The sequence below is a fragment of the Caretta caretta genome, chromosome 1 (assembly GCF_965140235.1).
Source record: "Caretta caretta isolate rCarCar2 chromosome 1, rCarCar1.hap1, whole genome shotgun sequence".
NCBI classification, from domain to species: domain Eukaryota; kingdom Metazoa; phylum Chordata; order Testudines; family Cheloniidae; genus Caretta; species Caretta caretta.
Window position 1 is genome coordinate 43,855,159 of NC_134206.1, and position 988,613 is coordinate 44,843,771.

The 988,613-nt window shown below is 42.9% G+C and overlaps 6 protein-coding genes and 2 long non-coding RNA genes across 22 annotated transcripts; 4 read left to right on the top strand and 4 right to left on the bottom strand.

Annotated features, from left to right (window-relative positions):
- Nucleotides 1-63,142: 63,142 nt before the first annotated feature.
- AMER2 (APC membrane recruitment protein 2) lies at nt 63,143-73,016 on the bottom strand. Its single transcript, XM_048845992.2, has 2 exons — nt 71,986-73,016; nt 63,143-71,811 (listed from the first exon to the last, which is right to left on the bottom strand). Exons 1-2 carry the CDS (start codon nt 72,818-72,820, stop codon nt 70,931-70,933), a joined length of 1,716 nt encoding a protein of 571 aa, XP_048701949.2. The 5' UTR covers nt 72,821-73,016; the 3' UTR covers nt 63,143-70,930.
- A 63,149-nt stretch (nt 73,017-136,165) lies between these two features.
- On the bottom strand, nt 136,166-173,990 carry MTMR6 (myotubularin related protein 6). Of its 5 annotated transcripts, none has more exons than XM_048846040.2 (14): nt 173,971-173,990; nt 159,673-159,789; nt 156,826-156,988; nt 154,258-154,415; nt 153,408-153,536; nt 152,146-152,280; nt 149,977-150,109; nt 148,282-148,391; nt 145,994-146,119; nt 144,311-144,360; nt 142,465-142,665; nt 141,095-141,229; nt 140,882-141,008; nt 136,166-139,265 (listed from the first exon to the last, which is right to left on the bottom strand). In XM_048846040.2, the coding sequence occupies exons 4-14, from the start codon at nt 154,309-154,311 to the stop codon at nt 139,005-139,007; spliced, it is 1,461 nt and encodes a 486-aa protein (XP_048701997.1). In that variant the 5' UTR covers nt 154,312-154,415; nt 156,826-156,988; nt 159,673-159,789; nt 173,971-173,990; the 3' UTR covers nt 136,166-139,004. The 5 variants fall into 5 exon arrangements, with proteins under 5 accessions (XP_048701997.1, XP_048701980.1, XP_048701961.1 ...); XM_048846023.2 differs by lacking the exon at nt 173,971-173,990 and adding an exon at nt 167,136-167,259; XM_048846004.2 differs by lacking the exon at nt 173,971-173,990 and adding an exon at nt 167,091-167,174.
- A 517-nt stretch (nt 173,991-174,507) lies between these two features.
- NUP58 (nucleoporin 58) lies at nt 174,508-228,079 on the top strand. 2 transcript variants are annotated; one of them, XM_048846064.2, is made up of 16 exons: nt 174,508-174,783; nt 176,230-176,369; nt 178,147-178,182; nt 181,890-182,042; nt 184,227-184,361; nt 188,349-188,459; nt 190,908-190,932; nt 191,676-191,741; nt 193,082-193,256; nt 196,909-196,988; nt 197,628-197,746; nt 199,073-199,155; nt 201,514-201,715; nt 207,436-207,534; nt 210,796-210,891; nt 227,350-228,079. In XM_048846064.2, the coding sequence occupies exons 1-16, from the start codon at nt 174,668-174,670 to the stop codon at nt 227,433-227,435; spliced, it is 1,722 nt and encodes a 573-aa protein (XP_048702021.1). In that variant the 5' UTR covers nt 174,508-174,667; the 3' UTR covers nt 227,436-228,079. The 2 variants fall into 2 exon arrangements, with proteins under 2 accessions (XP_048702021.1, XP_048702012.1); XM_048846055.2 differs by lacking the exon at nt 227,350-228,079 and adding an exon at nt 223,320-225,408 and having other exon boundaries at nt 174,509-174,783.
- A 17,165-nt stretch (nt 228,080-245,244) lies between these two features.
- On the top strand, nt 245,245-252,930 carry SHISA2 (shisa family member 2). Of its 2 annotated transcripts, XR_012668026.1 has the most exons (3): nt 245,245-246,794; nt 249,252-251,242; nt 251,461-252,930. XR_012668026.1 is itself a non-coding variant. In XM_048846262.2 (2 exons), exons 1-2 carry the CDS (start codon nt 246,491-246,493, stop codon nt 249,803-249,805), a joined length of 858 nt encoding a protein of 285 aa, XP_048702219.1. In that variant the 5' UTR covers nt 245,245-246,490; the 3' UTR covers nt 249,806-252,930. The 2 variants fall into 2 exon arrangements, 1 of the variants encoding a protein (XP_048702219.1); XM_048846262.2 differs by having other exon boundaries at nt 249,252-252,930.
- A 32,077-nt stretch (nt 252,931-285,007) lies between these two features.
- On the bottom strand, nt 285,008-948,691 carry ATP8A2 (ATPase phospholipid transporting 8A2). Of its 5 annotated transcripts, none has more exons than XM_048846083.2 (37): nt 948,568-948,691; nt 875,088-875,232; nt 838,131-838,230; nt 835,174-835,272; nt 831,825-831,870; nt 826,288-826,328; nt 823,839-823,912; nt 819,371-819,440; nt 812,222-812,349; nt 810,231-810,342; nt 807,974-808,139; nt 804,083-804,210; nt 802,853-802,930; nt 796,781-796,869; nt 795,645-795,689; nt 794,737-794,812; nt 783,506-783,611; nt 780,796-780,878; nt 774,380-774,429; nt 766,369-766,438; nt 764,087-764,171; nt 760,425-760,564; nt 755,319-755,457; nt 743,709-743,773; nt 657,780-657,952; nt 538,222-538,405; nt 528,138-528,248; nt 471,391-471,465; nt 457,372-457,494; nt 456,127-456,205; nt 450,080-450,141; nt 449,683-449,739; nt 435,711-435,818; nt 328,711-328,799; nt 319,772-319,876; nt 301,796-301,887; nt 285,008-285,462 (listed from the first exon to the last, which is right to left on the bottom strand). In XM_048846083.2, the coding sequence occupies exons 1-37, from the start codon at nt 948,641-948,643 to the stop codon at nt 285,365-285,367; spliced, it is 3,567 nt and encodes a 1,188-aa protein (XP_048702040.1). In that variant the 5' UTR covers nt 948,644-948,691; the 3' UTR covers nt 285,008-285,364. The 5 variants fall into 5 exon arrangements, with proteins under 5 accessions (XP_048702040.1, XP_048702049.1, XP_048702074.1 ...); XM_048846092.2 differs by lacking the exon at nt 948,568-948,691 and adding an exon at nt 894,188-894,271; XM_048846117.2 differs by lacking the exon at nt 948,568-948,691 and adding an exon at nt 875,632-875,664.
- LOC125634952 (uncharacterized) lies at nt 480,436-541,257 on the top strand. The gene is made up of 3 exons (XR_007356095.2): nt 480,436-480,662; nt 484,068-484,156; nt 540,547-541,257. It is a non-coding gene; the product is annotated as an uncharacterized LOC125634952 (long non-coding RNA).
- On the top strand, nt 948,154-954,510 carry LOC125634944 (uncharacterized). Its single transcript, XR_007356093.2, has 3 exons — nt 948,154-948,477; nt 949,245-949,508; nt 950,839-954,510. It is a non-coding gene; the product is annotated as an uncharacterized LOC125634944 (long non-coding RNA).
- A 16,114-nt stretch (nt 954,511-970,624) lies between these two features.
- On the bottom strand, nt 970,625-983,911 carry RNF6 (ring finger protein 6). Of its 5 annotated transcripts, none has more exons than XM_048846138.2 (5): nt 983,832-983,911; nt 983,023-983,246; nt 977,479-977,691; nt 976,689-976,796; nt 970,625-973,198 (listed from the first exon to the last, which is right to left on the bottom strand). In XM_048846138.2, exons 3-5 carry the CDS (start codon nt 977,669-977,671, stop codon nt 971,433-971,435), a joined length of 2,067 nt encoding a protein of 688 aa, XP_048702095.1. In that variant the 5' UTR covers nt 977,672-977,691; nt 983,023-983,246; nt 983,832-983,911; the 3' UTR covers nt 970,625-971,432. The 5 variants fall into 5 exon arrangements, with proteins under 5 accessions (XP_048702095.1, XP_048702110.1, XP_048702117.1 ...); XM_048846153.2 differs by having other exon boundaries at nt 983,048-983,246; nt 983,699-983,911; XM_048846160.2 differs by having other exon boundaries at nt 977,479-977,686; nt 983,699-983,911.
- Nucleotides 983,912-988,613: the final 4,702 nt, after the last annotated feature.

The window sequence follows — 988,613 nt, forward strand, 5'->3', positions numbered from 1 at the left end:
CATAGAGGGTTTTGTTGTGTTCTTCCATCAAATATCCATATACCAGAATATCATCCATGAAAACTATAACTCCATCCGTGTTCATTAACAGTTTGCCACCTTTCTTTAGAAAGTTTCATGGGTAATGGTACCCTAAGAGTTCATCCCTTGTAGAACGTGCTGTGGAGCCAGCTCCCAAGACCCCACAAATTGCCTAGGATCAGGGTTGGATCCCAGGAGATCAGCAGGAGGCCAGGGCCATCCACACAGAGCCTAAATGACAGATTCCCTGCTTCCTGCTAATGCAGCTCCATTGCAACCATTCTCCCAGAGTTTCTGCAGTAGTCAGCTGGCCCCAACTCCTCCTGAAGTGGGGGATTTGCACGACATAGGGTTCCTGGTGGAAAGATCATACAGATGTTATCTTTCCACCCTGAACTCTGCAAGGTTGATGGGGAGGAGTGGGGAATTAATGTCCATCCCTTCTCCCCTCCCCCAGCCTGCCCACTCCACCCTCCCTCGCGCTGCACAGATCCTCAGCCCTGAGAAGAACACTCTTTGGGATCTGAGGAGAAGGGGGTTGCTGACTGGGAAGCAACAAAGCTGCTTTTCTCCATGGGACAATGTAATTGGTGACTGGAAGGGGCTGGGGCATATGGACAAGCCAGTCATATTTATCTTCTTGGCAGTCAGATGGTTTTATACTAAAGTGAAGGATAATGCAAAGTCCCAGAAATGGGCAAGAATACAGTAATGCTACTGAGCTCTTAGAATTTTACTTGAAGTGGGCAAGGCTATCCATTCCCTCACTGTCCTATCCTCTGGTGCAATGGATCTTTAAAAGAAATTATACAGTATCTGCTAATTTCGAGGTATTTCAGTTACTAAGGTAGGTGTGTGTGTGTGAGAGAGAGAGAGACACTAGATTAAGATTCAGTCAATTTGAAAAACTGATTTTTATTACTAGATCACATTCACTTTTACTATAATGACTGATATACACAAAAACAGTCCAAAGCTGTCATACGGCAATGAACCGTCAATGGAGGAAAAGGACAGCCAGTGAAGCCAAAAGGGACAGGACTGCAAAAGGAGAGAATGTTTTAGTGTACATGAACCAAAATTTCGTAAGAACTTGGGGGTCACTCACATTCAATGAACAGGAAATGAACGCATGGTTTATGCCTGCACAAAGGAGCTATTCTGCAGTATTTTAGATGGCAGTATTTTATATAATAAGTGGGCAATGTTTTCCCTCTTACATTTCTTTCACTGCTCACATCTAACACCTGCTAGTTAAGTAGCCTTTTTTCATCAGAGCTACTTAGATTACAGTGAATGTTATGAGTACTGTAAAACCAATCACTTCATTTCCACTTGTACAGCGAAGACACAATAATGCAAAAAAGAATGCTGCAATTTGAATTCAAAATTACTTATCCAGCTTTAAACAGGGATGCACCCAGATCTCTCACTCTTAGTCCCAAACAGGGGACCGTAAGACTTTTGAATGGCAACCACCTCTGGAGGGAGGAGGCGGGGGGACGATGACAACACAGCAGCTGTTTAACCATGCACAAAAATGCTGCACAACTCCTTAGAGCTCAGAGTGAAGAAGAACTTACTGTGTCCATTCAGTAAGCTGGGAGAATATAGTTTCTTGATTTGGAATGTAACTAGAAGCCTAGTGTAAATTAACCTGATCTTTTCAAAAGGCCATGGAATAGTTACTGTAAGTGGCAGGACCACCGTTTTATGTCTGACCTCAAAGACAGCATGTGTAGCAGTGGAGCACACTCTAGCACCAGGTTGGGGCATTGCTTAACTACTGACTCAAAGGGAAGAACTTCATCCACTGAATTATCATGGCCACTTCCTGTGACACCAGGTTTTCTTTAGAAGTCACCCGTCCAAATCTTGACCCAGCCCAATCCAGCTTGTAAGAACTTGCAGAATGGAAGAACAATATGGCTACAGATGATGTGCAAGACTCTAACAGGGTAGATAAGCCCCACGCCAGTGATGAAGGGGTTAAAGAGCTGCTGTGGGCAAGGCTGACCCCGCCCCTCCAGCCCTGTCAAGCATGTCAAGAGTAGAATAAGGCCTTAAAAATAGAAAGTTCCCAGTCCCAGCAGTTGCTCAGCAGCTCTGGGAGAGAGCAGATGGCAGCTCATGGCTACCAAAGGGGAACTGCTCTCAAGAGGGCCATTTACCAGTCCCTCCCCCCATGCCTATATGGAGACAGTGACCCAGGTGTACTGGCCAGGTAAGAGAGGTTTGGAAAGCCCCAAGGCAAGCAGATTCCTAAACCCCAAAAGGAGTAGAGGGTATCTGAGAATGGACAAAACAGATGAGGGGAGTGGAAGACAAGAGCCCTCACCCCATCTAAGGCAATTTTTTTCAGTGCCTGTCCAGTAAGAGGTGCCGGGCAGCAGGCTACGGACTGGACATACACCCTCAGCTCATCTAAATCAGCGTAACTCTAATGACTTCAATGGAGCTACATTGATTTACGCCAGCTGAGAATCTGGCCCCATATGTTTTAAGTATCAAAGTTGCTTGATTTCCATAACACTTATAATATAGGGTACAACACAATGTAATATAAAACAGAGAGAGGTGGTGAACAGAAAGAGTAAGAGAGAAGAAATCCATGTGCATCCATCTCTAGTTGCTGTATGGAAAAAAAAATTGAGGGATGCCCTTATAACCTTTGTTTTCTAGTCTGGTTAAACAAAATGTAATTAGACACATTTATTCTTCAGTCTCTAACCAGACCGACAAGACTCTAATGGATGAGAATTGCCCCAAGCACAATACCCTCTCTTTTCATTGTCTGTGACTTCCCACATACGCTGTCTTTCATGCCCTAATTCTCTATGCTGGTCTGCATGCATTTTGGACTGTGGTGTTTTGACTAGTTAATGAATGTTGTTCTGATGTGAATAGCCCAGAACTAGACAACACCATGTAATATCATACAATACCATCAGCTTAACCCTCTGGTCTGGGTTTGATTGTTCAATCTTTATGCAAAAATTTTGGTCTAACGTCATTTCACCAATTGGGTGGAATCATGGGATTGCTCTGTGGGACTCATCAGCATTCTGTACTGTCCCCATGTAAGACTGGCTTACAACTTTTATCAAATGGAAGGTATGTTACCCTATGTGTTGTTTATTAAGGTCATTCATTTGCAAGGAAGTGAGGCTCGTTTTATTCACTTTTATTATTTTTAAACGTGAACGTGGTGCTGGTGAAAGGTGCAGGGTTGGGAGTGAATCCTACATCCACAGATCAAGGGCAACACAGGCACGGTCTGTGCAAGCAGACCTTACGCGGCCCTGGCAACATGCCTTTGACTGACTGGGAGGGTGAAAGAACGGCTCGGATTTCAGTCTATGCCTTCCCTGCTGACTCTGCCAAAGGCTATGGGGCAGTTATGTGACGTGCAGCTCATCCACTGGGACCAGTTAATTTCACATGGACCACCTAATATTAATATTAGCACTTTTCTAGCAAATTTAGATGCTCAAAGCATTGTATAAGCATTAACATGAATCCTTGCAGCAACCCTCTGAGATGTTATGATCTCATTTTTCAGATTGGAAAACAGATGCAAAGAAGACTTGCCCAAGGCCACATGCTTAGTGTAGCAGAGAATTCAGAACCGCCTGAGCTCACTTCTTCAGACCATACTCTCCACATACCAACTTCTGGGTACTACAGATCTTCGATGAAACTAAACAGGCAACTTAGAGGTGAAAAGCTCCTTACAATCTGCAATATCTAGCTTTTATATGGCATTTGTCATCCACAGATCTCAAAGCACTTTACAAAGAAGGTCAGCATCATTCTCCCCATTTTACAGATGGGGAAACCGAGACCCGGGAAAGTGAAGCAACTTCCCCAGAATCACTCAGCAGTCCCATGGCAGAGCTTGGAACAGAACTCCGGTGTCCTACCAACTAGGCCATCTGCCTCTCGTCACCTCAACATTACTTCCTTAGCCCATTACCAACCACCTGTACAATCAGTTTCCCCCACTCTTTTGGGGTCAGCTTGCCACATCATTCCAATGCTGTTAGGCACTAAGCACCTATTAGGATGTACCAAATACCCTCAGCTCAGTGGAACCTGAGGGTATTCAGCACCTCCCAGGATTAGATCATTAGTTTTAAATTCCTTTAAAAAGAAGTTCCTTGTAGTCTATGTGTCAGCTCTCTGTGTATTTCTAAGCAGCATAAGGGACTCTTCCCCTGGCTCCTACAGAGCTGTTATAGTCATTATTTATACATACACAGGGTCACCAAATCTCACAATTTTATAGTGAATGTTGCACTAGATGTTTTTTCTGAAAACTCTGGTCTCCTGGAGCAGAAACTCAGCTTTCATTTCAATTTCTAATCCTTAAAGTTGCAGAGAAAAGCTTGAAAACATGACCCAAGTGTAACCGAAAAGCTCAGAAACAAGGAAGGAATTTTTTTTAAAAAATACCTAAAATTATTATTTTTAAAAATCATGATTTGTAAACCAAACCTGATGAATGATTTTGAAATGCCTAGGGTAGGCAATGCTGCATTTAGTATAAAACTTATTAAAGGCCAATTTAGGAACCTATGTCACCTAGGTGCTTTTCAAAATGTTACTTTTTTATATTTATAATAATTTAAAAATTGCTCATATGAGTACCAACTCTCCCTGCCTGTCCTTAATTAATTTACTAATTTCTCTGTGCCTTTTCTGGGTCTCTGTCTCAATTTGAGAGGATAGTGGCTTTTCTGAGTTCTAAAAATCCTTTTCTGTCAAAAGCTTCCTGCTGATGCCCAGGTGTGAGAACCAAAATTCTTATTACTCTTGCCCTTTTTTTGGCCCAAAAGATCATCCAGTATTTGGGGCTTTGCCTTGCTCAAGTTGTTTCTATTAGGAGGAGAAATTGATGACAGTGTCAGGTATTTCTTTGGTGCAATCCTGGGGGTTTTTTTGGTAAAGAAAGTACCAAAACCCCTGTTCCCTGAACACAATGGGAACAAACAACAGCAGGCAGTTTCCCTGGTCAGGGTTTCCAAGCCTGCCTCTCCAGCAGGTCCTGTGCCCCAAGAAGCTCTGTCTCTGCTCACTCTCAGGACCACTCTCACCACTGCTTCTCTCAACGGCTGTCTGCTGACTCTCTTGGCTTCCTTACTCCTCTCCCTGCACTCACACACAGCTTGCCTCCAAACAATCCTTTAGCCCCTGCATTTGCAATCAGCCTGAGGGAAACCCCTCAGATCAAAAAGAACGAGGAGTACTTGTGACACCTTAGAGACTAACCAAGTTTCAGAGTAGCAGCCGTGTTAGTCTGTATCCACAAAAAGAAAAAGGAGTACTTGTGGCACCTTAGAGACTAACCAATTTATTTGAGCATAAGCTTTTGTGAGCTACAGCTCACTTCATCCAAGTACTCTTTTTTTTTTTAAATTTAACCAACAAGCTTAACCATGCTGAGGCTTCACCGTGTGGCCGATTGCCTTGGGGAGCAGCTACTATTGTTTCTAGCTATTTTACTCCGCAGAGAGGCTTAACTGCTCCTTCCATTGAGCCTGAAAGAAGGATGGGTAGTAAGTACACCCATCAGCTTTAACAGTCTCTGTGATTTTCTACTGATCAAAGACATGCTTTATGGCAGCCATTAACAGCTTTCAGCATAACAATATATTGCAGAAGTGCCTAAGACCCCAGTCAGAGATCAGAACCCCATTGTGCTAGATATACTATACAAACATAATAAAAGGCTGATTCCCACCATTGAATAGCTTACAATCTAATTATATGAAAGGTGGATGCAATAGACGGCCAGGGGAGCACAAGATCTTGGTTGATTCTGAACAGTGTGATAAGCAGTGGTCACATCATGCTGGCTGCCTAACTACTGTTGCGTGTTTTGTAGGTATTACCAGCAGCAGTGACAAACTTAAAAAAAAAAAATCTTGAAAAACTGTCAGAAATGTTGCTGCTTGTGAACAGGTCTCAGCCCCACATGGAAATCCACTTGACTAAAAGAGTCTGAGAAAGACAGTATTGTAGCAGGCGTATGGATTTTCAAGATACTGAAACCACTCTCTTCTATTTCACTGTTTGTTCCAACCTTCCCCAGTGCGTCACTTATTACTACATTCCTGGAATGCAAAATACACATCTTATACTCACTCTGAAATGTGCCCCTTAATTAACAGACACTGAAAAAAATTCAAGAAAATACAGACTAAAAAACCAACCCTGTATTACCCCCAGATCTTCAATCTACAAAGATATTTATTACTTTTTCCATAGCTAGTAACGTCAGCACACTTCTTTCCAGCTGAGAAGCATTATTCACTCAACTATTACACATTTGTTTAGACAACTTCACAGATGGTAGCATTGTTTCCTATTTACAAGTTTGTTTAGTAGTTTAGGGCTCAACTCTGCAGCCCTTCCTCATGGGCAAATCCCACTGAAATCCAGCGCTTATCTGTTCCTTTAAACAGCCGGTATATGGAATGATTAGAATTGCTGGATGATAAATGTCTGGTCTTGTATCATCTCTTACTCAAAAACTCATCATGGTGCTCTAACATTATTTGAAATTGAACAATAAGTTTTACTTTTATCTTCTGTGAAAAGTATAAATAAAGTTTCTTTAAAAAAAAAATGTGGTCTGTGATTATGGAAAAAAGTAAAAAGCCTGTAAGTCACATATTTCATCTCCAAAATCGTGGCTGTAACAAATGTACAGGCTAGCAAAGTTTTGATTCCAAAATCAGTAAGGTCTAAGGATGTGAATTTAAATTTTAGTTTAAAAGGCATTGAAATAGTTTTGCTAAGATTGGCAAAGAGTGTGATTGACACTTCCAGCAGATTGTTTCTTTTTGAACGATTGAAGGATGATGCACCATCAGAACTAATGAATGGTTGAGTTGTAGTTCCCAGTTTAATGAGACACAATGATGTAATGAGATTGGACGTTTCATTCCTGATAGGCTGACTAACTCTTATCAAAAGGTTTCCTGTCCTAACATGTTTTAGAAGAGAGGAACCTAATTTATGTGGGTGTTTTCCTCCTCTGTGGGAGGCCAATTATTGCCTATCACATCTCAAGTAACTGCTATGTTGCACACAAAAGCCCAGGCAGATGTCACATCCTATTCTCACAATCAAACCAGCCAATCAAGAGAAACATGGAAAATCCAATAGTCCAGCCTCGGCCTGATGAGAGAGCGAATCTGATTTAGCACCAATAATATTGGTTTTCCCCCTTGGTATGAAGATGTCCAACCAGTCAGTATCAATAATATATCATCCTGCATGTACAGCCACTGTCCCCACTGTATTTTCCACTGCATGCATCCGATGAAGTGAGCTGTAGCTTACGAAAGCTTACGCTCTAATAAATTGGTTAGTCTCTAAGGTGCCACTAGTACTCCTTTTCTTTTTGTCCCATAGAGGAACAATAAAATAAAGGGTTACATGTTCATAGTTGTATGCAGGTTATTTTGCTCAGACAGTGTGGAAGGTGGAGGGGGGTGGGGGAGAGAAATCAGTTCAAAAGTGTAGAGTGATGGATAAACAAACCCCTAGATCCAAACCTTCCCTATTTCTCGGAAAGCTCAGATCCAATCTTTGGACCTTGGGTTCTCTCTAATTGTAACAGCTGGGCTACAAGAACAGTGACTGATACAGATTTAAGCATCTGTCATGAATGCCTTTCTCTGGGATTTTCAAAGAGTTTGATTACAGGTCATTAACGGCTTTCAGGATTTAGTTGCTAATTTGTTCCCTTCTGTGGAAAAATCCAAACAAAGGTTTCTCCAAAACAGTGTCTCACTGTTTAAGATTGGGGGGGGGGGGCTTGTGGGGGGGAGAATTGTAGAGTTAATGAACTTAGATACATTGACTTTGCCATGTTTCTTCCCAGTTTTCTTCTGACCGGGAGATATCAGCTTCCCACTTCTCTTTCATCTCTACTGTCAGTGGGTATGACAGACAGTTAAGCCTGAAACATGTGCCTGAAAGTTGTGTCCTTCATTACCAGCTTTCTTAAAATCTATTATTAGTTATTCTTTGTATTATGGTAGTACCTATGGCCCCAATCAGCATAATGGGTCCTGGTTTGTAAGTACTGTATGAAAACCTAACCAAAAGACAGTCCCTGTCCTACAGAGTTTACCGTTTAAGCGTAAGATACTGGAGACATTGGTTTATTTGTCCGTGCATAGACTAATTGCTGTGGTATAAATATCATATACAGAGAGTGGCCGGGGATATGTTTTGCTTAAGAAATGGAAGAAATTCAATTTGTCAGTAGAAATTAAGACAGCAAAAGCATGCCCCAATCTTGTAAAATATTCCATGTGATCAGACCCTGGCATCCCTGCCCAGCCCATTCATTTCAGTGGAGTTCTATGCAACCACAGGAGTCTCGTCACACAGAAAGCTTACAAGATCAGAGCCTGAGAGATCTGATTTTCAATCCACGTGTTTTAATTTGTCTGATCTTAAACTTTGTATTGTCCCCCTTGGGGCTGAAAACTAAATCTGAGTTGACAAGTGGAATCAGTTGTAACACTGGCAGGTTGTATTAAATAAGGGATTCTCTCTCAAGGGTACTGGTAAGTTTTTAACATACGGAAATATCTGCAATTCATCAAATGGAATTGCTAAATCATGTTTTACACTGGACCATGATGGTATGTATTCACCTGTAGTGATGAAAATTTTACAATCCAGCACATGGGGGAGGCTAAGTAATATAGGCACAAATCTAGGATATCCATTCCCCATTTCCTCCAGGATCTTCTCAGTACTGTGTATGACTATTTCTTTTCCCCTAGACCAGTGGTTCCCAAACTTTAACAACCTGTGAACCCCTTTTACTAAAATGTCAAGTCTAGCAAACCCCCTCCTAAAAATGAATACTTCCAGGGATTTTCTCCTTTACCTGAGTATAAAAGCAGTGATCTTGGAAACATAAAATTTGTTTTTATGACATGCTTATTACACACTATTTATTATTAATTATTATCATTACAGGATTTTTATTACATTATGAAAACGGCAACACTCTTCCAAGATCTCACTTTCCTAACTTGTATCACTTTGAATAAGCCTGTTAAAAGACAAGACTCCTATGTTTCATCAAGGAGTATCAGATGTGAAACAGCACGAAGGTAATTAAAGCGAACTCAGAATTCCTCCTACACAAGCATTAAGGTCTTGAGCAGTCCAGGCAAACAACGCATGTTACAACAAAGCTTAAACTTGATAATAATTTTAAAAACAATACTAACTGCCTATTTAATTCTAAAAACAGCAAAAAATATCCACCTCTCTTTCCATTTCTTATAAGGAGTCTTGAAGTTTAAATCTCCTTAGTGTGATAGATATGCTTGCTTTGATCTGCTTAGCTCTTGGAAGTCCAGGGGCTCCAGGCTGCTGGCCCCATGCTGGCTGGGGTCCCTAGGGACAGCTGTCTGCCATTAGGGATTTTTCCCCCCTGGGAACCTCCTGTAACATTTCACAAACCCCCAGGGATTCACGAACCCCAGTTTGGGAACCACTGACCTAGACAATTCAAAATGGCTTTATTTAAGCATTTAAAGATATCTTCTAAGTAATATTCCCATAGGTTATAATAGTTTGGGTTCTACATGTATTTTTATCAAATTAATGCAATTTAATAGCAAGACATTTGCACAGTAATACAATCTCTTTTCATATTCTCAAGATTTAGTATTTAAAGAGACCATGGTATTAGCTAAGTTAGCACACAAACTTGACTCCTAGGTGTGTGATCACCCCTCATGCTGGAATGGACAAGTATTGGCATTGAGTGTAGTCTGGTCTTTTGGAAATATCTATCAAATTAGGCTTAGGTGTCCAAATTTCATGATTTGGTCAAGAATCGAGGTCGAGATATGGGTGTGTTCTTAAGCATCAACAACAATATAGCATCAGTATTCAAGCTTTCTTGACAATACAGATATCTATGAAAGGATTTTGGCTAATAGTTCCAATGACAATTAAATCAAAAGGGAGATACCATTTACTGGTACCTCTTTGAAATGAGGTGGATGTTTGCCCATCTGTTAATACTGATACTAATAAAGAATTATAGAAAAATCTTATCTGATCAGGAAAGCTGATCTAAAGCTAGTTTACACATACACACACCCCAAATAGATAAGGTAGCTAGATCCTACTGAATGCCTTTTCTGCATCCATTGATAGTGCTATTGTAGCATGATCCTTCATCTGAGCAAGATGAGTGAATGAACAATATTTCTAGTATTGTCTGCTGTGAGTTTTCCTTTCACAAACCCCACCTGATCTTTATGTACAAGGTCATTAAAAATCTAGCTGGTTGTATCACTACTGGAATCTTGCATTTTATGTTCAGCTGTAGAGTGAAATTCTCCACATTCCTGACCTGCCTTGTCATTTTTGATCATGATAGTCCTTAAGGCAGTTCTCAAATCTGACACCATTCTGGCATAGTTGAGAGAGGCAGTTTCCCAGAACTGGTCCTACCTCTTTCCAAAATGTCCTATAAAATCAGCTTGGAACCCAACTGATTCCAGGAGATTGGGCAGGTGAGAAGTGTTGAACAGCCTTTGCTATCTCTTGAGTTGCCCATAGTGTTATCCTATCAGGTTGTCATTTATTAAAGCTGGCATCTCTCAGGAATTGATTAAAATCTGCTAATTTAACATCTGAGGTATAAACAGATTTTACAATGCTAAAATCAATGGAGTTGCACTGGCAGAAATGTGTAGTAAGGCAGTGACAGATCAGGCTTTAGATTTGCATTTCACTGGACCCTGAAGAACCACCACCACCACAATTGTTTATTGGGTATACCTGTCCTCAGAGGATAGCTAGGCCTTAGACAGTAGACAGAAGCAGATACATGAACATCCTTCTCCCTGTCTGACAGCTGACCAAGACTTACTGCTTTACTGTTTCTTGTAGATCAGTTACAATCTCTATGGAACGAGAAGAGACAGAATTAGCTGTGGGTTGTTGTCATGGTGAATCATAACTTTCTGAACATATTGGGGCCAGATTTTCAGCTGGTTGAATCAGCATAGCTTCAATGAAGACAGTATAACTACACTGATTTACAGTAGCCAAGGATCTAAATCATGATATACACCACAAATATCCACTTGAAGAAACTTGAATCTGTGGATGCAGGCAGGAGCCAAGAAGCATGCTTACCAAAAAAAGGAAGGTTACTTGTCTTACAGTAACTGGAGTGCTTTGATATGTGAGATCCCCATGGGTGTTCACTGTGGGTGCACATACACTCAGAGAGCCTGGGACTGGACATTTTTCAGTAGCAATGTCCATCAGTCCAGGCCTGCATGCTGTGCCTCCTTATAAGGGCATAAGTGGTGGCACAGACTGACCGCCTCTTCAGTTCCTACTCTGCCATGAATCACTCTAGGACCCAAAGCAGAAAAGGAGGGTGAGACGTGAGTACCCACAGGGACTACACATCTAGAAGAATGTCAATCACTATAAAGTAACCAACCTTTATTTCTTCTTGAGTGCTCATTCCTATGGGTACTCACTGTGGGTGACTCCCAAGCAGTGACTAAAAGAGGTAGGTGCAAGGAAGAGTCTTGAACCACAATTAAGAGGATTGCTGACCTGACGGAAAAATCCTCCACCAAGGTTTGAATCATGGAACAGCACCTGGTGAAAGTGTATCTGGAGCTTCAGGAGTGGGATCCCTTTCAGAGACTCCATGGAGGCTGCCCCTGCTCTGGTCAAATGAGTTCTGATGGATCGAGAAGGAGGAGTTCCTACCATTTCATAACGGAGAATGATGCAGCTGGAAATCCGTTTTGAGAGAGTCTCTAGAAGCAAATTGCCTCTCCTTTAATCCTCTCTGCTGTGGAGATGAAGAGACATGATGGTTTTCTCAAGGCCTTCATCCTAACAAGAGAGAGTGCCCAAGCTCTATACACATCTAGGAACAGAGCTTCATGGCCTCCCTATTCCTGCAAGGCTTCAGGTAAAATACAGGTAAGTGGGCTGTCCAGTTTAACTGAAAATCAGAGGGAACCTTGTGAATGAATTTTGGATGTAATCTCAGGTGTACTTGCTCTTTGTGAGATGGGATAAGGTGGATCTGCCACAAAGGTCCCCAAGTACTACTGCTACCCTTCAAACCAAGGTGATATCCATGAGGAAGGCAATCTTAACTGCTAAATGTAATAGGGAGCAGAAGGCCAAGGGTTCAAACAGTGGCCTCATTAATGTAGATCCAAAGATGGTGCCAGCTTTGATAATGATGAAAATGTTCTTATGATGCCTTTTACAAGCTTTATTGTTATACATGGGTGAAAACTGAATCATTTTCTACCTGGGGAAGGAAGGCATTAAAAACAGCTGCTATATATACACACACTGCCATGAACCGAGCGAGAGGGCTGAAGATTTTGAGAGGAAATCGTCTGGAAGCAATTGATGCTCAAGGCACCATAGGGGGGGGGAAAGTGCTTCCATTTGGCCGTGTAACTCTTCCTCATGGAGGGCTTCCTGTTACTGAGGCAGTCAGCTGGGACCTCCTGCGAGCAGGATCTCCAAGTTCATTGCCCATCCAAAGCCAGGCTGTCAGATGGAGGATGCCAGGGTCAGGACCAGTCACCCCAACCTGCTCTGTGACAGGAGGTTCAGAGACGTCCATGGATGGGAAGCCACCAGGAGAGCCATCGTGAACTAGAACCACCTCAGACACCAACGAGCTTTTATGATCATTGTTACCTTGTCCATCTTGATTTTCCTAAGGTTGCATGGTAGGATGGGGATGGGAGAAAAGGCATGTATCAGTGACCATTGCACTATGAAGGTATCCCCTCTGGAGCTGTGTCCCTGTGTATTTCATGAGCAGGACACTGGGCACGTCTTGTTTGCCTGGGTGGCAAAGAACTCCCAAAATGGGAATCTCCAATCATGAAAAATCTGAGCCGTGGACAAGCAGAGCTCCCATTCCTGGTCCTCATGAAAATGGCTGCTGAGGTTCTCTCTTAGGGAGTTCATTACCCCAGTAGGTGTACTGCTAAAAGGATGATCTGATGTTGAATGCACAAATTCCACAGCTGTAAAGCCTCCTGCAGAGTGGTGTGGACCTTGCTCTCCCATTTGTTTATATAATAAACAGTGGTCATATTGTCTGACTTGACCTGGACATGAGTGGAGCAGATGAAAGGTAGGAATTGCTGGCATGCCGTGTACTGCTTGCAACATAAGATTGATGTGAAGTGTGGACTCTTGTGAGCCCACTATAAAGTGAAGCAATTTCCTGTATGCTGGGTGTGCATGTGCATGTGTTTTAAATCGCAAGCTCTCAAACCAGTAACGTTTATTTAAAGAGGGGAACATAGCAACAGTGAAATCATCCTGAACCTTCTGAGACATATTAAGACATTCAACTACCTGCAGTCCAGGATTGGTCTCTAGCCCCCCCCCCCCCCCCCGTTTTCTGGGGGAGGAGGAGTTGGAGGAGGGGTAGACAAACTCAGTGGTATAACCAGTTGAGATGCTGTCCAGGACCATTTATCAGAGGTTAAAGACCACCTCAGAAGGAAACAGGCCAGGAGGCCATCAAAAGGGAATAAGACTCGTAATTTGGCAACTGGTCAACAGTTCTCAAGCATCCTATCCGTACACCTTCAAGAGCATCTGTTGGGTCTGGAGTGGGGACAGTGGTGGAGCAGTATTTGCCTCTCTGTGACTTCTAGTGCTTTCTCAGTGGTTCATAGGTCCTCTGGTGGTAGAAGGCTGCAGAACTGGCCAGACCCTATGCTGGTCTGGAATACTTCCTATGTGGTGGTGGGGTTTATATTCTCTGTGAACAGAGGGTGGCAAGAGAGTCTGAGTGAGTGACTTATCCAACCTCTTCAGCAAGAGGACAGATACCTTCAAAAGGGAGATCCCCCACTATCAATTCGATTTCCCTTGGGAATCCCAAAGACTGCAGCCAGGAAGTCTATTTCATGACGACTGAGGTCACCATGGAGTGAAAGGCCATGTCCACCACATCCAGTGACACTTAAAGTAATTATCTGGCCACCAGCATCCCCTCATCCATCATAGCCTAGAATTGTATCTCACACTCCAGTGATAGTTCATTGGCAAACTCCAAAGTCTTGTTAAAGTTCATGAAGTTATATCTTGACATGGGTGCCTGGTAGTTCATGATCCAGAGGAGGAGGCTAGCCAAAGAGAAATTGTCTGCCACCCAGAGGTCTAACCTCTTGGGATCCTTATCAGAAAGAGTGACTTTCAGTTGGTGAAGTCTGTTCCACTTTGGGACTGCTTGGACAGAAAGAGTTTGGGTGGGAGAATAAATATTTGACCTGTTAGGGGGAATATATATATTTTTGGCCCTCTTTGGGGAAATGGACACAGGTGCCTGAAATCTGCCAAAATGTCCTTGTCTAGTGCCAAAATGGCCTCGTTTATAGGCAACCACTGACTGGAGGATATCCAGAAACCTGTGTGTTGGATCTTGACCTCTTTCAGCAGGTTCTGGAGGGTTTCAGCAATCCTCCTGAGCAGTTCCTGATACTGCCTCCAATCCTCTGGCAGAGAGGGGAGGACTGGCATCACAGCCTCTGGAGATGATGAAGAGACCATCAGCAGATCAAGCAGTACCAGCTGCTCTTGCTCTTCTAGTTGCTCCAGCAGGAACGGAGGCTCTTCCACAGGAGGCAGCCTGGGATAAGGTCAGTGCCCCAGCTGGTCAATCTCTAGAGCTTGCTGGTAGGGATCCTACTGGTCCAGGATAGCCAGCGGGTGGGATTGTAGAGGTAGAATTGTGGACCCCATGCACAGGGGCGGGGGGGGGGGGGAGTGTACCATTGCTCCCTAGCAGTCAGATTCAGATCCTGGTGATCAGTCTCTCCGGGAGCTTGTGGAAGCCCTATCTGGGTTAGTCTCTCATAAGTGGACCTTCAGCAGAACCAATGGCTCCGTCTCCTGTTCTTCCGCTGTGCAAGGGTTGTGGAGGTGGAGCCACTGTTGCTCACTGTATTAGACTGCACAGCTGGAGGTAGGGTTCAGAGAGTAGTGCTCTGACAGCATCAGAGTGTCCATAGCTCTGCTAGTGCTCAGTATGGGTAAGCGGGATATGGATTGTGTAGGTATGTCCCTCACTAACACCAGGTCCATCAGGAGAGATTCCAGGTCTCTGTAGATTGCCAGATCTTCAAGCAGGGTGTAGCAAGGAGGAGAACTGGCTGGAATTGGGTCCAGTGGCGCAGACTTGGGCATGCGGTGAGATACTGACAGTGCAGTAGACAAGCACTCTTTACTGTCCTTGTGTACTTTGTTAGACAGTTTCAGCGCACTGGAAGCAAATGGTACTGTCAGTGCCTGCCTGCATTCCCCATGAGCTCCAGCCACACCCACCCCAAGGTATGGAGTCTTACTCAGTCCCAAGGGAAGCTGCTCTCGGCTGAGGACTTATGAGCTTATCTGTCCAACCACTTATGAGGGTGCCTCTCCTTACCCTCATCATGCTTCAGTTTCAATGTCTTTGGGCCTGCTAGAGGGTTCGGTCGGTGTCAACAAGGCACAGTTTGCCATCTATGGCCAATGAGGTGGGGAACAAATGGGTTCTGGATCCAACTGTGGTCTTATGTTGAGCTCCATCAGGTGCCGGGGGAGTCGGAAATCCTAAGGCTGCCTAGTGTGAGCTCTGCTACTTCTCCCCCTCACATTTGGATGGGATGTGCCATTCCCCCAGGCAGAAGAGGCAGTTCTCATATAAGTTGCTTAGTGGGAAGACCAAATGACAGGCAAGGTAAGAATTGGAGTCTGGGACCTTGGGCATAAGTGCCATGGGGGAATAATGGGGGTGTGATCATGAACCCCACTAATTAACTACACTACAACTGCTAAGTAACCAGATACTAAAAAACAAACTATTTACAATATTTCCAGGAATAGCATTTTGAACAAGCTAGAGAGTATGGATGCAGGAAGGTTCCATCCCAGACAGCAAACTAATGAAGAGGTGGGTGGTCTGGGCAGTGACTTATGCTCTTGGTTTGCAGCATGAGGAGGTACGTCGCACAGATGCGGACTGATGGACACCGCTATTGAAAAAATTCCAGTCTTGGATGCACAAAATGCATGTGCACCACACTGAATACCCATATGGCCCTGCATGCAAGGAAGAATGTTGAAGTTTCTTTGCAAATATTGATTTGTAATTAATTAATTACCCAAGCTTGTGAGGCCCTACTTGATGGCATTTCTCTGTCTGTAGTATGAAAATTTTCGTATTTCTCATATAGAATCATAGAATATCAGGGTTGGAAGGGACCTCAGGAGGTCATCTAGTCCAACCCCCTGCTCAAAGCAGGACCAACACCAACTAAATCATCCCAGCCAGGGCTTTGTCAAGCCTGACCTTAAAAATATCTAAGGAAGGAGAATCCTCCACCTCCCTAGGTAACGCATTCCAGTGCTTCACCACCCTCCTACTGAAAAAGTTTTTCCTAAATATCCAACCTAAATCTCTCCCACTGCAACTTGAGACCATTACTCTTTGTTCTCGCATCTGCTACTACTGAGAACAGTCTAGATCGGGGTGGACAAGCTACGGCCCGCGGGACAGATCCAGCCCCTCAGGGCTTTGGATCTGGCCCACAGGATTGCCCCCCATGGTGCCGCAGGCCCCACGCCGCTCTCAGAAGTGGCCGGCACCACATCCCTGGGGCCCAGGTGGGGTGGAAGGGGGGTGCGCTGATGCAGCTTTAGGTAAGCAGCACTGGGCCGGAGCCCACCCGCCAACCCCCTGCCCTGAGCCCCCTGCTGCACCCCAACTCCCTGCCCTGAGCACCCCCACCCCCAGCCCTGCATACAATTTCCCCACCCAGATGTGGCCCTCAGCCCAAAAAGTTTGCCTACCCCGGTCTAGATCCATCCTCTTTGGAACCCCCTTTCAGGTAGTTGAAGGCTGCTATCAAATCCCTCCTCATTCTTCTCTTCTACAGATTAAACAATCCCAGTTCTCTCAGCCTCTCCTCATAAGTCATGACCAATTCCAAAGTTTATGGGTAAATTCTTGGCATCCGTGGACACTAGCCTATTGATTTTGATGAAAACTGGAAAAAGCAAAAGGGAGAAAATGGGGAACCACAGCTTCAAGCACCTCTGCAATTGTCTCTAGGTCAGGAACTAGTTGATGGCATCCATTAACACCTTGCACCATAACAATACCTGCCATCTCACCTCGGCCCATCCTCCCAAAAGCTTAACATATTGACACCCTGAATGACTTCTCTCCCACACAGAAAATAGAAACAATGGTATGGGAAGAGCAGCAAATAGAGCCTCTGGCATGGAGGGAACTGTGGGTCACAAAATCTCTGGTGGTGGGAGGGAGTGAATGGAGGACCTTGGCATGGGATGGAAAGGGGAAACTGGGGGCATACAGAGCCCCTGGCATTGGGGAGGAGGGAACAGAGGAGAGGTCACACAGAATCTCGGGCAGAATGGGGGACCCTTATATGGTGAGAAATTTTGAAGGGAGGGTCTGGTGTGTGCGTGTGTGAGTGCGTGCGCATGTGTACAGATAGGAATTGGGCCATGGCATCACTGATGACAAGTGGTCAGGACTTTGGTTTTACTTCTAATCCAATAGAGTGCATTCTCAGCTGCATGTCATGTGGGAGTATTCATAGATTCCAAGGCCAGAAGGAGTCGTTGTGAGTGTGACCTCCTGTATAACAGGCCTTAGAATGTCCCAAAATAATTCCTGGAGCAGATATTTTAGAAAAAAAATCCAGTTTTGATTTAAGAATTGTCAGTGATGGAGAATCCATCACAACCTTTGGGAAATTGGTCCCATGGTTGATTACTTTCACTGTTACAAATCTACACCCTATTTCCAGTCTGAATTTGTCTAGCGTCAGCTTCCAGCCATTGCACCATGTTATACCTTTCTCTGCTAGACTAAAGAGTCCATTACTAAATATTTTTTCCTATGTAGGTACTCACAGACCCCAGGAATTATTTTGGAAAGGTCTATGGCCCGTGTTATATAGGAGGATGAACTAGATCACAATGGTCCCTTCTGGCCTTTGAATCTATTCTGTTGATAAAGAGTCCTGCTACAGACTATCTCAGACTTTTTGTGGGATTTTCTAATTTAGTCTTCACTGGGACACCAGAAACTGTAAGGCAGAACAGAAGAAATAATGATAATACAAATAAAAAATAGAGTTTGGATTGAACAATCACTGAAGTTCAGTTATCTTTCCCCTGGTTGTTTTAATTGTATATACTGTATAAAATATTTAGAGCAACATGACAACTTTCCTTAAGACTGAGATAGTACACTGGTCTCCTGCTAATATGAAAACCCACGTGATTTTTAAAAGCACGTGTGCCGACAAGATGTGTTCTGCTCTTGAGACATACATAGAGGCCATTAAAATGAAAGCAAGTCACACCTGCAGTGACTGAAGAATAGACCCACAATATTTGAATGCCATTGTTGAAATTACATTTTTTTTAAAAGCGTAATTTTTCAAAACAAAACATGTTTTGCAACTCAACACCACCTGCAGGCAAATCAGACATTAATGGTGCTTTACTGCTGCCATCTGCTGGCAATGAAGATAATTGCAGATTTGAAAGCTGGAAACCAACCCAGAGGGTGAAGGGGGGAGAAGCTTTGTCATATTTGCCTTCAAATAAATGAATTATTTCAGTGATAAAATGTAAAAGGATTATACGTCTGTCACAGGATGCCCTGCCATTTAGCACCCACTCCTGTTCCAGTGTAATGCTGTAGGCACTCCATGCCTCAATTTTCCTTCTATCAGGGGCCACAGAAACCCCTCAAAGTCCAAAAGGGTGTAAGAAATTACCCTCCTGGTCTTCTACTTTATTAAGTACAAATACACTTGGGCCCAGGAGTTGAAAGCCCTCCCCCTTGAGGCCTGCAGTTTCTCAAAGCTCCTCACCCTTAGAGGGTGCTGCTCACGAGATGCTCTTTTGAGTCCTGATGGCCTTTTATCAGGCCCAAGTGCTTATTATTCAACAAACAAACTAGGACTCATTCCCCTTAGATTAGCTCATCACAGTTAGCCTGGGCCTAGTCTCCCTTTAAGGGTCCAAAAACCCCATGACTGCATCACTTTGCATTGTAGGAAGTGTTTACAGAGACAAATCATGGCTGCTTGAAGTGTACTTAGATGTCCCAGAGGTACTAGAGATGGAAAAGCTGAAATCTAAATTTGGCTCTGAATTTTATGGCCCATGCCTATTTCTAAGAGGAGTACAGACAAAAGGAAAGGTAAACATTTAATGTCATTGTTCATGGATTTTTATTCAAGTCAAGATATGACATGACCTTTTGGTAAAGGGGTCAGGCTGTGGAACAACCCTCCAGAGGAAATCAGGAAAATCCAGAGTCTATCTTTAGGAGACATTGCAAAACCTTACTTTTCAAAAGAGCCTTTCCTCCACAAGAACGACTCACAACTCGGACATCCCCCCATTCAATAAACAACCCGCAACACCCTTCCCCCCCCAAAAAAACCCCTAAACAACCCAGAATAAGCCAAATGCTACCTCAAGCAGAGTTTTAACTCCAAAAAGGGAGAAGAGCCCGAGACTCCATTAAGTAAACTACAGACTTTACTATTGTTATTGTATGTATATGGATGCTGCACTCAAATACTACAGTGATGGATGGCAGCATAAAAACTTAAGATAGATGTATGTGGTTAGGGCTCAGCTATGTAAGCCAACTAGTTGAATGCAGTTGAAACACCCTTTATTAAATCAGATATTAAAACCAGTAGTTGCCTACAGACAACACTGTGTAAATATCTCACAGGACCAGGCTGCCATGTCCTAGTCGGATATATGGATTCCAGAGCAAATCTCCTAAGAACTAGGTCTAATGGCAAATACTATAAAAAAATGTGGGTGATATGTCTGGCATTTTTTAACATGTGCAGTAGCCTAATTCCTTGCTCATTGTGACCTGGGCTGATCCCTTAGCCCTGCAAAAGGCACACAACTTGCCATCCACAGTTCATGCTTGGCTTTCCAAGGGTTGGTATGACACCTGCATTTGTAAGTGTCCATCAACTGAGTTCATGCTGGGCTTCACTGAACACTTTCCTTCAAAATTATGCCTGAGCCCTGCAATACAGAACAGCAATTCACACTATCCATAGCTCTACATGTGCACTGGGCAGGGCTGGCCTTACCATGAGGTGAACTGAGGCAGCTGCCTCAAGTGCCAGACTCTGGGGGGGTGCTACTAGGACCCAGAGTGTAGAAAATTGTGTCTGCTGCTGGTGCAAATGTATTCTTTCTGCTCTAGAAGCACAGACATGGAGTGCTGTGCTGGAGGAAGGAGGGCACAAGAGACATAACAGGCAGGCAGGAGAAAAGGTGAGAGGGAATAACAGAAAGCAGCAGGAGCTGCAGGGAGAGAGAGGAGGAGGAGCCTCTTATGTACCTCTCTAGCACCCGCAGGAGCCTGGACTGATTAACACCATTTTCTCCGGGAGCTTCCTGTTTCCTGCTGCTTCCCTGAACCCACTTGAGGAGAACAGGCAGTCAACTGAAGTAGTAAGAGCCCGTTAGGCCCTTAAGATGCTGATACCTTCCCTCACTCAGGCCCTGCTACCAGCCTGCTTATTTGTTCCCTTCAGCTGAGTGTTGAGAGCCACTATAACTGGCACAGAACAGCAGTCATCAGTGAAAGAAGAAAACGCCCCTCTGGGGCAGCATTCAGAAAAAGAAAGAAAGCAAAGGAAGCTTTTCTATCTAAGCAGGAAGGAGCTCTCCTGAGATACACAGACACAAATGTTCAGGGTGAGCCTTCTGGCCCCAGTAAGGATGTGAGTGGTGAGGAGATGCCTGATCTTCCAGTTAGTCAGAGTGCAGGTGACCTGGCAGCTACTGCAGCATCCATATCTCCATCTCAAATGGAAGTAACCATGCACATTCCTGAAGAAAAGTGTAGATCAGAGAAGAGTGTGGTGGAGGTACAAGAAACAGCTGCTGCTGAGTTTAGTTCCTTAAGTCTAGATGAGCCAGGACACTGGACCCACTTGAGCAGTAGCCTGAGGGACTTCTTTGTACTGCATGGGCCACAGCAAGTGAAAAACTTCATGTTCCCCAAAGACAATGAAAATAGAAGTTTCCGTCCAACACATTACTGGTGTGAAATCCCCAATGGTGACAAAGTGGAGAGGCCATGGCTTATGTACTCAAAAACCCAGAATGCTGCATGCTGTTTTTGTTGCAAACTCTTCCAGTCTAATGTTCCAGCCACACTGGGTTCTACAGGAACAAAGGACTGGAAAATCTGGCTAGAAATCTGGCATGCCATGAGAAGGCAGCAAATCACCAGAGAGCATTCCATAGGTGGAAAGAGCTTGAGATGAGACTAAGGTTAAAGGCCCCCATAGATGATCAGCATCAAGAGAAGATTGCATCAGAGTCTCTTTACTGGCAAAATGTTCTGAAAAGGCTCATTGCCACTGTGAGAATGCTTGCTACCCAAAACCTAGCGCTCCGTGGCACTTCAGAGCAGCTGTATGTGCCAAACAATGGAAACTTCCTTAAAATTGTGGAGCTGATGGCTGAGTTTGATGCTGTACTCCAGGAGCATCTAAGAAGAGTCACCACCCAAGAAATGTACACACACCACTACCTTGGAAAAAAACATTCAAAATGAGATCATACAGTTACTGGCAACAAACGCCAACAGAAGATTGTGGCAGATCTGAAGTCAGCAAGATATTACTCTGTTATTCTGGACTGCACACCTACATCAGCCATATGGAACGGTGCGCTTTGTAACAACAACAGAACCTAGTGAAAATGTCCTTGCAATGGTGACTGTCAGAGCATTTTCTAGAATTTGATGACATTGATGATACTACAGGAGCTGGTATGGCGAATGTGCTTCTTAAAAAGCTGGAAGATACAGGAATTGCGATAGCTGACATGAAAGGTCAGGGCTACAATAATGGTGCCAACATGAGAAGAAAGAACAGACGAGTGCAGACACAGATCCAAGAGTTAAACCCTCGAGCTTTTTTTGTCCCATTCAGTTCTCATTCATTGAACTTGGTGGTCAGTGATGCAGCATCAGCTTCTAGTGAGGCTGCTGAATTTTTTAATGTAATTCAAAGCATCTATCTATATTTCTCTGCATCAACTCATCGATGGCAAATTTTGAAGCAACATCTGGGAACATCCTCTCTGACACTGAAACCACTGAGTGCCACCCAATGGGAAAGTTGAGTGGAGGCAATAAAGCCTATCAAATACCAAATTGGGAAGATAGATGATGCCATAGTTGCCATTACGGAGGATAATGCTATGACAGGAACTGTTCATGGGAGAACAGTGGCAGAGGGAAATGGAATCATCAGAAACATGCATAACTTCACATTTCTGTGTCACTTAGTGTTGTGGCATGACAGACTGTTTGAAATAAATGTTGTAAGCAAGAGACTCCAAGGTGATGACCTTGATCTATTTGGAACAATGGAACAACTGGACAAAGCAAAGTCATATCTATAGTCTTACCAGTCAGATGAGGGATTTCAAAATGTTCTGAAGAGTGCACAGAAGTTGGCATAGGAACTTCACACTGAAGCTATTTTCCCACCCATTCAAGAATACAAGAGTCACCGAAGAAGATGACATTTTGATTATGAAGCATGGGATAATCCCATAAGAGACCCCAAACAACAATTCAAAGTTGAATTCTTTAACCAGGTGCTAGATTGTGCAATACAGTCAGTTGAAGAACGTTTCATGCAGCTCAAGGAACACAGCAGTATATTTGGGATGTTGTAGGATATTCCAAAACTCCTCACTATACCTGAAGAAGACCTACACCAGCAATGCAGGGCACTAGAGACAGTGTTGACACATGATGACATGCGTGATATTGATGCGAGTGATTTAGGTGATGAACTGAAAGCCTTTTCAAGATACATTTCAGCAGGATCAACTCCAAAGGCTGTTCTGGAATATATGTGCACAAATAAAATGACCACCCTCTTTCCAAATGCTTTTGTTGCTCTGCGCATACTTCTCACACTTCCTGTAACAGTTGCCATTGGAGAACGCAGCTTCTCCAAGCTGAAGTTAATAAAAACACATCTATGCTCCACAATGACACAGGAGAGGCTGGTCGGCCTTGCAACCATCTCAACAGAGCATGAGCGGGCCCAGACTGTGGACCTTCAGGAAGCAGTTCAAATCTTTGCAACCAAGAAGGCACGGGAAGCACCACTTTGATTATTCAAACAGATAAAAATGCCAGTGTTTACTACACAGACAAGAAAAGTCACATTTGCTGTTCAGGCATTTGAAAGTTAAGTGTTACTTAAAATTTTTGAACAAGGCATTTTCAGTTGTTAGTTCTCGTTTATTGAGGTAGGTAGCAGAGCAGTACCATGAGAGGAGCAGAACAGGAAGAAGGCAGAATTGAGAACTTTCAAAGTTTTGGCCCAAGCGAGGGGGCATGGGGGCGTCATTTGAGCTCCCCGCCTCAGGTGCCAAAATATCATGGGCTGGCCCTGGGCATGGAGGCAAAGCTAAGCATGACCAAAACCCTTTATTGCAGCTAACCCCACAATGATCCACACAACGTAACCCTGCCTTTGGGATTTTATCACGCTGGAGTTTTTAAATGAAGATTTTCACTCCTTATGAAATGAGTCAGATTGGCCTTCTCCAGAGGCTGTCATCAACAACAGCACAGTTTTGCAGGCTTCCACATCCTGCCTCTTCAGTGGGTCCCTCCCAGTCCTACTGTCTGGGCAGGAAGCGTCTGTTATGACACTCGTTACTGGGAGCTCTTTAAAAAAAAAATCAAGGCACTGAGACTCAATAGGGACATTGACCACATTGCACTGTTTGAGTAGTCACCCAGCAGTAATTCAACTCCCAAAGTCCTGTCCCGGCATGCACTGGGCTCAGCAGAAAACCTGGGATGGACTCTCCAGAGGCAGTCAGTTTCTTGGCTATTCCAAAGTCTTGGTTAGGAATATGGAGGGACTGTCCAAGACATTACAGTAAAGCCTTTAGAAAATACAAGACAGGTGTGGTTAGACACAAAGATGAAGCAGCATCAAGCTCCATCAATGCTTTCTCCTTTGATAAGTCATCATGAGGGTTATGCCAACCTAATACTCACAGATCACTGCTCATTCCTCCAGAGGAAGGTAAAAACACAACCTAGTTCCCTATTGATATAATGGGGGAAAATGACATCCTGAGTATAAACCTGGAAACTCATCCTCTGTTATCTGAGCAACGATCACCTGTGTTAAGTATTGGAGAGAGCATGATCCAGTGTATTGAGCACAGGACTGGAAAGGCTTCCATTTCTGGCTCTGGCTGTGTGTTAGAGTCTTGGAGTCTAGAGTCTTAACTTCTGTGTCTTGGTTTTCCTCTATATGAAAAGTGGGGATAGTCATGCTTACCTGTCTCTGTAGAGTGCTTGGAGTTCTATGGATGAAACCATTACATAAGTTCAAAGTGTTATTCTTCAGTATCTCACCGACTTTAAGTGACCATTATGATCATCTAGTCTGACCTCCTGCATATTGCAGGACACAGAGCCTCGATCACCCATTCCTATAACAGGCCTATAACCTCTGGCTGCGTTTCTGAAGTCCTCAGATCTTGATTTAAAGACTTCAGCTTTAATTCAGACCAACACCTCACACTGCAAAGGAAAGCAAAAAAAACCCCAGGATCTCTGCCAATCAGACCGAGGAGAAAATGCCTTCCTGACTCCAAATATGGCAATCAGTTGGATCCTGAGCATGTGGGCAAGACCCACCAGCCAGACACCTGGGAAAGAATTCTCTGTAGTAACTCAGAGCCCTCCCCATCTACTGTCCCATGACTGACTCTTGGACATATTTGTTAATAGCAGTCGCAGATGGGCCATATGCTATTGTAGGCAATCTCATCATACCATCCCCTCCACAAGTTTACTCTTGAAGCCAGGCAGGTTTTTTGCCCTCATTACTCCCCTTGGAAGACTGGTCCAGAAGCCTAAACTTGTTGATCGCCAGTTTATATCCATTTGTTCTTGTGCAAGCATTGGCACTTAACTTAAATAACTCCTCTCCCTGGTGTTTATCCCTCTGAGGTATTTAGAAAGCAACTATACCTCCCCTCAGTCTTTGTTTAGCCTAACAAAACAATCAAGCTCCTTAAGGTTTCTCTCAGGGTTTTCCATTCCTCTGATCATCCTAGAAGCCCTTCTCTGCACCTTTTGCAGTTGGAGTTCATCTTTCTTAAAGATGACCAGAATTACACACAGTATCACCAGTACCTTGTATAATGGTAATGACGCTTCCCTATCTCTACTGGAAATACTGTCTTAGGATATAGCTGTGATCACCTGATGTATTACATTGGCAGCTTGTAGTCATGTGTGATCAACCAATACACCCAGGTCTTTTTCCCTCTTCTGTCACTTCCAACTGATACGTCCCCTGATCTTACAGCAAAAATTCTTGCTGTTAATCCATCACACTTTGCACTATTAAGTTTCATCCCTGTTCTAGATAATCTTGAAAACTGGAGTAATAGATCTTGTATGATATTCTGGTCCTCTTCTGTATTGACAATACCTTTGTATGCTAGTAAAGTTTGTGGATGACACACCTACTATTTGTGCAAAGATTAATGAGAATATTAAATAAGAATGGTCCCAAAACCAATCCCTGAGGAACTCCATTAGCTACCACTCTCCAGCCTGACCATTCACCTGTCATCATGACCCACTGAGTCTTTTATCCAGGTCCCTGACCCCCTTTCATGTCTCATTAATCCCCATCTTCTCCAGTTTAAATTTCTCCTGTGAAACTGCACAAAGGCTTTTCTGAAATCTAGGCTGATTAGATCTATTGCATTTCCTTTGTCTAGAAAATTGGTTATTGCAACATTATCCAGGGTACAATGTGGACTGATGAACATCTGTGTCCCCTCAACTCTCCAATATGGGGTGCCTTTTACACTGCTTTGCTTTGTGTGAGAACAACCACTCCTGGCCAGTTCACACTTAGCCTCTAGCATGCAAAAAATATCACTCCCTGCTGAATTATCGGAGTGCTTATAGCCAGCCATTCCTGATTTATATTGCAGAATGACACCAGCAAACTTGTCCCAGTCCCAGATTTGTCCCCAAAGATGTGGATCTTGTACTGCCCAACACCCTCCTGGACAATACAAGCTCATAGAAATTCTGTCATTTCACCAAAGAAAATGATATGCACAAACACTTATCTCAAGTGGAGGTTCCCAAACACTTCAAACCAAGCACACTGGTTTAGCTAACACAATAAAGCAAGTTTGTTAACTACAGAAAGATTTTACATGATTACAAGAAATGAGGTATAAAAGTCAAAACTGGTTACAAAGAAATAAAAAGGTAAAATGCAAACTAACAACAAAATAAGTGAACTTATTAAAGCAAAGATTTTTCTCACCACATGTTTAAGGCAGTCTGGCTGGATCTTTCCACCAGGACCCCTCTCCTACTTCAATGATGCTTTTGTCTTTCAAACCTTGTTGATGCAGTGAATAGAGATGAGGGGAGAGAGGTGGCGATTTGGGGCCTCTGTTCCTCATTTTTATATCTTTTCGAGAATAGTCTCCAGATGAGGTTTAGGCAACAGCCAGCCTGTTTAAACAGGAACCTCCAGCGGTTCCATTGTCAATATGTAAAGTTCTTGCTCACATCTTTCTTCCTGCCAAAGAATGACCACTGAACCAGGTGATAGTCCATCTGATTAGGTCGACACTTGGCTGAGCATCAGTTTGCCTTTTGTCGCTGAGGAACTGGTTTTTGCCTACTTTTCTAAACTTGATGTATGTCTCAGTAAAGTCATACAGTAGACTCTTAACTTTATATTCAACCTTGCCACACACATTTCACCAGAACAATAATGATCAGCAAATTATGAGTTTTCAAATGATACCTCACAAGACACTTTTGTACAAAATTTATCATAGTCTTGTAAAAAGGATGAACGTAATGGTACAGACTGTCACTTATCTTCTCAAATGAGGATCAGGTTGGTCTGGCATGATCTACCTTTTATAAAACCATGTTGTATTTTATCCCAATTACCATTTACTTCTGTCCTTAACTACTCTTACAGCATCCAGAGGTTGCAGGGGCAGCCAGAGGTGGTGGGGGTACCCTGTAGCTCCTGGCCCCGCAGGTGGCAGGGGACCCTGAAGCTCCCCACCACTGAAGTCATGGAGGTCACTGGAAACCACAGATTCTGTGACTTCCACAACCTCCGTGACTAAATTATTGCCCTATTCATGATCACTCAAAGAAAGCTGTACTCTACAACTAGTTCTTCTACGAGGTCCTTGCTACTCACAATACTAACTTTAAAATAGCGTCACCTCTTGTTGGTCTGGTGACTATTTAATGAAGAAATCTGGTGACTATCATATATCCAGGAATATCGGTCCCTACTGTTAGTAGTACTTGTCCTCCAATCTCTATTTAGGAAATTAAAGACTCCTATAATCACACAATTCCAGTAGTATTTATTTCATTAAAAATACTAAAAAGATCTCTATCCATATCCAGTTTGGACCCTGGTGGTCTGTAGCAGACCCCAAGCATTATCCCAGTGCAGCCTGGAACCTCTCTTCCCTAAAGTAATTTTGACCCAAATTTAATTCTTTTGACCGAAATCTAGTTCTTTAGAGTCTACCTCATTATTAATTTTTATTTTATCTCATCCCAGTTTCAGAATGTGAAGAGGTAAATAGCAGTGTCCCCCAGAAATCTGTAGTGGGACCAGTGCTGTTCAACATATTCATGAATGAGCTGGAAAAAAAGGGATAAACAGTGAGATGGCAAAATTTGCAGATGATAGAAAATTACTTAAGATAGTTAAGGCCAAAGCAGACTGCAAAAACTTACAAAGAGCTCTCACACAACTGGGTGACTGAGCAACAAAACGGCAGATGAAATTCAATGTTGATCAATGCAAAATGATGCACATTGGAAAACAAATCTCAACTATACATATAAAATGATGGGATCAAAAATTACATGTTACCACTCAAGAAACATCTTGGAGTCATTGTGGCTAGTTCTCTGAAGACATCCACTCAGTGTGCAGCTACAGTCAAAGCTAACAGAATGTTAGGCACCTGTAGGAAAGGAATAGATAGTAAGGCAGAAAATATAATGCCATTATATGAATCCATGGTACACTCACATCTTGAACATTGTGTGCAGTTCTGATCACCCCAACTCATAAAAAAGATATGAGAAACTTAAAAGGTAAGAGAAGGTTGACAACAGCAATTAAGGGTATGGAACAGCTTCCATGCGAGAAGAGATTGAAAAGGATGGGACTGTTCAACTTGGAAAAGAGATGACTAAGGGGAAATATGATAGAGGTCTATGGAATCATGCTTGGTGTAGAGAAAAAGTGTTATTTAGCCCTTCACATAAACAACAGGAGTCACCCAATGAAATTAATAGGCAGCAGATTTCAAACAAAAGGAAGTACTTCACACAACACACAGTCAACCTGTGGAACTTGTTGTGAAGGCCAAGACTTTAATTGGGTTCAGAAAAGAATTAGATAAGTTCATAGAGGACAGGTCCATCAATGGCTATTAGCCAAGAGGGTCAGGGATGCAACCCCATGTGCTGGTTGTCACTAAGCCTCTGACTGCCAGATGCTGGGACTGGACAACAGGGGGTGGATCACCTGACTGGTCCTGTTCTGTTCATTCCCTCTGGGGTACCTGGTATTGGCTCCTGTCACAAGACAGGATACCGTGCTAGATGGACCATTGGTCTGACCTACTATGGCCATTCTTATGCCCTGAGAAACACCATGGGTATCTTGGAAATTATCAGTTATCCTTGACCCCCAGTAATGTGGATTCTCCAGCGCAGAGAATGCCAAACACAGATTATTCTCCCTGGGGGAAAAGCCCTTTTGTGTGTTTTATCTATATTTTAGATTTTATTAATTTCCAGGTGTGTTTCCTGTTACTGCTCAGTTGAGACAGTGCTAATTCCATGTCCTTGTGCCCCCTCTAAATTTCTCCTACTCTGCAGGAACCTATTTCCCAGTATTTGCTTAGTATTTATGTTTCTTTTGTTCATTCTTTAAGCACTCCCTATTTTCCAGCAATGTTAATGATTCTAGTGAAGGGACATGAGGCTACCATAGCTCCAGCCCTATTGGAAACTGCTCTCATATTTGCATACACGGGAAGCAGTTATCAATGGCAATTCTAGAACTGGAGGAAGGTTGCAAGGAGCCTTTTAATATAAAATAAAAAATAAAAACATAGTATTAATAGTACTTTGCACTTCTCGGGTGCTGCTCAGCTGCAGTTTTCAGAGCATTTTACACGAGTGTGGGAAGCATAATAGTTTTCTCCTGCTGTGAAATGGTGATTAAGAGACAGAAGTAAAATTATTTACCCATGGCCATGCAACAAATGTGTCCCCAGTTCTGTAAGACAATCCAGGTCTCCCGATTCTGAGTACTTTGTTCAAACCACTAGATTCCACTGCCTCTAAAATAAGCATCCTTGCTCAAAAACAGTGGACTAAAAGGGAACAATTTATGGAAAAAGAACATTTTGTCCTTATTCCTTGCAAAATCCTAGGAGAGTTTCAAGGCAGAAGCCACCATTGAAAAAGGGATCAGGACACAAAAGGAAACTTTGGTCCCCTTATAAATATCCACATTTTCCCTCTTCTTTTTCAAATCTCTTGTTAAAGCTTATCTCTGTCAGGAATCCCATAAAAAGTCAGTCATTTAACAAAAGCAAGGCTGAGAGAAAGGTGGGAAGAGTTGGTACATACATTTGCAATAATGTTATCTTTATAACTAGAGTAGGTGACTATTGTCTATATTTGATTGTATCCCTCCCACTCTCAACTGAAGATGTACCAGGCCGCTCTTCCTACATTGTAAACTCTTTGGTCTCCATATAGATTTGTACAGCACCTAGTACTTCAAGTCCAATTGGGGCCTCTGAGTGTTGTAGTAATATAAATATTAAATAATTAGTAACAGCAATAGTAATACAATTTCCATTATCTTGTCATGGCAGCAGATTTTTTCTGTATGTTTTCTTGCTAGAAAACATACAGGGTTTGCATTGTTTGTATAAAGCAGGAAGTTTCAACAGAAAGAGATAACAGTTCTGCTTGGAGGTAGACACTGAAAAAAATTGAATGCACTAAACAGTTATTTCCAAAACAGTGAATTTTACTCTGTGCACAGCAATTGCTCCTGCTGTCAGCAGCCCTGGAATCATCCAATCATAGATGTTATGGATAAAATAGGTCATGTAGTTAATCTCCTTGCCAGAGCTGTGTTGTTTCTTGTGCTTTATCCAATCTAGTTTCAAACAGTTTAAGCAATGGGCTTTTAGCTCTTCCCTTGGGAAACCATTCCACAGTCTAAGAGTCTGTAACATTTACTAGCACTAGAAAGCTTAACAAGTCAAGTGGATTCCTGAGAGAAAGATAGGGCATAAACTGTACATAAATGAGACCACCCCTGCATAGCAGCTATCTCCCCAAGTGCTTAATAGGAGCAGCACCAGTCTGGGAATCAGGAGATCTGTGAGCTCTACTTTCAGCTCTGGGTAACCTTGGGCAAGTCACAACATCTCCCTATACCTCCGTTTACCGTTTCCTCATCCATGAAATGGTAAATTGTATAAGCAGATTCACTAGCCAGGGAGGGAAAATACAGTCCCAACTACAAGGCACCTCAAGTCTCTATCTTCAGGGCTCGCTCTAGTGTCAATGCAAGGTAACAAATCAAGAGCAATTAAAGTCAAGATACTGGGTACTACCTACAGGAGGCTCTCTCAGCTCCCACCAGCTGAAGGGAAGAGAAAGGACCTTCCCTTTTCTTAGCCCTTGTTGGGCCTTGTTCTTAGCCCTTGTTGAGGGAGAGAGGCCCTCAACTTCCCTGACCCTTTGTGTTTCCTGTCTACTGCCTCTGCCTAACGGGCAAGAAGGCTTATATCTGGCTTCTTCTAGGTCACATGCTCACTCCTAATCATGGGCCAAGCAATACCAGCACCCAGTTTTTAAGGGTTCAAGATTCACTAGGATGTGAGCCCCCCATCCCAGTGCACGGTTATAAATGGGAACAATACTACTTTCCTTCCCTCCCAGTGCAATTGCTAGGCTTACTCGTGAACTTTATTAAAAACCTTGCATGGCAGGTATGAGAGAAGTGTAAAATATTATTGTTAAGTCCATTATTGTATGGAGTCCAACAGAGTCAGACGAAAAGCACTGATCAGTGCTGTGTCTACAAGTTCCAAGCTGTGATGTACGGAGCACCCTCCCCTCCCAGGACAGACAGTGGGCATGGACGGCACTCTGCACCTTGCAGGATTGAGCCCTAGTCTCTGGGAAGGGCAGGGTTGCATGAATTCTGTGTCTGCATTTAGTTATTGCATAGCAACAGTGATTTGTTGCCATAATAAAGATCTTATTTGAGAAGTGCTGAGCATCTGTAACTCCGATTGCAGCCAGTGAGAGTTGTGTGTTCACCACCTATCCGAAACAGGCTCCGAGACTAAGAATCAATACATTAAAATGTGTTCACACTGTAAACGTGAAGGACACGTACAGCCCTGTAACATGAATTGCACTGATACTCCAGACACTGAGAATAAGAGTTGGGAGTTGTGTAGCGTTTTAATGTACTTCCTTCCTGGATTACAGTACACTGAGTACATGCTGTCTGATACCCAGGACCACAGACAGCTTCCAGATCAGAAGTAGATGGATTATGTAAATCACAACTCAAATGAACAAATCAGTGGAGAGATCAGATAGAATTTACCCTAGAGCTTTCAGAATTAATAGGCCAATGACAATCATAATGGAAAAACTTAGCAAGCAAGGCTTCAAATTGAGACACTGCAAAATGTATGAGAAAACAGTACAGGACAGCTCATTTTTAAATTTATAGACTGGGAAATAATGACAGTTATACTGAGAACTGTTCTAAAAGAAGACATACCTCAAAGTTTATCATGTAATTGTTTCAGTTATTTAACATTAGAGCCAATTGCCTGTGACACTGGAATATTGTCCACGTACTGGATGCTTTACAGAAACGAGGTGCGCAAGGTGATCTCTTTTGCAGGACCAACTTCTGTTGGTGAGAGAGAGAAGCTTTCAAGCTTACACAGAACCCTTCTTCAGGTCTAGGAAGTGTTCTCAGAGTATCACAGCTAAATACAAAGTCAAACAGATTGTATTGTACTATATTGTTCCAACATGTATTTAGCTGTGAGACTCTGAGAACACTTCCCAGACCTGAAGAAGAGCTTTGGGTCACTCAAAAGGTTGTCTCTCTCACCAACAGAAGTTGCTCCAACAAAAAGTTACCTCACCCACCTTGTCTCGCTAATATCCTGAGACCAACACAGTTACAACAACACTGCATGGACACTGACATTTAGAAATACTGTACAGATAGTTTTGCCTCTGCTTCTTATTTCCCTTCACTTCTCTTAATTGAAGTCATTATAGCCTTGATATAGGAAAACACTTAAGCACATGCTTATGTCTCTCCTCGCCCAAGAAAGCACTTAAGCACATATTTAATTTACATTCCAATGACTTCAGTCATGCTTAAAAGTTTAAACACATGCTTGAATGCCCTTCTTGAGCTGGGATGCTTTCCTAGATTCATAGATATTAAGGTCAGAAGGGACCATTATGACAGGTTTCAGAGTAGCAGCCGTGTTAGTCTGTAATCGCAAAAACAAAAGGAGTACTTGTGGCACCTTAGAGACTAACCAATTTATTTGAGCATAAGCTTTCGTGAGCTACAGCTCACTTCATTGGATGCATTCAGTGGAAAATACAGTGAGGAGATTTATATACACACAGAACATGAAAAAATGGGTGTTTATCATACACATTGTAAGGAGAGTGATCACTTAAGATGAGTTATTACCAGCAGGAGAGCAGGTGGGGGGGGAAGAAAACCTTTTGTAGTGATAATCAAGATGGGCCATTTCCAGCAGTTAACAGGAACATCTGAGGAGCAGTGGGGGTGGTGAAATAAACATGGGGAAATAGTTTGTGTAATGACACATCCACTCCCAGTCTCTATTCAAGCCTAAGTTAATTGTATCCAGTTTGCAAATTAATTCCAATTCAGCAGTCTCTCGTTGGAGTCTGTTTTTGAAGTCTTTTTGTTGTAATATTGCGACCTTTAGGTCTGTAATCGAGTGACCAGAGAGATTGAAGTGTTCTCCGACTAGTTTATGAATGTTATAATTCTTGACATCTGATTTGTGTCCATTTATTCTTTTACCATTATGATCATCTAGTCTGACCTCTTGCACAACGCAGGCCACAGAATCTCACCCACCCACTCCTGCTTTCCTGAACCAGGGCCTTACCAAAGAAGGTTACCTAATGCTTTTAGGTTTTTGTATGTAATCTAGATAAGATTTCAGGACTGTCACTCCATCTGTGTGTTACTCTGAAGCAGAGATTGTCTGTTGATTGTGTGAGAAGCAGTGGGAACAGCTACAGGCATGACTGACAGCTCTTTTTGTTCAGAATATCACCAAGCTAAGTCATCACTGGTATTCACAGTCTGTTACCATCCAATTTTAAAAAAAAGTCAAGTCAACCCAGGCTCAGGGGTGTGAAATGTCAATGTAGTTAAGGCAACCTAACCCCAAATATAGAGAGCGCTAGGTTGATGGAAGAATTCTTCTGTCATCCGAGCAACTGCCTTTAAGGGAGGTGGATTAACTACAGCAATAGGAGAACCCTTCCTGTCACTGTACCGAGTGGCTACAAGAGAAGCGCAACAACAGAGCAGCTGCAGCTCTGCAACTTTAGCAGTTTAAAGTATAGACCTACTCAGCCATTTTAGGCTTTTACACACATGACTTTATGAATCACACCCATGGGACAGCGTGAGCTTTCAGCTACTAGTAGTACGCACACCCCTCCATTGGTTCATCCTACTATACTTCGGCTGCATACTGCTGCCAGTTCCCATCTCCCACTTCAGTGTATCTGCTACTTTAGCTCGGAGCTGTTCCTCCTTTTGTGGGCATTGTCCCTTTCATGGAAGCTGCTTTAGAATTTCTTCTGTGAAATGAGGATCTCAAAAAAACCTCATTTTACCAACCTTAATGGAAATGTTTAGATTAATCTAATGATTGATAGACTGACAGACATTAATACCCCCACTTTACATCGGAGGAATATAGAAATTAGATGACTTGCTCAGACTTGGCAGATCTACATTGGGAATAGGTCTCCTGATTCCCTGCCTTGGGCCAAAACCACAAGACATATCTTCCTCTCCTATTTCAGGCCTACACACGCCTTGCATTTTCCTCTTTTTACAAATGGGAAACCATGAAGCAGAGGACATAAAAATGCTAGAGATGCTAAAGGATTCTGCAGCATTTCAGGCTTCTTGTGGCATCCCTCAGCTTGGGACATATTTGCATTCTGACAGGGGTTCAATACATAGACCAGGATGTGACTGGTAAGTATTCATTTACAGGGAACTTCCTTTACCAAACCCCCTTTCTTTGTGAAAGAAGTCTCTATAGCACTGGAAGCCACATCTGCCTCCTAGGGCAACAAGGTGGTCAGATACTATAATAATGGGGGCAATATAAAAAACTAGACAGATGCAGTTGGTCTTTACCAACCTCTTTTTTTTTCCTCAGGGGATGGGGCCTCGTGTGGAAGGAGGGGAATGATTTGCAGCAGAGATATGGAAGAGGAGACAGGAACAAAGCTTGTAGAATGCTGTTCTGAGGGAAGACCAGGAAGCGATCATGAGGGACTAGGACAGGGAAGGATCCTGAGCTAAGGGGTAATTCTGCTGATATTTTATGGTGATTAACTAAAAAAAAATAAAAATAAATAGCCTATAATCCCATAATCAAGAGCTGGGTCAACAATAAAACCAGACAGACATGGCCCAGGGCTGTAGAAGAATTGTCTTTACTGTTAGATGGAAATGGGATACAGACTCAACTGTATGGACCTATATTGTTCGACTAAGTGACCACGTGGCTGTATCATTGTAACCTTCGCCCTCCCAACTCCTTTCCCCTTACCTACACTATTTGTTGTTCTCATTCACTATGCCTTGACTTAGCCTTATTTTTAGATTGCAAGCTCTATAGGCTGGGAACAGCTCTGTCTTGGTGGTGGTTTCCTTGTTGTGGACACTCAAACTTAGCGATAGCTCTTTATTTCTGTTATAGACATTTTATTTTTACCTTTGGAAAAAAAATCATTTGTCCCACCCACCCTGTCCTCCATTTTCTCTCTAGAATCATCAGCCCTGCCAGAATGGCTGACATGGGGTGCTGCTGCTGCCTCTTTAAGCCCTCGTATAGCGTGGGAGGAATAAGGCAAACTAACAGCAGCTGGTAGTAGAAGTGGAGCAGAATAATGGGGCTTTTTATAAATGCAAATCCTATTTTAAATAATGAGCAGGAAGGGAGAACTGTGCTCAGATACCATGCCGCAATGATGGATGTATTACAAATACACACATGGGTGGGAAGTAGGTAGATCAATGAAAGAAAAGGAGAGGGAAAAGAAAATGAGAGAGTGTTTCGGTGTCCTCAGGTAATCACATGAAAACAAAACCCACCACTGTCATGGCCAAAACACGACAGTAGCACTGCTAGGCAGGCTGCAGCATTTGAGACCATTACAGCTGAATACTGGAGTATTTTAGAAAGGAGGGTGCTAGTTCTGTTAAGAGCTTTTGGCAATTGTTTTTGCTTCCCCAATCAGCAAAATTAAGCCATGATATGTTAAACGGTTTCTTTTTTTGAAGAGGCTACAAACCAGAACAAAACAACAACAATGCTTATTAGAATTTCTCAAAAAGGCTTTTTCAGTTCCAGTTAAAAGGTGACCTGCTAGGGAAATAAACAGGGTTAGTGCTCTTTCACTTAATTATATAGTAACAAGGTCTGCAAGGATTTTGCTTAGTTGCTAAATTTTCTTCCTGCTTACTTTACCGCACTGGAGGTCTCAGAGCTGTGGTTACCCAGTCCTTGACTGAAAGGACACAGTTACCAAACCTTTAACCAGGACCTCTTTTCTCCCAAATATTTCTTGGATATTAGAATTAAGTGGATGTAATTAAAAAAAGCAAAAACCCACCACATTCTTAATAAATCAGGTTTCACCTATGTAAGCTCTCTGATATCATAATACTCCAGTTGTCCTGGAAGAATCGATGGACAAGTCCTTGATTTTTAATGTAAAAAGGGAAACATTTTTTCCACTTAATTCATATAGGAAAAGAGGACAAATCTAACTGTCTTCTCTCTTTGCACACCACATTTAAATGGAGCTCAAGACATTTACTGGTGACATGAGAATAAATGGATCATTGTCTGATAAGTAGTAAAAAAAAAAAAAAAGAATTCCCATTTTGGTCTGTACTTAGACCTGTGCCATCTTCAGTCTGTTACAAATGATTGACAGACAGTTCTGCAGCCTCATTACAGCTATTGATAAAACAAGACCTGGACAGCAATGACCTGTGAACAGAGGCTGTTGCAAGTTAAATTCAACAGGTCATTGATCTTTCTGACAAGTGGCAAAGGAGTCTGAATCTCAAGTGAAACATGCATTAAAAACACACACACACACACACACAATAGATGTACTATACATCTAGAATGAATGGGATTACCACAAAGCATGACAGCTGAAAGGGCCTGTATGTTAAAGAAACATTGTAAAACTTCCTGTGTAACAATTTCCTAACAAAAGCTTAGATACCGAAAGCACAAAAGAAAAGAAGCCTGAGGAAATTGCAGAATTCAATATAAAAATGACATTAATGCAACTTAACTATGAGAGCTATACCCACAAACAAGCAAAATATTCAGCTTTTGTGTTCCCACAGGAACACACTTCTCTCTGATCTCATGGAGAAGGCAGTGACACTGTTGCATGTCCTCCTGTTTCTGAAAAACAGGTCACCCTTGTTTCACTCTGTTCTCCTGTGTCAGGAAGCAGAGTCAAATTCTGCTCTCACTTAAACACGTAAGAATCTAGAGTCACTCCACTGAAATCACTGAGATTGCAAAATAGTCTGTCAGTCCTTAATAATGGAAAACAGCAGTGACTCCAGATTTCTATGTAACAGAATTCGACCCAGAGTCAGGGAGCCCATATGTGGATGAAATCTGGGAATATATGTGGGAAATGCTGTGGCACTGGGGACCAGAGTCAGACAGTTCAGCCAAGTATCCATTATGGCACTCAGTTGCACTAGATCTGCCATACCACTGAGTAGTGCCTTTTTCCAAGTATAGTCCCACTGATTTCAATAGGGCTATTTGTGGACTGAGGTATTAGTTAACATGGGTGAGGAACCAAATTCTGACGCTTAGCGTGATGCTTCCATGGGGCAGCCAGGGTTGTGAGGCACCTTACTACCACTAGCCCTTACTGTGAAAAAAAACCTTGCTTGTGTGTGCCATGAGTCAGTTCCCCAACTCCAATGCTCACAGGCCGCACAAATACTCCCTCTGTGAGCCTATGCAGGTCCTGCTATCCCTCTGCAGGTTAGCAATAGGCATACTTCAACCTCCAAGCCCTCCGAGATTCCCCCTGGAATGACCAGCCCCTGGTCTACTAGTTGCTCCCAAAGAAGCAATGTACACCAGTTTACCAGATTCCCTTTCGGTCACTGCTCCATTTAACACACAGCACTTAGATTTTTATAGTGAAAACAAGTAAAGTTTATTTAACAAAAGGGTAGAGATTCAAAATGATAGAAAGGAGAAATATTGGAAATAATTAGTTGTCAAACAAAATCATAGCATGCATTCTACAGCCTAGACTTAATCAAGATACTTCCCTGTCTAATAAAATTTAGCTTTGCAGAGTTTTTCAGCCAGATTGGCTGTGACCCTCCTTTCATAAGGCAGAACATGCTAGCAATTCCTCTCCTTGATGAAGGATACTGTCTCTCTCCTTGCAACCCCAAATATATCAAAACGGTCCTTTGATCTTTATTCATAGGACAGACGCTCTCCTGCTGTGTGTTCCTTTCTGGAGATTTCAGAGTCTTGATTAGTTGGTGGCTCTATGTTGCAAATAGACTTCCAATGTGAGACACACAATACACACCTGACCAGATGGAGAGAGAGGTGTCTCCTACCCCCTGCCTGAACAGAATCCGTCCAAGGCCTGTAACCTCCTGGGGCTCTGCTTTTAAACTTCAAGACCATAATGTCTAGTATATAGATACAGTTTCTTAAATGTTATCAGTACATATATTGCACAATGACTATGATGACTAGTAAGTTCCTGACTCTTGGTAGAAACTTTACAGGTCACCCTTTGGTGAATTATTATGCATATACCAGCCTCAAGGGATCCCTGTAAGCCCCTAGGAGCCCCTATTGGCACCAACTGGTAGATGGCCGAGGTCCCTGGGTCACAGACAGCAAACAGGAAGCAACACAGCAGGTATTTGATGTCACACACCTAGGTGTAAGTGGTGCGACCTAGAGGTCAGAGCAGGAGTCTGGCCTAGCAGTCAGTGCAAAATGAGAGGACAGGACTGGAGGCGTGGCCAGGACCGCAGGAGTTCAGAAGTAGGCAGGAACTAGGCTGGCATTGAGCAGGCAATGGGGGAGCAAGAGCTTGACAGGAGGCAGATTGGCACAGCTTCAGGCATGGAAGATTAAGCACCCACAGCGCTGCTGTTGCGACAGGTCTTAAATTGTGATCTCTTGGCTCTTCTGACCAATCACTTAGTGAGCTCATTGGGTTACTAAGCAACCAAGCCCAGAGGCAGTTGAGTTCCTGACATTTGGCACATCATACCGTTGAGTTCATCCCTCTAATCCCAAATGTCAGACCATTGGGAAGCATCATGAATCACTGCACATCACCCTTCAACAGCAAATAAAAACAAAAGGCAATTGAAATAACTTCAAAACAGCTCAGTTTGGATCAAGTTCTCGGTAAAGATTCAGGTGGATTCTTTTATCATCCAGATTGGTTCACCCATGCCTCTATCAGATCACAGTTCAATATTGTGCACAAATTGGGATAAAATATTAATTTCCAATCCTGAACACACGAAAGACATCTAAGCACTGCCATGTTCCTGCTGCCTTTGTATTAACTACTGCACTGGGTATTGGTTTGGCTTGTTGGCTAAAGAATTCCAAAAAGAAAATTACTGTTTAAGTAAATCAGCACTTTCTAAATATAAACATTTTAATTCCCTCTCCCCTCAAGTATTTGTTATTAATTGCAGATCAATCCCATATTTGCAGCCTCTATCTGACAAGTCTGTGAACTCTTTCCTGCACTCGTGAAGTTTTTCTCCACTGCCCAAGCAGAGCCCACTGGAAATCTGCTCCATTCCTCATGCACAACTCCATGTTGGGTTGTCTCAGCTCATTTGATACAGGGGAAGGAGGGATTAGTGCTGCCAACACCGTGGCAGGAGCATTTGTCAGGAGACTAGACCAATATGATGTTGGGGGTAGAATGGACTGTAAAGGAGCTACCTACCCCTTTGTCTCCCTGCTGTGCTAGCAGCTCAGGTTCAATGCCTAGTCTCAGCCTACGCTAGTGGAGGAAGGAAGTGCTATAGAAGAAACTCACTCAGCACCTGTAGTTAGAAAGCACTTTACAAATTCCTCTAGCTAACCATTTCAGTGCCAGACTAGGTACACTGAGCAAAAGTAACAAGAATACCTAGATCTTATATAGCACTTTTCAAACAAATCTAGACATCTTATATATATATATATATATATATATATATATATATATATATATATATATATATATATAAAATAAAAGCCTCATCCTCATTTTATAGGTGGGGATACTGAGGCACATGGAAGTAAAGTGACTTGCGCAAGGTCATCCAGCTACCCAGTGGCAAAGCTAGGAATAGATGCCAAGTCTCGAGTCCTAGTCCAGTAGTCCATCTACTCTGAAACTGGATTAGTACCTCTTCAAAGGTACCTTTGACCAACATACAGAAGCTTCATCAAGCAGCAGTGAAGGAGTTGTGGAAAGGTGTCAGTGGGCTGCAAAGCAAATTCTGCCTGTTTCTACCAAAAGAAAGGAGGAGGTCTCAAAAGTGATGGGGTTAAAGCTGAGAAAATTGGGTTGATGTTGAAGACCCTCTCAAAGATCCAGATTATCCTGGATCAGCCACATAGTCCTAGGACAAATAGAGTTGCTCAGGAGCTACTCTAGTTTATGCCACTAGAGTAAGGTTCCTCAGGGACATTTCTCCAGTGGAGAATCTGTATGGTAAAGCTCCTACTCTACTGTGCCCTCTTTCCCCCCAACCCCCGCCTTGTTCTGTCCACACACCACCCCAACATGCCCCCTTCCTCCCTTTGTGCCAGGAGCCTGTGGGGTGGCTGTCACAGAAGTTCAAAGAACTGCCTCCAGAGAAGCTCTGTTCAGGCAGACTGCTCCACTGCACAAAAGGGGATTCGCCACTGGCCATCTCCAGCCATTGTAAGGTCACTGCTGAGTGATCTTAGCAGACTGGAGAATCCTACTCTGTTTCTTCTGGGGGGGTTTCTGTACACAACACAGTTTTTAAACTGCCACTAACCCTTTTGGTGATTATGGCTGCATATTACTGGTTGAGCATACAAGACAGCCCCTGCCCTGAAGAATTTACACTCTGAAGGAAAGACTAGCCTAGGGACAATAGGAGACTAGCCTAGGGACAATAGGAGGCACTGGGAAATCCCGAGGGAAAGAATAAGTCTGTTGAAACTGCATGTCACTGCCAACAGAGCAGCACAGTGGTGGTCATATGTACTCCCTGCTTACCTGGATCTGTGGCCAGACATACGGTGTGAAGCTTTACAGAGAAATCTTAACACGATGTTATTCTCAGCCTTTTTTCAGTCTGGGAATATGGATTCAGCTTTTCCCAGCTGGTCCTCCTCAGGTGCTCCCTAAAACACTGTGTGCTGGTTCCCACGGTGATTTAAAGGAGTCAGTTCCAGCAGCAGTGGTTGCAGGAATCAGTGTAATGTCTTGGGGGACACTTATGGCCCCTAAGTGGGTGCAACAAACTAGGGCACAATCTAGACTAGTGGGGGGCTGTGTCACCTCTACCCTGTAACCTGAGGTGCCCTTTATACTGCTTTGCTGCTGTAGCCTCCAACCTTGACTGCTCACCAAATATCCTCCAACACGTCAGCGCTTGTCTACACTTACTGAGGGTTTGAGGTGCGGTGACCAATGGATCGGCAGTCGATTTAGTGAGTCTCCTAGACAGTACAAAATATATTAAGTCTGTAAGTACTTTAAAATAATGAGCGGGCATATGATTCCTTTAATGAGAGTACCCAGACACTTCAACTTAGACATATTGGATTAGATAAAACAGCAAAACAAATTAACTATAAAGAGATTTTAAATGCGTATAAGTAATGAGGCATAAATGTCAGAAATGGTTACAAGATGAAATGCTTAGAGTATCTACCTAGAAAACTCACCACATGCTCTAGCAGATTACTGACCAAGCTTTCAGGTCAGGACCACCCCCCAACCTCAGTCCAATAGCTGTTTAGTTTTATATTCTCAGGTTCGGTGAATGCAATGGGCAGGGGGAAAAAAGAGGGGTGCCTTGGGGTGTTTGTCCCTCCTTTTTATAGTTTCAATCCCCCTCTTGAAAAACATTTCCAGCTGAGACCCAGAAGACAAAGTCTATGTGGAAGGATAGTCCCTGATGTTTCTCCCGCCCACCCCCCATCTCTTTGAACTTCCTTTTGTCTTCCCTTCCTGCTTGATGAGTGTTTGCTGCTTAAATTCAGATTAAGGCAAGTATACATTCTTTCCTTTGCTTAGGACAGACCTGGCTTCTGCCTGGGCAGAACTGTGTGGTTTGGAACATGTGTTAACAGCACACAGTGGAATCTTAACTTCACATACAACATTGCCACATTCATTTTACTAAGACAATACTGACCAGTAAATTTCTGTGTTTTCAAAGGATACTTTACAAGGCATTCTTTGTACGAAGATTACTACAACAGTGTGTAGGATGTGAACACAAGGATATATTCTGTCAGTGTGGACCTGGTTACAAATGATTGAGTAAATCTACTTAATGAGGATGAGAGACAGGGAATTGAGCAAGCTTAGCCATCCCAGACATCTGCTAGCAACTGCCCTGTGGGGCACAGCTCACAGGTTGGAAACCACTGAAATACATAAAGCATTTTCAAATATATAGTAAAAACTATTCATGAAATCCTTAATCCAGATCTCAGATGGGGAAAACACAGGTTTTTAGGAAGGTTCATATAATGAACATGGCTGAAGAGTATTGAGAAATAGAACCTGAGCTGGCTGAGTGATGCCCCATCGCTCTCCAATGTGTTTCAGCAATCCCACTGGTTAATGACAGAATCAGTTATTCAAAGAGAAGCCACTAGAGAGGATGTGCCAATGTTTTAAAACCGTGTTTTCAAGTTGCTTTGCTGACGAGATAAACACCTATTGGAGAAAATCTACTAGGGCAGGATTCCGACCCCTCGTCATCCTCCCTAGCAGAGCTGCTCCTCTCAAAGCACTGAGACACCCATGAATACGATTTTCCCCTCACTTGAAAATCAAATATTAATTAGATCACAAGACTATTTTTCAAAGGCAGCAGAAGGTGCCCAGATGCCCTTTATCTTGTGAGAATGGTGTTCAAAGTAGTGTTTTGTTGCATTTAGATGCGAGAGTCATAAATATACTGTGTTCATTGTGTATTTAAAGACCTGTGAGGGGAAATGAAGAGAAACATTTGAAGAGATGGTCAGTCTGTGATGCCTGGCTGCCTCTTCACAGCTGACTGGGCACATGACAGTGGAGTGAACTAACAGATGAGAGCACTAGAGATTAATTGTTTCTAATGAGCAGCACTACAGCCTTTAAAAAAAAAAGAAGAAGAAGAAGAAGAGATAGACTCTAGGATTGTCTCTGAAATGACAAATACTTCAACCCTTTTGGGGTCGGTTCCCTTCACTAAAAGTCCAATGGACCAGAAAGGTGCACACGCACACACACACACGGACTGAGAACATTTCTACTGCAACTGATTGTCTAAAACTGAGCCCCGGATTCTTAAAAAAAAAAAAAAGAAAAGAAAAAGGAATCATTCAAACTAAAGTCAACAAAGCTATATGAGCAAACAAAGCTATATGAGCAAAGAAACAGTGGCCTCATTGTGAGATCCAAGGCCCAGCAGAGATTTGGTTAAAAACTACACTTTTCATGAAGGCTGTTTTTTCTTCACATGTAACCTCCCTGTACACTTGTCCTGAATTACTGCAACTACTCACTAGACCAAGTACTGTCTAGCATCATAAATCAAGGGTAACTTCACGGAAGTCAAGAGATTTATTCTAGATTTACACCAAGGTAAGTGAAAGCAGAAATTGTACCTCCTCCATTGGGAGGACAGGACCTTCTCTCTCCTTCTTCCCCCCGAGTTATTATTATATCCACATGTTGACTTCAGGGAGGTTGCATGAAGCAGAAGTCAGGGCAGATTTGGCTCGGAGGTTCTACAAGGCTGCCCGTTAGGGGAGGCCAGGGGAACCCTCAGGGGGGTTGGAGTTGAGGAAGAGGCTCCTGTTTTTAATTCCCCAGTTCATCCAGCCCAAGTGTCAGTCCCTGCTTGTTTAAGGCGTGAGGCACCAAGTACAGGATTCAACCCAAAGGTGTCACACTTGGAAACGCAGAGCAAACTGGTCTTTGTGCTTTCTTTAAAATCCAGCTTCTTGTCCTGAGGGCTGTGTTCTTCACAGTTCTTTACATACTTGCTATCCAAGACCTATGACAAGGGTATTGGTCTGCCTCCTTGGGCCTAACGCATAAATGAATGAATACTTATTCCAACACCAACCTTCTGTTCTAAGATTTGCTGAAATAAACCTCCCAGTGAGAGTGGGGGTGACACTGCTTACTGCCATCCTTGTCCCTCCTCCCCAGGCCTAAAGGAGAAAGCATAACAGGCATAACTTTGAGGTTTTGTTCTACCTGCAGCATCAAGTCCTAGTCCTGGGGGGTTTTGTTCAACCAGGGCTCAGGCACCTTGAGGAGATGGGACTCAGCCACCCATGACCAGCAGCATAAAGCAATTGCACAATTTAAATGGCAAAGCTTCCAGCTGCTTTTAGCAAACAAATAATATTCTTACCCCTCACACACTGAGCTAGATTCTCTGGTTGCTTAAGGTCACTTAAGCTAGCCCCTGTGGAGAATTTCCCCTGTGTACAAAAGACATTTACCAAAATTCAAGCTAGTGGAAGCTGCATGGCCAATTCCTGTGCTAGCCACCCTCGCTATCCCCAGCGTAAGGGGCGGGAGGGTGCATGGGGGCAATTCTGTGCGACACAGCATGGAAGAGTAGAGCTCGACTACTTCTGAGCTGCTAGTGAGTTAGAATTGCTTCTGTGCAACCAGCTCCTTCTGGCATCAGGGATTATGGCTCATATCCAGTCTGTGTGATCTCCACTCAAGGCAAGGGTGGCGAGAATTCAGCCCACTGACTTCAGGGGACATTAATTAGAGCATCAAAGCACTTACAAGTAAGAGAGGCCGCCCTTCTTTCACTTGGATACATGAAAAAAATTAAGTCCTTGCATTGTAATGTCAGTCAAGACATCTTCCTCTCTGACCCACGACAGAAAGCTTTGAAGGCACACTGTTATAAGCCCTTGTGGCAGAGCATTTCTGAAGCCCTGTGATTTAACAATCTGCTCCAGAAATCCTTCCTTAAGGAGTCTGCTCTGGACAACAGAGCTGGGATTGTTATTGTGTCTCCATGAAGACACTGCAGGACATCTCTCTGCTGATAATGGACCTGATCCTGTGGCCCTTATTTATGTGTGTAAGACCACTGAATTCATTCATTTTGTTTATGTTATCAAGATATAGCCTGTATCTGGACAGCATATCTGTCTTATCCAGTGCCAAGCATTATTAGTAGTATTTGTTAGGTGCTGACAATAATAATTAATATTCCAGGAGCAAAGTTATTAGCGGTCACCATCCAGAAGTCAACAGTTGCCAACAGATACCACTTAGATCAGCACATAACTGTGGTGACTAAGTACAGTGACGCTTACAAGAGAATTCTTATGAGGGAAACTCACCTTAAATTTTCTAAAATAGTCTGGGTCAAAAATGCAGCCTGCCCAAACAAAATTTCCAGCTCTATTACAGACATTTTACCTATACAGCATCAGGGAAGACATGAGACGTCAGCTAAGGAAAGTTTGAATTTGTCTGTGCTCAGAGACCAAGGTCTATAGAACATCAATTATTATGATTTAGCTCAGGGGTGACCAACCTGTGGCTCTGGAGCCACATGCGGTCCTTCAGAAGATAATATGCGGCTCCTGCTAGGAACTGACTATGGGGGAAAATGGTGGGTGCTCAGCACGCACTGGCAGCCCTATCAGCCCCCCTTCCCTCCCCCAGCGACTCCCACCCGCGAGCAGCCCCCACAATCAGTGCCGCCTCCTCCCTCCCCCGTGTATCCCACCCGCCGCAATCAGCTGTTTCACAGCATTGAGGAGGCTCTGGGAGGAGGAGGAGGAGCGAGGATGCAGTGCGTAGCCTCCCCCCTCCCTCCCCCGGTGCCTCCTCCTCCCTTGATCAGCTGTTTTGCGACATGCAAGAGGCTCAGGGGAGCGGGGAGGAGCGAGGACATGGCTCACTTGGGGGAGGGGGTGGGAAGAGGCGAGGTGGGGATTTGGGGAAAGGGGTGGAGTCGGGGGCAGGGCCTGGAACAGAGCCAGGGGTCCAGCACCAGTGTCTCCTTGAATAAAAGCACATGGTGACTAGCTGGGTGTGGAAATTTTTAATCAAAAATTTTCTTACACCATCTAACAATGGAAGGCAAGTCCAAACAGAAAAGAAAATACACAGATGAAAATCGAGGCTTCCAACAGGAGCGGGAGAATAAGTACTTTTTCATTGAATGTAAGGGTAAGGCCATGTGTCTTCTTTACCAGACATGTATCTCTCAATTCATATCTTCAAACTTGCAGCATCATTTCGCTTCTAGCCATGCACCTATGGATCAAGAATTCTCACAAGGTTCTGAACTCTGCCCTTTAAAACTGAAAACTTGGAACTAACAGATGTAGAGGCCCAGTTCTTCTCCAGATTTGCCAAATGATTGCAGACTATAATGTTAGCCTCCTATTATGTGGCCTGGCATGTAGCCCAGGCAAAAAAGCCCTACTTTGAAGGCTAGCTTATAAAAACGTGCCTCACTGATGTGATTTCAATCCTGTCACCAGAGAATGAGAATCTACAAAAGAAAATTTCTGGCCTACAGCTTTCACGCCACACAACAGAATGCAGAATCTCTGACCTGAACAGTGACATTGAATTGCAACTGCACTCGCAACTTCAGCAGTGTGAGTATTTGAGCACCACTTTGGATGAGTCGTGCCAGGCACAGGATAAACCTTATTATCGGTATTTGTCTGCACTGTGTTTGACGACTGTGTTGTAAGGGAAGAACTCCTCCATATTGTGTCACTGAAGGGCAGAACTCGTGGACGAGATCTAAAGGAGGCGTTGATGTTGATAGTTGCAAAAAGCCACTTGCCTTTACAGAAGCTCACTGCCATTGCAATGGCTCTGTCCATGTGGGGATTGCAAACGGATTAGTAGGGCTTTGTAAGTCTGACGAGAGCTTTCCTGAATTTTGGACATTTTACTGTATTATTCATCGGGAGCAACTGGTAACTAAAAATCTCAAATTTGATCACATCATGAAACCTGTCTTGCATATTGTGAAATTCATTCTCTCAAATGCACTCACAGACAATTTCAAAATCTAATTGAAGACAACTCCTCCGCTGATTTGTCATTTCACTGCGCAGTTCAATGGCTCTCGAGAGGTAAAGTTATTTCCTGTTTTTTCAAGCTCCTGGAACCAGTAAAATTGTTTATGTAGGAGAATCGTAGAATACACCCGAGCTTACAGATCCTGGGTGGGTTCTAGACTTGGCATTTCTTGCAGACATGCTGCTGCATTTGAATAAACTAAACGTGGAGTTACAAGGACAATTCTGGTTGCTGTCTGATCTAGTGCAAGGCATATTTGTGTTCATGAACAAACTGCAGTTGTTTCACAGACAAATGCTAGAGGGAGAGCTGACACTTTCCCGCAATGTCACAACCTCCAGCCAGATCAAAAGAAGATGCAGCAGAACCCCTAAAACGGAGCACAACGAGGTATGTGAGCATGATTAAAAATCTCAAGGACAGTTTTGAGGAAAGATTCCAAGTTTTGCAGCAGAAAAGACCTCAAATCAGATTTCTGATTGACCCGTTTAATGCTGAAGCCGATTGTCTGAAGCCCCCTTTAGTCACTGATGAAGAAACATCCCAGATGGAAATAATAGAAGTTTTGGAAGATGACAGATTGAAATCTGTTCAGAAGGCAGAGGGGACCCTTACTTTCTGGAAATCTGTACCAAAGGATAAATACCTCAACATCAGAGGTGCAGCCCTAAAATTAATCTCAATGTTTGCCTCGACCTATCTTTGTGAGTCTGTTTTTCTCAACGCTCAAACATGTGAAATCCAAGCACCATCTATTTTGATAGACAGCCACTTAAGAGAACTGCTGTATGTGAGCACAACTGAACACAAACCAAACTTCAAGGCTATTGTTGAAAGCAAAGATTGCCAGAAGTCCCACTAAGTACAAAATTAAGTTATTATCATTAACTATACATTATAAATATATAATAATAATGCATATATAAACACATATACATATATAATCATTACATACTACTGTGGCTCTCTGGCAATGTACATTGGTAAATTCTGGCTCTCTCTCAGCTGGCCACCCCTGATTTAGCTCTTCCCCAACACCCTCCATTGGTCACAGCAAATATTGGAGTAAGACTGTAGGGTGGGTCTGGGGAAAACTGAAGGGCAACATCTGAATCTGCCTGCACAAGGTCCTATAGAAATGAATGTCAAAGTTTCCTGACCGCCAACCCCAAGGGGTAATCACTATACTACAATTCCTTCTTTACCTGACATCAGAGAAGCAGTAGGTGAATTATCCATATTTTTATATATTTTGTGTGTGAAATATGTATAAACACCACAAAATATAATTTCCACATCTTTTAATCATCTTCATATATAGATGTAGAAATAATATTTTGATCTGATAAGTTAAAATCCAGAAGCAACACAATTCCTACATTGCATAATTAAAATATATTTCAAAATGGTTCTTTACTTGAAATGTATAAAAGTTAATCTTTTAAAATATAAACTTTTTCCAGGTTTCAGAGTAACAGCCGTGTTAGTCTGTATTCGCAAAAAGAAAAGGAGTACTTGTGGCACCTTAGAGACTAACCAATTTATTTGAGCACGAGCTTTCGTGAGCTACAGCTCACTTCATCAGATGCATACCGTGGAAAGTTTCCACGGTATGCATCTGATGAAGTGAGCTGTAGCTCACGAAAGCTCGTGCTCAAATAAATTGGTTAGTCTCTAAGGTGCCACAAGTACTCCTTTTCTTTTTGCAAACTTTTTCCAGTGCAAAAACCAACTAGTTGCTGAATAAATAGGTTTACTGGGTGATACTATTTTGTATGACAAACACCTGCTCTGAAGTGACCTCAGCTTGCCCTTATTTTGGTGGGGAGGTATAAGAGAGTATTTCTTACCTTAAAAGTCTTCTAAAACATATTATTATCATTTCAAAGTAAAAATATGGATAAGTCTTACATTCAATAACAGCTGTATAGTGTGTATGGTAACACCCATTGTTTCATGTTCTCTATGTATATAAATCTCCGCACTGTATTTTCCACTGCATGCATCCGATGAAGTGAGCTGTAGCTCACGAAAGCTCATGCTCAAATAAATGTTAGTCTCTAAGGTGTCACAAGTCCTCCTTTTCTTTTTGCGAATACAGACTAACACAGCTGCTACTCTAAAAGCTGTATAGGTGCGATTCATCATTCCAAGCATTATTAATAATGGAATGTGTCTTTAAGAAACTGCAGGCTGATCTATGGACAGCAATAATGTCCTTTTACAGTAAAGGAGAAGTCTCTCATTAGCAAACCGCCTGAGTGCTACTATCAAGGCACTAGTGCAGCTGGCATAGATTCTGAGAATATAATTATTCATTGCCATGGTTACTGATGTTAGAAATATTATCCTCTGCAATCAATGTAAACAAAGATCCTTTCAAGACAGTATAAAAATTGGAGCACTTTAAACAATTAATGGAAATTATAAATTGTGCAGAAGTTGAATTCACACACTGTATGCAATTTGGCTTTCCAGCTCTGAAGGGGAATGGGCACTCCACTACACCAAGGGTCTGATCATAACTCCATTGAAATTAACTGCAAACCTCACAATTAGTGTCAGTGGTGTGAGCCCAATTCACCAGAACTAAAGAGAACAAACATGTGTAAGTAGCATGAGTGCCCTAAGAACCAACATCACCCTTTATGTGGTCAATAGAAAGAACTTTTTTTAAAAAATATCTCACATGAAGCTTTGCTACTATCTTGAGATAACAAGGTGAAATTATCAAAACATGTTTTTCAAGTATGATTGTTTACAACATGTTACAGGGTCCACTCACTGTTAGGGACACCTCTTCCCGGCTGCTTTTAGGATTAGCTTCTTCCCGGTGCTGTCCTCTCTTTTGGTAATCTCTCCACCCATTATCCTCTCTGACCAGGAGCTGCAGCCAGGTCACTCCCCTTCTACAGTATCAAAGTCTTTTGGGGCAAACTGTCCCAGGTAGTCTGCTCTCCACTACTTGGCCTGTGCTACTTCCCCAGGGCCTAGTAGGGGAATCCATGTCCACCCTCTACTCCAGGTTCCTGTTCAGAGACCCTTTAATCAACAGCCAAGGTCTGTTCCATCCTGGACCTTACTGTCTTCTCCCCAAAAACCTTTCTTACTTTTCTAGCTACCCCCGCCTCCTCTCTGGATTTGCCAGCCTAGACTCCCTCCTCCTAGGGAATGGGTGCAGACTACTTCCCTCCATAGCCTAGCTACACTCAGCTCCTGGGCTTTGTACAGGCCCCTCCTGTGCAGCTAAGCCTCATCTCCAATTAATCCCTGCTCCCTGGCTCCTCCTCCAGGTGTACCCTGGGCAGCTAATCAGCCCACTAGACACCTTAACCCCTTCAGGCCTTGCAAGGGGCGGACACTCTGTCACACAAGGCTTCCCTGACAAAGAATGTTTAGAGATAAATTATATAGGTTCAGAAAGCCTAATCCATCTGTCCTTACCCATAAGGATCCATGGGACTAGAACCCAGGTCTGCAGAGCCTGAGACAGCTCACATTCCATGTCACCCCTAGGCATAGGTCAACACAGCACTTAAACACTCACAGCTGGTCCAGGTCAGCAGATTCAGGCTCACAAGGCTTGGACTGTGGGGCTGTAAAATTGCAGTGTAGACATTTGGACTTGGGCTGAAGCCTGAGCTCTGGGACCCTGTGAGGGGTCAAGCTAGCATGCTAAAAATAGAAGTGTCACAAGTGGCTAGCAGGCCCCAGTACATAACTAAGATCTTGGATGGTATATCATACGTGGGGAAGCCAGCCCTCGTACCACCACTACACTTCTATTTTTAGCATGCTAGCTCAATCAGAGCTAAAACAGGTATGTCTCTTTGAGCTGGAAATTACACTTTCTAGTTCTAATGTAGATATACCCTTAGAGTTTATATGCAGGGCAGAGCTAATTCATAAAGGGAAGCACAAGGGCCATGTGAATCTCTGGTGTAACACCACTGGAGATACAAAAACAGATCCCCAAAACAGTAACTTCAGCTGAATTCACAAACGTTTGTTTCCACCAGGAGCTAATATACAGGGAACATAAATCCCTCTCAACTACAAGGGGACAAACATGAAGTGCTGGCCCTTTAAAATGTCTGATAAACAAATCAAACTGAGGGACAACCAAAATTAGCAGAGCAAAAAGTTCCACATGATTTGAAAATAAATTTGTTATACATTAGGTTTCCCATTACGTTAATTTCATAACTCAGTGCTCCTGCCTGCAAGTTTCAAGTAACAGGAAGTAGGGGAGAATACCAAATGTGCGTGCGAAAGCTATGGCCCCAGAGAGAAAGAGAGCACTCAGTGGAGGAAAGTTCAGATGTGTTCAGGATGATCTCCAATCTGTACTTGTCTGAAAGCCTGGAGATCCCTTCTGTGTTCAGACTCACAAACTTAGAAATGAAGTGTTGGATCTTCCAGTTTTAAACTACAATAAAACTATTCAGCCATCAATACTGAAAACAGCCTCAAACATCTCATTAGTCACTGCTGAAATTTTGCTAAATGATAGCTCTAAAAGCATTCACAGGCCAGGTCCTGCATCCCTTACTTTTGACTGTAGTCCCCTAGGGTGAAGCTCACCCTGGCGCAGAGGATCAGTGCAAGACCCTCTGAACCAGCGAAGCCATACATGGGAACTGCATGGGGAATCTACTGGCTGAGTGGCCACATAGGCCACGCACCACCCACCCCTCCAACGTGGAAAAAGTTTCCATGCTGATTTTGCACAGGCTACAGTTATAAGCTACAGTCATGGCTGGGAGTGGGTCAGGGTGGTCCAAAAAGGGCATCACAAATCTGATGAGCCCTGTAACCTAGGCAACTGGTACAGAGGGGCTCTGGCTTCTATTTCAGCTCATAGGCTGTGTAGCAACAGCTGGGGCCAGCATAGCAACCAGGACTGGCTCTGGGCACCAGCAAGGCAAGCACATGCTTGGGGTGGCACATTTTCAGGGGAGGCACATTCATCGGCTCCGACTTTACCCGGCACCAGTGGGTGTTCGCACACCCCCCCACCGCCCCCGGCCCCACCCCAACTCCACCCCTTCCCCACCCCTATTCCAACTCCTTCCCCAGAGGTGAAAGTAAGCTGGTACGCCGTACCGGGACCGGCTTTCCTAGACGGTAATTTAAAGCCCCTCACAGATCTTGGGAGACAGACCAGTCCTCGCTTACAGAGAGCCCCCCAACCTGAATCAAATACTCTCCAGCAACCACACACCACACAACAAAACCACTAACCCAGGAACCTATCCTTGCAACAAAGCCTGTTGCCAACTGTTTCCACATATTTATTCAAGTGACACCATCATAGGACCTAATCACTTTAGCCACGCCATCAGAGGCTTGTTCACCTGCACATCTACCAATATGATATATGCCATCATGTGCCAGCGATGCCCCTCTGTACATTGGCCAAACTGGACAGTCTCTACGCAAAAGAATAAATGGACACAAATCTGACATCAGGAATCATAACATTCAAAAACCGGTAGGAGAACACTTCAGCCTCTCTGGCCACTCAGTAAAAGACTTAAGGGTGGCAATTTTGCAACAGAAAAGCTTCAAAAACAGACTCCAACAAGAAACTGCTGATCTTGAATTAACATGCAAATGAGATACCATTAACTTGGGTTTGAATAGAGGCTGGGAGTGGCTGGATCATTACACATATTGAATCTATTTCCCCATGTTAAGTATTCTCACACCTTCTTGTCAACTGTCTAAATGGGCCATCTTGATTATCACTACAGAAGTTTTTTTCTCCTGCTGATAATAGCTCATCTTAATTAATTAGCCTCTTACAGTTTGTTTCCACCTTCTCTGTATGTATATGTATATCTTCTTACTATATGTTCCATTCTATGCATCCAATGAAGTGGGCTGTAGCCCACAAAAGCTTATGCTCTAATAAATTTGTTAGTCTCTAAGGTGCCACAAGTACTCCTGTTCTTTTTGAGGATACAGACTAACACGGCTGCTACTCTGAATTCAGTCCAATTGTTTTCTTGGCTTGACCCCTATCATTTAACCCACTCTCTCTCCTCTAAAGTTTTTCCATTCTAATAGCACAGGTTCCTTAGGCTTCCCAATCCTTCCATTACAGTGTCTAAGAAGAATTGCCTCCATAGGGAGGAAGAAGAATGGTTAAAGAACAGGGCTGGGAGTCAGGTGTCCATTCAGGCTCTGCCACAGGCGTCCTGTGTGATCTTCAGCAACTTACTTAAGCTCTTTGTGCCTCAGTTCCCCATCTGCGAATGGGGATAACAGTATTTCCCTGACGAGAGGAGTTTCGAGAGGCTAAATGCATTAACAGTCTATCCAAAGTTTGTGGAGTAATTTGAGATCCTTTGATTGGAAGGCACTTCTTCCTCATCCCTAGCCTGTTACTGTTTCAGTCCTAGCTGGAGATTTCAGGTTTCTTTTTTTTTTTTTTAACGATATATAATTTTTACTGTGTTTTGCAGATCTCTGACTTGAAACCACAACCTCCTTATCTTTATACTTAGTTTTACTGAGAGAAAAACTCAGCTTGGATGTTTCTCTGGTTTTCATTAATGTTCTGTTTCCTCTTTCACTGTCACCTTTCCAGTTAGGCCGATGATAGGGATCACTTATTTCCCCACCAAAATGCAACCATCTCTGGGATTTGATATGGCAGTTGTTGAACAGCACAAAATAATATTGCACACTATACACTTGTAACAGCAGGGAAATTTTTAGATAGCCATTCTCCTGCCTTCCATCCCCTTGTGAAACTGACCTAATTTAAATGTGACTAATTGCATTCTGTCTATGTGATGGTGAATGAATGTGTGATGATATGTGAGCGTGTTATAAAATTTGTATTGCCATGAGTTTGTTTGAGATGACTGCATTACTCATCAGTAAGAGAACCCCTCGTCATTTATACTGTTTTTCCCCAGACGTGTGGTAATAAAAATATCATCACTGGTTTTCTCTATGCTGCATCAGACTTCCAGGCTTTGAATGGGTTGAGCCCTGGCTATATTTGAGACCAATTTTATCCTGAGGCATTGTTGCCTTCAGAGGCCACTTGCCTTTTAGGGAGTCTAACATCATGTCTTAGATCCATAGGTGATTGAGGATATAATGACAGGTTTCAGAGGAACAGCCGTGTTAGTCTGTATTCGCAAAAAGAAAAGGAGTACTTGTGGCACCTTAGAGACTAACCAATTTATTTGAGCATGAGCTTTCGTGAGCTACAGCTCACTTCATGATGAAGTGAGCTGTAGCTCACGAAAGCTCATGCTCAAATAAATTGGTTAGTCTCTAAGGTGCCACAAGTACTCCTTTTCTTTTTGAGGATATAATGAGGAACTTGCTCTGCTTTGACATCAGTCTTGGTCTACTTTTCCTCCACATATAGGGTCTCATCCTGCAGCCCTTACTCACATGAGTAATCTGATAAAGTCTGTGCAAGAAATTCACTCCACCCACATAAAGCGCAAGTATTCAGGCTCCAATCAGTTAGGGTGCAGAATGGCTGCAGAAGTGAAATCCACCCTTCAGTCCAGGGCCAGGGTAACGGTTACCAGCTCTAGGTTTTTTGCTGCCCCAAGCAAAAAAAAAATTTTTGGCCACCCCCACTTTTTGGCCAGAATGCCACCCCTGGAAATGTGCCACCACTGGAAGTGTGCCCATAGGCGCCAACTCTATGGGTGCTCCAGGGCTGGAGCACCCCCAGGGAAAAACTGGTGGGTGCTCTGCTCCCACTGGCAGCTCCCCACCCCCCCACCCCAGCTCACCTCTGCCTCCGCCTCCTCCCCTGAGCATGCTGCCGCCACTCCGCTTCTCCCCCCTCCCTCCCTCCCAGGCTTGCCGCAAAACAGCTGTTTCGCACGGCAAACCTGGAAAGAAGGGGGGAGAAGCAGAGCGGCGGTGTGCTTAGGGGAGGAGGCAGAACAGAGGTGAGCTGGGGCAGGGAGCGGTTCCTCTGCCCCTTGCCGAGGGTTACTTCCTGTGACCCTCCCCGTGCCCCAGCTCACCTCTGCTCCGCCTCCTCCCTTGAGCATGCCGCCGCTCCGCTTCTCCTCCCTCCCAGGCTTGCCATGCGAAACAGCTCTTTTGCACGGCAAGCCTGGGAGGGAGGGGTGAAGAGGGGAAATGTGGCACGCCTGGTGGAGGAGGCGGGGCTGGGGATTTGGGGAAGGGCAGGGGTGAAAGTAAGTTAGAGGATTTACCGGTACGCCAGAGTCCTGCGCAGGTGGTGTGGCCTCAACCGGAAGAGGCAGGGCCTTAAATCCCCAGGCCCCTAGGCATGTGTCTGCACAGATCTGGAAATCCTGGACGCCACATCATCTCAGGCATTGGCACCCTAGCAGCAGGATTGTCTGACTATGTGGACTCTCTTCTCAGGCCCTACGCTACCAGCACTCCCAGCTATCTTCGAGACACCACTGACTTCCTGAGGAAACTACAATCCAACAGTGATCTTCCAGAAAACACGATCCTGGCCACTATGGATGTAGAAGCCCTCTACACCAACATTCCACACAAAGATGGACTACAAGCTATCAGGAACAGTGTCCCCGATAATGTCATGACAAACCTGGTGGCTGACCTTTGTGACTTTGTCCTCACCCACAACTATTTCACATTTGGGGACTATATATACCTTCAAGTCAGAGGCACTGCTATGGGTACCCACATGGCCCCACAGTGTGCCAATACTTTTATGGCTGACTTAGAACAATGCTTCCTTAGCTCTCGTCCCCTAACGCCCCTACTCTACTTGCACTACATTGATGACATCTTCATCATCTGGACCCCTGGAAAAGAAGCCCTTGAGGAATTCCACCATGATTTCAACTATTTCCATCCCACCATCAACCTCAGCCGAGACCTGTCCACACAAGCGGTCCACTTCCTGGACACTACTGTGCTAATAAGTAGTGGTGTTCACATGAACACCACTCTATACCGGAAACCTACTGACCGCTATACTTACCTACATGCCTCCAGCTTCCAACCAGGACACACCACACGATCCATTGTCTACAGCCAAGCTCTAAGATACAACCACATTTGCTCCAATCCCTCAGACAGAGACAAACACCTACAAGATCTCTATCAAGCATTCTTAAAACTACAATACCCACCTGCTGAAGTGAAAAAACAGATTGACAGAGCCAGAAGAGTACCCAGAAGTCACCTACTACAGGACAGGCCTAACAAAGAAAATAACAGAATGCCACTAGCTGTCACCTTTAGCCCCCAACTAAAACCTCTCCAGCACATCATCAAAGATCTACAACCTACCCTGAAGGACGATCCCTCACTCTCACAGATCTGGGGAGACAGACCAGTCCTCGCTTACAGAGAGCCCCCAACCGGAAGCAAATACTCTCCAGCAACCACACACCACACAACAAAAACACTAACCCAGGAACCTATCCTTGCAACAAAGCCCAATGTCAACTCTGTCCACATATTTATTCAAGTGATACCATCATAGGACATTATCACATTAATTGGACTGAACAAGCAGTTGCACAGAATAAAGTGATACTTACTTTTATTCTGCTGTTGGAGAGAGGCTGTTACAAGAGGCACAGTAAATAACTCCAAAGCACCAACAATCCTTGCTGCAAGCACTAACAATCCAGCTGGAAGGTTTGAAACAGGCCGACATATCTGTAGGTTGATAAGCTCTTGATGAAGCATTACGTGACATGTCTAATGCACATCATCAGCCTGGAGAAAACCAGATGTGATAAGATGACACTGACGTGAATTCCCAAAGGGAAAAGAAAGATTAAGAAGCTTGTTAAGAAGCCCGCTACCATCTGGTAGATGGTAGGAGACATAGATCTGTAAGAAATCTCTCCTGGGAGAAACGAAGTTACTTGCAACTGACAGAGCAAGATGAAAGGATCATGACTACCTTATATGCCTGCCTGCTCTGGAGTCTTTAAGGACTAAAAGAGGATGGGAGAATTGGTCTTCATGTTCATGAGACTGGATGGTATGTACTAGATTCCAAAATGATGACCTTGCAAGCTTTGTAAGTTTATCAAGCTTCGCTATATGTCAAAGGCTATTGACCTCCATATGAACATTAACATAGCAGGCCAAATAACTTCACTGGACAAACAAGAAGGTAACTAGAAAAGGAGTACTTGTGGCACCTTAGAGACTAACCAATTTATTTGAGCATGAGCTTTCGTGAGCTACAGCTCACTTCATCAGTCTGCTGCAGTTTCCACGGTAAACATCTGATGAAGTGAGCTGTAGCTCACGAAAGCTCATGCTCAAATAAATTGGTTAGTCTCTAAGGTGCCACAAGTACTCCTTTTCTTTTTGCGAATACAGACTAACACGGCTGTTCCTCTGAAAGAAGGTAACTGAGCATACAATTCATATTTTAATCTGTTAATACGAATCTGAGTGCCATTTATCAGTTCAGGGCCATCTCCTAGAATTCTATCCTTTATTTCTTAGTCATGATTAACTACAACCAGTGACACAAAATGTGTTAAACTTACTGCTTGTGTATTTAAAAACAACAGTAAGAGCACTCTTTCTGGATCTTCTGAAGTTCTGAACTTGGTAGCTGAATTGCTGGGTGAGGGGCAGTGGCTGTAAATAAATAGACCAGTACAGTGCTAACAAATTTATAACTACTGAATAAGTAGTTGGTTTTCTACTATCAGCGGATTTATAATTCATCCTGAAGAACACTAGCTTCATACTGGATTTCCCTTTTGGAAACAAAATACAAAAGCCTTTTGCTTTTGGTTAGTCATGTAGATCCTCAGATGAAGGATATGCTAATAGAACTGTAGTAAAGGACTATGCTATAAATAGTGCTGTGTTTTCATCTGAACTGATGCAGAAACCTACGGTTTTATAGCTCAGGCTGAGATCTCAGTTCTCTCCGTGCTAGGGGTTGACATTTTGCCCTTATGGATTTGTCCTGTTGTCTGCTTTATTTCCTATATAGTCATTTGCTTTAAGTCTGTCTGAGTACATGTTACATACTGAGGAGTTAGGATCCAATGCAGGCAACCTTAACTTAACCATGTAATCTGCTCCTGCTGTTTTTCTTAAAGCTTGCAGAATTCTGAGGCACAATCTAGCAGAGCATGTAAAACCATAGACACATTTCACCTAACCTGGGGTCCATACAAACAAATGTTTAAAGCATCTGAGAAAGCTGCAATAGACAGCTGCCTGAAAGACTTAGGCCCCCATTTATTCAGCTATTTAGTAACAGCAATTCCTGCTGATTTCAATAGAAGCTGTTCATATGCAGTGGCTGCATAATCAGACCCTAAATGTGGCAAGGTAATGACTGGATACGGTCTAATTGGATGGATCAAAAGCTTAATTTATTAATCAGAAAAAATAAAGATACCCATGGCAAAGGATTCCAGGGCTGATGTATTCCCTTTAAATGCTACATTTTTATAAGGTTTGTTAAGTGTCAGCAAACAAAATCTACCAGTGCAGTGGCATGGACGGGGGGGGAGCCCTGGGAAAAGATACAGTTAGATGCAACATATTCCCATCATAGACTCACACTAATATCAGCTGCATCTGAGGAGTCTATTTTCTGTAAAATCATCAACTAAACAGCCTATTGGATTTTTTTTTTTAATCTTCATTTTTACGGTGCTCTGGATCATCCCTTGAATAGAAGCCTTTTTAAAACAAACTGTCCATTTTAGGCTGTAGCTTTTATCCAGTTTGTGTACAATCAAAATCAAAGGCATGGCCAAAAACGATTTTTCTCAGCCCATATTTATTAGAACACATTTTATTGTACTGATATGCTTAGTTCTGTTTGCATTGTGGTTAATTGACTTAGGTAGGCGAGAATATATAGCACAACATTTGTTTTGCATATATACTGTGATGTGTATATACTGTATCTACCTCTGGTACTTTCATGGCCTATTGCTGTAGGATTTGAGCACTTCACAAACTTAAGTATATTTAGCCTCACAACAGCCCTGAAAGGTAAGGAAGTCCTATTATCCTCATTTTACAGATGGGGGACTTAGGGTACAGAGAGACTAAGTGACTTTCCCAAAGTCACACAGGAATCCCAGACCCAGGCTAACTCCCTATCTGCTGAACCCGCCCTCCTTTCGGTATGCCAGCTGGTTACTAACCCTCCACCTCCCACGTGTTTGCATTGAGTAGTGCTGTATAGGTGGAGTTTGTGAAGTGCTCTGAGATCCTTCAGGACAAAAGGCTCTAGACAAGTGTAAAACATTTAGTAATAGAAGTAATACATGTTATGCTATAGACTAGCTATGGGGACCTGGCATCACAGCAGCTCCCCTTTTCCTCCTCACACACGTCTCACTTTATTTACAATTTTCCCTTTAGCGTTCCATCATTAGGTATATCTTTTCAAACACAGCCATTCCCAGAGCTGTCAAAAATACACACCTAAATAACCAAAGCACTGCACACACATTATCTCAGTCGGTGCATCTTCTCCCTATACCTCCTGTAGCACAGAGCAGCAGTGGCTAGCCTCTGTTTCCCCTCCTCCACCAGGCCTACCTTCCCTCAGCAAGGCCCTGTTAAATAGCACTCACTCGTCTAACAACCACAGAACAAAAGAATCACCCACTCCTCCCAGGCTACGCTTCCACCCTGCTCACTAAGGGTATAGCTACACTGTAAAAAGTCCAAAACAAAACAAAAACAAAACAGCAATGGGTCTCAGAGCGTAGGTCAACTGACTCGGCCTTGTGGCGCTCGTGCTAGGGGGCTAAAAATAGCAGTGTAGATGTTCCTGGTTAGGGTGGCCAGATGTCCCAATGTTATGGGGACAGTCCCAATTTTGGGGGCTTTTTCTTATACAGGCACCTGACCTGATTTTTCCGCTTGCCCTCTGGTCACCCTATTCCCAGATGGGCCAGAGCCCAGGCTCTGAGATCCAGCGAGGGTTTATTAGGGGCTGAAAATGTTCTCTTCTGTCATTTACCTGCCACGTCTGCAGAGTGGATGCAGCAATCAACTTCCACAGATACTTCGGAAAGGGTCACATTCACACTTTCAAGCCATCTTCCCCTCCTGCAGGTACTTTGGAGTTCCATTTTCCAGTATCGTGATCCACCAGAATCTTCGAGGTGCATTGGTTTGGGGTTTTCTTCATTTATTTTAAAGGGGAAGGGAACTATTAGCTCAACGATAAACACTCAGCCTTATTACTTTAGAATGTACTCTCCATCCAGGACTCTTGGTCCTATTGCTACTTCTTCCCCACAGATTCATTCACAACTGTTCCCCTGGCTATTTAATCTGTTTTGCTGAACATGTTAACTGCTCCATCAACAGTGTGTCTGACAGTCATTCAGTTGAAGTCTTTGTGGTTGCGGCCTACTCCGGAGCAAAAGAAAGTGGCAGCTATGCATAGGTACAAGTAAGGTAACCACTAGCCCAGGGATCTCAAACTCGAATCACCATGAGGGCCACATGAGGACTGGTACATTGGCCCGAGGGCCACATCACTGACACCCCCTTCCCCTGCTGCCCCCGGCCCCGCCCACATTCCACCCCTTCCATGAGGCCCCGCCCCCATTCCAACCCCTACCGCAAATCTGCGCCCCGGCCCTGCCTCTTCTCTGCCTCCTCCCCTGAGCACCTCCTCCCCAGTCCCTCCTGGAAACCACTAAGCACTGCCAACAGCTGTTTGGTGGCAGGAAGCGCCTGGACATAGGCAGAGGAGCAGGGACGCAGCGCGTTGGGGGGAGAGGGAGCAGGGTGGGAGGGGAGCTTGGCAGCCCATAGGAAATAACTCCGGGAGGTGCGGGGGGCTTGGTGGGCCGCAGGAAATAACCCCGCAGGCTGCATGTTTGAGAACCCTCTACTCGGCAGTCATCTGCACGGAGCAGCAGTACGTCTCAGGTCATCTATTTTCCCATTCTTTTTCTCCCAAGTGCGCAGGACAAAAAGAAAGGATGTGGCGTATGTGAGAAATGGGCAGGTGAGGAGGTATGGGCATGAATATAAGCCCATTGTACAGATGAGGAGCTTAGCTACACATTCACCTCTTTGGCATTATTACCACAATCCAATAGGGGAGCAGCACTCTCATGAATGCAGGATCCAGTTACCTTGCACTTCCTGTTCTGCTCATCATTTTTACACTGAGCCTTTTATATGCAACTCTTCACATGCCTGTTGTTCAAGAAGATCTTAGTATGAATTGAAAATCATTAGGTGATGGTTAATCAGGTGAACCTAAGCTCCCCCTGCAACAATGTGGCCAAAAGGGTGTATGCTATCCTTGGATGCATAAACAGGGGAATCTCAAGTAGGAGCAGACAGGTTATTTTACTTCTGAATTTGGCACTGGTGTGGCTGCTGCCAGAATACTGTGTCCAGCTCTAGTGTCCACAGTTCAAGAAGGACATTTATAAATTGGAGGGGTTCAGAGAAGAGCCATGAGACTGATTTAAGAATTAGACAATCTGCCTTATAGTGATAGACTCACAGAGCTTGATCCATTTAGCTTACCAAACAGAAGGTTAAGGGGTGACTTGACTACAGTCAATAAGTACCTATAAAGGAACAAATATTTAATAATAGGCTCTTCAATCTAGCAGAAAAAAGTGTAACACAATCCAGGGGCTGGAAGTGGAAATCAGACAAATTCCAACTGGAAAGAGGCATAATTTTTTAACGGTGAGAGTAATTATCCATTGGAACAGCTTACCATTTTAAAATCAGGATTGGATATTTTTCTAAAAGGTATGCTTTAGGAATTATTTGGTGGAAGTACTATAGCCTGTGTTATACAGGAGGTCTGACGAGATAATCACAATGTTCCCTTCTGGTCTTGGAATCTATGTATCACAGCAGCCTATTTGTCCTGATAGGTTTTATTCTTTTCTAATTATCCTCTGATTTGTTAATATACTCACTGAAAACTTCAGAAAAGAGTCTGTTCAGGTTCTTATTCTCGTCAGATCAATATTTCAATGACCAAGCAAGTAAGTTCAGTGGTGCTTGAGATATGTAAGGAAAGTGCTGTTTAACCCAGTAAAAAGGATAAATGTAACTATTAAAAAATCAGTTTACATTATTGATGCAAAAATAAATTGATCCCAACTCTTTATTTTTCAAATACTGAAGAATAACTAGCTCTTTCTAAAACAGACTACTCATTTATTGAGTAAATGAAGATAAGGTGCCACTTTAAAGGAGCACTAGGCCAGTCTGGAATTTAAGTTTGAGAGAAGAAACCTACAGCTAGAGCTGAAGGAATAATGGAGGCTGAACTGAAAAAAAAAAAAATCTGGTTCAAATTTGAACTGAAATTTTTTTTCCCCACCAAATCGAAAAACTCTTAAAAAAAAATAAATCTGGTTTTGAATTAACCAGACGTTTCAAGTTTACTTGAAATGATTTTTTTTTTCAAGTTTTTCCATTTTGATTTGGCTGTTTCTGGTGTTTTTCACCCTTTTTTTTAACTGGCCACATTTGAAATCAAAACACTATCTCAAATTGAAAATTTAAAACAAAACCTTTTCACTTTTTCAGAACAAAGTTTTTAAAATGAAAAAGTCAAACTGAACACTTTGACTCTTTAGAAACATTTTTTAACCAAATTCAGCAAATTCAACCCAAACTGACAAATAGTTTTTAGTCCCCAAAACATGCACTTTTTGGCAAAAAACAATTAATTGAAAAAGTTCTGCCCAGCTCTGCCTACAGCAAATATTATTAATATTATTAATAATTAAAACATTTTATGAGAGATTTTTTAAGATATCAGTGGAAATTATTTTTGGCCTGCATTTCCATACCCTTTGCAACTCACATGTTGTGGTATAGTGCCAGAGAGGAGGAATTGAAATTGACTTGAAATAAAAATGAAACTGACTAATCTACTTTCATCATCCAAGTGGAGAAAAGGGGGGGAAATTAAATCAACAGAACAAGTGGCCAAAAATTAATTTGCTGTTTAAATTTTTTTTTCAAGTTTTTAGCAATTTTTTTGAAAAGTTAGTTTCATCAATCTAAGTTGTGTTTAGTAACATACGTAAAGGCATTTTTGAAATATTTTTATCATGCGTGTGTCATTTTCAGTTATCTTGGGGACATTACTCCCCATGTCTTGTTTTCAAAAGCATAGTATTTTCCAATTCACTAAATATGTCACTGCTATCAGTAATTGGGACAAGGATATGAAAAGTAACAACTGAATTTATTAATTGCATTAATCATGACATATAACATGGCAGTGGATATATTTTTCATGTTAAGGTTTTTGAATGAAAGACGAAAAGTGCAGTTAGTCAGAGTTCCTTACATTCGTTAGAAGGGTGACTACCAAAACCACCAACATTCACAATGGTACATAAGCAAACACCGGAATCAGTGCCAATACATATACAGAGTACCCAAAATAAATATTTACAAGATTAAAAAAATAACATTGATTAATCTATCCCATTTAACTGTCGGGGAAAAACCCACCTATTGCTATTTATTATATTTTAAATAAGTTCTTTAACAGTAGATGTATTTTTCAACGTTTAAGTGGAAGTGGATATCTTAACAGTCTATAAAAATACCACCTAGAAAGCTTCTAAGTTTTTACTATCACTGCTCAGACCAAGTTGGTGAATGTGAGTTTACCAGATTCTCAGAAAACTGATCAATTACATGAAGTGTGGAGTTCTGGTTTTTCTTGCTCATCATCCTGAACAGGTAGGGTGACCAGATGTACCAATTTTATAGGGACAGTCCAGATTTTGGGGGCTTTTTCTTATATAGGCACCTATTACCCCCCTACCCCCGTCCCGATTTTTCACCTTGCCCTCTGGTCACCCTATGAACAGACCATATGTTATTTCACTGGAGATGGTTCAACACAAATAATAATGGGAAAACCTGCAATTAAAAATGATGTCAGGTATAACGTCTCTTGTTAAAAAAAACAACAACAGCGTTTTATAACAGTTAAATCTGTCCTATTCAGCATGCAAGAAACAACGTTTCAGTGTCAGTTTTGTCAGATGCAGTGCTGAATACTCTCACGCACTTTTTCCCCAGTCTCATTACTGATATATAAATCCAGACTGGCTGTGATGAAAGTTTAACACCATTCCATATTATTACAATTTTATTCGGTTTATTTTTGTTGATTTCCTTTTGTTGTTCCTTAATTAATTTGTTGATTTCCTTTTTAATTTATAATCAAAAATATTTTTTCTAGCATTGTATCTGTACTTTCTCTGTGTTTTACATCATCAGCAGTATAATTTTTAGGAGCCATCATATTCCATAGTTTAAGAATGCTGCAAGCTGCAATACTAGCAGAGCTTTTGAGTAAGATCCTGCTGATGGATACAATAGCACAGATCTAGAGCGCCAGATTCTGATTCCTTTACTCATACTGAGTAGCACCATAACTCCACAAACTGTTTCATTGACTTCAGGGAGACTACTTGTGGAATGAGGTGTTATTTAGTGGGAGCAAGGATACTGTAGGCTGGCCCAGATCACTGGAGTTACTCTGATTTTACACTGGTTTAACTCTGAGTCTAATGTCACTGTTCCTCTTGAAAAGTAGAGTGAAACTGTTTACACTGCAATGCCAGAACAATGTCATATACCTGAGTTTGTCAGCTGCATTATAATTTTGATTTGATGTATCTATGACCTTTCACATGTATGTACATAGCAACTTCATTTCTGCAACTCTTGGACCATATTGTTCCACCCACTTTTAAGCAGAAGACCACACCGAAGTCACAGATATAGCTCCATTGTTTTAATAAGAGTTTTTAAAATGAGGGTTGAAATGCAGGAGAAAATCTTTGAGCAGTACTGGATCTGTGGAAGTAGGCGTGCTAAAGCTACATGTTAAATGAAAGTGTCACATCCTGCCCACCTTACTGACCCAAACAGTTCCATTCTCTTTACAAGACAGCTAAAAATATACTACTGCTAACACTGGCTTCAGTAGATCCATTGTACTTCCATGAGCAAGGATAGCAGGATTTGGCTCATAGTTTGGGTGAATATATTGTACTGGCACTACAATTAGTGACAATGAGCCAGCTCATGCTCCTCAGTCCACATATGGCGGGAAGCCTCCACGTGTGGTGCTCTTTTCTTTCACAAGGAAGGGCAGTTCAGCCACTACTGCTGCATCATGCCCCCCAGCTCCAGACCATACTGGAAAGCGGTGGAGTAGGCTGAGGGAGGAGTGGGCAGGACAGGGGCATAGGATGTGCACATCATCTGGCCTCCTCTCCCACAGAAATTAAACAAAAAAGAAAACTTGTGAGTACCAGGAGTAGCCAACGGAGGAAAAGCTAAGACACTGGGGAGATAAGGGGGCCCTCCATGGGGCCAGAGCTGGTTCACAGAGCATCTGGGCAGATGTTCACGGCCTCTCATGGATCCCCCAAGATCTGCCCATTTTGAGAGTGAGCCCCACAATCTCTTCCACAAGGGACATGCCTCTTCCTTGTGATGGGATCATATTGGAGGCGGGGAGCATCCTCCACAAGTAAATCCTCACTGTGATTTCCTCCCTCCTGCACTGTGCTCCATGGGCAGGGATTATCTGGGCCTTTGCATTTACTGCCATTCATGGAGAAATGGTATCAGACTTGTAGCTCTTTCATTCTAAGGTCAGATTTAATTCAAAGCAGATACAACCAATTTTCTTTTGTGGGCACATTATACTCAAAGACACACTGTGTCTGCATAGAAAAAACAGTTGAAATGGTTTGATGCTGAAATGGAGATCATTTTAACGTAGCATAGTCCAAAGAAATAAAAATCTGTTTGGGTCCTTACAATCCAAAACCAACATCTTGTTCTTGCTAAAAACAGATTTTACTGAAACTGCAATTAGAGTTAAAAGGAAAAACATACCGGTTAACAGATCACAAAACACAGTCAGTGACACAACAGACAGCACACAGGATTTACGGCACTTGAATGGATCTCCTCCCACATCTGCCATCACAAGTTAAATTAAGGATGGCAATGATTGTATTAGCTGCAATTTGGACATGCTGAGCATTGGGGACAAGCCCTGGAGTGGCTGCTTGGCAAGATGGAAAAACTATGAAAAGATGTGTTTTGCATTTAGATGAGGGGAAATATTAAGACACCAATATAGACGATTGCATGGCTATCTGTATGATCTTGAAATGTTCACCTTTAAACAGAAAGGAAGTGCACATTTAGGGAGCGCTTACTACTAACTGTTGTACTATTCTGCAGGGGCAAATAGGTTATGTCAGCTGAATGAACAAATTTAAGAAAAATTGCAGCAACTGTCATGTATAATCTCTGCCAAGACTTAGTTCTGCAGCATCCTTCAGCTGGTATCACTTTGTTTTTCCAAGAGTTGAGAAGAAGCAGTAGCATTTCGGATCAATGGCCATGAAAGTAAATTCCCAGGCCACCTTGCTTAAAATCCTATAGTGTTTGCTGTTAGATAACCATTTGCCTTGTAAGTGGTTATTGTTGCAGTGAACTGTCTCCTTCATACCATTAACACAATGAAAAGCCTTTTCAAAAAGCAGTCTATTACAGCAGGCAAAAAAGCTTCAGAGTGAGGCCATATAGCAAAATCAATGGCTCCCGTTGAGGAGCAAGCTCTGGCATAAATTTAAAACCAACTAGAGTTTTGCTTTGCTAAGCAAAAGCTTGGTAATTTGGCTCATCTGTACTTTCAGCACTTTCCTGAAAATGCCATCTGAATCAGACATTTTTTGAAGACTTTGGTGCAATATTATTTTAGCCTAGATAAATAATTTAATGAGATTCATTAAAAAATAATCAGGGAATGCATTTCCATAGGATACGTTTACACACAGAATTCTTCAAATTCGGTCCTCGATAATCCTAAACGGTGGCATGGATGTTCCTAGGGGATGAGGAAGATGATGATGAGATATGGAGTAATAGTGAACATGGATTCACCTTATTAGTAGGTGTGTAGTCTCCTCTTAAGAGACTCCTCTGTTGCATAATGTCCAAATCCTACTACTGTCAGTGTCTCAGTTGCAGACTACACCTATAGCACAGCAAACTTTACTTCTATTGTGACAAAATGAGTCCACAAAAGACAGCATATCATGCTACTAAAAGAAAATCCTCTGTGCTGTTATTTAGGAAAGAAACACATACCACTGAAGATACCATAGGTAACTATAAAATGTTATGCAATATATAGAAATATCTTAGGGACATATAAAATTTACCAGTAGTGACCTGAAAGTGCAAAGAGTACATATACTTAATGCCAAGACCTGATCTATAAAACTCTTTATGTGTTATGTACAGGGTCAAACTTCTACAGCGTCAACCCAAGCACAATGCTAAACAAAGTGTTCTTTAAGGACTAAAAGTCATGACAATGTAAAAGAATGGCATCTTTGGGACCTGGAAGATCATTTCTACCTTGCTATCTACCGAGGCCATGAAAACGTTTGCTTAAACACAATAATGTCACCAATTAGAATGCAAATCACCACAGAATGCCTCTAAGACCATTACCTCTTTATGTTTCAACCCATTAAATCCAGAAAGTCATCAATTTTTCAGTCATTAAGTATGTCAGTGTCCCTTACATGTGATTTAAAGGAATTAAATTACATTTAAAGAAAGCCTTTTGAACTACCTTTTAGTGCTTTGTTTTAAGCCTTGTGTGAAGTTATAATATACAAATATATTTCTATTATCATAAAAGCAAGTCCTGGTAACTACTACATTTCCAATGATTAATTTTTGAAATAAAAACATAATTGGTTTAAAATGACTCTGAATTTTGTGAATAAAAATGTAGAGCTCATTTAAGTGTTAACTTGTGTTTAAGTTTCTTTACTCCCACACAATCACTGCTCTCAATCGTGAGTCAATGCCACTGTGTTGTTACGGTACAAGAATACTGAAACCCCACTACAAGTTACTTTCCCATTCTCCTTTTTAGGATATGATTGTCCTTTGTACATTGCAAGCAGTCACATGAATCATTAACAGGTTTGCAAAACCTACTTACATTACGTATTGGGCATAAAGCTTGAGAAAGTGATTAGTACCTAGTTGCTATAGGGAAAAAAGAGGCTAGGCAGGTACCCCTCCCATCCTGAACACGCTTCCCACGTGAAAGCTTCAGACCTCTTTGCCAGAGAGTAGCTGTTTAGATTGTATTTGCCAGCCAGCACGCAGCAAGAGGAGTAAAAAAAGGATGGAAATGAAATACAGAGAGAAAATGAAGGAAAGGCAAAATATTTTAATGGTGGTTGTTGTTAGTTATAAGTGTGAGGGAACTAATCTAAAATTATTCTACTGTTTCTTGCTATATACAGGCCACAGTGCAAACAAAATGCATATGAAGAAAAATTGCCACAAACAAGTACTGTATAGGTGGTAGGTTATTTCTCCTGGTGTTTTAAATGATGTACAGCTGCTACTATCCACTCTTCTCACTTTAAAGTATGTCACAAGCTCACAACATCCTCTGTCCACCTCAACTTTCAGTTCCCTCTACAATCCTGTACAATTTGTCCTTAAAACAAAATGGGCAAACATGAATTTTCTGTATAATCATCATGAAAAGAACAACATGATCCTTACAGTCAGATGGGGGGAAAAAACAGAATGACTGTTAGTTTTATGGCTAGGATTAAAATTCCATGCTCTGTACATTCATCCTTTTGAGAACTTTAACTCCTAAAAATACAAGAGGAGTCAGGTCAAATGCAAATCCCTTTCTCAGGCAAAGAAAATAATTGCCAACAAGTTTTGAGATAGATTTACTGTATGTCTCCTCAGTCTGTGAATAGGAATGTACATGCCTGGTAGTGTTTGCATGAGTGTATGTATGTACGAGTATGCATGTTCATTTGTGTGCCTGTACAGTATATGTATGGCTATCCAGGCATACATACAATTTGTGTGTGAGAGTGGACATGGCTACAGCCATATACATATATATTATGAAGAAATTACATAAAAATAAACTTCTTTGAAGTATATTGAGGTTGTGACACAAACCAATAAAGCCAGGAAAGGATAACTTTTCCTCCTGGACACCCACCACTGGGGTTACGCAAATCAGTATTAGGTAAAGTGACCATTTCAAAACTACATACTCAATTATTAGCTACCTGGGCAACACCCAGTGATACTAATGGGAGCTGCACTCAAGTAAATGGAGGAACAACTCGGCTCTTAATACCGTATTTCCTAGCTTTTCACAGTTCAAGTTACAACCTTAATATTCTTTAAATTTATATTTTGTATATCTCATTTTCTTTTTTTTTAAAAGGAGAAGATAAAGCAAACTGTCATGTAAGATTCACTTACATAAATTTAGGATTCTCTTCATAATATTTTTATAATTTTTTTTAAAATGTGTATTTCCAGATTCACTGAAACAACACCTCCATATCACTTGTAGTCTGTTGACTAAATACAGATTTTAAAATATTTTGTAAATGCATAGTATTTACCCAATAGACTTTAATGACCTTTGGAGCTGTTTCAGAATATCATGAAAATATGTCTTTAGGCACATCATAAAATCCCTATGAAATTTCTTTGAAATGTTGTCAATGCCCATGTACAGGAGCCACTTTTCAAAACACACATCTCTGCCATTAACAGTTTTTTCATAGCACACAGGGTGTCTAGCTATTTCCTGGATCACTAACCTTACCATGTCTCTTTTCTTTCCTAAAGTAAAATCACTTGGAAGCTATTAAGACAAACTGAAAATCCAAAAATTTCTTTAAACAGCCAAAACTCATTTTATATATTTTAAAAAATAATAATTTAAAAATGTGTCTCTAGCCTAGGTTTCTTCTCAGCCAGGTTTGAGCGCAGCGTATATTTGTATAAACCCCTGAAAATAGAGGTTTGCAATGGCAATGCTGTCAAAACCTTGACTCTGGCACGATGAATGTGTCACTCTACTAAAATCAGCATAATAAACTTGTTATTCTGGGGAAGCAAGAGTCCATATAAAACAGAGTTTTGCTCTTGTTCAAGGGACTTAAAAGAAGTTCCATAATTTCAGAATTGTAAAATTATCTAGCTATAAAAACTAACTTTTGCTTAAACTCTAGATAATACAGACAGACATTTTTATATAAAAAAATTGTAGTATTGAGTAAAACTGCTAAAATATGCATCTATCTACACATGAAGAGTAATTTATTGTATAAATGTGAAAGTTGTGGATAGATTGGCTTTTAGTAAAATGCTTCCCTGACCTTGATTTTTATGCATCAGACAAATATTGAAGTAACCCTTTGAACTTTGCCAGATGTCTCTGCTGTCCGTTTACAGTGTAACAGATTCAGAACAAAACAGACAAACAAACAAAAATATCTGTTCTAGTTATAGAAATCCACCTAACCCATTAATTAGCTCCTGGACACAAATAAGTTGAGTCTGCTGCTGACCAGCACTGCTGTATGTACATCAGGTAAATAATTACCTGTTGGGTTGTTTGTTTTTTCTTGGCATTTTTCCACATAATTGTAGAGCAGACATCATTTTTCAATTTAAGCAAAAACAAAAAACAAAAAACCAGTAAAAGCTAACTGTACTGGAGAATTCCTGTTGTTCATCTCTTTCTGTATTTCTGTCCCCTTGAAGAACTCATGGCACTAATTTGCATTAGGGGAGATGCTCATTTTATGTTCATAATCAAAGTCCAGCTTCCACAAAGGCATGTAAAAGTGACCTCCTAAGTGTTTAGTGCTTCAGAAAAAAGGTACAAATTTTAAAAAGTGCTTGAAAAGAATCTGACTATTTTTGTATTTATATATACTGTATATCAAGAAGAGATTCAGAAGTGCTAGCCCCCAGAATATACTTATGGGGCCCTTTTAGGTGCCTTTCTTTAGGTGCTGCAAACATTTTTATTAGTGTTTTCCTATAAAGACTTTCCCACCTCTAATTCACTGTCCATCTTTGTCTCCAGATCTTGTTCAACTACTTTTTGGCATTGTCCTGGAATGTGGTGGCTTTAATCATCATTCCAGCTAAACCCCTATTACTGACCCGGCGTACAAGTACTTTAGAAACAGGGATTTTTGTTCTGGGAATCTCACTTTTGGTTGGGTGATGATGTGCAATGTGATGGCTGTTACTGGCATCTGTTCCGTGGCTGGTGGGAAGCGATGTAAGATGTTTAATGCTGATAGGTATCTTGGAGTCCTTGACTGAACCTGCAGGTGTTTTAAGTGAGCATGTGGTTGTTACTGGAGACACAGGTTTGGAGCGTGATACACAAGTGACTTCTTCATCAGAAGGCACCCCTGTGATGTTTTCATCTGTATCAGCATAAAGATCATAGAGGGCATCACCACTGTAGCTGTCCCTGGGGATGCTCTCTTTCTGGACACTATTGCTGCTATCTTCCTCAGGACCAGGAGTAGTGGAATCCCAGTAGCCCTCATCACTGTTTGGGATGCCCTCTGGCTGCTCATATTCCCTGTTCTTCTGATCCTCTTTGTGGTTGAGATGAATCGGAATCTGGTTGAGACCAATGCGTTTCATCATTGAACCATCCTGTGCCCCCTCAACATATTTGTTCTCTTTTTTGATCTCAGGTGGTTTTGTCCCTCCTCCTTCTCCTTCCTGGGTCTCTTGGACTTGCTCCTCTGTTTGTGATAACATATCCCAGAACTCCTGAAGGTAGGTGTCATCCACTTGGTCTGGGCTTGCCATTTCCTCTCCTCCTCCCTGGTAGGCCACCATGTTTGGGTTCTTTTTAGAAGTGCTTGGCTTGCTGGCCCCTGGGGTGTTCTTCTCACAGCCGCCACTGCTGCTGCCCACTTCATCCTCCTGGTCTGCAATAATATCTCCACAGCCTGTAAGAGAGTCAAAGCTTTTCAGTGAAGTCACGTCAGCAAACATCAAACAAATACGATCTATCGATTGCTCTGAGGGTGGATCAATAGAGGAAGGGTCAGGGGCTGCTGCCATCTCTTGACCACTAAGACATTCAGGTTCAACAAGGGGAATAGTCTTTATTGGAATGTCACCTGTTATGGCCGTATCCTTCGCAGTCCCAACCTCTTCCACACCCGGATCTGGCAGTTCAGGGCGGTTCTCCTCATGTTGGTTTCCAGTGGCAGCAGGAATCTCTCCTTGTGTGCTTTTGTTGTTCTGCATTTCCCCAGCATCTCTAACTTCAGGCTCCTCTGTCGTGGCGTGCACATCTCCGCTGCGTTTATCACAAGACAATTCAATGTTAATTTCTTCCGTGGTATATTGAGGCTCAGACAAAGGTTTTGGTGCCTCTTCTTTGATGCATTCCAAACTGGCAGTCAGAGAACCTGACATAATAAGGTTGGATTGAATTTCTGATGTTTCCCCCCTTTCCTCCTTGCCATTTTTATCCTTTTTATGCCACCGCATACTGCTGAAGATCCCTTTCAATCCTTTCTTTTGTCTGCTGCCCGCCCTCTGATCTGCATTCTCTCCCTTGCCATTTTCTGATTTCCCATTCTTCTTCAATAGAGAGAAAAAACTGTGTGACTTAGCCACAGAGCTGTTTGATGAAACATTGAGGCCGGCTACAGCCCTGGTGTTTATATCCCTGTTCAGTTGATCAACACCACCGCCACCTCCGCCGCTCGATTCCTCCGTCTTGCTGCTTTCCAGCACAACATCAGCTAATCCATCGTGAGTCTTGCTCCTCACCATCCCAGCTTTACTCGAGCCTTTCCCATCCCCGCCTTTGCTTTTCACCCCAAATATGCTGGGCATGGTGCCCCCCGATTTCTTCCTCTTAAATAATTTGAAAGCAGTTTTATTAATCTTCCCGGACGGTGGCTCGACTGCCGGAGTTTCGGCACAATCGCAATGCAAGTCCATGTCTGCTGCCTGCCGTGTCCCTGATCCTGCCGCCTTCCCCTCCTGCAGACCCCCACAGATGCCTGATACTGATTTCCCTCACTGACAGCCTCTCCGCCACTGCTGCCTCCTGCTCATCTCCATGGCAACCCAGAGAGGGATAAGCAGCTTTCCTCAGTCATGGGCCTGCGCCAGGCCACTGTCATCCATTCTAAATCAACCTGAGCTGCAACAGAAACACCAATAGAGTTTGCTCCTCACCCCTCCCTAAAAGGGCTTATATAACTTAACCCATTTCGTGCCGCCGCTGTTCACTATCATGTGTGCAGTGCATGGTTTCTTTTGGATGAAAACAGTGTGTGCTAGTTACACATTCCGCAATGGCATTTTGGATGCTGAAATTCAGGCTTAGCTCTCGCAGTGCAGCACTGCACTGCCCCAGGACTGATAATAATCATCAATACGAATAATGCACATAGCACATTTCATCCCACTATACACACCACACCCAGCATCATTTTATACCACCGCACATACCGCACAGTCGAAACGCTCCTCAGTTTTCTGACTTTCTTTGTCAAAATCTCTCTCTTTCCCACTTTGTAATGCTATTTCCTCTCTTCCACACAATATTGTGTTCTCACAGACACACAATTGCCACAGTGAAGGCTCAGATACCATGATTATGACAAGCATCGTATTAAATGCCTAGACAGACAGACCCATCCATCCACTGTTGACTGTTTATTTTTGCTGTCAATTATTGCTATGTTTTGTACTGTCTCTGTCATCTTTGCTGAGCCCCTTGGAGCAAAGATGTTATGTAGGCAAATAAAATACAACACCCATGCAGCAAAAGAACATACAGCACCACATTTAAGGTGGCATGGGGGCAACCAACTGATGTAACCCTCTGTACAGCAAGGCAGGGCTTGTGGAAAATTTGGACCAGGTCTTAATAATTCAGCCTGAATTTAGCACATGATGGCTTTGTTTAACAGTATGAATGTAAAAAAGGAATGCAACATGCTCACCCCTAGAGACCACCACAATGAAATTAGAATGGTAGTTCAAACCTATTCTCCCAGGGCCAGATCCTGGTGTAAACCCTCACATCTCTGTTGATTTAAATTGAGCTACAACAATTTACACCATCTGGCCCCTGGTATTTAGAAGACTTTATTCTGGACTTCTTAAATGAGCAAACCTAAACAAACCTAAACTGTTTTAAATTGCCTTAAATCTATATTTCATACAGAATTATTAAAGAAGAAGAACACAATCATACTTAGGGCTAAATTCTGGTCCCAGTGAAGTCAATAAGAATTTTATCACTGACTTCACTAGGACCAAGATTTGACTCTGTTACAGCATCTTTCATTCATTGCATTCAGCTATTAAGTTATTTCTTCTGGATATTTGCCCAATGAATTTAACTCTTTTTTTCTGTTCATGAATTATCCATGAACGGGTTCCAATTTGCATTCATTATTCCTAACAGTTCAACAAACAGGTTACATGAACATATTTTAACATATACATTTTCTCACCTCCTTTAGTAACAGACAAAGGTTAAAACAAAATAAACAAAGTCCATGACTGTGACTGGAAGGAAGAGAGAGTGAAATACATCTTACTGTGTATACTTTATAAACATTCCTGGTACAAGCTATGAAGTCAGAGGGCATATAAGAAACCAGAGAGATAGATATGGGTGGCTCACCAAATGTTCCCTTTGACTGTGTCTTCAACTATTCATTAATCATGGTATGTGATTGGTCACTTAAGTCACCTGGTATTATTTCTGCTCTCTAAGTGTATGACTGAAGCTTTATAAACAAGGAGGAGAGTTTACATACAACTACAGATATTCACATATGGTACAGTCATTTCTTGAAAGTTTGAGCAAACAAAAAAAATTCACACGTTTAAAAAAAGTGAATAAAACAGCTCACAAATATGGTTGGATGGGATGGATGAATTTGAACAAATGTTCACAAATTCAACTCAGTATTTTGTAGCATTTCCGCAGCTCTACTTACAAGAAGTAAGAACTCAACTGAACAAGGATTGCACACAGGGCCGGCTCCAGGCACCAGCTTTCTAAGCAGGTGCTTGGGGCAGCATTCAGACTGGAGCAGCAGTCCGTGTCCCGCGGTGGCAATTCGTCGGCAGCCCCGCCCCTCTTCCGGGCGTGGCGGCAATTCAGCGGCAGCTCCGCGCTGTTGCAGCGGCGGCAATTCGGCGGCGACTGCTTGGGGCAGCAAAATTGGTAGAGCCACCCCTGGTTGCACAGATGTAAATGGTAGCAGGTTTTATTGCCTCACAGCCCCGTGAAACAGGTAAGTTATTGTCCCCTCTTTTTTTTAATTATTCATGTATCTGTACTATGTGCTGCCATTGACGAGGGGTTCCAGCAGAGCAGCGTGAAAGGGTGGCCAGCTACGCAAAGAGTTCCTGCCTCTCCTGAGGCAGGAGGGTTCCGGGATCTCTAAAATATGAGGTGTTGAGAGCCAAGGCCCTTTCCCAACTCCATCACCCCTATTCTCCTCCCACCGATGAGGGGCACCTCAGGAAACTACCAGAGGAACCTCTTGGAGTTTACTGCCCCTTTGGTCCCCATCTCATAGATGATTTCTCTGGAAGTTGGTAATATGGCCCTATATTTGCAAACTGTAGAAAAGATATGGAATCACTTATATGAAGAATGCAAATTGAGTTCCAAGAATATCCAGATATGTTTCTGAAAATGGGCAAATAAGGAGATATGGTGAAAAAGCAGGAGAATGGAATTGGGATAAACTGAAAGAGGGCAGAGGCTTTTTGACCGCAATGGACTTTTCAGTTCCTCCATATTTTTACATCCTAAGAAGCCTACACAAAGCCTATGTAAGAACTAAGTATTAGTATTATTCCCATGGACTTAAAACCCACTTTATGGGTCTCCTTATGACTTCCTCACTCATAGGCTTAAAATGAAAGTTTGTTCCTGACTGTGAGACCCATATAGCTCTCTCCTGGCATGAAAGCAAAAAAGCTCTGATAGACATCTTTTAAAAAGAGAAAACAAATCAGGAGTTATGTTTAAAAATTATTGTAAGAAATCCCTAATCACCTAGGAATTTCATAGGTATCAAAGTGCTGCAAAGAATGGCCACTCAGTTCAACAGCAAGGATAAAACTCAGACCCAGGGCCTCCAAATACATAGGCCCCAACTGGTTTAGCCAAAGGAGAATTTCTAAGAGCCATTAACAGCAGCAGATCAAGTATAGTCAAGCTTATTATAATAAAATAATAAAAATAAGACAAGCAGAATTTGGCCCTCAATATTTATCCAGTCATTACTCTAGGCAAACTTTCACTGGCTCCACTAGGAATTTGCATTACTTAGGACTGAATTAATATTGAATAAGAAGCTCAGGATTTAGCCTATAGAAATTAGTGATGGAAATGACTGCTAGTAAGTCATCTATTCCATTCTTTTGGCAGAGACTTCTAGGTTCTGTGAGCTTTTCTTTCTATGTCTGCCCTGAGCTTTATATTAGAGCAGAGAGCACAGCACAATATGACAGAAGTGTCTGTAAAGCCCACGGGGTGAACAGGAATTTTTCATTTTGTACATCATTTATAAATGGCTGTAGTGAATCCACAAAGTCAGCAGCATACCTCTCAACTTCCCCTCATTACCAAGAATGTGCGTAGTTTCAAAACAAAATGTACCCCCTTTCTGCTCAAGCTCGGTGTTGTCTTGCTTTTCCTGTGGTAAATTATTTACAGCCCTGATTCTGTTCTCATTTACATCAGTGTAAATCTGGGACAAATCCACTGAGTTCAGTAGAGTGCCCCAACAAAAAAAACCTAGCAATAACTGATGCCAGAAGCAGACCCTGTATTTCCAGAACAAAACAAAAAGAAAATGAGTACTTGTGGCACCTTAGAGACGAACAAATTTATTTGAGCATAAGCTTTCGTGAGCTACATCCGATGAAGTGAGCTGTAGCTCACGAAAGCGTATGCTCAAATAAATTTGTTCGTCTCTAAAGTGCCACAAGTACTCCTTTTCTTTTTGCGAATATAGACTAACACGGCTGCTACTCTGAAATCAGAACAAAAGAGTGAATCTGAGGTTGCAGAACATGTTGTATGTCAGAGAAGCGAATCCCACATCATATGAATATTTTCCTACATTATGATTTTTCCTGTGCCTGGACATTTGAGGACTTTGGCCAGCATTGTGCCCTGCATTTGAATCCTGGTAGGTTGAGTGGTATGGTCTGCAGACTTTTTAAAAGTTATAAAGCATAAGCATGAAATAATCAGGGATTTAAGATTCAATACAATGAAGTCCAGGGCAATAATAACAGGTTCACAAAGGAAAACATGTTCATTATTTGAAAAGCTGCATCAAATCCTGTGTACTCCCCCTACATGCAGTCAGACTTGCTACTGGACAGATGAGAGACTTCAAAACACTAGGGGATTTGAAGGGCAAGAGGAGAGCATTGGCTGGATCAGAAGGATAAGGCCAGACCAGGAGATGCCCAGGATTTTGCCAGGATCTCAAGATCTGCTCAGGGACCGTGGCCAAGTCAGGAAGGGGACAGACTCACAGAAAGATGGAAGCGTCCCTCTCCCGCTCGGCTTCGCCAGTTCCCCTCTTCTCTACATCTGCAGAAGCTGTTGAGACCCTCCCTGGAACACCTGGTTTGTTCCTCCACCCCCATAATTCTGCAGATTTGGCGTCCCCCTCTGCAACCCAAGCTCCAAAATCAGCTGCACGGTCTCTTCATTTCTCCCGGCAACAATGAAAGTTGCCCAGCTCAGTCTGTGCATTAAATACTCATCTCAGTATTTGGTTCTCTGCTCTGTCCAGCACAAGTCTATGCAAGAGCTGAGCATTCATCTTGGACTCCTTTTTTATAAAAGAACTTGGAAATTATGCCAGCTCCCAACAACTTATAGGAAGTTGGCCTCTTCTCAGAGAATTCCCCTGTGCACTTAGAAGAATTTTCTGAATCTTCCAGGAACCACTGCTTCAGAGACATGTATCAGAAACTGTGGAATAGATAATAAGGGGGCAGAGCAACTGCAGCAGCACTGTACAGTACAAATGTGATGAGACACAAAATCGCACCCAAACCAGCATTGCAAGCCTGGTGACACTGAACCACTGGTCCTTACACTGGTGCTGACCAAAATGTTAGATTACCAATGGTTCGGTTATCTGAACTGACATAGCACTGAATGCAGTATATTGGACCAAAAACCCATTCTAAAAACTTTACTGAGTAAGCCTTGTAGTATCACTGAAACCCAAACCCTGCAAGCCCTTGCTCATATAAATAGTATCTTTGAAGCCATTGGGTTTACTCATGAAGCCCCTCCTCGTTCTCTCCCAGGAGCTTGCTGTCACCAGCATTTGGAGAGGCTTCTCCCCTATCCTCACATGGGTCAGGTCCTGGGTTCTTTTTTGGCACCTAGTGCCCCCACTCAAAGTGATGCCTCATGATGTTATATACACAGGGGTGCTTTCCCTTGAGACATCAATGACAGTTTTACTAGCTAGCAAAGAGAGTAAACAGGGGACAATAAAGTAAATAAAATATTACACAGGGGACAATAAGGTAAATAAAATAAATGCCAGAGTGTTGCAGCACTGTGGTGTTGGTTGGCTTCAACAAAAACCACATTACTTTATGTTCATCCCGGGTGCGGAAAGGTCCTTTCCCAACTTCAACTGGGCTCACTGGTTCTGGTCTGGAATCCTTCTGGGGTCTCAGCTGGGTCTCTTTATCCAGAGCCAGGTCAAATTTCTCTCTGCTGGATGCAGGTCATTGCAGTACTGGAGCTGCCTGATCCATGCAGCTCGATCTCACAGCGGTGCAAGAACTCCCTGGGCAGGGGGTGGGTTTTGGCAGACTCTGTGAGCTGAGCAGTCTCTCTCTCAGCTTCCAAATTGAAACCTGAAACTAAACTCTCTGGGTAGAGTCAGGCTGTCCCCTTGCTGGGAGCCCTGCAACCCTGGCTTGTCACTGGTCTAGTGGAGTGCTCGTCCAGCTCACCCTATGCAGAAGCCTCCTGATTGGCCCCCGCAGGGATTTCTTGTCCTTTCTGTTCCCACTCCTAGCACCAGGCATGCTGGGAAATGAGGTCAAAGGGTTCTGGTGGCCTCTGACTTGTAGTCCTTTTAATAAGGCCCCCTAGAGGCTCAGTCTGGAGCTCCAGGAGCTGGAAACTCCAAGTGGGGGTTACTCTCACATGAGTAAGAGCTGCAGGATCAGGGCATAAACAGACTATGAGTTTCTTGCACCACAGCAGTTCCTATGTTCCAGTGCCTCTGCTCCCTACCCAAAGGGGCACTACAGAACGAGGCCCGATTGCCCAGACAGTCTCTAACTCCCTTTCTATTCTCTACATAATTTTCTTCTGAACATAAAACCAATGAAAAATTATAAACACAGAGATACAAGGGATCAACTAAAGAACTAGTAGTGTTTGCCATACCAGATAAGACCACTAACCCACCAAATCTGTGATCTTGCCTTCAGCAATGGCCAATATCTGTTGCCAGAATAGAAAGCCCAACAACTTGTTATATCCATAGCAGCATTGCAGCTGTTTGCAAATTTTCCAGTGGAACGGCTTTCTTTTGGAAAATGCTGATTTGACAAAATCAAAGCATTCCTCCAGAACATAATGATTCCATTGAAACTTCTGGTGGAAACTAGGTGTGGTTTCCTGCCAGCTCACCCACTGCCTCCTTGCCTTGCCAGTTCCTCAGTAGTCCACCTGATGGGCTGCTGGAGACACAGGAGCCTGGGGAGTCCTGACTCCCAAGCACCCTTCCTGACAGGCTGTCATTGAGCTGGAACTGGAAACTAAAAACAAAAATCCAGTTTCGTTCTTTTAAAATGGGATTTTTTTTAAAATGTCCCTCTGCTGGAAAAATTTGTATATCCAACTTTTCATTCTGATATGGAATGACAATTTTTTTGGAAATGCAAAGTTTTCCACGGGTGGACATTCAGGTTCCGACACAGCTCTAATCAGAATCTGATGCCACCTCCTCCCTACCCCTCGCCCCATTAAAAAAACGTACCTTAAACATCTTTAAAGTGTACACAGAGTATGTCCCTTTAAATATTTATTTGTGTGGACAGAAAAAAGGGTAATTCTGGATATTTTTTTTCTCCTTACAGTAATTTGGATCATTGCTTGTCTGAAAGCTAAATACAAATTAAAAAGATGTGCAGTTCATGTAGTTATCAAAGGGAGATATTTACTTCTAATTAATAATATGCTGATGCACTTATCCACTGCATTTAAAAACCTTCTTGATTAATCCTGCTATAGCACTGTTTATATTGTGGCTAGACCCACTAAGAACTACTGAAGTTCAATCCCAGATTTACTTCCACAGTGATTACTGGAAATGTGTGGGATTTAATTTCTTCCATCTACTGAATGGAAAAGAAAAATTGCCCAAAAGAAATGTAAATACCATTTTTTAAAATGAATATCCAATAATTAATCTGGTTCTTTGTATGTTCACAGATCCCAAGAGGTAAAGAAGCCCCCTTGCCTCTAACTGTGCTAGACAGACTTTCCGTTTCAAAAATTAATGAAAAGAAAACCCAGGATATGAAATCCCTGAAGACAGCAGAACAATAGTATCACCAGAAGGATGGGTCTTACCCACAGCTTTTGATTAGAAATCCCAACTAATAAGGTAAATAGGATGCTGGGACCCCAGGGAATATAAGGACCTTTATCAAACAGATCAGAATGCTTTTTGAGCAGGTAGGGCATTTTTACTAGTACAGATTAAATATTCAAATTTGTTTTACAGCTAGCTAGGGGCTGAGTTTCCTCTCACATCAGTTTTACACAGTGCATCTCCATTAACTTCAGTGGAGTTATTCCTATTAACACTGGTGCAAGTGAGATCAGAATCAAAGCCCTAATTAAAAATCCAATCTTTTTAAATAGAACACCCAGACTGATCAGGCCATGCTTTTTTATTTTTACAAGCAGTGCTTCCCAATTCCTTTGTCAAGAATATTGCTAGACGCAACCACTAGGCCTAGAATCATAGAATATCAGGGTTGGAAGGGACCTCAGGAGGTCATCTAGTCCAACCCCCAATAGATAAATCCTCCTTTCATGATGGCTGCTAATGAACACCTGGTTAGCCAGGATTTGGGGACTTTCATCCCACTCTCACCTATCTCCTCTCCCCATACCCATTTTTATATGCCTTTGCCACTGTAAAGGAAAGAGCTTGTGGACATATACTGAACCCAGACAGCTTCCCCAGCATTGCGATAATGGTTGTACATACGGAAATCATCTGACTCAGTAGAGGCTAAGGCAACATGCAGATCCTTTTTAAGCTGCTTTGTAAATATGGTCCAGTGCAGATTCCAGGTTCATTAGAGGGGCAGTAAATCCCAATCACAGGGAGGACACTCAAGCTGCAAATATAAATTAGAAACATTGATTAGAAATATATGTCTGGGGAAACAGGGGGAAAAGACTGCGCCAGGTACGATGAATTACCAATACCAATGATATAGCAGAGCTGACTCACCATCTGGGTTTTTCTCAGGTATGTCCCGAAATTGCAACCCTGCCTCAGGTCAGTAGTTCTCACTCACACACATATTATTACTAATGCTAGTAGGATTTCATGTTTAAAGTACCACTCAGCAATCTCTATCAGAGTTGAGTGCGAGATGCTGTACAAAATTCGGCCCCAATCCTGCAAATAAACCTTAAGGGCCATTGATTTCAATAGAATTAATACCAAAAGTGTTTTGGTGTTTGCCAGTTTTTGGCCAACATTTTTCATTTTTTCTTTTTTTTTTTTTAAATCAAAAATCAAAATTTTCCACAGAAATCAAACCTTTTCCAACCATCTCTTATATACAAATTCACATTGTTCTCTCTATCTACATTTGACAGCATTTATTTTAGCTTTGATTTCAGTGGGACAATGTCTGCTTACATGAGCAAGGGTTTGCAGGACTGGGTCTGTGGTTTTGAGTTAAGCCACCAACGTGGCTTCATGCAGCCTGCGCCTTTAATTTTTACCAGTCACTTAAAGCTGTCTGATTTCTTTAGAAACTCTCACATGGTTTATTCATTCTAAAATGATTCCTAGATACACACCAGTGAACTCATTAGTTTGATATAATCATAGGAGGCCTGGTATCTTGTAGTGAAGAGCATGACTCATTGCGCACCCAGCCATTATCACTGATCTCTGTTTAATATGGATCTCTGACACCATGCGCTTGGTAAACAGCACTGTGCAGTAAGTGGTATACACAAAATAACATACTTTTTCTAAGGGCTCCCTTTGACAAGGGCTGCTGCTCTGAGAGCTGATTGCTAAATCAGTTAGAACTGAATGTGAGCCAAAGGACAGGTGCCTTGTTCCTCCCCTCTTCCCCCCCGTAAGAAAAATAAAAGCAGTGGACTTTGATTTTTGATAGTCTTGCTTAAATACTCATTGATTTCAATTCAGATTAGGAAGAGATTAGCACTAAAAACCTGGCCGATGGCCTGATCCTGTACTCCTCCTCCACTCCTTACTCAGTCAAAACTCCACTGGCTTCAATAGAAGCTTTGCCCAAGTAAGGAGTGTTTAAGAACTCGATTTACCAGGCCCTATGCATTGGCATGTGGGATACCCAGGGTCAGGATAGACCTTGGAACAATCATTTCCTATGTGATTTGGAGCCAGGGATGCCATGGTGGTGATGTTCATATCCACCAAAGCCAGATCCTGCTTCCGTTGAAGTCAATTGCAAAACTCCCATTGATTCCAATGGTACTGGACTGGGCTCCAGAGGAAGGCAAACTAACACAAAAATCAGGTTTTTGCATTCTTCTCTTGGTACCAGGGCTCCCTTAACATAAATTCCTGCCTTTTGCGTAGAGTCCCCTGCAGCCAAAACAAAAACAATAAACTCTGAAGTCCAAGTGCTCTACTGATCCAAAAGATATAAGGATTCATCTCTGTCCTGTACCAAATGGGATGGCCCTAAGTAGCTAGGTTTAGTCATGGATTCTACCCAGAATACCCTACAAAAATATTTAAATAGGCAACATTAGCAGGTGAGCTGAGATTGTCTAGAAGATAGTCTGCTTTTTTCCACAGCAGGTGTCCATGAGCAACCTTTCCGTTTTTACCAACCCCCCCCCCCCACACACACACAAATAAGCTCTAAAGCATTGTTTGAGAGGGATCCCTCTCCCTTCCACATTTTTATCTCTTCCTCCCCTCCCCCCAACCTCCCTCCCTTTTCTGAAGAGAGATTCTCCGTTCAAATAAAAAAGAATTTTCCACATTTTTTTAAGGGCAACTGTTTCTATAGCACACTAGAACACAGGAGTGGTGACCAAGCTGCATCCAGCTAACTAACTGATCATAAATTGCACAAAATAAATTGCATAAAGGATCACAATTGCATCCAACTAACACTGATCTCAGATCAATAGGTAATCCTTTGTCAGGCTGATTGCTGTCCAAACCAAAACCAGGACAGGCAAAGGCATTTATCATTCCCACCACCACAGCAGTCATCTTTCCCTGTTAGCCCAGTTAAGCATAGAGAAAAAGGAATAGCACCATATCAAAGACAGTTTGTCTTGAGATATAAATTGTCCTCTTGAATTTGTCTGTAAATGACACTGTAAGAACAACGAAATAATAATATAAACTCAAATATTGTGCTGACAATACAAAGGAACCTTTTTTGGTCTCTGACTGAATGTGGTATCCAGGCCTAACAATCCATGACAGCTGCCCATATTCCCTCCACAACATTTGGCTCATACACAGTACATATACAAAACCCCACCTTGCCTGCAGAATGAGGGTACTACACACACACACACACCATCCCATTTTGCCTTAAGCTTTAGGCTATTCTGGCGACCTCTGTACTCTCAGAGACAATTCTGACACTGTAAATCTGGATCTGAATGAAATCTGACTTATTTTTTCCCCAGGAGTTTTAAAGGTTTTTCTACATTCTGTCATCAAAGGTGGTTCCCCCACCCCCATCCTTTTACTTCCCTGACAGTTGGCAACAGACACTCACACTTTTTAGCTCAGAGGACAGGGGATCAGTAATTTTCTCTACAGTCATTTGCCAAGGCCATTCTGGAAATGAGCCTAGAGCATTACTGTAAGAGAAGCATAACTGGCTCCTGGCAATGAAGACCAAAGAAGCACATCACCCTTGTGTCATGCTGTATACAAGGCAGGAGATGGAGACACCCTGCTGTGTGCAGGATTGTCATGTAAAATCTACACAGATGCAGCCATTTGCTTTAGCAAATTTATGTTTTTAACTCTGCTTCTGAGCAATAGAATGAATTATAATGAGCTCTTATTAACACAAATAGTCTCTTTCTACCAACAGGATGAACAGGTTAAATACCCTAGCTCCAAGCTACATAATAAAATTATATTTATCACTTTTCAGCTTCACAGCAAATATTAACAAATTAATCCTCATAACAACCCAGGGAAAGCAGATATTTATTACTCCCTTATTCCCCAGAAATTGAGGCTGATAGGTTACATGTCCTCCCCAATATCATACAGAGGAGAGTTTGTGTCAGAAGCAGAATTAGTTCAGTTGGCTCAGTTCGTGGCTCCCAGGCCTATGCAACTGGGTAATGCCTCTCCTATTAATAACAATCTTCACCCTATTTATGGGTAGATTCTCTCGTCTGGGTGGCTTATGTTCAGTACTAGACTTGAGGGCAAAAAAACTTTAAATTACTTTTCCGTCCCAACCCACCCCCAATCCTGGGATAGGTAGTGGAACAGGCATGTTTCTTACCTAAGTTAACAGACTTGGTCAGCTTGAATTTACACCTAATTATCACTTATGTCTCCAAGAGCTCCTTTGGACAGCCTGGGGTTTGCCAGGGCATAGTGATGCCCCAAAAATTTCTCCAGTGTTGGGGGCTGTAAAGAGGATGGGAATAGAACTAGTTGAGCGGCACAAAATCGCTAAAGCAGGGCTCTGAATCTGGCCCATTGTCCTTCCCCGTTAATGTGTGAACGATTCAGAGCTGGCTCAAGCCTCCAGCCAGTAACCTGGGAAAATTACACACCACCCTCTGGGAGCCTCTAATACTTTCCCTCTCACAAGCACAGAGTCTGAGTGTAGAAAAGAAACTTTTAATAGAAGGAGGGAAGTAACAAGGCATGAATTTGGGAAACCGCCTCAAGCAGGATTCATAAACATAAAACCACGAGCAAAACACTCACCGCAGAGCATGTTGGGCAGTGTCTTTTGCCTCAGGTTCTTGAGTCCAACCAGCAAAAGTTCCTTTAATGTGCCCTTCCCTTCTCCCTCCACCACACCACTCACAGTGGTTGTCCTTGGTCAGTGAAGACCCAGAGTTCATAGGTGCATCTTCCTCGCTCCACTGTCCAGGCACTGGCCCTGGCATCAGCCGCTCTGCTGGCTGCCCTCCTGACCATCAGCACTGCACACCGTCACCTTCTGACTTCTCTACAATGACCTCTGGGTAGGGCTCTTGAGGATCCACCCAGCCAGTGATTTTCAGTTCTTAGTGGGAGAACCTCACTGCTGAAGCAGGCTGGGCATAGATGCTGTCCCACAACAGATGATTTCAACTCTAGTGATCACTTAACAAAATGCCTCCTAATGGAGCCTTAATTAGCTCTATCTTTGAACTGCAGGGAGGGACAGGTTAAACCATGCCTAGGACTCTTAGGGTATGTCTACACTACGGAATAAGGTCGAATTTATAGAAGTCGGTTTTTTAGAAATCGGTTTTATAAATTCGAGTGTGTGTGTCCCCACAGAAAATGCTCTAAGTGCATTAAGTGCATTAACTCGGCGGAGCGCTTCCACAGTACCGAGGCAAGCGTCGACTTCCGGAGCGTTGCACTGTGGGTAGCTTTCCCACAGTTCCCGCAGTCTCCGCTGCCCATTGGAATTCTGGGTTGAGATCCCAATGCCTGATGGGGCTAAAACATTGTCGCGGGTGGTTCTGGGTACATATCGTCAGCCCCCCGTTCCCTCCCTCCCCCCGTGAAAGCAAGGGCAGACAATCATTTCGCACCTTTTTTCCTGAGTTACCTGTGCAGACGCCATACCATGGCAAGCATAGAGCCCGGTCAGGTAACCGTCACCCTATGTCTCCTGGGTGCTGGCAGACGCGGTACGGCATTGCTACACAGTAGCAGCAACCCCTTGCCTTGTGGCAGCAGACGGTACAGTACGACTGGTAGCCGTCATCGTCATGTCTGAGGTGCTCCTGGTCGCCTCTGTGAGGTCGATCAGGAGCGCCTGGGCAGACATGGGCACAGGGACTAAATTTGGAGTGACTTGACCAGGTCATTCTCTTTAGTCCTGCAGTCAGTCCTATTGAACCGTCTTATGGTGAGTGGGCAGGCGATACGGACTGCTTGCAGTCGTACTGTACCATCTTCTGCCGAGCAGCCATGAGATGTGGATGGCATGCAGTCCTTCTGCACCGTCTGCTGCCAGCCAAAGATGTAAAAGATAGATGGAGTGGGTCAAAACAAGAAATAGACCAGATTTGTTTTGTACTCATTTGCTTCCCCCCCTCCCCTGTCTAGGGGACTCATTCTTCTAGATCACACTGCAGTCACTTACAGAGAAGGTGCAGCGAGGTAAATCTAGCCATGTATCAATCAGAGGCCAGGCTAACCTTCTTGCTCCAATAAGGACAATAACTTAGGTGCACCATTTCTTATTGGAACCCTCCGTGAAGTCCTGCCTGAAATACTCCTTGATGTAAAGCCACCCCCTTTGTTGATTTTAGCTCCCTGAAGCCAACCCTGTAAGCGCCCCTCCCAGCGTCAGAGCAATGGCAAACAATCAGGCATCTGAGAGTGCTGTCCAGAGCAGTCACAATGGAGCACTCTGATGGGGCTAAAACATTGTCGTGGGTGGTTCTGGGTACGTGTCGTCAGGCCCCCGTTCCCTCCCTCCCTCCGTGAAAGCAAGGGCAGACAATCATTTCGCGCCTTTTTTCCTGAGTTACCTGTGCAGACGCCATACCACAGCAAGCATGGAGCCCGCTCAGGTAACCGTCACCCTATGTCTCCTGGGTGCTGGCAGACGCGGTACGGCTTTGCTGCACAGTAGCAGCAACCCATTGCCTTCTGGCAGCAGACGGTGCAATACGACTGGTAGTCGTCCTCGTCGTGTCCGAGGTGCTCCTGGCCACGTCGGCTGGGAGCGCCTGGGCAGACATGGGCGCAGGGACTAAATTTGGAGTGACTTGACCAGGTCATTCTCTTTAGTCCTGCAGTCAGTCCTATTGAACCGTCTTATGGTGAGCGGGCAGGCGATACGGACTGCTAGCAGTCGTACTGTACCATCTTCTGCCAGGCAGGCAAGAGATGAGGATTGCTAGCAGTCGTATTGCACCATCTTCTGCCAGGCAGGCAAGAGATGGGGATGGCTAGCAGTCGTACTGTACCATCTTCTGCCGAGCAGCCATGAGATGTGGATGGCATGCAGTCCTTCTGCACCGTCTGCTGCCAGCCAAAGATGTAAAAGATAGATGGAGTGGGTCAAAACAAGAAATAGACCAGATTTGTTTTGTACTCATTTGCCTCCTCCCCTGTCTAGGGGACTCATTCTTCTAGGTCACACTGCAGTCACTCACAGAGAAGGTGCAGCGAGGTAAATCTAGCCATGTATCAATCAGAGGCCAGGCTAACCTCCTTGTTCCAATAACAACGATAACTTAGGTGCACCATTTCTTATTGGAACCCTCTGTGCAGTCCTGCCTGAAATACTCCTTGATGTACAGGCACCCCCTTTGTTGATTTTAGCTCCCTGAAGCCAACCCTGTAAGCCGTGTCGTCAGTCGCCCCTCCCTCCGTCAGAGCAACGGCAGACAATCGTTCCGCGCCTTTTTTCTGTGCGGACGCCATACCACGGCAAGCATGGAGCCCGCTCAGCTCACTTTGGCAATTAGGAGCACATTAACCACCACACGCATTATTCAGCAGTATATGCAGCACCAGAACATGGCAACGCGATACCGGGCGAGGAGGCGACATCAGCGCGGTCCCGTGAGTGATCAGGACATGGACACAGATTTCTCTGAAAGCATGGGCCCTGACAATGCATGCATCATGGTGCTAATGGGGCAGGTTCATGCTGTGGAACGCCGATTCTGGGCTCGGGAAACAAGCACAGACTGGTGGGACCGCATAGTGTTGCAGGTCTGGGACGATTCCCAGTGGCTACGAAACTTTCGCATGCGTAAGGGCACTTTCATGGAACTTTGTGACTTGCTTTCCCCTGTCCTGAAGCGCATGAATACCAAGATGAGAGCAGCCCTCACAGTTGAGAAGCGAGTGGCGATAGCCCTGTGGAAGCTTGCAACGCCAGACAGCTACCGGTCAGTTGGGAATCAATTTGGAGTGGGCAAATCTACTGTGGGGGCTGCTGTGATGCAAGTAGCCCACGCAATCAAAGATCTGCTGATATCAAGGGTAGTGACCCTGGGAAATGTGCAGGTCATAGTGGATGGCTTTGCTGCAATGGGATTCCCTAACTGTGGTGGGGCTATAGACGGAACCCATATCCCTATCTTGGCACCGGAGCACCAAGCCACCAAGTACATAAACCGCAAGGGGTACTTTTCGATAGTGCTGCAAGCTCTGGTGGATCACAAGGGACGTTTCACCAACATCAACGTGGGATGGCCGGGAAAGGGTGCTCGCATCTTCAGGAACTCTGGTCTGTTTCAAAAGCTGCAGGAAGAGACTTTATTCCCAGACCAGAAAATAACTGTTGGGGATGTTGAAATGCCTATATGTATCCTTGGGGACCCAGCCTACCCATTAATGCCATGGCTCATGAAGCCATACACAGGCAGCCTGGACAGTGGTCAGGAGCTGTTCAACTACAGGCTGAGCAAGTGCAGAATGGTGGTAGAATGTGCATTTGGACGTTTAAAGGCGCGCTGGCGCAGTTTACTGACTCGCTTAGACCTCAGCGAAACCAATATTCCCACTGTTATTACTGCTTGCTGTGTGCTCCACAATATCTGTGAGAGTAAGGGGGAGACGTTTATGGCGGGGTGGGAGGTTGAGGCAAATCGCCTGGCTGCTGGTTACGCGCAGCCAGACACCAGGGCTGTTAGAAGAGCACAGGAGGGTGCGGTACGCATCAGAGAAGCTTTGAAAAACAGTTTCATGACTGGCCAGGCTACGGTGTGAAAGTTCTGTTTGTTTCTCCTTGATGAACCCCCCCCGCCCCTTGGTTCACTCTACTTCCCTGTAAGCTAACCACCCTCCCCTCCTCCCTTTAATCATTGCTTGCAGAGCCAATAAAATCATTGTTGCTTCACATTCATGCATTCGTTATTCATTCATCACACAAATAGGGGGATGACTACCAAGGTATCCCAGGAGGGGTGGTGGAGGAGGGAAGGAAAATGCCACACAGCACTTTAAGCACAGCACTTTAAAAGTTTACAACTTTAAAATTTATTGAATGACAGCCTTCTTTTTTTTGGGCAATCCTCTGTGGTGGAGTGGCTGGTTGGCCGGAGGCCCCCCCACCGCGTTCTTGGGCGTCTGGGTGTGGAGGCTATGGAACTTGGGGAGGAGGGCGGTTGGTTACAGAGGGGCTGCAGTGGCAGTCTGTGCTCCAGCTGCCTTTGCTGCAGCTCAACCATACACTGGAGCATACTGGTTTGGTCCTGCAGCAGCCTCAGCATTGAATCCTGCCTCCTCTCATCACGCTGCCGCCACCTTTGAGCTTCAGCCCTGTCTTCAGCCCGCCACTTACTCTCTTCAGCCCTCCACCTCTCCTCCCGGTCATTTTGTGCTTTCCTGCACTCTGACATTATTTGCCTCCACGCATTCGTCTGTGCTCTGTCAGTGTGGGAGGACAGCATGAGCTCGGAGAACATTTCATCGCGAGTGCGTTTTTTTTTCTTTCTAAGCTTCACTAGCCTCTGGGAAGGAGAAGATCCTGTGATCATTGAAACACATGCAGCTGGTGGAGAAAAAAAAAGGGACAGCGGTATTTAAAAAGACACATTTTATAAAACAGTCGCTACACTCTTTCAGGGTAAACCTTGCTGTTAACATTACATACATAGCACATGTGCTTTCGTTACAAGGTCGCATTTTGCCTCCTCCCACCGCGTGAACGGATTTTGGTTGAATGCCAGCAAACATACACTGCAATGCTTTGTTCTACAGTGATTCCCGAGTACGTGTTGCTGGCCTGGAGTGGTAAAGTGTCCTACCATGAAGGACGAAATAAGGCTGCCCTCCCCAGAAACCTTTTGCAAAGGCAGAACCGCAAATGCCAGGGCAAAGTAATCCTTTCACATGCTTGCTTTTAAACCATGTATAGCATTTTAAAAGGTACACTCACCAGAGGTCCCTTCTCCGCCTGCTGAGTCCAGGAGGCAGCCTTGGGTGGGTTCGGGGGGTACTGGCTCCAGGTCTAGGGTGAGAAACAGTTCCTGGCTGTCGGGAAAACCGGTTTCTCCGCTTGCTTGCTGTGAGCTATCTACAACCTCCTCCTCATCATCTTCTTCGTCCCCAAAACCTACTTCCGTATTGCCTCCATCTCCATTGAAGGAGTCAAACAACACGGCTGGGGTAGTGGTGGCTGAACCCCCTAAAATGGCATGCAGCTCATCATAGAAGCGGCATGTTTGGGGCTCTGACCCAGAGCGGCTGTTCGCCTCTCTGGTTTTCTGGTAGGCTTGCCTCAGCTCCTTCAGTTTCACGCGGCACTGCTTCGGGTCCCTGTTATGGCCTCTGTCCTTCATGCCCTGGGAGATTTTCAGAAAGGTTTTGGCATTTCGAAAACTGGAACGGAGTTCTGATAGCACGGATTCCTCTCCCCAAACAGCGATCAGATCCCGTACCTCCCGTTCGGTCCATGCTGGAGCTCTTTTGCGATTCTGGGACTCCATCATGGTCACCTGTGCTGATGAGCTCTGCATGGTCACCTGCAGCTTGCCACGCTGGCCAAACAGGAAATGAGATTCAAAAGTTCTCGGTTCTTTTCCTGTCTACCTGGCCAGTGCATCTGAGTTGAGAGCGCTGTCCAGAGCGGTCAGAATGGAGCACTCTGGGATAGCTCCCGGAGGCCAATACCATCGAATTGTGTCCACAGTACCCCAAATTCGAGCCGGCAACGTCGATTTAAGCGCTAATCCACTTGTCAGGGGTGGAGTAAGGAAATCGATTTTAAGAGCCCTTTAAGTCGAAATAAAGGGCTTCATTGTGTGGACGGGTGCAGGTTTAAATCGATTTAACGCTGCTAAATTCGACCTAAAGTCCTAGTGTAGACCAGGGCTTAGGCAGAGCCTACACCTCTGAGCAGGAATACCTGTCCCAACCCACTCTTGCCCTTCACAGGGGTCTGGCATCTGAGCACCCTGCTTAGCAAGTTCAGTTCAGTTGACAGTGACTCCCTCAATCAGGACAGGCTAAGCACAGTTCTGCTACCCTTTACTTGTACAATAAGGATAATAGCATTTCATTACCTCTGCATTCAGTAGCGATTTGTAACCCAACACCAACCAAAATTGGTCACTTTGGCAACACAGCTCTGTCTGCTGGATACCTAGGCAGAGTGGGTGTGTTCATGTAAATACAGTCTGGTCCTGATGCCTTTTCCCCTCCCCAACTCATCACTAGCTGTCAGGGGAGAGCTCATTCAGACCCTGCTTATATGGAGAATGCATGTAATTCCCAAACAATATTTGAATCTGAAAAATTTAAATCAAGTTTTAATGAAATTTATTGAGAATCAGTTTAAATCTTTGCTCTGTCAGCTGCCCCTCGATCTTGGTGGCATGCAGTCTACTATGATAATACTGAGCAGATTTTAAATCCAGATATAGGATGCCGTTAAATATATTACTTCTTTGGTTGGTTAATTACTGGGTACATGTGGAACCTAAATATGCTGGCCCAGATTCCACTCTCACAAAAGGGCTTAAGCCAATGTCCATTGAAGTCAATGAGCTTGATTCTTATCTACACAAAGGCCTCTTTACACTTCTCTGGCAGTGTAAATTATGCCCATTTTGGATGCCTTTACACTGGTATAAGAATGTAAAGAGGCCTTAATGTAATTGAGAATGAAGGAGTCAAGTTCAAGGTCTCAGTCTTTATTTTCAACATGCTCAATGACCTGGGCCTGGGATACCTAAAAGATCACCAAAACCTCCAGGATGAGAAGAGTGGTCAAGAACCCCATGCCTCTGGTACAATGGAATACTCCTGGGGGAATTCTGAGCCATTGCACATGTGCAGAATTCATGCTCCCCTGCACATTTATTTGCTTTCCCACATAAAATGATGGGGAAGAAAAGGGAAGCTCTGCAGGGTGGAGTGGAGCTGGGGATGCCCATAGGCATAGTTTGGGGGGGTACTGCCTCCCCAAAAAACAGAGGTGAGGTGTGGGGAGGGGCACATGGGGTCACGTGCCGCTGGAGGGGATTTGGAAGTGAGAGGAGGAGGATGGGGCAAGGGACAGTGGGAAGAGAAAAGGGGAGGGGATGTGTCAGGGGACAGTGGGGAAGGGAGATGGGATGGGGAAAAGAAGAGGATAGGGGAATTGGGCCAGGGGAGAGAAGCAGAAGCCCAGCATGTGGGGTCCCCTGGGCAGCAGCAGCAGCAGCTGGGGCTTCTCCATTGAGCAGGCCCATCAAACCCTCACCCCAATGATCCCCCCCATACCTGGACCACACCAATGAGCCTCCCTGCACCCATACCTCCACCCCATTGAGCCTCAATCAGCTGCTCCCAGACCTCCACTCCACTATGCCCCACACCCCCAGCAACCAGACCAGCCTGATGAGCCCCCCATGCTGAGCCCCAGACCCCCACATCCAGACCCCCCCACTGAGCCCAACCACCTTCACCTGGACCCCCCCTGCAGAGTCCCATTGCCCCTGCAAACAGAACCCCACAAGGAGCCCCTGTGCATTCAGATCCCAGGCACACCCAGACCTCCCCACTGAGCCACCCGCATCCAGATAGCCCCACACAGAACCCTCTTACCCCCCACACTAAGCCTGTCTACACTTGGATCTTGCTGGACTGAGCCTGTCTGCCCACACCTGGTGCACATGGCGCAGAGGGACAGGGCTGTTGGATGTTTGTGGGGCAGGCCCCTTCCTTGTGCTGTGTCAGTGTCAGGAGCAGCCTCACCCTCCACATTTATTTATTGACAAATAAGATTTGCAGAATTTTGAAGAATTTTAAAATATTGTAGGCAGAATTTTTATTTTTTTGGTGCAGGATTCCCCCAGAAGTAAATGGAACTTTCTTCCATAAGGATAAGACTTGTCTAGACGGTAGACAAAGCCTTCTCGGGGGCGAGTCCAAGGCTGGTCAAGGAACTCCACAGGAACCAAGGAGCATAACAAACCTCAGCACCTTCTGCTCCAAATACAAGGCACATTTCTGTGACCTGCCTTCTCTAACATCAACATTTAGCAACAAAATCATTCTTTAAAAAAACAACCCTATGAAAACAAAACACTCCACTGTGCACATAATTCTCCCCTGATGACAGAAAATAAACCACATGCGACAGATGTTAGTCAATATGTTTAATGCTGGAGGGTGCTCAGCTATTACAGTGATAACTGCAGTACAAGAACGTGTATAGAATAGAGTAACAGTGTAAACTGGAGTGACTCCATTACCCTACTGCCATCTTTTCAACGCCTCCATAAACAAGGTAAAGCACTTTAAGAGAATTAGGATTTTTATTAATAATTAATAGCTTTTATTGGGAATATTTGCTGTAGATTTTGTTTTTGCACTAAGCTATATGGCTTTTTGACTGTGACAAACTGTTACACAAGTATTCAGTTTCTGGAATAGTTTCCCTTAACATGAAAAATGAAGTGTCACTTAGCCTGAAGAAATGCATTAACTTGTTCCAATTAATAAAGTATATTAACCTCCAAGCATTAAAAAGCAGTAATCAAATGTCTTAATCCTCCCTTGTTTCAAATTAGTAGCACATTTCTTTTCCTCCTCACATTTGAAGGAGAGAAGATTGTAGCAAATGCTATTCGGAACCCCTGTATAATTCTCACTTTTCTCCCAGCTGAGGGTTTCCCAGTATAAGTTACAACAACATAGTAATGGGTGTGTTAAATTACAAAAGCACAATTGTAAGACAGTAAAATCCAACTGTTTTTATATGTCATCTGACACATAAAGGTCAAATAAAACATTTGGGAGCTGATTAAAGTTTATACAGAGAAGCCTTAAAAGAGGTGTACAAAGCTATACATTCTGGTAATTTATACAGAGGGTTTTAAAATCAAAGGCACTTAAATAAATGGTCTCATTGTCAAAGATGCTCAGCACTCATGGCTCCCCCATCAATGTAACTGGGAGTTAGATCAGGCCCCATGAAGCCATCTTTCAGAGACAAGGTAAGTCAGAGAGAGTGAATGTTTAAGTGAATGAGATTGCGCTGTAGAAGACACGCTGGATAGAGCATAAAGGATAGCTGGTGACTAACCCTGCATGGATGCATAAAGAAGTAATGCACCTGACCTCTTCTCCCAAACCTCATGTTCTCACCCAATCTCTCTTCCCTGCAGACCTCCCAAGGACTATAGGGAAGTGGTTCCTTTTCTACAGATGTTTAGGAGATCAGAAGGCAGCAGCTGGAGAGACCAAAAGGCTTGTGGCAAAGGGGTTTCCCTATTGGTCTGCAGGAGGAGACAGCCTGTACAATCCAAGTCCTTTGGAGTCCTTCAGCACAGGGAGTGTGAAAGACTAGTGCCAACCATGGGACTAGCCTCCCCAAGGGGGAAAGGAGAAGGCAAGCCCATGGTTATGCTCCTCTGTGTGTAACCCCCAAGGTGATTACCTGGATTCCTGGGACTCTGTGTGCTGGTAGCTCTAGAAGAGGTGCATTGTCCCTGGTAGGGAGGGAGAGCCAAGGGCAGACTCAGAGTCTGCTCAGCACCCCAGAGAAAGGAAAGTGCAGGAAGAAGACCTAGCCTGACCAATAGAGAATGAGATGCCCTTCCCTGAGAACTCAGGAGAGGGGAGAATAAGGTGACCAGGTGTCCGGTTTTTGACTGGAACACCCAGTCAAAAAAGGGATTCTGGCAGCTCCAGTCAGCACTGCTGACCAGGCCATTGACTGTTCGGTTGGCAGTGCCATACAGCAAGGCTGGCAGGCTCCCTGCTAAGCTCCCAGGAAGCAGCTGGCATATCTCCACTCTGGCTCCTATATGTAGGGGCAGCCAGGGGGCTCTGCACACTGCCTCTGCCCCAAGTGCCGACTCCACAGATCCCTTTGGCTGGGAACCGCAGCAAATGGGAGCTGCAGGGGCGGTGCCTGTGGACGGGGCAACATGCAGAGCTGTCTGGCCGTGCCTCCACATAGGAGCCAGAGGAGGGAGATGCTGCTGCTTCCGGGAGCTGCTTGAGGTAAGCGCCGCACAGAGCGTGCACCCCTGACCCCCTCCCGGGCCCCAACCCCAACCCCTGCCCCAACCCTGATCCCCCTTCCACTCTCTGAACCCCTCATCCCCAGACCCACCCCAGCCAGAGCTCTCACTCCCCACCCCCATGCCCTAACCCCCTGCCCCAGCCCTGATCCCACTCCAAACCCCTCAGCCCAAACCCGGAGCCCCCTCCTGAACCTCAAATCCCTCATCCCTGGCCCCACATCAGAGCCTGCACCCCCCCCCCCCGGCATCCCAACCCACTGCCTCAGCCTGGAGCCTCCTCCCACACCTTGAACTCCTCATTTCTGGCCCCACCCCGGAGCCCGCACCCCCAGCTGGAGCCCTCACCCCCTCCCACACCGCAGCCCCCTGAGCCAGCCTGGTGAAAATGAGCGAGTTTCAGTGTAGTAGGGTCCACTTTGGTGGCATCCTGGAAGCGTTATGCCTGAGTCACTCACAATACCTCCAGTAGCCTCCTACACCTTGTGTAATATGGATCCAACTCACCATCAGTATAGACAGTTGTTTACATTACCTAGACTTGCCCTAATGTTAATTAATATCTTAGATCGATAACGTGTGCAGGCGTAAAGGAGAAACAGTTTGTCTGCCATAGAACTCACATTAAAAAAGATTTGGACTCAAGTGTAGTAGAAAGAGAGCCCGAGATATAAAGCCTTGGATTAGGGGCCTGGTACAAGGCCTGAGGCCTGAATTAAAGTAGTGGTCAAAGCTTTGCTGCTATAAAGCAAAGTTAAGTTGTGAGCAAAAGGCAAGGCTTGCTCACAGAATCTGGCAAGAACAGGGCAGACATTGCAGGAACACACATTCCTAAGTAGTCCTAGGAACAAGAATACACACGGAAATGGATTCCAGAAGGATGGTACCAGAACATCCTGATACCAGCACATTCCCCAAAGACAACAGGAACATATTGACCCACCTAAAGATAAGGTCAGGATGACAGCATGATAGAAAGAGAGGTTTTCATCAAACCAACAGATACAAGGCAATGGGTGGTACCCAGATACGTCAGAGGGGCAGTACGTAACTTGTTTGTATTGGTATATAAAAAGATATCTGTGAAGGAGTGTCTTTGGCTGGCCTAAGGGATAATGGAAAGTCCTGCTATTAATTGAGCTAGTCCATTGCAACATGTGTCAGTATACCTGTAACCAGTGGCAGATTTAGAGTTAGTGGGGCCCTGTGCGCATCTTCATTTTCAGCCCCCTCCCCTCCATACTTGGGACCCAGCCAAGGAAAAGAACATTTTCTTATCTCCCCCCAGCACCCCGTTTTTCATTCTTTTTTTCCTTCATCCTCCTCCTATAAGTAATAGGAAGTAAATGAAAATAAAGTGAGGTACTTTGATTGGGGCAGGAGGTTGGGGTGCAGGAGGGCGTGCAGGGGTCGGTCTCTGGGAGGGAGTTTGGGTGCTGGGTGTGGGCTCTGGGCTGAGGCAGGGGGTTGAGGTGTGGGAGGGGGTGAGGGGTGCAGGATCTGGGAGGAAGTTTGGGTGTGGGCTCTGGGCTGGGGTAGGAGGCTGGGGTGTAGGAGGGGGTCGGGGGGAGGTGCTAACCTTGGGTGGCACGGCTCCCAAAGCAACCGGCACACCCCTCTGGCAGTGGCTTCTAGGTGTGGGGGAGTTAGGGGGGTCTCTGTGCACCAGTGTCCGCACCCCCAGCTTCCCAGTCAATTGGAGCTGCGGAGTCGGCGCTTGGGGTGGGGGCAATGTGTGGAGACACTCCCCCAAGGGGCCGTTTCCAGGAGCAGCACGGCACGGAGGGAGGCAGGCAGCGTGGTCAGGGAGCCACCTTAGCCCTGCTGCTAGCACGTTTCTGCACGCCCCTTGGGGGGAAGGGGGGCAGCAGGTCTCCGTGCACTGCCTGGGGCAGGGGCAGGGGCAGCATGCAGATCCGCCTCCCCGCCTCCCCTCCTGCCCCAGAGACGTGCCAGCAGCCGGCAGCTTCTAGGAGCGGCATGGGGCCACTGGCCACAGAATGCAAGCAGCCTGCCTGCCTGAGCCCTGCTGCACTGCCGGCCAGGTTATCAGATGAGATTTGTCCTGCATTTTGGGGGGGACCTTGTCATTGGGGGCCCCATGCCACTGCACAGTTTGTTTCATGGTAAATCCGCCTCTGCCTGTAACCATTGAGCTAGGACATTAGGACGGTGCTTCATTGACAATAAACCTGACCAAGTGCCTTTGCTACAAACCAAGTCTGTGGTTATTGGGCAGTTCGATTGAGGTCTGCTGTGCCAACTATCTGCACAGAGCTGGGACAGCACACAGAGAAAACCCGCGTTCAGCCATCATCTAGTAACATCTATCAACAGTAAGTACTGCACCAACATGTACTAATCACATTTTTTTCTCTTAAAATATACAGAGAGATCAACATCAGAGATGTACATGGTGTTCATTGTACAAGACTGAATATCCCTCATTGTAAAGGTGTTTCGCCATCACCAACAGATAGCCTCCATGTTCATTTGAAGTATTTAATCCCAATTTGGAATTTCCTAAAGAGACTAATCCCACCAAACCAGTTTAATCCATGCTTGCTTTATCTGTATTTCTGAGTCTCAGAATGATTTAATTAGTAACCAGTATTATAGCATAGACAGATTACTGACCTATTAACCTAAAGATTTTTTTTAATCTGATTATAAAAAATGGTTGGAAAACTGATTTGCTTTAGCCATGCCTGAGTGCATTTAGTTTGACAAATGATTGTTCTAGAGTTTTTAAAAAGAAGTTCATATGTCCAGAAACTTTTCTCCACTATTCACCTAGAAAATGGTTTTCTATGGAACTACAGTCTGGTATTCCTGCACATTCTCATTCTGTTCCTCAGATACCTCCATGGTATACACAGCATGAGGAATCACAATATATCAATCATAGAAATATAAAATGAAAGTGACTGATGTTAATTTTCATAGATTCATAAATATTCATAAATGTTAAGGCCAGAAGGGACCATTATTACCATCTTGTCTGACCTCTTGCATAGCACAAGCCATAGAATTTTTTTCTACCAAAATCGTCTATTCTTGCCCTTTCAAAGGCCAAGATCACGGCGATTGTTTATTACCTCCCTTTCCCCTGTCCTTCATCTGTCTTTTTCCTTTTCTGATTGTACACTCTGTGGGTCAGGGGCTGCATGTGGAAAGTGTCAAGTACATTTTGGGTGCTACCGCAATCTAAACCATGGAGTGGCAGCAGTCGCTGCATAGTTAAGGGTGCTGTAATCCCAATTTTGGCCCCACCTCTAAAATCCATTTTTAAAAAATCATATCAGCCTAAAATTTGGTAGGTTACATCCAGAGATGAGGACGAGTTTCTGTGCGAAATTTGAAGCGACTCAGATTAGGATTTCTTATCTTGGAACCTTCTAAAGTTATAGCAATTAACACAATTGCAGAATTCATTTTTTTTGTCACTGTCTAGGGAAAAAACCGTGGAGGATGCACTCTCTATCTTAAGGAGGCCTGTCACCAGGTAAATTAAGAGGTTTTTTTTCCCCATCGAAAAGCCCACAGGATGGGTGATGAGTCCCTTTATGTTCACCAGGGTTGTTGAGGGAAACAGCGAACTTCAGGAGGTTCATTTCTTCCCTTGTGCAGACTTTAAGAGGTCCACCGGAAGACAGGAATGGCCCCTGACCTCATCACTTTCTACATCTCTTATTCTCATACAGTCCCCCTTCCGTGTGGGCCTTCTGCTGTCTATGGGAAGGGGCATTTTCTTGCAGAGCCTAGAAGATTAGAAGAGGGGGAGGCCTGGGGAGAGTAGGAGTCTTCAGTGCAGGGTGGGATTCTCCCTTCTGGTGGACCTTATGAGAGCTGCAGGAGCAGAAAACCTTCCGGTTAGCCCTTAGGATGCTCCTCAGCCCCATCAGCAAGCCTTAGGAGTTCACTGGAGGCCTCCCCATATTCCAAAACTTAGACGCTCCGGGGCTCATCGGGAACTTAGACTCATTGGGCGGGGTGGGAGGGGGAAATGGGGGACGGACTCTCCCTGCTATGAATCTAAGGCATTCATTGAGGCAACTACCATCCCGCAATGGGCCATAGGATCATTATTTGTTTTGAAAAGGACCATACCTACTTTTGGTGAATAGATTATGAGTAACATTTTCAAAAGTACCTGCATGACTTAGGAGTCTAACGAACAAGGGAAAGTCAATAAGACTTAGGAGCCTAAGTCACATAGTTACATTTTTCAAAAGTGTCTAAAATAATGGCTGAGGTTTTTGAAAGTGAATAGTAATGCTGGATGCCTTAATTTTTGACTGTCCTATTTCATACACCTTAAAGGGGGCTGATTTTCAGAAAGGGCTAAGCACCCACTCACTGAAGACCAGTCCTCTTTAAGGAATCTGATGTTGGACATCCAAAATCTCTAGTCACGTTTGAAAATCTTGGTCAATTTTATTAGCAACAACCAAAAACACGAGAGTGGCTTTAGCGTGGATTCATGGGTTCAGCTGCACCCACAGAAATCATGAAACCAAGGGTGCAAAATCAGGCAAACATACACTTCTCCCACCCATATGGATGGGGGGGGCATGGAGTAGGGGTTGGAGAGAGAGCCCACTCCACACTCCCCCCACAGTGGCAGCTCTTGCCATGACAAAGCAGTGGCCAGGCCAACCCTAAGGGGTGCTTCAGTTCAACCCCATGTTCCAGGTCATGATGCCTGGACTTTGGAGCCAAGCACAGCCCCACAGACAGGAGCTGCTGCTTCAGGTTGAATGTGGACCTGGAGAGTGAGCCTGCCCCACACCTCCAAGGCCTCCCCTCCATGCTGGGCTGGGATTAGGGTTGCAGTGCCAGGGCAGAGGGTACTGCTGTGGGTGGTGACTGCCCCCTTTGGAAGTTTAGTGTAGGGCACCCATTGAATCGGGAGGCTACTGCTGCCCCTGAAAATACATCTGTTTTCTAGTGATCTTAGCTAGGGGGTAAAAAGCAGCTACTTCGCTTATTTTAACAACCGCAGGGGTTCCGTTCTCTTTGGATTTCTTCTAATGATGGGCAAAGCCATAGCTTGTAATGGGAATGATTACTGCAGTAGTTACCACTCCGATTTTCAAAACAAAATGATCACTCCTCTGCAACGGGTGAATACACATACATTACAGAAATTTGTTTTTATGCCTGTTCATAGTGGTATTGCTGTAGAGGAACTTGTATCTGACACTGCAAATCAATCTACTTTCATTGGGTTGGTGTTGTTAAAAACTCAGTTTGCCTCATTTTGAATCAACTTGAACAAGGGGGTCTGAAAGCTTGGACCTGAATGTTGTTGGCGTTGCATTCCCCTTAGAAGAAACTGAAAGAGGGGGGGGAAAAAAGAAGAAGGGGGCACGGGGGGGGGGACGGACACAGTGGGACCTTCAGCTGACAAGTTGTCATAGCTCAGGCAGATAGGGGAACCCTATGGTTAGGGACGGGATCTCAGGTCCCAGCTACACACCTCTGCACAAACACCAGCTCCCCCTCCTAGAAGGCACCACACTTAACAATAGAACACTTATCTAACCCAGGCAAAGCTAGGAGTACACCCAAGTCAGGATCTTACACAGAGTCTCTTGCCCTTGCTACAGAATGCAGTGTGCAGTATCCCCACCCCTGGCTAGACACACAGACTCTCTGCCCCATGCCAATGCACCCCTCCGCAGACCTTGGAGTCAGTCCAAACTGTCCGTGCACTCTGTTGCTCGTGAGCCATATGAACTCAGAATGGTGGGTTCTCCTGAGTGCTCTCAGCTGTCATGTCAGCTCTAAGCCGTGCTCCAGTAAGACTCCTCTTTTGCAGCTGGCGCTCCTCTAAACAGCTCTAGTTCCAACTCTGCACCTCTAAAGTCTCTCTGCCCCAGCTCAGCACTGTTACTTCTCAGCTCTTTTGGTTGTTCTCTCCCCTAAACTTCCTGAGTTCTGATCCCCATCCCAGCTTCCCCCTCCCCCCCCCCCATCTGTTCACTGGCTCAAACCCTTCCAGGTGGTCTATAGTTAATTGTGTCCTTGTTTTGTAGTGGCACTCCAAAGGAATATGTCATTACATAAGTAAGAGGGCTACTATATTATAAGTTTCAGAGTAGCAGCCGTGTTAGCCTGTATTCACAAAAAGAGACTAACAAGTTTATTTAAGCATTAAGCTTCAAAAGCTTATGCTCAAATGAATTTGTTAGTCTCTAAGGTGCCACACATAGTCCTTTTATGTTATAAGTGGTACTTTTGTGATGTAGTTGCTAGGCTCGATTTGTTTGGCCTCTAATTGACCTAACCAGGAAGTAGGGGGCATCAGGGAGTGATCAAGATCTGGTTAAGACCGGTTTTGCATTTTGGTTCTAGCTTTCATGTGCTCAAGCTGTTCTGTCACCTCCTGGGTGACTGATCACCCTGCAAAGCGGATCAGATTAGGTCAATCAGATCTTGGTGTATTGTGGCACTAAGGAAGTTGCAAGGGTTTAGAAGACAGAGTGGTTCTTGGTTAGGCTCCTTCCCCTTTTTGTAGTATTACCATTTTCAGGATAAGACAGTCTTTCCCCTGAAAACTAGGGGCAGGAAATAGGTGGTGATGAAATCAAACTGAGAGAAGAACAAATGATAGTCTTAACTGTCTTTGGTTCAAGGCTTGAATCTTATGCAGATAGTCAAGGTTCTCATGATCAGAAAAGACCTGCATCAGGCTCACTTGAGGTAATGGTGCCACTCTTTGAAGTCTTATTTAATTGCAAGTGGTTCTTTATCTAATATCTCATAATTCCATTCAGCAGCAGTGAGTTTTCAGGAGTAGTATGCACGGCCTATGGCCTCAGTGGTTCTATTGGATGCACCACCTTCCACAAGTAATGCCTGGGCCAGGTCTGGATGTGCTAGAATGGGAGAAATGGTGAAAGTGGCCTTGAGCTGTTCAAAGACAGATTGAGCTTCAGGCGTCCAAACAAATTGGCCTTGTGGAGGAAGTTTGTCACGAGGGCTATTTCCCTGAGAAGCCTGGAATAAATCATTAAAAAATTGCAAAGCTACAACGCACTGTAACTCCCAAGGGGACTTGGGCACTACCCAGCAGTGGATGGCCTTCACCTTCTGGGGGAGCCTTCTTAATTGCTCCCGGGAAAAGACTATAACCCAAACATTCTGTGGACTATTGGTCAAAAAGTACATTTTCCCAGTTTCATGTACAGCCTGTGCTTCTGTAGTCTTTCCAGGATGGAACGAATGTGATAATAATGTTGCTCAGTGTTATCAAAATGGATGACATACTGGTCCAGGATGTCTCTAACTATGTTGTTCACAAAGCGTTGAACGCTGTCAGACCAAACAGCATTACTAAATATTTGAAGTGCCCATATCAGCTTCAAAACTGTCTTCCATTCATCTCCCACCCTAATATATACTAGGCTGTAAGCCCCTTAGAGGTTCAGTTTGGTGAAAATTCTGCTCAGAGTTACTAGACTGGGTGATTAGGGGTAGCGGATACTGGTTTTGGATTGTCAGCTGGTTTAGGGCCTGATAGGACAGAACACTATGCCTCTCCGTAGAGTTTTTCTTAACAAAAGAGGAAGGAACACATGATGAAGCCCTTGGACAGGTTTTCCCAGATGTATGCAGAAAGGGCAGCCAGTTCTGGCTCAGACGTTGCATAGACTTGTCCACAAGGGACTTTTGCCCCATAAACCTGCAACCTGGAGCAATCATAGTCCTGGAGCAGAGGGAACGTGTCTGCATTATTCTTTTCAGAAACATCCGCATAATTGTGTTTCTAATCAGGGAGAAGATGGGTGTTCAGGGATTCCTTTTGGCTAGCTGCACCGTCTGAGGTTTCCCCAAAAGGTGCTGTCACTTCCGAGCAGCTGTAGGAGCTCAGGACCGGCAGGTTAGGTCTGGCTGCATGAAGGCAAACCCTTTGGCAGTATTCAGAGGAGACACTGATTCTCTTCTCTTGCCAGGAGATGCAAGGCCCAAGCTGCTCCAGCCAAATAATGCAGAGAATTGGAGGGGGGGGAGGAGTGTGGACAATGGATCATGTTGAATTGTAGTACTTCCCGATGACCCTGAGGTATGACCTCTAGGGGTACTGTTTCCTGCATCACTGGCCCTGAGGGCAGGAGTGACCCATCTGTCATCTCTACAAGAACTGATGTAGTCTTTAATCAGAGGAGGTCTGTAGCTATTTAGCAGCTTTAGCATCTGTGAAGTTATTGGCAGCCCATGAATCGATCAAAGTCCACTGAGGGGGAGGTCAGCTTGGCCCCATCCATGGTATGCAATGGGTATGTGCACTTGGAAGTGTGGAGGACCTGCATGTCCTGGATCAGGTTTCCCTTGATGGCTGAGAGTAGCTCTGAAGCATAGTGCCTTGGTGATGCCCAGGCTAGGCCCTTCCATACGGTCCAGGCTCACTCATTTCCTGATTCCTTGCTGGTCAAGATCCCTGATGGGCATAAAGCAAGGGAATGTCCCGGCACTCTGCAGTAAAAGCAGAAGTTATTGTGCTGCTGCTGTTCCTTTTCTTCCAGGGTCAAGCCCCAGCAGCCAAGATCAACCTGCACTGGTTCATGGTTGGGCCCTGGGGTTTTCAGCATGATGTGTGGGTGATGCAGTGGCATGGTGCTCCTCATTTCCTCCTTTCCCTCATGCAATGGGTTGTTGGTACGGGGGGGGGGGGGGCGGGGGGGATCAATAGAAGCATCCAAGCTGGTTGGGGGGGGTCTCAGCACAGGCTAGCTCATCCTTCGCCTCCTCATTAAGCCCCCACTGAAATTGGTGCAGTTGGGCTGCCTCATTCCACTCAACATCAGCCATGAGTCACGGGAACTGGCCAGTATACGAGGCAGCTGGCCCTTGCTGGAGCATTTGTAGTGCAGCTTCCACTGAAGGAGCACCCTGAGGGTCATCAAAAATTGTGGAAAATGCTCACAGGAAGGTATTCCTGTCGGTTAACACCTAGCTGTCCTGCACCAGTGGGGGGGAATGAGGGAGGGCCAATCCAGTGCTTCTCTGGTTCTCTCAGCTCACCCATGGTCAGAGATCCCATAGTGGTCAGAGGAAACGCTACAAAGACACACTGAAAGTGTATCTCAAGAAAACAGATATGGACATCACAAACTGAGAGGAGCAAGCCACCAACCGAACCCAGTGACACCACATAGAATCATAGAATATCAGGGTTGGAAGGGACCTCAGGAGGTCATCTAGTCCAACCCCCTGCTCAAAGCAGGATCAATCCCCAACTAAGTCATCCCAGCCAGAGCTCTGTCAAGCCCGACCTTAAAAACCTCTAAGGAAGGAGATTCTACCACCTCCCTAGGTAATGTATTCCAGTGTTTCACCACCCTCCTAGTGAAAAAGTTTTCCTAATATCCAACCTAAACCTCCCCCACTGCAACTTGAGACCATTACTCCTTATCCTGTCCTCTTCTACCACTGAGAATAGTCTAGAACCATCCTCTTTGGAACCACCTCTCAGGTAGTTGAAAGCAGCTATCAAATCCCCCCTCATTCTTCTCTTCTGCAGACTAAACAATCCCAGTTCCCTCAGCCTCTCCTCATAAGTCATGTGTTCCAGACCCCTAATCATTTTTGTTGCCCTTCGCTGGACTCTCTCCAATTTCTCCACATCCTTCTTCTAGTGCGGGGCCCAAAACTGGACACAGTACTCCAGATGAGGCCTCACCAATGTCAAATAGAGGGGAACGATCACATCCCTTGATCTGCTGGCTATGCCCCTACTTATACATCCCAAAATGCCATTGGCCTTCTTGGCAACAAAGGCACACTGTTGACTCATATCCAGCTTCTCGTCCACTGTCACCCCTAGGTCCTTTTCCGCAGAACTGCTGCCTAGCCATTCGGTTCCTAGTCTGTAGCGGTGCATTGGATTCTTCCGTCCTAAGTGCAGGACCCTGCACTTATCCTTATTGAACCTCATCAGATTTCTTTTGGCCCAATCCTCCAATTTGTCTAGGTCCCTCTGTATCCTATCCCTGCCCTCCAGCGTATCTACCACTCCTCCCAGTTTAGGATCATCCGCAAATTTGCTGAGAGTGCAATCCACACCATCCTCCAGATCATTTATGAAGATATTGAACAAAACCGGCCCCAGGACCGACCCTTGGGGCACTCCATTTGATACCAGCTGCTAACTAGACATGGAGCCATTGATCATTACCTGTTGAGCCCGACAATCTAGCCAACTTTCTATCCACCTTATAGTGCATTCATCCAGCCCATACTTCTTTAACTTGCTGACAAGAATACTGTGGGAGACTGTGTCAAAAGCTTTGCTAAAGTCAAGAAACAATACATCCACTGCTTTCCCTTCATCCACAGAACCAGTAATATCATAGAAGGCAATTAGATTAGTCAGGCATGACCTTCCCTTGGTGAATCCATGCTGACTGTTCCTGATCACTTTCCTCTCATGTAAGTGCTTCAGGATTGATTCCTGGAGGACCTGGTCCATGATTTTTCCGGGGACTGAGGTGAGACTGACTGGCCTGTAGTTTCCAGGATCCTCCTCCTTCCCTTTTTTAAAGGTGGGTACTACATTAGCCTTTTTCCAGTCATCCAGGACTTCCCCCGTTCGCCATGAGTTTTCAAAGATAATGGACAGTGGCTCTGCAATCACAGCCGCCAATTCCTTTAGCACTCTCGGATGTAACGTGTCCGGCCCCATGGACTTGTGCACGTCCAGCTTTTCTAAAATAGTCCCAGACCACTTCTTTCTCCACAGAGGGCTGGCCACCTATTCCCCATGCTGTGATGCCCAGCGCAGCAGTCTGGGAGCTGACCTTGTTCGTGAAGACAGAGGCAAAAAAAGCATTGAGTACATTAGCTTTTTCCACATCCTCTGTCACTAGGTTGCCTCCCTCATTCAGTAAGGGGCCCACACTTTCCTTGGCTTTCTTCTTGTTGCCAATATACCTGAAGAAACCCTTCTTGTTACTCTTAACATCTCTTGCTAGCTGCAGCTCCAGGTGTGATTTGACCCTCCTGATTTCATTCCTACATGCCCGAGCAATATTTTTATACTCTTCCCTGGTCATTTGTCCAATCTTCCACTTCTTATAAGCTTCTTTTTTATGTTTAAGATCTGCAAGGATTTCACCGTTAAGCCAAGCTGGTCGCCTGCCATATTTACTATTCTTTCGACACATTGGGATGGTTTGTCCCTGTAACCTCAACAGGGATTCCTTGAAATACAGCCAGCTCTCCTGGACTCCTTTACCCTTCATGTTATTCCCCCAGGGGATCCTACCCATCAGTTCCCTGAGGGAGTCAAAGTCTGCTTTCCTGAAGTCCAGGGTCCGTATTCTGCTGCTTACCTTTCTTCCCTGTGTCAGGATCCTGAACTCAACCAACTCATGGTCACTGCCTCCCAGATTCCCATCCACTTTTGCTTCCCCCACTAATTCTTCCCAGTTTGTGAGCAGCAGGTCAAGAAAAGCTCCCCCCCTAGTTGGCTCCTCTAGCACTTGCACCAGGAAATTGTCCCCTACATTTTCCAAAAACTTCCTGGATTGTCTATGCATCGCTGTAGTGCTCTCCCAGCAGATATCAGGAAGATTAAAGTCGCCCATGAGAACCAGGGCGTGTGATCTTGTAGCTTCTGCGAGTTGCCGGAAGAAAGCCTCATCCACCTCATCGCCCTGGTCCGGTGGTCTATAGCAGACTCCCACCACTACATCACCCTTGTTGCTCACGCTTCTAAACTTAATCCAGAGACACTCAGGTTTTTCTGCAGTTTCATACCGGAGCTCAGAGCAGTCATACTGCTCCCTTACATACAGTGCTACTCCCCCACCTTTTCTGCCCTGCCTGAACAGTTTATAACCATCCATGACAGTACTCCAGTCATGTGAGTTATCCCACCAAGTCTCTGTTATTCCAATCACATCATAATTCCTTGACATCACCAGCACTTCCAGTTCTCCCTACTTGTTTCCAAGGCTTTGTGCATTTGTATATAGGCACTTGAGATAACCTGCTGATCGCCCCTCATTCTCAGTATGAGGTAGGAGCCCTCCCCTCACAGACGTTCCTGCCTGTGCTTCCTCCTGGTATCCCGCTTTCCCACTTACCTCAGGGCTTTGGTCTCCTTCCCCCAGTGAACCTAGTTTAAAGCCCTCCTCACTAGGTTAGCCAGCCTGCTCGCAAAGATGCTCTTCCCTCTCTTCGTTAGGTGGAGCCCATCTCTGCCCAGCACTCCTCCTTCATGGAACACCATCCCATGGTCAAAGAATCCAAAGCCTTCTCTCCGACACCACCTGCATAGCCATTCGTTGACTTCCACGATTCGATGGTCCTTACCCTGGCCTTTTCCTTCAACGGGGAGGATGGACGAGAACACCACTTGCGCCTGAAACTCCTTTATCCTTCTTCCCAGAACCACGTAGTCCGCAGTGATCCGCTCAAGGTCATTCTTGGCAGTATCATTGGTGCCCACGTGGAGAAGCAGGAAGGGGTAGCGATCCGAGGGCTTGATGAGTCTCGGCAGTCTCTCCGTCACAATCGCAAATCTTAGCCCCTGGCAAGCAGCAGACTTCTCAGTTTTCCCGGTCAGGGCGGCAGATAGATGACTCAGTCCCCGAGGAGAGAGTCCCCATCAGGCAGTGGCCCGCTTTGAGGAGAAGTGCCTTACCCTCAAAGCTGAAAAGAGAGGGAAGGAAGGAATAAGAAAGAACTTTCCCCGAGCAGGCAGCTGACTCCTCAGGAAATGTCTGTACCTATTGTGGGTGGATCTGTGGTTGCAGGATTGGACTCCTGAGTCATCTCAGGACTCATATGTAAATCTGTGGTAGAGATCATCCTTGAATTGAGGGATTGCCGATGATGGTTAGCAAACTGATCACTAGTCCCACCCCGGTGTGGTCAGTGGGATACATTCAAAGGCAGAACAGGAAAAGGAGATTGTACTGGTTCAGAAACCCCCTGAACTTCTGGCAGTTCCCATCAAAATATTTGGGTAGTGTTACCATCGGACCCTATTTAGAGGGCAGTGGCCCAGCCTGATCCTGGACTTCTTTTCTTGGGGCCATGCTAGTTGCTTATAGAGTGTCCAATTTTCTGCTAGGAGCCGTCCACTTGGGACAACCACAGCACATGGTTCTTGGTGTGGAGTTGGGCAACCCACTTTTGTGAAGCTGGTACCCAATGGGTTCCGCTGGGTGGTGGTAGACCCACCCCTTTCCATGTCCCTGCTAAGGGGCTTCCATGGAGGGGTCAAAAGTTGGTCTGGGCAACTGTAAAGGACTGGGGCATAGGTAGTCTGGCCCAGTGGTCACACCTGGGCTGGTATCCACAAGTCCAGGACAGCCATGAGGCAGTAGTTGGCAAGCAGGGATCAGAGTAATTGCTAGGGCTGGGATCAATACACAAGAGTCAGAGTCAGGCTGGGGTCAGAGACTAAGATCAGAAGCCACGTGGAGTCTCGAGTCACAGAAGGTCAGAAGTCTATGTGAGTGCCCAGACAACTTCCTGGGGCACCTGCCAGGGTTAAAGAGTGCACTTGGCCAATCAGAGGGTGCTGTCACTCTAGAATCTAGACCCTTTGGCAGTGGTGTTGGAACAATTTTTATAATGGGGGTGCTGAAGGCAGAAGCCATGGATTTGGGTTATTACAACTTCAAGCCAAGGGGTGCAGCAGCACCCCCAGCTCCAGCACCTTTGGTCTGTACTTCTTGCAGTGCCTAATCTCCATAGTGCTCTTTGGAGGGGGCCCTATATGCCCTTCTGGTGGTGATGGGGGCATGTCAACTGTCCCTAGCTCTACAGACCCAGGTTCTAGTCTCATGGATCCTTATGCTGGGACAGAATTAAGGTCTGATTAAAACCAGCTCTGTACCAGGTATATAGTTTTTAAAAAGTTACATGTTACTCAGAAGGCTGTAGAGCACCTTGATATGTTGTGGGTTGTTCTTCCTGCCCTTCTGTAAGTGACTAATCACCACTTATAGTGGTGAAGTGGGGATATTAAATTGATTGTTATATGTCCATGCTATTGGGCTGATCAGCCTTTCAATTAATAAAGGCTTTTTCAGTTAACATGTCAATTCCTGAGCCTCACTGGGGGTAAACTGGACACCCCAGGGATAGAGTGGAAATCCAAAACACACACACACACCCTCAGGCAATTAGGTTTGCACACTTGAGAGGGGAGAAAGGAGAGAAAAGAAAGCTCCATGGAGTTCAGGGGCTCCATGCTAACTTACACCTGCTGAGAGTCTGGCTAAGGGAAGGAAAAGGGGGCAGAGCAAGGGCGGGGGCGGGGGGAGGAGTACAGAAAAATTCTAATGATAAAATACACACTATACAGAAGGCACAGTTGTGCCAGCCTAGCTTCTGGGGGTTCTTCTGTCCTTAATGCATAACACAGACCACCCTTCAGCTGCAAAAACATATTGAGCCAATATGGCACAAGCTTACATAAGGGCTGGTCTGATTAATGTGGCCCTGTCAGGAGCCACACTAAAGCATAGGCATTACAGGCCCATAGTTAGGGTCCCAGCCCCTGGACTTCTCTGATGGTGTCAACATCTCAAATTCCATTTTTTTGGAGAAGTGAATTTCTAGCCTTTGTAGTTGTGAAGGAAAGCTTGAAAGACGAGCAGAGCGCAACTGACACTGTGATACGCAAGAATCAGCAGACAGCCTGAGGCAACATCTGCGAGGGGCACTGCCCCCAACGTCGCAGTGGGGTCAGCTCCAAGACACACTGCTGTGGAGGGGGCCATAGCAACATCACCCCAGAGGAGAGTACAACCGCATTCCTTACCGTAGCTGGACAGCTCTGCCAGCAAGTTGGGAGGATGCGAGCTCATGACTCCTTTTCTGGAGTTGTTTGCAAGCCAGGAAGTACTGGCAATCTCTGCCCTCATGGCTGGCCTCTACATGGGGATGGGTTGGTGCAGGGGGATGTGGGGGAGGGGGAAGACTTCTTGCATCCTTCCCCCTTGTGATTTCTATGCAAGGCCCAGCCACAGTCTGGTCATAGTGATTGTTTCATTGAATCTCCTGTGGAAAAAAGGAAATATTTAGATTAAGAGACATGAAGTTTCTAAACTAAAAACTACTGTAGTTCAGTGTACTTTGCTAAACCAAAAAAATAGTTTGAGGTTTACCCATCTCTAGGTAAAATACTAATTTTAGTCCATTTTTTCCATTCCTAACTCTACAGGTATCCTTGCGAGCTAGACCAAATCACCTGCGACATACTGTCTCTCCTTATAGGATTTTTGTTCTCTATTTCTATAATAAAGCAATAGAATCAGGAGATGCATCTGATAGCACATCCTCTTCCCATGCTTCAAAGAAATCCCAGCTAAAACCCACCTGTGATTTTTGTTTCTGATCAGTTCTTCAGTTGTTTACAGCCGCTTCTCAGTTGTCTCCTTTAAAAATTCCTAAGGAAAAATAAACCTGTGACATTAGAAATATCTTTGATCCTCTTCAAGGATACACGGGCAACAAAGATGCTGTTATCACTTCTCCTCCCACACATCTGGATGGAAGAAATTACTTTAAACAAAGCTTGACATCTTTGCCCCCAAAAGCAGCAGGTAGCTAGGTACTGTTTGACTTTCAGTAAAGAGAAAACAAAAATGAATGTTAAAACACACACGTTTTCCTTGAAGGCCAAATGGACAAAGTGCAATTACACATGGAGGGACAGCAGTGCTAGGAACAAAGAAGCTACAAAGTAGAACAAAGCAGCATTTTTAAAAAAAGGGCTGTTGAAAGTGACAGACCGATAAACAGAACAGTTAGGAAACCAGGTGGAAAGCCAGAGTTTGAGGCTAAAAGCAACAAGCTAGTTAGACTTAAATTCTAAATCCACTTCCTTACAAGATACCAGTACCTAGGATGACTCATACAGTGTAGACAGAGCTTAGAAGGGCTCAATTAGACAAATACTGGGGCAAGCTCTGTCATTTGGAACCACCATTGTGCCAAAGAAAGACTCACTCGACCTGGAGTGCATTTCTGAGAGCAGAACAGATGAACAAAGGAAATAGTTTGGAACACAAGCTAAGCGCTCAGATACCAGGGTGAGGAGTCCAGTGTAAACAGATAGGTGCCATATGCAACATGGCATACAATATTAATTTCCTGGGGCCGGAGGGGGTGACATTTCTTTTCTTTATGCAACTGGCAGGTTTTGTTCTTCACCCAGCCATTTATTAATATTCCACTAGCTAGCTATCGGCCAGATCCACAACTGCTGTAAATTGACATAGCTCTATTAGAATTATTGGAAATATACTGATTTAGGCAAGGTGAGGATCTCGCCCTGACTTTGTGAGTCATCATGACTGACCAAATTAATCCCTGGTGTAACTTCACTGACACCAGGGAATTTGGTGCATGTGCAGTGGACAATGGGAAAAATTGTAAGTGAAATCAGCAGTCCAGCCAGTATGCATGACTATTTCAAAACTGATAGCTACACTCCATTATTGTGAAGGCAACAAGACTCACTTGTTTCCAGATCTGAGGACAAGTTATTAAAGAGACAGTGAAATTAAACATCCTATATATCAGTGATTAGTACCATAAGTAGTCTGTAATAGAGTGCAGAGGGCCAGAATGGAATATCTGGCAAAAAGAGGGAAACAGACTACTGGAAGAGATGAAAGCTTAGAATTTTCTAAATGGCAATGACTCAGAACTAAAAAGGGGAATGCAAAGCACCCACTAGAAAGACAAGCAACCATTACAAAAAACTGGCTTTAATAGATTTGACTTAATCAAATTTGTGTTTTGTTGCTTGTCCAACGTGATCTTATATGTTTACATGGTAAGTACTCCAACCTTCTCTTAACAGGAAAAACTAAACAAGACAGATAAGTGTCAAAACTTCTGATTTATGTTCCCATTTTTCCCCACTGACTTGATGTGTGATGTAAGGCAAATATTTTAACTTTCCTGTACCTCAGTTTCTCCAGCTGCAAAATAAGATAGTAACAAGGTTTTGTTAACATTCATAAAGGATTTTAAATGCCTTTGGTTAAAATTTTGTTATATGAGGGAAAAGCATAATTAGTATGCAAACACTTTATGCAGACAAAACTTACCGAAATGGTGTACATAGATTTTTTCCATTTTCCTTTAGCATTTCTGAACTCAGCCTGCCTGCAAGAGACAGCAGCCATGTTGTTCTGAGAATTGTTGCAGTCTGAGAAGGACACACACAGACAGTGCTCTCTCATTGAGATATATTTTTGTTCTTTCTTGTTGCCATTTCTTTAATCTAAAACAAAAGCCATTTTAGACTGAAGTGCGTGCGTGTAAATATGTACCTCTCTCTCGTGAGCATATTTCTCACTCTGTGTTTGCAAATATAACAACTGCTAGTATCACAGCTGCCATATTCCTAAGGTTTGATATGACAACCAGCACATTTGTTCATTGATTTATATCGGATTAGTCAGGGCTCAGAATATTCTGTAAACAAGGTGTGAAATGGAGAATATGCCTCATTATAAACCTCAGTTTCCTAGCTTTGTCTATGAAGAAAGAAAAAACACAAACAGGCAGCCATTCTTAATTTATTGTTATCTCAACCCTGCATGTTATCCTCTGTTCATGTTACTCCCTACTGATATCTATTCAAAAGGCTGGGCAAACAGAAGGAAAACTGTTAAGCACTCAGAAATGGGCTGGGTTTTCTTTCTGCAGCATTTGCCATCTGGGAAGGGTCACCCCTAGAAAAATCTCCCCTCAGCCACGGGGTCTCCTGCATGCCCTTCACTTCCATTGATGCAAAAGAAAAAGCTGCATGCTTACTCTGCTGCAAAATTTCCTCTTTCCACCCCAGCTCCCATGTTCTTTGTCAGGGCTGCTGCTTTGATGTTGCATCAGGCAGCTTTGAAACAATAACTTGAAGACAGAATTAAGGCCAGCCAAGGGTAAAACGTACAGCAGATACAGCACAGTTACATCAGCACACGACAGGACTACTCATGGAAACTGCATAAGCGTTTGAGATTTTGAGTGAGAGGACCAAATTCTGTGTCTTACTCTCATGGATATTCTCATTAAAGCCAATGGGTAAGATAAGCAGAATTGGGCCCTGTTTTGTACGCTGCCCTTCATAGTTATGGCTTGCTAATAAAATGGTGTTAGTGTGTCCCAGATGAAACCTGAGTGATTATCATTCCGACTATGGATTGGCTTCCGACTATTTAGCTTCCCCTACTACAGGAGTTAGTTTAGTTTACCAATTACCCCCACACAGAGGCCCTTTCAGTGTTAAATTTTCCTTGTTTCCCTATGCTGAGTTTGGTTTGCCTGCACTGACTTTGCCCTGAGGTTTTTGTCTTCCAGTTTTGGGCTGTTTAGTTCTTAGCTCAAATGATTCAGAAACAGCCCTGCCAGAGTTGTCGTCATAAGTTATTTTTGAACAATGGAGGATTGGGAAAATACCACTGATTGTGTGTGTATTGTCAATAAGGAGGCTTAAGATGTGAGCCCTGATGAGGTACTCAGGGGGATTAAGTGCAGTAGATTTCTGGGTGAAATCTGGTTAGTGTTGATGCAAAAGGTTGTGGGGGAGGGAGCTTTTCAGAGGCATAAATAGGAGTTAGGAGCCAGGCATCTAAAGACTATTGATTTTTGCTGGGAGATGAGTGCATAACTACACTTTGTACCTGTGAAAAATCTCTCCCTAAAGTACTGAAAGAACAGAGGAAAGAGATCCAGAGGAGACTGACAGAAGGCAAGTGACTAACAAATGTCATCCAGTGTTAATATGAGGGTCCACAAGCACCTAGAAACACAAAACACCAGGTTCTCCACTGCCTTGCATATTATATCATTCACAGCTGTACAAAGTGGATATAAGACCTAATAGTCCTGATTCCCCTCACACTTACCGTTACAAATCAGTAGTAACCCTAACAAAGTCAATAGAGTCATACAGGTGTAAAACTGGAGGGGAGATCACAACCAGGTCCTATCGGTCCAGTTTGGCAGCAATTTACACCCACTTCTACATAGATACAATCGACTACATGAGGCACAAGGCAATGGAGAACCAGCCAATAGTATGTAGAAATGTGCTATTGATATTAGATATGTTAGGACAAGAGACAGTGTTAGATGGGATAGTTTTAGTGAGGCTGTGAAATGTAGGAGCTATGGATCTTACTAATAGTCAAGAAATGCTGGATATCACTCCAGAATACATTTTGGGTTTTATTTCCAAAGAAAGGGGGAAAAAAATATATATATATAGGTCACTATTTCATTTGCCAGAGGCTATGATTAAGGATGTTAAGGAAAGGGTGTCCAGTGTATGCTAAGCTGCTCAGGAGGCAGCTGAGGATTCAACATGCAGGACAAAAAAGGAAAAAAAGCTGGAGTGTTGAACATGAAATGTAGGCATCTCATCTGTATGCTAAAAGAAAAGCAGATGTCATGTGGACTGAGATGTCAGGTTTGCTGAGTACATGAACAGAGTTCTAGGGAGACATGACTTGTTAATTAGATGGTATCAAACTGGAGATGTCAGACACCTAGCTCACAAAAACTGGAGGATGAAGTAGAATGGGATGGGCTGCAACAGAGGACAAGACGAGGCACTAGACCTTTGTAACTTTAAACAAATGTGGTCTGATTTGAGGAGATAGGCATTCGCAAATTCTACTAAAGTCAATAGGTCAGTGCATTTAGACACCATGCCAATCAGCTCTTCAAAATAATGGAGTGTTTAAAGAACAGCATCTAGAAATTCATATTCATTGGGTGTAACAAGCATTATCTTATCCTCAGAACATGGGGCATTTTGCCTCTGTGTGTGTGTGTGTGTGTGTGTACACACACACAGAAATGATAATCATACCCACTAAACTGTTCAGGCATTTCTAGTCCAACAAAAAGGGAGGGAACATTATTTAAGATTGGTCCCATTAAAAGTGGCAGGAAAATTGAAGAAGGAAAATAAGACAATGGAAAAATGCTTATTTCAACTACAAATGAGGATTAAGGAGACTGAGAAGAAATCAGTTAATGTATGCACAAATTATACAGTGCATCTATATAACACACAACTCTCATTAGCATGAACAGGAATTACGTATGTAAATGAAAGATGGTAGTTGAAATCTTGGAATTTCATCCCTCTCCCCCACAGTAAATATGTTTGTAGGATTTTGGTTCTTATGAAGGTGACGGAACAGTATCATTGGCTACAAACACTGAGCCACAGCTGGATAAGCCTCCCCAGACTGGTTTGCTGACAGATCTCTGCATCATCCCTGCTCTTCCAAATTGGTCCTCCCAAGGCCACAGGCTGCCAATTGTGTCAAAGAGAGAGCAAAGCTTGTGTGAGTGGTCAGTAGGATGTGAGGTCACAAATAGAAATGAGTTTGGTGGTCTAAGTGAGGATTTAAAGATTAGAAGTTCTTAAAATGCATAATGCCTCAATCAGACAAAGAAGTGAGGACAGAGAGGGGAGAAGATTTAACTAAGATTTTTTTTAAAATCTCATTTTGCGATTTCAGGAAAGACTCCTAGAAACTGGGGAGTGGCTAATATTTTGCTGAAAGGAGTTTGGAATATGGCAAAACTTAATAAACTAGTTTTGTTGCATGTAACTGGCTGGCATTGTTTGCCTGAAATTCCTCACCCTGCTAACAGGTGCTGATGCTGCTGGGTTATTCTAAATGAGCTCATTGAGGAAGGTTGCTTTGTTTGGATGAGTGTGTCTGAGAGAGATAGCTGCGATACCAATATTAACAAAAAACAAAACAAACCCTTCAAATCTTTTAAAAAGGAGCAGACCAGGGAGCTACAATCCCCCTCCATCAGACGCCCTTTGCCTCTGTCTACACAGAAAGTTCCTCATGAAGCATCAGTAAATAAATGTCCCTCAAGATAGTTGTATGCGGTGTTGTAGCCATGTCAGTCCCAGGATATTAGAGAGACAAGGCAGGTGAGGTGATATATTTTATTGGACCAACAGAAGTTGATGAGAGAGAGAGAAGCTTTCAAGCTTACACAGAGCTCTTTTTTGGATCTGGTAAATAAAGCACGAGTCACAACCAGTCTATCTAGGCATCACGTTGGATAGAACTCTCACGTATCGTGATCATCTTACAAAGACAGTGACTAAGGTCAAAACATGCAACAACCTGCCCAGGAATCTGGCTGGTATGATGTGGGGTGCCAACACTCAAACATTACACTATTCAGCCTTGGCATTCTGTTATTCAGCAGCAGACTATTGCACTCCAGTATAGGCTTGCTCATCTCACACAAGGATGATCGACATACAACTTAATTCCACCATGCGTATTATTTCAGGCACACTTAAATCTACTCCTCAACCTACCGGTTCTCTGCAATATTGCTCCACCCAGTTTTTGCAAAGAGGAAAGTGTAGCAAAGCTTGTGATGAAATTGTGTAATATGCCACATCTACCATTAAAGACTTGTTTAATCCACTACATAGTCGTCTTCCCTCACGGCGTTCACTGTGGAAAAGTTTACCAGGTGAGTGATTTGCAATAGAGGATGCATGGTGAGCTTCATGGCCCGCAGAGAAAGTGACAAATAATTATCTTATACATCAACCTGGATTTGATTTACCATGAAGGCAATGGAGCCTTCTCAAATGGTTTCGAACAGGACCTGGAATTTGTGCTGTAGCAGAATTTCAGCGGCGTTTTAGAGACAGTGGACTATGTCAATATGGGCAAACCATGATACACATTATTGAAGCCTGCAAAAATGACTCAACTTCCTGGAGGTCTTTGTGCCTTGACTGTTGTTAAGAATGCTGTGGATTGGCTTGACTGGATTGCATACACCAAAATAAATAAATTCAGGTCTGAGAAACTAACTCAGTGTCACAGCTAAATACAAGGTGGAACAATTGTTCCAGCATTGTTTAGCATAACTATTTAACACATAATTCAAGGGATCATTCAAGGTGAAGTTAACGCCTCTCCAGTCATAGGGAGGAAAGGAAGGGAAAGGGGTGAAATGCAAATGTGCCATGAAACCAGTGGCATACCCGAGATACATTGATGATATTTTCCTCCTTTGGACAGACAACTGTGACATTACCTGATTAAAATATGACTATATAGATCATTGTTGCAACCACCATTGTATATTTGCAATGAATCTTGTACAAAATGTGGCATGTAAGATATCTATGAAAAGATTATAATTTGCTGGTTATGATTGTGCTATCTGTATGCAGTATCATTTTTGTATTTGAAGTTATGAATATTGGCTCTACACCTGGATTTCAAGTGTTTGCTCCTAGGGTAACACCCATGAAGTAGTTAGCCAGCACATCTTGGAGGGACTATTCAAATTGAGTGGCTCATCAAAAGTACACTTAACTCACAATGGACTATGGGAGACGTCCATCTACACTGAATGGACTGTCCTATAAACGTGCTGTTGGGAATATAGGTAATGGCTTTCTGCAATGACTGAGCGAAATTGGGCATGGACATGTGATTTGCCCATGTGACTCCAAACACTATCTGGTCACCTGCAATTCTCCACTACCTATGCTGAGGGTTTTTGTTTGGTTTTTTTTTTTTAAATCTACATGACAGAAGATATAAATGGCCCTGAAAACCCCTCCATTTTGCCTCTGTCCTGCTCAAATCTCTGGACTGTGAACTTATACTAATGGGAGCATTCTAACCAAGGAACTGAGTTCCTTCCTATGATTTGGAAGCAACCAGAGACTTATTAAGCCAGCAGTTTAGGGCTCTGCAATGATCATACACCCTTATCCCACCACCTAGATACTTAAGAACTGCATAGGGGAAACTGAGGCACCCTGACAATATTCAGAAAAAACATAAAGAACAATCCCACTTCGTCACACACTCATCTCTGAATCCAGTGGTTTTGGTGAGGATAAGAACTGGAATGCCCAAGGAAACTGCTGTTATGACATCTTGTTAGCCAAGATGTGGTGAAACAGGAATTTAATAAGATATACCAAACCAGCCACAAAAGTAAAGAATATACACCAGTTTTGGGTTGTGTTTGCCCTATTTCTCAGCAGTTCGTCCTGAATTTGGCATCAGAGGCCCAGTTACAACAACTTCAACTCCCATATAGATTTCAACCACAACTTCAACAGCCACCACCCCTCCATTAAACTCTCTCTGGAACGTTCCCACACTAGCATCAGCTTCCTGGACACCACAATCAGCTTCAACAATGGAACCCTACAGATAGTTATATACAAAAAACCCACAAATCACTACACCTACCTTCATAGATCCAGTAACCACCCCAATCACACCGAGAAATCAGTTATCTACAGCCAGGCATTCAGATACCACTATATATCCTGGATATATAGTACTCCTTAACACACACACCCACCTTCACCAAACAAAGACACTCCATCAGAGAAATAGATTGCATCATGGAATGGACCTCCTAAATACACCGAAAGAACCTGCTCCAATAGAGAAATAAGAACCTTTCAGACTACATACCCTGATGAAGTGAGCTGTAGCTCACGAAAGCTCATGCTCAAATAAATTGGTTAGTCTCTAAGGTGCCACAAGTACTCCTTTTCTTTTTGCGAATACAGACTAACACGGCTGTTCCTCTGATACCCCTAGTTGTCACTTACCACAACCCCACACTGGAACCTATACAGGTTATCAATCAACTACAACCCATATCTGATGGGGACCCCATCCTGAAAGAAATCTTCCCTGAACTCCCTCTTCTAGCCTTCAAACCAACCCCTCAGCCTCTCCAAGATCATCAGAAGCAAGCTCCCCACAAACCAGGACAATAGCTCAATGGTTTGGGCATTGGCCTGCTAAACCCAGGGTTGTGAGTTCAATCCTTGAGAGGGCCATTTAGGGATCTGGAGCAAAAATTGGGGATTGGTCCTGCTTTCAGCAGGGTTGGACTTAGAGGTCCCTTCCAACCCTAATATTTTGTGATTGTTAACTTAAAGCACCACCGGACCCCGCCAGAACAAGAGATGCAAAACCTGCAGACATATCTCCACTGCTACAATGATTAACACCCACCATACCTCACCTTTCAGGACCCATGGGTATTCCACATGCCTATCACAACATGGGGTGTACCTCATCCAGTGCACTAAATGCCCCAATAGCAATGACGTGGGTAAAACCAGACAGACAATCACTACACTCTCAAATGAACTCACCCAGGAAAAGGATAAAAGACAAACACACCACATCACCTGTGTGTGAACATTTTTCACAAAGTGATCACTCTATACCTGATCTATCAGTCCTCATCCTCAAAAGAAACCTGCACAACATTTTCAAAATATGAGCCTGAGAGCTTAAATTCATAATTTGCTAGACACTAAAAATCATTTAATAGAGACACTGGATTTATGGCTTATCACAACAATCTATAACCCACTAACAACTTCCCCAGCTGCTTCCTTCCTTCCCCACCACCTTTCCTCCCTAAAATTGGAGGAGTGTTAACGGGTCACTTCACCTTGAAATGTGTGTTTAGCATAAGTAGTTAACAATCTGTTCACCTTGTATTTAGCTGTGACACTTTGAGTTAGTTTCTGAGACCTGAAGAAGAGCTCTGTGTAAGCTTGACTTTCTCAACAACAGAAGCCGGTCCAATAAAAGATCTCACCCACCTGGTCCCTCAAAATGGTGGCAGTTCCCATGTCTAGTATAAGAGATAGGGAAAAAAAGCCTCGGTACCTGCTAAAACAAAGGATGAGACAATCAAACTTCCAGAGGTCAAAGGCATAAGTCATCCTCCAGTAGTTATGGTTAAAAGTCACATTGAACAGATTCATCGTAAGGTTTTCCACTTTCATCAACTGGTGATTAATTTTGACAGTTAGATGTTTTTGTTTCCCCCCCTAGATCTCTGAATGGAACAATCTAAATCTTTCTTGATTAAAAAAAACAAACAGTGTTAAACATAATTAATTGACTTTCTAGCCATTTTCATTTTCTTTTTATGAAAGGTTGTTTCTATTGCATATGACACTTACCTCAGAAACTGTCACTCAAAGAGAAAAGATCAGTGAACATCAAGATATTAAATATTTCATCTTTATTGTTCTTCTTACCGATTAGTTTCTGTTGGTACATGTAATACTATAGAATGCTACAACCTAGTTTCTACATAAACTGACTTTTTCCCCTATAATCTCCTTTCAGACATAATGTAACACATAACAAATTAACAGCCATCCCTAGTAAGAAATAGTGCTCTGAGACTTCTAAATTCTGATTATGTAGATATGGAAACAACAGTTTGCCAGATGCATAGTACTTGTGCCAGTTAATCTGATGTGACTATAGAGCTGCATCTTCATAAAGTCCTTGACGGAGCTTGTCAAATCGTTCCACAGGAATAATATTCATTGTGAATTTTAGTATGTTTACATTTAATAATTTCTCATTATCCAAACTACTCTATAGTAACTTTCTAGAGCCCCCCCCCCCCCCCCCGCATCAAAATCAGGACCTCCCTATACCCAAATGTGAGAGACACAGTCCCTGCCCTGAAGAGTTTACAATCTAAACGGGAAATAGCATCTCCATTTTACACATGGGGATGCGAGGCACAAAGAGTGTGTGTGTGTGTCCTTAGGCAAGTCACTTAAAGCCTGTAGCTGGCCCAGGAATTTAACCAGACTTCCTGAGCCCAGTGCCTTAACCCTGAGACCATCCTCCTTGTCATACAATAATAAAAAAAAAGAATTAAAGATAAAGGAATATAGAATTAACCCTCGCTATGATCTGGGAACTACTGTATTGCTGCTAAAAGAATCCACAAATCTTCCTCTAAACTGGACATCACATGATAATGGAACAGCTTTCCAGAGAGCAAGGTTGCTAATAAAGTATACTCAATCTAAAAGGTTCTGGTATAAAGGAATATTTATGAACTACTTAAGATAGTTTGTTGAAAGTGAGGCACATAGGTCATAAGCATGTCATTATCTGCTTCATTAGCCAGGCCATAGGAAACACCACTTTTGTATACTGTTCATTAAATTATTCCACAATTACCTTGAATTGAGTCTTTCATGATAGCTGAAATTAGTGCATAACAAATTAAAATCCCATGTACATTACATTATTGCTGGTCAAAGAAATATTGATTTATATCTGCATGCCTCAGACTCTGTATGTTGAGGGGGGAAGAAAAAGGGGGGTTGTTCCTTATGTACTCAAGAGGATAAAAATCACCCTCATTTTCTACAACAGAAAAGGCTTTTTCATAGCTGAGGGAATACAAGAATACATCAGGAACTCATTATACATTCTAATGGCTTCAGCACATCAGAGTCTCATTTACCTGCTCTATTACAAAACACAAACTCTGCTTTTCTAATTCCCAGTGGAATTTATTTAAATACAGGAGTCATTTTCTAGACTCAGATCTTGTTTGTATTAAGTCACATTTATCTTGGCAACTTGCTGAAAATACTAAAGGCTTACTCCAGTGCCAAGTCTCACTGGCAGAGCAGAAAGCCCTCCACAGGTAAGAAGTTTGCCCAAAAGGATGCTGAGGGTATGACAGGGCCCCATCCCAGACCAGGCTTACTCATAGCACAATGTAGCCCTGGAGCGCTGGACAAGGTTCTCTCAATAACTCATTCACAGCCCAGAGTACTTACAGTAGCATGCCACTGCTTGGGGTCCAATTTGTAAAGTCTTTATAAAATACAGTGTCCTTTGGCCCTTCAGGCCTAACCTCTTCTCCTGTGGGGCTTCCAACTCACTCTGGTTCCAAAGCTTTGGGTGCCCTTTCTCTCCAGTTCCCTCCGATACAGGGAACTCTCCTTGTCCCACTGCAGATTCTGGCCTCTCTGGAAAGTCTTTCCCACAAGTCTCTTTAGCCCAGATCCTCAAGGGTATTTAGGCACCTAAATCCCATTGAAATCAATAGGAATTAGGCACCTAAATAGCTCTGAGGATTTGGGCCTTCCTGCCACGGTCTCAGAACTCCTTCATCTTGATTAAGGGTTTTCAGAGACCTCCCTCTTTGGGTTGGCCTGTGATTTGAGCAGGCTTCCCCTGTCTACCAGGGCTGGGTTCCAGTCCTGCTCCACAGAGCCATTCTTAAACTTACACGTTTCTTCCCCTTGGTTCAAGGGCACCACAGCCCTTCTTGGGGTTGTAGTGTGATTCAGGCAGGGTTACCCAGCCCACCAGTCATGCTTCTGGCTCTGGATCCCATTCCAAGGGGCCTCTCTCCTTCCTTGATGGTCCCCTGCAATTCTCTTCTTCAAGCTGTCCACCCACTCCTCTTCCTGGGAGTCACTTATGTTCAGAAGGTAGCTACCTAATTCATATCTGTCCCCCATTCCCATTTGTCTGCTCCCTTGAACAGCTGTTTCCTTTAAAAGACCATGTCAAGGAACAGGGGTTGGCTGGCTCTGAGCCCCCACTATTCCTTAAAGGGGATAGACTACCCTGTTACACAGGACATAAGGCACAACCTCCATCCCCTGCAGGGCATCTCTCACTTGGCCCCTACAAGACTAGAATTGAGCACTGTTGACTAAGGAAAGGACATAACCAAGGTACTGGAACAGGCTGGGTGAGTAAGGCTTCTATGGAAACCTCCATTGCCACTGTAACCCCGCACCACAAGGTGTGGCTCAAGCCTCCCCCATGGTGTTTGCTTCTCCCCTCCCTTGGGTTCTTTTTTTGTGATGCCTTCACACAAGGTGATTCCTCACTGTGCCCAGGACACAAGGGGTGCTGGCCCTTGGGAAAATGAATAATGCTAACACTGCTGGCAAGGAGTATAAAACTCAGTACACAAGAAACAAAGGACATCAACCCCAGCAAAGAAATGACACATCCAAATATAACAATACAGCTGGGGGCGAGGGGCTTTATTGGAAGCAGGAAAATAGGCTCTGGGGAAGGAAAGAGTTAGGCTGAACTCATAAGTACTCAAGCCTCAACTCAATGAGGGAGTGCATCTATGAACTGTAGATTGTGATTTTGCCATCAGTAAATGGAACTTTAATCTCAGATGTTTATTAGTAATGTCCTCCTGCAGTTGTTTTGTGAAGTAGAGGGAGTTCAATCAATTGTATTGCTCCACTACATATCCAGGCAAGACTTTGTGTACACTGAAATGTACTGCTCATATGAATTATTCCATTTTCTTCTGTGTACGTCTTTTTGTGTGGTGGTAGGTGTTTTGGAACAAGCAACCCACATTTCTGGACAGTACCACAGGGTAAATCTCAGAGCAATAAGATTAAATTAAGAATGGAAAAGTTTAAGATTAATTTCAGGACAAAATAGGGATAGTAAAAATTACATATTAGGGCATAGAACAGTCTCCCAAGAAGAGTGATGAATGCTCCATTAAATTGACTATTTAAAATTAGATTTGACAAAACAGTTGTTAATCTACAATAGGGAACAACCTTAATATGCCCCCCTTGTGTATCTACATAATGATACAGTCTTTAATTACAGGATCACCTGCTAGTTTTTCCATAGCACCCCTGCCTCTCAGTGCACAGAATGTACTCCTTGCTGTTTGTGTGGCCCGAGGCCTTATTTACTCCACTCTAGTCAAAGCCTGCTCTGAAGATGGAATTATTAATTTCCTCGTGGGCTTTTCTATGGTGTTCATTGCCATAGTATCCGAGTGCTTCACAAACATTAATTTATTTATTCTCACAACACCCCTGTGAGTTGAGGAAGTGTGTCACAGGCTGGCTGGCCCATTAAGGCAAGCCAGGCTCAGCCTTGTCTGTAACCACACAGCTACCTTCCCAGCTGAATGTGATGGAGACTTAATTATAGGGGCTGATGCCAGCTGCAGGCAATCAGAGATGACTCCACAAACAGAGCTGTGACCTCCAGCTGGGGGAAGACAACCCAGAACCAAGGAGAGTTCATGCTTTCTGGGAAGGGTCTTGGGAAGCAAAGGCAGGCTGAAGAGAAACACAGGAAGCAGTCAGGCTACTGTTGGGGGCCCTTGGATAGGATCCTTGAAGGAAGCTGCTGGAGTCCCTAGGGAGGGAAGGTAGTGGGGAGAAGCCTGCTGGCTAGAGGGTAGGGAAACCAAGGTTCTCCCTACTCCACTGGTCCCAGCCCTGGACCCTGACAGCAGCAAATGTATTCACCACTGGGTCAGCGGGGTCCAGCCACGACATGCTGACTTTGATCTGGCTAACGGACCAGGCGCTATGTGAAGTTCCCCTGGACTACTTCCTTCCATATCTTCCAGTGGCATGGTCTCCAGCCTGTGAGCCTCCCAATGGTTCCGCCATCTCCTGGGTATCCACAGGTAGCTGAGTGTCTTCTCAGATCTCAGCAGGCATAGCCTCCACAATCTTGGGCTCTAGCAGCTCCCAGGCAGGAGTGTACATCCTCTCTCTTCAACAGTCAGCCCTAACTGAGCTGGGCTGCTCCCTTTTATATGGACGCTCCAGTTGGAGCATGCCCAGCAGGAGCCAGGGCTTCCTCTGCCCAAAGTATGAGGTTAACCCCTCCTTGACCAGTGCGGGGCAAGTAAACCCCGTCACAGTCACACTAAATAAACCCCATTTTCAGTTATGCTAGTGACGCTGCAAGAGGACTACTCAGCTAGAAAATTCAAAGATTGAATTTCAGGTACCTTGGAAGCAAATCAGAGTCCCCCAAAGTGTTTTTGTGAATCCCTTTCACTTGTACCATATTAATAATTACACACAGGGTTATTACATCAATTAATTTAATCTGGTGCCTGTCTAAGTCTATAGGATATCTCCCTCTCCTCGAATTTGATCCAAAGGCAGGGGCTCTCCCAGCTAAGTTAAAGAAGAATCTGCAGCAGCTGGCACTCATCCTGGTAATTTATCCTCTTTGTGGGCCTCTCACCACTCCAGGGCAAGACCATCACAATTTCCTGCTGAGTAGCAAAATTTCAGCCCACTAATTTCAATGAAAATAAGTCACAACAGCATCTTGGGAATCCTAGGACTGATGGATCAGTGCTTAATCAGCCCTCAGTCAGACTCATATTCACAAAACTTCCAAGGCTGCTTTTCCAGCACTTGTCAATACCTAGCAAATAGTCTTTGTTAGAGAGGTATCCAGTTTTTTAGCTCTTTTGCAGTCCCCTCACAACAGAGGTCTCCGTGATGGGACTTTACAGGCACAGCTCCCTGTCCTGAGGAGCTTACAGCCTAGGTTACACAGGGAGAAGCGATACTAAACAAAGAGCTGGAAGGATCTTCGTGGGGATTATATACCCTCCTTGCAAGGCCCTCCCATTCCATCCTGTAGTTTGTCTTCCCTCTCCTGTGGACTGCTACTGACCATCTCTCTAGCGCTTCCTGTTGGCTACGATGGAGACAGGACACTCTAGAGAGCATGCTCAGGAATGCTTTCAAGAAACAGCTAGAGGGAAGGAGGGCATTATCTATTTATTTCAGGTGTTCTGGTATGTCAGACTACGGTTGAGTTTTACTCTCAAGTATGTGACAACTGGGTGGAATGATAGTAGCTGTCCTTGACACAGATCGAGATTGGTTGAGTGGCAAAATGAGTGTCCTACTCACTATTCCCCGTTTATCTATAACCCAGGATACATTAGCCCTTTTTTGCCATAGCATCACATTATGAGCTCGTTAGGAGCTTGTCCACTATGACCTCTAAATCTTTTTGAGAGTCACTGCTTCCAGGATATAGCCCCCCCCATTCTGTAGGTATGGCCATAGATGCTGGAACTAGGGGTGCTGTCACAGCCCCTAGCTTGAAGTGGTTTCCATCATAGGCAGGGTTTACAGTTTGGTTCAATGGCTCTCAGCACCCGCACTATACAAATTGTTCCAGCACCCCTGGGTATGACCCTGCATTTCTTGTTCCTAAATGTGTAACTTTGCATTTGGTTATGTTAAAACACATTTTGTTTGAATGGGCCCAGGTTACCAATCAATCTAAATAGCTCTATGTGTCTGCCTTGTCCTCATCCTTATTTACCAAGCTTTGTGTCATCCACAATTTATCAGCAGTGATTTTATTTGTACTTCCAGATCATTGATGAAATGTTGATTAGCATCCGGCCTAGTACCAATCCCCACAAAGCCCTCCTCATAGCACCCCCATTCAAAGATTTCTTATTGATAACTGCTTTTTGAGATCAGTCAGTAAGCCAGCCCTTAATCCATTTATCAGGGCTCTGCTGATAGTCTGGAATGCCAATTTTTCAGTCAGAATATTGTGCGGTATTAACTCACACACCTTACAAAAGCATATTAAATCTATGCAGTTACCTTTATCAACCAAACTTGTATTCGTATCAAAGGACAAAACCAGGTTTGACATGACCTATTTTCCATACGGAAAGTAGCTGGCCAGGAGGCATTGGAAATGGATCGGCCATGTGCTTTGGATGGAAACTGATTTCATCACCAGAGTAGCAATAAGATGGACACCTGAAGGCAAGCGAAAACGAGGCCACCCGAAAACAACATGGCGAAGAGCTGTGGAAGCCGAGCTGAAAAACCTGGGGCACAGCTGGGGAACCATTGAAAGACTTGCCAGAAACAGACAGGAGCTTTGTCACTGCCCTAAATGCCAGAAGCTTAATAGGAACATGATGATGATGATTTTCCATACAACTATTTGTTGACTGTCTGGCATCAATTATATTAGTACCTTTAATTCTTTAACAATTGAATTGCTATCAGTTTTTCCATTAGTTCTTCCAGCATTGATGTCAGACTAAAGTTACCCAGGTCATCCCACTTGACTTTTTTGAATATTGGCACAAGACTGGCACTTACCCAGTCATCTGGAATTTCCCTGGTATTCCAAGATTGGTTAAAAATGAACGTCAGTGGACTGGAGATTGTCTCAGCCAACTCTGAATGGCACTGACCTGTGTTCCTCTGACAGCATGGGGAGGTCTGAAAACGCAACTCAGAGATCTGATCCTCACCTGCATGTGTTTTTCATGAATCCACATTATTGCAAAGCTGAGACTGTTACCATAAACCTTCCAGGGAATTAGATACCGATGACCCAATGCACGGAATATAGTCTGTAGTGCAACAAGAGCAGGGTTCCCATTCACAGATTTTGTTTTTTAAAGTGAGACTAAGTGCCCAAGCTTTAAGTTAGTAGAATGAGAAACTGATATATCCCACAGTTGCAACTCCTCTGGCTGTGATTTTATAAAATCTTACAAGCTAAGCAGAGGTTATACCTGGATGGGAGAACCCCAAAGAAAATCCAGCACTTCAGGAAGAGTTATGATCCATTAAGTGACAACTCAGGCAGAGTATGTACTCAAACATAAGTTGCTGACAAGCTGGGTTTAAAAATGCCATAGCACTTGTTTCTATATTGGTACGTGTAAATTTCAAATGGACATAGCAAGCATAGTGTTACTGAACAGTTTGCAGGGTTCCCTGGTGAGAGAAATAATTGCTGCATGGACAGTTTGCAAAGCACTTTGGGATCCTTCAGAATGAAAAGGTGCTATATAAAGCAAAGGGATTTTATCAGCAAGGTGAGTAATGATGGCATGAGTGATAGATTTGCTTGCAAACATACTTTTTCAATACAGCTCTTATTGGATAAAACTTTCACAACTTCAGTTCCTCGCTTAAGATATAAAAGAGGGACAATGACAATATGACAACAGGGCCTCACTGTCCCTACAACAACACACCTGAAAACACCTGAGGAACAAAGACTGAACTGTGAGAAGTGATGGTCCCAGGATAAATTCTTTAGCCTGTGTAAGAAAACCTGGGAAAGTCAGGCTATTCCACACTGCTTGTTATTGGGCCTTCCGTCCACCTTTTAAAAACCATTTTTAGATACCATTGTGATTACCATTCTGTCAACACTCCTCATAATTGCTGTTTATCAAGCAGAGCCAACTAAGAAAGAATGTTTCCAGTGAAGTTGAACATTTATTTTAATTCTTTAAATTGTTTAAAAGACCAATTGGTTTAACACTCCTGGGCTTTACCTTAGTAAAGAAACATGCATAGTGCTAATGGAACTTGAACTTGCTGCAGGTGTGATTTGAGACAACACTGGTGGGTGTTTATATATATTTATGACTCCATGTAATACTTTTCATGCTGCTTATGAAACACAATTACTGAATAAAAATCTTCCCTTATGTATAAACAGGAGTCATTTTTCTTCCACGAAACATTTACTTTCCAGCATGTCTTCATACAAGCTGTCAATAGCCTCCTTTGAAATCCCTTCCTACACCCATAATGAGCTTTTTAAAAGTCATTCACATAAATATTTTAAGTAATATCAACTGGTCCATTTTTCCTGTTCACAAGGTGGGTGAGGTAATATCTTGTATTGGACCAACTTCTGTTGGTGAGAGAGACAAGCTTTCAAGCCACACAGCGCTCTTCTTCAGATCTGTATAGCTCAAAAGCAGTCTCTCTCACTAACAGAAGTTTGTCCAATACAAGATATTACCTCACCCACCTTCTCTCTCTAATACAGTGGTCACCAAACCATCGATCATGATCGACTGGTCGATTCTAGAGGATCTCCCAGTCGAGCATGATCTCTGGTGGCACAGAGGGGCTGCTGCTAAGACAGGCTCCCTGCCTGCCCCGGTCCCACGTCGCTCCCGGAAGCAGCCAGCGCAGTCCCACAGGCAGGGGCAAGGGGTCTCCCACTGCGCGCTGCTCCTGCCTGCAAGCACTGCCCCCGCAGCTCCCATTGGCTGGGAATGGGGAGCTGTGGCCAAAGGGAGCTGCAAGGGTGGTGCTTGCAGAGAGGGGTAGTGCGTGAAGGCACGTGCCACCTGCCCTGCCACAGGAGCACGTTGGCCCCTTCCAGCGGGGGGTCAGGGTAGGCAGGGAACCTGCCTTAGAGGCAGCCATGCTGCACCACCAACTGGGAGCTGCTGGAGGTACGTGTTGCCCGATGGGAGGCTGCATCCCAACCCCTAACCCTAAGCCCCCCCCTGGAGCCAGAACCCAAACCCCCTCCTGCACTCCAAATCCCCTCCTGCACCCAAATCCCCAGCCCTGAGCCCCCTCCCAGAACCAGCACTCCCACCCCCTCCTGCACCCCAACACTCTGCCCCAAACCTGACCCCCCTCCCAGAGCCAGCACCCTGTACCCCCTCCTGCACCCCAACAATCTGCCCCAGCCCAGAGCCCTCTCCTGCACCCAAGCTCCCTCCCAGAGCCCACACCCCGCACCCCACTGCAAATCCCTTGACCCCAGTCCAGAGCCTGCACCCCCTCCTGCACCCCAAGCCCCTACCCCAGCCTGATAGGGGGAGAGCAAGTGATGGAGAGAAGGGGGGATTGAGTGAGTGGGGTTGGGATTAGGGGAAGGAGCAGGGTTGAGGTTGTCCTTAAATTCAAAAAGTGATCTTGGGCGTAAAAAGGTTGGAGACCACTGCTCTAATATCCTGGGACTGGCACGGCTACAACTACCCTGCATCTGACGAGTGTTCCCAGCTGCTTTTCAAAAGCAGGCAGGCAGGGCAGGTACTGCAGATGGCCCCTAGAGGAGGGTGTTCCAAACTCTGTGAGCCTCCATAGCAAATGTACAATCACACTTGCCTAACCATCATAGCAGAACTCAATGATGGTAGCTGGTATCAAATCAAGAATAGCGTAAAGACAAGGCTCAAGGAAGTAATCTGTAACATAGCCAAGGCTTACACTGGCCAAGACTTTTACCAAAACGGGGCCATCTCAAAAATCAAGTCTGCCATATTACATATAGGCAGCTCGTTTTCCGCGGGTGGTGCAGAAAGTACCGCAGGACGGGTGGAATGTTGTTGTAATGGCTCAGTCCTGTGAGAACATCCATTGAATTCTACACGAGCAGCAACTGGTGCCCTGAAGCCCTGAAGGGGAGTTGCAGTATCAGACCTTCTGGGCACAAGTTGCTACTGCAGAACAGGTAAAACATAAGGGATATATAGATTTTCATAAAATGTTTCTCTCCATTTTTGTCTTGATGGGACTGAGGCATGTTTTATGTCCCACTCTCTAAGCAGGTGGGCATGGGGTCCAATGTGTTCTCACATATGGCTGAAATTTTGTCTCTTTACCAAGTGTAGCACCAACGCCCTAGGCAACTTCAGGTATGGGACATGTATATTATTTCCTGAATCATAGAATCATAGAATATAAGGGTTAGAAGGGACCCCAGAAGGTCATCTAGTCCAACCCCCTGCTCAAAGCAGGACCAATTCCCAGTTAAATCATACCAGCCAGGGCTTTGTCAAGCCTGACCTTAAAAACCTCTAAGGAAGGAGATTCTACCACCTCCCTAGGTAACGCATTCCAGTGTTTCACCACCCTCATAGTGAAAAAGTTTTTCCTAATATCCAATCTAAACCTCCCCCACTGCAGCTTGAGACCATTACTCCTCGTTCTGTCATCTGATACCATTGAGAACAGTCTAGAGCCATCCTCTTTGGAACCCCCTTTCAGGTAGTTGAAAACAGCTATCAAATCCCCCCTCATTCTTCTCTTCTGCAGGCTAAACAATCCCAGCTCCCTCAGCCTCTCCTCATAACTCATGTGTTCCAGACCCCTAATCATTTTTGTTGCCCTTCGCTGGACTCTCTCCAATTTATCCACATCCTTCTTGAAGTGTGGGGCCCAAAACTGGACACAGTACTCCAGATGAGGCCTCACCAATGTTGAATAGAGGGGAACGATCACGTCCCTCGATCTGCTCGCTATGCCCCTACTTATACATCCCAAAATGCCATTGGCCTTCTTGGCAACAAGGGCACACTGCTGACTCATATCCAGCTTCTCGTCCACTGTCACCCCTAGGTCCTTTTCCGCAGAACTGCTGCCTAGACATTCGGTCCCTAGTCTGTAGCTGTGCATTGGGTTCTTCCGTCCTAAGTGCAGGACCCTGCACTTATCCTTATTGAACCTCATCAGATTTCTTTTGGCCCAATCCTCCAATTTGTCTAGGTCCTTCTGTATCCTATCCCTCCCCTCCAGCATATCTACCACTCCTCCCAGTTTAGTATCATCCGCAAATTTGCTGAGAGTGCAATCCACACCATCCTCCAGATCATTTATGAAGATATTGAACAAAACCGGCCCCAGGACCGACCCTTGGGGCACTCCACTTGATACCGGCTGCCAACCAGACATGGAGCCATTGATCACTACCCGTTGAGCCCGACAATCTAGCCAGCTTTCTACCCACCTTGTAGTGCATTCATCCAGCCCATACTTCCTTAACTTGCTGACAAGAATACTGTGGTAAATGTAGGCAGCTTGAAGCTAAGGCAATAATTCTATTTGATTGGCCTGGACCAAGACTAAATTAAACCAGCACAGACCAGAACAAAACAGAAATAGTGGAGATGTTTATCCTTTCCCACCAATTTGCACAACTAGCATTAGAATAGACTGTGATAAACTATAAAGGGAAATACAGCATTGATTTTTGAAGTGAGAACTATTTCCCCCCACAACCTTTCAACAGAAAAACTTTATTGGGTAACTCACTAAAATCAGTTTCCCCCCCCATGCATTACTGAATTTTATTCAGTTGTGGACAAATGTGCTGATGCCACATTCTGTGCCCAATTCAAGAATAGCGGGCATGTGCTAAAACTCCAGCAATCAATGAACATGCTCATTGACTTTCCGATTCAGTTCAGTTAGTTACTGTAGCCATACAGAGAATCCAATCAATGCCTTACATCTTTTTGAAATCTTTAGTTAAAACTATTAATTTTTTTTATTTTTAAAATGAGTCACCATAGGAGGTATGGTGCAAGGTATGATGGGACATGAGACAAGCTTTAGGAATTGGCACTGTCCTGAGGCTCTACCACAGAGCAGCGCCACCCAAGGGCGAGGCAGGGGGAAATGTTCAAATAAGTATTTTAAAATAAACCATCACCTTTAATGCTTTAAATCTGGCCACAGAAATCTCCTTATGTCCCATCTATGCTACAGTTATGGTGGTGACTATGGGCTGATTACAACAGAGTTCCATTTTGTAGTATAGCTTAGGACATTAATTGTGTTACTAAAGCCTTGGATAGTTCAAGACTTCAGCATATTAGTTTCCCCATCTGCACTACAAAATGAAGCCATGTTGTAAATAGGTCCGTTAGAGATATAGATGGGGCTTAAGAAAGAGGGAATTATATGGGCTACCAACAAATGCGAACAGCTGCTACTGCCAGAAGTCTGTGTGAGCATTGCCAAACAAATAAAATAGTTATCACAGGTGGAGTTGCACTTCAATTTCCTCAACAAAACACATTATGAAGTAATGAATTCAACTAGGTTAATTAAATGAACAAAATTTGCACTTCTATCTAGCCTCAAAGCACTGTACAAACATTTAATGAACGATTCTCACAACACTGGAAATCAATATTCTAAGGAGCAAGGCCCACTTTTCGGAAGTGGCCTCTGAAAAGCAAACTCTTGGTGTCTAATTTGAGCACCCAAAATTTGAAAGAGAGAAAGTTCAAGGCCACTTCTGAAAATTCAGGCCCAAGTGACACACAGAGTCACGGTGTAATGTTGGGTACGCACCTAGAAGCTCTCGTCTTCTGAACCCGTGTTCAACTCACTAGATTAAACTGCTTCTCCATAGCTAACTTGACCAAGATCATGCTACCAATCTGTGACAGGCCCTGTAATACAAATGTGGTCGTCTGCACCTAAAAGTTGTTGAACCAACCAATATAATGATTGGATAGACTACAGGATGGTTTATGTACTGATGTTCTGTATTGCCATCTGGTAAAAGATTTTTCCATAAAGTAATTTTGATCAACACAGACTATTCACTGCCATTGTGTGTGTGGATTTGGAAGTACAGTAAACGAACTCATAATCCCACTGCCAGATTTGCAAGATCATGTTTTTTTATTTTAGACCTTATGATTTTTAAAGCACGTACAAGTAAAATATTCATTACAAAATTCTGCTTGTTAAAATTTTTGAACTGGTCTATGTCAAAGCATGATCCCAGGACAGAGGTATAAGTGACTTTTTACAGCATGTGATACATAGCACAATAAATAAAGTAGCCTGTCTGTTTGCCTGGGATCCTACAAATGAAGATGGTTTTCTCTGCCTTAGCCACATGCAGTATTTGTTGAATGTTTTTTCTTTAATCAGCTGCATCTGACATTAAAGTGTGTTTTATTAAAGAGAAAGTCTAGAGGCATTAGCTCCTTCCAAGCCCTGAAAAGAAAGGGCAAAGCAATGTTTTTCAAGTTCACTAGTTCAGAGTAAGATCCCTGAGAACTAGAAAAGGGACACTAAGTCAAGTTTTCCTACAGGGAAACATGTTCGTTAAAGAGGTTACAGGCGAGCTGTTGAAAAGGATCAGACGGTAGATAGATAAAGCAAACAAGCTAGTCAGGGTTGCTCCTCTTGAAGAACATAAGTGCTATTACCACGAAAAAACAAAACATTTACCAACATTGTCTGCTTATGTGCAAAAAACCCAAAAATATGAAGATACAGAACGGGAGTAAATATATTCATGTGGCAGGAAAGTTATGTAGAGATTAGAATACATTGTGTGAGCAGCCCCTTTGTCAAAATGGAAAAGACTTTCACAATAGGTATAGGGAAAACTACAGAGATAAAGCCAGGCTGAAGCATGTTAAAGTGTCCAAACAGTTTGAATCAGTGCAACTGTGCGTTTAGACAAGGTGTTAAGAATGCTAGAGTTCACCACTACAGTGCTTCTGCGACTTTATGCCAAGCCCCCAAGTACTGGGATGCCCACTGTGCTTGAATGATACACAAATACCAAGGACTGCAGTAAGTTATGCTTTGGGCAGCACTCTCCTCCCTCCTTTACTAGTCATATTATGGGTCACGGTGGGATTCTGCAAAATGCCAGGACCCGGCCCTGAAAGCTGGAATAAAGTATGAAGGAGACCACACTTGGTCCATGGTCTTCCATTTGTGTAGATCTGAATGGACTGCATAGAAGATCCTTAAAGCCCTGAGTACAACCTGAATAAGAACTCAGACCATCACCAAGCTTTAGACAAGTTACCATTAGAGTGAGCAACTATCCACTTTGAAAATAAGAATCTGAATAATTTAATAGAAACCCCATGGGTTTATCTTCCATGGGTAGCTCTACTGCCTATGCTATACTTGTTTTGTGGAGTGAGGCCTTTGGCATCCAATAGGGCCAACCCCACACTTTCCACAAGCATTCACTTTAAAAAAAAAAGAAAGAAAAAAAAACCTACACAAATACATGGAATTTCTTCAGATTATTTATGGCACTTTTCATAAGAGAATAGTGGATAAGCCTTGGTGTCCTGGCCTCATTCCCTCTCTTGATAAAACAGCTGCGGGGTCTTTTGTTAAGTCCATAATGGATGCGCAGTTGTTAGAATGTACCAGTGTCAGAGTAATGAGTTATCTCAGAGCTTTACAGATGTGTGTACCACTGTCAGTGTGAGATACAAAGGCCTTTGAAAACTGCTACAGAAAGGATACATCATAGCCATTTCTTACAATTCTTTCTACCATGCATTATTCTATGCAGTTAAAGCAGTAGCTTAACTCCTGCTTTAATTTTAGTCTTTCATCTGAAACACTCATTTACATTAGGATGACTGTTCTGTGGAAAACACAGGGATAGGCAGCTTGGTGGAAGGTCTGCTTTTGCATATTTTTCTTTGTAAATGGACATGCTAGACTTCAGGCTGTTTCCCCCCTCGATTTAGGTCACTTGTAATTGGACATGTGAGGAAAACGCACAAGCTCAGCTCAGTGTTGCTTAATTTCTTAGTATGCTGATTTCGCAGTTGTCCTACAAAACAGAACAGTTGGGTATTTAAAATGGTAATAAAAAAGACAGCGCCACAATAATTAACTTCCACCCCCATAAACCAAGCTCTTTTCATACTACACCTTCCACCCAAGGCCACTTTAAAATTAAACCCAGCCTCTCATGACAGAAAGCATTTCCTTCACAGATTTTTCAAAGTGGAATTTTTGAGTAACAAAAAAGGACATTACATTTCAGTCACACTCAGTTCATCTATCATTATTCTATACACAGCCAAAGTATGACACCTCCCCCCCCCCCCCCCGCAAAAAAAAAATCATACTCCACTTCTTAGATCTAAAATCCTTATTAGCAACTTCCGAAATCGGAACACAGCCTTGACAGACTCCAGCTGCAGTTGCTCCATGACAGATGAAGTAGGACCTGCCAGAGCACCCTTACAGTACCTGGGACAAGTTAAAGTGTGCATGCTGAATTGGTCTATGCACCAACCCACAGGACCAGAGACCAAAAAAAGAATAGATCCAGGGCTCTCTATCCTGAAGTATATTATGAGCATTTCCTGTTGGAGCAGCATTTCTACTAGCAACAGAAAGGCCCACCCTCTTGAATACTGTAAGATAGTAGAATTAAAATCCTTTCCCCTGGTCCTCCTGGAAAACTTCTGCACAGCTCTTCACACCACCAGTTCCCTTAATTCCTTCTCTAACCTTCCTGAAGGACACTGCATGGCCCCACCAGGCTAACTGGCTAGCCCACAGGAGTGGTGCCAAGGTTTATGCTGGAGCTTACTGTGCCATGTTCTGCTTACTTCATCACAGGTCCCATGTGCTTTGGGCGGTTTTGGCATAAATCTACATGGTGAGAGAAGAAAGAGAGACAGCTGCCTCCCTCCATGGGCTTCTTCAACTAGTGACTCTGTGGAGGCTGAGCTGGCAGGTTTTCAAAAGGGCTATCTGGGCTGAGCAAGAAGCCTCTGTTCAAAACAGCCTAATAAAATTCTATTCATCTGCTCATTTGAGGAGAGTAATTTTTGTTTTGGACAGGAAAGTAAAAGATTAGTCTTCACCACAAGAATAGTCAAGCAGATTTTGTGCTTGAGCATGTAATTTTTAATTATATTTCAAGGTTGACTTAAGATGCCTACCCCAAGATCTAAAATACAGTGGGACATATTTATTCCTTCTGTTCCAAAAGGCGCCCCTTCAACAACAAAAGGCCAAGAAGAATTGGTAACAGGATGATTTTAGCATCACCAAAAGGAAACAGGTTTGCTCCATGACAGCCATAACAGTACACATGTATTTAAAGATCCTGAGTAAACAATATCATCCCACAATATTTTCCAAAACAGAAGAGATTAGTAAACTACAAACTTTAGAGTCTGTTACCTCTCAGCAATAACTATGAAAAGCAACATATGTGGCACGCCACCATAAAAGCTGATAGTAAAAACAGTACAAAGTGATATACGTACCCTGGCTATTTTCGAAGTCTCCATTTTGCAAATGTAATAAGAAACAAGGTTAATACCAGAGATCATCTGTAATGGGAAACCACAAGTCCAAGATGACATAGCAAATGGGGCTGGCCAGTAAGGCACAAAAGCCTTCCTTTGCACATTGGTGTCTTACAGGTTTGCAGCAAACAAACTCAACCAATGTCTGAAATGGGAAAAAAATCGGCAGTCTTACTGTTTATATAGAAGGTTTTTTTTTTCCTTTTACTGAAAAGTGATGGACATAAGGAGGGGTTTGTGCGATAAAAAGATTCTGACAAACCTTCATTTACACACCAAGTTCTATTTTGTGATGTGGTGAGTGAAATGGGCAGCTGATTTATACTCTGGCTAGATGCAGGCAGACACGGTCATATTTTTCTAGACAGCTTTGCCAATGCAATTTGATCATGACCTGCACTGCCCTTATTACAGTCCTGGATCTCATTTGGGGCAGAGAGAGACTGCCAACTGTGGCAAGGTGTGTGGGGTGTGCTGGCAATTTTAATAAAAGAGACTTTAGGAATTAGGATGAGACTAAACTCATTTTCACTTATAGCCAAAAGGGATTTGAACCCAGAAGTGCAAAGCCAGTGGCATTAACCTACTATACCACCTAGGGAGTTTAATACCTTGGCTTGTAATGTTTATACCTCTACTTAAGAGCTGGCACTCACATTTCTTCTGCTACTGTTTTCAAACCTAATTCCCCTCCTGACCTGGGCAATAGAAACAATTCAGAAAGCGTTGCAAATGACAAGAGACTGAGACAAAGCCTCTTAATTCAGTGGAAGTTAACATGAAAGGCAATCTAGGGACACATTTTATTTTACCTCTGTGAGAAACACAGTACGTTCCTTCTTACCAAACCTCCCTGTTAACTAAAGTACAGTTATGTCCCAAGGCTTGTATTCTTCTAGATGAAGCTGTTAAGTGGCTTCCCAAAGTAAGTGGCTTCAAAGGGACTGTGCTCCAAATGCCATGACCCCTTTAAAGCCAGCTGGTTTGTAAACCTGGCTCTTTCCCCAGTGCTCCCTACTCATGGGCCAACAGCACAGGGTTTTGGCTGTCCCCCCACAATCATCCAAAACAGACTGTCTGCAGATTTAGGATAAGAGGGATTGTGTCGTCTTGTAAAGTTAGTCTCATTAAAGGGGACTCTCACTAATAATTGAAACTTATTGAAATGAAAGACTAATACAAAAGTACTTAGATTTCTCGTGAGAGGATGGTCTAGAATAATAATACGTAGTCCTGCCATGAATGAAGGGGACTAGATGACCTCTCGAGGTCCCTTCCAGTCCTATGAGTCTATGTTGGAATTCTGTTAAAAGTCAGCAATTTTGTTTGAAAACTATGCAAATCACTAAATACTGCTCCTAGAACTTTCCCTTCTGCCACTGTAACCCAGAGAATCTTATGCAGTTGCAAACTCCATGGCAGGTCTAATAGCTAAACAGTCTGAAGAGAACATGACCATTGTTCAGCTATTAGCAATGTGCTAGTTTAATAAAACCTCTCAATTTTTAATCCTTTGCACTGGTGCCCAAGTTACAAATCTTGCCACAATTCAGCATTTTAAAAACTGTACACATGAATCAGTTTCAATTGTTCTGTCAATACAATAATCCTCTAGGTTGACAAAAGTTGGCCAATCTATTATATTTTAAACAATAAAGGAATAGGAAATATAATAATATTCAGCATAAGATTTAACATTCTTATAGCTTCATTTGCTGATAGCATAACCATTTAGGCTTTTTTACATTTCCTAAATCTGATCCCATTTTAAGGAGCAAGAACAATTCAAGCAAATACAAATAAAAACAGAGTCATGTTACAGGCAGCAATAGTCAAGGACAAGAAGGCAATTGATTTGACAAATTTAAGGCCAGCTATTTATAGTTTGAAATATACTGTACTTTTTCATGGCACTTAAAACACCAAAAGTTAGCAGTGAGAGACAAAATTAAATAGGAGTATACAGATTTAAACTGTATACTATATATACACACACACAACTTGTTTCTAAAATAGAATGTTTGTCAAGTTTTTCCTGCCCCAGCTACAATTAGTTCTGAAAGACCATTTGTGTTTGGCTGCCATGCACACATCTTACGGTAATGTCACTGTTTTACTCACTATAGAGCAAACTGTGACTTGTTAAATCCAAAACAGACCACTCCTTAATTGGTTAAGTCACTAAGGATCATTGAATGCCCCAACGTTTTTTCCTTAAATACAGCTAAATTCAATTATTTCTCAAGAGAACAGCAAACACTTTCCTTAACAATTAGCACGCTGTTCTATTCTACAAAGCTCACTATTATACAAATCAGATTTTGGTCATGCAGCAACAGACCATCCTCACAATAATCTGTCTTGTATTTCAGTCAGTCTAGAAAAAAAGAAGCACTGTTCAATGTTTCACTAACAGGTCATCCTTGCCACTCCATACTCCAAGCTGACAACAGCAGGCTCGGCTTTTGACAACTCCTCCATGTATTCACTGTAGCGATTGTCTGCTGTGTTGCTGCCCTCTATAGTTCGAATGGAGTCATTCATAGGTAACAGAGGCGTCTCCTTCTTAAAGCACGGAGAATTTCTAAGTGCTGGTGAAACAGGATAGACAGACTGCAATGGTTCCTTAGTGAGGAGTTCTTCTGGTTGCCGGTTTCTTTGTTTCATTTTCTGAAATATAACAGGATCTATTAAAATTATCGTTCCTAGTACCCAGCATTTCCTGGGATAAAAATAAAAATTAGAAGCCAAGCTAATTAGACGACTTTCAACACACTTGTCCAAAGCCACGTCCTGACTGGTTGGTTTGGCCTTTTGAGCAATATCGTATCATATCATATAACAGCACACCAACTCCCAGCTACGCAAAGTGGAGTTTTCAAAGTAGCTAGAGACACCGATTGTGTAAAAATCCTGTTAAGTACCTAATGTATAACAAAAACTAAAACAAACCAACCATTCCTCAACATTCAACCCAAGAATCTGGCCACATAAGAAAGCCAAAACATTCCCTTTCAAAGCAGAGTATAATAAATTAAAATGGGTCAAGATTCAGTTGTGAATTTCCATGCAACTGTAGATAATTACTAAAAAAAAATCAATCAAGATGTTAGGAGAGAAAATATTTGAGATAATCTAAAATCTTGATATTCTAAAACATTAATTTACAGGCTTTAAAAAGGAGGTTTCAGATTACTTAATCTGGATCTGTGACATTATGACAGGATTAGCCTAACAGAATCCTTATGTTAAAAAACTTTGCTTCCCGAAGTATCATACATAGGAGGAGAGAAACTTCAATTTGGCATTCCAAGATTTTTGCTACAAATAGCAACACTGATTTTTGTTCATTTGAGAACTTTGGATGGTTAATGACATTTTAATTTCAAGTTTTCAGCATCTTAATTGATCACTATGAAAGAGTTTAGTAAAATATACTTAATCAATCAATCCTAAACCCTGCTTCACAAGTTTTTGCTAGAATAAGTGACAATACTTAGCTACAATAGACTTGCCAGATAACAATTTAAAGGGCTGCACAAACAGCGACCTTGTGGTGGTCATGCTATGGGCATGTTGTGGCCTGTGGTAGGCTGACCCATCTCCAGTTGGATCTATTCTAGTCCTTACAAATCCTGGCCATATTTTGAAGAGACATCTTTCCCCGCACCCCAACTCCCCAATCTTCAGGTTACTGTAATGGTGGATATGGTGGAACTAAAGAAGAAAAGGACCAACAAAAGGCAGGGGTTGAGCATGAGTTAGATTACCCAGTTGGAAGATCAGGAGAGAATGGTGGAGAGAGGAGGGAGGAAAAGCTCCTGTGTCATATTAACAATGGCTTAGGTAACTAAAAGATTTCTGTTCTCCTTGGTTGAGATTATAGAGAAAGGATGCACAATTGTAAGGATGTGTGATTAGTCATACAGTACATATCTATCAGGGAGAGAATTTAACCAGTATTAAATGAACTGCTCTTCTGGTGTGAGGCTTTTCCTGCTACCAAAGGACAATACACAGTACAACAGGAGGATAGAATCATTTCAGTTTAAGAGCAAAATGTTTGGAGCCTATGTAATCTTGTATGACTACCCAATGCAGCCCCCCCTCCCCACACACACACACTAAAACCAATGCAAACTAAACTTTACTTTAAAAAAGCTACACATAATAAGTGCTGCGTCATATAAGGCTGTTATCAGTTTCATTGTTGTAGCATTATGAAAATGAATTTGTCCTTCAGGTTAGAGCTCAGAGTAAGTTTATTTCTTATTTACAATACTCACAGCTTCCAGTTCTTTAAAGTCTTTCTCCAGTTGCTTATTTTGTTCACTCATGGTCATGATGAGATTAAATACAGATTGCCTAGGGTGCATACTTCGGTCAAACTGATGGTACATATTTCTCCAAAACCTGTGTGTACCAAAACACAAAACTGTTTTAACAAGCCGGTCTAACAATAGAAGTGAAGCAAATATAATGTACCTAATGAAACTTACTTAAAACTGAAGGACACTGTGTTAGGCTCCAAGAGGACAAGTTTCTGAGAAAAATCTCGATTGTATAGAGGATTAAGATACTTCTTTTGTTCATCCAGAAGGAATGGCCATAAGGAATAAGTTTTCTCTTTCAATCTTAAGGTAAGCAGAAATAAGGTCAAGACAGGTTTCAGAGTAACAGCCGTGTTAGTCTGTCTTCGCAAAAAGAAAAGGAGTACTTGTGGCACCTTAGAGACTAACCAATTTATTTGAGCATGAGCTTTCGTGAGCTACAGCTCACTTCATCGGATGCATCGATGCATCGAAAGCTCATGCTCAAATAAGTTGGTTAGTCTCTAAGGTGCCACAAGTACTCCTTTTCTTTTTGCCAAGGTCAAGACAGTAACTGTGGGTGAAAAGTAGTAATACTAGTCTCAGTCTTACAGTTCACTTCAGTCAAAACAATAAATCCCAACTAGATAGTTGCTTTTCACCTCCACAATTGCCAGAAATGCAGTCATGAATTTAGAATGAGACAGACTATCCAGTTCTTCTATCCATCCATCTTGTGAATTTATAAAACTCCCTTTCACCCGGGTAGCCAAGCACCAAATATTCTTGGGATAATGGAAATTCTGAAACAGTTCTCACGTCACCAACTACTTCAAGAACATTTAACTTATTGTATACAATATAGGTAATAAATCTGAGACTGATTATTGTAGCCACCACCACATTCTCTATGAGACTTATAGTAACAAGATATATCATTACAGGATGTAATCTTCCCCACTTTTTAAAGAAGACTTAATATAAGGCTCCTTGGACCTCTCTCCAGTCCCTGTGTCATACATCTTGAGCTCAATGACACCTATACCTCAGTTTTAGCCATATCCCAGGAATAAACAAAAATACTAATTTTATTATTGGGTTTAGAGCTAAATAGTGCTTTAGGAAACAATGCTTTGCACAGTTGCAAGAAATGACTCTGAAAGGGGGAAAAAAAACTTGGGCACTTCAGATCACTGGACAATATAGTTATAAATGTTCAGGGAGGAATAATTCTGAAGTAGAAGGAGAATGGGCTCTGACTTAAGTTTTTACCCCTCATTAACTTAAATCATTTTGGAAAAAAATGCTGGGGGTAAGAAGTCTGAAAATACCTTCATTTTTCCCTTTATGAAATATGGGTACATGCGTTTTTCCTTTCAAAATTGGAAAGAGGGTCTCAGACGTGTGAGAATCATTGGTGCTTTCCAATGCAGTTCAGCTACTTTTCCCCCCATTATAGATCATGTCTAGTTGCTTTTATTGAGAGTCCCAGCTGAAGATTTATACACGTTCTTAGTTTACTGGAGTAAATGAAGAACATTTGCAATTAGTCAGCTTACTTTAGTTCTTCTCGCTCTTTTTGGCAGTTTCCAAGGAAGTTTCCAAATTGGCACGAATGGACGTGTTCATGGATCTGAAGGAGAAAAGCTTCATTGTATTCAAAGGCTTGTGGAAACTGCTCTGTGAGATGCCACACACCTTCTAAAAACTGAGTGAACACGGGAGAGATTTCCTTGGGGTCACCATCCAATTGACCACATCTACAAAAAGTTCCACAAAGACGTCAGAGAAATCCAGAAATTGTTTTTAAATGTGAACAAGCTTTTTAAAAACAAAAAACAAACAAAAAAAACCACCCACTGACAAAATCTTCTGCATTTATTTTGACTGGACAGTCAGGAAATACATGTTTATGACCTGTAGGGCAACTCCACCCCAGATAAGTCATGATGTGGAAGAGCACTCCAGGACAAAACACCATGTTTCATGGACCTATCTGGCTAGAATAGCAGAGCCACAAAAGAGACAATTTTGTTTTCAATTTTTAATTTAATTAATGGGCTCAGCTTATGCAGCTCAAGAGAAACTGGTCAGGTTTTAGAGGAAAAATGGTGTCAAATTTGGCTTCTAAATCCATGTTGAGATAATCCTTCCTCTTCATCCTGAGTTTTCAGCATCACATAATAGACATACAATTATATTTGTAGTGAATAATATACAACAGAAGGCTAGTTAAGTAGCTCTTTAATATCTGGTATTGCGATGGGCCTCAGTGCTACACATTCAGAATCTACCAACTTGAAATAATTGGTAGTCTCCCCACAGTCTGTCAGAGCAGATAGGGTATGTCTGCACTGCATCTAGGAGCGAGCATCCCAGTCCAGGTCCAGCAACTTCTGCAAGTGGGGCTCATGCTAGTATGCTAAAAATAGCTATGTAGATGGTGCTTTGACATTGTGGCTTGGGCTCTGAAGCCTAGGGGTAGGTGGGGGGGCTTCAGAGCATGAGCTTCAGCCCAAGCCACAACATCAAAGCACCATCTATGCCGCTATATTTAGTGTGCTAGCACAAGTCAGTGGACAGGCTCACTCCCATATGCAGTGTAGCCATACCAGAGGTTTCCTAGGTGAACTACCATTGCTGGCAGGACTTTGCTCCAAAAGACCAAGAATAAAAAAAGACCAAAAAGAATTGGGAATTTACAGACCTGATAATAAATTATTAAATGCATATGGAGCTTATCAACGGAACATCTGACAATTAACAGCAATTATTTAAGTGGTATTTTCAAATTCATTAATATATTTTTCAAGAAAAAAATACATTGCAACAAACTCATCAGCTTCCTGAGCCTACAGCACAACTTAGTTTCATATATTCTGAATGGCTGAAGAAAAGTTATGAATCAGTGCTGCAGTCTCTAAACACACATATGCAGCTCCAAGCCGTCAAACTCAATGAGTTAGATGCCCAATGACTACAGGATTGACAGTTCTAGGGCAACAAAAGTGAGGATCAGACACCACAGCGATGGACACCTATAAGAGCCTCAGTTGCTAACTTTTATCTGTTTTCTCTATTGTCATCCAATTCTTGGTAGCCCTGAAGTTTATATTTGCGATATGGAAACAAATTATCCCATGGGCATTTGAGTAAGCACCACGTAACAAAGCACACAGCTTGTTGCAGAGCTGGCTTACTCAGAGGCACAAAATCCTTGCAACGCTGCAGCAGAATTTAAGTATTAGAGGTTCCATTAAAAAAATATATGTGTATCAATGAAACAGTGATGCAGAATACTGAGCCCTGTTTAGTCGCATATGCACAACTCAGTTGACTGTGTGATACCATTGCACGAACTGGCAAATCTGTAAAATTCTATTTTAGCTGAAAAATGTTGTTTACCTGTCAGAAAATTTGTGTCCAAAAGAGATCCAGTCCTTCTCTATCAAAACCTAGAAGAGAGAGGCATCAGATGTAAAGAAATTATGAACTTCTAGATCTGTGCATTTATCCTGACAGATCAACTATCTATAGGTTTTGTTTTTATTTGTTTTATTTATTCACAGTGTGTTACTGCACTTTACACCACTTTGCATTTCTTTTGGTTTCTTGGCACAGTCTTCAACACTTTCAAGGACCCTCTCAAAGGACAGCTGAATGAATACATTTGTAACAATTCTGAAAACTTGGTTTCCATTTTTTTAAAAAGTTTCATTGTTAGTCGACTCAACTGTCTGCCTGATAATCATTATAGTGGCTATGTTAAACCAACTCCACTTTTTAGAGTAAAATAGAGCCCCATTAATTCACATAAGTGACTGGCAGACAGACGGTTAATAGCTGATGTTTGCAAATTAGTGAGTAGGTGAACAAAAATGCAAGATGCATGCATTACCATATGTACTTTGTCAATGGTAGTTTAATTTATAATACATAACAGTATCATAGTAAAATATAATTTAGTACATTTTGTATAATAAAATCTTGGTAATGTTAGGAATATAGGGACTGCCCGATCAGATCAGACTGACATCCTGCCTGAGAGTGGCCAATACCAAGTACTTCAATGGGGGGTGGGGGTGGAGAGAAGAGAGAGGAAATCACTAAATTCTATAATTGTGCTTTATGAAATAATATGCCCATAGCAGAAGTTCCTCCCTGGCCCCAAGCATTTATCAGTAGTTTTATATCCCCTACCTTTTCATCCTTACTGACTATGGATGTTCTCATTAGCCATACAAATAGCTAATCCTTTTTTTGAATCTGACTAAACTCTTGGCCTCAATGATATTTGTGGCAGTGAGTGCCACGTTACTCACTCGTGTTCTACTAATTTTAAAAGTTGCCTTTTAAAATTCACTGTATCTCCTGTATTGAGAACATGTAAGTAGAAGTGCCTGATTTTCCTACTCTTTTTGAATATCCCTATTTTATCCCGTCTTATTCATCTCCTCTCTAAACTAGGATGTCCATATCTTCTCATTCATACTGTAGTCTCTCCATGCACCTAATCATGGGTCACTCTCTTTCTAAATCTTTTCTATTTCATCTTTTTTGGGAAAGAGTGACCAGAACTGAACAGTGTTCCGAGTCATCACATACTAGTATCTGCCATAAAATCTTTGCTGAGAGATCCCAACAATTTTTGGTCCAGATTATAAAGCATGAGATTTAGGGTGCGTGGATTAGCAAATTACTACTATAGTTTAAGTACTTTAGAACTGTAACATTTCATAGGCAATGCTTTAGAATCCTGGTGACTATAACCTCAATCCTGGGATATTTATCTTACCTGCAGGTGTCTAAGGAGCTCTATAGTACTGCTGTTCATAAATTAGGTTCCATACATAATTAGTCTAAATACACACTTTGCTGTTCATGGACTGTTTTGATTAAGGGTATACATCTCTTTTTTAGAAATACATTAAACTATATGGAAAAGAACAAAGATTTCTGTGCATCAATCTAATCATTTTTGTTTTGTTACAAAAGGCATCAGTTTATGCTGTTACGCTGCACGCTTAGGATGCTTAGATTTAGGGTGTGAGAATAAAAAACCATCTAGTTGTATGAGTAAATGCTTACCATGAAGCCTTTGATGGTTCTGTAATACGAATCCAACAAGAGAGATCCAAGGGAACAAACTTGGGAAGTCCTGTCCCATCCATCAGAGCAATGAACTAGCACAGTTGCATTTTCAACTGCTATTGCCTGTAAAGTGGAAAACAAAGCCTAGCAATGTGTGTTCCAAAAAGAGGTAAGTTCCTAGGTAAATTCAAAACCTCATTTTATTCCAAACCTACATCACAGCCCATTTTTAACGGCAGCACTTGAAGCTCATCTGGCAATACACACAGAAATTATTGTGTGTGTGAAAACATGCTGCAGTCAGTTAAAGCTGGGATCTCCCCTATGCAATGCTATAATGCTCCCCATAAAGATCACAAGATCCAGTTTCCTGCTTGCCCATTGAAGGGACAAGAACTATTAACGTGATTTCTCATTTTATTTTCCACCTTCCACCGCTTCTAAGAAGTTAAAGTACCCAGAAGCATCTACAGTTTCAATGGACTGCTAGGAAAAAGCCTGACTACACATCCCAGAAATCGAAAGCAAATAAGTACTAAGCTTTTTTTTTTTTAAAATCCTCTGTCTACTCCACCCCTCAAGAATACGGAGGCATGTGGAGCAACTAGCTTGGACTCAGGGCTTGTCTACACTACAAGTTATGTTGCTCAGAGGTATGAATAAGCCACCCCCCTGAGTGATGTAAGTTACACCCACATAACTGCCAGTGTGGACAGTGTTATGTCAATGGGAAACCTTCTCCTGGTGCCATAACTAACACATCTCGCGGAGGTGGTTTTTATTAGGCCAACGGGAGAGCTCTCTCCCATTGGCATAGAGTGTCTTCACCAAAGGCACTACAGCTGCACCACTGTAGTACTTCTAGTGTAATCTAGCCCTCAGTCAAATAGGAATTTATGCCTCATTCATCTAATCATTTGCAGGTCACGTTTAAGAGAGATGCCAGCATTCTAACCTCTAAATAGCCCCAAGCCTCAAGTACTATTTCAGCTAGTAGAAAGTTCTGAGACAAGAATTAGTGCTTTCACAAAATACAAAAAAGTATTTTCTACTTTTTATGAGCCTCATGTATGTGTGATTGTGCCAGATTCACATGCACTGAGACATGCCTTTCCACAGAGCTCTATCAGCAGCATCCCACAGCATAAATATAGTTTTCCAACATGCCAAAAAAAGTACACACTTCGTGAATTCATCCATAGATGAAGTCGTGCATGTTAGATTCAGCAGATAATAAATAAAACAGCATACAGTAAAGAATGCCTCTAGGTGACAAAGACTGCAAGGCGTAAACACCTCAGAAAAGCACCAGGTACATTAAGAGCCCCAGCACACTGACATCCCTACTTAGAGGTTGATATCCCTCTTAAAATGTGACCTGCAAATATTTAGATGTTAAAGAGAGTAGCGTACATATAGATTTGTTCTAATGAACAAGGGCACTGAGCATACAACCACTTCAACCTACCCTTTCCCTGCCCACTAATTCAGGTCCCCCAAAGTCACAATCAATCAGCTATCTATTCCCGTGTCACACTAACATGTTGTTCTGTGACAAAGGTATCACAGAACATCACTTGTAGCAGCCTATAAATGAGTCAGGGTTTTAATTATTATATGATGTGGATTTGCAGAGATTTTTATATCTCAAGAGATATAACAAAAGTAGCTGGTTTAAAGCTGCAAACCACACCATGTAATAAAAAAAGTTGCTTACCCTATCCCTATAGGTCAGCGCCAGTACAGTTCTTTGATAGCTGTGTATCAGAGTATGTTGGGGGGGACTCTGAATAGGAACTGGCTGATTTGACTCTGAAAAGACTTGAACTAAAAGGAAAGAAAGAAGTAAAGTTAGAGTTGTGGGACTGGTCCCCTGCTCACCCCTACTACGTGGAACACTCAGAACATTTAGCTTCCTGCATCCCCATATTCATATATTTGCAGGTCAGGTGATTTCTAAACTACGGCTACCTAGCATAAAACTTGGGTAACCTAACATCCTTTCTTCACACTGGTAGGCGGGCAGCCTTCAAAGAAACCTAAAATACTTGGAGGCACATCTGTTCTCTCGAAATGTACAGAAACATGTTCTGTTTGCACGATGATGTACTTGGTGTGTAGTTATTTCTAACATAATTAAGATTAATAACGAAGCAAAACATCAACCACTGAGACTATAGCAGCAGCAGCCATCCCCAGTTTATACCTGATAGAATGGTGACAGGCAGAACCATACTTTTCAATCACCATCCCTCCCCCAGAGAAAGAAGGAGCATATGAATTACTTTGGCTAAGATGATAGCAGCATCCAATACAGCTTTGATATGACGCAGCCAGCCAGAGTTCTCCAAACCAGACAAGAAACTGTTGACAGACAAAGCTTTTGTACCACTAACTGAAATAGAAAGAAAAAAGCCATTAAAACTTTCTATGGAGCTGTAGCTCTCTAGGTGGAGAAAAATAAAATAATTACAGGATAGGCTGATAATCCCCAGAGTTTAAAAATCTATTTGAATTATTCTCCTCTTTTGGTAAAAGTCTAAGATTCCGAATGTTTCAGAAATGCAAACGAGAGTAATAAATATAATTTTTCATCTAAAATAGATCTTGCAGATATCTGATCATGAGTTACAGAAGTGAAGAGATACTAAGTCACCAGTGTGGTCAAAATGTAATGACAACATTCAAGGAAATAGGATTAGTGGCTCCCAATAGGAAGAGCTACCTAACCTAACAGAGGAAGGACAGCACAAGATAAACACGCCACAATCCCAACAGCCTATCAAAAATATTTACCCAGGGAATAAATCACATAACCAGACAATGTTTACGGTTTTGAACAGTTTTATATAAAATGATTACTCCAGTAAATCACTTTATTTAAATAATAAAGTAGATGTAGTGCTTGTATAGTGCAACGAACTGACGACCTTGGACAGTGAAGCCCTTTGTGTCTCTGCAGAACAGATGCACTGCCGCTTCCTCATTGTAAGCTCCTCCATATTGCCTCACTAATGTACCTCAGATGTGATACTGGTGGCAGTGGGGGAGGGAAATTAAGGGGAAATCATTAATAGGAGAGGGTAGTTCACCCTCAAATCATTCTAATTTCTCTCCTGTCTTCCGAGAGTATCAAATGGGTGCTTCGTTGCTATTGAACGTGAAGGGCTATTGTTTTTTTTTGTGATGTGGACAATTGTCAGTCCGCAAGAAACAGGACTTAAGACATCAAGTAATCATAAGACGGTAATAACTTTTTGCCTGTAATTCACTTTGAATCACATACATTACTCTGACTGCCAACCAACCAATCTGGCTTGAACCAGGTCATGTAAATCAAAATAGTTCTGCACTGTTGATACTAGCTGATTGAGAGGTCTGGCCATCAAAAAAGATGAAACAGTTACCCACGTGGCTACCACAAGATCACATGACCATGTGAGTTGAGAGAATTTTTAGCAGAGAGCAAGTGAAGATGTAGCACAGTTAGTGCAAAATCAATCCTTTTAGAACTGGTCTCTGATTTCTGAGTGTGAAAGTAAGTGTAGGTACATTTTATAGCACTCAGATGTCAGAGTATTTTATTTGTGAGTACAGTCAAGAATTGCAACATTTATGTCCTATTGAAAAATCAGGGGTAATACATGCATGTTATAAACCCCAATGGTTTTCTCCCGTAAACCATCTGACATGCTAACAGAATTTTCCCTCTTCCACCCAAGACACATTACATGTTAAGGAAAATAGTTTAAGACAAATGACTGAGAATTCATAAGAACTCATTGCCAAGGAATTGTGATTAAAACTGGCACCTACCCCGCAGAAGTCCATAACAGACATTACATTCACTGCTGTCGGTAACAAAGTTTGGAAGTTCCTCGGTGTTTTGCATAGACTAACATTAACAGACCAATGACATGAGATGGTCACTTATCCTATTTTTAATCATACTCTGTTACCCGACAGAACAAAAAACATACCTTCTAAAAGTTTCTGCAGGCTGGATCTCATGACATGAATGTTTTCAATTCCAACAAACTGGAATCTAATGTTAGCATAGTTGTCTTCATTTTCATAGCCTTTACCTGCTGCTCTGTTTGCCATTGCATTAAGCTTAGTGGAAGAAAACGCAAATATTTAAAACCAGGAGTTAAAAACTAAATTGTACAATCAAAATATAGATTAAGTAACCAAGCATCTTCATCAGGACACTCGGTTAAAAAACAAAACTAGCACACATATACCAAACATCCTTCTGGATATCAGATTTGTGGCAGACTAATCTGAAAGGATTACTCTGACATGAGAATGACACAACATGTGGGGGGGATATGATACATAGAAGACTATGAAAAGTAAAAACAATCAGATCATGTTGAGAGCTGACAAATCTGAATACTATATCCTAATTCTCCTTTCCCCAAATCATAATTGCTTATTTGAAAGATGCCACATCGTAATTAGCCTAAAAGAAAAAAGTTAGTACTATGAAGTGTTAGGATACCTGAGGTGTGTAATTTGAAGGGGAAAAAAGATCAGTGTAATATGATATCTACAAAATTATGAGGTACAAAAACAAATCCAACTGGGCTGGCTCCATTTCACTCAACAAGTGAGCACTTTTTTTGGAGGCTTCCCTCTTGTGCTACAGAATCTAATGTTTTACAATTAAAGTTGAATCTTCTAGTCCTTATGATCACATAAATTTAAAAATAAGAACTTCCGAGTGGAACCAACAAATGTATCTGCCAAAGTCTGCAACAATGGCTCCAGTAAGTATCAGCTGCACCACTCTCCTCAGTGTAGTCCTAATGCTGAACTTTAAGAGCTGATCAGATATGATTAACTATTTTATTGTTAACCAAAATACATAAAAAAGAGAGGCCACCTACAGTCTACTTTAAGCAACGTCTCATTTTGATAACAGATATGGGTGGAGTTTGCTTATAAGCAGAGTTTAGGAAATAATCATCACTTGATATGCCCACCCCTTAATCTAATTAGTGACCAAAGAAGTAAAGATGTACTAATGTGAAATTGCTTACTGAAATGTGGTATCTAAACAAACTCTAGGGCTTGAACACTGTCCTGCAGATGCTCTCTCTAGGTTTTACAATTTCTGTCTCTTAATTTCTCCATGCTCCATTAAGGCATACTCACTATAATTCTACCGGTGTGCGCTTGGTTTGTTTGGGTTTTTAAAAACAGCCCTCCAGCTCCACATCCAATGCTATTATAAAGTTCAGATCAATGTTACACATTTCATCCCAGTTAGATAGTTAAAAGAAGTTTTAAAACTCAGGGTCTAAAATAATGGGTGCCCAAATTTGACTCCTAAATCTATGTTTAGGCAGCTAAATAAGTAGCCTAATTTTCACAAGTGCTGAACACTCAACAGCTCTCATTGACTTCAATGGGAGCTATGAGTGCTCAGCACCTTTTAAAACAACATTTATTGCTTGAATATGGAGTCTTGCACTGTAGGCACCCATTTTTAAAAATCTTCACCCAAGTTCCTAGGTGAAATGTGTGTTTCGTTTTGGTTAGCTGCCTGAATAAGAAGAGTTACCAAACTCATCTCACATAGATCATGATCATCATATGAAACAGTAATACTTTTGGTCATCGACTGGGACAATTCTGAATCAATGATCTAGAGCAGGGGTTCTCAATCTCTCTCTTTCTGAGGCCCTCCCAATCTGCTATAAAAAACTCCATGGCCCACCTGTGCCACAACTGCATATCTGCATATCCCGTAGATTAAAAGCCAGTGTCGGCATTAGGGGGTAGCAAGCAGGGCAATTGCCCAGGCACGCCACAGGGGGCCCCGCAAAGCTAAAATGCTCAGGCTTTGGCTTCAGCCCCGCATAGCAGGGCTTGGGCTTTCTGCCCTGGGCCCCAGCAACTCTAATGCCGGCCCTACCCTCTGGTTTATTTTGGCGGCCCCCCTGAAACCTGCTTGCAGATCCTCTAGGGGCCTCAGAACCCTGACTGAGAACCGATGCTGTAGAGATTAAATAGCATGATACAGCATACACCCAACACCTGAGCCACATAGTGCCCCCAACGGCACTTCCGTATGTATAAAGTGATCAAGTAAAAGGTATTTAAGATGAACCCTAAGCTGCAACCCTGACAAAGGTACATACCTTAGGTCGAGTGTCCATGACATACATGCAGTGACGAGCGGGGTTGGCTATACTGATTGCATGCAGCATATTTTCATCCTCCAGACACCTGGCACTGAAACCTGAGAGAGGTTGACTGCATCTGCAAATGGCAGCCTAGTACAGAAAACAAAGAATCGGATAGCAACAGTATATTAAGTAACACCTCTAAAAGAATGCTTCAGATGTGTATTCTATAGAGCTGAAACAGAGTAAATTCTTTTATTTGGCAGCCTATGAAGTGAAAGAGAAGCTGAAGAACTAAAGCAAAGATGCTCTAACTTTTTACATCAAAGTACACTTTTATAGTAGACCTTAAATTTAAGTCCCTGACTGCTGTTCATGGACTTCGAAGATCACATGGCACTTTGATAGTGTAAAGGTTTACCAAATTTTGGAAGTAAGCCCAAAGATCTTAGACATCTGTTTACTTCTTGAAAAAAATTAAGTTTAACACACACACCCATTTTTCTTAAAATAAATGCCTGTCTCGTGTGTACACTCTCAGGATGTTTTCTATTGAATTATTCTCTCCCTAAATACAAGATGAATCCACAATCATTTTGTTCTCTTCTACAGATCGCTCAATCTCCAGCCTGGCCAATATAAAAACTGTAGTTCTCTCTTTGACAGCACTGTTTTTTGAGGGGTGTATCACATATTCCATAACAGGTAACACCCACAAATACATCCACTCTGTGGATACAACTGGCAGTTGCCTGTGTGTAGCTTTACAATACTGGCCTTTCAGAAACTGCTGAACTCACAGGAGCAGTTGACATAACTGCTATTCCCTCGGATATATATCAGGATTGAGATTGACTGCTGCTGCTCCATACAAACAACGCTCCTCTATGGAGTTCCACAGGACTTGATTTTCTCTCTTCCTGCCCTTCCTCCCTCTTTAACAAAATATTTCCATGGTTCACAGCATTTTGGAACAAAAAGATTTTATTCTTGACTTTCCAAAAAGTACAAAAAACACAGAGGATCTGATCATCAGCTAATCTTAAAGGCCCTATTTTTGGAACTTTTAAGAGATTCAAATGACTAGTGAAGAATTTTACAGTTGGCTAAGCATGACCTAAGCATCTCATTAGCCATCAGCAGTGTCAGAGATTAAGGAACTAGGATTGTTTTATTAACCTGGGTTATTATACTTACCTCCCTATCTTTCCTGGACCAATGGCATCTGTTGAGAAATAGTTTTAGCCTACTTGTGCTGAAAGGAAATCAGACTGTACCTCTTTATCTCTGTGATAATATGATAACACTGGGAATCTTCCTTTGCTTCTAAATTTGGAGCTACCAACGATTACGGGCTTGCTTGCAGTTCTGGGAACATAAAGTTCTCTGGGATAGGATTCACAAATCTGGAGGACAAAATAAACGTACAATGTAAGTGTTTCATTTACAGACTACATCAAATCTGGTGCAAGATTTCTTACAGTGGACTGCTGTCCTTGCATGAATCGTGACAGCTTTGTGGATAAGAAGGTGGTTATAGCAGGGCTAGATGACACAGAGGAAACACACTTGCACCTGTCATACAGAAATATGCCGATAATCCTTCCTAATGTACACACACCAGAAGTGATACATGGATTAAAGGGTATGAAACAATGATGAAATCAAAATCATACACTGTGGAAGGGGACTGAGACACCAGTGTACAGTCTATCAAAATGAGACCACAGAGAATAATTCCACAGTAGTAGTATAGAAAGATCACACCCCTTGCACCTATCCCCAACTTCACTTATGCAAGGGTAGGCTTCTCCCTCACTGAACAACAGGATTTCCATGGCTTACCCTCAAAATAGGACTGTCGTTGAGGGAAAATGAGAAAGAAACCATGCTATCCAAAGACTATCGGAACGTCAAAAAACCGAACGGGGAGGGAGAGAGTCATAAGTAGGCTCTCCCATCTTCCGCATCCTTTCACTTTATGCAGCAAACTCATGACTCAAAGGGTATGTGGTTTGCAAGGCATTGCAGATAGTGTGTTGGCCTGGAATCTGAGGTTATAAAATCAAATAGGCATAAAAATAAACATGTTTTCTCCACTGCAACAGATTCTCTAGTATCCTTTACCTCATAATCACGATTAGCATCGGACAACTGCCAGTTAGAGTTCGGCACTCCCATCCGCTTGTATTCTTCTGCAAGGTCAATGAGTTGCCAGCCTTGCAGCCGCTTAGACTCATTTTGTTTTGGATTGTAAGAGAAGGCATACAATTCATCATAGCTTGCTAAAGGAAACAAGAAAACAAGATATTATGCATGGAATCAGATCCCAGTGTCATTATTGTCAGAAAAAGGGCAGGAATAGTTGAATTCATCATCTGATGATTATCTTTGTAGTTCTGTGACAGGGCAAGATATTTTATAAATATTCATGGTGGGTAAACTTTTCAAAAATGCTTAGGTCACTTAGACTAAGCCACTTTGGTGCTTTTGAAATATTTTACTTGGTATGTAACTTCCGCCCCAAAGAGTTTACAATCTGAAGTCACACAAGTTAACTGACAAAGAACGATGAATGGACATCAGCACAGGTAAGTGTGGTGGAACGTAGGTTTCAGTATTTTCTACAGAATAGGGAGGTTCCTAGCCATAAATCAACTGGGACATCTTCAAGGTTTAAGGGGCAACATTTAGAGTAGCACAAAGTTAGGAGCGGATCAGAAATAAAGCAGGGGTCTCAAACTCCATTTACCTTAGTGCCAGTCCTCAAATCCTTCCAGCGGGCCAATAATGTCACTCATGCCGCCCAGAACCCGCCCCCCACCTGCCTAAGGCTCTGGGGTGGGGGAGGCGGTCTGGGGTAGGGGTGCGGGCTCTGGGAGGGAGTTTGGGTGCTGGGTGCAGGCTCTGGGCTGGGACAGGGGGTGGGGGTGCAGAAGGGGTGAGAGGTTGGGCTCTGGAGGGAGTTTGGGTGGGGGGGTGCAGACTCGGGAGGGGGTCGGAGGGTGTGGCGATTACCTGGGGCTCTAAGGTAGGGTGGGCGGGGGGGGCCTCCGTGCGCTGCTGCTACCCCAGGCACCACCCCTGCAGCTTCCCATTGGCCACAGGGGCACTGGGGCAAGGACAGCACGCGGAGGCACAGCCCCGCCCTGGGCCACAGGGAAGGGCCAGCAGACATGTGAAGTGAGCAGGCAGATGCCGCTCAGCTCCACTGCGTTGCCGGAGCCCTGGGCCATGTAAATAGCCTGGGGGAATGGGGGGGAGTGCCCGGGGGTGGCAGGTGGGGCCAAGGGCCACAATACTGCTGGAGCCCCGCAGGCCACATTAGGGAGGTTTGTGGGCCGCAGATTGCCTGCAGGCCGGGAGTTTGAGACCCCTGGAGATAAAGGGTAGTCAGTAGAAAGCTTAGTAGGAGCTCAAAGAATGGGAAGAATTTTAAAAGATGAGGGCAGAAATGAATGCAGGTCCAAAACTGTGGCAATCTTTAGAAGCCAAAAAAAAAAATCTTACATTTTCTAGTGGAAAAAGACAAAATTTTCCTAACGATTGATCTGATATACAGTTTATACGTTAGATTTAATATTTAGAACTGTTGTAAACAACAAAATACAGAAAAAGTTTTTTGGACAGATCAGATATGAAGATGACAAAAACCAGTTATAAACCTACAAGGATCACTACTGTGTTATTCTCAAAATTTCAGCATTCATTTTCAAAGTGTTTGTTACTAGTTTCATAAAGCTTCACTATGTAGTGAAGGAGCGGGGTTGGGGGCCTGGGGGCCAGTATGCACACGCATGCTGCGGCTCCTGGAAACAGCGGCATGTCAGCCCTCGGTCTCCTACGTTTAGGGGCAGCCGAGGGGTTCTGCGTGCAGCTCCCATTGGCGGGAACTGTGGCCAATGGGAGCTGCAGGGCTGGCACCTGCATACTGCCCTGTCCGCAGAGCCATCTGGCCATGCAGGAACTGGAAGGGGGACATGCCACTGCTTCCGGGAGCTGCTTGAGGTAAACACCGCCCAGAGCCTGCACCCCTGAGCCACCCCAGCACTGATCCCCCTTTCTGCCCTCTGAACCCCTCGATCCCAGCCCAGAGCACCCTCCTGCACCCCAAATCCCTCATCCCCAGCCCCACCCCAAAGTCTGTACTGTTTTACACTGCTGAAGACATTTCTAGGGTACAAGGCTTGGGGGCTGGAGGAATTGGTTGGAATCTCCCTCTGTATAATCCATGAATGGTTTAGAGAGCATTCATGCAACTCAGCTGGGTGTGTCTCTCCACAAGTTGATAGCTGAGCGATCACAGCACCTGGACGGGTTTGCTGCTTATCACTGACATAACATTGTGAGAGACAGCCCAGGCTGAAAAGTTTAAGGGGACTCAGTGGTCCCACAGTCTAGGTTATACCCCGAGGGATGTGACAACCAGCAGTGACTTTTATAAATGCAGTTTCACAATCACTTAAGATCTCACCTTCTCCCATACCCGTATGTCAGCACACTCAAAACTACAGAATAACAGTTACCAAAACTATGCACAACAGATCAATGTTTTTCTGTGTTTATGCTGCTCAATTTCAGAGACTTTATAGAAGCCTCACATTTAATAACAGAAATAGCACAAAGCCCAGAGTTGTTTTGCAGAATGGTGGCACAAACATACACTGCAAGGTCTTGTGCACTTGAAAGTCATACCTGGTTTTGACAGTTGCAGCAACGAGTTGTAAATGTCATGACAATCCCTTTCTCTGGGAACAATAAAGTGAACTACCCTGAAGTTCTTGCACTGGATCACAAGAGGGCAGCCTGAAGTAGTCAAGGCAAGTTTCTCCACTGCAGCGATATGATGATGTAGTATCTATGGCACACAAGAATTCATAATTCAAGTCTTACTGTAAGATGTTAATCAATAGCACTTTAAAATATACTCTTGAAAAGAGACAAAGTAATTGTTAAACGTAACTGAACAAGCTAGTCAAAAATCCTAATACAATAGGTTTAATTTGTTAAAGAAATCCCTGACCTATTGTGGTCAACCTATCCTAACCATTTATTTGAAATTATGCTCCTTCTCTTCCCCTAAACTTCAAAGGACTACCAGTATGTCACAAACTTCAAGTGAATCTCTTTCTTCACACATAGTGCAAAGGTAAATCTTCAAAAAGGCAGGCACTTTCTATAAAGCTCTGTTGGCTGAAAAGCTGTATCCATTTAGGTGTTGGGAAGATATGCAGTTGGTTGCTTTCCATGTCTGGGAGTGCTCTTAAGTTCAAAGCATCAAACATTTTTCCATAGGAAAATTTCATTTTTGCCACACACACAAAAAAAAAAAACAATTTTCTGTCATGAAAATCAAAATGAGGGTTCCTCAGCTCCCTGTCTAGAAGGCTTTTGTCAATTTTGCTTTCCTTCTGTAGGCTGTGAAATTGACACAATTTTACAGAAGGGCTGCTCAGGTTGAACACCCTAGCTTTCGGCCTCTCCAACACCAGAGCTGATGGTATGAGGGAGAGACACAAAGGCTGAGCACCCTGCTCTTTGACAAGAGCCTTTCAGGCCTGCTGTCAGTTTCATTTTCTGCCAGATTATTCCAGGCCAGCAGCTGTGAAGGCTAAAAAGTTTTGGTTCTCCAGAAACAGAATTTTTCTTGAAACCCGTTTTTGTGAAAAAAATATAGCATTTCACCCCAGGTCAGGAGGAAAACATGGAATCTTTTGCAGGAAGGGATTTCCTCAAACTTTAGTTTTAAGGAGTTGGACCACTACTTAATATGCAGAAGATGGACCTTCTATTGAAGAATGTGATGGTTACCTTACATTTATGCCTATAACTGTAGTTTATGTTCGTGCTCTTTACTTCTGACATCTATTCCTAGAATCAGCCTCTCTGTACCCACACAAGTGTGAGCTAGGAGGCAGCATAATCTGTTCCTGGGGAACAGGATGAAAAGAGAGAGATGAGAAAGATCTACTATGAATTATTCTACAGCTACTCATCTGGATCATCTAGATGTTAAACTCCAAAGTCAGTTCCATACAACTTCTCCCCCACCAAACCACCACCTCAACCATAATACATGTCCTTTGAGGGAAGAAAAGGTTAATATAGGAATTTTACAAAATTATTTTATACAGACATGTAAACACAACAGATCAAATATGGAAAAATGCATGTGTGATTTAACAGCTGTGCCCCTATGCAGGAAAGCCACAGATGCACTCTGCTTCATCTGAGACACTGAAGGGAGCATACTATTCAGTCCTCTTACTACCACAGTTGTTTTCTCCTCTTAAGACTCAAATAAAATTAGACAGGAGTTTAAGAAAGCATTTTGCAAGACATGTATTTGAGAGGATGGGACTAGATTTCAATAACAGAATTTTATACAGTGGAACCCAGTTTATCCGATCTAATTGGGACCGGGGCCAAATCAGAATCAAAAATCCAGATAATCCAGAGAACAGGCAAAGAGCTTCAACCCCTGGCAGCAGGGCCCAGGGCTGATAGTGGGAGCTGAGCCCTGCCACCAGGGAGTTCGGTTTGGTTAACATGGAGAGCCGGATAATGTAGGCTCAGATAAATGGGGTTCTACTATACTAACAATGATTAAAGATGCTCTTATATATACTCTTTCTATAAATTTAGTTCAATAGAAGTTGTACTGTGGATAGAACTGGACTGACTTCAAGGATGTTAAAATGAAGTAAATCAGTGCTTTTGAACTTTTTTTTTTTTTTTTAAACACACATATACAGCACCTTTCGTTGTGAAGGATTCCAAAGCTTCTTCAAAACTATATACTGTATCCACAGAAACACTGAAGCACAGATTCCTCTGAGAGCACGGGCAGCAGCTAGCCAAGCAGGTAACCAGGATACAGGACTACGGTCATAGCTGAGATGCTCATACCTTTTTGAAAAACCTACAAGATCTTTAGTGTTCATGCAGAACTGAGACCCTTGGGTTTTGTTGTCTCATTTAAGGCTACAAGGATTTGAACCTGGAGTTCAAGGAAATCTAGATATGTTAAACCTGATGCTTAGATCACTAAACAATCTCCTCTCATCCGATAGCACAGAAAGTCAAAGAGGTAGAGATCTAAACAAAGTCACCACACACACACAAATGGAGAACTAATTTGGCATGACCATCTTTGAATAGACAAGAAATGGAAATTAGGTGCATAATTACTTGATTTTTAGAGATACCAAGCACCCACAGCTCCCACCTTTGAAAATCAGGCAGCTATTTTTAAGTGCTTAAATAATATGGATTTATTTTAGACACCCGTGTTTGACATTAGCCATAATGACAAGATGCAGCACTTAAGCCTGGTCACTGGTGCACAGTAAGAGTACGGATTGTGGATCTATTCCTTATTGTTTGTGTGCATCATGAAGTAGGGGAAAATATGAGAGAAACTATATCCAATTAATTATTTATCTTGAATTACATATGCACAAGAAAAAAAAAGGAAAAGAAAACACATTTGGAGAAGCTGCGTATTTTCAGGCTACAAGGTAATGCATTTGATATCCTTACCCAAGTCTCCTTCTGGCTAGAGTCTATAAATAACAGATGAGTTGCTGTAAGGTACAGAGTTCCCGTTAATGATTTGTTGCTGGTGCTGAAACGGTCTATTAATTTCACCTGCTCTACCTGTAAGAGGGAAAAAACAAACATTTTACAGGAAGTAAAAAATGACTGAACATCAGGGTGAAAAACCTTCTCTGACAGTGAGATCTATCAGCCTGTGGAATAATCTTGAAAGTGGTGGAAGCTCAAATGCATTGCACAGTTAAAACTACATGGGACAAATACTAGGAAGCAAGCAATAGCAAACAAATTTGATTTGCCACGAAGACTAGCTAGATAACCTAGGTAATCCTGTCTGTTCAAGACAATGCACAATAAAGACACAAGGTTAGGATCATAAGTAGATTCAATTCTCATCTGTAATGTTGAAGTTTTTCAAATAAAGAGTCACCTTCTGTTCTGCTACGTATTAGGGATTACTTTCCACTAGGGTTGATTGGTGTATTTAAGAACCGTTTTGAAAGCAAGAGGTATAATTTGCTAAAGTAGAAAACTTGTAGCATCCAAGTCTAACTGAAGTATAGCAGCAAATCCTCAAACAATAGTAAGTATATTATCCTATTATGTAGAGATCTCTAGTACTGAATTAACATCTTTTTTTTTCTTCTGAGGTTTTCTGTATCCCTGTCAGAGCCCACGGACCAGCTTGCCCTGACTTCATTTTCATTCTCGCTTTGTACTGTTCCCACCCTCCAAAACCTAGGTCATGGTATAATGACTTGCTCTCTGGTAGCGAACTGGAAACTCCCAGTAAAATGGAAACAAGGGCTACTATCAGCAAAAAAAAGGAGTACTTGTGGCATCTTAGAGACTAACCAATTTATTGGAGCATAAGCTTGTGAGCTGTAGCTCACGAAAGCTTATGCTCAAATAAATTGGTTAGTCTCTAAGGTGCCACAAGTACTCCTTTTCTTTTTGCGAATACAGACTAACACGGCTGCTACTCTGAAACCTATCAGCAAAAAGACATTCTCCTAAAATGGCAGAGGAGTTGTTTTAGACTAGAAAGCTCTTGCAGGGAGAGATTTCTCATGCTGGCACCCAACCAAAAATCTTCCCATCCTTAACCCCAATAAAGGAATATATCATAAAAAGGGGTTTTAGATAGCCCACAATTTAGCTGGAGTGAACAAAGCTCTTTACAAACTCCATAGAGTTTGTTTTACAAGAAACAAATCATGATCCTATATGTTACATGATCCTATATGTGAAATACCACAACACAAAAGGACTACAGTGAAAGGCTGGTCTCTGTAGTCCTCATTACCAGCAGGATAGTGAGTTTGTGTGTGTGGTTTTTGGGAGGGGGGTGAGAGAACCTGGATTTGTGCAGGAAATGGCCCAACTTGATTATCATGCACATTGTGTAAAGAGTTGTCACTTTGGATGGGCTATCATCAGCAGGAGAGTGAATTTGTGTGGGGGGGGTGGAGGGTGAGAAAACCTGCATTTGTGCTGGAAATGGCCCACCTGATGATCACTTTAGATAAGCTATTACCAGCAGGACAGTGGGGTGGGAGGAGGTATTGTTTCAGATTCTCTGTGTATATATAAAGTCTGCTGCAGTTTCCACGGTATGCATCCGATGAAGTGAGCTGTAGCTCACGAAAGCTCATGCTCAAATAAACTGGTTAGTCTCTAAGGTGCCACAAGTACTCCTTTTCTTTTTGCGAATACAGACTAACACGGCTGTTACTCTGAAACCTGTCATTATTTCTTGGCAGGACTGTCTCATTAGTGCCAAGTTAGAGCTGTGTTGCTAGAGGCCCAATGCTACTCCCATTAAAGTCAATGGCACAATGCCCAATCACTTCTCTGGCAGCAGGATCAGCACCCAGGAGAGGTGGCTGTGACAGCATAGATAGAGCCCTGGTTCAGCAAAGCAGGCATCTGCATTTCCTAGATATTACCTTGATAACGCAGGCACAGATAACTGTATCTAGATGACCCCAAATGGTACAGATTTGATTGTTAAACAACTAAAGCCATTTAAAAAAAAAAAAAAGTCAAGTGCAGTGGGAAGGATAGGTTGTGTGCACACTGTTCTAATGAACCATTAACAGTATGCCACACCTCAAAGGGGGGGGGGGGATTAAAACAAGTCAGTTTCTCAGTTGTATAGAAAAAGGGATTTAAAAAAGGATACAATATAAAAGATGGCCTGCATTTGCAATATAAATAAAATTAAAACACATCTAAGAATATACAGCAAAGAAAATGCCAGGGGGCATCACTCTAAGTAGTTTGGAAGCAATATTTTCACAAAAAATTACCTTGTCTCTAAGAATTTTAGAGAGCTTTCAATAGCAGGATAGAAAACAGTCACCCCAACAATATATGAAATCTACTTACAGTAACCAGAGTCACAGGAGAGGGCTGAGTAATTGATTGGGACTGGTAGTGATGATCAAAGACTGCATAAAAAAGGACATGTCTGAATGTTCTCTAATAAGATGGCTAGTACATCACAGAAGAAAAATACAACAATCAAGTCTTGCCTTCCAAGTGTTCAAAGGGTGATTAAACTCTGAGGAGTAACTAAAAATGGTATTCTGTCATTCCAGGTTTACTGTCTCGCCATGACTCCATATCAAGTTTGCTCAGGTTACAAATAGAGATTTCCTGCCCTCAACACCCTTACTAAATACCATACCTGCAAGCTCATCCTGAGATCCAACAGCCAAGTTGTACTCTTTCTGACAAGTATTACTAGTAAAAGACCCTACAGTGGAATTGACTCAGAAGTACTGATGATCTTTGAAGCAGAAATTAATCCCATAACTGTATTGTTCTACAGTAGTAAAGATAAAAAGTAATAACTGAATTCTTTCACTAAAATAAGATTTGAATTGGAATACACATAAGAAACACATCTACGGTGCCATTTTTGCACACAGTCTCTTTTCTGAGCATAACCATACTATTTCCTTAGGCTAACCAAAGAGTGACAAACTGTCGCTCCTGTACAATGTAAGTATCTAAGTACATTGCAAAAGCTTGGCCAGACACTTGTAGAGTTCATTTCAGATTTGTTTTAAAAAAGTCAAGAGCACCATAACTGGAAAGTCCGTCCACAGGCTGAACACAGTTATGTGTATGGCTTTAAGAGTCAGTGATAAGACGACTGGATGCATGTGTCAACAGTTCTCCTTGGTAGAATACTGGGCCCAACAGTTGCTGCTCTTTAAATATTCTGACAGGTTTCAGAGTAACAGCCGTGTTAGTCTGTATTCGCAAAAAGAAAAGGAGTACTTGTGGCACCTTAGAGACTAACCAATTTATTTGAGCATGAGCTTTCGTGAGCTACAGCTCACTTCATCGGATGCATACCGTGGAAACTGCAGAAGACATTATATACTATATTATATGCTATTACCAGCAGGAGAGTGAGTTTGTGTGTGTGGTTTTTGGAGGGGGGTGAGGGAGTGAGAGAACCTGGATTTGTGCAGGAAATGGCCCACCTTGATTATCACTTTAGATAAGCTATCACCAGCAGGACAGTGGGGTGGGAGGAGGTATTGTTTCATATTCTCTGTGTATATATAAAGTCTGCTGCAGTTTCCACGGTATGCATCCGATGAAGTGAGCTGTAGCTCACGAAAGCTCATGCTCAAATAAATTGGTTAGTCTCTAAGGTGCCACAAGTACTCCTTTTCTTTTTTTAAATATTCTGTGACTGTGTGGTCAGGCTCCAGTGCACCACTGTTATTGCTCCACTGAGCACTAAGGGGGCACTACCGGGGGAACTGAGGCAGAAGCACAGGGACTGGGCTCCCCTAACCCCACTTCACATAGAATCCATCTCACTCACACTTCCCTTTATCTTTATTTTCCATGTTTAGTTCGAAGATGAACAATGCATACAATTTTGGAATGTATGTAAGGATTTAGGAGCGTAAATCCCATTTTCAAATGCAATTTAAGCACTTCAAAGCGTAAATCTAATTGAAAGAGAATGGGATTTACGTTCCCAAGTCAATTAGATGCTTTACAAAATTTTATTCAGTATGTGCTGTAACAGCAATGAACACTAAGGGCAACTCCAAAGAGAATTTACAATTACAAACTCAATCCACAATAAAATAGCCTCATTACTGAGACTGGAAAGGGAAGGGAAGGAACTTCATGATTACCTCTTCAGGTTAATGTTCTCACTGCCAGCCCATTGGTCTAGAGCTGTGTGTCACTGCATTCTTGCCACTAGACCCACTATAAGTTCTGCCTTCAAGCCAGGATTCCATTTGCAGCATTCATAGTTTGTTTAGCCATTTACTATGCCATCCATGTGGAAAAACAAAATCTCCAAAGAGCAGTCAGATTAAAAAAGTAAATATGCCTCCCATAACAGTCAGAACAAAGTCCAGCCTAAACTATTATGCAGAAGAGATTCACAAGATACTTATATTTTAATTGCCCCACTTCCCATGATAGATCTGCTTACATTTATCATCAACTGGTATATGCCTGCCTGCCTTCTTCCACTCCTACGCACATTATATCCTCCAAAGTTTATTTTGAAAAAAAAAACAAATAAACAAAGCAAGCACATTAGTAGACATGTTTCATAATTGAATAGAGTCCTTTGATTTGAATTGAATAAAGTCAAACCTTGGTCATTTCTGCCAATTAAACCCCACATTTTAACGTGAATTATTTTAGCAGGAATTATTTCAAAATAATATTAGACTCTGACAGAGCACCCTCAAAAAAATTCATGACATACAATTTAAATTTCCTTTTTTAAAAATTACATTTTTCTTTCTTCATCTGACTTTTGACAAGAGAAACTAAGGCCCAATTCCTGCAATTGACTCTGTACAGTCAAATCCTGTGCCCATCCTGAGCCTCATTGATTCCGATGGGATTGGGCCTACACAGAGCTAGGTGAAGGTTTGTTGCCAAAATAACTACTTGGAAATTGGTGAATCCAGCCAGCTAAACCAGTTTCCTGTCAAATGTAAAGTAAAAATATCTATATTCTGGATTGCTACTTTCATTTATAAGAGTTAAATTAGCTGTAGTAAAAACAAAATTCTCAAACATTACTTAAAATGACAATGTTCCTTTCAATCTATTCACTTGTCTCTAGTATGTTAGTTTTGTGTAACATAGTAAGTCTTAATTTATGTAGCTTTGTTGGCAAGCAGCTGACTGATCAGACCCTCCCCAGCCATAATGAGTTTTATACTGATGCATAAAGAAAATTAAAAACTGATAACCTGCTCCCTTAATTAAATATTGGTTATAACTACAGTACTTTAAAACTGGAACATGACATCATCCCCTTCCTTCATATGTCTATAAATCCAGTTTATGGTCAGACTGCCTGATCATTAAATGAGTAGCTTGTAAGGTGATGGCTTCTGGGGAACTGCAGATAATGTACGTTTCAGAGTAGCAGCCGTGTTAGTCTGTATTCGCAAAAAGAAAAGGAGTACTTGTGGCACCTTAGAGACTAACAAATTTATTTGAGCATAAGCTTTCGTGAGCTACAGCTCACTTGCTTATGCTCAAATAAATTTGTTAGTCTCTAAGGTGCCACAAGTACTCCTTTTCTTTTTGCAGATAATGCAGTCTTCAGCAGCCTTTGCAGACAGCAGCACTCCCTCTCTTCTTGCTGGAGGCTGAACTACAACTCATTCTGCACATCAAAAAACTCCATACACCACAGAAACACAGACATCAAGTAGTTTCAGCCTAGGAACATTTTTGCTTCTGCCGTTTGCTTCTTTATAACATATAAAAAGGGCCCGAAAGTTTTGTTTAAATTCCCCTTACTTCTTTTCTTTAACATAGGGAAAATAACTGGAATGTCTCCTCTGGTCTAAGTGGTTTTTCTGGAGATGTCCCAGAGGATGCATTCTGTTAGCTCTCACACTAACTGAATGGGGCAGGGGTGATGAATCTTTAACAAGGCATTCTTTCTCCAAAGTATGACCTACTGAAATTAGAAAACAGATGCACACAAGTTTTAAAAAGTTACTAAATATCCTCTCATTCATCCTTCACTCTCTTGATTCGTGGTATCATTGGAGTAGTTTTGCAGACATCATCATCTACGCTAGGGACATTTTCTAAATATTTCCCACCGCAACATTAATTCATGTCAATTTGTGTTTACAATGTTAGAAATACTAGAGTAGACTAGCACTCAGCACTTCACTGTCATTGACTTTGCTCAGAATAGGTCTAATTGACATGGTATTAAAGATGCTGGCAGTCTATCTACACTAGAGCCATGATCCAGCATGTATAGTCCTTTATGCCTGTGCAGGGCTCTACTGAAGTCAACTGGGCTCTGCACTGGTGCATGGATCGCCACACATGAATCAGCTTGGATGATGACTGTTTGTGGTTCCCAGTAGAGCTAGAACATAACTGACAGGGCCTGTAAAGAACTAAAAATTGTTTCAAATCCAGTTTTTTCCCTTTGCAGGTCATCTTTAAAGAGGAACCATCAATTTAAAAATCACATTTCTGTATGAAATTTCCCTGCTATTCATATAAAAATAAACCATAAAACCAGAAAGGGGGAAGAGAGTTTCCATTTCTCTGCCTGTTTACTTTGTACACAAGACGTTATCAGATGCACAATCACTTGCACCATTTCCTCTGCATGACTTCTGTTTGTGTCTTTCACCCAGCAAAGGAAAACATTTTAAAAAAATAAGATTTGATTGTAAAACCACAGGAACTGACAGAGAAACACACTCGGGCGGGGGGGGGGGAACTATTGGCAACTATTTTTAACTCCTTTTGAACATAATTAGATTTCCAGCTGACAAGTCCCTTTAATGGAGTGTACACTGAATATTTCCCTTATATCCTGCTCTGGCTGGGGAAGACATGAGATGACTTGATCTGGAAAGTCTGCTCCATCCCTACCTTCCGTGATCCGGGAGGCACAGGAGGAAAAACGCATCCTGTGACCGCTCCCATCGGAAACCCTGTCAGCGCAGAGCGGCGAGAACACAGGCAGGGAGGGCGAGGTGGCTTTGCGGAGAGATTTTCACCACTCTCTGTTTTGTTTGCATTTCACAGACCTGCTGCACCAAACCGGCCGCGACTCCAAAGGCCGACGGGGGTGGGGAAGGATCCTGCCAGCAAAGAGCGGCCCCGGCCCCCTCTGTCTGTACCCACTGTCCCTCCCAGCGCAGCAGAGACTCACCAGCCGCCCCGGGCGCGGAGCAAGCCTCACCCGCCACCCTCCCGGCAGCATCTCCCCAAAGGTCCCCTCCCCATGGCGCCGCCGCCGCCGCTGCGCCTCCCCAATCCTACCCCCAACCACCCTACGCCCCCGCACCCAGCTCCTCACTGCCCCCGGCCCCCCACAGCGCCCTCCCGCACCCGCCCTGGCCCCGCACCCGGCCTCCGATGGCCCCGCCGCGCGGGGAGGGGGCGGCGGGTACCTTGGTGGTGCGGATGTGCTCCATGGTAGTTACTGCCGCCGCCCCGCTACGCCCAGCGTCTCCCTGCCGGAGCCGCCGTCACCTAGAGACATTTCCTGGAAAGAGCGGGGGCGGAGTCGGCGAGGGAGCGGCCAGAACTGCCTGGGAAGATGCCGCGCAGCGCCCCCTGCCGGCTGGGGGACGCATCGGGCTCTTCCCGCGCCCCGCCCAGGCGCTACGGGTGGGAGGCTGGATGTGACGAGCGCTGAACCCGCCCCCGCGTTCAAGGCCGGAGCCCTGTGAGCCCGCCCCCGACCTGCCCAGCAGCAGCACCTCCCTTAGCATGGTGGGAACCACACAAAACTCTGCAGGGCAGGGCCCAGCAGGCACCAGTTAACCCCACTTCAGACTGGGGGTTCTCCCCAAAACCTCACCTAAATGCGAACCCCGCCATGATATCCACCCTAGGTAAAATAACCCAGCCCTCAGGGGCTGAGGCCTTACAGGAGGCAAGAGCCTTAGACGCCCCAGCCCACCTTCTCCATTACTTTAAGAGGTACCCCTGACCCACTTCTCCCTGTTTTGGTGCTTTACATGCTATGTCACACAGCAGGTCAATATACAGATCACTTTATTTTATGTTGCTGAACATTACAACATAACTGTTTATTAGTTCATGGGAGGCATCTGGAGTATGAGACACATCTTGAAAATCTAAAGAAAGAATTAAGGCCCCAGTCCTACAACAAGCTCTGGGTAGATGCAGGGGTCCATCCAGGTGGACCTCAGGGTAGGATCATGGCCCACATTTCCAATTCACCAGCCTGTATCTTCCCAAACTATTGAGGGAAGTGGGGAGTTTTGCAGAGTACAGGTCCAGACTGTGGTGACTCAGGAAGCAAATTCCAAAGCTGATAATCATGATTATAATCATGCAGATTATGATAGACTGTAATACATCATTTGGACCACAAATAAAGCATGGTGTGGTGCTTCTTAAAAATAAGTTTTGGCCTTCATCTCCCATGAAACACAGGTGACAGACCTACCTTTAAATCTTCTCTTTGTGTCACACCATTAATGTTATAGTCACTAATCTATTAAATTCATCAGTTCTCATGTTAAATTTCTCAGTGACAGACCCCAGTGTTGAAGGTCACCTCTTACCAGGAGGCTTCTATGAAATATAAAGCTGTCCACCTCTGACGCAACCTCCCTGAGGAAGTCAACAGTGGAAACACTACCTCTCCCCTTCCCAATGTATCAGTCCATCTGGCACAGCAAGTCACTACCTTCCTGCTCCCAAGAGTGGGTGAATTTGGACCAAAGTTCCTAAAGATTTTTGAGAATGAAAAGTGCAATAAAATTTATTATTATATTAGTTATTTAAACATAGTTATGCACACAGATATGACACAGGATTTCACAGCTGCAGACTGACGCAAATACTACAGATGGATTTTAAACTAGGATTAGATCATTTTATGTCCATCAGTAACATTTGCAGCTCAGTAAGCCAAGGCATGTAATAAATGTTATCAAACTCAGGCTTCAACTGTGTCTAAGAAAAAGGACTTGAAATTCTAGATACGGAGTACATCACAGCCTGAATCAAACCATCTCAAGACTTGTTTGAAGAAAGACAGCCTCCAGCAAACCAGTTGCTCATGACATTTGAAAATATACCTACTGACAATCAATGATCAACAATACATTCAGGCTCCAAGGTAATATTGAAAAATGAGGACTGGTCTCTCCTGACTGTCGAAAGCATGTTCTCAATTCCACCAGGACCTTCGGGTTTCTCTGTCTGTGTGTGCTTCTCATGAATCACCAACTTCCTGTAAGTCTCCTTCCTGTGTGGTGTCTTTCGACCAGAAGGCCTCATGACTTCATATTTACTTGTAAAAGAAAGTTTTAAATAAAAAAATAACTACTCCAGAACCAAATAATACTCAAGATACCTGTTTGTATACTTCCCAATGGATTTTCTGGGGGGCCGCCTGAACAAGCACAATGTATGACCCTGCAAAAATCTAGATTTCTGAGTCAGGGGCTGGCAAAAGAGGCTGGGGTCTATAAGCAAATAAGCAATCTCCTGTTTTTTGTTCCTCCTGCATTCAGAGAAGAAAGACTTTATACGTTCCTTGTAATTTGTCAAGATTGTATCAAAGAAAATACCTGACTCTATAATTAATTTCTACTCCCCACTGGAACAACCTCAGGACCTAAAATTTTGACTAGCTGCTAAGATCAAAAAGGGGCAACACTATGTATACACAAAGTATATACCATGCCCAGACATATACAAACAATATATAAATATATGTCCTTGATGCTCTGGAAGATGTGAGGGAAATAGCTACCAATTGGCTTCCCCAAAGATCCTCTTAGAGCTAAAAGAGATGTATGGGCCATCAACAGCCCCCTTCTGAAGATCCCACTATCCCTGGAAAAGGATGTTGAACCTGCCAGTGTCATCCCTCTTACAGATATTTTGTGCATACAAAGGGAACTTGACAAAAGGGTCAGAATCATCTCTGATGATCCCAGTGCTTTGGAGAAAAGGCTGATCCACTGCTCTGCATTCTATAAAGATCGAGGTGTCCCCCAGGGGAAATGAGCTGCCAGAAACCTCCTCCAAAGTTACTGCTTGAGGAGGAGGGATCAGGCCACCAACAATTGTCCACTGACGAGCCTGCTGCTCTATTCGGGGGGTCAGAACACCAGGAACTTCGCTAAGATGTACTTGTTTAGGGATCTTCGGTTCACTAGCAGTCATCCACCTATTGAACACAGTAGCTACCTAAGCTCTTTCCACACTATGGTTGAAACCATAATATCATCAAACACCATAGGACACAGGACTGAAAGGGCCTCCTGGGTTGCCAAGTGCAGTCCCCTGCTATTACAGGCAACCCCAACATAATCCCATTCACAAAAATTATCAAGCTACATTTTAAAACTAGTTAAGTTCCCTCCCATACACTCCAATTGGAATGCTGTCACAGAACCTCACTCCTTTGATGGTTAGAAATCTTCTTCTAATTTCTGGCCTAAATTTATTCATGGCCAGTTTATACCTATTTGTCCTTGTGTCGACATTGTCCTTTAGGTTAATTAGCTCTTCTCCCACTCCCTGGTCACTTCCTTCCCTCCTTTTCCTATTTAGGAACATCTTTTCCTATTTTATTACTATAATGACCACCCCCGACATGTTATGCCTATGTTTGTCTGGTTTTGTACTGTCTGAGTTCGCAGCTTTGATGAGTTTAAAACTGCATAATTGCGTAATTCTATTGGAGACCCTGTGATGCATGCTGTGTTCAGAAACATAAACAAACATACATTCCCACTCAGCCTTCATTTCGCTGGCTAAACAAGCCAAGCTCTTTTAGTTTTCTATTGTTTTTATTAGTTATTCCATTTCCCTGATCATCCTAGCAGCCCTTCTCTGCAGCTTTCTAGATTGAATTCATCTTTATTGAACATGGGTGATCAGAACTGTACACAGTATTCCAGATGAGGTTGTTGGAATTATTAATATTTATACAGAGTATTACCACAACACTAATTTAACCATAAATTCCTTTATTAAATCTGAAGGCCAAATGGTATTTATACAATTGCTCTGAACAAGCCTAAATAATAAGCAATTTACCATACCCAATGCAGTAACAAAACATTTATAAACATTTGATCAAGAATCAGATACTTACAAATAAACTAACCCCAGGGGTAATTAGATCCAGGTTAGTCGGCTCAAACCTGGTCAGGCAGGTATTAGCAATGAACCCTTTCAGAGTTTACTTTTTATATTCTTCAACAAACAAGAGATGTCATTGCCAAGTACTGACTTCACCTAAAAATCAATTGGAGACAGATCACCCTTATTTCTGGTTTTACTCCCGATAAGATTTACAACCTCCTTCCTTCCCTAGGCCTTTCCTCTCCACCTTCTTGCTGACTAGCAGTTTTTTCATTGCACCTGGATTCACATAGGTGTTAACACCGGTGTGTGGGTTGGGACAGGCCATGTTGGCTCATTTTAAGACAGATTCTCTTTATTTAAAACCATCTGCAGTCATCCCTATCAGTCAGACGCCTTCTTTTTAGAAACTTCCCCTTATCTCATTATTCTTTGAAACAGATATCCTCCCAACTTCATTCCTTCTGGCCTTATAATTAATTATTTTCAAGGCCTTTCCTTCTAATTGCTAGTTAGGGCCTTTCTTTACAACACATTTATTTCCTTAACCAAACTTAAACTAACTCTCATTCTTAATTTAACATTTATCCTAGAGAGGTCTTACCAGTGCCTTGTACAATGACATTTAATACTTTCCTATTTTTAATGGAAATACCTCACCTGATATATCCTAAGACCATATTTATTTTTCTTTTTCACAGCTGCATTACATTGGTGATTCATAGTCATCCTGTGATCAACTAATACAGCTAATACACTGATGAACCCCCAGCTCATATCCGAATTTCTTGTTATTAGTCAGGAAGTGCAATGACTTTGCACTTTGTGCTATTAAATTTCATCCCATTTCTATTACTACAGTCCTTAAGGTCATCCAATGTTTCCTGTATAATATTCCAATTCTCTGTATTGACAATGACTCCCCAAATTGATCTTTGAGAAAATCCACTAGAATCTTCCCCCACAATTAATAGTTCTCTTTTCTGAACAACCCGTTATCATCCACCAAATTAGCCAGTTCCTAACCCATTGTGCTAATCCCCATTGTAATAAATAATTTTCCATGTGGCACCATATCAAATGCAGTTGATTAGATCAACTGCATTTTCCATGTCTAAAAAATCAGTTATCTTATCACAGAAAGATATCAGGTTAGTCTGGCACAATCTACCTTCAGTAAACCCAAGTTTCATTTTATCCCATTTTCCATTTCCCTCCATGTTTTTAATTATTCTTTCTTTCAATATTTGTTCAAATGCCTTGCATTGAGGTCAGATTGATGCATCAGCAGTTGCCTGAATCAATCTTAACCCTTTTTAAAATATAGGTACAATGTTTGCTATTCTCCAGTCATACAGTACCATCCCTGATTTGACAGATTTATTAAAAATCATTACTATTAGACTTACAGTTTCATGTGCCAGCTCTTTCCATATTCTGGGTATTCTGGGATGGAGACTGTCCAGCTCCCCTGACTTGAGCACGGTAAATTTTGCTTCTGTGCAGTTTTCCTGACCAGTGCGCACTGGGATTTTCCCTCTGAGGACCATCTTTATAAAATTATACTACAGACTATTTGGGGTGCCTATGTTGGTGATCTATAGAATACAGTAGTTCTAAAAAAAAAAAAGTATCCACACTGGTCATGAAAACTGTTCTAGATTACAGCCATGTCTGTCCAAGTCTGGGGATTGCTAGCACAGTCAATTATAGCGCAGCTAGAACTTTAACATGAAGCTTCCCTGATGTTTGCATTTTGTGCTGCTTAGCTGCTTATTGATTGGTCAGTACAAATGCAACATTTGTGACATCATGATCCAGCTGGCAAGTCAAGCAGTGAATTTCAAACAATGGAAATGCTCGGAGGCATCATTATGTCGATGTCATCTAGACCAAACTAGGGAAAAAGGGGTAAAGGTTAAAAAGCTGAAGGGACAACACAGAACGTTTAAAAAACAGTCAGCCTGGTCAAAATCCAGGCAGATAAAAACTGCATCTGTACTACTTGTGGAGGAGACTGGGTCACAGTCGCTGCCATGTCAAGAAAGAATGATCTTTTTTGTCTCGGACTATGTTGTAAGGGTGTCCCTCAGACTGATTCCATAAGTAGGTAAGAAACATTACTTCAAACTTTATTGTCATCAAGAACCTAACACAAGGCAATGGCATTTTGCCTTCTAGTGTCATTGACCAGTCTTGTTCAGGCCTCTTCAGTTAGCTGCCCTAATGGTGGGTCACGACAGGCCAGGGAGAAAACTCTGTTGAGCTTAGATGTTGGACAGCATTTGGGTAAAAGAGGAGGCTATCTTCTTTCTCCATGGATTTTGGATTCCACAGGCTCTGGAGGTACATGCAGAGCCCCTGAAAGCTGGTGTCACAGGGACCATAAAAAGGCTATCCCTCAAGCATCCATGTGTAAATATAAGCACAGGCCAATCAAAACACCACCATCCAGTGCAACTACCTATTACGCTCTGCTTTGCAGTAAAGACTTTGCAGCAGACAGGGAATCTTCAGTTGCTTGTTTGAGGCACGTTTAAGCCCCTTCCACAGGTATGCAGTAACATTCTAACCAAGATTCTGGCCTCTGCCTTAAATGCATATAGAGTCTCAGCCCTAATGTTTTATTAATATATTTTTTTGCACTGAATGCCTTCTTTCTTTTTTTTAAAGGACACATGGTTGTTGATTGCACAGTACTTTTTTCAATGTGTAATTGTTGCAATAGTTTGTATTATGGACCTATAGATATACATAATCATAAACTAAGATACGTATATGTGTTTATTTGGAACTCCATGTCTGTGTATTATAAAAAAATTGATACCATCCTTATGTGACCCCAATCATGGAAGTACGCATCTCTGTGTTTACAAGATTAGAGTGACTGTTGAAGCTGCAATCTAATGCTGATTTTCACTCCCACTGTAATTCAAAGTAATAAATAAGTAATTTTTTCAACATTTGAAAGTTTGCTGTAAGGTGAATTTTCATATGTAGACTTTTTCCTGGACTGCAAGATTATGAATAACTTTATATACTTTCCACCGAGTGGTTTATGCCAAGACCCCAATCCTACAAACATTTATGCATGTGCCTAATTTTAAACTTGGGACGAGTCCAATTGATTTCAGTAGAACTACTCACATGCTTAAAGTTGAGCACGTGCGGAGGACTGGGACCTGTCACCTCCTCAGTCTGTGTCGGAGGACAGGGTGGCAAGCATTGCTGTTATCAGTGGCATGAAGATTTCAGATACAGGGGACAGAAGAAACCAAGGTGGTGCCAGTCACATGCTGGGACACCGTCGCAGCAGTGCCCTGGTTTTGGCATCGTGCTTGTCAGAGCCCATGGGGCAAATCAGGAGACGAGGGTGACATCGCCCCGGGATGCTGCAAAATCCACGGGAGGGGAGCGCGGCGAGCCCCCCGGGACTGTTACCTCAGCGCGGGATCCCGCTGGGATTTCACGCCCGGCCAAGTGCCGGGGCGGGCGGGGCGCGCTCGGGCCTGGCTGCTGCCGCTGCCGCCGCTGCCGCCCCGGGCCTGGGCGCCCCGCGCGGTGACCCGGGGAGCAGAGCACCGGCCGCCCGGAGCGAAGGGCTCCGCCGGCTGCCTGCTGGCGCTACTGTCCCTTTAAGTGAAGTCCGCACGCAGCCGGCTCCCCCACTATCCCTTGGTGCATTGCGGCGGGGGGAGGGGCATTGTCGCAGGGCTGCTGCGTGTGGGGACGGGGAGCTATTCGCCGCGCCTGCTCCCCCCACCCTCCTCTCGGGTTTGAAGTTGGCGCCCGGGAGCGATGCGGCGCTGAGGAGAGGGAGGCCGAGGAGACACAGGCCGCCGCCATGTCTGCGGGATTCTCCTTCGGGGCCGGCACGCTGGGCTCCGGCTCCGCCGCCGCTGCCGGGGCGGGAGGCGGCGGCGGCGGGGCAGGCTTCTCCTTCGGAGCCGTCCAGCCGAGGTAACCACGGGCCGCCCGCCTGCTGCGGCCCGGGATGGGCCCTTCCCGCGTGGGGCGGCGAGCGCCCGAGCGGGCCCTGCCAGCCGCGTCTCACCGCGGCGGGGGCGCTGAGCCTGACCCCGCGTCCCCGCAGGCGGAGCTGGGCCCGGGCCCGCTGCGTCCGGGCCCGGCCCTTATCTGCGCTTCAGCTGCCTCCCGCGTCCCTGGGTGGGGCCGGCACGTGTGTGACTCGGGGCCCTGGCGGGGTTTCCCCGCGGCAGAGCGCCCCGGAGGCGAGAGACCCGTAGCTCGTGGCTGATGAAAGGCCCTTTTCCGCCCAGTCGGCGTCAGGCTCCGCTTGCGCACGGTCGACTAACGGGCTTCACTCGGGGGGAAGGATAGTTCAGTGGTTTGAGCATTGGCCTGCTAAACCCAGCGTTGGGAGCTCAATCCCTGAGGGGGCCAGGTAGGGATCTGGGGCGAAAATTGGGGATCGGTCCTGCTTTGAGCAGGGGGTTGGACTAGGTTGACCTCCTGAGGTCCCTTCCGACCCTGAGATTCTATGAAAGTGGCCTCTGCAAATGCAAGTGTGCTGCCGCCTTGGGGGGGGGGGGAGCGATGTCCCGTCCAGCCGTGTGCTCCAGAGGGATACGTGGGAATCAGTAACCAAGTATTTTGGAAATTCCCTTTCCGCTCTGCTGTGTGCCCTGCTACTGCAACAAACAAGCTCCCCCCCATGGCCAGAGCGGAAATTAAAAATGCACGTTTCTAAGGAGAGTTGAATTATTGTCCCATAGGTCTCCACATGCCGTAGAAATGAGAGGTTTAATATGGAAAGGTGTAAACAGTTTTGTTTACCAACTGGTGCAGCTCCAGCCCCTGCAGGTTAGAGAATATTACAGCTTATATTGCTGGGAATGCAGGTGGTGCTAGGCTGATAAGAAATCTGCTTGCAAACCATCCTAGTATAATTAAGGATTCAGTAAGAACATGCCAGTCAAATTTCATTTGACTGTATCTGCATTTGTACACTTTTCCACAGTGTGTGGCAGCCTTCCCTCTTGCTAAGGATTACTGTGAATAGCCCATTGGAGAACCCAACGATGCTACCTCCTTACAGTTTCTTTGGTGTCTCACATAATTTAAGCATATTAATAACAGATTAATGTCCTAACTAGCATGTCAAAGATGTAACACATTATATACTATTAATGATGTACTGAAATACCCTCTGCTTATTGGTTCTTTTGACACCTACTACAGCTTATTGTTTTGCAGTAAGGATTTTTTGCTCATCACAATACACTTTCTAAAATGTAAATACCAAAAACCCCATATTATTTTGTCTTGCTTATTAGGGCCTGATGCTTGGGGAAGAAATGAATGAAATAATTGCAAATATGGATGTAGTAAATGGATTAGTTTGCAAAATAATTGATGCTAATAGTCAGTTTTGTCTTGTAATAGCTCAACCGGAGGGCTTAATTTTGGAACCTTGGGCTCCTCGACTGCTACAGCAACTACATCAGCTCCATCAGTGGGCTTTGGAAGTGGACTCTTTGGTTCAAAATCTACCACTGGGCTTGCTCTAGGAGGTACTAATACAGGTAGGGAATACATGTGGATTTATTCCTTTAATATAGCAGAAATTTGGGCTTTTGCATAATCTGTGTGTTTCATGAATTAGTAAATGAACAAACACAAAAAGGAAGACTAATGCATCACAAAGTGTGCTGAAATGTTTTTAACTGTAGCTATATACATTGTTAGCAAATCCGTTATCGTTTTTAAAAATAAGATCTTAATAATGCATTATGGCATTACTATTACAGGAAACCCTGATAAGTGAACCTTTAATAGATAAACATACTTGCTATCTGAAATTTGTATCTGGTCCTGTGTATGAATTTTGTATAGAAGTTGGAATTTTATACTATGAAACACGGAATTGTACGGAGGCTTTGGCGATTCCAACAAGACTTCCCTAAAATGTGGGTTTGTCTGTATATCTCCTGGAGATTGGGAGAGGCCACCAAAATTTTGTGTGATTTATAGCTTGCAGTTGAATACAATATGGGGGTTCAGTGCAGTGTGGGTTTAAGGTTGTATTGTATTTTCTTTGAGGATATTCTTAGCAATGATTTTCAGATGCCATAAACACATACATTTTCTATTATGTTGTCATTTACAATGCTATAGTTCTTATAAGCTCTTCATATTAGCAATAATAATTTGGCCAAAAATTCCTTTCAAAGTTTGGGCAGTTGTGTACACTTTCTCAGACTAACAGTCTTGTATAAACCGTTCTGTGGGTTATTTAACAGTGGTACAGAAGAAAACTTGTACCATTTTAAAATTGGCCATCACACATACGCAATAGCTAATATTAGTGAATTGTATACTGGCTCTGTTGGTTTTTGAGAATGCATCTCTTTCACACACTCTAATATGATTGTCTAAAGTTACCTTTTACAGGGAATATTTGTAACATTGTTACATCATTGGATATTATAAATAAATTGCATGGGGGTTGTAGAATCTCTGTCATTAGAGATTTTTTGAGAGCAGGTTAAACAAACACCTGTCAGGAACGGTATAGATAATATTTAGTCCTGCCACGAGTGCAGGGGACTGGATGACCTTTTGAGGTCCCTTCCAGTTCTTTGATTCTATGATATGGGTTGCATTATCCTCTTAGCTTGCCTCTCTGTTTGAGTGATCCATTAGTTACTGTCCCCTCATTGAGTTAGAAGTACCGTAAGTTTCTTAGAAGCTGAAATTTCATAACTCTGTAATGAGCGATCAATGATGATTTTAAATTTCTATGGGGAAGAAACTAATTTGAAACCCAGTATTCTGAGTAGACCATGGACTCTGTAATCCTTTCCAGTATAATGCAGAACCACGCTGTTGTGCATGTTGGCATTCCTGACAGCATGTAAATCTGGAGTTCAACCACTTAAACTTTCTGGTGTTTTTAGTGGCTTTAATTTCATTTAAATTGTAGTGTACTAGTATACTGCTTAACTGTCATTTTAATTTCATAGTCACTATTGACCAATGTCTCTTCATCACAAATGAGTTCTGTACATTGTTGACAAGTTAATTGTGCTTTCCCAGGAGGGTTTGGACTGCTAATACTTATTTGAAACCTATTATTATTTTGTGTTTTAGAGTCTAAACCAGAGTAAATCTTTTATATCCAAAAATACTATGTAAAACGTATTCCAGTTTATCTTGTGTCATTGTAGAGACTGCAACATAATATAATTCAGTATTTTACTGGTACTAATAAACCATAAACAACTACTAAATTGTGTGTATGAAGCTTGGTAAAATGGATATAAAGTTGATTATGGATTTTTATTTTGTTTTTCTTGGCAGGAACAGCTACAACTATTGCTACAGGATTAACACTGGGTAAGAGTCACATATTTAGAAGCTATTAGTATTTGGAGACAAACAAGTATGCTCTAGAAGACCAATTGTTCTCTTACTGTGAGCACTTGCTGAGGCAGAGACCTGGTAGCCACATGGAATGGGTTCTCCTTATATTAAAGACAGATAAAAGTATATTGCTACTTCTCCATGTAAGGAATTATTGTAGTTGCCACAGGCTATGGCAGTGTGCTTAAACTGGTTTTGAAGGATTGATATACCGTTGGCTGGGACTAATGAGGCTATGGGATATATATGTGGTTTTGGAAACAAAGTGCACTGAACTGAGGAACATGGGTGCTCTGTCTAGTTCACATTTGCTCACCCTTAAATTTCCAGGGCCTGCTGAGCTTTAGGGGTCATGTCAATGCTGTTTGAGATACATATATATATTTCAAATTGAGGCTGTTCAGGGAAGCATTCATGTTTCTTCAGAGATTCTTTTAGCGATGGTTCCTTCCCATACCAAAGTTTATTATATATCTATCAACCTTTGATATGGCAATAATCCACTCTGGTGTTCTCCATCAAAACTGCTGCCTCTACACAGTTGAGGGAGTACAGAACCTTTTCAAGACCTAAAATTGTTGACTTCCTGCGTGGATAAACCACTTATTGTATAATGTTTATGTGAATGCACATTGCCTCTGTGGGTCATGCACAGAGAGAGTACTGTCTCATTCAGTGTTTCTTCATTCACAGTGTCAAGATCCATTTGGCTGTGGAAAGCTGTCTTTTGGCCTTCCATTCACTATGACTGAAATGTGTTAGCTTGTTCACCTCAAGCGATATTACTGTCTTGAGTGACAAACTTGCATCGATGAACTGAAATCAACAAATATCATTCGAGTTAGGATGGGACCCATTGTTCTTTAGGGCAGAAAATATACTGTGCCTAGAGCTGACAGTCTAAATAGACAAGTTAGACAAAGGGTGGGAAAGGAAACAGGTGAAATTATGTTGGATTCAAAGTTTGTAGGTTCATATCCCCATGGAATCGCCAATAGAAAAACAAGTGAATTTGTTGTTAAAAGAGAACTTTGCTGCCTGCCTTTCACTTGAGTGAACCTGGTATGAACAGACTTGTTCTCTAACTCCTTTTGATGGATGGACAAGAAGTGTTGAGCTGGGAAGGAGCCTTCAGAAGATATTTCTACCTTCATTGTTTCTCTGATGCTTCTTTAAATATTTCATATTTCTCAGCCATGGCTATGGCAAGAAATGCAGGTGTAAGTGTACCTGTTCCTGAAAAGCAGATAGGAAAGCAAAATAGCTCCTGGCCCAAAGCAGCAGTTGAGTCCTAGGTGAAATTAAAGTAAGCTCTGCTACCATTGCAAAGCAGCTTAAAAGGGGGTACAATCATATTACAATGTCACAGTTTTGATTCTGTTCTGTGAACAAATACAATGAATGAGGCCCACTGTTATAGAGGAAGACAGAACAAATCAAGGGAAAATAGCCCCCAGAACAGACTGCAAGATCTCTGGAACACCTGTTTGGAAGTGATGTCCTCTTCTGTATGGAGAAATAGTCGCTCATTTCATTGGGCAAACTGGCAGTTACCCTCCAGTCACCAAGTTTAGCTTTCTTAGTCCTGGCCAAAGGACCTTCTCACCATTACTGTTTCTATCAAAAATAACACAGAATTAAGGCGAGAGCTGTCATGATTCTGGTTGCATCCTACTGGCTGCAGAGAGTATGATTGTTCAGACCTAATAACATGACATTAAAACCTGGTATGATCTGTTCATGCCCACTATAAGAACCTAGATAGAACCACAAATATTCCTGCCCTTCAGAAAGCAGCTATACACATACAGTCCCATCATGCTACCTAATAAAGCCACACCCTCATTATAACAGCTTCCTGAAAGGAAGCAACTGAAGGAATTACATTTGGGCAGAAAATCTCTGTGCTTATAGCTTCCAAATAAGTTCAGTAACTTAGTGCACTCTATAATGTGACTAAAACATAAAAGCTGGTGTTCAGTAAGTAGTTAGTCCACGTTTGACAAAAATAGAGAACCTATTAGAGTTCCATCAGGACTGTTGCACTATGAGTTTAAAGGTGCCCAAGTTAAGGCACACATTAAATGTATCCCATGTAGGGAGTGTCCAGAAGGAAGAATCTCTCCAACTATATACTAAAATGTCTTCAATCAGCTTCTCAGCTAAACCTCAACAGAACTCTAACCTGGTGCTGTATGCCCTGCCAATGAACATCCTTTGAACACTTGGTGGACTTTACTTACCAAGTCATTCTTGCAGCCAGGCAAATATTGGATTTGGGAGCTCTGTCTATAAAGGACAGGAACCATGTTTTTCATTATTTTTTTTTGCATGATCTTGACATTCATCCTTAAAGTCTGCTCCATATGTTGCTCTACTACAGTCACACGTACAATCTCTGTGACTGATGGGAAAGCGATGGCACTCCTTTCCATTCTGCATGGATTTTTACATTCTGATGTCCGTGCAGCACTAAAATGTCTAGACAAAACTGAAGCATGTACCATACACCTTCACTATAACAAACCCCTGGGGATCCAAGCCATTTTTTCAGTATAGCCAGGGATTTGTTCTAGCGATGGGAGGGTGCGGGAGAGGAAGAGAGTCTCCAGCCGTGGCTGGGGCAGAGTACTCCTTCGGCCCCGGGGCTGCTGCAGGTGCTGACATTGTTCCTCCAGCAGCCTCGGGGCCAGAGGTGGGATCCAGCAACCACATTTGTTATAGCCCAACTTTCACTATTGCGAAGGGCATTATAGCAAGGCTCTACTGTGTTCTAACTGTAAGGGACAACAAATACAAGTCAAAATATTTACCTTCTCTATGCTGAGCACACTTGAACAGGTGTAGCAGTTTTTGGGTGGATCCGTAACTTAAAGAAATCTGTCACATGGATTCCTGTCCTTCCCTGTATTCCGTATCAAAATACTGTAGTTCAAAGCTGATATGCTAGTCTCATTCAGTGCTGTATTTGGGATTATAATGTTGCAGGATATAAGAAGTCTGTCAGTAAATCAAAAACAATCTCTGTGCATATTTGAGTTTGCTTATATATTAGGTTAATTTCTCTTCGTTAATTTCTCACACGCTGCTGGATTACCATTGTGGGATTCTGAGGACCTTCCTTTTATGAAGAACAGTAAAACTTCCTTTTTTCAAGTAGTAATGACCACAGATCCAAACCATCCTGATTTAATAGAAGGATCACTACTCGAGATAAATGAATAACGTTTAACTCTCAATTTAAATTAGAAGGACGCAATTTTCATTATACCTCTGATGGTTGTCAGCTAGTTCCCTCTTCAGCAAAAGGGTTTATCCCTCAGCCAGTGACTGACAGGTCTCAGTTTTGACTGTACAGATACAAATAAACAAGGTGCATTGTAAGATCTGTGGACCTTCCTATTTGAAGAGAGGAAATGCTGTGATAAGCTTTTATACATAATCTTGTTGTCTTCCCTGTGTAGAAAGGAACCAAACCAAAATGTGGGGTTATGTGGCTTTCCTCCTAGGTCCTTGTCATGGCATTTTCATTAATATTTAATTGGTAAAATTCATTTTGAGGGTGATAAGTTTACTTTAAAATTTTGGTGTTTAGAATGCATGACACTTGGTGGCAAAAATGTTAACTTGAGCACTTATGTCTCAACAAAATGTCTTAAGAATGATGTTCATTGTTGTAGGAGCTCCTGCCGCTACATCAGCCTCTACCACAGGTTTTAGTTTAGGGTTCAACAAACCTGCAGGATCGGCCACACCATTTGCTTTGCCGATTACTTCTACCTCAGCAGGTGGCCTCTCACTTTCTTCTGCTCTTACATCAACTCCTGCAGCAGGTAAGGAAATCCTATTTTGCACTCTGCACTGCATTTTGCATTCAGGCATATCAAAGTACTTTACAAGCACTCTGAAATAGATGAGCATTCTTGCTGTTGATATGGTCATTGTCTGCCTTTTACATGTGACTAATCTGAAACACAGAATTTAAGTGACTGGTGGAGCTTCTCTGGTGTTGATGTTAGGAATGCTAGCATAGGTGAGTCAGGGGGTACTATCATTGTTTTAAGCCCAGTATTGATTAAATGCTCAGTTTCTTTTAAGCACCACATCATCTGGTAGTTTTAGGTGATGGCTCATCTACACCAGGGTTTCCAATGTTGCCAATACCAGTGGAGCTCAATTGTATTGGCAGTGGTGAGAAATAGTTTTTAAAAACTATTTCTCACCATCTCCCAAGTGTAGAAAGGGCATCATAATGCTGAAAATGGTTAATATCTACTGTCAATGAGACAAATGGTTTTGGTACTGTTAAAGCATGATGGAGAATTTGTACCTCCGATAAGATGTCCCATGCTTAACATACTAATGTGCAGTTGGCACCTTCTCCATATATGCATACCATATTTTCCATAATCAAGTGTTCGTTGATAGCTACATCAGCTAACCGTATGTGTGTACACCAAAGCTGTTCACTACTTTTCCCACATTCTCGTTAGTCAAGATGCCGCAATATTTCACCTCTTATTCTCTGCCTGCTCCAAAAACTCAAATCAAGTAGAAGTTTTAAAGTCACAATTAACTGTTGTTTTTAGCCTCTACTATGTGAGAGACTTTGATGTTCCGCTGGATCTAGTCATCTTCACCTACATGCCCAACTAAGACCAAGATTCCACTTAATTTGCAGCAACCAGTACCTAAAGTGTGTCAGATTCTGCAGCATTCTGGTGGAAATTCTTAAAATTGTTTGGTAGCTTCAGATAAACTTGAATAAAGGAAGTTTTGATTGAATTACATTTTAAAATGAATATTACAGTCAGTACAGTTGCCCCCTGTTGGTGATGATTAGGGCCCTACCAAATTCATGGTCCATTTCACGGCCAGCGGGTTTTTAAATTGGTCAATTTCAGATGTTTACATCGGGAATTTCACAGTGTTGTAAAGGAGGGGGTCCTGACCCAAAATGGGATCCCATGATTGCCACCCTCACTTCTGTGCTGACTAGGCAGAAGTCTCAGAGCTTCCTGCAGTTAGAGGAGGTTCCTGGAGGTGGATAGGATATCCCCCATACTGCTAGGAATGCCCTAGCTGGGGGCTCCTAGCTACCAGTCCAGGCCAGTGACAGATTAAGGCAGGGGCCCCCTGGAAAAATGGGTGCCCAGCCCCAGGATGGAAGCCCCAGCAGGAGCCCTGGGGGAAGAAGCCCCAAGCATGGGTGCCCAGAGCCCCGGCTGTAGCCGTGGGGCTGAAGCATGGGCAGCCTTGAACCCTGGCTGGGGGGTGGAAGCCCTGAGTCCGGGCTGCCCTGAGACCGTGTTGGAGCAGCAGGGGCGCTGCATCTACTGAGGAGGGTGGAATTCGTGATCCTGGGCTGACCTGGCTGGAGCAACAGGGATCAGAAGCCCAGAGCCTGGGCTGCCTTGGCTGTGGGGGCTGCGCCAATCCCTGGCTGGATCGGGGGAGGCCCCCAGCCCAGGCTGCTCCAGCTGCAGCTTCCGGGAGCAGAAGCTCCTAGCATAGCAGGAGATACTGGGGGAGGAAACCAAGAGCTTGGCGCTCTGAGCCGGAGTAGGAGCTGCGGGGGCGGGGGAAGGGTCGGAAGCCCAGAGCCCAGCTCCTGGGCTGCTGCAGCACAGAAGTGAGGGTATACCACTCTCATTACTGTGCTGCTTCTGGAGGTAGCTCTGATCTCCCCACTAAGAGCAGCCATGCAGGGGAAGGACAACTCCTGCCCCTCCCCAGCATGGCTGGACTAGCAGCTGGGAGCTCCAGGCTCCCAGCATCAGGGGAGATCAGATTTCATGGGGAAGGGCTGATTTCATGGTCTGTGACACATTTTTCACAGCTATGAAATTGGTAGGGCCCTAGTGATGATACTGAATTTAGTTTATTGCTGCAGATTTCATTCAGTGTTAACTCTCCTTTATGATGAATGAGGCGGTTCACACCTGTGAGTAATAATTTTAGGCTGTCTGCGGACTGTATAGTCTGTGTATTAAGGATGGTTTCATTCTTAATTTCAGGTTCTACTGGCTTTACATTAAATTTGGGTGGGACAGCTGCCCCAACTACAAGTGCATCCACAGGCCTTTCGCTGGGAGGAGCCTTAGCTGGTTTGGGAGGTACGCTCTTCCAGAATGCAACCACAGCAGCAACAGGTGAAAATAGTTTTATTCTTTTCCCACTGCTATTTCACAATGCTGAAACACAAGTAATACCATGTGATTACTGTAAAACTTAAATAATTCCCTCTGAAACTTTTGCATTTTCCCTGAATGTTACTCGTCTTAGCAAGTCATAAAATACCAGACAATACAATTACCTTCTAAATATTCTGTTTCTTGCACCTTAAATTAATTTAATTTTTGGCAGCTTTCTGCAAGAATGTAAATATTCTTCCATTACTCCTGGCAGAATTCTTCAACAATGCATGTGTGCAGAATTCATGTCCCCCACAGATTTCTTTGCTTCCATTCAGAAAAATGGCTTTCTGATGGGGAAGCAAAGGGAAGCCACAAGAGCGGTCATGCACCACTCCCCAGCAGCGCAGGTGTATTGTTTTGGGTGCCTGGAGCAGCCAGCAGAGAGGTAAATCACTGGAGGGCTGGGGGTGCCCCAGCCAGTGGCTCTGACCCTGTGCCAGGCTAAGCTGCTAGTCCCAGCTAGGCTGGGGAGGACAGAACTTTTCTCTTTCCCTGCAAGGAGCAGCCAGGGCTGGGTCAGACCCACCCCCAGAAAACAGGGGCAGCAGGTTTGTAGAAATTTTGGTGGTGCCCAGAACCCGCAGCCCCCACCCCCCCCACACACACCTGCCTAAGGCTCTGGGAGGGAGTTTGGGTGGGGAGAGGAGGTCTGGGATGCAGGCCCTGGGCTGGGGCAGGGGATTGGGGTGCAGGATGGGTGAGAGGTTGGGCTCTGGGAGGGAGTTTGGGTGGGGGAGTGGGGTGCAGGCTCTGGGAGGGAGTTTGGGTGTAGGCTCTGGGCTTGGGCAAGGGGTGGAGGTGCGTGAGGGGAGGGAGTTTGGGGGCAGGAGAGGGTGTGTGAGAAGGGCATGGAGGTGCAGCCTCTGGGAGGGAGTTTGGGTGCTGAGTGCAGGCTCTGGACTAGGGCAGGGTGTGGGGCTGCAGGAGGGGATGAGGGGTGCAGGCTCTGGGATAGAGTTTGGGTGCTGGCTCGGGGGGAGGGGTGCAGCCTCTGGGAGGGAGTTTGGGGACGCGAAGGGGTGCAGGCTCTGGAATGGAGTTTGGGGGCCGAGGGGGGGGGACAGGCTCTGGGAGGGGGTGGGGGTGCAGTGCTTACCTGGAGCTTCTAGGCAGGGCAGGCCGGGAGTCTCCATGTGCTGCTACCCCCAGGCACTGCCCCCGCAGCTTCCCATTGGCCGCAGGGGCGCATGGGGCGGGACACAGACCCACCCCTCCCAGGGGCTGCAGGGAGGGGCCAGCAGTCACATGGAGCGAGCAGGCAGGAAGCCGCTCCGGTGGTGAGTGGGGGTCCTGGGCTGTTTTAAATGGTCTCTGGGACGTGCGGGGCGGGGGCGCCCAGGGCGGAAGGTGGGGCCGCGGGAGAGACCCAGCCTCGGACAGGGCTGGAGCCGGGCCCATGGTGCAACAACAGCCGGTACTGGGATGGCAAGGTCACCAGCACCATGATGTGCATCAAAGGGGTCGAGAAGGGCCTTGCCCCCTGCTGGAATATTCCTGGTTCCCAGGCACCACGGGCCCATAGAACTCGCCGCCCATGCCAGAAAACTCACTGACTGCAGGAAGCTCCGCATATTCCCCTCACTTCCTTCCCCCATCACTCCTCAGCTGTGCAGGGGAGGGGGGAACGGCTCCCCCATCTGACCAACCCCTGTGAATCCGGATCGACCTCATACCCAGATCTCCTCACCACCTGCACCCAGAAACCCCCTCCCCTCCCGCCCCATATTGAACCTACACCCCTAACAAGCCTCGCTCTTTGTATCCGGAGCCCCCCTGCACCCAGACCCCCTTGCCAAGCCCCACCTCCCTGCATCTGGATTCCACCCCTGCATTGAGACCACTCTCTGCACTCAAACCCCCACCCCATCTGCACCTGGGCCACCCTGACTAGCCCCCCGCACTCAGATCCCCGCTCCACTGAATCCCACCAAGCCAGCACTCAGACCTGCACCCTGCCAAGCCAGCACCTGGACCCCCCTTCTGAGCACTCCATGCCCAGACCCACCCCCCACTGAGCCCCAACCACCTTCACCTGGACTCCCCTGCAGAGTTCCATTGTGTCTGCACCCCAGTTCATCCAGATCCAACCCCTCACCCAGACCCCCCATCAAGCTGCCCACACCCAGATTGCCCCACACAGAACCCTGTCACCACAGACCTTGATCTCCTCACGCTAAGCCCTGCCATACTTGGATTCTTCCAGGAAAAGCCAGCCTGCCTACATCTAGTGTCCTTGGCATGGAGGGGTAGGGTCCCAGGGTGTTTCTGGGGCAGGCCTGGTCCTTGCACTGTGTCAGGGTTGGGTGCAGCTTTACCACCAAGTCCATGTTCCGGGAAGGGGGGGCCACAATTATCTCCTACCTCTGTGCAGTTAGTGGCTTGTGCTCCCTACTGCCATGCTGGAGCCTCCACGTTTATTTATTGACAAAATGTGCAGAGTGCAGAATTTTAAAATATTATGTGCAGAATTCTTAATTTTTTGGCGCAGAATTCCCTCAGGAGTATTCCATGAAGTAGTTACCATAGCTGCCATAGGGGTATTACATGATCATAAAAGGTGTTCTAAGAAATAATCTCTTCAAGATGTGGTTTGCACTATGAAATGCTTTGAGAACTCTTAGTGTAAAATAGTCCCTGGTCCCTTGTTTTAGCAGTGAGTTTTGTGAATGAATTTAGAAAACCTTTGAGCTCCAGTACTGTAACTTTAAATCCCCTTTGTTAGATGGGGACCCCTTCCAGCCCCGATGTCCAGGGACAACAACTTGGAGAAAAGCGTAGTATATACTCCTCTATCCTGTGCTGCTAAAAGGGCGGGTGCTGTTCCTGGCTCCAGTGGGGGTGGAGTGAGGAGCACTCCAATCTTTCATATTGGCCTTAGATGTCTAATAAATATGGTATTTTTCTGTTTTATTATATTGCAATAGTGCACTGTGACCTTAGTCAGGCTTGGCCCTCCAGTGTGCAGGGATTGTAAAAATATAGGAATTCATTTTCTTTATTCTGAAACACTTAGTGTAGTTGCTGTATGGAATGGAGAGCTTTACTTTCTCCCTTTGGCTGTTGTGGGAAGGTGAGATCTCTTCATACCCTTTCCTAGCTACTGGGAGAAATGCATCAAATCGTTACTTTCCTTAAAAACTTCTAGAAAAGATAAGAGATTCCCACTGTCACCTTCTTGTTCACACTCCCCCAAAATAATCCTCATATACAGCTGTAGGAAGGGCTAGCTGTTAAGTGATGTTTATAAGAATTTTGTTCACTGCTTCTCAGAGTGCTGGAGATGGCCTCCATGAAACTAACAAGATCTTTTTGTAAACTTTGGTCAATTGTTGTCTGTTGGCCACTGGCCATACAAAAGACTAATGGCTCAAATTTCAATGCTGGCTGCTTGCTATCTTGCACATAAAATCCAGTTAAGTGGATATTGAGCACTCCTTTCACTGTGTGGAAGTACTATTTTAAAATAGGTTTCAGAGTAGCAGCCGTGTTAGTCTGTATTTGCAAAAACAAAAGGAGTACTTGTAGCATCTTAGAGACTAACCAATTTATTTGAGCATAAGCTTTCGTGAGCTACAGCTCACTTCATCGAATGCATCCAATGAAGTGAGCTGTATCTCACAAAAGCTTATGCTCAGATAAATTTGTTAGTCTCTAAGGTGCCACCAGTACTCCTTTTGTTTTAAAATAGTGTATTAATCCTGAGTGAGGCAACATGACACAAGTGATGAGGCAGGTAAAGATGTTAAAATTAGATATTTAGAACATTTAGCTCATAGAAGAAATTGTTTTTCTTCTCTTTACATTATTTTCACTGAACTTCTTGACCCAAATATAGCTAAACAAATCCCGAAAACAAGATGACATACATAAATGTAATCACAATATATTGAAGCTAAAATAGTAAATTCTGTGTTACTGAAATACTTTTTGGGTTATTTGTAGGACTTGGACAGAACGCTCTGAGTTTGACTCTGGGGACAACTTCAGCTCCTTCAGCTACTGTTAATGAAGGTCTTGGTGGCATAGATTTTAGTAGTTCTTCAGATAAAAAGAGTAAGTTGTTGATGCAGTATTGTTTTTCTGTAATTTTTATGAAACCTTGGAAAATACTTGCTATAAAAATTCTGTTTGAAAGCACATAGTTGAAAGATGTTAGAGAGGGAGGCATTGATGGCTTGGTTTTTCTAACTCTCAATGGACACCGTAAAAATAAGGTATTTTGAAAATGTCTTTAATAATCCAGGGTTATTTTAAGATTGATAAAGCTAAAAAAGAAATAATGCAATGTAGTTGTAGCCATGTTGGTCCCAGGATATTAGAGACATGGTGAGCAAGGTAGTATGTTTTATTGGACCAACTTCTATTGGTGAGAGAGACAGAGCTGGGAAAGGTACTCCCAGCATCATAGCATGGTGTGGAACAGATTGTTTAGTATACGTAGTTAGCACATATTGTAAGGGACGAGGGGGCTTACGTTAATTAGACATAGGCACCGATTCTGTAGGTGCTTGGGGCTGGAGAGCCCACAGAAAAAAAAATAGTGGGTACTCAGTGCCCACCAGCGGGCCCCGCCAATCAGCTCCTCCCCGCCAGTGCCTCCTGTCCACCGCAATCAGCTGTTCAGAGGCATGCTGGGGGGGGGGGGGGGAGGGGAAGGGGCATGGTCAGGCATGCTTGGGGAAATGAGGAAGCCTGAGGAAGTGTGCTGCTAGACACTAAAAATCACAGATTGAACAGAAACACTAAATTTACAGCTTATTACTACAATCTGAACCACCTAGCCCCCTCTCTTTATCCTATAACTGCAGAGGTGTTAACAGACCATGCCACCTTGACTAGTCCCTTACAATATGTGCGAATTACTTATGGTAAACAATCCCTTCCACCCTGCATTTTGCGGTGATGCTGGGAGTACCTTTCCCAGACCTGAAAAAGAGCTCTGTGTGGCTCGAAATGTTGTCTCTCTCACCAATAGAAGTTGGTCAAATAAAATATATTACCTTACCCGCTTTGTCTCTCTAAAAGAAAACTAGTAATTTACTCTTTGCACTTCTCTTGCTGTGGCAATTTGACTACGTTTTCAACTATTTTAACTTGTAGATTCTTCTACATAAATACAGTGCAACAATATTTTCTTGCAAACTTGGTGTAATGCAATGCATCTGGCTGGATTGTTGGCAGCAAGGATCAAAGTTGGGATTTCTGAATCTTAAAGTATGAGTCTCTGCAGGTTTGTTGCGTCAAAGGCTGTGTCAGGCTCACACATGTACTCTGACCACTTGGGAGTGCAGGGGAAATAGAGCTAGACTATATGTGTTGCAAATGCAAAGAGCCTGTTTGAAAGCAACTTTCTTTCATTGCAATGAATTTTAAAAATCATGGAAGCATTTCTAATCATGTGGAGTTTATGTAACTCTCCTTCAAAGTTGATTAAAATAGTCTGTAATCTTATTGTCTTTCTAATACTTTACATTAATATATTTTTTAAATAATTCCATAATAAAAATATTACATCAAAAGCAATTACAAAAAAATACTTTTGTGGTTACAGTACACTTTTTAGTAAGCAACGTTTATGGTGTTGATATGAGCATACATTAAGGGAGTTTGGTCTTCCACTTCCAGTGTCACACATTAGCTAAGCTAGTTATTCCCAGAGTTTTAAAGCAAAGACGATGCATTTTCTTCAGTGTTCACATTACAGTTGAGTAATCTCTTGGTTTTTGGGGGGAGAGGGTAGTTAAGAGCAGTTGTTCAGGGTAGCTATTCCAAAGGCTGAAATAGTAGAGTAGCAGGTTAGAAACCATATAAAATCCACCCTTGTGAGTCTTACTTGAGCCAGCAGAAGTTTTATATTGTTGAACTATTGCTCTGATGCTGGTGGAGGGTATGTATTGCATTTTTTGTGAAAGAAGACTCTGCTAGAGGAGTGTACTGGTACAGTGGGAGATGTGGAGGATGCGTAACAACTTAAGAGCCATATAATTACCTATTATCATAATATCTGACTGCCTCAGAATTATTAATGAGTTTATCCTCTTGGCATCACCCGTGCAGCAGGGAAGTATATCTCCATTTTACCCATGAGGAACTGAGGCATAGAGAGACTTAGTGACTCACCCATGGTCACACGAGGTCTCTGGTGAAGCAAAGCATTGGACCGTAGTTTTCAGAGTCTCAGGGTAGTGCCCTATCTGCCGAACCATCATTCCTGTTGAGAAGATCCTTGTCTGTAAAGTGCCATGAACCACAATGATGCTGTCTAAATAAGATAGACTGTAAGTGTGTGGGAGGTGGTGGAGAAATAGAAACCTGTAATGAAGAAGGAGGGGAAGAGTCCATTAAATTTTCTGCCAACTGGGCTGACTTCATGCCCTGAGCCAGCATGCATTGGGGTGAGTGATAGTCATTAGTTCTTCCCCCAAAAACTTCTTAAGGCTTATTTTGCTTGACAGTTGTTCAAAGTATCAATTCTTATATAAAATTATCTGTATCTTCTAGGTGATAAAACAGGAACAAGACCAGAGTAAGTATGTTTAGTATTCTTCTTTACATTCTAAGGTTCTTAGAAAATAGTGAAGCTTTAAAATGTTTCTTCTATTTTGTTTCTTTGGCCTTTAAAAATGCCTATGTACTGTGAAGATGAAATTATCATTGTTAAACAAGTTATGGGAGTTAACTGTGTTCTAATGAAATTGCATAGGACTCAGATAGGTGGAGAGGGGGGTCATGGTCCCATAAACCACAAAATACAGATCCAGTGTTTGTAATAGCACCAAAAGTGTGCTAGATGTTTTCCAAATGCAGAAGGGGCATAGTCCCTGTCTTGAGGCATATGTAACCTTAAATTTGCTTAGTTTAGCTTCATATAGAAGGTGGTATTTAGTAGTCTGAGTTCCAAACAGAGAGAGAGAGAGGACTCCTGTGGTCTCTCTGTTCCTGACTCTGTTGCAGACTCATTACATGCTTTTTGGAAAATCTCATCGTACTCATCTGTAAAATTAAACTCTTGCCAAACACTGAAGAAGTTGGTCCAATAAGATACTACCTCACCCATCTTATCTCAGTGAAGAATTAAGTAAGTTGGTGCAGTTCTTCACAGTTGGTTTAATAAAAGGAAATTCAAATCATTATTACTATAGCATTCATAAATTAGATACAAACTTGAAAAGTAGAATGAATATTTACAGCTCTTTGACTCTTTAGTAATGGGGTAACATTGTTTAGAAGTACTGTGTGTTTATGAATGCATATATTGTCTTTTGGCAGAGATAGTAAAGCACTAAAGGATGAAAATCTACCTCTAGTAATCTGTCAAGATGTAGAAAATCTCCAGTAAGTATTTTCCTTATACTAGTTGGGATAACCAAATAATTATACATTGTCATGCTTTAAAGCAACAAGTGGTTTAATCACACTTTTAAAAATTGTTTTAGATAGTGAGGATACACTGCTTATCTTTTGAAGGTACAACATAACCCATCTAAATATCTTCTGTTAAAGTTTCAATTTTAGAATGTTGGGGGTGATGGTGAAATTATGGTATACAGTAGTTCTGTAAAAGAGGCAAAAGCCAAAATTATCACTTAGTGTTGGTGGTTTGGGATTTCAACAAGATTAATTTTATTTTTATTAAAACAGTACTCAAGAGGTAGAACATTTGTGTGTTATACCAATAAAATAAAAACCAGCAAGATCTTATTAAAGGAGATTAGGCAAAATGCCACATTTATTGTGAATACAGAAAGAATCATAGTAAGCAGTTAGTTATAGCTATAACATTCCATTCAATTTCATATTTATTCACACATTCATTCACACACACACACATTTTCTGCAAGGTTGTTATCATAGTTACCAGTCTTAGAGTTGCTCGTGCCAAGCCACTGGCCAGGTGGCCTGGACACAGGGAAGGAGCAAGGCCTTGTCAGATGCACGTCTGATGCTCCTGGAAGTTGGTTTGCGGAATCAGACCCCAAAGAACTCAGTCCCTTGGTTCTGTTTTTATAGGTCTTTGGTCTAATACAATTCTATGGGGGTTGCTTTATCATGCTGTTGCTGAATCAATCAGCAGATGGTACATTCCTGACGGCTCTGTGCTGCCAGATGTTTTGTTCTTCGGTTCTCCCATCCTTGAGGCTGTTGGGTGGATTCCCGTCTGCCGTCCGGGGGGTCCTCTGGTTGTTTCCACTTGACACCTTCTTTGGCCGATCAACACTGGATTCTTAGGCAAGCACCTCCCTGATCATTCATTTATTATCCACACCAAGCATCCATCCACATACATCCTCCATCTCTATTTTAATCACAATTGTTAACAAAGCGAGATAAATACAACAAAAGGGCGGGGAGTCTCTATGTGCTGTTTCTGTTACAAAATATCGCTTTGACTCTCTGTGTGAGTAGTAGTTGTTACAAAGTATTGCTCTGAGAACAGACTCTGTCTTAGGATGTACTAACACAATTAGTAGCTTGCAAGTTTCACACAGAGAGGGAGAGAAACAGTAAAACCAAGAGACTAAAAAACCAAGAGACCTCTTAATTAGTAATACCCTAGAATTTAAACTATGAGGAATCAAACTCATTTGTGATTTTAAGACAGAACTTCTTTAATATGATTTAACATGTGTGCTTTAAATGTAATAAATTAAACTTCTGCTTCCAATTTTTTTCAGGAAATTTGTGAAAGAACAAAAACAAGTGCAGGAAGAAATTAGTAGAATGTCTTCCAAAGCAATGCTTAAAGTACAGGAGGATATTAAAGCTTTGAAACAGCTTTTGTCAGTGGCTGCTAGTGGACTACAGAGAAACACTCTTAATATTGACAAATTGAAAATGGAAACTGCCCAGGTATGTTAACAAATGAGTATCAATTTGTTAATTCAAATCAGTAAGCATATGATTTCACGTAAAGTGAGAGGCATTCAGTGCTGTCAATCATTCTAATATTAGAAGTTCAAATTACTTATATATTGACCAGAAAATGAAAGATGAAAGGTTGGATCAGTTCTTGTAAATGTTAAGGGTATATTTAACTAGCAAAGAAAAACCCATGGCTGGCCTGTGCCAGCCAACTCGGGCTGGTGGGGCTCGGACTATAATGGGCTGTTTCATTGCAGTATACAGTGCTGGGCTCAGGTTGTAGTCAAGGCTCAAGGACCATGCAGGGTGGGAGGGTTCTAGGGTTTGGGCTCCAGCCTTAGCCAGGAAGTCTACATAGCAATGAAGCAGTCCTGCAGCCTGAAACCTGCAAACCCAAGTCGGCTGGCATGGGACAGCCGCTGATATTTCTTCACTATGTAGACATATACCCTGAGATTCCCAAGAGAAGAACACTTAAAATAGAAATCCTATGATCACTTGCATAGTTAGATGTAGGGATATTAACTACAAAGTCAGTAAAGCAGCAGTAAAAATTGAATTTTCTTTATTAAAAGTACAACACTTAAGTCTGGATCTAGTTTATTTTGTCACCTTTACTACTTATATTGCTCACTTGGGAAATATTTCTACAGGGCAGTGTCTATTAGTATAGAAGCAGATTAGAGATTATGCTTTGATTATCCTCATTGGAAGCAAACAAAATAAATGGAATCTGCATTTTCTTTCATATTCTTAATTTGACATGATTTCATAAAATCTAATTATCACTGTAAATGTTAGACTTTAATAAATGTGGCATTTTCAGATCAGTCTGGAATGACACCAGAATACCTTATCTCCTGTTCATTAGCAGTTGTGAGAGCTAGAAATGACTTCCTTGCTGTTAGGCTAGTTTGTGGTCTGCTCAATCCCAGCTTACTAGTATTCTTTTCAGTCACTGATGGTTCTAGGTTGTAAGAAAGCAATGAAATAAACAAATGCAAGGGTTTAGATAGTTTTCACATTGTCTGGCAATTGGACATGGTTCTATACAACATGCACTTGGTATATAGCTTACTTTAAGTGGGATGCTTGTTAGTCTAAGTCTTCATCTGGGGGGACTGTGGCAAGGTAAACACTGCTAGCTTCTAAAGCGCTTCCTTAAATTCAGAGTTAAAGGACCTGTAGCACTTTATTTTCCACTACACTCTTCAGGATTTTTCTTGCTTTGCTACTACTAACTGTGGTATGTAACCTGTCACTTAAATTGGTCTCTGTACCTGATAACTGTAGGATAGTTAATGTAATGCCAATTTTAAAAAAGTCGCCAGAGGAAATGCTGGCTGTTACTGAAATTAGGCTTATTAGCCTGTATCTGGCAAATGGTTGAAACTATTAACAGAATTATCAGTTGCACAGATGAACACAATGTTGTGGAGGAATCAGTATGCCTTTTGTAAAAGGAAATGCATGGCCAATCTATTAAAGATTTTTGAGGGCTGCAGCAAACATGTGGAGAAGGGTGATGCACTGTATATATTTACTGGAACTTTCAGGAAGCTTTTAACAAGGTCTTTCACAAAAGGTCATGGGATCAGAGGGAAGATTGTCTCATGGATCAGTAAGTGGTTAAAAGACAGGAAACAAAGAGTAGGAATAAATGATCAGTTTTCAGACTGGAGCAGAGTTCCCCCCCAGGATCTGTATTGGGACAGATGCTGTTCAATATATTCATAAATGATTTGGAAAAAGGGGTGAACAATGAGGCGGCAAAATTTGCAGATGATACAAAATTACTCAAGATAATTAAGTTCAAAGCAGAGTGCAAAGACTTGCAAAGGGATTTCACAAAACTGGGTGATGGAACAACAAAATGGCAGATGAAATTCAGTGTGGATAAATGCAAAGTAATGTCGATTGGGAAAAAATCGAACTGCACATACGAAATGATGGGATCTAAATTAGCTATTACCGCTCAAGAAAGATATGTTGGAGTCATCGTGGATAGTTCTCTGAAAACATCTGCTCAATGTGCAGCAGCACTCAAAAAAAGATAACAATGTTAGGAACCATTAGGAAAGGGACAGATAATAAAATATCATAATGCCACTATATAAATCCACAGTATACCCACACCAGTTCTGGTTACCTCATCTCAAAAAGGAGTTTAGAACTGGGAAAAAATACAGAGAAAGGCAATAAAAATGATATGGAACTGCTTCTGTATGAGAGATTAAAAAGACTGGGATTTTCATCTTGAAAAGAGATGCTCATGGGGTGATATGATAAAGTCTGTAAAATCGTGAAAGGTGTGGAGAAAGTGAATAGTGAAGTGTTAGTTACCCCTTCACATAACACAAGAAGAACCTGGGGTCTCCCAATGAAATTAATAGGCAACGGTTTTAAAACAAAAGGAAAATACTTCTTCACAGAATGCACAGTCAAGCTGGGAAACTTGTTGCCATGGGATGTTTAAAGGCCAAAAGTATAACTGCGTTCAAAAAAGAATTAGATAAGTTCCTGTAGGATAGGTCCATCAATGACTATTAGCCAAGATGGTCAGGGACCCAACCCATATTCTGGGTGTCCTTAAGCCTCTAAGTGCCAGAAGCAGGGACTAGATGGCGGGATGGATCACTCAGTAATTGTCCTGTCTTGTTCATTCCCTCTGGACCATCTGGCATTGGCTGCTGTTTGAAGACAGGATACTGGGCTAGATGGACCAGTGGTCTGATGCAGTATGGCCGTTCTTATGAAACCAGTCAACAAGTGATTTGTACTCGAAAATGATGCTAGTCCTATGGCTTATAATAAAGTACTTTCTTCAACTATAAAATAATTGTGGTTTCTAGAAGTTCAGTGGTATGTTCCCATAGAAGAATATGGTGAATACAGATTTTTTTTCTTCTGCTTCCGCAGGGTTGTGTTTTCAGATGTTGGCTAGTAAAAACAGCTAAGAATAAACAAGTACAGAACTAGATAATGAGATATTCTTATTACTACAGTTATTAGAAGGTACTACAATCAAATCACAGAAGTGTGTATCCTGTGATTATAATACTCTGGAAAGGCCGTCAGGAAGGCTTTTGTGGAAATGTTAAAAATATAAATAAATAGTTTACTATTGGCTATGCTCTTTTAAAAATGGACAATCGGGTAATCTGTTTTCTTGTTTCTTCCTTTTACGTGTGCTATTTCCTCCCATTCCCCTAATCTTCCCTATTGAAGTCTAGGAAAAAATGTAAAATGATTTTAGATGAAGTGGAAATTAAAGTTTAGTTGTGATAGTATAGTACAGCACTTCCTAAACTTTTGAAAACTGAATCACCTTTCAGGAAAGTGAAACCAAATGTTTCCTCTTCGGCATTGCTATGTGTTGTGTTAAAGGCCTGTCCATCTTAATATATGTCTTTGGCAACCCCAGTCCCTGACATTCCAGTGTTTGAAAATCTCATTTAGCAGATTTACACATCCATGCCTGAAGGTTTAACATTAATTAAACACTGTATGCCAAAAACACATCCAAGGAAAGAGCCCTCTGTGAAGAAGTAGTAGCGTTAGATTTTTTTTTCTTCAGAATTCATCTTTCTTATAGAACTATAGCATGCAGTCCTTTTATTCACTTTATTTGCTTATTTAGGAACTGAAGAATGCAGAAATAGCATTAAGAACACAGAAAACTCCTCCTGGTCTTCAACATGAAAATTCAGCCCCAGCAGAGTAAGTTACTGTATCTAACAGAATCTTGAATTTACCGTCAAAAATACATTACTATCTGTCTTATAAATAGATTTGTATGTTGCAGTGTGTAATCTATTACTCCTTTGATAGAGGCATCTGATAACAATATTAAAGTGCACCTATAAAAGCATAACACATTAAATAATTAAAATCACAAACTGACCTAGGATCAGAGGATTCAAACATGGCATCTGATCAGTGTCCCTCTAATCAGATATCCTATCCCCTACATTGGCCAGCAGTGGAGAGGAAACCATCTTTATGTAGTACTCTTTGTCTCCCTTTAAAATGTGAACTGTATATACTTCTGTTTTACGCTAATCTGTTTTAACATTTTGTTCTATGCCTTATTGCATGTACTGCATGTTTTACTGAACAAATGTAACTGTTAAGATTGATTTTTTTTTTTTTTTAACTGATTCATACATCACCTTCAGGCAGAGGAAACACTTTCTCTAGCATTGGAAAGAGAGTAATATAAAATATGCTTAACTGGAATACTGACCACTGCTTAAAATGATATTCATAAGTCCTGTAGTTTGGTGTAGATCTAAATAGTAAAAATGAAGTTGCAAAGGAGGGAAATTCAACAAGTGCGATCTGATTCTTCTGTTCTAGCTACTTCAGGATCTTGGTTGAACAGTTTGAAGTACAGTTGCAGCAGTACAGACAGCAAATTGAAGAACTGGAAAATCATCTTGCCACTCAAGCAAACAATTCACATATAACCCCACAAGGTAAAAAGTTCAATTTTAATGTTTGTGGCAGTTCAATGATGAGACAGAACACAGCTTTATGCAAGAAAGCAGGCTGGTCAGCTGAGATGGGCGTTCTCTGCCCCCCCGCCTTCCACCTTCTCCTTTCATTATATTTCTCCCCCCTAAGCATTACACACTGCTACCGCAAAAAGATACACAAAGGAATGTATGACGTTGATTAATATACTTAGTTGCATCTTTTATATACTACAATCCTGGTTCTCAGGCCTTGAGCCCAGGCTAAGAAAGCCTCCCACAATTGCTGTCCAAACAATCAAGTTCTCATGGTTCATATCTAGCCCTTGTCCTTGGATAGAGCAATGTGTGCATTGCTTCTACGAAACAGTCAGGGTGTGCCCCGCCTGCTTCTAGGTGGACTAGCTAAACATTAACCCTTCAAATGTTTTTTATAGAAATCCTTTAATATGCATTTCCTACACACACAGTATTTGTTACTTTATTCTTTAACTATCAGGGTTTCTTCGTTAACTTTCAGAAATTATTGTTGATATGGATGTTGAAGTCACCCAATACAGTAAGTTTTAGGAACTTAAGCACCAGCTCAGACAACTTTGACAGGAACCCTGGGGCCTGAATTCCCCCTTTAATTCTATCTTGGCACTTGCACCAGGTGGATACATTGAAAGAATTTCAGTTTTCTTTAGGAAGAGACCTGCATCTGAAATGTTAGGCAAAAACACAGCTATCCTACTTATCTGACTCTTTTGGCTTACTGAGAAGAGTGCCCCTGTAGACAGAGCTAGATTAACATTGGTCCAGTAGTTGTATCTAGTCATGTCTTGGAACTACATTGAGAGCCTCCTCTGTGACTATATCATGGATGGTTAGCTTTTTAGTGAACTTTGAATATTCAGTCATGAAATTTTGGGTTTTAAATAAGCATTCAAAATACAAGAAAATTTGGCTCATTTTGATGCATCTTTTATTGATATTGACAAGACATACTGGTCCAGTAGAGCTAAAATTTGGGCAGGTGAAATTCAAGTAAGAGGAGAAATAGGCAAAATGTTGTGAATAGCATTCCAAAATATAATTCCGTCCTTTGTTGACTTGTTAATAAGTCCAGACTCCTCTTTAAATAGAGAATATTACCTTACTCCCACACAGATACTTTTGTTTTACAGGAAATATAGTGCTTTATTTTTTTTCTTTGTAGGTTTGCAGCAAGTTACATCATAGAGCTGGTTGTTTTACCCTTGTTGCAGTATAAATACTAAATTAATTAATTTGTCTCAATATTGCAGTAAGACTATGAATTTATTTGCTGATATACATGTTTTACAGATTTGTCTATGGCTATGCAGAAAATTTATCAAACATTTGTCGCTCTAGCTGCACAACTTCAATCAATACATGAAAATGTAAAGGTAGGTTATACTTCAAGATTATGTTTTCATATGTATTTCATAACCAAAAACACTGCAGGCCATTACTCATGTCAACATTTCTATAACACTTCTCCTTTCTGTTTTTAAACAGAGTTGATTTAAACTATTCATTTAAGCTTTTTAAAGTGATGCTGCTACATAAAAAGTTCATTTGCTGATGTGAGAGCTGGAACATTTCTTGCTCAAGCAGTGAGATAGGCTGGCTTAAACTGTTTATAATAAAAGTGGCAGAAGCTGTGACCACTGTATTTAAGGTTGCATAATATTTCCCATTTATTCCCCTGTCTTTTCAATTGCTTGTAACTTTCTGAAATTTTGGGGGCTGACATTTTCTATATATTGCACAATGAGTCTTTTTTGACAATTCAAGCAAATATGAGTTAGTCATTTGAATGTGAGCAGAATCAGGGGGAAATACAGATTTCCAGTTATATAGTAATTTTGCAAAATAGCCCTTGAGTGTTCTGGTGAAAACAGCATTCTGGGTTCATTGCTGGTTTAGATTCAGTGGCTTCTTTAAGGAGGGCTCTAGTACAGCCTCTGCACGCACCAAAAAAAAAAAGTGTGCAATATGGCCTATTTTCTATGGATCTAAAAATCTTTTTGTGGGTAAGAATGAGAAGTCTACATTAAGACAATTCTCACATTGTGTAAGTTCCTCAAATTTCACATATCCTTGTTGTGTTTGGGGCTATGTCTGTACAACTTATGAAATTCTCTGAAGTTTTGAAGTCATGTGCCGGGCTGTAAATTCCAGTTTGAGTGTGCAGCCTTTTGCCTACTCTGTGATCTGTTTGCCTACATGTTGGGTTGAGATTCCAGAGGCCGGTGGTAAAAGCATAACAAAATAGTCATTGTGCTGAAGTGCTCTTCAATGAAACATCATTGCTTAATAGACTAGCTCCTCATATCCAGGAGAACTCCTTTGTCAAGGGCGATGGTGCCATGGCAATGAAATCAGGTGGCAAGGATTTGTGCTCATGTGGGAAATCTGGCAGGGATGTGACGTGATAAAGGAGGGGCTAAAAGATTTAAAAGGGCAGAAGCTGGTCTGCTCAGGAGCCATTTTTCTCTAGTCCATGAGGGAGAGACCAGCAGCTTAGTTGCTGATCACTAGAGCCCTCCAAATCTGCGGGTATCCTCTTTGTATCCAGATACGGATACCCGCAGACCGTTTTTGCAGATCACAGCGTGAATGCGGATACAAATTTTGTATCTACACAGAGCTCTGAAGCACGCACTCACCCGAACAGAGCAGCTGTCACCCAGCCTGCAAGTTCTAGCTCAGTTCTCTGAATCACGCAGCAGCGTGCTGGGCATTCTGGGAGTTGTCCCCAGCTTGCTTGAAGGGAGAAGGTAAACTACAACTCCCAATAGAGAGTGAGCCAAGCACCATTTTAAGGGTGGGGTGGTTCTTTAAACAAGCTGGCGGCAATGGCTGTGTGCATTAGAGGGTGAGGCGTAGGGGTGTCTGAGCCCTCCACGGGGAGGGCAGCACTGTCTAGAAAGACCCAGAATTGTAGCCTCCCTGCCCAGAGCCAGGAAGGAGGTGCAGCAGGGGCAGAGCGGGCAGCAAGGCAGGAGGTCTATGGGGAGAAGTGGGACCAGGGGTGAGGGGCAGTTGGGGGTTTGATACAGTCCTGCATCACTGCTGCAAAGTGACCTATGGAGCTGTTTAGAGTCCGGCAAATCCACCGATATCTGACCAGGATACCCACAGACCATTTTTGCAGATCGCGGATACACCTTTTTGTATCCGTGCAAGGTTCTATTGATCGCTTGAGCAGATGAAATGGGGTAAGGGTGGGAGTGAATCCCAACAGGACTGGGAAATGGGAGATGCTGTATTTCCTTCAGTACAGAAAGAAGGAAAGACATAGGTAAGAGGGAGAAAAACAAAGAAAGCAAAGGGCAGCAATAGTGGGTTTTGAAGTTCAGTATATTTTCCCACTCAATGATACTGAATGCCAAAATAAGATACTTTAAGTTTTGTTACTACATACAGATTATATTCTACGTGGGACCAAATCCTCTACTGATGTAAATCAAGTGGAGCAAGCTATATGGATTTACACCAGTTGAGGATTTGGCCTCGATCTGTGTGAAAGCCTTTTCGTTGACATAAGTGGTTAGCTCCAGATTGCTGGTAACGTAGTCCTAAATAGAAAATTAATTCAGTCCTCCAAATCATGAGTTTAACACCCGTAAACTAATATGAAAAATGTTTCTTTAATTATATTAAAATGTATTTAACTGGTAACTTGCCCCATGACTAAACTGTTCAGTTCTACCTGAGATGTACTGAACTAAAATGACTTCCCACTCCTTCTCTTTCAGATGCTCAAAGACCAATACCTTGGCTACAGAAAAACCTTTCTGGGAGATGCTATGGATGTGTTTGAGGCAAGACGAGTAGAAGCTAAGAAATGGCAGAGTGCCCCACGTGTTATTACTGGACCAACCCCTTTCAGCAACATACCAAATGCAGCAGCCGTTGCCATGGCTGCCACACTTTCTCAGCAGCAACAGCCTGCTACAGGTCTGAATGCATTCAAGTTATAGATTACTAGTGTTACAACAATAGTCAATTTGTGTAAACTTTTATATAAGGTCTTCCTTTGTGTTAGCTTAAAAATCAAAAAATTGTAAGTTATCAATACATAGCTAATAGAAAATGCAGGGTAGACTTAGCAATAATTATATACCAGATATTTAATCTTGTGAATTTATTTGTATGAGTGATATTTACTGTATTCCTCTAATTACCCCTTGGAATGTGAGTCTTCATTCTTAAATGACATCTCTGAATATGAGTAATATAGCATCTTTCCAAAATTGTATGGTTGTATAATAACGATTTTCAAATTGGGGGGAGGGAGGAATGAATCCAAATGCATATTACATTTTTCGTATGTAAAATGAATGATGCATTTTTATATAGCACTTTGAAATTGTAAATTGAAATATGCTACAAAACAGAGGATAGTGGAGCTTAAGTATGTAGAGTAGAAGGAAAGAATGCTTGGCCCATTGTTTCTTGTTTTTCTAATTTCTTTAGAAGGATGGTACTAAAACAGTTGCTAACAGGCCATTTGCTGTTGTGACTGAACAAGAACAGAAAAAGCGTGTGTGTGTGTGTGAAACATATCAAAGGTGGGTGGGTGGGTGTGTTTGGCCCAATGTACACGTGAGGTGAGACGACTGGACAGGAAGAGAAGCCGTTTAGGCTGTCTTAGTTGACATGGTCAAAATGCACTCCTGGTCATATTTAACCAAAATTTTCAAAGCTGGGTGCCTGAAGATAGGCATCTTGATAGAAGTGGCCTGATTTTTTTTCAAAGGGACTGTGCACCTCGCATTGTCACCCTTGAAAAATCCAACCATGTTAATGGCAGATGCACGGTCCTTTTTTAAAAATCATGCACTTTTGTTAAGGAGCCTGAACGTAGATTTAGGTGCCGAACTTCAGACACCCAGTTTGCAAATTTTGGGATATACCTCTATTTTACCATTTGATTTCCTCCTGAAATGTTCTTTATCCTAGATGCGCTAATCACCTCAGCTTCTTATCCCCTTCTTTGTGCTCCACCTTTGCTTTCTTTGCCCACAATGCCTTCAGTGCTGGCATCTGGCCAAGCAGAGGAATATATGGCTTTGCCCAGAGAGTCATTCAAAAATCATCTGTAAGGATTGCTCTCAAGTAATGAGGCACTCCCTCCCTTATCTCTGTAAGTAGAAAGCTTTATATACTTCCAGCCCTGGCCCCTATGAAGAGTGAGGAACCAGGTCCAATTACATGTAAACCAGAATACATGGATCACAACAAAAGGGAAATAATGATAAATATAGATTACATCTAAATCTCAACTGTAATCCACCAAGAGTGTTTCTACTGATGACTATAACTAAAAATTGTGGAATTATTCTCTAGATGCATTGACCTATACAGTAAACTTCTTTTAAGCATGTAACAATCTGAAATGACTCTAGATCTTCTCTCATGTTTTTTTATATAGAGAGGGATGTGTAGATTCTGCAGCCCTAATAGTTACCAAAAACTGCACCTCTCCACTCACCGTTTTCTTGTCTTTTAAGATCCTTTCATTAGTCATTAGAGGATTGATTGTCACACTACTTAAGATGTCCTAGTCATGGGTCCTCATAACCTCTGGTGAAGGGTTTGAATTTCCTTTCTCGGCTCCAGAGACAAAACAACTGCTAACTGAGCTATCACATCAATAAAGTAATGTCACTGATAGAACTTTTTCAGCATGAATGTCCTTTCAGCAGTATGGGTGAGAGAATTGAAAAGTTGAGCTGTTCCAACCTCCATAGGATAAGGCTGTTTATATCTTGAGGTACCCTCAGTAACTTTTTTTGCGGTTAGTAATAAAGTCTCTGCTCATATGTTGTTGGGTATCTCAGAAGTGCCAACAAGTATGCCAGCTATAAATGTGATCATGATCTCTGATGCAGATGGACTCAGGCAACCAACCTTTTTCATGTATGCCACCAAAAAGGAATAAGTGGCAGTGACTTAAGGTTACCACTAATGGGGTCAGACTATTCAGTCTCCCCATAAAACACACTATAGAGGATTTGGCCTGTAAGCCACTGAGGTGATAGATGTTTGGACCACTGTCTGTTTAGCGGAGGAAATAGCAGAGGAAAAGATGCCATTTGGCCTTCTACTGCAATAAGGTTCAAATCTTGCAAAGACTTAAGCATTCACTTAACTTTACACATTGTGAGTAATCTCATTGACTTCAGTGACGACTTACAGTGCATAAAGTTAAGCAAGTGCTTAAATATTTGCAAAATCAGAGCCCAAAAGAGCAGGAATATAAGGGATGAGAGGAGGCCATGACAAGTGTTTGTCTAGGTATCTCTCTCACACATACAATCTGTTCTTCCCCATGATCTCTTCATAAAGACTTTTCTAAAACAAGAAAATTAATCTGGGCTTTTAAAGTTTGGCAAAAAAAAAATAGTAACACACAGTACTCTAAATATCAAGAGTAGGGGCTTTTGTTCTTGTGTCTAAAAATATATTTGATGTTTACATGGTATAAGGCTATTCCTTAAAGTTAATTTAGATTTAGCAAGCTACTCATCCTTCTCTGAAGGAAGGCAGAGACGGTAATTTATTTTTTAGTTCACATTCAGAAGTCAAGTTTTAACAAGCATTGTTAAAACTACACTTAAGCCATGTCTGCACTAAACTTTTCTCTTAATTTCACACTGTTGCTCTTAGTGCAGCATTACTGTTGGTGGAGTGCTAGTTGTACTAGCTAGATCAGCAGCAAGTGCTCTTACTACCCTCTCATTTAGACCTGCAATGAGCAGTCTTTAACAAGAGGGTAGTTTAAAATGCCAGGGGGCTTAGTGCTACTGGTGGCAGTAGTAGTGGCTACTACGCTTAGTGCTACTGGTGTCAGTAGTAATTGTGAGAAACGCAAAGAGAAAATAAAAAGCCTAGTGTCATTACAGCCTTACATGCAGTAGGATGGAACTGATCTAACATTCTGCTGGTAAGGCTAAGTTCGCTTAACCAAAGTAATACTTCCCTTCATTCTCCCAAAACATTTAATTATTCTTGATTTAGCTGGGGGGGAACTAAAGTCAAAACATGATTAAGATACTAGCTACGTTTTGACTTCTCAACATGAAATTTAAGTGAGAATGGGATACTTTAATAAAATCTTTACAGCACTTAGAACTTTATTGTATAATTTGACCTTGACATAGGTAAAATTTCAGTGTATTACTCTCAGAATGAAATCTGAATTGTGACACTAAACTTGGTCTTGTGTTTGAACCAATTATGTGATGAACTCTGTAAAATGTCACATAAATTTAAACTATGGTATCACTTTGGTAGGGAATCTTGTTGACCTAATGTCTAACTGGGTTCGTAGTAGTGAGTCTTATTTATTAAACTAAAAATGCTCTTCAGGGCAAAAAATAGCAGGTTTTAAAATATTGTTAAAATTATTGTTTTAAGCATTTGTCTCATAACTTATAATAGCCAAAGGTGACAATGTTTGCTGGTACTTTTGGCATGGAGGATCTTTATCACTAGTCTTTTGCTATTGAAAATTATGTATGTTTAACTAATAGGTTTATAAATTATGACAATGCCTTCAGAATTTTATGGTACAAAATGAACAAATATATCACAGGCCTGTTCAATGAAAAGCTTGTCAGCTTTAGGAATGAAAAATCCTGTTTTATATAACTTGAATATAGGTGTTTTAGGATAATACCGTTTTACTGATCTAAAAAGCATGTTACATTTAAAAACAAGCATGTCTTGGAGGACTCTGGTGTCTTCATTCTATTCTAAGGTCTTCCGCCAACAGTGCCTCCTATTAAGGTAGAAAATTGAGAAGGAACTGGACACTTTTCTGTTTTTTAGTTTTAGAGGTCTAACTGACTTGTTTTTTGTTTTTTTTTAATTTCCTTTGTACTGAAAACATTTCTAAAGGAGCTGCTAGGTAGATATTTCAATATTTAAAATAAACTGGATGTAAACAAATTAGTTTGAGGTTAATCCATCACTTTTATTGTAGAAAAATACTTTAAGGGCGTCAGCTGGTATGAAATACGGTGCATACTACTTACCTGGAACAATGACAGAACTTAACTTCCCAAATAACTACTTAATTGCAGACTGCAAATTCACAGCTTTAGTTGCCCTTATAAATTTTAGTTTAACACTATTTTGAGTACACAGACCTCATTCTGCATTGGATCATTTAAGGGCTTGTTGTGTTCCTTGCAAAAGTGTTACCACTTAATAAATACAGTGCCTTCTACTTAATTCAAACACTAGTTGAGTCACCATTTGAGTTTCTCAATGTCAAGAACCAAATAATTTGTATTCAAAATACTACCACTAGCTTTTTTTTATTTTAATTTGCTTTAGATGAAAATTGCTGGTAATAGAAACTTTAACAAGTAAGGCGAAAATTCTGAGTAAGAACCAAAAGATAACTAAAAATAAAATGACTGCAAGATCTTATTTGTTCCAACATTGTTGGCAAAGACATTACCATGTACATTGCATTCTGTGTATGTATGCTGGTGACCATATGGCTTACAGTATTGCCTTTTTAAATTATAAGAATGTACTTAACTTGGGTTAAGAGGTAGGCACTGTATTTTATCTTGACAACTTCTTCAACTTTCTAACTAATGCACTGATGACTGTGTTTGAAAAAGACAGGAATATGAAGATTGTACTGTGAAAACTGTTGAATCATTTTCATAAATTATTTATCAGCATTAATTACTTTTAGATTTTTGTACCGTGTTAGTAACAGGAGAGGCTAGCAAGGTGATTCTATTCTCCACAAGAAAAACAAACTAAGGCTATAAATTTAAGCTTGGCAGACTGAAAATGGGTTTTTGACAATCCTGCATTTTAATGTGACCATGCAGGGTAATTGCTGTCTCTAAAAAATTTTAAGTGATGGGACAAACTTCTGAATTTGAAATTTTGAATGTATCTAATTAGTTAAGGTACACAAAATTGTGCCTTTGTAAATGTTTATTTAAACAGGTGGTTGGAATGGTGTAATGTAGCAAAGCTTAACAGAACTCAGTTATTTTGTGTGGAAAAAGTTTGAATTGTCATGTTGTGTAATTGACTTGCTTTAAAATGAACAATAAATTTAATAAAATAAAGTCATTGTCTTGTTTTTTATCTACTTAATGTTTGTTTAAATTTGGAAAAATACTCAAATGAGTAGCTTTGAAGGTTTCTAGTTATTAAATATATTGGCTATTGGTAACACGATGGTTTTTAGTCATGTTAGTGTCAGGTCTCTTCTTTTAATTGGAACTTGATACTAACTATTAAAGTGTTAATGATTTTTTAAAAGATTCTCCCTCTGCTTTCAATAGACTGTGTGTCAAAATAGTGTCACATTTAAGTGTAGTTCTTAAAAGATTTTAATAAATTATTAAAACAGGTTTATAAAGTTAGACTGAATTTGTAATAAAAATACTTCACTATATGTTGTAACTAGCTAGTTTTAAGTAGCTTCACCTTACATTGTGTTCAGTATTTTCTTAGATTTACCAGGTGGAGATAGAGGCAGTTTGGGGAAGAATTTTGAAGAGGTAAAGTTTTGGGGACTTTAATGGAATTGTTAAAAGCAATAATGTTCACTTTTATCAAATAATTACATAAAGGATCTCTTTATCGTGAAAGAGTAAGGCAAGTTTGTTTTCATTTTTTTTTTTTTATACCAGGGCCACAGCCATCTCTGGGAGTTAGTTTTGGAACGCCATTCGGCTCAGGTATTGGCACTGGCTTGCAATCAAGTGGCTTAGGTTCTTCAAACCTTGGAGGTACACTTTAACTTTTCTAATGTTTCATTGAATTATTATACAATACATCTGAATTTATTACAAACTTTAAACTTCACTAAGAGGATGATCCATTTCAGAAGTAAATCTTCAGTTTGGTAAAAGTAAGGCACTTGGAGGGAAAAAGTAATCTGCATTGTAGAGCGAGAGTAAGATAAATCACAAAGGTTAAATCTAGTGTTGACATTTTTAGTGAACCCAAAGATGCACGGGAGATGGGCATAATATAAGCATGTTGGGGTTGCATTTTTGAAACCAGGAAAGTACCAATTATTTTGTAATTAGGACTTGAATTTATTTATCGTTTACTAAAGGCTTTAAAAGTAGGTACCCACAGTCTTAAAGACAGTCACATTTGGATTTCAAATAGTAGCCAGAAAAATGTATGTTAACCTAATTAAGAAACTTCTCCTGTGTACAATTAAGTTCTAACTCCTAAAACACATTTCAGCTTGTTTATCAGTTCAAGGATTTAATAAGAAACTGTACTGGAAAACTGTCTAATTTGCACTTGTTCTGGGAACCTGTTTGTCAAAGCATAATTATGTTCTGCTAAATAGCTTTCCAGTACAGAAGACAGCTCTGTAAAATGTTTGCCTCTCAATGCTGAGATCCAGAATCCTTTTTGTCAAGCTATTCAACCTCACAACTTCTGAAAATGAGGAAAATTCTTTTGTTTAAATCAAAATTTTTTTGACTGATGAGGGAGTAGGAGAACCTCCAGGAGAGGAGCTGTGCCTTAAAGAGCAGGTGGTGATGTGAAAAAGATTGTTTTCTCACTTGAAACATAGGATTATCATCAACAGGTGAACTGAAAAGTGACTATCAACATGTAAACTTCACAGAACTATATAGATATGAAAATTCACTTACTGTTAATCTTGTGTGGTGCAGTGTATTTACAGTAGTTTGAGATAATCTTTAAAATGATGAGCCATTTAACATTAACAACTTTACTTATCTTTGGAATTAGTTACATTATTTATAAATTCCAGAATGGTCCTCATCTGCCAAATGGTAAATTTGACAATCTATGGAAGTAGATATTGTGTGTTTCTATAACAGGAAAAATTACTAATCTTCATGGGTGGACTAAAAGAAGTATATATTTACATTACTTGTTTTGAGTAGCCCCCATAGCATGTTAGGTGCTGTACAAACACAAAGGGAAGGCCTGGTCCCTCCTTCAAACACCTTGTAAACTACAGTTTATTCAGATACATTCTTTTAGACATTTTGCTGATGCAAGTTACATAAACTTGTCCTAGCAAGTAAATAGGAGTTAACTACTAGCTAGATCTTGAAGCCTTAATTTTTGAGCTTTCTTTAGTAGCACTTTGCTTAAGAAGGCAATTTTTTTAGAACTTTTTGCCATAATTGTATAATATCTTGTAAAATCCTTAACTCCTTTTGCTTGGGTTTGTAATTTATTCTGCTACATACGGATTTATGACATATGGTGAAGAATAACAAAGAGCACTTAATACAGGAGGGAGAGGAAAGAAAAAGCCTCCAGAAATGGGGCTCCTGGAAACAAATGGACAAAGTGCATACTTCAAGGATTCAGAAAATTTAATACATAAATAAAGTAGTGTATTCATAATGGGTTATTAGACACACATTCTCCAAATTACGTTCTTCGCTTGCAAAATTCTTACTGGTCATATTCACAAGTTAGTCTTAACAGTTGCATGTGTAGTTAGTATTCCTGGAGTGTAGATGCCTGCTTCTTTATTAATTGAAACAACATTCCTGTACTAATGGTACTAACACCTATCTGATAACCCATTTATAACTGGATTGGGCAAAAACTGGGAAATGTTGCTCCACTGAGCAATCTTACACTCATACACTATGTGGCATTTGTTCACCTGTAAAATAGAGAGATTTCTCTGGTACGAAGGCAAAGTCCTCTGGTCTATAGAATCAGTATTTTGGAACTTTACATGTCCTGAATTACTACAGTTATAAAACTTCAAATTCATATTTGTAAATGAAGACTAGTAGATTTTACAGTTCTGCTAAAAATGTTAATATTTTTCATAACATTTTAACTAAAGCTTGAAAATAAGGGTATAATTTAACAAGTTTGAACACTGTTCTCTTTTAAAAAGAATCAGTTAAAGCTACTGAATGTATTTTTAATCATTCCTCTCCCATAACCTCTTCCTCAAACATGTGCTTACTTTTCCTTGTATATGTTAATAGTGACCAGTATTTCAAAAATCTTACATTCTAAGCAAATTTTGAGCAGTCTAGTCTCAAAATATAAACATCTCAGAACTACTAAATCAAATTGTTCCTTGAGATTACATAACTATAGAGTAAAAGATGGCTGCCCTTTTCCTGCAAGGATGTATTTCTGAGTGGTTCTGATGAAATCCTAATTCATACGAATTTAATAGTTATAAAGTTATCAGAGCCAGGTGACCAAACTAATTTCATGTATTTGTTTTCCTATTACAGTGATTTACCCCTAAGAGTGCCAGATACTTTGTCTTAATTATTAGAGATTTTTACCTCATACTTTTCATCTCAGCTAAAGTTTTGTCTACACGAGAAAGTTGCAATTAAAGTGTGGCTTATTTTGAATTAGCTTAAACTGATCCCTAATCAATTTAAACTGAATTGAAATAAACAGGGTTTAAACTAAAGTGAAGGTGTCCATGCAGCCTTTGGCACTCATTTAACTAAATTTGGTTTTAAATAACACCTTTAGTTAAAATGGGGAAATTGTTATCATGTAGACAAGTCCTAAGGTTACTGGAGCTACAATTCCTACCCTAGTCATGTAATTTAAGTCTGAATTTGCTTAGTTTTTAACCTGTTGGTGGTAGAGTGACATGATGTCATTGAAATCACCCTTTTTGTATTTTAATAGCTATAGAATAATGTGACTATGACTACAGACATTTCCATTTAATTGCAGTCATTGTTTATAGCTTAATACTTACCATTCAGTATGTTGTTTTTAGATGAAACTACTAATAGTTTTCTAAGATTCTCAGCCGCTTTTCTGTTTGAGCATTGCTGGAGGTGGGGGCAGGGGTTGTATTTTGCAGAATTTAGTTAGTGCTGCATTTAGAGCAGGGTACTTTGAGTAGTGAAATAGATTTACTGAAAATAATTCTTAGGATTAAATATGCTTTTAAATTATTGTCTAAAAACTATAAATTTTAAATTGCAGTGTTCTATGTTACCAGTTTTTTATGTTGTTGCATGTCTTTACTACTATTCCACTAGGATTTGGAAGTAGCTCTGCTTTTGGAAGCACTGCCACGGGCACACCATCGTTCGGATTTGGAACTACAAATAAACCCTCAGGAAGTCTTAGTGCAGGTTTGCTTTTGTCTAAATTAAATTCGTCTTAGAAGTACAAATGCATAATCCAACTGCAGGTTTCACTTTAAAAAAAACTAATTGGAAACAAGATCATGTGTATGCTTAAAGTTGCCTTTACAGTAAAACTGTTGAAAAATGTTGTTTTAACTAAAGAAATATTTACTTTAAACTAAATTGATTTTTAGAGGGGAAAAAAACAACCCCTAAAATACCCTTTTTTGGATGCTGTCTCCCTAAGTGGAAACTACTGATTTCAATAAATGATAGCTCCTGTTTTACTAATAATTTAGTTTAAAAAAAAAAAATCAGATCAGATGTAGTTTGAGGCACAGGAGACACGGCTCGCTATTTTGAATACAAGGGAAAGGTAGACTTCTTAAGGTTATTTTAAGTTTTGTTGTTTTCTAAATGTGTTCTACTTAATTCACCCATAGTTAGAAGCTCTTACTTTTTTTTGAGTCAGAATTTACCTTACAATAACTAAACTTTAAGGATACCTTTGCAAAACTAAATCCCTACATTTTGTATGCAGAAAGTCAAATTATATATGCAGTTGTCAGTTCATACTTTCATAATTCCCATATATAAATTAAGGATTTTATTTTGAAAACTTGTCTCATTCTGAGGCCTCTCATATAGTTCAACATTTGAATACATTTTTTATTTCATACCACTGTCAGTTTGGCAACTTCCTACTTATTACTCATTCCATTCTTTTTGTTAGTGATAAAATAGATGTAGAATCTTGGATCCATTACTCCCAAACTTTGGGTATTTGAAATCTGACTTTCATTTGGCACCCATATCTAATTTTGTAATTAGCTTTAGTTATTAGAACATATGTTTATCATAGCTTTTGCTTTCTAGAAAATTAGAGTAGATGTCTGCCTTCCAGGATTGGTTTATGGTAGTATTTTTATTTGTTTTTACTTTTGTTTTTCTAATTACAGCTGTTTCTAAAAACCAAGGGTTTTCAGTAACGCTGAAATAATGTTGTTTTTTCCTGTGGACTCCTCTGGCTCATATTCATTTATGTATTACATCAAATAAGGACTGCATTAATTTTGACTTCTAGTGTGTAGCATCCATGCTTTTTCTTTGTTAGTTTAGGATGATTCGTCTTTCAAATGAGGTCTAAAGAATGCTTTAGTTTAAAACAGCACATTACAAAATGGAAATAAATGTTTGCTTGATTTGAGTGGCTAATGCTCATGAATGCATAACATCCTGGTAAAGTGCATGTCGTTTCTGTTAGTAGAATCTGCATATTACAAAACTGGAACTCTAGCATTTTTTGTGTTTAGTAACAAATGCATATTTTTATATAATGCTCAAATATTTTTACTTTTATAATCATTAAATTTTCTTACAGGTTCCTGATGCTTGAATTACATTAAGCCAAAAATAAGTTATTTACTAATTTTTCATATATTAATGATAAAAATGTCAAGTTCTTTGAATGATTGCACATGTGCATTCCACCCTAGGAGTGTACGTGCCCCAAGCACAGTTGCTGGAAATTTTTCCCTCAGTAGTACTCGTTGGGGTTGCTCAACCATCCTCTGTTGCTGCACGCCTATAGCGCCGATATAAAGCTCCCAGCTAGCCCCCTGCCCTATCAGTTCCTTCTTACCACCTGTGATGGTCACTGGGACGGCTATCCTTGCTTTGACAAGTTCTCTCAGTGGTCTTCTTTTTCTTATATTTATACATAGTTCATAGAATTGTAGGACTGGAAGGGACCTGGAGAGGTCTTCCTGTCCAGTCCCCTGCTCTTAAGGCAGAATTAAGTATTATCTAGACCATCCCTGACATCCCTTATCCCCTTCCTAGATCCCAGGGACTGGTATGCTGCCCTCAATTTAAGAGATGCCTTTTTTCATATATCGATATACCAACATGTCAGAAGGTTCCTCAGATTCGTAGTGAACCACTCACTACCCTCCCATTCGGCCTGTCTGCAGCTACACAGATGTTTACAAAATGTCTGGTGGTAGTGACAGACTTTCTGAGGAGGTTAGGGGAGCAGGTCTAACCTTATCTAGACCACTGGCTAGTCAAGGGCAGGTCCAGGGCTCTGGAAGTGTCCAGCATTCAGATTATGCAGTTGACGTTCAAGGCCCAAGACCTTCTTATAAATGTAAAGAAATCTACCTTTGCTCCAGCGCAGAGGATAGAGTTTATTGTAGCGGGGTTCGACTGTACTCAGGCCAGAGCCTACCTCCCAGAGGGTCTTTCCAGACAATCACATCCCTGATAATTCACCTCAAGGATCATATCAGTCACAACAGCCCAAAATTGTGTGAGGTCACATGGCCTTGTGCACATATGTGGCACAACAGGCAAGGCTGCACCTCACGCCCCTCCAGACATGGCTCAATGTACCCACCAAACCGCTACCATCTGGACTTTGTACTAATAGTACCTCAGTGGGTCCTCATCTCCCTCAATTGGTGGTTGGATCCGCTCACTGTTTGTTTGTGCGGGTGTTCTCTTTATACAGGCTTTGGTCTTTGGAGGAACTTTCACTCCACATCAGTGTCAGGAAATGCAGAGCAGTTCACTTGGCCTGTTAGGCCTTCCTGACACATTATGGGCAGAAACTTGATTGTTCTTATGGACAGCACTGCAGCCCTGTTTTATCTCAACAGGCAAGGAGGTGCTTGCCCTTCCATCCTATGTCAGGAAGCGATTTAGCTATGGGAATTTTGCACAGCCCACTCAATCAATCTTGTGGCCTCGTACCTTCTGGGAACGCAAAAAGACCTGACAGAGTGCCTCAGCAGGACTTTTTCCAGTCGCCACGACTGGTCCTTTCGCCCAGATATGGTGAGGGACATTTTCCAGCAGTGGAGGACTCCCCAGATAGATCTATTTGCAACCTGGTACAACAGAAAGTGTCACCAGTTCTGCTCCTGGCGAGGTCACAGCCCAGGTTCTGTCATGGATGCCTTTTTAATACCATGGATAGGACATCTTTATTATGCTTTTCCCCCTATCCTGCTCGTGTATAGAGTACTGCTAAAGATCACCTGAGACCAGGCCTGAGTTCTTCTGATAGCCCCAGCATGGCCCTGTCAATGCTGATTCTCCACTCTGCTAGGCCTCTCAGTGGCAACCCCAATCCCACTTACGTTACACCTGGACCTGATCTCTAAGGACAACAGTCTGCTGCTCCATCTGAATCTGAGCTCCCTTCACCTAACAGCCTGAAAGCTCCATGGCTAAATCCCAGGGAGCAGGCTTGCTCAGAGCAAGTTCATCAGGTCCTATTAGGTAGTAGAAAGAGCTCCACCAGGGATACTTACTTTTCAAAGTGGAAGCGGTTCTCTGTCTGGACATCCCAATGTAGAGCTTCACCCACACACTCAGGAATTTCTTGTAAGGATGACTCTCTATAATACCTGAAGCAGCAAGGCTTAGCTGTTTCCTCTGTCAAGATTCACCTTGCAGAAACATCAGCTTTCCACTCTTGGGTGGATAACTGGTCTATTTTTTCAAATGATATGTCTGATTCCTCAAGGGCCTACAAAGGTTATATCCTCAAGTAAGAGGGGCTAGCCCGTTCTTCCATGGGACTTGACTTGATCTATCAAAGCTTATGGGACCACAGTTTGAATCTTGGGTAACTTGCTCTTTATTATACCTCTCCTGGAAAGTGATTTTCTTAGTGGCCATCGCTTCGGCCAGAAGGTTCTTGGAGCTCCGTTTCCTCACCTCAGAACCTCCGTACACAGTCTACTTTAAAAATAAGGTGTATTTACGTCCTCACCCGGTTTCCTTCCAAAAGTGGGTTAGCAATTTCACAGCAATCAGGCAATCTACCTACCTACCTGTCTTTTACCCGAAGCCGCATGCAAATAGGGAGGGACCACACCTTCACTCATTGGATGTTAGATGCTCTATGTAGCTTTCTACATAGAAAGGACTAAACTGTTCCAATAATTTACCCAACCGTTTGCAGCTGTATCTAATATGATGAAGCGTCTCCCAGTCTCTTCAGAGACAATTCCGTCCTGGATCACCTCATACATTCATACTTGTTATGACCAGGCAGGTGTTCTGCCACCAGCTAACCTGACTGCTCATTCCACAAGGTCGCAAGCATCAGCAACAGTATTCCTAGCACGGATCCCTACTCAGGATATTTGTAAAGCAGTGAACCGGTTATCGGTGCACACATTCTCCTCCCATTATACCATCACTCAGCAGTCCAGAGATGATGCCAAATTTGGTTGAGCTGTCCTGCAGTCAGTATGTCCATGAATTCTGATCCCTCCACCTGTTCAACTACTTAAGAGTCACCTAGACTGGAATGCACATGTACAATCACTCAAAGAGGAAAAAACAGTTACTAACCTTCTGTAACTGTTGCTCTTCAACATGTGTTGCACATGTCCATTGCACATCAGAGTCTGACATGTGTCAGCACGTCCTTCTGCATCAGAGTTTTCAAGAAAGAACTAACTGAGAGAGTGCAGAGTTGACTGGGTGTTTTATAATGGCACTATAGGTGCATGGCACCAGAGGGCGTTTGAGCTGCCCCAGTGGGTACCACTGAGGGAGAAACTTCCAGCGAGCATGTTCAGTGCGTGCTCACACATGGAATGGACATGTGCAATACATCTCACAAAAACAAATATTATGGAAGGTTAGTAACCGTTTTTTCGTTGAAGTACTACAAAGTGCAAAACTTGCTTAATGTTCTTCATAAGCAACTTTGTTCCTCTAGTATTAAACGTTTTTAAATGAATGGTATAAAAGGTTTAAGGCATGCAGTACTTTAAAGTTTTGTGTTCCAAAGTGGCAGTGTTCATTAAAACTCTGATTCGGCAAGGAACTTAAACATATACCTAACTTTAAGCATGTGTTCAGAAGCTTTTCTGAATTGGGATATCGATAAGGAAATTTATGAATCACTTAAACGATATTGTCTAGATTTGTAATGTGTTTTAATTTGAAGAGATTATGGAAATCAAATTTCCAGATAACTTTGATAATTTATAAATACATTTAATCCTTGCTTGTGTCAGATGGCCTCTGGCTTGAATGTGATTTTACAGTATAGATGTACTTTATGGAGTAACGGGGCTTGGATACACTTATTTAAAAAAAAAAATACAATCTGTAATTTAAGTCAGTCCTCTTCCCCAGGCACTGTGTGCAGTACTTCAACACTGAGACCATTGTTTTGTAGAACCTTGTTATTGTCCTAGGTAATGAGAATTGTATTTTGTATCTGCAGCTTTTTCTTTAATCTGACAGTCAGTAAGGCGGTTTGGATCTAGGGGAGCATGTATGTGCCATTATTGCAGCTCTTGAGTTTAGATCTGACTCCTCTTCCGTTAGATGTGTTACCATAAATTTTCTTCTTACTGCCCCAGCAATGAGTTGGAACAAGCGGTGACTACCTGCTACCTCTTAGCGAAATTTGCTTCTTTTAGTTAGCTAGTCTCTTCAAATTCCCCCACTTTTCTTTGTTTTACTGCACTATTGCCAAAAAAGGGGTGGAGGGGGGGAGTAACTAACTTTTTTCTCTCCACGTTTTGCGTACAGTGGCAGATTCAGAGCCCTCGGGCTTCAGACCATGGCCATCTGTGAGGCTCATTCACTTACAGATGGCCAGAGCCGCTGTCTTTTTTTTGTCTACGGTGGGCACTGGTACACACCTCTGGTATCTTGGTACTGACTTCTTCTCAAGATCAGTGCCACCTCTAGAGAAATTTTTCTCTTTATCTCCTTCACTGGGGAGGGGAACACCTTCATTCTGGCGTCTAGCAGTTTCAGTCACACAGACCAGGAGAAGGCCTTGCTCTACAAACCAGGGATGCTCACTTCAGAGCCTTGACTCATCCACCTCAGGCATGGCAATGGTCTGATCAGCATTACTAGAGCCAAGTGGATCCCTGTTGGCCCTATTGGCATACTGTGGACTTCCATCTAGAGTATCCAGGAGCTGGTCTCCATCTTACCACTTAATAAAACACAGGCCATACTCCCTTTCTGTACCACACCCCCATCTATAGACAGGGAGGAGCAAGAACAGCAATTCACAGGAAAAACAGTCAGTTCCAGAGTCCTCTGAGCAATACCTTTCATCCACTGAGACCAGTCATTGTCTTCTCCCAGTGAAATAGTCTTGTTTCCTGTACCAGCCCGAGGTGATTTTAGAGCCTTCCAGAGGCTGTTTTCTCATACAGCTGAGATCCTCAAAATAGAAACTTTAATAATTGAAGACGCTCCCAAGCTTTCAGATATGCTGCATTCTTCTGCTCCTGCCAGAATAGCATTGCCAATTAATGAGGGCATCTTAGAATCAGCTAAGACTCTGTCAGGTGTCAACAACTTTGCTTCAAACTGGTTAAAGAATGGAAAAGGAGTATCAGTTACCCCAAAAGGGATTTGAGCAATTTTATAACCACCCAATCCCAGGTTCATTAATGGTCTCTCTTCTTCCCACAAGAAATCTAAAAACCCAAAAAATTAGACCTTTTTGGAAGAAAGGTTTATTAGTCAGCATCACCTCAGCTACGAGTACGAACCTATCTCTTTTGTTTGCAAAACACTGTCCCATGTCAGATAACTCCTGACAACTCCAGAGAAGAGTTGAAAGCCGTCATTGCTGAAGGTCACCAGTAATGCCTTACACTCCCTAAGGCCTCCAGGGCCACACTTTGCTGCCTCAGCCCCAAATGACAGGCCCTTTAAGATACCAAGGGTAGTCTTGATAGAAGACCCTTACTTCTTCGAGTATCTGCCCAGAAAGAAACCAAGGTTCTCTCAGAGGAGCTAATCTTTCTTAGTCTTTGATCAGTCTTCGTCTGCTTGTAGACTGCAAGTATGACACGAGGGTTGAGAGTCGCAACAAAATCAGGCATGAGCCATCCCCAGATCCTGCCTTCAGATGCTGGTTTGCTTTCTTCCATCAGGCTTGTACTGCTATAACAACTGACCAATGGGTGCTGAAAGTGGTCTCATATGGTGCTTTCATCCAATTTGATTCCTTACCCCATTACCCTTCCCCATCCCTCTTCATGAATCCTTCTTGCAAAAAGCTAAAAAGTGGCTTCCCTGCTTTGCTTGTGGGCCAAAGAGGAGGTACCTCTAGAGTACAGGGGAAGGGGTTTCTGCTTCTGATATTTCTTTGTTTTGAAACAAAAAAAAGGAGTCTTTGTCCTATCCTAGACCCGAGAAGACTAAACAACATATACACTGTCTCAGATTTAGGATAGGAATGCTTACCTTCATCATCCCTTTCCTAGACTCAAGACTGGTTTGTGGCTCTCAACCTCCAAGACTCAAACTTCCATTTTGCAATTCATGTAGCCCACAGGAAATATCTACAATTTGCAGTGAGTCCCAGTCATTACCAATAGAATGTTCTACTGTTTGGTCTTTCCAGAGCAGCAGCAGTTTTTACAAAGTGCCTGGGAATAGTGGCAGCACATCTGAAGAGATGAGGCATATTCACATCTACTCATATTTAAATGATTGGCTGATCAAAGTCAGGTCTCATCAGGAAGTCACCACAGCCTGTATCTATGTCCTTCCCCTTTTCAGACAGCTAGACCTCACTGAGAATTTTTATGAGAAACTCTCTCTTACCCCATCACAAACAATGAAATTTACAGGTGCCTTAGTCAATTCCAGATCATTAAAGGCAGATCTTCCAACAACAGAGTTCTGTCTATCCAAATGATCATTACCAGTATCAAAACAAATCCATCAACTGCAATAAGAAACTGCCTCAAACTTCTTGGCCACATATCAGTTTGGCATGTATGGGACACCACTAGCCAAACTTTACCTACACCCATTACAGAGGTGGTTAAAGTCTGTGTATCACCCCAGGAGAAATAAAATGGGTATGTAAGTTATGATCGCAGCTCACATTTTATCAGCACTGAATGGAAGGTCAGACCTCAAGAGCATTCCACCCCTCCTCCTACAAAGATACAGATCACAGATGCATCAAGAACAGGTGGGGAGCACATGTCTTGGCCACCTCTATAAACAAGGACCTTTGTCCCTAAAAAGCATGACTCCACCCATATACATTCTAGAATTACAAGCAATCGGATTAGCGTGCATTGCATTCGTACCTATTTTACAGAATTCTACGATTCAGAGTCTGAGACAGTACCATCAGCAATACATTTATATAAGACAAGCAAAGAGGTTCTTGCTCATCACTTCTACGTCAGGAGGCAATGAAAGTTATGGACATGGTGCCAACAGCGGATAACCCAAGTAACTCTTCATCTTCCAGGAGTTGTCAATGATTTAGGAGACCTAATCAGCCAATCCATTACCAACCACAAATGATCTCTGAAGAACTCCATCATGTCACTATTTCACCAATGGGAATATTCCATTATAGACTTGTCATCAAACAAAACATAGTGTCCAGCCTTTTGCTCCAATGGAGACATGAGTCCAGGATTCTAAGACACTTTTCATGTACCATGGGATCAAAGACTTATGTTTCCACCCGTTACTTTGATAATCAAAGTGATGTGCAAAATTCATACTGATCCTGATAGCTCTATATTGGCTGAGACAATTCAGGCTAACAGATCTCCTCAAGACATTTATTCAGCATCCAATACCACTTCCAGACTGTCCAAACATACTATCACAGAATGAAGGTCAGATACTAAATCCAGACCTGAAATTGTTACATCTGACAGCCTAGATATTGGCTGGTTGAGTGCTATTGATTTACTGTTCTCTACAAGTACAGAAGATCCTACTGGAAAGCAGAAAGCATTCCCCAAGAAAAATTTGTTCCTGAAAATGGAAAATATTTTCAATTTTGGCAGTCCCACGCAACCTTGACCTAATGGAGGCTCCTATACCTAAAGTCCTTGATTATACTCTGTATTTGAAACACTTTGGACTCTTAGTTCAGCTATGGTCTATCTTACAGTGAGTTTAGCATGCCATTCTCCAGTACAGTCATGTTTACTTTCTCTCTTGCCCCCTGTATCCAGATTTTTAAAGCGGTTACTATATACTTACCTGCTAGCTACAAAACATCCTCTGGTATGGTATTTTACTATTGTTCCTACAAACCTAATGGAGACCCTGTCTCTGAATGTGGTCCACACTACCTTGCTGTCAAGCTGGCCTTTTTTGGTTGCCATTACATCAGCCAGAAGGGTCAGCAAAATAAGACTTTCATGGCCATCCCTCCTTACACAACATTACACAGAGGTTAGATGGTGTTGAGACTTCCTCCCAAATTTATTCTCAAAGTTGTGTTAGACTTTCACTTGAATCAATCTGTTGATCTTTCCAAAAGCTATAGTCTTCCAGTGTTGGGGGGGGGGGAGGGTTGAAGAGGAGGGAAGAAAATCAACTTGGATGTTTCAAGACATTGTTATATTATCTTGATAGGGCAAAGCCCTTTAGTCAGACCCCCAGTATTGTTTTGTTGCCATAAGTAGCACTTTTAAGGGGCACACCACTTCTTCCAAGAGGATATCTAAATGGATTAACCAGTGTATTTCAATCTCTCACATGACTGGTACACCTCTTCCTTTAAACATCACAGCTCATTTCACTAGCGCACAGGCTACCTCTTCTCCATGCTTCGGAAACATCCCTACATCTGAAATCTGAAAGTTAGTTATTTGAGTGACCCCCTTTCCTTTTGTTACACTATGCCCCTGACCTGGCCACAAGATCAGATGACAAATCTTGCAGGAAAGTGTTACAATCACTTTTTAGTCAGTGGTAGTCAGAACTCCTCTATCTCCTCACCTTCCAGATGGGGCACCTAAAGTGAGATCCACACAGACACATACCTGAAGAAAGCTGGGTTACTTAACCTACTGTAACTGGAGTCTTTGTTGTGGTGTCATCCATATGCATCCCAGGACCTGCCCTTCATCACCACTTTTTAGAGTCCTATTACCTGGAATTCTGAAGGAACTGAGGGATGGTTGTGTCTGCTTTGCCCATGATGCTCTTGGATGGGGAGCATGAGGACATTGCAGCATGGCTCAACAGACATTGCTATTCAGAGATTGCAATCTCATGCACAGGAATCATGTGCTAGTCCTAGAGTGAGATCCACATGCACATCTCAAAGAACCACAGTTACTGTAAGGTATTTTCTTAAAAGAAAGATCAGTTGTGTGCACAGGGAAGGTTTTTCGACCTAATCTCTAATTATAGCAAAAAGAGAGCTATATGGTTCATCTGATAGGTTTTTTTAAAATACATTTTGCATATGGCTTAAACCTTTTGGCAGAGTTAAATCAAACAAAAGTTTCACTTTTTTCACTAAGTTTAATACGTTATTAAAGTCTCATCATATTCATGGCATTTCCTTGATCATATTTATAATTTGATATGAAAAAGCAGTTGAATTAGGGATTAGTACTTCACTGATTCTTACTGTTCCATATATTCATAATTTTTAAGGCCAGAAGGGATCATTATGAACCTAGTCTGACCTGCATAACAATTTCTGCATCAAGAAGCAAGTACATGAAATATTGGAACATATGGAAATCTTCAAAATAAATCATGAGTCAAGAGTGGTATCCCAAGAGCGAGGATCTGTATAGGCATTAACTGAACTGAATTATTGGGTTACAATCAAGGTGTAGGATATGAGTTTTATTTTTGTGTCACTCTTGAAGAGGCCAGTATAGCGTTTGTACCTATGTGTGTTTCTATTTGACATGAATCACCCAGGTGATGGACAAAGGTCCAAATCGAAGTGTTCACACAATTATTTATGCACAAGTCTTAAATTGCTGTAGGATTCATTCCTTTAGTATAAATAACTTGAAACTGGGTTTCATGATTCTTTATTTTTGATATAAATAATTTTCAATAATAGAAGTGAGAGGGGGGAGGGATAGCTCAGTGGTTTGAGCATTGGCCTGCTAAACCCAGGGTTGTGAGTTCAATCCTTGAGGGCGCCATTTAGGGATCTGGGGCAAAAATTGAGGATTGGTCCTGCTTTGACCAGGGGTTTGGACAAGATGATCTCCTGAGGTCCCTTCCAACTCTGATATTCTATGATTCTGTGACATCAAATTTGTGTGGAACATAGATAACTTTGGGACTCAAATGAGAAATACTTCGGAGGTAAATTAGGATGTGTTTTTCCAAGCCTACAGAATGTTTTTATAGCATTGTGGCAGTGATACTGAATATGAATATGGAGATGCTTTCATTTTATGACTTCTATACTTGTAACTAGAGCTGGTTGAACTACTTTTTACAAATAATGCTCATTAAGGGTTTAGCTCCCTTTCTGCCTGTGAATAGCTTATGAACCAGTCCTAATTTCTGTTAATGTTTCAATTATTTGTGTTCAGCAAATGATTTTTATCCTTTCCATGATTGTTAAATACTTTACTTCACATATTCATTAATGTGACCAATCGCACACAGTCCTCATCTCCCTGGAAGTTGTTAAACAGGAGAAGGATGAATAATGAACTTCTGCTATGAATTGCAGTTACGAATCATGCTAATCTTTCAGAAACTCTTAAGATTCTCTAACACTTTCATAAATATCCAGCTATTATACAAATACCTATGCATAACTAATATGACCTCAAAAATCTGAGTGAACAGAACTTGGTGTTTTTACTTGCTAATTATTGCAAAACAGTTAGTATTTGACCAGTTCTATTTTGTAAACTCCTGAACAAAATTACCTTTCAGGGATGAAATTTCTCATCTTCACTTTCAGTCTAAAGGAAGATTGATGGATTTCATTTGTTTATTTTAGCAACATCTTCTGAGCTATTCATTGTTTTTTCCAAAGCTTGCTCTCTTCAAATGCTGTCTTTTGTGCAGTAATTCAAAAGGGCTTTTTTAAAATAGCTAAAACTTGGCATGGTTTACTTATTTCCCTTTTAGGTTAGGACCTGTGTTGCACATATTAGGAAGACAGTGTGGTCTTGTTAAGAGGGCATAAGACTATTAGCTCTCTTCCAGGTATGCCAGTGATCTACTGTGAGACCACAGGCCAGTCACTTCACCTGTCTGTGCCTCTGCTTCTCCCACCCTTTGTCTGGCTTGTCTAGGTAGATTGTAAGCACACAGAGACCGAGACAGATGTGCACAGTGCATTGCAGAGTAGGGCCCCAATCTCAGTTGAGAACTATAGGTGCTACTGTAATACATATAATAACAAAGGAAATAACTATTACGCTATAAGGTATAGTAACTTAAAAATATACAGTGCTTGCACTGTAACATCTGACTCAATTCAGCAAATCTAAAATATGTTAGGAATGTGACATAGTATTGTGGGTCCACTTTGATATCTTCAGAGTAGTGTAATTACTAGTAATTCAGTAAGTCACTGTCCCTCGTAAATTGGACCGAGGGCAAATCTGAAGTTATGATTTAACTGACTTCTGATTTTAAAATATTTTTCCTTCCCATACAAGGCTTTGGCAGCTCAACTACATCTGGGTTTAACTTCAGTAATCCTGGCATCACAGCATCGGCTGGCTTGACATTTGGGGTGTCTAATCCTGCATCTACAGGTTTTGGGACAGGAGGGCAACTTCTTCAGCTGAAGAAACCTCCTGCTGGAAACAAGAGAGGAAAAAGATAGACACACTCTTGGGGAAAGGGGAAGTGAATCAGCTTTGTTCATCCTAAAAGTCTATTTTTCTAAATGGATGCAGTAATTAAATTGCATCCCAGGAGATTTATAAAATTTTGCTACTTTTCCCTATTCTGGAATATGAAATGTAATCATATTGAACAACTATTTTCCTGTGAATAGAAACCCATTTATGTATTTTTATTTTGGTTCTAGTTTTAGAAATGTTCTATACTGCATTATTAAAGAATCTTCTAAAACCATCTATTTAACCTAATGTTAGTAGCAGAATATTTTTTGTTAATAAGCTTTATACCATATGAATATATGCATATTTGGTTTTTTTGTACAGATAAAATATATTCTAGTACAAATACTAGAGTTCATATCTTCTGTTCCTGGATATGGCCTTTAAATCTACTTCAGGGTGTTTCTTTGTGAATATGGATGTAAATATATAAATATATATATACATATATATATACACAGTACAGTGCACACATTTGTGCATATGTATTTGTATATATAATAAAAACGTGAACTTTGCCCCATAGACAAAACTCTCCAAGTTCCTTTGCTTTGCGTGTTCCCTTTTCCATGTTGTTTTAGGCTCCCACATCTTGATGCTCATAGGAATATCAAATAGTGTTCCCTGGCTGTAATATTTTTGCAGCTTGTTTTTAAAGACGAGCTGTAATACTGTTCACTATTGTATAATTCTGGCAAATAGTGTTTAATTGCCTGTTTGTCCTCAACATTTTCCTTTCCTCAGCTAGCAATCACTCCAAAGAAGAATCTGGAGAGACTTTCAAACAAAGGTGTTGTCACAGCTGATGTTACCAAACAGGTCTCTCCCGGGCTGTGCTTCATTTCTGAGGCTGCTAGGCTTCAGGAGCAAGTTCAGGATTCCAGGAGATTGCTGGGGGGGGGGCAGAGAGTTGTGAAGCCAGTGGTGTCTTCTCTCTGCAAGTGGTGGATGCAGACTGTGCCACTCTAATGAAAATTGTAGCTAACCATTCCAAAACAGAGTTGATTCACACAGGGCTACTGGCATTGACTCCAAAAGGAGTTCCTTACCTGCCCTTAACACCCGTCACTGCTAAGGAATAAAGTAAAACAGTATACTTTGAGGGTAAGCTATTGTAACAATAGAAATAGTACCAGTCTTACAAGTGCAGCAAACTTCATGTTATGGCATCTTAGCACATTGGGCTGCATCTCCAGCTCAGAGTGCATTAAAACAGAAACAGCAGAAAAATCTCTTACAGAGTGTATATGGAATTTTGGAGATAAGTGTAGCTTTTAATATAGAGGTTGTTTTGTACATAATGTGCATCCAAGTGAATATTCACAATCACTTTCACCAAGGCACCTTTTTTCTAAAACAGGTATTGCGCGTAATTTTCTAGTATGAAGTCAGTTGCTTTCAATTGTAAAAGTGTTGTCAAGTACTGTTTTGTATGTTCTGGAAGTTATGTCTGCATACAGCAATTACTGGCCTTTGGCAAACATGGGGTTTTCTGTTGTTTGTGTTCAGAAATAAGGATATCAGTTTTGAACACAGAACTTTTCACTTTTGTACACTTGTATGTTATTGCATCTAAGAGATGAGCATTTTCTTTGAGAGGCAATTAATAGTGTATGCGTTTTTGTTTTTGTTTTTTAAGGCAGTATTAAAAGCTTAAAAGTCCATTTCAACTTAAACCTTTTTCAAAACTTGCATTGGGCTGCAATCAAAAAATCCTGATATTTGTATTTCTTTGTTACTGCTTTTTTAAAAAAAGTTAAATTTAAAATGTTGAACCACTGGACTTTCTTGTAATGTATTAATTTGTGAAACTAATTTTTTTAAACTGTGTGCTGTCTTTGTCCACGTGTGCAACCTACCATTGTGCAAAACAATAAAATAAATTAATGCTGTGATCCTAGTCATATTTGTCTAATTATTTGTCTATTTGCAGAATCTGGTCCTATCACCTTAGTTCTCTTGATTGTCATATTTTAAAAAAAAAACACTGCTGCAAAATCTTATTGATTTATTTTGGATAATGTATACTTGCTCTTACTAAAAATAGAGTTTTGATCTCTGAATTAAAATCTTATGACTTTTGTGCATAATCCCTTCTCTTCTCCCATATTATGTGAACCCAGATGATACTATACTGCAGCACAATGTGTGCTCTTGCCTTCTCATGGGTGGGGGTTTTGCACTGTAAATTTAATTTCAAAACAAAGTGTTAATTTGCTTTGGGTAGTATAGTCCGTTGTCAGCAATAGTTTTGAAAGCTATAGGATTTTGGACTCCACTATGGAAGTAAGCTGCAGCATTGGCTAATTCCATAGATGCCACTAAGACATCACCCAATAAGCAGCTGTGCGTAAGTGTCTTTTTAAAATTAAATAGTTTGACCATTTGTTCTAATCAATTATTTCTTAAAAAAAAAAAAAAAAAAAACCTACCAGAGGAAAGGAAAGTATATAACTTTAACAACTGATTGAGCTCTCTACGTATCTAGGTCCTGATTTGCATGTGTGTTAAGGCCCCTTTACACCCATTTACACTACCAGAGACCACCATTTTGTCCATGTGACTCTCACTACAGTATAAGTAATTGCCAGAGAGTAACAGAGCTACCACTAGACTGGCCTTTTCCTTAGTGTCCTTGCAGCCCTTCCGTATTCTTCTGTTTCTATCCCTTCCCTGTCCAGCTGGGGTCCCACTCCATGCCTGCCAAGGAGCTTTCTGACTAACTCCCTTGTTCACTACATTAGGCACAAAATAAGGATTTTAGGAATTTTATCTTTAATGTAGGCTACAGAATGTTTTGGGTTTTTTTTTGTTGTGAAAAAAGTTAATTGTTAATCATGAGCACAAAGTAAGTAATAGATATCCTTGTTCTGGGACCATTTTTTCTGTGAAGATATTTCTTCTTAGCATCTCCCTTCAAGATTTGCAGCAATTTTGCAATACAGTACTTCTTTCGCCAGGTGGCAGGAGACTACTATTTTTCAATTTGCCAAAGATGTCATTATAAAGCCCTGTAAGGCATTATTGCTGCCACATAGTACACCAGCTTTTGTTTCCAGATCGTTTACACAAATAGTTTATTGAAATAGTTTTTTTTATACAATGGAATTTTGATAATTTATACTGGTCATGGAGGGTTGGAGCCCTCCCACATACCTCTAGGAGTTCAACCCTTTTAGCTAATCACAATTACCATAAAAGGGGGCACAGAGAGAAACCATTTGGATGTACAATTTAGATACCTGAGATAATATATCCAAGAGCCTCTAGTGATTAACAAACACAAATCCCATTGACTTTCAGTTGAACTTATGCTTCTATAAAGAAAAGGAGTACTTGTGGCACCTTAGAGACTAACTGAATGCATCCGATGAAGTGAGCTGTAGCTCACAAAAGCTTATGCTCAAATAAATTTGTTAGTCTCTAACAAAGTACTCCTTTTCTTTTTGTGAATACAGATTAATGCGGCTGCTACTCTGAAACCTGTCGTTATGCTTCTATGTCACTTAGAGGCAGAATTTTCAAAATAACCTATCTGCCATTTTGAGATAGTTTTAATCATTTTCCAAAGATCAAAACAATATCAGTATGTTTTTTCTGTGCTGGCTGTTATGATTTGTAGTTTCCTGTTGGGCTCAAAGAATGCAGTATTTATGCAGTATTTCTAGGAAGGTTTTTGGTTGAGAAACTTACAGGCAAAGTCTTGCGATGTGCTCTGATGTTGTGTCTACTTTTAACAGCTGATGCTCTGTTCTCTGACCAGCCTCAAGAACTTTTTTCTGTGATGGTACTAAAAAATCTCACAATCTGAATTGTTTTCCTCTCTTTCTTTTCATCTCAGGCATCCCTGTACGGCATATACTGGGCCAGCACAAGTACAGTAACATCTTAGAAAGTCGTGAAATTGCATTCAAACTCCGGTTCTGATCAGGGACTAGTCTCTACCTGCTGTTCAAGAAACTCCCTGTCTCTCCCATCTGTGTGTTTTCAATATGGCATTGTATTGTGACAGCAAGACCTGCCTCTGAATTGCTTATCTTTTATCATTGTTATGAAAGCAAGCTAGGGTGATTGGATTTTGAGAACACATTATGGTATTAACCCTGAGTAAGCAGGGAAGGAAACAAGGACTTAGCACTTCTTCAAGAATCAAGTAGCTATTAAATAAAACTATTAACATACTGAAAAACTACATATCCTGGAAATTATAAATAATCTGGTAAATTCCAAAAATTATAAAACCACAGTTTGAATAATTCATAGCTGGATTAGGACCCTTAAAAGAAAAAAATATTGGCCAAAGGTGAGAAACCTGAGTGTCCAAAGCTAACTCCATATTTAGATGCCTCAGTAAAAGCTGCCTGACTTTCAAAGATGCTGAGAGCTTCTAGCTGTCTTTAACCTCAGTAGGATTTGTTGTGTGAAAATCTGGCCACCTTTATTTCAGTGCCTAAATATGGATTTAGGAGTCAAAGTTAGGCGTTCATGTTTGACAGTTTTGGCTACTACTTTCAACTTCCAAATAAGGATACATTCTCTCTAGGAATCTTTATTAAAGCCAAACTTTTCAAGCTTTGGTATTTATACTGTCCATTTCTGTCACTGTTACAAATGTGGACCCTGGCCCTGCAGTTGGCCCTGTATGGGGCAGATCCTGGTGCCTACATGGGACCTCAGTGAATGAACATCTGTGAGGGAAGAAGAGACTGTCCACACTGATCCAGTTGCAGGGTCAGGGCCATAGGAGTTTCACTTAATGTTCTGTGTAAATTATCAGAGTTGTCTTCAATGGCTGTGTTTCATTTAGAACTGCAAGATTATCAGTTACTCTCATTGGAAGTGAAGCATCATACCGGAAAACACTTCCGGATAGACATATCTGGCCTAACTGTATAGGCCAACATTTACAAATGAGCGCTTAAAGTTAGGCATGAGGGAGAGATTTTCAAAAGCGCCTAAGGAGTTTAGGAGCAGGTGTCCTATTGACTTTCAGTGGTGCTTATGCTCCTAAATTCCTTAGGTGTTTTCGAAAGTCTCCTCCTAATTCCTTACTAAGTGGCACTGAATACCTTTGAAAATCAGGCTACTTATTTAGTGCCTAAGTGTGGATTTATCTTTTAAGTATTCGCTTAATTTTAGCTCTCTCTCCCTCCACCCCCAACCTGGCTTTACAATTCTGGTATGTACATCTGATAGCTTGTATACATTCAAAAGTCATTTTTAGCTTCTAAATATATGTACCACCTATGGAATATTCTCATTCCTGGTCACACCTTAACTGGAGACAGGTAGACCTTCCCCCCACTTTCAATGTTTTTGATCAAGTACAGCAGAATTAGGGAGAAAGACCAGGAGTGAAAATTCTGCAAGGTGATCACCTTGGAGAAGCAGAATTACAGGTAAGTAACTGTCCCTTATGGACACATTTATTCCTCAGTGTGATATTGGCTAATTTAATAATTGTAACTGGCAGGGAGCCTTTAAATTATTTAAAAGGAGAGGTAAATTTATGTGGTGTTAACTACAAACATTTTAAGGCACAGTTCATATTAATTTTAAATTGCAGGCAGTTTTATATTAGTTTGTTACCTCTTCTGTATCTATTCTGTGGATAAATAGATTACTTTATTTTCCAGTGCCCTCAATTTGGCACTTTCCATAAGTACTGTGGTCACTTAAAACAAACCTATTTTTTCCTCTTCCTGTCCCCAATCACCTCTGCAATCTGTGGTATAAAGATTTCCATTGAAAATTAATTAATGCATTAAATTGATAGAATTAGAGCTAACATTGCCAGGTATTAAAATGCAGTACCTGCAATAATTAAAAAAAAAATTTAGTTCCCCTAGAAATGTCTTTCTCCACACACATTGTTTTAAATGTATTAATAACTGCACTTTCTTGGTGTTTTGTTCTGTTTTGTTTTTTACCAGTTAATATTACTTCCCCACCTCACCTTTGTCTCCATTTCACAGATGGGTCAATTTAGAGAGATTAAGGGCCAAGGGCGTAAGCCTGGCCTATTGAAGTCAGTGGCAAAACTCCCATTAACTTCAGTGGGACCAGGATTTGCCCCAAATGTGCAAAAGGACCTTTAACTTTGTATGCCCTGTATATTACTGGGGTTTTCTGTCTTTAGTCATCTTGTGCCTGATTTTCAGAAGTAATGAGCATCTGTTGCTCCCATCGACTTTGGAGTGGAGGGCTCTCAGCACGTATGAAAATCAAACTATAGATGTGTGAAGTTGAGCTCTTCAGAACGGATGCATCCAAAATGATTTGCTGCTTTTGCAAATGTAGGCCTACGGGACTTGTTTACAGCAACATAAGACGTCAAGAATAAAACCCAGGTGTTCTAATACAGAGTCCCTTGTTCTAACCCCAAGATCAGAATCTTCCTAATTGAAATTCAAATTATTCTTAATTTATTCATAACATCAGAGCATGTTAAGCCTATCGGACCAGCTTCTCCGCTGCAACTGAGGTGTGCTTAGTACAGCTCAGGAGAGGGTGTGTACTCCCCGATTCCTGGGCAGGATCTGCACTTGGCTAGCTCTCCAAATTAAGGCTGCTCTACACCCTCAAAGCTGCTCTACATTTTTTTGCCAGCTGCCAGTGGCTAAAGGGGCAATATTGTTGCTGAGGTGTTCAGCCAAAGATAGGGAAGCTGTAGCCATGTCTGCCTTTTTCCAGCCATGCCTCCTATTTCAGCAACAGGAAGGTCATAGGGTAAGGTGGCCATATGTCGTGATTTTATCAGGACAGTCCCGATATTTGGGACTTTTTCTTATATTGGCACCTATTACACCACACTCCCTCTCCCAATTTTTCATATTTGCTATCTGGTCACCCTGTCATAGGGGCTATGTTGATCTCATGTGCTGCAGGCTTCCCTTACACTGGGATGATTCTCTGTGGTGTGCTGTGCCATCTTTCGGGCATCCACCAGCAGTGTGGCGCAAAGCGGCTGCACGCCACATCAAAAGATGGACTGTAGAACTTAATTTTTTTAGAATACAGACTAATTCCTTTGTTCTCTCCCAAAATTTCTGCTTAGTAAAGCACAGCTCCCAGATACATTGCTTTCTCTTCACAATCAACACCAACACCTGAAGGTAGTTCTAAGTTAGCACTCACAGGGAACAGAACAAAATGCAAGGGATAAGAGAGAGCGCAAGAAATGCCCAGTTTTATTGCGATGTACATGAGTTTTAGCAGTATGTATTATTCAAATCCGTTTCAAGAAAAGCCTACCTGACTGACTGCATATTTACCTGTAGCAGTGGCTTCTACCATCTGAAACTATTGGCTGTCTGGAAGAAATAATCAAAACATAAATATTTTAGAGAAACACTGACAACTATTATCATTATTTCTTCTGCTGCTAGTTCCTGTTGTATCTATTCTTGTGGTGACCAGAGATTAAACCACCAGGAGAGAATTCAGCAAAACAGCCTGTGCTCAGCACCTTTGGCAGTCCAGTCAAGAGCAGACCTTGGCTGCAATGGGAATGAGACCAGATTTCGGCCATCAGCACACAGCCTCCAATGCTAAAATTCCCATTGTTTAGAGTGAGGGCAGAGTGAACCTGACGGGAGTGCTTTGAAAATCCTACTCTTAGAGTAGACAGGGAAAGCCACGATTTGCACCAGTACATCTTAGCCTGGTTTCAAGCAGGGATACTCTCTATCAGTGCAAATCACAGCTTTCCTTGGCTATCTGTAAGGTTTGCAACTAGTGGCTAAAATCATAGAGAAGGCCGTAGGCTCTGATTATTAGCATCCTAGAGCCAATCTTATTTGTCATGATGGGCTGCAGGATGAGGGCTGGTATTGGAGGGTATATCTATAGCACAAATGAGGGTCAGGTTGCAGTGCAGGTAGTCATACCCCCTTCTAGCCTTAATCTAGCTGCTGCCGGTAGCAGTATGAATGAGGACATAATAGTGTGAGCTGGCCACCCCACACAAGCCCGCTGAGGACTCGGGGTATGTTCTTGGGTTGCTAGCCTATGCCAGGGTCTGTGCTGCCACATCTTTACTGCTGTTGTTACCTGCCCTCATTCAATTAGAGGGGTATGCCTGCCTGGCTATGCTGCAGTCACACCTTTGACTGCAATGTAAATGTATTCTCAGCTGGGGCTCAGCATGGCACGGCTGCCTTTTTTTAAAAGACAACTTTGTGCTCTTCCTTATTTGTAGTAATGTCTGTTTGGAAGCTTGAAAATGTTTTCCCTCCTCATTTTGTTCTTTTCAGTTTAAGAAATATCACTCTCCTCCCAACCCACCTTATTGCTAGTGCAACAGCAGCCAACAGAGTCATAACTTCTTTCTTTGTGTACCTGCTTTACTCCAGTGTTTGTTAGCTAGATACTGCTTCAGAGCCAGCCGGGGGAGAGCAAGAGCAAAAAAAGTCTGCATCAATTCAGGGGATCACAGATAGCAAAGGAAATCCAGCTCCAATTCAAATAGTGGTGTTAAAAAGCTCCATTATGGAATGGTGGATTTCTTCCTTTAAAGTCAACGTTGAGAATTCAAAGAATATTCCTTGCAACATTATACCATTTTTAAGGTAAATCAAATTTGGGACTATACTATCGAAGTTATGTAAAATAGCAGTGCTGAGAATGCAAGATTTTTTTGGTCTGTTTTAGCTAATATTTTCCTCAATTAATGTTAGGTGGATGACCATATGTGTGCTATTTTTGTTTGCTTTCAAATAGGGCTGTCGATTAAGAACAGTTAATTCATGCAATTAACTCAAAAAATTTAATCGTGATTAATAGAAGTTTTAATTGCACTGTTAAACAATAGAATACCAATTGAAAATTATTACATATTTTTCGATGTTTTCTACATTTTCAAATGTATTGATTTCAATTACAATCCAGAATACAAAGTGTATACTGCTCACTTTATATTATTTTTATTACAAATATTTGCACTGTAAAAATGATAAACAACCAATAGTATTTTTCAATTCATCTCATACAAGTATCGTAATGCAATCTCTTTATCATGAAAGTGCAAAATTTAGATAGTCAAAAACCCCTGCTCATTTGCCATTTAACCCTGTAGGCATCTAAGTTTCTGCCAGTAAAGCCCCTATAATTTACACCAGTGCACACAGAACCATAGAATGTAGGGCTAGAAGAGACCTGCTGAGATCCTCTGGTCTATCCCTCCACCCGTCTGCTGAGACAGGTGACTATCCCTGAGAGGTGTCTGTCTAATCTGTTCTTAAAAACCTCCAGTGACAGGAATTCCACAACTTTCTTAGGTAACAAACACCTGTCAGGAATGGTCTAGTCTAGATAATACTTAGTCCTGCCATGAGTGCAGGGGACTAGACTAGATGACCTCTCAAGTTCCTTTCCAATACTATGATTCTATGTTCCAGTGCTTAAATATGCTTATAATTAGAAAGTTTTTCCCTATATCTAACCTAAATCTCCCTTGCTGCAAACTAAGCTCATTACTACTTGTCCTGCCCTTGGTAGACATGAAAACAATTGATTGCTGTCCCCTTTATAACAATATATTTGAAGATTGTTGTATCCCCTACCAGTCTTCTCTTGACTAAACATGCCCAATTCTTTCAACTTTTCCTCATAGGTCATGTATTCTAAACCTCTTATTTGTGTAGCTTTCCTCTGGACTCCAGTTTGTTCACATCTTTCTTAAAGTGTCGTGCTCGAACCTGGATGCAGTACTCCAGCTGAGGCATCTCCTATGCTAAGTAAGGACTGGAACCTGGGTTTCCCAGCTGAGTGTGCTAACCAGTAGGCTACAGAGTCATTCTCACTCTTTCTCTGGTCCAATGAATATTTAAGTATTTCATGCAAAGTGGAAAAGCTTTCCAGGTTTAAATTGCTGCTCTGAATTAGGCAGAGTGGGGATCTGAACTTGCATCTCACACATCCTGGGCAAATGCTCTAATAACCAGTGGGCTATTGGCTATAACGGAGTGGCAGATGGTGGCACCTCATCCTCCTCTGAGTTTATGGGGGGAGGGTTGCAAAAGAAGACTAATCTGCCTTAGGCACCGAACTCCAGGAGAGGAATCCCAAGCAGAGATGGCTGCATCCCTCTGACTCAGACATCTAAGGGTATGTCTACACTACGAAATTAGGTCGAATTTATAGAAGTCGATTTTTTAGGAAGTGATTTTATATACTCAATTATGTGTGTCCCCACTAAACGCATTAAGTCGGCAGAGTGCGTCCACAGTACCATGGCTAGCGTCGACTTTTGGAGCATTGCACTGTTAGTAGCTATCCCACAGTTCCTGCAGTTTCTGCTGCCCATTGGAATTCTGAGTTAAGTTCCCAATGCCTGATGGGGCAAAAACATTCTCGCAGGTGGTTTTGGGTACGTGTCATCAGTCGCCCCTCCCTCCGTGAAAGCAACGGCAGACAATCGTTTTGCACCTTTTTTCCATGTGGACGCCATACTGCTTTCAGCAGACGGTGCAGTAGGGCTGCTAACTGTCATCATCAAACCTCTGCTTCCGCTGCAACTCTGCTCTCCTGAATCCACCTTGCAGGTCACCAGCCACCACTTCCACTGCAACTCTGCTTTCCTGCTCTCCTACAGACACCATACCACGGCAAGCGTGCAGCCCGCTCAGCTCAGCTCACCGCCACTGTTGTGTCCTGGTGCTGCTGGCAGCAGACGGTGCAGTAGGCCTGCTAACCATCGTCATCCACCACTTCTGCTGCAACTCTGTTCTCCTGCAGACGCCAGACCATGGCAAGCATGGAGCCCGCTCAGATCACCGCGGCAGTTATGAGCATTGTAAACACCTCGTGCATTATCCTGCAGTATGTTCAGAACCTGCAAAACCAGGTGAGGAGGCGACGGCAGCATGGTGACGAGATTGATGAGGACATGGACACAGACTTCTCTCAAAGTGCGGGCCCCGGCAATTTGGACATCCTGGTGGCAATGGGGCAGGCTCATGGAGTGGAAAGCTGATTCTGGGCCCAGAAAACAAGCACAGACTGGTGGAACCGCATAGCATTGCATGTTCCCAGTGGCTGCAAAAGTTTCACATGCGTAAGGGCACTTTCATGGAACTACGTGACTTGCTTTCCCCTGCTATGAAGCACAAGAATACCAAGATGAGAGCAGCCCTCACAGTTGAGAAGCGAGTGGCGATAGCCCTCTGGAAACTTGCAACGCCAGACAGCTACCGGTCAGTCGGGAATCAATTTGGAGTGGGCAAAACTACTGTGGGGGCTGCTGTGATGCAAGTAGCCAATGCAATCAAAGATCTGCTGATATCAAGGATAGTGACCCTGGGAAATGTGCAGGTCATAGTGGAGGGCTTTGCTGCAATGGGATTCCCTGACTGCGGTGGGGCGATAGATGGAACGTATATCCTTATCTTGGGACAGGACCACCTTGGCAACCGGTACATAAACCGCAAGGGGTACTTTTCAATGGTGCTGCAAGCACTGGTGGATCACAAGGGACGTTTCAGCAACATCAAAGTGGGATGGCCAGGAAAGGTACATGACGCTCGCATCTTCAGGAACTCTGGTCTGTTTGAACAGCTGCAGGAAGGGACTTACTTTCCAGACCAGAAAATAACCGTTGGGGATGTTGAAATGCCTATAGTTATCCTTGGGGACCCAGCCTAGCCCTTAATGCCATGGCTCATGATGAAAACCCGCCCCCTTGGTTCAGTCTACTTCCCTGTAAGCCAACCGCTCTCCCCCCTTTGATCACCACTTGCAGAGGCAATACAGTCATTGTTGTTTCAAATTCATGCATTCTTTATTAATTCGTCACACAAATAGGGGGATAACTATCAAGGTAGCCCGGGAGGGATGGGGGAGGAGGGAAGCACCAGGTGGGGTGGGGGAGGAGGGAAGGACAAGGCCACACTGCACTTCAAAACTTATTGAATGCCAGCCTTCTGTTGCTTGGGCAATCCTCTGGGGTGGAGTCGTTGGGCGCCCAGAGGCGCACCCCCCCCCACGGCGTTCTTGGGCATCTGGGTGAGGAGGCTATGGAACTTGGGGAGGAGGGCGGGCAGTTACACAGCAGCTGCAGCGGCGGTCTGTGCTCATGCTGCCTTTCCTGCAGCTCAGCCATATACCAGAGTATATCAGTTTGATCCTCCAGTAGCTTCAGCATTGCCTCCTCGCTCCTCTCCTCACGCTGCCACCGCTTCTCCTCTTGCTCATCCCTCCTGTCCTCACGTTACATTTTCTGCTTTCCTGGACTCTGCCATTGTTTGCCTCCACGCATTCCTTTGAGCTCTTTCAGTGAGGGAGGATTGCATGAGCTCAGAGAACATTTCATCACAGGTGTGTTTTTTTTCGCCTTCTTATCTGCGCTAGCCTCTGGGATGGAGATGATATGGGGAGCGTTGAAACATTTGCGGCTGTGGGAGGAAAAAAAGGGAGAGTAGTATTTAAAAAGACACATTTTAGAGAACAATGGGTAGAAAACAATGAATGGTTTCAAACAGCAGCGCCCTCCTTTCCCATACCAAGCACCCGCTGGATTGGCCATTTAAAAGGAGGGGCTGTGGTTTTTGGGTTAACGTGCAGCACAAACCCAACTAAACCCCCCCACCCACCCAATTGTCTGGGATGATCGCTTCACCCCTCCTTCCACCGCGTGACTAGTATCAGGGAAGATCCCTGCCAGCCAAACGCGAACAGCTCAGCATGAATGGGCCCCCCACCGCATGGCTAGAAGCGGGGATGATTTCTTTTCAGCCACAGGCAGACAGCCCAGTAGGAACGGCCACCTCTGAATGTCCCCTTAATAAAATTCCCCTATTTCAACCAGGTGACCACGAATGATATCACTCTCCTGAGGATAACACAGAGAGATAAAGAACGGATATTGCTTGAATGCCAGCAACCACTGGGACCATATGCTGCCATGCTTTGTTATGCAATGATTCCAGACTACATGCTACTGGCCTGGCGTGGTAAAGTAGCTGTACTGGCCGCGAATGCATCCCAAGTTTTCTGGGAAAATTAATCATTAAACATGCTTGCTTTTAAACCATGTATTATATTTACAAAGGTACACTTACCAGAGGTGCCTTCTCTGCCTTCAAGGTCCAGGAGCCCGGGTTGGGAGGGTATTGGCTTCAGGGTGATAAACAGTTCCTGGCTGTTGGGGAGAATGGTTTCATCCTCCTCCTCATCATCTCCTTGTCCCCAAAATCCGCATCCCTGTTGTGTGAGACTCCCCCCTTGCAGGAATCCACGTACGGGGTGGGCTAGTGGTAGGGGCACTACCTAGAATTGCATGCAGCTCATCATAGAAGTGGCAAGTCTGGGGTTCTGACCCAGCACGGCCGTTTGCCTGTTTGGTTTTTTGCTAGCCTTGCCTGAGCTCCTTAAGTTTCACATGGCACTGCTGTGGGTCCCTGTTATAGCCTCTGTCCTTCATGCCCTTGGAGATTTTTTCAAATATTTTGGCATTTCGTCTTTTGGAACAGAGTTCTGATAGCATGGATTCATCTCCCCATAATGCGATCAGATCCAGTACCTCCTGTTCCGTCCATGCTGGAGCTCTTTTGTGATTATGGGACTGCATGGTCACCTCTGATGATGAGCTCTGCATGGTCACGCCACGCTGGCCAAAGAGGAAATGAAATTCAAAAGTTCCTGGTGCTTTTCCTGTGTACCTGGCTAGTGCATCTGAGTTGAAAGTGCTGTCCAGAGCGGTCACGAATGGAGCACTCTGGGATAGCTCCCAGAGGCTAATACCGTCAAGTTGCGTCCACACTACCCAAATTTGACCAGGCGATGTTGATTTCAGCGCTAATCCCCTCATTGGGGAGGAGTACAGAAATCGATTTTAAGAGCCCTTTAAGTAGACAAAAATGGCTTTGTCGTGTGGACAGGTGCAAGGTTAAATCGATCTAACGCTGCTAAATTCAACCTAAACTCGTAGTGTAGACCAGGGCTAATTCCTCTTGAGGCACTCTAGGCAGGAGTGCCAGAACAGAGCAGACAAGGGGCGATGGCCTCCCACTTTTTACCGGCCGTAAAGGTGAAGGGGGGTGGGGTCTTGGGAAGGGCAGCATGGGAATGAGGCTTTGGGGGAAGAGGCAGCCCTAGGGTAGGGGCTCAGGGAGAAGGGGTGGTGCAAGGGTGGGGCCTCACAGGGAATGGGAGGTGCAAGGGCAGGGTCTCGGGGGGAGCAGGGAGGCACAGAGAGGTGGGGCCATGGGCGCTTCCACTGCTCCTGGCTCTAGGCCACCCCTTTCTTCAGCATTTCCTCCTGGCTAGTTTAGGCAGCACCTCACTCAGCATCCTGGCCTCTGTAAATCCTATTCTTAGTCATCTAACTCTCCCCACACGTATTCCAGGGAGGCTAGGCACCTAACTCACGGCTGAAGATTCCACTAGGCAGCAGGGCACCTAACTTTAGTGCTGAGCCTAAGTCACCCATGTGTGGATCTAGCCTCAGCTCCCCATTTGTAAAGTGGAGATAATTCCCTGACTCACAGGGGTGTTGTGAGGATAAACCCATTAAAGATGGTGGGGTGCTCACAGATTATGGTAATGGGGACCATAGAAGTACCTTAGGTAGATAGAAAGTATAAAAATTAAACTTTACTTTTGTTAATGTGCTTTTTTATTGGCTGAGGAACACAGCAACTTAATTGTCAGAGTCAAACAAAACATCTTTTGTATAATGGTAGAGAACCTAATTGTGTAGTCCCTTTGGACTGTAGGAATGGGCCCCTACTGAGCAATTCTTCCTCTTCTCCTGTGGAGCCTAAGAGATGGTCAGATCTCTCCCTATTTTATTGTTGCTTGGAATAATTTGATATAGCAGAAATTGTCATTGGATTAGGAAGATGCAACTCTCCTACTTTGAAAACAAACATTTTAACTTTGCTTGCCTGCTTTTATGCTGTAGCAGGAGTCTGCTGTGTCCTCAGTTATGAAGAGCACTTTAAATCAATGCATGGAGACTCACTAGGGAAGCCCATAATTATGAGCTTTATTGATTACCCCTGCACTGTCTGAGTATTCACATCCCACTAACAAACTCCCAGAGCCCTGTCCTAGCATGCAGTGGTCTCAGCATAGAAAGTGGAAAGGATTCTCTGGGGGAAAGTCCCTTCCTTAGTTGTTCCAAAGTCATTTTCCTGAATCTAGAGGCAGATGTCCCCAAGAGTTTAGAGAGACCATTATCCTGTCACATCATTCTCTTTAACTTACATTTCTTAAGCCCCTCGTTTGACACAATGGTGCATTGCCAAAGCCAAACTTTTGATATTGGCGATGTCTGCATTTACTGTGATAAGCAGGGGATGCCAGTACTGACTACTGGGTGTCACCCTTCTACTGTCCATGTACACACAGTGAGCTGTGATATTAGAAGCTGAGCATTAGTATGTTACTCTGCTCTGTGCCATTGTAGCCTCTGAAAATAGGCAAACACCATTATGCTATCTCTGGACTCACAATAACTTTGTCTCTCCATATTATTTTACAGCCTGTTGACTTTTTGTAGGATTTGTTTTGGATCATTTAGTTTTAAATCTTTTCCAGCCAATTTGAATCAATCAAAATGCCCCCCAATGCAAGAAAACATTCAGTTGTGAAACAAAAAATGTATATATTTAAAATATACCTTAAGCAGAGACAGACCCCATGCTCTGGTTATTAGAATAATGTTGCTCTAACACCTGATATGAACCCCCAACAGTTAGAGCTTATCTACACACATGAGTTGTCCCACTTTAAATATACTGGTAGTGTTAAAGCAGTACCACCTACTAGTGAGGATGCAGCTATGTCACTATAAAGGTACTTAATATCCGTATAGTTAGGAAGGAGAATAAACTATTCCAGTGTAAAACACCTTCATCCTGGCATAATGGAGTCCACACTGATTGTGTACCAGGATTGTACTGGTACAACTATTTAGGTAAAAATGAAACCCTTATCTGAAAGAGTTATCCATATGAAAACTCTGTACCAGTCCTTTGTAACCTTATTGTTCCTACAAACTTCACATAGGGGGCAGCAACTCCTTGTGATATCAGTGTTACAGTAAGAAAAGGAGTACTTGTGGCACCTTAGAGACTAACCAATTTATTTGAGCATGAGCTTTCGTGAGCTACAGCTCACTTCATCAGATGTGAAGTGAGCTGTAGCTCACGAAAGCTCATGCTCAAATAAATTGGTTAGTCTCTAAGGTGCCACAAGTACTCCTTTTCTTTTTGCAAATACAGACTAACACGGCTGTTCCTCTGAAACCAGTGTTACAGTACAGTCCTATTTTGAAAAGTGACTTTGCCGAATGAATGTTTGTTGCCTCAGTGATTTTCACATGCAATCCGCTCAGTTCACAAGTAAAAATAAAAATACTTTTCTAACTGGCATCCCTGCAAACTCAACCTGCAATCTGAAAGCCAAGCTGGGTTCTTTCTGCCTCATGCGTCACCAGCAACAAATATTCAGCAAGAGGAATCTAGTTAATAAATGTGTTGATAATATGCAAACTAGAATAGAACCTAGCTGTTGTATTAAACCCTGCCCTGAGTTTGTTTTAAATTGTCCACATAAAAAATATGGCAATTAATAATACCTCTCTCTTGTGCAGCTAGTAGTGGGTGAAAGGTGTCTTGATGGTTGTTTTAACCTATGAATGTTTTCTGAAGCATGATATTGAAAGAAAGCAGAGGGCAGAGAAATATGCTGAGTTTGAACTAAAAGATTTTCAAGGCTTCTGTTGAGATTACAAATTTGTTTTAAGAACAGATTTCAGAGTAACAGCCATGTTAGTCTGTATTCGCAAAAAGAAAAGGAGTACTTGTGGCACCTTAGAGACTAACCAATTTATTTGAGCATAAGCTTTCGTGAGCTACAGCTCACTTCATCGGATGCATACTGTGGAAAGTGTAGAAGATCTTTTTATATATCCACAAAGTATGAAACAATACCTCCTCCCACCCCACTCTCCTGCTGGTAATAGTTTATCTAAAGTGATCACTCTCCTTACAATGTGTATGATAATCAAGTTGGGCCATTTCCAACACAAATCCAGGTTTTCTCACCCCCCCCCTCCCCACACACACACACAAACCCACTCTCCTGCTGGTAATAGCTTATCTAAAGTGACCACTCTCCTTAAAATGTGTATGATAATCAAGGTGGGCCATTTCCAGCACAAATCCAGGGTTTAACAAGAACGTCTTGGGGAGGCGGGGGGGGGAACAAGGGGAAATAGGTTACCTTGCATAATGACTTAGCCACTCCCAGTCTCTATTCAAGCCTAAGTTAATTGTATCAAATTTGAAAATGAATTCCAATTCAACAGTTTCTCACTGGAGTCTGGATTTGAAGTTTTTTTGTTGTAATATCACAACTTTCATGTCTGTAATCGCGTGACCAGAGAGATTGAAGTGTTCTCTGAGTGGTTTATGAAGGTTATAATTCTTGACATCTGATTTGTGTCCATTTATTCTTTTACGTAGAGACTGTCCAGTTTGACCAATGTACATGGCAGAGGGGCATTGCTGGCACATGATGGCATATATCACATTGGTGGATGTGCAGGTGAACGAGCCTCTGATAGTGTGGCTGATGTTATTAGGTCCTGTGATGGTGTCCCCTGAATAGATATGTGGGCACAGTTGGCAACGGGCTTTGTTGCAAGGATAGATTCCTGGGTTAGTGGTTCTGTTGTGTGGTATGTGGTTGCTGGTGAGTATTTGCTACAGACAGCCCCCCCCAATCTGAAGCAAATACTCACCAGCAACCACATACCACACAACAGAACCACTAACCCAGGAACCTATCCTTGCAACAAAGCCCGTTGCCAACTGTGCCCACATTTCTATGAAGAAACAGGATTGGATTTGGGATGAGATTTTTAAAAGAGCCTAAGCAACTCAACAGCACAAATACCATGGCTTTTAAAGGGACTTTGTGCTCCTAAGTCACTTAGATACATTTAAAAATTCCACCTATAAACAACAGAACCTGATAGGCATCATCTAAAATCAACTCCCTTTTTCTCAAAAAGGACATTTAATACTATTAGAAAGCTACCAAGCCAAGCTCTTCTTCTTGGAAGAATTCCCATTGATTTCAGTGGGCACTGGATCAGGCCCAAAATGAAGATTTACCTCATCTTGTGTGTCTTTAATGTTTTTACTAGTAGAGTGTGTTTGGTACTCTTCATCTTCAAAATGCTTTTATAGCCATTAACTAGTTTAATCCTCCCCACACTCCTGTCAGGTAATAGTATTCTCATTTTTTCAGACAGAAGCTAATATAGGCTTGAACTTGCAAAGTGGTGAGCACCCAAACTGGAAGGGATTTGCCAAAGGATAGGACCAGTATAACAGCCCAGATTAGAACTCAGAAGCTCCTAGTACTTAGTCATGTGTTTGGGTCACTAGATCGCCACTACAGGTAATTTGAAGCTGGAAGATATTTACTATTTTGATATGACTAAAGGTTTTCACCATGAATGTACAGGGACTTAATTCTCTGATAACAAAAAGTAGAATCTGGTGCAACAAAATTACATTACTGCTATTTAAAGAGATGCACCATACTGACAATCGACATGACAAACTAGTTGGAGGATGAGCTGGAGAAATATTTTACTCACTAAAAATGTGAGAGTAAAGGCATTGCTATTCTTATTAAGAAGACACTATAATTTCAAGTAGGATTAAAGACAATGGACATGCAGGGAGAAGTTAAATGAATTCAGGGGCATGACAGATGCTATTTTCTCACTCCTGTCTGTCAGGATGACATTGCCACCAGTTACTGATATGAACCCTCAGGTCTTAAGTCCCTCTGTAGACAGTTCACCTTCCTTTGCGGTGCCTCAAGGCTAGTTATCTTGCATGAGCCCCACTGTCGTTTTTCACACACAGTTGGCTTGGGTAATGCTCACTTTGACTGATGTGGACTGCTTGTATAAAGAGAAAGCAGTGTCTCTCACTAGAGATTGCAAATGCTAAAGAATTTATTAAGAGCTACAGGGATGTGCTGATCAGTCTTTGAGATAGAACCAACAACTCTCATAATTCAAATCCACACAAATTTCTTCTCTTTCAGCTGTACAATTTTAATGCAGCTTAGTTACTATGGATGGCCATAGAATCTGTCCTCCAGGCACTGCAATTCTACCAAATAACTAACAGCCCTTTGCAAATGTTTACTATGATTCATAATACCCTAATGAGGTGGGTTAGGGATCATTTCTTCACCCATCACTGCAGTGCAACGACTTCTATAGGGGAGCATTGCTATTTTACAGAACACAGTAATACTACTAAACTGTAGGGCAGCACATAAGGAAGAACACTGTAGACAACTGAAACCTCAGAAGTAATGTGGGTAGATGGGATGTAATTACCTGAGTTGGAATTTGACTAGAACACTAACACCCATTTGGGAGCATGTGTGAGAACTGCTGAAAGTGAGTGGAGAACTCAAGGATAGAGGGGTTGAAAATGGAGCATATGAAGCTAGTATAGTACTTCCTTGGTAGTTAAAGAAAGATGATAACTTAGCTTCAAAAGTACTAAGAAAAGCAGAGTTGAAAAATCTCAGAGATGTATAGAATTTTGCAATCAACTTTATTGCAGTCAGGTAGAATTCTGAAAGAATGGCAATTATCACAGTTGCTTTCTTTCCTTCTAGTAAAGGAAATATTTTTTACTTTAATGTAATCTCATAATCAAAATGCAGACTGGTAATATCCATGCCAATTTTCTAAAAAATGAAAGAATTAACTTAATGGAACATTGTGTTTTCTGATATATTGCCCACTATGTGATCCCACTGGCTGATCTCTTGACTACAGCTGACTCTTGTTTAAACCTGTAATGGTTTTGTCTGTCACTCACACAAAGCCACTAACAACTTTCTTTAATTTCACAGCTGAAAGATAAAATAAATATACGATTATATTATTTGCATCCATTTCATTTTGTTAAAAATGTTATTTGAGCTCTCTCCACTAAAACTCCAGTCACGGAAGCTGATGTGCAGGGATAGACATTTTACCACATGCTGAGCATCTGGGAGCAGAGGGCCTAACTACAAGTCTTCATTACAATTCCTTTTTTCCAGGGATTACATATTACTTTTTGTCATGTATTAATTTTAAAACCAAAAGGACAGATAACATACAGAAAACTTAGACAAGTGTACTGTGGGGGGGGGGGCCTGTGGTAATATAAAGAAAAAGGAAAAAAATATCATAATACAGTCATGCCCAGATAAAGATATAGATTCTTTGCCATGAAGATTTCCTTCCACCTGAAACTTGTTTTACAGTCTCACCAGAGGAACAAGTGTCTTTACAAGTGAGTGTTAAGTTATGAAGTGTAGAAACCACTGAATATGAGGGAAATTACTAATGTCAGATGCTGTTTTGTATGATGGAGAAAAATCAGTCTTTTATTAAATTAAATATTGCTGTAGTAACTCTTTATGAACAGATAGAGCCTCTCATCTACAAAGTACACATGCTTTAAAGCTTGTCTAGGTACACTGCATCTCAAGTTGTCATCTGCTCAGTTTGTGTACAGGATAGGTGGTTTTGGATGAAAGACTTGAAGGAAAAAATACTAAAACAAAAAGATGCTTAGAAAATATTATAAGTGGCTTGATAGATGGCACGTCTCCTGTATCAGCACTGGATCAATGTCCCTGCATAGCATTATAGGGTATTGTACTGGTGTGCATCTTTCAAAGAAAACATAAAACTGGCACCCTGACTACTTTTGTTCATTAGAAATTCCATGGCACTTTTTGCAAGACTGGGAGTGTCAGTACCAGTTTCCTAGCCAAATTCCAATGTAAAGTTCATTCTGCCTACTTAAATTCCACTGCAGTTTTAACCTGTTAATGGTTGTATTTTATGCAGTGTTGTATACTTGCCAACAGTTGTCCTGTTGCACCACAGAGGTGGCTTCTTTTAAGAAGTAAAGTTTGCAAAGCATTTTGAAAAGGGATCATTCTCCTCACACACAAGCAGTGGCCTGGTGGAGATATTACTGGTAATTGCGGAAAATAACATGCAGGTTGAGATGTTAGGGTATTAGTGCTCATTCAGATTATACCAGTTTTGTAATAAAAATAACAATTAAGGAAATAAAACAAAAAAACGTTAAAAATACTTCAGTAAACAACAAGCCCTGGTTTTCTGTGACTCCTGACTAAGGCAGGTTAAGTATGAGAGGACAGAGCAGTGAGGATGGCTCTGCAGTAGGTAAACACAAAGGCTGGGTAAGTACAGTGTCACTCTTTGAGTTTCATACTGTCAGTTTTCCTCTTGTCAGACTTTGAAATTCACTTTAACTTTTTTTGGTGGCTTAACGTAAATGCCATTTGCTTTACTAGCAGAGTCTCTTTTAACTGAATGAGCTGGTGTCTTCCTAAGCCAGAAGCCGTTAACTTCTTTTTCAGCGAGGCTGGGAAGCAGCCTCTCATGGATTTTGCTGCCTCGTTTTTTAACCTTATTTTCGCTTGCTATTGGGTGGCCTGACGCTTGAGCTGCTCTTTGATTTAGCAGACCCTGCCTTGCAAATTCAGCTCGGTTCCCCCAGCCGCTCGCTTTCCCCCATCAGACTGAGCATGTCTGGCTAGTGGAGTTGAACTAGGACAATAAAACGCTGCTTCTCCCCGCTCCTGTCCCCTTGCAGGAGGCTAAGGCGAGGGGGGTGGCTGGGATAAGACGCATGCGCGCCTAGAGGGTGTTGGGTGCCTATAATAACACTGAGAAAGCAAGTGCGAGCCGCTCGAGCCCCAGTGGCTGCTTGTCTGGCCAGCAGAGAGCGACACAGGCCGGGCGCCAGCGGCCGCCGCCGGTGCTTCTGCCGCGCAGGCTGAGGAGCGAGGCCGAGTAGCCAGCGGCACAGCCAGGATCCGGGCGGGCGGCAGCTCCGCGCCCCCTACCAGCCCCTCTCCCCCAGCCGGCAGCCAAGAGGGCGCCGCGCTGCCCCGGGGGGTGTCGCCCCGCAGCGGAGGGATGTAACTTGGCGCTGCCAGGCTGGCGGCTTCGGCGGGCGCGCCGAGGTGAAGGAGGAGTCGGGACTGAGCGGCGGCACCTCCAGCCCGGCGGTGCCCACTTGGGATGCGGCTTCCAACCATGAAAGGAAAGTTTGAGCGGGATGTCCGGGCCGAGGGAGCGGAGTAACAGCAGCCGCCCGTGCCGAGTGGCTGCCCCTGCGGGGCCCGGCTCGGCTGCCAGGGGATCCCGAGGCAGCCTCCCGCGCCCCCGCGGGCTCGGCCCTGCGACCCGGACGGGAGGTCGAGCTCTGCCGGCGCTGGGACAGTCCCGCCTCTGATGCTCCTGGAGTTTCCTGCCGCATCGCTGCCCCCGCCGGCGTGTGGATCTGCCGGGCGGGCACGGCGCCCCGGGCCGGCTGCCCCTGGCGGGCCGCGGCCAGCCCCCCATTGCTCCCCCGCCGAGCTGGTAGCGATGGGGTGGGAAGTCCTGGCTCTGTGAAGCGCTTCGCCAGACCCGCCGCCCCGTCTGCTCGCTGGGTGCCGGGAGAGGGGCAGGCGCCAGCCGCAGAGACCGCAATCCAGCCGCCGCCTCCTGGGGGCTGGCCGTGGGTTTCCTTTGGGCTGACCAACGCCGGAGCACGGAGCGCCGGGCACTTCGGGAAGAGCCTCCGACTCCCCCTTCCTGGCGGGGGGCTGGCGGCAGAAGAGCCCCCTGGTCTCCCCGCTTCTGGGTGTTAGGCTGCCCTGCGATCAGATGCTTCACCCCTCTCCACTCAGAGCCGTGTTAGTAGGAGACCCCCCGCCCCCGGCATAGCGGGGTGCTGTGTCCACAACCAGCCCTGCCCCCCCCGCAACAGGGACAACGGGGTGCTTTGTCCCCCCGCCCCTTTGCATAGGGGGGTGCTAGCAGAGGAGCCCCGTGGGTGCTGAGGACCCTCCCCCCCCCCTTTTTTTTTTTTCTGCCGGGCGCGCTGCTGCCCCGGCCGCCGCCGCTGAGCGGTGCCATGTGGAGCGGGCGCTGCTGGCTGCTGCTGGCGGCGCTGGGCTGGCTGCTGCCGGCGGGGGCCGGGGCCAGCGGCGAGTACTGCCACGGCTGGCTGGACGCGCAGGGCGCCTGGCGGGACGGGTTCCAGTGCCCGGAGCGCTTCGACGGCGGGGACGCCACCATCTGCTGCGGCAGCTGCGCCTTGCGCTACTGCTGCTCCAGCGCCGAGGCCAGGCTGGACCAGGGCGTGTGCGACAACGACCGGCAGCAGGGGGCAGACGAGCAGGGCCGGCCGGACAAAGACGGCCCGGATGGCGCAGCAGGTAGGCGGCTTCCTTTCCCCCGCCCCCAGCCCGGCCTATCCCAGCGCAGCCCCCTGCCGGACCCCTGGCGGCTCTGCGGCGTGGGCAGCCCGGCGCGCCGAGGCGCGGGGCAGCCAGGCGAGCAGGCAGTTCAGCCCGTCAAGGGAGGATGCTTATGGGGCGGCCAGGCTTGGCAAAAGGAGGCGCTGGCACTGCCAGTCCAGAGTGGCCCCAGCCAGTCTGGCTGCCAGGTGTCATGGTGAGCCCAGGCTCTGCCTTGCCAGGTACCTGAACATAGGTCTGAGAGCACCCGCGGGCGAAAGGGCTAAGAAATGTCCATCTAGGGCGCCGAGTGCCTGCCACGGCCCTGCAGGGTTAATGGCGTCAGCCTATTTGCTAGTGACCTGGGCCCAAGCCCTGAGGGTAGAGACTTCTTGGGAGCAGGGGCTCACTGGCAAACATTCCTACATCTCTAGCACATCTTTTAACGAGGGAAGCTGCAACCCCTCATTTTCAGCCCTGCCTATGGCAGCTGAGCCTTTAACTGCTACCTGGGATGTTGTTAATAGACCTGTAAGGAGTTTTGCCATGCACTTCAGAGGGACCATGATTTGGCTGGTCATCCTGAATCCACATGTAGTTATGGGTAATTCCCCTTAGTTTTACAGCACATATTTTTTATTACTAATACTTCTGGAAGTAGGATCAGTTGAAAAGTGAGACAAAGGAAGAGAATATGTTTCTGCCTTAAATGTAAATCAAACACTACTTTTTTTTATAACAACAACAGAAGGACCTACACACAAATATCCTCAGTTTGTTGTCAGGGTCATGATAAAAGTAGAACAGAAATACAAATATCAAATCTTTGGACTCCAAATAAGAAACTTGTCAATTAGTCGATCATTTTCAGCTATTAAAATCAGAAACATGGAAAAAGCAAAGTTACTGTCAAGGAGTTTGGATACTTTACAAATGACAAAATCTTTGATTGTTTTTTAAGTTCTGCATTTATTTAAATGACACCACTGCTTGTCTTCAGAATGTCTTGAACAAGTTGTGTCAGACCTATATAGCAGCAGTATACTTTGCACTTCCAATTAAAAAAGAAAGGAAAAAAAAAAACATTGGAAGGGAACAACTGTTTCAGGAAAAGTAACTTCTATTACACAAAAACAACAAGGAGTCCATTGGCACCTTAAAGACTAACAGATTTATTTGAGCATAAACTTGCGTGGGTAAAAACTCACTTCTTCTATTACACAGGATTTCAAAATGACTTCTAACCAACCACCATCGTCTAATTGTATATATTCTTCAAGCCTAGATACCACCTTTTAAGACTGTATTTATGACTAAATGTCAAGGACGAACTAATCTTTTTACTGCTGTTTGGGAAAAGCCTCAGTGGCTCTCTGTCACATTTGCTGGCCATACACAAATACTGAACACACTAGAACTAGCCTGAAGTGGTGTTATAATTAGGACAGACTTGGAAAACGTGTATGTTGCAGACTGTAGCAAGTGCAGGCACCTGTTAAAGAGCTACAGGATTTGGCCAGTGCAGAAATAAACAATTATACTAGAAACTGTTTGTTAAAAGGTGTTAAAATTACAAAAAATGGGAGGTTAAACAGCCTTTAGTTTAATAATTATTCCTGTGTAAGTGACTGTGTTAGCCATTCCAGTTTCAGTGAAGATATGACTCCCATTTACACGTTAAAAACAAGGCATTTTTTCTAAAAATCATGTATTAGATTTATTTGCTGCTCACCATGATCTGATAGCTGTCACTAGTCTTTGTGAATACACTTGTTAACCTTCAAGAAGTGCAGCCTTGTCCTCTTGACCTTGTGTCCTGCACATCTCATTAGTAATAGTTCCAGTAGATGTGGTCAGGTAATGCCATCTCAAGCGTTAGTAATACTTAAGTCTTGGGGCTGACAGTCTTAAATGAAAAGGACGAGTCCCAGACATGTTGGCTGGGCTTTGCAAAAGTGTAAGAGAGATGTGGTCCCCCTTTTTGGTAGCATTTTGAGCATCTCATAGTCTTTAAGACAACTTGTGAGGAAGGGGAGTAGCAAAGTGGAGCACAGAGAGACTGATGAATTTCCTAAGATCACACAGGAAGTCAGTGGTAGAACAAGGAATTGAACCAGGTCTTGGGAAGTCCCAGCCTACCACCCTAACCTCTGGGCCATCCTTTCAGTGTGGGCAGAGCTCCAGTTGAAGTTCTTTGAAAATCCCAACCATTAGTTTTTGCAGCATCTGTATTTTCTTTAGTACTCTTTTATTAAAAGTAGCAACTGGAATGTTTAGTTTCCAGAATCATTTCTCCCTGGAGGACTTGAGTATATTAATGCTGCGTGACTGAAAGAAATAAGCAGTGGATTCTCTTGTTTTCCTTGTATAACTTTGTTTTTTAGGTTTGGCGTTTGTAGCAACTCCTAATAACAGTGGTTTTGTTTCTTTTTGTAGTGCCCATTTATGTGCCATTCCTTATAGTTGGATCTGTTTTTGTTGCCTTTATCATCTTGGGGTCTCTAGTAGCAGCTTGTTGCTGCAGATGCCTGCGACCCAAGCAAGAGCCACAGCAGAGCCGAGCACCTGGAGGTAATCGGCTGATGGAGACTATTCCCATGATTCCAAGTGCCAGTACCTCCCGTGGTTCATCCTCTCGTCAATCAAGTACTGCTGCCAGCTCCAGTTCCAGTGCCAATTCAGGTGCCAGAGCCCCCCCTACTAGGTCACAGACCAACTGCTGTTTGCCAGAAGGGACCATGAATAATGTCTATGTCAACATGCCTACTAATTTCTCAGTACTGAACTGCCAGCAGGCTACCCAGATTGTGCCACACCAAGGGCAGTATCTGCACCCACAGTATGTAGGTTATGCTGTCCAACATGACTCTATGCCTATGACCCCGGTGCCACCTTTCCTGGATGGTCTGCAAAGTGGATACAGACAGATTCAGTCTCCCTATCCCCATGCAAATAGTGAACAGAAGATGTACCCAGCAGTGACTGTGTAACTTAAAAAAAAATCACATATTTTAGCACCTAAGCCAAGCAGAGGAGAAATACTTTTGGAATAAAGCTTGTAGAACCTCATTTGTAAATAATTTTGAAAGACTCATGCATGTCAGACAGTGTTCTTAAACCATTTCTTTACATTGGATTCAGTTGCCAAAAACTGTGTAACGATATCTTTGAATTACCATTTCCAGATATGCTTCCATTCCAGTTCATGGTTAATAGTAGCAATGGATTATGCTGAAGATGCATATGCATTTCAGATAACTGTGTGTGAGAGATGAATGCCTGAGCCATTAAGTGCCCTTCAGGTATGGCACAGTCAAAGCATTTGGCTACTTCATAAAAAGAGTTTTGTTACACTGTACAAGATCACAGTATTTAAGAAACCGCTCATCTCCTCCTCTCTCCCAACTCCTTTACAACATTGCATATTGCTTTACAGACAATCACATAGTCAATGGAAGACTAAACCGTGCAATCATTGTAAGTTAGGAACCTGCTACCAAGTCCTATGATTTCTTACCCACCTTAGGTTCAAGGTGGAATGAGGTGTTATTCTTAGTTTTTCACAAGATTATTTTCTTTGTCCCTTATATTTATGTAGGAATTAGAAGTGTGTAAAACATTCAGCTCAAACTTCCAGTGCACTTGGAATCATTCTCGATTTGAGTTTGACTCATGTTCAGGAACCAACAGGGGTTTGCACAATCTTTGTTTATCTCAATGAACTTTAATAAAAAACAGATATGAAGTTCTTGCTTTGATCAAAATCTTTGATACTACTATTGTCCTGTGCATTTCAAGTTTGAACTGTGCTTGCAGAGAAAGGTCATGTAGTATCTTCAAATATGGCTACTAATCCCACTTCCTGTGAAACATAAACCTGTGTGAATGTGCACAAACATGTCAAACCAAGATCTTGCCCATGGGTTTATAATGCAATTCAACCATGGGAAATGGGATTCATTCTAACCCAAACCTTTCTAAACTCCAGGGCCTGTTGACCAGTTCTGCTGTTAAAATAGTGCCAATCCAAATTGAATTTGGAAGGATTTGCACAGCTAGACTAGGAGTCAGTTTCTGGAAATACTATTTTTTGTTATTTGTGTTGAAAATAAACAAAAGAACAACCAAAACACTCAAGTCCTAATAGCTTTTCATTTTGTATAATTGCTTTATAAATGAAATATTTCTGCACAATGTAGAAATCTTTAAGCCTTCAAGCAGATGGCATGTTGCAGAGGGTGACTTTGCACTAAAACTTTTGATTCCATTTGTGATAAAATAGATAATCTCCTGAGTTTAAAGAAGCAACCAATATACAGTAAAAGCTGTGTTATCCAGCCCTGTACCAACCAGAAAGCTCTATAAAGTGGCATTTCTAATCTTCATAGAAAGTCTGGTTTATAGTCTGGTTGGCGTAGGACTGACAGGCTCCTTACCTGGCTCCATGTGGCTCCCCAGAAGCGGCGACCTGTCCCTGCTGCTCTTAGGTGGAGGTGTGTCTAGAGAACTCTGCATGCTGCCTCTGTCCGTGCCCCCCCAGCTCCCATTGGCCACAGTTTCTGGCCAATGGGAGCTGCAGAGCCAGTGCTTGGGGCAGTGTGCAGAGCCACCTAGCTGCGCCTCCATCTAGGAGCAGCAGGGACAGGTTGCCGCTGGCAGGGAGGTGCCCGAGGTGAGCACCCCCTGAATCCAGCACCCCACACCCTCATGTGTCCCAACCTGCCCCAAGCCCCTTCCCACACCCAAACTCCCTCCCAGAGCCCACACTCCCTCCGTGCCCCAACCTCCAGCCCTGCACCCAAACTCTTTCTCTCTAGTTAAACCGAATTTTTCACTTACCGGCACCCCCCACACCCCCAGCATGCCAGATGAAAAAGCTTTTACTGTACAAGGAATAATCTGTGTTAATTGTAACGTGCATTTCATACTACTTTAAAACAAAACCAGCAATGTCTTTAAGGCTGCTTTCATCATTTTTAAATTAATCTGTGCATTTCAATCAATTTGTTCTTTATGTTTGGAATGACAGTATAGTCTTGAGGGCATACTGAAAACATTAAATTGCTTTAACCAGGCTAGAACTGATAAAATGTTTTCTTATTGTCTGATACTGATTCTTTATGTTGCAATGAGTCAGATACTAACAATTTTGTTACATGGACTGTATGTCACGTCTAATGGTTTATTTGTAAACATGCAACACAAAAAGGCAAAAGGAAGAGATGTTCTTTACCACTGAAATAAGAAAAAGAGTAGGTATTTTACATCAGGTCTGCTGCTGTTGGCTGATACCATAACAATAGTACAGCATGTATAACTTTTAAGAAAGAGGCATCCTTTGAGCCACTTTATTTCTTTTGACTAGAAAAGATTGGGGCTGATCTTGAGAAGAGCTGGGTACCTCCTACAAAGCATTGAAACCCAAATTTTTAAAGGTATTTAGACATTGCTCTGCTCAGCATTTTAAGTCTTAAGGATATTAGGCAACTAGTGGGATTTTCAAAAGCACCTAAGCACCCAACTCCTACGGTAAGTAGGCACCTAAATACCTTTGAGGAACTAGGCCTTTCAGTGCTGTGCAGAGCAATGTCTAAATACTTTTAGATCTAGGCTAAATGCCCTCAACTGTTGTTGGCTTCAAAAGGAATTAAAGGTGCTCAGCATCTCACAGGATCAGGTCCATTGTTTCTTTTCCAGAAGAGAGTTTCCCACAGCCTGATGTTAGCTTTTTCAACTGTGAATAAAGTTAGCTATTTCTCTCTCTCCCAGAATGCACTGCATTCATTGCACATGCCCTGTTAAGGACACCTGCTCTGATTTATGAAATTCAGGTGAATCTCTTTGTACATTGTTTACTTGTTTAAAAATTTTAAGTTAAATTTAAGTATGTAGAAATTAATTTACAACTGTTGGAAAAAAAACAAACCCTGAGTTGTAATAAAAGGAAGTTTGTGAGATGTGGTGTTTTATATCTTGTGTATAATAATGTAAAATCAATGTTAACATTTGGTAAAGTTTTTAAATCTCTTACAGGGCACTTGACATAAAGTGTTCCTTACAAATGAAGAAAAAAACCCTTTGCTTCTTAATAAATATTTTATGGTGTGATTTTTTTTATTGCTGTCAAACTAATAACATTCTTCAGTTGTCTTAGTTTTCTTTACTAAGCACAGCTCTTTAGCTCTCTAATGAATAGCCAAATGCTGCATATTTTAGCAAACAATAAAGTTTGATCCTTTAAATTTGATTTAAAAGAATAAAAAATGATATTGGAAAATGCCATTCTTCCTCATGCTCACACCTTAAAGAAACTCAAAGTGTAATTGAATTAGTGTGGCAGAATCTGGTCCATAATACATACATTTTGTTACAGAGCAGCTTTAAATCTGAGAGAACCACCAACTGCAGGTAGTTGTATAAATCAAAACTATAAATCAAAGGACAGTTTCTGTGCCTTGAATTAATTTGAAAATAGTGCTCCCTTTGGAGGGTACTGATTCACCAAAGGACTTCAGCATGTGAGTAGTCCCCACTGGTTTCAGTTAGTCTGCTCAGGTACTTAAATTTAAGCACTTGCTTAAGTACCTTGTTGATTAGGGTCTGAGCTGTCTGTCATGGAAGGGTACTGTATTCTAGCTCCCAACTGCATCCAAGTCATCTAAAATCTTTCATGTTATAATCTACATCTGGCAATATCACACACTGGACCAATCCTGCCTCTATTGAATTCACTGGGCACTTTGCCATTAACTACATCTGTAGCAGAAACAGAGTCAGTACTTTCCTCTCTACAGGGGAAAAAAGTGTTATAAAGTGATATATTCAGTTTAAGTTTTGACAGATTCTTAACCTCTAGTTTGCATGCCCAATTAGTGATGAAGAAACAATAGCTGTTGCTGGTGATATTAATCTCTGTAATAATGGTAGACAATTGCTTTGAGATTAGTTTTAAATCTACAGATTTTCATTAAAATGACACTTAAAAGTAATCATGTGCAAATGGTGCAGATGTGTCCACAATTGCTTTCTGTTCCATAATAACTTACCAGCTCCTCAGAGTTAACGGGTGGAATTACAGAGCTACCTGTTTCTTGATGGTCTAAAAGTTACCAAAAGGTGGGATGAAAAAGCTTTAATTTTGGGTAATTACTGTGGAATTTTTTTTTAAAGAGGAAATGTTTTATTTTGATCATGTTTATCAGCTAAGAATTTATTTCTAATACTTCATGGTGAAATGTTATGTCTTCTCCCTTTCCTTCCTAAACTAAGATGAAACTTTTCACTCAAGTCAGTAATCCTTTGCCAGTTAAAATATTTTTTCTAAATACTACAAAAATTCCATTGTGGTAAAGTGGCACATTTCAGTACAGTGGCACTCCAATGTCTGAGACTAGAACTAGGATTTTGAATTCCTGGTGCTTGCTACTTCATTCAGTTTCCAGATGTTGGTTAGACTGGCATAGAGATTATTGACATTTGTGATGAGAAGCAGGGCAGATGTTCTGCTGGAAGCAAAGGAGGAAAAAATTGAATTAATAGGAAATTGGACCCTGTCACTTATAAATGCTGTTGACTGAGAAATGGGAAAGAACAGTGTGGGAAAATTTGCACAACCTTGGTTGAGTGGGTTTGGTACATATCTGAAATATAAAAGTATTCAGAACTCTTCAGAGATTATAGGCACTGGGTAAAAACATTCTATTACAAAAAGCTAGCAGAGGGAGTGGTTCATGGTTTGTGGAGACCATGTTAGCTTGATGGATGCTCAGAAGTAAGGCTGGCTGAAAATTTTCCATCATGACTTTTTCAATGGAAAATTGGGGTTTTGACTAAACAAAAATGTCACAAAAATACCTGCTTTCTGTGGAAAATCTTAATTCTTCATTAAAAAAATGAAAATATTTCAGTTTTTGGCCAGAAAAATGTTGGTATTCAAATTACAGCTGAAAAAAATCAAAATGTTTTATGGAAATTTTAGACAAAAAAGCCCCTTATTTTTTACTGACTCTACCCGGAACAACAACGTACAGATCAATAGTTCAGTAATTTTTCTGATGTGTAAATTGGATCTTTTCTTGCAGTTAAGAATTGAGAGCAGAGCAGATGTAAATTGCTTTCAAAATGAGGCGTGAGAGCACAAATTATTACACTTTTTACTGAAGTTGGAAAGGTAAGGGAGGCAACTATTCTTTAGTGCTAAGCCAGGTTTGTTTACTTATTTAGAGAGGTTTCAGAGGAACAGCCGTGTTAGTCTGTATTCGCAAAAAGAAAAGGAGTACTTGTGGCACCTTAGAGACTAACCAATTTATTTGAGCATGAGCTTTCGTGAGCTACAGCTCACTTCAGAAGTGAGCTGTAGCTCACGAAAGCTCATGCTCAAATAAATTGGTTAGTCTCTAAGGTGCCACAAGTACTCCTTTTCTTTTTATTTAGAGAGTATTAGATATTTATGTAGTCACAATTTGTGGGGTGTTTTTAGTACAGCTCAGAAAGAAGACCACTAGCGGTCACCTTCAGCCCCCAACTAAAACCCCTCCAACGCATTATTAAGGATCTACAACCTATCCTAAAGGATGACCCAACACTCTCACAAGTCTTGGGAGACAGGCCAGTCCTTGCCTACAGACAGCCCCGCAACCTGAAGCAAATACTCACCAACAACCACATACCACACAACAGAACCACTAACCCAGGAACTTATCCTTGCAACAAAGCCCGTTGCCAATTGTGCCCACATATCTATTCAGGGGACACCATCACAGGGCCTAATAACATCAGCCACACTATCAGAGGCTCGTTCACCTGCACATCCACCAATGTGATATATGCCATCATGTGCCAGCAATGCCCCTCTGCCATGTACATTGGTCAAACTGGACAGTCTCTACGTAAAAGAATAAATGGACACAAATCAGATGTCAAGAATTCTAACATTCATAAACCAGTCGGAGAACACTTCAATCTCTCTGGTCACGCAATCACAGACATGAAGGTCGCTATCTTAAAACAAAAAAACTTCAAATCCAGACTCCAGCGAGAAACTGCTGAATTGGAATTCATTTGCAAATTGGATACTATTAATTTAGGCTTAAATAGAGACTGGGAGTGGCTAAGTCATTATGCAAGGTAGCCTGTTTCCTCTTGTTTTTTCCTACCCCCCCCCCCCCCCCCCCCCCAGATATTCTGGTTTAACTTGGATTTAAACTTGGAGAGTGGTCAGTTTAGATGAGCTATTACCAGCAGGAGAGTGAGTTTGTGTGTGTTTGGGGGTGGGGGGGAAGTGAGAAAACCTGGATCTATGCAGGAAATAGCCCGACTTGATTATGTAAAGAGTTGTCACTTTGGATGGGCTAGCACCAGCAGGAGAGTGAATTTGTGTGGGGGGGTGGAGGGTGAGAAAACCTGGATTTGTGCTGGAAATGGCCCACCTGCTGATCACTTTAGATAAGCTATTACCAGCAGGACAGTGGGGTGGGAGGAGGTATTGTTTCATATTCTCTGTGTGTATATAAAGTCTGCTGCAGTTTCCACGGTACACATCTGATGAAGTGAGCTGTGGCTCACGAAAGCTCATGCTCAAATAAATTGGTTAGTCTCTAAGGTGCCACAAGTACTCCTTTTCTTTTTGCGAATACAGACTAACACGGCTGTTCCTCTGAAAATTTTCAACATTGTAACTTGAAAGAATTTAGAGGACTATAGTAGCTATCAGATATTGATGTGACAAATGTCCAGGAATTTGTATGTGTTTGTGTGTGTATAGATATATATAATTCACACACACACTACTGTATATAGCTAACTCCCCTATCCTTAAATATCAAAAAGGGGTAAAATGTCTCAGCTTTGTGTATTGTTTCAGCCATGTTGCTCCTGTTACAGCTAAAAAGCCAAATACCACATACAATATTCACACTGAAGATTGTGACAAAACCCAACAGGGGCTAAACCTCTGTCTTTCCCTCTTGTAGGTCTGTGATGGGGTTGACAGACTCCACCCTAAATCACAACAAGGTATTAGGCAATTTTGGGCTAGCTGAGGCCCTGCATCTCAACGGCTGCAGGGCAATGCTCCAGCTGGAGGGACAATTTAAAAGAGCTCTGGTTGGGCAGATGCAGGAGATACAGGCTGCACCAGGAAGTGAGGCTGATGCTTGGAGCTGTGGGATAGGTGATTACAACATTACTAAGGCCCCTCCAGAAGCAGTGATCCATACCCACTCTGGACCTTTTGGAGTTGGGAGCCATGAGAGGCCCTGGAGAACGGGGCACTGTCTCCCTGGCAGACTAAACTGATATCTCTAATACTATGACCATACCCAAAATGGAGGAGGAGTAGACTGTTAGGAAGTGAACTGTGGGGACATAAATTGGGGTGGACAAACAAGTGGTCTGGACACTGCAACAACCCTTCAGGGCCTTAGGTCATGTCCGGCTACCCTGATGCTCCTCCTCCTCCTCCAATGGGAGAAGAAGGGACACATAGGAGGGACTGAGGCCTGCCAATGACTCGTCAGGGCTACCCCCTCCAGAACAGACTGAAGAGAACTGTGGAGCCACTGCCTGCCCACTAGGCCAGCATAATCCCATAGTATAGAAACAGCCTGTGCTGACAGAAGGGGGTTTTCTGTCTCTGCAAGACCCTCCCTGAGCAATGGTAGCTATGTTCATGGAAGCGTTCTTTGTCAACTAGCTGTGCCTATGCCAGGTGTTAGGTTGGCTCAGGATGTGAATTTTTATGCTGTAGCTATGTTGGCCTAAGATTTAAGTGTAGACAAGTCTTTAGTTCTTTTTCAGAATTCCTGCTTTCCAAGTATCTTCCTCCCACTGAATATTTGTTATTAAATATTACTACCCATATGTATTCACCTGTATTTTTCCAAGCTGAATCTCATTATTTCTGGCTCAGATTTCTCACTTCTCTCACTTTTCTGTAGGTCCCTTTGTATTATTTCTCTGTCCTCAATGGGAACTGCAACACTTCTCTGTTTAGTATCACTTGCCAATTGAATGAATGTGCTGTTTAACCCTTCCTCTAGCTCACTACAGTTCTGTGCCTAATAAAACCAGGCCTACCACCTGTCACTATGCTAACTGCCCACCCTCACATAATTTGGCATGGTGCTGTTGGTCAATGACTGCTGTTTGCAATTCTAAAGTTTGTTTTCAATCCATGTGACAGTGTTTCTGCCCAAGGCAAATGGAAATAATTGTTCAAATACAATTGTTTGAGGCACTGTATCAAAGGTCTGCCTATACTACAGTGGACTCATTAATGCACACTTACAGGAGAGCCCCATTGCAGCCTAGTAAGGTCTGTGATTTGACTCAAGGCTAGTGGGGGTAATGCCATTTGAGGGAATTCCATGTTATCCCTGATCCCAGGAATGGCTGCAGCCCTGACCCGGGCAACTTACTGTGCTCTTCCTTCTCTGGCATTCTGGTGCTGAAAGGCACGGGAGCTGATTCTCACTAAAGCTGCTGAGGAACCCAGCAGCCACTGTGAGGCTATCAGGAGTGAGAGAGGCCACTAGAAAGGCATTGTCCCTCCTCCCCTTCAACAGCAGCTTTTAAGGGAGCCACGAGCATCTGGAATCCTCAGGGTATTCAGACCAGCTGTAGGAGTCAGATAAAACTGGCCACCACTTCCTCCACACAGAAGGGAAAGGACATCCATAGCCCTGAGCCCTCCTAACCTTCGTTAAGAGGGGAAGAAGAGGTGGCACAAATGGGTTAAGTTCCTTCCCCTCGGTCAAGAGGTAGCAGCCATCTTTAAATAGAATTGTAGAATTTAAGGCCCGAAGGGGCCACCAGATCATCTAGTCTGGCCTCCTGTACATCACAGGCCACCAGCATCCACACACCAAACCCAGCAACTGAAACGAGACCAAAGTATTACAGCCCTGAGGAACCTGGACTGTTATGTCGCACAGGCTGAGAATAGGAGGGACTGAGGGGCACCAGTGCCCGAGGCCCCTGGTAGGCAGAGAAATTATTAAGTGAGAAATACTCAGATAATCCAGCCATGTGACCCACTCCCACACAGTGCAGAGGACGGTGAACCCCCTACCTCTCCCCAAGGTCACTACCAATCTGATCCGGAGGTGAGGGAGGAGAATTCCTTTCCGACCCACACATATGGTGATCATTTAGACCCTGAGCATGTGAGCAAGAACCAGCCAAAGAGAGACTGGTCAGTGTCACATTAGAACCCTGTGCAGTGTCCCATCTCCAGCTGTGCACATCCCTGATACTTCAGAGGAAGGAGATATAATAATATAATATAATTAATTATAATTAATATACCCCCTCCATGGCTGGACTGAATGACAGACTAAGGCAATGGCTGCCTCCAAAGCAGCAGCTCTTAAGGAAACAAGTGAGGCAGCAGAGATGGTCTTTCTGAAGACCTCTCTACCAGCTACTTGTCTATTCCTATAAAAAGCTTGATCCCTCCAGCTCAGCAGCAGCAGTAACATAAGTAACCTCATCTCAGGACTTTAACCCATGCCAGGGCAGGGTTGGGGTGACATGTCACTCTTTGGTTGGCCTGCAGAGAGCATGGAGGCATGTGAACTGTCCCTGCTTCTAGGCCAGCCATAGAACTCTGTTGATCTATTCTATGTTAAAGGAAAGTGCAAACCTGGAAATCCACTTTCAGCACAGGTTTACCACAGCATGGATTAGCGAGGTGTTAATGTACATCCACTGCCTTCCCTGCACCCACAGATCTTGTAATTTGGTTACAAAAAAGCTATCATGTTTGCCTGGCTCAATTTGTTCTTTATATCTGGAAGAATCTCCCACACACTGATCTTGAGCTTTTTTCATGTTGCTTGTTAGTGGTGCTCAGGGGCATGCACCCCTCATGTCCCTCTCCCCCACCTCCACTCTGGGCATCATTTATTTCCTTCTCTGGCTCTTGTTTTCCTGTGTTACCCAACCACTCACTCCCACAGGGTCCTTTGGGTGTTTGTCTGTTCTGCATTACATAAAACTTTCCAGATCGCCCTCCTTAGTAAGCAAGGGGGTTAGGGCTGGAAGCATTGCAGCTCAGCTGAGGAGATCTGCTGCCATATGCACACCCAACATGTAGTTGCTCCATTAGCTAGCCCTAAAATAAACAAATGGGGCAGAGGTAGCGGTTGGTGCTGTTTCATTCAGGTTAATAATATACCATGAACTCTATCCTAAACAGCAATTCAAGTCACTGACAATTATAGCTTATTAGAAGTGGTCTTTATATATGACAGCAGCAATGTGTCCTGGTTTGGGGACACGAAGAAGCTGCCTAAAAAGGGTGGTGTCTTGTACAGGTCACACTGCATTGTAAAAGTATGTGCAGGCATTCAATACATTAACATTAGACTTTCTACTGTCAAGATTTTCCAACTGGTATTAGCCAAAAACTAATGGCAAGAAGGCAAATGTTTCACTTGCAATGGCAGAAAACTTACTAGTGGTGTTGCAGGCTGTCTCCTGCTACTCCCTCGTTTTCATTTACAGAAAAACTCCTGGATGTATTAGCACACAGCTGGCAAATAGCCAAGAGACAAAGTACCGTCAGGACTGAGCTGGCGTGGTCAGGGGCATTGGTTAATTTTATTTACTTTTAGTATTTACCATCTCCCTTGGGACTTCTTGATTATGTTTTCCAATGTGCAGACAACATTCCTAACAGCAACTTTTAGGATGTTGTCTTCTAAAATTCATGATCCAGTAGTTAAAGGTGAACTTCAAAGGAAAAGGGGTTGTGGGTTTTTTTCCTCCCTTTTTTGCTTCTTTAGGGTGTGTAATGAAGGAAGGTCTGTAAGACAAGCTGTTTGTTTAAATAACAATCTCATTTTTTACATCAAGATTTTTCTACCTCATTTTTCATGGGTATCTGGAATACTAGTAGGATTATGACATCAGAAGGCAAAGAAACTGAAAGCTTGGTTAAGTAAAATGGTTGGTTTATTTTATTCAGACTTCAAGCTCTGTTTTGTTTTTTTAATTCCTATTTAATCCAGATGCCCAACAAAGAGTGGGAATAAAAAGCCTCCTTGTTAAAGAGGAGCCTTTCTTCAATTAAGGGCTGAGAAAACTCACTCCTTGTCTCTGGGTGCCAAGGAAATCTTCAGCAAACCTAAGGAAGTAAAGACTTGATATCTCTAAGGTAAAAATCAAGTAGAAAAATAAATGAAAAAAAAAAAAAACAACCACCAACCTTTCAGGCCCTTCAGTATAATTATGAAGAAACATGTAAGAGCAAAACCGCAAATATTTTTCCTTTGTTAGTCACCTTCAAAACACTGGTTTCAGAGTAACAGCCATGTTAGTCTGTATTCGCAAAAAGAAAAGGAGTACTTGTGGCACCTTAGAGACTAACCAATTTATTTGAGCATGAGCTTTCGTGAGCTACAGCTCACTTCATCGGATGCATACCGTGGAAACTGCAGCAGACATTATATACACACAGAGATCATGAAACAATACCTCCTCCCACCCCACTGTCCTGCTGGTAATAGCTTATCTAAAGTGATCATCAAGTTGGGCCATTTCCAGCACAAATCCAGGTTTTCTCACCCTCCACCCCCCCCACACAAACTCACTCTCCTGCTGGTAATAGCCCATCCAACGTGACAACTCTCTTCACAATGTGCATGATAATCAAGGTGGGCCATTTCCTGCACAAATCCAGGTTCTCTCACCCCCTCACCCCCCTCCAAAAACCACACACACAAAGTCACTATCCTGCTGGTAATAGCTCATCCAAAGTGACCACTCTCCCTACAATGTGCATGATAATCAAGGTGAGCCATTTCCAGCACAAATCCAGGTTTTCTCACCCCCCCCACCCCCATACACACACAAACTCACTCTCCTGCTGGTAATAGCTCATCCAAAGTGACCACTCTCCCTACAATGTGCATGGTAATCAAGGTGGGCCATGTCCAGCACAAATCCAGGCTTTCTCACACCCGCCCCCTTTTTTCCGGGGACACACACACACACACAAACTCACTCTCCTGCTGGCAATAGCACTGCAATGGGAATAAGGAAATCAGTCTTCCATACCTGGGTCTGTGACTTTAGGCAAATCACTTCACCTCGCTGGACCTGTTCTTTACCATCCATAAAACAGAGATGAAAATGCTTATCAGTCTCCCAAGATGTTAGAAAGCTTATTCATTAAAGTTTGCCAAGTGCTTTGAGATCTGAGGGAAGGAGCTAATGAAGTGTTTGAGACTGTTAGACACAGAGCCAAATTCAGCTGGGCAACAAACGCCACTGACATCAATGGAATTGTGCCCACTTATGCCTAGGTTGAGTCTGGCCGACAATTTACAGGATGTAAGTGAGGATGCTGATTTATTTTGAAGTCACTAATAAGATTTATTATCCAAAAGGTAAATATTGTCTTAAGCAGCTGCTAATTCCCTCAATATTTACTCTGCGAGAATGACTCGTATTGATTCAAGACTCTAAACAGTTTGTGTATTGTTCTGCACATTCGGTTCGTCTCTCACTTGCACCCGTGCAGTTCAGCAGCAACTTTGTTGAAGTCAATGGAGTTTTAAAGGTGTAAATATAATAAAGTCAAAATTAGGCTCTACATTTTAAATTAAATAGCTACCTTCACTGGGTATATATAATATTTTATATTCATTGTCCATGATTTTTTAATGGCATGTGTACAAGATATTCAGAGATTAGGAATCGGGCATAATGACCTGCGATGATGGTGCAGTTTTGTATCAAGCTGTCCTTCGGCTTGTCCCATCAGCTGCATCCGGATATTGGTTTTTGCGTCTACAGTCATAGAAAAGTAGGCTCATGTTAATTTTTTTCTGGCTAAAATACTAAATTAATTTGCTTGGAAGTGGTTCCCTTTCAAGAGCAGCAAGGGGTTTTTTCAGCCCAATGATAAGTCCAATATATATATTTTTAAAATTCCTTTTCCTCCAGTCGCCTTCCTCCCATAAAAAATGTGCAGGTGGCTGCTGCTATCCACACTGAGGGCTTGTCTACACCTGAAGTGCTACAGCGGCACAACGGCAGCCCTGCAGCTGTGCCACTGTGTACTCCAGCCACCCATGCGGACGGGAGGGGTTCTCTGGTCGGTGCAGTTAATCCATCGCCCAGAGAGGTGGATAGCTAGGTTGCCAAAAGAATTTTTCCATCAACCGAGCACTGTCTACACTGCGGGTTAGGTCAGCTTAACTACCTTGCTCAGGGGTGTGGATTTGTTTACACCCCTGAGCGAAGTAGCTGGGTCGACCTAACTTTTTAGTGTTAAACCAGGCCTGAGTAACAGAGTTAGCTCAACAGCTTTGTTTGAGTCTAATGAACTGTTCTTCTTCGAGTGCTTGCTCATATCAATTCCAATTAGGTGCGCGCGCGCCGCGTGCACGATCGTCGGAAGATTTTTACCCCAGCAACACTCGGTGGGTGGGCTGAGGCGCCCCCTAGAGTGGCGCCTTCATGGCACCAGATATATGCCCCAGCCGACCCAGCGCCCCCTCAGTTCCTTCTTGCCGCCCGTGACGGTCGTTGGAACTGTGGAGCGCAGTTGCCAAGTGAAGCAGGATGGCACTGGTCCCGGTCCCAATCTTGGTCCTGGGACCTTTCATGGCATCACTCACAGACCCGGCACCGATCTCATTATCGGCACCGGTCGTACTCGCGACGCTGCTCCGAATCACAGTACGGCCGGTACCAATCGGACTCCCGGCACCGCTCTCGGTACCAGTCAGAGCGGCTCGACCCGGAGCCAATCCTGGCACCGATCTCACCAGAGGTCGTCATCGAGATCCAGATCAGGCTCCCGGTACCGATATGACCGCAGGCACCAATCGATGTCTCGGTACCGTTCTGCATCACGCCACCGGTCCCCGGCTTCACGGCACCGTACAGCACCAGGGGACTCTGTGCCGACACATTCAGCACTGCCTTGGCCATCTCACTCCGCCTCCACATTGTCACGCTCACAAGGTGGCCACCACACCCAGGACCAGGGTGACAACAGTGCAGGCCAGTGGCTGGACGAAGGCCAGGACCCGGGCCAAGGACCTCCACAGTGGTCTTTTTGGACCCCCTGGGCATACCATCAGGCCAAGGGGTTCCTTTGGGGGCTTCCCGTTCCGCCCCTTGAGAGCCCCAAGTACCAGAGGCCACTGTGTCTCACCACCCCCCCCCCCAGGGGGTTCTGAGGTGACTGCTCCAGTGCCAATACAGGCCCACGCCCCTAGCGTGGTGGACCTTGGGCAACAAGATCCTCCACAAGAGGACCTCACGCAGGATCCCTTAGTCCCGGGGGTATCTTCCTCATCCTCGCCTGATGAGGCAGTGGCAGGGACTATGGTTTCGGGCCCTCCTCCTATGGACCTCCACACCCAACAGGAACTGCTCTGCAGGGTGGTGCGCAATATGAACCTCCAGGTAGAGGGGGTGGTGGCGGTAGAGGACTCGGTGGTTGACATTCTGTCAGCGGAGGCACCGTCCAGGGTGGCCCTCCCAGTCATACAAACTATACAGGCCAATGCCAAGACAATCTGGCAATTGACAGCCTCCATTCCACCTATGGCCAAGGGGGTGGAAAGGAAGTACTTTGTCCCCTCAAAGGAGTACGAGTACCTCTATATGCACCCCCAACCGTGCTTCCTTGTCATGGCTTCGGTCAATGAGAAGGAACGGCACGGTCAGCAGGCCCGGCACGTAAATCAAAGGACGCTAGATGCCTACACTTTTTTGGGCACAAGGTGTACTCGGCCGGAGGCTTGCAGCTCAGGGTGGCCAACCAGCAGGCACTCCTGAGCTGATGATTGTAATTCGTGGCACTCTATGGAGAAATTCAAAGAGTTGGTTCCACAGGAGTCCAGAGAGGAATTTTGGGCTCTAGTAGAGGAGGGCAAGAAGGTGGCCAGAACCTCCCTACAAGCCTCTCTGGATGCGGTGGACTTGGTGGCTAGGACCCTGGGCTCAGGCATAGCCATGCGCTGCATCTCGTGGCTGCAGGTCTCTGGCTTACCACCAGAGTTGCAGCAGACGCTCCAGGACCTGCTATTTTATGGCGAGGGCCTATTCTCCGAGAAGACAGACTCTAGGCTGCATAGTCTGAAGGACTCGAGAACTATCATGCGCTCTCTGGGAATGCATACTCCAGTAACGCAGAGAAGGCCCTTCAGACCACAGCCTCAGAGGTCCTACCCTCCCCCTCAGCCAAGACAGGACTTCTTTAGAAGATGCGGCCGAGATGGTAGAAAAAGCAAACTGGCCACCAAGCCAGCCAAGGCCAAGGCCCTCCCAAGCCATCACCAGGGCCTAAGCAGAACTTTTGAAGGTGCGCCCAAGGACTGAGCACCAGTCTCCATTCAGGATCCTTCCCCACCTTTCCAAGATCATCTCTCCCATTTCCTCCATGCGTGATCTCACATAACATCAGACCGTTGGGTCCTACGCATGGTGGAAAGGGGTTACTCCTTTCAATTTGCTTCCCCCCTCCCGACCCCGTCCCTCTTCAGGGACCCTTCTCACAAGCACTTCCTTCTACAGGAGGTCCAATCACTCCTAGCTGTGGGGGCGATAAAGGAGGTTCCAAGAGAGTCAAGGGGCAGGGGTTTTTACTCCCGCTACTTCCTAATCCCCAAGGCCAAGGGCGGGCTTCGGCCCATCCTGGACCTACGCAGACTCAACACATTCATGTTAAAGTTGAAGTTCCGCATGGTTTCACTAGGGACCATTATTCCTTCCTTAGATCCAGGAGACTGGTACGCGCCACCCTCGACATGAAGGACGCATACTTCCACATTGCAATCTACCCAGCGCACAGATGCTTCCTTCGTTTTGTGGTCAATCAACAGCACTTTCAATTCACTGTCCTTCCTTTCAGCCTATCCACGGCCCCCAGGGTGTTTACCAAGTGCATGGCTGTTGTGGCTGCCTCCCTTAATCGACAACGGATCCAAGTGTTCCCATATCTCAATGACTGGCTTATTCAGGGTTGTTCCAGGGATCAGCTGCAGTCTCATGTCCAGCTCACCATGAACATGTTCAATCGACTGGGCCCCCTGCTCAATGTCATGAAATCTACTCTGGTACCAACCCAGAGGATAGAATTCATAGGAGCAGTCTTAGACTTAGGCCTAGTCCGAGCACTTCTGCTGGAAGCATGCTTTCAATCCCTGGTGAACATAGTCCACAGCCTGCAAATCTTCCCGACCTCGACCGTGAAAACATGCCTGTGCCTGCTGGGACACATGGCCTCTTGCAAGTATGTGACCATGCACGCCAGGCTGCGACTACGTCCACTCCAAGCCTGGCTATCAACAGTATACCGCCCAGGTCGGGACAGCTTGAGCACGGTGGTTACCACCCCACCAGGGATATTAGCCTCTCTAGGCTGGTGGCAGGACCCCAAATCAGTGTGCAAAGGGGTGCCATTTCACACCCTGCAGCCCTCCGTGTCCCTAGTCATGGATGCATCATCCCTGGGATGGGGATCCCATTTCAGGGACCTCCGTACACAGGGCTATAGTTGGCAGGAGAGTTATCCCTGCACATCAACGTACGGGAACTCAGAGCTGTGTGCCTGGTGTGTCAGGCATTCCGAAAGTGCATTCAAGGCCGTTGTGTTGCAGTCCTCACAGACAACACAATGGCCATGTTTTACATCAACAAGCAAGGGGGAGCCCGGTCGTCCCCCCCTCCATCAGGAGGCCACTTGTCTGTGGGAATGCTGTATAGCCCACTCAATCCATCTGGTGGCGTCATTTCTCCCAGGAGTCTAGAACACCTTAGCGGACCACCTCAGCAGATCATTCCAGACTCACGAGTGGTCGGTTCACCTGGACGTCATCCACTCTGTCTTCCTGAAGTGGAGGTTTCCCCTGATAGACCTATTTGCCTCTCGCGAGAATCGGAAATGCCAAGTGTTCTGCTCTCTACAAGGACGCTCTCCGAGTTCCCTGTTGGATGCCTTCCTAATACAGTGGAAGGATCACTGTGCTACGCCTTTCCTCCATTTCCGCTAGTCCACAGGGTGCTGCTCAAGCTGCGCAGGGACAGAGCCCATCTGATTTTGGTTACTCCAGCATGGCCCAGACAGCGCTAGTATACCACTCTCCTAGAGCTGTCGGTGGACACTCCAATTCCACTCCCACTGTGGCCAGACCTGATCACTCAGGACCACGGATGACTCTGTCATCCCGACCTGCAACCTCTCCACCTCACAGCGTGGATGCTGCATGGCTAACTCAATCTGAGCTGTGCTGCTCTCGCTTGGTGCAGCTGGTCCTTTTGGGTAGCAGGAAGCCCTGTACCAGGTCCACGTACTTAGCCAAGTGGAAGCGTTTTCCTGCTGGTGCGCTCAGAGTCATACGGCCCCGCTACAGGCATCAGTACTCTATCATTCTGGACTACCTCCTGTCCTTAAAACAGCAGGGCTTGGCAATATCATCCATCAGAGTGCACCTGGCAGATATTTTGACTTTCCACCCTGGCAAAAACGGGCGTTCGGTCTTCTCCAATCCCATGGTCAGCAGATTTCTCAAGGGGTTGGAGCACCTATTTCCACGAATTCATCAACTGGTCCCTACGTGGGATCTTAACCCGGTTCTCTCCAAACTCATGGCTGCCCTGTTCAAGCCGATGGCCACCTGCTCGCTCCTGTACCTTTCCTGGAAGACAGCCTTCCTCATAGCTATCACCTCGGTGAGGAGTGTGTCTGAGCTCAGGGTACTCACATCAGAACCACCGTATACAGTGTTCCATAAGGACAAGTTACAGCTGCGACCCCACCCGGCCTTCCTCCCTAAGGTGGTGTCTGCCTTCCATCTCAACCAAGACATCTTCCTCCCTGTCTTCTACCCGAAGCTGCACGCCTCTCAACGGGAAAAACAGCTGCATTCCCTGGACGTTCGCAGGGCCCTCACCTTCTACATGGAGCGAACGAAATCTTTAAGGAAAACATTACAGCTGTTTGTTGCTGTAGCAGACCGGATGAAGGGCCTCACAGTCTCCTCCCAGCGCATCTCGTCCTGGATCACATCATGCATCCGTGCGTGCTATGACTTGGCTGGTGTCCCAACTACGCACCTTACTGCCCACTCCATGCGGGCTCAGGCTTCATCTTCTGCTTTCCTGGCACATGTACCCATACAGGAGATATGTAGGGCAGCGACTTGGTCATCGGTGCATACCTTCTCCGCCCACTATGTGATAATTCAGCAGTCCAGGGGCGATGCCGCACTTGGTTCAGCGGTTCTTCACTCCGCGGTATCTCACTCTGACCCCACCACCTAGGTAAGGCTTGGGAGTCACCTAATTGGAATCAATATGAGCAAGCACTTGAAGAAGACAGTTACTCACCTTTGTAACTTGTTCTTTGAGATGTGTTGCTCATATCCATTCCAAACCTGCCCTCCTTGCCCTCTGTCAGAGTAGCCGGCAAGAAGGAACTGAAGGGGCGCTGGGTCGGCTGGGGCATATATCCGGCACCATGAAGGCGCCACTCCAGGGGGGGCTTCAGTTGACCCACCAAGTGTTGCTAGGGTAAAAATCTTCCGATGATCGTGCACGCCTAATTGGAATGGATATGAGCAACACATCTCGAAGAACAACCCTTTCAAAGGTGAGTAACCGTCTTTTCCCATTCAACTGACAGTGGGAAGCAGCACCTACCATCAAGATCCGTTTGTAGATCAATTCCAGCAGTTCCCCAGGACTGCGGTTTGCCAGTCAGTAGCTCCACATGCTGTATGTGTTAGCTTGTTGCAAAAGAACTTTTAATCAGATAAATAGCCTATTGGGCATAAATTAACGTTTCGGAACTTGGAGGAAAAAGCTGCTTGACATCAGGGGTGATCTGTCTATATAATAAACTGGAAACCTCAATCAATTGGATTGCAACTGAGCAGCACTCAGAAAAACAACCCCAACAGAAACCTACAGAGCAGACAACTTTATGGGGCTGATCATTCAAATACTACGCACCACATTTCCAAGGGTGCCAAAGTTACTAGAAGCTTGTCTTCACATACGGCGGTGCAGCTGTATCAATATAGCACTTTAGTGAAGATGCTACTACCCCGACAGGAGAGCGTCTCCCATCAGCGTAGTTAATCCACCTCCCAGAGAGGCAATAGCTATGGTGACAGGAGAAGCTCTCCCCTCAGCATAGCGCTGTCTACACAGGGAGTTAGGCTGGTATAACTACGTTACTCAGGGTGGGGATTTTTCACACCCCTGAGCAATGTACCTATACCAATATACATAGGCGCCAACTACGTGGGTGCTCCGGGACTGGAGTACCTATGGAAAGAAATAGTGGGTGCTCAGAACCCACTGGCAACCCTACTGATCAGCTCCTCCCTCTGCCTTCCAGCGTCTCCCGCCTGCCACCATCAGCTATTCCGTGGCTTGCAGGAGACACTGGGGGTCGGGGAGGAGGAGCAGGGGCAGGAGGAGGTGGGGGGAGGGGCAGGAAGAAGAGGGGTGGGGTGGGGGCTTGGAGGAAGGGGTGGGGTGGGTAGAGGCTGGGGCAGAGTGGGGGTTGAGCACCCTCTGGGATCTGCGTAAGTTGGTGCCTATGCCGATACAGGTCTATAGCGTAGACTTGGCCGTAGGCTGAGTCTACCCTACAGAACTATGCTGACAGTCCTCTTCTGTCGGCATAGCTGTGTCCATGGGCAGGTCTACATTACAGTGCTACGTCAGCTAGGCCGATGGGCATAATTACTCCACCTCGGTGAGAAGCAGAAGCTGTGGGCAGCGTGGACAGCGCAAAACATGCATTGCTGGGTAGGGGCTTTTTCACACTCCTGAGTGATGTAAGCTATATCGCCTTAAGGCTGTAATGAAGATCTGCCCTATGCTGGGGGTTTTGCTGGCATAGCTATGTAACCAGGGGATGCACTTCTTTCACTGAGACAGCTATGTTGGTATAAGTTTGAAATGTACACTAGCCCTAAAGCATTTGTGCCCACAATTTTAAAGGTGTTTCCCATGTAGGCTCCTAAGTTCCTAAATCACTTTTGAAAATGAGGTTTGGGCTCCTAAATCAGTTCAGCATTGCAACACTGAGCGCAGAAATGCCTAAATAACTTTAAAAATCTGGGCCTTAGGGCTTAAGTCTAGGTACCTAACTCCCACTGAACTCAGTGGAAATCTAGGTGCTTAGGCACTTCTTTGAAAAATCCCACTCGGTACCTGTTTGCATCTGTTGGTGCTGAAGTATCTTTACAAATCTGGCCCTAAGTCCTGTTTCCTTTCAATGACTCGCAAGCCTGGTAGACCCTTAAAAATTAGATTGACCTAGCTATGTCTCTCAGGGCTGTAAAAATGTAGTACAGTGTGCAGCATAATTAAGGCTACCTAACTCCTGGTATAGATGACGCTAGGTTGACTGAAGACCTCGCTACCACCACGCGGAGAGGTGGATTAACTACATGGATGGACCAGTCCCGTCTGTCAATAGAGGAAGCATCTATGCTACAGTTCTACAGTGGTGTATCTGTGACGCTATAGCATTGACCAGGGGTTTGTCTTACACCAACATTTTGGTGGTCTCAGAGTGTGGCCACCAATTCTTGCTGGTGGCTGCTCTGACAAATTTTCCTAAAATACTTAATGAGTTTTAGGAAAAATAAATAAATATACACTTATACACGTCCAAATCATTGTCATTCATTTAGGTAGGGTTTTGTTTTGTTTTGTTTTTTGCAGACTCATTAATAAAAATAATTTACATTGGGATTTTGGTGCCTCTGGCCCCTGCTGCCTCCCCCAGGCCTCCCATTGCCCCCTGGGCCCTGCTGCTTTCCCCCTCCCTCCATTACCCTGAGTGCCCTTCCGTGACCTAGCACTGCAGGCTCACCCTGCTCCTTGCTTCTTGACCAAGGTGCTGGGTAAGGCCAGCACTGTAGATGCCCCGCTGCCCTGGGCTGAAGCCCAGAGCTGGAGCCCCAGGGCTGGAGCCTGAGGGTAGAGGGGGGCTGAAGCTTGGAGCCCACTCCCAGAGCCCCAAGGCTAAAGTGGAGGAAGCTGAAGCCCACCCTCAGAGCCCTACAGCTGAAGCTATGGGGTGGGGGAGGGGGCTCAAGCTCGCCACCGGAGCCTCTGGCTGAACTAGGGGAGGATGGGGCTGAAGTCAACCCCTGGAGTCCCGCAGCTAAAGCTGGGGGGTGGGGGAACTGAAGCGCAGAGCCTGCCGCCAGAGCCCCAAGGCCAGTGGTTCACACAACTAAAGCTGCTGCTTATTCAGGGAAAGCCCCTGGCGGGCTGGGCCAGTTTGTTTACCTGCCGCGTCAGCAGGTTCGGCCGATCGCGGCTCCCACTGGCCACGGTTTGCCGCTCCAGGCCAATGGGGGCTGCAGAAAGGGCGGCCAGCACATCCCTTGGCCCACGCTGCTTCCCGCAGCTCCCATTGGCCTGCAGCAGTGAACCACGGCCTGTGGGAGCCGCGATTGGCCGAACCTGCGGACGCGGCAGATAAACAAACCGGCCCAGCCCGCCAGGGGCTTTCTCTGAGTAAGCGGCAGCTCTAGTTTGAGAACCACTGCCCAAGGCTGAAGGGGGAGAAGGGGTTAAGCCCGCCCCTGGAACCCCATGGTTGAAGCTGGTGGGGAGGCTGGAGTCTGCCCCCAGAGCCCCTGGGCACTGCAGGGAGGGACCGCTGCTTTGCCCTTTCTCCCATCTCTGATGAGGAGGCTGTCGTGGCCACAGGAAAACCCCGCGGTAGCCGCATGCAGCCAAGGTGACCGCATTTGAGAAACGCTGGCGTAGACATACCCGTAGGCTTCTATGTCACTTAGGTGCCCTTGGAAATTTTACCTTACAGTCTGATATTACATTCAGCTGGAATGCCTTTATTTCTGTCAACTGTGTAGCATTATGGAACCCAGCACCTCCTGGCAATCTTGTGGGTTTTCATTCAATACCCCCACCATTTTTTAGTCCAAAGAGGAGATAAGGGAGAAGACGGTATCTGGCTAAAAGTCTCTGAGAAGACAAGGTTCTAGGATGGTAAGATACAGGAGAAATGGATAGCAGGGAACGGGATTTTTGTTTCCGAAATCTTCTTAACAGTCCGAAACGGGACATTTCTAAGTTATACTTTTTTCACGTGCCTGTCGGAGGTTGAGCATGACGCTGAGGGTGTAGACTTTGATTCCATTTTGGTCTGGTATGAGGCACTGAGAAACACCAGCGACAGCCTTAACAGCTGCTCCAGCAAATATTTGGCTCCAGGACGTGAATATTCAACACCGACAGCTTTGCAGTGGAGCAGTTTGAGGAATGAAGGACTTGGAACTGAGCAGAGAGACAACTGACAGTGCTGATATTTACATCCCTTTTCAACATTTATTTACCATTTCAGCTTAAAAATATTTTTATTTAGTTTCTGAAAAGTAGCACCTCCGGACTAATACTCTGTGTGAGAAATGGCAATGCAAGGACTAGGGTTCACGAAGGAGCGAGCTCTAACAGCAGTCGTCTTCAAGTTTTACTGTTAATGCTGTTTATTAATAATAATGATTAAGCTGGAACCCAAGTACGTGCCGGGCACATTACAGACAGTAAGAGCGAGGGTAAGGTTGCTGCTTGGAAGAGTTTACAATCGAAACAGACTACATGCAGGTGGGGGAGAAAGAGGGCACGTACTAAAAAGCAGTGTGAATGAATCAGAGAGCAGAGCATAAAGAAAAGGAGTACTTGTGGCACCTTATTGGTTAGTCTCTAAGGTGCCACAAGTACTCCTTTTCTTTTTGCGAATACAGACTAACATGGCTGTTACTCTGAGAGCTGAGCATGTGATTTTAGTGCTGTGACTTCTGTTTAGTGTGTTGCCGTATGTTTGTTGGTTCTTTGAGCAGTAAAGGAGGGGGTAGAGTACTTTGCTTCTTGCATAAAAGTATTTTAAATCAGTGTGTCCCACACAGTCGGTCTCCCCACAACAGGGGGTCAGGGGCCTGGTGCGGAGGGGAGGCCCCTGGTTGCGGGAAGTGTGGTTGGAGAGTGAGCCTTCCCTGCACTCAACCCACAGCAGCAGTTCCTGTCCCACTGGGCTGGGCACAATGGAGGGGTGGGCAGGCCAAATCTGAGTGGCACTACGACCCCTGTGCACCAAGTCACAATGCCCAGAGGGGAAGCTGGGTTCACCCCACAGGTCAAGAGCGACCACTATTGGGTAGTGGCAGGGCGAGCTCACTCGCCAACTCCCTTCCCCAGGGACCTCCCCTCTGCACAAGGCTGGGGTTAGGGTTGCGTGGGTGGATGGTGCTACTGCAGGTGGTGGGTGCCCCTTGGTGGCATGAGGAGGAAGAGGCACCAGCAGCAATGGAAAAGGATGCTGGTCGACGAGTTTGGGGGTGGGGGGGGGCGCCCCGATGAATTTGGATGTGAGGTGGGTCACCAAGAAGCCAAAATGCAATTGGTGGGTCACTTTAAAACAGGTTTCAGAGTAACAGCCGTGTTAGTCTGTATTCGCAAAAAGAAAAGGAGTACTTGTGGCACCTTAGAGACTAACCAATTTATTTGAGCATGAGCTTTCGTGAGCTACAGCTTTCGTGAGCTACAGTATGCATCCGAGGAAGTGAGCTGTAGCTCACGAAAGCTCATGCTCAAATAGATTGGTTAGTCTCTAAGGTGCCACAGGTACTCCTTTTCTTTTCACTTTAAAACAGTGGCTCCCAAAGAGTTTACTAAAGTGCTTTAAAAGGTGACCTGTTACTACAAAAAAGCTGGGTGGGGTGTGAATTGGGCTTGCATCCTTTTTTGTTTCTTTATAAAGTCCAGAGAGATGGTTTTTGGGGTAGGGGGGGAGGGTTGGGTTTTTTGTTTGTTTTTAAATTAAAAAATCAGGTTTTGCCAACTCTGGGAAAATCTGTAGGGACTGGAGCACTGGTTAAATCATGACCTCATATGCGCCTGAACGCTGAGCAGCTCAGAGGGGCAGGGGATTTTTCATCACACGCTTTCAAATATCGTTTGTTTTGGTTTTGTTAACACCGATTTTCATTCTGCTGTCAAATTACGGTTGGGAGACAGGAAGGCTTGTTACAAAGCAAACATCAGCCCCCTTCAAGGAAGGTTGGAGAGCTCATGATATGCACTCCTGGAGCCCTCCATTAAAACTCGGGAGGGCTGATCTTGACTGCAAAGTTCACTCGATTATTCTTGCTAATGCAAATTCCGTCCACACACACCAACCCTCAGCTGAAGTGTGGTGGTGGCTGACCCACTGGTGCGGGTCAGAGGGGGAGGAGAGGTTTACAGGGTTAAGTGTGTTAGCACAACTTGTCTGTTGCTAACACAACCACTCTGCTGTGTGGATGCCCACTGGTGCTATCGAAGAGTTGAAAGTCCTCCAGTGCCTTCCCACAGTTCCCTCTGTGTGTCCAGAAAGGACAGACAAGTTCCCCCATAATTCACTGCAAAAAAATTCATGGCGTAGCTCACCTTACTGGAGCATAAGGAACTAAGGGCTATGCCCCCAGGAGTCTTACTAGTGCCACATACAAGTCAGTATGGTGCCGGTGCACTGGACACAGCAGCTAGGGTGTTACTTTGTAGCATGGCCAGTCTCACACAAGCTAGGCCAACGGGTGTGGAGACAACTTGAGTTAACGCTTCACTGAAGGCACACCCCGGGAAGAGCAGCCTTACTATTACTGATCAGACTGTTGTTGGAGAGAGACCCTGTCTGGCCTTCTTTCCACATCATAAAAAAACCGAGAAAGGGCATAAGCCCAATGTTTAAAAGCCCTTTGCACCTCCACTGGTGAGACGGGAGTGCAGGAGGTATTAGGCTTTACTGTTCCCCACACCGGTGCATGTCTGCCATTCCAGCTTCTCCATGTGGGTTTGAATATGCTGAGGGGTCAATAGACTGCCTCATCCTCACAGACATAGCTGTCCTTTAGTCAAGGAAACCAAAGACAGTGGTATGTGAACACATCAGGCCGCCACCTAGTTTTGTAACAAAAGCAGGTTTGCCCTCTGGCTACAGTCAGAGGCCATTTGAATAAGAGGTGCAAGCTGCAAAGCAAGCCAGTGCCATTCTTATTTTAATTAGCTAATGCTGACCTTGGGGGCCCGATCCCCTTCACACTGAAACAATCATTGCTGGCAATGAGAGCCGGAGCAGCCCTTAAAAATCACCCAGTAAGTAACGAATGAGAGAGAACACAACAGATTTGCAGGCTAAAGCTTGACTGCGTTTAATATTGAACTTCTTTGCTGTAACACTCAGGGTGGTGAGGAAACAAAAGCTAAAAATCCCCCCCACCCCATCCAGTAATAAAAGATGTAGTGGAAATCTTTGTGGCCATACACCAATCAACAATATGGTTCAAAACTACACATTTACTAAGTTTGCCAAACTGTCTAACTGTACAAGTAAATGACCTTCATTTGTATTCACTTTGGGAGGGAAACAAACTCGACTGTAATGCACTGCTGCTGTATGGAAACTACCAGAGGAGATTAATTGAATGTGAAAATGGTAACACTTCTAGAAGGAAAAAACCCACACACCAGCGCAGCTCCTGTTTCTCTGCTGGGAGCCAATTAAACATCCCCCCACAGCATTGCTCCACTCTGCATATCCAGATTAAAACCTACCCATCTGAACCAATATTTAAGCAATTGGCACACAGATATGACAGACAAGAGGGCACACGGCTTTGCTCACTGATGAAAACGATGCTGGTAAGGATCCTGTCACTTAAATGGCTGAATATTTGACCTTCAGGAACAATGGGTTATACTGCAGTTGTAGACAGGATGTGGTTTCAAACAGAATGGAATATCCCCCATTCTTGCGCATTTTCACACACGCTCACTCTCTCGCTCTCACACACACAACCCCCTGTCTTATGAGGCCTAACTGACTAATTGTTTTGCTTGCTCGAGTAGCCTGGTTTAAAAGAGATGAGGACAATGCTGAGCAACTTGTCCAGTCTAATACCTGCTGCTGCTGAAAGCTGTAAGCATTCACACTCATTTCCTGACCAAAGAGACAGACCTGTGGGGGAAAGCAGACTTGTACACAACAGCTGTTGAATTCTGTTTTCCAAACATCCCTGCAGATGTTTTGGAATTGCTTCATTAATGCCAAAATGACGTCTGGAACAGCTGCTCACTGAAACCACCCAGGTAGAACACTCACAGCCCAGTGTTCGTGTGGGCTTTCTTTCCTTTTGCTTGGCCACTTTATAGTTACAAGTTTGCTGATGTCATCAGCCAAGTAGAGGTGTACTTAAGGCAGTCTCTCAGTCTAGCTTTGATCACTGGGTTTTTTCACAGGTGTCCCCATAGTCAGGCCTGGCCATATGGAGGCTGTCGCTCTTCTGCCTTTTAGTTACAGCTTGCGCCTATAACATCCCCTCTTTCCTGACATTATTGTCTGTCTAGCAAAAGTGTCACCCCTGCCACCCAGAAACAGGCTTATCTCCTGCTGTACTTGCTCAGGTGAGTTGCAAGTGTCTTTCCTGGGTGTATGGCTTCATTGACGAGTTAACTTGGGTGATTGGTGGAGAAAGAGGTGGTTAGGGACTATTTAGAAAAGCTGGACGTGCACAAGTCCTTGGGGCCGGACGAGTTGCATCCGAGAGTGCTAAAGGAATTGGCAGCTGTGATTGCAGAGCCATTGGCCATTATCTTTGAAAACTCGTGGCGAATGGGGGAAGTCCCAGATGACTGGAAAAAGGCTAATGTAGTGCCAATCTTTAAAAAAGGGAAGAAGGAGGATCCTGGGAACTACAGGCCAGTCAGCCTCACCTCAGTCCCCGTAAAAATCATGGAGCAGGTCCTCAAAGAATCAATCCTGAAGCACTTACATGAGAGGAAAGTGATCAGGAACAGTCAGCATGGATTCACCAAGGGAAGGTCATGCCTGACTAATCTAATCGCCTTCATTGATGAGATTACTGGTTCTGTGGATGAAGGGAAAGCAGTGGATGTATTGTTTCTTGACTTTAGCAAAGCTTTTGACATGGTCTCCCACAGTATTCTTGTCAGCAAGTTAAAGAAGTATGGGCTGGATGAATGCACTATAAGGTGGGTAGAAAGTTGGCTAGATTGTCGGGCTCAACGGGTAGTGATCAATGGCTCCATGTCTAGTTGGCAGCCGGTGTCAAGTGGAGTGCCCCAGGGGTCGGTCCTGGGGCCGGTTTTGTTCAATATCTTCATAAATGATCTGGAGGATGGTGTGGATTGCATTCTCAGCAAATTTGAGGATGATACTAAACTGGGAGGAGTGGTAGATACGCTGGAGGGCAAGGATAGGATACAGAGGGACCTAGACAAATTGGAGGATTGGGCCAAAAATAAACTGATGAGGTTCAATAAGGACAAGTGCAGGGTCCTGCACTTAGGACGGAAGAACCCAATGCACAGCTACAGACTAGAGACCGAATGTCTAGGCAGCAGTTCTGCGGAAAAGGACCTAGGGGTGACAGTGGACGAGAAGCTGGATATGAGTCAGCAGTGTGCCCTTGTTGCCAAGAAGGCCAATGGCATTTTGGGATGTATAAGTAGGGGCATAGCGAGCAGATCGAGGGACGTGATCGTTCCCCTCTATTCGACATTGGTGAGGCCTCATCTGGAGTACTGTGTCCAGTTTTGGGCCCCGCACTACAAGAAGGATGTGGATAAATTGGAGAGAGTCCAGCGAAGGGCAACAAAAATGATTAGGGGTCTAGAACACATGACTTATGAGGAGAGGCTGAGGGAGCTGGGATTGTTTAGCCTGCAGAAGAGAAGAATGAGGGGGGATTTGATAGCTGCTTTCAACTACCTGAAAGGGGGTTCCAAAGAGGATGGCTCTAGACTGTTCTCAATGGTAGCAGATGACAGAACGAGGAGTAATGGTCTCAAGTTGCAGTGGGGGAGGTTTAGGTTGGATATTAGGAAAAACTTTTTCACTAAGAGGGTGGTGAAACACTGGAATGCGTTACCTAGGGAGGTGGTAGAATCTCCTTCCTTAGAGGTTTTTAAGGTCAGGCTTGACAAAGCCCTGGCTGGGATGATTTAACTGGGAATTGGTCCTGCTTCGAGCAGGGGGTTGGACTAGATGACCTTCAGGGGTCCCTTCCAACCCTGATATTCTATGATTCTATGATTCTATGACAGAGCACAGACGAATGCGTGGAGGCAAATAATGTCAGAGTGCAGGAAAGCACAAAATGACCGGGAGGAGAGGTGGCAGGCTGAAGAGAGTAAGTGGCGGGCTGAAGAGAGGGCTGAAGCTCAAATGTGGCGGCAGCGTGATGAGAGGAGGCAGGATTCAATGCTGAGGCTGCTGGAGGACCAAACCAGTATGCTCCAGTGTATGGTTGAGCTGCAGCAAAGGCAGCTGGAGCACAGACTGCCACTGCAGCCCCTCTGTAACCAACCACCCTCCTCCCCAAGTTCCATAGCCTATTCTCAGTGGTAGAAGAGGACAGGACAAGGAGTAATGGTCTCAAGTTGCAGTGGGGGAGGTTTAGGTTGGATATTAGGAGGGTGGTGAAACACTGGAATGCATTACCTAGGGAGGTGGTGGAATCTCCTTCCTTAGAAGTTTTTAAGGTCAGGCTTGACAAAGCCCTGGCTGGGATGATTTAATTGGGGATTGGTCCTGCTTTGAGCAGGGGGTTGGACTAGATGACCTCCTGAGGTCCCTTCCAACCCTGATATTCTATGATTCTATGATTGGTACGCCAGTGTGTCCACTTCACTGGGTTCATAAAGGGACTGCACTGTCTCATATGAGGTTCTAGGACTTCTGGGGGCACATCCCATGGTCCTTAGTGCAGCCACAAACTGAGCTGCTTCATCAACCTTTCCCAGAGAATTGTGAGAGCGCGTCTTGTTCGGCCTTCTATCTAGACCCATGGGGGAGAGGAAATGGTGGGTAGGCATTGGAGGGTGTGCTTGCTGGTTTAGCCTGCATCCACACTGGCAAGAGGGTAGAGCCCAGCCCAGTGAAAGCAACACTTAGTCTTTAGACTGTAGCCTCCGGACGGGCCGGCAAGCCGAGGTTGGAAGCCTCACCACCCTTGTGAAAGTTTTTGTGTGTGGCTGTATCTGTGTCCAGCTGAGAGCTAGGCTAGAGGCCTGAGTAAGAGGCCAAGTTATTGCTGCAGTGAAGCCCTATCTCTGTTGTCTTCAGTATGACATAACTCAGGCGTTTTCAATCTTTTTGGTTCCACAATGCATACACTGCCCAAGAAATTGGTCTGTTGCCTACTCTGTCCCAAAGAATTGTGGGCTTTGGCTCACAGGTAGAAACAAGGAAAAGATTTTGTGTGTTGTGGGGCGGGGGGTGGGGAGTGGGAGATGACTGGTTGAGGATACTGCTGCAGTGAGCGGGTGCTGGCATGGGGCTCCTCTTCCTTGCCCCAGAGTTCTGGAGCAGCATTTGTTCACAAGGCATTAAAGCCAGTGCCACAGTCCCTGGAAGCAGCACATCGCCCATCTCAGAGCGAGCCCTGTGTGCTCGTGGAAAAGAGCAGATGTGTGTGTGTGTGTGTGTGGGGCGGGGGTTGTTGTGATTGTTTGGAAGCAGGAGGGAGGCACTTGCTCCTCCTCTTGTGCCCAGCTGCAATACTCTGCCAATTTTTTAACATTCTTGACCAAGTGGAGTGTGACCCACTGGGCCCTCCAGGCAGCCATCTTGAGCACACATGCCATGGTCTGAGAGACGCCAAGGCTGGAACGTGTTAGCTGTGACCTCACTTGGGCATCACGTGTTGCCTGGCAGTGCAGGCTGCGCCTTTCTGATTTTAATCTGTAAATAACAAGGGTTGAGGGCTTCCTTGAGCCTACAGCACAGAACATACTGAACTGGCTAGAGTCTGTGGGTACCATCGCCTGAATGGCATGGAACAGAACTAGTCATCTGTGTGTCATAGGCCCCCTCTCTCAATGGAGAATTTCCTCGAGCTCAGATGGTAGGCGGACTAGCCTTTTGAATCAGGAGTGTCTGAGCTCCGTTGCTGTTTTCTGAGTGGCCCTAAGGAGCAGCATTGCTACTAAGTCTATTAAATGGCAAAAAGAAAAGGAGGACTTGTGGCACCTTAGAGACTAACCAATTTATTTGAGCATGAGCTTTCGTGAGCTACAGCCCACTTCATCGGATGGCAGCAGTCGCTGTTGTGAGCAGTGGAGGGGTGCGGTTTGAACTCCGAGAAACCCCTGATGCACAAGGACAAAGTTTGTCTAACTATGGGTGTATCTGAGCAATTGTGTTGGGCTTGATCTTGCAAGATGCAGAGTCCTCTGGCCCTGATCCAGTGATGTACTCACAGACGTGCTTAACTTAAATATATTCCCACTGCAGACAATGGAACTGCTCACATGCCTGGCTAGTGCACTGCTGAAAATGAGCCAAAATGCTCTGTTCCCCTCTCAGGACTGAGCCCTACATGCACCATGCTCTCCATTCTGGACAGACTCAGCTCTGCTTCATTGTATGCCTAACACCCTATTCTGCTAATGGCGATTCTCAAGGAATTAGGCTCTGTGTTCCTGGAGCAGGATGTTCCAGCTCCACTGTTTCTGGGAATGGTCACGTGACCATTGTTTGCAGCATAAATAATCACCATACAGGTTCTACGTAGCCATGGACTTATTAGAACTCAGTATACCAAAGCCCAGCTACTTGATGGTTCACTGGCCCCACCTGACTCCCAGGCGCTGCCTTCCAGCTCAGATCATTTTGAAATGCCCATATTTCAAGAAGCTAAATATGGGGATAGGTCTCCTGTAGAAAGGGCACGTGAGGGAAGTGAGTGAGGGAGGAGCATGCAAAAGAACAGGACTCTGCTCTTTGGTCATTCACTGGGAAAGTGCATGTGCACTCTTGTATGGTGATCCTGTCATGACACAAGGGGGTCCAGACTGATAGAACGCTGTTAGAAAACCCAGCTGTCATTGCCATAATGATCTCCCAGTCTCGTCCTATCTCCGACTTTGGCTCTGAAAACCGCTGGCGTGCACAGCAGTAGTTGCTAGTTGTACTGGATGCCCAGTCATCTGGATTTCAATTCACAGCCCCTCTTTATTTGCACATCAGTGTGTCAGGTCCTGCCTGGTTACAATGCTCTTTTTCATCACTCTCTCTATATATATATTTAGGGTCATCAGCAGATGAAGGCCTCATTACACCAGCTGACTGAGTTTTAAACTACTGCGTCAATTACTTCAGGTCTGCGACCTCACACATTGTGTCACAATTAGGCTAAAACATTTTGCCATGCTTCAAAACTAGGCAAGAGCTCATCTAACTCCACAGGGTTTCTTGGGTGTGACTCCCATTATAGCACCTGTTTCCAGTTCAAATCCCTGAGTGCTGAGCATAAGGACAAGACCACACTCTCCACATTAGTTTAAAAATGAAATTAAAACTGACATCCTTGCTAGTTATAAAGCCATGGCTGCTTGCAGAACAGACACCAGACCTTCACTGATTCATGCTGAAGCATGGGAGAACCAGTGCAAATTACTACATTTTGTGGATTAGCCCATAAGGGTGAAATTAACCCCTGTGTATAGGTGGCACCAGGCTTATGCCCCACTTAAGGCTTGTGCTGGCCGTCTGTACAGGGCTGAATGTCACCTTAAGTGAATAAGCACAAAGCAGGCATCACAACATGGACTTTTCACGTATTTTTCCCACCTTGGTTTAGTTTTCATTATGAATAATTGATATTCTCCTAGCAAACACATTTTAATACGTGCTGTAAAAATTATGTAATCTCACTAATAGGAGACTTCACTGCAACATCTGCTATTAGCTGTTAGCTGAGTGGTGGAGAGAGAATGCACATTTTTGGCAAACATTAAAAAGTGTGTGGTCTAGTGAATTGCAGATTAGGGAGGTTTGACTGTTATCTTAATTTACAACCCATATAGTTTATGTTAACTCCACATACATTTTTAAATATATTAGCAACTTAGTTTGACTCAGATACTTTTATTAGTTATTCACTGTTCCTCCTTGACAAGTTATTACTGACTTCTCCTGCTTGCTGCCTACAGCAAGACCTGAAGCTCTTTCAAGGAAATGAAAATGTCAACAGACTTCTCCGCAGCGCTCGGCTCAAATCCTAGTTCACCGGTTTTAATTTATTAGGCATTTTGTTAAAGAAACAGTAGTTTCCATGCCCCCCTCCAGATCGTGCATTGTATTGATCCAAAGGGACAAATAATGTCTGTTTTTCACAAAGGAGCCTAGGCAGAGACACGTCAGCTGTTCCCCAGAACTGGCAGATTGGTCAATGCAGAGAGCTTCCAACGAGTCCATTTTCTGGTCAGCACTGAAGTGTTAATACAGACTGTCAAGCAGAAATCTTTAGCTTATTCCACTCTGCTCCCCTGTCTAGCTGATAACATTTTCACCATGTTGTTTCAAAGGCTACTCCTGCTGCTATACGCAGCTCTGTGATTGAACATGGACTTTTGTTGATACAGAGCTGTTGTGCTTCTCTTTTTTGCTAATACATGCTGGAATACACCTAATCACTGTTCACAAAGACAAGGAACTAAAACAGCCAGGATATAGCTTACAACAATAGATCAGAGCTGGTAATGACTCCAAAGGACAAGAAGAATGCCAGGTCTTGACCTGGGTGGGTGCTGCAGGATTAACCCAGATCCACAATAAGGTCCTTCACTAATGATAAAATTTGACCTACCAGTCCGCATGTCACATACTGTATAGCTGTGTGATCGGCCCATGTGTAGTTTCCATTGCGCTGACATCAGCGTATGTATCTCAGTTCAATCCACTATTCACTCTAGCGAGGGTTTGTGTGTGACACTCTCTGACCTCCATGTACAGCTGGGTCAAAAAGATACAGCCCATAGTCTGTGCTAGTAAAATAAATCACAGCAGCTGACAGCTGCTCCTCCACAGCATCCCTCATTTTGCTGCACAAAAGTTTGTTGCATTAAACAAATAACTGAAGCGAGTATGGGGTCTTTCTATGCTCCCCTCAATGCATAAGCTTAGCTTGCATTATTGTTTGTATAATTTTTATGTACTTTTTCACATACTTTTAAAAAACCCTCTGAAAGTACTTAAATATTAACATTTGCGGTGTAGTTTAGCGTACAAAGGCTTATTTTTGTCCGTGTAGGAAGATAATTTTACTCTGTGGTGTTGGAAATGGAAGAAACATCAGCTTTGTCCAAGTGCAGATTTACCTTGTGTAATTCTTAAGCAGGACTAGTTTCTGAATAAAAAGAAAATGTTTAATGTGTTGGATTGGCACAAAAAGGTTCTAATATGCCTGAGATCAGGTTTTGTCTTTTGTTTATTCGCCCTCTTGGTACTCTCTCCTTTATGTCTCATATCTCTCTCTCTCTCTCTCACTCACACACACACACACACACACACAAACACAAACACAGAGAGAGCCCCTTGACATTCATGCCTGTGGCAAATTACTTGCAAGTTTTACTCATTGCATAATTCCCTCATTAGCACTGCAACTAGAAGGTGATGACTTTTCCCTCCAAATCATCACCCTAATCCAAGACCAATCCTGCCTGGTGCTGTAGGACCAGAAAATTTACTGTTCAATGTGAGAGAAGTCTAGGCCCTAGAGGTGGCACTGGGAATTGAACTGTGGTGTTCGAGTGCTGGAGATCACTCAAGACCCTTAAGTCAGTGAGCCAGGCTAGTGTTTTGCTTTTGCTTGCTGAGCAAAAATATTCATATCTCTATTACTTTCAAATAGACTTAAATCAATAAACGTTCTGGATGATGGTCAGTATGGCAAAAACAGTGTCAGCTTCTTAAGTGCACATGTTTAGCTTATGCAATAACTGAGAAAGTTGGCTGAACACAAACTGCGCAGCAATATTTACTTTATGCTATTCAAAAACATGGTTTGGTGACTAAAATTAATAGGCCTCGTCTGGAGGACAGTGTTAGCTTTCTAAGGGCTCTATTCAGTTCTTACTTCTGCCCCCTTCTTTCAGATTTTTGCATACTTCCAACATAGGCAATTGCAGGCCGTCCCATTCAGAAAGTAAGTCAGTAAAACCAGCATTCCTTTCAGCTTGCTGGATTCAGAACATATCTCAGGAAATCTGGGGAGTACTCAGTTGGATCAGGTCTAGGAAGGGAACTGGCGCAGTTGAACCCACAAACAGCTGGTCTTCTCTTCCCATCATGACTAGCAATGCTCTTATGTGACAACATGAACTGATGCAATCATCCCTCTCTTACTCTAAAGCAGCTGTGGCAGTGCTGGGGGGTGGGGGGATGGTCAGCTTTTCAAAAGGATGAAATGTCCTCAAACAGTTTCTCCAAAGCATTGGGCAGAAAGAGGCTTTTTTTCCCATTTCCAAGTTGGCTTTTTTGGGGTATGAGTTCCCTCCAGACTCCATGGCCATAGAGGATTTGGTAACGCGCACTGATCTCTTTTCCACAGCCGTTCCCTTCTTGCGCAGACATTATGCACATCTTGGCACGTGACAGCCCAAGATGTACTCTTGTCCCATGAGTTTACATAGAATCCACCAGTAGAGGATGTAAAGGCATCAGATTTTCAGACATTAGAAAGGAGAGTGTGAACCTCAGCATTGGGAGGAAATGTTGAAGCAGTTTCTGTCCCTGCCCACTTCCTATGAATCCCAATAGTCCTTCCAGTACCCAACTCTTTGCTGGAGGTTGCTTCCTTGCTGCAGAATAACATGGAAGATACACTGAGCATTTCAGTTCTTGATGTTTTGTTATATAGTTTAAAAAAGGATGTCTCATGCCCAGATTTGAAGTTCTCATTCAAGTACAATGCACAAAACTGTTGGAAAGGGGTTGTATATTTTTGGATGTTCCCTGTGCAGAATGCATGCACCTGTCCTGCCATGCAACCTGTAGGAACTATAGATACTGTCCAGGTGGATAAGTTTTTTAAAGAAAGCTAAGATAAAGCCATAAAGAATCCTGAAATATTTTATAGACTTAATTGCCATACTGTGTTAATTTGTCATGACCAGGTATGCAAAATGAGCACTTAGCTTTCCCAGCCTACCATATACTGTGTTGTTTTGTTCAATCAAAAAATTTATACCTAATTTGTCCATTTAAAAATTCTATCAGCTAAAGTAAACAGTGACTGTTATAGGGTAAGGCTTACATGCAGCTCTGTGTACTTAATCTATGGGTAACAAAACAGGAAATGTCAATACCCCTATTCCAATTAAGCAAAGGCCAATTTCTCATGGAACATAAATTCTTTACTTTTCTCCCAGAACAATTTATACTGCTGTTTTAAATAGTGGTAAAACATAATGTTTTTAATTTCACACCTCACATAGCACAGTCAAATGCTTCATGACAACATAAACAAAAGTTAGGCAGAGCACTGCAATTGATTTAAAACAATGATTTCCCCACAATGTGTGCTCAAGGTCTGCAGGGGGAATACATAACAAATGTGTTGGCTAAGGCCACAGAAATGAGTGTTCCGGTGTTTTGGCTGCTGCTGCCAACCTTAGTCAAGGATGTGTTAACAGTGGATGCATTGATCCAAATCTCATTATTCCCACCACCAATCAAGGGAAGAACTGTGTTATTCTACTCCAGCTCTCTGTTTGGTAGTGTCGTAGGATCGAACAACTTCAGACTGAGAAACAACTCCGTGTTCTTCTTGAGAAAATGCATACCCATCTGAAAAAGTGAGAACAAAGGCACAATGGAATCAGTTAAAGATGATAATCACAGTTAGACATTACTATATTACACTACTGGCACTGTGGGGGAAGAGCACTTTGGTTTTACCAGCAAATTAGATTTCTGTGAAGTGTCTCCCCTCTTCTGGAACATGGGCCATGTCACCAACGTGATTAGGACAAGCTGCTGCTAAGTTTTTTAAGTATCCTCAAAAAGAACAGGAGTACTTGTGGCACCTTAGAGACTACCAAATTCCGATGAAGTGAGCTGTAGCCCACGAAAGCTTATGCTCAAATAAATTTGTTAGTCTCTAAGGTGCCACAAGTACTCCTGTTCTTTTTGCTAAGTTTTTGTCACTCTTCCCTCCTCTCTAGAGCAGCCCATGCTAACCAGGCGATAACTCTCTTTTTATGACAACCTCACTAATAATCTACATCTGTACAATGGGGCAAATGATACAGACCTCTTTTGTATGAAAAGCATTATGTCGGAGCTAGATATTAATTACTACTGAGAACAAGACAATGGGTTGATTTCTTGGTGGAGAATCTGTAAGGACATCACAGAAACAGAATTCTCTGGTAAGTACAAATTTGCTTTTCTGCTCAAGTCTCTCATTGTCTGTAATATCATACCTAGCAGAACCTGAGAAACCTAGACTATGTGAGATGCTAAATCCAAGAGGAGACTATGATTAAGGTTACAATTTTTTCATGGAGGTTGTGCAAGTCACAGAATCTGTAACATGACACAGTGGCTGGGAGGTGCAGGGTACCCTCCTCTCCGCCTGGAGGGGGCCCCCCCAGAACTCCTGGCTGCCGTGGGGGCCCTCCAGAGCTCCCGGCCACCAAGGGCTGCAGGGGTACCCCAGAGCTCCAAGTGACTGCGGGCAGTGGGGGCCCCTGGAGCTCCAAGCTCCCATGGGCGGTGGGGGCCCCCAGAGCTTGGAGTGGCCCCAGCAGCTGCTGAGCCACTGCAGGCAGTGTGGGGACCCTGCAGCTGAGCTCCACATTTTGTCACAGACATTTTTAGTAAAAGTCATGGACAGGTCAGGGGCGTCCATGAATTTTTCTTTATTGTCCATGAACTGTCCATGACTTTTACTAAAAATATCCATGACAAAATCCTAGCCTTAACTCTGATTAGTGTTTCCAGAGGACTGCACCCACTACATTACAGCCAGCTGCAACATCTGAAGACGCTCCTTCATCTACCCTAGAGAAATGGATGATTGTGTATATATACACAGGTGACAGCCTGGCAAACCTTATTGATTTTTCTCAGTCAAGAGGTTAATGTATCCTGAGTGGAGCAAGCTTTAATATTCTGGGGTAAGTCTCTGAGATGCATATGCTTTTGGCTAGCACAGAATGGGAATCCTGACATACACATTTTGATTTTTTTTTTTAAATCAGAACTCTCAAGTTCTGTTGAGAAAGAACTTCAGGTCTCTGACAATACCCAGGGGATGCCAAATTATTGATATAGTAAAAGGGAAGGCTCAAGAACTGACTCCTGTGAAACTTGGAACTATTTTAAAACGAGGCTTGTTCCTGTGGAATATTAGGAATGAGAATTGGCAGCACAGGGCAACAATGTCCTTGATACCTAATCAGCCCTGACGCCAGGTGGGGGAGGCTCCAGCTGTGAGCCCCAGACTCCGGCTGTCAATGCCCCATAATGCCCCACTTTGGTTGGTGCAAGTGCTCCTGGTAAGGACGTGCACCACCGGCGAAAGGAGGGTACACAAACAGCTGATTAAATTACTACAGTGGCTGTAGGTCAACCTAACAAGTCTACCTTATTTTGTAGTGTAAACAAGCCCTAAGTAGTCTCCATTTCTTCTTCGAGTCATGGTCCCCAAATGTATTCCACATGTGGGTGACTGGCAAATGGTATTCTGATTGGAGGAGGGTGTGAGGAAGCTGGTAGCAAAGATGCTTGTAATACTGCCATCACAGAATCATAGAATATCAGGATTGGAAGGGACCTCAGGAGGTCATCCAGTCCAACCCCCGGCTCAAAGCAGGACCAATCGCCAACTAAATCATCCCAGCCAGGGCTTTGTCAAGCCTGACCTTAAAAACCTCAAAGGATGGAGATTCCATCACCTCCCTAGGTAACCCATTCCAGTGCTTCACCACCCTCCTAGTGAAAAAGTTTTTCCTAATATCCAACCTAAACCTCCCCCACTGCAACTTACTCCTTGTTCTGTCATCTGGTACCACTGAGAACAGACTAGACCCATCCACTTTGGAACCCCCTTTCAGGTAGTTGAAAGCAGCTATCAAATCCCCCCTCATTCTTCTCTTCCGCAGACTAAACAATCCCAGTTCCCTCAGCCTATCCTCATAAGTCATGTGTTCCAGTCCCCTAATCTTTTTTGTTATCCTCCGCTGGATGCTTTCCAATTTTTCCACATCCTTCTTGTAGTATGGGGCCCAAAACTGGACGCAGTACTCCAGATGAGGCCTCACCAATGTCGAGTAGAGGGGAACGATCGCGTCCCTTGATCTGCTGGCAATGCCCCTACTTATACAGCCCAAAATGCCAATGGCCTTCTTGGCAACAAGGGCACACTGTTGACTCATATCCAGCTTCTCATCCACTGTAACCCTAGGTCCTTTTCTGCAGAACTGCTTCCAAGCCAAAGTCTGTAGCGGTGCATGGGATTCTTCTGTCCTAAGTGCAGGACGCTGCACTTGTCCTTGTTGAACCTCATCAGATTTCTTTTGGCCCAATCCTCTAATTTGTCTAGGGCCCTCTGTTATCCTATCCCTACCCTCCAGCGCATCTACCTCTCCTAATCAAGCAGGTGCGGCTTGAGTTAGAACATGTGGAAAGAGCTGCAAGTTGCTGCCCTGCAAATGTCCTGCAGTGGAACGTCCAATAAGGATATTGTGGAGGCAGCTTGTGTTTGTGTTGAGTGAGATGTAATGCTCCCAGGCTAAGTTCCCTGTAAGCTGCGTGGCCATGCAGCAGCCTGTTAAGCGTTGTACAGGCGCTCAGGGAACCTGCCTGGGGGCCTGGCAGGGTGCCCCTCCCCCAGCCCCAATGGTGATGTGGCCCGGACCTTTTGCGTCTGGGGTGCTTGGACCTGCTGGAGCAGCACAGCCCAGGCCCAGGTGTGGCTGGAGCAACCCGGTCTGGTGCCAGGCGCAGCTGGGGCAGCCATCCCCTGGCCTAGACTGGCTGCGGATGGGGGAGAGGCGCCTATCCTGCAGCTCCAGCCCCAGAGATGCCACGGCTGTGGGGAGAGAGAGCTGCAGGGAGTCCTCTCTCCCTACTGTAGACCCGGAGCACCCTCCTGTACCCGAAACCCCTCATCCCCGGCCCCACCCCAGAGCCCACCCCCAACCGGCGCCCTCACACCCCTGAACCAAAATCCTCTGCCCTAGCCCTGAGCCCCTCATCCCCGGCCCTACCCCAGAGCCTGCACCCCAACCCTGTGCCCCAGCCCTGAACCCCCTCCCACACTCCAAACCCCTCGGCCCCACCCCCATCACATGAATTTTGTTATGTGCACCGATATGAAGGTGATGTGTGGCACATCACCTCCATATTGGTGCACATAACAAAATTCATTCCGCACATGGGTTGGAAAAATTAGAGGGAACACTGCCCCCAGGACAGGGAAAGTTTGTTGCCTTAGCAGAAAGATCTTGGGATCAAGCCATATCCTCAGAGAGGATTTCTAAGTGAGTTTTGGGATGCTTAGAATGCTACAAAACAGCAAAGAGTTTCAGAGATTTTCTGAGGGGTTTGGGTGTTTGCAGATAGAACGCCAGGGCACACCTGACAATGAGGGAGTAAAGTCACTTGTCTTCAGCAGAAGCATGGGGTTTTGAGAAAAATACAGGTAAATGTATTGATGGATTGATGTGAAACTCAGCAACAATCTTGGGGAGGAATTTGGGGTGTAACCTAAAGGAGACCTTCTCTTTGTGAAATACTTGTACTTTGCATGAGGAGGGTCTGCCATCATGGCTCCTAACTTGCTGACCCTTCTGGCTGAAGTGATGGCAACTAAGAACACCACTTTCATGGTCAGGTGGATCATCATGGTGCATGCTGTCATAAGTTCGAAGGGCAGACTTGTGGGTATTGACAGAACAAGGTTAAGGTCCCATTGAGGCATAGGGTTAATGCCTGGTGGGAAGGTCCTGATCAAGCCCTTCATAAATCGTACACTAGCCAGGTGCGTAATGAGAAGATTATCCCTCCACTGGAAAGAGGAAGGCACCGATGGTGGCTGGGTGTTCCCAGAGTGAACTAAGGGCCAAACCTGAAGGCTTGAAGGAGAGGAGATAATCTAGGATAACTGGAAAGCTCACAGTATCAAGTGAATGTTCGTGGTGACGTACCTAGGCCGAAATGCGCCGCCACTTAGCCAGGTAGCAGGCACTAGTAGAATCTTTTCTACTTTGGTTAAGGATTTCCTGAACGGGGTGGAGCCTGAGCATTCTATTGCCGATGCACATCCAAACACCAGGCCGGGAGGTGGAGTGAACCTGGGTTGAGATGCTTGATTTTCCCCCTGTCTTGGGTTTGGAGATCCTGATAAGTGGGCATGCAGCCATTGTTAGGAGTTCTGTGAAACAGAACTGACTGGTCCAGTAGCATGCTAGGATGATGATGGCTCTGTTGCAATGGTTCTTCCAAACAACTTGTGGTAGTAGGGAGATGGGAGGAAAGGCATATCTGAGTTGTCCGTTCAGGAGAGCGTCACCCTAGAAATCATAGCCTGTGGCTCCTGTGGAGCAATACATAGGAAGTTTCCTGTTCGTCTGGGATGCAAAGAGGTCCCATAGCGGACTGGCCCATTGTGTGAATGTGTTGGCTATAACTGTGTCGTGGATCTCCCATTCAAGGTCTACAGAGAAGCTGCTGCTTAATTTATCTGCCAGGGATCACCTGGGAGATATGCGGCCTGTATTCTAATGTGGTTTCTGATACACTAGTTCCAAAGTCTGACTGCTTCCAGGCAGAGGAGACGAGAGCTCACTCTTCCCTGTTTGTTTATATAGACCACTGTGGTGATATTATCTCCACATGGAGCGAGCGTATGAGGAGAAGGAAGGTCTTGCATGCAAGCCGGACTGCTATCAGTTCCAGTAAGTTTATGGGTAGCCTGGCCTCTCTTGGGGTCCAGGTATTGTACCACCAAGCAATGTGGTAGTACAGGTGAGCACTCCCACCCCATAAGGGAGCATCTGTCAAAATGTTGGCCCTTGGAATGGGAGGGCTGAAGGGAATCCCCACCATGACTTTGTTTGGGTTGGACCACCAAGCAAAGGAGGTGAGAACTCTGGTGGGAACAGTCATGGGGGAGTCAATGCGATCCATGTTTGGTTTGTAGGTGGAGTGGACCCAAGCTTGGAGACTCCACAAGTGAAGTCTGGTGAATGGCGTCATGCAGGTGCATGCAGCCATTTGTCCTAATAGAGACAGACAACAGCACACCACAGTTCATCGCCTGCTCCACCAGGAACTTTTTTAGTTAGAGCTCTTGGGCCTTTCTAGTTCTGGGAAAGAAGGATCGACAGATACTGCACTTTGCAGAGAGATGTGCCTCACTCAGACAGTACAGGGACCATGGATGCTCATCTCTGATGGAGAAGGAGCAAGGGCAGGAGTTGTAATTCTTGAACCCTGGGACTCTGGGCATAGTCCCAGGGCCAGAGAGGATTTCCCTTGACTGTGGGGACACACACACGACTATTCTATACTAATTATATACTATACTAACTATAACTACTACGCTAAGATATACAACTATTTACAAAGATTTTACTTTACACGTTATGCATGGATTGAAGAAGGACATGATTCTGACTCAGGCCATATGGCAGTAAGAAGGAACTGGAGAGGCATCAACCCGCACTGCCTCTTATACCCTCGGTCAGGAATATGAGGGAGGCTACTGTGCATGTTCGGGTCAACAGACATGGTTGTGAAGAATTTCTGGACCCAGGTGCATGGCATGCATGCACATCCACATGTGGAATCCACATGAGGACCATCACTTGAAGAAGAACTTAATACTCATACTCTAAGGAACAATGGGAGAAGGAGTTCTAAGTACTGTAATATGACCTGAAAGTTGATGGGCACTTGGACTTGAGGAGAGTCCCGTTTAACTTTCTCAGAGAGCCTGAAAACTCTCAGGGAGTCCTGTTCCTAAATCAGGCCTTAAAGTGAAACTTGGCTGGAGCACAGTGTAGAATGGCCCCTGTGATAGATGACCTGGTGCTACTGGCATATCTGTTGAGAAGGAAAATAGCCTCATTGTGCTGGGGAGAAAATGCTTTTCATTGTGAAGATCCTTAAGAGCTTGATTCAGTGACTTGCTGGAGAGCTTATTGCCAATGTGAGCTGCTTGGAAGCAGGAGACAGAAGCTGGTGGGAATAGTGGAGTTTGGAATGGGGGAAGAAAAGCTCATCCTCTGAATTAGCCTCTTTAAGGGCCCATCTCAACAATTAAATGAGTTCAGGGTTGAGACTGGACGCTCAAGGTTCCGGGCTCTCATAAGAACAGCCATGCTGGGAAAGATCAATCGTCCGTGTAGCCCTGTATCCTCTCTCTGACAATGGCCAATGCTAGATGCTTCTGAGTGAATGAACGGATCAGGGCAATTCTGAGTGATCCACCCGTCATCCAGTCCCGGCTTCTGGCAGCTAGAGTTTATGGATGACCCAAGCAGGCGGCTACATCCCTGATCATTTTAGCTAATAGCCATTGATGAACCTGTCCTCCCTAACCCTATATAATTCTTTTTTTTGAACCCTATTATACTTTTGGCCTCATGACAACAAGTTCCACAGGTCTACTGTGCATTGTGTGAAAAAGTACTTCCTCTTGTATGTTTTAAACCTGCTGACTATTAATTTCATCAGGTACCCCCTATTTTTTATGTGAAGGCGGAAATAATGCTTCCTTATTCACTTTCTCCACACCAGTCATGATTTTATAAATTCCTGTCATATCTCACCTTTGTCATCTCTTTTCTAAGATGAACACTCCCAGTCTTTTTAATCTCTCTTCGCATGGAAGTTGTTCCAGACCCTTAATCATTTTTGTTGCCCTTCTTTGAACCTTTTCCAGGTCCACTATATCCTTTTTGAGATGGGGTGACCAGACGCTAGCAGACATATTTATTCCAGAATTTGTTTTTTTTAAATTAGGATTACATTTGAGAATAGACCTCTTCCCATTGGGGTACTTCCAGGATCCTGTGCAACTCAGATCCAGTATGATAACATAGCTGTCATAAATATAAAGGGAAGGGTAAACCCCTTTGAAATCCCTCCTGGCCAGAGGAAAAATCCTCTCACCTGTAAAGGGTTAAGAAGCTAAAGGTAACCTCGCTGGCACCTGACCAAAATGACCAATGAGGAGACAAGATATTTTCAAAAGCTGGGAGGAGGGAGAGAAACAAAGGGTCTCTGTGTCTGTCTATATGTTGCTTTTGTTGGGGATAGACCAGGAATGGAGTCTTAGAACTTTAGTAAATAATCTAGCTAGGTATGTGTTAGATTATGATTTCTTTAAATGGCTGAGAAAAGAATTGTGCTGAATAGAATGACTATTTCTGTCTGTGTGTCTTTTTTGTAACTTAAGGTTTTGCCTAGAGGGATTCTCTATGTTTTGAATCTAATTACCCTGTAAGGTATCTACCATCCTGATTTTACAGGGGTGATTCCTTTACTTCTATTTACTTCTATTTCTATTAAAAGTCTTCTTGTGAGAAAACTGAATGCTTTTTTCATTGTTCTCAGGTCCAAGGGTTTGGGTCTGTGGTCACCTATGCAAATTGGTGAGGATTTTACCAAACCTTTCCCAGGAAGTGGGGTGCAAGGGTTGGGAGGATTTTGGGGGGTAACACGTGTCCAAACTACGTTTCCCAATAAACCCAGTTAGAGTTTGGTGGTGGCAGTGGATATTCCAAGGACAAAGGATAAAATTAATTTGTACCTTGGGGAAGTTTTAACCTAAGCTGGTAAAAGTAAGCTTAGGAGGTTTTCATGCAGGTCCCCACATCTGTACCCTAGAGTTCAGAGTGGGGGAGGAACCTTGACAATAGTTCACTGTGTTTTAACATAAGCACGGTTACATGCTAACGACATGGTATACAGAAATACAGGGTGGACTTCCCTGTCTGTAACTGAAGGTGCACAGACTAATTTACAAAGTTTAAGAAGTCTTTTAGCAAAGAACACATTCACACTGGATGCTAACAAGGAAAGAAGATTTATGAAACATTCTTACAAGGGTGAATTCACACTTGCAAACAAATGCTTTAAGTGTGCTTGTTCTACTCTAAGGGCCAGAATCCTGCAATCTTCAGGCAACAATCTCAATGAACGTCAGCTTGGATAAAGACTGCAAGATTGGCCTTAAATAACTGAAGGCAGTAGCCCATATGCTACCCCAAATTAGGGCAGCTTTGCATTGTGCCCTGGAGCTATCTTCACTGACTGCAGGATTACCCCATACAGCAAGATCCTCAGGTGGTATCCAGCTGCCATAGCTACTACCAAACTCCTTCACACCCCAGGCAATTACCCACAGACAATTATCTGTCATTACCCTAGGACTATTTAAATGACATTGAACAGAGCTTCTAGTTACTTTTCAATACTTGACTTTTTAAGATGCATTTTAATAGTGGAACCAACGGCAACGAAGTCCTATCCTGCTGCAAAGTCAGACAAATTACAACAAAAGAGATGCCTGGTTAAACTGTTTCATGCAAACTGGTTAATGACTGTGGGACATACCTTGCCTTGGGAACTTCTTTTATTGTGTTTAAGAGAACCAAGGTTCGTGGGGCCCTTGATCCACATAGGGATCACTCCTTGGCATGTCCTTTCTGTGGGCAGATCACGGGCAGGGCATCTCCCCTAGTGTCGCTGATACAAACATATTGGTGACATCTACATTACTTTTATCTACATTACACTTTTGGTGTGAGTAGCTAGACGCCACAGTGAGAAGCAGGCTTCATTCACACTGTGGTGTGTAGCTACATGTCAGTGAAAAGCTCTGGCAGTGGGAGGCAGAGGGGAAAGGCTGAGCTGGGTCACAGAGCCTGGGCTCCAGCCTTAGCCCGAATGTCCCTACTCTACTTGCGCTACATTGATGACATCTTCATCATCTGGACCCATGGAAAAGAAGCCCTTAAGAAATTCCACCGTGATTTCAACAATTTCCATCTCACCATCAACCTCAGCCTGGACCAGTCCACACAAGAGATCCACTTCTGGGTCACTACAGTGCTAATAAGTGATGGTCACATAAACACCACCTTATACCGGAAACCTACTGACCACTATTCCTACCTACATGCCTCCAGCTTTCAACCAGACCACACCACACGATCCATTGTCTACAGCCAAGCTCTACGATACAACCGCATTTGCTCCAACCCCTCAGACAGAGACAAGCACCTATAAGATCTCTATCAAGTGTTCTTACAACTACAATACCCACCTGCTGAAGAGAAGAAACAGACTGACAGAGCCAGAAGAGTACCCAGAAGTCACCTACTACAGGACAGGCCTAACAAAGAAAATAACAGAACGCCACGAGCCATCACCTTCAGCCCCCAACTAAAACCTCTCCAACACATCATTAAGGATCTACAACCTATCCTGAAGGACGACCCATCACTCTCACAGATCTTGGGAGACAGGCCAGTCCTGGCTTACAGACAGACCCCCAGCCTGAAGCAAATACTCACCAGCAACCACACATCACATAACAGAACCACTAACCCAGGAACCTATCCTTGCAACAAAGCCCGTTGCCAACTGTGTCCACATATCTATTCAGGGGACACCATCATAGGGCCTAATCATACCAGCCACACTATCAGAGGCTTGTTCACCTGCACACCTACCAATGTGATATATACCATCATGTGCCAGCAATGCCCCTCTGCCATGTACATTGGCCAGACTGGACAGTCTCTACGTAAAAGAATAAATGGACACAAATCAGACGTCAAGAATTATAACATTCAAAAACCAGTCGGAGAAGACTTCAATCTCTTTGGTCACTCGATTACAGGCCTAAAAGTTGCAATTCTTCAACAAAAAAACTTCAAAAACAGACTCCAACGAGAGACAGCTGAATTGGAATTAATTTGCAAACTGGATACAATTAACTTAGGCTTAAATAAAGACTGGGAGTGGATGGGTCATTACACAAAGTAAAACTATTTCCCCATGTTTATTCCCCCCCACCCCGCACTGTTCCTCAGACATTCGTGTCTACTGCTGGAAATGGCCCACCTTGATTATCGCTACAAAAGGTTTTCCCCCCCCCCACTCTCCTGTTACAGTGTGTATGGTAACACCCATTGTTTCATGTTCTCTATGTATATAAATCTCCCCACTGTATTTTCCACTGAATGCATCCGATGAAGTGAGCTGTAGCTCATGAAAGCTTATGCTCAAATAAATTTGTTAGTCTCTAAGATGCCACAACTACTCCTTTTCTTACTGCAGTTAAACAGTCCGATAGCCTGAGTCCCATGAGCCCAAGTCAGCTGACATGGGCCAGCTGTGGGTGTTTAATTGCAGTGTAGATATACCCTAGGAAGAGGCATCGATTGGGTGAATGGAGAGCCATGCAGGGTATGTATACACGCACACCCTTCAGGCATGTCTTTATTCACCTAACCCGTGCCGCATCAGCTGCACTGCTATTTATACCTGTGCTGGGGGGAAGTGAGGGGCTACATGGATATGCACATATCCGAAAGAAGCATGCAGTGAAGATGCACTTATTCTCTCCACTCAGCCTGGGCTCAACATTTGACAGTTTATTTTACTTTTACTGTTGATCTCAATAAGAGATGGTTATTTCACACTATGCAGTTCTTTAATCAACTCATTAAAGCTGTTCAGGCAGCTAATTATGCCTCTAGCAGAATCAGAATGTGATTAAATGCTGTTGATTCTCCTAGACCTGGCTAACTGGGTCTTTCCACTATTTCCAGACACCACCCAAAACAATGAAAGTTTCCATGGCCCTGTTACAATGGGACCTTTCGAAAGTCTGTACTTCTCCCAGCTCTGGCTTTTAAAACCACACCTGTCATTCTGCATCGGGAACAAGGCCCCCATTGTTCAGATCTTTTCCAGCAGACCTAGCAGAGAGAGTGCTTCTCTGGAATTTTCAGCGCAGAATCTAGTCTCTACTGTTTCAGAAGTAAGACCCATCGTATTCCGCATTCTGAGACTTTCAACTATTTGAGACTTTAAGTCAGAAGGATTTTAAAATATCTGATGGCTTGGTTCATTTGGTAGGAAGAGGGGTCACATTCTAATCAAATATAAGGTTTCACAGATTCCGCATATTATCAGGCTACCTATTGAATTTTAAACACATCTTGTTTGATAGCTTTCACGTTCTACTGTGAGGAGATCAGAATCTTGTCTCCCATTACTAGGTTTCTAGTTTAACAGTACGTTTTTCAGTATACTCAGCTGATTATTTTGTTCTATACAATGCTGTATTAGAGACATAAAGAACCGTAGTCCACATATAGGCCCCAAACCTGTACACCTGGATGTAGGGGGTCCACCCACACACTGCAGCTTGCAGAATCAGAGCCTGAGGACATCCTGAACAATCTGTTTATTTCAGGAAATCCGTTACGGAAGTTCATGCATTGTTAGGTATTTAAGGGATTTTCTTTAGCGATCATCTCTCCTCATGCTCTCTTATTTGACAGTTGAGCTCAGGTCCATTGGGAAAGAACATTTGTGCTGAGAGTTCATGGATTTGTTTGGCTCATGACTGGGGGCAGAGCAGCTTTCAGCAGAAACTTATCAACTCTGGAACTTGCTTCCATGCCTTGGGGCGACATACCCCAATAGTGCAGACCTTCAGAGAATGTGACAAAGTCTATCTCCAATTACTATTAAACACCAGTAATGTCTTGTCAATGGACAAATTTCACACAACTCTTTGGGTTTGTCAACTCTGGGAAAGTGAGTAGTGTCTATATGATGTTAACTAGTGCATTTTAATTAACACATACTAAAAGACCCCTCATTTTCCCAGTTCTGACAAATGATATTTTAAAAAGGACCCAAGAGGAAAAAATATGACGAACGTTCAGGTTTCTGTTTGGTTTCTCTAGAAATCAAAGTATTCATATTCAGGAAGCTTGGGACCAGATCTAACATCATTAAGCCAAACTTCCTCTTGCTATTCCTTTTCTTTTAAAGTAAATGTTAAAAGATCCCAACATCTTCATATTCAACAAATATCACAACAGCCATATTTGCTGTATGGAATTTGGCCAGAAAAAGTACTGAAGCCTTGATACCCAAAGAAAGAAGATGATGGATTAATAATAATAAAAAAATCCCACGAAGTAACCTGATGGTTTTTCAGATCAACATGCACCCAGAGGAAAGTAGCAAGAAGGCAGCCTCTTTTAGGACACAATAAATGGCAGGACTAGAGCCTTCAGCATGAACACATTATTGTTATTTCTTATTCTCCAATCCCTATGTTGTGACACCAAATTGAAATGACAGGTGCTGTTTCTCTATTGATTAACAAGGTGTAAAATGTATTCTCTGTGTTAAGACTTACTCAATACAGTTACCTTACACTTTCAAAGGAAGGGGTGATTTCCTCTGCCAGCATAGGAAATCTGGGCCAAATTCTATAATCCCTAGTCAGGCACAGCTCCTCTGGATTTCAGTGGGAGTTCTGCGGAGGGAAGGATTAAGGAGTGCAGGATTCAGCCCGCTGTTTTTAAGTACGTAGTAGGTCAAATGACAGCCCAGTGCTGACAGGAGGCTGACAACGAGCGTTTTGAATTATGTCAGCCACTATACTTGTGGGATCATATGGAATAATCCAGGTGACATCCAGGGGCTGAGGGGACAATTGTTCAGTGGATTCCTGGAGCATGTGGGGAATGCCATCTGGGTAACACTGCTCTCCTTTTTGTCTCTAGAAACCTTTTTTGTGGGGATTCTGAGGGAGCTGGGGATCCAGGCCGGGGAGGGGAGTAGCCTGGAACTGGGGAGTAGAGCTGCTTTTTGCAGCTGTGGGGCCTCCATCTGTTCTTGGGTAACTGGCCAGGAGAGAAGTCCTCCATACTGTTGTCAAAGCAACAAGAGAGCTGTGCTAACATGGGGTCAGAAGAGGGCCAGAGGAGGCAGGGGCCAGAGTGGGTGGAGGTTCAGGAGCCCCATGGCAAAAGCCCTGTTACCAACAGATTCCCTGGTATCCATGCGTTTTAGGAGCCAAACTACTTCTCCTTCCATGAAAAGGCAAATTTCTCTACACACACTTGAAGGAATGATGATAAGCAACATGTGTGAGAGGAACCTTGCAGCATTTCCTGCTCTCTCTCAGAGCTATTCCCACTTGTGGGCCAATCTCCCCTCTTAATTAGGGAGAGTTGATGCTTTTCCTATTGCTGGGATTTTAGAAAGCAGATGGAAATGGGAAATCTATTCGCAGACGTTATGCTGAGCTAACCAGCACTGATTTCATACAGGTGTCTCAGACAGGAACTGCACCAGCTCCTAGAGGCTAATGCCGTAATCACTGCACCATCTACTCATTTCCACTAAAACTTTTTGGGCTGCAGAAATGTTCAGCATGTAAGCTTGACAAAAGGTACAAAGCTCTTCTACTAAAAGCCACAGGATAATGAAATTCTAACTGGCATTGGCATCAAAATCTGAAACTCAGTGGAAAATCTTTGTTCATTTTCATAAATCTTTCAGAAAGCCACGCCAGTCAGAAAAGAACAATGTGAACCTTGAGAGCCCAGTTAAACTATAGAACATTTCTGGCATTTCATCTGACACTCTCAATTCATGAACACAAAACCATGGCCATAAACAAATTAAAATGGCTGTTAGGGTCTAAAACTTCCAAGCTTCCTCCCCCCATCCCTGAGGCCATTAGAAGTAGCCCAAAATCCATTGTTTTTGTGTGTGTTGTCCTAGAACTAATGTCATTCCCATGTGCTTTGAGATCAAAGGTTTTTAATGCAATTTTATAGCAGCGAATCTTGGAACAGTATTTGCCCCCCTCCTCCCCAAGTTACAATATTGATTCTGGGTTATTTTATGATGTCTGATGGGAAACTACCCTTATTCTCCCCCTCCCATTAACAGGGCAATGGGTTTGTCTCAGCCTTGTCAACCAAAACAAAATTAATGATCTTTGCTGTGTTAAATGCAAGTGTCCTGGCCTGAACTGAAGTCACATGATCAAGTTTTGGGATAGGCTGAACTCTTTGGGTGGGAACTTGGAAGCTCAGTGGAATCACAATGGCTCTAGAGAGCGAGAGGGTGTGATTCAAAATACATATTTACTATGTCAAAACTACTGCTTTAGCCACCAGCTGCTTCTTTTGACACTTTTAAATATTTATACAACATTTGTTCAATTTAGATCCGTGAAACCAACGCATATGTTCATATGGCCCCGCACATATAGCAGCTGTGCAATGTTTGAAAACAATGTTTGACAAGGGATGACAGAAATTTTAGAGAATCATGGATCTGCCATAAAAGCCTCTTTTAGTCTTAACAACTTCACAATGAAAATTTACATTCATGTGAAAAACAGACATGCAATTGGAACTTGTCCTATCTGGACTGACTCATTTTGCACTTAATCATTTGTATTTATGGGGAGCCAGTTAACTGAATCAAAGTTTATTTTGATATCTTATTCTTGTTTCCCAAAGCTTATCAGCCTATTAAAAACACAAAGATGCATTCTACAAATTGTGAGCATGTGGTTCAGATTTGACGGGTAACACAAGCATGCTGGTTTTCTGCACTGTCTGCAGGTTGGTTCGTAGGTTTTTCTAGCAGGTTTTCCTGATTCTATTTTACAGGCTTGTTCTGCCAGTCATCTCCTCTGGAATTGCTTCAAAGTGTCTCCATAGTGCATGAAAGAGAGAGATAAAACCAGCACCCTTTACCTCTGGACACAAAGGAACAAATCCTGGAAGCAGAGCACAGCCAAGCTGACCTTTTCTGTGGGGGTGAAGGAGAAATTGAATCCCTTCTTTCCAGACTTCACAATGGCAGTGGAGCTGGTCTGCAGAAGTTACTGCATCCTCAAGGCTGCTCTAGCCCCTGCAGCCAGTGCACTCTCCCCTCTTTGGAGGAGAATGACCCAGTGGATCTGAACAGTAATGGATCTACCAGCCTTACTCCTGTCCTGCCCTGAATCCCTCCTGAGCATCTGCAGGGGATCTCTGCACCCCATGTATGGGATTCTTAAATCCTACCCTATTTCTGTAGCAGAAACACACCAGTTCTTCTGGGTCAGGGTCCTCTGAGCAGTTATGATTCTGCTAAAGAAATGGGCACAGAGAAGAGATGAAATTTGGCTGTACCCCACCTGCTGAAATCCTGACATGATACAGATCTCACCTTCAAAAACTCTCATCGTGTTAAATGGATGATATGGAGTCAAATCCTTTTGTCTTAGCGCTATCCTGCAACCAGCACCATTGCAGTTGATGGGGCTATTTCCCTTAGTAAGATGAGCATGTTATTCATCAAAAATCTGACTGCAAAAGACAATCCACCCCAATAGCAGGTCAAAAAAAATTTCTTAACTCTTACTAGCTCATGGTTCCCTGGGGGTTCTGGTCTGTGGAGTTCTCACATTCTATTTTAATGCTGGGGAAGCCGCAAGTAGAGATGCCAAGGACACAGGGCCTGTCTCATGGCCCTGTGCAGTGGGATAAACTGATGACCTCAGATGCAGTGTGAGAGACATTGATCCTTTCCTTTAGCAGCAGCAGGCAGGTCTAGGGTTGCCATTAACTTCCCCAGAAGAGGCCAAGAAGAGGAATACAAAATGGCAGCTACGAGGACCTCCACCTGCCTATTAAAAACATTTAGAACTTTTCTCAAATGGCACCACTGAGCTATTTCTGTATTTTTAAAACCATAGTTAATAGCTATCATTTGAAAACACAGTCACCATTTAAAGCAGAGCTCTATTTGAACATTATTTTTTGTCCTGTCAAATTTTACAAGATCTTGAGAATATCAGGATTTTAAAGTTACAGAATTTCTGCATTGGGATTTTGTCATTGGGCCACTTGATTAGGTCCTAGGGAATTATCTACATGCAACCTCTACAAGCCTGGGGCCAAATACACTAATTCCCCTTCCAAATTTCTGACTCTTGGTTGTCAGCTCAGCCTCTGTACCAGATTATCTCTACCTACAATTTAATTTAAAAAATAACCATCTTCCCCTTCATTCCTCTGGGACTGACTGCTGAGAGGCACACACCGGGTCAGGTACTTACGTGATACACCTTGCTGGACAGAATGAGCTCGGAAAAGGCTCGGAGGAGTTTTTCTGCCAAGCCTTTTCAACAAATGATCACGTTCGTTCAAGCTGGAAAAAAAGCCAAATACACACAGTGAGTCCCTAGATAATTTCACTGCATCTCGAGTGTATTTAACCGAGTACTTTTGCTTTTTAAATAAACCAGTTACAGTGTGTAAAAAACAATTCTTTTAACTTTCTTTACAATGGACACCACCATCAGGGATCTATGATGACAGGACTCCTTCTTTTTAAGGCATAGTGGTATAAAGTGTACATCTGCTCTGTCTATCTCTGAGATGCTGAGGTTGCATCATTGTGGCATCTGGGTGCCTGATATCTTGGCCTTGGACATAACTGTACTGAACTTGGCATCCCATCTTAATTGTAGTAGATAATAAAAACTTCCTTTGTAGGTTGTGCCTTAGAGAGAAGGAGCAATGTGTTTTTACTTAGTGTATGGTAAAGGCTTCTATCACACCTGCAGCATGGCTTGAAACAACCATAGAAGAAACCCACCATAATTCTTTCATGAATACAGCTTGGTTTTTTTCCCAGTGGACAATACAAATTTATCTCCAGTTTTTGATAAAAAGAACAACAACATAAATCTTCAGTTTTCACAATCCAATTTCTAGTCCTGTGTGGGTCTAAAATTAGCTTTTTAAAAGTTATTCAATTTTTACCACATGCAAATGCAAACTAGAGGAGAAAAACAAACACACAGACCGACCGACCAAAAGAGACAGAGACAAGGGAATAGCTATTATGAATCTCTAGAAAGGTATACACGGGAATCAACAGCTACTATCTATCATGGATATTTGCACAAAACTATTATTTCAGTGTGAGTTTTGTTCACAGAATAAAAGGATAATACTGACCCTGTGGCCCTGATCCCAAAGAGCACTTAAGCATGTGCATAATTTTAAGCACATGATAGTCTCATTGACATCAGTGGGCTTTCTTATACATTTAATATTATGCATGGTAATGTGTTTTGCTGGACTGGGGCCTTAATGATAGGCCTATACATTACTACATATATTTCTTATTATGAAATATATATATTAGCATAATCTATTTTAGTTCAAAATGATAGGGGCCCTGTGTTTTCTCTCACACTCATGTAATTGTCCTGTTTGTAAAGTTATTCCTGATTTACACTGGTGCCAGTGAACAGAGAATCAGACTCATTTTTGTTAACACGACTCCATTGGCATGGTCTCATTCATACCAGCTTTACGCTGAATTTTCAGAATTCAGGGCCTGATTCTCTTCTCACTCCCTTTTCCCCAACCTCCACTGACTTCAGGGACTGACACTGGTTATATTGAGATCAGAATCAGGCTACGTATACTAATGACTGTGCAGACATTCTGGAGCGAGGACCTAGATACCTTTTCTTGCTTACACTTAGGATTTCACATCCATGAATTATGTGAAATTTGGACTCCAAGGGGCACTGCTGCTACTGCTGTAGACAAGTAGATTTCCGTTTTAACAGGCCACTCTCTTTCACTGGAACAGTTAACTGCTTTAAACAAGAAGATGCCAGCCAGAATTTCTGAAATGTCTGTAATGTGCAATGCATCTTTGTGGGCTTTCACTCCACCTAGAATTTCATTAGATTCATCTCAAGGGTCAAATCCTCTCACAGCAAACTGAACAGTGGGGACATCCATGGAGGACAAAGGGAATAATCACCTCAAGTCACTTTAGAGACTAACCAATTTATTTGAGCATAAGCTTTGGTGAGCTACAGCTCACTTCATCGGATGCATTCAGTGGAAAATACAGTGGGGAGATTTTCCACTGAATGCATCTGATGAAGTGAGCTGTAGCTCACAAAAGCTTATGCTCAAATAAATTGGTTAGTCTCTAAGGTACCACAAGTACTCCTTTTCTTTTTGCGAATACAGACTGACACAGCTGCTACCCTGAAACCAAGTCACTTTGTGGCCACTGTTCCAGATATGTGAAGCGGGGGGGTCAAATAGCCACTGGATCCTTTCCTAAATCCTTACAGTGCAAAGAGGGCTCAGACCCCACTACACAGGACCTCAGACTCCTCTTGCACAGTGGAACTACACATGATGCATTACAAGGCAGTCCCTGAATCCACAAAGGAGGAGGCAAGATTTGTCTCCAAGAACAGAAGTCTGCGCAGCATATGACTATTATCTTGATCTCAGTTTCTTTGCCTGACAGGGTAGGGATGGAGAATGCTAGAGGCAGGATGCTCAGCCTCTGTAGGAAAAGTGAGCCAAGTGGCTCCCTCTCTGGTGTCCCCCACTGGCAGATGAATGGAGCTTTGGCAATGGGCCAAAAAGTGAGGCACCTCCAGCCATTTTCTATCATATGGAAAGTTCCAGCATCATGAGGCTTTGGAGAGAGGAGGCAAGGAGGAAAAAGAGGAAATATAAGGGGAATTATTGGGGCTGTCAGAAACCCTTGAAATTACAGTTCCCCTGAGAAGCACACTGTGTGAAGTACTTCGTCACACAATGCAGTCAACCCATGCAACTCATTGTGGGGATGTTGTGAAGGCCAAAACTATTACGGGGTTCAAAAAAGAATTAGCTAAGTTCATGGAGGATAGAGCCATCGATGGCTATTAGCCAAGATGGTCAGGGACACAACCCCATGCTCTGAATGTCCCTAGCCTCTGATTGCCAGAAGCTGGGAGTGGATAAGAGAGGATGGATCACTTGATGACTGCCTGTTCTGTTCATTCCCTCTGAAGCACCTGACATTGGCCACTGGGCTAGCTGGACCATTGGTCTGACTCAGTATGGACATTGTTATGTTCTTATTTAGCTTTTCCTACTGATCACACTTCAGATGTATTTAAACTATGGGTTTTCTACGTCTCTATCACTGCCTCACCATTATCAAGTACAGCAACCACCAAGCAAAGCTGGAATGAGGCAAAATACTTTCTGCATTGCCCTTTGTTTGAATAAAAATATTTTCTTATGTCTTTTTGAAATGGCCAAATTACTTTGTTGTCACTTTTGAAGAATTCCCACTGACCTACAGATAAAGGCAGATGAGTCATATACCTGTACAGAATAAATCTGCCTATTCCAGTTATCAAGCCACAGCACCTTCCAGTTTATTATTTTGGTTTCAGAAAGTGGAAACCTTTATAAATTCTCTCTTGTCTCCTGGAAAAAATTTTTAGGAAAAAACAAAGAGATAATCCTAACAAAGTGTGCCAGGACACCCAGGACAGTGACACAAGACAGTATGAATGGTGTTTTCAAACTGTGTGTGTCCAGGAATCATTCTGGACTGCCCAACTTAGAGCCATAGATTCCCACAAGCCTAGGAAACTGGCACTTGTTATCCAAGGGAAGGTGGCTATGCCTTGCAGGATCCTGGGATGTTTCTGTTCAGGTTCTAATGTTGTAGAAAGTCCCATAGTTTGGAAACCCTTTGGCTGCAGAAATATATTTAATTATTTCTGACGTAGAATCTTCTCTAAAGCATGCTCAGAGGTTTGTGCGGGTTTTTTAAAATGCTACTTGGAAGAGCTTTGGTTTGCATCATTTTGGAAAAGGCTTCCAAAACTTGAAAAACAGTTCTCACAGTATTATTAATTATTATTTATGTTAGTGTAACACTCAAGGGCTCCAGGCAGGATCAGGGTCCCATTGTGTTAGGTGCTGTATGTAGACGTAGGAAGAGCCAGTTCCTGCTTAAGGAGCCTACATTTTAAAAAAGACAAGTGACATATGGTGAGTGGGGATTGGAATATAATCAAGCACACGTTTATATAAATGCCTGAGAATACCTGCTGCTTCTCAGCCTCTCCTTTCTGTAGGTGCAGACACCAGAGTCTAGATGTGTCACGAGCAGCAGAAGAAAGGCTTTCTTGCACTGCTTCCCATTTCTTCCTGCTGTGGGGCTTCAACATACACTTACTGAAAGCTCACCCTGGGTTTGTGTTGGCCAACTCACTGAGTACATCTTGGTGTTAAAGAGCTAGATCCAAAGCCCAGTGAGGTCCAGGGAATCATCTACTAACTTACATGGGCTTTGGATCAGGCCCAGTCAAGTACTGAATCATGAACATCTACATTCCGATCTAATTACCAGAAAGCTCTTTTGAGAGGAATGTGTATCTAATACCCATAACCAAAAACTTCATTTAAAACCAGGTAAGGCTGCTTAAGTGTGACATCACCTGACACAAATCCTTACAAGTAAGGAAATGCCAAGTTAAGAGACACCTTTTTACTGTACTCTCATGCCCACGCTGCTATTGAAAGACTCTACACCTCCACAGGGAATTTCTTTCTGCCTCCACAGATAAAGAAAACACACAGACCTTATTAATATCCCTCACACTGTAGCATAAAACCTTAACCACAATCTCATGCTTGTCCCACAGACATGCACTATGCCACACACTTACCTTGTGCATGCCTGTCACCACTTGACCATTTGCTGAGGTTGCTGCGGTCACAATTGCGGGTTTGTGACCTCAGTCAATACTGCTTCTGTGTTCAGTGAGACTCTGTGCAGGTGTGTGAATTAACCCACATGGAACTCATGCATGACTGGGCTACAGACTGCAGTGGAAGGTGCATCAGGGGAGAGAGAGATGACAGGTCTATTAACATATCTGGTGAGACCACACCGGGAATGCTTCATACAGCTCCGGGCACCTCAATAACAGGACAATGTTACCAAACTGGAGGTAATCGAGAGAATATTCTTATGGGGGCCAGAAGGACAGATTTATGAGGAAGAATTAAAAGAAAGAAACATAGAATCATAGGGTTAGAAGGGACTGCAAGGATCAATGTGTTGCTTGTTTAAACAATGACTCTGTGAGAGTTGAGGGGGAAGAGATATAACAATAGTTTACAACTATGTGAGGTGTAAAAGTACAAAAGGTGTAGAGGAATTGCTTAAAGTGATATAAAGGAGTTATGAAGTAAAATCAAAGCAATGATAATTTAGGATGAATACTCAGGAAAATGTCCTTAGAATGAAGATGAAGATTGTGGCACAGTCTTGCGAGGAAGTGGTACAAAATTCATCATTTGAGTTATTTAAAACAAGACATTTAAAACAAGGTGTCCTTCAGGGTTTGGTTCTTCGTCCTATTCTATTTAACATATTTATCAATTACCTGGAAGAAAACATGAAATCATCACTAACAAAGTTTGCAGATGACATAAAAATTGGGGGAGTGATAGATAAGGAAGTGCACAGGTCACTGATACTGAGTGATCTGGATCATCTGGTAAGCTGAGCACAGGCACACAATATGTGTTTTAATATGGCTAAATGTAAATGTATACTTCTAGGAACAAAGCATGTAGGACACACTAATGGGCCTCTATCCTGGGAAGCAGTGACTCTGAAAAAGATTTGGAGGTAATGGCAGATAATGAGCAGAACATCAGCTCCCAATTTGATGCTGTGGCTAAAAGGGCTAATGCTATCCTTGGATGAAGTAAACAGGGGAATCTTGAATAGCAGTAGAGAGGTTATTTTACCTCTGTATTTGGCACTCATGCAACTACTGCTGAAATACTATGATAGTTCTGGTGTCCACAGTTTAAGAGGGATGTTGATAAACTGGAGCAGGTTCAGAGAAGAGCCTCAAGAATGATTAAAGGATCAGAAAACCTGCCTTATAGTGATAGACTAAAGGAGCTCCATCTATTTACCTTAACAAAGACAAAGTTAAGACCACAGTCTGTAAGCACCTACTAGGGGAACAAAAATTTGATAATGGGTTCTTCAATCTAGCAGACAAAGGTATACCATGATGGCTAGAAGCTCACGCAAGACAAATTCAGAGTGGAACTAAGGTGCAAATTTTTAAGTGACAATAATTAGCCACTGGAACAACTTACCAAGGGCGGTGGTGGATTTTCCATCACTGGCAAGTTTTAAATCAAGGCTGAATATTTTTCTAAAAGATCTGCTCTAGTTCAAACAGGAATTATTTTGGGGAAGTTCTATGGCTGGTGTTATTCAGGAGGTCAGACACAGTGGTCCCTTCTGCCTTTGATTCTATGAATTAACAACATAGAATATATTGTATACGGAACTTCCCTGCACTGGCTGCCTGAGATGGTCAAGACAACCTATTAGGTCTTTACCATTTCCAATGTGTATGATTCTTCTTGGACTATATCAATAACATGGCACTTGTTTGTTACAGCTGATAAGGAATTGAAGGGACATCTTAAGGTGATACGTTTCAGAGTAACCGTGTTAGTCTGTATTCGCAAAAAGAAAAGGAGTACTTGTGGCACCTTAGAGACTAACCAATTTATTTGAGCATAAGCTTTCGTGAGCTGCATCCGATGAAGTGAGCTGTAGCTCACGAAAGCTTATGCTCAAATAAATTGGTTAGTCTCTAAGGTGCCACAAGTACTCCTTTTCTTAAGGTGATATGTTATCATTTCAAATGATGACTTTTTCTATCCCATGCACAAAGTCACTCTTGCATCCTGGGTCTTAATTGTTCTAAGGCATCAGCTGAGATGCTTAATAACTGTGCTAAAAAAGTGGTTTTTGTCCTTTTTTTCCTCCAACAAAAGCAAACAGGCCCTAAGTCTGGGCAACAAACATCTGGCTTTACACATTCAAACGAGGAGCATCAAAACAAACAGAATAATTCACAGCTGACCACAAGGTCCCGCTGGCTCATTTGTTCGAGTAATTAAAAAAAGATGAGCTTCACGACCAATTAACCTACTGAGCACTAATTAGCGTTAACGAGGATTTGAGGTACTTGGTATAGCTTGACCCAGAAAGTCCTCCAGAGTTCACTAATTGGCTGGTGGCAAAAGCAGGGCTCACAAAGAAGTGAAGGTTAAAGTGGCTGCAGATGTCTCACTTAAAACAGAGTCTACCTGGAAAATATACGCACTGGTTGGGTTAATTTTTTTTTCTTTAGAATTGCATCAGAATCTCAGTGGTGATTTGCTAGCAGAGCTGCAGAATATAGGCAGGTTATTTATAATGGACAAGATGATTTAGGATTTTTTCTTAACCTAATGTGCCTGGATTATTTAAAACGTTTAGTCCAATACAAACACAAATATATGAGACGGTTTGTTTTTTCCTGCCCCTGAAGTATCCTGCAGGAAGAAATGTAATATTTGTAATTAAAACCTTGACGGAGCCATAAAATCTGCAAACAAATTGTAAAAATTAAAAAATGTGTGTGTATTCTGGCTGCTATCCCTCTACCCTCTGAATACATAGTAAATACAAGGCTGAAGTATGACCAACAGACTCCTAAATATAATAAAATATAGAGGATTACATACAGAAGTTTGAGCCAACAGGACAGGAAAATGCACAGCTGGTTTTCCTGTGACTTGAACAACTATGAATCCCATTACCCTTCTATCTGCAGGTACAGCATCACATTTTCTTCTAGTCAGTGCAGTAGCAACATTTAAATCATGGGAAAGCTGTGATAGAAACCAGAAAAACCTCATAGTTCAAGCTGAAATTCTTCCCCCTTTAAAGGGACTAGTAAGTGGGCCCTGATTGAATATGTTGCTTTCTGCTGTGACACATCTTGTTACGTATCTTCTTGTCTGAGGTCTCTTCCTCAGCTCTGATCCTGCTCGCTCAGAAATAATGCCTTTTAAGCCAGTGGTCGTACACTAGGGCAGAGCAGTGTGAGAGGAGAATCAGATCCCCTTAACTTCAGTTAACTGAAGACTTTGTTGTGAGTCCGATAGTTTCCCTTTGTATCTTTTCTAAAGTTCATAAATAATTTTAAAAGTACCTCGACATTTCTGTTGCTAAAAATGTTTTTCTACGGGTTGCATGATTTGGGAGGAGGTGAATTAAACCTAGTTATGGGTTTCATCTGCCCCTTACAACCAATAGTTTAGCCTGGATTTTGCTGTTTCTATGTTGACATCAGTTCTGTTGCTGAAAATAACATTTCAATACACTGTTGAGAGAAGGAGAAAAGAACAAAGCCTCATGTTGAAGAGGCTCAGGTTTTCTTCTAGCTTTGGTCACCTCTAACAGTCACTACACCATTTACATGTAGATAAGTGTTTTTCATAGGTCCCCTTGCTCCCCGAATCAGTAATTTCTAACAGTAATTTCTACTAAAGGTTAATCAGAGAATTATACATAATGAATTTTAAAGCAGCACAACCATGGCACAGGGGATTGGTTAATAGAGTCCTACCCGGCTATTAGAGTGTACCAATTCTTTTGGAGAATTCTTTCACTTCTTCACCACACTCATCCCCCCCACCCTCTCTCTCGCTCTAATCTATATAAGGTTTTTCTATGTCATCCAGCACTCAGCATAATATCTAAGCACTTATGGTGTCCTGGTCACTGTTGGATCATATCCCCCATTCAGAGCCCATCAACATAGCTTCCTAACTGGCCTTAGGAGACTGATTCACAGGAGGACCCCTCCCCCATATATCCCTGATGTCTGAGGGCATTCCCTCTACACTATCACTAGGCCACAAATGCTAATTTAATTTGTTTTCTTTTTAATAAACATTTAAAAAAATTGCTGATTTTTTAAAAAAAACCACTGTATTATGTGAGTTCCTGAAAGGGAAAAAGCTAAGATGGAACTATGCAATAGCAAGAGATGGCTGAAGAAGAGGGGTATGAGGTGGCTTCAGAATGAGTAGAATAGAAAGGAAGGTTGTCATGGACTGAGAACCTAGTTAGATTAAGCAAATCCTGTGAAATTAGTTTAAGGTGACATTTACCCTGAGGACTCATCAACACCCTGTGCATTACTTAAGTCCCACTTAAGCCGACAACACAGATCTTAAGAGGAGTGCCCATTTATGAGAGAGCCCTGTACAGGTGTGAATTTCACTCTTGGTGAATAGGTGAGTGGGTAAATTGAGTACTAATCAGCTGGGTTTTGGGTGTGTCAAGAAAAACAATGAGACTTACATGTCATGATGATACGCACAAGTAGCCAGGGGCTTGTGTTGGTTTGTTTCTCAGTTGCAGTTCATGAAGGAGAGGTGTTATTTTTGCCTGCCTGGCATCAGGTTGATGAAATGTTTTACTCTGTGAGATCAATCTGGGTTGCAGGTCTTTTTAATTTTAAAAGCAAACAGACTTTACTGATAATGAAGCTGCTATGTAATCAGCAGAGATCTCCAGAGAGCTTCTTGAGGAAGTCATTTATGGCAGGGGTGTTTGATACCAATATCTGAAGTGTATAATTGAAATCTTCAGCCTTTTTCTTTGCAAAGTCAGCCTCTTGGCACATATTCAATATGTCACTCAAGTAGGGAGACAAATAAAAACTAGCCAAGAGCTTTCTGTTTCTTCCTGTAAATATGCAATGAACCATCAACAAACACTAAGCACCAGGTTATGGCTGGGGCACAAAGTGTAATCGGGGAGTGCAGAGAAGTGCACAGTGTTGCCCTAGATCTGTAGGTGAGTGACCCAGGAGCTGGGCATTTTTTCATCTTTACAATTCCAGTAGATTTTTCAAGATTCTCTGAGAATAGAATGACGAGTTATTTTAAACACAAAACAAAGACTTATCAGTAGCCGGAGAGTCTGAGTTTAACGACCGATTGTATTGTTGTCCTCTCCCTCTTTCTATGTACCTTAGAGATGATGACACTGTAGCAGTCAGGTTTCTAGAGGTTACACATCTGATGCCTGGGTCAGCTCAGCTCCCAGATAGCTTTTACCATCTGTTTATCCTCATCAGATGTTACGAAGGTTCAGAATATCACACAACATACATGCTGCTATTGCAGTAGCAATGCGATTGTTATGGTTTATGAAATAGCTTGGTAGCAGGAGGCCTTTATTTTACTGTATTTCAAATGCTTGACAGTTCCTTTTACATTGTACATAATAGCTGAAACAGAAATGGTATTATATGGAAATCTGGGGCCAAATTCTTCTCTTTTTTCTCCCCAGGCAACCACACTCAGGAAAGTCAGCAAGGTTGCATGGGTAGAAGTGATTTTTAGGGTTGGTGTCCTTTTTTTTGTTTCAAATTATGTCTTGCTGAAGATAATACTTTCCTACTCATGGCCCTGTAAAGACCACTTGGACCATCCTTCATTTTTCAGGTTGTTATAACTGGAATTGTATTGTAACCTTAACTATAAAGGGTACTACCAAGTGCCTACTATAATAAATGTAAGTTAGCCACCTAGGAAAAAGAAATAGACAGCACAGATACAAACAAAGCAATAAGCCTGAGATAGTCAAAGCACTGTTCATTTCAAAGTGCTTCAAATATTTTATATACTCATAGTGTGTGTGTAGGTGTGCATGTGTGCATTACTATGAACTGTCCCAAAACGGCATCAACACAGAGTTAAGACAGCTCCGTGCTGCTTCAGCTAAACTTAAACCTTTGAAAACCAGGAAATGAAGAGTGATTTATTGCTTTCCAACCATCCTCACTTTAGTATCAGTGCTGTTTACTTCTTCTCCCTAAGTGCATCACTTTTCACTTACTGTGGGTGATGGCAGTATCCTCTATAGATAAGGTTGCAATATAGTTCCAATTATAACATTCTTTTCCTACACACTCATATGTTGCGGACACAGTCACCTTTGAGGTTGAAATTTTCCATGCTTGGTCTCTGCTCAAAAGTGATTTGTTATTGGAAAGTATGAACAAGATCCATTCAATCATTTTTAACTTTGGTAAGGGTAGGAAATATACTTTTCTTGTTAACTACTCATTCCCCCCTCCAACCCCCTTCCCCTCGCCAACAACCTCTTTTACCAGATTTTTTTTTTGAACGCCAGGCCACTGTAAAAATGGATGAATTTTGAAACTGTCTGGGCATAGTTCTCAGTGCAGGCTACGGCATTTGCTTGGTTTAAAAAAAAAATCTGGTTGGATTGAGTTCTATGGGTATTTGGTAACAGCCTACTGGATACGCATACTGTGTAGTTGTAGCCATGTGGGGCTCAGGATATTAGAGAGACAAGGTGGGTTGAAAGCTTGTCTTTCTCACCAACAGAAGTTAGTCCAATAAAATATATTATGTCACGCACCTTGTCTCTCTACTGGGTATGGAGTATTTTCCATGTAGCCTTCCCTTGTTAAATGCAACCCTTAAAATAGCGCTCTTTGGGCTTGTCTACACCACGCAGATTTTAGCGATAAGGCTGTGTCAACACAGCCTTGTCGCTAAAAGTCAGCGTGTGTGAACACTCTCTGCTGGTATTTTGTCGGCACTTTTGCCGAAAAAATACTTCCAGCCCCGCGAGCGGCGACAGATTTGTCGCTCCTGCCGACAAAGCCGTGTTCACGCTGCTACTTACATCAGCAAAACTTTTGTCTTTCGCGGGAGGGCTTTTTTAAGTACCTGTGAAAGATAAAAGTTTTGTCGACAAGTTCACAGTGTAGACATACCCTTTGTTACTAATGTATGTCATAATAAAACATATAGGATGCAACTTCTCTTCCCTCCCCCGTGGGAGTGGGCAAAGGCGGAACTCAGGCCAAAGAGACTGCTCAAGCTATAGACTGGAGCTGTTGTCATGGAGCAGTTCTCCTGCTGTGCAGCCTGGAGGGAGGATTCCTTACCCTTCCCCCTGTCGAGATCTCCAGAGCCTAACCCAGTAACTCAGGATTAAGCACTGGGGAGAAGACTAGCCCCTTAATCAGTACTCATTCTCATTTTATGTCCCCACTGTTCCCACCTTTCCATTTCAATTTGCCGCATAATTTTGTCCTGTGTGTTTGTACCTCCTTCAGCTCTGACGTAGTCAGCAGATTTGATCACAGCTTCAAGCCTCACTCTGGATCATTGTGTTTTTTTTTAACTTTCTTCACTATTTTTTGGAAGGATAATTATTTGATAGGAATTATCAATGTGATGTGATGCGAACCTACTGTACTGTGGAGGGAGCAAGTATAATTCTGTTAGTTTGTTCTATAAGCTTGATCTAGCAAATTGTCACTTGGAAAAAAAATTAACCACCATGTTTATCTTTGCCAGGGCTATAGCTGATTTGCGGAGATGCTTCCCAACTGAAAGCAGGATCAAGCCTTGTGATTTGAAATGTCTTATGCAGAGGGATTGAAACAATACAATACCGGAAATTAACAATACATATGAAAATGAAGAAAATGAAGAAAAACCTGTCATTTCTCCTTATCTACATCCAGATAAAATGGAATAGCATAAAATAAAACAATTATATATATATATAAGAGAGAGAGGGAGAGGGAGAGAGGGAGCATTGATATAATTTTATAAGCCTTTTGCTAGTAAAAAGAGTCTAATATCTTTTTAGTAGAAAAACTGGGAGAAAAAACCATAAATGACAATCACTTTATTGTGTACGTTGATGGAGAAATCGTTCCTTTCCTGAAGTGGTGTGAAGAACATCTGGAAAATTTGCTAAGAAGTCCTAAACCTCAAAAAGAAAATATACCTCTCAATTGCAACCTAATTTTATTCTCAACTGCACAAGATGGGCCAGATTCCGATCTCAGAGTTGTGTAAATCTTGAGTAAATCCACTGAAGTCAACATGTAAACAAGATCAGAATTTGGCACAGTGTATACAATGCAATTTACCAACTTACAACACATAAGTATATTTGTGTTTAGTAAGATCAAGCCATTCTTTTGTATCTGTTGATCTGAAGTGCTTTATTGAAACGGTCTCCCTCTCTCAATTGTATGCTGATTGAAATGCATCAATACAAAATGACAAAAGGCTAGAACTCGGGAAATATAACGAGCCCAAACCTTGATGTTAATGGAAAAATTCCCATTGACTACAATGGCAGCAGGATCAGGCCCTTAATTTATGCAGAGGCTTGTTTTAAAATATGTTTTAGCAATTCTATTTTTTCCTTTGTAAGACTGGAGGGTTTACAGCATTAGGCTACAGTACACAGTAGGGGGGCTGAGTCAGATTTCCTTGACTCTACTCTTTCTTCTCTCAAGGGGCCTATTGAATGAGCAAGCCTTCATAAGTTCCTGTGTCAGCTGGCTGAGCACTGATGGGGTCCTACAGTATCGAAATGACTAGATAGGCATCTGCATTCATGGATTAAGTAAAGCAGAAGAGAAGATAAACCAGATAGCTTGCTCTAAGGAGGGAAGGCTAGTCATGCAGCTCCTTTTACCAAAGCAACAGAGTAAGTTGGACTCAGCAAAAAGCACTTAAATGAAAGAGAATCTTAACCACAATGCAGCTGCTCGTTGGGCAGAGACACCACAGAGACTGCTCTTTAACAGGATCTGCTCTTTAAACTGCACTGAAAAACAGTGTTGGTTTTTCTTACCTGATGATAAAAATAGCTGTCTTTTAACGTGACTTTAAAGACAGTTTAAATCATCAGAGTCAAAGAAACAAAGTGTAATGAAAAATCCTGCATAGAAGTACACTCAAAGAACAGGCCTACACCTGGTTGGCTCAGAAAACTGATTTTGCCTATTCCTGTGTTATTTTACATAGGGCAAGAAAGGTAATGTTGCATCACAGTTCCAAATGATTTGGGGGAATTCTTTCCCTTTTCTAAATGATATGGACACTTTGCGGTTACAACCCAGACAAGTCCTTCAGCGCCTTGTAAGGGATGGAGTAACTATTAAAGCATCAATATTATTCAGTATAAAATAAAAATCTCCTAACCCCCAATAAATAAACCCTGAAGGAAGTTCTCTATGCAAGTCTGAGACATAGAAACCCTCTTGAATATCAAAATTCACATTCACAAAGCGAAGTATTTCACTGCTTTATTCACGGCCTATTGGTTGGAATGTGATAACAAAGGGACATGGATTTTCAAGCTAAAAGTCATTTTGGTCCCTAATCAGCCTTTATTCAGATTAAACTCGCACTGATTTCAATGAGAGGTTAGACAGAGAACAAACTAAATATGACCCTCTAAATTTGGCCCTTTATGAGCCATGATTAAAAAGGGTATTAACAAGTTTTAATTCAAAAATTTCTCCCCAGTTATTTTCAGAGTCACTTATCTATGTGGATCCGTAGAAAATGTGTTTGTTTTCTTCATGTAAATCTCACATAGCTCCTTTGTTCAGGTGTCCATGTTTTCTTTGGCATGTAAATTGCCCCCTCACCTTTCCAAACTCATGTAAATTTAGTGCTAAATCCTGCCTTTTGTTACATGAGTGTGCCAGGGAGACTATTTCCTTCCAGGACCAAGGCTCACTCAGGTTGCAGCTGCACTGGATTCCGGCCCAGCAGTCTCTTGAGTGTCAAATTAGGGAGTGGCTCATGAGCCTGCAGATCCTCCACAGATAGCTTGCTGACTTGGGGGCATGGCAAAGCATCCACTCCCTCTGCACATACAGAGGATTGTGAAGGTTTAGGATGCAGAATGTGTTGTTCTCCTTCCCTTGAGCTGTCTACTTCCCAGCACAGGGAGGATGGCTCACTGAACCGAGCATATGGCTGGCTCTGCTGTTTCCTTAACTCGCCTGCTGGTCACAACACTGGTGAGTAAGGGCAGAATTTTGCCCTTAGTATTTAGGTCATGAATAAAAATGATTTAGGTTCTAGAAACTAGTCAGATGGGGTTAAGATTAAGACGAGTTTAATGTAATCAATGAAGGGGAGCTGTTTAATTTTCATTCATCTCAAACATTACAACTACAAGTGTGTTTCGTATAGATATTCTGATTTTGGATACTTGTGCAAGACTCCCACTGACAGGTTTCAGAGTAGCAGCTGTGTTAGTCTGTATTCGCAAAAAGAAAAGGAGTTCTTGTGGCACATTAGAGATTAGCAAATTAATTTGAGCATAAGCTTTCGTGAGCTACAGCTCACTTCATCAGATGAATGCATCCGATGAAGTGAGCTGTAGCTCACGAAAGCTTATGCTCAAATAAATTGGTTAGTCTCTAAGGTGCCACAAGTACTCCTTTTCTTTTTACTCCGACTGATGACACTGAGAACCTACTCAAGGCCAGCGTGTAGTCCATGGTGCCATCCTACCCAGCTTTTAAAAACAAAAACAAACCCAACTGCAACCCAGAAGATAATTTGTGCCCCACTCCATAATGCCATGTGCACTCATGACTTCATGTGGTTTTTGAATCCCTTGCCGTTAAGCTGAAAAGTTTGTAATATCCAGAACGTGCTTGCATAAGTGTTCATAAGTCCCTCTCTTATCTTTAATTGGGTGTGAAGTATTTTGTGATACTTTTCTGTGAAAGACACTATACAAAAATAGTGTACACCACATGGGATAGGAAAGCAGATCCTGATGACAGCCAGCTTATCTCCCAGCACTGCCTAAACAAAGCATACATCTAGTGGCTATGTTTTCAGAAATACTTCCAACAAGTGCTAACGTTTACTTGGAGGGAACTGGCAGTCCGGCGCAGTTTTAATATAGCTTTACCCACCGCACTAGAAACAAGTGGACTCTAGTTACTCACTTCCCTTCCTAGGTAGTTCCAGGGTAAACAGAGATATCATGCCATCAGTGGGGGCACCCAGCAGGAGCAAGCAAAGGAGCACAAATCACAGTGCTCCTGATTCCCAGCAGCCCTCAGGAAATTTAAAAAAACCCAAAACCTATAGCCAAATGAGATAGACTGCAGCTCAAAGAAATCCCCAGTATGCCTCTTTCCCATCTCCCTCCCTTCCCAAAGGACCAGCACATGATTTCAAGCAGGTGTGAAAGAGCCAGCAGACAAACAAAGGAGATAAAAGACATAATTCCAAGGAGCACTCAGGAGGCCACATCATAAGCATGACACACCAACCTCTAGCAGACTGAGGCACTCCACCATTATCTACTTCACAGATGGACCACCCAGAAAATCTGGGATCAATTAGGAGGGAGAAAAAAAAATGCATGGGAGGGTGGGGGGTTGGGAAGGAGGGCCAGGAGGATTCCTTACATCATCTCCATGCAAGCGTTTCGAGACTGAAGTGAATCTATATGGAGGAGGAATGCAGATTAAAGTGTTTGCAGTGAGACTGCAATAAAATAAAAGGCTATGAAAACATGCGACATCTGAATGAATTACAACACAGATGGTAAATTTACAAAAAGCCACAACAATGTGTAAACATAAACAGGGAAGCCGATCAAGTTCTAGGAGACATGTGCACATAAACAGCTTAAACTCCAACTGCTTCTTGATGACTATTAATGGTATTTCCTCCTGGTTTCACAACCCAAGGAGGCATTATGCAAAGACAACAGTTTTACTTTCCCCCCTCTATTGGTGTCAATAACAGGCAGTTAATTTTGTCAGTAAAATGCAAACCAACATAACTCAGAAATACAATTGTGTATTCTGTACAAATACATGAACCACCCTCACAGCAGATTCCCTAATAGTTTAACAGAACTGAATGCCTGGGGGCTGAAGACAGCTTGTTCTCAGAGGAGTGCTTTGGACCCAATTCATTCCACTGGTCCAATAGGATTTGAGATTGTTGACTTTAGTTCACAGTGCAAAGCATATATCTTTAAACAAGCTTTTGTCTGATTTTCAACAGGGCTGAGCACGTTCAGTTCCCACTGACTTCAAGGTGGTTGCTCAGCACCACTAAAATTTAGGCCATTTTTATTTAGGCATCTAATTTTAGGCTCTCAAGTTTCAAAATTTTGGTCTGAGCCTTTTACTTTTGTTGACTTTGCTCACTAAAGTTGCTTATTCATTTTAAATGATTCTAGGTTCACCCTAGCACCTTTGCATGTGGCTGCAATTTATAAATAAAACCATACATTTGTAGTACTCAAAAGCAGCAAGACAGAAAGTGACTCACTGTTAATTAAAATGACTCCTACATATTTTGTTTTTTTTTTCTTTTTGTTTTGTATTATTTTTCCTTCGATCTTGATCCCTGAAACTGAGATCTGGGCACTAAGGACATATTATACAAACATATTAGAATTCATACTAGGGAATCTCTAAAGCTTTTCAGTGTATTAGTCATGGTGGCAAATTCACTTCTTGGCAACTTGTGACTTGGTAGGCACTATCTGTAGAGAAATTAAGCTGAAAATTTATTATCCAGCTTGCCTCAGCAGCAGCTACAATACGGCAATTAGTTTACCTTAGAATAGACATCAAAGACTCAAAGGATGACCTTGCCCTGGAAGAATGAAATCTTTTTAAAAGCCCCATTCCACTCAGTTTGCTAGTTTATAAGGTTTGCTAAAATCCAGTTTAATGATCATGTAGTTTCTTAGCAGGTCATGTGGTGCCATATTGTTTAAGGAACACAAGAATTAGTTATAAACCCTTTTTGAACTCAGAGAGCTTTCCGATTTGCTGAGGCAGAGCCACTTTCTAAAGACGTAAATGAAACTGTCTGAAGGAAAAGCCTCACTATGATTTTCTTTAGCTTCTTTCACACCAGACAAAAGTTCCCACACAATATATACGCTCCCTTACAATGAAGCATTTAATAACAGCAATACGTTCAGTCCATATGGCATGGCTAGAAGGGAGAAGCGCATGTGACTATGCTGAGAAGTCTGTACTCACAGCCCTGTAAATTAAAGATGAAAAGTGAGAGCACAAAAAGCTGTGAGGTCAGACTAACTGGGCCAGGTACCAATGCAGACCTTATTTTCTGTTTTCCATTCCGCCTTTTAATGCTGGCCTAAAATTTTTCATGTCCGGAGTCATAGCCAACCTTTTTTCTCATCCGAACATTTGATCAAAACTCCTGATACCATCCAAAATACAACAAACTTAGTTTAATCTGCTCTGGCGGCCAAGTGGTAGTGGTACATGCCATCATGAAGAAGATCTGAGTTGGAGTCTCAGATTTGGCTTTATGCAGCAATAATACAGGAGAGATGAAGTGGAAAAGATGGATTTAAAAAAAGACGTGGGTGGATAAAATTGAGGGGGATACTTAGGACCCCACCTAGAATTAGGTCTGAATGAAAAAAGAAACTTGGGGGTGAGGGTGAAGGAGGAGAAATGTCTGTTCTTTAAATTAGGATGGAATTGCCCCACCTCTTTCCATTACTATCACGAAGCACAGCTTTTCCCAGTTCTTTGGTTTTGGTTTCCAGCTCCTGAACCTGCTCCAGCAAAGTTTTATGGTAGGTATGCTTGGCCCTGTATTACAAGGAAAAGACAAAAAACCAAAAACAAAACACACATAAATGTTCACATGGCTGTAAAAGACCAAATTTCCTTCTCAGACAAAAAAGGCACAGAGCCTTTGATTTGGGAAGATTTGAGAAACAAGGCAATGCAAGAGTGTACAAGCACGGCAATTAGTCCAGATTCATAATATCTGGGTAATGTTACGTGAAAAGGGCAGAACTGAAAGACTATAAACTCAGTATAGTTCATCTTCTTTAACAGAACACACTGTTTGTGTAAAACTGTGCAGAACTGCTGGACTCCAGAGACCTGACACCACTGCCATGGGACTGCTCAAGACCCGGTCATCCAAACAAAAGAGCAGGGTTTCACTGAATATTCACTGAAGTAAAGCATGATTCCGTTTTGTCCTTTGAGCCATACATTGCAGTGCACTGAAAACCTGATTACAGTCTCAGATAATCATTGCCATTCAAACCTTCTAATTTTGATTTATGAGTATTGTGACACTGCACCCCAAATTCTTCACAGTGATATTATTATGATATGATTATAGCATAATTATGGTGTGTTTTATGCAAGATAAGTCATGTGAGATGTCACTGGAAAAGTTATGATTTGCTGAATATGATTATCATATTTGTATGCATGTATCATTTTTGTATCTGAAGTTATGAATATTGACTATATATCTGTATTTCAAATGTAGTTACATCTGGGTGACACCCACTAGACAAGATGCTTTCTGCTTAGATAGCTGGTTGGGAAGGGCCTATTCAGGGCAATGAGCCATTAGGGGAAACAATAGGCCTTAGGAGAAGCTTAATCTCCCACCTGGTGAACCTTCTTGGAACACTCCAAATAGCCTGAAACTAATGGCTGCTATGACTCTACAAGGACATGTGACCAGGCCACATGATTGTAGACTCCATCTTGGGATGGTCAGTATTTTTCCACAAACCAGTCTGGGAACCAAGTTTTGAAACAAAAGGTTCCCACCATATGCTAAAGCTATATAAGGCAGGGAGTGATATCATCTGTGGTGCTTCACTCCCCACCCTAGAGGACTCCTGAAACATTTGAGGAACAAAGACTGAACTGGGGGAAGTGCTGGACCCTGGCTAAAGGGATTTCTAGCCTGTGTATGAAGACCTGAGAAACCCAAGCTGTAAAGCTAATGCAACTTGTGCCTTAAGAATCTATAAGTCTGCCTGTACCATCAGTTAGGCTGAGAATCTGCTAATTCATATCCAATCTATTTAGTATATTCAGCTTAGTTTGCATTTTTTCTTTATTTGCTAGGTAATCTACTTTGATCTGTTTGCTATCCCTGATAATCACTTAAAATCTACCTTTTGTAATTAATAAACATATTTTATGTTTTAATCCAAACCAGTGAGCTTTGACTGGAGTGCTTAGGCAAAATCTCTGCTTGGTTATCACAAGTGTGCATTGTCCTCTTCACATTGAGGGAGAGGAGGACTGAGTAATTAAACCCATATACGGGCCAGATTTGACCAGAGCAGAACAGTACTGCTCTGGGGTCTAGGCTGGGAAGCTGGTGGTTAGAGAGCCTGTGTGTAACTGCAGCTGGGTGTGTCCCTACTGTGTGAATGCTGTTGAAAGTGACGTTGGAGGGCTTTGCAGCTTATCACAGCAGTACAGTGTGAAAGGGAGCCCAGGCTGCTGGGTTAGAGGGCTCAGTGCTACCTCAGTTCCAGGTGGCAACCCGGGGGGAACCAGTCACAAGTATTTCCAATCTTGCTAGACTTAAAAGATGCTTCCCTCCCCAATCAGCTTCCAAAAATAAAGGAACAGGACTGGCTGCATCCTATTTCCCTGGGTTTGGCATGCAAAGAACAATTTTTGTACCACAAGCATAACTAGAATTTATACATGCTTGGGTCTCTGGAGTAAAGAGACTTGGGACTTGTTTCAGGTCTCACTTACATCATCATTCACTGGCATCACTCCTGAATTATGCTTGTGTAAGTAAGGGGAGAATCTAGCCCTCTATCTCCATATTCACAAAGTAATTAAAAAAAATCAGGAATATCTTTCTCCAGGAAAGTTTCAGCTTCCTCTTTTATGTCACTTAACAGAGGAAGAGTATCCCAGGAGATAATATTGATTTATATGTGACAGCAAAATACACTTGAAACAAAATGGAGTCAAGTTGCCTGAGACACCAGTATAGACTTGAAAAGATAAATTATTTGCCTCTCAGTATTAAAATGCTATGTTCCAATTCCAGAGATGGCAAAGACATCCTAGGCAGACAGATAGATGCAATTTACACCCAATAATCCAAAACGTATTTTTAATCTGTCTGCATTATGGGGAGACACTGATTGGTGTATACCTCACTAAAAGGTAACCAAGATACATTCATATTGTTAATTCCATGATTTTCATTATTCCTCCTCCTAAAAACCCTCACTACTGCGGACACGAAGTCCTTGCTGATAATACAGGTACTGTTATTTATTTATTTACTTATTTTTAAGGACAGCATTTTCAAAACTGACCTCTAATTTTGCATATTCAATTTTAGACACCCACGGCTTGACTAAGCAGCCACAGCTCTCAGTAACATAAATGGTGCAGGATCAGGCCCCAAGTCTCAAAAGTGGAGGGACCCATAGTGAATGGCCACTTTTGCAAATGTGGGCCTAAATATAAAAGAAAAGGCAGCTAGAGAATAAAAGGTTAAAGAGGAGGAATATGAGACACTGTAAGGAAAAGGAAACTCACATAGTATTAAAGACTACAGTCCTACCAACATACATCAGCACTGTACTTGAAAATAGAAATAAATGCACTCAAACCAAGAGAGGGATAAATGGCTTGAATGGTAGCATGGACATATACTGATAGGCAATAAAAATAGAGTAATGGGAACATTTTAAAAGTTGTATAGTTTCAAGAATGTTATATTACTTAGAACTGCACAAAAATTAATTAGATTTTCAAGTTACTGTGGCTACTAAGACTAATAATTAGACTCATTCTCTTCTTTGAGTACTGAAACTTTAGACAGTTTTTAGGAGATAAAGCCTGCTTTAAGCTTTAGGCTATTAACTCTTATAATCTTTCCAATTGACTTTGCTTTCACATTCCTCTTAATTTGACTAAATATGTTAAACCATTGACCTTGAACTTATCTCCTGCCTTTTAAAGAGACAATATTGAGTACTGTAGACCTGAGGAGTTTTAAAGTCTAAATAAATTTGGAACTTTACAAATCCTTCAGATTTCATTTCATATACAGAGAAATCTGGAAAAGTACAAACTATCCAATCTCTTTGAAGACTCCATGTTCATCTTTTCAAGTTTCCATTCACCACAAGAGATTACAGAGATGCTTTTCTTTTCTCTCCCCAGAGTGAATACTGAATCCAGAATGTAAACATAATGGGACCTTAGCAACAGAGAGTCCAATTAGTGAAGTACAGTAAAAGCAAGCAATGCATTGAGAAATGTCACAGTATGGACAAAATATTGTTGCTTTGCAGTCTGAGAGCATCAAAGTCATTTTTAAGTAATACAAAATGATGGACTATGTGGGTACTGCATCCTGGCTGGATATCTAGAAAGTACTGATACGAAGCCATGTCATTGTCATATTATTGGATAACTTCTTGGAGTAAGGACCTCATTAAAACAGACAGTAATGGCGGGAATTTAGTATTGGTAAAAGAGGCTAATGATCATCCATCCATGTGTTTCTAAAGAATAGCTGCTACAAAATGAAATTTATTCTTCAGGGCCTTACCCTACTCCAACTGAATTCAACGGAAAACTTCTCATGGACTTCAGTGGGAGCAGGGAGAGGCACTTTGCCCAACTGCTTTTTTCAGAATGGCAGAAATTAACCTTTGAAACAGGAAAAGAAAGGGACAGGTCCCGGCTGTGCCTTGTACTTCACAAAATATCCTAGCTCTGGGATTATTTCTCATTACTATGAAATCCCCTGTTCCATATTATTGGTTAGCAGACAGTGGAAGTGTTGTAGAAAGACAGGTTTTCTTCAAGAATGCTAAGAAAGTAGAACAGAAAAGCATTCAGGGCTTAACTGAACATTTTAAACACACCCCCATGTTCAGAGTGGTGCAGAGCCTCGTTATCCTAGGGAAAGAGCTGGAGGAATTTTGGAGGCATGTGTCTACAGAGGCACCCCAGTGGTGTTCCATATTCCCTTCCTGAACTCCATGCCAGCTCTGCCATGGCCACACCTTCTTCCCCTCTGAGGTGTTTTGTGTCCCATGGGCACAGATATGGAGCATTTTCTGTGCTCCAGGGATTTTATCTGTGCCCAGCTGCTGCTGCAGAGGGATGCAAGGAAGGAGGATGCGGAGGGGCTCTTTATGTTCTCCCCTCATCTGCTCCACTGGCAGAGCAGATGGACTCAATCTGGCCTTAAGAAGGCCTAGATCTTTTACGCATTTCAAGATTTATTAATTAATGGGTGACTCCTGGAAAGTCTGACAACAACACTAAATGATACATAGTTCAGGAGCAATATTAATCACTTTTGTCCTCTTGTCCCAATTCACTACAACAAATTGTTTCATCTAATGATTCCCATGTATCCTTATAGGCCTGATTCTGCAACCCTTGCTGGTGCTGAGTAGCAATTACTCACATAAGTAGTCTCAGAGACTTCAGTGGACCGCTCAACTTTGTAAGTGCTTCTTATTGGAAGAGTTTACTCCCGGGAGAATTCTGTGCCACTGTGCACACACAGAATTAATTTCTCCTGCAGATTTTTTTTCTCTGCAGAATATAGATTCTGCTGGAGAGGTGCTGCAATTACACTTTTTGCCCCACCAGGGGCTGCTGTAGTGCCAGAAGAGAGGGTAGCCAGCCAGAGAGGCTGCATTCCTCACAGCAGGGCCCGGTGAGGAGGCACTGGACAGACAGAATGGGGCACACAGGGCTGCTGGGGGTGTGTGTCACAGAATGGGGTTCAGAAGGGCTAGTGGGGGGGAACAGACTGGGGTGCAGGCTCAGGAGCTAGTGGGGTGACAGCATGAGCCAGGGGCTGAATGGGAGGGGGGTTGCATGGCCACATGGGGACGGGGGGTAGGGAGGCTGCAGGGCCACGTAAGGACAGGGGGTAGGGAGTGCAGGGACACACAGGGATGGGGACAGATGTGCCTGACTGAATGGGAGAGGCAAGGGGTCAGGCAGTGTCTGTATGGGGTAGGCTCCCCAATTCCCTAACAATCCCTCCCCGCCAAAAACCTCCCTGTTCCATACTTCTCCCACCCACACCCAACAACCCTCCAGGTTTGCTCTCAGACACTTTCCGTTAGCTTCTCCATTACCCTTGACTCCCCCAAGCCTTTTCACTGCTTCTGAGGGGTGTGGGGAATATGTTTCTGTATTGCAGTTTAAATGAATTACTCAACGTTCTGTATTAATATGCCTAGTAAGGAATCTATGTGTCAAAAAAATAAATCCTGATTTTTTTTTGGTCTCTATTGTTACAGACATAGTAGCTGACAGGTATTTTGAAATAAATTACCAAAATAGTTGAAACAGACAGGATTATATTGTGTCATTTTGACAAATAAAATATGCAGAATTTTAAAATTCTGGATGCAGAATTTTAAAATTTTTGGTATAGAATTTTTAATTTGTTGGTGCAGAATTCCCCCGGGAGTAAGAGTTGCAGAATTTGGACTTTTATAAGAAAGAAACAACCCTGTAGATTTCCCAAAGCTCGAATTAGGAAATTGGGTCCAGAGTTAACAATGGGATATTAGAGCCAAGCACTTAATAGTAAGCTTCCTCCTCTTTCTGAAAAGAAAGGAAAATTTTCCACATTTTCTTGATTCAGTAAAGAGGTTTCAAGCACAGAGCTGCAGGGAACATGGGAGATAAGAGGTATGTTGACAACTGTAGCCTACATAACAAAGGAAATATAAAACTAGCTGAAACTTGCCAACATTACACATTTCTAGAATGGGATACAATGTCCCAGTTTAGAAATAAAAAGATTTGCATGGGTCTGGAAATATGCTTGTTCTTGTCCCTTTCAGTATTCTACCAGATGTAAACTGTACTCTGCACTTACTCTGTTCTGGCAGCATTCTGTACTGAAATTTAGCATATGTCTTTTGGGTCACAGGAATGCCCTTTCTGTGGACATATGTTTCATGTCCAAAAGGAACTGAAAGGGGTAAACTCCATGACCATGAAAAACCAGAGCTTCTGGAATTTTATGTCTGACAATGGATTCTGCTGAATTATAGACAGAAGCATGTAGCCCCTGCTGCAGAAAAAAGCTGTCAAGTCCCTCTAATTTCCAGGGGCTTTGGTCATAGCTCAAGTTTTGCATGGCAAGCCTCTTGAAAAGGAAACAGACCTTTACTCCTTGCATATGGTAGTGCTGATAGCTGTGTCATTTCATTTATCCTAGTTTAAATGTTAATGGTGTTAATTTTACAGCAACGTCTAAAAAAATCTTGTTTGGGATAACAGATTCCTTGCTTAACATTGATAGGGTCCTCCTGTTTAAAATCTGTTGGACAATACCAAGTAAATCAATCTATGTTTGTCTAGTGAGCTTCTATGTACATTCTATGTACAATTCCTGGTCTGAACTCGTGAAAAGACACTGTTGCTGAAATCTCACTAAAGAATATACAAAGAAGAATTATTCAGGCTAAGTCAGTAATAGACATTTAATGACTAATAGTTTCTGATGACTGGTCCTTTATAAGATTTTACAATTCTTTAGTTATTCCTACTGAGCACTGATAAGAAGAGAGGGCAACTTGAGGACACAAGTTTATATAATGTCTTCTGCAGTTTCCACAGTATGCATCCGATGAAGTGAGCTGTAGCTCACGAAAGCTCATGCTCAAATAAATTGGTTAGTTTCTAAGGTGCCACAAGTATTCCTTTTCTTTTTGTCAAGACAAACATTTTCAAAATCAGCTTGCTAACGTTATAGACACCTAAATCCATATTTAAGCCCGGTTCCTGCAAACAGTTACATACGTATGTACCTTTAAGCATGAGAATAGTCCCACTGAATTCCAAGTGGGTAAAATTAAGCAATGCGTAACTCTGTGCACGATTGGAGCCTTAGTCACACTAATTAACTGACCAGATTTTCAGAGGTGAAAACCAGGCCACTTACATGCCTTACTTTAGGTACTCAAGTTTGACATTTTGGCCTCAGTAATTGTTGGATTTGTTCTACCATTTTCAACAGAGAAGTCTCATTGAATACAACAAAAATGTCTATATTAAATCATATCAGTACAATGCCCATATTAAATCATATAAGGCTCCAATGGAAATGTTATATTACTGACATTAGGCTAGGGATGGTAATGCAGCTCATGAAAGTTAATCCAATGAACTTTAATGGAGAGAAAGGAAATATTTATTTTAATTGTTACCGATTTTTGGTAGGCAAGTACAATTTAATTTTGCATTACTGTCGAGCCCACAGAAAAACACATTTACAGTATCTGTACATGTAGCCTGATTTATCCTTTTATATTGACATTTGAGATGTGTGTGCATGTTGGGGAAGTTGTCTTACTTTCTACTGTATTTTCTTGATTCCTTCTGTACCTTCTGCTCTTCCTCCTAAAGAGGAGACTTCCTAAACTGGCCAGGAGCTTGATCCAGGGTGTACAGATTACAGGTTATGAGGCTTTTACCTTATGGCTTTGTGACAAATTACATATTAACCTTGCTATCCTCCTATTCCACTCCAGTGAGGATCTGCAATACTAGCCCCAAGCCTGGAAGGACCCTGGGCCTTCCTCTGTAGAACGTAGTGAATTATTGAAGTACCTTTAATAAGGAACATAATGGTAATGCTTTCTTCAGATCATCATTATTCTTCTTCAAGCAGAAAGGCGCTGCTAATATAGTGATACAAAACACTATTTCTATTCTGAGTCCATGAGAATCACTTAGTTTAGGCTGATTATCGAGAAAAAGAGCCTAACAGATCTTAACAGTCACGAATATGACATTTTTGGAGGGAAGAAGTGGAAACCTGATAGCTTGAGACATTTAAAACTAGACTAGACAAAAACACCAGTAATTCTACAATAAAGAACAATCCTGCTTTGCAACGAGATGGAATAGATGACGAAATCAGTCTCTTTCATCTCTAAGTTCTTTGAGTCTCTTACTTTCCTCAATGCTTCCAACTCAGCTACGCTTGATCTTTCTTGTGTGAGGGAAGGAGTCATTAGGACTTTCCTCCAACAGTCAAGTCCCAGAACTATTGTCCACTGTCCCAAGTATGTCCAGGAAGCCTCACTGTGAAAGGAGAGGCCTAAGAGTAGTTGACAAGCCAGTGGGTGTTTGTAAGGCAAACAGACTTAAATGGCCAGACAAAATACAAAATAATTACCTATATAGAGAGCCACTGTTTCTCTGCCTACAAATTAATGTACTGTTACGTTCCACTTTCTGAATATCTAGCCAAAATGAATAAACTTGTGGCCCCCCTTAATGCAGACAGGACATCTTTGGGGCCTGATGCAATTGGCCCTCAGTTAGAGGCATACAATGCAAATAATCACAACAAGAAAGACCTTTATTGATCACAGTGAAGCATGTATCCTTAGAAAGTACTTCATGGATATCTTGGCTATTAATCCACTTATATTGCTTGTGTTATTACAGATGGTGAACTCACACTGCTTTTGAGTTAGAGTCACTTTTGCAGAAATGTCACTATAATTTAGCGTTCAAATAAAGTGTTAGTAGTTGTGTGATTGAAAGAAATGGAACAGAATGAACAATAGATGAAGAATGATTTCTAAAACAAATATAATTACTGTTGTATCCTTTAAACTTACGCTCTCCATGCCACATCTTTAACAAGGCACGCAGTGGGCACCAGAAATAAACCAAGCCAGAAGTATCCACATCTCAGAACCATTCCTGCCTATGAAGAAACAGAAATAATTAAGGGATGGATCAGCTTCATGTCATACTGAGTAGGTGGTTGTTTGAAAAGAATAAGTAGGTGACAACATTATTAAAGAGGCATACAGGGCCTGATCCAAAGCCTATTGAAGTCAATGAAAATAATCTCATTGACTTCACTGGGATTTGGATCAGGCCTATAATAAATAAATGGTAATGATACTTTACATTGGTATCATCCCTTTCATTCCAAAGGATGTCAGAATGTTTTAGAAGTACACACACAAATCATATCTTATTGCTAAGCCCATTATTGCGATAAATCTGTGAATCCACCTATCCACACAGGTATATATCCACATACGTAGAGCCATGTGATGTAAACCGTTGACCATCTTTCTTGCCCTCTGCCTACTAATCCTTCAGGACTCATTTGAACATTCCAGACCTCTGAGCAGCTTCAAATAGCTGTCATTTAAAAAAATCATCAATTGGCCACAGAAATATTTCAGCCTTTTCACACTTAAATATGGAATTTCCTCTCAAAATGTCTCCTACCTGAGACCCAGGATGGGCCAGATTCACACCTGTCCCCATGACAAGTTTTTCATACCTTCTAATATTTCACATCCTTGCAGGGTTAGCAACAAAAGCATTATAGTTTGGACAGAGTTATTTCCAGAATTCCAATGGGGATCAGCTCTCACATCTAGCCCTGGAAGCCTCCAAGATAAATTTACTCAAAGTCATGGCAGCGCTATTTACAGACAATCTATTTTAGGTAATATTTAGAGGTTTTTTATGTCTCCCCTCTGAACCTTGTACATTTAGACTAATGGTAACTAGGAGACCTCACTACAGGTGGGAGGGATACAAAAAAAACAGTTGCTATAAAAATATTGAACTAAATGTGTTTTTCTATAGATGTGACATATATAGAATATGCGATGGTGAGGTGTGGTGTAAGGATTTTAGAACTTCTTTGGGAGGAGCTGCATAACTCATTTGTTCTCTCAGTATTCAAGAATGATGTTCCCATTCCATATTTAATCTTATAAACCTTTATCCCACATTATCTCGTATGCTATGCAAAATACCCACACACACACGTGCACGCACACATATAGACAGACACATAAACGCCTCTTATTTATTTACCTCTCTAAGGCATCCAATGGCACCTATGAGAGTAGGATCTTGGTATGTATATAGACAGACTCACACAAATGGAAGAGCAGGCCCACCACTGAAATGGAGGCATATTTGATTTACCTATGCGACACCACTGCTCAACAATTTTGGGAAGAAGTGAAGAAGAATATTGTGTGTAACTGAAACATCAGGGGTACTTAGGTAGAAGTTGAGAGTGAATTTAGATATGCATGGAGTGTAAAAAGAACATAACCTCTGGAATTTGGACTTGTGATAAGAACTGTAGGATTTTCAGTTACACTTGGTGGTCAGGATCTTCATCTTACATTTCAGTAGAAAAACAGTCCTCAAACCATGCAGAAGCACTGGATCACTATTAAGAATGAAGTGAGCTGTAGCTCACGAAAGCTCATGCTCAAATAAATTGGTTAGTCTCTAAGGTGCCACAAGTACTCCTTTTCTTATTAAGAACATAAGAATGGCCAATGCCAGGTGCTTCAGAGGGAATGGGCAGAACAGGTAATCATCAAGTGATCCATCCCTATCACCCATTCCCAGCTTCTGGCAAACAGAGGCTAGGGACACCATCCCTGCCCATCCTGGCTAATAGCCTCCATGAACTTATCTAGTTCTTTTTTTAACCCAGTATTGTTTCTGGAGGGAAAACAGCCACACATTCAACTGCTAGTGTATCTTCTTATAGCACTTGGAGTTCTTCTTGGTCTCTCATTATTTGATTTGTTTACAGGTGGTCATATCACAGTGCAAGTATAGTTAGCAACAACTTGTCCCTTATTAACACTGGTTTTAGGTAGGAGTTCCTGAATTCATTCATCAGTTGTTGGATGTTAAATCCTCCACACTATTTCTGGACTGACAGATTAGTGGTAAATCTTTTACTGCAACAGAGACTAAAATATACCCAGTGCTAAAGCATTTATGGGATTTATGGATACTTTGCCACCCACTAGAACAGGAAGTAAACAAATTCCAGTCTGAGAATCAGTTCTAGGCTATTTGTGATCTTTCATTCCTGCTTTCAGATTAGAAATACTTGCACCATATGGCCAGTTTTGAGGTGTGATGCTTATCTAGGGAGGGGAAATCCCTATAGCCTATTATAAACCCAAAGGCTGAATGACAGGTTTCAGAGTAGCAGCCGTGTTAGTCTGTATCCACAAAAAGAACAGGAGTACTTGTGGCACCTTAGAGACTAACAAATTGCATTATGCTCAAATAAATTTGTTAGTCTCTAAGGTGCCACAAGTACTCCTGTTCTTTTTCCAAAGGCTGAAATGTAACATAAACAAACAAACAAAAAGTACTGGCAAAATACCCTTCTAATAACCTTTTTACTTTGCCTTGGGTTTGCTCCTGCAGTCCTTGCATGATCCTGCCATCCTTGCACATACTAGTATTTCTTACTTACGTGAATATTCCCAGTGACCTCAGCTGGACTACTCACACAAGTAGGGACTAGTGCAAGCATTGCAGGATGAGGACTCATATTCCTTTCCTAATATTTGTGCTTTTGATATTTTATGCTGTGTCTTTTGCCTTCAGTGGTGAATTTTGCCTTGGTGAAGTATTCTTAATATACAGAACAGTCTGAGAACAAATTAAATAGAAATTTAAATATAATTATTTTACAGTCTTGTCAATTTAATTAATGGTTATCATAGGTGGCAGGTATAATAGTCCAGAGAAGGCTTCGCAATCACTGTCACAGGATGCCAGATTGCGGGTTTTTACTTATTATTATGCGCTATGCAGTTTCTGGGGCAGCTGAGGAGGTGGTATCCGCTATTCAGCTTCCTGGGTTCATCAGTAATCTCCCTGGACTCCATGGGGGGCCTGGCCTGAGGGCGCAGCATGGGCGGGGCCATGCTAGGCTGTTTGGGAAGGCACAGCCTACCCCTGCCTATGATACCTACGGCCCATGACTAACAGTGTTTTGTTCTAGTACATCAGAATCAGGAAGTCTTCCAAACAATCAGTGGGGCCACTGGACAGTCGAGATACTAAAGGAGCACGCAAGGAAGACAAGGCCATTGCAGAAAAGCTAAATGAATTCTCTGTATCAGTCTACACTGCAGAGGATGCGAGGGAGATTCCCACACTTGAGCCATACTGTTTAGTGACAAATCTGAGGAACTGTTCCAGATTGAGGGGTCAGTAGAGAAGACTTTGGAACAAGTTGATAAATTAATCAGTAATAAGACACCAGGACCAGATGGTATTCACCCAAAAGTTCTGAAGGAACTCAAATATGAAATTGCAGAACTACTAACTGTAGTATGTAACCTATCATTTAAATCAGCCTCATTACCAGATGACTGAAGGATAGTAATACAATGCCGATTTTTAAAAAAGGGTCCAAAGATGATCCTGGCAATTACAGGCCGAAAAGCATAACTTCAGTAGCAGGCAAACATATAGTAAAGAACAGAATTATCAGACACATAAATGAACACAATTTGCTGTGAAAGAATCAACAAGGCTTTTGTAAAGGGAAATCATTCTTCATCAATCTTTTAGTATTTTCTGAGGGGTTCAACAAACATGTGGACAAGATCAACAAACAAGGGACTCTAGTGTACTTGGACTTTCAGAAAGCCTTTGACAAGGTCCCTCACCAAAGGCTCCTAAGCTAAATAAGCAGTCAGGGGGTAAGAGGAAAGATCCCCTCATATATCAGTAACTGGTTAAAAATAGGAAACAAAGGTGGGAATAAATGGTCAGTTTTCACAGTGGAGAGAGATAAACAACAGAGTCCCCCAAGGATCTGTACTGGGACCAATGCTGTTCAACATGTTCATAAATGATCTGGAAAATGGGGTAAACTGTGAGGTTGCAAAATTTGCAGATGATACAAATTTCTCAAGATAGTTAAGTCCAAAGCTGACTGCAAAGCCTTACAAAGGGATCTCACAAAATTGGGTGACTGGACAACAAAATGGCAGATGAAATTCAATGTTTGATAAATGCAAAGTAATGCCCATTGGAAAACATAATCTCAACTATACATACAAAATGATAGGATCTAAATTACCTGTTACAACTCAGGAAAGAGATCTTGGAGTCATCATGGATTTCTCTGAAAACATCTGCTCAGTGTGCAGCAGCAGTCAAAGAACTAACGGAATGTTAGGAACCATTAGGAAATGGATAAACAATGAGACAGAAAATATCATAATGTTACTGTATACATCCATTGAACTTCCTCACTTTGAATTCTGTGTGCAGTTCTTGCTGTCCCATCTCAAAAAAGATAAATTAGAATTGAAAAAACTACAGAGAAGGTAAACAAAAAGTGATTAGGGGTATGAAACAGCTTCCATATGAGAAGAGGCTCATCTTAGAAAAAGATGACTAAGAACGGATATGATAGAGGTCTATAAAATCATGAACAGGTTGGAGAAATTAAATAAGTGTTATTTACCCCTTCACATAACACAAGAACCAGGGGTCACCCAATGAAATTAGTAGGCAGCAGGTTTAAAACAAACATAACGATGGACTTCTTCTTCAAGTAGTGTCCCTGTGGGTGCTCCTCTTCAGGTGCACATAGGCCTCTCATACCCTTGATTTTAAGGCCCAGCTGGTCTTAGTTGGGGTTGGTCCTGCTTTGAGCAGGAGATCGGACTAGATGACCTCCTGAGGTCTCTTCCATCCCTAATCTATGATTCTATGATTCTATGATTACAGGAACCCATACTTTGACAAAGACCCTCACCCAAGTCAGGGATGATGGAATCAGTCCTTGTACAACCCCCTCCCTGGATGTTCCTCCACAGTGGCCATACTAGGGTCCTTGGGCAGCATATTGGCAGTAATTTGCCATATCTGCACCATGAAAGTAGAGTCTCCTCCACCAAACCCCCAACATGAGGAGACCTTTGAAGAACAGGCTAGGGGGGCAGACAAGGAGTCTATCCCTCAAACCCCTATTTTGTCTTTGTCTCTGGATGAGGCAGTCATGCCTCCACCTCCATCGATCGCTGATGATTTTTATCAGTTCCAGGACCTTGTGAAGAGGGTGGTGGACTCTACCAAGTTGCCTCTTGGGAAGGTTAAAACATATCACAATCTCCTGCACATTGTGCAATCATCAACACCCACCCGGATTGCACTACCCATTGATGAAATGCTCCTGGGTCCAGCAAAAACTGGGTGGCAAACTCCTGCCACCCAGGGCCGTCCCTAGCTATTCTGGGGCCCTACGCAGCCCCCACATGGGAAGAGGCGGAGCAGGGGCTGGAGCAGCACGCAAATTTCCTGGTGCCCTACGCAGCTGCGTACTTTGTGTATGGGTAAGGCGGCCCTGCTGCCACCCAACCGCCAACTTGTAAAAGGGCAGATAAGAAATGTTATGTTCCTCCCAGGAACTCAGAATTTTGTTTTTCCACCCCTCCATTCACAGCTGTCCCTAAGGACAGACAGACAAATAGAGGGGAACAACAATAGGTGATGTATATACAAGTCAACTTGATTCACTGTAAACAGAATGGCAGAAATGGGTATTTAAGGGTATGTCTACACTGCAATAAAAAAAACCATGAGCCCAAGTCAGCTGACCTGGGCCAGCCAGGGTTGTGGGTCTCTTATTGCAATGTAGATGTAACCCCAGAGGAATAAATGTGGACAAGGAAGGGGTCTTACAGACAGGTTCACAGAGGTTGTACCAAGCTGGGGTGACTGTGTGGCTTGCAGGCAATTGTGTGAGAGGCTGACAGGTAGGCAGGCAGGCAGACAGGTAGGATCAGTGTCAAAGATAGGGGGGCAGAGGAATTGAATAATTCAATTGTCATTGCACATTTTATTTATTCACAATGAACAAATAAAGAGCACAACCACAAGCAAAAGCATTTAGTTTGACATTCTTGGGAGCACACAGAGAATTCACCTTAATTTAACTGATAAAGTTGATGACTTAATCATAACCAATGTCATGGGCAGCGGGTGGGCCCTTCCTTCAGAGAGGCTAGTCCCCCAGACCTGCCCTTTCCACAGGAGGCCCCGCCGCCCCCCGCGGCCAGAGCCCTGAATCCCTCCTCCCCTCCCAGAGAAGCCATGGGCCGGTCGGAACCCTGAGCCTCCCCCCCGCCACCGGAGGAGCCCCAGGCTGGCCCCATGTCAGTCGGCCGACCTGAGCCACCCCTGGAGTTCCACAACACCTATCTCAGCTATTCGGGCTGGGTAGTAGGTAGGAGTTGGGGCTAATGCAAATAAGAAAATAATATCACAGTCACTTTTTGTCTTCAACCACAGCCAGCCAATTAACTTTTTGGGAAAGGACATGTTAAACCACCAGAACCCTGCCATGATGACCAAACTTTTCTGTTTGAAGGTCAAACATATTATTTCAAAAAGGGCAAGGGGCCACAGTCAATGCTCAGCAGCAGATTTTCTACCCTTTGCACCACATCCAACTAGTACTGCTTTAACTTGTGCTGGAGCAGAGAATCAGGGACTCATAACTGATGGGGAGTTCTCAGCGTTTTCTCTCACCCAGGCTGCCTGATACGTCTGTAGGGGAGGAGAGATATTCTTAGCTCATTACTCCACTAGGCTTGGGCAGAGCCAGATGTATCTTGCTCTCTTTGGGGCTCCCACAACCTGGAAGGGAAGCAGGAAATGGAGCAGCCAAGGCTATTCTCTCCTCCTTCCTTTGTGATTCATAGGGGGCCACAGAAGGGGATGTGGATAGTAAGGACAGAAGCTTCTAGGTGTGCTCCCAGCTGGACCTCACTCTAGTGCAGCTCCTGGGACTGAGGAGAAGCAGTGCACCACACTTCCCCTTCATAGCAACAGAGTGAGTCAGACACAGATTTACAATCTCAGGGCATGGCTTAGAGAATACAGTCTCAGTTCATAATTAAATACACATTTATTTTCATAACACCGTTGCCTCTGAAGGCCTCAAGTGATGGCCAGGCTACAGTTTGGACATCCTTGCTATAGATTTCCATAGGCTTCCAGTAAACACTTTCGGCCTGACTTCAGTGGGAGCAGGATCAGGCCCCTAAATTGAAAAATCAACCACAAATGAGTGGAACAACATGGCTGCACAAACCCCTCAACAAGCAACTGATGGATCTACACATTTTTGTAAACCTTCTTGGAAAGGTCTTCTTCCTTTAGGAATTGAATATCTGCATCAATGCAGCCCCTGCACATGTCGAGCTCTCTCTACATTGACTAGCTCCATGATAACCCAGGGTATTTTTCATGATTTAAAAGGCATTTAATTTTGAGAGGGTAAAATATGCCAAATTTGATCAACCACAGCTGTGTAAATGGCTCAGTAAACCTTAAGGAACAGAGGAGGCAGGAACATATTAAGTGCATTCATAGCATGCAAACACTCAGAATATTTTCTATCACACAGCAACGTAATTTAATAATTTATATTCAGAAGAAGGAAAATAGTGAGGAGTTTTACTTCCCTCCATTTAAATGGTAAAATAGGAATAGCTAAATTCTCTGAACACCACTTATTACTGTTCCTATTAGTTTTTGTCAATTGAATGCTCAGTAATCTCACCATACACTATTACATGGTATTAATTTTTTTTTTTATTGTATGTATTATCGTAACACCTAAAGACCCCAGCCAAAAATGAGATCTCATTGTGCTAGGCACTCTGCAAACACATAGTAAGAGATAGTCCCTGCCTCAAAGAACTTACAATCTAAATAGAAAAGACAGGCACAGAATGGGAGGTCAACCAGAGGCACAGGGAGGTGAAGTGACTTGCACAAGGTCACATGGCAGGTCAGTGGGAGAGTTGGGAACAGAACTCATGTCTCTTGACTTATCCACTAGACCACACTGCAGCAAGACTGAAAATTCTGTAGCATGAAGATGAAATCATTTCTGTTCAAAAATGTGTACTGAAAGGTTTGCCTTTAATGCCTGCTGGAAGCAGGGGATAGGGAGGGGTTTCCAGGAATAAATTTGATTTCGTGGTTCATTGACAGTTTACACTACAATGTCATTTGATGCAGAGAATACAATGTCAAAACAAAACAATTCATTTACAAAGTCATTTAGAGGACACTGCTAGGTTACAATCACTTTATTCTTTTGTTCCATAGGCGCCAACTCTGTGGGTGCTCCAGGGTTGGAGCACCCACGGGGAAAAATTAGTCACTTGCTGGAGGATTCTCTGCTCCTTGAAGTCTTTAAACTACGATTTGAGGACTTCAATAGTACAGATATAGGTGTGAGGTTTTTTTTTGTAGGAGAGGTGGGTGAAATTCTGTGGCCTGCGTTGTGCAGGAGGTCAGACTAGATGATCATAATGGTCCCTTCTGACCTAAATATCTATGAATCTATGAATCTATGAATCCACTGGCAGCCAAGTGCCCCGCCCCACCTCACCTCCTCCTCCCCAGCCTCCACCTCCTCCCCTGAACGCACCGAGTCCCCACTCCTCCGTCTACCTCCCAGCACTTGCCAAACAGCTGTAGCAAGCGCTGGGAGGGAGGGGGGAGGAGCGGGAACGTGGCACGCTCAGGGGAGGAGGCAGGGAAGAGGCAGGGGTGGGGATTTGGGGAAGGAGGCGGAATGGGGCAGGGAGGGGGCCGAGTTGGGGCGGGGATTTTGGGACAGGGATTGGAATGGGGGCAGGAGGGGGTGGGGCAGGGGTGGAGTTGGGGCAGGGCCGGGGGCAGGATCAGCAGTGCAGACCCATACAGCATGTGTGATTGCCACAACTTTCACAAACAACTGGCCAGGTCTGACATTCCTGGTTTGAAATCAGAGTTTTCCTTCTCCTAAGTGAGCTGCCTGCCACAGCTAAAAGCCCCATCTGCTCAGCAGAGGCACAGAGAGATCAAGTTACTTGCCAAAGGTCACCCAGGAGGTTAGTGGCAAAGTCAGGACTAAACCCCAGCTCTCCTGAGTCTCTCCCACTCCTTTACCCATTCCACTGAAGCACACTGCCTCCCTTAAGAGACACCCACTCCTACACTACAATCACATGTCATGTAAACTGGCATCAGTGACATCTTTCAAAGATTTGTTTGCAGCGCATTTCTTAAGTATATTACAATGTATAATATATTATATTTCTACCCTGGATGAGAATCAATCATGTTCCTAGGTAAACTGGCCCAACCTCACTGTTAAAAATTGGCACCTTATTTCTAGTCCAAATTTGTCTAGCTTCAGCTTCGAACAATTGTATCTCATTTTGCCTTTTACAGCAAGACTAAACAACCCATCTATTATCAGAAATCTCTTCCTGATGTAGGTACTTGTAGACCGTGACCAAGTCACCTCTTAACTGTCTCTTGGATAAACTACATAGATTGTGTTTCCAGACCTTGACTCATTCTTGTAGCTCTTTTCTGAAACCTTTCCAATTTTTCAACCCTTTTTAGTTTTTTATCAAAAGTAAAATTATAATAATGCAGATACAAATACAAAGAATGTTTTGCAAATCACAATACAACTGACAATGAGGCAGAGATACCTGTCTTGTTCACATTTTTGTTTGCACACTTAGGTGTGAACTGCTACTTCGCACATGACAGTTACACCATATACTGTGCATCTTCAGTTAGTCAGTGCATCTTCATGTTCTTGTTTGGTATCCACACCTTTTTTGATGCAGTTTTTAATAGTAGCCACACTTACATAATAGCTTCCCTTGTTTAATAGTTGGGTCTTTATCATGTAAGCTGCAGGGGGGAAATTAAATTTTACAGAACCCATCTTTGAATTAAAGGCTCAGAGGGAGTAATTATGTTTAGCAGAAACCATTGCTTCCCAATGAAGATATGAAGATATAAGCTACAGCAATACAAAACATTACATATGCAGAATTGGGCTGACATAGTTACAGAGGGAGCCCATAACCTTCACATTTCCTGATTTTTCGGTGTTTATATTTTCAACTATATAGCTGCATTCATATTTTTTTGTGCAGAGCAAATCTGTGTTTCAGGATGTTGTTCCTCCCCTACCTCTCCCCCACGCCAGATAGTTAGGCTGTGTTACTGAGTGGTAATATGATTTACTGGGAAGAGCATAAGGTTTGTTGTAGCCAGGAACTAAGTTACAGTCCCAGCTCTTCCACTGAGTGACTATGTGGCACTGGGCATGCTACCTAACCTCTTTGCCACTACACTCCTTCATCTGTGAAATGGAGGAGATAAATACTTATCAGTCTTACAAAAAAGTATTGTGAAGATGAACTTGCTAATATTTGCATAATTCTTTGAAAATTTAACTTGCTATAGTGCTAAGCAATAACATTTTCCAGTTTCCTAAAACTAATTTTTTGGTATTCTACCCATTTCTCTAATATCTTTAAGTCCATTTTTATTTTCCCCCTATCCTCCAAAGTGTTTTCCACTCACAGTACCATTGTATCATCTGTAAATTTAAATGTACAGTGTAACCTCAGAGTTATGAACACCTCGGGAATGAGGTTGTTCGTAACGGTGAAATATTCGTAACTGAACAAAACGTTATGGTGGTTCTTTCAAAAGTTTACAACTGAACATTGACTTAATACAGCTTTGACACTTTACTATGCAGAAGAAAAATTCTGCTTTCCCTTAATTTTTTCAGTAATTTATGTTTAACATAGTACTCTACTGTATTTGCTTTTTTTTTTTAATGGTGTCTGCTGCTGCCTGATTGCGTAGTTCCAGTTCCAAATGAGGTGTGTGGTTGATTGGTCACTTCGTAACTCTGGTGTTCGTAACTCTGAGGTTCTACTGTATGTGCTTTTGTACTGTCTTTTCCAGACCACCGAGGAAAATGTTTTTCACAGATTCATAGATTCCAAGAACAAAAGGGACCATTGCAATAATCTAATCTGATCTCCTGTATAGCACAGGCCATAGTACTTCCCCAAAATAATACCTAGAGCAGATCTTTTAGAAAAACATCCAATCTTGATTTTAAAATTGTCTGTGATGGAGAAGCCATCATGGCCCTTGGTAAGTTCTTCCAATGGTTAATTACTCGCACTGTTAAAATATTATACCTTATTTCCAGTCTGAATTTGTCTAGCTTCAACTTCCAGCCATTGGATCTTGTTATACCTTTCTCTGCTAGATTGATGAGCTTATTATTAAATATTTGTTCCCCATATAGACAATTATAGACTCTAATTATGTCACAACTTAACCTTCTCTTTCTTAAGCTAAAACGATGGAGCTCTTTGAGTCTATCACTATAAGGCATGTTTTCTAAACCTTTAATCATTCTCATGGCTCTTCTCTGAACCCTCTCCAATTTATTATCATCCTTCTTGAACTGTGGGCATTAGAACTGGACACAGTATTCCAGCAGTGGTCGTAACAGAGCCAAATACAGAGGCAAAATAATCTCTCTACTTCTATTTGAGATTCCCGTATTTATGGATCCCACGGTTCCACTGGACGTTTTGACCACAGCTCACACTGAGAGCTCACATTCCACAGATTATCCATCAAAACCTCCAACTCTTTTTCATAGTAACTGCTTCCCAGAATAGTCTGTAAGCATGGCCTATATTCTTTGTTCCTAGAAATACATTTATATTTAGATATATTAAAATTAGGGCTGTCAAGCAATTAAAAAAATTATTCATGATTAGTCACACGATTAAAAACATTAATCACACAATTAATTGCACTGTTAAACAGTAATAGAATACCTTTTATTTAAATATTTTGGATGTTTTCTACATTTTCAAATATATTGATTTCAATTACAACATAGAATACAAAGTCTACAATACTCACTTTACATTTATTTTTGATTACAAATATTTGCACTGTAAATAAACCAAAGAAATGGTATTTTTCAATTCACCTAATACAAGTACTATAGTGCAATCTCTTTATCATGAAAGTAGAACTTGCATTCAAAAATAAAACAATGTAAAATTTTAGAGTCTGCAAGTCCAATCAGTCCTACTTCTTGTTCAGCCAATTGCACAGACAAACAAGTTTGTTTACATATGCAAGAGATAATGCTGCCCACTTCTTGTTTACAATGGCACCTGAAAGTGAGAACAGGCGTTCTCATGGCACTTTTGTAGCCAATGTCACAAAATATTTACATGCCAGATGTGCTAAAGATTCATATGTCCCTTCATGCTTCAACCACCATTCCAGGGGACATGCATCCATGCTGATGACTGGTTCCGCTTAATAACAATCCACAGCAATGCGGATCGACACATGTTCATTTTCATTATCTAATGCAGATGCCACCAGCAGAAGGCTGATTTTCTTTTTTGGTGGTGTGGGTTCTGTGGTTTCCGCATCGGAGTGTTGCTCTTTTAAGACTTCTGAAAGCATGCTCCACACCTCATCCCTTTCAGATTTTGGAAGGCACTTCAGATTCTTAAAGCTTGGGTCCGGTGCTGTGGCTATCTTTAGAAATCTCACCTTGGCACTTTGCATTTTGTGAAATCTGCAGTGAAAGTATTCTTAAAATGAACAAACATGTGCTGAGTCATCATCTGAGACTGCTATAACATGAAATATATGGCAGAATGTAGGTAAAACACAGCAGGGGACATACAGGTCTCCCCCAAAGAGTTCAGTCACAAATTTAATTCATGTATTATTTTTTTAACAAGCATCACCAGCATGGAAGCATGTCCTCTGGAATGGTGGCCAAAGCATGAAGGGGCATACACATATTTAGCATATTTGGCATGTAAATACCTCACAATGCCAGCTACAAAAATGTCATGCAAAAATGCCTGTTCTCACTTTCTGGTGACATTATAAATAAGAAGAGGGCAGCATTATGTCCTGTAAATGTAAACAAACTTGTTTGCCTTAGCGATTGGCTGAACAAGAAGTAGGACTGGGTGGAGTAGTAGGCTTTAAAGTTTTACATTGTTTTGTTTTTGAGTGCAGTTATGTAACAAAAAAAATCTATATTTGTAAGTTTCACTTTCATGACAAAGAAATTACACTACAGTACTTGTATGAGAGGAACTGAAAAATACTATTTGTTTTGTTTATCATTTTTACCGTGCAAATATTTGTAATAAAAATAATATACACTGATTTCAATTACAACACAGAATACAATATATATGAAAATGTAGAAAAACATCCAAAATATTTAATACATTTCAATTGGGATTCTCTTGTTTAACAGTGCGATTAAAACTGAGATTAATAGCAATTAAGTTTTTTAATCACGATTGATTTTTTTGAGTTAATCACGAGTTAACTGTGATTAATCGACAGCCCTAATTAAAATGCACATTGTTTGCTTGTGCCCAGTATACCAAGCTATCCAGGTTGCTCTGAATCAGTGACCTGTCCTCTTCATTATTTACCACTCCCTCTACTTTTATTTTGTGTCATCTGCAAAATTAATCAGTGATGATTTTATGTTTTCTTCCAGGTCACTGATAAAAATGTTTAAAAGTGTGGGGCCAAGATCTGATCCCGGAGGGACCCCACTGTAAACATACCCGCTTGATGATGATTCCCTGTTTACAATTACATTTTGAGATGTGTAGTTAGCCAGTTTTTAATCCATTTAATGTGTGCCATATTAATTTTATATCGTTCTAGTTTTTTAATCAAAATGTGTGGTACCAAATCAAAAGCCTTACAGAAGTCTAAGTATTTTACGTCAACATTATTACCTGAACCAACCAAACTTGTAATCTCATCATTAAAAGATATCACATTAATTGGACAGGATCTATTTTCCATAAATCCATGTTGATTTGCACTAATTACATTACCCTCCTTTAATTCTTTATTAATCAAGTCTTGTATCAGCTCTCCATTGCCTTGCCTGGGATTGATGTCAGGCTGACAGGCTATAATCACCCAGATCACCCTGTTTATGCTTTCTACAACAGCACTGTGTGTGCAACTCACTTGGACTGAATGTATCTATAAAAGTGGCACTGTGTCTCGTACTTTACTGAGGTACAACTAGTGTCCAGGCACTCTTCTAGTGCAACATCAGCCTTTGTATTTAGATTGAAAACGGTGATCTAGGATCCACTATTACAGTCCTTATGCAGCAGAAACCTGGCACGAAATCCTGATTCTACTGAAGTCTATGGCAAAATTTCCATTGATTTCAATGGAGCCAGGATGTCATTCTTACTCCCTCAGTTTGCCCAGCATGAGCTATTTTTAATGATACAGTTGCTCTCTAGGCCTTGAACCTGTAATTGAGGCAGTGAGCGCTGATACCGGAGTTTGCACAGAGCCCCACTGAGGTCACAGACCTGCATGGAATGAGTTGCAGAATCAGGGCTTAAGGCCCAGACCCACAAAGGTACTTAGATGCCCAAGTCCCAGTTTTAGGATCCACAAAATTCCCACCTAACCCTGTAGGTACCTAAACTCACCTAGCACATAAATTTTCACTGTAAAAGTTCCCTAAGTGGCTACATTTCAGCCCTAGTCATGCACACTACTGCCTCACTCTAGGTGTCCCAATGCCTGTCTCCTACCTAAACTCCAGAGCAATTAATAAACTGGAGAAAAGAGTTATTTGCCTGTCTATCTCTCATGCGGGGCCTGATCTGCTAGGTATGCTCAGAAGCTGCCTTCCGGATCAGGTCCCATTCAAAATCTGGTTGAAGTGAGTGGTGTCACCCACCTTATAACTTCTAGTCCAGGGTGAGAGCACTCATTTGGGATGTGGGAGACTCAGGTTAAATTCCTTTGAACAGGGGTCTCCCCCACTCTCAGGTAAGTGCTCTAACCACTGAGCTATAGAATAGTCTGATGCAGGGCTCCCTCAATCTCTCCTGTTGAAGCTGTTCCACTTTGTATAAATACTTAAAGCGTCACTGGGCCACAGAAAGAGAAAGAAAGGAAGCACAACTCTATAGCTAAGAGTTTAGGGCACCCCACGTGGGAGACCCCATCCCCTGATCTAATGGCTCTTTAATTATTTACACAAAGTGGAACAGCTTCAACAGGAGTGACTGAGGGCACCCCACATTTGAATATTCCATAGCTCAGTTGTTACAGCACTCTCTTGAGAGAAAAGGAGTACTTGTGGCCCCTTAGAGACTAACCAATTTATTTGAGCATAAGCTTTCGTGAGCTACAGCTCACTTCATCAGATGCATACTGTGGAAACTGCATCCGATGAAGTGAGCTGTAGCTCACGAAAGCTTATGCTCAAATAAATTGGTTAGTCTCTAAGGTGCCACAAGTACTCCTTTTCTTTTTGCGAATACAGACTAACACGGCTGCTACTCTGAAACCTCTCTTGAGAGAGAAGATTTGAGTAGCAGTCTCCCTTCTCTCTTTCATTATTTTCTGACAGTGATTGGCAATGGCACAGCATACATCTCTTCTGATATCCATAAGACCCTGAGATATACATTATTTTGACCTGCTAATTTGGGCCTCGTTGCTGAGCAGCCTCAACTCTTACTGCAGCCAATGGGAGTTGACACAACTCTGCGCTTCAGGGGAGATGCTTAGTATCTTGCAGGGTTGGGTACTATATACTTAATTTTTAAGCAGATCTTTACCTGGTATTGATCCCTGTGATCTAAATCTTCATTAACATAACAGCTATTTCCTTGCACCATATATTTCTTTGATAAAATATAGCTGTTCATTATTTGCCTACCCTTTTCATTACCAATGGATCTACAAGGTCTCTACTATTTTACCTGATCTTTTCCCATTGCCGTTAACCCAATAAAACCTTAACTTGTTCTGTTGGCTCCCTTCTCTCTCTCCTGAAGGCTTTAATTGACTCATTTTGCCAAATGCATGGCTGATGGGAGTGCAGCTCCATGGAAGTCAATGGAGGTTGTGCCAAAAGTGACTCTTAAGTAATGAATATTTTCAGGCCTTAGTTAAGAAGAATGTTCCAGAAGTATGATAAGGTTCTGCTGCACTTAGCTTTATTTTACTGTACTGCTTTATGTTTTCCATTTAATTAAAGCTATCAGGAAAACATTTCTTTTACTTTCTGATATGCAACTCCATTGAGGCCTATTTCATAGAACTCCTCCATGAAGGTTCAGCAGGCCCTGTCAGTGTCTCTACAATGAATTACTTCCGCAAACACACAGGCCTAAAGCCTCGCTCAATCCTTCCCATAATCCCCAACATCTGTTCTGTGTCCAATCCAGGCCAAATGTGGGAATCTGCAAGTATCTGCTGTCAGCATTAGCACAGATGAGTAAACATACAAGCGCCTGTGTCAGACTGCCATGTGATTTCAGCTGAAAACTCGGGACAAAAAGCAAGTTTCCCATTTAAACCATTCGTAACGTAAAGGAAACACCTGTTAAGAAACTATCCAAAATAAATTTGCCATGAGTCTTAAAAAAAAAATGTGTGATTGACAGCAGCAGTTCAAGATACAACAGTAGCAGTCGAAGCACTGTTATAAACTCTGGGCTGTAAGTAATACAAAGGAAGTTATCTTCTATCCCAATGATAACAGTTGCTATTTCATTTCTCATCTTTCATTTAAAGGGACACTCACAATGCTGGCAAGCCCAAATTTGACCTAGAATTCCCCCTCCCCCTTAACCGAACGCAATATACATTATGCTCTCTGTGCATGTGTAAGTTTTTGACTCCAAAACAAATGCGTCAGTGCCATTACTCATTCAAGTAATTAATGCTGGCAGTCCAGCCTCCGTGAACAATTTTAAAATAATCAGCATTGGTAAAAAAAAGTGCACGATGAAGGAGTTCTGTTTCAAGCTTGCACGGTGTTGGCAGCAGCAAGAGCAAAGAGTATTTTCCGAATTATTTACAGAGATGCCTTATGAGAAATTTTTTGTAAATATACAAAGGTTAAAGGGGCAGGACTTTCAAAACCATTTCAATAACTTAGGAGCACAAGTGCCCTTGACTTTCAGTGGGACTTGTGCTCCTAAGTCATTTGGGCCCAGACCTTTAATGGTGTTTAAGTGCCTAATACCTATTGGTTTCAATAGGAGTTGGGTGCTTAAATATCTTTGAGGATCTGGGCCTTGGTTCTTCTGAAAATCCCAGCCTTAATCTCTGTATATTAAAAATATTGTATTTTAAAAATATTATCCCCCTCAAGATTTCTGGAGATCTAAGGGAGGGAATGCAGCTTGCTTTTCTATTCACTTCTCTTCAACGATCAAACTGCAGATGGGTTGCTAATGACACATTACAGTACAGTGAGGGTGGATTTTCAAATGGGCTTATGTGATTTAGGAGCACAAGTCCTACTGATTTTCAATTCGAAAACTGGTAACTAAAAATATTAGTAATCGTTTGTATTTCTATAGCACTTTCCCCCTGATGATCTCAAAGCACCATTCCACCATTCATTAACTTGTACATGGCACCAGGCCTGTGACGTAGGCAAGTATTATTATTCCCATTTTACAGATGGAGAAGTTCATGTACAGAGCAGTTAATCAATTTGTCCAGGGTCACATAGTAGTTCTGGAATGAACAGAGGTACAGGCATCAGGTATCCAGGCTCTCAATCATCGATCATACCAACAACATCTGTTTCTCAAGACAATTTACAGTAAACTGCATCTAATCTGTGCACTTTTCTAAGGTGCTGTACATGCACAAGGTCTTTTGGAATCTTGAGTGATGTTATAACCAACACCCTTCATTAACTAAAAATGGAGACAGCGTGTATGATTCACTCGTTTTTCCCTGGCTTCTGCAGACTGGCAGAGACTACAAGGCATGTGCAAGTCAGGAATGGGGATTTGACTTTCTAAACTCATCTTTCACCAAGGCTAGGCAGCTGCCTGTCTCAATGACACTTCAGTCAACATGAAGAGCTCTTCAAAGCTTTTAGTTTTGCTTAATAGACAACTTAACTAAACAAAATTGATAGCAAGGCAAAATCCATTTCAATCAAAAACTAAAAGGGACAGCATGTAGATCTCAATTTGGGCACTAACTATACTGCTGTTTAAAGGACAATTCACTACAGGAAAGTAAATGTCAGAGTGGCAAACTTCAGGGTGAAACTCCCTCAAAATTCATGGTCTTTCAGCTCACAGAGTCACATGTTATGGTCATGCTGAATGCTCCCATTAGGAGAAGTGAAGCTTTAAAAAAAAAAAAATCTCAGTGAGCTAATTCCATTTTACAAAGCACAGAAGGCAGTGGAGCTGCAGAGCTATACCCTATGGGAATGTTCAAAAGGATATCAATGCATCTCCACTTTCTTGTGAGCATGCTCTTTCATGTTAGGGGCATGTCAGAGGAAGAGCATGGACTGATCCCAAGAAACAAAATCTAAAATACCTTCCTTTCCTTCTTCAGAGAGGAGGGACGGGAAAGAGCTGGTCTGAGCAGGAGACTGCTCACAAAACAAATCCCACAACCATACATAATTGAATAATCCAGATTTTGACTTATTCAGGTTTTATGTGAACCAAAACATTATTTTATATGCTTATTTTTGCTCTCCTTTAACTTTAATTAGAGTTGCCCTAGGCTCAAAAGCCTGTCGAATTTGGGAAACTTTTTTTTAAGTACAGTAGCTGCTAGCCCTGGTGAGTTTTCCCACCTGGTTTATCCCTAAAGTTTGCCTCAAGCTTTATCATTTTTTTGTTTTTGTTTACCACAAGCTTATAAGCAATATGGAAATAAAGTAAACCAGGGGAAATGATTATTTTTTTACTTGCTGAAAAATTGTAACCACCAAATACATTAAGTCTCCTTCGTACACTTAAGGGGTTCTCCTAAGATGTTCAAAATTAACTGAGGTAAGACCTGGGGGTTTTTTTAGCCATATGTTGTGATATTCTGTTTGTTCCTCAGAACCTAAAACAGTTTTTCTGAATGACTTCTGGCTCACACAATAAGCCCATTTGCTACAGGCAGCCAAGGCATTATCAAAGATTTAATTACAGTTGTCAAGTTGGAGCGATTCTACAACTGACAGGAAAAATGTGGGTTTACAATACCAGCAAATGTATCCAATAGCTTCCGCCAATCTTTAGAAGGGCTAGAGCTTCACCAGGAAGAAATAATTCAGAATGTTTATGTAAAAGATATAAAATCGTTAAGCCTTTAGGAAGTTTTGCTGAGGTGAAAAGATTGATAAAAACTATATAGCAACAAGATAATACCAAATGAAGGGAGTCATTCTGCTATTGCACCAAAACGATTACATATCAGCAGGGGTGGCTCTACCAATTTTGCCGCCCCAAGGAGTTGCCGCCGATTGCTGCTGTGCCCGGAAGAGCGGCGGAGCTGCCGCTGAATTCCCGCCGCGGGACACGGACTGCCACCCCATTCTGAATGCCGCCCCAAGCACCTGCTTGGAAAGCTGGTGCCTGGAGCCGGCCCCGCATATCAGTGCAAAGCTATTGATGAAGCAGAGAAAAGGCAAATGATATAAATGTGACTCTGAATCAAACCGAATACCTCAAGCAGAGATGATTCCAAACTTTAACTTTTGCTTTTGTTACATTCTACGTCGTATGAAACAACCCAAGAAAGAAAGAAAGAAATGTATCTGAAGGCAATGCAGTATGGAAGAGAAGGGAATAACTCAAGGAAGATTTCAAGTGCCAATTCCCTATTAAAGGTTAAGATTAATTCAGATTGGATATGATCCTAAAGCTCTAGGGATTTACACATCCCTGCCTCAATTCAAGGAACTAATAACCAATCAGTAGCTTAGATAAGACTCTATAAATATTTAAAATTTTTAATCTATTGGGTGCCAAGAATAACATTTCTCATCTTGTCCTCGCCTTTCCCACAGTGACATTGTGGGATTTCTCATCTGGCATTGCTGGCACCAGAATGCTGTCAGAATGTTTTAATAGTGGCAGTCAGTTAATTTAGAAAGTTGTTTCTAATTGATCCATTTCCTGCTCAGATTAAAAAAAACTGTAAACAAATACTTTCCCTAAGAAGAAGGGCTTTGTTAAAAAAAAAAAATTAAACGGTGAAAGAGACTGTCTGACTAATGCTAGTTATGGCTATGTGAAGGGTTTTATTATAAATACTGTTTTTAGGGCCTTAAACGGACAATGTGAAATTAAATGAGCCAAATCCATCACTGGTTTAGAACTTCAGTGGGATGAATTTGACCCATCAAATTTTTAAAGAATGAACTTACTTCCTTGCGTAACTAACAGCACCTTACACAGTGCTAGTAAAGCTGAAATAATTTTAAAAATCTAATTCTTTTTGCCATCTATTCTGTTTTATTACTTTTTATATTTCACTGAGCCTTGGATCAGGAAGATAGATTAGCCTGTTTCACTTTTATTTCTATTCAGTTTCAATATCTAGTTCTCATACACTAGCACAAAGCTGCGATGTTTGGGTTACAAACACTGCACAAAAATGAAAAAAAAATCCAAACCATTTTCATTTCTTTCTTTTAAATTATGAAAACATTTCTATTAATAATAATCTTTGCAATCCTCAGCCTCCTACACTTTAAAACACAAACAACTGCCACATTAAACTCCATGACAAATATTCCCAACTGGCTGACACTGGTTATAGAGGCATTTAATATCAGCCTTTTAAAGCAACAAAACAACATGGGAGATCTGTGTTCAGATTCCTAATCCAAATCAGGCAGAGCAGGAACTTAAATCACCAGACTCTTGGCCATTCCAGGGGCTCTAGTTCTGCATTTTTCAAAAAAAAACAAAACCCAACTCAAAAGCTTTCAGTTTTGTCCTTATGCAGAACAGTCAACCTTTTTGAAATGACAAAAATGTTCACAAGATGGGAACACAGTTTCCTGCCCAGCTCTAATATTCACATAATGCTTCAACAGATAAATCAAGTTATCTAAGAACAAGAACATTAAGGGTTCTTTCTTACTGTCTGTTGCTATGGTTATTTTGACAGCTCCACATAGCCATTTGCTCTGACAAGTACAGTCATGTACAGTCTATTGCAACAAGTATCATGACAATACAGTTATTGAAAATGAGCCTATACTCATATACAGCTCAGTTTTGCCTATTATGCTCTTTGCTCTCGTCCAGTCCAGGATGGGCATCCTAGCCATCTTTTATCTGACAATTTTAAACGTAGATATCAAGTTACTAGTCTGGGTTTGAAAATGAAAATTAAACAAATGATGTATTGTTAGTACGGGAGTGACTAGGCTGTTAAACTTCTGGGCATGCTCAGATGAACTAAGCATTTTCTATAAGCCTGAGAAGGCTTACGTTTGCGCTGAGTACCCGAACAGTTAACAAAAAGTGCTGAGCCTTCTCTCCTGAGAAAACTGATTTTGAGAGCTTAACTAAACACTGCAATAAAATATACCATAATATTACTGGCTAAGATGAGCATTATCTGACAAAAACAAAACCTTGGAGTGCCAAACAGCAGGCTCCAAACATCTTATCCACCGCAAGTATGAACAAGAAATATAATAGCTGCTGCTAAAACAAGAGGTTGGCTTAAATTTGCTCTCGCAAAATGTGGTGTGGCATGATAAATGAAGAGGTAAGAAGATAAAAAGACCAAACCAGATCAAATCCACAAATCTAAGCCCCAAATATGACCACCCACCAGCAGAGAAAGCTTTTAAAGTATAAAAAGGAAAATGAAGATAGAAGGACAGCTGGCAGATCCCAGGACCCATAGAGTAGCCCGTGGGTGAGAAAATTTAGCAATAAAATCCAGTGCCACCAGTCTGCAAAACAAGCTAAAAGTGGATCTGCAAGTGGGCACATGACCCTTGCTGTCATGTAAAAGGACAATGAGCAAATGGAGCATGACATAAACTCTGTTTATAATTCATTAACGTGACTGGGGGAAGAAGAATCGTGACAACCATTTTGAGAAGAGACAGACAAGCAGTGAGGAAGTGGGATGATGGCTATCTCAAGAGGGGACTGGCGAGCAAGGAAGAAGTGACCCTAGAGCATTGAGGGACTAAAAAGTAACAAAACCTAGATGTCTAGAAAAGAAAGAAAACCTTCCCACATAAAGATCTCTTCTCCCTGCAAAATGAAGACATCACCACAGAAAAAGGATAACGCCTCCTCCAGCAGACAAACTATGGAGGCAGAAAGAGAGGCACCAGTCACTACAGATACCCTGAAGGATCTCTAAGCAGAAATTAAGAAGATGAATGAAGAGATGATAGAAAAGCAGCAGGCCAATATTAAAGACATCAAAATGAAATTAAGAGATTAATAAGAAAATAACATAGGTGGAAACAGGATTAGGTGAACAATTGAACAATATTATCAATTTAATAAATATTTACATAATTGAACAGAGATAGTATTATAATTGGAGGACATGGAGAACAGGGAATATGGAAATAATATCAAGATTAAAGGTATGCCAGAGGACACTAAAGGAAGAAGTCTTCTGGGAATGTTGAATGATGTTTTCTAACTGGGCAGCAAGGCGTGCATTTGTACTGAAAGAACCCATAGATTCTTTTTCCCCCAAGCTCCCAGTAGGCTCCAGAGCAAGACATGTGATTGTCCATCTCCAGTACTACCAAGACAGGAAAAAACACTGAGTGCAGTAAGGGAGAAATCTGAATCCCTAATGATTCTTCAATCAACCAATAAAAATCTTTCCAGATCTGGCAACCTCAACTGTTAGAAAACAAAGAATACTGCACCCGGTGACTACAATTCTTAGCCCTGGTCTACACTAGGACTTTAGGTCAAATTTAGCAGCATTAAATCGATGTAAACCTGCACCCGTCCACACGATGAAGCCCTTTATTTCGACTTAAAGGGCTCTTAAAATCGATTTCCTTACTCCACCCCTGACAAATGGATTAGCGCTTAAATCGGCCTTGCCGGCTCGAATTTGGGGTACTGTGGACACAATTCGACGGTATTGGCCTCCGGGAGCTATCCCAGAGTGCTCCATTGTGACCGCTCTGGACAGCACTCTCAACTCAGATGCACTAGCCAGGTAGACAGGAAAAGAACCGCGAACTTTTGAATATCATTTCCTGTTTGGCCAGCGTGGCAAGCTGCAGGTGACCATGCAGAGCTCATCAGCAGAGGTGACCATGATGGAGTCCCAGAATCGCAAAAGAGCTCCAGCATGGACCGAACGGGAGGTACGGGATCTGATCGCTGTTTGGGGAGAGGAATCCGTGCTATCAGAACTCCGTTCCAGTTTTCGAAATGCCAAAACCTTTGTCAAAATCTCCCAGGGCATGAAGGACAGAGGCCATAACAGGGACCCAAAGCAGTGCCGCGTGAAACTGAAGGAGCTGAGGCAAGCCTACCAGAAAACCAGAGAGGCGAACAGCCGCTCCGGGTCAGAGCCCCAAACATGCCGCTTCTATGATGAGCTGCATGCCATTTTAGGGGGTTCAGCCACCACTACCCCAGCCGTGTTGTTTGACTCCTTCAATGGAGATGGAGGCAATACGGAAGCAGGTTTTGGGGACGAAGAAGATGATGATGATGATGAGGTTGTAGATAGCTCACAGCAAGCAAGCGGAGAAACCGGTTTTCCCGACAGCCAGGAACTGTTTCTCACCCTGGACCTGGAGCCAGTACCCCCTGAACCCACCCAAGGCTGCCTCCTGGACCCAGTACACAGAGAAGGGACCTCTGGTGAGTGTACCTTTTAAAATACTATACATGGTTTAAAAGCAAGCATGTGAAAGGACTACTTTGCCCTGGCATTCGCGGTTCTCCTGGATGTACTCCCAAAGCCTTTGCAAAAGGTTTCTGGGGAGGGCAGCCTTATTGCATCCTTCATGGTAGGACACTTTACCACTCCAGGCCAGTAACACGTACTCGGGAATCATTGTACAACAAAGCATTGCAGTGTATGTTTGCTGGCATTCAAACAACATCAGTTTTTTATCTCTCTGTGTTATCCTCAGGAGAGTGAGATATAATTCATGGTCACCTGGTTGAAATAGAGTGCTTTTCTTCAGGGGACACTCAGAGGAGCCCATTCCTGCTGGGCTGTTTGCCTGTGGCTAAACAGAAATGTTCCCCGCTGTAAGCCACGGGGAGGGGGGAGGATTGAGGGGGTAGCCACGCGGTGGGGGGAGGCAAAATGCGACCATGTAACGAAAGCACATGTGCTATGTATGTAAAGTTAACAGCAAGGTTTACCCTGAAAGAGTGTAGCCACTGTTTTATAAAATGTGTCTTTTTAAATACCGCTGTCCCTTTTTTTTTCCTCCACCAGCTGCATGTGTTTCAATGATCACAGGATCTTCTCCTTCCCAGAGGCTAGTGAAGCTTAGAAAGAAAAAAAAACGCACTCGCGATGAAATGTTCTCCGAGCTCATGCTGTCCTCCCACACAGGGTCGGTCCTGGGGCCGGTTTTGTTCAATATCTTCATAAATGATCTGGAGGATGGTGTGGATTGCACTCTCAGCAAATTTGAGGATGATACTAAACTGGGAGGAGTGGTAGATACGCTGGAGGGGAGGGATAGGATACAGAAGGACCTAGACAAATTGGAGGATTGGGCCAAAAGAAATCTGATGAGGTTCAATAAGGATAAGTGCAGGGTCCTGCACTTAGGATGGAAGAATCCAATGCACCGCTACAGACTAGGGACCGAATGGCTAGGCAGCAGTTCTGCGGAAAAGGACCTAGGGGTGACAGTGGACGAGAAGCTGGATATGAGTCAGCAGTGTGCCCTTGTTGCCAAGAAGGCCAATGGCATTTTGGGATGTATAAGTAGGGGCATAGCGAGCAGATCGAGGGACGTGATCGTTCCCCTCTATTCGACATTGGTGAGGCCTCATCTGGAGTACTGTGTCCAGTTTTGGGCCCCACACTACAAGAAGGATGTGGATAAATTGGAGAGAGTCCAGCGAAGGGCAACAAAAATGATTAGGGGTCTAGAACACATGACTTATGAGGAGAGGCTGAGGGAGCTGGGATTGTTTAGCCTGCAGAAGAGAAGAATGAGGGGGGATTTGATAGCTGCTTTCAACTACCTGAAAGGGGGTTCCAAAGAGGATGGCTCTAGACTGTTCTCAATGGTAGCAGATGACAGAACGAGGAGTAATGGTCTCAAGTTGCAGTGGGGGAGGTTTAGATTGGATATTAGGAAAAACTTTTTCACTAAGAGGGTGGTGAAACACTGGAATGCGTTACCTAGGGAGGTGGTAGAATCTCCTTCCTTAGAGGTTTTTAAGGTCAGGCTTGACAAAGCCCTGGCTGGGATGATTTAACTGGGAATTGGTCCTGCTTCGAGCAGGGGGTTGGACTAGATGACCTTCAGGGGTCCCTTCCAACCCTGATATTCTATGATTCTATGATTCTATGACAGAGCACAGACGAATGCGTGGAGGCAAATAATGTCAGAGTGCAGGAAAGCACAAAATGACCGGGAGGAGAGGTGGCAGGCTGAAGAGAGTAAGTGGCGGGCTGAAGAGAGGGCTGAAGCTCAAATGTGGCGGCAGCGTGATGAGAGGAGGCAGGATTCAATGCTGAGGCTGCTGGAGGACCAAACCAGTATGCTCCAGTGTATGGTTGAGCTGCAGCAAAGGCAGCTGGAGCACAGACTGCCACTGCAGCCCCTCTGTAACCAACCACCCTCCTCCCCAAGTTCCATAGCCTCCACACCCAGACGCCCAAGAACGCGGTGGGGGGGCCTCCGGCCAACCAGCCACCCCACCACAGAGGATTGCCCAAAAAAAAGAAGGCTGTCATTCAATACATTTTAAAGTTGTAAACTTTTAAAGTGCTGTGCTTAAAGTGCTGTGTGGCATTTTCCTTCCCTCCTCCACCACCCCTCCTGGGCTACCTTGGTAGTCATCCCCCTATTTGTGTGATGAATGAATAAAGAATGCATGAATGTGAAGCAACAATGACTTTATTGCCTCTGCAAGCAGTGATTGAAGGGAGGAGGGGCGGGTGGTTAGCTTACAGGGAAGTAGAGTGAACCAAGGGGCGGGGGGTTTCATCAAGGAGAAACAAACAGAACTTTCACACCGTAGCCTGGCCAGTCATGAAACTGGTTTTCAAAGCTTCTCTGATGCGTACCGCGCCCTCCTGTGCTCTTCTAACCGCCCTGGTGTCTGGCTGCGCGTAACCAGCAGCCAGGCGATTTGCCTCAACCTCCCACCCCGCCATAAACGTCTCCCCCTTACTCTCACAGATATTGTGGAGCACACAGCAAGCAGTAATAACAGTGGGAATATTGGTTTCGCTGAGGTCTAAGCGAGTCAGTAAACTGCGCCAGCGCGCCTTTAAACGTCCAAATGCACATTCTACCACCATTCTGCACTTGCTCAGCCTGTAGTTGAACAGCTCCTGACTACTGTCCAGGCTGCCTGTGTACGGCTTCATGAACCATGGCATTAAGGGGTAGGCTGGGTCCCCAAGGATACATATAGGCATTTCAACATCCCCAACAGTTATTTTCTGGTCTGGGAATAAAGTCCCTTCCTGCAGCTTTTGAAACAGACCAGAGTTCCTGAAGATGCGAGTGTCATGTACCTTTCCCGGCCATCCCACGTTGATGTTGGTGAATCGTCCCTTGTGATCCACCAGAGCTTGCAGCACTATTGAAAAGTACCTCTTGCGGTTTATGTACTCGGCGGCTTGGTGCTCCGGTGCCAAGATAGGGATATGGGTTCCGTCTATGGCCCCACCACAGTTAGGGAATCCCATTGCAGCAAAGCCATCCACTATGACCTGCACATTTCCCAGGGTCATTACCCTTGATATCAGCAGATCTTTGATTGCGTGGGCTACTTGCATCACAGCAGCCCCCACAGTAGATTTGCCCACTCCAAATTGATTCCCAACTGACCGGTAGCTGTCTGGCGTTGCAAGCTTCCACAGGGCTATCGCCACTTGCTTCTCAACTGTGAGGGCTGCTCTCATCTTGGTATTCATGCGCCTCAGGGCAGGGGAAAGCAAGTCACAAAGTTCCATGAAAGTGCCCTTACGCATGCGAAAGTTTCGCAGTCACTGGGAATCGTCCCAGACCTGCAACACTATGCGGTCCCACCAGTCTGTGCTTGTTTCCCAAGCCCAGAATCAGCGTTCCACAGCATGAACCTGCCCCATTAGCACCATGATGCATGCATTGGCAGGGCCCATGCTTTCAGAGAAATCTGTGTCCATGTCCTGATCACTCACGTGACCGCACTGACATCGCTTCCTCGCCCGGTATCGCTTTGCCCGGTTCTGGTGCTGCATATACTGCTGGATAATGTGTGTGGTGTTTAATGTGCTCCTAATTGCCAAAGTGAGCTGAGCGGCCTCCATGCTTGCCTTGGTATGGCGTCCGCACAGAAAAAAGGCACAGAACGATTGTCTGCCGTTGCTCTGACGGAGGGAGGGGCTACTGACGACACGGCTTACAGGGTTGGCTTCAGGGAGCTAAAATCAACAAAGGGGGTGTCTTTACATCCAGGAGTATTTCAGGCAGGACTTCATGGAGGGTTCCAATAAGAAATGGTGCACCTAAGTTATTGTTCTTATTGGAACGAGGAGGTTAGCCTGGCCTCTGATTGATACATGGCTAGATTTACCTCGCTGCACCTTCTCTGTGAGTGACTGCGGTGTGACCCAGAGGAATGAGTCCCCTAGGCGGGGAGGAGGCAAATGAGTACAAAACAAATCTGATCTATTTCTTGTTTTGATCCACTCCATCTATCTTTTACATCTTTGGCTGGCAGCAGACGGTGCAGAAGGACTGCATGCCATCCACATCTCATGGCTGCTCGGCAGAAGATGGTACAGTACGACTGCTAGCCATCCTCATCTCTTGCCTGCCTGGCAGAAGATGGTACAATACGACTACTAGCAATCCTCATCTCTTGCCTGCCCGGCAGAAGATGGTACAGTACAACTGCTAGCAATCTGTATCGCCTGCCTGCTCACCATAAGACGGTTCAATAGGACTGACTGCAGGACTAAAGAGAATGACCTGGTCAAGTCACTCCAAATTTAGTCCCTGCGCCCATGTCTGCCCAGGCGCTCCCAGCCGACGTGGCCAGGAGCACCTCGGACACGATGAGGACGGCTACCAGTCGTACTGCACCGTCTGCTGCCAGAAGGCAATGGGTTGCTGCTACTGTGTAGCAAAGCAGTACCGCGTCTGCCAGCACCCAGGAGACATAGGGTGACGGTTACCTGAGCGGGCTCCATGCTTGCCGTGGTATGATGTCTGCACAGGTAACTCAGGAAAAAAGGCGTGAAACGATTGTCTGCCCTTGCTTTCACGGAGGGAGGGAGGGAACGGGGGCCTGACGATATGTACCCAGAACCACCCGCGACAATGTTTTAGCCCCATCAGGCATTGGGATCTCAACCCAGAATTCCAATGGGCAGCGGAGACTGCGGGAACTGTGGGATAGGTATCCACAGTGCAATGCTCCGGAATCAAGTTGCAGTGGGGGAGGTTTAGATTGGATATTAGGAAAAACTTTTTCACTAAGAGGGTGGTGAAACACTGGAATGCGTTACCTAGGGAGGTGGTAGAATCTCCTTCCTTAGAGGTTTTTAAGGTCAGGCTTGACAAAGCCCTGGCTGGGATGATTTAACTGGGAATTGGTCCTGCTTCGAGCAGGGGGTTGGACTAAATGACCTTCAGGGGTCCCTTCCAACCCTGATATTCTATGATTCTATGATTCTATGATTCTATAGGTCGACTCTAGCCTCGGTACTGTGGAAGCACTCCGCCAAGTTAATGCACTTAATGCACTTAGAGCATTTTCTGTGGGGACACACACACTCGAATATATAAAACCGATTTCTAAAAAACCGACTTCTATAAATTCGACCTTATTCCGTAGTGTAGACATACCCTTAGAAAATACAAATGGGGTTCTCACTTAGACGATCCTTTAATGGAAATGCAGATATGTGTCTATCTCAGATTCAATGAAAGGAAACAGATACTTATGGATACTAGTCAAATCAGCTCGGGATCAATAGACTGAATGGGAACAAAGACATCAGTCCTACCCCTCTCCAACAAATAACTGTGAATGACGGAGACCAAAGAGAAAGAGAACAATCCAAAAAGATGCACCACTAAGACAACAGGACACACCTGAGAGCAGAAGTAGTGGTCCAGAGACATAAGAAGAAGATCAACATATGGGTTAAGACATTATACTAAGTAATAGATACACTTCTGTAGGGTTATAGTGATAAAGGAATACAATTAAATGGAAGTTGGACTGTACAGCACTGAGGAAACTTCATATGTATACAGTATACTTAATATAATTACAGTTAATTTAAGTACGTAGTTTATAGGATTCCTGCCCCCCCCCCACCTGCAAATGTATCCAGAATTGACTCCATCCTGGTCTCATCATCTTTGATAGCAGATATTACAGACTGTGATAACATACCCCAAGTATGGACAGACCATACAATGGTTGCAACCCTATGTAAAATCAACGATGATGATGATCCTAAAGAAAAGACTTGGAGGCTAAATAACTCCCTAATAAAGCATTCAGTTACTCTGGATGCTATCAAAACAGAAACTAAGTTCTATTTTGATACTAACAATTAAGGTCAAACATCTAAAAACATTGTCTAAGATGCATATAAAATTGTAATAAGAGGGAAATTAATTAGCCTAGCATCCCAGAGGGAAAAACAAAAGGGAAACAGAATAAGCAAAATTAACACAGGAGATTGGAAAACTGCAAGCTTTGCATAAAAGAGATGGTCTAGAAGTATATTTAAATGCCTCTGCTTTCTCAGAGAGCAACTAAATACTGTAGTTACAGAGAAAACTGAAAAAGCTCTCAGCTAGGTGAAACAGCAATGTTATGGGACGGGGATAAAGCTAATAAACTCCTCCTCTACAGACTAGGAAAAGAGAAGGAAGAGAGTCAAATACAAGTAATAAAAAATGCAAAAACACAAGTAAAATTTAAGATTGTTGAAGAGTTCATGAGGTTTTATCCAGAAGTGGATATAATAGAAAATATCAAGACCACAAAAAGACAAGCTGCTATACAGGATAATTTTGCTTATAATGTAGCTATCAAAATATTTTCAGAGACTCTTGCCAGAAGAATAGAAGAAGTCCTTCCTCAGTAAACACACATTGATTAAACAGGTTGCATGCTTAATACACAATGGACTGACAACATTAGGTGAATCATAGGAGTAATTTATAATATGAATAATAAACAAAAATAAAGATCCTTAGACCTTTAGATGATCTTTAGAGACCGCTGGATGCCAAGAATGCCTTTGATAAAGTAGCATGGCCTTTCTTAAAAACACTGCTATTAGAGATGGGGTTGGAGGTAATATGAACATTTGGATAAATGTAATTACATGACTGTCCCTCAGCTAGGATAAAAATTAATGGGGTACACTCCAGAGAACTTCAACTACAAAGAGGAATCAAACCTGTCTGTCTTTTATCCCCCTTGTTCTTCACCCTCTTTACTGAACCCCTGCACAGACACACACACAAAAAGGTCGGAATAACAGGAGTTACAATTAATAAAATGGAACATAAAATTGTGCTATGTCCAGACAACGTGATACTAACAGTTACCGATCTAGTACAAACTATGACTTACATTCAGAAAGAAATTAATGAGTTCAGTGATATATCAGGCTTAAAGTTAAATATACTAAATCTGAAATACTAAACGTAGGGCTAAAGGGATCTCTGATTAACCAGCTGCAAGGTACATTTGAGTGTGTGATCTAAACAAATAAAATACTGAGAGTCCATACTGCTTCCAACTTCAGCTGGCTATATGAAATTAATTTTCCGCCTATTATTTCAAAACTGAAAAATGATTTGCTGGATTGGAAAAAGGCTACATTTGTCTTGGCTTGGCCGTATAGTAGGGGTTAAAATGAACTGGCTGCCAAAAATTAATTTCCTATTTCAGGACCTATCAATATGGATATAAAAAAGAACTCAAGAAGAAATTCAATCAAGAATTATTACATTTGAATGGAACAATAAGTTCCCAAGAGTAAATAATAAAACTCTCTACAGATCCACTCTGGAACAGGGATTGGCAGCACCAAATGTACTAAATTATTATTGGCCAAGTCAGGTAAGATCACTATCAACTTGGTAGCAACGCGACCCCAGTAAAGATTGTTGGGGAACTTGAACAACAGAATTTTAAATATAAATTCAATGCATTGATATTTTTACCTAAAAGACTTAGACCAACAAAAAGGGAAAACAACAACGTAGGTTTCAGTATGGCACTTAAAATAAAGAATTTCATGCAGCTAACAGGTAGCTTCTTTTCATCCCTGCTTACACCCATCAGAGACATTACAGAATTTCAACCGGGGTTATCCAATCCAATATATAATGCATGGGAGAGGAATGGTATACAACCATTGGGCAGCTATTCTGTAATGATAAAAGTATGAAAACTAACAATATCAAAGAACACACAAGGAATATTAATATACCTGTTTTGGCTTATTTGCAACAAAAGCAAAAGCATTCTATCAAATCCCATGTAGCAAGACCAGGCTTCTGGAGACCATCATCGAGGTGAAAACGCTAGTTATGGGAAAGACCAAGACATGATTGATCTACATGTGGTGTAATGGATTGTTACTGATATATCTAGAAGCTAAGACTATACTTATGGAAAACATTGGAAAAGAACCTAAAAACAGGTATCATTTTTGACCAATGTGAAAATAACTGGAGGAAACCCAAAACCTCATGCAATTTATTACAAAATACTTTATCCCTGGTACTTCACTCCAATTTAAGAAAAATACCTAAAAAGGGAGTGTAGTTGTAGCTGTATCAATCCCAGGATATTAGAGAGGCCACATGTGTGAGGTAATGTCTTTTATTGGACCAAATTCTGTTGGTAAGAGAGAAGGCTGAGGGAAAGCTTGTCTCTCACCAACAGAAGATGGCCCAATAGAAGACATGACTTCACCCACCTTGTCTCTGTAATATAAAAAAGGAATCATAAATGCTGAAGAGGACATGGAGAAATGTGGAGTCCTTCTGCATATATGATGTTAATGTTCTAATATAATAGTATTTTGGAGGAAAATAACAAATTGAATTTTCAAGATCACTGAAGTTAGGCTGGATTGTCCAACATTTGTGGCCTGGAGAAATAAGGTATGGGAATTGCTTTCAATGGACAAAATGCCAGACAACCTTACATCAGGATCAAATAGATTCTATAATGTACATTTACCATTTTGGAAATTTGAATAAAATAAACAAACAGATAATGACTAGCGGATGACCAAGCACTAATGGGTCTTTAAAGGGAGCAAGTACAGGTTAGCAATAAAATTTGTTAATGTATGTATGGAAAGTTCATATGTGTTAATAATGACATGATAAAAAAAAGTTTAAATAACAATTATAGCTCTTAACATCCTGGCTTAATGCCCAATGAATAGGCTTCATCTTTTAGCTACTGAGACTTAGTGGAGCAGGCAGCTGGTTAACAAGAAAACTAAATGCATTGCTACAGTGACTAGAAACACATGCCTCTGTCTGACAGCTTTTCAAAGGGCTGCAATCCCATAACAAGATACTGTTGTCAACTTTGCGCTACTTTTGCCTAGGCTTTAAATAGGCTGAATTTGTTGGTGTTCCTGGCATGCTGAAAGCCCACCTGTTTCCTTGGGCATTTGGAAAAGACAGGGGTATGAAGAGAGCAGTGTTCTGTGGTGGAGTGCAAGAAATGTTTACTCTATTGCTCTGATTGAATCTTTCGACTTTCTGGGGTGTGCTAAATGAGAGTGGCTGGCTACCTGCGACATTTTACTTAATGTAAAGGTGCTTAGTGTTACTGGTTAGGTTATTTTCTGTCATAACTGAATTAAATAAAATTAATAAATCATTACCCCAAATACTTGCTGTTTACCATACAGATTGAAAGGACGCCATCAAATTTGGTAGGCCACAAGTTTGCTTCTTATTCCTAATACAAGTTCTCAAAGACCACGTTGTCTTTTATATATGACTTTCCCCTCAGAATACATTATGTCCGCAATCTCTCACTCCTGAGCTACACTACAATCACAAAGCAATGGTTGTCTCAAAGGAGGAAAAACAATTTGCTTAAGGAATTTCAGTCAGGAGATCCCAAGAGGCTGTTATTATTAAGAGAACAGTATGAGAGAGACAAGTGGGTGAGGTGTTATCTTTTATTGGACCAACTTCTGTTCATGAAAGAGATACTGCCTCACTCACTGGCCTCTAGTATTCTGGGACTAACACAGCTACAACCACCTTGCAAAGAACAACGTGATTCAGACAACATCCATGAGATACGGTGTTCAGTTCTGGTTACGCCATCTAAAAAGGATATAGCAGTAATAGAAGAGGGGGGCTAGAGATGAGAATGATTGGAAGCCTGGTAAACTTCCATATGAAGAGAGACTGAAGATTGGGACTGTTTACAGTAGACATAGATAGGAGGGCACATGTTAGAGACACAGAATAATGAATGGTAAAGAGAAGGTAAACTGGCCCTGCCATGAACCCTTTCTCATAATACAAAGACAATGGGACAGACAGGGAAATAATTAAAGAGCAACAAATGTAAAACTAGTACACTGAAACAGAGATGTAACTAGGCATTTTGGCCCCCGGGCAGAGTAAGCATATTTGCAACCCCCTACCAGAGGCGATACATGGGAGAGGGAGGAGCACGCAGACTCATGTCCCACCCAGATTTTTTGGTTGCACGCCCGCAACCCATACAGATCAGGAGGCCTGCTGAGGTGAGTCAGGGGGTGGAGGGGATGCTCCCTCCCTGAACCCCACCATGCAGGGCTGGCCCTATAGGTGGAGTTTGACTTCTGTATTTGGGGGGCATAGGGCTTAATAAAAATGTTTGTGGTTAGAGAATATGGAAGTTAGACACACAAGTGTGTGTATGTGAAATGGTTGCACATTTACCCAATCACAGAACAGAGACAATGTGGTACGACTTATCTGACTATTCATTACTAAATAACACACCTTAATTTTTGAATTTTGGGCAATCCAGAATGCAGACATTATGAGAAGCTCTCTACTGAGTGGAATCAATTTGAGGAAATTATGATCTTCCTGTCTATACACCACAAACAGAAAACCGTGGCTCCACTTGCTGAATAAGTTATTCCCTCAACCCTATTTAAAATCAGAAGTTAGAAGTGGAATAGACATATCGAGTTATTGCATTTATCCCCTACCAGACTGGGAGCATGACATTGATCCAGTGCATTCTAGTGTTCTTTATCTAGTCCGGTTTTATGAGGGATGGTGGGGCTCTTCTCATTGCCTTTTGGACACTATTCAGCAGTATAATAGGCCTCTCCATTCACCCCAAAGTTTCCTTTCCTGAGTTTCACCCCATAACTCTTAGTTATAGTCCACTAGCATTACCTCATCCAGCCAATCTCAAATTTGATCCACTGACCTTTTCCAGGTGGCCCTCAGAACAAAGCATTTGAGGAAGGACATTCTGGGGGGACTGAGCATTTAGGAGTGGAGGGGGTTCCTGGAGGTATCTATCGTTTATTAAGTTGTCTACCTAACGAAAGAGCTGGAAAACCACTGCTGTAAATAACACCTTGGGAGGGACAAACCTCAGATAGTTCAGAAGTTCAGTTCAGATATGAATCCAAACTTCTCTGTTCTGCAGAATATACTAGAAATTTCATAACTACAGGATTTGTGGTACTTCCCGCCTGGTCAGAAATACGGCAAGAACAGTCTTTCTCCCTCTATTATTTTGTCATTTCTGTTTCTGGTTCCAGCCACAGACTGGAACTCGGATGAAAACAAAAATGGAAAGCAGAGGGAAATAAATAGAAAATGTTAATATATCATTTTCAAACATCAAAAAAGTTCTATCGCAGTAGAACTGGGCAAATAATTGATTTTTTTTGGTTTGGTGGCCAAAACCAAAACAATTTTTTTTCACGTCCAATGAAAGGAAACATTTTATTTCAATTTTGGATTGTTTTTATTAATCTTTTTTATGTTTTTTTGCAGTTTGTTAAATCTAGCTAAATTTCTAAACAGAACATCGTTTTAGAAACAAAAAGCCAGGAGGCTCCCAGAGAACGAGGGAGGGGATTTCGTGGGCCTCCACAGGAACTGCAGCAGGGTCTGTTCTCCCAGCACCTGATCCTCCCCCCATAATTTCTCCCCGCCCCCCCAAAATGTGTCTAGCTGCAGCTTATTGGCCCAGGGCTTCCCTTCCAGCTTCTGGGCGATGGTCTCCCCGCAGCCACATGGCTCCCGTCCTGGGGCTGGCAGCCTGCCTGGGACAGCCTGGGGTTGAGCCTTCCCCTCGCTCCTGGTCCCAGGCTGCAGCAGCTGCTCCCCTGTGAGCTCCTGGGATCCTGCCCAGAGTTCCCAGGGAGGCTCTGGCCACCTGGCCCTTGTGGGGAAGTTTAACCCACCTTTTGACACCCCTGCCATCTGGGCCACAGGGAGTTCGCCCGGTCGCATTTCAAGTGCCGCTTGGTGATGCAGGGGAGTGGGAGCACCCAGCTGGGGGAGGGAGCCCCTGGAGACCAGGGTGCCCTTCCCTCCTGCCACATACTGAGGGAACTCAGCTGTGGTGAGCAGATGCCGTGCACATTGCTGCCAAGGGGGGAGTGACTCTGGCAGGCTTTAGAGCGCTGGGACCACTATACAGTTTGAGAGAGCAAGTGCCCCTGCAGGCCCCTCCTCGCCCCAATCCATGGGGCTGGCCCCACTGACCCTCTCTCCATGCCCAATTTTTCCACCCTCCACATGGCTTTGTGCCCTGGGTGGCTGCTCTGCTCATCCCGCCCTGGTTACAGCGTTGCACTGAAACACTTAAAAAAAATATAATTAACCTGTGGAGATCATTGTCACAGGACATCACAGAGGCTAAAAGCTTAGAAGGAATTCAAAAAAGGTGTATTCATTATAAATCATTAAAACATCCACAGGTACATAATAGAGAATAGGGGTTGTCAAACTTCTTAACAGAGATGACTGTTTTAGTGGATCGACTGTCTCCTGGATGGCCCCATTTTCGATCCCATAATAACTGCCAACTATGCAGTTGCTTTCACGGCAATGTCAATATCAGGAAAGTATTTGATGCATTTTTATCTGTGTTTATTGCAATTTAGCAGCTGAAAACAAGAAGACAAGCCAGCACCATGTGACCAGCTAGCCCTTTGCAGCCACCAGCAAGTGCTCCAGCAAGCATAGTTTGGGATCTGTAAAATAAGGAGGAGGGGGAATTTTTTTTCCAGAAGGATGTAAACTCTCACATTTCAGGGCATAAGCCAACCTCTAACTGACAGGGTTTAGGAAGAATCTTCCCCTATGAGCAAGTTATTCCATAATTGTCTGATACAATGTTTCTTGAATGTTTCTCTGATGCATCTGGGATTAGCCACTCTCAAAGATGGGATAGGGATTTAGATGCATGACTGGTCTGATCTAGTATGGCAATTACTTGACTTTACCAGTGAGTGACAAAACTATCTGGATAGGGTCCTATCAATAATGAACTATCAGCTGTTTGGACATACAGTAACCTCGGATTCTTCTGGCCTGTTGTGAAAATCAGAGAAAATCAACTATTCTGGACTATGTCTAACCCTTGCATACTTTAGAGATGTTACTGCAGCTTTGCTTTACAGGGTTGTGAAGGACACAGAAGAAAACAGCACTGCATTGCTTTTGGTGGAAATTTAATCTGTGCTGGTGATGTTACCAAACTGTGGTAATGTTTGATTTAAAGTTATATGTTTCCATATATTAACATACTTTCTACACTTGCTGACATCTGACCAAATAATCTATGAAATAAATATTTTCCACACTGTAAATATAGTGCATATTTCTCATGCTCAGAGATACATCACATAATCAATCAACAGTAGTGTGAGCCAGTTTCTGCGACTAAGCCTTTCATGGTACGGCTTGGCTTGTGGGCAAGTAAGCAAATTAAATAAATTTTGCAGACAGACAGTTTACTTTCCTTTCAGTTTATATTTCTCTTGTACACATAAAATTTGTTTAAACTATTTTAAAAAAATAACCAATATCTACAGCATAACAGTAACTAGAACGACATTCTGCCGCCAAAGGAATGATTGAAACAAGAAAGGCTATTTCCTCCTTTCCATCTGCGTGCACTACTCTGTAAATATTGATAGCCGGTACAGTTCATGGGAGTTGGTGAGCTGGGTTAGTAGTATAAAAGGTGACCTGCAAAATATTTTTTAAAAATTGGTTTGTTTCTTTATGTTGTATAAAGAACGCCTGCATTTAAGAAAAATAATTTTTTTACTTTAGAAATAACAGCAACGTCCTTGTCTGGTCTTCCCTAGTTTTAGTAGATACTTGGGTGTCTAAAAGTTTATTGTAGTGAATCTTTAACAATGACATCCTTTCTCCAAAGTGTTCATTAGGCAATGGAATTAAATAGGGGTTAACAAAAACAAACAGAAAAAGTTTTAAACCATCTGATTAAAAATCCCTTCTACTCCTGTTTGCTCAGCTTTCCTTCTCTTGTTTTGCCATAATTTCATTAGTTTCATAGTTCATTAGTCATCACAGAATCTATCAGGGTAGAAATAATGTGTAGTTATAATATAAAAACAAACGGAAACCATTTTAATACAAAAAAACCTTCTTTTTTAATCATAGAGAACCAGAAAAATGGAATGAGCCAATTTCCTTTTTCTTTGCAGGTTATCTTTAAAACGTAACAGAGGAAGTAAAGAATGCTAATCAGTTAATAACTACTTTTGGGGGAAAAATCAGGTTTGTGTTTTAATGGGTGCCAGTAGCAACTGTGATAGTTAAGGCTGCAAAAGTTTCAATTCTAATTCCCTTTCTTATCATACTCAGAACTTTACAAAACGTTTATTTTGGGTGCTGAAAATTTCTATCTGCCTTAAGGTGAACTACTTTTAGAAAGTTCAAGCAAAATCCCTTCAGACCTTCTTGAGTTATAGGGGAGTGAAAAAATACTATTTCATTGTTAAATATATATAAATAAACTTGTAACCACACCATTTGGAAAAAGGTTACTACAAAAGTAGCTGAAATTTGAAACTTGGCCTGGGCATTGTCCTTAGTGAGAATTAGATTATTTATGTGACTTGGAAAAAAAAGTTGTTGAGTTTATCATTGATGGAAAATTGGCCAGGAGAGATTGTGTACTGATTGCCAGGGAGTGGGGAGTTCCTGTGCCCCAGGTGGTTAAGCATAATCAAAAGACTGCAACACCTGAGGAGTGCTGTAAACCTTAAACATAAACCAACTGAACTATGCAACATTATGAAGTAATATCAGGACAAAGGGGTTATTCCTTTACCGGAGGTTATGAAATATAACTCTGTTGCCTTTCAGGGCAAAGCAAGTACTCAATTTATCTGGAATTCACATCCTGAGAAGTTTCCTCAGCCAGGGTTAACAAATGCCCCAGTTTTACTGGGATAGTCCTAGTTTTATTGGAAACTGCAAGGCAGCATTATTAAATTCTCATGATCCACTCCCTAAAAAGCAATGAGGAAAATGTTTCCCCAGAGGAGAAATAACGATGATTGTAGAGTTATTGTGCATCATCTGTGCTGAAAAGGAAAATAAAAGAGGCAAAGGATCTGTGATGAAAATTTCTTAATAAAATTACTCTTAATTTTAGGAACTTGATTAGACCTTTGTGCCACGTCTCCTGGTATCTTGCCTCTCACAGTGGTCAATATCAGAGCAAGGTAAATTTTTTAAAATAGTTTATTTGCTGAAAAATGCTGTTTTGGTCTACCCAAATCTATTTGTGAATTTGACATGAATTCACTGAACAGTTTGGGCTAAAATATTTTTCTCAGGATCGATTTGCATGGGGACTCACACACCATTCAGGGAGAAAGAGGAGGTGGTGCTTGTGTCCCCCCAAATTTATAACCTTTAGACCATTGGTTAGAGCACTCATCTAGGATGTTGGAGCCCAGCTTCAAATCCCAGCCCTATTTCAGGGCTTTCGCCCCTTCCAGCTGAGTGTTCTAACCACAAGGCTATTCTGGGGTAGGTATCTACTGAAACTGTTCCACTGTGTATAAATAATGGAACAGTCATTGGCATAGGGACTTGAACTTGGGTTTCCCCGTATCTCCGATGAGTGCCTTAACCACCAGGCTATAAATTCATTCACACACATTGTCTCTCACCCAGTGACAATCCAAGTATTTTATGCAAAGTGGAACAGCTTCAAAAGGAGAGACTGAAAAAGTTCTATGCCAGAATACCCAATAGCTGTGGGGGTTAGGGGGGCATTATCTAGGAAGGGAAAAACCTGGGTTCAAATACATGCTCCAGAGCAGGCACTTCCAGATGAGTGCCCTAACCAATGGCTTAAGGGGGGTATGGCTCCTACTGCTCCAGCAATTTTTTGAATCTAGCCCTTTAAAAATGTCTGGAAACAAAATATTTCTGGTAGAAAGAAATGATGAGTTAGACCCAAAGCAGATGTTCTTTCAACTTTTTTGAGTTGATGAAAATTTCAAAAAGGTTCAGATTCAGTTGGACCCAAACCAATTTTTTTTCCAATTTTTTGGTAATGCCTGAAAAATCAGCTGTTTGCCCAGCTCTAGTCAACAGAGGTCCTGTAATGAAGAGAAGCCCACCCACAAACAAACCCTGCAATAAATGATGCCATAGCCTTTTGTACAAATGAGTGGGAGATGGGATGTATGTGAATGTGGCCTCTGAAGGCAATTTATGCCCTAAACCATGATATTTGATTACCCTTATCATCATCTTAGTTTGCACAGCTACAAACATTTAGTGGTTATACAGTTATCCATTCTGTGTTCACACTTAGCATCCGAGCAATCTGCCTTAATGGCCTCCTGCTGCAGAGAATCACTAAGGATGATTACACATGCTAAAGAAACAATATTCTTCTATTAGATCTAAACTTACAACCCATTCATTTCACCAAGTGGCCCCTTGTTCTTGCAGTACGGGACAGGATACAAAGATAGCACTGGTCAGTTTTCCCTGTGCTTTTCCACATTTTGAAATGTCTCAGGCTTTAACTTTTCTTCATTCCAGGCTAAATAATCCTTATCTCCAAAACAATCCCTCGATCCCGAAGACCCCACTACCACTTTATGGTACAAGTCTACATCTTCTCCACCTTGGGCCTGCCTGCTTCTGTCCAATCTCACATCTCTGCCTACCCATCCAACATCTCATCCTGGAGGCCTCATTGCCAACTCTTCATGCTATTTCTCTCCCACACACCTCTACCAGTCATGGCATCACCACCATCCTCTCTGTCACGCAGGCTCATAAACATGATGTAATCTTTTCCTCTGTTCTCTCCTTCATGTAAATCCACTCCTTGCTGTTTTCTCTCTATACCATTCTCAAAATCCATTTTTTCCTACCTGTTGCTATTCGTGTCCTTATTCAGGTAATTTCTCACTACTTTAGCCTCTCTCTCCCCAGCATTCCTACTCCTTAAACCTCTGCATTAGCTCCCTCACCCTTTTCATCCTTCATCCCAAGCTCTCAGCCTTATCTATAAAGGTAAGGTGCTCAGGCCCACTTCATTGACCTCATCTCATTCTGCTCTCTTTGTTTCCAATTGCTTGAGCAGTTTTTAATTCGTACTAGGACTTTGTCCTGCATCACATGGCTATTTATTTTCTGTAATAGATTAATAGATATTAAGGTCAGAAGGGACCATTAAGATCATCTAGTCTGACCTGCACAACGCAGGCCACAGAATCTCACCCACCCAAACTCCTGCAATAAACCTCTCACCTATGTCTGAGCTATTGAAGTCCTCAAATCATGGTTTAAAGACTTCAAGGTGCAGAGAATCCTCCAGCAAGTGACCCATGCCCCATGCTACAGAGGAAGGCGAAAAACCCCCAGGGCCTCTTCCAATGTGCCCTGGAAGAAAATTCCTTCCTGACCCCAGATATGGCAATCAGCTGAACCCTGAGCATGTGGGCAAGATTCACCAGCCAGATACCCAGGAAAGAATTCTCTGTAGTAACTCAGATCCCACCCCATCTAACATCCCATCACAGGGCCACTGGGCCTATTTACCATGAATAGTTAAAGATCAATTAATTGCCAAAATCATGTTATCCCATCATACCATCTCCTCCATAAACTTATCGCGTTTCATCTTGAAGCCAGATAGGTCTTTTGCCCCCACTCCTTCCCTTGGAAGGCTGTTCCAGAACTTCACTCCTCTGATGGTTAGAAACCTTTGTCTAATTTCAAGTCTAAACTTCCCGATGGCCAGTTTATATCCATTTCTTCTTGTACCTGTTCCAGTTTGAATTCATCCTTCTTAAACATGGGAGACCAGAACTGCACACAGTATTCCAGATGAGGTCTCACCAGTGCCTTGTATAACGGTACTAACACCTCCTTATCTCTACTGGAAATACCTCGCCTGATGCATCCCAAGGCCTCATTAGCTTTTTCACGGCCATATCACATTGGCGGCTCATAGTCATCCTGTGGTCAACCAATACTCCAAGGGCCTTCTCCTCCTCCGTTACTTCTAATTGATGTGTCCCCAGCTTATAACTAAAATTCTTGTTATTAATCCCTAAATGCATAACCTTACACTTCTCCCTATTAAATTTCATCCTATTACTATTACTCCAGTTTACAAGGTCATCCAGATCCTCCTGTATGATATCCTGGTCCTTCTCTAAATTGGCAATACCTCCCAGCTTTGTATCATCTGCAAACTTTATTAGCACACTCCCACTTTTTGTACCGAGGTCAGTAATAAAAAGATTAAATAAGATTGGTCCCAAAACCAATCCCTGAGGAACTCCACTGGTAACCTCCCTCCAGCCTGACAGTTCATCTTTCAGTGTGACCTGCTGTAGTCTTCCCTTTAACCAATTCCTTACCCACCTTTCAATTTACATATTGATCCCCATCTTTTCCAATTTAACTAATAATTCCCCATGTGGCACTGTATCAAATGTCTTACTGAAATCTAGGTAAATTAGATCCACTGCATTTCCTTTGTCCCAAAAATCTGTTACTTTCTCAAAGAAGGAGATCAGGTTGGTTTGGCATGATCTACCTTTTGTAAAACCATGTTCTATTTTGTCCCATTTACCATTCACCTCAATGTCCTTAACTACTTTCTCTTTCAAAATTTTTTCCAAGACTGTGCATACTACAGAAGTTAAACTAACAGGCCTGTAGTTACCCAGATCGCTTTTTTTCCCTTTCTTAAAAATAGGAACTGTGTTAGCAATTCTCCAGTCATACGGTACAACCCCTGAGTTTACAGATTCATTAAAAATTCTTGCTAATGGGCTTGCAATTTCATGTGCCAATTCCTTTAATATTCTTGGATGAAGATTATCTGGGCCCCCCGATTTAGTTCCATTAAGCTGTTCTGTCATAAATATAAAGGGAAGGGTAAACCCCTTTGAAATCCCTCCTGGCCAGGGGAAAGCTCCTCTCACCTGTAAAGGGTTAAGAAGCTAAAGGTAACCTCGCTGGCATGTGACCAAAATGACCAATGAGGAGACAAGATACTTTCAAAAGCTGGGAGGAGGGAGAGAAACAAAGGGTCTCCGTCTGTCTATATGCTTTTTCTGCCAGGGATAGACCAGGAATGGAGTCTTAGAACTTTTAGTATGTAATCTAGCTAGGTACGTGTTAGATTATGATTTCTTTAAATGGCTGAGAAAAGAATTGTGCTGAATAGAATAACTATTTCTGTCTGTGTATCTTTTTTGTAACTTAAGGTTTTGCCTAGAGGGATTCTCTATGTTTTGAATCTAATTACCCTGTAAGGTATCTACCACCCTGATTTTACAGAGGTGATTTCTTTACTTCTATTTACTTCTATTTCCATTAAAAGTCTTCTTGTAAGAAAACTGAATGCTTTTTCATTGTTCTCAGATCCAAGGGTTTGGGTCTGTGGTCACCTATGCAAATTGGTGAGGCTTTTTATCCAACATTTCCCAGGAAAGGGGGGGTGCAAGTGTTGGGAGGATTGTTCATTGTTCTTAAGATCCAAGGGTCTGGGTCTGTAGTCACCTAGGCAAATTGGTGAGGCTTTTTACCAAACCTTGTCCAGGAAGTGGGGTGCAAGGTTTTGGGAAGTATTTTGGGGGGAAAGACGTTTCCAAACAGCTCTTCCCCAGTAACCAGTATTTGTTTGGTGGTGGTAGCGGCCAATCCAAGGACAAAGGGTGGAATAGTTTGTACCTTGGGGAAGTTTTGACCTAAGCTGGTAAAGATAAGCTTAGGAGGTTTTTCATGCAGGTCCCCACATCTGTACCCTAGCGTTCAGAGTGGGGAAGGAACCTTGACATTCGAGTTTCGCTTTTACCTCAGATATGGTAATATCTACCTCCATATCCTCATTTCCATTTGTCATGCTACCATTATCCCTAAGAGCCTCATTAAAGACTGAGGCAAAGTATTTGTTTAGATATTGGGCCATGCCTAGATTATCCTTAACCTCCACTCCATACTCAGTGTTTAGCGGTCCCTCTTCTTCTTTCTTTGTTTTCTTCTTATTTATATGGCTATAGAACCTTTTACTATTGGTTTTAATTCCCTTTGCAAGGTCCAGCTCTACTTGACTTTTAGCCTTTCTCACTTTATCCCCACATGTTCTGACCCCAATAAGGTAGCTTTCCTTGCTGATCCCTCCCATCTTCCATTCCCTGTATGCTTTCTGCTTTTTCTTAATCACCCCTCTGACATGCTTGCTCATCCAGCTTGGTCTACAACTCCTGCCTATGAATTTTTTCCCCTTTCTTGGAATGCAGGCTTCCGATAGCTTCTGCAGCTTTGACTTGAAGTAATCCCAGGCCTCCTCCACCTTTAGATCCATAAGTTCTTCAGTCCAATCCACTTCCCTAACTAATTTCCTTAATATTTGAAAGTCAGCCCTTTTGAAATAAAAAACCCTAGTCGCAGATTTATTTTTGTTTATCCTTTCGTTCAGTTTGAACTGAATTAGCTCATGATCACTTGAACCAAGGTTGTCCCCTACAACCATTTCTTCTATGAGGTCCTCACTACTCACCAAAACCAAATCTAAAATGGCATCCCTTCTTGTCGGTTCAGCAACTACTTGATGAAGAAATCCATTAGCTATCGCATCTGGGAAAATCTGAGCCCTATTATTATTACTAGCACTTGTCCTCCAGTCTATATCTGGGAAGTTAAAGTCTCCCATGATCACGCAGTTTCCATTAGTATTTACTTCATTAAAAACATTAAAGAGGGCTCTATCCATATCCATATTAGATCCCAGGAGTCTATAGCACACCCCAAGCACTATCACAGGGGAGGCTCTAGTAGTTTTCTTCCCCAGTGTGATTTTTGCCCAGACGGACTCTGTCTTATCCATTCCATCGCTTCTTATTTCTTTACATTCTACCTCATCATTGATATACAATGCTACTCCACCACCTTTACCTTTATTTCTGTCTTTCCTAAACCGCACATACCCTTCAATACTTGTAGTTCAGTCATGACTACTATTCCACCATGTTTCTGTTATCCCTATAATATCTGGTTTCACTTCCTGCACCAGTAGCTCTAGTTCCTCCATTTTGTTACCTAGGCTCCTCGCATTGGTGTACAAACATCTTCATGAAGGTCCTTTTCAAAAACTTTAGGAATATCCAAGGAATTTGTGACAGCCAGGTCCTTGACCTTCCATTAACTTTTTCAAGAACCCAATAGTTTAGAGAGTTTCCCTTACCAAAGCCATGTTGATTTGACTTATATTGAACTTAGCTAATTACCCACCCATGCTGCCCATACTTATATCTCGATGATCACATTTTTCTCTCAGTTATGCCAATGTAAATCTGGAATATTTCAGGAAAGCCAATGGAGTTATTCCGGATTTTCACAGGTGTAACTAATAGCATAATTTTGCCCTCAAGCTGTTTCCCTAAGAACTAAGGTTAGATTCACTGGTGTCTAATTCTGGGGCTCTACCTGGGCTCCTTAAGTAATTTTAGGCATTACATTAATGACTAAACTTTTCAAGAACACTTGCAGCTTTAGAAAGCATAGGGTAGGATTTTCAAAAGTTTCTCAGCATTGGTCTAATTCTGCTCCCATTGAAGTCACTGGCAGTTTTACCATTGACTTCACTGGGAGTAGAGTAAGGCTACTGTGTAGTGCTTTTAAAAATCAAACTCATATTGTACCACCTTGTCAATATCTCCACGATCTCTATGTCCTGGTGATTTACTAAACTTGAACTTCGTAAATGTCTCCTGACTTCCTTCTTAGGCATTTCAAGATTTGTTAAGGTCACACACTAATTTTCATGAAAAATGCCCTTGGAATAATAATTTTCCCATTGTCCTTTATGAAGAAAATAGATGTAAAAAAATTCATAGCTTTTCCAGCTCACCATCTTCTTTAACTTCCCTCATCTCTTGATGCTCTAGGCTCAGGGCCCTCCCTTACAGTCACACATGAAAGAGAGACCATGATCAGCTGATGTCACTGCCTATAGAGCCCACAAGAAGAAAGATACACTTCATAATATAGCTCTCCATTACCTCTTGTGAGTGACACCTCATTTGGCATCAGATGCGTGGGTTTTGGGTATACCCCTCCCCACCTCCCTCTCCCTGTGGAGAGGGAAAAGGGGTTGGACAGAGCCAAGAGGGAGTCAGGAATGAATGAGGTGGGTGTGGAAGAACCATGAAAAATGAAGGAACAGGGAGCAAAAGTGAGTGTGATGGAGTCAGGAGGATGCAGATCAGGGAAGAATGGGTAGGGTGACAAGAAGGTGGGGTACAGACAATGGGGAAGAGGAGAGAAAGAAGGTGAGAGGGCTGCCATGAAGTGAGAGAGGAGAAATAGAGACACCATTGTTCATGCAAAATACCTGTCTGCAAAAATATAAGAACATTTCCACTTTCTAGAGCCTATTAAGTATTTAAAAATGCAAAAGCGCTTCTAGGGGTTTTGCCCCCTGACTCCCTCTGGGGTACTTGGCCGTGTCTAGATCCCCAACCATGATGTGTCCCACAAGGTCTCTCTGAAAACTTCTAAGGTACATAAGGTATTAGGTCAGAAACTTGGGTCACAACGCACAAATCTGCAGGGCTTCACTGGGGCCTGGTGACATCTTAAAAGCAGAACTGAAACTTGATTCATAGGTAAGAAAATAACCACATGTGATCATGTGACAAAAAGTGCAATCAGCTCCCTATACCATGTGTGCTGCTGTTGTGAAAGCCTTTCTTCCTATGAATGGCTCCTCAGAGGGAAACAAAGAGAACTTAAAAAGAAAAGGCTTGGGCTAATTACAGAGAATTCATCCTCAGACATGCTGAGCACTCGCTCTCTGGAAACCTGATCAAATTCAGAATATTTCTAAGAGTGGCACCTGGGAACAGAGCAAATTTAAACGGAAAGAGTTTAAGATGACTTATGTGAAATTAATCTATAACATTTTCTCTCCATTCATGCCCAGCTTATCAGCAAATTACTCAAGTATTTCCCCTGCTATCTAAATCTCTGTTGGATGGCCACAGTTCTTGTTAAAAACCATGCAAATAGAAAATATCCACTTAAAAATATCTGCCAATGTGCTACTCCCTTAGACATAACAAGGACAAGTATATTGTACAAAAGGCTGAGCAAAAATAACGTTAACATTCTTACAGCACACTGATGTATGGTATCTTTGCAATTAATGCCCTCTTATGACAGAGAATAATGGATGGAATGAAATGAAATTCAGTGCAAGAGAATAAATCTTTCTGGTGACCTTATAAACAAGAGAGAAATTAATGTTATTCTTATTTCAACTAACCCACATCAATATTTTTTTTGCTTTGTGCATTTTTTTTGCAGGCCTGACTTTAGTGACCATGAAAATGAGGGACTAAGAAGCACTGATTAGATCCAAGAACAGGTTGGAAGGCGCTGCGCAGGCTTCTCCACATTGCTCTGCCAACACACTTCAAGCCAAACCTACAGGATCCTGATCTTCAGGGATGAGAGCTCTTTTATAAATGAAACTGCAAACACATTTCCCCTGGGGATATGCTGTATGCATAGCTTGTCTGCATGATCAGGAGGGGGAAGCGAAGGGATTTTCCATGTCTGTATATGTTTTCCATATATATCTGCCAATAGTCGCTAGACTATTCCCAGGGCCGAGCCTGAGTATTGGTATAACTACTCTGTTGTACACTATATTTTCATTATAGATATTGAGTAAAATTCACAGGTTATGGGCCAGTCTGGTCTCCAAGAAACTCCACTGACAGTAACTGAGTAGCTAACACCAGTTGAACAGCAGTAACTGAGCAGAATTTACCTCTCAAGTCCGCAACCTCTCTTGGGAAATAGGATTCAAAAGAAAATGTAAATATTAGAAGAGTAGATAACATAAAATGGTTTCACAAAAAGAAAAGGAGTACTTGTGGCACCTTAGAGACTAACACATTTATTTCAGCATAAGCTTTCGTGAGCTACAGCTCAGTTCATCGGATGCATTCAGTGGAGAAATGGTTTGGGATTAGTTTCTTTAAACTGAGGTTAGTGGAAATTTTATTTATGTTAATGACTCAGTATTCCTAAGATTAATAATTTACAATAATAAAATATGAGATGTCAAGAGGTCATTGTAGGGAAGAGACAAATGTATATAAAGTGAAGAATGTCACCAGTAACACTCCCTACCCCTCCACACACACATTTTCACTTACAGAAACAAAAGCTTAAAAAAAGAAATCTCCAGTACAACTAAACTAACAGCACTGTCTACTATACAAATGACAGAACCTCTATTTGTAAGCTGCCAAGCTACTAACTCAATCCCTTTTATTTCCTGCTTTGTCATTCTGTGGATAATTCTAAAAGCTTTCAGCGCATTTCCTCCCAGTTAAACTCAAATTAGTCCCCTCGACTGGACTCCTGCTGGGATGCCTTGGTACATCACAGAACCCTCACTGAGAAAATCTCTTTTCAGTCCAGCAAATCACCTCAGTACCTGCTACTCTGACAAGGCCTGTGCCATTATTTATTACATAATAAGCTTTTGCTGTTGAGGGTCAATTATTCCATTGACTGGGCATTACAATAATTCTTAGTAATTAAAGGAGGTACTTATGTGAATCTGGATGCATATTGAAAGAAACATTAGTCCTTTTGTTATCTTGGCAAGTCCATTGTTCCTAGCCAGGCCCAACCAATTAGCATCTTTTGCCAATCCCTGTCAGCTGGGGTTTGGAAAGAGTGGAAAGAGGGTCACTCAGATGCTAATTTAGATACAATTGTGACAGCACAGTTTAGAGGGAGTTGCTCCAAAGGCGCCATCAGGGTTTAATGAAGCAAACAGCTTGGGTCCCAGTGACCCTGCAGGGGTAATTAAAAAAGACTGCTCTGTGTTGCTGTGCCAAATAAAAGAGTGGCATCATGAAGCACTTCCACAAAAACATTTTTAAAGGACATATAATCATCCATTAAATCTGCTCATTAAACAAGTCTCTCATGCAGACTTAACATGAATTAGCACTTTTTAAACGGCAAAATTTGACATAAAGCAGATGGTTCAAATGATTCTAAAGGTCATGATTCAAATCGGTTTTCCATTATTATTATACGCTCAATTAATGCTAATGTATTAATATTTGGGGATATCAACATTTATGGAAGTCCATCACTTTAATACTGTTTTTATACAAAAATATGAACAGCCCGTTTTCAGAAGTGAAGTGTCTGTGCTATTGTCATCAGCATTGTTAACACACTAGGGCCCCGACTCTGTAGAGTCCCTTACTCATGCACAGTATGCACATCATCCCTTTGACATCAATGGGCCACATTCTGACTGGTGTCTAGCATCTGCATGTCCCACGGGATTTCTGTGGGAACTGTGGGTGCTCAGCACCTTTCAGGATTTGTCCCAACGAGATGACTCTTATGAGCATGTGCAGAATCTGTTTCTGAGGCTAAGTCCCTTCCAACCCTGATATTCTATGATTCTATGACTAGCACTTTTGTCGGTAAAACTTTTGTCAGTCCAGGTTGTGAAAAAATACCCCCGACTGACCTAAGTTTCACTGACAGAAGCACTTGTATGGACTGCACTATGTTGGTGGGAGATGCTCTCCCGCCATTATAGATACCACCACTCATTGGGGGTGGTTTAATTATGCTGACAGGAGAGCTTTCCCCCATCGGCATAGTGTGGCTACATGGAGACCACAGAGTGGCGCAGCTGCAGCAGTACAGCTGTTCCTCTGTAAGGTCTGTAGTGTAGACACAGCCTAAAACTTAAGCTGTAATATAATTCTTCACATGGTATTCTATCTGTCTATACACAGACCCCCACCCCCTCAGCACCTTCCCTGCAGCTGCCCTGCAGGAGGCCAGGCTTTAAGCAGCTGGAACCCCCTCCCTGCCACCATGTCCCCCCTCCTGGCACAGGCAGCAGCAAGGCACATCCCACTGCTTCACAAGAGAGTGACAGAAATTAAAACAATCCCTCCCCATCCAGGTCTGGGAACTGTCAAGAACAGACTGAAGTTAAAGAGGTATAGCCTATAGGGCACTGGACAGGGAGTCAGGAGACCAGAGTGCTATTCCTGATTGTGCCACTGCCATACTGTGTCACCTTGGACAAGTCACTTTACCTCTCTGGGCTTCCGTTTCCTCTTACACAATTTGTCTGTCTTGTCTATTTAGACTATAAGCTGGGACTGTCTCTAACTATGTTTGAACAGTGCCTATCACAACAGGGCCTGATCTCACTTGGGACCTGTAGGCACTACTCTACTACAAATAAGCAAGAAGAATTAAAAAGAGGGAGAAGAAAAGGGAGTGAGGAAAGAAGAATGGGGGGCGGGGGAGGGAGAGGGAAACGCCACCTGCTTTCCATCATTGCATTTCAATACTGAAAAGCTGACCTCCACCAGCTGCATCTTTTCCCAGAACTTTGTATAAAGAGTCCACAGACGGCAGCAATTATGCTGCTCCCTGGATATTTAGCACCCTGATACATTCCATGTAAAGCAGCCTCCCAAAGCATCAGTCACCCTCCATCCCAGTGTACTAACAAGAAGAATGAAACATCAGAAATGTCATCTTGGACCCAGAAAGAAAATCACAAGATATCTACATCCACTCAGCATGCTCAGCCTATAACCTCCCTTCACACAGCCCCTAACCTGATCCCAAACACCTGCTGTTCAATACTAGATCCCTGGTCCACAAGCAATTCATCATCTGCAACCTGAGGAGAAACCACAGGCCCATTGCTAGCCCACCTTTTCTTTCTAGGTATATTACATCCCCCTTCCCCCCCGCAGAATGCACAAAACTGAGGATGGAGTAGCGATCTTACTCCAACCCAGCCAGAGACAAAGGAGAGGTTCCCTTGGAAAAGCAGAATCCTTCAAGTGTATCCATCTTATCTGCTAATTCCTGCTACTCAGCAGTGCTCCGGACAACAAATGCTTCCCAGAAGAGCTGATAGACGTACTGACTGACATGGTGGTGGGTTCCCCAAAGTTTGAACTCTGATGAACTTCAACATCTATACAGATAACACCGCCGCTGACACCAAATCTCCTATCGACCATGGGTCCTGCAAAAGAGATCTGCAGGCCACCCTCTTAGCTGGTCACATCCTGACAGGATCCTTGGCATAGAAGTGGATGCTAGTCAGTTTACTACCTCCTTCACAAGGACACAGCTGAATTCCAGAACAATGTAAATCTTAACCAACCCTCAGGCCAGGAAGAAGTAGTTGTGGTGAAACCTTACAACCACACATCTGGCCACTACTACTGACACTTTTGGTCCTAAATGTGCTCTTCCCTCCCCTCTCCATGCATCAGTTCCCTTCCCCCCCTCCCTCCGCTCCGCAAACAGATGAAGTGGGAAGAAAGGAAACTGGAGTATCATTGGCAGAAAATGCAAACAGATGCAGATAAACAAAGATTTCCTTAAATATTACCCTGCAGCCACCCGTTAGATGCTGAGAGATTCTCCTTCTCATTAGCTGTCAGAATAGTTAAATCCCATCCTACATAAGTTTTCTGGACTATATATTGATTCATTAACCCAAACTCCTCATCACTCCAGAAACCAGTTCTGCCTCACATTAGGGAACAGGGAACATATTTCTTAGAGAAGATTATCCACATACGGGAAGTCTCCTCTGGACAGTAGCAGTTGACACTAAGCCCATGAAGGAATATACCTTCTCACCCCACAAATTTGGCATATGTGTGGTACAAGACACTCTGAAAGTTCTGAAAAACATTCAAGTCATCACCTGTGATTCAAACTCTTGTCCATTATGGCTGAAGAAAGATGCCTCAGAGCAACAAGCACCCCTGCTGACACAGATTGTCAACCTAACCTTTGTGAAGGGGAACCTGCTGTCTCTCTCTAAAGCACTACATAGTTCCACCAACAACCCACCTAGGGATCTAGTAGACCTTTCAAACAACTGCCAAGTATCAAACCTCCCTCTTTTGAGCAAGTTCCTTGAGAAGTTAATGAAGAACTGACCACACCTGACCACCGCCAATATCTGGAATCCCTCCCAGTTGGCTTTCAGGTCAGGTCAAGGAACAGACTCAGCATGGATAGAGGACTTTTTCTTGTCCATAAACATTCAGGACTTCTATATACATCCTCTGGGATCTATCAGGAGCATTTGATATGATGACCAGGGCAGGCATACTACTTTCTTGGCTCAATCCTTTCCTCATGAGCAATGAAGCTGTTGACTTCAAGGGTGAAACTCTTAATAGGAGACGAAGCTTTCTTGTCCAATGGACCAAATCTTTGAAACTCATTGCTGGAGAAAATTAGAATGACCACAAATCTCACGTTTTTCAGAGTGAAGTGTAAAATTAACTTCTTCAGATTACAGTTTCCACACACACAATTAAAACAATGTAGAAAAACAAAAGGAAAAAGAAGCACATGCAAGGAGGGAAAGAGAGGGAAAACAGAAGGAACAGCAGGGCAAGAGAGAGGGAGAAGGAAGTAAATTATCATTAAAATTAACTATATCCCTAAACTGCCTCGGGAGGAAAATTAGAGAATTAAACCACTGGTCTCCTGTGAGTTTGCTTATTATCTCTTGGGAGGTGCTCTGATATTATGGTGATAGTCAGCAGTACATGAACATATATATTCCTGTGTGTATAAATAAAGTTACACACATACCCCCCATATGTTTTATTATACTAATGAACGGTATCCCACGCAACTTGGCAGTAAATGGGGAGTACTTTATAAACAAAATTCTGATTCTTATTGTTCCTATTAAATTGTAGTTTGGTGCCACTATTTGGAAATACTTTATTTAGCCCTAATTTTTTCTAAGTATAGATTCCCACTATGCCCCCATCACCCAGTAAATTTCTTAGCACACTTGGGGCAGTAATTTACTAGCTGGGCTAGTTACAACTAAACCTTTAGCTCTATTTAAAACTGCAAAAACAATGTGCTCTTTCTCTTGGGAGGGCTACACTACCATTTGGTCATACAGCAACACATTTTGGACACACTTCTAAAGTAGCTGCCTGCATCATGAAGATTTATGATTGGAAGGGGGTTGGGGGTACAACTCCCTGAAAAACATGTCCATATGGGAAAAAAATTCACACATTAACTTCCTAAACAACTCTATGGTTCAAGCACAGGGTGAGATTTTGTCATGTTACTTAGGTTTTTCTCAATTATAGTTATATGCTGTAAATGGCTCTGTAATTATAGTGTGATATACAATACTATTAGTGGTGTATACCTCCACTACCCCACCAGCATACGTGATAAGTCATTCCAGACATTCCAACACTTTCTTTTTGTTTTTTGGGTAACATTCAGAAGGATTTTGTTTTGCCCCTAGAAAACTTTATTTTAAAAAAAATCCTATGGCCCTAGATGTATCAACAATACAAGAATTTCTATAAACAAATACAGTTGTATAATAAACAGGACAAGATTACCATGAGAAAATGTTTTAATAGGTATCATTCTAGTTTCTAAAGTCATATGAGCCTAACTCTGAATTTTAATAGTGTTTTAGTACAAAATAAAGTGTACTTAATCTCCGTTATACAATGAATAACTTTTAAACAGTGATCCATATTTCATTCAGAAATGAATTGTACTATTAAACATATGAATTACTAATATGAACACGTTAACTTACTAAAAGTATTCTTTGGAAAAAACCCCATTAAGTACACTTTATTTTCTTATAATAATTAGAGAGTAGATTCAGGCTCATATGACTTTAATAAATATATTTGCAAATGTATCGATACGGTGTGTATCTCAAAATGTTCCTAACAAATAATGAATATTCATGACATTTCTGTCCAATCAATTAAAGAGTTCTTTTGTTTAGTCGTTAAGGTGGTAAAAGGTCTAAAAAATTATTGGGTTCTTCATGTTTTCAAGCACATGATCTCACTAAAATGGTTAAATGAAATTTAAAAGCAAACTGAACAGGGATAAAACTAGTCTAAAAACTCACTCTCAGAATGTTTATTTCCCTTTAGCTAAACAACAGTGACAACTGGTATTTGAAATGTTTTCTTTATTTGGAGCTTGTAGGCTGAACAATAAGCCATGACAGCTCCAGCTCAGCCCTCTTGAGGCTTGTACCAAGTGAAGCCTAAACTCACCATTCAGCAACTGCATCAGCCATGGGATGTCTGGAATTTGTTGTGTGCACTCATCCTTAAAATGGAACAGCTGCTGTGAAAGGCCGTTACAAGACACCTATAGGGGCATAAGGCTCCAGTGACACCCTTATCTACAACTTGATATGAAGAGCATTTGCTGCAACACTGCTCCCATCCCTAGGTGTAAAGTTACAAGATACACAGTCCCAGAATACTTGGCTTAGTAAAGTGGAAATAAGTAAAGTTTCAGTGTTTCTTTTGGTGCCATTAACTTTGCAAGATTTCTGAATGGATTAAATTGTCTATAACAATTATTTAATGTAACATATCAGTAAACCCATTTTACAAACACACGCCTGTAAACGGCCTGCATTGTTCCTACATACCCTTTTAAATGCCACAGAACAGCCATGCTCTTTGGGCCAAGTCCTACTTGTATTACTCACTGTCAATCCTACTGACTACAATGGGACTGCTCTCATGAGTGAAGCTAGCAGGATTTGGCAGAAAACAATAGCAATATAGTAAATAGCTCACAGAGGAACATAATTTCCGGAAAATATATTTTTGTAAGAAACATATTTGTAGAATTCTTATTAGCTAAGCAAAAGAGGAAAACCGATCAGTGATATAAAGACCCGATGGCCCGAGCTTTCTCCCACTGGAGACAATGGCAGATTTCCTACTGATTTTATTGGCTGCAGGATCAAGATCTAAAGTCAAAAACAGACAAATTGTCAGAAGAGGAGGATCCTGTTTGCAATCACACTGTGTATCTGCAAAATTTGCACCTACAATTGAATTGTGGGCATGAATAAGATTACGTATACCTCTAAATACCTGACAGTGGGTGCCTAACCTGGACTAAAATTAGAACCCTAAATGTCTGTTTGGCCCAATAAGTCCTCTTTTTACCCTTTCTACAGTATAAATTTTAACTAAGTTTGTAACCAGTTAGTGACATGGTTGACTCTTAGCATTTTTTGTATCTCCCCAACACATTATTAATACTCAGTTAATAACCATGGTAGCTGATCACAGTACCACTTTGTCCAAAGACTTGGCCTGGCATCTAGGTGTCTTCTTTTAACCAAGTCATAACACTGCTATTTTGATATGTGGATGAGACCCCCTAATCATGCCTGGATAACTGGGGCGGTTGATTCTCTTTCCTCAGGTACAACATTCCCAGAGTGCACTGTCCCACATGTGGCTCCTGCTCTGTGTACATGTTCTCAGTGACCTTCTCCCCGGTTGAGGCATTATAAGATAGCTGCCCAAATTTTCCCAGAAGGCACTAATTTAACACACACATTCAGGAAGCATAGTAGGTTTGGATGCCGCACAAACATAGACAGCACAAGGAAAATGCTGTTAAGTGGACATAAGTGGACAAAAGCATTTGTTGCAACTGGGTCAGATGAGAGCATCACAACCAGGTTGCATAAACACAATTGTACATATAGCATACATAAGGCCCACCTCTTTGCTTTATTGTTATATAATCTTCAAACTTCTCCGAAGTGAGTTATTGCAGGGAGTAAGTAGGGAAGTTCCCACTATAAACTATCTCTTCGTTGTCTCTTGTGGTTTATAAAGCCACGGCCACAGAAATCAGTTTAGTTATGCCTGCGTAGCTCTTACTCTCCCAGCCTCTTCTTTTGTGCTCTGGGTGGGCAAGGATGTGGACTGTGACTCTTCCTTGCATAGGTATGCAAGACTGTGGAAGGCTATTTGCTCTCTCCCTCACCTTGCACACCTGTGCAAGGCCAGACACAACACAGTCCTTAATAACTTTGTATCTATCCAGGTAGTGTAATACCTGAGTGTCTCCAAAGTATTTACAAAGAGACATAAAAATAACACTCTCTCTAATGCACACTTTCTTCTTTCACAGATGTAGGAGACATAGCTTAGCTGGTTTACATTTAGTTAGAGAGAATGCGTAGGTATATATGTGAGAGAGAATGTGAGGGTTTGGCTATACTTCCAGCTGGAGGTGTAAATTCCAGGTCAAGGACACATATGTGCATAAGCTCTAATCAAGCTAGCTTGTGCTAAAAGTAGTGCAGCTTTGGGGGTGTGATGTGTGAGCGGTGGGAGGAGCTAGTCGCCCTGAGCATGTACCTGCCCAAAATGCATTGTCCAGGGAAAGGAATATCTCACACCTTCCATACCTTGGTTCCTTCAGGATCCATGTAACAACTCAGTTATATCATTACTTTGAGAAAGTCTCTATTAGTATCCAGGCACTTCAGCCTCTAACTCTCAGAGGTCTCTTGAGGACTTCTCCATTGCTCACAGTTCCCTCAGTGACAAGCCTTTATGACTGCCCCAGCTCCATCCCCTTGTTAACAAAAATGGCTTACAAGTCCCCAGCTTCTCATTCAGCCCCAACATATTGAAAACAAAGGACTACACATCTCTCACGACACAGAATCTGAGAGACAACTCCCATTTTCAATCACTCACCACTTGCTACCCAGAATTTGTTGTTTCGGTAATCATATTGGAATGAGTCCCTGGGAACCCCACTGTTATCTTCTTTCATCCAGTTCTACAATCCAGCAATTCATTGTTCAATAATAACATTGCTTCCTTTGATTTGTATTGGATTTTATCCCTCTGTTGAGGTTTCCTCGTCTTATTTATTTATTTTTACTGGGCTGATGGTTTCAAATGCATACAGTAACCTTCAATCTTATTCCTGGTCAGTGAACTTCATGACTGTTCCATTCATGCACTCTCTGTTTTTTCATGGCTGCCACTAGACTTATTGTTTTACATCTGTTTGCATTAAAGTGCATTTTCGACTTAATGACCTAATCACTTAAAAAACCCCAAATCCCTCTGAATCTGACTGCATAAATTCTGAAGTATTTGCCATTCTGTACCTCCAGCCTTGGTATCATCAGCTAACAATGAATGTGATCTTACATCTGATATTCTCATCCAAATTATTTATGTATGTATAATTAAAACGTGTGTTCCCCTAGAGTATACCACTGGCAACCTATTTCCAGCAAAAGAAATGATCATTTGCAGACACTTGCTGCATCCCATTTTGAACTAGTTTTCAAGCCAACCAGCTTTTTTTGCTTTTTGTACCATGACTCTTTGGCTTACCAGTAAGCTCGGTTGTGAAATCTTATCAATTGTTTACTGAAAATGCCAGTAATACACCCCCTAAAATCCCCTTGTCATCTGTGGCAGTACAAACAGTATCTACTTACTCCATAACAGAGAAAATAAAACACTAGCATAGTGCATCTGGAAATTCTGAATTCCAGTTGCAAAGGCTTAACATGCAAAATATATTTGTTTTCACAAATAGTCCTGATTTTCTATTAAAAAGTCTTTGTTTTTCTCCTCCTTGACTTAAACAGCAATAAAAAAAATACTTAAAAGCAACCGCCATTCAAGACTATTTTAAAAAATGATACAGACATTTAAATAATTAGTTCTTGTCCATTTTTGTCTCACTTGTCCTGCTTTTTGGTCCTTTGTCACTTTTTTTCTTTCAGAGTCATCTCTGGTTGCTATGTCAGACAGTTGAGAGGTAGAAAGGGAAATGTTTTTAAAGATCAAAATTAAACAAACCTGACTGCGCACTTCAAATTTGCCACGGGACTCAATTATTTCTATTAGAAGCCCTTATTTTTCACAAGTAAGAAGTTATTTTCCTCAGCATCCCAATAATTATTTCTTATAATTTTGAAAATGTTGAGGCAGTTGTTTCCTGAGGGTTTACTAGTTAACTCTTTCACTGTCAGAAACAATGACACAGACACTCCAAGAATAGGATTCTAGGGAAATGGAGACCTGATGCTTTCCATTTTGCTTGGGGACAAACAAGACGTAAAGGACTTTGAAATCCACAGCTGGAAAGCACAGTATATGTGCTAAGTATTGTTATTACAATCCATTCGTAATACTTCAGAATGGAATCACTTAAAGTGGACTCAATTCTCCCTTCCAGAACAAGTTCACTTATGGGTGAAATTCATCCAGTTGCAGAGGGCTCGCACAGAGATGTGCAGTGCCAATGTAACAATTGTGCAGGTAGGGTCTCTGCATCTCTGTTTACACATCTCTGCAACAGCCCTACACAGGCCAGCGTGGAGGGTGACAATGGGGGTAAGCTGGGGTTAAAGCCACAGTATCTCTACCTAGATAAATCCAGGCCCCTAATACCATGAACCTGATCCAGGAAAGTGCTGCATGCTCTGAACTGCCATTGCACCACACAGAAGTTGCTCAGCACCTTTCAGAATTGGGCCAACCCTGCATAAATGGGGCCCGAGTATTCAAGGTGCTGAGCCTCCTCAAAGCCCACGGATTGCAGGACTGGGTCTATCATGTGTAGGAAGTCTGGCTGCCATTACAGACCAAAGGCTAAAAGCAGTGCCTAGGGAGCGGGGCAGGTGGGGTGGAGAGGAAGGCTGGACTTGAGCCCTAGTCACTTCAGACGCAACGAGTCCTGCATCTTGGCAGGGGTTAGACTAGATGATCCTTGTGGTCCCTCCTATGAACCCTATGAATCATAGAAGATTAGGGTTGGGAAGAGACTTCAGGAGATCACCTAGTCCAACCCCCCGCTCAAAGCAGGACCAACCCCAACTATGATTCTACTGCAGCAGGGTCATGTAATTAGACAAGTCATGGGTTGAAGGGTAGATTTCACTTTCCCAGTCCACCCTCGCCTCACTTAAGTAAAGCCTGATTATTTGACCTTAATGCATAACAGGAGGTTTGTCATAACCAGAATTCCAACTAACACATTCATAAAATCACAGAAATGTAGGGCTCGAAGGGACCGCAAGAGGTCACCAAGTCCAGCACTCCTTCCATGCTATGTAAGAAGAGTTTCATTGTATCAAAGCTCGCTAGAAGCTGGTTTCATTTCACTTTTTATTTGCTAGATAAACTTTGTATCCTTTAACTTAAAATTCCCTTATTATGGATGATTCAGTAAAATACCTGTGCAGAAGCTTCCTTGCAGTGGTAGAGATTCTCAGCTATTCCCTGACCTTAATGCACTAGATCTTAATTTTTTTAGTGTGTGGGTTGTTTTGTTCTTTGTTTTGAGGGTTTTTTTTCCATTTTGAAATGAGGTATGTATTAGATAATACAGAAGTTTCTGGAAAGTTAGATATTAGGACATGGTATGGAGCTGAATGGGTTAGCTGCTCAGCAATCAATAGGCCTATGTCCTTTTAAAATATACCAGTTAAATCCTTTCGTTGTCATTTGCATTTATCCAGAGGATAGTTATAACAAGAGTCTTCAGATGACTTTAATTATATTTTGCCTGCAGTAGCATCAGGCAGAACTAAGGTTCTGGCATAATTTTTTTTAGTAGAAGTGTGATCATTTTCTAAGTACATTTGAAAATATTCTCAGGTTTTTCAAAGAAAAAATGATAAAACTAAGCAAATGATGTTTTTTCTGAGAAGATTCTTGTGGAAAGAGTAACACAAAACTAATGTAGAGTAGGGTATACTGATTTAAATCAAAGTGATTTGATCTTGTTTTGCCTTTGAACTTTTTAGTTATTTTCCTAAAGGAAGGTTGATTCTTATTATGAAAACATTTTGATTTGCAATTAAATATAGCCTTTACACTAAATGTGGTGTTTCTTCATGATAATCAGGAGGAAACACTATCGACACCCATTTATTTAAACACTTATATAGCTTAACAGATGTTTATTCATAATATTTACATTTTTATTAAGTTTGAAATGGTAAATGACGCATTTCTTATGTACTAAATGATTACTTTTTTACTTAGTGAAACAAGGTGGGCAAAGTAATATTTTTATTAGACCAACTTCTGTTCATGAGAGAGACAGGGTTTTGAGCTACACAGAGCTCTTCCTCAGGTCTGGGAACGGTACTCACAGTGTCACAGCTAAATATAAGGTAAAACAGATAGTTCAGCATAAGTTGTTATGACACATTTTAAGGGACCATACCAGGTGAACTGACCCCTGTAGTCATAGCAAAGTGTTGGGCAGGCTTCCTTTGAGGATGAGAACTGATAGGTCAGAAATAGTGATTGCTCTGTGAAAAGTGTTCACACACAAGTGATATGGTATTTTTATGTTTTATCGTTTTCCTGAGTGAGTTCATTTGAGAGTGACTGTCTGGTTTCACCCACATAATTGTTACTGTGGTATTTAGAATTCGTTACACAGCAACTAGACACCCATGTCTGTGCCAGCCAACTCGGGCTTATAGGGCTAGGACCATGGGGCTATTTCATTGCTGTGTAGACTTCCGGCTTGGGCTGGAGCCCAGGCTCTAGGACCATGTGAGGTAGGTGTGTCCCAGAGCTCGGGTTGCAGCCCAAGCCCTTATGGGTTCCAGTATGGAGTGTTAGGTGACAAGTGTTAGGTGACAGCTAGGGATGTGCAGTCAGAGGGAGGGTTATTTCTATATTGAAAAGTTGTTCAAGTTGATTGTGGCGTCCAGGAAGTTGATGCTAGTGTCAGAGTGTTCCGGAGAGAGTTGAATTGTCGGGTGGTGGTTGTTGAAGTTGTGGTGGAAATCTATCAGGGAGTTTAAGGACAGGTCTGCACTGTACACTTTCATCAGTATAACTATGTCGCTCAGGGGAGTGAAAAACCCACACCCCTGAGCGATGCAGTTATACTAACCTAACCCCCAGTGTAGACAGTGCTTTGTCAACAGGAGGGCTTCTTCCATCAACATAGCTACCGCTTCTCGCAGAGGTGGATTAACTATGCTGATGGGAGAAGCTCTCCAGTCGGCATAATAGTGTCTTCACTGAAGTGCTACAGCAGCACAGTTGCACCGGTACAAGCGTGCTGCTGCAACGTTTTAAGTGTAGACCTGCCCTTGGTTGTCTGTCCAGAGGATTCAAATGTTACTGATGTATCTCAGGTATATCATTGGATTTATGGTGCACTTTGTGACACTACACCCTATATTTGTCATAGTAATATTATTATGATATGATTATGGCACAATTATGGTGCATTTTGTACAAGATGGGACATGTAAGGTGTCACTGGAAAAGTTATGATTTGCCAGATATGATTAGCCTATTTGTATGCATGTATCATTTTTGTATCTGAAGTTATACATATTGATTATGGAGCTGTATTTCAAATGGGCTTACTCTGGAAAACACCCACAGCCAGTCTTTCAGGTGCAACCATGAAGAAGCCAGACAGTGCTAATGGCTCATCAACAAAGACAATGGGCTGTGGAATAGCTTAACCTTTGTTTCGGCCAGCCTGTAAGTAATGGCTGATATGAGTCTGCAAGGGCATGTGACTAGACCACAAGACTTTGGATTCCATTTTGGGTATCTGTATTTTACCACAAACTGGTCTGGGAACCAAGTTTGAAGCAAAGGGTTCCCGCCCTATGGAAAAAGCTATATAAGGCAGGGAGTGACATCATCTGTTGTTCTTCGCTCCCCCACAGCTCAACACCTGAGAGAAGCTCTGAAGGAAAAGGACTTGGAACTGCAAAGCAAGTGCATCTTGTGCCTCGAGAATCTGCAAGCCTGCTTGTACCACCAGTCAGGGTTAGAAATTGCTAATTCATATCCAATCTTTCTAGCATTTTAGGCTTAGTTTTCAGTTTTGTTTATTTACTAGATAATCTGTTTTGAATCATCAAGAAAGGGATAGATAATAAGACAGAAAATATCATACTGCCTCTATATAAATCCATGGTACATCCACACCTTGAATACTGCATACGGATGTGGTTGCTCCATCTCAAAAAAGATATATTGGAAAAAGTTCAGCAAAGGGCAACAAAAATGATTAGGGGTATAAAATGGCTTCCGTTTGAGGAGAAATTAATAAGACTGGGACTTTTCAGCTTGGAAAAGAGGCAACTAAGGGGGAATATGATAGAGGTCTATAAAATCATGAGTGGTATAGAGAAAGTAAATAAGGATGTGTTATTTACTCCTTCTCATAATATAAGAACAAGGGGTAACCAAATGAAATTAATAAGTAGCAGGTTTAAAACAAACACAAGAAAGTATTTTTTCACACAATGCACTGTCAACCTCTGGAACTCTTTTCCACAGGGTGTTGTGAAGGCCAGTACTATAATGGGTTTAAAAGGGAGCTAGATAGATTCATGGAAGATAGGTCCCTCAATAACTATTAGCCAGAATGGGCAGGAATGGTGTCCCTAGCCTCTGTTTGCCAGAAGCTGGGATTGGGTGACGGGGCACGGATCACTTGATGATAACCTGTCTGTTCATTCCCTTTGGGGCAGCTGCCATTGGCCACTGTCAAAGGACAGGGTACTGGGCTTGATGGACCTTTGGTCTGACCCCGTATGGCCGTTCTTATGTTCTTCTTATGTTCTTATGATCAGTTTATTATCACTTATGATCACTTAAAATCTTTTTGTAGTTAATAAACTTATTTTTGCTGTATCTAAACCAGTGTGCCTTTGAGTGAAGTGTCTGGGGAAAAATCTCAGCTTGGTTAATACAAGCATATTGTGCATATCCTTCCCACATCGAGGTAAGGGCAAACTTTATGAGCTTACATGGGACAGATCCCTGTGCAATGCAAGATGGAACAATTTTGGGTTTATACTCCAGCAAGGATGCAGGGTGGAGGAGCTGGGAAAATGACTGTTGTCTCCTGCCTGTCTTTGAGTAAGGCACTCAAGTAGTTCAGTTTGGGTGTGTGGAGCCCCCTGCTGTAGTGCTGGGTGACCACAGGGCCTGAAGAGGCTGTGAGTCACCAACAGAGAAGTGTAGGAAAGGCTAGCCCAGCTGGGAGGTTAAAGGGGCAGAGCAGTTCCCACGGCTCCCAAAGGGGTGACAACCCAGCACACACTTGTCCAGAAATTCTTCTTCATGGTGGCCCATGAAGAGTTTGATGTATTGGGAAGCCATCCTAGTACCCATGGCTGTTCCCCTTGGTTGGACAATGTGTTTGTTGTTGAATGTAAAATTGTTATGAGTGAGTATGAAAGGAGAAGTTTGGTGATGTGTTTGGAGTGGATATCTGAGGGTTGTCCATTGTCTTGTAAATATATGAGGCAGGCAGCTATGTTGTCATTGTGAGGGATGTTGGTGTATAGGGAAGTGACATCCATGGTGGCAAGGATGGTGTTCTAAGGGAGGTTGTTAATATCATGGAGTTTGCGGAGGAAGTTGGTTGTGTTCTGGAGGAAGCCAGCCCTTTGGGTGGGGAGTGGTTTGATGATAGTATTAGGAGATTGGGTCGTAGGCCATCAGGGCTAGTGGTCAGAGCAGGAGTTAGGCCTAGTGGTTAGCGTGTGAATGCCAAAGCCAGGGGTTGAGACAAGCCCAGAACCAGGGCTGAAGGTCAGAACTGGAGTCAGAGTCCAAATGCCAGAGCCAAAGGTTGAAACAGAAATGGAGTCAGAAATCAGATCCAAGGCTGGGAACTGGATTATCAAGGCTGGTTCTGAGGCAGAAGCGCAGGAGCAGGGCTTGGTGAGAGATGAGCACAGGGAGACAGAGTCCAGAGGCAGGTGCACTGAGCAGCCAATAAGTTGCTGCTGCTGAACTTAAGGATGGGAACAAGGCTGGGTGCAGGGAGGATCAGGGCTAGAGCTGTGGAGGAGAAGAGCAGGAGCAGGGCTTGGTGAGAGATGAGCAGAGGGAGGCAGAGAGTATGTAGGCATGTGCGTTTGGCAGTCAACTAGCTGGTGCTGCTGCTGAGCTTAAGAACTGCCTGCTAACTTCCTCAGCTAGTCAGGCAGGACTGACATCAGGCAGCCTAGCTGGCTCGCTAGGGTGTCAGGAGTACTGAGCTGGTGCAGCTGCAGGGCCTTAATCCTGATTGTAACGGGGCGAGACTCACCCCTGAAGCACCTCCTGTCAGTCATCCTGGGAATTAGCTCTTTTAACCCAGAGCACCCTCTGCAGGCTGGTACCTCACTGTTGCTAGCCCCCATGTCCCTCCTGGACCCGGTGCCCCTTGTCCTCGGGCGCTGCCCCCTGGCAGTACACCCACTCTCTGGGTCTCCCCACCCAGGGGAAACCCCACCCACTATCCCCACCTCACCTAGGGGCTACTGTCAGTCACCATCTACCCCCTTTCACTGGGGTGACTACAGTCTGTATAAGCCAATCATCACAGGCAAGGGGGGTTTGGACCGGCTGCCTCTGCCTACCCTGGACTGCACTCTAGTACCTTTCTGGCCTTTGACAAGGCCACAGCCTGGGGCTTTTCCGGGCGGGAGCTCCCTTGCCCTATTCCCTAGCCCTGCTCCCCTCAGGTACTCGGTTCAGCTTCCCAGCAGCCAGGCCCTTCTCCCTCTAGAGACAGAAAGAGACTGTCTGCTCCTGGCCCACTACCCTCTTATCAGGGCCAACTGGGCCCTGATTGGGGCATGGCCACAGCTGAGGCTGCTTCTCCATTCAGCCTTCCCCAGCCACAGCCCTTCCCCGGGGCTGCTTTTAACTCCTCCGGGCAGGAGCGGGGTGACTACCCCGCTACACTGATACAGTTTTTATGTGTCCCATTATTCCTTCATTGAGAGTGCTGTGGCCAGATATGATGGATCTGCCTGGGTTCCGTTGTTTGTATATCTTGGGAAGCATGTAGAAGGTCTTTGAGGTGGGCTCATGGGGGATGAGTTTGTAGAGTTTCTTTTAGAGCTGTTTGGGGAAGGATTTGATGATATCCTAAATTTCTGGGTAAATTGCAGTGTGGGGTCTTCTTTGAGTTCTTTATAGTAGGTGATGTTGGAGAGTTGGCAGTTGGTTTTGTTAACATAATCATCACAGTTGAGGACTATGATGGCACCCCCTTGTCTACTGGATTTATAGTTTATTACAATGGTCTGTAACCCACAGACCGTGACTTTTTGTCCTATGACTACAGGGGTGTTAAAGGGTCCCTTAATCTGGAATGGTCCCTTGGAATATATGCCAACTATTTATTTGTTTGACCTTGTCTTTAGCTGTGACACTCTGAGTACCTTTCCCAGATCTGAGGAAGAGCTCTGTATCGCTGGAAGACCTGTCTCTCTCACCAGCAGAAGCTGGTTCAATAAAAGATATTACCTCATGTACCTTGCCTCTCTAATATCCTGGGACTGAAACAACTACGACAACACTGCACACAGTTTTTTACTTGTGATTTGTGGTCAAGCGCTATTTAGCTGGAAATTCAAATTCAATTAAAAATGCACAAAGCCAGCATTTTAAAAAAAATTAAACTTCCTTAAAAGTACTGGATACATAAGAAAAAAGCTGATCAAAAAGTTTATGAAAACAATAAAACTAACTGGTTTATTAACAATGAATTCAACTGATTGCTTCTGGTCATCATTTTCCTTCAAGATTTTAGAACTAGATCTCACCTTCTCATATCTAATTTTTATTCATAGACTGGAAGAAGAAAACAGGCTTTCTTGCTTTTTTCAACTCCCAATTGGTGTCTCAACTTTGAATGAACCAGTAATTGAACTGAACTAGTTGAATAACCTGAAGTGAAGAAAATATTCTCTCTGCAACTGCACAAGAGGCTACTGCTGTCAGTAGCTGGTTTAGCACTTCAACAAATTCTGGTTCCAGATGCTCAGCAGTGATTTCCACTAGTTCAAGGTTTGACTTTTTAAAAAACTTAGCAGCTAACATGAACTGCTTAATATTATTTTTGTATATAATTTAAATGATTTTAATGGATTATAATAAGTTTAGGCATGAGCGGTGGTTATCAATTTCAATTTTAAATAGGTATATAAGCCTATATTTAATTTAAATAAAGATCTAATTTAAATTTTAAAAAAATCAGATTTAAATTTTAAAAATCCATTTTTTTTTATTTTTTAAAAGGAAGATCATTGATTTTTATCCACCCTGATGTAGATTATTTTCAGAGTTAAATGAAGCTGAAAAACATCGTTGCAGCCAGAGCAAAAGCTCTTGGACCAGGAAGATAAGATTACACCTGACAATTGTAGATGAAAAATATACATTAAATCATAACTACTTACAATGTAAGAGTTAAAATTTTATGAGTAAAAACAAAAAATGAACAGAGGTAGCAAAATACAGTACCATCCTGCAACCATTATCTGACCGAAAGCACGCTCTTAAAGGATTTGACGCCATGCTCATTGAAATCAATTGCAAACCTCCACTCGACCTCACTGTATTTTCCACTGAATGCATCCGATGAAGTGAGCTGTAGCTCACGAAAGCTTATGCTCAAATAAATTGGTTAGTCTCTAAGAAAAGGAGTACTTGTGGCACCTTAGAGACTAACCAATTTATTTGAGCATAAGCTTTCGTGTCTCTAAGGTGCCACAAGTCCTCCTTTTCTTTTTTCGACTTAAGTGGTTCAGGAAAGTGCCTCAAATGCAGCGTTGGTTGCAAATGTGGGTATGTACTTTGCCACTATTAGCACTGTAGTACCAACACAGCTATTAGAGAGTAAGCTGGATTCTGTTCTAATGCGTGCTTCATCAGCAGGACTATTAGTTAAAGTCCTGTTGCAGAATTCATATTTGGAGGTACAGAGAGGTGAACTGCTCAAATGCACTTTAACTACATCTATGATACACCTCAGTTGAGTGAGGGCTATTGGAGAGGATGCGTGAGACAAAAAGAATCCAGTATGGCTGAAGATCTGAGGCTGAAGTTGCGGAATGAGCAATTAGACAAAACATTTTTACTTGTAAGTAGAGCACATTTGATATGGAATCACTGAGGAACAATAAACTAGGGGCCCTATGAAGCCATTTTTAAAGTCCTTATTCAGAGAATCTCTTTTAAATCAGCAGCAAGGTGATTATTCAAGGTAATGTACATATAACTTTAAAAAATATGCAAGTTAATGGCCAGAGGCAGCTCCTGGCTGCATGGGTGTGCTACTGAGGAAGTGCAGGACACCTCTTCCCCACAGCACACTGATTCCTAATGTAGCACCCAATAGGGTTCTCAGAGGGGGATCTGGCTATCTGGCCTGCTAACATGCCACAGTTCCAAGGGGACGAGGTCTGCCAGATAGTGAACACACGCTGGAATTTTCAAAAACACCTACACGATTTAGGAGCATGAGTCCCACTGAAAGTCAATAGAACGTGTCCTTCCAAATCACTTAGGCTCTATTGAAAATCAGAAATAAGGCTGGAACATTCAAAAGGAGTTGGGCCTAATTCCTTCAGGCACCTTTGAAAATCCCAGCCTCAACAGACAATGATAGCTATAGCAATAACAATACCTGCTGAAGTCAGCAGCACACTCTAGCTGGGGTAGAGACAGCTTATTTTCAGATTTCAGAGGAACAGCCGTGTTAGTCTGTATTCGCAAAAAGAAAGGGAGTACTTGTGGCACCTTAGAGACTAACCAATTTATTTGAGCATGAGCTTTCGTGAGCCACAGCTCACTTCATCAGATGTGTACCGTGGAAACTGCAGCAGACTTTATATACACACAGAGAATATGAAACAATACCTCCTCCCACCCCACTGTCCTGCTGGTAATAGCTTATCTAAAGTGATCAACAGGTGGGCCATTTCCAGCACAAATCCAGGTTTTCTCACCCTCCACCCCCCCACACAAATTCACTCTCCTGCTGGTGCTAGCCCATCCAAAGTGACAACTCTTTACATAATCAAGTCGGGCTATTTCCTGCATAGATCCAGGTTTTCTCACTTCCCCCCCACCCCCATACACACACAAACTCACTCTCCTGCTGGTAATAGCTCATCTAAACTGACCACTCTCCAAGTTTAAATCCAAGTTAAACCAGAATATCTGGGGGGGGGGGGGGTAGGAAAAAACAAGAGGAAACAGGCTACCTTGCATAATGACCTAGCCACTCCCAGTCTCTATTTAAGCCTAAATTAATAGTATCCAATTTGCAAATGAATTCCAATTCAGCAGTTTCTCGCTGGAGTCTGGATTTGAAGTTTTTTTGTTTTAAGATAGCGACCTTCATGTCTGTGATTGCGTGACCAGAGAGATTGAAGTGTTCTCCGACTGGTTTATGAATGTTATAATTCTTGACATCTGATTTGTGTCCATTTATTCTTTTACGTAGAGACTGTCCAGTTTGACCAATGTCCATGGCAGAGGGGCATTGCTGGCACATGATGGCATATATCACATTGGTGGATGTGCAGGTGAACGAGCCTCTGATAGTGTGGCTGATGTTATTAGGCCCTGTGATGGTGTCCCCTGAATAGATATGTGGGCACAATTGGCAACGGGCTTTGTTGCAAGGATAAGTTCCTGGGTTAGTGGTTCTGTTGTGTGGTATGTGGTTGTTGGTGAGTATTTGCTTCAGGTTGCGGGGCTGTCTGTAGGCAAGGACTGGCCTGTCTCCCAAGACTTGTGAGAGTGTTGGGTCATCCTTTAGGATAGGTTGTAGATCCTTAATAATGCGTTGGAGGGGTTTTAGTTGGGGGCTGAAGGTGACCGCTAGTGGCGTTCTGTTATTTTCTTTGTTAGGCGCCCCATCATCTCAGGCATTGGCACCCTGACAGCAGGATTGTCTGGCTATGTAGACTCCCTCCTCAGGCCCTACGCTACCAGCACTCCCAGCTACCTTCGAGACACCACTGACTTCCTGAGGAAACTTCAATCCATCGGTGATCTTCCTGATAACACCATCCTGGCTACTATGGATGTAGAAGCCCTCTACACCAACATTCCACACAAAGATGGACTACAGGCCGTCAGGAACACTATCCCCGATAATGTCACGGCTAACCTGGTGGCTGAACTTTGTGACTTTGTCCTTACCCATAACTATTTCACATTTGGGGACAATGTATACCTTCAGATCAGCGGCACTGCTATGGGTACCCGCATGGCCCCACAGTATGCCAACATTTTTATGGCTGATTTAGAACAACGCTTCCTCAGCTCTCGTCCCCTAAAGCCCCTACTCTACTTGCGCTATATTGATGACATCTTCATCATCTGGACCCATGGAAAAGAAGCCCTTGAGGAATTCCACCATGATTTCAACAATTTCCATCCCACCACCAACCTCAGCCTGGTCCAGTCCACACAAGAGATCCACTTCCTGGACACTACAGTGCTAATAAACAATGGCCACATAAACACCACCCTATACCGGAAACCTACTGACCGCTATTCCTACCTGCATGCCTCCAGCTTTCACCCTGACCACACCACACGATCCATCGTCTACAGCCAAGCTCTGCGATACAACCGCATTTGCTCCAACCCCTCAGACAGAGACAAACACCTACAAGATCTCTGTCAAGCTTTCTTACAACTACAATACCCACCTGCAGAAGTAAAGAAACAGATTGATAGAGCCAGAAGAGTTCCCAGAAGTTACCTACTACAGGACAGGCCTAACAAAGAAAATAACAGAACGCCACTAGCGGTCACCTTCAGCCCCCAACTAAAACCCCTCCAACGCATTATTAAGGATCTACAACCTATCCTAAAGGATGACCCAACACTCTCACAAGTCTTGGGAGACAGGCCAGTCCTTGCCTACAGACAGCCCCGCAACCTGAAGCAAATACTCACCAACAACCACATACCACACAACAGAACCACTAACCCAGGAACTTATCCTTGCAACAAAGCCCGTTGCCAATTGTGCCCACATATCTATTCAGGGGACACCATCACAGGGCCTAATAACATCAGCCACACTATCAGAGGCTCGTTCACCTGCACATCCACCAATGTGATATATGCCATCATGTGCCAGCAATGCCCCTCTGCCATGTACATTGGTCAAACTGGACAGTCTCTACGTAAAAGAATAAATGGACACAAATCAGATGTCAAGAATTATAACATTCATAAACCAGTCGGAGAACACTTCAATCTCTCTGGTCACGCAATCACAGACATGAAGGTCGCTATCTTAAAACAAAAAAACTTCAAATCCAGACTCCAGCGAGAAACTGCTGAATTGGAATTCATTTGCAAATTGGATACTATTAATTTAGGCTTAAATAGAGACTGGGAGTGGCTAGGTCATTATGCAAGGTAGCCTGTTTCCTCTTGTTTTTTCCTACCCCCCCCCCCCAGATATTCTGGTTTAACTTGGATTTAAACTTGGAGAGTGGTCAGTTTAGATGAGCTATTACCAGCAGGAGAGTGAGTTTGTGTGTGTATGGGGGTGGGGGGGAAGTGAGAAAACCTGGATCTATGCAGGAAATAGCCCGACTTGATTATGTAAAGAGTTGTCACTTTGGATGGGCTAGCACCAGCAGGAGAGTGAATTTGTGTGGGGGGGTGGAGGGTGAGAAAACCTGGATTTGTGCTGGAAATGGCCCACCTGTTGATCACTTTAGATAAGCTATTACCAGCAGGACAGTGGGGTGGGAGGAGGTATTGTTTCATATTCTCTGTGTGTATATAAAGTCTGCTGCAGTTTCCACGGTACACATCTGATGAAGTGAGCTGTGGCTCACGAAAGCTCATGCTCAAATAATTTGGTTAGTCTCTAAGGTGCCACAAGTACTCCTTTTCTTATTTTCAGAGACGCAGTATTGTTTTCCTGGCAGATACCTGCCCACCCTGAGCCATCCTGTACTGTGCCAGCAAGATGACTTTTGGACCATATACATAGCTAGCACTCCTCTGCCCTCACACAGCTCCAGCCAACAAGGGCAGGAGTTTGTGCCAAAGCATTAACGCCAACAATTTTTACTCATACAGGATTGTACCTTTTAAGCCAGGGTCTGTGTACTGAGTGTTAGGGAGGCCAGGCTGCAGTGGGAGCCTGGCTGTCATGGGATTCTTCCTGAGGCTTCAGGTGAACATCTGCTGGAGTAGTAGCACTGATACCCTCTAAATGGGTGCAAAATGTGCATTCTTCTCATGGCTGCCTAACTCTGCTGGCCTCAGCGGGTGTGTTCCTGCCCTCACTTCCCCATTCAGGAAGCTGGTGTGGCTTGGAGCTATTGCACCCTATGTAGATTGTTGTTGGCCTTACAGAGGGGCATCTGGGGGTGGGGAAAAGAGACAAAGGCTCCTTGCATTTGCTATCTTTCCTTGCTCATCCACTCAGGACCAGGCATGACAAAATGAAGAAGAGGTTTTAAAACTTGGAATAAAAAGACAAAGTCTGCAATCTGTTGAGTGACAGAACACATAGCATGTCATAGAATGCAAGGATCTTTTCTCATTTCAAACCCCTATTTTCTAGAGTTCATACTTCTGCTGTAAAACTTCCCTCCAGGCTGTGACTTGGCAAATGAACTTTTAACCTGGGAGCAATTTTTTAAACCAATTTTCAAGCCATCCGCTGGGTAGGTTTCATATGACACAGAGTGCTGCGTATTCCGTTTCCACAGAACCCAAAAATGTCTCTGTTCTTAAATGAAATCGTGTAGGCCATTTGCCGGAAACATGGACTGCACAGTGCTAACATTTCAAATAATTAATGGGTGCTAGAGCAGTCTCAGTGTGTTACCTAACTTTTCCTCGCTTCAGATACAGGGCCAAGATAAGCTCTGACTTAATCACAGGCAATTCCCAATGCAGTCAAAGAGCGGAGAATTCACTTACCCCTAAATTTGCAGCCTGTGTTCAAAACTGTTTAGTTTACAAGTCAATGTGAACTCCAATTGCATCGTGCAGGTCCTGTGACCACATAGCAAAACTGACAGTGCCTGTTCAAAAGACGACAAAGACTGGATAACAATAGGGGTGCCACAAGGCAGGCCAGTGCTATACCGAGAGCTTCAGAGGGAAGCTTGCCTGGTGCCTGCATATGCAAAGTCTGGCAGCACATCAGGTAGATACATATTTACATGCCTTGGTCAAAAATTCACATTTTAAAACAAGCTAATGGCTGTATTCAATTAAAAACAGGTCTGACTTTTGTTAATATGTGTGGTTTCCTTTTTCTTTTACTAAATCTCATGTCTAAGGACCACACCCTCTGGTCTGGCCAAAATGTGCAGTATGCAAATCAGGGGGTGCAACAAAGGTGACTGAACATTCTGCTTTGCACTGTTCTGATTCTTGTGCTGTTCTATGCATGTACACTCCACACACCCCCACCCGTGCACGCACGCACACGCACACCTGATGGCTGTTCCAACTTACTCTTGCCTTTAACCGCGACAGGGGCTGAGAATGCTTTTGAGGGCCAGCATGATGTAGGGACATCACGATCACACTCCCTTTTCTGCTCCCTCCTTGCCACTACACCAGCAGCAGGGAAGGTGTGTGAAGTAAGTGCCACATGAACTGTGTGTCAGTATAGGATCACCTTGATGCTGAGGTGATCCTCCCTGGGTTGGTTAAACTTGGTTTACAGCCAAACTACACCAGTAGCATTTCACTGAGTTACCCCTGTACTGAGCCCAATAACTTGTATCTGGCTAAAGCACACCCTTCAGAAAGGCAACCAGTCTTGATTTAAAGACATCAAGAGAATTCACCACTTCCCCTGATAGTTTGCTAATAACCCTCACTGTTAAAGATTTGTATCAAATTTCTAACTGAAATTCATCCGGCTTTAACTTTCAGCCATTGGTTCTTGTTATGCCTTTCTCTGCTAAAGAGCCCTTCAGAAGAATCTGTCCTATCTCGGGGCCTCTCCTTCTGCCCCTCCACCCCCACGAACTGATACAGTTCTGTGGTGACCTAGAATCCTATTTTCGACGACTCCGACTCAAGGAATATTTCCAACACACCTCTGAACAACATACTAACCCACAGAGACCTTCCTACCAAGACTACAAAAAGAAGGATTCTGGGTAGACTCCTCCTGAAGGTCGAAACAACAGACTGGACTTCTACATAGAGTGCTTCCGCCAACGTGCACGGGCTGAAATTTTGGAAAAGCAGCATCACTTGCCCCATAACCTCAGCCGTGCAGAAAACAATGTCATTCACAGCCTCAGAAACAACTCTGACATGATAATCAAAATGGCTGACAAAGGAGGTGCTGTCGTCATCATGAATAGGTTGGAATATGAACAAGAGGCTGCTAGGCAGCTCTCCAACACCACTTTCTACAAGCCATTACCCTATGATCCCACTGAGGGTTACCAAAAGAAACTACAGCATTTGCTCAAGAAACTCCCTGAAAAAGCACAAGAACAAATCCGCACGGACACACCCCTAGAATCCCGACCAGGGGTATTCTATCTGCCACCCAAGATTCATAAACCTGGAAATCCTGGACGCCCCATCATCTCAGGCATTGGCACCCTGACAGCAGGATTGCCTGGCTATGTAGACTCCCTCCTCAGGTCCTACACTACCAGCACTCCCAGCTATCTTCGAGACACCACTGTCTTCCTGAGGAAACTACAATCCATCGGTGATCTTCCTGAAAACACCATCCTAGCTACTATAGATGTAGAAGCCCTCTACACAAACATTCCACAAAAAGATGGACTACAAGCCGTCAGGAACAATATCCCTGATAATGTCACGGCAAACCTGGTGGCTGAACTTTGTGACTTTGTCCTCACCCATAACTATTTCACATTTGGGGACAATCTGTACCTTCAAATCACAGCACTGTTATGGGTACCCGCATGGCCCCACAGTATGCCAACATTTTTATGGCTGACTTAGAACAATGCTTCCTCAGCTCTCATCCCCTAATGCCCCTACTCTACTTGGGCTACACTGATGACATTTTCATCATCTGGACCCATGGAAAAGAAGCCCTTGAGGAATTCCACCATGATTTCAACAATTTCCATCCCACCATCAACCTCAGCCTGGACCAGTCCACAAAAGAGATCCACTTCCTGGACACTATGGTGCTAATAAGCGATGGTCACATAAACACCACCCTGTACCGGAAACCTACTGACCGCTATGCCTACCCACATGCCTCCAGCTTTCATCCAGATCACACCACACAATCCATTGTCTATAGCCACGCTCTACAATAGAACCGCATTTGCTCCAACCCCTCAGACAGAGACAAACACCTACAGAATCTCTATCAAGCGTTCTTACAACTACAATACCCACCTGCGGAAGTGAAGAAACAGACTGACAGAACTGTAGAAGTTACCTACTACAGGATAGGCCCAACAAACGAAACAAGAGAATGCCACTAGCCATCACCTTCAGCCCCCAATTAAAACCTCTCCAACGCATCATCAAGGATCTACAACCTATCCTGAAAGATGACCCATCACTCTCACAGATCTTGGGAGACAGGCCAGTCCTTGCTTACAGACAAACCCCCAACCTGAAGCAAATACTCACCAGCAACCACACGCCACACAACAGAAGCACTAACCCAGGAACCTATCCTTGCAACAAAGCCCGTTGCCAACTGTGTCCACATATCTATTCAGGGGACACCATCATAGGGCCTAATCACATCAGCCACATTATCAGAGGCTCGTTCACCTGCATATCTACCAATGTGATATATGCCATCATGTGCCAGCAATGCCCCTCTGCCATGTACATTGGTCAAACTGGACAGTCTCTACGTAAAAGAATACATGGACACAAATCAGACGTCAAGAATTATAACATTCAAAAACCAGTCGGAGAACACTTCAATGTCTTTGGTCACTCGATTACAGACCTAAAAGTGGCAATTCTTCAACAAAAAAAACTTCAAAAACAGACTCCAATGAGAGACTGCTGAATTGGAATTAATTTGCAAACTGGACACAATTAATTTAGGCTTGAATAAAGACTGGGAGTGGATGGGTCATTACAAAAAGTAAAACTATTTCCCCATGTTTCCCCCCCCACCCAACTGTTCTTCAGACGTTCTTGTCAACTGCTGGAAATGGCCCACCTTGATTATCACTACAAAAGCTCCCCCCCCCCCGCTTCCTCCCGCTCTCCTGCTGGTAATAGCTCACCTTAAGTGATCACTCTCGTTACAGTGTGTATGGTAACACCCATTTTTTCATGTTCTCTGTGTATATAAATCTCCCCACTGTATTTTCCACTGAATGCATCTGATGAAGTGAGCTGTAGCTCATGAAAGCTTATGCTCAAATAAATTTGTTAGTCTCTAAGGTGCCACAAGTACTCCTGTGCTTTTTGCGGATACAGACTAACATGGCTGCTACTCTGAAACCTGTCATAATACAATTAAATCACCTCCCTACTCCTGCTCACTACTCCCATTTATACATCCAAAGATCATACTAGTCCTGTTTTTGCCACACCATCAGATTGGGCTCTTATGTTCAGTTGTTTACTTCCTAGGATATAGTCCCCCACTCTATTCAAATGAGCTGTATTCCTTTTTCCTAAATGTATGACATTACACTTGTTTGTATTAAAATCCATTTTGCATATCAGGCCCCAGTCAAACCAGTCACCCAGATCATTGTGGCTACCCCATCTTCATTATGTTTACCATTCTGCCAATTTTTGTTTTATCTGCAAATTTGAGCAATGATGTTATGTTTAGCACCATATTATTGATGAAAATATTGCATAGCATTGGCCTAATACTGACCCCTGTGGAGCCCGACCAGAAACACCCTCGTTCGATGATGATTCCCCATTGAGAACTATTTTTAAGGTCTCTTAGTCAGTTCTTAATCCATTTTAATACGTGCTTTATGGATATCGTATAGTTCTTATCATATTGTTTAATCAGAATGTTCTTCAGTACTGTCAAACACCTTCCTTGTTTCTATTTCTGCATCAAGGAGTAAAGCATAAACTAATGGTTATGATTAGCATAGCCAACTATAAACACAACGTGTGTGGATCATTTGTGGGGGGAGGGTGCAACAAGAGTGATCAGGTAAGGTGAGCCACTACTAGCAGGAGAGCGGGGGGGGGGGGGGAACCTTTTGTAGTGATAATCAAGGTGGGCCATTTCCAGCAAGAACATGTTGACAAGAATGTGTGAGGAACAGCTCTCCTGCTGGTAATGGCTCACCTTACCTGATCGGTCCTGTTGCAGTGTGTATGGTAAAACACAATATTTCATGCTCTCTGTGTATATAAATCTCCCCACTGTATTTTCCACTGCATGCATCCGATGAAGTGAGCTGTGGCTCACGAAGGCTTGTGCTCAAGTAGATTTGTTGATCTCTGGGGTGCCACAGGTACTCCTTTTCTTTTTGCTGTAACAGTGAGTCACTCATCGTGACAGGTTTTAGTGTAGTAGCCGTGTTAGTCTGTATCATCAAAAAAAACGAGGAGTACTTGTGGCACCTTAGAGACTAGCAGGTTTGTTTGGGCATGGGCTTTTGTGGGCTAATAGCCCACCTTAATTGATTGGTCTCGTTACAGTTGGTATGGCAACACCCATTGTTTCATGTTCTCTGTGTATATAAATCTCCCTACTGTATTTTCCACTGCATGCATCCGATGAAGTGGGTTTTAGCCCATGAAAGCTTATGCTCAAATAAATTGGTTAGAAACATTATTAGGGGTCAATGGAAGAGATGGGGCTACAACTAACAGTGTTTTGGGCTGCAGCTCAGTACAATTTTGTTTATGCTACAGTGCAGTGCGTGGGCTCTCTCTTTTCCCAAATCATGAGAAGGCAGGATTTTATTGCAATTTCGCAAGAGCTTTTGCAGCAGAGGCCAAATTCCCATTTCTTTCAGTACATTTGTGAAAGTTAGGAACACCGAACTGGATGCAATGTGCAAGGAGAAGCTTTTGGAGGGATCTGAAAAGAGACGTTGTCTGATGGATCAGATGGGAAGATCATTTTAGCTGCTGCATCTTGGGAAGATTGAAGGAGAATGATTTGAGAATTACAGATATCAGAGATTCAGAGTAACAGCCGTGTGAGTCTGTATTCGCAAAAAGAAAAGGAGTACTTGTGGCACCTTAGAGACTAACCAATTTAGTGAGCTGTAGCTCACGAAAGCTCATGCTCAAATAAATTGGTTAGTCTCTAAAGTGCCACAAGTTCTCCTTTTCTTTTTGTAGATATCAGAGAGGAGGAGGTTGGAGTGAGGGGGAGATGGTTAACACAGAATGAGCAGCAACCGCTGGGTCATATGAAAAACGTTTTTCCCTGACATAGTAGATTCCTATTCCTGCGGCCAGATTCCTAAAGTGGGATTTTAAAAAGTACCTAACAAGGTTAGACAGTTAACTCCCATTGAAAGTCACTGTAAATTAGTGTGATGGACTGTACCCCTGTATTCATCCCTTGCACAATACTGTAAAAATCTTTGTTAAAATTATGCCTTGTGAAGTTTCATTTTAAAACTCATAATTTGCGGGTCAGTATTATCTAGGTAAAATGTGTGTGGCAACATTGTACGTAAAGTTATAAGATTCCACTGTATGATGTTACTAACACAAGTTCCAAGTCTGAGAAGTGGCCAAACCAGTTCCTCAGAGACAAAGCGCAAGCTGACACCTCAGCCAGGTGTAAACAAGGCCAATGGACTATTACCTGCTAAATGGCCATTCTGTGGCAGGAAAGGGGGCATGGGTGAAAAAATCTACAGTTTAGCAAAGAAACAGCATGGAGATCCCATCCACCCAGACTGCCTGTTGCCATGCTCCCAGCTGGAAATGCTTCTCAAAGGGGGGAGAGGACTGTAAAAAGGGAGACACACCAAGAGCATCCCTCTCTTTCTCTCTGCCCACCGCATCCATGGCACCTGAAGGACAAAGGATGGGGAGGGGCCCAGAACTAAGAGTTCAGCCAGTAATCTGACAAAGCTTGTGGAAAGAAAACCTTGCTTTGAATTTAACATAGTTTAAATTAGGCACAAGTTAAGTCTTATCTTTATTTTACTTGTAACTATTTCTGACTTCCTCATTACTTGTATTCACTTAAAATCTGTCTCTCTCTCTGTAGTTAATAAACTTGTTTTATTGTTTGTTGTATCTAACCCAGTGTATTTGAACTGAAGTGTCTGGGAAACTCCATTTGAGGTAACAGGACATGTGCATATCATTTCTATTAATTAAATGAGGGGCTTTATATAAGCTTCAGCTTGTATTGTCCAGGAGAAGGCTGGACAGTATGGGATATATGTTTCTTGGGGAAAATCCAGGATTGGGGGTGTGTTGGGGTCATCTTGCAATATAAACGAGGCTGGTAATAGTTAATGTCTGTCTGTCTGTCTGCAGGTCACACACACACATAGCTGGGAGTGACTTACATGCTGGATGCCATTTGTGAGCAATCCAGGATTGGAGGCTACAGCAGCAAAGCAGTGTAAAGGGCACCCCAGGTTAGAGGGCAAGTGGACACAGCTACTCACTAGTCTGGACTGTACTCTGGGTATATCACAGAGTTAGGTGCCTAACTCACTTAAGTGCTTTTGCAAATCCAGTAGGGGCATCTCTATATCTTTACGAGCCTAACTACCTTTGTACATCTAGCCCAATATTACCACAAATCATTGGGTCTAAGAGAGTGAGTTAAGATCAGTCCCTGCCTCTGAATCCACTTGCTTTTGTAGGCTTAAATCCTATTACTACCACTAAACGTGGACAATATGTTTGGCACCGTACAAGACAAATTACAGACAGTCCCTGCCCCAGAGAGTAAAAATCCAGACAATTACTATGACTGTAACGTAAGTGATACAAACACATTCTCGACTGCACACTGGTACGTTAGAAAGGTCCAGCAGGTGACAGCTAGCTTGATTTTAAAACTGTCCGGGGAGCAAGTGGGAGCTAAGGAGGCTAAGCCCCGCCCCTAACGTCAGAACTGTGGTATGTGGCTGATGCACCCTAGGGTGCAGTGGCACAATTGCCACTGGGGGCCTCCGGGTGGGTACTACGAGGTTAAGGTCTGTAAAATCCCCTGAGATCCTTAGATAGAGGGGGCTATATACGTGTAAGGTAACATTAATGTGTATATGCCCATTAACGTATTTCACATAAGCCACTGAATGGCTGCCAGACAGTAGCTGCTGTCCCCTGGCTCTAGATTTCAACATGTTACCCTAAAGCTGAAAGGCATAGTAACCAATACCCCTTCTTTTTCTTGCTTTTACTACCCACAGCAATGTCTTCCTCACCTTCTGGCTACAGGCATTCCTATGGGTGCACAAGGGGTATGGTTTGCTGCTTGTCCTGCTACAGTGCTGAACTTAACACCCTGTCTATAAAAAGGCATGATCTCAGACATGCAGTGGAGACATTACATGCAAACGGATAGCCAATGAAATGGTACTAACAGGGATTAAAAATAAAATCCAAAAGAAGTGCTTAATCAGAGAAAAATGCTCTTCTCAAAAGGTATTTACTAGCTTCTGGACTGGAAGCTGATTCAGTACAAAAACCCACAATAGTATCTTTTCTTTTTGACTTTTTTGCTTGCGTGGTTAATAACCATTTGGAAAACTTTCTGGGCATTCCTGAGTGGTTACAGATGAATAGGGATGCACACTGCAGGCCACTTCATCAAGAGGATGACATAATACTGCCAGTTTCAAAAGTAGCTAATTTAATACTGAACTTGCAGAGACGACTGTCTCAGTCCCACTGCGCACTTGTTTAAATTGATGGGATTAGAACAGCAGCTGGCAGCATTCGGTTCCAAGAAAGCTCACAGCATTATCCAGTCTTGATTTCCCCCTTCCTTTTTGTAAGCATTTGATCCATAATCTCTTTTATGGATTCTTAACCCTTTTGATGTACTTTCCACTCCACTATATATATATAAAACTATACTAAATAAATAAATAAATAAAAGTTGATAATAAACAATATGGATGAGATTGTTAAAAAGTGAGACACCTGGGGTCACATGCAGTCCCATGCCTATTTTATATATGTAACTGCAGTCAATGGAGTGGGCAAATCAAATATTTGCACCAAATATCCAACTAGGTATCATATGCAAATATTAAAATTTTATTTACGTTTACTGTTAAAATAAATTGAAAGTTTCACAGTTAAGCACTCAAATTCAAGAAATGACAAAGTTAAGGTTATGCATCTTAACTCTGGCCCCTTATGGATATGCATTATTGTTATTATAATTACAGTATTACAGAAGGGCCCACAATGTGCTATATGCTTTCCAAACAGAGTAAGACAGCTCCTGCCCCAAAGTAGCTCATAATCTAAGAAGACAATCAACAGACTGGGAGCCAGTATTTTCTAGTGGACTGAGCACTGGACTGGGAATCAGAAGACCTCAGTTCTTTTTTTTGGTCTTCTACTGTCCTGCCTTGGGACTTTGAACAAATCACCTCAATTAGCTGTCACAGTTTTAGGATCACTGCACCTGTATTCCCCTGCTGTGGTCCCTTAAGAGCACCCACTTAAGGTTTTTAGATCCCAGCTGTCACCTCTTTTGGGCAGAAATCCATGTCTCTCCCGCTCCTGCCTGGGGTTTTAAGTTTGCACAGCTCCCTGCCTTACACTGCGATATCCCCAGCAGACCAATACTTATGCTTTGCTTTCTCTCTGAGGGCTATGGACTGTGTATTACCAGCATTTACAAGTTATCACATAGCTCTTTCTACGCAAGTATGTTTATTCTTAAGGCAAAAGCATTTCAGAGAAAACATGAAAAAACCCCAATAAACAGATTCAAACAAAGTTTAAATATCAGGAGTTACTCATCAGTCTCGTGGGGCACTAGTAAGCCAAAGTCTTTCCAACACTTCCACTAGGGTTGGGGGTCTCCTTGGACAAAAGGTCCTGTCTGTTTGCTGAATCAGAAAAAAAGGCCCTGAAACAGTTTAAATGCACTCTTCTGAAGCCACAAGCCCTTTCTTTGTTTTCCTAGTCTCTGAATATCAAGTTTGAACCAGGATATGCGAGCTTCCCCTAGGGGTGGTACTTTTCTGGAGGTGTTTACAGTCAGTGATTCACCCTGGTCAACCTCCCGCTGTTTTAGTTCCCAAAGGAGCTGTGGTAACTCTCCCCCATGGAGTAGAATACAGTCATACATACAATACCTGGCCCACAGTGATACATACACTTCATACAGAATGTTTCCCCAAAGATACAACATGCCGTTACAATCTCTCTCATACTAGGTACTTCAGCATCTCTTTGTTTCTGTCTTGTCTAATCAGAATATAAGCTCTTTAAGGCAGGGAATATGTCTCACTGTGTGTGCTGTCTCAGCTAGTATAATGGGGTCATGTGCTCAGCTGGGGCCCCCAGGACCTACTGTAATAAATAGTAAAGGTAACTGAGACTGGCATCCCTTGCAAAGCAGAAGGGGCATGGTATGAGACAAGAGAAGATAAGCAGAGAATGGCAGCGTTGTGAAGGGCCTTGAACTTGTTGCAGCTGAAAATTCAAGGGGGGAAGGGGAGTGGTGGATTTAACAGCCACATTTGTAATGACTGGAAGGGGAGATGTGAGTATCATGACCACCAAGCAGGAGGGCTACCACATTCAAGGTGGGAGATAACAAAAGTTGTGGCTGTGTGTATGGGGAGACGTCAGATTTTAGAAAAGTTTAGGAGGAAAAAATGGCAAGATTTTGACACAGTCACAACGTACAGGGCAAAGGAAAGGAAAGAGTCAATGACAACCTCCTGGTTATGAGCCTGCGTGACCAGCAGAATAGAGGTGTTGCCAGTAGTGACATATGATAATGGGAGAGGAGATAGCTCAAGGGCAGAGGTTACGAGTTCAGTTTGGGCCATGTTGAGTTCAATCTGACAGCGATACATTCAGGAGGAAGCCTCAGAGAGATAGGCCAAGAGGTGGGATTCAGGAATGGAGACCAGTCAGGAATGGAGTGGTAGATTGGTGAGTCACTGGCAGAAAGATGGCAGTTGAAACCATGTGAGTGGATGAGATCATGCATGGAGATGGTGTTAAGAGTGAAGAGGAGGAGCCAAATATAGGGGTTTGAGAGCCCCTTATAGAGGAGTGGGACCCACCAAAAAGACACTGAAGGAGTGGTCAGAGAGACGATGAGACCAAGAGAGGAAGGAGAAACGAAAGCCAAGGTAGGGCATGATTTCAAGGAGGGTATGATTAACTGTATCAAAAATGGCACAGAAGTCAAGAAGGATGGAGTGGGGGCACTGAGATTTGGCCAGGAGGGGGTCTTTGGAGAGTAGGGAGAGAACAGTGGAGTGGAGAGGATGGAATTAGATTGAAGTGATCCAGGATGGGGTTGGAAGAGAGAAACTTGTAAAAAAAAAAAAAAAAGGCTTTAAACGTTCCCTTAGAGATGAAGGGAAGAATGGAGATGGGACAGCAGTTTTAGAGGGAGGTAGGGCCAAGAATCCATTCCTGAAGATGGAGACACCAAAGCTTGCCTGTATCATGAAAGGAAGGAGTCAGAGGAAACTGATAGGCTAAGAAGGAGAGCCAGGGAGTGGATGAGAGTGGAGGCAAGGAAGGTGAGGAGACAGTAAAGGCTTCTGGGACAAGTGGAAGGACTAGAGGAGAGTGGGTGAGAAACCTCAGTGTTGTTGACAGGAGAGAAGTAGTAGAAGGTGTTAAGAAGGGACGGAGGAAGCATCAAATCCTGTCACGCTTCTCATGAAAAGTTGGTAAGAACTTGCATTGCACTGTAACGGTGTGGGAGTCAACGGTGGCAGAGATGACTGAATTTGTGGGTAGGGCAATCAAAGAGGATAGAAAAGTAGCGTTGGTTGTCCAAGAATATGTCAGAACTGGAGAGAGAGAATATGCTAGCTCTGATTTTGCAATGAGGTCCATGGAGAGCAGTGCAGGACCAGGCCCTGAATTTGTGATGGGGGAAGTCTGCTGCCAGTATTTCCATGCCGTCTTTTAGTATGTGATCATACACCATTTCTCAGATGATACCCCACACCATGCAGTTTTCTACAACCTGAGATTCATGTGTAGACTCTTGTGACTTTTTTCATTCTTGTCTATTTACATTATTCTCATTGTCAGAATGGTCCAATATATCTTTATTGAGTTAGACGTCTTATATTAAATATTCTCTTCTCTCTAAGGTATGCATTTTAATAATTTAGGCAGCACATCTTTACTGCATAATTTCTTTACATTCATGGAATGATGCAGTCTACTACAAAGCTAATTCAACTGCAAGTTTAGGTGGCCTTAAAATGACAGCAAATTTTCACCATTGTCCTGTATTGTAATATTTAATCTGTGGTATGTGGTATATTAATGTTACCATGTATTTTTCATCTACAAGATGTCAAGGCATTTCTTGTCTGGCATATAGTGCAGTAAATAGCACTATAAGATATTATGCTAAGGTATTACACTGCATCTAAGGTTGATTGTAGAAGAAATGGTATGACATTACAAAATTTATTGTTTGAGAGGTAGTATGTGATCAAGTTACAGACTACATCATAAGGCATACACATAAAGGCAGAGTTAAGGCTGTGCATGCAAATTTATACCGGCCTGAGACCCAAATCGGTAATATTCAGTCTTGCACCCGGGACAGATTTAATACCTCCTCCGGTGCAGGATCGCATATTGCTCATTTATGATCTCGTGACCAGGCTGTAGTAGAAACAGGAGACTTAAACCATTAGAGTGGGGAGAGTCCCATCCTTCCAACAGGAGACACACAGCTCTGAAAGGTTTCCAGACATTAGACCTTAAAATCAGGTCATTATTATGTGTGGAAAAGCTATTTTTGCTCATTTTTAGAGGTTTGTGAAACATATTAGTCACCTCCATCTCCCTCTGAGCCCTGCGCAGTTGGATTCCTGGTAACAAAGGAATCTGTCTTTACAGGCAGACAGATACAAAACCCATGCCTGACAAAAAATTTTCTTTAAAAATCTTCTAAAAACTTCAGCACCATATGTGGCTCATACAGAACATCTGATGATTTGGACTGGTTAAAGGTTGTATCAGCATAAGTGTGAGATCAGCTGCTGGGAATCTCCCTTTTCTCTCGTGCTATAAACTCTTGTTTCTAGCTCTACAGTCAAGAGATATCAGACCTCACACCTGTCACTGGCCCATGACTGAACAATGCCTCTTCTGGGACTCTGGCCAGTGTAACTTTGGGGAAGAAATTTCACATTTGGGGGCAATGCGGGGGCAGGAGAAGGAAATTCTTCTCCCGTAGGTTGATTCTACAAAAATGGCTTTTAGAAGCTGGTCCGGGATTTGGAATGTTACAATAAATCCTGGCAGGGATAAATTAAAAGGCAGAGGGCAAATCTTGATAGCTAAAGGTGTACGCTAAATGCAATTTATTAAATGGCTCTGCAAAGTCTTACATAATTATCATTACATATGTAGCGTATTGATATAGATGCATATGTAGATTTTAAAATCACGTTGTTTTTTAATTTAAAAAACTAAACATATCTCAATGCTACATTTCCAAGCACTGGCAAAAAAAAATTGAAAGTTTAAAACTGTTTGATGGATTACACAAAAGGCCAACAGCAGTGAAACAGGAAAATATGGCTCTGGCTCAGTTCTGTAGTCTACTGTGATAAAATTCTTTTTAGGGCGGCTGTGACTCTCATCCTAGTTGAGTCCCTTTTGTATAAAATGGAAGGAATTGGGGAGCATAAGGCAAAGAACTGGCTGAAATCTACTGTTCAGGGTGGTCACTGTAGTGATGGCTCTAGGTCAAAATTGTACCTGGGCTACAGTCACACTCCTTAGCTGCACAGGCACTCATTAATTAAGGGAACTTGGCAAAATGCCCTTTACTTGTCTGCCATGGCTGCTGGCCTGTTCACAGAATTTCAGGTTTTCTCCCCACAGTCCTGCTACTCTTTTGAAGCCCTGCTGGAAGGCGTGCTACACAGTCTGGAGCAAGGAGGCCGCTTTCTGTGGAAGGGACCAGATTGTTAAACTAACAACTGGGGATTGCATAGAGAATAGGAAGGAAGGAGGGGTGTAACTACCACTCCTGCAGAGCTTGGGCGCCCTGCCGGGTGTTTTCACATGTTCGGCTGTGTGTGTGTATTCTCCCTGTGTGCTGTCCCAGCTCTGCCCAGACAGCCGGCACAGCAGACCTCGAGCAAACTGCCCAAAGACCACAAGATCCATTAAGGTATGAAGGCCCCAGGCTAGGTTTATTGTCAACGAAGCACGGTAATAGCACCTGGCAGACTCTACGAGGATGCTAAGACATATATGTCCGTGACAATGGACACAGCTCAGTGAATGGCATGACTTTCCATTCCCCCCTTGGCTGGACAAAGACACTCTCTCAGAGATCCCTCTTTATTACCCTGATATAAACAAGTTATGGACTGCCCCTCTGACATAGTTAGCTACTGCCCCCTGACGTAGCTAGTTATCGCACATCTTGTACATGTTAGTTGGCTCAAAACATCTCTATTAATATCACTGTCATCCTGACCTTATCTTTTAGGAGGGGTCAGTGTGTTCCTGTTACCCTTGGGAAATGTTTTTGTACCATCCTTGATATCAGGATGTTCTGATACCACTCTTCTGGAATGTGTGTGTGTGAGTGCTCTGGGCCCAGCACATTTTAGGAATGCGTGTGTCTCTGCAATACCCGCCCTGTGCTGGCCAGAGTCTGTGAGCCTGCAAGCCGGCAGAGCCGGACGTTTGCTCACAGCCTGACTTTTGCTAACGTTATATCAACAAAGCCTGCCCACGACTTTAGCCCAGGCCAGGCCTCTGATACAAGGGCTTATATCTCAGACTCTCTTCCTACTCCACCTAGGGTTGCCAACTTTCTAATTGCACAAAACCGAACACCCTTGCCCTTCCTCTGCCCCATCCCTTCTCTAAGCCCCTGACCCACTCCCTCCCTCCATCGCTCACTCTCCCTCACCCTCACTCACTTTCACTGGGCTGAGGAAAGGGGTTGGGGTGCAGTAGGGGGTGAGGGCTCCAGCTGGGGGGTGCACGCTCTGGGGTGGGGCCAGAAATGAAGGGTTCAGGGTGCAGGTGGGGGCTCCACACTAGGGCTGGGGGTTGGGGTGTGGAACAGGGTTCTTGGGTGGGGCTGAGGGCTTTAGGGTGCAGGAGAGGGCTCTAGGCTGGGGCCAAGGGGTTTGGAGTGCAGGAGCAGGCTCAGGGTTGGGGCGGGGATTGGGGTGAGGGAGGGGGTGTGGGGTCCGTCTGGGGATGTGGGCTCTGGGGTGGGGCCAGGGATGAGGGGTTTGGGGTGTAGGATGGGGCTCCAGGCTGGGGCTGAGGGATTTGGAGTGTGGGAGGGGGCTGAGACAGGGGGTTGAGGGTGCAGGCTCTGGGAGGGAGTTTGGGTGCAGAAGGGGGTTCCAACCTGGGGCAGGGATTGGGAGGCACTTGGGTATGTGGGATGTGGGGTCTGGGAAGGAGTTAGGGTGAGGGAGGGGGTTCTGACCTGGGGCAGGGGATTGGGGTGCAGGTCGGGGTCTGGGAAGAAGATAGGTGCAGGAGGGAGTTCTGACCTGGGGCAGGGGGTTCGGGTTGCGAACTCCAGCCAGGTGGTGCTTACCTCAGGCAGCTCCCAGTCAGCAGTGGAGCAGGGCTCAGGCAGACTCCCTGACTGCCTTGGCTCCACGGTGCTCGCGGAAGTGGCCGGATTGTCTAGCCCTTAGGTGGAGGCGCGGCCAGGTGACTCTGCGCAGTGTGTGCTGCCCCAGCAGCTCCCATTTGCTGTGGTTCCCAGCTAATGGGGGCTGCTGAGCCGGCATGGGCAGTGTGCGGAGCTTCCCTCACCTCCCCTGCATCTAAGAGTCACACAGACATGCCGGTCACTTCCGGGAGCTGCGTGGAGCCAGAGCAGGTAGGGAGCCTGCCTTAGCCCTGCTGCATTGCTGACTGGACATTTAACGGGCTGGTCAGCGGTGCTAACCGGAGCTGCCAGGGTCCCTTTTCGACCAGGCATTCTGGTCGAAAACCAGATGCCTGGCACCCCCAACTACACCAGGAAACTGTGCCAGAGGAAGGCGTCAAACTCAAGCCACACGAGTGGGCAGTGAAGGATGTGAGGGGGAAAGTGGGGTGATTCCACAATATGCTTGGGGCCCCAGTGGTGTGGGTATGGGTATGGGTGAGAGATAAAAAGAGGATGAAGAACCCCAAAGGCGTTTGTCAGAGGAAGAAAAGAGAATAGTGAATGCCCAAGATCTGTGAGAGGAGGAAAGGGCTAGCCGTGAACACCTGATGAGTGAGGAGGAAAAGTGGGATTAACCCCCAAAGGTAGAGGTGGAGGGGTGTGTGGTGATTGTAGTATGGATTTTACAACTGGGCAATCTCTTTTCTGTGCGATGTACAGGAGGGAAACTAACATAAGGCAGAATGAAAACGATAACTAAATTTTATTGCAGACAAGGCTAATAGCAACCCTCAATGCTAGGATACTTGTATATATTTGAGAAGTCTCTTAGCACTGCTGCTCAGAGGAAGGAACTCTCTCACCAGTGAAGAACAGGGTAAAGAATTATTAAAATTCAAGTTCTCCTAGATTGGTAAAACCAGCCAGAGGCTACTGACCCAGAGGCAGACATTGAAAGACAGCAGGAGTGCACAGACCCTGCAATTATTCTATTGCTAAATCTCCCATTAGGTGCTGTTAGTAGTGGGGAAGGGGAGCTGGGCTGAAAGGAGAAAAGAGACTGGATATAAACAAGAGCTTAAAAAGGAGAGTGAGAAATGAAATTTCTAGGCAGCTTGTGCTGAGTTTTGACCCACTCAGATCCCAGGAAAAAAAGAAACATATGACAAGTTTGTCACTGAAGTTTCTCAAGGACTAGTAAATTCTCTGTTGTGTACTGTCCTGAGACATTCATGCCACTTTCAACTATGTTAATGTTGGTTTTGTATATGCCTCAAATGTACCAGGATGGGCCTATTTGCTCAGCTCTCAGCTTTAGTAGCTTGTACCCCCATGCACTCATTGGTGCTCCAGTTTCAACTAAGCAAAATCCTGGCTCTGTTCATAAACCCAAGCCTCCTTTCTGACAGTGAGATGGAGAACATTGCTGATGATGCATAAGGTGGTAAGGTAAATAGCTTTACTGTTGCTGCGGTGATGTTTCTATGAGAGAGTAGAAGTCAAATACAAGCCCTGAGGCCCTATGGAATTCACTGAGCTGCTGTTTATGACTTTACAGTCACCTGTTGTCCACAGGATCTTTGTATCATACCCAACAAGAAATGTTATTGAAAAGTTGTACTGCATGCACATTTCAAAATGTTACTTAGGAGGCCAACTTTAATTTTTAAAAGTGCCTCTACTACACTACGGCTGAATGCATTCTGACATTATATTATTGGTACAGTCTGGCACATTCATTTAAAAATAAGTGGATAACACATGCACATACAGTATATGTTTTTATATATGCATAAAAAGAGAGACCACCAAGACACACATGTAGTAAACATCCAAGTAATAGTACATATTTATTAATACTAACAATCCATAAACCCATCTTATTTTATTTCTATTACTCTCCCTATCCAATTCTCCCTGTTTTGACTTCACTGTCATGCCACATATTTGTTTAGGCCCCATCCTGCAAATACCTACACACGTGCTTAACTTTAAGCATGTAAATATCCTCACTGAAGTCAATGGCATTACACCCATGCTTAAAGTTAAACACTTGACTGTTTGCTGGATGGGAGCATTATGCTACAAGTTCTTCAAAGGAGGGACCTTGTCTTTTATATATTTGTAAAGCACCTACCATGTTTCAGGTGCTATATAAATTATAAATAGTAACCAATGACTTATAACATCCCTTTTAAAAATGCTCTCTTATTAGCTTTGAGTCTTAAAAAAGCAAGAGCATCAGAAATATTTTATTTATAGTTTCCATAGCTTAAAGCCAGTCAAAACAAAAGGTTTGTTTTATTATTTTATAAAACCTGGGTTGAGAACTTGTAGCCCAAGCTCAGGCCCAGAACAATTATGAACAATAACGTGTCGATAAAAAAAATATACATACATGATCATGGAACAGTAAGTCACAGGGTACATCCCACTTGCTTTTTGTTGCAGCCCAATTCCCCTTTCCTCATCTCTATTGTCCATTAGGCCTCTGTCCTGCAAAACCTGAGTTTGTGGACCCTGTGCCCATGCAAAGCAATTGAGGGCTCCCAAGGGTGCAGGGGTTCCCCTGGCTGGATCCAATTTCAGGAACAGGGCCACTGATTGTAAATTCTTCAGTGCGGGGATATCGTTCTCTTGTTTATCTATAAAACATCCTATTATTGTTGGTGCTATCTAAGTAATAAAATAATGATAACATTTTATAAGCCTACAAAACAGAGACTTCTAGGAAAATACTGCCTGACAGTTAACTACAATGGCCCCGAATGGGTACTGCTATAATACATTGTTAAAAGATTATAGTTTGTGTACCATGTAGCCATTTGGAACTTGAACTATGCTTGTAATACAGGGGAAATCGGGTAACCCCAGTGTTTTTCAGTAATTTAGTTCTAGTCTATGCTCATTTTGCCTCCAGTTCTACATGTCTGGCACTCAGAACAATTTTCAAATCTGCTTAAAATGATTACATCTTTTCAGTAAATATCTCTGTGATTGTTTCTTCTCCCGGCTGCATAGTCGCCTGCCTGCAATTTCTCAAAGAAAGCCAGGTTTTCATGTCCATTGGTCCCTGCATTCCTGCCAAAGCCCTGCAGAAATGAGAGCTGCTGCAGCTGCCAGGGTTTATTTACACACATTCCTGCCTCAAATTGAATTAATGAGCATAATTTAACTCAGGCAATGTCCTCCCAGGCTCTTGTTTCTCTTTGCACCATTTGACATTTCTTTCTCTCTCTCAACTGCTCGTGTAGTCTTAAGGAGGAGTCTAAAGTGACTCTGGTGTAACACGTTGTAATTACAAATGCATTGCAGAGCCCACTTGAGTCACATAAAGTAAGTTCACGCAGCTCTGCTTAAGGCATGTTTTATGAAACATCTAGGAGTCCCTTAATGAATACCCACAGGGCTCACTAGAATTTACCTGCTCTATCTGATCAGTGTTTCTTGGTTTAATGATTAGCTTCCCATCAGATTAATCAATTAGATATAAAATATCAACTCCTGTCAACTTGGAAGGCACCCTGGTCCAGCACACCACACCTAACAAATATGCTTCTGGTGCGCTTGATAAATCCTCTCCATGTACATCTCTCAGTCCATTTCCAATTTCTAAACAAGCATTAGAAACCCTACATACAGGATTCTGTGACTTAACTTTGCATGACCAACCAAAGTGGATTCAGCAAGGATTTGGTTCTATGCATAAGGTCTGTTTATTGCACTGAACAGACCAAGGAGGAATTTCCTGCATGTGATGTCAAAGGCAAAGTGCAAGACCATTTATCCGAATTCTTTACAATGAAATCAACAGATCTCCTGTGTATTATCACATTATATACCAGCTTGCTTGAAACCTTGGAACAATGTCAGTGCGATTCTACCAAGGGAGGAAGGGAGAGGAAGAAAAGAAAGAAATTGTACTTATAAAGAGCAGTGTACTAGCTGATGTCAACATTTCACAGACAATACTCATCATGGACGAGACTGCTTCAGTAACACCTTAAACCTTAGATCCAGAAAGAAACAGATCACATGGCAGCTGAGCCCCCCAAGAAGAGAATGCCAAATGGGTGCAATCATGCTGAATCATGTAGAAGCTTTTCCTTTTCCCAAACCATATTAGCTAAGACCATTAAACATGTTTCACAGAGATCTCCATACAATCAAACACTGAGTTTAATGCACAAAAAACACTGTGGGGGCCTGAGTCTGCAACCCAAATTCACAACAAATATCACTTACCCGCTCAAGTGGTCCCAATAAAGCCAATGGGACTGCTTGCATGAGAAATTGCTGCTCACCATAACTAGGGCAATATTCCCTGGGTTGCAGACTCTGGGCCACGTGAGCATATCTTCAGGACACTTTTGAAAGGCTCTGTTGGAAAACTTGGTTCCAGATGGAAATGAGAAGCGGTGTTTAAGCTGGACTACAGTGCACTTTTCCCACTTCAATGCACACAGTGTATAATAGTGTTACCCCTTTTGAACTGAGTGGTTAGCCAAAATTTGGGGTCTTGCAGCTTGTTTCTGTTAGGAGGAGAAACTGATGAGAGAGTCACATATTTCTTTGATGCAATCCTGTTTATTTACATAAAGTTCCAGTTCCCTCAACACAGTAGGAACAAGCAACAGGAGACAGTTCCTTTATTCGCAGTTCCAAACCTCTTTCCAGGCAGCACTTTACCCAACAGCTCTGTCTTCTCAGCTTTTTCTCAGGGTCACACTACAAGTCCTTCACTGGCCACCCTTGGCTTTCTGCTGCCTTCTCCCTCTCTCTCTCACACATACACACACAGAGCTGCAATCCAATCAGTCCCCAGCCCCTTATGTGTTATCATCAGACCCTGGGGAATACCGTTCAGACTGGATGGCACAACTCCTACTCCAGCCTTGCATGTGGCCTGTGTTTTGGGTGGAGGCCTCTATTGTTCAACTATCTATTCTAGAAAGCAGCTCAATTGTTGTTTTTACATTTATCCTGAATGAAGAGTAGTTGTTTAGCCACCAGCTTCAATGAGCTTTCGCCCAACCTCCCTCCCCCACATCATAACAATAGCACTTCTCCCAAGTAGAAGAGGGACACAGCTTGACAGAGCCATGCTTTAATTTTCTGTTATTTCACCAGCTATGACGTTGGTACATTTTTATCTATGTGGAGTTTTACTCAGTCACATTGAAAATCCATTACATATATATGGATTTTCAATGTGACTATATAAGATCAAATACAGCTGCCAGTATCTTAAAGAAATTCACCAGTGTTTCATCTAACATTTATATCACTATATGGTTAAAAAACCTGCCTTAAATTTGGACATATCTTTACTGAATGCAGCTTCTGTGCAAACAATGTTCTACATGGTTATTCCTCATGTTTCACTGAAATCATGTGTAATGCACAAACTGAAAAATATTTTTCTTAGTTCATCCCTTTATTACAAAACAATCTCAAACCACCAGAGCAATGATGTTTCCTTCTTGTAACAAAATGACATATGTTGGATACATCAGGCTGCTCCATTTTTATATACATCTCATCATAAAACAAACTAACAGCATCAACAAATGTATCGGCCACTAATGTTTATTTGTGCTACGCATTTAAGGGATTTTATTGTTTGTCTGTAAAAATGAATGCTTACTCACTCACTGGTAATGTATGTTTTTCCACTACAGCAAAACGGATGATGTATTTTTCAAGAGAAGCCCCTGCAAAGGTTACACTCACCTTTTGTACTACTAAGGGCTAGACTGTGGCTTTAAGCCACTGGCCACATTGGCTTCCTCTTTTCCAACCAATCAAACACAACCTTATTGTCCCTCTACACCATGGCAGGCAAACTGCCAAATACCTATAATACACGGATTTGGAATGCGGACCTCCTTGAGCCCATCTACTGTACTCCATCCCCTCTCCCAACATTCCCATTCACTCTGCAGCCCAGCCACCAGATACAGGACAGAGAGTCACAGGTACCCCATGGACTATAATAATATATAATACATAGCTCTTCTATAGTGCTTTTCATAAGTGGATCTCAAAGCACTTCACAAAGGGGATCCATATCATTATATTCCCATTTTACAGATGGGAAAATTGGCCGCGCTGGTAGTGATGCCTATTAAGAGTACCCCAACATTTCCCTTTTTAAAGATCCTATTTTCAGTTGTTGGTAACTTTGCCAAACTTTAAAACGTTGGGCTGAGATTTTTTTTCCATGCCGGTGTCTGCGGTGGGCTGAATTTTTTTGGAATGTTTCAGCCAAAACAGTGCCATGGTTTCAGAAAACACTGCTAGGGAAAAATACATTGTTTGACCACATCAAAAAAATTCTTGAGTCTTTTTCTTTGAAAAGGTCTAGTGCCTCCATGCTTGACAGAAGGGTCTTCAAATTTGGCACTGTGCTTTTTGCTGTCCCAATGAAGTTTCACCCAAATTTGGCCAACATATAACCCTCTGGAAAAATATCAGTTCACCCATGCTCAGCAGAGACTTGGGAGTTTCTCAGCTAAATTCCCCAAAGATTCAATGCTCACTGAGCATGCTCCAGCCCACAGCTGCAGAAGCCAAGCAGGACTTTCCCTTAAATTGCAGATCCTAACTGCTGCAGGATGGGGTGGGGCCAGGCACTGGAACAGAGAGCAGGGAGACTTTCTCCTGTGTGCTCTCAATGACCCCATTGCTGGCACCCTGGCAGTGTGGAGAAAGGCCACCTGAATTAAATGTAGAAAGGACAAGTACTGGACAGAGGGAGCCTGGGACTGGAGGCTGATGGGCCGGGGTGAGAGACTAGGAACCTGGGGGAGGGAGAGACTTCAACTGGCTGGGCAAGGAGACTAGCACTGGAAGCTGTGCAGGGGTGGGGAAATAGGGTTGCCAACTTTGTAATATTTAAAAACTGGACACTCCAGTGGGAGTACTGAAACCTCCCCCAACCCGCCTCTTGCCCCCGAGGCACCACCCCTTCCTCCAAGGTTCTGCCCCTTCCCCCAAGGCCCGGCCCCTCAGTCGCTCCTCTTCCCCCATCACTTGCTGTTCTTCCCCTCCCCATCCCACTGACCAGGTCAGGAGGCAGTCACCTACAGAGCCTGGGAGCTGAAGCCAACTGATGCAGGTAGTAGGCGGCCCTGGCTGAGTAGGGACTGATACAGATGATGACCCGGCACCTCCCCACCTCCCCCACCTGCAGTAACAGGACTTTGGGTGTTCTGTCTGGTCAGTAGATTAGGCACCTGGCCACCCTATGGGGAAAACAACGGCATCCTTCACTACACAACCCTGATCCATTCCAGAGCAGAATCATTCTGTGCACTGAATGAAGCAGGAGTCCTCTGGAATAAAAGAGTAATTAAAGGCTGCATCATAATGCATGTGCACAAGGGAACCAAATTAAGGTTGCACCAGGAACCTTAATTCTGACATTTCCTAACACCTGAGTGCTTGACTTTGCAACTTTAATGTTCCTTTAACACAGCACATACTTTGGTCACAGTTCTACAGGATGTCTTGTACCCTCCAACTACAGGTCATTCTGCACATGCAATATGATGAAAAGCTGGATGGGGATGTTATCATACAACAAAAGCCCACGGTTACAACCCAGGCTGAGCGCCTCCTTGTGGATGGTCTCCAGGCTGCTGTATTAGAGCCAAAGCTTGGATCCCATGTGCTTTTGCTTTTAAGTCTATTGAGTGGGAGCCTCGTTCAGATGCTATGTCTAAGTCAGGCTTTTCAGGCATACTCTCAGGGCACAGACTCCAGTGCTGGTACCTCCTTCTTGGGATGTTGAACCCTGCAATCCAGGTAGGCCCCCGACCCTAAGATCAGTGCGGACTCCGCCAAATCTCCTAAGTAGCTTAAGTACACCCTCTCTAGAACACCACCTGCATGGGCACTCCAGTTTACAGATTAACCCTTTGTGGACTTTGTGACAATTAAAGTAAGTAAAACAGACTTTGCAAAGGCATTTCTAAGCCACATGCTTTACTCAGACCACTCACAATAGCTATACAGATCTATTCAGAAAATAACTAATATCTGCATGCACATCCCTCCCTCGGTTTCCTCACGCCTTCTGACAATGCTGTGGGTCTTCAACAGTGTCCATCAGAGAGTCCAGCATCCTTATGCACCCCCTCTCTTCCTGCCCAGCCTTCTCTTCTGGTTCTGGTCTGTCCTGCCCTTGCTAGAGTCAGTCTCCTTCAACAGCACAGTCTAACATTGTCTCTTCCTGACCTTTCCCTGAGGTTTTTCCATTCTCCAGTCCTCTACGGGCTGCACCCTCCAGTCCTCTGTGTTCCTTACAGAGGATAAAAGTCATTAACAAGTCAATAGTATTTGGTCAGTAGTCTCCATTTTCCTGTTAGGGTCCTGGCTCTGTCCTAAGTTGGACATGGATGTGCTCCCCTTGGACAGGGACAAAACAACAAGTCTTGACACCTGTATTGTTTGTTAAGTATCAATGACTGGGCTATCTAAACCACTGTATGCCTTCCTGCAGCTGTATCCAACCCCCGCCACCCAAGTTAACTCTTTGTACCCCTGTAACAGAGAGCATGAAGTAATCAATAGAAAGAGTACACAATATATTCGTAAAAAATGATACAGATATCACCCACGTTCTTTACAATCACATTGTTATCATGTGTGTGCACAACATGGCAAACTGAAGGTTGTTTCAAGTGGTGAATGGTGGGGTATTGAAATGGAGAGTCAGTGAGGGGAAAAAGACAGAGATGAGGTTGGTATTGGGAACTTAAAAGTGAATTTTCTGACTTTTGAGGGTTCAGTTCATTTGAGCTGTAACACTCTATTAATGTTACACATTAAAGATCAATGTGTTCTCAGTCTGAACTCTAGCTAAAGCTTTTGTCTGGGGCCCCAATGATGTTTTACCCTTTTGTCTTTCTTGTATGGTGGGCAGCTGAAATGGGAGCACTTTATAAAGGTTTTAGATTTGGAAGAAAGCCCCCAAAACTCATGTATCTTATTGAAACTTTATCAGACACCTCTCAGAACTGTTTTTGCCATCCCTACCTTGCACCTCCTAAGGAGCTCTTTTCCCTGGAGGCTTCTTTAAGCTAAAATAATTAATAACTTTTTTTAACGTTTTAGAGATTGTGTCCCTTGGCCCCTTATCCTCAGTCTGGTCTCCTGTTCTTGAAATAACAACTCAGACTCCTCTGATCAATAGGTTGAAAGTTATCTGGTATCAGTAATGTCTATTTTAGATGTTTGCAGACTCCTATGTTAAAGTTCTAACACTCAGTGAATTGGAGGAGGTATTCTATAACTTCCCATAGCAACAGTATGCCCAATGAACTATTGTTCATATCGCTCACCAGTGTTTCAAGAAAAACAGCATAACCAAGCTACTATAAATCACAACTCTAGCCCTCTTTGTATTGACACTGCTATGCGCCACAGTGAGAGGCAACTTTCCCGCAGTCATACAGCAGGAAAAAGGGACAAAATAGAAACACTTTTCAGTTCTCAATGGACAAGTGCCCACATCCACCAATTATCCATGGCTCTAGATGGAAGGGGGCATCGTACAGGAAAGAAAAGGGTTGAGAAGCATGCTTAGATCTTGAGCTCGTCAGGGATGCTCATGTTTGTTTGTACAGTATCTAGCACAATGGTGCCACTATCCTGATTGGGTTTTCTTGGCATTGCTGGAATATAAATATCAAAACCAACACAAATAGTCACGCAAATCTGGGCATCTTACGCTCACAGGCCAACTACACAAATACTGACCTCACACATGTGTGTAGACATGCTATGCATACCCTGAGTTTAGGTTGTTCAGTGCACGGCATATTAAGATTACCTCCGTTCCCAACATGCCCATCCTTATGGGGAAGATGGGAGGCATGAGATAAGCATCATCGCCACAGCCAACTGGGTTAATCAGGAATCAGTGGAGGGACAGATGGGGCTGGCTGACTTATAGCACCATGTGGGATACTCAGGAGGGCTTGCTCTGCTGCCAAGCTTGCTGCTTCTGAAGCCCTTGCTCCCATCTTAATGTCAGCCCATTATTATGGAGATTATTGCCACTCTTTGGGGCTTTGGGGTCAAATTTTGTCTTTCAAGTGCAGATTTTTAAAAGTAAAAAACATCATAATAAAGGGAATAAAGGCATGCTTTGAAATTAATTTGGAAAGATATTTTCCATCTAAAATGACTGGAGCTGCCTGCCCACAGAGATCCAAAACATAACATCAGGGACGGAATGATTAAGCATGGTGAAAAGACAAGAAATCAGAAAAACAAATTTAATAAATAAATAATTTAATAAATAAATAACCCCTCCCCCAACAAAACCGTAACACACTGTTCCCTCTCTCTCTCAGCTCCAAAGCAAAAGAATGAATAAGAAACAGCATCTAAACAAAAAATCAGCAGTATCTCCTAACTATTAACCAGGATGGGCAGGGATGGTGTCCCTAGCCTCTGTTTGCTAGAAGCTGGGAATGGGCGATGGGATGGATTACTTGGTGATTACCTGTTCTGTTCATTCCTTCCGGGGCACTTGACATTGGCCACTGTCGGAAGACAGGATACTGGACTAGATGGACCTTTGGTCTAACCCAATATGGACGCTCTTATGTTCTAACTACCCTCTCCTGTTCAGCCACAATACTGCACAGCCACAATCATAGGAGGACTCAAGTGTGACCTGAAAGAACCATTTAAATGCTGATTGCAAAAGTCACAGCTGCCCTATTGTGTACTGCCCAGCCTCAGCTGTAAAAGCGTTTCTGGTTTCCAGAGTGGCCACAACCTTCCTGCTCTGGACCCCAGATGAACCTTTGTGATTTGCCCAACACCATCTCACCCTCTAAAATCACGGAACTATCACGACGTTTGCCCCCGTCACACCAATCACTCTGTTACACCCCTTTTCCCTATCCTTTGTCTGTTTAGACAGGAACCTCTTCTGGGTAGGGATCATCTACTACTGTATGTTTGTGCAGTGCCTGACGGGGCCCGGTTCTCGGATACTTCACGAGCACCATCATAATAAACATAATATTGATTAACCTGTTATGGCAAATCAGTGGCAGTGCCAGGAACAGAATCTAAATCTTTTCCGACTGTTGATCCTCTAGTGGGATGGTTCTCAACCTGTGGTCCATGGACCCCTGGGGGTCTGCAGATTATGTCTAAGGGTTCCGCAAAAGGTTGTCATTACCATAGTGGTTTTCAACCTATGGTGTGCGAATTTCCAAAGGGGTCCGCACCTCCAATCAAAATTTTTTAGGTGTCCACAAATGAAAAAAGGTTGAAAACCACTGCTCTAGTGCAGTCTTCTCACGACTAGCCAACAGCGGCTACCGTTTATTTGTTTAGAATCCTCCTTACAAGTAGATTGATGAAAATAGATCATAATGGCTCCTCAGCAGAAATTCTAAGAAACTGAAAAGTGGCAAATTCAACACTGATAAAAGAAAATACTTTTTTACACAATGCACAATTTTTCACAAACCACACATTAACCCATGGAATTTATTACTACAAGATGTCATTAAGCTTAGCAATATTCATAAAAAAATGGACAGCTGATACCTAGTATTATACTATTAAATATTAAACAAACAAACAAACAAACAAACAGACAAGAGTTTTGGAAAGGCTGTTTAAATCCTCATGCTTCAGGGCATAAACCATCCACTAATAATTGGGGGGTTAGGTGGAAATTTCCCTGGGGACAAGTTATTACTGAACTGCCAACTGCAGGGGTGTTTGCATTCTCTTCTGAAGCACTTGGATCTGGTCACTCTCTGACACAGGATATTAGATTAGATGGACCATTGCTGGGCAATTCTTGTGTTCCTAGGTTCCTTTCCTATCACTATAGCTCAAAATGCTGACAGTTTTTCATAGAATCATAGGACTGGAAGGGACCTTGAGAGGTCATCTAGTCCAGTCCCCTGCACTCATGGCAGGACTAAGTATTATATAGACCGTCCCTGACAGGTGTATTTTGTCTATCCTGCTCTTAAAAATCTTCAGTGATGGAGAATCCCAAACTCCCTGGCAATTTATTCCAGTGCTTAACCACTCTGACAGGAATTTTTTCCTAATGTCCAACCTAAACCACCCTTGCTGCAATTTAAGCCCATTGCTTCTTGTCCTATCCTTAGAGGTTAAGGAGAACAATTCTTTTCCCTCCTCCTTGTAACAACCTTTAATGTACTTGAAAACTGGAATCATGTCTCCTCTCAGTCTTCTCTTCTACAGACTAAACAAACCCAATTTTTTTCAATCTTCCCTCATAGGTCTTTTTTTCTAGGCCTTTAATCATTTTTGTTGCTCTTCTCCAATTTGTCCACATCTTTCTGAAATGTTGCACCCAGAACTGGATACAATACTCAGTTGAAGCCTAATCAGCGTGGAGTAGAGTGGAAGAATTACTTCTCATGTCTTGCTTACAATACTCCTGCATATGCATCCCAGAATGATGTTTGCTTTTTTTGCAACAGCGTTACACTGTTCACTCATATTTAGCTTGTGATCCACTATGATCCCCAGATCTTTTTCAGTAGTACTCCTTCCTAGGAAGTCATTTCCCATTTTGTATGTGTGCAGCTGATTGTTCCTTCCTAAGTGGAGTACTTTGCATTTATCCTTATTGAATTTCATCTTATTTACTTCAGACCATTTCTCCAGGCCAGTTTGTCCAGATCATTTTGATCTTATCCTCCAAAGCACTTGCAACCCCTCCCAGCTTGATATTGTTCACAAACTTTTAAAGTATATTCTTTACGCCATTATCTAAATCACTGATGAAGATATTGAACAAAACCGGACCCAGAACCGATCCCTGCAGGACCCCACTCGTTATGCCTTTCAGCTTGACTGTGAACCATTAACTACTCTCTGGGAATGGTTTTCCAACCAGTTACATACCCATCTTATAGTAGTTCTATCGAGGTTGTATTTCCCTAATTTGCTTATTAGGAGGTCATGTGAGACAGTATCTAAAGCTTTGCTAAAGTCAAGATATACCACATCTATCACTTCCCCCCATCCACAAAACTTGTTACCCTGTCAAAGAAAGCTATTAGGATGGTTTGACTCAATATGTTCTTGACAAATCCATGCAGACTGTTACTTATCACCTTATTATCTTCTAGGTGTTTGCAAATTAATTACTTAATTATTTGCTTCATTATCTTTCTGGGTACTGAAGTTAAACTGATTGGTCTGTAATTCCCCAGGGTTGTCCTTATTTCCCTTTTTATAGATTGGCACTATATTTGCCCTCTTCCAGTCCTCTGGAATCTCTCCAATCTTCTATGACTTTTTGAAGATAATCGCTAATGGCGCAGATATCTCCTCAGTCAGCTCCTTGAGTATTCTAGGATGTATTTCTAATGTCAATGCACATTGTCTTCAGGACAGTACAATACAGTAGCTACTTCTCTAAGTTTAAAAAGTCAGTTGGTTTTAATTAAGAAAACACTTAATAGGACACCTTCAAACCAACTCTGCAAGAACATGCAAAAAGCTTTGCTGCCCACAAAGAGAAACTTCCAAATACAAGAACAAATGATTTGGAGAAATCTATAAAGGACCTTAAGCAACCTCATATTCCAAACTGTGAATAATAATATGATTTCTGAGCATATCCCATTACCATAGGACTATAATTTATGTCTGAGGGGAAAGGGCTGGTTTCTCTGTTTTCATGAACAGAACTATATACTATTTCCAAGGCAACAAATCTGGATATTCTGCCAATTATCTATAGGTGTAAAGGACCTTTACATATGCTGCTTTTCAAATTAAGTTACAGGTATCTGGTTTCTAACTATAATTTGACAAAACAGTGTGGACAGGGGCCAGTCCGTATTGGAACAATGTTACAAACCATGGTTAAAGCCCCATGCACACTGCCTGCCAGGCTCTGTTAGAAATTGATTTACCTGCAATCAAGTTACATTTTGTTAATTGCCTGTATGTATAATATGCTAATCCTGTAGCTAGAGTTCTTACAAATGAGATACAAAGTCCCAAAGTAAGGATACTCAATCAAGGAAGCTCCTTTTCTTCCATATAATTTTTCATAGTTGCAATTAGCCATTTCCATCAAATATTCTAATGACCTTAAACACATCAAAATAGGAGAAAGACTCTCTATATTCCTTGTATACTAGAAACTTATTGCTTTACATAATTGGTCTGAAATCTTTCCTTCATGATCATTTTCTAAGGTCCCTCTTTGTCATGATACCAACATTTGCAACCTTACATTTATCAAAAAATAAAAATAAAAAAAAACACCCCAAAACCTAAAAACCTTCTAACTTGGTGAACTTTTTCAAAAATTTTATTTTTAAGAAAAGTTGCTCCTAGTTGATCAAGTGAACCACATTTTCAGAAAGTGGCCTTTGATTTTGCATTTGAAAAACTGAGCAAGGAAAATTTGCACAAGCAAAATTCAAAGTTAGGTTAAGGCTGGCTTAATATTTGGCAGTATATTGCCAATTCTGAATAAAAGGTGATTTTTTTATAGGCAAGGTTTAAACCTGTGAAAATGAGTTCATATGGGAAAAGCTGACACAACCTTAGGTACAGCTGCATGAATGTAACAACTTTAAGATCTCCACAAGGATTAAAATCATATGAGCAACAAATTTATTATACAACTTTAAGACATTCCCAGGAGAGATTTGCTGATAAGTTGCCAGTAGGCAGAAAGGTGTTCTTGTTTATAGGAAGCCTCTTCATAGTGTGCATGTTTATTCAGATAATTTTACATTCACAATATGCTCTTTAAAAATATATTGCCATTTCATTTTATTCACCTATATTTTTTTTTTTGTTTTTGGCACATCCTCCAGCATGACACCATCAGAGACCTACAATGGCAGATTTGCTTATGAAAGTCACTCATGGATCACAAAAATAACTAAACCATTTCCTAAACAGATGTGTAAAAGAGGTAGGCATACTTCATTACCCTACTTTAATTTATCTGCTCAAAGCACAGGCCAAAGCTCCAGAAAAAGAAGAAGTTCCAAAACCACATTAAGTGCAGAGGAGACCCTTACACATAATTATAAAAACAAACAAGATCAGAAGGCGTGAGGACTTCAATCTGCAGGCAGAAGTCTGATTTCTGACTAACATCTGAATGAAGAGTTTCCACAGACTGAAACACTGACACCACAATGTAATGTGTGAGTGATTGTAGACAAACAAACTACAGTCAGAACAGCCAATTTTCTAACCAGCACCAAACTCTGTGGAAATGAGATGCCAAAAGAACAACAAAAAACTCTGGAAAAAATTTTAAACTGAGAAGACGAAAGCAAAAAGACCCATGAAAATAGGAAAATATAATCTGAGCTGTAGATATTGTCAACAGTTGTGTAAAAAATGAAAAGAGTAGTAATGTGAAGCCTGTTTAACATGACCATGGAAATATTGCAGATCATGCTGCACTGAAAACAGGGCTGCTCTTTTGTGCAGGTTCCTCTTTTCACACTCCGTAACATAAATACAGACTCCCTCAAGTAGCCATGAGGTATACTCGGACTAGATTTTAGCCAGATGACTGGTCACATGACCAATGGGTTCTTCTAAAACTTTACAGTCCTGGCCAGCCAAACCATTTTTTGGGGGGGGGGGGGGGGGAGAGACAAAAATTAAGAGAACTGATGAAAGAGCTGGGGGTAGGTACATCATGCTCAGAGAACATGAACAGGAAAGGCAAAGAAACTTCCTGGGGCCCTGGGCCAGAGGAAGCTGGCAACAGACAGGGGCTGCTGCTGGAAAAGGGTAGTCATTCCCTGGGAAGAGGGTTTGGAGCTGGTACTCCTTAGAGGAGGGGGATGAAGGTATCAGAAGAGTAGGAAGCAGTCCAGGGAAGGAGCAGTGAGGCTGGAAGAGTAAAGCCCAGAACTGCTGGGTTGAGGTTCTATGGACAGAACCCAGAGAAGAGGGCGGGCGCCGGTTCTCCTACCAGCCACTGAGGGAGTGGAACCTGAGGCAGTGAACAGGAAGACTGTCTGGAAGGGGGAAATGCTAAGTGACCTGGCCAGAGGACTGAGTCATAAAGAGGAGGCTGCAGTCCCTGGACTGAGGTGAGGCAACAGATTAGAGAGACAGACCGAGTGATGACATGCAACTGTGGGAAGGGGTATTGACCTGATGAGCTAATCCCCAGAATGGCCAGGAGAAGGTGCCAGACCAGCAGTGAGTGGCGCACCCCGTGTCAGATACTATCCTTAAACTCTTTCTGAAAGCACTACATATGAACCAAGAAGCTATCTGATAGACATTTTTGACGTAGGACTGTACTCAACTCAGCCCAAGAAGTGTCCCACTGAAAGCAAAGTAGACAGCACCAGGAAAGAGAAATAAAGCTTCCCATTGGCTATAAGAGCTAGAAATCATCTCTCAAAATTCACGCATAAAGTTCACTGGACTAGCCCTGATCGTTTGCTGTTTCCATTAACCAAACGTAGGGCTGATGGTTACAAAAAGATATTTGGTTAAGAGATCAGTGATTCTCATCTTGACAAAAGAAAAGATAAGAAGAAACTAAGAAGAGGCAAGAGAAGTATTAGAAGCTAGAAGCAGATTTACACACAAAAAACTTGAAGGTACAGTGCCAACTCTGGCTCTTCCAACCATTGGGAGGGCAAAAAGCCTCAAATGTGGAAGACATTAGTAATGCTGATCTGTAATCAAAATATTGTGGTCAAAACAATACTTAAATCATAGATCTGGAACATGACTGCATACAACATGTCACCCAGCAAAAAACCCAAAACAAAACCTCACCACCACTAAATGCCGAACACGTCAGACTAACCTCAGCACAGGAATTTTTTATTTTATTTTATTAAAGAAAAAACAAGACTAAAAATGGACAATGAAGTTTATGTATGACACAAATCACCTTTGAGCTTTTGGAAGAAAATTAATGAGGCAAAGACCAACATAAGATGCTTATAGAGAGTGGGGGAAAAACAGGAACTGTTAAATTGGAAGAGATCAGTGGTATCCTGTCTCTACCAATGGCTAATTCCAGATGCTCCAGAGAAAAGCATAAACCTCCCATAAAGCACATAACAATACATTATAACAACCTCGGAAGAGAGGGTAGGGGGGAATCTTCTTGAGCCCGGCTGGTATTCAGATTAAGACTCGAGGCTCAATATATTTTTATTCTAGTGAGTGCAACCACATATGTTATTCTTATTTACATAGGGCCAAAGCCTCCCTTGACTTTATGTCTGGCACTCAATGAGGAGAGAAGGACAAAAACTGTCTCACAGTCCCCCCACCCCAGAAACCCCATTTATGTGGTTCAGGTAAGGGACAGGCAGAATTGTAGCCCATCCCTATTCCTTTTACAGTACAATGCACCCCAAAAGGGATAGGAAATAGGCAAGGCTATGGCCCTGCACCCTGATGCGGCCGGCTGGCCACACAGAGCTGGCTGGCCACACAGAGGGTAATTAGCTGCAGCTCAAAAAGGAGTTTAGTAGAAGACAAGCAGCCTCTCCCTGGGGCAGCAGTAACAGACATTTCCTAATGGCACCATCTCATCCATATTATGTACATTATAAGTACATATTTATATATTGATGTACAAAGCTACTGGTTTCAATAATATCTTGAGGCAATGAATTCCACATACTAACAGGGAGAAGGGATCAAACTGGTGCCCAGTGTGTGCAATATGCTCTGTTTGCAGAAATTTTCATTCAAAACAGAGCTAGTCCAAACTGGCACATGTGCACAACTCAGACCATGAAGAGGCAAGGATTGTAGATCCCTTTCTTTCCTCAATACTACCTCCTGTGCAAAAACCAAACAAACAAAACACCCAAAGAGGCTCAAGAAAACAAGGGGACTAGGCTGAGGACACCCCTGTCATATACAATTTTACAGCCTTCTGGAGGTGTAGACTTCAACTCCTATTTCTAGTACTGTTTAGGGAATGAATGCATGGGTTTAAAAAAAGCTACCACCAAAAAGCTACCAAAGATTTTCTACTTAATTTCCAAAGTGTCAAATCTCTTTTATTATTGTAAAATTTCCATTAAGTTCCACTGGGATTTTATCACTGCTTTGTCTTATTAGCACTATGTTTCATTTATTGTATTATGAAATGCATTAAGTGAAACAAAATAAATATGTTGTCTCTGACAGTAGAGAATAACTCTTTAATTCAGTAGTTACTTCTCTTTGCCCTGAAGGAAAAACCTGCATTTTTTCCCCATGTGAGAATGCTCCAAACATAATGTACAAGAGAAAGAAATACTTACTCAATAGTTTAATAAACCCCAGCAGAAACAATACATCTTTTCAGATGCTTAAATATCTGAGACTCTCCATGCAGACATTTGGTGAATAAATGGAATAAAATGCTTTGCATGTCATATTTTTGACTCATGATGGGATGTACTGGTTGTTATAGACATTAACTAAGCATTATAGTCAAAAGGAACTAGGTTGCTTTTAAGTGCTATAGCATTTTGTGTAGTAGAAGTGTTTAATACATGTTGAAAATTAATTTACTTAAACAATTAGAAACACTAATGAAAGAGACATTTAAAAACAAACCGTAAACTCTTCACTGTCCCACTTTGCTTTTAAACACATCTTGATTACTTACAATTGCAAAAAGGAAAAGAGATGGAACAAAGGAATATTTAAAATAGCCTGGAAGAAGAGAAGCAATTCATTTTACAGACTGTAGCCTAGTATGGTGCCTGCTCATTTGACCATGGTTTGATATTGTGCAGCAAATTACTTCTTGAAAGCCTCTGTGCAAGTTAATTCAAGTTCTACAGAAGCTTCCTCCATCTTAGGGATCTTCCATCATTTTCAAGAGGTAAAAAACCTCTTTTTTTTCACCTCTCCTCCCCTCAAAGCATACAAACTAGGGAGCAAAAATATAACACTACAGCACAGTGGTACTGTTTAAACTAATTTTTATGCTGAAAACATATATTATATTACATATGACTCCCTGGTCCCCAAAGGCTCTTGTACTTTTGCTAAGATGATGAACAACTCCATAATGGCTTCGATAGTGATTACTGATCCAGAAACAGCTATGCAAGTATTGGACTACATTAATGATCTCACTCAATCACTCAGAACGTAAATGTTGTGCTCTCCACAAGAATAAGGATTGTTTTACCCTCAGCAAGATATTAATGTCATATCTCAAGACATCCTTTGTTCTGGAAAACCAAAGAGTATAAAATAACATGGCTTAAGTAGAAAAACATTTTCTAGAAAGTATTCAAGCAAAAATAAAATGCTATTTAACATCAATTACTTTGCTCTGGGACCTGTGGGTTACATTGTGGTTAACATCCACTCCAGTCATGGTGCTTTTTTTTGGAGGGGGGGGGGGGATGGTATTGCAATAAAAAAAGTTCTAAAAACCACTGCATTCTGGAACTGAACTCTATAGTCTGAGCCTTCTAATATGTGGGACTAGTTTACCTTGACACTTGTGCATTAAAAATGCTGACACATTAATAGCAACATTAAGAGTCTGCTGTTATAGATTGCAAAACCGACTCATGGCTAGGTATGAGACCTAATCAAGTTTCAGCCTAATTTATGGAAATGTGAATTAGAGTTGCTGATGCAAATGTGCACTGTGAAACACACTGAGGACATTATGAAATACTATCAAAGGAATGTGGTGTTTGTCTCTGTCAGTCATATGATGGCTGATCCCCATCCTGTCAGCTGTCATTCTCTCTCCTTGCTTTAGAAAGCTGTCCATGATAATCTACTAAAATCTCCATTGTCCTCTGCATTGTACCACAATCTAATGAAATATTTATTAGACCAGAACCATGCTGAAGCAGAATGATGCCAGAATTACTACATCATAGGCTTCAATTCCCACCGTCTCTCACAGACGAAAGGATGCCAACAACTATATGAAATTATGTGATAAGTAACCTTCCAAATCATTAATTAAGTTCATGGGTGCTTTGCGTTTCTGATTTTCTGATGTGCAAAGATGACATTGTATAAAAATTAATTTGCTTAGGTCCACTATTCTAAACATTCTCATTTTGCCTTTTCCTCTTCTCTATAAACAAAGGCATCTTTAAAGGTAACTCCAAACTTGCTGTAAGAGCATCTTTTCCAGTAACTTACTCTGACGGCATTGGAGTTTGCTTGGAGTAGTATTTTATGGTATATTTGCTAGCCCCTCATTTCCGAGGAGTCTCCTATTCTAAATACGCTCACTGAAGGAGTTTTGACAGGCTCATTATTCTCTCTGTTCACCACAGGCTGAAATTATGACAGGGTGAATTTCACCACCTGCAACTGACAATGAAGGAACAAATCCAGAACTCTACTAACATTGTCTGGGGACCTATAACATATAAGCTTCCCTTCTATTTCTGACCATCCCATAAGTTGTTTTCAGGTACATACTCTGTTTTCTTTTAACAAGTTAGGGGAAAGGAATAGTAGAAAACTGAGTATATGAACAGAGGAAATACACAACCCAAAGTTTTTAAAATATCAAATTTTTGTCTGGCATTTTGTCAAACCTTTGTTACCAAGAAAATCTCCCAAAGCCATTATTAATGAAGAGCTTAGGTCCATTCCCACCCAAATCAACTGGAAAACTCCAGAGACTATCTACAGCACATACAGTGACTTACATTGTGCATAGTTTTGAGAACCAAGCTCACTGGTTTTAATTACTGTTGTAAAACTTTAACACTTGCAGGGTGCAGGGATGTTTTAACTCAAGCTTAGGTGCACTCACTGAAGGCATTTCCTTTACAGGCATCATCCTGTTGCTGTATGATCACTGCAGGTAATATTACTTTCCCCAGGCACTGAAGACAAAAGACTCCAGTTAGAAAGCACACTCACCAATCTTTCCCATATCCAAGCATGAAAACTAACCTGTCCAAGCATGTCTGGTGCAATGGGAATGGTGGGCCAGATGGCAGAGTAGACTCCGAAGAACACCAACCAGAGCAGCATGCTTCCCCAAACGGCCAGGTGGCTAAACTGTAGAGGGACAAAAGAGAACACAGTACAGCTCTCTTTCCACTTAATAATGCCCACATTATTATTTTTCTCCTAGGAGTCTTTTTCTGTCCAGATCTCTGTCAGTCTCAACTTACAGCTGTCTACTGTACTTGGTTTTAGGCCAGTGGCACAGACTGGTTTAAACAGCACAGAACAGCTCCCCTCTTTAATCTTTTCTCCACGACACAGACAGACAGCCTTTTCAGCTAGTCTATCTTACTTGTAGCTTCAGAAACTCATCAGATTTTCCTTAGAACTCTGAGGTGCCCTCTGACTCCTGGTTCCCATTTTACTTATACAGAGTTATGTGATGCATCAACGTGGATGTTTTCAAAGGTATTAGTTAGAAATTACACCCACAAAAGTCCTATTATGCCATTGCATGTATGCATATAAGCCACATGCACCACTAATATAGCCATTACTGGAAGAATCAAATAGTGTGTTATACACAATGACTACAAGAATAATCACTATTATGTACTGACTATTTTTTAAATATGTGCTAGGTGATTTATGGATATGCAAGACAATCCTTGCCCTGAAGAGTCTACAGTCTACACAACTAAACGGAATGGATGAGGGAAAAGGATGCCATAATACCAAAGTGACCAAGGAGATGTGCTGCAGAAGTTGAATACAAACAGTGTGACGTCATAAATGACTGTATACTGTACATATACACTATTGACAAAGGAGGCTTTACAGACTTATGATGGAAAGCTGAGTTTACCTTTAATACTGAAGACGTGAAAGCTATTTTATTTGGGCTCACACACAGTGTTACTGTATTTCAAAAAAAGGAGAGAGTGTCATTATCTAGCAGATAGAGCAGGGGGACTATAAGCCAGGACACCAAGATTCTGCTCCTGAAACTGTCACTGATTTTTCTAGGTGACAAATCACTTCAATTTCCAGTGCTGCAATTTACTCATCTGTCAAACAAGTAAAATAGTACCTGCTTTGCATGGGTACGGTAAGGGAAGCAGTGGGGGCAAAAGACATATCTGGCTTCAAGACTAAGCTTGATAAGTTTATGGAAGGGATGATATGATGTCATAGCCTAATTCTGGCAATTAATTGATCTTTGACTATTAGTGGTAGATAGGCCTAATGGCCTGTGATGGGATGTTAGATGGGGTGAGATCTGAGTTACTACAGAGAATTCTTTCCTGAGTGTCTGACTGGTGAGTCTTGCTCACATGCTCAGGGTTTAGCTAATCGCCATATTTGGGGTGGGGAAGGAATTTTCCTCCAGGGCTGATTGGCAGAGGCCCTGAGGGCTTTTTGCCTTCCTCTGCAGCATGGGGCATGGGTCACTTGCTGGAGGATTCTCTCCACCTTGAAGTCTTGAAACCGTGAGTTGAGGACTTCAATAGCTCAGACATAGGTCAGGGGTCTGTTACAGGAGTGGGTGGGTGAGATTCTGTGGCCTGCATTGTGCAGGAGGTCAGACTAGATGATCATAATGGTCCCTTCTGACCTTAAAGTCTATAAGGCTTAATTAATGCTAGTAAAGTGCTCTGAGATCCTGGATGAAAAAGGCACGACAGATGCTGGGTATAGTTCTTAATAATAAATACATATTTTAAATGCTGATCACAGACATATATTGAACTTCCTGATTATGTGTTAAGAGAATCTTACTAATCCACGTTCTGAGATGTGAATGCTGATGACCTTTCTGGAGTAAAATATGATGGACCATCAGGGCATTTAACAAGGTCCTATTTTGCAGCTTGCATTCTCATGCATATGTATTTTGACAGCTTGTAGGTGGTTTAAAAAAAAATAAAAAAACAAGTAAAAATATTTAGAATACATATTGGACCAGAATTTTTAAACAAATAATTGTAATAGTATTTATATTACATTAAAATTACATATTTAATAGCATTTACATAGCTAAGTGTGTTAAAGTTGCTTTATAAAATGAACTTATTAATCTTCAAAACAGCCTGATGGGGTGATTTGGAAATATCAGTGCCTTAATATTATAGATGGCAAAATGTGAGGCAGAAAGCTGAAATGATTTATTTGCTTAGAGCATACTGTCTCCTAAAGAGGCAGCTTGTAAAAAACCAACTCATTTTATTTAAAAAAAAAAGGAGTACTTGTGGCACCTTAGAGACTAACCAATTTATTTGAGCATAAGCTTTCGTGAGCTACAGCTCACTTCATCGGATGCATACTGTGGAAACTGCAGAAGACATTATATACACAGAAACCATGAAACAATACCTCCTCCCACCCCACTCTCCTGCTGGTAACAGCTTATCTAAAGTGATCACTCTCCTTATAATGTGTATGATAATCAAGTTGGGCCATTTCCAGCACAAATCCAGGTTTTCTCACCCTCCGCCTCCCGCCCCCCACCACAAACTCACTCTCCTGCTGGTAATAGCCCATCCAAAGTGACCACTCTCTTTACAATGTGTATGAAAATCAAGGTGGGCCATTTCCAGCACAAATCCAGGTTTTCTCACCCCCCCCCCACCCCCACACACAAACTCACTCTCCTGCTGGTAATAGCTCATCCAAACTGACCACTCTCCTTACAATGTGTATGATAATCAAGGTGGGCCAATTCCAGCATAAATCCAAGTTTAACCAGAACGTCGGGGGGGGGGGGAGGAGGGGGAGGAAAAAACAAGGGGAAATAGGCTACCTTGCATAATGACTTAGCCACTCCCAGTCTCTATTCAAGCCTAAATTAACAGTATCCAATTTGCAAATCAATTCCAATTCAGCAGTTTCTCGCTGGAGTTTGGATTTGAAGTTTTTTTGTTTTAAGATAGCGACCTTCATGTCTGTAATTGCATGACCAGAGAGACTGAAGTGTTCTCCGACTGGTTTATGAATGTTATAATTCTTGACATCTGATTTGTGTCCATTTATTCTTTTACGTAGACACTGTCCAGTTTGACCAACGTACATGGCAGAGGGGCATTGCTGGCACATGATGGATATCACATTGGTGGATGTGCAGGTGAACGAGCCTCTGATAGTGTGGCTGATGTTATTAGGCCCTGTGATGGTGTCCCCTGAATAGATATGTGGGCACAGTTGGCAACGGGCTTTGTTGCAAGGATAGGTTCCTGGGTTAGTGGTTCTGTTGTGTGGTATGCGGTTGTTGGTGAGTATTTGCTTCAGGTTGGGGGGCTGTCTGTAGGCAAGGACTGGCCTGTCTCCCAAGATTTGTGAGAGTGTTGGGTCATCCTTCAGGATAGGTTGTAGATCCTTAATAATGCATTGGAGGGGTTTTAGTTGGGGGCTGAAGGTGACGGCTAGTGGCGTTCTGTTATTTTCTTTGTTAGGCCTGTCCTGTAGTAGGTAACTTCTGGGAACTCTTCTGGCTCTATCAATCTGTTTCTTCACTTCCGCAGGTGGGTATTGTAGTTGTAAGAATGCTTGATAGAGATCTTGTAGGTGTTTGTCTCTGTCTGAGGGGTTGGAGCAAATGCGGTTGTATGGCAGAGCTTGGCTGTAGACGATGGATCGTGTGGTGTGGTCAGGGTGAAAGCTGGAGGCATGTAGGTAGGAATAGCGGTCAGTAGGTTTCCGGTATAGGGTGGTGTTTCTGTGACCATTGTTTATTAGCACTGTAGTGTCCAGGTAGTGGATCTCTTGTGTGGACTGGACCAGGCTGAGGTTGATGGTGGGATGGAAATTGTTGAAATCATGGTGGAATTCCTCAAGGGCTTCTTTTCCATGGGTCCAGATGATGAAGATGTCATCAATATAGCGCAAGTAGAGTAGGGGCGTTAGGGGACGAGAGCTGAGGAAGCGTTGTTCTAAATCAGCCATAAAAATGTTGGCATACTGTGGGGCCATGCGGGTACCCATAGCAGTGCTACTGATCTGAAGGTATACATTGTCCCCAAATGTAAAATAGTTATGGGCAAGGACAAAGTCACAAAGTTCAGCCACCAGGTTTGCCGTGACATTATCAGGGATAGTGTTCTTGACGGCTTGTAGTCCATCTTTGTGTGGAATGTTGGTGTAGAGGGCTTCTACATCCATAGTGGCCAGGATGGTGTTATCAGGAAGATCACCGATGGATTGTAGTTTCCTCAGGAAGTCAGTGGTGTCTCGAAGGTAGCTGGGAGTGCTGGTAGCGTAGGGCCTGAGGAGGGAGTCTACATAGCCAGACAATCCTGCTGTCAGGGTGCCAATGACTGAGATGATGGGGCGTCCAGGATTTCCAGGTTTATGGATCTTAGGTAGTAGACAGAATATCCCAGGTCGGGGTTCCAGGGGTGTGTCTGTGCGGATTTGATCTTGTGCTTTTTCAGGAAGTTTCTTGAGCAAATGCTGTAGTTGCTTTTGGTAACTCTCAGTGGGATCATAGGGTAATGGCTTGTAGAAACTCGTTTTGGAGAGCTGCCGAGCAGCCTCTTGTTCATATTCTGACCTATTCATGATGACAACAGCACCTCCTTTGTCAGCCTTTTTGATTATGATGTGAGAGTTGTTTCTGAGGCTGTGGATGGCATTGTGTTCTGCACGGCTGAGGTTATGGGGCAAGTGATGCTGCTTTTCCACAATTTCAGCCTGTGCACGTCGGCGGAAGCAGTCTATGTAGAAGTCCAGTTTGCTGTTTCGACCTTCAGGAGGAGTCCACCTAGAATCCTTCTTTTTGTAATGTTGGTAGGGAGGCCTCTGTGGATTAGTATGTTGTTCAGAGGTATTTTGGAAATATTCCTTGAGTCGGAGACGTCGAAAATAGGATTCTAAGTCACCACAGAACTATATCATGTTCGTGGGGGTGGAGGGGCAGAAGGAGAGGCCCCGAGATAGGACAGCTTCTTCTGCTGGGCTGAGAGTATAGTTGGATAGGTTAACAATATTGCTGGGTGGGTTGAGGGAACCATTGCTGTGGCCCCTTGTAGCATGTAGTAGTTTAGAAAATTTAGTGTCCTTTTTCTTTTGTAGAGAAGCAAAGTGTGCGTTGTAAATGGCTTGTCTAGTTTCAGTAAATTCCAGCCACGAGGAAGTTTGTGTGGAAGGTTGTTTTTTTTATGAGAGTATCCAGTTCTGAGAGCTCATTCTTAATCTTTCCCTGTTTGCTGTAGAGGATGTTGATCAGGTGATTCCGCAGTTTCTTTGAGAGCGTATGGCACAAGCTGTCAGCATAGTCTGTGTGGTATGTAGATTGTAATGGATTTTTTACCTTCGGTCCTTTTGGTACGATGTCCATCTGTTTGCATTTGGAAAGGAAGTTGATGTCTGTCTGTATCTGGATGTAAGCAGTGTCAGGATGAGCTCCACCCTGACATCTGGTGGTGAGGTGTGGCAAGTTGTGGAAAAGAACTTCAGGGGCCGATCTCATTTGCATAGGCACACCCACCACGCCTGAAAATGTAACCCTTCTGCCCGTCAGAGTTGGCAGCAAGAAGGGCCGGGTTCAATATCTAGGGGATCCATTCCAATAACACAATGCAAACCGGCTCGAGCCCCCACCCAGTGACCTGGGACAAATATATACCACCCCCGCTGGGCGCCTCCAAGAGGCAATACTTCCCCTCTCGCAAGCACATAGTCTGAGTGTAGCAAAAGCCTTTTAATAACAGAGAGAAACAATGTGGCATTATGTTTGGGAAACACCACCAACAGGATTCATAACAAAACCCATGAGCAAAAACCCACCCCAAGCAAATTGGGGCATGCCCTTTTCCCTTTGGTTCTTGAGTCCAGCAACCCCAAATCACCCAAAGTCCCAAAAGTCCAATGCCCCAAAAGTCTCTGTCCCTGGTCAGGGCAGCCCCAGAGTTCGAAAGTTTATCTGCGGAGCTTTACCTCCCAACCTGGGTGGAAATGGGACGGGGGTAAGAGGCACCTTACATGATCTGAAGCTGACCGCCCCATGAACTCCTTCGCTCAGCTGCGCTCCGCTCCTCCAGCCGCCCCACAAACTCCTTCGCTCAGCTGCGCTCCGCTCTGCCAGCCGCCCCACAAACTCCTTCGCTCAGCTCCACGGCCCACAAGCAGCTCTTGCCATCCACAAACTGCTCCACCAGCCGGTCCGCAAGGCACTTCAGCCGGCCCGCCAACTGCTCCACAATATATCTTCCGGCTCCCCCACTACTTAACACAACACTCAGTGATTTCAGCTCTTAGGTGAATTCAGCTTGTAGTAGGGGAGCCCCAGTGCTGGTGCACTGTCAGCCCAAAATGAGCTCAGCAGCCTATAACTAGACTTCTAATGAAATCAAAATTAGCTCTGATATTCCACAGTGGAGAGAGGAGGAAGTGCAATTAGCATGTAAGGCCCTCACCAAGGGGCCCATGCCACCAAGTATTAGTACTTGTCCCCAACCTCTCTCCATTCACAGTTTTGGAACCCATGACCCTTGCCTAGCGAGTGCTACTTAGTTGATGGTGAATCCCTCCATCATAACAAAAGGCCACGCACAGTTCCAAGCACAGTTCCCATAATCAGGGTAATAACAATTTATTCTTCCTGCCCCAATAACAGAGACACTGGGGATCCCACAGCAGCCAAAGTGACCATTTGGGCAGCTATGGTCTCATTCTAGGCGTGGTGGGTGTGCCTATGCAAATGAGATCGGCCCCTGAAGTTCTTTTCCACAACTTGCCACACCTCACCACCAGATGTCAGGGTGGAGCTCATCCTGACACTGCTTACATGTACAAGTTTTTTCATGCAGTTGATAGATTTCCACTTCATACGGCTAAATGCAGTGACCTGTCATTTTATTTACTATTTTAAAAGTTTTTCTTACAGTTTTTAATGTTTATTTCATTTTAAATAAATGTAAATAATACAGGGGCAGCTTGTTTCTGTTGGAGCTGTGAGGAACCTGCCAACAGCTCACTATGGGCTCAATCTCACAAGATGTTAGTGTCATCATCTCCCACTGACTTTAGTTCTGATTGAGATAAGCACTTAAAACACATGCTTAGGTCCTTTCCTAAATAGGGATGGACTTAAGCACATACTTAAGTGCTCTCCTGAATCAGACACTTCCATAGTAGCTGAGGGCACTGAACACTTCCCAGCATTCGGCTCTTGTGGTGCTGCTGCAGGAATTCATATTTAAAGAAAAAATAGAATTATATGAGAAAAATACACTTCAAAAAGTCATATTTTCAGAGCAGATTACTGCTCCCTCTGAGCTGCAGCAATTTCAAGCAATAAGCCAGCAGACTCAGCACTGTTCAGATTGAAGCTTCTGCTACAAGTTGCTAGAGTCACTAAGATTAGCAGAGACAAAAATAAGCAGAGGAAGATCTATAAGGACTTTTTTTTTTGCTTTTTAATAGGTGTATTTATGTAGAATGAGGGTGAAAGAGCATCTTCCTCTCCCCTTGCTCCAACCACATTGCCCCTCTCTGCAAACACTAGATGCTTCTCTAATTCTACAACAGCTTTAAGCTCTTCAGCCTCACTTTCACCATGCTGTGATGCTGCCCCTACTTACATCTCTTCTCTCTCGTCCTCCCCATCTTTCTTCTTATGGCCATGTTAATCGCTTCTCCCAACACTTCATATGTGTCGTTTTCCAGCTTTCAGCCATATGCCTTCTTTCATGATCCCTTTGCTTGGAACAGCCTCCTACTTCCTGTATGCCATGTGCCCTCCCCCTCCTGCTTGCAATTCCTCCTTAAACACTTAATTTGGGTTGTCTCACATTGTTGATTTCACACTAAAATGAACTGGCTGATTAGTCTGATGTACATAGGTGTAAACCAGAAGTAACCGTTGAAGGTATAAAATCAATGTAAGTCAAAGGAAGTTCATGCCCATAGTGTCTCCAGTTTTCTCTTGCTGGTCTGTGTATCCTATCTGTTTATTTTCATTTGTAAGCTCTTCTGAGGTAGGAAGGTGAGTTACTATAAATGTTAGTTGTGAAGAGCCTGTGGCCATGCTATATATAAACTATGTACAACAATAAGTCATTCTGAACTGTGCCACTCTGAAGTTTTAGCTGTACATCATGGAATGACCATTGGTTAGACCATTCCCTCCACCCTGCTTACCGGATAAGTCAGAATAAGAACTGCTATGCATCTGTGTCAGTTCTATATTTAGAGCTTTCAGTTATACCTATCACATTCTCTCATGTGGCCAAGTGTATCTCTCACTCTTGAGAATAAACCTGCGTGTAACCAATCCACTTGATGATGGAGAAGAGGCTTTCAGTCTTACATTTAATACTCTTCAAGTACTACGAATGTTCTTCATGCATTGATTCCCTCACAGCTGAAACAATAAGTGTTACCAACACAAGGCCCCCAAGGAGAAGCAAATCACCACAGGGCCCAAGTCAGTGAGTGAGGAATTAGGAGGAACTTTTCTTTATATTATTTTTATATCAGAAAATCTCATGCGACTAATATATAAAAGAAAGGAGAAAAAAAACCTTGTCCTGTTGACAGGGAAGATTTTTTGCACATGCTGACATTTTATTCATAAAATTCTAGTATCAATTAACATAGGGATTTATCGACCAGTATAAGTGCCTTTTTGGCTAAATTCAGAAAGCAGGAGGGTCAGTAATTGGTGTCTTTTCAGTCACATGGGGATAATTATTCAGGGAAGAGGGATAAGAAACATCAAATTATTCTGAATGTTACAGGATTTGAAGAGGCCCCATATGTCTAGGAAGCAGATTTGGATGCATCCACTTAGAGTGTGTGTGGGGTTCATTTGTTTTTAATGAATGTTTTTACATTTTAAAATGGCACTGAACTACACATCATAAAAAAAAAATCTATGAACAAACAGCGACAAAAATAGCACTTATGTTCTTTTATATTTTTCAGATGAGGGAACGAGGTACCACATTCAAAATAATAAAATCAAATAAAATGATCCACTTTTTCATCTTCAAAATGTAGACACATTAACTAACTAATCCTCACGACTCCTCTGTGAGATATGTAAGTAAGTACTGTTACATTTTAAAGCTGGAAGGGTGGAGGCAGTGAGATTAAAGGACTTGGCAAAGTCCATTAAGGGAGTCAGTGGGGTCCTGATGGGATATGAACGCAAGAGCCCCTGGATCACATGCTTGTGCGCAGAACACAAGACCACTTCATTCCATTTATACTAGTAATACCACTGGGTTAAACCTTTATTGTTACCATGCAAATAAGAATAAATGATTTGTGAGAAACTTCACAGACATAATAGCCCCTGTTCCAAAGAGTTTGGTATAGTTAACAGTTACAAAAAGAAAGTTATTTGCAGCTGAACCATATATAACCTGCAGAGTACTCTGTGGCCTACATTTTTAACTGATTAGTGATTTTGGATGCCTTGATTCTTATGTGCCCCACTTAAGACACCTCAAACTCCTATAAGATGTCTCAAATTGGGTGCCTAAAAATTGAAGCACCCCAAAATCACTGGTCATTTTGGAAAATGTAGGTGTTAATATTTCTGAAAAAATTCTGTAAAGGAGGCATCAAGAGATAAAATCATTGGATTTCTGGGATGCTATTACCCTAGATTCTGCCACCTATGGTATGCCTACCTATTGGACAGCAAGTAATAGCCAATCATTGCTGTGAATGACTCAGGAATCTGAGGTTCAGAGAATATATATGGTTTTCAATTATCCCCACATCTAATCAATTCTGTGGTTCAGAAAATGCAACAATATTTGGAAACATAAAGAGAGCACTAGTATATAAAAAACTCCGTGGACTTGAAACATTAAGAATTGCTAAAAAAAAAAAAAAAAAAAAAAGGGTCTGGCACTGAAGTCAGTGATCAAGCCCTAATTGCCTATTGGTTACTGGACACCTTTTGTTTGGTACTGCATGTATTCCTTCCAAAGTGGCTATGTAGTGGATCAGCTAATGGAAAAGAGATTACAGGCCAAATTCACTGACTTTAATGGAGTTACTCCAAAAATGGCCATACCCAATAAATTAAATTTAGAATCACAGAATATCATATCCAGCTTCTCGTCCACTGTCACCCCTAGGTCCTTCTCTGCAGAACTGCTGCCTAGCCATTCGGTTCCTAGTCTGTAGCGGTGCATTGGATTCTTCTGTCCTCAGTGAAGGACTCTGCACTTGTCCTTGTTGAAACTCATCAGATTTCTTTTGGCCCAATCCTCCAATTTGTCTAGGGCCCTCTGGATCCTATCCCTACCCTCCAGTGTATCTACCTCTCCTCCCAGTTTAGTGTAATCTGCAAACTTGCTGAGGGTGCAATCCACACCATCCTCCAGATCATTTATGAAGATATTGAACAAAACCAGCCCCAGGACTGACCCTTGGGGCACTCCACTCGATACCGGCTGCCAACTAGACATGGAGCCATTGATCACTGCCCGTTGAGCCCGAGAATCTAGCCAGCTTTCTATCCACCTTATAATCCATTCATCCAGCCCATACTTCTTTAATTTGCTGGCAAGAATACTGTGGGAGACAGTGTCAAAAGCTTTGCTAAAGTCAAGGAACAACACGTCCACTGCTTTCCCTTCATCCACAGAGCCAGTTATCTCGTCATAGAAGGCAATTAGATTAGTCAGGCATGACTTGCCCTTGGTGAATCCATGTTGACTGTTCCTGATCACTTTCCTCTCCTCTAAGTGCTTCAGAATTGACTCCTTGAGGACCTGCTCCATGATTTTTCCAGGGACTGAGGTGAGGCTGACTGGCCTGTAGTTCCCAGGATCCTCCTTCTTCCCTTTTTTAAAGATGGGCACTACATTAGCCTTTTTCCAGTTATCCGGGACTTCCCCGGATCGCCATGAGTTTTCAAAAATAATGGACAATGGCTCCGCAATCACATCCGCCAACTCCTTTAGCACTCTCTGATGCAACGCATCCGGCCCCATGGACTTGTGCACGTCCAGCTTTTCTAAATAGTCCTGAACCACTTCTTTCTCCACAGAGGGCTGGTCACCTCCTCCCCATGCTGTGCTGCCCAGTGCAGTAGTCTGGGAGCTGACCTTGTTCGTTAAGACAGAGGTAAAAAAAGCATTGAGTACATTAGCTTTTTCCACATCCTCTGTCACTAGGTTGCCTCCCTCATTCAGTAAGGGGCCCACACTTTCCTTGACTTTCTTCTTGTTGCTAACATACCTGAAGAAACCCTTCTTGTTACTCTAACATCTCTTGCTAGCTGCAACTCCAGGTGTGATTTGGCCTTCCTTATTTCACTCCTACATGCCCGAGCAATATTTTTATACTCATCCCAGGTCATTTGTCCAATCTTCCACTTCTTGTAAGCTTCTTTTTTGTGTTTAAGATCAGCAAGGATTTCACTGTTAAGCCAAGCTGGTCGCCTGCCATATTTACTATTCTTTCGACTCATCGGGATGGTTTGTCCCTGTAACCTCAACAAAGATTCTTTAAAATAAAGCCAGCTCTCCTGGACTCCTTTCCCCCTCATCTGATTCTCCCAGGGGATCTTGCCCATCAGTTCCCTGAGGGAGTCAAAGTCTGCTTTTCTGAAGTCCAGGGTCTGCATTCTGCTGCTTTCCTTTCTTCCTTGTGTCAGGTTCCTGAACTCGACCATCTCATGGTCACTGCCTCCCAGGCTCCCATCCACTTTTGCTTCCCCTACTAGTTCTTCCCGGTTTGTGAGCAGCAGGTCAAGAAGAGCTCTGCCCCTAGTTGGGTCCTCCAGTACTTGCACCAGGAAATTGTCCCCTACAGTTTCCAAAAACTTCCTGGATTGTCTGTGCACTGCTGTATTGCTCTCCCAGCAGATATCAGGGTGATTGAAGTCTCCCATGAGAACCAGGGCGTGCGATCTAGTAACTTCTGCGAGTTGCCTGTAGAAATACTCATCCACCTCATCCCCCTGGTCTGGTGATCTATAGTAGACTCCCACCACGACATCACCCTTGCTGCTCACACTTCTTTAGAGTGTTTACAGGAGCCAGGCTAATAAAAAAATGTTTCTCTTTCCCCTCTTTCCCCTCTTTCTTTTCAAAGTTTTGAAGCCATGTCCTTGTCATTACATTACGCTTAGCGCCCTACCAAATTCACTGTCTATTTTTGTCAATTTCATGGTAGGATTTTTAAAATAGTAAATATCATGATTTCAGCTATTTAAATCAGAAATTTCATAGTGTTGTAACTGTAGGGGTCCTGACCCAAGACGGAGTTATGGAGGGGTCACAAGGTTATTGTAGGGGGCAGGGGGTAGCGGTACTGCTACCTTACTTCTGTGCTGCTTGTGGCGGGGCGCTGCCTTCAGAGCTGGATGCCCAGCCAACATAGAATCATAGAATATCAGGGTTGGAAGGGACCCCAGAAGGTCATCTAGTCCAACCCCCTGCTCAAAGCAGGACCAATTCCCAGTTAAATCATCCCAGCCAGGGCTTTGTCAAGCCTGACCTTAAAAACCTCTAAGGAAGGAGATTCTACCACCTCCCTAGGTAACGCATTCCAGTGTTTCACCACCCTCTTAGTGAAAAAGTTTTTCCTAATATCCAATCTAAACCTCCCCCACTGCAACTTGAGACCATTACTCCTCGTTCTGTCATCTGCTACCATTGAGAACAGTCTAGAGCCATCCTCTTTGGAACCCCCTTTCAGGTAGTTGAAAGCAGCTATCAAATCCCCCCTCATTCTTCTCTTCTGCAGGCTAAACAATCCCAGCTCCCTCAGCCTCTCCTCATAACTCATGTGTTCCAGACCCCTAATCATTTTTGTTGCCCTTCGCTGGACTCTCTCCAATTTATCCACATCCTTCTTGAAGTGTGGGGCCCAAAACTGGACACAGTACTCCAGATGAGGCCTCACCAATGTCGAATAGAGGGGAACGATCACGTCCCTCGATCTGCTCGCTATGCCCCTACTTATACATCCCAAAATGCCATTGGCCTTCTTGGCAACAAGGGCACACTGCTGACTCATATCCAGCTTCTCGTCCACTGTCACCCCTAGGTCCTTTTCCGCAGAACTGCTGCCTAGCCATTCGGTCCCTAGTCTGTAGCTGTGCATTGGGTTCTTCCGTCCTAAGTGCAGGACCCTGCACTTATCCTTATTGAACCTCATCAGATTTCTTTTGGCCCAATCCTCCAATTTGTCTAGGTCTTTCTGTATCCTATCCCTCCCCTCCAGCGTATCTACCACTCCTCCCAGTTTAGTATCATCCGCAAATTTGCTGAGAGTGCAATCCACACCATCCTCCAGATCATTTATGAAGATATTGAACAAAACCGGCCCCAGGACCGACCCTTGGGGTACTCCACTTGATACCGGCTGCCAACTAGACATGGAGCCATTGATCGCTACCCGTTGAGCCCGACAATCTAGCCAGCTTTCTACCCACCTTGTAGTGCATTCATCCAGCCCATACTTCCTTAACTTGCTGACAAGAATACTGTGGGAGACCGTGTCAAAAGCTTTGCTAAAGTCAACAGTCACCGCTCTCTGGCTGCTGAGCTCTGGAGACACCACAGATGTAAGGGTGGCAATACTGCGACCCCCCTAAAATAACCTTGTGACCCCCCCTGCAAATCCCCTTTGGGCAGGACCCCTAATTTGAGAAACGCTGGTCTCTCCTGTGAAATCTGTATAGTATAGGGTAAACACCTAAAAGACCAGATTTCATGGGGGGAGACCAGATTTCACGGTCTGTGATGCGTTTTTCACAGCCGTGAATTTGGTAATGTCATCTGCAGTTATCTCCTAATACAAACATACTCTATGAAGTGAAAAGCAAGGAAAACAGTGATGTAACTACAGATGAGAGAGAATTGTAATCCAGATGAAAATACACCTATACTCTCTCCACTTCAAACCTGAATAAGAAAAATTGTAAATTTCTATATTAAAATATAACATACAATATGAAGAAAGATGTGGGCAAGAAAGATACCAAAAAAGATTGAGGACCACTTACTTTAGTCCATGCTGTAGTTTCTAAACCAGCTTTCAAACAAACAGTAACCACAACATACTGTGGAAAGAAAGAAATGGAGGAAATATATTATATTCAGCATGTATATCCCACGCCTAGCTGTTTAACTTTTCCCCTTCTAAAAGTAACAATACTTTTATTTATATGCTGCCCATCCCCAAAGGCCTCTGGACACCTAACAGAACTAAAAGCATAATTTTTACACAATATTGTTCAGTAAATTTCTGAAGAAGGGAATGAAAAGGAAAAGACAAAACTTTTATACACACACACGGTCTAATTCTGATCTCACTCGTACACCTACCGATGTATACCAGTGTGACGGAAAGCAACTCTACTATTCAGCAAAATTGCTAAGATATAAATGCTAAGAACTTACTGTATAAACGATGTTTCCCACAAATAAATAGTCTGGTCCTTGGCCATTTGTGAACAATGCATCTGAAAGAGAGATAACAAAGCTTATCATATTTGATATCAGTGTATCAACAGAATGGAATAAAGGGGATATTTTCAAAGGCAAAGATTTTCAATAACGTGCTTGAAAAAATCTCTCCCAAATTTGTCTTTGTAGAGCGCCTTTCATACCCTATGCTTCTCAAAGCACTTTAAAAAAAGCAGTATGTTAGAAATTGGTAATGCAGTGTTGTGTTTATATGCTCAGAAATAGCACAGTCACAACCTTAGTTGTTAAAAACTATTTTAGTGAGAGAATGAATGTTTGCCAGGCACTAACAAACAAACTGTCTAGAAGAGCTAATGCATTTTCTGTGTCACTCTGTGCTGCATATTGATACTGCTAATATTTTTTAAATTTTGATATTCCTTTGAAGTAAACAGTTTTTAAACACAAAGTGATTTGTAGCCAAATGAGGTTGGTTTAAAAAAAAAAAAAAGGACAAGAGATTTGTAGTGGATACATGTGACGCCTAAAACATCTTAATGGGTGTTAGTGTATCAACTGACTGGCATTCAGTTTCAGACACACCCTTTCTCCTGGCAGAAAGAGTGCAGAAGGGTGAGTACAGGTTGATTTATCACCTGAAAGTGCCAAGCCTGGCAATACTTCAAGTGTCCATTTAGTCATTCTTAGCGCTTGCCAACTTTAAATAGAAGCCTATGAAAGAACACATGACAGCCACATGAATGCCAAATGGGCTCATAATTACTGAAACCTTCAAGTATTACCCAAGCATGAGCACCATTTATGTTTTCATAAGTTTCAAGATGTCTGCTAGAGAAGTATACAAGTCTTGAGTTGGAACAGACCTATGATAAAACCTTGGGCCTGATTCTATAAACTCTTATAGTATTGGCATAGTGCTTATGACCTTGAGTGGTTTCACTTTTTGAATTTATGAGCAGGACTGGACTTCATATTAGCAAACTGGGATCATTTACTGATATGACTTTAGTCTTACATTGATCATGGATCTTCATTCAAGCAGAAGCAGCAGCTCTTTTCAGCTTCCCAACAGCGTTCTGCTGATGCAGCTCTGTCCTTATCAATACTCTCAATTTTCAAACATTAACCCTTTCTTGCATAGGAGCTGTTAATCATGCCTACTTTAGTTATTCCAAATTGTAGTTAGGTGGAGAAAAGTCCATTAAAGGCCTGTTTTCACTTGTGAACTAAACAGCATTTGAACTTAGATCTTTGTAGTTAAAAAGACATTTGCAATCACCTATTGTCCAATCAGTGTAGTTACACTGACCACGCAGTTTAGATTTGCTGCTCAGTCATTACATGGAAGTGGTACTGGACACTGCTGCAAAATTGTACCTCAATGCCTCAAAGTGGCACAGCTGCCTTGTCTGACAGCGAGGATAGTGGAGTGTATTCTTCAGTATGTTCAACCATGCTATTAAGGTGTCAGACTACCAGCCTAGGGGGAGGACAGTGTCCTCCTTCTTGAGGTGGTGTGCTAGCTAAATTGAGGAAGTAAACATGCCACTGACAGCATAGCCAGTGGGTGGATGAAAAAATGGCTAAAACAACATGAATAAATGGACCCCAACTCCTCGTGTGCACCTCGATCCATTCTACGATGGTGGGGGGGAATTCAGTTGACGAGAGGCTGTTAAGAATCTCAGGGGCCAGAAAAAGGACTGCCCTCTCAGTGTGCACCTATAACTGCAGGACACTGATGAGAAGCAATTCGATCAACCATCTAATGGAGGAGAAGGCAAGGACAGCCTGCAGCATCCTTAGTCTCTGCGAAATGCGACAAAGAAAGGAGATGAAAGTGAAGTGGAGAGACAAAAGTACCATCATGCTGGGAAAAGGAGAAAGCGCGAGAACCATTGGAGGAACTGGCTTCATCACCAACAAGGAATGGTCTTCAAAAATAATCTCCTGCAAGTTCAAGCCATCGTGCACTGGAGTGCTACACCTCCAACTGAACAAGAACAGCACCCTCAAGGTTATTCAGATTTGTGCTCCCACAAGCACAAGCAAAGATGACTATGTGGAAGAATTCTATCAGGAGCTGGAGGAAACCCTCGCTCAAAAATCCACATATACGAATGTGAAGGGAGATTTCAGTGCCAAAGTTGGAAGAGGGAAAGAAGGTGAAAAGTTCATTGGAAGGTATGGCACTGGTGAACAGAATTCATGAGAGCAACCGGCAACTCTGGTGGAGATAAAAGAAATGTTCATTGTTAACACCTGGTTTATGAAGAAGGCCAAGAGGAGGTGAACATGGATTGCGCCCAATGTGAAGGAGAAGACTGACTATATTCTGATCAATAAGCAGCGCATTGTACAAGACATCTCAGTAGTATCATCATTTATCACCGGTAGTGACAATCACTTGCTCAGAGCACAGCTCAACTTCAACGAAAAGGTGGAGAAGAAAGCACTACAGATGGCAAATCAGAGACAGTGGCCAAAAATATTTGACAAGGCAATCTTTAAAACGAACATTTCCAAGGAAGACTGGAGTTTTATAGATAACTGCAATGAGGCTTACAAAAACTTCACTGATAAATTGAGGCAATGCGTGAAATTAGCCGAGAAAGAAAGACTGAAAAGAGCGAAGGGAAGAATCTCAGAGGAAATGCGGAACTTGCTAGAGAAGCGGAGGAATATGAAGCGAAATGATGGTGATGGAAGATTTTATTGTGAAAAGACATGGCTACACATGGAGAAGGAAGGCCAGGATACGAGAAGAATGGAAGATGTGTTGTGACTGGTGCAATCTATACAAGGGCTGAAGAACCGATCGAGCAAGGTGATCAAGGTGAAGGTACTGGACAAATGACGGGGGTCAGAACTGTAACTTACTTTTCCCCCTCTGAATCCTTTAGCCTAGGCCTTGCCAATTTGGCATCCCTGGCTACTGAGAGAGATAAAAGTTATTTATTGAAAGTGTTGTGTGATTTAAAACTGCTTCCTAGCCAGTACGGATAGGAGCTTGTTTGGTTTCTTGTCATAGGACTCTGTAATCACCTTATCTTTTCTTACTGAAGACAGTGGTCCTGATCTCCATTGGCTTTTGCCTTGTGTAGTCCTCGACACCAGTGTAAGCTGGGTGTAAAATGTTACCAAATCAGAATGGGAGGACTAACTACACTTTGTTCTACCTTTGCACTGGGGTTAAGGAAAACAAAGCTGAAGAGCAATGAAGAATCAGGCCTATTATCTCCAGAGCATCTTACCGATGCCAAGAGAGGCTTACTTTAGTGTCTGCTGTTTAGGTTTATAGTGGAATTTGTCTTTGTGTGGCCATATTGGTTGTCACAGATCGAATGTAATCTGGCCTAGTTACTCTGATTATATGCTACTTATCGTACAGTGTCATGGGAAACACTTAAATTCAGATTATCTATGTAATTTTCAATGTAATTACTAGATTTTTTAAAAAATATTCTAACATTATACTGCATTTCATGACCTCACTCTTTGGGAACCCAGTGGCCCTGCAAAGAAAGAACTTTCTGTTAATAAGAAAGAATCTGAAGATATGCAGAAAACATCTATCTTTAGGGCTATACAAGTGCCCATTCACTGAACATACGCAGTCTTTATCCTAAGGAACTCAAGTGGGTAAAGAACATCCCAGTGTGAATGAAACATTGTCTGAAGCTTTAAAAACACTTTTTACTCCAACATAAAGAAAGTTGAAAACTTTATATTCACCTCTCCTTGGAGAATAAAAGGAACTGTCTACACTCACAGTTAGCATAACTTTTCAGAAATGAAATTAATATTGGAGAAGGAGCATCCTAATCTATTTCATTTGTTGACACCTAAAAGGGCACTTTAAGATAATAGTTAGGGACAGATCAAGAAGTGAAGGAAAAAATATAAACAAACAAAAGTTTCTTAATTGTAACCTCTGGACAGATCAACCTAAAACAGAATTTAGAGAGGAGCTGTTTAATTTAACCCAATAATAACACTGGTTGTAATGCATGATAAGATATGAGTAGTCCTATTTCTTGAGTCAGGTAGATAGACTGAAAGGGTTTGTCCTGTCCATGTATACTCCTGAGGGCATTCTGTGCCCAAAAATTAAAAATATTGTGCACAATATTGCAAAATTCTCCAAAATTTATTGGTCATATAAATGTGGAGGCTCCAGCATGGCATTGGGGAGCACAGGCCACTGGCTACACAGAGGTGGGAGATCACTGTGCAGCTCCCCCCGGGACACAAACTCAGCAGTAAGATTGCACCCAACCCTAACAGTGCAAGGACCGGGCCTGCCCAAAAACACCCCAGGGGCCCTGCCCTCAGTGCCTGGTGCAGCAGTGTGGGCAGGCAGGCTCAGCAAGGCAGGATCCAAGTGTGGAGGGGCTTAGCGTGGGGGGATCCAGGTGTGAGTTGAGAGGGCACTGTGTGAGGCAATCTGGGTGCAGGCAGCTCAGTAGGGGATCTGTGGGGGGTGGATCTGGATGCACAGGGGCTTGTTGCGGGGTTCTGGGTGCAATGGTAATGGGACTCTGAAGGGGGGGCCAGTGAAGGTAGTTGGGGCTCAGTGAGGGTGGGATCTGGGTGTGGGAGGGAGAGAGCTCAGCAGGAGAGTCTGGGTGTGGTATGCTCAGTGGGGGGGGTTCCAGTTGCTGGGGGAGTGGAGTTCAGTGGGGTGGGGATCCATGTGCAGCTGGTTGGGGCTCAGTAGGGTGGCAATCTGGGTGTGGTTGGATTGTCGGGGTGGTCCAGGTGCAAGGTGAGTGGGGCTCGTCGGGGGAGTTCTGAGTGCGGGGTGGGGGATAAGGCTCGGTGGGAGGGTCTGGGTATAAGGGGGTCTGGATGCATGTGGTTTGGGTGGATGGGGGAGCAACTCACTGTACAGTAATCCCTCCCCCTGCAGCTGAGAAGCTGATGGGTGCAGGAAGGATGGGGAGGGTGGGAGTTTGCAGAGCTTTCTACAGTGGGGGGAGAAATCTGGGGGTGGGTCTGACATGGCCCTGGATGCTGTGCAGGGGAAGAAGAAGTCCCATCCTCTATTAGCTGAGCCCAGCACAGGGTACGAGCCACCAACCAGGTCTTCTCCAGTCCTGCCCCCTGCCCCACAGTGGTTTACCTCTTTGCTGGCTGCCCTGGGCACAGGAAACATACTGCAGGGGAGGGTCGTCTGACCACTCTTGTGGCTTCTTTTTGCTTCCCCATCAGAAAGTCATTTTTCTGCAGAGAAGAAAAGAAATCTGCAGGGGACATAAATTCTGCACATGCGCAGTGGTGCAGAATTCCCCCAGGAGTAATGCTATGTACAAACTGGCTGGGTACATGGTGGGATTTCTTGTCTTTCTGTAAAGTACCAGGCAGTTGCCATTGGCAGCTGCAGGATACCAGACTTGAGGATGTCACTGTCTCATTTGATAAGGCAAATTCTGTTTTCCTAATTTTTCTAACTCTGAACCTGATCCAGCTTCCACTTAAGTGAACAGAAGCACTTCCAATTTATTTCAATGGGATTTGGTTGGGACACTCTGGAAAGTACCCTGCATTTTGTAGGCAATTTGGGAAGAGTCTATTGTAGAATTTAAAAGGCCCAACAAATATAAAGCAAAAGGTTTCCCTATTGTAAGGATACAAAACTCACTATATGAACACTGTACAAGTATGTGACATGAGGAATGAAAATATTTGAAAAGGAAAGAAAACTCAAGATTTTGTGTGTGTGCCTGAACCCAAGTTTTACTTCAGAACATTCAGAAGACATAAGTGTGTGACTGAAAGAGGCTTACTAAAAATTAGGTATGGAAGTCACTATATGGAAGATATCCATGTCAAATGCAAGAATAGTGGCTTCCAAAGGTCAGCGCTGATAAATGGTCAAGGCTAGAAGCTATAACCGCTCCAACTGTCTATCATCATTAGTTTTCTTAGAACCAATTGTGACCTCCAGCTCTGCAAACACATTGGCACTGGGAAGACTGAATGCTACTTGCTGACATTTGAAATAATGAAGCAGTTACCATGTTCCAGCACTTTCAGTGGAAACCAGAAAAGAATGATGGAGTGGATCAAGGCGTTGATGCAGTGACCCCAGAAAACCTGAGGGAAAACAAACCAAGAAAGTCAGGAGTCCGCCAAAAATCTTGATCTCTCTCTAACTCCCAACAAATGCTTCATTGTGAAGTTTACTGGCAGACTGTAATATTTCTCCTAAGCTGCAATACTTGAAATTTTCTGAAATATATTTCCTCATCCACTTTTTACGTAATTTCTGTGCTACCACCAGACAACTCTGCTTCAATTGAAGGATTTTTTAAATACAGTAGGTCAGATTATATTAGGGCAAACATAGTACCCCCCAAAATCTTCATCAGAATATGAGCAGGTGGATTCACCTTTGCTTAATTGCTCAAATTATCATGATGATAGACAGGACTATTAATACAATGAAACAGTTACTTTGTGTTTTTAATGAAGAAAAGTACTTTTTGTACCCCACAATGTCCCATTTAAAAGTCTTATGTTTCTCATATGTCAGAGGTTTGATATTCAGCAATTTTATTCTTTGAAATCTTAGAATCCCTCTGACAAAACAAACCTAGGACCTTGCTTTGTTTCAAGAGTATATTTAATTACTCATTAAAAAAACCCAAAACCTCAAATGGTGAAATTTCTTAGCACAAAGAGGTCAGTAAATCAGTGAAACAGAAAGTGTAGGATATTCTTCAAAATATTAAAAGAAAATACAAGAGTAACTTTATCTGCATAATTCTCAAACCTCAGCAATGACAGGAAGAATAAAATCATCCTAACTTAAGAAAAACTTTAAAAAGATACTGAGCAAGGCTGGTAGGTAGGATTATGGCACCATTTCAATATGAAACTCAAAAAACAGGCACAGCTCATCCAGCTTCTCTGAAAGATGCAGACAGGCCATATATTGCGAGGTAGAATAAGCTATGAGTTGCAAAATTCATATTCAGATATGGGCCCTAATCTGAACTTCCCCAAAATGTGGATGGACTTCAGGACTACTATTCTAGTTCAGGCCTCTCTTCTAGTCAGTACTCAGAAACAGCAAATTACTTTCAAAAGAACACAACATTCTAGGAAGCAAGGACAACCCTGATTTCAAGGGAGTTATGCTGGCATAAACCTGAAGTAAAACTGAATGAGGCCTTTAAGATTGAAAAAAAACAGGACTTGAAAATATGCTAGCTTTTTTCTTTTAATTTTTTTTTAAAAAATAAAAGATTTCCCATTACCCTTGTGTTGAACCCATCCGCATTTTGAGTAATTTTGTAGAGCTGGGGAAATCTAAGCATGCTGTCTTGAGTACATGATCGTTCAAAGATTCCCAGAGTGAAGGGTGGCAATGCTGTGAAAATCTACAAAGAAAACAAACACTAATTAAAAAAACACCTATTAACTTTATAAGTAGGTCCAAGATAACGTTTGAGATCTAGGGTGAAAGCCTGGTGCCACTGAAGTCAATGGCAAAACTCCCACCGAGTTCAGTCGGAACTGAACCTCATCCTCAGGGTGTAATTTGACATAATTTTCAGTCAAACCAAAACCTGAAATACAATGATTCAAAACTCTTATTATTAATTGTATTTAACCTAAGCACAAAAAGAAGTCAGAAAAGATAATTCTTACTCTTGCTGTTAACTAATAAGCTTAAGAGAAACAAGCTGAGCATCACTATTTCATGTCATATTATTAGCCAACTAGTCTAGTTACATTAAAATGTATCTAAAGCCTGAAAAAGAAATGCCGGCATGTACATTATGGAAAAGATTTGAGGTAAGTTGGTTCAAACATAGCTGCAACTGGACCTGTAATAAAGTATTTCATTTGTTTTACGAAAGCAAAGATTATGAAGACATTAGTGCAAGTAAATGTGGAAATCAGACAAAAACTTTTAAAAAATAAAGAACATTCTGGATTCTGTTATTTCTGGCCTTCTGTGGTGTCTAAGCGAGGCATGAACCTTGATAGGAGTATGCCAACTCAGACTGAATCCAGACAAAAAAGAAGTGATATTGGTAGGTCAGAGGAACATCTAGAGAAAGAAACACAGAGACTAGCATTTTGTTTCTATTTCTTTTCTGCTTTTTCCCCCATGAGTTTTTGGAGGAAAGATCTACTTATGAGATATTTGGAGTTCAGAACTTTGTCTAATAATTACTGTTCCACATGTATATACTTTTTTATAGCAGCTATAGAAAACGTTTACACTAAATGAAATAAATACATATTATTTGTATTGCATTAAACACCCAAGGGCCCCAGTCAGGATCAGGATCCTGTTTGTGCTACGGAGGGCACAAACCCATAGGATCCACCACAGACATTTGTGTGTGATCTGGGGAAAGTCACTTAGGGTATGTCTACAGTGCAATTAAACTTCTGTGGCTGGTCCATGCCAGCTGACTTGGGCTAATGGGGCTCAGGCTACGGGGCTGTTTAATTGCAGTGTAGACATTTTGGCTTGGGCTGGAGCCTGGGCTCTGAGATCCCAGGAGGTGGGAGGGTATCAGAGCCCAGGCTCCAGCCCAAACCACAATATCTACACCACAATTAAACTCTATGATTCTATGATCTAAAACTGTGCATAGGCACTCAGTGGGGCTTTCAAAAATGCCTAGGTACTTAACTCCCCCTGGGAGTTAGGCACCTACTGGGATTTTTAATTCCCAAATTCCCGATAATGGGAGTTAGGTATCTAGGAGATTTTGAAACTCCACCACTGCATCTATCTGCATCTTTAGGCTCCTAAATACCTTTCCAAATCTGGCCCTTCAGATTTCTGCGCCTCAGTTCTCCAACTCAAAAACAGGACAATTGTATGAGATGATGACTCATCCCTGAACAAGAGCCTGATTAGGCCACATTAGAATGGCCACACTGAGACAGACCAATGGTCCATCTAGCCCAGGATCCTGTCTTCCAACAGAGGCCAGTGCAAAGTGCTTCAGAGGGCATGAGCAGAACAAGGTAATTTAACATGTGTTGTCCAGTCCCAGTTTCTGGCAGTCAGAGATTTGAGTCCCTGACCCTCTTGACTAATAGTTACTAATGAACCTATCTTCCATCTAATTCTTTTCTGAGCCCAGTTATACTCTTGGCCTTCACAATGCCCCCTGGCAACAACTTCCACCAGCTGAATGTGCGTTGTGTGAAGAAGTACTTCCTTATGTTTGTTTTAAACCTGCTGCCTACTAATTTCATTGGGTGACCCCTGGTTCTTGTGTTATGTGGAGGGATAAATAATTCCTTACTCACTTTCTCCATACCATTCATGATTTTATAGGCTTCCATCATCTCCCCCAAGTCATTCCTTCAGCCAATCCACAAGCCAGGGGCTGGTCTGGTGATTCTCACGGCAGATATATAAGCCTCATGGGAGAAACAGCAGCTCAGTCTACCCAACATCACTTCATGGCTTGGAACTGTCCCCGCCTGAAAGTGAGGACTGACTCCACATGCCTTAGCCTACTCCAGCCCTGCCCTTGCTCCAAGCGCTACTTTTGCTTTGTTCTTAATCTGCTCTTGACTCCTGAGTCTGGCTCTGACCTATGGTTCCAATTCCTGGCCCAGCTGACACTGCACCAACCACTAGGCCAGACTGCCTCTGCTCCAGCCACTAGGCCTGACCCTCCACATCTCAGTTTCTGAGTTTGGGCAGACTGTGCTATCAGGAACCAGTGGCCAAGATGGTTCTATGCCTGCAAGTGTCCCTTTACAGTCAAAATGAAATCTACAGGCACTCCTGCCATTGAGATGGCAGAGCTAGTTCAAACCACCAGAACCAAGTGGCCCAGCTATAATGGGAAAATGCCTTCCTACACTCACACGTCCCTGCAGTCCTGGGCCCCTCTGCACCATTACCCAAAATAGCCCAAGACCTAGGTCTGAAGATCCTACTAGCAGAGAGATCTGAATTCTGCTGGAACTTTCAGGAGTTTCTCAGTCAATGTCACCTATTGTTCCTGTTGCATCCAGTGATGTACCTGAATGACGAAACCAAATGACCAACTGTGCTGGTGAGGAGGATGAAAGTCTTGGGGAAGGAGAACATCAAGCTGGAGCAGAGGAAAGAAATTCCATAATTGGAACCCTCCTTCCAGATGATGTCACAGTATCCTATCACACTGAGGATACCTCTCTGGGGGAGTGGACCTCTGTTGTTAGTAAGAGACAGGTAATAGTAATGGGGGATTCGATTATTAGACATGTAGATAGTTGCTTTCTGATGACTGGAAGATCTGCATGGTGAATTGCCTGCCGGGTGTGAAGGTTGAAGACCTCTCAAGACACCAAGATAGACTTATATGCAGTGCTGGGGAGGAACCAGTGATCATGGTATATGTAGGTTCCAGTAACATAGGGAAAGGTAGGATAGGAGTCCTGGAGGTCATATGTAGGCTGCTAGGTAAGAAACTCAAGTCCAGGATGGACTCCACCTAAACCAAAATGGAACCAGATTGCTGACGTGTAAAATTAAAAAGATCATAGAGGAATTTTCAACTAAGGACTGAGATAAAGCTGACAGGTGCAGAGGAACATACAGTTCAGACAGCTACATCCCTTAGGGGACGATTTATTAAAGGGGATACTCTATATCTTGGTAAAGAAGAGATGACAGAGGTTGATAAAGTACAGGTAGGAACTGAAGAGAAACAGTCAAACAAAAAAGAGTCCCATTCAATTACATCATACAAAGGCAGACAACTAAATACTGACGAATTTCGTAAGTGCTTGTCTACAAACACAAGAAGTCTAAATAGTAAGATGGGTGAACTTGAGTGCCTGGTATTAAGAGGATAATATCATTTTAGAGGTTCAAACTATACATATGCACACACACATATTTGACAAAAAAAAGTAAGATGACTAAAAAATGCCACCTTGACTAAGCAGAATAAAAGAGGTGGTTAGAAACAAAAAGACATCTTTTGAAGTTAAATCCTAGTGAGGAAAATAGAAAGGAACTAACTCTGGCGAGTCAAGTGTAAAAGTATAATTAGGCAGGCCAAAAAAGAATTTGAAAAGCAACTGGCAAAAGACACTAAAACTAACAGTAACATTTTTTTAATTACATCAGAAGCAGGAAGCCTGCCAAACATTCAGTGTGGCCACTGGGTGACCGAGGTGCTAAAGGAGCACTCAGGGAACACAAGGCTATTATGGAGAGGCTAAATTCATTCTCAGAACTCTCCCCTGTCTGAGAGAATCATAGAATATCAGGGTTGGAAGGGACCTCAGGAGGTCATCTAGTCCAACCCCCTGCTCAAAGCAGGACCGATCCCCAGTTAAATCATCCCAGCCAGGGCTTTGTCAAGCCTGACCTTAAAAACTTCTAAGGAAGGAGATTCCACCACCTCCCTAGGTAATGCATTCCAGTGTTTCATCACCCTCCTAGTGAAAAAGTTTTTCCTGATATCCAACCTAAATCTCCCCCACTGCAACTTGAGACCATTACTCCTTGTCCTGTCATCTGCTACCACTGAGAACAGTCTAAATCCATCCTCTTTGGAACCACATTTCAGGTAGTTGAAGCAGCTATCAAATCCCCCCCTCATTCTTCTCTTCTGCAGACTAAACAATCCCAGTTCCCTCAGCCTCTCCTCATAAGTCATGTGTTCCAGGCCCCTAATAATTTTTGTTGCCCTCCGCTGGACTCTCCAATTTTTCCACATCCTTCTTGTAGTGTGGGGCCCAAAACTGGACACAGTATTCCAGATGAGGCCTCACCAATGTCGAATAGAGGGGAAGGATCACATCCCTCGATCTGCTGGCAATGCCCCTACCTTTACATCCCAAAATGCCATTGGCCTTCTTGGCAACAAGGGCACACTGTTGACTCATATCTAGCTTTTCGTCCACTGCAACCCCTAGGTCCTTTTCTGCAGAACCGCTGCCTAGCCATTCAGTCCCTAGTCTGTAGTGGTGCATTGGATTCTTCCGTCCTAAGTGCAGGACTCTGTACTTGTCCTTGTTGAAGCTCAGATTTCTTTTGGTCCGATCCTCCAATTTGTCTAGGTCCCTCTGTATCCTATCCCTACCCTCCAGCGGATCTACCACTCCTCCCAGTTTAGTGTCATCTGCAAACTTGCTGAGGGTGCAATCCACACCATCCTCCAGATCATTTATGAAGATATTGAACAAAACGGGCCTCAGGACCGACCCTTGGGGCACTCTACTTGATACCGGCTGCCAACTAGACATGGAGCCATTGATCACTACCCGTTGAGCCTGACAATCTAGCCAACTTTCTACCCACCTTATAGTGCATTCATCCAGCTCATACTTCTTTAACTTGCTGGCAAGAATAGGTCCACTGCTTTCCCTTCATCCACAGAACCAATTATCTCGTCATAGAAGGCAATTAGATTAGTCAGGCATGACTTGCCTTTGGTGAATCCATGCTGACTGTTCCTGATCACTTTCCTCTCCTCTAAGTGTTTCAGAATTGACTCCTTGAGGACCTGCTCCATGATTTTTCCAGGGACTGAGGTGAGGCTGACTGGCCTGTAGTTCCCAGGATCCTCCTTCTTCCCTTTTTTAAAGATGGACACTACATTAGCCTTTTTCCAGTCGTCTGGGACTTCCCCGGATCGCCATGAGTTTTCAAAGATAATGGACAATGGCTCCGCAATCACATCCGCCAACTCCTTTAGCACTCTCTGATGCAACGCATCCGGCCCCATGGACTTGTGCACGTCCAGCTTTTCTAAATAGTCCTAAACCACTTCTTTCTCCACAGAGGGCTGGTCACCTCCTCCCCATGCTGTGCTGCCCAGTGCAGTAGTCTGGGAGCTGACCTTGTTCGTGAAGACGGAGGCAAAGAAAGTATTGAGTACATTAGCTTTTTCCACATTCTCTGTCACTAGGTTGCCTCCCTCATTCAGTGAGGGGCCCACACTTTTCTTGACTTTCTTCTCGTTGCCAACATACCTGAAGAAACCCTTCTTGTTACTCTTAACATCTCTTCCTAGCTGCAACTCCAGGTGTGATTTGGCCTTCTTTATTTCACTCCTACATGCCTGAGCAATATTTTTATACTCATCCCAGGTCATTTGTCCAATCTTCCACTTCTTGTAAGCGTCTTTTTTGTGTTTAAGATCGGCAAGGATTTCACTGTTAAGCCAAGCTGGTCATCTGCCATATTTACTATTCTTTCTACACATCGGGATGGTTTGTCCCTGTAACCTCAACAAGGATTCTTTAAAATAAAGCCAGCTCTCCTGGACTCCTTTCCCCCTCATGTTATTCTCCCAGGGGATCTTGCCCATCAGTTCCCTGAGGGAGTCAAAGTCTGCTTTTCTGAAGTCCAGGGTCCGTATTCTGCTGCTTTCCTTTCTTCCTTGTGTCAGGTTCCTGAACTCGACCATCTCATGGTCACTGCCTCCCAGGTTCCCATCCACTTTTGCTTCCCCTACTAATTCTTCCCGGTTTGTGAGCAGCAGGTCAAGAAGAGCTCTGCCCCTAGTTGGGTCCTCCAGCACTTGCACCAGGAAATTGTCCCCTACAGTTTCCAAAAACTTCCTGGATTGTCTGTACACCACTGTATTGCTCTCCCAGCAGATATCAGAGTGATTGAAGTCTCCCATGAGAACCAGGGCGTGCGATCTAGTAGCTTCTGTGAGTTGCTGGAAGAAAGCCTCGTCCACATCATCCCCCTGGTCCAATGGTCTATAGCAGACTCCCAGCACGACATCACCCTTGGTGCTCACACTTCTGAACTAAATCCAGAGACTCTCAGGTTTTTCTGCAGTTTCATACTTGAGCTCTGAGCAGTCATAATGCTCTCTTACATACAGTGCAACTCCCCCACCTTTTCTGCCCTGCCTGTCCTTCCTGAACAGCTTATATCCGTCCATGACAGTACTCCAGTCATGTGAGTTATCCCACCAAGTCTCTGTTATTCCAATCACATCATAATTCCTTGACTTTGCCAGGACTTCCAGTTCTCCCTGCTTGTTTCCCAGGCTTTGTGCATTTATTTATAGGCACTTGAGATAACCCGCTGATCGCCCCTCTTCCTCAGTATGAGGCAGGAGCCCTCCCCTCTCACGCACTCCTGCTCGTGCTTCCTCCTGGTATCTCACTTCCCCACTTACCTCAGGGCTTTGGTCTCCTTCCCCCAGTGAACCTAGTTTAAAGCCCTCCTCACTAGGTTAGCCAGCCTGCTCGTGAAGATGCTCTTCCCTCTCTTCGTTAGGTGGAGCCCGTCTCTGCCTAGCACTCCTCCTTCTTGGAACACCATCTCATGGTCAAAGAATCCAAAGCCTTCTCTCCGACACCACCTGCATAGCCATTCGTTAACTTCCACGATTCAACGGTCTCTACCCAGGCCTTTTCCTTCCATGGGGAGGATGGACGAGAACACCACTTGCGCCTCAAACTCCTTTATCCTTCTTCCCAGAGCCACGTAGTCTGCAGTGATCCGCTCAAGGTCATTCTTGGCAGTATCATTGGTGCCCACGTGTTGCCCAAAGCACGTGTTGCCCAAAGTGATCCGAGGGCTTGATGAGTCTCAGCAGTCTCTCCATCACATTGCGAATCTTAGCTCCTGGCAAGCAGCAGACTTCTCTGTTTTCCCTGTCAGGGCAGCAGATAGATGACTCAGTCCCCCTGAGGAGAGAGTCCCCGACCACCACCACCCGCCTCCTTCTCTTGGGAGTGGTGGTCGTGGAACCCCCAACCCTAGGATAGTGCATCTCATGCCTTCCAACTGGCGGAGTCTCCTTCTGCTCCCTTCCCTCAGACGTATCATCTGGTCCACTCTCCGCATTGGTACCTGTGGAGAGAACATGAAAACGGTTACTTACCTGTATCCGCGTTGCTGGTACATGGACGTTCCCCTTTCTTCTTCTGGAGGTCACATGATGCCAAATTTCTTCACCGGCCTCCTGTCCCCACTGTGCAGCCTGCTCTGAATCTTCAGAACCTTGTGCCTGTAGAAGCATATCCTGACGTCTGTCCAGGAAATCTTCAGTTTCTCTTATGCAAACTCCATCCACAAGCCTTACCTTGCTCCAGCCCTGCTCTTGCTCCAGCCTTGCACCCGACCCTACTCTTGCTTTGTTCCGAACCTGCTCCTGGGTCCAGGTCTGACCTCAGGCTTTGGATCCTGGCCCAGATGCCACCACACCAAGCACTACACCAGACTGCCACGGCTTCCACTGCTAGGTCCAACCCTCCACATGCCATTTTTGACAAATAGTACCTCACCAAGGTGTTGTGAGGAAAAATACATTCAAGATTGTGAAATGCTTGTACACTATGGTGCTGGGGAAGCATATAAATAGATAGATTAGATATGATCTCTTATGCACCAAAGGGTTTACAATCTAAATAAAGGCAATACTCAGGTGAGTGGAGGCAGGAATCAGGGAGGGAGCATGAACATAACATTAACATGGTCACTGTGGCAAAATACCTTGTTCACCTCAGTAGGCTCAGTCCTTTTTAGCCTTGGAGACTCAGGTTTGGGGCAAGGCAAATCCTTATAGGTGACACAGGGTCCTGCTACTCCTCTCCTCAGTCAGTCCCTTGTGCATGTTTTCCTTCCCTTCTGGCGAGTGAGTGCAGCCTCCCTACTGGGAAGGTCTGGTGTCTTGCTGCAAACAACCTACTGGCAGCTTCCCTACTCCACTCACTCCCTCACTCTCCCCCTCCTACCACCCAGGGGAGGGTTTAAAAAGGTCCCAAGTAGCTGGAGTCAGCTGAACCTAATTGATTCCCTAGCAACCCCTTTTCCAGCTGAATCTTATTGCCCCATGGTTCTCTCTCCTCAGTGGATAGGGAGGGGCCTTTTAATCCTCTGGGACTAATTACTACCCCCCTTTTGTAGCTGTTTGTCCTGGGTTTACCACATCACACAGTTCCCCAGGTTAACAATGTGCATCGCCTGATTCTTCTGAAGCGTTTAAAGTATTGGGGTTTTTAAATTATCACTTCTAAAAATTACCTATTAAGCCACAGCCCCTTGTGCAGCTCCCTTAATATTTGCTTTCACCACCACTCTGGCTGAAAAAGGTGACCCAGATTTTGCCTACTGTTTAATTTATTTATTTTGAAGGGCTTTACACAGTCTATCCCAACCACTCCTCTATCTAGCATTATTAGTGCCTTTTAAAAACTACAAACTCTCCCTACTCTCCTTAGGACAACAGACCTCCTCTCTTTACATTTTCAATTTTTTTATTTCAATTTCTATAAATCATTAAAAAAAACTATATTAAAGCTGTAGGCACCTTTAACATACCATAGAAAAATCAAATACATTTGACAACATGTGGGGGGCTCAGAGACCACTAAGACCTCAAGGGTTATCCCACTCTCCCTGATTCATCCAGGGGCAGGAATGGCACCATGCAGCAGTAAACTATAAGAAGTGAGAAAATCCTATTCCCTTGCTCAGTTAACTACCTACCCCCTAACCCACACCTCCCGCACCCAACAGCCAATCTCCCAACACCACGAAACAGCTCAGAGGCCAGAACTGCTGACATTATAGGGTTCCTGATACTGCTGGGAGGAGAGGTTTCTGGGGGGCATGTGCCCCTAAAGTTTTCACCCACCTCCAACACCTTGTGCTATTGACAGCACTGGCTGTGGACACTGCTGCCAGGCCTCTCCTTTTTGAAGGATGCTGTGGTCTTCTCAAAGGAACACTCAGCTCCAGAACTACTGTGGAGGTCTCAACCCCACACTGTGCTCCTGCGAAGGGAGAGGGATTGCTAGGGCCATGTATCTTCAGATCCTGGCCTGTGTCAGGGGGGAGGAAAGGAAAAGGGAGACTCTGACACACCTTGGGCAAGTCACTTTGGGCTTAATTCTGGCAAACCTTACTCACAATAAAAAGCACTCAGACATGTGAATAATTCCCTTGAAGTCAAAAGGATTACTCCCATGAGTAACGGCTATTCAATGTGGATAAGTGTTGCAGAATTGGGCCCTTAATCTCTCTTTGCCTCAGCCTTCTACTCTGTACCATTGTGACAATCATACCTACTTTACAGTGGTCCTTGGAGGCTTAATTCATTTGCTAAGTGTGTTGAGAATCTTGGATGTAGCCTAAAACTATACTCTCCCTCCCTCATCTTCACCCATCATCTAAACTGACAGTTTCATGCTGGGAAATTAATTTCTAATCCAATTTTCTACAGTTCAGCTAACAATCTCTGATTAGACGCAGTTTTATTTATTATCTTTACAAAATCTTTTGCTTGCATGCTGGATTGTGATTCCTGCCAGCAATGCATACTATGTCTGGAGGGTGCAGGTGACAATTCAGCTCCACATAGGGCTGGATATTAGTGGGGATCAGTAATTGCAAGCACATTTTCTACATGAATGATATAATCTTTTAAATTAGTCATAAAGCAACAGGCCAGGTGGCTTCAATGGCAGCACTCTCATACGGGATATGAGAGCCAAAACTAAGGCCACTAGTCTAATGCGCTCCATGAAGATTCCATGCTATAGGATGGATTTAAGGTGTCTCGGGATTTTTGGTATTTCCCAAGGTTTCTGCAGTATTTACGTTTTCATTTAAAAAAAAGATCTTTTAGCCCATCTGGTTATGAAGGTAACCTTCCAAGGCGAATCTATGCAAGGCCAGAATTCTGGTTCTTCCAACCGTACCCACACTAAGTAACATTGTGATGGGTCTACTTATATAGGTGCTGGAACTAGGGGCGCTTCGGGTGTTGCTGCACCTCCTGGCTTGAAGTGATTTCCATTATATCCAGGGTTTACAGTTTGGTGTCATGGCTCTCAGCACCCCCATTATACAAATTGTTCCAGCAGCACCCCTGACTACTTATGAAGAAGTAAAGGATTATTCAGTGTTGGTGAAAGTAGCAGAATAGGGCCACACAGTGATATCCTAACGCCTAATCCCTTTGAGTTATTGAGTGCCTCCAGAACTCTGCAGGATTCAGTCTTTAGTGACTCTGGACTATATAGACATAATGAAACAATAGCTTTAGGATTAGACTGAACTGCCATTCATCTGAAGAGAACTAATCAAAATGTTAATTCTGAGACCTAATAACAGTAATTAAAGACAACATGGTTTACTACTTCTTCATTGCTTTCAGCAGCAGTAGCCAGTTAAAGTGCTTTAATTCAAGGTAGCTAGATTCATCTGGAAAGAAACCATGTTAAAAGATTTATAGATGGAAATATGTGGGGTCCTTTAGGAAAACTTCTAGATCTCTGGTGAGGGTGATGCAAAGAACTGAGAGAATGTAAAATCTCTGGCCTAAAATCTTTTCTCATTTGACACTGAGTTGTGTGGATTATAACTTTTAAATTTTAAAACAAGTCCTGGTAAAATAAAAAGTAAACTTTGCTTAAAACTATTCATTAATGATATAAACAGTTTATTTAGTGACTTTTGGTGTTTTCACATATTTGGAGTAAATTTGTTTTAAAAAATCCTAAAGATTCCCAAAATAACTCAACACACAATGGGGAAATTTCACATATGTTGGCAAAAGTTCCTGCAGTTTCCCAATTGCCTTAGTCAAGGCTTGTGGATACAGGCACCAGACTAGATGTAACTAATAATGTCACTAGTAGATGTCAGTGAACTGATAGACCAAGTTTCTATAAAACCAAGGAACAGAATAAATCTTTAGTATTGATTGTGGAAGATAAATGCCTAAAAATAGCCTCCCATGGCTGAAAACGATAAGGGGCTTTAGAAGCTACCATAATACAATAATAAATGAAGGACAAAAAGTCCAAAAACATGGTACAAGATAAATATATGGTTTCAGAGTAGCAGCCGTGTTAGTCCACAAAAAGTAAAGGAGTACTTGTGGCACCTTAGAGACTAAAAAATTTATCTGAGCATAAGCTTTCGTGAGCTACAGCTTACTTCATTGGATGCATACAGTGGAAAATACAGTGGGGAGATTTTATATACACAGAGAACATGAAATAATGGGTGTTACCATGCACACTGTAACGAGAGTGATCAGGTAAGGTGAGCTATTACCATCAGGAGAGCAGGGGGGCGGGGCGGGGTGAACCTTTTGTAGTGATAATCAAGGTGGGCCATTTCCAGCAGTTGACAAGAACGTGTGAGGAACAGTAGGGGAGGGGGGAAATACAACAAGTGTAAATCTATTTCCCCATGTTCAATGACACATCCACTCCCAGTCTTTATTCAAGCCTAAGTTAATTGTATCCAATTTGCAAATTAATTCCAATTCAGCTGTCTCTCATTGGAGTCTGTTTTTGAAGTTTTTTTGTTGAAGAATTGCCACTTTTAGGTCTGTAATCGAGTGACCAAAGAGATTGAAGTGTTCTTCGACTGGTTTTTGAATGTTATAATTCTTGACATCTGATTTGTGTCCATTTATTCTTTTACATAGAGACTGTACAGTTTGGCCAACGTACATGGCAGAGGGGCATTGCTGGCACATGATGGCATATATCACATTGGTAGATATGCAGGTGAACGAGCCTCTGATAGTGTGGCTGATGTGATTAGGCCCTATGATGGTGTCCCCTGAATAGATATGTGGACACAGTTGGCAACGGGCTTTGTTGCAAGGATAGGTTCCTGGGTTAGTGGTTTTGTTGTGTGGTTGCTGGTGAGTATTTGCTTCAGGTTGTCTGTAAGCAAGGACTGGCCTGTCTCCCAAGATCTGTGAGAGTGATGGGTCGTCCTTCAGGATAGCACAAGAACAAATCCTCACATACACATCCCTAGAATCCTGGAAATCCTGGACACCCCATCATCTCAGGCATTGGGACCCTGACAGCAGGACTGTCTGGCTATGTAGATTCCCTCCTCAGGCCCTACACTACCAGCACTACCAGCTATCTTCGAGACACCACTGACTTTCTGAGGAAACTACAATCCATCAGTGATCTTCCTGAAAACACCATCCTAGCCACTATGGATGCAGAAGCCCTCTACACCAACATTCCACACAAAGATGGATTACAAGCCGTCAGGAACATTATCCCTGATAATGTCATGGCAAACCTGGTGGCTGAACTTTGTGACTTTGTCCTCACCCATAACTATTTCACATTTGGGGACAATGTATACCTTCAAATCAGTGGCACTGCTATGGGTACCCATATGGCCCCAGAGTATGCCAACATTTTATGGCTGACTTAGAACAACACTTCCTCAGCTCTCGTCCCCTAATGCCCCTACTCTACTTGTGCTACATTGATGACATCTTCATCATCTGGACCCATGGAAAAGACAAACACCTACAAGATCTCTATCAAGCATTCTTACAACTACAATACCCACCTGCTGAAGTGAAGTGAAGAAACAGATTGACAGAGCCAGAAGAGTACCCAAAAGTTACCTACTACAGGACAGGCCCAACAAAGAAAATAACAGAATGCCACTAGCCATCACCTTCAGCCTCCAACTAAAACCTCTCCAACGCATCACCAAGGATCTACAACCTATTCTGAAGGACGACCCATCAAAAACAGACTCCAACGAGAGACTGCTGAATTGGAATTAATTTGCAAACTGGACACAATTAACTTAGGCTTGAATAAAGACTGGGAGTGGATGTATCATTACACCAAGTAAACCTATTTCCCCACGTTTATTCCACCCCACACAGACACTGTTCCTCACACGTTCTTGTCAACTGCTGGAAATGGCCCACCTTGATTATCACTACAAAAGGTTCCCTCCGCCCCCCCCACCCCGCTCTCCTGATGGTAATAGCTCACCTTACCTGATCACTCTTGTTACATTGTGTGTGGTAACACCCATTATTTCATGTTCTCTCTGTATATAAAATCTCCCCACTGTATTTTCCACTCCAATGAAGTGAGCTTATGCTCAAATAAATTTGTTAGTCTCTAAGGTGCCACAAGCCCTCCTTTTCTTTTTTTTTGAAGATAAATATATATTTATGTCGACTAGGAAAAAAGAAGAAAAATAAAAATGTTTAAATATAAAAAATAGTCTGAAATACTTTGAAGAATTAGAATTGCATAAACATACAGAGAACTAATGAAAGAATATTATTAAGATAAAAGTGCTAATATTTTCAAGGCACTATTCCAAATACATTGGCTGTGATTAAAAATAAACATCCAGGATCTTTTGCATCTACAGTCTAGGGCAGATCAACAAAGGCCCTAAAAATGTGTTTGTACTTCATGATATGTGTTCAGATGGTTGGCTGAGATAAACTGCACAGACATAAACAACAATGGAATGTCACTGAGGTTCTGCATATCATCAAGCCGAGATATGGAATACTTACCACATTGTACAGGCCGATGCACCATCGCTCAAATAAAATCTGCCCAGAAAATCCATTAACAAATGCAAACCAAAGCTGAAACAGAAGAAAGTTACACAAAAACTTTAGATCAATATTGCGCTAAATGTTTCCACATATTGAAGGGGAGAGAAGGGTGTGGAATGTGGACCACCATCTGAAGACAGCTGCTTAATGTGCTCTAAAAATAATTATCAGCAGTGTCCCACAGTTGTTTCTTTTAAAGTCCTGCATTTTAAATATTGCTACAGAACTGCTTATTTAAGTTAGATCACTAAGGTGATGGAGCAATTTGTAGTATTGGCATCATTGCACTAAAAAAAAATCCCTAAAACTATTTATAGACTACCGACAACTTGTTCATGTACGCAAAGTTAGAAGCTCTCCTGGTTTCCATCACATCTTGGCAAGTGTTAGAAATGTCATGGTAAACATGTTCTGAAGTCTGTTATGTCCTATTTGACACTATCTGGATAAAAACAGCACCACTGTAATTCCTGGAAAGTCTTAGAAACTATTGCAACCAGAATGCTATGTTGCCTTGCAAGTTCTGCTTAAAAATGGTGAGAAGCCAGCTTCCCTGACCTTACTTCTCACATTGCTCAACCAGTGTCTTGACATGTTTAAGTACATATGCCAGGTGCAATGCACAGAGCAGGTGAGGAGGGAGAAAAAAAAAAGAGAGATGAAGAAGCATTCAAATTCCCTAATTTCCATAAGCAACACCTCCATTCCATCAGGGCTTCCACTAGCCAATACAAATACAAAACAAATACTGCTAATTTTCTGAAACATATTCCCAGATCTTTGGCAATGGGGATCCAGGTTTCTTTTCTACAGTTCACTGTAGCTACGAATGAAGATGCTTATCTCAGAAACAATGAGTTCAGAATACAGCAGTCCATCTGTCTACTCAGCAACACAGGCATCCCATTGCTCTGCTCAGTTCTCTGGAACCCCAATGAACAGAGTCAACTTCAAGGCTTTGGTAACAAGACTCTTTCTGACTCTTTCAAACATCTTCCCCTTGAAAAGTTTGTCTCCGACTTTGCTATACAAATAACATTTGTAGCATTTTATTAAGTTTCTCAGACTAAATGTTATCAGTTACAGGCGCTAGACATTTTAAAGGAAAAATCAAAATCTTCTGAAACCTCATCCGACCCTAAAAAGTATCTTTTATTGAAATAATCATATGTTGGATAATCAAATGCACTTGTTTCAAGGGAAATACTATTTAGATGGGCAAGAATGAACAAAACCACAGATTTTAAAAGAATATTTTGGTACTTTAAAATCCAAACTTGACAGTTTTCCTTTTAGCAGGCTCCATACAGGTAAAACGGAAGCAAAATGAGAACATGCTGTATTTTCAATGCTTACACAAGCTTACTTGCATTACCCTCTTTCTAAACATGAGATGGAGTTGTATGGTTATGACACACTATAAAATAATGGCTATGCTTGTCTTTGCAGGATTTCACACTAGCAAACGCCAATCAACACAACAAAGAATCCATGGTCTATTTCCTTAATATTTTAATGTCAAGGAACACAAATCATGAAGTCTCAGTGTAAAATAATACACAAATATATTTATTATGAAGCGGACATAAGCCATAAATTGTCATGTGTAGTTTGTTAAATACTATTTGTTTTTACAGACTATGTATTACTTTTTGAGGTTATGGAAAAAAATCCTCTGTCTTAATGTTCTTGTTAACGAGAAATACTAAATACAATTGAATCTGTGCAAGCTACAGCTACCCATGCTTGACTCAGACTTGGTGAGTCGCTCAGAAAACTTGCCAAGTCTGCCTGGCTTGCCAAGCTCCTGGGGTTTGCAGTGCTTGAGTATAGTCTTGCTAGACACAAATGGACCGAATGTTATTAAATGGCTTTTCTGGAAAAGAAACGTTCTTTTCAATTTAACTATTGCCTGACTGCCAAAACAGTTGGAACACTTTATTTAAAATTCAGTTATAAAAAAAAATATATCCAGGGAACATAAGGCGTCTGACTTTAATGCAAGGAAATTCATGACTGAAAACTAAGACTGAAAATCCAGGCTGTCACACTATTATTACCTTACTTTATTATGGCTAATATTGCAGAGATCTGAGATCTCTAGCTAATGTTATATATTATCTTCCACAGTATCCAAAAATGGAGCACGTTAAATACAGAGACACAGTCCATAGTTTCGGCCTTAAAGCGTGGTTGCATTCTTTATATGTAATGACTCTCATTTTTGAAAAACTCAGTGCCAACTGTACATGGGCACTTGCACACTACGAAATCAGATCACCACCTTATTGTAGAGGTCACTGAATAGCTGACAGATGGTAACAACTTTGCCAATACTGATTTGAGCTGGATGCAAGCTGGTGACCTAAAGGGGAAAAGCTCAATATTCCATTACCAATATCCTGAGCCACACAGTCCATCCACCTGGCTTTAGAATGTATTTTAAGAAAAGAGCAAGTAACATTTTCAGAAAATGTTCCCACTCCAGTAAGTTTGAAGGCAATTTTAATTGCATTTTTATTGCCTTATGCATAATTATTACTTCAACATTAATGCCTGAAACAGTAGGAACTAATTTATTTAAGCGCTCTAAGGCAATCGGAGAGCAAATCATCTATTCTAAATGTGTATATTTATGATGTCTTGATAATAGACAACTTAACGAGTACTAGAAATGTTTTCCCAATCCTGCTAAAGGGCACAGAAAGCTAATATAATCAGGGTATCAACAATTGCCACAGGCACCAATTACAGCCAGATGCCTTTACTATATAGAGATGAGTTAAATTCTCAAAATATCCTCTCTTAACACACACATTTTGCATGCTCTTACCAAATAAGCTCATTTACAGTTTGCCTAATAAAGCAGGTTTATGTATCTCATATGCAATTCATTAATAATGTATCCTGATTAAAATCCTCTTTGTTTCAGATGTATCTCTCAATGCAAGACTCAAATTCCTGCTCAAGTGCACATAGCCCTAATATAATCCCTTCATTAAAGTATACATGGCACCAATTTTATAATATAGCTAAAGAATCTCTTTAATAAGATTTGAGAGAGTAGGCCTGGCTTCCTGAAATACACTTGACTTACCAAGGAATGTTTTTTTTGCTATTTTTCTTTGCTTATTAACTGTTAAAAGGAGAAAGAAAATTGTTTTTCTTTCAGTAGTAGAAAAACAATTTTTTTCTAACCCAACCCACCCTAAGCAGATATAATTTAAAATTAAAGGAATCTCTAACCTTTCCTGCCAATTTCCCAATTATTCCAAGTTTTAATCTGATTTTTTCTTTTAAATTACTAAGACTTATACAGAAAGAGATGGTCAGATAAATAGCTTATAAGGATATAGAAGCAATCCAATAGTAGATGTTTCCTAAATTTTAACGCTAATACATTTTAAAAATCTTGAACAGATTTTATTCCTTCTATTGCTGTCTTAATTTGAAGACTATAGTTGATATTTTAGTATACTGGAATTACAAAAATGTACCATTTTGGTCTTTCATTCCTCTCTAATTACACAGAGACACCTAGAAATTTATTTTTTCCCTTGAACGTATTGCTTCTATGCCTTCTCTTCTAAACATGAGCACTGAACACTGTAAAGATCTTGGGCCCTATCATCGTGGAAGACGTGCACTCACCCCCAAAACCCCATAGACGTCAATGGGAGTTATATGGCTGCATGCAACATCTGACATAGGGAAGGGTAGGAGAGATGTCCTGGAGGCCAAATTTAGGTTGCTAGGAAAGAGACTGAAATCCAGGACCTCTATGGTGGCATTCTCAGAAATGTCTCCAGCTCCACGTTCAGGGCCAGGTAGGCAGGCAGAGCTTCAGAATCTCAATGCGTGGATGAGACAATGGCGTAGAGAGGAGGGGTTTAGATTTATTAGGAACTGGGGAAACTTTTGGGATGGGGAAGCCTGTACATGAAGGGAATGCGCTCCACCTAAACCAAAGTGGATCCAGACTGCTGGCACTTAACATTAAAAAGGCTGCAGAACAGTTTTTAAATGAAGAGATGGGGGAAAGCTGATTGCTGCAGAGGCGCACATGGATTGGACAGAGACTTCTCTTACAGGAGAGTCTATTGATAGAGATTCACTAGGTTTAAGTCAGGAGGAGAGGATGGAAGAGGGTAAAGTACGGGCCAGATCAGATGAGAAACATTCACATAAAGAATCTGACATATCAGAAAAGGGCAGACAAATAAACAGTGACAAGTTTTTAAAGTGTGTGTACACAAATGCTAGAAGTCTAAATAATAAGATGGGTGAACTAGAGTGCCTCATGTTAAAGGAGGATATTGATATAAGAGACATCACAGAAACCTGGCGGAGCGAGGACAATCAATGGGAGACTACCATTCCGGGGTACAAAATATATCGGAAGGACAGAACAGGTCATGCGGGAGTGGGGAGGGGCACTATATGTGAAAGAAAATGTAGAATCAAATGAAATAAAAATCTTAAATGAATCCACATGTTCCATAGAATCTCTATGGATAGTAATTCCATGCTCTAATAAGAACATAACAGTAGGGATCTATTATCGACCACCTGACCAGGACAGTGATGGGTGGGGCTAGAAGCCTGAGAGGCATGGGGACGATATGCAGCCCAAGGGTCCCACTGGAGCGGTGGTGCCATAGAGCCCAGTGGTGGTGCCCATGATTGACCGTACCAAGTTGTTGTTGGTGGGCCCACCTGAGGGTATGCTCAGGAGCCCTGTTGGTACTGGACACCACAGGGAGCCTAGGAGGAATATTGCAATACTGCCTCCTTTGCAAGGGTGAAAGGAACTGAGGCCACTTACCAGTACGAGACGGGGAGGCTCCGGCCCCCGGAAGGGGCGGGGCCTTGAGTGGAAGGGGCGGGGTTGGAGGGGGCCAGCGTCCCCCCGCCAGCTCTTCCTGTCTGGCTGGCCCGCGCCGCCCAGGGCTCCCGTGTTGATTTAAAGGGCCCGGGGCTCCGGACACAGCTGCTCCCTCCCCCCCCCCGGGCCCGTCAGTAGCCGAGGGGGGGGCCAAAAGGGGCAGGAACGTTAAAGCGCTGCAGGCTCTTTTGCTGCGGCTCCGCCGACGGGGGGGAGGGGTGAGAGCAACATTAAAGCACGGTGGCAGCAAAGGACCATCCTTAAAGCGCTTTAACGTTGCTGCCCCTTCCCCCCTCTCCGTCGGTGGCCCTGCCGGTATGGACCCTACCAGCAGGGCCGCTGACAGGGGAGGCAAAAGGGGCAGGGACATTAAAAGCGCTGCCACGGCAACGCTTTAAAGTGTATGGGCCGGTGCGGGTTCTTACTGGTACGCAGGACTGACCCGTACCAGCTCACTTTCACCCCGCTCCTTTGGTTTGCTGTCCAAGTCCACACTAGAAAGCATGGTAGTGTGGTAGGGCAGTGGGGAAGACTCCTGTTTCAGACAAAGACTCTGCAGAGGTCCTGGTACCGAGAAGAGGAGACTCCAGTACGTAGGATAAACAGAGGTCACTTGAGTGCCGGTTGTGACATGTTGGCACCCCAATATTCATCACTGTCATGTAATTAGGGTATGTTTTGCAAAGACATGCTCTTAATCGGCTACTGCAGCATTAACACTGGTTCACCATATAAAATGCTCACATAATTCCCGCACAGAGAATCCGTTTGCTCGACTTTTTTCGCTAACAACTATTGCCTACCAGAGTGCTACTGTGGTCCTCAAAAGAGTAGAAAATTACTTTCTCTGTTAACAGCTTGCTATATGTTCATGGGAATCTATTGTATCTCCACACTGTATAATCACTCCAGACTGTGATTTTATGATACATCATATTCTGCTGTCTAATTGATCAGCATCTCACATAAAAAAAAGACAAAGATATGCTTGAGTGTGGTTTTAAATGAGCTGCTGGCCCTTTTAAAGGTAAGCAATATTTTAGTGACATTTCCTAAGCAATGAAATGTTTCGCACAGATATGCTGTCTTGTGAAATAAAGGACAATAGAGCATTAAGCATTTATTAAACAGTTAAATTTAACAGTTTTTATATGAACTGTGTAGTGTTTTATCATCCAGGTTTGTACTTGGTACCTGATAAGTTTTTAGCTAAGTACATAATATGAGATCATTTGAAAATGTGGATTTCTCACATCCCTAGTCACAGCAAGAGTAGTGATGTCTATAGTAGAGACCAAAGGAGTTATTTGAAAACAAGGCCCTTATCATTAATCTAACAGCAGCTGCTGCGTGGGAAGGGGAATGTAGGAATTGCCATGCCAGAGCAGACCAATGGGCCATCAAGTCTAGCATCCTGCCGCTGGTAAAGTCTAATGCTGGATGTATCAGAGAAAACAAAAACACATTTGATAGCTAGCTAGTACAGCTGTATATCTGGGGTCTACAGGAACCTGAATAAAGTGGAACAGCTCATTGTTCTGATAAACCCAAATATCTCATCTTATCCAGTAATACCAGCAGATTTAGTGTTACTGTGGTACCAGAAATTGCTCCTTAAAGGCATACAACAGGAGCTTATGAGAAACCAAAAACAATTAAATAAACTTCAATACTATGACCTTACTGTGAAAAATTATAGCACAGAGGAAATTCTTCCAAAATCCTGATCGTATACGGCAATCATCTTACACCCTGAAGCACAGCAGAGCAGCACTTCTATCACCCCAATCTGTACACACTGCTGCCCCAAGCGGTGAGATGGCACCTATGTTAACTTTCTAAATTAGTTTCTTTTTCTCTCTTTCATCACAGTTTGTTGGAAAAAAAAAAACAGCTAACTGTCCAATATGTTTTTATATTCCACTGCAAGAGCTCTGAAGCATATAATAAACGCTTCTTTGAATCCAGCAACAAGCACCCTTTAGTGAGACCAGGGGTCAGATCTGGAGGTAATGTGCTGACAAAAGGACAGTTTAAAAGGGCAGGTATGTCAGGTAGTAGCTTTTACTGGACCAACTTCTGCTGGTGTGAGAGACAAGCTTTCAAGCTACACAGAGCTCTTCCTCCGGTTTAGTATAGACAGCAGGAATTTGGGTGCCACAACGAAGCCCACAAGGATCAAAATATCCCATCTTCCACCATTCTGCGCATCCTAATGGCTCAACTTGTGAGGCGCTGCATACCTTCAACTTCCATTGATTTAATGGAAGTTGAGGTTTCTGAGCAATTCACAGGATCAAGTTCCAAGCGAGCAAGATAAAAATAGCACAATTTTTGCTTCTTTGTTCTATGTCCAGATGTCAGACATCTGGTCCAGTAGCTGTAACACTGATAAAGTAACAATGATATTTGGGATATGTACTGCTAGAGAATGTTTTTCCGTGGTGATATCAGCTTAGGAATCATGTGCTGTTGCACTGCTAAGTGGAGTAAGAAAGTAACAGTATGGGAAATCTGATACAGATCTACATCTGTGTTCCTCTAACTAAGAAACAGTTACTTATTGTGACTGTGGTTCTTCGAGATGTGATGCAGACATGCATTCCACTTAGGTGTGTGTGCGCCCAGCGGACCGGAGCTGGATAATTTTGTCTAGCACTACCCATAGAGGAGTGGCACTTGAGCCTTATGGCCATAGCCCTTTCTCTAACTATGTGAAGCCCTGATCCCCTTCAGTTCCTTCACACTGAATTCCCAGAGATTGGACTCTGATGCAGAGAGGACAGAGGGTGGGTCATGGAATACATGTCTGCATTACATCTCAAAGAACAACAGTTACAGTAAGTAACCGCTTCTTCTTCGGGTAAATGCAGCTGTGTATTCCACTTAAGTGATTCACAAAAGCAGTACCCCCTCGCAGTCTATTTAAACAAAGACTGCAGGACCACCTTCCCAAAGTTCGCATCTTGCTCTGGATGGCACAGTAAGGGCATCATGGTTTGTAAATGTATGCATTGATGACCATGTGGGAGCCCTGCAAACATCCAACACTGAGATGTCACTTAACAACAAGATTGATGTTGTTTGTGCTCTCATAGAATGAGCTCACACCTGTAGAGTAGGTGAAGCTGAAGCCATTTCATATGCAGTCTGGATGCAGGGAGTTATCCACTTAGAGATCGTCTGTGAGGAGACTGCCTGTCCCTACATACAGTCTACACCAAGAGATGAGGTGAAGCTGACAGGGTTTAGTCCTCTCCATGTAAAAGCCCAGACATTTTCTGGCATCCAATGTGTGAAGATGCTGCTCTTCTGGCGATGAATGCAGCTTAGTAAAAACACAAGCAAATATACCACCTAGCTTAAATGAAACAGAGACCACTTTAGACACAAATTTTGGGTGTAGCTGCAGCATGACGAGGAATGCAGTTTTTTTACATAAGAAAGGAAAGGGGCAGGATGCCAGAGTTTTGAATGGAGGTCCCATGAGAGCTGCTAAGACCGTGTTAAGGTCCACAAGGGAACTGGTTTCCACCCCAGCAGACGGAGATGAAGATTCCTTTGAAGAATCTCACCACCATAGCATTGGAAAAGACACATCCAAACTGTAAGGGAAGGTTGAGACTGCAGACCGAAACAAAGGTGGTGAATTGTCTGGAAATGGTTGACCCGCAGGAATGCTCTAAAATTCAGAGCCTATTAGGGCCCCAGTGAACTCTATTTTCTGAGTGGGGACCAGCATTGACTTTTCTGTGTTTAGAATGAGACCCAGAGGGGCCAGTAAGCACAGTGTAATGTGTATGTGAGAAAGGATCGCCCCCCAACCCAATGGACAATGTTTAACCCCCAGTTAGGGCCTCACGGGGGAATACTTAACTAAATACAACTAACACTCATCTAACTAGCACTAAGGGTACTACTAACTATATACGTCTATAAAAAATGCTTAACTAGTGAGAGAATGTGAGTCTAAGACCACACAGAGCTCTGATTCCAGCTACGAGCTGTGAGAAGGAACTGAGGGGGCTCAGGCTGGCACTGCCTAATATAGCCAGGGGAGGGGCTGTGGCAGCAAAGCACGAGCACTGCCCCTCGATGGGTACTGCTCAGTAAAATTCTCCAGCTCTGGAGTGCTGGGCACACACACACACACACTCACTCTGAAGTGGAATACATGGCTACATCTACTCCAAGAAGAGCTATTAGTGATCAGAGGCAGCATTTAGTGGACGAGGAAGACAAAACAAATACAAATATTTTAAAAAGCCACTTTTCTACAAAAACACTCTGCATGTCCAAATCCAGAGGAGGGCTGATTCAGGCCTTCATCCTTCTGCACCAGGTAAGCGGAATTCTGCAGCGTTTACTGCATGTGTGGTAACATGCCAGATAAGACGTTAAAAACGAGGTCCTTTGTGTTCTGAATGGCTGTTAAAGACCCTAAGATGTGTTTTGTAAAAGGATGGATTTGGTCCAGTGTCCTTGGGCAAAATTTTCCCTTTCCTGCACTTTTGGAAGTGTGCCAGTTGGTGGCTGCCAGCCAGCGTAGATGTAGCTGCAATTAGAGAGGGGCCAATAATTGATTTTTTAGTTTGCCAGCAGTTCTGAAAATAATGTAAAGAACTTGGTTCAAGTGGAACGGAATCCAGAAATCAGTTTCAGGTTGAACAAATCGATCAGAAAACAGATTTTTCTGGGAGGCACTGGACTCCCTTACAATTTTCAGCCCAGTGCGTAGGGTACTCACTTGGAATGCAGGAGAACTGGTTTCAATCCCCCGCCACTGATGTGGAAAAGGGATTTGAACTTGGGAGTCTTACATGGCAGGACCGTACCCTAGCCACTGGGCTATAGGCTATTCTAATAAAGGCTGCTCTCATTTTCCCATGGAAGCTTTATCACTGCCTAAATAAGTAAATAGTCACAGCAGAAACTTGAACGTGGGTCTCCTATAGAAAGGAGGTCTAAGTGGCCCTAGCCACCAAATCATTCTGACATGCTTTCGTTAGCCCAATAACTCTTGATTGGCATTCATAGTGGCAATATGTAGTCATTCATATTTGTAGTCAAAGTCTCAGTGTCAAATTCACAAATAGTTTCAGGTTGACCAAACTGCGTTTTTTGGTGAATAAACTATTCAGCTGAAAAATTTCACTCTCTTCTAGCTGAAATTAGGTGGTGAGAGAATTACTTTTCATATGTATGCAAGCATATAATTGTATATATCTGTACATGTCCTAAAATGCTTTGGGATCTTTTGGGATGAAAAGTGATATATAAGTACAAGATTGATATTAATTGAATACGCCCAGACAAAAAAATCAACGAAGATGATAAACGATTGTATTTTTTGCATAACTTTAAACCTAGGCAATACATTATATTAATGGAGACTGATATTTAGTTTTTAACTTTATAAATAGATGCAAGTTACTGGCATCGTTTCCCACAACTCACTAAGGAATCTGATGGCAAGTGAGTCCTTGACTGCTGCAATCCAGCCACCCATTTCATCTAAACAGAACATCTTCAACCATTTCTCTCCCTAGCTTTATTTGCAGAAGTCCCTCATGTTACTATTATAAACCCAAGTTCACAGCATTCACTTTTCTCTTGTCATCACATAAAGGAATCCTTCAGTAGCGCTGCTGAATTAAGTCTATAGGAGCAGCTCTGTAGCAAGGTCATTTTAGTTCTGGAACAGCTGTCCCCTCAGGATTCCAAAGTGAACTGCCAGTTCCCCCTTGAAAGTCTCAGGTTTTTTTTTTTTTTTAAATAAAGTAAAATTCAATTTGTGTAAGACCTTGGATTTAGGAGCTTTTACAGAAAGTTTATATAAAGTTTTTTGACAGCTTGGAACCAGTGAAAATAGCAAAATTAGTAACAGATAAGCCAAACCACTAAAGTGAACCACAGCTAGGCTCTTCTGTCACACTTGACAATAATAAACCCTTACAGTGGTAATCTCAAGAACAGCCTATAATTCTCATTACCCACAGCTTTATTAACATCACAACACTGAAACTGAACAGTCTGGTTTGAAACCACAAGGATACACAGTCTGATTTAAAGGATCACTAGGAAGTCTTATCTATGTACTGTAATTTTGTTTATGAATACAGTACAACAATTTTCTTGGTAGTGGGAATGTAGTACAATATAGGCAAGTCTCTCTTTTATAACAGTTGTTTAAGAACTGGCAATTTCCTCCCTACCACCACCAAAGCTCATTAATGAAATGCTCCTCTCTTCTGCGCTCCCCACCACTCCTCCCCTGAAAAATATTCCAATGCAATGCTGGTAAAATACATTTATGTGTATTTCTATATACACTGGCAAAACCTAAAAGGATAGAACCCAAACAAATCTTTTGCCAACATACACAGTGCACTGAAAGCCCACGTAGTCATTTCACTGGGAAAATATTTATTAATGTACTTTTCACTATAAAAAATTATCTGTTTGGACTTGTTTTTGGAAAATGATTAGCTTTCTTTTGCTGCAACATGTAAAAGGAAATTCTTAGTGGCCTGCACATTCCTTTTTATGTGTGTGGTGTTTTCCAAAGGAGTTGAGTTAAAAAAACAACAACAGAAATTCGACAAAATGCCTCAGACAAATAAAAGAAGAAAGCTAGAAGTTCAGATACTTGATAAACACCTTTACACGCTTCCTGAATTCTTGGAGCAAATCTGCCAGGTTTTGATATGTGGCTTTGGGAGCAGAATATTCAGGATAGTACGCTCTAAGCAAAGAAAATAGGATAGGTGCTGTTTGAAACTACAAAATGAATAAATTCCATCAAAAAGTCCAGGCTAATTATTAACTAATTGTAAAATGACATAACATTAATTTCCTATAGCCAATTGTCTTAGTCTCATGGCATATTTCAGGTAAGTTTTTACTATATTTAGTTTATGTATGCAACAGCTTCTGCATATCTGCTGTGTGCAGAATCTGTCACTCTCTCCAGAGGGAGAAATTCCTCACAGTAAATGACCAGCAAATTGCCTTAGATCTTAGGTCAGGAATATGCCCTCTGGTTTCCATAGCTTTTCACCAGGTTCTGCAGGAATACATTAGACTGAGTGATTATTCATCATGAAAATCTGAGATGGCATCTCAGTATATTTACAAGGAATGGACTATTCCAGGGGTTCTCAAACTGGGGACCCCTCAGGGGGTCCAAAAGTTACTACATGGGAGGTTGCGAGCTGTCAACCTCCACCCCAAACCCCACTTTGCCTCCAGTATTTATAATGGTGTTAAATATATATTAAAAAGTATTTTTAATTTATTAGGGGAGTTGCACTCAGATGCTTGCTGTGTGAAAGGGGTCACCAGTACAAAAGTTTGAGAACCACTGCGCTATACAAAGAATGGTATTACATCTAATCTCAAGTCTCAGTAATTACTGTAACTGAGAATAAAGATGCGTTTAATGTTGGGTTTTTTAGGTGATACCACATGATGTAAACAAAACTATAAAGCAAAAGTCAGCCAAGAGATGCCTACTTTTGATTTGATTTTTAATTTTGGCACATGCACCTAGAACTAGATAGATGGATGTGTAACTATTTAACACCCAGAGCTATATTAAACAAGTAAACTCATATAGGACTTGTGCGCACTGGTGAATTTATGTACTGGATAGTGTTTTACATACAGATTGTAACATGCACAAAGGGCTAGATTCGAATAAGCAGCTTTACACCTATCCTCTGCCTTTGTGTATGAATTTCCCCAGAATTGCACCCCTGCGGCCAAGGAAGATCAGAGCTGATTCAGAGATGGCCTCCACGGAAAGAACAGTCCCCCCTAAGGAGGCAAGGATGGGTAAGTAACTGTAGCTCACTTTTCCTACCTGCTAGCCAGCTGAGCTGACTGGCTGTGCTGGAGAGCCAGGAGGATATGGGAAACATGCTACGCCTCTTTAAAGGTACTGGAGATTGTATTCACCTTGAACAAGGGGGAGCTCTATGAAACACTCTGCTTCTCTAAAAAAGTGCTCTGTATAGTGTATTGTGCTCCCATGGCACCCCCAATGCAAGGCTGTACCTTAAAAGCATTATCTATCCCAAAAATGTTCCCACAAATTTTAGCCCTTCTTGGTGAAAGAAATACCATATCCTTTTTTATTTTAGTGTTAGGGAATAGTCGGATATTCATGTTACATTATCATCATGTTTCCAGCTGGAGCGTGCAGGTGAGTTCTGCCACTTAACTATTACTAGAAATAATCACAATAAATTAGTTTTCATTGATGCTTCAATTCAAAGAGAGTGAAAATCAGATTTACACAATGTTTCTACATCTGCACTATTTTACCAGCACTCTGTAGTTCTGCCTACTTTGGAATCCAATTACAAAACCTTATGTGCTACTGACATGTAAGCATACTTTGATCTCTTAGAAAATGTCCAGTCTGAGTGGAAAGAATCATAGTATCTACCCCAATAACACTAATTATTAATATGTTTATCCAGAAAAAAAAAGATGCACATTTCCCTTTGGTGATGTTACCCACACTGTTATAATTTCAATAAGTACTAGGCAATTAATAACGCACTTGTAAGGACTCAGTAAGCCCCTCCTGAATTTAAAATCAAAAGCCATTTTAATTTAAAATAAAATAATTACAGCTAAATTACAATTACATACCTTTACAATCAAACTTTATTTCCAGATGAATACTCAAATTCATAATTAATAATGTAAATATAACCATTGTAACATGAATAAATAATGTCTGACATTATTTTGAAGTGCAATTTGATATTTTGCTGTAATTGATTGTACTCAGGCTTTCTTAAATTAAAATGTCCAATTTGTTAAGAAAACTGATCTAACTAAAATTGTATGCAATGTATTTGCAGCCTTATTAGTGCCACGATATTAGAGAGACAAGGTGGGTGAGGTAATATCTTTCATTGAACCAACATCTGTTGGTGTGACAGAGAAGCTTTCGAGCCACACAGAGCTCTTAATGAAGAAGAGCTCTCTGTGGCTTGAAATCTTGTTGCTGTCTCACCAACAGAGATTGTTCCAATAAAAAGTATTACCTCACCTGCCTTGTCTAATTAAAATTGTGTATTTATACACAATATAAATGATGTCTACAAACTGACATACACTGCATTATTGAGGCTGAAGATACTCCTTGAAAGCCAGTATTAGCGCTCTGGATTTTGGAGGTCGGATCTAAGCCAACCTCAGTCATATCTTTAAACAAAGCAGTAATATAAGAAATTTTTTCTTTGTACGATGTTTATGCTTACTAGCAAGATTTATTACTTATAGACTGACATCTGAATTTGGCCCTAAATCAGTCCAGTGATATTTTAGTTGGTTTAACTTTCACCTTCTTTTACCCCACCCCACCCCTTCAATGAGTATTTCACACCAATTTAGACTCCTTTTTACTTATATACACTTGGGGATTAATTATGCCCTCAGAGATGCACAAACATTGCCCACTAGTTTCGACCAGAGTTATGCAGGTTTATGTGGGAGGAGGGGCTTGATTGGGGGGAGGAAGAGATTCAGCTCTAAATTCTCAAATCATCATACCAATGTGAAATTTATTATTTAAATATTTATATTACAGTAGCATCCTGAGATCCCAATCAGGTTCAGGATGACAACACAAACTCTGCCATAAAATGCATAATCTAAGAGTTTACAACCTAAGGATTTACAGCCTTTACTCATTTGTACATCACTTCTGAACTTGGTTCACCTCGTCTAACTCAGCAACCAGAAGAAAGGAGTGTACTAAGCAAAAGCAATTAACTGCACCACCTTACACATCACCTTTTAACTTAGCTTATACTCTATAGTTACATCCTTGTGTTGTTCTTATTAAGGCATCAAGAGGTTGTATTTCACACTTACATTTTGTATATGTGACATAACACAGCAACGTGTGCTTGGAGTAAACTGCAGCCAGCACTGTCTGCACTCCCACCAGCAGGCCAGAGCCCCGCCTTCCAAAATGGCAGATGACTTTTGGTCTCTGCAGGCACCTCCCACATCCTTACATGACAGTGACAGCTGCACCATACAATCATGACACCCCATATATTTTAGAATGTGGAAATCCAGATGAGATTAGAATTTACATCAAGAAAATAATGACTACTAAAAAACAACAACCCATTTTGAATGGGAAATGGTGGCAACTTCCAAGATAACTGCATTATTGTCTTGACTGAAGCTGAAGTGCTGAACAAAACAGAACATGCTTTTACATAGCATCTTTCATACTCAAGGTATCACAAAATGTATTACAACAATGAATAAGAAAACGATAGCAGATGAAAGGCCCTACCTCAAGTCTGAAAAAACAATGTAAATTATAGGGTTTACAAAAATGGATTCCATCCCTGTACATTATTTGCTAGCAGACTGGTGAGGTAACTGACTTTTGGCTGCATTCCTCTTTGTGCAGACTGGATTGATCTGGTTTTTGTTGATCAATGCTAATAAATAATAGTGCTACAAGGCAATCATTTATATAATGTCATAGGCTTGCACAGTGCTTCATACACATAGAGATGTGCTGCCTTGAAATGAAGAAAGTACAGGCTACCAGTCAGAAGTCAAACCATAGATAGCCATGCAATGCTGAGATGCCTTGAGACCAGCATTGAACAAAAGACAAATAAAAGTTCACACAAAGCAAGACACAGAGGAGGCAGAATCCAAAACATGGGTGAACCTCAAGTCCAGGGAAAGACTCCAGACTATGCTATTCCTGTGATAGAATCAGAAAAGGTGTTGCAGTCCAGGAAATCAATTCACTTACAGATTGCTTCTGAAACCTGTGAATACACTCTCAGAATATCACTTCTCTAGGAGGAAGAGCAACAGCAATAACTCAGACAGATATTATGGACCCAATTCTGCCCTTCCTGTGACTGAGCCATGTTTGGAATAGGGAAGGGGTGCACTGCTGGAGAACATGTGCTTGGAGGCGTTCTATTGTGAAAGCCTGTTGTGGGTGCCAGGAAGAGGGAAGTTATAGATGCCTCTTGCTACACTTTTAAAGAGGTGTAACAAGTGCTCCCCACAGCAGACCAGAAGAGTGAGGCTATGGTTCCACCTGAGTCTCATCCAGAAACATTCCCTCTGAGGCTGGTCAGCACTACAGGAATGTGTCCTGTAGGAATAGCGTAGCCCCAACTTTTCTAAAGACTAAAATTTTGTTGACCCAAAACAGTTCAGGGAAATAATTTAATGTTAGAGCCAAAAAAACTACAACAACAAAAACCCAAGGCCTTTACTAACAAACAGAGGGGCAATGTACCATTTAGCAGGAACAGAAGCAACTTAGCCAGACACTTGGGAAAACACAAGGAGGAGAAAGAAAGTTAAGTCTACCAGCTGAATCTGGAAAAACAACAAGGACTCTAGTGGCACGTTAAAGACTAACAGATTTATTTGGGCATAAGCTTTCGTGGGTAAAAAACCCACTTCTTCAGATGCATGGAGTGAAAATTACAGATGTCGGCATTATTATACTGACACATGAAGAGAAGGGAGTTACCTTACAAGTGGAGAACCAGTGTTGACAGGGCCAATTTAATCAGGGTGGATGTGGTCCACTCCCAATAATTGATGAGACGGTGTCAATACCAAGAGAGGGAAAGTTGCTTTTGTAGTGAGCCAGCCACTCCCAGTCCCTATTCAAGCCCAAATTAAAGGTGTTAAATTTGCAAATGAATTTTAGTTCTGCAGTTTCTCTTTGAAGTCTGTTTTTGAAGTTTTTTGTTCAAGTATGGCTACTTTTAAATCAGTTATAGAATGTCCAAGGAGATTGAAGTGTTCTCCTACTTGCTTTTGCATGTTACCATTCCTGATGTCTGATTTGTGTCCATTTATTCTTTTAAGTATAGAATCATAGAATCATAGAATATAAGGGTTGGAAGGGACCCCAGAAGGTCATCTAGTCCAACCCCCTGCTCAAAGCAGGACCAATTCCCAGTTAAATCATCCCAGCCAGGGCTTTGTCAAGCCTGACCTTAAAAACCTCTAAGGAAGGAGATTCTACCACCTCCCTAGGTAACGCATTCCAGTGTTTCACCACCCTCTTAGTGAAAAAGTTTTTCCTAATATCCAATCTAAACCTCCCCCACTGCAGCTTGAGACCATTACTCCTCGTTCTGTCATCTGATACCATTGAGAACAGTCTAGAGCCATCCTCTTTGGAACCCCCTTTCAGGTAGTTGAAAACAGCTATCAAATCCCCCCTCATTCTTCTCTTCTGCAGGCTAAACAATCCCAGCTCCCTCAGCCTCTCCTCATAACTCATATGTTCCAGACCCCTAATCATTTTTGTTGCCCTTCGCTGGACTCTCTCCAATTTATCCACATCCTTCTTGAAGTGTGGGGCCCAAAACTGGACACAGTACTCCAGATGAGGCCTCACCAATGTCGAATAGAGGGGAACGATCACGTCCCTCGATCTGCTCGCTATGCCCCTACTTATACATCCCAAAATGCCATTGGACTTCTTGGCAACAAGGGCACACTGCTGACTCATATCCAGCTTCTCGTCCACTGTCACCCCTAGGTCCTTTTCCGCAGAACTGCTGCCTAGCCATTCGGTCCCTAGTCTGTAGCTGTGCATTGGGTTCTTCCGTCCTAAGTGCAGGACCCTGCACTTATCCTTATTGAACCTCATCAGATTTCTTTTGGCCCAATCCTCCAATTTGTCTAGGTCCCTCTGTATCCTATCCCTCCCCTCCAGCGTATCTACCACTCCTCCCAGTTTAGTATCATCCGCAAATTTGCTGAGAGTGCAATCCACACCATCCTCCAGATCATTTATGAAGATATTGAACAAAACCGGCCCCAGGACCGACCCTTGGGGCACACCACTTGATACCGGCTGCCAACTAGACATGGAGCCATTGATCACTACCCGTTGAGCCCGACAATCTAGCCAGCTTTCTACCCACCTTGTAGTGCATTCATCCAGCCCATACTTCCTTAACTTGCTGACAAGAATACTGTGGGAGACCGTGTCAAAAGCTTTGCTAAAGTCAAGAAACAATACATCCACTGCTTTCCCTTCATCCACAGAACCAGTAATCTCATCATAGAAGGCGATTAGATTAGTCAGGCATGACCTTCCCTTGGTGAATCCATGCTGGCTGTTCCTGATCACTTTCCTCTCATGCAAGTGCTTCAGGATTGATTCTTTGAGGACCTGCTCCATGATTTTTCCAGGGACTGAAGTGAGGCTCACTGGCCTGTAGTTCCCAGGATCCTCCTTCTTCCCTTTTTTAAAGATTGGCACTACATTAGCCTTTTTCCAGTCATCCGGGACTTCCCCGGTTCGCCACGAGTTTTCAAAGATAATGGCCAATGGCTCTGCAATCACAGCCGCCAGTTCCTTCAGCACTCTCTGATGCAACTCGTCCGGCCCCATGGACTTGTGCACGTCCAGCTTTTCTAAAAAGTCCCTAACCACCTCTATCTCCACAGAGGGCTGGCCATCTCTTCCCCATTTTGTGATGCCCAGCGTAGCAGTCTGGGAGCTGACCTTGTTAGTGAAAACAGAGGCAAAAAAAGCATTGAGTACATTAGCTTTTTCCACATCCTCTGTCACTAGTTTGCCTCCCTCATTCAGTAAGGGGCCCACACATTCCTTGGCTTTCTTCTTGTTGCCAACATACCTGAAGAAACCCTTCTTGTTACTCTTGACATCTCTGGCTAGCTGCAGCTCCAGGTGCGATTTGGCCCTCCTGATAACATTCCTACATGCCCTAGCAATATTTTTATACTCTTCCCTGGTCATATGTCCAACCTTCCACTTCTTGTAAGCTTCTTTTTTATGTTTAAGATCCGCTAAGATTTCACCATTAAGCCAAGCTGGTCGCCTGCCATATTTACTATTCTTTCGACTCATCGGGATGGTTTGTCCCTGTAACCTCAACAGGGATTCCTTGAAATACAGCCAGCTCTCCTGGACTCCTTTCCCCTTCAAGTTAGTCCCCCAGGGGATCCTGGCCATCCGTTCCCTGAGGGAGTCGAAGTCTGCTTTCCTGAAGTCCAGGGTCCGTATCGTGCTGCTTACCTTTCTTCCCTGTGTCAGGATCCTGAACTCAACCAACTCATGGTCACTGCCCCCCAGATTCCCATCCACTTTTGCTTCCCCCACTAATTCTACCCGGTTTGTGAGCAGCAGGTCAAGAAAAGCGCCCCCCCTAGTTGGCTCCTCGAGCACTTGCGCCAGGAAATTGTCCCCTACGCTTTCCAAAAACTTCCTGGATTGTCTATGCACCGCTGTATTGCTCTCCCAGCAGATATCAGGAAAATTAAAGTCACCCATGAGAATCAGGGCATGCGATCCAGTAGCTTCCGTGAGCTGCCGGAAGAAAGCCTCATCTACCTCATCCCCCTGGTCCGGTGGTCTATAGCAGACTCCCACCACTCCATCACTCTTGTTGCACACACTTCTAAACTTAATCCAGAGACACTCAGGTTTTTCTGCAGTTTCGTACCGGAGCTCTGAGCAGTCATACTGCTCCCTTACATACAGTGCTACTCCCCCACCTTTTCTGCCCTGCCTGTCCTTCCTGAACAGTTTATAACCATCCATGACAGTACTCCAGTCATGTGAGTTATCCCACCAAGTCTCTGTTATTCCAATCACATCATAGTTCCTTGACATCACCAGGACCTCCAGTTCTCCCTGCTTGTTTCCAAGGCTTTGTGCATTTGTATATAAGCACTTGAGATAACCTGTTGATCGCCCCTCATTCACAGTATGAGGCAGGAGCCCTCCCCTCACAGACATTCCTGCCTGTGCTTCCTCCCAGTATCCCGCTTTCCCACTTTCCCAAGTAGAGACTGTCCGGTTTGGTCAATGTACATGGCAGAGAGGCACTGCAGGCATACGATGGCATATATCACATTTAGTAGATGTGCAGGTGAATGAGTCCCTCATGGTGTGGCTCATGTGGTTGGGTCCTCTGATGGTGTCGCCAGAGTAGATATGGGGATAGAGGAGGCAATGAGGCTTGTTACAGGGATTGGTTCTTGGGTTAGTGTTTCTGTGGTATGGTGTGTAGTTCCTGGTGAGTATTTGCTTCAGGTTGGGGGGCTGTCTGTAAGCAAGGACTGGCCTGCCTCCCAAGGTCTGTGAGAGTGAGCGATCGTTTTCCAGGATAGGTTGTAGGTCGTTCATGACGTGCTGGAGAGGTTTTAGCCGGGGGCTGTACGTGATGGCCAGTGGTGTTCTGTTACTTTTCTTGTTGGGCCTGTCCTGTAGTAGGTGACTTCTGGGTACCTGTTTCACTCTGTCAATCTGTTTCCTCACTTCCCCAGGTGGGTATTGTTGTTTTAAGAATGCTTGATAAAGATCTTGTAGGTGTTTGTCTCCTCGTTGTTTTTGTGGATACAGACTAACACGGCTACTCCCTGATTGCTGAATTTGAGTAAGTCAAAAAACAACCATCCAAGAGAGAAAGGAACTAAGAACATAAGAAAGGCCATACTGGGTCAGACCAAAGGTCCATCCAACCCAGTATCCTGTCTACCAACAGTGGCCAATGCCAGGTGCCCCAGAGGAGTGAACCTAACAGGTAATGATCAAGTGATCTCTCTCCTGCCATCCGTCTCCACCCTCTGACAAACAGAGACTAGGGACACCAGTACTTACCCATCCTGGCTAATAGCCATTAATGGACTTAACGTCCACGAAATTATCTAGTTCTCTTTTAAACCCTGTTATAGTCCTAGCCTTCACAACCTCCTCAGGCAAGGAGTTCCACAGGTTGACTATGCACTGTGTGAAGAAGAACTTCCTTTTATTCACACAGCACACAGTCAGCCTGTGGAACTCCTTGCTTGAGGAGGTTGTGAAGGCTAGGACTATCACAGGGTTTAAAAGAGAGGCATGAGAATACATCAGATGGAACTAAACTACTGTGTCCTACAGCAGTGGTAGCTGAAGAAGTAGTTGAAGAAGCCCAGCAAAATTCTAGTTACATAATCAAGAGAGGAACCATAAATGCTACTCCTAATTCAGGTAGGATTGCTCTTACTAAACCAGCCTTTACACAGTGTAGAAAAATACTCTGGTCGTGCACGAACAGCCTTGGACTTTGGAGTTTAGTTTGTTCTGTGGTCAAATCCTCATTCCAGTCTTTCATTACCTGGATTGGCAGAAGTAAGGAAAGCTGTGAACAAACAGAACCTAATGAATCACTAGGGAGAGGCTCAGGGACTACCTTACATCCCATTGCAGTGACCCCTCTAGGATGATTAACGAGCAGTGGCATGGGATTGCAAAAGGAGTTCCATTAGCTGAATTTGGATCAGAACGTTGATGGTGCAACAAATGTAAGAGACAGTCAAGGTGGCACTACATATCATAGAATCACAGAATATCATGGTTGGAAGGGACCTCAGGAGGTCATCTAGTTCAACCCCCTGCTCAAAGCAGGACCAATCCCCAACTAAATCATCGCAGCCAGGGCTTTGTCAAGCCTGACCTTAAAAACTTCTAAGGAAGGAGATTCCACCACCTCCCTAGGTAACGCATTCCAGTGTTTCACCACCCTATTAGTGAAAAAGTTTTTCCTAATATCCAACCTAAACCTCCCCCACTGCAACTTGAGACCATTACTCCTCGTTCTGTCATCTGCTACCCCAGAGACCAGTCTAGATCCATCCTCTTTGGAACCCCCTTTCAGGTAGTTGAAAGCAGCTATCAAATCCCCCCTCATTCTTCTCTTCCGCAGATTAAACAATCCCAGTTCCCTCAGCCTCTCCTCATAACTCATGTGTTCCAGTCCCCTAATCATTTTTATTGCCCTCCGCTGGATGTTTTCCAATTTTTCCACATCCTTCTTGGGGCCCAAAACTGGACACAGTACTCCAGATGAAGCCTCACCAATGTCGAATAGAGGGGAACGATCACGTCCCTCGATCTGCTGGCAATGCCCCTACTTATAAAGCCCAAAATGCCATTGGCCTTCTTGGCAACAACGGCACGCTGTTGACTCAGATCCAGCTTCTCATCAACTGTACACCTAGGTCCTTTTCTGCAGAACTGCTGCCTAACCATTCGGTCCCTACTCTGTAGCGGTGCATGGGATTCTTCGTCCTAAGTGCAGGACTCTGCACTTGTCCTTGTTGAACCTCATCCGATTTCTTTTGGCCCAATCCTCCAATTTTTCTAGGTCCCTCTGTATCCTATCCCTACCCTCCAGCGTATCTACCACTCCTCCCAGTTTAGTGTCATCTGCAAACTTGCTGAGGGTGCAATCCACACAATCCTCCAGATCATTAATGAACAAAACCGGCCCCAGGACTGACTCTTGGGGCACTCCACTTGATACCGGCTGCCAACATGGAGCCATTGACTACCCGTTGATCCCGACAATCTAGCCAGCTTTCTATCCACCTTATAGTCCTTTCATCCAGCCCATACTTCTTTCACTTGCTGTCAAGAATACTGTGGGAGACAGTGTCAAAAGCTTTGCTAAAGTCAAGGAACAACACGTCCACTGCTTTTCCCTCATCCACAGAGCCAGTTATCTCACCATAGAAGGCAATTAGATTAGTCAGGCATGACTTGCCCTTGGTGAATCCATGCTGACTGTTCCTGAGTCATTTTTCTCTCCTCTAAGTGCTTCAGAATTGATTCCTTGAGGACCTGCTCCATGATTTTTCCAGGGACTGAGGTGAGGTTGCCTGGCCTGTAGTTCCCCGGATCCTCCTTCTTCCCTTTTTTAAAGATAGGCACTACATTAGCCTTTTTGCAGTCACCCGGGACCTCCCCAATCGCCATGAGTTTTCAAAGCTAATGGCCAATGGCTCTGCAATCAATCCGCCAACTCCTTTAGCACTCTTGGATGCAGCACATCCAGCCCCATGGACTTGTGCTCATCCAGCTTTTCTAAATAGTCCCGAACCACTTCTTTCTCCACAGAGGGCTGGTCACCTCCTCCCCATGCTGTGCTGCCCAGTGCAGTAGTCTGGGAGCTGACCTTGTTCGTGAAGACAGAGGCAAAAAAAGCATTGAGTACATTAGCTTTTCCCACATCCTCTGTCACTAAGTTGCCTCCCTCATTCAGTGAGGGGCCCACACTTTCCTTGACTTTCTTCTTGTTGCTACCATAACTGAAGAAACCCTTCTTGTTACTCTTAACATCTCTTGCTAGCTGCAACTCCAGGTGTGATTTGGCCTTCCTGATTTCATTCCTGCATGCCCGAGCAATATTTTTATACTCTTCCCTGGTCATTTGTCCAGTCTTCCACTTCTTGAAAGCTTCTTTTTTGTGTTTAAGATCAGCAAGGATTCCACTGTTAAGCCAAGCTGGTCACCTGCCATATTTACTATTCTTTCTTCACATCAGGATGGTTTGTCCCTGTAACCTCAACAAGGATTCTTTAAAATAAAGCCAGCTCTCCTGGACTCCTTTCCCCCTCATGTTATTCTCCCAGGGGATCCTGCCCATCAGTTCCCTGAGGTTGTCAAAGTCTGCTTTTCTAAAGTCCAGGGTCTGTATTCTGCTGCTCTCCTTTCTTCCTTATGTCAGGATCCTGAACTCGACCATCTCATGGTCACTGCCTCCCAGGTTCTCATCCACTTTAGCTTCCCCTACTAATTCTTCCCGGTTTGTGAGCAGCAGGTCAAGAAGAGCTCTGCCCCTAGTTGGTTCCTCCAGCACTTGCACCAGGAAATTGTCCCCTACTTTCCAAAAACTTCTTGGATTGTCTGTGCATCACTGAATTGCTCTCCCAGCAGATATCAGGGTGATTGAAGTCTCCCATGAGAACCAGGGCCTGCGATCTAGTAACTTCTTTTAGTTGCCAGAAGAAAGTCTCGTCCACCTCATCCCCCTGGTCCGGTGGTCTATAGTAGACTCCCACCACGCCATCACCCTGGTTGCTCACACTTCTAAACTTAATGATATGATAGCCTACAAATATCTGACAGGAACCAACAGCAAGGAGGGAGAAGCATTATATAGAGTGGTACAAAAGATATAACTAGGAGATATTAGGTGGAGTTAAAAAAGAAAATTTTGGCTAAACGTCAGGAAAACTTCTCTGACAGGAGCGTTCAGGCTATGAAGTATCTCCCAAGGGAAGCAATGGAAGCCTGGGGACAATTGAAGCTAGGACATAAAACTGCATAGGTTGGGAGGATGGATTGAATAAGCTAACTAACAGATATTCTCTATCGCTTATAAGAAAAGGAGTACTTGTGGCACCTTAGAGACTAACAAATTTATTTGAGCATAAGCTTTCGGTAGCTCACGAAAGCTTATGCTCAAATAAATTTGTTAGTCTCTCAGGTGCCACAAGTACTCCTTTTCTTTTTGCGGATACAGACTAACACAGCTGCTACTCTGAAATCTATCGCTTATGACATCTATGACTCACTGACCCTTATGGATGGGGATATAAAAAAAGAGAAAACTGGGGCATTGTAAAAGACTTATAAATGAGATGTGGAGGATCAACTGGGACTTAAAAAAAAGTAAATAAAGGACCTCTTTACTGCAAGATGGACAATTAGCCAACACATAGGGGCTTTTCTGCAATCATTTCAAATAGTGCCAAGGAATCATTAAATTTCCAGATAGAACTGGTTTAATTTTTTATCTGATAAATGATGCCTTTAATACTGCAGCATAAATCCTGGATTTTAAACTAATTTAGTGAAGCCAGTGGAAAAGGCTGTATGGACTATTATTTCACTATTAAACAGGCTTATTTTCAACCAAAATAAAGAGTGTTCACAGAGCCTTTTGAACCAGTTTCACTAAATCGGTTTAAAATTCTATCTTAAGTTAAATCACTGAAACTTTCCCATGTAGACAAGCACCCAATATGGTAGGCAAGTGAACATCTGTTCACATTTGTTCTGGACCAATACAGAAGGCAAAAAGAGGTCAGAAGGTGCCTTTGCTTTGCTGCTTGGGGATTTCAGACTAGAGTATATTTTTAATTATATACTCAGTTTAAAATATTAGAAAGCATTTAAATCCTGTTTACCCTAGTCTCTGCTCCAGCCACTCAATACAAACAACAGACTACACTGAACATGGAGGTTCCAATAATACCTTGGGGACAAATACAACTTGGTTTCCATGAAACTGAATCCAGTACTCACATGTGGGTTATTTCACCCTTTGTAATTTCCATCCAAACATTTGTGGAAAATTAAACTATCAAATACAATTAACACTTTTAATCTCTCTCATTTTTTGCTCCAGTCTAGCCAAATTTCTTCTAATCCCTACAGGCACTATCCAATTCACTTTTGCTGTCACTGTACTAACTACTCAGATAATTTAAAAAAGATGTCAAGTGCTTGTTTGCATTAGTCATCTTGTCAGTCAGATGTTTTTCTTTCAGCCACTGATGTAAATAACATGCACAGCATGACCTCTAGCCTTTGAGTTGCCATATATATGGTATAGCTAATCTCAGGACTTCAGTAGGCTGAAAGTTCAGTGCAAGAAACTGACCCTAGAGAGCTGAATTCTTAAATCCTTCAGTTCATTCCCATGGAGCTATTCTCTACCGTAGTTGTCTTATTAATGACAGGGTCTAAAATTCCACAAGTTCCTTTTGTTCAGATACTACAATGTCCTATTTGAGGGCTACTGAACATTTTTATAGGAGGAAAGAATGATATAGATCACCCCTCTTCTGACAATTTAAGAAATATTTTCTAGAATGAAAGTTATAGTAGCTGTATTGGAATTGTTTCATTGATAGCAAAGGTATTTGTATATTTATGTTCAGCTCTCCATTGTGGTCAAAATATTTTGCATCTTGTCCGTGCAAACAGCATGCATCTTTTAAAGCTACATTTAAAATAATCCTGTCCATAGGAACAAACGTGCAAACATTTTACATGTTTCCAGACTTGGATACGTAAGACGTAGTCTAATGCTTAAAAATATATAGGAACCTTATTACATTCTGTAAAATTTTCAGTCCTTTGTGTTATTAGTAAATTGCAATGGATGTTGACACCTAAAGAAACTGAGGTGTTTCCAAAACTACTCTTGGGTGACCTTTTTTGTAAAACAGGACACCTCCCTATCTAATCTAATCTATCTATCTTTTGTTTACTCTATGCTAAGTATCTTTAGAACAGACTAACTGCATGGAAAATAAGAGAGACAAATGAATTTCATTCAGGAAGCTCATTTTTCACTACATATCTTAATTTTATTAAACCTTATATCAGCTAGTGAGTAGTCTCATGGGCAAATCTATATAGTTTGAGTAGGTCAAATTGAGAACAAACTGTCATGTCAAAAACACTATATTATGTTTGCCCCAAAATTATTGGAAGAACATGAAAAATGGAATTTTATTAGTTGTAGTTTTAATCTGCATATTAAAGAGAAGGTCAGTTGTTCTTTGAACATAGAACATAAAGCCTACAAACAAGTTTCCTTTATCTCACTGTGACCATTCAGACATTTTAACGCAAAATTTAAAAAAAAATTTTTTACGTTTCCACTGTAGCATGATGGCTTCTGCACTGAGTGCTAAATGAAGAGCAGCTACAAATAATTTCACTGTTTTACAAAGATTAATTGTATATCTTTGAGCAAAGCTGGACTCTGTAAAATTACTAATGTCTTGGGTCATTTAAAACCAGAAGTATGTCAACCAGAAGAGAGCTTGCTGCAAGCTATTTCTGTGTGACTGACAATGTTCTTGTCATACCTTCCTGCCAGTGGCCATTACAGAAAAATTCCTTATTTAGATTGCTGTATGCCTTGCAATCAGCTTGTCAGAACCACAAATACTACAGTCAAGCCAGCTACATCCCAACATTCCAAGAAGCCACAAAAAGCAATTGCCAAACTGGAGCAAGAAATTCTTCTTTTCATGACAAGGCCCAGGACTCACTAATGGCTTCTACTGAATTATTATGGGACTTCGAGCAAGTCACCTAACTTCTCTGTATCTCCATTTTTCCATATGTAAAATGGGAGATAATCATTCTTAACTCACTGTGATGGGGCGCCTGCCCCACACTGGGCTCTCACGGGTTAACAGAGCCCTAGGGAGACTGTGCAGGAGGCAGCCAATCACAGAAGGGCTTATAGGAGCAGCCAATCAGGGCTGGGCAGGCCCACATAAGAAGAGCTGCAATACAGAGCAGCTTCAGTCACTCCCTGGAGCTTGAGGAGGTAGGAGCACTGGCTGCCTTGCAGATGGAGGGCAGTAAGGACCCTGGACATAGCAGTATTGCAGGCAGAGACCCAGGGAGCTAAAGGCAGCTCCTGGCAAGCTGCAGGGAGTTGCAGGTTAAGGTCGTGAGGCAAGGGCAAAGAGGGTGCTGGGGCCGCAGGGAAGTGGCCAGGGAGATCTACAGAGGAGTCAGAGGGGGCGAAGCAAGTGGCAGCCATCTACAGGGTCCCTGGGCTGGGACCTGGAGTAGTGGGTGGGCCTGGGTCCCCCCTGTCCCTACTTGCCACTGAGGAAGTGGCTGAACTGAGGGACTGTGATACTGTCCCCCAGAGGGGGGGAACATGGAGTGTGGCATAACTGGAGGGCTGTGTCATGAAGAGGATGCTGCAGTCCTGGGAATGACATGGGTCCCTGGAGCAGAAGTGATGGTGGTGAGATATCACCAGAAAAGGGCATTGGCATACAGAGCTAATTCCCATCACAGCCCTCAGAAGGCGCCGCAGTAGTGAGTTGAACCCCGTCACACTCACCTTTATAAAGTATTTTGAGATCTATTAATGAAACTTCTATAAAGTGCTAAGTATTACTATTAACTTTGCAAAGAGGTACAGTTTTCTAAATCAGTTAATTATATTATTGTATTAACTACATGCATCATAGGTTATCACCGGAAAACTGAACAGAGGACCAGATGTCTGGTTTAATACCATTTCTGTTTCCTGAATTTTCAAAACATTGCATGGGGTTTCAGCTGCATGACTCCAATTGACTTTAATGGGAGTCATGCAGCTATATCTGTGGGTGCCACTTTGAAAATATAGAAGTACTGTATTTGTTTTTGTTTTACTGACGCTCTTCATGGAGTGAGTTAAAACCGCTTTTTCCTCTCAGTCTTTTCTCTAAATAACTATACTTCAAACTATAGCCATGTTTGCCATAGAAAAATGGCTGAAGGAACTTCAGTGGTTTTCAGTCCAGTCAGTTATATGTCCAAATGCCCTTGAGCATTCAACAAGCTTCTTGTGATGCCATAATTTTTTTAAAATTAGCAGAACTGAAATAACAAACAGTCATTTACATTTTTAGTAATGGGCGCATACATGCTCAATTTTACCGTCTGAAGAACAGTACTAGATGGCTGGAACAGGTTTCTCCAAATCAGATTACCAAAGTATTGTGCATGTTTATCTGGATTACAATGCTAAATCAGCGTATCATACTCATTATGACTGACTACCTCTTACTGTAAACTATTTTAATACCCAGATGTGATTACAAGGAGTATAGGTGATTCACATCTGAATCAAAACTTCAGTATGTATAGTAAAGTATACATACTTTACAGACAAAAGCTGTTTAGGAAAGCAATGCGACAGCTTCTGTAATTTGAGCATGAGGCACATAACACACACAAGGAAATATATATACTTCTGCCACATCCAACAGACAATTAGTTCGGACTCTATTTAAAGACCTATTTAGCAGTTCCCATATTGAAGTAACTACAGAAAAGTTTAAGAATACATTTTTAGCTTGCTCTCATCTTTAAAGGAAGGTGTTTAAAAGGTTTCTTCTCATTCTCTTAAAAAGGGAGTAGTAATCTTTCCCTTTTAAAATAGCTCCCATAGTCAGATGGTGATTTGCAACACTACCTTCAGCTCCAAGCAACAGCTCAGAGTTTTAAAGAAAGAGCTTGGACTTGAATTTAGTCCTGGAATACTACAATAATTCTGTGTGGACAGCCAAAGAACCATTAGGTCTGAAAAGGAATAAAGGGATAGAAAGTTCTTAGATATTACACTTATCTACTCTTAGTGCTTACATGCTGTGATATAAGTGCTATAGCAAAAACTTAAAATGTCTCAGGCAGAGAGAAGAAAGTGGGTGCTGCACAGATCCAGGAGCCATTCATACAAGGTAACAGTGAAACACTGAAATGGCAACAAAATTCCCTTCCATGCCAGGTTGCTATGAGTGAGTTTAATAAAAATTTTAAAAAATCCCCACAAAGGGGTCCTTACTTTAGCAGAAGAGCAGGATGGGTAGAGAATTATTTTGAATGGATGTGCACTGCTGCTGCTACCTATACAGCTCAATTATTATACAGTGATAATTAATGGATCATAAACCACAAGTTTTACTAAAATGCCCTGCTGCAGTTTCTAAAGGTTCTCATGATTCTGAGAGTAAGTAAAGCAATACGAGTTTGCCACTATGAAGAATGAGATAATATGCTGCATCCCTGTAGGGTTTAGCCATCACGTCAGTTTCATCTCACATTTCCTGCATTTCTTAAGAACTCTGGGCTCAAAAGGGACTCAATTCTAACTAAAAATACACACACGACACATCCTGTGTCACTCTGCTGACAATCTGTCATCCTGAAGGCACTCCCCAGCTGTCAGTTTTGAATGGTATTGGAAAGAAACTGGCTAAATGCTCTGCATGGGCACATACAGCAGGATAAGATCTTCTCACATGCAAATACATTAGGTTTTGCACTCTTTGTTGTTAAAGAAAAGTTTCTTTAAAGGCAAATATTTAAAAATCAGATAGAAACAGAAAAGTGCTCTACATTTTCTGGAGACTGTAAGCTTTATAAGGCATTAACCATCTCTTACAGTGTGTGAACTGTATCTAGCACATTGCAGGTGCTAGTGCAAAACAAACAAAGTAATAAAAACACTTTCTCCCAGCATGAGCTTGCACTGCCTTCCAGTAGAGATGGTTCAGCAACATTTCCAGAATTGTTCTGCAGCTGTTTATTTTATGTCTAGAATAGAAATGGGCTTGAAAAAGAAGCACATTTCTGAGCACTCTGGAAATTGGGAATTGCAACATTGGACTTTGTACTATCTTTACAGTGGGGCCAAATCAGAACTAGGGCCAAGATTTTCAAAAGTGACTAGTAATTTTGTATGCTTCAATCTAAATCACCAACTTAAGACACCTTATAGGGGCCCAATTTTCAGAGGGAGGATGCTCTGTGTTTTCTGAAAATCAAGTCCCTTGAAGGCTCTCAAGTTGAAAACTCGAAAATGGAGTCATGTAAAGTCTCTAGTTACCTTTGAAAATCTGGGCTTAAGTACCTAAACATTCCTCACCATGGAGAAAGTGTGACTGAGTCTGAATTTCATGGCTCAGACCTATCTCACCTGAAAGGAATCTCTCTATTTCTTTGAGGTATAAACCATATATTAAAATGATCTAATGTAACTATCCAGGCATGTATACAATGCTCATGACACATCTAAGCAGTTATATTTGTGTAATGTACACAGAACAGACTAGTAAATATCAGGGGCTGCATTTTGGAGCGGAGTGGTCATCCTTTCAGTATTGCATGGCGTGAATGGTGGACATAGCCTGAGCATCCTATGCTGTGCCACCTGTCATGAGCAGAATGCTGTCAATTTTCAACATGCTGAAGATTCCTGGGTTGAGTACAAAGTCTAGGTCTCCAATGCTTTCAGCAGGAAGTATTAAACAGAACTGTCAAGGAATCCGCTCGTGGCCATCTCATATTAACAGCTGGGCTTCTTCAAGGGTGACAGTAGCATTAGCAGCACTTGCTTATAACTTATGCCTCCAAGTTATAGAGAGTTACTCCTCTCAGTAACTTTATCTTGGCTGCCACAGATATGTCAGTGAGTGACACAGTGATGGCACTGGCTATCGTTTTCAACATAAACTGATGGATCAGGAACACAGCTCTCACAGACAGGGCCCCAGTAAAGAGGTTGACTTGTTCCTGATCTCCATCGCTAGTTGTAAGAATGAAGACGAACACAAATAAATTCCCAATACATGGGTAAACTAGCATTAGATGGCAAACTAAGAGTTTTGTTAATTGTGGACTCTAGTCTCTGAAGCAACACTTGACCAGATGATGCTCTCCTGGTTCCTATAGTAGCAGGGTATGAATCCCTGTTAGTATGCATTGCACTGACTACTGAACACCTTTCACAATATCAGCTGCGGGCATTGTTAGGTCATTTAAATTTACCCACAGTATCTCCTGGACAGCCATTTGCAGATGGTTGGCAGGGGACCATTGCTAAGGTTAACAAGCCACATCGTTCTGTAATTCTGCCATTTCAGCTCAAGGAAGGCCTCAGGGTATGGAAGTGATTCCTGGATCATAATAATGGGGTATGATTACAGCATCCTGACTGTGCACAGCCTTTTGATTTGTAACTTTTTTCTGCTAATGCGTATGGATGATTTTGTTATTTATTTTGAAGGCTCTTGATATCTAGCCGATTGGTCTGTCAGGGGTACAAATGGGTAGAATTTTGAAAATTGGGGTTGTTTTTTTTTGTTTTTAGAATTTATCACCTCATAGCAATTTCAGTTTGAGGGCATTAGCTAGTAAATAAACAGATTGTTTTACTCAAGCAAACAAACATAACTAAGTTCACAGAGTCTCTAGTCACAAATGGAAGACTGCAGCATGCATTCAGGATATACAATGGACATACATATATGAGGCATACGTGTATTTATTTCAAAAGATCCATATGAGCTACTATAGTTACATGAGACTACTACAGAATTTTCTGTTTCATTATTTAAACAAAGAGTACATTCCAGGATCACTCTCTCCTTGTTCAGGAGCTGCTATATGTGTGTGCAAGATTTAGAGAAGCCCTAGAGGAAGCAGTCGCTGAGAGAAAAGAGCTTTCTATATGTTAAGACTATAGGCTGGCACAGCAAAAATGTCTTTTAAGGCATTTTATTTGTTTGAAGGTTACAATATGTTATTACCTATAAGCCCTGTTACTGAAGTTAAAGCAATAACCGGTTTGTAATAAAACTGGAGTTGCAGTCAGTTAATAGGTATCTTAATCTGCCTCATTTTGTCTTATATAAACTAGACAGAAGCCTGATTGGCTACGATCAGTCAACGTGAGCCAATTAGACTTGGTAAAAAGACTACTTGCAAATATGTGGGAACACAGAGGCATTAGTCAACAAACAAAACTGAAGGTCTACAAAGCCATCCTGTTGCCAACTCTGATGTATGAATGAAAAACCTGGATGGTGTAAGACGCTATGCTGTGAAGCTGAACCACTTTCACATGGACTGTCTGAGGAAAAAGATGAGAATAAGATGGCTAGACAAGGTTCCAGATACGGAGATTCTCAGATGGGCAGGTATTTGAAATCAGAGAATGGGCAGGTCATGTCACCAGAATGTCAGATAAGCGACTGCCAAAGAAGATCTTTTATGGTGAGCTAAAGGAGGGAAAGCGCTCTCAGGGAGGCCAGAAGAAATGTTTCAAGGACTTCCTCAGCTTATCCTGGAGACATTTCAACATTGTCCCAGAGTTTGGGGAAGATCTTGCTCCTGATCCTTCTACCTGGCAAAGCCTCATCCATACTGGAGCTACAGTCTATGAGCAAAGGAGAACTGCTGAGGTAGAGCAGAAGCACCAGCAACTGCTGTTAATCAACCCATAACAGCATTGCTTGTTCAGTGTGCCACAGACAGTTCAAAGCTCAAATTGGCCTGATCAGCCACTTGTGTTCACAGAAACTAAACCATGGCCTGCCCATCTCATCAGGGATGTCATGGTCATCTTTGAACAGCATCTTAATCTGCCTCATTTTGTCTAATATAAACTACTAGACAGAAGCCTGATTGGCTATATCAATGTGAGCCGATTAGACTTGATAAAAAGCACACCGAACTTAATCAAGCTCACTAAAAGTTGCCTATCGTCGCACAGATTCCTGCCAAGCATGTCCTACACACAGACTCTTAGGTTCACATTTTTAAAGGCATCCAGGCGCACACCGAACTTAATCAAGCTCACTAAAAGTTGCCTATCGTCGCACAGATTCCTGCCAAGCATGTTCTACACACAGACTCTTAGGTTCACATTTTTAAAGGCATCCAGGCATTGCTGCAACAGCTAACTGATTTAGGGACCTAAATATCATTTTCAGATGTCCTCAACAGGCAATGGGGTTTTGGCTCCCTAGTTAGGCCTGGGCCTAAGTGACTGTTTCAGGATGGAGTTTAAGGCTCTAGAACTGCAGTTGTAATGTGTGATACCATTTCCCTGAATGTAAACTGAGTTATTTTACCGCTCACTGCTGTGAAGACTCCTGTGAAAATAATGCTTGGCTAAGTTACTAACACTCTTCTGAGGCAAGGGAAATGAACGACCACAAAGGGCCAAATTCTGTTTTCAGTTACACCACCCACTTCAAGGGAGTTACTCCAGAAATAAATGGTGTAATTGCAAGTAGAATTTGGCTCTAAGAATGGTTGAGTGAAGAAGAATTTGGAAGGTGACTGGAGGCCACCTAATGTATCAGCTACGGCTGGTCATTTTATTGTGAATGGTAAAGTGCACTGAGCCAAACGACAAGCTGAGGAACCGCACGACTAGCCAGCTCTAGGCTGCCTTTTTAAGGGCTGTTCTGTGAAGTTTAAGCGTGGTTACAATAAGGGCTGGCACTTGGGGCAATTATCTCTTGTATACATACAGGTAAGGCCTTGCTCGATGCCACCCAATACTATTTTGATGTCATTTTTCATATTTTTCTTTAAGAAAGGAGTATGATGCATCATTCTTGCTCTTTGTGTTCCATTACAGCTTTAAGTGGTAACGGTATGTACCAAAAGCTACAGAAACTTACTAACTGTGTCGTGCCAGAGATTAGGCTTCCCACTCCTCTTATCATGGAGAAATCTCCACTGTCCTTACACAGTGGATGGTATAGTAAGATAATGTTATTCAAGAGCTGATAAGAGATATGTTTCCATTACCACTGACAAATACAAAGTCTTCAACACACTGTAACAAGGTAATAACAAAAAGCCAGGTTTGGTACAAGACTTAACATTGGCCAATACAAATCTTTGAAAATTAATTTCAAAGTAAAATATTAGTACCATTATGTATTGGGGAAATGGCTAAAAATGGGTTTGCTGGAGCAAAAGAATGTCATTCCAGAAAAAAAGGAACAAAGCAAGATGGTTAATCTTGATTCTTTATTTACATTGTGTGCCATTTATTTTCTTACACTTAGCTGCAAAGCCAGCTGAGTTGTAACCCTATGAACAGTTTCAGAGTAACAGCCGTGTTAGTCTGTATTCGCAAAAAGAAAAGGAGTACTTGTGGCACCTTAGAGACTAACCAATTTATTTGAGCATAAGCTTTCGTGAGCTACAGCTCACTTCATCGGATGCATACTGTGGACACTGCAGAAGACATTATATACACAGAGACCATGAAACAATACCTCCTCCCACCCCACTCTCCTGCTGGTAATAGCTTATCTAAAGTGATCACTCTCCTTACAATGTGTATGATAATCAAGTTGGGCCATTTCCAGCACAAATCCAGGATAATCCTTGATTATCATACACATTGTAAAGAGAGTGGTCACTTTGGATGGGCTATTACGAGCAGGAGAGTGAGTTTGTGTGTGTGGGGGGGGCGGAGGGTGAGAAAATCTGGATTTGTGCTGGAAATGGCCCAACTTGATTATCATACACATTGTAAGGAGAGTGATCACTTTAGATAAGCTATTACCAGCAGGAGAGTGGGGTGGGAGGAGGTATTGTTTCATGGTCTCTGTGTATATAATGTCTTCTGCAGTTTCCACAGTATGCATCCGATGAAGTGAGCTGTAGCTCACGAAAGCTTATGCTCAAATAAATTGGTTAGTCTCTAAGGTGCCACAAGTACTCCTTTTCTTTTTGCGAATACAGACTAATGCGGCTGTTACTCTGAAATCTGTGTATATAATGTCTTCTGCAGTTTCCACAGTATGCATCCGATAAAGTGAGCTGTAGCTCACAAAAGCTTATGCTCAAATGAATTGGTTAGTCTCTAAGGTGCCACAAGTACTCCTTTTCTTTTTGCGAACCCTATGAACAGATTCTTAGAAATTCCTCTATCACAAAAGTCTAGAATTAGCTGTAAGATTAGATCCTGCCTTTTGTTTATGGAAAATAACAATCACAAACCCAAATACTGAGCACGTTAACTGTTTCCCCAAATCATATCCTTTTAAACTTTTTTAATAATGGTAAACTCTAACTTATTTTAAGACGAGAGATACATTACTGTAGCTGGTAAACCCAAGTATGTAGCCTCTGCATTGTATACAAAAATACAAACAATACAAATCTCAAAATAATTTTGGAAACGGCTTAGCCAAGAGTATCACTCACACTGAAACACTTCCTGTGTGCAGAAATGGATCAAGGACGCAGACGGATGAAAGGATATGAATGAATCAGCACGAAATTCTGCACAGGAAATACTTAAGCTCTTAAATGTTTTGGATAAAATTAATTCCCACTGACCATTGCTAGATATGTAATATGAGAATTAATAGCTTAACATAACTGCCCTAAAGTTGGAACTGTTTGGAATACTGCTGAGAAACTTATAAATCTCATTGCATTTTGGTGCTGGTACTATTTTTGTCCACTCTCACCCCTACAAACCAGACAGAACTTTTTAAGAGAACTATAACTGGTAGGATGTTTACCACCTACTTGGAAACCGACTTCTATCCTTAGTGTACAGTAGGCAGTTGCTTTACTGATGCCTGAAAATGTTAACAAAATATCTTAAATGAGGCAAATTCCAGTTTATGTACACAGTGTTGTAGCCATGTCAGAACCAGAATATGAGAGACACAAGGTGGGTGAAGTAACATATGTCACTGGACCAACTTCTGTTGGTGAGAGAGAGACAAGCTTTCGAGCTTACGTAAAGCTCTTCTTCAGTCTGGGAAACTTACTCATATTCAAAAACTTACACATTTGATCTAATATGGAACCTTGTCTGGCTTACTGAAAAACACCACAGAAGCCATACAAAATTCCTAATTTCTAGGACAATGGATTAGCCTAACTATATCTAAACCAGATATTACAGTGACGGGCACTTTAGCAATGCTTAGATACTAGACAGACCGACCGATTTCTTGGGGTATGTCTGCACAACAATGTAAGGCCAGGCTTGAGCCTGGACTCAGGCCTAACTCCCACTTGTGTCCACACACCAATTGCATTAACCTAGGGCCTGAACATAGGTCCCATAACCCAGCAGGGCTGGAGGGTCCAAGCCAATATTAAGCTGGGACCTAGGCTCCGAGCCCTATTGCTCTCCTGTGTGTACGTGGCCCTGGCTTGACTTGGGTCCCAGAAGTTCTCCATATGTATCCCAGAGCTCCTTGGGGCAACTTCCTTAGTCCTCTCTATGCCAACAATCTGTGGTGCAGTCTATTGCAAATGGAAGCCACGCCTCTCTTTGCAAAGGGCAGCTGCTCAGATCAGCATTAACCCATTGTCTGCTGAACACTGGTCTGCAAGCGCACTATCAGACAGCCTGCAGGGTTTTCAATGCAGACTGATCAGAAGAAGCTTTTTGCAAAGACAACTGCTTCCTGGTCACAAGAGCACAGCCAGATTTTGGTGCACACACTGCCCAGGCACCCCAGCACATGCAGCCCCAGGAGCAAGGACCTGAGAGGGGAGTGGGACTAAGTGACTGCCTTACAGGGAGGAGGAGTGGCAGAGCTCCTTGCTCAGCACAGTCAGTGGAGGATGACCCCCAACACCCTGGCCACTCCCCCTCCCTATGTGGCAGCTGCTTGGTCTCCAGCCCCCCTGCCCTCCCTGGAGCTGCGTGTGCAAGGGTGCCTGGGCAGTGTGCACGGTCAGGGCAATGAGAGGCAGCCAGCCCCAAAACCTCCCTGCAGTCTCCAGCTCTCTTTGCTGCTGTTCAGAGCTTGCCCAGAGCAGGGACCAAAGCTAACAGGCAGGATGCTGAGCTGGGAGCTCTGCGCTCCCCCTCCCTATAGGGCAGCCGCTTAGTCCCACTCCGCTCTCAGGCCCTTGCTCCTCCCCGCAGGGCTGTGTGTGCATAGATGCCCAGGCAGCATGCATTGTGAGGGCGGTGAGTGGGAGCCAGCTCCAAAACTTCCTTCAAGCTTCTCAGTGATCCCTTATCTCTGCCTTCCAGGGTAAGACAGAAGTAGGGATAAGAGATCCCTGGGGGATGCTGGAGCACACTGCACCCCAAGCCATGGGGATGCATTTCACTGCTCCACAGCCAGCAGCAGCCAGGCTGGGAGGCGGCAGAGGGGAGGTTCCTCTGAAACCTACCTTTTACGTGAAAACTCAAAAATAAATAAAAAACAAACCAAACCAGCTTTAAAAATTAAGAATTGCAAAGTTTCACTGTAAAAGTTAGACAGCCCTTGAGACTGATGTCCTAATTATCCTCAGAACAGGTGCACATGGGCATTTTCCTGCCAGTGTGACTCAGCCTACTGGTGGAGAGCCCAATTTTCAGGTTAAATAGTAGTTCAGTATAAAGCCTTCTCACACTGCACTCATTCTGCTGAGACAGCCACCAAAGGAGCTAACTATGCAGTTTAGGTACTGAAATCCATTTTGGGCTGGGATAAATAACTATATCAGAAATTGCCTGGGAACATCCCAAATGAACTGTGTTCATTTGTGCCAGGCAGGTAAAACTTTGCTTTGGTCTGTTCGCCAGATTTAATAATTGCTTCTTTTCAACCTGTGACAGTCACAGCATAGATATATGCTGCTCTGCAGATTTCTGCCTACTACAGTGGCTTCTAGCTATTTCTCAGGATGGGGGCGTATAGTAACTATTTAAAGTTACAGCTATCTTAATTATTTTAATGTGACAGCAGTAGGTGGCCAGGAGATGCTGTTTTTGTATTATTAAAGCTACAATGGAACATAGTTGCTTGGAAAAGGGAAATCTAATCAAATATCTGATCACAGACTCAAGATTAATTAATGTTATTTACTGTATAACAGTGATATATTTATTGTTGATGTGCTGCTATATTAGAAAGCTGCAAATGCTCTTCTTCACAGAGAAAAAGAGACAGCACTAAACTATGTCCCTAATAGACTGTAAATAGTCTAGTTGGAAAAAAAAAATTTAATCCTTTGCTGGCAGACCAGGTTTTTACTTTGGCTACTCTCAGAAAAAATAAGTGCCATCCAAACAAATATTAGGCAACATCACGTTGTTCTTATTAAGGCTAAACTCCCATTAACTTTAGTGAGAGTTATGAGTAAGGCTACGATTAGATCACGGAGGTCATGGAATCAGTGACTTCCATTAACCTCTAGTCTGACATTTTTGCCCCACAACTCCCAGCCCCCGCCCTGGTGGGGGGACCCCACAGCCATCCAGCTGCGGCAGGGATCTGGCAGACCCCGCAGCCATCCAGCCGCGGAGGGACCCCCGGCAGCTGTCCAGTCGCGGAGGGCAGCGGGGGGGACTCTGCAGCTACCTGGGGGCGAGGGGACGCACTGCAGCGGTGGGGGACCCGGGAGCCCCAGCAGCAGTGGGTGCTAAACCCACATACCCCTTTTGTCAGGGATATTTTTAGTGAAAGTCAGGAACAGGTCACAGGCTTCTGTGAATTTTTTTTTATTGCCCAAAAAAGCAATGGGGAGTCCGGTGGCACCTTAAAGACTAACAGATTTATTTGGGCATAAGCTTTTGTGGGTAAAAAACCCATGATGCATCTCAAGAAAAAGCTTATGCCCAAATAAATCTGTTAGTCTTTAAGGTGCCACCGGACTCCTCGTTGTTTTTGTGGATACAGACTAACACGGCTACCCCTCTGATGTTTATTGCCCATGACCTGTCCATGACTTTTACTAAAAATATCCATGACAAAAACTTAGCCTTAGTTATGAGTAATGATTACAGGCTTTGACCCACATTTCTGAAAAACAGTGCTCTTAGGAGAAAATCACTCCCTGCCCCTAAAACCTGCTTTAGGGAGACAAAAATTGTCATAAAGCAAGAGAAATCTTACAGCATTTAGGTCAAAGCAAAATCAAACTGTCAGGACAGGAATACCTTCATATTTTTGTGTGGTTTTCCCACTCAGCATGAATGTGCTTCTGAAAGTAAGTGGTAGAAAACTAAATCATGGGACTGAACAACAATGCCATGAACTAGAGAGAGATTCCTGGGACCAGAACTTTTTAAGCCAGCTAGAGTCTCCAGCTGGTAGGAGCAGAAGCAGCCAAAGTGGGAACCTCTGGACATTCAAAGAACTTCCTAGAGTTTTAAGAGGACTTTATTTGTCCTGTGCTGATTGGCTGTTTGCTCCAACAATTTGCCCCAGCCTCAGCAGATTCACTCCAGACCTGCCTCTCTTGCCCTCTTTTCCCTCTCCATCCTCTACCCCATCGTTTTCACCTCCCCTTTCCTTTTCTTTCCATTTAGCTATCCCTGCCAAAAAGAAACTTCACACACACACACACCCCCTCAGAAATGGAACTAACCTGATGTTTGTTGCCATCACATTGTTTATTCTGTTTGTGTGTTATACCCTCATGTGTTATATACACATCATGTGTCTGTCTTGTCTATTTAGATTGTAAACTTGTCAGAGTAGGGATCATCTATGTGTCTGTTTGCACAATGCCTAGCACAATGGGGCCCAAATCTTGGCTGGTCCTTGGATGCTACCCTAATAAACACGACTAATGAACTAGAGATGGTTCTGGTCCCAGGAATTTATTTAAGTTTCAGAAACTGGGACTTAAAGTTCCCTTAAGGTGAATATTTGGCCAGTTTCTACATAATACACAGATGGGTAACAGAGAAAATATAAGGAGTACTTGTGGCACCTTAGAGACTAACCAATTTATTTGAGCATGAGCTTTCGTGAGCTATAGCTCACTTCATCGGATGCATACCGTGGAAACTGCAGCAGACTTTATATACACACAGAGAATATGAAACAATACCTCCTCCCACCCCACTGTCCTGCTGGTAATAGCTTATCTAAAGTGATCATCAAGTTGGGCCATTTCCAGCACAAAACCAGGTTTTCTCACCCTCCACCCCCCCACACAAATTCACTCTCCTGCTGGTGATAGCCCATCCAAAGTGACAACTCTCTACACAATGTGCATGATAATCAAGTTGGGCCATTTCCTGCACAAATCCAGGTTCTCTCACCCCCCTCCCAAAAACCACACACACAAACTCACTATCCTGCTGGTAATAGCTCATCCAAAGTGACCACTCTCCCTACAATGTGCATGATAATCAAGGTGGGCCATTTCCAGCACAAATCCAGGTTTTCTCACCCCCCCACCCCCATACACACACAAACTCACTCTCCTGCTGGTAATAGCTCATCCAAACTGACCACTCTCCAAGTATAAATCCAAGTTAAACCAGAACATCTGGGGGGGGGGGGGGAGGAAAAAACAAGGGGAAAGGGGCTACCTTGCATAATGACTTAGCCACTCCCAGTCTCTATTTAAGCCTAAATTAATAGTATCCAATTTGCAAATGAATTCCAATTCAGCAGTTTCTCGCTGGAGTCTGGATTTGAAGTTTTTTTGTTTTAAGATAGCGACCTTCATGTCTGTGATTGCGTGACCAGAGAGATTGAAGTGTTCTCCGACTGGTTTATGAATGTTGTAATTCTTGACATCTGATTTGTGTCCATTTATTCTTTTACGTAGAGACTGTCCAGTTTGACCAATGTAAATGGCAGAGGGGCATTGCTGGCACATGATGGCATATATCACATTGGTGGATGTGCAGGTGAACGAGCCTCTGATAGTGTGGCTGATGTTATTAGGCCCTGTGATGGTGTCCCCTGAATAGATATGTGGGCACAGTTGGCAACGGGCTTTGTTGCAAGGATAAGTTCCTGGGTTAGTGGTTCTGTTGTGTGGTATGTGGTTGTTGGTCAGTATTTGCTTCAGGTTGGGGGGCTGTGTGTAGGCAAGGACTGGCCTGTCTCCCAAGATTTGTGAGAGTGTTGGGTCATCCTTTAGGATAGGTTGTAGATCCTTGATAATGCGTTGGAGGGGTTTTAGTTGGGGGCTGAAGGTGACGGCTAGTGGCGTTCTGTTATTTTCTTTGTTAGGCCTGTCCTGTAGTAGGTAACTTCTGGGAACTCTTCTGGCTCTATCAATCTGTTTCTTTACTTCCACAGGTGGGTATTGTAGTTGTAAGAAAGCTTGACAGAGATCTTGTAGGTGTTTGTCTCTGTCTGAGGGGTTGGAGCAAATGCGGTTGTATCGCAGAGCTTGGCTGTAGACGATGGATTGTGTGGTGTGGTCAGGGTGAAAGCTGGAGGCATGCAGGTAGGAATAGCGGTCAGTAGGTTTCCGGTATAGGGTGGTGTTTATGTGACCATTGTTTATGAGCACTGTAGTGTCCAGGAAGTGGATCTCTTGTGTGGACTGGACCAGGCTGAGGTTGATGGTGGGATGGACTGGTCCAGTCCACACAAGAGATCCACTTCCTGGACACTACAGTGCTCATAAACAATGGTCACATAAACACCACCCTATACCGGAAACCTACTTCCGCAAAAGGAAGACATTGATTAATCAGGTGCCTATCCTATCCATGGACCCACAGGTACTAACAGGCACACAAAGGTTTCTCAGTGGTAAGACCATATGTAGTTTTTGACTTTTTTTTTAAATGAATGCCAGCTGAAGTAAAGCAGAGACTGTCCACCATGCTGACTAGTCAGACTAGACACCTGTCATTCTTTGGCAACTAAAGGCTGGTGATGTCATGACACTGTTAGCAAAGTCCATCTCCTCTTTGAGTTTACTATCAAGATTGATCCCAAAAGGAATTGTCATCTCCAATAACAATAACAAATGACCCTCTCAGCATTAATGACTTGTACTTTCTACTACACTGACTGTTTGTTCTGGTATTACTGACTTGGACTGTACTTGTCTGACTTGTTAACACTGACCCCTTGGCTGAGAAGTAGAGTCTCAGGTTTCTGGATGAGTAGATATGGTATCAGAACAAACAAAACAAACATAAACTAAACTGGTGCAGCTCCCCTAAATGGCAGGAACCCAATGTCATTACTATGACAGACAAAATTAACACCAATTCACCTCTACTCCTGTTCTTCCAGACTGACAGTTTCTATCGGTGTGTGGGAAAAAAATCAATGGGAATATACAGTTCAGTACACCCTCTGTGTAATGCCCTTCATAATAACGAACCTTTGGTTATAATGAACCCAGTCCCTGGATCCAACCTCCAGCTCTGTCACTGCGGCGGGGGCTGGAGGAGCTGTCAGCTGCCTACCCCCCAGGAGGTGGGGCTTTCGCTATAAGGAACCCCTGGCTATAACAAACAAATGGATTGGATCTTGACAGCGTGTACTGTATTGGAATAAAGAAGATAGAGTAAATTTTCCCCATCACCTTTCTGTTAGGGCGAGATCCGGCTCCTAATGATGTCAATGGCAAAGCTCCCATTGAGTTTGATGTGCAGGACAGGTTTTTAAGTCAATGGACACTAAAAAATAGGTCAAAACCACAAATCTGGATCTGAAACCAGATCCAAACTTTTCCAAAGTATAAATATGTATAAATCTGGGGTTTTGGCACAGGCATATTTTTGGGGACTTTGTGGAAGTTACCGGTACTGTATTTATACAATATAAAGGCTTCATCTAACTTACATTTAGCCTGATTCTCCTCTCACTTACACTGATTTTATACTGGTAGAATTTCACTAAATTGTAGATTCTTGATCCTGAAATCTGAAGTGTTACTTCACAGTCAATGAGTCCTTGATTGTAGTGAAGTCACTCCTTATTTTCACTGGTCTGAGAGAAGAATCAGGCTCATAATATGTAAAGTAAATGATAAAGTGAAGATTATAATAAAATATATCAATTACAGTGATGAAAACAGAGCCATGAGTATAAGAGGGCTATCAGAATTCCTAATATTTGGGGGAAGAGCTGGAGCGGTATCCTGGTTTAATGGCAATGTCTATTTTATACATGTGTGTTGTGTGGTATTGTTTCCATATGCTGTCCCTACATTTTGTAATTTGCTACTTGTATTTGCATTTAATATTATCTTAAAATCTTTAATAAAGACGGGTTTGTTGCTTTTAAAGATAATTAGATAACATGTTTATAGGCCCTGATGCTGCAAGGGGCTGAGCTCCACATGGGAGGTGCTGGACATCCTCAGCACACACTGAATGCAATGACTGCTCAATGCCTCACAAGATTAAGTGACCTGTCTTGTTCCAGAAGCTCCTACAGTAGAACCTCAGAGTTACGAACCGCAGTTATGAACTGACCAGTCAACCACACTCCTCATTTGGAACCGGAAGTACACAATCAGGGTGTAGCGGAGACAAAAAAAAAAAAAAAGCAAATACCTATGTTAAATGTAAACCACTAAAAAAATAAAGGGAAAGCAGCATTTTTCTTCTATATAGTAAAGTTTCAAAACTGTATTAAGTCAATGTTCAATTGTAAACTTTTGAAAGAACTACCATAACGTTTTGTTCAGTTACGAACATTTCAGAGTTAGAAACAACCTCCATTCCTGAGGGGTGCGTAATTCTGAGGTTCTTCAGAATGAATGGAGATTTGGGGCCTGATCCTTGGTCTCACTACAACTACTTTGCACTGTTCTGGCAATAAAAAGCATTCATAATGTCAGTTTAACTGGCCAGTGAAGGATTTCCCCAGATTAGAAACATCCCTTCAAGATACAGAGTTGTCATTGCTCCCTACTCCCCTACCCAACTTCAGTTCCTTGCATAGGTGTCCCTATGCTCCAGAACTCCCTGGCTTCTGAAGTAGCTGCTTAGGGCAACAGGCTGCCAGTTTAAAGCAACACTAAGGCTGCTCTGACTTACATTGGGGATCTGCCTAGTCCCAATTTCAAAAGAGGAGGATTATACCACCACCCCGCTCTTGTAAACCACACCAAACACAGCTCAGCCCAAGGAACTAACAAGAAAACAAGACACTGAATCTCAGACCCCAAATTCTGCCCTCTGTACAAATATTATGTATTTTGTTCTAAATTCTGTACATGCAAGTAGAAACTGGGTTACAGATTCCTATTATAAATCTCCATATAAAATAAATCTCTCTGGTGGTTAATTAGTGAGACTGGGTAGAAGTGTTTTATTGTTGGTGTTCATTCAAGTGAATTGGAAAAACTGTTTTTCAGTAGTACAGAAAAACTAGCAGAGCCTGTATTTGCTCAGCAGATTAATTCACTGTCCTACTGACTTTGTGTCATGCTCCTGACAGGTCTCACAAACGAAGCTGGGCCCACTAAATTCACTACTGGGATGGGAGGTATACAAAGAAATCCTAAATGCAGTAAGTCTTGTTGGCAAGATAAAGAGCTAGGTATTTTGCCTCTGAGTCCTGATCACATCATTAAAAATCTATTGGCACTTTCTTTCTATTACAGAATTTAAGGTGTGGATGTGCCAGCTACATTCCAACATTGGCAACTACAATTTGCTTGCCAACATTTCCTCTATGGTTTTTGAGTTGTTTTCCATCAACTTATGTTCCAACATTCTTGAGCCTGGGCCAGTATCTGTCTATAAAATGAGCATAATACCTATTTATTGTACTTTGCAGAGGTGTTGTGAGAATGTCGGTAAAGCACTTGGAGAACTGTCAATGAAAGGTACAATGCTCTAGGTGAGGAGTTCCAAGTTTATTATTAGATTATCAATATTCAAGTAGCATCAAAAGGCCTGATCCTGCAATATCTTATTACAAAGCATGCCGCTTCCAACCAGGAACAGTCCCATTGACTTCAGTTCAGACACCAATGAAATGCAACCACAGGTGGGCTGAAATACCACATAGCACTACTATATCACACATGCTTTTAGGGAATAAGTTAAGACTATTTTGTCAAAAGAAGCTGCGAAGTGAAGCAGAGTAGAGTTACTTAGTTTGCTGTATTCATTGGCTTCAGTGAGGCCTCTCATGGCAGCAAGCACTAAACCCATGGGTGAATATGTTTTGAGGACTGGACTCCAAGACACAATTCAGAATGTTGATTAGATTATATCAAATTAAAGAAAGGTAGGAATACTTCATGAATAGTCACCTGCAACTAGGGACCTATATTGGTTCCGCACCAGCATAAGCAGCTAAAAAGACACAGAAGATGCATTTTAGTCAGGAAAGAAAATTGGGGCAACCCTTATTGACCTGACAATAGCCTGTGACACCATGTGGCATGCCAACCTGCTGCAAGTTATGCCTTGTAGACTGATGGTGCAGTCCATCCAAGAAATTATTCATAACCGAAGTTTCATCCTGCAAGGCAGGGAGAAAAATGAGTTGCCTTAAACATGTGCCCAACGGGCCTTCCACAAGGACCAGCGAAGAAGCATGTGCATGCTGATGGCATCTGTATTGCTGTCATGACAACTTCCACAGAACTGAAGGGAATCTCCGCTAAGACATGGATACTTTGACCACTTACTTCCAGCAATGATGACTAATTCTCGATACCAATATAGAGGCAACTATTTTCCATCTAAATAATCATCTTGCCAATCAACCCATCCGTGTCTAACGAAGGCCACTGCCATTCCATCCACTTGTCACCTACTTGGGAGTAAAACTCGACTGTAACCTGACATCCAGGTCAGGCAGGTAACACGTGACAATGAAGAGGTCTTCCTGTACCACCTTGATACAAAACTATCGGGGACCTCCTGGGAAGCAGTCGTTCGTACATCTATACTGGTGCCCTGATGTTTGCTCCACCTGAACACCTCTCTGGTCTAGGGGTGCAGCCACCACACTCCTCTTGTCAATACTGAGCTGAATTCAGCCACTTTTATTATAAATGGCTGTTTTTACTATATACCAACTTCCAGTCTATATGTGCGAGCACGTATAGCTCTGCCCGATCTTCAACAATATACCACTACAGTTAAGTCTGCTAAGAGAACTGCAAACAGATGAAACCAACCTATTACATCTCTGGATGACTGATGCCCCCTTCTCAGACAGGGAACAAACACTTCACCAACTCAAAGGTCTGCTCCTACTCCAGGGACTCCTGTGGATGCGGAGTGTGGTGATACCATAGCTGATCTCTCAACACCTCTTTGTGACAGCAGCTCATACACTCTTGGACAAGCGTGCTACTGGCCTTTTACCATGCACAGATGATCAGTGCCTCCAGGGAGTCGAATATTATGTCCTTACACAGTGGAAGCATCAGTGGAGAAAGAGTGTCTAACATGCTAAGTAAATTCAGGAATCCATCACTGCACCTACCTTCTTGTCCTGGACAAGACTCTACAGGCTACTCCATGATTTGACCAGAGTTGCCACAACCATGCGCCGGTTTGGCCTAGGTTCCTCCCCATGCTGGCTTACCAGTTTCCACTGAGTGTGATGGGGTGTCCATGCCCCACAAGACCCCAAAGTGTTAGGGTGGCAAGGTGGGCCAATTTACTGCATAATCTGCACCTGGAGGAGGAGCCAGAAAGCAATGAGGATTAATTAAAGAGGAATGGACAGGAGCAGGAGGGGCCCGTATAAAGCCCAGTAGCTGAGAGCAGAAAGGGGCTGCAGAGAGAGAGAGAGGAGAAGGCTGGCTGCAGTCACTGTTGGGTTAAGAGGAGGCAAGTTAGGAAGTAGCCCAGGGATACAGCAGTAAGGTTTAGGATCATGCAGACTTTGACTACTAGTAGAGAGTGGGCCTGGGTTCCCCTACCAGCCACTGTGGAAGTGGCACAGTTAAGAGGCAGTGAAAGGGAAGGCTGCCTGGGACAGTAAGTCCCCAGAGATCTGGATACATACCCACCCCCTGGAAAGGGAGAATTACAGTGACCTGGCCAGAGGGCTAAGCCACAAAATGGGAGCAGGAGAGTCCTGAGAGAGCGAGACTGAGACAGTGATGAAGTGCAACTGCAGGAAGGGGCATCGACCTGGCAGAGCTAATCCCCAGATGTGGCCAGAAGGAGGCATTCCAGAGATGAGTGAAGAGCAACCTGTGATGCTGGGTCTCTCCCCTCAGATCTTCCCCTGTACTCTGTAGCCACCAAGTGCTACCCCACCCTCTTAACTGGCAAAATGGGAGTACTTGTTCTGGCACAGGGGAGCTGGACCTATTTCATTTACTGGGGCCAGCCACCCTGAGACAGAGACTAATTGTAAGAAAGCTATTTAAAATCCAGCAGTGTGTGTGGAAAGAGGATTATTTGTAATAGGCTCTTTAGCCCAAATATTGGTTTCACTTACACCAGGTTTATGCTGATGTAATTACTTTGACTGTAGTAGAGTTATTCCTGATTTACAATGGAGTAACAGAGCAGAAGCAGGTCCTGTATGGCTCTTGTTCATGAGGAAGTGTGTTTACGTCAGTATTTTTTCTCCTTACCATACGTTGAAACTATGAGATTGGCATGGTGGGGGGAGGGGGTCTTTTCATCCTGTGATTCATTAGTTAGAATAGCTATTTTTAAAATGTATTTGTAAAGTAACTTCCTTCCTTTTGAAAGTTGTAATATAAACCACTGTAAATGAAATTACTGTCTGACAGAGTATTTAGTGATAGACTCCTGCCAAAAAGACTCACTGGCATAGTGGATACATTAGTGTGTGATTCTACTTAGGTTTAAAGAAAAGGAGTACTTGTGGCACCTTAGAAGCTCTTTGTTGAATCCAAGATATTAGAAACTTCCATGCAATCATATGTGTTTTAAAATTGGAAGATTTTATTCCTTTAGTGTGAAACAAAGTCTAGCTATTTTCATGCCATTCATTAGCTGAATGAGTTGCATCAGCTGCCATTTACATGGAGTGGGGAAGTTAAACATACAGGAGCACAAGTAATATTTAAATACAAAACTAAGGTTAAACATGGGTTTTGAAGCACTTTTCTATGTTTGACTTTTTAATAAAGTGGGTTTTTTTTACTAGAATGGTGATAAGATGGTCTCTTGTATGTAGACATCAGAACTCAATGTCCAGGCTCCATAACTGGAGGATGGCCTCTGAGGAGGCTAAGCATTGTAGACAGCCCTCCAGATGCCAGCTTGGGCACTCTTCTACCACATGAGTTATTGTCTATGATGCTGCCTTGGCTTACCGGGTCTGGGTCTGTCAGGAGAAGAGGCAGCAGCTGGGAGATTGATTGTGGTTCTTGGGAGAAGGCTGAAGACAGAGCAGCAAGACGGATTTGTTGGCTGGCATCCCCAAGCCAGAGAGTCATGGCCAGAGGGCTGAAGGCCAAGGAGCAGCAGAGGCAGTTGCCTGCTGGCTCTAAACTAGACAGTTGGAGCCAAGGGATGGAGAGCGGAAGGCGGGGAACAATGGAGGAGCTTGTCAGGGCTAGAGGGCCGAACCCAGATGAATAGTAAAAGGGCTGCTAGTGAGAGTGAGAGCTTATGTCCCGGTGGGGACAATCTCCTAGCAGAGAGGCTATGGGGGTTCCCATTTGGAAGGGCTGGAGTGGCTGTCCTGGCAGAGGGACAGAAGAGGACCAACAAGGAGGCTAGGTGGGGCAGAAGACACCAGAGTGTGGTACAGGAGGACTCCCAGTAGAGAGGCTGGTGGGGGTGCCTGCTGGGAAGAGCAGGGTATCAACGACTATATTCAGTGGGTGTGGGAAATAGACTACGTTTGTGACTTTTGTTAGAGACTATTTGAACTATGTTTTGGTAATAAACTCTGTTGATGGACTAGAGGATAAGTTTACATGCAGTGACTGGGGACTCTGAAAAGGGAAACTGAGGCAGGTGTGCCTGTCGTGCCACAACCTGCCGCAGGAGGGCACTCCAGGCAGGGCCATCCTATGACAGTCCCTTTGGTGCAGTAGGATGTATGTACCTAAATTCAACATGAAATCCTTGAATACAGGTTATTCCCTGATCAGGCTTATTGGCACGTTCTAATGTTGATATGAATTTACAGTTTGCAACTGATTCTCATCTGAAACTGTTATATTTCTACTATGTCACTGAATTGACACCAGTGTAAGGGAAAGTAGACTCTCCCATCTCCTGCTCTGTTTTTACTGAAACAAGAAGACAAGCAAAAATTACTGAATTGTTTAAAAATAATTCTAAAGAATAAAATAGCTTCAAATTAACTATAACTTGTCGTGTCCGGAAACAAAACAGGGTTGGAGTCAGTTATAATATGACCTGAAATTTAAAAAAAAATACTTTTGCTACACACACAAGGCCGGATTCTGATCTCCTGTTCACACATATCAGAACATTGTAATTTCAGATATAATTTTTTAACAAAAGAAAAACACCATTTCTACAACACTGGGCTTCACTTAATCTCTCCAGGATGATTCTTCATGATCAGAGCTTTTCTAGCCTCCATAATATATTATGCCCTTCCAACACTAAAATGCATTTCCATTGGTGACAAGGATTAATAAGAGACTGGAGATGGGTATTTATTTACTATACAGAATTCCTGCTTTGATAAAGCCAAAGTTGAAGAAATTGATACCCATATATTTCATACACAAGAAAAACACCAATTTAACGGGACGGCATCAACATTTTCTCTTCTTATTAGCCCCCATGTGGGAATCGGAGCATTTCATACAGAACAGAACAAAAACTTCACACACAGAGACCCACTCTTTGTATTTGTCATATTCACCATGTCCTACTAAGGTATAAAAATCTAAGGGAACTTTTAGCTCCAGGCATAATACCTCCCACAAATAAAATAAAAAAAGATCCTTTCCTACACCAGAGTCTTTTGCAATACGCGCTGCTACTTGCAGATCTTGCACTAAGGAGGTACTCAGAGATTTTGGGACCTAGCCATGGAGCCTAATTTGTCATTCATAATAATGGTACTTTGTTGAAAAATTAACAACTATGCTATCTTTAGGATGTATTCCAGAGTATGTTTAGAAGAAACAAACAAGCAAGCAAAAAAGGTCTGTGTTTGATCATTTGTGGTTGAACATTTGAAAAATGTTAAATCTAGCACTTGAGGCAAACCCTTTTAATAAAGATGGACTCTCCTCTAATGATTCATGTGCAGCATACATTACTGCAAGGAAAGGAAAAATAGTATGGATTTATCTTTGTGACTGACTCCTTCCAAACTTGTGGGATTAACATATTAAATTAGGAATCCAAAAACAAGAAATCAATCATGGATTAAAGTTGAAGAAGGGACTAACCTCAGAGCAATTCAAACAATTTCTTTACACAACGGGGGGTTGCAACAGAGAATAAACTGTCAGCAGCAGTAATAGAAACTAGCATTTGTACACTGGTTCAAGAGGAATTTGGATACATTTCAAAGAAAGAAAAAAATCAAAGGGTACAGTCACTTCCTAGACATTTTTGGATTAGGGTGATGAGATATGCATAAACCATATCTTGTTTTATTTGAAACAACAATTTGGAAGGCCATTTTAAGGATCTGCTTTACGGCCTCCATAATAATTACTAATAGTTTTACTGAATTGGAGTATATACGATGCATATTTTCTGGTTATTTGTTTGGCTGTATTTTATGCTGACCTAGATCTTCCAGCAAAAATTTTCTGTTACTCCTGGGGATGAAGCTGATAAAAAGAAATTCCATACAGAAAAGGACAACTCTGAAATAAGGACTTTTTAAAAAAAGGTATAAAAATACAAACTGCTGAATTTTATCTACTTAGGTTCTCATACTGCACCCATCACCATGGTATCTGAACTTTTTGTGAGGATATAATGCTCTAGTTAAAGTCTGATTCATATTATTTGGATGTTTACTAATATAGCCATGACACGGAGTTGTTCAGTGAAACTATCCATTGAGAATAACTTCTTTTCTACAGATGGACATTTACCTATATGAAGACATTTAAAGGCCAGATTTTCAAAAGCCCAAAAATGTATGCAAAAATGTATGTGTATAAGATTTATGCCTAACTAGTAGGCACAACTGCTGCTACAAGTATACATGAAGACTGAGTATTTGCACATACAAACTTAAGTTTCCTAACTGGCTATTTGTGTGTACACATAACAAATGTGTATGCCCAATCATGATAAGGAACTCAATTGTCTGCATATCTTGTGTGTAGCTCTAGGTTTTTAAGCGATTTTGAAAGTTTGGCCCTCTAATTGCATAGCCTGAACATATCTGTATTTTGGATATCTGATAAAATGATGAATTATTTAGAAACATTTGTTACAAAACAACTTCCTATAACTTCAATTACGACACCTACCACTTGAAAAATGTCAGACTTGGGTATTGTGTAGTGTCTTAGGGGATACGCTGAATCCCTTCCGCCATTTTATATTTCAAGGATGAAATCCTTATGGCTGCTTGTGATAAAAATGAAGATTTTAAAGTGTTTTTAAATCAAAAACAGCATTTTAAAAACAAAATGGAGCTTTAACTATTTCAAATGTGGTTTCTGGCTACATGTTCTATTGGACAAGTCCAAAATGGTGGTCACAAGGAGGACTTCACATGTTATTCATAACCCAGTCTTGTGGGACTCCTGAATCTAACACATTTTTAAAAGTATGCTTATCTAAGCAGTAATAAGTTTACTTAGACTTTTTTTGAGGGTTTAATTAAGTTCCAAATGGGAAAACCATGAGGCTGATGGCTTAGTGCCTTATTCTCCTCTAGCACCTTTGTTCGCTTTCTCCCTTGCTGCCCTTACATATAGGAAAAAAACTCTATTAAAATCTATAAAGCCATCACCGTCAAATCTTACCTTAAGATTTAGATCTGTCATGACGACTAGAAAACCTGGCCATCTGACAAGGGCTAGGCAGATGGTGAGCTGAGAAAACTGCTATTTATAACTCATTCCTCTTACTGACACCTCATCCTCCCATCAGTACCCCCTTCTCAGTTTCTTCCACCTGTTGAGTCTTGTCACAGTCCTAGATAGTGCTTGCATCAGAGGTCTCACAATCATTTTTATTTGTTGTACGGTACCTAGTACAAGAGGGCCTTGATCCTTAATTGGAGCCAGTAGGCTTTATTGTACTAATTTAGCTAATTTGTTCCAATGAAGGAACCAGCACTCCTTTCCTGTGTAATAAACCTGGACACTGCCTTCCATATACTGATCAAGGCATCACTCCCAAATGGTTTGAACTTTTCCCTGGCATTTCTGGTATCTTCTTTGATCTTGCCATGTTTCGACTTCTAAGCATGACATGAAAGAGGTTTTGGTGTCCTTTTACATTTGAAATTATCTCTCTCTCTCTCTCTCTAATAGCTCTGATATCATCAGAGACTTGATATCATCTGTAGTGAAATATCTGTTTCTCATCTGTTGGATAGATCTCTTATTTCACCAGCTGGTATAAAGCCAGGTAAATAACTAACTGAATGGGATGGAGACTTGTAATGATGCCCAGCTATTTGTCTGTGGAGTCTGTTTGCTGACTTAGTGTTTCAGGGGTGATTCTGGGACAGCATAGAAGTACAGTGTGAAGATTTAAGTAATCTTCTCCTGCAGACAGACAACAGGAGTCTAGGAGTGAACCAGGCAAAAAGGCATTTTATTTGGGTTCTGCTCCTCTTACCATCTTGGTCACTTTACAAACAGAATTACCCTCTCACAGTTCAGTGCCTGGCAGAATAGGGAAACTTCACTGCTGATTTTGCTGAACCTGCTCTTGGATAAAGAGCCGGATTCTCATTTCCAGAAGGGTCTCTTTGCACTGCACTGGCAGCATAACTGGGCCTTAAGTGAGTGAAAATTACATTTACATCTTCTTTAAGGTACCCTCATAGTGCCAGAATGGCACATAGGGGCCTTGGGGCAAATGAGAATCAGGCCCAAAAGACTTTAATTTCCCGGGCTGTCATTCTTGGAAGTTTCATAAGCATTAAAGTTCACTTCATTTAAAAACAAAAAGCACAAATATTAAATGGGCTCCAATCCAAATCCGCAGAGTACGAGTACTTAGTTTTTTCTTGATGATTTCCTGCATTCTCTTTTATCTAAGGGCTCTGTTCTGCTCTGACATTTTAGTCCTCTTGTCACAGGAGACAGTTTTAATACGGGCATACATTCCAGCAGCAATGAATGCAGCTAAACAGCAAGCTCATGTATTTATAACTTCATACAGCCCCACCCCCATTCACAAAAATACCACCACACACCCACTGAACAAAAATGTGACCAGTGTCAGCTCAGCAGACTCTAGTACAAGTAACACCTACAGCACAAAAATGGTGAGTGCTCTGGATATCTAGACCCAGAATTTTGTTTTTTGAATACCTTTCCAAACAGTTGGAGGAAAATCAATCACAAAAGCGTGGAAAGTCACAGTGTGTGAGAGGATATTGCTAGATTTCTCCTGGTGCTCTTACTAGGTACATTTCTGGGACCAATGTTTAAATCTGCTACTGGTTTTGAGCTATATGATGATCCATGCACCCAGAGATGTTGGAGAAAGGGGGCAGAGGACAACAACAAAGTTCTTCAGACATTTCTTCATTGTTAGTTTAACCCATATTTACTTCTCTCCTAACTGAAGCTCTCTGTGACTTTCATGCCTGACTGTACTCAGGCTTCCTCATTGAGAACAAACCTCTTATTTCTACTCTGTGGCTTGTACGAGAGGAGGCAGGAACAAAAAGAATTACAATGACACTCAGCATCGCAGACCTGTGAAATTCAGTTACATAAAGCTGACTTCAGGTGTTAAACCTCCAGTGAAATAAAACACATAACGGTAGAAAAACCATAACTATCAGCCCTGTCACTCTGTCAGACATGCTCTTCAGTTCAACTCTACAAATACTTAGTCTTTTGAAAATTAGCTTGGAATGTAATTCAGGTAGAAACTCTGGTTTCACTGTGATGTCAAAGAAAAAAATATCTCTGCACGTGGCAAGTCAAAACAGACAGTGGGAGGTAAAGCCCAAGCTTGTTCAGAGTGTCAGGGAACAAACAGTAATACTGCAGCAGCTACTTAAGGGCGTGCACCACTGTAGAGGGAGGTGGGAATCTCACGAGCTGTGGGTTGTGTGTCACGGTGGAGCTTCTCTTTTCCATGATCACCACACCACACAAAGAGTGAATGGCACTCAAAGGCCTCACGCTAGAAATGTAAAATGGCACAATCTTCCTTGTGTAAAGCAAAAAGTTTAATTGTGGTCTGAAAAGTGACTCCAGGGATAGTAGCCTGGGGTTCCATATTTGTTGTATCTCAACAGTTTCCAGGTCAATTTTGTGAAGTTTATAAATACAATTTTTTTCCAAAGTGCCAATGCTGAAAACTCAACATGGCAGCTGAAAATCAAAAATGAGTGCTCTCAAGCTTGGGTATCATCACTAGTATCAATGCTGTAGGTCAGTTCCTGCCCTCAGTTACACAGGTGCAACCCCATGGGCTTCAAATTCTGCTTCCACCTATACCCCATTGCCAGCAGCAACTTCCTTGTGAGTGAATCTTACAGATATGTAATGCAGATGTACAGGTGTAACTGGGGGCATAATTTGGCCATGCAACAGAAACTACTGTCATTAACAATTCTGTTATGCAGATGCATTAGCCAGAATGGAATCCAGCTCATTCTTAGCCGTATTGGCTCTGCAGTGCCAACAGAACCAAAAAGGAGTGAAAGTTAATTTGTCAGTGAAGCAAGCAGACAGGACTCTGAATACCCAAAGGAAGCAGAGGAGGCTAGAAAGAAGAGGCCATCTTTACACAGAGCACTTTCAGAGTACACACGCATTTTAAACATCTCAGGACATCTTATGGTTAAGGCTGTGAGTCTGTCATGGAGGTCACAGAAATCATGGATTCTGGGGCCTCAGTGACTTCTGTAGCAGCCAGTGTGGCTGACCCCAGGGCCGCCCGAGCAGCCCCAACCTCCCCCCACCCTGGAGCGCCCCGTGGGCCATCACCCCCCAGAGCACCAGCAGTGCCCTATGCCCACCCCTGAGCACCAGCGATGCCTGGAGCCCTCGGGCCCGGAACACCAGCAGCATCCCCGAAGTCCCCCAGAGCACCTAAGATTTAATCAGGGGTATTTATAGTAGAAGTCAAGAACAGGTCAGGGGTCATGAATTTTTTTTTACTGCCTAGTGACCTGTCCATGCCTTTTACTAAAAATACACATGACTAGATCTTAGCTTTACTTATAGTTAGGAAGATCCCTCCCCACAACAAGATGATTTAAGAGAAACACCTAAGGCTTGAGGTCACACAGTTCTTCACCAATCTTTAGCCCTTCCATGAGTGGCTTTTTCACATGTGGGGAGTTATAATTTAGCCCTATAGTATTATTATACAATATTTTTATTATCTGTAACAAGTAATTATTGAAGCAGAGCCATGTTACACAATAATCTATAAGAAACAGTTGTTTTTTTTAAAAAGTTCATGAAATGGAAATAGAACTCCTAGAGAAAGAAAAGTAATTGTGAAGCTGCTAAGGGTATTCCAAAAAAGAGAGAGGGGGAAAAATGCCTATTTTAAAAAAAAAATTGGCAATGCCCCATTAATAATTCATATTTTGCTTCAGCACTAATGAATATAATTATTCTCATCTCCAGCAACACTTAGATCCTCTTATTGAAAATGGTTTTGTAATTATGAGCCAAAAAACTGGCTAGAAAAATATTCAATGAGTGAGATCCGGTCATGCCAGAACCCTGCCATCTCCTAAATGCCTTGTCTGAAAATTTTACGAAAATTTCTACATTATGATAAGACCATGTCTGTGAAATATCAGGTACATGGATTTAAGTTTTGGCAAAGACAGGACAATCAGAATCTCTCTCTTATAATGAAGGAGAATTTATAACCTTAACCCAAACAAATTTGTTAGTCTCTAAGGTGCCACAAGGACTCCTTATTGTTTTAGGAGAAACTAATGTCTCTCCATACTATTCTGCAAAACTGAAATTGCTGTATATCACTCTTAGCTATGCTACACTCACACACCAAAAGAGAGTACTGTGGTGTTGGTGGGCTGAATGCACTACTGACATAGAAGCAGTTGGAAATGACAGTTTGACTCTTCAATACTATGGTAGCGGTCCACATGTAGTAAACAGACTTTGAACTGTACTGGAAATGATAAACTCCAAAAAGTAGAGGTCATTCAGATACATTTAAGAAAAAATGGAACATGTTAGCTGAGAACTCCTGTTCTCCATGAGAATAACACATGCATAAATGATGATCAGACCCTGAGGGAGTCAGATATGTACACCGACCATGGTATGATTTATTGAACAGTAAAACATTTCTGACCTACTGTCTCCTGTAATCTACTCTAAGTGTCTGGCTAATTATAAGGTTCTCATTTTGTTGTTTATTATCCCTCCCTCTTAGCATCTATTTATTGGAAAGAATGAAGAAAAACCTTCAACTATTTTTTTTAAATAGATTTTAAGCACTGGTTCAACAACATAGAATTTGCCATATCAGATCAGATGATTGATCCATCAAATCTGGTATACTCATGATATACATGGCCAAATGTGCAATAATGTGCATTCCTGACCATTGCTACAATCAGTTTACACCCTGAAACAGGATATTTGATTTCTCCCATCATCTTAACAGGCATAACTACACATAGTATTAAAGGTCATAAATGTATCCAACCTCTTTTAAAATCCAGCTTCACTGTGACATCTTCTGGCAGTGAACTCCACAAAATGAATACATGTCATGTGAAGAGATCATTTCTTTTTCATTTCTTTATTAAATGTTAATAATTTAATTTTAATTTACTAATTGCAACTGTTACTGTTTGCCAAACCAATTTAGCCATTGCCAAAGCCTATTCTGTTGACTGTTCTTACCTCAATAATATACAAGACCACATTCTTGTAGAAGCAATACAAAATGCATTTGGTCACTCGATTGTAACTCCAGGCTCCATGGACTAATAATAGTTTCTCCAAGTAAGAAAACTAGAAAAAGAAAAATGGACACAAGTAAAATAGCCTCACATTTTACAACTCTATACAAAGTACATGAAGTTTAGATCAGCTATTAAATCCATTCCAACTTCCTTTCTTTGAGAGTAATTTTGACAGATTACCCACAAACAAAACATTTTAAAAAATCACAGCAAAACATTCCTTTTTTGGAATAAATCTTTTAAACATGTTTCCATAAATTTGGTCCTCATTTGCTTTAAACAGGAAGAAGCCTTCAATTATTACTACTATCCTGATAGCAAAATGAGGCAAGGTTAACATGATAGGGCCTACTGGATTAAATATAAATGTGAACTCTTATTTCATGGTAAGAGAAGATGACTGTGTTTGAGGGTTTAATAATAAGTGTGTGGTACAAGGCTCTTCTCTGTGTTTTAAAAGGAGCAATGTGGTAATTAGAAATGTTCTGGGCTAAAATGGAGACTGAAAAGGCAAGAGTTCTCAAAAGAAAAAAAAACAACACTAGCAGCTTTTGAAAGAAGATGGGAAGAAATACATTTTTATTAACATTTACAGTTCACTCGATAATAATAAATATGGTCACAATACGAGCATCTAAAACAAGTTGTATATTCCTTTTTCCCCCTTAAATAAACCCAATTAGTAAATGAATCTAATGTTTATGGAAATTGCTGCCTAATAATACTAGTTTGAACCACAAAGATGACTCAGTTCTACTCCTATTTAATTCAGTGGGATTTCTCACATTGCCTTCAATGAGAGCGAGATCAAGCCCACAGCAGTAAATGTATGAGCTCTGTCAAGGAACCCACTTGTGACTTGCTACATTCCTTTTAGTTCAGCTTCAGGTCCCCCATGAGAAGAAACTGAATTTCACCGTTTTGTGTGGTGGTTTTTGGGAACCAAAAGGATGCCAAACTACTCATTTCCACTTCTGGGCTAGTGATATGCCACTTCAAAAGATTTGGAGTTCAAGTTTCAAATTCTGGTTCAAATTTATTATTCATCCAAAGCCCATTTGAAACTCTGGGATCTCCAAACATGAGCTAGAAATTTCATGATATATAGCCTGTCTCCCAAGATCTCCAGCACTTAATGCATTTGCTGCAAATACTACAAGAACAGGCTCTCTGGTGGTATTTCAGCAAAATAAAAGAAAACAAAGCAAACCACATTATAATTCAGTTTGGATTCAGTCTCTATCCAGCCTGCATCAGGATTGGAAAGTAGATAATCAAAAGTGAATGGCTAATAAACGTACTAACCCATTAACTACCTACCAACATACCCTCTCTCTTCAGTCCTGCCACAATTTTAATGCTTCCCGAGATTCATCCTTTGACAGTGAGGCATATAGTGTAAACTCCAGCAAGGCTGGCATGTATTCCATTGATATACTGTAGAATAACCCAAAGAGGAAAAACTGCACAAATGGTGTGCCATAACTCATACGATTTTAACAATCATTTAGTTACTATAATGCTACTCACTGGGTTTGTAATCTCTCAAGAAAATGCAAAAGTGCTACCTAAAAGAGCTGAGGAAATGATGCAACCCAGACAGAATAAGGTTCTGATACTTTAAATACACGTGAGTTGTCCCACTGAGCAGTGACAAGGAATTAAATGAAACAGAGCCATGTTTTATTTTAACAGAGCTCAGTGGAGCTACTGACATGCATTGAGTTACTTACATGAGTAAGTGTTTGCAGGAAGAGGGGGTCTAATAATAAGTGACATACAGAGCATACGTAGGTGCCAGGAGATTTATAAATTGTAAGGCCAAAAGGGATCCTGATGGGCAGGATCTGCTGGGAGAATAACATTAGGGGGAAAGGAGTCCAGGAGAGCTGGCTGTATTTTAAAGAATCCTTATTGTGGTTACAGGGACAAACCATCCCGATGTGTAGAAAGAAAAGTAAATATGGCAGGCGATCAGCTTGGCTTAACAGTGAAATCCTTGCTGATCTTAAACACAAAAAAGAGGCTTACAAGAAGTGGAAGATTGGACAAATGACCAGGGATGAGTATAAAAATATTGCTCTGGCATGTAGGAATGAAATCAGGAAGGCTAAATCACACCTGGAGTTGCAGCAAGCGAGAGATCTTAAGAGTAACAAGAAGGGTTTCTTCAGGTATGTTGGCAACAAGAAGAAAGTCAAGGAAAGTGTGGGCCCCTTACTGAATGAGGGAGGCAACCTAGTGACAGAGGATGTGGAAAAAGCTAATGTACTCAATGCTTTTTTTGCCTCTGTCTTCATGAACAAGGTCAGCTCCCAGACTACTGCACTGGGCAGCACAGCCTGGGGAGGAGGTGCCCAGCCCTCTGTGAAGAAAGAAGTGGTTCGGGACTATTTAGAAAAGCTAGACGTGCACAAGTCCATGGGGCTGGATGCGTTGCATCCGAGAGTGCTAAAGGAGAGCCATTGGCCATTATCTTTGAAAACTAATGGCGATAGGGGGAAGTCCCAGAAGCCTAGACAAAAAGGCTAATGTAGTGCCAATCTTTAAAAAAGGGAAGGAGGAGGATCCTGGGAACTACAGGCCAGTCAGCCTCACCTCAGTCCCTGGAAAAATCATGGAGTAGGTCCTCAAGGAATCAATTCTGAAGCACTTAGAGGAGAGGAAAGTGATCAGGAACAGTCAGCATGGATTCACCAAGGGCAAGTCATGCCTGACTAATCGAATTGCCTTCTGTGACGAGATAACTGGTTCTGTGGATGAAGGGAAAGCAGTGGACGTGTTATTCCTTGACTTTAGCAAAGCTTTTGACACGGTCTCCTACAGTATTCTTGTCAGCAAGTGACAGAAGTATGGGCTGGATGGATGCACTACAAGGTGGGTAGAAAGTTGGCTAGATTGTCGGGCTCAACGGGTAGTGATCAATGGCTCCATGTCTGGTTGGCAGCCGGTATCTAGCGGAGTGCCCCAAGGGTCGATCCTGGGGCCGGTTTTGTTCAATATCTTCATTAATGATATGGAGGATGGTGTGGATTGCACCCTCAGCAAGTTTGCGGATGACACTAAACTGGGAGGAGTGGTAGATACGCTGGAGGGTAGGGATAGGATACAGAGGGACCTAGACAAATTGGAAGATTGGGCCAAAAGAAATCTGATGAGGTTCAACAAGGACAAGTGCAGAGTCCTGCACTTAGGACGGAAGAATCCAATGCACCGCTACAGACTAGGGACCGAATGGCTAGGCAGCAGTTCTGCAGAGAAGGACCTAGGGGTGACAGTGGACGAGAAGCTGGATATGAGTCAACAGTGTGCACTTGTTGCCAAGAAGGCCAATGGCATTTTGGGCTGTATAAGTAGGGGCATTGCCAGCAGATCGAGGAACGTGATCCTTCCCCTCTATTCGACATTGGTGAGGCCTCGTCTGGAGTAGTGTGTCCAGTTTTGGGCCCCACACTACAAGAAGGATGTGGAGAAATTGGAGAGAGTCCAGCGAAGGGCAACAAAAATGATTAGGGGTCTGGAACACATGACTTATGAGGAGTGGCTGAGGGAACTGGGATTGTTTAGTCTACGGAAGAGAAGAATGAGGGGGGGATTTGATAGCTGCTTTTAACTACCTGAAAGGTGGATCCAAAGAGATCTAGACTATTCTCAGTGATAGCAGATGACAGGACAAGGAGTAATGGTCTCAAGTTGCAGTGTGGGAGATTTAGGTTGGATATTAGGAAAAACTTTTTCACTAGGAGGGTGATGAAACACTGGAATGCGTTACTTAGGGAGGTGGTGGAATCCCCTTCCTTAGAAATTTTTAAGGTCAGGCTTGACAAAGCCCTGGCTGGGATGATTTAGTTGGGGATTGGTCCTGCTCTGGGCAGGGGGTTGGACTAGATGACTTCCTGAGGTCCCTTCCAACTCTGATATTCTATGATTCTATGACCATTATGATCATCTACTTTGACCTCCTGCATAAAAAACTGGCCATAGATCTTCTCCCAGCAATTTGTGCATCATACCGTGGCTTCTGTTTGAGCTATAATGTATCTTCTAGAAGGATATCCAGTCTTGATCTAAAAATGAGAGATGCACTACCAAATAAAAAGGTGTTTTTAGAGTACCAGTATTCATTATTTAATACAACTGATGAAATTTAGGAAAAAGAAAACATCTAGAATACAACCCAGGCTTCCCGAGGAACAAAACTGAACCATGAACCCAACATTTATTTTAAAGGAAGAATTTCCCTGAGCAATTTTCCCCTTTAAAGCATTCAAAAAAGCAATGGTCCCTAGACACTCCAGATTCCGCCTCTGGATAAAAAGTATCTTTTCTCAATAAAAAGCTTTATTAAGTTTTAGAACCATGTAAAGAACTTCAGTATTTTGGTTTAGGAATACTTTGAAAATGAATCATGGAGACAATAACATTTAAAAAAAAGATGATGCAAACATACTCTCTGTATGAATGGAAATTATTCTTTGGGGCACTGGGTCAGAGGCAAACTTCCTTTTTATTTGTTTAGTTCATTATATGATTCCTTGTGGAATCGTTAGTGAGTCTTTATATAGAGCTTTATTTTTCCATGTCTGCCCACTTCTGGAATCACTGGATTGGAAGTATCATTTGGGTTTAAGATACTACATTACAGTGGCCTACTTAAATTACTCTGAAGAACATTCTCCATTCAAGGCATGCATATAATTTCCACTAAAGTTGTTACCATATATGTCTGCATTGAGGAAGAATATACCATATGAAGCCCAAGTTTTCCTTTTGAAAACTATTTAGTGTTATTTTAGCCTAGTATTTCTCCTATTGCAAATAAGTCCATCTTATTTTACTAATCAGCACACAACACAAATTTGATTCACCATAACACAGCAATATACTGTAATCTTTCAGGTTAATAAAAACACACTTCTCCCCTCCAAAACGAACAGTTCCATGTTATTTTAAATTTTGTTTCCAAAATTAAAACTGCATGTTATTGGTGCCAGCAACTTAAATAAAAGTATTAACTATAACTAGGACTGTCAATTAATCACAGTTAACTCACGCAATTAAGTCACAAAAATGAATCGCACTTATAACAATAGAATACCAATTGAAATGTATTAAATATTTTTGGATTTTTTCTACATTTTCAATATTATTTCAATTACAACACAGAATACAAAGTGCACAGTGCTCACTTTATATTATTATTTTTGATTAAATATATGTTCTGTAAAAATGATAAACAAAAAAAATAGTATGTTTCAATTCACCTCATACAAGTACTGAAGTGCAATCTCTTTATCGTGAAAGTGTAACTTACAAATGCAGATTTTTTTTGGTCACATAACTACATTCAAAAACAAAACAGTGTAAAACTTTAGAGCCTACAAGTCCACTCAGTCCTATTTCTTATTCTGCTAATCGCTAAGACAAACAAGTTTGTTTACATTGATGGGAGATAGACTCATAGACTATTAGAGTTGGAAGGGACCTCAGAAGATCATCTAGTCAACCCCCTGTTCAAAACAGGCACAATCCCCATTTTTTTTTGCCCCAGATCCCTAAATGGCCCCCTCAAGGATTGAACTCACAACCCTGGGTTTAGCAGGCCAATGCTCAAACCACTGAGCTATCCCTCCTCGGGCAGATACTGCTGCCTGCTTCTTATTTACAAAGTCACTTGAAAATGAGAACAGGCATTCACATGGCACTGTTGTAGCCGGTGTTGCAAGGTATTTAAATGCCAGATATGCTAAATATTCGTATGGCCCTTCATTCTTCAGCCACCATTCCAGAGGACATGCTTCCATGCTTATCATGCTTGTTAAAAAAATAATGCGTCAATTAAACTTGTAACTGTACTCCTTGGGGGGAGAATTGCATGTCTCCTGCTCTGTTTTACCCACATTCTGCATATATTTCATGTTATAGCAATCTCAGAGGATGACCCAGCACCTGTTTTGTTTTAAGAACACTTTCACAGCAGATTTGACAAAACGCAAAGAAGGTACCACGGTGAGATTTCTAAAAATAGCTATGGCACTCGACTCAAGGTTTAAGAATCTGAAGTGCCTTCCAAAATCTGAAAGGGATGAGGTGTGGAGCATGCTTTCAGAAGTCTTAAAAAGAGGAACACTCTGCGGTGGAAACTTCAGAACCCAAACCACCCAAAAAGAAAATCAACCTTCTGCTGGTGGCATCTGACTCAGAAGATGAAAATGAACATGCATCAGACCTCACTGCTTTGGATAGTTATCAAGCAGAACCCATCATCAGCATGGAAGCATGTCCTCTTGAATGGTGGTTGAAAAATGAAGGGACATATGAACCTTTAGCTCATCTGGCACATAAATATTTTGCAACGCCAGCTCCAACAGTGCCATGCAAACGCCTGTGCTCACTTTTAGGTGATATTGTAAACAAGAAGCAGGCAGCATTATCTCCTGCAAATTGTAACCAACCTTGTTTGTCTGAGTGATTGGCTGACAGAGAAGTAGGACTGAGTGGAATTGTAGGCTCTAAAGTTTCACATTGTTTTATTTTTGAAAGCAATTTTTTTTGTACATAATTCTACATTGTAAGTTCAACTTTCATGATAAAGAGATTGCACTACAGTACTTGGATGAGGTGGACTGAAACATACAATTTTTGTTTTTTTACAGTGCAAATATTTGTAATAAAAATAAATATAAAGTGAGCATTGTACATTTTGCATTCTGTGTTGTAACTGAAATTAATATATTGGAAAATGTAGTAAACATCCAAAAATATTTAAAATAAATTACAGGTTTCAGAGAGGTAGCCGTGTTAGTCTGTAGAATGAGGAGTACTTGTGGCACTTTAGAGACGAACAAATTTATTTGAGCATAAGCTTTCATGGGCTAAAGCCCACCTATCAGATGCATGCAGTGGAAAATACAGTAGGAAGATATATAGATATAGATATAATTATATACAGACAACATGAAAAAATGGGGTTGCCATACCAACACTTAACAGACCTATCGATTAAGGTGGGCTATTAGCAAGAGAAAAAAAACTTTTGTAGTGATGATCAGGATGGCCCATTTCAAACAGCTGACAAGAAGCTGTGAGTAACAGTAGAGGGGAAATTAGCATGGGGAAATAGTTTTAGTTTGTGTAATGACTCATCCACTCCCAGTCTTTATTCAAGCCTAATTTAATGGTGTCCAGTTTGCAGATTAATTCCAGTTCTGCTATTTCTTGTTGGAGTCTGTTTTTGAAGTTTTGTTGTTGAATAATTGCGACTTTGGTCTGTAAAGTCACCTACTGAGGAACAGGCCCAAACAAAGAAAGTAACAGAATGCCACTAGCCGTCACCTTCAGCCCCCAACTAAAACCTCTCCAACGCATCAAGGATCTACAACCTATCCTGAAGGACAATCCCTCACTCTCACAGATCTTCGGAGACAGGCCAGTCTTTGCTTACAGACAGCCCCCCAACCTGAAGCAAATACTCACCAGCAACCATACACCACACAACAAAAACACTAACCCAGGAACCTATCCTTGCAACAAAGTCCGTTGCCTACTCTGTCCACATATCTATTCAAGGGACACCATCATAGGACCTAATCACATCAGCCACACTATCAGAGGCTCGTTCACTTGCACATCTACCAATGTGATATATGCCATCATGTGCCAGCAATGTCCCTCTGCCATGTACATTGGCCAAACTGGACAGTCTCTACGTAAAAGAATAAATGGACACAAATCAGACGTCAAGAATTATAACATTCAAAAACCAGTAGGAGAACACTTCAACCTCCCTGGACACTCAGTTACAGACTTAAAAGTCACAATTATTCAACAAAAAAACTTCAAAAACAGACTCCAACGAGAAATAGCAGAACTGGAATTAATCTGAAAACTGGACATCATTAAATTAGGCTTGAATAAAGACTGGGAGTGGATGAGTCATTACACTGACTAAAAATTATTTCCCCATGCTAATTTCCCCCTACTGTTACTCACACCTTCTTGTCAACTGTTTGAAATGGGCCATCCTGATCATCACTACAAAAGCTATTTTTCTCCTGCTAATAGTCCACCTTAATCGATAGGTCTGTTAAGAGTTGGTATGGCAACCCTCATTTTTTCATGTTGTCTGTATATAATTATATCTATATCTATATATCTTCCTACTGTATTTTCCACTGCATGCATCTGATGAAGTGGGCTTTAGCCCATGAAAGCTTATGCTCAAATAAATTTGTTAGTCTTTAAGGTGCCACAAGTACTCCTCATTCTTTCTTAAAATAAATGGTATTCAATTGTTGTTTAATCGCGTGATTAATCGCGATTAATTTTTTGAATCACTTGACAGCCCTAACTATAACATTATCTCTATTGCTATTGTCAATAATCCTGAAACCACAGTTAAACTGAGCACAACCCATTTTCACCATTCTTAGATTAACCCGAAAGCCACTTGAAAGTGACACATGAATATCAAACAACTTCATCCGGTTTAAACTAATTAGATTAAATGCCAAAGGCATTAATAAAATGTGATAGGCCATCTATGGACAAAACTCTGACTACCTATTTATTCTTTTACACTGTCATTTTAATAAATAAATTGAATCTTACGAAGTCTCTGTAAATACAGATTTTTTAAATGAATTGTGCCTCAAAAGTATTATATGGTAGAGGGTATGAAGATTAGTAATGTAGAGACCACTGCTGGACAGTGTAACCATTGTGATCAAGGCAGTTGAAGGTTGTCCTGGTGTATTACCTTTTTGGTGTCATGCTGTGTAAGTGTACTTGCAGTATACTACTGTCTATTACTGAATTAATATTGGATGAGGTTTTTAACCTGAAATTTTAAAAGTGCAATTAGTGCTTGTGAAAATTCTCAGATGACCACCACTGAATATGGAGGCCCTCTGCCTGACCACGGCACACATACACCACGGCAGCAGCAGTACATGGTTCCTTGATTGCTCTGTCAATGGGTCAACCTGTTCAGGAACAACTACCTCGAGGAGCAATAGCGGAGTTTGCCTTTCTGCCCTTCCAATCCTTCAGCTATCTGCTGAAATTTCCAACAAGGGTGCCAATTAGTATAAATTGTAAAGGAAGATTTCATAGTGAGTACATCTGACAGCTGCCTACATGCATGTGGCATGAAATCCCAACCCATTTCTCACAGGCTACCAAAGAGCCAGCAGACTGTAACGACTTTTGGTCATTACCCTGTTCTAGATTTGAATCTAACGTTCTTGTACTATTACCAAATATTAAAGATTTTCTTATCACAAGTGATAGTGAACATGATACCTTAACCGTAAACAAACAACATTCACCGTACATTTACATCAGCAAAAGTCTCTTTTCTTTTGTTGCTTTTAATATGTTTATATTTTGATTTGTTCAATTAAACAAAGAGCTGCCGCAATCTGCATGGCTTCTTCCCTCTACCACCTATAGATAAAGTAATCAGTGCTGAATTTGATGGGATGAGTTAGGAGCATGTACCCTAGTCACTGTCACTGCCTGAATTATCTCAAAATATTGACCAGCTTTTTAGTATTTGAATAACTGATTTTTTAGTAGTTTAAGAAAAACGGGGTAAAGAGACTTCGAAATAAAAGAAATGTCCCATCATCATCTACCTCTTCTGGACATTAATATAGTTCACCAACAGGTGTCAGTGACAAGAGCACACTGAGGAAGATAAATTATAATTAGAAGGGCATTAAATGTAACTGTCATGAACAGTGCCTTTCCCTGATTACTGAACAGTTTGAATGTTCCACAGCTGGCAAGAAGAAACCTAAGCCTTTAGGAAAGGGTTGATCATTGCCCCAAAGGGCACAACAAGATCAAAACTAAAATGATCCCTAATACATCCGAGGTATCAGTTTTAGATGGCTGTCTCAAGGAGGATATAAACAAAGATTCTCTCGGCTTGAAAGCCAGCAATGAAGCGCTTATGCTGACACACAGCTGATATCTCTGTCAGCAGAACATGGCAGCTGCTTTTTAGTGCCTCTGACCTGTGCTATGGAGTAATCAGAAGAGTTGGTTGCCTGCATGCCCTCATTCCCACTGATCCCGACTCCCACATGCGCGGTTTGGATCATTCCCACGTCATTGGCACCGTCTCCGATGGCTAATGTGATGGCATTTACATGTTTCTTTACCATGTCTACTATTTCAGACTTCTGCAGAGGAGACACTCTGAAAAGGAGAGGAGAAAATGTCAGTCAGTTTCCCACATGCTGAGTTATGTATGCCTTTCCAAAAAGACAGCTGTAATCTAGATTTAGATGTGCTGGAAGGGAGTTACTGGAAAGTTGCCTAATTCAACACTCAGAGTTTAGAACATATGCCAAATGTTTTCAGAAAGAGAAAGAAGCATTTTCCATTTTTATAAGCTAAAATGAATGAATAAATAGAGATCATAAACAAAAACATCAAAAACAAAATTTATTTTTTTGGGTGTGAGAATTTAATGCTCATGAGAGATGCCAGATTTAAAGGCTTGGAGACTGAAGTCTTTTCTTTATCTGCTACATCGTATGCATCAGCTGTGCAAGCTTCCCTGCTGCCCCAACTGGATAGGCCACCTTTAGGTCAGGAGGATAAGTCAGTCTCTAAGGTGCTTTCAATACTCAGCCTCTTTGCAGAGACTTCTACCAAGGAGGTCAATTGGTACAAACGGTGGTGGTGGTTTTTGAGGTTGAAGGAAGGATTGTAGGAGGACAAGCACCTACCAGGAAGAAATAAGGTGGTATAGGAAAAGCCCCTTCTTCCCACTTATTTTACACTTGCTTACTCCCTGCTGTGGGTTGCTTTTCCTCTGTTACAACCCCATCTATTAATCTCTTTAGTCGGTAAGTTACACCACCTTAATGCTATCTTATGTTGGTTGTCTGCATGTAATGTACATCAACATTGAGATCACCTCATAACTTGTCCGAATAGGTTACTCTTGGAACCTGACAGCTCATAGTTAACTGCTGTACCAATATGCTGCAAGTGTAGGCCACTAAATGAAATACGGGTCTTCTCTGTGCAGGATGCAGGATGAAGACCCCAAAGCTGCAACTGCTCTTCTGTAAAACAGCCATAGACACCAATGGGATTTCTGCATGTGGGCCAAATCCTTTAGCTCTGGCCATTTCAAAGTGTTGAATAAGGGCTTCATGCCAATGTCACTTACTTCATTTTGACAGTTGTATACCTCCATTGACTTCAGTGGAGTTACGCTGCTTTCTACATCAGTATAACTGAGAGCAGAATGTGGCCCTATGACTCCATAACGTATTTATCCTCATGTACACTCATATCTATCTTATACGTAGATATTTTGAACCTGATTCTTCTCATTTACGTCAGTTTCAACTTGACATGCCTCCACAAAATTCAATGGAGATACTCCTGATTTACATCAGTGTAAGTCAGAGAAGACTCAGAACCTTTATGTAATACATTGAATCATCACACACTCAAATCAACTTTTATTCAGGTACAATACCCAGATTATTGAAGGGTATTTTGGCAATACCCACAAATAGCCAGTCTGAGTATTTTAATTCTAGGCCCATCTGTACAAACAACCTTAATTCCTTTCCACATCACTTTTAGTCAAATGAAGTCTCAAAACTGCTCTACACACCCTTCCATAAAGCTTTAGACAAAGCTGTTTCACAGCTGAAGCAGACACATGCACTCACAAACAAAATATAATTGATACCCAAAGGCTTTACTATTAACATAAGTATTTTTATTCACTATTTTTTCAGATTGCTGCACTCTGTGGGAGTGACATATTTATCCCTTTTATACATTTGGCTGGATTATAGCTGATCAGGAAAAAAGAGCATATGGCTTTTGGTAGGCCTTTCACTTTAAGGGCTTGATTCTGCCTCGTGTTGAGCACCTTTTAGGATCAGGCCTGATGACTAGTTTGAAAGTTTTTTGTTTTTGTTTTTTAAAGTTACTGTGGTTGATCTTCATATGTTAACAAAAACATTTAGAAGAGCTAGCAGCTGTCGAGTTTCAAAAAACAAAGCAGAGGAAAGTTGACTGGGCCATAAAAACCACTTAATCCCAATGACTTTGTGCATGAAATTCTCATTGGACAGATTTATTAAACCCTCAGTTGTACACCAATGTAAAATAGTACTTTAGCACTCCAGGGACTCAACTGTACTGGAAACAGAAAATACAGACCATATTACTAATCTATGTTGTAAATTAGATGTAGAGTATAATTATAAGCCATCTCTGAACTTAATTTGAGTCAAATTCTAACTTTTATATATGTTAACGGTGTAAAATACTAATGAGAATATGCTCTGTGTTCTCTCTTACAGGAGTGTGTCTGTGTGTATGCGCAGAACATCATTTACATGCCTCTGGTGCATTGGAGGCAAGATGCAAAGCCAAAGACCTTTAGCCACATGAGAAGTGTAATTTCTCCACAACTGCACACCCTGCTAGCTCTTTTTGCTTACTTATAAAATGACTTTGGTTTGTTTAATATTTTTAAAACGAATGTTAATTTTTCTCCTTACCAATTTATCTGAATTGCCTCAGTGTAAAAAATAGCTAAAAAGATTACTCTATTACATATACTGTGTTTAAAAGTACTTAGGCCTGCTCTACACTGGGGGGGGGGGGGGAATCGATCTAAGTTACGCAACTTCAGCTCTGTGAATAACGTAACCTAAGTCAACACACTTAGATCTACTTACCATGGTGTCTTCTCTGTGGTAGGTCGACTGCTGATGCTCCCCCATCGACTCCACCTACGCTTCTTGCCAGGGCCAGCCCACAACATTCTGGCACCTGAGGCAGGGAGCTCAAATGGCGCCCCCAAACCCCCTCGCTTGGGCCAAAACTTTGAAAGGTCTCACCTGTTCTACTCCTCTCATGGTACTGCTCTGTTGCCTACCCCAATAAAGGAGAACTTAAAATGTCTTATTCAAAAATTTTAAGTAACATTTAACTTTCAAATGCCTGAACAACGAATGTAACTTTTCTTGTCTGCATAGTAAACACTGGCATTTTTATTTGTTTGAATAATAAAAGTGGTGCTTTCCGTGCCTTCTTGGTTGCAAAGATTTGAACTGCTTCCTGCTGAAGGTCCACAGTCTGGGCCAGCTCACGCTCTACTGAGATGGTTGCAAGGCCGACCCGCCTCTCCTGTGTCATTGTGGAGCGTAATTGTGTTTTTATTAACTTCAGTTTGGAGAAGCTGCGTTCTCCACTGGCAACTGTTACAGGAAGTATGAGAAGTATGCGCAGAGCAACAAAAGCATTTGGAAAGAGGGTGGTCATCTTATTTGTGCACATATATTCCAGAACAGCCTTTGGAGTTGATACTGCTGAAATGTGTCTTGAAAGGGCTTTCAGTTCATCACCTAAATCACTGGCATCAATATGGTGCATGTCATCATGTGTCAACACTGTCTCTAGTGCCCTGCTCTGCCAACTTCTGTGCACTCTTCAGAACATTTTGAAATCCCTCATCTGACTGGTAAGACTGTAGGTATGACTTTGCTTTGTCCAGTTGTTCCATTGCTCCAGATATATCAAGGACAACACCTCGGAGTCTCTTGCTTACAACATTTATTTCAAACAGTATGTCATGCCACAACACTAAGCCACACAGCAATTTGAAGTTATGTATGTTTCTGGTGATTCCATTTCCCTCTGCCACTGTTCTCCCACGAACAGTTCCTGTCATAGCATTATCCTCCATAATAGCAACTATGGCATCATCTATCTTCCCAATTTGGTATTTGATAGGCTTTATCGCCTCCTCTCGACTTCCCCATCGTGTGGCACTCAGTGGTTTCAGTGTCAGAGAGGATGTTCCCAGATGTTGCTTCAAAATTTGACATTGATGAGTTGATGCAGAGAAAAAAAATACATAGATGTTTTGAATTACATTAAAAAATTCAGCAGCCTCACTAGAAGCTGATGCTGCATCACTGACCACCAAGTTCAATGAATGAGAACTGCATGGGACAAAAAAAGCTCGAGGATTTAACTCTTGGATCTGTGTCTGCACTCCTCTGTTCTTTCCTCTCATGTTGGCACCATTATCGTAGCCCTGACCCCTCATGTCAGCTATCGCAATTCCTGTATCTTCCAGCTTTTTAAGAAGCACGTTTGTCATACTAGCTCCTGTAGTATCAACAATGTCAATAAATTCTAGAAAATGCTCTCTGACAGTCACCATTGCAGGGACATTTTCACTAGGTTCTGTTGTTGTTACAAAACGCACCATTAAAGTCATTTGTTCCGTATGGCTGATGTCAGGTGTGCAGTCCAGAGTAACAGAGTAATATCTTGCTGACTTCAGATCTGCCACAATCTTCTGTTTGGCGTTTGTTCCCAGTAACTGTATGATCTCATTTTGAATTGTTTTTCCAAGGTACTGGTGTGTGTACATTTCTTGGGTGGTGACTCTTCTTAGATGCTCTTGGAGTACAGCATCAAACTCAGCCATTAGCTCCACAATTTTAAGGAAGTTTCCACTGTTTGGCACATAGAGCTGATCTGAAGTGCCACACAGTGCTAGGTTTTGGGTAGCAAGCATTCTCACAATGGCAATGAGCCTTTTCAGAACATTTTGCCAGTAAAGAGATTCTGATGCAATCTTCTCTTGATGCTGATCATCTATGGGGGCCTTTAACCTTAGTCTCATCTCAAGCTCTTTCCATCTATGGAATGCTCTCTGGTGATTTGCTGTCTTCTCATGGCATGCCAGATTTCTAGCCAGATTTTTCCAGTCCTTTTTTTCCTGTAGAACCCAATGTGGCTGCAGCATTAGACTGGAAGAGTCTGCAACAAAAACAGTATGCAGCGTTCTGGGTTTTTGAGTACATAAAGCCATGGCCTCTCCACTTTGTCACCATTGGGGATTTCACGCCAGTAATGTGTTGGACGGAAACTTCTATTTTCATTGTCTTTGGGGAACATGAAGTTTTTCACTTGCTGTGGCCCATGCAGTACAAGGAAGTCCCTCAGGCTACTGCTCAAGTGGGTCCAGAGTCCTGGATCATCTAGACTTAAGGAATTAAACTCAGCAGCAGCTGTTTCTTGTACCTCCACCACACTCTTCTCTGATCTACACTTTTCTTCAGGAATGTGCATGGTTACTTCCATTTGAGATGGAGATATGGATGCTGCAGTAGCTGCCAGGTCACCTGCACTCCGACTAACTGGAAGATCAGGCATCTCCTCACCACCCACATCCTCACTGGGGCCGGAAGGCTCACCCTGAACATTTGTGTCTATGTATCTCAGGAGAGCTCCTTCCTGCTTAGATAGAAAAGCTGCCTTTGCTTTCTTTCTTTTTCTGAATGCTGCCCCAGAGGGGCGTTTTCTTCTTTCACTGATGACTGATGTTCTGTGACAGTTATAGTGGCTCTCAACACTCAATTGAAGGGGACAAATAAGGAGGCTGGTAGCAGGGCGTGAGTGAGGGAAGATATCCGCATCTTAAGGGCCTAACTGGCTCCTACTACTTCAGTTGACTGCCTGTTCTCCTCAAGTGGGTTCAGGGAAGCAGCAGGAAACAGGAAGCTCCCAGAGAAGCTGGTGTTAATCAGTCCAGGCTCCTGCGGGTGCTAGAGAGGTACATAAGAGGCTCCTCCTCCTCCCCTCTCTCCCTGCAGCTCCTGCTGCTTTCTGTTATTCCCTCTCACCTTTTCTCCTGCCTGCCTGTTATGTCTCTTGTGCCCTCCTTCCTCCAGCACAGCACTCCACCATCTCTGTGCATCTAGAGCAGAAAGATTACATATGCACCAGTAGCAGACTCAATTTTCTACACTCTGGGTCCTAGTGGTGCCCCCCCCCCCACAGTCTGGCACCTGAGGTGGCCGCCTCAGTTCACCCACGGTAAGTACTGGAGTCGATGGGAGAGCACTCGGTGGTCAATATATCGTGTCTTCACTAGATGCGATAAATTGACCCCCTCTGGATCTTTCACTCTGGAGGTAAGTGTAGACATGCCCTTAGAAAAAAAATGTTTTCACATATGTAGACCCTATTGTGTATTGGAATCTGCTAGAGCAGAGCCCTGTGTCCATACAGGGGGTCTTGCTAACATCAGTGGGACTCCAAACAGATGCAGAGATCCATGTTTGAGAATCCTGATAGAAGATCAGGGCTATTAATGCGTTCTTCTAAAGAGTCCAGACACCAGCTACAACAAAGATTCTCTCAGGGCTTCCCTAGCAACCCTGTTTGAGGTGTTTACAACTTGCTAGTGGGTAATTTCACTCATGGGCTCAGAATTGGTATCTAAGTTTTTCTTTCAAAATTTCATCACTGTCACAGTCAGAGCAGGGCAATAAAAGAAGCAAAATCATATGACAACTAATTTGAAAAATATGACTGAGGTTGTATTCTTTGACAAGTAATATACACAAATGCAAAATCAATATTAATTCAGGTTTCTCAGTTTCCTGACTTTTGAGAGGTTAAGATCAATTTTTTTCTAGATTGAACACATGGGCCCAGATTATCTGGTCAAACCAGGCAGCACAGGATAAGGGCTGGGGCTCAATTGATACTAGATAGCTGAGGTTAGGGCCAGCTTCATCATAAATTAGAGCAATCTGAAGGCTGCTATAACTCATACTTGGTCACCCATGGCCTCAAGGTGCTGTTTTCACATTTTCACTGGTGATGCCTTCTATTCCTTCCACCACATTCCCGGGTTGAGAGGAGGAACAAGTCCCATAATCTTAACCCCTGATAACTATGAAACAGGACTGTGTTTTTAATTGAAGTTAATGGGGCTACTCAGAAAAGTAAAGTTAAGTACATGAATAAATACTCGCAGGATTGGGGTTAAGCTTCCACAAATGTTGATTTTGCATTTAATTATACGTTATTTGTCAGTCAATAAAATATCATAATACAAACTGGATTTTTTTATTAAACCCTACATACTGTACACATATTCCATGTACCAATGCTGTACTATTCAGTTAAGGTTGTCAATGAATAACTAATACCCAAAAGTGGAACAATTTCTTCTTATTATCTTATTAGCACTTATTACCTCCCAATTCCAGAAAAGTGTTTCAATCACATTCCTAGTAATATATATCTGTGGTAGATACAGATAGACTATACCCACAGCTAACATATTAAACTGTACTGCACTATAGTTTAACATCCAAATAAGGCTCTCTTTGCTGTAAGATAGATATATTCAATTTCAAATTAAGGCCTATAATAAATGTATGCTTTTATAACATGCATATTTTTCCCCCTGAAAAATACATTTCCCGGCTCCAGAGAATATTTTTTGATGCATACAGTATCTTAGCTGTAGAAGTTACAACTTGAGATGGTCACTGATTTCTTGAGGGATTTTGTATTTCTTTTTAAACTTTGTTTTCCTCTCAGCTTCCAAACTGTCTCTTGTTCCTTTTAATCTACCTTGACCGATTGTGTGGTGCTAGACAGCATTAATTCTCTTAGATCATCAGAGCTGTGATTCATTTCTGCACTTTTGATAAGCTATCTACATGAATAATTAGAAGATTACAGGTTTCAGAGTAACAGCCGTGTTAGTCTGTATTCGCAAAAAGAAAAAGAGTACTTGTGGCACCTTAGAGACTAACCAATTTATTTGAGCATGAGCTTTCGTGAGCTACAGCTCACTTCATCGGATGCATACCGTGGAAACTGCAGCAGACTTTATATATACACAGAGAATATGAAACAATACCTCCTCCCACCCCACTGTCCTGCTAGTAATAGCTTATCTAAAGTGATCATCAGGTGGGCCATTTCCAGCACAAATCCAGGTTTTCTCACCCTCCACCCCCCCACACAAATTCACTCTCCTGCTGGTGATAGCCCATCCAAAGTGACAACTCTTTACACAATGTGCATGATAATCAAGTCGGGCTATTTCCTGCACAAATCCAGGTTTTCTAACCTGAAGTTCAGGTGATATCTTGATAGTTTCCCCCCCTTTTCCAGTTCACAAAACTTCCTTGATAAATGAGTAGCTCAAAGCGTACTGGAAACAAACTGACTGCTTTGGAACAACATGTCATTGCAGAATTTAACAATCCATAACTGCCATTTGGCAAAATGTGTCTGCTTTCACTACTTGTCTTACCCTAAAAATAAAACTAGGAAGGAAACTATGCCCCGAGATCCATCCATGCACATGGCAATTAAGAGAAGATGTAGTATACAGAATGGCATGTTCATCAAAACCCACCTCCTCCGGTGTTCTGAGACTGGCAAAATTGGAGTGCATCTATGAGGGTTCTCAGTGTGCCTGTCTGGAAGACTATACCCCAAAATGGGACCGACCAAAAATGAAATATTTTGCACTGGTTATTTATTAATAATAGGCTCCTACATGACCTCTGTGAATTTGTTTGGATGTAAAAGAAAGCAGAATTTGGAATAAAACTCTTATGTTAAAGGTACATCTCTGGGCAAGGGAAGGAGGGTTATGATTCCATTACACTTATCGGGCCAAATCTTCAAGTATCTGTTTATGGTCCTGTCTGCTTCCATAAGTAAACACAGGCATATGGATTTAGCCTTTGGGGCCAGGACTGGGTCTTCTGTCTTTACAAAGCTTCTAGCACACTTTTAGTGCTAATGCAATATACATACTATAAATAATGACTATCCCAGTGCGTGTGTTTGCAGAAAGGTAAGCGCTAGCCCTGGGAGAAGTTGCAACAGGGTACCTGGGGAAGAAGTGGTAGCAGGAGTGCAGCTGTTCTGAGTCAGGCATCCTCAGTGAAGCCAGATGGCTGATTATTCAAACCTCACTCATCTTAAACCCAACAGGGGACAGGACCCTTTGGCATAGAGGGGACTGGGGATAAGTGAGGTTCAGATGTTTTATTATATGCATATTATCACCATCTTGTGAATTTTCCACTTAGTATGAAAATTATAGGAAAATTGCACAGGGCACACTGAGGGGTTACATGACTTGTTCATACCAAGCACTTAAAATAGATTTCCATTGACTTCTATTGCTCAGCACCTGCAACTGTCATAAAAGTCAATTGGAACTGTGAGTGATCAGCACCTTTCAGAATCAGGCCCTTAACTGGTAATGAATTTGATAGTCATATCTCTTGACTAGAAACTTCCTTAATTAAAACTATATTTTGTCTTTCCAGGAAAAAGTTGTAGGATTTATTTAAAAAAACCTGAACCTTGGGGTAGTTCTGCAGAGGTTCAGCTAATCTTTCAGCTACAATTAACATCTACGGCAATAGCAGCTGCTCTTTTAAGCACTTTTAACTGTCCTAGAAGTCAATGGGAATTGTGGATGCTCAACATTTTCAGGTTCCAGTCCCAAGACTGCAATTACAGAGTAATTATGGCTGCACTGTGAGAGACATCCAGTGTCTGAAAATCAAACATAGAAATGCAATTACATAATGGAAGACTAATTTTTTTTGTTTATATTAGATTATAGCCTAGAGTCCCAACTAAGACTAGGGCCCCATTAGACAAGGCACTTTAAGACAGTCCCTGCCTCAAAGAGTTAAATACACAAGACAAAGAGCAAGATAAATTGAGTATTATTAGACCCATTTTACAGATAGGCAAGCAAAACAGAGAGATTACATGACTTGCCCAAGTTTATGCAAGAAGTCTGGGATAGAGTCAGAAATTGAACACACATCTCCAGATTCTAAAGCCACTAACTGAACCACAAGGCTATCCTTTCTAACTAGAGTTCAATAAATAGACCACAGTCACACAAAGCCTTACACATTGAAGGCTTTGCTGGTTCTGGTTCTAGCTGTGCAATCCTTTCATTTCTTCATAAGAAGTATGTAAGAAAACAATAGAAGAAAATGTGACTCACCCTCCAAGATGCGTGCTCCACTTCTGGTGCACGCGAGCCTCTCAAGCCCTTGATCAGAGATTTCTATCAAGCAGTGCCTTTTCAACCAATGCCCTTTGCCTCCTTGTGGCAGACACCAAGGATATATAGGGATATGCAGGCAAACTGCACTCAGTTCCTTCTTTACTCAGTCATTCCCTAGGAACAACCGAAGCAGGGGGGAAGAAGGGCAGGTAGTGGACTACTCATAAGAAAACATATCAAAGAACAACAGTTACTGCACAGGGTGAGTAACATTTCCTTCTTCTTCGAGTAGTGTCCCTATGGCATCCCTAGAAGGAGGAGGGAGCTTGAGAACAGGATCCAGGACCAAAGACAGTACCAATGGCATGGAACAGGGCACAATGCTTTGAAAATATATGGATTGAAGACCACATAGCAGCTCTATGTATCTTAGACACTGGAACATTCTTCAAAAATGCAGTGTATGGCACTTGCAATCTGGTTGAATGCACTCTTCCCCCGCTCCCCCCGGGGTACAGATACAACCAGATATCCATTTCAAAAGTCTGTCAGCGGAAATGGGAGCCCCAAGATCTATCTGCGAAGGATATGTAGGGTCTAGGTGATCCTCTAAAATGATTAGTTTTATCCAGGTAGAAGGCTAAGGCTATGCTAATATCCAAGGTATGGAAATAGGATTCCTACTGGGAACTGTGAGGTTTCAGAAAAAAACAGTGGTAGATAGACTTGTTGGTTAACATAAAATCCGAAGTAACCTTGGGTAGGAACCTTGGATGTGGATGTAAAGAGAACTTACTGCAAAAGAACATCGGGTGGGGGCAGGGGTAACTGGGGTGGGGGGAGATTTGCCATGAAGGCTCCAATCTTCACAACCTTACAGGCAAACATGATGGCAACTAGGAAGACCATCTTCACAGACAAATGAAGCAGGGAGTAAGTAGCCACTGGTTCAAATGGAGGTCTCATGAGCTGCTTGAGAACCAGATTGAGGTGTCAGGATGGAGTGGGAGGTCTAATATGGGGGGAAAAGATTACTCAGACCCTTAATAAATCTGGACGATACTGGGTGAGCAAAAATGGAGAATTCCTCAATTGGAGATGAAAGGCTGACACAGCAGCCCAGTGTACCTTGACCAACTGATGGATAACCCAGAAGTCTTTGGATCCAGCAAGCAATCTAGGATGAGGAAAAGGGAACCAACTCAGGTCAGAGGAAGTGAAAACCACACAATGGGCAAATCTCTTCCATTTCTACAAGTAAGTAATGGGGGCTGATGTTTTAACACACGCTACACCTCTGTAGAGCAGGAAACTTCTATTCCGGAGAACCAACCAGGACCCAGGCTCTGAGATGTAGAACTGCCAGGTTGGGGTGAAGCATGCCAGCTGCACCCAGAGACAGGAGATGAGCAATGGTGAGGATCTTGATTAGCAGATGGACACAGAACTGAAGTACGTAAGGGTACCAAGCTTGTCTTGGCCAGGTAGCTAAGGGTCCATGGACTAGAATCTGGGTCTGCAGAGCCTGGACAGCTGATGTTCCCCACAGTGCCACCAGGAGGCCATGCAGAGCTGTAGCCAGGGAGCACTGTGGAGAGTAAGTGCTGCAGGAAGTACCACCCAAGGGAGCAGAGGTGCTGACTTTGTGATTTTCCTGGAGATGCTGGACCCCTGCTCTGCCCCAGGCCATGCCCCACACCAGACCCTGCCTCTTCCCACCCCCACTCCACAGGGAAAAATTAGTGGGTGCTCAGCACCCACCGGCAGCCAAGCTCCCCGCCCCCCCGCCTCACCTCCGCCTCCTCCCAGTGCGCTGCATCTCTGCTCCTTCGTCCCTCCCAGCACTTGCTGCTGCCAACCAGCTGTAGCAAGACCTGGGAGAAAGGGGGGAGGAGCGGGAATGTGGAATGCTCAGGGGAAGAGGCAGGGCTGGGGCAGGGATTTGGGGAAGGGGTTGGAATGGGGGCAGGAGGCGGCCTGAGCATGCACCAGCACCAGAAGCAGTCGGCACCTATGGTTCTGCCTCTTCCCCGCCTCTTCGTGCCCCCACACCTCCCCCTTCCCCCCCAGTGCCTCGTGCACACTGCTGAACAGCTGATCACAGCAGGCAGGAGGGGCTGGGAGGGAGGGGGAGGAGCTGATCAGCGAGGCTGCCCAAGGGTGCTGAGCATCCACTTCCCCGCCCCATGGGAGCACCCACAGAGTTGGCGCCTATGCAAGGGAGCCAGCGCAACAGTACCCTGTAGCCCTATAAATTGGCCAAGCACCCTATTTAACTCCAGGGGTTGCCCCAGGAAGCTGTCTGGACAAACACAGACTTCGGCCTGCTGTGACTCCAGATTTCACCTTGTCTCCTGATCTCCAGTCTCTGATCTCAGCCTGACTCTTGTGTCCTGACTCTGTCCTGCTACTGTTTTGTTACAGGCACCTTAGCAAAGCCATGCTTACTCCCCTTGGAGCTCCGGGGCTTCACAAGCCTGCTGGTACTGGAGGAAGAATCCCTGGCCTCAACAGCACCCACTGAGATAGAGTACCTGGACACAGACCTGGGTTTTTTTTGGATCTGGCTCTTTAGATATCTAGAGTCCATACTCCTTTTCTTAAAAAGAAAAGGAGTACTTGTGGCACCTTAGAGACTAACCAATTTATTTGAGCATGAGCTTTCGTGAGCTACAGCTCACTTCATCATGTTTACTGTGGAAACTGCAGCAGACTTTATATACACACAGAGAATATGAAACAATATCTCCTCCCACCCCACTGTCCTGCTGGTAATAGCTTATCTAAAGTGATCAACAGGTGGGCCATTTCCAGCACAAATCCAGGTTTTCTCACCCTCCACCCCCCCACACAAATTCACTCTCCTGCTGGTGCTAGCCCATCCAAAGTGACAACTCTTTACATAATCAAGTCGGGCTATTTCCTGCATAGATCAAGGTTTTCTCACATCCCCCCCCCACCCCCATACACACACAAACTCACTCTCCTGCTGGTAATAGCTCATCTAAACTGACCACTCTCCAAGTTTAAATCCAAGTTAAACCAGAACATCTGGGGGGGGGGGGGTAGGAAAAAACAAGAGGAAACAGGCTACCTTGCATAATGACTTAGCCACTCCCAGTCTCTATTTAAGCCTAAATTAATAGTATCCAATTTGCAAATGAATTCCAATTCAGCAGTTTCTCGCTGGAGTCTGGATTTGAAGTTTTTTTGTTTTAAGATAGCGACCTTCATGTCTGTGATTGCGTGACCAGAGAGATTGAAGTGTTCTCCGACTGGTTTATGAATGTTATAATTCTTGACATCTGATTTGTGTCCATTTATTCTTTTACGTAGAGACTGTCCAGTTTGACCAATGTACATGGCAGAGGGGCATTGCTGGCACATGATGGCATATATCACATTGGTGGATGTGCAGGTGAACGAGCCTCTGATAGTGTGGCTGATGTTATTAGGCCCTGTGATGGTGTCCCCTGAATAGATATGTGGGCACAATTGGCAACGGGCTTTGTTGCAAGGATAAGTTCCTGGGTTAGTGGTTCTGTTGTGTGGTATGTGGTTGTTGGTGAGTATTTGCTTCAGGTTGCGGGGCTGTCTGTAGGCAAGGACTGGCCTGTCTCCCAAGACTTGTGAGAGAGTTGGGTCATCCTTTAGGATAGGTTGTAGATCCTTAATAATGCGTTGGAGGGGTTTTAGTTGGGGGCTGAAGGTGACTGCTAGTGGCGTTCTGTTATTTTCTTTGTTAGGCCTGTCCTGTAGTAGGTAACTTCTGGGAACTCTTCTGGCTCTATCAATCTGTTTCTTTACTTCTGCAGGTGGGTATTGTAGTTGTAAGAAAGCTTGACAGAGATCTTGTAGGTGTTTGTCTCTGTCTGAGGGGTTGGAGCAAATGCGGTTGTATCGCAGAGCTTGGCTGTAGACGATGGATCGTGTGGTGTGGTCAGGGTGAAAGCTGGAGGCATGCAGGTAGGAATAGCGGTCAGTAGGTTTCCGGTATAGGGTGGTGTTTATGTGGCCATTGTTTATTAGCACTGTAGTGTCCAGGAAGTGGATCTCTTGTGTGGACTGGACCAGGCTGAGGTTGGTGGTGGGATGGAAATTGTTGATAGCTCACGAAAGCTCATGCTCAAATAAATTGGTTAGTCTCTAAGGTGCCACAAGTACTCCTTTTCTTTTTGCGAATACAGACTAACACGGCTGTTCCTCTGACTCCTTTTCTTGGCAGCCTTCCCAGTGTACTCCAAAGGCTTCCCTTTCTTAGGAGAAGCTGCTCTGAGGTGACAGGGCACTGGATCTGTCCGGGAACAGATGTGTGTGTGGAGGAGGAGAGGCAGTGTCTCCTGACCTGGCTGAGAGGGTGGTTGCAGGGAACATTCCACCGCCAACAGCCTGAGCTTTCTCCCCCTATTCTTCCCAGCCCTGGACTTAAGGGCTAAACAAAAGGAGCACTTCTGGGAGATGTGGGACTCCTCCAGGCAACGGACACACTTGGAGTGTCCGTTGCTCATCAGTATAGCCTCCCAGCAAGAGAGAAGCAGAATTTGAAGCCTGGTGAACCAGGCAAACCCCATCAGGAGAAGACAAAGCTCCTGACAGTCCCCTCACCTAAACCCAACTATACTAACACTAACTCCTCCTCCAAGCTAACTAACGTTGATAGAAAAAAGGTAAAGAGAAAAGGCCACGCATGCTCTAGGGGGCAGACATGCTAATGTTCCATCTAGGGCCAAGGCAGTAGAAGAGGCGCAAGGCACCTGCGTGGGTCGAATGGGCAGTGCTAGCTAGAAATCTTTGATCAGGGACTTGAGAGGTGCATGTGCACCTGAAGTGGAGCACCAAAGAGAGAGACAGCTTCAAGAAGAAAGAAGTATTTCTGTTATGATTTATGCAGTTTCCCTCTTCACTGAAATCTACTTATTTTAGTATATTTTCTCTCATCCTGTGTAGTCTTTAAAAGTTCTCTGTGAAAAGAAGAAAGCAAGAGCAGAAGCTGTGTTTTAAATAAGTGATATTATATCCTTATTTCCATGCTTCAACAGGGATTGAAATAACACATTTAAATACCTTAATGTCTTTAACATGAAATATGCTAATTTGATACTCTGCTTTCTTGAAATGCTTTGTTAATGCATGCAAGAGCCCCTTAGAAGCCTAACTTTCTTGAAATCAACATAGATTTACCCTATTCTACCACAAAGTACACTGGTATTTCAAAATGCCATGCCTGAACTCATCTGCAGAAAAGGTAGGATGAGAAACAGCCCAGAAAGAAAGCTGGGACATATTAAGGTTACTGACATTTGAGAGACTGCAATGGCCCCTAGAGAACCATACAACTAATATGTCACTGAAATTAAATGTTCAAAAACTTGTCAAGTGGTGCTACCAAAACATCATACTTAACAGCTTCTTAATTTGAGTTAGGCCTCCCTTGATACATGCTCTGGAAATCAAAGCAACTAGCCATCTGACTACCAGTTCCAAATAAGAGCCAGACTGTTATAACACTCAGTAATACACTGAATGCATCCGATGAAGTGAGCTGTAGCTCACGAAAGCTTATGCTCAAATACATTTGCTAGTCTCTAAGGTGCCACAAGTACTCCTTTTCTTTTTGTGAATACAGACTAACACGGCTGCTACTCTGAAACCAGTAATACAAAGGCTGCTCTAAGAGACATCTTATCACAGATCTACAGCCAAACAAAGGCCTCCACAGCAGACTAACTGACATGAGTAATTGGATAAAATATGGATGTGTCTTGTTGAACCAAAGGATGCATTGTGTCCAATGTATTTTACAGAGTAAATCTCTTAATATTTAATCTGATGACAACAACCACCACCACTACTAAACACATACTGGGCTCTGATGCAGTACTTTAAAAACTTTGCAAGCAGCATTGTATCACCTGTTGATGATCTATATAATATTTGCAATGGGTGCTGTGTTCTTTTAACAAATAAAGAAACAGCCCCTCACATTTCCAGAGCAGAAAAAGAAAGCAGAGAATAAGAATACTGTTTCCTTCTCATAAATTTTTGTTTATTAATAATGATTTGCCAAGCTGTGGTGGAATAACTCTACCTCTTCCTCCCTTCTCTGATGGATGGTGCTGAGTGAACCCTTCTCCAGTCCCGTCCTTCAGGACAATGCTACTAATTATGTCTAGCCTACATGTCCAAACCATACACAATTCTTGCTGCATCTTCCTCCATAACATTTTCAAGAGCCAGCCTCTTCTCTACACCCACACAGGCAAAACTGTTACCCAGGCCTTCACCATCTCCCATCCTCAGTACTGTATCCTCCTCTTCTCCGGCCAGTTCAACAGCTACGCCCAGTCTTAACATCCATCTTTGTCCACATCTTTCTGGCCATCACTCAGACCATAACGCCCCTCAACGACTCCCTCCACTAGGTCACACCTTTATTCACCACATAAAATACAAGTTTCTAGTCTTCATCTATGGCAGATTTTTTTAAAGTAGTCTAGTGTCTCAGCCATTGTAGACTCACCATTAATTTCATCTCCTTTGTCATTTTATTAGTGGCCTCAATTTACATCCCTGGTATAAATGTGAAGACCTCTCTTAACCCCTTTAAACTCTCTGACTAGCTGGTAACCTGTTCTGCTTCTCTGTATGATTTCTCTGCAAGCTTCAGCTCACCAGGTATAGTCTAGCTGGATGCGCCTACACCATTGACTGGGTTATCTTTATAATGGGAAACAAATAAATACAATAAAGTTGTTAATTACTTTCTGCCTCCTCCATTTCCAGTGCATGACAATTCAAGTTTCTACTTCAACATCCCCTAACCAGAACTGCCAATTATGAACCCATACGACTGTACACATTCTTCTGGGCTGGAAATCATATATTGCAATTAGTCATTTTTCATCACACAAATCAATGCAATTCTCTGTGAATTCAACACCTTCTTCTGTACACCACTGGAGCACCCATCCTTTGGCTCTAGTATCAGACAATCACTTCTCATCACTCTAGTTGGCACAGGAAGGATCTTCACAGGGTGTAAACTATGAGGAATCTGTGCCCTGGGCTCAGTGCAGTAGGCAGATTGGTCAAGGTGCAGGAGCACAACCTGTTTCTGGGTGAACAAAAGAGTTAATTTGAAATCAGCTCTCTCTCCCCCTCCTGCAAAGGTGAAGAGCTGAGGAGTATTTGCTTAGAATCCCCACCTTCAGCTCAAGCCTCCCCAAAATGTTTTTTTGGGCAGAGAGCAAGCGTTAAAAACTAAATCTGAAAGGTGAATCTTGAAAAGCAATGAACGTGTATAAATAGGGTGCTACACTGGAGGATATTTTGCATACTTATTGATAATGGTTGCTAGTGGCAACTGCTAGAATACTTTTTTAAAAGTGAAATTAATGTATCGAGTTAATTTTGATCTTTCCTCACCTCAAGCTAATTAATGCACATTTGCTTCCATGCTAATCAGCCTGAGTGGTTTGCATGCAATACAGATGTCTGTCACTTTCAAGGACAGAGTAAAAATTTGTACACTATCTGCACAATGTACAAATTAGTATCTTTATAGTATTAAACACGCTATAGCATATATGTAACTGTTTTATATAGCAAAGTTGCTTACAGAATTTTGAAGACTATGGTAAAATTAAGCGACAACTGAAATTGTGTTCATAAACAAGTATTTTAACCCACTTAGAGTGGTTCTGCCCTGGGGTGAAGCTGACGGCTAAAATAGGATAGCCATGATAAATACCTGCCTCTGGACTCTGAACAACAATACTGTCACAGTTTCTATCAACTCATCTGAGTTGTGTTACCACATAGCAAGCATTCTGTTCCTCCACACCAAAACACTTTCCAAAAATACACTATACTGTAACAGGTTAAGATTTTGCTGCTATTCCATGGAACATTCCTATTCAGCTCAAACCACCCAACAACAAAAACAAAACAAAAATAGTGGGGGAGATATGCTTTTAATGTAATTAATAGATTTGAGATTTTATTTTTCCAAAGCAACTATCTTGTCATTCCAGCAGTACTGTTATTTCTCTATTCCACCTGAGCTCTAACACTACAGTAACATTTTCTGTCTTTCTGAAAAAAGGCCTCTTGTAGTTTAAATGAAGAAAACAAATGAATGAGCAAACTTTGATTACATTCTGCTGTTAGAAAATGTAAATATTTGAGTATTTGGTGTGACAGTACATTAAGAGATGTACCTTAGCAAAAAAGTTAAGCATAAACCATAACTGCCAACAGAGAGCTGTACTATCTGCCAACATATCATATTGACTATTCATGACACAAATTGACAGGAATGCCTGATTTAGAAGCAATGAAATTTTAACGTTTTGGAGTAAATTAAATAGTATGGCTTAATATAGGCTAATGTAGTGTCACTGAGATAAAATGATATTAAAATCAATTGCATTTTAGAACTGATTTGAGGTAGAACAGTTCTAAAAAAAAAAAATAAAAATCAGAAGTCTCCAAAGACAAATTTTTTTTTAAAATGGGGGCCTAAAGTTAGGACCCTAACAGGAAGTGGTCTGAACTTCAAAATTTGAAGCACGCAACAGTTTCCATAAGTCAAGGGGTGCTGCCACTAATTTAGATGCCTTGAGAGTCTGATCTTGGGCAGACATTTTAAAAAATGTTGGCCAAACTGTTTAACTTGTGCCCAACTGAGAACTGGCAGATTATTAATTCTATTATTAATACATATTCTATCAGCACCTACAGCATGCTGTGAATTTTACACAACAAATGGTAGAAGGAGGATACCCTGGAAGCGTTTGCACTCTAAACTTTATATATGATACAGGAAGCAAGTGTAACACAGTAGGGAGGGGATGGAGAGGAAAGGCAGAGGTCTAGTAACAATATCACAGTAACTCAGTTTAGGTACATAAATATCTAGAATCATTAACAAATTGTTTTGAGGTATGTTTTTGTTACATTCAATTATCACTTTTCCTGTGAGTCATTATAAAAGAGGTAATATATCTCAGACAGGATAACTTGTAAGGTACCTTTGTGATTTTAGTGCAACATTTACAGCCCATATGGGAGTATTAAAATTCATTACCTGATCATATGCTTTGAAAAAAACCTTGAGGCTGATAGATTGAATAGCCATAGCCCAGAAACATAATTTTAGTTAATTTGAAATTATTTCCCTTACTTAATCCATGGAATGCTATACCCAATTCGGTTTAGGCTTTGTCTACACACAAAAATTGTACAGCTTTAACCCCCAATCCCAGTTGTGAACAGTTACGTCAGCATAAAAGGAGTAAACTAGAGCAGCATAAGCTCGGAGTTCATTCCTGAACAGGAAGAGAAATAAGCACTTTAATACCAGTATAACTGCATCCATACTAGGGGTTGCATCAGTATCACCATGGCAGGAGGGGGAGAAAAAAAAAAGTCACACTCCTAACTGAAATAGTTATACTGGTACAAAATCTGTAAGTAGACAAGGCCTAAGTTTGAACAAAAGCAGCTCCTGGAAGAAATGAAACGGTTACTCCCTTTACAAAAAGGTAGTGATCGCTGAGCTATATTTTATGTGGCAGAAACACTATCACTATAGTCAATAATAGTATTTACCAGTTCAAGAAAAATAAATAGCTAACAATTCAATCCTGCAACTTGTTCTGCATGGCAGCTGGGACCCTCAACCTGTGTGAAATCCCAGTGACTTGGATTTAGGAATTTGGGGCCATATTTTTAAAGGTATTTAGATGCCTAAGTGCAGATAGGTACTAGTAAGATTTTTTTAAAGTGCCTAAGAAGATTAGGCACCTAATCCCTGCACTCCTACTTCACTTAGGTATTTTTGAAAATTTTACCCATAAATCTAGTTTGCCCTTTCCTATGTTTATTCTTTATCTCCAGCATCCATCTTCCCTTTGTACAAATACTTTTATCGTTTCAAGTTGCTTAGTCACACCCATATTTTTGTTTGTAGTAGCTTTATGTTACTGACTCTTGATCACGCAAAACTCCCATTAACTTCATGTGCAGCTTGAGGGTGTCCTTGGTGTGTTAGTAGAATAAAAATTGTAATGCTATGTTTATAAGAAACTCATCAGTGAAAAATATATTGTTTTAGAAATCCCTAAGATGCTTTCAGATTTTTATAAAATGTTCCAATTTTATGTGATTTACCAAACCCTATCAAGCTGCTAACATCAGATAAAAGGCACATCCCTGTTTAGAGTTAACATCATTGAAAGTATTTGAAAGAGAGCTTTTAAGCAGGAGAGTTGAAAAATAAAAATATTTTGCTAAAAAGCCAACCCATCATTATCCTTCCTAAATAGGGATCATTAGGATGTACACATCTAGGAGCTGATTCCTCACTCTCTCGCCCTTTGTGTAGTAGTTTACATTTGTACAAAGAGGCTGTAAAACGTTGCAGTTTTGATTTGGTAACTTTTCACAGATGTAAATAATTGTGCATAGTGCCAAGCAATGAAGAATCAGGCCACACAGTTGTCACCATTATTAAAAGAATGTTTTTTAAAGTGAAGATAAAACAGGATCTTGCAGACTCTGAGAATTTTGCTGCAGCCCAAGTAAGTCATATCAGTACTAATGCCGTTACATATTGGGATTTTCAGGAACAAAAGTTGGTTGGGTATTTTTTAAAAAGTTAACCTTTTCCTAAAGGCAGACAGAAGGATATTGCCTGAAGGACCCCGTGTCCTGGAGAGAAACTGGCTTTGAAAAGTTTCAGCAGGCAGCATGGTAATGAGCCCATTTCTATTGACTAGTTATCTTCAAAGGTGAACTCTTGGGCAGCAAAGAGGCAGCATTCAGCACTAGGCTGTTACTGTGAAAAAAGCCCTCTTTATCCATTTTCATACCAGGGTGATTTATACTATCAGACAGTCAAGCCTATTACTGCCACAGTGATTTAAAACACCAGACAGTACAGACTGCTAGCACCAAAGTGATTTAAAATTTCAAATAGTCCAGATTATTAGCACAAGGGTAATTTAAAATACTAGCCATCCCACCTTGTTGATGCCAAGGTAATTTAAAATACCTCTCAGCCTAAGCTACTGGCACACAGAGGTGAAAGAGCTAGACTGTATAAAGCAGCTTTTTATAGGCACCATGGAAAATGAAAAAAAGGATTGCCAAAAGTTTTACTGCATTCATTAATACTCTTCATGACTCAGGCAAGATTATAGGTAGCAACCCTGTGAGGAAATGGATGACTTGCCCATTGCTGAAATATTCATTGACTTAGTGGGGGATCAAGGTTTGGGCTTTCGGGGATTTTTAGACAAGGTACCTTAGTCATGTGCCAGGGCATGACCAAATAGATTGTTGTTGGGGGGCTTTGTATCCAGTTACGAAAAACAAAGTCAGCTCACAGGATTCCATCTATATAAAATATATAGGTTTCAGAGGAACAGCCGTGTTAGTCTGTATTCGCAAAAAGAAAAGGAGTACTTGTGGCACCTCTTCCCAGGTTATTAAATGGCTATTGTAGCAACATGTAGATTTCTATAAACCAGCATACTGAATGTTACTAAGAACTCAGGTTTGCTTTAAATGAACAGCTGAATTTTGTCAACATGAGATAACTAATAAGCCAACATTTACAAAAGAATGTGTTCAGAGAAAAATCGGTGTACATTCAGCCCAAGCTATCCCCAAAAGGATGGATCATTAGTGACGTATAAATATATGAGCCCCACATTCAAATACCACCGTCTCTTTGCCTTCCTGGCATACCACAAACTCCATGGGATGATGTGTTGCAAAACATGCTCTGGAAAACTCCTTGGAATGATGCGTTTCAATGTTCAAAATGCTAAGTGACATGGACAGTACTTCTCTTGAGGGGCTGTAAAAATTCATTTACAAGGCAAAACAAAAGCAGTACCTAGAACAGAGCTCAGCAACAAGGAGGGGCAGCTGTCTCAGACTACAATTACTAGAATTGTACACCCGCAAGCCAGACTGGTCAGGCCCTGATTAATTCTATCACATCTGCTGAATAAATGGTTTCTCAGCAAGGTCTCTGAACTGACACAGCTCATTCACTGTGAGAGATTCTCTTTTTGCCCAGAGATGTGGGCACTCTGCAATACTGTCAATCTGGCATCTTTAAAGAGCACTGAATCTCTTAAAAATAAGAAATTAAAGTAAATGCTTTACTTTACCTAATCTCATACAGTCTCCTACAATCCGATTGGCAGCATTTTATTATTTCTCCAAACAGGATTAATAAAGAAGGCTCAAATATGCTATAAGTTGCACTGGCAGTGACGTGGAAAGTAATGGGTTTACAACTGCAGAGTTCCACTAGGGTTAGGAACTTTAACATAAAAAGTTGTCAAAACACTGAATTCACAAAGATAGGGAACTAATTGAGCAGCCCTTCCCCAAGTGCACTGGAAAACAACAAGATTACAGTCTACAAATAGCAGCTTTACACATAGATTTTTGTGAATCAAATGCAAACGAAAAACATTGCAATCTCAAACATTCAGTGAAAGGTGGGCTGAAGACATCCAAAAAAGTTAATTACCACATCTTGTATTTAACAAGATTCTAAACAAATGTACAATATAGGATACTAATATCTGTTTATTCTCAAAATGCCCTTGGGTTATAACATTGGTGCTTTTTTTCCCCTCAAGACTATGGATCTGATTCTCATTTGCACCCTTTTCACTGCCACAGTTTCCATGACACCATATGACAAGTTTACATGCCACTGCAGTGTGACACAGTCTTAGTGTGCATAAGAATCAGGCCCTAGACACTTATTTTTGGAGTCATGTAAACTCCTAATTTCTTTTAAATGTGCACAAAATTCTTGCCAATTTTGGGTGAGAAGTCTACAGGTTAAAAAAAAGTACAGGGCGTTATCTCCTACCGGGGCTGATCTAGACTCTGCAAGGGAGGCCATGTCAAGACATAGCTATGTCGGCCAAGCCCCCTAGTGCAGATGCAGTGTAAACTGGCAGGAGTTCTTCTCCCAGTGTATCTATCCCATTCCCCCATCATCATTAACTATGCTGACAGAAACAGTGTTTGCCAGCACAACTGTATCTACTCTGTGGATTTGGCCAGCATAGCTATGTAGGCTAAGGGTGTTATTCTTTCCACACTCCTAGATGACACAGCTATGGTGGCAAAACTGTGTAGTGTAAACTAGGCCTCACCAGGCAATGGAACTATCTTGGGTCATAACTTTGCAAGGTCGCAGCTGGATTGGATGGAGATTGGCTCCACACTAAGGAAGGGGCATACTCCACATATAGTGAGGCAGACCATAATTGGTCTGCTGTAGGAGAGAGGGTATGGTATAGATCCTTCCATCCCCCTCACCCTGTGCATGGGTGATATCTATGCTTCGGACAGTGTAGCCACTGGACTCCATGGCTTCTCTGCAGATGGGGTGAGGAGATTCCTTCTTCCAGTCTTGTCCTGCCAGCCCACTCCTTATGCATGATCCCTGCTCAGTGTCAAAACTGCTTACACACTAAGGACATGATGACAAGTGAAGGTTAATGGTTGTTTTTACTGTAGTGATGTATGTAATGACAGATCTTGACTGGAATTGCATTTGGTAACCTTAATGATAAGTTAAAAATGTGCTTGTGTGGGAATAATTATAAAAATTCCTCACTATTTTGCTTTTTCAAACAGTTGTAGGATAAAAATAAGTATGATTTGTACCCAATCCATTATAACTGTACCTCACTTGGCTAAGTACACCACCTGAGAGCAATATAAAGCCAATGTAGACTCAACGGAAAGAGAATGGTCTGATCCTGCAGTCCATACACAGGCTAAACTCCCTCTGTAGGCAATACTTTTGCCTATAAAGAGAATGAAAGATGAGCCCGATGTGTACATTTCTAATCTATTTTTTAAAAAGCACTTTCAATTATCACAGAACATTTCAAATCTATCAAAATTGCATATTTTAGCACTGTCACTAGTACATAAAAAATCTGAACATCTCTCTTCTTAATTCAAGGGGAAACCAAAATGTTGAACCTGTTAATAAGTATTAATAAGTTAACACATTTTTAGCTTCCTTCCCTCAGCTCTGTTGGAGAATGGGAAATTGAGAGCTAAACCTACTTCTCCTAATTAAGGAAAATCAATCAGGAACAGCAAAAAACAGTTTCAGGAAATTGACCATTAGTCTCATTTCTACATCACAGCTGCTGAGAGATACAAATAGGAAAGTGGAATCTTTTAAAACTTAATTTCATGATCTGACTTTCTTAAAATGCCCAAAACAAGATCTGATCAAAATAAGAAGATGAGGCACTAATAATAAATAAAAGTGAACACAGTTTTAGGCATGTGTGATCATAAATATGATTAATTTAACTGAATTTTATAGCAGGGATTCTCAGAATTCCATAATGTGAACCACAGCTTGATATGCAATGGTTTCACGAACACCTCTCCTCATATTCATGATCTTACAACATCCCTATGGCATCTACAGTGATGGCTTATATGGCAAAGTGATATTAGAAAAGTATTAGATATCTTGAATGCAATTTAGCAGCTGAAAAACAAAAAGCTACCAGCACATGCCTGACCCAAAGCCCACGGATATCAATGAGAGCACACTAACATTAATGGGCTTGAATTAGGCCAATGTGACCAGCCAATACAGACTATAGTTTGAGAACCCCTGTATAAATATATTATGTGTAAGAAACAGTTTTCAAGGCAAGTCATTTCTGAAGGTCATATGAGCACACTTTGCACACTTGCAATTAGCAACATAAAACTTTCTCATTACATTACTATTCCCAGCACACGATGTGGCAGCTGAGAAAGAAATCAACTCAATTATGTGTGTTGGACAATGAATGAACCAAGTCTATAGTAGCCTTTTTACAACAAAAAAGCCTGAGTAATGAGATACTTGCCTGAACTATCAATGAAAAAGGTAAAAGGGGAAATGGTCTTTTTCTTAAGCAACCTTCTAAGTGCTGCTCGCTCAAGAGAAATCTGTAATGAACTCTTAATTTTTTTTAATCTTTAGCTTTCAGTGTCACATAAAAGGGCACAGGCACATCACATTTTGCCCAAAATGTAAGCTTTGTAACAAACAGTTTACCAGGATATTGCCAAAGCCTACAACTACAGGAATGTTTCCATAATTTTTCTATTATTTTAGTATCTAATATAGTTTCTTTAATCAAACAAACCTTCTCTGCAGCATTTGCAGCCAAAACGTTGCTCCTTTGTGTTAGAGCATGAGACTCGAAGTGAAATTGACTAGAAAAAAATCTAATCTTGACCAATTTTGAGAAAAATGAAAAACTAGTAGCTCTGGCCCTAACATACCCCACTCAATCCCTGCCTAATTAGAGTACTTGTATCCGGAATGGACTTCCAGAGAAGTTAAAATTGAGTCATCCAAAGGTCACAGAGGAAGTCTTGAACCCAAGTCTTTCAAGTTCTAGGCTAATACCCTAACCCAGGGGTGTCCAACCTCTGGCTCCGGAGCCACATGCGGCTCTTCAGAAGTTAATATGCAGCTCCTTGTATAGGCACCAACTCCGGGACTGAAGCTACAGGAACCAACTTTCCAGTGTGCCGGGGGGTACTCACTGCTCAAGCCCTGGCTCTGCTACAGGCCCTGCCCCCACGCCACCCCTTCCTGCCCCCTCCCCTGAGCCTGCCGTGAATCATAGACTCATAGAATATCAGAGTTGGAAGGGACCTCAGGAGGTCATCTAGTCCAACCCCCTGCCCAGAGCAGGACCAAACCCCAACTAAACCATCCCAGCCAGGGCTTTGTCAAGCCTGACCTTAAAAACTTCTAAGGAAGGGGATTCTACCACCTCCCTAAGTAACGCATTCCAGTGTTTCACCACCCTCCTAGTGAAAAAGTTTTTCCTAATATCCAACCTAAATCTCCCCCACTGCAACTTGAGACCATTACTCCTTGTCCTGTCATCTGCTATCACTGAGAATAGTCTAGAGCCATCCTCTTTGGATCCACCTTTCAGGTAGTTGAAAGCAGCTATCAAATCCTCCCTCATTCTTCTCTTCCGTAGACTACACAATCCCAGTTCCCTCAGCCTCTCCTCATAAGTCATGTGTTCCAGACCCCTAATCATTTTTGTTGCCCTTCACTGGACTCTCTCCAGTTTCTCCACATCCTTCTTGTAGTGTGGGGCCCAAAACTGGACACAGTACTCCAGATGAGGCCTTACCAATGTCGAATAGAGGGGAACGATCACATCACTCGATCTGCTGGCAGTGCCCCTACTTATACACCCCAAAACGCCATTGGCCTTCTTGGCAACAAGGGCACACTGTTGACTCATATCCAGCTTCTCGTCCACTGTCACCCCTAGGTCCTTCTCTGCAGAACTGCTGCCTAGCCATTCGGTCCCTAGTCTGTAGCGGTGCATTGGATTCTTCCGTCCTAAGTGCAGGACTCTGCACTTGTCCTTGTTGAACCTCATCCGATTTCTTTTGGCCCAATCCTCTAATTTGTCTAGGTCCCTCTGTATCCTAACCCTACCCTCCAGCGTATCTACCACTCCTCCCAGAGGGAGGCAAAAAAAGCATTGAGTACATTAGCTTTTCCCACATCCTCTGTCACTAAGTTGCCTCCCTCATTCAGTAAGGGGCCCACACTTTCCTTGGCTTTCTTCTATTTGCCAACATACCTGAAGAAACCCTTCTTGTTACTCTTAACATCTCTCGCTAGCTGCAACTCCAGGTGTGATTTAGCCTTCCTGATTTCACTCCTACATGCCCGAGCAGTATTTTTATACTCATCCCGGGTCATTTGTCCAATCTTCCACTCCTTGTAAGCCTCTTTTTTGTGTTTAAGATCAGCAAGGATTTCACTGTTAAGCCAAGATGGTCGCCTGCCATATTTACTATTCTTTCTACACATTGGGATGGTTTGTCCCTGTAACCACAATAAGGATTCTTTAAAATACAGCCAGCTCTCCTGGACTCCTTTCCCCCTCATGTTATTCTCCCAGGGGATCCTGCCCATCAGTTCCTGGAGGGAGTCAAAGTCTGCTTTTCTGAAGTCCAGGGTCCATATCCTGCTGCTTTCCTTTCTTCCTTATGTCAGGATCCTGAACTCGACCATCTCATGGTCACTGCCTCCCAGGTTCCCATCCACTTTAGCTTCCCCTACTAATTCTTCACGGTTTGTGAGCAGCAGGTCAAGAAGAGCTCTGCCCCTAGTTGGTTCCTCCAGCACTTGCACCAGGAAATTGTCCCCTACATTTTCCAAAGAGTTCCTGGATTGTCTGTGCACCGCTGTATTGCTCTCCCAGCAGATATCAGGATGATTGAAGTCGCCCATGAGAACCAGGATGTGCGATCTCGTAGCTTCTGCGAGTTGCCAGAAGAAAGCCTCGTGCCCTCGCTCCTCCCCACAAGAGCCTCCTGCATGCCAGGAACCAGCTCTTTGGGAGGTGCGGGAAGTGACAGGGAGGCACTGATCGGTGCAGCTGCCAGTGGGTGGCAGGTGCAGAGAGCGGGGGGGGGGGGTCGAGGGGAAGAGGAGGGATGGGGAGCTGATGGGGGCTGCTGACGTATTACTGTGGCTCTTTGGCAATGTGCGTTGGTAAATTCTGGCAGCTTCTCAGTCTCAGGTTGGCCACCCTGCCCTAACCACTGGAACATCCTCTTCCTTTTTCCTGAAGACTTCCTACCAGGGACTCTTCTAGCTACAGCTTGCTCCAAGTGAGGATCTCCATGGATAAAATAATACAGCCCTAGGATGTGCATCACCCCTGTTCTGCCTACTCCTTCCCCTGGTCTGTCCAGTCACCAACCCTTAACTTAAAGCAAATTCCAGACACTGAGCGCCTTCTGGAGGGACTGAAAGAGCGAGAGGGACAGTTCCACAGGAGAAATTTAGCCCAGCCTCTCACAGAAGGGGGAAATCTGAGCACATATAGATCTTAGGTGGGATGGGGAAGCAACCTGAGCTTGTGGTGTTTAGAGGTTGGGAGCTAAAAACTGAAGTAACCTATGATCAGCAATGTGTGTACTTGAGAGGACTTATAATGCAAATGAGCTTCATTAATCATGAGCTAATAGTCATGAGTTCCTTGACAGCCAGTTTTAGGACCTTTCCAAAAAAAGGAATTTTAATTGGCTTTCTAGATAGAGAGCAGTGCATTTTTTTTTTTATAAATACTGTGGTCTGGCAGAGTCCATTCTCAAACCACACCTTGACCTCCTAAATGGAGCTATAGGTAATTTCCAGTGGCAGGAATGAAACCCATTAACGCAGGAAGCAATTACATTCTTTGCTGATTGTGGCAGTGGAGGATCACCAGCTAACTACAGCACTTTTTAAAGGAAAAAGTCAATTTCCATCTTTTAGTTTTACTTGTAATCAGCCATCACCATGAAAGCTACTAACATTTCTCTCTCACCATCAATACTGCTCTCCTGGTTGCTGAAGATACTAAAAAGACACAAGAGTAAAATAAAAAGGGGAGAAGACAAAGACTTGCAGAACCATATAATCTAAATTAGAATAATTGCTAACACAAACAGGCTCACTGCCAAATGTACGTGGGTCAGACATAACAGTCCACCACAAAGCAGATGCAGCCATACTACTTTCTCTCTCTCTCTTTTTTTTTTTTTTTTTTTGGCTTAAAAGCCTTTTCCACTGAGCAGATCCTGGAGCAGAAACATCTAAATGTATGCTAATGCCCAGCAGAGCAATAGCTTCTTTTGATTGATTCAACAGTACTGAAAGATCAAACCACTTATTATACAAACAACCCAAGTCTTCATTTTGGTACATGTCTACATGAAAGCTGGAAGGAAGTGAACAAGCTAGCTACTAATGGCTTACATGGATCTGAAAGTGACAACATTTTTAAATGCTTAGAGGTAAAAGTGCATTTTTCTTAAATTGTCACATCAAGCCATAAAGTTCTGGAAAACATGTCATTCTACTGTTAAAGGAAAGAACTTGTAAGATTTATGAAGGGAAAGCACTTCTAGGAACTTCAGGAAAACCATGAGAGTTTAAAATAAACACAGGATAATTAGGTAATTTTCCAGTCAGTTACTCTCATGAAATAGGGTTAAACCCATAATGTAATGTTACATAAATTCATAAGAAGTTAATGAGTGTCTGCTGCTGGAGCTCAGTGACTAACGCCCTTAGCTGGCAGTCAAATAAGCCTCTTATATGGACTTGTCACTACAGATTCACACTGGAGTCATGTGGGCTATATATGGAAACAGCCTACTAAAATGACAATACCGAATATCCTAATAAGGAAAGGCTAAAATGCGGTTCTTGTATTTATCCTCTAGAATTCAGTAGAATCTATAGCTGTCTTCACAGTGGCACTGCAGGATCATGGAACATTGTGCAGCCAAGTGCTATGTAAGTGTCCTCCTAAATCTTTGCAAATGAATCTAAATCCTGACAGCAGTATTCTTGCTGTTCTACTCATGGGTCTCTCCTGGGCACAGACTGTCAATTGTCCTGAATTATGACACTTTATGATGCGGAGAAAGTCCACCAAAGAATGAATGAAACCAAACACACACATTTTCATTTATGTTTAATTATTTGAAACCTGATTTCAGGTGTCAAACAGTGATTGTGTGTTTAATGCAATCACCCATATCCACTACTTTTTTTAAAAAAATGCATGCTGGAATATTTTATTTTTTATTTGTTTGCTTTAAAACTGTGCAATAAGTGGGATAGATCATATTGGATTATCTTCATGATCGTACATTCTTAGCTCATAGGTTTCACTACTTTCAACTCCCTCCAGGAGGTTCTTTTTTGGGTTTATCCCTATGAGGCAGCCCCTCAAAGTAAACTATCATGTGCTTATGGCTACATTCAAAAACTCACTTCTGTTCCTATCCTTCCTGATTTATTAGCTGCATATAGCAATGCAAATATAACTTCAACTTTGGCATATACTGCCATGTTTTTCCATCTCATTTCTTTTGTGATTTTCTTCCTACCTCTGATAGAAATAATCAGCCCAAGAAAATCACTCTCACAAGAAGAGGATAATAGAGAGAGAGAGAGAGAGAGAGAGTTCTCCAGAGCTCTGTTCTAGATCCCCTATTTCCCCCCACCCCTTTATATTTGCCTTCTTGTGATATGTTTGATCAGTTTATAATGCCATATGCACACTAAAGACACCAGGATATTTCTGCTTTTCGGTCATCTCCTTGCACATTCTTGACTCTGTCTTCTCTGATGAGAGTCAGCGATCTTAAATAAAAGATGGTCAAGATAACATTTTTTCTTCTATCACAATTGAAGATATTAACATTAGAGACTGGCAAAATAAAAATATCTTAGGTATTACCTTTGGTCAGAGATTCTTTCTGCCACCCACATGTTCCAACATGCTAAATCCTGTTCATATCACCTCTTGAACATCTTTCCCATCACTACATTTTATTCTTGTTGCAGATACTACTAGAAATGTAATCGTATGCTGGCCTTCTTGAACCTATCTTTTGGCAGCTCCCATCTGCTAAAAAGCAATGGTATCACTTTTGAGTTTTGCTCTGCAACTCTCACATCTTTCCCTCCCTCAAATGACTTCTTGATTAGCTGCACTGACATTTTAAAACTCTAATCCTTACAATGCTATTGCATTGCACAGGCCCTTCATTCTTCTTATTTAGCCAATGCTTACTCTATGTACTCTCTCTCCCCCAGCTTCAACTCTTGAAGACTCCCTCTACCTCTTTTTCCCTAAGCGACAAATCATTAATTGTGAAAAGGATTGTAATGTACAAGCAAATGTGTTTGTAAGCCGCATACGTGCAGGGAAGTTGTCTAAATAGCATTGCACTCTGTGGATAAAATGCAAGTAGTGTGGCTTAAGCAGAAGCAGCACAGAATTAAGGAAAATACTGGTAGTCAGAGAGTAGCCAGGAAAGAAGGGGGAAGAAAGGCTTCTGGATACTGGGTCCAGTTGTAGTATCCACACTTCCAGGGGGATGCTGAAAAATTGGAGAGAGTTCAGCGAAGAGCCCTGAGAATGATTAAGGAATTGAAAAACCAGGTCCTATAGCAACTGAGCTGGAGTCTATTTTGCTTATCATAGAAGGTTATGGGGTGTCTTGACCGCAGCCTATAAGCACCTACATAAAGAACAGAAATCTGATAATACTGTGCTCTTTAGGGATTATAAACGGATAACAAGATCCCATGGCTGAAAGGTGAAACTAAAAAAATTGCACCTTGCGCCTACATTTTTCACCAATGATTAACCACTAGAACAATTTACCAAGGATTGTGGTGGATTCTGCACCACTGGAAATCTTTAAATCAAAAGCTGATGTTTTTCTAAAAGACATGCTGTAGCTCAGCCATACCTGTTGGAGTTGAAGCAGGAATGAACTGATGGAAGGCGTTATGCAATAGGTCAGATATATTATCAGTGGTCTCTTCTGGCCATAAAAATATATGAATACATTGCACTGTTGTTCTGGAAACAACCTGGAAATACAGATGTACCAACCTGTTGAAACTGATGTAAGCAGTGTTGACATTAATTTGAAGTGTGATGCTAGGTATCCCTGTATTCACACCCTATACACTACTGCAATAATATTTATACAAAATACACCTTCTGAGGTATCATATAAAAGCTAACACCACACTGGTTATTAGCAGCATTGTAAAATTCATGTGTTCACACTATATACATGTGTTCACACTATATATGAAATTATAAATTCCCTCTGTATGATGTTACAACAACATGTTTAAGACCCGACAGCCTCGCCTAGATAAAGATGATAAACAGGTCAATCCTAGACAAAGGCATGTGGGTTTAGGTCAATGTACATGGTAGCTGTAAACAAAGCTATCAAGCTAAACCAGCAGGGGTTATCCTGAGCCTGAACTCAAGAGACAAAATTAACATAGCTCCTCCACCTGAGAGACACACAAAGGAGACTGAATCCCCAGGAGGCCTTCCTGACTTGTAAGACAAAGACATCCCTTTGGAAACATAAAGAACGGAGAGACACTCTCTTTATCCTTCATCTTAAGGACACAAAGAAACTAAGTGAATTGATCTCTGTGATGGGTCCCAGTCAGTAAGAAGCTGGAAAGGAGACAGAGTGAGAGAAACCATCTTGAAATGCTAGATTATATTTTAGACTTTTAGATGTGTTTTCACTTTTATTGCCTTGTAACTGTCATTTACTTCTGTACTGGATATGGACTGGTCACAGCTTGCTTATATACACCAGATGCGTTCATTGGAAGATCCTTTAATGCTCTGCAAGGTATGGCTGAGGTTAGCTCAAATAAAGGTATTTTATACCTAGTGCCATCTAGTGGTTCAACAATCTAATACTGTTTAGCATTCCATTACAGTAACCATCACTATCTAAGTCTCTTTTACTTGGCCTCACTTAATCCATGTTCTTTTGTTAATAAAGTTGGACTTTTACTGCAAACCAATTCAATGATGTTTTTGAGGGGAAGGATATATTGTCCTTAGGTAAATTAAAAAGATGTGATGTACTGACTCTAATAGAGCAGCGCACTTAATATAATCTGTAAATGCACAGTGGTAGGAGCTGTGCAGAAACATCTCTGAGGAGCTCAGGAGTTCACTGACTGTTACCTGGTAGGTAAGGTCCAAGCCTTGAAGAGTTTGAAGATGAGGAAGACAGACTGGAATAGCAGGGAGCTGACCGAGTCTAATTGTCAGCAAAGCTCACTGTGACAGAGAGGTACAGGGCTGAAAGCTCTGGGTAACCCCAGCAGCCTGTTACACTAAGTGCAAGACATTGGAGGCTGTCCGGAAGCAGATCTGGTTGCTCCTGAAGTCATAGGGGTCTATTTTACTTGAGGTCTAGAACTACATTCACCACACACCTATTTGCTCTCAGAATCCATCACCTACACCAGGGGTTCTCAAACTGGGGGTCATGACCCCTCGGGGAGGTCGCAAGGTTATGACGTGGGGGGTCCACGTAATGCCTCCAGCATTATAATAGTGTTAAATATTTTAAAAATGTGTTTTTAATTTGGGGGTAGGGGTGTCACACTCTGCTTGCTGTGTGAAAGGGGTCACCAATACAAGAGTTTCAGAACCACTGGCTTACACATGGAATCAGATCCATGGGGATGATCTGTGCAGTGAATTTGTGATTCTTCTGTTCCTCACCATGCTTTTACTATAGGGATGATCAGCCACCCCCCATTTCCTCTGTGCAGAAGGGTAACTTCATTCTCACAATGGCACAAACCTTGGGATGACCTCCGTGTCTTCAGACTTGGAGTTTTCTCAGTATCTTATTACTGACCACAGATTTTTCATTTGCAGGGAATTAAATGGTGTTTTTATTTATTTTAAATATCAGATCTAATTCTCCCTCTCTTCTTTCCCCGAACGGCTATCCATTGTAAACCACTAATTCTTCTTATCTCCATTTTGTAGTCCAGCACTGCATCTGTAGTTCAGCTACCAGTTGTTAGCCTGGTCCAGCTTTTCAGTTTAAAGTACTTGGTACGTTTGCCATGTTTGCTATATTTCCTTTGTCATCACTGCCTAAGCTTTGCTATGAAAAGGTACATTATCAATAGAAAGTGCTTAAGAGTCTTCTATTGTAAGTTAATGGCCAATGAAATGCCCCTCATAAGGCATTAAGAGCTGTATTCTGTCTTTTGCTGCACAAGTTTTCTAGTTGGGAAGAGGGATTATAGGAAGTCTTTCTCTCTCAGTGCAGCGATGTGGAAGCCAGGTGGAATGCTGACCTGGTACTTCCTGATCAACACACCTGCTGATGCTCCATAGCTCCAAGGGTCAATGGCGTGACCAGGCTCCCTACAGCTCAAGCATATGTGCTGGCACCCCAAGCATACGTGAAACACACAAACTGCTTGCTCCTATCCCTAGGTATTTGGCTGAGCATGCTCCCACCAAGACACCATAAGCCGTTCTGCCTCTGTATTCTGTGCTCAGGCAAATGTTATGGGGTCTACCATAGCTCTGCCCCTGCTCTGTATGCTGAAGGTAACACAAGCTCTCTCCATTTTCTCTTGAGTTTAACATGTATATAAGGTAGAGATCCCTATGGATTTAATATTTTCGAAGAAAAATGTACAGTGAAATGCTCTTATAGGGTATGTCTACACTACGGAATAAGGTCAAATTTATAGAAGTCGTTTTTTTAGAAATCGGTTTTATATATTCGAGTGTGTGTGTCCCCACAGAAAATGCTCTAAGTGCATTAAGTGCATTAACTCGGCGGAGCGCTTCCACAGTACCGAGGCTAGAGTCGACTTCTGGAGAGTTGCACTGTGGGTAGCTATCCCACAGTTCCTGCAGTCTCCGCTGCCCATTGGAATTCTGGGTTGAGATCCCAATGCCTGATGGGGCTAAAACATTGTCGCGGGTGGTTCTGGGTACATATCATCAGGCCCCCGTTCCCTCCCTCCCTCCGTGAAAGCAAGGGCAGACAATCGTTTCGCGCCTTTTTTCCTGAGTTACCTGTGCAGACGCCATACCACGGCAAGCATGGAGCCCGCTCGGGTAACCGTCACCCTATGACTCCTGGGTGCTGGCAGATGCGGTACGGCTTTGCTACACAGTAGCAGCAACCCCTTGCCTTGTGGCAGCAGACGGTACAGTACGACTGGTAGCCATCATCGTCATGTCCGAGGTGCTCCTGGCCACGTCGGCTGGGAGCGCCTGGACAGACATGGGCGCAGGGACTAAATTTGGAGTGACTTGACCAGGTCATTCTCTTTAGTCCTGCAGTCAGTCCTATTGAACCGTCTCATGGTGAGCGGGCAGGCGATACGGATTGCTAGCAGTCGTACTGTACCATCTTCTGCCGAGCAGCCATGAGATGTGGATGGCATGCAGTCCTTCTGCACCGTCTGCTGCCAGCCAAAGATGTAAAAGATAGATGGAGTGGATCAAAACAAGAAATAGACCAGATTTGTTCTGTATTCATTTGCTTCCCCCCCCCCCCTCCGTCTAGGGGACTCATTCTTCCAGGTCACACTGCAGTCACTCACAGAGAAGGTGCAGCGAGGTAAATCTAGCCATGTATCAATCAGAGGCCAGGCTAACCTTCTTGTTCCAATAAGAACGATAACTTAGGTGCACCATTTCTTATTGGAACCCTCCGTGAAGTCCTGCCTGAAATACTCCTGATGTAAAGACACCCCCTTTGTTGATTTTAGCTCCCTGAAGCCAACCCTGTAAGCCGTGTCGTCAGTCGCCCCTCCCTCCGTCAGAGCAACGGCAGACAATCGTTCCGCGCCTTTTTTCTGTGCGGACGCCATACCAAGGCAAGCATGGAGGCCGCTCAGCTCACTTTGGCAATTAGGAGCACATTAAACACCACACGCATTATCCAGCAGTATATGCAGCACTAGAACCGGGCAAAGCGATACCAGGCAAGGAGGCGACGTCAGCGCGGTCACGTGAGTGATCAGGACATGGACACAGATTTCTCTGAAAGCATGGGCCCTGCCAATGCACACATCATGGTGCTAATGGGGCAGGTTCATGCTGTGGAACGCCGATTCTGGGCTTGGGAAACAAGCACAGACTGGTGGGACCGCATAGTGTTGCGGGTCTGGGACGATTCCCAGTGGCTGCGAAACTTTCGCATGCGTAAGGGCACTTTCATGGAAGTGACTTGCTTTCCCCTGCCCTAAAGCACATGAATACCAAGATGAGAGCAGCTCTCACAGTTGAGAAGCGAGTGGCAATAGCCCTGTGGAAGCTTGCAACGCCAGACAGCTACCGGTCAGTTGGGAATCAATTTGGAGTGGGCAAATCTACTGTGGGGGCTGCTGTGATGCAAGTAGCCCACGCAATCAAAGATCTGCTGATATCAAGGGTAGCGACCCTGAGAAATGTGCAGGTCATAGTGGATGGCTTTGCTACAATGGGATTCCCTAACTGTGGTGGGGCCATAGACGGAACCCATATCCCTATCTTGGCACCGGAGCACCAAGCCGCCGAGTACATAAACCGCAAGGGGTACTTTTCGATAGTGCTGCAAGCTCTGGTGGATCACAAGGGACGTTTCACCAACATCAACGTGGGATAGCCGGGAAAGGTACATGACGCTCGCATCTTCAGGAACTCTGGTCTGTTTCAAAAGCTGCAGGAAGGGACTTTATTCCCAGACCAGAAAATAACTGTTGGGGATGTTGAAATGCCTATATGTATCCTTGGGGACCCAGCCTACCCCTTAATGCCATGGCTCATGAAGCCGTACACAGGCAGCCTGGACAGTAGTCAGGAGCTGTTCAACTACAGGCTGAGCAAGTGCAGAATGGTGGTAGAATGTGCATTTGGACGTTTAAAGGCACGCTAGCGCAGTTTACTGACTCGCTTAGACCTCAGCGAAACCAATATTCCCACTGTTATTACTGCTTGCTGTGTGCTCCACAATATCTGTGAGAGTAAGGGGGAGACGTTTATGGCGGGGTGGGAGGTTGAGGCAAATCGCCTGGCTGCTGGTTACATGCAGCCAGACACCAGGGCGGTTAGAAGAGCACAGGAGGGCGCGGTACGCATCAGAGAAGCTTTGAAAACCAGTTTCATGACTGGCCAGGCTACAGTGTGAAAGTTCTGTTTGCTTCTCCTTGATGAAACCCCCCGCCCCTTGGTTCACTCTACTTCCCTGTAAGCTAACCACCCGCCCCTCCTCCCGTCAATCACCGCTTGCAGAGGCAATAAAGTCATTGTTGCTTCACATTCATGCATTCTTTATTCATTCATCACACAAATAGGGGGATGACTACCAAGGTAGCCCAGGAGGGGTGGTGGAGGAGGGAAGGAAAATGCCACACAGCACTTTAAGCACAGCACTTTAAAAGTTTACAACTTTAAAATGTATTGAATGACAGTCTTCTTTTTTTTGGGCAATCCTCTGTGGTGGGGTGGCTGGTTGGCCGGAGGCCCCCCCACCGCGTTCTTGGGCGTCTGGGTGTGGAGGCTATGGAACTTGGGGAGGAGGGCGGTTGGTTACTCAGGGGCTGGCAGTCTGTGCTCCAGCTGCCTTTGCTGCAGCTCAACCATACACTGGAGCATACTGGTTTGGTCCGCCAGCAGCCTCAGCATTGAATCCTGCCTCCTCTCATCACGCTACCGCCACATTTGAGCTTCAGCCCTCTCTTCAGCCCGCCACCTCTCCTCCCGGTCATTTTGTGCTTTCCTGCACTCTGACATTATTTGCCTCCACGCATTCATCTGTGCTCTGTCAGTGTGGGAGGACAGCATGAGCTCAGAGAACATTTCATCGCGAGTGTGTTTTTTTTTTCTTTCTAAGCTTCACTAGCCTCTGGGAAGGAGAAGATCCTGTGATCATTGAAACACATGCGGCTGGTGGAGAAAAAAAAAAGGGACAGCGGTATTTAAAAAGACACATTTTATAAAACAGTGGCTACACTCTTTCAGGGTAAACCTTGCTGTTAACATTACATACATAGCACATGTGCTTTCGTTACAAGGTCGCATTTTGCCTCCCCGCACCGCGTGGCTACCCCCTCAACCTTCCCCCCTCCCTGTGGCTAACAGCGGGGAACATTTCTGTTTAGCCACAGGCAAACAGCCCAGCAGGAATGGGCTCCTCTGAGTGTCCCCTGAAGAAAAGCACTCTATTTCAACAAGGTGACCATGAATTATATCTCACTCTCCTGAGGATAACACAGAGAGATAAAGAACGGATGTTGTTTGAATGCCAGCAAACATACACTGCAATGCTTTGTTCTACAATGATTCCCGAGTACGTGTTACTGGCCTGGAGTGGTAAAGTGTTCTACCATGAAGGACGCAATAAGGCTGCCCTCCCCAGAAACCTTTTGCAAAGGCTTTAGGAGTACATCTAGGAGAACCACGAATGCCAGGGCAAAGTAATCCTTTCACATGCTTGCTTTTAAACCATGTATAGTATTTTAAAAGGTACACTCATCAGAGGTCCCTTCTCCGCCTGCTGGGTCCAGGAGGCAGCCTTGGGTGGGTTCGGGGGGTACTGGCTCCAGGTCCAGGGTGAGAAACAGTTCCTGGCTGTCGGGAAAACTGGTTTCTCCGCTTGCTTGCTGTGAGCTATCTATAACCTCATCATCAATCGTCATCATCATCATCATCATCATCTTCTTCATCCCCAAAACCTGCTTCCGTGTTGCCTCCATCTCCATTGAAGGAGTCAAACAACACGGCTGGGGTAGTGGTGGCTGAACCCCCTAAAATGGCATGCAGCTCATCATAGAAGCGGCATGTTTGGGGCTCTGACCCGGAGCGGCCGTTCGCCTCTCTGGTTTTCTGGTAGGCTTGCCTCAGCTCCTTCAGTTTCACGCGGCACTGCTTCGGGTCCCTGTTATGGCCTCTGTCCTTCATGCCCTGGGAGATTTTGACAAAGGTTTTGGCATTTCGAAAACTGGAACGGAGTTCTGATAGCACGGATTCCTCTCCCCAAACAGCGATCAGATCCCGTACCTCCCGTTCGGTCCATGATGGAGCTCTTTTGCGATTCTGGGACTCCATCATGGTCACCTCTGCTGATGAGCTCTGCATGGTCACCTGCAGCTTGCCATGCTGCCCAAACAGGAAATGAGATTCAAAAGTTCGCAGTTCTTTTCCTGTCTACCTGGCCAGTGCATCTGAGTTGAGAGTGCTGTCCAGAGCGGTCATAATGGAGCACTCTGGGATAGCTCCCGGAGGCCAATACCATCGAATTGTGTCCACAGTACCCCAAATTCGAGCCGGCAAGGTCGATTTAAGCGCTAATCCACTTGTCAGGGGTGGAGTAAGGAAATCGATTTTAAGAGCCCTTTAAGTCGAAATAAAGGGCTTCATTGTGTGGACGTGTGTAGGTTTACATCGATTTAACGCTGCTAAATTCGACCTAAAGTCCTAGTGTAGACCAGGGCATAAAATCAGTTTGTGCAAATCCTCATTTAATCATTATTCTTGATTAATCACTATGTAGTTAGCAAGCATCCTAAATCAAATGTGCACAGAAACCAAATCTCCATCTCAGAAGGACTCACCTCCTGCACATTGCAGGGCACAGAATCTCACCCACCCACTCCTGTAATAGATCCATAACAATACAAGTTCCACATTACATTTAATGCCAAGGTGAGTCAGCCCAATTATACTTGGCTCTCATTTGGCAAGCCATGGGCCAATACAATGTGCTGTCCCTTGATAACTCTCAATCAACTCTCGGTAAGGATTGTTCCTGCCTTTGAAAACAAAGAAAAATGATAAAAATAAAAGTTTTCCAGAGCAGCACAAGTAAGGTAAAAATTACACAAGCACACATGGAGATGGATATTTGGAAAGTAAGATTTGATCCATATAGATGAAGACTAGCAAACGGCCATCAGTTATCAGCAGAGTTTTTGTGGGAGTTTGGGGGATGTGGCTGTGAAAAAGGCATACATGTTCCTAGAATGTATTAGGCAAGGCATTTCTAGTAGAGATAGAGAAGTATTAATGCCATTGTACAAGGCATCAGAATACTGTGTACAATTCTGGTCACCCACGTTCAAGGAAGATAATTTAAACTGGAACAGGTGCAGAGGAGGGCTACTAGGATAATCAGGGGGATGGAGGGCGTATCTTATGAAAGGATACTGGATGAGCTTGGCCCATTTAGTACAGCAAAAAGGTGGCTGGGGGAGGATATGGTTGCGCTCTATAAATAGGTTGGGGGAGGGGGATGTTAAATACCAGGGAGAGTGAAAACCTGTTTAAGCTAAAAAACAATGTTGGCAAAAGAACAAATGGATATGAAGTGGCCATGAACAAATTCAGGCTGGAAATTAGAAAGTTTCAAACCATCAGAGGGGGGAGGTTCCAGAACAGTCTCCCAAAAGGAGTTATGGGGCAAACAACAATCAGTTTTAAGAGAGAGCTGGACAACTTTATAAGTGCAATTGTATGACGGGGGTTGTTTGGGATGGTAGCAGGTGCCAGCAGATATGCCTGTGCTGGAGGGAGCCTGGTCACGCCCTTGACCATGTCCCCTTGGAGCTATGGAACATCAGCAGGTGTGTTCACCAGGAAGTACTAGGTCAGGAAGGGATTCCCCCCTGCCAATGTATTCTGGGAGGGGATCTTTTTTAATCTTCTTCCTCGGAAGCATCAGAAGATGGCCCCAGCTGGAGGGGCCACGGCTCTGAAGCGGCACCAAGCAATCTCTCTCTGATGCTTGTCTAGCTGGTTCTCGCTCAAGTCCTGAGGGTCTAACTGTCATTCATGGGATTGGGAAGGAATTTCCCCCAGGCCAGATTGGCAGTAACTGTGAGGGGTCTTCACCTTCCTCTGGAACATGTGGGTGTGGGTCACTTGCCAGGATTATCTGTATATATCTCCATCATTTCCTGCCATTGTGCCATTTGACAGAACGGGGAGCAATGATCTCAAGTTGAAGTGGGGGATGTTTAGGTTGGATATTAGGAAAAACTTTTTCACTAGGAGGGTGGTGAAACACTGGGACGCGTTACCTAGGGAGGTGGTGGAATCTCCTTCCTTAGAAGTTTTTAAGGTCAGGCTTGACAAAGCCCTTGCTGGGATGATTTAGTTGGGGATTGGTCCTGCTTTGAGCAGGGGGGTGGACTAGATGACCACCTGAGGTCCCTTCCAACCCTGATATTCTATGATTCTATGATTGTGGGGGCCTCAGGCACTGGAGCATCTCAGTCCCTCCTATTCTCAGCCTGCAGCACATAACAGTCTAGGTTCCTGTGGGCTGTAATACTTTGGTCTCATTTTGGTTGTTGAGTTTAATGTGTGGACGCTGGGTGGAAGAGGTGGCCTGTGATATACAGGAGATCAGACTAGATGATCTAGTGATCCCTTCTGGCCTAAGAGTCATAGGGTTTAAGAAGAAGTGATTATTCCACTACATGCTATTTAATACCAGATTTCTTTGTAGCTTATGATAGTTAATGTAGTCATAGTGTCACTTTAATTCATCCATATAAATAAGGTGTTGAAGTTTGGATTACGTGTAATTGAGATTCATCAAGAATTAAATAGTGTTTTACAATGGGTCACTGAGAAAGAATGTGAAGTCTTCTCCACCAAACAGCGGAATCTCACAAAGCTGCAGGGTTCGGTGAGAATGACCTACACTGCAAGCACGTTAATACACAGTTAACTTCCTTCTCAGCATCCTGTCAAATACCACAAGGGTCTGATCTTATTTCATTTGCATATGCCATAAAAATCTTTCCCAAAGAAGAATGTTGCATTACTGTATGCAGATTTTCAAACAGGAAACTGAACTTGAGGACAGCACTCAGGAGAATCAGCTCTAAGAAAACAAATCTTGTAGCCAAGAAAAAAGAAACAAGACGCAGTTAAGCTGGCATTAATTCTTCTACAGAATTTTTACTTGTTGGTTCATAAAGAACTAGCGAATATCTGCACTGAGAGGAAAAAAAACACGTAGAAATCCAGGACTGGCTTCTTTTTAGTTGGGTAAATGAATAAGCACAGTTAACACTAAAAGAAATGGAGTACTTGGGCACCTTAGAGACTAACCAAACTAAATTAAAGTTCTTCACTGAATCATAGTCTTATCATGCAGATAGCAGTCCTGCTGGTAATCTCACCTCTGAATGGATATGAAAGTTAAGCCCAATATCCTAGCTACTTCAGTCCTGGGATCCTGCCAATTATGCCAAATTTTGCAATATTATATGCAGTGCTCCCCTTATATGTCCCCTCAGCTAAGACTAATAGCTCTCTGATACTTCTTGTTTGTCAGAACTCCAAATGAAATAATTGAAAAATCAAGACAGCAAGTAAGTGTCCCTCTATCCCTTCTGCAATAGATTCAACACTACTGAATAGAAATATGTGTTTCCCATTTCCTAATGTGCAATATCTTTGGACACCAAAACTTCAATTTTGGACAGCAGGATTAGCCTCCCATACACTTCTACCACTCAACTCAGTCTTCTGGAACAGTGACTTTTACAGCAAGTGTCAGGAAGTTCATTATCCCAACAGATGGAGCAGAGAGAGTTAAGCTTAATAGAGGCCTGCCCTCAGGCTTGAGTGGATGCAAGAAAGAAGTTAAACAGAGATGGAAAATAAAACACGGCATGAAAGGGGAAGGGGAAAGGCCAAAGAGATAGAAGCCCATGCAAATACATATAAAGCAGAAACAGACATCTACAGCTCCAGTATTTCTAAACAGGAATGAGACACTTCGGGGCCTATACGAAAAGAAAAGTAACAAGATACTAAAAGGTCATGCCATGAGGCACTGCAATGTTTAAACACAGACCAAAGCTATTTCCCATTTTAAAATGAAGATAAAGTATCAAATAGGAGCAAGATGACTGATTTATGGTAACATATATAATCAAATTCTGTTTTTATGAGTTGAAATGCTGGGGTTGTTCCAGCATTTGTTATGCTATTTTCCAGGATTTCACTGGTGTTAGTGTTTTAATAGTTTATTTACATATCTAGACTCAGGTGCCAGTCTTGCTCCCCCAAACATAAATACAAGCTCCACATTTGCTCTGGTGTAATTGAAATTCTACTCTGCTGCTTTGAGAACTCTTAAACTTGCCAGTCTCCACCAGTTAATTTCCAGAATTTTGATAAGGCCATAAGGGGGTGCTGTGTCAGAAAGGAAGGTATGTCTGTGGCCACTAGGAGACAGAATCAAGATTAGAAGATTAGGGTTGGAAGAGACCTCAGGACGTCATCTAGTCCAACCCCCTGCTCAAAGCAGGGCCAACCCCAATTAAATCATCCCAACTCCAAATTGATTATATTGGACCACTGCCTAAAATGGCCTGAGGAAATCTATATGCTTTAGTCATTATGGATGCTTTCCCAAAGTGGTATAAACAATCCCTATGAGACACAGTAAGGCAGCTGCTACAACTTACGTTTTACCTGAGCAGACCTTTACCAGATGGAGACTTCCACAGGTAACTGACTCAGACCAGAGGATACATTTTACTGGTGATGTAATGTTTAACACCATGCTAATGCTGGGAATATAGCAGAAACACATAGCCTATCATCCACAATCATCAGGACTGGTAGAAAGAAGTAATCAAACCTTAAAGGTGATATTACTAAAAATACCTTAAAGAAAACAAGAGAGATTAGAATATCAAATTACTCTTAATAAGGATGGCACTTTGAGCTACTCAGGCAGAATGATGATGCAAAATAGTGTTGCGTGAACACCTGCTTGGTAATGTGCCTCGCTTGGTACAACACTGTTGTAAATAATCAGTTAAAGGAAGAGCTGAGAGAAGTTAACTGGAGGGCAGCCAAAACTATAAGTATGAGACAAAGACTGCTGATACTTAGATGCCACAACAAAATTGCAAAAGTGGCAGATAAGAGATGGAGTAATGATAAAAACCTACAGCAAGAAAGGAAACCCTTGAGAGCCTGGTTGGGATGGGCCCTACTGCATCATAGAAAAAGCAAGTCCCAGTGTTTATTTGATGCAAATTGATAAGGGCAAGTGAAAATGGGACAAATGATTTCATATTAATCAGATGAAATTTTTTAAAAGGGAAACCTGACTGCTTTATTTTGTCATTTATGCTAAGTTACTCTATTATTTGGATATCTGCTGTTTAATGAACTATGGACTTGAACTTATCCTATGTATATGGAAACTGAACCAACTGAAATGCATAATCCAGGTGCCTTGACTTACCTATGATTGGTCAGTAGGACAACGCTGAGGACAACAGGAATTTCAGCATGTGCCATATATCAGCTGGATAATTGGAGATTAGATGTGGTCCAAAGGTTGTACAGTAGAGATTCAAAATTATGCTAGAAATAGTGGAAGATTGGAAGGGAGAGTATTTTCCTCCAAATGTGAAAATGGGGTTGTAAAGTGTTATCTGTTAGGTTTGTGTGCGCGCACACTCCCCCATCTCCACCCCATTCTCTCTGAATGCTGTAGAATAAGACTAAAATTTTTTGACCAACTATGAGATCTAATACTAAGTAATTCCACGATAGGGATCCAACAGTCAAATGTAAGAGTCTCCTATTTAAATATAACACATGAAGGCAAGCAACTGAATACTGACAAAATGTACAAGCACTAACATACATATGCTAGTGTCAAGGTTCCTCCCCCACTCTGAACTCTAGGGTACAGATGTGGGGACCTGCATGAAAAACCTCCTAAGCTTATCTTTACCAGCTTAGGTCAAAACTTCCCCAAGGTACAAAATATTCCCCCCATTGTCCTTGGACTGGCCGCTACCACCACCAAACTAATACTGGTTACTGGGGAAGAGCTGTTTGGACGCGTCCTTCCCCCCAAAATACTTCCCAAAACCTTGCACCCCACTTCCTCGACAAGGTTTGGTAAAAAGTCTCACCAATTTGCCTAGGTGACTACAGACCCAGACCCTTGGATCTTAAGAACAATGAACAATCCTCCCAACACTTGCACCCCCCCTTTCCTGGGAAATGTTGGATAAAAAGCCTCACCAATTTGCATAGGTGACCACAGACCCAAACCCTTGGATCTGAGAACAATGAAAAAGCATTCAGTTTTTTACAAGAAGACTTTTAATAAAAATAGAAGTAAATAGAAATAAAGAAATCCCCCCTGTAAAATCAGGATGGTAGATATCTTACAGGGTAATTAGATTCCAAAACATAGAGAACCCCTCTAGGCAAAACCTTAAGTTACAAAAAAGATACACAGACAGAAATAGTCATTCTATTCAGCACAATTCTTTTCTCAGCCATTTAAAGAAATCATAATCTAACACATACCTAGCTAGATTACTTACTAAAAGTTCTAAGACTCCATTCCTGGTCTATCCCTGGCAGAAACCAGCATACAGACAGACACAGACCCTTTGTTTCTCTCCCTCCTCCCAGCTTTTGAAAGTATCTTGTCTCCTCATTGGTCATTTTGGTCAGGTGCCAGCGAGGTTACCTTTAGCTTCTTAACCCTTTACAGGTGAGAGGAGCTTTCCCCTGGCCAGGAGGGATTTCAAAGGGGTTTATCCTTCCCTTTATATTTATGACAGCTAGAATTCTAAATCCTAACATGCGTGAACTTGAGTGCCTGGCATTAAATGGATGATATTGATACAATAGGCATTGCAGAAACTTGGAGAAATGATGAGGATAATGAGTGGGACATGGCAATACCAGGGTACAAAATATATAAGAATGCACTGGTGGGAGTGGTGCTATGTGAAAGAAAGAATCAAATAAAGTAAAAATCTGAAATGAATCAAGCTGTACCACAGAATCTCTATGGGTTAGAAATTCAACAATAAGAACAATATGACTATAGCAGTAAGAATATACTACCGAACAACTGACCAGGATGGTAACAGTGACTGAAATGCTCAGGGAGATTAGAGAGGCTACAAAGGTGGAAATGTAATAATAGAGGATTTCACCTATCTTCATATTGACTATGTGTGTATATATGTATGTATATGTGTCACCTCAGGAAGGGATGCAGAGATAAAATTTCTGGATAGATGATTGCTTTTTGGTGTAGCTTCTTCTAGAACTCAAAAGGAAGAGGCAATTATTGATTTAGTCCTCAGTGGAACACAGGATCTAGTCCAAGAGGTGAATACAATTGAACCACTCGGTAATAGTAACCGTAATTTAAACACACTTCTAAAGGGAAAAATGCCAAAGAAACCCACCACAGTAACATTTAACTTCAAATGGGGAACCACAGAATAATGAAGCTAGTTAAACAAAAATTAAAAGGAACAATCACTCGAGTGAAATGCCTACAAACTGCATGGAGTCAAATTGAAAATACCAAAATAGAGGCTCAAACGAAATGCATACCCCAATATATACATATTAAAACGTGCCCACACACCAAAAGCAGCAAGAGGACAAAAAAAAATGCCACCATGGCTAAACAGTATAGTGAAAGAGGCAGAGGCAAAAAGGCATCCTTGAAAAACTGGAAATCAGATCGCACTGAGGAAAATAGAAAGCAGCATAAACTCTGGCAAGTCACGTGTAAAAATATACTTAGGCAGGCCAAAAAAATAATTTGAAGAGCAACTGGCAACAGCAATTAAAAAAACAAACAAAAAAAACATCAGAAGCAGGAAGCCTGCCAGAAACAGTCAGTGGGCCCACTGGATGACCAAGGTGCTAAAGGAGCAAACAAAGACAAGGCTATTGCTAAATTAATTCTTTACATAGGTCTACACTGCAGAGGATGTGAGGAAGATTTCCACACCTGAGCCATTCTTTTTAGGTGAAAAATCTGAGGAATTGTCCCAGATTGAGGTATCAAAAGAGGAGGCTCTGGAACAAACTGATAAATTTAACAGTAAGTCACCAGGACCAGAGAACTCACCCAAGAGCTCTGAAGGAACTCAAATTGCAGAACTTCTAACTGAGGTACATAACCTATAGCTCAAATCAGCCTCTGAACTAGATGACTAGAGGACAACTAATGTGACACAGATTTTTAAAAGAGGCTCCGGAGGCAATTACTTGCCAGTAAGCCCAACTTCAGTACCAGGCAAACTGGTTGAAACTACAGTAAAGAACAGAATTATCACACACAGATGAACACAATAGCGAGGGAAGAGTCAACAGGTCTTTTGTAAAGGGAAAGTATGCCTCACTGATCTATTAGAATTCTTTGAGGATGTCAAACCTGTGGACAAGTGAGATCCAGTAGATATAGTGTACTGGACTTTCAGAAAGCCTTCGACAGGTCCTACACCAAAGACCTTTAAGCAGGGCCGGTGCAACCACTAGGCGAACTAGGTGGTTGCCCAGAGCGCCAAGTGGTTGGGGGTACCAAAATGTGGTGCCCTGGCTCGGCAGGGAGAAGCCACCTTCTGGAGGCACCGAAGAGCTCGCGCGTTGGCTTGCGGGGGTGGCGAGCCCCAGCTATGGAGGAGCAGGAGTGGCGCAGGGGGGCAGCAGCCCTGCAAAGGCAAGGCACCGCTAGCAGGGCGCAGATGCGCCCCCCGCCCCTCCTGCCCAGGCTGCAGCCTGGCGCCCCCGCCCCAGGGGCTCCTGCAGGCTGCAGCAGATGCATGCGGGCGCTGGCCCCCTTGTGCCCCCTGGCTCCCCCGTCACCGCACTCGGGGTCTGCGGCTCCCGGGAGTGTGAGCTGCCGCCGCCCCTCCCACTACCTCAGCACTCTGTGAGGGAGGGGCTGTGCGCACGGCAGCGTGTTTTGCCTCCATGTGGAGCCAGCATGGCATGGTAAGGGGAGTCCTGGCCGGGGGGGCAGTCAGGGAGCAGGGGTGTGGAGAGGGGTCAGAGCAGGGGGGGGTTGGATGGGTCAGGGCTTTGGGGGGGGGGCTGTCAGGGGGCGGGGAGCGATTGGATGGGGCATGGGAGTACCGGAGGTGTGTCTGGGGTATGGATAAGGGTTTGGGCAGTCAGGGGACAAGGAACAGGAAGGCTTAGGTAGGGGGTGAAGTTCTGGGGGGCAGTTAGGGGCAGGGGTCCCAGGAGGGGGCAGTCAGGGGACAAGGAGTGGGGGAGGTTGGGAGTTCTGAGGGGGGCAATCAGGGGGTGGGAAGTGGGAGGGAGTGGATGAGGGCAGGGCTCCCCCCAAGCCTCTTTTGATTGTTGAAATATGGTAACCCTAGGTGAGACGGGACCCGGGGGGGCGCATGGGGGCTGGTGCCCGCATGCATCCGCTGCAGCCTGCAGGAGCCCCCAGGGCGGGGGAGGAGTTTGCCGGGCTGCAGCCTGGGCAGGAGGTGCGGCTGCTCCCCGCTAGCGGCGCCGCCGCCTTTGCAGGGCTGCTGCCCCCCTGCGCCGCGCTGGCTCCTCCATGGCTGGGGCTCGCTGCCACTGCCAACGGGACACTCTGGCTCTCCAGGGCCTCCGGAAGGCGGCTCCTCCCTGCCGAGCTGCTGCAGCAGCCCAAGCCTGGCAAAGCCAGTGAGTGGACTCGGGGTGACGGCTGCGCACCCTCCAGGAGAGTTGAGGGGGTGGGGAGGGGGGAACCTGGTCTGGGGAGCACCCCCTGGGCATAGCTGGCCCCTGGGCAGGCTGGCCCTGGGGTCTATAAAGGCGTGTTGGGATTTGCCCCTCAATGAACAAATGTGGGGCCGGGGAGGGAGGCGCAAGGTGGAAGTTTCACCTAGGGCGCAAAGTATCCTTGCACTGGCCCTGCTTTTAAGCAAAGTAAGGAGTCAGGGGCTAAGAGGGAAGGTCCTCTCATGGATCAGTAACTGATTAAAAGATAGGGAACAAAGGGTAGAAATAAATAATTTTTCACAATGGAGAGAGGTAAGTACCAGGGTTTCCTGAAAGATCTGTACTGGGACCTGTGCTGTTCAGCCTATTTATAAATGATCTGGAAAGAGGGGTGAACAGGGAGGCGGCAAAATTTGCAGATGATACAAAATTACTCAACATAGTTAAATCCAAAGATGACTGTGGAGAGTTACAAAGGGATCATAGAATCATAGAATATAAGGGTTGGAAGGGACCCCAGAAGGTCATCTAGTCCAACCCCCTGCTCGAAGCAGGACCAATTCCCAGTTAAATCATCTCACTATACTTGCTGACTAGGTAACAAAATGGCAGATAAAATTCAAAGTACAAAGTAATGTGCATCGGAAAAAATAATCCCAGCTATACATACAATATGATGGGGTCTAAATTGATTGTTACCACTTAGAAAAGATCTGGGAGTCTTTGTGGATAGTTCTCTGAAAACCTCTGCTCAACATGCAGGGGAAGTCAAAAAAGTAAAAAGGATATTGGGAACCATTAGGAAAAGGACAGACAATAGAATAGAAAATAGCATAATGATGCTACATAAATCCAAGGAAAACTATTACCAGCTCAGGGTGCCCCACCTCAAAAAAAAAATAAAAAGATTAGAATTGGAAAAGGTGCAGAGAAGGGAAACAAAATGATTAAAGGTATGAAACAGCTTCCATATGAGGAGAGAGTAATAAGACTGGGACTGTTCAGCTTAGACGAGAGATGGCTAAGCAGGGGGAATCTGATAAAAGTCTATAAAATCACGAACGGTGTGGAGTAAGTGAAGAGGGTAGGTGTGGAGTAAGTGAAGAGGGTAGCGTTATTTACTCCTTCACGTAACACAAGAACCAGGGATCACCTGATGAAATTGATAGCTGGCAGGTTTAAAACAAACAAAAGAAAATACTTCTTCAAAACAATGTACAGTCAACTTGGGAACTTGTTGCCATGGGATGGTGTAAAGGCCAAAAGGTTTAACCAGGTTCAAAAAAGAATTAGATAAGTCCCTGGAAAATAGGTCCATCAACGGCTGTTAGTCAAGATGGTCAGGAATGCAACCCCAGGCTCCAGCAGTCCCTAAACCTCTGACTGCCAGAAGCTGGGACTGGATGATGGGATGGATCACTTGAAATTGCCTTGTTCTCTTCATTCTTTCTGAAGCATCTGGCACTGGCTACGGTCAGAGACAGCACATTGGGCTAGATGGACCATTGGCCTGACCCAGTGGGATCAATCTCATGTTCTTATTAAAAGGGGACAATACTAATAACACAAGCATTAAAAATGTGTAAGGAGAAACTGGAGAACACATACATCATAAAGGGATATTGAGAAAGTGTAGAAGAGATTAACCAATACTTATGATAGTACCTATGACAGTCTAATCACTCAAACAATATAGTTTTAGAATCTGAAGGGCACAATATAACTCTGCACTCTATTTTAAAAGGAAAAGGCAAAATCTGAGGTCACTCCTTGTAACATGGAAATTCATTTCAAATGGTGTTAACATTCATGTATTCAGGAGGGAAAAAGTATGGGCCATGCTCTAATGAAGAGAGAATGTGTTTATGGAAAAGGTCATGAACACAGCAGAGAACAATTCGTAAACAAGGATGTAACGGGGAGGTGTTTCTATGGTAATTCAAGATGTTCAGATCATTGATACTGGAACATATCGATGTACGGTAAGAGAAAACTTCCAGAAATGGGAAAACTAGAGGTAGAATTATTAGTTACAGACCAACAAACTAAACCAACTATTGCCCCCATTATCACAAGCACAAAAACAAATCTGAACTCAACATCTGAAGTTCCCCCCCATGTTCAGTAGTAATACTAGGACCAGAAAATGAATTAAGACTTTCCCTTATTAGAAGCAAAACCGATACCTTATATAATAAGGTATGCTGGTTCCTTCAATTATTCTGAATATCACTCAGTGGGAATCCACCAATAATGAAGTTTGTCAAGGTAGTCTTGTAGGGGGATTATACAGAGAAATTTATGAAACAATTCTGGGATAACCTGAGAAGCAAAGGAACAGATATTAGAAGGAAGAGAGATAGTAGGAGCCATTAGTGGGTTGTTCAGGACAGGGATGTCTATAGTAACTCAAGGAGATATAGATGCACTGCAAAAGCCGTTGAACAAATTAAAACAAAGTATGAGAAATAAAATACTCATCCCCTTGCTAACATAGAGGGTGGATTAAGTGAGGCAGAATTACTTACAATAATAAATGTGCATGATGTTGCCCAGGCAGTAAGGGAAACCCAGGAAAGGGCTAATCAGTTAATTAACCACAATAATGATGAAGCTAGAAATCATACTACAGGTAAAGAAATAATATGCAGTGCAATGGGTACATATATATTCATAAACATTTGAGAAGCTTTACATCATTATCAACGGATATTTTCTGGATTCGTACAGCAATGAAACAACTAGTCACAGAGGTGGATATCCTCCAGAATCTAGCTATGGGAACATTACCTCTTGATTACAGTTAATTTACAAAAGATGTGCAAGTCTGTTTTTCACTTTCCCCACCAATACTTGAAAAGAAGGATGTTTATGAGACAGTAGTACATATTAAATAGGGGGACCTTGAAGACTCCATTTTTAAGGAATGTGTCCAGGTCCCTCAGATACTGGTAAAACACTCATATGGATGGTGGCAGGTACCCCTTCTGGGCTGCTGCACAGAGGTGCAAGCCAGATGGATCTGCCAGTGTGAGGCCAGAAGGGTAAGCCATCTGTGACATAGATAGATGGGAACCCAAGAAAGGACTATGACCCTAACAACTCCCCAATGACAGATAGCAAAAGGCTCCCTGTTATGTAACAGTAAATCCCAGCAGGCCAGCTCACTACACCTCACAAACTGTTGTCAGGGTATTTATTCAATAGCTGTCTGCAACATATAATTTGGAAACTGGTTAGACATTGGCCATAACACCACTGAAGTCTGGCGGTGCCAGCCAACTCAGTGCCATTGGTGGTACCAAGGGCGTTGGAGATCTTGCTGGCACTCATCGCTCCGGTGCTGGATGGGGCATCAATGGCGGTGCCAGTGTGTACTGGCAGCGTCTTCTTAGTGGTATGCTGGCTCCAGTTTTTGTCCTTCAGTACCGCTGACTCTGTGCTTATACTCATCGGGTCCTTAGGTGCGTCAATGGCACTTACCAATCCAGATTTTCTTGAGCTCTGGGTACCAGGCTGGGACCGTCTCGGTACCAATAGTACCAAGCATACTGGAGATCTTTTACAGCTGGCTCAGGACTCACTCTGGGGACTTCCAGTTCTCTTTTTTGATGACTTACAAGAGGGGTCTGTGGCTGATTTCTTCGACCCACAGACCTTGAATGGTGAAGGCTGTGGGGAAGACTCATGTTTGCCAAGAGACTCTCAGTTCAGTTCTGGGGAGGGTTGGAGGGCTGCCTCCATGAAGATGATCTTCTGCCTTAACTCCTTGTCTTTTCAGGGCATGGGTCTGAGTTGCTGGCAGAGACAATACATCTGCGGGATGTGGCTTTCCCTGAGGCTGTGTATACAGCGAGTAAACTTGTCTGCCACAGGGATGGCCCCTTTGCAAGAGAGGCACTTCTTGAAGCCTGGTGAACCCAGCATATCAAATTGGGGAAAGGGTCCCCAACGAAAAACGGGGGAGGGAGAAATAAAGTCTTTGTTTGGGCAGAACATAAAAGAAGAAGAAAACTACAACTAAGGCTGGGGTGACTAACTATAGAAGATAATAGTCACAAACGGATTGCTAATAGCTCCATCTCTAGCCAGCAGCAGTTGAGAAGGGGATTAGCCCACATGCTGGCCAGCCTTGTGGCGAGGCACTAGGAGAGACAGCGTATGCGCAGGCCTAAAGGACACTGCTACCAAAGTTCTCCAATCAGTGACAGTGGAGCACCCATAGAGACACTACTCACAGAAGAAAATGATGTTATTGCTCACACAAATAAGGTAAAATGTTATGCTGGAAGATTTTACATAAAAAGTACACAAGCCTGTCATGAGAAGAAGCCCCTTTACTGGGAAAGCCCAAGAGCAAGGTGACACAAAGAAAATGAAACAGCAAGAAATATGTAAACTGAAGCTTGTCCATGCACATTGTATGGGTTATCTAAAACAAATGCTTAATGTGCTCAATGCTGATTGGAGAAAGGTTAAAAAATATGTAATAAGGACATGCATAAAGAGACCCAAGTGGACAAGGCCCAAACTGGAGAAACACCAGACCAAAAACTGAAAGAACAGGACAGAAGGACCAGACCAGAGGTGGTGATAATCATCATGAAGTACAGGAGAACTTCCCGGGGTCCTGGAATACGATAACTTGGGCCCCCTACATATTCCATCTTATCTGTTAGTGATCTGTCATAAATAGCTGTTCAGACACTTTAAATGAAAATAATTCTGTCTGAAATTGTATAAATAAAAGGCAAAAATTAATTAAGCCTAAAAATTGGGTGGACTTGTGATTCAGTTTCCTACCTTACATTCACAGCTCTGCAAGGCAACTATACCTCCATTTATATTGTCAAAGTTATCTTTGCAAGCAGAAGGGGGGGGGGGGGAAATCTTTATTTTTTTAAAATGAAAGCTTAGATTCTGGAGAATTCAACAAAATCCATCTGCATACCCTAATTCCATGAGTCTATCCATGTTTCCATGAACACAGAATCTGTGTTCCTGATTATCATGTACATTTTTTATCAGTTTTCTAGGCAAGAATATTAAGTATCGCTTTAAAAAAAATTCTAGACTCCATTCAGTTGAAGAAGATGTTATTCATGCTTAAGGAAGACAACCGTATAAAATATTGCATCTCATGTCTGAACAGTACAATAGGTAGATTGGCTTAAAGATCTCAATATAAAGTAAGCGCAAGTTCAAATACTGTATGACAACTAGATTTGCAGAACAGTATTGGATGCCTCCACAGCTCACAAGTGTAACTGGTAAGGTCCCTGTCCTGATCATAGTTATCTAGTTATGTCTAATTATTGTAGCACAGAGCAAAACACCAATGGTTTGTTTCTCCCTCTCCCCCCCCCACCAACCCAAGAAAAATATGCAAAGTTATTCCAAAGATGTTGAGCATTATGGGGGAAAATAACTATTTGTAAAAAAAACTAGAGCAAAATTTGCAGAAGTAAAGTAGTTTTTAATTTGGTAGTGTAAATACCAGGAGAATCAATGGAGCAATTAACTTACTGCCACTAAGGACAGGTCTACACTACCGCTTAAGTTGATCTAACTTATGTTGCTCAGGGGTGTAAAAAGCCCCCTCAGGCAATGTAACTTTCGTGCTGTCCACACTGGCACTATGTCGGTGGAAGATGCTATCCCGCCAACATAGCTCCCATTTCTCAACGAGGTGGAGTAATTATGCCAACAGGAGAGCACTCTCCCTTTGGCACAGCGCATCTTCACCAGAATCATCAGTACATCGTACAGCTGGCCAATGTAGCCCTGTAGTGTAGACTTGCCCTAAGCTTTTCATAGAATCCATTAGAACTAGGCTAGCTACTGCCCTAGCAAACAAACAAATCTGGAAGAGACCATTTTACACCTACTTTCCTTGCATCATGTTGAACTAAATGTTGAAAACCAAAAAACCCCACATTGTGATCCACATTTGTCACTAGCCACTATTATGCCATAATATTCCCCTTGCTAAATCCCACAGAACCTTGCTGTGTGTCTCAATGTGTTTGAAGATAATTGTCTTAGACAGATGTCGGTTCTCACATTTCTCAAAATTTGCAGCTGGCACTGAGCACCTCTCCCCCCTCTCTGCTGTGTTTCTCCACACCAATGGCTGACTGAAAAAAGCCTAGACAGAACCTCCCATGTCTGAGAATGTGAATGTCAGAACCAGGGCAGAAGACAGACTTTAGGTTGCTTTGTAGCAAATTGATCAAATTAGTAAGTAAAAAATTTCTGCTGGGGGTTGTTTCCCTAAAGGTAACAGCACAACTTCCACATTCCAAAAATGGTTTTAATCTCTCTTGACCACATCTAAAACAGACAGATACAGTTCCATTGTTATAAACTCAGACTGGAATGTTTGTTTTCTTGGATTAAAAGAGAAGAACTGTCTAGTATTTCAGATTCTGGTGTACACTCCGAATTGCAACTAAAAAAAAAAAAGTATTCCCTCCCATCGAAGTCACTGCTGCAAGAAAATTTAAGTGAGAGCTCTACATTTCATTAGAGAGTTCAGCATTCAGCTGTCCCTACTGCATATAAATGGAATTCAATATCTTCCTTCCCACAGAATCCAGACACGTTTTAAGAATGACAGATATTCTCAGTATACAGTGGAAGAAGAGCTCTGTGTAAGCTCAAAAGCTTGTCTCTCTCACCAACAGAAGTTGGTCCAATAAAAGATATTATATCACCCACCTTGTTTCCTCAGATATTCTTAAGTGCTAACTGAAATATACTACAACAGACCTACAATATGTGAATTTTCTGAAGAGCTCTGATCTTTTTCTTTATATAGAGAAGATGGCATACATTTGCTCTGTTCTTAAGAGAGAGGTGGGCTCTCCAGGCAGGGATTCATTTATAGTATATTATAAAACACTGCAAAAACTCTTGTAATTTGATGCAATACAATTTAGCCAATGCCAGCAATGAATAAATCAACTATTAAAAATGAAGTCTGAATCCCACAGTACCATACTCCACCTCATTAGTTAATACAGGTTTTCATAACTAGTTAACATCGTTATTGGTAAAAAAGTCAAGCAACAGGTGAAACTGATCAATCCATTATTGAAAACTGCAGAGCAAAATCATTCTGAGTGGGCCTGTGATTGTTCTCAAGTCACTTATGCACAACATTTCTCTCATCACCTCAGTCAAGCCAAGCACATTCTGTGCTACAATTTATGAACATTTACGAAAAGTGATGAAAAGCATAAGTACTAGAGGCCATTTACAAAAAAACCACCATTAATTAGATCTGTTTGCTTCAATTTGTAGGTATTACTTCACCATTATAATAGTAAATCTGGGGAATTAACTGATGCAAACAATTTTGGGATGAAAAACAATTGTGGTATATAATGGGGAATATTTCCTATCATGTATGTTTTTACAGTGGTGACCACAATGGAGCTCTGGAGCACTTGCCTCTAGCTGCTAAGACAATTTAAATGTTAAATAAATAAATAATGAAGCGTTTGCAGTGTGTTGAAAGTAGAGGAAAGTGTAGTCCTGCTGTGGCTGTAAATTCAACTTTTATATCAAACTTTACCCAGAAATTTTCTATATCCCAGAGACTGAAACTAACCTATTTTCAATTATCCCACACAGAACCTTTTCCCAACCAAGTTAGACTGCTGGATCTCTTCATTTAAAAATAACTCTGTAAGATTGTTTCTGACTGGGACAATTTCTTTGATGTGACTTTAGAATTGTAACCATTGACAACATATGCTTCCTCATTGTCTGTCAATCCCGTCATGTTCATTTCCAAAATACACTCATCTATTTTCCTTTATGTTTTATATATAAATTCCATTTAAAAGCAGTCAGACATTCAAAGCAGCTTCTCTCATGGAGGTTACTACACTTGGGTGGTTGCAGTTACTTGGCCTATCTCTTATAATACCACCTGGGGCATGCTATAATTGTGCAGAAATGCTATGCCTATCACACTTGTATATTTACTTACGCAAAAAGTAAAAAAATATTCCTGTACTTTTATTGATGGGTTGCTTTCAGTTAGGCTGAAGCACACAAGAAGCCTGTTCTTTAGGCCAATTAAAATGAAGATATTCAACAATGGCAAAGTGAGGAACGATCACGCCATTTTTCAGACAAAAATGACTACAGCTATACCAACCCTTTGATTGAGAAACAACGGGTCCAATCCTGCAAGGTGCAAAGCAGCCTCACCTCCCACTGAGGTCAGTGGATATTGAGCATGCTCCAGTCTTTTCAAAGGGTACTCAGCACCAGGCCTGATCAGGCCCACTGTCACTAGACTAGAATGCTGTCATACATAGCAGCAATCTCTCAGGCATTTTCTAAATACACATCTGGGATTTCTTTCAATATTGTGTTTTTGATACAAACCTTTGCTTTTCTCAGACTTATCAAGAAGACCATTATTTTGAGACTGTCCATTTGCTCTTATTTTAAAGTCATACTATAAACCAACTCTCTCAGCCAATCAGATTACTCACGACTATTCTGATTTCCTGATAATTTAATTACATCTTAATGTATGAACATATTATGTGGCTTCATACAATTAGGGCCAGATTCTGATCTCACTTTCACCAACATAACGCCAAAGAAATTACTCCCGAATTACATCAGTATAAGTGCAATCAAATCAGACCCTTATTTGATATCTGTATAACACTTTCAAAAATGTAAAGCACTGTATAGGTGCTAACTTATTAATTGCTAGTGCTACTAATGGTGGCATCACAACAACCTAAAAATTCGCGTATGTAAATTTCACTAAAGAGCCTAATCTCAGAAGCTGCTAAGCATTTGGCATCTAGTAGCAGCCACCCCAGCACCCTGCAGAATCAGGCCATACACAAATTAAACTGCTTAAAAAAAATCCTCTTATTTGTTAAACCACACATATAGGCCAACTGTGCTCTCAAGTTGTGTATGGGTAACCCATATTGACCTCAACAAGAGTAGCAGCACCGCAGTGTCAGAAGGCACAACTTGGCTCTTAACATTTGGTTTCTTGCTGTTAACATGGTTAAATCAAACAACTGTAACCCATGGAACAGTGCCAGCCAACCAAGCTTTTATTATAGGATTGATGCTCTTTTCAGTAATTTACAATAGTTTCCAAATGTCTCCTTTCCCCGGTTTCTAATCACACCTCAAATATAATAGGGGCAGGCAATGGAAAGGATGTGTTCTATATCTCTGCACTAGTCCAGTTCCTTTGCTGGGATTAAGTACTAAGGCTTTGTCCCAACACTTTATCCACTTGGGGACTAGATTAGACACATTGTTTGGGGAAATCTAATTACATAGGCTTAAATCGTGCTATTTGCATGCGCCCCAGTGGGAGCACCAGAAGCCTGAGATGTAGCACTTGGAACAATAAGTAATTTGCAAAACCCCTTTACGGGGTACAACATACTTCTTGTCTGTGCAGCCATCCACCTCTGCTTGCTAGGATGGGGTGGGGGAAAGCTGAAGCAACAGCTCTGCCTACTCTTCATTCTTCCATGCCTTATCGGTCTCAGTGGGGGAGCATCTGGTGCAAGGCCCACATGCTCCCCTGAGCTCCTGGAATTGTGGTAGGAGCAGCCATGTATGCAGGGCATCATCCCTTCCCTCTCCTACATACTTTCAAGGAGGCATAGAAGCTAGGCACAGTCCAGCCCTGAATAAGAGCTGTGTCAACTGCCCACTACCCATGGCAAATATTTAAAAGCATGTATGCATCCAAATAAACAAAATGCTCGCATCTTAATGTAGCGAATAGCTCCCTTTGGGGACCTTTCAAATCACTGATGTAAACTACGGAATTTTGATATGCAGCCTCTTGGGAAAGTACTGAAGTTTAGTTTTATGAAACTCTACTAAGATAAATCAGAAAATTATATTGGTTCAGGAGCACATCAGCCATTGTTCAGACACGTCCAGAAAACAGAGTTTGATTGCCATTGTTAGCAGCCATTCCAGTTACACACCAATATTTTTGTTTAAGTGATTGTTCATTAGGGATCACTTCAAAGTGGCCATGTATTAGGATACACTCTTTAGAGGAAATGTACCAGGTTAATATACTGAAGGATACGACGCCTACAAGTCTGTAGGGTTTTAGTTCACATTGCAGAGACACTGATCATCATGAACATAAGCCACAGTACAGAAAAACTGCTCCTTATTTGTAAATTTCTTTTATGTGAAACTGGACACCTGGCAATTCTGTATAAATTCATGGGTCGTCATCGTCAGGGGAATTGGAAGCAGTTGCAGCCGACTTCCAGAAAGAGGCACTAGAACTTGACACCCACCCTACAACTACTCTGAATGGCTTACACTAAAAGCTGTAAAAACAGAAGAACTGGCTAATAGCTAGACACTGAGGTAGGTCTGTGACACACTATGCCACAAAGTGGCACCCTGCAACCCCCATATTCATCGTTCATATACGGTTGTGATATTTCATACAAAGCATGTAAGATATCATAGGAAAGGCAGAGTGGGTAATAAACTTACACTGGTCAGGCCTGTGACCAGGGCAAGATGGCATATTCCTGGGGTGCAAGACTGGGGGCTTGGGAGATTTGCTGGTACCTCTCTCTCCTGTGTGATTCGTGAGTGACTCAGGGAGCATTCATGCAATCTAGCTGGGCGTGGGGTTCCACACGCTGTTGTACTGAGTGATTACAGCACCCGGAGGGGCTTGCTGCTTGTCACTAGCAAAGTATTGTGAGAGCCCAGGCTGGAGAGTTAAGGGGGACAGCGGTACCCCAGTTCCAGATTGTCTATACAGGGATAAAAGCCCCCCTCTCCCCACACCTGATCTGGCCATGGTTGGCCTGGGTCAGATGACTCAGGTTTCTCAGGGCTCAGGCTCGGGGCTGAACAATTTCTGTGTTGATGTTCTGCCTCGGGCTGGGACCCTCCACCCAGCGCTTGGACTCCAGCCTAAACCCAAATGTCTACACAGCAATTTTTCAGCCCCAGATCCCAAGTCCCATGAGCCTGAATCAGCCAAACCAGGCAAGCCGCAGGTTTTTTATCCCCATATAAACACACCCCAAGAGCCCTTAAAATGCTTTCAAACTTAACCATATCCATTCCCTTTTCAGATCCATTATTCTAAAACCTGAATTCCAGGGTGAGGCAAGACTGCCAAACACACTGCTTCAGAGAAAGGAAGCTTACGTATAGCAGTAGTAAGAAACAAATTTTCCTCTAGTAAAATTATGTCTGACAACTCTATATATGTGCAACTTAACTAATAGTGAGTCCAGGAAGAAGGGGAGAAATCAAACATTTTAATTTTTTTAATGAAACATTTATTTTAACTACCACAAACTGTAAAATTCTTCTAATAAAAGTTTTAGCTGTAGAGTTTATGTAGAACTTATAATGTCTGGAAAAAACACTTGGCACAAGCAATAATTTACTTTGTTCTCCTTCTCCACAAGTGCTTCTTCCATATGTGCACATTGTAATTTCTTTGGGAGCAGGACTTGTCTTTTTATACAAGTACTTCATGCCTGTTCTGCACCTAACGCAATGTGGCCCTAATCCTTCATCATACTGTAGTGCAAATAAAAATAATCAGTATTTTTGCTTTTATATTATGGGAGTAAACTAGAGTGCCTGACTGACTCCTATGTCATTTTACACACAACTGACATGTTTTCTACTATTAGTTTTCTTTCTAAATTAAATAGTCCAAATCTAATATTTTTTCTTTATTTTCATATTGAAGATTGTCCTGCCTCTAATAATTTTTGGATGTCCACCTGTGCACTGAAATAGAAAAGATCCTGAGAAGGATATGTCCTAATGCCACCTCGGAAAGTCAACCTTTTGACCCTGAAAAGGGAGAAGTGCGAGAGACTCCATGGAGCTCTTTATGGACTTTGCTGCTGCTATTTATGTTATGTGGAACACGCTCAAATATTACAGAAAAGGATAGCAGTACAAAACCCTAAAATAGCATAGAACAGAATAATAGTCCTAACAGAGAAGATGCACCCACGTATATAGGAATGCTAGACATGTTTTCAAAAGTAATGGATATTCCATGTTGTAAAATCGTAGAAAAAAGTGTTCATTCATTATAATGTATGTGTGCAGTGCATAATTAACACTGCAGTGTATGTGTGCAGTGTATAATTAATTATAATGTATAATTAACTGAACATAAACTCCCAAAGCAAGGCTGGGAACAAGAGGGCTAATATGATGTATAAACAGGGGACTACGCAGTATGAGTAGAGAAATGGTATTATTTCTGTAAACTGCATTGGTAAGACAGTTACTGGAATACTGTTCCAATTTTGTTGTTCATAAATTTAAAAAAAGATCTTGAAAAATTGGAGAAGGTTAAGAAAACAGCTATAGGAATAACCTGAGGTCTGAAAAACCTGCCTTACAGTCAGAAACTTAGCAACCTCAGTCACCTCAGAGAGAAGGTTATATATATATGATCAAGTCATAGTCGAAGTACCTTCATGGGAAAAACATTTCTAACATAAGAGGGCTTTTTAATCTAGCAAAGGCATAACAAGATCCAATGGCTGGAAGCTGAAGCTAGATACATTCATACTAGGACTAAGGCACTTTAACAGTGAGGATAATTAAACACTGAAACAACTCACCAAAGGATAAGGTGGTTTCCCGGTAACTTGGGGACTTTAAATCCCTTTAAAAGATATACTGCAGCTCAGCCAGAGTTATAAGCTTGATGTAGGAATTACTGGTCGAAATTCTTCAGCCTGTTATGCAGATCAGACTAGACGATGATAATAATCCCTTCTATCCATGAAATCTATGGGTGAAATTCTGGTCCTACTTTTATCAAAGTAAACAAGAGCTTTGCCATTTATTTCAGTAGGGCCAACATTTTATCCCATGACTGAATGATGCCACACTGACTTTTGTCCTTAGGGTTAGGGGCAGAAACTACATCTAATACAAAGTTTATGCCTGTATGCTCTTGCTGTTGGCTCCTGGAATAGCACTTCCTAGGAACAGTGGCACGGTATATTCATCAGAGGTCCACAGCTTGTGGAAGCTGCTGCCTCTGATGACTTGCCAGTGCCTGAAGAATTGCAGACTCTGACTATGGTGGAAAACTCATCTGTTTACTCTGGCTCTAAAAAAACCCCACTATAACAAGGTATGGGTTACACATGGTATTGTGTAGCCCCATTTGGGAAATTCATATCTATTGATTGTAAATGATTAAAGCAGGAAGGTAAGAGGTTCTTGCAATACTGAGCTTTTTCTAAAATTGGACTTTGGAAACTAAGTGAACCATGGAAACAAGGAGCAAGTGAAAGAAGATCCTGTCCTGCTACCAATCAGGACCAGAGATAAAAGGGAGCGCCCACTCTGATGTTTGAGGGTATTGTTTCTTCAGATAAAGGAATCAAGTGGAGTTGCTCAGCAATTAATTACGTTTATTCAAAAAGATCCAATTCTCTGTAACTTAAAGCTCTACAATCCTCACAGAATCAAACTTTTTAAGCAAATGCAGACAACGATTAAGAGGACACAGATAAAGACAGTGAGCTGAAGGCTCAGATAGAATTAATTTTGAAAAGGCAAGATATTAGAGTCATGACAGTCACAGGTGAGAAGGATACAAAGCCAATTAATTTTTCCTTGTGGGGTAATTAAGGGAGCGTCTTGTGTGTCTGGCACCTGTGCAAACTTTGGTGAATTTATAAAAATTCGGATGACTAAAGTTAGACACTTAAATTCATGGTCTGATTTTCAGAAGTGCTGGGAATCCACAACTCCCACTAAGGGTCAGTAAGCTCTTCAAAGCAGGAACTGGTCCTTTTTTAGGTGTGTTCACTGTGGGTTTGGGCCTCTAGGCAGTACTATAATACAAATAAATAATAAAACGAATCTGTCTGTTAACCGAAACAGACCTCTTAATCTTAAAGATTCCTTCTGGCCCCTGAACACACATGGAAGACACTATTTTGCAGAACAAAGCAGCATCCTCTGAACCATGTAACCTCACTCACCGGACATGTGAGGTCATGCCACATGGAGGATGACATTTTCTGGAACAATCGATAAAAAGGCATGCAAGTCTAGAACTGAATACACAAGGTCTGAATGGGGACTTGACATTATGTAATTATAGAAGGGAACATCTCTTTGCACGACTCAGTGATTCAATAATTGTTAACCAGACATCATGCCTTTGTACATTTCTGGCAGATGATTACATTAAGTGCATTACAGGAGTTTAACATCTTTGAGGTTTGCATTTGGATACCAAAACTTTAGCATATAAGGTCAGATTATAGCTATGGGGAAACAAGGAGTTCTTGAGGTGAATCAGTTTAGTGCATTTCTGCACAAAGGACTAAAAAGGCATTCAAGCATAGAACTGAATAGTTCATGACAGAGCAGAGCTAGTAGCGCAAACGCTTCATCAAGATGGTAATTTAGTGCAAAATTGATTCATTAATTCATTTAGTGAAAGAATATATATTTGGTGTATTAATTCTTATGTGCATGTAGGATAAAAAGTTTCTTTTTAAATATGTCAACTTGAAAGTTGTTGTGTGACTTAGGCTTTGTCTACACTACAGAGTTTTGTTGACAAAAGTCAGCTTTCATCGACAAAACAGTGGATGTGTACATACTACAATGTGACTTTTGCCTACAAAACTCCCCGGTTTTGCCGAAAAAATAAAACCACTTTGATGAGAGATGTAGACCTTTTTGCTGCAAAGTTAGATCGACAAAGTGTCAGTGTAGACACTGTGCCTGGTTTTGTTGCTGTAAATGTCCTCCACGAGGTGTCCCACAATGCCCATATTGACTACTCTGGTCAGCAGTTCAAAGTCTGCTGCCCTGCACCCTTCAGAGGCACATAGGAATCTGCCCCTCCCCCTTTAAAGGCCCAGGAATTTTTGAAATTCCAATTCCTGCTGCTCAGTGTGCAGTGCTCATATCGCATCTTCCCTGCTGACTATGCCAGCTCCACGCAGCAAACGCTCTCCCACTTGGAGCACACCTGAGTTGTTGAATCTGCAGAGTATTGGGGAGAGGAGGCTGTCCAGTCCCAGCTGTGGTCCAGCCCTAGGAACTTTGATACCTGTGGGCAGATTTCTTGTGGCTTGTGTGATAAAGGCTATGAATGGGACACAGTGCAGTGCCAAGTGAAGATAAAGGAGCTGAGGCAGGCATAACAGAAGGCAAAGGAGGCAAACCATCGCTATGGTGCTGCACCAAAAACCTGCTACTTCTATAAGGAGCTGGACACCATCCTTGGTGGCAACTCCACCGCCACTGCTAAGAGCCCCATGGATACTTCATCAGGGCTGGAGGCAGCGGACAGTGGACCTAACCCCAAGGACGAAGTCGTGGATGAGAAGGTCAAGTTGGAGGATGATGTGGAGAACACAGCAGGGTCATCCGGTGGCACACCAAGTCAGGACCACTTTTCCACTCTGGAGGAATCTAGCCAGTCCCAGCAGTCTGTCTCTAGCATGCATGATGCAGCAGAGGAGAGCCCTAGTAAGTGATCTTTTTTAGTTGATGTTGCTCAGTTATGAGGTACAGCTTTTCTTTGCTCTGAATATTGTAGAAGTAGGTGAAGGGATAGAAATGTGCAGGCTGTGTTTGAGTGTGCTCCACATTCCCTGGTGCACCTAAGCAGTGTGGCAGAACAGCGTGTTAATGCACACCGAGATTTCACAGCAATCCTCCAGAGAGATTGCTAGAAAACTTTCCTGGAGCTACTCACCAATCCTCTGCCAAAAATTCCTTGGCAGAGCTGCTTTGTTCCTTCCCCGTTTGTAGGAAACTTTCCTGTGGCATCCGGCAATCACTTGTGCAGGGACCAAATCGGCACACGTGAGCAGCATACGGACCAATTCTGCAATCTCACCCATGCGGTAGATGCACCCTTGCATCCCCCCAGGAGTGAGATACCAGATTCAATGACCTCCGCCTGTGGAAAATGGTGGCAGAATTTACATTATCGTCCCTAGTCGCCTTCACGGATCCCCTGAAAACATCACCTACACTCTTTGCCCCATCTTGAATGCCCACTTCCCACCTGGGCTGAATTCACCATGCTTTGGGTGTTCATCAAGATGTGTGCTTGCCAAGGGTCAGTGAGAAAGTGATTAGTATGGTACAAGAGGTATATTTTACCGTAATGATTGAATACTGTTTGTGAACTAACAATCACGCTTTTGTGTATTGTTTCTCATGCTTCTGCAGATGTGGCCTTTGGGAGAACTCCCTACACGCTGGCAGAGTGCCTTCGCCAGATAAGGAAGCAATCAAGAAGAAGCACACGTTCCGAGAGGTGCTCCAATCCTCATAGGCAGAAAAAAGAGAATGCAGGGAAAGGAGAGAAAGGGAAAGGAAGGACAGAAAGGAGAGTAACGAGTGCATTCTAAAGGGCCAGGAGCAGCTGATAAAAGTGATGGAGGAAACAGAGATGTTGAAGTCCCTAATCACTTTACAGTCGGAATAGATGCATGCTCACCCCCGCCCCCCAAACCTGACACAGAACTGTTTTCCATGTCCTCCCCAAACTCCTCAAACACATTCCTTGCAACTTCCTGGCACTTCTTGCTACCCCGTTCACTCCACCCCTTAGTCCAGCTACCATTTTGGAAGCTGTCCGTACACAGCTCTGAGAGCTTACACTGCCCTTCACTGATATCTCCCTTCCCACTGAGGAAGTAGAGGAAAGGATGAAGGGAATTTGAACGCAGATATCTTAAGTTTTAGGAATAGAGCAAGAGTCAGGCTAACACTAGGTCGGATAATGCGAGACTTTAAAGTGGGGCCTGAAAAGCAAGTGGGAAAGAACTTTAAGAGATACTGTTAGCCTTTTGTGTGTGTTAATTGGTGTTTAATATAAACAAACTGTCTGAAATAGAACCCATCTTTATTTGTGTCCTACACATAGTGATTGCTGCTGGTAGTAATGCGCAGATGCAGTTTAATCATTTGCTTAGTACAAATCCCGCTCGGAAAGCATTACAATTTTTAATCAAAACAAGGTAACTGAAGTTAATGAAGCATGTGAGATTGCTGTATAGAAGTACTCACAACTGGTGCTGATTATCAAAAGGTTGCTTCAAAGCTTCCCTGATTCCAATAGCCACCCATTGTGCCCCTCTAATAGTCCTGGTATCTGGCTGCTTAAAATCAGCAGCCAGGCGATCTACCTCAGCTCTTCATCCCAGGGGAAACTTTTCACTATTAGTCTCACAAATATTATGCAGCACACAACAGGCTGCTATGACCATGGGAATATTTTCCTCATTTAGGTCTAACCTGCCCTAAAGGCAGCGCCAGCATGCCTTTAAACTGCCAAAAGCACATTCCACAGTCATTCTGCACCTGCTCAGCCTATTGAGGAAGTGCTCCTTGCTGCTGTCCAGATTTCCCGCATAAGGCTTCATAAGCTATGGGAGTAAGGGGTACGCTGAGTCTCCCAGAATTTATATGGGTATTTCAACATCTCCCACAGGAATCTTCTGGTCTAGAAAAAAAAAGTCCCTGCTTGCACCTTCCTGAACCACCCCACGTTGATATCAGTGAAATGCCTACTGTGATCCACAAGCACCTGCAATATCATTGAGAAGTACCCCTTTCTATTGATTTACTCTGTCACAACACGGTCCAGGGCCAAAATTGGAATATGTGTGTGTGTGTGTATGTATGTGAGAGAGAGACACACTGCACTCCATATTCTTCATATATTATGATACGATTATGACTGATAATGTATTTTATGCAAGATAAGTCATGTGACGTGTCATTTGAAAGGTTATTATTTAATGACTAGGAGTATTCTATTTGTATGCATGTATCAATTTGGTATCTGAAGTTAGAAATATTGACTATGTATCTGTATTACAAATGTGTTTACACCTGGGGTACACACACTAGACAAGATGCTTTCATTCTGAAAAGCGGGTGGGGAAGGGCCATTAGAAAAAACAACAGGCCTTTGAAGCGGCTTATCTCCCACCTGGGGGCCTTCCCGAGGACACTACAGACAGCTTCTGAGTAATACCTGCAGTGACACTACAGACACATGTGACCAGGTCACCTGGTACTGGTCTCCACCTTGGGATATCAGTACTTTTCCACCAGCTGGCCTGGGAATCAAGCTTTGAAACAAAGGGTTCCTGCCATATGCAAAAGCTTTATAAGGCAGGGGAGAGACATCATCGTGGTTCTTCATTTACTCCCCACCCAAAGAAACTCCTGGAAACACCTAAGGAACAAAGAGTGAATTGGGGGAAATGCTGGACCCAGGCTAAAGGGAGTTTTAGCCTGTGAATGGAACACCTGGGGATGCCAAGCTGTAAGCAAGTGCAGCTTGTCCCTTAAGAATTTGCAGCTGCTTGTATGATCACTTTGGATATGATCATAGCAGATCCTCAACCTATTTAGTGTAAAAAGAAAAGGAGTACTTGTGGCACCTTAGAGACTAGCCAATTTATTTGAGCATAAGCTTTCGTGTTTATGCTCAAATAAATTGGTTAGTCTCTAAGGTGCCACAAGTACTCCTTCTCTTTTTGCAAATACAGACTAACACGGCTGTTACTCTGAAACCTATTTAGTGTATTAAGCTTAGTTTGCACTTTTGTTTATTTGCTAGGTAATCCCTTATAATCACTTAAAATCTCTTTAATTAATAACTTGTTTTTGCTTTGTTTAAAACCAGTGTGGGAGTCATAACTTGGGGAAGAAAGCTGTTGTGTATTCCTCTCCATGTTGATGGAGAGGGCAAATTTCGTGAGCTTACAACACAAGATGGTATAATTTTGGGTTTACACTCTAGCGGGGGTGCATAGCTGGGTCACTATAGTTCTGTTCCCCCTCTGGGGTGCGTCAGTGTCCAGGCCACTTCCTCCAGTGGCTAAAGGGAGGGGACAACCCGAGCCCACCCACTACTCCAGGTCCCAACCATGGGGCCCTGTAGCTCAGGGCCATCTGCTGTGTCCCTTTAACTATGTCACACAGCTTCTCTAATTCCCTGGGTCACTTCCCCACAGCTCCATGCCATCTTCACCCTTACCTCAGAGCCTTGTCCTAATGGAGTCTCAGCAACCAGCTTAGGGCTCCTTTTCACTCTCCCCACCTTCACTCTCTCGCTGCCCCATCTGGCGTTCTGTAGCTCTATCAGCCATCCACACTCCTACAGCTCCATCAGGGAACTGAACTCTCTCTGGCCCTGCAGCTCTTCTTATACTAGACTGCTGGGCCCTGAATGGTTGTGTCCCATACAGCCACTCTAGGCAGCTTGGAGGACCCTCTCCACTGCCCTTTATTTTTGGGTCGGTGTGTGGCAGGGCCATGAGGCCTTCAGGAGGGGGCCTCAGAGGGTCTGGTATACCGCATCACAGGAGTGTTGTGAAGATTAGATAGTTTGCGAAGTGTTAATATGTATTATTAGTTGATAGACATTCTACGTAAAAATGCTAAAGACACTTGTATCAGAAACACAGGGGTTAAGAACTACCTCAAATAAGATATGTATTTTAAAAAAGTTTGACAGGAATGCAAAGTACAGTAAACACATTAGCTTAGTTACTTGACATGACAGTTGGAAGGTTTGAAAAATTCCTTAAAAGCATCTTTCAAGGAAGAAAGAAATGGAAAAGTTTGCGCATCTCTGCTACACACGGCATTAAAAAAAAAAAAAAGAAAGGCAACATTAAAGTTCAGGCCAAAAACATCAATGGGGAATTTGGATAAAACTTGGTGTCTGAGATTTTCCATTAGAAAACTTCAGAGTAATCGGTTTTCTTTACAATGCACGCAACTGATATTTAACATTTCTTAAAGTAAGAACCCTTCATAGTTACATATGTTATTAATATAATTTGTAAAACAATATGTTTTCCCCAAATTGTAATAATATCAAGCACTAGTTACAGCAATATCTAGTAAAACCGTTTTTGGCAGTGCTTTTGAATATAGCACTTTCAAACCCAGAATTGCTCTGCTCCCTGCAAGCTAATGAAGTTTTGAATATAATATATCTATTCAAAGAATATCATAGCAGCGAGCTTTACTCAAAGCAGGGGTATAGCAGAAAGGATGTTGATGTCAGCTACTTCTTGCCTACACAACTTAAAAAAGATGTTTTAATGTAAAAATACACTGGCAGTCATTCACTTGCTTCTCCCCAAAATAAATCATGGGCAGCAGCACGTCTGGGCGGAAGTTGAGGGGATACAGCTGAAGTCTCAACCTCTCCCAGTGAGTGCTCTATATACTGAGTTGGAGAAGCTTTTCTCATTGACAGAGTTACTACTGAACATTTTGAGAGACAGTACTTTGTATACACACCATTTAACAATAGTTAGTTCTATAGTATAGCTCGGAGCATTTAAGCTTTGTGGTAGTTCTATGTCTTTACTGTGAGAACTTTTTAAAAACAGTTGGTTTGATCTTCTGAAGTGCTGTGTGCCCTCATTTCTCATATGCCCTGGGAGTTGAGACCCCTCAGGAGCTAACAGCATCGGACACATTATTTGTGGGGCAGGAGGGACACAGTTTTAAAATTGCATGGGAAAGAAGTCCTCTTATTTGTTTCTGGACTTGCCATGCACTAATTTGAATACTTACCCTGACTCTTTATTAAGAATAAAAATCCAGCAGTAACTCTGGCTCCAAAAACATGCCCACTAATATTACACAGTACCACGCAGGCAATGCAGTCAGTGAAGGGAGCCACCATCCCCATTTGCAGACTATGTCTGTCAGACATCGTTGCTGCAAAATATTTTTTAATACTTAAATATATTTTTGCTCAGCTTAGTCCCATTACTTCTCCTTAAACCCTTTCTTGGATCATCCTAAACAATTCTTCTCTCTTGAACCTTATTTTGATATTTGCTCCCTATACCTTTAACCTCTTTGCATGATTTCACTCTTCAGTTGCATTTGCAGCACCTCTCAATTTAGAATTATTTGTAAATTTAATTGATGGCCATTTTCCTCCTCTTTCAGATAATTTACCATAGAATTGTAGAACTAGAAGGGACATTGAGAGGTCTTCTAGTCCAGTCCCCTGCACTCAAGGCAGGACTAAGCATTATCTAGTGATGACAGGTATAGTGAAGATGTGCAATAGAACCAGACCTAACACTTAACTGTTTCTTCCCCATTGCAGTCGCAATTCAGAACACTATCATTTACCATTACTTCAGCACATTTTCATCCCACGTGACATCTAAGCCAATACAAATTGATTTTTCAAGTAAAATTTCATGGGCCACTTTTTGGAATAGCTCTCTAAAGTCTAACTGTTGTGTATTTACAGTATTCCCTTCATCTACTCATACTGTAAATTGATTACGAAAAAGGAAATAGTTGTTTTCGCTGATTTATTCTTTACAAATCCATGTTTACTACTTATGGTTCCATTATCTTCCAGACAATTGCCAGTGTTTCTTCTACCCTTAGTGACATTATTTTATAGAAGATGGAGGTTAGAATGGCTGTTCACTAACTTCCATGCCTACCCTTTTCCAGCCACTGGCACCACAGTTTTAATTCCTGACCTTTGCTAGCTACCCAGTTCTCCGTGACTTTTCAAAAACTGGTAGTAGCTTTGTAAATTCACTGGTTAATCCTTTTAGGATGCCAGGATATAAATGGTCTTCAGTTTTATGAAAATATTTACTGTTACACACATTGTAGAGTAAATGATTCCCAACCCCAGCTTGTGTGCAGAGCCACCTCACTGTGAATGAGAAACAATCTAAATGTTGATGTGGCCCCTCTCAACGTAGTATCCAAATGTCTCACAAACACTAATGAATCTATTCTCATAGCTCCCCTGTGTCTTATCCCCGTTTTACAGATGGAGAACTGAGGTACAGGGAGATCAAGTGGCCCAAGGTTACAAAGGAAATCTATATCCAGTGCATAATTTGTGCCAGGGCCTGCCAGGGCTGAGCACCTCTGGGCTTGCCGTGTCAGTTATGAAAGTAAAAACATTGCTTGAGTCCTGGCACCTAATTGCTTGAGACCCAATACCTCTTTCATTACAAATTACACTGTCTATATCAGAGTCAGGAAACAAACCCAGATTTCCTGAGTATCCATCTAGTGCCTGACACACAAGATACTTCTTTCCTTCTTTGAAATGTTCCTCAGAAAAAAGTCCTGTGGCCCAGAAATGTTCTCAGAACTGGTTCCCTTGCAGGATAACAGCTTTCATTATCTAAAGCCTGGACGTTTGTGGCAATACAACTTCCTAGATTTCAAATTTGTGTGTCTAATTTAAATGTGCACGTGTCATGGTCCAAATGTAATTCTCATGTACATAAAGAATAACTCCATTGATTTCAACAAATTTACTTTAGACTAATGTAACTGAGGGCAATATGTGGCCCCCATTTGGGTACACCCATTAGCAATCAGAAATACAAATTCCTGTTTTAAGTGTCTATATGCAGAGTTAAGTGCCAATATAAAAGATTTAAAGGCCTAATTTAAGAAGGCTAGTTTGAAAACTGGAGTCTCCTGATTAAATTCCTGATGGGAACTCATACTGACCACATTTAGAGCAGTATACTGAGAATCAGTGTTTAACGCACTATACAGAGTCTGCTATAGCTACTAGCTACTGGAGACACCCCTGAAGCTCAAGTGCTACAGGCCCCTACTGAGTAAAGAACATTTAGGGTTCAAACCCCACTGAATACTTGAGTCCAGGGCTGTTATAAATGCACTAAAATATGAGGCCTTTCATCTAGATTTCTGATCTCAATTAAATCAGCATCGATACAGAGTAATTCCATTTCCTTCCAGGGTATTACACTACATTTATGCCTGTGTAACTGAGATCAGACTCTAGCCATCAGTAAGATGAATCACGTTGTTTGTAACCTCCTTTTACTTGAATATTCTTCACCTTTTGTTTGTTTTTATGGCTCAGGGAAGAGTATAATTACCCATTAGTAAACAAAGCCTAGATTTTATTCTTGGATTCACACTAGGATATCAAGATGGATCTAGGGGATCTAAATCTTAACTAAGCGTGTAGTTAAAGAGGACTTGGAGAAATTGATCCTTATGTGATGCTATCTAAGCTGTAATTCAAAGCGACTGAGAAAGACTGAAGTCTCATTTACTTTAACCACTAAAATGTACAGTAACTTAAGTCCTCTTTTGTTGTGCAGATTTCCATTCAATAAGATTCCCCATTTGTCTCCCCTCTCCTCACTCCCACCCCGGACTCCTTTCCCCTTGCTAATCAGTGGCAGCCACCAGTTAGGACTGACAATAGAAGAAAGTCTTATGATCTTTAGTCATCACAATATAAAACAAAGACGACACAGTTCTTCCCAGTCATTTTTTAAATGGCACCTTAAAATAATTTGCTGGTGTTTTCATCTTATTGTTGGGCCACAAAAAATTCTTTACCATTTCGCCCTCTCTGGGCGCAGTCTGTAAACACTGAGCATGTACATTTGTCTAGCTGGCTGCAGCCTCTGCTAAATTGCTGCCGCCGCTGCTATTCCTCTTCTCTACTACCTGGTAAAATATTGATTTCTACAGCGCACATTAGAAAAAAAAAATCAATATTTCCCTAGGCACAGCATATTGGCAACAACATAACAGAGATCAGCCTGGTGTGCAAGACTAGCATCCAAAAATGAAGTGAAGCAGCAAAAGGGGGGAGGGGATAATGTGGGGAGAGAGGCCATGGGTGATGGAGACAAGAGTAAAACAGGGATTGTGAAAGGGAGCCTGCATGCAGGATTTGTTGTGCTTTTTAAAATCGTTGTTACGGAGCTTCTTATTGCACCTCCATAAGCCATCAGCATTTCCCTACAATAGTCAACTGTCAAGTCTATATAATTCAGCCACACAAGTCTGCTGTGAGCACACAAGGCCTCTGCCCTGTGTATTTTTTTTTCAAAATGTTGATCTATATGTCTTTCACTTGTATTGGTGAAAAGGAAAAAAAGAAAGCAAACTTCAGAGGTTTGGATCCATTTTACTCTCAGAAATTCCTTTGACTGAAAAAACCTGAAGTGTGGCAAGAAATGAGTGTGTAATGGAGTATCTGTATAAAATGGCAGGAGGATTGCAGTATGTGGCAATGTGTATCGGCTACTCAAAGATTCCTACCAGGAATCCATAAAATGCAGACTACAGTTGAAAAAACATTTGTCTACAAGCACATGCTGTGAGACAGATTGGCTTAAAAACCACTGGCATGTGAAGGAGAGATGCTGAGATGCCCGATGCTAGAAACAGTGGCTTGAAGCATTAGTTGTGTGAAAGACACAAGTCTACAAAGGAGCAGCAACTGTCCATGGGTCCAGATCTAAAGCATCCAAGGATGCTGAGGGAATTGGCTGATGTGATTGCAGAGCCATTGGCCATTATCTTTGAAAACTCGTGGCAATCAGGGGAGGTCCCGGACAATTGGAAAAAGGCAAATGTAGTCCCCATCTTTAAAAGAGGGAAGAAGGAGAACCCAGGGAATGACAGACCTGTCAGCCTCACCTCACTCCCTGGAAAAATCATGGAGCAGGTCCTCAAGGAAATGATTTTGAAGCACTTAGAGAAGAGGAAGGTGATCTGGAACAGTCAACATGGATTCACCAAGGGCTAGTCATGCCTGACCAACCTGATTGCCTTCTACGATGGCTCCGTGGATATGGGGTAAGCAGTGGACATGATATATCTTGACTTTAGCAAAGCTTTTGATACAGTCTCCCACAGGATTCTTGGAGCAAGTTTAAAAAGTATGGATTAGATGAATGGACTATAAGGTGGATAGAAAGCTGGCTAAATTGTCAGGCTCAATGGGTAGTGATCAATGGCTTGATGTCTAGTTGGCAGCCAGTAATGGGATGGATTGCACCCTCAGCAACTTCGCAGATGACACTAAGCTGTGGAGGGGTGGGGGAGAGGTAGATATGCTGGAGGGTAGGGATAGGGTCCAGAGTGACCTAGACAAATTGGAGGATTGGGCCAAAGGAAATCTGATGAGGTTCAACAGGACAAGTGCAGAGTCCTGCACTTAGGACGGAAGAATCCCATGCACCTCTACAGGCTGGGGACCGACTGGCTAAGCAGCAGTTCTGCAGAAAAGGACCTGGGGATTACAGTGGATGAGAAGCTGGATATGAGTCAGCAGTTTGCCCTTGTTGCCAAGAAGGGTAACGGCATATTGAGCTGCATTAGTAGGAGCATTGCCAGCAGATTGAGGGAAGTGATTATTCCCCTCTATTCGCCACTGGTGAGGCCACATCTGTAGTATTGCATCCAGTTTTGGGTCCCCCACTACAGAAAGGATGTGGACAAATTGGAGAGAATCCAGTGGAAGCCAATGAAAATGATCAGGGAGCTGAAGCACATGACTTACGAGGAGAGGCTGAGAGACCTGGTCTTGTTTAGTCTGCAGAAGAGAAGAGAAGAGAAGAGAGAGGGGGGATTTGATAGCAGCCTTCAACTACCTGAAGGGGGTTCCAAAGACGATGGAGCTTGGCTGTTCTCAGGGGTGGCAGATGACAGAACAAGGAGCAATGGTCTCAAGTTGCAGTGGGGGAGGTCTAGGTTGGATATTAGGAAACACCATTTCATTAGGAGGGTGGTGAAGCACTGGAATGGGTCACCTGAGGAGGTGGTAGAATCTCCATCCACAGAGGTTTTGAAGACCCGGCTTGATAAAGCCCTGGCTGGGATGATTTAGTTGGGGTTGGACTAGATGACCTCCTGAGGTCTCTTCCAACCCTAATCTTCTATGATTTTATGATTATATACCCTTTAAAACAGTGGTCCCACACTGAGGGTGCATCCCCTAGGATGGCACTAAGGAACATTTAGGGGGGCACGGTAGGGCCCAGGCCAACCCACACGGGAAGCGGAGAGGGAGCACTACCCAGCGCCGCTCTTCCCCCAGCTCTTCTCCAGCCCCTCCCCAAGCTGCAGCCCTGGCTCCTAGCCATGGATCCGCTTCCGACGCCAGCCCCAGCTGCGGTCCTGGCCTTGGCCCCTGGCTCCCAGACTAGCCGTGGCTCCGCACCGAACCGTGGCCCTGGCTGCCGGCCCCGATCATGGGTGTGCTCCTGGCCCCAGCCCCAGCCCCAGCAACAGCCCCAGCCTCGGACCCCAGCCCGGAATGCAGCCCCGCTCCTAGCTGCAGCCCCAGCCCTGACCATGGTCCCGCTCCCAACCGTGGCCCCAGCCCTGACCATGGTCTAATTCCCAGCCTCCAACCGTGGCTTGTGGAGTGTGGGGGGCTAAAAGGGGGACTACTGTTTTAAAAGGTGCTTTGCTTTTCCTAGACTGCCAGCCACTGAAGAGGAGGCAGGGCCCTTGCCTCTATCCCAATTGGGATGTCTAGGATTACTAATCCCCTTGAACTGTGGAAGTGCAGAATATTATTATTGCTTGCTTCCTACAAAAGGGCATGTGGCAGGAATAGCTTCCTGAATGCTCTTCCCTTTGCACACCCAGGAACCAACAGTCAGAATCTGACCCTTTGATGGTCACATGTCAGCTAGCATGAATGTGTGTTAACAATTTGGTTCCAAACCAGTGGGCCTTTTCACAGATTGTGACTGGCCCCAACCGTATAAAAATATAGCGTACTACTGAGCTCAGTAGTACTGAGGATATCCAAAGGATATGGTACCGGGTCCAGAATACATATTTTTAAAAGGCCCCTAAATACACATTCATATAATAAACCACAGGTGCTCCAAAAAGCTGTTACCAGCTGTTCTGCTGACTTTCAGACACTTCCGTAAGACTCTACCCCTCACCCATATCCACTTTCTTTTCCTCTTTTTCCTAAAATACTGTTATACAAGGGAAGGGGAGAGGAAAAGAAAAGGAAATGAAAAGGCAAGAGCTGAGTCCTTAAACCACAGCACTGCGCCTGGGTATTGTAGGGACTTCTAAAGAGTGAGTAACCTTTTGTGTCATAAGTCCAGCAATAAAAACCTGGGTTGTGGACAGAGTTTCATCCTTAACTCAGAATTTCCTTGCTTTTCCCATATAAGTCAGACCCATAACTTTTTTTGGTATGCAGTTATTTTGTGGTTTAATCTACATTCATTTATTACTTCTAATTTGAAACAGACTTTATATTCCCTTGTTTTAAAACTAAGGTTTTTTTAAAAAAGTTTGTCTGGCTAAATTTTCCTTTAAACTTTTCCTCAGCTCTTCAATTAACAGACACAGCAATGGTATACAGTGACCCTGCTCACCCTGTTCCCCCCCATCACCATCCCAGATCCTAAAACATCACAATGTCACATACGATTCCAAACTCGGGTTTAAATAATTTCTATTCTGTACTAGCAGGAAAAAGGACACAAAGTGCAGCTTAATATAATTGACAGTAACTGTGAGAATACATTATTAGAATGAAATAGTTTTCAAGCAGCTTCCCTGAACTCCAGAAAACATTTGGATTCACTCTTTAGTACTAAAATCTGAAAGCAAAGAGTGTGTGTGGGGGTGTGTGTGGGGGGAACAGGTGAGATTGTTTCAACTTTTCACCCTCTCTGAAGAAATTGAGATGTTAAGTGGATGCTTTACAAGCTCAATTCTGAGGTACTCACTCAATGTTTATTCAGAGCCAGATTGTGGCTGGCCCTTATGTAGCCGCACTCTGGGTGAGGAGGGAGGAAAAAGCCTCTCTTTCTTCCTCCCATAGGGTTTGCTTAATGGCCATCTGAGTTCAACAAATACAGAGACTACTAGTAAACTGCAATTTCATGCATATCCTCAAAACGACATGCTCAAAAGTGGGCAGAGAGAGGCAGAGTGATGGCTCTTCTTCTATGCACAGACCTGGGCAGTTGTGTATGGGGGAGCATATTACAACCTTTAAGAATATGGTACCTCTTGATGTTCCGGGGGTGCAAAAGCTCCACACTGCCTCTAACTATAGGCTGGTTTCAGAGGAACAGCCGTGTTAGTCTGTATTCGCAAAAAGAAAAGGAGTACTTGTGGCACCTTAGAGACTAACCAATAGTCTCTAAGGTGCCACAAGTACTCCTTTTCTTTTAACTATAGGCTGTGGCTAAAAATGCCAAATCTAGCCCTCAGTGCTTACACAGGCAAACTCCTGTATAAGTTAAATAGAGTTTGTCTGAGTAAGCACTGAGTGATTTTCAGAACAGGTTTAAATCTTAGATTGGGCAGTCAGCATGGACAGGGCCAAACGATATTTAAAGTGAACTTGGAACTGTTCTAACCTATGTTTTAAATTAGGCCATTAAATCTAGTTCCTGGCCCATTGCAGATGGGATCTGAGTCAATCAAATCAAGATGCACAACCCAACCTATATAACATTTTTTCTTTTCTGTGGCTTTATATTCCAGGAGACAAGTGGCTAAACCAGAATTTTGAGTCAGTCTCTGTTCTGTTCTTTTGACTGGGACAACATATATTTGAAAGTAGGGGACTGGCTGATGGAAACTTGAGGAGCCAGGAGCTGCCTTCTAATGTGCTATGGCCCAGTAAAACTACTGTATTTTCTTGGAGTAAAAAGAAATAATGAGAGAAACCAACAAACTCCGAATTGTGCTCACCAACTTTGAAAAAAAGGCACAACACAAGATTCCTGAGTGTAATTTTAAACAAACAGGAAGGGTATCAGTTTTTAACAGGGGAAAGGAGGAGTCCCACATTCAGAATATGTAGATATTTTGAAACTTACATTACATTTAGGGATAACTTTTGAAAAAGCTATGTGAGCAAATGTACAAATAATTGTGCACAAAGTTAACCTGAACATGCATACAAATCAGGTGACTATGCAAATGAATATAATTAGCCCACAGTTTGCAGTCACACAAAGTAGGCATGTAATTTTGGTGGACAAATATATCCCTATTTTTTTTAAATTGCCATTAAATGTAGTAACAGCAAGTATAAAAATGTTCACCCTAAAATGCATGGGAAGCTTTCAGCCCAACTCTGCAAATGTGTGTGCAATTACACACCAAAGCTTCTTGAAAATCTGACCCTTACTGTGCTGCAGTTTCAGCCTGGATAGCAGCTCCTCTGAAAATAAACTTTACCATGTCTGTAGTATACAGTATCTGCAACAATATGGTGCTGCTCATTATCCTTCCAAGTACTGAACCAGGATTTAGTGGTGGTACTTCCGGAAAAGACATTAGCAGGTTGCTAGGCAAGCAGGCACTCTTCAGAGGCCTGTGGTTAGAAGTGGATATTGAGTAATCTAATAGCTACCTCTGCCATTTATAAACACGGCTTTTTGACTTCTAGCAAAATAATTAAATAGGATGCTAACTGAAGAAGGGTGACAGCCAGGCTTCTAAAGATGTTTTTGCCTTCTTAAACTGATACATCATTAAGTGGGCTAACTCATCATCTAATTTTCCTTTTATCATCCCGTTCTACTCCAATATCCCTACCCATCTATCTGTCCAGAAAGAAACCTGACAGGTTTGGAGGATATGTTAAGATCCGCAAGGATAGTGATTGTTGTCAAATGTTAACTGAATTCTTACACTTAGCCAGGATAAAATTAAGTTCTCCGTCTCCTTTTTAAGGAGAAGGACTCTTCCCTTTCTCCTTCAAACACACAACAGTCCAGCCAACACTGAAGAAACTCACCCAGGACATCAGTTCTAGCCAACCACAGCCAAGTGACAATTTTCCCATACCTGAACAATCTCACACAGAGAAGCTACAAACTCATCTAATTTAAGCTAATTATTTTAGACCTGGCACAATCTGGATTCAGGCCAGATCATGAAACAAACTACTTTTGTGACACTGATAGATGATCTCCTGCTGTCACTAGATAGAAGACAGACATCCATTCTCATTCTCCTGGACCTCTCTGCAGCATTCAACACGGTTAGCCATGAGATATTTCTGTCCTGCCTAAGAGTGGTGGCAGGGGTCCCTGGGAATAAGCTAATACGGTTTGAATCTTTCCTAGAGGGACACACTCAACAAGTAGTGATGGGAAACTGCATCTTGACTATTAAACTCCTGACTTGTGGAGTCCCACAAGGATCAATTCTCTCTCCAGTGCTATTGAACATATACATGCAAGCATGAGGTAAACGGATCAGACAACACATACTAAAGTGTAAACTACATGCAAACAATTCACAGCTCTGCCTATCCACCAATGTATACGATTTTACCATTACCACCAACGTGGCCCTGTGCTCGGATGAGATCAGCTCATGAATGAACAGCTGGTTGAAGCTGATCCTGAGCAAGATGGAGATGATGCTGGTGGGGAGTGGTGTGGTGGTGGGCATTGTGACGAGTTTACCGTCAAACAAAGGAGACAGCACAGTGACTGCAAACACTCACAACTGGTCAGTTCAGGCTGTAATTTAGGAGTGTTCCTGGATTCCTTGCTGAGTCTAAGCTCTCACATAGCGGCATCCACAAGTAACACTTTCCATCATTTCCACTTGACTAGGAGACTCTGTCCCATCCTGGTGAACAGTGACCCCAGGCCTCAGTTATTCATTCCTTTGTCACCTCTCAGTTGGGCTAGAGCAATGCAATATGCCTGAGCACAAAACCTTCAGCACTTAAGAAATTCTGATGAGTAAAGAATGCTGCAGCTTTTCCTTTCAGCAATGCAGACCACCACCAAGACATCATAGCTGCTTTCTATTCCTTACGCTGGTTTCCCATAGAATACTAAATCAAGTCCTTATCTTCAGGGTACTCAATGGTCTGGGCCCCCAAGTTGTTCAAAAGACATGAATGCCGGCTTCGCTCCTCTGGCACAATGGAACTCTCTACAATAAGGGTAAAGTTCATAGTGCGGGGGAGATAGCTTCCTCTGGGCCAGCCCCAGACCATGGAATGAGCTCCTAAAGGAACTAAGGACCATCACAAACCTCACCTCTGCTCCAAGTGAATTTCTTTGACCTTGCCTGCTTCTCTAACACATGTTCTTCTCTACCTATGTTACATTAAACCTACCAACACAATACACTCCACTGCACACACTTCTCCCCCACAGGGAGAGGATGAGAGAACTAACATATGATAGATGTTAGCCACATCCCTTAGGGCTTGGCTAGACTCGCACTTTACAGCGCTGCAACTTTCTCGCTCAGGGGTGTGAAAAAACACCCCCCCGAGCACAGCAAGATGCAGCGCTGTAAAGCGCCAGTGTAAACAGTGCCCCAGCGCGGAGAGCCATGCTCTCAGCGCCGGTAGCTATGCCTCTCGTGGAGATGGGTTTTCTCTTCTGCCGCAACCACACAAGCCCTGTTAAAGCGCTGCCATGACAGTGCTGCCACAGCAGCGCTTTAGCGTTGCCAGTGTAGACTCGCCCTTAATGAACGACCGGAAGGGAGGGAGAGGAGCATGTTATAGGAACCTACCTTGAATTGAATTGCACTCTTTCCTCAGGGCTGAGGCTATAGATCTCAACAAGTATGCACAGCATTCAGGACAGGTGGTGCCTTCCTGCAGTCCAAGCTCAGTTTGCAGCTCTCTCTCACAGGTTCATACAGGTGGTTAGCTGTCTAAATTCTATTTAGCCCTTTTTTTTTAATTTGTATCCATAGTTGATTGTTCTCGCAAAACTGTATATACAGGGAAACAACTGCTGGTGAAATTTTAGTGCTGTTTAAAGGAGATTTTTGAAAACTTCCCAGTAGGGACTTTCGCTCTGTATATGTTGTATGTAAATGAATATACAGCACATTAGAAATATATGCGTACACACACGTACTGTATTTTATAATGTGAGTCACCTCTCAGGAGACCTGTGAGATGGAAGTGCCTGCAATCTTAAATGTTGGATATGGCACAATGACAGTGAGAAAGAAACACTAGGGAAGGGAAGGAAAGCATGGAAAGACAAGGGCTGCAGCATTACAATCGCATAGTTATTCAGTACAGTCATGTACAAATAGGTAGAGCATCAGGTTTTATCAGAAAAATACACATCTGAATTAGTGACCACATTGAATCATTTAATGTGGGCATCACAGGAGAAGTGAGTTTCCAGGAGGGCTTTAAATTAGAGGATAGTGACTTACATGAGCTCTCTTTGCTTAATAACTTTAAATATTCTAATCATGTTCATTATAATTTTTAGCACTCAAGAAAATCTATTATTCTCATAATTAAAAGTAGAAAAAAACCTAAGGCATGCAGGCAGTGAAAAGTTATAATATAAGATCAGCTTCTCTGGGCCATGCCATAGCTGGGGGTGTGTGTGTGTGCTAAAACTGAATTTTAAGACAAGGCATCAGAAAGGCCTAAGGCTAACACTGAAACTAACTAGCTGCTACCAATTCATAAATTCTTACTGGTTTTACCCTAATGGTTTTTTGACAGTTATTTCCTCAGAAAGCTGCCCTGCCTTCAGCTGAATGATAGCTTGATTTAGAATGCATAGTGCACACCGTAACTCTTCTGATATATCCCAGAATGCACCTCTGCAGGAGAGATTTAAAAAAAAACACTTGTTGCCATATGTGTCTCCCGGAGAAGGAAGAGTGGTATGTTTTTGTGGGCAGAAGTGCCTCAGTATCACCACCAAAAGGGTATTTTTCAGTGGAGGGCCTGAGTGTTACTTTTCATGAACATGGGATTAGGCACTGCCTATTGAGCGCCGTCAGCTGTTGCCAGACTTTGGATAATCCAGAACCCTGCTTGCACATGAAGAATGTCACACTCCCACTCCCTTAGCAAGTAAGGGACAGCCAAGAAAAGGAATCAACTTTCTAACAAAGTTACCACCAGTGGTGCAAGTAGAATTCATTTCTCACTGGTACGCTGCACCAGCTAAAGGGGGGGGCATATGACCTCCCCACATGACTCCTCACGTGACCTCCGCCCAGGGCCCCATGCTGTCCCCCACCCCTCCCCATGATCCATCCCATGTTACCTGGGGGTGGGGGTGTCTGTTCTCCTCCCACTGCACCAGAGCCTTCTGAACCGCAGGGCTCTTCGGAACCACAGCGGCGAAAGGAACAGAATGTGGGGCCACCTGACAGCTCAACTCTCAGTGATCCCAGTGCATGGACACGGCACAGCTGCTGTGTGGGCTGCTCAGAGGAGGACTTGCTCTCTGGAACAATAGCCAGTTCATTGTCACACCTGCTTTGGGAATTGCCAGCAGAAGAGCTTCAAACCAGCTCCCTCTGAGAGCAGAGAAGTTTTTTTTCAGACACGCTGACAATGAACGCCCTTATGCCAGCATGCCAGCAGCCCCATGCCCATGCGAGCCCCATGCCAGCAGCTCCTCTGACGTTGCTATGCAGCCCCCAACCCTGCCCCCAGCCCTTCCACGCAGCTGCATCTCCTGAGTCCTGTCCAAGGTCTGTACCGCAGCCCTGCCAGAGAACAGGGCTGGGGGAGCAAGGCTGGGGGTGATATTGCCGCGCCGGAGAAGCTGCTGGTGTGAGAGTCTGCTCCTTTCGCCACTGTGACTCCTGGGAGAGCCCTGACCCATAGCGAAAGGAGCAGAATGTGGGACCACTGGGTGGCCCCACACCAGCAGCTCCTCTGGCATGGTTGTACCGCCCCCAGCCCTGTCATCCAGCAGGGCTGTACAGACCCCGGAGAGTAGACGCAAGCACGCAGCTGCGTGGAAGGGCTGGAGGCAGTACAGCCATGCCAGAGGAGCTGCCGGCGGTCCCACGTTCTGCTCTTCCTGTGTCTTTCTGGTACGGTGTACCGGATACAAATACCTTACTGGTACGGCTACCAGACCGGACCGCCCTACTTGTACCTCTGGTTACCACACAGCAGATGCTGACTTCACACAATCAAATAAGGAATGATAATGATTGGTGAGTGCACAGTAACCCTAACCCAAATTGCCCCTCAGAATTAGCGTGGTGGGGTACAATGGTGTGTCATATATTAGCTGTCAAAAGAGCTACATTTAACAAAAGGAAAGCAAATCACCACATCTCACCACACTCCAGGCATATGGGAAATCTGCCAATCACATCACAACAGCATATCACTGTGGTCAGAACACTGTTGATCATGAGATTCTGCTGTCTCACCTCAGAAAAGTGGCAGGAGTCCAGGGGAATGTGCTAAAATGGTTTGAGAGTCCTTCCTTCCAAAAAAGTAGTGATGGAAAACAGTTCCTCCACCTCTAGACCTCTCACTTGCGGAGCTCCACAAGGATCAATTCTCTTTCCTGTCCTTTTCAACATCTACATGCACCTGTAGGTGAACTGGTCAGCCAACACGGACTCAAGTGCCAGCAATAAGCAGATGATACACAGCTGTACCTACCCTTTACCACCTATGACCACACCACTCCCACCAGGACAGCCCAGTGCTTGGATGAGATCAGGTCTTGGATGAACAGCAGATAGCTGAAGCTGAACCCAAGCAAGACAGAGGAGATGCTTGTTGGCAGAGGAAATTATTTTGAAGAGCTTGCAGCCACAGTGCAGTTTCTGTTGGTTCAAGATACACACCCAGAGCTGGTTAATTCACTCCTTAGTCCAGGAATACTCTTGGATTCTTTGATGACGCTGAGCTCCCACACAGCAGAATCTATAAGTAACGTTTTCTACCATCTCCACTTGACTAGGAAACTCCATCCCATTCTGGCAGACAAAGTATTGAGTAGATTAATGCTTTGATGAACGGAATTCCATGTGGTTTGCTGCAGAACTAAAACAGAACTCAAAACATAATGCCAGCTCTGTGTTTAAGTAAGTATATCTATAATCCCCAAACAAAACTTCTCATTTGAAAAAACAGTTTACTTTTGTAGACTTAGAACTATTCGTTTATAAATGTTTACATTTAATAATTGGGCCACACTATTTGCAGAGCATAAACCCAACTTCATCCCTTTTCCTGTTTTGTTTTTTGGTAAACTTTCAAATCCTTCCTTGTGTTCCGAAACGTATTTGGATACAGATTTTTGTTTTCTTCCGATTTTAGTGTCTCATATCTTTAAACTGTTATCTGTTAACAGCTTGAAATATGTACATGATGGGTGTGAGATTCATCAGTATGTTCAGATGCACACGCAGTGCCCGTTTATTGTGTGCATCTTCTAAACTAATACATAGCCTCCAAGAGGCAGCTTTGCATATATACAAAGGGTAATATATTATCATAAGACATATATCTTATGCAATGTATTGTATTTTCCTAACAAAACAAGCTATTTTTATATATTTTAATGATACAAAAGTAGGGTGAAAGTGTGATGGTGTCCCCCATAGGGCTTTGTGGAAATATGCTTATGAATGGATATATGACATAGCTGGAATATGCTTTATGCTACATATACCATGTACCATATCTCTGTAAAGGTTATGATCTACTGAGTCTATTCATCCTATTTGTATGCATGTGTCTTATTGTATTCGAAGTTATGAATATTGGCTGTATACTTGTTTGATTTTAAATAACCTGAGTAAGGCATTTGGTCAGCTTCTTTAAAAAGGAATTTGCAAGTTAAGTGCCCAATCAAAGAAGTGCTTAACACACAATGGCTCTTGGAAGGCTCCAATCCACATAAGAAGTCTACATGAGGACGTTCAAGGTAGCATGTGAACAATGGCTGCTGCCTGTAAAAAATGAGTCATGCATGGATATGTGACTTGCCCAGGTGACTCCAAAACTCCATCTTGGAGCTGGACTTTGCATAGGAGAGAGGAGGGGGTCTCCACCCACAAGAGAAAGTCTATTTAAGCCCGAGGGAGACCCCTCCATTTTGTCTTCAGCTGGCTCAGGAGATAGCCTCTCCATCCCCAAGGATACCTGAAAGAAACTGGAACAAAGGACAGTAACTATACGGGGTAAGAGTGATTGCTGGATCCAGACTAGAAGGAGACTAGTCTGTAAAAGGAAGCTTACTGGAATTCCTCTGAGAGTGAGGTTTTATCTGTATTCAGTTTTCTTAGACATGGACTTGCGTGTTCTATTTTATTTTGCTTGGTAATTCACTTTGTTCTGTCTGCTATTACTTGGAACCACTTAAATCCTACTTTCTGAACTTAATAAAATCACTTTTTACTTATTAATTAACCCAGAGTATGTATTAATACCTGAGGAGGCAAACAGCTGTGCAAATCTCTCTATCAGTGTTACAGAGGGCGAACAATTTATGAGTTTACCCTGTATACGCTTTATACAGGGTAAAATGGATTTATTTGGGGTTTGGACCCTACTGGGAGTTGAGCATCTGAGTGTCAAAGACAGGAACACTTCTTAAGCTGCTTTCAGTTTAAGCTTACAGCTGTTAGGGCATGTGGTTCAGACCTGGGTCTGGGTTTGCAGTAGGCTAGTTGGTCTGGCTCAAACTATGCAAGGCACTGAAGTCCCAAGCTCCTAGGGCAGAAAAGCAGGGGCAGAAGTAGTCTTGGCAATCAGTTGGCAGTTCCCAAGGGGGTTTCTGTGATCCAACCCGTCACAGAAAGAATAACACTTTTTGTAAAACCTGGGATTTTTTCAGTAAAAACAGGTTTAAACTGAAAATGAAGGGACTTACACACACAGAATATTTATATCAGACTCACCACACACGTAGGAGAAGCTGGTCACTAAAACAGAACAAACTACCTTATACTTATACTTCCACAAATACCCTGGTAACCATCCACACAATCTCTTTCTCGACACAGGGTCCCTATTCCCACCCTCAGACATTGATTTATGCTGAAACCACAAATTAATGAGAAATTTCTCCATCTGTTTTCCCTCCCTGTGGTATATTAGTGTCCTAACTTCCTAGAATATTAAGTTATCTAGTTAAGAAGACATTATTAAATACACAGATTTTTAAAATCGATGGCACCATCATAAGCATCCATTTTAATACAGGCTATAGAATTTCACCCAGTGATGCCTGCAGGTAGCCCAGTGACTTGTGGTTCAACTGCAGAAAATTACTTATAGGTAGGTGTTCTGATTTTTGGTAGTAACCAATAATCACTCCCCCTATGGAAGTTATTTATCCAGTAAACAAACACCAGAATGATTACTTATATATAAGGGCTTGTTTACAGGGAGCAGTCATGTGGATTACAGGGGGTGTGATTGCTAAAAAAACATTAAAGTGTAGAGTACTAATTGGTCTGTGTAGACCAGGCTGGTGCACACTAGAGATTCCCTAGTGCACTTCAAATAACACTAAGTTAAAACAGAACTATGTGAAAGGGCATTCGGGAACATTACAAAGAGATTACTCACTATAATATATACTACTGTAATGATTATATAGAACATATATTACACATTACAGTATATGCAAATAGAAAGCCGCAGGAAATTTCATTTTGGATATCTACACAAAAAACTCTAAAAATTGCTAAAAATTAACCCCCCAAAAAATTAAATTAATAAACCTGGAAAACCAGAAACCCTACCTCTAGATTGCTTTTGTGTAAACCTAGGAGCTTCTGCTAACATTTTATATTTGAGCTTTTCATTTCACCCATCACTTCTGATAAACACACAGTGAGTCTTGTTTTGGCACAGCTCTTAGCACAATGGTGCCTTAACCCTGGTTTGATTTACTATAATAAAATATTAACACTTCTATAGTATCTTCCATTGGAAGATCTCAAAGCACTTTTATAAACACAATAAATTAAGCCTCACAATACCCCTTTGAGGCTCTCTCCTTCTGTAAACAAAAGCAAAGAGAATTTAAGTGTCTTGCCCAAGGTCACATAGCAAGCCTAAAGCAGAATCAAGAATAAACCTTAGATATCTTATTTTCATGCCTGTGACTTAATTGTTAGATATTATTTTTATTTCTAGATGTTTTGTAGTTTCCTAATAAAAAGTACTAAAATGCTAAAAGGAAATTTGAATAAAAAAAAAGGAACATTTGAGCTGAATACATCTAATTATTAGTTGGTCTGCTTTAGCAAATACAGAATGTGCAAAAGAATGAAAAACCAATATATAACCTTTCCATGAGCCACGAGGTTGTATAAGCAGAAAGGAGGCTTTACACAGTTATTTCATTTACATTTAGATTGTTTGCATTTGACATCTGCTTGCCTATTTACATCGTAAGTCTTTGAAGCCATTATCTGGCCAAGTACTTAAAGTGTTTGACACACAAACCATATAAAAATGTAGTTGAAGTTATATGCAGGTAATTTACAGACCCACACTAGCATATGGAAAATAAGATTCTCAGTTTCAAGGCACAAAAGATTCTATAGCTGTTGTAGCAACCAGGCAAGGTACTAACAAACTTCAACAGGACTTTATTTTTAAAGTGGAAACCTCTTTACCAAGCTGCTGCTGCACCCTCAGTAGCTCTCACTCCACCTCCTCAACTCCCCCCACCTTCCTGGTTCCTGTCCTTTCAGACTCCCAACAGCCAATGCTCCCAGTTCTAATAATTACAAGCAGCATCTAAACACCACATTCCCTCCTCTTTTAAGAAACTCTCCTTATTAAAATAAACGTCGTTGTTCTAACCACAGGAACAAATATGAAACAAGACACATAATGTTGACAGAAATATTACACTGAAAACACTGTGGATACTACATAACATAGTCTCTAGTCCAGACAGGTGGTCGTCTGGGTCTGACAGACTGTCTCTCAAGCCCCAGTTCCAGTGCAATGCCTTGTTGTTTTGATATTATGGTGAAGTCATCCAATGCAGACTGGGTGTTGGCATAATCTGGGTATTGGTCCATAGGCAGGTGCAAGATAAGAAGCATTCCATACCCGCCCATCAGAAAGTTGATGGGTGTAAAAGGTCCCTTCTTCTCTATGATTTTAAGAGGAGCCGTGAATTTATGGTCCCCTTTGCGTAAAATTCCACGTTTTTGTATTCTAATGAAGGAACCACACTGAAACTTTGGTTCCTTAGCACCCCACCGCTTGCCTGTGAAAGCCTTATACTTTGCTTGGTTCTGTTCAACTGCTTTTCTCACATCTTCCTCGGTTGGGGCATCAGGTTGTGCCTTTAACAATCCAGCAGTGTTCAGTTTAGTATTCATCTGTTTCCCATGCAGTAACTCTGCAGGTGATCTTTGTGTTGTGGCATGTCATGTAGCCCGGTATGCTTGCAAGAAATCAGTAGTGAAGGTTATCCACAATTGCCCTTCCAGTTTAGCCATTTGCAAACTCTCTTCAAACTTCTGTTAAACCGTTCAATTTCCCCATTGGCTTGAGAGTAATATAGGGATGACCTTCTGTGTAAAATGTTCCTCTCTGCTAGAAAAGTTTCAAACTCCAGGGAAGTAAATTGACTATCATTATCTGAAACCAGTTCTTTGGGGTTACCTTCCCTGCTAAAAACTGAAGAGAGGAACTTAATTACTGTAGCAGAAGAGATTTGCAATGTAAACGCTACCTCAGGCCATTTACCGAAATAGTCTATTAAAGTGATGGCATAACGGCAGTCACTTGGAGCAGTATCAAAGGGTCCTACAATGTCAATCGCCACTTTTTCCCCATGCAGATTCAGGAAGAGGAACAGGCTGTAATGGAGGGGTACATGTCACTGCTGTCTTATCATGCATTTGGCAAGTGATACAGGATTTTATGAGTGCTTCAGTTTGAGAGTCCATCCCTGGCCACCAATACAGATCCCGTAGTCATTGTTTGGTTCTGACAATTCCTTGGTGAGTATTGTGTGCCAGCTGTATGAGTTTTGACTGTAATTCTTCTGGCACAAGTAGCCGGTGTACAGCCATCAAGCAAAGAAAGTTCATCCCGAACTCTAAAATAAGGCAGCAAAACTGGGTCAAGTTTTTAGGGTTACTGGGTCATCTCTTTGTCAGAAATTCCCCACAGTTTTTGTTGAATTGGACACTCTGAACAAGCACCTTGAAATTGTTCTTTTGTGACTGCAGTAGGAGTGCTTGTAATAAGGGCAACCACTACATCCTCATCCTCCAGTGGACCATCTGGTGAAGGCAAAAGCAGGCGAGAAAGGCAATCAGCTACCACATTTTGGTTTCCAGGCTTATATTCCAGTTCATAATTGCTAGATGGTCTGCAAGACTACTCTCTTTCAATACGATATCCTGTTCTTCCCAGTCCTTTCGTGGTGACCAACATCATCAAAGGGCTGTGGTCTGTGCACAACTTGAACGTGAGGCCCCACAGGTAAGTTCTCCATTTTTCAGTAGCCCAGACACAAGCAAGTGCTTCTTTTTCGACTATAGAATATTTCCTCTCAGCACTACTTAGTGTCCTTGAAGCAAATGCAACAGTTCTCTCTGTGTTGTCCTCATGCAGTTGTGTGAGAACGCCCCAAGTCCATAATCAGAAGCATCAGTAGTTAAAATTGTGGGCAACGCAGGAGTGAATAGTGCAAGTACTGGACTATGTACAATCAAGTCTTTCACAGTTTCGAAACTAGCTTGTGCATCCGTTGTCCACACTAAGGTTGAACTTCTCCATAGTAATTCTCATAACGGTTCAATGACAGAAGCATAATAGGGAATGAATTTTGCGTACTAGGAGGTAAGACCCAAGAAGGAACGTAAGGTTTGCAAATCTGTTGGAGGAGGAGCATTTGAAATTGCCAGGATACGATCTGGATCAGATTTTAGTCCACCTGTGAAATTGTATGCCCCAGAAAGGAGAGTTCAGTTTGTCTAAATTTGCATTTGGACCTATTGAGCTCGAGGCCTGCTTTGCTGGTGCAGTTTAGTACAGACTGCAGGTTATTGTCATGCTCCTCAGAATTATTTCCAAACACGTTAATATCATCTAGATAGCACTGAACTCCCTGTTGATTCTTCAGAATCAATGACATCGTTTTTTGGAAGGCACTTAGGGCAGATCCAAGACCATATGGAACACGTTTAAAACAAAATAGTCCCTCAAGTGTAATAAATGCTGTGAGGTCTCTGCTATCTTCATGCAACATAACCTGATGGTATGCGCTCTGCAAAAAAGAGTAGAAAATATCTTTGCTCCATGGAGTTCTGCAAATACTTCTTCTATGTGAGGAAGAGGATGGCTGTCAATCACAGCAGCTTTATTTGGCTCCCTTAAGTCCACACAAAGGCGAATGCCTCCACCTTTCTTCTGCGTCACTACTACAGGTGAAACCCATTCCGAGGAGTCAACCTCTTCAATAATGTCCTTTTGAACAAGTTTTCTAAGATTCTCTGAAACAACTTCCCTGACTGAAAATGGTAAGCGTCGTAACCTCTGTCATACAGGCATCACATTATTCCACATTTTAACTTTATGCAGAAACCCATAAGCACAGCCGAGTTTCTCTGCAACCTGGTGTTGGGTCCCAGCTGAAACTGGTGTATGTACCGCACGAGTGTTTTGCTGAGGAAGATCAATTCGTCCATTAACTACCCTGAGATTTAAAGCAGCCAATAAATCTCTGCCAAGGATAGGAGTGCCTTTGGGGACAATGTAGAACTCTGCAGTTACACAGCAATCACCAAAAGTAACTATTGTTGGAAGGCAGCCATGTACTGGAATATGGTTTTTCAAATAGCACACCAAGTGAAGTTTGGGTTCAGCAAGAAGCACATCTATAAAGTAATGCAAATAGATGGAATCAGGTAGTATAGATACTGCTGAGCCAGTGTCCAAATTAGCTGAATAGAGTGTGATTTGCCTGAGGGTATGGCAGAAACGTTTACAGTGCACTTTATTTGTTCTGGAATATGTGCGGTAGTGATTTTGTCCATGCTCAGCACAGTAACATCTGGTATTGTAACTGCATGCACCTGTTGATTGAACTGGCTGCTGTGACATACTTTAGCAAAATGCCAATCTTTTTGCAATGACTGCACTGAGCTACTTTTGCCAGACATCCTGAGTAGCTTGCAAGGTGTTGTGGGGATCCACAGCGAAAGCATGCTTTTACTGTATTTTGAATTTGCTGATTCGGTGGTTTTTCATTAGTTTTCCTCTTGTAATTGACAGGTTTCAGAGTAACAGCCGTGTTAGTCTGTATTCGCAAAAAGAAAAGGAGTACTTGTGGCACCTTAGAGACTAACCAATTTATTTGAGCATAAGCTTTCGTGAGCTACAGCTCACTTCATCAAAAGCTTATGCTCAAATAAATTGGTTAGTCTCTAAGGTGCCACAAGTACTCCTTTCCTCTTGTAATTGTTTGTCTGCAGCAATAGTGAACTTTTCTGCAAAGGAGTCACAGCCTGGACTGTGCCTCCTGTATCCAGGCTCATTATTTTGGCTTCAGCTGTAGCTGACTCAATCTGACTAGCAATGGTTATTGCTTTTTCTAGTGTAAGTTGTGGTTCTAGAAGTAAACTTTCTCTTACACAAAGCATGGTTGTATTCTCAATGAGCTGGTCTCTAATCATCTCATCTGCCATATTCCCAAAGTCACAAGTTACAGTCAGAGTCCTTAGGGAAGCAATATACTGCATAATAGTCTCCCCTGTTTTCTGCTCACGCTGGTGAAATCTGTAGCGATTAGCTACTACATTCACTTTTGGCACAAAAAAGTTCTTTAATGCAGTGAGTGCAGTCTCATATTTATCATCTGCAAGGGGAAATGTGTAAAATATACGCTGCCCTTCTGCTCCAAGGCAGTGGATTAACAGATCAAACTTTCTTACTTCAGAAATCTCTGTAGCACTGACTGCAAGCAGGTAAGTCTCAAACATATGGATCCAGGCAGTAAAAGCAATTGGAGGCTCACCTGGGATTTGCAGAAAGGGTGCAGGTGGGTTCAGAGGCAGAAGATCCCATCCTCATGGCCAAAATGTTGTAGCAACCAGGCAAGATACTAACAAACTTCAACAGGACTTTATTTTTAAAGTGGAAACCTCTTTACCAAGCTGCTGCTGCAGCCTCGGTAGCTCTCACTCCCCCCTCAACTTCCCCCCCTTCCTGTTCTTTCAGACTCCCAACAGCCAGTGCTCCCAGTTTTAATAATTACAAGCAGCATCTAAACACCACAATAGCTGAGACAACAAACTGCATCACTGTTCAAGCCTGAATCATGCAAGGAGGATCCCCTCCACTGACAACCAAGAAGTGTTCAGTAAGTTCTTTTAACTTGCCCTGAAGTATTACAAAGCCAGATATAAGTGATTTTGTTTGAGGGACCTCTAGGCAGCAGGGGACATGGAGAGAACAATTGCTGCTTCAAAACACGTGAAAAGGAGTGGCACCTGACACATTTAAGTGCACAAGGGAAACCAGAGTATAATAGCCAGAAGCAGAACACGTTATCTCATATATTACCCTCAAAGCATACAGGACACAGAGACAGAAAACCAGTAAATGAATGGGGTTTAAGAAGTAACTCTAAATCACAGTTACCTTAGGAGCAAGCCAGATGAAAATAATCTTTTGCCCCTATATAGCACTTTATATTATCAGAGTGCTGCAAACAGTCCAGTTGAAATAACATTCACTGTAACTGCATGCAAGCATACAAATACCATACAACATACATTTGCAGGCAAAGCTCATAACATCTGCCTACCACATACATAAGTTAAAGAAATAAAAAAGTTAAGATAAAGTGAAAGACCTTTTTTATTATATCAGGGGGAAATGGTTACTCACACTGATGTGTTGTATCAGATAAAAATCCACTAGATTTTAAGGAACGTATTTCAGGTTAGAGTAACTTCCTTATAACTTCATTATCGTCAGGTTTTCTGTCTGTTACTCAGCCAGACAGAGAATAAATAACTCTCAGCTATCAGTGCTTCACCTCCATTTTTCTGCCCTCCTCCTGTCATCCCACACAAAAACTCAAAGTCTTGTTCAGTATCAGGGCAGAATATTGCTCAGATACGAGTCAAGTGTAGTTCATTAGCTTCTTTCAGGCACTGTATTTTTTTAAATGACCATGATTTCAAGAAGATAAATAGTAGGAAAAACATTTAAACAACCAGCTTGTAGGGTTTTCCACTATGTGAACTGACAAAGTGGGTACTTACCCACGAAAGCTTATGCTTCAGTACGTCTGTTAGTCTATAAGGTGACACAGGACTCTGCCACTTTTACAGATCCAGACTAACATGGCTACCCCTCTGTCAAGGATCCCTCCCCACTCTGAACTCTATGGTACAGATGTGGGGACCTGCATGAAAATCTCCTAAGCTTACTTTTACCAGCTTAGGTTAAAACTTCTCCAAGGTACAAACTATTTTACCCTTTGCCCTTGGACTTTCGCTGCCACCACCAAACGTTTAACCGGGTTACGGGGAAAGAGTTGTTTGGAAACGTCTTTCCCTGCAAAATCCTCCCAACCCTTGCGCCCCACTTCCTGGGGAAGGTTTGGTAAAAATCCTCACCAATTTTGCATAGGTGACCACAGACCCAAACCCTTGGATCTTAACAACAATGAAAAAGCATTCAGTTTCTGAAAAGAAGAATTTTAGTAGAAGTAAAAGAATCACCTCTGTAAAATCAGGATGGTAAATACCTTACAGGGTAATTAGATTCAAAACATAGAGAATCCCGCTAGGCAAAACCTTAAGTTACAAAAAGACACAAAGACAGGAATATCCATTCCTTTCAGCACAGCTTAATTCCTCAGTCATTTAAAGAAATCATAATCTAATGCATCTCTAGCTAGATTACTTACTAAGTTCTAAGACTCCATTCCTGTGGTGCCCCAGCAAAAGCATCACACAGATAGACCCTTTGTTTTTCCCCCCTCCAGCTTTGAAAGTATCTTGTCTCCTCATTGGTCATTGTGGTCAGGTGCCAGTGAGGTTATCCTAGCTTCTTAACCCTTTACAGGTGAAAGGGTTTTTCCTCTGGCCAGGAGGGATTTTAAAGGTGTTTACCCTTCCCTTTATATTTATGACACCCTCTGAAGCATGTAGGGTGGGATTTTTAAAAATGCTAAATGTGGGCCTGTGTTTCCATTGAAGTCAAAGGTAGAGCTCCCATTGGCTTCAATGTTAGAGTTCCCATACCTGTGGGTTTCCCCAGACACAGCCGCTTTTTTGAGCCTCTTTTCTCTGTCCAGGGGGATTTTTCAAATAACAGGAAATGTCTTGGGTTTTTGCAGAGCAGACAAGCTGCAGCTCAGAATTGATTGATGCCTTGATTGGTCCGCTTCCCAATTGGACCCTCCCCTGCATCTGCAGCTGATTGGTCCATTCCCCTGCAAACTACAGCTGCCGAATCCCGAACACCCAGGCCCCAGCTCCCAGCCCAGAGGAGAGGGTCTCACAGGGAGACACCGACTGACGGCTGTCGCTGCATCCTGGGCAGTGTCCTCTTCAATGTAAGTAGAGTTAGGCCACAGAACCAACTCTTCAGTCGAATGCCTTACATACTGTTATTATTAAGGTTAAGATTTTGTCACGGTTATTTTTAATAAAAGCCATGGACAGGTCACGGGCAATAAACAAAAATTCACAGAAACCCACAACCTGTCCATGGGATGTGTGAGGGAACTGACAGCCCGGAGTCCCACCATGTGGCTAAGCTGAAGAAGACACAGAGGTCCGCTAAAGTCACAGAATCCGTGATGAAATTTTATCCTTAATTATTATTAGTTCGCTGTATTGCACTCGTGCCCAGAGGCCCCATCGGGATCAGGGACCAGGAGTCATGCTAACACAAGGGATTACAGTTGCCCCTGCCCCAAGGAGTTTACTCTCCAGGCTTCTGGATTTAAGTACAGTAGTGAGAAATACAAAACTTTAAAGCTGGCAATGTGAGACAGTGCAGGATTTGCTGGGTCCTGCCAAAGAAATGAAATCTCAGCTGTTTGAATGTACTAGTTCTGAATGAAACTCAGCAGCCACTGTTAAACCTTTAAATGCCCTTTTTCTCTACAATGGCATATTGGAACATAGGTAATTTTAAAATATGATTTTTGAAAGCAAAAGCAAATCTTGAAATCTTAAAAGAGAGTTATGGGTGTTATCTTAGTTGGATTCACACCTTCTAAGGAAAGCTTTAAAAGTCTTAAGAGCTTTCTTGTCAGAAGAGGCAAATTCAAAATAGTAGCTGCAAGCTGGGCTGCAAAGATTTTTCTACTTTCTTTACACCTCATAACATTAATCAGAACTCATAGAATCATAGAAGAATCATGGAAGATTAGGGTTGGAAGAGACCTCAGGAGGTCATCTAGTCCAATCCCCTGCTCAAAGCAGGACCAACACCAACTAAATCATCCAAGCCAGGACTTCGTCAAGCCTCTAAGGATGGAGATTCCACCACCTCCCTTGGTAACCCATTCCAGTGAAATAGTGTTTCCTAATATCCAACCTAGACCTCCCCCACTGCAGCTTGAGACCCTTGCTCCTTTGTTCTGTCATCTGCCACCCCTGAGAACAGCCAAGCTCCATCCTCTTTGGAATCCCCTTCAGGTAGTTGAAGGCTGCTATCAAATGCCCCCTCACTCTTCTTCTCATCAGTCATGTGCCCCAGCCCCCTGATCATTTTCGTTGGCCTCTACTGGACTCTCTCCAATTTGTCCACATCTTTTCTGTAGTGGGGGGTCCAAAACTGGATGCAATACTACAGATGTGGCCTCACCAGTGCCAAATACAGAGGAATAATCACTTCCCTCGATCTGCCGGCAATTCTCCTACTAATGCAGCCCAATATGCCGTTAGCCTTCTTGGCAACAAGGGCACACTGCTGACTCATATCCAGCTTCTCATCCACTGTAATCCCCAGGTCCTTTTCTGCAGAACTGCTGCTTAGCCAGTCACTCCCCAGCCTGTAGCGGTGCATGGGATTCTTCCTTCCTAAGTGCAGGACTGCACTTGTTGAACCTCATCAGATTTCTTTTGGCCCAATCCTCCAAATTGTCCAGGTCACTCTGGACTCTATCTCTACCCTCCAACAAATCTAGCTCTCCCCCCAGCTTTGGGTCATCTGTGAACTTGCTGAGGGTGCAATCCATACCATCGTCCAGATAATTAATAAAGATATTGAGCAAAACTGGCGTGAGGACCGCTTAATGCCAGCTGCCAACTCGACATCGAGCCGTTGATCACTACCTGTTGAGCCCGACAATCTAGCCAGCTTTCTATCCACCTTATAGTCCATTCATCCAAATCATACTTTTTTAACTTGCTGGCAAGAATACTGTGGGAGCTTTGCTAAAGTCAAGCTATATCACGTCCACAGCTTTCCTCATATCCACAGAGCCAGTTATCTCATCATAGAAGGCAATCAGGTTGGTCAGGCATGACTTGCCCTTGGTGAGTCCATGTTGACTGTTCCTGATCACCTTCCTCTCCTCCAAGTGCTTCAAAATAGTTTCCTTGAGGACCTTCTCCATGATTTTTCCAGGGAGTGAGGTGAGGCTGACCGGTCTGTTGATCCCCGGGTTCTCCTTCTTCCCTCTTTTAAAGATGGGCACTATATTTTCCTTTTTCCAATCATCCAGGACCTCCCCCAATTGCCACAAATTTTCAAAGAAAATGGCCAATGGCTCTGCAATCACATCAGCCAACTCCCTCAGTACCAGAGGTGAAAGTAAGCCAGTATGCCCCAGTACAGCGTACTGGCAAGAGCCGGTACGCTGTACTGGACCTGCTTCCTCAGGTGGCAATTTAAAGGGCCTGGGGCTCCCAGCAGCAGCTGGAGCCCCTGTCTCTTTAAATTGCTGCCAAAGCCCCGCTGATGGATCTCCCAGGTAGCGGAAGTGGCCGGGATCCCCAGGGCTCCAGTGGCGATTTAAAGGGCCTGGGGCTCCACTGCGGTAGCGGCGGCTTGGAGCCCCTGGCCCTTAAAATCACCGTCAGAGCCCCACCGCCACTACCCCAGGGCTCCGGCAGCAGGGCTCCGGCAGCAATTTAAAGGGCCAGTGGCTCCAACTGCCACTACCATCTCTGCAGCTGGTAGCTCCGGCAGTGATTTAAAGGGCTCGGGACTCCCAGCCGCCACTACCGCAGCCAGTGCCCGGGGCCCTTTAAATCTCAATTTAAAGAGCATGGGGCTCTAAAGGCCCTGCCTCTTCCGGTTGAGGCCTGCACCCTGCTCAGGACTCCAGAGTAACGGTAAGTCCTTTAAGTTACTTTCACCCCTGCTCAGCACCCTCAGAGGCATTAGAACTGGACCCATGGACATGTGCATGTCCAGCTTTTCTGGACTCAAAGAAGAGGGAAAGAACATAGGGATGAATGTTGGTGAGCAGATGATTAAAATCCTTCTCTGTGTAGCCAGAAGCCCATATAGCCAGTAACAGTAGAAAGTAGGAGTCACTCCATACTTGGACTCACTCCAGCCTAAGTGAACAACAGGGGGTTCAATGAGGGAAATGCTGAAGAATCCAGCTGGCAGCCTACACTTGTTTCTAAAGCTTGTGGGGAGTTTGGATGGGATATAAACAAACAGCAGGGAAGAAGCCAAAGGGAGATAGGAATAGCAGGCTGGAGGAAGGCACTTGTGTATTAAGGGTCTGGTTGTACTGTCACTGAAGAGAATGTTAATACTCATTAACTTCAACAGTGCAGCATCAGGCCCTAAAACTGTTTGGCTGAGAAATGCTTCATCTTTACTTTGACACTTGGCTGAGACAAAAGACAGAGAGTGCTTCTTTAATGCTTAAACTACAGTGAAAATCAGTATATATTATTACAGCACAACCTTATACCCACCCACACAGGGCCGAAGTAGAACTCCCAGCTTACCTGATTTATCTGGCATGTTTGGAAATACTGTAGTGTGATCGTACCAGACACTAATATATAGTATGTACATGAGGTGATGCTCTCATTTTTTTTCTGTCAGTGATTACATCATGTTAAATATATATAGCATAATTCATAAAGGAACTCAAAGCACTGTATTGATATTCAAGGTACATCATGTCACAGTTTAGGGGTAACTTCACCTGTATTTCCCCCTCCCTGTGCACTCACAGGCACTCTCTTAAAGGCTTCCAGCTCCCAACCATTACCTCTGTTGGGCAGAGATCTGAATCTCACTCACTCCTGATGAGAGGGGTTTAAGGCCGCACAGCTCCCTGGATTACAATGAGATATCCCCAGCAACCCAGACTGCCTAAAAAGGCCAGTGCCTCTAGTTTGCTTTCTCTCTAAGGGTTATGACCAGCTTAATTAGCAGCAGTTACAAAGTATCAAACAGCCCTTGTAAGCAAGCATTTATTCTTCAGGTAAAAGCATTACAGAGAAAACAAACTCTGTGTTCCTATGCACATGCTAACGGCTTACTAGAGGTCACCCATCAGTCTTCTAGGGCCACAATAGGCCAGACTCTTTTATCCCTTTCACAAGGGGCGGGGTACCCCTTGGACTACGGGTTCTGTCCCTTGCTGGATCAGACAGGAGGCTCTTAGACAGCTTAAACTCAGGTTATTTATCCAAATGTCCCTTCTTTGTCTGTTGGTCTCTGGAGAATCCAGTTTAAACTAGTATATGTGAGCTTCTCTAGGTGGTGGTACTTCTCAGGAGGTCACCACCTGAGTTAACTCCCACCCCCCCCCACCACCACCACATTGTTAGTTCCTGGGAGCTATGCTTACCCTCATCCATAGAATTACATACAATCCCTGCCCCACAATGATACATAAACCTAATACAGCAAATTCTCCCACAGATAAAGCAGGAAATTGCCAGATCAGTCACACACTATTTAGAGAAGTTAATTCATCCATCTCATTCATGAGCTGGAGAAGACTCATGTAAACCCCTTGATAACAGATCTGACCTTTGGGCACCAGAAAGGAGTAATTTTCATTTAAAATATAAACTATGTTTCCACCCTTTTTACTTGCAACAATAACCTTGAAAACAAAGCTGAAAGGAACAAGCAGCTGGATTTCACTTCTGCAGCCGGGTGCGTGTATGTGCCATACCTAAACATCCACATCCAAACGCACTGTTTGGGTAAAAGGAGTCAGTCAAGCTGTTGGTGTCCCAAATAACCATCTGATAACCCTACCCAAATCCTTACCCAGGCCTGTTTACTGTGATGTGAGAACAATGAACAAGAAATGAATATGCCAAAAAACCAGCACTGGAGGAGAAGGGTTCAGAGATTGTGATAGGGCATGCCTACAACACACCATGCCTCTTCCACAAACAGACTGCTCTGAGACCTGCTGTTAAGGACCAGGCTGTGGATTTTCTTGCCTAATGGTCAGTGCAGGAGGCTTACCTAGTGCTTGGAGCGGAGGTGACCAGGCCTAGCAGCTAGAGCCCTAATCAGGAGCTGAGTTACCAAGTCCAGGGAGTGAGCCAGCATCAGGAATCAGGAGCCAAGGCTCAGCGTCATAGTCTGAAGCTGAATACCAAATCCAAGGAGCAATCCAGAACCAATGGCCACAAGTCAGAGGTCAGAGCCAGAAACAGGAATGAGACCAGAAACAGCAATAAGCCTGGAATGCTATTGAGGAGCCAGAGATGCAGGCCTGCCGCAGGTTTTCAGAATGTGCCTGTTGGAAGCTTTAGCCAACACAGGGGCCAGGTTCATTAGATGAATAAGGCTTGTGGGTAATGAGCCGTATCTGGGTTCACCTGTGGTGGGTCCCTGACACCTTGCTTCTAAACAGCAGCATGTACTTTATTTACAATGTCTCAACCTCTCCACCACTACTTATCAGTGCAGCCACACCTTTGCTCTATTTTCCAACTTTCTGGCCCCCTCTCCCAGGGAAGCAGGGGCTGAGGTGTCTACTCAGAGAACTCCTCGGATCAGGTAAACATGCATTCCTGCCTCCCCCAGGCACTTCCCTCCTGTGCTCTTTATAAATCACTTGCCTGTTAATGGCCCAATTAGCTCATTAATTCCTAGACCCAGTCTGACCTGGCAATCAGGTCCACCCATGTCCAATTAGGCCTTCTCCAGTGGAAGCTAATTAGTGCTAATAGTGAGCAGAGTGCTGGCTCAAGAACCATCTCTCAGCACTATCACAGTGGCCTACACCAAAATACTGAGGCTGGCTCAACTTGTTCACATTTTCAGCCCCACTGCGTCTGGGACTGAGCTGGCTGCAGTTTAAGCCATCACCGTGCTGCAACATCCTCTCCACTGACGGAGGGCCTGCACCCTGTTGTCAATCTGGGGGATGGGAGTGTATTTTAACCGGAAACGTTACCTGTATTGGTAACAGGCAGAATTTTTTTGAAGGAGGACATTACTGAATTACCTTTGGACTGAAACCTGGCAACTGTTGGAGTTCAGAGTGATACTATGCAACAATTTCAAGCAGAAAGTGAAGAAGAATACCATATCCAATTGAAAAGGCAAGGGGAATTCAGGTGGGAAGAATGTAATTCTCTAAACTAGAATTTGGCCAGCACACAGAGAACAACACACCTTTTCTTGTGGCACTACCCACCCAGCACCATGGGGTTTTCAGTCATCAGGGAGGATTTCAAACCACCATTTTATATCTCTTCTGAAATACAGCACATCCAACAGCACAGGACGCCTAACATCATATTTGAGAAGACAATAGTTTTTACTTTAGATACAACCTGGGAAATATAATCCTTAAGATAGATATTCAGTGCAAGGTAAAGCACTGATGCTGAAAAACAGGTAAGGGTGATTGCGGACAACAAATCTGATATGAAATTATGATGCTATGAAATATGAAGAATAAAAAATGAACACTACTTTTAAACTGCACATGCAGAGGTAGCACATATGCCAAAGGAGGTGACAGACCCAGTATACAAAGCACTAATGTGAACATACCTAAAATACTGCTCATGATTTTGAGCACCTCTGTACCAGAAAGATGATGACAAACTGAAGGGAGTTCAAAGGCAAGCAACAAAATAACTAAGTGGCTGAATGAAGTGACATAAAGAAAGCTTTTAAAAAATAGCATAGCTTGCTTAGATTATACATAAGGGGGAATGTGATAACTATCTACTGATATTTGAAGCACTTACCTTCAACATTTTTCCTATGAACACTGCTTCAAATTAAAAAAGATTAATATGCTTTGGCTACGTTGGCACCACTTTTCCAAAAATATTCGAGTTACTGGCAAGAATGTTCACAGAAACAGGGAATTTTAAATGAATATTGTAGAATATTTGAGAAAAGTAAGTGTTTAATTCACAACCACACATATCTCTATGAAAAATCAGGTTCTAAGAGCTAGCTCATCCAGTAAGGAAATAATGCTATGCATTCTGTGTGTCCAATCAAGACTGAACAACACACTGTGAATTTCAAATGTGTGCAGTAAACGACCTGTGTCCAAACTACAGATTTATTAATTTATTCAAGAATTATTCATTAAAAAGTACATAGTGAATAATTTCAAAAAGCATATAAATTCTGCAAATTGTAACAAGTTTTGTGACCATGAAAAGTGGCTGAATTCATCATAAAAATTGTTACAAATTATTCACTCGGCTTTCAGGTAAACAGCAAGGAAGGGGAGGAACTATTAAAAGTATATGTAGGGCTATAATAATAGGATGAAATTAAGCAAAGGAAACATTCAACCAAATATCAGGAAATATTTCCTGTATGTTTGGTTTATAAGGCTGTCTACACTACCACTTAACGCCAGCAAAACGTATGTCGCTCAGGGGGCTGAATATTCCACCTCCCTGAGAGACGTAAGTTATGCCACTGGTTGGGGAGTGGATTAATGATGTAGGCAGGAAAGCTCTCTCCCATCTGCATTGAGCGGCTACATTAGAGATCTTACAGCGGCGCAGCTGCATCAGTACAGCTGCACTGCTGTAAGCTCTCTAGTGTAGACGTAGCCTTAGACTGTAGAATAGTTATCCAAGGGAAGTAGTGGAAGCCTCTTCACTTGAGTAATTAAAAAACTAAACGAGACAAATCACTTGAGAATATGCTGTACTGAACAATTACTTCACAGAGAGATGGACAATATCACCAAATAGGTATTTTCTCTAATTTCTTTTAACTCCTAGGAATGTGTGGATCTGGTGTGTGCCATATTGAATATACAGCCTGATTACTGATCTATTGTTTTGGTTGCTGTTCTCAAGTACTCTGAGGTCAGACAAGGACTTTGAGAATATTTACTTCTTGTAATATGTAAGAGATAATGAATTAACACTATTTAACTCTTCTATATTTTCAAAGACTTTATGGATCCTAACCTTACTTTTATAGCCATCTCAGACTCTCCCATTTAAATATAAGAACTGTTCAGCTCCATTTACTAACGTAGTCAAGGTGTATGTCCCAGATTTAAGAGAAGAGAATAAAGGTATCATTCCCATTAATTTTAATAGGAGATGCACGAGCACACTTAGAAGTGAGTGCCACTGTTATTTGATGGAAAGATAGCAGTTGTAAAATACATTATTTAAAAATATTGCAGTACTCAGTTGTGTAAGAATTGTGTGTAAATGCCCTTTAGTGTCTTTAAACAATGTTTTTTTTCAGTAAAACTAAAAATAAGTGCTAGAAAAGTGAACAAATAGTTCACAGATGTTTTTGACTCGATAAGCATGGATTTCTTTATAAGAGGATTATTTTAAAACCGGGATGTTTACCTTGGCCTTCAGTGGTTAACATATCCAAATGATACAGCAACATCATTCAGAACCATTAATACCACATACTATGAGAATAAATGTTCACGCACTGGGTTCTCAGATGACTTGCACAGGTGACTGGAATTAATGGTAATTTTTTTCTTTAAACACTAGCTATTGTGGTAGAATGAGCTAAACCACCTGAGACATTGAGGCTCTGGAACTCTGTCATAGCTCAGGAAGCTGATTAACAAGAATGAACACAAGCCAGATCATTCAGCAGAAACTCACTCTTTCTGCTGACCTTACAAAGCTTTGCAGAGGACAAGGATAATAAAGCTTAGAAATCACCAATCATAAAACTCAAACACAAATCCAGCTTTTTCCTAAAGATTAGCTATTTGGGATTCAAACAGAATATTATCTGTTTTGCAGTTTTACCTATACCTCTGAAAAGCAATCAATAGAGCTTCTAAAAACTTGACTGTAAAATATAAATTGCTGGAATGGGTGACACACACACACTCACTCTCTCTCTCTCTCTCTCATATACACTCATTTTGGACAGATCTGTTTGGATGGCTATTTCCAATGGTGTGTGTATGCGTGCATGCAAGCATGAGTACACAGATGTGCCAAGTCTGACTGCAACTCCAAACCTTCCTCCCACTTCAATTATCTGCAAACATTAAAGCTGCCAGAATGATTCTTCCCTTATGGTTTTCAAAGTCATGAGATGAGTGCTGAGCTGTCATGAGTTGTCAGAGGTAGAACAAGAAAATATGCATTGATAATTCAGTAGGTGATAGATGAGGGAAAATGTCATGTGTATACAGGAAAATGGAGCACATACATAATTTTCTTTGGGACCAATTAATGTTAGAACTGGTTTGCATAATCTTAATAAAAAATGTGTTGTAATTTTCTTGTCATGGGAATGGGGATCTTTTCTAATGAAAGTCAACAAGACACTTTTTTGTTTTAATAAATAAATACATTCTGAACTACACCGCAGTATAATCACTTTGTCAAGTACTAACACCAGCAACAATATGGGACTTAAAGGCATAAATATTTAAGATCTATTCCAGATGTTCATTTTGTGCACTGTATTATTGATGTCAAGTATCAGGGGGTATTATTGATGTTTCTTCTGTGTGGTGACGCAAGACTAGAAGCATCAAACTGTGGTCTAGTACTTTGGCACCCTGGGCTACTCCCCCCCCCACACACACACATCTACATTTCCATTATTTAGCTGAAAAATCATGCCACAGATTAGCCAGCAGAAGGCAGGAAGTGGGGGAAGGGAAGAAAAAAAGCTATTTCTGCAGAGTGGTGATGCTAAAACTCTCCTCTCGAGACTGCAACACACCAAGCTGAGTACCTGTCCGTATTACAAAATTCAATACCTGTTTTCTAGGAATGGTCTCAATACAGTTTAGGCATTTTTATCACCCTACCATCAATACCTCACTTGAAGTTGACAGGTTTCAGAGTGATAACCATGTTAGTCTGCATCAACAAAAACAATAAGGAGTCCTTGTGGCACCTTAGAGACTAATGCATTTATTTGGGCATAAGCTTTCATGGGCTGAAACCCACTTTATCAGATGCATGGAGTGAAAAATACAGTAGGGAGATATAAATACACAGTATATGAAAAGATGGGAGTTGCCTTACAAGTGGGGGGTCAGTGCTAACAAGCCAATTCAATTAAGGTGGAAATGGGCTATTCTCAACAGTTGACAAGAAGGGGTGGAAATCACTTTTGTAGTGCTAATGACACCAGTGTAATCAAGGTGGCCCATTTCAAACAGTTGACAAGAAGGTGTGAGTATCAGCAGTGGAAAATCAGTTTTTGTAGTGACCTATCCACTCCCAGTCTTTATTCAGGCCCAATTTGATGTTGCCCAGTTTGCAAATTAATTCCAGTTCCGCAGTTTCAAGTTTGCCACTTTTAAGTCTGTTATAGAGTGTCCAGGGAGACTGAAGTGTTCTCCTACTGGTTTTTGAAGGTTACAATTCTTGATGTCAGATTTGTGTCCATTCATTCTTTTGTGTAGAGACTGTCCAGTTTGGCCAATGTACATGGCAGAGGGGCATTGCTGGCACATGACGACATATCACATTGGTAGATGTGCAGGTGAACGAGCCCCTGATGATGTGGCTGATGTGGATCAACTCATCTAGATATTTGCTTAGTTTTACAACAGGCTACATAAAAAGCATTAGCAAAGTCAGTACAACTTAAAATTTCATACAATGATTTGTTTATACTGTGTGACAAAGTTCCTGCTCCACCTTGGTAGGTCTTGCGCTTATTGGCGGATTTGCTCGCCTTGGAGCTTCACGGCAGTCCTCAGCTTGGCCGTTTTCGTGAACCCACAGTCCAGGTCAACTCCTCCTGTGTCAGACCAGGAATTGGGAGGATTTGGGGGGAACCCGGGCCCGCCCTTTATTCCGGGTTCCAGCCCAGGGCCCTGTGGAATGCAGCTGTCTCGAGTGCTTCCTGGAACAGCTGTGCGACAGCTACAACTCCCTGGGCTACTTCCCCATGGCCTCCTCCCAACACCTTCTTTATCCTCACCATAGGACCTTCCTCCTGGTGTCTGATAATGCTTGTACACCTCTGTCCTCCAACAGTCCGCGTTCTCACTCTCAGCTCCTAGTGCCTCTTGCTCCCAGCTCCTCACATGCACACCACAAACTGAAGTGAGCTCCTTTTTAAAACCCAGGTGTCCTGATTAGCCTGCCTTAATTGATTCTAGCAGCTTCTTGATTGGCTGCAGGTGTTCTAATCAGCCTGTCTTAATTGTCTCCAGAAGGTTCCTGATTGTTCTGGAACCCTCCCTGTTACCTTACCCAGGGAAAAAGGACCTACTTAGCCTGGGGCTAATATATCTGCCTTCTATTACTCTCCTATAGCCATCTGGCCCGACCCTGTCACAACTGCTGTCTATACTATACACTAAAATGTACATACAATATTTATATTCCAGTCTATTTATTTTATAATTATATGGTAAAAATGAGAAAGTAGGCAATTTTTCAGTAATAGTGTGCTGTGATACTTTTGTATTTTATGTCTGATTTTGTGAGCAAGTAGCTTGTAAGTGAGGTGTAACTTGGGGGTACACAAGACAAACCAGACTCCTGAAAGAGGTACAGTAGTCTGGAAAGGTTGAGAGCCACTGCACACAGGTGTTTTTTTTTGTAAACAGCCCAGAAACTAGGATGGCACTAATACAACAAAATAAAAATAAAATAAAGAAATTGGTTGCAATAGAGATGTTCTAAGAATTTAAAAACAAAAGATTATGGGGCAGATCTTCTGTGGGTATAAATCACCATAGCTCCATTGACTCTAAGAGCATGTCTACATGATGGGCGCGACAGTCAGAGAGCGACAGCACTCTAGTTGTGCTTCTGTAGCGCTGTAGTAGAGACACTTCCTACATCGCTGGAATGCGAGTTTTGGTCAGTGTAGCTAACCCACCTCCACCTTCCATGGACCTAGCTCTGTGTACACTGGGGATTAGGTTGTCTTAACTCTGTCACTCAGTTAGGTCTATCTAAATTTGAAGTGTAGAACAGAGCTAATAAATTTATACTTATTTACACCAGGTGAGGATCTGACACTGTGTCTAAAGTTCAGAATAAGCAGCAGGAACTGATAAATTCTTAAGTAACAAAAATATTGTTCTTACAGATAAGAATGGCCATATTGGATCAGACCAATGGGTCCACCTAGCCAGGTGTTCTATCCTCCAACAGTGACTGGTGCTCAATGCTTCAGAGGGAATGAACAGAACAGGGCAATTTATCAAGTGATCCATCCCTGTAGCCCAGTTCCAGCTTCTGGCAGTCAGTGGTTTATGGACATCCAGAGCATGGGGTTGTGTCCCTGACCATCTTGACTAATAGCAATTCATGGACCCATTCTCCCTGAACTTATCTTTTTTGAACCAAGTTGTAATTCTGGCCTTCGCAACATCTCCTCGCACTAGTTTCCAGAGGTGGACTGTGTTTTGTGAGAAGAAGTACTTCTTTATGTTTCTTTTATAACTATTCCCTATTAATTCCACTGGGTGATCCCCAATTCTTGTGTTATGTGAAGCTGTAAATAACACTTCCTTATTCACTTTCTCCACACCATTCCTGATGTTACAGACTCCCCCTTAGTCATCTCTTTTCTAAGATGCACAGTCCCAGTCTTTTTAATCTCTCCTTGTATGGAAGCTGTTCCAGACCCCTCATCATTTTTGTTGCCCTTCTCTGGACTTTTTCCCAATTCTAATATTTTTTTTTTTTAAGAGATGGGGCAGCCACAACTGGATGCAGTATTCAAAGTATAGGCATACCATGGATTTATATAGTAGCATTATGATATTTACTATCTTATTATCTATCCTTTTCCTAACGCTGCCTAACATTCTGTTCGCTTTTTTGACTATAATTGCACAGTGAGGGATGTTTTCAGAGAACTATCTACAATAACTGCAAGATCTCTTTCTTGAATGGTAAAAGTTGATTTAGACCCATCATTTTGTATGTATAGTTGGGTTATGTTTTCCAGTGTGCATTACTTTGCACTGATCAGTATTGAATTTTATCTGTCATTTTCTTGCCTAGTCATCCAGTTTTGTGGAATCCCTTTGTAACTCTTGGCAGCCAGCTTTGGACTTAACTGTCTTGAGTAATTTTATATAGTATAGTGTACAAACCTTGCCACCTCACTATTTTACCATTTTTGCAGATCATTTATGAATATGTTGGACAGCACTGGTCCCAGTACAGACCCCAGGAAAAAGGGGTAAACAGTGAGGTGGCAAAATTTGCAGATGATACAAAATTACTCAAGATAGTTAAGTCCAAAGCAGACTGTGAAGAGTTGGGATCTCACAAAACTGGGTGACTGGGAAACAAAATGGCAGATGAAATTCAATGTTAATAAATGCAAAGTAACGCACATTGGAAAACAATCCCAACTATACATATAAAATGATGGGTTCTAAATTAGCTGTTACCACTCAAGAGATCTTGGACTAACTGCGGATAATTCCCTGAAAACATCCACTCAATGTGCAGCGGTAGTCAAAAAAGCTAACAGAATGTTGGGAATCATTAGGAAAGGGATAAATACTAAGACATAAAATATCATATTGCCTCTATATAAATCTATGGTACACCCACATCTTGAATACTGCATGCAGATCTAGTTGTCCCATCTCAAAAAAGATATATTGGAATTGGAAAAGGTACAGAAAAGGGCAACAAAAATTATTAGTGTTCCCATTTTCAAGTTTAAGAGGATTGTGGTTCCACCCTCAAAATGTACTGGGCTACAATATGTCTTTGCAGAGCCAGAGCCTTCCTGGCTAGAGGAAGGAGGTGCACTGCCCAATGTTTCTAGCACCGCTGTCTCCTAGTATGCTATAAGAATGCACTGGACAGGGATGCTTTCTACATCTGTACAACAAGCATAGTCAGCACTCCGCCCAGAAGGCATTGATGTGGAGCGGGTGGCTCATGGCCCCCACCCTCAACATGCCAAGACATGCCCCTCCAGAGACACTTGTGCTGCCAGCACCTGTAGCCAAATTACACATTTACCAAACAGAGTTACATGGGAAGGTTCACAGGAAGGGCTCATTGTGTTCTCTAATACCCCCCTCTCCCAGGCTCCTATGGTAGAGCACCAAGAAGTTACTCAGAAAATGATTTTTAAAAATGCTACAGAAGCTGCTTTCTATATATGAGCTTCTCTCTACCCTGCATGCTGCTAGGTTGGCTCCAGCTCAAAGACCAGTGGGAGCAGCTTCAGTGTAAACCTGAATAGAAGTTCTGCTAAACAGACAACAGAACCTCTCTCACTGCACAGGCCTGATTTCAACCTATGAAATATGATGCCTGTGCATAGTGATGTCTTTGTATACAAATATCTTTGTACTTGTTTGCACTGCAGTGTGTTTAATGGCTTTCACCAAGTACTTTACAGCATTCCATTTGCAATTTTCATATTCAAAGCATGCCATACATTCATCTTTCTCGCAGATTAGTTTGTAATCGTAAGTATAGCAGGAGACCGGTGAGCCAAACCTTACAGTACAAACCCTGACAAAAAAATGTGTGTCAGAGGAACCACTTCTAAAAACTTGCTTCTTCTGCCAAGCCCATGATAATAGTTTATACTGTCACTTACTCACCCTCCCTCCGCCTAAAAATACAATGTTCTTCTGGCAAAATGTGGCCCACAGTTAAAAATAACGAAGTAAAATAAATCATAGAATCATAGAATATCAGGGCTGGAAGGGACCTCAGGAGGTCATCTAGTCCAACCCCCTGCTCAAAGCAGGACCAATCCCCAATTAAATCATCCCAGCCAGGGCTTTGTCAAGCCTGACCTTAAAAACTTCTAAGGAAGGAGATTCTACCACCTCCCTAGGTAACGCATTCCAGTGTTTCACCACCCTCCTAGTGAAAAAGTTTTTCCTAATATCCAACCTAAACCTCCCCCACTGCAACTTGAGACCATTACTCCTTGTCCTGTCCTCTTCTACCACTGAGAATAGTCTAGAACCATCCTCTTTGGAACCACCTCTCAGGTAGTTGAAAGCAGCTATCAAATCCCCCCTCATTCTTCTCTTCTGCAGACTAAATAATCCCAGTTCCCTCAGCCTCTCCTCATAAGTCATGTGTTCCAGACCCCTAATCATTTTTGTTGCCCTTCGCTGGACTCTCTCCAATTTATCCACATCCTTCTTGTAGTGCGGTGCCCAAAACTGGACACAGTACTCCAGATGAGGCCTCACCAATGTCGAATAGAGGGGGACGATCACGTCCCTCGATCTGCTGGCTATGCCCCTACTTCTACATCCCAAAATGCCATTGGCCTTCTTGGCAACAAGGGCACACTGCTGACTCATATCCAGCTTCTCGTCCACTGTCACCCCTGGGTCCTTTTCTGCAGAACTGCTGCCTAGTCATTCTGTCCCTAGTCTGTAGCGGTGCATTGGGTTCTTCCGTCCTAAGTGCAGGACTCTGCACTTGTCCTTGTTGAACCTCATCAGATTTCTTTTGGCCCAATCCTCCAATTTGTCTAGGTCCCTCTGTATCCTATCCCTGCCCTCCAGCGTATCTACCGCTCCTCCTAGTTTAATATCATCCGCAAATTTGCTGAGAGTGCAATCCACACCATCCTCCAGATCATTTATGAAGATATTGAACAAAACCTGCTCCAGGACCGACCCTTGGGGCACTCCACTTGACACCGGCTGCCAACTAGACATGGAGCCATTGATCACTACCCGTTGAGCCCAACTGTCTACCCACCTTATAGTGCATTCATCCAGCCCATACTTCTTTAACTTGCTGACAAGAATACTGTGGGAGACCGTGTCAAAAGCTTTGCTAAAGTCAAGAAACAATACATCCACTGCCTTCCCTTCATCCACAGAACCAGTAATCTCATCATAGAAGGCGATTAGATTAGTCAGGCATGACCTTCCCTTGGTGAATCCATGCTGACTGTTCCTGATCACTTTCCTCTCCTCTAAGTGCTTCAGGATTGATTCCTTGAGGACCTGCTCCATGGTTTTTCCGGGGACTGAGGTGAGGATGACTGGCCTGTAGTTCCCAGGATCCTCCTTCTTCCCTTTTTTAAAGATTGGCACTACATTAGCCTTTTTCCAGTCATCCGGGACTTCCCCCGCATAATAAAAGTCTTAGAAATATAGTGCACTCATTGGTGAATCTCTGTTGGATATCTCTCCAACTCATTTCTGAACAACTCTTACCCCACTGAATAGCACTTTACTCCATGAGTAACCCCATTATTTCAATGGACGACTTGTAGAGCAACATGCTAAGAGTTTGCAGAATGCTATTTCTTACCAAGCCTATTCTTTAAGCTTAGATTTGCTAATTCTCTGGTTTTGCAAGCTTACCGGGTCTGGAGGGGTGTATTTTACAACTAATCCTCTTTTTAGAAACACCGATAGTGCACAATTTAGCTAGTCAGACGATACCATCTTCCTCTTTCTTACTACAAAATGGGGCAAATTTACTGTCGTTTCATTTTAAAAGATTACTCCTGAGAGCCAAGTTCAACTACAGTTTATGTCTAAAGCCTAGCAAGTGATTATACAGTATATCTTAAATATGTTTAAAAAATGTCATTGAATGGGAAATGCATCTGAAATGCCCCAGTGGGGATGAAAAGCTTGTACTGAATTTATGTTATAATAAGTCCCGTGAATTTATGCTATGTTAAGTTGAGAACAGCAATGTAGCTCCTTCTAGAGTGTACCATCAAGTTAAAAAAAACCACACACCCAAAAAACCAGATTCCCTCCCAATTAATGTTTTTGTTTGAAGGCTGTAACTCTATTTAATTTGAAATTTCCTCTTGCTGTGCCAATTACATTTTAAACTTCTTCCTGTGAAGTTTTAAAGTGCACTGTCTTATTTGACATACAGAGTACTATTAAAACGACTCAGAGTGGGATAAAAATGTTTTTCTTTCTTTAGTATCAAGCACCTGGCAAGTAAATGGAACGTTTCTGTAAAGCCTTAAAGGCTATTAAAGGCATTCCTCTTTTTCCCTGGGGATTCAAAACCCACTTATTTTTATTTCCTGTTTTAAACCTATGAAATTACATCACTTTTTTCCTTTGATTTAACATTTTGCAGTATTTTTCCACATTGTTCCTTAGCTTTTTAACCCACTAATAATTAAAACTGCTGTTCTGGTAGACCACCAGAGATAGTGGGAGAGGAGATGACTAATATTAAATTAGTCTTGGCAATGGGGGAAGGGCATTGACTATTTGCAGTAAGTCATATGACTTACGGTAATTTAAATTAAGGTTTTGCTGATGTGAATTGCTTTGGCTATATAGGCCTTTGGTCTAGCCCTCTCAAACTCTGGTGGAGGGGGAGTGGAGCAATCAGGGCTGGATTCTGGGTTTATAGGATCCATGTATTCAAAATATTGTGGCAAGTATCTAAAACTAATAACTTTATTGAAATAAATTATAATGTGGGAACCCGACAAAGGGGTTAACAGCTACTATACATATACTTAATTCTGAAGTTAGATGAGTATTTAGGGGGAATAACATATGTCATCAAAATGGATGGGTTGTAAACACCCAGCGGACACATGAGACCTTGGGTCAAATTCATCCCTGGCGTAACTCCACTGGCTGAAGTTGAATCCATTGTGTTTAGGAGGGAGGATCATTGCATTTGAGTGGTTTTTCTATTGTGTTGCAAAACACCTACAAAGAGGACAACCCACTTCCCCGGCACCCAGAACCATATGGCCAAAGCATGCTCAGCATTTAGAAGAACTAGAGAAAACATCATATGATGCGGGAGGGATGGTTTAAGATTGAAAGCTTCTACAACTGAGAACCATTTGGAATAGAGTTTGGGAGAAGCACAAAGAGAATACAGTCTGGCTGGAAAACTGGGAAAGTTCTGATGTCTGCAGTATTGAGAGTAGCTGCACTTGGAATAAGAATCAAATCACAAATTACAGGTCCATCTCGCTCCAATCCAGGACTGCTATTGCTTTTGCCATCTCATATCGCTACACAGGTGTGTACGTATTGGTCGATAAATTAGACTAAACTATATTATTCTGGTGTTTGGGAGCATTCATGTCTCTTACCAAGCAAATCTCACTCCCAGAGTCCAAATACATTTTCTTGTCCACTCAGAAACCGTCACAATACCTATTACACCCTCACCTTCCCCCACAGGCCAAACTACACCAACAAACAAACAAACAAACAAAAAAGTGCCCTTGAGGCTACACAATCTTTTTGAAAGCCTAAGAACGATGCAGCCTTACTGCTGTGCAAAGCAAACCTGGCTGGTCTTTATATTTTACTTTACTGGGGCTCCTATTTCCTTCCTTCCTGAGAAATCATGACATGGGGACATGTTTGTAAGGCTAGATACACACATGGACCACATTCTGTTGTGAAGTAATGAGATAAAGAGCGGTGTAAGTTATATATCTGATGGGACAGTCACAAAACGGGTACAAGTAGTATGATTTGTGCTGATTTGGTTGTAGAGGTGCAAAAGAGGAGGTTACTGTAACTGGAAGTTCTTCGAGACGTGTGGTCCCTATGTGTATTCCAAACACATGTGTGCCATGCACCAGAGCCGAAAGATCTCTGTAGCAGTATCTGTCATATCGCATGTGCACCGCACATAGCATCATGTTGCAGGTGAGGTTATATGAGGTTGTGCAGTGTGACACCCCCTCTTTCATCCTCTTACCACCAAGCAGTGTGGACTACAGCAGAGGAGATTGAGTAGTGGGCGGTGAGGGTATGCATGGAACATCATGTGGCTGCACAGAAGATGTCAGACCAGTATACGTCCACAAGGGAGACGGAGATGGCCATCTGCACCCATGTTGAGTGTGCCATAATCTGGCCAGGAGGCAGGATGTTAGCATGTAGCACTCTTAGATGCAGGCAGAGACCCATTTTGAGATACAGTGGGAGAAAAGGGCTTGAACCCGGGATCTGTCTGCAATGGCCACGAAGTGGCATGGAGAGGCACAAAAGGCATGGGCTCTGTCGCGGTAGAACGCAAGTGCAAGGCGGACATCAAGCGAGAGCAGGGTTCTATCCACAGGAGTGGCATGTGGCTTAGGATGGAAGATCAGGAGATGAATAGACTGGTTGAGGTGGAAGTCTGAGACCACCTTTGGGAGAAATTTGGGATGAAGGCATAAGGAAACCTTGTCCTTATGGAAGACCGTATAAGGGGCATTGGCCATCATGGCGGCCAGTTCACTGACCTGCCGAACAGAAGTGATAGCCACAAGGAAAATGACCTTCATGGAGAGGTGGGAGAGGGAGCACATGGACAAGGCCTCAAAGGGGGCTCTGGTGAGAGCGGAGAGCATAAGATTGAGGTTCCAGGAGGGTATGGGCACAAGCATTGGCGGGAAGGTTTTCAGCAGCCCCTTCAGGAAGCAGGTCGTGGTGGGACGAGGCAGGTGGTGATAGTGAAAGGCGATGATGCCAAGCCCTGGAGGTGAAATGCATCCATTTTTCTGTGTACCATGCTCTGGTGGAGGCCCATCTACTGTGTGTAAGGATGAGTCCCACCAGTGTCAAACAGGCGTTGTCTGTACGCAAGCTCCGTCCAAAAACCGGACCATGAGGCGAAGGGGGCTGGGATTGAGGTGGTGGATTCTGCCCCGGTCCTGGGTGAGAAGATCCAGGAGCAGGCAAAGGTGGAGTGGGGGGGGGAGAGGTGGAGAGACGGAGGAGGACTGGAGGGTGGCCCTTGAGTCCTTCAGGCAGTGAAGCCTCGTGCTTGTCTGCTCTGACAACAGTGAGGAGCCTTCAAAATGGAAGTCCTGGATAGATTTCTGGACCTCGTGAGGAAGTCCCGAAGACTGGAGCCAAGAGCAATGCCTCATGGTGACAGCTGAGGCCATTGTCCTGGCTGCCATGTTGGCTGCATCCAGAGCCACCTGGATATTGGTCCTGACCACATTCTTACCCTCCTCCAAAAGGGCAGTGAATTCCTGCCTTGAATCTTGAGGCAGAGAGTCTTTAAACTTGGCCAGGGAGTCCCACCAATTGTAATCGTATCTCCCCAGAAAAGCTTGCTGGTTAGAGATATGCAGTTGAAGGCTACCCATTCAATAAACCTTTCTCCCAAAGAGATCCAGTTTGTTTGTGTCTCTTTGTTGAGGGATAACACTTGTCTGGCCCTGCCTGGCCCTCTTGTTGGCTGCCAACACAACCAGGGAACCCGGGTGTGTGCACAAGTACAGGTACTCAAACCCGCTTGCTGCCATATAATATTTCTTCTCTGTCCTCTTTGAGGGGGGAGGGCAGAGAAGAAGGAGTTTGCCAGAGGGCCTTGACCAGACCCATTAATGGTAAGGCCACTGTGGAGGGAGCTGCCACAGCCAGAATGTCAATAAGGCTGTAGGATATTTCCTTAAGCTCCTCAATCTCCAGCCCCAGGTTAGGTGCTATCCTCTTCAAAAAGTCCTGTTGGGCCCTGAAGTCAACCTGTGGAAGCGAGCTACTGGACCCTGAGACAGCCTTGTCTTTTCACACAATACACAGTCAACTTGTGGAACTCCTTGTCAGAGGATGTTGTGAAGGCCAAGACTAAACAGGGTTCAAAAAAGAACTAGATAAATTCATGAAGGATAGGTCCATCAGTGGCTATTAGACAGGATTGGCAGGGATGGTGTCCCTAGCCTCTGTTTGCCAGACATTGGGAGAGGGCGACAGGGGATGGATCACTTGATGATTACCTGTTCTGTTCATTCCCTCTGGGGCACCTGGCATTGGCAGGATACTGGGCTAGATGGACCTTTGGTCTGACCCAGTATGGCCGTCCTTATGTTCCTATGAGGAGGAGGAGGGGCTGTTTCCTCTCTCTCAGCCTCAATGATATCCATGGGAGCCATATCTTGGATGTTGGTACTGGGGTCAGTACCAGAGTTGGGGTCCAGTGCCGAGTGGGAAGGGATGGTAGCCCACCTCTTTGAAACCACCGAGTATGATCAATGGGAGGGAGGACCTGGTACTGGGGGAAAACCCCAAGGGTTCCACTATGGCCACTGAGCCATTGGCCAGGTGCCAGCTGAGGTCTGGTGGCACATAGGCTGGGTACCACTAGTGAGGCTTAGGCTACACGTAGGTTTCCCCTTTGGACTCTGATGATCCTCCCTCGGTGACCACATTGGAGTGATGCCCCACTCTGCCTCCATACAGTGCTCAGAGTCTGGGCACTGGCGGTGGACTGGAGATGGCCGTGATGACAGGATTAGGCCCAGTTTGCCCCTAGAGGGTGCCGGGAGTGCCCGGTGCCAGAAAGGAGTTTAATGCTCTCTGATCCTTCCTGCTCCCAGTCATTGGAGCCAATAGCTGTCCCACTGGAGTCAGGGAGACCAGGAATGATAGTAAATCCCTGGCCACTGCAAAGGCCTCCAGAGTCGATGGAACAGTCAGACCGCTGGTACCACCACGGAGGCTTCTGGGTGTTGGCGGTGGGTCCTGCCTCAACACTCTGGGCAGAGTTGATAGTGCCACCATGGGACTGGGGGTGCAGGAGTGGCCCAGTATAGGTTGCACTGTGCTGCTTTTCCCAGGCTTGTCCTTTTTCTGCACCATCGAGCGCCCTCTGTCAGTGCGCTGCTTTTTGTGCTTCTCCTTGACACTGGAGATGGTGAACAGTGCCACGAAGAGCATGGTGCTGGAGGAGGGCTTTGTATCAAAGCCAAAGTGCTTGGTGCAGAATTGGAGCAACTTGGCTCTGAGGTTGGTCTGAGGGCGGCTTCCATTAGGATAGCCTTCAGCCTTATTTCTCTGTCCTTTTTGGTGTGGGGTCGAAAGTCCCAACAAATCTGGCACTTGTTCCTCACATGAGTTTCTCCCAAGCACTTCAAGCAGCTGGAGTGCAGGTCACTGATGGGCATACATTTTCCACAGGAGGCACAAGGTTTGAAGCCAGGGACTGGGGCATGCCCGCCTTCTCGGGTGAGGGGAGTTCCTCGATGATAGCAATTATCTATCTACACTAACTATTTACACTAACACTAATTACAAAATCTATGTATACTAAAAACTATGTATAAGGGGAGTAATATTGCTCTACTGCTCATAGGAGTGTTCTGAAGATAAAATATTACAGTGATGAGCAACATAAAATATCTGTGGCAAATTGCTGGTACGATTATCATGGGTCCCGCACTTCCTCTTCTTGGGGGGTGGGGTTCAGGGAGCAGTTTCCTGCCCCTGAACAGTATCTACTGTCCCACTAGTAACCCAGAGAAGGGTAGTGGAGGCCCCCCTCTACTCCAGGTCCCAGCCCAGGGGCCCTAGGGATAGTGGTAAACCACTTGAACTAGTGCTTCCTTCCCCTGGGCTACTTCCCTCTCCTGCTCTTCAGCTTGTGGGGCTTCCTGTCCTCTCTCTCTCTCTGCACAAGCCGGGTGTCTCTTTACCTAGGGTCTTGGTCTTCTAGCCAGCCACAGCACTTCTCCAAACTCTCCTCTGCTCCAACTCCTTTCCCTGGCTGATTGAAGCAGGGTTTGTTTTTTTTATCAGGTGATTAGCTTCAGGTGCTCTAATTAGCTTCAGGTGCTTTTAATTAATCTATAGAAATCTTTCTTCCCTCTACAGGGAATAAGGCTTCTCCTCATCCTGGGACTTACATATCTCTCCTATATCACTCTCCTGCTGCCTTCTGGCCATGCTGTATCACATATCCCATGAGGAACCTGATTTCTGTGTTCAGTGCAAGGTTTGGATGGTGTGCAGTAAATAAGGCTTAAGGCTAGACACTGAATGATGAGCATAGAAAGAAATATTGAATAATGACCCTTTCAGTGAGGAACATCCAACCTGTGCACTGAATGAGGGGTTCTGTGATAGCATGTAATCATGTAATTAAAAACTACATCATATAATGCATACACACAAGAGGGGTGTGATGAGGTCCCCAGGGTGCAACCTAGACTGTAGAACTACTGAGCCCTCCAAAATCAACCAGCCTGGGTATCCCTCACACTGCTACACTGATGTCAAACTACAAACCTCTGATGGGCAATGCACTTACACAGACGTCCACAGGTAGGGACATTCCCAACCATGTTACACGAATGATCTCCCAGCCACTCATGAACCATCAATTGGTAGGCTCCAGCCAATTCCTCCCAGCTTTCCAGCCTGGCAACCCAGAACTGTCCTGTCTTGCATGGGTCAGAAGTCTGGCCAGTGTCAGTTCATTACATAGTTCGCCACTCCAGCAAAAGGGTAGTGGACATGCAACAGCCCTTGTTAACCTGAGCTGAGATTTCCCAAGCTCTTCAAACAAAACACACTGTTTTAGGTAAAATATAAAACAGATATATTAACTACAGAAAGACACGTTAAGTGATTATAAGCAGTAGACATAAAGATCAGAGATAGTTACCTTAAGAAAATAAAAAGTAAAGATGCATTCTAAATCCTAAACTGTTAGTCTAAGCAAGAGTTGAATCACACAGCTTTTCTCACCCTGACAGATGGTAGAAGCACGTTACAGTTCCTCAGTACACAGACTGGACCCTTTTCCAGCCTGGGACCAAACTCCCTCAGTTCAAAGTCTTTGTCCTCCAGGTGTTGAGTTGGATGGGGGGAGGGGAGGAGAGGCCAAGTGATGATGTCATTTCCCCTCTTTTATACTTTCTTCCAGCTTGCTGGAAAGATCTTTGCTGTGATGTGGGGATCAGGCTGTCCCCACTGGTCTGATCCTTCCTTGGATCTTTTCTTTCCCCACTACCTCCCCTCTGCCAGAGCCTTTCACTGCTCCATGGACTGTCCCCACGCTGAGCGCCAGCTCCACAGCTCCCATTGGCCGCAAATAGCAGTGCGCAGAGCCCCCTGGCCACCCCTGTGCCTAGGGGCCGGAGGGACAGGCCAGCCACTTCCAGGAGCCGCCTGAGGTAAGCACTGCCCGGCTGGAGCCCACACCCCAACCCCCTGCCCCAGGTCGGAACCACCTCCCACTCCATAACTCCCTCCCAGAGCCCACACCCCACACTCCAACCCCTGCCCGAGCCCTGAGCCCCCTCCTGCATCCCAAACCCCTCATCCCTGGCCCCACCGCCAGCCTGCACCCCCCAGCCAGAGCCCGCACTCCCTCCCACACCGCAACCCCCTGCCCCAGTCCTGATTCCCCTCCCACACTCCAAACCCCTCAGCTCCAGACCAGAGCCACCTCATGGCCCCCAAAATCCTCATCCCCAGCCCCACCCCAGAACCCACACCCCCAGTCAGAGCCCACACCAGCTCCCGCACCTCAACCCCCTGCCCCAGCCCGGAGCCCCCTCCTGCACCCTGAACCCCTCATTTCTGGCCCCAACCCAGAGCTGGCACCTCCAGCCAGAGCCTCACCCCCCCTACTGCACCCTAACCCCCTTCCCAGCCTGGTGAAAATGAATGAGGGTGGGAGAGAGCAAGCAACGGGGGGATGGATAGATTGTGGGGGGGGCCTCACAGAAGGGGCAGGGAGCAAGGCAAGGATGTTTGATTTTGTGCGATTAGAAAGTTGGCAACCCTACCTTGAACCCAGGTCTCTGATGTGAGTAGCCTAACCACTGGGCTATTCTGGAGCAGGTTGCTCTCAATGTCTCTTGTTGAAGCTGTTCCACTTTGTATAAAAACACTTACATAGGCACTGGGCCAGAGATACAATGACTAGTCTATAGTTTACTGGCTCGCACACTCTCCTGGGAGACCTAGGTTCCAGTTTCTGCTTCAATTAATATTTAAGTGTTTTGTACAATGTGGAACAGTTTCAGCAGGAGATACAGGGCCCCACTTAAGAATATTCATAGCCCAGCAGTCAGGGCATCTCACCTGTGAGGTACGAGACCTGCGTTCAAGTCCCTGCTCCAAGTCAGGCAGAGTAGGGATTGCAGGTGAGTGCTCTAACCCCTAGGCTAGCAATTGGGTAGAAGGGAAGCATAGGCAACTCTCTCCACTCAACCTATGTAGGGCCTGGTCTGGTAATTATACTCTAAGAGGGCCTCTGAAAATGCTATTAGATTGGGCACTGCAGGCGAGATAGGTGGGAGAATGCCCAGGTTGAGGATCCCACTGGCTTAGCCATAAGGTAGGTGCTACACAGCTGAATGGCCTCAGGACTTGCGGGGGGGTATGTATGAACACCAGCAGAAATTCAGGTGCCTAGGGGACTTTACCAGTAGAAACAGGTGCCGACAGGGTTAGGCAAAAACTAAGCAGGGGTTCTGAGCATCTAAATTTTGAACTTAGGTCCTTAAATCCCTTTGTGGAGCTAGCCCTGTGTGTCTAAGGTTAGCCACTCAGAAACCAAAGCACCCCAAATTAGAGGCCACTTCTGAAAATACAGGTCTTAATTTTGCTGTTTCTTTCTTTCTCCATCTATAAAATGGGGAAATATTTTCCTAATTACCAACAGTATTGTGAGAATTAATTAGCTAATATTTGTAGTTGCTTTGAATACGTGTGAAAAACTTTGCACAACAACTACCACCATGCAATCAGACTCTGCCCCCCACTTTCAATGAAAATATTATCAAATATTACCATTACTACTTCTACAAGGTATTAATTGAAGTCTTCTGCATATTAACCTTCAAAACAATAAGGAGGGAAATTTCTTTCATTACTCAGTCTTCTGAGTGCCCCTTTTCTTCCAAAAAAAAAGACCCAATAAAAACAGCCTAGTAATACAAACACTCATCTCCTCAATTCGTCTGTTTTCATCAAAAGGTTTAAACTCAGCAATGGAATTTTCACAGTGTTCTTTGATTACAACACAGAAAAATGCTGAACACTAAACCCTGTCAGAGCTCAAAGCCATCGCAGGAGACTACTCAGCAGGAGAACATCATAGATGGCTACCCTCTAGGGAAGGCCACGCAAATGAATTACAATCTAATAACTTGTACTATTTGGGTTTCTGTACATGCTAAGATATTTAATATTGTTTCCTTGCCTCTCTGTGCAGCTCTGCTTAATGAAGAGCTGCCATACCACGTGGAGGCAACCTCTGGCTATTTAATTCCCCCTGCTTAAGCATGATCACAGGTATAACATCACAGCTCCTATTCTTCAACGTCTCCTATAATCAAGGGGTCAGGAAGGCCTGTTTCCTCATTATCTCCTATCACTTTATAAAAAGCTATCAGGCTCAATTTGGAGGAAAATCTGCATAATTAAAAAGCATTTCTATTTTTAAATAGGGGAGAATCCTGCCTGTTCATCTGAAGCCATGACATTTTCTATCTATCTTTTAAATACCATGCTCATCATGATAGTACAGTTTTTGAGAGCCAAGATAGTTCCATTGCTGAGGGGCATTCAAGACACGGAGAGTCCATGAAAAGGGTATGCATCCCTGGGGCACTGAACAGGGGCTCTTTCTGTCTTCTGACTGCAGGGTTTTGGGTTAGTAGAGGGGAGAAGTAAAATCCAAGACTACACTGATCTGCCAGTCACTCACACATGCCTGCAGAGTGCGGGAGGAGGGGGGCATAGTTATGGTAGCTACAGCAGCTGCAGCAACCACAGAGAAGCTATTAGAGGGGAAATATTCCTTGCACACAGTCCTTGTGGGATAGTCCCAGTATGCAGCCCTGCTTCCCAATAATTGTTCCATAACAGGTAGCTCACAACTGTGTTTGAATAAACAAGCGACTTACAGCAGACAGCTCATCTCCTCTTAAATATTAACCTGTAAGTTTCCTTCTTTTACATTTCCTGCATGTGCTGTAAACCTCAAGGGGAAAAATGGCAGGTGAAGAGGAAGAGTTACACCAGCTCCACACCAGTTTCTCACTGGAGAAAATCCCGACATTTCTTACCTGCAACAGATGACTGCCTTGCAGGACAGTGCTAGGTCCAGGAAGCACTGCCGCACTTCAAACGAGAGAGCATACTTCAGAGTCTGGCCATCAATAATGAGAGCTATATCATTTTCTTTGCCCAGTGAATCTCCCAGGTTTGTACAGTGATGGGTCAGGGTTGCTCTTGTTGCCTAAAGTGCAAACACACACAAAAAGGAAAAAAATGTTTCTTTCCCTGTATTCCAACTGTCTCTCTAAACCAGCATTAGCATCCTTGACACATTCTCAGACTTAAAGGTGGGTTAGAATAAATGGGGCCTGGTTCTTCCATGGCTTTTGCCACTGCTTCCCCCTCAAAATATTATGGATTTTTTAAACTTCCCTCCCAGTGCCTACTCCAGAAAAACTTACATTTGGAAAATGCTTTCAGATCTACTGTTGAAAAGGGATACATGTTATTATTGTTTTACCATCTTCCCAAATGACTCAATCTTCAGCTCTCAACCTTTTCCTCAGACTGTTAAGGTAGGAATTGCAGAAGTGCTTACACTGGTCTCTCTTCCCGTTAAAGGCAGAGTTTTACCACTGACTTCAATGGAAGCAGAGTTAGGCCAGTTCTGAACATTTTTGAAAATGTTAGTTTCTCAGGACCAAATTTTCCAACATGTGCATGTAAATGATGTGTATTGTTTTGTGTGCGCAGAACTGCACGCATAGTTTTAAAAATGTAGCCCTCACTGTTTCACTCCTGGTTCAGGCTCTCTCAGGCCACCAGACTTAGATAACAAAGACTTTAATTAACCCCTACTCAAGCACGGTACTTTGATAAAGAAGATGCTCAGTAACTGACCGCTTATTAATCTACTACCAGATTCACAGTTCTCTTCCGTTTTTTTTGAAAATCAGTGGTTATGAATTGAAATTCACAGCATGTTGTTTCACCAGATTTACTCTAACAAAACAGCTCTCCAGAAGTGTGTCTACGTTATCTACTGGTTTGTTCAAGTTTTAGGGGAGTGGCTTTTCGGACATATTTGTAAAGTAAAGGGACAAAAATTGCCCATGGATCCTGGAAATCTGTGGAGAAAGGACTCTTCAGAGGCTGGGGCAGTCCACTGAAATGGTACTTGCCTGCATGCTTCTCCACTAGGCTCTCCTTTAGAAGCAAAGCTGATTTACCCCCTGCTTCCTGGTAGAATGGCTCAGCGTATACTTGGTCTATCCAGCTTCCTAGCTGAGAACACAGATGGCAAAGCTGAGTGCCTGACTACGCAGCATGGACTACATTGTTATTGCTTTTTTTGGAGATTGGATGGGGCTTCCCTCACAGACTGTGGCCTAGAAGGAAGGACTCAGAGTTGCCAACTCTCATGATTTTCTCATGCATCTCATGATAATTATTCTTTTCCTTAAAGCCCCAGCTCCTGGAGTCAAGTGGATATGTGATGATTTCAGTCTTCACTGTTAAAGAAAAAGTAAGTTCCTGGTCTTTGTGTCTGTGAAGAAAGCTTCCAAATGTGATCCCGGTGCACCCTAAAGGCTCAGAAAACATAAGGCAAACCAAAAGAACACCAAATCTATTATCTGTACACAATCGCATGAGTTGAAAGCCAATCTCGTTATTTCTGGGGAGCCGGATTCATGATTTTTGAACATTTGGGGTTGGCAGTATCGATGGTTTGATGCCTCCATTGCTTCCAGGGGAATTTCTAGCACCAACTGCATCTGACATTTTCTATAAGCAATGTCCATTCTGGTATGATCTCCAACACACAGTGTTGCAAAACAAAGTATCCTTTTTTGCTCATCCCAGAGCTATGAAAATTTAAAAACTGGTGCCAACTTAACTGTCAAATATGTGTCTCAGTGTATTCATGCTTAGCTGTGCTTCCTTTCTTTGTATGCTGGTCTACAGGAAAAGGTACCATTTCTGTCTATCTGATATGAACAGTACTGGAGCAGGGTTATATCTGCCAAATGAAAATACTATATTTATGCCTCATTGTAATCCATTCATTGTTTTATGAAACCACATTTCTCCAGGGAGAGCTACAAATCCACAAGCAGTTGCTGAGTGCTGCATTTTCAATTTGCATCTCTGATTTAACAGACAGATGTAAAAAAAATAAATGTAGCCAAACTGCTCCCTACAGACTACACATCTGCTGGTACTGAAGAACACAAATTACTCCAGTTAAGTTCAGCATTAACATACAGTCAGGATTTCCCCTACACATTCACCTTGTGGGATAATATGGCTTTGTGGTTGAGGTTAATCAAAAAACATATGGAGACCAGAACATCCACACCTTTTGGAAGATGGAGACATACCAGCGGACCAATTTTCTACAATAGGAGGTAAAATCAGTAAGACTCCTTCTACGCTACAAATTCAACTGAGGGTATGTCTACACTGCAATCAGATGTGTGACTGTAGCACATGTAGACATATACAAGCTAGCTTTGGTCCAGCTACCTCAAATAACAATAGTAGAGAAGCCACAGCAGAACGAGCATCAGCATTGGCTGGACACTTGAGTACACACCCAGGTTCCTGGGCTGGCTTGCATAAACACAGCTTCACTGTTGTTATTATTCAAGCTAGCTAGATTGAAGCAGCTCAGGTATGTCTACATGTGCTAGAATTACACCTCTGATTGTAGTGTAAACATACTCTGAGTTAGAGGCCCAGGTACACCACAGAACACCACTGAAATCAATGACTGCTTAAGGGTAAATGAGGGTAGAAATGTCTTCTATCCCTATTATATATGCTGAAATGTTTTCTCATGCATCTTGCCACCAAATAAATAAAAAAACAATGACAGAAGTATAAGGGGTTTTTTTATGTATTACGGATTCTTCACTTCCTGTCCTAAACTGTTGCTAAGCTTCTGTGCACTGTGAAAACAGTTGACGAGCTTCACCCTAGAGGCTGGTGTGTTTTAGAGATGAATGAAGTGATTCATGTGTATAATTTATACATCAATTTGTTGTAGATTGCTGAGAGATCCTCTTGGATGCAAGGTGAAGAATACAGGTAAGACCGTCATTACATGCATAATTACATGCATACAGAATACACATACTGGCAACCATTATGATTTTCTGTGGGATTGCTGAGATCTTCAAGTTCCCAGCTAGACAAATAGATTGCAAATGTAAGTTTCTTCAATATTCTGAAATATCACATAAATCACTTTCTATTGGGATTTCACTTTCCAACTGAAAGCCATTCTATATATATGTAAACACAACCATTCCCACACAGTTTGCCAGACTGCTAACAATCCTGCAGAAGAGGGAAATGCCTGCATTGCACTTTAGAATAGTTTGATGTGAAATGGGGATGTCTTCTATTTCACGGATCTTTCCATAGAGTCAAATATGCTTGTAATATCGGGTTTTTTTCTTTTGCTTAACTGAGATGCTTAACTGAACAGAACAAAAGTTATTTCCACAGCAATCTAAAACAGAAACAGCCATGCTACCATTACTAGTGAAAATCTATTCCGGGGTTTTGTTTTTTAGTTTGGTCACAACAAATATCATGTTGCAAAACTAATTTCCAGGACTTTGGCTTTGGCACAATTTATGGCTAAAGCCTGAACCATTTTTCAGGTGTGTCTACTAGAATTACACCTCTGATCGTTGGAGCCCTGGGTGCATAAGGACCCCAGTAATGAGCGAGTGTTGAGACAATATGGAATCAGTCAATGTTACACTCAGCTGATGCGGCAACTCATGGTGTCAGACACCATCACGTGATCGAGGGACATCTACCTAGAACACATCACTGGACATCAGCAATAGCAGGAGGGATGAGCTGGAGTGCCGACGAGAAGCACAGTTGGGAAAGTAACTGAAATACTTCCCTGATGGGTTGTATTTTCTAATTGGACAACCTACCCTAAATTCTCAATTACCGAGGGACAATCTTCACTCATTGGCAGCATTGTGCTTTCCACAACCAACTCTCAGTATAACTTTTCATGAGTGATGTACCCAAATACTTGGATGCTAATATCTAAACTGTATTGTTAAATTTATTCAAATTTGGGTTACTGGTGATTATGCACTATATGTATCTTATGACTTTTAAAACAAACCTTTTATTTGTGGATAATCTAAGCACGATACCCAGATGTACAGACACTCTTTTCTTAACCTATGTATAGTATAATTTTTTAACATTAGCTTTAATAAAATATTTACACTAAAAAGATTAAATGTAATAGCAATGGGAAAAGTGAGCATTTTGTTTATTTACCTATGGATCTCTCTACTATTTACAATCTGTTATTTTGAGTTAAAAATGTTTACAAATTATTAATAGTTTCCATTACAGCACCTTTTGTTCAAAGGTTTCTAAGTGCTTGTAAGAATGCATCTGTGACTTCAGAACAGAAAAACATGCTGTTCATTCTATCTTAAATAAGGTTGGCCTTCTTTAGACAGAAGAAAATACACCAAGGTTTCAAGTTATGTACTTTCACCAACTGATTATTTTCATTCACAACACTGAGTGACCTTGATATGACCTTCCATGAAGCCAGATAGCAAATACAAAATACTTAGTAGCAAGAGAGACATGGATGCTACATACTGTTGCTTGTTGGATGAGTAATGAGAACTGCCTGAAAATTAAGGCAGTATTTTGAGCCATCTCAAGTTCACAAACTGCCTGCTTAGTTAGCTCCTAAATGTCAGTGATTCGGTCAACAATTAATACAAATAAAAATGACCCGAAGCGTAAACATTTCCAGAAGTCTAGCCAAACTTTATCAGCCAATTTGCTGAGGTAATACTACCAAGGGACAGAGACATCTGTCTCAAATGATTTCTGAAACTTAACTTAAAGCAGTCTGAACCTGAATAAAAATTGCAGAGTCAGTAATTGCAGTATTAGCACATTTATATTTCTTTTTGTGTACACCTTTAATCGAGTCTGAAAAGTGATGGAGAACAGCATTTCACAGTTCAAGGGCCAAATACATCCCTGCTGTAATGCCACTGAAGTCAGTAAGGGTGAATTTGTCTTGAATGAACTTCTTGGAGGTTGTTAAGACAGATAGATAAAAACAGTCTGTGACTGCATGTAACTTACAGGTAAGATTCAGGCATCCTTACTCACACTGAATAGCACCGGACTCTACAAGCAGCCCCACTGACGTAAGTAGCACTAACTGCAAGGTGAACTACTGCTTAACATGAGTAAGTGTGGAACAATCTGGGCCTAATTCAGCAGTCTTTCTGCAGCTTGGGAAAGTAAGCAGTAGTGAGGAGGGCAGACGGACCTGCTTGGAGGTTGGAAGTAGCAGGGGCTACTCAGTGCCAATACCTGAAGTCTAGAAGGCCTGCAGGGACAGTCAAGGGGAGTGAATTTATGCTCCTTATTCACTTCTATGCCCCTCCATGGCAGCATAAACTAGGTCACAAACTGGCCCTATAGTACCCTGGGGAAGGCCATGATCTGATTTCAAAACAAGGGGATATAAAAGAAAGACGATACACTGAGTAAAACATTTCTCTGGGAGAATTAACTCTCTTGCTCCTGATTTAACAATAGGAATTGGGGAAGGGGGTGGGTCAGAAGGTAAAAGCAGCTGGGATGTGCAAGTTGACAGAAAGGGTGGATGTGGTGCTCCTGAGTAGTGAGGCTGAATGTAGAGCAAGAGAGGGGAGAGTAATGGCACGAGAGATGTCCAGTGAGGAGGAAATTGGAGGGCATGGCAGAGCAGAGAATGAGTAATGACACTTTGGAAGAAGCAGGAGAAGAAAGGAGGGAGGACAGGTGGAAGGTGGAGGGGGGAGTCAGGTGGGCAAAATGCTGACTGTCTGAAAGATCCTGCAATGCTATGGCAGCCAGCTGGGAGGAGTGAAGAGCTACTTAAAATGTGGCAAGAAGAGAGGAGCTGCTTTACAGCTAGCTTTCTATAATCCAAGGGGTCCAGCACTCCTGGGGAACTAACATGGCAAATCAGAACTAAGGAACCAATACCAAACTGGAACCAAAATCACAGGTTATACTGTGTTTAATTTTAATGTGTTGTGCTATTTGTACTGTATGGAGTAATTGTTAGCATGAGGGATATGGATTACTGTGTTCTATGCCTTCTTCATTTCTATTACTGAATAAACAACTTCCTCCATCAAACTGTAAGGAATTAGCTTTCAGACCTCATGGGAGGATGTGCTTATACTCTACCAGTGTACTCAAACTACAACAAACTCAGTTCAGGAAAAATGAAGGCATGTTTTGGGGAAGGATTACCAATTTTGTCTACTATAAAAATTGTAGTATGCAATTATAACAATCTACAGTAATTCAGTGCACAGAGCATGGGTCTATTTTTGATGACGGCTTCACATCATATATGCAATAGCAAGAATAGAAATTCATGTTAACCCTAAGAACACCTATCGTTAGTATTCTAAGGATTCAGTAGCAGTTAAGAAAGATCATTCCTAAACATTTGCTTTTTCCATACTTGGAACGCATCAGAACATTCAGATCCTGAGCTTATAAACAGACATTTGAGAAGAGTGAAACTACCTCAGATCTCAGAGGATAATGGGGCAGCTCTTGATAAGTAAATTGCTGCACAGGTAGTTGAAGTTGTAATTAACTGTTTAAAATCCAGTAACGCTCCAGGTCCTAATGGGTTTTCTGAGGAGTATTCCAGAGCTCTAAAGCAAATGTTGGCCCCTATTTTATTTAATGGTATGTTACAGGGGAATGAGATTCCAGATTCATGGAAAGAGGCAAAAATTGTGATCATTCCTGAAGAAGGGAAAGATCTTACCAACTGTGCATCATACAGACTTATTTCTTTAATTAATGTGGGTGCTAAAATTTATGCCAAGGTGCTAGCAAACAGACTGTCACTCTTGTTCACTCTGACCAACCTGGGTTTGTTGCTGGTAGACATCAATCTAATAATATTGGAAGAACTCTGAATTTAATCTATATTGTTAATTTTAGCAACTCTTCCTGTGCACTGCTTTCTTTGGATACTTAGATAGCCTTTGACCGGTTGGTGTGGGAATACCTTAGACAGATTTTGGTAAGGTTTGGTTTGGGTAATCAGTCTTCTGTGGGCATATTGACTATGTATACTCATCCTCATGTGTCTGCTTTGGTTGATAGTCATTAATCCCTTCCTTTTAAGTTATCTAAGGATATGAGACGGGGTTGCCCTTTATGCCTTCTGTTTGCCCTGACAATGGGGCCATCTGCAATAAATGTGAGAAACAGCCCCTTAGAAAAGGGCATCAAAATGTCTTCTGGGTTAACTCAAAATAGCTTTGCATGCTGACAACATCCTGTTATATCTGCATGATCCAGAAGTCCCATTAAAATTATAGTACAATTGGCTTTGACATTTGGGCAGGTATCGGGCTTCAAAATAAATTACAGTAAATCTAACATTTTAGGAATTAATATTCCTGAAAGGGTCAAAACAAACTGCTATCAGCTACATAAGTTTAAATGGGTAAAGAAATCTTAAAATATTTAGGAATAAATATTGTGAAGAAACAAATATCTTTTTAAGGCAAACTGCCCTTCACTATGGAATAAAATAATAAGGCTTGGAGGAATGGAACAAATATGAAATTTCTTGGCTAGGTAGGGTAGCTCTGGTAAAGATGAATGTCCTCCCAACGTTGTTATTTTTCTTTCAATGCATCCTTGTTGGTATCCCTGACATGACATTAAAACTTGGCAGGATACACTATTAACATTCATATGGAACCATAAAAGATAAAGGATGAGTTCTAAATTCTGTTTAATCCTACCGTATACGATGGACTGGCGTCCCCTACTTTGGTTTATTATCATTATTATGCACCACAACTAAAAGATGTGATCAACTCAGTTAACAATAGACCATCCAAACACTTGGTAAAACTCAAACAGCACTGGAGCCCAAATACAGCTATTTATAGTAATCATTACATTAAAAAGAAATTTAGGTCATCAAAAAATAAATCACCCATTCATCCAGACCACTTTAGCAGTTCTGGACACATTTTTCAAATTTCCCGCTGCTTAGCCCTTCTCCCTTAGCCACTTTCTTTAATAATCAGGAATTTATCTCTAGAAATACCAACATGACTATTCGTTGTGAATAAGAGCTGTGATTACTCAGTTTGGACAGCTATTCCTGGGTCCTCATTTGAAATCATATCAAGAGATATGTAATAATGTAAATAATTTAAAGCTCCCATATTTTCAATATTTACAAGTCAAACATTTTATGGTGAAATCTGGATCTCCTATCTAGACCTTTAGACACGTTTGAGGAGTTGACCCAGGAGCAAGCTGGATCAAAGGGTTTAAGTTCTAAAACATATGCAATTTTGACTGAAAAGATGTTGATAAGAAAACTCAGCTGAAAAGATGGAAGAGAGATTTGGATAAAGAAACTGATCGGGAACAGCGGATCTCTATCTGGGAAAGGGGATAAACATCTTTAATTTGTGTGGCTCATGAAGAATATTCTTATAAGTTACTGTATAGACAGCATAGGATACCAGTAAATATCCATCATATTTTTGCTACTAGAGAGGTGCTCTGTTGGAGGGTTTCTGGGGGAAAAGGAACATACTTGCACATGTGATGGTTGTAACCAGGAATTAGACAGCTTGAGGAAGAAATTATCAAAGCAATTCATCTTATAACAAAATGCCGGCTTCCTAGAGATACCCTGACCTGCTTACTTAATGCTCCAGTAAAAGATCTACATTTTAAACAGAATGACAAACTAATTTCTTTTTACTGTGAGGAACAAGATTTTGTATTGCACATAATTGGAAAAATGTGACTTTTCCTCCTTGGAATTGTGGTATAGGAAAATATGCACTGCCCTTGTAACAGAAAAGCTTTCATACTAAGTATGTACACAAGAGAAGTGCCAAAATGAGAATGAAATTCAGAAATTTGGTCACCCTTTTTAGTGTACTCAGAGGAGAAGGGCTCCCCAGCCAGCAAGCCATTATCTTTAGTCAGATTCTTTGAATATTAACCTGATCCTGAATAAGTAATAAGAAACGTATGATAAGAACATAACATAAGAACATGATGCAGTATGTTACAGTTTTATTGTAACTTTGACTTAATAAAAAGTAAAATACAAGAAAAGAAAGATAATTCCTCCTCTCTCTCCTCCCATCCCCTCTCTTGCCCCACCTCCCCCTAAGCTTTCTCTTGCTCCCAAATACAGAATATGACCTCTTTCACCCACCTGACCCACCTGAAGGGTTGAAACTGATTTCTACTCCCCTAAATGGATGGAGACAACCTCCTGTCCCTGCCCATTGCCTAGTTCTCTGCCAAGAAGTACTCTCCTCCTGCCCTCTGCTGTCTCTTGATGCCACCTGTACCACAGGCGCCGACTTCGTGGGTGCTCCAGGGCTGACTGCAGGACAGATGTTGTGACTCCTTCTCTGTCTCCCTTTCCTCTGCTAGCTGGTCCGTGCTCCCTCCCATTTGCTCTTTTCTTCCTCTCCCCTTCTGTGTCTCTTGTTAGGAAAGGAGAACCAGAGTACATGGTGGGTATTAACTGGCTAGTAAGTGAAGATGAGGAGAGAGACTCAGCCACTAACCTTAGTCAAACATGGAGAAATCAACAGGGAGTCCAGGGAGCCAAATAAGATGCCTGAAAAGTGGAGCCTCATGTCAAAAGCAACAAATCAGCCAGGCCTAGTAACAGCCATCAAGAGACAGCACCTAGGAGTCCTACCCAACATTTCAATCCCTGGCCACAGAGCCTCTTTCCTCTCTTTGTGCAGCAATCCCTGGGACAAATGTTCAATGAGCCAGTGTTCTATATCACAAGAGGTCATAAATCAGAGATATCTTCTCACCTAAGAATGTTTCGGGAAACATTTTATGTGGCACACTCTCCAACATCTAATGATAATCCGTAACCCAGCAATTTACACAGCAAAGTGGCAACTAATTCTCACAGCAGATAAACACACACCCTAGAAAGTGGTATACTCCTTTGTACAAAATTTGTCACTGAAGTTAAAAAAAGTACAGGTGATTCCGCTCACGTATCCTGCTTTTATTCTACACTCACCAACCGGGGACCAGTCTTCTATTTTTCTTAATGCTTTAAAAGGGCCAATTTTACAAAGCTGAAAACAAGTATGAGTCAAATCAGTTGGGAAGAAGAATTTAAACAGCAAAACATAAATGATAATTGGGAATTGTTTAAGTACATTTTACTGGATGCCCAAAATGCTACAATCCTACTACTGAGAAAGAAGGCTGTGCTGTTTAAAAAACAACTTGGCTTCGAGGGGAAGTAAATGCAGGTATAAAAAAAAAGATAACGAATGGAACAAGGTGTGAAGTTCATAGTAAATAATATAAATCAGAAGCTAGGAATTGTAGAAAATCTATAAGGGAAGCTAAAAGATACACAGAAAATCTATGGCCAGCAGAGTTAAGGGAAACAAGAAGGAGGGGTTTTTTAAGCATAAGAAACAAAAAACAGCTTACCAGTGGTATTGGTCCATTACTAGTGGAAATGGTAGAACTATCAATAATAATGCAGAAAAGGCAGAAGTGTTCAATAAATATTTCTGTTCTGCCTGAAAAAATGAACCTGCACATCCTGAAAGATTTCAGTTCTATCTTTACAGTTCATCCACAAATAGGGATTGGGGGTAAGGGTGGATCTCAAGAGGGAATATATTCAGAGCTCTCCAGTTATCAGTCACTAACCTAGTTTTTCTCCTTCATGATATTGCCTGCACAGATCCCCACTCTTAGAGATTACCCATCACCCTATCCTAGGAGGAGAACTGAAGGTGGGATGCTATAATAAAACATCCCTGAAATGGGCATCAGACCTAACATTCAAATTACGACCTTGATCCACAAAAGAATTTGTGCATTCTAAGGGCTGGTATACACTAACGCTGTAAGTTGACCTAAGTTACGCTACTTCAGTTACATAAGTGACATAACTAAAGTCGATGTAATTTAGGTCCACTTACAGCGGTGTCTACACCATGCTATGTCGACAGGAGACGCTCTCCTGCCGACTTACCTTCCACCTCTCGGGGAGGTAGAGTACAGACCTCGGGAGAGCACTCTGCCATCGACTTAGCTTGTCTTCACCAGACCTGCTAAATCGACACAGCTACATCGATCATAGTAGTGCTGATTTAGCCAGAAGTATAGACAAGCCCATAGACTCCTATTGAAGTCAATGGGACAGCACACAAAAGTAAGGGTACCCTCCCCACACAAGGTCGTGATTCAGCAAAGCACTTAAGCACCTGATTTCAATGGGACATAAGGAAATACCTAAGTGTTTTGTTAAATCAGGGCTAAAGTTTAATTGTTTTAAATGCAAGCATAAGAATCCATTCATGCAGATCCCTTTGCAGGATTAGGGCCTGAGAGTGTAAAATTAATAAAGATGTATCTTAAGCTACAAGGAGTACATCTGCAAGTCTCACACATAGACAAGTTATACATATATGGCTGCGGAAGCTAACTGTGGTGGCATGATCTTTTTTTTCATTATTTACTGTTTATTCTGCTTTCTATTGGTGCTATGCACATAGAAAAGAAGATTTAAAAATCTAAATCAATCAGACAGAAACAATACATAAGTTTCAGGTTTTAGTTTCACTCCTGGGAGCCTACGTATGTGGTTTCAATAATTTCTCCTGTGGACAATTCCTTTCCATAACAAGTCTACCCTGCAGACATTTTTCCACCGTTTTAATTTTCCTACTGCTATTCCCCATTTTAACAAGTGACTTGCTCAAACTCTTGGTAGACCATTTAGTTGCAATATTGCTCTTAACATTTTATTTACCAAGAAGAAACTTCCTGAGGTTTGTACACTGTGTAAATGTAGTTTCATTCTGCAGATCACCATATGTTGAGGAACTAGGGCACTGTTATAAATCTTAGCAGCAGAGTACAATTTGTTGACAGGCAGAGAATTAGAATATCCTGAAGCAGAGTTCATGTGTGGTCTTCACTCTAGACCACATCCTGCCGTTCTGTATGAAACCTTGTAATGGCTTCTTTGTATTTTGTCTCTTTCTAAAGCCTCACAGAAGGACACTGCCTTACCAGGGTCACTCAGTATCTGAAGGATAAAGCAGACACATTAACAACCCATAGGGTTCTACACAGATTATTAAAAAGAAAACGGCATTCCATTTTGGAATTTAGCACCAGAAGGAATGCTATATAAAATTTCACACACAACTCTTCCATGTACCAAATTCAGACTTGATATAAGTGGGTACAACTCCATTGATTTCAATGGAGTTATACGTTCTTACACCAAATTTCAGGTTGGCTCATTACCTGTGATTTTAAAAAGCCAAATAATAAAAAAGTTAGAAAAACTAATAAAAGTTTAAAAAAGGAAATGATATGGACTTTGTGGCTTGGGAATTTTTAGCAGCTGCATTTTGCGTAGCACAAATGACAGTAGAAAAACCTGGCCCTATCTTCACAGAGACTATATTCACATTCCACATGCAGTTTAAGGCTCAGTGTAGTGGAGAATAGGGATTAAAAGCAGCCAAGCTAGGCTGATTGGGAAAGCAGCCACAGCTGTGGCCAGCTCAATTAGGGCCCAGCTGGCCCTTATAAGAGGTCTGGGGGCCAGGAGCTGGAGGAGTTTGGGGGGGGAGGGAGGGAGGGAGGGGGGGAGAGAGAGAGAGAGAGAGAGAGAGAGAGAAAAGGACCTGGCTGCCTGGGAGAAAAAGGTACTTGGAGTGGAGCAGGATTGGGGAAAGGCTAGAGGAGCTGGGGAGTTCCAGCCTGGCAACTCCCCAAGCTTAGGCCTTGGTAAAGGCCTATGCAGGTACTGGGGCTGGAAGGTGCAGCCCAGAGATAGGCAGAGGCAGTTGGTCCAACCTCCTTGCCAATGATCAGTGGCCAGGACAGACTGCAGTTTGCCCCAGTAAGTGGGGGCTAGATGATGACTGGCAGTAGCCACTGAGGCAAGGTGGGTTTAGAGGGTTGGAGGTTCCCCTGGGAGGGGAGACCCAGACTGTGGATTACTGCTGAGGGCAGAACCCCAAGGTAAAGGGGCACCTGGGCCCGGGAGGGACACAGGGGCCTGAGGCAGGTGAGCCACCAGCCAGCAGAGGGTGCTCCGAGCTGGAATCAAGCTGATAACCAGCAGGAGGTGGCACACCGGTGAGTCTTCGATTTGCTACACTCAGCATTGCCCCAGGTGAAGCAAAAGATCTGGAGAAGAAAACCAGTATTGAAATAGACTGGTTATGGTGGGTATCAGACAACAAATATTCTTTTTCTAGTTAAGATGGACAAAGAAAACACTGATTGTTGGGACCTGTGGCCTCCATTAAGCACATTGCTTACTAAAGATGAGAGCAACTATAGGCTGCATTTTGGCCACTCCTGCTTTAATATTTTGGATACCATTATCACATGTTCCTTTTTTTATCTTAATAGAGTTAATGTAAGAGTGATCTTCCAGGATGAACCTCTGTAACAGCTATTAAACTTGAGTTCCTAAAGTAAACTGTTCATATTGGTACCTGTTTACATACCATATCTATTATAAATCTTGGAAGGGTTGTTCAATTGCTGTAGTAAGAAGATTAAATGGCTTCTAAATTCTAATGAATTTTTCTTTCACCAGATAATTCAGCCCCAGAACTACTGTCATATTTTGTGTGATCATATAAATCACACAGAATCTGTAGCTCATTGTTCCGAAGGACACTAAACTGCCAACTGGACATATTTTACCAATATGAGGGATTTATTTTTTACTGCATTTGCTGTTTCCTGCCTACATCTGGATAGTGTGAACAGTTAAATGTGATACAATTGTTTGAATTTATTGGAAAAGTAAAGATTTTTGGGTTTTTTTCTGTTAAAGTGAAATGAGTCTTCCACAGAGTGCTGTGAAGAACAGAGGACTTAACTGCAGAACCATATTCAGGGAGACACTTTGCGGCCAGGCTTGAAACACTTTCCACTGTACCTTAACCATGGTTTAAAGGGTTCACCATCTGTTTGGTGAAGAGCATTTCACTTGAAGCTGTCTAGTTCCTGAGCCCATGGGACCTATGGACATCTGGCATAACGCAGTGTACAGTAGAGAAGGGATAATGAAAATAACAAAGGAAAGACTAAATAATGTTTAAACCAAAGCTAGCTGAAACAGAATATAAGTATTCAGGGCAGCACCTGTTGAACTGAGGATGCAGAGGAAATATTTTTTACAATAAACAGCACATGTTCCAATATCAGAATAAACACCTCCACAAAACTGAAGTACAGTTAATTGCAGGCACAAATGACCCTACCTGATTTGCAAGACTAATCAAACCGTCAGATGTCTAAATTCTATAATTCCTGCCTGGCACCTAGAATTTGTTTGTGAAAGCAAAATTTCAAATTCAAAATTGCAGGCAAATTTCAAAAGTGTAGTCTTAAATTTTGATAAATAAAGGGTGAGATTCACATTGCTGCAAAGCCTGAATAATTGCAGGGATTGCAAAGAATAGACCTCTCCCTCATACCTGAACACATGCCATAAGGTCCATTGGCCATGCTCTTCTGCTCCCCTTCCAAACTTCTTATTACAACCTTCTTATGATCTCTCACAGAGTGAGCTACCTCAGAGCTTGATTCTCCAAGTGATGGTTCTTGTGCATTTTAGTCTTTCTGTTAAACTCAGATTCCCTAAAGTCTGTGAGACCTTGTGTAATATATATGTAACATGTCCTTCTGCACCAGTCTTATGTAAGTATTCCTGTTATCTTTCTACTGAATCTGTAAGGTAAGGAAATCCTGTGGCCTTTTTTTAACGTTAGAAGTCTGGCTGGACCTGTAAATGAGTTTAAAAACTCTGGTTGCATGAACATAACATTACCCAACAAACAATACTATATTTTAAAATATGCAATTAATTCTGTTACGTAACATTGAACTTAAAAGTTGTGGTTTGCGTCACACTAAATGCAAGCTCTCAATAGATAGTGTGACAACCCTAGATAATCCTAACGGTCTCTTCTGACCTAAATATCTATGACAAAGTTCCTCCTCTACCTTGGTGGGTCTTGCGCTTATTGGCAGATTTGCTCGCCTTGGAGCTTCACGGTAGCCCTCAGTTTGGCCGTTTTCGTGAACCCACAGTCCAGGTCAACTCTTCCTGTGTCTGACCAGGACTTGGGAGGTTTGGGGGGAACCCGGGCCTGCCCTCTACTCCGGGTTCCAGCCCAGGGCCCTGCGGAATGCAGCTGTCTAGAGTGCATCCTGGAACAGCTGTGTGACAGCTACAACTCCCTGGGCTACTTCCCCATGGCCTCCTCCCAACACCTTCTTTATCCTCACCACAGGATCTTCCTCCCGGTGTCTGATAATGCTTGTACTCCTCAGTCCTCCAACAGTATGCGTTCTCACGCTCAGCTCCTCGCGCCTCTTGCTCCCAGATCCTTACACACGCACCACAAACTGAAGTGAGCTCCTTTTTAAACCCAGGTGCCCTGATTAGCCTGCCTTAATTGATTCTAGCAGCTTCTTGATTGGCTGCAGGTGTTCTAATCAGCCTGTCTGTCTTGTCTCCAGAAGGTTCCTGATTGTTCTGGAACCTTCCCTGTTACCTTACCCAGGGAAAAGGGACCTACTTAACCTGGGGCTAATATATCTGCCTTCTATTACTCTCCTATTACCCTCCACCCCAGGCCTGCCGGACCTTTTCATTGGCTCCCCTTCCCCCCTTCACCGTGAGCCGGCTGCACAAGCTGCAGCCGGTCTGCTTCCAGACCGCACCAAGGAAACATCTATACACGCTCACACTCCACACCCTTCACGCCCTCACCCTCGTGTCCTGCCCCAATACAAAATGACGGGACCTCCTGCCACCTTTGGAGGGTGAGGAGCCCAGGTGGGCCAGCCGATATTCCACCTTGGTCCCGAGGCCTGCCGGGGATATCAGTTGGCAGCTCCTTCATGGAACCATGAGCACGGGCGTGTACTTGGCGCGGTTCACCCCTATCCCAGACACCTGCCCCTTTTGTGGCGTGAGGGAAACCCTGGCACACATATATTTGGAGTGTGCCAGGCTGCAGCCCCTATTCTGGCTCCTCACAAATATTTTATTACGTTTTTGGTTGCATTTTTCCCCTGACCTTCTTATTTATGCACTCCCTATCCGCAGCCCCACAAAGTCATGGGATCTCCTGGTCAACCTCCTCATGGCTCTAGCTAAAATGGCTATCTATAAAACCAGAGTGAGGAGGTTGGCCAATGGAGTCTCCTGTGACTCTGGGGCCTATTTCCAATCCTCCGTCCATTCACGTATCCGGGCAGAGTTCCTCTGGGCAGCGTCCACTGACTCCCTTGATGCCTTTGAGGAGCAGTGGGCGCTGTCCGGGGTTCTCTGCTCGGTGTCCCCATTCGGTTCCCTTCGTTTGACCCTTTGACCACACTCCTGTCCCTGTTATTTCATTAGCTGTCTCCCGGATTTATTTGGTGTCCAAGTTCTGTGGATCCCCCTCTTAGGCTGGGGGGGATCCTTTAGCAGTGGGCGGGCGAAGTAATCCAATAGGATTACTCTCCTGTAGCCATCCGGCCCAACCCTGTCACAATAGCAAATATATTAGTAGAATTTTCTAGATACTGGGAATGGTGAATCTACCTTTTATTCTATGTGCATCACTATGGTACCCAAGTTACCACCCCCATCTCCCTTTCACCTCAAGGCTCATTTACACACTGTTCACAATCACTCTCTGAAGTTCCTCTCTCCAGTTCCATCCGTTCCTTTCCCCTTTGGCTTCCATACCTTGCACTCCCCTGAAACCACTCTTGCCAAAATCTTTAATGGCCTCTTCCTAGCCAAAGCTAACAATCAGTGATCCATTCTCATTCTGTCAGCCACCTTCCACATAGTTGGCCATGCTCTTCTTGAAATCTCCTCCCTTGGCTTCCGTGACTCTGTCCCCTCCTGGTTCTCCTCCTACCTCTCTAATTGTTCCATCACTATATCTTTCAGAGGCTCCTCCTGGTCTCCTCCTCAGCTTTCTGTGGTGGTCTCTTAGAGCTCTGTCTTCAGTCCCCTTCTCTTCTCCCTCTGCGCCTTACCTCTGGGTCGTCTCATCCACAAACATTAATTCAACGACCACCTCTATACGAATGATTCACAGATCTACTTCTACACTCCAGACCCATCTTCTTCTGTCCAAACTAGAATCCTGGCCTGTCTCTGACAACTTCTCAGATGTCAAACTCAACACGGCTAAATAAAGCTCTCAGTCTTCCCCCACAAACCTTCCCCACTACCTCTTTTATCACATTGGAAAATTCCACCATCTCAGGCCAATAACGAGGTGCCATTTTCATCTCTGACTTCTCTCTAGGTCCTCATATCCAGACTATGTCTAAATCTTGCTGATTCTTTCAGCCTAACATCTCTGAATATTGCCTTTACCATCTGTCCAAACAGCAAAAACTCTCTTTCAGGCTCTCAATATCATGTGTCTTGATTATTGCAACATCCTTTTCTCCGGTCTTAAAATCATTTCCATTCAGAATGCTGTTATAAAGATCATTTTCCTAGTCCATCTCTTTCCTTCCCTCCACTTCTCTATCACATCAAACATAAGCTACTTGTCTTCACTTTCAAGACCCTTCGCAGCCAATCTCTCACTATTAAGATGTTAACCTCTGCCTCCAATCTGTCCATGATGCCAGCCTCCATTGTACATTTGTTAAATTTTCAAACAAGCATCTTCATGCTTTCTTTCATGCTGCCGCTCATGCTTAGGAAGAGCACCCCTAATCATCCGCAAAGCTACCTCATTATCTTCCTTCAAAACCATTCTTAAAATTCTACTTTTAATTGATGCCTATGAAAAACCTGACAATGGTAAGACTGCTGCTATGCCAAGACCACTCCCTATCATGCTGCCCAGTACTCATTGTTTCTTTGTAATCAGTTCTCAGCCCATCTGTGTCCATCTGTTCTCTCTTTTTTTAATATATACTTAGATTGTGAGCTCTCTAGGGCAGGAACTGTCTTTTTCTTCTGTGTCTATACAGCACCTAACACACTGGGGTCTTGGTCCATGACGAGGGCTCCTAGGTGCTACAGTAATACAAATAAAATAAGTAGTATCTGAATGCCAGTTTAAATACTAACATACACAAAGGATCTCTACTTCCTTCCCCCTCCATCCTCAAGTTAGCTGGAATTTTCCCAACCATATAAAAGATACACACTAATTATCAGTAATAATTTACAGTGATGATTGTATTACACTAGCATCGAGAAGCACCAATCAGGATCAGAGCCCCCATTATGATGGGTTTCAGAGTGGTAGCCGTGTTAGTCTGTATCAGCAAAAAGAACAAGTAGTACTTGTGGCACCTTAGAGACTAACAAATTTATTTGAGCATAAGCTTTCATGGGCTAAAGCCCACTTCATCAGATATATATAATCTTCCTACTGTATTTTCCACTGCATGCATCTGATGAAGTGGGCTTTAGCCCACGAAAGCTTATGCTCAAATAAATGTTAGTCTCTAAGGTGCCATAAGTACTCCTCATTCCCATTGTGATGGACTCTGTACAAACATGGAACAAAAGACAGTCCCTGCCCCGAAGAGATTAAAATGGAAAACTTACGTCCTGGAAAGATTTATGTTGACTAGAGAGAAGTCAGAGATGAATAACCCATCGATTTTAGTGTTCACGTGAGATCCTTAAAGAGAAAAAGGTTCCAGTTTTCAGATTTTTCTTTCACAAGCAGGACTTTCAAACTTGTGACAATTTAAACGGGTGAGTGAGAAGAATTTGGAGTCAGATTTTAAATGTCTCAGTGAAACACTGCAAAACCCTTTAGCACGAGAGAGAGAGAGAGAATGGAAAAATTCTAACGGATAATTTCCTTTCTGCTAGCAGTATCTCCTACAATTCTTGACATCTGGGCTGTTTGTCTCACTCTTCAGCTTCATGGAGGCAGATAGCGTTTTTGCATATCGCTTTGGCAGGAACAAAGTAGCTTCTCTTTGCCCTCTTAGGTGTGGGGGTGCATAAGGCAGTGGTGTGCCAGACCACTCTGGCTGTCTCCATGGTGTCCTCATTAACCTCAGACAAGTAGTCTGCAGAGAAGGGGCTACTAGGATGATCCGAGGAATGGAAATCCTGCTTTATGAGTGGAGACTCAAAGAACTTGACTTGTTTAGCCTGACCAAAAAAAGGCTGAGGGGAGACATAATTGCTCTGTATAACTATATCAGAGGGATAAATACCAGGGTGCGAGAGGAGTTATTTAAGTTAAGTGCCAATGTGGACACAAGAACAAATGGATATAAACTGGCCATCAACAAGTTTGGGCTCGAAATTAGGTGAAGGTTTCTAACCATCAGAAGAGTGAAGTTCTGGAACACCCTTCCAAGGGGAGCAGTGGGCCAAAAAGCCTAACTGGCTTCAAGACTGAGCTTGATAACTTTATGGAGGGGATGGAATGATAGGACTGCATATGATGGCATGTGGCCCATGGGCGACTGCTTTGGCAAAAAAACCCAGCAGCTGGAGATGGGACCTAGATGGGGAGGCTCTGAGTTACTACAGAGAATTGTTTCCAAGGTATCTGCCTGGTGGGTCTTACCCACATGTTCAGGGTCTAACTAATTGCCATATTTGGGGTTGGGAAGGAATTTCCCCGCAGGTCAGATTAGCAGAGACCCTGGGGGGTTTTGTCTTCCTCTGCAGCATGAGGCATGGGTCACTTGTAGGTTTAACCTAGTGTAAATGGTGAATTCTCTGTAATTAGAAGCTTTAAACCATGATTTGTGGACTTCAGTAACTCAGTTAGAGGTTAGCGGTCTATTTCAGGAGTGGGTGGGTGAGGTTCTGTGGCCTGCAATGTGCAGGAGGTGAGACTCCATGATCACGATGGTTCCTTCTGATCTTAAAGTCTATGAGACTATCCAGGAGCCAATGCTTGGACCTCCTCCACTGGCATTGGAGGTCATTGGCAATTCTCTGAAGCAGCTCCTGGTACTCTCTATAGTCGTTTGGTGGAGATGGTGAGGATGGAGTGCCTGCTTCATCCAGATGCAAGGATGAGATACCTATCGGTACCTGTGGATACAGGCCATGTACTCCTCCTCGTACTCTGTTGGATCTGGTGGGTGCTGAGTAGAAGAGGTGTGGTAAGATTCATGGATGGATCTGGGGCATCTCCCATAGGGGTAACAGGGACTGCAATAAGGCCAAAAGCAGGGACTGACCAGATAATGATAGTAATCTGGAGAATGAAATGAACTACTGCGCATATGTGGGCCAATGATCACTGCTTGTTAGAATTTCACAGCTCAAGCGCATGGCACGCATGCACACGTGAAATAAACATAGAGCACTCAAAGAGGAACCTGCGATGGCATGGTCTGATTGGTATGTGGAGGTATCCATCTGCCAGATCCACTGAAGTCAGAAAGTACCCTTGGGACAGGGATGAAACCGTGGAGATTAGGATCCGGAACATCGTTTTCTTCATCTACTTGTTGAGCCTTCAGAGATCTAGAAAGGCTCAAACTCCCACTCTACACTTCTGACTGATAAAGAAGATGCAGCAGAACCCCAAAAATCTTTCTTCTAAGAGAACACTTTCTATTATTCCCATATCCTGGTGCTGAGAAAATTAGACTGTGCACAACGAAGCTGTTCGAGATAGGGGACTGGATGAAAAAATGGATGGCAAGGGAGTATCCCTGATTCACTATCTCCCTGGCCCATTAATCTGTGGTCAAAGCAACCCATTCCTCCAGGAAATGGGAAATTCTACCCCCAAGCTTTCGCTCCAAGTGGAGATCTACATAGTCTTTGTCATAAATATTGGGAGTGGCAGAGTTCTTTCAGGACTTTCCTTCCCAGCCGTGGTTCCATGGCATTCCTCTGGAGCAGAGGTTCTCAACCTTTTTTTTCTGAGGCCCTCCCCCCAACATGCTATAAAAACTCCACAGCCCACCTGTGCCACAACAAGTGTTTTTCTGCACATAAAACAAGCAGGGAGAATTGGAGGTCCTGGTGATGTCAAGGAATTATGACGTGATTGGAATAACAGAGACTTGGTGGGATAACTCACATGACTGGAGTACTGTCATGGATGGTTATAAACTGTTCAGGAAGGACAGGCAGGGCAGAAAAGGTGGGGGAGTAGCACTGTATGTAAGGGAGCAGTATGACTGCTCAGAGCTCCGGTACGAAACTGCAGAAAAACCTGAGTGTCTCTGGATTAAGTTTAGAAGTGTGAGCAACAAGAGTGATGTAGTGGTGGGATTCTGCTATAGACCACCGGACCAGGGGGATGAGGTGGATGAGGCTTTCTTCCGGCAGCTCGCAGAAGCTACTAGATCGCATGCCCTGGTTCTCATGGGTGACTTTAATTTTCCTGATATCTGCTGGGAGAGCAATACAGCAGTGCATAGACAATCCAGGAAGTTTTTGGAAAGCGTAGGGGACAATTTCCTGGTGCAAGTGCTAGAGGAGCCAACTAGGGGGGGAGCTTTTCTTGACCTGCTGCTCACAAACCGGGAAGAATTAGTGGGGGAAGCAAAAGTGGATGGGAATCTGGGAGGCAGTGACCATGAGTTGGTTGAGTTCAGGATCCTGACACAGGGAAGAAAGGTAAGCAGCAGGATACGGACCCTGGACTTCAGGAAAGCAGACTTCGACTCCCTCAGGGAATGGATGGGTAGGATCCCCTGGGGGACTAACATGAAGGGGAAAGGAGTCCAGGAGAGCTGGCTGTATTTCAAGGAATCCCTGTTGAGGTTACAGGGACAAACCATCCCGACGTGTCGAAAGAATAGTAAATATGGCAGGCGACCAGCTTGGCTTAACGGTGAAATCCTAGCGGATCTTAAACATAAAAAAGAATCTTACAAGAAGTGGAAGGTTGGACATATGACCAGGGAAGAGTATAAAAATATTGCTCGGGCATGTAGGAATGAAATCAGAAGAGCCAAATCGCACCTGGAGCTGCAGCTAGCAAGAGATGTCAAGAGTAACAAGAAGGGTTTCTTCAGGTATGTTGGCAACAAGAAGAAAGCCAAGAAAAGTGTGGGCCCCTTAATGAATGAGGGAGGCAACCTAGTGACAGAGGATGTGGAAAAAGCTAATGTACTCAATGCTTTTTTTGCCTCTGTCTTCACGAACAAGGTCAGCTCCCAGTCTGCTGCGCTGGGCATCACAACATGGGGAATAGATGGCCAGCCTTCTGTGGAGAAAGAGGTGGTTAGGGACTATTTAGAAAAGCTGGATGTGCACAAGTCCATGGGGCCGAACGAGTTGCATCCGAGAGTGCTAAAGGAATTGGCGGCTGTGATTGCAGAGCCATTGGCCATTATCTTTGAAAACTCATGGTGATCCGAGGAAGTCCCGGATGACTGGAAAAAGGCTAATGTAGTGCCAATCTTTAAAAAAGGGAAGAAGGAGGATCCTGGGAACTACAGGCCAGTCAGCCTCACCTCAGTCCCCGGAAAAATCATGGAGCAGGTCTTCAAATAATCAATCCTGAAGCACTTACATGAGAGGAAAGTGATCAGGAACAGTCAGCATGGATTCACCAAGGGAAGGTCATGCCTGACTAATCTAATCGCCTTCTATGATGAGATTACTGTTCTGTGGATGAAGGGAAAGCAGTGGATGTATTGTTTCTTGATTTTAGCAAAGCTTTTGACACGGTCTCCTACAGTATTCTTGTCAGCAAGTTAAAGAAGTATGGGCTGGATGAATGCACTATAAGGTGGGTAGAAAGTTGGCTAGATTGTCGGGCTCAACGGGGAGTGATCAATGGCTCCATGTCTAGTTGGCAGCCGGTGTCAAGTAGAGTGCCCCAGGGGTTGGTCCTGGGGCCAGTTTTGTTCAATATCTTCATAAATGATCTGGAGGATGGTGTGGATTGCACTCTCAGAAAATTTGCGGATGATACTAAACTAGGAGGAGTGGTAGATACGCTGGAGGGTAGGGATAGGATACAGAGGGACCTAGACAAATTGGAGGATTGGGCCAAAAGAAATCTGATGAGGTTCAATAAGGACAAGTGCAGGGTCCTGCACTTAGGACGGAAGAACCCAATGCACAGCTACAGACTAGGGACCGAATGGCTAGGCAGCAGTTCTGCGGAAAAGGACCTAGGGGTTACAGTGGACGAGAAGCTGGATATGAGTCAGCAGTGTGCCCTTGTTGCCAAGAAGGCCAATGGCATTTTGGGATGTAGAAGTAGGGGCATAGCCAGCAGATCGAGGGACGTGATCATCCCCCCTCTATTCGACATTGGTGAGGCCTCATCTGGAGTACTGTGTCCAGTTTTGGGCGCCGCACTACAAGAAGGATGTGGATAAATTGGAGAGAGTCCAGCGAAGGGCAACAAAAATGATTAGGGGTCTGGAACACATGACTTATGAGGAGAGGCTGAGGGAACTGGGATTGTTTAGTCTGCAGAAGAGAAGAATGAGGGGGGATTTGATAGCTGCTTTCAACTACCTGAGAGGTGGTTCCAGAAAGGATGTTTCTAGACTATTCTCAGTGGTAGAAGAGGACAGGACAAGGAGTAATGGTCTCAAGTTGCAGTGGGGGAGGTTTAGGTTGGATATTAGGAAAAACTTTTTCACTAGGAGGGTGGTGAAACACTGGAATGCGTTACCTAGGGAGGTGGTAGAATTTCCTTCCTTAGAAGTTTTTAAGGTCAGGCTTGACAAAGCCCTGGCTGGGATGATTTAATTGGGGATTGGTCCTGCTTTGAGTAGGGGGTTGGACTAGATGACCTCCTGAGGTCCCTTCCAACCCTGATATTCTAGGATTCTATGATTCTATAAAAACCAGGGCCAGCATTAGGGAGTAGCAAGCAGGGCAATTGCCCAGGGCCCTGCACCACAGGGGTCCCCATGAAGCTAAGTTGCTCAGAGTTCACCTTCAGCCCTGAGTAGCAGGGCTTAGGGCAGTGGGGCTTCGGCTTTCTGCCCTGGGTCCCAGTGAGTCTAACATTAGTCCTGCTTGAGGGACCCCCTGAAACTTGCTTGTGGCCCCCCAGGGGGCTGCAGACCCGATTGAGAACTGCTGCTCTGAAGAACCTGTTGTCACTTGGCTGGTATTTCTGCAAGGATGAGGGCCGAAAGGAACATCTTTGTCTAAAGACCAGCCTGTACTCTCTCTTAAAGGCACGGTGTGCTGTCGGAAGGGACTGTTTAGATTTTGCAGTACCCTAAACCACTACCACGTTTAGCTTCTCTCCAAAAAGCTGGACTCTTGTGAATTTGGCAGAGTACAGCACCTGCTTTGAGTGGCTATCCATCTTCCAGGGACAGACTCATAGGTGGTGCCTGGTCACTAAGGGGGAGGCCATGGCTTTGGCTGAGAACCTTACCAAATTCACGGCCGTGAAAAACGACAGTGAAATCTAGTCTCCCCTGTGAAATCTGGTCTTTTGTGTGCTTTTACCCTATACAATACAGATGTCACATGAGAGACAAGCGTTTCTCAAACTGGGGGTCCCAACCCAAAAGAGGGCTGGCGGGGAGGGGGGGGAGACGACACAGGGTTATTGTAGGGGGGTCATGGTATTGCCACGCTTACTTCTGCACTGCTTTCAGAGCTGGCTCACCGGAGAGCAGAGGCTGCTAGCCGAGGGCCCAACTCTGAAGGCAGCAGCACAGAAGTAAGGGTGGTAACACTGCAAGCCCCTTACAATAACCTTGCAATCCGCCCACAACCTCCTTTTGGGTCAGGACCCCTACAGTTACAACACTGTGAAATTTCAGATTTAAATATGTGAAATCATGAAATGTATTGCATTAAATCCTATGACCGTGAAATTGACCAAAATGGACTGTGAATTTGGTAGAGCCCTACTTATTCCATCCACTGAGGTATCAGCAATGAACACTGCTGCCAGGAAATTTTTCTTTAAATTAGATCCAAATGCAAGATAATCTCTATTCTTGAGGGCTCTGAGATCTTCAAGCAAGCAGTTCTGAGGGCCGCCCTGAGAGAGGTTGCAGAGACCTCAGTGTCTTTTTTGAGAGTGGCCTCCATTTTTCTATTTGTGGGGTCCTTAGGATAGAACTCTCCTTTCTCAGAGGATAACCACATCTTCAGCCGGGGCACTACAGCAGAATCAACCTTTGGTATCTCCGTAATCACAACCTTTGGTTCCTGTATCCTGTAGAACCTGAGATCATTTCTGTTAATGTGCTTGCCCCTTGTCTGGCTGGTTCATCCCTGGTTATGTCTTTGAAGGAGGAGTATGGGGGAATCACAGCGTCAGGGGAGGATTTTGAGGGAAGATATTTGCTCAGAGGCTAACTCTCAGTGTTCTGTTTGGATGCAATCTGAATAGGGGATACAACCTTGTTGCTCATGGTCTTAAATTTCTCAGCTCTTTGCTGAGTCTTTCCCTGCACCTGACTGGAGTCAGAGCCCAACAATTCACCATCCTCTGTGGAACACGAAGAGAAGTTAGAGCAGGGAGTACTCAGAGGTGTTCCAGGGGGTACATGAACTCATTTAGGTTTCTCAACCTGGGGGTTGCAGCCCCCAGGAGGGTCATGGGATGGGTTTAGGGGGGATGCAAGTGAAGGGCCAGCATTATGGGGTGGCAAGCAGGGCAACTGTGTGGGGCCCAACAAAGCTAAGTTACAAGCTTCAGCCCCAGGCAGTGGGGCTTTGGCTTCAGACAAGGCTCATAAGTGAAAAACAGGGTCAAGTATCAGACTGAAATGTAAACATACTATTTATATTCCAGTCTATTTATTTTATAATTGTATGGTAAAAATGAGCAAGTAAGCACTTTTTCAGTAATAGAGTGCTGTGACACTTTTGTATTTTTGTTTGATTCTGTAAGCAAGTAGTTTTTAAGTGAGGTGAAACTTGGGGTACACAAGACAAATCAGACTCCTGAAATGGCACAGCAGTCTGGAAAGGTTGGGAACCACTGAGTTAGAGGACTCAGACCGCGTACATTTTTTTTTTTTTTTTTTTGCGTTTTCTTCCCCTTTTTTGCTTTCTTTGATTTTTGAGGGGTTTTTTTGCTTGGAGAGTGTACGAACTCTATCATGGCTCTGGTGAGGGCTTTTGCAGCTAGCTTTGCTGAGCGCCTGAAATCCTCTTACAAGATCTCTTTCTGAGTCCTTGCCGGCTGGGTTCCATTTCTCCATGGACTGGTGCGGGGTGGGGAGAAATGCTTTCAGGGCCCTCCTGGTCAAATTGGGAAGGGGGGGGGTATTTATGAACTCTGTTTCTTTTCCCAAGGTGCTCAGGACCCATTTTAGGACTTAAAAGGGATTTGTGACCCCGCCAGTCTGCCCCGTTTTCCAGGGGCCCCCTTAGGATTTACTCGACTGATCGGCATTTTCCTGGTCCTTGGAGCCTCTCTCTACTCCACCCATAGACTCCTGGGTCATTGTTCCCACGTCGGAGTCATGGCTGCTCGGGTGGGTAGCGGATCCCATATGCTGTCTGGCTTATGGCCCTGGGACCTAACAGAGTGAGGAATGAAGGCTAAGTGAAGGCTGGGCACAACTCACTGTCCGCTGACCCTGGGAGATAGTGTCATAGATGGATCACCATTTGGATTTTGCTTGCTCAGGGTTTTTTAGACTGCTCTGCCATACCTGGAAGATGCAGAGGTATAAATGGGGAGGTACGGCAGCTGAGGCTCCGGGGATTCCAACAACCAGCTAAAACTAGCACGGGGGGAGGAGCGGCTGGGAGGGAGATGACTGCTTACCACTTGCCCAAATTTGAACAAAAAAGCCCCAAACAAGCCTTAGGCAGATGAAGGCAGGAGCCTTCATACCACTGTCCTCAGCTGACATGCAGGTAGACAAAACTGGCTGCAAGCAGGAGAAGAGGGGGTGTGGCCAGAGCGGAAGCCCCAAAACACTAATCTGCCTCAGTGAAGCCACAGAGTGAGGAGAGCAGCCCAGACGTCAAGAATTGTGGGAGACACTGGGCTGCAGAAAGAAAGAGAGAAAGCAACTTTATCAATGTCTTAAAATTAATCCTAAATGAGCAAGTTTCCTATTCAATACATGGAACTTAGCAGATCTGAGATAGGGATAAATATTTTTTTAATTCTCCTTTTCAGCTGAAAACATTTTCCAAAATAGTTTAATGTTCAATTGCTCTTCTAATGGCTTTATTCATACAGCTCTTCCTATTAAACTATCCAAGGTGTCTTACAATAAAATAGAAAGTAAATGAATACAAAGGTGCAAGAACAAAACAATTAATCACAGGCCACAAATGAAGTTCAAAGTGCTGTGTAAAGGGCTTGGGAAATAAAATGGTTTTGAAACTGATTTTCAAAAAGATTAGTACTGTTGTCATCCTTAAGCTAAATAAATAAATAAAAACAGGACATTCCCCAGCTCCAACACTACAGCAATGGTACAAGGAGCTCCCTTGCCTCTGAAAGCTGAAAACAAACTCTTTGGGCTTGAGAGAACTCCCATAGATGGTACACAGAGAAAAGCTCAGAAAGGCATTCAGAACTCTGTTTCTTAAGGGCTTTATAAGATAAAAATCAATGTTATATTCACACCATATGCACAAAGGCAGGCAGGGAAGGGAACACAGTAGTAGGAAGGTACTGCCCCTTTGTCCATCCTCAACAGTATTCAAGACATGACATTCTGTACTAGCTGCAGGCAGTGATCAGCCTTTTGGGTAGCCCCATGGTAGACAGCATTACAATAGTCAACTTGTGTCACATCTTGTCAGATGAGCATGTGAGCAATATGGGAGCACTCTGGAGACATGTTTAAGATGATAAAAACCAGCCCTGACCACTCCTGATACTTGATCATCAGCCCCAATCAAGAGCTATTCCTAAACTCTAGCCTGTTGAAGTGATTCACCATCGAAGGGTGGAAGGCCTATCAAAATGTCTCCTTCTCTCTTTAATGCAATCAGCAAGATTTTAGTCTCAGTTCAATCTTGTCCAGTTTTCAGCCATCCAGTCTCAGATTTCTATGACAGCACTGCCAAGTCAATTTAATGTCTTCGGAACATGGTGAGATCATAAATCTGTACATCTGATAGCTGGGGATAATCTAACCCAAATCTTTTACAAAGCTCTCCTAGAGGTAACATATAAGAATTTTAGAACATCTGAGCCAACACTGGCCAATGCAAAACACTTCACATAGTCCCATCAAGACCCAATGAGAATTCATCCAGTGATACAAGCTTAATTAATAGATTTTGAGGCCAGAATTATGTTCATCTAGTCTGATCTCCTGCATAATGCACCTCACAGAACTTCACCCAGTAGTGTCTGCATTTGCATCAGGTAAGAATGACACAAATTCAAATATTCCCAGTCTCACACAACCAACCCAATAAATCATCCAGTGGTCCAAACTAACTCAGTTACAAGGGCAGTCTCACTATTATGTTCACCTGAAACAGCACTGATTATCCATTTCAGTCTATGTAAGTGTTACCATAGCTGTATTGCTAGGACCTTCTCCAGAGCTTTAGCTAAAAATGGCAGGCTAGAAATCAGTAAGTAATTCCTAAACACATATGCATTGAGCAAAGAGGACTTTGTGACGGAGGCTTCATTGCCAGCTTTTCAAAACGATATGAATATGTATATCTAATAACATTTCAATTATGCTTGAAAAGACAGGCATCCTGCTTCCCAGCCCTCCAAGACGGACATTATGATATAAGGACATACGGATATTAGATGGGCTTACTCACACTATTTTCACAGCTTTGAATCTGAAACTATCCTGAAATTCCTTCCCAGAAAGACAAGTAATCTGAGACCTCAAGATGTAGCCTGAGACATGCTATGCAGATTATCACATATGGACTAAATCTTGCTTTCAAAAAATTAGATAAATATATCATATTTTTATCCTGATATTGTCTGCGGTGGCTGCTGAAAGTCCAGATGAATCAGACCATCAAAAAACATAACGAGAGCTGTGGACAATTATTCAAGGATGCTTTATCAGTCCTGAAACAGAAACTCATTATGCAGAGGTCATAGTATCCTGCTGATAGGAAAAATATACCCTCAAGGCAACTCTGCCCTGTATGCAATGTATTTATCTGCACCTAATCCAGTTTAGGCTAAAATAAACGATAGAAAAATACACCTACAGAAAATTACCTAAAAACCTATGGAAAACATGTATTTTCTTTTATTACAGTATTTGAAATATCATCTGAAAAAATACCAGTCAAGATACCCACACTGATCTCTGGCAGATAGTTTGTAAAGTCATAAAGATCACTATAAAGAACTGTTTTTGATACCTGAAATTTCAACCAAAAAAGAGAAGATTACTTACCTGTAAATGGAAGTTCTTCAAGATGTATGTCCCTATCTGTATTCCACTGTTGTTATGCATGTGCACCATGCACCTGGAGTCGAACAATTTGAAAATAGTGTCTGTTGGTCTGTGCATCCACCCTGACTCGCCTAGTGCTTCCATCTGAGGCGATAAAGGATGGGGCAGACCGAATTCACCTCCAGTTCCTTCTCAAATCCGTAGCAGAGGGGAATGAAGGCAGGTAGTGGAATACACATAGGGACCATACGTCTCAAAGAACCTTCAGTTACAGGTCAGTAATCTCCTCTTCTTCTTTGAGTCATGGTCCCTGTTGTATTCCAGTGTGGGTGACTGGCAAGCAGTACCTCAGTAGGAGGAGGTGAGGATGAGGATGGAAGGGTTTTGCAGAGAATCACCGTGCCAAAGGAGGCACCCACTGTCAAGTCCTGCGCCAGGGCATAGTGTGTTGCAAATGTGTGGACAGAACTCCACACACCTGCTCTACATATGTCTAGAAGACGCACATCTTGAAGATATACTGTGGTCACTGCTTGAACTCTATTGGAGTGAGCCTGCATCCCACTGCCGGGAGGTAGGTTTGACAGTAGGGAGTAGAGTTTAATGCAGCCAGAAATCCATCTGAAATTCTCCAGGTGGAGATTGCATGTCCTCTGATTCTCTCTGCTACAACAATAAACAGTCTAGGAGACTTCCTGATTGTTTTGGTTCTCTGTAGGTAAAAGGCCAAGGTTCGTTGAACATCGAGGAAATGGAGGGAATAAATGTCCTATACAGCTGAGGAATGTGCCCATTGTAAGCTTGATGCCCATCCAAATACCATAGTTTGAGGTGGAGCAGTCCTGGATTGGGATGTTTGATTCTGCCATTGCACTGGGTCAGAAGACCGGGGAAGTTCGGGATGGTAAATCGGTGGACGGGATGACATGTGCAGTAGGTTGGGGAACCAGAACTGTCTAGGACAGAAGGAGGTGATCAGGATGACCATCACTTTGTCTCATTGGATCTTGTGTAGCTCTTGAGGTGGGCGCAGTAGTGGGGGTGGGGAAGGCACAGTTAAGCTGATCTGACCAGGAGAGAAGGAGACCACTGCCCTGAGAGCAGTAACTGAGGGCTCCCCTGGAGCAATATCCATTTGTTGTTGGCCTGAGAAGTGAATAGGTCTCTGGTTGGGGTTCTCCACTGCATGAAGAGGTCCTGTAGTACTCCGTCATGAAGTTCCCCACTCACAGTCAATTGCAAAGTCCCTGCTGAGTGAGTCTGCGAGCACAATCTGAGTTCTGAGAAGGTAGGCTGTGGCTAGCAGCTGATTGCTGATGCACCTGTTCTCAAGATTGACCACTAATGTGCCTGGGGCAGTGTGTTCGCTGCCCTGCATTTGTTGATGTAGAAAACAGTGGTCATGTTGTCTGACATAACTAGGCCATGATGGGAGCAAATGAGTAGAAAAAAGAACTCGCATGCCTTCCTTACTGCTCCAAGTTCCAGAATATTGATGTGCATCCTGGATTCTTGAGGTGTCCATGTCCCTTGTTTTGTGCAGTTGTTCACAGTGTTTCCACCTGAGGCAAGTCAGAGCACACGTGTGGACCAACAGACGCTATTTTCAAAATGTCCGACTCCACCAAGAGCATGGTGTGCATATATAACCACAGAGGAATACAATGGGACCATCACTCAAAGAAGAATGTACATGTTTAAGGGATTGTTTAAAACTGATAGCATGAATCACGGTTATTTTGGGAAAATTTATTATGTCTGGCACATAATTTTAAAGGGCCCAATGCTGCACTTCTTTCACACCCAAAATTCCCACTGAAGTTGTCAGCTGGCTTTTTGGGAGCATAAAAAATGTAGGATTGCCTCTGAAGCAAGGGGTTCTTTTTTCCTCCTTCAATTCTTCTAGAAATGCTAATTTGTCCAATTTTTCATTAACCAATCCTCGTTCCATTTAGCAATACTGAACCCAATGGTGATGTAATTGCCAGAAACTGTTCACTCATTATAAAGCTATTAGGGTACAGTATGTGAAGTATAGATACAAAATTAGTTTGACAGTACCTCTGTTTTACAAGAACTAAAGAAAACAAATTAAAAGAGTTAATGGAGTCCACCACTCAATTTAAAGGGGCCACTCTCCATTGCGAAAACTCAACTGTAATGCTTCAGATTGGGGCAAACCTCAGGGCTTACTGCTCCAGACTACCAAAATAAATCTGGTAACTTTGAATGCACATCAGAACCGTTTATGATGCACACCGTGGAATATTTTACAGTATATCCCAAGGAATGAGCATTAAAAAGCACTTGTTCTGGAAGCATTAACATGTCTATGTAATTATAGAAAGCAATAGTACTGCAGCCAAGCGGAAATGGTCCACATTAGTTTTGCTAATGAGCTGGAATGCCTCAACATATTTAGATTTGATTATATAAATAAAATGGGTTTTGGTTTGGTTTTTACTTCTCCCTGCTTTTGTCAAAAACAAAAATTCGAAATGCGGTTCACTTCTTTCCAGTTCTTTAGTTTGACTTCATTCAACACTGTATTATTGACATGGCATACCAGTCTGCCTGCAGTGGAAGCAAATCATTGCTTAGAACTCCATGGTGATTTTACATCTCTGCCAATTAATTTCCCCAACTAAAGATAAAAATAACATTTCAGCCATCTAACTGGAATGTTGGCAGAGTATCCTCTGTGTGAGTCCAGGAATAACATCAGGGCTCCTTACTACTCTAGCTCATGGAGATTTAGGTTCCTACTCATCAATATTTTATTTACTCATAGGTATCTTTCTAGTTAAGAAATTTAGCACATCCAGATGGCCATGTAATCTGGATGATAGGAAAAAGGAAATTCTGCATGTGGTTACACACTGGCTTATTCGGATCCTAAATTCTCTGAAGCAGGAATTATCTCTTATTATGTATTTAATATATGGTGCTTTTGGGATCCTGATCTTGGTTAGGGCCCCCATAATACAAGTAATTGCCCAGATTCAGGAAAACACTTAAACACATGCTTTATTTTAAGCATATGCTTAAATCTCATTGACTTCCATTCAAGTTAATCACGTTTAAGTGTTTTACTAGAGAGGGGTACTTTTCTGAATAGGAATCAATAAAAGAAACAGCCAATAACAACATAGGCAATTGCATATTTGCAGGAGTTCATCAATACTAACAGGTAAACACATTTCCTTGGTTTAATAAAATAGCTGCATAAGAAGTGAACACGAACCACTGTGATTAGTGCAGTATAAATTAGTCAGAACATCATTTCTCAGAACAAAAGAACTGCGCATGGGAAACATGTACAGCTTAGTTCAATGCCAGAGAGCAACAGGCCTGCCTCAGCATGGCTTCCTCACGCAGCGGTGCTCTACTACTACAGCGACGAGCACTTCAGAAATTCAAAACCAAGACCCTTGTTTGAAAAAAGAAGCTAAGGTTGCTAAGTGAAAACAGTGTAATCACCTAATGGCACCATTTGTAAAGCATAGGCACTCAAAAGCAAGGAAAGGGATAGTTGGGGACACTGTAATGGGATTTATAAACCCCCATACTGAGCACAGGCAGAAGAGGGAGGGGAGTCTTCCCTGTTTACAGGCAATGAAGCTGACCAAGCTCCAGCATAACCACCAGAACTGCCAATCATGGAGACACACCGACAGCTGAGACCAATAAGGAAAACAAGTCCAACTTGTTCTCCAAAGGAAGAAGAACAGTGAGAGAAGGGGGTACAAAGCCTGGGGACAGCAAAGGGGTAACAGCCCTGCACCAGATTGCCTCTAAGACACTGACAGGGAGACAAAGGCAGACTGCAAGCCCTAGAGTTTAAGGGCTGTGTGATGAAGTAGAGCAGCAGCCAGCAAACGCATCAGGGCCCAGCTAGCCCTGCCCTGTTATACCTGCAGCCAATGCCATGCCTGGAGGGAGGAGAAAAGGAAAGAGCCTGGCTCAGTTTGGGGCTGACTGATGAAGGGGCAGGAGCTAGCTGCCTCTCTAACAGGGGGAGGAACACTAAACTGCCGACCAAGGCAGCCACCTGGGCGTAAGCGCTGGCTCCCCAGCCAAGGGGGAGTGTGGGCGGAGACTTAGGAGCCTACAGCTCCAGAGGCAATTGAGGGGGTGAAGCCCAGGGACATTGTGGGGCTTAGCCCCCACAATTTGCAGCTGCCACCCAAAGGAGCCTGGGACCATAATGAGGCGCTACTCAAGACCCATGAGAAGGACCCTAAGGGAAGCAGGTTGCCCAACTAAGCAGACTAGAGGGGCCAGGCCACAAACCAGACCTACTGGTAGGAAGTGGCCCAGGGCAGTGAATTTAGCCGGCTGGTACCGCTTCCCCTGCTCAGGGTTCACAAACACAGGGCCCTGCGCTGGGACGCAATGGAAAGTCCCATTTCCTGGGTCCCCCTACCTCCTCCCCAGACTTAAAGACATAGGCCCCGCAACCAAGCAGGGGGCTGGGAGCCACGCACTCTAACGAAAAGGCTGTCCGGCCCTCTAAGTGGCCCATTACAGGCTGATTGACTCATTTTAGGTCAAGTTAATGGACTGGGCTAACTGGAAAGGAACAAAGGGAGATCTGTTAGGAGAAAGCTGGGATCTCTAGAGAGACCGCCCCAAGAACAGTTGACAGACACCATAACTCTTAGCATGCCCACATGATGAATGCACTAATTTTATCTTTATATATTCTTAAAAATACTAAAGGTTAAGGGTTGAAGTTAAGGTTGGATAAACAGGATTTTCCCCTTTATGAACATATATGTTTTGAATGGATACATACAGGTCAACTTTGGTGCAAAAACAATAAAAATTATTCACTTTATATTTTTTCATAACTTTCATGAAGAATCATTTTGCCCAAAACAATAAACAATCTGCTGCTAGTGTTTGCTACTCAAAAATTGTGGCAAGCAGGCTCATGTAACAAAGTGGAGTGACGCGAACAGGCATTTAAGTCGTCAGCAAGGAATTAAACCCAGGATCTTCATAGCAAAATAGACTGATTCCACTGCTTGAGAAAAAGAAACTGCTTTTAGTAATGAGCTAACAGCAGGCTAAATTCCCACTGGGGCAAGTCACCAGTGGGAGACACAATCGCTTGCACTAAGCCAGTGTTTTGTTCTAGTACATGAGAATCTGAGAGTGAAACTAACAAGGCTTACCTGAGAATTGTAGAGAGCAACTGAGTAGTGAAAAGTAAATTATATTTTCAAATGATTTCAACGTTCATATTAGAAGGTGTTATTAACACCCTACTATATTTAAGGAAAGTGGCTTTTTAAAGTGTGTGATTTTTGATTAGTCAGTTTTGCTTAAAAAGTCTGGCTCTAGATGCATAACGTAGCTACTATAGAACAACACTGAACAGCCAGCAGTTCCTGGAATTCTCCTTGAGATTTTTTTTTTTTAAAGCAAGATATAAACACCAAGAGCTACTCTTGCTCCTTAGACTATATATTTTTTTACCCACTGCAGAATGAAATGCTAAAGTGAGATGCTAAAGTATGTTTTCTGGAGGATCTTATGTCGGAGTCGTTTTTGCATAATCTTATCTCTATTTTCGAATGGCATCGTGAGAATACAGATGATGTACTTGCCAACTGTCCTGGTCCAGCTAGGACTGTTCTCTGTGTTTATCCTGTCTCCCAGGAGCTCACAGACTCAGCTACAATCCCAGGCAGCTGACTAGCTCATTTAAAAAAAAAAAGGCTTCTTCTAGCACTAGTAGCTTCTACAGAGAAGAATAGGATGCCAGAAGCTACCCAACTGTTTTCGACCCACCTCATCGACATCTCTGCACTCCGCCCAGCCCCTTGGCTGAATGATGAGAAAGGGTGGCTCAATTCTGATGCCACTTTTTTTTTTATGATCCAGTATCAGAGTAATGTAACTGGGGACAGTAATGTGTAATTACTAAATGTGTAAGCTAACTGGGGACAGTAAGGAAGACACAAAGCACTTTGGAGGACATGGGTGGAGAGAATGTGGGGCGTGCACACACACTAAGAGACAGACATGGACATACATGAGGGTGGAACACTTCCAGACACTGAGGGATAATGAGGGACACAGAGAGAAGGAACATGAGGGAACACACAGTGCGTGCAGGGGAAACTGGGGGATTAGAAAAATCCCAAATCTTCCCAATTACCAGAAATGATCATGAAAGCTATAGGTATCGATGACAAAAAATCAATGGCCACTAAAGGACAACAAAGAACAAATGTCTTAAATACATCAGGAATAAAAAGAATCCTAGCCATGGCCCATTAGTAGATGGAGATAGTAAAATGGTCAATAATGATGCAGAAAGGGTAGAAGAGTTCAATAAATATTTCTGTTCCCTCTGTTTAGAAAAACTGGACAATGTATTCACATTCTTACAGTTATAACGAAATACTTTATATTCCACCAGTAACTAGGGAGGTATTAAGCAGTGTTCATCTAAAATTGGAGATTTTTAAATCTGCAGGACAGATAACTTGCATTCAAAAATTTCAAAAGACTTGGAAGAGGAGCTCTATGAACTACTGCTGTTGATTATTAATAAATCTTGTAATAATGGGGAAGTTCCAGAGGCCTAGGGAAAAAAGCTAATATTGTGTAAATGTAAAGTGAGTAAATGGGGTATCTAGTCCAATTAGCCTAACAATGATCCTGGGCAAAATTACTTATGGGGGATTCAATCAATAAAGAATTAAAGGATGACAGTATAATCAATGCCAATCAACATGGTTTTTATGGAAAACAGATCTGTCAAATGAACTTGATATAATTTTTTGATGAGATAACAAGTTTGGTCAATAACGGTAACCGTGTTAACATAATATACTTAGACTTCTGTAGGGCATTTGACTTTGAACAATATGAAATTCTGGTTTAAAAATTAGCACTATGCAAAATTAATGTAGATGGATTAAAAACTGTCTAATTGATCTCAAAATGCAATTGTTAATGAAAAGTCATTATCAAAATGTGATGTTTCTACTGCAATGCCATAGGGATCTGTTCTGGACCCAGAGTTATTCAATAGCTTTACAAATTATCTGGACGAAAATATAAAATCATTGCTGGTAGTTTGCAAATGATGGAAAGATTGGTTAATAATGATAAGGACAAGTCAATTTTCAGAGTGATCTGGATTGCTGGGTAAACTGGGCTTATTCAAACAATATGCATATTAATACAACCAAATGCAAAATCATTCATCTAGAAGCAAAGAATGTAGGTCACATTTACAGGAAATGGGCCTGTATCCTGAAGAGAAGTGATTCTGAAAAGGACTTAGAGGTCACCGTGGATAACCAGCTAAACAAACTCCTACTGAGATGCTGTGATTAGGAGAGCTAAAGCAATCCTGGGCTGTATAAACAGAGGACAATCCAATCCAGTCAGTATGTGTCAGGATGGGGTATTACCTTTGTATTCAGAATTGGTTAGACCATTACTGCAATGCTGTATCTGGTGTCCAGGTTTTAAAAAATATGTTAGAAATTTTAAAGCAGCTTAGAAAAAAAGAGACAAGAATGACTCAAGGTCTAGAAACTCAATCTGTTTAGTTTATCAAAAAGAAGGTTAAGAGGCGAGTTGATCATGGGCTATTAGACAAGAAGAAGGTTTTTTGATAGTAGAGAGCTCTGCAGTCTAACAGACAAAGGCATTACAAGATCCAATGGCCGAAAGTTGACGTCAGATAAAGTCAAACTGGAAATAAGGCACAAATTTTTAACAGTTAAGTTAATTAACCACCAGAGCAACTTACCTAGGTATGTGGTGGATTTTCCATCACTTGAACTCTTTAAATGTTCTGCCATTGAAGGACTAGATATGCTCTAGTTCAATCAAAAGTTACGAGCTAGATGCAGACATTATTGGGTGAAGACCTGTGTTATGCAGATGGCCAGACTAGATTATCATAACGGTCCCTTCTAGCCTTAAAATCTATGGTGTGGGGGAAACCAGATGGGAAACACGGAGATCCATCATCCTCCAGCGGAGAATGAGAGCACAATGGCCCCTGAATCTGTCTGAGGAGGAAGCGGGTCTACTGTTCTTTCCAAGCAGATGTGAAAAGCAGCATTTCAAGTCATTGGGCCCGCTTCCCCCATGAAGGAAATTACACGATCTTGATGAGGGAGAGTTTGGGGACAGAGGATCAAAGAGACCCTATAGGTTCAGATCAATATATGGATTTCTGGATGCTGATATGAGCCATTAATAATTATAAGACAGCTGTATTAAAAATCATGTAAATCCCATGATAGCCCTCAACTTTATAGAGAATAGTTCCTGGACAATTTTTTTTTTAAGTGTTGGCAACTGTGTGCTCAAACTTCTGCTGTTGTCTGCTTTCTAAGATATTGCCATTACACACACTTATACCTCCACGTATATAACCAGGCACTAAGGGCTTGTCTATTCTTCTGGCTAAATCGGCACTGCTGCAATCGATGCAGAGGTGTTGATTTAGCAGGTCTGGTGAAGACAAGCTAAGTCGATGGCAGAGTGCTCTCCCATCGACATCTGTCCTCCATCCCCCTGAGAAGCAGAAGGCAAGTTGGTGGGAGACAGTAAACACCGCTTTAAGTCGACCTAAGTTACATTGACTTCAGTTATGTAACTGACTTCAGTTATGTAAGGTTGATTTACAGAGTTTGCATAGACCAGCCCTAAGACACACAAACTGAACACATACAACAGTTCAGTTTTCTGGTATCTGTTTGGAAAACTTCAGTGCTTGCTACAGAAGACATGCTGATTAAACATACTGCACAGCCCTCAAGACATATGTACTGCCCATCCAGGGGACCACATGTCCACAAGACACAAACAGACCTGTTATCTTTGCTTAAACTGGGTCCTACTCAGCAGACATCAAAATTGTTGCTGCTCTGCTTGGTGCTATTGGAAAAGATCATTTGCCAATGTGCACATACAGTTTGCAATTTAAATGTAAAGTTGACCTTCTTCAATTATCAAAACACCCCACAAGTCTTAAGGTTCTCCAAAAACTAAGTTTGGACTACCGAGATGACGAGTGTTGTGCCAGTTTGCAAGGGGAACAGAGAGATTGCACTTCCTGTGCTCTCTCCTCTTTGCACAGGCAATCACAAGTACAAAGATAGTGCCAATCCAGCATCACCTGCAGCTATGGCCATGCCTCCTCGCCATTGCTCAACAGAGCCAAGCCAGCAGGGGGGTGGGTGGGGTGCTCACTGTATCCTTTCAAAGGGTTTAATCAGGTGCTGAGCTGGCCCACACTCCCAGAGAAGACATGTCAGGCACAGTGCCTCTAAGAAGCTCCTGCTAGGGCAATGAACCACTGCATTTACTCTACCTTTGGGCAGTGGCCAAAGTGCCACAATTTAGCCTTATGTGGCATAATAATATACAATACGTACGAGAACGGGGGAGGCGGGGGGGTGAAGGAGGAAACAAATCTTTCAGCCTGTGGCTTATGCAGGAGTGGGCACTAAGCTGGGAGCAGAATGAACTGGTACCTATTTATACACTATACCGGCACCATTCACTGCCCATCTGCCCACACATTCACACTCCCCAGCTGGATGCAGAGATGTGAACGTGACACAGAAGTCCATTGGTGCCAATGGGCAACTTTATGTCAGCAACTCCTGATAGGCCTGACAAACTCACTAAACCCAACACATTGCTTTCATAATATGTATCCAAGAGGGTCAAGCTTATGTCATATTGATTTTCATAACTGTTGTGAGATGTATGTACAGATGATATTTAAGGAGTTGTGTATATGTACTGAAAATACATTTTTAAAGTCTGCAACAAGGCAGACTTTCCTGCCAGACCAGAGATGTTTATCCATCTCTCTGTCAAATGTAAATTAAGCATTTTAAGCCAGCACAATAGAAGCCCCATCTTCATACCAAGTCAGAGACATGTGAAGTCAACAGGGAAGGAGCACACAGGAAAAACAAGCAACAGGAGCAAAATGTCTTATCCGGAGTGGGGGCACATCAAAGATTTACTGGACTGTAACTGCGGGACAAGTAAGGCACCCTGTTATCCATTAACTGAGGAAACCTCTTGAAGAGTGGGGCGTGTTCACGAATGTTTAGATCCTGATTTGACTGAAAACAAGCTAGGTCTGCAAAAGACTGACTCCTTGGGGGAGGGGAGAGAAATCTACTGTATTAAATAGGAAAGGTAACCATTGAAAAGTGTAGACCCAGGTTTGCATTTGCATTTTATGTTTTTGTTTTATATGTAACCATTCTGTTTCCATTATCCTTGTTAAAGACCAGCCGTTGATAACAAACTTATGATTATTTTCATTATAAATGTATCTTGGTGCTGCGGTGATATGTTGGAGCTCAGCCAAACACGCTGAGATGAACAAGCACTGTTCCTTTGGGGACAGCTTACCTAGTAACTTCTGTGTCCAGTAATTTAGGGCTAGACAATGCGAGGAGTTCTCTGAGGACTCAGATGCTAGAGTGTGCCTATCACTAGCCTGTACAGACAGAGCAAGGCCTGCGGAGACCTGAAAAGCAGTACTTTTTGGCCAGTTGCTGTTGGTTTCAGGGAGCTGAGCTTCAGAACGCACTGATAAAACTGCTTCACACGAAGGGCAGGTAGTGGTGAGGTACCTAACAACCCTGCATACCTCTGGGGAATGTCAGAGTGAAAGAAACTAACAGCCCTGAAGCATCTTAGCGCTACCACTTCAGAGGTAGTTTAATGACTCACTTGCTTGCTCTACTCCTCCCCATTCCACAGCTCCCTTCTGCTGAGGGGCATGGGAGAAACAGAGCAGGTGGAAAAAGGGGCGGGGAGCGAAGCACTACTGCTACCAGCCCTCACTGCTGTTGCTTATCTTCATTTAACACACGAGCATTCAAATCCCACTAGGCTGTGGAACAACGGGAGCCACAGAGAGGCAGGGGCAGCAGCACGAGCTGACAAGAGAAGGCACAAGAAAGCAATCAGGTGGAAGATGCGGAGCAACAACAAAAGTAGACAAGTAAGAAATACAGAATAAAGACAAAGATAGAGGGCGGAAAGCTATGGTAGAGAAGGACCAAGTGTGCATCACGGGGAACAGGAGGAAGAGTGGCATCAGCAAGGGGGTTAAAGTGACAAAAGAAAACTATATTTTCCCTATAATAATGATCTTAGTTATACATTTTAAATGATCTGACATTGAACCACATTTGTAATAAACATAAATAACCTCAAAAATTCAACACTTTATAAATGAAAAAATTACAATATCCTCCTGCTGAAGTCAACAACAGCTTTGTCACAGACTTCAATGGTAGTCTTAAATATGAAACAATTATGTCTGAATATTAAATTTGTAATGGTGAATTTTGTAGCTGTGTATGTGGTGCACTGAGAATTTTGTAATTGTGGGGTGCCTGACTGTAATATCACCTATCCCTAGCTGTACTAAGTATCCCTTATTGTTTAATCATCTGTCCTTTCTACTGGAAGATTATCAACTACTTAAAAATCTTAAGAATCCAGAGTTTTAAAAAGCAGCACCCTAAAGATTTGCAGAGCTTCTCTCATCAGTGTTGAGTAATACACAATTAAGGAAAGCCACGCATCACAAGTCCAGGAATAAATTATTCATCATTAAATCATATAGGCTGCCTGTTCTTACCATGTGAACTGAAATCCCATCAGCTGGGAGTTAGGGATTCAACCATGCACTGAACATAGAAATTAGCTATTGCAGAACATTGACTTTGAGAAGTTCCTGACCTGGCACGGCTGAGAAGCAGAGCTCCTGGCCTTACATGAAATGTAACAGTCATATAATCAGTGGATTGACCAGTGGTCCTCATTTCTGCAGTGACTGCATCTGTACTTTTCTGCCCTGAGCCTCCTTCAGGCCCTAGTTAACCTTTGCTCATAAAGCATCATGTGTTCCAGAACAGTTTAATGGGAAAGAATCTTGTAGCCAGTACTTGGTACATGGGGACCCAAACTGCAGGTTACTGAATTTACTGGGCAGCAGATAGCTTAAAACCACACTGTCAGCTTTTCAGCAACTGTTTTTGTTTCCCCACTTTTAAGACACTTGATACTATAGCTAAACTATATTTTAGCTTATTTTCTTTTAACTTTGGCCTTCTGAAATGCAAGTTTATGTGTCAAACTTCCCACTAATTTAACCTGCTATAGTAATACAAGTAGGGACATAAGTTATTATTTATTACTAATATTAGAGTAGCATTCAGATGCCCCATTAGGATTAGGCCCCTCTGTGCTAGGCACTGTACAAACTGAGAGATAGACAGTCCCTTATAAGTCCATTGGTTAGCTAAAAATCAGGAACTAATTATGTCATTGCATTATTGTTTATACAAATGTCACAGCAGAATATTTATCATTCCTTACACTTCAATATTAAGGTATGTAGGATCCTTCTGAAATAAAATTTTAATTCCAGTTTCAGCTGCATTGTGAAATAACTAGAATGATGACACAGAGAGCTCTATGGAACTTAATAATAAAGAAACATCTTCTGCATGATGCAGCCTTTGCTCCTGGTGAACCCATCTCACTCTGACACGGCACTGGTTACAGCATCAGCAACTCTACTTGAATTCCTTGAGCTCAGCTCTCTCATGACACAATACAAAATAACTGCTACTGACTTAAAGTCAAATTACTCATATTCTTGGAAGACAAGGTCTCCTTATGTTTTCCCCAGGATTAGCCCTCAGTTTTGCAGGCTCGTTTGCATTTTCATGATCTCTCTTTTTGGCCCAATGATTCTTTTACTATTTTATCCACAGTGGAACAGCTTCAACGTGAGAGTCTGAGATAGCCCCACAACAGAAGGTGTTACAGTCCAGTGGTTTTGGCACTCACCTCAGAGGTGGTACAGCCCCGTACAAAATCCTTCTCCCCTCAGGCGGAGGGGGGGAATTGAACTTGTGGGAGGAGTCTCCTACATCCCAGGTGAGTTCACTAACCATTGGACTAAAATAGATGAGACAGTGTCTTCTTCATCTTGCTTCCCTTGCTAGCCATTTTGTGTAAGCTCATCAATAGCGGCCTGATCTGGTAGGTGAGCTCTGAGTATGGCTACTGGATTAGGCCCCGCAGGAAGGAATGGGAAGGAATTCCTATTCTTCCCTGGTTTATGAAGGGGACTTAAGTCTTCCAGACACCTGGCATGGGGCAGCAGTGCACATGCTCAGAGGCAGAAGCATAGTCATCTTGCAACTTTTACTGCAAAAACTTATGCACTGAGCGAGTTTAGGCACCCACAGGGTTGGGTGGCAGCTGAGCAGGGGTTTCGTGAATTCCAGTTGCCTAAAGGGGCAGTTAGGTATCTAAATCCCTTTGTGAATCTAACCCATTGGCTCTTCACCGTCTCCATTTCTCACATGTCCCCCACAAGTCTCTGTCTCCTCCTCCATACATTCTACTCCCCCAAGACTCTAGGTTTTTAACCTTCCACCCCCTCCCCCTGCAATAGATCTCTTCACCCCATCCTTCCTGGACACAGGCTTGATACAAACAAAAGTACAAGGATTAACAATATATTACAATAAATATACCAACTGTTTAGAGCCACTCATTGATGACCTGCCAATAACGACAAGCCAGTTTGTATAATACCAACAATGATATAATGGAGGAGGTAATTAACAGTTATTGTTCTTTAGTTAGGATTGATTATTTCACATTAAAAGGATTACAAGTGAGTTTACAAAGATGGGGTTGGAATGTTGCAGGAGCTGGGATAAAGCAGCATGGGGCCTCTTGTTTATGCTAAGCCTAACAATGCAGGGCACGTCTTCACTGGCAACGTTAAAGCGCTGCCATGGCAGCACTTTAATGTGGCTTGTGTAGTCACAGCACAGCGCTGGGAGAGAGCTCTCAGCACTCTAAAAAACCCACCTCCACGAAGGGCGTAGCTCCCAGTGCTGGTGCAATGTCTATACTGGCATGTTACAGCGCTGAAACTTGCAGCGCTTGGGAGTGTGTTGTTTCATACCCCTGAGCGAGAAAGTTGCAGCTCTGTAAAGTGCCAGTGTAGACAAGCCCTTAGAATGGTTTTCATGTGCTAGCAGGTAGCAGATACAATCTGGCATTTAAGCCTAACACCCTTCAGGGACTAGGGAAGCAGTGTTGCAACTTTGGAGTGATAGCTCTGTACTGTAGGTTTATTTGTTTGTTGAATGTGTTTACCTCTGTTAACGTCTTTTTAGTAGAACCCTTCAGACAACTTTAGACGATAAAACCATTTAGACAACTATTCTGGATTTTCAGAAAGAATTAACTGGGATTTTACAACATTTTCATAGCGGAAACACTGAGTATCCATGATAACACGAGGAGATGGACTCATTTGCTCCTCTTCCATCCTTACAATTTCCTGTATTTCTGGCCAAGAATTATGGAGTATTTATGTTAGCTTTTGAAACAGTACATCCTGAAAACCTAACTTCACTTTTCCAGTCAAGTAAGTGCATTACTTGATAAGGTCCCTAGCTTTTAGAAAGTCTTTTATTGTAGAAGAAAACAGGAACATTCAGTTTCATATCAATTTATTTAAATGTGCCCATCTTTCTAGAATGTTTTTATTAAAGTTTATCTAATAAATATGATACCCACATCAATTACTGACAAATAATTTTAATAAGAAAAAACAAAACCATCAAGATCAAATTTAATTTTAAAATTGAACTACTGAAGTCATTTCCCTAAAGACCACAGCTTTACAATAGCTTTCTTTTATTAATATTTACTAAACCTATTAACTCCATCCACTGAACTGTGAAGTACTATAATTTCACCATCAATAGCATGACCACATAATTCCTTGGAACTTGATAATATTACAGTTCTTGGATAAAGTAAATCTAATAGTCCTGGCAATTAAATTCTAATAACTTTAAAAGCTCAGTGAAAGTTTTCCAAAACCAACCTCTTATACCTTTGACCCAGGTCTCCCTTCCTTATTATATTAATGGATATTTCCCAATTTATCTGTGAAATAATCATTGCATCATAATATTTTTCATTATAGTACAAACCTGATTTACTAAAAAACCCACTTAACCAATTTCTTTTATCCACCCAAGTTGCACTGGAGAGACCTTTGCTCCTACAAAGCTACTAAGCTCCACAGGAGAAATTAAATGCCCTAATGACCCCCTCTTCCACTGTGACAGGTGGATTGTTGAAGTTCAACAATTTTGGTCACAATTAGCAAGTAATATGAATGGCCAATAGTTTGGGTTTCTACAAAAGGTGAAGTTTTATAACTCCACACTTCAACTATGAGACCCTAATTAACAACAAGGGCCAAATTCTGCCATCCTGAATCCTATAAAATTCCCTCTGACTCAAATGAGAGTTCTGCTTAATTACAGACCACAGAAATGACCTGTGTATTTACTTCAGTCAGATAAGTACACATCACAACAACAGAAGCGTTCCAGTATTTGCAGGTATTGACATTGGTTTTCCAATTAATTTCTCATTATCACCTCTTCTGAAAGCAAAACATGGATTATAAAATAAACTTATTGACACAGAATCATGAAAATGTCAGGCTGGAAGGGTTCTTAAGGGATCATCAAGTGCAGCCCCCTGGGCTGAGGCAAGACCAAGTAAACCTAAACCTTCCCTGACAGATGGTTGTCCAACCTATTCTTAAAAACCTCCAGGGCTGGGGATTACACAATCTCCCTTGGAAGCCTATTCCATTACTTACCTGGCCTTCTAGTTAGAAAGTTTTTCCTAACATCTAACCTAATTCTTCATTGCTGCCAATTAAACCTATCACTTCTTGTCCTACCTTCAGTGGGCCTGGAGCACAACTGATCACTGTCCTCATTATAACAACCCTTAACATATTAGAAGACCGTTATCAGGTTTCTCCCCACCCCATCTTCTTTTCTGAAGTCTAAGCATGTCTAGTTTTTTAACCTTTCTTCATAGGTTAGGAACCTTTTTTCATTTTACTGCTCTTCTCTTGACTCTCATCAATTTATCCAAATCTTTCCCTAAGTATGGAGCCCAGAACTGGCACAGTACTCCAGCTGCGGCCTGACCAGTGCCAAGTAGAACAGGACAGTGTCTTACATTTGACACTCCTGTTAATACACCTTAGAATGATATTAGGCTTTTTCCCCAACTGCAGCACATAGTTAAATCATTCAATTGTGATCCATTATAACCCCCTCAGTCCCTTTTAGCAGTACTATCACCTAGGCCATTTTATAGTTGTGCATTTGATTTTTTCCTTCCTAAGTGAAGTACTTCAGATTTGTCTTTATTAAATTTCATTTTGTAGATTTCAGACCAATTCTCTAATCTGTCATGGTTGTTTTGAACTCTAATCCTGTCCTCCAAAGTGCTTGCAACCCCTACCAGCTTGGCGTCATCCACAAATTTTATAAGCATACTTTCCGCTCCATTATGCAAGTCATTAATGAAAACATTGACTCGTACCAGATGCAGAACTGACCCTCATGGGATCCCATTAGATATGCCCTCCTAGTTTGACATTGATAACTCTCCAAGTATACTCTTTCAACCAGTTGTGCACCCGCCTTATATTAATTTTATCTACACCACATTCCCCTGGTGGAAATTATTTCATCCTGCTCCTGACAATATCACCAAAATCCACTAAAACACATTTTATAATTACAGCACATCTTGAAAGTTCTATTAAACTATACATTGTACACCAGTAACACAATGTATCTATCATTTTCTACCTACTTTATGCACTTATGTGGCCCCCATTAACATAGTAACCAAGTACTTCACGATCTTTAACATATTTACCCTCTCAACACTCCAGTACAGTAGGGAAGTGCTATTATCCTCCCAATCTTATAGATGGAAACTGTGGCACAGAAAGGTTAATTAATGCCCAGGTCACACAGGAAGTTTGTGGCAGAGGAGTATGAGTGGCGAGTGTCATAGGCAGGTGGAGACTGTGCCTCCACAAACAGCCTGGCATGGCCCCACCCACGCTCCACTGCCAGGTCCCCTCCTGTAGTTCCCAGAGCTCTTCCATGACCCACGCTGGTTGGGGCGGGCCGGCCTGCCACCGGGACTTGGGGTGGCTTATGCTGGGGCCTGGGCTGCGCTGCCTGCCTGGCGCTCGGACTGCACCACCCGGCGGCCTGGCACTTCAGGGTTGGGTGGCTGGGACCGGGCCACTTGGCCATCCGGTGCTTGGGATACCGCTGCTACTGTGCCACCTGGTGCTCTGGGGCTGGGGGCACTTGGGCAGCCCGGGGCTGGGGCCAGGGGCCGCGATAGGGGTGCTCTGGGCTCCTGTAGGGGTGGGGGGCAGAAGGGGAGGTGGAGGGGTGGGGCCTTGGGGAGAAGGGGAGGGGCCGGGGCTAGCCTCCCCCAACAGCCCGTTGATCAGCTGCCCATGCAGAGTAGGTAATTGATCCCAGGTTTCCTGCATCCCCAGCTTCTGCTCCATCCTCTGGACCATCTTTCCTCTCTTATTTTACTCCTCTCTCTTCACTACTGATATGATCCTGAGCAGACAACATTGCTAAGCTTGTATATTAAAAATTTGCTTTCTCCTGGGAGTCACTTTGGATCACAACTGATTGCTGGCTATACCTTGGAAACGTCAAAGGACGCTGACACCCTCTACTTCTGTCAGAGTAACAGCTAAGTTAAAAATGTACATCCTGTTTATATCTGCATGAGCTTAAATTTCTTACCCTACAACTATTGTCGTTTATTAGTATTACAGTGGTACCTCTGGTCCTGATTGGGGCCTCACTTTGCTGAGTGTCCTACAAAAACATAGCTCTTGTCTCAAAGAACTTTGTCTAATTTAGGACATCCTCATTTCAGTGTTTGTAGCACTCCGCTCTAAAGCAAAGGGAAGCTGAAATAACGCTTGTGTCCTGAACTTTTCTTATTTCACCTCACAGAAAAAAAACAACCCAAGGCTATGTTCTCTCCAACAGTAGGCTGGAAAACTGACATCCTGAACAGTAGTATTTGACACTATATCCGAATTTGGACTGCGAGCTTCATTGAACTGGATCAACTGGATTTTTATATCAAATGCTAAAACAGTAAATAAGTAACACCAGCACTCTTCTGAGAGCAGGTTAATTTGATAATGGCTAGAATCATCCAGCTTTAATTTAAATGCAGTATTTTCATAAACTGCCCAGAAAATGCATAACTGAAAAGAAACCCTCCCTCTCTCACACACACATAGACTCTAAATTTTCAGTTCACTCTGTCCTTATTTACATTATTTTTCCAAAGAATAAAATTTGTTGTATATCGTTATTGTTATGCTAGTTCCACCCATTTATTGTTCTTCTACAACAGACACTATTAAATGAATGGCTCACGACAGTTATGGGGTGGATACATTCTGCTCTCCACCCTAGAAAACAAATGCCAAATATTCGTAACAGACATCATATGTAATGCTGAATCACTTTACCCAGCAGAATACACATATGCCGTACACTGAAATGTATTCTGCAACAATACATTTTGTTTAACAATAACATGAGTTAAATTTTCAATGACAAAATTGTTTCAATATTTGTTTGATCACACAGGTTTGGAACAACTGCCAGTCTCAGTTCAATGTAGCCTAGTATACGAATAACAGGCTATACTGGAGATCAGGAATGAGAAATCTAGACAGAAAGTTAGCTTCTATATCTCCTGGCCTATTTTAACTTAATGGTTCTTTGTGCTGCAGTAGTAGGGGCTAATCACAATTTAAGGGAAATCATATTTTCAGAGTTAAGTACTCCATGTCTCCTTTTTCTCAAAAGCACAGCAGTTGATTCATATATGAATGAATTTGGGGGAATCCATTGAGCAAGCCTGGCAGATTAACCAAGATCTGTCTATCTTCAAGTTTTCTACACCATATATCACCATAGAACCTAAGGTGATGGTGGGAAGTTAAATCTGCTTGTCAAGGTCCCTCGTGGACATGAAGGAGTTTTCTGTTCTTCGCAGCTCCTTGGTTAAAAGATGCTCTGCTTAGGGAATCAGCCTCTTGGTCAATGTCTATAGGCTTTGGAAAAGCTTAAGTGGGTCATGACTAGGTGGTTGACCTGTAGTATTGTTGTGTAGGTAAAGGCTAGTGGTTTAAAAAACAAAAAACCTTTACTTGGTTGAACTCAGGGGTAGAATTGCTAGTCAGACATGAACAAGAAAAAGGCTATGAACAGTCCAAAGATTTAACCAAAAAGAAAACTGACTGGAGAAGGGGAAAATTCCCCTCCCCAAACACGTGTGTAACAGTTTTTTGGGGAAAGAGGATTCTTTTTTTCTTATTTATCTTTCATTACTCCCAGCTAAGCCCTCCCCTCTCCCTTTTGTGCAACCACACAGGGCTAATCATAATCTAGTTCTGAGGGTGATGGGATGAAATTAAAGATAAAATTTAGAAGGAATATGAGAAAAACTTCCTGAGAATGAGATGTACTTGGCTGTGGAATAGTCCCTTCAGAGAAGTGGAGAAAGCCCCACGGTTTGTGATATTTGAAACCAAAGCCCAGAAAAAAATCACTAGAAAATGTATTGTTGGGAACAACCCTTTTTCCCACCTTTAATTTCTGTATTGACATAACAGAGCATTTTAAAGGATTTCCTGTAGAACTTTTCCGCAAGGAAATATTATGTGAGACGCTTTCCCTTAATACCAGATCAGCACCTAGAGATGCTTTGCAAACTACACTTTTAACACTAAATGTAATCGGCTCTAACTAAGCTAATTTCATCAAGGATGTGAATGCTAAAGCTTGTAAAATAAACATTAAGGTGGGGAGAAACTGGAAAGAAAACTTGTTACTAAGCAATGTGTCACAGGTAAGATGGGTTCCTTGATGACATCTGCAGTTGCATGAGAGAGACTGATTTCCCTAAGTCTTTTCATTCCTTCAGTCAGATGACTCTATACAAGAAAACCAAGGATCACCATAGTTACCTCCACAGACCCAGAAACCACCCCAGACACAACAAAAAACCTGTTGTCTAGAGTCAGGTACTCAGGTACCACAGAATTTGCTCCGAAGAGAAAGTCCTGGATACACACTAGAAAAAAACCCAACTGATTGCACATCCCTACCTGTCACCTACTACTCCACACTATATCTCAGATGGGATATCAAACAGCTACAACCCACACCTGCTAGGGACCACATCCTGAAAGAAATATTTCCCAACCACCCTATCTTTTGCCCTCTCAAACAACCCCTCACCCTTTCCAAGCTCAACATTAGAAACAAGCTTCCTGCAGACTGAACACAAAGCAGCACTAGACCCTGCCAGAACAACAGATGCAAAACATACCCAGGAAAGAATTGTGTGTAGTATCTGGCTGGTGAATCTTGCCCATATGCTCAGGGTTTAGCTGATCGCCATATTTGGGGTCGGGAAGGAATCTTCCTCCAGGGCAGATGGGAAGAGGCCCTGGAGGTTTTTCACCTTCCTCTATAGCATGGGGCACGGGTCACTTGCTGGAGGATTCTCTGCTCCTTGAAGTCTTTAAACCACGATTTGAGGACTTCAATAGCTCAGACATAGGTGAGGTTTTTCGCAGGAGTGGGTGGGTGAGATTCTGTGGCCTGCGTTGTGCAGGAGGTCAGACTAGATGATCATAATGGTCCCTTCTGACCTTAGTATCTATGAATCTATGAATCTCCACTGCTCCAATGAACAATACCTAGCACAACACACTGTCACGACCCACAGGCCTCAAACCCAGGCTCACAGGAATTACAAGAGTAGCCATTCTGTAACCCTCCACCTGGCAGCCTGCTGACAACAGCTGATCCAGGAGCGATGAAACCCAGTTTGAGGCTCCATCCCTGACATCCCATTGGCAGACACGAGAAGTAATTCTTCCACTCTACTCCGCGCTGATTAGGCCTTAGCTGGAGTATTGTGTCCAGTTCTGGGAGCCACATTTCAGGAAAGATGTGGGCAAACTGGAGAAAGTCCACAGAAGAGCAACAAAAATTATTAAAGGTCTAGAAAACATGTCCTATGAGGGAAGATAGAAGAAATTGGGTTTGTTTAGTCTGGAGAAGACAAGACAGGGAGGGGACATGATTCCAGTTTTCAAGTACATAGAAGGTTGTTACAAGGAAGAGGGAGGAGTGTTGTTTTTCTTAACCTCTGAGGATAGGACAAGAACCAATGGGCTTAAATTGCAGCACGGGAGGTTTAGGTTGGACATTAGGAAAAACTTCCTAACTCTCATGATGGTTAAGCACTGGAATAAATTGCCCAGGGAGATTCCACAACCTCCATCATTGGAGATTTTTAAGAGCAGGTTAGACATACACCTGTCAGGGATGGTCTATATAATACTTAGCCCTTCCTTGAGTGCAGGGGATGGGACTAGATAACCTCTCGGGATTCCTTCCAATCCTACTATTCCATGATTCTATTTGTCAAAATCAAATCTACAACAGCTTCTTCCTTAGAGGCTTTCTCCACTTTCTGAAATAAAAAATTGTCTCCAATATATTCCAAGAAGTTGCTGGATCATCTATGCACTGCTGTGTTATTTTCCCAACAGATATCTGGGTAGCTGAAGTCCCACATCACCGCCAAGTCTTGTGCTTTGGACAATTTTGTTCGTTGTTTATAAAAAGCCTCATCCACCTCCTCTTCCATGACATCACCCTTGTTTTCTACCCCTTTTATCCTTACCCAGAGATGTTCCACAAGTCTGTCTCCTATTTCCATCTCAACCTCAGTCCAAGCATATACATTGTGATAGATAAGGCAACACCTCCTCCCTTTTTCCCCTGCTCCATCCTGCCCTGGACTGGGTACCTTATGGCTCCTGCTCCTCCAGCCTGACTTCCCGGTATCCTGACCTGGCTTGGCTCCAGATCTTTGGCTTGTGGTTCTTATCTCTGGTTTGTCTCCTGCCTCTGACCTCCTGGTATCCTGACCCAGCGTGACTCTGGTTACCGACTTGTGGTTCTGATCTACCATTTGTCTCCTGCTTTTGACATCCCATTATCCCGACCCAACTGACTCCTGACTGAGGACTCCAGCTCTGACCACTAGGTCTGCCTGCCCCCAACACAGCCCTGACAGCTTGTTCAGACCCAATAACCCTATGAGACAGCCCAGTGCAAGAAGGATGGACTGAGCCACACTGCCACCTCCACCGCAAGAATTGCATTCACCTGATTGGGCCCTCTGCCTGCAGGTGGATAATCAAGCTCTGGAGGCCCAAGTTATGCAGCTGATTGGGGAAAGCAGCTCATTGCTGAGAATGCCATACCTGAGCACTGCTTGCAGTGCCTTTCCCTGAACAAGGTCCTGCAATACCCATGCCTGAAAGGTTCAATGGGAGCTACTGGTGGTTCTGGGGCTTCATGAACCAATGCAGGCTTCTGTTCCTGATGCACCCCCAGAATGTATGTCTCTGATCAGTCCAAGGTAGCTTTGGTAATGAGCCTGCTGACAGGAGATGCGTTAGACTGGGCCTCCCCCTGCTGGAAGGCCATAGTCCAGTGCTGTCAAACTGGGAGGCCTTCCTCTGGTCGATATCAACCATCTTCGATGACCCACACCAAGCCTGAACAGCCGATGCTATCATGAGGAGACTCAGACAGGGGTCAGGCACGGTGGACTCCTGTGCAGCCAAGTTCCACGGCGTCATAGCAGATACTGAGTAGAATGAAGCAGCACAACTAGACCAGTTCCAGTGGGGCATGCAGGAAGAGATCAAAGATGAACTGGACCATGCAGGGATGCCTATGGGCCTAGATGCCCTTGTGGACCTTGCCATCTGCATCAATGATCGGCTACAAGAACGAAGAGAGGAGAAAAGAGTTTCCCTGCAGTCCTGTTACCCATGTACTGGAACCTCACTTCCTGCATCACCCACCAAACCCACACAAGCCAAACTGACTCATTAGTGGCTCACCCCTGAAGAAAAATAATGGCACTGTCAGCTCCACCAATGCTTCTACTGTGGCCAACCTGGCCGTGCCATCTCGAACATCGAGGAGCTTGGAGAACCAAGCCGGTTCAGACATGGTGGGGGGAACCAACCTGGTCCTTGAGGAAAATGAGTTTCTTTATACTCCAGTCTTCACTGAGATACACTCTGAGCCCCATCTGGGGGCTTTCCATTTACTGGTGCCTATCCAGCTGCACATCCCAGGGAGCCCTGGTAGATCCCCCTCTAACAGGCCCTCACTGATTCGGGAACAGCGGATAATTTTATGGATACCGCTATCAGTCGGGCCCTACAGATTCCCCTGCAACACAAAGCCACACCAGAAATGATTAAAACTACTGATGGCTCTCCACTATCTTCAGGTGCAGTTGTGGAGGGGACTGTCCCCCTGGAGGTCATTATTCAGGGACACAGAGAGATAATTCAGTTTGGTGTGATCCATTCCTTACATTTTTTCCCCTGATCCTTGACAACTCCTGATTAGCCTTTCACAACCCCATCATTCAGTGGCGAGAACAGAAGATCACTTTCCCACTGGAATTCTGCCAATGGCATGACCAGGGACCAGTGAAGGTTGCACTGAGGCCCAAGAAGGGCCAAGTAGGTCTAGTCAGCCACATCAAAACCCCTATCAAGGGGACCATCAAACGCCCTCTTGCCCCTCTCCCCCCCCGCCACAAGTGCTGCGACTATGTGGACATCTTAGAAAAGAAGATCAGGACTATGACTGTCCCTTAAAACTCCAACCAGAGGTTAAGATACTGTTTGGGCAGATCTACATAATTTCAGAGCCTGAACTGGCAGTGCTGCAGGAATAACTTCAGGAGAACCTGGTCCAGAAGTTCATCCACAGGTTCACCTCACCAGCCAGTGCCCCAGCCCTTTCCATAAAAATGAAAACCTTTATCTCTGCGTCAATTACCGAGCCGTAAACCAGGTAACAATCCACAACCATTGCCCACTACCACTAATCCCCAAGCTGTTGGACAACAGAGGGGCCACCCACAAATTCATTAAACTGGACCTCTGAGGAGCTTACAGTCGCATCCGTATTCGAGAAGGGGACGAGGGCAAAGCTGCCTTCTGAATCCGCTATGCCATATTGAATATTTAGTCATGCCATTTGGATTGACCAATGCCCCAGCAACATTCCCGCACTTCACTAACAACATGTTATGAGACCAAATGCAACAGTTTGTAGTGATATACTTGGATGATATATTGATTTTCTCGGATGACCTGGACCAACACACCATTTACGTTTGCACAGTTCTGGAGAGACTATGGCAACCTGGTCTCTATGCTAAACTGGAAAGGTGCACATTTGATCAGACCTCAACTGAGTTCCTGGGTTTCATCCTCTCCACGGAAGGAATCAAGATGGACCCGTGCAAGATCCAGGCTGTCCGTGAGCAGGCAGCCCCTCACAATTAGTGGAACCTCCAAAGTTTTCTAGGCTTTGCAAATTTTTAATCAGAGGTTCATCTCAAATTTTTCAAAACAAACAGAGCCATTCATTGCCCTGCTCCGGAAGAACGCCCAATTCCACTGGTCGCCCGAAGCCCAGCACACAGTCAAACAGCTAAAACTTGCCTTCACCACTGCTCCAGTATTGGCCAACATGGGCGGTGAGTATCACAGACCAAGGGACTGAGGCTCCCCAAACTGCCTGGCATGGCCCCATGCTGTGCCCCCAGGACCCTTCCTACCTGCTTCCAGTTCCCACTCTTCTGCTGGGGCTCAGGCTGGGGTCGACTGGTCTGCAGCTGGGATTTGGGGTAGTTGGGGACACACCACCCACCCAGTGCTCTGGGGCTGGAGGCATTCCTCTCCCAGAGTAGGAGATCCAAGCAAGTACTACACCCCATTGTCTACAACTTGAGAAAGCTTACCCCTGCTGATGAAAACTACGAAATCCTGGGCAAAGAGCTCTTAACAATCAAGACTTTCTTTGAAGAATGGCAACACTACTTGGGGCCCATCGACCAGTCCAAATGTTTACTAATCACAAGAATCTGGAGTTCCTGTGTCAGGTCAAGGCCCTAAACCAACGACAACTTCAGTGGGCCCTGTTCTTCTGGTTTCACTTTACCTTGACCTACCACCCTGGAAATACAAATGGCAAGGTGCTGCATTGTCCTGAAGGTATAGCCCTGATCTACAAGGCCCCAGTCTGGGACCAGCCCACATTCTCAAGTCCCATAACTTTCTCAATGCGACCCACCACTACGACCTGCTCCTACTCATCTGCTCTGCCTCTGTCATTCCACCCGACAAGATGGCCATGATCAACCAAGAAACACATGATACTTGGGAGGGGATCATGTTCATAGGGGACCACATCTATGTTCCCCCCAGATCTGCGAGAGTGGCAGTTCTTCAACTGTGCCATGACTCCAACCTGGTTGGACACTTGGGGCAACATAAAACCTGCCGACTAACATTCCAGTACTTCTGGTGGCCCTGTATGAGCCCCCCAATGAAGACCTTTGTTGCTTCCTGCCAGGTGTGTGCTTGCACCAAGATCCTATGCCAGAAACACTGTGGCCTCCTCCAACCCCTGGACACCCCATCTTGGCTCTGGGAGGCCATTTCCTTGGACTTTGTGATGGAACTACCAGAATCCAGTTGCTTCATGACCATCCTGACAGTGATGTATTGTTTTTCAGAGATGGCCCATTTCATTCCCTACAGGGGTCTACCCTCTGAAGGGGAAACCGCCCAGCTCTGGATAAACAATGTAGTCCATATTCATGGCTCCCGGATCACATCACCTCCGAATGGGGGCCCCAGTTCTCTGCCCACTTCTGGCATGGAGCCCTACACTTGTTAGGAATCTCTGTGTACCTGTCCTTTGCCTACCATTCTCAGTCAAATGGCCAAATGGAAAGAATCAACCAGATCCTAGAGCAATACCTATGATTCTACACCAGCCATCACCAGAACGAATGGTCTGCACTATTACCATATGTCAAGGTCTCTACCATTCTCAGTCAAATGGACAAACGGAAAGAATCAACCAGATCCTAGAGCAATACCTATGATTCTACACCAGTCGTCACCAGGATGAATGGTCTGCACTATTACCATATGTTGAGGTCTCCTATAATAATGCAGACGATCCGTCCAAGTGTCACTGCCCTTTCTTTGTTAACTATGGGTACCGCCTGCAATTTCACTCACAATTACCAAAATCCTCCCCAACCCATTGACCTTGGACCTAGAACAGCACATCCATCACACCCAAGAAGAAGTGAAGGAACACCTGGAGAAGGCAAGGGAGGATTACAAAAAGCATGCAGACAAATGTAAGCAACGAGGCCCAGCCTACTCTGTGGGATGAAGGGTGTCGCTCTCTAAAGAACTCCTCCGCACAGACTCTCTCGGAAAGTATACCACTGGTTCTTTGGCCCATATTGGATTAACAGATCAACCCAGTCACCTTTGAGCTCCACCTCCTTTGATCATTTATAGAGTCCATCCTGTATTCCATGTCTCACTCCTAAAACCCTATACTGAGAACACATTTCCCCATAGAGCCCAATCTTCACCTCCACAGTGCAAGTACAAGGTCAGGAAAAATACATTGTCCACAAAGTCTTTGATTCCAAGGTCAGGGGAAGTACCTTGTGGTACCTGATTAACTGACTGGGAAGGTTATGGCCCAGAGGAACGCATCTGAGAGCCAGCAGAAAAATGTTCAAGCTCCCACTTTGATTTGGGCCTTCCATAGGCGCTACCCCAAGAAACCTGCACCCCTGTCACCCAGAGGGCGCCCCTAGGGGAGGGGGTAGTGTCATGACCCAAAGGCCTGGAAGCCTTTTGACAACAGCTGACCCAGAATCCATGAAGCTCAGCCCCAGTTTGAATATCCGTCCCCAACATCCCATTGGCAGAGTCCCAGAGCATCTGATGGGCCTGCTGGCCCTATCTAAACCAACAAGAGGAACAGGAAGCTGTCCACCCTGCTCTGGACTGTGTACCTTGTGCCTCCCCTCATACTCTCCTGGCCTGACTTCCCAGCAGCCTGACCTGGCTTGGCTCCAGACCTCTAACTTGTGGTTCTGATCTCTGGTTTGTCTCCTGCCTCTGACCTCCTGGTATCCTGACACGGCCTGACACTGGTTACCGACTTGTGGTTCTGATCTCCAGTTTGTCTCTTGCTTTTAACCTCCCAGTATATCAACCCAGCTGACTCCTGACTGAGGACTCCAGCTCTGACCGCTAGGTCTGGCTGCCCACAGTCTGGTCCTGATACACATCTTTCAAGGTCCATGGGTCCTATACATGCTTATCACAACATGTGGGGTACCTCAGCCAGCGTATCAAATGCCTCAAAAACAACTACGTAGCAGAGTCGAATCACTACACTTTCAAATGAACTCACACAGGAAAATGATAAAAGGCAAAAACACTCCATCATCTGTGGGTGAACACTTTTCACAAAGCGATCGTTCCATATCTGACTTCTCAGTTCTCATCCTCAAAGGAAACCTCACAACACCTTCAAAAGACAATCCTAGGAACTTCAATTTATCACTCTGCTGGACTAAAAATCATGGATTTAAACAAGGATACTGATTTTATGGCTCATTACAATAATTTGTAATACACCCTACTGCCTGCTAACCCTTAACTGCCCACTTCACTTTAAGTGGTCTCCTACAGCGTGGGTGAACCCCTTATGCTCAACAATCTATCCCACCTTGTATTTAGCTTGGACACACTGGTTACCTTCCCCAGACCTGAGGAAGAGCTATGTGAAGTTTGAAAGCTCATCCCTTCCGCTAACAGAAACTGGCCTAATAAAAGATATTACCTCACCTACCTTGTCTCTCTATTGACATTCACAAGGCAGCATTACGTGTGTACATAATGCTGAAGTTTTAAGTGAGAAATTGCCAGAAGTCCAATAAGGGGCCTGGATGAATCGTCTTCTGGCACATTTCACCTCTAGCTGTAAATATTTCTTCTGAGAAATTAACAAAAAAATATTTCTTCTGAGAAATTAGTGTTCCATTAGCACTAATTGTATGTGTCTGAGAAGCTACCAGCAGCGTCCAATCAGTAGACGTATTGGCATTCTGCTACCCTCCAAAAGGTCCATTGTGGCATGGCCTGCATATACTGTACAGTTGTTTGCATGAAAAAGGGGGGGTGGTTTAAAAATGTAAAGTTTTAGCCCTATACCCCAATTATTTCCCTAATCCTCTCTGAAACTAGAACATCTGGGTCACATTCCAAGAGCTTGTACTTACTCAAACAAACAACTTACAGGAGCAGCCTCCAAAATATATTCAATAGGTAACAGTCTACCTACATGTATCAGAGGGGTAGCCATGTTATTCTGTATCCACAAAAACAATGAGGAGTACGGTGGCACCTTAAAGACTAACAGATTTATTTGGGCATAAGCTTTCGTGGGTAAAAAACAACTTCTTCAGATGCATGGAGTGAAAATTACAGATACAAGCATAAATATACTGGCACATGAAGAGAAAGGAGTTACCTTACAAGTAGAGAACAAGTGATGACAAGGCGAATTCAGTCAGGGTAGATGTGGTCCACTCCCAATAACTGATGATGAGGTGTCAATACTTAGGGAGGGAAAATTGCTTTTGTAGTGAGCCAGCAACTCCTAGTCCCTATTCAAGCCCAAATTAATGGTGTTAAGTTTGCAAATGAATCGTAGTTCTGCAGTTTCTCTTTGAAGTCTGTTTTTGAAGTTTTTTTCTTGAAGAATGGCTACTTTTAAATCTGTTATTGAATGTCCAGGGAAATTGAAGTGTTCTCCTACTGGCTTTTGTATGTTACCATTCCTGATGTCTGATTTGTGTCCATTTATTCTTTTACATAGAGACTGTCCGGTTTGGCCAATGTACATGGCAGAGGGGCATTGCTGGCACATGATGGCATATATCACACTAGTAGATATACTAGTCTGCCTATGTGTGATTTTTACCCTTCCTTCAAAAAAGTCAGAGGTTAAAATGCAAAATCCAGAACCCCCAGACATTACATGGATTTGTGTTATTTTTGGAGTACCACAAATTCATAAAATAATGAATGGATTACACTTTTCCACACAGGTAGTCTTCCACCTGAGAAATATAACATGAAGAATAGTTTTTATTTATAACAAGTAACCCCAAGATAATTCATCACAAGTTGCCAAAATACATTAGCACAGTTCTTCATTTTATTTAACTGTTTTACAACACCATGATTGGGAAAACACAAATAAATGAAAATTAACCATACAAAATGTGGGGTAGAGGCTGACCCATTTGGAATACAGTGCATGTCTCATGGCAAAGTGAAAAGCCTGAAACATGACACGCTGGCTTTGCGACTGTAGTATGCTGCCCAGGCTGTAGTGTGTCAGGTTCAAAAATCCATTTTATAATGTGCCTTTCACTTCACTGCGAGGGATGACACGAAATGCTGATGCCCTCACAGCAATATATCTGCAGTACACATTAGTGAGGTATATAGCATTGCTTGATTATAAGAGTTTACAGTATATTCTTCCCTCATGAAAAAATGCAGGAAAGGAGAAAGTAGTCAGGAACATTCCAGGGAATTTGAGCCACAGAAATCCTGGCAGATTCTCTCTTCTGGGAGGAGAGGTTAGCAACAGCACAGTGGGGATACGGACGTGGCTCTCTAATTTTGCACTCTTCTCAATATATTACACCAAGCCTAAAGCTCTGGTGGGGAAAACTGTCTGTTTTAAGCTTAGGCAGATGGTGCTCCCTCACTACTTCACTGAGGTAGCGTGGAGCCCCCCAAAAGGGAAAGGAAGGACAGAGAGCAGGTGGCTTCACTCCAATAAGTTGGCAAGCAAAGCTGGCTGGCTGCACAGAGAAGAGTATTTGACAAAAAGTCCAGCAGCACACATATTTATTTCCCCTGTACTGTGGGGAAGCTTTAGAAGGCCTTCAGTCTCCCTGACTTCCCTTGTGACACTCCTGAGGCAGGTTGTGGTTAAAACGCACAACTGAGGACTTATGTAGGTTTGCAAAATATGCCCTCTTTTTAGAAGGCTGAAGTATTGTTTAATCATATTTTATGGCAACATCAACTCCAACAGGCTAAGAAGCCTCTTGAAACCTGATGGGACACTTTTGTGGTTTCTGAGCAGGATTAAAATGCCAGTTTGTTCTTCTAAATTCCCGTGTGTGAAGAAAATAAATTCCTTCCCTGGCTGGTGGACAAGGAAGCTTGAAGCTGTAATCAGCTTTTAGCTAAGGCAGAAAGGTGATCCCACTCTAAGATTTGAGAAATTCCTCCTCAAAGAAGAAAATACAGGGCCGAACTGCCAGAAAGAGAGAGCACACTTAGAAATGCAGATCTCTATTTTTGTCCTTCTGAAGGTCCAGTCACGCTCAAATCCTGCAAGACCTTGTGGCTCCAAATCATATGCCAAATCCCAAAAGATCTCAAGCCTACCCCCGAAGTACTGTGAGAGCAGGATATCTTGCAGGATCTGGCCCATCCTGTCCTTTTTACCCTCTCCAATCGCAGGAGCCACCTCAATTCTTACAAAATTGCACAATTTTTTGGCTGATTAAAGCACTCTACCCTACCAGAGAAAATGAATCATAGTAGCTTAGCTTCTGATTGGCCTGTCTAGGCCTGAAGCTAGGGAACATTGTGAAATTCAAGCCAGCACCTCCAGCAAACCTCAATTCTCAAACAGGCTTTTGTAGAATTTATAGAAAAAACCCTAATGAATGCAAAGGAATCAGGTATCAGAATAAAGCTATCCTGATATAATGAAAAGTCATTAGTCAGTGTGTTCTGTGGTTTCATCCCTTCCCTGTAGAACAAATATTTGAGTTGTTACATATCAGCTGTAAAAACAATTAACCTACAACCAAAAGGCACTGTACCCAAAATTCATTAGGTACTCTGATCGTAGAGGCAAACAGTTTTTCTTTTCCAAAAACAACAACATTTAAGAGCATGCATTTCTGGGGTGCCATTCTTCCTGAAGGAGAACCTACTTTAACTTAGTTACATGTCCCACGTATCTTTTCCATGTGCCTATTGCGATTCTTTGTGACACTGAAACGAATACATTGCTTGTCACCTAGTAGCAGTGCAAAAAGGCACCTTCTTCTTTGTCCTATTAGAGACCTTTTTGTTTTTGTTGGTTATGCAAAGTAAAACAAACCTGTACCAAACCCAAGGTGATCTATTAAAGGTAAGCATTCATGTACGTAAGTGTTGCTTGCATGTCTTATAGGAAAACAGAAACAATTTTTGTTTGTTTTCTCAAAAGTATCAAAGAATTATTCTACTTTTGCATATCAGATTTCTTACAGAACCACAGTAGATTTCAAATGGAATTTAAACAATGCAAACCATTCATTTTTATTTCCTTGATATGATTAATTCAGTCATACAAATTGGTGAAAGATGAAAATGGGGTTCATCCTGCTGATTTTTAGTCAAATGAGATAGAAATCTATGGCATAAACCTGAAAAAAATCTTTCAGTCAATGGGTGGCCTTTTCCTAAATTTGATCACTGACATTAAAGCTAAAGCAATAAAGGCAACTCATAATAACGCCTTTGTATCCATGTGTATGTTACTATTTTTATTTTGCTGTACTCTCCTGCGATAGAACTCTAAATTCTTTTCAGACATAATTTTTGAATTGCTTTCAGAAGCCCATTGGCCCCTTTCTCTACCCAAACAAATGTTGAAATCTATATTGCCATCTCGCAATAAAAGTACAGTAGCTAGAGAACACTGAGGTACAAAAGCACGAATGAGATAAAAAAAAAAAAAGCCCAACCAAAAACCAACCCATCCATAGCTCACAGCTCAAACCCATTAATATTACTTCCTCAAAGAAATGGTAACTTAAATATTCGAATTATCCAATTCAGTGTATATTTAAACCTGGAGGCCCAATTAGCAGCTGGAATTCAATAACTATACTCTTGCTCATGTAATTTAGACAATGGCTTCAGACTGAAGAAATTTCCTGATGTAGAGAGCTGTATATTTATTTCAGATTTGCACTACTACTTTGATATACATATTATTGAGTAGCTGACTAATACTCTGAAAGGGTACAGTTGTTCCACAAAAAGAGAGTAACAAAAAAAGGATTTCTCTCTATTTAACAACAATTCTCGCATTTCATCTGATTATTGGACACAGCTCCTTTCGCAACTACTCATTAGCCTGATGTCTCTGAGTCTCTATATGATTACGAAAACTAAAATATTAGAGCAATAAAAACTGACAGTGAATTTGACCTCAAATGTATTCTCTCTCCCCCAATTTTCCTAATTAGTTTCCTTTGCTAACTCCCACTACTGAGTGCAGTAATGGATCTCAATTACTGCCTGGCTGGTTATTAAGATAACTACTCAGCCACAAGACACTGTTAGAACAGTCTGGCTGCCTCCCTCAAGAAGAGAGTTGAAGGCTTTTAAAAGCTGACTCTATAGCCTACTTTTCTCATGTATTTATATCACCATTTTCCAAATCACTATCTTTGTATGTTAAAATGTTTGTGCAGATTATGGAAGGTGGGGGAGAATCACATCATTTGCCTCCTACATACAAAGTACATGATATCAGCACTAACATATTACTTGATACATAACAAGTCAATAAGTGGGTAAGTGGCTACAGTTAGCAAGGCTGAAAAGCAAAAGAAGACTAGAGAAAAAAAAGAGCAGCACTAGCATAATTGCACAAACCACAGTTCATGAATAAAACAAACTAACGCATTTTCTGAAAAGTTGGCTGCATAAGCCAGACTAGCCCCTGGGCAAGTCTAACTTAAACAACCAGAAATTGCTCAACAGATATACAAACCTCTCACTAATTTTATAAACATAACTATGCATAGAATTCAATGCACAGACATTTCTATGACAGAGAATACAGCTAAAATAAATACCTTTATTGTGATCAATGCAAGGAAATATTCTTTCTCCACTTGTGATTGAATTTCTCCTGGACCATTTACTTTATAATATCACAGGGCATTAAAGTAATACAGGATTCTTTCCCCTCCTGCCAATCCATTGCTGTGCCTTTTCAGCCTGACTTCAAAGATCAACTGACACCAACAGTTCATAGTTGTATGCAGTGTTGTAGTCCTGTTGGCCCCAGGACATTAGAGAGACAAGGTGGGTGAGGTAATATCTTTTATTGGACCAACTTCTGTTGATGAGAGAGGTAAGCTTTCAAGCTGCACAGAGCTCTTCTTTAGGTCTGGGAAATGTACTCGATGTCACAGGGCAAGTTTACACTACAAACTTGTATTGGTATAACTACGTTGCTCAGAGGTATGAAAATTCCACGCCCCGAGCGATGTAGTTATGCCAACCTAACCCTCAGTGTAGACAGCACTATGTCGAAGGGAGAGCTTCTCCCGTGAATATCGCTACTGCCTCTTGGGGAGGTGGATTAACCATGCCAGCTGGAGAAGCTCTCCTGCGGGTGTAGTAGCGTCTTCACTAAAGCGCTGCACTGGTGCAGCTGCGCCGCTGCAGCACTATACATGAAGATAAGTCCTCAGCTAAACACAAGGTCGAACAGATCATTGAGCATAAGTAGTTAATTTATTTCAAGGGACCATTTGAAGTGAAGTGGCCCATTAACACCTCTCCAGTCATAGGGAGGAAAGGAAAAAAACAACCACTGCACGACACCCCAACATCATCAATTTATCGAGACTACCCCTACCTGGAGCTGAATTATTTGTGCTCTCCAAGGGACTCAACTTCTACCTCACCATAGCACCTAATACCATACTAACATAGAGAACTAGAAAAATTATTTTGCCGACTCCACCTCAGAGAATTATTTCACAATAATGACACCATGACCCACAATTACCATGTCCCCACCAACAGTCATAAGAAAAAAAGAATCACAGCGGAGAAACCAAACTCTGGATCATTACATTGATGCTTCAGGACAAAAATTGATGGTGAAATCCTTAGCAAACATCACACCCACCACTATCTCTCCAGCACCTAGAGAATAGCTAGACATTCCCTGAAATCCAACCACTAAAGTGATAAAACCAACAGACAAAGGGGACGCCATCATAGTCTTCAATAGTGATGACTATGTTAACGAGGCCAACCAACAACTCTCCAACATCACCTACTATAAAGAACTCAAAGAAGACCTCACACCACAATTTACTTGGGAATTTAAGGATATCATCAAATCCTTCCACAAACAACTCCAAGAGAAACTCTACAACCTCATCCCCCACAAAACCACCCCAGGGACTTTCGATATGCTTTAAGATACACGAACAAAAGAACCCAGGCAGACCCATTATATCAGGCCAGGGCACTTTTACTGACGGAATGTTAGGACTCATAGAAACCGTCCACAAACCACTCACCACTCAATGGGCCAGCTTCCTCCAGGAAACAACACACTTGCTCCGGAAATTCTGCAACATTAACAACCTCTCTCAGAACACCATCCCTGCTACAATGGATGTCACCTTCCTATACACCAACATGCCTCACAATGATGGCATAGCTACCTGCCTCAAATGATTATAACATAATGGAAAACCCTCACATATCTACCCCAAACACTCTGCCAAACTCATCCATTGCATCCTCACCCATTATAATTTTACGTTCAACACCAAACATTGTTTCCAAACAATGGGAACACCCATGGGTACTAGAATGGTTACCGAATATGACGACCTCTTCATGGGCCACCTTGAAGAAGAATTTCTGAACAAAAATGCACCACAAAACCAATGACAGACCTGAGATACATGGATGATATTTTCATCCTCTGGACAGACAACTTAAACTCCCTCACAGATTTCAACCACAACTTCAACAACCACCACCCATCCATTAAACTCTCTCAAGAACACGTCCACACTAACATTAACTTCCTGGTCACCACAATCAGCTTCAACAACAGAACCCCATATACAAGAAGCCCATGGATCACAAAACCTATCTTCACAGATGCAGTAACTACCCCAAACACACCAAGAAATCTGTTATCTATCGCCAGGCACTCAGATACCATAGAATATGCTCCAAGGAGAAAGTCCAGGACATACACCCTTAGCACCCTCAAAACTGCCTTCATCAAACAAGGACGCTATACCAGAGAAGCAGATCGCATCATGGAATGGGCTACCCAAATATTCCAATAGAACCTGCTTCGATACAGAAATAAAACCCTCTCTGACCGCACACCTCTAGTTGTACCTCTAGTTGTCACCTACCACCCCACGCTGGAAGCCATATGGGGTATCATCAACCAGTTACATACAATGGGGACCACATCCTGAAAGAAATCTTTCCCAACCCCCTTCTTCTGGCCGCTCAAGCAACCTCCCAAGTTCACCAAGCTCATCATCAGAAACAAACTCTCCATAGACCGGGACACACCAACTCAAAGTGGCACCAGAGCTTGCCAGAACAACAGATACAAAACCTGTAGACATACCTCTACTGGTACAAATGATCAGCACCCCCCATTGCACACCTTTCCACCTCCATTGGTCCTTCACATGCCTATCACAACATGTGGTGGACCTCAGCCAGTGCACTAAATGCCCCAATAATAACTATGTGGGTGAAACCAGACAATCACTGCACTTTCAAATGAACTCATACAGAAAAAGGATAAGACAAAAACACCCCATCACCTGTGGGTGAACATTTTTCACAATGTGATCATTCTATATCTGACCTCTCAGTCCTCATCCTTAAAGGAAACCTACACAACACCTTCAAAAGGTGAGCCTGGGAGTTTAAATTCATAACTTTGATACTAAACTAGACTAGATTAATAACTAGATACTAAAAATCATGGACTGAATAGGGGCACTGGATTTATAATTTATTAAAACAATCTATAACCCAATTAATGCACCCACAGATTCCCGTCCCTTTCCCCTCCATGACTGGAGAAGTGATAATAGGCCACTTCACCTTGAACAGTCCCTTGAAATATGTGTTAGCTACTTACGCTAAACAATCTGCTCCACCTTCTATCTACCTGTGATACTCTAAATACATTTCCCAGACCTGAAGAGTTTTGTGTAAGCTCAAAAGCGTGTTTCTTTCACCAACATGAGTCGGTCCAATAAAAGAGCAGCAGTTCATAGTTTATTAACCCATATTGGACAGGGGGATTTTAGTTTATGAAAAACTGGAAGGTGCTTTCCACCTATTTCTCGTGTCTATGAAGTGATGCCAATTTTTTTTCCCCAACAGTAGAAGTTGGACAGCAGAAGTATCAGTTTAGTAAAGCAATTTACCCAATGTTCCCTCAGGACTTTGATGCTATTTTGCACAGCATCTAGTATAGTCAGAGTGCAGTACTGTATTTGAAATGCATACTTAAATGAAGACACTTAAATACTATGCTGATGAGTGCCAAAGAAATGACTATAGTAAACCTAATACATACCTTTTGGAAATCTTAAGCAGATAAATATGTAGCACATAATTCAGATTCTGTGCTATCAGAACAGTATCCTTGGATGGAGGAGCTCTACAGAATTTACTTTCAAACCAACTGATAAGAAATAAAAGTTGTTTAGTTTTTAAATTGACTAATTTTGCAATTTTCCTCCTTTCTGCAACTCCACTTAATTTCTCCAGTAGTCATTAGCACAAAAGGCTTCAGGCTCCAATCCAGAAAAGTATGTACTCAGTTTTCAACAGGTGACTTTAGTGGGAATACTGGATTAGACCCTTAAAACCGATCTTGATTCTTTTAAAAATAGAGGCATGACCACCTGATATGGATCTTCGAATAATTTAATGGTTAAGTAAAACAGTGTTGTTGATGTTAAAATATGACTTAGTGACACCTATTCTTCTGCTCAAAAGGCTGGGGGAATTAAGTGGTCTGCAATCTGAACCAGAGGCATAATCAACATTAGTTATATGTGATAGTAATGTCATTCTGCTTTCAAAGGTCCAGCCATAGGTTAGATGACCTCCCTGATACTTCATTATAGAATAAATGAACAAAAACAATAGAGACGGTCAGGCAATTAAGTTTTCCAACTTCTCATTCATTACTGAAATGTGAAAATAAAAGAAAAAAATAACCCCTTTTTAATATTTTCCTGCAGAATAATGTGAGCAAGTTTAGGATAGCAACACACCAATTATGAGCTCAGAATGCACCTTTTTTAAACTTGGCTATTTTACAATCTTGATGCTGCCAATAACCAGCAAAGTACATTTGAAGGACACATTGGCGATGTAAACAAACAAATAGCTTATCATGACTCGTACTAATGCACAGCATGTCCAAGCTGCAGCTGAAACACAGACATGATACCACAGTTCAATCAGACTGCAGAACACAAGCAAAACAGAACAATAAATGGAGCAAGAACAGTAAAATGAAGCATGTCAATTTCTATTTGCATTCCTTCAAAGACAGACTATGGACAAGGATTGGAGTGGACACTGATGTACTTATTTGTTTAAAAAATGGTTGCCAGTTTGTTGTTTATACATACATATATATTGCACATATTAATATATGTGCCTACAAACCCACATACACATATATGCACTAGCCCAGGGGTGGCCAACCTGTGGCTCCGGAGCCACATGGGGCTCTTCAGAAGTTAATATACGGCTCCTCGTATAGGCACCGGCTCCAGGGCTGGAGCTACAGGCACCAACTTTCCAATGTGCCGGGGGGTGCTCACTGCTCAACCTCTGGCTCTGCCACAGGCCCTGCCCCCACTCCACCCCTTCCTGCCCCCTCCCCTGAGTTTGCCGTGCCTCGCTCCAGTCCTCCCCCATCCCTCCCAGAGCCTCCTGCACACCACGAAACAGCTGATCGGGAGGTGCGGGGAGGGAGAGGGAGGCGCTGATCAGTGGGGCTGCTGGTGGGTGGGAGGCACTGGGAGCGGGGTGGGGGAGCTGCTGACATATTACTGTGGCTCTTTGGCAATGAACACTGGTAAATTCTGGCTCCTTTTCAGGCTCAGGTTGGCCACCCCTGCACTAGCCTGTGGACATGGTATATTACTGGTACCAATGATTTAGGGATGTGTAAGAGAGGGATCCTGGAAACTCAGTGTAGATAACTAGGGAAAAAAGACAGATGACAAGTTGGGAAACTGAACGCAACATGCAAGCAAAGTATTGTGTGTGACGACAACTGTTATGAGTTTGATTGTTCTGTATACTTTTTAAAAATCCTTAGTGCAAACTGTACCATTTTTGCACATTAGTATGGCATAAACAAGCTAAGTGTTTCAGCAGATTTTTATAACAAAAATGCAACTATTAGTGGTGAAGACTGGTGCCCAAAATAACCATAGGGCAGTTTCCTCTACATATATATCTACTCTTGCAGACTACCACCTAGGGCCAAATCCTGACCAACTAGCCTGTGTCTAAAGGTGTTAAACAGCATCTGTCCTAGGTCTTAAGTGGTGCTTAAATTCAGAGTAGCATCAGCTAACAAAATAATTATGGTGTCACATACTCACTTCCTGCACAACCAACCAGCCATCTCTGCTATGTCTCCACCCACTCTCTGCACTTCCCTACAAACTGTAGAGCTCAGTTCATCCCCAGGAAAACATGGAGATAGCAGTCTCTTCCCTCTTCTTTAAACACATACTGCAAGGATTAGGATCAAATATCCTCACAAAATTTTGAGACTTATGCCAGATTCACAATAAATAAATCAGTAGCAGGACTATCCTCTAAAAATACCTCCCCAAAGGGAAGTGGGAGGTAGACTTGTTTTTCATTGTTTAGTGGCCTAAGAAGCCTCTCTGTACTCTTCATCAGTCTGCCATTCTTAATTACAATGGAATATGTTGTGCCGATTAGAAGACGTAAAAGCTTATCATAATAAAAATACTGAGAAATTTAAAATCAGTCAAGATGTCAAAACATTCAACTTCTAAAAACAACAAATTTAATATCCTGTTTCATTCAAAGTCTAACTTAATGAAAATACACAAGAAAAATTAAACAAATGATTAAAAGAAATTGTATACCGCCAGTATACAAACAACTTAAACTAGTATAAAAATGAATTTTGGGTAAACTGTACTAGCTTTTGAGCATAAGCTTTCATGAGCTATAGCTCACTTCATCCGATGAAGTGAGCTGTAGCTCACGAAAGCTTATGCTCAAATAAATTTGTTAGTCTCTAAGGTGCCACAAGTACTCCTTTTCTTTTTGCGAATACAGACTAACACGGCTGCTACTCTGAAACCTGTACTAGCGTTGAGCATTCACCTTGGCATAAAGGAGCTAGTTGTTTTCCCAAAAAACCAGCTAACCTTTCTGTCATACAATAGTTGAGCCTATCATTTTAGAACTTTACCTTACTGGTTTAAAATAGTTTGTCTTTTGTTAAAACTACAATTAAAATATTCCATAAACCAGTTTTACATCCACAGTCATTTCTGATTGGGTAATCCCCTGCCCTTAGCTTTGTTTCGCAAAATCACATTCTCTTATTTTATTTAAATTTTACATCATGTTTTGACTTACAAGCATAGGTGACGACTCTGTGGGTGCTCCAGGGAAAAATAATAGTGGGTGCTCAATACCCACCACCGGCCCCACTGATCAGTTTCTTCCCCTCTCTCCCAGCGCCTCCCACCTGCCATGGATCAGCTGTTCAGCGGTGTGCAGGAGGTGCTGGGGGAGGGGGTGGAGCGAGGGCAGGGCGCTCTTGGGGGGGTGAATGGGACGGGCTGAGGCATGGTGGGCATGGAGTGGGAGCAGGAAGAGGTGAGGTGGGAAGAGGTGGGGCAGGGGTGGTATGAGGGGGGCCAGGCCTGGGGAAAAAGGGGTGGAGGAGGTGCAGAGTCTAGGGCAGAGCGGGGGTCAAGAATCCCTGGGGGAAATTAGAAAGTTGGCGTCTGTGCTTACAAGCATAGGACAGGAGCGCTCTGATTCTTCACAGCTGTGCTCAGATGTAGTGGAGAGTAGTGGCCTCAGGCAACTGGCTGTGGCTCTGCGATTCTCAGCCCCCTGGCCCCATAGAAGTCAGAGCAGGCCCCCTGCTCCCCTTACACCACAGGTGGCAGAGCTTGCATTGCCAGCTTTTCTCCAATGGAGAGCTCCCTGAGGCAAGGGGAATTCTCCACCAACTATCTCTGGCTATTATAAGGCTGCTTACACAGCACAAAGTAGTGCTAAGAGCCATATTCTGCCCTCTGAAGAAGGGATACATTTTCCAAGTGCTGAGGCACAGCCTTCCTTTCATAGAAAGCAATTTGCAAGCACAAAATTTCTAAACACATTTTGTAACTTCAAATAAGGAATTACGGGTGCTTATCAGAGTACTTGCACTTGAAGCCAGGTGGCTGAAGGCTAAAGTACCTGGATTTGTACCTACAATTAGTATGCAGGAACAAATTTTAAAAATGTGGCCCAAAGGTACACAATCTATTAACATCAATGAGAATTGTAAATGGGTATCACAGACATATCTTGGGGTTCATATTATATCCACAAATAAAAAAGGAAAGTAGTAGATATTGAATGACTGGCCACAAAATGAAATGCCAGCCCAAGTTCTGCCCAAATTTTGAAACAAACATAAACCAAAGTATTAGGTTCATAAACATTTAGTGTAGTCCCCTATTTTGAAATCCATCTAAGGGTCTCAAATCTGACAAGCTGTTCTCTTCAAATCTAGAGTGCTCTAGGGTTAAATGGTATTTAACCCCTCCAAACTGGAATTATATATAGGAAGACAGCATAGAGGGGCTGACATAAGGCATGCCAGTCCTTTATGGTGGGTTCCAGGTCCAGCTCTGCCATATTTCCAGTTTCCATCCAGAATTGAGGGATTCTAAACCATAATCCCGAGGAACCATGGGAGTTTCATAGAGTTTAAGCCCAGAAGGGGCCCTTAGATCATCTAATCTGTCTTCCTGTAACACAGAGGTCATTAAATTCCATTCAGATGCCTCTATATTGAGCCCAATAACTTGTCCTCCAGAAACTAAACTGTTGTGTGCCACAGGCAGAGAACAGGAGAGACTGAAGTGCCACCAATGCCTGAGGCTCCTAAAATATATTAGGAGGGGTATACTCACACGATCCTAACAGATGATCCACATGCCATGTTGAGAAGGAAGGTGAAAAACCACCAAGGTCCCTGCCAACCTAGTGGAAAATTCCTTCTTAACCCCAAATCTGGTGATCAGGTTGATCCTGAGCATTTAAGCAAGACACACCAGCCACGCTTCTAGGAAAGAGGATTCGCTGTACCACCTCAGAGCAGTAGTTCCCAAACTTGTTCCGCCGCTTGTTCAGGGAAAGCCCCTGGCGGGCCGGGCCAGTTTGTTTACCTGCTGGGTCTGCAAGTTCGGCCAATCGCGGCTCCCAGTGGCCATGGTTTACTGCTCCAATCCAATGGGAGCTGCTGGAAGCGGTGGCCAGTACGTCTCTTGGCCCACGCCGCTTCCAGCAGCTCCATTGGCCTGGAGCAGCGATCGGCCGAACCTGCAGATGCGGCAGGTAAACAAACCGGCCAGGCCCGCCAGGGACTTTCCCTGAAGAAGCGGCGGAACAAGTTTGGGAACCACTGCCTCAGAGCACTGGTCCACCCTTTTTGGTGTCCCATCTCAGGTTATGGCCAATCCCTGATGTTTCAGAGGAACATGAAAAACAAGAATACATCTGGTTAATTGAGCATTGGCGAGAAAAAAATCCTCCTTGGCTCCTTCAGGTGACCCTCTGAAGCATAGGATTTAATTATAGTTATTGTCATAATGAAGACCTTCAAGTGTTATGAGCATGCTGAGGGCAATGGAGAGCTTCCTGTTCTCCCCATGGCCCATGGAGGAAGAGGAAGAACAAGGGGATTCATAAATTCAGACTTCAAAGCCAGAAGGGACCAGCATGACCATCCAGCCCAACACACACACACCCACACACACACACAAACAGGCTGCAGATTTTTCTCGCAAAAGCTGGATTAAAGCCTATCTTTAGAAAGATATCTAATCTCACTTTAAAGACTCCAAGCAATGGTGAGTTCACCACCTCCCCAGGTCAGATGCTCCAATGTTTAATTACTTCCCACTGCTAGGGAACTGCATCTTATTTGAAGGTTAAATTTCTCCAACATCCAGCCACTGGATCTTGTTAGGCCTTTGACAGCAAGGCTGAAACCTCCACCCCAGCTCCTCACCCCCATGAGATATCTTTTCCATGTGTACGTACCTTCACACCGTGATTAAGTCAAAAAGAGACTTACAGGCTGGCAAGGAATGCTGCAGTGGGGGAGGCTATATATAAGTAATTCCCACTGCCACAGTTAAAATGAGTTTGGAAGGGAACTAGTTGTGGGTCTTTCATGCTCTTCATTAGAGAGCTGAGTGGCTGTTGAAGAAGAGAGCTGGCTAAACGAAGAAGGAAAGCTAAGTTTTGTATCTACACAGGGAATAAGTATTTAATAATGGGCTCTTCAATTTAGCAGAGAAAGGCGTAACCCGATCCAACGGCTGGACGTTAAACCTAGACAAATTCAGACTGGAAATAAGGTGTAAATTTTTAACAATGAGAGTAATTAACCACTGGAACAATTTACCAAGAGTTGTGGTGAATTCTCTGTCAAGACTGGATCTTTTTCTAAAATATGTTCTCTAAGGATTACTTTGGGCAAGTTCTATTGCCTGTGTTATACAGGAGGTCAGACTGGATGATCACAATCGCCCCTTCTGGCACCAGAAAACATGAATTACCCCTCAGGGTTTTGCCTTAGTCCTTTTGTCCAGAAGTTCCCTGGATCCCTGCATCCGAGAGTGTTAAAGGATTTGGCGGATGTGATTGCAGAGCCATTGGCCATTATCTTTGAAAACTCATGGCAATTGGGGGAGGTCCCGGACGACTGGGAAAAGGCTAATGTAGTGCCCATCTTTAAAAAAGGGAAGAAGGAGAATCCGCGGAACTACAGGCCAGTCAGCCTCTCCTCAGTCCCTGGAAAAATCATGGAGCAGGTCTTCAAGGAAACCATTTTGAAGCACTTCAAGGAAATGAAAGTGATCAGGAACAGTCAGCATGGATTCACCAAGGGCAAGTCATGCCTGACTAACCAAATTGTCTTCTATTATGAGATAACTGGCTCTGTGAATGAGGGTAAAGCAGTAGACACGTTATTCCTTGACTTTAGCAAAGCTTTTGATACGATCTCCCACAGTATTCTTGCCAGCAAGTTAAAGAAGTATGGGCTGGATGAATGGACTATAAGGTGGATAGAAAGCTGGCAGGATCGTCGGGCTCAACGGGTAGTGATCAATGGCTCCATGTCTAGTTGATGGCCAGTATCAAGCGGAGTGCCCCAAGGGTCGGTCCTCGGACCAGTTTTGTTCAATATCTTCACTAATGATCTGGAGGATGGTGTGGATTGCACCCTCAGCAAGTTTGCAGATGACACTAAACTGGGAGGAGTGGTAGATACACTGGAGGGTAGGGATAGGATACAGAGGGACCTAGACAAATTAGAGGATTGGGCCAAAAGAAATCTGATGAGGTTCAACAAAGATAAGTGCAGAGTACTCCACTAAGGACAGAAGAATCCCATGAACTGCTACAGACTAGGGACCGAATGACTAGGCAGCAGTTCTGCAGAAAAGGACCTAGGGACGAGTGGACGAGAAGCTGGACATGAGTCAACAGTGTGCCCTTGTTGCTAAGAAGGCTAACAGCATTTTGGGCTGTACAAGTAGGAGCATTGCCAGCAGATTGAGGGGCGTGATCATTTCCCTTTATTTGGCACTGGTGAGGCCTCATCTGGAGTACTGCATCCAGCTTTGGGCCCCACACTACAGAAAGTATGTGGACAAATTGGAGAGAGTCCAGCAGCAGAGGGCAATAAAAATGATTAGGGGACTGGAACACATGATTTATGAGGAGAAGCTGAGGGAACTGGGATTATTCAGTCTGCAGAAGAGAAGAATGAGGGGGGTTTGATAGCTGCTTTCAACTACCTGAAAGGGGCTTCCAAAGAGGATGGATCTAGGCTGTTCTCAGTTGTAGCAGATGACAGAACAAGGAGTAATGGTCTCAAGTTGCAGTGGGGGAGGTTTAGGTTGGATATTAGGAAAAACTTTTTCACTAGGAGGGTGGTGAAGCACTGGAATGGGTTATCTAGGGAGGTGGTGGAATCTCCTTCCTTAGAGGTTTTCAAGGTCAGGTTTGACAAAGTGCTGGCTGGGATGATTTAGTTGGGAACTGGTCCTGCTTTGAGCAGGGCTTTGGACTAGATGACTTCCTGAGGTCCCTTTTAACCCTGATATTCTATGATTCCCACTCTTTACAATGCTTCTTTCAGGGGTTCACAGCCTAGCTAAGGCTCCTCCCCATCTGGTTCCTGCTCTCTGGAGATGTGTCCCTCTCTGGCCTGACAGGTGCAGAGAGCCCCCTCCCAGGTCCTTCCCTGCCTCTGGGTTTCTCCAGGCTCCTTCCCTTGCCTAAGCGGCAGGACACAATTTTTTATAAAGCACATGAGTAGGAGCAGTCCTGTGACCTACAACTACAGATACCAGTTTTAAAAGGCCCCCAAACCATAACATGTGCAACAGGACATGCATCTGGACCACAAGGCCTAAGTTTTGTGAGACATATTGCCCATATGCTACTAATTAATCCCAGATACAGAGCCACACACTTACTAACTCAAAAATGAACACTGATGAGCACCAATCTGAAAACAAACAAGTTTTAGAAGATTCACTCATCCATATTAAATTCAGCCACTCCACAAATATACAGCATGTGCCAGTGGACCCCTCATATGTGTGAGAATATAAGCATTTACTGCTGCCCAAGCCAACGTAAAGGGGCTTGCTCTTTACTCACATATAAATATCATCATGAACCTAGAAATCTTTATACATATGAATAATCTTTACTTGCATGAGTAGCCCCACTCAGGCTACTGGAACTAATGGCATGAGAAAGGGTACCTCATGTAAGTAACGGTTGCAGGAATGTGTTATCCAAGTTTTTCCTCTAATCATTGTTCCTTTCTTTCTTTAACTCTCAACTTTTTAATATATTACCTCAAATTAATATGCAACCTCCTATCCCATACCCCTCAAACAGGCAAAGCTATTGAAATCAAGGGGAATTCTGCCTGAAAAATGAGTGCAACACTGGGCCCTGAATACCTTTATACCCATAAAAGAAAACATTACTTCATTCATACCTAATTATATACTCCTTAACCCAAGAACTGATAAATGTTATTTCCAGCTCTCCCTTCTGCAGCTTTTTAAAGTGGAAATTTATGCTGTATTTCTTACCCATAACCTTATGTGCCCATATCATGGGTTTTTCAAGGCCTTTACTTTGGGTATCTGATAGATTTCTTTTACCCTTTCCCTATTCTCCCACACAATTCAGGGTCTACACTGAGACATTGACAAAAGAGATTTTTCCAGGTCAAAAGCAGCAAAATAAGATTATTTTTACAGTGAATTTCCAACCTTGTTAAAAAAAGAGAAATGGAATCTAAGAGACTCTAAGTGATTTCAAGCTTAAAAACTCAGTTAGGAAAGTGTGAGCGAAAGTGAGAAAGTGAGTACGAGTATGTATGTGTGTGTGTGTAGTCTTAAATCTATAAGGGATCAAAAACATTTGCAGATTAGTATGGTAAATTTCTGGAATTCAGTTCAACTTAGTACAGGATTATTCTTTTCAGAGAACTACTGGGAATGGAAAAGAACAGAAGTGACTGGGGTTGTTTCTCCACCCCCTCAACAGTATGATTTAAAAAACACGCACCCACTCAACAAGTAAAGACAGTTGTTCAATCACATCTCATCTACTGTCATATGGCAAGGAATAAAACAGAAAGTCCCACAAAGGGGAAGTATATTCATTTTTAAAAGCTCCAAACTCAACTAGGGTCTTGTAAGGATTCACTTTTAGATTAATGATTTTGAAGGTAGAATATATGAAATGTACTTCCAATTAATAGGATTTTAATTTAAGATCAAATGTATTGATACTAGATTCAAAAAGGCTAAATTACAATAGTATCCATATGTTTAAACCATTTCTACTACTGATACAATATACAAATTAAATAATTAATATTATTTCTGTTAAGAAACCATTAAATTTAAAAGAAAATTAGGGATAAACTGTTAGCCAGTCAAGAAGAATAGGACTTACTTTCAAAATAAAGGAAGTGACGATAATCATTATTAGTCAAGTACACATAACATTTTTGTATTGGATGCATTTCAGTAGCCCTGCTCAATTAAAAATAGAACCAGGTCACTGGAAAAGTTTAATGTGTAATGAACCTAACTCACTGATAGTTGCCCTTGGAAACTTAACCATAGAATAAACCTTACTGATGAAGAAATTCAACTGACTTAAGCCTCTGATGTAATGATAACTTCTTTGATATACTGCTTCAGTAGCTCTGCAACAATAAACTTGCTAGCTTGTTATGGTGGAGAAGCATGTTATCTGAGCTCAAGCACCACAACCACCAAAGATATTAGATATTTCTCATGGCATACATTCATGACGTACCATGTAATCACCAATTTTCTTCACTTAGGAGGCCAGCAGTTATAAATCAACAAGTTCTTGGGTTGTCTGACGAGCTATGGATCCTTCTAAGTTTATCTCACGGTATGCCCTTAATGTTTTCAGGGTTCCCGTTAGTTCTGGTGTTTATGAAAGACATCTGATGCTCCTGTATCACTTTTTCCTCTACGCATCACTGAATAGCTGGATTTTATAACCATCCAAAATCTGCTATAAATAAAATCAGGACTGTCAAGTGATTAAAAAAATTAATCACGATTAATTGCACTGTTAAACAATAACAGAATAATATTTATATAAATATTTTGGATGTTTTCCATATTTTCAAACATACTGATTTAAATTCCAACACAGAATACAAAGTGTACAGTGCTCACTTTATATTTATTTATTATAAATATTTGCACTGTAAAAATAAAATAAATAGTATTTTTCAATTCACCTCATACAAGTACTGTAGTGCAATCTCTTTATCATGAAAGTTGAACTTACAAATGTAGAATTATATACAAAAAACAGCTGCATTCAAAAATAAAACAATGTAAAACTTTAGAGCCTACAAGTCCGCTCAGTCCTACTTCTTGTTCAGCCAATTGGTCAGGCAAACAAGTTTGTTTACATTTACAGGATATAATGCTGCCCACTTCTTAATTACAATGTTACTTGAAAGAGAGACCAGGAGTTTGCATGGCACTGTTGTATCCAGCGTTGCAAGATATTTACGTGCCAGAGACACTAAAGATTCATATATCCCTTCATGATCCATTCCAGAGGACACGCCTCCATGCTGATGATGGGCTCTGCTCGGTAGCAATCCAAAGCAGTGCAGATCAATGCATGTTCATTTTCATCATCTGAGTCAGATACCACCAGCAGAAGGCTGATTTTCTTTTTTGGTGGTTCAGGTTCTGTACTTTCCGCAAAGGAGTGTTGCTCTTTTAAGACTTCTGACAGCATGCTCCACACCCAGTCCTGATCAAATTTTGGAAAGCACTTCAGATTCTTAAATCTTGGGTCAAGTGCTGTAGCTATCTTTAGTAATCTCACATTGGTACCTTCTTTGTCAAATCTGCAGTGAAGGTGTTCTTAAAATGAACATGTGCTGGGTCATCATCCGAGACTGCTATAACATGAAATATATGGAAGAATATGGGTAATACACAGAGCAGGAGACATACAATTCTCCCACAAGGCGTTCAGTCACAAATTTAATTAACACTTTTTTTTAACGAGCATCATCATCATGCATCCGACGAAGTGGGTATTCACCCACGAAAGCTTATGCTCCAATAAGTCTGTTAGTCTGTAAGGTGCCACAGGACTCTTTGCCATCATCATGGAAGCATGTCCTCTGGAATGGTGGCCAAAGCATGAAGAGGCATATGACTGTTTAACATATCTGGCATGAAAATTACCTTACAATGGTATTTACAACAAAAGTGTTTTCGGCTACAAAAGTGCCATGCAAATGTCTGTTCTCACTTTCTTATGACATTGTAAATAAGAAGAGGGCAGCATTATCTCCTGTAAATGTAAACAAACTTGTTTCTCTTAGTGATTGCCTGAACAAGAAGTATGACTGGGTGGACTTATAGGCTCTGAAGTTTTACATTGTTTTGTTTTGAGTGAAGTTAAGTAACAAAAAAATGTACTTTTGTAAGTTACGCTTTCATGATAAAGAGATTTCACTATGGTACTTGTATGAGGTGAATTGAAAAATACTATTTCTTTTGTTTATCATTTTTACAGTGCAAATATTTGTAATCAAAATAATATAAAGTAAGTACTGTACACTTTGTTTTCTGTGTTGTAACTGAAATCAATATATTTGAAAATGTAGAAAAACATCCAAAATATTTAATAAATTTCAGTTGGTATTCTATTGTTCAACAGTGTGATTAAAACTGTGATTAATCATGATTAGTTTTTTTAATCGTGATTAATTTTGTTGAGTTAATCGCATAAGTTAACTACGATTAATCGACAGCCCTATATAAAATCCACTGAATATGAAGCAGCTGTTTATTATATGTGATATCTGAAGATAACAGTGGAAAACTGAACACTGTATACTGTCTTTTTGCAAAAGCATTTTTGCATTTACAAGAAATTCTAAGCAAGCAAAATAGGAATAATATAAAATATTAGATTTACATACTGATTTAGCTGAAGATTTCAAGGTTGTTAGTAGGAAATGCCTGCTCTCATTAAGCAGATTCTTACTGAGGAATATTCATTGCTATAAAAGTGTCAACGGGGGGTACATTTTTTGGTTTCTTCAAAGTACAAAACTAGCACTTAATGCTTAAATACTCTGAGAATACTAATGAGTGGGGGCTCTGAATGAAATTCTTCACTAATCATAGTGAACGTTTGACAGAAGTGACTATCATCCTCCAAACTTTAATCACTTGGAGAGTTATTACAACCCCATTCTTAGGATCTGGACTGAAGACATTTATGGCTGAAGATTTAGTTTGTCATTTCTAAGTCTGATTTATCTAAAGTTACAGGCCAGGAAAGGGTAGAGGTTAATCACATCAGCTAAAATTTGTAATTATTAAGAATTATTTTAAAGCAGCAAGGCTAGGGGAAAGAAAAGCACAAAGGATGAAGGCACTGACCTTCACACCTTTAAAATGGCCGTAGTCTCTTTGTTCATGTATATTTTTAAGGCTTGTGACAGTGTGCGCTGGCATAACTGGCTGAAACCAGCAGAAGATAAGCAGGCTCTCTGAAATCATTCCTCCATTGCTCTGCCATGGAAAGGCGTAAATGGGCACCTCTTGCTATGAATTTAACTTCTCCCAGTGATTTTTGTTGTTGTTGTTGTTTTGCCTAGGCTTAATCACTAGGACTGGATTCTGCAAAGTGTTTACCTTATGTGAGTTCTCAAATTCCATGGGACTGGAGGTCATTCAGCATTTTGCAAGATCAAGTCCTTAACCAAGATCACAGCTACCAGGGCAATCTATGTCGAGAGCCAAAAACTCACACCTTCTTTCACTGGGTTGAAGTCAGACATTGTGGTTTTCCAAACTTCCTCTGGCACCTGAGATAACTGGGTGGGCTACAGGAACATCAGTGCACCCTATTTGAGTATAATTTACAAAACAATAGCGCTCCCCAGACACCATCTATCCCAAAATACTCAACAACCTTTAAGCAAAACAGCCACTGCAGCTCGTCTGCATGGTCAACAAACTCATGCTATGACAGAGCAGTGGAAGGGGGGATGACCGTATGTCTGGGTATGTCTGGGTCTACAGTACTATTCTCATCACCAGTATCTTTGTACCCTACAGAATGATACCGTTTAAATTGCAATTGCACTAGCAGTTTCCAAGTAGTTTTCAGGTACAGAGAGCATTGCAGCACTCCAATTTCCAGGTGATAGAGGCAAGAATACCACTGAGGAGATCTACATCTGAAAAAAGATTGCAGTCTCCTTGCAGGGGGGATGGAACAATTTGTATAGTGGGGGAGCGAGAGCCATTGAACCAAACAGTAAACTCTGCATATGATGGAAACTACTTCAAGCCAGGGGGTGCAACAGCACCCCCAGCACCCCTAGTTCCAGCACTTAGGTCTCCTTCCCAGATGTAGACGGGATAAAAAGCAGCAGAGAATCCAATATAACCTCAAGATTGCCCTAATTTTTTAATTGATACATTTATATCAATTGATATTTATAAATGGATACAATTAGGGAAAAAATTGCTTCTTTTCCCTGGGGCAAAGGAAAACACACCTAGGTAAGAGAAACCCCACAAAGGTTCTATTAAATAAAACAAAAGTGATAAAATCTGTAAGCATATTTCTCTTCCTCAAACAGAGAAAGACACAAGTTGTGCAAATGAAATGCTTTCAAATTCTGGATGTAAAACAAGAACACAATCATCAAGTTCCTGATCTACTAACTAGTTAGGCCTAGTTTTTGCCCTTAAACAGCAATACAGATTTACCAATTTAGCTTTTCAGCACAGACTATTGTGAAGTTTTGACCAAACCAAACCACTGCAATCAAGTCTTACTGTCAGTGACCTGGCTAGAAAGGGTGCAGAACTTATAAAATGTGACAAATTCTGAATTAAATTATCTTGCTTTTTGTGATTTTAATGCTAACTTTTACTACTATTTTAAAGCAAGAAACTGTGATATAACCTCCTTGACAAACACAGATTTGGGATAGAGGTCTATATCTTCAGTTTTACATGGTAAAAGAGATGGAGGGGAACTCAACACATTTCATTAGCCAGATTTCAGCCTCTTCTTTTCTACTGTGGGCCAGACGTATGACCTTTGTATTTCGTATCAGTCATGTTGGTTAAGTAACAGGAAAGTTCCATACCCTTTCTGAATACTTTTTTTTTTTAATGTTGTCCTCATGTGGCTCCAGTTCATGTTGTTAATTACATCAAGCCAGCATTCCACAGAGACGGCTGAAGCAGTGGCATCAGCCTGTAATCTGTCAAATTCCTTTGAAATCTCCTTCAACTGCTTTTGTAATTTTAGTGCCTTTCCGAAAGAGTCTCTATTTATGTAAAATGTGTGAGATGTTTTGATCTAAATCCTCCTTGTGCATAGTGTAAATGTAACATTTTATGGGTAGTGGGATGCAAATGCAGAGTCACAATTTTCCTGAGAGTGCCCCTGATTGTTTCGAGAAGATGGGATATCAATCCTCCTTTTTTCAGAAATTTCTTTCAGCTTCCAAAATTGGTGTTACAACTGTTAGTCGATACTTCCTTTTCATGGCTTAAATAAATAGTGCTGAACACCCATATCAGGGGTGCAATCCTGGCTCCACTGAAGTCCATGGCACAAGTCCCACCGACTTCAATGGAGCCAGGATTTCATCCCAGAAATTTACAAGAATGTGTGCCCAAGAAGTTCCCACATTTTTTATTTTATTTTCCATTGTCTAAGCAAATGGGGAAAACCTCTGCCATACCTTTCTCTGCATTCTTGAACCACATTTTCAACAACCTGTACACAAGAGAGTCTGCATTTTTCTTTTCAGACACAGAATAAATATCAATAAGAAGGAATGCATTGTTCCCTATACAGATCCTTATAGCCATTATTTGGTAACAGTCTCATGCCTGACCAACCATTCTGCATTAATGTTGATTCTTTTAATTCTTCCTCCTCCCGCACATTTCTTCACTTGCAGCATTCAGCAGTGGGACCATAAGTTTAAATCAGTCTATCCTTCCAGGATGAAGTGTTTCAGCCATTTCTTTAAATTGTTGATTTTGAGACACATTGAAGGAGATGTTAAAAGAAGTCTGAAACTTTTTCAACAAGTTCAAGTCTTTCAAGCTGTTTACAGCATTGTCACAGCCATTTTTAAAAAATGAACAGAGACTGCTCTTCAATAAAGCTGATGATGAAGAGTTGCTAGAAGGCTTGGGACAGAGGGCTTTAATTATCATTACGTTTATGTTTTAGTGAGGACAAAGCATTGAAACTATTTAATTTACAGGACAAGGTGGAGGAGTACTTGTGGCACCTTAGAAACTAACAGATTTATTTGAGCATAAGCTTTCATGAGCTACAGCTCACTTTCTGAGTCTCTAAGGTGCCACAAGTACTCCTTTTCTTTTTGTGGATACAGACTAACACAGCTGCTACTCTGAAACAGGACAAGGTGGGTGAGGTAATATCTTTTACTGGATCAACTTCTTTTGGTGAAAGAGACAAAGCTTTTGAGCTACATGGAGCTCTTCTTCAAGTCTGGGAAAGGTACTCAAAGTGTCACAGCTAAATACAAGGCGGGATAGATAAGGAGTTCACACATGTTGCAAGAGACCATTGAAGGTGAAGTGGGCAGTTAACACCTTGACTGTCATAGGACAAAGGAGGGTTAGTGGGTTATAGATTGTTGTAATGAACCATAAATTCAATGTCTTTATTAAGTCCATGATTTTGGTGTCTAGCAGAGTTATGAATTTAAGCTCCAGGCACATCTGTTGAAAGTGTTGTTCAGGTTTCCTTTGAGGACAAGGACAGAAAGGTCAGATAAGGCATGATTAGTTTGTGAAAAGTGTTCGCCCATGGGTGAGATGGTGTTTTTGTCTTTTATAATTTTTCTGTGTGAGTTCATTCAAGAGCATAGTAATTGTCTGGTTTCACCCACATAGTTATTGGGGCAGTTAATGCACTGGATGAGGTAACCCCATGTTGTGATAGGCATGTGTAGGAACCATTCATCTTGAAAGGTGTGTTTTGGGGGGTATAGATAATCATAGCAGTGGAGATATGTCTGCAGGTTTCACATCTGTTGTTATGGCAAGGGCTGGTGCTGCTTTGAGTTGGTGTGTCCTGCAGTGTTCCCACTAATTTTTTTACATCCATGTGCAGAATGAATTTTGTTATGTGCACCAATATGGAGATGATGTGTGGCGGGGGTGGGGCTGAGGGATTTGGAATGTGGGAGGGGGCTCAGGGCTAGGACAGAGGGTTGGGGTGTGGGTGGGTGAGGGCTCTGGCTGGAGGTGCGGACTCTGTGGTGTGGCTGGGGATGAGGTTTTGGGGTGCAGAAGGGGGCTCAGGGATGGGGCAGAGGGTTGGGGTACAAGGGGTGAGGTAACTCCAGCTGGGAGTGAAGGCTCTGGTGTGGGGCCAAGGAAGAGGGGTTTGGGGTGCAGGCTGCCCAGGAGCTGCGGCAGGGAGAGACGACTCCCCCGAGCCCTCTCTATCCAGAACAGCTCAGAGCCGGGGGAGAGGCGCCCCTCCCCGCCTGCGACAGCTCCAGCAGGGCTGGGTTGGGCTGGGCTGGGGGCACCTCTCCCCAGCTGCGGAAGCTGGGGAGCCACAGGGGAAGGGGCAGAACGGGGGGGAAGGGGGGCTCAAGGCTTGGAGCTCCACCACTGTGGCACCCAGCCGGGAGTGGGTGGAGGAAGATGCTCTGGGCTCGGAGCTCTGACCAGGGCCAAGAGCTCCGCCACGGTCCCAGCTGGGGCTGAGAGCTCAACCCTGGCCAGGGCTGAGCTCTCAGCCTCCCCCTTGTGGCCCCAACTGAACTCTCAACCCCACCTCACCCCAGCAGGGGCTGGGGAGGGGGATGAGAGCAGTGGGCATGGGCGGGGCCTTGGCTGGAAAAGGCACGGCAAGAGGCTAGCCTCCCCAAGGGGAAGCTTCACCCACTGCCCATGATGTAGGATACATGTAGCTTTACACCATAGTGAAAAACAGGCTGCATCCATACTACAGTGTAGCAACGTGCAGCAGTGAAAGGCTTGGGTGCGGGGGAGGCTGCAGGGAAAGACTTTAGCTGCTGGCAGGTCATTAAACTGCTAAAAATAGCAGAGTAGGCTATGCTTCGTTGTGTAGAGAGACATGTAGGGTACATACCCTAAGGCTCTGTAGTGTCTTTACACACCTAAACAGTGCCTCTCCTTCTACACTATTATTCACACCCAGGCTGAGAGGCATGCAGTGTATGTACTCTGCACGCCACCATAAGTGTAGACATAGTCTCTATTAGAGATCTGTACATCTCTCCCAGCTGGCTTCTTTTGGAGGCGCTCTCATGAGCTGTTTGGCAATATCAAGAACCACTGCTGATGTTCAAGCCACACGTGAGCTGCTTGTAGAATTGGAGAGAAAGCACAGGTGTCAGCATGTCAGAAGGAGACAAGATCTGTGGATCACCTCAGCACATAACTAATTATTTCGGTACTACTGGAGGAAAATTCCATTCACTATGCATGGGCCAAGGACTGAGGACATGAACAACTACAATGCTCTTTTAATGTTGCTTACATCTCAAAATGATATGCACTGCACAGTGAATTTACATATGTGTATTTCCCCAGCCTATTTGCAACCATCTTAAATGTTGCCCAAAACATTAACGTCAGATACAGCTTTATGAGAACAAGAAACACCTTGGTTAACTTGTTTTCCCTTAGCAGAAAGCCTCCTAGTGGAATTGAGGTGTGCACAATAAACGTTAATTAAAGCCCAGCCCTGTTCCTACTGATCTGTTAAATCACAGAACCATAGAAGATTAGGGTTGGAAGAGACCTCAGGAGGTCATCTAGTCTAATCCCCTGCTCAAAGCAGGACCAATCCCAACTAAATCATCCCAGCCAGGGCTTTGTCAAGCCAGGCCTTAAAAACCTCCCTAGGTAACTGTGGTGTTTTGATGTTGCTTGTAATTATTAGAATTGGGAGCACTGGCTGTTGGGAGTCTGAAAGGACAGGAAACAGGAAGGATGGGGGAGGAGTTGAAGAGGCTAAGGGAGAGCTACTGAGGGGGCAGCAGCAGCTTGGTAAAGAGGTTTCCACTTTAAAAAATAAAGTCCTGTTGAAGTTTGTTAGTATCTTGCCTGGTTGCTACAACATTTTGGCCATGAGGATGGGATCTTTTGCCTCTGAACCCACCTGCACCTTTTCTGTAAAGCCCAGGTGAGCCTCCAATTGCTTTTACTGCCTGGATCCATATGTTTGAGACTAATCTGCTTGCAATCAGTGCTACAGAGATTTCTGAAGTAAGAAAGCATGCTCTGCTAATCCACTGCCTTGAAGCAGAAGGGCAGCGTATATTTTACACTTTTCCCCTTGCAGACGATAAATATGAGACTGCACTCACTGCATTAAAGAACTTTTTTGTGCCAAAAGTGAATGTAATAGCTAATCGCTACAGATTTCACCAGCGTGAGCAGAAACCACGGGAGACTATAATGCAGTATATTGCTTCCCTGAGGAGTCTGATCATAACTTGTGACTTTGGGAATATGGCAGATGAGCTGATTAGAGACCAGTTCATTGAGAAAACTACCATGCTTCATGTAAGAGAAAGTTTACTTCTAGAACCACAACTTACACTAGAAAAAGCAATAACCATTGCTACCCAGATTGAGTCAGCTACAGCTGAAGCCAAAATAATGAGCCTGGATACAGGAGGCACAATCCAGGCTGTGACTCCTTTGCAGAAAAATTCACTATCGCTGCAGACAATTACAAGAGAAAAACAGTTGAACAGAACCAAGCAAAGTCTAAGGCTTTCACAGGCAAGTGGCGGGGTGCTAAGGAACCAAAGTTTCAGTGTGGTTCCTTCGTTAGAATACGAAAACCTGGAATTTTACGCAAAGGGGACCATAAATTCACTGCTCCTCTTAAAATCATAGAGAAGAAGGGACCTTACACCTATCAACTTTCTGATGGGCGGGTATGGAATGCTTCTTATCTTGCACCTGCCTATGGACCAAGAGGAGATTATGCCAATACCCAGTCTGCATCGGATGACTTCACCATAGTATCAACACAACAAGATATTGCACTGGAACCGGGGCTTGAGAGATGGCCTATCAGACCCAGACGACCACCTGTCTGGACTAGAGACTATGTTATGTAGTATCTATAGTGTTTTTAGTGTAATATTTCTGTCAACAGTATAGTGCCTTGTTTCCTATGTTGTTCTAACCACAAGAACAAAATGTTTATTGTAACTGGGAGAGTTTCTTAAGAGAGAGGGAATGTGGTGTTTAGATGTTGTATGTAATTATTAGAATTGGGAACACTGGCTGTTGGGAGTCTGAAAGGACAGGAAACAGGAAGGAGGGGGAAGGAGTTGAAGAGGCTGAGGGAGAGCTACTGAGGCGGCAGCAGCAGCTTGGAAAAGAGGTTTCCACTTTAAAAATAAAGTCCTGTTGAAGTTTGTTAGTACCTTGCCTGGCTACTACAAGAGTAACCCATTCCAGTGCTTCACCATCCTCCTAGTGAAATAGCGTTTCCTAATATCCAACCTAGACCAATGCAGTCAGTATCAAAGTAAAAAGCAAAACTACTGACGTAATGAGCCAATGATCATGAGCTCCATGTGTTGATAGTTTAGTGAAATAATTCTACAGCTCTATGATGAAAGACCACAGAAACACAGCTTAGTACACCCCAGCCCTTTTTCACATAGCTGAAAGTTGTTGATTGGTAGCTTTCTAAAATGAGCTCTGATTTTAAACTATTCCTGAAGCAGAATGAGAAAATAAAACAAATGCAACCCAAATAAAGGATTGAACCAAGAACTTCCAAGGAAAGAATTACTTACATCCAAAGAATCTTCATTCACTAGGATGAGAGACATATTCTGAGAAACAAGCCTGCAGGAGTACCCTGTAAAAGATAAAAACAAGTGTTTCCTTGTAAAGATTACAAATATTTTAATTTCACTTTTGATATAGCACCTTTTATTTGAGGATCTCTAAGGGCCAGATTATGCTCCACAGTGAACAGTTACTCACAGGAGTAGTCCATTGTGAGTAACTGATTAGCAATATGAATAATGGAATGGTTTTTTGTTTGTTTTTGTAGGGGTGGCATACAGAGACACACATTAACAGCAATCTATTTCCTTAAGTTAAGTACCCTTACACCTTCTTGTCAACTGTCCAAATGGGCCATCTTGATTATCACTACAAAAGTTTTTTTCTCCTGCTGATAATAACTCATCTTAACTAATTAGCCTCTCACAGTTTGAATGGTAACTTCCAACTTATCTGTATGTGTGTGTGTGTGTGTGTGTGTATATATATATAGACAGGTTTCAGAGTAACAGCCGTGTTAGTCTGTATTCGCAAAAAGAAAAGGAGTACTTGTGGCACCTTAGGAAAAAGAAAAGGAGTACTTGTGGCACCTTAGAGACTAACCAATTTATTTGAGCATGAGCTTTCGTGAGCTACAGCTCACTTCATCAGATGTATACCGTGGAAACTGCAGCAGACTTTATATACACACAGAGAATATGAAACAATACCTCCTCCCACCCCACTGTCCTGCTGGTAATAGCTTATCTAAAGTGATCAACAGGTGGGCCATTTCCAGCACAAATCCAGGTTTTCTCACCCTCCACCCCCCCACACAAATTCACTCTCCTGCTGGTGCTAGCCCATCCAAAGTGACAACTCTTTACATAATCAAGTCGGGCTATTTCCTGCATAGATCCAGGTTTTCTCACATCCCCCCCACCCCCATACACACACAAACTCACTCTCCTGCTGGTAATAGCTCATCTAAACTGACCACTCTCCAAGTTTAAATCCAAGTTAAACCAGAACATCTGGGGGGGGGGTAGGAAAAAACAAGAGGAAACAGGCTACCTTGCATAATGACTTAGCCACTCCCAGTCTCTATTTAAGCCTAAATTAATAGTATCCAATTTGCAAATGAAATGGCCCACCTGTTGATCACTTTAGATAAGCTATTACCAGCAGGACAGTGGGGTGGGAGGAGGTATTGTTTCATATTCTCTGTGTGTATATAAAGTCTGCTGCAGTTTCCACGGTATACATCTGATGAAGTGAGCTGTAGCTCACAAAAGCTCATGCTCAAATAAATTGGTTAGTCTCTAAGGTGCCACAAGTACTCCTTTTCTTTTTGTGAATACAGACTAACACGGCTGTTCCTCTGAAACCTGTGGCACCTTAGAGACTATTGGTTAGTCTCTAAGGTGCCACAAGTACTCCTTTTCTTTTTGTGTGTATATAATGTTCTATTCTATGCATCTGATGAAGTGGGCTGTAGCCCACGAAAGCTTATGCTCTAATAAATTTGTTAGTCTCTAAGGTGCCACAAGTACTCCTGTTCTATTCACAGCAATGTAAGTCATTTAGTCAAACTACAAGATTTTTCATGGTGCTAGTATATTGTATAGGTATTATTGAGGACTGACATATGAAAGAATCACTTTAACCTACAACTGAAATGCAGCCTCCTCTTGGGTGGAAAATAGCAGCTGTTTAACAGCATACAGCTGTACTGCACAACATTTAGGACAGTAAATAAAGAAGAATTTTGAAAATTGTAATTATTATTGTCAAGGATGTTTCTGCCTGATGCTCTTCACAACTTACGTTAAGTATAATTATGGCCCAAAATAATATAGCTTTGCAATAATATTTTGGGCAATATTTTGCAATGAATACATTTGTGTCGACTAGATAAGGATTACTTTCTACAAATAAAAGAGGATGGGGGCCAGCTGTGAGATTGTATGCCTCTTTTGAGAAAATGATGAAGCATAGCTAGTAAAACAGGGTTCACAATAGGAAAGCTGCACAGTCCATGATTTTCTATGCTATTCCACCCAAAGAGTCTCACTATCAGAAAGAGTAATTAAACCTTACAGTGGGTAATGACAAACAAAAAACAGACTTCACAAGAAAAAACACATAAGGATTCTTTTGGCTCCAGTGTAATTCCAGCCTACTACTTCCATTCGGGCGGGGGGAGGGAAGTCCCATATGCTGAATTTAAGGGGGGGGGGAAATTGGGATTCTTAAATTAGCTCCAGACTGAAGAGCTACATTTTTATTTTCACTGAAAAAAATGGGATATTACAACTTTAATCATTTCCCTCCATGTCAGGCTTATTCTTTCCCCAGGGAAAGGCTGCAGCTTTATGCAGTAGACTGTTACAAATTCAGTATAACTAATTCAAAAGGATTTTCTAGTAGTTTTTGATTTGAACAACAGCTGCAACAGTGAGCAGTAATTTTGAAACTGCTGCTCGCTGTTTTATTTTACATCTTTCAAATCAAGCAAGACGCCATTTGACAGCTGGAGCAAGATGAAGAAGTTCTGGAGAAAACGTTAAGCAGTTCTGCTATATGTCTTGGCAATTATGGAGTCAAGAGGGCCCAATCCTGCAACCAGTGAAGTCAACTGAAGTTTCATCATTGAGATAAACAGAAACAGGATAGGGCTCAGAAAGAGGGCGCAAAACACAAACCTATCACCATTTTATAAGATACTTATATATTATGCACAATTTCAGACCTTTAACATCTTAAAATATAACATCAGTGTGTTAAAAGTATAGTAATTGGCACTTAAAGTTGCTAACTGACGTTTATAACTATATATTCTATACAAGTGGTTAATATAGTTACTTCTGGCAGTGCTAATATGGCAAATTAAAACTAAAAGTTCAGACACTCCAGTTTCGTAAAATGAGATCAACTTCTGGATCAAAGCGAGGTATAAAATGTCAATCCACACTTGTAAATTGGGGTCTAGATCCTTAATCCAAAAATTTAACTAAGTCCATAAAGTGGCTGAGACAGGCACCTCTGGGACTTTTATTTACCTGAAGTTAACCATTAAATTAAAGCTAGAAGAGGGTGCCAGAAGTTATGCACAGTGATTGTAAACCTTTGTGCTTATAAGGGAACTTTAAAATGTAATTTAAAACAAGTTTTACAAATATGATTCAAACTGCACACAAAATGTTACTGCTAAACATTAGACTAATTATAGTGATCATTTAAAGGCACAGTATTTAAAAGGTATCCCTCTGCATCCCAATATTTGCTTTATTTTGATCCTGTGTACAAATTTCAAAAAGATATGAATTAGTGGAAAACAATGTCCCTCTCTGTCAGGCCAGATACGATTCAGTCAGTCAGAGAACAAGCCTATGTAAATCATAATACTTCACCAATTAACATAGACACTATTCTGAAAAGTCTGTACTGACATCCATTGTTGCATTTTACTAGCTTTGGCAAATGAAAAGAAAGTGCTTTTGTGGTTGTTGATTATTGTCCTTTGAGGAGCAAGCTGAGATCAACAAACTGATTTTACAGAAGATTCACACCAGAAGCAGTGGTAAATGACTCTTAAAAATATTTAGATATTAAGCCACCCACCGTATTTCTACTAGAAATACTACCACTTCAGAAAATCCTGTTTAATCCATTTTACTGCCTTTGAATTCTACAGGTACACTGAGATCTTACACAATTCCAGTAAGCAAACAATAACTATATGAGTCATGCAGACTGCATCTGAAATTTCACTTAGACTAACTGAAGCCAATTTTAAAGCTAAATAATGAAAATTACTGAGTGTCTGAAACTTTGCTAAAGTAATGCAAGTTCAGTCACAGAGTTCCAGAATTTTGGCAAAAGGCCACTCAGAAAATTACTAACAGTCTACCTGCAGATCTGTGTACATAATGGCTCATAGGTCACTTTTGTTCAAACAGCTAAAGGCCTTAAAGTCAGAGCTAATTTGAGGATGCTAAGAAAGTATCTGCTTCAACAAGAAACCAGCATGTTACTAAAATAGGTAATTCCTAAAGGAAAAAAAGCTAATGGCTGTTGGTAAAGATTTGTAAACCTGCAAACAAAGAAAGGCAAGTGTGAGTGGTGCTTTATACAGGCTAACTGTAGCTTTCTTTGAGGACTTTTTGGTAAGGATGATGTTTGCAGACTTTGGCAACAAGGTAATACCAGGACTATGTATGTATAATATGTGCATGACAGCCTGTCCATTCACGAGACCAGACAGAGTGAAGCTCAGCTTCTCTTCGTCTGATAAGAAGGCCTGAAGAACTTTAGGATTAAGCAGATATTTTGTATTAAGTAGATAAATTGTACTTGCTTGTCCTATATGACAGGGTGGCAAATTCATAAGCATGTGAGACAAGTAAACATATGGGCACAAGTTCCATAGAACAACAGATGTTTGCTGTGGGATAGAAATCCAAATTAGGAAATTTAGTTCCAATTCTGTTCTGTCTTCCACCGAACGTCCTAAAACTGTTTGGTATTTCAGGGTCAGGATTGAGATGCGCGCATTGCTCATCAGCCTTACCAAGAAAATAATTCAAGATCTGGAGAGATGGTGTTCCATTTGTTTCAAACTCATAGGCTGTGTTTTCAAAGAAGCCTCTAAAAATACACCTAAAATATATATATTTTTAAAAATCCACATTTGCAATGCAAAACAGACAGACAGTGAGAAGGACAGCTGCTCCTTTTATTATATTACTATTTACTATATGTATTGCGGTAGCACCCAAGGCTCTTCTCTGGTCCAGGACTCCACTGGCCTAGGTGCTATACAAGTACAACAGGCACATATGCCTGCCTGCTCAGATAACTGAATGGTTTTTCATAAGCAAGCTGTTGCACTTGCATACAGTGCAGGCACTTTTTCTTGATGGTCATGGAAAAATTGGCCTCCTCTACCATGGCACTGGGAATGAGAGGGTTTTTTAAATTTCTTACTAATAACCAGTTGTTTATTTCTACTGTAGACTTTCCCTTCTTGTATCTGATTAGAGGGCAGTGCAACATTAGAATATTCTGTCACAGCATGAAGGGCAGTGAAGTAGAAGCTGGCACACACATAGTTCCTGTAACATCCTTTGATGGGTCTCAATGGCATGAAGCAAGACCAACTCCTGCTCCCTCTTATTGGCATGAAGTTGTGAAGGGGTCAATCTACCATGATTATACACCTGGAGGTGAAGACAAGCTTGTCACACAGCACAAAAACTAGCGTTTTCATATAGTTGAAGCTCTCGAGGGCTGAGCTGGATAGGCCCTTCCTGAGGACTGTGTTGGTACAGTCAGTTTGGCTCTGCTGGCATGGTGGCAAAGAGCTAAGGAAGAAGTGACTCAAGAGATGCAGCACTTTGGCCAATTGCCCTTATCTGTTCAAACCAGACATATTCCACTGGCTTAAAATTGGCAGGTGACATTTTCAACTCCAATCTCCAGAGCCATCTGAATTCCAGCCTAAAAGGTCATGTGACCATGGAAAGTTATAGACAAAGATGGAAAACATCATCCATAATTCATCCCCCTACCTATTCTGTATTGTTCTTACGTGGTATTTTAGCTGCTCTGAAAGATCTCAAGGAAAGGGCCACCACCACTTCCCTGAGGCTTGGTCTACACAAGGAATCTATGTCAGTCTAACTACATCACTCAGGGCTGTGGAAAATCCACACCCCTGAGTGATGTAGTTATACCAACCTAACCCCTGGTGTAGACAGCGCTACATCGACGGGAGGACTTTTCTCATCGACATAGCTACCACCTCTTGGGGAGATGGAGTACCTGCGCCAATAGGAGAAGCTCTCCCATCAGCATAGGTAGCAGCTTCTTCACTAAGTGCTAAAGCAGTGCAGCCACACTGGCGTAGCTGCGCCGTGGTAAGTGTAGACAAGACCTTAGAGTATTTACTCCACCATCTAATATGTCTCACTGCAGGACGTTTCTCCTACAATCTTCTTTCTCTAATTTCATACCATTACTTCAAGTAGTTCCCCTTTGTATCATGCTGAAAAATTCCTCTCCCTCGTTAGTGTATACACTCTTGTAGTCATGACTTAGCCAAGATGCAGAGATTTAGGGTGAAATCCTGGCTCCATTGAAGTCAATGGCAAAATTCCTACTGACTTCAATGGGGCCAGGATTTAACTCATAGTTCCTTTAATCTTTCCTCATATGTCAATCCCTCAGACAATTAATTTTTTTTTTTTATTTTTTTTTTTTTTGCTCTTCTCTGAACTCTCTCCAGTTTGTCTATATCTTTCTGGAAATAAGATACACAGGACTGAATGATATATTCCACAGAAGACTTTCCCCAGTAGAAATCAATATGGTATTTATATATACACTACACAGGAAAAACTACAATAAAAGAACATTAAGGTTGAAAAGCCAAGCATTCAGATGTTAAGAAATGCCAGAATAAAGGTTCCCTGTGCAACTTTATTTCAGCCCCAATTGTTCATATGCATTATCAAACTGTCTTCAGTCACATATCATTTTTTCACAGGACCCCTGCCTCAGGATGGACAGTGTTCACTTAATGAGCAGCTATCTTCCCCCCACATTGTTCAACGTGTGGCCCTACTTCTTAGTTACTGCAAACTATTCAAACCCTGCTCTGAAGACAAATGAATTTCCTCCTGGGCTTTTCTATGGTGCTCATCGTTATAGTAAATGAGTGTTTCACCATTTATTTTAAGAACACCTCTGAGACACGGAGGTATTTATTTGCTCTGTTTTACAGATGGGGAACTGAGGCAAAGAGAGATTCAGGTCAAAAGTATCCACTAATTTTGGGTGTGATACCTAGGATCTGATTTTTCAGAGCGTTTAGCATCATATAGCACTTTATATGCACAAGCACAGCTCCCACTGCCTCCAATTGCAGCTTTGTGTAATCAGCACTTTTGCCAATCAGACCCCAAGATCTCAAGTCAGGCACCTAGAAAATGAGAAACACACAATTAGGGTTTGCCTACACAACCCTCAGCAGTGAGCCTCTAAGCCTGGGTCGAAAGATTTCCTAAAAATAGTCACCACGCTAGAAACAGGGCCGGCTCTACAGTGAAAAAAACTGCCGTCGCAGACAGCAAAAGGAAGAAGCTGCTGCCGAATTGCCGCTGCGGCCAGAGGAACTGCCGCCCCTTTCTAACTGCCGCCCCAAGCACCTGCTGGGAACGCTGGGGCCTGGAGCCGGCCCTGGCTACAAATAGCTGTGTGGATGTTGCAACTCAGGCTGGAGCTTGGGCTCTGAAGCCTAGAGCATAAGCTGCAAGTTAAAAGCGCTGGCCACACAGCTCTTTTTAGCACGGTCGTGTGAGCCCCACAAGCCTGAGTCTGTCAGCCCAGACTCGGAGATTTGCTGCCATGGCCTGCTGCCGGCTGTGTAGACGTACCCTCATTGACTACTCTGAAAAATTCAGTTTAAGTGACTTGATTAGCATCACATAGGAACTAGAATCCAATGCACCAGGGCAGCATTCAACTGCCTTCTCTTTCTGTAATCCCCTGGCTCATTCACTATACATCTCCCAACGGGTGCAAAAAATTAAGCAATGGCCTGACAACAGACTCCTTCGGTACACAACCCTGATTCATCCTCAGAGCAGGTCTGTTCTATGCACTGAATGAGGCAGGTATCCTGTGGAAGAAACTGTATATGATCATGTAATTGAAGATTATATCATAATGCATACACACATGGCTCTCAATTAAGGTTGCACAGGCAACCTTAATTGTGGTATTTCCTAAGTTTTAAGTGTTTGACTTTGCAACTTTGATAAATGTTCTTTTAACTGATTTTTGTATATAATTTTCTATGTTTAAAAAAACCAACTGAAAAAACGAACTCCATCATATGACATCATATTGACACCCACATGGGTCACCAGCAGGGTTGAAACTTTTACATCCATAGCACAGCTCTCTGCCACTTGAGCTAATGGAGTAGCTGACAGCAGAAATTGTCATCCTCTGTGTGGACAAGCACTAATTAGAGGTGAGACACACACATTTTGCCAGTGGGTTTCACAGATATTTGTTGACAGCAGAGGAATGGTGAGACTCAGGAATGCTGGGTTGCATTCCCGGCTCTGGAGGGGAGTGAGCTCTAGTGGGCACAGGTTCTCCTACCTGTGCCCCACAATCTTGACCCTTTCTGTCGCATCCCTTCCAAACTGGCCATGTCCCAGCCCTGTCTTCCCCACTTCTAGCTCCTCATCTCAGTCCCATTCTCCCTCACTACCCAGCCTCAGTCTCCGTTCCTCAGGTTCCTCGTCCCAAACCAAGTCGTCTTTGCCCAGTAAATCCTTGCCTCGCCCCCTGGATTTCTCAATCCCAGTCTTCTTGTCCAGCCATTCCCAGTTCCTATCCCCACCCTCTAGCTCTTGAACCCTAGTCTCTTTGCTTAGCCAGTCCCTCCTTCCCTCCCAGTTCCTCATCTGCTCTGTCGCTCATTCCTCCAGTCTCTGGATACACTCCACATCCCCATGTTCCCTATCCCTTCTGACTCCCAGTCCCAATCTCCATCCCTAGACTCCTTGTCCAATCTCAGTCCCCGCCTTTCCCATCCAGGCTCCTTGTCAAAGACTTTGCCCAGACAATCACAGTTCTTCCCCCTCACCTCAACCACTCAACAGATCAGTTGTTGTTCCCTCCCCCAACTTCTTCCCACAGCCCCACTTGTTCCCAGTCCAGTCTCCCATGGCAGGTTCCTTGTCTCAACCTATTTGCCCCCAGAACCAATTCTTGCCCCTTTGCCTTCCATTCAGGCAGCTTCCTCCACCACACTGCCTGGGGTCAGAAAGGGGACATAGAATCATAGAATCATAGAATATCAGGGTTGGAAGGGACCTCAGAAGGTCATCTAGTCCAACCCCCTGCTCAAAGCAGGACCAATCTTCCATTTTTATCCCAGATCCCTAAATGGCCCCCTCAAGGATTGAACTCACAACCCTGGGTTTAGCAGGCCAATGCTCAAACCACTGAGCTATCCCTCCCCCAATGATGACATTATGGATGACATTAGGAAGACTAGAGAGCAGCTTCCCACCCTCAGTTCATGTGCCTGCCTGACCCTGGCCCAGCCATAGGTGCCCAGAGCTGCAACTGCAGGTAAAGTCCTGCTTATCCCTGGGCTGCACCATATCCATTGTGGATGGAATCTTTGGGGAATTAGCTCCAAAGCTGTAGCAAATCTCTGAATTTATGCAAACTGACTTTTCAAAGGCTTAGGGCTGGTCTACACTAGAAACTTACATCAGCATAACTACATCTCTCAGGAAGGTAAAATCCACACCTGGCATGGACATTTTTTTAGCCCAAGTGGTTAAAGTTTGGCAAAGTTATAAGCAACTGAAAACCGGGTCTTATCATAGGTAGGATTGGGCAACCTTAATAACAAGTGATTCTACAGGCCTATAATGAAAATTACATTATATATGTGTGTGCAAAAGTGTGAGACACACAACATATATAAGTTTTGTAATCTTGTCATTTAGTGGGGCTTTCGTCTTCTTATTTCCTTTTTCTTTGGGTGTATGTATGCCGTCTGTGACTCACACAGTTAACTCTGTTAAGGTATTTGTGCACCGTGATAGAACAATTTCAATTTTTAAAAATACTGTTCCACCATGCTATATCTTTTTAAATTGTCCCACGATAATGCGTGTAAGTCTAACAAAGTCATTGCATGAGTCACAGATGACATATATGCTTGTGAAAAAAGAGGAAGCAAGAATGCAAGAAAAAATCCACTGGTTAAATGGCAAGGTTGAAGAAGTTATTTGAGCTGAAAAGGCATCCGTCCAAAAAAAATTAAAAAATAAAAAAAATAAAAAGGAAATAGAGAAGCAATAAGAAATGGGCATAAGTTTTTGCACCCTTAGCTTCATGATTTCTGTGGGTGCAACTGAACCCGTGAACTCACAATAAAGCTGCCCTTGCTTATATGTCAAAAAAGGAGAAATAAAATGTCACAGGGGCCAGATAGAATCAGTACAGAGTTCTGAAGGACCTCAAGAATTAGGTGGCAGAGCAGCTCTCAAAAATATGGAAAAAGAAAAGGAGTACTTGCGGCACCTTAGAGACTAACCAATTTATTTGAGCATGAGCTTTCGTGAGCTACAGCTCACTTCACCTCATTAAAATCAGCTATTGTGTTAACCCATTTCCCGTTACTACCCATCTGTGATGGGGTGCATAAACCCCATGCTGGGCTTGAAGGGGTTAAAGGACAATACTGGGTCCAGGTAGCCCCACCCCTCCACACCTGCATAGAATGCTCCAACTGGAGAAGAGACCAACTCAGCTCAGAAGGCAGAAGGCTGGGGAGGAAGACAGACCTACTGGGAGGACTCCTGGACAAGAGCACCAGAGGAGCCTGCTGAGAGGAAGAAGACTGCATGCTGAGCGCGGTCGGGTCTGAACGTTTAGTTATCTTTTTTTTTACCTTATATTGGACTTTGAGCCGGGGGAGAGAAGCAGATGGTAGGAAGTGACCCAGGGAGGGTAACTGAGAGGGGACTCTAGGGTGCCAGACATTGTTGACCTTATTAGGGCCCTGGGTCAGAGCCCAGTAGAGCGGGAGGGCCCAGGCTCCCCTACCAACTGGCCCTGGTGAAGGAGGGACTTAAGTCTCATCCCCACTTCATTCCCCATCTGGTAAGAAGAGAGACTGGACTGAAAGACTTTCCCACTGGGAGGTGGCACTAGGTGTGCTACTCACTAGGCCACCTACCCAACGAGGTGTATTACACAATCATTACTGAAGATGCTCAAGAAGAGCTAGTCCTGGCTGAGATGGAGGTATTCAGAGGAATACCTGGTTTGGATGACTCAATTCCTAATATGTGCACATGATGACAGCAAAATTCACAGGAGAATTTCTTATTGTCAACAGAAGAGAGGTCACAATTTTGTACAGCTGTTTCCTAGGGGACTGGGTCCTATGAATCGGTCACCCAAGGAGGTTTATGTATACTAGAAAGATAGGTTGAAGTTGGGGTTAAAATAGGTTAAAGTATGTAACCATGCCTTTTTCCTACAGTAGATGTCTTTTACTTCAATTAAGCAGGTTATGGCGTACCTATGCTCCCCATAGTTCCTCTCTGTGGTGCTTCTCTCTGTAATTTGTTTTCGTATCTATGGGCAGGCTCTTTTTCCTCAATATTGAGTAGCACCTGTTGTGGAACAGATACACCATTATAACCTAAAGGGCCAAATTCTCCTCAGATATGTTCCATGGATAGCAATTCATTTCAGACAATCTGATCTCCCTCTCCATGTACAGAACTGCATGCAGAATTGAGTGATTTTTGTTATGAAAAATTATAATATAGCCCTAAGCTATTAATCTCAAGAACTTTTTCATACAAGCTGATTTCCCCCTACTGCTGGAATGCTACTTTCACCTTCAAATATACGAACTAGATTGCACCTTAAACTCTAATTAACATTTTTCATTCAGTGGAAGTTACAATGGCTTCTTAATCACTAGCACCAGTTACCTTAGTGCACACATTTGCTACATATCTTCACAGTTCTGTATCAGGTGAATTCAAAGCAAAATAAAATATGAAGGTTGCTGTTGCTACCTATGTTGAGAGCTGTTTCCTGTTTGTCCCCTGTCAGGATCCATATCTTGATTTCTGCTTTCATTAGTGTTGCTATAGTTTCTGGAACACCTGCTTGAAGGCGGTCCTCAATGGCTGTAGCTCCAAGAAGCAGCAAATCCTGAAATAAACATAAGAATTTGAGCGATTGTTTTCTTTAGGCCAAATATCAGCTTAGAACACACTCAAAAAGGGAATTAATGATGCATGCTGTACCTCATCACTAATATGTTTTGACAAGAGATGAAGAAGTTACTCACCTTGTGCAGAAACAATGGGTCTTCTAGATGTCCCTATGGGTGCTCCACTGTAGGTGTGCTTGTGTCCTTGAGCTGCTGATCAGAGAACTTCAATAGCAGTGTCCAGTAAGCCCACACATGCACTCTCTCTCCTTGTGCTGTGCCCGAGGCTAGTCAGTGCATGCGGGCTAACCCCCCTAAGTTCCTTCTCTAGCACAGAGTCATTGATAAGAACTCCGAAGTAGAGGGAGAAGGGTGGGTTGTGGAGGGACACATATCTTGAAGAACCATTGTTACTGCACAAAGTGAGTAACTTCTTCTTCAAGTAGTGTCCCTATGGGTGTTCCACTGTAGGTGACTCCCAAGCAGTATCCTTTCTGGAGGGCAAGTACTTCAGAGTCTGGTCCGTTACAGATGACAGTACTGTGGAGCCAAAGATGGTGGCTCTTTTTGTAGTAAACTCTTATGAGTGGGACAGGGAAGGGTAGGGAGGTAAAATGAATGGAGTACCCGGTTTCAATGATCTCTAGGACTGGGAGGAAGAAGATTGTGGGCCTGGTGGTTTGCGTTTAGGGAATTTCCCTTTCTTTCTTTGTGTCTCATATTGGCATTGACGTTGATATTGAGATGTGTATGGTCTATGCTGGGATTGGGAACTAAATCTTCTCTTTTGTCCCAGCATGTAGACACCCAGCAATCAGAGAGTAGCCCTGGAATCCTTAAGGATGTGAAGGGAAGCATCAGTCTTCTCACCGAAGAACTTTGTGCCCTCAAAAGGAAGGTCCTTAATGGCAGACTGCACCTCTTTCAAGAAACCCGACAGATGGAGTCATGAGACCTGTTGCATCACCACAGCCATGGAGATGGATTTAGCTGCTGTGTCAGCTGCGTCGAGGGCAGATTGCAGCAATGTCTTTGCCACTAACTGGCCTTCCCGGATAACGGCCTTGAATGAGTCAAATGTGAATCTGGTATCTGCTCAGTAAAGTCACTTAAATTTGAGGAGTTTATATAAACATATTTTGCCGTGAGGGCCTGGTAGTTGGTGGTACAGAATTGGAGAGTGGCTAACTTGCTACCAAAAAGGTTGAGGCACTTCCAATCCCTCTTGCAGAGAGTAGCCCTCAACTGGTGTTGTCAGTCATAGAATCACAGAATCATAGAATATCAGGGTTGGAAGGGACCTCAGGAGGTCACCTAGTCCAACCGGCTGCTCAAAGCAGGACCATTCCCCAATTAAATCATCCCAGCCAGGGCTTTGTCAAGCCTGACCTTAAAAACTTCTAAGGAAGGAGATTCCACCACCTCCCTAGGTAACGCATTCCAGTGTTTCACCACCCTCCTAGTGAAAAAGTTTTTCCTAATATCCAACCTAAACCTCCCCCACTGCAACTTGAGACCATTACTCCTCGTTCTGTCATCTGCTACCACTGAGAACAGCCTAGATCCATCCTCTTTGGAACCCCCTTTCAGGTAGTTGAAAGCAGCTATCAAATCCCCCCTCATTCTTCTCTTCCGCAGACTAAACAATCCCAGTTCCCTCAGCCTCTCCTCATAAGTCATGTGTTCCATGCTGACTGTTCCTGATCACTTTCCTCTCCTCTAAGCGCTTCAGAATTGATTCCTTGAGGACCTGCTCCATGATTTTTCCAGGGACTGAGGAGAAGCTGACTGGCCTGTAGTTCCCAGGATCCTCCTTCTTCCCTTTTTTAAAGATGGGCACTATATTAGCCTTTTTCCAGTATCCGGGACCTTCCTCGATCACCATGAGTTTTCAAAGATAATGGCCAATGGCTCTGCAATCACAGCCGCCAAATCCTTTAACACTCTCGGATGCAGCACATCCGGCCCCATGGACTTGTGCTCGTCCAGCTTTTCTAAATAGTCCCGAACCACTTCTTTCTCCACAGAGGGCTGGTCACCTCCTCCCCATGCTGTGCTGCCCAGTGCAGTAGTCTGGGAGCTGACCTTGTTCGTGAAGACAGAGGCAAAAAAGGCATTGAGTACATTAGCTTTTTCCACATCCTCTGTCACTAGGTTGCCTCCCTCATTCAGTAAGGGGCCCACACTTTCCTTGACTTTCTTCTTGTTGCTAACATAACATCATGGGAGTTGACAGCGTCCACCACGATGGAGTTGGGTGGCAGGTGGATTCTTTGGTGGGGACACAGAATTTTTTATCCACCCGCTTGCAAGTATGTGCTACTGACCATGGGGTTTGGTATATGATTCTTGCTGGGCAAATAACCTCATTAATAGGGAAGGCGATCTGTGAGGAGGAGGAAGACTGGAGGATGTCAAGGAGTTGAAGGTGGGTGTCTGCCACTCTCTTCCAGCTCCTGGAAGAGATGAAAGTCATCTGCAAAAGATAGTGGGGGAAGCATGACAGCTTCATCAGGAGAAGAGGAGGATATGGTCCTCAGCACCAGTTTTTCCTCAATACCAGCCTCCTGCTCCAATATGTCCTGTGGAGGGTGGTTCCAAAGCTTTGGATGCTGCAGCTGATGGGGTGTGTCTTGAGGATTCTCAGGCAAGGCTTGAAGCTTGAGAGGCATGCTGGCAATATGCCACCCAACGGTAATGGTTGTATAGAGCCCAACAGTGGCACCCATGGGTGGCTGTAACAAGATGGTGGTGGTGGGGCCATCTGTGGGTATATCTTTGGGCTCTGTTCGTACTGAGTACCATATGGGTCTTGGGAGAAGTACTGCAACACTACCTCCTGTGAGCTCACTGTCTGAACCCTTGCTAGAGAGTGGAGGGGCATAGCATGGCAGTGGGGATAATTCCCATGCGTGGTAAAGGCTCAGTGTAGAGGTCTCGATACTGAGAGTTGGGGACTCCAGCATGCAATTCCAGCATGCAATCCCCGTCAGTATTGGTAGCAGTTCCAGGAGTACAGGGATCTTGTTCAAGCCAGCTGCTCCGATGCCAGGTGAGCCATCACTGGTGGTGCCAACGTAGACTCGTGTACCAGGAGCGCCTTTTTAGTGGAGTGCTTACTCCTGTCTTTTGGTGCTGATGACTCGGTGCCCATACCCATCAGGTCTATGGGCCTGTCAGAGGTACTGTTTGCTGTCAGTCTCTATGAATCATGGGTGCCGGACTGAGATGGTGTCAGTGCTGATGGTGCCGAAGATACTAAGCGAGATGGAGATCGCTTATGGATATCTGAGGGCTCACTGTGGGGGCTTCCTGCTCTATTCTTAGATGATTTATGAGAGGGGTCTGCAGCTTGTTTCTTCAACCCACAACCCTTAGATGTAGAGGGCTGTGGGGAAAACCCACATCTGCCAGGTGACTCAGGCCTGAGAGCCACCTCCATGAAGATGATCTTTTGTCAGAGCTCTCTGTCCTTACGAGATCATGGATGGCAAAGACCACGCTTCTGCTGGATGTGGCCTTCCCTGAGGCAGTGAATGCACTGGGAGTGCTTGTCTGCCATCGGAATTGCCTCTTTGTTAATAAGGCACTTCTTGAAGCCTGGGAAACCAGGCATACCCCATTGGTGGGGAAGGGTCCCCAGTGGGGGAGAAAAGAGAGGGGAAAAATAAAGTATTTTTTTATTATTATTTTCAAGGGTAAAATAAGAAAGGAGAAAAGAACTAGAACTATAACTAGAAGACTAACTAGCTATAGATATATAAAATAAAGCAATGCTCTTATAATATTTCTGTCTCTAGCCACGGGTAGTTGAGAAGAAATTGAGGAGGGCTCGCCCATGCGCGCTGACTAGTCTCATGGTGAAGTACGAGGAGACACAGCACATGAGCAGGCCTAGCAGACACTGCTACTGAAGTTCTCCGATCAGCAGCACAGGGACACAAGCACACCGATAGTGGAGCACCTATAGGGTCACTACTCGAAGGAGAAATACAGTACAGTAATTTTTTTGTGTGGTTCTTCTATTTCCTCCACATACAATCCACATTTCAGAGGTGTATAATGAAGCCAAATGTTTCTGATCAGAAAGATGGCAACATTTCAAAAGCAGTTAATTGAAGTTACACAACTTTAACGTTAGCCAGTGGATGAACATACATATTGGTGCATTCACTAATCACCATAGCAATATGCTTAAACGGTCACAATCTGTATTTCTTAAGCTCACAAAAAAGAAATCATTTGGCGTCATATCATTTAAACTATTTTCCCTCCCATAAAATGTATACACAGCCTGCATACAATCACTCAAGTCTAAAATTATTGCAATTATTTACGGACATAATCACATCATATGTAACACAAATGGAATGAATATTGAACAATCCAAGTATCTGTATTGTATATACATATGCATATTCCTGGAAAGAAAAAATGTCCCATACAACTAGTAGGTGCTACAGAGCTGTGCATATTTTTCTGACATTTTAGCGCCATTGCAGGAAAGGATTTGGCCATGTTACAGAAAATATGGCAGACAACATGCTGCAGAAATAAAAGCAGCAAACTCTGCCAAATAAAGCAGCAGTCCTATCTGCCAGTTTTAACCCTGAAACCATTTTAGTAATTCGTTGGCCAAAGGAATACATTTTGTAATCATTTAACTTAGTTATTTGTAACTTTACAGATATTGTACAGGAAATATTTCAGCGGCATAGACTGAAAAAAGTGTCTTTTGGATTGAGAATTAGAAAAATAAATATGAAAACTGGAGTGGATACAACAGTAGAAAAGTGAGAAAGAGCAAGAGCATGCATACGTTTGTGTAATATATATATATTCCAGCAGATGTATTTATTAATTCAACATGTGATACATTTAGCAAAATAATCCTCCTTGGAACTATTCACATGAATAAGGTAAGCAGGATTTAGCCTTCAGCAGCATAAACGCCTGCAGTTGTTACCTTTTCAATGATCTCATAGCACTCCTCCATCTTTTGAGTTCTGTCTTTCAAAATTGTGCTAGCTTCATTATAAACATTTAACCACTCTCGATAAGAATTTTCTGACAGGTCCGCATATGCAATGCACAGAGTCCTCAAACCTACAAAACAGAATATAGATGTTGCACACATTAACCTACTGATAGGGAGGTTATTAAAATCCTTCTATTGAATGAACCAGCTGATGCTAAACACCTGGCCCCCTAACTGGAGTCAATGAAAGTTTTGCACACATAAGTAATGCAACACAGAGCTCTAGAAAGGCAAGACAATCTCCCAGTACAGTTTGGAAACATTTGGGCTTTTCCACCAACTTTACCCAAATGGGGCAGATTGTGAATTTACTAACACTGGCGTAAATCTAACCAATTTCATTGACTACGCTGGATTTACACCAGTGTAACCAAGATGAGTAGCTGGCCTAACATGCACAAATCTCTCCCCAATTTTCAGTAATCTAGTAATACTGGAGCAACAACAGTGTCATCTTTCATCTAATTTTCCATTTGAGGCTGAAAGTGATTTGTTTTAAATGTTAATTCCTGTAAGTTACACAACCCCAATGAGGTTGGTAAGTATTATCATTATTATATTTCAACAGCAGGTATTTCATATATGTAATACTACTCATCCCAAATTATTGCTCATCCCAATACTTCCTTTCAGAGAAGAGAATGTATTCTCCCCCTCCATGCATACATATTACTCACAGTTATGTGAACGGAAGTTACACCTGCACAATAAATAGAGAATAGGCCCCATAGAGTATGAAAGAGATCATTTTATTAGACGGCTGATCAAATTTAACATATATGAGACCATGTCTACACTACAAAATAAGTTAACCTAATTTACACTGGCATACAGCCATTGCAGTTATTAAATTGCTTGTGTGTGTGTGCACACGTGGCACCTTGTGTCAGCAGTGCACGTTCTTACCAGGAGCACTTGTGTCGATTGTACTGTCAGTGTAGGGCATTGTGGCATGGCTCCTGAAAGCCAGCAACAGTTGATGTAAGCATCAACCTAATTATAGAAACTGTGACTCTATGTTGCTCAGGGAGGTGGTGTTACAGAAGTGGCATAGAGAGGCACTTACATCAGCGGTAACCAAATTTAAATGCACAGTCATCCACAGCCAGGTCGACACAAGGCATCTTACATCAACCTAACTGTATAGTGGAGACCAGGCCTAAGTAAAGATTTTTATTTTGGCATGGGTCAGTCAGAAAAAGGAGGAAGCATGCCATATAAAATGGAAAGGCTTTATTATTTGGGGTTAAGGGAAGTCAGAGAACAAACTGGAAAAAAATATTTAAAGTCTGCACAAATAACAGCTTCAGACTTAGGAAAAAATAACCATCAATTCATGTTTTTACAGTTGTCATAAATATAAAGGGAAGAGTAAACCCCTTTGAAATCCCTCCTGGCCAGAGAAAAAAATCCTCTCACCTGTAAAGGGTTAAGAAGCTAAAGGTAACCTCACTGGCACCTGACCAAAATGACCAATGAGGAGACAAGATACTTTCAAAAGCTGGGAGGAGGGAGAGAAACAAAGGGTCTGTGTGTCTGTCTATATTCTGTCTCTGCCGGGGATAGACCAGGAATGGAGTCTTAGAACTTTAAGTAAGTAATCTAGCTAGGTATGCATTAGATTATGATTTCTTTAAATGGCTGAGAAAGGAATTGTGCTGAATAGAATAACTATTTCTGTCTGTGTATCTTTTTATAACTTAAGGTTTTGCCTAGAGGGGTTCTCTATGTTTTGAATCTAATTACCCTGTAAGGTATCTACCATCCTGATGTTACAGGGGGGACTTATTTACTTCTATTTACTTCTATCTCTATTAAAAGTCTTCTTGTAAGAAAACTGAATGCTTTTTCATTGTTCTCAGATCCAAGGGTTTGGGTCTGTGGTCACCTATGCAAATTGGTGAGGATTTTTATCCAACATTCCCCAGGAAAGGGGGAGTGCAAGTGTTGGGAGGATTGTTCATTGTTCTTAAGATCCAAGGGTCTGGGTCTGTAGTCACCTAGGCAAATTGGTGAGGCTTTTTACCAAACCTTGTCCAGGAAGTGGGGTGCAAGGTTTTGGGAAGTATTTTGGGGGGAAAGACGTGTCCAAACAGCTCTTCCCCAGTAACCAGTATTAATTTGGTGGTGGTAACGGCCAATCCAAGGACAAAGGGTGGAATATTTTGTACCTTGGGGAAGTTTTGACCTAAGCTGGTAAAGATAAGCTTAGGAGGTTTTTCATGCAGGTCCCCACATCTGTACCCTAGAGTTCAGAGTGGGGGAGGAACCTTGACAACAGTAATGAAGTAAAAGCTATTGTGACAGGGTTGGGCCAGATGGCTACAGAAGAGTGATAGAAGGCAGATATATTAGCCCCAGGTTAAGTAGGTCCCTTTATCCTGGGTAAGATAACAGGGAAGGTTCCAGAACAATCAGGAACTTTCTGGAAACAATTAAGGCAGACAGGCTGATTAGAACATCTGCAGCCAATCAAGAAGCTGCTAGAATCAATTAAGGCAGGCTAATCAGGGCACCTGGATTTAAAAAGGAGCTCACTTCAGTTTGTGGCATGCATGTGAGGAGCTGGGAGCAAGAGGCACTAGGAGCTGAGAGTGAGAAGGCATACTGCTAGAGAACTGAGGAATACAAGCATTATCAGAACCAGGAGGAAGGTCCTATGGTGAGGATAAAGAAGGTATTGGGAGGAGGCCATGGGGAAGTAGCCCAGGGAATTGTAGCTGTCGCACAGTTGTTCCAGGAGGCACTCTAGACAGCTGCATTCCACAGGGCCCTGGGCTGGAACCCGGAATAAAGGGCGGGCCCAGGTTCCCCCCAAACCTCCCAACTCCTGGTCAGACACAGAAGGAGTTGACCTGGACTATGGGTTCACGAAAACGGCCAAACTGAGTGCGGCCGTGAATCTCCGACGTGAGCAAATCCACCAATAAGCGCAAGACCCACCAAAGTAGAGGAGGAACTTCGTCACAGTATAAAAAAGGAACAAAGCCCATATCCCTGTTAGCATTTCCTTGTGAATGAATGTGTCATGAATTTGTCACCAGTAATATAAAAAGTTGGCATGTTTGATTTTAGATTGTAAGCTCCTAGGGGTAGCACCAGTGAGCCAGATTCAGACATGAATCTATATGAGTTGAAGTTGTAATGCACATCTTTTTCCCAGCTCTCTCAGCTTGTATGTTACACTAGTTTAGACACTTAGGGCCTAATTCTCATCTCTTCTGATTTTACACTGCTGTAATTCCATTGATTTCAGTGTAGTTACTCCTGATTTACACATGTAAAAGTGAGATCAGAATCAAGTCACTACTCACCTTTATTCTTATGCAGGACTCAGAACTGCTCCCACTGAAATCAGTTTCACTATGGTTTCAACAGAAGCAGGATCAACTTGTAAACTCCTTTTTTAGACTTAAACTCACTAACCCATGTGTATCTTACATATACGACACATCGCCTATGAATTTGCTCTGTGTCTTCATTTTTGTCTTGCTCAGCACTGAACAATTTGATGGCATTTAAAAATTAATACATAAAATACGACTAATAATTCAAAAATTCGATTCATACTTGCGCGTTGTTTCACTTACCTTCTGTGGCAAAGTATTCAAGATGCAATAGTGTTTGCTCCATATACTGGGAATCTTTTGAAAGTCTCTCAAAAATAACATTATCCTATCAAAACCAAATTAGATATAAAGAGTAAATTCACATGTAAACTTTTCATTCATGTACGTACAATGCACAAGTGTTCAACCCCTCTAGATCTAACTGATGTGAGGTGTCTAAAGTGGACATGATAGTATCTGCAAATGAAAATACATAAAATAATGAATTTTGGTTTACCTATGAAACGGATCTAGCTCCGCTTAGAAAACCAAAGCTGGAATGCTACAGTTTTAACCACCATATATGAACTCCAAGCAGAAGTGAAAAGGGGTGGGATACTATAATTGCTTTGCAAATACAAAAACACACACATTGTTTCTTTAGATTTTTCTTCCCTTACCCCAAACTTGTTACACAGTTATTTAAATTTAGAATACAGTACAGCAAAGATGGAATGCTCCATTTTGAATTAGTGAAGTGAGACTGAGTTTTCCAAGAACAGAAGAGTCCTGAACAATAAAAAACACAGTTCCAGCACAGACCCATACTTAAGAGCTTATCTTGCAATTCTTACTCAGGCAAAATTCCCATGTATGTCAACGACAGTTTTGCCGAATTGAGAAGTCAGAACAAGCTTATGCTCAAATAAATTTGTTAGTCTCTAAGGTGCACAAGTACTCCTGTTCTTTTTGCGGATACAGACTAACACGGCTGCTACTCTGAAACCAACATAGGTTGGATTCCATTGCTGGGAATTGCCTTAGAAGCACCATCCATTACTGCCTGTGGTTATTTCTGGGACTGATAAAGGTCTGGAGTGAAGGGGAAATGAAGGAAGAAAGGTTGCCTGAGAAATCAGGAAAAGAAAAAAGGTGTAAAAGACATAAAAGAAAAGGAACTTCATTTTTAATATCTAGATGAACTTCAAATACAGTTGAACGTAAATAAATAATTTATAATATCACCTTCATTATTTTATGAGACCAAGACAGGAATATATTCAGGGTTCTGCCCAATAAATGCAAACTCACTTTCAAAAGTTATGGCACTATTTTTCTTAAAATAAAACAAGTTGATTTTTGGTGTCATTCTTGCCTCCCCTGATCTTCTGGTTGTTGTGGCCCCTTTGCTGCTGCTAGAGGGCATTCGCCTGTTCCCACTGAAGTCAGTGCAAGACTTCTACTAACATCTATGGAACAAGATCAGACCCACAATACCTCTTCTTTTTCTTCTTCCCAATGCTAGTTCTGTGATGTGTAACAGCTGTAACACTCAGCAACACAAAACTGACAGCAAGAGAAAGAAAGAGTTCAGCAGTGTGAAAACAAAAGTAGTAAGAACAGTAATGGGACTGGAAACGCAGATGTCAGACATGGTCAGTTCTGTTGGGTCCAGATTTGTGTGTGACTTTCAAAAGTTTTAAGCAATGTATAATTACAGTGGGCTTGATTCACCTCTGTTATTCCACTTCCATGTTGGCATAACTCCACTGAAATCAGTGGAACTACACTGTAGTATAGTAGAGATGCATCCAGCCCTGTATTTCAAATGATTTTTTTAAAGTGTGTTTAAAACACAAACACACACACACACACACACACACACACAGAGTAGTAAATTCGAGCCTTAAGGTAAAACATCACAGAAGAAGCACTGTTAAAACAAACAGAGATTTAATTCCACCTGATAAAACTGAGCCACCCTCCATCACTTTCCACTGAATTTAAAGCCACACCCTGCTCTGGTTGTTGATGCCTCTGATTTTTTTCAGTCATTGCATTTTGATACATTATCCCTCCTGTTGGTGAAAGTAGGAGCACAGCATATTATGAGCAGGGACAAATAGCAGCAGTAGCAGATGCAGAGATGGGAGAAAGCAGAAGATCACAAGACAGACAGGGCTAAATGCTTGAGAACAGACTCCAGTTTTGAAGATTCAGACCACAGTGTTTAGATGTCTAACTTCCTAACTGTACCTGCATATCAGGGGAGACATCCTGCCTGCACTGAAGTCAATGGGAAGACTCCCATCGACTTTAACGTAGGCAGGATTTCAGTTCAGGCATTGAGAGGCCTAAATACTATGGGTTCCTGCAAACAAAATCAGAGAACAGGTTAAGGCTCCTTTAAACATTTGGCCCCTAATATGTGCAGCTAACAGATACTCATTAGAATGGACAACATTTCAACATTTTACAATGTGACTGCTGCAGCAGCTCACGGTATTTCTACCATTCTCTGTTAGTAGTAGCAGATTACTTACAGCCCCTTTACAGTACAGACGAAGTCGTCCCGTTGGAGTCCGAACTATTACAGACATTCTCTTTCTGTTACTATGAGAAAACAAACGAACAGTCATTTTTAATTGTTTTCTAATCAGATCTATGGTTCTAGGAGTAAAAGCACAGTCTGATCCCACAAGTTCTCTTCCATACGCTTGGCACATTTTAAACCAGGTCATATAAAAACACTAGTAAATGTACAATACATAACTATCTTACACATGCATTTTCCATCTTCCAATCCTATGCTTCTTTAATCAATATGAACATAAATGGCCTGATTTATAGTAGTTTATGGCATACAGATGCACACCCACATTTGCATTCCTAATGTACATAGGCAATTACTGGGACTCCCTAAACTAATCTGATAGTCCTGAAATTGGTAATCTGCATGCACAGATACTGGCTCGTGCAGTTAATGTAATTACACACACAAATTAGGCATGAATTGCATGCAAGAGTTTCTATGCCTAAAACTTTTGAAAATCGTTCCCCAAATAATTTACCATAACTTTTCAAAAACAAAAGATAAACTTACTGAATGCTCCAGTTCAAAAATACAATGGATTATCATATAGAAACATGTATTTTGTTGAACTTGATACCTTGCTCCCAGTGCTGACCCACTTCAAGATTGCAGGGGCAGAGTGCTCATCCTCTGAGAGGGAATGCTTTGCACTGCCTAACTACCACTCCTCTGGATCTTTCTTAATGAACAAAACTAATGGGCTCCCATCAGGGTCCCACCTAATACAGAAGGTTGGTGGCTAAGAAGTGTGTCCTGGAAGTTCAAGGAGGGAGAAGATTTTGTGGAGTGTTGTGTCCAGTTCTGAGTTCCACATTTCAGGAAAGATGTGGACAAATTGGAGAGAGTCCAGACATGAGTTGGTCAAGTTCAGGATCCTGACACAGGGAAGAAAGGTAAGCAGCTGAATACGGACCCTGGACTTCAGGAAAGCAGACTTCAACTCCCTCAGGGAACTGATGGGTAGGATCCCCTGGGGGAATAACATGAGGGGGAAAGGAGTCCAGGAGAGCTGGCTGTATTTCAAAGAATCCCAATTGAGGTTACAGGGACAAACCATCCCGATGTGTCGATGTCATAAATATAAAGGGAAGGGTAAACCCCTTTAAAATCCCTCCTGGCCAGAGAAAAAAATCCTCTCACCTGTAAAGGGTTAAGAAGCTAAAGGTAACCTCACTGGCACCTGACCAAAATGACCAATGAGGAGACAAGATACTTTCAAAAGCTGGGAGGACGGAGAGAAACAAAGGGTCTGGTCTGTCTGTCTATATGCTGCTTTGCCGGGGATAGACCAGGAATGGAGTCTTAGAACTTTTAGTAAGTAATCTAGCTAGGTATGCATTAGATTATGATTTCTTTAAATGGCTGAGAAAGGAATTGTGCTGAATAGAATAACTATTTCTGTCTGTGTATCTTTTTATAACTTAAGGTTTTGCCTAGAGGGGTTCTCTATGTCTTGAATCTAATTACCCTGTAAGGTATCTACCATCCTGATGTTACAGGGGGGACTTCTTTACTTCTATTTACTTCTATTTCTATTAAAAGTCTTCTTGTAAGAAAACTGAATGCTTTTTCATTGTTCTCAGATCCAAGGGTTGGGTCTGTGGTCACCTATGCAAATTGGTGAGGCTTTTTATCCAACATTTCCCAGGAAAGGAGGGGGGGTGCAAGTGTTGGGAGGATTGTTCATTGTTCTTAAGATCCAAGGGTCTGGGTCTGTAGTCACCTAGGCAAATTGGTGAGGCTTTTTACCAAACCTTGTCCAGGAAGTGGGGTGCAAGGTTTTGGGAAGTATTTTGGGGGGAAAGACGCGTCCAAACAGCTCTTCCCCAGTAACCAGTATTAGTTTGGTGGTGGTAGCGGCCAATCCAAGGACAAAGGGTGGAATATTTTGTACCTTGGGGAAGTTTTGACCTAAGCTGGTAAAGATAAGCTTAGGAGGTTTTTCATGCAGGTCCCCACATCTGTACCCTAGAGTTCAGAGTGGGGAAGGAACCTTGACAGTCGAAAAAATAGTAAATATGGCAGGCAACCAGCTTGGCTTAACAGTGAAATCCTTGCGGATCTTAAACATAAAAAAGAAGCTTACAAGAAGTGGAAGATTGGACAAATGACCAGGGAAGAGTACAAAAATGTTGCTCGGGAATGTAGGAATGAAATCAGGAGGGCCAAATCACACCTTGAGCTGCAGCTAGCAAGAGATGTTAAGAGTAACAAGAACGGTTTCTTCAGGTATGTTAGCAACAAGAAGAAAGCCAAGGAAAGTGTGGGCCCCTTACTGAATGAGGGAGGCAACCTAGTGACAGAGGATGTGGAAAAAGCTGATGTACTCAATGCTTTTTTTGCCTCTGTCTTCATGAACAACGTCAGCTCCTGGACTGCTGTGCTGGGCAGCACAGCATGGGGAGGAGGTGGCCAGCCCTCTGTGGAGAAAGAAGTGGTTAGGAACTATTTAGAAAAGCTGGACGTGCACAAATCCATGGGGCCGGATGCGTTGCATCCGAGAGTGCTAAAGGAGTTGGCGGCTGTGATTGCAGAGCCATTGGCCATTATCTTTGAAAACTCATGGCGATCAGGGGAAGCCCCGGACGACTGGAAAAAGGCTAATGTAGTGCCCATCTTTAAAAAAGGGAAGAAGGAGGATCCTGGGAACTACAGGCCAGTCAGCCTCACCTCAGTCCCCGGAAAAATCATGGAGCAGGTCCTCAAGGAATCAATCCTGAAGCACCTACACGAGAGGAAAGTGATCAGAAACAGTCAGCATGGATTCACCAAGGGAAGGTCATGCCTGACTAATCTAATCGCCTTCTATGATGAGATTACTGGTTCTGTGGATGAAGGGAAAGTAGTGGATGTATTGTTTCTTGACTTTAGCAAAGCTTTTAACACGGTCTCCTACAGTATTCTTGTCAGCAAGTTAAAGAGTATGGGCTGGATGAATGCACTGTAAGGTGTGTAGAAAGTTGGCTAGATTGTCGGGCTCAACGGGGAGTGATCAATGGCTCCATGTCTAGATGGCAGCCGGTATCAAGTGGAGTGCCCCAAGGGTCGGTCCGGGGGCCGTTTTTGTTCAATATCTTCATAAATGATCTGGAGGATGGTGTGGATTGCACTCTCAGCAAATTTGCGGATGATACTAAACTGGGAGGAGTGGTAGATACGCTGGAGGGGAGGGATAGGATACAGAAGAACCTAGACAAATTGGAGGATTGGGCCAAAAGAAATCTGATGAGGTTCAATAAGGATAAGTGCAGGGTCCTGCACTTAGGACGGAAGAACCCAATGCACAGCTACAGACTAGGGACCGAATGGCTAGGCAGCAGTTCTGCAGAAAAGGACCTAGGGGTGACAGTGGACGAGAAGCTGGATATGAGTCAGCAGTGTGCCCTTGTTGCCAAGAAGGCCAATGGCATTTTGGAATGTATAGGTAGGGGCACTGCCAGCAGATCGAGGGATGTGATCGTCCCCCTCTATTCGACATTGGTGAGGCCTCATCTGGAGTACTGTGTCCAGTTTTGGGCCTCACACTACAAGAAGGATGTGGAAAAATTCGAGAGAGTCCAGCGAAGGGCAACAAAAATGATTAGGGGTCTGGAACACATGACTTATGAGGAGAGGCTGAGGGAACAGGGATTGTTTAGTCTGCGGAAGAGAAGAATGAGGGGGGATTTGATAGCTGCTTTCAACTACCTGAGAGGTAGTTCCTGAGAGGATGGTTCTAGACTATTCTCAGTGGTGGAAGAGGACAGGACAAGGAGTAATGGTCTCAAGTTGCAGTGGGGGAGGTTTAGGTTGGATATTAGGAAAAACTTTTTCATTAGGAGAGTGGTGAAACACTGGAATGCGTTGTCTAGGGAGATGGTGGAATCTCCTTCCTTAGAAGTTTTTAAGGTCAGGCTTGACAAAGCCCTGGCTGGTATGATTTAATTGGGGATGGGTCCTGCTTTTGAGCAGGGGGTTGGACTAGATGACCTCCTGAGGTCCCTTCCAACCCTGATATTCTATGATTCTATGATTAAAGGTCTAGAAAACATGACCTATGAGGGGAGATTGAAAAAACTGGTTTTGTTTAGTCTGGAAAAGAGAAGACTGAGAGAAGCATGATAACAGTTTTCAAGTACATAAAAGGTTGTTACAAGGAGGAGGGAGAAAAATCGTTTTTCTTAAGTCTGAGGATAGGACAAGAAGCAATGGGCTTAAATTGCAGCAAGGGAGGTTTAGACTGGACATTAGGAAAACTTCCTAACTTTCAGAGTGGTTAAGCACCTGAGTAAAGTGTCCAAGGAAGTTGTGGAATCTCCATCCTTGGAGTTTTTTAAGAGCACGTTGGACAAAAACCTGTCAGGGATGGTCCAGATAATACTTAGTCCTGCCATGGGTGCAGGGGACTGGACTAGATGACCTCTCGAGGTCCCTTCCAGTCCTATGATTCTATGTGTCTCTGTGTGTGTAACAAGGCTGGAGGTAATATCACTGTTGTATATGGCAAGGCAACACCTTTAACTCTGGACAGCAAAAGACACTAGAAAAATATCAACAGTTTGGAGGGAATTCAGAGAAGAGCAACAAAAATGATTATAAAGATTTACTTGCAAGAAAAGAATAAAAGCATATGAGGAAAGAGTTAAATTACCATGGATATGCTAACACTCTATCTACCTTATGTATTTTTGACCCCAAGAAGGAATAAGAATTGGTAGAATTGTTTAAGCAGGTATAACTAGGAGTAATGGGATAAAAATGAAAAACAATTAGGCTGAATGTTAGGAAAACTGGGTTTGGGATATATTAGATGGCAGAACAGTCTCCCATAGGAAGTGGTGGTAATCACTTGAATCATTTCTAACTGGACATTCACGAATATACTGTAGGGAACAATCCTGCACTGGCAGGGGTATCAATTAGATGACTTAATGGGTGTTTTTCACTTCTAAGTTTTATGTATGTTATTAAGGGACCTAGGCACTGTTCCCACAGATGAAGCAAGAAGGCTGATTTCATAAACCCTGGCAAAATGCCAATAAAAAGAATACTATCAGCACACTGTAAACTATGCAAACAAACCTCCTGCTTTAGGAGAAATTATGCAACAAATTAATGCAGGGTTCTTCAAAATATATAAAGGAGTGAACAATGGGGACTTTCATGTTCCTCTTAAAAACACTAATTTTGCCTTACTAGTAAATTGCATTTTGTGAGTTTCCCCCCCAATTTCCAAAAAAAATGGATTGGTTCATCTGACACTCTACAAAGCTAGGCAGAATCTCCCACCACATGGAGTTTTGTGCCTCTTCCCAGTAGCAATCTGTGCACTAAAGATTCAGACAAACTTTCCTAGCAAATAATTACCTTTACACTTATATCCAAAATAAAACAAACTACATAAAAAGAACACTAGGATTTCAAAGTAGAGCATACACAAGTCAGGAAATGTCAAAGTTAAGATTGGTCACACAACCTTAACTCTCCCCTGCAACTTTAACTCTGCCCCTTGTGCACACACATTCAGTACCAGGTTTGAGTCTCCACTTCTCTACAAGACTTTTACATCAGTCTAAACCCAATGAAATCAAACAAGTTAGACTGGCATAAAACAGAGTGGAGAATTGGGTCCCGTGAATGAAGCAGGGGTATGTAATGAATAGAGTCCTACCAAATTCACAGTCCATTTTGGTCAACTTCACAGTCATAGGATTTAAAAAATCATAAATTTCATGATTTCAGCTATTTAAATCTGAAATTTCATGGTGGTGTAATTGTAGGGGTCCTGACCCAAAAACGAGTGCGGGGGGGGGGGGGTCGCAAGGTTGTTGCAGGGTGAGTTGCGGCACTGCTGCCCTTACTTCTGCACTGCTGCTGGTGGCGGTGCTGCCTTCAGAGCTGGGCAGTTAGAGAGCACTGGCTGCTGGCCAGGAGCCCAGCCCTGAAGGCAGAGTTGCTGCCAACAGCAGCGCAGAAATAAGGATGGCCTGGTATGGTATTGCCACCCTTCCTTCTGCGCTGCTGCCTGCAGATCTGGGCCCTCAGTCAGCAGCTGCCACTCTCCGGCTGCCCAGCTCTGAAGGTAGCAGCACAGAGGTAAGGGTAGCAATACCGCGACCCCGCTAAAATAACCGTGTGACCCCCTTGCAACTCCCTTTTGGGTCAGGACCCACAATTTGAGAAACGATGGTCTCCCCCGTGAAATCGGTATAGTATAGATTAAAAGCACACAAAAGACCAGATTTCTCGGGGGGAGACCAGATTTCACGGTCCTTGACATATTTTTCATGGCCACGAATTTAGCAGGCCCCTAATAATAAATGAGACATGGCTCTTAGTTCAGAGCCTTAGTTTGGTTGAAATTCTGAGGATATTTTGGAAACAACAGAATGTAATGGTGGAATTAAAATATATTGTAAATACACAGGCACAAGGGGATAGAGTAAGGAGTTTCTGAGCAATCTTAGCCTTGGCATGTCCTGCCTTTTCAGTACTTCACTTTACAACCTTTTTAAAAACAAACAAAAAATAAAAACAGTTTTTTGTAGAACTCTGCTTCCTTCTGTGTGCATCTTCAATCACCACATGGAATGAAGCAGGACTCCTGGTAAGTCCAATAAGATAAAGTACATAGGAGAGTATTTGTCTTCCTTGTCTCTTGGACTGAACTTTCTCCTCACAGGCTCTGCCCTGTTGAGTCTCCTACTCATAGTAGATATGTAGGACACTCTTTTATCAAAAATAGTTCAGAAACTCTGCAGCAAACTAATACGCCAGGGGAGCTTCCACCCCCTCCTGGGTCCTGGAATTGTGTGAGCAACCTCATCCTCTTTGCTGGAGTAAGATGCTACTATGGATGAGGGAGGGACAGAATAACAACAAGAGAGAATTCTACCTGTGGGCCCAAAGAGAATCCATAAAGGGCCAGAAAAGACCCCTGTAGTCAAAAGATGCAGGGAATTTCTGTGTCCAGAAACCCTTCTACTCCCAGTGCTTGGGTCCCTGGATGATGACTCCACTCCCTTTATGGAGGTCACAAAGCAAGTCCAGACATGCACAAGACCCAGTGAGAGCCATGGGGACACATCTGAGGAACATTCAGAGAAGGCAAGGAAGAGGGAAACACAACCTAGCCACCCTTCTCCCTCACCATCCTCTTCCTCCTCAGCAGGCCAAGTCAGCTTGCCACAGAAATAGGTAACAAAGAAGGCCCAAGCAACAGCTGAGTCAAACCTGGCCTTAGCCGACAGAACTGAGGGGGGCCAGGCATTAGAAGTGGCAGAAAAACTCAGTTTGACTGGTACAACACAAACCCAGGCGCAAAGCACGAAACATCTCCATCTTCTCAGCAGAGGGAGAATCTATCAAGTGCCTGTTATGCTAAGGTTCTCTTATACAGCCAGAGTGGTGCAAAGGATCCTTAGTGTAAATAAGAATTAGGCCTGAAGTCTCTCCTGCTGGGAAGCAGAATAGAGACTGGAATATGGGTGGTCAGGCTGCTCCCAAAAAAGGCATGAAATTTCCCTCAAGTGGGAGATTCCCTCTACTTGCGTGGAAATTATGAATTATATTTTGAACTTATACAGTGCTTTTCATCTGACATTCTCGAAGCATATTACTAAGGCTAGGTGAGAATCATTAGCCCCATTTTACAGGTGAGGAAATTTAGGCGCAGAGAAGTGAAGTGATCTGCTAAGGTCACATTGAAAGTCTCTGACAGAGCTAGAACTAGAAAAGATGTCCCTTGACCCCTACTTCCATGTCTAACCACTAGACCTCTAATTCCCATTTGTAAAAAGGAGCAATTTATTCATCCCAGATTGAGGGCAATGGCAAATCTAAAGGAAAATGGATGATTTAACTAGCCAACCAACTATAATTTCTTTAAATTCCAGTGAACCTGATCATTTGTAATGTTACTAGCACATTTTCTCTTTTATTTGCTGCTTTGCATTTATTTAATATCTGCAGAAATAACTTACCTAGAAAACTCCAGCACATTAAGAATTTCAAAGGCTTCCTCTTTCCCCAGCTGCAGAAAAATACATTGTACAGAAAATTAAGATGATGTGAATGATGCATATATGTATAGAAGCATCATGATTTTCAAATGCCCATGTCACATGATTTCAAATGTGATGTGATGATAGCTCCCTCTCCTGGTTAAAGAGGTATACTGTCCCATTTCAGTCTAACTGTGAAGTGGCAAATTCAGCCCTCATTTGCACCTGTACAACTCCAGTGACTTTCAATTTCTTTATTACTTTATGAGCCTGCAGTCACAGATTTTAGCGGGGTTGCATCTATATAACAGAGGAAATTCTAGCTCCCAATCTTTGCGAGCACATAAATATGCTTTAAAAAAAGACTAAGCATTTAAACCTGCTAAGTAAAGGCTGTTGACATAAGGAAAGGGTTCAAATATGGACCACCTGGATAAAAATTTTCCCAGCAGAAGCAGAGACGTTACCATGGCTGGCTAACCTAGTGAGGAGGACTTTAAACTAGGTTCACTGGGGGAAGGAGACCAAAGCCCTGAGGTAAGTGGGGAAGTGGGATACCAGGAGGAAGCACGAGCAGGGGCACGTGAGAGGGGAGGGCTCCTGCCTCATACTGAGAAAGAGGGGCTATCAGCGGGTTATCTCAAGTGCCTATACACAAATGCACAAAGCCTGGGAAACAAGCAGGGAGAACTGGAAGTCCTGGCAAAGTCAAGGAATTATGATGTGATTGGAATAACAGAGACTTGGTGGGATAACTCACATGACTGGAGTACTGTCATGGATGGATATAAGCTGTTCAGGAAGGACAGGCAGGGCAGAAAAGGTGGGGGAGTTGCACTGTATGTAAGAGAGCAGTATGACTGCTCAGAGCTCAAGTATGAAACTGCAGAAAAACCTGAGAGTTTATGGATTAAGTTCAGAAGTGTGAGCAACAAGGGTGATGTCATGGTGGGAGTCTACCATAGACCACCAGACCAGAGGGATGAGGTGCACGAGGCTTTTTTCCGGCAACTCGCAGAAGTTACTAGATCGCATGCCTTGGTTCTCATGGGAGACTTCAATCACCCTGATATCTGCTGGGAGAGCAATACAGCGTTGCACAGACAATCCAGGAAGTTTTTGGAAAATGTAGGGGACAATTTCCTGGTGCAAGTGCTGGAGGAACCAACTAGGGGCAGAGCTCTTCTTGACCTGCTGCTCACAAACCGGGAAGAATTAGTAGGGGAAGCAAAAGTGGATGGGAACCTGGGAGGCAGTGACCATGAGATGGTCCACTTCAGGATCCTGACACAAGGAAGAAAGGAAAGCAGCAGAATACAGACCCTGGACTTCAGAAAAGCAGACTTTGACTCCCTCAGGGAACTGATGGGCAAGATCCCCTGGGAGAATAACATGAGGGGGAAAGGAGTCCAGGAGAGCTGGCTGTATTTTAAAGAATCCTTATTGAGGTTACAGGGACAAACCATCCCGATGCGTAGAAAGAATAGTAAATATGGCAGGGAACCAGCTTGGCTTAACAGTGAAATCCTTGCCGATCTTAAATACAAAAAAGAAGCTTACAAGAAGTGGAAGATTGGACAAATGGCCAGGGATGAGTGTAAAAATATTGCTTGGGCATGCAGGAGTGAAATCAGGAAGGCCAAATCACACCTGGAGTTGCAGCTAGCAAGAGATGTTAAGAGTAACAAGAATGGTTTCTTCAGGTATGTTAGCAACAAGAAGAAAGCCAAGGAAAGTGTGGGCCCCTTACTGAATGAGGGAGGCAACCTAGTGACAGAGGATGTGGAAAAAGCTAATGTACTCAATGCTTTTTTTGCCTCTGTCTTCACGAACAACGTCAGCTCCCAGACTACTGCACTGGGCAGCACAGCATGGGGAGGAGGTCACCAACCCTCTGTGGAGAAAGAAGTGGTTCGGGACTATTTAGAAAAGCTGGACGTGCACAAGTCCATGGGGCCGGATCCGTTGCATCCGAGAGTGCTAAAGGAGTTGGCGGATGTGATTGCAGAGCCATTGGCCATTATCTTTGAAAACTCAGGGCAATCGGGGGAAGTCCCAGACAACTGGAAAAAGGCTAATCTAGTACCCATCTTTAAAAAAGGGAAGAAGGAGGATCCTGGGAACTACAGGCCAGGCAGCCTCTCCTCAGTCCCTGGAAAAATCATGGTGCAGGTCCTCAAGGAATCAATTCTGAAGCACTTAGAGGAGAGGAAAGTGATCAGGAACAGTCAGCATGGATTCACCAAGGGCAAGTCATGCCTGACTAATCGAATTGCCTTCTATGATGAGATAACTGGCTCTGTGGATGAGGGGAAAGCGGTGGACATGTTATTCCTTGACTTTAGCAAAGCTTTTGACATGGTCTCCCACAGTATTCTTGCCATCAAGTTAAAGAAGTATGGGCTGGATGAATGCACTATAAGGTGGATAGAAAGTTGGCTAGATTGTCGGGCTCAATGGGTAGTGATCAATGGCTCCATGTCTAGTTGGTAGCCGGTATCAAGTGGAGTGCCCCAAGGGTCGGTCCTCGGGCCGGTTTTGTTCAATATCTTCATAAATGATCTGGAGGATGGTGTGGATTGCACCCTCAGCAAGTTTGCAGATGATACTAAACTGGGAGGAGAGGTAGATACGCTGGAGGGTAGGGATAGGATACAGAGGGACCTAGACAAATTAGAGGATTGGGCCAAAAGAAATCTGATGAGGTTCAACAAGGACAAGTGCAGAGTCCTGCACTTAGGACGGAAGAATCCAATGCATCGCTACAGACTAGGGACCGAATGGCTAGGCAGCAGTTCTGCGGAAAAGGACCTAGGGGTTACAGTGGACGAGAAGCTGGATATGAGTCAGCAGTGTGCCCTTGTTGCCAAGAAGGCCAATGGCATTTTGGGCTGTATAAGTAGGGGCATTGCCAGCAGATAGAGGGACATGATCGTTCCCCTCTATTCGACATTGGTGAGGCCTCATCTGGAGTACTGTGTCCAGTTTTGGGCCTCACACTACAAGAAGGATGTGGAAAAATTCGAGAGAGTCCAGCGGAGGGCAACTAAAATGATTAGGGGACTGGAACACATGACTTACGAGGAGAAGCTGAGGGAACTGGGGATGTTTAGTCTGCGGAAGAGAAGAATGAGGGGGGATTTGATAGCTGCTTTCAACTACCTCAAAGGGGGGTCCAAAGAGGATGGCTCTAGACTGTTCTCAGTGGTAGCAGATGACAGAACAAGGAGTAATGGTCTCAAGTTGCAGTGGGGGAGGTTTAGGTTGGAGATTAGGAAAAACTTTTTCACTAGGAGGGTGGTGAAACACTGGAATGCGTTACCTAGGGAGGTGGTGGAATCTCCTTCCTTAGACGTTTTTAAGGTCGGACTTGACAAAGCCCTGGCTGGGATGATTTAATTGGGGATCGGTCCTGCTTTGAGCAGGCGGTTGGACTAGATGACCTCCTGAGGTCCCTTCCAAACCTGATATTCTATGATTCTATGATTCTATTATCTGAACAGGGCTGATAAGCAGGACTCCCCAAAAAGTGTGCGCATTTATTTCATGTGTCAGACTGCAATGTACAGGACCAATATGCAAAAGAGACTAAGATTTTCTAGTGAAAATTGCCGCATTTAGGAGCAAACCCTGGTATTACCAACAATCCTCCCCTGCACAAGTCCAACATTTCACAGATGCAGTGAAACTTGTTTGATTCTACTGCATGGCGAAGCAAGTGTTGAGGGACTGGTGGGGTTGAGTGTGAGTGGGCTGAGGGAAAAGAAGTGAAGGGTTTATGGATCCACAACCAATCCTGTAGCAGAGCAGAGGTCCAGGTCCCTCAGAGCTGCACCGGCAGCTGCAGAGCTTGGCCTAAGGAGGGAGGATTCCCTACCCTTAGAAGCAGCATCACACAGCCCAGATACAGTGCTCAAGCTAAAAGAACAGGAGTACTTGTGGCACCTTAGAGACTAACAAATTTATCAGAGCATAAGCTTTCGTGGGCTACAGCCCACTTTATCGGATGCATAGAATGGAACATATAGTAGGAAGATATATATATATATACACACATACAGAGAAGGTGGAAGTTGCCATACAAACTGTAAGAGGCTAATTAATTAAGATGAGCTATTATCAGCAAGAGAAAAAAACTTTTGTAGTGATAATCAAGATGGCCCATTTAGACAGTTGACAAGAAGGTGTGAGGAAACTCAACATGGGGAAATAGCAAGCTGTGTGCTGGAGGGAGGATTTGTCTTGTGCTCAGACGGGCTTAGCTTTTTTAGTGATAGCACCGAGTGCAGAGCTGGTAGGAAGGCCCTGGGCAGTTCCAGACAACACTGCACATCCAGGACCTACAGCATGCTTTTTAAACCAAATAACAATGTTCTGAAGTTTCTTGACTTTAGCAAAGCTTTTGACACGGTCTCCCACAGTATTCTTGTCAGCAAGTTAAGGAAGTATGGGCTGGATGAATGCACTACAAGGTGGGTAGAAAGCTGGCTAGATTGTCGGGCTCAACGGGTAGCGATCAATGGCTCCATGTCTAGTTGGCAGCCGGTATCAAGTGGAGTGCCCCAAGGGTCGGTCCTGGGGCCGGTTTTGTTCAATATCTTCATAAATGATCTGGAGGATGGTGTGGATTGCACTCTCAGCAAATTTGCGGATGATACTAAACTGGGAGGAGTGGTAGATACGCTGGAGGGGAGGGATAGGATAGAGAAGAACCTAGACAAATTGGAGGATTGGGCCAAAAGAAATCTGATGAGGTTCAATAAGGATAAGTGCAGGGTCCTGCACTTAGGACGGAAGAACCCAATGCACAGCTACAGACTAGGGACCGAATGGCTAGGCAGCAGTTCTGCGGAAAAGGACCTAGGGGTGACAGTGGACGAGAAGCTGGATATGAGTCAGCAGTGTGCCCTTGTTGCCAAGAAGGCCAATGGCATTTTGGGATGTATAAGTAGGGGCATAGCGAGCAGATCGAGGGACGTGATCATTCCCCTCTATTCGACATTGGTGAGGCCTCATCTGGAGTACTGTGTCCAGTTTTGGGCCCCACACTTCAAGAAGGATGTGGATAAATTGGAGAGAGTCCAGCGAAGGGCAACAAAAATGATTAGGGGTCTGGAACATATGAGTTATGAGGAGAGGCTGAGGGAGCTGGGATTGTTTAGCCTGCAGAAGAGAAGAATGAGGGGGGATTTGATAGCTGTTTTCAACTACCTGAAAGGGGGTTCCAAAGAGGATGGCTCTAGACTGTTCTCAATGGTATCAGATGACAGAACGAGGAGTAATGGTCTCAAGTTACAGTGGGGGAGGTTTAGATTGGATATTAGGAAAAACTTTTTCACTAAGAGGGTGGTGAAACACTGGAATGCGTTACCTAGGGAGGTGGTAGAATCTCCTTCCTTAGAGGTTTTTAAGGTCAGGCTTGACAAAGCCCTGGCTGGGATGATTTAACTGGGAATTGGTCCTGCTTTGAGCAGGGGGTTGGACTAGATGACCTTCTGGGGTCCCTTCCAACCCTTATATTCTATGATTCTATAAGTATCCCTAACAACTTTCATGACTTCCTCTAAATAACACTGAGAAAAGGTGGCGCCGTTAGGAAAAAATCTATATAAAGGCCTGGCCTGGAAATTACAAGAGTGATGGCTGTGCCCCACCACCATCCTCTTGAGGGTGTATCCAGCCTTTGTTACACTGTTGCTAGAAGGGGTGATTTACAAAACAAATGCACATCCAGAACAGCACACAACAGTTACACATTAAACAAGCAAAACCCAAAGCCCTTGGATGTATCCCATGGACCAAGTCCTTCTCGGTTGCACCTGTATAAATCCAGAGTTAAAGTACCTCACACAGATGGCTGTAAACTGGATCAGAATGTGGCCCTATGTCAATGGAACTGTCCACATTTATTAACCTTAATCTGTTCAATACACTGCACACACACAAAGCATATCTTCAGGAGGATATATATTCAGTGAGGAATAGAGATTCAGCTCTAGCACATCCCAGGACATAGAAATTAAAGGGACAGTTACATAAGTAATTACACTAAAGTATATATTTGTTCCAATCCATGTATTCTCTTTTCTCTTTTGGGGGAAATCTTCTCCCCAGTGCCCAGCTCAAATGAATGTGCTTCCCAAAGCATCCCATAGGGGCAGCTTCAGTTTACTGCCACAATTAGTATCTGTTGCTCTTTGCCTGTTCCACTGAGGAAGGACCCAAGGATTCACCTCGAGACAGATCCTTGGCTCTGCCCATCCCACTCTGACAAAACCTGTCTGCATATGGCCTCAGAGGGAGCCCTGCAGAGCTGCTCTTTGAACCATACAAAGGGGATGTATCCCATGCACATATACTTGAAAACTACTGTACACCGCACATGCTCCACTTACCGCATCAATGATAACTGAGTGTGGAGTTCTTCCTGTGAAGACATAGCCAAGCTTTTTTGCTCCTTTCACTAATGCCCCTTCATCTGTCAATACAAGGAGCTTTGCTTTATTGGGGACTAATCAGAAATATAATCAGATGTCAATGGAAAAAAACTACTCCCTTGAGCATTGCATTGCCAGGATACAGGCAACTACCAGCTACTGAATCAGAGACTTCTAAAATCTGTTACCGAGATGAGCTACATCAGCAGCAATTAAAAAGTTTCCATCATAACCCTTAGATACACCATGCTTCCACTGGCATTCCTCCTACAAAACTGCATATAGATTACCAGGGCTGCACACATGTACTTTATACTTGGCATTCTGTATATAATGCACTGTATTTGTTGAAGCATTAGCCTATCCTAAATGCTCAATTACTGAGGGACAAGCTATACTCCTTGCTATATTTGTTTTCCACAATCAACTCTTAGTATAAACTTCCATGAGTGATGTACCTGAATATTTGGATGCTAATATCTAAACTGTATCGTTAAATGTATTAACCTAAATTTGGGTTATTGCAGATTATGTACTATATCAATTTTATGACTTTTAAACCAAACTTTGTACTTCTGGATAATCTAAGCCGGGTGGCCAACCTGTGGCTCCGGAGCCACATGCGGCTCTTCAGAAGTTAATATGCGGCTCCTTGTACAGGCACTGACTCCGGGGCTGGAGCTACAGGCACCAACTTTCCAATGTGCCGGGGGGGGCTCACTGCTCAACCCCTGGCTCCGCCACAGGCCCCACTCCCTCCCCTGAGCCTGCAGTGCCCTTGCTCCTCCCCCTCCCCCCTAGAGTGGAGGTGCGGGGAGGGAGGCGCTGGGAGCGGGCGGGGAGAAGTTAATGGGGGTCTGCTGACGTATTACTGTGGCTCTTTGGCAATGTACATTGGTAAATTCTGGCTCCTTTTCAGGCTCAGGCTGGCCACCCCGATCTGTGCACTATACCCAGTAGGAATGTAAATAGCAGTTAAAAAAAGGAACCGTGTAACTGATTAAAATGTTATCGGTTACATGGTTAAACGTTTTATTCGGGGCTCTGCTGCCGGCCCCCGCACCTGGGAATCCCAGCCACAGCCCACCACTGAGTACTCCGCTGCCCGCGGCTGGGGATTCCGCTGCCAGCTGCTGGCCGCAGCACCTGGGGTCCCGGCTGCCTGCCTGTGGACTCTGCTGCCAGCCCTGCGCCCAGGGTCCCTCTGGGCTGCTGCCCCCAGAGTGGCAGTGGAGCCCTGGGCTCTGGCCGGCAGCGGAGTTTAATCGTTAACCAAAACCGATAAGACTGATGCTTATTGGTTAACCGGTTAAACATTTACATCCCAAATACCCAGATGTACAGACACTCCTTCCTTAACCTGTTCTGTTATATAATTGTAACATTCGCTTTAATACCAAATTTTAAATTTGTTACTATTGAAGAGCCACAGTTTGTCTGTTTGTGTTCTGTAAAGTTTTCTTTGAACTTGTCTGGAAAATTAGGAAGATCAAAGCTACATACGTCAATATTTATACAACATGCATTTAATCCAACTTCAGCTGGAATGACTCAACAAACTTCTTTCCACAAAAAAATTCACCATATTCTATTGGAGACTGGGGAAAGTAATGAAGAGCTCAAATAATTCTGCAAGTTAGAACTCAGAGGCAATGCCTCAGGCAGTGGGATGTACCACAAGCCTAGAGAAAGACAAGTGACAAGGTCTGAATTCCCCTCTACCGGTGGAGTTTGCAAAGTCCAATTCCATAGAACCTGGTATACCCATGAGGAAAGCCTTCCCGCATCCTGGCAGCAGAGCTCACAGCTGAGCCTTCCTGTTGTTGGCTCTTCACCCCATTCCTGTACCCATCCCTCCTTGAAGAGAGGTAAGAGGCATGGACAGGAATTCATGCTCCTTGGACCACATTAAGCACTGAACAAATCTCCAAATGGTAGGATAGAAAAATCAAGTTATATAAAAAACCTTCAGTCATTGAGGGGAGCTTGCCACAGAACTACTCCCCCGTCCCAATCTGCGGGTCATGTCTGTTCCTTCTGGTCTCCTTTGTTCCCCTCAACAGCACAGAATGGAGGGGAGCATGGGCCCCAATAAATTCTGGACCCAATTCTTCATTGCCTCATGTCCTGAGTAGTCATTTACACCTACATAAAGTGGGTGCAGGATGCTGCCAAAGAAGAACGGTGGCAATGTTTAAGCTCATTTCACACAGGCATAAAGGACTACACAAAGGACAAAGCAGTGGACAATCAGGTACTGCTAGCTCATTGACGGGGCTAGCTTGTGATTGGCTGCTACAAGGATACAAAAAGGGGATGGGGGAGTCAAAAATGGAGTTTCACCTGGCTAGTGGCCTCAAAGGGGTGGCAAAAGTCTTGGGTTGTGGCCCCACTCCTCTACATAAGCCAGCAGAAGCAGCTGGTAGCAGCGGGGATCACCTCTGAAGGATGAAGTAGTGGCTGTGCTCTCTCTGTCCAATGGGGAGCTCTGGGAGATAGTGTACCCTCTGTGCAAGCTGGTGTCTTGAAGGCACCATAAAGCCCATTATGAGTCATACAGGAAAGGAGATTTTGTTTGCTTTTAAACATGGTTTTTAATTTAAGAGCATTTTTTTAAAAGCTCTTGGCTTCTCTCCTCCACCCACAAAAGAAGGAGAAAATGACCAACCTGGTGAGGAGGCCTGGTAGATTATTGTATTTCCATCTCTCTCAGGAACAACAGTGTGACACACGGCCAGCAGAGTGAGGAACTCCTGTATGTGAGCAGCTGTGGGCTACAAAGAACATTACCAAGTTAGTCTGGTATTTTCATTACATGGAGACTAAATGTACAAGACATAGACACGTTCTGGATTTTAAAATAGAACTCAGTCTGTTTAGATCTGCAACACCCAACTCTCTAACTCAGTGTATTGCCTCTTTCACCTCTCAGCCATGCTAGAATATTGGAGATATCAAGAGCCAGTGCTAATGAACTCTCATTCTGTGTGCAGCACTCAATCTACAGATAAATTATACACACACACAAGAGTTGGAAAGCCAGAACCATTGTCCTTGCACTCAAAAAACAAAAGAGGCTTGATCTTGTACAGCCCTGCACCTTGTGTAGTCATTTACATCTTTGCAAGGTGAAAGGAGAGGAAGTAGTATAAAATGCTATCATTGGTCTAGTGCACGGGTGAGCAAACTTTTTGGCCCGAGGGCCACATCAGGCAATACAAACTGTATGGCGGGCCATGAATACGCACAAAATTAGGGTTGGGGTGCAGGAGGGGGTGCGGGCTCAGAGGTGGGGTTGGGGATCAGGGATTTGGGGTGCAGGAGGGTGATGAGGGCTGGGATCGAGGATATTGGAAAGCGGGAGGAGGATCAGGGCTGGGGCAGGGGGTCGGGGCGTGGGGAGAGGCTGAGGGGTGCAGGCTCCGAGCAGCACTTACCTCAAGTGGCTCCCGGAAGCAGTGGCATGTCCCTTCTCCAGCTCCTACACAGAGGCGTGGCCAGGCGATTCTGCACGCTGCCCCATCCGCAGGCACCACCCCTGCAGCTCCCATTGGAGCACGTAGGAGCCGGAGCGGGGCCATGCCATGGCTTCCGAGAGCTGTGTTTTGCGTCCACCGACCCAGTGCCTCGGCTGGAGCGGGGCCAAGCCGGGTGTCCAGCCCCCGACCCAGCGCCCCGGCTGGAGTGGGGCTGAGCCACATGGTGCGGCCCGACCCAACACCCCGGCCGGAGCACCGGAGCAGGGCCGAGCCACGTGTTGTGGCTCGCGGGCCAACTTAGAACGGCTCGTGGGCCGTATCTGGCCCGTGGGCCGTAGTTTGCCCACCCCTGGTCTAGTGACTGGAAAAATTTTGATTTGGTAGCACTTATACCAGATTTACACAGGTGCAAATAGTCACATAAGGAGCAATGTAGTATAGGATTAGGCCCAGGTGCTCTGCTAAAACTATTTGTCTCCACAAGTCTTATAATTAGTTCTAAGACAGCTGTACAAATTTATGAGTGGGATTGTATGACGGGGTTGCTCGTGATGGCTGGGGGCGGGGCTCGGCAGCACTGGGGCTCACTACTGAGGTCATGCCGAGCATTTTCTCTTTCTCTTTCTTGTGCCTGGTTGGCTAGTTCTTACTCACATGCTCAGGGTCTAACTTATTGCCATATGTGGGATTGGGAAGGAATTTTCCCCCAGGTCAGACTGGCAGTGACCTCAGAGGGGGGTTGCCTTCCTCTGCAGTGTGTAAATGCAAGTTACTTGCTGAGATCATCTGTGTATCTCTCTCAATCAATTTCCTGCCATTGCAGGGGCCTTGAGCATTGGTGCACCTTGGTCTCTCCTATTGTCTGCCTGTGGCACACAACTGTTTAGTCTCCTGTGCGCTGTAATACTTTGGTCTAATTTCAGTTGTTGGGATCAGTGTGTGGATGCTGGTGGCCTGTGATGTCTTGGAGCATCAGGAGGTCAGACTAGATGATCTTGTGGTCCCTTCTGGCCTTAGACTCTATGACTATGACTTGAGCTAAATCCTGAAGCTGAAATCCTGAAGCTGACAACAGTAGTAAGTTCCTTATCCTCTCTGTGGGCTGGACAGTAGAGGACAACAACACTCACCCATCTTGTAAACCTCAGCTTGAACTTTACACAGCCCAAAATGCACAATCAGCTACTACACTGTTCTACTAGTGTAACCCACACACCTTCTGGGTGTGGTGTTCTGTCATATCTAGTGGCACTGAGACCACTTAGAGAGAGAGATTGAGTTTGCTCTACAGCCTAATGGGCAGTTGGCTTTTAGTTCATGCAGTAGAGGCTCATGCACTAAGCTCCAGAGGTCCCCGGTTCGACGGCAACCGGGGTTTGTCGGCATAACAAGTGGGGGCTCGTCCAGGATTTCAACTGGGAAGACTCTGAAGCTCGGGACGCACTTCCTCAGCTAGGAGAAATATGTAACCCACACACCTCCTGGGTGTGCTGCTCTGTCCCATCTAGTGGTACCAAGACCACTTAAAGTGAGAGATAAGATGAGTCTGCTCTACAGCCTTAGCTAACAGCCAGTTGGCTTTTAGCTCATGCGGTAGAGGCTCATGCACTAAGCTCCAGAGGTCCCCGGGTCGATCCTGCCCATCAACGACTGGGGTCTGTCAGGTTATACTAGCACAGTAGCTGGCCTGGTTGAATAAGAGCTGGTCATATAAAAATGACCTGAGATTTTATTATTAAAAAAATTATTCCAAGATTTCCAGTACTCACTTATAGATTCAAAGTTTAGAAGGGACCACTGTGATCATCTAGTCTGACCTCATATATAGCACAGGCCACAGAACCTCCCCAAAATAATTCCTAAAGCAGATCTTTAGAAAAACATCCAGTATGGATTTACATATTGTCAGTGATGGAGAATCCACCATGACCCGTGGTAAATTTTTCCAATGGTCAACTACCCTCACAGTTAAAAATTTACACCTTAGTTCCACTCTAAATTTATCTAGCTTCAACTTCCAGCCATAGGATCGGGTGATATCTTTCTCCACCAGACTGAAGAGCCCATTATCAAATATTTGTTCCACAGGTGGGTACTTATAGACTGTAATCAAGTCACCCCTTAACCATCTCTTTGTTAAGATAAACAGATTGAGCTCCTTGACTCTAATCACTATAAAGCATGTTTTCTAATCTGTAAATCATTCTTGTGGCTTTTCTCTGAACCCTCTCCAATTTATCAACATCCTTCTTGAATTCTGGGCACCAGAACTGGATACCATATTCCAGCAGCAGTTGCTCCAGTGCCAAATACAGAGGTAAAATAACCTCTCTACTCCTACTTGAGATTCCCGTTTATGCATCCAAGGATCACATTAGTTCTTTTGGCCACAATGTCACACTATGAACTGATTATCCATCATTATCCATCATGACACCAACTCTTTTTCAGAGTCACTGCTTGCCAGGATAGAGTCCTCCATCATGTAACTATGGCCTACTTTCTTTGTTACCAGTTGTATACATTTACATTTAGCCATATTAAAATGTATATTATTTGCTTGTGCCCAGTGTACCAAGTGTTCCAGGTTGTTCTGAATCAGTGACCTAGCCTCTTCCTTATTTACCACTCCCCCAATTTTTTGAAAATTAACACTGACCATCCAGTGAGCTCCTCATCCAGCTCTTTTAAAACTCTTGGGTGCAAGTTATCTGGGTCTGCTGATTTTAAAATGTCTAACTTTATACCTTCTATTTAACATTGCCCCTCGATCCTGGTGGACTGGAAAGAGCACTATCACTCTGCATCATCTGTTTTTCCCCCAAATTCAGAACAGAAATATTTATTGCATACTTCTGACTTTTTGCATTATTATTGATAATTCTACCATTTCCAGCTAGTAATGGACCAATATCATTGTTAGCATTCTTTTTGTTCCTAATACACTTTAACAACTCCTTTTTATTGTCCTGAACTCTTCTGGTCATAGAGTTCTACTTGTGTCCCTTGGCTTCCCTTATCAATTTTCTACAATTCTTAACTTTAAATTTATAGTCATTACTGTCAACTTCCCCTTTCTTCCATTTGTTATATTTTTTCAACTGCCTTTCACTTCCCCTCTAATCTAGGTTGGTTTTTAACCAGCACAGCCCTCTTCCTCAATTGTAGGATTGTGGCTTTTTGGGCATCTAGTAAGGTGTTCTTAAAACAATTCTCAATTATTCACCTTTTTTTATTAAATTCTTCCTGCCCAGCTGATTTGGCTCATAATTGTTTTCAGCTTTGTGAAACTGGCCCTATTAAGTGCCGTGTGTGTGTGTACATATACAGAGAGAGAGAGAGACAGAGAGATCTGGACTTTATTCTGCTTACACATTATAAATTTGATCAAGTCATGATCACTTGTACCTAACCTACCATTTGCTTTTAGTTCTGTGATCAGTTCCTCTTTATCTGCCAGATTCTGTGAGCAGCTCCTGCCTCATACCAGGCCTCTAATACAAGGGCTTATGTCTCAGGCTCTCTTCCTACTACAAGTGACAGAACCAAAATTAAAACTCTGGAGTTCCTGTCTCCAAGTCCTGTAATTCATTTACTATAATTTCCCCTCACCTTGCCCCTTTTTTACCATTAAAAATATAAATTTTGTGCAGCTTCAGAGGCAAGGTTAAAAAAAATTCTGCATCAAACTGCAGTTCTACAGCAAGGACAACCTAAATAATATAATTCTAGGACAGTCACTCTTTGAAGCCTAAAATGTCTGTTGAGTCAGCGTGAAGCAAAGAAAACAGCTACAAACATTGTTGAGGGCTCTTTTTGTTTAGAATATCACCAGGTTGAATAATCCCAGGATTCACTGAGAACAATTTTTAAGTTCTTAGCCATTTTGACTTTACAAATTACAAATCATGTGAAAGCAAGACACATATTTATGCCAAGCCTAGAGTCCTAGACCATTGTGATAGCATAGATAACTCACCCAATTACCATCCTTACTCTACAGCTAATTTGCATGTAACAATTTCATTGGTTGTATGAAGGAGACTGCACAGATGGTGGCATGCTTGGCCCAGCTGCCACAGTTCTTCAAAACCACCCCCACAGCACCAAAACCAGTACACACAATAACCCCAAATACACAGAGCCCCTGATGGCAGCATGCATCGCTCATTCCCCACCCACACAGTTCAACACAATCTCCCAGCTCAACACAGTCCACACACAAATCAACACAACCATCCACTCAACAATACAACCAGCAGAGACAATAACCCTAAACTTCTCTGAAGCCTAGAATGCCTTGAGTCAGTGTGAAGTGATGGAAACAGCTACGAGCATGGTTGAGAGCATTTTTTGTTTAGAATCTGACCAGGTTCAATCCTCTGTGGGATTCACTGTCTGTTACTACCCAACTTCTAAGTTCTCAGCCATTTTCAGCTTTTACTTTAAAAGCCACACATGACTTTACTAATTATACCCGTGCAGAGGCAAGGGCTTGCAGCTACTAGTAATGAGTAACAGCCCACATTATACTTCAACTGTAAAATCCATTTGCACTGGCAGGGTTTCAGACTAACTCTTTTTTCACAATACTAAGGTCGCAACATCTTGCAACAGCTACTGCATGACACTTCAATTAAAAACAAAGTAAGCTCAAAAATTGTTGGGAAGCAGATGTCTTAAGATGTCTTTGAAAAAAAACCCAGCACACCTCGTACATATATGGTTAGTTTACTTTAAAATAGTCACAATATAAAAAAAATATATACAATGTCCCATGTACAGTTAAGAATGGAATTTGGCTCCCATCGTTAGACCCCTATGGGATTGCGTGGGTACATCTTGAGCTGAATTTGGATAGATCATGAGCAAATAATCATCTAATTTATTATTACACCAGAGAGCAGAGACTACATTCAAGGACATGAACAGATGGTGTATCATCAAAAAGAAATGTGAGAAATGGAAATTTTTATTGTCCAGGAGGTTACAGGCAGTTGCTGCGTTATTGCTAATGAAAGCAGTGAAACTTATACCCCATTTCCACAAAATATGCAGCCTGCTGGATTCTCATTTCAGCATCTGTAGCTGCAAGCCTTTGATGTCCACATAACAAATATATTACCCAGCCTATTACGCACTTTCACAATTTCTTTCCATCTGAACCTGCCTTCCCCCGCATCATAGGTTTTAAGTGCTACCCCCTCCTCTATTTGGCTTATATGAAGCCAGCAATTTAATTTGTTGCTGTCTTTGTGTTTTCACAGTTTACAATGGATTACATGGCAACCTCCCAATTCTATAGCAACAGATCACCAAACAGTGAGGCCTGTCTCTTCAGCTCTTTCACACAGCTGCCATTTGTTTTCTTGCTATATTGTTCCAGCACTGACACCATATTTATTGTGTCAATAAAGATGGAGACAGAATGTTCAAAATACTACCTCAGAATTATGGGCAAAGAGCCTCATGTTCATTAACAACTTCTGTGGTTATAATTCTGATTCTCCATTTGAAGTGTACCCCCTGCCCCCATAGGCTACCAGATTCTGCATTATTAGTTATGGTTTTCATTTAATAGAGGAGAACCCAACCACTCTCTTGCTGAAATTCTAACAGCGGACTATTCCTTGTTTAGCCCCTTGGGCCATGCCCCAGCACAGACGCCACCACTGCTTTAACTCTCTATTCCCCCCCCCCCGCCCCGTTCTTCTAGTCCCATTTTTCTTTTTTATATATCTGGGTGTTTTCCTACTTTTTTATTTTGCTCTTATCTTGTTTTGCTCCCCATCTGCCCACTAGTAGCTCCCACTCCTACCAGCACCATTGCTTCCAATCTTCTGTCTCCCAAGCACCAGTTATTCCCATCCAAATCAGGTTAACCCTAATGTTGATGTTTGTGCTTAGAAGTAGAAATCTATTTCTTTTCAAGTTTCACCCTAAAAAGAGAACCTCTTTGGTAGATGTAATCCTTACCGAAGAACACCCTGGCCCAGATCCTCAACCCATATACATTGTATCCAATGCACACATGCAAGTCCGGATTTTTTAAACACATGTAGAAACATGCTCACAAAAATCCAGATGTGCAAGTATGATGATGCCTTGCTTGGGTTATGTGTGGGGAACTGAACCCAGGACCACCTGATCTAAAAGCATGACCCTTTACTGCTTGAGATAAAGGGCAGGGTCTGTTAAATCAGGAGGCAGCAGCAGACTTACAAAACCTCATTATGTGGTTTGGCCACTAGAGGGGGAACAAAAACTCATGCTTGGTTAATACTGGATCCCCTCTGCCAGCAGAGAAGGTGCACGCACAATCACAAGTACACAATTTAATTGTCGTGGATTTGGAAATCTACATCTGTGTGCCACAGCGGATAAAGCACCGTTGTTTCTAGCCCCAAGTATCTCCAGACAGATACAATGACAAAAAATGTAACAGAAAAAAGACTTTAAAATGCATCTCTAACTTGGTAGTGACATTTAATATAAGTTCTGCTCCATGGTTCATAACATTTCCAGAAAGGAAGTAGATTGACTTATTTTTCAGTCAGTTTGTTCATAAAGACTTACAAAACATTTTGCAGGGTCACATGACTTGTATTTCCTACCCACAAGGTAACAGTTCTACCACCCGCACAACTAGCAAAATAATTATCCATTTTAGTCCCAGGTGGGCTTGGGTCTCACCATTGCTAAATGTCTTTAAATCAGTGGTTTTCAACCTTTTTTCATTTGCAGACCCCTACAAAATTTCAAATGGAGGTGTGGACCCCTTTGGAAATCTCAGACAGTCTGCAGACCTCCAGGGGTTCACGGACCACAGGTTAAAAACCACTGTTCTAAATGCAATATGACAAGAACAAGTATCACTTCTCATGTCTACGACACCTGTCTGAGGCTCAGACCTGTGAAATGCTGGGCACCCCTGAAACATGAAGTCATTAGGAGTTGAAGGTATTCAGCACCCTTCAAGCACAGACATAGAAATAATTCATATCTGACCTCTCTCAATAGCCAAACAAAACTCATTTTCCTCTAACTGTCATGGTCTGAAGGTCCCACAAACATGGGAGAAGATGATTTGATTGTTTAACAAATTGCCAGCCGTTACCGAATATCTGGGTTTTTTTTTAATTGCACATACCAATGAGAAGGAAGTGGAGCAGGGGTGCAGAGAACCAGATTTAAAAAAATATATATTCTTTTTCCTCCCAAGCCAATTTCTTATTGTTTTGTGCTGATGAGTGGGTAAAGTTTGGGCTGAAGCAGTTATTTCCTGAAAAGTGTCACAATCTCCTGAAGCCTCCTATAGACTCTTAAAAACTGCAGTATATCCGCACCTGCGTGTTTTATTGAGATGAAAGTCTAGCAGTGTAGAAAATGATGCAGTATTTTTTTATGCCTGTGATAAAACAGAACAGAGTCAGGGCATGTGGGCTAGTTCTCATCTCAGTATTGTGGGTATTTACTGTGCGTGTGTAATGCCGACAGACCACAGTCGTGGGCGGGTGGGATGGGACCTCTGAAGCTTAGTGCATGAGCCTCTACCGCAAGAGCTAAAAGCCAACTGGCTGTTAGCTAAGACTGTAGAACAGACTCATTTTATCTCTCTCTCTAAGTGGTCTCAGTGCCACTAAATGAGACAGAACCCAACACCCAGAAGGTTTGTGGGTTACACATACACGACTTTGAAGTTCCATCAATCGATTTTACCCAGTTTATAAACAGTTTAACATACTCAGCAAACATTCTTTTAAGTCCTTGAAAAGTCAGCTACTTCCATTCTAATAAGAACGTAGGACTTTCTTCCTAAGGATACAGCCTGTATAATCTCCTTGATGCTGTGGCAAAAAACATCCAATGGAAGCAGCTGCGAAAGACAAATATGGGCATTCTTTCTTCCCCGAAAACTTAATGAAGAGGTCATGAGGATCCCTCCATATATGTCAAGTGGCAGATAATTATTTCTCCCAGAAAACTTTCTATGGAATAATATCTCCTTGACTGACAGTCAAAATTGGATTTGTTCATCAGTCAGTATTCAGAATTAACCATGGACCAAAAGAGCTAAGAAGTTTAAAGAAGATGCAGGTGGACAACAATATCCCCGGCTGATGGAGGACATTCTCCGGGATATAAACTAGACTTGCAACCTTGGGCTGGGAAGTCTGCGTGAAATCAAGGGCTATGCTAATGAGTGAGCACATGTGTATATTTAGTGTTTGTGAAAAGCAATCACAGATTGCTGTAGAGACCAAGGACCACAAGTTATGCACAAAACACATACAGCACAGGCAGACAATACAAGCTTCCCCATAATGCTCCATCAGTGTTGCTCAATCCTTAATTTAAGGGACCACCTCTAAGGCTGAGAGAGTAATTCAGTCTCCCCAATCCATTTGAATTGGCCTTTTCTCAGGGACTACTAATGAAGGCACCAATTACAGTAAATTGTGGCATCCACCGAATGATACATTTCTCACAGACTATTGAGCTGCCATCAGATGTTAACTTGCACTCATTCCTGACTAACACCATGTCTATACTACAAAATTAAGTTGATCTAACTTATATCAGCATACAGCTGCCGCAGTAATTACCTTGCCTGTGCGTGTCTACACATTGCTCCCTGTGTCAGCAGTGTGTGTCCTCACCAGGAGTACTTGTATTGACTGTACTGTCACTGTGAGGCACTGTGGAACAGCTCCCGAAAAGCCAGTAATTTGGAAATTCAACCTGTGGTCAATGGACCCCTACCACAAAAGTCTTAGACTGAAAACAGACTGAACAGAATTCAGCTATAAATGTTGCACATGCTCATCACAGCATTTGATGCAGCGTGAGAAAGGGCACTAAACTGTTGGCTTCTATGGTAACAACACTTCTGGGTTTTGACCTGTAGATGGGGGTGTTCACATACTTTTGCTTGATCAGAAAAACTGAATGCCTTTTCTGGGATCTGAAACTTGAAACGATGAAGTGAGCTGTAGCTCAAATAAATTGGTTAGTCTCTAAGGTGCCACAAGTACTCCTTTTCTTTTTAAATTTTTATAGTCATCTTTTGCAGACCCCTTAGACATAGTCTGCAAACCCCTAGGGAACAACAGACCAAAGGCTGAAAACCACTGATCTAATAAATAAAAATCGGAAGAATGTAAAGATATCCAAACTGGGCTGTGGTGATGTGCATGGGACAGGAGTTTTTCTTGATGCAGTTTACTGCAATGCAGGGTCAAGTAAAAGAATAAAATATATTCTGCTGGCTGGACTACCTCTCTGATGAATAGATGGAAACTAAAATCCACAAACATCTGCAGACTCCATGACCTTGAGCAGTACATTATGCCATTGATCATTATTAATTCATTAAGCCTTCAGGCATTCATATTATGTTGTAATTATAGTTCTGAAGTGTTAGAAGGTGTAAACAGAAGAGCAAGTCATGCAGTTGTGCACAATGTCTCCTTAAAACTTCTTTTAATAAAAAGATTCCTCACCAAATAGTACTTTAAATACTGTACTTTAAATATTGTATAATTACTAATGCTAATCTGAACATTTTTATTTTTTTAAGCTTGGCACCCATTAATTTACAAAACCAAACTCTGAGTTAGGGTGGTAGCAGTCTCTGAGATACTAAAGAGAAAGGTAAGGACCAACATTTTCAAAAGTGAATTTGGGTATCTCAGTGTTTAGATTTCAGAAAGTGCTGAGTTCCCACCTGAGGAAAAAAGGCCCCTCCAAGACACCTCCAGTTGGGCACCCAAATCTGGGCCACCTAAAATCACTAGTCACTTTTAAAAGAAGTCTTAGCCTAAATTCATTTTGTTATTAAACTTCCTCTCACGCAGGTCCATATAAGTTAATTTCAGAGACTACCTTCGGGATAGTGCAGTGTTTAGTGAGACCTGCAGAAAGCACCATGCTGTCAATATCAAGGACCAATGTTACAAGGATCAGTACTTCTTTCAATGGAAGTAAATTGTTTCCATAGCACAATATCTATGGAACATCTCTGAAAAGTCTAGTATTACTGAACCTGTAAAATCTCTCTCTCTGTGGTTAGTATTCTTACCATCCCATGTTATAAAACTACAGCTGTTAAGAGAAACTACCCATATAAAAGTCACTGTTTGGTCAGAGTTCAACATCAGAGATAGCACTCCCTCCTCTTTTTTACTCATCCCCTTTAGTTCTCCATTTCTTCTCTCTTCTCATCTCAACTCAACTGCTTTTCTCTCTCACTTCCTTTCTTTAGTGCTTCTATGCGCTGTAGAATGCACCAGTAGTAGGTGACATGATCATACACACTTGAGAAAATCTGCCAATGACCTTCCATCCCAGAGAGAGCAAACAGAAAGACCTAGCATATTTTTGAGACATAAGTTAAGTAATATTTGAGAACTAGACTTACATGGTCACTTTCAATATTCTGCAACAGCCTTGGGTCATCAAATTCACATGATTCACTGGTAGAAGGAGGTAACTGGCTGTGGAGCAAGAAAAGGGATCATTACATTTAACACTACAATGGCAACATTTTCTTTTCCATTATTAATATAGACCTTCACAGGAAATATTAAAGGGACAGCATCAACTGAAAAAAGAAAATCACATTACTGTCTAAAAACATATTACCTACTATTGTTACACGTAGCACCTAATCTTACTGTAAGTGAAAGGGAGAAGCAGGCATTTTCACTCTTTCTCCTGTATAATCAGTGACACCTGTTTGTGGGTCTTTCACTCATCAACAGAAGAAAGAAAAATGTTTTAAAAAACAGAAAAACTGTGGCTGTAAAACCACAGGAATTGGTAGGAAACCCAGGGCAGGTGTAGTATCAAATGTTACTTTTAAATATGTTTGAGATTACTAGATTTTGTTTGAAATGGACTAGATTTAAAGTTGACTGTGTTCCTTTGAATTAGGTTGCTCTGTTTAATTTAAAAGTTTTGATTTTGACCATCTCAAAATTTATCATTTCTCTCTCTCAATCTCTACTCCTCTCCATCTATCTTTCCTACAAACAAACAGTCTCTTTTGGGATCTTTCATATCAATAAAACCTGCCTGAACTTTTCAAGTTGTCCTGTAGGCTCATGCTTATGCAGGTGACAAAATCTAAGTTCCACCTCTGCACCCTAACTGTAAGTGGACACAGCCATGTGGGGCAGACAATTCAGAAGTGACTATATCCCTTGGACTTTTCCATTCTGGCTCTAAAATTTGGACAAACAATAATCTTTCATTCATATGTGTTAGATATGTGTTAGAGGTCTTCCTTTGTATAGTCCCAAACTAGTTCCAGTCAATGATTATTACCTGAAGTCTTCTGATGAACGTTCTCTTTCCAACTCTGGAAAGTGACTAAAAGAAGGAAAAAATGTATAATTATTGGCTAGTTTGATAAAAGAAAGGGAGTATATGACAACATAGAGCTAAGTGGTTAAAAAAAACCCAGGTTTGAAACACTAATACCCTGGAAACTTTTATCAAATTGTAGCATAGATTTAACCTTCCTCCTTCCAAAGACTTAAATTAAATACCATGTAACATACCCTGAAAGGCTATTTTGGATGGGACCTTAAATACTGAGGACACTTCCTGATTTCCATCAACATTAATGGATAGATTTTTAAGGAATCAGAATGCTAGGGACATGCCCTAGAACACACTAACAACAGCATGTGTAATTTGTACAAGCAGTTACCATGACAACATGTGCAAATGGCCAGATAGGCAATTGATTTCAAATGGGGCAATTCATATACTTTCACAAGAGCTTTACAAACTGGCAGACCACATAAAGTATAACCAGTTTTTTAGGAGAGGCAAAAGAGAAGAAATTAAAGACATAGAGACTTTATGTCAAAAACTTGGCCACAGAAGATTCCATACTGAGGTTTATGCACCCCTGCACAGGTTCCCAGGAGCTAGAAACCAGATTGATTCTTTGTATTAAAAATAAACAAACCCAACAATTTAAAGCAGACAGCATAAAAATGAGAAGTAGTTGCCCTTTCTGGGGGAGTGTTACCAAACAAAAGAATTGGTCACTAAATATGAACGATGGGCTAAATCCTAGTTCAGCTGAAGTCAATGATTTTAGTTGGATAAGGTCTTGACCCAACATTGGGTTCCCCTAAGGAAAACCCTATGATGAAAGGCCTGAAACTCATTTAGAACCACTTGTTTCATTCTAACCAGTTAGGTAAGAGGAAGAGGAGAACATCTTATTCAAACAAACCCTTCAACCATCACATTTAAATTATTTCAACCTTTGCGTTCCATAATTCATACTGCAGGAGAAACTAACAATTTATTTTATGGGCACAGAAATGAATTTCTGTTAATATAACCACACAGTTAAATTTAATTTTGTTACAGAACAGAATACCAATTTGCGGAATTAATAAAATGAATGATTAAGCTAGGGAGTTTATAGAAATAGTACCTACCCGTATGTCACCCCAGCAATACTACATTTCTTGAAGTTCATAATATTGCATGTTAGCGTGCCTGTTTTATCAGAAAACAGGTATTTTACCTAGAATACAAATGAAACAATTGTAGCAAGTTCACAAGATTAACTTGCATAGAAGAACAGTCCAAACAAAAGGAAAATATACATTAAATAAAAAAAAACATCACAAGAAAGTATGCATGTTTAGGAAATACAGCAGTACAGGCCAATGCAAACTTTTTGCAGTTTGTCAGAGATGATTAGTTCTATCTTACAAAAGCTATAGGCAAATTCCCAGGAAAAATATTTAAAATAAGAGTTAATATTGGTAATATATTTCCTCTAAAAACAAGTCAGGACCAGATCTTGAGCGAGTATAAATTGTCAGAGCTTCACTATAATCAGTGGAGCTCTGCTGATTTACACCAGCTGAAGATATAGCGCCAGAAGTTTAAATGAACAAAATGCTAAAAAAAAAAGTGTCTGTAAATTCTCAGTTAAGGATCCAACACCACTTTTAATTCAAAAAAATTCTGTATGAGGTCCTGTGAACTGAAAATCCATCCATCACTTACAGGCTGGAGACCAGTACCTCCTCACATTCCTGTTATGAATCAGAGACCACGATGTCCCATTGCTCATTTCCCACATATCTGACAGGAGGAGGAGGTGAGCTGGGGCAGGGGAGTGCGAGGAGGGCCACCCGCGCAGCAGCAGGTAACCCGGGGGGCACGCAGGGGAACCACTCCCCGCCCCAGCTCACCTCCGCCACCCTCGGCCTGAGCGGGAAGCCGCTGCCTGCTTCTCAGCCCTCCCAGGCTTCCCGCCAAACAGCTGATTCGTGGGAAGCTGGTGGCGGGGGGCACGGAGAAGCAGAGCGGGGCAGTGCATTCAGGGGAGGAGGTGGAGCGGAGGTGAGGTGAGCTGGGGCCGGGCATAGGGCGGGGAGCTGCCGGTGCGTACTCTGCACCCACCAAATTTTCCCTGTGGGTGCTCCAGCCCCGGAATACCCAGGGAGTCAGCACCTAAGGTGCCACTTTTGATGTGATCAGTGGGGGAGCGGCCGCTCCCCCGCCCCTAGGAGCCAGAGGGACCTCCCAGATGCTTCCTGGGAGCTGCCCCAGGTAAGCACCTCTGGGACTCCCCACCTCGCCCCCTGGCAGGTGCCTCTGGCTCTTAGGGGTGGGGTGGTCACCCACCTCGGTGGCCCACAAGACCCTCCTGCCTGGTTCTGGGGGCAGTCAGGGGACAGGGGAGGGCATGGATGGGGCAGGAGTGCCGGGGGGCGGGGATGATGAATGACCCCCTCCTGGGGTGAGGAGGGAACCCGTTGTTAAGATTTTGGCAGCTCATCACTGCCTCTACACCTTTATAATAAGGATATTAATTCCCTTGTACCAGATATAACCTGAAAGGCTCATACCTTCAAACAAAAGTCTTATGCTGTTGTGACTCACACATTCAACAGGGCAAACTTAAGTTTCTTTCATAGGAACTTGGCCCTGGATCCTCAACAGAATTTCCAGATTTTTGAACATGTCCTTATTTTGTTATTTTAAATTTTCCTATGAATCTGGTTTTAAGAAAGATCTATTCTCAGCCTTAACTCTATTTTAGCAGTGCTTTTGTACTAGGATTTCCTTAGGTTTATTTAAAAGTAATGTACCAATCCTTTTATGCTTATCTTCATGAGGCCTCAAAAGGGGCCTCTAGAACAGACCTGGGCTAATAATGAAAATATATTCATTGTATTAATAAAATTTCATATAATTTACATTTCTTGACTATTCAAGAATTACCATGAAATACATTAAAAATTATTCCACAAATATTACCTGATCAGCCCTAGTTATATGCTGAGCAGTTACAACTTGTACTTTATGTAACCCTCTTTGGCTTTGAACAACTTAACTGGTAAAGTAAACATTAGAAAATAGAGTCAGTCCATTGCACACATTTTTATGGAGTCCTAGTTCGGAAGACACATTTGTAGATAAGTCAAACTGTTGATTTAAACAAATTATAAAAATGTCCCTCAGAAGAAAAAAGCATTCATAGAAATGAAGGGCTGGAAGAGACCACAACAGGTCAACTAGTCCATCCTCCCACACTGAGGCAGGATTAAGTATCCCTGACAGGTGTTTGTCTAACCTATTATTAAAAATCTCCAATGACTGCAATTCCACAACCTACCTACATACCCTGGTCATTTTAGAATATCCACAACTCAAAATTAACTTGTTCTATCAGCTAAACATGAAGGCCTACCTTTTCAAACATGACTAGTGATTTTGTGTGCCTCAACTTTTGAGTGCCCAACTTGAGTCAGCTAATGGGGGCTTAAATTCAGAGAACAGATATTCAAAGCCTCCTGTAAACTGGTGTCTCAAATTCATATATCTCAGAATGAGTAGCCAAAGGTTGAGGCACTCAAAGTTTTATGTCAGAGAGGTTGCCTAAAACTGGGCTTAAAATGGAAACTGTCTTCCAACCCAGTGTGACTCCTAATATATTCAGCACTGATTATCATTTTAGACAGAGGGACATTTATGATCCAGATATCAAACTGAAAATACAAAAAAAACCCAAGACAAGTTACCTAATTACCTCAAGCAAATGATAATTAAATCAAGGACTGATGGCTACATTAAGATATATGTAAATTAGATGCATGCTAGCCTAATTAAACTGTACGTTTCATTACGAGATATGAAAGCCCTGAGGATCCAAAGGATTCCAGATTAAAATCAGAATTCCCACTATTCAAATTGTTGGCATGGGGGAAAGACCAGTCTTACTCCAAGAAGTCAAAACAGTGTCAACCACCCTGTTAAAAACTGTGCTTTCAGTAAATCTGCTATGCACAAGCCTAGAACTCTGCTGGGAAAGGGCTTTAGATAAAAAGGTCCATTATAAATTTTCAATGTAAAGATTTGGCATGTTAAAAAGTTAAATGATAATGAATATATGTATCTAACAGTGATAAACATTTTTGAATGTTACAATAGAAATTCTGCCTGTAAGGTCTCCACATTTTCTGGAATTTTATTTTGGGAAAGTTGATTGGGAAGTTCCTTAACTCTGAAAAATATTCTATTTGTTATTCAGAATTGTACAGAAAAGTTCTGAGCGACCGCACATATTTTATACACTAACTAGAATAGGTTGAGACATTATTAATCATTATTATCACTAATTATTTGTATTATCATAGTCATGGACCAGGACCCCAATGAGCTAGCTCCTGTACAAACACAACAAAACGGATGGTCCCTGCCTCGAAGGACTTACAATAAATGCTCTTGTCAGAATGCAAGTGTCATGACTCCACAGGTTTCAAACCTGGGCCAGCAAGATTCATGGAAGCAGCTTCATGCCAGCTCCTCACTTGGCAGTTACTGGCAACAGCTTACCTGAGATCCATGAAGCCCAGCCCCAGTGGGAGGTGCCATCCCTGAGGCCAGATTGGTGGAGTCCCAGAGCAGCTGATTGGCCTACTGACCCTACTTAAGCCAACAGCAGGACCAGGAGGTCATCTGAACAAGTGGGCTCTGCCCTGCTTTAGACTATGGCCTTGTGCTTCCTGCTACCAGCTCCTACTACCTGCTCATGCTTCCCTGGCTTGATCCCTTGGCATTCTGACCTGCCTTTACTCAGGGCATCTGACTTGTGGTTTCTGACTTTCAGTTTGTTTTCTACCTCTGACCCACTGGTATCCTGACTTGACCTGTCTCTTGTTCTGATCGCCAGTTTCTCTCCTGCTTCTGACCTCCCAGTATTCCAAACCAATTGATTCTTGACTCCTGTCTCGTGACCGTGGACTCGGGCTCCTACTATTAGGTTCGGCTGCCTACGGCCCAACCGTGACAGTGACTTGCTCTTCATCCAGTTCAGGAATGACTGAATTGGATGAAGAGAGATTCACTAATGTCTTTCTATTTTCCTTGTTGCAGAATAAAGAGTACAACATTTGCACCTGGTCTTATAGAAAGTTAGAAGGGACTGCTAGGATTTAATGAACAATTTAATTAGAGATTCAGAGTGCTGAATTAGAATGAAAGCTTTGGGATAAAATCATGCATCTACTGACCTGAGATAAAAGGTCACCACCTTTCTAAAAAGGTCTGCTGTTTTTCAACTGCAAGTTATGGTGCAGGATGCAGGAATTACTGAGTGAAATTCTATGTCTGTGTTACATAGGAGGTGGAACTACGATGAGCATAATGCTTCCTTCTGACATTAAATCTATGAATCTCTCATCTCTAGCAAATACTCTGCACAGAGGTCAGTGAAGGAAGAAACAGCCCTTCCCCCAACCTGGTTTCCAAAATTGAGCGCTGTTAACCACACTCACCAGGGTTCAATATCTCATATCTCAATAGATGGCATGCAGTCCGTGTGTCTGTAGGACAATGAGGGCACATGTACAAGCCTGCAGCCTCAGAATAGATTTATGATGTTCTAAAACAGACCTTAATAAAAACTGAGGCAACACTTTAGATCAAACTGTGCCCTCAAATATACTCCAGCAGCTCCTACAGAAATTAACAGGAAGAACACTGACTGAATGCACCCCTGTATTAAAACCCTTCCCACTACTGTAACAATCTTTGTACAAAATATGCCTTGTGACGTATCATTTGAAAGCTAATAACTTGCTGATCAATAATATCACGGTGAAATGTGGGTAGCAACATTATATGTAAAGTTATGAAGATAAGCTGAGATGATGATGGAAATGTGTTTATGAGACACGTCTGGGGAAGGGGTAAGCCTGTTTATCAAAGACAAAGGACAAGCTGACACCTCTAGCCAGGTGTCATCAAAGTTTAATTAATCAAGTGGCCATTCTTTGGCAACAAAGGCAGTCAGGGACAGATCGATCTGCATTTTAACAGACAAAAACATGGAACCTCTTTCACCACCAGACTCCATGTCTCCATCCTCAGAGTGGGAAGGAACTTTATCTAGGGGTAGCCATCAGGAAAATGCATTTCAAAGAGTGACTGGACTATAAAAGTGAGGGCCAAAACCACTCCGGATATTATCTCTTTCTATCTCTCTTTCTCTCTTTCACCCAAGATGACAAAAGCACTAGCTTTTGATTTTGGGAAGGACCCTAACATGAAAATTTGGCAAGCAATGTTGCTAGGAACACGTGGTACAGATTTTACCTAGAACCAAGTCTAGCTCGATAAGTTTTAGTTACTAGAAAGCATTTTATCTTTATTTCTCTGGTAACCATTTCTGACTTTATGCCTTGTTCTTGTACTCACTTAAAACCTATCTCTTTGTAGTTAAAAAAACTTGTTTTAATCAAAACTAATCCAGTGTTGTGTTTAAACTGAATGATTTGGGTAACTCCAGTTAAAAAACAAACTGTTGAATATTGACCCCTGGCAAGGGCAACAGACTTCTAATATCTGTATTGTCCAGGAGCGGGCTGGACAGTGCAGAACACACGTTTTTGGGAAAATTCAGGGCAGGGTGTGTTGGGGGTCACCCTTCAAGTGGTAACCAAGGCTAGTGGGAGCCAGAGTGTGAATGGAGTGTTGCTAGTAGGCTGCAGCTATACACAGATACTCAGGGGGTGACCTGCATGCTGTTTGGCTGGTTCTGAAGAGCCCAGGTTGGGAGTTACAGCAGCAAAGAATTGGGAGCACCCCAGCTTGCAGGGCAAGTGGTGACACAGCCCTTAACTGGTCTGAACTACACCCCAGAATGTGACAAATATACACATTCCACGGCAGAATCTGGCCCCTTGGAGGAGGAAAGATGGTCTTTTGGTTCAGGCACTGAACTGGAACGCAGGAGATTTGGGTTCAAATCGTCTACGTCAGAGTCAGGAATTAAGTGACCTTGGACAAGTCACTTAATCTTGCTGTGCAGCTCAATTATCTACCTGTAAAATAGAGCTTCCCTATCTCAGGGTCAGATATTACATTGAGGTGGACCAGAGAAAAGCCTATAATTATTATAAGAAAATCATTGCCTTTCTATGGTACCTTTTCATGTGTTTCTCCTACGTTATAGAACAAGTATGATATTCCCAATGAGGTTCTCTCACCTGCCCAAGCTCCTCATTAAGGTTTGACGTTCTGGCCATCGCAGGTGTATCTGTTTCTTGATAATACATATCTATGTCCTGAAAGAAAAGTGAAAACAGATAGATAGTTTAATCAACTTAGAAGTCCTCACTTCTAAACAGAAAAACTGCTCACCTGTACTACAACCAGTTCTGTTTACATCATTGCATTTAAGTGGAATACATTGCAAAAATACCTACTGCATGTGCCAGTAACCCGAGAAGCAATTTTCCAGATGACTCAGCTTGGAAATGATTCAGTTATACTTACATAAAAATCACATAGGCAAAATAAATGTAACTTCATCTGGGGTTATCTTTTTTTAGAGTCTTTTTCTACAGCCATGCTGAAGCCCTGAGGTTGTACACATGCACACACCCAGCCAGATGCACATGATACATTTTCCACAACTTCCAACCTCCAGGCACATCACAGCCCTCACCTTTGTGCCCAAGGGGACTGAACGGGAATCCGTATGAAAACTGCCACTTCAGTTCCTTACCTGACCAGAGAGGTCACTATTTAGTGACATGAGCCACTCCCAACCTGCACTCTGTGGACAAACATTGCAGCTCAAGCATCACCAGAGTGAAAGTGACCTGACCACGTTTTACTTTCACAGTGGCCCCCAGGGTTCTGAATAGGATAACTGAAAAAATGACAAGATACTGGTCATTTTTCACTCTGCTGAATCTTAGGAAACCTATGAGTTGCAGAAGAGTCACTACAACCAGTTTGCCAAAAGGCTCAGGAAGATGACACTACCTGTTCACACTCATTTCGTGTTCAGAAGGCTTTCCTAGCAACCAAAAGTGCGAAAAGCTATTTTTTTTTTCTAATGGAAGCTTAGAAACTGCAGAAATGGATGGCACTCATGCAGGAAACCTTTCTACAGGCAAGTGGTGTTTTCAAGCCCTGGTGGCATGGACCAGTAAACTAGCATTGACCAGATTCACTGAACTATTAATTGGTCCTGCAAAGGCAATAACTAAAGAGACACTGACAAAAAGGTGACAAATTTAATTTTAAGGAAAAAGAAAAGGAGTACTTGTGGCACCTTAGAGCCTGTAAGGGGCCACAAGTACTCCTTTTCTTTTTGCGAATACAGACTAACACGGCTGCTACTCTGAAACCTTAATTTTAAGGGTTTTACACCAATGCGACATTCAAAACCACAATTTATTAACCAACTTTTTGTTCTTGCTACTTACCCAGTTTATAAAAAGAGCCTGAGTAAACTTGACGACTTCCAGGGTCACCAGGAGACTGATGGGAATGAGGTTGTTGTACAAGATTATGAATGTTAGCAGATTGTATCCAAAATTGACATAGAGCTCTTCTGTGGACCGAAAGGTATAGGGTAAGGTCACTAACAAGGCATGTGTTCGTATTCAATCAACCATGCAGTTTTACAGTGTTCATACTGTGGAGAGTTCCCATTTAAAACCAATGGCATAAACAGATGAACATCTATGTTCTCCACAAAACAGACCTTTTCAATTTATTGAATTTATTCAATTTATTGAAAAGGGTTACATTGTGTCTACCCTTATGTGGGTAGGTGAGGGCTCAAAGCATTTACCTTCCACCTTGAGCCCCTACACAGGAGACAAGCAAAATCTTGCTTCTTGCTTTCGTGGCACACAAGGTTCCAGTGCAGAAAGCAATGCCAGCAATGGGCAGGGCAAAACTAAATCAAGGTCATGGCCCTGCCCCACTCCACTCCTGCCAGCACGCTTCATTCTATTGAAGGTTGTAGACTATGCTGTTTGTGTACACTCCTGGACACCGTGGTCCTTATCCTGATCTCACTTACACCAGTATAAATTCAGGACAAACTCCAGTTAACTTTCTGAAAAAAAATGTAAAAAATGGTGCAATGGAGATCAGAATCAAGCCCATCAGACGCAATGCCCCCAGGAGCTGTCACGGTGCACATAACTTCTTTATCCTGGTTCCCCTCCCATAACAAGTGCTCAGATAGCATGGTGTAAGAACCTGAATAGAATAAAATAGCACTGAAAAGTGAAAATATCACCCAATGTGTTGTTTTTAAAGATGAGAAACAAAAGAAGACTTTTTACATAAAAAAAAGGCAGAGCCACCGCCAGCAGCAGCGCAGAACTAAGGTGGCAACACCATACCATGCCATGCTTCCTTCTGCGCTGCTGCCTTCAGAGCTGGGTGGCTGGAGAGCGGCGGCTGCTGACTGAGGGCCCAGCTCTGCAGGCAGCAGCGCAGAAGGAAGGGTGGCAATATCAAATCATGCCCCCATCCTCATTTCTGTGCTGGTGCTGGAGGTGGCTCTGCCTTCAGAGCTGGGCTCCTGGCCAGCCGCCGCCGCTCTCCAGATGCCCAGCTCTAAGGGCACCACCGCGACCAGCAGCAGCGCAGAAGTAAGGCTAACAGTACCGCAACCCCTCCTACAATAACCTTGTGACCCCACACCCCCCACAACTCCTTTTTGGGTCAGGACCCCTACGATGACAACACCAGGAAATTTCAGATTTAAATAGCTGAAATCATGAAATTTAACATTTTTAAAATCCTGTGGCCGTGAAATTGACCAAAATGGACTGTGAATTTGGTAGGGCCCTACACATATTACATCCAAATTCATAAAAAGGGAAAGGCTAGCTATGCTACATGCACACTGTGTGAAACATGAGATTTAGATTTGTGAGTAACTGAGTTTATTTTCAGTTCTGTAAGCAGGTTACTAGAAGTGCAATATTCCATAGTCCAAAGGGATCTGGTAATCCTGTATACACGCCATCTGTCCCCACTGAAGAGCCACAGATATTGTTTCTAGCAGCATATTTTCACTCTGACTCTCCAAAAAGCTGGTTTTGTTCCACATATGTTAATAGAGTTAGAAGGTGTGTCCCAATTATTTTCACCAAATATCTGTATTTATAGCTTCCAGTGTTGGCAAGTTCGGTAAACTATTCACTCTGGTGAGAATTCAAAAAAGATCACAATCAAAGAGTTGTGTAATTAAAAATAAATAAGGTATCCAAATAAAATGGTTTTACCAGCACTGAATATGCTAGATAAGTTGCCCAACTAAATGCATAGAAATAACCAGTACAACTGAGCATAAGAAAAACAGTCATTTAAAAGTATGGGAACTGAAGAATCCAGACAAATGAATCTGGGAGAAAACTGAAAAGGCAGAGTTGAGAGCCAGAGATGAACACCCCTGAATGCTCAGAAGTTTTGAAATCTAGTTTAAATCTAAATTTTTAAATGGCTCAATATTTATGACAGGCTAAACGAAAATCTGGGTCCAAATGCTTCTGAACTTGGGAGTGTTTAAAATCCAGATCTGGAGAAGTATCTTCTGCAGCTTGGATCAGCCTCTAACTAAAACCAAGAGGCAAGCTTAATGGGAAAAGAAGTTTTTTTCTACCCAGACATTTGTGAGAATTAGGCACTCTGGTTAGGCACCCAGGTTTGAAGTTTTGATTTTGAAAGAATAAAGTATACTCCCCTTTTCCGACAATAAGAAAGAATGACTGGTTCTATGTGTGTAACTCATGAGACTGCTTTGAAAATGCATCTCCCTAGGTGAGACAATACTTGTGAGCCATATCTTGACTTCAGTTATACCTGTTTTTCAGGAATGATACTACATTGATTTCAGCAAAGTTTTTCTCAATTTACACCAGTTTGTGAGATCAGTCCCTATAACCTTTGAGTACTCTCCATTACAAATCATATTCCATTTGTTTCTCTTCATCACTGCTTCCTTCAGTCATTTAGATATCTTGTGTTTCATATTTTTCCTGTATAGAATTTTTATTAAATCTGGCAACACTATTTTTTAAGAAAACACCCTCTAGTAGCAGTAACAGTGATTAAGATGGAAAGAACATGATTGCCATAAACTGAAGACAAAGCTCGTTCAATGAAGAATGTGTCTTAAGATCTGTATAGCCTGCTATCAATGCCACTCCACTCCTCCTCAAAGATTGGATCTTTTTCAGTAAAGGTACCATAATTGCAGTTCATCTGAAACAGATGACAGCTCAGCCATTGCCAGCGGTTTTACCACTGCCAGTAAAAGATTTACACAATTCCAGTGACATTTATTTATTTAGGTCTGCATCCCAAGATAGTGTCAGTAACACAACAGCCAATGTCTTGCACATTTTGTAGCTGATTGTAATATAAATTGAAATGCCAAAAATCTCTCTCCTGCAGAATGACTTATATTCTATCTTGAAGTGTTTTCACAATATCCATACCTTTGTATTACTATTTAATCTCATAAGTAAATAGAGATAGCAAAAAGGAAGAAAAATGGAGTCCTTAAATGAAACACACACACTATACAGGATCAGAGATTTGCAATTGCAAAATTACCCCGTCTGTTGTAAGCTAGAACAGCCTGGTCCAGCAAATACAAAGACAGCAATAATTCTTAGTGTGTGAACATTAATCTTCAGGATATCCATATAGGGGAGATCATCTCCTCCAATTTATAGATGGGCTAACTAAAATGCAGAGGGACAGATCCTCAGCTGACATAAATCAGCATTAAATTAAAGCCAGTGGAGTTATGACACTTTACACCAGCCTAGGATCTGGTGAAAAGAGGTTGTGGCTGAAGTATGTAGACAAAAGGATTGAGAGACAGAAAGGAGGATGATACCACAAATCCTGTATCCAATTCAGTAAGTTACACTGCCCCAAACAATTTTTCATAACTGAAATAAGGAGCCTTTCAGTCATCTTTGAGTGGCATTTTGCACTGCTGTATGGGGCCCTTGGCATTTGACTCTCCTTCTTGTTGTCTCACATCCCCCTTTATTTTTGGACAGCTGCCTAGCAGCATTCTCAAACCTTGGGAGTGGGGAACATCTTGCATCCCTCAACAGCACATTCGCAGGCAAGCTGGGCTCCATAGTTACTGCAGTCTGTTTCTAGAATACATTGTCAAATAAAGTTAGCTGCTGGCTTTGATTTTTATTTATGGGCCTCTCTGCATTTATTTGGCAAAGATAAATGGCCTGGCATGCTCTGCAGAATCCTCAAAATTTATAAGCTCTCACTGTTTTAACACATAGACAATAGGCCACCTGCAATCAAACTCTCACCATTTGAACCAAGGTACCAGATGACTTCGCCGTGTGTTCTGTTCCAGAGTAAGGCACCCACAGAACTCACAAGGGCCATAACCAGAAGAATGCAGAACAAAACCAGAATCTGCATGTTGGTCACCTTCTCCACATTTGATCTCTTCAAAGGGGCTTTGGTTGAATTCTGAACAAAAGCAGAAACAGCCTTGAGAATTGGTTTAAGTATGGCAATAACAATAGCAAATGGTGAGAAAAACTGCTAAATAATATTACAATAACTACAAAAGTGGGACTGTTCTTCTTAGTTCTTTGGCACACAGTTAATTTTCAGAGTCTTAAAACAGTGGACTTAGCTATTTTGTTCTCACACTCCATCCCCAACCAGTTAAATATTGTATTTATGCAAAGTCTATGACTAGGGCCCCTAGCCACTATGGTGGTATTATATACACAAACACAGACGCACAGAGATTAACAGACTACTGTTGTGAGTCAGACATAGGGGACATGTACTATGCTCAATCTCTTCTGAGGGCTCAGCACACTCCATCCAGCCTATTCATCCCACTCTGATGGCCAAGGCAGGTAAAGAACAAGACCATGTCCCTGCCTCTGAGGGTCTAGCTCAGGGGTGGGCAAACTTTTTGGCCCAAGGGCCACATATGGGTTTGGAAATTGTATGGCAGGCCATGAATGCTCACAAAATTGGGAGTTGGGGTGCAGGAGGGGGTGAGGGCTCTGGCTTGGGTTGTGGGCTCTGGTGTGGGGCCAGAAATGAGGAGTTCAGGGTGCGGGAGGGTACTCCGGGCTGGGACCAAGGGGTTTGGAGGGCAGGAGGGGGATCAAGACTGGTGCAGGGGGTCGGGGCATGGGAGGGGATCGGGGTGCAGGCTCCGGGTGGCGCTTATCTCAAGGAGGGGAGGTGCGGCCAGGCGGCTCTGCACGTTGCCCTGTCCACAGGCGCTTCCCCTGCAGCTCCCATTGGCCACAGTTCCCAGCCAATGGGAGCTGAGGGGGCAGTGCTTGGGGTGGGGGCAGCGTGCAGAACCCCCTGGCTGCCCCTACGTGTAGGAGCTGGAGGAGGGAACATGCCGCTGCTTCTGGGAGCTGCGTGAAGTGGGGCAAGCCCCAGACCCTGCTCCCACCCCACCTCCCGGCAGGAGCTTGAGGGCCGGATTAAAATGCCTGGAGGGCTGTATACAGCCCCTGGGCCATAGTTTGCCCACCCCTGGTCTAGCTCTCAGGGGAACACTAGCAGAGAGCAGCAGTTACTGTCCTCAAAAGAATGCAGGGATTGGAATTTTCTCTAGTTTCTGCACAGGGCTCTAAGAGGGAAAATGCTCCTTATATCTTCCCCTCAGCTCTTGTGCACTGCAAGTTTTTAGACACAGTTCAACAGTAGCCAAGTATAGTTGTCTTTTATAGCCTTAAATCTTAAACGAGCTGAACTAAAGTCTGGTGGAACCTGGCTGAATAGAACTACTTGCAGGATCAGGGCACATATTAATGCATGGAAAGGTTTTAACTGGATTTATTGTTCTAGAAGTAGATAATTTCTTCCTAGATTACAGCCCACAGAAGATTGCTTGTTCCAGAAAGTGAACAGGGGTATACTGCAGAGTCACCATTGACATTACTTCTCCTTGTTACTATACTTCTCTGCGTGAGAGTCAGGAAAAGCTTGCATTACTGTGGTGCTCTGGGAAGGCTGCAATGGCACTTACTTTATAAATTTAGATTAAAAATAGTTAGTACTATATATCATGTATAAGGATACGAGTCTGTCACAGATTCCATGATTTTTGGTGACCTCCAGAATTTAAGCCCCAGGCAATGGGACTTTGGCTGTCAGCTCTGTGCGGCGGGGCTCAGGCAATCAGCCCTGTGCCACAGGGTGAGCCCTGGGCAGCGGGGTTCAAGCTGTCACCCTCCACCTCGCATTTGGGCAGCAGGGCTCAGGCTTCTATGAATTATTGTTTATTGACTGCAACCTGTCCATGACTTTTATTAAAAATAATTATGACAAAATCTTAACCTTAATCATGTATAAAATGTATGTTGTAAGCTCTTCCTGGCAGGTACTAAGTGCACATACTGCACCCAGCACTGTGGAGTCCCAATCTCACTCGAGGCTTCTGGATGCTAAGTCATTGTATTTGTAATGCAGAACACTTTATTTTGCATAATCAACTCATAAGGACAGGCAGAATACAGAAAGAGAGAATACTGAGTTCCATCAAAACACACACGAGTTATTATTTCCAATCCATTTTACCTGCATGAGCTTTGTGTCATGTCCTGTGTATACAACTATTCCCAGGACCCATTGGGTGTTTCTAAGTTGTGCACCTCTCAGCAAGATCTGGTCAGGCCCAATGGGAACCGGACTAGAAGCCAAGAACAAAGAAAAAAATAAGAACAGATATTTTAAATGACTCTGAAGATACTCTAATTCAAGAAAGTTATTTTTCATTATATGAACACATACTTCTTTTCTTGGTTACTCCCCTTTCACATCATTTACAAAACCCAGCACTTCGAAGGAAATGAATAGTCAGGGACCTCCAGCATAAATCTGCCACTGCCCACCCATAAATAAATACATTGAGTTCATTCCTCGACTGTCTTCCAGTCTCTGCACAGTGCAGCAAAGTGCGGGAGCTGCAAAGGAGCTGGCTACAGTTCCCAGTTTGTCATCCAGCATATTATAGAACAGCCTCAAGGCTGCCCTAAATAACACTCCAGCTAATGTGATTTCTATTGAGCAAACAGAGGGACATAAACAGCACTAGACAATTGGCAAACTTTTCAAAAATGAGCCACTACAAAGACTTTTAATCTTAAAAAGTACTTAGTCACTAAGTAACAAACATTTTCAGAAAGCAGCAGGATCCAGTGGACTGTCCGAGGGGAGTCAAGTGCTATTCTCAACTCTGCCACTAGCCTGCTGTGTTACCTGGGGCAAGGCACTTCATCTCTCTGCGCCTGAGGGCATCTACACTTGAAATGCTAAACAGCAGCACAGCTGAATCGCTGCGCTTCAGTGTAGACACTATCTGTGCTGATGGGAAGGGTTCTCCCATCACTGTAGGTAATCCACCTCCCCGACAGGGAGGTAGCTCAGTCAACGGAAAAATTCTTCCATCAACCTAGCACTGTTTACACTGGAGCTTAGGTCAGTTTAATTACACTGGATTTTCTAGTGTAGAACAGGCCTTAGTTTCCCCACCTATAAAATGAGCATAATGACACTTCTTTTTAAAGCACTTTAATTTCCATGGATTATAATACTTGAATTTATACATCTGAAGCATGAAGCTTTTTCTTTTAAGAGTTACAAGAGGGAACTAAATTACCCTTAAAAAGGAACTGTGGCTGCAAGCTCAACTATGAAGGGACTCTCACTTCTCCCATAATAAACATGCATCATTTGCAAGGTGGGACTGGAACCCTGGCTAAGTTCTCTGTAAGCTGCGCAGTTGCGCAGCGGCCTATTTCATGCAGCACAGGTGCTCAGGGAACCAGGGAGCTGTCGTGGCTGGGGGAGGGCACCCCTCCCCCAGCCCCAACCTAGCCCTACCCCTGGCCCCAACTATGGCACGGCCCACACTTGCCATGGACAGGGCGCCGCTACCCCAGCCCAACCCTGGGCGGCCCGGCCCGACCCCAAACCTGGACGGCCTGGCCCGAACCTGGCCGGCCCTCCCCAAACCCAGCCCCAGCCCGGACCTGCAGGGACCGGGGGAGGGGTGCCTATCTTGCAGCCCCAGCCCCAGAGCTGCCACGGCAGAGAGGGGTGCCTCTCCCCACCAGCCCAGGTGCTGTGGGGAGAGAGAGCTGGGGGAGTCCTCACACCCCTGCACCCCAACCTTCTGCCCCAGTCCTGAGCCCCCTCCCACACTCCAAACTCCTCGACTCCACCCCTACCACATTAATTTTGTTATGTGTCACACATCACCTCCATACTGGTGCACATAAAATTCATTCTGCACATGGGTGTGAAAAATTAGAGGGAACACTGAACCCTCATCTTCTAGTTCCAGAACTCACAGGCCTCTACCACTTAAGGTAAAGACTGTCCATTGAAGTCAATAGAGCTACACCATTTTACAGTAGCTGATGATCCGGCCCATGCACCAGTTAGCAGTCACCCATAGAAATACCTTTATGTTCTTTCTATGTTGCCAGGGAGGCCACAGTGCACAGATACACATTAGACATATTTCTTAACAGAAGACAACTGTAGTCTTTCAGTAAAGTTGATACCTTTGGCCATCTAAGCGTAAGTTTCCAATGAAGTCATAGAGGTGACGGTTGGGTCCTTCACATTCTATCTTCCCAGACACTTTCATCAAGTCTTCTCTCGACTGCAGACTAGCAGTTTGAGTCAACCCCTGCAAGAGACCAAGCCAGAGGAGATGCTTGTCAATTCAACTTTTCTTGTTAGTTTAATTTTCAACATTTTGTTCTATAACGTATCCCAACAAGTGAGAGACAGAGGCATAGCTTAGTACATTGACTTAGTAGTCGAGCTTCTTCTGCTGCTTATGGGATTCAGGGGCTCTGTAGCCCCACAGAAATTGCTGACTTAATAAGGACCAGATTTTGCCCTAGCTTGCATGGTCGCTCAAGGCAGTAAAGTGGCATAAGGCACCTCCTTACTAGCTTGAGCCAGCTGCCCCTACAACCATTCATAGCGGTGCACAGAAAACAGTCTTCACAGCGCTGTTACGTTCCCCCACTCGGCGCAAGTGGGCAGGAGGGAGTGGGAAGAAACAAGGAATGAGAGCAGCTTTGGTTCTGCCCTCCCCCCACCCCTACACGGGGCAATGTAGCTTTTTGACACATGTATGCTAAGTCCCACTCTCCCTCCAGGGCCGCTCCTGGGGCACTAAAACCATGCTCTGCCCTTGCTCAGGGTTGATTGCTAACTCACCACAGATTAATAGATTCCAAGGCCAGAAGGGATCATTGTTATCTAGTCTGCCCACCCAGTATAGCACATGCCACAGAACTTCCCCAAAATAATTCCTAGAGCATCTCTTTCATGAAAACATCCAATCTTGACTTAAACTATGCGGAGTGTCAAACTGGTCCTCTCTTGCCCCCAGGATCAAGGAACTGCATCCAGCTCCTTTGCAGCTCCCCCATCCTATTGCACTCAGTGAAGACTGCATATCGCAGCCAAGAATTTAACCCAATGTATTAACTTATTGGGAGGGCAGTGTAAGATTTATCATAGGTATCAATAGCCATACCCTAACATGCAATTTTCTGAAATTTAGAAACCACATGCCTGATTCTTCACTGCTTTTTGCCTAGTGTCAAAAGTTACCCTTGAGTGAAGGGAGTGGAAAGTGAGTGTAAATCACTGCCATAAACCCATTTTCCATCTTGTTTGCTCAAGTGAGATTCCACGTTGCAAGGCAGTTAGAGAATCAGGTCCACATTTTTTAAATGCAGTGACCCATATATAAATATAATCTGCAGAGGATTCTTCCCCAGACTACTGTCCTTGGTATCAGACCTGTAGATACAACCACAGTTTCTCAAACAAAATTAAAATGCAGGCAAATATAAATGTTTTCAAATATGAATTGTAAGTTACAATGGCATTATGATGATGCATTTTGTACAAGATGGGTCATGTGAGGTGTCACTGGAAAATTTATGATTTGCTAAATATGATTATCATATTTGTATGTATGTATCATTTTTGTACCGGAAATTATGAATATTGACTACATATCTGTATTTCACATGTAATCACACCTGGGTGACACCCACTAGGCAAAATGCTTCCAGTCTAGATAGTCGGCTATGAAGGGCCCACTCAAGGTAATGGGCCATTAGGAAAAACAATAGGCTTTAGGAGAAGCTTATGCCCCACCTGGTAAACATCCCTGAGAATGCTCCAAACAGCTTGTAAGTAATGGTTGCTATGACTCAGCAAGGTATGCAAGGGCATGTGACCAGGCCACATGACACAGAATTTCATCTTGGATACCAGTGTTTTTCCACAAACTGAGTTTGGGACAAAGGGTTCCTGCCATATGCTAAAGCTATATAAGGCAGGGAGTGACATCATCTGTTGTTCTTCACTCTCCCACAACTGAACACGTAAGAGAAGCTCCTAAGGAAAAGGACTTGGAACTGGGCTTGAACACAAAAAAGAAACTTACAAGAAGTGGAAGATTGGACAAATGACCAGGGAAGAGTATAAAAATACTGCTCGGGGATGCAGGAGTGAAATCAGGAAGGCCAAATCACACCTGGAGTTGCAGCTAGCAAGAGATGTTAAGAGTAACAAGAAGGGTTTCTTCAGGTACGTTAGCAACAAGAAGAAAGTCAAGGAAAGTGTGGGCCCCTTACTGAATGAGGGAGGCAACTTAGTGACAGAGGATGTGGAAAAAGCTAATGTACTCAATGCTTTTTTTGCCTCTGTCTTCACAAACAACGTCAGCTCCTGGACTGCTGCACTGGGCAGCGCAGCATGGGGAGTAGGTGACCAGCCCTCTGTGGAGAAAGAAGCGGTTTGGGACTATTTAGAAAAGCTGGACGAGCACAAGTCCATGGGGCCGGATGCGCTGCATCCGAGAGTGCTAAAGGAGTTGGCAGATGTGATTGCAGAGCCATTGGCCATTATCTTTGAAAACTCATGGTGATCCGAGGAAGTCCCAGACGACTGGAAAAAGGCTAATGTAGTGCCCATCTTTAAAAAAGGGAAGGGGGAGGATCCAGGGAACTACAGGCCAGTCAGCCTCACCTCAGTCCCTGGAAAAATCATGGAGCAGGTCCTCAAGGAATCAATTCTGAAGCACTTGGAGGAGAGGAAAGTGATCAGGAACAGTCAGCATGGATTCACCAAGGGCAAGTCATGCTTGACTAATCTAATTGCCTTCTATGATGAGATAACTGGCTCTGTGGATGAGGGGAAAGCGGTGGACATGTTATTCCTTGACTTTAGCAAAGCTTTTGACATGGTCTCCCACAGTATTCTTGCCAGCAAGTTAAAGAAGTATGGGCTGGATGAATGGACTATAAGGTGGATAGAAAGCTGGCAGGATCGTCGGGCTCAACGGGTAGTGATCAATGGCTCCATGTCTAGTTGGCAGCCGGTATCAAGTGGAGTGCCCCAAGGGTCGGTCCTGGGGCCGGTTTTGTTCAATAGCTTCATAAATGATCTGGAGGATGGTGTGGATTGCACCCTCAGCAAGTTTGCAGATGACACTAAACTGGGAGGAGAGGTAGATACGCTGGAGGGTAGGGATAGGATACAGAGGGACCTAGACAAATTAGAGGATTGGGCCAAAAGAAATCTGATGAGGTTCAACAAGGACAAGTGCAGAATCCTGCACTTAGGACGGAATAATCCCATGCACCGCTACAGACTAGGGACCAAATGGCTAGGCAGCAGTTCTGCAGAAAAGGACCCAGGGGTGACAGTGGACGAGAAGCTGGATATGAGTCAACAGTGTGCACTTGTTGCCAAGAAGGCCAATGGCATTTTGGAACGTATAGGTAGGGGCATTGCCAGCAGATCGAGGGACGTGATCGTTCCCCTCTATTCGACATTGGTGAGGCCTCATCTGGAGTACTGTGTCCAGTTTTGGGCCTCACACTACAAGAAGGATGTGGAAAAACTGGGGAGAGTCCAGCGGAGGGCAACAAAAATGATTAGGGGACTGGAACACATGATTTATGAGGAGAGGCTGAGAGAACTGGGATTGTTTAGTCTGCGGAAGAGAAGAATGAGGGGGGATTTGATAGATGCTTTCAACTACCTGAAAGGGGGTTCCAAAGAGGATGGATATAGACTGTTCTCAGTGGTAGCTGATGACAGAACAAGGAGTAATGGTCTCAAGTTGCAGTGGGGGAGGTTTAGGTTGGATATTAGGAAAAACTTTTTCACTAGGAGGGTGGTGAAACACTGGAATGCGTTACCTAGGGAGGTGGTGGAATCTCCTTCCTTAGATATTTTTAAGGTCAGGCTCGACAAAGCCCTGGCTGGGATGATTTAGTTGGGGATTCATCCTGCTTTGAGCAGGGGGTTGGACTAGATAACCTCCTGAGGTCCCTTCCAATCCTGATATTCTATGATTCTATGAAGGGAATGGTCCTAAGTTTGTGTCTGCTAGGGAGACTGGCACTGTAACTAGGTCGCATCCAGTTAGTGTCTATGTAAAATCCCAGAGACCAGACAATTCTGGTGCTTGTATTTTGCCCATTGCTAGTGTGTTGTTGGGAAAGAGTGTAGCAACTCTGTCTAATCAGGGTGAGATCCTAGCCAGGGCACAAGGAGAGCAGAAAGGTGATTTGATTGTGTTACCTACTGAGGATGTGGAAACCTGTAGCAAGAAGGAAAAGATTCCTGAACTTGTGTGTGGCAAAGGGAAGGAGACTGCTTCTAACCTTTTACCTAGGAAGTCTGTAAGTTTGCCTGAAAGGGGATTGTGTAGGAATCCTCCTGATGGGCCAGAGGTAATTCTGGATGTAAGTGAGACCCAGAAAGAGTCTGTTGTTGCTCAGGAAAGTGTTCCTCTAGAGCAAGCCCTAGGTGAAGAGGGTAAGGGCAGAATTTCTGTGAAGGGTGAACTGTTGCATAGAAAAGCCCTAGGGAAAGGAATCCTCATAGTAGTATTTGCAAGCAGTTTATTGCAACTGAAGGGTGTGAAAGTGATTTAATCAAGAAAGTTTCAGTTCCTAACAGCCAGAAATTTTCTGTTGTGAATGAAGCCACTGACTTTCCTGTTGAAAGATCCAGTGTGGACAGCTTTGAGAAGGTCTCAGATGAAGTGAAAGCTGTTAAGAAAGTTAAACAGTCCTATAACCAAGTGGCTGTGTTTGGCCAGCTTGTTGGGGAGACAAGGTTGTGGAGAAAAGGATGTCTCCATGCTAGTTCTGTAAGTGAACAGTATGTGGCCCAGGCCAAGATGGGGGCTCTTAACCAACAGAGCCCAAATTGCAGGCCTCCAGACTGGAGCGCTGAGAGAAGACCCTTTCCCAGTTTGACCCCCGGGGGTTTTGGGGTGGCAAAAGGGCACGGGCTGCATAAACCTTCCCACATGAGGCATGCGAGTGCTATCGACCACCCCGACCTAAGGGAGGGCGTGAAACTGGAAGGGCCTGGTGTAACTCCCATCAAGGAACAGGAGAGATGCTGGGGCATCCATGGGAATGCTGGTGGCTTCGAACTTCCCCGGGTCACCGGCAAAAGTGACCCCGCTCAGTTCGGTCTCGAAGGGGGGAGAGATTGACGAAGCAGGACTTTTCTTAATGTTTCCTCTGAATATTGTGGGGATGCCTCAGTTTCCCCTATGCAGTTCTTAAGTATCTAGGTGGTGGGATAAGGGTGTATGATCGTTGCAGAGCCCTAGAGGGCAGGTGTGTGCAGGGGTCTGGACACCGAGAATGGCCAACACCCTGTTTCCTGGCAACTGATGGCCTGGCCCTTCCCCCCTGCAAGGTGAGAGCTAAAGGGTTGGAGAACAAAGGAATCAGGTGACCCCCTGGCCTGGGAAAGGGACAAAGCCAAGAGGAGGAGGGGCTGGAGAGAGTTTCAGTTTGGGGCTGGCTGGGGACATGGAGTGAAGTGCAGATGGGGTTGTCTGGCTCACTGCCTCCCAAAATGGACCCAGCTGAGGGGTCCTGTTCTCTGCACCTACAAGCTCTGGTTTAGACCACGTTCCTGTTGTCTAATAAACTTCTGTTTTACTAGCTGGCTGGCTGAGAGTCACGTCTGACTACGAAGTTGGGGTGCAGGACCCTCTGGCTTCCCCAGGACCCTGCCTGGACGGACTCGCTGTGGGAAGTGCACGGAGGGGCAGAGGATGCTGAACGCTCCGAGGTCAGACCCAGGAAGGTGGAAGTTGTGTGAGCTGTGAGTCCTGAAGACAGTCTGCTAGCAGAAAGGAGACTTCCCCAGAGTCCTGACTGGCTTCATAGGGAGCAGTTCCAGAGCATCGCCCGGGGACTCCGTGACAACAAGTACACAGGTTTCTAAATGCTGCTTTGATACTGTCAGGGTATGCTGCAATCCCATGAAACTGCATCTTAATGTGCTCAATGCCCTGATTCTCCTCACACATTAGTTTTAGATTTGAGCAGCTGCAGTGTCTAAATGGAGTTACTCCCAACTGACACCGGGGTAAGTAAGAAGAGAATCTGTAACTCCTCTTCTCTGACTTGCATAATGACAGGTTTCAGAGTAGCAGCCGTGTTAGTCTGTATTCACAAAAAGAAAAGGAGTACTTGTGGCACCTTAGAAACTAACAAATTTATTTGAGCATAAGCTTTCGTGAGCTACAGATCACTTCATCGGATCCATCCTTTTCTTTTTTTCTCTTCTCTGATAACTTTACATTTCCCAAACATTTAAAATAGAAACTTATTTTCTCACCTCTAAACATTCTCTTATATTTTACAGATATATTTGCATAAAATAAAATGTGACCTTCTGGTGAAGTTTACCATGCGCACAGCGTGACTGATGCCCCTTGGTACAGAACAGCCACTGTATCCATGCTGCACATGCTATGGAGAGGGCATGTAAGGGGACTCCACACACCAAAGGTTCTGCATCAGCTCTGATAAACCATGGCATGGGGTATTGGGGATGGGCAGGAGGATGGTGGGAGCTTGGCCTCTCGCTCTGTAATTACTGAGATCCCCTTAAGCAGGATGTGCATAAGAGTCTCAGTTAATTATTTTTACTCACACAAAAGTACCAATCTCCTGCTCCATGCTGCTCCCCACCTAAAGACTGAGGTGCTCACACTTAGGAGTCGGAGAAAGCCCGGGAAAATACACAGGCCCTGATTCTCCTTTACACCTCTCTGGCGGTGTAAAGAAGCCTGGAAGTGTATATGTCTAATTCACACTCTTTAAAGGTCTATTTACGCGGCCAGGGTTGTACAAAGCAGCCTCAGTGTAAATGAAGAATCAGGCCCATACGCTTTGCAACATGACCTGAAGGTCATCAAATGCAGGTCCTGTAAGATGGAGAGAGACTAAATTCATGTTTAAAGCACTTACCAAGCATGTAATTACAGCAGCCCTGGGAAGAATACTGCTGTTATTAGAGTGGGGGAAAGTGAGGCAGAGAAGTTAAATATTTGTTTGAAGGCCACACTAGACGTAAGCGTCATAGCCAGGATCTTCCTGATGTCCATTCCCATGTTTAAATCCACTGGACCATGCCTCTCTTTAATTCAGTCTCTCAACAAATCTGTACAGCAATTATTACCACCTCCATTCAACAGATGCAGAAACTGGCAGTGAGAGCATAAGTAACTAGTCAAGAGTTATACAGCTGCATTTAGAATCCAGATCTCCTCACACCCAGCTCCCTTTCCTAACTGCTAAACAGGACTTTCTAGTTAACATTTTACACTAACAAAATAAATGTGATTTTACCTGTCGTATTTTAAGATTAGTCTCCCCATCAAGATTAGATGTTTCAATATAGCACATTGCCTGAGGTTCACTGCAGAAAGCACAGTAAAATTTTCATGATTAAACATTTTATAAAACAATTACACTGAGCCTTACTTGTGCTTTGAAAGTACCCAATTATAACTATTCTCAATACATTATATGGCAAAAAGTTAAATTCTGATGGTGAATGACAGGGTGCCATTTTTTAAAAATCCCTTTGAAAATTATTTCAGTTAAAAATGACTTAAATGATTTCTTAAAAAAAACACATCTATCTGAATCAATATAGATGCTATCCAGGAAAAACAAGCAGGTTTAACATAAGTACACATCACTTCCAGAAAATATTAAAGAACCTCTGCTTCAATTCTTCACATTATTTAATAACTCAGCTGTTTCACTTTTGACAAGTTCTCCTTCTAGAATTTTCTTCCCCAAATTTGTTGAGCAAGAATGCTGGAAAACCATAGCAACATTAAAACAGGGGAGATTTTCAAATTACTAAGGACAATTAGGCACCAGCTCCCTTCATACCTTTGTACATTTTTTTCCCCATAGAGCCAAATCTGGCTATACGCTGCTCATACAATTCACCAAAAAGCCATGGCTGTAAGGGCAGCAGAGGATGTTAATGTTCCACCTCCCTGATTCTAGTTCCCCCCAAACTTGCAGAGGCTACTCTGCAGGTGTCCTGTGGTTGGAGCCACAGAAAGGCATTCTGGAACCAGGGTTAGACTCAAGGGGTGTGGTCTACTAGAATGTTTGTGCCCTTACACATCCCCACACATCCCCTCTTCCTAGCTGGAATAGGCTGTCCGAGGGTGGGAGAGAGCTAAGTATGGGTCAAATTCAGGTATACAATGATGATGCTTTCACAGAGTGCCTACTCTCAGGGCACACCTGAGGAGTATTAGAATCTTGCCCAGAGTTTGTACTCATTCATCTTTTCCTGTAGTTCATAAATTCATAGATTTCAAGGCCTGAAGGGACCACTATGACCATCTGAGCCCCTTTATAACACAAGCCATAGAACTTCCCCAAAATAATTCCTAGAGCATATCTTTTAAAAAGACATCCTCACTTATGTCTATGCATCACAATGAAGGAATTCACTTCCTACTTGGACCCAGATACGCATTTCATCTTCCCGTGTTTGCAGACTACTTTCTGTACATTGAGATGCTGTTCTATATCTCCTGAAGCAATTAGATTTAAATTAACCCTTGTATTGCTGCCATTTTCCTGACTGCTAGACACCTGAATGCCAGAGAGATGCAGGTATGCAGATCTAGCCATATACACAGATATGTATGTGGTCTCCAGAGAAATAAATTTTCTTTCAGAAGTCATACAGCAATGGGAGCTGGAACACAGGTTCACAGCTTCCCACATATGGTCAAACTAACAGATCAGATCCAATGGACACTACAGACTCTAATACATAAACCACAATGGTCCATATTTTTGGTCATATTATGAACAGCAAATTTACTGTAATCTAGATGGTGGATCAGACGCAGCACTTATATCACAGGCCAAGAATTTTTTACACAAAGTTCTTCACATCTGTATATAGACCTGAAAATGCCTCTTATACCCAGTACAAATGAGATCCAAATATGATCTTTAATTGCTTTTGGTCTTTTTTTCTGCCTTAAGAATTTCTGCTGTCTGTAAGATCCCTTGAATGTCATCTTTATGTGAATAATCAAAATAATAGACAATTTAACAGTCAAAACAATATACCTGTACACACAATACCTTAATACAGCACATACCATACACAAATCAAACAATCCATCCTTGCAGAGCATGCAAAGCTTTCTGGTGAACTGAGGGCTATTATTATTATTATTACCATCTCAAAGAATTTATTATGTACATAACAAAGCGACCATGGTAAAAGCAAAACCACAACAGAAATGGCCAGTACTAAAAGCAAAGCATTTCATATATTAAACAGCATACTCAGGGCCAAATTATGCCTCAGTTACACCAGTGTAACCTCACTGACATCAGTGGGGTTACTGGAGTGGTACTGACAGAATAATTTGGCCTATGCATCTTAAGAACTAAATCCCAGTGAAGCAGGTAAGTGGGAGAAAAAGTTTAAATATAAAACATTGGGGGAGAAAGCCCAAAATGGAATGAGAATCCCTCAAAACTGGAAATTACCATTCTGATAAGAGTGTGGTTGTATCCCCTACCTGCACTTAAATTTGGGAGCCACCTGGCTAGTAATAAATAATCAATAATAATTTGGGGCTTTTATTTAAATAAATCTTATTTTTAAATTTTGACCTAAATCCTAGAACGAACTAGATATTTGAGGTACCTCAGTTTTTGGGTACTCAACCTCAGTCATGATTAAAGGGACAATATTTTTCAGACTTACTGAGCACCCTCAGGACACCTTATGGAATTTCAATTGGGCACCCTAAAACTCCAGTACCCCAAATCTCTAGTAACTTTTGAAATTTCAAATCTTCATTTTTACCTGCTATCTATCTCCACCAGAGACACTGCTTCTCCTGGTGACACAAGAATGAGACAGAAAGTGAGGGCAAGGCAGGAAATGTAGGCCAATAGCTCAGAAAAGACATTTCTCAGAAGGTTAGTCATCTGTTTCCCTCTCCAGGAGGGAATTTCAGGGCATGGGGATCAGGGTGACCCATGGCCATTGCTAGTTAGAGAGAAGAAGAACATCCACAAGATCTCTTGTTTGATGTTTGGGTGGTGAAGAGAAGACCTGCAGTCTTAGGGTGTATCTTCACTGCAAAGTTAACTCAAATTATAACTCAAATGTTGCTCCTAACTCAAGTGTGGTGGTGCTTTTAAACACAACTTGGCTGGTCCATCAGGGGGTACAGGCTAAAACTTCAGAGAGCGCAACTCAGCAGATGCTGGCATGCCCACTCTAGTGTGGCCACAGGCTAGTTCCACTCGAGTGCTGACAGTCCTCCAATGCCTTCTCATAATTCCCACCCAGGCACCCAGAGAGGACAGACAAGTTCTCTCATAATTCACTAAAAAAGAATTTACAGAGCAGCTCATCTAACTGCAGCGCAAAGACCCATGAGATATGCCCCCAGAAGTCCCAGGACTTGTCTACACTTACAGTGCTGTGGCACTTAGTAAAGATGCTACCGGTACCAAAAGAAGAGCTTCTCCCATCAGCGTAGGTGCTCCACCTCCCGGAGAGGTGGTAGCTATGTTGACAAGAGAAGCCCTCGAACTGTCTATACCAGGGGATAGGTTGGTATAACTAGGTTGCCCAAGGGTGTGGCTACGTTTGTAGTATAGACTAAACTTTCATAGAATATCAGGATTGGAAGGGACCTCAGGAGGTCATCTAGTCCAACCCCCTGCTCAAAGCAGGACCAATCCCCAATTTTTGCCCCAGATCCCTAAATGGCCCCCTCAAGGATTGAGCTCACAACCCTGGGTTTAGCAGGCCAATGCTCAGACCACTGAGCTATCCCTCCCCCTTATTTTAGTGACACACATGAATAAGTGAAGCACCAGAGCAGTGGACACAGCAGCTCGAATGTTATTCTGCACTGTGACTGCTTTCTCTCAAGCGAGGCTAACTCAAGAGAAGTAACTTGAGCATACATAACTCGAGTTAATTGCAGTGGAAGAAGGCGGCACAAGTACTTGGGGGCGGGGCACTAAGTGTTGGGGGAACTTGCTGGATTTTTTTCAGTTCAATTAATACAAGGAAACAAAACTAAAGTTCTTTTGATCACCACCAAAAATCACTTAGCTGCAAAATCCTCTGAAAGCTTCTCTTCACTGTTAAAAAGGGTGTGTTTTATACCTTGGGGTGAGTAACTTACAAGAGCAGTCCTGAGGTAAAAAACACAGTGAGGACAAGACACTTTAGTTCTATCATGAGCTGAACAGCTCTACACCCGCCTTGACCTCAGTGAATTTACCTCACGATAAAACTAATGTGTCAGTGTGTTTTTACCTCAGGACAGCTCATGCTTCTCAATTACACTGAGGTAAAAAGATTGCACTTTTTTTTTTTTAGCAGTGAAGACCTTTTAGAAGTGAGAGGCCTTTCAAAAATCACTGAGCAATTTGACTGCACTCAGCATTTGTCAAATCCCCAAATCCCCTCCCTACAAATCTGAAAGAGCCAATTTCCCAAAATGCTACAGTGAGCTCAGTTTCAAGCACCACCAATTTGAACACCATCTTACCTGGCTGCTCTTGAGAAGTTATTCACAATGCAAATGAAAGAGAGGGTGACTGGAAAGGATCACTTCTTTCCCTGATAAGGCAAACATATCTTTTTGATGTAGAAATGTTGTTATCCAGTTCACACAGTGAGGGGATTGGCATATAAGATCTAAGTTTACACGGCCTAATAATGAAAATAATTTCTTTAAAACCTCAGTTCAGCAGAAGCATCATGTCACACCCACTCAGTATATCTGACCTGGAAGATACAATGATCATGTCTGCTGGAAGATGCTGCCCATTGGTGACCTTCACAATGTCTCCTACTGCCACCTATTGATACAGGGGCAGGAGTGCAGCAGCAGGGAAGAAGAGAAAATGAACACAGATTGTTCATCTGGATTATTAATGTGTTAACTATTCCCTTCACAAAGAGAGGAAGAGTTCTGTATCTTACAAAGAACATCTACTGTGATGCTTTGAATTCAGTCTGGTTATATACCATTGAGAAGATAAAAGTTCAACGTCAGGGCTCATTTCACACATTTAATGAAGGGAAACAGTGTCCACCACAGACAAAAAATACAAGTCATAACTTCAGAAGTAAGTTTCAAGTTTTAGTTTTTCCTTACTTTAGATAAGGTGATTAAGCCTCTCCCTATTACTCCTACTGCCTGAACTAGCTTGTCTGTAGGCAGTGGCTCTTCTTGATAGCTGATAAGAGATGCTTTCACAGGTGACATAAGTTTTCTTATCTTTGCTTTTGTCTCTACCTCATCTGTTTAACATATCGTCTGTTTTACTCTTCCTCTGACCTCTTCTCTTCCCTTTTCTTTCTTGGTTCCATGTTTTCTCACTACTCACCAGCTTGCTACTCTCCTCTTACCTGAACTCTTCTCACATTAGATGCTTTTCATCTTAAGCACTTGTAGCATTAAACATCAGCAGGTGCTCTAGTATGTAGCAACACAAACTAGTGGTAGATGCTGTGAACACTACCAGCAACTGTGTTTCATTTCTCACATCTCACCTGATTAGCTGTTCCGTGGGCTGTTCCTAGAGATGCTGAGCACCCACAACTCCCATTATCTTCAATGGGAGTTGAAGGTGCTCAACAGCTTTCATGCCTAGACACAATGGAATCATTTAGGGACCCGCACGTCATCTGTCCTTGTTCATACAAATTATGAACTGCTGGATTGAGATTGAACATCAAGACATAATCCTAATGTCGGAACGGACCCTGAAAAGTCAAGCAGTTTCCAAAAGTAGATGGTAAGTTTCTTTGCTTTAAACAGTAAACTTCATTGGAGAAGACAAGCCTGACCCTACTCCCACTGAAGTAAAATTCCTATGAACCTCAATGGTAGCAAGATCAGGTCTAATAACTTCTAACAAATCAGATCTGATATTTTAGAAGGGTGATATGCTAAACACAGCTGAGTAATTATGACAAAATAATGGATAAACTGGAATCCTCATGACTCAAAATGAAACACTTATAGTCAAGAATCTTTGTTTAAATGTGAAGACTGTAACACAATGTGAAAACATTCCATGTTCAGCCTTATGTGACATCTCTAATTCACAATCTGGTAGAAAAATTAAGATAAAGTGGCACGTCTCAGTGTGAGCTTTACATTCCCTGGGATTCATTGGTTTCCATCAGAGCCTTACTGTTGTTTAAATATAATTTTATGGGTTTAATTTCCTGATTTGGTTTTCAAAGTCCTTCTCAGAAAATTACAAGGGATGTACATTATTTATCACTTACCAGAATGAAGCTCAAAGAGCTATTTTGGACTTTCTGGTAAATATAGATTTATAAAAAATTTTCTAAGCGCCACAGGCCTGACCTGAAGAATCTGTACTCACACGAGTAACCTCATTAAATACAATCAGAGTATTCACCTGGGGTTAAATTCACAATTGTGCAGAGGATAAGAACCAGGTTTATGCACCACTGAAGTTCCACTTAAGTCCTAAAAAAAATTGAGTTTAAGTGGGATTTACGTGGTCGTGCATTGACCTTGTGCTGGCTCTCTTCATAGGTGTTCATTATACCTGTACAGATTATCCTCGTGATTGAGGGTTTGTAGAACCTGGTCTCAAAAAATCTGAACTTCTTATAGGGAAAAGTTCTAATTGATTGGGCCCCAGAAACTACCAAAGTTAAATAAGTATTTAAGTAAGGCCCAGATCCTTGAAGGTATTTAGACTCCTAACTTCCAAAGCCTAAATCTGAAGATCTGGGCCTAAGACTTCAGAGAAAAAATTCCCCTAGATCTGCAGAGAACATATAAAGTTGTTAAAAACAATATTAATAAAGCTGTGCCATTCCAGTGAAAATAATTAACTTTTATTGGGATAAAAGCAATGTGCTACAAAGGAGCAAACAGCACAGGGTTCTAGTCTCTATGGCAATATCAATAATAACTAATTGTTATTATAAAAGTAACAAATAGACAACTGTTATTGGAAAAACAGATGAATGGGACACAATCTTGGAGCCCATATCTGAGAGCTCTGCATTGCTACCACAGTGCAAAGCAGCCACAAAAAGCTGCCCTAAACAGGCAGCCAAGGATTCCCCCATCACAGGGGACTCATTAGACAGTGTAAATCCAGCGTCGTTGGCTCTGCGCCATCCTAGAATCAGTCCATCAAAAGTAATTCTTCTCAAAACATTTTAAAAATTGGTTTTTTACCTCTTTCCACATAATGGTCCGCCACAATCCATTTCGTAAAACTGAAATAAAAATCATCAACTTTAATTAATTTGTATTTATTAGAATGCATATCAAAAATCAAGATGACTTACACTATCCAAACACCTTGAAGCACAGAAAGCATATATGCCAAGGTCCAAATTAACTAATGTGCCTGGATACAATCCTAAATATTTTTTCAGAAGTTGGGATCAAATTTCATCCTCTGATGTGTGTGAGTGCACACATGAATCAGAGCCAGGCACACATGTCCCAGGGCAGAATCTGGCCCTCAGTACATACTATTTCTATGAAATCACCCCAACATTGTGATGTTGATTACAGAGCCAGAAATACTGCTGGGAGTTGCATACATGTTACAGAGAGCAGGAAGTGGCCCACTAGCATTCAATTTCCATTATTTTAAACTATAACATAGTCTTATCTCCCATTTGAGATATGAAAATGATCATTCCTGAAACACATTATCTTGCAGGGGGAGGGGGGAATTCGTTGTACATTACTGGGTAATGGCAAAGAAGTTAAAAATGACTTCATCACACCAAACGATTTATCTAGAATGTTTTCATTCATTCTTTTGTACTTCACTCATCCCAGAAAATGTATCTAGGAAGCCAACAAAAGAAGCCAGCTATTACCTCCATGGCAGGAGGGTGGAGGAGGTCCAGCTAAAAGGCAAACACTGTGTTCATAGGTTTAAAAAAAAATAATTAAAATTCATGTCACTTCTACCCCAAAACCAACCTCAATATACCGCAATCTGATTTTCCTAAATTCATTTAGGGGAAAATCCCAGTTAACAAAAAGTCACTTCTGTCATCGGAGGTTACACTAGCTAAAGATCCTGCAGATCTCTACAGAGGTGGTGATTCAGTTTTAGAGAGTTTTAAGTTCCACAGGGCTGAAGCTTTACCCCTGTGCAGCTACTAAATCGCACGGACTAGGTAGCTTAGCTTCAGGCTTCCTTGCCAGGGGATTCCTAAGTTCTCAGTGCTGATGTTAAGTTCCTATAGAACTGAAGACCTCTGGAGGCTTGAAGGTACTGATTGTCTGAACTGCCACTTTTATGTAACTTTTTGAGTGTCCTCTGAGATCTTAAAAAAAAAAATCAGGGTTCTATTGTGTTGAGGAACAGACATCAACAGTGATGCAAAAGTGGTTATAAATAATTTTATTATAATTATATACAGGTTTAGGTTATTACATCCTTGCCTTCATCTTTAATGAAGATAAGGAGATATTTCCATTAATTTCGTACACATGATGAGTGAAGAATGATCATTCGCGTGCTTATTAAAAATTAATCTGGTTGCTCACTAAAATGTTCAAGGAAATTAAAGAAATTCCTAGGAAAGCTGAGAATCATCACCAAAAGCGTCAAAGAGGATGACATCTGTTTAGGCATGAAACCATATTTGTTGCTTCTAAGTGTGTTTACACAGATTCTTTATCTCATGAAAACATTCTTAGGATATTTATGTTTTAGAAAGAGACCTGATTATGTAAAAGAACACGAGGATGTTCTTTATACAGGATATAATACCTTTCCAGGATACTGTACCCCTTTCAGTAGTCTAATTTGTCTTGCGTACCTCCAAGTTTCACCTCACTTAAAAACTATTTATTTATAAAATCAGACATAAAAATACAGAAGTGTCACAGCACATTATTACTGAAAAATTGCTTACTTTCTCATTTTTAAAATAAATCAATTGGAATATAAACATTGTGCTTACATTTCAGCGTATAGTATATAGAGCTATATAAACAGATCATTGTCAGTATGAAATTTTAATTTGTACTGACTTCACTAGTGCTTTTTATGTTGCCTGTTCTAAAACCAGGCAAATACCTAGATGACTTGCTGTACCCCCTGCAAGACCTCTGCGTACCCCCCGGGGTACATGTACCCCCAGTTGAGAACCATTAATCTATGATACCAAGGATGTGTTATCAGAGCTCTAAACTTAGTCATAGAAGTAGACTTCTTTACTCCTCCTCTTTGCAAAGAGATAAGCCTTAGTTTAAATCCATAAAAAGAATTCTGAAAATATTCTTATTGAAAAAACAGATTTCTTTTACAGGCACTTTGTTTAAGGGTGGCAAAATTATGGTTTGGAAATATTTTACAGATGATATCAATTACTTGTATCTAACTTGGGGTTTGCCTTAAAGGTTGTCCCTCAAATGTTTAAGATGGTATAAGCGTCCTTTGAGATGTTTATTTGCAAATATTTTCTATCTAAATGTAAATATTTCATATAACAACAGCCAGATACCATTATTATGTGAATAGTCAGATGTATTATATACAAATATAGCAAGGTCTTTCTATGCTATAACTGATTACTAACACAAGAAGCTATTTAAGTATAAAATTGTTATATTAATTGGGGAAATAATTAGTTATCTGATAATGAATCAGCAACTCCTTATTCAGAAATCACCTCATGGGATTTTGTGCTGACAAAGTCAGCATTAACTCCTGCCAAATCCTTTTTCCATGACGTTGACCTCCCCGTGAAGTTTTGGAGGGAGGAGGATGCAGGTACAAGGAAGACACTTTCAGTTTGGCTGCTGCAGGGGGAAAGAGTTGGGAAAAGTACAGAGAAGCTGTCCAACATATTAATACCCTGAAATCCATTGGATTTCCCTGTAGATCCTGGAACACTCATTCTATTCAAGGAGGAGAACTCCTCCTAACCTACAGGGCAGCAAACCCACCCTTCTAAACAGGATTCTTGGATGTCTTTGTGAGTGTCAACTCTTGGAGTTTTTCCATGTATCTTTTCTATTATTTTTATTTTTCCAAAAATTACTAACAATTTATCGTCTACAGAAACAAAAAATGATAGGTCAAATCTTAACTGCCTCTCTTAATGCTAATTCCGGGATGTGACCACCACTATTTTAGACAGATGGGGTTATTACTGTACCTTAGGGGACACCACAAGACAAGCATAATACTTATTTTATTAATTAATAAATTGATAATATCACTTAATCATTTATCAATTTTATAACTAAAGAAAGGAAAATAAAACAAAAACAGAGCACTACCTAGTAGTGAATAATGATTACTTCAGTTATAATCTCTTCTGTGTGTCTTTCTATGCAGAGCTTTCAAGAGATTATACCTTACAGGTGGTCAGTCTTCTCTAGGTAAAATAAGACCAAAGTACATTAATCCCAAAATAAATAGTAAATCCTGCTTCTGTGCATCTGGGGTGAAATCTTCACTGCAGAGTTAACTAGAGTGTAGATAACTCAAGTTAACTCCTCTCAAATTAGCCTAGATTGAGTGAGAGTAGTCATGCGGGAAAATAACTCTTAAACTACACAGTAATTGTATTAGCAACACAGAATGATTGTGTTTGCAGCTGTCATAAATATAAAAGGAAGGGTAACCACCTTTCTGTATACAGTGCTATAAAATCCCTCCTGGCCAGAGGCAAAACCCTTTCACCTGTAAAGGGTTAAGAAGCTAAAATAACCTCGTTGGCACCTGACCAAAATGACCAATGAGGACACAAGATACTTTCAAATCTGGAGGGGGGGGAACAAAGGGTTCATCTGTGTGATGCTTTTGCCGGGAATAGATCAGGAATGCAGCCTTACAACTGTTAGTTAGTAAGTAATCTAGCTAGAAATGCGTTAGATTTCCTTTTGTTTAATGGCTGGTAAAATAAGCTTTCTGGATGGAATGTATATTCCTCTTTTTGTGTCTTTTTGTATCTTAAGGTTTTGCCTAGAGAGATTCTCTATGTTTTGAATCTGATTACCCTGTAAGGTATTTACCATCCTGATTTTACAGAGGTGATTCTTTTACCTTTTCTTTAATTAAAATTCTTCTTTTAAGAACCTGATTCTTTTTTTTTATTGTTCTTAAGATCCAAGGGTTTGGGTCTGTGTTCACCTGTACAAATTGGTGAGGATTTTTATCAAGCCTTCCCCAGGAAAGGGGGTGTAGGGCTTGGGGAGAGGGGGGGGGATATTCAGAGTGGGGAAGGAACCTTGACAGCAGCTGACAATTTTTGCTCACTCTTGTTGTAGCCTATGCCCCTTGACTGGTAAAAACACCACCACTCTCGACTTAAGGGTTTGTGTGTATGGATGGGAGTTGAGTTAGGGGCAACACTTGAATTATAAACTCAAATTAACTTTGCAGTGAAGGCAAGCCCTGAGATGCCTCTTCCCCAGTATTTTCGGGCTCACTATGACAGGATTCTCACTAATCACATCTTTGCTGCCCCATATGGATGAAGGGATGATATTTCCCTATATTTCCAAAGACTACATTAACCAATACATGCTCATGAACTAAATGCCCTTGAGAGCCACAGAGAAGTTTCAATGAGTAAGAAGACTATTCGGTATTTGAAAGCCATAGCAAGGAATGCCCTAGGTCAAAATGTGGGTGAAAAGAACCAAAAGCCAAAATCTGCCTTTGGATTCACACAAGAAATTCCCCTCAGAATGAGTGGGTGTACGTTCAAGTATATTGGAGAACATTTTGGTCCAACAGAACATCAAAAGTATGGAATAATAGCAGACTATATCTGGTTTGGGTAACACATTGCTTAGAGATCAAAACCCCAATGTGCAACCAATCAACAGTATTATACTAAACTGCACTTAGGTCATGCAAATACCTGCAAGGATCACACACTAGTAGATCTTCAAAATTTTAGCAAATTTGCTCTCCAAAGTGTTTTTCTGGAGGCTAAGCTATTTTTTTTAAAGAGTAATGAAACTATACCTTAACATACAGTGATTTCATTTCATTTAAAACATTTCTTCCATTTGAAAGATTCTAAGTGCAACCAAAATACTGCTCATATTTTTTCATTTTTAATAAAAGTTATGGATGAACTGATATAGCAACAGTAAGGCTTGCATTAACAAACAGCAATGCCTCCAGGCAGTTATTCAGTAAGACTGATGTCATAAGGTTCAAGAGAAGCAGAGGTCTCTATATCCCAGGACATCACACCCCTTATTCCACCAAGTTCTTCATATCATCATTCATAATGAGACAAAAAATTAATGACGACTAATTATTAGCACCTAGCATTCAAACAGTCATTCATGTACATCTTCCTCTAGTTCTTTAGAATTTATAGAATCAGAAGATAATACATGATTAGTTTTAAAATAATGACAGATTTCAGAGTAACAGCCGTGTTAGTCTGTATTCGCAAAAAGAAAAGGAGTACTTGTGGCACCTTAGAGACTAACCAATTTATTTGAGCATGAGCTTTCGTGAGCTACAGCTCACTTCATCAGATGCATACCGTGGAAACTGCAGAAGACATTATATACACAGAGACCATGAAACAATACCTCCTCCCACCCCACTCTCCTGCTGGTAATAGCTTATCTAAAGTGATCATCAAGTTGGGAATCATATTTTATGAATCATAAAATAATGATTCATCTTCACAATACATTTGAATCTGGCCATTCCTAATGCATAATATTTAGTTTAAAAAAATGAAACTACGTTAGGATCTTACCTATTGTTTTCTTTTTGTTTACTGTACTGTCTGCCTTATGCCGTTTCTGTCATGAAACAAACAAAAAACAACAACATTTAATTACACTCAGGAAGATTCCACATTAGTAACCCATGTGCTGAATAAACAAGGCAAAAACAGGAGGAGTAAAGGACAAGGCAGAGATCTCTCTTTTGTCAATTAAATTGGATCGTCTATGCTGTTTTATGCACCTTTTTGCTTAGAATTACGAAAGACCAATATTGACTTTTTGCATCTAAATTAGGAGGTGGTATTCACTATGCTGAATAACAGATAACAAGGCAAGTTAAAAGCTGCCACCCTAAAATGCAATGAGAACAAGTGAATAATTCTACATGATAGGAGTTAGAGTGTGTTGACTACACATATTCTATGTGTAATTTGTTCTAGCATTATGTATTCAAAGCTTCTTAATATACAGTAAAAAAAAACCTGACATAATTAATTCAAGAGCTGACAGGAGAAAGACCTTTTGACTATAATAACCCTACTTTCCTAGAACCCTGTAATCCTTTTTTTACAAAACAGACTGCTCACCTCAGCAGGAATTTTTCTCCCTTCATTTGTATTTGTTAATATTTCATCTACACTTGCCAAGTGTCAGAATTTGTCTGAAAGGCTTTGTCTTAAATTACCTTATAATCTTAGGGTGCTGAGTACACTTATACCTAACTAAGAAAGCAAATGAGGATGCCTTTCTAGGTAGGGATTGTGGATGAGAATGCTTAGAAATAATATTTTGAGAAAGTGTGGGAAAAAATCCTCTTGCCTCCATTTTTAATTTTTTCCATATCCCTTCCCTGTTTATCATATGTCTGGAATGGAAACTTTTCCTAACTTAGCTCACTTAGCCGCAGGACCTCAATTTGAGTCAGCAGCTTTGAATGTCAATTAAAATAGTTGGTATTGTTTTGTCTAAGCCTGTTGGATGTAAGAATATACAGCCTGTGGAGTGAGAGCACCTATTAAATGACCAGAATGAGATGCACAGCTTTTGTTAGGTCTTCAATTCTTTTTACCACCCTGGGTCATTGTCACAAGGTGGCTGGTCCCTGCGGACAGACAAAGCCCAGCTCCCCCTGGACTGGAGCAGATGAGCCCAATCCAGCTAATTAAAGAAGACTGGGCTACACCTGGGCCTATAAAGGTCTGCTAGTAGACAGCTAGATGAAGGAAGGACTGAGACAGCTGAGCCATGGGGAGCAAAGCCATGCTGGAGCAGAGCTAACTCCGGTGGTGGGCCCCTGGAGCAAGGCGGCCAGGGGCAGAAGGAACCAACCTGGTGGCTGGGCTTCAATGGGTCCATCTACGCAGCAAAGAAAAACACACGGCTAGCCCATACTAGCCGATTCGAGCTCGCAGGAGTCAGGCAGTGGGGCTGTTTCATGGCTATGCAGATGCCCAAGCCCATGCTCTAGGACCCTGTGGGGTGGGAGGGTCCCATTGTTCAGGCGCCAGACAGCCCAGAAGTCAACCCAGCCATGGGTTTTTCTTTGCTGTGTAGGCATTCCCAGAAGGGGAGCGGAGCTGCTGGAGGAGGAAACTGCCAGAAACAGGAGTGCTAGAGACCCCTGGGACGGGTGACCAGGTATGGATTTAAGATGGTGTTCTGTTTGTTTGGTAACCTTTGTTATAATAGAATTATAAGCCTCCTTGACAGAGACTGGGCATAGCAGCACATGCTTGGAGCTGGGGAGAAACAGCAGCCCCCGGTGACAGTCATCCTTTACATTGTCTTCCAATCTGCTTGTCAGGAAAGGTCTCTTGGCTACTGAGTTTACCTACATTTCAAAGTCAAAGGACTAAATAATGCTGGCTTACTACAAAAGAAAGTCAGTTCTGATTAGGGATGTCTTTTTATTTGTCAGATGAAAAGGGTATGTTGCTTTCAGTTTTCCTTTCTTTTTGGCAGAGATTTATTGCTAAATAAAATGCTGTTTTCCCAAAGACGAATCTAAATACCACTGAGGGGCCAAAGGTTCTGTTCAGAGAAAAATCCAAAATGTGTATGTGTACCCAAAGTATATCCAAACATTGGAAGGTTCCCTAGCGATCTCTCTCAGTCATGTGCCAATGGCCCTCAGTATCTTCCTTCTGATATTCATCCACCAGTGACACTATTGCTCAACAAATTGGGCATTTTAGTCTCTTTGATAATAAAATGTACAACTATACCTTCTCCCTTCTTAAAGAAAGGGCAGAATTAAAGGCTCTAGCATTGTGCATTTTAGAGACCAGACCTAAGATACTGTTCAGGATGGCAAAATCTAACTTTTGACTACTTGAAGAGAATATACTACACCTGAGAGGAAAAGAAAACAGAGAAACAGCTTTTTCTTTTTTTTGGCTGCCATATGTAATTAAAGAGTCAATTTCTTGGCCACAAATAAGCGATTTTGTTTCTACTCAGAGAAGCCTTTGGGCCAAACTTTACAAAGCAGCACCTAAACTTGCACAAACAGAACAGCACATAATTCTTTTTACACATGTAATTTTAGGCAATGATTTTTTGCACCCTGATCCTGCTGGATACAAATGTGCAAACTGGGTTACTAGATAACTAATTGCTCTATTTGTGCAAGAAATATGGAGCTTTGGAGTGTGCAAAACAAAACACTGCAAGCTAAAATTTGGGCATGCAAATTCGCATTCTCTGGGGAAGCCAATTTGAAAGTTTGCTCCTTCATGTGCAATTATTGTGCTACACGTATTAGACGGTGAAAAGAGATGAGATTTAGTGAGTGTGATTATTCTTACAAGTACAGAAAGATATTTATATTTCTCACACTTCCAAATAAAAATATATGTATAGCCTCTTCAAAATTTGCTTTTCTCAGTATGTTTTAAACTTAGGAATTCTCTTGATAAAATAAATTCAAATATTTTTATTGCTATACTATGAGGCAGATTCTCCACTGATATAAATAGGTGCAGCTCCATTTGTTTTAATATTATGTTTTCGTTACCCAGTTCAAAGTTCATCTGCATTTCCTATTGTACATAAGCTTTCATATCAACCCACCAGCCCAGATCCATTCAATTCTTCAAAACAGACAGCACACCTATGAAGACATACATATGTTTAATAAAGTACTATTAAATAATGATAATGAGCCGACTCCTGAGGTCCTGTCTCAGGCAAACTCCTCTTAAAGTCAATGGACTATTTACCTGAAAAGGGCTGAGTAACAACTAAGCAAAGATCTCAGGATTTGATCCAACAACAACGGTTACTGTGTCACTCTTAAAGATGCATTTACTCTTAAACTGTATGTGCTTCATTGGTAGGAAGCCTACCTGTTTCCCAAATTAAATAAATTATACTCACGTAGTCTTCTATAATCTCTTTGATGCCAGCAACGGTTAGAATAAATAGCAATGGCACCAAGGTGGTATATCTTCCTGTTGGAGAGACATCTGGAATTTGCTGTAAAGGAAGAAAAAAATAAAACTCTTTTATGCAGCAAATCTATGATTTATATCAGGTAAAGTTTAGTGTTTTATGAATATATCAAGTGAGAAGTGGAACTAGAACAGCAGCCATAAGGGATGGAACCTTAACCCTCTCAGCTGCACTCTGCAAACTATCCCACATATACTGGAACTTATTCTGACACAATAAACTTTGAGACGATTCAAACAGATCCATTTTCAAACCAATAAAAAACATGTCAGAGAAAAGTTTTCTTCTTCCCCTCCCACCCAAGTGTACAAGTTTCCCCTAAAAATGTATTGGTCAGAGGTGCAAGATAGATCATAGTCAGTCCTGTATCACCAAGATATTTAAGATTCAGGACCAGAAAGGGAAGTTTTATAAACAGTGGAAAGCAGAGATTCCCAGCTTCTCAATGGTTTATAAGCACTTGCTTACAGCTCTGAAAGGCCCTGATATACCAGACCTTTACATCATATTTCACAAAGGAAAGCTATCATAGGTCATTTTAGAATTTCCACAATTCTATTACTTACACATTTCTCTCTCCCTCCCAGGCCAGACAGTTGAACTCATTCAGGTGGTGTAAAGTAGCATACCTTCATTTTCTTTATTTATACCAGATGAGTATCTGGCCTATAGTAACTAAGACAACCTGGCTTTACAAGCACATGTATGCAAAAAAGGAAGCTTTTTTAGTATCTTTGGTTAGTTTAATAGTGATTTACGGTGAAATTAGCAACAAGACTTCTTATAAAATTGGAATTTACTTTGCAAACAGCTTTCAAAATCTCCAGCTATCCTTTAATTTCCTGTTTCAAGTTATGTACTTCACACTGTGATAATGGTTACTACTTTATCTTCATCCAAGAATATTAAAGGAATTGGCACATGAAATTGCAAGCCCATTAGCAAGAATTTTTAATGAATCTGTAAACTCAGGGGTTATACCATATGACTGGAGAATTGCTAACATAGTTCCTATTTTTAAGAAAGGAAAAAAAAGTGATCCGGGTAACTACAGGCCTGTTAGTTTCACATCTGTAGTATGCAAGGTCTTGGAAAAAATTTTGAAGGAGAAAGTAATTAAGGACATTGAGGTCAATGGTAAATGCGACAAAATACAACATGGTTTTACAAAAGGTAGATCATACCAAACCAACCTGATCTCCTTCTTTGAGAAAGTAACAGACTTTTTAGACAAAGGAAACGCAGTGGATCTAATTTACCTAGATTTCAGTAAGGCATTTGATACGGTGCCACATGGGGAATTATTAGTTAAATTGGAAAAGATGGGGATCAATATGAAAATTGAAAGGTGGATAAGGAATTGGTTAACAGGGAGCTACAGCGGGTCCTATTGAAAGGTGAACTGTCAGGCTGGAAGGAGGTTACCAGTGGAGTTCCTCAGGGATCGGTTTTGGGACCAATCTTATTTCTTTTTATTACTGACCTTTTTATTACTCCCACAAAAAGTGGGAGTGTGCTAATAAAGTTTGCAGATGATACAAAGCTGGGAGGTATTGCCAATTTAGAGAAGGACCAGGATATCATACAAGAGGATCTGGATGACCTTGTAAACTGGAGTAATAGTAATAGGATGAAATTTAATAGTGAGAAGTGTAAGGTCATGCATTTAGGGATTAATAACAAGAATTTTAGTTATAAGCTGGGGACACATTAATTAGAAGTAATGGAGGAGGAGAAGGACCTTGGAGTATTGGTTGATCGTAGGATGACTATGAGCCGCCAATGTGATATGGCTGTGAAAAAAGCTAATGCGGTGTTGGGGTACATCAGGCGAGGTATTTCCAGTAGAGATAAGGAGGTGTTAGTACCATTATACAAGGCACTGGTGAGACCTCACCTGGAATACTGTGTGCAGTTCTGGTCTCCCATGTTTAAGAAGGATGAATTCAAACTGGAACAGATACAGAGAAGGGCTACTAGGATGATCCAAGGAATGGAAAACCTGTCTTATGAAAGAAGACTCAAGGAGCTTGGTTTGTTTAGCCTAACTAGAAGAAGGTCAAGGGGAGATATGATTGCTATCTATAAATATATCGAAGGGATAAATACTGGAGCGGGAGAGAAATTATTTAAACTCAGTACCAATGTAGACACAAGAACAAATGGATATAAACTGGCCATTGGGAAGTTTAGACTTGAAATTAGACGAAGGTTTCTAACCAATAGAGGAGTGAAGTTTTGGAATAGCCTTCCAAGGGAAGCAGTGGGGGCAAAAGACCTATCGGGCTTTAAGATTAAACTCGATGAGTTTATGGAGGAGATGATATGATAGGATAACATGATTTTGGTAATTAATTGATCTTTAAATATTCATGGTAAATAGGCCCAATGGCCTGTGATGGGATGTTAGATGGGGTGGGATCTGAGTTACTACAGAAAATTCTTGCCTGGGTATCTGGCTGGTGAATCTTGCCCATATGCTCAGGGTTTAGCTGATCGCCATATTTGGAGTCGGGAAGGAATTTTTCTCCAGGGCAGATGGGAAGAGGCCCTGGAGGTTTTTCGCCTTCCTCTGTAGCATGGGGCACGGGTCACTTGCTGGAGGATTCTCTGCTCCTTGAAGACTTTAAACCACGATTTGAGGACTTCAATAGCTCAGACATAGGTGAGAGGTTTTTCGCAGGAGTGGGTGGGTGAGAGTCTGTGGCCTGCGTTGTGCAGGAGGTCGGACTAGATGATCATAATGGTCCCTTCTGACCTTAGTGTCTATGAATCTATGAATTATTCTATTGAGGCACACTTGATGTTTTTTTTCTTTTAGTTTCTTTGTAATTACATTGGAATTTCTTTTGAATCAAAGGTTTAAAAAAATAAAACCATACCTGCAGTAAGGCAATGAAGAGGAAGAAAGCATTAGCAGCTTTTCTAATCTGCTCATAGAGGAATCGAGGTAGAAATGTCACCACGCTGTACTTAGCTGTACTGTAAGTTCAAAAAGCAAAAACAAACAACAAAAACTTGGTTAAAGTACAGTAGTGTAACCACAAAAAAAAAAAAAAAAACCTGCAGAAAAATGATAGTGCCTCAAGAGCTAGCAATGACTTCATTGTTCAAAGTTAATATAGGGAGTTGTGGGTAAACATTAAGGAGATCTATAATGTATAGAAATATAATGTCGTTCTCCCTTTTGAGGGAGTGTGTATTGGACCCTGAAGGCTCGCAGAAAGGCAGTAACTCTGATCATTACAACAAATATCACCTGATGGTACAGTCAGAAGACAAAAATTATCTATTTAAAATATCTGTCCAAACTCCAGTACTATGGGCAGTTCTCTCTAACACTTACATTTGTACTTCATTAGGAACCGAGTTCAGAAAACCACTTAAGCACGTGCTTATCTTTAAGCTTGTGGTTAAGTCCAATTAATACTACATTTGTTATTGTTATATCCTGGAACGGTTATAACCAGGCTATAGGCTGGAAACTCCACAACGCCATATTTTACAGAGTGATTTTTCAAAGTACAGCCACACTTTAAAGAATTAACAGCTACTTTAATTACAGAAATGTGCCACACAATTTACAATCTGCCTTTTATTTCATACTCTGAGTCACTTCTTGTCTCAGAACTGACCGAGCATGCTGAACTCAAAGCCCTCGTTGTGAGCACTAAGCTACCAAAAAAAAAAAAGATAATTTCAGAATTAGCCTTGCTGATCATTTTGTGTAGTGATATCTTGAGGTAATTACATCATAGGAAGAGTAATGCAAAAGGTGATATACATCTAGCCATACCAACAAACTAGGAAGAAAACTCATTTTCAGATAAATTGTGTCATTTTCTCTGCTAGCTGCATAACGGACATCTATTAACAAGTAACAATAGATGTTGTGATACAAATGAAAACCTGGTCAATTTCAGGAGAAAAGTCTATAAAGCCCAAGATATTATATTGTTCAGTTTTGTAATGAGCCATGTCCCCATGACAACACAAAAAGTGGCTGACAGGTGACCAGTGCAAACATAAATATGAGTACCAAATAGAATTCCTAGGCTCATGAACCTCTACAATGTACAGAGAACTGGAATGGAAATATGTTGGGCCAGATCCTGCAGTATGAAGCATCCACTTTGTGCTGATCGGGCAGTGCAGACTGGTTGGGTTCTGCCCATAAGTGGCCAGTGAAGATTTATCCTTGGAGAAGGGATTTCTCTGTTGGCATAAAGCTAGTGAAATAGGTAGAGCTGGCTCCCATTCCAGCCACCCCTTCACTCCACCTTAGCAGAGCTCTTCTACACTCCAGTGGAAGAAGATATCTAGTGGTATAAGCTAGAGTAGCACCTGGGCTACTCTAAGGAATGTCAGGGCCAGTCTGGTGCTGAATGAGGGAGCTTGCTGTACCTGGCTCCCCAATGGCCACCTCCTTCCCCTCACAACAAGAAAACCCCAGATGCAGGGGAAAATTCAGCTCTTTGTTTTTAAGTAATAAATTGAGGTAGAGACCTCAATATTAATGCAAAAAGTATATTAATACACTATTTTAATGTTATGTAATTAAGCTTCCCTATGCCTTTACTGAAAAATAGTGTATATTTATCATTGCTCTCATATATATGGTACTTGGAGAAAAGTACCTCACCTATATATGTTTTTGTTTATTCAATTGTAGAAAACATTCAAACTAAGTAGAGCAATTCCAAGAGGCTTCTGCTTTCTGTCACCCCAGAGACAAACAAACCAGAACATCTCCCTTTGTGTAAAATACCAGTTTGGTACAAATGTAATCCTTGTCTCAAGAAAACACACCATACAAAAAACATTCACCTTTTAGGAAAAGACCTGATTTGTGAAAAGGAATGTAGGGTTGCGTTATCAAAGAATAAATCTAGGTGTAAAGTGGACTTTTTCACTCTCCCAAGAAAAATTTCAGAGTAAACCCACACAAATAATTCTAGAAATATTCTTGTTGAATTTTATAATTACTCTAAAAACTTCACTCAAAAGTGTCTAGGAAAAACATGTGCAGTTGGAAATGTTTTAAACCTTTATTTCTTCAGTTGTGAAACAGCAAATCATTTTGAATGGCATATTTGCAAGTATTTTAACTAAATGCAAAGCACTAAAGTAATTTCCTAATATCATTGCTATGTAAATGGTAAAGTGTTCATGCACTAACATAGACTCTAATGATCTTGCTAAAATAATTATTGATGTAAGAAGCTGTTAGGATATAGATATTCAGGCCTGTCTGTAAAGGCCTATACTCTAAGAATTTAGGCGTATTCTTATCACTTGGCTAGTTAGAGGTATAAAAGAAAGAATCAAAATCACTGTCTGCCAGTGTAAAGTCCTTCTCTTACTTTGACAGTCTGAGGCCCTGTTCTTAGGCTAAGGCCTTTGGCTAAGCAACAGAGGCAGCCATAAGATGGGAAGCGACCGGTCACATCCTCACATTCCAAACTAGTCACACTGAAATAAGGTGCTATTGGGCTGTTAGGAATACACTCCTGTCCTGATAATGCCCATCGCCTCCAGAGAAAGGGAAGTGCCTAGAAGATGTAAAAGGAAACTTAGTTTGATAGCATCCTGTCTGACAAGAACTCACTTATCAATAACTGGGATGTGAAATCCTCACTTATGTATTGTTTTGTCATTATAGTTCCCACTTTGCTATTGTTTGTCTGTATAATCTCTGTCTGGTTCTGTGATTGTTCCTGTCCGCTGTATAATTATTTTTGCTGGGTGTAAACTAATTAAGGTGGTGGGATATAATTGGTTAAACAATCATGTTACAATATGTTAGGATTGGTTAGTTAAATTTCAGGAAAATGATTGGTTAAGGTATAGCGAAGCAGAACTCAAGTTTTACTATATAGTCTGCAGTCAATCAGGAAGTGGGTGGATGTGGGGGGGGGAAATGGGAACAGGGAATGGGGTTGGGGAAACTGGAATCATATTTTGCTAAAGGGGGAAATGGGAACAGGGAATGGGGTTGAGGAAATTGGAATCATATTTTGCTAAAGGGGGAAATGGAAACAGGGAATGGGGGTGGAGAAATTGGAATCATGTTTAGCTAAGGGCAGGAATGGGAACATGAATACAGGTAAGGCTCTGTGGTGTCAGAGCTGGGAAGGGGGACACTAAGGAAGGAAACTGGAATCATGCTTGCTGGAAGTTCACCCCAACAAACATCGAATTGTTTGCACCTTTGGACTTCGGGTATTGTTGCTCTCTGTTCATGCGTGAAGGACCAGGGAAGTAAGCGGATGAAGGAATAAGCCCCCTAACAGAAGCTATTTAAGTATAGAATATTTGTATTAGTGGAGAATTAATTAAATTGGCATGCTTAAATAGCTCCCTCATGCAACTCAAGATGACAGGAAAAATCAAACTTAAACTACACAAAAAAACTTAAATAATTACTCAAGGAGTTGTTGATTCTTAAACTAAAGATGTTCTAAGAATTATTTAATTTTAAATGACTGTTAAAAACTAAAAAGATTCATAAAAGAACAGGATTGTTTGGACTTTTTAAAAACACTTTCATTTCCTGTCGAACTCTAAATAAACTGAAGGACTATGTCAGACAATGGATTGAATAAGAATAAGACGTTAACCTTTCGAAGTTAGAGTTTATCTGGGATTTTCCCAGCACAAGAACAAAGGCTGTTAAAAAGTGCTGCATATTCATTTAATGAAGAAGCTCCTACAGGAAACCCATGAAGGTCCTGAGCCCAGGGGAAGGATAATAGTAACCAACTTGGAATCCATGGAAGCCTGAAAGAGGCATATTTTCCTATAACTTCATGAACATAGAAAGAAGAAGGGTATAAAACTCCAAATGGAGCACCCTTCACACACACACACACACCTCTGCTACCTTGCTTAAACAGTAAGCACTCCACAACTCATCCTGTCCATCTCTACAAGCAAGCTGCCACAATCAGATTAAGAAAAACAGAGAAGCCCCAAAAGGAAAGCAACCCAAGGAAAACCTCCCCAGGACTTCAACACAGATTGGTGAGAGGAAGTTAATTTAGACACTGCCAAGAGATTAAATTTAAACTCTTCTGAATATTTATTGGGATAAGGAAATGCTTTTGTAACTTAAAAATATTAACAGTTTCTCCTGTTAATCACCAGATGGTCAGACCGTGTATTCTTGAAGAGGTGACAGGGGCTAAACATTGATAAACAAAATAATAGTAGGATTTAATTGTATGTACATTTCTTAATATTCATAATTGTCCCATCTCAAGACTGTCCCTTAAATGGCTCTTTTTGAGTTTAAATATTTTCTTTGATTTCACAGGACTTAGTTAATATTACTTACTTTGCCCAATGATCAGCTGTTTAAGTTATCAACGAGATACCAAACAAGCCTCACCTGCTCTTAAATTCTTTTGCCCAATTACAAACAGTTTAAGTATCTATGAGATACTAAGACGGGCTCACAATAAATATGGAAAACAGGGAACTTTGGTCTTAACTTATGAAATGAAGAACACCTCCAGATGCAGTCCACTGTCAAAGGCTTAATCTCTCCTAAAAGCTCTCCGCAAGGAAGCATACAGAGGAGCTTGTAACTAAAGTAACCAGTTAATCACTTGTATTCTGTCATTTGTGGTTTTTTTGTTTAACGTTTTCTTTTCCTTTCTTGAATAATAAAATAGCCCTGGTTAATAACTATGATTACTTTGCTTGGCTTTAATCCTGGCGTCCATGAAGGCATGTCAAAGAACCTCTGTTACTAACATAGTGGGAGTCACATCACCTGAAATAAGAGAAACAAGGAGTAAGAGCTGGCCCATTATTTCTTGTTTCTCTGGACTAAATATTTCTAGTAATTTTTAACATAAAATTACTTGTTATCCAACAAATTTACAATTACTCCCTTCTGCCCCACAAAATTAGTGTGTGTGTGTGTGTGTGTGTGTGTGTGTGTGTGTGTCTTCCATACCAGCAGCTTTCACCGTGACACATTCCAGAAATGCTAGTATCATTCTTTGGGACAGCCCATCCACAGCTGTACTAGTAGTGCAGTATTCACAGTACAGCTGCCATCCCCTGGCCCCTGAAGACTGAGACTATAATCTCTACAAGAGCCAACAGAGTATCTGGGACAAACGGATTATTTTTAACTAGCTGTTTTCCAAGGGAACCAGCCTCTATAGCGCTCTTAATCTAGAGGGGTTAGATTGTTGTCTCCAATGTCCTGCTTTAGGATCCACACAGCAGGACCCAAGACACCACCACATTTGAGCTCCCGCACGCACATAAGGAAGGTGCAGACTGTACCATGCCAGGAAGCCCAGCCTTCTCCGTGGGATGCACCACGTGAGCATTTCCAGTTCTCCCCAAGAAGTCTTTTGCCCAATTTCACTGAACGACAGCACTGATATCCAAACTAACAGCAGGGTTCAGCATAAGACTGACACATACGTAATCAAATGGTCTTTTAAAATCCAAACACATTACACCTACCATGTGCCCTTGATTGCCATATTAAAACAGGTATTCACAAAAAAGTCTGCTTTTTCCATTTAATTAATTGCCATGCATAATGATTACATAATAAAATATAAGTCTCATTACATCCTCGATCCTGAAAATACTTATGAACATGTTAACTTTACTTACAGAGTGAATGGGACTTCACATGTGAGAAAACCTAAGCATGTGTATAAGTGTCCAGGATTAGCAATCTGTTATCCTTCTACTTTAACCCTCTTTCTTCCCCAACTGTTAATGGGATTTTGCTGTATCTAAGTATGAATAACAAAATTATGAGAGCTGGTACCCGCATATTTTGGTGCTTGGGGCTGATTCTATCCCACTGATGAAGATCTGCCATTCACTGCAATGGCAGCAGGATCAGATCCTTTAGTGAGGCACATAAAATTAGAACAAAGTTAAATAAAAAGTTATTTTTAAAATTGTGGTCTGTACACAATTGTTAAAATTGATATGATGTAATTAATTTGTCATTTCATTTTTACAGCTCCATTTAATTTAGTTTGTTTACTTTGTGTAACCAGAGCCTCTTGGTGTAGGGGGGTGTAGCCTAGCTCAGTTACCAGTGTACCATCCTCTCTCTAGAGAAGATAACATTCTTTACAGTCATACCCAGCACATAGATGTTATACTGCATACAGAGAGTCAGGGGGAGATCATACATTATGTACTGTGACAGGGTCAGGCCAGATGGCTATAGGAGAGTAATTTTTTTTTTGAAGCAAAAGATGTTTTTTTATTTACATAACACACTTACAAAGTAAAAACAGCAGCATATGCAATGTGTAACACAGCAACCTGTCACAATTGTTTTCTCATTAGCTTCAGGGGAGGGAAATGTCCAAGCTTGCCTGGGCCCAGAGCAGGGGGCTTTCTCAACTCTCGCGGTCTTCCACCTTTCCGAGTTACCTGGTGGCCCAGAGCGAGGGGGCTTCATCGACTCTCGTGGTCTTCCACCCCCTCGAGTTACCTGGCGCCATGCCTGAGTGTCACCAACAATTCCCTCCTCTGAAAGCACCCAACAAGAGGGGCAGGCTTTGGGGTGAACAATCCGGGGGGGGGCACGTGCACCCACATTGAAAGGACCCCTCTAAGGTGGTGGTGTCCGCAGCAGCAATGGCTGGGGCTGGGGTCCCTTACTCTCTCCCCCAATCAAGGGGTCAGACAAAGGGACCCGGACAGGGACACTGAGCAGAGAACCTCGGACAGTGCTCACCACTCCTCAAGCATCAAGGGAGTCGGACGCCGCCCAGAGGAACTCCGCCCGGATACGTGAACGGACTGAGGATCGGAAAATGGCCCCACAGTCACAGGAAACTCCACTGGCCAACCTCCTCTCTCTGGTTTTATAGATGGCCATTTTAGCCATGGCCAGGAGGAGGTTAACCAGGAGATCTCGCGACTTTGTGAGGCCACGGATGTGCCTAAATAAAAAGGTGAGGGGAAAAATGCAACCAAAAACGTAATAGGAGATTTGTGAGAAGCTGGAATAGGGGCTGCAGCCTGGTGCACTCCAAATATACGTGCGCCAGGGTTTCCCTCACACCACAAAAGGGACAAGTGTCTGGGACGGGGGTGAACCGCGCCAAGTACGTGTCCGTGCTCACAGCTCCATGAAGGAGCCGCCAACTGATGTCCCCGATGGGCCTTGGAACCAAGGTGGAATATAGGCTGGCCCACCAGGGCTGCTCACCCTCCAAAGGTGGCAGAAGGTCTCGCCACTTTGTGTCGGGGCTGGACACTAGGGTGAGGGTGTGAAGGGTGTGGAGCACGAGCATGTATAGATGTTTCCTTGGCGCGGTTTGGAAGCGTACCGGCTGCAGTTCATGCAGCCAGCTCGCAGTGAAGGGGTGAGGGGGTCGATTGGGTCTGCGTGGCAAGGGTCCAATTAAAAGGTCCGGCGGGCCTGGGGTAGAGGGTGGGCGGGGCGTGCCCTCAAGCAGGACCTGGTTGAGGTAAGCTCGAGCAGTGGGCAGCAAAGCGGCCTTCACCTCCTGAAGTACGCGCCGGGGGGTGCGAGGTCTAGAGAGCCCCATGCGCCGGGCGAGCGTCAGAGGATCCAGCCAGTCTCCACGGTTGTAGTCCAGGTTGTAGTCTCCGACTCTCGTGACTTCTGCCAGGATCAAGCTCTGGCGCACCGAGCGGGACTCCGCCACCTGCACACGGAGCTGGGAGTTGTGTAGCAGGGGCTCCGCGAGGAGATCTACCACCTCGGTGGCCGCCACAGACCTGGTCGTTGAAAACAGTTTCCAAGTCCGGAGGAGGTCCTGGTAGAAGACCGGCAGCCCCGAGAGGTCTCGCGGAAGACCTCCCCGACAGAGATAAAAGAGCTGCCGGTCATATCGGAGCCCTCAGATGCGGCGCAGGATGGCGTGCGCCAATATGCTCCACACCGAACTGCCTGCACCATAGAGGAGCCTCTGTAGGGCCTGGAGGTGGAAGACACGGATCTGAGTGTGTAGACACTTCAGGCCCTGTCCTCCTTCCTTCAGGGGTAGACGAAGAACCCGTACAGGGGCCCAGTGTGTTCCTGACCAAAAGAACCCCAGAATCGATGTCCGGAGGTTGGTCAGGAAACCCAGGGCCGGGACCAGGGTGTTGAGCCAGTATCAGAGCATGGACAGGACTAGCTGATTAAGCACCAGCGCTCTCCCTCAGAGGGAGAGACATCGGAGTAGTCCCGTCCATTTCCAGAGCCGCTCTATCACCCTGCCCTCTAAATTTTCCCAGTTTTCCAGCAGAGAGGGATGCGTGGCAGAAAGGTAAATGCCGAGGTAGAGCAGCGGACCCGCGCTCCACCAGATGGTCTGAAGCGCGGGTGGGAGGGAGCTCGCCTGCCACCAGTCTCCTACCGCCAAGCCAGAGCTCTTGACCCAGTTGACCCGGGCGGAGGAGGCTGCCAAATAGATGGCCTGGCAAGCCTCCACCCGCGCCAAGTCGCTGGGGTCCTGGATCACGAGGAGCACGTCATCAGCTTACGCCAACAGGACCAGCTGCAGCTCCAGCTCCCACAGCACCAACCCTGTCAACCTCCTGCGGAGGAGACAGAGGAAGGGTTCGATCACCAGAGCACACAGTTGGCCTGAGAGGGGGCACCCCTGCCATACTCCTCACCCGAAGCTGACCGGTTCGGTCAGGGTCCAGTTGAGCTTAACCAGACACTCTGCGGAAGTGTACAGCACCCGGAGAAAACCCACAAACTGGGGTCCGAAGCCAAACGCCTGGAGAGTGCTCAGGAGGTACCCGTGGTCCACCCTATCGAATGCCTTCTGCTGATCTAGGGACAGGAGGGCGAACGACAGACCATCTCTATGCCCAAGTTCCAAAAGGTCCCGAACCATAAATAGGTTATCAAAGATACTGCGGTCCGGGACGGTGTAGGTCTGGTCTGGGTGGATCACGTCTGCAAGCACAGACCCTAGCCGCAGCGAGATTGCTTTCGCTATGATTTGTAGTCCGTGCTGAGGAGCGAGACGGGACGCCAATTTCGTAAATCGCGGAGGTCACCCTTCTTCAGCAATAAGGCGAGCACAGCTCGCCTGCACGAAAAAGGGAGGACCCCACTCTGCAGAGACTCGGCCCAGACGGTGACTAGGTCTGGGCCGAGGACGTCCCAAAACACGCGGTAGAGCTCCACGGTCAGCCCGTCCACGCCTTATTAGTGGGTATATGATGGAGGGCTTCCGAGAACTCGGCCAGAGTGAGAGGCAACTCTAGCCAGTCTCGGTCGCTCGCGCTGACCGTAGGGAGCTCCTCCCAAAGCACTCTGCAAGCGCTAGGGTTGGTCGGATCCGGGGAGAAAAGACTTGCGTAGAAGGCTCGGGCCCTCCCGCACATCTCCGCTGGTTCTGTGAGGGGGGTGCCGTCTTCTGCCAGGAGGCAGGTGACATGTTTCTTGGCCCCCCTCGTTTTCTCCAGGGCATAGAAGAAGCGGGAGCCGCGATCTATCTCCCAAAGGAGGCGGATGCGGGATCGAACAAAGGCACCCCGGGCCCGATGGTCCTTGAGGGCCCGGAGCTCCTCCCGCTTCTCCCGGCACGCTCCTCAGAGGAGCGGGTCTTCGGGGCTGGCGGCCAAACGCCTCTCCAGCTCTAAGACCTCCCGTTCCAACTGCTCTATTGCCGCATTTCTCCGTCAGCTGGTGCCCCGGGTATAGTCGCGGCAGAAAAGCTGGGCACGCACCTTCCCCAGGTCCCACCATCACTGCGCCGAGGGAAAGGCATGCCGCTGCCCTCGCCAGGCCAGCCAGAATTCCCGGAAAGATGTCACGAAGCCTTCATCCTCCAACAGGCTGTTGTTAAAATGCCAATAGGCCGGCCCCAGCCTCTCTGCACAGAGGGAGGCTGTCACGGTGGCTAGGTGATGGTCAGAAAATGGGGCCAGCCGAATACTGGAGGAGTGGGCTCGTGAGAGATGGAAGCGTGATAAATAAATGCAGTCCAACCGGGAGTGGCTCGACCGATGGGCTTCCACCCGGACAAAGGTGAACGTGGAAGTGTCATCCGGGTGGTGGTCACGCCAGATGTCCACTAGGGAGTGATGTTCAACTATCTCCCGGAGGGTGTTCGCAGCGGCCGGGCTCTGCTCGGTCCCCAAGCGGTCTCGCTCCTCGAGGGTGGTATTAAAATCCCCTCCCAGGACCAGGCACTCGTGAGAATCTAAGGTGCCGAGGAAGGCGGACGCCTGCTGGTAGAATTGCAGCCGCTCCAGGCCCGATGTCGGGGCATAGACGTTAACGAGGTTAACCATGAGCCCCTCTATATGGACCCAGAGATGCAGCAGACAACCCGGCATGGCCTCGGCGACCCCTAGCACCTCAGGCCGTAGGTCGGGGGAGAACGGGGTCGCCACTCCAGCCTGCCAAATCGTGGAATGGCTAAAGTAGACCCTGTCCCCCCACTCCAGCCGCCAACTGTCTTCGGCGCTCGGATCCGTATGGGTCTCCTGCAGGAAAATCACAGAGTACCCTCCCTCCTGAAGGAAGGAGAGAACCTGGGACCTGCGGAGAGCCATCCTACAACCCCGGGTGTTCAACGTTGCAACGGTGAGAGGTGTCATGGGAGGGGTCGGGGGGGATCCTCACTGGCAGGGACGCTCGCATCCCCCAGCGGGCCGTGCAATAGTCCTTGACCCATCCTGTAGATGAGTAATTGGTCATGGAAGACGCGGACCCGCCAGTAGGCCGTGGCATCCTGCTTCCCCGTCCCTTTACCTTCCCCCATGAGGGCCCTTGTGGCCCGGAGGATTTGAAAAAAATCCCCCCATCGCTGGAGAGCAAGCTGTACCTTGTTGCGGGAGCCACGGACATCCTCTAAAAACTTCCGCAGCTCTCCTCGCAGCTCATGGGGGGTGGGGTTACAGTTTCCCGGTTGTTTCCCCGGTGGGGCCCTTGGTGCAGCCCCGTGGTCCACTAAAACGGACAAGCAGGATGAGGACCCCCGATGGGGTGCCTGATGGACTGGAGCTTCTAGGCTTGCCTCAAGCTCTGGGGCGATAGGGGGCGGTGGAGGGAAGATAGCAGCTCCTAATGGGTCGAGGCAGGAGAACACAAAGGCCGCTCCCTGGGGGTCATCAGTTGGGAAAGGGAAGGAGACAGACCCGGTGGTGGCAATAACATTGCAGGAGGTAAATTGGATAGGGGTAGGGGCAGGGGCAGGGGCAGAGGCAAGGTTCTGGGTTTCGGGAGGCAAGCAGCTGGATGGTGGCGCCTCCCGATCAGACTCGAGGGTTAAGGGGGTGGGGAGGGAGCTCTCAGTGATATCGGGCGCGGGCTCTATGGTGGATTTAGCGGCCACAGCATCAGGAGGTGGATTATCTTCTGTTGGGCCCCCACCCGGGAAGGAAATCGATTGCTCCACACCAATGGGGGGGGCCCTGGCAATTCATGTCCTGGCCACGTGGCACCGGCTGTCACCTGAGCAGGCTCGGTGGTCGTCAGCGGGGTGCCATCAGCGGCCGGGTCGACGGAGGAGTCCAGGGGCTCCTCAGAGGTGGGAGCAGAAGCAGCAGGTAGGAGGAGGGAGCATGGGGAAAAGAGGGGTGGAGTGAGGTCGCCCAAATCAAGGTTTGCTGGCAAAAGGTCGTCCTCCCTCTGGGCAACCGGGGTCAGATCTAGGGCCTCGATCTCCTCGAACATGGAGGAGAGGACACTTGCCGTCACCCCGGGGTTCTCCCCGCTGGCACCCACCACAACGGTTGCCTCGGGGTTCACGGGGGCTTCAGGTAGTGTGAGGACAGAAGGGGCTTCTTCGAGGGTCTCGGAGGGGAGGGTCTCCCGTGGAGGGGAGACACTACCTTCCGGTGCTACCATGTCTTTCCTGGCTGACACCGGTGGATGGGACACACTCGTGGGCAAAGCGGAAGGTTTGGCATCGGTGCCCCCCTTCCTGGTCTTCCGGGGGGCTTCCACCTCGGGTAGATGAGGCGGAGCTCGAGCTTTCCGCTTGCCTCACTTTCCCTGGACTAAGGCCCAGCCCTCCATGGCATCATCTGGGGGCTGGTTAGCAGGGGTCGTGTCAGGGGGTAAAGGCGATGGCTCAGGGACTTGGGGAGGGACGGTGGGGCGGCATAAGGGAGGGAGGATTCTCCCTGGGGCAGGCTCTCTCCCATGCCTGGTGGTATCTCTGCCACACCCTCCTCCATAGGCCCTGCCAGATTGTCAGCAGCGAGGGCGGGGCTTTCCCGCTCGTCTGGGCGTTGTAGGGGAGGTGCCCCTTGGGCCTGAGCAGGAGAAGTGGTGGTCCGAAGAGGAGGGGGGGCAGGTTCGGGTACCGGGCAGCCAGGGGCGTCGGCAATGACGGGGCCGATGTCCTGCCGGGCCTCAGGGATCCCAGATGCCCCTCCTTGTTGGGCTAAGGGCAGTCCCTCCGGACATGCCCTGATGCCCGGCAGAGGTAGCACCGGGCTTCCCCCGTGGAGAAATACACGCGGTAACAGGCACCCTGGTGGGGGACTAGGAAGGACCCCTTGAACGCCTCTCCGTGACGCGCCGCCAACGGCAGTAGAAGCTGCACTTGCCGGCGGAAGGAAAAGATGTGACAGAGGGTGGGGTCCTTGCAGCCCAATGGGAGAGGGTTGATGACAGAAACAGGTTTCCCCAGGGTGGAAAGGGCGGGTAACAGGGCAGCACTGGGGAGAAAAGGAGGGACAGAGGTCAGGACCAAGCGGACGCCCAAGTCCTCTAGCGGCTCTAGGGGGATAAACACCCCCCGCACCGCCAGGCCCCTCTCCACTGCCTCCTGGGCAGCAGCCTCTGCTGCTAAGAAGAAGACGACCTTCCCATACATTTTGGAGGCCGCTACAATGGCCGAGGGCCCCACCACCCTCGCCAACGCCTGCACATAGGTCTCCATGTGGGGCGAGGTGGGCACCAGGAGGCATCGGACACCGTGCTTCCTTGTCATGGTGGGGAAGGGGCCCCGGCCACTGTTGATGGTGGCGGAGGCGGTGGGTGGGAGAGATGATGAGGCGGCAGACAGGGGGGCTGCTACCGCCCGGGCATACATCCTGGGGGGGAGGGAGGGACACCCGCAGAGCTGGTGGAGGGGGCAGTGGGGAGGGACACCGTGGTCGGTGGCGGGGCCGCAGCAGTGGGTGTGGCCCCTGCCACGGACGGCCTGGTTGTTTTAGCAGGGCCCTTCCCCTTCTTCTTGCCCTGGCCTTTCCCGCTGGCTGGAGGGGCTCCCCTAGAGTCTGGGGAGGCAGTGGGCATGGCAGCGGTGGAGGTCAACCCGGTGCCCTCCATTGCCGATGCCCCAGCGGTGGCGGTGGCAGGTGGTTAACAGGAGTTGGGGTCAGGTAAAAAGGGACAGGCTGTGGGATGGGCAGTTCGGGGGGGGGGGGGGCGGCACATGAACCACCGTACGCTTGTCTAGAGAGTCCTGTTTGGTTGGCTGGTGCTTCTGGCCCACATGGTGGAATCAGGGCGAGCAGCTAAGTCCAGAGGCAGATGTTAAACAGCCAGCAATAACGGTGGAGGAGGCAGTTGTGAAGATGGTAGTGTGGGGGTTGGGAGGACACAGATGGATCGGGGGGCAGCTCTGTGCCACACCCCCTGTGTCCCTACAAACACAGTCTCGACACAGTCAAGGCCTCCCCCGACACGAGAGCACAGTTCGAAAGTTACTCAGTCTTGGGTCCCCTCCCTGGCGATTTGTAAATTCCCTGGGCGGTGTTCCTCTGGTAGACGGCTGTTTCCCTTCCTTGTCCGGGCTTTCTTTTTCGCAGCTCCAACATTTCAGGGATGCCGGAGCAGATGATAAGAAATTCTCTCAGCCGGAGACAGGTCCACAAACAAGCAGCAAGCAGGTGGGTCTGGGGGCTGGGTCCCTCCACTCCCCCCCTCCGGGGAGCGGGTCAGCAGGCCCCCGCTCTCTCGGGAGGGGGGGGTGTTTCAGCTGGAGCAGCAGCAGCATCCGAGAGCGGGCGGAGGGGGGGCTAACGGCCGGCCAGCTGCTGGCCAGCACTCTAGCAACAGCAGAGAAAGAAAAAAAAAAACAACAGAAAGAAAAGAAAGGGGGGAGAGCATCTGACCCGGTCGGGGGGAAGCCGAAAGCAGGGGCAAAAAGCAAGGAAAGCCCCGGCCAGAGGGCAGCAGTAGGAGAGCAGGCTAAGTAGGTCCCTTTTCCCTGGGTAAAGTAACAGGGAAGGTTCCAGAACAATCAGGAACCTTCTGGAGACAATTAAGACAGGCTGATTAGAACACCTGCAGCCAATCAAGAAGCTGCTAGAATCAATTAAGGCAGGCTAATCAGGACACCTGGGTTCTAAAAAAGGAGCTCACTTCACTGAGGAGCTGGGAGCAAGAGGCGCGAGGAGCTGAGCGTGAGAACGCATACTGTTGGAGGACAGAGGTGTACAAGCATTATCAGACACCAGGAGGAAGGTCCTATGGTGAGGATAAAGAAGGTGTTGGGAAGAGGCCATGGGGAAGTAGCCCAGGGAGTTGTAGCTGTCACACAGCTGTTCCAGGAGGCACTCGAGACAGCTGCAATCCACAGGGCCCTGGGCTGGAACCCGGAATAAAGGGCGGGCCCGGGTTCCCCCCAAACCTCCCAATTCCTGGTCAGACATAGGAGGAGTTGACCTGGACTGTGGGTTCACGAAAACTGAGTGCGGCCGTGAATCTCCGAGGCGAGCAAATCCGCCAATAAGCGCAAGACCCACCAAGGTAGAGCAGGAACTTTGTCACAGTACTAAATGTGACACTCCAACACAATCACAAGTGGTCACAAAATGTCATCGTATTTAATGAATCATCACAATTAACAGGATTTAGATTTATTATTTTCATATATTCATGCTTTCAATATAATGAAGGCATCCCTGACGATGTGAGTGAATTTTCAATAAAGTTGATGTTATTTTAGTTGCCATCAACTGTGATTACTTGAAAGGATTCTTATCCAGTTTTCATTCACATTTCTATAGTCCCAAGTGTAGCATGATACTCTTGTAATGCAGACTGTAATTAAATGCACAGATCTCTCTATGGTTTTCACATACTTTAAAACAGTGCGGAAAAAATGAATGGTTTAACCGAGTTAACATTTTAGACCATTGCAGTCACTTCTGTAACAAAGAGATCCCCAACCCCAAGTACTGTTTTATTTATAAGTACAGTAGAACCTCAGAGTTACAGACACCTCAGGAATAGAGGTTGTCCATAACTCTGAAATGTTCGGAACTCTGAATAAAGCACAGTTCAGGCTCCAGATCCAGCAGCTAACACTCCAAGCCAGGTTTCAATAGCAGCTGAACTCTTTACTCAGTGCCACATGAGTTTGCAAGCTTATCCCCCTCCTGCAGGGTGTGTCCCTCCCAGGAGAGGGGGAGGTAAAAACAGCATGTCCCCCCTCCCAGGAGAGGGGGAGGTAAAAACAGCTCTTCCCCCTCCTGGCTGGGGAGGGGCGGGGGAGGGGTGAAAGCTGGCAGCCCCAGTGTCTTGTTGTAAGTGACTGCCCCATGTGCAAGGGTGGAGGGGTGGGGACAGGCAGCCTAGATGTCCCTATCTTTTAGTGAGGCACATAAAATTAGAACAAAGTTAAACAAAGGGATGGGGACAGGCAGCCCAGGTGTCCCTACCAATATGGGCACAGTACATTATTTGCTTTTGTTTGTTTGTTTGTCTCTGCTGCTGTCTGACTGGTTACTTCTGGTTTCACATGGTGTCTGGCTGATTGGTCAGTCCATAACTGTGGTGTCCATATCTTTGATGTTCTATTGTATATGTATACATTAACATATGTTTTCTAAATATGCTTCAGGATCATCACAGAATGCTGGTACCAAAATCATCTTGAATTCCATGTTTCTTTGTGCTCAGATAATACAAAGCATCTCACATACACACTTTCATAACACCTGAACTCTAGGTGAAGAGGCATAACTAAGAAGGAAAAGCAAAGTTTTACTATCAAATTATTAATGGTCTGTATTAATCATAGCATCCAGGGGCCCACTGTGCTATGTATTGTACAAACACAAAACAAAAAGACAATCCTTCGCCCCACAGACTCACAATCTAAGCATAAGACACGAGACCACGGATGTATACAGACAAGCTGAAAGGGGAGTACAAGGAAGCAATGGGACAATACTGTTCAGCATGATAGGTAGTAGTAACACACACCAGCAGACTAGACTAGCCAGTCAATTCACTAGGATTAAATCACTGAACAACAATATCATCACATAAAAAACTGCATTAAAACTCTGAAATATGCACAAGGTAACCACCACCACAACCCGGAAATATATTCCGCTGCCCCACTGTTTCTGAGCTCCAACAGGCTTGAAATAGAGTAGTCTTGTTCCAATTATTGTACAGTACTATGCCTCTGTCATAAATATAAAGGGAAGGGTAAACCCCTTTAAAATCCCTCCTGGCCAGAGGAAAAATCCTCTCACCTGTAAAGGGTTAAGAAGCTAAAGGTAACCTCACTGGCACCTGACCAAAATGACCAATGAGGAGACAAGATACTTTCAAAAGCTGGGAGGAGGGAGAGAAACAAAGGGTCTGTGTCTGTATATATGCTGCTTTTGCCGGGGAGAGCCCAGGAATGGAGTCTTAGAACTTTTAGTAAGTAATCTAGCTAGGTATGTGTTAGATTATGATTTCTTTAAATGGCTGAGAAAAGAATTGTGCTGAATAGAATGACTATTTCTGTCTGTGTGTCTTTTTTGTAACTTAAGGTTTTGCCTAGAGGGATTCTCTATATTTTGAATCTAATTACCCTGTAAGGTATCTACCATCCTGATTTTACAGGGGTGATTCCTTTACTTCTATTTACTTCTATTTCTATTAAAAGTCTTCTTGTAAGAAAACTGAATGCTTTTTCATTGTTCTCAGATCCAAAGGTTTGGGTCTGTGGTCACCTATGCAAACTGGTGAGGATTTTTACCAAACCTTTCCCAGGAAGTGGGGTGCAAGGATTGGGAGGATTTTGGGGGGAAAGACATGTCCAAACTACGTTTCCCAGTAAACCCAGTTAGAGTTTGGTGGTGGCAGTGGATATTCCAAGGACAAAGGATAAAATTAATTTGTACCTTGGGGAAGTTTTAACCTAAGCTGGTAAAAGTAAGCTTAGGAGGTTTTCATGCAGGTCCCCACATCTGTACCCTAGAGTTCAGAGTGGGGGAGGAACCTTGACAGCCTCGTACAGAGATCATGCCATAAAGCTTCTCCCAAACAAACTTTCCACATTTCCAAATCCCACTGGTTAAGCAGCTCATTTCCCCAGTACCATATGATGTGTATCTAAGCTAACACCAGAATGGCTCTATGCACAAAGGGGCAAATCCAACCCCCTACCCCTGCAGCCATGAAGGTCTCCCTGGAAGTGGTAACCATAGAATCATAGAATATCAGGGTTGGAAGGGACCTCAGGAGGTCATCTAGTCCAACCCCCTGCTCAAAGCAGGACCAATCCCCAACTAAATCATCCCAGACAGGGCTTTGTCAAGCCTGACCTTGAAAACCTCTAAGGAAGGATATTCCACCACCTCCCTAGGTAACCCATTCCAGTGCTTCACTACCCTCCTAGTGAAAAAGTTTTTCCTAATATCCAACCTAAACCTCCCCCACTGCAACTTGAAACCATTACTCCTTGTTCTGTCATCTGGTACCACTGAGAACAGCCTAGATCCATCCTCTTTGGAATCCCCTTTCAGGTAGTTGAAAGCAGCTATCAAATCCCCCCTCATTCTTCTCTTCCGCAGACTAAACAATCCCAGTTCTCTCAGCCTCTCCTCATAAGTCATGTGCTCCAGTCCCCTAATCATTTTTGTTGCCCTCTGCTGGACGTTTCCAATTTTTCCACATCTCTCTTGTAGTGTGGGGCCCAAAACTGGACACAGTACTCCAGATGAGGCCTCACCAATGTCGAATAGAGGGCAATGATCACTTCCCTCAATCTGCTAGCAATGCCCCTACTTATACAGCCCAAAATTCCGTTAACCTTCTTGGCAACAAGGGCACACTGTTGACTCTTATCCAGTTTCTCGTCCACTGCAACACCTAGGTCCTTTTCTGCAAAACTTCTGCCAAGCCATTCAGTCCCCAGTCTGTAGCAGTGCATGGGATTCTTCTGTCCTAAGTGCAGGACTCTGCACTTGTCCTTGTTGAACCTCATCAGATTTCTTTTGGCCCAATCCTCTAATTTGTCTAGGTCCCTCTGTATCCTATCCCTACCCTCCAGCGTATCTACCACTCCTCCCAGTTTAGTGTCATCTGCAAACTTGCTGAGGGTGCAGTCCACGCCATCCTCCAGATCATTAATGAAGCCATTGAACAAAACTGGCCTCAGGACTGACCCTTGGGGCACTCCGCTTGATACCGGCTGCCAACTAGACATGGAGCCGTTGATCGCTAACCATTGAGCCAGCTTTCTATCCACCTTACAGTTCATTCATCCAGCCCATACTTCTTTAACTTGCTGGCAAGAATACTGTGGGAGACCATGTCAAAAGCTTTGCTAAAGTCAAGGAATAACACATCCACTGCTTTCCCCTCATCCACAGAGCCAGTTATCTCATCATAGAAGGCAATTAGGTTAGTCAGGCATGACTTGCCCTTGGTGAATCCATGCTGACTGTTCCTGATCACTTTCCTCTCCTCTAAGTACTTCAGAATTGATTCCTTAAGGACTTGTTCCATGATTTTTCCAGGGACTGAGGTGAGGCTGACTGGCCTGTAGTTCCCCAATCCTCCTTCTTCCCTTTTTTAAAGATGGGTACTACATTAGCCTTTTTCCAGTCTTCTGGGACCTCCCCCGATCGCAATGGGGTTATGTGGAATAAGAAAGTATGTTGCATTTGAGAAGGGAGGGTTCTCATTTAAGGGGTTGCATACTGCCTGTACAGAGTGCGATTCAGCTCAGTGGTAACTCCCTGAACGGCAACCCTCAGGACGGGAGCTGTAATATAGGCAGGTCTCCCCCAAACAAGGAGGAAGAGGGAAGACTAAGCACTAAGTCAGCACCTGTTACAAGATAAATTACTGTGTGGATCAGTGGTCAACAGCATTAAAACAGGTAGGTGTTCAAATATTCCACTGGAAGAGATCTGCCTCCTTAACATCTGCTACATAATTTAGGACCAATTATGCTCTGAGTTATTCCACTGGAATTACTTTGGATATATTTCAGTGCAGCTGAAAATAGAGTATGGCCCATTGTCTCCACAACAATGCACTAAGATTTTCTAAAAGCAACTCCTCTATAATTTGAACAAATTACTTTCATTCATTTAGTTCCACTCATTACCATGCTACTCCTAAGCACTAATGATGAGTCATCATTTGATAATATTCATATAGATACTAGCAAACATTGTAACCTGTTTTTTTGCATGCAAGAATGATTCTTCATTTTCCAACCTCAGTATATTTTTTGTATAATTAAACAAATTTCGGTTCCTGTATTTCCCACCACCTCTTCCCTCCCCACAAAATAAATATCCTGTGCCACGGTATTGCAAAACTTGGCTGCATTGAATTATCCTGCAAATGGCCAGGAAAGTTCCCAACAACAAAGCAAGTGCATGGAGATTGCTCCTCGCATTTCAGGCAGGCAGATCTGGAGGTAAAAGAGGTTTGTTTTTTAAAAGTAAACAATCATATTTACAATGGCAGAGACATCTGGGATCCATCTTTCTTCCTCATTGCTTGGACGATTTTTATTTAAAATATGGGTTATTTGGAAACACTGGACCTGAATGTTCTTTAAATTTGTCTTCTACAGGCTTCAGTGGGAGAAAATTAAATAAGAGCTATACTCGGACACTTGTGTTCATACCTGCCCAGTGCTGATTAGCAGTGACATATCGACCTCTTGTCACAAACATTCACCCCACTGCTGTCTATTCAATATTTCAGGGTCCATTCTTGTACTTGAACATACTATTTTATAGTTTAAATATAATACTTTGTGCCCGTAAATTAAATCAGGACTGGGCTGCAGCGGTGGCAGAGCTCAGCACTGTCATTCAGAAGACCCGGATTTGATTTATGTTGGCCTCCCTCCAGTGTAAAATTAGAAGATCCGGTTTGTAGCCTCCAGGCTCAGTCCCCTTTGTTTCTAAAGTCCCGTGTCAGAACAGCAGCTCCTGCATCATGGTACACAACCAAAAGCACTGGCAACATGCTTAATACTTGGCTTCCTCTCTCCTTAGGGTTCTATTCTGAAAGGAGAACTTGGTACAAATTCTTTATTCCCTGAAGACTATGTAGAACAGACTTCCCTACTCTGCTCAACCAACACGCCTTAGTAGAACTGGAGAGACAGCTTCTAAGGATGAGAGGGTAATTCAGTCTCCATGCTCACTTAATCATTAGCCTCTTTGCTGAAACTTAGAATTGGACTCAGCCTGTCAACACATTCACACAGACCTACAGCTAGTCATGAGATAATTATATTAAGTAGCTACTAATTAGGTCTGGGTATAAACAAGTGACCCAGAGATGGGAAGCTTTGTATTCCATTAGCAGTCCTAAAGCACAGTCTTGGCAGGCACAAAATCTGACTGTTTTTTTTTTTCAAATTGGGTCATAGATGATTACCTCTGCTCCATGCTATTCCCCTAATGCCTTGTCTGACAATATGGTTATCATCTGAATTATGGTAGTAGCTTCTACAGGCCTAACAGATCAGGTCCTGGCTGCGCTAGATGCTGTACAAACACACAGTAAGAAAGAGCTCCTCCTCCAAAGAGCTTACAGTCTAAACAGGCAATATAGGCATAGGATGGGAGGGGAAAGAGGCACAGAGAGGTGAAGTGACTTGCCCAACATCATACAACAGCTCCATGGCAGAGTTGGGAACAGAATGCAGGTCTTCTGAGTCCCCATCAAGTACTCTATCCCCTGACCTGCACTGCCTCTCTGATCTGCAAACAAGGCAAGTCACATTGGGCCCTCATATATCTCTGTGTCAAAGAGAACAGTGAGGCCATTCTAGAAACCTCAGCCCCTCATCCCTTCCCATTTCAACCGTTGAAACTACAGAGGAAAACTCCATGGAAAAGCCTCAGCCTTGCCTATTACCAATCCCTTGATCTCAGTACTCCTATTCGCTGCTTTAGAATGCAAACTGTTTTTTTAAGGGAGGAGAAAAGCGGAGGTTGCAGAATCATTAGAAAAACGAGTTCCTATTTTAGTGATGGTAGCAAGGAATGATAAAGTAGCAAAATAATGAATCTAAAATGCTGGCTCCATATTCCAAGTGTACTTTACTAGATGATGCCTCCACTGTATATACAGTAAGAGCTTTAAAGAGCATATAAAGCAACTTGGGTTGGGGGGAAATCAATCAAACAGAATTTATAGTTTGGAGAGTACTAAGTATTACTGTTTTATCCTTAAATGAAACACAAACCTAAGCACGAAAGGTTTCATTTTAAGACCATTTACGTGCATTGCCCGAATCATTATTTGGGGCAATGCTTATTTTGCATTTCCTTTATACCTGTCGTGTTATTTTGCATTTGATATAGAGATTGGCAAAGGTAGCAATGAAGAAGGCACTGAAGTAAGAAGCACTCCAGAAACCAATCTTTGAAACCCAATCTGCACTAACATCAAGTCAGTCAGTTGCTAGTTGGTATTTTGGGGATGAGGACAAATTTGGGGCCACAATCTGGAGAGACTAGTGGTCGGGAAAGGAGAGGAATACGGATTGGATTAGGAGGCTACAGTAACCAAGATGAGCGATGAGGGCTTAGACAATTTTTTTTATGCACGCCAGACAAGTCTTTTTTGCCATTGGAACAGATAGGAAGAGTCAGATTTTCAAAATGTTGTGGAGAAAGTAGCAGCAAGATTCAGGGAACCTTCCTCTTCCAAGAAATGGTAAGATAATTGTGGCTTGGCAGCACTGGCATTATCTGGGGTCCTGGGATACTTTTGTAACCCACACACCTTCAGGGTGTGGTGTTCTGTCCCATCTAGTGGCACCGAGACCACTTAGAGAGAAAGAGATTAATGAGTCTGCTCTACAGCCTTAGCTAAAAGCATGAGCCTCTACCGCATGAGCTAACAGCCACATGGCCCTTAACTAAGGCTGTAGAGCAAACTCATTAATCTCTCTCTCCCTAAGTGGTCTCGGTTTCACTAGATGGGACAGAACACTACACCCAGGAGCTGTGTGGGTTAGACTTTATTTCAGCTTCCCCATTTATATCAGCTGCTTAGAACCAGCACATCCTTCACAATCATTTCTCTTAAGCAGCACTACCTCTGAACAGGAACCTCTACTATCCCCTTTCTTTCCAACGGCTGACCCCCCATTTGGGAACCTCTGTCTCTGCTCTGGACACCACTCCTGCATTTCTCTTTGTGGCCCAACCATCCCACGTTTCATTCCTGGTGTTAACCTACTGAACTCAGTGGAGTTATTTATATCAGTGAATTAATTTATAACTGACAAGATGTTAGAAGAAGAGACAGTGGAGAGCCGGTAGGATTGATTTGATCATAGGGAGAATTGCCTTTTTCAGTATCTTGTACTATAATGACTCTGTGTTGTGATTTTCAGGGATTGGCCCTATGAGCCTAACCCCATACTCCGCATGCAAGAAAAATTCACACTATGGGGTTTTCTTCTGTAAGAAGAGTACGTAATTAGGCCCCTGGTCCTAAGGATGCACAAGAACAAAGATATCTCTATTGTAGAAAGAGCTAAATACACATTTTTTAAAGTAGCTCAGTGATCGGACAAGATCATTTTGTAGAGTGCCCTCCCAAATATTCTGAAGCAGCAGTCCAGAAAAGCCCAGAGCATGGTGCTGTCAATTTTAATGGAATTATAACTAAATATCATTAGTTACCAACAAAAAAAAATATAGAGAACTAAGGTTAAAGGTGTGTTTCAATGGAATCTATCTACACTTTAACAAAAATTTTACACCTTTAAAAAACAAAACAAACATAAGCAAGTCTTGAAGTGAACAGATAAAGGATCCAGCTAGTTCCCTGCTACAATATGCTAATTTTCATCACTTACTACTACCCCACGCAACTTGCACCATTTGTCCCCTTTCATTGGTCCTTCAATGGAAATGTGCTGTTGAATGTATACTACTGATTTTATACATAGCTTATAAATTATATATTGATTATATGTGTAATAAAGATTTCAAAAATAATATAGTCCCAGAGCATACTAAGTTATGTCAGTTTTCCCTACATTCTCGTAGCATGATACAGATCATGAAGTGTGTTGACTATTCTGTCATAATCAAGTGTCAGCATACACAAACTTCATGGGTTTGGGTATTTAACTCTGATTATTATTTAGCAATCAGTATTTTGGTAGTTATATTGTGTAGGTGATAGTATTCTAGTATTTGGGAACTAGAACCCTGAATAAGAAATGGGAATTTATAAATCAGTAATTTATTGTGTGTTCATTTTTCAGATGTCAATGGGAAATGTAAGGGTAGGTGAGTAGCATATATCAGGTGGAGTGAGAGAAGGATGAAGGACTACAGGGCAGTGGAAAAAGTCTGGAACTCTTAACTGTTCCCTTCATGACATTTGGGTTTCACAAAAAGTATAAAATAATTTTAAATAGGGTTGCTATTTATGTTTCCTACGAGGGGAGCTCAGCTCTGACAATTCTTATGAGGCCCATCAAAGCAGGCTTCTCCTCCTCCAGCCTTCAGCAAGTCCATAGGAAGTGTGTGTGGTGGAGGGGAGTTATACCTGTGTGGGATATTGGGGTAGTGGAGAAGAATGGAAAGGAAGCTTTTATCCATATTGAAAACTAATTGTTTTAATTAAGTTTAACACAGATAAAAACCCTCTGCTTTTCCATGCCCCACTCTGTTCTCCTGCCCTCTCGCCCCCAGCCTGTACACACTCATCCTCCAGACCTTTCCCAGTTTCATGTATTTCCCCACTACATCCCCTTCCTATTCTGCACTCTCCCACTTCCTGTATCTGTTACTCCCCTGATTCCTGCATTCCACAGCGCCAAGCTACCAAGTCTTCCTAGTCCCAGTCCTCCTTGCCCACCATGTCCACCTGGACATCCCCTTCACATTTCTCACCCCACTCCCCAGTTCTTGCCTGGATTCAATTAGCAGGTCAATTTTAAACATGTCTCTGTATACAACCAAAAACGCTCTTGTGCAAGGGTGGCCCAGGCCATTGTCACAGGCAACAAAGGCAGAAGAGAGTCCAAGGGGGGAGTAAAGAAACATAATACTGTATCCTGCCACCTGCTGGGACACCGAACTCTATGCAATTTCAAAGATCGGCTTCTTTTTGGGGTCGTTGTGGGTGAAATTGGGACTTGGAAAAACTATCAGGCTTATCAGGGGCATTAGCCTTTGTTCCATAATGCAATCCTGGCCAGATCCTAAGTATCCTAAGATCCTGACCTGGCAATACCTATACATTTATTTAACATTATTGACTGCAATGAGGCTACTCACCTGTCTAAAATGTCTGTAGAATCAGGGCTGCAGCACACAAACCTATGCCACTTATTTCAAAACCAAAACTCTTGACTTCAGTGAATCATAGAATATCAGGGTTGGAAGGGACCTCAGGAGGTTACCTAGTCCAACCCCCTGCTCAAAGCTCAATGGCTCAAGTTTAGGTCCTCAGAGAGCAGAGCCAGCACCAACTTATGCTACTGTCAGATAAATACTGTTACTGTGGGGAAGCACAGCAGGTATCTCTCGAATGATATTTAACTACATCTTACAAGCGTAAGGCAGCAAGAGATATTAAAGCACTCAGAGAAGGATCTAAAGGTGCCCCCTTTACGATAATGACTCACTAATGAATAACAGGAATGTTCCACATCCCAGGATTATGTACCTTCAGATCTACAAATTATTTTGTACAGAACAAACTTTTTGGCAGTCAGTGTTTCATATTTATTCATACATAGACAGCATTTGTCATTAGCTAGCTCATGTAACTCCTTTTGCATAAGTGGCAAAGATGACATTTTAGGCTTTTTCTTGACATTTCTTTTTGTCTCACAGAGTTTGGTTACATAAACAAATTCAAATCATCCAGGGCAATAACATTCTGGAAACTTACAACAAAGAGAAGGCTCTGCTTGTATCACATAGCATAATATTTTCATATCAATCATTAAGATATTATACTCCAATGTTACAGAATTATGGTAGATGTAAGTAGCACTTAATGTCATTAATGTTGAACCCCATTTTCAGCTGATTCTAACTTTCTCAGATAAATCCCTTTTGGAGTGAACTATTCCATGAATTCCCAATGGTTATTTTTAAAAGGAGAAAATGAGTAAAATCAGTTCTGCTACTTCTAAATTATTCAAATATGCAAAAAAATACACTTTTTCATATGCTTTGAAAATAATTTTAATGCTATAACAACTCAAAATGGCTATAGGTACTAACTTCAAACTTGTCATTTTGTAGATCTAAGAGGTAAAAAGAAAAATAGGCTAGTCCAGAAGAAAATCAGTTATGTATTTTCATGGTTTGAAGTGTTTTTAAGTTGTGAATTCAAATATGACCATTAAAATGTTTCTACAAGGTTTCTTGCTGAACTTTTTAACTAGAGCAGTTTCTAATACTGTATGCATATGCAAATTAAGGATACCATGGTTAAGAATGTAGCTGCTAAACTCTGTTCCTGAAGAGCTCCTAAACTGTGCAAGACTGCAGTTCTGATCCAGATCAAGGCAATACAAGAAGAGTTTGAAAATTTCCCAAGCTGAAAAGCTCCAGATTTCTCTTAACACCCTCTAATCCCACAGCTCTTCCTTCCCCTTAGTCCCCCCAGGAAATTAAATGCAAAGAGGAAAATACAAAGCTATATCAATGCAACAATAAGGACTGAAAAATCTCACACTCAAAAGACAGGAAACTCCAAAAGCTGACATTGCTCGTGAAACTCTAATTTAACCATGTTGCATCTATTAGTATTTTCTATTCTTCCTTCCCATGTTCAATTTAACGTTTAACATATTGCATGTATTATAAATGTGCATACCATAACAAATATAAGAGATATAATGTGGCAATATTAACTTTGCTAGACCTAGCATTAACTTGTGGGTGTTTCTGACATATCAGAGAGATAGCCGTGTTAGTCTGTATCAGCAAAAAAAAACAACAAAAAACGAGGAGTCCTTGTGGCACCTTAGAGACTAACCAGTTTATTTGGGCATAAGCTTTCGTGGGCTACGTTTTAGCCCACAAAAGCTTATGCCCAAATAAATTTGTTAGTCTCTAAGGTGCCACAAGGACTCCTCGGGGTTTTTTTTCTGACATATCAGTTTTTCATTTCCCATCCTTAATGATGCATAAACCATAGTTATTTGTGAATACAATAACTATCTTCTGCTTTCCTAAGCCATCTTTTTATCTAAGGATCTCAAAGTAGTTTAAAAAACTGAACTTCATTTACACCCACAGGTGCAGCATGGTGCAATATGCAGTGTGGGTCACCGTGCCTTGGAGCAATTCATGTTCAAAAGTTTAAAGCTGACTTGGTGGTGCAAAGGGAAAGAACATCAACTCCTCAGTTCAAAGATCCTCCACAGAGCACCACTTGCCACATCTGCTCCCTAAGTAGTGCCCCTCTTCTGAAGCCACACTGGCCAGCTCCAGGCTCCCCATCAGAGCAAGTATTTTAGGTGTCATGCCCCACTGCAATTCCCTTCAAGATGGGTTTACCACCAAGGGGGCCTGCCATCCTGAACAGAAACAGTCACAGCCCAGGGCTGAATTTAGTCCATTAATAAATTAAGCCCCACTATGCTGCTATGATACCCATTTCCTATGAGTTAAGATGAGGCACAGAAAGTTACGGTCATACTGGTAATTAGGAATAGAATTGGGAATAGAATCCAGGAGTCCCAGACTCTTACTGTAAATCACCAAAGTCAGTGAGTTTGATTCTCTTTTCCAGCTGGAGGAATAGGGGGGCCCTTCTCCTCCTGTTATCAAGACCCCAGTTCTGTCTGCTTAAGCTGCCTTTTTGTTTCCCCTATCCTTATGTTAGCTGGACTCCATTTTAGTCTACTCTAACTTATGTCCGGCTGCTCATAGCCCTCTGGCTCTGAATAGCAGAGTGCAGCAGCACTCCAGGATGGGATGGCAGGCCCAGGACTTCCTGATGCTTCCACTGAGAAGATTCAGCCCCCTACCTCATTCAATGCAGGGACGTGCTTTTACAGGTGTGTTCATAAATGAAAGCAGATTCCAACTCAAAGCCCAAAATATGAAACTACCAAAGATGCTTCAAGATACAAGGCCCTATCCAGCCCTATCCACTTTTATTCAAGTGAGGTGTCCTACTGAAAGCAGTGGAAATAAAAGCCAAGGTGAAAAAAAGGACCAAAAATCCTATACAAACATATCAACCAATTCTCAGATCAAACATATGGGCCAAATTCCACTCTCAGACAGTGGCTTTGGAACAATTTTTATAGTGGAGGTCCTGAAAGCCCTTGAGCAAAACTGTAAACCCTGTATACAATGGAAACCACTTTCAGCCAGAGGGTGCTGCTGCACCCACAGCATCCCTAGTTCCAGCACCCCTGCTCTCAGAAAGCGTGGAATAAGTCTAGGGTACTAAAAACTCCACTGATTTCATGATTGAACTGTAACATATTTCCCTTTCCACTCCGCATGCTTTGCTTTTAACAATAGTCCTCATGCTGACAGGGATGAATTGAACTCTCCGGGAAGTCCACCTAATGCTAATAAGTTAGCAAGTTCACTGCAGAATATCCCAAGGCTAATCTCTCTACTACCCCATAAATGGAGCATGCCATTTTCACAGCACTCAAAGCTCCCTTTCTATGTCAGTTTAAGAATAGAAAAGATGGAATGCATAATTCTTACATCAAGATAGCATCAAACAGAATGGATGAAACTGGGAGTTACACTTGGGATAAATCTGGCCAAAGATGGTTATGTTTGTGTATGTTGAGATTTTTTATGACTAATTTTAGTGCAGAGAATTTTTTGGGGGGTGAGAGGTAACACTCTCTTCCAATTAACGTTTTAAAACAAATAAATGGGCAATTGCCACTGTAATATATACACACAAGAGTTAATGTTTATCCCACTTAAGCACAGCATTTGATACAAATTTAATGTAGTGTGATAAATTAATCCTAATAAGATCAAATGAACTATTTCCTTCATATTACAAAGGTAATGCACCTACTAAATATTAATACAAGCCGCATGAAATCCTGTCAGACTGTGAAAATGAAGAGTCAATTACTACCTCATTTACTGATTACCTTTTAATTTTTATTGAAGTATATTATTTGTCAAATCATAAATAACAAACTTAATTTCACAAACAGGGCACAAAGTTTATAAGCCGAATTCATGCCTGGTCTATGCCCATCTCTCAGTGGAGTTACACCAGGAATTAATTCAGTGTTCTTGTATCTTTTTATTGTTACAGCTTAATCAACTTTTCTTACTATTCAATGTTATCTGCCAGTTGCTAAGATAATGGTATGAAAGTGTCACATGTAAAAATGTGCTTATTCAGGCTATCATCCACTGAAAACACATGCCAATCCTATAAATAATCCATACATTAACAGGAAAATTAATCCTTTTAAAAAATAATGGTTCCCTCTACAGAGCCTAATCCTACAGTCTTTACTTCAGGCAAAACTGACTTCAGTAGGAGTTTTGTCGAAATGTGGATTGCAGGGTTTTGCCCATATTTAGGAATAAATTATAGAATTAAGAGACTGTAACATTGCTACAGAAATAAAAAGTCTATCTCACAAAAATAATTTCAAAGCTTCCTCTGGTAGTGTCCAAGAAGAGAGTTACAAAATAAAAAGGGCTGTGCTGAATATATACTCAAGACTAGTGTGTAGCTTGGCATAATGGGTATCAGGTTTTTGAGAAAGAAATGACAGTATTTTTTACTCCTAACTTTGCGCATTCTGGATATTTGGTTAAACATCCTGCCATCCAAGCAACAGGACTGTCCTTGCTGTTTGTTCTCTTTATTTACACAAACCCTCTACAAAAAAACCAGACATAGTTGATTAGTATTTTCAATTATGAATTTATTGACAGCTAAGATGGTTTATGAACCAGAACGACCAGGAAAAGCTGCACAAACTGCACAGAAACAGGGTATTGTTTACAACACAGCCCCATGTTGGCAATGTTTCACTGCAAAATGTCATTGCCACAGTAACACAAACATCTTCTCGCTGACAACAGAAGTAGTGACTATGTACCTAGCCCTACAGTCAGCTGGAAACTTTGAATAAAAAAATATAATAATTGGTTGTGGTAGTTAACTTGGAAATACTAACTGTCCAACAAAGGAAGGGTAGCAGTAACTGAAGTCAATGGATATACCCCACTCACCTGTGTTCCAGAAGTAAACTGTCAGTTTCTTGCCAACGCTCATGTGTGTCAGATCCTTATTACAATAAAGGTAAAGGAGCCACATTAGAACTAATTAATGCAAGATAGCTAACTAAAAATACAGGGAGGATTCCACCTTTAAAAAATAGCTTAGTATAGCACAGCATCTTCACTTTAAAGTGATTAGAAACAAACTTCTGATTTTTTAAAGTTAAATTTCTTATCATTAGAACTATGCGTGTTCAGACTCTGATGAGAAAAAACAAACTTTATTTATACGGTTAATGTATATTGCTGTACCTGTAATCCATTTTTACAACACACTTTTCAAGGTCTTCCTACAAAGCAATGTATAGAAAGAGCCACAATTCAGGCAAAAGCCTGGTTAAACAAATGGCCCGGACCTCCTTCTAGCCCACTCAAATATGTTACATTTCAGTCCACAGAACTCCGATTTGTCTATACTAGGAAATTTTCCCTATATTTCCCTCCATTTCCATTGGTTCACCTCCACCAGAGGTAGAAATAGTGGAGGCAGAAGGGCACATAAGGCCCCGCAGCCAGCACTGTAACCCCCATTTTGTGTGGATCTGCTCTGAGCCATGAGTTTACACCATCTGAAAATCTGGTCTGTGGTGCTTAAAACATCGGTGGACTGCTACATAGCTGCTATAACTAGTAAAGCTGAATGGGTGGTATCAACAGTGGGAGACTTCAGAAAAAAAAGTAATTCTACTGTACACACAACATGTATGGGCCAAATGCTGGTGGATGTGCTCAGTTTTGACTCAGTCCTTATTCAGGCAAATTCCCCACTTCAGCAAATGGGTGTTTGCTTATGTAAAGACGAAGTCAAAACTGACTAAACACTTATGCAGTTGCGCCAATGTTTGTTGCCTACATTAGTGGAAAAAACAGCTTTGTTTGTACGAAGCCAGGCTGTACTTTTTAAGCATTGGCTTCTAAGGCTGAAAGTCTTCTCTCTTGACCCCCTGCCAGCGCCCTAGACTGCTTGCTGGGGCCCCTGCCCTGGCTGAGGGCCTGGGCCCCTGAACTATAGGTGGCCCTACCCTGCCTACAGGTTGGGGCTGGATCCTCTAATTTTGTCGTTTCCAAAGCATGTGTAGCAAAGGGGCTTGGCCTCCCTCACACACCACAGCAAGGGAGAGCCACACCTATCTACCTGCTTACAGCATGTATGAGTAGTGCACACTGCTCCATATGGCATGCCTGGCCACCTCTGCAGACTGGTGCAGAGGAAGGTAGAACCATGGTTCCAACTCCTCCTTCCCCATTTTGGGATGGATTGTGCTGCTATGGGCACTGGCCCTGGGACTGTGTCCTGTCTCTATGCAGGAGTCAATAACGAGAAGGAAGGCTGCTACCACCCTCCTTCTCCACCTTTAACTTGAGTATAGGATTTGGAGATGTACTGGATGAAATTCACCCCAGTGTAAAAGTCCTGCACAAGGTCCTATCCCCCACTTAAGAAGTGTGTTAAGAGCTAGAGTGATGTCGTACAGCTTTCTGCAGGCTCTCTTTCATCATGGATGAAATTCACCCATAATAAGAGACATTATTTCACCCACCACTGAAATACTTCCACCTCTAGAGTGAAATGTAGCAAGTGTTTAACAATAACAATACATAAGCAAAAAACCTTGAGGAATATTTCTTCCTTGAGGAATGTCAATATCTGCAAACTGCTCTGAAATAGATTAAGACCTCTACATAGTTTTTTGTAGTGTATTAAATTTTTATCACAGGTGCCTTTCAGAACCTGTGATAAAAAAAAAGCAACAATGTAACATTTCAAAATGTAATGTTGTTCTGAACTCCAATAAGTGCTCTGTTTTCATATACTTGCTTGGCTTTATTCTGTTCTCAGCAGTACAAAAACAATACGACTGGTTATTGTTTCTAACAGTAACCAAGAATATTATTCATTTATTGGAAGCTTAGTAACAAAGTCACACATACAAGCACAGAGCTGTTTATTGATGCAGCATTTCACTTTAAGAGGTATGTTGATCAACAGTACATGGAGTACTGCACTTATTGACTTTTTAAATCATATTTTCAACCACAAATCCAGAGGGCTCTGCTAGATCAGCATTGGTACAAGTAACATGGAAAATACATAAAGCTATGGACTCAAGATTTTAAAACATTTTGAGAGTATGAATCACATTTTAATACACAGATTGTCTTTATGACAATCTTCCCCCCATTCACAATCACATAGACCACCTCCTCCCATTTGCAAGTGCATAACATCCCTGTGGCAATTACAGCTTTTGTTTATATGGCAAAAATATCCTATAAGTATTTAATATATGTTTTATTTCTTTTAGTACAGTTTCGGAGCTGGAAATAAGGAGTCAGCACCATGTGATCAAACTGCTCTCTGTCCATAACCAGCAAGTGATCCGTACACCACAGCTTGAGAACCTCTCTAAGACAGCGTTTTTCAAAGTTCGGGTCACGACCCAGTACTGGGTTGCGGCATGTCAGGCACTGGGTTGCTCTGGTCAGCACTACCGACCGGGACATTAAAAGTCCCATCGGTGGTGCTGCCCAGCTAAGGCAGGCTAGTGCCTACCTGCTCCAACACCACGCTGCGCCCCGGAAGCAGCCAGCAGCGGGTCCGGCTTCTAGGCAGGGGGGCCATGGGGCTCCGCACACTGCCCCCACCCCAAGCGCCGGCTTCCTGGCCAATGGGAGCTGGGAGGGGTGGTACCTGCGTGCGAGAGCCAGACCTGCTGCTGGCCGCTTCAGGCGCAGTGCGGTCTGCGGTGCAGGACAGGCAGGAAGCCTGCCTTAGCACCCCTGCTGCACCTCTGACAGGGAGTCGCCTGAGGTAAATCCATACCCCAACCCCACACCCCAATCCCCTGCCCCAGCCTGAGCCCCCCCAACCTGGAACCCCTTCCTGCACCCCAAACCCCTCATCCCCAGCCCCACCCCAAAGCCTGCATCCCCAGCCCAGAGCCCTGACCCCCTCCTGCACGCCAACCCTCTGCCCCAGCCCAGAGCTCCCCCCCACACCCTGAACCCCTCATTCCTGGCCCCACCCCGTAGCCCTCACCCACACACCCCAACCCTCTGCCCCAGCTCTGAGCCCCTCCTACACCCCAAACCCCTCATCCCCAGCTTTGTTGGGTCATGGGCATCAACAATTTTCTCCAACTGGGCCCCCCAGAAAAAAAGTTTGAAAACCACTGATCTAAGATATATGGATGGCCTTATGGCTGAAGCACAGAACTTGTAATAACAAGAACTCTAGCTCTGTCTGTGCCAAAGCCTTCCTGTGTGAAAGTTACATCACCTCTCTGGATGCCAGTGTGCACACCTGTAAAATGGGAAAAATACTGCCCTGTCTCACAGGGCTCCTTGAGGCTTATGCCATTGTTTGTAAAGCACATTTTTTAAGGTAAAACTAAAGGACCCTGGTCTATTATCTTCTTTCCTGGGATGATTTCCCTTCTGTCCATTCAGAAGATGACAGTTAATCTCAGTACATAAGAAAAATCTCATCTGCAGAATACCAAAGAAGTCCCACAAGATTCATGTTCCATGACTGTAAGCCCAAAATTCTGCTCTCAGGGTTGTTGATGGGAGATTTTTACAGGCAGAATAAGCAAAATATTGGAAACAAGATCCACCATATGTATTAGAGAGCAAAATTCTGCCCTTACTGATTATGCCTTTTTTATACACCTACTTGCAGAGGCTGAACCTGCAATCCTGACACAGGCAAAATCATGGGACTGTGTCCAGGCTGCAGGATCAGGCCTACAGTTTGTAAGTATCAATTTAAACAAAGACCGCACCAGTTATAATAGCTGTTGTAATCAGAATTTAGTACTAAAATTTGCCATCAGATCCATAAATATGGCTTTGATCATCTGTTATTTAGTTATCTGGCTGCATCACGGCATTATTACCTAATCTCTGCAAGAAGTACTACTAATTGCAAACCATTAAAAACTGCATTATCTAAAGAACTGGGAACTCAGCATAACTGCTTATTATATTTATTTGTTCTCACTTCAGAGACAGTGGATTTATAGCACTGCTTCTTCCTTTTGCTGCTCCCAGGACACACTTGGAAATGAGACGTTTCATCTCTAGGGGGTTGTCCTGGTAAAATACTCATATAAATCATTAAAACAGCCAAAGTGGTTTTGATTTTATTTTTGTAAGAACAAAAGAACATGCCCTTCCTGAGATTTCACTCAGTCCTTGCTCAAACTCTCACTGAGGTTAGCCCATAGACTGGCCATCATCTAGGACAGCAGTTCTCAACCAGGGATCTTGGGGCCATGTGGGGGGCCGTGAGGAGGTTTCAGGAGGTCCACCAAGCATGGCCGGTGTTCGACTCACTAGGGCCCAGGGCAGAAAGCTGAAGCCCTGCCGCAAGGAACTGCAGCCCAGGGCCCTGAACTCCTCCACCCGGGGCTGACGCCGAAGCCTGGGCAACTTAGCTTCGCGGTGCCCCCTGTGGCGTGGGACCCTGGGCAACTGCCCTGCTTGCTACTCCCTAGCGCTGGCCTTGGATTTTATATGCAGAATAACAGTTGTGGCACAGCTAGGCCACGGAGTTTTTATAGCATGTTGGGAGGGCCTCAGAAAGAACAAGGTTGAGAACAACCTTTTTCCATTTGCAGACCCCTAAAAAATTTCAAATGGAGGTACAGACTTCTTTGGAAATCTTAGACATGGTCTGCAAAGCCCCACCTGGGGTCCACAGATCACTGCTCTGTGCAGCCCAGTTGGGCTGTGGTGTGATACACAGCGACACTTCCTCAAAGGGAGCTCCTAGGTGACCAAGTGAAATGGGACTGTGCACCACCCCTTAGGATGGTGCAGCGGGCTCTGCCTGTGTATTTTTCCAGCTCTGCCCTTGTGCTTCTGTGCAAGGGACAGCCACAATCTGAGGCACAAATTCTCCTCACACTTCCCCCAAAGTCCTTTTTCAACTGGAGGAGGAGGCATCAAACCCAGAAGGCAACAAGGAATGTGCCTGCTCTTGGTGTGTTTGTAGAGGAGGTAATGAACAGTGGATGCAGGCATCCTCCTAAATAGGGGAAAGAACCTACAACATGCCTCAGCCAGGTCTGTAGTAAAGAAGGGTATAACCTGAATCCGAGGTGCCTCAAGGTATCACAGCAGAATTCCAGTCAGTCAATGTGTGGCAGACACCTCATGGAAAGGGAGCATGAGCTGTGAACACCAAGCTAGCATTTTGACTTATTCCTGGTGGGGGAGTGCCCCTATAGCAGTGTTTTTCAAACTGTGGCTCGCGATCCAGTACTTGGTCGCAGAATGTAAGGCACTAGGTCACGGCAGCTCTGGACAGCACTGCCGACCGGGCCTTTAAAAGTCCCGTCGGTGGTGCTGCCCGGCTAAGGCAGACTACTCCCTACCTGTTCTGATACTACACTGCACCCAAGAAGCAGCCAGAAGCAGGTCCACTCCTAGGCAGGGGGCCACGGGGCTCTGCGCACTGCCCCTGCCCCAAGCACCGGCTCCGCACTCCCAACGGGAGCTGGGGGGGGGGGGGTTGCCTCTTGGCGAGAGCCGAGTGGAGCTGCTTGCACACCTCCACCTAGGAGCCACACCTGCTGCTGGCCACTTCCAGGGGGCAGCGTGGTCCACAGTGCCAGGACAGGAAGGAAGCCTGCCTTAGCAGCCACGCTGCACCGCTGACTGGGAGCTGCCCAAGGTAAGCCTGTGCCCCAATCCCCTGCCCCAACCCTGAGCCCCCCCCAAACCCCTCATTCCCAGCCCCACCACGCAGCCCTCACCCCACACCCAAACCCTCTGCCCCAGCCCTGAACCCGTCCCACACCCCAAACCCCTCATCCCCAGCTTCGTTGGGTCACGGGCAATGTTCCCTCAAATTTTTGACAGGCCGTATGCGCAAAAAATTTCTTCTGTGCAAATTTTTGACAGGCTGTATGTGCAAAAAATTTCTTCTGTGCAAACCGTGGTGCTTCTGTGCAAATCTTTGTGCGCGAGGTGTTTCACCGTGTGCGCAGGGTTTAGGATCTGTGAGGGAACAGTGGTTGGGGCATCAACAATTTTCTTCAACTGGGTCGCCAGAAAAAAAGTTTGAAAACCACTGCCCTATAGCCCAGGAACACCCTGTGTCTGAAGCAAATAAAGAAAGAGACAGAAGAACTGCTAAATAAAAATCTCCCTAGGTAGTACTTTGCCTAAACAACCTTTTCAACATGTACTGGATGGCTCTCAAAAGGCAGCTATGGGTGTGCAACAGTTCCCCAACTACAGTAACACAGTAACAGTAACTGATCTCTTATTATTTATTTTAACCAACCCTCTCTCCTATCCCCCCCACCCCACTGTATTTCCTTTTTGCATGCAATTTAAGACAGCCTAGGACAACAGAATCTGCCTCTCAAAAACCTGCACACTTTGGTCAATGTTCACTTTCTGCCCTTCACCCTGCAATGGTCTACCGGAGACAGAAAGGAGCACAAGTGCTCTCGATAACTAAAAACAAAATTTTCTCAGCCCACAAACAGGCATTTAGCAAGAAGGAAACAGTGAAGTGGAGAAAGTTACAGAAAAGCTAAAGATCTTCCACATTCTACACAAGTTCATCAGAAAGATCATTGGCCATGATCTTTTAATTATTTGGGCTTATGTCCCACACAAATATGTACATTACTGGTATGCTAGCCCAGTTAAACTTGTATTACTTCCTATTACTATTATGTCACTTTTTAAAAAAATCTATAAAAAAGGTATGTCTTTGAAAACAGCTACAAAATGCAAATATGTAGACTCCAGGAGGCCTCTTCCACACAGTAGGCCTAATTCTGACCTCTCTTGCACCAGTTTTGCCCCTAAGTAGCTCCACCAGAGTTACTTCTATTTTACATCAGGAGAAGTGAGATCTGATTTAGACCTACTATCTCTACATCTCATCCACTATTGCCTTTCATCTTTGGGGCTGCAAGCAAGAACCCTGGGTTTTAATATCACCTGTGATTAGCTCTCACAATTGTGCTCCAAGGAGTCTTGTAATTCTCTCTCACTACTGTGCGAGGAAAAGTTTACCACCTGTAACTGACTCTCTCATTTTTGTGCCACAAAGTGATTCCACTGTAAACGACCTGCCTTTCGCTCGTCTCTCCCTCTGCTTGCAGCTCCCCTCTGGGGCTGCAGCCACCCCGAGTCCGCACGCCAGCTACTGACCTGACTACACTACCACACATGGGTGGCCAAGAGGCAGAACTTCACCAGCAGGGAGCCGGCTGAAGCATTGCCTCGGCCCCAGGCTGCTCTCCCCAGAGGAACACAGGGACCTGCAGCGTGGCCGGGGTTTTCACGGGCTACCCCGCCCCGGCGCCGCTTCGCCTGGGGATGAGCGCGGGGCAGGCGCGAGGGAAGGGGGCAGGGGGCACCCGCGCGAGGCGGCCGCGCGCTCTTACCTGACCCGGTTGTCGCGGAACTTGCTCTGCTGGGGCTGGTTCAGGTAAATGGTGCGGGCGGCTGCCTCCGCCTGATCCGCTGAGGACGTGGCTCCGGACATCTCATCATCCGCCTTCTTATAGCCCGAGGGGGAACAAACGGGTCCTGCAGGGAACAGCAGCAGAGAGCGCCCGAGTCAGCGAGCAGCGCGGGAAAGACTCAGAGAAGCGGCGGGGGCTGGGAGGGTGGATGCTGCTGCTGCCCAGTGCACAGATCCCGCCTGTGCCTCGGGCTGCCCCTGCTGGGCTGCAGCCGCTGCCGCCGGCCGCCGCCAGCTCTTGGCCCCGGGGGAGCCGGCTAGCAGCGGCAGCAGCAGCCCGGGCGTTGCACGCCCCTGTGGCCCGGCCCTGTGTGGGCAGAGCCGCGGCACAGAGAGGAAAGCTGCTGCCTGACCGCGGGAGGCACAGCCCCTGCCCTGCTCTCACCGAGGCCGCTAATCATAAACAAAGTAAGAGCGACAAAAGGAGGCACCCCGCCCTGCCCGTCGCAGCCGGTTGAACCCACCCTCCTGTCAGCAGCAGCAGCCTCTGACGGTCCCCAGAGCCCCTGCACATGATGGTGCCTTAGTGGGTATGGGGGGGGGGGTTAACGTGAGTGGGAATACACGAGCTGGGATTGTCCCTGGCAACGGGAACCTCTAGAAAACAACACACCCTGGGGATTAAAGAGGGAGAGGGGGAGAGAGAGATGATAGACTGAAGCGATCTTGCCTTTAGGAGTTTCCTCCCTGGTGTTTAGCCAAAGCAATGGCTGATGATGAATAATGCAAGCTCCAGTGGAAAAAGCGCTCACAAGCACTAGTGTAAAGGAGGCTCACCTAAGGCGATGTACTGGGGAGAGGCTGTAGCAGCGTCTTTCTTGCCAGAGAGGGCTTCCCAAGTATATGCTTCCTCTTGCTGCTCATTTGCTTTAGATAGGGTGACCATACGTCCCGTTCTGGCCAGGCCATTCCCTTTTTAAGCCTGGTCCCGGCCGTCCTGCCTTTTTTTTTTTTTTTTTTTTGGCAAAAGTGAGCATTTGTCCCGTTCGTCTTGCAGACTTGATCAGCTTTGTCAAAAAAGTGGGGTGCAGTGCAGAGGAACATGTGGCGATACCAGCCCTGCATGGGCAGGGGAGGGTTTGGGCCAGCCCCACACGGTGTCCTGTTTTCCCTTTGGGAAATATGGTCATCCTAGTTTTAGGAAGAACACAAATATGAGGGGAAGGATGTTAGTGGGGCTTAAGCAAGGGAGTGAGTGTCAGAACACCCGGGTTCTGTGCTTATCTCTTGCCACTGATTTCCTCTGATGTCAGAAAGTAACTGACCCTCAGGATGCCTCAGTTCCCCCCTTTCTTTAAAAAAAAAAAAAAGATATCCCAACACCCATCTCTCTGGCAGGAAGATTGTGAGGTTTAATGTTTGCAATGTGCTTTGGGATCCTTAGGTGGGAAGTGATACAAGTGTACAAAATATTTTATATCACATTTTACCATCCAAATAATAACTTTTCATCTATATACTCCCGCCTGAAACACCAGAATCTGAAAGCATTTTCACAAAGATGGGGATTACTATCCCCATTTTACAAATTTCATTCAGTCTGCACTGGGCTGGGGTTTTTGTTTGGTTAGTTCGGGGGGGGGGGGGGTGTTCCATTTTTCTGATTACAACTGTGTCAGTTCAACCTGGTTCTCCAAAAGGTGTCATAGCCTTATATAGACCAGCACTCACACAGCTAAACTGTTGGTAGCTAAAATTCACTAAGATAAACAAGGTCACTGACTTCAATAAGAGCAAGTTCAGCTCTCATAAAAGAGAAAGGTTTCCAAACACACAAAGGTACGGTACAGACAGTCACAATGTCAGCTGCACTATGTAGCTCTATTGGTCAAACCAGCCATTCTAGATAAAAGATAGTGAGAATTTATTTCTTGAGACTCCTTGGCTTCCTGGTGAAGAGTCTGCTCTATTCAACACATGCCAGCTTGAGCATCGTGAGCCTGACCAATGCCCACTTAAGTCAATGGAAAGATGCTTACTGACTTTAATGAATTTTGGTAAGGCCCCATTTATGCCTTGATCCTGCAAAAACTTCACCACAATTTGCTTTAGATATGTGAGTAGTCTGTCCAGTGACAGACTATGTTCTATGTTGTTCTGTCAATGGGACTATTCACAAGACATGAAAGTAAGCATGCCCATACATTTTCAGAGGATCACGGTTGAATTGTAAAGATGAGGATTCTGTAAACTGGGTTGATGAATATGAATAGAAGCCGGACCTGCTGCTGGCTGCTTCTGAGGCGCAGCGTGGTGTTGGAGCAAGTAGGCACTAGCCTGCCTTAGCTGGGCAGCACCACCGATGGGACTTTTAACGTCCCAATCGGTAGTGCTGACCAGAGCAACCCAGTGCCTTACATGCCGCGACCCAGTACCAGGTCGTGACCCAACTTTGAAAAACGCTGTCTTAGAGAGGTTCTCAAAGGTGTACAGAGCACTTGTACACTCAAATCAGATTCAAAACAAAAATGAACCACCACCCACTTTATGCTCTGAGCTTCATAATCAACATCTATAGCCCTTAGCTTAATTTTACAGTTTTGAAACTTGAAAAAGGTTTTACCATCTTGACCTGTAATTACAGAAACATTTCACACTATAGCGGTATTTCCATATTCTTGTGAATCTGTGTGTATTAACTACAGATAAGACAAAAAAAAATATGTATGGCAAAAATTCATTCATTTGTTCTGTCACACCTCAAACCTGATTTATAGCAAAACTACAGGATGTATAGATGTCTGTGTGTCTTAAGTTGTTACACACACTCATAACCAACAGCTCCACCCCACCCACGCAATTATAGCCAACAGCCCAGTGGTTAGGGATGTAGTAGACCCAGATTCAAATTCCTGCTCTGCCTGATTTATAGAAGGGACTTGAATTCAGGTCTCTCACTATTCAAAGAATGCCCTAACAGGCTATTGGATATTCTGATGCTGGTGGGGAGGTCTCTCAATCTCGCCTGCTGAAGTTCTTCCATTTTGTATAAACAATTTAATTATTCGTTGGAGCAGCAACTTGAATGTGATACTCCCCTATTCAAGAAAAAAGAAAAGGCGTACTTGTGGCACCTTAGAGACTAACAAATTTATTTGAGCATAAGCTTTCGTGAGCTACAGCTCACCGATGAAGTGAGCTGTAGCTCACGAAAGCTTATGCTCAAATAAATTTGTTAGTCTCTAAGGTGCCACAAGTACTCCTTTTCTTTTTGCAAATACAGACTAGCACGGCTGCTACTCTGTCCCCAATTCAAGGTGAGTGCCATAACCACTAAGCTATACAGTTATTCTCTGTTATTCTCAGTTATTCCCAATACCTATTTTATACACAGTGGAACAGCTCCAGCAGGAGGGACTGAGAGAGACCAACCCCAGAATACCCAAGTGGTTAGGGCAGTTTCCTGTGACATGGGAAACCTGCTCCAAATCAGACAGAGCAGGGATTTGAATCTGGGTTTACACTTTCCAGGTGAGTGCCCTAGCCCCTGGGTATTCTGACACCCCAAAATTCCCAATCTGCCAGCCTCCGACTGCTGTGTGTGGGAGGTCTAATCTGGTAGGCATGCTCTGAAAACACCTACCAGATCTCCCCAGATCAGGGAAGACAGACACAGGAATGCCTAATTTGACAATGCTGCCAGTTTTGTGAGATCCCTTTGTAATTCTTTGCAGTCAGCTTTGGACCTAACTGCCTTGAGTAATTTTGTATCAGCTACAAACCTAGCCACCTCACTGCTTACCCATTTCTGCAGATCATTTATGAATATGTTGAACAGCACTGGTCCCCATACAAATCCCTGGGGGACCCCACTATTTACCTCTCTTCCACTATGAAAACTGACCATTTTGTTTCCTATCTTTTAACCAGTTGCTGATCCATGAGAGGACCTGCCTGCTTATTTCATGACTGCTTACTTTGCTTAAGGGCCTTTGGTAAGGGACCTTGTCAAAGGCCTTCTGAAAGTCCAAGATCTAGATCCACTGGATCATCCTCATCCAAGTTTATTGACATCCTCTAGATTGTAAAGGGAAATCATGCCTCAACAAAAGCTGTTGGCACTTTCCCAAACATATCATGTTCATGTATGTGTCTGATAATTCTGTTCTTTACTATAGTTTCAAACAATTTGCCTGGTACTGAAGTTAGGCTTACTGGCCTGTAATTGCCAGGATCGCCTCTGAAGCTATTTTTAAAAATCAGCGTTACATTAGCTATCCACCAGTCATCTGGTACAGAGGCTGATTTAAGCAGTAGGTTACATACTACAGTTAGTAGGTCTGCAATTTCATAATTGAGTTCCTTCAGAACTCTTGGGTAAATATCATTTGGTCCTGGTGACTTATTACTATTTAGTTTATCAATTTGTTCCAAAACCTCCTCTATTGATACCTCAGTCTGGGACAGTTGCCCAGTTTTGTCATCTAAAAGAATGGCTCAGGACTGGGAATCTCCCTCACATCCTCTGCAGTGAAAACCAGTGCAAAGAATTCATTTTGCTTCTCAGCAATGGCCTTGACTTCCTTGAGTGCTCCTTTAGCACCTTGATCATCCAGTAGTCCCACTGATTCTTTGGCAGGCTTCCTGCTTCTGATGTACTTACAGCAAAAAATAAAAATAAAAGTCAGTTTTTGTGTCCTTAGCTAGTTGCTCTTCAAATTCTTTCTTGGCCTACCTTACACTTTTACACTTAACCTGCAAGAGTTCATTATCCTTTCTATTTTCCTCACTAGGATTTGACTTACAATGTTGAAAGGATGTCTTTTTGTCTCTAACAGCCTCTTTTATTCTGCTGTCTACCCATGGTGACATTTTTTGGTCTTCTTTGTTTTTTTTATTTCAGGTATACATTTAACTTGAGCCTCTGTTGTGCTGTTTATAAATAGTCTCCATGCACTTTGTAGGCATTTCACCCTTACGGCTGTTCCATTTAACTTCTGTTTAACTAGCCTCCTCATTTTTTGTGTAGTTGCCTTTTTGAAGTTAAATGCTGCTGTGGTGGATATTTTTTGGCATGCCCTCACCCCACACCCTTACAAGGATGTTTTATTTAATTATATTATGGTTGCTATTACCAACCAGTTCAGTGATATTCACCTCTTGGACCAGGTCCTGTGTGCCACTTAGAACTAAATCAGGAATTGCCTCTCCCCTTGTAGGTTCCACGACTAGCTGCTCTATGAAGCAGACGTTGATGGAGAAGCAGTCTAAGAATTTTATCTCTGCATCCCATCCTAGCATGTGCTAGCACTACCCATACAGATGTTACAGAACACTGGGAATACAGCATGTGAGGTGTGTAGGAAAAAGGCTAATACCTTTTCTTTGCCTAAGGCAAAACTCAGGTTTAAGTCAGGCATAGCAAAAAGGAGCTAACTATACTGGCCTACATTCAACTGTGGGGCCTATCTCCACAAATCACCCCAGACTTGCTCAAAATCACCTCCCCTTCACCCTTGCCTACAAGACACCTTCTGAGACATTGCTTTCACTTACTCCTCACTAAACCACAAGACCACAGTCATGTACGCCAGTAAACTGACAATCTCCACGGCAAGAGGACGCCCTCCTACACCTCCACGGACACAACTGACAAAATTCAGTGCTGAAATGAGGCACACATGCACCTTTCAACACATCACAGTAACAGATCTGCCAAGCTACTCCAACAAATCCCTTCCGTATTCCATACAGTGAAGGCAGTTGGAGTGCATGCAGATAACTGCTGGAATTAAAATCTGTGGTGCGCAACACATACATCTTTCTCATGTCGACCTATTATACCACTCGTACCAAACCATTTCCAATGATTACTGCAGCTCTAAGGGGCAAAGTCCAGGTGCAGGGGTGGCGTGTACCTTAACATTAAGAAAAGGAGTACTTGTGGCACCTTAGAGACTAACCAATTTATTTGAGCATGAGCTTTCGTGAGCTACAGCTGTAGCTCACGAAAGCTCATGCTCAAATAAATTGGTTAGTCTCTAAGGTGCCACAAGTCCTCCTTTTCTTTTTGCGAATACAGACTAACACGGCTGTTCCTCTGAAACCTACCTTAACATTGTATTTCTTGGTTTTCAGAGATTTAAGCTTAGCCATTCTCGACATTCAGGAATGCCACTGGACACCCCTGGGCAACTCTGTGTTAATCAAATTTTGGGGCATTATAAGCTCTTTGGGGGTAGGGACTGTCTTTTTGTTCTGTTTGTACAGACCTAGCACAATGGAGTCCTGGTCCACGATTGAGCTGCCTAGGCAATATGAAAATACAAATAAATAATAATAAATTAGACTAAAAGTTCAGCATGTTTTTTCACCTGCAGATTCTGGGCCATTTTTGGACAGAAAAGAAGCTGTACATATCTGACCTGTGGGGAAAAAGTCTTCTGAAAATCCTTATGATTGGGATCCTGTATTTTCAGGCTGTCACACCTGAAATTGTTTGTTTCATTTCAAACAGTATCATTTTACTCCCTTTTTCTTTATAAAGATCAGTGCCATAAAGCAGCAGTATATGAATAATATAGTTAATTAAGTAGATTATTTCCAAGATAGTCACATTTTACAAATACTATAAATTGCTGTAATGAGCCATAAAGCCAGTGTCTCTTAGACCATGGTTTTTAGTATCTACAGAGGTATGAATTTAAGTTCCCAAGCTCATCTTATGAAGGTGTTATGCAGGTTTGCTTTGAGGACGAGGACTGATAGGTCAGATGCAGAGTAACTGCTTTGTGAAAAGTGTTTGCCCACAGCTGATAGGGTGTTTTTGTCTTTTATTGTTTTCTCAGAGACACTAGTTTGGCTCATTATGATTTGTAACCTCTAACCCTCCCTTCATCCTATCACTGTTAATTGCCCCCTTCATTTTAAGCGGTTTCTTGCAATATGTGTGAACCTCTTATGCTTAACAATCTCTCCCACCTTGCATTAACTGTGATACCCTGGTTACCCTTTCCAAACCTGATGCAGAGCTCTGTGAAGCTTAAAAATTTGTCCCATCTAACCCACCTTGTGTGTCTCATATCCTGAAACCAGCATGACTACAACAACACTGCAAATTACAAATGGAACAGGACATCCAGTACTGTCTCCAATGATGTGCTAGAGGAGGCTCCTAGGGATTCCAAAGAGCCTGTTGTTAACTTTTCTACAGAAAATTCAAAGAAAGGTTGGGCTGATTTCCTTGCCTATGATGGAATTTACCCTTGGCTCAAAGATGCTCTTGAGGAATATTTTTAGGTTTTTGGAATGGAGCAAACTGCATCCAATGGCAGTTATTTTCAGCAAAGTGCCTAGGAAAGTATATTCCACTGGTCCCCTCTAGTTTTTGGTTTTTTGGTTTTTTTTTTTTAAATACCTCAAACCCATTTCAAACTATATGTGTATAGATTTTTCTGATTTGGTTTCAGGGCAACTAAAACTCCTGAAAGAGAAAAAAAGTGAGAATATTAAGGGCTAGTTGATCCACTCAGGAGGCCAACTGCAGGTAGCTGAAGCCTACCTCTGGAAGGCTGGAATGCTAACAACCTAATGCATCTCAGCAGAAGCTAATATTGAGGTCCTGGTGAAAGACCCCAACACTGGTATTAATTTTAGTGCAAAAAGGTGTTATTTATTAACTTGAATAGTTGAGATAATCAATACTCAAACAAAATTCATAGTAATGAAATTGTACTCGAAACACATGTATGTATCTGAGGCTGCTTACAACACATACTAATAAATAATGAGAAAAGAGTTGAGAAGCATTTATGGTAAAAATACAGTTCAGTATATGTCAGTGATAAAATAGTCTCTCTTGACGTCATCTTCATTCCCATTCAGAGCACATTCCTCAAACTACAAATGAAAAAAGTAGGGCTGTCAAGCGATTTAAAAAATTTCTCACGATTGTCACGGGTTGGACCCTTGGGATGCCACCTGCTGTGCTGGGATGCCACTGAGTCAGACAATTCTGGCAGCCTGGGCTCCCTTTTACCTGGCCTTGCTGGGCTAGGCTCCCTAGCCTTTTCCAGCCAAGCACACAGGCAGGGCCGCACCCAGTTGCACAGAGAGACAGAGATCTGCTCTGGGAAGGCTCAGTTTAAGGGGCTTGCTACAGCTCCCAGATGACCACCTCCCTTCGGAATATAAACCCAAAGATACATGAAATTCGCCCCCTCCCTCAATGTGAAGAGAGGTGCGCAAACTTCTTGCCCCCCCGGCCCTGTTAGAAATTACAGAAACTGAGTTTAATAAACAAAACAAATTTTATTAACTATAAAAGGCAGATTTTAAGTGGTAAAAGGGGTAACAAACAGAACAAAGCAGATTAGTAATCAAATGATATCAAACACACAAACTAAGCTTAATACACTAAAGAAACTGGTTACATGTAAGTTCTCACTCTAAATGTGGTTCTAATAATCTTCTTCACAGGCCAGATACCCTTCCAGCCTGAGTCCGGTTCTTTCCCCCAGTTCTGTCTTAGTTGTTTCCAGCAGTCATCTTGGGTGGGATAGCAGGGGAGAACTCATGACCAGGATTATCTCACTCCCCACCCTTAAATAGGATTTGCATAAAGTGGGAATCCTTTTTTTCCTAGTTTGACCACTCCCCTCCCCCGCTTCTCCTGGAACAGTACAGAATTTAAGATGGGTTCCAGTATCAGGTGACATGGTCACATGCCTCTGTAGAGCCCCCAGAGCCATTCTTCACAGGTTGACCCACACATTCACAGGAAGACTAAGCTCTTTTGCAGTCCATTGTCTCTTGCTGATGGGCCATCAGCACTATCTGGCTTTTTCATTGTTGTACCTGAAGTGTTAGCAGGGGGTGTCACCCAAAGTAACATAGTTGAAATATAGATACATAGTCAATACTCCTAATTTCAGATACACAAATGCTACATGCATACAAATAGGATAATTATATTCAGTAAATTATAACCTTTCCAATGATACCTAACAAGAGTTATCTTGCATAAAACATATCTTAATTATATCATATCGTACCAAAAGCATATTTTCATAAAGAATATGGAGTGTAATGTCACAGCAAATAATCACACTGTTAAATAATAATAGAAGACCATTTATTTAAATATTTTTGGATGTTTTCTACATTTTCAAATATGTTGATTTCAATTACAATACAGAATACAGTGCTCACTTTATATTTATTTATTATAAATATTTGCACTGTAAAAATAAAAGAAATAGTATTTTTCAATTCACCTCATACAAGTACTGTAGTTCAATCTCTTTATCATGAAAGTTGAACTTAAAAATGTAGAATTATGTAAAAAAAACCCTGCATTCAAAAATAAAACAATGTAAAATTGTAGCGCCTGCAAGTCCACTCAATCCTACTTCTTGTTCAGCCAATCGCTCAAACAAACAAGTTTGTTTACATTTCCAAACATAATGCTGCCTGCTTCTTCTTCACAATGTCACCAGAAAGTGAGAACAGGCGTTCACATGGCACTGTTGTAGCCCGCATCGCAAGATATTTACATGCCAGATGCGCTAAAGATTCATATGTCCCTTCATGTTTCAACTACTATTCCAGGGAACATGTGTCCATGCTGATGACGGGTTCTGCTCAATAACAATCCAAAGCAGAGCAGACAGACACATGTTCATTTTCATCATTTGAGTCAGACGCCACCAGCAGAAGGCTGATATTCTTTTTTGGTGGTTCAGGTTCTGTAGTTTCCGCAACAGAGTGTTGCTCTTTTAAGACTTCTGAAAGCATACTCCACACCTCGTCCCTCTCAGATTTTGGAAGGCACTTCAGATTCTTAAACCTTCGGTCCAGTGCTGTAGCTATCTTTAGAAATCTCACATTGGTACCTTCTTTGCATTTTGTCAAATCTGCAGTGAAAGTGTTCTTAAAATGAAAAATGTATGCTGGGTCATCATCCGAGACTATTATAACATGAAATATGCGGGTAAAACAGAGCAGGGGACATACAATTCTCCCGCAAGGAGTTCAGTCACAAAATTTAATTAACGCATTTTTTTTTAACGAGCATCATCAGCATGGAATCATGTCCTCTGGAATAGTGGCCAAAGCATGAAGGGGCATATGAATGTTTAGCATATCTGGCACGTAAATACCTTGCAATGCTGGCTACAAAAGTGCCATGCAAATGCCTGTCCTCACTTTCTGGTGACATTGTAAACAAGAAGCAGGCAGCATTATCTCCTATTAATGTAAACAAACTTCTTTGTCTTAGCGATTGGCTGAACAAGAAGTAGGACCAAGTGGACTTGTAGGCTCTGAAGTTTTACATTGTTCTGTTTTTGAGTGCAGTTATGGAACAAAAAAATCTACATCTGTAAGTTGCACTTTCACAACAAAAAGATTGCACTACAGTACTTGTATGAGGTGATTTGAAAAATACTATTTCTTTTATTATTTTTACAGTGCAAATATTTGAAATAAAAATAATATGCACTTTAATTTTAATTACAACACCGAATATTATATATATGAAAATGTAGAAAAACATCATAGAATCATAGAAGGTTAGGTTTGGAAGAGACCTCAGGAGGTCATCTAGTCCAACCCCCTGCTCAAAGCAGGACCAACCCCAACTAAATCATCCCAGCCAGGGCTTTGTCAAGCTGGGCCTTAAAAACCTCTAAGGATGGAGATTCCACCACCTCCCTAGGTAACCCATTCCAGTGCTTCACCACCCTCCTAGTGAAATAGTTTTTCCTAATATCCAACCTACACCTCCCCCACTGCAACTTGAGACCATTGCTCCTTGTTCTGTCATCTGCCACCAATGAGAACAGCCTAGATCCATCCTCTTTGGAACCCCCTTCAGATAGTTGAAGGCTGCTATCAAATGCCCCCTCTCTCTTCTCTTCTGCAGACTAAACAAGCCCAGTTCCCTCAACCTCTCCTCATAAGTCATGTGCCCCAGCCCCCTAATCATTTTTCGTTGTCCTCCACTGGACTCTCTCCAATTTCATCCACATCCTTTCTGTAGTGGGGGGCCCAAAACTGGATGCAATACTCCAGGTGTGGCCTCACCAGTGCCAAATAGAGAAAAATAATCACTTCCCTCGATCTGCTGGCAATGCTCCAACTAATGCAGCCTGATATGCCGTTAGCCTTCTTGGCAACAAGGGCACATTGTTGACTCACATCCAGCTTCTCATCCACTGTAATCCCCAGGTCCTTTTCTGCAGAACTGCTGCCTAGCCACTCGGTCCCCAGTCTGTAGCAGTGCATGGGATTCTTCTGTCCTAAGTGCAGGACTCTGCACTTGTCCTTGTTGAACCTCATCAGATTTCTTTTGGCCCAATCCTCCAATTTCTCTAGGTCACTCTGGACCCTATCTCTGCCCTCCAGTGTATCTACCTCTCCTCACAGCTTAGTGTCATCCACGAACTTGCTGGGGGTACTATCCCTCCCATCATCCATATCATTAATGAAGATGTTGAACAAAACTGGCCCAAGGACTGACCCCTGGGGCACTCCGCTTGATACCAGCTGCCAACTAGACATCGAGCCGTTGATTACTATCCGTTGAGCCCAACGATCTAGCCAGCTTTCTATCCACCTTATATTTAATCCAAAATATTTAATAAATTTTAATTGGTATTCTATTGTTAAACAGTGTGATTAAAACTGCGATTAATCAGGATTATTTTTTTTAATTGCGATTAATATTTTTCGTTATTCACATGAGTTAACTGCAATTAATCAACAGCCCTAGAAAGAGGTAAGTGTCCCCAAATCAAGTACCACTAGGTTGCAGCATATACAGCACTTCTTGTGCTCTGTTGCACAGGCTGCTAATGTCCCATTTTTAGTTTTATTACTTTATAAATCCAACATATCCCAAAAATAGAGCTTATATTTTTTTAAATATTTCACTCATTTAACTGCATAATTCTCCCTCACCTATTTTTCACGAGTCTTCACTGTGAGGAGAGGTACTTCATAATTTAAGTAAAAAAATATTTGGTAGAGAGAAGAGTAACTACTGTCTGGTTTACAGCTCAGGCTGAATCAGAGTACTATTAGCACTGTTTTTAAAAAGTCCAAAGCAACAAAACATACCAACCAAATTAGCACTATGTCCACCAAAGAAGTCACACCAGTGCCTCTGCAGGATGCCCCAATTGTTGTTACTAATATTATTTCAAGTAAGGTTCAAAAATATTTTTTTCTGTCAGCAGGAAACTGACATAAGAGAGGACCATCTTCTAAGATCGTATTAATATAAATGGAAAACATAGAAGTTAGAATCATAGAATATCAGGGTTGGAAGGGACCTCAGAAGGTCATCTAGTCCAACCCCCTGCTCAAAGCAGGACCAGTCCCCAATGAAATCATCCCAGCCAGGGCTTTGTCAAGCCTGACCTTAAAAACTTCTAAGGAAGGAGATTCTAGAAGATTCTTAGAAGAAAAACTTCTAAGGAAGGGAGGTGGTAGAATCTCCTTCCTTAGAAGTTCAAGTCCCACTTCCCCATAAACTGATTTAAAATAACACTGTGCTAGTGCAACTGTGAAGATACCAAAACAGCACAGTTATAAATGAAAGCTCAAAGCTGCCATTTCTCTAGTCATCAGACATGCACTCTCAGACGCCGACAAAATAAGCGAACTTAAGAAAAGTTAAATTATTCATATAAATGTGCTCACTTCTTTGGACAGAATTACAATATTACCGGATTAAGGAAACGTAATGTAGTTGGGGGTAAATTAGATGAAGATTTTCATGAAATCTTTGTTTACAAATTAATCCAAATTGGTTTGGTTATGTTCCCTATTACATGGGATGCAAAATGCCAGAAAGGCAACGCAGACAACAATGATTGGGGTCAATATTTCAAATTATGGCTAGGTGTCCATCAGGCTGCCACCTAGATATGTGATCAGCCTAAAATTATTAACCATTTCATTCCTGATCTAGAAGAGATGAGTACCATGGTAAATGAACTCAAAATCAGCGGAGGGTCCAGCCACATTGAGTCAGTTACTAGAGCAAGGCCTAAAATAGACATCATTTTCAACACAAGGTAAGTCCAGAGAAACATTACAGAAGGACTTAAAATGAAAAGTTGCCAAATAAGATTTAATTTGGATGGTAACATTTCTGAGGAAAAATAAGCAAAACCACAGATTTAATTAGGGAAAGTAATGCTAACAGAGGTCTAGTGGTGGTAGTATAAGAGATACAACGCAATATAGTGGCAGAAATACCAGTGCAATTTTGGGCTGTATACACCATCTTATGCCTTCATGAAACATGGAAGTTTTAGCTTTTCTCTACATGGCTCCAATGATACAATTAGAATAGTCTTTAACTCTAAACAACTCCCCAGAAAAAAGATGTAGACAAATCAAATTACTGGGGATTCAAAGAGCAAACAAAATTATTAAGCAGTTTCAGGGATTCATTAGAATAACTAAAGAAATAGCTTAACCAAAAAATGATTCATGAGGAAGGTGCTTATGACAACTATTGACAAGTACTTAAGTTTGAAAGACTGTAGATTTTCTGAGGCAGGGGTTTATCTACCTAGGGCTAATGGGGAATTCCGATCCTCTGTCAGTTCACGCCTCTGGGCAGAGTTCCTCTGGGCGGCATCCACTGACTCCTTTGACACCTTTGAGGAGCAGTGGGCGCTGTCCGAGGTTCTCTGCTCGGTGTGCCCGTCAGGTTCCCTTCGTCTGACCCTTTGACCGCACTCCTGTCCCTGTTGTTCATTAGTTGTCCCCCGTAATTATTTGGTTTCCCAGGTCCTGTGGACCCCCCCCTTAGGCTGGGGGGGGATCCTTTAGCAGTGGGCGGGCTTTGCCCGCCCACTTCCTGGATCCCAATAAGGCTAATGGGGAATTAATTAAAAAAATTAGGCTAAATATTAGGAAAAATGTGTAAATGATGAAATCAAATAGGTTTGGAACAGTCTCCTAAAGGAGCGGGCAGAAGTTCTATCACTTGAGGCATTTAAAACTAGACTGGAGAAAAAGAGTATAAGATATGCTGCAGCAAGTAGTCCTGCACTGGTTTGTGGGGAATGGACGAATGAGCTAAGATTGCTATTTTCCATCCCAGGCAAATTCTCCCCTTCTAGTGTCCCATCACTGGCCGTTGGGGATATTTGCTGCTAGCAGCCAAAGACTGGCTACATGCAACCATAGGCAGTCCCATCATACCACCCCCTCCATAAACTTATCAAGCTCAGACTTGAGGTCAGTTATGTCCCCCTCTCTCCCCGCTCCCTTGTATTTATCCCTTTGAGGTATTTATAGACAGCAATCATGTCTCCCCTTAGCTTTCTTTTGCTTAGGCTAAACAAGCCAAGCTCTTTGAGTCTTCTCTTATAAGGTAGGTTTTCCATTCCTCTGATCATCCTAGTAGTCCTTCTCTGCACCTGTTCCAGTTTGAATTCATCCTTCTTAAACGTGGGAGACCAGAACTGCACACAGTATTCCAGATGAGATCTCATCAGCTCTCATATAATGGTACTAACACTTCCCTATCTCTACTGGAAATACCTCACCTGATATATCCTAGGACTGCGTTTGCCTTTTTCACAGTCATATCACATGTGAGCCCAAGTCAGCTGACACGGCATGTAACACAAGTTACAGTAAGAAAATACCCAAATTCAGCATCACTGATTTCTCCTCCAATATGAAACCAACCTGCAAGGCCCTGAAATCTACTGCCACTTAGCAGAGGGGTGACAGAATTTAGAAACTAGCTACTTTACCAGAATATATCAGAAACAGAAGAGATCCACAAAAAGTAAACAAAAGCATTTTTGTAACAGACGGTAATCAGAGTTGACCTGAATACCTGACTAACAGCCAGAATCTTCCCCTTTATGTTCCATCCCCAGTGTTTTGAAACACCTCCTGTGTTTCAGCAATGTTTAGGTAGCTAGAGTGGCTGGATTTATAGTGCAGTTACATTCTGAACAGTAACATTTTTGGGGGTCCATGTTTAATCTTCCTTACTGATTGTTACAACCTGGCCCAGTCCCTCTCTAGAGGGTCACCAGTCTGTTGTAAATAGATTGAAACACTGGGTCACACATGCTTTCAAGTCAACTGGATTTGTGTCTAGTCACTGTTTCTAACTTTGGATTTCTAGGGAACACCCCCAAATTCAGATTTCTTGTCAGAGCCCTTCCTTGGGTCTTGGGACTCTGCAGTTCAGCTGCCCTAGTCCCCAAAAGCAGCACCTCAGACCTCCCAAGCCCCCTATTTGCTACCAATGTCCTTCAGAGTTTCACCTAGCTGTGGACACAATGGCTTCTAGCTTAACCCCTTCGGAGGCAACATGGTGGAACACAGGTTTAGTATGGAATTTCTTAACTACAGTCACTTTACTCTTAAAAAGCTACAGAATGGTATAAATCTTTGCAAAATAAAAGCCCTGGAATGTACCCTTCCCTAGTCTGATCTCACCCCTTCTAGGAGTCTGAGGTTTGTCAGCATTACAGGCTAGGAAGAGTCTCTCCTCCAGGCTCTCTCTCCAGCCTGTCCTTCTTACAAGAGGCCATGTGCGTTCGCCCTTGCTCAGAAAAGCGCCCTCTTAAATACAGTTTGTCTCTTTTTGCCACATCTCTTGGCTGAAATGCTGCAGATCGACCAGCCACCTGTGTAGAAAAAACATTGTTCCTTGGGGTTGGGCCAGCAGTTGAGAAAATCAAAGGTGATGGCTCCATATTGTTCTGTGATGGCTTCTCAGTGTTAGTCCTTCAAGAAGTCTTTCCTAGGCAGGGGAGCTCTCTGGACTACATCACAATAGGCTTGCTTTGGGAAAGGTTATATATAATACAATATATATAATACAATTGATATATAATACAAAATGGTGATCCTAATATAAAATACAGTTTACAATTTCATATACATATATCCCACTCTGTCACAGACTCTATATCCAATTTGCTCCGTGTACATCAGAAGACTATTTTTCCAACTGTTCAACATGCAAATTCAACCTGGGATCTGGAAATCAAGCTATGTTCTTTCAAAATCCTATATCATCATTAGTAACAAAGATTCCTCAATCAAAACCTGGCAATTTTGTTGACGAGGCACAAGGAATAGAATCCAGCTTTTTCCTCCATAGCTGTATTGGCTCTCCATTGCTAACAGCAGTAAAAACTTCCCTGTGTCAGTAAAGTGAACAGCTATGGCTCAAAGATACACAGAGAGCCAATCTGGTGAATAAAGTGTTGCCATTTTTACAGTCCCTTTTCTGGCTATATCACACTTGAAAAGAAAAAAAAAAAAGAGGTCATATCCTTGTTACTCCCATATACCTCATGATATATCATGTCATGTCACACAACTCAGTTTAGGGCCTGAACCTGCTCCCATTCAAGTCAACAGTAAAACTCCCATTGACATCAACAATGCTATGGCCCTAAGTGCACTCTGATTTAGAACTGCAATTCTATTATTTTGCAGATTCCATGAAACTGTGGTGCTATCATGTGACACATCAGGCTACCTAGACTTAAAGGAAACATAAAAAGGGGGGAAAAATGAATTTGTGCCCCTTTATGTTTCTTTATAATATGTTTTTTACTTTGCTTTTTATATTAGAAATATCATGAATGTCAAATCTCATCTTCCCTGGTTTTGTTAGAGGACTTCTTGGAGGTCTCAGCTGTGGATTGTTTTCTTTCTCAATCCAAAACTGAAAAAGTGTTGTGGGGGAGAAGAATCTTTAATAAAGCCGTATAATCGCCCAAGTGTTTATAGGCATTTGAGTTCAACAGACATTGACCAAAAAAAAAAAAAAAAAAAAATCACAGACAAAAACAAGTCTTAAACAATCTGAGAAAATACTTATTGTGGAAGAGAATCTGATCCATAGAGCCTAACTGTGCAAATTGTGTAGCACCTTCTGAGAGTTCTGTGTGCCCTCATTTCCCACTTAGTAAATGCTTTAATGGCCTATGATTGTAGGGTGTCCTATAAGACCCGATCAAAAACTTTGCCCTAAAATACTTTCTTTGAATACCACACAAACACATAAAAGGCACATTGGAAGGAGAACAGGTAGGGTGGCTTTCAGGATACATAGGACATTGTTTCTGAAGAGACCATAAAAGTGCACTGGGCTACGACACTGATTTATATTTCTCTCCATAGTCTAGCTCAAATGCATCTTACAGAACTGCTATTATTGTATGTCTCCACCTAACCTCAAACTGCTTGAAGTTCCTACAGTATTTACAATTCTTTGGAGTGAGTGCTTTTCTTGACTTTGCTTCTCACCTAACTCATTCCTAGTTTCCATCCACACACTGGATTCCTTTGTCTAAAATACATGTTATCCAAAGTCTTTGAAAATATTTTAAATCAGTTTTGCTTACTACTCAGTTCATGTATTTTTAATTACTTTGGCCTGCCAATTTTAGGCTTGAGACATAAGTCATGTTGCGTAAAGATTAGAATAAAGTTGCATACAGAAAATGTTCAATATTTCTCTGAAATTCAAATTTAACAAAAGATATACTCTGATCCTTCATATCTTCATACGCATACATAGAGCACTATGATGACTAAACACATGACAGATGAAGACTGTATTGCTAAAGCAAAATAAAAAGCAAGCTGTGTACCCCTCATATCTGAGCCTTATCCTGGATGGTAGTGGCTTTTGTCCATAGGAGATCATTCTGCTCTAAATTTTACGCTCTAGAGACATCCTCCCATTCACAGTATACTCACCACTGTTCCCTCTAAGCTGTGCGCGTGTGCGCACGCACACAGATCCTAAACCCCACGCACACAGCAAAACACCGCGCGCACAAAAATTTGCACAGAAGCACAACAATTTGGAAAGAAGAAATTTTTTGCGCACATGGCCTGTCAAAAATCTGCACAGAAGAAATTTTTTGCGCGCACAGCCTGTCAAAAATTAGAGGGAACATTGATACTCACCGATTTATAACAGCAACTGTATACTTTTCAAACTCCATGCTTTAAAGCCTTTCTTCCTTCCCTTTTACAAGTTGTAGTTTCAGAGTGTTATTAGATTGATCAAAAACATGTAAATAAATTAGGGCTGTCAAACTATTTTAAAAAATCTCAATTAATTGCGAGATTAAAAAAATAGTCACGATTAATCACAGTTTTAATTGCACTGTTAACCAATAATAGAATACCAATGTAAATTTATTGTAAATATTTTTGGATGTTTTTCTACATTTTCAAATATGTTGATTTCAATTACAACACAGAATACAAAATGTACAGTGCTCACTATATATTATTATTTTTATTAAAATATTTGCACTGTAAAAAAGATAAATAAATATTTTTCAATTCACCTCATACAAGTAAGTACTGTAGTGCAATCTCTTTAGCATAAAAGTGCAACTTACACATGTAGAATTTTGTTTTCACATAACTGCACTCAAAAACAAAACAATGTAAAAATTGAGCCTGCAAGTCTATTTCTTGTTCAACCAGTCACTAATAGGCTGAATAAAGAGAAATATTTGAAAACATACTTATCAGACATTTCCCCCAAACAACTACCAGAAAGAGCTAATCTTTAAAAGAGATGAGCAACAATGTTTCTTTCTGTGCCTTGTTTCACTTTATTAATATTGGCTGAGGCTAAAAATATCCTTGGCTCATACTATCTCTCTATTAATATTCCAGCACACAACTGCTATTCTTTTCTTACTGCAATGTATCCATTCCTGTGGAATTCATTAACAGCTCTCATATTTGTCAGACTAAGGTATAAGAAGTTATGATCTTGCTTTCTAGAAAGCTAACACTTGAACCAGAAAATGAAAAACAAAACCAAAAACCAAACACTATCATTTTGTATATCTAAAATTTAAAACTATCTGTATTCTGGTGCCTAGTAAAATCTGAGGCCTACAACCTACAGTTTATAGCTAGTACCGGATTAAAGATTTACTGAATACCAGCTGACTTTCTGCTAAAAAACATTGATCTTATTATTTCTGTGTTCACCCACATTTACATTACATGCACAACAAAAGCAGCTGACAACTGTACAATTACCTACAGAGATGAATCTCTTCCAGCGGTGGACTATCAGAGGCATGGTGTTCAGTCTGGCTTTTGCACTGGCTGCGTGAAGATAAAAACAGCAGCAGTGCTTGAAAGGTTTCTACAGCATTAGTGGGCTCAAAGCTGATTAAAATGATCCCTCTGGTAAATCTGTGAAATATATGATTTGCACTTTCAAACTGCTCTGTGTTTGATTTACAGAAGGAAGGTGCAGAGTATGTGTGTACATAAAGAGAGGGCTGTAGCTCTGACTGGAACATTCTGATAGATTTCAGCTTTAAAAAACATTACAGGCATAGTTCTGCACTTCAATTTTTAAAATAACAATCTGAACCATTTATTCCCTCTGCCCCCACCCTCTCCATTGGAGTTTTAAAGCAGCATAATTCTGAACAAAAGGAAATCCAAACAGAATTTAACCAAAGACCTTTGGAAGGGATGCAATTGTATGTTTTAAGAATTCTGACAGTTTAATTGGGGGTGGGGTAGGGTTACCACCTGGCTTGTATTTGACCAGCCTGAATGGTTTTTTTAATGGATTTGCCAGTTGCCAGAAAAACAACTTAATCTGTCATTTTTTTCTTGGGTCTAAAGATTTGCACTATTATCACATTACACTAGGATATCTAATGTTAAAAGTTAGTGTCCCACTAAAGATGCTGCAGTGTTCCTACTTCCAGAGTTTAAGTAAGAAAATAATGTTATCAATCTTATCTATATGTGCTTTCTCTCTAGAGACTACAAGTAGCTGTTGAAGAGGAGAGGGATTGTGAAGTTGCCTTGTGGTTGGGATTGCTGAGAGCTTGCGTTGCGGGGTTTGCCAGTTTTTTTGCTTTCAAAGGTGGCAATCCTAGAATGGGTAGAGATTTTAAGTGCTTTTATTCTTTTTTTACCTAGCTTTTTTCCTCACTTCAGTTTTGAAAAAGCTTGATACTACATAGCAAAGTATATGGTATATGTTTGGGATCTCGAGTGAACAAACCAACCAACCAGCTGAAAAAGCCAAAACATTCAGCTGAGACAAAATGGGTGAGGTAATATATATAACTGGACCAACTTTTGTTGGTAAGAGAGACAGAAGTTGGTCCAATAAAAGATATTACTTCACCCACTTTGTCTCTCTCATATCCTGGGACCAACACGGGTACAACAACACTGCATAAAACATTCAGCAATCATTTGAACTGAACCAAATCCTTTCTTCTGAGTTCAGAATGGATGGGAGAAGGTCCTGCCCTCATTCCTTGCTTCCTTCCTCCCCAAGACCTGTGATAGCTGCCCGCTCCATTGTGGGGGCCCCATTACTATCACAGCTGAACACCTCACAATTTTTTCAATGTATTTATTCCCGCAACACCCTCATAAGTGTGTATTATCCCCATTTTATAGACCAGGAACTGCGGTAAAGAACAGTTAAGTAACTTGCCCACAGTCATATAGGAAGTCTCTCGAAAACTCATATCTTCTGTCTCCCAGGCTACCACTCTAACCACAAGACCATCCTTCTTCTCAGTACATACTCTCCAGAGGATTTCCTTTGAAATCTCTGGTAGCCAGACCCAACAGAGTGGCTGCAATACAACTAGGCCTCAGTGGCATATTTGGTGTTAGAAGAGGTTGATTGCAGGACTGTTGTGCAGGAAGCAGTACTTAATTTGTGCCAGGGCTTGCCAGGGCTGAGCTGGGCCCAGCACCTCTAGGCTTGGCAGTTCATATCTCCAGCACCTTTGGGCTTGCTGCATCAGTTATGAATGTATAAAAATTGTTTGAGCACCAGCACCTCTTTCATTACCAATTAAGCACTGGCGGGAAGGTAAGGCTGTGGAATCTATAAACCAGGAGTGGGTACCGAAAAAGACAACGGGAGGTTAGGAACTACGTGAACTTGCACCAACTTCCTTAGTTGCTTTTCCTGAGATAACTGCCCTCCCCTTCTGAACCCTGAGGTTATAGACCCAGGGAGGTGGAAGGAGCTCCCAAGAGTTTCAACTGAAATTCAGCTGAATTTTCAGATGCTTATCCAAAGCATACCTCCAGATCTTTTCAGACTTTCCCTTTAGTGGGATGGATTAAAGCAGGATCCGTGGGATCCAATACCCACAGTCAGAGGGAGACTGGATGGAACAGTGAGTCAAAGGTAAAGTAGTAGGTACAGCAGACTGGCTGATTGCTAAGGTAGAGTGAGTACGGTTGTCTCACATGAGAGTAAGATCAAACATCCAGGAGTGAGAAGATAAGAGTTGGGTGGCGGGGGGGGGGGGGGGGGAGGTGTTGAGGAAGAACCTGCTGGGGGCGGGCAACAAAAGGTGTCCCTTGGAGGGAAGAAGCATGAGATTTTAATCTCACCAGCTCCCATTTAGCCTTAATTCACCTCTGCCCATCCCTAAGATATTACTATTGCATAACACATGAGGGAGATCCTAGGGCAAATATGAGGAATCCTCAAATTCTCAGGAACATTATCCATCCTCTACAGATGAATCCATAAACACAATAAAATATAGCTATTTGTGTGTGCTTTCAGAAACACTGCTGTCAACAATCCTCACATTAAAGCTAGCAAGAGCCAGCCTGTCCAGTGGTTTGGTTGTAGTACCCTGCTGTATGTCATGTGGGAGACCTGGTTTTGATTCATAGATTACAATCCCAGAAGGGATTATTATGCCCCTGTAGTCTATGGCCTGTGCGATACAGGAGGTCAGAACTTCCCCAAAATAATTCCTATAGCAGATCTCTTAGAAAAACATTGAATCTTGGAGTGGCATTGGAACAATTTTTATAGTAGGGGTGCTGAAAGCAATTAAACAAAACTGTAAAACCTCATGTACCCCTGAATAAATTGCTCCAACGGTTAATTACTCTCACCATTAAAAAAGTTATGCCTTATTTCCCATCTGAATTTGTCTAGCTCCAGCTTCCAGCCATTGGTTCACATTGGCTTTCTCTGCTAGACTGAAGAACCCATTATTAAATATTTGTTCCCTACATAGATACCTGTAGACTGTAATCAAGTCACACCTTAACCTTCTCCCTGTCTCTCACTCACCAGGCCAGCAGCACCTAGGATTACTGTTTGTGGAGGCAGCATCTGTCACACCTGGAGAGGTGTAAGCCAGTGAGCTAGCTCACCGGCCTCTGCACCAAAGAAAACACTGCACCCACCTCATTTTAGTCCCTTTCTCTTAAGGGCTTCAGCTTTATTTCTTCAAAATAACACAAATTTATCACATCAGTCATGTATCTTCCCCAAAACAGAGGCCACTGCAGGGGCCTATCTACGCACCACAGGATTACGCTCTGCAGATCATCTTCCTAGGAGCCAGGCAAATCTCTCTGCTCCCTTCTGCTTCATAACATGCTCCCTGTAGCATCATGCTCAGCACGCCGTCTGCTTGAGAATCACATATAAACTGGAACCCAGATCCACAAAGGTATTTAGGCACCACTGCAATCCACAAAACCCTTACTCGACTGCTGTCTAACCCTGTAGGAACCTAAGGTCCTGCCTCTGGACATGTGCACTGCAGCCTCATTCTAAGCTCCTGGACACCTAAGCCCCAGCATGATCCTCAAACCAGGAGAAGATAGGCACATACCTCCCAACAGTCCTGGGTTTCACGCAACTATCCTGCTTTGACCCCATAAACCCTGTGTCCCCGTTGAAGCAGCTCCTGGCTGGCTGGCCTTGGCTCCCTGCTCCCAGCATTACAATCTAGTCCCTGACACAAGGGGTCACAGAGCCGCTCACTCAAATTTGGCTCAGCTACCTCCCTCACTCTGCAAACCTGGGGAACTAGGCCAAACCTGAGTCTTTCAAAAGGGAAGAGGCCAGTGCACCTGTGACTAATCGGTTCACTTCAACTGGGCTGACAAAGGAGCAGGTGAAAGCTGCCTGAGAGGTCCCTGAAGGAAGACAGGAAGGGGCAGGTGGGAGCTGTCTGAGCACATGAAAGAGTTAGATAGGAAAGAGGCAGAGAGAGCAAACATGGGGCTGTCACTGCCTGAGAGAGGACTCTAGAGCAAGAGGAAGGCCCAGGGGAGTGCCCTGTGGCCACTGTCCTGTACAAGGGCCTGGGAGCTGGGAGAAGCCCAGGATGATGTGAGACTTTCATTAAGCCTAGGATGGGTGGACATTGTATTATTGTTTCATTTGAGCTTTTGACTCTAGCAGGGAGCTCTGGGGGTAAGCCCAAGAGCCCTGCAGTCTCAAGGATAATTGAGATTGATGAAGAGCCTGGTGTCACAGAAGGTGGCAGAGCCAGAACCCTTTGAGTTCAGGTATTGAACTTTATTTTGTGATTTGAGGTGCCCATTAATAACAAGTGTCCATGTTGCACACTGCAGTCTGTGTTGGAGAAGTATTCTTGAGAAGGGAAACAGGGTAGGGCACCTGCCGGGCCAGAAGAGGACACTCCCAAGATGGTGACCCTTTCACAACGGAGTAGAGACTGAATGATATCTTTTATGATTACTATGTTTTGTTGGCAAATTCTCAGAATCTCTTTATTGACTGTATCTGTTATGAAGTTCTGGAAGTTGTGTGTATTTTTCTTACATCTTTCCTGCTTTAATGGGGAGTTCTTCCATGTCATTGGCTCTCTGACAACCCATAATTCAGATTAATTTCTGGGTACTTACCATCAGGGTGCCTTTCCCAAACTACTCTAAAATAAAATCCACACTTAGTCAAATCCCATGGCTAACACCTCCCATCCCGGAGTGTGGTTTTCTTATGAAACTAGGTGTAAGGCCCAGATCCACAAAGGGCCTTAGGCATTGTGACATGAAGCACTAAAATGCCTATCTTTTAGGTCCCTAAAAAATCACAGGAACAACACTGTGATCCACAAAGCCTGGGCTAGGCACCTAGGTTCCCTGTACAATGCACGGGGAGAGGCGCCTAAGAATGCAATCCACAAAAGCCAGCAAGGTAGGCAGGGAGCTGCCTAATCTACCCAATGGGAGATGCTGGTGAGAGGAGTGTGTGCTAAGCCCCACCCCCTCACAAAGATAGGCGCCTAAATCCAGGCTGCAGGGAGCCGCCTAGCTCAGTTTGCAACCCACAAACCAGGGGAAGATGGTGGGTGGGGGTGGGGGGAGGAAGATGAGGAGCTCCCTTATAACCTTTAGCCCAGTGATTAGGGTTCTCACCTGGGATGTGGGAGACTCCAGTTCAAGTTCCTTCTCTGTCTGATGAGAAGGGAGTTGAACAGGGATCTGCCATCTCCCAGCTGAGTGATCTAACCACTAGGCTTTAAAGTGATCCTCACTCTCTCTGGCCTAAATATTATTTAATTCAAGTGAAACAACTTATTTGGACAGACTGGGAAACTCCACATCAGAATATCCTACAGTCCAGATCACTCACCTGAGTGGTGGGAGATCCATGTTCAAATCCCTTCTCTTCATCCGCATCCCAGCTGAGTACCTTAACCACTGGGCTAAAGACAGGGCTTTTCTCCTCCCCATCCCACAGCTGTTTTGTGTGGAACTAGGGGGCCTCTAAGCATGCCTACTGGATCAGGCCCCACACGCAAGTTAGGCAGAGGATTACCTGTCTTCCCTATTTTGCAGATCGCTCTGGGGCTTACATGGGAGATAGGTGCCCCAGTGCCTAGACTGAGGCAGGAGTGTACATGCTCTGAGGCAGGGGCATAGGCACTGTGATGGGGCGGCTGCCCCTCACTGGCAGAAAAAGGGTTAAAAGCAGCTCTAGGCAGGCTGCACTGGAGGCAGCCAATCAGAGAAAGGCTGAAGGGAGCAGCCAATCAGGGCCAAGCAGGGAGTAGGACTGTATTTCTGGAGGGCTGAGAGAACTGCCAGCGTCCTGGACAGAGCTGTGCTGCAGCAAGGACTGGGGGAGCAAGAGCTAGCTCCTGGCTTGCTGCTGGGGTTTGCAGGCTGAGGCCATGAGGCAAGGGCAAAGAGGATATTGGGGCTATGAAGAAGTGGCCAGACTATTCTCAGCAGTAGCCACTAAGAGAAGTGGCTGAAAAGTGGACTCCAGGTCCCCCAGAATACCATGTTATCTGAGGCCTGGATACACAAAAGTACTTTGGTGCCTAAACCCAGAGTTAGATGTCTAAGCCCTGTTTTTAGGCACCACTTCGATTCATAAAAATTCCACTCGGCTGCTGCCCAACTCAGTAGGTGCCTAAACTCACTCAGTGCCTAAGTTTTGGGAGCAGAAGTTCTCTACATGCCTGTAACGCGGTTCATGCACCACTCTGGCACCTTCTGTTGGCTGTCTTGGGAATTAGCTCCTCATGTTAGTGAACCCTCTTTTAGTGGTGCCTTCCTGCTGTCACTCCTGCTCTAGGACCCACATCTCTCCAAGGACCACGGCATCCTCTTCAGTGACGCAGCCCTCTGGCCATGCCACACTCACTCATTTTCACTGAGCTGGGGAAGGGGGTTGGAGTGTGGGAGAGGGTGAGGGCTCTGGGCTGAGGGCTCCAGAGTGGGATGAAAAATTAGGAGTTCAGGGTGCAGGAGGGGGCTTTGTGCTGGGGCAGGGGATTGGGGTGCAGGAGCGGGTAAGGGCTCTGGCTGGGGGTACAGGCTCTGGGGTGGGGCTAGGGATGAGGGATTTGGGGTGCAGGACGGGGCTCCGGGCTGGGATAAGGGGTTGAGGGGCAGGCTCCGGGAGGAAGTTTTTGGGTGTGGGAGGGGGCTCAGGGTTGGGGTAGAGGGTTGGGGTATGGGAGGGGGTGAGGTGCAGGAGGGGATTTGGGGTGCGGACTCTGGGCAACGCTCACCTTGGGTGGCTCCTGGAAGCAGCCACATGTCCCTCCAGCTCCTAGGCACCAGAGCGGCCAGGTGGCTCCATGCGCTGCCCCCCACACAGGCACCACCCCACGCAGCTTGGGGGCAGCACACGGAGCTCCCTGGCATCCTCTTAGGAGCCAGAGGAACATGTCGCCAGTCTGGGAGCCATGCAGAGCCAGGCAGAGAGCCTGCCAGCCCCGCTGCACCGCAACCAGACCTTTAACAACCCAGTCAGCAGTGCTGACTGTAGTTGCAAGGGTCCCTTTTAGACCAGGTATTCTGGTGAAAAACCAGACACGTGGCAACCCTAGCCTGTGCCCAGAGCCCCCTTCTGCACTCCAAACCCCTCATCCCTGGCCCCACCCCAGAGCCCGTACCCCCAGCTGGAGCCCGTATCCCCAGCTGGAGCCCTCACCCTCTTCTACACCCCAACCCCCTGCCCCAGACCCCTCCCACACTCCTAACCCATCGGCCTCAGCCCAGAGCCCCCTCCTGCACCCCAGACCCCACACCCCCAGTTGGGGTGCAGGAGGGGGTGAGGGCTCCAACCTACTGCCCCAGCACAGAGCCCCCTCCCATACCCTGATACCCTCATTTCTGGCCCCACTCTGGAGTCCCCAGCACAGCACCCGTACTCCCTCCCACAGCCCAACCCCCTGCCCCAGCCCAGTGAAAATGAGTGAGTGAGCGAGGTGGGGAGAGTGAGTGATGGAAGGAGCGGGGATTAAGTGAGCAGGGAGTGGGACCCTGGAGAAGGGCTGGGGCAGGGGGCTTGGGGAAGGGTACAGAACAAGGGTGTTCGGTTTTTGCAAATAGAAAGTTAGCAACCCTAGCAATTAGGGAGAGGACAATTTTTTTCTGCAGATCCAAAAGAATGAAAGGTTCTCTCACACAATTTCTAATTTCCGTAACTGGGCAGTTATGCCACAGTCTATGGAATGGCTTACAGATATGTCTACCTCTCTACTTTCATGTCTGACCAATGTAATGTAGATTAGCTGTGGTGTGCCCTGACTGCAGTTAGCACTGATTGACACATTCACAATGGCCAACTCATCTGGGCCAAAGTCCTGAAGAAAGCTGATATTTACTCATTCTTCTCTCTTTTTATGTCTCTCACCTGTTATGATTTATTAATATCTAACTGTGCCAGAAGTCTTGTTGCAACCTTAGACATGCAAAACATTAAGTTGCAGCTCGCAAGCAGTTATTTTTTATATACCAAATATTAAACACAAAAAATTGTGTTTGCAAATTGGCATCTTGCACAAATGGCAGACAGGATTTTGTTTTTATATCAAGCAATCACAAAGTGTTATGTGTTGGGACAAACTGAAAAACAAGGATGCATAGTGAACCAACACTTGCTTAGTGGATCTCTTGTTTCACTAATACGACAAGGATAAATATGCATTTATTAATATTGCACTTTTTATCTGGGAATGTTAAACCACTTGGTTTACAAACATTAATGAATTAAGCCTACAAAACCCCTATCAGACAGATATTATTACCTCATTTTGCAGATGCAGATCAAAGGCACAGATAGGGTTGAGTGCAGTGATGAGCTGGAGCCGGTTCACGCCGGTTCGCGCCAACCGGTTGTTAAACTTTGAACCAGTTTTAAAACCGGTTGTTAAAAATTGGTACGGCTCCCTGAGCTTCCAGCCGGGAGAGGCTCCCCCAGCCCCTCCCCCGCCTTGCCCCCTCTCGCAGAGCCTCAGTGTGCCACACCACCGGCGCCAGTGCTCTGGACCTCTCCTGGGCAGCTCTGCAGCTCCTGCCGCTTTGAGCGGCATGCTAAGGAGGTGGGGCTGCGAGCTCCAGCGGGCCGCGTGGCAGCCATACACCCTGCCCCAAGCAGCATGGTAAGGGGGCCGGGCCAGGGCTGGGAGGAGGGGTTGGGTAAGGGGCAGGGAGCGGTTGGAGGGGGCGGAGGTTCGGGGGGGGGCGGTCAGGGAATGGGGGGGGGGTTGGGTAGGTGTGGGAGTTCCGGGGGGTCTGTCGGGCAGGGCCGGTGCAACCACTAGGTGGACTAGGCGGCAGCCAAAAAGGGGTGCCCCCCAAAAAAATTTTAAACAGCGGAGCACAAGGCTGCTGCTGCTCCCCGCCTCCCGGCTCCAGATGGGCCACCCGTGCCGCAGCCAGTCCCTCCCCCTGGGGGAGCAGCCAGCAGCGGAGCAGGGAAGGGGGGGGTCTAGCACTAGCAGCTGCACCTTCTTTCCCCCGCCATGGGCCAAGCCGAGCTCCCTGCCACCCCTGGGGTTCTCAGCGGCGGCTGCCACCGCCGCCACCGCCACTCAGAGCCCCGGGAACAGTGGGGAGCCTGGCTTGGGCAGGGGGGGCTGGCTGCCTGCACCGCCGCTGAGAGCCCCCGGGGCAGTGGGGAGCCCGGCTCGGCCCGCAGCGCGGGGAAGAAGGCGCTCTGCTCTTCAGGCAGAGAAGCTGGGCGTCTACTCCGCCTGCAAGGTACTTAGCCGGGCCGTTGGGAGCCTGGGGAATGGTGTATGTGGGAGCAACCCGGGCACCACTCCCCCAGCCAGTGCCACCCCCTCCAACACCCACCGACCAGCTACCTTCTCCCCTGTGCACTCCCCCACCCCAGCAACCCACCCTGTCCTGCCACTTTTGCCTCTGGGCAACCTCCACCTGACCAAACCTGCCCCCCCAAGTCAGCCACGGTCACCTTCACCCATGAATCAACCTCAGGACCCCCTCTCCGCCTGCCATCTCCCTCCTGCCCACTCCTCCTTTGTGCAAACCCCTCCCTGCCACCTTCACCCCCCTGCAACAACCCCAGGCACATACACACCCTGCCTGCCAGCCCCTTGCACCAACCCCCTTCTGCCCACTTCTCCCTTGTGCCACTCCCTCCCTGCCACTGCAACGAGCCCTTTTTGCCTCTGTGCAATCTCTTCCCTGCCACTACACCCCCGCCCTCTCCACCTCTTGGCAAATCCCTTAAATCAGAACTTTTTATAGGGAACCAGTTGTTAGGATTTTGGCAGCTCAGCACTGGTTAAGTGATTTGTCCAAAGTTATAGCAGTTCAGTGGGATAGGTTGGAATAGGGCTCATGCATCCTCCAGATTTCCAGACCCCTTCCTCTACTCTCTAGACTGCACTCCCTCTCTTTCATAACTGAAAGCCTAATAGAAAGAGGTGGGTATCACAATATTCCAACTTGACAGATTTTTGTCAGAGAGATACTTTAAAAATGCTCTGTATACAACTTAGTAGGGAATCACGAAACACATCAGAATTTGGCCAACCGTGACCAATACAGCATTGTAGTTCATTTCCACTGTTCCCTTCCCAGAGTACAGGAGTTCTGGGAAAGCGTCCAAGAATTTATTAGAGAAATCATTGGCCTTTCCCTGGCCTTGATTCCTTTTGGTATCCATATGGCATAGTCCCCTGAGGAATAATTACTGTGAGCTGTGTTCCCTTTTGTTAAAAGATACCAAGAAGCTAATTGCCTGAAAGAGGAAACTTCACGAAGACATAAATATGCAGATTACATAGCTCCTGTTTCACATGTAAGACAGCAAGGTCTAGAATGGAAAAGCAAAGTATCTTTCTCCAAGGTATATACAGTATGTTCTTTTGGTCCCTTGTTTCCTATCCTCTAGTCATATTTAACTACTCATGCACGCTTGCAAAAATATAATAACATTTATGATGATAATAATGAAAAAAACAAATGATTTACTCATTCTTCAAAAAAAAAAAAAAAAAGTTGTCCCACGACAAATGGGAAAGAAGAATTTTGTAAGGCTGCATTAATGATAAGTGTTGGTGAAACCAAAGCTCACACGGAGCCCCAAAGTTCCAGCAAGCAGGTTATCTGAGCTCAGTCTTATGTTGTGATTATTTTCTCTTCTCCACTGACTCCATTTATCACACAGAAAGTGCACTTGCACATTATAAAAGAAAATTCCCATGTATTGAACTGTAAACATAGCTGTCATATTCAAGATACTTAGGCCTTCAGTTAGACTTGTTCCTCTATGTCACTGTACTCCTAATGAATGTAGTTTACTCTCTTGTGTGCCCGACATTTGAACCTATACAATGAATACAAAGGTACAGCATATACTGTGTTTAATATACCAATAAAATAAAGAGAAAAATTAAACTATTAACAGATCAGTATAATCCCTGGATAGGTTAACTTGGCCTCACTTCCCCAAAATCCCCTAGGGGAGGGTCAAACATACATATAACTGAGTAATAATATTACTGTATTAGTAGGAGCATTGCCAGCAGATTGAGGGAAGTGTTTATTCCCCTCTATTTGGCACTGGTGAGGCCACACCTGGAGTATTGTGTCCAGTTTTGGTCCGCCCACTACAGAAGGGATGTGGACAAATTGGAGAGAGAGTCCAGCAGAGGGCAATGAAAATGATTAGGGTGCTGGGGCACATGACTTACAAGGAGAGGCTGAGGGAACTGGGGTTATTTAGTCTTCAGAAGAGAAGAGTGAGAGGGGATTTGATAGCAGCCTTCAACTATCTGAAGGTGCAAAAAGAAAAGGAGTACTTGTGGCACCTTAGAGACTAACCAATTTATTTGAGCATAAGCTTTCGTGAGCTATAGCTCACTTCATCAGATGCATACTGTGGAAACTGCAGAAGACATTATATACACAGAGACCATGAAACAATACCTCCTCCCACCCCACTCTCCTGCTGGTAATAGCTTATCTAAAGTGATCACTCTCCTTACAATGTGTATGATAATCAAGTTGGGCCATTTCCAGCACAAATCCAGGTTTTCTCACCCTCCGCCCCCCCCCCCCCCCCACAAACTCACTCTCCTGCTGGTAATAGCCCATCCAAAGTGACCGCTCTCCTTACAATTTGCATGATAATCAAGGTGGGCCATTTCCAGTACAAATCCAGGTTTTCTCACCCTCCGCCCTCCCCACACACAAACTCACTCTCCTGCTGGTAATAGCTCATCCAAACTGACCACTCTCCTTACAATGTGTATGATAATCAAGGTGGGCCATTTCCAGCATAAATCCAAGTTTAACCAGAACGTCGGGGGGGGGGTAGGAAAAAACAAGGGAAATAGCCACTCCCAGTCTCTATTTAAGCCTAAATTAATAGTATCCAATTTGCAAATTAATTCCAATTCAACAGTTTCTCGCTGGAGTCTGGATTTGAAGTTTTTTTGTTTTAAGATAGCGACCTTCATGTCTGTAATCACGTGACCAGAGAGACTGAAGTGTTCTCCGACTGGTTTATGAATGTTATAATTCTTGACAGCTGATTTGTGTCCATTAGGTAAAAGAATAAATGGACACAAATCAGCTGTCAAGAATTATAACATTCATAAACCAGTCGGAGAACACTTCAATCTCTCTGGTCACGTGATTACAGACATGAAGGTCGCTATCTTAAAACAAAAAAACTTCAAATCCAGACTCCAGCGAGAAACTGTTGAATTGGAATTAATTTGCAAATTGGATACTATTATTTTAGGCTTAAATAGAGACTGGGAGTGGCTAAGTCATTATGCAAGGTAGCCTATTTCCCTTGTTTTTTCCTACCCCCCCCCGACGTTCTGGTTAAACTTGGATTTATGCTGGAAATGGCCCACCTTGATTATCATACACATTGTAAGGAGAGTGGTCAGTTTGGATGAGCTATTACCAGCAGGAGAGTGAGTTTGTGTGTGTATGGGGGGGGGGGTGAGAAAACCTGGATTTGTGCTGGAAATGGCCCACCTTGATTATCATGCACATTGTAAGGAGAGTGGTCACTTTGGATAAGCTATTACCAGCAGGAGAGTGAGTTTGTGTGTGTGTGGTTTTTGGAAAAAGGAGGGGGGGGTGAGAAAACTTGGATTTGTGCTGGAAATGGCCCACCTTGATTATCATACACATTGTAAGGAGAGTGATCACTTTAGATAAGCTATTACCAGCAGGAGAGTCGGGTGGGAGGAGGTATTGTTTCATGGTCTCTGTGTATATAATGTCTTCCGCAGTTTCCACAGTATGCATCCGATGAAGTGAGCTGTAGCTCACGAAAGCTTATGCTCAAATAAATTGGTTAGTCTCTAAGGTGCCACAAGTACTCCTTTTCTTTTTGCGAATACAGACTAACACGGCTGTTACTCTGATATCTGAAGGTGGATTCCAAAGAGGATGGAGCTCGGCTGTTCTCAGTGGTGGCAGATGACAGAACAATTCTAATAGCTTGGCTCCGACACGTTTCAATGGGATGCAAGAGCTGGTTTCCATGCACAGAGCTCATCTCACTGCGTGAAAAGCTCATGTCAAACTGACACCGGACAATGTCCCCAGGGGAACAAGAGCTCAAGGGGGAGTGTACCTGGGGGACAAAAGGGCTGAAGGCTAGAACCGGGGCTCACAGGGACCCACTACTGCCCTGGCCTGCCTCCCCTTGAGCTCCTATTACCCCATTTCTGTCCGCCCAGCCTGTTCCCCTCATCTCCCTGCCCATAAGGCAGTGGGCTGCTACCTCCCCTTCCTCCTTCCACTCTCTCCCCTCCTCAGCAGCTCCACACTGGCTTGGCACCACCAGAAGAGCACCAAGTGGAAAAGAAAGATGAGGGTCCACCTGAGCACAAAGGTGGCAACACAGCAGCCCTTCATATAGAGGAAGAATCATCACAGGGATCAAGGTCAGTGTTCTGCGTATTGTGCACAGAGATCATATAAAAGACAGTTTCTGCCCCAAAGAGTTTCTCTCTGTATCTCAGTAGAGACAACAGGCAGAGAAAAACAAACAGACGAGGTAGTGAAGAGAGAGGGGGGACAAGGGTCAGCAAACTGATTTTGGCATAATAATCACTGCATCAACTGCCTACCCCGTGTCTAGAGTCTTGCTGGCATCAGTGCAGAGGTGAGTTTGAAACAGAGATTTGAAAGAGGACAATACAATAGCCTTGCCGATTTTTACAGTGAGCTCTGCACAGATTTGGAGGCTGCCAGGGAAAGTCCTTGAGAGAAAATCAGACTACTGGGCGATGAGAGCTGGTATCATGGCCGGAAAGGAAGTGAGGGTTGATGACTCGATGATATATTAGAGTTGATCAGTAGAGCGTTAGCTCTTGCAACGGTTGGGGTTGGGCTTATTTAGCTTTGATGAAAGTGGGGCCTAAGGCTAAATGGTATGAGATCCACCAAGGGAAGGGGCTCAAGCTAGTAGTCTCCTGAGCCTCTCCAGTTTAAACATAAGGGGGTAATGGTTGTGTAGCTTTATTTAAGAGAACATACTTAACTCTGGAACATACAAACTGCCTTGGCTTTGTTAACCTTCAAGGAATGGTACAAGAGGTGTATATTTTCTCCAGTTTTCCTTAAGGAGATGAGCTTAATAGGAGCTGGAGAGGGAGGAGAATCTGGTAGATCGGGAGACTTTTTGTGGATATTTGTTCCAGCTAAGTTTTCTATATAGTTAGAATTCTGTATAGTGGTTCAAGTTTAGATAAGTGGTTTTTATTACATTGAAATAAACATAATGAAGCTAAATTCTGGCTTCAGGTCTACATTCCATATCTAAAACCTGTGTTAAGTTAATTGACTAAGGTATTGACAGCAGCCTCTTCACTTAGGGCCTGATCCAAAGCCCACTGAAGACTGACTTTGGTTGGCTTTGGATTAACATCTTAAATTAACATTGACTGATATTCTGTCTTCTCTGAAATTCATAACTCTCCAGAGCCACACTCCTTTTGCATTTGGTGAATCTCTCCCAAAATCGGCAGCTTTAGCAAAGAATGTAAGTTCTTCCTGTGCTTCTCTATTTCTTAATCAGTTTTCAATCCACTCATGCTCACCTTAACCTTTTGAGCAGCCTTACAATCTTCAGGAAACAATAAGCTGTCGACTATGTGGGTGTTTAAACACTTTTCATTGATTTCAGGGATCTACAGCACATACAAAAACATCTATTCATAGATTCCTGTTCAGATTGGGAGTTCATGATATCATAGAATCATAGAAGATTAGGGTTGGAAGAGACGTCAGGAGGTCATCTAGTCCAATCCCCTGCTCAAAGCAGGACTAACTAAACCATCCCAGCCAGGGTTTTGTCAAGCCGGGCCTTAAAAACTAATAAGGATGGAGTTCCACCACCTCCCAGGTAATCTATTCCAGTGTTTCACCACCCTCCTAGTGAAAAAGTTTTTCCTAATATCCAACCTAAACCTCCCCCACTGCAACTTAACACCATTACTCCTCGTTCTGTCATCTGCTACCACTGCGAACAGTCTAGATCCATCCTCTTTGGAACCCCCTTTCAGGTAGTTGAAAGCAGCTATCAAATCCCCCCTCATTCTTCTCTTCCGCAGACTAAACAATCCCAGTTCCCTCAGCCTCTCCTCATAAGTCATGTGTTTCAGTCCCCTAATCATTTTTGTTGCCCTCTGCTGGATGTTTTCCAATTTTTCCACATCCTTCTTGTAGTGTGGGGCCCAAAACTGGGCACAGTACTCCAGATGAGGCCTCACCAATGTCAAATAGAGGGGAATGATCACATCTCTCGATCTGCTGGCAATGCCTCTACTTATACTTCCCAAAATGCCATTGGCCTTCTTGGCAACAAGGGCACACTGTAGACTCATATCCAGCTTCTCGTCCACTGTAACCCCTAGGGTCCTTTTCTGCAGAACTGCTGCTGAGCCATTTGGTCCCTAGTCTGTAGCGGTGCATGGGATTCTTCCGTCCTAAGTGCAGGACTCTGCACTTGTCCTTGTTGAACCTCATCCGATTTCTTTTGGCCCAATCCTCCAATTTGTCTAGGTCCCTCTGTATCCTATCCCTACCCTCCAGCGTATCTACCTCTCCTCCCAGTTTAGTGTCATCTGCATTATCCAATCATCATAAAAATAAAAATCTAATTCTGCCATGCCTAATTATATAAAAGTTATAAGTTCTACGCAACAATGGAGCAAATTAAATATGGAATATAATTTAAGGGACAAATTCTGCCCTCTTTTACACTGGTGTAACACTGTCAAAGACCATGAGGCAGAGACTGCAAATATGATTGCAGAGGAAAGAATTCATTCCACTTTCCAGACACTTAGCATTTTAGGAGAGCTCAATGAAACTGTATCTGGTGAAGTCAACATTCTGTCAGCATGCATTCTTCTACCTAGCTAATCATTAGCTCCTTCCATCCAGTCATGCTGTGAACTCAATTTGCAGTATATGTCTGGAAAGGGCTGGGAACAATATTCAGACGTACATGTGGTAATTCCATCTATCGCAGACAAAAAGTGTATCCTATATTCTTGACTTCATGTAATTTTTAAGAACAGAGGTGTGACAGATCACACATCAGAATGGAAATTGCTTATACAAAATCCTACAGTACAGTGAATAGGATCAGGTATATCGTACGGGGTCATATGTATTCTGGGACTGTAAATCACAGAGCTGGATCATGACCTGGACTGTTCCTCACAACAGGAAATAAGAGGAAACAAAATCCTCCTTACTCCCCTACATCATCAGTTCCAAGGGGGGTGCAAGGCTGTGAAATTTTCATAACAAAAATATTTTTATCAATGTGAAAAAAATTATTATTTTTTTATTTATTTAATAGACTGACAAATTATACATATTCTGTATGCAAAATAATAACTATTCATAAAATTGTCCAATTACAGCCCTATATTATTTAACTACAATAAAGTATTAACAATCTTCTCATTTTTTATTATGAATATAAGTAGACAAGAATAAAGGTATAACAAAGTACAATAATAATAAAAATACAACTATAAATAAAAGTATATAACTGCAATGTTTTCAAATTTCATACCACAAAATGCAAATATTTTTTATTTTTTTGCCTTTCGACGTTTAGGAGTGCCGTTTCGGTCGGTGGGGAGGCCGAAGAACGATGTAGAAAGCGATGGAACTTTTTAAAACTTCCTAGCTCACTCGCAAGATTGTTCGAGACTGTTCCATTGTGGGAGTGGTTACCTCCACCACTCACCGCGCAAGACTGGCTACTTGCTGGACTGGTGGTGGGGTATATATAGGGCAGCACGCGTCCATACGTAATAGTAGTACTAAATAAATGTTCGCGATAACTCAAATTAACTTGTGTCCGTTATTATTCACGAATCAGGAAAATTATTTTTATAGATTTTTTTTATTAGTAATATTATGGCCACGATTAAGAAAAGGAAGTACAATGAAGACTACATTAAGTATGGTTTCACCGTCATGGATAAAAACGGGATCGATCATCCTCAATGCGTAGTATGCCACACAGTTCTCAGCAACGATGCCTTGAGACCTAGTCGTCTTGAGCAACACTTGACAAAGAACTGCAGTGCTTTGAAAGACAAACCAAAAAAGAGTTTTTTGCTGCTAAACTTCAAAATTTAAAACGCATGAAGCAGGACACAACTGGAGCTTTTCGTCAAGCGTCAGCCAAAGTGGTAGAAGCATCTTATGAACTGTCATTGCTCATCGCTAAACCCAAGAAAGCACACATAATAGGAGAAACTCTTGTGAACCCTTGCTTGTGGAAAGCAGCTGATACTGTGCTTGGTGCCAAAAGCAAAAAAAATTTTGGAAATTTCGCTTTCCGACAATTCCGTGAAACGTCGCATCGATGACATGGCGAAAGATCTAAAACCTCAAGTTGTGGAGGCAGTGAAAGCGTCTCCTTTTTTCGCAATTCAGTGCGATGATACCACTGATGTAGCACAATGCTGTCAGTTGCTCGTCTACGTTCGATTAATTAACAATGGAATTGTGAAAGAAGAACTGCTCTTTTCGAAGGAATTGACGACCACATCAAAGGCTTCTGATGTTATGAAAATGGTTTCTGACTTTTTTGAAGAAAATGGACTTTCAAGGGAAAAACTGGTTGGTGTATGCACAGACAGTGCTCCAGTGATGCTTGGCTCTCGCTCTGGATTTGTGACATTGATGAAAGAAAAAAAATCCAGCCGTAACCACAACTCACTGCTTCATACACAGACAAGCATTGGCTGCTAAAACCCTTCCAGATGACCTACGTGACTCGTTGAATTTGGCAATCAAAGTTGTCAATTTTGTGAAAAACAGCGCTTTAAATACAATACTTTTTGCAGCTCTTTGCACGGATTTGGGAGCAGGTCATAAAATTATTTTGTTTCACATGGAAGTATGATGACTTTCCAAAGGGAACATACTTTCAAGATTATTTGAACTGAAAGACAAAGTGGAAATTTTCCTCAAGCAACAGAAAAAAAGAAGAGTTATAGCGTGCGTTTATGGACCAAACATTTCAACTTTCACTGGCATACCTCGTGGACATTTTTGAATCTTTGAACAATCTCAATTTGAAGTTGCAAGGAAACAACGCTGCAAACATTGTAGCGCACCATGATGCCATCAAAGCGTTTATGGAAAAAAATCAAGCTTTGGAAACGTCGAACGCAAGCTCAGAAGCCTAACTTTTTGTCTTTTCCAACATTTTCATCAGTTGCTGAAAGTGAAGGTTTCCAAGAACTCTGTAAAGAGGATGAGAAGAACAAAATTGTGTTGCATCTGGACTGACTTGCTGACGAATTCATCCGCTTTTTTCCAGACAACTTTTCTGGCAACCCCGTTCATAAATTAGCACGTAATCCGTTCAACGTTGATGTCAATTCATTGCCAGAAGTACTGCAAGAACAAGCACTTGAAATGAAATATGATTCAAGTGCGAAAAATATTTTCGAAAACTTAAGCCTGGAGGAATTTTGGATAAAATATTTCCCAATTTACCCGAAAGTTGGAGAAGAAGCGCTACGTATTATTCTTCCATTTTCGTCGACATACCTCTGTGAAGAAAGCTTTTCAAGTTTAGTCATAATAAAAACAAAACAAAAGGAATCGACTGGATATTGAAAACAATTTGCGTTTCGCACTTTCGTCTTTCAAACCTAGGATTTCCCAACTCGTGAAGAAAATGCAGCAGATCCTTCACATTAAATTCATTTTGTTTATCCTATTTCTTACTTTAAATTACATTTTCGTGCCAAGAAAAACTATTTGTGTTTTTAATTTTAAATAAAAAATTTTATACCAAGTTTTTGCTTTTATTTTTAATTTTAAATTACGAATTGAATTTTTTAAAAGTGGGGTTGGATGATGGTAAAGGAGAGGTGGGGGGTGTGAGGGTTTCCTCAAAAATTAAAAAGTGGGCGTGATGCCGAAAAGTTTGGGAACCAATGGGCTACATGAACCTTATGTCTAAGCTTGCATGGATAAGTGGATATAGTACATCCACTATTCCCCTCCAGTCGAAGGCAGGTGGAACCTTTCTTTTACTTCCAATGTACAACCAGCACAGTTTGGCGTACAAAAGGGGTAGGAACTTGCTGCTGATATAAGTCAATAGGAAATTACCACCACTCTGGAGCCAGGAGGGAGCAGGGAGGAAATTGTGGTGTCCTGTATCACTTTCCTTCCCTGAAATGCTCCTGGTTGACATGGCAATGTGGCACCCCTTACTATGGGCTGTGCCCTTGTAGCAAAATCTACCCCTTAATTAGGCTAGAGCGGTAACAGATAGAAAGCTGCAACTCCCTACTTTTGTCACTTCCCATTCCACCTTCAATGTTTTTTCACTATCTATCTACATTTTAGTCTCTTCCAGGGAAGGAACCAGTCTCCATTGCCATCTGCAAAGCATCTAGCAACTTACTAATTAATTGTAACGAATATCACAGGGTCAGATTCTGCCAAACATACTTATGTGAAGAAGTAGCTTATTACTTGAGTAGTTCTGTAGGCTCTAGTCTACATGAAGACTGGTACACGAGTAAAGGTGTTAGAATCTGGCCCATAAAACTGTGGTTTGTTTTACATCTGAATCCTCTCTGTGCCCATGGTTCAAAATGGATTTACTTATGGAATTTTTTTTTTCCCTCTTGGTTTTCTTCCTTTCTTTTAGCATAATCTTTTATCTGTTTCACAGTCCGGATAGCTTTCTACCTCCCCTCAGCCTTGTCAGCACATCAGTACCCCTTCTACTCAGCATTGCCTCTCCCATTGTAGTTTATTACATCAGTTCCAAAATATTCCACAATGCTCTATAAACATGTTCTGAACTGCAAAAACTTTCCAGACTTATTTTCAGGTTTCCAATCTGCCTCAGTTTACCAGCCTCTACAGTGTGTCTCTTTAGTAATTTGGGAGGAAACTAGGCTCAAGAGCCTGCCCATAAGCTTATTTCATAATTGTTTATGTGCACGATCCTGTTCCTTCTGAAGTCAACAGAGCGGGATTGAGCCCTAAATCTGGTTTGCAAGACCTCCAGTCTAACTCTGCTCTCCAGTTCTCCAATTTGCACACAAGAAGACAGTCAATAATAATTACTATTACAAATATCAAAATAACCAAACATCTACTTTTTACCCTAACTATACAAAATCTCCCAAATTCTACAATATATAGACAAATGGACTAAGGAGACAAAAATTATTAAGAGGCAAAATGACTTTGAAAAGATTAGAAGGGGAGAAGAACAGTCATGTATTCAGGAAGGTTTTTAAGTAACTGAAATAGAAGAGCTTGCAGACACTAAGGGTGAGGTAGAAACATCCTGGCTCAAAATTAGAAGCAGTACATAAGCAAATTGGTGCTAAAAAAAGTCTATTGACCTCTTAACAGAGGGAACATTTTGAAAAATCATTAAATGTTGTTTGAAAACAAATCAGCTCTTAGGAAATCAAAATCGGCCTGTCACTTATACAACAGTCCCTTCAAAATCATTCCTAACCGCAGTAACTGTAAGTTCTTTGTGGGATTATCTATCCTTGGTTTGGCTTCCATTTATAAAAAGCAAGTAATTTATTGGGCTTCAAGAACACTTTTTCTTGTCTCTTTCTTTAGCAGATTACAGAATAAGAATCACACATCTTTGTAGTGCAGTCCCTTTTGAGGTAACAAGTGGCAACTGTTCAGCAGCACACAAAACACTGCTTGATAGTTTAGGTCAAGAAGTGATGAAGAATAGTAAATCCAAATTAAATCGTAAATGGCACTTAGGCAGATAGAACATAATTACACAGACTGGATCTGGCCAACATCACTGCAGTTAGCATCCCTTTTCTTGCAAAAATGCACTGGAATCTCTGACAATTACCTTGGTTTAACTCTCATCCAATGACCGCACGCACCTTCAACAATATAGTGCCTCCATCACCAGACTGCGACAATGCGCCTGTACTGACTCAAAGGGAATTGTAACCTACTGAATCCCCAATAACACCACATAGGCTTTTCTAGGAGATCTCCCATCAATTACCAGGAAGGCTTGACTCTGCTTAGTAAGGATGTTCTGAGCACCCCACATGGAGGTATGGCTGCAGACAAAAACATGTTCAATTTACTTGCACAGGTCTTTGGGTATTAAATTACTTTCATATTTTCTAATTGCTGTATCTCGATGATATGTTGATTTACGCTTCAGTGCAGCTGGATTTTACTGACAACAAAAACAATTTTCTTACTGAATATTTATTTTGCATCACATTCATGCTTAGAACAGCAGCTTGGCCTATTATCAGGTTTTCCATTTGTAAGAAATTCACTAAAATGTTTCAGAGTAACAGCTGTGTTAGTCTGTATTTGCAAAAAGAAAAGGAGTACTTGTGGCACCTTAGAGACTAACCAATTTATTTGAGCATAAGCTTTCGTGAGCTACAGCTCACTTCATCGGATGCATACTGTGGAAACTGCAGAAGACATTATATACACAGAGACCATGAAACAATACCTCCTCCCACCCCACTCTCCTGCTGGTAATAGCTTATCTAAAGTGATCACTATACACATTGTAAGGAGAGTGGTCAGTTTGGATGAGCTATTACCAGCAGGAGAGTGAGTTTGTGTGTGTGTGTGTTTTGGGGGGAGGGGGTGAGAAAACCTGGATTTGTGCTGGAAATGGCCCACCTTGATTTTCATACACATTGTAAGGAGAGTGATCACTTTAGATAAGCTATTACCAGCAGGAGAGTGAGGTGGGAGGAGGTATTGTTTCATGGTCTCTGTGTATATAATGTCTTCTGCAGTTTCCACAGTATGCATCCGATGAAGTGAGCTGTAGCTCACGAAAGCTTATGCTCAAATAAATTGGTTAGTCTCTAAGGTGCCACAAGTACTCCTTTTCTTTTTACTAAAAATGTTAGCAGAGATCTCTCCAGTAAATGCTCTATTACAAATGTATCCTTGTCTGCATATCACTTTCCAGTTTTTTTATGCTGTATACGACCAGATTTTCAGAAGTGCTCAGCATTCATAATCAATTGCAGATTTTCAAAAGAGTTCAACACACTGGGTGCTGAGAATTTCTGAAAAGCAATAGTGTGTACTGAGCATTTGAAAATCTGGCCCTGTATTCCTGATCATTAGCTTCACCAATATGTAATCGACAAGAATACAGAGTATTGTTGAAGAGCAGCATAAAGCTCATGGAGTACAGAGCTTTGTTTGAACTGTATAAAACTTTAATTTTTCAAAATATCACTGGCTAAGTCTTTACCTCAATCTCAGGAAGGCTTTACTAAAGTTATAAACAATAATAGCAGGCATTTTTAACATTTTACACTTAGCTCAAAATATTGTGAAGCTAGGAGTCAGTCTAGTGATATAAACCATAAATTAATGAAGAACTGCCCCTAAGAAAAAGAAAAGCAATTGCACATAGTGTGGCATTTATTTCTTCTCTGGGTCTTGATTTAATTTGAAGAGACCACAAACCTTATCCTGTATTTTTAGCAGGATTACTCCAAGGGATCATGTGGTCTGGAATAAAGTCCATTGTTCTACATAATGTAACAATGGAGACTTTTACAATAATAAATTAATTCATAAAAAAGACAAAATGATTTAGCAGTTATTTTATAGGAAAATAATGTGCATTTACATCCTAATTTAGGGCTGGATCCTGCACCAGTGAAGTCAATGGGAGTTTTACCACTTACTTCAATGGAAGCAGAACCATCCCTAAGATAAATTCTATTTAGCTGTTTATAAAACATTTAATTGCAGTGGCATGAAGAAACAAATATAAATATAAGGATCACAATACAGTTTCAATAAAGGAGTCTGTTTTCTAATGCTTGCTCTATCTGCATATATTTAGAGTTCTGGGTTGGCTTAGGGCTTTTTTTCCCCTTCCCTATTTCCCCCCCCTCCATTATCAATATTTTTTTTCCTTTTTTCTTCTTTGTCTTCTTTCTATCAACAAGAAGAGAGAAATAACAAGTATCTGCCTAGCCTGAGACTTTATTACACAAAAGTCAAATCAATTACTACAGCCTAGTGTATTGAAGGGACAGTTGCATAATAAGAACAAGGCCCCATCTAGTGCATGACAAGCTGGGCCTATATTCTGCAGCACAGTCCCTGGGTTCTGCAGGCTCTATAGAAATTTGGCAGATTGTGTGGCAGTTTCAAAAAAAATTTAAACAATTGAGATTTTTTAATTCATTAAAAATAAAAATAAATAATAGGAACATAGGAATTGCCAGAGTGGCTTAGCCTCAAGATCCATCTAGTCTAGTATCCTGTCTGAGAGGAAGATGTAGGAACCTCGCAGAAGCAGATGTGCGATAATCTGCCCCCCACATCCGGTCTCATCCTGCTCTTTAACAGAGATTGGCTTAAACCCTGATGTATGAGATACAGTGTACCTTCCAGAATTTGCATTGTCATTATGAGAACTCTGGGTACTCTTGTTATTCATATACATGTTCAATCCCTTTTTTAAAATCTTGCTAATTTCTTGTATTATGCAGCTGCTAGAGTAGCCCTTCTGTTAGTTATTTTGATTCAATTTATTTTATGCGGTCCTCACATATTATGTTTTCAATATACCACAGATTTTTGCATTGACAATGCCTTAGTGAACCATAGAAGTTTTCAGGAGGGAGCGGGAGATTTTGGGAGCTAGATTGAGACTTCTGATACTTGGGAAGCATGGCAGACAGTTTGAGATTATGAGATAAATAGACTGGCAGGATATGTCTGCTAAAAGGATGAGCCATGAAATCATGAACAGGATTCAGCATGCCATCTTTAGGTTTCAGGGTGAACAGCTTGTTTCAATGAATGGGGCCACTCACATCTCTAAGAGCCATTGTTTCACACTGTTTGAAGATTCACAAAGACAATACTGGATCAATTAATCTTACATTTACTTTTTCAGGATTATCTTCACAATCATGAGGGCTATGAAATAAATTCATAATCTGAAGCACAAAACTGCACACAGGGTTAAATCTATAGCAAATTCTGCAGTCATGGAATCCACAGGGGCCCTGATTAAGAGCCCTGGTGATCTTGGTTGCATCCGGCTCAAAAAACTTTTTAATAAAAGTTTATTGATGTTAATAACTTTATTCCAACTAGAAACCATCAATGGCCACTAAAACTGATTCTCTGAATCTACTTGATGATGTGGTTTAAATAAGAAAAAAAATATTACTGTGCTTTTATGTTATTTGTTGAAGGTAAAGGTCATAATTAAAAACAGTCAAAGACTCTCTGTTTATGGAAAGATTATGTATAATTAACAACTATGCACCAAAGCCATATTGCCACAACATCAAAACAGAGGACTTAGCAGCTGCTGAACATATAATCATGATATTATAGGTTTCTAAGATCAGCAGAACGTGCTGAATCTTTTATAAGGGAGGCCTTACCTTCACTCACACTTTCATCCCTCATATGACCCCTCATAGGTCATTTTCCTCCAGCATGACTGGTTTTCTTCTTTACAAAAGACTAGTTACAGCAATTCCTGTAAGATCTTGCAAGTTAATCAGCGTCAGTGCTAGCATGGGAGACCTCCCAAGAACACCTGGGTGCTGCTCGAAGGGGTGTTGGTGGTTCAGTCAATAGCGCTCCTCGCAAACTTTCCTTCTGTGTCAGTACTGAGCCATCTAGCCCTGCATATTGTGAGCAGGCCCTGTACTTTTGAAGCATTATTGAAAAGGAAGCAATGCATAATTTAAAAACATTTCTCCCTATTTTAGGGGATTGATTTCCTCCACAACCAGGACCATAATTTCAGTCTAGAAAATGACATTCAAAAATAAAACCTGGGACCTTAGAACTGAGCTAGTCAACTAGTGATGTAATCAAGAATGTAAAATGAATTTGCTGCAGGTACTCTTCTCCAGTCTTATTTTAATTTTACTTACACTAAGATTAGTGAGTTGGAAACAAGACATGTTGTAACTGTAGAAATTTCTTCTCTTTTTCGCTGCTACCCTGTAGTGCTACATCTAAATCTTAGACCTTTCTACACAATAACTCCTTTGATTACTAGCATTTAAAAGGCTAGATAAATGAAGACTAAGAAAGGAGTTGTGTTCTCCTGAACCCAACCTTGCCACGTTTCAGCTCCAGGGAGATTTGCATATTGCTGAGGGAGACTGGGAGTTTGTCTCACTCTTCACTTCTCCCCTCTTGGTGTCTCCTGCTTTGCTCTCTCCCTTGTTTTTGTCTCTTACCATTTAATCTCCCTCCCTCCTGCCCTACATCTTCCCGTTCTTCAGGTTGTGAGTTGATTTCTCCTTCAGCCATTGATCATCAGCTCTCCCCTACTGCCTCAATGAAGTGGGCAGACCAGGGATTTGAGAGCTGACCAGAGGAGCTGTAGCATGTGTTAAACTGAGTGAGATGTTTTCCTCAGATATATAAAAGCTAAGTGTTATTATGTCTCAGAATAATACATTGCACTCAGTATTATACATGCCTATTCACACTCTATCACAAATCTGATTTCCTGGAAGGAGTGCAACCTATCTGCAAGACTATAAACCTCAAAAGAGGCACATGAAATGTGCAAAGATTGGGAAGCCATGGTGGCTTGATTGAGGCCATCTGCTATAAGGTCAACACCCCACTTCCTGAAAAATGTCTTATTCAGATTTACCAGGTAATTGGTTTCAAATGTACTAAATTAATCATAATGGTTCCAGATAACAGGGCACAATCTATCAACTCAGTCCTGCAACCCTGACTCACATGAGCAGCCCCTTTGAATTCTATGGATTGCAGAACCTCAACTGGTGGGATTAGCAATACCCATACCAAAATACCCCACTCATGGGATAATGATAATGTTTTGAATAATATTTCAAGGCATAATTATTCAATCCTGGGATATCTTTGTATTCACACTCTCACTAACCTCGATAAAACACTGGGTGATTTTAAAAGCTTTTTAAATAACAACCTGTTTTTGACACAAACCAATAAGAAGAAAAAAATTAAGAGTTGGCAGAAATTACATCTTTTACCTGTCCCGCTGTGCCTAGGAGATCCAGCAAATATGATATGTGAGGTCAACTGATGCTCAGAGGTGCCTGCAATACCTTGGCAAAATAGAACGGATTAAGGAGGGCTTTCAACCCAAACTCTGAATTTCCTTGCTTTCATCAGTATATTTTCCCCCACAAATGTTTCCTCTCTTGACTAACTTTTTTCATGTATTTATTCATCACAAAATAGAATAACTGAGAATATATCCTTATAAAAACACTGGGGAAATTAAATTGGGACTATATCATGCACAATGGTTTGCATCATTCATGAAGCTTGTGTCTGTGGATTTAGTACTTGTGAAAGCTGCCCAAGAGGGCAGGCAAGTACTTTGTTTATAAGAACAAGTATAATCTGGATAGCAACAGTGCAAGTTTTTCCTCACTGTCATGCCAACATGGTTCAAACCTTAATAAAAGTAGGAAACCTGACCTGGTAGGAAAACCTCTAGATGTGTTCAGTCTAGAGTTGCCAACTTTCTAATCGCACAAAACCAAACACCCTTGCCCCGCTCCTTTCCTGAGGCCCCACCCCTGTCCCGCCCCTTCTCTGAGGAATCATCCCCCACTCACTCCATCCCTCCCTCCCTCCACCGCTCGCTCTCCCCCACCCTCACTCAGTTTCACTGGGCTGGGACAGGGGGTTGGGGTGTGGGAGGGGGTGAGGGCTCCAGCTAGGGGTGAGGGCTCTGGGGTGGGGCCGGGAAAGAGGGGTTTGAGTGCAGGAGGAGGCTTAGGGCTGGGGCAGTGGTTTGGGGTGTGGGAGGGGTGAAGGCTCTGGAAGGGAGCTCAGGGCTTGGGCAGTGGTGTTGGGGCGTGGGAGGGGGTGCAAGCTTCAGGAGGGAGTTTGGGTGTGGTAGGGGGCTCAGGGCTGGAGCAGGAGGTTAGGGTGTGAGGTGCGGGCTCCAGGAGGGAGTTAGAGGGGAGGAAGGGGTTCCAACCTTGGGAAAGGGGTTGGGGTGCAGGAGGGGGTGCGGGCTCTGGCCAGGCAGCACTTACCTCAGGCAGCTCCTGGAAGCAACTGGCATGTCCAGCTCCTAGGCAGAGGGGGCAGGAGGCTCTGCAGGCTGCCTGCGCCCACAGGCACTGCCCCCACAGCTCCCATTGGCAGCGGTCCCTGGCCAATGGGAGCTGCAGAGCCAGCACTCAGGGCAGGGGCAGCACGCGGAGTCCCCTGGCCCCTGCTCCTAGGAGCTGCAGGGAGATACCAGCTGTTTCTGGGAGCTATGCGGAGCCAGGGCAGGCTCCAGGTCCTTTCAGTTCTTGCTCTCTGTGCTGAAGTGCTCATAAGTATGCAGACAGTGCCAACAGGGGTGGGCTTTGTGATGTGGCTGCCTCTCCAATGGGGACTAGACTGCCCCTTCCATTGTTGTATGCAGTGTTGCTGTGGCCATGTTGGTCCCAGGATATTAGCGAGACCAGGTGGATGAAGTAATACCTTTTATCGGACCAACCTCTGTTCATGAGGCAGGCAAGCTTTTGAGCTTACCCAGAGCTCTTCTTCAGATCTAGGAAACCCACCACCTCATTCATGAGACTCATAACTTTACTTGTCATGAGTTATCTGGGAAGGAATTTTTCCCTAGTTCAGATTGGCAGGGACTGTGAAGTTTTTCACCTTCCTCTGTGGCATGGGGCCCAGGTCACTTGCTAGGATTATCTGAGTATACCTCACTAAAACAATTCCCTGCCATTGGAGGGGCCTCAGGCACTGGTGTACCTCAATCCCTCCGGTTCTCTACCTGTGGCACAAAAAAGTCTCCTGAGGGCTGTAATATTTTGATCTAATTCTGAATCCTGGGCTTGGTGTGGAGGTGGCTGGGTGGTGTTTAGTGGCCTGCGATATACAGGAGGTCCAACTTGATGATCTGGTGGTCCCTTTGGACCTTGAATTCTGACTCTATGGCCTACCTGTGATGATAAAAGTCATCACTGCTGCTTATTGGGTGTGTGTGGAATTCAGAGGTCCTGCAAAGAATGCGGTGGAACTGCCAGTGTCATGCTAGTGAGGGGCTGTGCAGCAGGTTCTCCATACTACTTCTGCATCATGTAGGAGGGCTCCACATCAGCCTCACATAAGCCAGCATGGAGGGTAATGTTTGGGGGTGGGTCAAAAGATTGCTCATGGGATCCATGATTATGCAAACCTGGTGATCCCAGAATCCTGGCCAAGCAGCACAAGCCTGGGAGGTCTCTGGTACTTCTCCCACAGGCTTGAGTAGTGGGTGTAAGCGGAATAAAGGCAATCCTGTGATTTGGCCCTACGTAGGAGATCCACATGCATGCACACACACATTTCATCCAGCTAAAATTCAATCATTCGGACTAAAAGAAAGTAAAATGAACTTCACTTTAAACAACTTTCCATGTTTTAAGAGCTCGATGAGGCCTCTGGCCCCAATCCAGCAAGGCACTTAAGAAAGTGATTAGCTTCAAGCAGGTGAGTAGTCTCACTGTCATCCAGGCTTGACGCCAATCTGAATGTATCCTGTATTATGTGAATGTATCCTGTCTTTATATTCTGGAAATCTTGTGAGAACAGACTTTGCCATGACATTGTCAGTATATCTTGGTTTAAGTTAGGTAGCGTATACCTAAAGAATAGCATTTTTATGGTATTGTCGTTCTGCTTCTGGTCTCTGATAGAATTTGCTGCATCAAGATGGGGGGGGGGGGGGAGGAATCAAAGCAATAAAGTAAATACTTAAAATTCAAAGACTGCCTTTGTCAAAGGCAGTTACACTCCAGAGCAAATATCCCAAAGGGGTAACTGGAGGCAGAAGAAGTTTGCTTTGTTTTTGGAAGCTGGCACCATAGTTAAGGACATCTTGTGGCCACAGGTAATGAGAAAAAAATAAATGTAAAACACAATAAAAAAGGCGTGTCGTGGAATTAAAAGTTTTCCCCCATAGAGTACACTATTCATGTTTAAACAATTTGGTGTGAGCACCCCAGTCATTCTATGCTATTGAAAGATAAAGAATTCATTCTGTTGTCTCTTGTCTTATACTTGGTTGTAAGCTCTTTGGGCAGGGACCATCCTTTTGCTCTGTGTTTGTACAGCACCTTGCATATTGGAGTGCTGGTCTGTGACTGGGAGCTACAGTACTACAATATTATACAAAAATAATAAATAAAAACAATTAATAATTAAAAAATTTGAAGCAAAAAAATCACAAACATCAATTTGATGTTAAAAACACCTGTTTGGGGCTTTGACCTGTGTTTTTTTTAACCTTTGTCTTACAGAAGAGAAAAACCATGTCCACAATCATAGAATCATAGAATATAAGGGTTGGAAGGGACCCCAGAAGGTCATCTAGTCCAACCCCCTGCTCGAAGCAGGACCAAATCCCAGTTAAATCATCCCAGCCAGGGCTTTGTCAAGCCTGACCTTAAAAACCTCTAAGGAAGGAGATTCTACCACCTCCCTAGGTAACGCATTCCAGTGTTTCACCACCCTCTTAGTGAAAAAGTTTTTCCTAATATCCAATCTAAACCTCCCCCACTGCAACTTGAGACCATTACTCCTCGTTCTGTCATCTGCTACCATTGAGAACAGTCTAGAGCCATCCTCTTTGGAACCCCCTTTCAGGTAGTTGAAAGCAGCTATCAAATCCCCCCTCATTCTTCTCTTCTGCAGGCTAAACAATCCCAGCTCCCTCAGCCTCTCTTCATAAGTCATCTGTTCCAGACCCCTAATCATTTTTGTTGCCCTTCGCTGGACTCTCTCCAATTTATCCACATCCTTCTTGAAGTGTGGGGCCCAAAACTGGACACAGTACTCCAGATGAGGCCTCACCAATGTCGAATAGAGGGGAACGATCACGTCCCTCGATCTGCTCGCTATGCCCCTACTTATACATCCCAAAATGCCATTGGCCTTCTTGGCAACAAGGGCACACTGCTGACTCATATCCAGCTTCTCGTCCACTGTAACCCCTAGGTCCTTTTCCGCAGAACTGCTGCCTAGCCATTCGGTCCCTAGTCTGTAGCTGTGCATTGGGTTCTTCCGTCCTAAGTGCAGGACCCTGCACTTATCCTTATTGAACCTCATCAGATTTCTTTTGGCCCAATCCTCCAATTTGTCTAGGTCCTTCTGTATCCTATCCCTGCCCTCCAGCGTATCTACCACTCCTCCCAGTTTAGTATCATCCGCAAATTTGCTGAGAGTGCAATCCACACCATCCTCCAGATCATTTATGAAGATATTGAACAAAACCGGCCCCAGGACCGACCCTTGGGGCACTCCACTTGATACCGGCTGCCAACTAGACATGGAACCATTGATAACTACCCGTTGAGCCCGACAATCTAGCCAGCTTTCTACCCACCTTATAGTGCATTCATCCAGCCCATACTTCCTTAACTTGCTGACAAGAATACTGTGGGAGACCGTGTCAAAAGCTTTGCTAAAGTCAAGAAACAATACATCCACTGCTTTCCCTTCATCCACAGAACCAGTAATCTCATCATAAAAGGCGATTAGATTAGTCAGGCATGACCTTCCCTTGGTGAATCCATGCTGGCTGTTCCTGATCACTTTCCTCTCATGCAAGTGCTTCAGGATTTATTCTTTGAGGACCTGCTCCATGATTTTTCCAGGGACTGAGGTGAGGCTGACTGGCCTGTAGTTCCCAGGATCCTCCTTCTTCCCTTTTTTAAAGACTGGCACTACATTAGCCTTTTTCCAGTCATCCGGGACTTCCCCCGTTCGCCACGAGTTTTCAAAGATAATGGCCAATGGCTCTGCAATCACAGCCGCCAATTCCTTCAGCACTCTCGGATGCAACTCGTCCGGCCCCATGGACTTGTGCACGTCCAGCTTTTCTAAATAGTCCTTGGTGACAAGGCCTTGGTGACAAGACCAAACTTGGCAACAAGTCAGTTATATCATGGAGCCCAATCCTGCATTCTTCACATACCCAGAACAGCCTTCAATGGGAATTTTCTCTGTCAAAGAAATGTAGAATCAAGCCCATTGTTAGTATTTTTAACAGTCAGATTCAGGACAGGTCTACCCTACAGGGTTAAGTCGACGTAAGTTACGCAACTCCAGCTACGTGAATAATGTAGCTGAAGTCGACGTAGCTCAGGTCAGCTTACTGCGGTGTCTACACCGTGCTGGGTCAAAGGGAGAAACTCTCCCGTTGACTTACCTTATGCTTCTCGTTCTGGAGGAGTACCGGAATTGACAGGAGAGTGATCGTCAGTTGCAAGACCCATTAAATCGACCCCCGATGGTTCGATCGCCGCGCATTGATTCCCCGATAAGCGGAGACAAGCCCTCAGATATTTGCAGGATTTGACCGGCATGGCTAAAGGTATCTGAATACCTTGTCCTCATCCCCAACTAACCTGGCCCCCATCTGCACAATTTAGAACACATGGTGCAATTCTGGCCTCACTTATGTCCAAAGGACTCTACTGATTTTTAGCCCTGTATTTTCATTGTCTGGGGTTGCATGGGTATAAGGGAGAGTGGGATTTGGCCCCAAGCATAACACTATGTTGCCAACTCTCACAACTTTATCATGAATCCCAAGATATTTGGTGTTTTATTTAAAACCCCAGCTGCTGAGCCCTCACTGAGAAGAAGAAAAGCTTAAAAATGTGAACTCTAAATGCTTCAAAACCTGGAAGCAAACAAAGCCCAAAACTTTAAATCTCATTATTTTTAAGCCTATCTTATTTTGGGGACTTGACTCGTGATTTCTGAGTGCTTGGGGATGACAGTACGGGTACATTTGTGCTCCCGTTTTCTGGACTATAAAATACCGCACCACCCTTATGGGCCAAAGTCTATCTTCAGCTGCATTGCTGCAACTCCAGTGAGTTCACAGGAGTTGCAGGGGTAAAAGAGAGAGGAAAATTGGGCCCTTAAATAGGAATTCTGGGTGCAGTTCACTTATCAATGCTTTTGTCTCCTAAAATGAGGTAATTTATTATTTTAATGTGGAAAAGCCTTTTCATTTTCATCTACATCAATATATTAGTATTTCAAAAGGAGCAAGTCTCCACAAAAGATGAAAAATTACCAATAAATAAATTCTCTTTACTCCCTGAGACACTGAAAGGGAAGGAAAGGAGACATAATATAGACAACTCATAAATATTAATAATGTTAAAATCCCTCTGGTTGAGTTATTTTAAGTGGTCTGTGGCCATTACAGCATTTTGTGTTTTTACTGATGTATTGTATTAACCTAATAGTGACAGTAGTAGTACAAAACTAATGTTTCCAAGAGGATTTGGTTGATTATTTCATTTTAAAGACAAAGATCTTAAGATTTCTGTAAAGAAAACGAACATTTAAGATAGCAAAATCTATGCAGGATCAATGACATGTCACGTAAGTTTGCTCTCTAACGGACAACATAGAATAGAGGACCCCAAGCCCTGTGGCACCAGCACTTAACTGGTCTCCAAGGGCCAACAGGAAGAGGTCACTAGCTAGCCAATACAGGACTTTTATCCAATAAGTGAGAAATAAATTTTAGTATAGGCTGTCTACTAATGCTGGATAACCCGCTAAAAAGAATTAGTATTGTACCACTTAGAGACAGCTCTCCTTTCTAACAATGCTTTCCGGCAATGTTTCTATTCTTTATTATAAAGCCTGCGTACTAGACTAAGGCTCACAAATACTGTAATTCCTGAAGAAGACACACACACACACACACACACACACGACCTAATCCCGTATTCTTCACAAGTTCCCAAACTGTGGAGATTTGGTGTATATACATACACACCTAACTTCAAATGGAGTTTTGTGTATTCAAGAAATACAGTATCAGGCCCCACACAAAAATATGACAGATACACAGAGAAAGGGCTGAGCTGGCCAAAAATCATAGACACTATTAAATCTGTCACAGCTACATTGTGGTGATTGTTAATTATCAGTGTTCCCACAGACTAAGGGCCAGGGACTAAAGACCTTAAACTCAGTTACAGCAGTGTAAATCTGGAGTAATTTGACTGAAATCCAGATTCTCATCTGAGTGAGATAACAATGTGGCTTTATGCATCCTTCAACATTTCAGTAAAGCTGCAGATGGAATCTTCTCATCTGCCACTGGTTAGGCATATGAGAAACACACGGGCCTTGCTGGTTAATTATTTACAGAGCACACCTGCTCTACATGACCTTACTCTGTCAGGACCTGACATTATTAGGCATTTTCACAATGTAATGAACATATGAACTGACAAGAGGAGGAAATGGAGAAAGATCAAATGCAGCAAGAAAAACAAATGTAATACTAACATTACGCTGTTAACTAACCAAATTGGGCTGCCTTGTTATTTATCTACTTTATTGGTTTTGTTACAAAGTCAGATTAAACCAGCCATTTGTTCAGTAGGTAATCTTGGAGGAAAAACCATGATTTTACTAATGAAACTCCTAGATAGAATTGCTTCTGCTTTTGGGGCACTGCAGCACAGGCTACATATGATGAGCTTGATCAATAAAAAGTCATTACTTCCCCCAGCAGCCAATGAGAATCAAGGATTCTGCAAATCAGAGCATCATTCCAAGAAGCTCTCAGAAAGCTGGATGATCCCGATTGGTTGGCAAGTTCAGTTTTCCTCATGAAGGAACAGTCCATTATTAGAGGAGTGTTTTCTCCTCAACAAAATGTCTTATTCATGATATGGATACCAGGACCTTGGATCTTTACTTTACATTTCTTTCATACACACTGCTCGGGAGATGTCACTCCTATATCATAAGAGGCATTAACTTCAGGTTGCAGGTATGCTCATCATAGTCCAAAATAATACACACAACAGAAGGCATTAGTTTATAATAACTGCATTTTAGCAACCAACATTGCTGCTTTCCATGGCCCTATCCCCATTGGGCAGAGCTGCACTCACAGCTGAATTAAGTCAATTTGGGGCCCTACGCACACCTAACATGGTATCCCCATGGACTCATACCTCACTGAAGTGGCAACAAATTTCAGAGTTAAGATAGGTGGGGCAGTTCAGTCCTCTGGAAGCTATTGTTTCAGACTGTTGGCAGACTCAAAGAGGCATCGTTTATGTTTGCGTCTTGTTTTCAAGCTTTTCTTTGCATCCATGCAGGATAGAAATGCATTGAGAGTAGGGCTGTTGATTAATCACAGTTAATGCACGCGATTAACTCAAAAAAATTAATCCCGATTAATCGCAGTTTTAATTGCACTGTTAAATAATAGAACATCAATTGAAATGTATTAAATATTTTGGATGTTTTTCTACATTTGCATATATATCGTATTCTGTGTTGTAATTGAAATCGAAGTGTATAGTATTTTTGCTTACAAATATTTGCACTGTAATAATGATAAAAGAAATAGTATTTTTCAATTCACCTCATACAAGTACTGCAGTGCAATCTCTTTGTAGTGAAAGTACAACTTACAAATGTAGATTTTTTTTTGTTACATGACTGCACTCAAAAACAAAACAATGTAAAACTTCAGAGTCTACAAGTCCACTCAGTCCTACTTCTTGTTCAGCCAATCACTAAGATAAACAAGTTTGTTTACATTTAAGGGAGATAATGCTGCCCGCTTCTTATTTACAATGTCACCTGAAAGTGAGAACGGGCATTTGCATGGCACTTTTGTAGCCAGCATTGCAAGGTATTTACGTGCCAGATATGCTAAACATTCATATGCCCAATCATGCTTCGGCCACTATTCCAGAGGACATGCTTCCATGCTGACGATGCTCATTAAAAAAATAAGGAGCATTAATTAAAGTTCTGACTGAACTCCTTGGGGGAGAATTGTATGTCCCCTGCTCTGTTTTACCTACATTCTGCCATATATTTCCTGTTCTAGCAGTCTCAGATTATGACCCAGCATGTTTTTCATTTTAAGAATACTCACTGCAGATTTGACAAAACACAAAGAAGGTACCAGTGTGAGATTTCTAAAGGTAGCTACAGCACTCGACTCAAGATTTAATCAAAATCTAAGAGGGATGAGGTTTGGAGCTTGTTTTCAGAAGTCTTAAAAGAGCAACACTCCGATGCGGAAACTACAGAATCCGAACCACCAAAAAAGAAAATCAACCTTCTCCTGGTAGCATCTGACTCAGATAATAAAAATGAACAAGCATTGGTCCACACTGCTTTGGATTGTTATCGAGCAGAACCGTCATCAGCATGGACACATGTCCTCTGGAATGGTGGTCGAAGCATGAAGGGATACATGAATCTTCAGCGCATCTGGCACGTAAATATCTTGCGACACTGGCTACAACAGTGCCATGAGAATGCCTGCTCTGACTTTCTGGTGACATTGTAAACAAGAAGCAGGCAGCATTATCTCCTGCAAATGTAAACAAACTTGTTTGTCTGAGCATTTGGCTGAACAAAAAGTAGGACTGAGTGGACTTGCGGGCTCTAAAATTTTACATTGCTTTATTTTTGAATGCAGGTTTTTTGTACATAATTCTACATTTGTAAGTTCAATTTTTATGATAAAGAGATTGCACTGCAGTACTTGTATTAGGTGAATTGGAAAATACTATTTCTCTTGTTTTTTTTACAGTGCAAATACTTGTAATCAAAAATAAATATAAAGTGAGCACTATACATTTTGCATTCTGTGTTGTAATTGAAATCAATAAATTTGAAAATGTAGAAAAGATCCAAAAATATTTAAACACATGGTATTCTATTATTGTTTAACAGTGCAATTAATCGCACGGTTAATTGCTATTAATTTTTTTAATCGCTTGACAGCCCTAATTGAGAGAATTTTTTTAATGAAAACTGAAATTATGATGTCACATGACTCCAGGAGCAGGAACCTAGCAACAATTTTTTACGACACAGATTGACCCTGAAAAGATCTGTCAGGTGGCAGTTCTAGCTTCACTGTCACCATTTGATACTGCTCCTAGCAATCTATTACACAGTAAAGGTAGTATTTTTTAGCCAAATCAATTGGGAAGAATGGAAGTGTCTCAGGCAAGTCTCTCTAGAGTGGCCAAGAAAAAAAAACATTTAAAATGTTCAAAAATTCCCTAATCCTGTCAGCCTGGCATTTCCTCGCCCCACAAACTGCCCCTTCCTTGTCATCCTCTCAAAGGTCCACAGATTTAATGACACCTTCCCCATCTTTGTTACAGTTTCTGTATGCCCATCCTCATACCAGTGAAAACACTAGATGACTCTTGCAGTCCTTCAAGTTTTAACCCTATGATTCTATCATGTGATCAACAAAGCCAATCATGTGACCAAGGTGGGTCAATTTCACAAAGCTGAAAACAATTATGAGCCAAATTTAGCTGGGAGGAAGAATTTAATCAGAAAAATGTAAATGATAATAGGGAATTATTTAAGAATTCTTTACTAGATGCCCAAAAAGCCATGATTGAAGAAGAAGAAGATATTGGTTAAAAAACAAATTTGGTTTAGAGGGGAAGTGAAGGCAGCTCTAAAAAAAAATAATAATAGTACATAACAAATGGAAGAAAGAGGAAGTTGATTGTCATGAATATAAATCAAAGCTAGGAATTGTACAAAACTGATAAGGGAAGTGAAGGGACACAACTAGAAATCTATGACTAGCAGAGTTAAGGACAATAAGAAGGAGGGTTTTTAGGATACTAGGAACAAAAAGAATCCTGACAATGGTATTGGACCATTACTAGATGGAAATGGTAGAATCATTAATAATAATGCAGAAAAGACAGAAGTATTCAATAAATATTTCTGTTCTGAATTTGGGGGGAGGGGAAACAGGTGACAGAGTTATATCCTATGATATATGATAGGTTTCAGAGTAGCAGCTGTGTAAGTCTGTATCCGCAAAAAGAAAAGGAGTACTTGTGGCACCTTAGAGACTAAGAAATTTATTTGAGCATTAGCTTTCGTGAGCTACAGCTCACTTCATCGAATGCATCCGATGAAGTGAGCTGTAGCTCACTAAAGCTTATGCTCAAATAAATATCCTATGATGATTATCATGATGATGATGGTAACAGTCTTTTCATTCCCCTAGTATCTTGGAAGCATGTTACATTATCAGCTTAGCAGCTACTGAAGTTAGACATTTTTAAATCAGCAAGTCCAGATAGCAAGTCCAAGAGTTTTAAAAGAGCTGGATGAGAAGCTCACTGAACCAATAAGCCTTGTAACATCAGGGAAGTTCCAGAAGGCTGGAAGAAAGCTAATGTTGTGCCAATATTAATAAAATGTGAATAGGGTAAGCCGGGTAGTTATAGGCCTGTCAACCTGACATCAATCCCAGGCAAGATAATGGAGCGGCTAATACAGGACTTTATTAAAGAATTAAAGGAGGGTAATATAAGTAATGCCAATAATAGAATCATAGGACTGGAAGCGAGCTCGAGAGGTCATCTAGTCCAGACCCTTGCACTCATGGCAGGACTAAGTATTATATAGACCATTCCTGACAGGTGTTTGTCTAACCTGCTCTTAAAAATCTCCAATGATGGAGATTCTACAATCTCCCTAGGCAATTTATTCCAATGCTTAACCACCCTGACAGTTAGGAATTTTTTCCTAATGTCCAACCTAAACCTCCCTTTCTGCAATTTAAGCACATTGCTTCTTGTCCTATCCTCAGAGGTTAACAATTCTTCTCCTTCCTCCTTGTAACAACCTTTTATGTACTTGAAAACCATTATAATGTCCCCTCACCATCTTCTCTTTTCCAGACTAAACAAACCCATTTTTATAGCATCCTCCTTTTAATAAGAAATAGAATTATACAACCTCATGTATGTGTTTCCGATAGCCCTAAACAATTTCCCTTCACTCCATATTGACAGAATTTTTTCCCTAGACCGTATTGTGCTCTTTCAAGGAAGTGTCCAGTCATAGGTTGACAGATGCTCTTTTGTTTAAGGTACTGCACAGGAAGTCAGGATGCCTAGTATTTATTCCTGACTCTGCCACCAACTCCCTGGGTGACCTTCAACAAGTCACTTCACTTTTTTCTGCCTCACTTTCTCCCTCTCTAAAATGGAGTTAATGATGGCTGCCTGATGGATTGTTGTGAGGTTTAGCTCATTCATGTTAGTAAAATGCGTGAAGAGCGTTAGAAGGAAGATACTATAAAAGTTTTAAAATAACCCGCCACACTGAAATTCAAGTCTCTAGCAGATAGATCTGAAGTGCAGTACAATTTGAGCAGGTTTAAAATAGTGATGCCTCGAAATCCATCCTGCTCCTCTTTTCTCCTTTTATAATTATTACTCCCATGGCCCCCTCTCAGGCTATACACCAGAGAGCCAATCCTCAACTGGCCTATTAACTTCAATGGAACTATGACAACTTACATCAGCAAAGGATCTGCCCCCATTTTTCTAGACACATCTTCTGCCAAACAGTTGAAACATGACATGTTCACCTCCACGGATACTTGTGTTCTCTGGGCTGTTCTCTTAAACAGGTCACTCATATTTTATTTATTTTCTTTTTACTCTCATTGTTCCTAATTTTATTGTGTTTTGCTCTCATCCTCCCCCCCCCCCAACCCTACCCCAATAATTTCTTTGTAACTCTCTCTAATCCTTCTGAACTGCCTATAATTATCTCTCATATTTCAGAGCTTGGTCCTTGATCCCTTAATTGGCTTTTTACTCTTTGATCCCTTTGTACTGTCCTCGGTGCCAATCCATTTTCCATTTCACAGGTAGACAATAAACAAACTCTTTCAATCTACAGCTTCACCTGTTCTATTCCTTTTTTATTTTTTGCCTATTAGGCAAACCTTTCCAGATTGTCTCCCCCAGCCCCCACCTCTCCTTTGACTTTATTCCTGATTATTTACTTCCCATGTTCTGTTCTCTCCTACTAAGCCAATTCTATTTTTGGCTCATGACTGAAGCATCACCAAGCTTCTTAAGGAAGACTCCTCGCAGTTAATTTATTAACAAATACAAGGATGAGAAGAAAGGTCACTTCTGCTCACCTCACCACTCCAGAATATCCACAATGGGCCTGAGTCACCTCTCACTTAACACTGATACAAATCAGGTGTAGCTCCACTGAAGTCAATGGAGTTACAGTAGTGTCATAGAGAGAAAAATTAGGCTTAAGAGCTTTCCATAGCCACAGCACTGAACAGGCATTAACTAACTAATCCTCAGAGCACCCCTGTGAAGCCTGTAACTATGTATTATTATTCCCATATTACAGAGGGGAAACTGAGGCAGAGAAATGAAGTGACCTGCCTAGAGCCACACTGCAAACCAGTATCAAAGCTGTGATAACAATTAAACAGCTCATTTTCTGTAGCCCATACTACCTACAAAAAAAGGTCATAGAAACTAGCCTGTCACCATCTTCTTTACTTTCTGTGATTCAGCAGTTATTGTGACCCATGGCTTACAGCATTAACCTTTTATCACTGCATGCATGCACCAACTCTGGTCACAACTGAAAATAAGTTAACTGCTCTCATTCTGGTCTCCATTTGGGACAGGCCCTGACACAAACTGCATCAAGGAAGGTTGTGATGGTTCAAAATGGCAGCAACACCCTTTCTACTGGGCACCACAGAGGCCAGCATAGTCCCAAAGGTTGGCAATGCTGGCCGGGTATGGCTGAAGTTGGGGCAGCTTGGAGGTTTGTTAATTCAGGGCATCTCCTGAGCAGCCTCCATCAGGAAGGTTCCTCCTATCACAGCTTAAAGCTGCTCCTCCGCAAGGAAACCAATGGGAGCATGGGCTCCAGTAACACCCCCTCACCCTACCCCCCATCCCCCAGGCTGAATTTGCCCAGGAGATGTAACTTGCACCTCTCGGTGCCATGTGGGACAAAACTACACCTGTGAGCTATACAGCACAAGAGTGTAAGTATGTCAAAGTTCTTCTGGACCTTTCAAGAGAGTGAAGTAGAGATCTGGCAAAGTGCTGAAAGGAATGGGAGTGGGGAGTATTCGGCACCTCTCAAGAGAGGCTCTGAGGAGCAGGCCATGTATGTTTCCAGGTTCAACAGTAGAGTAGCCGTTCATTGGGTATATACTGTATCTAAAAGGATAATTAATGTACTTCTGTGTGAGATGTGAGAATATTAAATGGGTTGTAGGAATTTAAAGACACTGGACCACATTCTATTCTCAAAAACAGTGGTGTAAATCAAAGTAAACCCACTGGCTTCAGTGGAGAAACTCAGGATTTACACCAGTGAAGGTGAGATTGCAATCTGGCCCACATAGCTAAATTCTTCAGTTAGAACAATCAATCAGAAATCAGCCACAATGCATAAGGTGTGAAAGAAGAACTTAGCCTTAGTGTCTGAGAAAATCTGGAGGGGGACAACATGAGATTATAGTGCAGTGCTGCTTTCTGACCTCAGACTGCTCTAACCCATGTTGGTTTGGACAGCCCCTAGGAGCTGTTCTGTGGGCCAGGGATTACCAGAGCGAAGTGCACTCTGGCCACACTCCCTCCAACCCCTGCTATGCTCCCTCCTGGCCCCCCTGACCCCCTACACCAGTGCCATGTAAGAAAGAGGTATAGAGCTGGCTATTCCAACTCTTTACATATCAGGGTTCCCCTGCATAAGGAAATACACCGCTTTCTGGCCCCTTTGCACCACGGAAACCAGGACACTAAGAGGCCAAAGGAGTGAGGATCTGGCCGACTAACTGCTAGGGCAGCAGTACAAGGAGTGTGTAGTTGTTTCTTGGGGGCGAGTTAAGCCATGTGCTGTCTTCTACCCAGCACAAAGTTGCATTGTATTTGCCAAATCTTCCTCATGTCAGATTTATTGTTGCTGATATTCTAATTCTGTTCCATTTTTATTGTAATTCTTTTTTGCTATCCTTCCAAAAAATACTTTAACTGAACAGCCTGGCCAAAATGCCACATAAACCCTGCCCAGTGCTCAAGACAGCAGAATCGTATTCTCCTAGGGGCTTACATTTGTTTTTGTTTTTTGATAGTGGAAGTTGTTTAGCACTGTTGAGATCATGATCTAAAATACAAGTCCAAAATGTTAATTGCTTTATCCTGCTATGGACCCAAATCCTGGGTCCTTACTCAAACTCCCACCAAAGCCAGTTTTACCTGAGTAAATCTGATTAAGGTCCCATGCTGAGGGACCATTGTGGAGGCTGAGCATATGGACACTTTAATATTTCTGGAATATAAGATGGTTTTAGCTTTTCCATTTCCCTCTCTCTTTATAAAACTGACTGGCACTAAGCTGAATGGACTTAATGAGATATACAAAATACTGGCCCAGTGCACCTCCTCCCAGAGAAGCATGAGGGAGGAAGAAACCTCTATGGGGACCTCTATATGGGCTTCAGGACCTCCAGTAACTCCCCTCAGCTTCCTAATAGCTCTGCTCTAAAGAAGCTGTGTTACATGGGTCTGAATCCCAGCAGGATCCCCGCATTTACAAGGCGCAGGCAGTTCACAGCACTGAGATGTCCATGAGGAGAATAATCCAGACTGGGCAGTACCTCTTCCTCTGTAGGGCAAGTGGGGGAGACAATATAGGGTGACCCCTCAGACTCCCACACTCCCTGTGGAGATCTTGAAACTAAAAAGCCCTCCTGTTCTTCTGTAGGGTGTCAGGAAGAAGATACGGTGCCAGAGAGGCAACTGGCACCACTTCCATACAGGGCAGGGGAGATCTATGTATTAAGAACCTCCTCTGCACATAGCTGTTGAATGCATTAGCTAGAGAATTAGGTGGACAATGTGTACTAAGAATTATGGCAGAGGAGCTCTCAATAATAATCAGATAGACATTAGCAGGATTGCAGGACCTGAGGAGGCATAAGAAACTCTCCCATTTCTGGTCATTGATCATCAGGTATATCATAAAATTTAGAAACCTGCCTATACCCCAAGCACTAGTGAATAGCCTGCTTGTGTTTCAGAGTGTCAGCTGGAGCATTCCAGACAGCAGCATGTTGTGCTTCCTTCTGCGCACACTGTCATTATCAAAACCAGAAAAGATGAGGACTGCCTGTTTGCTCTTGGACTGAGTGAAGTACACCCGGCAGGGATGTACAAATGTTCTTTTGTCAGCCTGGACCATTTCTTCATACGCTAAATTATAGCTGCCTTCCATAGTGTTTAAGAAGAAAATGTGTTGCTCTTTTCTCGGACATATGCCAGGCAGGGTCTGTGATTATACAACACAACAATCTTCACCCCCTTAAAACTCTTGGAGTAAGACCTGATTTATGCCTATGTAATCATGCATAAGGCTCTACATCTGCACTTCAGAACTATGATGATAACTGTATTTGGTATTAAGAAAAGGAGGACTTGTGGCACCTTAGAGACTAACAAATTTATTTGAGCATACGCTTTCGTGAGCTGCAGCTCACTTCATCAGAAGCTTATGCTCAAATAAATTTGTTAGTCTCTAAGGTGCCACAAGTCCTCCTGCTCTTTTTGTGAATACAGACTAACATGGCTGCTACTCTGAAACCTGTATTTGGTATTCTGTCTCTCCTTTGTTACTCCTCCTAAATAATAATACTAAACTGCTTGTATTTTACAGTTATCACAAGGTGGCATTGATTTGGGGTGGAGTCTTTGAACACAAACACAATACCACTATAGCTTTTGTTTCAAATGCTCTTTGTACATAAGATCTAAGCCTGAACCATTAGAGGGGTCAGTTGCACACTATATAGGATTTATGTGCCTCCAGAGGGGTTGAGGTGAATGACTAGATGAACACTGAGTTAGCAGGAGATAAAACCTGAACACTCCTACCATTTGAGGCAAAGTGAATGAGTAAAGCCATTATTCTCTAACAAGCTGCATTCGATAGATTAGGAATTTAAAAGCAGAGTTGCACAGGTCAATTTTCTCTACAGAGTTACAGGGCTTTATTCTCGTCTCCCTTACACCAGTTTTACACTGACTTCAGTGGAACTAATCCTGATTTACACAAATGTAAATGAGAGCCAGATCCAGTGGGGCAGATCCTCAGTTAGTGTAAATCAGCATAGGATCATTGAAGTCAATGGAGCTATGCTCAGTTAGCACCGGCCAAGGATCTGACCCAGTGTCTTAAACATCACGGATTAATCCCCACTCTGCTTTGGGAGGTAAGGTCCCATTCACCTCCACTTCACAGTGACATCCTGATCCAATGGTTTCCATGTTCTGACAACTGGGCTTTAAAAAAAGAATAAAAAAAAAAAACTTTTGAAAACATAGTACATGAAGGAGGGGAGGCAGGGGAAGGAAAGGAAATATAAAAATAATCCACACATTTTTTTGCTGTTGAATCAATCATGATTTGATGGTGTTCAGACTGTTCTCAGTCGCTGTCCAAGCAATCCATCATAAGTTATACCTCTACTTTCTTCTCTCATTTCTTCTGGCTGGAGCCGTTATTATTGCTGAAGGCAGGAGCTACTACACTTCAACACCAAGGGCCACCTAGGAAACTTCTTAGGAGCCAGAGGCCTCATCTAAGTATCATACATATGTACGCTGAATTTTAAAAAGATGTTGTATGATTGTTTCCTTCTTCCCTGAGAAATTAACAGTAATATATTGTTGTTTGAGTTCCTCAACAATAAAAGCTGTATTCGATCAGCTTTGTCTTCAACCTGTAGTTGCAACCCCAAGCCACATTTTAGGATAGGGTGGGCTGCATTTGGCAGATCTGCCACTGACTTCAAAAGAACACTTGCTTCCTGTCATCTATTCCCCTGAACTAAACACTAGATCTCATTATTTAAAAAAAAAAAAAAATCTTGGAAAGACAATGTTTTTCCATTACAGAAAATGAATTGTTATTTGGCAGTTTTAAATGGCTGACATTCTAGGTACTTATACAGAGATGCAGGGCTCCTTGGAACCATCCTACTGTCAGGTGCTTGAACCCTTCATGAAGATAAACTCTTAAGTCCTACTAGCAGGTGAGCCTTGCTAGCTCTAACCAAATTATAAAAGGCATTGAATTATCAAGCCTGACATAAGGAACTAGGGCTGGGACAGAGAGGTCCTGCAGGAAAAACAATTCCTAGGAACAGCCAATCTTAGGGGGAAAGCTTAGACTGTGGAACATCTGGCTGTTTATATTTGAGTTACTAAAGCCAAAGCAGAGGAAGGACTATATAAAGTGTCTGAATATTCTATTCAGAATTGTGTGGAAATGATACATGCTTATCAATCTATGGTACTTATATACCCCCCCCACCACCACCACAGTATCTGATGACCTCATAGTCTTGAATGTACTTAACCACACAACACCCTTGTGAGGTAGGGAAGTACTACAGTCCCAAGTTTATAGATGGGGAACTGAAGCACAGCAAAACTAACCCACGGCCACACAAGAAGACTGTGGTGGAACTATGAATTGAATCCAACTCTCCTAAGTCTTAGGCGGGTGCCTTAACCACTAGACCAGCCTTTCTCTCCTTATAGTTTACAATTGTGTAAGATCACATGTTGCATGAGAATGGACTGCATTGTGTTACCCTTTGTGATATTATAAACCAAGACACTAGTGTACACCATTACAACACCATAAGCAACATATATGTTAATTTACCATCAGTTATTATTGAAAGCAGGCAAGACTCTCATTGATCTTAATGGAATAGAGGTCAGGCCTTTGATGTTGATTGAATAAGCTGCTCATCATATTAAATAATGTGCCAGTTAAACATGGATAAAAAGAAGATTCAGAGTTCAATAACACTTATTTAATTGCCACCAGACACCTCAAGCGTATGTGTGCTCCCGTGTATGCGTGTACCTCTGTTTGGGGGTGTTATTTGTCTTGAATCTCCTAGCCAAATTATCTGTCATCCCTAATTATTTCTACTCAATCTATCACTGTGACAGGTAAGCAACGTGGGTACAACAAATTCTTCTCTGGATGTGCATGTGTAACTCATATCAATGCTTAGGAGAACCCATACCTCTAAATTTGGGCCCAGCAGTCACAAAAACTGGCTATTAACGTTCAGTCACAAACTAAAGCAGTGCCTTTGCCTTTGGTTAGGAGTTCAAAATGCTAACCATGTTAGGAGCTTGTTCCTGTGGTCAGTCCATGCGGGAAATTCCCATTGAGCTGTTCACTTGAATAGCAGTGAAGTTCACACTCCCATTGGTGCTCCTGCAGACCCACTTTGTAAGGATTTGTCTATGCTGCAGCTAACTCGAGTTATAACCTGAGACCCATCCACACACAAAAATCCTTACTTCAAGCATGCAGGTGCATTTCACTCAAGCTCGCTAGCCCCACCAGGGGATACAGGCTACAGCTCAAGAGAGCACAACCTGTCAGCTGCTAACACAATCACTCCGGGCTACTACAGCAGTGGCTCTCAACCTTTCCAAATTACTGTACCCCTTTCAGGAGTCTGATTTGTCTTGCATACCCCCAAGTTTCACCTCACTTAAAAACTACTTACAAAATCAGACATAAAAATACAAGTGTCACAGCACACTATTACTGAAAAATTGCTTACTTCCTCATTTTACCATATAATTATAAAAGTAATCAATTGGAATATAAATATTGTACTTACATTTCAGTGTATGGTATATAGAGGTGTATAAACAAGTCATTGTCTGTATGAAATTTTAGTTTTTAATCGACTTGGCTAGTGCTTTTTATGTAGCCTGTTATAAAACTAGGCAAATAGCTAGATGAATTGATGTACCCCCTGGAAGACCTCTGTGTACCCCCAGGAGTACACATACCCCTGGTTGAGAACCACTGTCCTAGAGTGTAATTTCACACTGGATATGTCTACACTGCATAGTTAACTTGCGTGATTGGTACCAGGGTTAGTCTAGCCTACGTGTGAGTACTCCCACAGCAAAGCCCTACCCACATTACTGTGTCCTCACCATTTCTGCACTTGCCTGTATGAATCCGGGGTGGGGAGAGGCATATCCCATGGTTCTTTGTGCCAGATTCCTCCAGGAATCTTGTATCAATTGCAAGAGAACTTGTCCTTCCTTCAGGGGGAATTTTGGGAAGGACATTAGAGGACTATCAGCACTCAAGTAATTTCATCTGTGTCCTCACTGCAAAGTGGATGGTTTCCAGTTCACATTAAAGTGGAGTCTGGGGTCTACCCACACCTCCAGCTGGATAAACTAGCCCAGGCTTAAAGCACCTTCAAACCCAGGATTAACTGAGCAGTATAGACATACCTAATGTGGCTGCTCTCACTCAAACTATGTGGACTCGAGAAGGGTAAAGTCGAGTGTATATAACTTGTTACCTCTGCAGTAAGACCTAGCCTCAGACTTCATTGTGCTTATTTCTGAAGCTGATCTTCACAATAAAAAGAATTAGTGAGGTCATTTCCTAAAAGGGACAACGTCAACCTAAATATCACACTCCTATCTGAAAATATTTTATCTACTAGAATTACAGGTAACCTGTAAAATGACCATAAATGAAAGCAATTAGAGGAACAAAGTTTCTCTATTTCAGCCTTTTACTATGTGCATTTAGCAGAACTTTGTGCATAATTAGAGTTAATTATTTATATTGTGGCAGTGCCTAGGAGCCCTAGTCGTGGACCAGGACCCCACTGTGCTAGAAGCTGTACAAACACAGAACAAAAAGATAGTCGCCAGCCCAAAAGAGATTACAATCTAAGTATAATCAGTCTCAGCATTTCTCTTATGAAGTAAAGAGCAGCAGCCTTTACCAACCAGAATGTAGTAGGTTTCTGGGCCACTGTATTAAGAAAGACCAAATTCTTCACATGAACAAATGAAATAAATATTTAGAAAAGAAATTTAGGAAGAGTAGGGAAAGTATTTTCAGTAAGCTTGATGGTTTTGTGCTACAGATCCAAGATTTATAGTTCAGTTCTCAAATTCTTGAGAAGAAAAACTAATTTCCTCTCTATCAGAGTACATTCCAACTTCGGTCATACCCACTGAAGATTGTGGGGATAGACCACAGTGGATGATAACAGGATATATATTTTTAATCCATTTGATCTCTACATTTTTACTGACCTAAAAATAAAAATCCAAAACCCTGTTTTGCAACCATCTAGTGCATTATTGACAATGGCTTATTTTTAGTGAACTTAAGGAGCCAGGAAGGAAAGGAAGTGGTACATCTTTTGATGTCTTTGGCTCCAAAAGCAAAGAGTTGGAGGCTTCTTAGAGAATAATTTAAATCTAATCAATCTGATCTAACTGGAACCGCATCATTGCAATTAGGGTTTAGATATGCAAAGTAAACAAAATTAAAAAATCAATGAAGAAATGCATATAACTGGCCAACAGGGCTAATTGTTTGAGTGGCAGGAGGGGTTATGCACTCATGGTGCCTGACTCTCCATTGCCTGGCACTCTGTGTAGTTATTTGCATCTGTGCTACCCCTGCTACCAAATAGATTGGTTGTGCTTTACACCCACTTAGCACAGGTGCAAATGACTAGACATGCTACAAGTCTTTTCAATTTAGTGTAGTAGGGCACCTCCTATTTATTCAAAGTACATGTACTTGCTTCACACTGTCCAGCTATAAGTCACTGAAACACTCAAAAAAAGAGAGAATACTATGGTCTGTAAGAATCAAAATGAGAATATTCTAGACAAAAAGTTAACTCCTTAATGTAAGGGGACTGTTGCCCCCTTACAAACATTCAGTGGGGGTGTTTTGGTTGGCTAGCTCCCAGTACTAAAAAGGGGGAAGGGTCTATGGAAAATCAGGACCCTGAGACTGATAGTCCCCGGGAACAATGGGGAGAGGCCAATGCTCCAGGTCAGCCTGAATGACAGGGCGGGCAGGCTAATCAGGGAGTCAGGAGGCCAGGGAGGTCTCGTCCTCCATGTGAGCTGGATTTGCCTGGGTCAGGCAGAGTGGGGCCGAGCTAAGGAGAAAGCCGGGGCCCGAGCTGAGCTGGGGAGCAGAGCTGTGCCAGATCCAGAGAGAGAAGACCCAGTCCTGGGAGCAGAGTTGCAGCCCCAAAGCCAGAGGCACAGCCCAGAGAGAGCAGACTTGCCCTGGGAGGAGAGCTGCAGCAACCAGAGCCAGAGGGGCCAGAAAAGCAGCCTAGGGAGCTGGAGGCAGAGCAGTAGTAGCAGCAGTGCTGAGACAGAGTGGTGAAGCTGGGGCTGGAGCAGTCTGGAGCTGGGTGCGGTGAGCAGCTGGGGAGAGCGAGGAGGACCCTGGGCAGCGGGCCCAGCACAGGGAGATGCCTCAGCCAAGAGGCTCTGCAGGCCAGACGTGGATCGTAACCCCGACAGGGCGGGGGCGACACTGGGCAGAAGGGTCCTACCACTTAGAGCCTGAGAGCGTGTGGCCACCACCAGAGCAAGTGTCCAACCCACAGCATCCCTGCAGCACAGCCAGGGCCTGAGAAGAAGGCCTGGGACTTACACGGAACAGACTGTGAACTGCCCGGACATTCCAGAGACACGGTTTGTGATGTTCCCTGCCACGGAGCGGGGTGATGTGTTTCCTTTAACCTTTCTCATTTTCCCTTATTCTTTTTAAAATTAATTGATTAAATAACTTGCATTTGCTTTAACTTGTACGTAATGGTCAGTGAAGTGTCCAGTGCAGAGAGAGTACCCTGGAGTGGGGACACCCGAACCCCTATCCTAGGTGACCGCAGCAGGGTTGGAGGTCAAGCCCCCCAGGAATCCTGGGCCCAGCCTTGTTGGGGTTAAGAGGACTCTGCCAGACAGGAGAGTGGAAGGGAAGTCTTCAAGGGCAGGGAGGCCGCTGGGTAAAGGAAGTGGGAGCGAGGACTCAGATCCTTTCACTAGCCCACTTCACCGGGGTAATGCAGAAGCCAGGAAAGTTCCCCACAATAGCGGGACTATTCCCCCGCTTACATTAAAATAAGAAAAGTCCCCATAAAAATAAATGGGGCCTAAATTTTTACCAACAGGCAAATAAAAATCAGTGCTTTTTAGGTTGGAAATGTTCTGTTCTCAGAGCTGAACTGTGAGAGGGAAAAGGTCTGAAATGCGGTAACTAAGGAAAGTGTGAATAGCAATGGATCAAGACAGGGTTAGCAGATCCAGACCATATATTCAAAAAGATACACCCACACACACATCCCATCGCTTCTGAAAGGGTCCCTGCATTTTGCAATGCCATCACACAAACAACTTTGAAATTCAGTTGATCCTGAATGTGTGTAGCCTCAGACAGTTCCTGACTGTGAAAATGCATAGCAGGTTCCATTCAGCATAGTTAACTTTTCCTGGGCAAATTGTCTAGTCCATTTAGTGAAAAAGAGATGCATGTGACTATTCAAAGTTTTCTGTCATCCTCCAGATAAATACTCAAAATAAAAGGTCATTGACCCATTCACCAAGCAATTATGATAGTAACACTTTGTAGCTCTTCAGCAAGCAACCTTTGTGTCACTTTCCTAAATAGCATCTAAGGCCTTGTCTACACTACAGAGTTTTTTCGATGCAAGTTACACCAGCAATCAAAAACTGGTATAATTACATCACTTGTGCTGTTCACAGAACGCTTCTTCTGTCCGTCAAGAACATCCACAGTTGGTGCTCCAGCACTGACAGCGAGAGTAGCGCCTGGTTAGTAGCTATCCAACTGTGCAACTCGCCACCTTCTGCAGCTAGGAGTTGTGGGAAGGCAGAGTGGATCACAGAGCATCATGGGTGTGGGCTCAATGTCCCATGATGCAGTTTTTTCTGTCTCATCATTCCATGGGCTTTGGACTACGTTTCATGTTACTTTTCAGCGACCCGTTTACTATGCGCCCACTGTCTCTGCCTGAAAGGATGGATCCTGCACTGCTTTCTACTGTTGTGGTTACTGTTATGAACACAATGTGGCCGATCATGCAGTATGATGATCAGGTAGGGTAGGGTAGGAAAGGGATAGGGTCCAGCATGACCTAGATAAATTGGACAATGAGCTCCAGTCATGTGTCTTTCTATAAAGCCTTCTCCTATGATTTGTTAACTTGCTGCCTTGCATGAAAATTTTGATGATTGCTTCCTGTGATTTGTAGTCTGCAAATGTACCAATCACCACTGTGTATTAATTCCAGCAGCAATCACCGTGTGTAGGAGACAAATAAAGATTGATTATCATCTTTCAGAGAGTATTTTTTATTAAATACCAATTAACAACACACAGAAAATGCTTGCTGGAAAGGGAGATAACAGTGAAGGGCACTCTCCTGATGGAGTCTCCCATAGCTGTGTGTAACTCCAGCTAGCATTCTGGAAGCTGTCCGAAGGGGTGGAGTGAACGGGGTACTGGGACAGGATGGGAAGCTGCAAGGAATGTGTGGGAGGAGTTTGGGGAGGGCATGGCAAGCCGTTCTGGATGGGCGGTGGGGGTGAGAACTCATGTATTCTGCCTGCAGCATGATTAGGGACTTCAACATCTCTGTTTCCTCCTCCATCACTTTTATCATCTGCTCCTGGCCCACTAAAATTTGCTTCTGGCTCTCCTTCCTCTCCTGCCTATCTATTTTAAAATTTTCATTAACTGTCTCTCTCACACCCTGTGTTCTTGTTTTGCCTCATCAGAGGATTGGGGCACCTCCCGAAACATGTCCTCCTTGTTCCACCTCAGTCACTTCCTTATGTGGCAGACAAGCTCCACCAGTGTGTAGGGGGTTTCCCTGAAGGCCACATCTGCACAAACACAAGAAACAATAAACAAAAGCATGACTGTTACTGCACTCACTGCATCGAATCATAATAGTAAAATACACCTCTTTCTCACTGTCCCTTGGCAGGCACACAGCTCAGCAAATGCCCAACATATGGTGAGTTTGGCCGCGGGTGGGGGAGGGCCTCAATATGGGGAAAAGGGTCTTGGTGTTCTTTTAACAGGATCACTGCAAGCAACTAGGGACAATATTGTAAATTCTGCCACCATTTTCCACGGGCAAGGGTCCTTGAAGCCAAAATCTCACTCCTGAGGATAAGCAAGTATACAAGGGTACATCTCTTGCACGTGTGTGGCTTCAGACCGGTTCCCTATGCTGCTTGCCTTTGTGCCACTTTGGGCCCTGCACAAGTGATTGCCAATTGGAGCAGGAAAGTTTCCTGCAATGGGGGCAGGAACAAAACAGCTCTGCCAAGGGACCTTCGGCAGAGGATTAGCAAGTACCTCCAGGAAAGTTTCCTAGAGCAGCAGTTCTCAAAACTTCAACCCCCTTCTGACAACAAAAATTACTACACGACCCCAGGAGAGGGGACCGAAGACTGAGCCTGCCTGAGCCCCACCACCCCTGGCGGGGGGGCCCAAAGCTGAAGCCCAAGGACTTCTGCCCTGGGCAGGGAGCATGAAACCTTAGCCCTAGGCAGTGGGGCTTGGGCTTCAGCCCTGGGCGGTGGGGTTGGGCTTCAGACTTGCTGGGGCCCAGGGACAACACCAGCCTTGGCAACCCCATTAAAATGGGGTTGTGACCCACTTGGGGTCCCGACCCACAGCTTGAGAACCACTGTCCTAGAGAGATCTCTGGATGATTCCCATTAAATCTTGTGTATTAACACACTGTTCCGACCCACTGCGTAGCTGCACAGGGAAACGTGAAGCACAGGCAAACACAGCTAGTCTTGTACATTTCTATCCCTTAACCCACTTCTAGCATAAAACAAAGCAAAGGACAGCTCTACCTCATATAACCAAGCAGCATCTACTCAAAAAGATAACTTACCAGAGCTCCCCTCTCCTGAATCATGCACACCAGAGATGGACTGCTAGGACTGGCTCGAACCGTCCGGGGTCAAGAAGACGTCCTGGCTCGCCTCAGTACTGGACGACCCTGTCACCTGTCCCATCTTGTCCTTCAACTCCACTTCCTCGTCCACCACTTTGTCCTTGGGGTTGAGTCTGCTGTCCACTGTCTCCAACCCTCCTGAAGTATCCCTGGGGCTCTTGGCAGTGGAGGTGGAGTTGCCACTAAGGATGGCATCCAGCTCCTTATAGAAGTGGCAGGTCTTTGATGCAGCACCAGAGCTACGGTTTGACTCCCTTGTCTTCTGGTATGCCTGCCTCTAGCTCCTTTATCTTCGCACGGTACTGATGCGTGTCCCATTCATAGCCCTTATCCAACATGCCATGAGAAATCTGACCATAGATACTGAAGTTCCTACAGCTGGAGCAGAGTTGGAACTGCACAGCCTCCACTCCCCACAGAGCAAGCAGATCCAACAACTCAGGTGAGCTCCAAATGGGAGAGCATTTGCTGTGTGGAGTTGCCGTGGGAAAATGTGGGAATGAGCTCTCCACGCCAAGGAAACAGAAAGTGGAATTTCAAAAATTTCCTGTCCTTTAAAAGGGATGGGGCAGATGCTTGTGACCTAGGTGCAGCGCAGCGGAGTTCGAACTGCTGACCAGAGCGGTCAGGATTGGCATTGTGGCACATCTCCTGGAGGTCATTTACAGCAACATAACCAAGAACAGTGTCTACACTGACACTTTGTCTATCTAACTTTCCCACAAAAAGCTCTACACCTCTCACTGAGGTGGTTTTATTATATCCGCAAAGGAAGAGACTTTTGTCAAAGGCAAAAGCATTGTAGTGTGTACACCTCCACTGTTTTGTCGGTGAAAGCTGACTTTTGTGAACAAAACTCTACAGACAAGGCCTAATTCTGCTCTCACACCAGTGTAAAGCCTTGTCCAGACATAAAAGTTGCACCAGTTTAAACCTGGGTGTAAACAAGGATTAAATCAGAAGTACCTCCACTGAGGCTATTGAAGGTATATAATACAGTAAGACTGGAATAAGTGAGATCAGAATGGGAACCTTTTCACTGGGGATTTAGTGGAGCCAGGATTTCACCCCAAATTATTCTAGTTTCCTCTACTTTCTTATGAAGCAGATTAAAGGAATTCACCTACATGGACATTTTAGGAAATTTTATAATCCACCCCTAGGCAATCCTACAGTTATATCAAATGGCATATTGCAATAAAGTTGACTTTCATCGTATGCAAGTGAAGGCACAAGTGAAATTCCAGTAACTACTAAGTGAGCTGTAGCTCACGAAAGCTCATGCTCAAATAAATTTGTTAGTCTCTAAGGTGCCACAAGTCCTCCTTTTCTTTTCGCTGTCCCTTTATTGACCAGTGCCTGCATTAAGATTTCTCCAATCATGATCAGAGTTTCAGTGCAAGAACATTCACTTATGAATGTGCTTGCTGGTTTACCTCCAGTAAAAAGAATACTTACCTCATCCCTTCCCCACCCCCCACTACAGGAAATAAAACAATTTTATAGGCGCATAAGGAATTCCTCTGCCTAAAACAAACCATCAAAAACAGAGGGGGGCACTGATTACACAGCTTCTGAACCTAGAGAACATGTCCTTAGCTATGCTGTGTCTAAAGGGCAGCATCCTTTCTATGAGCCCCAGATTCTCCACACTCACTGCTTAACTCACGCTTCATAGCGTACCCGGGGAGGGATCATCCTTATGAAAGACAATTCAGGTTACCAAAGCTCATAGGCATCATGTGTATGTTTGCGCAGACTTTGTCTTGGTGTGTTGGTGCAGATTCGGGGGGAGGGATAGTTCAGTGGTTTGAGCATTAGCCTGCTAAACCCAGGGTTGTGAGTTCAATCCTTGAGGGGGCCATTTAGGGATCTGGGGCAAAAATTGGGGATTGGTCCTGCTTTGAGCAGGGGGTTGGACTAGATGACCTCTTGAGGTCCCTTCCAACCTTGATATTCTATGTGTTGTTTGTGTGATTTTGGATGTACCATTACGCGTTCTCGGTATGGCAGACCCAGTGTATTGTCTTGTGTTGCGTGTGTATTTGTGTGTTGTGCGGATCTATTGGAGTGTGTGTGTGTGTGTGCGCAGCGTGGAGGCTATTACACACCCACCCGAACCTGCAGCGCTGTGACCTGCTCGTAGCTCTGCAGACTGCAGCAAGCCCTTGCACAAGTCCCATATGCAACAACACTGCATCAGAGCAAACAAAGGCACCCGGCCGGGAGACGGCATCAAAAGCACACCGCGAAACCGCTGCTGCGGAGAGAACTGTGGCTTCCCCCAGCAAAAGGGGAGATGATTGTACCCCGAATCAATGCGCTCATTGGCTGCCCTGGCCGGGGGGGGGGGTCTAAGCCTGAACAGGATTCCCGCTGCTACTGTGTGTCATTAAATTGGCAACTGCTATAAATTAGCTTGACAGCTAACGTCAAGCTGCACGGTATTAACAACAACCCCCCCCACACACACCCCCGCGGCCAAGAGAAAGAGGACAAGGCGGGTGCTGCGCGACGGTCGGGGGTAGGTAACAGGCGGAGGTTCCCCCTCATCCGCCAGACCGGCCCCCCCCGGCGGCGGGGCATCCTCGCGCCCCCGCCCCTCCTGCCTTACCAGCCGCGGAATGGATCCTGGACTTCCTCTGCAGAGACATCCTCAGCGCCTTGCCCAGGCCGGCCCTGCTCGGCATGATGCTGCCGCCGGGCGCGCCCAGCGGCGCGGGCGCCGCGCGGGGGGACACGCGCCGCCGGGCGGGGGCGAAGGCCGCAGGCCCCGGCGAAGGCAGCGGCCCGGGCAACACGCGCGCGCCGCGCCGCTGCTACTGCTGCTGCTGCCGCCACCTCTGGCCCGGCTGCGCGGGACGGGAGCTCGGGCGGGGGAGCTGAGCTGGAGCCGCGAGCCCGCAGGAGGGCGCAGGGCGAGAGATGCCTTTGCATGGGGGCGTTATGGCCGGGGGGGTGTCTGCCTAGTGTCAGCGGGGGCCAGGGGCTGGAGCCCCCAGTGACAGCCATTTGGCAACGTGGGCCCGATCCTGTCCCCATACACTTCAGTGGGGGCAAGACCAGGGCGGCAACATGGGTGCAAGGCTCTTGTCCACACACAGTGTGGCTGGGCACTGCGCAGGAGGCAATCACAACGTGAAAGCAGCCCCCTGGGGCTGCCGGCCTGTAAAGAGGCCTGCTCCTGGCAGTGAGATAAAACTATCAAGTGCCTGGATGAACCTCCAGCCTTGGCTGGGCGTGACTCACTCAGCTAATGCAACAAAGCCATGTGTCTTTTTTTTTTTTAAGAGTTATTTTTCGAAATATGAGCGCTGCATTATCACAAGGGACATCACACTGTTCACCAAGGTCACGCACTCAAGGCAACAGGAGCATTGTGGAAAAATCGAAGGCACGATATAGAGCCAATTCTTTACTACCCATGCTATTGCTATTAATAAAAATAATGTATAGCACCTGTCAGAAGAAGCTCAGGATGCTTTGTAAAAATACCCAGTTACTGCACTCATCACCATGGTAGAAGAATCTAATGCTTCACAGCAATACAGAGAGGTATGTATACATTACTGGCCTATTTCATAGATAGTACAGAGGAATCTGACTGATTCTCTACTGCCTTGCACCTCAGGTAGCCATTTGTGCTTGAGCAAAGTACTACTGTTGTGATCTCATATCGACTTACAACTTAATTTGCACAAGGTTCAATTTAAATGGAGAATTATCCCCACACAGAAATAAGTGATTGGCCCTAGATTGTACAGGAAAGTCTACAGCAAAGCCAGGCCTAGGACCCAGATCTTCTGACTCCTAAGAATGTACCTTCAGTCATTCAGAAACCATCCTTCTCCTGTGCAGCAAACTGCACGCCTCCTTCCAGTTTATAAACAGAGTTTATCCAAAATATGTAGTTCTTACATAGATGTAACCACCAAGTAAATCAAGGATAAGTAAATTAAGAAAAATATTAATCCTAATATTGCTTACCTTTTACAGTACATAACATTTTATTTCTTCAGTATGTTGTGCAAATGTTTACAGCACAGAGGTACCAAAGATAGCCAAGGCTAGGAGGAAAATAAAAAACAAAGTCACTTCAGCCAAAATTTTTAAACTAGGCACCCCAATTCATATTTAGTCACCTGATCACTAGCCTGATTTTGAGTGGCTCTGAACCCACATAACTCCCATTGGAGTGGCTTCCCTCTCCTCAATTCTAAGAGATAGTGACTGTCAGTAGCAGTTTTCAACAGACTCTACATTGCAGGGCCAAATTTCACTCTCAGTTACATGGGTGAGCTCAAAAACAGCATGCTGAAAAGGATATGTTGGAGTAAAGAGGTGCCTGTCAAATCATTCATCACCCACTTTAAAGAGGTCAAAAAGGCAGCATTTACTAGTTGTAGCATCCTAGAGAAAATTACTTCAAGATTGTTTATTGGAGGTATATTTTGTTAAACTTAAACAAATGTATAAAATAGCTATGGTCTTATTTGGAGGAACATGGAATTTTTATACACTGATGGTGGACTTGCCCAAAGGTATGCAATTTCTGGGCATCAGTAAAATGTTAGAGCCATACACAGAAACACTAATATATACATACACCAAATGCAGTCTCTCAAATGATCCAGTAAACTCCTCATAGATTTGTCTACACCTATGGAGATCTTTGATTCCACAATATATCAGTCTCACAGTTATTTGTAGCTGTGAGACTGATCTTGTCTTGAAGCTTGAAACAAAGAAGGTATGCTGCTATGGTAGTATGCGAGTTGTAGTGGAAATGGAAAAACGAAAACACCACATTTGAACTAAATGATGGAGACAAAAAAAAAGAGACAAACATTTGGAAACTGAGGTGTCTTTTTAATTTTTTATTTAGGACCTGTTCAAAGCCCATTGAAATCAACGGAACTTTTTCAGTGGACTCAAGTGTTCATCAGCAGTCGAACCAAGACATTTCAGATAATTTTTGAATAATGAAGAATAGGCATGTGGAGAAAAGTATTGTGAGTATAATAAAGGTGAAACAATGGAAGACTAGGAATCTATGCCTGAGAAACCTGAAAGAAAATAGGGACAATGCTTAGGGACCAGGTTAAATTTAACAGGTAGAAATTATTAATTACATATACAAATAAGGGGAAACACAAGAGGGGAGCTACATGAATTGAGTTATATGGTTGCTAGATCGTATGCTGCAATTCTTTGAATTTTGCGAAATACACAGTGTGATGCTGGCAGACCTGGAGCCAACTCTTGCCAACGCTTTAGGCCTCAGCTGAATATTGACAAATTCATTGCTGGAAACCTGTGTGTTAGTATGGTTAAAACAGGTATTGAACTTATAACATGTTTAGACTATGAAATGCTTGTAAGTTGATGCGTGCATTAGTCTCACTTACAACATCTTTATCACAAGCTATAAGGTAATATTTAATTGGTTTGCTTTATGACTGTAAAAAAAGTTTGCTCTGAACTTTTGAACCCAGTCAGAAGGGATCGTCTAACCATCAAGAAGGCCTATCAAAACTAAATGGGCCATTGTGGGACACTACTATAATAAATATTAAGCATACTAAGACTATGCTAATTGCCTCTCACACCCATAAAGAGGCGTAGAGACTGTCCGGTTTGGCCAATGTACATGGCAGAGGGGCATTTCTGGCACATGATGGCATGTATCACTCACCAGCAACCACACAACAAAACCACTAACCCAGGAACCTATCCTTGCAACAAAGCCCATTGCCAACTCTGTCCACATATCTATTCAAGGGACACCATCATAGGACCTAATAACATCAGCCACACTATCAGAGGCTCGTTCACCTGCACGTCTACCAATGTGATATATGTAATCATGTGCCAGCAATGCCCCTCTGCCATGTACATTGGCCAGACTGGTCAGTCTCTGTGCAAAAGAATAAATGGACACAAATCAGATGTCAAGAATTATAACGTTCAAAAACCAGTCGGAGAACACTTCAGCCTCCCTGGACACTCAATTACAGACCTAAAAGTCACAATTATTCAAAAAAAAAAAAACCCTTCAAAAACAGACTCCAATGAGAAACAGCAGAACTGGAATTAATCTGAAAACTGGACACCATTAAATTAGGCTTGAATAAAGACTGGAAGTGGATGAGTCATTACACTAACTAAAAACTATTTCCCCATGCTAATTTTCCCCCTTCTGTTACTCACACTTTCTTGTCAACTGTTTGAAATGGGCCATCTTGATTATCACGACAACAGGTTTTTTTTTCCTCCTGCTGATAATAGCCCACCTTAATCGATTGGTCTCGTTAAGAGTTGGTATGGCAATCCCCATTTTTTCATGTTCTCTATATATATATATCGTCCTACTATTTTTTCCACTGCATGCATCTGATGAAGTGAGCTTTAGCCCACGAAAGCTTATACTCAAATAAATTTGTTAGTCTCTAAGGTGCCATAAGTACTCCTCGTTCTTTCTGCTGATACAGACTAACATGGCTACCACTCTGTGACGAGGTGGGACTGTTCTTAATGTTTCCTCTGAATACTGTAGGGGTGCCTCAGTTTCCCGTATGCATTTCGTAAGTCTCTAGGTGGTGGGATAAGGGGGTGTAATTGTTGCAGAGCAAAGGGCCAGTTTACATAAATGGCCGACACTCTGTCTCCTGGCAACTGATGGCCTGGACCCTTCCCCCCTGCAAGGTGATAGCTAAAGAGTTGGAGAACAAAGGAATCAGGTGACCTCCTGGCCCGGGAAAGGGACAAAGCCCAGAGGAGGAGGGGGTGGAGGGTGAGTCAGTTTGGGCTGGCTGGGGACGTGGAGTGAAGTGCAGATGTGGTTGTCTGGCTCACTGCCCCCCAAAATGGACCTGGCTGAGTGGTCCCGTTCTCTGTACCTACAAGCTCTATTTTAGACCATGTTCCTGTCATCTAATAAACCTCTGTTTTACTGGCTGGCTAAGAGTCACATCTGACTGCAAAGCTGGGGTGCAGGACCCTCTGGCTTCCACAGGACTCCACCTGGGCAGACTTGCTGTGGGAAGCGCACGGAGGGGCAGAGGATGCTGAATGCTCCAAGGTCAGACGCAGGAAGGTGGAAGCTGTGTGAGCTTTTTGCCCTGAAGACAGTCTGCTCGCACAGAGGAGACTTCCCCAGAGTCCTGACTGGCTTCATAGGGAGCAGTTCCAGACCATCGCCCGGGGACTCCGTGACACACAGTGAAACCTGTCTCCAGACAATGTGACACACAGTTATACCAGTTATCTATTCAATAAGAAAGATGTAAAACATGAGTTAAATTTAAATGTAATAACAACCTCAAAATATGTCTGCTCATGTAAAAAAGCTATGTCAATGTAATGAATGGCTCACTAGGCTTTCTGTTTTACTGATGTCAGCAGTAACAAAGAAATGCTTTGCAAAAATCACTTTTAATGGCTAGATTATAAGATCTATTTTCCAAGGCAGAGCATTAAATAACATCCATAGCCATATATAATTAGGCTTGGAAGGGTTAGATTATTGTCAGTAAATGTCGATTTCACCATACTCACACAAACTGATGAAAAAATATTTCCATTGATAACAGTTGGAATTTAAAGATAGAAAGAAAATGAAAAATGCTGCTGGAAAACTTAGTTTGATTTAAGGATATTTACTGTGTACATTTTGATATGTGATGTTGACAATTTGTGTTGTACCAATTATAAAGTTTAATTTTTTTAATCTCAACATCTGTCATCAAATATTTGTCTGATGCCCCATAATTTCCTGCAAATATGAACATTTAAATTGATAAAAAATAGGGAAAATGCTTAAAACCCATAATTTTGCATAACCGAAAAATTAAATAAATAAAAAGCAGGGGAAAATGCTTAAGAATACATTATTGAAAAACAGTTGAACTGCAAGTTTTCATGACATGATGAAAACACCCCCATCAAAACTCTGACCCCTTTCTACTCTAACACTTGAACAGTGCAACCACACCACTGTTGAATAACTGGTACTATTTTTTCTAGTGTAGTCAGGGCCTTAGATACTGTGGTGGTGACTATCAGGGCTTGTGTACACAAGAAGGTTACTTTGGATTAAGATGGGAGATGAATTTATAGCACACTAGCTACTCTTAAATAACTCCATGTGTAGACAAGCCCTTAGAAATGGTTTAGGCAGAGAGCTATACATAATACTGAATAAGAACTGCAGGAGATGCCCTCTAGGTGGCAGGATTCTGAATTGTGCATATAATTTTATTTTTTAAATGTTTATGTTTTGAAGAGTGTTAATGGCTTGTTTTAACATCTGTTTTATAAGTAATATGAGATATAAACTTGGAATGTTGAAAAGCATAAGGACTGAGTAGTACTGAACAAAAAATTAATTACCTGAAACAAAAAAGAAAAGGGCTAAATAATTGAAGAATTTAAGTAAAAGCATAAGTTTCAAAGTAGATTTGGATTTTGTTAGATAATTATTGTGTATTAGATGTGTTTTCACCATTTCCAGTCATTTTCTTAGACCTCTATTAAAATGCAGGAAATACAAGCGTGAGACTGCCTTGTATGTTGTGTTGTCACCAACACCAGTGCAAAGGGAGTGCAAAGCAGATGTAAAATGCAACCATTCTAATTGGTTAAATATTGTTGTAGAGGGCTATACAAAAAACAAGGCAGAGGAAAAGGTAGGCCCTTCATATATTACATGCTAAAGAGTGACTATAAAGCAACTAATACTAGAACTGCAAGTGTCACTGTATCAGATTTTTATATAACCAGACATTCGAAACATCTTTTAGTGAGTGACTAATTTTTAAATACAGACATATTCAGGGAAAGCTACATACTGCAATACATGTAATAGCTCTTCTCTAACTGTATGTTCAGAATTGTTCAGAGCTGTCAGGTTGTTGGCACTAGAGGTCAGTGTAAGTCAAGAGTAAAACAATTAGTTACCATTATTTTAAAAATGTATGTACATAGGAAAATTTAAAATGTAGTGTTTCACATAAGCTGGTTCATTGAAAAGCATAAACCACTAGGCTAATACATGGTTTTGAGACAACTGAGAGTGTTTTCCCCCATATGCTACCAAGCCCAGTTTATTTAACTGCCTTCTTTCAGTGTTTTGGGTTACTTGGGAACAGTGTATCGTGATCCCCCTCATCACTGCTATGTGGGAAACTGTTACAAAGTGACTCTAGTATATGACAGTGAGATTATTTTCATGTCTGAGAATGTCTACTGCAGTACAGAAGTGTGTTTGTTAGGCATAGCAAGAATACTGCTATCATAAAGGGCTTTGCATTCATAGACTCAAAGTGTTTACAGAGGAGGTAGGTATCATTGCTTCCCTTTTTGCAATTAGAGGGGGGAAGCACACAGAGAGAGAGTGGCTTGCCCTTGGTTGTTCAGAGGGCCAGTGACAGAGCTGAAAATAGAAACCCAGATGTCCTGAATCCCAGTCCAATGCTTTATCTCCTGAGCTACCTGTGTCCCATATAGTAAACATTATTGCTTTTATGAGTGACATCAGGATGAATGTATTATACCCATACAGTCCATAGGTACAAAGGCCTGGTCTACACTTCAAATTCAGGTCAACATAGCTGTGATGCTCAGGGGTGTGAAAAATTCACAACCCTGCATGACACAGCTGTTCCAGCCTACCCCCTATATAGACACTGATAGGTCAATTGAAGAGTACTTCTGTTGACTTAGCTACTGTCACTCAGGGAGGTGGTGTTCTTACACAAACAGAAAAATCACTTTCAAGCCTGTAGTCTGCATCTGTGCTCGAGGCCTATGCTGCTATAGTTCCCATAGTGTAGGCCTGGAAGAAAACAGAAACACGAGTCTATATGGAATCTACATGTCTTCTGTATGAAAACCAAGAGAAACTACAGCACCATGGATAGTTCCACAGTGTATGTCTCACATACTCTCTCCCTCTGCATCCTCCATTACCAGCTGCAGGCCTGATTATGCAGCCATAGCACTTCAGTGCTTCCTAAGTAAAGTACAAGTGAATCTGAATCAGGATTTTGAGATTTGGTCCAATTAGTTGTCTAGCATGAAGAGTACAAAGCTTTTGGAACAAATCAATATATTGTTTCAGACAGCTTATGCTCAAATAAATTGGTTAGTCTCTAAGGCACCACAAGTACTCCTTTTTTCAATATATTGTGCACATCTGAACATTTCACAATTCTGATCATGGAAAGGATAAAGGAGTGCAAAAGAAAGATACGGTCAGTTTTATTTGCGCTTACAATATTTCTATAGCTTACAGCAGCAGTTCTCAAACTGTGGGTTGGGACCCCAAAGTGGGGTCGCCAGGGCTGTCTTAGACTTGCTGCATGCTGGGGCTTGGGGCTGAAGCCTGAGGGATTCAGCCCTAGGTGGCAGGGCTCAAGTTACAGGCCCCCTGATGGGGCTGAAGCCCTTGGGCTTCAACTTTGACCCGTTCCCCACCCAGGGCAGTGGGACTCAGGTTTTGACTTTGACTTCGCAAATTAGGCAGACTCAGGCTTCGGTCCCCCCTCCTGGGGTCGTGTAGTAATTTTTGTTGCCAGAAGCGGGTCGTGGTGCAATGAAGTTTGAGAACCCCTGGCTTAGAGAATAATTTTATTTTCCATCTGATTGATTTTAATGTTCACTTCTATAAAGAAAGAGGGGAATCCAGTTGGCTAAATCCTGAAATTCTTACTCCATTTTCACTCAGGCAATCCCTCATAAGCTTCAAAAAAGCATTTGCTTGAGGATGATGTGATGTTGCACTCCATATTCTTTATGAAAACATGCTTATGATATGAATATAATATAACTGAGATGTACTTTATGCTAGATGGGTCTTGTAAAATATCATTGGAAAGGTTATAATTTACTGAATGTGATTATCCAGTCTGTATGCCTGTATCATTTCTGTACCTGAAGTTAGGAATATTGACTATGTATCTCTATATAAACTATGCTACTTTGGGTAACACCCACTGCTAAGTCTTCAATGTTAACAATGGAAAAGCCAGACAGGGCTGATGGCCCTTCAGCAAGGACCATGGACTGTGAAAAGGCTTGGCTTTCTTGTGGACTCTCTATACTGCCACTGACTCATGGACGCTGTGATACTACAGAGTCAGGTGACCTGGTCACCTGATACTAAACTCCATCTTGGACTGCTGAACTTTTCCACTGGGAGGTGGGGAAATATAAGGTGAGAGAGGAAAACAATCAAGGTCTTCAATTTGTTACTCCTCCGTCTCCCCGCCCAAAGAGATACTTAAAAACACCTGGAAACAAAAAGACTGGAACTGAGGGGAGGGGGAAGAACTGCTTGACCAAGGCTGGAAAGATATCTGCCTGTGAAAGAATCTACCTAAGACAATATCTAGGGTGAAGAATTACTATTTGTAACCAGTTTCTTTAGTGAATCGAGCTTAGTTTGCATGCTTTGTTTTATTTGCTTGGTAATCTGCATTGTTCTGTTTGCTATCTCTTTACCACTTAAATTCACTTTTGTAGTTCATAAACTTATTTCTTGTTTATAATATAATCCAGTTTATGTAATTTCTAATGGGGGGGGGCAAGAAGTTGTGCATATCTCCCTCCACATTGAGGGAGGGGGTGAATTTCATAAAACCGTTGGGTTTGTACCCCTTAAATGGAGTGGGCACCAGAGTGTTGGGGCAAGTCCCTAAGGCTGAATCTTTCCAGAGTGGATCTCTGTCTCTCTGTGCAGCTGGGAGTGGCCTTGCCTGTGTGCTTGGCTGGAAGAGGCTTGTGAGCCTAGCCCAGCAAGGCCAGGAAAAGGGGACCCAGGCTGACAGAATAGGCTGACTCAGTGGCATCCCAGGACATCCAGTGGCATTCAGAGCGGGGACAAACTGTCGCAGATGGGGTAAGGAAAATATTACTAAAGGCTTCAGCTTTGGCCCACTGAGTTAACTGGAGAGGCAAGTGCTTAGCATCTGATAGGATTTAGCCCATTTACTTCATGTGAGAGTTTTGCCTAAGTAAGGAAATCAGGATTTAGCCCTAAGTACAATAAAAAAGCAGTGAGGGACACAAATCTAGAAATACAAAAGTTAAGGCTGAACAAGCACCATTAATCCTTGCACTATGATACCATTCTTGTAATCACATACCTTTCCCTACATAATTCAATGCAATAAAATGCTATTTTTCAATAATATTAGATTCTCAGTTCATACAATGAAATCCTGTAATTAAAGACTGTACCATAGTACATACACCCAAGTTAAAGTTGTTTGCTCAAATGCAATGTTTGCATTTTCTATCCCTTGAGTGCTTCTAGCTGCAGCCTTAGTGTGGCCCTAACACAGGAACCTGCAAGCAAAATTGGTTTTGTGAGGGTTTTTTTTTTTTGTTTTCTTTCTTTCTTTTTTTATTAAGGCAACCAAGCTGTCCTATCTGTGGATCAATTGTCAGGGAAAGGGCAGGATTCCCACACTGAAATAGCAGCACAGTACACTTTCCTGAGCATCCATGCCTAAGATTAAAGGGATGAGCCACCATTAATCGAGCTCAGAGCTGGATTAAATTCAAAAATATCTCACATGGCTACATACGGTGTGTTCTGGGGGTGTTTAGCAATGTAGAACTAATGTTGCATAGGGAGAGAGATTATACTGAGAATTGTTATGGACAAAGGCTTAATAGACTAAGGGAGCAGGCTAGAGCTGGGAAGGGAGGATCTTAGAATAAAAATTAATGGGCCTTTTGCAGAGCCTTTAGTAGTAACAAATGTACCATTTCTATCTCAAACTACCGAGAACACACACTGGCTGTTTGTTGTAAAGCCCAGGATTCTACATGCTTAAAAATAATAGGCCAGATTAATCTCATTCATCCCATTGTTGATAAAGATGTAGAAGAAAATTGATCTGGGTTTTTTTTGAATGATACACACGTTTCGTATTTGCCTTTCAACCCCTTGACATTGTGGGCTAAATTCAGTGGAAAAGCAAGTGGTGGTGTAAGCTACTCAGAGAATGGGTGTAAAAGGCAAAACAGTGCTACACAGATTTGGAACACAGTGAGTCTCATTCAGACTCGTCTAAATCAGGAATAAGACCAGTGAAGTCAATGGAATTATACTTGAAAAACCAGTTCAACTGAGATTTGAATCAGGCCTGAGCTATTCTTGGCACAAGACCCCAGAGGCTGGTGGAAAAGTGGCTTTAAGCCAAATTTGTGTTCCCCTGATCCTGGGGCCAGGGCCAATCCTTTGTAAATTAGACCAGCCTGAAGGAGCAGGGGGAGATCACAGCAATGTAGCCATCATGTAATGCATTTCCCTTCATGTCAGTTCCCTTCTAATAGTTGGGAATGCAATCTGAAGCCTGAGCAGCAGAATGGTGTATGGGGAAGAGCTTTGCTAAGGAAATGAAGAGTGATGTATTAAATGTAATGGGCGCAAATGAGTCTTCTTTCACTCACACTGATGTGAACCCACTGAAGCCAACAGAGCAGCTCCGGTGTTCTTATGGTGCACTCAAGAGGGGAATCAGACCCAATGTCCTCATCCTACAAACCCTGTGGGCAGAACCTAATCTCATTAATGCCAGTGACTTCACTCCCCCAGATGGCAGATGTCTGAAAGAAATAATATCTTTGAGTCTTGGATTGCTGTTACTCCCAGAGATTTCTGAGACCTCTCTGGATCAATAGTTCATTTCCAAGGACACTATGCTTGAAGAATAGTTCTTCTAATAGAAGGGAAGTAGGAGGTTATGACCTACAGCAGAAATAAGGTAGATAATGATGCTGAGTCACTCTGAGGCACTGAGTGTCCTGTGCTCCCACTAAATCACTTTGCATTTGAGGGTGCTCAGCAACTTGCAGAATCAAGCCCATGATTTGTAATCTCTCATTCCCCTCCTTGACTATGCATATATGTGAAGTCAAAGCAGAAAGCACAATGCAAACACTGTTATATTACAATAAATATCATTATTGTGTGATACAACATAGCCTTGTCACAACATAAAACATATAATGTCATTATGTTGGTCCAAAAAATATTTTGGGACACTTTCAGTTTAACAACCCTTGAGACTAGGATTGAGCTCTGAAGATGGGGCTATGTGGCTATCGTAGTTCCTGAGGTAACTGCACCTCTGATTCCTTTATGATCTCTTTAAGAACATCCCCATCAGGCCTCCAGCAGTCACCTTTCTTGGGGTTGGATCACATGATCCACTCCCTCCAGACCAGGGATTTAGGCAGCAGATTCCTGCAATTCATTGTGCTCACCTCACCAAATCTGACTTTAATTCAGCACCAACAGTCCTGTTCTCTCAGGGGAATGACAAGGTTAACCAGTAACCAGCTGGCCTTCATAAAGCACATTATTTCTTAACTGGAACAAAAGCATGCCAGAGAAAACATATTTTGAAAACAATTAACAGTCTATATTCATTCCTAGCTTGCCAGGCATCACCTGTTTTCCACCTGGAGACCCCCAAAGGTTTCAAAGTACTTCAGGTCCTCTCACGGGGCCTGTCCCTCTTGGTCACAGTGGCAATCTTACTTCCCCCAAACCTCTTCTTCCCTTCATACACACAACTGATGCCAGTTCACCTGGAATTCTTTGGTAGTGCCAGAGGAAGGCACTTTTTGGAATACAGTGTGCTTCTAGGATGAAGGAGTAAATGCTGCTGTTAGAAGCATGACAAGGCTTAGAACAGTAGCAGGGATGGAAACTTGGTGGCTTAGAAACAGGAAGAGCAAAGAGGCTGTGGAGCAGAAAGAAGCTGTCCAAGATTTCTGTCCAAGTTGTGGTTATGTGACTTTAAATCAGACAGCAGGGATCTATTTCTGGGTTACACGAGACATCCAGGAACCATTAGAGAGAAATATAGGACAAGTAAACCACTTAGAAAGTCAGTCATAGACATTAGAGATGGAAAAGGCCTATTAGATCACCTATTAGATCTAGTCCGTCTCACTGAGAGTGCCAGATTGTTCTATATGTTTCCTAGAGCTCTGAAAATCTAGTTCTAGGTCTGTTTCAGCATTACAGCATCCCAAGTTTGTCCCTTTCTTTGCATACATTAGTTTGGATTAGTTTTCCCCAGATGACTGAGCTTGCATTTTCCAACTGGAATCTCAGTTTATTATTTTCTGCCCATACTTCTAAACTCTAGGCTCTTTTATGTTACGTTTGTTTTGAATAGTGCTCACAGCTCCTTAATGTAACATTTCTGCAAATTTAATGAACATGCTATTTACTCCTTCCTCCAAATCACTAATTAAGTTGTTAAGGCTGATAGCAATACCAGTCCCTGCACCACCCTAGTAGGTGCTATCTCCAACTTGATGATATATTGCAATTTATCATTAACATTTATTATTTAGCAGAGCTTAAATTCTTATAGAGTATTTCCTGGAGTCGTGGGGCTTCTGCCTCATGGGGTGGGCCGGGGCTCAGGGCTTCTGCCCTGCAGGTTTGAAAATATTTACCAGAGCTCTGTTCTGGACATCTCTGGCTAAATTTAAGCCCTGTTATTTAGCCAATTTTCAAACCACACAGTTGTGCTTATGGTTTACACTTACGTATGCCAATTTGAATTAGTTGTTTAAGTAGAAGGTATCATATCACAATGCTACTACATAAATCCATTATATACCCACATCCGGAATATTGCATGCAGTTCTGGTCACCCCATCTCAAAAAAAAAAAAAAGATATCTTAGAATTGGAAAAACTACAGAGAAAGGCAATAAAAATGATGAGGGGTCTGGAACAGCTTCCGTGTAAGGAGAGATTAAAAAGACTGGGACTGTTCATCTTAGAAAAGAGATGACAAAGGTGAGATATGACAGGAATCTATAAAATCATGACTGGTGTGGAGAAAGTGAATAGGGAAGTGTTATTTTCTCCTTCACATACCACAAGAACCAAGGGTCACGCAATGAAATTCATAGGCAGCAGGTTTAAAACAAAAACATAAAAAAGTACTTGTTCACACAACACACAGTCGACCTGTGGAACTGGTTGCCAGAGGATATTGTGAAGGACAAAAATATAACTGGGTTAAAAAAGAATTAGATAAATTTACAGAGAATAGGTCTATCAACAGCTATTAGCCAAGATGGTCAGGCATGCAACCCCATGCTCTGGATGTCCCCAAACCTCTTATTGCCAGAAGATGGGATTGGACAATGGGATGGATCATTCAATAATTGCCCTGTTTGTTCATTTCCTCTGAAACCTCTTGCACCAACCATTTTCAGAAGACAGAATACTGGGCTAGATGAACTATTGGTCAGACCCAATGTGGCCATTCTTAGGTTCTTAAGGTGCTCAGATACGATGAGGATAGACACTGGTACAACCCCAAGGTAGATAAATAATAATATTTCTAAACCTTCATTAAATTTCAAAAATATGAAATAACTGCCTTTTAGTTTAATATCAGATATTTAATTTCTCTCTCAGCATTTGTTCTTTCATCATATTAGCAACATAAGTTAGATTTATTATATAATGTCCAGGACTGCTTTGCTTTCTCTGTTTGAAAATTGGGACAATATTTGCTTTCTCCAGATTTTCAGTACCTCGCTCCCTTAGCCATGAGTTTTAAAAATAATTGTCAGTAATAACCCTAAGGCCTTGTCTACCCTGGCAGCTTTAGGGAAATCTCACACCAATGCAATGCACCAAGGCAACTCCATCAGTGGGCTAATGTAAGTCTGCCACCAGTGTTTTCACCACGGCTCTGTATAGACTGGCTCAGAGCCTGTCAGTATTGTGTCAGTTTTTATGGCTTCTTCCTTTGCTCTATTGGATCCTCCCAAGGATTTACTTCTGTTCAAGCCTCTTGTACCTTTTCATCCTGAAAGGAAACCACATATAGTTAATTCAAATGTACCCCATCAATTGAGGAAAATTAACTTTAGACAACTTCAGCACCCGAAAAGTCCTGTCAGGATCTGGGTCTATCTGTGCTAAGTGCAACAAAAACATACAGAAATACATGGACCCTGCCCTGAAATACTTCCAACCTAAGGGCCCACTCCCACAAAGAGAGGAGTGCAGGGGGGTGCTTGTGTAGATCCACAAAGGGGACTTAAGCTCAACATTGCAATGGCTTAATTTAGGCATCCTGCCACTTAATGGCATCCTCAACCATGGGCGGCGGGTATAATAGGCCAGGGGAGGCTCTGCCTCCTCCAGTGCTGCTGCAGCCGCCAGACCCCCATTTGCAGGGTTTGGCAGAGATGTTTTTGCTTTATTATGCCCTATGCAGGTTCTGGGGCAACCGAGGAGGCACATACCACCTCAGCTGCCCTGGAACCTGCATGGGGCATATCAAAAGCATCTTCTAACAGATGCTTTTCCCCTGTGTGGGTTAGGGGAGACATGGCACGGCTTCGGCCAGCCCAAGGCTTCTCCAGGCAGTAGCTGGGAAGGGAGGCTTGGTGCTTCGGCCAGTCCGGGGCTCCTCTGGCTCAGGGGGGAGCGCTCAGGGCTTTGGCTGGTCAGGGCTCCTGCAGCTGGGGGGGGGGGCGGCGCTCTGTGTGGGAGGGTGGCAGGGGGGGCGGCGACGGGTCTCGGGCTCCGGCCATGGGGAGGGTGTGGATGGAAGGGGCAGAGCCGGGGGCTAGCCTCCCCAAAGGGGGGCTCCACCCAGCACCCATGTCCTCAACTCCATGTTAGGTACCCAGGCTCCCTATACAAGGCATGGGGAGAGTTAGGCCCTTAAAAATGGGATCCACAAAAGACAGCACGCTGAGCTGGAAGCTACCTAAGATCACCAATAGGCCACACCTCTGTCCTTCGCATTTCCTAAGCACCTCTTCGCCAGGGGACCTCCATGCTTAAATCCAGGTCAGAGGGGATGATGCCACCTCCCCTTATAGCACTCACTCAGCAAGTGGAGATCCCCAATCCCGCCTGATGTAGAGCAGGGATTTAAACCTATGTCTTCCAACCCTCAGGAGAGTGCTCTAAACTATGGGGTATTCTGGAGGGTGTCTCACTCTCTCCTGTTGAAGCCTTCCACTTTATATAAAAATACACTGGAATAAGAATTTGAATGTATGTCTCCTCCCACATCCCGCTGAATGGTCTAACCACCAGCTTATAGTCAATCTCGCTCTGCCTGGCCCATTCACTAACTACTTATACAAAGTGGAATGGCTTCAAAAGGAGCGATTGAGACCCCCCCCCCAACCCATAACAGCCCAATGATTAAGGCAGTCTCTGGAAAAGTGAGAGATGTGGGTCCAAATCCCTGATCTACACCAGGCAGAGGGGGGAATTGAGTCTGGGTCTCCAACACCCTATGTGAATGCTGTAACCACTGGGCCACAGGTTACAAGAAAAGGCCAGAGGCGTACCAGTACCAGTGTTTGGGGTGGGGTTAGGGTCCTCTAAGGCCATCTGGGTCCTTCAGTTTCCCCTAGCTCCCTATCCCTGCCCTTGGCTAATCCATGCCCTTCCTTCCTAAACTTCCTGAGAATCCATCTCTCTCTTCTACCCTTTGAATCTTTATTGAAGCGGCTAATTGGACTCACCTGGCTTCCTTTGTTCTGCTCCTGGTAAATTCCTCTCTCCACTTCCTGCCTCCCCTCAGAGAAAGGGTAAAACTGTTTTTTCCTCAGCCTAAATTCACCCATTGTTCCAAGATGTTATCACCTGAATAGGGTCATTGAGTTCTAATGATCCTCCATTGTATGTGGTCTAGTGACACAGCCCTGCTAGCCCATGGTTGGTACACATAGCTGGAAGAGCATTCATGCTACAGCAATTTTCATAGTAACTTCATTATCACACCCAGAACTCATAACTTGTACAGGCAGAACCCCCAAATCATCCCAGAATATACTTTATAATTTCCTGTACACCATACCCAAGAAAAAAGAAAAGGAGTACTTGTGGCACCTTAGAGACTAACCAATTTATTTGAGCATAAGCTTTCGTGAGCTACAGCTCACTTCATCGGATGCATACTGTGGAAAATACAGAAGATGTTTTTATACACACATCATTGATCCACTTTCCTACAGCAACAATTCAGTTCCTTTGCCCATATTTGTGCAACAATTTCCAGGGATGCAACCAAAACTGTTTAAAAAAATGCCTGAGCATTTTAATGGCGCTAGTAACTAAATCCATTGGGTAACCCTAGACTAATTTATGTTCATTCTTTCTGTATAGTAATTAAATGTTAAAGGTTTATTAATTACAAGGTTGACCATTTAAATTCAGCAATTCAGCATGCTGTGTTACTGATGTGATAAAATTTAGGAGCAGCTATAGCCTGAATTAATTTATGAGGCTACTTCTTTCTAGGTATACTTGGTCTGGCCTCAGAGGAGGGGATGGACTTGATGAGCTATCGCAGCCCTTTCCAGTCCTACATTTCTAGGATTCTGGGTTGATGATGGAACTGCCTAGATTCCTAGAATTAATTTTAGTACACTATGAAAGTGTAGCAATAAGTCTTCAGGGAAGGGTGGTTATATTTAGAGGTCCATTTACTTATTTTATGTACTGCAGGCACTTTCGGCACCAGTGGAGTTCTGATATTTCTAGGTCTCACTGCTTGTTTGGCAGTCATATTTTATACCAGCCTGACAACAGCAGTATATTTAACTGCCTGTAACTGACTGGCAGCTATTGTATTTGATTTCCTGCCTTATTGTGTCCCCAACATGCGTCAAGGGTTAAGCCTTACTCATTACATTCTTGTGTAAGACCCTCCCCTATGCTTGAACCTTTACAATGAGATGGGTTAAGCATGCTGCATGTAGGGCTTGAAAAACCTTGGTCACCAGGTTTTGGTTTTATGGAACTGGATATGAACCATCCTTGGTTTCTGTTATATCCACTCAACCAAAATATAAATTGGAGCAGAATTGGGGGTTGGATAAAACGTTACAGGCATAGCCCATTATATAGGATTCCTCATAACAAGTATATTAATTCTCCACAAATTATACTGACATCAAGTGGAATCACCCTGATTAGCTTGGCACCTCTTTGGCTGCCAGTGCAAGGCCTCTTCTGCACAGCTCCTTCTCTTCAAAATGCACACACCCACCTTGCCACATCTACTTCTGTAACTGCCAAAAAGCTTCACTCTTCCCAGCTGGCTGTACTCACTAAGTGGAATGGCCCACTGAGCACTGCAGACTTTGAATCCACAGGCCCTGTTCATAAAAGCAAGGATTATCAGAGGCTCTCAAACTTCATTGCACCGCAACCCCTTTCTGACAACAAAAATTACTACACGACCCCAGGAGGGGGGACTGAACCCTGAGGCCGCCTGAGTCCCGCTGCCCTGGTGTGTGTCAAAAATGAAGCCCGAGCTCCACCACACCAGGTAGAGGTGGGGGTGGGGCGGCAAAGCCAAAGTCCAAGGGCTTCAGCCTTGGGCAGGGGGCCTGTAGTCTCAGTCCTGCCACCCAGGGCTGAAGCCAAAGCCCAAGCACTGCCACCCAGGGCTGAGAAGTCCATGGGCTTCAGCCCCGGGCAGTGGGGGCTCGGGCTTTGGTTTCAGCCCTAGGCCCCAGCAAGTCTAACACCAGCCCTGGAGACCCCATTAAAATGGGGTTGCAACCCACTTGGGGTCCTGACCCAGTTTGAGAACCGCTGTATTAAGAAGTGTAGTCTCAACCTCACAAGGCCCCTTGCACTCTCCATATTTCAGTGTTTACTGAAGACCTCATGGGAGCTTGCAGTGGATCAGAATAGGGTCATAGTAAGTAAGCATTTATATAAGTTAAAGCTGAGGAATGTTGTTTAGAAGTGACTGCATGGAGCAATATAATCTGTAAATTACATCTTTACCATCAATCACATTTACTAAAACCAGTAATGTACCTAAGTAAGTCCAGAAATATTTTTAAGAGCACCGCCCCCCGCCAATTCATACCCAGGGCCTGGTTCCCGAATTTCCCCTTGCATGGGGTAACACATAGATGATCCAGGGGTACTTCCTATATTTCATCTCTCAAACCCTAGCTCAGAAAGCATTCCAAAGAAAAAGGGTCATGGCTAGGAGGTCTCTGTTCCTGGCGATCTCTGGCTGCTGGAAGAGGCCCTTGGAACCACAAGAAGCCCCCCCCGTTATTTTTAAGTGAAAGTGGGACGGGTCATGGGCTCCTGTGAATTTTTGTTTATTGCCCATGACCTGTCCCTGGCTTTGACTAAAAATAACCATGACAAAATCTTAGACTTACTCATGCCTCAATGACAGGGACGGGACTAGATGACTTCTAGTCCTACATTTCTGTGAGTCTATATTTGGCAACAAGAACCTCTTTGAAAACAAATCAGACCTCTTTTTACATTATCCACCAACAAGAACCACTCCTTTTGGACTTTCTACTGCTACGCAGAAGTTGACTGATACACTGCAAATGAGAATGGTGGTGTTGCTGTACTGCTAAGCGAACATAACTATTTCCAAATTAAGTGTCATTTACACACAATTGCTTTTGTGTATGCCTTCAGTATATGCAAGCATTAGACTGTTTTCCTGAATTTGAACATGATGCATGAAAATACTTGACGCTTCAGTTACTGGTGCATAAACTTGAACAATTTGTCTCCAAGGTGTGTTAATTTACACATTACAGGTTTCTTTTTGCCTTTAGGGGAGACAGCACCTTTGTAAGGCTGTGTTTAGATACCAAGCTCAGTGGAGAAAACAAATAAGTGAAGGCGACTGCAGCTTTATATTGAAGTTATACTTAGTAAGATTATTCCTCTTCTACATACATTTTTAAAAAATCTGGGGAGAAGGACAGTTTGTTTTCAGATCCTTTATATGTTAGTGGAACAGAAGGCTGCGATAATTGAAAATGAGAGAAAAAAAATCTAGGAATAGAGGTGTGTATACAAAGAGCTAACGGATCATCACCATAATTAGTCCCTGAAGAGTGGACTTCTGAAAAAAGAGATGTTTCTATCTGAGTGAATCTCCAACAGAAGACATTAAGATTTGAAGGCAGAAGGAAGTTTCTAAACAGACTCTGAAAGGGAAACCCAACAGCAAAGAAGTCATTTGGGACCATTTAAATAGTTAGAGCATAACATAAAAAACAAGGAAGTTCGGAGTTTGAGCTTTTAGCAGCAGGAGCAAACGCACCAAATCAAACAAGCAGCTGTTACACTGCTGGTGAGACTTCAGCTACTGCTCAACATCAGCTGCTTAGACAGTTGAAAAAGGAACAAATGATGTGCTTGTTCTTGCTTCCACTGAATTCAGGGGTAGAACTCCTAATAACTTTAATAGAGGTGTAGGTGCCATGGTATTCTGAAGAGTGATATTTAAATGGCATGGTGAGCTTTTTTCAACTTCCCCATATCCAGCAAATATATGATTATCTGCGAAGGAAAGAGATGTAATTTCCAACTTTCAAATGCCAGGCCTACAAACTCAAGCTGGAGTCAGCAAGTCAAGTTAGGTCCTTTCCTCCTCTCCCATCACCAGAATGAAAGTTAATCAAGCCAACTTATACTATTATTTACAGCTGCAGAACCCCAATTGTCTTCCATACATTTGTGCAGGGGTGTGGGGAACTGGCCCTTAAACTCTCTTGAAGATGTACAAGGAACACTCTGATCAGTACAAGCTGCCCAATTCTCACATATACAACCTGAATACTAAAACCTTGACTTCACGTACACAGAGTGGTCCTGTCGATTAAGAAGGCACAGTTTCTGAAGTAATTTTAATCAGCACTGTGATTTTTGTAAGACCCACTGAAAGATCATATTTCATGCATACCTATGGAAATTCAAGCTTGTATTAACAATAACAGAAATACATATCAATCTTAGCCTACGTCTTTGATGGAAAGCCCCCACCTGCATTTTGGCATGTGTCTGAAGAGCAGCTCATTCATAGACAGACATTTGTTTTCTAAGGATGCATAACAATTCTTGCTCCCTCACTGTGGCAAAATCCTGCATGGGACAAAGGCCCAATGATTCTCTCTTCGCTCCTACTGCATCCATGCACAACAGCTGGCCAGGATTCCAACCTAGTGCAGTAAGTGGAGCAGCTAACATCACTGCTAGTGTCACCATGACCCAAGGGGCAGCATGTAGCTAGGCCTCTCCCTCTTCCTACTCCACCCAGGCATATGTTGCTTTTGGCAACACAAATGGTGCTGTGAGGGTGAGTAGTACAGTATGCTAGTGTGTTCTGCGAACTCCCCAAACCATAAGTCACCCTGCTCCGTGCTGACAGGATGGCTGTGGAAACCTCCATATGATCTGGTCTACTCTCTTATATGCCCCCATACTGTAAGAACTCTAGTTAATAACTAAACTTGAAAGGATCCTGATTACCAACAAAGCACTGGTAGGCTTTGCCAGCTCAGATCTTAAAAAGAAACATGAGGTAGGTGTGACACTGCACCCCATATTCTTCATAGTGATATTATATGATCATAGCATAATTATGATGTATTTTGTGCAAGATGGGTCATGTGAGAGGTCATTGGAAAAGTTATGACTTGCTGAATATGATTATCTTATTTGTATGCATGTATCATTTTTGTATCTAAAGTTAGGAATATTGACTATGTATCTGTATTTCAATTGTGCTTACTCTGGGGGACACCCACAACTAGCCTTTCTGGTACAACAACGAAGAAGCCAGACAGTGCTGATGGCCCATCAGCAAAGACAATGGACCGTGAAAAAACTTAACCTTCCTGTGAACATTCCAGACAGCCTGTAAGTAATGGCTGCTATAACTCAGCAAGATATGCAAGGTCATGTGACCAGACCACATGTCTCTGGACTCCATCTTGGGATGTCAGTATTTTTCCACAAACCAAGTTTTGAAACAAAGGGTTTCTGCCATATGCTAAAGCTATGTAAGGCAGAGAGTGACATCATCTGGTGTTCTTCACTCCCCACACAAGAAGACTCCTGGAAATACCTGAGGAACAAAGACTGAACTGGAGGAAGTGCTCGACCCAGACTAAAGGGATTTCTAGCCTGTGTATGAAGACCTGAGAAACCCAAGTTGTAAAGCTAATGCAGCTTGTGCCTTAAGAATCTACAAGTCTGCCTGTACCATCTGCTATTCATATCCAATCTATCTAGTACTGTATATTAAGCTTAGGTTATGTTTTTGTTTATTTGCCAGGTAATCTGCTTTGATCTGTTTGCTATCACTCAATCACTTAAAAGCTATCTTTTGTAATTAATAAAATTTATGTTTTAATCTAAACCAGAAATTTTGGACTAAAGTGCCTGGGAATCTTAGCTCAGAGAAGCTGTTGCATATTCCTCTCCACACAGGGAGGGGAGGGGGCGAACTCTATGAGCTTACGCTATACAGTTCCCTGTGCAGCTCAAAACAATATAATTTTGGGTTTATGCTTTAGAGGGAGCACATGCCTGGAGAGCTGAGAGTTACCTTGGCTTTAGCCTTTCTACTGTTGGTTCGTTCAGTGGCTAGTCAGAGATCCTGCATGTAACTTCAGCTGGGTGTGTCCCTACATGTGTGTATGCTGGTGCAAGTGTAAGACCAGGAGCGTGTCTGCAGCTTATCACAGCAGCACAGTGTGAGAGGGAGCCCAGGCTCGTGGGTCAGAGGGCTCAGTGGTACCCCACTTCCAGGTGGCACCCCAGGGGAAACCTGTCACACTAGGATTAAATAATTTTGAGTTGCATAAAAGCTTCTTAAACGTTTATTATTTTTTCAACAAGTGTTTATGTTCAAATGAGGCAGGCATTCTTAGAATTGTCATTTTGACTGATCTGACTGCTGTCTGTTGGAAGACAACAACTGTCAGAGACACTGCATAGAATTATGTACATTTCAAAATGTCACTAATCCAATCCACTTTCAAATAAGAACTTGTCAACATTAAGCATTGTGTAAAACCACATGCAAAAATTGCTATAAAGAAGCTTAAATAGAACCAAACTTGCAGGTTTTCAGAAAGGATATTTCAATATTAAAAAAATATACTGTGTATTAAATTGAGCATTTCAAGTAACTTAAATATCTTTAGCAAACATGTCCAGCAAGATATCCTTCTGTAAAAGAAATTGTTCTTAGAACAAAAAGCTAATGAATGGCTATTTAGACACCAATTTCTCAACACAGTAGCAAGCCTGTGTGAAACTATGTGTAATCTAAATAAAGTGAGTCCACTGTTAAAAACAAACATACATTTAGCAGGACTGATTAACTATTACATTTCTATATATACAAAAGTGCTTAGCATAAAAATATTACCTAAAAAAATATAAATTTTATTAAGATCATTTGGCTCTACACATACTACTAGATCTGCGCTTTGGAAGGAGAAACATAGTATTTACACTAAGTTTAGGCAACTTTCCTATATTGTATCTTTAAACAAGTCAAACAAAAATCTCCACACAAATGTACCTTTATCCAAATTATAATTCATCCTATTTGGCTCACCATAAATATAGCAATTCATTGAATACTAAACAATATAAATAACTTTATCCATTGTCTGCTGTGTTAGTCCCTAATACAGGCTGCCGACAAATTGGGCAAGTAGAATTTTCAGAAAGCCAGCGATCAATACAATGAACATGAAACTCATGCATGCATGGTAACTGCCTTAGCTTGTTCCCGGTTACATATTCGTTGATACAAACACTACATGTTTTACTTATTTCACTCTCTGTGTGGCTGTCCCCATAGTTCCGGGTAGACAGATTGTCAATCTGCTCTTTGGTTAAACCTCTCAAGTGCTCGTCGTCATCATCTTCATTTAGCAAGAAGAAATGTGCAAGACGAAGAATGGGCAGTGTTCCATTTTCAACCAAGTTGTTTGCCTCTTGAGACTGTCTGCTTTCCCGATTTTCATTATTGAGACTATAATGTTGAGTCCCATCATTCTCTCCATTTGTTTCACTACTACCTTCTTCAACATATCTATGCCTAACTGAAGTCTCACTTAATTCACTATCATCATTTACTGTGTGAGAGTTATTCAACTCTGATTGTATATCTAATAAGTGCTGACTGCCCCTCTGAATTTCTGAATTTGATTCAGTCTCCATTAAGGAGCTTAGTTCTCCAAAACCAGTCATAATTTGCCTTAGAATTGATCGAAGAGCCACTGATGAAGGTTCACCAACACCAGTTTCTGAAATTCTACGAAGAGGGATCCGTATAGTGCTAACGTAGGTTCGTATACCTGCACGTTCTGATCGGGAAATTGTACGGCGAAATCCACCACTATCACTTTCGAAAGTAACTGTGTTTTCTGCTATTCCCACTCTAGAGCGTGTTCTACTAGCAATACTCTCCCTATCTCTATTTTCCCCAGGACGAATTCTTCTTACCTGAAGATCTAGTGTAATAGTTGGATGTCTTCTAACTGCAGCTGTTGATCTACTAGATTCATCCTCTTCCAATGTTATTCCTAATGTTGGGGCTGAACTAAAAAATTGTGGCGTCTGTGTGCTACCTACTGTTTGTTCATCTGGCTCAGAGGGAGGCTGAGCTGTATATCTCCTAGTAGACCTTCTAGAGATTTGCTGTAAATTCCTACTTTGCCTCAGACTTTGCTCCTCAGAATTAGTAGAGCCATCTTGTCTTTGCAATGGAGAACGGCTTCGACTACTCAAGGTAGATCTTAACCTTAGAATTCCTAGTCTTTGTCTTGTACTCATCTGAACATTAGCTCTAGCTCTACCTCTCTGGAGATCAGTGGATGTGACTGTTTCTTGTATTTCTCTTCGCCTAACAACACTGTGTTCACCAGTATCTGAAGAAATATTATGTGCTGTGCTTCTTGTTCTGTAAAGGCCTGTTGACTCCCTAGTTCTTCTTCTGAGCCTTCCCAAGACAGGAGAAGAGGTTTCTTCAGCACTTTGTACCACAGAATTTCTCACAGTTCTGGTTCTTGCAGTGTTAGAAGTTTCACCATGAGAATCTCTTGATGTCCTGCTCCTAGTTCGTGTAGCTATAGGACTGACTGCTCTTTGATGTCGATTGTCCATATGCATTGTGCTAGTATCCAAGTGTGAAATGTCCATATATTCATCACTAGAAGCTTCAAAACTATTATGTTCATGATTTATGTTGATTTCAAGACTAAACCGGAATTCCCCGCTATTTGGATTTGTCCGACTCACAGCTCTCCAAGTTTGGTTCCCACTCTGTCCACTGCGGGTAGCATTTCCTGTGCGACGAAATGTGTTCAGCCACTCTAGCAGAGAGTCACCATTTGAATTTTCCCCAAGAACCTCTGAATCTGTAAAAAGCAGATAAAGAACTCTAATTTACACATTTTGCATATCATGATGCACTCTAAACCACAGATTACCTACAAGCCTTTTTAAAGCTTTCTTCTTGATTTACATTGTTTCATGCATCCAACGAAGTGGGTATTCACCCACGAAAGCTTATGCTCCAACACATCTGTTAATCTGTAAGGTTCCACAGGACTCTTTGCCGCTTTTACAGATCCAGACTAACATGGCTACTCCTCTGATAATTGTTTCAGTAGTATGTGAGATTTGTGGCAAAGATTTAATAGATTCTGAAGGTCAGAAGGGGCCATTATGATCATCTAGTTGGACCACCTGTTTAACACAAACCATAGAATTCCCCCAAAATATTTTTAGAACATATATTTTAGAAAAAATCCAATCTTGATTTAAAAATTGCCAGTGATTGAGAATCCACCACAACCCTTTGTAAATTGTACCAATGGCTAACTACCCACACTGTTAAAAATTTATGCCTTATTTCCAGTCTGAATTTATCCAGCTTCAACTTCCAGCCATTGGCTCACCTTATATCTTTCTCTACTAGACTGAAAAGCCCATTATCAAATATTTGTTCCCTGTGTAGGTACTTATAGACTGTAATCAAGTCATCCCTTAGCTTTCTCATTGGTAAACTAAATGGACTGAGCAATTTGAAGGGCATGTTTTCTAATCCTTTAATCATTCTCATGACTCTTCTCTGAACCCTCCCCAACTGATCAACCTCCAAGCTGAAAAAAGGTAACTAAAGGAGACCAGGATTTTAGTGATTTACAAAAGGTGTAGTAATTATTAGATGTCACATAATGGATTCTAATTCCATTCATATGATGCTGAAGTTGCAATGTAATCATGGTTTTCAACAGCTTCTGAAGCCTCTGAAGATTTAAATGAGATCCATATAGATACTCCACACTGGATTTATTTGTAGCATTTTTTAAGTCCAAGTTGTAATTATGGATAAGGAGAAAAAGGCACTATACTTTCTGCTTTACCAAGAAGGTTTCCATTTGCTCGATTTTCGTATGTCTGCAGTGCTATAAAGAAGAGTTCCCAATGCACCCATTCCCACTGATTAAACAAGTGGTCCCCAAACTGTGGGGCACGCCCTCCTAGAGGGCATGGAGGAACGTCCAAGGGGTGCAGCGGGGCCTGGGCCTGACCCTATGGAGGAGGGAGCACCACCCAGCCCTGCTCTGCCCCCAGCTCCGCCCTGCCCCGGCCCCCACTCCTGGCCGCTAGTCCTCCACTCCCACTCCTGGCCACAGACCCTGACCAGGCTGTGACTGCACACATGGCACGGGGGACACAGGCACATTCCATTACTTCTGGTGGGGGGACGCAAGAGGAAAAGTTTCCTCTGGTACCACTGGATTAAATTGTTTTAAAAAGTGGGGGAAGAAGTCAAATGGAATCATCAAGCCCACACAAGTGCACTGGGGATTATATACAGATAGTCAAATATGATTAACTGATTTTCAGTTTCATAAGATCTTGGCTATAAATATAAACAAAACAATTCATTGCAAATAGTTTAATTAAACTAAGATATCACTTAGCTGTTGATTAAGTCATCATATCCAGTCATAATACAGGATGAAAATGTATGAAGTATAAATCTTCATGGTTCAAGGCACAGGCCAGCCACTAACTGTCTGGGGTTAGGAAAAAAAGTTTCCACCTGGACAGGTTACTTAATAACTGGGTAGTACGAACTTTCTTGCATCTTCCTCTAAAGTACTGAATACTAGCCACGGTCAGAAACAAAAACTCTGGATTACAAGGACTAATGGTCTGATTTAGTTTGGCTCTCAAGTATATGAAAAGCATACATGAAAGATATATGCCCCACAACATCTATGACTTTGCTTTCCCAACCTGTTACACATAATGACTCAATCAAGGTATTTCTCCTGCATGCTGGGATGAAATAAAGACACTTTTTTCAGTTTAATTTGGAAAGCATTCATATGCTGTAGGGATGGAGTCAATAAGCATTTGTCTTCTGATTATGTGAATTTATTCTACTTGAGAGCTGCTAGGTTGCTGGTATGCTGAGATGCCTATTATGTATTATATACTACTCTTTCTTTATCCTTCCTCATTTGTTTGATTCTACCTGTTGTCTTCTCTTACTTTTAGATTGTCTATTGCAGGGGTCGGCAACCTTTCAGAAGTGGTGTACCAAGTCTTCATTTATTCACTCTAATTTAAGGTTTTGTGTGCCAGTAAAACATTTTAATGTTTTTAGAAGGTCTCTTTCTATAAGTCTATAATATATAACTAAACTATTGTTGTATGTAAAGTAAATAAAGTTTTTAAAATGTTTAAGAAGCTTCATTTAAAATTAAATTAAAATGCAGATCCCCCCGGACCAGTGGCCAGGACCCAGGCAGTGTGAGTGCCACTGAAAATCAGCTTGCGTGCCGCCTTTGGCACATGTGCCATAGGTTGCCTACCCCTGGTCTATTGTTTTATTAAGCATTTGTACAGTGCCTAGCACAATGGGATTCTAAATCCATGAGTGGGGCTCCTGGCTGCTACAACACTAGAAATACTACTACAACTGAAGCCACTACATTACAGTCCTCATCAAGAAAAACTGGCTAATCATTCAGCTTTCTCTCAATGGTTAATAAAGACACAGACAAAATATTTCAATTTTAAAGTGCCACATTTTTACTGACTACTTAGAATTATCCCTTGGACTCTGGGAAATTAAGTCTGTTTCCCTGCCCAACTCTTTTCTCCACCCACTTATATGTACAGGTTTCCTTCCTGCCCACAGAGAGGGATGTTAAGTTTTGGCAGGATTTTGTTTACAGAAAAAAAAATGATTCCCCACTCTGAAAAATGAAACCCCTCGTCCCTATACAAATGGAACAAGATTTTGGCCCAGTCAGATTCATGAAGGGAAGAAGTTAATCAAATTTTGGGCCATTAATTTGGGAATATCCACTTAACTATTGATAGTCTTTTTTGACTAAACATCTATCTAGGGAGCTAATATTAATTTCAACACAGAATTTACCTTGTTCTAAAGAAGGGAAAGTTTGTTGTTGTTGTTTTTTTAAAAGATTAACTTTAGTTTTTCAGATGGCTATCACTTCTCTTCTTATGTTAGCTGTTTTGCCAACTTCTATAATAAATAAGAAAATAGCTTAATCTAGCCTTATTTTTCAGAGGCAGAAACAAATAAGTAAATTATTTCTGTGCAACTATTGCTTTTTGAAGGAGAATGGTCAGGGTAAGTAATTTGTTGCAAATCTAAATCAGTTATTGTGAAGTACTATAAGTTAATTTACTTTCACATCATTAGGATATAAACTCTATTCATTTTGCTACTTGGAGAAAAAGAGCTACATAGAACAAAGAAGAAACAGACTTAGTATGGATGTCACTTGAACAGACCAGTATTTTAATATACAGAAAAATTTAATGCTTTATCTATAGAAGTAAATAAAGAAAGCTTACCTCCAGCAGTTTCTCCTTCACCTTCCCTATTTTCTACATCAGTTTGGGATGCTAGATGCTCCTTTGCCCCCTCTAGACGTTGCTGTAGCTCTTCTGCTGTTATTTCTCCTGAAATAGTTCACATATTTAGGTAATATATGCCCTCAGCCTTTCAGTAAGATATTTTGATTGTCTCAAAAACGTTTGCATATTTCTTGTTTATACAAGCATAACAATGAAATAGTTTCCTATATTTCTTTTGTTACTGACAATTTTCAGAAATAAAGTAAAAACAGTAAGACATTGGAGAGACATCAGCATGATTATAAAATTACAATCAATACAAATACAGACAATACAATAAAAAGTAGGCACCAGAAATAAAGAGGCTACATGTATCTAAGCAGAAGACTGCATGTCATTATAACCTGCCAACCTATTAGCATCAGTATGTTCTAAGAATTCAGACGCTGAAGAAATTCTCTTCTATACAAGGTGTACTTTAAGTACGATATTTGTAAATGAATATTTTAATTATTGTATGTGTGCCCAGAGGTTGTAACTTGGATGCATATTATAAATCTAAACATTATGCTGGGAGGATGAATTTTTGTTTCTCAAGCTTTAATATCCATTTAAAATTGTTTGTTTTTTAAGAGAGAGGCCATCAACTTTAAAAGAAAAAAAATCTCACTCTTCAGTCATTCCCCAGACACACAGACCAAATTGTACTTTCAGTTACACTGGCATAACACCACTCCTCATTTATACCGGTGTACTGTCTCATCTGCTGTAGCCATCCATATCTTACCAGGAGTGCCAAAAAGATTGTGGTCTCTCATTAACCTGTAGTCTTCATCACTGAGTTCATTAATGAATTGGTAATAGGCCTCTTCTCTGCTAAGGCGCTCCTGCTGCCACTGTCTCTCCTCTTCACCATGACTGTGTTCTAGGGGAGAGGCTTGTTCATCACCTCCCCGCAAACGAGACCTAGATCGATCCATGCTGAGATAAACAGGCTGTTCTGAACAAAACCAAAGATCAGTACTGTGAAGTATAACTCCAGGTTATCAGTTGCTCGGTTTCTCATTTAAACTAGTTTACCTGTTAATATGAACTCGACATAAACTAAGTTGTATGTCCCTATTTGCCAGGTCAATTCACCAACAAAGAGTTTATTGGGCAAATATTTTGCTTTTTGGCTGTTTAAAACAATAATGAAAGTCACCCTCTCGGTGAAAAGACAAATAAGTTAACATACCAACTTCTTAAAGATAAATCAAACAATTACTGTTTTATTCTTAGCCTTATAAGAATACCTTAAAAATATAAAGAAATAAACACAAAAGTTTGTTTCCTTCCTCTCACTGCAATAGAGCCACTCTGAGGTGAATCACAGCAGTGGTTTGGGAGTAAGGTGAAATAGCATGGGAAATTTTGGTAAATCAAATGTAATTACCCAGCATAGAATTCTGATGAGATAACAGAGTTATTACTATAGAGAAGAGTACTAGCCATTCGATCTTTAATGACAAATAGTTAGGACTGCAGTTTTACAGCACATCTAAGGGATGCCACTTCCAGCAATATAAGACCCATAGCACCATGCTGGGGAATTGCTTCACTTCTGATAGTGTTTTTAGGTTTTTCTTTCAAGTCTCTCATCCAAACTGCAGACTGACAAATGGATGCATAACTATGTCAAGCTCAGAATCAGAGAGGAAAGACTGGATTCTCACACACACTCTTTGTTCCTTCTGCTGCCAAGAAAGACAGGAAATCATTTTTACTGGTTACAGGTTAATTAATATCCCCTTCTCACAATCCCTGGGGGAGGGTCATTTATTGTCCCATCCTTTGTCTCTTCACTTTACACTCTTTTCTTGGGTAATTTTATTTGCCCCGAGGGCTTCAGCTAACTGTCTTTCCAATCACTTCCAAATTTACCTTCCCATTGACCTGTCTCTCTTTATTCAATCCTGCATCTCAGCTTGTCTCTCTAACATCCCTTCCTGGATATCTCATCAACTTAAACTAAAAATGGTCAAATGGAATTTCTTTCTCCCCCAGTCAAACACTGCCCATTGAGCCCCTATTAGCTGTCTCTTTTGACAGAAATACCATCCCTTCTATCATTCACACCCATAAGCTTGGAGTCATCACTGACTTCTCTTTCCTTCATCCAGGCTGTGGCCAAATTTTGTTGTTTCTTTCTCCATAATATTTTTATGATTAAACACCTTATTTATATCCACAACCAAAATTTTAGTCCAGGCCCTCATCTTCCCCACCTTGCTTATTGCATCCTCTTAAACGATACACATTGCCCCTTTCAATCTGTTCAAAACATAGCTGCTAAGTCAATCTTCCTGACCATGTCACCACTTCGCCAGATCCAACTTCCACTAAGAAAGGTCTCTCCCACTGACTTTAACAGGAGTTGGATTGGGCTGTAAGTTCCTCCGTGGGCTCCCTTTTGTTCACAATGTTAAATTCAAACTTCTTGTTATCAAGGTCCTTCAGAGTTCCGCCCCCCCCCCCTACTTATCTTATTTCTTTTCACATTCACCCAAGTTTCCACACTTGCACTGATGCTAGCTCTCACTAGCCCATCATGTCTGCTTCTCCCACAATTGTCTTTGCACCTTCTTCCATGCTAATTATTGTCTGGCAAGTACTGCTATACAAAGGCTTAATCAGACGCAAAAGGTTTATAATCCAAAACAACCACCAAACAACATACATAGCACAGGAAGGGACATTCTTGGTCACTGAGTCCAGTCCTCTACTATCATAGACAATCCAGTCAGACAATTCCGTACTTTAAATTTATCAAGCTCCACCTTAAAACTAGGTAGCTTGTTTCCCCCTCTACACCTACTGGAAAGCTGTTCCAGAACCTCACTCCTCTGATGGTTAGAAACCTCCTTCTAATATCCAGCCTAAATTTATTCATGGCTAGTTTATACCCTTCTATGCTTGTGCTGACATTGTCCTTTGCCTTAAATAGCTCTTCTCCCTCCATGGTGATTGCCACCTTGATGTATTTAGAGTTAACAATCATATTCCCTCTCAGCCTAAATTTTGCTACGCTAAACAACCCAAGCCTAGTAAAATAGGCTCTCCATTTCCCTGATTATCTTAGTAGTCCTCCTCTGCGCCTTTTCCAGTTTTAAATCATTTTTCTTGAACATGGGTGACCAGAATTGTACACAGAATTCCAGCTGAGATCTTACCAATGCCTTGCACAATAGCATTAGTACTTTATGTATTCCTCTATTGGAAATAGCTCACATGTTATTGTAGAATCATATTTGACTTTTTCACAGCCACATTATACTGGTAGTTCATACTCATCTTGTGATCAACTAATGCATGTGGGTCTTTCTCCTCTCTTGTTTCCAACGGCTGAGCCCCAAGTTTAAAGCAGGAATTCTTGTTATTCCCTAAGTGCATGAGCCTGCACTTTGTATTATTAAATTTCATCCAATTTCTATTACTCCAATTCTCTATATCACCCAATTCCTCATATATAATAGTTCAGTCCTCCTCTGTACAGATGCCTCCCAACTTTGTGTCATTAGCAAATTTCATTAGCACACTTCTACTTTTTGTGCCATGGTCACTAATGAATATTAAAGATTGGTCCCCAAATAGATCCTCAAGGAACTTCACTAGTAATCTCCCTCCAGATAGATAGCTCTCCTTTCAGCATAACCCTGTCTCCCTGTGATGGGGTATACCAGGACCTTTGAGGCCCCCTGCTGGAGGCCTTGCTGTCCTACTACACTTCCCCCCAGAAAAGGAGCAGCAAAGGTGGGTCCTCCATGGCTGCCTACAGAAGCTGCAGTAAAGTGGCCAATCAGCACACAGCAGGCCCAGTTAAAAGGAGCTGCAGGGCCTGAACAGATCAGTTGCTTGCTGGGACCTGGGAGGTGAGGAAGGTGCTCTTTGCTGGCTGTGGGAGTGTCAGTCCTGAGGTCAAAGTGAAGTGTGTAGGAAGCAGCCCAGGGAACAGTAGCAGCATCTACTACAGAAAGCAGTAAGTAGTTGCTTTTTACAGGCTCCTTGGGTCATGACCTGGAGTAGTGGGTGGGCCCAGGTCTGGCCACTGGTAGAGTGGCCAAAGCCTTGAGAAGGGGACAAATGTTGCTTAGAGGCCCCAGTGAAGGTCAGGACTCCATCTCCAGGGAGAAGGCCATGGGGTCACTACTCTACAACAGAGCAGGAACAGATTTTAGGCTAGCCCAGAAAGGGCTGAAAACTGAGCCTAGAGACAGGGCTCAATACATTCCAAAGACGCTGTGATTGGCCCTGTTAGAGCTTTCTGTTTGTGTGGTCAGACATGTAGACTATGCATAGCTTAGCTGGAGTGGTGAGCCCCTGAAGACCTGCCTATCAAGGTTTACTGTAAACAGGGACACTGCATGTAGCGAGCACACATCTGCACCCACCTGATGGAGGTGCTCATTAGAGGTGGGTGGCCCTGTCATACTCTGTAATAGTCAGTTCTTTATAGTTACAGATCTTGTACTAATCCCCATCATCTGTATTTTTATTTTTCATGTGTGGACTCTGTCAAATACTTTACTGAAACACTTTACAGACAGATTAGGTCTCCTGCATTTCCCTTGTCTAAACATATCCATTATCTAATCAAAGGTATCAGATGTTGCCAGACTAACCAAACTTGACAAACCCATGTTACATGGAGGTAAACAAAGGAATAAAATGCAAGTCTTCTCTCCTCTCCCCCCCGCGATGCAAATTCCAGATGGAATTTCTTAAAGCAAAGATGCAAAAACTAAGCTTCCACATTTAAGTCCCTGAGCTCTTCAGTCCAGATTACTTTACTATCTAGTTCCCTTAATTTCCCAAAATCTGCCCTTTTAAATCAAAAACCTTAGTTACAACCTAGTTTTGACTATTCTCCCATTTAATTTACACTGAGTCAACTAGCTATCACCTGATCCAAGGTTTATTTTTTTATGACCAGCTCTTCTATAATGTCATCTCTACTCACTAAAGCAAGTCCAAAACAGCATTACCTCCTGTTAAGTGACTATTTGCTGAAGAAATCTGGTCTGTTATACCCACAAATAACTAGGCCTGACCATTATTAACAGCATTTGTTTTCCAATTTATTACTTGGGAAGTTAAAATCTCACACAGACGATTTCTGGTAGTATTTCTCTCTCCAATATTAAAGAGATCTCTATGCACCTACAAATCTGATCCTGTGTACAGCAAAAGGTGAGAATCAAATTGTGAATTTATATGAAAACTAGATATCTATAAAATGAGAACTATTCCTGCCTCCTCCCAACTTTGTCAGCTAATTTCTTTAATGTAATATCATGATGCACAGAAAGATGCATATACAAATCTTCATTCATGAAGCTGAAAACTGTCATGTCAGCTAATCTCTCTTCTTTTTCCCCACTCCCTTTCTCATGCTCAATAACATATGAGCTCTCTTTCTTCAAAGCATGTATGTGGTAGAATAAAACAATTAAGTGACTCATTTTGTTGAGTCTTATGGTAGGATGGTTAAATAGGCTCTAAGTGACTCACAAGAGCATGCAATGTTGTTGGTGTAGCTGTGTTGATCCCAGGATTAGAGACAAGGTGGGTGAGGCAATATCTTTTTATTGAACCAACTTCTGTTTGTGAAAGGAGCTTACACAAACATGAACTGTGTAAACTCAAAAGCTTGTCTGTCTCATGAATAGAAGTTGGTTCAATAACATTCTCACCCACTTGTCTCACCTGAGAACAGTAAGAAGTGTGAAATATTTAGTTACCCAGTCTGGTTAAAATAACAGTAAATGGCATCGATGCCATCTTGTATTTAACATTGACCACCAACAAAACAAGATACTTTTGTATTTGAAAGCATCACACTTGAAAAATCAGATGGACCCAGCTATGTCGCACACAGTGTGAAAAATTCACACCCCTGAGCGATGCAGTTAGACTAATCCAACCTAAGCACTTGTGTGGCCAGTACTAAATCTACAGAAGAATTCTTCTGTTGGCCTACCTACACCCTCTCAGAGGTGAATTACCAGTGCTGACAGGAGAACTCTTCCTGTTGACTTATTGTACACAGTCTCTATACTGAAGTGCTACAGTTGTACAGCATCAGCACTAAATGTAGATAAGCCCTAAATTAAGGGAGTTAAACTACTAAATGGAACAAAAATGGCAATAACTCGGGCAAAACTCAGAATTCTCTTTTCTAATTTCCCACAGTTTGAGAGAGAAATTATAGATACCAATATGGTTTTATTCTATACACTTATAAATTCAGAACCAATACCATAACCCTTTCTAACAAAGAATGTGCACTCACTTTAATCAGCTATATAGCTGCTTACTTTTCCTTGTGGCCTCTTTCCATCAATTTGTATCCAGGATTCAAATAAGTGATCATTTTCTGAAAGGCCCTCCTGTGGCTGCCAGGAGGGTGAGAGTTGAGTTTAGAGGAGGCGGCCTCCCTGGCAGACAGGCACACAGGACGTTGCTGTCAAGCCTGATCCTCCAGGCGAGAGGAGGTGCCCGGGCTTTGAAGAACACCTGAAACAACGGAAGTATTCCCCAAGTAACTACAGACGGGCATAAAATCTGACGCAGCGCCAAGAGCGGGAGCCGCTGGCCTGGCCCCACACCCGCCTCAGCGAAGCCCACGCAGGCACCACGGCAAGGGACTGCTGGCCCTTCCCACCCCGCAGCCTCAGGGCCCCTCCAGGCGGGGAGGCTGAAGGCTGCTGGCCCTTCCCCGGCACTCGCGCGGGGATCGCTGCACTCTGCCCGGGCTGCGGCTCTGGCGCCCGTGGGGCGGCCTCCCCGCGGCCCCCTGCCTGGCGCAGCCATGGCCTGGGGCCGGCGCCTGTTCCCAGACCCAGCGCTGGGGGTGACTGACAGCGCTCCTCTCCAATCACCTGTCGTAGCCGCGGCCAGAGACCAATTACAGCAGGGCGAGGTGGGCCCTGTCTCGGCGCCCCAGCCCCAGCCGGGACCCTACTCACCACGCGCGCTGCAGAGGGGCCCGCCGAGGCGGCACCCCCCGCCCCGCTGCGCGGAGCCGCCCTCTAAAACGAGGGTAAGAGGAAGAGCCCAGCGTGGGGGCGGCAGCACACACCGGCCCTGCTCACGCCTCACCTCCGAGCAGCCGCCGCCAGCGCCGGAAAGAACCCGAGTCCCCAGAGCCGCGCGCTGGAGGCGCAGCGGTGATTCCCGTCCGGGTGGCCGCACTGAGCAGCGAACAAACGTTCCGCACTCAGACGAGGCCGCCCTGGGCATGCGCACAGGTGGATCTCGTCTCCCGCGGCGGACAACCTCTGGCAGGCCCCGGGCGACCCGCGAGCTGGACCTTCTCGCGCGTGAGGGAGTCTGAGGGGCCGGGGCTGCAGCCAGGAGGCGCTGGGAGGCGGGAGCGGGGCGGAGGGGCGCGCCTGAAGGTTTCCTTTCTCTGGTCAGTGCAGTGTTCGCAAGCGCCATAGGTAGAAAGAACAGGAGTTCTTGTGGCACCTTAGACTTAACAAATTTATTAGAGCATAAGCTTTCGTGGGCGACAGCTCTAATTTGTTAGCCTCTAAGGTGCCACAAGTACTCCTGCTTTTGCGGATACAGACTAAGACGGCTAAACCGCAGTAGGTAGGATTGCCAACTGGCTAATCCCACAAACCCAAACACCCTTGCCCCACCCCTTTCCCGAGTCCCCGCCCCTTCTCCAATGCCTTGCGCTGCTCATGCCAGCACCCCTCCTGCCATTGCTCGCGCTCTCACTCGGCTAGGGTAGGGGGTTGGGGTGCAGGAGGGGGCAAGGGGTACTGGCTCTGAGAGGGGGCTCAGAACAGGGGCAGGTGGTTGGGGAGAGGGAGGGGATAAGGGGTGTGGGTTCTGTCTGGGCAGTACTTATCTCTGATAGCTCCTGGGCAGCTGCACAGCGGGGCTAAGGCAGGCTGTCTCCCTGCCCTGGCCCTGTGCTGCTCCTGGAAGCAGCTGGCACATCCTTGCAGCCCCTGGGCAGGGCAGGGAGTTCTGCGTGCTGCCCTGCCTACTGGCACCACCCCCACAGCTCCTATTGGCTGCAGTTCCTGGCCAATGGGAGCTGCAGAGTTGGCGCTCAAAACAGGGGCAGTGAATGGAGACCCCCTCTGTTTCCATAGTGCCAGTCTCCTGTCTAGACTCTCCGACTGTAGAGTAGTGACAGTCATTTTGCCTATGGACATGGCTTCACTGCCACTGAAAACAATGGGAGGTGGCAGGCAACTTTATTAAGGCCAGTCTCACTTACACATGCAGGTAGACTGTGGGAAATAGTAGCCATTTTGCTGGCTTCAACCCCATGAACAGTAAAAGGAGATTTGTTAGTTGACAACCTTTTCTCATGTTTTCATGAGACAGGTGAAAAATGCCCCCAAAGTCACTGGAGTTGCAATAAAAACAGAGTTGGCACTACTGCATTGTCCAGGACTGCTACAGCCTTGACCCACCAGCCAGCTGGTGCAGGCAGACCCCTGTATCATCCCCACTGGTGCTGGGGACATGGTGGGAAATCAAGGTCATTGCACCATTAGGTTCTAAGCTGTTAAGCTGCAGTCTTGGAAGGTGAATTATTTTTGTCAATGTGACGCCACAACAAAGTCAGTGGGGTGTACCAGGGCACAGGAGTTTGAGCATGTAGAATTGATTGGAGATTGGGATTTTAGCATTTTGGACCATACTGTCTTTTTACTTTTTGGACTTCCACCTTTTCTGCCCTTTTTCTCTTTCTTGACCCACAATTTGCCTTCTATTTCAGGGGTTCTTAATTTTTTTTTTCTGAGGCCCTCCTACAACATGCTACAAAAACTCCAGGGCCCTGTGGGACTGGGGGGAACCTCAGAGCTCTGGGCTGGGGGGTGGGGCCTCAGGCATAGGTGTATTTTGACTTCTGTTTTGGGTGGGCAGGGGTGCATAGGTGCTGACTTCTGCTCCCACCAGTGGGAGCAGAAGCCCTGACTCAACCCCTGCCCTGCCCCCATTCCAACCCCTTCCCCCAAAGTTTCCACCTCCCCTCCCTGCCCCTATTCCAACTCCTTCCCCAAATCCCTGCCCTGGCCCTGCCTCTTGGGCACCACCTCCCCTGAGCATGCCACTTTCCCACTCCTCTTCCCTCCCCCCTGCCCCCCCCCGCTCCAAGTACACGGCCAAACAGCTGTTTGGTAGCAGCAAGGCGGAAAGCACTGGGAGGTAGGCAGAAAAGCGGGGACATGGCATGCTCAGGGGAGGAGGAGGTGAGGTGCAGTGGGGGGATTGGCCACTAATTTTTCCCTGTGGGTGCTCCAGTCCCAGAGCACCCACAGAGTCGGCACTTATGGGTCGAGCCAACTCTGCATGGCTGGTCAGGTATGGAGGTCACCTCCTTGCCAACTCACCTCAGCAGGCCACAACTATAACTCAAAGGTGAGGGGGGGCTCAGTTCAAAAAGTTTGAAAACAGTTCAGGGTGCAGGCAGGGAATAGCTAGGGGCTCTGTGCAGGGAGGGGCTGTGCACTGGGAGGGCTCCCCCTGCAGTAGCTGCTCCCTAAGGCCTCTGCCAGCCACGGAGCCAGGTCCCCCTGCCCAGATGGCTCTTACCAGCTGTGTGAGCAAAGGGGTCTGTGAGCTGAGGATGCTGCATGACCCCCAATGAATAGGAAAAGCGGGCTGCCTGTTGGACAACAGACTCTAGGATTAGTTTATTCTCTTGTGGGATAACTACTGCGTTACAAAAATAGAGGAAATGGTATCCCTTCTGGAACTTGTCAATTCCTAATTAGTTTTTCTTTCTGTCTCCTACACACAGGCACAGAGCTACCTAAATTTTCATAGTGGGGACTCCTTTTTGCATTGAGACCATCTCATAATCACTTCTCTTCTCACCAAGGAAATCTGTCAGCAAACTGGGTGTAGAACCTTCATAGATGATTGTGGTGCTGGCAGACCAGGTTCCAGCTCTTGCCAAAGCTGTAGGAGTCAGCTGAGCACTGACAAATTCATAGCTGGATACCAGACCAGCTCCTCTGCATGTTAGTATTGTTCAAGATAGGTATAAGAGTGTTTAGCATTTAGACTCTATGGAATGTTTGTAAGTTGCTGCACACATTAATTTTACATGTATAACATACTATAAGGTGATATGTAAATTTTGCTTTATAACTATAAAAATGCTTGCCCTGTGAACCCAGTCAGGAGGAATGGTCCTCAGCCCATCAAGAAGGACTCTCCAAATTAAATGGGCCATTGTGCAACATCACTAAACAAAGATTTGGTTAACAACCCTCTCACACCCATGAAGGTGCGACTTGCAAAAAAGCTCATCCCATCAGCTTGAATGCTGGAAGAAGGGGATAAATCAGGGACAAGAGAGAACTTTCTCTTTGCTGTTTTAGACTCTCACAGGGCTGGGTCTGTGAAACAGAAGCAGAGATCCCTAGGGTTAACCTGGGTTAACACACATTACTACTATTCTGTCACCTTTTAAAACCATAGACTAACTAGTGTATACATGTTGCCTGCTTTAACCTGTAAATAACACTAAGTTCTTCCTAGTTTAGTTAACTAAGGATTTATTATAGGATTGGCTACAAATGTCGTCTTTGCTGTGAGATCTGAGGTACAAATTGAGCTGATCCCTTGGGACTGGAAGCAGCCTGAATCTTTGGTGTATAGCACCAACTATAAGTAGGCCCAGCTTGCCTGGGTGGAAAGATAGACTAGAATGCCCAAGGGGATTGTCTGTGACTCCTTGGTAAGACTGGTACAGTGCTTCAGGAGTTCACATTTGTTACTGGGTTAGTGAAATCTAGTTATAGACCATACCATGAGTTTGGGGTGTACCCTCAGTCTGCCCTGAAGTAGGCACTCAATCACAAATCAGTCCAGACAGCAGGACACATTTTCCCTCCCACCAAGGGAATCTACTGGCAGCAGATGGGATGTGGCACTTAATAGTCTATTTTCCTCACCACATTCAATAGCAATTTGCCACCCTCTCTCAATTTTCTGCACCTGTAGACACACCAAAATGTATAATTAATGAGAATCAATTTTCCATCCAGAATAAAAATCAGTGTACCTGCCTCAACATACATAATCAGTTCATTTTCTTCCAGTGTGACTCAATTCTACTTGACATTCATTACAATCAACTTTTCCCTGCAATCAGTTTTTCCACACACCAATTTCCCTTAGTCAAATCAAAATGTCTCCTTCCCTCAAACTCACCTGGGGATTGCTCCTCCAGAAGATGGGAGAGGTATGTTAGAAGGGTACAGTGAGGAAGCATAAACTGTTCTGTATCTGTCCTGCTTCCTCTCCTTACACAACCCACACTGAAGTACAAAAGGAAAAGTTACTAAGAATTTGTGCAGTAAATTTGGGGATAGAATATGACAATTGAACTATTTTCAATGAATTAATCAGACTGATCTCTCCAACAATACAGGAAAATCTACAGTATTCTCTTCCAATATGTATTTTATTAACACAGTTGTAGCTGTGCTGGTCCCAGGGCATTAGAGACAAAGTGGGTGAGGTAGTGTCCCTTATTGGGCCAGTTTCTGTTGGTGAGAGAGACAAGCCTTTGGACTTACTCAAAACTCTTCTTCAGAGCCTGAAGGTTCTTCGGTGACCTGAAGAGCTTTGTGTAAGCACAAAAGCTTATCTCCCTCCGCCACAGAAACTGGCTCAATAAGACACTACCTCACCCACTTTGTCTCTCTAATACATCAATACTCTTTCCCAAATATTTATTGAGATTATATTTTCTGCAATACATACTTATAGTAGAGCCTTGATTTTTATGAACAACCAGTTACACTAACCATTTTTCCTGATTGTGGGTGGGGAAGTCACCTAATGAAAGTTGATAAACAGTGCATTCCAGTGCATTGGAGATCACGGAAGTTCCAGAAA

Excerpts from the sequence above, each read along its gene's own strand:
- AMER2 (XM_048845992.2), bottom strand. The coding sequence starts at position 72,820 with ATGGACTTGCATTGCGATTGTGCCGAAACTCCGGCAGTCGAGCCACCG. Across the intron at positions 71,812-71,985 it reads GAAGGATACGGCCATAACAG|GCTGTGGAGATATTATTGCA; the intron begins GTGACATTCCAA and ends ACTCTCTTACAG.
- MTMR6 (XM_048846004.2), bottom strand. The coding sequence starts at position 167,159 with ATGGAGCACATCCGCACCACCAAGGTACCCGCCGCCCCCTCCCCGCGC. Across the intron at positions 148,392-149,976 it reads CCTGCAGAAACTTTTAGAAG|TTAGTGGTACAAAAGCTTTG; the intron begins GTATGTTTTTTG and ends TTTCTATTTCAG. Across the intron at positions 142,666-144,310 it reads GGACACAAATTTTCTGACAG|ATGTGGTCAATTGGATGGTG; the intron begins GTAAACAACATT and ends AACTTTTTGTAG.
- NUP58 (XM_048846055.2), top strand. The coding sequence starts at position 174,668 with ATGTCTGCGGGATTCTCCTTCGGGGCCGGCACGCTGGGCTCCGGCTCC. Across the intron at positions 182,043-184,226 it reads TACATCAACTCCTGCAGCAG|GTTCTACTGGCTTTACATTA; the intron begins GTAAGGAAATCC and ends TCTTAATTTCAG. Across the intron at positions 201,716-207,435 it reads GCAGCAACAGCCTGCTACAG|GGCCACAGCCATCTCTGGGA; the intron begins GTCTGAATGCAT and ends TTTTTATACCAG.
- SHISA2 (XM_048846262.2), top strand. The coding sequence starts at position 246,491 with ATGTGGAGCGGGCGCTGCTGGCTGCTGCTGGCGGCGCTGGGCTGGCTG. Across the intron at positions 246,795-249,251 it reads CGGCCCGGATGGCGCAGCAG|TGCCCATTTATGTGCCATTC; the intron begins GTAGGCGGCTTC and ends TTCTTTTTGTAG.
- ATP8A2 (XM_048846083.2), bottom strand. The coding sequence starts at position 948,643 with ATGCCGAGCAGGGCCGGCCTGGGCAAGGCGCTGAGGATGTCTCTGCAG. Across the intron at positions 823,913-826,287 it reads GGACCATTATGTGGAAAGAG|GTGGCAGTAGGAGACATTGT; the intron begins GTAAAAAACCAA and ends CTGTATCAATAG. Across the intron at positions 657,953-743,708 it reads TGAATGAAGATTCTTTGGAT|GCAACAAGAGCAACCCTGAC; the intron begins GTAAGTAATTCT and ends TTTGCACTTTAG.
- RNF6 (XM_048846138.2), bottom strand. The coding sequence starts at position 977,671 with ATGGATCGATCTAGGTCTCGTTTGCGGGGAGGTGATGAACAAGCCTCT. Across the intron at positions 976,797-977,478 it reads CAATCTTTTTGGCACTCCTG|GAGAAATAACAGCAGAAGAG; the intron begins GTAAGATATGGA and ends GAACTATTTCAG. Across the intron at positions 973,199-976,688 it reads TGAAGGAGAAACTGCTGGAG|ATTCAGAGGTTCTTGGGGAA; the intron begins GTAAGCTTTCTT and ends TGCTTTTTACAG.